Source organism: Jaculus jaculus, chromosome 2, assembly GCF_020740685.1.
Source record: "Jaculus jaculus isolate mJacJac1 chromosome 2, mJacJac1.mat.Y.cur, whole genome shotgun sequence".
NCBI lineage: Eukaryota > Metazoa > Chordata > Mammalia > Rodentia > Dipodidae > Jaculus > Jaculus jaculus.
In genome coordinates, this window is record NC_059103.1 from 131,925,435 (window position 1) to 133,078,867 (window position 1,153,433).

Here is a 1,153,433-nt window from a genome sequence, read left to right on the forward strand (position 1 = left end):
AAGCCCATCCCACTGTTCTATCAAGCCAGCTGCTTCAGAATGGTGGGGGCACATCATAAGACCAGTGAATTCCATGATCATGAACTCACTGCCACCCACACTCCTTGGGCTGTGAAGTGAGTTCCTTGGTCAGAAACAATGTTGTGTGGAATACTATGATAGTGGATAAGGCATTCTGTTGGGCCATGAATGGTAGTTTGGGCCGAAGCACCATGTGCTGGAAAAGTAAATCCATACCCAGAAAAAGCGTCTGTTTCAGTATGGACAAAACACTGCCCTTATTACCACGACTGAAGGACTGAAGTGGGAGAGCCAACCCCACATAGCACCAAGCCCAGTGGAGAAATCCATCCTTATAATTCTGTCTCTAGAACCACTGCTGGTACCACGTCTGTATTAGTCAGGGTTCTTTAGAGGAACAGAACCAATAGAATGAGTTGTATTAAAAGGGAATTTATTGGATTACCTTAAAGCAGTCCACAACAGCAGTCTGCAGGCTCAATTGTCAAGGAGCTCAGTAGCTTCTCAGTTCATGTGGCTTGATGCCTTAGCAGTTCCAATACAGTGTTGAAGGCCTGAAGGATTCCCGGAGAGCCATTCCACAGGAAGGCTGATTTGACTTGGTTTCAATACCCACAAAAGACAGCCAAGAAGGGTAGATGCATGTGCAAATGAAGGCACTCACCAGCAGTGGCACCTGCAGCCAGGTGGAAGAGGGGGCTATTTTCTCCCAGTACTTCCTTACCAAAAGCCCCCCTCAGGGAGGGCTCCCCACTCTATAGGATGGGCCCACTCTGGAGAAAGGACTTCCTTCTTCCTGGAAGCAAATCAGAGACTCAACTGATAGGAATGTCTTTGTATTCCTAATCAGATCCAATTGAGAAGAGAACTTAACCACTTCATCTTTGTTTTTAACCATCACATCTTTAACTCCACCTTTTTCTTCTTTTTTTTTCATAAACTAATGAATTTTATTAGTGTTCCTAATAAGAATATGTACAACTAACTCGTGCTTAAGCAACCGAAGAAAATGTCTCTTTGCTCCAGCAACCATTAATTGCCTATAAACCCTCAGCCACTTCTTTCCATGAGAGATTATTGACAGTCCTAATCTTGTTTAGGTCTTGAGCCATAATCACAAATGCTAAGCAAGTTTGAGAGTGCAATGGTTGTTTTGCATGGGGGAAAAACTTATACTACCAGATGTGAATTCTTTCCTTTGAAACAGGTATCAGTCAGAAAACAGTCTTGGTTACTCCCATAGTCATGCTACTATTATGCCAGTGGCCACATCTTGGCCGAACATTCTATAGAGCAGTATCCCCAGTAGGGTAGGATTGCTGATGTCAATTCTCCCCCAGCAGCCTGCATGTCACTTTCTGGCACTGCAAAACTAGCTGGAAGAGAGAAAGCTTACAATGAAACAACTTATTGAAAGATACAAACAACAAGGCTGGAGAGATGGCTTAGCGGTTAAGCGCTTGCCTGTGAAGCCTAAGGACCCCGGTTCGAGGCTCGGTTCCCCAAGTCCCACGTTAGCCAGATGCACAAGGGGGCGCACGCGTCTGGAGTTCGGTTGCAGTGGCTGGAAGCCCTGGCGTGCCCATTCTCTCTCTCTCCCTCTACCTGTCTTTCTCTGTTTGTCGCTCTCAAATAAATAAATAAATAAAAATATTAAAAAAAAAAGATACAAACAACAACAACAAAAAAAACAAAAACCCAACTTAATAAAACAAACCCTACTTGGAAAAATGATACAAATAATAAGTACTTGAAAATCTGCTAAAAATATACATTAAGACCAGACAGATGAACTAGTAAAATTTTGCTTGTCCTTTGAGGAAGAAGATACCAGTTGTATAAATTATATCCCAACGGAGAGAAGGAAGATCACAGCTGAAGTCATCCAAGGAGACTGTGCCATCAGCAAAGACATTGCATGAGAGGAAAATGAAAAGTTCTCATGAAAGTTCACAAAATAAAAAAAAATATATATATATATTAGCAAATTGACTCCAACTGTACATACAAGGAATTCTATGCTATAAGTAGGATTTATTCCAGATATGCATGGTTGGTCCAATATTTGCAAATAAATGTAACCTATGTAAAGAATATCAAATAACACCATCACATGAGCTTATCTGTTGATGCACAAATGAATATAAAATTCAATATAAATTTATAACAAAATCTTGTAGCAAGCTAGTAACTAAAGGGAATTTCTTTAACTTGAAAAGAACAGCTTTAGAAAATGTACAGATAGTTCATTTAATTAGGAAAAATTAGATGCCTTCTCTCAAAGATCACAAACAAAGAAGAAATGGTCTCTGTTACCACTTCTATTCCTCATGACACTGAAAGTCTTGAGTGTTGTCCTGGGAAAGGATGAAATAAAAGTTACATAGAAAAATACTAAGGTTAAAAGCAAGCATCTGGAAGTGAAAATAAGCTAGTCTAGCATGATCAGAAAAAGACAAGGTTAAATCACAAGTGTCTACTAATGTTCTAGGCATCAGTCAATGGTTAATGTTGTGTGCTTTGCAGGATGTAATGTGGAAATACAAGAAAAGTAAATGGGGGATTGAGGAACTATGGATAAGGTACTGACTTTTTGATATGATGAGTGACAATGGGTTCACTGACTATGAGCAATGTTTTATAATAATAAGACATTCACATTGGAATTAAGGTGAAGGAATAAGAATTCTTTCTCTTATAGGAAATAATTCTGAAAATCTAAAATTTTCTACAATAAAATGCTTGTCTGGGAAGATAGTTCAGTAGATATAGCATTTGTCTCTCAAGCATGAGGACCTGAGTTCAGAACCTTGGCACCTATGTAGATGCCAGATGGGCATGGTGGTCTATCTGTAATCCTAATACTTTTGGTGTGGAGATAGAGGAGAAGTGGGGCAAGCTTACCAGCTAGATGAACTGAATTGGGGAGCTCTGAGTTCATCTGAGAGGCCCATCCTCAGTAAAATAAAGTGGAGAGTGAGAGGAAGCATTAAAAGTCAACCTATGACTTTCCCATACATGTACATTCACACATATATGAATAATACACTCATTCATGCATGGACATTGTACATACATGCAAAATACAATGCTTACTTTAATATTATGAGTATTGGGTGATGTCCCTGATATTTGCAAATACTGCCAGCGGTCAAGTATAATACAGTCTCCTAGAATGGGAAAATTTGTATTATTTTAACAACTGCTAATGATTGAAATAGGTTTTCATGACTTTATTTATTATTTACATCTGATCAACACCACTTTTTTTTTAAGTGCCAAAACTTGATTACTTAGTCTTTTCTTTTTTGTTGTTGTTTGTTTGCTTGCTTTTTAAGGTACTGTGGTGGTTTGATTCAGGTGTCCCCCATAAACCTAGGTGTTGTGAATGCTAGCTCCCCAGCTGATGGAGATTTGGGAATTAATGCCTCCTGGAGGGAGTGTATTGTTGGGGGCGGGCTTAAGGGCTTTATAGCCAGTTTCCCCATGCCAGTGTTTGGCACACCCTCCTGTTGCTGTGTTTCACTTTATGTTGGCCAGGGGGTGATGTCCACCCTCTGCTCATGACATCGTTTTCCCCTGCCATCGTGGAGCTTCCCCTCGAGCCTATAAGCCAAAATAAATCTCTTTTTCCCAGAAGCTGCTCTTGGTTGGGTGATTTCTAACAGCAATGCGAACTGGACTGCAACAGGTACATTCTTGCTCTAGCCCGGGCTGAGGCTGGGCAATGTTGTCTGAGGGTGGCCTTGAACTCATGGTGATCCTCCTACCTCTGCCTCCTAAGTGCTGGGATTAAAGGTGTGTGTAGCCATGCTTCCCTGACAAGGAGAGAGCACAACACTGGTGTTCTAAGACTAGGTCATATTCAGTCACATGACTTTCATCCCTGTTCTCAGTTTTTGGAAGTTGTCCCTAGTTCCCAGACACACTACGAAGAAATCTATGACACATGACAGGAGTTCTTCCAGGAGCTGAATGAAAGAACGAAGCCAACAGCCAGTGTCAATTGCCAGACACATAGGTGAGTGAGCTGTTAGGTACCAATTTCCAGAATTCGACCCTCTCAGCTGAGGCCTCAGACATCAAGGAGCAAACAATTGCCATGTGCTGTGATTGATCTTTCTCCAACATGATTTGTGGGCACCCTGAATGGCTGCTTACATGACTAAAGTTTAAAACCATAATAACTGGAACAGCTAGTGAGGTCATGTTGCAATCAGCCTCACACTGCTGTAATGAATGAACCTCCAGACCAGATACAATTATGGCAAGAATGTAATTTATTGAAGCTTACAGAGTCAGGGGAAGTTCCATAATGGCAGGAGAAATTGGACCATGTTCACAGGTCCCTGCAAAGAGAACAGCAACCACCACCACCACCATAAGCAAGCACACTCCAGGGACTCCAGGCAGAACTCCAGGACTTTGTATGTGTCTTTGGCTGGAATTCATATTCACCCTCAGACCTTAGAGCTGGCCCCTAGGAAACGCCCATAGTGACACCTCCTCTAGCCGGGTGGCTGGAGATCTAGATTACAAGCTTTAATAAACTTCTGCATCTATTTGGGGAACATCCATTCTATCACAGGTCACATACTCAATGGCATATGATGGTCTCCTCAAGAGGATGTTCATTAAGAAAACTTTGTATTACTTTATATAACTTCTGTCAAAACTTGCTAAGAATATTGTGAGTGTTATGCTTCTAGGTATAAAATACCTTGGACTGTGGAGATAAATAGATTTGTGATTAAGTTATTCTTCACATAGCAATATGTGAGAAGGTATAACTTAATACTGTGAGGCTTAGTTTATAATCTTCTCCAAACAATAATTTCAAGTTTGTAACAACACATATCCAGTCTAAGGAGAGGAAAGTATTTCAAATTATTTGTCACTATGTAGAAATAATTATTGTTTGTTTTTTCTTGCTTTCTGATAGTAGCGATGGATCTTATGAGTACTAACCACCATTCAAAGCAGTTTCTCTGTTACTGCCTGTTGCTTCTGGGCCTTAATGTTAAGGCAGAGAAAAACATTTCCTTTGAAGCACATTTGGTTGAGATGCAACCCTTATATGAATAAATCATTTCTTAAATTAAGTAATACCCTTTTGTAATAGAATTGTGAAAATAAAGCTCATAGGGATTTTTTGTTATGCTGAGGCTATTACATTTTCATTACATATGAAACATTATTAAGCATTTAGGAAATGTACTAAAATACACATTTGTATGATAATGCAACAGAATTTCCAGTTCAATAACTATCAACAAAATCATTATTATATATAAAGGGGATTTTGGATCCTATATAATTTTACAATCCCATCTGCTATAGTAGGAATACCTGACATATGTTAAGCAATTCCCTCTGTTGTCTATGAATTCCAATGACAGGAGCCAATGGCTAGCTGTATTAACAGCAATGGGAGCCACAGGTAAGAAGGAAAATGGCACCTGAAACATTTCACAAGGTATGTGTGGAAGGATATTAGCTTGAATAACATTCATCTCACTTAACCAAAAATGTCCTGTATTTAGTAAACTGAATCCACCTTGGTTAAGAAACACTTCTGACGAACTGTGGAGAAAACAGAAAAGCCAAAATAAGATGACAATACTCAAACATCTCATCAGCCTCTCTTAATTATGCTGTGATTTGTCAGCACCTTCTGCTCCCACATACTGGAAGCTACATAGGATCTGTGAAGAATCAAAATGCTGAGCCTAGTAAAAGGGCAGCCTGCCAATTCACTGTTTGTCTTTACCTATGGCTGTAAACAATATCTAGGGACAGTCTGCTACAAGTGCAGACATTTGTTGCTCTGTCCATGTAAGTCATATCATGAGGGTACAAATACAATGCTGTACGAGAGCAGGGGAATGAAAATAGGAAGCATATTCTAAAAATCTATGCAAGTTGAAAGCTGTCACGCAGGACAAAACATTTACAATAATTTTTCAAATAGATAAAAATACAGCTTCCTGCTCCCTAAGAAATGTGTGAGTAGCAATGCATTTGATGAACTAAAAGTATAATGAAGAGTGGGGTGCTTCCTGGGCATGCCTGAGGGAGAACTAAATCTCCTGAGTTCAAATCTCTAGATTCCCCTTGAACTCCTGGGCATGATTAAGAATACCTATATCTCCATTCCTACACAGGGGTGCAGAGACCACTGGAGAGAGGCAAAAAAAAAAAAAAAAAAAAAAAAAAAAAGGTTCTGCATCATTAGGACCCTCTGGCTCAAATAAGAACTGGAAAAGAGGGGATGGGAAGCACAATGGCACAGAGCTCCCAACATTTGTCTCAGGCCACTGCTGGGGAGCACCCTTCCGTCACAGATAAATGCATGGGATGCTTCAGGGGAACATAAACCTGCATACACTACACAACACACACACAAATACCACATTACACATACATGTACACACAAGCAAAAACAAAAATAATGAAAGTTGTCATGTTAATTACCCTTATTAGGTGATTTATATTCTTTACTGGGGAAGATATCTTTCTATTGATTGCTTATATCTATCTTTCTACTATCATCTATCTATCATCTGCTGAAAAATATTCCATGACTACTTGAAAAATACATTTGACATGGTTTAAAATAAGAACCAACTCAATAATTCCTGTATCACAAGATGTAAAAAATGGAGCAAATTGTACTGAGGCAAGCCAAGCTGAAGAATACCTATGATACCTAAAACCTAAAATGATAGCTGCTACAAACTCTCTTGAAACATTACCATTGTTCTTTAGGAATCATAAATAAGAGAAGAAGAAATAAACAAAAATATTCAGAAGTTTTGTAGCATTTAGTCCTATATTTTTCAGCAATTATGCCTGGATGATTCCTAACCTGTGTAAAACCACATTTTGTTACACTGGAGCTAGAATGTGCATTCCTCCTATTCTTTACCTTAGAAGGAGTTTTAAATATATGTTGGAGTAGTTCTATAAAAATGATATGATAAAAGGCAGAGTTCATGAATAAACTTAACTCAGCGTTAAGAGGAATTTACCAACTGATTAAAGGATACTAATGAAGAAATACTGATTTCTTCTACTCTAAATTTCCTAATCATAAGTCCTTAGTTTCCAGCTGGGGGTGCTACCTCCCATAGGGAGGTTCTGAAAATTTTAGGAGGCAGGTGCTCGCTGGAGGAAGCAGCATGCTAGAGGCAGGGCTTTGAAGGAAACACTTGTGTCCTGGCTTGTCTCACTCTGCCTCCTTTCTTCCATGAAGCAATAGCCTCCTCTTTCAAATATTCCATGATACCACATCAATGCTTGCTGAAGTCCTTCTCAGTGAGAGGTAGGAGCTATTATAGACATGCTAGGACTCTATTGAGTGTACTGTTATTTGCTCAAGAAAAAAGTAGTTTTTGGATACAGTCATATAAGTTAAAGACAACTGTGTGAAAACATTCAAGAGAATTTTGTTATTTATTTACCCATTTATTTATTTATGAGAGAGAGAGGGAAGAGGGAGAAGGAAAAAAAAAGAAAAGACTATGGGCACACCAGGGCCTCTTACTGGTCCAAATGAACTATAGACACATGTACCATTTTGTGCATTTGCCTTTACATGAGACCTGGGGAATAGAACCTAAGCCAGCAGTCTTTGCAGGGAAGCAGGCACAGTTATGACACATCTCCCCAGCCCTACCCAATCCAGGACAAGTTTACCATGAATCTTTGAAGTATTATTGTAACCTATTTGGATCCCAAATAGAAAAGTAAAAATTAGGGCTTAGCATTTTGCTTTCTGCAGTTTACTTATGCAAGATGACTAGTCTGAAAGACAGTTTAGCAAATTTTACAGCTTTCAATCTCCAGAGTAATTCTAGAAGGGATGATTTGAAGTTTTGGAGGCCAAAACAGATTTAATTTATATGCCATTAATGAAAAGCCATTATTCTTTTTTCTATTTTTACTTTATTATTACTATTAACAACATATTTTGTATGGACACATCATGTGTTGGTACTATATTTTCCCTTGTCCCTGCTCCCAATCCACTGGGGACCCCCTCAGTAGGGTTGCAGGTATTCCCTATGGGGTTATGGGTTAAGCATTGTGGGAATAGTAGTCAGTTATTTTGGGGGGGGGCAGAATGCTTCTGGGTATGATGCCTCAATTTGTGGCTCTTACAATCTTTCTGCCCCCTCTTTGGCAAAATTCCCTGACGTGTGGTGGTGAGTTTTAAGTCCACCTCAGTGATGAGCTCTCAGGAACCTCTGGATCTCTGCTTTGCTAAGTGTTGAGTAGTATCCTCAGGACCTGACTCAACCCTGGCACTGATTATAAGGTTTAGTATAGAAGCTGCATGTGGTGGTTTGATTCAGGTGTCCCCCATAAACTTAGGTGTTCTGAATGCTAGCTCCCCAGCTGATGGAGATTTGGGAATTAATGCCTCCTGGAGGGAGTGTATTGTTGGGGGCGGGCTTATGGGCTTTATAGCCAGTTTCCCCATGCCAGTGTTTGGCACACCCTCCTGTTGCTGTGGTCCATCTTATGTTGGCCAGGGGGTGATGTCCACCTTCTGCTCATGCCATCGTTTTCCCCTGCCATCGTGAAGCTTCCCCTCGAGCCTGTAAGCCAAAATAAATCTCTTTTTCCCAGAAGCTACTCTTATTGGGTGATTTCTACCAGCAAGGCGAACCAGACTTCAACACTGCACTCTTGCTATCCCCCCAGTTCCTCTGTGGATTCAGCTGTGGCTTGGCTGAATTGCAAGGGGTAGTTTATCTCCTTGGATTTTGCTAGCTTCTGAAAAAGAAGAACAGATTCTCCAGTGGAGCATGAAGTTAGCACAGTTTAAATGGGATAAGCTGTAGCAGTCAGGTTCACATTGCTGGTAAAAAATCACCCAACCAAGAGCAGCTTTTGAGAAAAAAGAGGTTTATTTTAGCTTTCAGGCTGGAGGTGGAAGCTCCATGATGGCATGGAAAATGACGACATGAACAGAGGGTGGACATCACCGCCTGGCCAACATAAAGGTGGACCATAGCAATAGTAGAGTGTGCCAAACCCTGCCATGGGGAAACTGGCTATATCACCCATAAGCCTGCCCCCAAAATACACTCCCTCCAGGAGGTGTTAATTACCAAATGTCCATCAGCTGGGAACCTAGCATTCAGAACACCAAAGTTTATGGGGTACACCTGAATCAAACCACCATATTCTGCCCCAGCCCCATAAACTGATAACCATACATGATGTAAAATACAATGAATTCATCCAACTTTTAAAGTCCCCATAGTTTGTATTAATTCCAATGATGTTCAAATATCCCCATAGACCAAGATCTTCTAACTGAGCCATAATACCAAAAAATCCCCCCCCCAACCCATAATGGCACAGAATAAACATTCACACTGCAAAAGGTGGCATTGGGCATAGCAAAGAAACATTCAACCAATACAAGATTTATAACAACCAGGGCAAACATCAAACTCTGTAACTTCAAGTCCAAAAACTCTAACTTCAAGTCCAACAACTGTAGCCAATAACAAATCCACAAACCCAATAATTCTAAGCAGCAACAAGTCTCTGGCATTCCAATTCCGCCCCTCCAGCTAGGCTACTCACAGTCCTGGGAAACTTCATCCAAGCTGGCAGCTTTCCTTAGCAGCTATCTCATGGTCCCAGTGTCTCCACTGCAAACCATGGTTCATTCTCATGGCCCATTGAGTCTCTATGCAGACATCCAGCAAACCTACTTCACTTTGCCCATGGCCACTTCCAAAACACAAGACCATGTTGCAAACTCAATGACCCTCACTTTCCCGCATTTCTTATACTCCACAATACCATGTAGGGTGCCAATTTGTTAATACAGGGGGGAATAAAGCAGAATTTGAAGAACAGGACACTCTTTGAGCACTTGGCCCCTTCAAAAGAGTCTACATTCTTCCTGTTGCCCCAGTGCAGGTCAGCTGGCCCAACCTCAAACATTGTAACCTCTCAATTGCAGCTAAACATTGCAGAATTTCGACCAAAGATCTTTTTCTTTCTGTGCCATATCCCTGTGCTCACACCAGTCCATTTCTATGCAAAGCGACCATGAAAAACTTCTTAAGACATGGGCATAACAGCAAGCATGCAAACTGCCACTAGCCCAGTCTATGCAAAGCTCTTTCTCATCCCCATAAGCCAAACCTCACAGTTAGAATTCTTACTGCATTCAGATCTTTCAACTCTGACCAGAATAGTCCATTCAGCTGTATTGACAGCACTGCAAGGAGTCTCTTAGGCTGAGGTTTCAAATTCTCCACATTTCTCTTGAAAATAAGCTCCAAGAGGCCAAAGCCACACCATCAGGTGTCTAGCAGCAATCCCACTCCTTGGTACCCCTTTACTGTTGCAGTCAGGTTAGCATTTCTGATAGAAATCACCCAACTAAGAGCAGCTTTACTAAAAAGAGTTTTATTTTGGCTTACAGACTTGAGAAGAAGCTTCATGATTTCAGGCAAAATGATGGCATGAGCAGAAGGTGGACATCACCTCCTCACCAACATCAGATGGACAACAGCATTAGGAGAGTGTGCCAAACACTGGCTTGGGGAAACTGGCTATAACACCCATAATCCCAACCCAACAATACACTGCCTTCAGGAAGTGTTAAGTCCTAAATCTCCATGATGTGGGAACCTAGCATTCAAACACCTAAGTTTATGGGGCACACCTGAATCAAACCACCACATAAGCATTATTAATTAAGGGAGAATTTGTTGCACATAACCCCTCTTTTAGCCAAAGACTAGTAAGAGCTTAACGCTAGATAGCATAATCTTTGTCTTCATAGAATTCTAATCTGGTTCCCAATTCTAGATATGAGTTCCTTTTTACTGAGCAAAGCACTTAGCACTTAGCCAATCAGAAAGCTATTGGTTACTCACCAAGGCTATGTACCACTATTGCACTGGCATGTACATCCTGTCAGAGTGATTGTTTCTGAGTAGCTTAGACCTCTTGTTGCTCAGATAGCTGTTGGCCATTTTCCCCCAGTAGCTCATGTAGCACTTATCAGTACTAAACAGGCTGTCTGGGGACCGGATCTCTTCTGGATTCCAGCCAGGTCTCTCTATGTACCATGTTGGCAGCATATGGTATCTTTAGCAGTAGGTTTTTTTTGTTGTTGTTGTTTTTTTTTTTTTTTTTTTTTTGCCCCAGGTGAGTAATCAAGTACTTTGACAGAAACCTGTCTTGATTTGGGGACATTGTAGGTCTCTCCAATCAATAGCTCACTGTGGATAGCAACTGACTTCTACTACTGGGAGTTATAGGTCAGAGACCAAAAAATAAAAAAAACAAAAAAAATAAAAAATTTTAGGCTTAGACCTCATCCCACCATCTCCAGGGCCATTCATTTCAGATACTCCCCCTTACTCCTCTTGAGGGTTATATCTTTTATTCTATCTCCAAATATAAATGTTTCTATAGTACCAGTACATTTTAGATTTAGTTTTGTGTTTGTTTTTCCCCATCCTCCCCTTCCTCTCCCCCCAAACCCTTCCTTCCCTATTCTTTGGGCCTTGAATTGTCTATGAGGTATGTCAGCAGTATGCACTTATCCAGGTTAAGAGCCACAGATAAGTGAGACCATGTGATGTTTGTCTTTATGTGATTGTGTGAGTTTGCTGAGTATGGTCTGTTCTAAGTCTGTACATTTTTCTACAGATTTCATTATATTGGCTTTTTTTTACTGCTGCATAGACTTCTGCTGTGTAAATGAACCACAGCTTTGCTATCCATTCATGCAATGATGGCCACCTGGGCTGATACCAGTTCTTAGATATAATGAATTGAACAGCTATAAACATGGTTCAGCAAATATCTCTGTAGTAAAGCAGGAAACATTTAGGACAAATGTCCAGTAAGGGAGTAACTGGGTCTGTTGGTAGCTCTATATTCATCATTTTTAGGAATCTCCATATTGATTTCCAGAGTGGTTGTACAAAGTTCACATTCCCACCAACAGTGATGAGGGTTCCTCTTTCCCCAAATATTCACCAACATTTGTTGTTGTTAATTTGTTGATGTAATTTTTTTTTTATGATTGTCATCCTTACTGGAGTAAGGTGGTATTATAGTCAGGTTTGCATTGCTAGCAGAAATCACCCAATCAAGAGCATCTTGTGGGGAAAAAAAGGGCTTATTTTGGCTTACAGGCTCAAGGGGAAGCTCCATCATGGCAGGGGTAAACGATGGCATGGGCAGAGGGTGGACATCACCCCCTGGCCAACATAAGGTGGGCAACAGCAACAGGAGAGTGTGCCAAACACTGGCAAGAAGAAACTGGCTATAACACCCATAAGCCACTCCCAATAATATACTGCCTCCAGAAGGCAGTAGTTTCCAAATTTCCATCAGCTGGAAACCTAGCATTCAGAACACCTAAGTTTATGAGGGACACCTGAATCAAACCACCTCATAGTTGTTTTAATTTGCATTTCCCTAACGGTTATGGATGTTGAACATTTTCTTAAGTGTGTGTTAGGCATTTGTATTTCTTCCTCTGAGAACTCCCTATTCAGCTGTCTGTCCCATTTTTGGAGTGAGTTGTTTGAGCTTTTATTGTTTAGTATTTTGAGTTCTTTGCAGATTCTAGATATTAGGTGTCTGTCAGTGGTATAGCTGGAAAAACCATTATACTACGTATCATATTCAATGACGATTCTACATATGTCTCATAACTTGAATGGGGTGGAAAAAAGGCATTTTAGAAGATAATCATCAGACAGTCAACTATGAACACTTTCTTCAATGTTAAAAGTACTAATAAGAGTTTCCAAATGAATATTCAACTGAGAAGGAAAAGTAGAGATACACATATACATATACATATTTGCATGCAGATGTGTGTGGTAAGCATGTGTGTTCATATGTAAGTGGGCCTGCAACTGTCTGTGTGAGTGCATATAGATGGGTGTGAGTGTGCATGTGGAGGTCAGAGATCAACACTGGATATTTTTTTCAGTTGCTTTCCACCTTAGTTTTTGGAAGAGTCTCTCTTGAACCCAAAGAGTCTTTCACATCTGCCTCCCCAATGCTGGGATTATAGATGTGTGCCACCATGCCTGGAATTTTTCTATGGTTACTTGGGGTTTGAACTCAGGTCCCCAATGTTTGCGTGGCAAGCAATCTACTGACTGAGCCATCTTCCCAGCCCACAAAGGTACATTTTAACATATCCTTTCATGGGCCTCACCAAAACTTAGTGTAGAAATTGGAAAATAGTGGATTAATAACATTGAAAAGAATTTCATCAAGTAACTGGAAAATAAATGCAGGTAGAAATGTCTTAACGAATGATGTAATTTGATAAGGAAGAGCCCTGAGAGTACCAGACAGAACATGTGTCATATAAGTGGTCACAAACGTCTTGATGGAAACAAGAGGCTCAATCAGCAGCAGCCTGCTTGTCTGTGCATGTCTTTCCACACTTCACCCTACATGCAGAATCCTAATACAGACAGCCCTTCTCTGTCTCTCTCTCTCAAAGACACACATAATGACCAGTGTAGACAGTGTATCTTAAGGAACACCTCCCTATATATATTCAAATGCTTCTTTGCTCTCCCTGTTAAAGTAATGACTATGTACAAGCCAGGTGGTTAGAGTGAGGCAGTGTGCCCATGCAAACCCAGTTCCCAGTGTTTTGGGGTTTTTTTTGGTTGCTTCATTGTGTAATAATGAGCAAAGCACCAAGACTGTCCCGTCACTGGGGAAGGGCTTAGGAAGACCAAGATTAGCAGTGCAAGGGGAAACCCAGCTCTCTGAAAGTCACTTTTCAAAGGATGTTCAGTATCTTCACAGACTACTAGAAAACTACATTGTCTGAGTAGGCTAAATACTGGAATATATGCTGCAGTAATTGGATGTCAATGCTGTAGAAAACACAAATAAATCCTGGACACACAAAAAAGTGAGGATTGGAAAGTTAAGATAACTGTCATAAACATAAAATAATACACAAGTAAGTTCCACTTTATGCTAACACAAGTTCCAAAAAGATAAAGAAATCATGAAATAAATAACAAAATAGACTTTCTGGTAATGAAAGGGATACTGGACTTCAAATTTACATGTCCTCCTGAGTGGAGGGAAGTCTGAATATAACTGACCCATGAAGAGGCACACCACTTCCCTACCCTAGAACTCATGCAGCTAAAAGAAGTTTATAAATTGCCTGAGAGGAAAAATAAATACAAAAAGGATGTGTAACTCAAACCATATTTCCTTTCAGCAATATAGGAATAAAATAAAAATGGAGAAGCATTGTCAGACTCCTTAGGAAAAACCCCATTCAACATTAAATTCCACCCTTATCTAATTATAAATTATGTAGAAAATAATGATCTTCCAGATTTATAAGGACTGAAAACCCAAAATATGTTTTCATTAACCTCTTAATAATATAGCAATATTAAGGAGTAAATTAGGAGATGAAAATAGGAGCTCCATAAATAAATGTATCTAAGCTATTCCATTCTTCTCACTGATTAATAGTAAATAAAACTATTAAGGAGTAGCCATTCCAGGTTAGAACAGAAGGGAGGAGGGATCTAAGAGGGATGATGTTAAAGATCCCCTTGTTTTGTTTTCATAAGTTTCGAAGTTTTACCAACACGCGAGGCTGCTTTTGCAGTTTCTCAGCAGGGGGAGTAGCTGCAGCGGAGCAGGGTCTTGGTTTTGCCAGCCCTGGAAGCACGGGAACTCTGCTGGCTCCTGATTCTGCAACTGAAGAACCTGAGGATATGATAAGGCTTCACAATTCAATAGAAAGTTGTAATTAGTTGCATCAGAAATTATTGTTAAAAAGGTGAAAATGAATCTGGGTCTTAAGAAAAAAGAATGGAATGATGGCTATTTTCTTGACATAATGGGTAATAAATAACCAGAAGTTATTAGGGGCACAATAAGGAATGCATGTGTCTGATTGTTTTGTCAAAAGGAAATCAAATAATAACAAAAAGAAAAAGATAGAAAGATGAATATTTAGACTAAGCCCATTGTTTTTTGAAAGATTTTTTTTTTTTTTACATCAAAGCATATCAATATTGTGATTTTGACTTTAAGGTTGAGGGGTACATAATATGAGGTCTAGAGAGAGATTTAATTTCAGATAATAATTTTCTTCTGTATTAAGTATTTTTCAGAGGTCGCTATGCTGCCAATGTTGCTCATGTGGTGAGTGTTTAGCACCTAGTAAACTGGTATTAAAAAATTTCCATAGTAGAACTTTTAAGAGATGGAACCTAGTGGGAGATTCTTGTGTCACTTACATGCGTGTCCCCAGAAGGATTGTTCATTCAGCTCACTCTGGCTTCTGAACTGTGAGATAAATAAACCTCTTTTATAAAGATAGTCTTTGTCACATATTTCACTACAGTAATACAAAATTTATTAATATACATGCCATTAAAATGTATATCAGGGCTGGAGAGATGGCTTAGTGGTTAAGCTCTTTCCTGTGAAGCCTAAGGACCCCGAATCTAGGCTCCATTCCCCAGGACCCACATTAGCCAGATGCACAAGGGGGGCACACGCCTCTGGAGTTCATTTGCAGTGGCTGGAAGACCTGGCGTGCCCATTCTCTCTCTCTCTCTCTCTTTCTCTCTATCTGTCTGTCTCTTCCTCTCTGTGTCTGTTGCTCTCAAATAAATGAAAGTAACAAAACATTTTTTTAAAATGTATGTCATTATTTTGTAGCATTTAACACCAACCTATGGAAAAAAAACATGAGCTTTTTTTAAAGCCTATCAAGAAAAGGCAGGAGAAAAGTCTTTGTTATGGCCAAGGAAAGGTGTTTTTAACTTCTTCCATAGCACCAGATTTTTCCTCATCTAGCATAAACATGAAAATGATTGCCCTTGTGGATAAAGTATTTTCCATGACATCACTCAGAAAACTCTAATATTCAGATAATAGACCCATTTTGCCATGTCTTACTCAAGTTTTATGGTACACAAGATACAGTCACATATGCCCATGAAAATAGTTTTTCTTTAATCTTTGCCTTGCTGAAATGCTTAATACAGTACTTCACACTATATATAAAACGCATGTTTATTTACCAGTCTTGATATTTACTGAGATAGGTACAAAAATTCCAGGAAACAGAATAAGTTCCTGGATATTTACTTTGAACTTTGTCTAAATTGAAATTGGGTAACATTTTTTTTTTTTAAAGAAGTCAGTACCTTATCTTTGAAAATTCAACTTCCTGCTAAGTAAAGTGAGCTGCCACCTATTCTTATCCTCCCTACTGACTAGAGGCAGAATCAATGAAATGATTGTAGCCCAAGATCAATCGTGGGCCCCTCACAGCTGCCTTGACAGTCCTGAATCAAACTCTGCACCTGCGATGTGTAAGTGGATGCTTTTCAACCAATTCTAGTTTGTAGTTTAGGAACTCTGAAAATTCTGTCTTGAAAATGACAGTTGAAGCTCGTTTAACTGGTAGTTTCCCACAGTTTCATTGTCTTGGAGCTAACAATTCAGCTAGACTAGCAAGTTGATCAGCAGGTCTCAGGAAGTGCTTGTTAACTGTGTTTGCCTCTTCAATACTGAGATGAGGAACGTGCACTGCCATATTCAGTTTTTACATGTAGTACAAAGGGTAGAAATCTGGCCCTCATGATTTTAAGACCAGCTGTTCCAGTCAGCTCCATAGTGCTGGGATGAGCATCCAACCAGACACAGTTTCGGGGACCGAAGGGGCTCATTTCCGCTTATAGATCCAAGGGAAGTCCCATCACTGGGGGGAGAAGCTGCTTCCTTCCATGCATCCAATCAGAGAGAAACAACTGCAGCAAGCAAACACTGAAAAGCAGCAAGAAGGAACCCCGGAACTCACACTTCTCTCCACAGCCCTGGACTGGACTCCAGACCCACTTCCAGTGGCTGAAGTGTCATGCCGTCCTGTAGCAGGAATCTCCCTGCCAGGTAGAGGCTGAAGGTGAAAACTCAGTTTTAATAACACCTGAATCTATGGGGCCACACATTTATACTATCATATTCAAACTACCACACAAGCACTTTGCCCACTGAGCTGTCTCAGCAGCCGTGTTGATTTTGAGATAGGGTCTCACTATGTCGCCCAGGGTAGCCTGGAAATCAGTACCTGGTGTAGGCTGACCTCAGACTCACAACCCTCCTACCTTGATATCCCAGTGTTAGAATTCAGACATGCAGTAACATACCTATTTTAGTCTGGGATTATTAATTCAAATGATTTTGGACATGGTGAACTCTTGCTGCCCACAGGTCTATCCCAAGTCTTTCCACCTAATCTATTCTCTTTTGTTTCAAAATTTCCTAAAATCCAATCTTCCAGCTAAGAGACATTTCATGTCCGGAGTCAAGGAGTTCTGACTACTGTGCACAGTCATAATCTAAAATAATCTATAACATGATATTGCCTTTGTGGATATTTCCGGTGACACCAAGAAACAGTTACTCAATTACCCCTTGTGCTGTATCCCTTCTTCGTTGAAATATCCCATCAATTTACTTGGAAATTAATTAGTCAGTGAACCCAAATCTGTAGACCTTTCTATGCAAAAGGTCTTCATAGATTTTTTTTGGACATCTTTCTTTTTGTCTTTTACAAATAGCATCAGAAATTCTTTTTTAAACTACTTTTTGTGACCTGAGATAGGATGGATAGTCCAGAGCCTCTTGTCCCTGCAAATGAACTCCAGACATACTCACTACTTTGTGCAACTTGCTTTACTTTGGTACTGGGGACTCAAACATCAGCCAGAAAGCAAGTGTCATTAATCACTGAGCCTTATTCTTAGCCTCTACACACCTTTCTACTCTGTTTAGGTTTATTACAATATGTTTTCTACAACTATTGAAATGATGAAATTAAACCTAATGACTTCCTAGGCTCTATTGCTTTATTTTTCATTTTCATGCAGATACAGAGAGATAGAACAGACACACCAGGGCCGCTAGCCACTGCCAATGAACTCCAGATGCATGTACCACTTTGCGCATCTGCCTTTATGTGAACCATCTCTCCAGCCCTGCTCCTTTGTTTTACTGCTGCTGGGGATTGACCTCAGAACTTTGCATATGTTTGGGAACAATCTACCATGAAGCTGTACCTATAGCTCCCCTTTAGTACTCAATTACCAAATGCATGTCACTGAGTGAGACTGAGTAAAAATGAAGTATAAGATAGCATGGGGGGGAAGGAGGGAATTAACACGGGATTTTTTATAATCATGGCAAATGCTAATAGAAATTTAAAAAGAAATAAATAAATAAAAATAATAAAAAAGATAGCATAGTTCTCCTATCTTTCTCTCTCTAATGACTTATTTTTTTTTAACATTTTATATGTTTTTTGTTATATTTGAGAGAGAAAGAGAAACAGAGAAAGAGTGAGTGTGGGCCCACCAGAGAGTCCTGCCACAGCAAACAAACTCCAGATGTATGTACCACGTTGGCTTTACACGTGTACTGGAAATTTGAACCCAGGCTGTTAGGCTTTGCAAGCAAGCACCATTGACTGCTGAGTTATCTCTCCAGCCCCTGTAATGACTTTTTTTTTAAACTCCTGCAAATTATTATTTTATTAGTATCACCCAGGACTCAAAACTTCAGTATTCCTCCTGAAATTACATAAACAAATGCAAATGGAAAGACTCTAAGTCAAAATTACATAACAAAACAGCACTCCATCACAAAAGCATGTAAAATTACAAGAATGCTAATTTAACACTGGCACTTTAAGAGAATGATAATCCCAAAAAACACAAAATTCACCAAATTGTTCCCTCAGCTGCTGCACATAAGTATGACTCCAGTGAGTGTGTTTGGACTTTGGAAAGAAAAATACAACCAATTGGGTAACTGGTACTAAGATGCAAAGTTTGTCTTTCTTCCTCATGTCTGATTTATTAAAGGAAAAATAACAATACAGGAAAACATATTCTACTTTAATTTTAAATGTGGTTTAATTATCAAAGCTGACCCGACTAATTAAAAATACTTCTCATGGTCTCAAGTTTCCTGAGCAATCCATATTTAGACAAACAGGAAAGTATATAGCCAGCACTTTCATAGCCTTCCTTGGGACTAATACCACCAAAATTTTAATATGGCATTCTAGTATTTCAAGCTCATGCTTCTTTCATGGTAATGAAAGTTAAAGAATACAGAGTCCTCATTCAAAGATTAAAACATTCTTTTCTATTAGTCCTTCAAGGAGAGACTATCAAATTGTTTCATTCTAATAATCTCATGTCATAAAAATAATTATTCTTGGTGTTGTAAACTTACGTGGACCCTATGAACTCTCTTATCAATTAATCAAGATTTTGGAGTTTCAGTTATTGGTGAAAATGCTCTCAAACTTTTTATTACCCCCGTCATGATATACATGGTGTGTAGACAAAAGCATTTTACTCAGCCCGACTATATGATAATATAAACACTACAATAATCAAGTGAGCCAAAATGGGCAAAAGCAAACCAGTTTCCTCTCAAGAAGGAAAACATCAGACCTATGTAAAGGACAATCATACTAACAAAAAATTTATATTTACTTAGAAACAATGATTTCATATGAAAAAAAATCTACCATCCCCATATATAACTAATTTGAGTGTGCACCAACAAGAACCTGCTTTAAATTTCCTTGCCAACTTACAACCCCCATAATGTACTGGGCAAGGTTGGTGGCTATTGAAAATACCACAAGGACAGAGCTATCTAAAGACACATTCAACTATACAAAAAAAGACACTACAGTTTAAAAACAAATCTTACACAGCCTTACATTTCAATATTTTTTTCTTTGAAAAGAGTGAGTTGTGTACGGGGGAGGGGGTGTTAAATTATTTATAGATAAGCAAACAGAATGAACTGTGCTAGAACCAACTTATTCATCGTCATCATCATCGTCTTCTTCATTTTCATCTTCCTCATCCTCTTCATCTTCCTGTTTATTTCTTACTCTTTTCAGCCTTAACAACTTCTCTTTTGCTGCATCGGTTTTCCTTTAGCTGTGTAGGCAGCATGTCCTTTCCATGCTTTTCCTTCAGCTCCGCAGCTTTCTTTTCGCAAGGCTGCTTGTAATCTGCAGCAGTGCTGTTCCATATCTCTGCCAGTGTCTTTGCAATGTCACCAATGGACAGGCCAGGGTATTCTGCTTTGATTTGGGTGAGATACTCTGGACAGAACAAGAAGATGGAAGGAGGCCTCTTGGGTGCACTGGAATCCTTGAACTTCTTTTTTGTTCTGCTTGAGGAGGGTTACAGGTTTGCATTTCTCTCATGACTAGCCTTGTCCGTCTGGCCATTTCTTCAAACTTTCCTTTTACTTCAGCATACACGGCCTTCCACCTCTCTGAGAAGCTAACAGAAGCATCTGAATGCTGCTTCTTGTGTTTCTCCATGCAGGTTTGCACAAAGAATGCAGTGAGGACATTTTGCCTCTCGGCTTCTTGGTATCCCCTTTGCCCATGTTCAGTGAGTGGGTTTTCCTCAGTGAGGCAGTCACCAGTGCCTGCCTGGCTCTCACTTGCCCCAACGGTGTCTCTGTGTAATGACTTTTAATATAAGCTGCACTGGGATGATTAGCCATTAATGCATATGTGTAAAGGGAAATTATATACATACATACATACATACATACATACATATATATATATATATATATATGTATGTATAACTTAAATATCAAATATTCTTGTATAAATGGTTCATTAAACCATATGCTTCATTACGAGGTACAACAATCAACTCAGAGTAGTTGAGGCAGGTTATTATAGATAGGTCCTTTCTACAACTTTTATGTAGTTCATTTTTTAAATTTATTTACTTGTGAAATATAGAATATATGTGACCCATTTTATCCTGTTACCCATTTGGAACCTAGAAAAAGTGGTATTAAGTTTTGCAAATTTTCCTTCCAAGGAAATGGAAGTTGGCATAAGAACACTGAAGGAGTTTTCACATTGAAGACCCATGGTTAGCTGTGAATGGACAAGTTTATGGAAGCTGAGGAACTGAGTCTACATGAGGGAATCTGCTCAGAAAGACTCACTGTGCACTGACTTATCAATCAAGTGGCGGCATGATAATGAAATCACAGGAAACACGTGATAGCTACTTTCTCAATTCCTGCGTATGTCAGGAATAAGCCAATGTACTAATGCGGTGGTCTAGAATTAAAATAGCAATACATGGAAAAGAAGCTATGTGAGGGGCAAGCATGGGGGCCTGAAATCAGTCCACAGTTTAAATCATAAATAGCTAGGAGCAGTCTAACCCCATTCTGTGGAGAGTGGAGACCAGAGAATTCCTGGGACTCACTGGTCAACCAGTCTGACTGATAAAATGGCAGCTCTAGGGTCACTGACAGGCTCAGCTTCAAGGAAACAAAAGTGTGCAGAGACCAGAGGACACCTGGCATTTTCCTCTTCAATAAAAGACACTCAGATACATTCACTTTGTGTGTTGTCTGTTTGTCACTTCGCTGACTCCTTGCCCACCTCCCAACGCCCTGTTCTCCCTGGGACTGGTGGTCCCGGCTTTGCCAGTCCACGGCAATAAGGATGAAAAATAACTTAGGTACTGTGGTGGTGGTTTTTCTTATTGGAACCTCTTAACTTTTCAAGCTAAGGCCTACTTGCTTGAATGAGGAAACGCAAATCTTGAGTGGGGAGTGTGGTAGTTTCTGGACACTTACATATTTGGCCTTGTTCATCTAGAAGCCTCTGAGCCTCAGTTCCTTTGTCATGTATATGTGACAGTAGTCCTTGTTTCATAAGTAATCATTAGGAATCAAATACCTAGTGGATTGTTTTCAGTCATAAAGACGAACATAGCTATGTCATTTATAGGAAAACAGATGCAACTGGAGATAATCATATTAAGCACATTAAGCCAGTCTAAGAAAAACAAAGATTGTATGATTTGTCTAATTTGGGGTTCCTATACTTTATGTAGATACTTAATATTTATATGAGACATACATTTATATTTTACATGAAAGTAGATGGGAAACTGTTTAGGGGAATAAAGAACTAACAGGAGAAGGAAGGCAGGATAGGGAAGGTAGAGGGATGGCAGAAACACTCTCAACATAAAATATGAACTTGTATGAAATTGTTCTTATGTGACAGTGCAACCTAAAATTAATATACAGTGAAAAAAAATCTTCAACATGTCCACACTAGCCTATGAAAAATCCAACACTCCATATTTCACTCTCAAACGTTGACTGCCTGGCCTGGCTGCGATGATGTGGTGATGACTCTCCCAGACATAATCATCACCAGCCCAGGGCTAGTAGACCAGTACCTCATCCAAACCCATCTGCATCTAAGACATTCTGTTTGCAAAGTCATTGTTTCTTGAAAATTTCATTGATGTGTCAGTTATATACAAAATTTCTACTATTGCCAGGATGGCATTTGACACAAATAAATGTAGACCTGACGCTACAGAATAGATTTCTAGCAATAAGGTTTAAATGATAGAGAACATAAATGTTTCCAGCACACTGTGTCTGCTAGTAATAAACTTTTAAAAATGTCAATATTATGAGTAAGAGTGCTTACCCTTTGCCTAGAGAAAATAGCTTTCATGCCAGTAATGAAGAGAATCACTTGTGTTATGTTGAGTGATCTTTTAATGATCAATAAAAATACTTAGCACTTATGTAGCAATTTTCATCTTCAAACCACTTTACTGGCATTGAGCAGATTCAAGATGCCTTCATGTTCTCACAAGAAAATCCATAGGATGAACAGCTACAGTTTTTTTTTTTTTTTTTTTTTTGTCATTTCAGATTTCAGAAGGCCAACTGTGGTGGCAGGTACTTCATATTAGTCACATAGTGCCAGGCCATTTAATGCAGTCAAAGACAATTATATCCATGGTGGATTTTATAATCTATGGAAGTAACAAATATTTACTAAACATGAAAACACAAAATAATATAACAATATAAATTACTCAATCTCAGCATGTACAAGAGAATGCTAACAGCACGCTTGTTAAATTTCTTCTAATTTTCACATGCCCATGATTCACACCTGTGGCATGTGAGTGTATGCTTATTCTTTTTGTTCTCTGTAAATGTAATTATAATGCATATAAAGTTTGATTCACTGAGATTTTACTTCTCAAAATGACTCTAAATTCCCATGTGCTATCCTCCTGTACTGTATGATGTTCACAAAATGTTAACAGATTTCACATTATCAGAGAGCACAGAAAGTCCAAAACTTTAGAAAGACACCATTATGCTTGTGTTATAAGCACTAGAAATATGATTATGTTGCAATGAACATTTATATACACATTAATTATAGTAATTATTTTTAACTGAAAAAATTCAAGTAACATAAAATTCATCATTTCTCCAGGTTAAAGCATACAAGTTAGTGGTTTTGGCATATTCACAATGTTGAACTATGATCACCATGATCTATTCCACAATCTTTTCATCACTACTAAAATAGGCCTCTGTATCCATTAGTGCTAACATCCAGTGACTCCCTCCAAGAAGGGTCCAGGCATCAGCAATGCATTTTGTGTTTATATGAATTTATCTAGTGAGGAAATGTAACAATAGAACCAGAAAATGGTGGCTTTTTGTGTCCCACTTCTTTCATTTGGCAATGTTTTCATGATGCACTGTTGTAGCAAACATCAATAATCTACTCCTTTTTAACGGCCAAAGGATATTTCAGTGTATGGATATGTTATATTTTACTTACTCATCATTCAATTGGTGGAATGTTAAGTCATTCCCAAATTTTGGCTGTTAAAAATGCTTTCATAAGCTATCTTGTAATAGTTTTTGAGTGAACATATTTTCATACCCCTAGGTTATGTATTTAGGAGTTGGATTGCTGGAATAAATGGCAATTTTGTCTTAAATTGTTTAAGAAATTCCCATGACAGTTTTTCATATGTATGTACCATTTTTACAAGCCAAATAACAATCTGAAATGGGCTGTTTACTCCAAACCCCACCAAAACTTGCTATTATGTACAATGTTACTTTTTCTGGTTCAGGTGTATTGACAATGTAACACTAAACATTCTCAAACCTGGAGGACTGTCCTAAATCTTTTTATGTTTTCTCAAACTCACTCCCATTCCATTTGCTTTGAAAAGATACTACAGCAATTGTTCAATTCTCAAGAATTTGAAATACATAAATATTCTTCTTACTGCCTATTAATTGAAATTCACTGAGATCAGGGAGAATAGCTATGCGTTAAACGTGTGTGCACATGTGCACGTGAGTGCATGGGGAGGGCAGTGGATAACCTCAGGTGTCAGTTTTCAGGAGCAATCTACTTCTTTTTTGAGACTGGGTCTCTTATTGACCTGAAACTCACCAGTTTTGCTAATCTTTCTGGCCAGTGAGTCCCAGGAACCTTCCTGGTTCTGCCTCCACAACACTGGAATTATAGGCAAATGCTACCACAACTGACCTTTTCCCATGGATAATTGAAATAAAAGTAATGCATCCATTTTTAAGGCAAGTGCTTTACTAACTGAGCCATCTCCTCAACTCCAATTTTAAGAATTAAAGAAATGTAGACGTAGACTTCGTACAGAACAAGTTTCAGAGATATGGGGTAAAAATTAACCACGTATGATCTAAAGAGTAAAAATGCCTAGAGTCCCCATGCTTGTGGTTTCTTCTCTCCTCCATCCCTTGTGTATGTGTTCCCTGGAGAAAGCTGTGGAGAAATTCAGCTGGTAACACCGAGGGCAGACCAAATGGACTTCTACACTCATATTCATAACTATTCTCATTTATGTACCTTGCACATAAACTGATGGTTCATTCAGTCATTATCTCTTACACTGGGTCCAGTTTGCCTAAAGCTCACAGGAAAGGTGAGCATATGGATAAACGATGCATCCTTACCATCAAGCTTTGAAGAAAGATGGGGATATGGCGAAAGGAAGAGTTTATGAGCACCATTATGGGTGATGGCTAAAGACCATCTCATTCTTTTCAGATTGTTTTTGTAATGGTTTTCCCTACATGCTAAATGTTGTAATTACAAAATTAATACAGTGACTTTATGGTCATGTATAGACATCTACAGAGTGACCAAAGCTTTTACATTACCAAAAGTCATATACTACTTAGAAAACTGGAAAGTTAGCAAGTCTCCTTCATCACATCAAGTTTATTGAGATATTTCTCACATTTTTGTTTGATGATTTTTTCTTGGTGATTATGCTAGTTAAGACTGTCTATGGATAGAGTGTTCTAGTAATGCCCAGTGTTCCTCAAAATGAGAAGGTTGTAATGTGGTTATGAAGAAGGTGTCTATGTTAGACTTCCTTCTTCCAAGTATTAGCTATAGTACTGTTTTGGGGGAGTTGTTTTTTGTTCATTTTTATTTATTTATTTGAGAGTGACAGATAGAGAGAGAAAGAGGCAGATATATATATATGGGAGAATGGGAGCACCAAGGCCACCAGCAACTTCAAACAAACTCCAGAAGTGTGCACCCCCTTGTGTATCTGGCTAACCTGGGTCCTGGGGAATCGAGCCTGGAACGGGGGTCCTTAGTCTTCACAGGCGAGCGCTTAACTGCTAAGCCATTTCTCCAGCCCCATATAGTACTGTTTCTTGAGTGTTCATCATGAATGAATCAGCTGTGTGCATTAAAGCAACTTTAAACAGAGGTGCCCATGACAAGTCCTTGTTTAGACTGGCTGGTAGAATGCTGTGAGGAAAACTGCACAGAAGGGACCTGCATGTCTATTTGAAGAAATGGTTCAGAAACCTCTAATGCTGTAATTTCAGTGGCCATATAAAATATAAAGCATTGCAAATAATGACTGAGTACATACAAGAACACAAAAGAAATTTACATTTTATGTTTTTCAAAAATTAATATATCATCTCTTCTATACATTTCCCCCTATTTTCATTACAAATATCCTCTTGTAAGATTTTATACAAATCTCTGAGAGGGCACGTATATCTAAATGTTTAAAAGCTGATCTAAAGCACCAAGTCTTTTTTTTTTTTTTTTTTTTGGTTTGTCAAGGTGGGTCTCACTCTAGCTCAGGCTGCCCTGGAATTCACTGTGGAGTCTCAGAGCGGCCTTGAACTCTTTGCAATCTTCCTACCTCTACCTCCCTAGTGCTGGGATCAAAGGCATGTGCCACCATGCCTGGCTAAAGCACCAAGTCTTTAATTGTTTAAATATAGAATTTTTTATGTCTCTATCTCTAAGAAGTTTAACAAATATAGCCTGTATAATGTCTCAAGGATATATTTTTGTTGTATAAAATAATTTGAAGTGAATTTAATCTATTAATGATTATTGTCTCATTGTGGCTATAGAAAACTCTAGACTGAATGAGAATACTAGAGGCAGTGCCTAAATCTTAAAACCTGTCTGAATTTGGCTAAGAAGCTTTATCATGACAAACATTAAGTTCCACTCCAGGTCAGAGTGGGCAGTGACTTTGGAAATATGTGATCTATGTGCTGCTATGGGCCAGAGAAGTGGATGGAACTAAATTTTCCAGGTTTTTTTTTTTTTTTGTCTCTTTTCTTCTTTAATGGTTTTATTTTAATACTTTTTTTTTATTGACAACTACCCTGATTGTAAACAATATCCCATGGTAATTCCCTCCCTTCCCCCCACTTTCCCATTTGAAACTCCACTCTCCATCATATCCCCTCCCCCTCTCAATCAGTGCATCTTTTATTTATTTTTTAAAAACTTTTTTATTTACTTACTTATTTGAGAGCAACAGAGAGAAAATATGGGCGCATATGGTCCTCCAGCCACTGCAAATGAACTCCTGATGCATATGCCACCTTGTGTATCTGGCTTACATGGGTTCTGGGGAAACAAGCCTGGAACCTGGGTTCTTAGGCTTCACAGGCAAGTGCTTAACCACTAAGCCATCTCTCTAGCCCTCTCTTTTATTTTGATGTCATCAACTTTTCCTCCTATTATGATGGTCTTGTGTAGGTAGTATCAGGCAATTCTTTTGCAAGTGAAAGAGAGGAGATAAGAAAATATAAAGGCATTCCATTTTGAAAATATTTATTTATTGATTGATTGATTTTTATTGACAACTTCCATAACTTTAAACAATATCCCATGGCAATTCTCTCCCTCCCCCCTTTCCCCTTTGAAACTCAACACTCCATTATATCCCCTCCCCCTCTCTATCAGTCTGTCTTTTATTTTTATGTCATGATCTTTTCCTCCTATTATAATGGTCTTGTGTAGGTAGTGTCAGGCACTGTGATGTCATGGATATCCAGGCCATTTTGTGTCTGGAGGAGCACATTGTAAGGAGTTCTACATTCTTTCTGCCACCTCTTCTGCAATGGACTCTGAGCCTTGGAAGGTATGATAGAGATATTTCAGTGCTGAGCTTTCCTCTGTCACTTCTCCTCAGCACAATGGTGCCTTCTCAGTCATCCCAAGGTCACTGCCATCTGAAAAGAGAAGGTTCTCTAACCAAAAGTGAGAGTAGCATTAATATATGGGTATGGACATTAAGAAACGTGCTTACTGGGCAGTTTGGTGAGTATAGTATATGCATTTAGCCAGACAGCAGCAGACGTTACACCCCTAGGGCTCATGACTACCCCTGTGGTAGGTTTTCAGTATCAGGGATGTATTCCCTCCCATGGGGCAGACCTCCAGTCAAATTAGAGGGTGGTTGCTTTCCCCATAACAGACATGCCACTATCGCACCCATTGGCTCATTTGGCCTGGCTGGCCAAATATAAAACTTGCATTTTCCATTGTTGAGTATCTTCACTGGTGATTTTTGTCTCTCCACAGCATGGGTTTTTCCAGATTCTATAAGCTGGTCTACATGGAAGAGGTTTTCAGCTCCAGAAGGATTTCTCAGTGATCTTGCAGCCCAAGTATGTGGAGTCTTCAGCAATAGGATCTTACCATCTATTCCTGGTAGGAAACCAAGGGCCTTGGCAATGGCCAGTAATGTTTTGGGAGCATTAGGGGCCTCCCTGGCCAATAACTCACTGGAAGTCATCCCATCCTTGGCACTGAAAATTTTCTAGTAACAATTTATGGCTCCTGTGTGCTCCATTGTCCAAAAAAGTAGGTTTCCATATGACTTATTTATATCCTTTTAGATTTTGATTAGCCCTCCTTCCACCTTTCCTTTACTCAATCTCTTTCCCTGACTTTACCTAGGTTCATCCTCACTTAACTTTTCTTTCTCTCTCTCTCTCTCTCTCTCTCTCTCTCTCTCTCTATATATATATATATATATATATATATATATATATATATATATACCATATTATTAAGTGTCCCCTCCCTCCCTTTCTATTCCCTTTATATCTCCTTTCTAGTTTACTGACCTTTGCTACTGAGTTTTCTTCCTACTCATTTTTAATATAAATTGTGTGTGTGTGTGTGTGTGTGTGTGTGTGTGTGTGTGTGTGTGTGTATGTGTGTATGAGTGCACACACACATGCTTGGATTACTTTAGCTTTAATTCCCATTGTCACAGGCATTTTGGGATGACAGGAACATGTGGCTGTTTGCATCCAGCTTCATATGGCTGCTGGGGAATTAAATGTGGACTGACAAGTTGGGCAAGCAAATCTATTTAAGCAATGAACCCAGGAATTCCCTTTTAAAGACCAGATTATATCAGCCAGTAGCAAGGCAGAGGACAAATAGAAACATAGATCAACAAAGGACTAGAGGATAAAGACATCAGCAAAGACCTGAATATTATTAAACAAATTTTAAAAAGTTTGTGCATCCATTCATAATTGTATTATGCTGAACAATAATTATATTTTATATTTTTATTTATTTATTTGAGAGAGAGAGGAAGATAAAGAGAGTGAAAGAATGGATGCACCAGGGCCTCCAGCCACTGCAAATGAACTCCCAATGCATGCACCACCTTTTACATCTGGCTTACATGGGCATTGGGGAAATAAACCTAGGACTTTAGGCTGTGCAAGTAAGCTCCTTAACCATTAAGCAATCTCTCCAGCCTAAATGATCATAGTTTTGATATTTTTACCATATCTAATGTTATTCAAAGTATTAGAGATATAAGGATTAGAACAAAAGAGAATCTGTCTACTAAAATATGCACTTTTAAATATTAAGAAAATGATAGTAGAGAAAGGAAGGGAGAAGGGTACTTAATAGGTTGCTATTGTATATATGTAAGTAGAATGACTGAGATGGGGAGGTAATATGATGGAGAATGGAATTTCAAAGGGGAAAGTGTGGGGAGGAGGGTATTACTATGGGATATTTTTTATAATCATGGAAAATGTTAATATAAATTGTGAAAAGATAAAAAATAAAATAAAATAAAAGTTTTAAAAAAGAAAATGATAGTGTGTATGTCAAAGCATGTGTACTGTGCATGTATTAATTTACCGTATATATGAATAAAGTAAGTTTGAGCACATGTGCTTATCAGTTTTTAAGCTATGAAGGGTAGGAAGAAGAGGAAAGAGAAGCATCAAACGAGAGTGAGAAAGAATCTAACCTGAAGTGTAATAGTCTTCTAGTGCAGTATGTATGGTCCAACTACTTGGATACTCAAGCATCCTAGGAAAACTTGCTGAAGAAAACGTTTTGGATGCATAAGAAATCATTCAATATCAAAATTTTATTCATGTTTTCTAATACTGTATCCCATTCTTCTTACTGGATAACAGTTATGCAAATTATACCCACAAACATAGAAATTCTTATTTATTCCGTGTCTTCATATTTAAAGTACATGTTAGTTTTTCTACAATTGACAGTTTCACAAATTTCTCTTGAATATATCTACTTATTTCTACATCTACTGTCTAGGAAGAATCACTTGTACTTCACATATTAACTGTTGCAAAACTTCCAAGCTTGTTTTCCCACATTTATCCTGTTTCTATCTTACACACAGCAACAAAATAACTCTCTTCTATATTGTCTCTCCATGTAACTTCTCTACTTGAATATCTTCAGTGACTACTCATGAATTTGAGTATAAAGTAAAACATCCTTACCATGACCAACAGAACATGCTGAACTTCCAGTGGCACATTTTCCCTTATGTCCCTTCTTGGGATGAATTTCATGATTGGAACTACTCATGTGCTGCTTGTCACATGATCCTCCCATCTCAATCAAAGTCAGTGCTTTCCAGCATGTCTTACTATCTTTCCCTTTCAAATTTAGGTAATTTGTGCATCTACATTTAGTGTGTGTGTGAACCTAATAAGAAAAGCAGAAAATCTATAAAATCACACTTTTCTCAAATCCATTAGAGAGATGACATCTAAGGGCTGATGATAGTCAAATGAAATGATTCCAAGTAGCAATAATTCACTGGAGGAGAAACAGAACACATAAGCTGTTTCACCGTTGACTGAACAAAGGAAGATGTGGTTACTGAAATACGAATAAAGAGACCTCAGTTAAAATGTTAATTACTTCTGAGGGACAAGAAATAGGCTAGCATAATCATAGGAGAATTGGTTCTGAAGCACACAAAAATTTGCACTGACATGCAAACTCTTATGTGAAATCTTGTGGCAGGACGAAAGATCAAAGAACATCCCTCTTGAACAGTTCAGGCAGATAAATAGTGACCCCAATCTGAGATGACCCCTTCCCTGTACTCTTGTTTAACAGGAAGTAAGAGATTGAACACATTGGGTGGGGAGAGATGGAAAGAAAGAAAGCAATAAGTCTCCTTATTTGGAGGAGTGGCAAGCAAGGGATTTCCTTAGATCCAGTTTCCTGAGCAGCTACAAAGGAAGGTCTGATACACTGAAGGAGGGGCCAGTCACTCTCCAGATCCATCACAGGACTGGACAGCCTAGGAAGTGAGTGCATGAATTATGAGAGAGCTATATCCAGAAGGCCCATGATTAGCTGTGTGGCTTAGCTGTGAGGATAAATGATACACAACTCACCTCTACTTTGATCCGAGTGCCAGCAATAAACTATGGGTGAGTCATTCTAGACACAGCAAGAACATGTGCATGGCTCCCTGTGTGACAGCAAGTCACTGAGTTGACTGAGCACGAAACACTGAGAAATTAATATCTTCAAGTATCTCCAGTCCTGTAGGAAGCCCAAGGCAGCAAGAGCCTATCAGATAATCCAACGTTTGTGGTGTACCAAAGATGACAACAGATGGCAAACCAGAAGCACAGCTCTCCTTCTAAGAAGCTTGACTCAGCCCCTTACACACTTACCCTAGAAGAGATATGCTTAAGTCAAGTGCAAGCATCATTACCACCTCAGCATTGGCTGTTCCTTTTACAATATTCCTGGTATATGATTTAAAAATTATATGACACATAGCAAGGAAAGAAAAATAATCTGCTGTTAAATTATAGAATGGTAGAGAACTAGGATCAGAAATTGATTAGGTATTATAACGATCAGAGAATCTTAAATATGGTAAGTGATCTATTAAATCTAGTTCATGAACAGATGAGGAACAAACTGGGGTAGTTGCTCTAAATATGTTTCCCCAATGATCTTACCTTGTTTGGTGGTTTGAACATAAATGTAAACTATAGCCTCAGGTATTTTTGATTATGCATCATACTTAGTCTCCAGAAGGCGGCGCAGTGCTGAAGGAGGGGTGTCAGTGGGGTGAGATCTTGAATCTAGCCTGCTGTATATTCAGAGCTAGCTTGAGCTATGACATTTCAGCTCTCTGTTGTGGATGTGTGATGAAATGAGCCTGCTTCCTCCACCATGATGAAGCTACCCCTTGAAACTGTAAGACTGAAATAAACCCTCCTCCCATAAGCTGCTTCTGGTTCCATGTTTTGTCCAAGCAAGAAGGTGACTAGTGCACCCTGACATAATAGATATGCTGGGTTTTGTCAGTTCCAATTTCTGTCTATTGTTGATGCGAAAGTAAACTATTTTTTACTCATCTTTATGCTACTACATGTATCCTTTTTGTCCTTAATATGAATCTTGGCGATGGGAAGCAATTTGCGAATACCTCTGGAAACACAAGAATAAAGGCACGTGAGATATATATGTTATTGCTTTCATATTATACTTTGTTGAATTGGCTTAGATTCAAATATATATTCCCTATAAACTTTGGCTTATATTATAATAAACTCAACTTCAAAGTATACATAAAAGCTGAATATAACTTTTCAACACTTACAAAATGATATGGAGTATAAACAAGGAACAAATCTGAGGCACATTACATAATTGGGGAATTATGGCATAAAACAATATAATCATATGATATGGTGATTTAGCCTACACTATCATAATTTTTTCTATGATTCTAGGACTTACAGCATTACAAACTCTAGTGATCTTTGTGTTACAATGGCACCGTTACTTGTATATCTTTCAGGTATGCAGAAGGATTTGATGACAGTCACACTAAATACCTAGGTTGATATATATGTCATACTTTTCTACTCACAAATTTATCTTTAGCACCAGGGAGTTGGTCAGCTGAAGGCATTCAGGAATGACATCTCAGCAACTGACAAAGCACAGGAATGCATAAATCCCCTGGACCATTAGTTACAAATGGCTTTGCTACTACTAACTCAGAGGTTGGAGCTCAGCAGCAAAAGCAGTGCCTGGGAGTTTGATAGAACTGCAGAATCTGGGACTCTACCTCAGACGTAGTAAAGCACGATATGCATTTTAATGGGCTGCTAGGTGATTTATGTTTCTATTAGAATTTGAAAAACACTACCTCAGAGGACCACTTCACTTCCATTCCTTGCCAAACATGTACCATTATTAATGCAACTCATGACTTGCCCTACAGCCAGAAGCCAAGCAGAACTGACCTTCTTGCAGGATTTTGCTTGCTGGTAATTAGAGTAGCAATTTTATTCAGTTTTAGATCGTCATTGAGCAGGGGCTCAGGGACTCTTAGGTAATATTCATGGAAATTCTTCAAATATTTTCATATAGTAAAGTAGAACTTTTATAGGCACAAAGTTCAAGAACTATGGACTGGTACCTTTCCTTATAAATAGGTCCTCAGATTCCAAGATCCTCTTCTTTATATATAGATTGCATACATGTGTGTGACCAGGAAGGTGGGCAAGTGTAACAAAGGCCATGATATCTGCTTATGCTACTGTGGTGGTTTGAATTAGGTGCCCCCCATAAACTCATGTGTTCTGAATGCTTGGTACACAGCTGAGGGCAATTTGAGAACTGAATCCTTGCTGGAGGAGGTAAGTTGTGGAGGGTAAGCTGATGGGTGTTATAGCCAATGTTCGGCACACTCTCCTGCTGCTGTTGTCCACCTGATGTTGTCTAGGAGGTGATGTTCAGCTTCTGCTCATGCCAAGACCCCCCCCCCCCCGGCATCAAGGACTTCCTCTGCAGACTATAAGCCAAAATAAACCCCTTTCTCTTTCTGCCTGGGCTACTTGATGGTGAGTGCCTTTGCTTATATGTCATCTATCCTGTTCAGCTATCTTTTGTTGACAGTTTCATCGGATCTTTTCCATCCTTCCAACATGGATTGAAGACCAGCAGCTCTACAGGAAACCTTGGGGCCTTCAATGCTAGGTTGGGACTGCTGAAGCACCCAGCCTTGTGAACTGAGAAGCTACCAGGTTCCTTGATCCCTAAGTTGCAGACTGCTGTTGTTGGACTCCCATAAACTAATCCAGCAAATTCCCTTTTTCAATGCAATTCATTCTATCAGTTATGTTCCTCTAGAGAACCTGGACTAATATAGTCATATGATTCGAAATCTTGTGTTAATAAGTATAAACAGATATAGACAAAATATTATCTAAACAATCATTCTTTTAACTAGGAAGAAATTGTCATTTCACTTTTAGGAAACTCATCAGACAAATATAAACATGTAGCATGCATACTTTTATATGGATAACATATACACTCATATAAAATGTGTAATTTCTACTATTCTAGTTAATATTGGATACCAACTTGATTTATAATGGCAATGTCTTATATACTGATATAACTAAAATCATTTGCTGGCCTACATGGGCTTACAGCTCAGAATTTAGCCAAGTACAACAGTGTGAATATACAGAGAGCTTGACTCCAACAGTTTTTCACTTCCTGATTTCAGATGTAAGTCCAAGAATAAATTTGACACTGGGTTTGAAATTAGCCCACGTGCTCTCTCACCCTGTTCTAGCCTGTGTCTTCAGACTGAAATTCCTAGCAATAATGAAAATGGCTGATGTGAATCTCTTAAAGCTTTATGCATGAGCTACAGAACTCACAAATAATTATATTTGACTTGTCCAGGAGGCAATTCTTATCAAGGAATGTAATTTTTATATACAGATCACAATATCAGACAACTAAACAGTGGGCCTAATCTTAGGGACTTGCCAAATATGGCTTATGCAACCAAATCAAGGCCCACAGTTCATACAGTGATATATTACCTATACTGCCTGAGCCATCACACAGTTTTGAACTATAAGAGACTGATACATATGCAAATAAAATATTATGAACAGCTTTACAGGCAAGTGCTTAACCACTAATCCATCTCTCTAGCCCCAAAGACTGGTTTTAAAAAGGCTGATTGAACTGCAATTGTTAAAGGGATTGCCACCATTGAGAATGCTCTTCTTCAAAACAATGGACAATATGCCCCAAGGGCAAAACCTATCCCACTGAAGGCTCAAGGTAGTGAGAATACAAATTCTTTTGAAAGGAGGAAGAATGCTGAAGGAATTTCCAGCTCCTCAAGTCAAGCTTCATCCCCATCCCCCTCTTACAAATTTGATGGAGAAGTCCACCTGGTACTGGTTTAGGAAGCATGGGAAATTTAGAAAAGAGAAACTTAAAGTACACACAATTCTGACAATGGCAATATGAGGAGGTTTGAAATCCCTGTCTGGAGGCCCTATGAGATCATAGGATGGAGCCCTGAACATGAACCATGGGTTACTATGGAGATTCAAGTTTGTGGGACAGACACCAAATAGGCTGCTCTTTCTCCATTAGGGGGCATCTACCCAGAAAGCAATCAACACAATGGAGGGGAAAAGTCAGGCCTTTTGGGGCTGAGTCCCAAGTGCTGGACATGGAGCTATAGGATTGGCCGGTTGCCTTTTTTTTTTTTTGTTTTGTTTTGTTTTGTTTTCTGAGGTAGGATCTCACTCTTGCCTGGGCTGATCTGGAATTCACTATGAAGACTCTCAGGGTGGCCTCAAACTCACAGTGATCCTCCTACCTCTGCCTCCCAACCTCCCAAACACTGGGATTAAAGGTGTGCACAACCACGCCCAGTTTAGGCTGTTGGGTTTTTATCTTATTTTCATTCACTCTTTGCTAAGCTTTCTTTTTACCATGTAAATATTTAGTCTGTGCCATTATGTATTGGAAGTAGGTGACTTGTATTTTGATTTTACAACAACTCATATTGAAAGGCCCAAGAAGCCAGGAACCTAGAAATACTATCACGCTCCAAAAGGAGCTTTAGTGGGGCCCTGCATACTTCAAATTCCAGGCCCTACTCTCTGCTAGAAAGTAAGTAAAAAGTCACTCTTCTTATTGTGTCAGAGCCCACTCTCGATACAAAACTATGTAAAAGGGCATAAGACAGGCCCTTGAGGATGGGAAGTGAGTAACGGATTAAACTGCTTATCTGGCTTCTGTAAACTGCTCGCACCATAAGCCCTAATAGCCTGTCTTAACCACACTTTGTCACATCCACCCAAGAGCCTGCGCAAATGCTGACCGCTGAGATTATAGGAAACTGATTGGTCCATGGAGCATAGGCTTGAGTAATTTAAAATGATTGGCTTAGAAACTATGGAGTGGCATAAACTGACTGGCCCGCACTGCACAGGCTCCTAGTGTTAAGAAATGATTGGTTTTAATGCACAGGCTTTGTTAGAAATCATATAAAAGCTGTCCCGTTCCTGTATTCGGGGCTCTGCAGTCCTCTACCCCTGCGTGGTATATGACTGTGGGCCCCAGCACGCTTGGAATAAAAATCCTCTTGCTGTTTGCATCAAGACTGTTTCTTGTGAGTGATTTGGGGTGTCACCATTTCCGGGTGGAGCGTGGGGTCCTCGTTCTGGAGGTCTTACAATATTAATAATCCTTCTTGAGTTTCAGATGACACTGAAGAATCTGGACTTGTTAACAGTTCTTTACCAGTGTTCACATTGGTAATAATCACTGATATTTTAAAAGTTGGACTAAATGCATTTTGTGTCATGAGATGGTCACGAGTCTATGAGAGGAGCAAGGGAAGAATTTGTTGGTTTGAATGGAAATTTTCTCCCAAAGCCTCATCTGTTTGTGATTAAGCCTCCTACTGAGTTCCCAGCTGGTGGAGCCTTTGGGAATTTGAGCCTTTCTGAAGGAAGTATGTCACTGAGGCATACTTTGAGTTTGGTTAGTCTAGTCCAGTGGGTGTTCAAAGCTAGCTCACTCTTATTGCTCACTCCTTGCTGCTGATATATGAAGATGTGATTTGGTTGCCATGGTATCTCTTCTGCTCAGGTGTTTTGTTCTAGTAATGAGAAGTTACTGGCTATACTATTCCTATAAAAGAAAGAACTAGTGAAAACAGAAATAAGCCTAGGTCTACCAAAATACCAGTACCCAGCTATATTATACTGCATATGCAAGCCATAGGGAAGAGTGACCTTGAGTAACTTACCAGGTAAATACACACATGGCCATGTGACAGAAGAGCAGGAGAGAAAAAGTCCAGATGCACAATGTGGTGCATGCATGTGCTGTTTGTTTGCAGTGGCTGGAGGCCCTGGTTCATCCATTCTCTCTCACTCTCTCTCTTTCTCAAATAAATAAATAATTTTTAAAAATGCAACAAGACACACAAAGGACTGAGATAATATCCATTGTGAAACCTCATCCACACATGTGTAACTCCTCAATGTGGAGAGATAGTAAAAATAATGAAATGTCAGAAGTGCATTTCAGAGTCTTACTGTCAAAAGTGCCTCAATAACCATATATGTATATGCATATATAAATGTATATGTTTGGTTATGTGTGTGTGATTAAAATAATTAGAAAAACAAGGTAAAAATAATAATTCTAAGAGCTAGATAGGAAAGTTAGTGAAATGGATGAAATGATGAAAATTTCAGTAATATATAGAAGAAATTGAGACTCTGAAAAAGAAAAAAAAAACTCTAGAAATGAAAGCATCAATCAATCATATAAAACAGAGTAGAATGCATGACCAAGCAACCAGACAAGGCAGGAGAAAATTCTGTTGAATGGAGGGCAAGGTTGAAGCAATAATACATTCAGGCATATATAAAGTAAAGGAAAAGAACATGAAGAAAACTTCCAAGAATTTGGAGTTTTTCAAAGGACCAAAATTAAGAGTACATGTGGCACAAAAAGAGTTTAGGTAGAGCCCAAAGACATAGATAATTTATTCAATGAAATTATAAGAGAAAATTTTCCAAACCTAGAGAAAGAAATGAACATGCAAAACAGGAGGCATTTAGAGCCTCAAATAGACATGATCAGAGATGAACATCTCCACCACATGAGATAGTCAAGATGTGAAAACTACAAAGAAAAAGAAAATAATAAAAATAAAAAGGCATATCATAAATAAAATACACAATATAATATAATATAATAGTAAATTTGTAAAATATGCAAAGCAAAGAAACAATATTTGAAGCTGTAAGAAACAAACAGCAATTCACCTACAAAGGCAGAAATAATGGAATAACAGCATATGTCTTGTGAGCAACTCTAAGAGCTGGAAAAATATGCCATGATATTACAAACCCTAAAAGTAAATAATTATCAACCAAAATTGTGGCAACCAGCTAAGTTATCTCTTAAAATAGGTATACAATTTAGAAAATTGTAAGACAAGCAGAGATGAATTCAATTCATGGCAAGCAAGTCAGCATTGCAAAAAAAAAAAAAAATACAGAATTAGAAAGAAATATTTAGGGAACACAGGGAAGAATACATTTCCTGAGTAAATAAATGAAAAGAATGAAAGCTGGGAAGAAGTTCATCATGTCCAACATAGTAAACAATCAAGTCAATTATATTAACTGAAGAGGAAAAGAACTACCAATAATATATCAACCAGGGAAAACAACCAAAAACATAAAAAATAGTGGAGAGTATGGGGGCGGGTGCTGTGGTCTGGAGTGAGTCGGGCAGAAACCTCTTTCCGGCCTCCACCCACCTCCCTAGTCTGACTTCTTTGCTCAGAGCAGCACAGTGATCTGGAGTGAGTAGGAGAGATCCCTGTTCCCAGGCTCCACCCAACTCCTGATCTGGTTTGCCTTTGTGGACAGTGTACCAGTAGACATTGTGGTCTGCATTGAATAGGCCAGTCGCCAGTTTCCTGGCTCCTTCCCCTCTCCAGTCTGCATATCCTGCACCAGTCTGTGTGCAGACAGGTGCAGGTGCCACAGTCTGGAATAAGTAGGCCAGACCCTTTTATTGGCTGTCCTTCCACGTCCCTTGTTTGAGTTCCCTGTGCTGGTCTGTGTACTGGACGGCATGGCAAAAAGTAGGCCAGATCCCTGTTCTTTGCTCCTCCCAGCCCCCTGGTCCTGGTAGGTCCCATTGTGCCTTTCTTGGAGAGGCCTGGTTCCTGTGTGCGCAGTGGAATCAGGCCTTTTGCTCTGGTATCCTGACTGGATACTAGGTACCAACATCACAGTTCACCTGAGTCAGAGGGTGCACAGGCCAAAGGATAAAAACTTGCTTCCTCCTCAATAAAATAGTATTCCTAAAATAGGTAGATGACAAAGCAAAAATTCCAATGAAAGTCAGAAAACTGAGAGATGTCTACCAAGGATGCCTAGTCCTACAATGGAAGCCTCCAATGAAATCATGATGAAAACAACAGAATTTCATTCCCAAAGCAAAAACATAACAACCAATGAGAACTTGATCAAAAAAATCTTTGAGCTAGAAGCAAACTATCAATAATTGTATCCATGAACCAACAATCATATCCATGAAATTGAACATAATCATCTCGTAGAGCATTCAGGTTTTGACAGTAGGCTTAACATGACTGAAGAAAATGTTGGAACCCTCCATAGAGATATGAATAAATTGAAGGTAAGTCAAGAAATAAAATATCTCAACAACCAGTTGTTTAAGCTTAATAAATACTTGATCAAATGCAAGAAATTTTTCAGGAAGAATCAAGAAAATCAGAACTCGAGTTCTAATTGTAGCTCAGAAAAGAGATGGACACAGTGCAAAATAACATAACAGGGAAAAACAGTCAAATAGAAACTATAAAAAGTTCTCTAGAACTCCTCACCAAAAGAGTTACTCATATGGAGGACAGAACCTCTGACCCAGAAGATAAGACAGAAGAAATTTATTGGCAGGCCAAGAACATTGCTAAGTTAAAAAATAAAGTGAAGGGCTAAGGCGATGGTTTAGGGGTTAAGTGCTTGCCTATGAAGCCTAAGGAACCTGGTTCGAGGCTCGATTTCCAGGACCCACGTTAGCCAGATGCAGAAGGGTTGTACGCATCTGGAGTTCATTTGCAATGGCTGGAGGCCCTGGCACGCCCAGTCTCTTTCTTTCTCTCTATCTGCCTCTTTCTCTCTCTGTCTGTCACTCTCAAATAAATAAAGAAAAATGAACAAAAGTTTAAAAAAATAAAATAAAGTGAAGAGAATAAGAGGGAACTGCAAAACACCCTAAAGTGACAAAACATCTGGAAAATGGGTATAACTGAATGAGAGGGAATCCAGACCAGAGGTGGAGAGAATGTATTCAACAAAATTATTGAAGAAAATTTTCTGAATCTCTCAAAAGAGAGGCCCATCCAGATACAAAAAGATCACAGAACACCAAACAGACTTGACCAAAGAAACTCTCCAAGACACATAATAGTTAAAACTCATAACAAGGAAAACAAAGAGAGTGTGTTAAAAGCAGCAATTCCCAGCATACATAGGCAATCCCATCATAATTACATCAGATTTCTCAATGGAAACCCTGAAAGCCGGAAGAGCTTGGAATAGAACACTTCAAAGTCTGAAAAACTATGGCTTTCAACACAAGATACTTTTCCCAACAAAAGTATCCCTCATAATAGATGGTGAAAGAAAAATTTTCCATGAAAAAAGTCAACTGTATGACTATAGGAACACAAAGCCAAACCTACAGAGAACACTTGAGAGAATGCGCCACACAAAACAGTCAACCAATCTCTTGAGCCAACAAGAAGATCAAAATAACCAAAGTTGACCAGGTTAAAAATAATACAAAACACAAAAAGCACCAAACCCCAAAGACACAAATTATCAGGGTGGATCAAAAAACTGGACGCTACTATCTACTATCTTCAAGAGACCCACCTCATGACTAAAGATAGGCACACCTTCAGGATGAAAGGTTGGAAAATGATATTCCAAGAAAATGGAAATAAAAAACAAGTAGGTGTTGCTATATCAATATCTGATAAAACAGACTTAAAACCAGAAGTAATCAAAAAGGATAAAGAAGGCCACTTCTTACTCATCAACACAGGTGCACTACAATATATAAAATAAAATAAACTTGACAATAAGACAGAAATAAACAAGAACATCATCATAGTCAGAGACTTCAATACTCCACTTTCATCAACAGACAGATCATCCATGCAAATAATCAACAGAATAAAAGAGCTCAACAATACCAAGGACTGACTAGACCTAAAGGATATCTACAGAAATTCCCCCCACCCACTCCCAATTCTACAGAATACACACTCTTCTCAACAGCCCTTGGAACCTTCTCTAAAATTGACCATATATTAGGCCATAAAGCATGCCTTTATTAAGTCAGGGAAACTGAAGTAACATCCTGCACCATGTCAGAGCACAATGCGTTAAAGCTAGAAAGTAACAACAATAGACACATCAAGAACACCACCAGATCCTGGAGAGTAAACAACACACTTTTAATCAATGAATGAGACATGGAAGAAATAAAAAAAATAAATGATAAAATTACTAGAATTAAATGATAATGAAAATACAATTTACCAAAACTTTTGGGACACAATGAAGGCAGTTTTTTTTTTTTATTTTAAAATATTTTATTTATTTATTTGAGAGCGACAGAGACAGAGAGAAAGCTAGATAGAGGGAGAGAGAGAGAGAGAATGGGCGTGCCAGGGCTTCCAGCCTCTGCAAACGAACTCCAGACGCGTGCGCCCCCTTGTGCATCTGGCTAACGTGGGACCTGGGGAACTGAGCCTCGAACCGGGGTCCTTAGGCTTCACAGGCGAGCGCTTAACCGCTAAGCCATCTCTCCAGCCCAATGAAGGCAGTTTTAAGGGAAAATTCATAGCCCTAAATGCGTTCATTACAAAGACAGAGAGATCTCAAATCAATAATCAATAATCCTAAACACATGAGAAAAACAAGGAGAATCCAACCCAAAGAGCTCAGAATGGAAACAAAAAAAAAAAATCAAGATTATAGAAGAAATTAATGCAGTGGAAGTTAAGAAAATAATTTTTAAAACTGATAAAATGAAGAGTTGGTTGAAAAAATAAATGAGATCGACAACCCCTGGCCAAAGTGATCAAGCACAAAAAAGAGAAGTCTCAACGCAATCAGAAATGGAAAAAGGAAAAATCACAATAGACATCATCAGGGCACACTTCCAAAACCCCTACTCCACATAATTAAATAATCTGGAAGAGCTAAAGAATTCCTAGACACATACCACCTATCAAAAATAACTCAGAGCAGATTAATCTCCTAAAAAATCCTATCACATCCATGGCAATTGAAAAGTAAACTAAAACCTTTCTTAAAAGAAAAATCCAGGACTGGATGGCTTCTCAGCTGAATGCTATCAAACCTTCATAGAAGAACTGAAATCAATTTTTCTCAAACTACTCCATATAATCAGAGAACAGAAAATCCTCCCTAACTCCTTTTATGAAGCTAGCATCACACTAATATCAAAACCAGACAGAGATGCAACAAGAAAGAAAATTATATGCCTATATCCCTAATGAACTTACATGCAAAGATACTGAACAAAATCCTTACAAACCAAACTGAACAACACATCAAAAGCATCATCTACCTTGATCAAGTAGGCTTTATCCCATGGTTACAGGGACGGTTTAACATATGGAAATTGGTCAATGTAATACACTACATAAATAAAACTGAACCATAAGAACCACATGATCATCTCAATTGAGAAGGCCTTTGACAAAATACAACACAACTTCATGATTTAAACACTGGAAAGAATAGGCATGGGGGTTTATATATGAACACAATAAAGACTATATATAAAGCTCTTAAACCCAAAGAAATCTTAATGGGGTAAGACTCAAGGAGATCCCACTGAGATCAGGAACCAGACGGGGGTGCCCACTCCCATCACTGGTTTTCAACATAGACTAGTTGTACTGGCCCAAGCAATAAGACAGGAAAATGAAATAAAAGGGATTCAAATTGGAAAGGAAGAAGTCAAGTTAGCCCTATTTGCAGATGACATGATCCAACACATAATTGACCAGAAAATCTCCATTTCAAAACTTCTAACGTGATAAATTCCTTCAGTAAAGTGGCAGGAAACAAAATAAATGCTTTTCAATATGCAAAGGACAAATATACAAAGAAATAAGTGAGCCTGTCCCATTTTTAATAGCAACAAAAAATTAATAGTTTAGAATAACACTAACCAAGAATGTGAAATACATGTATAATACAAACTTAAAAACACTCAAGAAAGAAACTTAGGGAGCTAGAGATATGGCTTAGCAGTTAAGCACTTGCCTGTGAAGCTTAAGGACACTGGTTTGAGGCTCAATTCCCCAGGGCCTACATTAGCCAGATGCACAAGGGGGTGCATACATCTGGAGTTTGTCTGCAGTGCCTGGAGGCCTTGGAGTGCCAATTCTAACTCTCTCTCTCTCTCTCTCTCTCTCTCTCTCTCTCTCTCTCTCTCTCTCTCTCTCCTTCTACCTGCCTCTTTTTCTCTCTGTCTGTCACTCTCAAATAAATAAATTAAAAAATAGAAGAAAACATAGGAGGTCTTGAGAAGATGGAAAGACCTCCATGCTCCAGGATAGGGAGAATTAATATTGTGAAAATGCCAATCCTACCAAAAGCAATATACAGATTTAATGCAATACCAATAAAAATACCAGTATCATCCTTCACAGAGATTGAAAAAGTGATACCAAAATTCATATGGAATGGCAGAAGGTCTCAGAACCAAACATATTATGAGCAAGAAACCATCTCTAGAGGTATCACCATACTCAATTTAAAGCTATACACCAAAGTCATAGTGAGAATAAAGCATGGTACTGGAATAAAAACAGAAACATAGACCAATGGAACAGAAATTGAAGGCCTAGACCTTAGTTCAAATAACTACAGCTTCTTGATCTATGACAAAGTTGCCTATAATGTAGACTGGAGAAAAGACAGCATCTTCAACAAATAGTGTTGGACAAATTGCATAACCAAATGTAGAAAATGAAATTAGACCCACTCATTTCACCATACACAAATCAAGGTTAAATGGATTTAAGACCTCAATATAAGACCTGGAACTCTTCAACTACTGGAAGAAAAAATAGGAGGCACTCTCCATGATACAGGACTTGGAAAAGACTTCCTGAACAAAACCCAAATAGCCCAGGAAACTAAATAAGCACTCAGTCAATTGGATATCATGAAACTAAGATGCTTTTGAACAGACAAACATACCATAAGAAGAGCCAATAGATTAACCACTGGGAGAATGGGAGGAAATCTTTGCCAACTATTCCATTGACAGACGTCTAATATCTATAATCTAAAAAAATAAATTCAAGCATAGTATATACATTTAGCCAGACAGCAGCAGACATTATACCCCTAGGGCTCATGAGTACCCCTGTTTCAAGTTTTCAGTATCAGGGTGTATTCCCCCCATGGTGCGGGCCTCCAGTCTAATTAGCAGGCAGTTGGTTTCCACCATGACAGACGTTCACTATTGCACCCATTGGCTCATTTGGCCTGGCTGGCTAAATATAAGGCTTGAGGTGTCTACTGTTGAGTATCTTCACTGGTGATTTCTCTCTCTCCCATTGAACTGCATGCAGAATGACTTCTTCCAGCTTTCTGTCAGCTGGTCTACATGGAGGAGGTTATCAGCTCACCTCCAGCAGTATTTCTCAGTGGCCTTGCAGCCCAAGTATGTAGAGTCTTTAGCAATAGGGTCTTACCATATATTCCTGGTGGGAAACCAAGGGCCTCAGCAATGGCATGTAATGTTTTGGGGTTATCAAGGACACCCCTGGCCAACAACTCACTGAAAGGTATCCCACCCCTGGCACTGAAAATTTTCAAGCAACAATCTATGGCTCCTGAGTGTTCCATTGTCCAAAAAAGTAGGATTCCATATGATTTATATATATCCTCCTAGATTTTTTATTAGCCCTCCCTCCACCTTTCCTTTATTCAATCTCTTCCCCTGACCTCATTTTGGGCCTTTTCACCCCCAGATACTATGCTTATCAAACTGCTCAGTAAGCTCTTCTCTTAATGTTCATACCCTTATATTAAGTCTACTCTCACTTTTGGTAGAGAATCTTCTCTTTTCAGATGGCAGTGACCTTAGGATGACTCATAAGGCACCATGGTGCTGGAAAGAAGTGAATAGAGTGCTCAGTTACTGTAAAATCCTCTACCACACCTTCCAAAACTCAGGGTCTAATGCAGAAGAGGTGGCAGAAAGAATGTAAGAGCCAAAGGAAGGGTAGGACTACTTACAACATGCTCCCCCAAACACAAATGACCTGGATATCCATGACCTCATAGTGCCTGACACTACCTACGCAATACCATCATAAAAGGAGGAAAAGTTCATGACATCAAAATAATAGACTGATTGAAATGGGGAGGGGATATGATGGAGAATGGAGTTTCAAAGGGGAAAGTAGGGGGAGGGAGGGTATTACCATGGGATAGTTTTTATAGTCATGGAAGTTGTTAATAAGAATTTGAAATTAGGAAGAAAAACAGAAAAGTTTTACTGTCTAATCAAACCATCTTAACTGCCAGAAACAATTTGAATTCAGCTATTCTTTTCAAATAAACCAGTGTTTTGCATTAAAAAAATAAAAAATAAAAAACTCAAAAAAACTAAACAATAAAAGACATCAAACAACCCACTCCAAAAGTGGGGCAGAGAAGTAAGTAGGGAGTTCTGAGAGGAAGAGTTACAAATGGCTAACACACACTTAAGAAAATGTTCCACATCCCTAATCAATAGGGAAATGCAAATTAAAACACCTATGAGATCCCACCTTACCCCATCTTACCCCAGTAAGGATAATATTAAAATATCAAATGAAAGAAAATATTGGTAAGACTGTGGATAAATAGGAAGACTAACTCACTGTTGGTGGGATTGTAGGCTGGTATAGTCACTATGGAAATCAATATGGAGACTCCTGAAAAGGATGAATGTAGAATTATTAACACACCCTGTTATTCCTTTACTGGGTATTTACCCTAAAAGCTCCGTGTGTGTGTGGTGTGTGTGTGTGTGTGTGTGTGTGTGTGTGTGTGTTGTAAATAAGCTAAAGTTCATGGTGCCATATCTCACTAAGTAAACTTCAAACTAAATCTAGTCAGATGATTTGAAGAAGGCCATCCAAGTACCATTAACTGAGTATAATTTCTTAATCTGTATAAATAGAATATGCTACAGAATTGACCCTATGTGATGCTACAAAACAAATTCTGATAAATTTATTGAAATCACGCAAACTATATACTCTCTAACCACAAGAGAATGAAACTGAAATCATTAACAATGGTATTACAAAATGTACAAATGTGTGAGAATTAAATGACACTTCCTAAGTAATGAATAGAACCTAGATAAATTATGAGATAAATTACTAAACATTTTTTAAATATTTTTTGTTCAATTTTTATTTATTTATTTGAGAGCGACAGACACAGAGAGAAAGACAGATAGAGGGAGAGAGAGAGAGAATGGGCGCGCCAGGGCTTCCAGCCTCTGCAAACGAACTCCAGACGCGTGCACCCGCTTGTCCATCTGGCTGACGTGGGGCCTGGCGAACCGAGCCTTGAACCAGGGTCCTTAGGCTTCACAGGCAAGCGTTTAACCACTAAGCCATCTCTCCAGCCCTAAACATTTTGAGCAAAACAAAACAAAACAAAATTACACCTGTTCAATGATTAAATTGGAAAATGGACGACACTGCCTGGCAAACTAATGCATAATGCACTTTGAGAAAACCGTCCTTAGTCTTCTGCTTGGAAAAAAGAGGAGTTGAAGGATTTGCTTCAAATGGAAGAAATAGGATGAATAGTGCACAACTGTATGCATGTAGGGAATCTGAATTCAGGTCTTCATGCTTGTGTGGCAAGCTCTTTACCAACTGAGCCATCTCTGTGGTCCCCTCCTTGTAGTCTTAATTGTCATGTTTCTGATGACTACTGAGTTTGAATATTTTTTCATATATGTTTATATGCAATTGCATTTCACCTTTTGTGAACTGTCTTTTTTCTCAATTTTTATTAACATTTTCCATGATTATAAAAAGTATCCCATGGTAATACCCTCTCTTCCCCCTCCCCCCACTTTCCCCTTTGAAATTCCATTCTCCATCATATCCCCTCCCCATCTCAATCAGTCTCTCTTTTATTTTGATGTCATGATCTTTTCTTCCTCTTATGATGGTCTTGTGTAGGTAGTGCCAGGCACTATGAGGTCTTGCATATCGAGGCCATTTTATGTCTGGAGGGAGCACATTGTAAGGAGTCCTAGCCTTCCTTGGCTCTTACATTCTTTCTGCCACCTCTTCCACATTAGACCCTGAGCCTTGGAAGGTGTGATCGAGATGTTACTCAGTACTCCAGTGTCTTCTTTCCAGCACTGTGATACCTTCTGAGTCATGCCAAGGTCACTGCCATCTGAAAAGAGAAGATTCTGTACCCAAAGTGAGAGTAGCATTTATGTAAGGGTATAAATATTAAGAGAAGTGCTTACTGGGCAGTTTGATAAGCATAGTATATACATTTTTTTCCAGATATCAGCAGATTTTACACCCCTAGGGCTCAAGACTACCCCTGTTTTAAGTTTTCAGTATCAGGGATGTGTTCCCCCCCATGGAGTGGGCCTCCAGTCCAATTGGAGGGCAGCTGGTTTCCACCATGACAGATGTGCCACTATTGTACCCATTGGGTCATTTGGCCTGGCTGGCCAACTATATGGCTTGCAGTGTCTACTGTTGAGTGTCTTCCATGGTGGTATCTCTTTCTCCCATTGAACTACATCCATGAGACTATTTATTGACTGGGTTCTTTTGGTTCATGTTGTTTAGTTTTAGGGTTTTTTTTTTTTTTATATCTTTCTATATTCTAGATGTTAGTTCCCTGTGAGATATATTGCAACAAAGATATTCTTCCATACTGTAGGCTGCCCCCTTACTCAATTAGCATTTTCTTTGCTATGTACGTTTTAATTTAAGAAATTCCAATTAGTCAATTGTTGTCATTATTTCCTTAGTGTCTTACTCAAAAATTCCTTGCCTATACCTATAAGTGTTTTATTTGATTTTACCTCTAACTAGTTCAGAATTTTTAGCCTTAAAGTCTTTGATTGAATTGAAGTTGATTTTTGTGTAGGGTGAGATACAGGTATCTAGTTTCACTTTTCTACATGTGTTATATCAATTTATATCAGAATATTTGTTGATAAATCTATCTTTATTTCAACATATATTTTTGGCATCTTTGTAAAAAAAAAAAAGCTGGTGGGGGTAACTGTGTGTGTTTACATTTGGGTCCTCTATTCTTTTCCATTGATCTAGGAGTTTGTTTTTGTGCCAGCACCGTGCTGTTTGTATTAGTACTCTAGCTCTGTAGTAAATTGACATGAGGTAGGTGATGCCCCCATCATTGTTATTCTTGCTTGGGATTACTTTGTTTGTTCAGGGTCATCCATTTTTTTTTCCTATTTCCATGAGGAGTGACATTGGAATTTTGACAGGGATTTAACTGAATCTGTAGATTGCTTTTGATAGAACAGCCTTTTCAAAACTACTAATTCTTCCAATCCATTAGCACAAGAGATGTTTGCATCTTCGAGTGTCTTCTTTAATTTTTTTCTTTTAGACTTTCAAAATTTTCATTGTAAAGTGCTTTCACTTTCTTTGTTAGCTTTATTCTTAGTTTTGGTTTGAGATGAATGTGATTTAAAAAAAATATTTTATTTTATTTATTTATTTGAGAGAGGGGGGGGGATTACTGCAAATGAACTCCAGATGCATGCGCCCCTTGTGCATCTGGCTAACATGGATCCTGGGGACTCGAGCCTCGAACCGGGGTCCTTAGGCTTCACAGGCAAGCGCTTAACCACTAAGCCATCTCTCTAGCCCCAATTGTGATTTTTTTTTTCTGATTTCTTTCTTAGCATTTTTTTGTTATTCCTATGTAGAAAGGTGAAAAAATTTCTATGTGAATTTTGAATCCTGCTACTTGTTGAAACTGCATATAACATCTGTGAAGTTTCATGTAAAGTCCTTATGTTCTGCTATGCATAGAATTATATAATATGTAAATGAAGATATCATGAATTCTTAGTTTTCTAATTTTGTTCCTTTTCTTTTTCTCTGAGCTTATAGTTATAGTTAAGACTGCAAACACTACATAAAATAAAAGTGGAGACCTTTGTCTTATTCCTGGTTTTAGTGATAATGGTTCAAGGTTTTTCTCTATTTAGTATAATGCTTATTATAGGTTTGTCATATAGAACCTTTATTAGGTTGGTATGTTCCCTATATTACTAGACTCTCCAGACCTTTTTCATAAGAGATTCTTGGATTTTGTCAAAAGTCTTTTGTACTTCTGTTGCAATGGTCATGTGATTTCTGTCCTACAGTACACTTATGCAATTTATTACCCTTTATTTGTTTTTGTATGTTGAAACATCCCTGCATCTCTGGAATGATTCTGATGTGATCATGGTAATCAAGCTTTCTGATGTTTTCTTGAATTTGCTTCAAAGTGTTTTATGGAGAATTTTTTATATCTATGTTCATCGGGAGATGGTTTATCATTCCCTTGTTTGTCGTGTATTAATTAGATTCTGGTATTGAAATAATATCAGCTTCATAAAAAGAATACAGTAACATTCCTTCCTTTGCTACTTTATGGAGCCACTTTGGAAACATTGGTGTCCTGTAAAGTTCTAGTATAATTCAACAGTGAATCCTTCTAAGTCTGTTCATTTCTTGGTGGGGGAGATATTTTATTGCTGCTTCTACCGTATGCTTGCTTTATATTTGTTTAAATTAATCCTCTCATCTTAGGTTTGCTAGTGATAGCATTTAGAAGTGTATCCATTTGTTTTAATTTCTGACTAAAAGTTTTCAGGTATATGTTAATGATTTTCTAAATTTCATTGGTGTCTTTTATTTTTTATCAATTTTGAGCCTTTTTTCTTTTGGTTTGTCTACCTAAATGTTTATTGATATTTTTAGAGAAAATTAATTTTTTGTTTCATTAATTCTTTTAATTTTTTAAAATTTCTATTTTATTAGTTTCTGGCCTGATCATAGTTATTTCTTCCATTTAATTATTGTCTTATTGTAAGTCTGGTATTTTTTTTCTTTTTGGTCTAGGTCCCTAAGTTCCTAATTACTTACTTTTAGAGATCTCACTGACCTTTTATGTATATGTAATATATGTAGTGTGTATGTAGATATGTATGCATGTTCATATGTGTGTGGACACACATTTGTGAAAGTGCACATACACATGTGTGTACATGTGAGTTTAGGCTAGAGATTGATGTCAGCATCTTCTGCAGAACCTCTGTACATTATTCTTTGAGAAACAGTCTCTTGCTGGACCTAGAACCTGCCAGTTCAGCCAGACTAGCTAACCATTGACCATCAAGGATACCTTGCCTCTACATCCCTAGCATTGGCATTGCAGGTGCATGTTTGATATTTCATGTGGGTTCTGGGGTCTGAACTCAGGTTTTGCATACTTGCGTGCCAAGCACTTTACTCACTGACCCATCTCCTGAGTTTCTTTCTGATATATAGGGTGTTTGTGTGTGTGTGCACATGCATGTGTACGTGTGTGTAGTGTGTATGTTGGTGGTTTTTGCATGTGTATTGTGCTATGGATTTGGTAGATGCTTGTTTATGTGCAGATGTATACATCTTGTGTGCATTTATGCAGAGGCTGGAGGAGAATGCTGGCTTTCCTCCTACTCCCCCTTTACCTCTCTTTGTACTTTGTTCCTTGAGATGGAATTTCTTAGAAGAAAGTCAGGGCTTCAGACTGGCTGACCGGCAGGATTCAGTATTCTGGTGTCTCCACCCCACACAGGACTAGGGAGGAGACCACCCCACACAGGCGTATAGGACCATACCTCACAATTTTATGTGAGTGATTAAAATTGAACTCAGGCCTTCCCAAACCCTCATGCTTGTGGGGTTTTTTTTTTTTTAATGTAAGCACTTATAGATAAACTTCCCTCTGAGGAGTGCTTTCACTGTGTCCCATAGGTTTTGGAATATTTTGTATTTATTTTGTTGCATTCTAGACATATTTTGATTTTCTTCTCATTTTCTTGGATGACCCATTTATTATTCAATAACATGTATAATATCTGTGAGCTTGTGTATGCGCTGTAGTTTCTCTTGCTATTTATTTCTAGTCTTATTTCATCGTGGTCCAATGTAAAACAAGAAATTATTTACATGTTCCTTTATTTATGACTCTAAGCTTCCTCACAATCTAGAAGTATCCTGCTGGTCAAGTTTCAGCATCCTGTTTCACTTCCCCTGAGTGTCAAGAATGAAGTTCGTGGAGGGAATGGGTGGGAAGGTCACCAAGCTTCTGGCTTAGCAGTCATCTTTTATAATGGTATCTGGCTCTGCACCAGTGGAGTACTGAGCAGAGAGTGTTTTCCCAGCATCTCTCTCCTCCCTCTGCTGCGGATCTATGCAACTTTTGTTTTCATTCCTCCTTTTCTTTTCCCCTTAAAAATGTCTGTTACATAACACACAGTGCTGATTTTGTGAGGCTGTTTCAATGTTGGAGGCGAGAACTCCTCAGCCTGCTCCAGTCCTTCTACGACGACTCTGTTTTTCTTTTTTTTTTTCTCTTGCTGTACCTTATAAACTTTCCTAGTTTATTTTTCTATCAAACTAGAGACTTTTGGCCACTACTCAACCTCTTGTGATAGCTGTTACCTAATTTTCCTCAGTTTATTCCCTGGAGAGTCCATCAAACCATGCCAGCAAGTCAATCTCAATCTTTCGAAACCCGAAGTTCAATCCATCATTTGACATTCCGTGACAGTGCTACTCAGCAACATTTGTTAGCTTTGACCTTCCTGACTGGAGCCTTTTTATAATCACAATTGTGGTTTTGGTTTTCATTTCTCTCATGACTAATAATGAATGTACCATTTGTTTCCTGTTAGCCATTTGTAGGTTTTCAAAGTTATCCATGTTGTAGGATGTATCATGTACGATTCTTTAGGGAATTGTCTGCTTGAATCATTTGCTCAATTATTGCTTGATGACCTTTTATTATTACATTTAAGCCTCATAGCCTGTATATTCTGTACATATATATGCATTAAAATATTTTTGCTCATTCTGTGGATTATTTTTCACTTTTCTGAGTTCCCTTCTAAACCTAAAATTGTTTCTTATTCTGTCTCATTTATTATTTTCTTTTCGTGATTGTGCTTTTCATTGCATATCTAAGAATGCCTTGCCAAATCCATGATCTCAAAGATTTATCTCCATGTTTTCTTGAAGCTGTTACATGTTTTTTGCTCCAACATAGGGTCTTTGTTCATTTGAGCTGACTTTACTATACAGTATGAAATAAGATTCAGTTTCATTCTTTGATACACGAAACTCTCAGCATCTTAGAACCATTATTGAATTGCTGCTGTTTCCATCCTACCTCAACTGAATTGGGCTGCGAGAGTGTGGAAAATGGGGGATCGAAAGCTCAAACAATCAGAACCTCAATTGAACCAACCATCCAGCAAAAAATGATACAATCAGCCTTTTCAGAGTATTCTAATGCAAATAAAAACTTACACCAACCCAGCAGGTGTTTACTGAAGAAGAAAAAATGACTGCTAATGTTGTGGAATAATGCATCAACCCCAACAAGTAAGGCATAAGGATAAGGCCAAATTGTCTACAATGTTGTTTAAGAATAAAGAAGTACATCCATTCAGAACCAATCACAGTAAGGATATTTCTTTTTCACTTACAGTGTATTTGGGGTTGCTTTTTCTTCTCAGGTGTCATGCTTCCTCCTCAATATAGACTTTATCCACTGCCCCACAAGAGGAATTAAAAAAATATTTTTATTTATTTGCAAACAGAGAAAGAGATTGAAGGGATATAGAAAGAATGGGCACTACTGGGCCTCTAGCAGCTGCAAACAGATTCTAGTTGCATAGGTCTTTTTGTGCATTTGGCTTTATGTTGGTTCTGGAAAATAAAACTCAGGTTGTTAGACTTTGCAGGCAAGTGCTGTAACTGCTAAGCTATTTCTCCAGCCCCAAAAGAATTTATTTCTAGAAAAATATAGAATTTACTAAACAAACGGATGACTTTAACCATCTACAACAGTAAACTAAAAAGAACAAAATCCAAAATATAGAATTACCAAGTTATAATATTCAAAGTGTCTTGTTTTCAACAAAAAAATTACCAAGTTCAAATAGAAATAGGAAAATATGAGCTCATTCAGAGGGGGAGTAGAAATTTACAGAAACTATTCTTGAGCAAGTTTTGTTCATGCCTGTACTGGATTTATACAAATCACCTTAAATCAAACACGGTGTAAAATGCCACTGGCATTAACATTGGCATTGAAATATCATTTGAAACTGAGCTTCAAAAGATGGCAGTTGACATGCAGGTGTTGACTGCTAGAATGATCCTGGAGGGATAGGTGCAGCCTGGGGAATTCCCCTCCCACATTGTAAGATAGAGAATCTCACAAAATCAGCACTGTACTTTTAGTAGCAGACGATTTTAAGGGAAGAATGAAGACAAAAGTTGCACAGAGTCGCAGGATGGGAGGGGGGAATGTGAGGTAGGATGCAATGAGAAAAAATATCTCTTCTGTGATATTCCTGCCAAGGACGAATAAACTAAAAATAATCAGGAGAAAGATGAGCAGAAATCAATTGAAGGAATGTCCACAAAATAAATGGGCTTTAGTTTTTTTTTTTTTTTTTTTTTTTAAAAGTCCAGGGACGTGACGTCTCTCACTCTCCAATGTAATGTGACAAGCCCACATCCATAGCCTCATGAAAATAGCACTGGGATCATGGAAGCCATTTATGAGGAGCCTTTTTTCCCCCACATGATAGCAGATGAGATTTCTATTTGAAAAGGACATAAAGGATTGACAGCTGCAATTTGACTTTTTGAAAGTTGAGATTTTCTTCACCAAAGTCATTACTTAGGGTGGGTGCAGGGTTATTGAGATGCCCTCTGAAGTGAGGTATTTCTGTTCCCTTGTGGCACAAAGGTTATTTGCTGATGACTCCATTGTTTTCTTCAAAAAAATACTTTATTTTTATTTATTTATTTGAGAGGGAAGAAAGGAGAGAGAAAGAGAGAGAGAGAGAGAGAGAGAGAGAGAGAGAGAGAGAGAGAGAATTGGCACACCAAGGCCTCCAGCTACTACAAATGAACTCAGGATACATGTGCCACTTTGTGCATCTGTCTTACTTGGGTCTTGGGGAATTGAACCTGGGTCTTTTAGCTTTGCAGGCAACTGCCTTAACCACCAGTCATTTCTCTAGCCTTGTACTCCTTCATTTTCAACTTCATCTTTTATTCTAATGATGAGGACATACCCAGCAACTACATATTTTTAAACATTAGTTGAAGTTTTAAGTAAATTTTGAAAACTTATCAAATCCAAAGTTATGCCTGTGATAATGTCATTTATACTTCCACTTGGGATAGAGATGGGGTTCCCAAAGGATTTAATTTTGCATGCCAGGGGTTGATGTACAGGTCTTGTCTAAGCCCAGAAAAGGAAAAGCATGTCACAAGCATCTTCTATATGTACCAACTTATAAGAAGTAAAATCATACACAGCAATTTGAAAGTACTCACTTAGGCTAAATTTAATTAATTTAAATTATTAATAAAAATTCATGGACTTAACAATAAAAGATACAAAAAACTTTTGAAAAGACATATATATGGCTATAGTAGCTCTATATTTTAAAGGTCCATGATGTAAACAACTCAGACTTTCCCCAGAGTCTGTAAGTTATTAAAAGGAGTATGGGCCTGAAACATCACAGATACTAGAGACACTAAGGAGTTGCTTGCTCCATGAAATGCTTTCAGAGGCTATGCAGGCCAAAGGGTCCTGATGCCATCCTTTTAGAAGCCCCTTTTCCCACCACATCAGCCTCTAAGCTGGCCCAGTCCTCAATCTTTTTGTGATTCCAGTTTTTAAAAGTTCTTAATCTATCCTCAAGTATGCCTCCATCACTAAAAATTTTGGGAAGAAAATCAGATCTAGTCAGGAGATTCTGTGGCAAGATTCTTGGCACACAATTCTCCATTAAAGCAGAGTTGATGGCTCCCGGATGGGATTGTAAAGTTGTTGCTGATATATAAAAAAAAAAAAAAAAAAGTATGTTTGTTTATTATTGGCTTGTTGATCTGTCCCTTCCCACCTCCTAGGATAAGGTGACAGGGCCATAAAAGATTATGCATTAGCTCTGTTGCATAGACCCTTCAGACATATTTAATCCTGAAGTGCAATTAATATATCTTAAATATGACCACATATATGCATCAGTAAGTGGGCACAGATGTTCAACCAGAGTGAAGTGAAGAGTCCCCTGAGGCTTGTTTCACCCTCAAAATGTCAAGATGTACTTAGCTGTGAGTACAGTAAGCTTCAATGGAGTTTGAGTGTTCTTAAGGAAAAATAAGAGTTTAACATGAGAGTTTAAATACCACATTTGTTCTGCTTAAAACTTTTTCAAAGACAGGAAAACAAACAGGAAGAGTTCTGAATTAATGATATGAAATGTGGAAATATTCTTAGTTGAGGAATGTCATGAGAATTCACTAATGTCATTAGGATAACATTAGAGACGAACTGAAGACGAACAATATTCTTTCAGTTCCACTTTCTACTCACAGTTCAGCATTAATTACCACTAACTTTCTCCTCCTGGAGGTTCATTTTAGTCACAGAAATTTCTATTTGAATGTAAATCATTAACGTATGCTCAGATGAAATGAAACATAATATTCACAGTAGAAAATTTGGGAGATTTCCCTGGGAATTCTTTCTCTTGTACTGAAGATGGACCCAGAATCTGACTCATGCTAATAAAAACTGTCTTTTGAGCTGCATGCTTAGCGTTATTATTATTATTTTTAAGTTTGAAATAAGATCTCCTTAAATTGCCCAGATGGGCCTTGAACTTGTTATGTAGCTGTAGAAAGCCTCCAACTTGTGATTCTCATTCTTCAGCCTCTTGAGTGCCTGGGATTGCAGGCATAAGTCATTCCCTGCTGACACTGGGAATATTTACAAATAAGAAATATACTATGTTTTTATTTTTAAGATAAATTTTAATTAGCCTTGTTTTCCTTTTTTTTTTTTTTAAATTTACGTTTGTAAGGGCCTGGGTTTCCCCCTCTGTTTTGTTGCTCTGCTATTACTATGAGCTTCTTGGAATTTCTCCTGTCTCTGCCTCCCATCTAATCAACATGTGCATGGATTACAGAAGCCCATCCTGACTTCTGGATTTTTATGTGGGGTCTGGGGATTAAAATCAGATACTCATGGGCCACCAAAGTTTAGTGGTAAGACCCTAATGCTGAAGATACCTTATGCCATTAACACATAAAATGGAATGGCATGGCTGGAAGCTGGAAGAGAGTCAGTCCCCAGACAGTCAGCATGTCTAGTGCCAGAAGGTGCTACATGGGCAACTTGGGGAAAATGACCAATATCTGTCCAAGCAACTCATGGTCTAACCTACTTAGTAGCAAATAACCTATTGTGATGCCCACACAAGTGCAATAGTGGCATACAGCCATGGTGGGAAACCAACTGCTCTTGATTTGGCTAACTGATCCCCTCAGTAGTACAGGACCCATAGCTGGAGCAGGGAAACAAGTCAGCACCATATCCAAACATAAGCCCACTCTCCAATATCAAGCTACCATCAATCATGGGTTACAAGAAGGCCTATACCTTTTAAATTCTCTATAAAAAAGTAAGGGTTATTTCATTTGTCTGCTGCTAACTTACTCTCCCTTGGAGAATCTGCTTCTCCTTTTCAGATAAATGTAGATCCTAAGGAGAGAGCCACCCCATCATACCTCAAAAGGGCCCTGGCTGAAACTAAGAACTATTGGCGAAACAAACAAGGGTGCTGTTTTCTTGGTGAACTGGGTACCAGCACAGGGGTGGAGGAAATCAACACAGAAAAAAAACAACTCCTACTAAATCAGAGATCCAGAGACCCAGAGGCCCCCAACACCTTATCACTGAAGCAGACCAAAAGTGAACCCAACATGGCTCAGGGAAATTTTGTGGAAAAAGGGGCGGAAAGAATGTCAGAGCCACATGTAGGGTCATGATATGCAGAGATATTTATCGTACCAATAATTGTGGGATAACTCCAGAATGCATGACCCATATACCTCAACAAGGAGGGGCCAAGGGGAGGTGGTAGGTCATGGATGAGCCTAATAATGGTACCAAACTGCTTGTATTCGATGAGTACAAAACTAATTAATAAAAAATTTCTCAACATCAAATACATCCACACTAAAAAAAAAAAAAAAAAAATCAGGTACTCAGGCATGAAGTAGTGAGTGCTTTATCCTCTGAGCCATATCCCCAACATATTTTTTCTTTTTAAAATATGCATATTATAACCATAAATAGCATAAATTTCTAAAATATCCTTAAATAATTCTGTGATAAGTTAAGTGAAGTTTTGTTTGGATGAATTCATGATGATGAATTTAATATTTTTTATGTCATATATCTGCAAGGACACATGATATTTTAAATTTTTTGTTTGTTTATTTTTATTTATTTGAGAGCAACAGACAGAGAGAGAAAGAGAGAATGGATGCACCAGGGCTTCCAACCAGTGAAAACAAACTCCAGACAGGTGTGCCCCCTTGTGCACCTGCCTAAGGTGGGTCCTGGGGAATCAAGCCTCGAACCGAGGCTCTTAGGCTTCACAGGCAAGTGATTAACTGCTAAGCCATCTCTCCAGCCTGATACTTGATATTTTAGTTTTTCACTATTTCTGATGATATGTATTATGGTATACTATACAAAGTTGATAAAATGTGAGCAAACTTAAATAATTAATTAAGCTAGGACTTTAGGGCTATATCATAACTCTTGATGATCAAAGCTAGACATGGGAAATGACTTAAAGCAATTGAAAAAAATTCATATACCATAAAACAAGGTAGCCAGATTTCTACTTGATCTTGCATGTAAACAGGTAAGACTATCTCAGCCTTTAGTTTAGTGTTGTGGACATTCAACTCCAAATCTGTACATCTTCCTTTCACTGCACTGTACCCTTCTAGGTACAACCAAACTTACCCAAACCATGGTTGTCACTTCTACCTTTTCTGTCTTCTCACGATCTCAAAGTCCTTAATTCTGAAGCAAAAATTGGCTCTGATATCAAAACTGATCTTACCACCCCAAGAGGGTATTTCAAATGTTTATTGCTTATATAATTGAGGTTTTCTAGGGACAGAGCAAAACTGGCTTCCAAGTGGACCTGGAAGTTTTCCAAGAGGGCTTGAGGAGCGAACATTAATGAAAAGTGTGTGATGGACCTGGTGCATGAGGATGGGCAGAGACCAGTAGAAGTTGAATCTGCAGGTGTCTTTCTTATCACAGATATGTAACAAAGACAAGGGGTGGCAGCTTTAAATTGGTTAGCTGTCAAACCAAACAAAGAAATCAGATCCTATGTTACTTATAGAACTGGTGCTATACTGTCTGTGGTATCGTGAAAATGGCCAAATGTCTGTCCCATCTTAAGCACTGAGAAGATGTGGGAATTTTTATTCCTTTTCCCTGCAAAATCAAATCTTTCCCTGTGCAGATCTCTTCTGGGTAGCAGTAGAGAGTAAAGAGTAGTTAAACTATTTAGGAGCTGTTACCTTCTCATCAATCAACTTAGCCATATTTTATGGGTCTAATTAATGGGTCTAATTAAATTGATAAGGGATAGTGTAAGTGATGAAATATTGAGGCACTGTATATAGTCAGCGAAGAACCCATTTTGGCTCATCCACTAGCAGTGGCCCCCACTTTTCATCATGCACTGTACTTATTACTATGTCATGTAGTCCTGTGTTTATCCCAAATGTTGCTGTCCTAACTCCATGTGGCCATTGTAAGGCTCCAGACTGATACTCCTGTTGGTTTTACCTCCTTGAATAGGACAGCTTATGTTTAGATTGCCCATCTTTGTGCTATTGCTGCTATTCTTTTATAACTGCTAGCTGGTCAAGAGACTCCGTACCTGACCTACGTCCATACAGGGAGACCCATTTGTTCCACAATTGATGCATTGTAAAGGAATTATAGTTTTCCAAACTTAAAATATGTTGGACATACAAGTATACTGAATAAAATGAATTTAAAGCTATCTTTAGTTTTGATCTTATTCTAAAACTAAAATTTGAATCATATCAACCAGGCATATTTTCTCAACTTAGGAATCTTTCTAGAGTTCGTCTCCCCTGAGGACTTTCCATTAAAGTGTCTTCTTATATAAATTGAAAATGATGGGTCACAGAATCAGTTGTCTTAACCCTAGTGCAGATTGAAGATGCTCCTTGCAAGCTTCGAACACACTACACCTTATTTGCAATCATTTCTGAGTAAAATCCATGGGTCTACCCTCTGCAGTTAGTTCAACATGGGTGAGACATTGGCAAGAATTTCTGTGTGCCATAAAATGAGTATGTGTATGCACTGAAAATAGATGGAGGGCTGGAGAAATGGTTTAGTGGTTAAGACACTAGCTTGTGAAGCCTAAGGACCCAGGTTCGATTCCCCAGTATACATGTCAGCCAGATCACTAGGTGACACATACATCTGGAGTTCATTTACAGTGGCTAGAGGCCTTGCTGTGCCAGTTCTCTCTGCCTCTTTCTATTACTCAAATAAATAAATAATATATTGAAAAATAGATGGAATATTCTCCCTCCTCTTTGCCTCAATTGAGCTCAGGCTCTTACACATGAAAGGCAACTGATTTCAAGTGTTCTACTGCTGAGCTACATCCCGAACCCAATGAATAGCATGCTCAATTATCAGTAAATTTGCAATGCAAAAAAAAAAAAAAAGAAAAAAGGGGGGCAATCTGGAGTACTGTCATGTAATTATAGAGGTTAGTTGCTTCCCAACAACCTCTAGGAATGGTTGGTGATACAGACTCCTTATCCCATGAGTGATGCTAGAAACAGAGCAGGAAGAGATCTTGACAGAAGATAAGCACTAACCCTCATCCTCAGGAAGACCAGCAACTAAGTCATCCTCGACAGAGACACATTTGCCTGACCTTTAATGAGCCTCATGGACAGAGTTCTCAATACTTCCTATTCTTAGTAGAAAGAAACCCATTCTTACAGCCATACAATTTCTCTCATTATAGCCTGATTCTGCTCTTCTGTATGTGGCAATTTCAGTTGGTGAAAGGCATCATTAATGATTCTGTATACTCTTGTTAAACTTGAATCAAACTGGTCCACATGGATACTGCAAGGAAAGTATAAGAGAAAAGTGAACGAGAACACTGGATATAATTTCTACAGACCAACTGTTTATTGAGAGGCACAGTGAGGGGCAAGCAGCCTTCCTGCAGGAGAAAGGCTGAAGCACTGAGTCAGGCTAAGGTTCAAACTTATAAGGAGGATCCTAAGGCAAACAAACTGAATTAGCTGCAGGTCCAAGTGGAGTAGATAAGGCATCAAAGTTACTTGCTAAGAATAGGCTTTTTAGCAGAATTGTCTAGGGAGGACTGATTGTCATCTTTAGGAACTTTAATATGTCCTTCTAGAATTTATTTACTTTCTATTTATTCCTTTAATCTAGAAATATATGATCAATTAACCTACTTTTACTACAATACATATCTAAGATAATTAACTTACAAGGAGAAAAGCTGCCTTTTGACTCATAGTTTTACAGGTTCATACCCATTAAAGAATGGACAAATTGATAATGGACCTGTGGAGGGCTTGAAATAATGTCAGGGAACTCCTGGCAGAAGAAAAATATCTCACTGACTTACGAACCAGAAAAGACAAGGAAAAAGCAGAGACCAGTAATCTCACAGTCCCTTTTAAGGGTATGATCCTATGACCTAAAAGCCTCCTAATAGGCTCCATAACTCTGTTTGGGAACACGTGTTTAATGCATCAGCCTTCAGGGGATATTTAGAATCCAAACTACTGCACACATTGTTTTTCAGCAGGGCTCTAACCAGTGAAGGGCCTAAAAATAGATATATTTTTGTAGTGCTTTTTTCTCATAGTAGGTGTTCATTATCGAATGAGCAGACATCTGTGAAGTGTTACAATGGAAACTCTTGAAACCCTATGGGCTAACCTATGTTCATTATCATCTCCTTTTCTTATTGCAGTAACAATGTATACTCCTCACATGTACTGCTTTACTACTGAATACATTAAACTATAATTTTTTCTCATTTCTGAATGTTAAAAATATTTCTATGTGCAAGAAATATTTGTTATATAAAGTTACTGCACAATAAAAATTACCCCAAACTCTTGCAGTTTTTTTATACATCTAAGGGTGTAGGGCATTGAATATATGGAAATGTACCAATGTATTTTCTGTTTTCAATTTCTAAAGCATCTATAGCATAATTTACCAATTTCTTCATTTTTAAAAGTAGAGCTCAGTGGCATTAAGCATGGATTCACATTTTTGGGTCACAACTACCATTCCTAAATGCTTTCATCATCCACCCTGAAACTCTGTGCCATCAAGGTTCAGTCATTGTTCCACCTTTTCTCATTTCTAGTAACCACTGGGTTCCTTTCTGTGTTTGAAGATGACTGTTCTCCATACCTCATGTAAGCTGAATTATATAGTGTTTGTCCTTTCAGGTTTGACTGATTTCATTAAGCAAAATATCCTGAAATTTTCTTCTTTTATGTTTTGGTTCATCTTTTGAATATAGTAGACCAGAAAGTATAGTATGATTAAAGGAATATTGGAAAGTGACTTGAGAATTCCTTAGTCTATCTAGAAAGTTTCAAATGGTTCTAGAAAATCTTCAGGCAGCTGTGCATGATATGCAGGCACAGGACTGTGGCTTGGGTTTAGGGATCAAAACGCTAAATCCATATTGACATGATCTTCTATGAAGCTGAACACTTAGGCATGTAAGCTAAAAACGAGCTCATTATCAGAACCACACACAAGCAAGTGGAAGATGTCTAGGCAGAGATATCCATGGTATTGTGGAGTTTCTGAAGAAAGGCATTTCCATCACTGTGTAAAAGACTCCTTTCCATGTACTTGGAACATCTTAAAGGGCAGCTTTGTATGACAGCAGTGTATACCAGGTGGCTCTCCCTGTGACAGCACACACACATGCACAATGGACTCGTGTGCATAGATTTAAGCTGCAGAGAAGATAAACTGTGAAGTGATAGCTTTGATTCAAAGTTTTGTTTTGAATGACAATGCCAATGTAAGTTTTTTATTTATTTTATTTATTTTTTGTTCATTGTTATTTATTTATTTGAGAGTGACAGAGACAGAAAGAGGGAGAGAGAGAGAGATAGAGAGAGAGAGAGAGAGAGAGAGAGAGAGAGAGAGAGAGAGAGAGAGAGAGAATGGGCACGCCAGGGCTTCCAGCCACTGCAAACGAACTCCAGACACATGCGCCCCTTGTGCATCTGGCTAACGTGGGTCCTGGAGAATTGAGCCTCAAACCCCAGTCCTTAGGCTTCACAGGCAAGCACTTAACCACTAAGCCATCTCTCCAGCTTTTTTTTTTTTTTTTTTTTTTTTTTTTAGTGGATGTGATTGTCCTGAAAGGGCAGCAAGCCAGAAGGTACAAATATAAGAAAGAAAATTTCTATGCCCAGTTCTATTAAGAAGCATCCAGAGAACCCATATCAGACAAGTTAGTGCAATATCTCCTTCTGGGTGCATTGTAACCCCAGAAAGTATTTACTTTGTGATGTTTTTTTTTTTAATTTTATTTTTAATTTTTATTTATTTATTTGAGAGCGACAGACACAGAGAGAAAGACAGATAGAGGGAGAGAGAGAGAATGGGCGCGCCAGAGCTTCCAGCCTCTGCAAACGAACTCCAGATGCGTGCGCCCCCTTGTGCATCTGGCTAACGTGGGACCTGGGGAACCGAGCCTCGAACCGGGGTCTTTAGCTTCACAGGCAAGCGCTTAACCGCTAAGCCATCTCTCCAGCCCTACTTTGTGATGTTTTAACACTACAAGTTCTTTAGCTTCCTGGAATGTCTTCAGGGTCAAGAGCCACTCCACCCCTATAAAGATAAGGAACATTGCCACTGCACCCAAATATTCCTTCTTATTATTTTCTCACGAATTGCTAAGCCTGCCAATCTGGTTGTGTTCAATTTTGACATTTTTCTTATAAAAATTATACTAGTGTTTTCATCTGTTCTAAAACAGTGGTCCATAAGAAGTAATGTGATTCAAAAGAAGACTTCTACTTTACACTGGGAGGTTAGACTGAAATACTAGAAATGGAGGGTGTGAAGAATCCAATCCCTAGCATAATTTACTCAAAGGAGAGGTGTGGGCCAAGCACATTAGGCCATTTCCCAATCCCAAAGCAAGTGAGCATGAAGATGAAGGCCAGGATGCTTGGCAAGTAATTCTGGAAATAGTTTGCATATATTAGTTGCCATGATACTTTGAATATGATATCTTGGATGTGTGGCCACATAGACTCAGTCTTTTTTTTTTTTTTTTGGTTTGTCGAGGTAGGGTCTGACTCTAGCCCAGGCTGACCTGGAATTCACTATGGAGTCTCAGGGTGGCCTCAAACTCATGGCAATCCTCCTACCTCTGCATCCTGAGTGCTGGGATTAAAGGCATGTGCCACAATGCCTGGCTCTTTTTTTTTTTTTTTTTTAAAGTAATTTTGATTAAACTTTCTACTTGTGGCCCTAGCAGAAAGATCTCTGCTACAATGTGGCAGGTGAATCTGGGGGCAGATCCTGGGGTCCAGCCCTAATGTGTGTCTGGGGATCTTCATCCAGCCCTGCCAAGTGTGTTCTAAGCAGTTTGAGCTCTGGCAGTTTGAGCTTGCTGGTTTTAGTGTTTCCTCGCTGAAGTTGTTTCTCTCTACTTGGCTATATGGAAGGAAGCAGCTTCTTTTGCCAATGCTGGAACATTCCATGGATTTTGTATGCCTGAAATAAACCTCTTTCTCCCATCAACTGTATCTGGTTGGATGTTCATCCGAGCACCATGGAGCTGACTACAACAGTAGCAGAAAATACTATGAAAATAACTTCTTTACAATGGTTGAAATTATATCTAAAAATGGAACAATAATCACAATTCAGCACAAGTTAGGGAAAGAATATTGGATTGGCTTAGACTGTATGTCGAGGGACTTGCACAAACAACTCTGAGATTGATTTTCCCTACTTGCTTTTAGCTATGAAGCTCCCTCAGTGGATTTTGAAAATGCTTAGGGAAATTTATATATAGTGAGATGCACAGATTATATTTTGTACAATTACTTATTTTAATGCCTTTATATATTCAGGTAATTATCACCTCTGTGAACATATAGATCATTTCCATTACTCAAAAATATCCTTTCATGATCTCTTCCCATATGCCACATTCTACAGGGGCAAGCACTATTTTAATTTCCATGTTTACACTTTTCTGAGTTTTACATAAGTCGAATCACACATTATAAAGTTTTCTGTCTGTCTCTTTCTTAATAAGGCCAGCAATTTGGGTTCCTTTTTCTGGTGAAATGTGGAGAGCGCAGTTCTAGTGCCCTCATTCCCACATTTGCTACTGTGCAGAGCTCAGAGCTCTGAGAAGAGCCTTCATCAGCACACTGCTTCCTTTCTTGTAGCATCCATCTCCAAAATGCTAACTTCAACTCACTCAGCTATCAGACATGGGCACCGAGAATCTGTAGTAAGTTACTCTGTGTGCAGGAAGGAATCAGTGTGCAGAGAGAGTGGTTGGGCCAAAAGCCTATGAGGGGCAGGACAAGGCAACGGAAAGGAGAGACAAAGTTCCAGTAGGGACAGACCAACCTCATTTCTAGCATGATCCTTTTGGGACAGATGAACATAGTTATTAACTATAACTAATCAGGGTTTAATGTGTTTTTTTATTTTAATTTCACTCATCTCAGTTCATCCTAATCCTGCATTTCAGTCCTAAGGCATCTCTCATGTGAAAGAGTACATTTAGAGGATTGTGTTATTCAGTGTTCATTAACATGGAACATCGAAGAAAGAAAGAAAAAAAAAAAAACCCTATGGTTTACAGGTAGTAACTTGTTGTGATTTAGATCTGCACTAATCCTCCAAAAGGCTCCTGCACTGAAAGCTTGGATGTTCCCCTGGTACTGTTTATGACATTCTGGAAACTTTAAGAGGTGGGGACTGGCTGGAGAAGCTAGGTTTCCTTGGGCATGTCCTCGGAAGCTGAATCTTGCCTGCATCACTGTTTCTCTCTGCCTCTCCCTCCTGCCTCTTTGTTTCTTGTGTGCCAGGAATGTTGCTCTTACTTGCTTTTACTACCTCCAGGAGATTTTGCCTCACCATAGGCCCAGAATCAATGGAATCATAGTCAAGGGGCTGAATCCTGTGAAACCATAAACAAAAACAAATCCTTAATTCCTAAGTTGTTTATAGCAGGTATTTTTGTCAGAGAAGAAATGGTACCTAAAGCACAACTAAACAAAAAAATGTCATGACCAAGTTTGGCAGTGTGTTTGTGGAAATCAGTGGCAGGGGCAAGGAAGTTCTTTATGGTACATTCTTTTTAGGAATATAAGAGAGGTGTGGGATCATACTTCTCAAGGAGAATACTTCAGAGAATAGAAGGGGATAGTATCATCAGTAATTAACATATAACAGCAAAATATAATTGATATATTGGAGTTAGAGGGTTTACAATGATAATCATTACTGTTAGCAGCACCCCTATTTTTATTCTACCTAAAAATCAAATTATTATTATAATTATTATCATTATTATTTTGTTTTTTCAAGGTAGGATCTCACTGTAGCCCAGGCTGACCTGGAATTCACTTGGTAGTCTCAGCTTGGCCTTGAACTCATGGTGATCCTACTACCTCTGCCTCCCAAGTGCTGGGATTAAAAGCATGTACCACCACACCCAGCTTTTTCTATTCTACTTTAAGTTACTGAGTAAAATCATTCATTAGTAATTAAAAATCACTTTAAAGTAATTGATCATAGATTGAAAATTTCTAGTCATTCCATGCTATCATTGAAGTAGTTAAAAAAATTATATACAATAATACGAAGATACAAAGAATATGGAAACTTTTCTTCTAAGAGCTCATGTTCCAATAGACAGACAGACTATGCCAAAACAATGTGCTTATTCCATTGTCTCTTTGAGATGTTGTGATGTATAAGTTGTCAGTCTAAGGAAATCTATCTGATTTCACCTATCCTTATAATAAACCAAGTTATTGATTAAAATTTCTGGAACAAACTGTCTATACATTGAGCTCTTTCTCATAGGAAAAGGACAGTATCAACACAGAATGGGGAAATATCATACACTAGTGGTCATGGACATAGGGTACAATGGTAATTTACTTTGCATAAAAATCTTTTCATTTTAATAAAGTAAATATTCTTATTTATACCTCTGCTATGTTTGATGCCATGTGAGCTGATATGACAGAAGACAATATAAAGTGTAAAGGGAGTCTGCATTACATTTAGTTGCAGTAAGCTCAATTTTTCTCTTAGGTAGTTATGAGTCATGTATTTATCATCATTCTTTATCAATATTTATTTAAGTGAGTGCCTTTGTTCATGTGTATCAATGCTTTGGCAAAGGAGATTATTTTCCTCAATTAATTATCTCGAAATAAAGATACCCATCAATTTCATTTGACATTTTCTTTTTTTCCATGATAGCTTTTAGAAACCAGCAGAGTGACTAACTTATTCTCATAAAGATATTTTATACCTCATACATCCTGGGCTTTTACTTATTTCTAAATAATTTCTAGTAGTGCAATGTATTCTGAGGAAATGAACAAAGTGATAAATAGAATTTTCCTGATGAGATCAGGAGAGCCAAAATTAGGTTACTACCAGGAAGTAACCTAAATTTAAGCTTGTAGCTTTACAAATAAATTTACCAGTTTTAGAGGCACATTTTTGATTGGGCAAGCTTCTCAAATATCAACCCTATTACTGAACCCATAAGCTGTTCACAGAAAAGTCATTGAAATAAAGATTTTCCAGGAGAAAATTTTTTTTTATATCATCACAGTATGAATGGGAACCCATTGTATTGCTAGGAAGTATCTTTTCTTCCTATGGTTTCTTGAGCTGAAAGATAAGTATATGAATGGAATTTAAGAATAATGGATATGGAATAAGGTTTGAATAAATTAAAATTTACCTGTTAATGATTAATGATTGCCATCATTCATCTATCTATTGTCATAAAGCACACACTATAAGGTCTTTGGACAGAGTTAAAAGGTCTGGTGGTTTTATGACTTTGCTGGGCTGAGGACCTCCATGTGTTGTAAGACAGCATCCTTCCTGCACACACTGCACATAGTCATCTGGGGAGAGAACATCCAAGCTGCTTTCTCATCTTCTCATCCTCTACATTGTGACTAATTATTGCTGCAGGTTGACTCTACCATTCCGTCACCAAGAAAATGTTTGTCGAGCACCTAGTCAGTAACAGACACTGCTGGTAATGAGGGCTCATCTCTGATCACTGGCATTATAGCTCCCCAGCTCTTTAGTCTGTCCTCTTTCGATAGCTTCATACCCATCAAATCAACGATTAAAATTATGAATTTTTCAGGTGACAGATGATATCAGTGTACTTCCTTCTCTGAAAAAATAGCTACTTAAAAGATTCATTTTGTCTCTGGTCTGTGTTGCCTGCTCAGACAGTATGTTGGGAGGCACAGTGGTCTGGAGTGAGTAGGCCAGACCCCTGTTTCCCGTCTCCTCACACCTCCCTGGTCTGGGTTCCCTGCGCTGGTGTGTGTGCTGGAGGGCATGGCAAGAAGTAGTCGAGATCCCTGTTCTCCCTGTTCCCTTACTCCTCCCAGTCCCCTGGTCTTGGTATGTCCCATTGTGCATTGCTTGGGGAGGTCTGGTCCCTGTGTGACCAGAAAGGTAAATAGAAATTATAAAAACCTCTCTAGAACCCCTCACCAAAAGTTACTCATATGGAAGACAGAACTTACCAAAACCTATGGGACACTATGAAGGCAGTCATAAGGGGACAATTCATAGCCCTAAATGCCTTCATCACAAAGATAGAGAGATCCCGAATCAGTAACCTGAATGTCCACCTAAATGTGCTGGAAAACCAAGAAGAACCCAACCCAAAGAGCTCCTCACAATGAAAGAAATAATCAAGATTAAAGCAGAAAATGAAATAATAAAAATCAGAAATTGGCAATTAAGAAAGCAATTTAAAAAAATTGATGTGGGCTGGAGAGATGGCTTAGTGGTTAAGTGGGTTTGCTTCTAGACACCTATGTGGCTTTGGCCTTTTGGAGCTGATTTTCAAGAGGAATGTGGAAGGATTTGAAGCCTTGGCCTAAGGGATGCCTTGCAGTGCTGTAAATACAGCTTGATGGACTATTCTCATCAGAGTCAAAGACTTGAATGCAGTAAGAACTATGGACTGTGAGGTTTGGCTTATGAGAGTAAGAAAGAGCTTTGCTTGTACTGGTATAGAGGCAGTTTATATGAGAAATTTGCTGTTATGCTCATGCCATGAGAAGTTGTGCAGGGTTGCTTTGGGTGTAAATGAACTGGTGTGAGCAGAGGGATATGGTACAGAAAAAAAAAAAAAATCTTTGGGTGAACTGCTGCCTGTTCAGCTCTAATTGGGAGATTATAGCCTTTGAGATTGGGCCAGCTGACCTGCACTGGGGCAATAGGAAGAGTATAATTCTTTTGAGGGGTCTGAGTACTCAACAAATGTCCTGTTCTTTTTTATTAACAAATTGGCACCCTACCTGGCATTGTGGAGTATAAGAAATGCAAGAAAGAGAGGGTCATTGAGTTTGCAACACAGTCTTGGTTTTGTGTTGTGAAATTGGCCATGGGTAGTGTGAAGCAGGTTTGCAGCATGCCTGATTGGAGACACCATAGGGCCATGAGGATGAACCACAGATTACACTGGAGACCCACTGAAGATGCCTTGGCCAATATGGAAATAAATATGGAGACTCCTAGAAAGGATGAATTCAGAGTTACCAACAGACACTGTTATTCCCTTAGTGGACATTTATCCTAAAAGCTCCATGCCTCAGTTCAGAGATATGTGCTCAACCATGTTTACAGCTTCTCACTTCATAATAGCTAAAAACTGAAATCAACCCATGTGTTCATCATTGGATGAATGGATAACAAGGATGTCGTATAGCTACTTGATTGAATTCTACTCAGCAGTAAGAAAAAAAATGACATATTGAAATTTGTAGGAAAATGTTCGAATTTGGAGCAGAACATCCTAAGTGAACTCACACAATCACAGAAATACAACCATTGCATAATCTCACTCATCTGCAGCTGCTAACCTGGATCAGCCAGAGTTGCTGACAAAACTGAATGACATCTTGAGGTTTGGACAATAGGGAGGGTAGGGCTTGGGGGAAGGGAAAGGGTGGTGGTGGTGGGACACAAAATCTGAACTCCATATGAACTGGTACCATAGAATCCTATAACCTGGAAGTCAGACTAAAAAGCAGAACCCTCAAGAGGACCTTAAGGCAAGCATATGAATCGAAGGACCCTGGAAAGGGTTCGACGAAACCTAACCTCAAAATTCTTTTTTTTCTCTTTCTTCTCTAGCTTTCTGTTTTTTTTCTTTTCCCTTGACATTGGCCTATAATTGTCTGTACCAGGATGTGGTCTATATCTACAATGAACTGTTCATCAGAGAGGCCTACTAGCTCTCCCTAAACAAACAAGATAGACTCTTGTCAGGCCACTTGATATTCCACCAGAGGTTAATGGTAAGACCCTTCTGCTGGAGACACCATACTCTGTTGGCACAGACCATGGAGAGACCTGGTTGGAATCCACAGGAGAGCCAGTCCCCAGACAATTAGCTGATCTAGTGTTGTAAAACACTACATGAGCTAGAGGGGTAAAGTGGCCAACATCTGCCTGAGCAACACAAAAGTCTAGGTGACTCAGAAGCAAACAACCTGATGTGATGCTCACACAAGAGCAACAGTGGCACAGCCATGGTGGGTAACCAACTGCTCTTGGATTGGCTAACCTATCTGCTTAGTGGATAGGAAACTATATCTGGAACTGGGAAACATGTCAGGATCATACCCAGATAATGATTTTGCTTTACATTGTCAAGCTCCCACTAACCTCCAGGTATAAGAGGATCTACACCCTTTAAATTCTCTCTGAATCAATAATGGTTATCCCATTTAACCAGTGTTAACTTCTTCATTCTCTGTTGTAGAATCTGCTTCTCTCTTTCAGATGGGAGCTGGACCTGGGCAGATAAATGACCCAGTGCATTCCACCCTGGCTCCAGCTGAAACCACAGAGGAACTGAGGAAATGAACAAGAGTGCTGCTTTCTTAGTGAATCTGCTATCAGCACAAGGGTGATGGAGAAAGACACTAAGGACACTCAATGCCTGTCATACTAGAGATCCAGAGGCTCCTAAGTGCCCATCACTGAAGTAGACTTAAAATGCTCCCAGCATGGCTTAGGGAATTTTGCAAAAGAGGAGGCAGAAAGATTGTTAGAGCCACAAGTTAGAACATTTTACACAGACACATTGCCTCTTCCCCCTTCCCACCCACAATCCCCATGGGATTGACCTGCATCCCCAACAAGGAAGGCCTCTTCAGAAAACAGGCAGGGAGGAAATAAAGGATGGTACCAACATGTGATGTTTTCATTCTAAATTGTCCATATCTAATAAAAAGACTGATTTCATCTTGAATTTAATGTGCTTGTTTTGATTTGATTAAGTGAATCTCTATTAAATATTTTTTTATTTGATGATATGAGTGAAATAATATACTTACACAAAAATTAATTCAGAATTTACCACAGAATTACATGTAAGATGTGAAGCTGTAAACCCTTTAAAAAAGACGTAAGAGAAAATATCTGGGATCTAGTGCTAAGCTAACAATTCTTAAACTGTATACCAGAACCATGGTTTGTAATAGGAAAATTGATGAATTGGACATCATCAAAATGTTAAAAGGTAGAAATCAATAAATTAGAACTCATCAAAATTTAAACAATATTTCTCTTTGAAAGAACTAGTAGAAAGAATAAGAAGACAAACTGCAGATTAGAAAAAAATAAAACCATATAACTGTCAAAAGACTAGTTTCTAGATTACATAAAGAACTATGAAAACTTCAGTAAAATATATAATTGTGCCATGTAATTAGAAAGTGGGAGAAAGATAAGAACAGAGAAGACAAATAAACAGAGAATAAGCATAAGCATGTGAAGAGAAACTGACCTTCAATTTGGCCAATAGGAAAATACAAATGAAAATCACATGAGCTATAACTCTACACATATAACAGTGGCTAAAATAAAGAAAAGTGACAACATAAAGTGTTGTCAAAGATGCATAGATACTGACACAAACACACTCAGCCACAGGAATGTAAAACCATACATACTGCAACTCAGTTTTGTACTTGCTTTGTAAAGATTATCATAAAATCAGCACATGACATCCACAGTTCACGTGAAAAACTTACATAAATATTCACAGCAACTTTACTTCTCAGATCTTTACATGGAAGATGCCTTTCTGTGAATAATGGTTATTCACACAGTCAGCCTATGGAATGGAGTACTGCTTGGCAATGGAAAGGATCAAAGCATCGATACATAGGATGACTTGTATCAGTCTTCAGTGAAGTTTACTGAGTAAAGAAGTCCAATGTACATAATTTAACATTCATTAGGTGATAATTTCCTATAGATGGAGGATATATTTTTAGATACATAGGCTTTAGGAAAGGGTAAGAGGGGTAGGGAAAAAGAGAAATGCAGCTCTAGATGGGTCCTTTGAGGAATCCTGTGTTGATGGAACTATTCTGTCTCTTGAACTAAGGTGGTGTTTAATTCTCCATCCTTTCCACTATTTTTGTCATTGTCTTCAGCATCAAACTCATTGTTAGAGGTTTCATGTTGGTATTTCTACAAAGCTTATTTCCTGTTAAGCTCAATCTGGAAGCACAAAATGATGTTATATGAAGATCAAACATTATATGAAACATGATTTTAGAAATTAAATATCACATAATGCTGTAATAACAAATCCTTTGAAGTATGGAGTTGGGGTATCAAAGTGATCACCAGACAAACCATTTGCCACACTGAGCTCCACAAGTTGCTAGGGGTAAAGGTGTTGTCATTAAATTCTAAAGAAGCTGCTGTCTTTGCAGATCTCCAGCCAAATGTTTGGGCTATAACTTGGAAATGTTGATGGACAGAGGACACAGAAGCTGGGAAATATTTATAGACAAGTCTGGGAGAATGAGAAGTGCTGATACTTGCTACTATCACAAAAACCCTGTTGCTGCTCATTTTGAACCTTCCACACTTCACACCTATGTTTCTGTGGACAACTAAAGTTTGGAGGAATATAAGAAAGAAGAATTCAGAAAAATATGATGTTGGTTTAGCTTCGTTGTAAGATTAAGAACCAAGTACAAACTAGGTCATGTTGGATAAGGGAACAAAGAAACCATTTCCTTAAAATTCTGCAAAGAAAAAAAAAAGATTGTATACCTACAAGATTAATTTCCTTCACCTAATTATGGAAAAGAGAAGTTTAGATATGTTTTACTTCTTCAATAGTAATTTAGAAAAGAGAAATGAGGATAAAGAAAAGCTGTTGGTAGTTCTAGAGACATAGGGTAAGTTTGATTACAAGAGTTTACTTCATTTCTTTTTGATTATATCTGTTCTAACTACATATTCATCACTTAGCTATTTAAGACTTCTTTAATTCAATCATACAACCATAAATTTAAACACCAATGTATGTATCATGCAAGGACCTGATTTTTCATATAATGAAATAAACTTTCCAACCATTTTTATGTTTTAACTAATAAAATTGTGAAACAATGTCATATTCGTCAACAAGTGATTGATGTTAGTGACTGCATAAGACACTGAATACAACATGATCATGTAAGTGGTGCAGTGATGGTTATTTTTATAGAGGAAAACATACTGGAAAAATGACCACACAAACAGAACCATTATTTCAATGGTTGTCACACAAGATATGCAGGATATGGCTCTGAGAAAATACACAGTTATGGTGTTAAGGAATGCTCTTAGCAAGTGACTTATGACCTGTGACAATGTAATGAGGAAGGGTTTATTTAATGCAATTGAAAAAATGAATGTGACTTTGTAAGATACCACAGATACAAGAGGAATAGTGAGTACTTTGGGGGCAAAGGAAAGGTGGGCCATGTGATTATAGGACAAAAAATAAGAGAGCATAGATGTGAGGAGTGTGGTTCTGTGGTTTTGTTTTCAGGATAGGAACAAGCCTGGTAATTTTAAGTAAAATAGGGGATCATCTATTCTGTGTTTAGGAAATATCATTCTGTTAATTTAGCAAATGAAGCTTATAAAAATGTTTACAAGCCAGGCATGGTGGCTCATGTCTTCAATACTAGAACCTGGGAGACTGAGATAGGAGGATCATCTGAGTTATATTCCAGCCTTAGACTACATAGTGAATTCCAGGTAAGTCTGGGCTAGAGCAAGACCCTACCTAAAAAAAAAAAAGAAAGAAAGAAAGAAAGAAAGAAAGAAAGAAAGAAAGAAAGAAAGAAAGAAAGAAAATGTTGGCAGGTATGGTGGCGCATGCCTTTAATCCCAGAACTTGAGAGGCAGAGGTAGGAGGATCCCCATGTGTTCAAGGCCACCCTGAGACTACAGAGTGAATTCTAGGTCAGCCTGGTCTAGAGCAACACCCTACCTGGAGAAAACTAAACAACAACAACAAAAAAATGTTTACAAGGATGGCCAAAGATGGTACAGAGAGTAATAGGAAGCCACTGCAATGATCTTGATGGTAAACAGTGACAGATTTGATAAAGATTTTAAGAAAACTTATCATTGAAACAATGACTGTGCTTAGAATATACAAGTGCCATATGGCACAGAGAAGGATCATTACATGATAAAAGCACTTTCTGGAAGGGCTACCACTTTAACTAAGGCCTGGGTGAAAACAGACTTTGGCAGAAAAGGGGAAGTGAAAAATTTGCTAAGTAGAAGGACCAGTTTGAGTGACTGAATAAATACAAATGGATTATAGTTATTTAAAGTCAGGAATGAGGATAAATATAGAAATAGTAATTTCAGCTTTGCGCTAAAGGTACCAAGAAAGCTGCATCTCTGCAGGAAATGGTGCTTAGAATCTACTTGGTGATGCACTTGGAAGGCAGAGATGGGTGGATACCTGGGCTTACTCTCAAGTTTATTCTAACTCAGGCTACTGTCTAGTTAATCTGAGATTATCAATAGACTCCCCATCTCAAAAATGTAAGGTGAAGAGGGACTGAACAAGACACTTGACATCAACATCTCTCTCTCTCTCTTTCTCTCTCTCACACATTCACACACACCTGAACACATGTGTATTCACATAGGAACATACAGGCCAAGCATACATTCAAATAAAGAAATAAAGGAGTGAATGAATAGAATTGAGCAATATCGTCTTAAGTTGATCTTCCTAAGTTTCTACCTTTGTAATCTGTGTAAGAATTAGAAAACCACTATTTAAGTCAACTGTCAGTTATTAGATTTTTTTTTCACCCACAGTTTATTTAATTTCCAAATACAACATTACCTTTTGTTGAGAAAACAACATGCTTGCTTCAGGGAATTAATCAGATGGCCTTTGGCATTTCTGGCATGTCTATGGTCTAAAAATGCTATCCATTTCAGTTCTAAAATGTGTCACGCAGAGAGAAACTCAAGGACGAAAGCCAGCATGGTAAGGCTGCAGTAGTGGAAAGATGTGATTTTCTTCAGTCCATGATGATGATGCCTGAGAGAAGGCACTTCCTGAGAGTCACCTATCTCCAGCCTTCTTGTAAATAGGTTATAAATATTCTATAATCCACTCTTTAATGAGTTTCTGTTACTTAGAGCTGAAAGCACCCCAAATCCATGCATTATAGATGTTCTCTCTTTAAGTCCTATTTTAAACAAATAGTTCTTCTTAATAATATTGTTTTACCCATTTGCCAGTATTCTTTCCTGTAACCTTCACATACTCATGATTACAGAAATATTTGAGCCTATTTTATAATTTTATTCCTGTTGTGAAACTCCTCATCTCAAAAAAATCTACACCCCTTTTGAATACCCATCCACTTTTGGGTAAATCTTTTGCATACAAAGATATTTGTGTAAATATCCTGCCTCAAATTGTTAAACAGCTGACAAATGGGGATAGAGCTCATGTATAAATTATAGCTGTTACCTAATGCCATATGCTTTGCCCATAACAACAAACATTGACTCAAATACTGAATGAATGAAACACCCAACTTTCTATGTCTAGAAATGTCTGCATATAAGCAAATCTAGCAATAGAGTGAAATAGGTAATATGACAGTTGGGAAATGATAGAACTAGATAAGATGATACTTAGGAAAATCACAGTAAAGACATAATCCTTATCAGAATGACTGTAATCAGAGGCACCAGCTGAAGCTACATGAGAGTTGTGCAGTTGCAGGTGGAGGTTGCCCAGCTTCCTGGTCATTATGTCAACCCTTTGTTTCATGGATGCTTAATGAGCTTAGATGTGAAAAACCAGTCCTGCCAAGCCAATTTCCAAACTATTCAAATACAAGTTGATATTTTGTTCACTCAAAAATACCTGATATAGACAATAAAAAAAATAAGGAACATGTGGAGGGCAAGAATACATGAAAATGACAGGTAAAAGATGAGAAGCCAATGGCCACAAATCTCACCAGATGGAATTCTTTCCTAGGACAGATGATTTGGGGTTACTCAAGGTTACTTGGGTAAAGTGAAGCAGAGACTTAGATATGAATTACAATGAAAAATGCAAAATAGATATGCCTTATGAATGCAATTTGATGTTATGATACATCCTTTTAAGTTTTCCCACTTCATTTCTCTCCCTATTGAGTAAACCTATGCTTTAGTATTCCCAGCACACTAAGTTTATCATGCACAATATGATTTTACACATAGATAGTAATTCATGATTACTATTTTTACTTGTTTTCTATCATTGACAGTGAAAAAAATCAACTTGCTAGTGCTGCCTGGGCAGCTTAAGGAATACCCCTTAGAACTTTGGAGGTTGTGGTGTTGTACTTACTTTGTCATTATTAACACCTGACCTGAAGAACTAATGAGAGGAAAGGGTTTATTTTAGGCTTATAGACTCAAGGGGAGGCTCCATCAGAACTTGGAAGAAGCTAGCTCACTTCTATAGTTCCACTTCATAGAGATACCACGAGCAGCCAGTAACATGAACCCCCACAGTTCAAACTTACTCTGAACACACCTTAGGGCTGGACTAAAAGATATAACCCCCATAATACCTCATCCAGCAGGCTTTTGGAGATTTAAGTAGGAAGCATAACCTTAATCAAACATTTCTGAGGCTATGGGGGACATGCATTTACACTCAAACTACTATGGGAGGTCTCTGTTAAGGTATCACTCAGTTATTGACTTAATGTTTCAGAAAGGAATTCCATTAAAAGTCTAAAGGGCCACAAAATTAATGATTTATTCATTAAATAGAAAGACAAGACACACTTGAAGAGAATAAAGTTTGGGCCTTAAGAGAGGAGTATACCTACGTGCCTGAGAGGCAGCTATAGATATGATTTTGGGGCTTTGAAGCTTAACTCAATTTGTAGTAAGTTTAGATACCAGGGGAGATATGTGCTGGAATATTTCTTTTGACTATCCACAATCATTTGCCCTTGGCAATGATTTTTTAAAGGTAGACTGTGCATGATTGTAATTGGAGAAGGAAGTGATAGTAGAGACAAAATATTCACCAAAAAGGCTCTAACTTATTTGTAGGTCATGCTATGTTACTGTGACTGGGGAAATGTAAACAGCTATCTGTTTACCCACAATAGAATACTGATGCCATTTCAAAGAAAAAATTCTATCCAATATTATCTTGGTAAGCTAATGGGTTTATTGTGATGCTTTATAGGAGTATGGACATCTCAAAGGCAGTTACATCACTGAAAAGCTCACACTAGAATTAGGAAGAAGTCACAAAAGCTGTTACCCTAGGGTTCTTGACATGTAGGCTCCCCAAATGTTAACTCTTTTTATAACCTTGGGGAGAGGGCTTGTAAACCTTCTAGAACTTTCTGAGATTGCTAAGTTTCATGATCTTCCTGAGCCTTGTAAGTTTCACCATCTTGTATTCCTGCCTCTTCCTTCCTTCCTGGGCACAAGGGGGCTGTATCAATTTTGATGAAATATCTAAATAATAAAGTTCACTAGTCTTCATTCCTTTCTCTCTCTCTCTCTCTCTTTCATCAATTCTGGTTGTGAAGTTTATCAGAGAGGAGTTCAGTTCTTTTTGCAAAGATAACTAGTTATATGAGAAGCTGAGAGGTGTCAGCCAGCAGATTGAGGTGGATGGTACTATTGATAGCATTTAGAGAAAAGGTCTATCATGTTCAGTTTTACAGCCCAGCTTTTCAAATTATTAGTCCCATCTCCATATATTGTCACCAAATGTGCTGATTTTGAAAAATTTGCAACATTAAAAGGTTTTGAACACACTACAACCAAAAATCCATTCAAAATCAAGTGCATCATGAGTGTAAGGTGTTTCTGGCAGCACTCATCCATGTTACATTGTCGTGACTTCCCTGGACCCTCCATTGTTGACATAGCACGGTCCCTTGGCAGTGCTCACGCTGTCAGCCATAACTTCCCTGGAGCCGCTAGTGTGAACACATGACATGGGCCCTTAGCACTGCACACGCTGTTAGGCCATACAGTGCTGGTGCGGCTGCCTGAAACACCTCAGCTCAGGTTCAAGACCATTGTTTGTAATGAGCTACAGTGTCTTTACCATACATACAAAGTTTCTTCCCCTTATAACTTAATTTTGGAAAACAAAGACAATATTTTCCTATCATTATTGCTCAGCATGCATCTACCAAATGAATATATCTTTGCATTGTGTTGTACTAAAATGTTTGACTTTTGAAAATTTTTATTTGAGTCACCGACTTGAGTTTCATTTAAAAATCACATTAAATAAAATTGGCTTGGCATTGCAAAGAATTTTCAGCATTTTTTGAACTGGTCTTACATGCTTATGCCATTTAGTACTACGTATTTATACAAAGTGATAATAACAATATTGACCAACAATGACAGTTGTAAAATAAAAATACCAATCAACTCTTAAAACCTGAAGATGCTCTATATCCTGTAGTACCAGATATTGAACTAAAGTTTAATTAATTCTTTATGTAAAAATATGCAAGCTAAAGCTGAGCATTGTGCCCCACACCTTTAATCCCAGCACTCAGGAGGAAAAGGAAGGAGGATCGCCGTGAGTTTGAAGCCACCCTGACACTACATAGTGAATTCCAGGTCAGCCTGGACTAGAGTGAAACCCTACCTCAAAAAACAAAAAGCAAAAACAACAAAAACAAATAACAAACAAAAAGAAAACTCATCCTCTTATCATGTGCTATTGTGCTTTCATCTTTAATACATGCCAATTTTTTACAAAGAACAGTTTTAAAATATATTTCTGTATGATTCATTATCAGAAAGTGTTTGATTTGTATACCTGTTTTATATACCTATACTCTCAGAGTTTCATAGAAATTTCTCTAGTAGACAGGTGTTATGAGTTGGAAAAGCCTTATTCTATAGAACAATAAAGGATGACAGTATGGACATTGGTTTCCAAATAACTAGTACATGAATTGACATGAATGACTGAAGAGGTAATTGTTAAACCTAACTGTCAGAATCAGTGACCTTTATATGTTTGCAAATCCCACATGACAGAGAGAAATGTGGATGATGAGGGACAATAAAAGTGAAAAGTATTTCCATTATTTATATATGTTACATTATTTATATATATGTATATAAATAAATCATATTTATATATGTTCTTGCTCTACGAAAAGAAATAGTTGCCAAGGCAGTGGCAGTATTAGCAGCATGAGTTTTAGACATGTATTAGGAATAATGCAAATACAAAGAAGCATTTTAGACTATTCACATTCAAATTCAAGACATGTCAAACATCTTCCATCCTGCTGGGCTTTTGTCTACAATATTAAATTATTATTAAATTTTTATAATATGTAGCCAGTAGGCTCATCATAGCAACATCTACTATCCACTGATATTCTTTAGTTATCTTTCCAAAGTGGATCACATTACCATCAGCTAAGAACTAATAACATCTTATCATAAAAATAAGGGCCAGTTGCTTATTTAAGAGCTAACCTCTATTGGTATATGTAAGTGCTACTATCATTTTCTTTCAGTCAGAAATGGAATAGATATTTGAAACCCATTACTCATCCCACATCAGCTGAGAAAATGCAGAGAAAGAGATAGTAGAAGCACATTCTGCAAAGTAATGCAAAGTATAGCAGATGTTCTGTTATGATTCCAAAGACTAGCATTGAACAGTAGAGGAAAATGTCTGTGTCCTAAATTAAACACAAAGGCATGTATGAAAGTATCTGTGAATTGAAGAAAAAGCAATATTCTTTTAAGGCATGGTTGCAAATTGATATTCAACAGTTTTCTTTTTTAAATAATTGAATAAAAGTTGTTATAATTCATAGTATAAATTGGGAAATGCCAATGTGATGATCTGAATGAAATGCCCGCCCCCCATAGGATCATGTGTTTTGAATCCTTAGTCACAAGCTGGTGATAATTTGGAAGCTGTGAAGCCTTTTGGAGGTAAAACCTTGCTATAAAAGGGATGTCATTGGGGGCAGACCCTGAGGTTTACTAATGCAGTCTTATTGGATGTTCATAGTAAGCTTACTCTTGCTGCTTCCTACCAGCTGATGTGACAAGATGTGATGTCCTGATGTCTCTATTTCCATTCTTTCTCCACCATAATAAAACTTTCTCATGAAATTGTAAGCTAAAATAAAACCCTTTCTTTCTAAAAGCTGCTTCTGATTGGATGTTTTGTACTAGCAACAAGAGATAAAGATCATTCACAATTAAACATCAAGCAAATATACAGAGCCAACCAAGCTGTATAATATACCAAAGAATCTATTGCTAGTGAATTTTGTTATGTATGATGATACCTGGACTACTGGGAAAAGTCTACGAATATAAACTACCTCTTGAAAGCCATATGAGGCATATTTATTTATCTTTGTGAGAGAATTGCAAGGGCCTTGTCCATTATTTCAAGATTTTCTCATAAAGTTATCAATAAGAAATTCCTGTGAAGCACTTTTACCAAAGGAATTTACCTTCTTCTGAGCATTGCCCTATTACTTTTTCTTTGAGTTTTTAAGGAATATGTCCCACCATTTTAAATACCTTGTCATTTGTATCCTAAGTATTTAGCATAATGTAGGACTTAAGAAAAACACCTAATTTATATTTAAAAATTAAATAAATGATTGAATTTATTTATCAATGGTTTATATTTATATATTATTTTTTTATTTATTTATAATTTACTTATCAATGTTTGGCATTGATCACAATTATTTTAGGGAATAATACAAACAGACACACACACTTATGCATCTCAATCCTAGTTTTTTATTCTCATTTCTATTTAGCTGACTTCATTATATTGTCATTATGCTTCCAGTGGGATTAATTTGTGTTTAAGAAAAATAGCCTACATATCTAACAACAATATAAGACCTAAAGGAAAAAATAGAACTATTTAGCCAAGACATAGGCACTATACCCAAAGAAGGAAGAATCAGTTGAGTGTAGCTAGAATTTTTTTACGTGGAGAAGAGTATACTCAAGAAGGGGAAATGTCTTGAGCCCTAACAGCATGTTCTGGAGTCAGTCACCTCTCCAAGCCTTCTAGAGCACAATTATAAAGAGCAGTATTGGGAGGCCAAGTGAAAAGGCAGCTAAGGTCAGGCTGGGGAGGGTGTTGGGTGATATGATAAGAGTGTAGATGTTATACTGTATAGATGGGAGCCATAGAATCTAGGGAGAACAATGTAAAGGCAATGTCACTATTACTTAGAATAATAACTTAAATGTCAATATAAAGAGAAATTAGAGCCTTGATACAAAAGAAACATTTGGAGAGTGTTTTAGTAATTATAAGTAACAAGGACTAATAAAGAGGAAGATAAGTGCATATTTAATGAACATCAAAGAAATAAAGTCAACAGTGCCTGACCATTGAAAGGATATAGAAGTGTCATAGAAATTGACTTTGATTGTTAAGGATACTATTTAAGGATATAAGGGTCCAACATTATACAGGCATATTATGAAGAATTCACAGAATATCACCCAGGTGTTGAGTCTCACCATAGTTCAGGTGGGTTGTAAGATATATAATTTTACTGTAGCTCTGTGAGGTATGCTGTCTTCCACAAGTTATAATTAAATGTATTATGAATAGGCACACAATGCAGTTACATTCTCATTGCTACCACAAAGCAGCTGATCAAAAGCAGCTGATGAGGGCTGGGGGATGGCTTAGTGGCTAAGGCATTTACCTGTAAAGCCAAAGGACCCAGGTTCAATCCCCCAGGACCCATGTAAACCAGATGCACAAGGGGGTACCTGCTTTTAGAGTTCATTTGCAGTGGCTGGAGGCCCTGGCACTCTCATTCTTTCGCTATCTGTCTGCCTCTTTCTCTGTTACTCTCTCAAGTAAATAAATAAATACATTTTTTAAAGCAGCTGATGAAAAGAAAGTTTTTATTTTTGCCTCACAGTCTTCAGGGGAAACTCCATGATGGCAGGGGAAAGCACCGCATAAGCAGTGGTTAGATACCACCTCTGCCACAGCAGGTAGAAAATAGCAGCAGGAGAGTAAGCTGAGCCCTAGCAAGGAAGAGATGGCTATAACACACCTAATTCTACTCCCAACAACATATCTCCTACAGCAAGGCTTCATTCCCCAAATTGCCACCAGCAGAGGTCAAGCAGTCAGAATAAGTTTATGGGAAACATTTGAAAGTATCAGAAAGTGAACAAGAGAGAGGGAGTGAAGGGTGGAAGGATAGGGAGAGAGAAAGAGAAGAAGTGACACAAAGCTGTATTGCCAAGTGGCTTCTGTCACTATGAGCTGTCGGCAGAGCTCTATGGCAACTGAATGACAAACTCAGCAAATTTCAACAACACAAACAGCCTTTAACTTAGGCATAGTATCTAGTTAAGTATTCTGCCATGTAAAATGCATTCATTGTGAGAAATTCTGTCTGTCAGACATGACTCACTGTTTAGCATATTCATATCCCAAGGAAATACTAAGATGCTTTTCCAAGAAAATGGGTGTGCTGTGCACAAAAATAACAGCTCTTATCTCGATGTCAATGAGCAGAAACCAGTAGCTTATACATGCTGAAGAAGTCTCTGTGTTTCAACTTTGAAATAAGTGTCATAAAATAAATATTTCACTGTTAAAGAACTAAGGACCATAGGGAACTGTATACAAAGGCCAAAGGCTGTTTGTCACATTGGTATCAAGTTGTACATAATGACCAAAAATAACAGAGATCAAAAGATATTTTGAAGTATTTTGAAGAAATACAATAACAGCTTAAATAAATATAATCAGGAATGTTGGAATCTTGAGAAATGAGGAAAATTAAAAAAAACATATAAATAAATCATATGCCTTGAAAAAAATCTCAGCATTTTTACAGGAGTTGATTTTAACATTGTAAGTACAACAGAAAACATTTCTAAAGACAAGCCCACTAAACAAGAACATCGTTGTGTAGAACTGGAGCTGCTGTTGCTTATGGTATAAATTTTGCTTCAAACAAACCCGAAAATTGTTTCCAAGTGGGTGGACTATTTTGCCTTTCCAGCAGTAGTGTGTGAGTACTCCAATTTGAATCCACACAGAGTCTTCCAAGGATACGTAAAACTCAGCCATTCTATGTGTGGAATGTATTCAGCATTTGCACATTATATTTACAGCATAAAGTTGGGTTATTAGAGATAACTATAAAGTATAAGTACTTTCTTCACAACTTTATATTACAGTGGTAGAAATAGAAGAACACCTTGGAATCTTCAGTAGCATTGAATAGCAAGATCAAAGGACTCAAAGTTTGGTTTAGAAGACTACTGATAATAGCTTTCAGTTTTTTGTTTTTTTTTTTAATATTCAAGTGAAACGTTCATCTTTCCCTTCGTCACTAATTGAGGAATAACAAATCACAACTCCTTCTGTGTGATGAAGCACATTTGGGATGACATCTGCTCCAACTGTACACTCCCAATGTTTTTGTTTATAGCTGTGATTCCATATCGCAGTAGACAGCAGATGAGCCAATGTAGGCTGGGTGTGTTAAAGAATGCACCAACTTATCCTTTGGGGTAGATCAACATATTAGACATAATTTTCCCTTCTGGCCTGTACCTATACCCTCAACTATATGGCACTGTGGATCTGTCCATTAAAATCCAAGTGCACATTCCCATCTCTACAGCTCTGGATATACCATGTGACTAGATTTGGGTAAGGCTGTTAAACAAAACCAGGAATTTACATGATCTACCACATTAGAACTTGCCTCTTGGAAATTTGCAATTATTATGAGAAGCACGTGGCAGCTTGCTTGATAGTCCCAAGGCCTAGAAGGATCCATACATAAATGACACAATGCACTGGCAATGGCCTGTGGTAATCTACAGATAGGCTACTCTTGATAGCCACTGTATTCAGAGGGTAAAAGCAATGCTTATCATTATACACTACTGTTGTAGCAGAAATTGACAAGATATGCACTTGTGCATAATAAATAATAGGTTGGATCATGAAAACTGCCTAGGCATTTGTGGGAAGGGATGCCAGAGATTTTCAAAACTATGATCCTGTGTGTGCATGCACTCTTGTGCGCACTGGACAGCAGACTGTTCAGAGTGGAATGAGGACAGAGCCGTTGGGGGATGGTCTATGATATCATGCTGAAAATTTTATATTGCAATGGGAAATGCACAGAGACAAGGAATGAAATGATAGAAAAATTTTGTTTTTTTTTTTAATTTTTTTTGTTCATTTTTATTTATTTGAGAATGACACACAGAGAGAAAGAGGCAGATAGAGAAACAGAGAGAGAGAGAATGGGCACGCCAGGGCTTCCAGCCTCTGCAAACGAACTCCAGACGCGTGCGCCCCCTTGTGCATCTGGCTAACGTGGGACCTGGGGAACCGAGCCTCGAACCGGGGTCCTTAGGCTTCACAGGCAAGCGCTTAACCACTAAGCCATCTCTCCAGCCCCAGAAAAATTTTGTTTAATGTGGAGTAAGATGAGGTCAGAGGTAGATGGTGCAGAAATAAATGTATTTTTTTTTTTTTTTACAATATTGAAACTACAGAGTCAAATCATATGACCTGCTCCCATTCTGCTACTTTCCTTGGAAAAACACAAGGATCTTCCATGACCATGTACATATATTTTATAATTCTAAAGTTGATTCTGGCTACATGGTTTTCTCATTTAATTCAATCTAAAGGTTTAATGACAGCCCAACTTCTCCCAGTAGTGATAGCAATTATTATCACCATAAGTATTTGCTTATTAAAAAGTACATTCAGTCTGGCACCATTCTAGCAATAAATTGAAAGTATCCAAACAGCTATATAGAGACTTTACACTCAATATGCCAAGGAAAAGTAAGGGGAAACTGGTGTTATAAGTTATTTTGTTAAATTGTCATATGCTATTACAGCTTGTAGAGAGCTGACTCTGAGAATGGGGTAATCCACCCCCTCTACATACACATATGTGACATCCAAACATGATTACGTCTCAAGTGTTAAAAACTTTGCACTTGGCCTGGAGAAAGAGCTTAGCGTTTAAGGCACTTGCCTATAAAGCCCAACGACCCAGGTTTGATTCCCCAGGAATCACATAAGCCAGATGCACAAGGGGGCACACACATCTGGATTTCTTTGTAGCAGCTAGAGGCCCTGGCATGCATATTCTCTCTCTCTCTCTCTCTCTCTCTCTCTCTCTCTCTCTCTCTCTCTCTCTCTGCATGTCTGTCTCTCTTTCTCTCCCTTCCTGCTTATTTCTGTCTCAAATAAGTAAATAAATAAGTAAAAATAACAAAACAAAACTGTGCACTTGAGAAGAGCTGAAAGGTAAATTCTTTCCCAAGCTACCTGGCACCCACTCCATAAGTCTTTAGGCTTAAACAGAAGCCACTTGCTTATCTCATGGTATAAAAGTGCCTGTGGTATGAACTGCTAATTACAAGTCTCACCTGAGGAGGAGACTTCTGCCCAGGACCCTTGGCTGGAGACTCCAGCTGACTGATCTAAGGGGTTTGTCCTGTCATTTCAGCTGATGCTGTAAATGTGATCTGATATTCTGTTTTGCTGCTTGCCATTTGTTTTCTACTGTGCCCTGTCATTACAGAGAGAGAGAATTGGCCTGCCAGGGCCTACGCCACTGAAAATGAACTTAGCTGTGCCACCTTGTGCCCATGCGCCACCTGCGCTCATGCGTCACCTTGTGCATCTGGCCTCAGTGGGCTCTGTGGACTCTGTACTGGTCCTTAGGCTTTACAGACAAGTACCATAACCTTTAAGCCATCTCTCCAGCCTCTTGCTATTTTTTCTTTCCATGTCCCTAAAAAGCTCACTCTTTCAAAATCAAAAATACTGCTGTCAGGACCATTTGATTGTACACAATTGCAGTCAATGATGTGAATCACACAGACACAGGATGCAGTCTTTTGTGTGTAATAAACTCAAGCTGTCTGAACACTTGGATGGACAAACCAAGGAAGGTAGAGGAGTGGTTTCAGTCCATGGAGGAGGGCAGCCAGATGACAACTCAATTTTGACTCAAATGATATAAGACCTAATCACAAGGCTGTACAAATGAGAGTAGGTATCTTACAAGAGGAAGACAACTTTGAAGACAGGATTCTTTGTGGAAATTGTTAGGTCAGGACAAAATGGAGTTGCAGCGGGAAGACAGAGGAGTCATCACATTCCTCAAGAAATTGTTTAGCCAATATCCCTCCCTTGCATAACAAGGCTCCAGGTCTAGATTTACTGCCTCCTTCTCTCTCAGTGGGTCACTTCTGGTCTCACCCTATGGCTAACGTAAACAACAGAGATTTAGTGTCCGGACAAAGAAATTTCTTCCCTTCCTCACCTTCCTCTAACTGAAGAGTCTGTAAAGCCCACTATTTGTCATCCCAAGCTGACTGCTCCACTCTTGAGAGTCAGTCTTGGCAGCTCCTGTTTTTCCCCCCTGAACAAAACTTCCATCTCTGCCTCAGAGTGGTCTCTGTGGTCCTTGGTCACTCCTGAACCTCTAGTGCCGTGCCTTGGATAGGAAGGTTCTGATTGCCCTCTTGGGTGGCCAGTCCCCCTTTTCCTTCTGCCAGACCCCCAAGCTGCTATTCGACCCTCTGAAGGCCTCGGAACATCTCTGTCTGATACAGGCTCTCACACCCACCATGATTCCGCTCCACTGTTCTTTGCTCCATCTCCTCCCTTCGCGGGAGCGTCCCTCGCTCCCACTCCAGTTGGCCTGTCTCAGGTTTTACCCCTCCTTGTGAAAGCCATGCTTGCAAGCCAGGCTATACCCGTTGGCCACTAGTCCCTAACCCCAGGTCTCCAGAAAGACACACTCTGGACACCTTGAGTCTCTCTGTCTCTGCTCTACCATACCCTAAGGGGTGCCTTTTGGTTGGGTTTCACCATCGCAGGACACCTCCTCTCCCTCTCCCTCCCTCTCATCTTCCACTGCCAACTGCTTTAATCTTCCGTAGCCAGCAGCTCTTGCCACTGGGAGCACAGTCGCCCTCCTTGCTCACTAACATGCTAAACAGCCTACAGTTGCAACCTGCATGGCCTCTGCCCACCTGGGAGGTGCAGGCCCTGTTCACCCTAATGGGCCAGGGGGTCATATTGGTGTTCTGTGTAAACTCCCTTAAGCTCTGGTCTATTTTCCTCTCACCCTTGGTTTGGTCTTTCCCTCTCTCTTTATGACATCTCATCTTTTTCTGTAACTCTGCTTGGCCACATCTATAATCTGGACAATGGGTCCAAATGGCCTGAGAATGATACGTTTTGATTTCCAAATTCTCAATGAATTAAAACAAACTTCTGCCAATGTACAGGCAAAGGGTCTGCAGTGCCCTATTTTTCTCTTTGTATGCAAGGCCTTCTCTCTGCTCTACCTGACATTCTGACCAGGTCCAAGCCAAGGTCTCAGAAATGCGCTCCCACTCAACCCCTCCCCCATACTAGTCCTAGCCCTCTGCTTTTGACCCTGCCACCACAGAGGACCTCGCCCCAACAGCTCTTCTGGCTTCTGGCTCCTCCAGCTCCCTCAGCTTCTCCTGACATCCTGCCTGGTAATAAGGTTTGATTTTAATCTCTGGAGTTGTAAAAAAACAAATAGAAATTTACAATGGGAATGCATAACTTCTGAATAAATGAATGAATGAATGAATATATGAAGGAGATATGGTTGTCTAGAATTTATATGAAAAGTGCACTTAAAATGAATGTGTGTGTGTGTGAATATGCATGTGGCTCACAGCCCTAAGGCAGCAGAATGATTTCTGTTCTGAGCAGTGCCATTTCATTGTGAGGATGTTTTCTACCAAGCCCACTGTATGAGACAGCATAGCCAATTTTTACTGTTGAGTGCGCCCCAGAAGAACACTAAAAGTAATCAAGATCACAGAAAAAAATTCAAGATTCTCTTACTCTTAAAGAGTTGTAAAATGGCAGGATTGGAAAGCAGCCTATAGCCCTAAGGGAAGATCAAATCTCTCTGGAATTTAGGGGGAAAAAAAAAAAAGGCTCTTTCTTAGCCTCCCTGCCTTGCACAACCAGGGAACCAAGCACAGGGAATCTCAGCATCCTGGCCCCAGCATGATGATGAATGAATGCCATGTCGCTATGGGACTTCTTATGAGAAATTTGTAACTGTTTTATATTTACCTTATCTTTCTATGCTTATATGGAACTACCAACATACAGCACCCTCAAGATTTAGGTTTAAATTTGTAAAAAAAAAAAAAAAATCTAAAATTTCTAATAATGTTTAAATCTGCTTTCATATTTTTTAAAAAATGTGTCTCAGTGAAGTTATAAGAAATAACGTCCTAAAATCTACATTTATTCTGGGTAAATAGCATAAGTCAAATCTGATCTTTAAAAAAATCTTTTTTTAAAATGTTATTTCAACAGGACTTTTGAGGGAAAAAATGGTCATGTTAAAAGAGTTATGGTAAGAACAATAAAAGTTTTTGTTGGTTATGAGATGAACTGACTAAGAACATAAACTGAAAAGAAAACTTTAAATGTTGAATGTTAAATGATTGATAAAAATGATTGTTACAGAGTGGTTACGTGGATTGGGAGGTAAAAGTATGTAGATGGTACATGAAGGTATGAGTAAGCTTAAGCAAGTTAAAGACAAAGTACTTAATCAGATGACAGACTTCTTGAGATATGAATTGACTTAGCCTAGGGCTTACATCAGACTAACAAAGTACGGCCCTGGCTGGTAGCGGGATGCTAATGGTATTCAGGCTGTAAACTTAACCTTAACTCATTGATGTTAATCTGGTCATAATAATGGTCATGAAAGACTGAATTCAGAGTATGGTTCCTTTATACATCAACATTTTAACTAAGTCTTAAGGTTAAAATTGACTTAATATTTAATTCTCTCCTAAGGTTATTATATTTAAAACCCTGCCTTAAAAAAAAAAAAAATCTCACAGAGGAACTTTTTACTCTTTTTTCCTATTTTATAAGGTAAATCGACCACATCATTTATGACAGTATTTATCTGCCACACACTTTAAAACTACCTCATGATGAAGAGTAAAAAAAAAATAAAAATTCTGAACAAAGTCATGTTGTGATTTAAGATGTAATTCCTCAAATCCTCCAACAATCAGTCTTAATACTTTATCTGTAACTTCCAACATTACTAAACAAGTTTACCAAAGTACCATAGACAGAATTATAAAGTTGGTTAAGGTTTGAATAGCTATAGATTGTGTCATAAAATTTTGTATATGTTTGGAATTCAATATAGTTCTATAAAATTGATTTGGAAAAGATTAAAAATATTTCATTTTGGCTCAGCAGTTAAAGGCGCTTATTTGCAAAGCCAAATGCACATAGAAGAATATACACTTGAAAATTGTTGTAAAAATCATTTACAGTGGCAAGTGGCCCTGATATGCTCATTCCCTCTCTTTTTCATGAGACTTGTCTCCTTTTTTTTTTTTAAGATTATGGCAGTTTAATCCAGTTCCTCTATTCTTTGGGTATGTTAAATATAACTAAAGTAATTTCAAAAACTGACTTATAGATTGAATGGACATCTTATTTAGCTTTCAAGAGTGCTAAATCTCCTCATAAAAATATATATTATAGCCAGGCATGGTAGCACACATCTTTAGTCCCTGCACTTGGGAGGCAGAGGTAGGAGGATCACCATGAGTTTGAGGCTACCCTGAGACTACATAGTGAATTCCAGGTCAGCCTGAGCTGAGTGAGACTCTACTTTGAAAAACCAAAAAAACTACATGTATATAAATATTTATATTATATTATATTATATTATATTATATTATATTATATTATATTATATTATGGTACTCCACCTCTGATGAACTTTAAAAATTATACAATTTTTCATGTCTTAATATTTAAGCCAAAAAATGTAATAAAGATTTTTTGTTTATTTTAAATTCTGTCAGCAGATTTTTTGTTTGTAGTTTACTCTCTGTAGCCTCATGTGCCTTAAGTATGTATACTCTAACTGTTTGTTAGTATCAGACTTTTCCAGATATCAGAATATTGTAATTTGATTTATTGAAAGTCCATTATGTTTGGCTATCAGTAATCATACATCACCATGCCTGACTAAAACTCTGTAATTTTAAGCTGGTTCTTGTCTTGTTCATGCTGGCTTTGCTAGATAATTATCACTGAGGTTATAATCTAAGTGCTATAAAAACTAATTTATTGTAAAAAAAGAAGTCTGTTCTAGTTCACTATTGATGCAACCATACATACACCTTTGAAAAAAGTCTGATTTCTGTTTTCTCCTTCAGTTTAGTTCCTAGCAACTCACTCAGCCTATGAGAAGTTCCTTTGACTATGTGGTAATTTTTCTTCTTTTGTATGAATTTTGGGAGATCTTTTTCCACAGAAACCATGGTGCATGCAACATAAGCAGCCAATGATGGAAAGGTGATGGAAAGAATCAGGAGGAACAGAGGGCCTCTGCAAGCGTGGAGGCTACAGCAGCGGTGCACACACCTCACACACTCAAATGCCTTTAGCATATTGTTACATAGAAATTTTGAATTTGAGGTCTTTCTAGAGTTTTTCTCCAAGAATTTCTGCTTCACGACCGGTTGAATCTGAGGTGCAGTGCCTGTAGATGTAGAGAGCCAACTGTAATCCTGTAGAGACAGCCACGCAGTAGCCCGCATGATTTCTTTATGTTAGGGTCAGGGGCCAAGGAGGGAAACTGAAATCATAAGCCTTCAAGCAGAAGAAAAGCACTTCTTGGATTACTAACTCAAATGGCAACGTATAACATGCATATGCATATGTATATGAATGAGATTAAGGGAAGGGAAGACAATACTGATACTGAGAAATGAGAAGAGGGATTAAAAGGAGGGACTAGGTTTGGGTGAATATGCTCACAGTACATGATATACTTGGAAAATTCACATATATGAAACTCAGTGCAATGTGCAATGAACATATGCCAATGAAATATTCAAAACATACTAAACTATAATAATCTGAATAAAAACAATCCTTAAAAAACCCCTGTGAGGTCACAAGATGGTTCAGTGAATAAAGTGCTAGCTGTGCAACTTTGAGCGCTTGAATTCAGGTGCATAGATCACACAGCTCCTGTAACCCCAGTGCACCTAAGACAAGAAGGGAAGTGGAGACAGTCAAGTTGCCCAGAAGCTAGATACAGGAGTGGAAACAGCGAGAGACACTGCCATGAATGGGATGGAAGGTAATTGCCCTCTGACCTTCACACATGATTTGTGCACACACACACACACAGACACACAAACAGACATGCACACGTGCACATGCGAGCGAGCCAAAGAGGAAAACATGCAGGAGATTATTAATACTATTATTGTATTTAATTAGATTCAATCCCTGTTTTTTTTGTTTTGTTTTTTTTTTTTTTGCAGGAGGAAAGGGTTTCTTTTGGCTTACAGAGCAGAGGGAAAACTTATGATTGCAAAGGAAAATGTGGCTGGTCAACATCAGGTAGACAAAAGCAGCAGGAATGTGTGCCATATATGGGCAAGGGAAAACTGGCTCAAACATTCATGACTCTGTCCCCAGCAATACACCTCCTCCAGCAAGGCTGAAATTCCTAAACAGCCACTAACTGCTGACCTAGTGTTCATAATACATGAGTTTATGGGGGACACTCAACTCAAACCACCACAGGCACTAAGTTCCATCACTAAGGTATCAATTTTATCAGTATTATTTTCCTTTTTTTTAAATTTATTTTGTACTCAGTGAATACAGTCAAGTTCGTACAATTGTTAGCCTCCTCCCTGTCCTCCCCCCTCCACCTGGCCCATCCTTGTTGGGGGTCTATGGGTCATGCATTGTCTTGTTCTGTGTATATGGAGGTCAGAGGTTGGCATAGAGTGTTTTTCTCAATTACTTTCTACCTTGTTTTCAGAGGGGAAGACCTTTCATGTGGACCCAGAGTGTACCAGGTTCACCAAGAAAACAGCACCCTTGCTTGTTTCACCAATTATTCTTAGTTTCAGCTGGAGACCTTTTGAAGTATGATGGGGTGGTTCTCTCCTTAGGATCTGTGTCTATCTGAAAAAGAGAAGCAGATTCTACAATGGAGAGTAAAGTTAGCACCAGATAAATGAGATAACCATTATTTTTGTAGAGAGTATTTAATAGGTGTAGGTCCTCTTGTACCCCACGATTGGTGGTAGCTTGATAATGGAGAGTGGGCTTATTTTTGGATCTGATTCTGACTTGTTTCCCAGATCCAGCTATGGGTTCTATTCTGCTGAGTGGATCACTTAGCCAAATCAATAGCAGTTGGTCTCCTACTATGGCTGTACACCACTATTGTACTTGAGTGAGAAACATGCAGGTTATTTGCTGATAAGTAAGTTAGACCATGAATTGCTTGGATAGATATTGGTCATTTTTCCCCCAGTTGCCCATGTAGCACCTTCTGGCACTAGATGCGCTGTCTGGGGACTGACTCTCTTCCAGCTTTCAGCCATATCACTCCATGTTATGTGTCAACTTCATATGGTGTCTTCAGCAGTAGAGTCTTACCACTAACCTTTGGCGGTTCATCAAGTATTCCAACAGAAAACTGTCATTTTTTTTTAGGAAACCTTGTAGGTCTCTGTGATCAAAAGCTCATTGTGGATGATAGCCACCTGCTGGTACTGGGAGTTACAGGTCAGTGCCCATGACAAGGAATAAAAAGATAAGTAATATAAAAGAGTTAGAGAGAAGAGAAAGAGAGAGAGAGAGAGAGACAGAGACAGAGACAGAGACAAAGAGAGAGAAGCAGTAGAAGAGCAAGGTCAGTCTTCATCATACCCTCTCCAAGGCCTTGTGACTCAGGTGTTCCTTCTAAGGGCCTGGTGAAGGTTCAGCCATTTGGTCTGTCTTTTAGGATGTAGAATTTTATGGTACCATTGTCATTTGGGTCCAGATTTGTGTCCCCCCCCCCTTGCCCTCCCCTCCCTTCCCACCCACCCTATTGTCTGGTCCTCGAGATGCTTGGAGGTGTGTATATTATGTTACCAATTTTGTTGATAGTGTTTAACGGATGTTTACAAAGTATATGATTTGAGTTCTAATGTATTTTGATATAATAATATAAAAAGAACTCTTTCTATACTTCTTGCCACAATTGCCAGGTACCAGTCATCTCAACTCAATCATAATGATAAAGGGAATAAAGTTATGTGTAATGAGACAAGGAAGAAGTCCTACTCTGAATACAGAATGACAGAGGTACACACTACTGGGCTTTCTGCAGATGTTTTGATGCACTAACATAATAGTAGAGTAGATGAATTATTTCCCATACAATTTTGTTCCTTATGAAAAAATTATACTAATCTCTCTCAAAGCCATCAGATCATGCTGGTCATGACTTGATCCTGTGTCCTCTCAACATTGTTTAAACAGAGACAACCTGTCATGCATCTGGAATCACTTGAGTTGTTAATCATGATAGTCTTTACCTCCCTACTCGTAGTGTGGTTATGCTTCATTAGCACATTTTCACACTAATTGAAAGGCTCTTAGTATTCTGTCATTAAAAGAGATGATTTCATTAGGTACATCATTATGATTGCTACCTTTTTAATTATATTTATGTTAGTAAACAGTAAGCCCATTATAAAAAGCTGTTAAATTAATACAGTCCAATTATCTTACTAAGAAGCAAATAACCACACTTCACAACCTGTATACATGAGGCACCTAAGCCTCTGTGTCCAAGTCCTGGGCTTCAGTGTCCACACTGGCTATTCAGAGAATGAGGCACTGGCTGTGTCGTTGTTGGGCAGCAAACATTGGATGAGGTGTCAAGAGCTGAGTCCATCATTGATGAGGCTATAAATATGACTATAAACTTGAGCAAATTTCTCAACCTTGCTGGATTATAGTTCTACCTGATTCATAAATGGAGACTTCTCTGTCATAAAATTGTGAAGTATTCAATAAAATACTTTGTGTAAACAACTTAAGACAACATGGGATAAGTGATTTTTGGATGATATTAAAAATATTGTGGGCTTGTTGAACCTCTCCAATCTTTGAAGTTTCAACTTATAAAATGAGAAAGTTAGGATGAAAAATTATTTTTTAGGTCTTTCCAATCATCAAAATCTATAAATCTGATATGTTTTTTTTTCTTTTATTAGACAGTACACCAATAGTAGAGACAATTTCTTATTTGAATTCTTCTGAGGAATACTGTTGACTTAATTTTATAGCAAATAAAATATACAAAACATGTCAACTGTGTACTAAAAATGTGTACCTGAGTCTCACAATCCTGAGAGCCCAATCTTCTGACACCTGCTGGAATATTCTCATTAACATGTGGCTTATCATCTGATGTTCCTCAGTTTCCTTCAGCTGTGCCATGTATTTCTTTTTCTTTAGCTGAAATCATGTTTCTTTTAGTCTTCTAGTTTGTAGTAACTAATCTCTCATGCTCTGATTATCATAATTTAGTTTATTTAATCTATTTTTATGTGTGTGAGTGTGCATACTTGTGTATATGGAGGTCAGAGATTGGCATAGAGTGCTTTTCTCAATTACTTTCTACCTTGTTTGTAGAAGGGAAGACCTTTCATGTGGATCCAGAGTTGGCTAACTGACTTGATATAGAGGTCTTCAATCTCTACCTTGCAAGTGATAGGATTATGGGCAGGCTGATATGGCCACCTGGACTTTATGTGTGTGTTTGGGGAATGCTGTGGGGTGAGTGCCTTAACCACTGAGCTAGCTCTCCAGCCCCTGATTATTAATTCAAAACAGATTTAGCATTGACCCCAATATCTGAGATAAGAATGATAACAAGGAGCCACACAGAAGAAGCCCATGCCTAACATCAAGCAGAGTCATAGATGCATCTGGAAGATTTTCCACATAATGTGAAAAGGACATGAGGAAGAACAATTTCTGAGTAATGCAGAGTAGATCATTTTTTCTCTTCCCTCCAGCATTGCTACCAAATGGAGTTACTGAAAAAGTACCTGGACTTAAATTGTTAACATATTGCCTTTGGGATGTTTACACAGATGTGTGAAAGAACAAATTAAAATATCTAAAAATACAATGCTGTAACATTATAGTTGTGCCTATCCTTATATGCAAGCTCAAGCTCAGATGCCATCATTACTGCAGAGGTAAGCTGTTGCTGTGAGCCCAACCAAATCATAGCTCTATCAAATCACCCTGACACCTGGAACTTAGAAAGGACATTTAGACCTTGAGTGGAATTCATGAGAAAAGTTGCATCTGTATCCTGTGGAATAGATGAGATGCAGAGATCCTAAGTGTTTAGTGATATTACTGGGCTACTGATTTATTAAACCTGACACTTAAGTCTAGATGAAACTAATCTAGCTGATTTGCCTTGCAAATGTCTAGGACAGGTCAACTCAATAGACACCGCCTCCATATGATCATAGACAAGTGACTGCTCAAAAGGAAATATCCATGGGAATGCTGCAGTACAAGGCAGAGCATGGATACTTGGGGGCCACAAAAGCCAGTATTCACCATCTGGAGTGGAGAAAAAGTCTAGCTTTCCCCCAAAATACACATGATCATAGAAACTATTCATTCTGTGCGAACTCTCCTAAATTTAATTAATAACAAGGCAAAATTTACATTTAATTTTCCTTTCTTGTTTTTGATGAGGACTGTAATACCCTAGAGCCCAAAACTTACAACTTTCCTGTATCATATTTCCAAGTGCTGAGGTGTGGGTCATTACAATGACCTTCAAAATTGTATTCAAATATTTTAGATATATAAAATAGTGTTCCATCAATATTAAAATATGTACTTTTCTAATGTATTTAATGCTGCAAGTATAAGGAATTAGGCATGGGGGTTCATCACTATAATCCCAGGACACAAGAGGCTGAACAGGAAGATTGAAAGTAAGTGGTCAGCCTAGGGTACATAGCAAACTTGTCTCAAATAAATTAAAACAAAATAAAATATAAATGAGTTTTCAAACTTACATAGTTTCTGGGCATGGTGGTGCATGCTTTTATTCCCAGCACTTGGGAGGAAGAGGAAGGAGAATTACTGTGAGCTCGAGGCCAGCCTGAGTAGACCCAGTGGATTCCGGGCCAGCCTGGGCTAGAGCACTGCTCTTCCTCAACCCATCTCCCCCCCCCCCCCCGCCGCCCAAAAAGTTATGTAAGAGTAAGTTTATATAATCAAAGTTAAAAGATGATGTTTTGAATTGCATTTCTAATATTATCACAAACCTGTTTGTATTAAAATAAGTTCACAAGAATATATGAGGTTTTCAGGTATAAAGTGAACAGTTTATAAGAGAACAGGGGATGAGGCTTTTGCTCTTTCATTAATTTTTACTAATAATTATTTCACTATTTATCAGCAGGTTGTAGTCAAAATGTGGTGAAACATAGAAGCAGCAATAATGATGCATTCTATATAATGAGGGACTTAAGCAACAGATCTGAGAAGCTGCATGCTACAAGCTTTTCCTTGGACACTTGATATTTCCCCTGTGTGGGGCAGAGAGCAGAGAGGGAATATAAGACTGTTGGTATCAGAAACTGGCGAGCACTGAAAAGTCCCATGGTGCCCTGGGCAGGTAGTCACAGGCACAGTCAGTGAGGAATGAGTACTACACCACAGCCCCCAGTTTTCAAGTGGTGCCATTTAGCTACACTCCTTTGACAAGTGATTGGAGTAAGTCAGAGTTGACCAACTCACCATGCCTTTTGATCCGCACAGCATCTCATAAGATAAGTCGACTTCTCCCCAATTTACAGAATAAGATGTTGAAATTCAACCAGGCAATGAGCTAATAGTCAATCCATAGAGTATTTGTACCCAGCCTTCCTTCCTTCCTCTGCTATGACAATAGTCTTGTGGTTAGATTGGTAGATCCTCTGTCTTCCTTTGGCTTCTTGGATGGCTCAATAAACATTTGTAGATATCAATTATTTAGAAGATGGCTATATCAACTCATATCTAAACTGATACTTGCTCTTTGTCTTCAATATTTCTGAAAGTGGTCCCCTCACTGAAATCTCTACTTGTTTTTCATAGTTTGGTTTCTCATCATGTGATGATCCTTGCTATACCTATAAAGGAGACTGAGCAGTAGAACTCTTCTTTACAATAAAAATAAAAATAGCCAGACATAGTCGGGCATACTTTTAAACCCAGCACGTGGGAGGCAGAAGTAAGGAGGATCACTGTGAGTTTGAGGCTACCCTGAGACTACAGATCAGCCTGGGCTAGAGTGAGACCTCACCTCAGAAAAAAAAAAAAAAAAGAAAAACTAAAAGAAAACATTAATTCAATTAACAAATTATTCATTTATTTGAGAAAGAAAGAGAAAGAGAGAGAGAATGAGCACTCTAGGGTCTCTATCCACTGCAAATGAATTCCAGACACATGCGCCACCTTGGGCATCTGGCTTTATGTAGGTACTGGGTAATCAAGTGTAGGTCATTTGGCTTTGCTGGCAAGTACTTTAACTGCTCCATCATTTCTCTAGCCCCATTAAGTTTGAAGGTCAGCAGATACTTTTATTCATTAAGACCATGCCCATTCTAATTGTTGTAACAATTTTGAGATAGTGGGACAAGGGTGCTATGACCTAGTTAAAAGGAAAAAGACACAGAAAACCTATGACAGAGATGAAATATCCAGGATAACTGAGTTAGTCACCAATAGGGCTGGCACTTGATTCCTCATCCACTTTTATTGCTACCACTTGATGGAGATGACAGTGTTATTTGTTACCCTCAGCACTTAGAAGTAAGTTCTCACAGTGGGTAATGCTAGAACTTAAATTATCATTTTTCCTCAATCCATACTTTCAGGTCACTTTGAGATTCAATAAATTAGGCCTTCGTTTGCTGTTTTGTTTTAACTTTTTATTGACAACACACACACACACACACACAATGTACTCTGATCATAATTTTATTCTACTATCCCCTTTAACTCCCCTCTTGCTATTCCTTCACCACTTAATCCTTTCTTTATAACTGTCTCTCTTTTATTTTGATATCATTATATATTACATGGGTCTTATATAGGTAGCATCAATCACTGTAAGGTCATGAACTAATCTCTAGAAGACAGTATTCAAAACACTTCTCCCTTTCCTTTGGCTCTTACATTTTTTTCCCCCACCACCTCTTCCCCAGTGGTACTGTGCCTTCAAGGGTGTACCAGGGATGTCTCCTCTAGTGCTGAACACTCCATTTTCATTTCTCAGTGCTTTGATGAGTTTGAAGTCTCCCCAGTAGTCACTGCCATCTGAAAAGAGAAGCGTCTCTAGCCAAAGGTAAGAATATCATTACTATATGGGCATAAACATAGCCATTTAGAGGACAGTTTGATAGGCATATTTACTGTTTGCTTTTTGTTATTCTTTTGCAAACACACAAAACATGACAGCACCTTTCAACATTTTAAAGACTAAATGCTACATTATTGTTTTTCCTGCTAGCTATTGCTCACAAACTGTCTTCAGTGAAGTTACACTCTTATTTCTGTTTTCTATATAATAAAAATGGAAAAGTGTCTACAGCTACAACCTCCACACATCACTACACATTTTGTCAATTCCAATGTTCATTTCCTATTTTTCAATGTAAATAATAAAATTAGTTTGGGCATGTTACTAAAATGTAAAAGATTAAGTTAGAGGTGCATGCTTGCCATTGTAGCACTGGGCAGGTGGAGCCAGGAGAATCAGGTCAAGATCATTCTTTGTTATATCTAGAGTTCAATGCTAGACTGGGCTACATCAGATCCTATCTGAAAAAGAAGAATATAATAAATTGTGAAAGGTTGTGTGTGACTAGCTGTTGAAAACCAGGTCTTACACACTAGGGAAGGGTTCTGCCATCTCTACACACAGCATATGCTTTTAGTTATTTAATTGAGAGAGGAAAAAAAAGGTAGACAGCAAGAGAGTGAGTATGGGCATGCCAGAACTCTTGGCTCTGCAAATGAACATGAGATGCATGTGTCACTTTGTTCCTTATTAACCCAGATTGGCTTAGAATTTATAGGAATACTTGTGTCTCAGCCTTCTGAGTGCTGGGGTTACAGGCATGTACCACAATACCAGTCTTAGATATTTTTTAAATGTGAATTAATCGTCTAAAAATTAGACTTAAAGAAAGCAACGGACCAATTATAAAGTACATGTACTGTCCCAACATATAATATCACATCAAACCTTTTCCCATCTTGTCATCCCTGAGGGGTCTGCCGCTATCTTTCATCCTTTGAACTGATCCCACCCCCAGTCCTGAATTTTTCATGTTTAAAAGAGAGGCATAGATCTTTCCATTTTCTGAGCACATTCTGTGTCACCTTGGAAACCAAATGCACCGGAAACCCTGCTCTCCAATCCCTAGTGGGTCGGATGCTGCAGCTCTGCCCAGTTTGGCATCGCTGCCAAGTGCCTGTGCAAGATGCAGGTGAGTCCTTGGTTTAATACAGATAATGATCACCGTTCAAAGCATTCAAATGCTTATGCTCTTTTTATAATTAATTATAGAGAACTCTTATCTAGCAGAGCCAAGAAACAGAGTATCATGGCTAATGCTTCAATTGAAAGAAGAAACTAAATGATTTTGTGCTCTTGAAATTCAGGCTGGTGCTCCGCCAGATGATTAGATTTTGCCAGGGTGTTCTTCCTCATCTAGGCCATTACGCTGAACAATCAGATACCTAAATGGCAGAAAAAGGATTTTCAAAATTGTGCCCATGCTAGCACAAATGATTTCCCATACTCTGCCTTTTCCAAATTACAGCTTTGCCTCAGATAAAGAATATGGGATGAAATGTTGCAGATTACAATATACGAAGCCTTGAGCCAATCTGAGCAGTGATAGGAATTGCTAATACTATTCCTGTTACAAGGACTTCCCGGGGGGGATGGGGGCGGTGACAAAAAAAAAAAAAAAAAAAAAAGAAAACCAAAAACCCACCTCTCTCAATTTCATGTGACATGTGACATGGGCCATTTTCTCCATGTGGATTTGACAAGTTGTAATAAGACATCATGCTTTTATTAAAGAATTTCTGTAACCAACATCTAATGGTGTGACCAAGATACTCTAATCTAGGGGACTAGGGACTGGAATGGTAAATCACTGGTAAGGTGCCTATTTAGCATACATAAGTTCTTGGTTTAACTACACACACACACACACACACACACACACACACACACCCCTCAGAATAAGGAGAGACCTAATCTGGTTAGTGATGTGAGGCAAATCTTCCCAACTTAAGTTGAAAAATATGTCAAGTTCTTGGGTGGCATCTTCCAAATAGTTAATATATTGGTGCCCCATTTTTAAACAAGTATCTCCAAATTTTGTGTATGTGTATGTGTTTATGCGATGTTGGGGATAGAAATCTAGGGCCCTGCACAAGTTAGGCAAGCATTCTACCACTGAGCTATGTCCTTACCTCTTTTTTCATTCTATATTGTAAGACAGGGCAGTGCTAAGGAACCCAGGGAAGCTTTGAACTTTTGATGGTCTTGCTTCAGCCTCCTGAGTATGCAAATATTTTAAAATGTAGTTTATGCAATATTGTGACTCGAAGCTAAAAGTGCATGGAATATTTTCTTCCTTCCTTCCTTCCTTCCTCCCCTGACTGATCCTTCTACACAAGGGCAGTCATCAGGGTGTATGCAGCTTTGGTTGCACTTTTTACTGCAAATAAATGTAAATGGGTTTATTAACTTTCCCTAAAGATCTTAATACCTTCTCTATTTTTAAAAAATACTTTAGCGTTCCATTGAGATGTTGCTCACAAATCATACAATTTACTCACAACAGCTTTCACTATATTCAGTTATGTGTGGAGTCAGTGTCCAAATATTTTCATAATCTCAAGACACCCTTTAACCCTTATCCCTTCCATTGCCCTAGCAACCACGAATCTGTTTCTTGTTTGCACAGATGTTCTTTTTCAGACTTTAACATGAATAGCAAATAGTATGCATGTATTCTTCCATTACTGGCTTCTTTAACTTGGCATGTTTTTGAGGCTCATATATATTGTTATAGTATATATTAACCATATATATATCTATATATATACATCTATCTCTCTCTCTATATATATAATTTCTTTTCATATTCACTAATGTTCCATTGTATACAGATATCACATTGAGTTCCCTTTGACTAGCTATAGAAATTTCAGTTATTCCAATCTTTGATTATAGCTAATTATATTGAAATAATCTTGGTGCAAAAGATTTCTTGGGAACATATAATTTCATTGCTTTTGGGTATACACTTAGAAGTGGAATTTCTGGGATGATAACTTTAAATTTTTAATATTTTATTTTTTATTTATATTTGACAGAGAGACTCAGAGAGATTGACACAGAGAGAGAGAGACAGAGACAGAGACAGAGAGAATGAGCATGTTAGGGCCTTCAGCTGCTGCAAACAAACTCCAGAACCATGTGCCACCTTATGCATCTGGCTTCCTTGGGTCCTGGGGAATTGAACCTGGGTCCTTTAGCTTTGTAGGCTAGTGCCTTAACCACTAAGCCACCCCTCAAGTCTTGAAGTTAATAACTTTAAAGGTGAGTTTAGGTTCAGCTTATAGGCCTAAGAACTGTTAAAGTCTGTGAAATGAAGTATGGTGGGGGCATGACTATATATACTCCTTTGAACAATGGTAAAACAGACTTCCAAAATGGCTTCCTTCTTGGTAAGTGTAAGTCAGCATTCCAATCCTTCATATCCTGACTAAAGCTTGCTGTCTAAGTGCTTGCTTCTGACTTTCTCACTGAATATAAAGTGCTATCTCATTGTAGTTTCCCCCAAACATGAATGTTGCTGAGAATCTTTTGCCATGATAATTGATCATGCTTATATATTTGTTGATGAAATGCCTATTACAAGGCATCTTTTAAAAGCATATTTCTCCCCTGCCCTTATCAATGCTTGTACTATGATCTAACATATCATGTAATTCTCACCCTTAAAAGCACATAGTATCAGACATACTTTATGAGTTGTTCCTTTCATAATTATCTTTCCTGGGTAGCAATTTCTCTTTGCATTCACAGGATCATTTCAGTCATGGTAAAACCATATGCTAACAAAGCCTACTGATGGACTACATGTTGTTATAGTATATTATACACAGACTGCAATGTAACATAGACTTTCATCTTTTACTATTTCTTCTTGTCAATGTTTATATTACTCAGTACAGTGAAATGTGTAAAGCTGGCATTTGATGGTTTTCCTCTTTAGACCTTTCCATTAAAAAAAATATATATATCATGCTTTTCTTTTTGGCTTCCAAATGTTAGTTCATTTCCCAGACTAGATTCACATTATGCAGACAAAACTGACAGTTCTTATTTGAAAGTTGTTCAATGTTTGATATATTGAAAGCTGTCCTCCTGCCCAAATTTCCATATGTCATCTTTCTTATTCCTTAGTTTTTGGACTACCCACTATTGGTTTCATAATTTTTCCCTTTGTGTAAGTTGTATCAAACATCTCATTATTCTTTCTGCATATCCCAAGGCTCTTGTCTTCCATTCATTCCTTTCCAGCACACCAATATTGTTCACTTCTCTGTGATACTTCCTGAAACGTGCAAAAGCCATCCAAAGATGCTTTTCTTCAACATTGTTACAGCTGGCAACTTTGTCTGCATGTAATGCTGATTTAGAAACCCAAAATACTAGAATTCAGAAAGTGTCCAAATGATAGTCTTAGAATGCCATCCATGTAGAAATGTTTCCATGGCTTGTGGTACATATGTTGACAACAGTGGTCCTTGAACAGCAAATGAATCCAAGTGCTGGTGGTAGTAACCACTCTGAAGATCCTTACCTGCAGGGTTATGATATGGGAAACCACAAAACACAATTAGGTAGGTAGATGATTTGTAAGATTTGTAAGAACTGAAGGTAAGGCCTAAGCCATTGTTGCCCTAGGTGCTTCAGCATCACACACTCAGAGAAAGCTCACGGTTTCCTATGCATCCATTCACTGTAGCCCATGGTTTCCCTGCATCCATTCACTACAGCCCATGGTTTCCCTACATCCATTCACTACAGCCCATGATTTCCCTGCATCCTTTCACTATAGCACATGGTTCACTGTGCATCCATTCGCTACAGCCCATGGTCTCCTGTTTATACACTCACTACAGCTCATGGGTTCCTGTGCAACCATTCATTATGGCCCATGGTTTCCTGTGCATCCATTCACTACGGCCCATGGTTTCCCTGCATCCATTCACTATAGCCCATGGTTCCCCTGCATCCTTTCACTACAGCACATGGTCTCCTGTGTATACACTCACTACAGCTCATGGTTTCCTGTGCATCCATGCACTATGGCCCATGGTTTCCTGTGCATCCATTCACTGTAGCCCATGGTTTCCCTGCATCCATTCACTACAGCTCATGGTTTCCTGTGCATCCATTTGCTACAGCTCATGGTTTCCCTATATCCATTCACTACTCCCTGTCTTCTAGCCAGATGAACAAGGATATGCAGTTGACACTAAAGGATGACCCTTAATGTGTGTGAGTCCCTTATTCCAGCCTTGGGAAGTGCCATCTGTGTTTGCCCACATCACTGATATTCCAGATTGACGCTCCTGCTACCTGTCTACCCCTGTGTCTAAACATTTCCTACACTGAGGTTTCCCTTTGCCCAAGAGATTTGTAATCATTCCATGCTCTTCACTCTTTCTTATGTCTCCTCACTCAAAGCTGCCATAACATATATTATCACATGAAGGTCATGATATACTCCACTGCCTGTTATTTCCTCCTTTACAGCTGTTTAAATTCAGCTTAAAGTCCTTGAAACTTTTCTTTGAAAAACACAGAAAAGTGGCATATTATTTATGAGAATGTAAAAAGGAGAAGGAGACAAAGAAAAACCTAAAACATAAGTCATCAAAAAAGCAAGACCTGTGAGGAAGTGTCTTTTGTATTTTTAGAGCCATTTGAAAATCTTATTACACAGTACAAATTTGTAGACTCAAAACAACAAATAGGAAAAGTCCAACAGCCATTCTTCCCTCCCACTACATACGTCTCTAACTGTGCAAACTTCATTATTCTGTTCTGAACATCATATGAATAGAAATGGGAGTGATTTTGTCTCATTACTTGATAGCTCTTTATAAATTTATTTCTCAACTGCCAATGATATGAAGTACATATCATGGCACTACTTCTACCTCTTTAAGCCTTCCCACTTTACACTGATACACAATGATCCAGTACTTTAACTTGCTGCCAGTGTTATTCTAATTGGAGATTTCATAACTGTATTCTATGGTAACAATAATCACAGATGTGGAAGTGGTATTTATCATATTCCAGGCATACCTAAGAGATGTTGGATCATTCAGATCTCATGCCAGCCTTGCAATATTATTGAGTAAATACTGGCACACAGATTTTGAGCCAATAGTCCCAGGTCCTCAGTAAGTACATCCTTTCCCTTAGTGGAGACAAATCAGAGAGGTATTGCTTTTGACCATATTACTTATTTCTTCTTCTGGGCAGGGACTCAGTTAGCCCAAGCTGTCCTCATACTCACTACAGAGCTGAGGATGACCTTGAACTCCTAATTCCCCCTGAGTACTGAGATTACAGGTCCATGGTACCATGTCTTGCTCCTTTTAACTTTTGCTCAGTTCCTCAGTAGGCTCTATTAATTTTTCAACATTTAAAAAATTTATGGCATTTTCAAATACAGTACTTTTTTGTTGATTACCTTCCTCTCCTTCTCTTTCTCCCCATTCCCTTTCCCTCATAGTTTCTCTTTGTTTTTCTATTGAAAAATTTTAAGATTATATTTTCTATATAACTAAACTTGAGTGCACCCATATTTGAGGGCTAACATGCTGTGTAAGGCTGGGGCCTCCACACACATAACTGTATTACAAATTGTATCCCTTGGAGATTTTCTGTGGTGGGACTTCTGGAGCACTGGAAGATTTTAATGAGATCATTCCCATTGTTAATACTTTAAAGTCTAGAAAGGTGAAAGGAAAAAAAGCTTTGCCTACAGAGCAGAGCTGAGGCACAAGTTCTTTGACTCTGACTAAATATGAAAAACTCTGAGCCTAATCATTAGTGTTCAGTGTCTGCTCACCTGGCATCTGTAATTTGCCTAAGTTATCAGGCTCTACCACCAGAACACTAAATCTCTCCTCTGTCTTTGTACCTCAATCTTGGTTTCTCAGGAAGACAGTGAGCTTCTAGAAATACTGGCTCTACTAGAGTGCCTACATGGGATTAAAATGTCACAAAAATAAAGTATTATTTCACCAGATTCCAATTTGCATTATTTTACAAGTATGAGCAATTGGGTTGGAGTGCCTAGTGATAGCTGCAGGATTCAAGGAAGCATAAGGAGCTAGCAAAAGGATAAAAATTAAAAACAATTTTTCAGATAGCACCTTTTCTAAAAGGTTTTTGTATTGTTTAGGGCAAGGTGAGAGGAGACTGTGGGAAACATGGGAAGTTAAATCCAAGACCCCAAGTTCAAGTTCAACCCCATAGACTTGGACAGGCACCTGGGCATCATTTGTCCCAGTACTTGAACTCAGATCTATTAACGCAATACCCGGAACACCATTTTCCTGGCCAGGCATGAAGGACTGCAGACATAGTCCTTTGTTATTAGCTATACACAATGCCCACGTAACCAAGCCTGGGAATGTGCAGCGACAGCACTAGCCTGGAACACGTCGTGTTTATGTCACACACTGAAGCTATCCTTTGCCATTTCTTTCTTGGCGAATACTAGAGGTTACAAAAAGGCTTCTTTTTGAAGTGCCTCTACCCAACTTCAGAGGATCTATTACTATTCTTCTGTGGTCCAAGGCTACCAACACACTGTGAACCTTATCAAACTCCATTTTCCTCACTGTTTCAGAGCACTTTTCTCTTCCTGCTCAGGACTCAATGCTGAACTGTCTTTGCTGCTATGTTTAATAACTCGAGGCTACTGTGATTTTGTTCAGGAAATCTTTCCCACTCCTATATCATGGAACGTTCCTCCTATTTTTTCTTTCAGTACTAAGAGTTTCCAGTCTTATATTGAAGTCTTTGATCCATTTTGACTTGAGTTTTGTGCATGGCAAGATGTGTGGATGGAGTTTCATTTTCCTGCGTATGGTATTCAGTTTGTCCAGCACCATTTGTTGAAGATGCTATCTTTGTTCCCTTCTATATTGTTAGGACCTTTGTCAAATATCAGGAAGTTGTAGTTATTTGACCCAAACTCTGGGTCCTCAATTCTGTTCCATTGGTCTATAATCCTGTTTTTAGGCAAGTACCATGTTTTTTTTTTGTTGTTGTTTTTTTTTTTTTATTACTATGGCTTTGTAATATAGCTTTAGATCATATAGAGTGATGCCTCCAGAGGTGTTACTTTTGCTGGGGATATCTGAAGCCTTTTGCCAATCCATATGAATTTTGAGGTCATGTTTTCAATCTCTGTGAAGAAAAATGTTGGGGATTTGATTAGTATTGCATTAAGTCTGTATATTGCTTTTGATAAGATGGCCGTTTTCACAATGTTGATTTTGCCTATTCAGGAGCATGGGAGGTCTTTCCATTTTCTCAAGTCCTCAATTTCTTTCTTGAGTGTTTTTATGTTTTCATCCTACCGGTCTTTCACACCCTTGGCTAATGTTATTTCAAGGTGTATTATTTTTTGTGGCTAATGAAAATGGGACAATGTCACTTATTTCTTTCTCTGTATATTTGTCACTTGCATATAGAAAGGCTAATGATTTTTGGGCAGTAAGTTTGTATCCTGCTACTTTGCTGAAGGAGTTCATTACCTTTATGAGTTTTGAGATGGAGGTTCTTCAGTCACTTATGTATAGAATCATGTTATCTGCGAATAAAGCTAACTTAACTTCTCCCTTTCCAATTTGTATCCATTTTAGTTTTTTCCCCTGTCTTATTGCTGGAGCTGGGACTACCAATACTATGTTGAAGAGCAGAGGTCAGAGTGAGCACCCCAGTCTCGTTCCTGATCTCAATGGGAATTTCTTCAGTCTCTCCCCATTAACTATAATTTGAGCTTTAGGACCTTTATATATAGCCTTTATTATGTTGAGATATAAACCATCCATGCCTATTCTCTCCAATGTTTTGATCATGAAATGATGTATTTTGTCAAAGGCCTTTTCTGCATCTATCAAAATGATCATGTGGTTTTTGTATTTAAGCTTATTTATGTGGTGTATTACATTGACAGATTTCTGTATGCTGAACCCACCCTGCATTCCTGGGATGAGGCCTACTTTATCAAGGTGCTTTTGATGTGTTGTTGAATTCAGTCAGTGAGTATTTTGTTCAGGATTTTTGTGTCTAAGTTCATCAGGGAAATAGGCATGTAGTTTTCTTTTCTTGTGACATCTCTGCCTGGTTTTAGTATTAGGGTGATACTAGCTTCATAGAAGGAGCTGGGGAGCTTTCTCTTGTATCTGATTGTGTGGCACAATTTGAGAAAGATTGATTTGAGCTCTTCCATGAAGGTTTGATAGAATTCAGCTGAGAAGCCATCTGGTCCTGGACTCTTCTTTTGGGGGAGTTTTTTTTTTTTAATTATCTTTTCAATTTTGATGGGTGTGATAGGTTTGTTTAGGAGATTAATCTACTCTGAGTTTAGTTTTGGTAGATGGTATGTGTCCAGGAATTCATCCATTTCCTCCATATTATTCAGTTTTGTGGAGTAGTGGTTTTTGAAATAAGTCCTGATGATTCTCCAAGTTTCACTTATGTTTGTTGTGATCTCTCCTTTTTCATCTCTAATTTTGTTAATTTGAAGGTTTTTTTTTTTTTTTCTTGATCAAATTGGCAGGGGTTTATCAATCCCATTTATATTTTTCAAAGAACCAGCTCTTTGTTTCATCAATTTTCTTAATAGTTCTCTTAGCTTACAATTCATTAATTTATGCTCTTATCTTAATTATTTCTTTCATTTTGGAGCTTTTTGGGTTGAATTCTTCTTGTTTTCCTGATGCCTGTAGGTTGATGATTAGGTTATTGATTTGGGATCTCTCTGTCTTTGTTATGAAGGCATTTAGTGCTATGAGTTTTCCTCTGAGGACCACCTTAACTGTATCCCATAAGTTTTGGTATATCGTGTTCTCATTGTCATTCATTTCTAGAAATTTTGGAATTTTATTTTTTATTTTGTCCACTACCCACTCATTGTTTAAAAGTGTGTCGTTCAGTTTCCAGGAGCTGGTGGGATTATTGGCACATCTTTTGTTGTTAATTTCTAACAACACAGCCATGTGATTTGACACCATGCAGAAAATTATGTCAATCTTCCTAAATATATGGTTGATTTTATATGATTTATTTTGGGGAAGGATAGAGTGTTCTATAGATGTCTGTGGTTTTCTCGAGCTTTCTTACATTCCTATTACTTTTCTGTTTGGGTGATCTATGTATTACTGATAGTAGAGTATTGAATTCCCCAACTATGTTGGTAGTTATTTTTGTTTTGTTGTCAAGTAGGTTTTGTTTACTGAATTGTGGTGCCCATGTGTTTGGTGCATAAAGATTGTTGATTGTGATATCCTTTTGTTGGATCATTCCCTTGATAAGTAAGAAGTGGTCTTCTTTGTGTTTTTTGATTGTTTTTAATTTGAAGTCTATTTTATCCAATATTAGTTTAGCTATGCCTGTTTGTTTCTTATTTCTGTTTGCTTGGAATATCATTTTCTACCCTTTCACCCTGAGAAAGGAGGTGTCTATCTTTATTGATGAGGTGTGTTTCTTTTTTTTTTTTAATTTTTATTAGCATTTTCCATGATTATAAAAAAAATCTCATATTAATTCCCTCCCTCCCCACCACACTTTCCCCTTTGAAATTCCATTCTCCATCATATTACCTCCCCATCACAATCATTGTACTTACATATATACAATATCAACTTATTAAGTACCCTCCTCCCTTCTTTTCTTTTCCCTTTATGTCTCCTTTTTAACTTACTGGCCTCTGCTACTAAGTATTTTCATTCTCACGCACAAGCCCAGTCATCTGTAGCTAGGATCCACATATGAGAGAGAACATGTGGCCCTTGGCTTTCTGGGCCTGGGTTACCTCACTTAGTATAATACTTTCCAGGTCCATCCATTTTTCTACAAATTTCATAACTTCATTTTTCTTTACCGCTGAGTAGAACTCCATTGTATAAATGTGCCACATCTTCATGATCCACTCATGAGTTGAGGGACATCTAGGCTGGTTCCATTTCTCAGCTATTATAAATTGAGCAGCAATAAACATGGTTGAGCACGTACTTCTAAGGAAATGAAATGATTCCTTCGGATATATGCCTAGGAGTGCTATAGCTGGGTCATATGGTAGATCAATCTTTAGCTGTTTTAGGAACCTCCACAATGATTTCCACAATGGCTGGACCAGATTGCATTCCCACCAGCAGTGTAGAAGGGTTCCTCTTTTTCCACATCCCCACCAACATTTATGATCATTTGTTTTCATGATGGTGGTCAATCTCACAGGAGTGAGATGGAATCTCAATGTAGTTTTAATCTGCATTTCCCTGATGACTAGTGACGTAGCACATTTTTTTAGAAGCTCATATGCCATTCGTCTTTCTTCCTTTGAGAATGCTCTATTTAGCTCCATAGCCCATTTTTTGATCGGCTTGTTTGATTCCTTATTATTTAACTTTTTGAGTTCTTTGTATATCCTGGATATTAATCCTCTATCAGATATATAGCTGGCGAAGATTTTTTCCCATTCTGTAGGTTGGCTCTTTGCTTTTTTCACTGTGTCCTTTGCAGTGCAAAATCTTTGTAAATTCATGAGGACCCAGTGATTAATCTGTGGTTTTATTGCCTGAGCAATTGGGGTTGTATTAAGAAAGTCTTTGCCAAGACCAATATGTTGAGGGTTTCCCCTACTTTTTCCTCTAGCAGTTTCAGAGTTTCAGGTCTGATGTTAAGGTCTTTAATCCATTTGCACTTAATTCTTGTGCATGGCGAGAGAGAAGAATCTATTTTCATCCTTCTGCAGATATATATCCAGTTTTCCCAACACCATTTGCTGAAGAGGCTGTCTTTTCTCCAATGAGTATTTTTGGCATTTTTATCGAATATCAGGTGGCTATAGCTACTTGGGCTTACATCTGGGTCCTCTATTCTGTTCCACTGATCTACATGTCTGTTTTGGTGCCAGTACCATGCTGTTTTTGTTCCTATGGCTCTTTAGTATAGGTTAAAATCAAGTATGGTGATACCACCAGCCTTATTTTTGTTGCTCAGTATTATTTTATATATTCGAGGTTTTTGGTGATTTCAAATAAATTTTTTGATTGTTTTTTCTATTTCCATTCAGAATGCCTTTAGAATTTTGATAGGGATTGCATTAAATGTGTAGATTGCTTTAGGTAAGATTGCCATTTTCACAATATTGATCTTCCAATCCAGGAACAGGGGATTTTTCTCCACTTTCTAGTGTCTTCTGCAATTTCTCGCTTGAGTGTTTTAAAGTTCTCATTGTAGAGATTCTTTACGTCCTTGGTAAGGTTTATTCCAAGGTACTTATTTTTTTTTTTGATGCAATTGTTAATGGCAGTGATTCTCTGATTTCCTCCTCTGTGTGTTGTTGTTAGCATATATGCCGGATACTGATTTCTGTGTATTTATTTTTTATCCTGCTACATAGCTGTAGGTTTTGATCAGCTCTAACAGTTTGCTAGTAGAGTTTTAGGGTCCTTTATGTATAGAATCATGTCATCTGCAAATAATGATAACTTGATCTCTTCCTTTCCAATTTGGATCCATTTTATGTGTGTCTCTTGCCTTATTGCTATGGCTAAGACTTCCAAAACTATATTAAATAAAAGTGGGGACAGTGGACACCCTTGCCTTGTTCCTGATTTTAGTGGAAAAGTTTCCAGTTTTTCCCCATTTAGTAATATGCTGGCTGTAGGCATGTCATAAATAGCTTTCATTATATTGAGATATGTTCCTTCTATTCCCAGTCTCTGTAGGACTTTTATCATGAAGGGATGTTGGATTTTGTGGAACGCTTTCTCTGCATCCAATGAGATGATCATGTGATTTTTGTCCTTCAACCCGTTTATATAATATATTACATTTATAGATTTGTGTATATTGGACCATCCCTGCATCTCTGGGATAAAGCCTACTTGGTCCGGGTGAATGATCTTTTTGATATACTCTTGTATTCTGTTTGCCAATATTTTGTTGAGAATTTTTGAATCTGTGTTCATGAGGGAGATTGGTCTGTAATTTTCTTTTTTTGTTCTATCTTTGCCTGGTTTTGGTATCAGGTTGATGCTGGCCTCATAGAAGGAGTTTGGTAGAATTCCTTCTTTTTCTATTTCCTGGAAAAGCTTAAGAAGCCATGGTGTTAGCTCTTCCTTAAAGGTCTGGTAAAAAACAGCAGTGAACCCATCTGGGCCTGGGCTTTTTTTAGTTGGGAGATTATTATAACTGTTTGGATCTCCATGTTTGTTATAGGTCTATTTAAGTGATTAATCTCATTTTGATTTAATTTAGGTAGGTCATATAAATCAAGGAAAGCATCCATTTCTTTCAGATTTTCATATTTTGTGGAGTATATGCTTTTATATTATGTCCCTATGATTTTTCAATTTCTCTGAAATCTGTTGTGATGTTACCTTATTCATCTCTGATTTTATTAATTTGTGTCTCTTCTCTCTTTCTTTTGGTCAGATTTGCTAAGGGTTTATTAATTTTGTTTATCCTTTCAAAGAACCAACTCTTTGTTTCATTAATTCTTTGGAATTTTTTTGTTTCTATTTCATTAATTTCTGCCCTAATCTTTATTATTTCTTTGCATCTACTGATTTTTAGCTTGCCATGTTCTTCTTATTTCAAGGCTTTAAGGTGAAGCATTAGGTCGTTTACTTGTGGCCTTTTTAATTTCTTAATGTAGGCACTTAAGGCTATAAATTTACCTCTTAGAACGACCTTCATTGTGTCCCAGAGATTTTGATATGTTGTGTTCTCATTATCGTTTGACTCTATAAATTTTTTGATTTCCTTCTTGATTTCTTCATTGACCCATTCATCATTTAGTAGTGTATTGTTTAGTTTCCATGATTTTTTGTATGCTCTATAGCCTTTCTTGCTAATGATTTGTAGTTTAATTCCATTGTGGTCAGATAGAATGCAAGGAATTATTTCAATTTTCCTGAATTTGTTAAGATTTGCTTTGTGTCCTAATATATGGTCTATTTTAGAGAATGTTCCATGTGCTGCTGAAAAGAATGTATATTCTGCATCCTTTTGATGAAATGTCCTATATATATCTGTTAGGTCCATTCCTTCTATGACCTCATTTAGTCCAGATGCCTCTCTGTTTATTTTTTCCCGGGATGACCTGTCAATTGATGAGAGTGGGGTGTTCTAATAGTTCTAATACTGTTTGTTTGATGAATTTGGGAGCCCCCATGTTAGGTGCATATATGTTTAGGATTGTAATGTCCTCCTGTTGGAGTGTGCCCTTAATCAATATTAAGTGACCTTCTTTATCTTTCTTGACTAACGTTGGACTAAATTCTACCTTGTCAAATATTAGGATAGCAACCCCTGCTGGTTTTCTAGGCCCATTTTCTTGAAGCACCATCTTCCAACCTTTCACCCTAAGATAATGTCTATCCTTTGTAGAAAGGTGAGTTTCTTGGAGACAACAAATTGTAGGATCGTGCTTTTTAACCCAGTCTGCAAACCTATGTCTTTTCATTGGGGCATTGAGGCCATTGATATTAAGAGATATTATTGAAAGGTGTGTATTTATGTTTGCCATTTGTGTGTGTGTGTGTGTGTGTGTTACTTGTTCTACCTGTGTTCTCTTCTGTTAACTGGTATTTGAGTATAGCTGGTTTTTTCTAGGTTCCTTATATCTGTGTTTTTCCTTATCTTCTGCATGGAGGACCTTATTAGGTATTTTCTGTAGAGATGGTTTTGTCTTCAAATACTCCTTTAATCTGCTTTTGTCATGGAATGTCCTTATTTCTCTGTCTATTTGAATGGATAACTTAACAATATAAAGTAACCTTGGTTGACAGTTGTTATCTTTCAGAAATTGGAATATATCACTCCATGCCCTTCTGGCTTTAAAAGTTTGTGTTGAATAATCTGCTGTAATCCTGATGGGCTTGCTTTTGTAGGTAACTTGATTTTTCTCTCTAACTGCTTTCAATATTTTTTCTTTGTTCTGTGTGTTTGGAAGTTTGATTATAATATGGCGAGGGGAGTTTCTTTCCAGGTTTTGTCTGGCTGGGGACTAAAGGCTTCCTGTGTCTGCATTGGCATCTCTTTCCCAATTTGGGGGAAATTTTCTTCTATGATTTTGTTGAAGATGCCTACTATGCTTTTGGAGTGGAATTCTTCTCCTACTATGCCCTGAATTCTTATATTTGTTCTTTTCATACTGTCCTGAATATCTTGAAATTCTCACTCATACTTATCTATAAGTTTGTCTTTCTCTTTGTTGGACTGTATTAGATCTGCCACCTGGTCTTCTAGCTTAGATATTCTGTCCTCTCCTTCATCCATTCTACTGGTGAGATTTTCTACAGAGTTTTTTATTTCATTAACTGTGTTCTTCATTGCTGGTAATTCTGACTGGTTTTTCTTTATTATTTCTATTTCCTTATTTATATTTTGTATTGCCTTCTTTATTTCATGAAATTGGTGTCCTGCATCTTCTTTGATTCCTTTGATTTCCTCTTTAAGTTCCTCTTTGACTCCTTTGATTTGTTCTCTGACTTCTTTGAAAATATTTACAATCATTCTTTTGAAATCTTTCTCACCCATTTCTTCTAACTCATTGTCACTGAGGTCATTTCTGATGCATTAATACTTTTAGGTGGATTTATATTGTCATGCTTTTTAGTGTTTCTTGTATTATAATGTATATATTTTTGCATCTTGGATTAAGTTAATGCTTGGATTTTCTAGCTAGCTCGGTATTCTTAGCTGTATCAACTGATTTGATGTTATATATTTTCAGGGTAGGAGCTTAAGGTGTTAGGTGTGGCTCTTAAGACTCTCAGAGTATCTACAAAGGTGCTCCTAGGGGTTGAGTATCCCTGCTATGGGAGTATTCAAGTAGGCTGAGTGGAATAAAATACAGGTAGATTCTAAAAGTTAAGTAAACTCTGTACCCATTCAATCAAAAACAGCCCCAAGTATGTATGCCAGAGTAGTTATTATAAGCATATCCTCTATCAACATAGAGATTAAGATTTCTGGTCTGTTGAGGGATCCAAGTCAGCTTGTGACCAAGTGAGACCCTTCCCTGGTGCAATCCCAGTTACCTTGGATGATTTTGGTCTCAGTCAAGTTGCTGCCTGGGTCATCGGACTGCTGTTCTGATTTCTGGAGCTGGCACTGGCTTTTCCTGTGGGGCCAACCGAGCCTAGCAACTGTGGCCCTGCAGATCAGCACCCCCACTGTTGGAACTGCTGCTGCTAATGCTGCTTCTGCTGGGTCTGTCAGCAGCTGAAGTTGCAGCTGCTGGGCCCACCACTGCTGCTGCCTCTGCTGCTGCTGCTGCTGTAGTTGCCACTTCTGGAGCCAGTGCTGCTGCTGAAGCTGCTGCTATTGGGTCCACTGCCACTGCTACCACTGAAGCTGCTGCTGCTGGGCTCTGCTCCTGCTTGGGTCCCACTGTTGGCCCAAGTTGGCGTGGCCAGTCCTGGGACTGCTGCTCTGTTCGCTGGAGTTGGGCTCAGGCAGTTGGGAGGGGAGGGAGCTGCAGCTGCTCTGGTTCTCTCACTGTTCCATGTGTTCTTCTACCTCGTGGTCTGCTCCTCCATTGCTCACTGCCGCTCTCCCTTCACATTTCCTGAGTTGCGGAGAGCGCCGGTGTGAGGGGAAGTGCCCACACCTGGCTTTTCCTGTGGCTGGAGCCAAGTCTGGTGGCTTTCTGGTGCGCTGCCGCCACCGCAGTTGGGAGAGCTGCTGGGGCCACTTTTGCCTGCCTGTGCGGGCTCTGGATGCTCTGGATCTCTTCTACTTCTCCACTGCTGCTTCAATTTCCTATACACCCCACTTTTTAGTAAAAGTGTGTATTTTTCTGAGTTTCTTTGGTCTTTCCCTCCCTCCCCAGGCTGCTTTGGCATGGTACCTACGCTGCCATCTTAACTGGAAGTCCGAGGTGGGTTTCTTGAAGACAGAAGACTGAGGGGTCTAATTTTCTTATCTACCCGTTTATGTGTCTTCATGAGCAAATTAAGGCCATTAATATTTAAGGTAATAACTGTGAGGTTTGATTTAATCCCTGCCATCTTGTAGTGTTTTTATGTAGTTTGATGTTTTTTTGGACTGTGTATGTTTTTGTGCTTTCTCTGAGCTTGGTCATTGTGATCTGCTTCTTGTAGGCACTTCAGGTTGATTTTTCTATTCTTCTGTGTGGAGAATTTCCTGAATTACTCTCTGCAGGTTTGGCTTTCTGTTCATATAGTTGTAATGCTGAGTTTTATCATGGGAAGATTTTTTTTCATCATCTATTATGAGGAATAATTTTGTTTGGTAGAATAGTTTGGGTTGGAAGTCATAAGCTTTTAGATTTTGCAGTGTTCCATTCTAGGCCTTTTTGGCTTTCAGGGTTTCCATTGAGAAATCTGAAGTAATTCTTATGGGGTTTCCTTTATATGTAATGTGCTGTTTCTCCCTAGTTGCTTTTAGGGCTTTCTCTTTGTTGTCAATGTTTGGAGTATAATGATAATATGTGTTGGAGAATTTCTCCTTTGGTCCAGTCTGCTCAGAGTTCTGTTAGTTTCTTGTAACTTGATGGGGCTTTCTTTTGAGAGAGTGGGAAAGTTTTCTTGGATAATTTTGTTGAATAAGTTCTCCATGTCTTGGTCTGAATTTCTTCCCCTTCTGGTATTCCCATGATCTGAATGTTGGGATGTTTAAGGGTATCCCACAATTCTCTTATGTTTTGTTCACAGAAGCTTTTGAACTTATTGAAACTTTTAGACTTACAAATTCTTTCTTCTATTTTGCCTTTTAGTTCCAGTTCTGAGTTTCTATCCTCCATATGGCTGACTCTATTCTTAAGTACTTCTATATAGTTTTGGGATTGTTCAGTTTTGTTTGTATTTATTACTGCTTTGTTATGTATAGTTTCTACCCCTCTGTCACATCCTCTTTTCATGTCATTTTCTGATTTTATTAATGCTTCTTGGAATTCATCATTTCATTTATTTGTCTTCATTGAACTTAGCCAGCTGGTTATTGAGGTCCGTTTTTTTCTTTCTTTCTCCTTCAGATCATTTAACTGTCTTTGGAAACCTTCTATTAGATCTAATTGAGCAAGGACAGCATTCATACTGTTATTGGCCCTTTGCTGATTTTCTGCAATTTCTGCTATTTGTTGGCCAGTGATACAGAGCTTGTATCTTCATTTTGGGGGTTTGATCTTGTTGTCTCTTCTATGCTTTGATTAGAGACATCCATTATGGGACTGGACAACCTTGTTGGAATTACTTGCATTTGATTTTTCATGTTACTCTTTTTGCACTGTGGTCTGTCCATCATAATGTAGGAGTCTTATTTAATTTAGGAGGAAGCTGTAGTTAACCCTTGAAGTATCTTCAGTGATTATTCCATTTTACATTTGCTTTGACTAGGCTTCTGATGGGCCCTATCTGCTCAGAGGGAAGGAGCCCATGAGGCTCTGGTGGGAGCCTGGGGACCTGATGAAGGGTCTTGTTGTCCAGTGTTTTGGGATACAGGACTCTGTGGTCAGGTGGCCCAAGGGGACAGACGGTAGGGAGGTATAAGACAAAACATACTGGTGTCCCAGCTTGGATGCATGGCAGAGGATGGGAATGCATGGTGGTTCCCTGAGGGGCAAGGAGATGGGTCCTGGGGTCCACTGGGACTGTGTAGCAGGGGGTGGATGGGACTTCTGGTCCTGTGACCAGGCAGTGTGAAGATGGGAGTTCTGTGGGTAATATGACATGCAGGTGGGGAGGAGGAGATTAGCAGTGGTGGTCCTGGTGGGATGGCAGGAAAGAGGAGGGAGAGGTGAAGAATAGCCTGCTGGCCTGGGTCCAAGTATCCTGCAGGAAGTGCAGTAAGACCTAGTCCATGCAGGACAGGAAGTAAGTGGGAAGGCAGTCAAGTGTGGAGGCCCCTGGGGACAGGAAAGCAAAGGGCAGGTGGGGGTGGGAGAAAGCTAACCTGATGGCCTGGGTCCATGCATGGTGGGGGGGACCATGGCGAACGGGACTGTGGAGGTCCCTGTGTGTGGGAACTCCTAAGGAGGGGGAACACTAGCCTGCTGCCCTGTATCCTGGCTCAGGAGGGGGGTGGTTGGCAAGTCTGATGTCCCTTGCTCCTGGAGCTCAGTGGTGGCAGCAGGAAAGCCTAGGGCAGGGGAACACTAGGGGTCAGAAGAGAGTGGGAAGGAGGTTGTGTGTGAAGCTCCCAGGTGGTGGGAATGCCAATGGAGGGGGAAACGCTAGTCTGCTGGCCTGGGTCCACTTAGCCTGCAGTTAGTGCAGGAGGAACCTGCTGCTGGGTCTGTGGCTAGGATGGCTGCTTGAGGAGATGGGGAGGCTGGTGGGCTACCTAAGAGCATGGGAATCAGTGCATTCCCTACTTTGCTCCTCCACACCCTCCCACTGGAGGTCTACTAGGATCTGCAAACCCTCAAAGCCCAAATGAACCCTAAATGTCTTGTCTTTTCTTTCCCTGAGGTGAGGTATAGTTAGGCAGTTGCCATCTTGACCAGAATTCCCTAGTTTTCCAATTCGAGGTAGGACGTTGGTGCTTTGAACAACAGGACTGTTTCCTTATTTAGTTGTGAATGAGAAATAAAATCACACATTCCAAAGTGAAGCAAGGTGACTCAATTTGTGGGACATACATACATATATACATACACACACACACACACACACACACACACATATATATATATATATATATGTTTGTTTTTTTCAATCTAGCCCAGGCTTACCTGGAATTCACTATGTAGTCTCAGACTGCCCTCAAACCCACAACAATCCTCCTACCTTTGCCTCCCCAGTGCTGGGATTAAAGGTATACACCACCATGCCTGGCTCTAATTTTGCTTTTCATGTGCTACAAAATCTGATGGAGGATCTAGCCTTTAACTAGATTCAGTAAGAGGTCATGGGTGTCAAAAGTAGATGCAAGCACCACAGGATATCAATGTAGATGGGGAAAAAAAGTAAGTCCAAATTTTTCCAGAAGAGATTCAAAGAAAAAAAAATAAAATGAACTGTGTGGTTAAAGATGAAAATACGTGGAAGACAAATTCTCAAAATGTCCTATATAGAGGAAAATAGATGGAAAAATTATCTGAAACCCACCTCTCAAGTCCAAACCCTATTAAAGGGTTTGAATGCCAGTGTAAATATAAAACTATAGTCATCTCCATATAATGACAATCATGACTTACCCCATAGAATTACAATAATGGAGCTGAAAAATTCCTACACCAAGTGACATCATGGCATAGTGCGTTACTTATGTAGCTGTGGGGTTTGCTGGTTTAAACAAATCTACCAAGCTTCTGGCTGTGGAGAAGGGTAAAACTTACTAGACAGTATGTGAGACTTCATAGTATAATTGGTTATTATAGTTACTTTACTATGCTTTTAATCATTATTTACAATCTAGTCCTATTAATAAGTGTTCTACAAAGCAATATGTTGTGTTATCCAGGAAGTAGTTGTATATACATCATGTGTACCATGGCATCTCGATGTAATGGAGTGTGACTCAGACCATGTGCAAATGCACTCCATTGTGTTCATGCAACATGATTGACTCACAGTGCATTTTTTGGAATATTTCCAAGTCAGGAACTGTGTTAGTTATATTCTTTTAGTTGTGAACAAATGCATGATTAGAAACAAGTTAGGAAAGGAAAGTGTTATTTCTGCAAAGAGTTTGAGTTTGTAGCCCATACTACAGGGACAGTATGGAGAGGATGGAAGCTGAGGCAGCTGAGCTTATTTCTGGTATATTGAGGAATAGAAAATAGGTGAATGTGCATGTGGAGCTAACTTTCTCATTTTATCCAGTCTAGGACAGCAGCCCATGGGATGGTGAAACCTACAGTTAATGGGTCTTCCCACCTAATTTAACCCAGTCAAAATAATCCCTCATAAACATGCTCAGGGCTAATCTAATCTACTAACCCCTTGCAAGCACTCAAATAAACTCATTTCCTAGACTATTCTGGGCTTTGTTATGGTGACAGTCAAGAATAGAAAGCAACACATGATGGTAGTGAACATTTTTATTGGTCCAAAATAAATAAGAAAGATTTTTAGTTAATTCCTCAAATTTGAAATAACAATAACTTTTATAGTATAGACTTTCAGTAGAGATCCTTCTATACTACAGACTTCCTATAGCAATAGACTCTTAAGATTTTAAGGAGCTATTTGCTTTGATAAGAATCATTCCACACTTTTTTCCAGGGAGAAGAATGATGCGTACTTCAGCATCAGAATGTGAAACAAGTGACATGTTCTGTCTCTTATTAGATAACTGAAAATCTAAACTATGGAGAAACTGAAAATGCTGAACAAAAGACACTGAAGAAACTTGCTATAGTTCACTGCCCAATTATAAATCCCCCTCTGCAATCTTAGACTTCAGACCTGCTGGAGCTAATTAACTGCTCTGGCAGTAGGAAGATGTGGCAAGTGATTCACAACTGCTGAATGGCTGTGAGGTATTTAATTTGAACAATAGATGAATTAAAGGCAGCAGTTAGCAAGAATATCAGCAGATAGAGTATGCCTACTGAAATGGCTCTTATTAAATTTCAAAATTGCCTTCCTGAAGATTTATTTTGGGAGTTTTTTTTAACATTAAGATAGCCTTATATTGCAAAGACAAGCACTGGGAGCCATACAGCTACAATTCTAACATGGTATTTCTTTCAAGACATTACCTGTGAATGACTGGTTCATGGTATGGGGATGGGAACAACTCAACTTCTTCAAAGTTTATGTAACTGAAAAAAAATGACACTACCATCCAATCAGCTCAAAGGTATCTTGAGAATTTGAGATATGTGTTTAGAATCTGTTAAGTGGCTGTTGCAGTCAGGTTCGCATTGCTGGTAGATATCACCCAACCAAGAGCAGCTTGTGGCAAAAAAAGAGGTTTATTTTGACTTATAGGCTCAAGGGGAAGCTCCATGATGGCAGGGAAAACAACAACATGAGCAGAGGGTGGACATCAACCCCTGCCCAACATAAGGTGGACCATAGCAACAGGAGAGTTTGCCAAACACTAGCAATGGGGAGCTGGCTATAATACCCATACGCTTTCCCCCAATAATACACTGCCTCCAGAAGGTGTTCATTTCCAAATCTCCATTAGCTGGGAACCTAGCATACAGAGCACCTATGTTTATGGGGGACACCTGAATCAGACTACCACAGTGCCTAAGTCACTATCAGTCCTACACTCCTGCTCCATCCCATGATCCCATAAAGCACAACTCTGACTGTTTCTTTTTTTCTTTTCTTTTTTTTTTTTTTTGATTTTTTTGAGGTAGGGTCTCACTCTAGCCCAGGCTGACCTGGAATTCACTATGTAGTCTCAGGGTGGCCATGAACTCGCGGCAATCCTCCTACCTCTGCCTCCCAAATTCTGGGATTAAAGGCATGCACCACCATGCCCAGCATGAATGTTTCTTGAATTCACCAGGGAGATAACTTCAGAAAATGACTAAAGATTGATCCATTGCTCCCATATGGTTCATGCCCATGTTGTTGCATTACATGTGTGGAGAGGAACTTACGCTTTACTATGCTAACATTTTTCCACATGATGTTTTATTTCATCCTCATATACACCTCTTCACTGTGAAGAAATTAAATCCTGGAAAATTTCAAATGCCAGTCAGTTATTCACAACCCAACTGCATCAGTGTTTTGCTTCATGACACAGCCTTCCAGAACTTTGATAAGTCTCTCGCCATCTTACCATTGCTATGGTTTTTTTCATAACCAATATTTATTTATCATTTAGTTTTTGATAGATACAGAGAAAGGCAGAGAGAAAGGTATGGGTGCACCAGGACCTTTTATCACTACAAATGAACTCAAGATGCATTGTTGCACTTACTGTCTCATTACTGGAACAAACGCCCAACCAGAAGCTGCTCTTGGGAGTAAAGGGGTTTATTATTTTCATAGTGGAAGAAGCTGGCTCACTTTCATGGATCCATAGCAGAGAAAGAAATCCACTAGCCAGCAAGCACCAACAGCCAGAACTCAAATTACATTGTTACACACCTTAGTGCTGAACTAAAGGATCCACCCCAGTGACACTTCTTCCAGCAGGCTGCTAGAGACTTAAGCAGGAAGCTTAACCTTAGACAAAAACCCATGAGGGTGTGGGGGACATACATTTTCATTAAAACCACCAACTGCATTCACCTCTTTGTGCATCTGGTTTTACATGGGTACTGGGGAATTAATCCCAGACTGCTGGGCTTTGCACAAGTGCCTTTAACCTCTGAGCCATCTCTTCAGATCCCTGTGGTTGGGAGTGAAGCAAGACTGTTGCTATCTTCCCATCTGAAGGAGAATGCAGCCTTTCATCTAGTTTAGCTGCTTTTGTAGAGATCACAGGACTTCTAGGAATCAATTCCCTGAATATTGGAGGTTCCTATGGGCTTCAGAGGCCCAGCTTCAACCATCAGAGAGTTGAAATAGAAAGTGCTACTATGAACTTCTTAAGGGTAGTCATAATATATCATGATACACAGGGCAGCCTAAAAGATCTATATTTATTTTCTCACAATTCAAGAGACCAAAATTAAAATCCAGGAGCTTTCAGGGATATGTGCCCTTCTAAGGTTTTAGGGACAGATCCTTCTTGGCTCAATCTTGGCATCTTAGAGCTGTTATGTCACAGGTGCTGGTTTTTGTAAAATTCTGCCTACATTCCTTTCTTGTCTTCACTGTTCTCACCTGGCTAACCTTTCTGTAAGTCTGTGTTTCTATGTGTCCTCTCCCTTCTGAGGACACCAGGCTTTGGAATTCAAGCGCATCTTAACCCAGTGTGACCTTATCTCAACTCAGAACATTTGCAAAGACCCTATTTTAAATGCAGTTACATGCTGAAGTTCAAGGGGAGGACATGAAATTTTGGGAGATGCTATTGAAACTGAGAAGAGAATGCTAGCTTTTTTTTTTTTTTTTTTTAAGACAGTTTAGTTAGGGACAGGAGCCCAAAGAGATTACCGGAAGATGTTACTTTACCTTGGCAGGATTGGAACTGGTGTCTGCTCCAGTTCCACCCCCAAAGGCTGCAGCGCCCCCTGCTGCCTCCACAGTCAACGACCTGGGTAAGCTGGGCTGTAAGTCAGCACTCAGAATCCATGAGCCAAACAGATCTTTACTTTACATATCTGACTTTTAACAAAACGACTCATTTTTAATTGACTATAAAGGCTTGTCCATGCTGATCTCTGCTCTTTCTCTGCCCTGTGACCTCTTCTTTCTGGACACATGTAAGTCTGCGTCTATGCTCCGCTTTGCTGAGACAGATAGGACTCCCCCCCAACCCTGGCCCCACCAGCCTGAGGCATTTTCCTGTTTGTCTTCCTTCTGTGCCATTCTTTGGAGGTAACATCACTTTGATTCCAGGTATGATTCATCTTTGATCATGTATGCACTTTCTTGAGACTCTGTATCTACCATGTGTTGACTTCCCCTAAACTTTGTGCCTGCTATATATGTAATTTCTCTAAACTACGGGTCAACATGGGTATAATAATTCTTTTTCCCTCTTGACTCATTTTTCATCTGAATTTCCCAGCCTCTGCTTTGGTACTTTCTATATGTTACTCTTCTTTAAGCCATCACCACTTATCTCTTTACTTTCTTCCATGTGGAGGCTCAGGGTGGTTCTCTTTGCCTTCCACATGAGTGCATGCTTCTTGTAAATCGATTTTTTTTCTTTTTTTTTTGCGTAGGCTTCTAGAGCTTGTATTCTACATGTGTATGAAACTGCATCAGCCTTTTCCTAGATACCAATTTTCCTTAAGTAGACTTCATAAATTATGATTTCTTCCCAAAATAAAGTCAATAATTCTTAATTTATCCTTCTTCATTTAGTTGTGTGAATTCTTTTATTGTGTATTTTTTTCATTGTTATATTTTTTAAACTTATAGTTAACATCTTTCAAATGAGGCAGATAGTAATATTCATGTAACTGATATTTTTAAACTGCAACTCTAATGCACTTACAAGCAAATAGTATATTTTTCTTGTAAAGAGCATCCTAAATCTGTTTATAGAATTTAAGATTACTTTTAAGTTATTCAAAGTCACTGTAAATTAAACAATAAAGCTGGCATTATGTAACTATCAACAAGACTAAAGAGACATTATTCCTTTTCTTTGTTTGCTTCAGAGGACTTTTAACATAGAAAGGAAACAGAGTTAAGGTGTACAAGTATCACTGTGCTCTGCTTCTCCACACTCCAGTGCTGCCCACAATTCCAAGGCTAGAATAACTCATCTTTTGTAGTCAGTTCTACCTTGCTGGGATGAACATCTAAACAAACACAGCTTATGGGAGGAAGGAATTTATTTCAAGCTTCCAGATCCAGGGGAAGTACTATCAATGAATGAAGAAGCTGTTTTCTTTCATAGATCCAAGCAGAGAGAAAACCTGCAACAAGAAAAATACCAACACCAACACACACACACACACACACACACACACACACACACACACACACACACACAAGAACAGCAAGCAGGACCCCCAACAGCTCAGATCTCTTTGAGTATCTTTGGGCTGGAATCACATCTGCCCCCAGTGGCACACCCCATCATAGCAGGAGTCTGTATGCTACGGCCTAAATTTGCAAACACAATTTAAATAAAACACCTGAGTCTGTGGGGGCATACTTTCAAAGTACTCCATCAGCCCAGGTAATTTTATACCTTTTTTTAAATTACCTATACAATTTGTGTGATTAAAAAAAATGTATGATGATTGTTTCTCTGTGGAGCATTTTCTTTCCCTAATTCTTTTCTTCTTTTGTTCTTGGTATCCACCCTTGAGAAATTAGTTATGTGCAAATTGCATACAAATGTGCGAGAATGCTGCTCTCTTAGTTAAGCTGATATCAGCACAAGGGTGATAGAGAAAGATACTGAGGACACTCAACACCTATCAAACCAGACATCTAGATGCTACTCCTATGTGCTCATCACTGAAGTAGACTTAAAATGCTGCCAGCATGCCTCAGGGAATTTTGTGGAAGAAGGGGTGGAAAGATCGTTAGAGCCACAAGTTGGGACATTTTGCACAGAGACTTTGCCTCTCCTCCATAACTGACTGTTGCCCCCATAATGCATGACCCACAGTGCCCATGGGATTGACCTGCACCCCCAATGAGGAAGGCCTCTTCAGAAAAGTGGCAGGAAGGAGGGAAAGAATGATACAAGTGTGATATTTACATACAAAATATACCCATATCTAATAATAAAATAAAACATATATTAAAAAAGAGTGTGTCATAGCACTGAATGTAAAACTGGAAAAGCCTGTAAATAGCCCATCACTCGAGTTGGAGATGTAAGTTAAACAAAAACACCTTAATAAGTAAATGGAATATTATCTAGTAGCTAAGATGAATGGACTAAATATATGACACTAAGAGAAAAAAGACTTAAGTAGTCAACTTGCATTCTATTATCCCTTGACTTCAACAAAATATCAATTAACATCAAAATGCATGTCATGTGTATTGAGAGGCACATACGCACAGTTCCATCTTTTAAATGTTAACAATTGCACATTTATAAAAGTTTCATTCCTCAGATACATTAGTATCAAATCCAAAAGTATAGTTTTCTAAAGTTATATGTTAATGTAAGTTTTTATCCTGGAAAGAATGATGGGTACCACTAATGGCAAAATGTGATCTAAATTCATGGGTCTAGGGGTAAAACCTGCACACAGGAAATGTTTACTATTATGCTTGCCAAAAGAAGGAAAGAGTTAAATGTTCTGTATGTGTTCCCTGAAAGATATTTAATGCCTCTTCCATATGCACAACTATTTATATAAGGTCTTAGCTGTCAAAATCATAGTAGAAAAGTATGATATAACCAAACACTGCTTCTTGGATGCAAAGTGTATATTAAAACATAGGGAATTGGTTTAAGCAAAAGTTTAAGAAGCAACAAGTATTCAAACCATGTTTAGAAATTATTTGTTTAAAATTTTCTAGTTTGATACTCTCCCAAAATGCAAAATATTAAATGATTTCATTCAAAATACTCTGCCATGACTATTTTCTCTATGTCAATATATGTAACCCCTTTGTGAACATATGTTGAAACAAGTTCAAGTTAGATGTAGGATGCAGGATTGAGACATGACAATAAGCTGAAAAACTGGCACGACTTCATCCCTTCCTTGCCATTGACTTTACTGAGAAAGGTAAAAATGACTTAATTTCCAGGAACTGTTCCCAGTCAGTAAGCTGTGAACGCTACCCAGATCTGCAATGGTTTTCAGAATCTTGGCCTCTGTTACCTTTATTCTGTACTTACTCAGTATTGCAAAGGTTTTAGGCAATTCATTTGTGAACATTTTCCAATTGACAGCTCTAAGTATTGCCGCATCTAAATTGCCATCCATAGACAACAGTAAATTATCTTTAGTACTATCTCCAAACTATAAACCAGAGTGGTGTGGGAATAATACATGTGTGCATATCGCCACTGTCAGTAGGAACAGTCAATAAAATGATATTGCTCAGTATTTCAATAGAGCAGAGGTCTGATAGATAATAGGATCTTGAATTATGTTACCACATAAATATTCAGTAACACCCCACACTGGGAAGCAATTGCCTGTGGAGTAGTGCAGTAAGTCTGAGGCTCCCCACTTCTGTTGATGAGTTACCTCAACCATTTTTGTGCCTGTCAGAATAAGCCAGGCTATTCTTGCTGTGTGAGATGCTTGAGTTGATGAAACTCACCACCAAAGCCACTATGTCATTAGAATAATTACTTCACTAAGAATTTTCCTCCTTATATGACATCTCCCTGCATATGGTCAGGATTTCAAGACCTATGAAAATAAAAGCAAAGTAAATACATTTACTAAATTGAATTCAAATAATTTCAATGAGTGTGCATAAGAGATCAAATCATGTTTCCTTATTTTTGAAATGGCTTTCAATAAGTGTGGGAAACTATGAAAAAGCAGTGAAGACAACTTGTTAGTCTTAGCCAGAGATGGTTGATGTAAGGCACATCTGCTGCCACTTGTAATGGCTATGGTCTTGTCAGACTTCACAAAATTATCTGGACATTCTGCTGTGACGAACCAAGCAGGCTCTGGACCAGTCTCAGCACAAGCCAGTACACTCCTTCAACCAGTGATACTCTATACAAGAAAGGATCTACTTTCCCATAGTGGTGTCAATCATCCTTCTGAGGTCAGATGAGAAAACAAAGACTTCCCCTGGCAAAACACCTTTCCCTTCAAAACTCATAACTAATTAGCACACCCTCATTAGTGTATGTCTGTTCTCATTCTCTCTTTTTCCACATGTATCTCATTTTTAAGTGTATGTCTTTTTAATTAACATTCTTAGGCATTATTTCAAGTAGATGTTTAAATAGTCAACTACCAAGCATATAAATAAAATAATCTTCCTGAACTCACATAAACAGCTGATAGTAAGTCAAAGTCCAATCAAACAATAGGAGCTCTCTTTATGATATTTTAAGTTTCATGTATAAGCAAGTACAAAAGGAAAAATATTACATTAATTTTGTTTTCTTTAAAAATATTTTATTTACTTATTTATTGGAGAGAGAGTGAGAGAAAAAAAGAGGCAGATATATGTAGAGAGAATGTGTGTACCAGGGCCTCTAGCCACTGGAAATGAACTCCAGATACATGAACTACCTTGTGTGTCTGGCTTATATGGGGAATTGAACCTAGGTGCTTGGGCTTTCCAGGCAAGTGACTTAAGAGCTAAGCCATCTCTCCAGCCCTAAGTTTGTTTTCTTAACAACTCTCATTGGCAGACACAGTTGAGTATCTTCACTATTTTTTATGATATAAAGTTAATAATATTAACCTAATAATAACAGCTTGTCAAAGAGAGCTGGACATTCAAAGCCATTTTTGAACACTTTAAATTTAAAACATTAGAAATAAGAGATAATTTGTGTGAAATGCTGGATTTAGCTTCCTAATTCAATGTAGATCATTATTATTACAGAGGAAATTATATTTTTTATCAAGCACTTTATAAATTGATTAAATGAGGAGTTATAGTTCAATGGTATTTCATCATATATTAAAATGTTTATTGGAGTTTATAATGGGTACATCTTTGCTTTTATAATAATTTTAGTCATAAACCATGATTTATTGGCTATAAAACTTTGGTCATCAATGCTTTGATTACTTTAGAATAAAAAGATGTGGTCTATTGTGATGTGATGACATGTTTTTTTCCCCAATATTTATGGACAATATATACAGAAATTGCCATCTAGACTCTCTGGCTGTTGTGCACCAAGGAGTTGGAAGACCAAGGCAATAGAGGCCCAAGTGCAGAAGCATCTGATGTTCTTTGAAACAAACATTTTAGCTCTAGCTGCAGCATTGAACAAGGAAAAGCAGGGAAGATGGATGGTCAGAACACTCGGGAGCCACATAGGCATAGAGGACTGTTTAAGCCAAGGCTAAAAATTGTTTTTTAATATAAATGTATTGGGAGGCCTTGATTCAATTTTAAATGCTAAAATGACCTTACCAAACTTATATTTTGAAATTATTTTATTTCTTTTAACTTTGAATTATTGTTATTTGGGTAACTCCTTATAAAATAACCAATAAGTCTCTCAAGGTCAGGAGTAGGCTCTGATTGATCCCCGATTTTTCCACTCATAACTATTCATGACAGAATTATGATAAGGAGTAAACATCCATCAGATATATGAGAGAATCAATGCATTACTGAATGAATAACTGAATATAGGGACAGAAGTACTGTATGGACAGAGTTAAAAATACGTGTCAGACTGATACTCATCACATCAGAAGTCTGAATGAAAAGAGAAGGATGCTTAAATTCCTCAGACTTATAATTTATGGTACAAGATGTAATTAGTCTCTGAAATTATCTTTCTTCAGAAATTGATTTTCTAATTCTTGTGCAATTTTAGTAATTCTTGTTGTAATCATCCACTTAGATAGCCATGATAATTTGTTAAATTGCATCTTCACAGTTGCCAGGTTAATTTATTGTAGTCATTTATCTTATAACACGCAATAAAATAAATATGGTATTATATGAGTGACGGCAAGCAGAGAGTGTCATTGTAATTGGATGTAAACTTAGAAAATTGAGAACCTTTGATTGAGCTTTGTACCAGTTGTAGCATCTTGTGTGTGCTGACTTGAGAGAATAGAGACTGTCTTTGGTATTCTTTCTTCGGAATTATTTCAAAAGAACGGGCATTCTTGGGTTGGAGAGAAGCCTTAGTGTTTAAGGTGCTTGCTTGCAAGCCTGGTGAATGAGGCTCAAATCCCCAGTACTGGCATAAAGCCAGATTCATACACTTACCAGGTGGTGTATGCATCTGGAGTTTTTGTTATAGCGGGAGGCCCTGGCATGCCTATTCTCTCCTTTCTATCCCTCTCCCAGAGTTCTCTCTCTCTCTCTCTTTTTTCTATCTACCCTGCTTGCAAATGATAATTAATAATTTTAAAAAAGAATGGGCATTCTTACTATTTTGAGACTTTGGGTCTTGGGTCTTACCCTCAGGACATCTTTCCTATTGTCTCAGTGTAATTCTCTTTTATGGTGGTAGCCTACTTAACAATTGTAGCAGAAGTGGTGGTAAAGTCCAGGCATAGGACTTTCAACTTGTTCACATTTCCTTCTATGTAAAACATCACATTTTTTCATTTCTTTCTAATCTGTGTCTTGCTCTTTTTCACTGGTTTATGTGGGTACTGGGGAATCGAACCTGGGTTCTTAGGCTTCACAGGCAAGTACCTTAAACACTAAGCAATCTCTTCAGCTGAACAGGTATATCTTCAATTCATGAATTGTTTGCTAGGTATAAATAGTTGAGACTAAAGCCGTAATACCACAAAACCTAGAATAATACACTGCTATCCCTTTATATGGAGAAGAGTGGGTGGTGATACTAAGAATAGGTTTATGCCTTTAACTCTGATGAAAATTTCCATATATTTTTAACACTTAAACTTTTTCTTGAAAAGAATACTATCTGCCACTGTATATCATTTTTAACTGGCTTAACAGGTAGAGAAGCAAAGGAACTTTAAGTATGTAACCAAGTTTAATGTTACTTTTGTGGCAGAAATGAAATACAAGTTAACTACACTGCAGGCGTAGCTAACATAAATGGACATACCTGGCCTAAAAGCAGTAACAGGGGGCCATATGTAAAGTAGATCTTTTTGACAGTCCAAAGTGTTCCATGGGCTTTAAATGTTTCATATCTTCCCTATTTGCTAATGTTTCAGACAAACTTGGATATGAGCTGTAATACAGAATGCTGTCTGGAACTATAGTTCAGGAAATCAGGTATTCATTTAAGGGCCTATAAATGTTGTAAGTTTAGTTTCTAAACTTTGGTTTCATTCAACTACTCTCAAGAACATTCTTCTGAATAAACTTCAATACTTTTATTATTATGCTCAAAATGAACCTGTAATCTTTATAGACATTTAAACTGGACAAAATATGACATATATAAAACATGAAGTACAAAATTACCCAAACTTCTCTCCCAGCTAGAAAATAAAAACAATTAAGGATTTGATATATGTTCTTATAGGCATTTTGTGTATGTAAATCAATGTAAATATGAATTAATATTTAATATATACACATTCAGTAAAATGTGCATAAGTATACATAATGTAATTTTCTTGCAGATTACACATTGAAAATCATTGCTTTTTATTTAATTTATTGTGTAGTTGCCTATACATATCCATCAGATTTCCATTGCTGCCACAAAATTAAAAAAAAAAACCTGAAACAAACAAGAGGAAGAAAGATTTATTTGTCCTTCTAGTCTCATAAATTTTAAGTCCATGGCCACTGGATTGATTCCATTTTTTTTTCTTTTTTTTCTGCTCACCTCAAGCCAGGCTGAAAGCAGAGGAAAAGAAAAGGTCCAAGAACAAAATGTCCTTCAAGTGCTCCCCTCTAGTGACTTAATTCCTCTTATCAGGCCTGAATTCCTAAAGCCTTCACCATCTCTTCATAATTACAGCAGCTGGGGACCATGCCTTCAACACACGAGTCTTCATCAAAACCACAACTCTGGAAACTATGGCAAAATATATTTAAAAATTTTATTTTGAAGGCTAGAGAGATGGCTTCACAGTTAAGCGCTTGCCTGTGAACCCTAAGTACCCTGGTTCTAGGCTCCTTTCCTCAGGACCCACGTTAGCCAGATGCACAAGGGAGCGCATGCATCTGGAGTTCGTTTGCAGTGGCTGGAGGCCCTGGCATACCCATTCTCTTTATTTCTCTCTATCTGCCTCTTTCTCTGTCTGTTGCTGTCAGATGAATAAATTAAAAAAAATAATTTGAAATAATTTTGGACTTAACACCCAAGCTGCAAAATGGCATGGAAAATCTACATACATCCTTTACTTAGTTTTGTATGAAGTCATTAACTCATATAACCATAACCAGTTCTCACAATGGAAATTAACATGGGCATAACAGTATTAGCAAAGAAAAAAGCGTAACACATTTAATCAAAATTTTCTTGATGTCTTCTTCATTCCTAGTCATAGATCTATGCAGGACTCAGGGCAGTAAATTGCTGTGGTTCTTCAGTCTCTTTCAGGGTGCTGCAAGCCATCCTTCTTGTCTTGTTTCTCAGGATGTCAATGCTATTTAGGTTTGTAGGGTGTTTTGCCATAATCAGATTTGGCTATAGTGTTTTGGAAAGAATACACAAAGGAGCTGTTTATTTATAATGAGTTCAAGTTCATTTTTCTTTTTTATATTCCATTTTGGGCTTCCTCACATTTATTTTAATTGATTGATTCATTATGTTTTAAAATACATGAAATCATGTGCTGTGAGTACTGTTTCTCATTTTCATGTTAACTAATTGTGGTCAATTGAATCACATGTTCCCCATAAAATCTTGGACTTTAAAACTGACTTTATTTGCACCCTGGATTGACAAATTTTGTAGCCCACCTGGTACTGGTTATGGAAGTTGTACATGCAGGAAAGGGGGTCATTTAGATTTGCAACATGGTTATTTTGGAGATGGGTCACTGGGGAGATGTGAGGAAGAACTGTTGGAATCCCCAGATTGAGGCCCAATACAGCCATGAGGATGCACCATTGATTATAGGATTTTGGACTTTGGAGAATCCAGGACTATAGACTAGCCACCAACTAAAACTGATGGCTCACAGTAGAGTTTTTCCTGGTCTGTGGGTAGCCTAGATAGAGGGGTAGAACTGGAATCCCAGCAACTTCATCATGAAATGGCTGTAGGTTTGTGGGGACACGGGCAGAATGTGGTAGTTTGAATGAGTTTTCCTCCATAAAACCATGCGATTTGAATGTTTGGTCTCCAGCCAGTGGCAATTTGGGAGGTGGAAGCTTACTGGGAGAGGTGTGTTGTTGGGAGCAGTCTTTGAATGTTACAGCCAGCTAGCTAAGCTTGGCCAGCACTCAGTTCACTTTCTTGCTACTATTTTCCACTTGTTGGGGGAGACATGTTGTCAGGTCTCTACTTGCGCCATATTTCCCTGCTATCATGAATCTTCCCCTGGAGACTGTGATCCAAGAACAAATCCTTTCCTCCCATAAGATGCTTTTAGTCAGGTGATTTTTCAGGGCAAAGAGAAGGTAACAATAACACTAATCTATTCCGTTCTCCTCTTCATCCCCTCATTCAATCAATTTCTTTAGTTTCTGATTTTGAATGAACCTAAATTTTGATTTGATTATGTAAATGCCTAGCAGTAGGATTATTTCCAATGTCCTTAGCATGTTCTTCGAGTTTCTATGAGCACAGTAATTTTATTACATTGACATGAATTTTAGTGAGCTTTCTGGACATAAATGTTAATGTCCTTCAAATTTGGAAAAATTGACTATCAGATAATTGTTTCATCCTTTTTTCCCCTTCCTTCTTTGCTTTTCTTTCTCCATTTTCTCCCCTCCCTCCTACTCCCTTCTTTTCTTCTTCCTCTTTTTTCTTTCCTCCCTCTTCTTCCCCTCCCTCTCTTCTTGCTAAGATTATAGGTAAATACCGACAAACCACGTTTCTTTATTTTCTTAAAAATAATCCTTTCCTTTAGAACTTAAATTTCCAGTAGAGGGCTGGAGAGATGGCTTAGCGGTTAAGCACTTGCCTATGAAGCCTAAGGACCCCGGTTTGAGGCTCGGTTCCCCAGGTCCCACGTTAGCCAGATACACAAGGGGGCGCATGCGTCTGGAGTTCGTTTGCAGAGGCTGGAAGCCCTGGCGCGCCCGTTCTCTCTCTCTCCCTCTATCTGTCTTTCTCTCTATGTCTGTCGCTCTCAAATTAAAAAAAAAAAAATTTCCAGTAGAGTAGATCACAAAATGTATACTGTATCTTACTCTGTTCTTGATGCTTTGTTATTTTCAGATACATTGTCTTAGGCTTATTGATTTTGTTTATTTTGGCTCTATCTAGTTTAATTTAACTAGATTTGAAAACATTTTCATTTCAAAGACTGTCTTCCTCAATGTTATAATTTCTCTTTAGTTTATTTTGTAGTTATCTGCTGTTTTGGTGAAACTTGCATTGATCCATTCTACCAGTAAAGTATATTTTCAGAGGCTTTAAAATACTTTAAAGTAGTTATTTCATGTTGTTGTCAGTATAAGTAAATACTTGTCTCCACAGGGGTCTTACAATTTATAATTAACTATTATTTTCCTTGATTTTGGTCATAGTTTGATGAATTTACTATTTTGTTTTGACATGTGATGTTGCATTCGATGTTGAGCCTTCTGTACAAAAATCAAGCATGGAAACAAGTGATATTTCTGTAATTTGATTTTGGCACTTCTAGGACTGGATCTGGTATGGGCTTGAGGTTTATTTTGTTGTTTGTTTTTTTGTTTGGTTTTCTTATGTGAGAGAGCGAGAATGAGTGTGAGAGCTAGAGACCATCAAAGAGAGTTGGCACACCAGGGCCTCCAGCCACTCTAAACAAACTCCAGACATGTACACAACCTTGTGTGCATGTGCAAACTTGCCCATTTGTGTCACCCTGTGTGTCTGGCTTGCATGGATTCTGAAGAGTCTAACATAGGTCCTTAGGCTTGGCAGGCAAGTGCCTTAACAGCTAAGTCATCTCTCCAGCCTGGGTTTCAGGTTTGTTTGTTTGTTTGTTTGTTTGTTTTTCAAGTAAGTGTGGGCCTTATTTATTTATTTGAGAAAGAGAATGGATGCACTAGGACCTCTAGCTGCTGCAAATGAACTCTAGATACATGCACCACCCTGTGCATATAGCTTACGTGGGTCCTGGGGAATCAAACCAGGTTCCTTTGGCTTTACAGGCAAGCGCTTTAACTGCTAAGCCATTCATCCAGACCAGGTTTCAGTTTTTATTCACTTAATATCACTCCTAGCTTTAAAAATTTTAGAAGATCAGAATTTCTAATTTCAGAAACTACTATTTACTGAATGCAAAACATGTAAGAAAGTCTTATGCTTTCAGACAGAGTTTTGGTCTATAAGTGATTACCATCTACCAGTTGCTGTCCATTATATACTTTGGGAGATCTGATCCTGTTTTTTATATTTGGGCTCAATATTTAGTATGATTTTATGTATGCCAAGTCTTTGTGTAAAAGAATTTGTCAATTCCTGAAGTATTAATTTATTATGAGAGTTCTGGGAATCTAAGCCAGTCTGCTACCCAATTCACTGAAAGTTTATCCTAACATTTGGGATATCCCATGCATATGTAAAGGAATATTCTTTGTCCATTTTCTTCTCTAGCATAAAAGGAACTGACATTTTTGTCTAGAAATGCTTATTTCTATATAGTATTTAGTGAAATTAATATTTGGTCATCTTTGGGTTTTAAAAGAGTATGACTTTTGAGATGTTGAGATGGCTTAGTGGTTAAAGGCACTTGCTTGCAAAGCTTAACAGCCACAGCTCAATTGACCAGTACCCAAGTGAAGCCAGACAACAAAGTGGAACATGTGTCTAGAATTTTTTTTTTATTTTTATTTATTTTATTATTTTGGAGTGAACCTTAGGTGAGCACTCATGCATATACACACACACTCAAATAAATAATTTTTAAAAACATGACTTCAAAATTTATTAGAAATTAATTTTTTAAATTTTATTTATTTACTAGAGATAGAATGAGAGGGTGTGAGAGAGAGACAATGGGTCTGCCAGGGCCTCTAGCCACTGAAAACGAACTCCTGATGTATGTGCCACCATGAGCATCTGGCTTATGTGGATTCTGGGAGTTGAACCTTAGTCCTTAGGCTTCGCAGGCAAGGGCCTTAACTACTAAGCCATCTCTCCAGCCCCAGAAAATAATTTTTATGGTGAGAATTATGGCTTCTTTTGAACCTTTAAGCACTAGCCAGTGCTTAGAGTATATAAAAAACAGGAGTCTAAGTTTTACCACAGATATTTGATTTTTGAAAGCGAAAAGAAAAGAGGTAATATGATATGTAGAATGGAATTTGGGGCACTGTGGTGAACATTTTGAGATGATTTTAGTGTAAAACGTTGTTGGGATTAAACTTTTTTTTTTTTTTTTTTTTTTTTTGTTTTTGGAGGTAGGGTCTCACTCTAGCCCAGGCTGACCTGGAATTCACTATGTAGTCTCAGGGTGGCCTCGAACTCACAGTGATCCTCTTTCCTCTGCCTCCCAAGTGCTGGGATTAAAGGTATGCGCCACCATGCCCGGGTTGATTAAACTATTTTTAAAATGTTGTAAGTACTTGGAAGTATAGTAAAGGAGAAAAACATCTTACCTCAATTGAGATATGTCCTCAGATCTTAAGAACAAACACAAACTGTTTCTTTGTTGACTGTACCTCATTTTCAGTGGCAATGGTTGTTTTATGCAAATTTATGAGGAAATGATAACAGGAAATGTTTTTGGTGACATCTGCCTGAAAATGTTCACAGCATTTCTCATTGGACTTTCCATGGATAAGAATAGTTTTGTGTCTCATAGGTAGGTCAATAAATGTGATGAATGCAAGCAATATTGCCAATTTTCTCTGTCTGCGTTTGTTGCATGAAAGAGAAGAAAGGTGAATGTGGACAGAAGGTCAAGCGCATAGAATCTTACTAAGAAGTGAAAGTAAAAAGCTCCTTACTATAGGGAGGGTCATGAAGGACTTGCCAATCTGAATTCTAGACTGGAGTTTTTATGTGCCAAGGATGAACCTGTCATTAGTCAGCATGGAAATTAGGTATTGGGTTAGGATGAACTGTATTCACTCAGTTTAAATGTATAAATAGGTTTCTTATTGTCAGTCTTGGTGCACCCTCTGCTTCCAAAGTGGTGCATTTCTTCTAAGGGCCCACCCAACAGACAACTGGCTGCTTGATCCTGCACTCCCACCAGGCACCTCCCACTGGCCAGTTTCCCAAGGGACATAAACACCCTTCTACCATCAGCTTCACTCTCTTTTTCATCTTTCTGACTTCCCCAAATACTGCATCACATGTGTGTATATTCCTTTTATCTTCCTGCCTCTCCCCCAAGCTTGCAGATGTCTTGTCTACCCGTCCTTTCTCCGCTCAGGTGTGCACCTTCTCTATTCTCTCTTCCCTATCTCATTATTCTCTCAGCTGTGGCCCATAGCATGTGGGTCCAACCCTGCCCCTGCCTATTCTCCTCTCTTTCCATTGGCCTTCCCTCATGGTGTGTCCCTCATGCAGCCCTCCCTGGATTCAGAACAGCAGTTCCTTCCACCCATGCATCTGAAGGGCCCCTTCTTTCAACCTTCTATTTCCCACCCCTTCTCTCCCCCCAGACTCCTGCTTTCCCTTGCATGCTCAGGTTCCCTGAGCCAACATTCCTAGTAGGAACTCTGCCACAGGCATATCAGGGACCAGTCAACATTTCAACTCTGTGTGCACATGCAGGTCCTTTCTGGCGTGTTCCCGGCATCACACACCTAAATGTTGACTGTCCCTCCCCCTCTGTTTTCTCTCTTAAAGCTACGTGTCACCCCAACTGGGGGTAGATTAATAAAGTATTTTAATTAATAACACTCATGTTTCTGGTCTTCAACTCTCCTTCTCCCAAACACCTGACATTTATTGGTTGATGAATTAGAAAGAAAACCATAGATTCAGAAATAGCTGGCTGGGGGCTGGGGAGATGGCTCAGTGGTTAAGGCATTTGCATGCAAAGCCAAAGGACCCAAGTTTAATTGCCCAGGACCCACATAAGCCACATGACAAAGTGACACATGCTTCTAGAGTTCATTTGCAGTTATTGGAGTCCCTGGAGTGCCCATTCTCTCTCTAATCTGTCTCTTTCTCTCAAATAAATAAAAACAAAATATTTACAAAAAGTAGCTGGCTGGGGTGGGGAGGGGCTTCTGGCTGTAAAAGCTTCCAAAGAGGAAGAAGAACAAAGAAGGAAGTGTAAGGAACAAAGGACTGGTGCCTGCCTGACATCTTGATGAGTCATGGTGTTCTGGATTCTAGTTCCTGAACTCTTTACTAAGGCATAAAGATACCTTGTCAGCTGTAGTACTATAGCCTAATAAGCAATTCAAAAATGAGGCTACCTTATTCCTCATCTCTACCTGTTAGACACGTAGAATGTAACATGGGGAAACTCAATCTGTGTGCTGCATATTTGCCCATTAGAGTGAAAATATATGGAAGAAATTTGAAGATATGTGCTTGTTAACCATGCAGGTGTTTGTTTTTATACTCGGACTTCTTATACCCAAACATGCCTGAGTTTGCTATATGCACTGAAGGAGATGGGCTGACAAGATCAAAATAATATCAACCGGATAATTGGACTTGCATAATAATGAAGCATGATTTTGGATCCAGGAATGGATTAAATTTCACAGAGATATATAGTAGATTCTAGGCCCATTAACCCCAACTTTTGGGTCCTTATCCAAGTTATCAAAGAATTGAAAATGCAGGCTTAGAGAAAGGTACGTTATCAATTACCAGGTGTATTTTAGGGAGAATCAAGATTCAGAGTGAAGGCCAGCAGGAAGGTCCAAGCCAGAAGAAATTCCATCCCTTCCAGCCTGGCTGCAAAGGAGGGGAGATGGAGAAAATCTCCCCTCACATCTCCTGGGAAGAAGCCCCTGGAGAAGGCACAAACACAGACATGGAAAGCAAAGTGGGAGAAGGTGGCCACAAGATTCTCCTTGTATAGGACATCAGAGAAGACTAAGAGATTTCAGAAATGTAGCAAAGCAAGAAAGTGCCAAAACAAAGCACATGAGCAGAAAAACAGCCAAGCACAAAGAAATTCTTCCCCTGCTCAGCCTTGTGGGGAAGGAAGAGGGGAGAGAGACAGATCCTCATAACACTGGAAAATAACTTACCACAGGATCCAGGAAGCTAGGGCCTTGAGGTAAGAAGAAAAGCAGAGAGAGAGAGAGAGAGAGAGAGAGAGAGAGAGAGAGAGAGAGAGAGAGAGAGAGAGAGAGAGAGAGAGAGAGAAAGAGAGAGAGGGGGGGGAGAGAGAAGGGAGAGGGGGGGGGGAGAGAGAAATACATTGTTTTTAAGGTTGATATGGGCCAAGCCTTCAATTAGGGTGAGCCTCATCAGCAGACTCAGGTGTGTAAGGGAGGGACCTGATTAGTTGTTGGGCTCCAGTGACTGAATCAGAAAGGGCCGGCCCACACGTGTGCTAAGCCTAGGCAGACTTGGAAAAGGAGGCAGGAAGTTGCTATGTGCATCCACCTTGGATGAGACTGAGTGACATGCAGGCTCTAGTCCTTCCAGGTAAGGCAAGGTCGCCTTTCCTTGGGCCTCTGTTACCTACAAAAGCTATCTTGCTCTTATTCTTTCTCAGTCCCATCATAGTCATTTATTGCCCACTTCTACAGCTGATCTAACATCCCTGAGATTATAAGGTAATCAAGTGAAACCTTTTGGAAGTACTAACAGACTACCAGCATCCACCAACTCAGAGACTATGAATATCTTCAGATAATATCTATAATCAGTATCAGAGATTTTCCCCCTTTGCTGTTATCTACCTACCTAATGTTTTCACCAATGTACTAGAAAAGTGCCCTGTTTGTTGACGTTTTTGTTCTATAGCTGTAAAGCCATCACAGAATTTAAAATATGTTGGAATACTAGAATTCAGGGGTAACCTGAATTTGTTCCTGGAACATGCTGTATCACACTGGGCTCCAGAATAATCTCACACTTCCTCCTTTGAGATAAGTGCTGTATATTTTGTGTCAGCCATAAAGATTTATTTTTTTGCATGTGTTGTGTCTGGTGTGTGTGTGTGTGTGTGTGTGTGTGTGTGTGTGTGTGTGTGTTATACACATGTATGTGCAGGTGCTAGTGTACTGGAGGAGAATGTCAGGTATTTTACCTTTATTGCTCATCTGCATACTTCTTTGAGATGGAATTTCCTGGGCAGGTGTCTTATAGCCGAGGTGAAGAATGCAGATAGACTTGTACCTAGAACTGATCACATTATTGCTCTTTCTGTGCAAATAAGGAAAATGTTATCTCTTAGTGCTTAGTCTCCCCGTGGAAACAAAAAAGCTCCCTGTAGAGCCCTGCATTCACTGTGGGGATGTTGTCTACATGCCTGACCTCAGTTTTCCCCACTCTTTGCTTAGGTGCCCTCACAGTGTGGGAAGAATACAGATGGTAGCTTTGGTTGGAAGGCACCATATCTGATATTCTTGGCTCCCTAGAGTGAGCAAAGAAAGACAGCAGTTATCTGTTCCATTTGGGTAAGGAAAGGTTGGTAGACAGTACTATAGCATTTAGCACAGATGATGTGGTAGTTTGATTCAGGTGTCCCCCATAAACGTAGGTGTTCTGAATGCTAGCTCCCCAGCTGATGGATATTTGGAAAATAATGCCTCCTGGGGTGAGTGTATTGTTGGGGGCGGGCTTATGGGCTTTATAGCCATTTTCCCCATGTCAATGTTTGGCACACCCTCCTGTTGCTGTGTCCCACCTTATGTTAGCCAGGGGGTGATGTCCACCCTCTGCTCATGCCATCGTTTTCCCCTGCCATCGTGGAGCTTCCCCTCAAGCCAGTAAGCCAAAATAAACCTCTTTTTCCCAGAAGCTGCTCTTGGTTGGGTGATTTCTACCAGCAATGCAAACTGGACTGCAACAGATGATTAATGAAGTTTGTCACTATATTAGGCAAATATCAAAAGAATTGTCTACTTTCATTAATCACAGAATTACAAAAATCATAAATAGAAGGGAATGAAGAATCAAAATGTTTGAAGTCAAGGGACTTTAGTTACACAGAGCACTTCCAATGAAATGAAATCATAAATCTATACTGACCTAGCAGAGAATTAAAACAGTTTTAAAAATACTCACTGAGATCAAGAGAACAATGCAGAAGAAATAAAAATTTGAAACTATTATTTTCAATATTTAGTTTCAAAACATCAAATAAAAACCAGAGACCTAGAGAATATATAAATAAACACAAACTTACAAAAGAGTATTAATAGAAGAACACATCTTGCAGAAGAATTATTAGAACTCCATCACAGTAAGTGACAAAAGGTAAACCATGAAGAGGAAAGTTTGAGACTTACAGGATACCATCCAGGGGAGCAGTGTTACTGTTATGTAGGTGACAGTGATAAGACAGAAGAAAGGGCTGAGGGCTTATTCAAAGAAATGCTGGCTAAAAATTTCACACATATAGAGAAGGACATGGACATTCAGACCCAAGAAGCACAAAAGTCATCACATAAAATGAATGCACACCCAAAACACATGTAATCCAATTATGAAAGGCAAAGAGACAGAGACAGTTTTGAAAATGACAATAGAAAAAATTCCAGTCACATAAAAATGTCATCAGTAGATTCTCCATTAGAAATATTATGGGCCAGAAATAAGTGGAATGATGTATCAAAATGTGAAAGAAAGAAAGAAAGAGAGGGAAAGAGGAAGGGAAATGGGAAGGAGAGAAGAAGAAATGAGAATGGTTCCTAAACTACCATGCCTGGAAAAAGTTTTTCAATTATGAAAAGAAGAGTAAACCTGTTCTCAGACAAAAACTGAAGAACTTGGCAACAAACGGATGTGCATAAAAGGAAGTCAGACTGAAATTGAAATGAAAGGTTCATAAATAGCAACATGTCATAAAAAAATTGCAAGGCACTGGTGAAGGTCATTATGTAGATGGATGCAGGGTCCTGCGCCACTGCAAGGATAGGTAGATCATGTCCAATTCAAACATAAAACTTAGATGACTATTAAAATATTAAAATAACTATAACAAAGTATGTTTAGAATAAATACTTGCAAATTATGTCAAAAATATACAGTGGCAGCTAAAATGCAAAAACAAATTCTGTACAATTTAACTTAGGCTGTTATCAACTTAAACAAGTATAAGATATCTTATGTAAGCATGAAGATAGACACACAAATATCCTAATAGGGTGTATACAGAAGAAAACACAAAAGGAAATAAAAATTCATAGCATAGGATTCACTCATAGCATTATCAGAATTTTATTTTTTGTCTGAATAATATTTTGTTGACTGTAGATAACACATTTTACTTATCCATTAATCTGTTCAAGGGCATTAGAGTTTCTCAGATGTGGAATATTGTGAATAAAGGTGCCATAAGATTCAGGAAGACAATTATTAGACTTGGTTCTTCTCAATACATTTGTTTCTATAACTATTTATAGCATTTCCTTGATACATGGCTTCAGCATTTTCTTTATATGTTCTTAATTATAATTTCATTGAATTTAATTATTCTTTTTAATAAAAAAAGTTAAAATATATATCATTAATTTTTTTTTTACTTTAAATATACTGAAAAGGCTATAAATTCACTCACTTCACTATTTTCCTAAACCCATTATCTTCTTTTTCAGGGACATCGCATTTCAAGAATTTTGTGATTTCTCATTTGAGCTGAACCATGTATCCCTTTGAAGTGTTAGATTTCCAAATATTTTATAATATTGGTTTCTAATTTGATACTGTTGTGAGATCACATATTTATCTAATTTGAAGCCCTTCTGTTATTTAGAGTGCTATTTCTTTATATACAGCCTTAATATATTCTTTTTAAATGTTTTAAGAGCACTTGAAAGAAGAATGTGAATTTTGCCCTTGCTATGTGAGAAGCCCCTGTAAGTGTCAATCAGGCTAGGGTGGTTGTTAGGCATGTCTGTTCTCCTAGTTCCTTACTGATTTTCTGTCTCCTTGGTCTCTCAGTTCTTGAGAGAGGAATGATGTAGTCTACCATTATCACTATGCATTTGTCTCTTTCTCCTTTTTTTTTTCCTGTCAACTTGGAGCTATTATTTTGAAGTTCTATTAAAATGTGCTTGTTTTTAATGAAGTTTGTTTTTTTTCCTGATGAATGCCCTATTTCTACTATTGTTTGTCCATCCATTTTTTTCTGGTAATATTTGTTTTGCTGAATTCTATTTTGATATTAATATAACCAATCCAATTTTTTGCAGTGATTTTTAAAAACATTTTATTTATTTATTTATGAGAGGAAGAGAGAGAGAGAGAGAGAGAGAGAGAGAATGGGCATGCAAGGGCCTCTAGCCACTGAAAAGTCCAGACACAGGTGCCACTGCATCTGGCTTACATGGGTACTGGGGAATGGAACCTGGGTCATTAGACTTTGTTACCTGCTAAGCCATTTCTTCTCCATCTAGTGAATATTTTATATATATATATATATATATATATATATATATATATATATATATATATATATACATATACATATATATATGCATATACATAATCTAAATATTACTTTTTATCCTGTTATAGTAAAACTTTCCTACTTTTTCAAATTTGCATAAACTTTTACTGAGTGTAGTTTATTTTGTCTGTTGTATCTTCATTTGGAGTATTTAAACTTTCTTTAAAAATACTGAAGTTGGTCTTAAAAGCAACATTGTGAACAGCTTGTTCTTTTTAAGTGATTTTTAAAAATCTTATTAGAGGACTGGAGAGATGGCTAAGTGGTTAAGGTATTTGCCTGCAAAGCCAAAGGACCTAGGTTTGATTCCCCAGGACCCATGTAAGTCAGGTGCACAAGGTGGCACATGCATCTGCAGTTTGTTTGCAGCAGCTGATGCCCCTGATGTGCCCATTCTCCCTCTCTGTCTCTCTTATCTCTCTGCCTCTTTCTCTCAAATAAATAAAATAAAGTTTAAAAAACTTATTAGAGTGCCTCTGGCTCAGTAAGCCCTTAAGTATAGACTCCTGATTGCTGAGACCCATCTCCCAGGTTACTAGAAATACAGCCTGAGTGTCTAGCAAAATATTTGCACTACAGTAGGGTTTAACTTGTGCAACTATAGCTAAGGTAAGCTCCAGGAATTACCTGATAATGCAGAATATGTCTTTACATCTCCACAAGGAATTTACCTTATACAAAAACTAATTACTATATAAGCCCAAGTAACATTCTCTGTAGTTTGCTGGACCTGTTCCTCTTCATACGCCCTTTCTCTGAAATACTGTGTCCCCATGTTTAGCTGCCATAATCCCACCAAAGGCAGCCTATTTTACCAATCCCTCACAAGCAATGTGATGTGCTCTACATTCAGATTCTGAAGAGCCACTATGCAAAATCTCTAGGAGTCTTATAAGCATCTTTGTTTAACTTTCATAGGAATCATAGTTCTGAGCTGTCTTTGTCTACACTACAAAGTGTGCTTTTTCTTATCTCCAGCTGTTTTTTCCCCTAGTTGCTGATGATGGGGGGGGGGGGAGTTTGACTCTGGCTCCTTGAATATGGCTGCTTATGATTTCAAAGTTATTTTCAGTCATGATTTCATTATTACATTCTGTTTCCTTAGTCTTGTTGTCATTTACATAGAAGTGGATATCAGTATTAACATGTTTCTTACGCTCTTGAAAATACCAATGTTTATTTTATTTTTTATTATTAGATATGGACATATCTTGTTTTAAACATCACATGTTGGTACCATCCATTCCCTCCTCCCTGCCCCTTTTCTGAAGAGGCCTTCCTCATTGGGGATGAAGGTCAACCCTGTGGGGATTGTGGGTCATGCATTATAGGGGCAGCAGTCAGTTATGGGGGAGAGGCAATGTCTCTGTGAAAAATGTTTCAACTTGTGGCTCTAACAATCTTTTCACCTCTCTTCTGCAAAATTTCCTGAGCCATGCTGGGAGCATTTTAAGTCTACTTCAGTGATGGGTACTTAGGAGCATCTAGCTGTCTGATTTGGGAGATGTAGTAGGCCTCTTTGATCAATAGCTCATTGTGGATGTAGACCACATCCTGGTACAGGGAATTACAGGCTAGCCCCAAAGGAAAAGCAGGAAAAAAAAAAAAAAAAAGAAAGCGAGAGAAGAAAGAGAAACAGGAGAAATATGAGGTTAGGTTTTGTCTCACTCTCTCCAGGTCCCTTTGATTCAGGTGCTCCCTCAAAGGTTGGCTTGAGGGTTTCACATTTTAGTCTGATTTACAGGATATAGAAGTCTATGGTACCAGTTCAATTTGGGTTCAGATTTTGTGTCCTTCCTCCCCTCCCCCCGACCATATCCTTTCCCCAAAGGCCTACCCTCAATATTGTCCAAGCCTCAAGATGCTATTCAGTTATGTCAGCAGCTTGGTCTGATCCAGGTTAGGAACTGCAGATGAGTAAGATCAAGTGATAACTATGTTTCTGTGATTGTGTGAGTTCACTTAAAATGATCTGTTCCAAGTTCAATGATTTTTCTACAAATTTCAGTGTGTCATTTTTTCTTACTGCTGAGTAGAAGCCCATCATCTAGATATACCACATCTTTGATAGCCATTCATCTAATGATGGGCAAAGGGGTTGATTCCAGTTTTTAGCTATTATGCATTGAGCAGCTATAAACATGGTTGAGCAAATATTTCTGAACTGAGATGTGGAGCTTTTAGGGTAAATGCCCAGTAAGGGATAATAGGGTCTGCTGGTAACTCTATATTCATCCTTTTCGATAGTCTCCAAATTGATTTCCACAATGGTTGCCCCAGCTTACATTCCCACCAAGAGTGAATAAGTGTTCCTATTTCTCCACATCCTCTACAACATTTGCTTTCATTCAATTTTTTAATGTTTCCTATCCTTACAAGGGTAAGGTGAAATCTCATAGTTGTTTTAATTTGCATTTCCTTAATGGTAAGGGATGTCTAGGTTCATTAGGTATCTAGGATAATTTTCTTTCCTTGTTTCATCTCTGTCTGGCTTTGGTGTTAGAGTGATGCTAGATTCATAAAAGGAGTCAGGGAGGATTCCCTGGTCTCTGATTATGTGGAACAGTTTAACAAAATCAGTTCTTCTATGAAGGGTTGGTAGAATTCAGCTGAGAAGCCATCTGATCCTGGACTTTTCTTTTGGAAGAGGTTTTTTTTTTTTAAATAATTTTTTTATTATTTATTTATTTATTTATTTGAGAGTGACAGACAGAGAAAGACAGATAGAGGGAGAGAGAGAGAATGGGCGCGCCAGGGCTTCCGGCCTCTGCAAACGAACTCCAGACGCGTGCGCCCCCTTGTGCATCTGGCTAACGTGGGACCTGGGGAACCGAGCCTCGAACCTAGGTCTTTAGGCTTCACAGGCAAGCGCTTAACCGCTAAGCCATCTCTCCAGCCCATTGGAAGAGGTTTTTGATTACCTTTTCAATGTTGATGGATGTGATAGGTTTGCTTAGGAGATTAATCTTCTCTGAGTTTAGTTTTGGTAGGAGGTATATGTCTAGGAATTCATCCATTTCCTCCAGATTATTTAAATATTTGGAGTAGAGGTTTTGGAAGTATGCCCTGATGATTCTTCCAATTTCATTGAAGTCTATAGTGCTTGTTCCTTTTTCATTTCTGATTTTGTTAATTTGAGACTTCTCTTTTTTGTGCTTGGTCACTTTCGCCAGGCATTTGTCAATCTTGTTTATTTTTTTCAATGAACCAGCTCTTCATTTCATTGATTTTTAAAATTATTTTCCTAGTTTTCAGTTCATTAATTTCAGTGTCAATTTTAATTATTTCTTTCTGTCTGGAGCTCTTTGTGTTGGATACTTCTTGTTTTTCCAGTGCCTTTAGGTGGAAAGTCAGGTTATTGATTTGTGATCTCTCTGTCTTTGTAATGAAGGCATTTAGGGCTATGAATTTTCCCCTTATGACTGCCTTCATTGGGTCCCACAAGTTTTGGTAACTTGTGTTTTCCTTATCAGTCAAATCTAGGAATTTTATAATTTCTTTCTTGGTTTCTTTTAAGACCCAGTCATTTTTTAAAAGTATGTTGTTTAGGCTCCAGAAGTTGGTGGTGTTCTTGATGTGTCTCTTGTTAATTTCTAGCTTTAAAGCATTGTGATCTGACATGGTTCAGGAAGTCACTTCAATGTTCCTGACTTTATGAAGGCATGCTTTATGGCTTAATATATGATCAATTTTGGAGAAAGTTCCATGGGCTACTGAGAAGAATGTGTACTCTGTAGAGTTGGGGTGGAAAGTTCTGTACATATCCTTTAGGTCTAGTTGATCTATGATGTTGTTGAGCTCTATTATTTCCATTTTGATTTTTTAAATTAGTTTTGTATTCAGCAAATACAGGCAGTTTGGTACCATTATTAGGCTCATCCGTGGCCTTGATTTTTGCTTGAAAGATCTGTCTATTGATGTTATTGGTGTATTGAAGTCTCCAACTATGATGGTATCAGTGTTTATTTCTGTTTCATTATTGAGTAGATTTTGTTTTATAAACTGTGGTGCCCCTGTGTTTGGGTCATATATATTGATGATTGTGATGTGGTCATGTTGGATCATTCCCTTGATGGGTAAGAAGTGGCCTTCTTTGTTCTTTTTAATTACTTTTGTTTTGAAGTCTATTTTGTCATATATCTGTAGCAACACCCACTTGTTTTTACTTCTATTTTCTTGGAATATCATTTTCCAACCTTTCACCCTGAGGAGGTGTCTATCTTTAGTAGTGAGGTGTCTTTCTTTATAATAGCAGATACAAGGGTCCAGTTTTTTGATCCATCCTGATAACCTGTATCTTTTGATGAGTTAAGACCATTAATGTTTAAGGTTATTACTGTGAGATTTGAATTAATGCCTGCCATGATGAGGTGTTTTATGGGTTTTGGTACTTACTTGTTTTATGTAGTCTTTTGAGCCTGGCCTATTTTGCTTAGTGCAATCTTCTTTTTGGCTCCTGAGATTGGTTGTTTGCTGCTCTGTGTGGAGTATTCCCTGAAGTATTCTCTGTAGGTTTGGCTTTGTGTTCATATAATGATAGAGTTGACTTTTTTCATGGAAAATTTCTCTTTCACCATCCATTATGAGGGATACTTTTGCTGGGAAAAGTTGCTTGGGTTGGAAACCATAGTTTTTTAGACTTTGAAGTATTCCACTTTAGGCCTTTCTGGCTTTCTGGGTTTCAACAGAGAAATTTGATGTTATTCTCATGGGATTGCCTGTGTATGTTGTGAATTGCTTCTCTCTTGATATTTTTAACAGTCCCTTTTTTGTTTTCATTGTTAAGTGCTTTAACTATGATGTATCTTGGAGAGTTTCTTCTTTGGTCCTGCCTGTTTGGTGTTCTGTGGTCTTCTTATATTTTCATAAAGCCCATATCTAGCTGCATGTAGCCATACCTGTGGGGACCACCTCCACATAGCCCATATTGAGCTACATGCAGACATGACAGTGCAGTCATCATTGTCTGTTTCATATCTCCTGATTTTGTGTAACTGGATAGGGCTGGACATGTTTCTTTCATTAGTCAAAGAAATTCCTTTTGATTTCAATGCAAAAATATTATAAGACATAAATACAATTTTTTTTTTATTCCCTGGTAGGGTCTCACTCAAGTCCAGGCTGACCTGGAATTCACTCTGTATTCTCAGGGTAGCCTTGAACTCACAGTGATCCTCCTACTTCTGCCTGCTGAGTGCTGGGATTAAAGGCGTGTGCCACCACACCTGGCTAGAAATTTAACTTTCTACTTATCACCACTCTTCAGTAACCACATGACTCAGTGGTGAAAGTAAACATTATGGGGTAGGATCAAGTTGGATTTTATTTGATTTTGTGGTACAAATTTTGAGAATGACATATATTCATTAATTTTTAAGGACACAATTCAGTATTAATCATATACACAGTGCTACACACCAGCTCTGCACAACTTATTCTCTAGCTGAGACTTCACAACCCTAAATAGCAACTCCATATCTCCCAAGGCCACTGCCATTCCACTCTCTGATTTTATGAGTTTGGATACTTTGTGTATCTTATCAATAGTATCAAACAATCTGTCCTTAAATTATTGGTTTCTCTTAGTTCATGCATGCTGTTTTACATGGAAATGTTTTCTTCCTTTTCAATGTTGAAAAATATTGCACCATATGTGTATGTCATATTTTTCTCATTCATCTCTTAATGATATTAAGTTGTCTTCATATATGTTAGGTGCTGTGTATAAGGCTATAATGAACATGGGATTGCACATACTTCTTCAAGACATAGGTTGTCATTATTCTGAATGAATACCTGCAAGTGGAATTTCTGAATTATGTAATAATTCTACTTTTATTTCTTTCAGAATATCATGCTATTTTCCATAGCTGCATCATTTTACCTCCCCACTAAAACTGTATATGGGTTCCAATGTCTATATTCAAACCTCATGTTTTGAATCAGTTTTATCATTTTCTAGTTGCAATAAGCTGTCACTTAACTTCAATTTGCCTCAGTTTTCCCATTTGGAAATTGGGAATTATCATGGCCATCTTGTAAGGTAATTGTAAACATTAACATTTATATGAAATAATAACTCAATACATATTAAGTAAAGAATTTCCACAAATATGTGGAGAGAAATTCTCTGGAAACATTATCTCTGGCTCTAGGATCAAGGCCACTATTCTATTTAGTACTACAGAATTTTTGTTTAAACAAAAAAGTAAATCAGCATTTGTCAGAACAAAAGGAAAAGTTTCTACACTAGAAAGTCTCATGTCCATAAAGTTGCAAGTAAATAAGATGGAACATATTACATATTCACCCACTGAGGTGACAAACTGTGATGCTTATGTTATAGACTCTGATCTCTGTAGAACAAAAGCCAGGTTAGTAGACAAGATATCAACATAGAAGACTTGTATTAAAGACTGTTACAAAGAAATTCATTAAATATAAGATACTAACAATGGGCAAAGTGTTATCTATCATTTGCTTTGCATAAGATTCAGTCATTCCTTTGGGGAGACTCAGAAGGTATCATGGTGCTGGAAAGAAGTGACTGGAGTACTAAGTAATATCTCAATCACACCTTCCAAGGCTCAGGGTCTAATGCAGAAGAGGTGGCGGAAGGAATGTAAGAGCCAAAGGAAGAGTAGGACTCCTTCCAAAGTGCTCCCTCCAGACATAAAATGGCCTGGATGTCCATGACCTCACAGTGCCTGACATTACCTACACAGGATCATCATAAGAGGAGGAAAAGGTCATGACATCAAAATAAAAGAGACTGATTGAGATGGGGAAGGGATATGATGGAGAATGGAATTTCAAAGGGGAAAGTGGGGAGGGGGAGGGAGGGTATTACCATGGGGCATTTTTTATAATCATGGAAGATGTTAATAAAAATTGAGAAAAAAAAAACAAATAAAAAAAAGATTCAGGGCTGGAGAGATGGCTTAGCAGTTAAGCGCTTGCCTGTGAAGCCAAAGGACCCTGGTTCAAGGCTCGACTCCCCAGGACCCATGTTAGCCAGATGCACAAGGGGGTGCACGCGTCTGGAGTTCGTTTGCAGTGGCTGGAGGCCCTGGCGCGCCCACTATCTCTCTGTCTCTCTCTCTCTGCCTCTTTGTCTGTCACTCTCAAATAAATAAATAAAAATAACAACAAAAAATTTAAAAAGAAAAGATTCAGTCATTCATTCTACATGTGCACATGCATTTTACAAAGAGAAGTCATTACCAGTGCAAAAGAGCCAAATCTCATAAGCAAACTACTGAAACATTGGTTAAGAATCATTACTAATTCCCATTGTGATTAAGACCATTAAGGCTAAATTCAACCAACAAAAGATATTTTATGAAGATGTCATTCAAAAACTACAAAATTCGGCTGCAGCTGAAGTGATGTTGAGGAACAGAAGACATTCTAGGTAGACAATATGTCATGGGATGAATTGAAAACCAGCATGAACCTCATTTGACAAACAAAAACCACAGAACTTTGGGGATGCTTGTAGAACACATAAGTTCTGTATTGTGCAAATCAAAGACCCAGGAATTTGAAACAGGTTTACTTGTCTTCAGAATCCTTTTATTTACTTATTTTACATGTATATGCATATGTGGTTATATGTATGTTTGCATGCATGTTCACATATATGTGAGTGCATGTGTCTATAGGTATGTGTGCGTATGTGTGGAGGCCAGAAGTGGTGTCTTCCTTGATGGCTCCCTAATTTATTTGCTGAGGCAGACTCAGTAATTTTAACTCAGAGCCTACTGATTGGGCTAATCTAGCTAGCCAGTTTGTCCTAGGAATCCCTTGCCTCTGCCTTCCATGTGCTGGAAGCAAAGGTAGGCCTCCACATTTCCCTGATATTTGCATGGTGCTGGAGATCAAAACTCATGCTTGTGCAACAAATGACCTATGCATGGAACTGTATTTCTAGACTCCAATCCTCCTTAATTATTTTAGGGATGGGCAAATGGTTCAAGGGTTAAAACCACTTGCTTGTAAAGCCTGACAGTTGGATTCAATACCTTAGCCACCCACATAAAGCCAGATTGGATTTTGTTTGCAGCTTCAAGAAACCCTGGCATGCACACGTATGTGCGTATGCATATGCATACACTCACACGCACATACACACTGAAACTGAAAATACATTTTAAATTTTTAAATAATTTTAGAATAATCTATTGACTTGCTTTTATCTAAAGAAATGCTCCTTTAAATATTTTCATTCTTAGTTCTGTTTCCTCAATTCCCTTACATGATTTTTAAATGAGTATACTTTTTTTCTTTTCTTAACCTAGGACTTGTTCATTGTGAAAACATAAAAATCTTAATGCTTTATTAATTATTACAATTTTAATCCAAAAGTTTGATGCTAGTATATGTTTGTTTTAATTAAACACTACTGAAGCAGCACATGAATTAAAATAATTATTCTACAAGACATAAAAATGCCCTAAATATTATATTCCATTTTAAATAAGACAGACATATATCCTACATTACTGAGATGTTGAAAGCATGTTTTCATGAATTTTATATTCTACGTGCCTTCAGATTAGAGTGATCAGCTTTTCTAAACCCCGGAGAACTTGCTTTATTGTTTATGACATTCCTACTGCCCAAACCTTTGCATGCCTTCTCTAGTGTACCACTAAGATAGTCTTCCATCTCATTATCTTTAAAGGTCAACCATCCTCCACTGCAAGTTTTAGTCATATTATCTAGTAAACTTTCTGGTGTGCTCTTTATGTTAAACTAAAAATTTCTATTAAATGCACCCACATCAATCATTTTCATTGGATCACTGTCATATTGTATTTTCCTTTGTGTAGCATCTGGAATCTGTTATCACATGTATGTCCCCATGTTTTTATAAAGCCTCGATTGTGTGGCATTTCATCCTGATTTTATGTTTAGTCTCCTGGGCTGTGCTTACTTGGAAACCAGCACCAAGAAACCCCGATCCCATCTTAGGTACAGGATTCAGGTCCCCTCCCCCAAGCTCAGAAGCACTAGAACCAACCAAAAACAATTAAATCAATAAATCTTCTCATAACTGTTAGGTAGATTTTGGTGGATGATTTTGGCTTGCACTTTTAGAGAATAATTGCATTTCTTGAGGGCCACATGCTGCTCCTACTCACAGTGGAAAGGTTGAAGACAAGCAGGTACCTGAGGAAGAGACAAACTGTGTGAGAAAACTTTGCTCTGTAACTAACAATCCAGTCCTACTAGAGAGAATGGATTCCCAAAGATGGCATTAATCTATTCAGAAAGGCAATACCTCAGTGACTGGATGGTTGCATGGATAACCAGATGTCAACATGTGTTTTGATTTGATGCACCATATTCAAACCATAGCACTAAGTGAAGAATTTGTAATATTAAATACTCTTAAAATAGTTGATGTGCCGGGTGTGCTAGTACACGCCTTTAATCCCAGCACTCAGGTAGGAGGATCGCCATGAGTTCAAGTCCACCCTGAGAATACAGAGTGAATTCTAGGTCAGCCTGGACTACAGTGAAACCCTACCTCAAAGGCCAAAAAAAAAAAAAAAAAAAAAAAAAAAAAAAAAAAAAAAAGCTGATGTAATTTCTTTTTTTTTCTGTAATATGATTTTGTCCTTAAAATTAGTTTCAAAAGACCCTAGGATGCACACAATAGTCAATAATTAGATGATACTCATGGCTAATTTTGAGGAAGTAACTTCTCAAGCATAATATGTCTTGAAGACTAAGATTTTATTTTTGTAAAATAAAAAGGGAGGGTCTTTTTCTAGCCCAGGTTGACCTGGAATTCACTATGTAGTCTCAGGCTGGCCTTGAACTCACAGTGAACCTCCTACTTCTGCCTCCCAAGTGCTGTGATTAAAGGTGTGTGCCACCACTCCTAGGTAAAGACCAAGATTTTTCCATTGAATCTTACTATAGTAGAGATGACTGAAAACACTGCTGTATTATGAGTCATGAAATGATCTTTAGGACAATAGAAGCTTAACAGCTGATACTTTAAATAACAAAATATTGTAAGCATAGCCAATATAATTGGTATGAATTTTCTCTTCCCCACTATCACGCTATGAATGTGAGTTCACTAAATATGGATTTGGAAATATAAAGACATTCTTTACCTGGATGTAGGAGCCAGTGATAACATAACTATATGTGTGGATGGGGTTTTCTGGCTGTACTGGATTTCTTAATAAAATCTTCCAAGCTCAAGTCTTCAATTCTCAAGTAATAATAAGTGAGCCAGAGTACTTCTGTAGTAGTTATAGAAGAATGTCTTATTTAAAGTCAGAGAAAAATTATTTAAAAAACAAACACAGTGGCTAGAGAGATGGCTTAGCCATTACGGCAGTTGTCTGCAAAGCCTAAGGACCTAGGTTTGATTCTCCATGTCCCCCATAAGCCAGATGCACATGGTGGCACATATTTCTGGAGTTTGCTTGCAGTGGTTGGATGACCTAGAGTGCTTTCTCCCTCTTTCTGTCTCTAGAAAATAAATAGAAATAAATCTTGAAAAAAAACATAGACTTTAATTTGTAAGGTTTCCAAGCTACAATAAAAGCTGGCTTCAGAGTTCTGCCAAGTTTCTTTCATGAGAGCAAAGCCATCATGGGTAACATGAGGGGCCTTCAGACTTAGGACCTACATATTGGCAGCCTTGAGTGAAGCTGAGGTAGTTCATTGAAGCTCATTGCTCAAGTCAGTAAAATTAACCTTCTCCATGTCAGAGAAAATCGCCATCCTCTTAGACATTTTTAACCTTTCTCTACCATGCTTCTTGGGAAGTAGCAGTGGTATGATTGGAGTTGCTCACTTTTTATTTAAGCAAAAAGATGGGCTTGCACACTGGATTTTAAACTATACTTCTCAAATAGTTGCATTTGCATTACCAGAAAACTCATTACAGATGTAAATTCTTGGGTTTGTGACTGAGTTTGTATCAGACACTCTGTGGGGCTGGGATGGGCAACTTGCTTGACAATCTTTGTGCAAGAATTTGCACATGGAGTACTTTCAAAGACTCATTTGTTGAAGGTTTGGCTCCCAGCTGCTGGCATTACTGGGGAGTGAAGGGATATTATGAAGTGGAGCCTGTGAGAAGATACTTGGGGTGTTCATTAGAAGGGGGCATTTTTGTCCCCTGCCCGTTTTCTTTCAGCTTGCTGGCTGCCCTGAAATGAGCAACTACCCCAGCCATGATGACCTATTTTCCCACAGGCCAGAAAGCCATGGAGCCAAATGACCTTTCACTTCAAGCTCTCAAACTGTGAGCCCAAACTTTTCCTCCTCTGAGTTGGTTTTCTCAGGTAGTTTGTCATAGAGATAGAAAGCTGACTCTCCCATGATGATTCTTCAAGTGATTCTGATTTATATTGAAGTCTGAGAACCTCAGTTTTAATTCTACCTACAATTTTATTTCCCTAGATAAAGGATAGTATTCAGCCTCAATTAAATTTTATGTATTTACAAGTTACTTAGCGGTTGGAAAGATGGCTTAACAGTTAATGCACTTGATTCTAAAGCCGAAGGACCCATGTTGGATTCCTCAAATTCCATAAGCCCAATGCACTAGGTGACACATGCATGTGGAGTTTAATTTCAGTGGCTGCAGACCCTGGTGTGCCAGTTCTCTCTCTCTCTCTGTGTCATCAAAATAACAAAAAGTTACATAGATGTTTTTTGTAAAAGGTCACATATATTGTACATGTGTTACAGTAAAATACCATTATAAAAGGGTTACAATTTTCCTTTTATCCTATGAAAAATATAAATAATATTATTTATTTATTTATTGTTATATCATCAATAAGATGAACACTTCATATATAGTGATTCTGAGGGCTAAGCATTATAGGGAAATGGAGTAAGAGTATCTTCCTTAAGAAATCCCTCAACCTGGCATTTCACTTGTCATTGTGGTGACTAAGATAAATCCTCAGTAGGTGTATGCTAGTGAGCCTCATTGACTGAAAAGCTTAGTATCTCATTGAGGAAATGAGGCTTATACAGTAGAAACAATTAGTAATTAGTACAAGACAATTTATAGTCAAGTGACATCTTACACGGTATAAATTATTAATGCTCCATTTGGTAGAACGGAGGAATTTCTGTGAGTAAAGGAATATGAAGGCTTCAGTGGGAAGATTTGAACAGTGCTTTAAGCATGAATGGAGTTAGGGAAGGCAGGCAGGACAGGGTGGACAAGTTGGTCAAAGAGAGCATGAACACAGTGGCATAGAAGCAGGTACAAGCAAATCAGAGAGCAGGAAAAAAAGTGGATATATAGAGTAGCTCACAAGTTTAGTTATATTACTTATCTACACAGTCTATGCATACTTATAATGATTTAGCATTTATGAAACCTGTTTGGCTCATATATCAAATTTGACCTGGGATGAATGGACATGTGTTTTAGAAACACCTGAAAATGGAGCAAGAAACAGAACACTGGCACAGATGTGCCCTTTCAATCTCCACTTGACCAACACAAGGTAAATCTAAGGCATTAAAACAACTTTTGGGATGAAGAAAGTGGTAAGGCAAAAGCACATGCTGGTGTGGCCAAACCATAAATACCTCAGCATTTTGCCTTCGTCTACTAGTGAGGATGCTATTGTTCTCTACTAAACGCTTTTCTCTTTACCTACCTGATTCTTCCTGTGAAATTTTGTGTTTAAGATTTAAAATCACAGAGTGGCACTGAAAGAAAAGATTTTGGTAGAATTAGACTGGGAAACAAGCTTAAATGGCGGGGAATACAAACTGTGATACATAAGGATTCATGTGGCAAAGAAAGTCAAATATTTCTATGGACTATGTTTTATTCTCATTTCGCTCAAAAATTCAAAGAACATTTGCTTTGTATTATAGCTGCTCTAGTCTGTGCCTTCCTATCCGAGTACTTCTCTAAAACTGCACCACAGCACTCATAGTATTAATAGCTAAAAGTACAAGAAAGAAATCTCCATGTCTTAGTATATCGTGTGTTCAAAGCTAATTAGTGCCATTGTTTATCTTGTCTATACCCATATTCTCTGGAGATGACCCTCATCTTTAGCATCTTACAAAGCCTTTCACTCCTTTCCAGTCAGAAAAGAGAGAGAGAGAGAGAGAGAGAGAGAGAGAGAGAGAGAGAGAGAGAGAGAGAGAGAGAGAGGCTGACTATAAGCACATAGGACAAACAGTCAGGTCCATTGGAGACCAATCTGGAACAGCCTGGCCTGTGGATAGTGCCACGCCTGTAGCTGTGACACCCTAGGCCTGATAGGGATCCCCAAATAAAATATCTATTAGCTCACTTTTAATAGGAAGTAAGAGAGGGGAAAATGCTTTGCTTTGTGGCTGCACCCCAGATCTCAATAGAGATTTTTCTCTGAATAGGTTATCATAACCAGAAATGGCTATTTATTGAGTGGCTACTATGTGCCAAGAACCATTCTAAATGTTTTACAGGCTTTACATGTGGAAGTGTATCCCATGGAAAAACTTGTGTATTGTCATTAGTTGGTAGTGAATGGCATAGGTAGGATTAGGCAGCAAAAGTCATTGTGCGGTGATAAGTGCAACTGCCACTTTGTTCCAACATACTCCTAAGCCTTTGGCTCTTGCATTCTTTCTGTGATCTCTTCCACAGTGATCCATGAGCCTTGTAGAGGGTGACAGAGGTGTCTCCTTTCATACTGAACACTCAACTGTCACTTCTCAGCACTTTGACAGGCTTTGCTTTTCCTGAGTAGTCAACATCTTTTTGTGGTTATTACTAGTGCAGTGTTTCTAAAGCCTAAATAATAACATCATTTTCCCTAGCCCAGAATTTCCAGGGCTTCCTTTTGTATCTAATATCAAATCTTTTATAAGCCATGACTTTTTCCTCTACTCCCCTATCGTTTGTCCTTTCCACATGCCACTGATAAATATTTGTTGAATAGTGAATCATTGAAAGAATTAAGGAAATCTACATACAAGGGATTTTTCAGTGCTACAGATACAGCAAGGCACATATAGTGCAATCTTTAAAGTGATAGCCTTATCCTCTGGGAAGTAAACTGTAAAGTGATACCCAAAAGGGCAGGAAGACATCTGACAAGTGCAGAGATGGGAAAGGACTCCCAGGAAGGTGGGCTAGGAAACATTAAGGCCCAGAGTTAAGAGTGGGCTGGGCCTATGATTTAATAGTAGCCTGACTGTGCAGGGAAATGGAGCAGAGATCAGAGTTAAGAGTATAGACCTTTTCAGGACTGTGGAAGGCTGCACCATCTGTTGGTAATGCTGTTGTACCGTTTAGTGAGCAAAGCATGGAACCTGGATTTGTCCAGATCGTCAGGAAGCCACATTTGTGCCAATGGTGATTTCAAGATTTGGGAATACAGCAGGGTTGCTCGTGAATGAAGGGGGCCTGCATATCCTTTTATTCCTGTTTCCATCTCACGGTGGATGAGTTTTAAGATGTTCAGAGCCAGCCAAAGGCAACCTCTGTTACAAATGGCACTGTCTTCTGCAATATATTTTATGTAACAAATTTTACAAGGTGTATTTTTTGACTAGTAAGAGTACTTCAGTTGAAAACTCCTCTAGATTATCCATATTATGTAAACTTATGTTTTCTTTCTCTATTCAGGTGCAGATTTATTAAATTACGTTTCACAAATGGTCAGATTGAATCAGAGCATTCATACCAGCCTGAGCTCTGAATAATTATTTCTTATCTCAGATAATTGTGTTTTCCATTTACATAATGAAATCATTTTGTATCACTCTATCAAGATCTCAGGAGGAAGATTTTAAAATGCTAATGTTCAGTAATTTGTTTTTTTATTTGTTTAACAACATTTAATCTATTCTCATATGTCAGATGCTGTTACTATAGGAAGATCATGATTTTATTTGTAAAACAGAGGTGAAACAGTTGTTTGAATCTCTGTCACAAGACAATCCAGTCAATTCAGGACCCACTGAAAATTTTGGGGAAATATATAATCAGATTTGGCCATTTTCACAAAAATATGAATCAATTAATATGCAATCACTTTATAATTTACAAGCCAAATTTACTACACGATTATTCAAGTACACTTCAAAATTTGGAGCATTTTTAGTTCATAAGGTCCTGAAGTTGTCACTGTTTGGTAGTCAGAAACAGAGTCCTTTTTTCTTTCTATTCTTCACATCTAGCCCACGGCTGAGCATGAAGAAGGTGAAAAAATAAGTCTTTGTTGAATGTCACAGAGTGGAAATAATTGTCCTTTTTCAACTGCAAATCATTTGACTCTTAGGCATGACTACTGGAAAATTTATTTAAAGGTCTATGAGATCTCATATCAAAACCTGATTCTATATTAGCTATGCTCTCACTCCTGTTATCAATATTTGATGGTGACACAATCATGCTTACTGTCATATTTCCCCTTGTAGATGTGTCCCTGTCAGTCATTTTTATCACAAGGATACCTGTGCTTCTCTAATAATTAGGTTTTATAAAATATGCTTGCTTGTTTGTGCATGAATAATTATATTTATATTTTATTCTACACACCTGTTTTATTGATATTGAAATGTAGACAATTGAAGACAGAGTGTAATTAATATTAAATGAATGTATAACTGGTTTGTTTTGCATTAATAAAGTTGTGGTGGCTTGAATGTAAAATATCCCCCATAGCCTCAAGTATTTGTGATGAAACTTCTTACTCAGGTCCAGATAGTGCAGCTTCTGGAAGATAGAGCCTTCCTAGAGAGGAATGTTGCTAAGGGCAGACGTTGGGGTTGATTAGTCCCGGTCCCTGACTGTTCAGAGCCAGTTTGTACTTGCTGCTTTCTCTATCTGCTGTAGATGTGTGATGTTGTGAGGTAATTGCCATGCTCTCTCCACTATGATGAAGTTTCCCCATGAAACTGCAAGCCTGAAAGAAATTCTTTCTTCCCATAAGCTGCTTCTGGTTGCATATTTTGTCCTGGTAACAAGAATTTAACTTCTACAGAAGCCTTTATGCAAACAATTTGATTGCCAATTTAGTAATGCAGAAATGTAAATGCTGTTCATTAAGGAATAATGAACTAGATACTGTGTATGCCAATGTCAGTATTTTAATATCATTCAAAATAATACTTGTTTAAAATACATTCAATACATTTTTAAACACTGAAGAAGACTTCGAATTTAGGTCATGCAGGGGCAGAAATCAGTCAGTCAGATTAAAAAATAAATAAAATGGAAACTTATAAAATTCCAAACCTAGTAAAATGTTTATGCTTTTTTTAATTTATGTGATCAAATAATTGAGTGAGAAATTGTTTGTTTGAATCACATTTTCATAATAATGTCATGGGGATATTAGTAAATCAGTAGCCCTGATAGCCACATAAGATTTATAAGACTTGGGCTGGAGAGATGGTTTAGCGGTTAAGCATTTGCCTGTGAAGCCTAAGAACTCTGGTTTGAGGCTTGATTCCCCAGGATCCATGTTAGCCAGATGCACAAGGGGGCGCATGCATCCGGAGTTCGTTTGCAGTGGCTGGAGGCCCTGATGCACCCATTCTCTCTCTCTCTCTCTCTCTCTCTCTCTCTCTCTCTCTCTCTCTATCTATCTATCTATCTATCAATCTATCTATCTATCTATCTATCATCTATCTATCTGCCTTTCTTGCTCTGTCTGTCATTCTCAAATAAATAAATAATGAACAAGATTTATAAGACTTGTTCTGTGTATATAGTCTATTATTCATTATTCATAATTACATGAGTTACTTAGATTATTGTTGAATTTCCTAAAGACATTTAGAGAAATAATGAACTGACAAGTCTGATTTTTCATAGCACCCAGAGTGCAGATAGTATAACTATAAAAATGGATTATTTTGAACATATTGTCATGGGCACTAAACTAAGGGCATTTTGACACCCTTTAAGTTGATAGCAAAATGTTAGCTCCAGAAGAATAAGTTTGTATTTTTTAACTTTTATCTATAAAGAACTAAAAACACAATGATGTGTCATCAGGGAAAAAACTTAAATCATTGGCTTAGAGTTTTGATTTGAACTCTTGCTTTACTAATCACTGTCAGTTTACACTGTGACCTCATATCTGTCTCCTAGTCTGCCTTTTGTTTTGCCTCCAATTCTTACTGAATCCCATATTCCTTTCAGGACTGCCCCGACCAGCAGGACCTAGTTATTTGTGAGGGCACCAGGAGGACCTTAGCCTGTGAAGAAAATGGGCGAGAGAAGGGAATGGACTCAGGCAAACCAATGCTTGTCGAGAGTCGTTTATTCAGCCAGAAGGCTCATCTTTTAAAGTCAGTTTTAGGTAGGGGAGGGGTAAGGGGAGTAGAGGGTGAGACAGTACAGAATCTTCTTGCACAAGGCATGGATCATATGGGAGGGGGTCAGGGTGACCTAGGTGGTGGAAGGTTACAAACTCTTCTTGGCCTCAGGCCAGAGACATTGTGGTTGTTCTGAGAAGTCAAAACTCAGGGGCCTTGATACTGCAGGCGCAGAGCAGAATGTTTATTCTTTAGCCAGAATGCAGCAGGGGTGGAGGAGGGGGTAAGGGAAAGATGAAGGATTTCTTTAAGGGTGGTCCCCAACATCTCCCCCTCTCTTATGTAAAAAATGAGGTAAGTGAGGCAGTCATTGCGATGCCCTTGGTCACATGTTAACAACATTTAGGTTTTAGTGCCAATTGTTTGTCACGTTCAGTGGGTCCCAGGGTAGCCCTGAGGATGTTAAACAGGGAGGCAAGCGTCCCCCAGGGATCAAGCAAAGCCATTATATCATTTTGGCAGGATGTTTCTGTGGCCAGAGTGTCTAGAGTGATCCCGACAGTAGGGGCACCAATGGGACCTGAGCCTGTTAGAAAGGCGATGCTAGGCCCTTACCCGTCATTGGGTCGGCCTCCTCTCAGCGAGGTCGCCCTGTCTTAGGTGGGCCAAGACTTAGTCACCTGTTCCGTCACTGACTTACCAGGTCACTCACTTTGTGGCAGCGCAATGCATCTCTCCCTCAGAATAAGCCGATAGGGTCCTCCCGGGATCCCAAAGGACGGACTTTGTATGTTAAAAAGATGACCTTAAGCATTTGAAGTTCTTTTTGTAGCCAATAGTGGGAGGGGGATCGCAGAGACTTGAACCATCACATAGAGGGACGGGACCAGAATTTCCACTGTAAGGAGGGTTTTTGCAGGGTGGTAAAGTCTAAAGGTTGAGGGGGAGGGCCGGCAGGTTCTTTGGCTGCATATGTGGCGGAGACTTCTTCAGTTGCCAGGCGATGGTAGTGAACTTCCACCGGCTTGATGGCGGCGTCCACCTGATTCTTAATGAAACTGGTTAGTCATCTGAAGGCCCAAGGGCCAAAGGAGATAAGCAAAAGGAATCCAACAAAAGGGGCCTAAAAGACTAGGAAGCAAAGTAGTTAGCCAGGGAGATGTAGAGAACCAACTGTTGTACCATGACTCTTGTTGTTCTCGGGCTCTCTTTCTGTCCTCTAGATTTCTTTTTATTTTGTCAAGACTGTTTTGTACCAAGCCAGTCTTATCAGAGTAGAAACAACATTCCTCCTTTAGAGCCACACAAAGTCCACCTTCCTTTAGGAATACCAAATATAGCCCCCTCTGGTTTTGGAGTACAACCTCAGAGAGCGAGGCCAAAGAGTCTTTGAGATCTTGTATCCCCTCATGTATGAGGTTAAGATCTCTGTCCACTAAGGCACTGAGTTGTGTAAAATGCTGTTGGGAGGTTACCAGCGAGGCAATGCCTGTTCCTGCTCCCGCAACACCAAGTCCCAGGAGCACAGTCAGGGTGAGGGCAGTTAAAGGCTCTCTTTTTGGTCTAATGGCAATGCCTTGATCTATAGTAGTTGTAAAACTTTCAGAATCATGAATGAAAAATCGTGGCAAAACTATAACTACAACACAATAGTCCTTAGTCTGTAAAAAGTCCTTGTTGACAATAAAGGGAGTCAGCCCCATGGAACAAGCAAGATAGGAGTTACTAGGGGCTTTAGTATATATAAAGGAGTCATTGATAATAGCAGTTTGGTTGTATACCGGTTCAAGAGTCAGAGGAGGGAGCATATCAGGGCCTAATAGACACAGTCCAAGGCCGAAAATGGACGTAAGAGTAATACCCCCCTCTGGGGCAGAGTGCCAGAATAATCCCTCTGTACTGTTAGTAGACACAGGAGATGTAAGGATGGCAATTCCCTCATAAAAGGGAGGTATTGGAGAGAAACAAATCCAACATTCCTGGTAGGCAGGATTACTAGTATTATGGATAGCCTCTAAGGAGGCATTAACCAAGGAAACAACAAGATCAGCAGAGCTTGGGGGTCCTTTAGGAATGGTGGGATGAAACAAGGTATGTGTAGACAGTCTATTCCCCTTTTATTTTTTCCTCTCATGAGAAGACACTCTAACTGCTTTAGGGGACTGGGTCGAAGACATCAGATCATTTACTACTTCCTGCTGAACGGGACACGAAGTGGAGACTTGTTGCAGTTAGAGAATCTCTCCTAGAGAGGGGAACTATTTTAATGTACCACAGAGTGTAGGAAGATAATCTTGAAAGAGAACTTTGGAAAGAAAGAATAAAAGTAAGGAGTTACTGAGAAGTGAGCACACAGCAAACTGGTCTTTTTGTAGGTCGAGGGAATCCAGGTAGACAGGCTTGGATCATCTCAGGACCATCTGAGGATGAGTTGGCTGAGATTTTCTTTCAGAACTGTTCATTAAATGGCACAGTAGTATTTAACATGGCTTGTAAAACAGGTGAGATGTTAGCAGGGTTATCAGAAACATATACATAACATTTAATCTTGACAATAAAGAGCTATTGGGTGCCATTAAAGGCTATACAAATATATATATATATATATATATATATATATATATATATATATATATATATATATATATATTTGGTCTTAGAACTTATTTATATGTTTTAGATTTGAAAATAACCCTTTGAACATCTATAGTTGTTTTTGTTTATTATAGAATTAGAACTGTGGGGAAAAGATATCTTAATGTTTGTTTGTTTCCCCTCTTAATAGTTCTTGTATTACTTAATAGGCCATTTATATATTTAAGGTATTTTTAATCTTTGGTTATACATTTCTCTCTGAGTGTTTAAGACCATGCAGATAGCCAAAAGTTAATTAAGGATTAATTTTGGAGGTCATTAATGGCTCTCCAAAGAGACTTTAGGGACACAGGAGTAGCCCCATAGCTTACTGGTGTCTTTTGCCTGTGAGGATGAGTCAGGGCCATGCTGGCCAAGTAGTTTTCCCTTCTTTGGGAAGTCAGGAGGACTGATTGCTCCTCAATTGTGACTCTCCTGTTTTACATTGTACACCAGTTTTGTTTGGGTCTCCATATCCTCCCTTCTCAGGAAGACAGGTGACTTACCAGGGGGCCAGTGTAGAAGTATCCCATCATCTCCAGTGGCCTCATGACATGGGAGCATAGGCCAAAATACTGACACTTTTTACTACGATGATTCCAATTGGCTTTGGCTTCTACATAGGTGATTAACACACTTAGAAAGGAAGTTACACCAGCCTGGATGTACATACATATAGAGCACATTTAATTACTGAAATAGACTTAACTAAAGAATGGCACAGGGCTTCTAAAATTATTTTGTCCTAACTTTAAAATTTTTGTTGTACTGTGGTAGCATAAGCCATATATCTAAGGTATAGAAAGTAGGCACATCTCATATTTTAAATAGATAACATTTGTAAGTATAGGCAGAACCTGTTACCAGTCTTGAAAACAGTACCAGTTGATTTACAAACTTAACTCATTTAACTTAGAAAACAAGTAAGACAGTATAAGGTCTTAGCACCTGTGTGAAAACATCTTTGATTAGTTCAGATACTTGTGTGGGTACAAATTACCCAGAGAACATTGGAAACAGAACCATGAAGTTTGAATTTTTTTTTTTCCTTTTTCTCTCAGATGAAGGCCATTGTTTGAGCATGAGGCTGTGTCCTAAAGTAGGGAATATGTCTTAAGGGTTAATTTTGTTATAAGCACTGGACTTAAGATGCCAAAATTGAGACAGTTACTTTACATACAACAAAGTAGAATCTGGTCTTTTCTGAACCCAAACAGCTAGCTAAATATTAATATAACCCTTGATAAATCTTTTTGAAAGAAAAAAACATTATTTGACAACCAATGATTTTGGCTTAAACTTGATAGCTATTGATTTCATGTACCACAGAAATTTTTATTAACATAAAATTTTATGTTTTACCCATGACTTAAATTTGATAAAGCTCAAGCAAACTATCCCAACATACTTCAGCCTGAAAATTTCTTTCTTTTTTCATATCCGCACACCTTTATCTACATACTTTAACATTCTGATCTAAGTACCACTCAAAAGGCATTTTTAACAAGCACTCTATGTCCCAACATTGAAAAATTCCTTCCCAGTTTCTTTCTTTTTGGGGCATTCACGAACCCAACATCCTCTTTCCTTGCAATACGTACATTGATCCTTCTCAAGGGGCTTCCTAAAGCCCTCAGGTTCCTTTTTCCTTGTTTGCTTGTTGCCCAGGTACCCTGGCTGTTTCCTGATCCTGATGTTTTTTGTTTTTTTTTTATCACTGCAGCCAATATCCTAAGTTCCTTTCTTGTCTCCTTTCCCATTTATCTTTTCTCTCTTCTGCTTCCTTTTTTCTCTGTCTGTCTTTTCTTTTTCTTCTTCTCTCTCTTATGATAAACTTTCTCAGCTTCCTTAATTATGTCTGTCAAAGCTAGATCTTGTAAACCTTCCAGATGTTACAATTTTTTTTTTTTTTTTAATGTCTGGAGTGGACTGCCTTATCTATGTCATTGTTATCGTTGCCTGTTGACCTGGAGAAGTAGGGTCAAAAGGAGTATATCTCCAGTAAGCCTCCATCAAGCTTTCTAAAAACACAGAGGGAGGTTATCTTAGCCAGGTTCATGGGGCGGCAGGCAGCCCCCTTGAGACCTGCCATCAGAGCCCTGTGGTAGACTGTCAGTCGCTCCCTACCTTCTGCTAAGTTGTAATTCCATTCAGGTCGGGTGAGAGGGAATCCTGCATCAATCTCATTTGGGAGCTGGGTAGGCTGCTCATTTGGGCCTGAGACATGTTAGGGTCAGGGGGAGGACCAAAGGCTCGTAGGGGCAGGGACACGGTGGAATCAGGTCCTTTGGGACTTTGGCTGCTAGTCCCTGCAGCAGGTCCATCTCCTCCTCCCTCTGGCAAAGCTGGAGTGGGGAGAGCAGGGGGGTAAGGTGGGGGAGATGGAATCAGGGCAGAGGGCCACTCGGGAGGGTCCTCTATTTCAGGATATATTTTGGGCTGAGCCGAGGGGTCTGGGGCCATTCGGTTTGGTTTTCTTTTGGCTTGTTGGGTCACTGCCAGGACTCGGGAGCCTGACCGTGGCGGGGGGTGGATCCAGGGGTTGACCCACGTGGGGGATCCATCATTAGGCTCTCCCAGACTAGGATGTATGGGTGTTGATCTGGGTGAGAATGGGTCCCTTCTGAAAAAACAATATTCTTAACAGCAGAAATAATGGTTAGATCAAATGCTCCCTCTGGCAGCCACTCAAAGGAGCAGAAAGTCTGTTATTTACCTTTTTTAATTTTTACAGATAAGTCATAAGCCCTACTTTAACTTCAGAGAAATGAGATACCGTCAGAGTCAGGTGGGGGTCGTCATAGTCCATCCCATAATTAGAAACAAGAGTCCACAAACAAACACAAAATAGATACTGACAAAAAGAAACCAAAAACCGTGACGCCTCCGATGTGTCCAGAACAGAAAACCAAATGCAGTTTCAGATGGAAGATGCCTCCGTGGTTTCTCCTGAAGGAGAAATACACAATCTTCCTTTACCAGATAGGAGACTGTCAGCCACCCTGACTCTCCTCAGATCCCGGAGCATCCCCCAGGATTGTAGCCTGTGGTCCTGCCAACCACCGTTTTCAGGTCCTCACGGTCCCAAACAACAGCTGCCCAAACCAAAATTAAAACAGATCAGAGCAACAGAAATCACAGAAATCACTCAGACAAACACTCAGACAAACACTTAGACAAGCAGCGCTGCAGACATTTACATTGTTTACCTCCAAGGGGGTCTCCGGAGTCCTGGGTAGACGTGCAAATCCCTGGACGAGCCCCCAATTGAAAGACCCCCAGAGGAAGACCTTCACTCAAGTCTCGAGATAGCACGCACCCAAAGACACATGGGAGACCCAACTTGCTGCAAAAGCATGAGGCTTTATTCGGGAAACCAGAGCTCTGGGGTTGACACGTATCTCATGCAGGAGACAGAGGAGTCGACCTTTGTCTTATTGGGTGTTTCTTTTTATAGGTTTTTAGCAAGGAAGGGAAAGGGGAGGGGGTTTCACAAGGGCATTTGCCAACCTTGTACAGTTATGTCTACATATCTTATTTGTGCATAATCAGAGTTTAAGTCCTTTTTCTTTACCTTAATTCCCCTTTCTCTGAGAGAAAACTTTAAGTCCTTAATAAAGGATGCCTAGACAAAGAATGGCCCATTTTATGGGACGGAATGAGTGAACTTACCAGATCTAGCCGTCTCCTCAGGCAAAGAAGTGGTGATCACAAGAGAACTCCTCCGGAGGTTCTTCAATAAGTGGTCTCCGTCCGACTAGGTCCGTGCCTGAGCCCCACGTTTGGGCGCCACTTGCCCCGACCAGCGGGACCTAGTTATTTGTGAGGGCACCAGGAGGACCTTAGCCTGTGAAGAAAATGGGCAAGAGAAGGGAATGGACTCAGGCAAACCAATGCTTGTCGAGAGTCGTTTATTCAGCCAGAAGGCTCATCTTTTAAAGTCAGTTTTAGGTAGGGGAGGGGTAAGGGGAGTAGAGGGTGAGACAGTACAGAATCTTCTTGCACAAGGCATGGATCATATGGGAGGGGGTCAGGGCGACCTAGGTGGTGGAAGGTTACAAACTCTTCTTGGCCTCAGGCCAGAGACATTGTGGTTGTTCTGAGAAGTCAAAACTCAGGGGCCTTGATACTGCAGGCACAGAGCAGAATGTTTATTCTTTAGCCAGAATGCAGCAGGGGTGGAGGAGGGGGTAAGGGAAAGATGAAGGATTTCTTTAAGGGTGGTCCCCAACACAGGACTAATAGAATGACCCATCTTGCATTTAGTGTGCTATCCTTACATTGGATTTCTCAGTTACTTCATCTATGCTAGAAATCCACACATCTGTAGAAAGTGACTTTGTGAATGTATGCTCTTGATCTTTAAATAAAACCTCAGTATTTACCAGTGAATCTATTTGCTTCCCAACCAATTTTCTGTCTGCATCCCTATATCAATTATTAAAATCATTCTCAGCAAAACCAAATTTGCAGAAAAAACAATCTTGTGAAACAGAATCCCAACTGACTGATACCAACTAGGTTTAATCGTGATTTTAACTCACCATAGCTGAGGCTAAATTTCCATCATTGTTGAAGATTTAATCTCCTCACTCGCCCTTAGGAAATGCCTCATTGCTTATCTCTCTCTCCCCTAGATATGGGTTATATTTTTTTCTTTCTTCACAGGCCTGATAGTTTATACTCAAATTTTAAATGCAAAGATGTTATATTGTCTATCACGTCCAACATTTTTCATTTATTTGTATTGGAAGAATTCAAAGTTCTTGCTACATTTATTTTGATATATGCAATTAACTGTTGTGTGGATCAGTCTTGGGCATGTGACCAATGTCACTTAATAACAAATAGACACAGAAGTTTTGCCACTGTTTATCACCTTTCAAATATGGTAAGGTGTCTGACTGATGAGAAACATGTCTAATTTCTGACTTTTATAAACTTTGCCCAACCTGTTCCAGTATATATAGAAATTCAAATATAAATGTGTTAATTAGTGCAATTCAATAAAAGTTGCTCAATGTATGATTGATAATTATTAGCCAGCTGTATCAATTCTTATTCTAAATTCCATTGTCAAAGCATATTATGCTCTAGTTTTAGGATGCAAATGACCTCACCAACAGCATATCTGGCTTCATCATCACCCCACTCTTCTTAGACTAGATAGAGCCATTCCTTGGTAGATCAGGTTAGATCTCATCTATTTTATTTAAGATAAAGTTCAAATAATTCGAGGCTATTTAACTGTCTGCCTCACTCTGTTTATTCCTTCTCTACTTATAACACTTGCTTCACACTGGAAGTAATGCCCAGCACTTGTGACTCTCCTTTTACCCTAGCCTGTAACTCCATCAGCTCTGCATGTGACATATAATTAGTATGAAACACAGTTGAATGAAAATGATTCATGAATTTCAATAATTTAGATAAATTAAAGAATATGAATTAATGAATCTATGACGTTTCTAAATATAGACAAATCACATTTGAATTCATACCTAGGAACTTTTTAACAAAAAGAAATTACTTAATTCTTCTCAGGTTGTTTCATAAAATTTGGTAAACAATATCTTTTACTAACTTGAAGTTGGAAATTCTTCTAGTATTACTATAGTAACAAAATCATAAAGACAGGAATTTTTCCCTACTTACAAATAAAGATAGAAAAACAGTCAAATAGAGGAAGAGAGAGAGAGAGAGAGAGAGAGAGAGAGAGATTGAGAGAGGGAATGAGTGTCTGGGTGTGTGTGTGTATGTGTGTGTGTACATGTAGAGAAGGAAGGAAAAAGATCACAACGAGGCTAGTAAATTCTCTCAAAATTCATCTGTAGAATATTGCTGAATTTTAAGGTATTTGATCCCTCAAATATCAAACAAAACCAAACTATAATGTGTACTTCATCCAAGCACATCTCTGTGAAGGAGCACATGAGGTTCTGCATTTGGAAGCGTTGTCTCCATCCTCTGTGCCCCACAGCCTTTGCTGTCCACCCACCTAGGCCTCGGCTCCCACGTGCTGCCAGTACAGAGGCTTGTACCTTACCATGACCTCTAGTGCTGCACTTCATGCAAACCCCACTGGTAAACACAAAAATCTATGTTAATTCACATAATTCATGAGTAGCATTGTTAAAAATGTAATGGGCTGGAGAGACGACTTAGCGGTTAAACGCTTGCCTGTGAAGCCTAAGGATCCTGGTTCGAGGCTTGATTTCCCAGGACCCACGTTAGCCAGATGCACAAGGGGACGCACATGTCTGGAGTTTGTTTGCAGTGGCTGGAGGCCCTGGCGCGCCCATTCTCTCTCTCTCTCTCTGCCTCTTTCTCTATCTGTCGCTCTCAAATAAATAAAAAAAATTTTTAAAAATGTAATGAAATTTCATTATGAAATTTTCATTTATTTTGGTCAGCATTACGTAAAGATAACATACAAATGGATAAAAGTGGAAAGTATTGCAAAAATACAGAAATTCCTTTACTCACTTTGGCAGACACAGAAGTAGGCAGTTAATCTTCTTAGTTTAGGTTTGTTTGTTTATTTCTCTCTGCTACATTTATCCCTTTGCCTGGATGGCCTACGAATTTTCTTGGTATATTGGAGTCTCATTTAATGGACCAACCAATATAGTACTTCATGGTTTTATTCCTCAACAAATGTTCCAATAAGTAAAAATTTTGAAGTTAACATTTTCATTTTCCTAAATAAATTCATATATTTGTATACCCATAATAGTAGTAATAAATTATACCAGAGTTCTCTCCATAACTTTATTTTGCTCTAGAAGTGACCTTTAATTCACTTAATTTCCTTAAATACATATATATATATATATATATATATATATATATATATGTATATATATATATATATATACTTTTAAAATGAATTATATTTAGCAACATGGAAAATGTTACTATTCAGATTTAAGACATTTAGTAAAGATAATACTATTAAAATATCTAAATATTCTACAAGGCTTTGAGATTTACACATTTGAAAATTTGAAATGTTAGTCATGACATGATTATAAAATAATATTTAAATTTGCTAAAATAACTTGGTAGATTTTCATCTACTAAGGCTTTCTCTCTCCCTCTCTCTCTCTCTCTCTCTCTCTCTCTCTCTCTCTCTCTCTCTATATATATATATATATATATGTGTGTGTGTGTGTGTGTGTGTGTATATATATATATGTATATATGTATATATATATATATAGATATATGTGTGTGTGTGTGTATATATATATATACTCTATATATATGTGTGTATATATATATATATATATATATATATATATATATATATATATTATTTACATGCTTTAATTAAGTACAAATGAAATATCATAAAATAATGATTAGAAGAGATTTTAAAAGGCTAAGCAGAATAAGTCAGTTTAACAACCTTAATAAAATATGCAAATTATAAAAATTTGTTTTCAAACAAATCTTTATGTCTGTATATACAGATACAATATATTTATTTGTATGTAATTCAATTGAGAAATACATGTATTTTTCAATGATTGGGTCATTTTGGGAATAAAAACCTTCTAATTGTATTTTATTTAGTCCAAATCCGAAGGTTCCCACAGTCTTTAGCTACTTAAAATAGTTCTACAGTCCTAAATCTCATTTGAGATTTAAGATGGTCTCTTAGCTGTGAGTTCTGAAAAATCAAAACATGTTATATATCTTCAACATATAAAGGCTCAGAGTAAATATTTCCAACTGCTATGAGGCATAACAAGAGAAAGTAGAACAATTCAAACTCAATAACCATCAAGTAAATATCAAATATCTGCAGTTCAAGTCAATATGTTGGAATTTCCAATTCTACCTTTCCAGCTTGTGTGAATAGCCAGGGAAAACTTCCATTCCAAGCCAGCAGTGCTCCATGGTAGCCCTTACTCAGTCCTGGTATATGTTTGTGTCTCCATGTAAACCAAGGTCCATCTTCCAATGGCTTTTCCAGCCTATTTATAAGGGTCATCACACCCTGCCTATACATCATGTCTCAGCAGTGGCTCCTGAAACCTTGTGCACTTCATGAACACTCCACACATTTTCCATGCTTCTGAAATCAATACCAGATATGCAGAACATAGTCATATTTTGATTTGGGGATGAAATAAATCATGACCTTGAAACTTTGAAAACTAGTTTCCTTCTCCAGTCAACTCTGTTCCAAAAGCATTTGCATGGTCTTTCCTCAGGCATACTTTTCATTGTCTCAATGTAAAGTACTTGGCCCAGCTTCTCTAAGATTTCTAATGTGTCTGCCAATAGAAGCTTTGCATTTGTAAGGTTGTCAGTTTATGGGGCCAGGGGTGGAATATGGTGGTTTGATTCAGGTGTCCCCAATTTAGGTGTTCTGTATGCTAGCTTCCCAGCTGATGGAGATTTGGGAATAAATGCCTCCTGTAGGAATTGGAGGGCAGGATTATGGGTATTATAGCCAATTTCCCCTTCCTAGTGTTTGGCATGCTAGTCTATTTTTGTGGTCCACCTAATGTTGGCAAGGGTGTGATGTTCACCCTCTGCTCATGTCGTCATTTTCCCTGCCATTATGGAGATTCCCCCTTGAGACTGTAAGCCAAAATAAACCTCTTTTTTTCCCATAAGCTTCCCTTAGTTGGGTGATTTCTACCAGCAATATGAACCTGTCAGCAACAACTATGTAATAAATATTTACTTTGTTCACCCTATTCCATCTTTATTCTGATCACTTATAGCGCCAGAACATTTTGTTTTCCAAGAAACCAAAAATAATTACGGAAGTATTTACCCAGAAACTATCTCTTGATCTGCTCTTTCATTTTTCTCTCTAAGGTAAGATTAAGAAGACTAGCAAGAGAAAGAGAAAATGCATAATAAATTTCTGAAAATCACTAGAAGGAAATGAGAAGCTATAAAATAATATTACTTTATATGTAATTTGTGAAGATGTTGTTTAGGGAGTAGAATCAATAATAAAACTCTCAAATTGAATTTTTAATAATGTTCCATCACAATATTCCTTTGGAACAATAAACCATACTAATAAATAGAAACAACTTTCTTTGAGAAATAGTAAAGGAGAAATAAGAGAAATATAAATTTAGCATTTTTTGGTTAAAGAAATTTTTGTGTTTATAATTTTTTGTCAGAAAATCATTCATAATATCCATAGATACAGACCTATGTGGATATTGACCATGCAATGAATAGGCCTTTCAGCTTCCAGGTGAGTGGTCCCTGTGCACCCATTTAGTCTCATAAGTAGGCACCCTGTCTGGGTCCACAACTGGGTATCAGAGACATCTGGTCCTGTCCCTGTACCCACCCACCTTCAAGCACCCCATTAGCAAGGAAAACTATACTAGGCCCTTCCTGAGCTGGTCACACTCCCTAGTATTCTGCCTGCACACTGAGAAGACCATTTAGCTTCAAGGTGAGAACTCCCACAGCTCCCAATCACTCACATGGCTTAAATCCTGGCCCATAGATCAGGCCCATTTGGTTCTATCTCCATTCTCCATCCCACCTTGGGTAGAAACTATTAGAATAGTCCCCACCTGAGCTGGTTGCCTTTCCAGTACACCCATCATGGACCTCGGTGGAGACTGCCCAGACACAAAACAGGCTTCTCAGATTCTAATTTGCCCAGACCCATGGATAAGCCACCAGTCCACATCCACCTGGATAATTCTGACCAGGCCACTCAACACAGGCCTCACTATAGCCACTGTTGCTGAATTCTAAGAAAGACAAAGGGATTACCTCCACAGAGAAAAAGCATTTAATGAAAACATGCTCAAATGAGTGAATGAATTCCAGGAGAACCAATACAATGAGAAAGTCAAATCACAAAATAAAAATGGAACTCAATAAAATGAAAAAGATGCTGAAGTAGAGCCAAATGAAAATAAAAAATGAAACAACTGGAGAGATGGCTTAGCAATTAAGATATTTGCCTGCAAAACCAAAGGAACCAAGGTTTAATTCCCCAGAACCCACATAAGCCAGACACACAACATGGCACATGTGCCTGGAGTATGTTGGCAGCAGCTAAAGGCCCTGGCACACCCATTCTCTTCCTTTCTTTCTATCTGCCTCTTTCTTTCTCTCTCAAATAAATAAAATAAATTGGGCAGGGTGGCACATACCTTTAATCCCAGCACTTGGGAGGCAAAGGTAAGAGGATCTCTGTATGAGACCATATAGTGATTATCTTTTGGAGAGACCTGGCTGGAATCCTAAAGAGAGCCAGACCACAGACAGTCAGCCCATCTAGTGCTGGAAGGTGGTACATGAGCTATTTGGGGAAAGTGGTCAACAACTGTCCAAGAACACAGTGGTCTAATCTACGTGAAATCAAATGCCCTGACAAGATGTACACACAAGTGCAATAGTGGCACAGGGCTTGGTGGGTAACCAGTGGTTTTCTGATTGGCTAAGAGATCTGCTCAGTGGACAGGGACCCACATGTGGAACTGGGAACCAGGTCATAACCTTATAAAGATAAAGATTATGCTCTCCAGTGTCATGCTGTCACTAATCTTGGCCTAAAATAGGGAATATATCCATCAACTTCTTCCCAATTTAATAATGCTTACCCCATTTAACCTGTTCTGACTTCACTCTACATTGGAGAATCTTCTTTTCTTTTTCAGATCGTAGTGAGACTGGGGGAGATAAACTATCCCTCACACTTCAGCCAAGCCACAGCTGAAACCACAGAGGGGCTGGGGAAATGAGCAAGAATGTAGCTTTCATGGTGAGCCTGACAATCTGTAGAAGGGTGAAGGAGACAGCTGCTGAGGACACTCAATACCTGCAAAAGCAGAGATCCAGACGCTCCTACAAGCCCATAACTGAAGTAAAGACACACCCAGCAGCTCAGGGAATTTTGCAGGAGATAGGGTGGAAAGATTGTGAGAGCCACAAGTTGGGACATCATGTCCAGAGGCACTGCCTCTTACTAATAAACTGACTGCTTTCTTTGAGAAATGCATAACTCACAATCCCATGAGTAATACCTGCAACCCCACAGAGGAGGGCCCCCAGAGGACTGGGTGTAGGGATGAGAGAAAGGATGGTACCAACACATGATGAATGCATACTTAGTATGTTTATAATTATTAAAAAAATGAAACTTAATTGAAAGGTTCCCAAGAAAGCAGCACCAACAGAATAGGTTAAGTGGAGGAGCAGGTATTAGAGCTTGAGTACAAGATAAAAGAAATAGAATTGGGAGGCCAAAATAAATAACAATTTCAAAAATATATATGAACAGGACATGAGGGAAATGGAGGATACTTTAAAAAAAACAAAGTATGGGGATCAGGGCATAAAAGAAAGGGAAGAATTACAAGTCAAGGGCATAAATAATATCTTCAATAAAAGAAACTTTCCAAATCTTACAAGATACAGGCCCATCTAAGTACATGAGACACACAATCCACCAAATAAACACAACAAGAGAAGAAATTCCCCACTTCATATTATAGTTAAAATACTAAACACAGAAAATGAAGAGAAAGTATGAAAACTTGCAAGAGAAAAATAGATCATCACTTACAAATATAAGCCCATCAGAATCACATCTAATTCTTTAATAGAAACTCTAAGACCCAGAAAGACCCATTTTCAGTATTTCAAGTCTTGAAAGACCACAGCTGCCAGCCCAAACTAAAACACCCAGCAAAGTCGTCCTTCATTATAGAAGGTGAATGAACTTTCCATGATAAAAGCTGCCTCTATGAATATGTGAACACTAAGCCCGCCCTACAGAGAATACTGGATGGATTACTTCACACTAAAGACAAGAAGAAACAGGGCTGGGGGGATGGCTTAGCTGTTAACGTGTATTCCTGCAAAGCCTAAGGACCCAGGTTCGATTCCCCAGGACCCACGTTAGCCAGATGCACATGGGGGCACACATATCTGGATTTCATTTGCAGTGGCTGGAAACACTGGCTTACCCATTCTTTCTCTCTTTCTCCCTCTTTCTCTGTCAAATAAATAAATAACAATGAAATATTAAAAAATAGAAGAAGAGGCCTGGTGTGGTGGTGCACGCCTTTAATCCCAGCCCTCAGGAGGCAGAGGTAGGAGGATTACCATAAATTCAAGGCTACCCTGAGACTACATAGTGACTTCCAAATCAGCGTGAGCTAGAGTGAGACCCTACCTTGAAACAACAACAACAACAACAAAAATATAAAAGAGGAAATGATAGATAGATAGATAGATAGATAGATAGATAGATAGATAGATAGATGATACATACATACATACATACATACATACATACATAGATGATAGATAGATTAGATATTGGGCAGAAGTAACCAGCAAGGGTGAAAAAAATTTTTACCCTAAAATCATAGGCAGTTACTGGTGACTCCAAGTGCCAGAGTTGAGTTAACCCCCGCCCCCCTCCCCACCAACAGTGAGCTGTTGTTCAGGGAGGCCCATAAATCCTAAAACACAATGCAATGCAATGTAGCTCATTGCCAAAGCACTTGGTTACCCATGAGAACAAATGTAAGTCCTTATTGATGAAGACACCACAGGTTAAAGTTGCAAGACAGTAAGAGAACTGAGATGGACACCAGCTCCCTGCTGGATAGCTCTACTAGTGCTAAAAATTGCTATGAAAGTTATTTGATGATAAATGTCACCATCAGCATGACCAAACAGTGGATCATGCAAGCTACAAAATCTACCAGCCAGGCAAGATGCACTCTGCAGTTCTATCGTGGCACTCAAACTATTAGTGTAACCGATTGCTCTCTATTTAGATATAAGGCCCACACTGTGTGAGGAAAAAGCCTATGGCTTGGAAGGTAATAGAACACAGAGGGAAGCTTCCCCTATTCTTTGGCTAGAAGGAGATGTTATGGTAATCAAAAATTCTTTCTGGCCTGGAGAGATGACATAGTGATTAAGGTGCTTGCCTGTGAAGCCTGAGGACGCAGGTTCAATTCCCCATTACTCATGTAAGCCAGATGCACATGGTAGTGCAGGCATCTGGAGTTCATTTGCAGTGGCTACAGGCCCTGGCATGCCCATTCTCTCTCTCTCTCTCAAGTAAATAAATAAAAATCAAAATAAAACTTAAAAAAAATAGTCTTCTAAATTTTTATGTTTAATCCCTTTGATCCATGCTGCTTTAACTCTTGCTTCGAGAATTTGCTTTTAACAGATCCTAGACCAGAAAAGAAAGCAAAATGCATAGTATGAGATGAGTTATCTCTACTGTATTTATTGCAACTCAGGAAGCATTACAGAGGAAGTGGTGGATTAAGTAGGAGTGTTGCTCTCACTGCCAGTCTCGGAACTTCTTCCAGCAGGAAGGCAGTAGACAGTGAAGTGACTCAAAATGCATCAAAGCAGAAAATTAGAGAATGCCAAGAGCACAAAAATGAAGGAGACTTATAGCATGCCCTCCAAGGCTCAGAAAACATTGAAGAGGGTGTGGGAGTAATATAAGAGCTACAGGGTGGGAAGGTGTACTCTGAATCATTGACTCCCCTTCCCTTGGCCCCAGAAACTAACTGGTGCAATCATGACTACACTGTGAATACCAAAAACCCCAATGTGAAGGGCTTTCACTGGAATGGGGACAGGGGAAACGGGTCATAAGAATATAACCCAGTGGGAATTTCTCCAATTCGTACTATGGTCATATACTAATTATCTCAATAAAAATTTTAAAATATAGTTATAGCTCAGGATTATTTTGTCTTTTTGAACATCGGTGGGATTTTACCTGCATATTTACTTGATTATTTCAGCTCACTGCAAAATGTCCTAGCACAACTTCTTGTAAACTAAGATGCATGAGTTTTCTTACCATTCAGCAAGATCTGTGAAAGAATAACATCAATATTTAGGTAAAGTCAGAGACTAGGAGAGTTTCAGATAAGACATTGTTTCTCAAATTCCATTTCTTTATATTCTTTTTTTGTGTACCTGATTTTCGCCCAACCCATGTCAGGAGCTCACTTGTGATTTATGATGACTCCACTGGATAAATCACCACAGCATATACCTGAGAGCTATGCTTCCCTTTTATATATGAGTGGAGGTTTTAGTTCCATATTTAATCCATCTTTCTGCTACACTTTTTTAATTTGAATTTTTATTTATTTGAGGGGGGGAGGGAGAGAGAGAATGGGTGCACCAGGATTTCCAGCTGCTGCAAACAACTACCAATTACAATCTCCTCCCCCAACCCTTTATTTAGGGACTCAAGATTTCCCTCTCTTTTGCCTATCTCTCCACATGTTCTCAATTTTTGAATCTCTCTTCCCCTTTGCTCCAGGATCCTGCCAATTTTTTCTGGCACTAAACAAAATTGGGTTCAAAGAAAATCTCCCAGTCCTCTATAACACCAAGTTTGACAATGTTCATAGAATACCAGTTATATAAAAAAAAAGAAGCATAAAAATAAATGCATTTAAGAAACCTGTTTGGGTTGATCTAAATAAACTTCACTGACAGTCTGTTTGCCACATTGTAGGAAACACTGGCCATGCCATTTGTTCTGTTCTTCCACTCTCCCCACGTCCTGACCAGACCATGTCGTAAATGGTGCTAGCCCTCTGTGCTTGATGACTTTGCCTCTGTCGCCTCAAGTGAAGATCTACTACTCCTCTCTGGTCCACTTTGCTTCTGTAATCCCTAAAATTGCTTCTGAAGTCATATAGAGGGATCTTAGTTATTCATGTCTTCATTATTTTGACTTTTAAAAATGTCACACCCTTTCCTCTATCTCTCTTCTATTATTGTCTATAGTCCTTACTTACTGCATCTTTGGCCATGGGCTGCTCATCATGTGACCAACCATGTGATTTTCTTTTATGATACAGATGTCTCTCAGACATTTGGAAGTAGTTTGCACCTTATTTTTAGTGTTTAGGTGGAGGCACTATTTTTCCTACAGTTATTATTATGCTTTTTCACACATTATTCCCACACTCTGATGTGCCTAATGTATGTTAAAAAAAAAAAAAAGAAAAAACCTTAGATTGTTCCAAGAAAAGCATATGGCTTCATGTTTCACACTATATGGGAAAATCTGATTTTTTTAAGTGATTACTTATATAGGTACTGCTTTTCATTAAACTAAATTAATTCTTTTATATCTAATGCCACTATTTTGTTCTATGAAATTTTATATCATAGTTTTTACAAAATATTTTACATTATTTGAAAATATAAGATTATGTGTTTTTAATATTTTATTTAATAATAGCATAACCAAGATGTGATTTGCATATCTTAAAATCCATACAAGTAAAATAGACAATTCAATGGTTTTATTACATTCATGTACTGAAAGAATTGTCAATGCAATCAATTGTAGAACATTTTATTTCCTCAGAAAGAAATTCCTTCTTCATTGACAGACACTGTCCATTTCTACTCAGGGTCTGCTCTGGGATTCTAACTAACAAGTAGGATTTTATATTGATATTTGGTGTTAATAGATCATAGAATTTGTAGTATTTTTGTGTCTTTAACTTTGTATATATGATATGTATATATTATTTGTGTGTGTGAATTGTATGGTGTATATGTATAGTGCATGCACGTGTGTGTGTGTGTGTGTGTGTGTGTGTGTGTGTGTCTGTGTGTGTGCAGATGTGGGTTTATGTATGTGGAGGTTAGAGGGGAATATATGATGTCCTCTATGATGCTTCAACTTCCTTTCCTTTCCCTTCCTTCCTTCTTTCATTTTTCCTTTTTCTCTTTGTGATTTTGGGCAGGGAACCATTATCTAGCCTAAGCTAGCCTTAAACTCATAATTCTCATATTTCATAGTTCTGAGTGCTCAATTCCAGGTGCACACAACCAACTACAAAATTTTCATTTGGTTCTTTTACAGTAAATTCTGTATCTTAACTGACGTATTTATCTGATAAGACATATTGGTGTGGAAATTTGGAGCATTTCTGAGAAAGGCAGAGCCATTTTCAGCTCTTGGTTGGTCTTCTAACTCAGGAATTAGGCTGCCAGTCACTAACAGTAACATAAAACTCCCACTTAGTCAATGGCCTTCAAGGCTTTCTGTTTTTTCTTCTGATTTTGAAGAACAAACTCCATAGACCACACAGGATAAGGTTTAGTTATAGAGCTTAAGAGAAGGAAAGAAGGCAACGTTTCTTGCACAGTCAGAGGGTCCTGAGCAGAGGACTCTGTTTAGGGTCTTTTATGGGAATTTATTGGACGGGGCTTTACTGGATGAGAGATGAGCTTGTCAGCCCAGCTCCTGCGCCTGGTGTGCAGGTGTTCAGCAGACCTATTCACATCTCCATGTCAGGCTCTGGGGAAAAGACGCTTCTTGAGGGAAGAAGATATAAGGAAAAGCTGGATACCATGCTGTGTGTCTGCATGCCTTGTAATTGTGTTCACATCTCCAGGTCAGGTTTCTGGGGAAACAGGACTCTTTTAGGGAAGAAGAGATAAGGAAGCACAGGATCCTTCCTTAGAGGCTCACAGTAAAAACCCTGTTTAGTGTTGAGGTCTATTGAATGCTCATACATATGTTACTGTACTTCTTCAACCATGATTTCTGTAACATTTTGAAAATATTTTAATAGCTTCTTTAAAATTCTGAGAAGCCTAACATTTGGGTCCTTTCATAGCTAGTTTTTATTGACTGCTCCCCACCCCACTCCTCCCACATATTAGTGTATTTTCCTCTTTGAATTTTCAAAATTTTTGTTGGTAATTGAAAACTTTAATGGCATCCAGTGGTAATTATGAGTGCTTTTCTGGCTCACTGTCACTGCCTTGGGTTTTTAGTGATGTCTGCTTCATGCACAGCATGACACCCTCCCTCACATTGTTACTCAGAGCTTTCAGATGCAACTATACAAGGTCACTCTCTGATGATAGTGTTTTCAGCAAGGCTGTCTCTATTTCTACTTTATCTCCATTAAAAAAGGTTTTCATAAGGGTATCAAACTTAACTTTTAGGTTATACCACTTGTTTGAATTATTTTTCTATTGTTTTAGATGCCTATCAGAACAAAAATTGCTCTATGGATTGAACCTCTCAAATTTAGATTCATATTTTTATTTTTCCTTTTTAACTCTGATTGTATTTAGTTCTGTTGTTTGGCTGATCTTGTTTTTCTAATGGAGTTATTCATCTCCTCTTTATTAGACACTTCCAAACTGTCCATTGCTTCTTCAAGGGATCTTCTATTTGAACATTTCATACTCTATTGTAGAGTCATTTCATTGAGAAGAGTTTCAAAGCCCTTTCCATGAAGACCTATCTCTATCATTGAACAACATATTTGAGCCAGTGATTCTCAGCTGGGCCTAGGGACAGGGGTCACCTTTTCTTAGAATCAAATTCCTCTTTCTCGAGCAGTGTACAGGTAGCTTGCTCTGCCATAGAGGAGTCTCATCACTAATCTTGAGCTCAGGAAAGGGAAGTTGGGATTCTTCCATTCTTGGGTGGTCAAACTTGACATCTTACATACCTAGTGGATGGATAAAGGAAGGATGGCTCTCCTTCCTTGCTTATCAGCCACATTCCTCTTAAATTAAAGCCCTGCTGTTCAGAGCTGGAAACTCTACTAAGTGTTGGCAGCTGCTCCTCCAATAGGGACATTTTGGGGTGGAGAGAGATGCTGGTAGAGCTGCCCCACAGGAATCCTTGCCTTAATGGCCACTGCCTATAACACGCTTCCATAACACTGAGTTGGGAGACAGGGACAAAGAATTTTGAGGTCATGGCTCAGATGCTATAGTTAGTCTTAGTAATATTTTTTAAACATTTAAAAAAATTATTTATTTATTTATTTGAGAGCGACAGACACAGAGAGAAAGACAGATAGAGGGAGAGAGAGAGAACGGGTGCACCAGGGCTTCCAGCCTCTGCAAACGAACTCCAGAAGCATGTGCCCCCTTGTGCATCTGGCTAGCGTGGGACCTGGGGAACTGAGCCTCGAACCGGTGTCCTTAGGCTTCACAGGCAAGCGCTTAACTGCTAAGCCATCTCTCCAGCCCAGTCTTAGTAATATTAAGTAGAATCTATTGATTGAATATTTTATTATTACTATGTACCTTAAAATAAATTGCAGATAGTTTAAGTCACTGTTGGAAAATAAAAGTTTTCATGAGGACTTTTGTTTCACTGTCATTCAAGCCCATAAGCTATTCATACACCATTCCAGATGTGAAAACACCACTCTCCATTGTACATCTTTTTTTACATGACACTGCGTTTCTTTATAAAATACATTGTTAGACTCCAAGAAAGTCATTACTGTTTTCAATACCTTAATAGTGAAGGTAGAAGCATGCATAATTATCTATTGTGTGGTGAGCATATGGTGAGTACTAGAGCCCAGAGATGGAAAAAAAACCCTGTTGCATCTCAAACATAAAGCTCCATTGTGTCTGAAGCATCCTATGGAGGTTTCTCAAATCAAGAGGAAGTGAAATGGCTTTGACATACAAAGGAGAAGAAAGTTCAAGAGCTAAGGAAGGTCAAGATGCTCAAGAAGAATGGCAGAAAACCCACTGCATTACAGCAGAGAGCCAAAGTATCAGAGTGGGAGACAAATCTGCAAATTAGGCCAAGCATATTTTTATAAATATTCTTTGATACCATATTGGTGAATATTTATTCACTTTGGATCTAAAGGACATTTAAGTAAAAGCTTTTGCAGTATTATCAAAATAATAGTTCAGAATATGATAGAGAGTAAGCTTATGAGAAGTGTGACCATCACAGCAATTAACTATATAGCTACCAGCAAGGAAGAGCATGTGCAACTGGTTTTTAAAGGCAATAAAGATAAATAGAAACTCAGTTTAAATATATTATCTTGAGAGCTTGTTGGGAGGCTTTAGCAGGGTAGTGCAGCTACCATTGACTGAAAACTAGTCCTCCTCTATTTGGGCATCTGGCTTTTAACTCCCAGTACCAAAAATTGGTTACAGCCTACATTGAGCTGTTGATGGGAGAGACCAATGTGGTACTCAAAATGAAACAGGCTTCCATCAAAACACTGAGGTCAAAGGTAAGACCCTATTCCTGAAGACACCACATGTTGCTGATACAGAACACTGAGAGATCTCGCTGGAATCTGGAAGGAAGCCATTTCCTAGATGATTAGCCTTTACAGTGCTGAAAAATGCTACATGAGCTCCTGGGGGAAAATGGCCAAGAACCTTCTGTACTAGCAGGGTACACTGCTATACAAAAGCAGTGAGCCTGAGAAGATGAACACACCTGTGATACAGTGGAACCCAGCATAAGTCAGTAACCAACGACTCTCTGATTCGCAAAAAGATCTGTTCAGAGGAAAGGAACTCATACCTAGAACTTAGAACAAAGTCAGATTCCTATGGAGACCAATATCATGGACTAGTGAGAAGGTCCCACCAATCTTTGGTCAAACAAGAGGCTGCACCCATAAAAATTGCTCTTAATTAACCATGCATATCCCATTTAGCCTACGATGACCTATATCTCTATTGGAGAATTTGTTAGTTTTCAGAAGGCAGTGAGAACCAAAGTGATTAAACCACACTTTGCACATCATCCAGGGCCCAGGTGAAACCACAGAAGAATTGGCAGTCCAGAGCCACAGTGATGGAGACAGACACTGAGGATATTCCAAATATATCTAAACAGAAATTTAGAAGCTGCTGAGAACTCACCACTAAAGTAGACTTAAAATACACCCACCTTGACTCAGGAAACTTTGCAGAAGAATGGGACAAGATTGTAAGAGCCACAAAGTGGGAGGGAATATCCAGAGGCATTGCCCTCCTTCCCTGCCCAGCACAATGTCTAACTGCTGTTCCCACAAATCCTAACTCACAATCCCATGGTGAACACCAGCAATCTCACTGAAGATGGGCCTCAATGGAATGGAGGAAGGGAGGAGGGAAATGAGGGTACCAACACATGTGTCTATACAAATTTTCTACTTCTTAAAAAGATTATCTTCTTCACTATTTATTGAGCATATATACAAGTAAACTGTTAGATTGGGTCCAAGGGCAAAAAGAAAACAATGGTGATTATCACTTTTCAGTTTATTTTTCTGAATTGTCAAGTAGACTGATTAATTTAAGTCTAGATTGAACTAGTTATAGTAAATAACATGAAACAAGTTTAGTAAAAATGTTCCAAAAAGCAAAAATATTCCTTTGAGATGAGAGATGAGGGAAGGCCTTGTGGAGAAGTGTGACTTTTCCCCTGGTCCTAAAGGTAGAAAAGCTTTGATCAGGCTGGAGTATGGGAGAGTGATTTCAATAATGTCAGAAGTACAGTCAGCAAACTGAGAAGTCTGAGGAAATTGGAGTCTATTGTGAGAAAAGCAGACAATTCAGTATGAAAAAATCTATAGGTTCCATAATGACTAATTTTAAGTTTGTGAAATTAATTAAAATAAATTTTACTAAATAGATTTTTATCTGTTACAAAACTTGGATCATATTTTAATTTGTATCCCGACAAGGTCAGTGTGATGATATGTGAGGGAAAGATGGTGGCCAAAAACAATGGCTAATACAAATGAAAACTGCATGAGACACTATCTTACCCTGTCAGAAAGTGATAAAATATTGGTGAAGATTTATTATGAAATAGTTTACACATTGTTGGTGGAAATGTACATCAGAATAGCCATTATGAAGAACAGAATAGAGATTCCTCAAAAAATTAAAAATAGAACTAGTATAGGATACAGTAATTACATTGTTGTGTGTGTATCCATAGGAAATGGAATCAGCATATAAAAGACATAACTGCATTTCCATGTTTGCTGCAGCAATATTTACAATAGCTAAGATATCAGCCTTCATGCCCATCAACAGATCGATGGATCAAAAACTGTGGCATACAAATAAAATGAAATCGAATCTACCCATGAAGATAAATAAATCATGCATTTTTCACTAAAATGATAAAATTGGAAGACATTATGTTAAGTGAAATAAACAAGGCATGGAGAGACAAATACTGCATTTCTCATGTGTAAAAATCTAAAAAAAAAGTTGAGTTGAATACATAATAGTAATTCATTGAAATTAGGAAGGGTATATGTGTGTAATGGATGAAGGCAGGTCTCAAGGCTGGTGAGATGGCTCATACTATATACCATAATATATATAATCTAATTAGATATATATGTATATATACATAGGTATTACATGTATATATTAGATTTACATGGCAAACAAAAGCATATATATATCATAGATATATATGTATATGCATCTATGATATATATGCATATACATATATGATATATATGCATATACATATATATTAGATTTATATGGCAAACAGAAGCACATATAGATACACATATGTAAATAAATATATATATATACATGTATATCTATTATATATACATAGATATTAGATTTATATGGCAAACAAAAGCATATATAGATGTACATATGTAAATATATACATATAGATACATATACACATATGTATATCTATATATGCTTTTGTTTGCCACATAGATCTATCTGGCCCAGACTACCTCCAGAGCAGCTAATTGGTGACTAATTTCTAATGAAAATGCAGGGCCCCAGCAATGAACTGAACAGGAAAAAACTGGGTCTCTCCTTTTAATCCTCAGTACTCTCTTCCTGTCTTATGTTGTTCTTTTCTATGGACATGGACCTGATAAATTGCTGTGGAGGAAGGTTGTATAATCAGATATGTGTTGGCAATAATGAATGAATATTACAGTTCCACACAGGAGCTACATGATATATATCTCCTCATCATAAATACTGTCAAGCTCTGAAGTAAAGAAGCCCATTTAATTTTGTCTAACTCACTATTATTAAAGAATTATTTATAAAATGAATGTACATTATATCCCATGGAAAAGATTTCAGCAAACAAGATTCTATGGGGAATAGTTCACAGTGCTTTTATTCTTCATACTCATTCTATATATAAGGTGTTAGGAACTAGAGTTGTTTACAGTCCAGAAATTTATTTTAACCCAGCTTCCAAACATGCTAACATAATTGTGATTTGTTACTAAGAGCTCCATAACCATTGATTCTAAGAATTTTATTGCCTGCATTAAATTCTACTAATTGCACTTTTACTATAGAGAGCAGATAGTGGTAGAAAGATGATAACCAACAGATTGTCCTACATTATTGAATTTTACTTTGCAGTAGAGTAGAAATTGACACCACAAATAGCTGTGCTGGTAGCAGGGCTGCTGGACCAGATGGCTGAATGGGTCTCTCATTTGGAGTCACTCTAGAAACACTGAACACTATGAAGTAGCCAAGGGAAGTGAGAGACAGAAGGGATTCCTTTTGCATTTCATCATTGTACCTACAGCTCTGCCTTTCTGATCTTAGCAGTATAGTTACCTTGACAGAGGCTGGTAACATAAGCAGGGGATTATAAGGGTCATGTGTGTGTCTGGCATTAAATTTAACTACAATATCATTCACTGTTATTAACATGTATTCAATGCACATGTTAGTGGTTGTATTAGTCAGGGTTCTCTAGAGGAACAGAATTACTAGAATGAATTATTTTATAAAGGGAATTTATTGGATTAGTTTACAGTAGTCCAATAGCAGTTGCAGGCCTGAGAATCACCGAACCTGGTAGCTGCTCAGTCCACGTGGCCAGATGCCTCAGCAGTCCCGACCTGGCACTGCAGATGGTGCCGGAAAGCCTGGAGGCTTCCTGAGGAGCCGGAAAGCCTGGAGGCTTCCTGAGGAGCCGCTGGGTATCGATCCACGTGGGTCTTCAGTTGATGTTGGTCTTTAGTCCGTACTGGTCTTCAATCCACGCTAGAAGGTAGGGAGCAGCTCCGGCAGCCAAATGGAAGGAAGGAAGGAAAAAAAGGGAACTCTTCTACCCAGAGCTTCCTTATATCAAGTCCCTCTCTGAGCGGGGCCGCCCACTCTGGGGGAAGGGCTCACCCTGGGGGAAAGACCTCCTCCTTTAGTTGATCCTTCCTAGAAGCAGCCTGTGGATTACTAAACAGATCAAGTTGACAACACCTTAACTATCACAAGTCCACCCCTTGTCAACTTGGCATCAAATCATGTCTCCTTGCATCATACTTAATTTCCAAATGAAAACAGTAACAAGCTCATAATTCCGCCTAACATCGCATAACTATCCCACGTACAACCGGAACCGCAAAATCAGTCCTCGTTTCTGTAACTGATCACGTGGCCTTAGCTGATATTTGTAACTGCCTTCTTCTACTACCCATTCTGTATTCCCTCCACCTTCAGCAAGCACCTCGTCAGGTCTTGGTTCTTTACCTGGAGGGGTAACCCATACCTTCATTCCTGAAGGATCTGGGCCATTTATCACACTACTTCTATCGGGTTGTTGCAGTGATCCATTGATTTTGACAACAGGACATGGTAACACTAACAGACGCCCTAAAGGATCTCCTGTACTCCAGGCATACTCTTCCTTACCACCATTGTAGAGGAGCAGCCCAATTTCCCCCTGGTAATCTGGATCAATCACCCCCGCAATCACTGTAACTCCTTTCTCAGCCTGTTCACTCAAGGGCATTAGGAGCCCAAAGTGACCAGGGGGAAGTCTTAGCTTCCAATTCAATAGAATGTTCTTTGTGTCTCCTGGCAAAAGCACTCCCCCCTCTGGGACCAAGACTTGTAGTCCAGCAGAGCGTAAGGTTGCGGGAACAGGAAGCAAAAATCTAGCTAACGGGTCACTGGGGGTGATGGCAAGTGGGACCATTCCCATTTCCACCCCTTGGTTCCTGGACCCGTGAATCCAGTCTATAGGAGAAACAGTACCATATATAGGACGCTGATTCAGAGCATATACAGCCTGCTGGAGGACACTCCCCCAGCCCTCCAAGCTGTTGCCACCCAGTTGGCGCTGTAGCTATTTCTTCAAAAGGCCATTCCACCATTCTATCAAGCCAGCTGCTTCAGGATGGTGGGGCACATGGTAAGACCAGTGAATTCCATGATCATGAGCCCACTGCCGTACTTCCTTGGCAGTGAAGTGAGTTCCTTGGTCAGAAGCAATGCTGTGTGGAATGCCATGACGGTGGATAAGGCATTCTGTAAGCCCACGGATGGTAGTTTTGGCAGAAGCGCTACGTGTAGGAAAGGCAAATGCATACCCAGAATAAGTGTCTATTCCAGTAAGGACAAAACGCTGCCCTTTCCATGATGGAAGAGGTCCAATGTAGTCAACCTGCCACCAGGTTGCTGGCTGGTCACCCCGAGGAATACTACCATATTGAGGGCTCAGAGTTGGCCTCTGCTGTTGGCAAATTTGGCACTCAGCAGTAGCCGTAGCCAGGTCAGCCTTAGTTAGTGGAAGTCCATGTTGTTGGGCCCATGCATAGCCTGCATCTCTGCCACCATGGCCACTTTGTTCATGGGCCCATTGGGCAATGACAGGGGTGGCTGAGGAAGGAGGTTGACCACTATCCACAGAATGGGTCAGCTTGTCTACTTGATTATTAAAGTCATCCTCCAGTGAGGTCACCTTCTGATGAGCACTGACATGGGACACAAGTATCCTTATATCCTTTGCCCATTCAGAGAGGTCTATCCACATACACCTTCCCCAAATGTCCTTTTCACCAATTTTCCAACTGTGCTCCTTCCAAGTCCCAGACCATCCAGCCAAACCATTGGCCACAGCCCATGAGTCAGTGTATAACCGCACATCTGGCCATTTTTTCTTCCAAGCAAAATGCAAAACCATATGCACTGCCCGAAGTTCTGCCCATTGTGAAGACTTCCCTTCACCACAGTCCTTCAGAGTTGTCCCAGAAAGGGACTGTAATGCTGCAGCTGTCCACTTCTGGGCAGTGCCGACATAACGTGCTGAACCATCTGTAAACCATGCCCTAGATCTCTCCTCCTCAGTCAGTTGATCATAGGGCACGCCCCATGATGCCATAGGTGCATGCTTGGGGACAGAAGGCATTGCAACAGGAGTAGCAACCATAGGCATTTGGGCAACTTCCTCATGTAACTTACTCGTACCTTCAGGGCCTGCTCGAGCCCGATCACGTATATACCACTTCCACTTGATGATGGACTGCTGCTGTGCACATCCAACTTTATGGCCTGGTGGGTCAGACAACACCCAGCTCATAATGGGCAGCTCGGGTCGCATAGTAACTTGATGGCCCATTGTCAAACGTTCAGTTTCCACTAAGGCCCAATAGCAGGCCAAGAGCTGTCTCTCAAAGGGAGAATAATTGTCTGCAGATGATGGCAGGGCCTTGCTCCAAAATCCCAAGGGCCTCCACTGTGATTCACCTATGGGGGCCTGCCAAAGGCTCCAAACAGCGTCCCTGCCTGCCACTGAAACCTCAAGTACCATGGGATCTGCTGGATCATATGGCCCAAGGGGTAGAGCAGCCTGCACAGCAGCCTGCACCTGTTGAAGAGCCTTCTCTTGTTCTGGGCCCCAATGAAAACTAGCAGCTTTCTGAGTCACTTGGTATATGGGACGGAGTAAGACACCCAAGTGAGGAATGTGCTGTCTCCAAAATCCAAATAGGCCCACTAGATGTTGTGCTTCTTTCTTAGTGGTAGGAGGGGCCAAATGCAACAACTTGTCCTTCACCTTAGAAGGAATATCCCTGCATGCCCCACACCACTGAACTAGAAATTTCACTGAGGTGGAAGGTCCTTGAATTTTGGATGGATTTATTTCCCATCCCCTGATGTGCATATGCTGTACCAGCAACTCCAGAGTGGTTGCCACCTCCTGCTCATTTGATCCAATTAGCATTATGTCATCAATATAATGGACCAACGTGACACCCTGTGGAAGGGACAGGCGATCAAGGTCCCTGCAAACTAAGCTATGACACAGGGCTGGAGAGTTAATATAAGCTTGAGGTAAAACAGTAAATGTGTACTGCTGACCTTGCCAGCTGAAGGAAAATTGCTTCTGGTGGTCCTTATGGACAGGTATGGAGAAGAAAGCATTTGCAAGATCAATAGCTGCATACCAGGTACCAGGAGATGTGTTAATCTGCTCAAGTAAAGAAACAACATCTGGTACAGCAGCTGCAATTGAGTCACCACCTGATTAAGTTTCCGATAATCCACTGTCATTCTCCAGGATCCATCTGTCTTCTGAACAGGCCAAATAGGAGAGTTAAAGGGAGATGTGGTGGGAACCACCACCCCTGCATCCTTCAAGTCCTTTATAGTGGCATTAATTTCTGAAATCCCTCCAGGGATGTGATATTGTTTTTGAGTCACTATTTTCCCTGGTGGTGGGAGCCTCAATGGCTTCCATTTGGCCTTTCCAACCATAATAGCCCTTACTCCACAGTCAGGGAACCAACGTGGGGGTTCTGCCAACTGCTAAGTATATCTATCCCAATTATGCATTCTGGGACTGGGGAAATAACCACAGGATATGTTCGGGGACCCAGTGAACCCACTGTCAGTCTAACATTCACCAAAACTCCATTGATCACCTGACCTCCGTAAGCACCTACTTTAACTGAAGGGCCATGGTGCTTTTTGGGGTCTCCTGGAATCAATGTCAATTCAGAGCCAGTGTCCAGTAGGCCCCGAAAGGTCTGATTATTTCCTTTCCCCCAGTGTACAGTTACCCTAGCAAAAGGCTGCAGGTCCCTCTGAGGAAGGATAGGTGTAAGTTTAATATTGAAACTTTTGGCAATTGTAGGGGGGTCCTTCCCCGAGGGAACCCGGCCAACCCTTCAATCAAGGGGCTCAGGATCTGTAAACTGGCTCAAGTCTGGAAACTGATTAAGAGGCCTTGATTCTCTGTTGCTATAATTCAAAGTGGCTTTATGTCCCCTTGCTATGGAACTTTTCTGCTTATACAGATCAAGAAGAAACTCTGTAGGCTTCTTATCTATTTGACTTCTGGGAACACCATGATTAATCAGCCAACGCCAAAGGTCCATACGAGTCATACCTTTATGTGCATAATTTTGCCTACGCTGTCTATTATGAAAAACACGTTCACCCCGCCTTTGGCGATTCAGCGCTGCCACTTGGCCCTTGTTACCCCGAGATCCAGTTATGCCCATTGCATCTAAATCACCTAATGCAGCAACTGCAGCTCCCATTGTGAGGTCTTCTTTACATAAAGAGCAATGATAGAGGACTTTAAGTATGCTGGCGCTCCCCTCACAAATCTGTTTCTTATGGTCTTAGTGAAGGGCACATCTTCTGGTCGCTCCCATTGTTGGGGCAAAGATGAGTTTACATGGCAAATCCACTCCAGCATTCCAAGTTCTCTGAGCTTTTTAATCCCTTCATCGACATTAAGCCAAGGGATATCAGGCAGCTCAAGCTCATTCACAGTAGGCCATCTTTGGAGCCATACTTCAGCCAACCAATCAAATAAACTCTTGGCACCCCTTCCAACTGCACGAGCTGCATTATTAAATCTAAAATCTCTGCTCAATGGGCCCATTTCAGTAAATTCAGCCTGATCTAATCTTATGTTCCTTCCTCCATCATCCCATACCCTTAAAATCCATTCCCACACATATTCCCCATGCTTCTGCCTGTACAAGTTAGAAAACTCCTGAAGTTCTTTAGGAGTGTACCTCACCTCCTCCTGTGTCACACTTTCTATCTCACCTTTAGGAGCCTGCCTAGCCTTTCGTCTGGTTATAGGCCTAGAGGCAAAGATGGGTGGGAACTGAGAATCACCAGCATTTTCTGCTGATTCCTCAGGCAAAGAGGGATGAATTCCGCCAGGCAAGGGTGGGGAGGATAATCCTTCAGGATGTGGGGGTGGGGATACAACTGGTGCTAAGGGAGGGCAGGTCATATTTTCATCCAAAACATCTTCTTCAGAATCTAACACTTTAATGTCCCCAGGTTCTTCAGGGTCTTCCCACACATCACCATCCCAAGTTACAGGATCCCACTCTTTTCCAATCAGTGCCCTCACTTTAACTTCTGATAGTTGGGGAGGCTGGGATTTAAGCTTACGTTGCAAGTTAGCTAATCTCACAATGAGAGCTTGGGTTTGGTTTTCTGCAATTTGAGCCCTGTTCTGGCTAGAGAGGAGACTCTCCTCCAGAGCACCTTTAGAAACCTTGAGATCATGTATGTGGGTCTTAAGCTTGGAATTTTCCTTTTTGAGCTTCTGCTGTTCCCTCAGTAGTTTGTCTAGTGATGCTAAAAGCAACCAACCAGCCTCATCATTGGTCTTACTTTTCCACAAATATTCAAATGTTTTAAATACAGAGTCACTAAATTCCTTGCTCCTCACAAGACATGAGTCAGGGTCACCAAATACATCTATCTCATGGAGTTCTGTAAATAGTGCACACCATGGATTATTAGTGCCCTCTTTATTTCTAGTACAGGCACTCTCCTTATCACCAGTAGGGCCTTTGGTAGCACTGAAATTGGAGAACCAACCCCAGATAGCACTAAGCCCATTAGAGAAGTCCATCCTTACAATTACAGTGCAAGGGATTATTTCAATTTCCCTATATTTGTTGAGATGTGTCTTAATATATTGTTTATTTTAGAGAATGTTCCATATGCTGCTGAGAAACATATATATTCTGCAGCATTTGAATGGAATGTTCTGTAGCTATGTGTTCCATAATTTGTTGCATAACATCATTTAATCCAGATGGCTCTCTGTTTATTTTTTTGCTGGGATGACCTGTCAATTGATGAAAGTGTGATATTGAAGTCACCTACAACAATTGCGTTTGGTGTTATCTGTGACTTTAAGTCTAATAGCATTTTTTTGATGAAATTGGGAGTCCCCATGTTAGGTGCATATATGTTTAGGACTGTAATGTCCTCCTGTTGGAGTGTTACTTTAGTCAGAATAAAATGGCTTTCCTTATCTTTGCTCAATAACATTGGTTTGAAGTCTATCATGTCAGGTTTTAGGACACTAACCCCTACTTGTTTCCTAGGCTCATTTTCTTAAAATATTGTTTTCTGTCCTTTCACCCTAAGACAGTGTCTATCTTTCATTGAGATATGAGTCTCCTGGAGACAACAAACAGCAGGATCCTGCCTTTTAATTCAGTCTTCAAGCCCATGTCTTTTGGTTGAGGCATTGAGGCCACTGACATTAAGGGTTATTATTGAAAGGTATGCCTTTATTCTCAACATTCCTCTTATTTTATAGTTTCCTGTTTTCCCTTTACTCACTTGTTTTATCTGTTACTTGACTGTGGTTTATTTTTTTCTACTTCCTCCTGTGTGTGTTTTGTTTTCTCTTCAGTATGTAGAACTCTTTCAAGTATTTTCTGCAGAGCTGGTTTAGTTGTCATAAATTCCTTTAGTCTGTTTTTTTTTTTTTTTTCATTGTGGAATGTCCCTATTTCTCCATCAATTTGAATAGATAGCTTTGAAGGATAAAGTAATCTTAGTTGACATTTATTATCTTTCCAAACTTGTAATTCATCATTCCAAGCCCTTCTGGCTTTTAAAGTTTGTGCTGAGTAATCTGCAGTTATTCTGATGGGCTTGCCTTTGTAGGTGATCTGCTTTTCTCTTTAACTGCTTTCAATGTATTTTCATTGGTTTGTATGTTTAGTATTTTAATTATATCATGGCAAGTAAAGGTTCTTTCTAGATTTGGTCTATTCAGTGTTCTAAAAGCTTTGTGTATCTGCATGGGCATTTCTTTCCCAATTTGGGGAAAATTTCCCCCTACTATGCACCTGGACTGAAATTCTCCTCCTTCTACTATATCCTAATTATTATGTTTGATCTTTTCATAGTATCCCAAATAGCTTGAAATTCCTATCTATTCCTTCCTATTAGCTTGTCTTTTTCTTTGTTGGACTGTATTAGGTCTACCACCTGGTCTTCTAGTTTAGATATTCTGTTCTCTACTTTGTGAGACTTTCCACAGATTTTTTTTTTTTTTTTATTTGACTTACTGTGCTCTTCAGAGCTAGAATTTCAGCCTGGTTTTTCTTCAGTATTTCTATTTCCTTACTCATGTCTTATAATGACCTCCTTATTTCATTAAGCTTATTTCCTGTGTTCCCCTTCAGGAGTTTTTTTCTTTTTCCTCTTCTTTAATTCCTTTGTTTTCTTCTTTGATTCCTGTCATGTCTTCTTTGATTTCTTGGATTATAGATACAACCATTTTTTAAAAATCTTTGTCAGGCATTTCATCTAAAACAGTCTCATTGGTGATCATTTCTGATGGATTTATATTTTGGGGAGGGATTGTATTATCTTGATTCTTTGTGTTTCTTGTATTATATGTAGCAACTTTTGCATCCTGAATTGATTTGAAGCTTGGATTTTACTCATCTGCAGTGTTCTTAGATGTGGTGATCCACCTTTATATACTTTCAGGATATGAGTTTAAGGTGCCAGGTGTAACTCTTGTCCCCCAGTCCATCCACAGAAGTAATCCTAGGTGTTTAGTTTGCTTGCTAAATAAGTATTCTAGTGGACTGGATGGAACAATTTACTGGAAAATTCTAAACTTCAACTTAGCCATATATACATTCAATGAAAACCAGCACAGAATATGCAATTGTGGGATTAAAACAAACAGATAGTCTTATAAAGCCCAAATCCATAAGGGTGTGTGTTTTTCTACACTCTTAATCTTGTCAGCTGGGAGGTAGAGATTTCTGTTCTGAATTGGGTTCCAGGTCAGCCTGTATCAGAATCAGATACTGCCCCCAATAATGATAGAAGCAAAAGACAAAGGCCCCATAAATCTGAAAGCATCAAAGACAACAATATTGAAACCCCCCTCCCTCAATACAGCTTATTGAAAATGGTAAAGCCAACCAAGATCATGTAACTAACACCCTGCCCTGACATGGAAAGAGAGATTAGCTTTTCTGATGCATGCCTGTGTACCTGTTTTTTTTTTTTTTTCTTTCTTTCTTTTGTCAGTCAGCCTCATTACCTTTTGGGGTGGCTTCCAATCTCACCAATGCTGAGTGTCCACTTTGATCCCTCCATGTTGTGCTGTGGAGCTAAATTTCTGATCAGTTGTGCTGGATGCCCTGCCACAGGAGGCTGAATAATGGAGGTTCACAGTTCTGATTGTTGGGGATTGGAAGAGTGCAGAAGCCTGGAGTTGCTCATGCAATCTCCCCTTTATCCCTTTTAATAGCTCCTTAGTTGATTTCAGCTGTCTTTCCTTCAGATTTCTTGACTTTTCAAGGAGGCTGATGTGGTTGGAAAATCCCCTTGTTTGGTCTCTGCTTCTGCCACCACTTGGTGCACCTGGTGTAATGGTGTCTGTGAGGTTGTGAGTATCCTGCAGATCAGCAGGCCACAAGCACCTCCATGGGATTTTGGTCATTTTCCTCCTTTCTGGTAGATCTTGGTCTCTCCTCATTCTCCCCTATGTGTAAGAATAATCTATATGCCTTCACTTTTCAGAAGAAAAGTGTACTTTGCTGTTGTTTTGCTTAAATCCCTCTCTAGGCTGGTTTGGTGTGGCTGCTATGCCACCATCTTTCCCAGAAGTCCCCATGCTTTATATCTTTATAAAATTTCATAGCTAATCTAAAAGGACAAACTTTAAAAGTGTTACTTTTCTTATGTATACTGAAAAAGAATCAGGATATCAACTTCTAAACCTTACTAAAGTGGATAAGACAAGTTGTGTATGTCCAATAAAAATCCCTTAATATAACCCTCCCAAATATCCAGTCTCTGAAAATCTTTGAAAAAAATGATCATGTAGATACTGCACATCCTTCTTATTACTATGGCAGCCATTAGGAGGGTAAATTATGTGAGAATACTATTATTCAATAATAAAAATATATTAGTAAATATGATATAAATAGCATTAATTGTTTTCACTACCAAAGTACAGTTTGCTTAAGAAATAAGTATGTTCCTAAAAATAATGTGTATCTTTAAATTTAAAATGTAAAGTTCTTTGCTTATAATAGAACTGCATAAAAGTATCTTGGGGCTGGAGAGATGGATCAGCAGCTAAATGTGCTTTCTTAGAAAGCCTAATGTCATGGGGTTCAAGTCTCCAATACCCATGTAAAACCAGATACACAGACTGCAGCATGCTTGTGGCCCTTGGGTGTCTATATGCTCTCTCTGTTTCTGTCTTTGTGTCTGTTTGTCTCTCTTTCTTTCTCTCTGAAATAAATAAATAAAAACAAATAAAAGTTAAAATATATCTTATAAAATCCCTTGTAAATCTGTTACATTTCTGATGTTAATAATTCTTCTGAGTTGATTATTGAGAATTTTGGTTTAGCTGTTTTCTTTCCACAAAAAGCAAGTGTATTTAAACCTCATTTAAAAATAGTTTAGAGCTAGAATATCATATCTTTTTATCTTACATGAGAAAAAAAATTAAAAAGCTCAAATATACTTGGACCAACAATTCTATTTTTCCATTTTTGTGATAACATTTTTCTCATAGAAAATAATTTAGTGACTTGGGAATCCTGACTGGTACTTATTTTTCAAGCCAGCATTGTTAGATGTTTACTGAGCAGATGTGGATTGCAAGTAAACTGAGCAGAACATTGTGGAATAATCCCCACGCAGGGCACTTGAAAATGCTTTTTAAGCAACTTTTCATATTTCCCAAGAGGTTTAGCTTTAAAGATGAAAAATAATCAAGTAATGTTGCAGCTCCAACATCAAAGTGTTATCATGAACATTCTTTGCCTCAGCCTCATGCAGCTTTAAAGCATCTTAATAATGCTTCATTTGGCTGCTAGCAGCATCAACAATATTTGGACCACTGAATCCTAGGGGAGAGGTTGCAGCCTTTGTGCCTTATGGGTTATAAATTTCTTAATTAAAATATTTTCTTAGCCATGCCTGTGCTTTTTTCTTCTTATTTTTCTACCACTGATCTATTTACAGCATTTTACAAAAATTGTAGAATTTAAAAAGTGAGTCTGCATGCATTATGAGACTCAAATCTTTGTCTCCCAAATATTAGCATTCAGACTGCATACTCTCAGTTTTTCTAAGGTAAGTCCTCTCTCATCATGCTGATGTACTACTCAGAGAAGGAAGAGTGTACATTCATTTTCTTGGCCACACCTAAATGAAGAAGCCTTTTGCTGTGAGCAGCTATGGTACCATAATCTTGACTAATGTGAAAAAACTCAAGAGTAAAAACAAAACAACAACAACAAAAAAACCCCACAACTATCCACCATTACTTCTTTTTCTGTACCTTAAATATAACATGACAGTAATTGTAGCCTCTCTTTGCTCCTCTAGGTCGTTCCTGGAACACAACTGAGACTAAAGTGAGTGTTTTTATTATCTTTTAAATAACCTTGAGTCTGAGCATAAACCAAACAACTGGACTTATATATTTTCTTTGTTATAGATCTGAATAATCTTTATAAATGAGAATTAAAAAGATGAATAATATTTTGATTTAAAGGGGATATGTTGCTTAAAAGCATTTTAAGGCTAATACACTTATCAATCTGATTTGGACTTAAGGATCAGGAACTTGGCTTTAGAACTTTTTGTTGGACTATAAATTGACAATCTAACCTAGCTTGGCTTCAAATTAATCATCTGAAAATAAGGATCACAGAATCTGACAAGGTGTTCATGAGAAAACAATGGGAACAATGAACATAAAACTCACCATAATGCCTAAAATGTCATCTCCGCCTAATGACAGGATATAGTGTCCCCAATTTTTGATAGAATAAAAAAACTCAGGAAGTGCTAGAATATTTCTCAGTTTTTAGAAAGGTTTCACCTCCCTAAGGTCAGACTGCTTTTCTAAACTACCACCAGCTGGGGACAAAACAAATCAAGTGACCTTATGAAGGACATTTCATTCAAACCATCACAGATGCTGGAATAGACAAAGAGATTAGGAAAACATCTCAGGATGTCTAAATAAAGTATAATTTTCCATAGCAATGGTGTATCAGTGTTGGTTCATTAACTGCAATGAATGTTTCATAGTAATGTGTCAACTGAAAGTGAAACTGTGTATGAGATATATCAGAACTCTCAGAAAGTTTCCCAGTTTTTCTAAAAATACAAAAATCAATCCATGGCTGGACAGATGGCTCAATAGTTAAAGTGGTAAAAAAATAAATAAAACTTACTGTGAAACCTGATGGTCTAGTTTCGATTCCCCAGTACCCATGTAAAGCCAGATGCACAAAATGGCACATGTACCTGGAGTTCATTTGCCATGGCAAGAGGTCCTGGAGAACCCATTCTTTCCCATTCTTATTCATTCTTTCTCTCTCTCTCTCTGCTTTTAAATAAATAAATAATAATATTTAAAAAAATAAAAATAAAGCCAAAAAATAAATTAACTAAAATTAAAGGTTCTGCATATATGTTAATGCCATATGTGACATAGCTGAAGAGAAAATCAGTGTGCCATCAAAATATTATGACAGATGAAATAAGCTAAGGATACAATAAGGTACAAAAATATGATAAATTTATGAACACAGGATGGTCCAAGCATAAGTTCCTTTAGGAAAGAAGGGGATGGGTGGGACAGAGGCAATAGTTAAAAAAAAAAAAAAAAGGCCTAGAATATTCCAGATTTGATGAAAGAATTCAACCCTAGCATTCAAATTCAGACAGAAGCAAAGCAAGTTAAATTAAAAAAAAAAAAAATCTGTGCCAAGACTCATCATAGTAAAAATGTAAAAATCAAAGGAAAAAAAGATCAAAGTAACAGGTTTTGTTCTGACAAGCCTCTAAATCATGAATGGCGGCTTGAAGAAAGATCTTTGCTGAGCTGAAACAAAGTGATTGCTGACCTTGAATTTAATGTCTAGAGGAATTACTTCTCATGAATCTAGCCCAAGGAGCTTACTTTATTTATTTATTTATTTATTTATTTATGGAACAACACTCAAATCAGCTCTATATAGACCTTGCTCAATTTTTTTTTTTATCAGTAAAATTCTATGCTTAAAATGACTCATGAGAGGAAGTACTGTCCCTAAATCTGTTATGCTTATGATAGTTAAGGACAGAATTTGGCTTTTGAGTACACCAAAGAGCCATGTGTCAGATGCTAGGAGGTGGTAGGGTTTTATGAAAGGTCGTTATGTGTGTACCCTCAAAAGGATGCTCTTGCTGCCTCCCTCTGTTTATTTTTTTTTAATAATACCTTTTTATTTATCTGAGAAAGAGAATAAAGAAGGAGAGAAAGAGAGAGAGAGAGAGAGGAGAGAATGTGCACAATAGGACCTCTAGCCTGTGCAAATGAACTCCAGATGCGTGTACCACCATGAGCATCTGGCTTATGTAGGTCCTGGGAAATTGAATGTGGATCCTTAGGCTTCATAGACAAGTGCCTTAACTGCTAAGCCATCTATCTAGCCTTCCCTCTGCTTTCTGAGTGACAGCATAAGCAATATTATTCTACCATGCACAGCTACCATTACCACCTGATATCCCACCTCCCAAACTACTGGCTCTGGTCAATTTTGGATTAGAACCTCTAAGACCATGAGCGAAAATGCACTATTTCTCTCTACAATTTTATTTTTAAATACTTAATTATAGTATTAATCTGATGAATATAGTTTCCTGACAACTGCACTTTCCTCCCACAAAAATAATGAAATTTGTAGCATGCATTTGCTAGAAAGAGAGGGCCTCAGGATGTATGCTTACCCTTTTTGCTACTTCCTGGCCTTCATTTTCAGAATACACCACAAGATGGAGATGCATCTTGCTTCTGAAGATTTCTACATAAGCTATACCCTCAGAAGCTGTAAAAATAACTAAAGAAGGACTAAAGAACATTAGCATTCCAGGAGGCTAATATTAAAACCATACTTTCTCCTAGATGTCCATAATTCCCAAATAAAATTGGTGGTATTCAGCAGTGTTTGGTGGGTGTCCTGAGAATTAGTTCTTACACAGTGCTGATAGCCTTCAGTATCTGGCATTTCCATTCCATTAAAGAATTACCCTTGCAAGTAGTAATGGAAGCTTTTGATCACTGTTAAGAAATTCCACAGATTATACATAATGGATATTCCAAAATTCATTTTTAAATCCACCCCAATTTCCTTTATTCAAGCATTGAAAACTGTTTCAGAACTGGGAATTGAGTGAGAACCAAAACTATTTATTATGGTATCTCAAGATAGAATTTGCTTTCTGTGTATGAATTTTTCTTTTTCATTTGGTTCCAAAAAACCCATGCTCAGTTGATCATGACAGGACTGGGAATCAAAATATTGTACCCTGCTGTTTTGTGTCCTGCTGCTTACTGTAATAACTATGTTTGCCTCAGGGAGTGAGATGGCTTGGTATGTGTCCCCCTGGGGTCTGGAGTGGCTTTTACTCATGTGTGATAGAAGCAGTACAGTCTCCCCAAGTCCTTCCATTTAAAGACCTTGATTTGGGATGAGCAAAGGTGGTATTTAAATCTTTCCAGAGAACTTCAGAAAAGATGCAGATTGTTCTTTCTTTATCTGCCTAGGACATAACACCTCTTCACTTCCCTTTGGGGTCACACCCAGAGGTGCTTACAAACCTCCCACACAGCCAGAAACATTCCCTGGGTTACTATTGGGAACTGACCCTGCCACCTATGTTATTCTGCTTGGAACCAAGACCATCTTCTTATTTAACTCACAGGATTGTGTTGTACTGTTGATAAACTGGGTGAATTAGAGTTTATGGATGTAAAATTAAAAAAAAAACAGCATTAAACAGTAAACGAGATTTTTATCAGAATATAACTGGGCAAACCCTTAAAATAATTAGTTGATGGATCCCATATTTGAAAAATGTGGGAATCAGAGAGCTGGTTCATCATTACTATATTATCTTTGCTGCCTTTAATCCTAGTGAACACTGAAGCACAGGAAAAATACGTGTGCATGCATCATTGGCAATTATACCATCAACATTTTCCCCATAGGTTGTTTTCCCCATAGGTTGGTTGTTTGTTTTTTTGCAGGTTAATTTTGACATTTCTGAAAGAATTTTTTTTTTTTTGTCAACCAAACATTTATATTCAGCACACTAAGAGAGAAGAGAGCTGACATGACATTCATGAGAATTAACAATAGTAATTAGGCTTGGTGAAAGCATGAATTTCCATCAATAAGCAAACAAATGTACCCAAAGCAATAAGAGAATTTTAGCTTCTTAGAAACTCCTGTTGAAACACAAAGAATGTGAGTTTTGTCTTATTGTAAGGACCAGTTTCCATAGGCACAATTTCCTGTTCCAGGAAGCAAATATGCTTGCTAGTTTGGTAATGGGAAGCAAAGCTGATTTACGTAATATTGAGAACTATGAAATCACCACTGGGAAATTTTTATAAAATGATTGAGAACAGGATCAAAAGAAATGGAAACATTTGTAAATTAAAAAAAAAAAAAAGGTTTAGAGAATCAAAACCAAGGCAGTATGCAAAGGCAAAGGAGAGAAGAGCCAGTTGGTATAGATCTTCAGGGAATAAGCAGTTTAGAACTTGCTCTTTTTTTATCTGCCAAGTTCATACCACCTGAAAATCTGGATGGAAATTAACCACTTGCTGATAACATCACTAGGTAAATTCTCTAGAAAAACAAAGAGCTTGTGCTGTTCAAACATTCCCTTCCCACTATACTAAGAGTAAATCCTTTTGTGGCAGGAGAGAACCTGGAGACAGAAGCACCAATTAATATATGAAAGAAACCAGTTGGCAAAATACTTGAAACCACATGCCTTTACTCCTAGCACTCAGGAGTAGAGGTAGGAGGATTGCTAGGAGTTGGAGGCCAGCCTGAGACTTCATAGTGACTTCCAGGTCAGCCTGGGATAGAGTGAGACCATACTTCAAAAAGCTATATATATATGTGTGTGTGTGTGTGTGTGTATGTATGTACATAACCCAATATCGAGGTAGGGGCTTGCTCTTCCCCAGGTTGACCTGGGATTCAAGATGTAGTCTCAGGCTGGCTTTGAACTCTCAGTGACTCTCCTTGCTCTGCCTCCTGATTGCTGGGATTAAAGGCTTAGCCCTGCTACACCCAGCTAATGGATTATTTTATGATGAAAAAGTTATCTATTTCTTTTTTAAACAGCTATGCTTAGCTCATAGTATTGCTGGAACATACACTTATTTGCTGTTGACACTAGGTGTCAGGCTTAGAGTTGTCCTGTTTTTATTTTTTAATACTAGAAGTTATAGATACATTAGATGTACTGACTTTCTAGTTAGCTTTTCTGAACTTCCACCATAGTTTTATATTACTCATTTAACTTTGTCAACCTTAAAGTAAATTCAATAAGAAATTTCCTCAAGAAATAAAAATAAATGTTTTATTATTTAAATTTTTATACTAAAAAGTTATCCCCAAATAAGAGACAGATCTAAGAATTCCTCAGAGCTGTAGGGTACTGCAGAATTTGGATCCCAAACCCTTACACTTGTACATGGATGAAAAGAAGGGGACAGCCAGGGTCATCCTAACTCAAAGACTGGAGCCATGGCATTGCCCAGTGGCCTACTTGTCTAAGCTGCTAGACCCAGTAGCTGCTGGTTGGCCCCCTTGTCTCCAGGCGGCTATTCTGACAGAGGACACTGACAAATTAACCTTCTTTGGCCAGACGTTATCAATTACAGCTCCACATATGACAGAGACACTTTTAAAGAGCCGCCCAGACCGATGGATCTCAAACTCTCACATAACCTGATATCAGGCTTTGCTCTTAGATCAACCAAGGATACAGTTTCGCCAAACCAAGACTTTGAACCCAGCCTCCCTGCTGCCAGAAACTGATGAGGCACCAACCCCACCGTATGACTGCCTAGAGATCACCTCCACCTCCCATGGACTCTGCCCTGACCTGACAGATGTATTCTGATGGCAGCAGCTTTTATATATGTTATGTGTGTGTATTATTATTATTAATCAGCTAATAAAGCAGTAGGTTTCCATATTATTTCTTCATGTCTTTAGTTTTATAACACCCCAATATCTCCTGCCCCCATCTTTGTTTAACTGCTCCCTCCAGTATTCACTTGATCTACTTTCATATTACATGTATCCTATTACCTTCTTTTATTTCTAGCTGCAGACCTTCCTCTTTCCATTAGTCCTTCTTTTGTTCTGTTGTCTCATTTGTTTCCTCTCCTCTGTCCTCTATGTCAACATGTTTACAGACTCAGGACAATGCAGGTTCAAGTGTTATTAGTAACACTGTGGGGTCATGAATGCACCAGCTGGCTCATTTCTAGAAGGAGAATATTGTCCCACCCTGTCCCTCTTACATTTTTTCTGTCCCCTCTTCCACAATGTTCTCTGAGCCTTGAAGGTCATGTCAGAAATATCCTTTAGTGTTCAGCTCTCAATAGCCTCTTATTTGCTCTTTCAGTGAGCTTTGGTACTAAGTTTTGGTGCCAATTGTTAATTTTGAGACATTTCCTGGAGAAATAGAATCCCATTAATAAAAGTCCTTAAATATGCCTATATGTTGTAGTGCCTTTAGAAGTTACAAAGTTGGAGTTGGAGAGATGGCTTAGTAGTTAAGGTGTTTGCCTGCAAAGCCAAAGGACGTTGGCTCAATTCCCCAGGACCCATGTAAGCCAGATTCACCAGGGGGAAAATGCGTCTGGAGTTTATTTGCAGTAGCTAGAGGCCCTGGTGCACCCATTCTCTCTCTCTCCCTCTCTTTGCCTCTTTATCTCTCTCTCTCTCAAATAAACATAATTTACAAAAAGAAGTTACAAAATTTCAGGTCTTATGAGTCTTTGACCCTTTTGTAGTTAATTTGCAGGCAGAGTGAGACATAGGACTTATCTTCATTCAACTATGTATAGATATCCAGATCACTGGGCACCATTTGTTGAAGATGCTCTCTCCTGTACAGTGTGTATTCTTGGCATCTTTGCAAAAAGTCAGGTGGTTGTATTTTCATGGACTGGTATCTGAGTCCTCTATTCTATTCCTTTAATATATGTGTTTGTTTTGTGTAAATACATGCTATTTTCTTACTTTTGCTCTGTAGTATAACTTGAAATCAGGTATAGTGATACCTATGGCAATATTCCTTTTGCTCAAGATTGCTTTGCTATTTGTACTTCCATATGAATTTTAGGATTGCTTATTTAATTTGTGTGGAAATGGAAAAATTTATAGATTGCTTTCAGTAGGATAGTCACTTTCACAATACTAATTTCTTTTAATCCATAAGCCTGAGTCGTCTTTCCATCTTCCAGTGTATTACTTAACTTCTTTCTACAGTGCTTGAAAGTTTTCATTGTAGAAGCCTGTCACTTCATTGGTAAGGCTTATTCCAACATCATCATCATCATCATCATCATCATCATCATCATCATCATCATTATTATTTTAGGCTATTATTAGTGATTATTTCATGGATTTATTTCTCAGAATGTGTGTCATCTGTATATAGAAAAGCTACTGATTTTTTATGTTAATTTTTTATCCTTCCACTTTGCTGAAATTATTTGTCAGGTCTAGTAGTGTGTGTGCATGTGTGTGTGTGTGTTTCCTTTAAAATCTCTTATAGATAGAATCATCCTCTAAAAATAAGGACACTTTAATTTAATCATTTCTTTGTTTCATTTATTCCCCTTACTACTATAGCTAAGACCTCAAGGACTAGGTTGAATAAAGTGTAGAGAGTGGATATTCTTGTCTGGTTCTAAATCTTAGTGGTGATGCTTCCCATTTTTCTCCATATAGGTTTAATTATTTTTAATATTTTTATTTATTTGAGAAAGAGAAGCAGAAATGGAGAGAGAGGGAGAGAGAGAGAGAGAGAGAAAATGGGCACTCCAGGGTCTCTAGCTTCTAAAAACCAACTCCAGATGCATGTGCTTCCTTGTGCATCTGGCTTACATGGGTCCTGGGGAATCGACCCTAGTTCCTTTGGCTTTGCAGGCAAGTGCCTTCACCTCTAAGCAAACTCCTCAGAGAAGGTTTTATTATTTTCATATATATTCCTTCCATTCTACTCTCTTCATAGTTTTTATCATGAAGGGATGATGGATTTTGTTAAAGGCCTTTTCCTCCTCCATTAAGAAGACCATGTGATTTCTATCTGGATATGTTACTTTCTTGTTTCTAAGAACAAATAACTGGCCAGACCAACTTATGTAAGGAAAAGCATTTAATTTATCACACAGTTCCATATGGTAGAGTTTCTCATGGCAGGGAAGGCTTGACTGGCAAGAGAAGGAAATCATAATCACATTGGCAGAGAGGAAGCAGAGGAGAGGGATCAGCTATAGAGCCTGTGCTATAAAGACATGAGGTCACCCACAGAGACACACTGAATCCAGCAGCTTTAGCCTCAATGTTCTACAACTCACTGAACTTTGCTGGGGATCAAGTGTTCACACTCATGAGCCTATACCTCTGACCCCATAGGATCCATGGGCATTTCATGTTGCAAATGTACCCCATACAACTTTAAAAATCTCCATAGTCTTAAAAAGTCCTCACACTGTTCAAAAGTCTAATGTCCAAAGTCTTATCTGAGACTCATGGCAGTCTCATAACTATGAGCTCTATAAAATTAACATGAATTTCCAGATTATAATGAAGAGGATAAACATTCCTATACCAAAATGGAGGAATGGGCATACTAAGGAAAGATTGGGCCAAAGTAGGACTGAATCCCAGCTAGGCATACACCAATTCCTATAGTTCCATGTTTGGAATGTGGTATTTGGTATCTGGGCTCAAAAAGCTTAAACAGCTCTGTCCTTCTAGTGATGCTGCCTATAACCTTTCATCTGGGAAGGATCTGACCTGAGTCTTCAGCTTTTCTTTGCACTCATTACATGGTCCTGGAAAATCCAACATCCTGAAGTCTGTATTGCACTTAGAGTTCATATTCACACTTTTATACAATGGCCTCACATGATTTGGTGCAGGGACTCCAACCCTGCCTCACATTGCTTTGCCTCAGTTGCTTCCTAGAACCATGGTGAAATTTTCTGTGACCCCCTCCATCTTGCATTTTTCACGCCTCCCAAGAAAGAATTATTTGAATAACATTGCCAAGTTCTGTTGCTAGGTCAAAGTAGAGTTTGGCCTTGGACTGTACTTACAGCAGCCTCTGTATGGTGACTATGACCATGAAGAGCAGGAAATTCGGGCTGGAGAGATGGCTTAGCGGTTAATCGCTTGCCTGTGAAGCCTAAGGACACCGGTTCGAGGCTCGGTTCCCCAGGTCCCACGTTAGCCAGATGCACAAGGGGGCGCACGCATCTGGAGTTCGTTTGCAGAGGCTGGAAGCCCTGGCGCGCCCACTCCCTCTCTCTCCCTCTATCTGTCTTTCTCTATGTGTCTGTTGCTCTCAAATAAATAAATAAATAAATAATTAAAATATATTAAAAAAAATAAAAGAGCAGGAAATTCTAGCCTTGTCCCCTCGGGCCTTCTTTCAAAAGAATTTGCATTCTTACTTTCTTGAGATTTCAATGGGGTTTATCTTATCCTCAGAGAATCCTATTGTTCCAGTGCAGAGCAGTATGTTTTCTCCTTAGAGGTAATAATTTATTTAACGTTTCTAGCCAAAGCAGTTTCTTAGTTTAAGTTGTTCACATGTCTGTTTATGCCAAACTTTACATGTTTTGTACCTTTATGCTCTATGTTTTGCTCTTTTAATTGCAGATTTGAATAGTAGTAGCTAACAGAAGCCACACCACAGTCCAACATCACTAATGTTCTCATGATATGGGCAGAATGCTGACAGTTTCATTGCGGGAAGAAAATATGAACTATCTTGAACTCAGGTCTTCATAGAGATTTTTTTTTTTTCACTTCTGAAAACTCATGGGCCAAGCCTTCATTGCCAACATTTCTCTTGGGCTTCTTGTCAATCAAATTCCCACCAGAATAACTCATTAAGCTCTGTTTACAGTGGTATAAGGTGTCTCTAGGCCAAAGTTAGGTTTCTGTAGACCAAAGTTTCAAAGTCTTCCACATTCCTCCCATATACCAGTCTCAAAAGACAACAAACTACATATAATCAGATTTGCCCCAGCAATGGCCTCACTTCTGAGTACCACTGTCTGTATCATTTACTTTCTCATTGCTGCTAAGCAGTACTTGATCAAAACAATGTATGTAAGGAAAAGAGTTCAATTCAACTTTCAGGTCCAGAGAGTAGGTTCTTTCATGGTGGGGAAGACATGGCAGGCCATGCTGGGTAGCCATAGTCACCCTGAAAGAGAGGAAGCAGAGGGCAGAAAATGAAAAGTGGGGCTGGACTACAAAATCTCAAGGCTCACCCCCAGTGGCATATTTCCTTTAGCAAACATTCACCTTCTAAATGTCCCAGAACTTTTCTGAGCATTACCACCTTGCTGGGAATAAAGTGTTCCAACACATGAGACTATCACACTGCCCTTGGGTCCATTAAAGTGATTAATTACATTTATTGATTTATGTATATTGAGCCATCTCTTCATGTGTGGAATGAAGTCTGCTTTATCATGTGAAAACGATCTTGATGAGTTGTAGAACTCCGTTTGTAAGTATTTTACTGATAATGTTTGTATCTGTGTTCCTCACGGTAATTAGTCCATAATTTTCTTTTTTGTTGTGTCTTTATGTCATGTTGGTAACAAAGCAATACTGACTTCATAGGGAGTCCAGGGTCATTCTTTCCCTTTTTATTTGGTAGAAAACTTTCAGGAACTTTGGGTTTACTTCTTCAAAGGTTTGGTAGAATACTGAAGTGTACCATTGAGACCTGAGCTTTTGACAGCTGGGTGTTGTTATTACTACTTCAATATTATTGCTTGGTAGAGATCTATTTAAATTATTTATCTTGTTTTGGTTTAACTTAGGAAGGCTATGTGCACATACAAATTCAACCATTTTTTGTTTTTGTTTTTCCAGGTAGGGTCTCACTCTATTCCAGGCTGTCCTGGAATTCCTATGTAGTCTCAGGGTGGCCTCATAATCTCGGCCATCCTCCTGCCACTGCTTCCACAGTGCTGGGATTAAAGGTGTGTAACACTGTATCTGGCCTCAGCCATTTTTTAAAATTATCCAATTTGGTTGGATATTTGTTTTAAAATAGGTCTTTATGTTAATAAATCCAAACAGAGAGACCACCAAGCCCACAAACACCAAAACAGAGGAAGCAGGGACACTGTCAGAGCTCAAACTGCTCTCCTATATACCTTTGGGCTAGAATTCAGATCTGTACCCCAGTGGCACCTTAGGACAGGACTCAGGGATCTGCCTCCAGTGACACCTCCTCCAGATAGGGGGCTGGAGATCCAAGCTTCAAGTTTCATTTTAGCTTCTGAATTAATGGGGGGGGTGATACATTCAAACTATGATAGTATAAGCAGGTAAAAGGAAACCTGTAGGAGCAAAAAAAGTCAGGAATGAGTAATTTTCTTAAGGCAAACTGAAGAGAGAGAGGTATATCAAACTACAAAATACCTTTATAGTCCTGTATCTCAGGAAGATGCGATTTAGAGACCATGAAAACCAGACAAGATTATGCTTTGTCATGATATATAAGTCTGTTAAAATTTGCATAATTTTTATAAAATTGTATTACATTCTAGTGTTAACACCATAAATTACTGTATGCTTATTTATTCCACAGTCTTTATTTTTAATAAGTCTATGCAATTTTAAGAATTATTCAGTTCTAATAATTTACTTCAATACAATTTTAAATTTACAGAAGAATTTCAAGAATAGTCCAGAAAACTATTATATGCAATTTATTAAGATTCTTTGCCAATATTGCAATTAGTTATGTTTTAATTCCAAAAGACTTCATCATTCATTTAGTATTCATTCTTTCTCCAGTATTCACATACACATTTCTGCAATGTCCGAGTAATGCAGTGGATTAAAAAACATTTTAATTTTTGCCACTTTTATATCTAGAAATAGATCCTGTGTAGTCATATTTTCTTTCTCTTATTACCCTAAAAGTAAATACAACTATAAGAGATATTTCAAAATTTATCTTTAAAAATTAGGAATTCCTCTTCTTTTGCTACTTTTTGATTCATGCCTTATTACCCTTTTCTCAGTTCATGTTAATAATATTGGGTTTTAGCCAGGCGTGGTGGCCCACACCTTTAATCCCAGCACTCAGGAGGCAGAGGTAGGAGGATCGTCATGTATTCATGGCCACCCTGAGAATACAAAGTGAATTCCAGGTCAGCCTCGGCTAGACTGACACCCTATCTGGAAAAATATAATAATAATCATAGTATTGGGTTTTTATTCTAGTACATATGCCTTTGAATATGGTTTTTCCATCTGCAATCTGCCTGTTGTAGTTTGAATGTGAAATGTCCATGGTAGGATCATGTGTTTGAAAACTTTTCCTCAGCTGATTCCACTGTTTCAAAATGTTGCACAACCTTTAAGAAGTGAAATTTCACTGAGGCAAGATTTGAGGACTGAGAGCCTGGTCCCAATTCCTGTTCTCTCTTTTCTTCTTGATGATGGATTCTGTGTGACCAGCAGCCTCCTGCCACCATGCCTTTGTAACAGGATGGACTGTTTTCCCTACAACTGTAAGTCAAAAGAAACTTCCTCAGGTAAGCTGCTTCTAGTTGGGCATTTTGTCATGGCAGCAAGAAATATAACTAATTCAGAAAATTGCTGGATGGCAGAAAAGGAGCTGGAGGATGTAATGATTGCCCCCTGGAGTTCCAGTATGGATTTGGTCCATTCTTTCCTTGCTATACTGACATTCCTCCCTTTTAGAATGTGACTGTTTACTCTGTGCCACTGTGTGTGGGAAGTATGTAATTTGTTTATTACTCTTATAGGGACGTTAGGGGAAGCAGCCACTTTTAACCTCTACAGAGATTGTGGGCTTTTAAACAGTGTTGGGACTGGTAAAGACTATGGGGACGTTTGAGGTTGGACTGAATGAGCTGTCCATAAGCGTATGGGACCAGGGATAGAATAGTGTGGTTTGAATGTGAAATTTTGCTTATAGGCACATGTATTTGAATAATTGTTCCCCAGCTGGTGCTGCCTTTTTGAAATGCTATGGAACCTTTAGGAGGCAGAGATTAGGTGGAGGAATTGGACCAAGTGGATGAACGTTTAAGATCTTACAGCCTGAACCTACTTCCTGTTCTTGCTCTGCTGTCTGACCACAGAATCCATGTGACCAGCCATAGCTCTTGCTCCCACTGTCATTCTTCCAGTGCCATGGTGTACTGCTTTTCCTGGAGCTGGAAACCAAAATGAACTTTTCCTGCTTTCAGCGCTTCTTGGTCACAACAATTAGCAAAGCACTAAAATGATGACTTTTTTACTTTGTCTATGGTGAACCTATGAAAAAATACTTTCCTGTATCTAATCAAATTTGTAGATAATTCATTATCTCTAGATCTTAAGTAACATTTGTAATTTGTCTGTTGAATGGGAATTTATTCTTTGATAATCGAGTTAACTTCAAGAAGAGATCATTTGAAATGCTTTTTTGCCTTTCTGCTCATTATTCCCTATACAATGTAGTATACCAGCTATTTACACAGCACTTACATTGTGTTTGGCTTTAAATGTAACCTAGAAATGATTTTTAAAGTCTATGTAAAGATAAGTAGGTTGTATCAAAATATCCAGCCATTTTATGAAAGAAACATGAGCATCTTCAACTTTTGATATGAACAGGGTTCTAGAACTAATTTCCCATGGACACCAATGGATGTCTCTGTGTGACTATATATATTTATGTAATGTATCAGAATCCCACTGAGGATTCAGAATGATGTTAAAGAAGCCTAATTTCTAGCAGTATCACAGTATGTGGGTAGGCGTGTAAGTAAGTTCTATAACAGTGAGCAGAGCTGAGCTGTAGGAAGTGTGCTCCAGCAGGTGTTAACAATTCAGCTAAATGTCATTTTTGCTGTAAGTAGTATATTGCTACAAATGTGTTTCTTCAGAATTATTCTAAGAAAAGTTTTTAGGCAACCATTAGATGCCCTTTCTTTCTCTTTATTTTACTTTATTTTTTTAGATAGGGTCTCACTCTAGCTCAGGCTGACCTATTCACTATGTATTCACTATGTAGTCTCAGGGTGGCTTCAAACTCATGGCGATCCTTCTACCTCTGCATCCCGAGTGCTGGAATTAATGGTGTGTGCCACCAAGCCCAGTTTAGATGTCTTCTATATTAAAACAAATTTTTATTTTCTCACTAGGAATTTTATGTTAAACAATTAACTACTAGATATGTTCCATTGTTTTTAATTGTCATTGATATCTCATTTGACTTTTGATTCTAACCTACTTTTCCTTTTTTATTACCATTTACATTTCTTATTTGACATAATTGTCATTGTGATGGTAATATTTTACCTTTCTCTGATGTCTCTTATTAAACTGCTGGCCAATGCCTCTTCTCCCATGGTGTTACAGTTACTTTCTCATTGGGATGAAGCACATGACCAAAATCAGCTTATGGGAAGAAAGGGTTTATTTAGGTTTGCAGACTAGAGGGAAAGTTTCATGATGGCAAGGGAAAACATGGCATGAGCAGAGGGAAAAAGTCACCTCCTGGCCAACACCAAGTAGACAACAGCAGTAGGAGAGTGTGCCAAACACTGTCAAGGGAAGCTGTAGCATCAATAAGCCTTCCCCATCCCACCAATACATCTCCAGCAGGTTCCATTCCCAATTTGCCACCAGCTGGGGACCTGGCATTCAGACCACATGAATTTATGGGGGGCAACTGAAGCAAACCACCCCATGGTGATGAGCGTTATCTCCTTCCCTTCTTATCCTAGCTTTCTTATCTTCTTCTTGCTCCTTTTTCTTACCCATCCTTGTAATTTTGCCTTAGTCAATCAGTTTTCATTTCTTTGTTAATATATGAGCTTTATATTCCACATATATATATATATATATATATATATATATATATATATATATATATATATATATATATATATATATCCAAAAATGCTTCTTTGAGAATGTTTAATTTTTTAAACAAATTTATTGATAATTTTAGTGGGAAAGCATATTGTAATTTAATTATAATCCTCACCTAGTACCCCCCTCTTTTATCTCCCTCGCTGTGGTGGTGTGAATCAGCTATTTCCCATAGATTCATGTTATGAATGCTTAATCCCAGCTGGCAGCAACTTTGGAAGTGGAGACTTGCTGGGGAAGTGTATTCCTGAAGGCATGCTTTGGATTGTTGTAGACCAGCTTCCCCTTTATTGAGTCCAGCTTATTCTTGTTGTTTTATGCCATCTGCCATGGCTATATACAATGCTGAACCTGTCATCCTTTCTCTGTGCTGACAGAACTTCCCCTCAAGACTGTAAACCAAAATAAGCTATTTCCCTTTGTCAGCAGCTTTTGGTCAGGTGTTTTTTTTTTTTTTTTTTTTTTTTGTCCCAGAAGTGTGAAGGTTGATCACACCACTTTCCTACACCTATTCTACTGAAGCTCCTTCTCTTTCAAAGTAGCCCCTCTATCCATTTTGATGTCTATTCTTTTTCTTTTTTTTTTAATTTAATTTATTAGTTTTCAGTAAATACAGGCAGTTTGGTCCATGTCAAAATGTTGAAGAGCTTAATCTTGTGCATGTCTTATCATGGTAGCTCCCTCCACTGTAAGGTCATGAATGCACCATTGACTTCATGTCAGGACGATAGTGTACCACATTACTCCTCCCCATTGACTGGCTCTTGCATTCTTTCAACGTCTTTCCCAGTGCTATTCCCTAAACCTTGGACAGTGTGATAAAGATGTCTTGTTTGGTGCAAAGCTTTCAAAAGCCTTGAGTCTCCTCATTATCTACCATGGTCTCCAAAGAGAAGCTTTTCAGGCCAGTGGTGAGCTCTGTACTAATATTCTTTCCATCGCCTCCTCTACAGTGTTCCCTGAGCCCTGTTGGGTGTTATTGAGAGATCCCATTCAATGTGGAGCATTTAACTGTCACTACTTCTCATCAGTCATCCGTTTCTGTAGTCAAAAGTAAGCACATCACTAATCTATGGGTATAAACTTGTACAATTAACATATTCATTTAGGTAAAGAGCTATAGTAGCTTCTCTCATAGGGTCTGTGACCTTCCAGTCTGTAGGATTTAGATTCTGTTTTCAGGGACAGACAGCAATTCCTTCCCATGAAACCAGTCTTGAATCCAACCAGAAAGCAGGTTGTAAACCCCCAAAGTGACTCACCACTAAAGGTCCAGTGGGTACAACTTTCCTGATTTGTCAGTTGTTTAGTTGTTTAGTTGTTTGTTAGTTGTTTAGTTGTTTATCCTGCAGGATCAACTGCTGTTGAAACCTTCCGCTGCCCCAGAAACATACATAGTACTTTCAGGCACTGTGCCAGCTATCCAGAAAGGAGGAGCTTTGAGCTCAGTTCCAGCTTATTTTTCAGGTCCTGCAAACAAAGTATGTGGTGACTTCTGCAATAGGATCTTATCTAGCTATGGTAGGTAACCAGTCGTGTTGGCAATAGCTTATGTTGCTTTTTTTTTGAGGGAGTGATGAGTCTAGGCCTCTCTGACAAACAACTTATTCAGGAGTGTCCCTCTTTATCACTAGGATGTTCTACTATGGGCACAGCTTTCTCCACACCAACAAGGTTCTTTTGCTCAATCTATTTTTTATTCATTTTTGAAATTATAATTTTTAATTGGTTAATAAAAAATTAGGTTTAAATATGCCTTATTCATGCCATATTTGGTTGTGTTGAACCCTCCTGCTACCACATTTTCTGCTCCTTCCTCTTTCTCTGAGCCCACTTAGACATTTCCATCGCTTATACCCTATCCATCAGATTACTGACCTACCATCCCCTCTCTTCCTCACTCCTGGCCTCTTTCTAGCTTCCTAGCCTCTATTATTGATGCTTACTCCATTTTCCATACGGATCTAAAACTTCCATAAGTTGGTAAACATATAGGCTAATTATATTTTCTAATCCTTGCGAATAGATATGAAATAAGCATGACTAACCAAGTATCTCTAAAGGAATGTGGCATTCTTAGGGTAGATCTCCAGGAATGGTACCACTGGGTCATGTGGTAGACCTATTTTTAACTTTCTGAGAAGACTGCACTCTGATTTTCATAGTGGCTATGTGACTTTTGATCCCCCCCCAACAGTGTCTATGTGCTCCTTTGTTACTCTTTCCCCACACCCTTACCAGCCCTCATTCTCATTTGATGTTTTGATGATAGCCATTCTGATCAGGAATGTAATCTCAGAATAGTTTTGGTTTGCATTTCCCTCATGGATAAAGATGTTAAACATTACAAATTCATATTTATTGGCTCATAATCTTTCTAGTTTTGAAAACTCTCTGCTCAGTTATATGACCCATTTTTTACTGGGTTAGGATAATTAATATTAATATTGTGCTAGACCTTTCTTGTACTTTGGGCATTTTAGTTGGCATTTCCATCAGGTAAATCATTTGATTTCTACAGTTTTCCTCTTGTAGTAACTGTGTGGATGAAAACAGCCTACATCTATGCAATTTATAGACATGACAGCAATGGGATGGATTACAAATTTCCTAATTCATGAGCATTCTCTTGTCTCAGTGATGAAAAATGCAAATTTTTATGGTTGTCTGGCCTGCTTTGTTTATCTGACTGGTATAAGGAGATATTTAATAGTCTTGATTTTATTTTTTATCATCTTTTCCTTCCAGTAGGATTACAGCTCTTTCCCTTGCTGCTTTGTATTTCTTCTCTTTCTATTCTGTGCCTCACCTTTCAGAACTGCCTCTCATTCTGGCCACCTTGTAGCCCTCATACGATTTCTCCCCTACTCATCCACTGGCACTCTGATTTGCTGAAACTTTCTTTCAATGATTTCATACTTAGAGTGGACATTTTTCATTTGGAGGTGAGTGTGGACTAATGATGGGCTGTGCTTCTGTTCTTTCTCCCTCAGCAGCTTTTTCCTAGCATCCAACTCCACCTGTTGGCAAAGTATGAAAAATAGGTTTGCTGAAATTTTGTGTTTGCTTTTGTGCTTATGGACAATTTGAGCTTTATAGTGATATTTGAATTCTAGTTAAGCTATTGGCCTTAGTTCACTGTGTATTTGGAACACAAATCACTACAAAGGCACAATCATGAGGAGAACTTCAATGTCACAGACACAATATAAAAACTGTTTCAAGAATAAGAGGTCAATGTGTCAATATGATGTGTGTGTGTGCTTGGGGGGAGTTGGGGACTGAAGAGCAACTCTTTGTGAAGGCTAACTTAGGAAGAATCCATTGCTGATTTGTCAGGACCAGAGGCCTTTTGGTCTACAAGAAACAATGCGGAAGAGTGGATACAGTATATAGAGCTATTATAGGACACTATCTCAGGGTCCGTTATAAAAGTTTAGATACATCAGACACATTTGTGAAAGTTAGAGAATAATGTGATATGAAGAGGTTTTTTTGGTATGAATTGTTTTTATTTAAGCATTTCTTCAGTAGCATTTTCTCATCAGCAGTTTCATAGTCCATCATGACAGATCTCAAAATTCTAAATAGAAAATTCCAGAAAGAAATAACTTATAAGTTTAAATTCATCTTTACTATAATGTACTAGTTTCCATTTATTATTAGTTATTGCTGTTAATATCTCACTGTACCTACAATGAAGTTTACTTTATCATAAATATGCACAGGCAAATAGAATATATACTTTTAGCACTATGTGTGGTGGAAACCTTAGAAGTATCCCCATCAGATACGTGAGCCTGGTATACTTTAAAAAGTGCACTTTTTAAGTATATTTCAAATTTTTACAGGCTTAGTATCATGTAGCAGGCTCAGAATACAGCCTTCTTTCCAGTACCACAGGATTTTATATAGTAAAAGGTTTGAAGAAAATGTCTCTATGGCCTCAGGTGTTTGTGATTAAGTTTCGTACTTACTCCTCAGCTTAGAGAATTTGAGAGGTGGAGCCCAGCTGGAGGAAATGTGTTAACATGGACAGACCTAGAGGTGGAGTTGAGCCATAGGTATGTAATCATGCTTGCTGTTGTCTGTCTGCTGTGGAAGTATGATGAAGTTACCCAGTTTCTTATGCAATGGTTAAGCTTCCCTTGGAATCTATAATCCTAAAATAAATGCTTTCATAAGCTGTTTCAGGTTGGTGTTTTCCCCAGCAACAATAAGGTAACTGCAACAGATAATTGGTACGTAAAAGTGGGTTGTTGCTGCAATGAATCTGATCATATATCTTACAACATGCAGATTTGTGAGAAGAGCTTGATAGGCTCTTTTGGTGAGAGTTTGAAAATCATAGATGCAGAGAGAATTTTGGACTATGAAGGCTTGGTTTATGAAGTTTCAAAGGGAAAGGAAAAACTTTGTCAAAATTGGGCTGCTGGTGGAAAGGTTGGCTGCATTCTGCCCCTTTCCTGAAAATTTGAGCAAAGTTGAATTTAAAAGTAATGAACTAGTGTGCTTGGCAGAAGGTATAGAAGAGGAAGATATGAAGAATATAAAGTTTGCCACACAAAGAACTCTAAGTAAGTTTAAAGTTACCCACTGTTCTCTTTTGTTAGTTTTCTTCTTTAGTATTGAAATATTTATATAATTAATTTATTGGGCCAAGAATAGGATGCATGTTTTGTACTGGTGAGAACTTAGAGGTGAGAGTAGGAAAAAAAACATACAGTTTGTGGAGGGATAAAGGAGGGTACAATAGAAGATGACGGGAAAGAGATTACATACATTTTTAAGTCAACTAGTTTTAGGTAGTTAAGCTTCAGTTAAAGAGATTAAAGTTGGGCCAACTGTTGTGCTCTGTGACTAACCAACTAAAGGCTCTAGTTAGTGAGAATGAAAGTTATTTTGAAAGATAAGGACCTTAAGGGAGAACTTTGAGAGCATCCTTCTCTTCAATGTCAATCTTTATCCCCCTAGATTTACAAATTTGGCTATTCCACTCACCTGTTATCAATTTTGGAAGTATGTGATATGTTGGAAAAAGGATCATGAAGTACCTAAGGTTCAGAAGCTAAGATGTGATAATGTGATGCAGGGTTAAATACCTGTATGGAGACCCAATCAGGCCATTGTATGGAACTATGAAGACCAACAATGGGTTTCAATGAAGAGAATATGAAGATGTTAGATCTGTGGGATGGCTGCTAAGGAGACTTTTCTTTGGTCATTGAACAGCCTAGCTGGACAGGCAGAATTGGAACCCCAGAGACTTTTTCACTGTTAAAAGATGTTGGATTTGGAACTGTAGATGTTTGTTGTTTGCCTATTATTTTTTTTATCTTGTATTGGCCCAGTATCTGCTTGATATATCTTTTTTTTTTTTTTTTTTTTTTTTTTTGCAGTGGGAATGTTTACTCTGTGCCATTATGTGTTAGAAATATATAAGTTGTCTTTTTTATTTTACAGGATTCACACTAAAAGAGATTGTGTTAAATCTCTGATGAAACTGAACTTTTGAACAGTATTAAAATTGGCAAAGACTACAAGGATATTTGAAGTTGGACTCAGTGAATTTTGCATTGTGGGATGATCATGAGTCTATAGGAATAGGGGAGGAATGTAGTATTTGAAGGTACAAATGTCTGAATAACCTCAGGTGTCTGTGATTGAATTTCCTACTTAGTCATCAGTTTGGAGCACTTGGAATGTGGCACACTATTGGAGGAAGTGTGTCACCATGGGTAGACCTGGAGGCAGAGTGAAGCCCGAGGTGTGTGTTCAGAGTCAGCTCAGGCTTGCTGTTGTCTCTTTGTTGTAGATGTGTGATAAAGTGAGTCAGCCTCTTCCACTATGATAAAGTTTCCCCTGAAACCTGCAATTCTAAAATAAACCCTTTCCTCCCATAAGCTGTTTCTAGTCAGCAATGAAAAGGTAACTGCAACACCCCAAAAGGGAATGATTTTGCTGATGTGTAGCATTACAGTGTTAGGTACTCGCTTGTGTCTGGCTTTCCACACTGCCTATCACATTTGAGAAAGTCATTCATTTTGCTAAGAGTAGTTGTAGGTTTTCCTTTTTTATAATTATCTAATTTTTTTTTTATGTCTGGATATACATCAATTCATCTCCTATAGTATTTAGGAAAACTTGTGTTACTTATTGTTGTGGTCCATTATAAGTACTGTTTTGTGACAATCATAATTTTCTAATTTATAGTACAGGATTTGATGGACATGTATAAGATTTTCTGTGGGACTTATATCTAGGATTAAGAATATAGAATATTGTCAAGCAAATTTATTACTATAGCCAGTGAATTAAAAAATATTACTTTTAAAGTGTTCAAGGTGATCTAACTGCTGAGTATTTTCCCCATCATTGAGTGTCTTTCTTAACTTTCATTTTATCAGTTATGATGGGCTACTAATTTGCATTTCTCTGATGAGCAATTAAGTCACATTTTTGTGTCAGACTATTTGTAGTGAACTTTAGAATTAGAAGTATTGCTTCAAGTAGCTGCCTATTTTTTTTCTCTTTGGTTAGTTTTCTTCTTAATTTTAGTATTTAATATGTATATAATTAATTTGTTGGGCAAAGAATACTTCGAGGTGTGATATGGTTAATAGGATTCATGTTTTGTAGTGATAAGAAGAGCTTAGAGGGGATAGTAGGAAGGAAGATATGGTTCATGGAGGAGTAAGGGAGGGGACTATAGAGGATGGTAGGGTAGAGACTGCATATATTTTAAATCGATGTTTTCCATTTTATTTTCTTTTTAAGAATAACAGTGATTGACAATAAACAGAGGATAATGCAGAAGAGAAATTCATGAATAAGTGATAGTGGTGAGACCCACTGTACCAAGAGGAGCTGGCCACCAAGACTGTGTTTTAGTTAACTCAATCTTCTGCTTATGCTTAATGTTTCTGACATTTTAATGGTATGTCAAGAGTATTTAAGTCAACTAAACTGTATCTACACATTAGATTGCTTTCACAGTCTCAACACAGACAGCCACCACTAAATCATATAACAAAAACCTTAACACAAGTTCAAGGGAAGGGCGTTTTGTGATCTGTGCACTGGCTTCCTATCAGAAAGACGTGTGCTCTCATTGGTGCCATCTTGTCACCCTATCAAGGAGTACTGTGCCCTCACTTGTCTACTTCTTGCCCCTCAGATTCCTTGTGTTGCTGTTAATGAAAATGTAAAAGACAAGGTCTTCACCAAGGGTCTTGACTTGTGGCTCATCCAGAGACTCATCTTAAACTTCTGTGCTCTGGAGCTTTAGTCTGAAGACTCACTTGAACCACAGAAATGTGGTTAGAATAGTGATGCCCTAAAAACATCAGTTGCAAGAAACTTTTTTCCATGTAATAATGCAAACACAAATCTTCCTCTCAGATAAGGCGTGGATGATAGACCAAACTACGAGAACACCTAAACCCATTTTGGTGAGCCAATGAACTATTGGGGTAATTTATAGAGCAGGCTAAAAGGTTTCTTAGAGAAACATTGGAATAATCAAAGCCAGTTGCATCACCGAAAGTCCTCCCCAGCATAGGAGTACACTCACAGAAGTAACAACCCGTGGGCAGCTTGGCTAGTCCAAGAGCCTAAGCACACTGCATGACTTGCAGGCTGCTAAGTTATAAAGCCTCCTCCCCAATCAATTGTTTTCACTTTATATAGACGTAGGATTGGGTCCTGAAAACTGTTCCCAGACTTGTTGACTTCGTGAGTCTCCTGGGCATCCCTTCCAGGGAGTGTTTCAATTTTAAATAACATTGGTCAAAATTTGCCCTCAATCATTCCTGTAACCTTGAGGGGTGATTACATGACCTTTTCAGTCTCAGGTCTCCAAGACTTTACTCTCTGAATCCCCAAATTCTCCTGCCTGTCTTCAGGAGGGAATCTTCCATGCAACAACATCTAATAATGCCCAATTGTCTAATAATATCCATGAATATTAAATCATCATTCCCAGGAGCTTTAACTGTAAATTTTATGGTTTCCAGGTTTACTTTCCTCATTTTGATTCTTCATTTTTGAGCATGTTTATATCCAAAGTACTCAAAAGATATAACTAACAGGTATTTAAAGATGAAATGGTGAGAAAGGGTTGTAGAAGCAATTTTGAATATTAGTAGACATTGCTGTAATAACACAAATGAGAGTACTTTATGACCATGAAAGTATTACTTCTGTGAACAGCTGTCAGAAGTTGAATAATGAACAAAAACCTTTGGCAAACTAACAAAATCATTGGTTAACAGCTAATTAAACATGAATGAAAAAAAAAAGTCTTGACAGCTATTGTCAAAATTTATATTCAATTTTACACATATAAAGATGATGATATTAATAGTGTTTTAGATTGGAGTATCAGAAGGATATGTAAATTTTTAGAGTCCATTCAGTCTTTGGAGTAGATTTTAAGTAATGAGTGAACTGGACGAATTAAACATCACAAGTAACCCATGGCTGCCCCTTGAGAGGTCACTAAGGAATCGCAAGCTGTGGAGCACCACAAGATCAAGGCTTCTGCCCTCCACACAGAATGGGAGAATGAACTGAAGAGATGTTTCTTTTTGACAGAGTAAAAAGGACAATATGGCAAACTATGAGCATGATGTAGAAGATGTTAGTTTCAGAAAAGTTTTGTAAGTGGAAAAACAATGTGTAGTGAAGGGTTACTGCAAATATGTATATATTGATGCTGAGCAGAGGAGCAAAAGTAGAGGGATGGAGTCACAAACTGTGTATTGTTTTAAGGGTTTATAGACCAAACAGTTGTTTGGAAAACAAGGATATGGGTATTTTATGGAAGTCATGTGTGGTCAAACAGTGATTTGTGCATATATGTTAATTACAAGATTCAGAATTTTCTGTTTTACTTCTGTTGACATTTCTGTGTATGCCAGATAGCTTTACAATTGAATTGATTGCAAAGAAGTTTATACTTCTTGGGATAAAATAAAAACAATAACTTACAAGAGGTTGGCTACAAAATCAAGAACCCAGAACTATCCTAAAAAAGTTAGGAGAGGTGGTTGGATATGGTGGAACAAGCCTTTAATCCCAGCACTGAGGAGGTATAAATAGGAGGATTGAGGTGAGTTTGAGACCATCCTGAGACAACATAGTGAATTCTAAGGCAGCCTAGGCTACAGCAAGACCCTACCTCAAAAAAAAAAAAAAAAAAGTTAAAAGAGGAGCTTATGATACATGCTACCTTAGCCATTGACTTTGTCTTTGCCAGAAAAATAGTTAAAAGTTGTCTGCAAAATTAATTTGTAAGATAAATAAGTAATGCATTTTCTTCTGTAATTTCATTTTTCAGTATGTGTTCTCAAGACAAATATAGATGAAAATTCAAGAAGAAGTATGGATATGATGAAAAATATTTATATGACATATAAATTTCAAAACTGGAGGTATTTAGATGAATAACCCTGATTATTATATTAGTGTATCATGTTTTGGAGACAATTTTGTTTTCCAGTGATTGTGGTATCAAACTAAGAGAAAACATGCATGGACTACATTGCTTACATATGATTACAGTATATGGGGCTCTACATAAAATCTTACATATCTAGTAAGTAAAACCAAGGAGATAAAAAGATACTAGTATTGTTTATTCCACAGGGATCATTTTTACAATATTTGATTTTTATTTGTTTATTTGAGAGATAAAGAGGCAAAGAGAATGAGAACAAGAGAGAGAGAGAGAGAGAAAGAGAGAGAGAGAGATTGAGAGAGAGGGACAATGAGCAAGCCAGGGCCTTAAGCTACTGTAAACAAGCTCCAGAAGAATGCACCACTGTGCATGTATGTAGGCAAGCACCTTAATTGCTAAACTATCTCTACAGAACCATAGAGATAATTTTATCTTTGCCAAATTACTTGTTATTTTCTAAGTGTCCTACAAATAGTTTAAGCCAAAATTGATGAAAATAGGAGAGAAAAAATAACAGTAACATACCCTTTGGTGTTCCCCATAACTTAGGTGTTCTGAATGCTAAGTTCCCAGCTAATAGAGATTTGGGAACTAACAACTCCTAGATGCAGTGTATTTTATGGGGCAGTCTTATGGGTCTTATAGCCACTTTCCCCTTGCAAGTGTTTGGCACACTCTCCTGTTGCTATTGTTCATATGATGTTGGCCAGGAAATGATGTTCACCCTCAGCTCATCCCATAGTTTTTCCCTGCCATCATGGAGTGTGGTGGTTTGATTAAGGTGTCCCCCATAAACTTAGGTGTTCTGAATGCTAGGTTCCCAGCTGATGGATATTTGGGAATTAAAGCCTCCTGGAGGGAGTGTATTGTTGGGGTGGGCTTATGTGCGTTATAGCCAGCTCCCCCTTGCCAGTGTTGGGCACACTCTCTGGTTGCTATTGTCCACCTTATGTTGGTCAGGGGGTGATGTCCACCCTCTGCTCATGTCATTTTTCCTGCCATCATGTAGCTTGCCCCTTGAACCTGGAAGCCAAAATACACCTCTTCTTTTCCCACAAGCTGCTCTTGGTTGGGTGATTTCTACCAGCAATGCAAACCTGACTGCAACAGTAAAGTGGTACTGAGGAGTGGGATTGCTACTAGACACCTGACTGCATGGCTTTGGCCTTTTGGAGCTGATTTTCAAGAGAAATGTGGAAGGATTTGAAACTTTGATCTAAGTGATGCCTCGCAGTGCTGTTAAGTAGGGATTGATGGACTATTCTGGTTAAAACTGAAAGACCTGAACCAGAATTGAGACCAGATAGACAATGCTATGCCATAGAAATTATTTTACAACTTGAGATAGTTAGAGAACATTATACCCCTCAATCTATACAATAGGCCAAACTCAAACTCATCTTTTATTTATGTTCAGATGCGTACTGACAGTGTACATATATGTCTGAGAGACATAATGAGGCTAAGCTTTCAGAGAAAGCAGGAAAGAAAGATTGACAGAAAGACAGGTTGTAGGCTGAACCCCGTGTTCACATAATATTTTAACCATTTGATATTGGCTGGATCTATGGAAGGGAGAGTTGAACATGGGGGCATTTTTTTCCACAATAAATACATGAAAGTATCCAGTGCCACAGCTGCACAAAACTTCTGAATGATGAGCTGATTCATCCAGCTGGTACTTGGTAGCCCACACTACCAGCCAACTCGATACCTCAACACTGGTCTCCATAATGAAGTCACAGTTTTGGTTTTAAAGATGAAGTTCCAAAAACTGATTTGCTTTATGTACATTCAAAGGAGAATCAAGAGCCCCAAACTGACATTACTCATTTTATGAGTGTGATAAAGACATACTGTATGCTTCATATTGTTAATGATAAAATGTTGTCATATAGGAATTCAAAGACTATGAATTACAAATTATTTGCTTGAAGTGAATATAGTAGCAAGACTAGGAAATTTACTGTCATTTTAAGGAATTGCTTCATTCTATTCTTGAACATATTTACAAATGGGGTATGTGCTCAAAGTTTTATTTATTTATGTAATTATTTAGAGATAAAGTCTCACTCTATAATCCAGGATGGCTTAAAACACATTCTACAGGACAGGCTTACCTTAAACTTGGGATCCTCTTTTCTCAGTCTCCCTATGTTGGGATTATAGGCATGTGCCATCTTACCTGTCTATTTTTCAAGAATTAAAAGATCTCTATTAAGAAATGTAAAATTTGGATTGGTGAGATATCTCAGTGGATAAAGTGCTATAAAATCTGGATTTAATTCCCAATTCGCATCTAAGTACCAGACACATAACTATAATCGTAACACTGGGGCACATTACAGCATCCCTTGACCTCACTGGCCAGCCAGTCTAGTCTAATAAGTCAGGTCCAGGTAATGAGAAGAGTTGTCTCAAAAAAAGAGGCAAAAAGCATTTATAAAAATAACATCCAATACTTAATAGGTTGATATTGTATATATGTAAGTATGATGATTGTGATGGGGAGGTAATGATGGAGAATGGAATTTCAAAGGAGAAAGTGTGTAGAGGGAGGGAATTAACATGGGATTTTTTTTATAATCATGGAAAATGCTAATAAAAATTAAAAAAAAATAACATCCAAGCTTATTCTCTGTCCTCCACATGCACACACACACACACACACACACACACACACACACACACACGTGCACATGAACATGTAAGCATTAGCACCTGCAAAAACACATGTCCATACACCACATACACACGCCATACACAAGCAAAAAGATTTTAAAAATCAGAGTATAAAACTAACATTCCATTCCATGTGACATAAACATGTTATGGTGTGTGGCACTGTATTATTATAAGATTATTATAAGGTATTATTATTATAGGATTATAATATTGTTGTCTTATTCAGTAGCATAAATAGCAATTAGCTTACAATCAATTGCTTCATGTAGTTAATAAAATAAGGTGCTAGTCAGTTAGCATTGAATTCTGACATAAGCATCAGAAAACTTGCCCAATTGTAGCTTCTTTAAGCATTTTTTTTTTTTGTGCTGGATATTTGATACAATGTCTTACTCTAGCCCAGGCTAGCCTTGAACTCACAGTGATCCTCCTACCTCAGCCTCTTTAGCCCTGAGATTACAAGTGTGAATCATTATGCCTGCTTATATAAGCATATGTGTTTAACATATTATTATTAAGAAGTCTCATGGTTAATTTGGAAACTCAATTTCAGGAATGAATTACCCACCACTACAGGCCCTCCTTCATTTACAGGTAAAGAAACATTGGTACACTCCAGTTCTGAATCCAGGCAGGTATATGGTGCCAGCTGTCAGCTCCATAATCAGGGTTCTCTCAAGCCTCCTGGAAAATACTTCCAATGCTATTTAGAGATTTCCTTACATTTGAACACAAGGTGGATTTCTTTGCCATCAAACTTTCACCAGGTTTACTTCTGAAAAAACTTCTCATCCACTTCCTTCACACCAGAGGCCAATACCAAAGTTTTGTGGTTTTTCCATTTTCAGATAGTCCCGTCTCCTAAAATTTTGCAGGTATCTGATATATCAAATTAATTATATTTCACCTCATTAGGCAAAATCTATACCAATATTCTCTCATAAAATAGGCATTTGTCTGCCCTGGATCATTTGTGTGGCTATTGGGAAAAAAAAATCTTAAGATTCTTAAGTACATAACAGTGTAAGACAGAGGACCTGTGATCTGCCTTCACATCTTTAGTATGGAGGCTTAAATTCACCCTGCTGACTTCAATCTTTCCCAAAAACCTAGGCTAATAGTCTTGAACTTAATATTTTTCTTAAAACTATTAATGGTATGTATCTTACAGCTGACAAAGAAAAAATGTCTTGTGCATTAAATGCATATTCTAAGTTATACTCAAAAGTATGCAACTCCTTCTTCTCCTTTCACATTTTGTCATAGACTAGACTACATCACCATTCTTGCAATAGTGAACATTTAAGAATCTCAGCAAATGAGTCTGCTCAAAAATCTGTTGAGCTAGATTACTCCTCATTATTCCTATTTTCTGCAATAACAAAAGTCATAAATCTTGCCAAATTTTCTGGCACTCTATAGTTAGGATTTCTTTCCTTTAGTCCCAGTATCATTCTCCTTGTTGCTTTTCAAGTGTCCTTGACCAGTGTCCTCAAGGCCTTTCCTGCTTTCATTAACAGTCTCAAAGAGGCTATTCTAGCTTCATCCTGCTGCCTCCATATGACAATGTGTCCAGCTAAAGGTTTTTGTATAGGAGCAGCTCACTTCTGGTCACAAACACTGTTCCAATTAGCTATTACCCTGTCACAAATATCTATACTTAGTGGCTGAATAATATTAATTTATTTAATATCACATTTTTATGAGTCAAGAATTGGAACATGCCTCAACTGGGTGGCTTTCCTGCACTAGGCACATCAGCTGGGATCACTTCCAGTATTTACAATGTGAGTTTAAGCACCTGTAGGGTCCTGGGCCACTTCATTCATGTATATGGTTCTCTGGAAGAGATGTAGGAGACGTTAGACTAATGGAGCTACTCCCGCTCTTTATGCGGCCCCACAGCTTTTCTACCAATGTGCTTTAGCCCATGTGTCCTTAGCATTCATACACAGTGATGTAAGAATTAACATCAGGGCTAGAGAGATGGCTTATCAGTTAAGGCGCTTGCCTATGATGCCTAAGGACCTGTGGTGGTTTTATTCAGGTGTCCCTCTAAATTTAGGTGTTCTGAATCCTGGGTTCCCAGCTAATGGAGACTTGGGAATTAATTCCTTCTGGAGGTGATATATTGTTGGGGATGGGTTATGGGTCTTATAGCCAGTTTCCCCATGCCAGTGTTTGGCACACTCTCCTACTGCTGTTGTCCACCTGATGTTGGTGAGGGGGTGATGTCCACCCTCTGCTCATGTCATCATTTTCCCTGCAATCATGGAGCTTCCACCTCGAGCCTGTAAGCCAAATTAAACCTCTTTTTTTCCTCACAAGTTGCTTTTAGTTGGGTGATTTCTACCAGCAATGTGAACCTGACTGCAACAGAACCCATGTTCAACTCTCCAGATCCCACATAAAACAGACACACAAAGGTGAGGCAAGTGCAAGATCACACATGGCCACTAGATGGTGCAAGCATCTGGAGTTCGATTGCAGTGGCTGAGACCCTGCTGCGCCAATTCATTCACTCTCTCTCGCTCTCTCTAAAATTAAAAGTAAATAAATAGAATTAAATAGAATTAAAGTATAAAGGCATAAAATTAGTTTTTTTGAAGGACTAGGTGTAACCTGGTCCAACAACACCTCCACTATTCTGTAGCAGTCAGTCAACAATGTGTCTCTGGTTTTACACCTTCTATCCAGTCCCACATTTTTCCTCTTTGTTTTATGAGTTGTGGCCACACATTTTGCTATTTTGTTTTTTGGAGGCTCTCCCTGCCTAAAGCATGTGTGACCATGTGACCATAGTCTTCTGCTTGATCTCATTACCAATATCTCTTTTCCACCAAATTGTAAGTTCCATAGAGACCAAGGTCTTCATCTGTTTGATCATTGCAACACACCAGAATCCAGTACAGTGACTGATAAGTATATGGAGTTTAGTGACTATTTGTCCAGTAAATAAGAAGTAATCATAAATATGAATATGATAGAAGTTAAGAGAAAAATAACAATAAAGGTATGCTTGCTATATAGTTGGCCCAAAGTTGTTGGCACTGCTTTGAGATGTGTAAGATCTTTAGGAGGCAGATCACTCTGTCAGGCCTTTGGAGTTATAACCGAGGTCTGCTGTCTATCTGACCCCTGCTTCCTGGTTAGGTTGCTACTTAAGGTTTTCTGACACATACTCCTAATGCAACAGAATTGCTCTGTCATACATTCCCCACCGTGATGGACAAGAATACCTCTAAAACTGTGAGCTAAAATTCAAAATTCCCCTTAAGTTGCTTCTGTCAGGTATTTTGTTATAGCAAAGCAAAACATCTCACATCGTTGTCCATAGGAAAAAATGATAAATATTTCATTTCCATTTAGTACCCAGTGTTGCATTATCAAAACTGACCATGGGAATGCTGCAGAATCTTTTGACATATTGTTGCACAAACCGTTGTTCCTCCTCCAATTCTGGTATAAGCCTCTGTTACCTATTCCCATTCTGATAGTGAAGATGAAAAAGTGCAATGTATGAAACCGCTTTTCCAGTTTATTCATTCTCTTATTTAAAATATTTTTATTGTTATTTATTTATTTGAGAGAGACAGAGAAGGAGAGAAAGAGAGGCAGGCAAATAGAGGGACTGGGCATACCAGGGCCACTGGCCACTGCAAACAAACACATGTGCCACCTTGTACTAATGTGGTTCCTGGGAAATTGAACCTGGGTCCTTTGGCTTTGCAGGCAAGCACCTAAACTGCTGAACCATCTCTCCAGCCCTCATTTTCTGATTTTTTAAAGGTTAAAATAGAAGTTGTTTCCTTGGGTAATTCACTAATTTATTTAGACTAAATTTAAATTTTCAAATTAACCCACATTGCATGTCAAGAAAACTGCTTTTGCAGCTTCACTTTTTAAGGCGCAATCACATAAGATCAGGAATTGCCCAAATTTGCTATACATATACAGATGGAATATGTACTATACCATGTAAAAATAGTGTGCTGCTGTCCCTGATGCTCTGTATTCAGATTATTTTACAACATAAATTGAGGGATGGAATTTTGGAAAATTTATAACTGTTTATTTATTTAAGGTAACAGCAAATGAACATGAATGTTTTTAGAGGACTCTTTATCAATGTGCAGTTTTAAAGTATGAGACACAAAATATAGACTGTGGAATCATTCCGCCTTATGCAGTATCTTATAAGGCAGCAGTAGTGTCAGCTTAGTATATCATAAATGCTTACCATCACCTATAGAATATCTTGCCTTTTCACATACTGAAAAAAAAATGTAATTCTTCAAGAGCTACTATTGATTTTGAAGCAAAAATCATGGAAATCAACCCTGGAAAGATCCCTGAGAAGTCATGCATTTCATGTCCTTACAACCATGTGTGGATATCCATAGGTTCAGTCTGGCCTACTCTGGATAAAGACCATTGATTCAATTTTTAAGACCTGTGTGGGACATGAGTCTTCATTTTAGTTTAATAATCCTTCAGGCTTTTAGAAAATTCCTCCTTATATTCATCCTAAATTATCAATGGAACAAGATTTAGAGTTCAATCTTAAGTAACTGGAATAAATTACCTCTGCTATGGAAAAAAGAACCCACTATGAATTTGAAGAAATATTGTCAGTGTGAAATAAGCTGAAAATATAACTTCTCAGGGAAGGTATAAGTAACTTTCAATCAAGAATATCCAACTTCAAAGCTTGCCAAAATAGTTCACTTGGGAGAGTGTTAGACTGAGGAATCTCCAACTTCAGAGTGAGGTGCTGTAGTGAGCTGGGTGACCATTATCAAATGTTCTAAGGTGTCTCTTCAGGATGTTTGTGAAGTGTCAACACCAGGGATAAAAACAAATGCAGATTTGTCCCTAGGATTCAGACCCATTGTGGTTAGGTTATATGGGTGTTACAGGCAGGTTTGCATTGCTGGAAGAAATCACCAAACCAAGAGCTGCTTTTAGGAAAAAGGGTTTATTTTGGCTTACAGACTTGAGGGGACATCCCACAATGGCAGGGGAAAAGGATGGTATGAGAAGAGGGTGGACATCACCCCCTAGCCAACATCAATCAGGTGGACAACAGGAGAGTGTGCCAAGCACTAGCAAGGGGGAGCTGTCTATAAGGCCATAAGCCCACTACCAACAATACACTGCCTCCAAGAGGTGTTAATTCCCAAATCTCCATTAGCTGGAAACCTAGCATACAGGACAACTAAGTTTATGGGGGACACCTGAATCCAACCACCATATTCCATCCCTGGCCCCTATAAACTGATGACCATACATGTTATAAAATGCAATGTATTCATCCAACTTTAAAAGTCCTGATAGTTTTTTTGTTATCAATTCCAATGATGTTTATATGTCCCCATAGTCCACGATCTTTTAAGTGAGCTATATTACCAAAAAAATCCCACCCCCCCAAAAAATCATAATGGCACAGAATAGACGTTCACACTACAAAAGATGGCACTGGGCATAGCAAAGAAATATTCAGCAAATACAAGTTTTAAATAGGGCAAACATCAAACTTGGTTGCTCCAAGTCCAACAACTCTAGTCAATGTCAAATCTCCAAGTACAATAATTCTAACCGGCAACAAGCCTCTGGAATTCTAATTCCACTCCTCCAGCTAGGCTATGCACAGTCATGGAAAACTTCATCTAGGGTGGCAGCCTCCCTTTGCAGCCATCTTGTGGTCTCAGCATGTCCAATGGGTCTCCACTGCAATCCACAGTCCATCCTCACTGCTCCATTGGGTCTCCGTGCAGGCAATCCTGCTTCATACTGTCCATGGCCATTTCTAAAACACAAGACACCATTTCAAACTCAATGACCCTCTCCTTCCTGTATTTCTTGTACTCCACAACCAGGTAGAGTGCCATTTTGTTAATCCAGAGGGGAAATAAAGCAGACTTTGAAGAACAGGACACTCCTTGAGTATTCAGGCCACTTTAAAAGAGTCTACATTCTTCCTTTTGCCCCAGTGCAGGACAGCTAGCCCAATCTCAAAGGTTATAATCTCTCTCAATTGCAGCTGAACAGGTAGCACCCAAACATTTCATTTTTTCTTTGCCATATCCCTCTGCTCTCACCAGTCTGTTTCTTTTTTTTTTTTTTAATTAATTATTTATTTATTTGAGAGCGACAGACACAGAGAGAAAGACAGATAGAGGGAGAGAGAGAGAATGGGCGCGCCAGGGCTACCAGCCTCTGCAAACGAACTCCAGACGTGTGCGCCCCCTTGTGCATCTGGCTAACGTGGGACCTGGGGAACCGAGCCTTGAACCGGGGTCCTTAGGCTTCACAGGCAAGCGCTTAACCGCTAAGCCATCTCTCCAGCCCCTCACCACTCTGTTTCTACACAAAGCAAACCTGTACAAGTTCTCAGGATGCAGGCATAGCAGCAAGCCTCTCACATAAACTGCTGCCACAGTCCAGACAAAGCTCCTTTTCACCCCATAAGCCAAACCTCATAGTCCATATTTCTTACTGCATTCAGGTCTTGCAACTCTGACCAGAATAGTCCATTAAGCTGTACTTGTAGCACTGTAAGGCATTTCTTAGGCCAAGGTTTCAAATCCTTCTCCATTCCTCTTGAAAATAAGCTCTAAAAATTCAAAGCAACACAGTCAAATGTCTAACAGCAAATGACATCACTCCTTGGTACCAACATTACTGTTGCAGTCATATTTGTATTGCTGGCAGAAATCACCTAACCAAGAGCAACTTTGCGGAAAAACAACAACAACTTTATTTTGGATTACAGAATCAGGATGCTCCATGATGGCAGGGAAAATTGATGGCATGAGCAGAAGGTGGACATCACCCCCTGGCCAACATCAGGTGGACAATAACAACAACAGGGTGTGCCAAACACTAGCAAGGGGACCCTGTCTATAAGACCGATAAGCCTGCCCCCAACAATACACTGCCTCCAAGAGGTGTTAATTCCCAAATGTCCATCAGCTGGAACCTAGCATTCAGAATGCCTAAGTTTATGGGGGACACCTGAATCAAACCAATAGAATGGGTGACAAGTGATGTCCTCAGGCAGGCATTGAACACTGACCGCAGTGAACACACCATGGCCAAGCAGATGAGGACAAATTAAGCTATGAGTGCTGCACGTGTCAGCATCTTATGAGGAAGAAGAAATTTCACAGACTCTGTGTCTGTACAGCTAGCTTAGCTTAGCTTCAGGGAATACTTTTTTTTGGCTTATTCTTTATCGTTGCCTAAGTGTTGACCTTGAAATCTGATGAGTCAGCTGATGGAAGAGCAAGCATTTGTGAGAATAACTGGCATATGTTAAGGAGAAGATATTGTTTAGAAAATATGCTACTAGAATTGAAGACTCATGGATTTGAGTCCTTCTTCATGGTATAACTCAGAAAGTTACCTTTTTTTTTTTTTTGGATTTTTGAGGTAGGGTCTCACTCTGGTCCAGGCTGACCTGGAATTAACTCTGTAGTCTCAGGGTGGCCTTGAACTCATGGGGATCCTCCTACCTCTGCCTCCCAAGTGCTGGGATTAAAGGCATGAGCCACCACACCTGGAAAAAGTTACCTTTCTTAATGCTACACTTCTTCAACAGTAAAACAGATAACTATATCAATACCGAAGTTTGCATTAGGATTAAGTGACATATTCCATGAGAAAGGCTCTGTTAGGTAGTACAGTCAAACATAAACATGCTGATATTAAAGAACTTTCTTGATTTTTATGTTTGATAAGCCTTTGCTTACCTTCTATACAAACATGATCCAGGTTCAGATCCTTTGTGAATTAGAGCAGTATCCCAAATTTAGTCAGTGTAAGAAGAGGTGCAGCATCTATCCTGCAAAAATGGATCATCAAGGCATTCTTGTTATTGTGGCCAACTAATAGTCCTTTCTAACATGTAAAAAAAAAAGATGTCATGGGCTAGAGAGATAGCTTATCAGTTAATCACTTGCCTGTGAAGACTAAGGACTCTGGTTTGAGGCTCTATTCCATAGGAAACACGTTAGCCAGATGCACAAGGGCGCACACACATCTGGAGTACATTTGTAGTGGCTGGAGGCCCTGGAGCACCCATTCTCTCTCTTTCTCTCTCTCCCTCTCTCCCTCTCTCTCTCTCTCTCTCTCTCTCTCTCTCCCTCTCCCTCTCCCTCTCTCTCTCTCTCTCTCTCTCTCTCTCTCTCTCTCTCCCCCACCTTTCTCTCTCTGTCTGCTGCTCTCAAATAAATAAAAGTAAACAAAAACAAAAAAGATGTAATGAAAGTGCAATCTAATGAGAATCTTCCAGAGAATAATATACAAATCCATACAGGAAAAATGGCAAGCATTAGAATATTTCTGGAAAAATTATCCCAGGAAAACATGAAAGAATATTGAAAGTCTGTATAGCTTATTATCTAGCAATAATGACTTTTGTCACAGTTTTCTTCTGAACATCACACTTCATTATTATTTGCATGGAATTCTCAGAAATTCCATCATTTACAAGTTCATCTGTCCACTCTGGAGAGTGTACTAAAGACTGGATGCGTTTAAGTAGGTTCAAAGTTGAGTATTAGAACAAACTGAAGAGAAAATCTTGGTGCTTGAGGAGTGTTAGCAGAACCTTCCAAAACTGAAAAGCAAGTGAATAAAAACTGAAAAAAAAAAAATAGAACTAAATCTTTAAAAAGGGACAAGTACATAGTATAATGAAAGTACCTGAAGAAAGAGAAACAGAAAAAGAAGGAATGTTTGAAGCAATAATTACTGATAATTCATTAGAATAAATGTCAGGTATCAAACTAAACAAGAATTGAAGGGATTTGTTCCTAATAAAGCTGCTTTTAGAAAAAAGAGATAAGAGAAGGTCTTTAGAGATATGAAATGTGACATTGGTTAGAATCTTAGATCCACATAAAGAAATGAAGAATATTTGAAAATGAATAAATAAAAATAAATATAAATGTTTGCTTTTCTTATTCTAAAACAATTTATCTAACATAAAAAAAGTTTGTTAAAATTCAAAAAAAGGTGCATCATTGCATTTGCCTAAGTGTGTGTGTAGCTTTAAATATTCTTGCATGAACACCTGCCAGGAGGAGCAAGAAGAATTAATTAACACATTCCTTATAAGATACCTGCTCTATGATTCTACTGTTTGAAAGTGAAATCTCATCCATAGGTTCATTTGATTGAACTTTCAATCTCTAACTGCTAGCACTATTTGGGAAGGTTGGGAAATTTTTTTTTTAAATTTATTCATTTACTAGAGACAGAAAGAGAGAGAGAGAGAGAAATAGAGAGAATGAGAATGGGTGTGCCAGCGCATCCAGCCACTGCAAATGAACTCCAGACGCATGCACTTTCTTGTGTATCTGGCTTACATAGGTCCTGGAGAGTTGAACTGAGATCCTTTGACTTTGCAGGCAAATGCCTTAATCACTAAGCCATCTCTCCAGCCCCCAGGTTGGGAAGTTTTCAGGAGTTGGAACCTGGCTGGAAGAAGTATGTCACTGTGGGTGAGAAAGAGGAGTGGTGGTAGGGAGTGGCCTAGACGCTTTATAGCTTGGCCCCACTTCCTGTTGGTTCTCTGCTTCCTGGTTCCCTTGCAGTGTGACCAGTTCTACTTCCTGGTTCTGCTGCTGTGCCTTCCTTGCCATGGCCCTTCTGTTGAAACCGAAAGCTGAAAATAAACCCTTTCCTTCTTTAAGTTGCTTCTGGCAAGTAATTTCCTTATAGCAATAAGAAAGTGAGTCATATAAAGATAACTGGGATGGGCTACAGAGGGAAGTGCTTGGAAAGCTTCAGTCAATGAGGGGAACACTGTTTAATTTTTTCATTAAACATTTCAGATTGACAGTCATTATCTGAAGTTATTGTCCAACAAGGTCACACACAAAAAAATCTCATTTATTTGCTAAACCTGGTTTCTTTTGGTATAAGGCCATTTATCAATGCTATAATTCATATGGTCATACTCATAATTTCCACTTCTTAAATGTGAATGATTACATTCAGATCAGGGTCTTCAAAGATTGCGTGCTATAATTGAAGGTATTTTACTTGGCTAACTTTTTAAAATCGTATTTATGTTTAGAAATTTATCTAATCTCAAAGGTTGGACAGAGGTATATATACAGATGCCATCGAGCTTGGTGGTTGTCCTAGGGCACAGTGGTCAGCCAAATGATTCCATTATTGAGTGAATATGCCTAGAACACAATTTTTTTTTTGTTTTGCTATTATAAAATTACATAAAGTTTGGAAAACCAGTTTTTACTGATTCAGTTTCCTGTATCTTTAAAAAGCAGCACTCAGAACCAATAATATTAATAGATTTATATCATCCTATTGTGTTGTCCAACAATGAAAATCATATTTTCACATAATTCACATAGATGGTTTCCAAATACAGTCCATATGATATATGTTTATATGACTAATTCTGTACTTGAGAGTCTGTAGAGTTCAGGTGTGGAGTCCCCATGTGCAGAAGGTATTCATAATCCTTTTTACAATTAATAATGCTAAAAGGAAGCTCAAAAAAATCAATTTAGGGAACATGTTGTTCAAGAATTGGATGTAACTTATAAATAATTAAATTAGCTTTTGTACATGTAGAAATTATACATATACATATTTTTCTCCTAAAAGTAGAAGAAGAAATTGTGTCATTGGTATAATTTAAAAGAAATATTAAATATTAAAGAGACAAAGGAGAAATCAAAGTAATTTTGAAATACAGATTTATATGAAAATTTCAGCAGCATGAATTAAACTCTCTGGAAACTCATTAAGCTTTAACAATGAAGGGAGGTCATCAAGTTAGACATGGGTAGGAAACATCATGAAGCCCAGAATCAAAGCCTGGAAGAAATGTGCATTGTCCACATCCAGCTGTCTTTTGAGTCTAGGAATACTGAAAATAATGGCAGTCTTGAAGGAAGGATGTCTTCCTTTGGATGAGTTTGATGTGGGAGCAGGGTAGGAATATGCTGAACTCTTGCTCTAAATGTGTATTCCAAAGATGGTAGAAACTGTAGGAGGCTGGGCCATGCTGGGGGAAATAGGTCCCTATGAGTTAAATCTTGCAAACTGTGAACCAACTCTGGTAAATTGTTCTCCAGGTTGGTTTGTTCACAGCTACACAAATGAAGAAACATTAAAAAACAAACAAACAAAAAAAAAAAACAACAACAGAAAACCAACCACTCAAAAGGTGTGAAGAGATCTGTTTGCAGCCTTAAAACACTTTCTTTACCCCGTGAAGAATCTATTTTGGGGCAAGGCATAGAAGCTGGTACATCAGCTGGAAGACCAATGCAGTAAATCAGGTAACATATGATCCTGAGCCAATGCAGCCATCCTGGGGGTGGAATCTTACAGAAAGGAGAGACAGAATATATTATTTTTTTCATTTTCTCTTTTTACTTAAAGCTTAAATTTATGGTAATGTGTTAGCAATTTTTGTCTGATGAGCTAGAGATAGGTAGACCTTGCCATCTGAAGGAACGTGCTTTTATATTATTATAAAGAAGAGGACTAAAGATTAATAGGTATGTGCATGGCAATGGTTAGAAATGTTTTCTGAACGCTTCATGAGAAACTCAAGACATATAGCAACCCTTGCACAATTGTCATAGTCTGATGTATTTTACTATTGCTTTCTGTCACATTTATGGGGAAAAGAGCAAAAGAAAGATGTGCAGACCTGCCCTTGGTGAGCTCTGACTGTTGCAGCAATGATGTTCCTTTTTTAATCAAAGCATCATTCTTCTTCATGATGAACTCAGTGTGTAATGGAAACTACATTGAGATGGAAGACTACTGATATATGTGGTCCCTTTTTGCTGTGTGCAAACATGTGAAAGACAACACTTCATAGAAGTCATTTGTGCTGCACCACAATCCATCAGGCTATTAAACAGTTCTATGAGGATAAAGCCTAGGATTATTAATCTCTATAAAACCCACATTCTGCAGCCTAGAGGAAAGCAGAGAAAATTTCCCAGGGGAATTTCTACCTTTCTCTAAGCATGATTGAAAATAAAATATAAAAAGCAACAATTTCAGATTTTTATCAATATGCCTTTAAGTTAGATAATGTATATTGTTTTTAAAATTAAACACCCTTTCTATTAAGTTTCTTTATGTATTCTACTTTTGTTGGCAATCACTTGCTATAGATTTTTTTATTGAATCATTTAAAAAAGTGTCAAAAACTGAAGAGTGTAGATGCCCATATTTAATTTTGCCAGGTATTTTCTAGTATTGGTATCTAGAAGGTTACTTAGATATATCATGTAATGTTGTATAAGTACCTTATCACAGTTTATTGTTGGTGATGGAAAAGTAGAAATTATCACTTTTGATGCTTATTTTGTTAATAGCAACTTAGCATATTTGGTAATCTCAGACAGTAATATGGAGCCAGCTTTTCTTGTGACATTGCACACTCCTTAAATCCTGGCTTTTGTTTCTCCTCAATAAAGTAGAATGAATAAAGTGAACGCTGTTCTCCAAATATATAGAATGTATCATAACCAGATTTATTTTCTACTATGACTATCAAAGAATGCTTACACATCCACCTATGGCAAGTTGTAGGCCACTGACAAATGTTTTCAAGAGTATTATAGTAGCATTTTGCTATAGTATGTTGATATTTGCAGTTATTGTTCACTTACACGTGGGCTAGAGCTAAAGTTGCCCTAACAACCCCAAACTTAACACTGAAGAAAATGTAGGGAGAAAGCATTGGGACAGTGGTATCTTCCACAACTGAAGAATATAGCTGTGTGGATTTAGTTATTGTCTAATAAGCTATGAATTAATTTTGGAAATGAAGGCAGGGTTTTTGATTATATCTACAGAGCAATCTAATCCTGCTGATTCATTGTTAAAACTGTAAACATTAAATCAAGAATTTCTGACCACTGGAGATGGTGCTTGGGACAGAAATGGCATGAAAACATGAACAGTGGGCCTGGGGAGATGATCTTTTGAGGTATTCCAGCTATGATAACTTTCTTTATCCTGTGGTGATGGCATCCTTAATGTGACAGTAACTTAGGAGATATGTGTCGATAAACATGTCTACTGCATGGGACGTGTTCCAAATTCATGTGAAAGAAGTCTGAGATTTATGAAGCCTTCTCGGGTATTTTTTTTCAACTCTAATCTTTAATACCACTTGCATTTTTTTGAAAAGTAAAGATAGAACACCAGTCTGACTCTCAATTTTTCCTTCAGTATTTGTTGAGCTCAATATATAGTCTTATGATACCAGTTTTCCAACTCTATAAAGACATGTATATCTTGTGTCATATTTAGGGTTCCTACTTTATGATTCTTTCAACACTGGAAAAATTTCAGAATTTAAGCACTTTTATGAGGCTCTGCATTTTGTAAATTTTTCAAGCAATAGCACTTTACCTTGGATGTAGGACTAGCTTTTTTCAACTAAATCCAATGGAAAAAGTATCCCTTCAAATTCTAGCATTGGGTTAGTTTTTGTATGATAATGAAAGGAAATAAAGAATGGAGGCTTCCCTAAATGCATGAAGCTGTCGTGCCTTCCCTCTGCCCTTCTAACTCAGACTTCCTACACACTCATCTTCTCTCTTGCCCAAGCTCTCAAGTCATTTCATGTTTGCAGTCAGTGTGTCAACAACCGCACAAGGAACCTGAACTTGCTATTAAACAGTTTCTTAATTGCCTGACTTAGTAGTCTAACTAAAACATCTAAATTCCTGTATACTTCATGAAGACATGAAATTGCTTATCTGAGGAAAGAAACAAAAATAATAAGCCACACTTCTATGATCTTTTTTTATCAACACACATAACACTTGTTTCCACCACCCCCCTCCCCCCCGCCCTGCAAGGCTGGCACATTTTCTTCAAGAAGCTAGGCTTACTTTCTCTTTAAACTACTATGTTAGCTACTTCCCATTGTTCTGACAAAACAACCTTACAGAGTCAACTCAAGTAATTGTTTATGTTGAGTAACAGTTCAAGATTACAGCCTATCAACGTGGGAAAGCCTGGCCACAGGAGCTTGAAGCAGAGCTGGTCACATTGTGTCAGCAATCAGGATGAGGCACACGTGCTAGCGTTCAGTTTACATTCTCCTTGTTTATTCAGTTGGAATGTTCAGCCCTTAGAATGGTTCCACCCACAGCTATAGTGGGTCTTCCTGCCCCACTAATCTAATCTAGAAAATCTCTTACATACCTGCTCAGATATTAGTTTCTATAGTGATTGTAAATCCTAGCCCAATGACAGTCACAGCTACAAAGTAAATAAATTGTCCAGTATAATGATTCTACTTTCTCTTCTGTAGCAGTTGCCAGATCAGCTTCTATCATTAACCTCCTTATCTGTTTAGATACTTTCTTCATTTCCATAAACTAATATTAGTATTTTTTAGTGAGGCATTGGATTCCAACCAGCAATCTGTTTGTTCCATCACTTTTTACTGAGTCACAGGAAACACTAGTCTGTCTTATTCTATGAATTGAGGCTCACTTTACCAAGGATGCTGTAATCACATATTTTGTACACTGAGCTACCCTGAGGTTCTCAGTGAAGATTTATAATAAGCATAGACTTCTCCTTAACATTAAAAAGAATATTTTTTTGTGTTCTTTTTCAAGCAAAGCTGAAAACCAGATCAAATTTCAACTCAACTACCAGCCAGTGATCACTTAGATGGAGTGAAGAAGTGATTTTCTCTTCTTCCCTGACAAACCAGTTTTGCAAAAACAAGTTTCACCTTGTAGCATTGAAATAACAGACCTCAAACTTCAAAGGCAGCTTTAGTTAAATTTTTCTTTCTTATATCTCCAAGACACACAATTTTTAACATGTCATTTCTAAAACCTATTAGATAGCTTCCCTAACCTTATATGTGTCATGTGTAAGTCTTTAAATATGTCATGTTAATTAAATGCCTTTTCTATAATCTATGTTTCATATTAGAACCAATCATTATTAAGCATTTATATCACTTACTTCTTTGTAACAGTGACCAATATACAGATACAACTTAAGGATGGGAATGATATTTTTGACTCATAGTATTACAGGGATTTCAATCCATCATAATAGAGAAAGCAAGGAGGAGTGTCTCAGTCCATGGTAGTGGGATCATGCAGAAGTGGCTGTTTATATCATAGCAGACCATGATGCAGAGATTCTGGGGCCAGGAACGTGGCTACCTTAAAGATCTGGCCCAAGTACAAGCCAGGCCTTACTTCCTAAAGACTCTATAGCTGCTAGTGCTCAAAACATACATTTTTTTTTGGCAAATTTTATATTTAAACCATGGCACCAATTTTTAGTAATCTCAGCTTCTGATGGTCATTTTCTTACAATTATACATGATTAATCTAATTTTAGGTATTTTAATTCTATATTCTCCCTTACAAATTGCACCTTTACTGGACTTGTTCAAATTTTACATTCTATTCTAGTCAGAGCTGGTTTCTCCACTGCCCCATTAACAAGCCAGATTCGTTCCTACATATATTTTTTAAGTCATACTGCTAGTTAGGGGCTCTGCTCTGAATGGATGGCAAACTCACAAGCAATCATCTGAAAGAATTTAATAAGGAACATTTACAAAAGTATGCAGAGAGGAAAAAAGGACTACCAAAGATAATATAATTTGAGGTGATTGGGCACTTTTTCCATTCCTAGAGGAAAAAATAAAAAAGGTTGAGGGAAGCAATAAATTCTAGAAAATGAAGGAGACTGGTGTTGCTATAGAGACCAGAGAAACCCTCATGATTCATAGACTGTCACAGTCAGACCAAGGCAACCCATGGGGCTGTGAGAACCAACTATATAACATCACCTTGATTCTTCCCCTAAGCTCACAACTGAGGCATAGTTTGTCCAAGACATTCAACAGGCTGCTAGTATGAGCACATGGTGATCATGTCTAACCACAGTCAACCTGGAGTATCATTTTATGGTTAAAAAAAGATGTAGACCACATATTCATTTTAATTGTGTTGAATTTGTTATCTTACTTAAAATTTTATGCTTCCTACCTACATTGTTGTTATGTTTCTACTTACCCATAATGAATGCATTGTTTGGTATGTGGTTGTATGACTTTTAACAAGTGCTACTATCACAGGTATAGCGACTGCTCCTGTCTCCCCTCCACACAATTTCCTCAATTCTTTTACTGTCAGCCTGTCTTCTTATTCTGGCAACCAATGATATAATCTCCTTCCATGTATTTTTTATCTCTTCTAGAATGTCATCTAAATGGAATCCTGTGTTATATAGCCTTGGAAGCCTGGCTTTTACCATACTGAAAGTATAGCTGATATTTTTTCCATGTGTTTCAATAGTAATTTGCTTTTAATTACTGAGACATACTTGAATGAGATACAATATTCTATTTTTGTTAATATTTTTATTTATTTATTTGGGAGAGAGTGAGAGAGAAAGAGAGAGAGAGAGAGAGAGGGAGAGAAAATATGAATATGGGTACAACAAAGCCTCTTTCAAATGAACTCCAGACTCATATGTCACTTTGTACATCTGCCTTTATGTGGGTACTGGAGAATCAAACCCAGGATAGCAGGATTTGTGTCAAAGTGCTTTTAACCTTTGAGCCTTAACCCAGCCCTCAAGTGCTTCTTTCTGATGATGGTACTGACCCTTTTTTCATAAGCTTCTTTGCCATCCATAGCATCTTTTCTGTAGACCTACATATTCAAAGTTTTTGGAAATTTTCATTGGATGTTTTGCTATGTTCACAGTCCTTATTTTTTTTATTTTTAAATTTTGGGATGTGACTTTCACTGAGCTTATCCAATCAGGTGGAAATAATATCTGTGCAAAACACTGTATTTGGTACCATTGCCGTTTGGGTCTAGATTTGTGTCTCCCACCCCCTCCCTTACCCTCCCCTCCCTCCCCACCCATCCTATTGTCTAGTTCTCGAGATGTTTGCTGGGTATGTTGGCATCTTAGGTGGATTCAGGTTAGGTGCTGTAGATGATTGAGACTATGAGGCATTTATCTTTCTATGATTGGGTAAGTTCACTAAGAGTGATCTGTTTTAGGTTCAACCATTTTTCCTAAAATTTCATGTGTCATTTTTTCTTACTGCTGTGTAGAATTCCACTGTGTAGATATACCACATCTTAGTTATCCATTCTTATAGTTATGGACATCTGGGTTGATTCCAGCTCTTAGCTATTACGAATTAAGCCGCTATAAACATATACCTCAACAAGGAGGGGCCAGGGGGAGGGAGTAGGACATGGATGAGCCTAACAATGGTACCAACTTGACTATATTCACTGAGTACAAAACTAATTAATTAAAAAAAATAAATTAATAAAAAGTTAAAAAATAAAATGCAAAGAAAAAAGAACCCTATATTTGTTACTATAACATACATCACAATTAAAATCCAGGTTTAAAAAACAGTCAATCTAATCACAACCCAGTAGTTAAGAATCAATAGCTTCTTTGAAGCCCCAGTGACGCTGTAATATGACTAAGATGCAAATGCAGAAAGCTAGTTGCTTAGAAAGATAATTAAGCTTCTTACTTGCTCAAATAGAAATACCAAAGGGCAAATTTATGTTTTTCACAGAGATACACTGCACTGGAATCATCAACAATGGACAGCTCCTAATAGGATTTAGAGTCCTAAGATCACAAAGAATCCGTTACCCTGTGTTCTGTTGTCTTTGTCAATGTCAATTGTCAGTTGTCTTTTCCAATGAGAGTTATGTGAATGTATGGAAGGACATCACCACCAGCAGCAATTGTCACCTTGAAGAGAGACTTCAATTCTTCATCTCCACAAGTAGAATTTGCAAGTGACAAGTGACAGTGAGGTGGGCTAATAGTTTTACCTTCAATTCTTTTAAGGCATTTCCTGGCAATTCAAGTACCTTTGTGGAGAGGTGCTCCAAGATGGCTATACTGTATACAATAATGGCTACTTGGTTTTCCCAGAACTCTCAGAACAGTTTGGGAATAATTGGTTTCAGTTCTTCAATGAAAGTTTTATAGAATTCAGCTGAGAAGCCATCTGGTCTTGGACTTTTTTTGGGGGGGGGTTGAGGTTTCAGATTAACTTTTCAATTTCCTTGGATGTGATAGGTTTGTTTAGGAGTTGAGATTTTGGAAGTATGCCCTGATGATTCTTCCAATTTCATTGACTTCTGTTGTGATTTCTTTTTTCTTTTCTGACTTTGTTAATTTGAGACTTCTCTTTTGTTTGCTTGACAAATTTGGCCAAGGGTTTGTCAATCTTATTTATTTTTTTCAAAGAACCAGCTTTTCATTTCATCTATTGTTTTGTTTTCTTATTTTACAGTTCATTAACTTCTGCTCTAATCTTGATAATTTCTTTCCATCTGGAACTCTTTGGGTTTAATTCTTCTTGTTTTTCCAGCGCCTTTACGTGGAAATCAAGGTATTGATTTGTCTTTGTAATAAAGGCATTTAAGTCTATGGATTTTCCCTTTGTGACTGCCTTCATTGTGTCCCATATGTTTTGGCAGGGTGTGTTTTCATTATCATTTAATTATAGGAATTTTACAATTTAATTTTTTTTCATAACCCATTCATTCTTTAAAAATATGTTGTTAAGTCTCCAGGAGCTGGTGGAGTTCTTGATGTGTCTATTATTAATTTCTAGCTTTAAAGCATTGTGATCTGGCATGATGCAGTTTTCCCTGACTTTATGAAGGCATGCTTTGTGGCCTAATATATGGCCAATTTTGGAGAAGGTTGTATGGGCTGCTGAGAAGAATGTGTATTCTGTATAGTTGGTGCGGAAGGTTCTGTAGATATCCATTAGGTCTAATTGATCTATGATGTTGTTGAGTTCTCTTATTTCCCTGTTGATTTTCTGCTTGGATGAAGTGTCTATTGATGATAGTTGAGTATTGAAGTCTCTGACTATGTTGGTGTTGGTGTTTATTACTGTTTTATCATTGAGTAGATTTTTTTAAAATAAACTATGGTGCTCCTGTGTTTGGCATACATATATTTATGATTGTGGTATGATTATTGGTTCTTTGATAGTTTGCTTCTAGTTAAGCAATTTTTTATCAGGGTCTCATTGGTTGTTGTGTTTTTCATGTTGCAAATGAATTTCTGTTGATTTCTCTATGACTTCACTGGAGGCTTCTATTTTAGGACTAGGCATCCTTTGTGGAGATCTCTCTATGTTTTCTGACTTTGGTTGGCTTTTTGCATTATGTCTACCCATTTTAAGAAGACTCTATTTTATTAAGGAGGAAGCAAGTTTTTGTCCTATGGCCTATTCACCTTTTGACACCAGGAGAACAGGGATGTTGGTCTCATAGTGGCCACCAGTCTGGCCAGAACAAAAGGCCTGATTCCACAGCTCACACATGGACCAGGCCTCCCCACGCAAAGCACAATGGAACCTACCAGGACCAGGGGACTGGGAGGAACAAGGGAACAGAGTTCTGGCCTACTTAGTTTGGTTGCCTTCTAGCACATAGACCAGCTCAGGAAACCCAGACTGGGAGGGTGGGAGGCGCCCAGATATAAGGGCCTGGCCTACTCCCTCCAGACTGCAGTGCCTGCCCAAACATTATACAAGGAACTAAGAGCAGGGGAGTTGGGAAGGAGCCTGGAATGGGTCTAACCTACTCACTCCAGAATTTTGCCCACCCACACACTGTCCATGCAAGGAACTCAGACAAGGTAGGTGGGAAAGACCTCTTTTATTTTTATATATGTGTGTGCATGCATGTGAAGACCAGAGAACATCGATGTCTTCCATAGGAATGCTTATCACTTCCTTTGAGACAGTGTCTCTTTCTGGTTTGAAGCTCACAAGGAGGCTAGACTAGCTGGCTAATGAGCTCCATGGAGCTTTCTGAATCCACCTCCCCAGCACTAGGATCACAGACACAGGCCACCACATTCAACATTGATGTGGATATGGGTGTTTGAACTCAGGTCCTCCATGGTTGTGAGGCAAGCACTTTATTGACAGCTATTTCTCCAGCCCCCATAAAAGCTTTAAATTACATTTTATGACTTGATTCAAAATATTACAAGTGAATGGCATAGGTTCTGAGGAAGTACATACAAAAGAAAACTTCTGTTAGATTGAGAGCTATTGAAACCAGGTGATTTAGTGAGATATACACAAAAACTAGTCACATTCTCCTGTCTAGATTATAATGTCTGAAATGTTGTGATGATGTTATTTTTTAGTAAATTAGGCATTGCTTCACAATGAATATAAATCACTTATGAATATTGATTAAAATAACAGCCATGATGCCCAGAGCAATCAGAAATAAACACTTAAAAATGAGAGAATTCCACAATAAGTAAGACAGTTGAAAAAGCTCTGTCAAACTGAAAATAAGCAACTGGAACACAAATTAACAAATTAAGCTGTAAAAAATTTAATTATGTTTTATTTCATTAAATTAGAAAACATTTCTTGATGTGTTAAGCTAGAAATAACAGAGAAGTGCCCAGAACCAGAATTTTCAAATGCCCATATGAAAGTCTATTGAAACAAGTGGAAAGATAAATCCAAATAAGGGAATTTTTTTAGGGATGTGGGAAGGCTTAGTAGTTAAGGCATTTGCCTACAAAGTCACAGGACCCAGGTTTGATTCCCTAGGACCCACATTAGCCAGATGCACAAAGGGGAGCACATGTCTGGAGTTCATTTGCTGTGGCTGGAGGCCCTGGTGTGCCAATTCTCTCACTCTCTTTGTCAAATAAATAAAAGAAAATATTTAAAAGAATTTCCTTTAGAAACTTTCAAAAGTGCACATAAGATAATCTGAATAAAAGTAAGAAGAAAATAAAAAATGGGATGTGAATTAGCTAAGCAAGCATTTATTACATAAAGCAAGGAAAAGCAACAGAATATAGATAATGGAAATCATAGAAATAAAATCAAAAGTGAAAAAGTTAGAAAAACATAACAAAAATAAATAGTATACTTCTTTGAATAAATAAAACCATAAACTGAAAGTCAAACTACTGAGATGATCATAACAAAAGGGAATCAACACAAATATGTATATTTGATATGGCAGAGTAAGTAACTTTTGGATTACATAAATTGTAAGGTAATTCCTTAAAAAGGCTTTAAAAAGTGTCTTATAGGGCTAGAGAGATGGCTTAGAAGATGCCTGAGAAGCCAAAGGACCCACGTTTGATTCTTCAGGACCCACACAAGACAGATGCACAAGGGGCACATGTGTCTAGAGTTCATTTCCTGTGGCTAGAGTCCCTGGCATGCTCATTCTCTCTCTATCTCTCTGTTGGCAAATAAATAAGTATATGTATATATATTTTAAAAGTCTTGGAAACCAGTTGGAAAAGCAAAATTTATCAAATCAACCTGAGGAAAGAAGAAATTTGAATTTCAGTGTCCTTAAAAGGAATCTAGAGCCACATACAACAACTTCATGAGTGTTTGGTGTCTAGTGCACTGGTATAGGACTTAATCTGGTACACATAGGGCCCTGGGTTCAAGCCCAAGCAGTACAAAATCAACAATCATATCTAGACATCATTTAGTCTTAAAAAAAGTGTTTCAAAATTTTTCCAGAGCCAAGAGGCCCTTGTGTGCCCATTCTTTGTATTTTTCTGTCTCTGTCTTCTTTCTCCATCACTTCCCCTCCCTATACTTGCAAATAACTAAATAAAAATGTTTCTAAAAACTCAAGGTCTTTCTAATTAATTTCATATAGAACTATAACATTGATCTCTAAACCTGGTAATTATTGCAACAGTAACAAACACAGGAATAACTAAATGACACACTAATCACACTTATAGATATTGATGAAAGCTATAAATAAACCATTATGAAATCAAGAATACATTTTCAAAGATGTGCCATGATTAATGGGGATTTATCTAAGGAATACCAAGACAAATCAGTGTGTCTTAATTAATAAGGAAGCACCTTTCCAACTCTAGTTAAACTGCAAAGAAATCAAAAGCAACACATGCATTATTTCTTATCGTTATAGTGAAGCCCACTAATCTGTCAGGGACTATGGATGATCTGAAAAATTAAAAATTAAAATTAAAAATTAAAATAAAGATTAAACTATAGTTTTAGATCCTGGACTTATGTCCAAGATGGTGTATGCCTAGCTACATCACAGATTCCGGAGAAAGAAAGCCAAGGCATTAAGGGTTCACTGGGTCATTTAGGGGAGAGAAATCTCCAACAGACTGCCAGTGGGAGGGCACAGAGGGTGAAAAAGAGGAAATCACTGATTCCCTCATGGGTTGGTAGCCCACCCCTACCCCCAAATATCCACTGTGTCCACAGCTCCTTGCCTATCCATCTCTGCATGTGGAAGCTTAAACTGCTCCCCGCCCACTTGCTCACTTACTGCTCTGGCCACCACCCATTCAGTGAGTCCAGACCCACAGCAACTGCCACACAAGATCAGACTGTCTGTTACTTGTGCCAGCTCAGGTGCCATCCCCTACCTGTCTGTAGTGCCACTGTCCTGTGGTGGAGGAGTGCAGACTGTTTCCAGGTCCCAGTGTTCTCATGCCTGAGTTTGGGCTGCTTCAGTGTTGGTGCCTCAGTGTCCCTCCTAGCTTGAATGCAGTCAGCTGTAGTGCATTATTGCATGAGAGATAAGGTAACTTTGGCACCACAGCCAGGCAGTAGATCAGGTGGCTTTGGCAAGTGAGAGCCAAAGCCCAGGCTGCTTGGCAACTGCCCCAGGCTGCCTCAGATTCCCACTGTGCTTGAGCCCAGGCTGAACCACCCACCTACATGCCCATACACTTTTATGTGCAGACCACAGCCCAAAAGAAATAACATGAAAAATCAAATGCAAGAAAATCCAGTTAGATCACCCAGTCCTACAATGAACATCTCTCATCCATACATAGAATAGTCATTAGGATCAGAACACCAAAATGAAGCTATGAGCAATGAAACCCTGACCAAGCTACTGGTAGAACTTGCAGAAAAGCAACAAAGGACCAATAAACATGTGGATGCTACCATCACTAAACTAGACCTAATAGATAAGAAAATGGAAGGAGTTCAAAGACAGTTAAGGGATTTGAGGGAGAGTGAAAAAAATAGAAGACCTCAAAATTCAGCTAGCCATGCTAAATGAAGACATAATGAAATGCAAGGGTGAATTCCAAGAATCATCAAGAAATCAAGAATCATCAAGAAAATGATGTGAAAAGGGAGTTTGAATTAGAAAAGTAGTAGAAAATGCAAACCTAATTGAACAAGTCCAAAACTCTCTAGAAGCTCTCAAGAATAGAGTCAGCCATGTGTAGGATAAAAACTCTGATCTGGAAGACAAGATGGAAGAAACAGTTTGAGAATTCAAAAATTTCAGTAAGTTCAAAAGTTTCTGTGAACAGAACATGAGGGAACTGTGGGATACACTTAAACATCCTAATATCTGGGTCACTGGAATACCAGAAGGAGAAGAAATTTAGACCAAAGGCATGGAGAACTTATTTAACAAAATAATTGAAGAAAACTTCCCCAGTCTCTTAAAAGAAAGGCCCATCAAGATACAAGAAACCAACAGAACTCCAAACAGACTGGACCAAAGGAGAAACTCTCCAAGGCATATTGTCATTAAGACTCTAAATATTGACAACAAGGAGAAAATCCTAAAAGCAGCTACAAAAAACAACACAACACTTTCAAATGTATCCCCATAAAAATTACTCCAGATTTCTCAATGGAAACCCTGAAAGCTAGAAGGGCCTGGAATGAAACACTGCAAAGTCTAAGGACCTATGGCTTCCAACCCAAACTACTCTACCTAGCAAAAGTATCCCTCATAATAGATGGTGAAACAAACACTTTCCATAACAAAACTCACCTTTACAATTATATGAATACCAAACCAAACCTACAGAGTATTTTAGGAAATTCTCCACAGAGAAGAAACAAATAATCAAACTTAAATGCCTACAAGAAGCAGATCACAATAACCAAACTCAGAGTAGGCACAGGCTTAGCGGTTAAGCACTTGCCTGTGAAGCCTAAGGACCCTGGTTCGAGGCTCAGTTCCCCAGGCCCCACGTTAGCCAGATGCACAAGGGGGTGCACGCATCTGGAGTTCGTTTGTAGAGGCTGGAAACCCTGGCACGCCCATTCTCTCTCTCTCCCTCTACCTGTCTTTCTTTCTGTGTCCGTCGCTCTCAAATAAATAAATAAATAAATTTTAAAAAAACAAACAAACAAAAAAAAAAAAACTTCAAAGTCCATGAAAACACCAACCCACATATACCATCACAATATGGCACGGATCAAATTAAATCTCACATTCATCTCCAAAAATATTAATGGCCTTAATTCACCCATCAAGGGACACAGGCTAACAGGCTGGATCAAAAAATTAGAAACCTCAATCTGTTGTCTTCAAGAAACCCACCTCACCACTAAAGACAGGCACCTCCTCAGGGTGAAAGGGTGGAAAACAATATTCCAAGCAAATGGGAATAAGAAAAAAGCAGGTGTAGTTATATTAATATCAGATAAAATAGGCTTCAAACCAAAAATAATCAAAAAACACAAAGAAGGCCACTTCCTACTTATCAAGGGAACAATCCATCAAGAGGATATTACAATCATATTTCTGTATGCACCAATCAAAGGAGCACCACAATTCATAAAACAAAACCTACTTGGCAATAAAACAGAAATAACCACCAACACCATCATGGCTGGGGACTTCAATACTCCATTATCAGTAATAGACAGATCATCCAAAGAGAAACTCAACAGGGAAGTAAGAGAGCTCAACAAAACCATAGATCACTTAGCCCTAATGGACATCTACAAAACTTTCCATCCCAAATCCACAGACTACACATTCTTCTCAACAGCCCATGGAACATTCTCTAAAATAGACCATATACTAGGTCACAAAGACTGCCTCCACATATTTAGGAAGATTGACATAATTCCCTGCATGATATTAGATCACAATGCTATATTGCTAGAAATCAACAACAAAAGACCCACTAAGAATCCCAATGGCACCTGGAAACTGAACAGCACACTTTTAAACAATTAATGGATAGTGATGAAATAAAAAATGAAATTGCAAAATTTCTAGAATTGAATGACAATGAGAACACATTGTACCAAAACTTATGGGACACAATGAAGACAGAACTCACAGGAAAGTTGATAGCACTCAATTCCTTCATAAAAAAGACAGAGAGATCCCAAATCAATATCCTAACCATCCACCTAAAGGCAATGGAAAAGCAAGAAAAATACAACCCAAAGAGCTCCATAAAGAAAGAAATAATTAAAATCGGAGCTGAAATTAATGAATTGGAAACCAAGGAAACAATTAAGACAATTGACAAAACAAAGAGCTGGTTCTTTGAAAAAATATACAAGACTGACAAACCCCTGGCCAATTTGATCAAACAAACAAACAAACAAAAAAAGAGATGCTTCAAGTTAACAAAATTAAAAGTGAAAAAGGAGAGATAACAACAGACATAATTGAAATTTGGAGAATTATTCAGACTTATTTCAAAAACCTCTACTCCACAAAATCGGATAATGTGGAGGAGATGGATATATTCATGGATGCATACAATTTATAAAGCCTAAACTCAGAGCAGATTAATCTCCTCAATGAACCCATCACACTCATGGAGATTTTAAAAGTACTAAAAAACCTCCCCAGTAAGAAGAGTCTAGGATCAGATGGCTTCTCAGCTGAATTCTATCATGCCTTCATGGAAGACCTCAAACCAGTCTTCCTCAATCTGTGCCACACAATGAGAGAACAGGGAAGGAGACCCAACTCCTTTTATGAAGCTAGTATCACCCTAATTCCAAAACCAGGTAGAGATGCCACAAGAAAACTACCGCCCTATTTCCTTGATTAACTTAGATGCAAAGATCCTGAACAAAATCCTCGCAAACTGAATCCAACAGCACATCAAAAGCATTATCCACCTTGACCAAGTGGGATTCATCCCAGGAACACAGGGGTAGTTCAACATATGGAAATCTGACAATGTTATACATCACATAAAGAAGGTTAAACATAAAAGCCACATGATTATTTTGATAGATGCAGAAAAGGCAATTGACAAGATACAACATCACTTCATGATCAAAAAATTGGAGAGACTTCACATGGTTGGTTCATTTCCTAACATAATAAAGGCAATATACAAAGCTCCTAAGACCAAAATAATATTTAATGGAGAGAGACTGGAAGAATTCCCATTAAGATCAGGAACAATACAGGCTTGTCCACTCTTACCTGTTTTTCAATATAGTACTGGAAGTCCTAGCTCAAGCAATAAGATAGGAGAAGGAAATAAAAGGGATAAAATTTGGAAAGGAAGAAGTTAACTTAGTTCTATTTGCTGATGACATGATTATGTATGTAAGAGACCCAAGAGACTCCATTCCTAAACCCCTGAAAGTAATTAACTCCTATAGCAAAGTAGCAGGATACAAAATCAATGCACAAAAATCAGTAGCCTTTCTATATGCAAATGACAAAGATACAGAGAAAGAAATAAGGGACATGGTCCCATTTTCAATAGCAACAACAAAAAATGCCTTGGAATAACGTTAACCAAGGAAGTGAAAGATCTATACAATGAAAACATCAAAGCACTCAAAAAAGAAATTGAGGAGGACTTGAGAAAATGGAAGAACCTCCCATGCTCCTGGATAGGTAGAATTAATATTGTGAAGATGACAATCCTATCAAAGGCTATATATAGACTTAATGCAATTCTAATTAAAATCCCTACAGTGTTCATCACAGAGATAGGAAAAATGATCTCAAATTTCATGTGGAAAGGCAGAAGGCCTCACATATCCAAACATATCCTCAGCAAAAGAAATACTTCTGGTGGCATCACCATACCTGATCTAAAGCTATATTACAAAGCCATAGTAATAAAAACAGCATGGTACTGGCATGAAAACAGGAGTATAGACCAATGGAATAGACTTGAGGACCTGGACTTTGGGTCAAGCAACTACAGCTACTTGATATTTGACAAAGGCACTAGTAATATAGGCTGGAAAAAAGAAAGCATCTTCAACAAATGGTGCTGGACAAACTGGATAACCATATTCAGGAAACTGAAACTTGATCCACACATTTTGCCATGCACTACACTCAAGTCCAAATGGATCAAAGAAGTCAATATAAGACCAGAAACTCAACTACTACTGGAAGAAAATTTAGGAAGTACTTTCCCTGATACAGGAATGGAAAAAATCCTGAACAAAACTCCAGTAGCTCACAATCTTAAACAGTCACTCAACCAATAGGATCATAAGAAGCTGAAGAGTTTCTTTAAAGACAAGCATACAATAAGCAAAGCCAATAGATTACCCACAGAATGGGAGAAAATATTTGCTGGTTATGCAACTGACAGAGGCCTAATCTCTGGAATCTACAAAGAATTCAAAAATCTAAACAGTAAAAAGTCAAACACCTCACTCACAAAATGGGTCAAAGAGCTGAACAGGCAGTTCACAGAGGAAGAAATACAAATGGCAAACACACACTTAAGAAAATGTTCATCATCCTTAATTTTAAGAGAAATGAAAATTAAAACCACTATGAGATTCCAACTTACCCCAATAAGGACAGCAAACATCAAAAAATCAAACAAAAATAAATGCTGGTGAGGATGTAGAGAAGTTGGAACACTCATCCACTGTTGGTGGGAATGTAAGATGGTACAAGCACTTTGGAAAGCAATATGGAGACTCCTGAAAAAGCTGACTATAGAGTTACCAACAGACCCAGTTATTCTCTTACTGGGCATCTACCTTAAAACTTTCAAACCACAGGCCAGAGAGATTTGCTCAACCATGTTTGTAGTGGCTCAATTTGTAATAGCTAAGAGCTGGAATCAACCCAGATGTCCATCACTAGAAGAATGAATAACTAAGATGTATATCTACACAATGGAATTCTACACAGCAGTAAGAAAAAATGACACAATGAAATTTAGGGAAAAATGGTTGTAACTGGAACAGATCATTCTCAGTGAACTTAACCAATCACAGAAAAAAAAAAAAATCACCACATAGTCTCACTCATCTACAGCCCCTAACCTGTATCTACCCAAGATGCCTTACATACCTAGCAAGCATCTCGTGGACTAGACAATAGGATGGGTGGGAGGGAGGGGAGGGTGAGGGAAATACAAGTATAGACCCAAATGGCAATGGTTCCATAAAATTCTACTTGCTAAAAGGCAGACCAAATGGCTGAACCTTCACCAGGCCCTTAGAGGGAAACTCTGAACCAGCAGATACTGGAGAGTATATGATGAAGACTGAACTTAATCTTCTACAGCTTCCCTCACTCCCTCTACCTCTCTCTTTCTCTCTCTCTCTCTGCCTCTCTCTTTTTCTCTCTCCCTTTTCTCTCTAACTCTTGTTTATTATTTATCTTTGTCTCCCTTTTCTTAGTGGGCACTGACCTGTAACTCCCAGTACCAGCATGTGGCTATCATCCACAATGAGCTTTTGATTAGAGAGACCTACAAGGTTTCCTAAAAGAAAGACAGATTTCTGTCCAAGTACTTGATGACCCACCAAAGGTTAGTGGTAAGACCCTACTGCTTAAGACACCTTATGTGGTTGACAGATAAAATGGAATGGCATGTCTGGAAGCTGGAAGAGAGTCAGTCCCCAGACAGTCAGCACGTCTAGTGCCAGAAGGTGCTACATGGGTGACTGGGTGAAAATGACCAATATCTGTCCAAGCAACTCATGGTCTAACCTACTTAGCAGCAAATAACCTGTTGTGATGCCCACACAAGTGCAATAGTGACACACAGCCATGGTAGGAAACCAACTGCTCTTGATTTGGTTAACTGATCCCCTCAGTGGTACGGGACCCATATCTAGAGCTGGGAAACAAGTCTGAGCCATATCCAAACATAGGCCCATTGTCCATTATCAAGCTACCATCAATTGTGGGCTACAAGAGGGCCTATACCTATTACATTCTCTATAAAAATGTAAGGGTTATCTAATTTTCCTGGTGCTAACTTACTCTCCATTGGAGAATCTGCTTCTCTTTTTCAGATAGATGTAGATCCTAGGGTGAGTGCCACCCCATTATACCTAAAAATGACCTGGCTGAAACTAAGAAAAATTGGTGAAACAAGCAAGGGTGCTGTTTTCCTGGTGAACCAGGTACCAGCACAAGGGTGAAGGAGATCAACACAGCGAAAAATCAATGCCTACCAAATCAGAGAGCCAGAGCCCCAGAGGCCCCCAACACCTCATCACTGAAGCAGACCAAAAATGAACCCAACATGGCTCAAGGAAATTTTGGGGAAGAGGGGGTGGAAAGAATGTCAGAGCCACATGTTGGGTCATGATATGCAGAGACATTATCCTACCCATAACTGTGGGCTAACTCCAAATGCATGACCCATATACCTCAACAAGGAGGGGCCAAGGGGAAGGGTCATGAATGAGCCTAATAATGGTACCAAACTGACTGTATTTGCTGAATACAAAACTAATTAATAAAAAATAATTAAAAAGCAGTTTTTAAAGATTATTTGATAGTATGCCTTTAAATTGAAGGCTACTAGTAAAAAGCTTTTGGGAAACAACACAGTCAGTTATCTAGCAGATTATATAAAATACAAAATACCAAAAAAAAAATACTCTGTTTTATTCCCATTGAAAAGAAACACAATATTTCAGGACAGAAATAGAAAATCACTCATAATGGAAATAACACTCACATGTCAGGAAATTTTCAGCAAGATACATGAAAACTTTAAAAAAGGATAATATTAGATGTCATAAAAAGGCATAAAGAAGTGGTCTGTAAAATATAGACCATCTTGATAGAAGTTAGATAGAAAAACTTAATCAAAAAATCATACTTTTCAAGTTAATATGTATGTTTATTGTGATATCATCATAGTTCAGTATGTTTTATTGGTTTTTATTAGTTTGAAGTTATAAAAACTATTTTTTTAACATTTCTTAAAATTTAATGGCAAGGACAGAGAGAGAAAATGAGAATGAATGACAGGGAGAGAGAATGGACACAACACGGACTTTTGCCACTGCAAATGAATTCTAGATACCTACACAACTTTGTGCATCTGGCTTTGTATGTATACTGGGGAATCAAAGCTACATTATCAGACTTTGCAAGCAAGCACATTTTAGAGCTGAGCCATCTCTCCAGTCCCATAAAAATTAACTTTAAAGTTAATATTAAGAAATAAAGCAAGAAAATTTGTCTAGAATTCACCGAAAAACATGCGCAATTATTTTGAAATCAACAAATACACACACACACACACACACACACACACACACACACACTTTGTAAGTCACAGTTAATCAGAATGGAGTCTGAAAACAATATACATATATGTGGATAATTCTAAATGGTAAATGAGCAAGCTCAAATACCTGAGGAAAAGGACTATTCCAACAGTAAAATTGGTGTGAGAAGTAGGAGTTGTTGGTGCTAGAAACCTGACTGTGTGGCTTCTCACCTTTGGGAACTGGTTTGTGAGGGGAATGTGGAAGGATTTGAAACCTTGTTCTCAGAGATGCCTTGCCGTGCTTGATGGACCATGCTTATCAGAGTTGAGAGACCTGAATGCAGCAAGAACTATGGAATGTGAGATTGGACTTATGAAGGTGAGAGAACTTGGTCAGGGTTGGTCTAGAAGCAGTTTGTGTGAGTAGCTTGCTGAGCTCTACCTGCCAGTGTTCTGGGAGATAGAGCACAGAAAGAAATGAAATATTTGGGCTAAAACTGCTACCATTCAGCTGCAGTTGTTTGGGAGATTACAGCCACTGAGATTGGACCAGCTGATCTGTTGGAACAGTAGGAAAAATGCAGACTCTTGAAAGTCAGGGCCTGAATGCTGAAGAAGTGTTTTTCTCTTCTAAGCATGCTTTATCCACGTCCCTCCCCCTTGATTAACAAATTGATAACCCATCTGGAACTATGGAGTATAGCAAACGCAGAAAAGAGAGGTTCTTTGATTTTTTTTTTCCAAATTAAATAGCAAAAGGAGATAATCCTATGCAAGAAATATGGACTTCCAATTTTAGATTTTCCATGACCATCATAAATGATTAAATTAAAATATATTATATCTATTTTTTAAATGATGGCAGTATCACGTACTTGAGTATGGAAATCACAAAATATTCAATGGTGAAAACAGCTAAGTGTTATTTTCACTCCTGGGCCTCCAAAGCCTCTGCCCACACTCCCGGGGCACTGCACAGCCAGGGAGTTGAAGCATTCCATTTAGCTTCTTCATGACTCATTGATCTAAGCTTTTAGACACTTCGAACCTCACGTTTCTTAGAAGGTGGTTAGAGCTAGTGGCAGAGTGTTCACTAGGGACAACGTGGAAAGCTCCTAAAGCAGTATTAATGATGGCCTGTGCTGGGTATGAGCGGGAATCTGAAAGGTGAAAAATTATAGGCCTGTGAGGTGCACTTCCTCCAATGCTTCCAATTTTGCTCTGGGGTAGATTTTCTCTGAAAATATGTTATCTGAGTGACTGATAAAAATTCCAGTAGCAATAATTCGTCTGGCCGTGACTGCGGGTTTTCATCGTCTCCTACAAGTTTTATGGTGAAGATTCTGCGGAGCAGTAGAAATCTGAAATCTGGCACATAACCCAGAATCATACTTCTCGGGTGTTCTAAATAATAAATATTCCTTATTCTCCAGTCAATACTCCTACCTTTCCAACAGGAGTGAGCACATTTGTCATAAAACAGCAAAGAGGTGAAGATTTCAAAGACACTTTGTGTGCTTTAGTTTAGTTTTCACTAGAAGTAGAACCCAGGGCAGGTAGTGAGAGATTGTGAAAAGCACAAGTGAGAGAGGGAGCGAGGGAGGGCGCATCCCAGGAGAGAAGGCACTGTAAGTGTACATTATTGCTTCCACTGCTAATGGCAGTTGCGCTTAGTTCATCCAGAACTGCTGGGAAATGCATGGAATATGACCCGAGATGTCCTCATGACTCAGAAGGCCTTTTCTACTGACACTTTTTGCTGATCGGTTGAAGGTCATTGCCAAGGGTACCAGGCTACTAGTTCTGATGGACCTAGGCAGCCCTATAACTCTGCAACATGGTGCTTTAATTCAGGCTGGGTGGCTGGTGACACAGCAAAGTGGGTCAGATCTCATAAGCCTCTAACCACCTGCCAACACTACTGAGGCTAACGTGACACGCTCCAAGTCACTTCTGCAGGTCAGCCTGTTTTACTACCTCAGAGCCCTCGCTCACTGCATTTGCAAGATGAGGTCTGGCTGAAATTCTACTCAGAAGCTTTGTTAGTAAAATATGCAATGTTCTTCCCTACTGTTGAGACCATAAGCATAATCTACCATCTTGTTCTTCGCTGCTCCCTTAAATATCGTTTGCTTGATCCATAGTCCTATAAAACTGAACTAGTCTCTCAAGCATTCCCCACCTTCATGCTTGTGGGATCTGCTACCTTCTTTGTTCTGTCCCGTGGTGTCATGGCTGCCACTATTTTCTAGTCACAGTTATTAGCAGGCACTGCAGTACCAAGGAACACCCCTGGGTCTTTCACTGCAGATGTACCCTCCTCTTAGCCCCTTATGGTAATCAGAACTTTTAGAAACAGAATTTGCTTTTGCTGCAAATAGTAGCCCAAAGAACCAATCACAGCTACTGTTTCAGAGAAAAATGTCTCAGTGCAAAACTGTCTCCTCTTTTGATTTCTAATGCAGTGAAACTAAGATCTGTGTCACATTATCATGCATGTATGTTGCTAGAAGTGATGGGGTGGTCACTGTTTGTTTTAATATAGACATTTACCAGGTCTCCAGGTTCAATGACATCTTGCCCGCAAATTACACAGGGCCTTCATGTGTCCGTCTCCCTTATAAATCAATTCTGGGCAACTTTAGCACATTTTGTTGTAAGCCCATAGATATTTTAATATTTCCATAGGCTCTTTGGCTGTCACTGACCTAGGTCAACAGCTGAGCCTTGAATTCTCTTTTTGTTCGAACCTTCCAAGACAGCAAATCCAGGACAATTCCCATCTTTCATGTTCTGTATTACTCCACAGAGTTTAGGTGCCAGAGCTCTGGGATCACCCAGTGCCCATCCTTCTTTACTATCTCACATTCCAGTCTTCCTTGTGTATGATGTAGTAGCTGGGGTGCTATGTGTACCATGCGCTATGTCTACACTCTAATGGGGCAAAGACCCATGAGACAACAAGGCCAAGAATCCCATCGTGAGTATTTTCCTGGAACATTTTCTATACCAACTATCTTAGTCTAAGTTTTAATAGAAGAACCTGGAATAGCTTTTATGGAGGGGAGATTGGATAATAACAGAATGAAGAATTTAGAGAATTGAGAGAAGGGTAGATGAGAAGCCAATGTAAAACTAAATTATCAATGAAACTTTGTAGAGTTTTGTAGAGAATTTTAGCTCAATTTCCAGAACTTATGAGGCATAGAATGCTCTCAGAAGTATCCAGTGGCTGCAATACCATGACAGACCTTCTGATATTGTTTGCCTAGACTGTGGTGTGAACAAAGGCCAATAATGAGATTTCAGTATGTGACATAAGGCTGGGAGAATGACAAAGATCCATGGTGCTTGGTTAGTTAGGATGCTGCCACATGCTCGCTGACCCAATTTCACTGAAACTGTCACCATAGGTAGAATTGAATTGGGAATAATCTTGGGTGGTTTGTGGGCTTCGATACAGCATTTTGGTAGAGTACTGATCTCTTCACTTTCCCTACACCACCCCATGAAAGTATTGGCTACAGGAGACCTTGCCCACACAGAACACCATCAGCAAAACATCTATATACATTTCAAGAGCTGCCAAACTCCCACAGCATTGTCCAGCTCTCCTGTATATCATGCCACTGCTGAGACTTATTGCATGCTATAAAGCCTGCAGTTTTGGGGAAAACAGTGATTTTGTGTTGTGTACAGGAAACTCTTATCTCTAACCATGCCTCACAATGCATATCAAAGCTTGACCACAGAGAACTTCATATCCTTCTCTAAAGACAGAAGGCTGACCCTGTATTTTTGCAAGGCTTGGGGAATGACAGACCTGGATTTAGATTTGGGCTGTTATCAAACTACTTCTCTAAAGACAGAAGGCTGACCCTGTATTTTTTCAAGGCTTGGGGAATGACAGACCTGGATTTAGATTTGGGCTGTTATCAAACTACATTGATTGTCAAATTAAGTAGACAAACTAAGCTTTGACTGCTTCATTTTTAAATTAGATTTGTACTCAGTGTATACAGTCAAATTGGTACCATTTTTAGCCTCCTCTCTACCCTCCTCTCTCTGCAGGGACCCTCCTTGTTGGGGAATATGGGTCATGCATTGTGGGGTTAGCTATCAGCTATGGGTAGGAGGAAATGTCTCTGTTTATCATGACCCAACATGTGGCTGTGACATTCTTTCCACTCCCTCTTCTGCAAATTTTCCTCAGCCATGTTGAGTTCATTTTAGGTCTGCTTTGGTAATGAGGTCTTGGGAGCCTCTGTGTCTCTGGATATCTGGTTTGGTAGGAGTTGAGTGTTCTCTGTATCTATTTCCTTCACCCTAGTGCTGGTAACAGGATCACCAAGAAAGCAGAACTCTTTCTTATTTCCCCACTTATTCTTAGTTTCAGTTGGGGCTCTTTTGAAATATGATTGTGTGTTTCGCGTCTCAGGATCTGTGTCTGTCTGAAAAAGAGAAGCAAATTCTTCAACGGAGAGTAAAGTTAGCACCAGAAGACTGCTTCATTTTTAGCAAGGGGATATCATCTCTTTTAAGGCTTTTCTGACAGACTGGATCCTGGTTTTGTGTTTACATACATACCATATTTAAAGTGTTTTATCCACTGTTGGTGCACAGCCAATACTGTGTAATTATCCCAGGGGCAGAAGCTTTAACTGTCTGGGCCTCTGCGAAGTCCTCTCCAACATCCCACAGAATACCTCTCCTATGTATCCTCCTCAGTGTCCTCTGATATGCTCTTCAATGTCCTTCATTCTTACTTGATGCCCAATCATATGCATGAACTAACTGAAGATTCCTCAAAGACATGGCCAGATGTCCTGAGTCTAAATTTTCCCTTATCTACTCATATAGTAACTTTATTGAAACAAAGATCCATTGACACTTTTCATGCCTTGTTCAGAAAACCCCTACTGTACTTTTCTCACTCCTCTCAAACACTTTGATAACTCACTCTCATTATTTCATAGGCTGCAGATGTAGAGTCAAAGGCTATTTGGTCATGTACAATTTGTGGACACATGCACTTGCTAGTTCAGGACCTCAAGAAGCTCTAGCTAACATAGGATTCATTCTGAAAGAATGGCATGTGATAAGGATAAAGGGGCATGAGTGGGAGAAAAAAAGTTTTAAGATCATGATGTAGGTGTGGTTCTATAGGAGGAGGAAGCAGAGTATGGTGGCACATGCCTATAATCCTAGCACTTGAGGTTGAGGCAGGAGAATTGCGATGACTTGTAGGACAGCAGCTTAGATTACACATAAAGTACCAGGCCAGCCAGGGCTTTATAGTAAATCCCTAACCTCATCCTTAGAAATGTGGAGGAGAAGGAGAGGAAGTGAAGTTTTGAGACAATGTCACTAAGCTGACAGGTGGTCCTCATGGGAAGATGGTCTGTCTCACATGGGCCCACATGGACTTCCTGCTACCCTTAGTCATTCATTGATGGGAGCTCCAGGAGAGTGGACCACAGTGTGTGTCTAAGATGATGCAGAAGCATGGAAACTGTAGGCCATTTTCACTGCACGGGAGGCTTGCTTGATGGGAAAGGCAGCATATCTCCATGGTCACAGATCCCTCCCAATTTCCAAGCTGTACTATCACCTTGTGAATTGTCAAACATGTATAATTTCCAGTCTCAATTCGGTGAAGAGGTTGGGGTGAATCTGTCCAAACCAAAAACCTTGAACTCATTTTAGAGCCAAGTGGGTATACCCACATACTTAGATCCCATATGCAGTCCTCCCTGACCAGTGAGGCGTAATGTGCAAGGTGCATTTAAGTCATCCAGGAGGAAGAGATGGCTATACTCATCATCACTGAACATTATCTTGCTCATATTTGACATGTGCTCAGCCCACTCAGCCCTGTCCTTCACAGATGTGAAGGATATGAAATGACCGATAGCTAACTTTTGGTTGTTGATCTTTTCTTGGCCAGGGCACACAGATTTTTGCTCCACCACTGCACTTTAGCATATGAGCAAGATGAGCCATTCCATGCAGTGGCTTTGACTGATCTGGAACTTTCTGTCTCATTCAGTGAATCGCTCCTTCATTTCTCCATGCTGTGCACATTTCTTGTTAAGAGATGTTCCTGGAGGCCACAGTTGGCAGATGGAGTGTAAGGCTTCAGACTGGTCTTTTAACACAAGCTTTGTCTCTGTCCTGTGGTCTATCAGACAGCTCCAAGGGCACTGTAATGAGTTTGCCAAGTTCATCTTTTGTCTCTATTGATGAGCTTTTGGCTGCATTTTGCTTGTCTGGGAGGGAGTCTTCTCTGTCTACAGATCAATTTGGACTTGATGTTTAAAGCTGAGATTTCCTTCCATTTCAGAGTCATTTTATTGATACTGGTTTCTACACTATGTCAGTTTCAATGCTATTTAGTATATTTTTAAATTTAGTGTCAAAAACATTGCAGAAAAAAAAATCTAGTGTTTTTGAGCCTTCTGACACTCCAGTATTAGTTGTTATTTATCTGTTTTGCTGATAACTGAGAACCAGGCAGCTTTTATCATTTCAACATCCTATACCTTAACACATTTGATATCATGAGTTTCTCCTCCAAGTGAAGTGGGCTGGTTACCTAAGTCAACTTCCGATGTGCAGCTGCACAATTGTCTCTTGACTCCTCCTCTAAGACTTGAGTGTGGCAGGTTTGAGGTGACAAGAGAGAGCTTCAGTGGGTAACTTTCCTGTGTCCCAAGTGACAGGGTTCAGGTTTTGGAATGCCATGCTAGCACTGACAGCAGAATTCTCATATGTCAGTACATAAAATCCAGATATCTTTCAGAAAGAACACTTCCTCCTTTGACCATTTTCTGTTTTCCTTAGGCAGTTATGACTTAAAGATGTAAGTGCTCCACAAATGACAGTTCATTTTATCACATCACTTTTATGAAGTAGAACGGCAAATAGAAGCATATAGACATCACCTCAGTAAGGCACGCGGTGGTGATATAAAGTAATTGTTGCTGTTTTTCTCTCTCCATGTTCTGATTATCCTACTTAATATTGTTTTTTTTTTCTTTCTTTTTATATACTCTCAATTTTTCATTAATAATCAATTTCCTGGCATGCAGAATCAAAGAGAAGTCTACCACTGAAGGAAATGTGTGGCTAATAAGTTATGTGTTATTGAGTACTTACCATTGTATGCATACTTTTCTTCTACTGGCTATTTTATTCTATTTAAAGCTAGAACAAAGAGCTACTTTTTCTTACTTTGGATTCACTTTCATTTTCTTTCAATGAATGCTCTGCCTATTTTTTCCCCTGGGGACAGCATCTGCTGTTTGCATCTTTGTGCCTTGCTTTCCATCAGAGTAGCCTGAATACAGTGCAGGCTTTCAGCACAGAAGGAAACACAAAGGCAGCCACCTCCTCTCCTTGACCTTGAAATCTTATGTTGAAGGAAGTTGCTTTCATTGTGTGCAACATGATAGAGAGAATGCTACAAATGCCTCAGAACTACTTTCTGTTCAATTCCATTAAGTGAAAATTTATGGAAAGTAGTTCCACAGACAGGGGCACCCTTATGAGTATTGTTATTGATTGCAAGTGGATTTAGTCACATTCTAAAACTAATATACATGGTCCACAGTAGGGGTGGAAAAGGTTCCTGTGACCTTGGACTTCACTATTTGTGCTTGAGCAGGAAGAAATCTGTTCCAGTTCATGTGCATTAAAGTAAGCTTGAACTTCTCATGTTGATTTTAATTCCTAAACATTAGAAGTTTTAGGATTAATCTTCTTTATATGATAGTCCCAAAGCACCAGAGCTTAAACCAGGAGCAGGTTTTAAATGTCTAAATACATTGTGATATTACACAAGCTGGCTTAAACAAAGAGCTTCAGGGAAAGAATTTTCACGCTGGGATGTTTTATTAAAATATTATAGCAGAAAGAATAAAACAATCAGAATTTATTTATATGCATTTATTCTTTACTCTCTCCTTCAGTTTTATTAGATCAAACACAATGAATACAATAATGCATTTGGGAAGGAAAATATTCTATGATGTAATCTCTTGTTATAAAGTAAAACACTGAATTCCCAAAATAAGAAAACAGCTATTCATGTCAGAATGATCCTCAGTGACGGAGTTAAGTGTCACAGGGTCATTTTAGCTCGAGTGCAGCATTAATGAGGATGCTTGTACACTGGGAGCTTCTCAGGAGCAGGTTTCTGTTATCTGTGGAAGGTAGGGAGGTGGCAATTCTGGGGTGGAAGGGCCAGCCATGCACTTTATTGTCTTGGATCTCACTCACATTAGGAACAGTTGAAAGAGTTGCTACTAAGTGTTCCTTGTACTTGGTGACCTGCATAGGTACAGAAAGTCAAGGTGGATGAAAAGGAGCTTGTGGTTGGGCTGGTAAATTTGCCACAAAAGCATCAAAAACCAAACTAAAAGAAACAAACAAACAAAAAAGCACTTATACCAGCACTATTGTCCATGCTACTGGTATCCTGGGACCTGCTACCCTAATACACTTTCAGGAAGAAGCCAGCCCTGTTCATGTGATTTTATGTTATCTCTTTTGTAGGTAATACTAGAAAACAGTGAGCTGTGATACCAACGGAATGAAAACAAAGCTCAACATTTAAATCTATCTACTTCAATATAATATGCCTATGCTAAGTCTAGAAGTGACTGATAAGTCACCTTGTACATTCTGATGATGGGGCACAAATCTGCTCCTGATGTTCTCCATTGTCAACACGCCATTTCTATGGTTTCATGCAGGGAAAGAAAAGAAGATGCAGTCAGGTATTCGGAAATGTAGTAGTCATGCCTCTGGAATCTAAAGGCTGACCACCCCTTCTGACTTTCTGACCTTTAAGTGAACTTTCTCATGAGATTCTAAGAAGTTCTAAATGTGCTCTGCATTTTCCAGAAATTTAATGACAAGGGTTTTTGAATATAAAATGGACTTGTTATGGATATTAAATTTCTTTAACTGTCCTTTCTGGTTTTAGAACTCCGTATTTGGCCTTGGTGGATACAGGGATGGCGAAGTCATAATTCCTTCTGCTAAGGGGTATGTGGTTAACAGAAGAAGTTACACAGAAGCAAATAAAGACCTTTAAGGCACTATTACTGTGTGAACTGGGGAGAAATTGGAGGTTGAAGGAGGAAGGGTCATATGTTCTTTAGTATCAGATAAAGGTGTCTAAAAAAATGTTGGTTTCATCACCAAAGGCTACTTTTTATAGTCTGGTATTGATGTCATAGTCACATATGTTTGTCATATATCTTTATAGTGAGGAGTAATTTTCACAAAAAGTCAATCACTGTGAAGAACTTAATAAAACATTAATAGCTAAAGAACTTCAGAAATGACACAGTTTAAGGAAGCATGCAGTGTGTGAATGAAAGGCTTCAAAAAATTCTATATATACTTTGGAAATGTAGCTTAAGATATTGTTAGATCTTCAATTATAGATCATTTACTTAGATTTTATTTTATTCTTGCAGATACTATAGCTTGGATATGAAAATTATCACTTGGGCTGGAGAGATAGCTTAGTGGTTAAGCGCTCGCCTGTGAAGCCTAAGGACCCCAGTTCGAGGCTCGGTTCCCCAGGTCCCACGTTAGCCAGATGCACAAGGGGGTGCACATGTCTGGAGTTCGTTTGTAGTGGCTGGCAGCCCTGGCGTGCCCATTCTCTCTCTCTCTCTCTCTCTCTCTCTTTCTATCTATCTGTCTTTGTCTCTGTGTCTGTTGCTCTCAAGTAAATAAATAAAAAATGAACAAAAAATATTTTTAAAAAGAAAATTATCACTTAATTTCCTCATTTATACAATAATTTTATTCACTCCATACTATTATTATTAACATCAATATGAGAGAGGAAGAGGGAGGAAAGAATGGAGAGAGAAGGAAAGGGAAGATTAAAAAAAAAAAAATCACTCTCCACAAAATCTTCTAGTTGACAGGGATTACCTCACACTTGCAAATTATATGCCTAAATACCAGAGCAATCATTTTCCCAGTCAAGACACAGGTTAACAGGCAGGAACAGAAAACTCCACCCATCCATTTGTTGTCTTCAAGAAAGCCACTTTACCATTAAAGATAGACATCATGTTAGGGTGAAAGGATGGGAAAAGATATTCTTAGCAAATGGAACAAAAAAGATGTGCCCATTCTAATATCTGACAAAATCAAACTAACTAAATAAGGTTATTGTACATTAATCAAAGGAACAATTCAGCAAGAAGATATTGCAATCATGAAAGCATGCACCAAATTTGATGAAGAAATAAACTGATTAAGGCATAAATACATAGAAAAATTCTTTCATGCTCATGGATTGAAACAATTACTATCATAAAATGACTGTCCTATCAAAAGCAATATACAGATTCAGTACAATTCAATCAAACCCTAGCACCATTCCATCATTCACATAAGTAGAAAAAATAACCTCAGGGCTAGAGAGGTTGCTTAGTGGTTAAGGCATAGTCAAGGTACTCACCTCCAAAGTCTAATGACCTGAGTTTGATTTCCCAGTACCCACGTAAAACCAATTCACAAAGTGGCACACATATCTGGAGTTTGTTTGCAGCAGCTGGAGGCCCTGGCATGCTCATTCTCTCTGTCTCTCTTTTCTATGTCTCTCTCTGCTTGCAAATGAGTAACTAAATAAAAATATTTTAAAAATAAATAAAGAAAAATATATTCAAATTCATATGGAAGCATGGATGGCCTCAGATAGCCAAAAAATCCTCAGAAAGAAGTATACTACTGGTAGAATGTACAAAACCATGATAATAAATCAGAATGAAATTGACACAAAGCAATCAATGGAATCAAATTTAAGATCCAAATATGAGTTCCAAAAGCTACAGCCACCTGATCTTTAACAAAGAGGTTAAAAAAATGCATACTGGAGAAAATACAGTATTTTCAGAAATAGTACTTGAGAAACACATGATAGAATGACTTAGAACTCTTTTTGCACTCTTCACAAAAATCAATTCCAACTGGATAAAGGACCTTAGTATAATAACTGAAACTGTGAAACAACTAAAGGGAAGAGTAGTGAGAAAGACTTAAGATATAGGAAAGACTTTCTGATAAAAGATACCAGTAGCCCAGGGAATAAGGCAAATATTTGACTATTGGGGTCTCATGAAATTAAAAATGTTATTTGTTGTATAGCCTAACAAGCTATCAATAGGCAACCTACAGAATGGGAGAGAATCTTCACCAGCTATACATCTGACCAAAACTTAATAGATCATATATATAAAGAACCCCAAAACTAAGGAATAAAAAAGCCAATCAAAAGTCAGGCATAGTGGTGCACACCTTTAATCCCAGCACGCAGGAAGCAGAGGTAGGAGGATCACTGTGAGCTCAAGGCCACTCTGAGACTACATAGTGAATTCCAGGTCAGCCTGCGCTAGAATGAGACCCAACCTTAAAAAAAAAAAAAAAAGCCAATCAACTCACTGGAAAAATGGGGCTGGGACCTGAACAGAGAGTTCTCCAAGGAAGAAATATATATGGCTAAAAAGCAATGAATTAGTTGTTCAATATCTTTAGCTATCAAGGAAATTGAAATTAAAACTAATTTGAGATTCCATCTCACTCTAGTCAGAATGGCTATCTTAAAAAAAAAAAAATCAAATGACAACAAATGCTGGCAATGGTATGGGAAAAGAGGATCATTTATCCACTGTTGGTAGGAGTGCAAACTTGTATAGCCACTATGGAAATCAGTATGGAGATTCATAAAAACATTAAAAATATAGCTGTCACTTGATCCAGCTATACTACCATTGGGCAAATACACTAAAAAACTGTTGTTACTATAGAGATATTTGCTTTGCCATGTTAGTTGCTGCCGTAGTAATAATTAGGTAATTAAATGAGCCTGGATGCCCATCAGCTGACAGATGTATAATGAAGATGCGGCATATCTATACAATGTAATTCTACATAGCAAGAAATTTGCAGGAAAATGCATGGACCTAGAACATTTATACTAAGTGGGTTACCCAGGCTCAGAAAGAAATGTTGCATGTTTTCTCTCATATAAGGATCCTAACATGGAAGAGTATGGTTCTTTACAAGTTGTAGTAAGCATCAGCAGTACAATTTAGGAAGCTAGAATGATACCTAGAGAGATTAGAAAGAGACAGGGGTCAGAGGAAAGGATAGTGGGCAGATAAGTGGAAGGAAAGAATATAGAGGTTGGAAGGATATTGCATGGACGGTGGCAAGGGCAAGAAGTGGGAGAGAGAGATACATAACTAATGAAGGCATACAACACTACCACTGAAACCTATCTCTGTGTTAGCTAATGCTCTGTAAAACAATAGACTATTGCCAGCAAATCACAGTACCAGAATTTAGTTAAGCCCCACAGTAAGCTGTTGTTTAGGGAGGTCCATGAGGCAGCCAAACCAAATGCAGGCCATTTCCAAAGAACTTGGTTACCTATCCAAGTGAAATAGTAATACCCTATTTTTGAAGACACCACAATAAATTCATATATTAAAGTTCTCAATAAAAATTTAAAAACAAACTCTTGAGTGTGAATTCTCATATTTCCATAGACTAGAAAATTATCTTCACTAGAAAGTGCTTAGGAAGGCTTTTTACTTGGATTTGACAGTTTTCAAATACAAGAAAGTGAATCCATATTCTTTTAGTTAGATTATTTCTCTCCAAGTGTAAGTTCATGCTCTAGACGAATTGCCTCAGATATTGCAATTCTTCCCATTAATTACTCATGTGGTTATAAGTCCTTGTGCCAAATTCTCAATGAGTTATTGACTAATAATGAATAAATAGTATAGACCAATTTATTTATTCAATAGTGCATAAATAGTTTTGACTAGTAGTTGACCAGTAGTGAAAACCATTCACGATTTTTCTCAAAAAACACAAGATGAATCTGGATGAAAGTTTGAGACTACCCATTTTAAACAGTTTTCATAACTGTTCTTTAAAGAACATTATTTATTTGAGAGAAGACAGAGAAACAGAGAGAGAGAAAATAGGTGCACTAGGGCCTCCAGCCACTGCCAACAAACTGCAGATGCATGTCCTATGTTGTGCATCTGTCTTACATGTGTCCTGGGGAATTGAACCTGGGTCTTTGACTTTGCAGACAAGTCCCTTGACCACTAAGCCTTTCCTCCAGACTCCTTAAAGTACTTTTGATTAGATAAATGAAACAATATTTATTCATGTAATACATTGGTAAACGGTTTATTTTAGAGCTGCCACTGAGATGATTCTCCTGGGTTTGACACTGAGATGGCTGTAGTACTCATGAAACCCTGGGGTGAACTGACACGGAAACATTTCCCAGAAATCAAACAGTTGACATTCTGCAAACTGTCCATTTCCTTTTTTTTTTTTTAAAGTACTCCATGATGGGACCTGGGCTGTGATGTTGGCTCAGCACTCAAGATGGAGTAGTCTGCCAAGTTACAGAAGGGTGGATGGTCACAATGTAAAATCTTCCTCTGTGAAATGGATTATCAGAACCTATTTCTCCTTCTTCCTTGACCATAGTATCCATGGACCAACTTAGAACAACAATATCTTGTGTATTTAAAACAAACAAACAAACCTAAGCTAGGATGAAGAATTCTGAATGTTCTCATCACTAAGAAATTTGAGAACTTAGACATATTTCCCCCTGAGGTGGGCAAGTATAGGTAAATAGCTTAGCTGCCAAGGTACTGCTTGGCTCAGAAAGAAAACATACCTCTTTCTTCATAATACAAGCAGAATGTTGGCAACTTGGGACTCCCACTGCACTGGATGGCATGCATATCTCACTGCAAAAATGAAATAGGGTTATCTTCCCCTAGCAACCATTATTTGTTTTTGATGTATCAAGACTAAGAACAGCAGGGGAGCTATCCAGCCTCAGCTGGTTTTGGGCACATGCACAGTGAGGTGAACTATGTCTTTTAAGTGAACTTTAGGAAATAAAGTTACTGATTTATCATATTATGTTTTTGTATAACTGGACATACACATGATAAAAATCAGATTCACCTGGGGAAGAGACATGTGCAGTAGAGGAAAAGATTATATAACATAATTTTATCAATAAAGCCAGAGTACCACCCAAACTACACCCCTGGAAATTGCTTCATCCTCTTTTTAAAATATATTTTATTTATTTATTTCAGAGAGAAAGAAGGAGGGGGGAAGAGAGAAAGAGAGAGAGAATGGATGCACCAGAGCCTCCAGCCACTGCAAACAAACTCCAGATGTTTGTGTCCCCTTGTGCATCTGGCTTATGTGGGTCCTGGAGAGTCGAACTGGGATCCTTTGGCTTTGCAGACAAATGCCTTAACAGCTAAGCTGTCTCTCTAGCCCCTTCATCCTCTTTTAAAAGTTCTATAAAGACAATTTCCAGACCACTTTGTTGGACCCTTAAGGGTTTCCCATGTGAGTGACCCATTGTACCTCCTGACAATGTACTTCAAACCTTTACACATACTTTGCTCATAGTCAAGCTTCTTGGCTCTTCTCTCTTTTTTTTTATTCTTTAGAAATGATATTTGTTAATAATTTTAATTGAATATATTCTACTTGTCTCATAATATGTTCTTTTTTTAAAATTTGATTTATTAGTTTTCTTTTCATCAAATACAGGCAGTTTGGTACCATTGTTTAGGCTCATCTATGATCTACCCCCTCCCATTAGACCCTCCTTGTTGATGTAAATGGGTCGTGCACTGTGGGGTTAGTCCCCAGTTATTGGTATGCTAAATGTCTCTGCAAATCATGACCCAACATGTGACTCTGACATTCTTTCCACCTCCTCTTCCGCAAAATTTCCCTGAGCCATGTTGGGCTCATTTTTGGTCTGCTTTAGTGCTGAGGTTTTGGGGGCATCTGAGGCTCTGGCTCTCTGATTTGGTAGGAGTTGATTTTTCTCTGCGTTGGTCTCCTTCCCCTTTGGGCTAGTATCTGGTTCACAGGAAAACATCCCCCTTGCTTGTTTCACCAATTGTCCTTAGTTTCAGTTGGGCCCCTTTTGAGGTATGTTGGGGCAGCTCTCTCCATGGAATCTGCATCTATCTGAAAAAGAGAAGCAGATTCTCCAACGGAGAGTAAGTTAGCACCAAGAAAATTGAAACAACACTTACTTTTTTGATAGACAGATTGATAGGTGTAGGCCCTCTTGTTCCCCATGATTGATGATAGCTTAATATTGTAGAATGGGCTTGTGTTTGGGTATGGTTCTGACTTGTGTCCCAGCTCCAGCTATGGGTCTAGTACCACTGAGTGGATCAGTTAGCCAAATCAAGAGTAGTTGGTTCCTCACCATGGCTGTGTGCCACTATTACACTTGTGTGGGCATCACGTCAGGTTATTTGTTGCTAATTAGATTAGACAATGAGTTGCTTGGACAGATATTGGTCGTTTCCCCCAGTCACCCATGTAGCGCCTTCTGGCACTAGACACGCTGACTGTCTGGGGACTGACTCTCTCCTGGCTTCCAGCCATGCCCTTCAATTTTGCGTATCAGCTGCATATGGAGTCTTCAGCAATAGGGTCTTACCACTGGCCTTTGGTGGGTCATCAAGTACTCCGACAGAAGTCTGTCATTGTTTGGGGAAACCTTGTAGGTTTCTCTGATCAAAAGCTCATTGTGGATGGTAGCCCCAAGCTGGAAGTGGGGGTTACAGGCCAGTGCCCACTAATAAATTGAGGAAAAACATAACTAATATACAAGAGTTAAAGAGGAGAGAAATAAAGGGGAGAGGGGAGAGGGGAGAGGGAGGGAGGGAAGATGTAGAAGATTTAGGTTAGTCTTGATCCTATCCTCTCCAGTGTCTTGTGGTTCAGGTGTTTCCTGTAAAGGTCTAGTGAAGGTTCAGCCATTTGGTCTGACTTTTAGGAAGTAGAATTTTATGGTACCAATGCCGTTTGGGTCCAGATTACTGTTTTCCACCCTTCGATGCCCTCTCCGCCCTCCCTTCCATCCTATTGTCTAGTCCATGAGGTGCTTGCTGAGTATGTAAGGTATCTTGGGTAGATTCAGGTTAGGTGTTGTAGATGAGTGAGACTATGTGTCGATTTTTTTTTTTTTTTTTTCTGTGATTGGGTAAGTTCACTGAGAATGATCTGTTCCAGGTTCAACCATTTTTCCCCAAATTTCTTTGTGTCGTTTTTTCTTACTGCTGTATAGAATTCCATTGTGTAGATATACCACATCTTTGTTATCCATTCTTGTAATGATGGACATCTGGGTTGATTCCAGCTTTTAGCTATTACAAATTGAGCCGCTACAAACATGGTTGAGCTAATCTCTCTGGCCTTTGGTTTGAAGGTTTTAGGGTAGATGTTCAGTAAGGGTATAACTGGGTCTGTTGGTATTTCTATAGTCAGCTTTTTTAGGAGTCTCCATATTGCTTTCCACAGTGGTTGTACCATCCTGCATTCCCACCAACAGTGAATGAGTGTCCCTGCTTCTCCACATCCTCGCCAGCATTTATTTTCATTTGACTTTTTGATGTTGGCAATCCTTATTGGGGTAAGGTGGAATCTCATAGTTGTTTTAATTTGCATTTCTCTGATGATTAGGGATGATGAACATTTTCTTAAGTGTGTGTTTGCCATTTGTATTTCTTCCTCTGTGAATTGCCTGTTCAACTCTGCACCCCATTTTGTGAGTGGGGTATTTGTCTTCTTATTGTTTAGACTTTTGAGTTCTTTGTAAATTCTAGAAATAAGGCCTCTATCAGTTGGATAACCTGCAAATATTTTCTCCCACTCTGTGGGTATTCTATTGGCTTTGCTTATTATATGTTTGTCTGTAAAGAAACTCTTCAGTTTCATATGATCCCATTGGTTGAGTGACTGTTTAAGAACTTGAGCCACTGGGGTTTTGTTCAGGAAGTCTTTTTCCATTCCTATGTCATGGAAAGTACTTCCTAAATTTTCTTTTAGTAGTATTCGAGTTTCTGGTCTTATGTTGAGTTCTTTGATCCATCTGGATTTGAGTGTAGTGCATGGTGAAATGTGTGGATCAAGTTTTAGTTTCCTGCATGTGGTTATCCAGTTTGTCCAGCACCATTTCTTGAAGATGCTATCTTTTTTCCAGCCTGTATTGTTTGGGCCTTTGTCGAATATCAAGTAGCTATAGTTGGTGGACCCAAAATCCGGGTCCTCAAGTCTATTCCATTGGGCTATACTCCTGTTTTTATGCCAGTACCATGCTGTTTTTATTACTATGGCTTTGTATTATAGCTTTAGATCAGGTATGGTGATGCCACCAGAGGTATTTCTTTTGCTGAGGATATGTTTGGATACACGAGGCCTTCTGCCTTTCCATATGAGATTTGAGATCAATTTTTTCTATCTCTGTGAAGAACACTGTAGGGATTTTAATTAGAATTGCATTAAATCTATATATTGCCTTTGGTAGGATTGCCATCTTCACAATGTTAATTCTGCCTATCCAGGAGCATGGGAGGTCTTTACATCTTCTCAAGTCCTCCTCAATTTCTTTTTTGAGAGTTTTTATATTTTCATTGTATAGATCTTTTACTTCCTTGGTTAACATTGTTCCAAGGTATTTTTTTGTTGTTGTTGATTTTGAAAATGGGATGCTCTTCTCTTATTTGTGTGCACCTTTCTTCAATTATTTGAGGTAGAAACCAATAACTTACAAACACTGATTCAAACATTAAACAAATAATACATGTAGCAACACATGGTACCTCATAAATATGTATATGTTTACTACATCTGTTAAACATAATATATATGTAAACAAATAAAATATGCTTCTGCCCTAAATTTATTGTGCAAGTCATTTAGCCCAACTGGACCTTGATTTTTTAGTCTATGGAACAAAGATAAACATGTCTTTATTCTCTGTGCAACTTCAGCCTTGTAGTGGTTATGTTGAAATCTGAATCATTTCATTGCTTCTTGAGTGTCTACTGCTCAAGGCAGGTAATCCCACTTTGAGAGTGCACATTTATAGGTGAGTACACCACATACTTAATTTTCTAAGACTTTGTAGGCCACAGAGGGCTCATTATGTCTGGTAGTTTAAATAGAAGATTCCTCCATATTCTCAAGTGTTTGGTCCATTATGTCTGGTAGTTTAAATAGAAAATTCCTCCATATTCTCAAGTGTTTGGTCCTTACTGGTGAGCATTTGGGATTCTGATTGTAGAGATTTGGGGAGGTGGAGCCTTGCTGGAGAAGGTATGTTGTTGGGTTGGATTTGATATGAGACAGACCAGATCCAAGATGTACTGTTTTCTTCAAACAGATTTTACAAGATATGATTCTGTGCTATCAGGCACATATAATGCTTCCTTGCCATGATGAAGCTTCCACTTGAAACGATAAGCTGAAGTAAATCATTTCCTTACCATAAGCTGCTTCTGGGTAGGTATTTTTTCCTAGCAATGAGAAGGTAATTGAAACATCATGATCTGTTGATATTATTTTGATGTTGTGTTAACATCCAGTCAAATTACACATTACAACATCTGCTGGTCTACTTCAACAAAGTTATATCCTACAAGGGGTCATCTGAGAAGACAGACTTGAAACCAAACGTCAATTGGTTTAATCATTATGGGAAAGCAACAAGAAGCAAGAAGAAGGAAGGCCTGAGCAGTCTTTGAAACTTATGTCTGCATTCTTTAGTCTTTACTAGAGTGCAACGAGTTTGCCCATAGAAGATATGTAGAACAAGGGGAATAAATGATAGGTGATGAGACTAATGGTTGCTTTCTTTTGTATATATAGTCCTGGAAACAAAGCCTGATTGTGTATTAAACACATCTAAAACATTAAAACTACAACAAAATACACAGGAGAGAAAAACCCAGAGAAAAATTCAATTATTACAATTTCTATGTATTACAAATTACAAAAAAAAGCACGTGCTGATAATAAGACAAAAAAATACAAGAAAATATAAGAATAAAATAACTCCTGGGTTGGGAGCTGGAAGGATGGCTTAGCAGTTAAGGCATTTGCCTGCAAAGCCAAAGGACCCAGGTTCGATTCCCCATGATCCACGTTAGCCAGATTCATTAAGGGGCACACATGTCTGTAGTTTGTTTGCAGTGGCTGGAGGCCCTGGCACTCCCATTCTCTTTCTCCCTCTTCCTCCTCTCTTTCTTTCCTTCTCTCCCCCTCTTTCTCTGTCAAATAAATAAATAAAGATAAAATGAAATAACTCCTGGGTTGGAAAGATTGCATAATGGTTAAGGTGCTTGCCTGCAAAGCCTAAGGACCCAGGTTCAATTTTCCAGGACTCACATAAGCCAGATGCCCAAGGTGGAGCATGCGTCTGAAGTTCCTTTGAAGTGGCTAGAGGCTCTGATGTGCCCATTCTCTCTAGCTCTGCCCCCTCTCCCAAATAAGTAAGTAAACAAATTAGTTTTAAAAAATATCACCTGAAGCTAAATTTGCTGAAGTCATTTTGGAATTTTTCTATTTTTTTTTTTTTAATCCTTAAACCATTTAATGTAAATACTTACCATTTGGGTTCTAAAACTTTTTCTACAGATGAAAAACAACCTATAGACAAAATAGAGGCCATTATTTCCTTCCAGTTCCCCAAATAATCCAGTGAGTCTGTGTCCACATATGTATGTAACCAGAAACAGTCTGTGTTACAATATGTGCTTTTGAAGTTTACATAAATTATATTCTACTTTGCATAGTTTTCCATTTGCTCTTTTCAGCCATGTTTTCCAGAGTTTCCCATGTTGCAGATCATTAATTTTAACGGATGCATAGTTTTCAATTCTATGCCTATAATGCCATTTACTCTTCCATTTCTCCAACAAAGAAGTTTTAAGTTATTTCCAAATTTTATCTATTACCAATGATGATCCTATGAATATCTCTGGACATGCCTCATTTTGTACCAATGCATGCATTTATTAACAAAGCCCTACTGGATGTTAACTGTATGCTGGTAACTGGGGGTTACAGCCCAGCACCAAGGAAAAGAAGGAAGAAAAAGACAGATAATATAAAGAAGAAAGCCAGAAGAGGAAGATGAGAGGGAGAGGGAGAGGGAGGGAGAGGGAGAAGGAGAAAGGGAGGGAGGGAGGGAGGGGGAGAGAGAAAGAGAGAGAATGAGAGAGAGAGAGAGAGAGAGAGAGAAAAGGAAAACAGGAGAAGATTAAGGTTGACGCAGATCCTGAGGAGAGAATGAGCCCATTGCACTTTACCAGAGCCCTAGCTGAAACCATAGAGTAATTGGGGAAATGAGCAAGAGTGCTCCTTTCTTGGTGAACCTGGTACCAGCACAAGGGTGAAGGAGGTAGACACAGAGAACACCCAATTCCTACCAAATCAGATATCCACAGATACGGAGACTCCCAAGATCTCAGCACTGAGGTAGACCTAAAACTAACCCAACATGCCTCAGGGAAATTGACAGAAGAGGGGGCATAAAGATTGGTTGAGCCACATGTTGGAACATTACGCACAAAGACATTGCCTTGGCCCCATAACTGATGGCTAGCCCCACAATGCACGACCCATGTTCCCCAAGGAGGAGGGTCCCTGCGGAGGAGGGAGGACAAGGTAGAGGCTAACAATGGCACCAACATGACTATACACTGTGTACATTACTACTAATAATAGTAAAAAAGATCTGGTGGAATTTCTGTTGTAGATGTTTTGCTTGTGTGCATTTATTTCAACATTGTCATATATTTTGAAGTACTCTCCTAAATGACAGATTTCAGCTACAGTAACTGTTTCCTAAAACCCTTAGAGTAAAGTGTACATTTATATAATTATACATATCATTAATTCTTACACTGTTAAATTCTATGATACTACTTTAAATTATATTTCTATAACTCACTATTTTAACATCTATGAATGTTTCCATATTCTTTCATCTTTTGTCTTTTAAAACTTTATTTCATTGATTTGTAGATATTGACTATATAATAGATATATATTTCAAAAAAACTTGTAATTGTGGTTTTTTTTTCCAGCTTTCTGGCTTGTATTCAACCTTCATTTTGGGCATCCATAATTTTTATTTTAATATTATCTAAATTATTAGTTTTCCATTCTTCATATATTCTCATTATTTGTTCACTAAATCATTTGTTAAAGTAACTAGTTCTTATGTATGCTTTAAATATTTTAAAGATTTGATTATTTTTTAATTTTTTTAAATTTATTTATTTGAGAGCGACAGACACAGAGAGAAAGACAGATAGAGGGAGAGAGAGAGAATGGGCGCGCCAGGGCTTCCAGCCTCTGCAAACGAACTCCAGACGCGTGCGCCCCCTTGTGCATCTGGCTAACGTGGGACCTGGGGAACCGAGCCTCGAACCGGGGTCCTTAGGCTTCACAGGCAAGCGCTTAACCGCTAAGCCATCTCTCCAGCCCTAAAGATTTGATTTTAATATTTGACTTCAAATGGATATGAGATTGCTTGACATTTTCTAAACTACATATTTTATTTAGATGTAGTATTTCAGCAGCATTTGTTGAATATGTAGCTATATAAATATAGTTATTCCAGCAGCATGACTTTCCTACTGAGTTTTCATTCTGTATCTTTCATTATAGACCAACATTTACAGCATGTATGTGGATATACAATTTTTATTTTGGAACTTTTCCTTCATTGCTGGGTTTATTAATGTAACACTAAGCATAATCTAACAATGTCAATTACTATGATTATCAAAACTTTTAACATTTGCTAAGGAATTATTCCTTAGAATAATCTTTTCTCTTCTTTCCCTTGACTTTCCAAAATTACTTTTAAAATCAAGCTCTGCTAAAAATATAGCAGAGTCGATATGCTATTTGGCTCTTAGTGATCATAACTTATATCATTTTAAGAGGTCATCCTCTTGTTATATGTTTTTGGTCTTGTGCTTCTCAATTCTTTTGACAATAATCCTACATTATTATCAACTACCCATGAATCTGGCAAAAGCTAATTGATTCCTAGAGAATGCACTAGGTTGATGACCATCAATTTCTTTATCATCTATCTACACACACACACACACACACACACACACACACACACACACACACACACACACACATCATGGTATTGGAAGAGTTTTTAATAATAAAGCATAGTAAGTTATACACAGAGAAACTGTAAGAATGTTGTTCTGGCCTGGATCTTGGACAACAAGAGTGATATTGACACCAGAGAAATTGTGAAGGCATCAGGCCTAGAATATCTACAACTGTGACAGTCAGCAAAGGATTAATCTGACCCTGTAGAAGAGAAGCTTAAAATAGGGAAATAAATATTGGCCCTTCTCTCATTTTCTCTCTCTCCACTACTGGCCATTGCCTGAATCCCAGTGGAAGCATGAGGAAAAGGAGATCTTTGAGTATTTAGCTTACCTGCCTGGGTACTATCTAAGATATAGAAACTGGAAATATGGACAGAGGGTAAACACAAAGATGCAGTAAAGGTTGATGATGGATCACAGAAAGAAAAGTTTGTAAACATATGTTGAGAACAGCTTAGCAAACCCTTTTTTGAATGTTATTTGGTGATATTTATGGAACTGTACTATCAGAATATCCTCCAAGTTGCCAAAAGTTTTGAGTTAGAAGAATAAAAATAAAATATAAGCAACAAAAGAAGAATTAAGACTAAACCTTAGAGTGCTAAATATGAAACAAACTGTTAAACAGAGATGGTTCGATTAAGTGTCCCTAAGATAAACATGATCATTTGTTTTGGTGGTCACAGTGTGATTTAAGTTTTTTAAACTAATAATAATTGTGGAAAATTTGAAAGGAGCACATAAAAGTCCAGTTTTCAGTATTTTTTACTTTTGAGAGAGAGAGAGAGAGAGAGAGAATTGGGAATTGGTGCTCCAGGGCCTCAGCCATAGCAATCAAGCTCCAGATGCTTGGGCCACCTAGTATACATGTGTGATCTTGCATTTGCCTCACCTTTGTGCTTCTGGCTTATGTGGGATCTGGAGAGAGACCAAACTTGTGTCCTTAGGCTTCCCAGGCAAGCACCTTAATGGTTAAGCCATCTCTCTAGCCCCAGTTTTCTATCTTTTGATAATCTTCAGAGGTGTCCTGGGAATGCTGACTCAGGCCCTGGGAAGGCAGTGATGAGCTAACACCGAGTAGCTGGTGCCTGTTAAACCACTGCTGCTCCAGACCCCTCTCCCCATCCTGCCCAAGCCTGCTTCTGACATTACCTTCTGTCTGGTTCTGCTCACATTGCTGTTGGCCATACCTACTGGAAAGGCACCATTATGATAACAGAATTTCAGGAATATTATTTCATTTCTTTTCTCAACAAAACAAAATGTTATATAAATATGATAGGATTAAATTTGAACAGCAATATTTAGAGTCACTGGTAGCTATGAGAAAACAAATTAGTAGGTTAATTAACTAAATGCATATTAAAATTACCAGAATTTTCTGCAGAATACTTTTGTTTTTTAATTTCTTCTTACAGCTTTGAGTAAACTATGGTATTTCTTGTGCCAGATTCTTAACCCTCTGTAGCTTTAGAATGTTTTTTTCTCCATGTATATGAGGTCTTTGAAGTTGAGCAGGTTTGACTGCAGAAGAATTTTTGTACAATCCAATCAGGCTAATTTCAGTTTTAAGTGCAGGAGACACAACTGGTTTTCATCACCTCCTTTGTGAAGCTCTGATGGATTGGCTGGTATAGAGCTAATAAGATTTCCAGGAAAGGACAGGCAAATGCTATCCTCAGCAGCCTGTTAACTAATAAATAGAACTCAAGTCTTTAAACCAGCCATTTACTAGTAGAAGACCAGATTACATTTCACTCTACAGTTTCATCTGAAAAGTGAACAATATTTACATATCCACATGGTTTGAATATGAAGTAAAAGCAAAAACTCCTCATCTAGTATATAATATGTACACTTGTAAGAATATTAATAGTAAGGAAAAAAAAGTTTTAGTGCAAATTCTAATATACTTTGAAAACATATTTGTGTTTTGCTATAATTTATTTATTAAGGCTTTATTAATGCTTTATTATTTGTCAAAGACACTTTTACAAGAAATAAATAAAATGATTCTAGCTAAATGATAACTAACGAAAATTATATATAACTTACTGAGTCTGTTTTTATGTGTTTTCTTAAATGGAAAAAATCAATAATTTGTAAAGAAACATAGTTACATTAAGTTGGAAAAATTGAAAGTTTTTTAAACAATTTTCTTTCATTTATGTTTAATTTCCTGAATCCTAACAGCCAGAAGAGAAATGCAGGCCTGAAGAGACAGCTCAATGGGAAATATGCTTTACTTATAAGCAAGAGAACCCGAGTTTGATCTGCGAACCCAGGTGAAATAAGATGGCTTTGGTAGTGTGTGCTTGTAATTCCAACACCCACAAGGCAGACGAGAGCATCCTTAAGGCTGCCTGGCTAGCTTATCTAACCTAGTCAGAAAGCTCCAGCCTGTAAAAGACCCTTTTTGAGAAAAAGTAGACAGCATTCCTGAGGAATGACACCAAAGTTTGTATTCTGGCCTTACATTTAAAACACAAGCATCCATCTGCCCACATATTTCATATACACACTCACAAACACACAAAATGAAAAAGATAAAAACATAAAATACAATCAATCATAATGGATAAAAACACATAAAAGACATGTTATCAAATTAATACCAAAAAGTTTAACACTAATTGATGATGGAAATTGCTTAATATGGGTAATAGGCTGTAAGAGGGTTTCTTAATACAATTCCTATGCTACAGGTATAGCTGAGTTGTAGAGTACTTACATAGCATGCACGAGGCCCTTGGTTCTATCCTCAGTACCATGAAAAATATAATCAGAATTTGCACACCAAATGATAGATGCCCCGTAAATTTGACAATACAATACTATCACACAGCAAAGCTTTTATTATGCTTAAACTATAGGAATGAATATTTGTAAAACCAGTGTGATTTTTTTCTCAATTTTTCTCAATTATTAACATTTTCCATGATTATAAAAAATATCCCATGGTAATACCCTTCCTCCCCCCACTTTCCCTTTTTGAAATTCCATTCTCCATCATACCCCCTCCCCATCTCAATCAGTCTCTCTTTTATTTTGATGTCATGATCTTTTCTTCCTCTTATGATGGTATTGTGTAGGTAGTGTCAGGCACTATGAGGTCATGGATATCCAGGCCATTTTATGTCTGGAGGGAGCACATCATAAGGAGTCCTACTCTTCCTTTGGCTCTTATATTCTTTCCGCCATCTCTTCCACATTAGACCCTGAGCCTTGGAAGGTGTGACTCAGTACTCCAGTCACTTCTTTCTAGCACTATGATACCTCTCGAGTTGTCACAATGTCACTGCCATCTGAAAAGAGAAGATTCTCTACCCAAAGTGAGAGTAGCATTAATATAAGGGTATATATATATGTTAAGAGAAGTGCTTAGTGGGCAGTTTGATAAGCATAGTATATACATTTATGCAGACATCAGCAGACGTTACACCCCTAGGGCTCATGACTACCCCTGTTTTAAATTTTCAGTATCAGGGATGTATTCCCTCCCATGGAGTGGGCCTCTAGTCCAATTGGAGGGCAGTCGGTTTCCACCATGACCAATGTGCCACTATTGCACTGTTGGCTCATTTGGCCTGGCTGGCCAATTATAAGGCTTGTAGTGTCCATTGTTGAGTATCTACACTGGTGATATCTCTTTCTCCCAATGAACTACATGTAGAATGGCTTCTTCCAGCTTTCTGTCAGCTGGTCTACATGGTGGATGTTATCAGCTCGGTTCCAGCAGGATTTCTCAGTGGCCGTGCAGCCCAAGTATGTGGAGTCTTCAGCAATAGGGCCTTGCCATCTATTCCTGGTGGGAAACCAAGGGCCTAGGCAATGGCCTATAATGTTTTGGGGGCATCAGGGACCTCCCTGGCCAACAACTCACTGGAGGTATCCCATCCCTGTCATTAAAAATTTTCTAACAATGATGTATGGCTCCCAAGTGTTCCATTGTCCAAAACTGGAGGATTCCTTGTATCCTCTTAGATTTTTGTTTAGCCTTCCCTCCACCTTTCCTTTACTCAATCTCTTCCTCTGACATCACTTTGGGCCTTTTCACCCCTGTTAATCTATTCATATATATACATATATATACACAATACCAGCCTATTAAGTACCCTCCTCCCTTCCTTTCTCTTTCCTTTATATCTTCTTTTTAACTTACTGGTCTCTGCTTGTGAGTTTTTTCTTTCTCACACAGAAGCCCAAATATCTGTAGCTAGGATCCACATATGAGAAAGAACATGGGACACTTGGCTTTCTGGGTCTGGGTTACCTCACTTAGTATAATCTTTCCAAGATCTATCCATTTCCCTGCTAATTTCATAACTTCATTTTTCTTTACCGCTGAGTAGAACTCCATTGTATAAATGTGCCATATCTTCATTATCCACTCTTCAGTTGAGGGACATCTAGGCTGGTTCAATTTCTCATCTATTATGAATTGAGTGGCAATAAACATGGTTGATCTTGTACTTCTAAGGAAATGGGATGAGTCCTTAGGATATATGCCTAGGAGTGCTATAGCTGGGTCATATGGTAGATCAATTTTTAGATGTCTTAGGAACCTCCACACTGATTTCCACAATGGCTGGACCAGATTGCATTCCCACCAACAGTGAAGAAGGGCACCTCTTTTTCCACATCCCTGCCATCATTTGTGATCAGTTGTTTTCATGATGGTAGCCAATCTGACAGGAGTGAGATGGAATCTCAATGTAGTTTTAATCTGCATTTCCCTGATGACTAGGGATGTAGAACTTTTTTTATATGTGTATATGCCATCTGTATTTCTTCTTTTGAGAACTCTCTATTTAGCTCCATAGCCCACTATTGACTTGTTTGATTTCTTATTATTTAACTTTTTGAGTTCTTTGTATATCCTAGATATTAATCCTCTATCAGATATATAGCTGGTAAAGATTTTTTTCCATTCTGTAGTTTGCCTATTTGCTTTATTCACAGTGTCCTTTGCAGTACAAAATCTTTGTAATTTCATGAGGTTCCAGTGGTTAATCTGTGGTTTTATTGCCTGAGAAATTGGGGTTATATTCAGAAAGACTTTGCCAAGACCAATATGTTGAAGGGTTTCGCCTACTTTTTCCTCTAGCAATTTCAGAGTTTCAGGTCTGATGTTAGGGTCCTTAGTCCATTTGGACTTAATTCTTGTGCATGGAGAGAGAGAAGACTCTATATTCAACCTTCTGCAGGTATATATCCAGTTTTCCTAACACCATTTGCTGAAGAGGCTGTCTTTTCTCCAATGAGTATTTTTGGCATTTTTATCAAATATCAGGTAGCTATAGCTACCTGGACTTATATCTAGGTCCTCTATTCTGTTCCATTCATCTACATGTCTGCTTTTGTGCCAGTACCATGCTGTTTTTGTTACTATGGCTCTGTAGCATAGGTTAAAATCAAGTATGGTGATACCACTACCTTGCTCAGTATTATCTTAGATATTTGAGGTTCTTTTGTGATTCCAAATGAATTTTTGGGTTGGTTTTTCTATTTCCATGAAGATGCAATTGGAATTTTGATGGGGATTGCATTAAATGTATAGATTGCTTTTGGTAAGATTGCCATTTTCACAATATTGAATCTTCTGTTCCAGGAACAAGGGATGTTTTTCCATTTCCTGGTGTCTTCTGCAATTTCTCACTTGAGTGTTCTTAAGTTTTCATTGTAGAGATCCTTCACCTCCTTGGCTAGATTTATTTGAAGGTACTTTATTTTCTTTGAAGCAATTGTGAATGGGAGTGATTCTCTGATTTCATCCTCTGTGTGTTTGTTGTTAGCATATAGGAATGCTCCTGATTTCTGTGTATTTATTTTGTATCCTGCTACATGGCTGTAGGTGTTTATGAGCTATAACAGTTTGCTGGTAGAGTCTTTAGGGTCCTTTATATATAGAATCATGTCATCTGCAAATAATGATAAATTGATTTCTTCCTTTCCAATTTGTATCCCTTTTATGTGTGACTCTTGCCTTATTGCTATGGCTAAGACTTCCAGTACTATATTAAATAAAAGTGGGGACAGTGGACACCCTTGTCTTGTTCCTGATTTTGGTGGAAAAGCTTTTTTATGTAGATATATTTTTAAATTTTTATTTATTTATTTATTTATTTATTTTTATTTAATAAATTTTTAAAAAATGTTCATTCTTATTTATTTGAGAGTGACAGAGAGAGAAAAAGAGGGAGGGAGAGAAAGAGAGAGAGAATGGGCATGCCTGGGCTTCTAGCCAATGCAAATGAAGTCCAGATGCATGCCCCCTTGTGCATCTGGCTAACGTAGTTCCTGGGGAACTGAGCCTTGAACCAGAGTCCTTAGTCTTCACAGGCAAGCACTTAACCACTAAGCCATCTCTGTAGCCCAGTACTTAGTGGTAGGTTTATTTTATTTTATTTAATTTTTTATTTTTGGTTTTCAAAGGTAGAGTCTCACTCTAGCTCAGGCTGACCTGGTACTATGGAGTCTCAGGGTGACCTCGAGCTCATGGCAATCCTCCTACCTCTGCATCCCAAGTTCTGAGATTAAAGGCGTGTGCCACCATGCCCAGCTCTGTAGGTTTATTTTGTTTAACAACCAACAGAACATGATGAAATAATTGAGAAGTATATAACAATACATTACATTCTGTCCTTGGCTGACCACTTGAAAAGAAAATTAACCCAGACTAAAAGTTTGTATATTTTAAAGTGATTTGGGTTGTATAAAACATTAAGCTTGTATGTTTTGCTATTCTAATATAAACATCTACAATTATTGTATTTTCTTTACTTGTTGTAACTGTGGTCTATGAAGTCAATAGTTACCTAGATAATTGCAAAAGATATCTATAAATGCATATCCATGAAACATTTCTACATAGATATTTCTATGAAATATCTGTAAATAAGTAGCTATTTGTTCTAAATTTATAACAATCCTATACAAAAATCTACCTTCTTGTTCTATTCCCAATTTGTGTTCATACACATATAATTGCATGTATTTATTATTCTATTATATATAAATTATAGGATTTGTAGTCAGCGTTATTCTTAATGTCTTTGTATTTTATATTTTATATGAAATTGGAGCACAACATGGTGCCTGTTCTGGCCACTTGTGAATACTTTCGTACTCAAAGTCATAAGTAAAAGAATGAATGAGCACCCCAATCAGGCACAAAGAACAAAATGCCTCTACAGATGACATGATAATATTTAAAGAAAATTCTAAAGATCTAACAACAAAATTGAAAGCAATGGGAAAATTCAGCCAAGTTGTAATATTAATTTTTGTAAGCCATAGATATGTATCTTTATGTACTTATGTCTTCTTTACATTTTTATTATTTTAGATATCTTTATATTATAAGCCTTTTATCTTTCAGGTTAAATTAATTCTGGTGTATTTGATTCTTTTGTTTGTAACACAAATGGAGCTAGTTCCTGAATTCTTGCTTTTGCATGCTTTGGTTTGTGTATAGAAACATCACTTTATCTTGTATGTTGAAATGCTTCACCCTTTGGTTAATCATTTACAGAAACAGCACCAGTATACCTTGGTGAGTCTATGAATTGATTTCAGATTCTGGAATAATCACAGTAGCCACAGCACGGAATTAGCTTATATGTCTATCAAGGTATGACTGGATAAGGAAAATGTGTATACTGTGGAATGCCCTGCTATTTTTAAAATAACATGGAAGAACTTGGAAGACACTGTGCCATGTGAAATAAAGGAGGTACAGGAAAGCAAACAATCAATTGCATGGAAAAATATTAAAAAGTCTAAGATATGCAACCGCAACCAGAGCAGAAAGATAAATGCCAGAAATTAAGCAGAGAGATTGTGGGGAAATATTTGCCAAGGAGAGTGTGATGGTTTGAATCAGTTGTCCCCCATAAACTCATGTGTACTGAAAGCTTGGTCCCCAGCTGATAGCAATTTGGGAGGTGAAGCCTTGCTGGAGGAGGTGTGTTGCTGGGGGTAGACCTTGAGGTTTATTAGCCTTGAGCTTGCCAGTGTTAATGGGATCACTCTCCTGATGTCGTTTTTCTACTTGCTATGGCAGACGTGATGTTCAGCCTCTGCTCATGCCATGCTTTCCCCTTGCTATCATGAAGCTTCCCCTTGACACAGTACACAAAAGTAAATCATTTCTTTCCATCAGCTACTTTTGGTCAGGTTCTTGATTCCAGCAATGATAAGGTAATTACAACATGTAGTGATGTTTCAATTCTACAAAATGACTACATTCTGAAGAATTAATAAATAGTATAGTGACTGCAGTTAAAACTGGAAATACTTGAAGTTTCTGAGGGAAGAGGTTATATGTTTTGACAAAAAAAGGAGAAAGAAAAGAAATAGGAAAGATTTTTATTTCAATGTAATTATCATATACTAAATTTGCTCACACTAATATGAAGTATTAATACATAAAAATGTTTATTAATTTTAAAATTGGACAGAGCCCCCTGTTTGACCTCTGCTTACCAGGTGTGCATCAGACTCATAGTTGTGTTTTCTTTTCTGCTATGTGTGTCTGTAAGTGATTGTTAAATGCTAGAAGTAGTTTTTGAGTGTCATAGATAAATTTCAGCTACTAGTTGAATGTTTTTCCCACCCCACACACAAGAGTTGAATTTTTTAGTATGTATTCTGAGAATTGTTAGCTTTTAATGTCTACTTCAGTAGCTTCTGATTTATGTTAGCAAATGGTGATATTTATTTTTTGATAAGTGGCCTGAAGCCAGCCCACAAAAGGCCTTGGATCCCAAAGTAGAGAGCAAATATAAAGTAATTTTTGCCTTTAGAAAATGTAAAATCCAATCAAGCTTTTTCAAGTGAAATCTATGTTTCTTGTCACTGAGCAGGGTGCAAGATTTGAGCACTGCCTGACTATTTTAGACAATGATGAAAACCTGAGGTTTTTGGAAAAGTTTATAAGTAGCCAGTTGATGAAGGAGAGTGTGGCAGCTCCTTCCAACATCTGCTCAGCAGAAGAGCTTCTGGACTTCATTAGCCTCTGCTCCCATCTTGAAATTCTGAGGCTGCAGAAACCGAGGCCAAGAGTGTGCTCAAAGTTGCCTGGAGTGCCTAGAGCTGCCATGGGTGTTTCAAGGTCAAATTTTGTGCTACTAGACGCATTCCAATGTATGCTATCTGCACTTCCTTTTTGTGATGGTCTAATGTTTACGCTTAATATAATGGTAATATACTATAGAAAATTTGCTGTGCTTTCCTATTATATTAGTTACAGTGACAAAATGCCTGACAGGAAGCAATGTAAGTGACTGAGAATATAGAGCAGTTGTTAAGAAGGTTTATGACATATGCATGAGGAACTGAGTTTAATCTCTAGCACCTACCTAAAAAGTAAGGCAGTGATGTCCAGGTCCATAACAACAAAACTGAGGGGTGAAAAGTCAGGAGGTTCACCTCTACTCCCCAAGAAAGGACCTTAAGGCAAGAAGCCCTATTAGGTGTCAGAGCTTGTAGGAACATAGTCCATCATGGTGGAGAAGACATGTCAGTGGGCAACATGTTTACAACAAGAATATGCAGCAGGAAGCAGAGAGTTCCTGCTAGAAACTGGGTGGCCTAAAAATCCAGGTAGCCTCTAGTGGACTACTACCTCCAACCAGGCTTCACCGCACAAAGGTTGCACCACCTCCTGAAAACAGCACCACCAGCTGGAAGCAAGTGTTCAAACACATGAGAATGTGGGAACATTTCACATACAAATCAAAACACCTTTATGGTCATCTTATGACAGCAATGACAGGAAAAAAAATGCCAGAATTTCTGTATTATTGACTACTTCATAAAGTAATTTGTTGTTTTAAAAATTAAGCTCAAACAATTCTTTTCTATTTTATGTAGCACAAGTCAAATGACCCAAATAATACTTGACTTCCATGTCAATCATTACAGAACTTTGTTGTCTTCTGTGTTACTCTTTCAAAGTATTTCAATAATGCTATGTTCTATCATCTTAAAAAAAATATTTACAATCAGAGAGCCAGAGCCTCAGAGGCCCCCAACACCTCAGCACTGAAGCAGACCAAAAATGAACCCAACATGGCTCAGGGAAATCTTGCGAAAGAGGGGGCGGAAAGAATGTCAGAGTTACATGTTGGGTCATGATTTTCAGAGACATTTATCATACTAATAACTGGGGGCTAACTCCACAATGCACGACCCATTTTCAATAACAAGGAGGGTCTAATGGGAGGGGGTAGATCACAGATGAGCCTAAATAATGGTACCAAACTGCCTGTATTTACTGAAAAGAAAACTAATAAATTAAATTAAAAAAATATTTAGTATGTTAGTTATTTTACATCAACTAGCTCAATTACAATGAAAAATGCTACTTCCTGGAATCAGACATAAGTACATGATTTTAAAATTGAGTCGGGTTTATGCTTATCTTTGACAGAATGTACAGCCGGCCCTCTGTGAGTTATGCAGCTGCACATTCACTCAACTTAAGATCAAAAACATTACATGAAAATGTGTCAGTATGGAACATGTACAGAATGATTTTGTTTGACATTTCCTAGACAATACGACAATTGTTTAAATACCAGTTACACTGTGTTATGTATGCTAAGCAATCTGCAGATGAGTTAAAATGTACAGGAAGGTAGGCCTAACCTACACTTAAATATGGTATCTAAATATTCACAGATTTTAACATCCATAGGGGAATTTTGGAATAAATACCTCATGAACAATAAGAGAAGACAATAAAATAATGTGAGTCACCAAAATCTTCAATAATACTATAGATATTTCAATAATGCCCATGGAAAATATAAAAGCAGGCAGAAATGTACTAAAGCTTTCCCATTAGAAATGGGGTTAGGTGACAGGTGCAGGTCCCTCTATGTACACCAAAGAAGACCTAGAGTGAGTCTATCCCTGGAGAAAGGTCTGAAGAGTCTTGTGGCATATGTTTCTTTAACCATACATATTAACTATTTGATAAGTATCTTTATTTTTGTTTTGTTCATCAGAGATATCTCTCATCACCACTTTCTGTAATGAATGCTTTTGTATCCATCTAACAAGCATTTACAAGTCTGCCATAATTGCCACATACTCTGCCAGAAGCAGGGGTAGGCACAAAGTATGCAACCAAACTTCTGCCTGTGATAATCATGAAGGGTTGTGGCAGCTTTTGACATGATTATCCTTTGGGTTTATAACAGAATTGAAATGAAGATTATTGTGCATTACTTTAAAATAAAAGAATTTCAATTCCCTTAAAAAAATGTGACTGACAGGTCTAACAAACAGGTTTCTTGGATTTATTATGATTGCCTTCTTCTCCTCCTTATAATTTTTATCATGATATAGGAAAATAAGTGACATTGTTTACAGAGTCAAACACATTTCCCTTTCCTACTCTACCTTCTCTACTCCAAAAAATAAATAGCAAAAGCCTAATTTCTTTGTCATTTATTAGACCATACATATAAGACCTGTCATGAGCCAGGTTATTTAATGCCCTATGCAAGTCCTCCCTTGTTATTTACCCAGAGAAAGCATATACCACTGAAAAAGAGTACGTAATGCTATTAACATGTTAAAATATAGTTTGAAAAAATCACTCAAGGTGGTGAATACTGCCATGCCTTGGTCACATAATAGATTTTCTGTTCTTTCTCCTACAAAATGACTTTACTATCTTGAAAATAGACATAACCAGCAATTTGGATTATATATTCCAGAAACGTAGGGAATAAACAACCTTGTAGAGACATGAAAAAATAACTATGCTGCACAGGCTCAACTATAGCAATTGTTGCTACAAACAAAATGCCGACTATAATAATTTATCCTTTAATTATGTTTCTTAATAACTAGGGAAGTTTAACTGATCATATAAGATAATCTTGTCCCTTTTCAATTCTGTGATGGAATAATGAATTCAGCATGAAAGAAAAAAGTTGCTAACTTACACCTTACATAGGTTCATACAGTTTGATTTCCTGAATAGAAGTAGGAAGATTTCAACACTCCATCCACTCATATTTCCCCTCCCTCTTACACCCCTTCTTGTGGCTTGTTTTATTTCTGCTTGCCACCTGAAATGGACTAGGGTTTCACAACATGCCATGTTGGTGGAGGAATGACTGATAACAAAGTCTTTATTAATGGTTTGTCCCATGCGATTGACATTTTCTATTCATTTTGTGGAGGGGCTAATATTGTCAGCAGTTCCCAAATGTGTTTGACCATATCTACAGCACTTTGGAGTTGTCCTCATTAAAATTTCTATGCCTTAACCTGCTTCAGCAACAAATACTGTATACCAAATGCTGATAACTTTCCCAGTGACTTAAAGATATTGAGCTCTTGTTCACTGGTAGACATTATTTTGTGGCTCAGCTGAATGATGCCATCGTGTGAATAAGTCTCCTCCATATTCAAAACCTAATCATCTAAAGGGTGTCTTTAAAGCTGGGCATGGTGGTGCACCCCTTTAATCTCACAGTTGAGAGGCAGAGGTAGGATGATGGCCATGATTTGAGGCCAACCTGAGACTACATAGTGAATTCCAGGTTAGCCTGGGTTAGAGAGAAGAAAAACAAACAAACATACCAAAAGAAAAAAAAAGGGGTGCTGTTGGAAAATGCAATCTTTAGCAATAGATGGTAGGCCATGTGGACAGAGTCCTAATTTGTGAGGTTGTAAACCTTACAAACAGGCTCATAGAGACTCACTAGTGTCTTTCACCATGGGGAACACAGCTGTAAAGTATTTCTGTGAAGAATGGGCATTCACCAGACACTGCATCTTCTGGTGGATTTGTCTTTGCCTTCCCTACCTTCAGAGTTCAGTGAAATAAATGTCTTCTGTAGTTTATAATATATCTAGTCTATGCATTTTTCTTATATTGTCCTGAATGGATTAACAGAGGTGAGCTTAGATGGACATGAGTTTAAGCCTGCTCACATGTCTGTTTCTAGAACACAGAGGGAACAGAAGCTTCCTGGGTCCTCTGCTCTTCATGGTAGATGGGAGAAGCATACAGAAGGTGAATGGGAATATAATGCCTTTCATTATGATTTGACTATGAAATGTCTCCTCAGGGTTATATGTTTGAACAGTTGTTCCTCTGCAAGTGGTGTTATTTGGGAAGGTTTTAGAACCTTTGTTGTAGAAGGCATGGGTGGTAGGTTCCTGAGTTTTTGAGGGTTATATCCATGCTGCTCTGATGGCCTGATCCCTCTGCTTCCTGGTCAGTACCAGGTGTGAAGTTACTATTGCAAGAACTCAGTACCATAAAACAAGCCACGCTAATAACCATATCTCCCTCATCATTATTATCCTCTGCAAGATAAGCCAAAATGAATCCTTCTTCCATGAAGTTGCTTTTATCAGATATTTGGTCATGACATGAGAAATGTGGCTACTATAATTAATACAAGTCCTTGTTTGTAACTGACCTACCCGAACATCACCTGACTTTTCTGAGAGTGCGTCACATGATCAAGCTCATGGTCAGTGTAGAAAGGAAATAGATTGTGCTTTTCAGCAGAAGTGAAAAAAAATCAAGATTAACTGGGGAATGTTGTTGAGAGCTACAAACCCCAGGGACTTCTGAGACCAATTCTTTACTTTTAAAAAGATTAAAGTCCTGGTATAAGTAGAGAATTTGTCCTAGGATAAGGTTTATTCTTCCAGGAGCTGAACAAATGTGCATTCCCTGACATGTGCCATCTGAAATTACAAAGAGAATGTTAATGTTATTTATGTAATTCCGTAATAGAAGATTAGGGTAGAAATGAACAAGAAAAGGAATACTTTGTATTGGAAATTCTCCACAGAGAAGACAGCAATTGAGCTAAGAGACTGATGAGAAGATGTTTTCTAGAGGTGGGAAGTGCATAAAGTGAAGGTGGTTCAGGCACAGGCGACTGCAGGACAAAATGAGGAGTGTGGAAGTGAAATAATAAATTTGGCAAAGTATTAACTCATCTCAAAATCCATCACTCCCTTTTAGCCTTACTTTTAGAGCTAGGTCATAATTTTAAAACTATCATTTAATGAATTTATTTATTCATTTGAGAGAGATAAAGAGGCAAACAGTGTGTGTGTGTGTGTGTGTGTGTGTGTGTGTGTGTCTGTGTGAGAGAGAGAGAGAGAGAGAGAGAGAGAGAGAGAGAGAGAGAGAGAGAGAGAGAGAGAGAGAGACGGAGAGAGGCTGTGCATCTGGCTTTTTGTGGGTATTGGGAAATCAAACCCATGCTGCCAGGAGGGGGTAGGGAGGAAGGAGAGAAAAACAGATAACACTAACTAAAGTGTCAGTCACAATATGATGAACTCCTCTGGGGTTATTCTGAGAACCATATAGATTGAAAAAAAGGTGACAACACCTTCAAGCCATAAGTCTAGGCTAAGTAATAAACATACAATGGCACTTAGGTTAAGGGCTAGTTCAGACTACAATATGTGTTTGGATATGTGCTTCCCTTCAAAAGTTCATGTTTCACCAAAGCTGAGGTGAGCCCCTACCTCTTCATTGTTCAAGCTTAGAAATGACTATTATTTTACAACATCTGGATTTCATGAATCACTATATCATCACATGCCTGGAATTAAAGGGTAAAGTAGTGAAATTTCCATGCTAAAGATGAGGCAAGTATTGCAATTTGTGTTTTTGTTTTATTTCAGACCAAATGCTATTTGGAAGTTTTTCTTCCCGCTGGAAGAAGTAGAATCATCAACCCCCCCCCCCCTTTCTTCTACAATGTGAGGACTCATAAAAGAACCAAGCTCTGGCAAATAGGAAATGAGCCCTTACAGGAGATTTAAATGGCTGGCAACAGAAGCCCTGTCAGAGGCATGTTTTCCTGTGCAGAAGAGATCATAGTTTCATATTAAAATGTGTTTGAACTGTACATGAGTAGAGTAGGGAGTATTTGTCATATAACTGTGGCAAGGATCTTGACACAGAATGGTTGCTTTGTGTGTCTTAACCACAAAGCCATCCCTCCAGCCCCTAGTTAACTATTTTTAAGTGCAAGAGGGATTTAATATTCCTGGAGGTTCTGCAATACCAGGTCAGTGAGTAAAGTGGATGGAGCAAGTTCTTATATCATATCCCTGCTCTGAAAATCCATGTTATATGCTGTCCTCAGAGAGAGGACATTATCAGCTATTTTGGTCATAAGAACAGATATTATAACTGATTTTAGCAGCTGGCTAGTTAGCTCAGCTGGTTAGAGCACTGAGCTAATACTACTGATGTTTGCTAAAAAACTGAGAAGTGATTTGTTACCCCTTGCTAAGTGTGTTCTGAATCTTCAGTGAATATGAATGGAAATTCCCACTGTGCAAATTTCCCCCCATGTAGTGTGTTTGATGCTTTGACTAGTGTTCATGACTTGCATGTAGTTCTGTGCCTATACTATGGGTTCAATCATTATCATTCAATCTCTTCTTTATCTTTCTTAAAATCTGGATCAAAGACTTCGTTCAGATTTCTTAAGAAGATGCATGTTCACTTTGTTGTATTGCAAATGGGGTTGGAGATGACTGATTATTCAAGATACAGGTAGACTGAAGGTGCATGTAGCCATGTCTGAGTTCGGAGTTTTGTGGTGGGAAACTCTGAGACAATAATTGAAATGCAAGCAAATTGTGTGGAAAATGTTCCAGGAAACCACACTGGTTAGGGGAATGAGGAAGCAAGACCACAAAGGAAATGGTCAATAATAGTTGGAGTATGAAAAAAAACATTACTGCTTTGAGCCACGAGTGCTGAGGAACTACAAAAAGAGTCTATATGTGCACTCCAAGAGCCACTTTCTGCAAGGTCCATGGAGTGAAGTATTTATTTGTCAGCCCTTATCAGTCACAGATTGGGTTGTTCTTGGGAAATGTTCCAGGGTGGTAGCCTATCTTGCAGGAGTGAGGGTCCTGGCAGGTGGAAGCTGAACCACTGTGCACTGGTTTGGTAAGGAAAGGGTAAGAAGATGGGATAACGGGTCATGTACTACAAAATCCTATGTGTTGTACCTATTTGGCCTCTAGTAAACGTACCTACTCCTTTTATAAGCATCTAGCACAAACCTATGTTGGAGGCTCCTACTGTGAGCTCATATTGGACACTATCCTGAGGCTATTCATGGTTTGATTTGCTGTGTTGTGGGGTTATTTGTGCATTTCCTGCTCTATCAGTACAAGTGATATGGGTATACACTTAAGTACCTATGTGTAGGGATTTAGTTGCTTTAAACAAAAAAGTGGATTTCTATACTTTTTGCCCTGTTTTAATATTTTTTCATTTATATTTGATTTAAGTTTTTTGTTAATAAAAAGGAGCTAAAATTTTAACTGATTGTATAATCCATGAGTCTTTCACCACTGCTCAGTATACACACATTACTGAAAACACACTGGTAAAAACCCAAGACAAAAAGATGCTGCCAGGCATGTTGGGGCATGCCTTTAATCCCAGCATTTGGGAGGCAGAGGTGGGAAGATCATTGAGACTTCAAGGCCACCCTGAGACTACATAGTTAATTCCAGGTCAGCCTGGACCAGAGTGAGACCCTACCTCAAAAAAAAAAAAAAAAAGATGCTGGCTTATAAAATGTGCTCTCCATTAGTGAGTTCTACTTCTTTCTGGTGAGACTATGGCCTTGTGGAGGGCAATTTATGGCTATTATAAATGCAAAGGGAATTGATGCTCTGTGGCCTTGACTGTCACTTCTCATTCTCAAACTGTTTCATAATACACAGTATTTTTTAAACAAATGATTACTCTCTTGTTACCAATTTAATTCTCCTATATTCTCACTTAAGAAATTAGGAGAAAGTTTTGTGACCTTGCTGCTTTTAATGAGTGTTTTAAAATCCTCTCAATTTCCTGAATATAAATGCACAAGGGGCTATGTCTGCAGATGAGTGGCAGAGGTATCCATAGCACTAAAACAACAAAGCAAACACGCACACCTCAGGAAGAAATCAGACTAGCATTCATTTGGAATTTCAAGTTTATCCTAAACATTTTTAAATAAAAAATGGTACATGTTTGTGTACTGATGTAATTATCTGAGATTTTATATATGTATTAAACTACTATGAAAAAGGGGCTTGGGATCTGGGCCAGTAGGTAATGGCACTTGCTAAGCAAGCATGAAGACCTGAATCCAATCCCTGGGAACCATATGACAAAAGCCAGGTTTTCATGTACATGCACATACCCTCATCCCTGAAGGGGACAGAACACAAGAATTGCAGGGCTCACTTGTCAATCATTCTAACTGAAAAACAGTGAGCTTCACGTTCACCTAGAGATTCTATCTCAAGGACAAAAGGCAGAAAAGTAATATAGGAGGACACCCAATATCTTCCTCAAGCCTCCACATACATACACATCCATGTGCATGCACAGTACATATACCACATACTATACACACATGCACATCCATGTGCATGCACCTGCACACACAAAGGCATGCACACCACTAGACCAGTCATATACACATGTGCCCCCAAACACCAATACTATACACACGTGCACATCCATGAACATGCATCTGCACACACAAATACATAATCACACACACATACACAAACACTACACAGTGCTCATACCACATACTATACACCACACATATTACACCACATATTATATACCATGCACATTACACACACCACATACTGTATACCACACATATCACATATCATACACCACACATAATACAACACACATCGTACACCACGTACTAAATACTATACATACATGCACCACATATTGTACACCACACATACTACACATCACACAAAAATTTAAATACTGTTACAAATAGTCACTCATGTTACTGTAAAATCCTTTTCTTCATGTTAGGTTGACTTCATGTATTTTGTGTTAGATTTAATGATTTTGACGGGTCATTATTTTTAGCATCACATGTTTCTACTATGCACAAATAACACAATTATTATGAATTTAATAGAACTGAATTTAATTAGTTATTTTTAAATAATCATAGACTCCAGGAAAAGATGCAAACATAATATAGAGACATATTACCATTCACTCACGGCCCAGTATTTCTTACATAAGCTCTATGTAAAGACAGGCCGATTCCTCGGCCAGACAGCTGTGAAGAACTGGCATTGAAGCCCATCATCTAATAGTGTAAGTCCGTGCACACTGCAAGCAATGGCTCCTTCAGTTAATGATTCTGGTGAAAGGTGTCTTCACTTTATGTTGGTGCACTTACTATAACCCAGGAAGTAAACACACACTTTCATGCACACATGAAATGGCCTGGATGGCATCATTATTCTCTGAGGCTTCATCTTCCACATTCAGTCATGCTGGAGTTTCTCTTTCTGTGGCAACACTTAGGGGTTTGGCTAAGCTACTAAGAGCTCTATGCCCATCCGATATGCCAAGTAAAGCAGAGGGCAGCTGAGCTAAATTTTCTGGGCCGCAAGAAAGTGTTTGTGTCCCTGTTACTGAGACTCTGACTTGTGGCTCCCACATCATATAGTAGGCATGAAATAATATTTGCTGCACAACGAATCCCAGTAGCTGCCCACACTCAGGGATGCTTGAATCTGTCAGTGTTGGGACTGCTTTATGTATGAGACTAGAGAAACACTAAATGTTTATTTATATGATTGTAATACTAATTACAGTAACCAGATCAGAGTTGACTTTTAGGCCATTATAAAGTAGCATATACTATTAAGTGAGATGTTTACATACTGTAGGGAATTGAACCTAGTGCCTTACACATGATAGATAAGTACTGTACTATAGGGCTGCACCTCAGCCTTTAAAACAAATTTCATTTTGGGATAGGGACTTGCTAAATTTCACAGGCTGGCCTTTAATGACCTATGTGATTCACCTTCCTCAATGCCTTGAATTGCTGGGATTACAGGCATGCATTGCCACCTAACTCCTGAGACTTATAGTATCCCAAACAAAAATATAAAAGAAGGTACATGATTTCTTTCAAGTGTCAAATGGTTTATAAATAGCATTTTCTTTCTTCTCCGGTGATTATTTTACTACTTAGAATTTTCAGTGCCCTTTGAACAACATTTGCCATATATACTTCTCCCATTTCTTCCTTGTCTTTTTTGAATGTTTGTGCATGTGTGGGGTGTGTGTGTGTGCATGTGATTATATGTGTGCACAGGTACATGTGCACAGTGTATATTTGAATGTGGAGGCCAGCGGTCAACTCTGGGTATCTCTCTCAATTACTTTACATATTTTTTTCCAGACACTGAACCTGGAACTCATTAATTATATTAGGTAAGCTATTTCTGCCTCCTTGGCATAAGATTTCAGAAGCATATTGTCATGGCTGGCATTTACATGGGTGCTGGGATTCTGAAATCAGGCCTTCATGCTTGCATTGCAAGCACTGTATTTACTGAGCCATCTCCCCAGACTTGGTTTCTCCATCTTCTATGAAGTAACCCTCTAACAGGAATTTTAAAATGCTAAGATGTAAAGCGCTAACAAAAGCAAGAAATATCTACCTTCTTAGAGAATAAGCAGGTTGAGAAATTTTGACTGTAGTTTCCATCCCCTCATTTCTCTATTTCTCTCTTTGCCTTTCTAAACTTTCCAGGAGATATATATATATATATATATATATATATATATATATATATATATATATATATATATATCAAGAAAGCAGTTTGCTCCACAGTGGATAAGAGCTACTGTGTACTAAGCCTCAGAGGCAGCAAGGGGATGGTGGAAGTCCAGAGGATCTGAGACAGATCACCTGCCTAGGCATGTATATATATATGTATATATATATATACATATATATGTATATATATATACATATATATATAGATATACATATACATATACATACATACATGTATATGTATGTATATAAATAATATATACACATATACATAAATATGTATATATGTATGTATATAAATAATATATATTATATATACATATATATATGTATATATATATATATATAAAATTTCACACACCAAGTGAACCAATTCTAATGAAAGAATACATCTTAATAGTCGTAAATGCATGACAATTCTTTGCAAGCAGGCTTTAAATGCTCTGCACACACATTCACATTTCTGTTCAGTGTAAACCTTATGTTTGCTTTAAGTGAGCTCACATGCTTTTTGTACAATGTCCATCAAGGACAGCACCTTTAAGCAGGGTTGCTGCTTCATTCATGCACCTACTCTCCCTTGCAGCTGTATGCCCTTATAGGAGGCAACAGTGCCTTATGCTATCTCCATGCCCCTTTCAATAATGAGCAGTTAAGAGAAGAAACATATAGGAAATATTGGAGGGAATGGTAGAGGAAGAAAGGAAACAGGAAGACGTGAGGATCGCCTCAGAATTCAGTCTAATTTACTAAAGATTACAGAGAGAAATGAGTAAAATGTCACACAACTAATAGTGTTGCTTTGATTTCTTTAACAAATGCATGTTTTAGATCATACAGAAAAGAATTTCCAACCTGGGTCTTTTGGAAGATGGGGCCATGAAAGAGAAGAATGGGGGAACACGTGGCTTTCAAATACCCTGCCACATGGCTGACACTGACTGGAGGTTAGACCATTGCACATTAAGGCAGCTGCTTTCAAGAAAGCAGTTTGCTCCACAGTGGACAAGAGCTACTGTGTACTAAGCCTCAGAGGCAGCAAGGGGATGGTGGAAGTCCAGAGGATCTGAGACAGATCACCTGCCTAGGCATTTTACATCCTACCTGTGGTGGTGAGCCCCTGCCATAGGCCTGCCTGCAATACTAACCTCAGGGGGCTCAGAATCCAGCGAATGAATGCAAGGACTCTATGCCTGTTAATTGCTGTGTAGTACTTTCCAAATAAACAAAGTCATGAATGAAATACATTGGGTGACTCTTACATAATTTGGAGAGAAGCATCATTTATCACCATCATTCATTGCAATATTGGGCAAAAAGGTTGCAATAATTTCTGGAAGAAATAGACAAACTTGTTTATCTGTCAACTGCTTTTCACATTCATTAGAAGGGTCAATGGCTTTCTGCAGTGTCCTCTCCCACACAATCAATTATTTGCCAGAGAATGTCTTCTTATTACCTTCATTCATTTGGAATGACTTAAATTTATTATGTCTAAAAGCAGAGCTCCCTCATAATCCCTGATTGGGAGTGTTAAACTTGGATTAAAAAAAAAAAAATAGAACGGTTGTGGCTCCACTTTTCTCTCCTCTGTCTGAATGGACAGAGGTGGGTCCAAAACAGTAAATTTCCTGATAGTTTTTAGTTGACACTAAGCTGAGGATATTCATGTGTCCCTATTATTACTTTAGAGATATCATGAGAGAATTTTTCTGACAACTAAAATTATCAAATCATAAATAGGGGTGCTGTAGGACTATTGAAGGATGAGATAGTTAATTGTGGGATAAAAAAGGAATCCCTTTTAATTCCAGAATAATTTGTGTATAGTTCCAAGTATGGGGCCAAGGGTTTTTTTTTTTTTTTTAATTCAAAGATCTTGATCTTTCACCTTTCTTTATCAACCTTTAGCGGAGAGCCTAGGAGGGCGGGGGTTTGTTAGAAATAGTGTTTCTATCCAAATTCTCAAGAAAACTCTAGGGAGGCAACTGGACAGGGGACGTGTTTATGGTTCTCTTGACGTGCCCTTGTTGTGATCCGTTCCATGGACACTAAGCACTGAAGAAATTTAATTATCTGCTGAACTCCTGAGCTCTGTTCTATTTCACAGGAGAGCGCAAAAGAGTTTCTTTGAGATTCATAGAGAGTAAGTGCGGCATCTTTACCACCAGGGTCAGGTCTTATTTCCAAACCCTTCTCAATTCATTTCTCCTTGACAGGAACTCATACTTACCTTTATTCTAGAAACTCTCCATTCTTAGGAAAGGTCACTTCATCTTCTTTCCTGTTTTACCCCCTGCGAGATCTCACTTGGGTAAGGATTTCAAAAGCCCTTTGAGTTAAGAACTCAAGCCTGTTTTCCCAGCGTCCTGGCCTTCTGCTTCCCGCAGATTTCTTCTCCTCCGCTCCCTCCACAACTAACTCCGCCCAACTTTCCAGAGAGGACACCAACTTGGCCCAGAGGCCAACCCACCCAGACCTTGCAAAGCGACCTGGGCTGCGAGGCCAGGAGCCGCGCGCCCAGCGCCTTCAAGGTGGTGTGGTCTCCCAGCCCGCGCCGCGGCGGTCGCCCGCATCCGCCCCCGCCACCCATGGTCCCGCAGTTTCCAGACCTTGGCTTTGTGCTCGACCACACTGCGCTCCTTGCCTCTCAGCCCTTCCTCCCACAACCCAAACCAAACCAGTCGAGTCCACCTCTCCTGCAGCTCGGCTAAATCCAGTTCCCTCTAATGCAAAACGCTTCTCCAGCCAGTTTCTCCGCAGTTGGACCGGCCAAGGGGCTCCACCACCGGGGACTGCCCTCATTCACTCACTCACCCCCATTCTGCTCCGCTCTCAGTCCCATTCTCTCCCCAGACGCCCAACCAGACAAGGCGATCCGCCCCGTGGCTCGGCTCTCTCTTTCATTCATCCCCCTCCCACCACACACACACACACACACACACACACACACACACACACACACACACATACACACACACACACACTCGCTCACACGCTCGCTAAGGCGCGCACACACACGCACGCCCGGACCCAGACAGCTCACTCCACTTTCAGACCCCCACCTCCTTCGCTCCCCTCCTCTAAAAAGCCGCTCACCCACTCACCATCTGTAGCCTCCCTCCGTGCCTGGCCCGCCCCTCTCCCCCTCCCCGAGAAGCGGCCGTGCGCCTAGGGAGGCCGGGACCCCCGCCAGACGCCCGGGTCGTGCGCGCCGCACTGACCTCGGCGCGCCCCGCAGGCACCTTCACAAAGGCGGCAGCGAGCCCCAAGCCCAGAGCCCCAGAGCGGCCGTGGGACCGAGGATCAGGGGGCCTGGCGGGCCAGAACCGAACCCGGGCTGCTCTGCTCCGGAGTCAGCGGACCAGGGAGGACGCTGATCTCTCGCCAGCCGCGCAGCTGGGACGCCGGCGACACGATGGGCTGCTGCACCGGGCGCTGCTCGCTCATCTGCCTCTGCGCACTGCAGCTGGTGAGTGTCCCGAACGTCCCGGGTGTGGGATGGGTCTGCACTCCCCGACCGGCCGGTTCCGCTAGCTCTTGGCACCCGCCAGCTTCTTGGCCAGGGGCGGGGCGACGGAGCCCCGAGCTCCTACGGGAAGCCTTTCTCCCCCCTGCCCCGGCCCGGCTCGGTTCGGATCTGCTTGGCTCCTGAGTTCGCCCTCCGGGTGGCTGGGGTGGCTGCTGCCCGCGGGAGGGCGCGGTCTCACTTCTGTCCCACCGGCTGGGTTCACTGCGCCCCCACCCGGAGTCGCCCCGCGGTCCTGGGGTCGCGGCGGAGGCGCTGGAGAAGGGAGTCGTCTCCTGGTCCCTTTGCGGGACACCTGGCCCTAGCGCCCTCCAACCCCACATCCCTGCTGAAGTTCCGCTGGAGCGCGGATCTCGCTCTCTTAGGCATGATTTCCAGGAACAGAATCTGAGTCTAAATTATAAAGTCCTGGAAACTCCTGGATTCCGAGAGCAGCGACCTCAGCGGGGTGGTGGTTCGGTCTCCAGCTAGGTGGAAGGCTGATGGTGAAGGGATCACGGACTCCATCAAGGAGTTTGGGCTCTGTGCTGGTGAACCGTGACTTCGGACCGCCCCTGCCCTTTTCTATTCGGCTTTAGATTGTGTTGAAATGTTGCTTGTTCACGCTGGGACAGAGGGACAGCTGTCATAGGGAAGGGAACGGAGTAAGCAGGCTGCTGTGGCTTTGGTCCCTTGCCAAGGGAGTGAGTGTAGTGAGAAGTAGGAAACCCAGAATGGAGACACAAAGACCTTAGAGTTGGGGCAAATAATCCTTTTGCAACCTGGGCGAACACTGAAGATTTCCATGGTCAGCAGGGGTCGAGGTCACAGAATTTCTGTGTCATACCTCTGTGTGTGTGTGTGTGTGTGTGCGTGTGTGCGTGTGTGTGTGTGTGTGTGTGTGTGTGTGTGTGTGTGTGTTTAATACACAAGGCTTGTTCTTTGAGTTTATGTGGATTCCTTAGGCGCTCCCTCACGGTTTCTCTGAAGCTTCCTATTTGTTTTGTCACAATCCACAAAGGTGTACCCACGGTATTTTGACAAGCAAGGGAAAAGCTTTCAATGAATAGTGACAACTCTTGCAAGACTCATCAACTGAGAAATGGGGCAAGGCTGCTTTCTAGTCTTTGTGGAAGGCTTGAAAGTGATGCACATTTCCCGCTGTCCCCCTAGGTCTCACCTTGGATGTCCTCCTTGTTTACAGGATCCACGCAGAGCAGAGTGGGGTTGTAATCAGGATACTCGTCCATTATGTGTTTTAAAAACCTATACCAAACATATTGGACAGTATTGTTCTGAAATATAATTTTAAAGGCTCATTTGAACATGAGCATTTTCATTCAGTTCAGATTTTTAAAAGGGGATAAATTATACTTGTTATGGTTGTTGTTTTGAGGTAGGGTCTCGCTCTGGCCAAAGCTGACCTGGACTTCACTCTGTATTCTCTGGGTAGTCTCGAACTCATCTCCTACCTCTGCTTCCCGAGTGCTGGGGTTTAAGGCATGCACCACCACACCCAGCTTTTTAGATGTAGATATAGCTCATAAGTTTGAAAACTAAAATTACTCAGTTGTCCTTGATGTCCTAAGACTGTGACGAACTAAACACTGAATTGAACAACCCAGAAAGAAGGCGTTTTAGGGAGCAAGTAACGGCAGTCTCATGAATACCAATAACCCATAATAGAATCACAACTTTGAATGGACACGAGATAGGAGACCACTGGGCAGTAGGTTTAGCAATGCATGCAGGATTGTAATTGACATGATATGTGTGATGATAGCAGTTTTGAGATTTCATCCTTCAGCCCCAAGTTTTTCAACGTACCATTCTTTGTGGACACAAATCAAACTAACTTGTAAACCTTATCTCCAAGTTCCATCTTGATGGAGTCTCCCTTGACGGTTCAGGCAAAGTCATTGGTGATCCTTTAATCTTATAACTTGGCCTTTCCTAAGTTATCTTAAGTCATTTACATAAATGTGTCATGATTGGGCTGTAAGCAATTTGAAGGTAAGATCCAAATATTCATTGTTGACAAACCCTACAAGTTTTTAGTATTCATTTAAGGAGCTGAAAATACTTGTAGTCTAGTCAGTGTGTTTGTATAAACATTTCTTTTTACTCCTCACATTATTTTCTGATAAATGTACCATTTTTATTGGTTTGCAAATGAAGAACTTGATATTTGCAAACTTATTTTTTTTCAAGCTCAGTAGTTTTTGTATGTTATCAATAGTAGGGTGATGATAAGATTTAAAAACTGGACCTCACACAAAGCAAAACATGTGTATATATTACATTATTCTATCATACATTACAGTATTGTTTATATAAAGCATGTGTAGCACTACATTGACAAATTATAGTAAAAATGTATGTAATATTCTTTAGTGTAAATTCTAGATGGCAAATAAAGTTTGGCAGGATCCCTTTGTGGAATTTGACAAACTATTAGTTCTGTAGTTCAGACAGGAATGCTGATTAATGTTTCTATTTTCTTTAAAGAAAAAGAAGAAAATGAATTGGAGCAGCTAATATTAAAACTTCCTCAATAACATGATTACTTTTATGATAGGAATATGAATTTTCAAATACTATAAAGCTAATTCTTCAAGTTATTTTCAAAATATAGACATGGCTTAACCTAGGTCTATTATGAATCATTGGAAAATCTTTATCCATACTTTTTCTAAGTCTAGAAAATCAATGAGCAGTAAGTCTAATACCAACTTATGGCATTTTCTAATATCTTTGTTATGACTACTTACACTTTGACCAACTTCAAATACTCCTTCATATTCTTTTCACTTGAGAGAAGAAATAGGCATAAAAAAATCCCCAAAACACAAAAAAAATCATAATAAAAACAATCACGAAGAAATGAACTTTAAATATTTAGTACCTCTATCTCAATAAAATTTATTTAAATTTGTATGATTTAATTTTCAATAATGATTGTATTTAACAACTATCTCACAGCAATTCTGAAAATTGAAAAAAGTCAATTTTCTGAGCTCATGTAAATTTGCTTCAGGATACCAAGGGTTGGGGTCCTGCTTTCCAGACCATGAGCTCTTTCCATTGAAAGCAGCTCTTAGGTTTTACTCTGTTACACCAATTCTTGAAAGATGGCCATTAGGAAGCAGTAAGCAAATGTATGTGTGAACAAGGATGGCATTTGCTAATCAGACACTGCAGAGAGTCTGCATTTAATGACGAAAGCATAGTTGCAAGACGATTAACACAGGTAGCACTTCCAAAAAGTCAGAAAAACTATAAGGTTTTTATCTTATCTTCAATTTCATGGGAACATTACATTTAGATTGAAACAAATAAACTCAGAATGTGATATCTAATAGTAGAGAACTTGTTTATTTTAGGATACTTGGATGGGCTTCTGCTTGCAAGGGCTATCTTCCACTGTCTTCTTTCCACTGATTTTGCCATATTCCATGGTTACTTCTCCTCCATGCTTCTACCTCCATGGAGATTTATGTGATTGCCCCATATTTTAAATTTATGCTCCTGATTCAACTAGATAGGATGAAGAGAGAGTGAAAGGCAAGTACATGACTCTAAAAAACTCTATGAAGTGACTGAAGTGATTCTATTTTAGAATGTTACTCTTCACTGTTTCCTGAGCTCTTAAATCATCCAGGTACTTTTGTTTTGTTTTTTTTCTTTTTATGTTTTTCAAGGTAGGGTCTCACTCTGGTCCAGGCTGACCTCGATTTAACTATGTAGGGTGACCTCGAACTCATGGCGATCCTCCTACCTCTGCCTTTTGAGTGCTGGGATTAAAGGAGTGCACCACCATGCCCAGCTACATCCCAGAACTTTTAAAAACATTTTGTGTGAGGATACATTCAGTTAGGGGGATTTTTATAACAGCCTGGATTCTATTATCACACATATACAGTCTAGACCTGAAAAAATTGCTCATATGTTTACTAAATTATTTTTAGTCAGTTCATTTAAATGTCTTATTTTTAGGTTTTGCATTCTGTCTTTATTTCCACCTGCCTTTGCAGAACTCTTATTGTGGTGTTGTTTTAGCATTGAACTTCCTGTGACAGACATTATTTCCATGAGCTTTAGGCACTGGCCCAACATCACAGAGGTCTTATTGTAAGGCACATTCAACAAACTTGTTGCGTTGTTACCAGAGAAATTTACTATACTTTGCATTATTTTAAAGTGGAAATTATATTTGTTGTTGGATAATCAGTGCTCTAAATGTCAAAATCCAATCTTAACATATTTGTAGTCACAGAAACCCCAAGATTTACAGAAAACCATAGCTATTAATATATAGTCAGGTTGTATGTTTTTATTTTAGAAAACATCTTAAGTTAAGGAAAATTAGCATTTGTTTCCTAAATATAAAATCAAGTTTTCTAACTTTCTATTCTCCTTCTAGCCAGCTTGTAAGCAAAGCACTCTAGACTGCTGAAATACAATGCAGTGGTGTCTGCATGGTGGCAAAATACCTGTGTGAACAGGTTTTTAATTAATCCTATGAGGGGTATTGCTCACCTGCCAGAAATATTGGATAGACATTGTAGAGACACATTTCTTTTATAATGTAGATAAACATATGCTTGGTTTTACATGGTTTTTAAGTAGTTCCTTGTATTCTCTTGGGCAATATCATGCTACATCATTTGTTTGTCCTTTATCGTTATTTCAATATCTTGTTTATATTGCTTATTCAATATCTAGTTTGTTTTCAATATCCTGGTTTATCCCATGAAGCTTCAAAAGTTAGAGGAAGTAAAAGCATGCACTTCCTTGATAATGTGACTGGTGTGGAGATCATCGTGCATTGGCCAATGCTGAGGGGCTGGCATACACATCAGGAATGATATTTTTATAATTTCGTGTGTGTGTATGTGCACACACACTATGAGTGGTGCAGAGGGTGATATGTACGTGATGTATGTACATGTATATGCTGATGTGCATCAATTTAGGTTAGCAATCCCCAGTGATCTTCTGATCTCTTCCCCACCTCCAGGTCTGGGGTACCAGATATACATGGTCATATCCAGCTGCTTTTATATGGGTGCTGGGGAATTGAACTTGGGCATTCTCAGGCTTGCTTTATCAGGCCTTCATGTTTAAGCAGACAGCTTTCTTACCTCCTAACCATCTCCTCACCCTCAAGTTCTGTTTTAAGAAAATATGATAGAGTACATGGGTGTTGGCCTGAGCAAGTGTTAGGAACTGTAAGGGATCAGATTCAGACTCATAAAGATACTGATGACCCCTGAGAGGGGTTCGTGAGCTTGGACCCCTGAGAACAAGAGTGGACTGAATCTCTGCAATCAGGAGTTCTGAATGGCACTGATATTTGAAGCCCTAGGTGAAATCAATTTAGGAGAGAGGAAACATAGAAAGGAGGAGAGTGATGAAAGCAGGATTTGGTATAAGGTGAGCAAAGAGTTAGGAGCCAATAAACAATCAGAAGAAATGACTAGAAAACAAAAGTGAAAAAGAAACTTGCTTGACAAAATAGATCACATATATACATATATATGTGTATATATATATATATATATATACACACATATATAATTAAATTTATTTGAGAGAGAGATTGAAAGGGAGAGAGAGAGAATGGGTGTGCCAGGGCCTTCAGCTACTACAAACCAACTTCAGACACCTGTGGTACCTGGGTCCTGGGGAATCAAAACTGGGTCTTTTGGCTTCACAGGAAAATGCTTTAACCACAAAGCCATCTCTCCAGCCTCAACATAATAAGTTTTAACTTAACTTAAAATACTTAAAGATGAAGATAAAAATCATAAATAAATCCAAAACATACAAAGCTAAAGTCAGCAGTAATAATAAGGATGAATTTTAAGAAATGATGATTATAAAATTATATTATTTGATTGTTTTCTCTGAGATGAAGAGCAATATTGTCATGTTAATATGTCTATTTGTTAAAATATATGAATACCTACATTTTGGATTTTGTACTGGAATGCTTTTTTGTTGTGTTTTGTTTTGTTTTTCGAGGTAGGATTTCACTGTAGCTCAGGCTGACTTGGAATTCATTATGTAATGTCAGGGTGGCCTTGAACTCACGGTGATTCTCCTACCTCTGCCTCCCGAGTGCTGGGATTAAAGGCATGCACCACCATGCTTGGCTGGGATGCATTTTTTTGAATCAAGGTCAATATGAAAAAATGATTGTGATAACATTCCATAGTGTAGCAACAATGATATTTTATTTCTGAGAACTAGCAGTAATTTCATTCACCTTTAGAAAGTGCCACACATTAATCTTACTTAGCTTTTTCATTAGTACAGTTACTGGACATTTACTGTCATGGAGACATAAGTAAGAGAACAGTTATTGAGAATGGAGAAGAGTTATGGGATGAATTATGTCTTCAAAAATGATATGTTCATATTCTACCTACTGTAACCCAGTGTGATCTAATTTGGAAATGAGGCCTTATAATGTTAGTTAAGTTAGATTGAAGCCAGAAAAGCAGGTTCTAATCCACTATCACTGACTGGCGGTTTTGCAAAAGGAAAAGTTTGACACAGAGTATGTATATTTCTGCTCTTGTTGATGATTGTAAGAGGATCATGAGATTGTTGGCATGGAATGAAAGAAGGTATACATTGGGAAAATGAAATGACAGTGAAGATGGATACGCAATAGGGTTTAGGATAATGATAAGGGCTCCAGTTGCAATAATCAGATGTACAAATTTTCAGGGAAACAAGGCAAGATCATGGCAAGGATAATTATTTTAATATTATCTTAAAATTTTCCTTTTTTTCTGCATAAATGACCATTCTTCAGAATGTTTTCCCTAGCTAATATTACATCTGAATCATTAAGTAGAACTAAGTGCTGTGTAACTTCCCCTCTCCACTCTCTCTGTGTTCTGCCTCATGTAGGGATTCAGTTTTTTTTTTTTTTTTTTTTTGGTTAACAACAGGCATTGGAACAAGATTATAGCAATCATGTTCTCGTAAGGGATGTGAGCTCAGTGGGGGTGATGATGATGATAAGTCATAAATGCATTGCTGACGGCTTCTCTGTGTTCCAGTAATAGCATGGTTATATTTGATATTGATTAATATGTAGTATAATAAATGCTTTCAACTGGAAAGCCATATGCAAAGGAGTCTGTTTGGTTAAATCAGTTAATTAAAATACAAAGAGGAATGTTGTGTGCTCAAGTTTTTGCCTGTACCAGTAAGTAGCTATAAATGATCTTAATTAAGTTAACAACAAATATATAACTCTCATTAATGATAATTATCAAACTTTTACTTAAAAGACTTTCCTTGAGACAGGGACTTTCTATGTTGCCCATATTGGTCTTAAACTTGTAGTGATCCTTCTGTGTAGTGGGATTACAGGTGTATGAAACCACATCCAGCTCCTAAAACATAAATTATTCATGAAGAAGATACTTCAGATGGTAGTTTATAAAAAGTTGCATATCTTGGCTATGAGGCTCCTCACAAAATAGTCTTAAGAGCTGCACTCCAAGACTGGACTATGTGTGTCCCTCCAACACTAAAACCTCTGTACTAATCTCACTTGAGAATGAGACTTCAGCCTCAGTTTCTATCTTCTTCTATGCATTTGTTGTTGTTGGGATGGTGACTACCAGGATGAGGCAGTTTGGGCTGGAGGCAGCTTGTGCCAGCTGGGGAGAGTTTACTGTTAGATTTCTCAGAATTTTTGTGAGCCATTTTTTAAACAAAGCTTTATTAAACATTCATTATATAAACATACATTTCAATTATGTAGAAGCAAAAGTAATACATATTCAAAAATAAAAGTGTTTACCATTTGGGGTTAGTTTACTTTTATAGTACTATATGGTAAGAATTCTATATAGCAGCGCAAAATTTATTGAATGTCTCTTCTAAGTTTTACATCTTATGAAATCATTTGGTAGCAAAAATCTGTAATAGGGAAAAAGTATGCTCATCATACAAATACCATAAATCAGGCTCTTCTTCTGTCTTCTAGAGCCAGTTATTAAACATTTATCAACACACCACCAGGCAGTGTCTTTCATCAGAAGGCCAATTTTCTTCTTTGTATGAGTAGGAATAGCTTCATAAATGCTTAATTAATTCTGTGTGCAACTAATTGATGTGATAACTTGTTAATTTATGAATAAAAACATGCTGTATAAGCTAAGTAGTTTTGTTTATTGCTTTGAATATATCTGTGAAATTAATTGCTTTCTTTCTTTCTTTCTTTTTTTATTGACAACAATTATATGACAACAATTATGATTGTAAACCATATCCCATGGTAATTCTCTCTACTCCACTGTCCCCTTTGAAACTCCACTCTATGTCATATCCCCTCCCCCTCTCAATCAGCCTCTTTTTTATTTTGACAATTTTATGCATGTATATAATGTATGTTGATTCCACTTCTTCCTAACATTATCTTCTCTTAGTACCCCTCCTCCCATTCCTTCTGAAAGTCTTCTTCCTAACTAGTCTTCCTTCTACTTTGATGTCATTAAAAAATGGTGACCCACTTGAAATGAAAATTTTCAAGTGTGATCCAGGTGAGTTTAGTCATAAATCAACACTTGATCCCTTGGAAGGGGCTTTTATTTTGTTTGTCATTTCTTTCTGCAGAAGGCAGATTTTACCCTGATTGACATCTACTTTTAGGTTCCCTCAAGGGGCATGCTATTCCATCCTGAAACTACAGAGTGAAATGTAAACTTTCTGAAGATCAAGATTTCTGTAGTTTTGCATGCTCCTTTTTCTCCCACTGATAAACCACTTCTGGCATGCTTTCTTGCTACCCAAGTATAATCTGTTAATCCCATTGGGATATGTACTGACAAATGTCTTCCTTCTCCTTGAGAGTTTCTGTCACTGGGTTCGGGGAGATGGCTCAGTGAGTAAAGTGCTTCTTCCTAAACATGTAGATTTGAGCTGGAATCCTTGGAATCCACATCAAAACCAGGAGTGGCAGGTGGAGACAGGAAAGATCCCTGGAGCTTGGTAGTCTGCTAGTTTTGCCAAATCAGTGATCTCTGGAGTCAGTGCAAGTTCTGCCTCAAGAAAATAATGTGGATAGCATCTGAGGAAGACACATGTACATATACACCTACACCTACACACACACACACACACACACACACACACACACACACACACGTGTCACCTACATAAAAATGCATGCCTGCAAGAAAACACACCATACCCATATACATGCCAAAAATAAAAATAAAAAAAAAACAACCTCACAACAAAGAAAACAAAACATTATAGGTGCTCTTTTTCTTGCTGTCTGTTAAGAAAGTCTTTGTTGGCTTTGCGATGTTTGATTTCTCAAATTGTTATAACCATCATTGATTAAGTATCTTAAATTCAAGGCTTATTAGAGAGAAGCATTAGATGAAGGCCTCCAACCATTAGGGGCCTGTCAAGATCTCCTAGCAGTCTTTTCATCTCACAGGAGCTGTGGTTGGAAGTATACAGACGGAGCTGTCCTCAGAGACACTCCACACACATGGGCCCTGTTGAAGCATTTCACAAGTAGGAGGCTTAATGTTTTATAACATTTCACAGACCTTACATCATATGGGAAAACCTTGGCCATCTATTATTAATGTATTTGTTCGGCTAGACTGGAAGTATCTTGGTATATATATTTTAACTGCTTCAGTACTAATGGTACTTTAATTAGTAGGCAGAAGTTTTAGGGTTTTCTGTTAAAGACTATGAGTATCATTATGATTCAGTGACTCTATTTTTCTCTCAGGACAAGACAAAGTAATGTTGATTTTTTTAAAAAAATATATGTCTTGCTGGGTGTGGAGGTGCACGGCTTTCATCCCAGCATTCGGGAGGCAGAGGTAGGAGGATAACTGTGAGTTCAAGCCCACACTGAGACTACAGAGTGAATTCCAGGTCCACCTGGGCTAGAGTGCCTCGAAAAACCAAGTGTATGTATGTGTGTATATATATATATATATATACATACATACATACATACATACATACATACATATATATATATATATATATATATATATATATATATATATATATATATATATGTCTTTCCTTATTCAAAACAAATTGTCTTGATATTTGAAAAATACTATCTCCATGGACTTCAATTCACAATATTCTATACTTTTCCCATTATATTTAGAAAATAATACTTTCATATTTAGAAGGCCCTGTCAAAGCTATAGAGATAATTATATTTAAACATACGCTAATGCATCTAAATTTTATATTTCTTTTATTTTTGTCCCTTAAATCTTAATTCACTTGCACAATGTTGATTAATTGTTATTTTACCAATAATGGGCCTAAAATGTCTTCAGAAGAATGGTAGACAAAACTCTGGAACAAAGAAAAATTCACTTCATTAGTCTTTTTCATTATATTGACTTAAGAGGATATCTGGAATTTAGATTTGGATCATCTCAACTGCTATGTCAACCTGCTTTTCATGATATGAGTTGAAAGGAAAAGAAGCTGGGAGTCTTTATCCCACTGGCATAAGAATTACACTGAGGGTTGGGTAAGTGATATGATTTCCTCCAAGGTACTCAGATGGAAGCTGCCCTTGAGAGTGAGTTGTAAAGGAATCGGAACTAGAGTATGACAAATAACCTTTGAGAAACTTTTATTATAACATTTTACCCAAAATTGGAATATGGGGACAGCTGAAATACACTGATAATGTTAGAAATCAGTTGCATGGCTGAAATAAATGTGAGTAAAATATAGTGTAATGAATTAGGGCAAAGTTAATAGGCTGAAACTGTAAATCTAAGGATTACAATCATTGGACATTTGTTATGATATGTAGACTTCCTGTGTTCTATTCCATTCACGTATAGAAGAAATGGTATTTTGGCAGGATTTCATTACACATTCATATATAAACTTCAGTATGAGCAATGGAAGTATTTTCCAAGAATGTTTTAGAAAATCTGAATAGGAATTAACTACAAAGAATGAATCAGCACTATAGTGTTTTCAAGCAGTAAGTGTTGGAACATAGACATGGCATGCTCTGTAGTAAGTCATTCTTCCCAACATTTGCCAGATATGTTTTAAATAAATAAATTTGACAGTTTCATATTCATACAGTGATGTATTTTTCAAAATATGCTCAAACAGAAGGTTAACTTGAAACACTTGTAGTTTGTAAGGAAAATGAAAGAATTCAGATTGTGGAACAAATGATGGATTATTAGTGTGAAGAACTGTCTCAAAATATTGAAAGAAAAAATCTTCTCTCCACTTTCTGCTTCAGTCCTCATTTTCTTCACTCCTAGAATCATTGTCCTTCTTTGTGAGCTCTGTCCCATTCTGCCTACCAAGCCAATTTTGACAATGGTATTATATTGACTATTTCACTTGGTTTCTACTAAGACCATAAGCTATATATACTTAAATCATTTTATTAGAAACAGAGCAACAAGAAAAATAATTTTGTACAAGATAACTCATTAGGGAAACTTGGACACTCCAAAAATGATGGCTTGTCGCTTCATGATATCATGGTTTCTAAGATATCTTAGTGGTTCTGAAGGTTTGTTATCTGACAACTAGTACTTTACCATATATAAGGGCCTGAGTATACAGACAAATAGTAACATGCAGTTGAAACTAATCTGCCATTTTTAGCTATACCAGCACCCCCACCATGTGTTTTCTGCTCCAGTCCCTTGCTGCTGAGAAGGATACAGAACAACAGGTTTACACACTGACGTCTATTATACTGTGTTCATGCTCTGCAGCTGCCAGCTGCAGCTTGATGGGTCCACGTGTCCATTGAGATGTGCAGTGTGAAGACTGCTGAGCCTCTGTCAGCAGCCAGCCTGTGTGTCACTGTGACTCCACTGTATCTCATGAGTGTGACATTCTAATGGAGACTCTCAGAGGCCACCTGGAATAGTATTTTATGACCTGGCGTGCCCATATGGCTGATAAAGGAGCCATTTGAAATTTCTAGCACAGACACTTTCTTGAAATAAAACAAAAATGGCATCAGATACCTTATGGTGCATGTCATGGATGAAACAGGTGTATAAAAGATGTCATTACAGAAAAGGTGTATGACATTAATTTAAATGTGCAAGTGATTACCTATTAATTCTCTACTTCCCATATAATTATTTAAAATTGCTACCTGGGGCTTCATTTTTTTTTTCCCCTTCCATAGTAAATCCACTGCAGTGATTACTTTGTTATTATTCTCACCTACAAAATGGCAGGCATGGGCAAAGTCTATAAACATTTCTGTCTGAGGATATGTTGTAGGGATTGTGAAGATTTTGGTAATTACTTCTAAAGCAAACTAAAGAATAAAGTAGAATGGAGCTCCTTTGGTGAAAAATAAAGATACAGTCATTAATGGCAGCAAACAAGAAACACTTAGAGAACCACAGTAGGTATTCACCATTTGCAAAACAAGCATTTTTGATATTTACATATTCCTAAGGTCAATTTGAAGTAATTTTCATTTGATTTCTGTTCTCTTTATCTGCATAGTTTCTGTATTTACTTTCTGTTTAGATCATCTGAATTTAATTCAAATATAAACTTAACTATATTTTATATTTTATTGATACATTTGAGCACACACACACACTCCAGGACGTTTTGCCACTGCAAACAAATGCCAGACACTTGCACCACTTTTTGTGTCTGGCTTTCATGGATGGCTGGGGAATTTTACTCAGGTTAACAGGTTTTGCAAACAAGTGCCTTTAACTGCTGAGCTATCTTTCCAGTCCCCTGGTCCTGACCACATTTTTCTGTGGAGATATGACATCGACATCCTCAAGTGACTTTAAATTTCTGCACACAAAGAACTTTGAAATAATTTAACATTTAATATTGTACAGTGTCTTTTGAGATGGTTCCAGAGCTTCAGTATCTGAATGTTAGTTGATTCAAATATAGGCAAGTATTCTGCACCCTGGGATGCAGTTCTAAGAATATCCCATGGCCTACAAAGTTGGCTTAAATTGGGTGATCCCTTGCTTTAGAGAGCGCTTGCTCTCTTGTTCACTCTTCACTCTTGATTGTTTCTTGATAGTCCAGTTTTCTTAGTTCACTCTCTTTAACTTATCCTACAGTCTCAAAAGGTACCTTCAGGGAACTCCAAGAAGGGAACACAGAGCCAGAGGCTAAGGACTCTATTCCTGAGCCTGTTGCATAAGAAAACAAGGGACTGAGTATTTCCAACCAAAGAGTTAAGTCTTAATTTTTCTGGAATACAGTGAAGTCAAATGAGAATTAATTTGTAACAGGTCCCTTGATATAGAAAATAATCTTAAAGTACTACTTAGACCATAAAGTGATATGATTATAGATTTGTATACCTTGCCACAGATAAGCTTAAAAATTAAGATATTCTTGTATATCCACATTTCCTTGTGATTGAAAGTGACTTTATAAGTTTGCATACATAAAATAAGATTTTAAATCAATATCATATTGTAAAATCTTTATAACTATGTTAAAGATATTACATGAGTTATTCCTGTATGTTTTCAAAGAAACACTTGAGAATTGCAGCATATGTCCCAAGAATGACTTGGCTCCATCCTTTAGTGTCATTGTTCAAGAATACTTCTTGAACATGATTGTAGTCTAATGCATTATTTTCCAAAGTGTAATAACTCCAATTTCTGAATTATAAGAAACAACATATGGAACCTGTCATTGTGTTTCACAATCATTCAGAGTTGGAACAAGGGAAGAAAAAACACTTGATTCTATTTTTCTGCAAAGCACTTATCGTCACACAGAAAACATTCTTTTTGTTGAACTGTGAAAATTCTATTATTTATTAACAATATTATTTTGTGCTTCCCCTTGTTATGATTCTCCTGGACCTTTAATATGCATGTTTATGTTATATTGTTTTTACTGCTTAGTTCATCTTTTATTATTTGTATAAAGATTTACTCTATTTTCAGTGTGGATAATGACCTGACTCACTTGTCTTTGCATTATCCACAGTGCATGCATCCTGATTCACACCTAGCAGTTCAATAGATAATTGCTGAATTCTCAATACATGACTAACTTTACTTGCTGTATTATGAGGATGCTTTGCATTGTGGAGCAATGCATCTAGCTGAAAATTACTTAAACAAGTGCCCCAGAATGTGTGGTCTAGAGGTTTATCAGTGTATAATGGTGGCTTATCTGGAAGGGCTAAGTAACTAAGAGTGAAAATTTGAAAACAAGTAATACTAAAGAGCCATAATCTTCAAAACATCATGGAATGGGAACAAAAACAGACACCTAGACCAATGGAACAGAATAGAGGATCAAGTGATAAAACCATAAACTACACCCAATTGATTTTAACAAAGAATCAAAAAATACACATTGGAGAAAAGACTGCATCTTCATGAATGGTGCTGGGGCAGTTGGATATCTCCTTGTAGAAGAATGAAACCAGATCTTCATCTTTCTCCCTGCACAAAAAGTAAACTCCAAATGGACTTCACTATAAGACCTGAAACTCTGAAACAGCTAGAGGAAAAAGTAGTGAGAATACTCTAAGCTATAGGCATATGGAAGGACTATTTTTTTCTCTTTTTTTAAAATTTTTTTTAAAATTAATTTATTTATTTGAGAGTGACAGACACAGAAGGAAAGACAGATAGACAGAGAGAGAGAGAATGGGCACGCCAGGGCTTCCAGCCTCTGCAAACGAACTCCAGACGCCTGCGCCCCCTTGTGCATCTGGCTAACGTGGGACCTGGGGATCTGAGCCTTGAACCGGGGTCCTTAGGCTTCACAGGCAAGCGCTTAACCGCTAAGCCATCTCTCCAGCCTATGGAAGGACTATTTTTTTAAGGAAGGAAGAGATCATTTTGGCTCCAGGTTTAAGAAGGGATGCTGTCCATCATTGCCAGAAATGCATGGCAACAGGAGGGTAATGTGATGGTCACATTGTGTTCATAGTTGGGAAGAGGAGAGAGATGAATACTGATGCTCACCAAGTTTTCTTCTTTTAATTCAGTCCATGACCCCAGACCTTGGGATCATACTATGCACACTCAGGATGGATCTTTAACTCCTCAGTTAAACCTTTCATCACACACACTTAAAAACCATTCAGAGGTTTGTCTCCTGTGTGCTTTCAAATCTAGTCAAGTGGACAATGAAGATTCATTATATCACAAATGACATAACTAATAAGGGATTGGTCTACAGAATGATAAATACTTCTTAAAGTTCAACAATACCATGAAATCAAGTTAAAAATAGGCAAAGAAGCCAGGCATGGTGGTGTGCACCTTTAATCCCAGCATTCAGGAAGCAGCGGTAAGACGATCAGGGTGAGTTCAAGGCCACTCTGAGACTACATAGTGAATTCCGGATCAGCCTGGGATACAGTGAAACCCTACCTTGAGAAAACAACAACAAAAACAAACAAAACAGACAGTGAGATCTTGGATAGATGTTCTTTCAAAGAAGATACATAAATAGCAATAAAAAAAACAAAGAAAATATAGTCAACGTTCCTAATTACTAGGGAATTGCAAATCAAAATCACAATGAGGTACCTCTTCCTGCTCATTAGGAGACTGGCTATTTTTTATTTAAATTTTGTTGTGAGCTTTGATATATAAACATATGGCAAATCAGTCACATTTCCATTAGGTTATGCTCTTATGTCCCTTCTTCCTTTCCTCCATGCCACCATATACCCTTCCCAGTGGGGTGTTCATCGTAACTGTGGGGTTATGGTTGTACCAATAAGTTCCTGAATAATTTCCCACCCTGTGGCTCTCCCATTCTTTCTGTCCCTTCTTCAGCAATGTTCCTTGAGCCTTGGAGTCATATTAGAAATTTATTGTAGTGGAGAAAGCTCAGCAGCCTCTTAATTTCTGTAGCTAGCAGTGAGAGTCATATACAGATGTAATCTACCTTTTTCTTAGTAATATGTAGAAAAGTACTTTCTCAATAGGCCTCTGGTTGCCTATCAAATAAGGCAAACTCTCAACAAATGGGGCCTTATGAATCTAAAACACATCGGTTATAGCAAGTGAAACTATCAACCAAGTCAAGAAGCTGCCAACAGAATAGGAAAATATCTTTGACACCTTCACAACTGACAAATGATTCATATCTACAATATATAAAGAAGTCAAAAAATTAGACTTCAAGAAAACAATCCACTCAATTAAATGGGAGTTATTGATCCAAATAAACAGTTCTCAAAAAAAACCAAATGGATAATAAATATTTTAAAAACTTTTCAACATTTTTAACCATCAGATGAATGCAAACTAAGACTGCTTTGACATTCCACCTCACCTCAATCATAATCACAATCATCTGATGTTATTCAAAAAACTAAAATAGTACTACTGACTGACCCAGACATACCACTCCTGAGAAAATGCACTTGGTACTCTATTCCCTATTTTTGCATGTTCATGTTCATTGCTCCTCTATTCACAATAGCAGGGGAATGGAATCAATGTAGATATCCATCAACTAATACTTGATAATAAAGATTTCATACATATATCCATGGAATTTTATTCATGTGTAAATAAAAATGAAATTATGAAGTTTTCAGAAAAAAAATGAATGGAACTAGAAAATGTGATATTGAATAAGTTAACTCCTGCTCAAAAAAAAAAAAAAAAAAAAGACAAATGCTGCATGTTCTCTTCCATACGAGGAATTTAGCTTCAAATATCCAGACCCGTGAGTTCAACTTGGTTCCTCTGCAGAGACCATGTTAGAACAGGGCTGCAAGGTGCTTAACAGGAATAGATAATAGAACACAAACAATATGAAAACAGTCAGTGTGTGTGTGAGGAGGGGGGCTGAGGGGAACTGAGGTGAAAAGCCTAAAGCAGGGATGAAGGCAGTGAGAAGAGGTATGGAGGTAGAGGTAACCAAAACATAGGCAGTAAGAAAAAGCCATAAGATAACCTATTATTTATTAAGCCTAATAAAATATACAAAATAAATAATAATAGTAAAGATAATGTAATGAATGGAGGTAGCATACTCAGATGGAGAATGCTGTAATAGCGATGGATTATCAAAGAATAATGTCAGTGCCAGTGTGAAGCACTAGTCTGGGAAGCCTCTGAGTTTCCTTTGCCATGGTTCTTGGTTGGCCACCAAAACTGAAAGATAAGATTCTATTGCTGAAGACATCATACGTGTTGCTTGCAGGACATAGAGAAATAAAGTGGGAGCTGAGGCAAAAGTGTCCTTCTTACTGGCTAGTTTTCATAATCACTCAAAGGTGCTATGCTGACTGCTTGCAGAGGGAAGTCACCAACAGTTACATCCAGTAGAGAATCCTGAATTTAAAACACTGTCCACCGGGCAAGAGATGTCATTCAGTGCAACAGTGGCATGATTTCTGTGGGGGAAACCAGCAGGTTTCTGATTGGCACTGAGTGCCACTTCCACAGGAAGGAACTTATGCCTGGTACTGAAGACTAGGTCAAAAGTCCATGGCTGGGGAGAATACAGATCCAGGGAAGAACCTGCTGCTGTATTCCTAAATAGATATAATGTCAACTTCCTCCTAAATATTTACTTTATAGCCAAAAATCAACTCTGATTTCAGTCCTGGTCAGATGTTTTATTTTGCCCTCAGCAGGAATTGGTAGTTAACATACATAACGGGTCCAGTACTGAGAATGGGTGACTAAATAGTGCTCAGCTCTACATAAGACTTGTACCTGATCTCTTTCTGAGCTCAGGGGACATCAAGGAAAGTGCTCTGGAAAGAATGTAAGAGCTGGAGGATAGGGAGGAGTATTGTGAAAATGCCATTCAGAAGTGTCAAGACCAATGCATGCATGAGTTCTCAGCAGCTGTGGTTTATCTGTGCAGGACATAAGCATAATGGGACCAGAGAACATTATGGACAGGGGATAGGCATGAGGTGCCACTTTCCCTCCTGATGAACTAAAGACAGAGGCGACAAGACAAGGACTACAGTGGGACTGAGAAGGCAATGGATATTGTGGGGGTACATACGATCATAATTCAATATATATGAAAATTGTGTAAAAAATAACAACAAAAACATTTTTATCAATTGAATTAGTTGAATCTATCCTACCACATAAGATCCAAATGCATAACTGTTGTTTAGGAATTAATTTTTCTTTCATTTTTTTTTTAAACTTTATTTATTTATTTGAGAGCGACAGACACAGAGAGAAAGACAGGTAGAGGGAGAGAGAGAGAATGGGCGCGCCAGGGCTTCCAGCCTCTGCAAACGAATTCCAGATGCATGCGCCCCCTTGTGCATCTGGCTAACGTGGGACCTGGGGAACCGAGCCTCGAACCGGGGTCCTTAGGCTTCACAGGCAAGCGCTTAACTGCTACGCCATCTCTCCAGCCCTTTTCTTTCATTTTAAAACACTTTCCTCTCAACTGATAAAAAATTAGGAAAACTAAACCCAAACCACCAAAATAACAGAACTTTTTTCCACAGAGTATATAAGAAGCACTGTGTTTATTAAAAAAATCTAATGTTATAAGAAATCAGTAAGGAAAGAGTTACCGGTTTGGGATTGAATGATGTTCAGCAGTGTTGGAGAACTCAGTGATTTTTTTTTTCTGGGGTTCTTTTGGTCTTTTGTTCTGGATAAAATATGCCTTTCACAATACATCTCTTGTGTTTTTACATGGGAATATTCAACTTCACATGGAAATGAGCAAATACAGAAGATCCTCTTCTGTCTCATGAACGTCTCTTTATGTGGAACAAAAAAAACAAAAACCTTTCCCACATCTTTCCCTGTAACTGACAATACTGTTTATCCTGTTCTTCTGTGCACCAATCCCTGCAACACTGTCCTGGCCAAGATCTCAGAAGATGACCACAGCCAGGAAAGGTTCTGTCAGCAAAGACCACCATCAAATGGCTGTCCTACCCTTTGTCCAAAAATACAGGCTTTCTGACAATGACGTATTGCATCAGTGAGGACACCAAAATAATTCATCTTTATAAGTTAAGTATTTTACATAATTGCTTGTATTTCATAGTGCTACTAACGGTACCCAGTCAGGGTAAGGGAGGCATACAGAAGTTTGGCATCTTATGTTATACAAGGTCACATTATTGGGAGGTAAGCAGAGGTGGGGATCTGACTCTACCCCACGGATGTCTAGGTCAGGTTCTCTGTCTAATGCCACAAATGTTGGTTTACCAGTGTGGTTGGCTGTGTGGTGCTTGTGTTTTTTATCTCAGAACTGGGAAGTTCTGTCTCACTGAAGCTTTCCTGTCAAACAATCTTTCTTAATAGATAATGTGAAATATCTCATGATTTTGAAGCACACAGGCTACATTTATGGCATATGTATCCTTGCACTTCACTAAAGTAGGCTTCTATTCAACATCTGCCAATGTTGTCTCTGGGTTCGAATCCCTGCTTTGTTACGGACTTGGACATAATTCTGTAATATAAGCAAATACTATTTAATAAAGCTCCTATGCGTGGTAGATAAGCATAGTTTGGTATTTTCCTAGTATTTTATTGTGATAGTTTCTAAAACCAGGAATATGGCTTACCTAGGCCTTTCTAGTTTTTCAAAGACCCTTCTTAATTCCCCAAAGAACTGAACAACCAACCTTCCAATACTTCTTTGCAACATAACTTTTGGTAAATTGAAAATTGCCTTGTTTATGGAATTCTACCTTGATCATTTAGTTTCTCAAACTTCAATTTCCTAGAAAATTGCTTTTGAGAAAGGGTAGGTGACATATCTATAGACAAGGCTCCTTTTTTCATTCTGCTTCTGAGCTGGTTATAGAATCCTAATTATGTCTGACTGTGTTCTATTTCTTCAGCAGGTACATGGTTCTAACTAAGGTATACTGCACAGCAAATTTTTTAGGGCTATAAAATAAGCTTGAGAACATTTGTCTTTGATGCCCAAATATGTAGACTTTATTATCTCCTTTCTGAATGATTTGGCATTTGCTACAATGGCTCTTCCTTAAGGTATTTTTCCCCCCCTCTGTGGCCATATATCAGGTTTCCCTACCTGTAAGTTACTTCAGATCATCACATTTTACTTGTGAGGAACTGGATAGTAATACTCATTGATGCTGGTAGCCCTGTTTTAGATGAAAAGCACACATGTGTACTGCACATATTACACATTCCATCAGATGTATGGTTCCATTAGTAGTCACTAAAACAAAACACAGGAAAAATTATTTCACTTATTTTTTTAATAAAAATCTTCTATGGACTTTAAGTAAAATAAAGTTAATAAACAATGAAATATAATTTTAACTATTTTGTTTTAGCTCATGTGGAAGTCTTGCAATTATTCCACTGTTTTGTAATCCAAATTTCAGTTTTTATTTTGAAGGCATATTTCAGTATTAATATTACAATACTTGAAAACATGATACACTGAGGTTTAAGGGGTCTCTAGAAATAATTTATTCTTCTCATTATTTACAAAAGTTCTGGAAAAATTAAAAGTTGATACAATATTTTTAGATGTTTCTCATTAAAATTATCATATTCCTTGTCTTTAGTTGTAACATGAAATAACATATTCTCTCTGAAATTTTCTAAATATGCGCAAGATAATTTAGTTCTATTGTGAAGTAATAGGAAATAAAGCCTCTAATTATATATTTATGAGCATCTAATTTTGCCAAGGTAGAATGACATCATGCCTGCAATTGACACCAAAACTTTTAAGAAAGTAGATAACAACACAAAATGATCATAAATAAGATTTTTCTATAGTAATTTCTCTAGCTTGTTTAATTTTAATATTGTCTATAGGTCTTCGAATTGTGGTAGGCCTATAAATTAGGAAATACTACAACTTTGTCTGGGGCTGACTCAGGCAGAGAACTGAGAATCACTTGGTTTTCATGGGTGGGACAAAAAATCACTGTGCACCTGAGAACTGGGATATATAAACTAACTCCAACTATGAGATGGCAGCATTAGGAGGTATGCAAGGGAAGATAAACTGAGAATTTCAATCATGCTTTATCCAAATCAACAAGGTTATGCTTTCTTAATATTTATTTTCCTTATAGGAAAGGAAGCCAATATTTAGATGTGATGGCTGTGGTTGGGGAGTGGAAGTTTATCACATAAGATTTTATCAATTTGATTGGGGAACAAAACAAACCAAGATGCCTTAACCTCCTCTTTATTCCTGTGATACCTTGTGCCACTACAGAATGGACCCCCAACAATTATTCTGAATCCAAATAACCTTCCATCTGAAAAGAAGAAATTTGCTAGACATTGTGAGGAGCAGTAGAGGTCTCTTCATTGGTGCACTCACTTGTACCTTCAGGGGTCACTAGTGTAGTTGGATTCTGTCCCCCACCTACAGTGCCAGTGAGTCTGTTGTGATACTGCTCTGATAAAATTCATTTGGACCATTTACAGGAATGTACCTGAGGCACTGGGGGTGGAGGGCCTCTACTTGCTTTACATATTTTTAGAGTCAATTCTAGTTTGTTTTTTTCTATGCACTGACAGACAGCTCCAGTTTCTTATGTTTTTGTGTGTGCATGTGTGCAGTAGTGTTATTTTGTGTGTTCATTCATGTGTGTGCATGTGCACACGGATGCCACAAGTAATGTTGAGTGTCTTCCTCAGTGGTTTTCCACCTTATTTATTGAAACTGCCTCTCATTGAACTTAGAGCTAACTGACCAGCTAGTCTGACTTGTGAACTTGATCTGGGAGTCTGCCTGTCTCTACCTCCTGAGCACTGAGATTACAGATGTGCATCACTATGCTGGGTAATTATTTACAGAAGTTCTGGAGTGGCTGAATTGAAGGTCACTGCCACATTTGTGTAGTCAGTACTTTACTGACTGAGATCTCTCCCAAGTCCCAATTACTTTCCCTTAAAAAATACCAATCAGGATTTATTTTTCAGTTTAAATGACAAGTTTTAACAAATAATAAAGTAAATAAAACAGGAAAATATTTATGTAAAAAGATAAGCAAATACTATATTTTTTGGTAGGTATCAAAATAAATGTCTATTTCATAAAACAAGTGTTCTACCACTGACATCCTTAGCATGAGGATATGTTAAAACAGACATTTAAGGGTAATTTAGTAAATAACATTTGGCATATTATGTTTTTGTAATATAGTAGTATAGAATGCAATGTTATTTCTTTTACATTCATAATGCTGACCTGAAATTATTTTTATATTGAAATGAACAAAAAATGTTTTATGAATTTGAAGATTACTGTTCATTTTCTTTGAAAATGTCCATGAGTTCTTACATGTTAAAGAAAAGTAAGCTTATTTATACTATAACATATCTGTGCAAAAAGGGGCATGATTTTCTTACATTAAACTAAGGAATAGGACCAACTGGAGTTGTTCATGTAGAAAAATCTTTAGATCTGAGAACACAAGAAATTCCTTGTATGAGTCTGTTAATGCTAGTTCTGGATTTTATTTGCTTAATTAGTAATTGAGGGGAAACATTTCTGTTTCTTTTTGCTTTTAGTGAAAAAAAGTCACTGCATTGCTAGGCAACATCACAAGATTTAAGAAAGAAATTGAAAATAAAGCAATTACTGTCCTTCTGTTGACCCTGAACCTTATCCTAATGTGTAGCATTACAATAAGAGATGTTGTGCTGCAAAGTGCACAAGTGCATCATATTAAGCCCAAATTTTCTACATATTGAATTTTATCTATCAGTAATGCATTTTTAAAACATATGGTGGAAAAATTTCCAATTAATTAGATGATTTTTTCTTTCATGATAGAAGGAGTTATTGTTAAATATAGTGCTAAGAAAATTAAATTGTAAAAGCCAGTAATTTCAACTAATAACAGACTTCAATTCATGAGAATGGTTATTTTCATAGAAATTTTAGTAGAAATGGTTTTAATTTTGTTTATGTCAATCATAACACTAAAATAATTTTTCTCCTGTTCAGAAGTTAACTACATCAATATAATATCATGTACATGAAATGCATATTGCTTATTCTTCTGAAATTTACTTTTCATAGTATTCTATATTTTTATCACATGAGGTCCTATCCATTTGACCATTGTTTTGTTTTTTTTTTCTTTTCACGTGTATAATTTGAATTACTAATAAGTTTAATGTTTTATTGACCTTGGGATTTCAGTTTTATAATGATATATGTTATGCTATTAGAGAAGTTATATGAAAACTACTATTGAAAGTCAAGGATAAGTACCATTTAAATCATTAGGTTTGTTATGATAGAACAAGTAAATTTTAGCTAATGTTTTTAACTTTTTTTGTTATTTTTAATTATTTATTTGAGAGAGACACAGAGAGAGAGAGAGAAAGAGGCAGATAGAGAAACGGAGAGAGAATGGGCACACCAGGGCCTCCAGCCATTGCAAACAAAATCCAGATGCGTGCACCCCCTTGTGCATCTGGCTAAAGTGGGTCCTGAGGAATCGAGCCTTGAACTGCGGTCCTTAAGCTTCACAGGCAAGTGCTCAACAGCTAAGCCATCTCTCCAGCCCCAATATTAGCTAATTTTTAATGAACCTATGTAATGAATCTGTACAATCACTAATTTATAATTGAATAGAGGATGCTTAGTATTTTGGATCTGGCTTTGTCCAAAAATCGAATGTAGACATTGGCAGACTTGTGACATTGTGAGTGATAATGTTTAATGAGAATTCCTCATGCTGCTGAGCCTTTGGAGTTGTCTGCCATTACCAATACTTTCTCTCTGGGGCATGGTGGGGCCTGTCCTCTCATTGGAAAGAGACATGAGTCTATCTTTTATGTGACAAAGCTGTTGTGGCAAGGAAGTTTACCATCTCTAAAATACTGTCCCCTCTAAAACTGCCTGATATATAGAATCATTATTACATTTATAATGGAGTTTACTGATTCACGGTTGTTTTTCTAGCTAGAAATTCAAAATAAGGAGATGTAACCTATTTTTTTTTTCTGCTCTGAAAAGGAAGGATTAAGACAAGTTAACAAGGACTTAGAATGTGCCCTTAAATAAAGTTCAGTTTTTAAAAAATCCTTAATTCCTATAGACTCCTACTTCTAGCAAGCATGAGGTGACTAGCTGGTGTTGAATATACTATGACAAAAACTGACTCTAAGGCCGTGGCTTTTAATGTGGCACATTGGCGGTGTGTGATTATAACCTTGAGGCAAGGAAGACTCTACAGGGCACATTCCTAGTGCATGTCCACAACATGCGGCCTGATCAGACAGCAGTGATCCTTTCTGATGTGGGGAGGCCAGCAGTGAAGGTCAGGACTGGAGTGTGGAGAGAGGAGCTGCCCAAAGAGAAACAGAGTCAGTGTGGGTCTGTGTGAATACAATGGCTATGAACCATGGTCTGTGGCTTAGAGTGAGACCTCATGAGACACAACTCAGCAAGGCTACTGAAAGGTTTACAGGGACCAGAGAGAAGGGTTCTGTGGTTTCTGGAAGTCTTGGGTTTGGGATGTAGCAAAGTAAGGAGTCTACCCTGAGCAGTGCTGAGTCAATTGGTGTCTCTCATGGTTATGGGGAGGAGTATAAGGACCAGTCATTACATTCTAAACCAAAAGTAGCATGCTAGAACCAGGAAATTAAAGAAAATGGATCCCCTTGATGAAGCTCATGCCTCATGATCCAGTAATCTGTGGCTGACCTCTGGAATAAACCCCAGAGCCCTGGAAGAGGGCAACAAATCCAGGCTCCAAGGGTGCCCCACAAGCTGTCCAGAATAAAACTAAATATAAAAATACTTGCATAATAAAGAACTGACACTAACACAAAGGTCAGTATAAATAGTCTGAAAGATGTTCAAGATGTTAGAGTTAACAGAAAAACATCTGTAAAATTCTGCTATAAATATGTTCAAATTTAATTGGAAACATGTAGGGGAACTCAGCAGAAAAACTGCAAGAACCAGGTAGAAATTTGAAAAATAAACATACTGTGTTAGAAAAGAAAAATCCTTTATTGAGCTTTTGTAAGAATGAACATTCAGGAGAAAGAGCTAGTGAACTTAAATATGAAGTAAAATTGTGCAAGTTAATATTCATGTAATATATTACATCCAGAGTAAAAATGCAACATAATGCTATCAAAATTCTTTTTTTGTATTTATAGAACATTTCATTGTTAAGTTATTCATTTCGAGCTTATGAACACTTGAAAGCAATAATCAGTGGTAGGTTATGGTATTATTGGTGGAATCCTTTTTATTTTTTTTTTATTTTTGTACTCAGTGAATACAGTCAAGTTGGTAACATTGTTAGCCTCCTCCCTGTCTTCCCCCCTCCACAGGGACTCCCCTTATTGGGGTATATGGATCGTGAATTGTAGGGTTAGCCATCAGTTTTGGGTAGGAGGAAATGTCTTTGTGTATCATGACCCAATATGTGGCTCTGATATTCTTTCCACCTCCTCTTCCGCAAATTTCCCTGAGCCATGTTGGGTTCATTTTAGGTCTGCTTCAGTGTTGAAATATTGGGAGCCTCTGTGTCTCTGGATTGGTAGGGGTTGATTGTTCTCTGTGTCTATCTCCTTCACCATTGTGCTGGTTCCCTGTTTGCCAAGAAAACAGCCTTCTTGCATGTTTCCCCAATTATTCTTGGTTTCAGCTGGGGTATGGGGTGGTTCTCTCCTTAGGATCTGTGTCTATCTGAAAAAGAAAAGCACATTCTCTAATGGAAAGTAAAATTTGCACCAGATAAATGTGATAACCATTATTTTTTAGAGAGAATTTAATAGGTTTAGGCCTACTTGTAGCCGATGATTGGCAGGAACTTGATAATGGAGTGCAGGCTCATTTTTTGATATGCTCTGACTTGTTTCCCAGCTCCACCTATGGGTTCCATTCCACTGAACAGATCAGTTAGCCAGATCAAAGCAGTTGGTTTCCCACCATGGCTGTGCAGACTATTGCACTTATGTGAGCATCATGTTGCTGGACAAATTGGATAGCCATATGCTAGGAATTGAAACTTGATCCACACATTTCGCGAGGCACAACAATCAAGTCCAAATTGATGAAAGACCTGAATATGACACAGGAAACTTGGCTGATACTAGAAGAAACTTTAGGAAGAAGATTCCATGATATGGGAATGGGAAAAGACGTCCTGAACAAAACACCAGTAGCACAGAATCTTAAACAATCACTCAACCAATGGGATCTTATGATGCTGAAAAGTTTCTTCACAGAGAAACATACAGTAAGCAGAGCCAATAGATTACCCACAGAATGGGAGAAAATATTTGCTGAATATCCAGCTGACAGAGGCCTAATCTCTAGAATCTACAAAGAATTCAAAAACCTAAACAATAAAAAGTCAACCCACTCACAAAATGGGGCAAGGAACTGGACAGGCAGTTCACAGAGGAAGAATTACAAATAGGAACCACACACTTAAGAGGGGGCAGAAAGAATGTCAGAGTTACATGTTGGGTCATGATTTTCAGAGACATTTATCATACTAATAGCTGGGGGCTAACTCCACAATGCACGACCCATTTTCAATAACAAGGAGGGTCTAATGGGAGGGGGTAGATCACAGATGAGCCTAAATAATGGTATCAAACTGCCTGTATTTACTGAAAAGAAAACTAATAAATTAAATTTAAAAAAAAAAAAAGAAAATGTTCATCATCCCTAATCATCAAGGAAATGCAAATTAAAACAACTATGAGATTCCACCCTACCCCAGTAAGGATAGCAAACATCAAAAAATCAGATGAAAATAAATGCTAGCAAAGATGTGTAGAAAAAGAAACCTTCATCCACTGTTAGTGGAGATGCCTAAAAAAGCTGACTGTAGAGTTACCAAGAGACCCAGTTATTCCCTTGCTGGGCATGTACCCTCAAAGCTCCATGCTTTAGTACAGAAAGATTTGCTCAATCATGTTTATAGCTGCTCAAAATTCTTGAAATTTAAAAAAAAAGTAGAAACGTTTTTGGGTGGTACAAGTTGACAAGCTTATTCTGGGATATATGCCAAATGTAAATACCCAGACAATCCTAGGCAATTTTGTGAAAGATGTACAGAGTTGGAAGATCCATGGTACTCAATTCCAAGATTTTCTGTAGCAACCTCAGCAGAATGATTTAGCATAAGAATAGACACAGTCTGAGGAGATACAAAGAGTGCAGCAATGGAGGCATGCACAGTGGTCTATTAAGTTTTCACAAAGATGCAAAGCAGTTTAATGGAGTAAAGCAATTCTCTTCACAGATGGTGCTGGAACACTGGATAGACAAATGGAAAATATCAATTTTGACCTCTCTTTTACTATGCTCACAAGAACTAATTTGAAATGGATCACAGATATAAGCATAAAAGCTGAACTCACAAGTTTCTAGAAAAAAACACACAGGAGAATTTAATGATGACCTTTGAATAGGCAAAGCATTCAAAAATATTAACCATTAGTGATAGGAAATCATAAATTATAATTCACCAAATTTAAAAACTGTTCATCAAAATAGAAACCTAAAGCTGGATATAGCTCACTACTAGAGAATTGCCTCCCATATGCATGCTTCTGTGTTTGATCTCTAGTGGTGGACAAACAGGGGAAGGTGGGTAAGACATACATTATACCTGGAAAAGGGACTTGTGCTTAAGATATTTTAAGAGTCAGAAATTGAAAGACAAATTGTCCAATTAAAGAATGGGCATAGGACCCAGAGACACACAAGACATGACAATAAGCATGCAAAATATAGTTACTATTATTATTATTACTATTACTGTTATTATTTAAGGCAGTCTGAAACGAGAAAGAAATACTGCTTTTCACCCACAAAGTCCTAACATCAGACATGGTAGTGAGGGTTTGGAACAATTAGAATACTCATGGTGCTAGAAGATAGAAAATGGAACAAACAGGACAATATTTTTCAGTTTCTTAGAAATTTAAACATTATGTACTGTCACCCAGAATTCTACTGGGAGCTATCTATAGAAGCAAAATAAAACATTTCAGTCCTACCTCTAATGTATTTTTTTTTAATTTTTAAAGTTCCAGTGTAACAAAAATAAATTGATTTATTATGTTTAACAGTTGTTTTTAAATATTTAAACACCATGTAATAAATAAATAGGGACAATTTGTATGTTTTTGTAATATAAACATTTAAAAATCTACTGTTAGTGATTGTCAAGAATAAATGATATCATTGATTGTAGTCACCATGTTTTACAATGAGATTTCTTGAACTTCCTCCTAATGGAAACTTTGTGTCCTTTGGTCAACAATTCTCAACTCCCACAGGCCAGCCCTTGATCATTACCACCCACTCTGATGTGTGTGAGCTCATATTCATAGATTCATTGTATTAACTAGGTCATAAGTGTTGTCTTTCTGTGATTGACTGATTTCACTTAACAAGATGTCCTGTAGGATCCTCCATGTTGCAAATGATAGGATTGCCTTTTTTAAAAGGTAAAATTATTATATTATACACAATTTTATAATAGCTTTATTCATGATATCCCTCAACTAAGAACAACTCAGGTGCCCATCAGTGGAAAGATATAAGTCATGGTACTGCTCACCAACAAGGGAGAACTACAAACAGAACACACAGGTAGATTTCAAAACTATCCCGAGAAAATGGAACCAGATATATAAACTTGCAGAATAAAATATGGAAGTTTTTGTGTGTAATGTACTTGTATAAAGTCTAGAAGCTTCCACTGTGACCAAATCAGCTTGGTGGTTTAATTGAGTGAAAGGAGGTGGATGGTAGGAACATTTTGGCCCTCAGTTGCATTAGTGGCTGAGGGGTGTGTGGACTTGTACATACCCACTGAATTGTGTATGACCTTTCTATTCCACTAGTTTATAAATCTTAAATCCAAAGCACTTTAAAGAGTAAGTTTTATATTTTCTTATGATATTGAAGCCTGAAAACTAAAAATAAAATATTGGCAATTTTAATCCACAAGTATACTTTAATCTGATCACATTCCCATCTATTTTGTCCCGTCTTATATCTCTTTTGTCCCCTCTCCCCACCCTTATTCTATTGAGTACCCTCCTCTTTCTTTTGGTGTCTCATTCTTTTTGTCCTCCTTTGTCTTCTGTGTCAAAATGTTGGCGGGTTTGGAGCTGTGGATGTCTTGCCGAGGTAATGATAACCACTGTGAGATCATGAATGCACCAATCAGTTGAAGTCTGGATGACAGTGCTTCAAACTATTCCTCACACCCTGTGGCTCCTACACTCTCTGCCCACTCTCCTCAATTTTCCCTGAGCATCGAAGAGCAAGGCAGAGATAGCTCATTTACTGTTGAGCTCTGAACATTCTCTTATTTTCAGCTTTGTTCAGTTTTAAGGCTCCTCAATGCCATCATTTATTTTCAAAGTGTCTGTGCCTTTACTTTCAAAATTTCATGCCTTTTTTGTAAACCCCAATATGTTTAAGTTTCAGGTTTAATGAAAGTCATTCCCATATGTGACAGACATAGCTGATAACTAGCGTACCTAGCTCCTCATTCTGAGGACTGCAGACATTGTACTTGTGGTAGTATTTCCTTCTGTACCTTATCCTTTTAATGAGCTTCCTATTGAAGATATTCTTACTTTCATCTGCTTGACCATTATTCTTATTTTGTGAGATGATCAAGCAGTTGTTAGTGAGATTCTCATGGAGTCTTGACAAACAGTCAATTAGACCATTTCTTTGCAATATCTAACTTTCCTTTTATCTTATTCTAAAATTTTTGGTGCAAGGAACAAGCATACATGCCTCTTGGTAAACTTTCAAATACTCTTTCTTAGGCCCACTGTTGTGCACAGTAGTCATAGATACACAGATGGGGATTCTAGTGACCACAGGTTATAAGAACAGGAATCTTGGTGGTAGCACACAGAATGGACAAGCTGCAATCACACTTATTTTTCCCCCTTGGGGATCAATCTCAGGGTCTAATGCATGCTAGACAAGCATTCTACCAGCTAACTTACATTCCCACTCTTTTCTTTTAATTTAGTCAACTTGTTTTAGAGAGTGTTTGTAGCATAAAAGAAAAATGCTTGCCTTGGTGTCGTTTGAATAAGAAGCCTAAGAAATGAGCCAGCTGTGGAGTACTAATAACCATAATTATTTTCAACATGTGTTGACATATCCTTGATGGCTACACCTCCCTTCCTCCATATATAACAGGAATAGGAAGGAAGTCACAAGGTGAAGCAATGCTATGGACTCTGAATCTCTGGAAACCAATCTTGATGTCTTTGCTTATGACTGCAGTGCTAACAGAACTCTACTGTGTAGGTCATGGAACTACTGGAAGGAATTCTTCATTTGTATTTAACCTCCTTTATCCTTTATTTATTTAATTAAATTAAAATAAAAACTTTGTTAATACCTTTCCGTAATCCACTCCTACTACCTTGGTTTGCCCCACCATTCCCTTCTTCTGAAAATCATCCTGTTTTCTGCTATTCCCTCTTTTATACTGTCATCTTTCTTTGTCCTCCTCTATTATACACAACAATCTGTTTATTGGCTCAGTGTAAAACAGATCTTGTTCATAACAAGAGCCATTGTGAGATTGCAAATACAAAGGGCACTTTGTGTCTGGCAGACAGCATTGCAGTACACTCCTCCCCGTCCCTTGGCACTTGCATTCTTTCTGACACTTCTGGCATTGTCCTTAGCCATTGAAAGCATGATTGAGATGTTTCATTTAACACTGTATACTTAACTACATCACTTTTTTCCAGCACTTTGATGAGTTATGTGTCTCCTCATGTGAAAAGAGAAACTTACCAAAAGTGAGACCACAAATACATACACCTAAACATAAGTATTTAGAGTAAGATTTGGTGGGCATAATATATCCAGGAGGCCAAACAACAGCAGTTTGCCTTGAATACCTGTCTCAGACTTATGAACCAAAATTCTTTCTTTACTTAATTTTCTAATATACTGACAATATTTATGTTTGATACTTGCTAAACTTCAAAATAGGCTAGAACATGTTACATTTCAAGAGATGAATTGTACTAGTTTATATAGGCACCAAGTATAACCTCATTATATGAAGGGTACTTGCTAGCTACTATTGGAAACTCTGAGATGAGCATAACTTGGTTTCTATAACCAATTTGCAAACAGAAATAGTAAGTGCTATCATATCAGGTGGAGATAGGAAAGAGTGAGTTCATGTCAAGATCATGGCAGGCTTCATGGGGTATATTCTGTTTAAATAAAGTTTGTGTATTTTCCTGTATTACTCAGGGTTCTTTAGAGGAATAGGACTGATAGAATAATAAATATGTATTATAAAGGAGATTTATTGGATATAGGATAAGGAATGGTGAGTCCAATAATGGCTGTTTGCATGCTGGAGAATCAGAGAATGGGTTGTTCGTCAGTCCATGAAATTTGATGCCTCAATTACTCCAACGTGGCCCTTAAGGCTTTCTAAATTCTGGGACATCTGCTTGTCTTTAGCCCATGTTGGAAAGACGGTGAAGCTGGGTTCCATTGTTCAATTATATCATCAATAGGGTAGGTGGATGTACCAGCAGGGAGCCAGGCAAAAGGCCTTGTGTGTTCCCAGAGCTTCTTTATGTATAGTCCACCACTGGATTGGCCAACTACTCTGGGAGAAAGTGTCCGTCCTTGCATTTGCAGCCTCAGAGACCCACCCAAGTGTTGTTTCTCCTACATGAATCCTAATCTGATCAAGTTGACAGCAGAACTTAGTCATAAAAGGTTCTTTTGTCTTTACATACTTTTTGAAAATAAAAATTTGTGGGAATTTAAAGTAAAAGAAGGTATAGAAAGACATTAAAAAACTGGAGTCTTACAAAGATCTATTAGCCAGCTGATAGGTAAGAATCCTTTTTTTTTCTTTTTGTTATAGCTTGTGTTTAGCCATGTTACGTATGAGCCTCTATCTGTGTTATTTAAATGTGTGTGCATGTGCAGCCCAGAAAATCTACATTTTGAGTTCACACTGCCTTTTAATATAAGAATATATGCAAATTGTGTGTAGCATATCACAAGAAAGGCCAAAAACAGATGTGTGCCTCTCTACCAATGTCTCTTGTTCTGTGATGGACGCCTGACCTAATATACTTGTGCAATGGGGTATCCCCTGGGTTGTGATTATCTTCCAAATCTTTTGAGATCTCTGAATATTTGCTTTAGTAATAGGGACAGACCTATCTTTCAATTTCTTGAAGTTGTCATGGAGACAGGACTATTCCACAGAGTATGTTACTTATGATCAGTGGGGTAAAAAAAATAATGAATGATGAGAGAGATTAGACTGAGTTCTTGGTTAAGGTACAGACCCACATTTTCCATAGGATATCTTAAGCTGTACAGCTCTTTAGACCTTGTTGTAGCCCAATATTGTAATTTTAAAAAGTCATTTCTGGGATGGAGAGGTGGTTTAGCAGTTAAGCACTTGCCTGTGAAGCCTAAAGACCCCAGTTTGAGGCTTGACTCCCCAGGACCCACGTTAGCCAGATGCACAAGGTGGCACATGCATCTGGAGTTAGTTTGCAGTGGCTGGAGGCCCTGGAACACCCATTCTCTCTGTGTGTCTGTCTCTATCTGCCGCTTTCTCTGTCTGTCACTTTCAAATAAATAAATAAACAAAAAAATTTTTAAAAAAGTTATTTCTATTTACGATTGCATTTTCTAAAAGTATTGAAGCTCTATGTGCTGTCTTTGAATAGTTAAATATTTTTAAAAAAATTTTTAGATTAAACAGTATGTTGGGAGATTCTTCTACTTTTAAAACCTATGTTTACAAACTGAAATATTGCAAACTTTTCTTCCATCTTCTATGTAGAGTATCCCTGTTTATGGAAGTGTCATTCTTGAGGTCATTTGTAGGTGACACATGAACATACACTTGTCTTGAAATTTTATATTTTATATACTTAGGAAAAAATAAAACAAACACATGAATTTCTTTGATTACTCTGGGATATATTTACTTTTTTTTTACATTGCTTATTTAATAGTCAGGTGTGGGGGGGCAGTAGCACATTGGTTGGCCCTGAGGAGTATCTAAGTTGGCTATTTAAAAAAATATATTGTTTTATTAATTTATTTAACCTATTTACTTGGGAGACAGGGAGAGAGAGAACGAGAATGAACATGATGCCAGGGCCTTTTGCCACTGTAGCAAACTCCAGATGTATGCACTACTTGGTAATCTGGTTTGACATGGGTATAGGAGAGTTGAACCCAGGCCTACAGGCTTTGCAAGCAAGTGCTTTTAACTAATTACTGAGCCATCTCTCCAGCATAAAGTTGTCCATTCTTTTGTCAGTGGTGGCCAATAAGTCTCTCCACACTCTCTTTGGTAATGACCTTGCTGTTCTGGGCAATGTGGGACACTGTGGTCATGAATTTCACAGACTATGGAACCCTTTAAAACATCTAGCAGTGATGAACAGCAGCTACAATAGCAACAATAGGATAAAATTATGAGATTCAAAAATACATTTATAATCTGGAGTATGTCTCCTGTGTAAATACCTAAACATAAGCCAATGGAATTTCCCAGGTGAATGTGGTGTAAATGGTCACAGTGACATCACAGTTTTTCAGTTTTAACACACACTGCATAAGCTAAAAGAGGAGGGGTAGGCATGACCTTACAGTTTTCAGATCCTTTTTAGTGAACAGCAGCAATGCTATGTTTTAAACAATTGGTCTGAGAGTGCAGTAGAATGGCTCTATGGTTTCACTTCAAGTATATTGCTGTTTTTAGAAAATGAAGAGGCATTGTCCTCAGGCCCTTCACTACTCATCATCAAAGCTCTCCCTTAACATTTCTGCTGGTACATCTCAGGTTTCATAGACACTAACATCCTCAAATATAACTTTCACTAGAGAATAAAAGTCTCTATAAAAATGTGAATAGATGCCTTCTGAAGCATTGATGTAAAGTTGCCAGCTATAAGATCTTGGCAAAATAATTTTACCGAGTTCTATACTTCATGAAGGAGAAAAGTTGAGGGTATAGTGTCTTTTTAATTTGGAAAATTTTAGCATTGTTGCTTATCATTATCAAGAGTGATGGTGTTGTTTTAAGGAGTCTTTGTAATGAGAAGGGAGGCTTAAGAAGCTGAACTTTAAATGGGTGAAGGCCAGAGGTGATTAAATAGGGAAATCACAAGAGTCCCTCAACCATGCCCTGGGCTTTAGTGAGAGCTCTGAGCTATATGACTTTCAGTAGCTCTCAGTGCTTATGAAGGGCTCCATGGGAGCATGATCTGTTATGAACAGCACCTCCAGAAACTTAGATGAAGCATGATACCCAAGGAACTACAGATTCCATCTGGACTATTCTCTTTATCCTGGACTTACATATTAGGGTAAACTATTCACATAGAAATATCTGGACCAGGCATCTTTAAAACCATAAAAGTTTTCTTCACTGAGAATTTACATGATTTATAAATTCAATTTTCTGCATTGCATATTAGGAAAACATAGACACAAAATTTAGTCTAGACAATTGAATCTGTGTAATATTTATGCGGGCTTATTTACCTATGGTATATCTCCTTCAGTAGCCTTCATAATTACTTCAGAGGGCAAGGTTATCAATTTATATCTGCATTCCAAATGGTGGGCCAAATGCATGATGTATTATAGGTACTTAACAAATGTTTTAGAAATCAAGTTGAATCAAAATAAGACAAACATAGTTTAAGGGAAAGAAATACTCATATTGGCTATGTCAAAGCCATGGAAGAATATAATTTTAATAATTTGACTCTAGCTTCTTAAATTCACCATACTGTTTCTTTTGGAATATATTGCTTAATATTTAGTTCCTAAGAAAACAGAATATATAAACCTTACCTTGGCAGCAAAATAATGTAAAATTTATTTTTTCCAGCCTTACAGGAAGGGATCATGTGGTAAAATGGTAAGAATCTAATGTGTGTGTATATGTGTGTGTTTTAATGAACAAGTTTTACAGTACTTCCTCTCAAAGTTAGAAGGCCAGACCAGACCCTATTTCAATGACTGAATTGTCTGTGCTGACAGGTAATATTGTTTAGGGATTCTCCACTTCTATGGGCTTTAATTCAACCAGACTTGGGTAATCAGAAGAAATGGATTCCTCAGCAACCATCAGTATTTCCAATATAAGTGTTCACATAAAGTTCCCAGTCCCAATTACTGATTCCTTAGCAGGTACCAATAGGAAAGCAAGTCATTGTTTCTGATTAAAGAAAGAATCATGCACTTTTACATCTCAGCATGAAGGGGCAAAAGTGACCTTCAGAAGTGGTAGTTTAGGTGCTTGATGTGTGTTGGTTCCTGGACAGAAGAGCACACTTACATTTCAGTTCAAGACTGGGTGGCAGCGGGTACATAGGTAAGCTCTGATAGAAACATGCTAATAGCATTTAACAATATTTAGAATGTAGGTATTTGGAAATATGTTTGATGCTTTTGTTTTGTTTTATATGTTTAATTTTCAAAATCTTCATTACTTCATCAAACTAGCAAACCATTGCATGTTTATGTTAAAGTTATATTCAAAGTGCAACCAAATATCTTCTCTACTTTTTAAGAAGGCATACAGAGATTTAGGCATCACTCCTCCATGCATTTTCAAAAGTAACTTGTTTTTGTGGATTCTCACCCCATCCTACCCCAAGTCCTTTTCCCCTCCAAGTCCCACTCCCCTTTCGAGAGTATGTCCCCTGTCTTCAGTTCACACAGCACATGTTTGGTTTCATTTGAGAGCATTTATCATGGGTTGTTTCTACAGCCGTTATACATCCCTTCTTAGAAAACATAGTAGTTGGAAACCAAAAAGCAGGTTGAAGGATAAAGGAATAAAACTGGACCAGCCTTAAATCCTGTTTTAGGAAAATGGCTGACCAGAGATGACATGATTACACGAGGAAAGAAGTTGTATACATCTTAGAGAGGCTGAGGGAAGAGATCAACCCACTGCTGCATGATTTAGTCCCTGGCTTTGCCAGGGCTTTCCCCTCTGCTCCCCATTGTCACTGTGCTTTAGGCACACTGGCTGCTTAATCTTTCTCAAGTTCAGCAAGATCCAGGTCAGAACACCCATACTCATTTCCTTCTATGTAGATGAACAATGAATAGTTGGCCTCAGCGTGTTTCAGTGGGATACAAACTCCTGCCCTTTGTATGCCCTTCTCATCCCATGGCTGCCTCAAAACTTTATAGGCCCTCCTTCACTAAACAGTGCCCCTTGGCCATGGGACTCCTGGCCTTCAGAAACAAGAGCTAAATGAAGTTGATAAATTACCTCAGTGGAATTTGGTGACAGCAGCAAAAAACACTAATACAATCAGAATTCTTTGTTTTCATACCCCAACATAAGTATTCTGCTTTAGCCAAGACAAGTATGAACATCAGAGGATTGAGCTATTATGGATTTTTATGTGATCTTGAAGATGACATCAAATCATTTCAATAAGCTTTGCTGGCTTTGACTAGCACAACTCTTCCTATTTTTGCGTTTGCTGTGATCTATGTACTTCCACTTGGAGCTAAACCTCTTTTTGTGTTTGGAGGACAGAGACTTCTTATGAGACCTAAGGATTTATGAGGCCTTGTTCATGAAGAGAATGGAGTAGTGGATGGCTGAATGCTTACTGTTGTTCCAAATTGGGATATAATCAAAGATATATTTTAAATTTATTTATTTATTTGCAAGCAGAGACAGGTAGAAGAGAGATAGAGAGAGAGAGAGAGAGAATGGGCACACCAGGGCCTACAACCACTGAAAAGGAACTCCAGATGCATGTGCCCCTTGTGCATCTGGATTATGTGGGTCCTAGGAAATTGAACCTGGGTCCTTTGGCTTCACAGGCAGGCAAATAACTTAACCACTAAGAAATCTCTCCAGCCCCAGTTGAATATATTTTTAACAATAGACTATAGGAAGCCTAATATCTTTGATGAGGCTGGCTTATGAACAGGTCTGTTGGAAGAAACTTGACTAGTTCAATTAAACGTGTGAGTGTGGAATCCATTTCATCATGACCTACCCCTCATCAGTAAGGACAATGACAATGGTAGAAACTGAAGATGCTCCCCAGAAAAGTACTTAGAACACAATCCTGTATATCTGTGAATGCACCCTCTTCTATTCAAGGGCTTGCCTACTTACTGGAATAAAAAAAAAAAAATCAGGGGCAGGAGAGATGGCTTAGCAGTAAACATGCTTGCCTGTAAAGCCAACGGACCCAGAATCAATTCCTAAGTACTCACCTAAAGCCAGACACAAGATACAAGTTGGCACATGTATCTGGAGTTTGTTTGTGGTGGATGGAGGCCCTGGCACATCTATTCTTTCTCTCTCTCTCTCTTAAATAAATACATACACAAACAAATATTTTTAGAAAACCAAAACATTAAGTTTTAAAAAATATTTTATAGTTTGTGCAATTATCATCTAAGAGAGCTCACATAAACACAAACTTCAAGTGATTGAAACCTTGAATTTTTATTTTAGTGTGAAACTATTCTACACGTGCCAATAGAGAAAAGAGAAAATAAACATGTTCCTTTGGTGTCTGTTTGCATGCTATAGGGCCTCAGATTTTATCTCTGGCCCAGACCTTCTAGATTCCAGATCTATGTAGCAGTCGCTGCCTACCATCAGGTTTCCTGTCAGCATCACAGCCAGTTTTCCACACGCTGCTTGCTACCGAAACCTGTCAGCCTTACAGTGCTCATCTCTTCCCCTACCTATCATGAAAGCTTTTAGGTTCCATCTTCAAATCACTCTAATCTGTGTGCCTCCCACCCACCCTGTGCTCTTCCTTTTCAGTGCTTTCCAACACTCCACTCTTCCCAAATCAACCATGTCAATATCCCAACCCTTCTTTTAGGTATCAGTGTAATGACACTTTTTAAAAAAGAAATTCTCTCTTTCTAGCCTGGATACGTTGTACCAGTTAAAACCTTTTTTATTTTTTGTTCCATAGCTATCTAGCATTACTTGTAACTTTGCATTTATTTAGTGTGGTGTATATATCCCAAGAAATCCACTTGGAAGTAAAATATCTCAATTTGCTTGCTTATCTTGACCTACCTGCAAAGTCCCTGAGATGTGGCAAATATTCAGTAAATATGATGCATGATGAATGCATAAGCGGTTTAGAGAAGGCGAAATACTTTTGTATGTCTTCACCTTAGTACTACTGTATTTTGTAAACACGTGGTAAGAGCCAGCTAGGCTGCTCTTGTTGTACTATCCTGAAGCTGCAGACAAAATTGAATATGATTATGTTTTGTCATTTCTCTCTTGAAAGGAAGATGTTTACAGATTTTAACTAGGGCTAGTTACTGTGAAAAGCAGAAAATAACCCTCCCTCTTGCCCACTGTTGTTGTAATTGACTCTTTATTGCCTGTATCAGTGGTTGCTGTGTGATGGATGTCAGTTGAAGACAGTGCAGTGCCTCTGTTTCACAGGTGATGGGGCCAGAGATGCTTTGTTTAGTGGTCTGTGCCAATAAGAGCCCTGATGATGGCTAGGGAGGGCTTAAAGAGCTCATCACAGGGGCCTGCCACCCAGGAAGTCTGAGAGGACCATCACCTAGCTGAGGTGAGTGCACCTAGTACTGAGGTATCAGAATTTGAGGCACAAGGAATGGCTCAAATGAATTTCAGTTTACTACTACATTTGTTTCTCCACACTGATCACCTATACAAGATCTGCATTCAAACTAATATAATATGCAAGCTAATGTTTGAGAAACAAACAGTTGTGAATTTGAGAGTTGGTGCTTACTCATGAAAATATAACCTCTGCATATCTCTATATATTTTGCTTCCTTTTTGAAACAGAGCATTATGATAATACCCATGCATTAATAAATATATCTGTTTTAATGTTTAATATAATAATAAAAATAACATTAATATATGAATGTAAGATTTAATGTATTAATGAAACATGTTAGAGTATATTAAAAGCTTTTAGTTACCCTTAGAAGGCAACATCTTAACAGGAAGAACTAGAAAGATTTTGTGTTATTTTTTAACATTTTTCCTCACTTAAAGAGACTCACAGTATTTTTAATTTTTTTTTTTTTTTTTTTTTTTTTTTTTTTTTTTTTTTTTTTTAAATTTATTTTATTTGAGAGCGACAGACAGAGAAAGACAGATAGAGGGAGAGAGAGAGAATGGGCGCGTCAGGGCCTCCAGCCACTGCAAACGAACTCCAGACGCGTGCGCCCCCTTGTGCATCTGGCTAACGTGGGACCTGGGGAACCGAGCCTCGAACCGGGGTCCTTAGGCTTCACAGGCAAGCGCTTAACCGCTAAGCCATCTCTCCAGCCCTTAATTTTTTAATATATCCTATTTATTTATTTATTTGAGAGAGAGAGAGAGAGAGAGAGACAGAGAATTTTATGCCAGGGCCTCCAGCCCTGCAAATGAACTCCAGACATATGCACCACCTTTTGCATGTGGTTTACGTGGGTCCTGGAGAGTCTAACTAGGATCCTTTGGCATTACAGGCAAGTTCCCTAACCACTATGCCATCTCTCCAGCCCCTACTCACAGAATTTTCTAACCAACTCACAAGCATAATTTAAGTTAGAAATGATACTTTTGAAATTTAGGTGCTACATTGGATTCTAGGCTTGATTAATACATTCTCATGATAGTGATGACAGTGATGAAATCTAGAATCATCCATGAGTCAAATCTCAAGGCACACCCATGAGGGTGTTTCAAGATCAGGTTAATTGAAGTGGGAAGATACATCTTAACCGTGGTCAGCACATCCACCGGCTGAGGTCCCGGACAAAGCAGAATGCTGGCAGAGCATAAGCATTTACCTCACTCTGCTTTCTGACTGTGGACTAAGCATGACCCTGTGTATCACGTTCCTGAGCCCATCCTGCTTCACCTGAAAAACTGTGACCTCTCAAATTATAAGTTGAGATAAATCTTTCCTTCCTTATTCGCCTTCTTGTCAGGCATTTTTGTGGTCACCACAGTGAGAAAATATGGGGGATGCTCCTGTTTATGGAGTATATCTTATATTCCCCAAAGTGCAATGTGTTAAAGGCTTCCTTTAGAGTCTCTGACAGCGTTGGCAAGTGATAGAAGCAGTGGACAAGGTTAGGACACTGGGCTATGTCCTTGAAGGGGATGATGGGCCTTACCTCCCTTTCTGTGTCCAGCGGCCATGAGCAGAGCAGCGGAGCTTCAGCATGCACTCTCCAGCTTGGTGAGCTTCACCACACACACCAGCTAGCAGAGGTAATGTATTGTGGACTCTGCAACTATGAACAGAAAAAAAAACCTTGATATCAAGGGTTTTGTCACAGTGACAGAAAACTGGCCAGTACACCAGGTCTATCTGTTTTAAAAACCATGCTCAGAAAAAGAATCATCATTTTTTCTTGATAGAATGAGAATGGCTAAAGACTGTCACATTTTGTAGAAGGCTAAATATACTGATGCTGCTGAATACACATGGACCAGAGTCTCTGAGTGTCGTTGGGGTGGCAGTGGTGTGAATGTGAACAGGTAAGTGTGGGACTCTTCTAAGTGGAAATGAAATAAAAAATGATTTTCAGTATCCTGAAACATAAATTTTACTTCAAAGTAAATAAAAAGAACTTTTTGGAATGTATAAACAAACATAAAGAAAAAGCCAAAAACTGAGATTATAATTCTACTGATATAGCACTTTTTAATACTGGGGTTACATAAATAGATAAAGGTAAATGTAGAACATAATGGCATAGTCCACCGAAACGGAGAAGCAAACACAAAGGTCCATAAAATATTTAATTTCTAAGTATAAAATCTAAAAACTGGGTCTGAAAATGGCTGAGTGGTTAAGGCACTCACATGAGAAGCCTAAGGACCCAAGTCTGATTCTCCAGTGCCCACATAAGCCAGATGCACAAGGTGTCATGTGCATGTAGAGTTTCTTTGCAGTGGCTAGAGGCCCTGGTGCACTCATCCTCCTCCCTCCCCCTTTCTAATTCTTTCTGCACTTCTCAAATGATTAGAATATTTAAAAATTAAAAATTGCAGTCAATTTTAACCTGTCATTGTGATCTGTAAATTAATTTAAAGTAAATAAAAAGAAAAAAATACTTAACTAAAACATTATTGAGTAAACGAAAGAACTTTATCAGCCTACTAATGTAGAACTACTGCAATTCATATATTTAGCAAAATTAACTAAATTAAAAAACAACTATGTATATTCAAAAAATCATTCTAAAATTCTCTCTGTTAATTGTGTATGAAAATTGAAACACTAAATCAACATGAAATTTTTATGTTAATTTATACATTGAAAAGCAAACTATGCTAGGTATAAAGGTGAACATCAGTACTCAGAACAATTCAGAGGTCTGAAGCAGTAGGATGGTTTGAGCCCGAGTTAGAGATCAGCTGGTGCAAAATAGACTTCATCTCAACATGAAAACCTATACAAACTAATAAACCGATACCAGTAAGTTTAAAAAAAAGAAATAAGCAAACAGACTTTTGACATAAAAATAGACTCTGAAAAAGAATAGATTTCACAGAAATATTTTCATTGTTTTAAGTATTTGCTGATTAAGTAAGCACTCTGGGCACACCCTGTAGAGGGCTGGACATATAATACAGATCCTCAGGTGATAAAGTATGATAGCCTATAAAAGGGTTTGAGGTTTGTGTGACTGTCAGTCATCTTTAGTAAGATGTCAATTATGTTTTCCACTAGAACTGGTCATGTACAAACTGTGATTGGCTTCATCTTTTATGAAATGTTAATAAAGAACTAAAGATGTGTGTCAGGAAAGGAGGAAATATTTCTTGATGTACAAAAGTGTACACTGCTTCTGAAAGTATATGCTAGGGACCTCTATGCCATTTTCTAGTAATAATTTGTGATCTAGAATGTGCACACAAACCATGTCAATTCCTAATTTTCAAGGAACTTTGTTCTCTTTTTCTGTCAGTTGCTATATTACAGAAAAGTAGCAATGGATGTCAAAAGTACTTCCCTGTAGCATTCTCTGTTATAAGATCTGCCAGTCACATAGGGAGGAGGGTAGTGATTTATACTTCTCTGCTTAGAGTACATGTTTGTCCAGTGATTGTTGATACAAAACAAATACAAGTTTAAATCAAAATTTCACAATGAGAGACCAGTTTACAGACATAGTACATAGATGGCTAAAGCCTTCATATTCTGTCTTAATTAGGTTTTATGACCTAATTTATGTGTAGGTAAACTTATTACTCAGTTTTATTTGGAGTGACTCCACTGTTTAGAATACCCAGTGGTGAACTTGAGGAATAGCTGACTATGTCTTTAGTTCTACCCTCCTACTCTGTATGAAGTAGTTGTCTGAACACTATATCACTTTGACCAAAATTCATGTTTCTTTTTTTAATGCAGTTTAGTTACCTCTTCAAGCCCTAACAATAATGACAATCTACAACAACTTTAGCAACATTTTTGAGTGAATGACTTATCCAGTAGGAGAGTTTGAGCTGTTTTAAATTATTTAAAATATCTTACTTATTTGAGAGAGAGAAAGAGAGAGAAAGAGAGAGAGAGAGAGAGAGAGAGAATGAATACCAGGGCCTCTAGCCACTGTAAATGAACTCCAGACGCATGTGCCACCTTGTGCATCTGGATTATATGGGTACTGGGAAAACAAACCTATATTCTTAGGCTTTGCAGGCAAGCACCTTAACCACTAAGCAATCTCTCCAACACCCTCCTTTTATTTTTAGCTTTTTCAAGGCAAGGTTTTGCTCTAGCCCAGGTTGACCTTGAATTCACTCTGAAGTCCCAGGGTGGCCTCAAACACATGGCAATCATTTTATCTCTGCCTCCCAAGTGCTGGGATTAAAGGCATGCACCACCATACCAGTCCTCCCCTTATTTTTTTTAACTTCCCATTTAGTGTTTACTTTAATGGCTGTTTTTTTTGGGGGGGGGTGAGATTTGGCCCTATTGACATTACTTCAGCGTTGTTATTATTTTAGTTTGTTTAGCTTTATATAGAGATTGTTTTTACAAAGGTTATAATATTGTGTCCTCTCACTTTAATCCTCATTTCCCTGAGGGCCTCATTGTGGGTTAATTAGGTAATTAGAGCCTCTGTGAGTCTGGACTGAGGGGGGAGGTTCTCTGCTTCAGGATATTTCTACCTACCCTGTGTATCCCCACCTCCCCACACCTTCTGCAACACACTTGAGCCTTAGAAGAGATGCTAACAGTGTGGGTTTTTTGTTTGTTTTGTTTTTTGCCTTTTTTGCCTCTGTATGTCTGTTGTTATATGTTTAGGTTCTAGCAATATTCTTCACTGCTTCCTCTGTTGTGTGTTCTGGACCCCAGTGAATGTGGTAGAGGTGGCACATCTTATGTTGAACAGTTGACTGTCTTTTCTTGTTGAATTGATGGATTTTGTATGCCCCCAGTATTCTCTGCCATGTGTAAAACAACAGACCCTCCAACCAAGGGTGAGCAGCTTTAATTAAGGGGGGTATGCATAGAAGTTTGAGAGACATTGTAATGAGGTTACCCACTCAAGTTGTCCAGAGAACAGTGGGGGCTTATATCTGGGCATTGTGAGTTTCCTGCCTGTGGGGCACTGACTTGGTTCTGAGTACCAGTTATGAGTGGGCTTCATGTCTGATAGGAGGGCAGTTGGTTACCCACAAAGGCTGTGTACCACTGTTACACAAGTGTATCCTTTTTGTCTGGTTGGTGGATTGCATAGCTTTCAGGATCTCCTGCTTAGTCATGCTGTTGTGACCATTGTCACACAGTAGCACTTTCTAGCACCATGACATTTTGCCAAGAAAGGACTGGATTTACTCTTGGTTTTCATGTGATCTCTTGATGACCTGGGATGGCAGTTGGTGGTGTTTTCAGCAACCAGGTCTTACGTCTTAGCTCTATTTGTAACCAAATGCGTGCATGTCCTATATTGTTTTGAAGACTTCAAAAATCTCCCAGACCAACTGCTCACTGTGGGTTCTCACCCTGTTCAGGTCTTGGGGTTCACAAACTAGATCAATGATTTTGGGATTAAGCTTTCTCCATCATCTACTGGGCATATTGTTGTGGTCCATCAACCTCCCTTAATTGGGAGTTATATCTCATATACTGGCATTGGGAAGGAAGGTTCCTAATGTATTAACTACTTTAGTCTATAGTTTTGGGTAGTTACCCTTCTCACCCTCCCTTGCCCTGACCTCTGCCCCTTCCCAGGCCTCTTATTCTTTGCCTTTACTCATTTGAGCTGTTTTACTCTTTACAGTTCCCACTGGGAGTGGCAAAGGATAAGGTGCCAGAGCCTTTGCATAGGAAAAGAGTAAATATTGCCAGAGATACAGTTTTTGTTGTTTGGTAGATATTTAGTAGAATTAGAGTTCATCTCCCATGTTTTTTAGAACACAAAAACACAAGATGCCACTTTGTAAAACTTAATCTTTAAAAGTACTTGTTGAAATATAACATGAATTAATAATAGTTAATTATTAGTGAATAAATTAATAATACATAATAATTAATAATAGCACATTTACATATTCTCTTTTGAATCCATCTCACTGGGCCAGTCACACAGTTCTGTGGAATATACATGACATGTAAAATCCAACCACCATATTTTACCCTGAGGGAATCAAGTTGCAGAGAGTCTAAGTGACTTACTTGGAACAGAGAACTAGCCCAAACAGTTTTATGAAGAAGATTCCAAGCTGGCAATAGTATGTTATATTAATCAAACCAGGTTGTGAAGAAGGGGGGGGCGGGTTGCAGGAGTGTGAGGGGGCTAGGAGTGAATATTTGGAGGTGAATATAGTGAAAATGCACTATATGCATGCATGAAATTCCCAAAATATAAATAAAATTATTAAAGCCAAAAACAAATAAACAGAACAAAATCAAAAGGCGAAGAATAACTGGGACTTATGTTATTCTATCCAACTTTATTTTGTAGTATTGAACCAATAACAGGGTGTTAATATCTTTGAAGTAGTTTGAGGAAAGCCAGAAAGATTCTAAGTCAGTCCAGGTCAGTGAAGAGACAAGTAGAGAGGCCTGTGGCGGCAGCAGTCACTGTGCCATCCTGGCAGAAGGACAGCATCAGGACCATGGGGAGTGGCTCATCTAATTCACATCAGGATTCAACTCCTTGGAAACTCTGGAAGATTTAAGTCTTAGGTTCTGCATAGTCTAAGGATAAACTTTTCTGGGGACTACCTCTGCTTCTCATGGCCAAGTTGGTTCTTTCCTACATCTTAAATGTCTTGGGGAAAACTATCATCTAAAATCTTATAATTTTGTCTCTCAACACAACTCTCAGCATTCCTACATGTAGCAGACAGATTCAGGTTCGCTGACATAAACTCCCAGACCAGGCACAGTTATAGAGGAAGGGATTTATTGAAGCTTACAGATCCAGGGCAAGTTCCATAATGGCAGAAGAAACTGGCCTGATTTCACAGGACCAAGCAGAGAGAGAGAATCATAAGCCTAAAAGTCAACAGCATGCTTCAGGAACTCCAGCTAGGCACACTTTGCATATATTTAGATTGAAATCTGAAACCCACCACAACACCTTAAGACCCACCCAGTGACATTGCCTCCAACCTGGTGGCTGCAGATGCAAACTACAAACAATAAACAACTGGAATATATTGGGGGCCATCTATTCTATTCAAACCACCTCATTCTACCCCTGGCCCCCAATAGATTTATAACCATCACACATTGTAAATTGTACTCAGTTCACTTTCAAAGGTCCCCACAGTCTTGACCAATTTCAGATATTAAGATCTGTGAAATCAAACGAGTTATACACTTATAACATATAAAGGCACAGAGTAAACATTTTCAACTGGTAAAATGCATAGGAAGGAGAGACTAAAACAATGAAAACTCAACCACCATCAAAGAGACATCAAACTCATGCAGTTCAAGTCCAATACAACAAAAGACTGACTGTTTCCAGATTTTCCAATTCCACCCTTCCAGCTGACCAGAGTAGGCAGGGAACACTTCCATCTCAGGCCAACAGTGCGTTCTAAGGTAGCGCTTGCATAGTTCTGGTATATCCAAAACATCTTGAGGTCTTCATGCAACAAACTGGCCCATCTTCCAAAGGCTCTTTCAGCCTATCAGAGCATCATGCCCTGCGTAATGCTGTGTCTCAGCAGCAGCTCCTGGAATCAGGTGCAATTCATGACCACACCTCACATTTTCCAAAGGCTCTTTCAGCCTATCAGGGCATCAGGCCCTACCTCATGCTGCAGCTCAGAAGCAGCTCCTGGAAGCATGTGCAATTCATGATCACTCCTTGCATTTTTCATGCTTCTAAAACCAATTCCAGGTGTGCAGGACACAGCCATACTCTTAATTCACAGACAAAATAAATCATAACATTGAAAATCAGGTACATTCTCCAGTCAACTCTTTCCAAAAGTGTTTGCATTTCTATGATAGTCTTTCCTCAGGCATCCTTTCCATGGTAAAGCAATTGGACCATCTTCCTTTTAGATTGCTAATGTGTTTGACTATAGCAGATTCAGTAACTAAAAGCAGTCTCAGTGCCTGTAATTTTAACTTCCTTGAGGTTTTCCAGCTTAAAATCTTAAATTTCTCAGTCCAATATCTCTAGCCAAGCACATCAGTCCATTACAAACTTAACCTTGATCAAACTCTCTGGTCCTGGGCAGCAGGATGCAGCCAGCCCTTATGCCAGTAGCCTAGTTCCAGCAGAGTCCTCTGCAGTCTTTCCTTCCCCTTAGAAAGCTCGTAAGCCAAGCCTCAAAGTTCAGTGCTGTCTGCACTTAGCATTCTCAGACTCTCATCAGAATAGTCCATAAAACTTGGCTTTAGATTGAAATCTGAAACCCACCACCACACCTTAAGATGTACCCAGTGATATTGCCTCCAGCCTGGTGGCTGCAGATGCAAACTACAAACAATAAACAACTGAATATATTCAGGGTCATCTATTTTATTCAAACCAACACACTACATCTCACCCTTGCTGGGATACCCACAACTAACTTGTCCTCTTTGTTTCAGCATATTACTAAATTTGGGATATTATCTTTTCTACATAAAATAGTCTTAATAAAATCACATTTTATTACTCTTATATCAATTATTATAAAGCCCTTTACCAACATTCTGCAAACTGCTTGGAAAATTACTTACCTTAAGCCAATACAGCCATCTGCCCATACTTAGGGTTTGAATGGTGTGAAGAAAATAGCATTGCTGTATATAAGGAGTTTACAGATTTGGCTAGATGCACAAAAGTTTAGGGGAATTCATTTCTTTCAACAGATAGCATGCCTTGTCATTGCTCAGAGTGAATTATCAAGTCATAACCAGTCACTAGATGTCATATCACTAACATCTTTCTATTCAATAAGTTACTCCTGAACCGTGTGCTCCTTTCTGTCACCTCCATGTTCATACCTTTTGTCATATTTTTCTGGTCAAGATGTCAAAGTTCCTCACTGTGGCTTTATTGTGCTTTTCCTTGAATATTAACACAATGGAGTGTCTTTCAAAATATCTACTGGCTATTTGAATTGCCTTTTGTGTGATAACTGCATTGAAAAATATCCTTTTGCCAATTTCCCCATATTATTCATTTTAAATCAAACCAATTTTATTAGAACTTCTTTATAGATTATAGACACAAATTATTAGACATAATGTTGCTACCATTTATTATCATGGGGGCTTGCATTTTCATTCTCCTAAGTGTTTGTCTGATATTTTGTAGATATAAAATTGTTTTCTTAAAACATTTCTGTTTTATTTCTAACTCAACTGCCATTTACCCCTCAAACAGGTACCATCTTCTTTTATTTTTTTATTCTTCTTCATTTGATTTTAAGGAAAGGCTTCCTGGATGGAAAGTGGCATTACTATATTTTAGTTTTTCTTAAATTTTTATTTGTTTTAAATTTTGTGGAGCATTTATCCACTGAATTTTCTCAGTCTTATATTATTTTAAAAATATTTAAAAATATGGGTAGGGGAAGGAACAGAGAGAGAGAGAGAGAGAGAGAGAGAGAGAGAGAGCGAGAGAGAAGAGAGGGAGAGAGAGAGAGAAAGAAATACAGACAGACAAAGAAAGAAAGAAAGAAAGAAAGAAAGAAAGAAAGAAAGAAAGAAAGAAAGAAAGAAAAAAGGTGACACCAGCAATGCACTCCAGACACAAGTGCCATTTTTTATCAGTGGCTTTACACAGGTACTGGTGAATTGACCCTGGAAAGTCCGGCTTTGCAAGAAAGTGTCTTTAACCATTGAGTCATTACTCCAGTGTTGCTTTTAGTTTTACTTGACACTTCTTTCATGACAATCTTTTTCCCTCTCCTGATTACTTACTGATTTGTTTTTAATTTGTTAAACAGAAGTTGGTTTCCAGCTTTATAGAACTTGGCCTTGCAGATGATCTGTTCCATGAGATGTTGGGAGACTGATGCTAACGTGCCAAAAAGGAGAAATAGTGAGGCTTTGTGAGAATAAGAAGGGTCAATACTAGTGTGGAGGGTCATCATAGACAGTGAAGGTTTTCTGCCAAGACATGAAGAATGCACAGGTATTTGCTAGATGAGGAAGGGAAAGGAAGAAGCCCACAGAGAGAGACTCCCATGGCCACCACAACCGCAGGTAATGACTGCAAAGTTATAAATTGTAAAGTTGTATTATGTCTACTGCCATAGCTCTTTGAACACAGGCTTGGCTTACTCTGTGCTACTGCCTGTTCTTGGTGCTGTGGCTCACAATTTGGTAGAATAGTGAGCCAAATGAATAGCCTAATGAAGGCATTTATGATGCTTAGTTTCTTTTAAAAAATATTTATTTATTTTACAGAGAAAAAGGGGGGGAGAGAGAGAGAATGGGCACACCAAGGCCTCTAGCCACTGCAAACAAGCTGCAAACACATGTGCCCCCTTGTGCATCTGGCTAACGTGGGTCCTGAGGAATTGAACCTCAGTCCTTTAGTTTTGCAGGCAAATGCCTTAACCATTAAGCCATTCCTTCAGCCCTAAGATGCTTATTTTTAACTGCAGCAGATATATGTAAGGTTTGTCTGTAAAATTCTGGATGACTTAGGTATCTGAAAAATAACTGTGAAGGAGTATAATCCTAGATCATTAGGAAAATTCATTAAAAACACCCCATCAGTCTGTAACTTCTGCTTAAATCCCTTGCTACCTTTTCTACAAAGAACTTGGTTTCAACACACACCCATTTTCTGTTGCGTCACTGCAAGGTACTGGAATACACATCTAGACTTCTTAGGCATAAAGGTGATTTAAGTGCCATGGTGTTGTGGCCCAGCCTGTAGAAAACACAGCTTATAAAGCCTCACATATTGGACTTGTGACTCTAGCTCCTCCCCATGGTGGGGTCAAAGAAGCTACCATCTGTTCTAAAGGTTTCTTCTGGCATGTTGTGAAGGGTTCCATACTGTAGGCGTTCTGTCTTTGTTCTTCTCCCTGGGGTTTGGCACTTGTCTACCGACCAGAGCCAAGTTGGGAACAAGATGAATGGTGTGTTTACATGGGACATGTTCCCCCGCCCCACCTGACAGCTATTCACCTAGCTTTCTTGTTAGGTCTGTGTCACATGCAGTTTATAACCATTTGGTAAATTCCCAGGAATAAGAGGGTAAGGAAGAAGAACATAAGAGGAGTTTGTCACACCAGTAGCCCATGCTGACCTACTTAAACTGAGACTAATCCTGCCCAGTTTGAACATGGGAGCATAGACAGATTTTTCAATCTCTCACCAATTATGATTATTCATATTTCATGTGTCTATCTTGCTCCTTTGTTTTTTTTAACCTTAATCTCTCTCTCTCTCTCTCTCTCTCTCTCTCTCTCTCTCTCACTTACACTCAAATGCAAAGATCCAAGTTGCTCCTGGCCTTCATCTAACAACAAACAGCAAGAACAAATCATCAAAAGCAGTGTTTCCAATTTGAATCAATCTTTCTTATAGGGTGGCATAGCCAGAATCAACAAAAGCTAGTGTGGATCCTATGTTACATGGAACTAGTGAGATCAGACTGGATGGACCCTGTACCACTGGCCTTCATTTGGAATCTGTGGAGTTCTCTTTTCAGCCTGTACCTTTTGGAAATCTTTGTTTCTCAGCAGTTTCCTCTACAGGCTAACCTAAAATTAACATGAACACTATGCCATAAGCTGAGTGTTTGAACTTTCTAATTATCCTACAAGGCTCCCAGATGAATGAAAACTGCCCTTTTCCATGCTGAGAATTTCCAAGTGGAGCTATTTATTGAGGCTGTACTTGGCAGTGGTTTCCATTTCAGGTTTGCCAAATGTGTAAGTCCCATTATTCATGTGGGTTACCTATTCATTAAGAAGAAAGCTGGCTTCAATTCTTCCTCATTATTCTCTTGTGCTTGCATATACCACATAAATGAAAGACACCTTTTATTCTTACCTCATCTAAGTTCCTAACTTCTCATGCAGTCCTGTTCATCAAAGGGAACTACCGTGCACGTCAGTATACCAAGCAGAAAGCACTGCTTCTAGGAGCTGGTCAGAAAAATAATTAGATATTGTATCAAATCTGTTCCCCTTATAGACTTCCGTTGGAAGCTGAATAAATAAAAAAGGGGCTATAAACATTAATTTTAAACTGTCTTATTAACTAACCTTGTGTTTATGTTAGACTTGCTTATGTTGGACTTTCACGAGCTAGTGATCACAGGGATGTCAGGAGTGCTTCCTGGCTTTTGTTCTCCCATCAGGCACATAGAAGGCCCTTATTGCACGTACACTGTATATCCATGGTAATCCTATCTTTTGCTTTGTTTCACAGCTAATAGAACTTAAAGGTGGTCTCCAGAGAAAATGTTACAGGGTTTATGTTTTCCTTAGTAAACAAACGCATAAAAATGATAGTAAACTTTAAACTGATCATAACAAAATACTATTTGGGGCCTCTTTATCAAAAGATTCATGTTTCCTATTTGCACACTATCCCCAGTGTTGATTCTCTGGAGGTCTGAGCTGTTAACTCATTGAGGCCACATTGTGTCATTCAGGAATGCTGTGACTTAGTGTCTGAAGACTCCAGGTTGCAAATCACCCACGTTGTACCCAAGCTCTGATGGTTAGAGTGACAGGGTAATGAGAAGCTCTAGTGCCCTGTTCATGATTTTGGATTCCTTGTGACTATTAAAAGCAAGGTAAAGAATTCAAATGATCACAGGTAATTGGGAAACGGTGTTCTCTCATGCATGATTTACTGTTACTTTCTCTAACAGTTGTGCTTTTTGGTTACTAATTCTGTGACAATTAACATGAAATGTGTGAAAGGGCAGAATGATCCTTGGATATATCTAATAACCTTGGAACTAGTCCACAGTGTGAGCAAAGCTTCCCATTCTAATTTGCCAATGACTCTTGAAAAACAGCCAATGACTGAAGATGCAATTTCCAGCCTACATACACCACATCTCTTGTGCTTTTAATAATTCTTTTCTCCCCCCACTCCAAATTGCTTGCTAACAACATGTCATTATATTTCCTTGTAGGCTTTCTCTGAAACATTTCATGTTAATTGCAGAAGACTTAAAATAGGACTAAAATAGGACTTTTTAGAATCGTAGGTTAATGCAATGAAAGAGTTTACATATGTAATTTAGATACTAGAAGAAAGCTTGGTTGCTTTATCAGAGACTAGCACTGACAGCCATTCCATCTTATTTCTTTTTGAATAAAAGTGGATATGATATGTCTTAAGGTACGAATCCATTTTATGTTTTGAAAGTCTTAACTTGAAAAATAGAATCTTTGACATACATCCATTTATTTGAATATTTATTTTATTTTTGCAAATATTCATTTAGGGCTGGAGAGATGGCTTAGCAGTTAAGTGCTTGCCTGTGAAGCCTAAGGACCCTGGTTCAAGGCTCGATTCCCCAGGACCCACGTTAGCCAGATGCACAAGGGGGCGCACGCATCTGGAGTTCGTTTGCAGTGGCTGGAAGCCCTGACACGCCTATTCTCCCTCTCTCTCTATCTACCTCTTTCTCTCTCTGTCTGTCACTCTCAAATAAATAAATAATTAATTAATTAAAAAAATATTCATTTATATATGAAAGAGGGACAGAAAAATAGAGAGAGCAAAAGAGAGAATTGTGATACCAAGGCCTTTTGTTCCTGCAAGCAAATTCTAGACATGTGTCACTTTGTGCATGTGGCTTTACATCTGTGCTGGAAAGTCAAACTCAAGGCATCAGGCTCTGAAAGGAAGTGCTTTTAACTGCTAAGTCATCTCTCGAGTTCCATTTGTTAGAATTTTAAAGTCATTACAAACACATTGAAAATATTATCTAATTGAAAAAGTAAGTTTAACCTATAAAACTCATAATCTAGTGTCCCATTTTTGGCATTATATTATTATAAATGCATAAATAAAAATAACTGTTTCATACTGCTGAAATGTTATAATTTTATAAACTTAGTTTCTAAGAAAAGGTGATTTTAATAAGCTATTTCTAATGTCAGTTTAAAAAATGTAATTAAAAATGTCTTTTTAAGGAAGCCAGTTCAGTTCCCCAGGACCCATGTAAGACAGATGCACAAGTGGGCACATTTATCTGGAGTTTGTTTGCAGTGATGGAGGCCCTGACATACTCATTCTTTCTCTGTCTCTTTCTCTCAAATAAATAATAATTTATTTTAAAAAATTAAATAAGAAATGTCTTTTTAAAAAGTTGCCAGGAGCAGGGAGGCAGAAAATGAGTACAAGCTCATCTTTTTCCTGATCAGTCTTGGTATCCTAGGCTAGGTGCTGCTGTTATACTTAAATTGAAATAGGGCAGGCAGAGTCATCTGAAGAAAGGCCTCCTAAAGGAGTGGTGTGAGGGTATCTAGCCCCACCAGGCCTGGGCCCACTCTACCCAGGTCCTACCACAGGAAGAAAGGTGATGCCTGAAGTTCCCAGTGCTCTACTAGTCCTGGTTGTAAGCAAAGAAATAGTACTGTAGCTGGGGAAAATGTTCTTTGTCATGTTTCAATTCACATCTCAGCTCTTTTCCACACAAATGCTATGTGCCCAAACGCTTTTTTCTAATACCTAATGTCTTCAAGGATTATTTTCCCAAGGTACATTTAGACATTTCCACATATTTATTGAAATTTAAAGTATGTCTTGTCCATTTCTGCTAATATAACAGAATATCACAGGCTGGAGTTTGTGTGACTCAGTGTTTCCGAAGCTGGGAAGTCTAAGAGCATGGCACTGGCTCTGGAAACAGCGTGCTATGCTGCGTCATAACCTGCTAAAAGGGCAATTAAGTTTATGACAGAAAAGGGGCAAAGGGGTCAACACATCCTGTTTTTTATTTTTTTTTGAGGTAGGGTCTTGCTTTAACCCAGGCTGACCTGTAATTCACTGTGTAGTCTCAGGGTGGCCTCAAACTCATGGTAATCCTCCTATCACTGCCTCCCAAGTGTTGGGAATAGAGGTGTGTTCCAACATGCCCGGTTTAACAAATCTATTTAATCAGTTCTTAACCTATTCCTTCCATAAGCACACTGAGGGAGGAGGACTCCCCATCTAATGATTTTTATACATTCTATCTCTTACTACTGTTAGAATGGTAACTGAATTTTGGAGTGGACATTCAAACCATAGATGTCAATATGTACTTAAAAAAAATTGAGAGCCAAGAGGTATAAATTCTAATCTTACTCTGTTGCTAAACATGTATTTTGATATAATTGCTAAAATATCCTGAGCTTAATATTCTGTCATTTAACATATTTATATGACATGAGTTTAATCACCTTAATATAGCTTAAGAAACCCACCACTCTATTCTAACTTGAAGAGTGCCGCCAGCATTCTCCTGCAGACATGCCTTTGACATGTGGATAGATACAACATAAAGTTCAAAGGTCAGTGGAAAGTGCTCAAAATGTAGGACTGGGGTTGTAGCTCAGCTGCAGACTGTTTGTCTAGCATGTGGGAGATCTTGAGTTCAATCCTAGCTTCTGAAAAATTCAACAAAGGAACATTCCATTATGCTTGGATCAAACCTTTCTTTGGAAAGTTTCTCTTACAGTGGAAAGAGCAAGCTATACAGGGCAAAAATCTGAACAGATCTGTCTTACAGCTCATAGCTATGTGACCTAGGGTCAGACAGTTACTTTATAAAGTGAAAGAGTTACAGTTGGCTTAATGCTCAGTGGGCCTACAGAAAGGAAATAGCACATTGCCTGACACGTAGCAGCTTCTCACTAAGCAGCGACTTGGTTCCTGGTAATACCTTGCTCACCTTTGAATACAGAAAACCCGTGCATGGAGGCACATGCCTTTAATCCCAGCACTCTGGAGGCAGAGGTAGGAGGATTACCATGAGTTCAAGGCCACCCTGAGACTACATAGTGAATTCCAGGTCAGCCTGGAGTAGAAGAAAAGAAAAAGAAAACACCAAGGAGTTTTTGTCACCTTTCAAGCCTTACATTTCACATCCATTTTATTATTCTTCGGATGACTGATAACTATTTTGAAGACAGATATACTATGTAAATATGACTGTAAGATGTTAATGGTTACAGATCATATTAAGGAAGTGGACTTTTTCCACACCCCTTCTTTCCTTTCACAAGTTCAAAGTCAGCCTGTGCTAAATGGTAAATTCAATAGTAGCCTGTGCTGCATAGTGAAATTTGTCAACACAAAAACAAAAACACATCTGCCTCAGCAGTTTAAATACCTTTTGGGTTTGCTGCAGTGAGCTGTACAGGCATGTACTGCACTTCTCTTCTGTGTAAGCCCTATTTGAAGCTTTGGGCAGATGAAAAAATCACAGGGTTTGGTCCCTGTGGTGGTTTGATTCAGGTGTCCCTCATAAACTGACATTCTGAATGCTAGGTTCTCAACTGATGGCAATTTGGGAATTGATGCCTGTTGGAGACAGTGAACTGTTGGGGGTGGGATTATGGGCATTATAGGCAGCTGCCTCTTGCCAGTGTTGGACACACTCTCCTGTTCCTGTTGTCCATGTGATGTTGGCCAGGCCTTATGTCCTCCCTCTGCTTAGCCATCATTTTCCCCTGTCATGAAAGTGCGTCCCCTCGAGTCTGTAAACCATTTTTTTTTTTTTTCCCACAAGCGGCTCTTGGTTGGGTGATTTCTGCCAGCAATGCCAAGCTGACTGCAACAGCCCCTAATTGTTTATATCCTACTAAGTAATGTTAAATGCTCAAGAAGTATGAGAGTATAAAACTACAGAGAATGTCAAAATCTTATAGGAATTTTACAGTGTTTTTGCAGATAAGAAGAGAAAGCAATCAAGGTAAAGCACCCTTGAGTATGGCAAGGGGATTCAGTGTATAATAAGAGCTGACTGAAATTAAAGTAGATGAAGTATAAAATCAAGTGACAGGGACCATGATAAGGATTGTAGATAAGATTGTGAGAGGCAGATCGAGCTGGTGAGAAGCTAGAGCTGGTGAGAAGCTACTAAGGCCTTCAAACATAGGACTCCTCAGGTTCAGAGAACACAGAACTAAGTTAGGAACCATGCCCTTGATTATAACAAGGCGGGTTTGCATGTCAGGTTGAAGCTAGATTCAAGAGCAATGTTTTTTCTGATAGCTATGGAAGAAACTTAGCAATTATTCTGGAAGTGCTTTTTGTAAAAGAAATTTAATGTTTCCAGTACATTTGAAGAACGTAGGTTCAAGTGGTCTGATGACCTGTCCTCAGCTACATGGCTTTCTTCCTTTCTCCTCACTCTCTACAAAGAATAAGGTGACTTTAGAACCTGATATTTGGGTGGGGAGATATTTACATATTTAAAAAAATGGAGCATAAATTACATGCAGATGTTAATATAGCTGCACTTATCTGTAAGGACCTAAAGCAACCTTTCTCCAGTTTAAGAGAATAAAATTTAGCTCATACAGTAGTGTGAAGAGTCTGAGGGTTTGTCATAGAGAACAAAGATTAGGAGTTGTATTTTGTGATTATTCTTCTAGGAACAAAACGTAGTATAGGGGTACTTTTAAGGGCTTACTGCAACATCGTGGAAAAGGTACCTGATACTAGAGTGTTGCAGTCCATGTTGAATTGACAACAAGTGACAAGGAAAAACAGGAATCACGAGAGGCAAAAGGGCTTGAATTTAGTTAGGTATTGTACCATTAGCAGAGATGGGGAAATAAACAAGTTCATGACAAAAAGTTCAATGTGGAAAAGGAAATTTCATATCAGCTGTCATTTCACAGAGGAAGGTAAATATTTGTCTATACTATGGGACAATGTTCTTAGTTAATCTTTGTAAGAATTAGTTTACTCACTTTCTGAAAACTGAATCATGTGTTCAATCCTGTACTGATAACTAAAAGGGTTTGTTATTTGTTCCTAGCTAGCTTGAAAGTTACTGAGATTCAGACAGAATAAAAAAGTCACACATTTTATAAAAAAAAAAAAATCCTAGCCCCAGGACTGAAAATATCCAACCATTATGAATCTCTACTCAAGGTGTATAACAAAAGGCATATTGTCTCATAAAAGTAGTGTTCATTTTCATTTTGAGTTTGGATTATAAAACATAATAGTAGTTACACATATGTTATGTCTTCAAATGGAAACATGTTTATTGGGTCACAGTTAAAGAAATTACAAGCATGACATGAAAAAAAAACTGTTAAAATGTAATTTCTTTTTAATTTCTAAACCACTTATGTTTGTAAGAAGCATCCTGTGGTTACTGAAAAGGGAAATGGCCCTACTGGAGGATTTGTATTCTGAAAATGTGCATGAATCCATTCATATACATCTCAAAGCTGAAAACTACACATGTCTCTGTATTCTAGTCCATGGTGAAAGACAGTACCATTGCTCACTTTCTCAGGGGATGTTTCAAGAAAAATGACAATTAAAAGTTTTTGATTATATTTCAGAAGAAAAATGCTTCATTTGTTTTCAATATGAATAATCCATATGGGCAGTCTCCCAGCCCATTTATTAGGTTACCTATAGAATTCCACAGTCACTTGTACTGTACATTTTAACTATTATTAAAAAAAAATATTTATTTATTTGCAAGCCGAGAGACAGAGAGTGAGTGAGAATGAGAGAGAGAGAGGGAAAGGGTACACCAGAGCTTCCTGCCCCTGCAGATGAATTCCAGATGCATGTGCTACTTTGTGCATCTGGCTTTATGTGGGTACTGGAGAATGGATCCTGGGTCCTTTGGCGTTGCCAGCAAGTACCTTAACCACTAAGCCATCTCTCCAGCTCTGAGATTTTTTTTTTTAAACTGAATGTCAATAATATAATTGTTTAAATTTTCTTTTTCTGAAATTAGAATATATTCTATAGTTTGGTAAGAAGGCAAGGTCTCGGGCTGGAGAGATGGCTTAGCGGTTAAGCGCTTGCCTGTGAAGCCTAAGGACCCCGGTTCGTGGCTCGGTTCCCCAGGTCCCACGTTAGCCAGATGCACAAGGGGGCACACACGTCTGGAGTTCGTTTGCAGAGGCTGGAGGCCCTGGCGCGCCCATTCTCTCTCTCTCCCTCTATCTGTCTTTCTCTCTGTGTCTGTTGCTCTCAAATAAATAAATAAAATAAATAAATAAAAAAAGAAGAAGGTAAGGTCTTGAATCTTTAAGGAAGTCTCATTAGATTATAATGAAACACTTTAAATTAAATTTATTTTACCTGATACAAACATCTAGAAATTCATGGTGTACCATGTGATTTGTCAGTATATGTATACATTGTATAATTTTTAGGTTATATTGACCTCTCAAATGTTAATACTTTGAATAGTTATCATTATTTATCATAAATATACTCAACTGAAATGTGTAGTATATTATTGTTTTCTATAGTCACTCTGCTGTGCAATAGGTCCTACTTATCATGAATCTAGCAGCCACTGACCAATCATTTCCCCTCTCCCACCCTGCCCCTTTTTCTGTTATTCTGCTCTCAGCTTCTATGAGGTAAATTGGCTTCATATTCTGTGCATGAATGATATCATGTGCAATAATATGTTAATGTGTAAAAGTTGCACAGAATTTTTGTGGTACATACCATAAAATAGATAGGATGTAATAGTCCCAAACCTTGATTATTTCTCACATCTCTCCTTAGAAATACATGTATATATTTTCTTTTTTAAAAAATATTATTTATTTACTTGAGAGGGAGAGAGAGAGAGAGAGAGAGAGAGAGAGAGAGGATGAGTATGCCAGAACCTCCAGCCACTACAAACGAACTCCAGATGCATGCATTACCTTCTGCATCTGGCTTATATGTGTCATCATGAATTAAACCTAGGTACTTTGGCTTTGCAGGCAAGCACCTTAACTGCTAATCCATCTCTCCTGCTTCATATATTTACTCTACTTTAAAATATATATAAACACACATATATATATACATTTACATATAAACATATTTGCCATAAATGTACATATATTTACATATAACCATATTAATACAACTATAAATAAATTTATAACTGAGATATATAAATAAAAGTTTAAGGGTTATATTTTTAGATCATTAAGATCATAGATCATTAAGGGTACTATGTCAGTCTGATTATTTGGTGGTTATTTTGATGCTTTCCTAAAATGAAATTGGCTATAATTTATTTTCAGACTGCCTTCTTTATGCTAACCACATAAAATGCCTCAGTATGGAAGACAATTAGATGCTACATGAAAAGGAGACCTTTTCTTTTAGGAAGGCTCTCCATCTGCATCCCAAACTGGCCTTGAACTCTTTAGTTGTGGGCCACTATGACCTTAGAAAATAATCTTAAGTGAAATAAAATTGGCAAAATAACTTTTGAAACTAAAGAAGAGATAAACTGGTGTTGAAGTCACTACCATATAAACAAAGTCATAATATTATCCAGTTTTAAAAGTATTTTAGCTTAATGAATGATATTTGAAAGCTGGATTTGGTTAGGAAAAGAAGCTGGGATAAGAAGTGGCTCTATATAAAGACTTATCAACAAATTTCAGGTATTAATTCAAACACTGGAACAAGGCCACTTTATATGAAGCTCATAATTTCAGAAGTCATTTGGGTTGCATTTTCATAGTGTCTATGTCTCTATGTCATGGCAGGTTGTTTGCTACTGGTCAGCCTATAAGGTCTGTAAGGTGGGTGTGGCCACTGCTTGCTGGGTCTTACTTGGCTGTGAACATGCACTGGAGTAGGTTCTGCCATTCTCCCTTAGGAGCTGTGTTATCACAGCCACATCAACCCAGATGCTCCTATCTGATAGGGAGCTACTATGACAGATCTTACAGACAGGAGAGAGTAGGCGTGGGTAGATAGTGACAGTTCTAAAATCACTCTGAAAATTGGAGCAACTCTTCTTCAGCTGACCACAGGCATTAATCCAGAGGCATCAAGCAGCCCGAGATGGGAACAATAAGTGCAGTTCAGAACCCAGGTTCACCTCACTTCTGGGTTATACCCGAGACCTCACTTCTTGAATGTGAACTACAACACTAAACCAAATAAAACAAAACTGAATATAAGCATGTGGAAAATACAACACTTGCATTATTTCCTGTCATGCTCTGTATTAGCTGTAAGGTAACTTTGTTTCAAAAATATAGCTTTCCCTCCATGGGACTTTTGTGTCCTTAGACTCACTGATTAGATGCGTTTGAAATGATTTCTGTGTCCTGAAGATATACACTTTCCTTGTCATTACCCCCCAAAATAACAAAATTCAATGTGTAAGCTATTTAGCTAGCATTTATATTGTATTAGATGTTATAAGTAACCTAGATATGACTTAAATCGAACAGATATGACTTAAATCGAACAGATGCTGCAGTATTTTACATAGGGAGAGAGCATATCTGATTGATTTTTGTACCTGCTCAGAGTATGGAACCAAGCTACCACAGATGCCCATGGAAAATTCTACCTACCCCCCCCACACACACATACAAAGGTAAGAGTTGAATAGAGAGGAATGCTGATTAACCTGTGGCGAGAGGATGGCAGAAAATGGTCAAACAAAACAATGTGTTATGTTCCATTATGTGCTCTGAGCTAAGTACCTCAAGCATGTATTCCTCATTTAACAGTCCCCAAGTCAGGCAACAAGCTGAGGCAACTGGGTATCAGAGACTGGGTGGCTTGGCTATGTTCATTCTGATATCAGTTGCTAGATATTCACCTCTACCTCATGTCTGTGTGACTGCACACATGCATGACCTTGTTTTCTGAGGCTGCAGTTGGAAGGTGGGGTGGAGACTACTGGGGTTCCCTGAGTAAAAATGACAAATCTGAAATAAGAGAAAGGAGCTGTCCTAAGAAAGTAGGTGGTCTGGTAATGAAGAATACCCAAAGTTCTCATGTGCATGGGATGTGATCTGTACACACACGTGCATACACTGTGCATGCACACCCACAGGAGGATGGGGATACTTGGGGCCTACTAATAAATCAAAACTGTTTCAGTCTGAATGTTCAAACATTTTTCCTAATGAACTACCACATATGTTTCGACTTCTAATTTTCAGGAGGGGAGGATACTTAGAGTTGACAGTTGGCACGATTCATGGAAATAATGCTTAGGTGATGACTGGCCTCTAATCACTGTTCAATCACCAACTAGTATTTCCAGCAGAGAAACAAAAGCAACTTACTTTAAAAAATATTTATTATTTATTTTAGGGAGTGAAGAGTGAGGCAGAGAGAGAGAATGGGTGTGCCAGGGCCTTTAGCCACTGAAACCAAGTTCCAGATGCATGTGCCCCTTGTGCATCTGGCTTACATGGGAACTGGGGAGTTGAATCTGGGTCCTTAGCCTTTGAAGGCAAGTGCCTAAACTGCTAAACCATTTCTACAATCTGAAAGAAACTTATTTTTTATTTGTCTCTGTTACTAGCTACTCATGAATATGTGACTTTAATCCCTGAAATTGTTGCTAAACAGTGGCTTGTGTAAACCATTCCCTCAGGTGTCCTCCTTAATTGATCAAGATCACTGGTTGTATCCTTTAGGGAATCATTTGCAGACAGAATAGAATGAATGACATCATTGCTCATTTAAGCAGAAAAGTTATATTTTTCAAATACCAATAAATTACTTCTTTTTACAGAATTATATTCAGAATGCTGCTTTGTCTTCTTTTCTTCAATCTGGGAGTCAGGGAAAAGTGTAATTATGCATGCATTGATATACAGCTGCCTCATAAACTTCCCTGGGATGAATGTCAGAATATTCCTTAGAAAACCAAGTGCTCAGGCTATGTGAGCAAATTTGAAAAAAAAACAACAATATTAATTAGCAGGAGGTCAGGGGAAATAGTAACTATTACTGTTGTGAAAAGTAGGCACCAGGGCTAAATGCAGAACAATGCTTTGTTCTATTGTGAGAAATTCATAATATTTCATTCTTAAAGGTAGAAGAGATTTTTTTTTCAGACACACTATAGGAAATCCAGCACTTTTATCAAAGGGTATATCCCTTAGTACAACTATTCACAGTGCCCCTAGCCCATGTTTACCTTTAATATATTTGTTATCTTTAATGTTGCACATTTTCACATATTCATTTATCCACTCCCAATGTTGAGCACCTAATTTGCACAGAGAACTGAAGATATTACTGTAAATAATGTAGACTCCATCTGTGCACAAATGAGGGACACAATATTTCCAATTTAAGACAAATGAAGCAAAATGTATAGATGGATTCTATTTTAGTCATTATCACTTCTGTCCGCCATCTTTTGCATTAGAGTCATTATAAGCACTCTATAGGCTCAATCCAGCTTCTAAAAAGCTATCTTTTTAGGCACTTAGAATAAGGTCATATGTTAAGAAAAGATTTAAAATATTCTGCATTTAGTATTTGCTAAATTTGTAACACAACAGAAAGAAAAACTTTAAATATTTAAATTGGTAGGTTTTTGCTCTTTCAATATTTATTAGAACCCTGGAAAATGCTCCTAATATTAAATTCTCCTTCTTATGGCTTAACCCAGAGTTGATCTTGATTCAAAACAATCAAAACATGTTCAGTGGTCAGAGTCATCATGTGCAGTGTTGATTGTAACTTGTGTATGCCATAGTCTAAACCCCCAACCAGATTCTACTTTGCTCATCCAAAGAATTACATAAGTGTAATATCTTTGTGTCTGTCATCAAAGCCTGATATTTGTGAAGAAATCAAGTTTCTGATTTCTTGACTTTTAATTTTTTTCTGGAAGAAGGGTTTTATTTAGGATAAGAAGCATATCTTTTCATATTAAAAGATTGAGCTTTTAATTGTCACTTGTATCCAATGGCATTGCTAGCAAGCACTATGGACCTCTTCCTGCTTGATAAAAGCTGGATCTAAGAATTAGCTGTCTAACATGTGTTGAGTTAGGATATTGAATTTTCTTAGGAAGGCTGTTTTAAGTTGAAGAAAATTAGTTTGTTTGAGTCACCAAGATTATGTCTTGCTAAATATGCTTGCCAATATAGTCAAAACAGGGCTACCTATATATACATTGTGTACAATATCTAAAGCTAACTACCTCTTATGTGTCAGACATATATCATCATGTATATGGCATAGAATTATTTTCTTTTGGGTGACTTTGTCTCAAAAGGTTAAATCTTGAGAGTTCTCACATGTGGGAGCTTTACGTGAGAGTCCACGTAGCTGGCTGATGTGCATGAGCATGCTCTGTGTATAGGACTTCAGTGGAGAAATTGGATAGCCTGGTGCAAGGTGTAAATTCATTGCAGAGGAAGACTTAATGGATATGGTAAGGCAGAACCATCACACACTATCAACTTTAGGACAGGGAGAGACAATCTATTTTTAATACCTGCCATGTCAACACCAGTTATTGATTCATTGCATATTATGGTTATTTAGAAAAGAAACTACAATTGAAAATATTATCCCAAATAGAATTCGTAGAAAAATCTTACACAGTCAATTTCCAGAGTACAATCTTAGCACAAATTATAATGCAGAGCCAATGTCATGGGGAGTATTATTACATGTATTTCTGACACCCATATGATACTTACATTTTCAGTCTAGGACTCATCTATTAAATTGCTTCACCCCAATTTCCAGGGTAGCTCCTGGGATTCTTCAAGGTTTAGAATAAATGCTAGGAAGAGATGTTTTCCAATTTCTGTTGGGTGAAACATTTATTCATAATACCTAAGTGGAGTTAAACAAAAGACTTTTCTAAGCTGTTTATCTTGGATAGTTGCAATGAGAGAGCAACTTTGCCTCCAATATCTAAAATTTATCTGAGAAGCATATCTGACAATAGCAAATACAATTATCTAGAAAAGAACAGGAATTGGCTATGGTCACCGTAGTCTAGTGTAACAAAGTTATGGTTAAATCTTTTGTGCCCTGGGAGCTGGTGTCCTGTTAGAAAAATATGAGCTTACTTACCCCAAATTTGACTCTTTGGAACTGAAAGTTTTGAAAGTTTTATAACTGATAGCTGTTCATCAGGCTTTATTATTGCAGATCTCCAAACACATTTTGGTTGATTCTAAGTTGTGGCAATATAAACAAGGCTGCAGGTATTTGTGTGGATATAAGTTGCCACTTCTTTTAGAGGAATATACATAACAGGCCATGTATTAACCGCATATGTAGTTTTATGCCAAATAGCCAAACTGTCTTCTATGGTGACTACCCCATTTTGTTTGCCCTCCAACAGTAAAGGTACATTCCAACAGTCCCACATCCTCACCAACACTTCTGTGTGGATATACCAATATCCCATTTTCCAAAACAGCCTGAGGACTGTCTTTTCTCCATTTAATAATCCTGATATCATTGTAAGAAAATGTTAATCTGTGCAAAATATTCTATTGTTCTTTATACTCACTGTACTATTTTGATGATCATATCCTGTATTAAGTTTTAGAATTAAGAAATGAGATAATTCTAGTTTTGTTCTTTTTCTTCGGGTTGCCTTGGTATTGCTTGACCCCTTGAGACATATAAGGTGGAGTATTCTATTTTTAAAAACAAAGAAAGAAATACATCTGAGCACGGTGGTGCATGCCTTTACTTCTAACACTTCAGGGACAGAGGTAGGAGGATCACCATGACTTCAAGGCAATCCTCACACTATATAGTGAATCCCAGATTACCCTGGACTGTAGCAACTGTAGCAAGTCCTTATCTTGAAAAACAAAAACAGAAACAAACAAAAAAAAATCATTGAGATAATAATGTGCATTGTGTTGAAATGTACAGACTACATGGGTAGCTTGACATTTTAATATTAAGTTAGCCAATCCATGTAATCACTTTCTTTTCTAAATTTATTTATTCATTTACTTGCAAGAAGAGAGAGAGTAGAGAGACAGACAGAGAGAGAATGGGCATGCCAGGGTCTCTAGCCACTGCAAACTAACTCCAGATGCATGTGTCCTGGAGAATTAAACCTGGGTCCTTTGGCTTCACAGGCAAACACCTTAATTTCTAAGCCATTCCTCCAGCCCAACATGTTATCGTTTTCTATTTGATTATATCTTCTAAATTTTATAGCAATATTTTGAAGTTCTTTTTGTACATCATACTTTTTAAAATGTTGTTATACAAAGGCAACTAATATGATTTTAAGCACTTTTAAGCTTGTGTCACGTATTTATGCCTGTATCATTACAACTTGCATGTGTTATTTATAAGCTGAGAAGTGCTTATCAATTGTACCTGTAAGCTGAAAAATTTATTACATTTAAATGACATGTAGTGTAGTATTGACAGAAAACAGTGCCAGTAAATAAGCCTGTTATTGTAATAATGTCATTTTTTAATTTCAGCTCACCCAGCTCAGCATTATCTTCTATAAAATTTACAAGCCCAATGAATGGTAAAGCAGTTTAATATCCTTCACCTTGTTTATAGTTTTCATTTTATTACTTAATGAATCTGACTTCAAACATTGCTTTGTTCTATCCTTTAATCAACTTAAACATTTCAAAATACCACGGCTGAGATAATTCATATTTCTAGTAAAGCATGAGAATTCATAGATGGACTGTTTTTTTTAAGGGGGGTTGCTTTCAGAATCCAAACAGGTGATGTTGATATCCTCTCTCAGATATTCCCAGACTACTTACTCTTCAGGGAGTAAAGAACCATATGCTATTAAACTAGTTCTTGATGCATCAGCTGCCTTATGCCAAAAATGACCTCTCAGAGATTATGAGACGAACTCTTTCAATCTCTGAAGTTTCTGACTCAGGAACTATAAGATAACCAATCCCTGTTCTTCTGCTTTGGTAAATTTTTGAGCATAATTTGTCACAGTAATAATGAGAAGGCAGATATTGTCATATGAGAGTTTAGCAAAGGACAGGTGAGTGCAGTCTAGACAGAAGAAAGCGTGTGAGCGCAGGGCTCAGGGAGCCAGTGAGAAGTGAGTCTGAAAGATCCATGTGGGCAATAGGGAGTGAGGAGGGATAAGGATAAGACGTATGCAGTGAACAGATGAGGCACAAATGTGTATGCTACAGCCCCACACCCTTCTGTCCCAGCCAAGGTGTGCTTGTCTTTGCAGACAGTGTCTGAATTATCTTGCCTTGGGCTCATATGCCAATGTTTGTGATTCCCATCTGTCCTTGCTCTCACCCCACTATATTCTATTAATGACTCACGTGAAAGTCTCTCCCACAGCATTCTGATGCCCTGGGGGCAAGAACCATTTGCTCAGGTGCCTGGCACATAAAGCCAGTTGCACAGTGACACATGCATCTAGAGTTCATTTGAAGTAGCTCTAGACCCTGACACACCCATATTCTCTCTCTATTTCTCTCTCTCTTTTCTTTTTCCTTGCAAATATATAAAATATTTTTTAAAAAGAAGAAAGTACAAGAATAAGAATTATTTATCTTTAAGATTTGAGAAAACAGGAGTAATTCCTTCTTATCAGCAACAGGAAGGAATTTGTGTTTCCTCCTACCCCCAGATAAAGTAAAAAATGCCTTACCAGGCAGTAAGAAGGAGACATCACCCACCCAAACTGTAGATAACCATTTGTAGTCCATGAACACTAGTTTAGTATGTACCTCTGTGTTTGTTTGTGCAAGAGCAATTAAAGAATGTTTTTAATCACACCTTGAAAGTGATAAAAGATGCTATTTTGTCATGTTTAACTTGGCTTTTACATCTGATTTAGCTGATGTCTTCTATCAAGGGAGACTTCTTCGAAGTCAGGAGCAGCTCCAGTTTGGTAACCTGGGGAGGAACATTGACATTGAATGAACCAAATCTGAATTTGAAGGGAACAATTAATGATGTATTTCCACCTCAATTCTAATGGCAAGCCTTTTTAACTTCTATGCCCTTCAACCTGTCTACATTCCTGCTAAAACTTCAATGAAACCTTATGTCAGAGCTGCTTAAAGGACTTTGAAAAGGGGAATTATGAGATCATAAATACTTCACAAAGAAGAACGTGCTTCTCCATCTTTTCCATTCCTAACTCCTTGTTCCTGCTCAGCCGACTTTGATAGAGATCAGTAAAGATGTTTGAACTGCATATGCTTTCTACTTCCCACCCCAAATGCCACTGCTAATGAATGTCTGCTTGGGGATACTTTAAGTTTATATTTTGTATATATTTAAATTAAATAAAATTTAATTAAATTTCATGCAGAAATAAGCACAAACAAAATCTAAATCTAAATCCATAAACCTCAAAGTAAAGAGGAATGCACATGGATAGTTGTCCAGTAAGGTGGGGTTACTTTCCTGCTAGACTAATGAAGGCATAACATACTCATCCTGCTGTACACATTGCCAGGATCATTTCTGTACGTATTTCCTCATTGGTTATTATAATGTCTAGTGATATAAGAAATGGTGTGATTCCTATCCTATACATGAGGAAAACAGTCTGAGAAGGGCAAATGACTAAATAAACTGTGAAAACCTATGAAAGAACTGTGAAGCCAGGTCTATATGCTTGGACTTATTCCTTCTATCTATGTTATGTGACCCCATACTGGAGTATTGATATTTGTTGCTGAGATATTTTGTTTCTTTCTTTTGATTTATTTTATTTGGTCTTATATAACCCTGACTGGCTGGCCTTGAACTCACTGTGTAGCTGAAATACCTTAAACTCCTGATACTTCTGCTTCCAGCTTCTAAGTGGGGGGATAATATCAAGTACTATTATACATAACTTTGTTTTAAATAGTTTGTTTATAAAAGTGTTTTGTTAATACAGTCTTATTATTTTTGAAAACACAAAAACATATACTCACATATACCTTTGTATTTTCCATTGCAGACACTATATGCCATATTGTTAATTTTTTTCTTTTCCTTTTTTTATTAATTAGATTTGTACTCTTGAATACAGTCAAGTTGGTACCATTGTTAGGCTCATTCATGTTTTACTCCCTTCCCCTGGCCTCTCCTTGTTGAGGTATATGGGTTATGCATTGTGGAGTTAGCCCACAGTTATGGGTAGGAGGAATGTCTCTGCATATCATGACCCAACATGTGGCTCTGACATTCTTTCCGCCCCCTCTTCTGCAAAATTTCCCTGAGCCATATTGGGTTAATTTTGGTCTGCTTCAATGATGAGGTTTTGGGGGCCTCTGGGTCTCTGGATATATGATTTGGTAGGAGTTGATTGTTTTCTGTGTAGATCTCCTTCACCCTTATGCTGGTAAATGGTTTACCAAGAAAACAGCACCCTTGCTTGTTTTGCCAATTATTCTTAGTTTCAGCTGGACCAAATGGTTGAAACCTCACCAGGCCCTTGTGGGAACACCTGAGCCACAAGACACTGGAGAGGGTATGATGAAGACTGACTTTAATCTTCTACAGTTTCTCTCTCTCTCTCTCTAACTCTTTTATGTTAGTTATATTTTTCTTCGTTTTCTTAGTGGGCCCTGACCTGTAACCCTCAGAACCAGCATGGGGCTATCATCCACAATGAGCTTTTGATCAGAGAGACCTACAAGGTTTCCTAAAAGAAAGGCAGATTTCTGTCAGAGTACTTGATGACCCACCAAAGTTAGTAGTAAGATCCTACTGAAAAAGACACCATATGAAGTTGACCCATAAAATGGAATGACTTGGCTCAAGCTGGAAGAGAGTCAGTCTTCAGACAGTCAGTGCATCTAGTGCCAAAAGGTACTACATGGGCAACTGGGGTAAAATGAACGATATCTGTGCAAGCAACTCATGGTCTAACCTACTATTGCAGTCTGGTTCACCTTTCTGGTAGAAAGAAATCACCCAACCAAGAGCAGCTTCTGGGAAAAAAAGATTTATTTGGCTTACAGGCTCGAGGGGAAGCTCCACGATGGCAGGAGAAAACGATGGCATGAGCAGAGGGTGGACATCACCCCCTGGCCAACATAAGGCAACAGGAGGGTGTGTCAAACACTGGCATGGGGAAACTGGCTATAAAGCCCATAAGCCCACCCTCAACAATACACTCCCTCCAGGGGCATTAATTCCCAAATATCCATCAGCTGGGGACCTAGCATTCAGAACACCTAAGTTTATGGGGGACACCTGAATCAAACCACCACACCTACTTAGCATCAAATAACCTGTCATGATTCTCACACAAGTGCAATAGTGGTGCACAGCCATGGTGGGAAACCAACTGCTCTTGATTGGGCTAACTGATACCCTCATTGGAATGAGACCCATAGCTGGAACTGGGAATCAAGTCAGAACCATATCCACACATGAGCCCCCTCTCCATTATCAAGCTACCACCAATCATGGGCTACAAGAGGGCCTACACCTATTAAATTCTCTACTAAAAATAAGGGTTATCCTATTTTTCTGGTGCTAACTTTACTCTCTGTTGGAGAATCTGCTTCTCCTTTTCAGATACATGCAGATCCCAAGGAGGGAACCACCCCATTATATGTCAAAAAGGCCCCAGCTGAAACTAAGAATAATTGGCATATTGTTAATTTTTCATTTAAGAAATTATTATTTATTCATTGACTGAAAAGCTGGAGCTACCTTCCTTGGAAGGATATTCTCTTAGCTATACACAGGCATTTTAAAGGGTGTCACTTATTTCACTTCTTTATTAATCCAGAGGTTAAATGAATGTTGGATACATGTGAGAAGATTATCATATAGTTATTTACTTGTACAGCTCAGGTGAATCTGTTACCCATTATTATATGCATGTGTCATTGGTCAAATAAATACAATCTAGGAAGAAGATATGCACTTAATGTTAATAACATAATTTCTGTGTATTCTGTGTAGGAATATTAAGGCTTACTGCCAATTAAGGAACAGTACAGTGTTTGTACTGGAATACCATATAGTTACATTTAAATATCTGGTCATCTCATGAAATCAGGAACCACCACATAGGAAGAAGACTAAGTATTGACTAAATTCATTATTTTCCTTAGATATGCATAATACCTTTCTTTACGTGTAAGAAGCATACACTTTTTTTTTTCTAGTTTATTTTATTTTTTTTCAACGGGAGACAGAGAGTAAAAGAATGAGAATTGGTCTGACAAGGCCTATAGCCATTGCAAACAAACTCCAGATACATATCCTACTTTGTGCATCTGGCTTCATGAGGGTACTGAGGAATATAACTCTGAGTGAGAAGATGGGCATGCCAGGGCCTCCAGCCACTGCAAACAAACTCCAGAAACATACTCTACTTTGTGTACCTGGTTCCATGTGGGCACTGGGGAATTAAACCTGGGTCCTAAGTCTTCGCTTAATGACTTAATGGATAAGCAATCTCTCAAGCCTCCTATGTGATATATTTGGGGACTAGCCACTTGAAAATTGTTGCAAAGAAAATACAAAATGATATGATGCCAGTACATTGTAATAAACACAATTTTTACTCAGTGACACGGGGGGGGGACCACATTAGTTACCTAGTAGTATACTAACAAAGTCTTCAAGTCAGATTGTCTTAAAACAACGCAAACTTCCTCCTTCCTAGTTCTGAGGTCTATATGTCCAAAATCAAAATGACACAGGGCCATTCTCTCTGGACAAAGATTACTTCCTATTTTCTAGGTGCAGCTGCCAGCAATCACTCTCATCTTAGGCTTCATTTTTATAGCTGCTTTTATGTCTAAACGTCTCACTGTATATAAAGACACTACCAGTAATTGAATTAGGGTCCATACAATTCAGTATGACTTGAACTGATGTGAATTCATCTGCAAAGACTCTTTTCTTGATTTACTGGAGACCTCATACTACCTAACTTCATGTCTTTAGAGATTCATGCCATTGAATACATAACTACAGATTTGTAGTGCTATTGAACAAATTATCTCTAAGCAGCTATTTCTTCTTACCTCAGTATTTTCTGGATCACATTTGGGCTAAGTTTGGTCATGCAACATTTTTACATGTGGTGTCTGTACTGATGTCTAGTTAAGGGCTCAGCTCAAGGATCTGAAATACCTTGAGTTATAGCCACATGGCTGGACTTGGCTTTATTCTTCACCTTCCATGTGAACTGAGCACCTTTCCATATGACACTTTGTGAACACTAACATGGCAGATCAAGGCTGAAAGATCAACTAAAGAAGGAGAGAGGAATCAGGGACTTCTAGCATTGTAAAGGAAAAGACCCTAATCTGTCAAAGCATGATTATTTTCTTAGCTAAGATAGTCCCAGAGTATCCTTAGATTTAGGGACAGAAATATATACTGCTGTGGAAAGACTCATTTACACATTTTGGCCACATTCCTCCTATATATCACAAACATCATCACAGTTCAGGATTGCCTTGGGGCTAAGAGACTGATGCTATGAGTTAATCTACAGATGAGACTCATTGATTGAGGTTCTCCTCCAGCTGAAGACCTGTGATCATTTAGAATATACCTGCTCCAGTTGCAGTATATTGTGGTAGGTAGAGTCAAGACAACCATAAACTGTCCTCTTTAAAGAAGGAGAAAACAGAGCACACAGAGAGTTTTGTAATTCTGGGATCTAACCAGATCAAGATATCAGGTCATTAATTAGAGTCCAGTCCTGTGTCCCAAAGATGACTGTGATGGCTCTTCACTTCTCCTTTTCACTCATCCATCTTTCACAAAAAATCTTTATGGTTATCCTAAGTATCAAATGAAGAGGCACAACTATATTCATTTCTGATGTAGTACCTTTTACCTTTTGTGCTAAAGCATAGAGTGTTATGGAAAGCGAGACACAAAATTATTTCAAGTTGGGTGGTATTACTGGTCATATCTAAAGATTCACAAGGACTTGTCTATAGAAAGCTCTAGTTAGCCTATTTTCAAATATTTATGGAGACCTCAACAAAGAAGTATGTTCAATATATTAGCCTCATGGCCAACTTAGACAGGTGTAGCCTGGCTACCCTTTGTGCTGAGGTCAACCATTTCCAAATTTCAAGACTGATGTGGGGTTAGAGTGGGAATGAGAAACCATATAATTTTCATATCCACTTCATCTTGGCTTCGATATCTTTCCTCTAAGCTCTGCTCACAAACTCAGCTCACACAATCCTTCTTACCGAGTCTTGTCATAGTTCGCCCAGGCAGTCAGAGGCCCTTTGTCATTTCCTCTGGTCTGTCCACTCATCCTTCTTAACCAGACTCACAAATTCATTAGGTTACCTTTCTATTTTCTTTGTTTTCACATGGAACAAAGACCCTGAACTTTCTGTTAAACATAATAAATATCTCATACACTCCACACTGTAGTAGCACAGCTTCACTGTCTCTCCCAGTGTTTGTGGGCCGCAAAATCTTCTTTCTAGTCACAGTCCCCAGGAGGCCTTTCCATTGCCATCCACTGGTGGCATGACAGGTTTCACATGGCAACCCCTCACTTCTAGGCAGTGATTTTGGTCTTTATATACTGTTTCATAAAAGCAAAAAGCTTAAAATGACAGTAACTTAATTTTACTTTACATTTTTTTTAGGTTAAGAATATAGTCTAAACTTGGTTGAGAGATCAGTCTGCTATTTCTAGTATCCATTAAGTTCATTCCTAAGTAGCTGGGATGGTGCCTACCAATGTCAGAAGAAGGGTCAGAAAACTTATTTATGAGTGTCTGTAGCATTTCTAGATTTTGTGATTTGCACTATCTGGCACAGCTACTAGGTCCTGACAATGAATGACAAAATAAGGAGGCTTCCTATGAATCATAATTTATCAATGTTAGTCCAGAGGAGGCAAGATAGTTTTACATCATCTTTTCACCTTCATGGAGACAGTCAGCTAGGTGGGCATAAGAAGCCATCTCTGCTTTAGGGAGTCCCAGGACCTTCCTACATATTTTCTCAAGCAAGGGAATACAACTTATCACATGAAAACACCAAGGCTGAGTGTTTAAGAGAGGCACAGTGCAAATCATGACACCCCTGCCATTTTTCTCCTGTCAATACAATCATAGGCTGCTGCCATCCAATTGAAAGGAAGAGCCATCAGCCTTTATAGATAGTCTTAATTTAAAGGCCAACACTATACATGAACATAGTTAAATTCTTACAAACTGATGAATGTATTTTTTACCCTCAAGGAGTTTATGCTATAATATGAAACAGATATAAAAATAATAATCTCAGCATTGGGGAGATTGCAGTGGTTAAAGGTGTTTTCTTTCAAAGTCAGAAGTCCTGAATTCAATTCTCCAGTCATCCACATAAAGAGGGACTGGCAAGAGACCCTAACATGGACACACACACACACACACACACACACACACACACACACATACACATACCCACACACAAATATTTTTTAAAACTGATCTCAAATGCAAATCAGAATGAAGTATGTCAAAAACAAGGATAAATTATGAATGTGCATGTGTGTGTGTGTGTGTGTGTGTTGTGTGTGAGTGGTGTTATATGTATAGAAATATGTGGGCCACACAAAATGTGTAAGTGAAGATCAGAAGGCAGACTCAGGTTTGGTCCTTGCCTTCTACCTTGTTTGAGAAAAGATCTTTCTTGTTTGTTACTGATTTGAATGCCAGACTAGCTGGCTCACAATGCCTGAAATTCTCCTAACTCTTCCTCCCATAGCTTTAGGTGAGTTGGTATAGCAGGCCTATTTATTACTTGTTTCTGCCCTTAGGTGGGTTCTGGGGATCTGAACTCCAGCCATCAGACTTGCTCAGTAAGCACTTTTAGCAACAAAGGCATCTCCCCAGCTCAAGGATTTGGGTACTCTTATAGGAGTGGAATGAATTTGAATATACACAAATACATATAATCTCTACTCCCTGTTTCTGTTTCTTTTACTGGCAAATATAGTGGGTTTCAACTTAGTTCAACTCATGATTTGTAATGTGACATAGGACATACACAAATAACACATAGCACCTGGCACATGTATATGCATATATGTGTGTATACATGCACACACACACTTTCCAGTACATAACTAAAATAATTTTTTTTTTCAAATAAACTTGTGCAAAGTGCCTCACCATTCTTCCTGTGGCCATCAATTCTAGGAGACTCTGAAAAGTTTATTGAATTGGTTTCACAACTTCTTTTTATTTCATTACCTGGATTGTGAAAAATAACTGTTTTTGAAGAAGAAGAGGACAAAGGATTTTGTGGATTACACTTGCACAATGATTTATTGTTCAAATTCATTCTCTACAGGAAGATATGGGAATTGATTTATAGGGTAATAGGAAAGCAGTCTTCATGCCAGTTGTTTGTCCAGTGTCTTCTCAGACAAAGAAGAAAATGCCCAGTATCTTTTGATGTATGTTATTTGACTCTTGGTCAATGATGTGTCTGATAATTTTCAGCAGATTTGGTAACAAATAGTTGAAGTAGCCATAAAACCTTGTTAACTTTGATGGGTTGTGAAAATGTCATTATGTCCTTGCACAAGTTATCAAAGTTTATGTTGAGAAAAGCTTGTATTTTTCTCACTTTATATAGCAACTGAATATTCATGCTGAGGATTTGAAATAGGAAAACAATAACCACTGGAGAAATTATGGTGAAATGAAAGTCTTTATAGTGTTAATGTAACAAGTATAAAACGCAGGTTCCAACCTTAGTATTCACAAGCATGTTTACTTAGTGCTTAAAACACAATAGTGAGCAGGTCAACATGAGTCTTCCATCATGAAACTTTCATTCTGTAAGGATGGTCATTAGAAGGAAACAAGTCAACAGATAAAATGATTTTATGGCATAATTAATGTCATTATAAGAACAAATATGTGGGTTGAAGAGATGGCTAAGTGGTTAAGATGCTGGCCTGCAAAGCCTAAAGACCTGGGTTTGATTAACCAATACCCATGTAATGCCAAATACACAAGGTGGCACATGCATCTGGAATTGGCAGTGGCTAGAGGCCCTAGTGTGTCTTTCTGTCTGTCTAGCCCTCCCAATGTCTCTCTCTTACTATTAGTTAATAAATAAATAGTAAAAAATATAAGAATAGGAAAATACTGAAGTCATCCAGCCCTTGACATGGGATGGTCATATCCAGATGGTAAGATAGCATCTAAGCCACAATGCATGACCCATTTACATCAACAAGGAAGGTCTAATGGGAGGGGTTAGATCATAGATGAGCCTAAACAATGGTACCAAACTGCCTGTATTTGATGAAAAGAAAACTAATAAATCAAATTAAAAAAAAAGAAAAGAAAAGAAAAGGCTGAACATGAGAAGATCTCACCTTTGATTAGTACAGAGAAAAACATTCCAAGGACAGGGGTGAGAGCTGTGAAAATGTTCTGAGTCAGAAGGTTCTGGGTTGGTGGACTAAAGCCTTGGGTCAGTGAAGCCTAGTGAGTTGGGAAGGAGTTGCTACACAAAGAAATCACTGAGATGAGAGGGAAAGTGCTCTAAAACCTATCCAGGAGGGCCTCCAAGGCCAGAGTGAGGTGTTTGGATTTTCTTTTTCCATAGTGCATAAGAAACTAGGTAAGTGTCAATTGTATTATGTAGCCCAGTTTGCGAGTCCACGATTTTTGAATAAATAATGGATGGCATCTGGGAAGACTTCCTAAGCACTGTGACAGGAGAGGAGGGGACTACACAGAGACTGTTGGGCAAAACCTTTGAACACTGAAATGTCTGTTATGTAGACATAAAGGACAGTGAAGTTGTATGATTGGAGAATGGAGAATATGAGCTTCTTTGTGTGACTGGCAGATCATTCAGGTTTGTTGTTGCATGTGGCAACAAACAGAATGGAAAGGTAACATAAGGAGTTTGTAAGTCTGGCTAGAACGATGAACAAACGGAATAGAGGGAATGCCAACTGGCTTCTAGCTGCCTGGGTGAAATGAGAAGAGAGATATGAATTAACAAGGAACATGTAAGCTGAGTTTGTGAGCTGAACTTAGAGGAAATATAGAGAAAACAACATAAACAGCTATGTGGAGATAAGACATAAGTGGAGAGAAGCCTGGAAGTCGGAGCCCTGGCCTTACTCCTCTCTAATGGTGAGGGGTAGAGACTCAGTGTCAACACTGACCATATCCTACAGGACTACTATTCTTGGAGGTTATGTGGCAAATGTCAGAGTGGAAACACCATATTTTAAATTAAAAATAGCAGGTTTTGTTTAATTTTGCCTAATACGTCCTGTAAATAGGAGTAATTTTGTAATATGATATTTTTCTTTTACATTCTTAAAGAAAAAAGAGATTTCATGAAATTTAAATATGTTTTTCCTCTGTGGAAATACTGTTAATTCCTAAGTGGTTTTTATCACAGAAGATGTGTGTTTAGTTACTTTTATTGTTGCTCTGACCTAATCCTGACCATAAGCAACTTAAGGAAGGTCTTGCTTTGCCTGATAGTTGGAGGAGAAGGCATGGCAAGTATTAGGTAGCTAGTCACATTGTGCCTGCAGTCAGATGGCTTACGGTCTCTAGGGGGCCCTTCCTAAAGGTTGGGAAAAATGACAGAGCAGAGGCTGGACATTGCCTCCTTGCCAACATCAGGTGGACAAGAGCAACAGGAGGATGAGACAAACTCTACCAAAGGGAAGCTGGCTATACATCACTCTAAGTCTGCTCCTAAGAGCACACCTCCTCGAGCAAAGCTCCACCTCTCAAATTGCTATTAACCGGGAATTAAGTATTCAAAACATGTGAGTTCATGGGGGACACTTTAGTCAAACCACTACATTTCCCAAACACCATCACCAGCTGGGGTCCCAGTACTATGTGATACATGGACCTATGGGGCACATTTCACATTCTGCTTGAATACAGGTTCTGTATGTTCATGTCATGTGGAAAATGTATTTTACAAATAAATGATTTTTTAAGGGAAGAAATGAGTGTTTATTATTAGACAAAATATTTAATATTTATTAAAATGGTAAAGAGGATTCAACTCAGGATTATTATGCCTGTTGTAAAGACCTACAAAACATGGCAGATAACAAAAGGGATCCGTGCTGAATATAATCAAAGACAAGTGGGAAATTATAGTCTAGTAGCAAAGAAATACGGGTCCTTCTTACCTACCACAAAGGTCATGGCTAACATTCCCATAACAAAAGTCACATTACACAAGGGAATATCAAGCAAATTTCTTTTTTTTTAATAGTTTTTTTTTTAATTATTATATGGGTACCATCGGGCTGAACTCCAAGCTTCAGTGTGAATAGGAATTTTTGAATTTGGCGTTCATCGAGAATGTGACTGTACAGAAAAAGTGTGACTGCAGGCAACGCCCTGAGTGGGGAAGCACCTAGGCCTGTGCGACCACTGCTCTGTCATCTTGATGCTGCATTCTTTCCTCCAGGTGTGCATGGGACACTTGTCCTGTAATGCTCTTCGGGGGAAAGGTCAAAGGAATGACAATATTTGTTTTTATGACTTGACATAGGGGAAAGGAGTTCTAGTCTCTGACATCTTCTTTGGAGGAAATAGGAAAAGGTAAAGTTGGGCAGGAAAGGTCAAAATTTCTTGTTTCAAGGCTCCACTGATCTTCAGGTCAAAGCACTCAGCATGCTGAAGCAGTTGGGATATTGTGGTCTGACCTCTAACAATCACCAAAGAACAGGCTGAAGGTCAATGGATGGAAATTAGGAAGGAGATTGGGGAAACCATGTGTGTGTGGCTCAGACCTGAAACCCTTGTGAGGTGGAAGCAGAGGAATCATGAGTATAAGACCAGTAACTAGCAGCACAGAGAATTTGAGGTGCAGCTTGGTTATGTGAGACCCTGCCTCTAAATGCGGAAAAAAGGAAGGAGAGTTGGGGAATCTTGTTTACTGGCATAAAAGAATTCTTGCTAATGGCAGGTGCTTGGTTTTGATATGATATTTCTTCACAGGCTCATGGTGAAAGATTGATCCCAAGTTGGTGCCTGCACTATGACACATGGTGGAGACTTTAGGAGGTAGGGTGTTTTTGTTTGAAGAAGTAAGTCACTGGGGTTGCACCTTAGAAGGGTATCTTGTCCCTGGCCCCTTCCTTTCGGTTTCTCTCTGGCACCATCAAATAACAACTTTGCTCTGCCAAGATTCTCCTCTATGATGCCCTGTCTCACCAGGGCCCAGAATAGGCAAAATGGGCTTTCTATGGACTAAGACCTCTGAAACCTTCAGGCAAGGTGAATCTTTGCTCCCCTGTCATTTCTGTCCTCTTGAGTGTTTGTTACGGCAATGAAAAGCTGACTAACTCATCAAGCCAGAGTAATCATATACCAAGGTTGGAATATTGTCTTTCAAGTGGCACAAGTTTTCTGCCAAGTTGGGCCCTGAAGGCTTGGCAAGGATCAAGATTGGAGAGGACTCACACTGAGGCTTTGTCAAGATGGGGGCTTAGAGGAACCTGAGTAAAGTTTGGTCATTACACATTCATTCTTTAAAACAGACTTGAAAAAAAAAAATAGACTTGAGATACAGTTGCTACAAAACATGATAGATTGATGGCTATATTTTACGGGCTAGCCATTGAAGTACTTACATTTTTATTTATCTATAAATTACAGCTATATACTTTGGAGTTGTTAGATTACCCTTGGAACCACTTTTGTCTATAGCAAGGATTCTGTGCAGTTTATTTGAAAATTTACAGGACATGGAGACAGCTCACTTGTTAGCCATTAATCTGAACCTTTTAAAGAATAAAATGACCATGGGAAGTTTGAAATATTTATGTACAGTTAAGTGTCACAGCACAATGAAGACACATTCTGATAAATATGTCATTAGATGATTTTGTTGTTGTGCAAACATCTTACACAAACCTAGATGGTTTGGGCCAATTGCCAGATGTACTGAAGGATACAGTGAACCTGGAAAGGATGAAGCTGCTTCTTGCCAAACATACTGACTACTCTATGGTAAAGTGCCGTAAAAAATAGTACCAGGAGTACACTCTAAAATAACAATAGAAATAAGGTGTAATAAATGTTACTGGTGGCCTCTGGGCATGTCCAAGTTTTTGTCCTTTTATTCAAAGAATTTAAAAATAATGCATGTAAGTAGTGAAGTAATAAGAATCTTTGTCAAGAACAAAACATAAGAAAACGTTTGAATATGCTACCAAGATGACTGGTTAGCCATGTGAATGGAAAGATAATTAAGGGCTGGGTTATGATCCATGGTGATCTTTGTAAAGTGTCAACAACAAAGGGTTGGAAGCCAAGGGGAAGTTTCAGTGGTTCTCTATTTTGATTGATAGACATGAATTATGCAATATGTTCACCACTTTTCATGTCCCTCCCCATGATCCATCTAATTTAATCATATGTATGTTCCCTAATTCATTGATATAAGATGATAAATAGGAATTTTTCCCTCAAAGTTAAGCTAGAAGACAGTTTGTGCACACACTCAAATCTAGTCCTGTCTGGATGCCCCCCTGCAATAATGGTTGATAAAGGAGAAGAAACCTATTTCACTATTTGTAGTGGGGTGTACTTGCATGTTGGAGTCAGGTTTCCAACAGGTTACTTAGTGAGTTGTGAAGAGTTAAGTTTACTGCTCTAGCCAAGCAATGTCCTGTGTTGTTTAACTTTTTATTGTTTGTCTGCTTCCACTACATAAACCAGCAATAAGGTCATACATTATCATCATCAAGTGCTGTGCATAAAGCACATCATGGTCTGTGCTATACTCTACATGACCTGCAGTGTGGCATGTTTGTTTATACCAGCCTCATAGACAAGTAATATTCAGATCTTTTATAATCTTAGGGAAATACCATTGTATATGTGATTTGTCATTGACTGAAACATTGCTATGTTATATGCATGACTATAGTACTTATGAATTAAGCATACGCTGTATTTCAGGTCTATGTTGGACTTTATCTCTCACTTCAGAGTATTTAATTTAGCTCCAAATATATTTACAATGGTAATACTATGAAATATTAGAAAATTATGGAAATCCCATCCTATGGAACCTGGGCTTAGATAATGCATTGATAATGGTAGGTCTACACAAAGTTCAATGATAATATAACATGTGAGTTGGAAAAACCCCTGACGTTCACCCAAGCAAAATCTTCATTTTACCAACTGAAAGGCAGCAGAAGTCCCATTTCTATATGGTTACTTCTTGTCAAGTTAGAGCATCCAAAGAAATTTACTTGAACTCCAGTGGACCAATACCCAAAAGAAAGTTCCTTATAAAGAACAATTACATAGAATACATTTAGTCTTTATGCAAGACTTCCATATTTCTCCAGGTGAATGCTCTGACTTGATGCTTTTTTGCATAAAATTCCATTAGAATATTTCTTTTAAAAAATTCTTAAAAATAAAGCATAGAAACTAGTCTAATGTTAAGAGTTAGTGGGCTTTCTGTTTTCCACTGTGAGACCCAGTTTTATGATGGTTTTCTTTTCATTTTTATGCAGTCCAGTGGTCTATTCAGTCCTTAGCTTGTACACAGAGATAAGAAAGTTAACCCATTTCTATTCTATATTGTTTTCCTGATTTCCCATTTTACTCTACTGTTTTCTTTTATGTGTAAGTTGTCATGGAAAGCCACCATACAAATGTCTTCTGAAAGCTATTGAGTTACAAGTTATACAGAAATAAATGGGCAGTGAAGAAATAGACTACACTTCAGACACCTACTCCCAATACAAATTTCAATCTATTCTATCCTGGCTAGGAAAAGGCCTCCAGATTTATAACTTTTTCCCAATAACAAATAATTTCAATGTTTACACAAAAGTGGGAGAGAGAACAAAACATTATCTCTACAATTTTGACTCTAATTTCAACACTTGAATATTTCATTTCTCAATTACAAGCAAAAACCAAAGGGAAGGAGGGAGGGAATTGGAAGGTGGGATGGAAGAGGGCAGTAGGGGAGAAAAGGCTCTCCCTCCCTCTCTGTCCTTGCTTTTCACTGCCCTCTGAGAAATTTGGAATCACATTATTTTGCTGGTACTTAGAATTTTGCAAAGTTCTGCTCGAAATGCCTATACTGAATATCCACAATGAACTCTTACATACTCCAGTATCCTTTTGAATACAGACTATATTCACACAAACCAAAGCAATAGGAACCTTTTAAATCAAGCTTTTATGCTGTGACAAAAGTGCTTGGGCTCTTGATTCCGGAATCCATTAATGCCCTTGAAATATCACCCAGTCACACAGTGCTGGGCATCAGGCAGCCCCCCTATACAGAAAGCCAGAGACTTCTGAACAAAGATACTCTCTCAGCTCTTGATGTTTCCCATCTGGTGACACCGAATTACAGGGCTGCTCTTTCATTGATGTGCTGAATGCAGAGAGGGTTATCACAGCAGCCACAGCCAGTGTGGCACAGCTGCCTGTGCTCTTTGTAATGTTCCCTAAAAAGAATTTATTAATAATGTCAAAAGTCGGGCCAGACTGTCCATCAGAGAAAGACCTCCCCTTGAGAGGTTAAGATTTGCTTTCTCAGAATCCAGTGAGAGCCATGGCAGGCATTAGGAATAGAGAGTAGGGCATATTTTAATATAAATATCATTGTGCCAATATAAACATTTAGGGAAGGAACTAAGAGTTTCATAGTTATAGGGAACAGGCATGCTGAGAATGCAGTGAGCATAAGATACATTGGTTCTCCATCATATATAATTTTTCTGATTTTTAAAATTATGATTTCAGAGTACAAATAATATCAGTTATTATTAATCATGTTTAGGAAAAATACTTTGTAAGTACATATGAGTACACAGAGCATGACTTGTTGTCCCATGTCCTGGTTTTGCCATGTCATTCCTGAACCACACAGGGTAACATACTTACCTGGCTTTGTGTCACCTTGTCATATGTAACGTGGAGGCACTTATGGTGTCTAGTATATACAACAGCCATGGAGATTAGTGTAGTTAAATTTAGTGATATCTGTAGGTCTGGCATAATGTCAGGACTATTTGAGTAGTTATGATTCTTATGTAAGTTCTGTTTATTCAAGTGATTATTTTTCTGCTAAAACATTATTCTCCCTCATTTATATTCATAAAGCATCTATCAAATATTTTTATTGCTATTCTGTGGTCACATTGATCATCTCATTTGAAAACATTTAAACAAATATTTAAAACTGCCTTCCTAATTTCCTATTTATAAGAATGAGCCTTTTGAAAGTATAAAATTGATAGTAGTTGTGGTGATTTGATTCAGGTGTCCCCCATAAACTTAGGTGTTCAGAATGCTAGGTCCCCAGCTGATATAAATTTAAAAATTAAAGCCTTTAGGAGACAGTGTCTTGTTGGGGCAGGCTTATGGGTGTTATACCCAGTTTCCTCTTGCCAGTGTTTGGCAAACTCTCCTGTTGCTGTTGTCTGTCTGATGTTGGCCAGGAGGTGATATCCACCTTCTGCTCATGCCATAATTTTCTCCTGCCATCATAGAGCTTCTCCAGGAGTTTGTAAGACAAAATAAGCCTTATTTTTCCCCATAAGCTGCTGTTGGTCAGGTGTTTTATGCCAGCAATGCGAACCTGACTGCATCAGCAGTATAGAGACTACAGTTTAATTTTTTTATAGATAAAACTAGTTGTCATTATAATATCTGTATAATAAATATTTCCAAATATTAAAAATATAATATAATATTACTAATATTTTATGCAGTAGAATATGAGAAAGAAAACTAGAAAGAAGTATTCCACTTTAACAATCAGGTTGAGATTTATTGTTAACATACAGAAATACCCTTGACAGCCTGGCTGCTAGTTAATGGCAGAAGGTTATCATGGAATCTTTTGGTATAGTAGCATCTCATTGGACTGTACATAGCCAGATGAATAATTCACTTTATGTATGGAAGTTTATAGAGACATCAAATGTCAAGCAGCCCAATCTTCATGACTTTTATTTAGAGCAGTTGATATAAATGCTAAATATATGCATTATATATACCTATATATACATGCCACATGAGTGCATATGTATGCAATACATTTCCATATGTCTACATTTTGAGTTATCTTATTCACAGTAATGCTATGTTTGTGATACTGCAAAACTTTTTATAGAAGACAGGACTACTGACACTTCTAAGTTAGCATATTCAAATTGGCATATTAGCTAGGTAGCTTAATATTTATGTAGAAGCTTTCAGCAGAGAATGTGCATTGCATTTTATATTTGGTGTTACCATGTTTTTCTTTATGAATCAGGGAGGGATGAAGTATATGGCCAATTAAGAACCATGCACTTTTAAAAAGTATTTATTTATTTAAGAGAATGAGAGAAAGAGGCAGATAGAAAGAAGGTGGGCATGGGTATACCAGGGCCTCCTGCCACAGTAAATAAACTATAGATGTATGTGCCATTTTTGTGCGTCTGGCTTTATGAGGGTATTGAACTGGGGTAATCAGGTTTTCAGGATTTGCAAATAAGCACCTTTATCTGCTGACCCATCTCTCTAACCCAAGAGCCTTAAATCTTTAAGTTGTCTATAGCTATTGGCTGAGGTCAGGTTTCCAGTTTACTAGCAGATAGTTATAGTAAATAGGGACATTTAGAATTTCAAGATAGGCTATAGTTGCCAACAAATTATGATACCTCAGTGTTTTATAAAAATTGTTTAACCATTAAATTTGTAAGCATTATTTTCTTACTTTAAAATTATCTTGGCTATAATTACATGTACATGCTAACAGCTTATAATCATACATTCAGAGTGAGTCCCATATAAAGAGGTTGAATAATATGAGATTATAAAATCATTCCTCATAAAGTTAGGAGGACATCAGGAGATTTGACTATTTCTGTCTGCCACAGGCTGCTAAGTATAGAGGCCATGGGCTCTACATGCTACCAGAAAGATCGATCTGAGCTCAGATAGACATGAGTAGCTCCACAGGATCATCAGACTCACTTTAGCAGGGACACAGAAATAGTTCTTTGTAAGTCAGATACAGTAATTCAGTGAACTCCACATATATTTGAATCAATCATTCAACTGTACCAGGAGCAAATAAATGGCATAGCATCTTAACTTTACTGCTCATTTCTATGGGTCAAACTGAAATTCCTAAGGGGAAGGTACAATTTACAGCCAGAAAAGTAAGGATACACAGATGTGCATGAATGGATGAGGCATCCTGAAGAAAAAGCTCAGAGACCAGTGTCGACAGGAACAGTTACAAGTGATGCTTGTCTTTTTTCCATGCCAACTGTATATTGGTCCTGGAGGGTACAACAGTAACAGAATTTATAATGTGGAGTCATCAACAATGAGTGCAGTACAATAAAGCAGATCCTTTGGGTTATCTATGTGCTATGCAACTTAATGCTGCACTTGTATGAAGCAAGGTAAAAGATTTTTTTGAATTTGGTGTAAACAAAGAGGAAAATGTACTTTCCACCCAAACAGCTCAGTAGAGAAGAAAAGAGAGAAAAGAGATGGACATCTCTAGATAAGAGTTCTGGCTTTCCTGAGCAGGGCATCAGAAAAGTTTAGTCATAAGATATATTTTTATACACAAAATTCTAAAATGAGAGGTTTTCTGTGAATGTATAGAAGACTTTGAAAAGGGAAATCCTGCTTAAACCATTAAATATGAGCTTAACAAGGACTATAATTAAACTTTTCTATAGGAATGTAAGTAGTTCTTTAAAGTAATGAATCAATCTTTTGACAAGTAGAAACATACAAAATGTGAAATGAAAATGTACATATCTAGGCAGGAATTTAAAAAGAAAAAGATGAATTAAACATAAAATAGTACCAGACTAAATCTCAGAATAGAGTGATGGTTAATTTAAAAATATAATTTAATAAGTGGTCCTGCAAAGCTTATGGAAGCAAAAACAACACAAAGGATGTAACATGTACCTTTTAGGAACAGATAAGTATGACATTAAAAAGTAGCAACATGGAGGCTGGAGAAATGGATTAGTGGTTAAGATGCTTGCCTGCAAAATCTAATGACCTGGATTTGATTTCCCAGTACTTATAAAGTGGAACATTCATTTGCAGTGACTGGAGGTCCTGGCATGCCCATTCCCTCTCTCTCTTTTCTCTCTCTCTCTTTATCTCTCTCCTTGCAAATAAATACACAAAATATTTTAGAATGCAGCAGCATGAAGCACAAACTACCTCATTCGCATTTCTTTAATTTCTTCCAAGAAAGAAAATAAACTTCCTTTGAATTGGAAAAAGAAACTCTTCAACATCATTCATATAGAGAATGAGAGAGAGTGAAAGTACACTTGGTATTTGAATAAATGAAATAACAAATAGAAGAACCATTAGGTCTTAAGAAAGTTTGGCAGTACACACTAAGAGGTACCGTGACATTTAATACTGTACATATCAGAGATAGGCAATCTTGATCTCACTTTTCGAAACTGAGGAAAAGATGAATCAGTCAGAAATCAATTATGATAGTTATTAATCTCTGACAAATGGTAATAAACCCAGTACCTAAGTAATTTCAGAGACTATAGTAATCAACAAAAGTCCTTATGAGTTCATGAAGACCACATCATTCAATTTCAACAATATTTTTCCCTTTCAAATAATTGCTAGCCTCAGTAAGTATATGATTATTTGAAGATAGCATAGTCTCCAAAGGGTTGTAGGTAAGTTAATGGCAACTTGTTGGTCAGGAATGTCCCTGAAGTTCCTCAAACAATACAGGCTACTTACAGTTCTCCAGAACTACATGGGAAGAACCTATGCTGAAGTCAGAATGTGTTTTGATTGTAGCATACTGAGGAACAAAACTAGAATTGAGCTGGCAGCCTCTTCTGTCCTGGATAGCTGTCATAGTGCTGGAGAGTGGTATGCATCTTGTTATGTGAGAAAAATCATCAATCGTCTTAACCAGGAATGGACAACGGACAATATAAGCTACACAACCAACCAGGTAGACAAGATGTGCCTACTGATGCAAGAATAGCATAACTGCTATGGGAGTTACCAACTGTTCTCTGGTTGGATTTGAGGCTTGATCTATAAGAGGAAATTCATGCCCAGTACCAAAATCTTAATCAAAAGCCTATAGCTTCCAACATCATAGTCCCCCAGGGGACTACTGCTGTTGTTTAGGTAATATATTATGCCAATCATATGACTGCCTTCTAAATGATTATATTTATGTCCACAGGTTAGTGTTCCTTTCACTTGTGGTACTTCTTTCAGAGATAGAATTGATTATTAGGGAAGAATCAAAACTCATCAAAATGCTGAGAATAGGTGTCTATTGGGTGCTCAGCACTAAATGAGATAGCTTTATTACACCCTGCAAAGCTCAGGGAAAATCATGGAAGAGAAAGTGGAAAGAATGTAAGAGCCAGGGGATAAGTAGGGGTGGCATGAAATTCTGTCTTCGAGACATGAAATGGCCATTTGCCTTTATGATCTGCATAATACTGGGCCCATCATCATGTCATCATGGATGAGGGAAGAAGGTAAATAATAAGATATCAAATAGAAAAGGGACTAGCTGGAAAGAAGAAGGGATTCAGTAGCAGGGAAATGAGGGAAGTGGATAAAAGTAGGGAATGGGTGTGGATTATGATCCAAATACATTATGTACATGTATGAAAGTTGTCGATAAAAAGTTTAAAAATTTTAATGGAACTACGAAAGTTGAAAAATGTTTCTCTTGGCTTACATGGTTAAAACAGTAGATAAGATGATATATATCTTCAAAAGTCAACTTCCTAAGTGCAGGATAGAGGAATGCACAGTAAAACATTCATGGGAAAATAAAGAGGCTTCAATTGCTCAGTTTATGTGGAACCTGTGTTCTTACTGTCTCTAGTGCTCTATAGGAATGTAGAGCTGAGATTAGTAGAACTCTTCAGGGAGAATTCTTCAATTAGGGAGCCTTGTTCTTTTGGTTTGAGAGCTTTAAGTTAAGCCTAAATAAACAAGTGTCCTCACTTGAGAAGATTGAAAATCATGTTGTGATAAAATGTTGAAACAGTTGGAGATACTGTCTTGGAAGTGACTGAACTTAATGATTTCACTCAAGTCTGAAAAAAAGTAATTTGATCCATTTATAGTTCATCCTAAATATAGAACTGACCAAATACTAGGAGCAAAAGAATGTCTGTCACATCAGGCATAGGACATGTCTTGGTCATACCTGGAATTTCGAAGAGTCTCCTATAATTACAAATTTCCAGCCTTAGTTTAGTAGAAGGGATGGTTTCTTCTACTTACTGGGTTATATAATCCTTCAAGCATACCAAGGCCTGAAATATGTAAGCCTTACATTAATCATTTCAAAAATTGCTCCATATGAACAAATAAAAAATCTAAGTACTTATGACTTAGGAGCCATTATTTTTCAAGACTACCTCACATCAGTGTACTTCTTCTGCCATACTTAATCAGGCAGCCTGATTTGTGTAAATTGGGTATCCATCTCCCCAGTCAGACAGAGGGCCCAAGTCTCTTTGTAGAAGATTAGTGGTCTTTGATACTTCATTATGCAAGGAAAGGATGGGAAAGATATACTGCTTTAGTGGGGTCAGAAGTATGGAGATCCAAGATTGAAGCTAGAATGGACTCAGAAAGCTTACAGAAAATCAAAGGAAAAGTATAATGATTAGTGTTGATGTGGGTGCTAGAGAAGGCAGATTGTGATTTGTTCAATGGGAAAAATGTCAAGTATGTTTTGTGCTTAAGTGATTTTAAATATAAGATTTAGTTAAAGTTGAGAAAAAGTAAAATTTAAGGAAAAGTGTGATCACAGAAGAAGAGGGTGAATTTTGGTCTAGGAATAGACACTCAAACTCTAGGCATATCTTGGGTCCCAACAGGATCAAACACACAGCAACCAGTCAATATCTGTCTGGAAAAAAGAAATGATCCAGGATTATTGCCAAGTTCTTGAAATCCTTCTGAAACCAAGTTGAAAAGAATTTGAATTGTAAGGATAGTTTCACCCAGGAGAGAAATTTTAGCCATTGTCTGTCTCAAAGGGTAGGAGTGGATCAAATAGAACTCTCTCTAAGTGAGCTCCTGTCTTATCTCTGCTTCTCCTAGAAACTGGAGAAACATGCCTTCTTGTTCCTTAGAGATATGAAATTGTGACAGGAAAGGCATCCACTTGTCTTTATATCTAATTTTGTGTGGTCTAAAGTGGATAGCCTTATGAAACTCATGTGTGTGGATAATGGGGATGATAAATGATGTAGCTGCTTGGGAAAATTGTCAGGAAATTCCTCAAAAAGTTCAACATATTACTCTATAATGCACAATTCCATTTCTGAGTATACACACTAAGTAGTTAAAAGTAGACATACAAACAGACAGTTTCACATCTGTTTCCAGTAGAATTAGACATTATTTTTTCCTTATTTTCTTTTTATTTATTTATTATAATTAACAACTTCCATGATTGTAAATAATATTCCATGGTAATTCCCTCCTTCCCCCACTTTCTCCGTTGAAACTCCACACTCCATCATATCCCTTCCCCCTCTCAATCAGAATCTCTTTTAGTTTAATGTCATGTCCAATGACAGATGATTGAAAACAAAGGTAACACATGCATACAATGGAATTCAAAGGAATTAAGATATACATTACAGCAAAGACAAACCTTGAAAATATCATTCCAAATGAAAAAAAACAGGTACAAAAATACACATACTCTATGCTTCAAATTTTTGGAGGAGAATGAATGATAGTTTCCAAGGGCTGTGGAGTGGGGAAGGGGGAAGCTTTTGTTAATGGCTATAGACTTGTAGTTTGGGACAGTCAAAAATTTATGCAAATATATTATGGCGATGAGTTAGAAACAACATTAATGTACGTAATTCCAGTGAAATACACACTTGAAATGATTAGAATAGTAAAATTTATGCTGTACATATTTGGAATATCAAATACATGTTACATTATATAAAACATGTTGCTTTAGAAAGGGAGAGAGCATTACTTCATAGTGATTAAGCAGAGTGACTAGGCAAATATATGCACACATATGCATGTATACATTCATACATACATTATATATATATAAAATGTGTGACTTTTGGTATGTTAGAATTTTTGTCCTCTTCAAGTACCTCAATAAAATAACAAAACATGTATGAGATTGACTGTAGTGGCATTGTGGTTTTCCAAATATCCATTAAATGTTAATTTCTATTAAACTTAAGGTCCCAAACTTTCCTTCCAACTCCTCAGAATTTGTGATTCTCAGTGGAGTAGGAGCATCAAAAATAATGCCCTTTATTTTTCAAGGCATGCAGGCATCCAGGGAGCTATGGAAATATGCTCCAGGGTAGAACAGGATTGGTTTTCCTGGCAGGCTTTCTGTGAGTTTCCTAAGAATATCAGCAGTGAAGCTACAGGGTCAGGATCCAGCCAAGAAGATAGACAACATGTACCTGGCAGGGAATGGGTCGAAGCCACAGAATCAATTAAATACTAGGTAAAAGTCGCCTTGTGAAGAGCAGGCATTGTAGCTGGAAAGATCAGCCTGCATGTGTCTTAGTAGAAAGGGATGTTTGGGGAGTCAGATCAAGGTAGAACAGAGGTGCTAAGAAATTGCAAGCTCTTCCTTTCATTCCATCATGCTGCTGAGCTTAGGTCTCTCATCTTGCCTGTGTAGCTTTGAAAGATCTCTTCTACAAAGACTTTCATTTTTTAAATAAGATTTTTCATCATATAGGCTGTATGACTTTTAGAAAATTAGAATTGACAGAAACAACATCACCCTTTTGCATCTGGCACACATTTCTCTCACAACCCATGGAACATTTCCTTTATCCAGGCTGACTCAAACGTATTTATTAGACTTTTGTGATTTTTACAGGTGAGTATACATTCTCTTTGCCTCTTCAGGAATGATGGAGAAAATGGATTGCAGAGGTTGCTTTTAATCTCATGCAGACACTTCACCTTATACTTTCTTATCTGAACTCCATGAGAGCCTGAATGCCATGTTAATATTATAAATGTGCGTTCCTTTCTCCCTTTCCACTCTGGATCCTCTGCTCCCAAGAACTGTTCATTTTTTTTGCCCCTCCTCACCACTGTGTTCTTCCCTAGGTTGAGTATGGAAAAAGTAAGTGTGTTAAGGTCTCCATTAGCAGTTGTGAACAAATGAGTCATAAGAAGCTTAGGGACCTCACCCCTCACCAACATGTGCTGCACAACACAAACACTGCTTTAAGGACCCAGGCTTCTGGTTCTTGGTACATTTAGGGAGACTCATGACATCAAGGGCTGATACCACGGGAAAGAATTACAGCCAAACTGCTTTCATATTAGATTTACAATCCATTCAAGCTAACAGCCTGCAAGCCACAAATCCTCAGTGTGTAGTGTGTAGTTCAGCTGATCCACGGCATTCCTGAAGAAGTCTAAGCTCTGAACCTGAGATGTGGGTTACACATGCCTTGATCTATAGACAGACCTCCAGATTCCTGGTTTCTGTATCTATTATTTAATCAGTCACTGATTAAAAACATCGGGATAAAAGTAGTTGCCTGAAAATTCCAAAACAGAAACCCAACTTCGGTTTACTGCGTGCTAGCCCTGCACTGAGAACTCTGAAGCACAGCAATGTGTAGGCATGCCCTGCTGACAGCACATAGGTGCCAAGTCCTGCCAGGACTCACTGATCTGGCATTGGTCCCCAAAGTCAGTTGTATTCTGTGTCATCAGGATGAGAATGCTGTGTGGGCTGAAAGTGATCAGATGATATTTATTGTTATTATTACCTAAACAAACCAGTCTAATAATTATTTGTACAACTCCACATTGCTCTAGGAATTAAAAGTGATCTAAGTTGTAAGTAGATAATGTGCTATCTCCTATGGTATGTGGGAGATCCTGAAGGCCCTCCTCCATGGATACCAAAGGTTGACTCGATATAACTATGTGAATATTAGCTCGCTCCTTCAAACAAAACAGTTAGCCATAGTACAAGTTAAATTAAGTTAATTTGTTTACATATATGTGCATTCTTACTAAGCAATATTAGCTCCCAGATTTTAATGCCATTAAAATTCTACTTTCTACTTCCTGCAAAAAGCATGAGTTTTCATTGGTACTACTGATCCAAAGTGCTTTCAGAAATTCCCAAGCTGCTGAAACACTTAATACATAGCTTGGATTCTTCTCAGATGCATGCATGTATTCATTCACTCATTCTTCATCTAGTCACTAATGCAGCTGTCATCCAATATTTTTAAGTCTATGGGAATGCCATGTTATTGGTTTTCTAAGGAAATTAAGGTTCTAAGACATACCATTAAATTGTAGAATTCTCCTATATCATTGAGTATTTCAGGAAGGAATTTTCACTCATTTTTATATTGTAGCACCTATTACATTGTTGCTACGAAGTAGGACCTCAATATTTACTGACCAGTAAATTTTCTTTGCACAAAACTGTTTGTTAAATGTGATTGAATTCTTATTAAATGTGGAGATTAATTTTTTTTTTCCCTTTGGCTCTAAAATCACTGAAAATGAAATAACAAATGTAACTTGAATATAAATGTCTCTGATAGTGTCAAGTGTTTGTGATTAAATCTCCTACTTGGTTCCTAGCTGGTAAAGCCTTGAGGTTTATTAGTTTAGCCCACTGGACACTCAGAGCTAGCTCCCTCAGATGGCTTCTTCCCTGCTCCTGATATGTGATCAGGTGAGCTGCTGTCCCGTTTATGCCATGCTCCCCTGCCATGGTAAGTCTTCCTCTGGAAACTGTAAGCAGAAATAAATGCTTTCCTTCCATCAGCTACTGCTGTGTGGGTGCTTTGCCACCGCCATAACAAGTTAACTGCCACAGTAGCAAAGACAAACTTTGGAGATAAAACAACAAATTTAAAACTTTGTAGGAACAATGTTAATAGGCTTTGGTATATACTTGGAAAACTTTCAAAACTGAAGCTATATTTGAATGGCTCTTTAAAGGAACTGACTCAGCATGAGGGACTTGGGAAGAGAAGACTTGATTACAGCTCTATTGGGGATGTTTAAAAGTAGGTTTGCTATTTTTTCCCATAAATATAGCAGGTTACCTTGAAAAGTAAACAAAAAACACAGGTCATTATTTTCTTAGGAGAGCCAAAGGAGTATTCAGCTTTTAGACCTGTGGTATTCTTTTGGAAAATAACTTTAGAAATAACTGTTCTTTCCATGGCTACAATTATTACTAATATGAATTATATACAATTGTCAAGCTTGAACAGGAATGAAATATCATATAACACAGAACCTCTATTTTCTAGTTAAGTAAAATGAGAAATGTATTTTTAACTTTTATTTCATTGTCAAGAAAATTTTAAATGATTTAATGATTAAATTAGTCCTGTTTTCTTTCCATCCATATTGTTTATTTATCTTAAAAGCTTCTGGGGCTTTTCAATATTATTTTCAAGATACAATAAAAGTAAGGTTCTATTTTTCTTCACTTTGTCCTTTTGTTTTTCTTTTTCTTTTAAATGAAGTATATACTTTTTATGGACATATTATGTGTTGGTACCATCATTTCCCTCCTCTCTGCCTCCAGTACACTGAGGGCCCTCCTTAATGGGATTGCTGGTATTCCCCTGGGGCTGAGAGTTATGAGTTGTGAGAGCAGTAGTCAGTCATGGGGATGTACAATGCCTGTGGATATTCCCTCCCAACCTGTGGATCTTGTAATCTTTCTACCCTCTCCTCCATAAACTTCATTGAGCCATGTTAGGTGTTTTTAAGTGTATTTTAGTGTTGAGCTCTCAGGAGCTTCTAGATTTCTGTTTTCATATGTGTTGATTATCCTCAGTGTCTGTCTCCATCACCCTGGTGCAGGCTGTCAGGCTCTCCATGGAAACAGCACTCTTGGTCATCTCACCAATTCCTCTGTAGTTTCACCTGGGCCCTGGCTGATGTGTGAGGGGTTTTGTACAAGGTAAGCATTAATATCTACTAATCAGTAAGTTTTCTTTGAAGAAAAATATGTTAAGTCTGAATAACTTATTAAATGTGGAGAGTAATGTTTTCTTTGGTCTAAAATCATTGAAAATGAAATAACAGTATAAGTGTACTATATAATTGATACATACCTGCCAGACAGTCAGCTATGTTTTCTTGTCTTGTTGATAGATTTTGGTTGTCCTCAGTTCTTGGTTCATGAAGAATGCACTTTATAGGGACTCAGAAGGATGTAAGATTTTATTGCTATTTGCAAAATATCAAGTTAGCTAGTCATAGTCTCATGCTGCTAGAAGCAAGACTCTTGAGTTAAGAGATAAAAGCTTACTCCATACAGGAAGGAGAGTGCACCTAGTCCCTAAGCCACAGGTCTTAAAGAGAACATAGAGGGTAAACATCTCATATAAGTGGATGCATTGGAACATACCAAAAGACCTGAGTTTAATGATTTCTGTATTTTCCAAGAGACAATAAAGTATATATACCCTTTCCTCTGAAAGGAGAACTATCTCTATTAAATAAACATGTGAGACCTTGTGTTTAGAATGGCCACCATGAGATATTTTCTGAGAACTCTTTGACTGAGAAAAGTTAGGAGTAGTGGTAGAGAATATTGACCTATTATGCATATAATATTAACTTATCTTAGAATAAAAATGTGCAAGTCTCATGTCATATTAACTTACCTGAGATTAAAAAAATGTGCAATTCTCATCCAATTTTCCTCATCATTAAATTAAGAAAAGTACATTTAATGTTCAAGTCTTAAGAGTCATTATGAGTAGTAAACAGGTAGGCTTAATAAAAAGAAGCTTAAAGCCATAATTTATACGTTTGTGTATTAGCTTGCAACAGTTCCTTCTCCCTGGTTGGCACTGACATTCTCTTTCACTTAAACTTCAGATCTTTGATTTATTCTCTCAACAAACTCACCACCAAGTCCTGCCAAATGGCTCTATTTCCTAAGTACTTCTGTACCATTCTGGCCTTGCTCATCTATCTTGTCTTGACAGACTCTATGCTCTCCATGATATCCCCTTTTCCATGACCTTCACAGTAATCTATCTAAAATGCAAGTCACACATGTCACTCCTGGGATCAAAGTCCCCAAATGTCTCTTATTTTCCTCACACCCCAAATCTGTTTTTGTAGTGCCATGTTCTCCATTAGAAAGCTCTATTAGGGCTGGAGAAGTGGTGCAGCAGTTAAGGCACTTGCCTGCAAGGCCTAAGGACTCTTGTTTGACTCTCCAAGTCCTACTTAAGCCAGATGCACAGTGGCACAAGTGTGCTAACTGGCTCATGTGCACAAGGGGACACACATGTCTGGAGTTTGATTGCAGTGGCTGGAGGCCCTGGCACGCCAATTCTCTCTTTCACTCTCCTCTCTCGCACACACACACACTCACTCTTGCATATAAAAAGGCTGTTTGTTTGGCTTATCTCAAGAAAATTTATAAATAAAAGCTCTATTAATAAATCATCACTTGGACTGGAGAGATGACTTAGCAGTAAAGGCTCTTGCCTGTGAAGCTAAGGACCTAGGTTCTACTCTCACATAAACCAGATGCATATGCATCGAGTTTATTTGCAGTGGCTGGAGACCCTTGTATACATATTCTCTCTCAAATAAGTAAATAATATTTGAGAAATAAATCATTCAATAGTCAAAGAAAAATTAGAAATTCTGAAGAATAAAGTGCTCAAAAAATTCCTTTTATTTTTAGTTTTTCTGACATAGATCACTGTAGACCCAGCTGACCTTGAGTTCACTCTGTAGTCTCAAGCTGGCATCAAACTCACAGTAATCATCTTACTTCTTCCTCTCAAGTGCTGGGATTAAAGGTTTGCACCACCATGCCTGGCTTCAAAATTTGTTATGCTGAAATGATTCATTGTATATTAAAGGTTCCTAGAATTTTCCGTTTCCTATTTTGACATTCCCCAGTAAAATTATTTTTTAAAAGGTATGTGACTAAACCCAAGCCCATCAAATGAAGCTTAATTGTCTAAATATGATTGAAGGGACTTCTCCGGTGACCTTGGCTTGCCCTACTCTCTGTTCTCATATTTTCTTTTTCCTGTGCTTCATGTTCCAAATTCTGCTAAATATTAGAGTTTTCTAAAGAAAGAGTCACCACACATTTGATTTCTACCAAACATGATGTGCAGTCTACACTTAAAAGTTTGATAAGTTTTATGACTTGTTAGTTCAAATTCATATTTAAAGTTATTTTTAGATAATAGCATGACGCCTAGTTCTCCTCTATGGCACATATAGACATGACCCAGCTTTTAGCATATGTGTTTCATGAACTGGATTAAACACATTTCAGATTTCAATAATAAACATATGTGTCACAATTCCTTTCTTATTGCTAGGACAAAGCACCTGGCCAAAAGCAGCTGGGGGAGGAAAGTTGTTTAATGAGGGGAAGCTTCATTATGACAGGAGAAAGGATAGATAAGCACAGTCCAGACATCACCTCTGCCACACAGGAGTAAACAGCAGCAGCAGCATGAGCCAACTAGCATGGGCAAGTTAGGGGCTGCTAAACCTCAAAGTCTACCTCCAGCAAAACTCTGCTTCCCAAATTGCCACCAGCTGGGGAACCAAGCACTCAGAACACATGAGTTTGTAGGTGATACCTAATTAAAACTGCCAAAATGTTTGAAAAAAATTTCCATTACAATAATGCATACTATGAGGATAATGGGTGAAAAGGCAGCTTAAGGTATATGTAGTTGATAAAAGTTTGGGGATCATGCATATCTCAGCTGTACAGATGGAGGAAAGGCCTAAGTTATGCTATGAATAGTTTTACCAAGAGGCATATACATTTATAATATTGCAAGTTGAAGCTATTAATGTTCATATCTTCTTTTTCTTTGTGCTCAAAAGACCTGAGGTTAGTAGTTTGATCATTAGGCTGTTTTTCATTTTTGGACAGAAATTAGACATGATTAGGAATGCTGAAGTGCTGGGCAGGTCAATTGCTCATCATTATTAAAACCACTTAATGCATTTTAATAGTGGTTGATAAGGTACAAAATGCCATGTAAGCCAAATGAAAAGGTTTTATTCTATTATATGTTAAGTAGAGATATAAATGAGTTCTCATTTGCATTTTCATGCATTAACTCCACAAATCTAGCATATTGTTTTGGTTCTGAGTCGCAGAATGCACTGTAAATGGGGACCAGTGATGCCAACATGTTGAGTCCTCAGATACAACTGGACCTGAAGAGATAATGAAAGAAAAGACACTGCCATTGTTTATGGAATAAAAATAAATGTATCTGGAGTTATAAAGCCATTTGTTTATGTAGGGGGCTTGTGTCATTTTATTGTCATAATTATGACACACCAAATCATACATTGAGTCTTATTGTCTTATTTACCTCAGGTTTTAGATTTATATAGATGAAAAAACTACATCAGCAACAAAAATAATAGTGTGAAAGCTAATTCCTGATAATCCATTTTCTTGAAGATGCTTTTAACATCTTTGACTAAATACTATCTTAGATAACATTCTTACACTTTAAAGTTATTCTGTTGCGAAGAACTTTAGTGTTGGCAATGAAATAGATATATAAATGCCATTATTTATGTTTGCCTAGTATAGAGATAAAATAATAGACATGGACATATGGAGATTAAAATATGACCTATATTGTATTTTGTGCTTACAACGAACTAATGGAGCATGTAGTGCACATGTAAGAACAAGTCAAGTAGACCTGCTCATAATTCCTGATTCCAGGGTGAGAGCATAAACTAGTTCCTCAAAGGGATGTTCAGGACATGGAGAACAGAGATTTCTACTCAGGATTACTGCTTCCCCTTAGTTTACAGAAGGAGAAAAGATGGAAACCAGCCCCACTTATCCCACTTAGTAGAAAGAACCAGTGGTTGTAGTTTATCAATGGGTTGTTAATTCATCTACTTTAGAGAACACACAGGAGGGGCAAGGGGGCAAGGTCCTTAACAAGTCTTCCATTAGAAACCATAGGAATACCACCAAGCTTTGCCTATTCTCTTGAATAGTTACTAAATCTCCTGATGTGGCTAAGATAGGTTATGTTAGGGGTTCACATACTACTCACTAAAGCTGGGGGACAAGAAGTATTCTTTTTTTCTCAATTTTTATTAACATTTTTCATGATTATAAAAATTATCATATGGTAATACCCTTCCTCCCCCCACTTTCCCCTTTAAAATTCTATTCTCCATCATATACCCTCCCCATCTCAATCAGTTCTTCTTTTATTTTGATGTCATGATCTTTTCCTCCTCTTATGATGGTCTTGTGTAGGTAGTGTCAGGCATAAGGTTATGGATATCCCATCCATTTTATGTCTGGAGAGAGCATGTTGTAAGGAGTTCTACCCTTCCTTTGGCTCTTACATTCTCTCCGCCACCTCTTCCATGTTAGACCCTGAGTCTTGGAAGTTGTGATCGAGATGTTACTTAGTACTCCAGTCACTTCTTTCTAGCACTATGATACCTTCTGATCTATCCCAAGGTCACTGCCATCTGAAAAGAGAAGATTCTTTACCCAAAGAGAGAGTAGCATTAATATAAAGGTATGAATATTAAGAGAAGTGCTTAGTGGTAAGTTTGGTAAGCATAGTATATACATTTATCCAGACATCAGCAGATGTTACACCCCTAGGGCTCATGACTACCCCTGTTTTAGGTTTTCAGTATCAGGAATGTATTCCCTCCCATGAAGCAGGCCTCCAGTCCAATTGGAGGGCAGTTGGTTTCCACCATGACAGACGTGCCACTATTGCACCTGTTGGCTAATTTGATGTGGCTGGCCAATTATAAGACTTGCAGTGACCACTGTTGAGTATCTTCACTGGTGACATCTCTTCCTCCCATTGAACTACATGTAGAATGGTTTCTTCCAGCTTTCTGTCAGCTGTTCTACATGGAGGAGGTTATCATCTCAGTTCCAGCAGTATTTCTCAGTGGCCTTGTAGCTCAAGTATGTGGAGTCCTCAGCAATAGGGTCTTACCATCTATTCCTGGTGGGGAACAAAGAGCCTCAACAATGGCCTATAATGTTTTGGGTGCATCAGGGACCTCCCTGGCCAATAACTCACTGGAAGGTATCCCATTCCCGGCACTGAAAATTTTCTAGCAATGATCTACGGCTCTTGAGTGTTCCATTGTCCCAAACCAGAAGATTCCATATGATTTATTTACATCCTCTTAGATTCTGATTAGACCTCCCTCTACCTTTCCTTTACTTAGTCACTCCCCTGACCTCATTTTGGGCCTTTTCACCCCAGTTAATCTGTTCTTCTACTTACATATATACAATACCAACCTATTAACTACCCTCCTCCCTAAGAGAAAAGAAGTATTCTTAAGGTGTTTTTCCTTGCATAAAAATTCAATAGAGTTTCGTCATCACATTCCTAGTAAAGGGACAGAGGCTGATCCCAAAGCTGTCATCATGACATAAGTGACAATGCAGGGGCAGTACTTGTGCCAAGGTCCTCAATGTCCAGTAACATCAGCTGTGACATTGGTTTCTGACACATCAGAAAAGGCTTCTCACATCAGAAAAGTCACTTAAGCATAAGGAAGTTTCACTCTGGATGAGCTGAGCTTGGAGCCCTTTCCAGGTTACACAGTATGCAGCACTCCAGGAGGTGACCTGAAAGGGAAAAGGGGAGGATGTGTCTGCCCTGATTATTGAGTCCTGTGGTAACTATCACAGTGGGCAGTCATAATTCTTCTGTGAATCTTAGCACGGTTATTTTATATCAAAGAAAATTGCAATCAGGACATAACAAAGCTGGGTTTTTTAAGAAGAAATCAATTTTCTGCCATTTGAAATCTATGCAGTGCAGCAATAAAATAGCTCTTTTAAAATAGATGAAAGCACAAGAAAGCAGAGCTCGTTCATAAAACTCACGGTTGTTCTTAACAACATGAGTCTTTACTTAATGAACTGTAATGCAAGTAACTAATAAGTTTAGGAAGTGATAAGTACTGCCCTAAGAACTTACCATTATTTAACTAATTTAGAGTGAAGTAAACTCATTTGAAGCCCCAATACAGCCTATGTTTGGCACTATTATTATTATCATTTTTATCTCTTTATTATGAAAGGAGAAATGGTGATGTTAGAAGGTTACTACTGAATCTCTTCCAGTTACAACATAGTTTAGCCCTAGCATCTCAGTCAAGGCCCAAGCAAAACCAGAGGAAGTGGGGTGATGACCAAGAGTGCTGCTTCCATGGTGACCCTGACGATCAGTTCCAGAGTGAAGGAGACAGACCCTGAGGATACCCAACACATACCAAAGCAGAGATCCAGAGACTCCTAAGAGCTCATCATTGAAGTAAACTTAAAACACATCCACCAAGGCTCAGGGAATTTTGCAGAAGAGTAGATAGAAAGATTGTAAGAGTCTCCTCCCAATAACCGACTGCTTCTCCCATGAGGCACAACCCACAACCCCATGGGGAAATAACAGCAACCCCACTAAGAAGGGCCCCTGTGGAATGGGGGCGGGGAGAGAGAAAAGATAGTACCAAAACAGGAGGTATCCATATAAAGTAAGTTCTTCATATTAAAAAACAGTCAAGGGCTGGAGAAATGGTTTAGTCATTAAGGCACTTGCCTATGAAATAAAAGGACCCAGGTTCAATTCCTCAGGACACGTGTAAGCCAGATGCACAGGGCACATGCATCTAGAGTTCACTTGCAGTGACTAGAGGCCCTGGCATGCCTATTCTCTCTTTGTCTGTCTCTTCTCACTCTCTATCTCTCTGCTTGCAAATAAATAAAACTTAAAATATAATCTTTTTTTTAAAAGGAAAATAAAATAAAATGATTGGAGTGTTCTGGTCCTTCTATGGCCAGAGCACTCAAGTCTGACATGATAGTGCTTCCTACCAATCTAATAGATTCCCTAGTTTCCCTTAATAAAAATTGTAATTCTAGAGAACTAATCTGGGGTTTCTGCTTGTTCGGTAAGTTGAAAAGAACATATAAGCAATGTCATTGATTATAAAGAGTTTTTATTGTTTGTTTTGACTTAAATGATGTTTTTATGCTAAATGAACATTTTTATGTTATTTGGTCTAGGTTTATGGATCATTTGCTGTGTCTTACTCTCATGTTTGTATTTGGAGAGCTGTGTAATTAATTTAACTATTTGTTTGTTTCTATGCTGATAGTTCCTTCCCTTCAATGAGAGCATAATCACCATGAAAGAAGTGTTTAGGAAGAGTAGGATTGTATTAAATTGTAAGGATTGTTGAACACCTGAGGTTAAAAACATTAATTTATTATTTAACCTATAGTGGCCTATTACATTGCTACATAATTTTAAGCAAAGGATAATTATTCATAACTCAAAACTTTAACAAGCTATGATAAATGAATTATTGCAGTTCCCTGCAGTCCATGACTTTACTAAATGAAATACACTTCATGGCTCATATTCATAGTTCAAGCATGTGCTTAGCGATTCATAAACTTAACCAAGTAAGTACTGATTTATTGCCAGTTGGTATAAACTGAACTGTGAAGGGTTAAGTCTTTGCAAATAAAGTTGTTCTGCTATTCCCAGCAGCAGACTGTACCTGTTCATGTTTCATTTTGGCTCTACACTTTGTATATTTGGTTCTCTCGACCGCAACACTCCTTTCTTCATCTTTCGTGTAATTAGCTCCTATTTGTGTTATGATTTAGGTTTAATGTTTCTCTTCTAAGTGGCTTTCCTAAGCCCTCGAGATGAGCTCCCTGCTCTAGCTGCCCTCATGATGCACTGGGACTGTTGCTGTCTTGTCCTTACTTGCATCATGCTGACAAGATGCTTTAGCACATGCAGCCAGGATTGCCCCTCAAATCAATTTTACTTAAAAAGAATAAATGAATGAGAATCAGGGGCTAAGCAATAGGGCATGTTATGAGAATTATTCCCCAAAGGACCTGAATTTGGAAAATAGGAGGACAAGGAGGCTGGAATGGGAGGATAAATTCCCACTCTTCTCCGCCCCCCAACCCCCTTGGGTGTCATAGAGGTTTGTCACTTTTAAAGAACTGGTCATTGCCTAGGCCAGGTGATTCTCAGCTCTTGCTGTTATTCCAAAGGAGAATAGACTTTCAAACCAAGAAAAATATTCAGGCAATACCTAGTGAGGAAACAGTGATTACAATAAGAGCACAATGTGCCAATTTCAAGGGTAGTTTTGCAGATGGTAGGGGGCTGCTGGGAGTGCAGGCATGAGTGACTGCAGACCAGAGTAAAACTGTACAGTGAAGAACTCCACAGCATACTGCAGTCAAGTAGTAAAGGTTCAGATAGATCACAGTGATTGCGAAGATAGGAAACTGAGCTCTGTTCGACTGCAGACAGTAGGAACAGTCCTCTGCAGCACACACCAGATGACTACTGCCATTCATCTGTTACCTTGCACTTATCCAGTCCCAGACACTGTCCAGGACATTTTCCAGACTCATACTGGCTAGGGTTTGTTACTGAAAATGATTTCCTGACTTTCTGGAGTACATCTTCCTCTACCTTTGTCACCCAGAACTCAGTTTTATTCTGGCCTGGACCCTTATAGTGGCACATTGGGAAGCCTCTGACTCTCTAGAACCATGAGTATGTGCCCTTCTTGATACACTGGACGTGAGGTTCCAATCCTCTTGCAGCTTTCTTGAAGATTTGGAAAACTGCAGTGCTACCTATTGAAATTGACATGTCCTTGGCTTTATGATGATACATGCTGAAGTGTTCCTGAGATATAAAATAAATGCTTTTTGGGGTGGGAAATGCATTATTCTAACAATGCAAATCAAAGCTCTATGTGGCAAGCAACTTAAAATGTCAGAAATAGAAGAAATCATTTTCACAATAGATTGACTTTAAGAGAATAGAAGAAAAATTAATTTGTTTCTACCTAACAAGTTAACATCTGACAAATGTAACATTGATCAGAAATCACTGGGCAATCTGCTATCTTAATGATGGTTCTGTTTGAAAATAAAAAGTAGTTTCTTTTTTAAGAAGAAGATGGGAATTGTTGCTCTGAAATTAGAAAACGTTTAATCAGCTATTTTTTAATTTCTATTTTGCAGCACAATTAGAAGCAATATAAAAGGAAGCTATGTAGGATGATGTGATATTCTGGTATTATGGGAAATGGTTGTTCAGAGGTCATATTCATTTAATTTTTCTTCTCCACATAGAGGTCTATATCAGTTTAATTCTTTCATTTATCCTTTTTTTTTAAAAACCCATTGGAATATAAGGAAAATGAATTTTTATTAGCCATGTTAATGAGTGAAAAAATGGTTTTCAGTATACGTTCTGTTGTAATTCCATTAAATGAAAGCACTGAAACAAATTAGGGTATTACTTAATGTGTAGATTAATTGATTCAAGCCTATTAACATATGAAGAGTCAATTACCAATCAAGACTTAACAGTAATGCCTTCAAGGTGATTACAATCCTTTTGTGGAAGTCATTTAAATTGTTTGACTTAGAAAGTTTACAAAGTTATGGAATCTAGTTATGTTGAAATCAGCAAAACCAGAGGTCTTTATACTGCATGTGTTAACACTTCACCTAGCAACTTGTGACATGTAGCAACATTGTAGACATGGAATGGGGCCAACTATGTGTTTTGTTGATTTGTTTTTAGTATTTTATTTTTCTTTATTTAATTGTGAAAGAGAGAGAGGGAGAGAGAATGGGTACCTCTGGGTCTCCAGCCACTGCAAATGAATTCTAGACACATGTGCCACCTAGTGCATCTGGCTTATGTGAGTCCTGAGGAATCAAACCTGGGTCCTGTGGCTTTGCAGGCAAATGCCTTAACCACTAAGCCATCTCTCCAGCCCAATGTTTTGTTGATTCTTAATAGTTGCACCTTGCATGATAGGCTTCAACATTTTCATGCAAAATGCTTTCTCTCTTTCAAGGAGTTTTAAAAGTCATTGTAGGAAATCCTACCTTTTGAAGTGTATCCAGTTGTCTGCATAATTCTATTTCATTTTTAAGCTACTATATAGTATTTTCTGTGGGAACACTGGTGTTTCTTTAATTGCCAATTTTTATTCATATAAATTCTTATAGAGAGCCCTTTTATACATATCATCTTGAACATTTACTAAAAATATCTTTAAGCTTGTGGACTAACATTTCTCAGTCATAGCATTATGATCTTTTCATCATGACTGAGGTCACATCTCTCCATCTGTACTTCCTGTTGAGGGATACCGAGTGAATGTCACACTAGCACGGTTCCCCACTTTCCCACCATAAAATCTGGCTTGTTTTTTGTATATGATGTGATAGCTCACTGTTTAATACATAAGCATTTATATGTTAGGATAAGCTTAAGCATTTCTGAAAATTTCCTCTATTTTTTTTTTAAATTGAGTTAAACAAGGCCTCACAAAATGAAGTTGTCAAATTTTTGTAAGAATTTAAGTCTTGTGGTTAGTTCTTTAAAGGTACCATAAAATTCAGCTCTGAAGCCAGCAGGTGCTCTGCTTTTCTTTGATGGGAAATTATGATATTGAATCAACCCCTTTACTTGTTTGTTTGTTACAATTCTCATAAGAACAGGCCTTTTCTTTTTTTCTTCTAGGCTGTCCATTTGAGTAGCACAGTATTGTTTAAAGCACTATCTTATGGTCTTCTGTGTTTCTGTCCTGTCAATTCTAATGTCTTCTCGTTCATTTCTGATTAGTCTGAATTTCTTGTCCTCTTTTCTTAGCCTAACAAAATTCTGGATGATTATTTTGTTTATCTTCTAAATAAAACTAAAGTCTTACATTCAAAATGTTACCGGGTACCAGCACAAGGGTGAAGAAGATCAATACAAAGAAAAATCAACCCCTACCAAATCAGAGAGCCAGAGACACAGAGGACCCCAACACCTCATCACTGAAGCAGACCAAAAATGATCCCAACATGGCTCAGGAAAATTTTGCAGAAGAGGGGGTGGAAAGAATGTCAGAGCCACATGTTGGGTCAGGATATGCAGAGATTTATCCTACCATAACTGTGGGATAACTCCAGAATGCATGAGCCATATACTTCAACAAGGAGGGGCCAGGGGGAGTGGGTAGATCATGGATGAACCTAACAATGATACCAAATTGACTGTATTAGCTGAGTAAAACCCAACTAATAAAAAATAATAATTTCCCATTTTAGTTCCATTTTATCAATGTTTAGAAAATACAAATTTCTTCAGGTATAATAGTCTTATTAAATATTTACCTTCTTTTTTTTCTCAAATTGAATTTATTTTTTATGTCAAGGAGAAACAATGAAATGAGAGCATAATATACACACTCATAAAATGTGTGAGAAATATACAATAAAATAAGTGGTTTTTAAATCAGCCACCTACTTTAATAAAAATTGGAGTCAGTGAATACAGTCAAGTTGGTATCATTGTTAGCCTCCTCCCTGTCCTCCCCCTTCCACAGGGATCCTCCTTGTTGGGGTATATGGGTAGTGCATTGTGGGGTTAGCCTTTGGTTTCAGGTTGTCTCTGTATATCATGGCCCAACATGTGGCTCTGACATTCTCTCCACCCCCTGTTCCACAAATTTCCCTGAGCCATGTTGGGTTCATATTAGGTCTGCTTCTGTGTTGAGATCTTAGGTGCCTCTGTGTCTCTGGATATCTGGTTTGGTAGGGGTTGATTATTCTCTGTGTCTATCTCCTTCACCTTTGTGCTGGTTCCTGGTTCAACAAGAAAACAGCATTCTTGCATGTTTCCCCAATTATTCTTGTTTTCAGCTGGGGCCCTTTGGGGGTATGATGGTGTGGTTCTGCTCATTGGAACAAAACCCATTGCTGGATCTGGGAAACAAGTCAGAAACATATCCCAAAATGAACCCTCTCTCCACTAAACTCTCTAAACAATGATGGTTACCACATTTACTTGGTGCTAACTTTACTCTCTGTCAGAGAATCTGCTTCTCTTTTTCAGATCAATGCAGATACTAAGGAGAGAACCACCACATCTTCCTTCTTTTCTAAAGTAACTGTTTATAGCAGTTTAAAATTCTTGTTGCTTTCTTTATATGTTTTTCAACTTCCATTTTCATTTCTTCTTTTGCCCCATGGTGGTTCAGGAGCAAGCCCTTTAAGTCTCATATATTTGTTCATTTTTCAAGTAACTTTCTATATTTTATTTCAAATAACATGTCATTTTGATTAGACTAAGAGGAATAAGTTCAAGACAGATTTATTCCATAAATGCATACTATAATTAATGCACTATATTACACATGTAAAAATCTTTAAATATATTCAATTAAAGTATACTTACTAAAAAATTAGAAGACTCGAGCCAGGCATGGTGGTACATGCCTTTAATCCTAGCACATGGGAGGCAGAGGTAGGAGGATTGCTGTGAGTTCGAGGCCACCCTGAGACTACATAGTGAATTCCAGGTCAGCCTGGGATAGAGTGAGACTCTACCTTGAAAAACAAACAAACAAACAAAAAATTAGAAGACTTAGGGAAAAAAACATAACTTACATCATTATAAAATACTCCTTTGGGGAATAGCATTTTAATTTATTTGTTTCCTATCTTATTTTTCTTAAAATATCTTGATTTTCATCATCCTGACTGTAAATCATGTATTTCATGCATATGGTTTAAGAAATGCATTACCTACGTATCTATTTGGAGCAGACCTAAAGAAAAGCTCTTGGAAATATTGAATTGAACTCTCCCAAGTTAAACAGCTCCCCACACCCCCATGAGATTTAACTGAAATGAAGAAAGACTCAACTATACAGTCTGTATGATCCTCGAGTTACAAATTTGTTACTTTTCAAGATGAGTTATATTAAATTTCAAGACTCTTTATAAACTTCAGAGCAAAGTATATGTACTAAGCTGTAGCATAGCTTCACCCTCCTGGAGGTTTATATCTGTAATGATAACTGGGCTGACGATTCACCACCATCTTCTCCCAAAGCCTGCCAATAGAACCTTCTTCTGTCTGCTCACCTCAACTGATCTCACATTCCCAACAAGCCAAACCTAGGCAACTCATTGATGTCACTGTCATTTAAAATGTACCTGTTTTCTTAAGTAATTAATTTCCCCCCACACACGAATCTTTTTTCTTTCTCTTCCTTCCTCTTCTGTCCCTCCATATTTATTTCCTTTATTCCTTTATTTACTACCTTTGAATTTCAAGATAGTTTTACAAACAGACAACTTTTGTGATATTAAAATTTGTTCTGGATTTAAGATTTTATGCCTTTTTGTTTCCCTATGATTTTATTGCAGTTATTTTTTTTTAATTTTTTTCTTCAGAGATACCCACAACTTATAGTATAGTTGATGGTTTTCTGCTGGTTTCTTATGACAGCACTTAGGTTTTAATATCTTTAGTTTTCTTATGAATTTTGAGAGAACCTCCTATGCACTCCAGTTACTCAAAACTATTTATGTTCTTCAATGTAAATTCTTATATTCAAATTTCTGTACTTCAGTGTATATTTTAATTCTGTTTTCCTATGCTATAGTAATTTTAGGGTACTTGAATTCATTTATTTCTCATGTCTCCATTTCACCACATACTTTTGTCTTATCCAACATATGCTGCTTCTCTGCATAGAAAGAACTTTAAAGAAGGTGGGGGAGATGGCTCATTAGGAAAGTGCTTGCCTATTTGAGACTCTTCATTGTCAATTTAGAGTTGCAGTTACCTTCACTTATCTGTAACAAAATCCCCATCAAAAGAAGCCGATGTGAAAAAGCTTTTATTTTGGCTTACAGTCTTGATGGACAGCTTCATGATGCCAGAGGAAAGCATGGCATGAGCTGAGGCGGGATATCACTTCTGCTGCTCTTGGAAACACATCACCAGTAAGGCCCCACCTCCCAAAATATCACCAGGAAGGAAGAATTCAAAACACATGAGTTTATGGGAGGCATCTGATTCAAACCATGTACACCATGTGTTGTGGTTTGAAAGTAAATAGTCCTCACAGTCTCAGCTGTTTAAGCTCCCTTCTTAATCCCTAGCTGGTACATCCTCTGGGAGGTGGAACTCAGAAGAGGAGATGTGTCACTGAGGGCACACCTGTCTCTTGAAGTTCAGTTCACTGTATGTGATGAAATAAGTCAGCTTCCACCACCATGATGAAGCTTCCCCTGAAATTGGGAAGTTTGACATAAACTCCTTTCTCTCATCAGCTGTTTTTGATTGGATGTTTTGTCCCAGCTATGAGAGAGCAACTGCTGTGCTATGGAAGCAAATCTCTGTTTGTAGGTAAGGGGGTTTCTAAATCAGGTTAATTAATGCAGGAAGACTCATATTAAATGTGGGCAGTACCACCCCATGGGTGGGGGTCCCAGGCTGAATAAAAATCAGAAAGCAATCATTCTTCTAATTTTATATTTTATGTATGTGTGTGTGATCCACTAGTGTTAATGTGTTGCCTGCATGAAAATAGGTGGGGGGTTATTTAGCAGAGCACATGCAACTTGTCACTCTGCTGAATAAAATGTCTCTCTCCTCTCCTAGGAACCATTAACTGTCAATAACTCCTGGGGGGGGGGGTGATGAGATCATTATCTTAGAAAAGAAAGGGTTCAATGTGAACAAAATGGGACAGGAAAGAGAGGTGATATTATATACATGTATACAAATATTTTTTTAAATTTATTTATTTGAGAGCGACAGACACAGAGAGAAAGACAGATAGAGGGAGAGAGAGAGAATGGGAGCTCTAGGGCTTCCAGCCTCTGCAAATGAACTCCAGACGCATGGGCCCCCTTGTGCACCTGGCTAACGTGGGACCTGGGGAACCGAGCCTCGAAAAAGGGTCCTTTGGCTTCACAGGCAAGCGCTTAACCACTAAGCCATCTCTCCAGCCCCAAATGTTTTTAAAAATCAACAATTACTTTTTAAAAGGAAACTAAGCACCTGCATTCATTGCTGTCTTTCCTCACTGCATGCACAAGATATATCCAGCTGCTTCAAAATCTTTCCCCCATAGTTTGCCCACCATGGTGGTCCCCAGAAACTATATGCTAAAATAAAACCTTCACTGTTTAATGTACTTCCTGTAAGATATTTTGTTATAGCAACTAGAAATAAATGCTTTGCAAAAATGAAGGCTTCAATTTAATCCCCCAAACTCACTTAAAATGCCTGACATGATGGTGTGTACTTATGATCTTAATACTAGAGAGACAGAGACAGTCAGATCCTGGAGCTCACTGGCCAGTCAGTTTAACCTACATGCTAAGTTCCAGGTCAATGACCCTGTCTCAAAAAGTTCAAGAGTGTGAGAGAGTGTCTGAGAGAAACAACACTGAAGGTTTTCCCTTGGCCTCCAAATGTACACACACACACACACACACACACACACACACACACACACACACACAAATGAATACACACATAATTGTATATTATGTATGTATTCATAAACTAAACTTTAAAACAATCATGCTTATTCCTATGGTAATTTTTATGATTTTGTTTATCTCCTATCTCTTTATTTCTTACATACTGTTTTCCTTACCATTTCTGCTGAGGGATCATCAAAATTGCTTTATTCCTACTCTAATATTTTATAAGAGATGCCTATGTTAGATGCATCTTAGTACTGTTTCTCAAGTCAACATAGAATGAATGGTTTTAACTCTGATTAGATTTGCTGAGATTGAAAAAGGCCTATAGATTAGGTACAGGAATCAGATGAATATAATAAGAATTTAAAAAGTGTATATGCCTGTGAGTTCTTACCCTATTAAATGAGTTTATCTAAAAATGAACTTATCTCATATCACATAGATACACATCTTTTAAAAATATTTAGCTTGCAGACCTCTGTTACTGACCTGAACTCAGGAGACATGACCTTTCCTCTCCCCTTTCTTCTCCTTTCTCCTGGCAGCTGCCAAGGTTTACAGCTTGTTTTTTCCTGTTGTTCCTCCCCAAGCTATAATAAAATGCTACTCACTCTTCAAACAAACAAAAGTAAGGTTTCTAAAGTTGCACATGGAGCATTATTACTATATTGTGTTGGTTTGAATCAGATGTCCCACTAGTATGTGCATTGAGTGCTTTGGTCCCAGATGGTGCCAATATGGGAGGTGAAGTCTTCTTACTGGAGGAGGTGTGTTGTTAAGGTGGGCTTGGGGATAGTATAGCTAGTTCCCCTCAGTAGTCTTCAGCTCACTGTCCTGCTGCTGCTTCCACCTGCTGTGCCAGGGGTGATGTCCAGCCTCTGCTCATACCACACTTTCATCTGCCATCATGAAGCTTTCCCTTGAGACTGTAAGCCACAGTGAAAAATATTTCCTCCCAGCTGCTATTGGTTGGAGACTTTATCCCAGCAATCAGAAGGTAACTAAACATATATATTTTGTTCTCTGTCTTCCCATTGTTATAAGTCTTAGAAAGACTTATTAGATTAAGAGAAGGAAAGAGGAGAAAATACAGCTCTCAGAGAGCTCCTGCCCATGAGAAGATAGTTGGGGGCTAGCGGAGGCCCCTCTCTTTCCAATTTTATTCATGTTCTTTTTTCAAAAAAGTTTCATAAGCAGAATTAACAGGTATCTTTATTTGGATTTCTAAATGATTTGGGTGATGAGTGACTTAAAATATTATTGACACAAATCCATTTGATATTCCTGTAGTTGGGTTATATTTTGAACATTTCACAGAATGCTTAGCTCATTGGATGGTTTGCCCTAAGTTTCTTTATAATGAAGTATGTGTCAATCTAGCAGAAAAAAAAAAAAAAAAGGATACAGAAGAATAAAGTGACTTCAACCTCTTGTTTTGGCTCTGCCTTTATTTTTCTTCTACTTTTGATCTCATTTTTTTTTTGGCATTTTCTAAATGTAAATTTCTTATATTGGTCTTCTTGGATTGGGCCATTCTTACCTATGTTGTTAAGTCCAACACATTCTAGAAGGAAAATTCATAGAACATTATTAATTATAGAATTTATTCAGAAATTCTACTATAAAATTAAATTAACCAAACAATCTTACTGATTGTTCTAAAATACAACCAGAAACAAAGTCATTATAGAGCTACATATGAGAGTTATGCCCTGGGGCCTGTGGGAAGTGCTTCACTTATTCCCATATGTTATCTCTTTTTGTTCTAGAACGAGGTTAATCAAATTTTAGGCAAATTTTGAAAAAAGTCAAAATGTATTAATACTTTTGTATTACATACACAAAATATGCATTAGAAAAGATTTGAATACTGAGATTCTCCTCACTTACTTCTCAACTTAATGTGGTTTCATGCACTAAGAGAGTACTTAGAGCAAATAGGAGAGATCTTGCCTACCTACTAGTGTTTTAGGCCCCTATTTATTCTCTCTGAAAGGTGAGATTCTGCTGATGTGTTTTGTTCCCATATCTTATTGTATTCTGCGAGTTTGGAAATTTAGCACCCTTCTAGCCCAAGGCTTTTAGTGTGAGTTATTTCAGATTTACTGTTTGATCTCTCATGAAGTTGAAAAAATGCACTCTGGTGTAAGTCTGCAAGCAAGTCCAAAACTTCCTTAAATGAAGATTTAAGTTACACTTTTATTGCATTGAGGAAATGTGTTGCCATTAATTGCAGCAGTCCTTCCACAAAGGCACTTTCTTATCACAAAGGTGTTTGTTGTCACTTCAATAAGTCACAGACTTGACTTGGATGCCTGCCATAGAAATTATACTTCATGACCTCGGCAAGCCATCTTGAAAATACAATTCTCAAAATGAGAATGGTATTAGTGGTCATATTTGGAATCAAATCACTCTACTGCTATTCACAAAACTTCCACTGAAAGTATACTCATTCCTGGATGGTAGACTTTGTATATTCACTAATGCTCACAACGTCAAGCTAACTCGCATTAGCTCAAATTGGCAGGTAGACATAAAATTGTATGTTTGGACTCTGCAAGGGTGATAGAAGACTTCATGTCCCAAAGGCCTATAGAATCCCAGGCTAATAAAAACGGCTTTCAGCTTTAAGTAACATAAAGAGTGCAAACTTCTTTCTAGGAAAATCATTTGTAGTTTTCACATATTAGTTTGAACCATGAAATGAGGACTTCTTAATGGCAAATTGTATGTTTATGAAGTTAGTTTTCATGGATTCTCTTTATACCTTCACATTTTTAGCTACTAAAGAAAATCATGGTGCACTAAGAAATTCTGGAGAATGTGGGTATGGAGGGAATAGAGGGGTGAAAGGGCTGTGACAATATCTAAGTGAGTGGAACCTCAGCTAACGTGCAGAAGATGAACTATTGTAATATTCAGTCTGTAAGTCATAGCTTATTATCAGCTTGATCCACTGGTTTAGAATGAAGTGAATGATTTGAAAAGAGGACACTGAGCTACAGAAAAAAATAATCACAGGGATAGGTAGATGGTAGTGTTTGAAGGTACTTGTTTGTGAAGTCTGCCTGCCTGGATTTGATTCCCCAGTATATGTGTAAAGCCAGATGTACAAAATGACACATACATTTGGAATTCATTTGTAGTGGCAGGAGGCCCTGGAGAGCCTATTCTCCATTGTGTGTGTGTGTGTGTGTTTCTCCTTTCTCTCTCTCTCTCTCTCTCTCTCTCTCTCTCTCTCTCTCTCTCTCTCTCTCTCGTCACAAAACTTTTAAAGCCTAAGGACCCTGATTGGAGGCTTGATTTCCCAGGACCCATGTTAGCCAGATGCACAAGGGGGTGCACACGTCTGTAGTTCATTTTCAGTGGCTGGAAGCCCTGGCATGCCCATTCTCTCTCTCTCTCTATCTGTTTATTTCTCTCTGTGTGTCATTCTCAAATAAATACATAAAAATGAACAACAAAAAAATATTTTAAAATATTTATATTTATTTATTTTCAAGTAGAGAGAGAGAGAGAATGAGAAAGAAGATAAACAGACAGAGAGAATGGGCATACCAGTGCCTCCAGCTGCTGCAAATAAGCTCCAGATAAATGCACCGATTTGTGCATCTGGCTTTACATGGGCACTGGAGAATTGGACTCAGGCTGATAGGCTTTGCAGGCAAGAACCTTAACTACTAAGCACCTCTCCATCCTTCACTTCTATTTTTGTAATTTGTTAATATTCTGAATGTTCCAGTTTCCATAGTTCTTATGTGTATGTCCTGCATTCTTTCCTCCAATTAAATAATACATGTCACTTTATGGACAATGCATTATTTGAAACAAATTAATGTCTCTCAATATTAAATTGAGTCAACTTTAATTTTCAATCAATAGTTTGGCTTTCTCATCTACCAGCTGCTGGGTTTTAAGCATGCCATTTAAACTCACAGACTCAAATCTGTCACCTATAAATGGGACTAATATGATCAAACCTATTTTCCTCACATAGTGTGAACATCAATTACGGAAGGCTGTGAACACCTGGAACTGCAGACAAATGCTATGTGTCAATATTGATAAACACTGCAGGATTTCCCTTTAAAACATGTTGAAGCTGGCCTCTGGCCTGCCCTGAAAATTAGAAACTGTGAACCCCAGGCCATGGGCCTCATTCTAGGCAGTGGATTATACAAAAGCTGAGAGGTGAAAGTCACACAGAATTGATTTTGAGATTATTCAGGCTGTTTAGTAGCTCTGTGCCTAGCTGTCATTTATTCTGTCCTGTAGAACTTTAGTTGGCTTTGATTAAGGATAAATAATTGTGCTATGTTTCAAACTGTCAAATCTTGATCTATCCACTTGCCTAATTTACTAATAAATTATGAGAGGTAGAATTTCAAAGCAAGCTATGTGTAGCACATACTTTACAAACGAGAGAGACTATTGTCACAAAGGATAAGTTACCAAGTGAAAAGGTTTCACAAATGTGAAAAATTATAGATGCTGAAGACACCATGGGTTATAATCATAGAACACTGAGAAATCAAGTGGAAACTGAGAATGAAGCTGTCTGCCTGATGGCTAGCTGCCATAGTGCTGGAAAGTGCTATGTGAGCTGCTGGGGGATAAAAGTCTCCAGCAGTGTGAACCCTGGATCCTGCAAGCTGCAAAATCAACCAGCCAGGCAAGATGTGCTCACAGGAGCCATTGTGCCAAGAAGTTGTGAGGGTAGCCAATGATCAGACAAGAGGCCCATCCTTTGAAAGAGAATTCATGTCTGGTATTAAGGAAAGCCTATGGCTTAGAAGTTCATAGACCCTAGAGGAAAGCTTCCACTGTACCTTGGCTAAATGAGGATACTATACTCATCAAACATCCTTTTTAAATACATATGTTTATCCCCTGTGTTCAATGCTGTTCTCAGTTTTTGTTAGAGAGCCCGCTTTTTACAGATGGTGATAAATAACAGGGAAAACCAAGACCCATCTAAATGACAAGAAGAGGAAGCTGAGCACCTAGCACTGGATGATCCAGCTGTATCACGCCATGCAGGGCCAAGGGACCATTACAGAGGAAGTTGAAGATTACATATGTGGCCCTCAGTGCTATCCATCAAACTTTTATCCATGGAGATGGTGATACACTCAAAGCTAATCAAAGAAGAAAATAAGAGGATGCCAAGATCTCAGCTCTAAAGAAGACTTCTAACATGCCCTGTAACACTCAGGAACCTTGTGGAAGAGGGACCATAAAGAATGTAAGAGCCATGAGGTGGAGTGGGAAGGCAGACTGTAAGGCATTATCCTCACAGGAACCACAGCTGGTGCACTCATGACCCCATAGTGATTATAGACCTTCCCACGGAGGAGGGTGCTCAGTAGAATGTAGGCAGGGGTGAGGGGACTTTTGTATATAATGGGTTTTCACACTTGGAGAATAAGATCTTCCACCTTGTCAGACAAGTCCCACTGCCAGCACCAGTCGTAAATATCCCAAGACCTTACCCCTACAGGATGAAGCACAGGCCAGTGCCAGGCCTTCTACAAAGGTGACACTGAATAGGGTTAGGTGACCCCTGAACTGATCCTGGGAAAGTCGTAGAGAAGTGTTAGGGAAGCTGACCTATGAAGAGAAACTTGGCACAGTCCTCCTTGAGTTCTAAACTTGAATAATATCTGTTAAACACTCAAGTGAGAGAAAAACAAAGGAAAAGCTTTCTGCACTATTTTAAAACATTGCAAAAGGCTTGGATTTGGCAATCTAAGCTGAAAACCTGGGGGCTTTAAGCAGGTCACAACAGGTGAATTCTATCACACATACATATATAAAATATAAGCTCAGTTATATGCTGTTCTGAAGAACTATTGTGCCAATAAAGAGCACATGGAATGAATTTTTGTTTCCTGTGAGGCCCAAATGGGGACTTTCTTATTTACTTCTTATGAGGTCTATCAAGAAAAATATAAAATCCTTGTGGTGATCTACTTCAGAATATACTTACTTTAAAAAAATCAATTACTTGGCTTTGCAATTAAAAACATATATTAGCAATGCTTTATTCCACCTTACATTTCTAGAATCATAAAGGTGAGTAAAGAACTATTTCCATACTTTCCAAGACCCTTTATTATTTCTGAATGTGTGTAACTTTAATTAGTTTGCTTTTTCTTCTCCTTGGCATTAACTCTTTCTCCTGTAGTTAAAATGTTAAGTTTTTTTTTTTTTTCACATGAGGAAACTTTAGAATACTAAAGGCCAGTTTTCTCTATAATTCACAAAGATATTTTTATCTTGTCAATCAAACTCAAGGTAATTTTTTTACTCTTAGCCTAAAGCTTCAATTATGCATGAAACCACTCCATACAGAAATGACTTTTTACTCTTTCCCTTTCTCAAGATTCAAACATCCAACATTCTAACAAAAATAGTTCTACTAGATAGGGCTTTGTTTACAGTAAAAGACACACATATAGGCACGTACAATATAATGAGGACATGAAATAGTGCTTACTGACATAAACATATGTGTTTCTTCCTTCTATCTGCTCCAACATAGGAAGAAGAGAGAGTGGTCTATATAATTGAGTTGACTCACTTCAGACTATGGCTGATAGAAATGTAATGTGTAGACTTGGATCTGCAGTTAAGACCAGAATGCCTATCTCCTGGATCCTAGCTTGGTGCTCCTCCCTGTGCTTGAGAGCATCATCAGTAGGTGTATACATGTACATTGAAGATTTTTTTCTTTTCTAGCTTTTCATGTTTAGTGAGGAAAAGAACATTGAGACTCCTTTCTGCTCCCTCCAACCAAGTAGCACCCTCTATGTTTAGGTACTGCTTTGCGCCCCAGGGTGAGCTAGTGCCTCTGTTAGTATTTTCAACCATAAACACCAAATAATGTTTTTGCATATGATTCCCTTTGTTCTAAGAAATTCATGTGTGTAATGTAAACAAATCAAAGTAAAACAATTTCACTAAAAAGACATAAGTATACATAAAATCGTTCCGAAATTCCACAATGCTTCAGGGCTCCTGCCACTCAGACCTGAAAAGATAGTAACTAAAGCAGTGGGAACCTTCTAAATCAAACGTAAGTCAACCATCCACCTGTCCTGTTGCAAGTGTTTTAAAAGCTCTTTAAAATTTATTATTTAAGAGATTATATAGGACACTTATTTGATTATATTTTGTATGTAGTTGGCATCTAAATAATAGCTGCTGAATTCATAATTCCTGGAAGTTTCTAGTTGTTAAAAATGTTCCTGGTATATGAGGGTCTTTGGGGAAAATATATATCTCAATGCAAATTTAAAATAAGAACACCGGGCTGGAGAGATGGCTTAGCAGTTAAGCGCTTGCCTGTGAAGCCGAAGGACCCCGGTTCAAGGCTCGGTTCCCCAGGTCCCACGTTAGCCAGATGCACAAGGGGGCGCACGCGTCTGGAGTTCGTTTGCAGAGGCTGGAAGCCCTGGCGTGCTCATTCTCTCTCTCTCCCTCTATCTGTCTTTCTCTCTGTGTCTGTCGCTCTCAAATAAATAAATAAAATTAAAAAAAAAAAAATAAAAATAAAAATAAAATAAGAACACCAAGAGACCATTTCCTAGAAGCATAAGTTCAACTGGTATCCCTCTAGTGGATGTCATTTTAAACTTCTGCATCCCAACATTCCCTTCTGTTTTGCTTGCTTTGTGTCAGGCCTTCAACAGACATTATGTCATTCAACTGTAAGTGCAGTTTGAGAGTATTACTCTACTCCAAAGACATATATGAATATCTTGCTCAAGCTTCTTTCATTTATCATAACACAGGTGAGATTCATACATGTGGCTTTGCACATCTATATGAAGGAAATGCACTTTCATTTCCATTTATGCTTCACAGTCTTCTTACCCGTTCCACACTCTGGCATAGTTTTGACCATCGCCTAAGTAGTCAGAAGGCTGTCATTCAGAACATCTCTTATCTCATCCTCCATGTGACCTTTCATGCACATGGGGCTCATACACATGGGACTCAATGTTCTAGATGCATTATAGTAGATTATAGGGGCTTGTGCCCAGGCCTTCCTCTAGCTCGCTTACACACTGAGCTTGCCATGCATCTCATGTTTCTGATTTCCTTCCGTTCTGGGGACCAAAGAAAGTCACTTGGCCAAGTTACAGAGTTATGATGTGGAAAATAGATTCCACTTCTTGAAACACAGATAACCAAGTCACGTTGCTGATTATATAAAATCAGGTAACTTGCTTATTACTCTCTCCAAAACTTAGCTCTGTTTTTAAGCTAAAAGGGCCTGATGATTTTTCAAAAAAGCATGGATATTAGAGTATTTAATAGATATATGTCACAAACATGAAGATGTTCATGTAACAATATCTCCATGGTAGATTCAGCAAACAGGATGCCCTCAGTGACTTCTGAATTGAAAAAGTCATTGTGAATATATTTGCACATTTTCTTAAGCAGCCCTCCACAGGGGACCAGAAACTTGAAGCAAATCCATAGGTCATCATATCTCCAACTTTGCCACTTACATTGAGAGTGGTCCTGTCATATTATGCAAGATGCCTGTGAATGCTCATCACAATCTTTGTTCCTCCACTAGCTCATAAGATCTCATTTCTTTTGGAGGGAGGCAGAAACAAAGTTTTCCATTGTGTCAAAATTCCCCTTCTTGCCAAATGCTCTGGTGATGCTCTGACACTTTCTGATTGTCAGTTAACCAGTTTATTTACCTCCTATTTGAATTCATTAGACTAGATTCTAATATCCCACAAGACTGTAATGAAATTGGTAGTTGCATTTTTTAAAAATTCCTGTGCATAATGTCCCAACTTGTGGCTCTAACATCCTTTCCACCCCCTATTCTGCAAAATTCCCTGAGCCAATGTTGAGTGCATTTAGGTCTGCTTCAGTGACGGGCTCTTAGGAGTCTCTGGATCTCTACTGTGGGAGGTGTTGACTGTCCTCAGTGTCTGTCTTCTTCATCTTGTTCTGATGGCAGGTTCACTGAAAAAGCAGCACTTGTGCTCATTTCCCCAGTTCCTCTGTAGTTTCAGCTGGGTACTGGGTGAAGTGCTCTGAGTCATTTACCTCCTCCAGTACAGCTCCCATCTGAAAAAGAGAAGCAGAATCTCCAATGGAGAGTGAGGTCAGCACCGGTTAAATGGGATAACCATTATTACTTTAGAGAGAATTTAAAGAGTTTAGATACTATTATAAACAAAGGTTCATGGGAGCTTGACATCGCAGAGCAAAGTTGTTTTCTGAATATGATTCTGACTTGTTTCCCAGTTCCAGATATGGTTTCCTTCCCAATGAGCAGATCAGTTAGCCACTCCAAGGGTGGTTGGTTTCCCACTATGGCTGTGTGCCACTCTTGCACTTGTGTGAGAATCACATCAAGTTGTTTGCTTCTGAGTTGCTTAGACTTGGAGTTGCTTGCATAGATGTTGGCCACTTCCTCCACTAGCTCATATAATGCCTTCCAGCACTAGATAGGCTAATTCTATAGGGGCTGGCTCTTTTCCAGATTCCAACCAGGTCTCTCCATGGTCTGTGCCAACAGTGTATGGTGTCTGCAGCAGTACGGTCTTACCAATAACCTCTGGTGGGTAATAAAGTGCTCTGATAGAAGTCTGTCTTATTTGTTTTAGGAGACCTTTTAGGTCTCTATCAACACCTCATTATGGATGCTAACCGCATCCTGGTACAGGGAATTACAGGCCAGTGCCAAGGAAAAAGTAAAAAAAAAAAAAAAAAGACATCAAAAAAAGTGAAATAGGCCATTCGATTTAGGTGCTCCTCCTAAGGTCCTGTTGAGGGTTCAACCATTTAGTTTAACTTCCAGTGTTCTATGGTACCAGTTCAACTTGGGTTTAGTTGTGTGTACCCACCCCCCATACCTTTCCCTTTTCCCAATCCTTATGCTCCCTATTGTATAAGCCTTAAGATGCCATTCAGGAGAGCCAAGAACTCAGGCTGATCCAGGTTAGGAGCCACAGATGAATGAGACCATGCGATGATTGTCTTTCTTTTTCTTTTTTCTTTTCTTTTCTCTCTTTTTTTTTTTTTTTTGGTTTTTCAAGGGAGGGTCTCACTCTGGCTCAGGCTGACCTGGAATAACTATGTAGTCTCAGGGTGGCCTCGAACTCACAGTGACCCTCCTACCTCTGCCTCCTGAGTGCTAGGATTAAAGGTGTGCGCCACCATGCCTGGCAGTCTTTCTTTGATTGTGTGAGTTCACTTAGTATGATTTGTTCCAAGTTCAACTATTTTTTCAGTAAATTTCATTGTGTCATTTTTACTTACTGCTGAGTAAAATTCTATCATGTAGATATACCACATCTTGGTTATCCATTCATCCAATGCTGAACACCTGGGTTGACTCCAGTTCTTAGCTATTATGAATTGACTAGCTGTCTTGATTTTTGTGCATAGTGAGATGTGTGGACTGAGTTTCATTTTCCTGCATATGGTTATCCAGTTTGTCCAGCACCATTTGTTGAAGATGCTATATTTTTTCCACCTTACATTGTTAGGACCTTTGTCAAATATCAAGTAGCTGTAGTTATTTGACCCTAAATCTGGGTCTTCAATTCTGGTCCATTGGTCTATAATCCTGTTTTTGTGCCAGTACCATGTTGTTTTTATTACTATGGCTTTGTAATATAGCTTTAGATCAGGTATGGTAATGCCTCCAGAGGTGTTTATTTTGCTGAGGATATGCTTGGATATCATGGCCTTCTGCCTTTCCATATGTACTTTTTCCATCTCTGTGAGGAGAAATGTTGGAATTTTTATTGGTTTTGCATTAACTCTGTATTTGATTTTGGTAAGATTGCCATTTTCACAATGTTAATTCTGCTTATCCAGGAGCATGGGAGATATTACCATTTTTCATGTCTTCCTCAATTTCTTTTTTGAGTGTTTTATGTTGTCATTGTATAGGTCTTTTACATCCTTGGTTAATGTTATTCCAGTGTATTTTATTTTTCTATCTCCTTTTTGAGGTATGATTTCAGTTCAAGTTCTGATTGTCTTGATGCTTCCTGGAATTCATTGTTGCATTTTATCATAATTGTCATTATGCTTAATCAACTGGCTGCAGAGATCTTCCATTTCATGTTTTTAAATTTTGTTTATTTATTTATTTATTTATTTATTTATTTATTTGAGAGCAACAGAGAAAGAGAGAGAGAGAGAGGGGGAGAGAGAGAGAGAGAGAGCATGAATGGGCACACCATGGTCTTCAGCCACTGAAAATGAACTCCAGACACATGTGCCACCTTGTGCTCTGGCTCATGTGGGTACTAGGGAATCAAGCCCCAAACTGAGGTCCTTAGGCTTCAAAGGCAAGTGTTTAACTGCTAAGCTACCTCTCCTGTCCAAGATCTTCCATTTCTTGACTCACCTTCAATTCAATTCATTCATATCTTTTGAAGGTTCTCAAATTTTCTTCAATCAAGTTAAGCCTACAGCCAAAAGTGGAATGCTCTAAGAGATGATTCTGTTCAATTTAATTGATGTGATGGTTGGTTCTTTGATGGTTTGCTTCCCATTCAGCACTTCTTTTGATCAGTGTCTCATAGGTTGTTGTGCTTTCATTTTGGACTTTTCATTTTCATTATGTTGATTTTTGTAAGATTTCATTGGAGGCTTTCATCATAGGACTAGGCATCCTTGGTGGGGATCTCTGTTTTCTGACTTTTGTTGCCCTTTGTTCATTGTTGTCTACCCATTTTAGGGAGACTCTTCATTTTACTGGGGAGGAAGCAAGTTTTTATTCTTTGGCTCTGCAACCTCTAACTCAGGTGAACAGGTATGTTGTTACCCAGTGGCCAATCAGGATACCAGAGCTAAAGGCCTGATTCCACAGCCTACACAGGGACTGGGTTTCCCCAGGAAAGGCACAATAGGACTTACAAGGACCAGGAGACTGGGAGAAGCAGAGAAACAGGGATTTGACCTACTCTTTTCATGCTGTCGAGCCTGTTGACACACTATCCCATTGACCAGTGCGCAGGGAATCCTGGTCAAGGAGTTGGGTGAAGCAGGGAAATGGGCATGGCCTACTCGCTCCATGCCACTGCACCTGCCTGTACATCGTCCCACTGCCTGGCACAAGGAATCTGGATCAGGGAGCTGTAAGGAACAGAGGAATGGGTGTGGCCTACTCATTCCAGGCTACTCCACCCACCCACATGGTAATTGAAGTTTTCAAGCCTATAACTAATGTGATTTTCCTTCTTATCTTGAGAAAGGAGAAGTAAATAACTCTTCTATGATTTCTTTTTGTCAGGGTAAGGATCATGCAATCAAAAGATTTCCCTTTTATATTTAAAAAAAATCAGTTTCCTAAAATTCTGTAACAGTCTAGGGCATTTTAACCCTGGAAGAATTTAACTCCTGTCTCTTACGTGTTATTGACATGAGGGATGTCTTAGTAAATTAATGCCATAGAAAACTTTAAAAAAACATTTAAATAATTAAATAAAATGTTCTATTGCACATAATCATAGATTCTCATTTACTAAATAAAAAGTTATAAAATGTTATCTAAATATTTGCTTCTCAAGTGTTATTTGAAGGCTACATGCTAAATGTAGTATACTGCTTGTGTAACTGTACTTTGAGACTCCAAAAGTATTTTACACAGGAACAATTTCTTTCTGATTATTTCAAAATATAAAATATGCTATACTGCCTTGTCTTTGCTCTTTTCAAATTTAGTTATCTCCACTGGACTAGCTGAACAATGAAATTTGGATATGATTAAAAATAAAGCAGGCTGGAGAGATGGATTAGCAGTTAAGGTGCTTGTGTAAGAAACCTAAGGACCCAAGTTTGATTCCACAGTACACACATAAGCCAGATGCACAAGGTGGTACATGTGTCTGGAGTTCATCTACAGTGGCTGAAAGTCTTGGCATGCCAATTCTCTCTCATTCTCTCTTGCTAATAAATAAATAATTTTTTTTTTTTAGAAGAAAGCTAAGAACCAGGCCTGGTGGTACAGCCTTTAATCTCAGCACTCCACAGGGTGAGGTGGGAGGATCTCCATGAGTTCAAGGTCAGCCTGGGATTATGGAGTGAGTTTCAGGTCCATCAGGGCTAGAGTGAGACACTGTCTTGAAAAACTCCAACAAATAAAAAGAAAATAAAACAATAAAGCTAAAAATTGTTCAAAATGCTCAATCACTGCTTATTTAGGTCTTAACAAAGTAATACTTGGTTACAAACAAACCCAAGTGTTGAAGGAAAGTGTTCAGGTGTAAGTGGGCTAACTCATTCTCACCCAATTGGCTACTTTTCAGTTTTCCGATATATTGCATAGCATATTCCACTCTAAACACTTAACAACCATGATCTAAATTCATTGTAATACCATGGTTAAGGTTGCATTCTAATTTTAATAGTAAGAATTCAGAGCTCACTGAGATTTTACAACTTTCCTCACTTATCTCCACACTGGGAATTCTGTCAGCTTGGATTCTCCTGGGTCTGTGGACATTCCACTGTGTGGGGACTGTTGCTGAGCACTAAGTCTCAGCGTCCCTTCTAGAATGTTATTCATTCCTGGTGTAGCAAACACATCCAGTGACCAAAATCTCCATAGTCAAGTAAACAACTGACCCTGGGATTTATCCATGGGCCAGTTCTGTGCCTTATATGCGTGAACACAGGCTTCTCTGGTGACACTGTAAAAGTTAGAGAAGCCCTCTGGGTTCCTCACCTACTCAGCAAGGAAAGTCACAGTGACAATGCCTTAAGGGAGGGTGGCTGCATAGAAACTGGACACCCAAAGCCCCATGACAGCAAGAGCTGTGCCATAATATGCACCATATATTGTTTAATTTTCTTCTATTCAGTAAACCAGTTGTTTCTATATGTGTGTGTATACACATAGTACAGTATACATGCATGATACAATAACCACATCAAAGTAGTTAGCATTTCATATCTCAAATATTTGTATCTCTTTATGGTGAGATCATTTTAATATCCTCTCTCACAGCTGTTTTGAAATGGAGGTCATGACAGAGAAATGGAAACAAAACACTAGCTACTGAACGTAAACTTTCAAATGTACTCAGTGAGAAGACATGTCCATAGAAAGCTGAGTTCTCTCCTGACACTTGAGTCCTTATCTTGCATAGAAGAGGAACAGAAGAGATATTAAAGGAAGATGCACCCTTCTTTGCACTTTATCGAGAAGAGAAGAGGTATTGATAGGAAGGAATGCCATATCAAAGCCAAGCAGATGTGAGATGATCTCTGTTTGATCATGTCAGGGTATTTGAGGGAATTATTCTCTGGACTGCCCTCTTTTAACATACGAATATGGATGTTGTCATTGTTTTTCATTATCTGCTTGCATTCATTTTGAGAATAAAGAACACTCAGTTCATGGTAAGGTGAGACTGAATTACTTTTCTAGATTCCTTAAGGACACACATTTCTGGGGATAACAGCCACCTTGTGCAGGTCTACCTACCTTTCCCCATTGGCATACTGGTCACAATTTTGAGTCATTCTTTTGAGCTCTTTCTTGTGGTCAAGGTAAGTGTTCATGAGATAAACATCCAGAAAGCATATTTACAACAAATTACACTAATTTGGTTGATAAAAACATTCTGTGAAATAAAGTCCATGGCATGAGAAGTATTAAATAAAAGGAAGGAACATTTAAGGTAATTTTAGGAAGTAGAAACTAGATGAAAGATAAGATAGATGAAAGACAACAGATAATGGAAAGGGAAGGCAGCCTAAAAAAAATGAGGAAAAGTTATTTCTACATAATTAAGGCATAGAGAAGAGATATTAGGAGATAGAACAAAATAGAAAAGTTATAAAATCCTATAGATAAAAATAAAACGTTTATTATATATTATACACATATCAAACAATTATTTTAGTGAAATTAAGATAGTGATAAAAGGACACACCCTAACATTTTGAAGTATAGTTTGGGGACTATAGATAAAATTTTAAAATCTTCACATTATTAATGCAGTACAAAGATGAGTGTGTGTCGTGCTAACTTTCTGGGGAGATGTGAACAAATATCTGTTCACCACAGATAGGGTACTGATGACAGATAAATGAGTCCACCCAAGTCTAACTTAGAAAACCAGTGAGTTGTATGGGTGAGGGGTTATTTACAGGAGCATAGATGACTCAAAGAAATAGGCATCGTCATTAAGCCACAAAGCATGGATGATGACTCAAGAAAACTCCATCTCTGTAGCTCACAACACATCGTGCAGGTAGGTAGGGAGGTTGGAGAATCTCTGCGTTCAGCAGATTTTACTGCTTATATTACCTTCAAGATAGGCCTTGTGATTCTTATGTTTCAAGGACTTTCTTAGAATTGTAAGTTCTGTTTACATCTTAAGTCTTAATGAGCTTTCCTCCAGGATAAAATGCTCTGGTGCAGAGGAAATCACTACATAATTAGTGTGAGAAGAATACTAAATGCATTTGTGAAAAACAAAGCATATAAGTGTCACAGTCCTTTCATGTTATAGAGTGAATTGGAAACTTTGTCCTAACTTGAATCATTTCCTTTGGAATCTTAATCTCTGACCCTCTTTTAGAGTCAGCAGCAAAATATTCAGGCAACTTATTCCTAGAATGAATTCAGTTACAGAAAGTAAAAATTATTTCAACACTGTCATAAGATTAAAAGTAAGAAATGTATAGTTAAGTTTATATTATAAAAATATTATGACTTATTACATTGAACACTGATGTTTATTGACAATTGAGTACATAGTAATTTAAAACCAAAAAGGATGTAATGTAGAGGAATAGATTTATTCTACCATTTTGTGAACTATCAATTTGTTTTAAAGATGTGTATAACTTAAAGTACAATTCATACTGAAGTGAAGTTCATTTTTAGAATTAATTTGTAAGGTTAAGGGAAAATTTTAGATAAGTTTTATTACTATTAGGAATAAAAGTTGAAATATTGAATTGTTTGTAGAGCCTCAAGTTAATTTAAAAAGTTATCTTCTTCACTTGACCACTTCCACTTTGTTATGCACAGAAAAGCAAAAGTTTATTACAGTCATTGAACCATTAAATAGGAGTCCAGTAGACTGTTAAAGCTAATAGGTCAGGAATGAACAAGATCGATGTAGTAAGAGAAAAGTTGCATCTGCTAGTCAAGATGAACAGAGAAGCAATTATTTTGGGTAATTATCTCTGACTTTCCTCATCATAATTCATGTACTATGTCATCTTTAAAAGTTCCAGATTAGATTTAAATGAAAATGCCCTAACTATACTTTTCAAAAATACTAGAAATACAAAATATATTTGGTACATTAGAAAAATTGATTTTTATACTCAGCCTTCTTAGTTTCCTGAACTAGAATTATAGTGACAATTGTAGAAGTTTTGATATACTGGAATGAAAGATGAAATGAGAGGCTAAAGAAGGTCACAGTGCAGGACCCTAGATGATGCTTCAGTAGGATCTGTGTTCATAGTTCATGGGGAGTAGGAATTAAGCATTGCTAGCTAGGAAGGGTCATGAATATACCGTACAATAACTCTTTTCTTGAAGTACTAAAGGGTTTTTGGGTGTAATACAATTTTGTATTCCATAGTTTGGTGCGAGGGAAGCTCATAATGATTTCATTCTGTGTTTTTTTAAATATTTATTTGAGGGGGGGGGCAAGAGGCAGATAGAGAGAGGGAAAGAGAGAGAAGGAGAGAGAATGGGTGCACCAGAGCCTCTAGCCTCTGCAAATGAACTCAAGACACATGTGCCACCTTGTGCACATGGGGGACCTGGGGAATTAAACATTGGTCCTTTGGATTTGCAGACAAGAGTTTTAATCACTAAGCCATATCTCCAGCCCTCACTTTAAGTTTTGTTCTAAAAGATTTACAATTACAGGTCAAGTACTTAGGTTAATGGTCAATTTTGTATTTTTGTGTATGTGTGTAATATGAGGAAAGGGTCAAAGTTCTTGCTTTTCCCATTCTTATATCTAGCTACAGTATTCTTATTCTGATTATTGAATTACACTATGCACTTTTCTTGTCATCTGTATTAACAATTAATGATCAGTGCAATAATTGTGACTATATTTATGGATTCACAATCCTTCTTTATGGACCAATATATCTATCCTCTCACCAGTCCCATTCTCCTTATTTGGTGTGCTATGATTGTAAGCGTCTGAAACAACAGCTAATTTGATTACTCTAGTTCTTTCTTCATCAAAATTTATTTTGATTTTTCCCTGTGCAAATATTAACAGTAACCTGTCAAGTTCTTCTATAAAGTCTGCTAGGATTTTGATGCTAATTATACTGCATTTATTGTCAGATTTAGAAGAATTGACCTCAACTTCAAATTCATGAAAAAAATATGTATCTCCAATTCAGTAGGCCTTCTTAATTTTCTTTCAACAATACTTTGCACATTTCAGTTCATAAGCATTCCCCATTCCTTGTTACACTATTTTATAAATGTTGTACTTGCTATTTGGTGTCGTGAACCATGTTTCTTAGGTGGGGTGTATGTAGTATGTGGGATGTGATGTATGTGGAATGTACATGCTTGTGTGTGTGTGTGCAGATGTGTGGGCCTGCTGCGTGCACACTGAAGGCCAGAGAGGAATATGTTCTTCTTATCTATCATTCATTTACATTTTGGCTTGAGATGGAATCTCCCACTAAACTTAGAGTTGCCATTTTCCATCAGACTTGCTGGCCAGCAAGGCCCAATGATTCTTCAGTATCCAGTCACCTCAAAACTGGGAATACAGGTGTTCATGGTGAATCAAATTTAGGACATATCAATCTCTATCAGAACCTCAAACACTCTTACCAAGATTCATCTTCCCAGCCTTGTGAATCAATTTTAAATTCATATGGATACTATATCCTGCACTGTTACTGAAAGCATTGATATATTCCTTAGAATTATTTTATTTGTGTGTCTAATGTATAAGGCATGTATGTCATATGTGAATGGGTATGTGCAGATACATTTGTGAAAAAGTCACAGGACTTTGGGTGTCCTCTTCCACCTTATATCTTTTAGACAGGGTCTCTCACTGAATGTACAACTTGCTGTGTTTTGTCCAGGCTTTCTGGCGAGTGAACCCTAGCAATTCTCTTGCATCTGTACCCCACAACTCTCAGGGGACAATTGTGAACTTCTTACATGGATGCTGGGAACCTGAATTTTATAGCAAACACTTGTACTCACTGAGATATCTCCTCAGCCCAAGAAGCATCCCAAAGCTACTTTGTCTCAGGACATCAGATAACAATGACTTATTTTAGAATTTGCTATACCACCTGGTTAGGAAGCTTACCTGAGATTCCCTTGCATTTATCATTAAGAGAATGAAATAAATGCTCAAATATAAGTGATGAGTTATCCACAACTTTTACCAATTTAGTTGTTTGCCCAGAAGATATTTACTACATATATTTTGGAGTATTGGCATATATATGGTATTCTTTGAGGTGTTATAATTTTAATAGTTACATGCCTGTTAGCAGAGAGATCCTACACTATCTCTAAGATTTTTAGCATTTAGGATTCTATTGGCTACCTCATTGCTATTGGCTTTTGCTACCATTTTAACACTTACTGTAAAAAACAAATCTTACCATTTCCTTTGTTCTTTCTGTTGCCTAGCTCCTAAAAGAAAAGAAGAGGAAACTAACCTCAAGATTAAAATTCATTTGTTGATTTGCGGAATTGTTACATTACTGTAGGTGTTTATGTTGTATAAGTGAAGCATTTCTATCCTGAAGTATGAAACTATTTTTCCTTAGGAATACTACTCACTTTATAGATAATAACTCATTTAGAACTTTCAAATACTGCAGAGAGTTATAAGTGACAAGTACCATACCCAATTTATACAGAAGAGAATCGATAGCTGGAATTGCTGGGAGTTAGAAAGCATCACTATGATGGGGATTAGTATGGAGTCTGGGTCCCAGACTTTTCATTATTTCTCTATCCATGGGATCAGTCTCCCTCTACTAAGCCTTTGAAAAGCAGGTAAGTTTTATAAATGATTAACTATGCAGCTTCACATGATTGCAGTATCCTTCAGGCCAGCTGTTTTACTGCTATGGCAAAAGTGGGAAAGGAAGGCAACCAGAAAATAGAAGCAATTGGGCCTTGGATATGGGGAATGAAACAATAGTTGTAGAGTTAGATGGCCAACACTATGGTACCCTCTATGCAAATGATATGTGTTTTGATGGATTCAATACTTACACATTGTTTTTTATACTCAAAGAAGGAAATAAGTAAACACTAGGGAAAATCAAACTCAGGAAATAAGTAGATGGCATTTGAAGTCAGAGCTTTTACCCTCCTCTGAGGTGGATGTCCTTCGCCCTCTGATACGGAGTTTATGTGATTTGGTGAGTTTTTAATCTCAAAGGGATGACATAACTGAAAGTATGGCATAGTAATTTTGAGAATTATAAATGGCATTAGTGACAACTTAAAGAAAACTTGTCCCAGGTGTCAATAGAGAGATCATCTCAAGTGTTTAAAGTTCACAGATGTAGTAATTTAGTCATGATACTTTGGTAAACTTAACCATTAGTGAACTGTTGTCATGCTCTTTTCTTATCTTTGCTTTGATTTCTCAGAGGTTGCTAATGGATTCTTGAAAATCAGAGTTGATTGTGCCATTTAACGTAAGAAATTATAGCCACACGTTATGTGGCTAAAGCTACGCAACTTTTGTTTTTGTGTTTTTATTGCTTGAACATATTTACTCTCTTCTTCAGAAGATAAGCATAAAGCATGAAAACTATATTAGTTTTTCAGAAATACTTATACTAGTGATAATTGCACTTAGGGAATAAGTAATGTATGTAATTCCTGAAATAAATTTACTCTCTTACATAATTTCTCAAAGAAGATTCTGATAAGTCTTGATGACTGGAATGTGTGTCTGCCTCATCACTTGTTGAGGCCCCAGCACCTAGAATCATGCCAAATGTTAGCAGTATTTGTCTAACTGAAGGACATAGAAAGCTGAGCTAACAGAAGGTCACAGATGTTGAAATGTGAATTAAGCAAAGAAACATCAATTAATATGCTTGGGGTACAGAGGTCATGGGATTTATTTGGGAGATGGACACACTACTTTAGTAGTGTTAAAACCTGAAGTTTCCTTCATAATATAGTGGATCAGCTAGATGGCAAAGTAGAGAGTTGAGCAAGGTTAAACAAGACTGCAGAAAACAGGTAGGAAAAGATAGGTCTTGCAGCAGAAGATAGGGGTCTGACTTTGATGAGAGGTGGAAAATTCCTTTTGGTCATTCAGGAGAGAAGGACAAAGGAGAGACCACAAAAACTGGATGGTTGGGCAGGTTCTCAGATGATAATTGATATCTTTTCTAAAGTTGGATCCTATGCAGGAAGGGATTACCAGTGTACCCACAGGGCCATGGAGAAAGAAGAGACAAGGGGTACGAAGAAGGGTATGAGAATACTGTTCTTGCTCAAAGGAGTAAATGTGTGAGCATGCGTTTGGGGTGGCAGAATTTTATTAGAAGAGACCCACATGTAGAGAAGGAATTTGGGGACATTGTGGGAAGGTTGGTCATTCAGTCACATTTTTGGTTAGATTATTCCGTAACCACCGATGTCACCAAAATGCCAGAAAATTTGCATGGAAAGCAAGAGGAGGGATTGATAGTAAAGCCTCAGGAAATACTTCAATAGGAAGGGCAGACGGCAAAGTAGGGCCAATGCTGTGCATGCATACTCCGAAAGGTTTAGATATTCACGTAAGAACAGATCACAAACCACTAAAAATTTTAAACTAGCACTTCTAGTAAACTTGCTTTATATTTTCTTATTGATAAATACTTGTGTTTTGTCTACTTTTCCTTGTATAAATTATGAATATGAGAAAGATAGCTGAAATGTTTCAAAGAATATAGTAGTTTACTATCAGATTACAAAGAGAATCTAAGCTGTAGCTGTATGCACAAATACAAGTTTCAGCCTAGAGTTTCAACATCAACTGTGTTCTGGCTTATGTGCTTCTCATCGCATCAAAGTGATCTTGCACATGGGCCCTGTGTAGTTTCTGAATTCACAGTTCTTTAATAATCCAAAGCCTTTTCTAAAGTTCAATAACAAATACCAATGTCAAAATAATATTTGTTACATTCCTTTTAACATTCAGTTGATAATATACTTGAAAATATAGCTTGCAGCTGGTTATTTATTCAACTATTTTGGGAACTGGAGGAAGAGAAGTTATAGACATGTTGTATGTTTTACAGTATGAGTTAATTAATTTTCACATCTGTTAAGCCAGATACAGAATGATTACTTCAAAGTTTACAAATCTATTAGATCAGTCTATTCAACAAAAGTTTTACAGACAGGCTGGAGAGATGGCTTAGCGGTTAAACGCTTGCCTGTGAAGCCTAAGGACCCCGGTTCGAGGCTCGGTTCCCCAGGTCCCACGTTAGCCAGATGCACAAGGGGGCGCACGCGTCTGGAGTTCGTTTGCAGAGGCTGGAAGCCCTAGCGCCCATTCTCTCTCTCCCTCTATCTGTCCTTCTCTCTGTGTCTGTTACTCTCAAATAAAATAAAAAAAAATTAAAAAAAATAAATAAATAAAAATAAATAAATAAAAAAAAGTTTTACAGACAGCCCAGGGATACCTGTAAACAGTGAGTTCAAGTTCTTGAATCCCTGTAGAACCATATTTGCATTTCTACATTGCTAATTTTTTGGTAATGTGAAAATATTTTGCATTGATAACGACTTTTATTAATGCAACACATATTTCTGCCCTACTTGTACATGATTTTAATATTTATAACAATATGCTTGATTATGCCATATTTCAATGTCAGTAAAATTGGTGGGTGGAACAAAAATGTGAATAAATTATTCACATACAAACAAGAGCACTCTTGTTTTTCAAAAGCAGGTCATTGGGGAAATCATGGGTAGAAGTGAGACAAAAAAAGGAAATGAAGACACAGTGGCAGAAAAACAGAAGAGGAAAGTTGAGTTTGCAAGTGTTTCCCCTTACTAATGCACATGTGTTATGAATATGGAGTCAATTTACAATATTGAATTTCATAGAAATTTAAATAAATTGCAAATAGTAAAATATAGCAGACAATTGTCAGTCTCATCTCACTCTGTTTAAGGCAGTGAATAGTGAGTGAGTCTACCATGTGTCAGGCACTGTGCACAATGTTAAAAATGCAGACACACGAGGACCCTTGTGGCTTCAAATAAATGCTCTTATATCCCCTAACATGTACACATGTCCTGTCCCAGTAAACCTGGTTTGTAGAGCTGAATATGAAAACAATCCAATTAATTTATTAATGTGCTTGTATATATGGCAAGAATGATGGTAAAGAAGTTTAGACATATAATAACTATACATTTGTATGAGGCACAGTGTGATAAGTCAATATGTGTGTGCAATGGATGTGTGTGCAAATAAAGCACTAGCATCTCCTTATTTATCATTCTTTGTGTCAGGAATCTTCAAATTGCACTTCTCTATTTCTTCATGAAACATATTAACTATAGGCACCCTTTTGTGCTACATAGAACACTAGGATTTCATTGTCCCATGGCATTATATTTTGGCACCTGTCATCTAACCTACCTCTAAGCATCTCCCTGTCCCCTGACTTTTCATAGCTCCTACTGGCCATTGATCTGCTCTCTACTCCTGTGAAGTCAGTTTTTTTAGTTTCTTCATATGAATGAAGGGATGTGGGATTTGTTTTTCTGTATGTGGTAAATTTAGCTTAACAGTACTCCCTAGTTCCATTCATTTTGTTCAAAATGGAAGGAATTCATTTCTTACTATAGATAAATATTTCATTGTGTAGATAGACCACTTTTTTATTTTTTTTTCAATTTAATTTATTAGTTTTATTTTCAGCAAATACAGGCAGTTTGGTACCATTGTTTAGGCTCATCCATGATCTACCCCCACCCATTGGACCCTCCTTGTTGATGTAAATGGGTCGTGCATTATGGAGTTAGCCCACAGTTATTGGTACAATAAATGTCTCTGCATATCATGACCCAACATGTGACTGACATTCTTTCTGCCCCCTCTTCCACAAAACTTCCCTGAGCCATGTTGGGTTCATTTTTGGTCTGCTTCAGTGCTGAGGTGTTGGGGGCCTCTGAGACTCTGGCTCTCTGATTTGGTAGGAGTTGATTTTTCTCTGTGTTGGTCTCCTTCCCCTTTGTGCTGGTATCCGGTTCATCAGGAAAACATCACCCTTGCTTGTTTTGCCAATTGTCCTTAGTTTCAGTCGGGCCCCTTTTGAAGTATGTTGGGGCAGCTCTCTCCTTAGGATCTGCATCTATCTGAAAAAGAGAAGCAGATTCTCCAATGGAGAGTAAGTTAGCACCTGGAAAATTGAGATAACAATTACTTTTTTGATATAGAGTTTGATAGGTGTAGGCCCTCTTATACCCCGTGATTGATGGTAGCTTGATATTGGAGAGTGGGCTTATGTTTGGGTATGGTTCTGACTTGTTTCCCAGCTCCAGCTAAGGGTCTCATACCACTGAGGGGATCAGTTAGCCAAATCAAGAGCAGTTGGTTCCCTACCATGGCCATGTGCCACTATTGCACTTGTGTGGGCATCACATCAGGTTATTTGTTGCTAATTAGGTTAGACAATGAGTTTCTTGGACAGATATTGGTCATTACCCCCAGTCTCCCATGTAGCACCTTCTAGCAGAGACATGCTGACTGTCTGGGGACTGACTCTCTCCTGGCTTCCAGCCATGTCATTCCATTTTACATGTCAGCTGCGTATAGAGTCTTCAGCAATAGGGTCTGACCACTGGCCTTTGGTGGGTCATCAAGTACTCTGACAGAAGTCTGTCATTGTTTTGGGAAACTTTGTAGGTTTCTCTGATCAAAAGCTCATTGTGGATGGTAGCCCCAAGCTGGAAGTGGGGGTTACAGGTCAGTGCCCACTAAGAAATTGAGGAAAAACATAACTAATATACAAGAGTTAGAGAGGAGAGAGAGAGAGAGGGAAAGGGGGAGAGGGAGGGAGGGAAGATGTAGAAGATTTAGGTTAGTCTTGATCCTACCCTCTCCAGTGTCTTGTGGTTCACATGTTTCCTGTAAGGGTCTAGTGAAGGTTCAGCCATTTGGTCTGTCTTTTAGGAAGTGGAATTTTATGGTACCATTGCCATTTGGGTCCAGATTACTGTTTTCCACCCTCTAATGCCCTCCCTGTCCTCCCCATCCATCCTATTATCTAGTCCATGAGGTGCTTGCTGGGTATATAAGGTATCTTGGGTAGATTCAGGTTAGGTGTTGTAGATGAGTGAGACTATGTGTCGCTTTTTTTTCTGTGATTGGGTAAGTTCACTGAGAATGATCTGTTCCAGGTTCAACCATTTTTCCTCAAATTTCTTTGCGTCGTTTTTTTCTTACTGCTGTATAGAATTCCATTGTGTAGATATATCACATCTTTGTTATCCATTCTTCTAATGATGGACATCCGGGTTGATTCCAGCTTTTAGCTATTACGAATTGAGCCACTACAAACATGGTTGAGCAAATCTCTCTGGCCTGTGGTTTGAAGGTTTTGGGGTAGATGCCCAGTAAGAGTATAACTGGGTCTGTTGGTATTTCTATAGTCAGCTTTTTCAGGAGTCTCCATATTGCTTTCCAATGTAGTTGTAGCACCCTGCATTCCCACCAACAGTGAATGAGTGTTCCTGCTTCTCCACATTCTTGCCAGCATTTATTTTCATTTGATTTTTTGATGTTGGCTATCCTTATTGGGGTAAGGTGGAATCTCATAGTTGTTTTAATTGGCATTTCTCTGATGATTAGGGATGATGAACATTTTCTTAAGTGTGTGTTTGCCATTTGTATATCTTCCTCTGTGAATTGCCTGTTCAACTCTGTGCCCCATTTTGTGAGTGGGGTATTTGTCTTTTTATTGTTTAAACTTTTGAGTTCTTTGTAGATTCTAGAGATTAGGCCTCTATCAGTTCGATAACCTGCAAATATTTTCTCCCATTCTGTGGGTATTCTATTGGCTTTGCTTATTATATGCTTGTCTATAAAGAAACTCTTCAGCTTCAAATGATCCCATTGGTTGAGTGACTGTTTAAGAACTTGAGCCACTGGGGTTTTGTTCAGGAAGTCTTTTTCCATTCTTATATCATGGAAAGTACTTCCAAAATTTTCTTCCAGTAGTATTCGAGTTTCTGGTCTTATGTTGAGGTATTTGATCCATTTGGATTTGAGTGTAGTGCATGGTGAAATGTGTGGATCAAGTTTTAGTTTCCTGCATGTGGTTATCCAGTTTGTCCAGCACCATTTGTTGAAGATGCTATCTTTTATCCAGCCTATATTGTCAAATATCAAGTAGCTATAGTTGCTTGACCCAAAATCCGGATCCTCAAGTCTATTCCATTGTAGACCACATTTTTTATTCATACACAATGGGCATTAGATTGAGTCCCACTTTTGGTTATTGTTAATAGTGCTACAATAGGTGAATATCTTATCTGATACAATAACTTCATTTCCTTTGGATATACAACCTGCATTTGAAACACTGTAGTAGATGACAACTCTAATTGTATTATTTTTGAGAAATCTCTGTATTGTTTTCAATAATTATTATACTGATTTGTAGTGCCACCAACAGTGTTTGTAAGTTTGTACATTTAAGTTAGTAATTTTGATTATAGCCATTCTACCTGAAGTGACTGTGGTTTTGATTGGTGTTTCCCTAATGACTGTGATGCTGTGCATTTTTTCCTTATCCTGTTGAATATTTACATCCTCTCCCTTGATAATTGTCTAACCAGACCATTTCCGTTTCTAAGTTGGATTATTTTTTTATTGGAGTTTTGATTCCTCTGGTGGTTGAATGATTTATATTTTCTCTCATTCTATAAGTCATTTCTTTACTTCTGTGATGGTTTCTTTGGCTGGGCAGAAGCTCCTTAAGTTAATATACCCTCATATTTCCATTATTGTTTTTGTTTATACTGATGCTTTGAAGGATTTCTCCTGTATTTTTTCTAGTAGTTTCAGTTTTGTGTCTTACATTTAAGTATTTTTTCATTCTGGATTGTTTTCTGCATTCCCCAGAATTTGAAATCCTGATACTATATGGCCCAATCATTTACATATACGTATTCTCACATCTTAGTTTTTATTTTATTTTTATTTAATTAATTGTATGTCTTCACCATAGGACAAGAGTCAGTCTTGCACATCATAGTCTAATCCCATCACTCTTGCTATATTCTATTGATTAGAAGTAACTCTTGGCCAATATGTAGACTGAAGAAAGAATGACAAAAGTGTATGAAAACCAGGAGGCAGGGATCTTAAAATCTGATTATAACATTTTTTAAAATAATTTGGTCAGAAAGAACTAATGGCAATTTCTTACATTTTTTTTTCTAACAGTGCATACAGACCTTACATTTGAATATACATATCTACATATTATGTGTGTATATGTATGTATATACATGTTTTATCTGACCCTATAATTTTGTTCAGTCATGTGCCACTTCTTTGCCTGACACTTGGTAGACTCACTCACTATTCACTGCCTGAAACAGAGTGAGATGAGACTGACAATTGTCTGCTATATTTTACTATTTGCAATTTATTTAAGTTTCTATGAAATTCAATATTGTAAACTGACTCCATATTCATAACACGTGTGCATTAGTAAGGGGAAACACTTGCAAACTCAACTTTCCTCTTCTGTTTTTCTGCTGCTGTGTCTTCAATTCTTATTTTTTTTTTTTTTGTCTCACCTCTACCCATGATTTCCCCAATGACCTGCTTTTGAAAAACAAGAGTGCTCTTGTTTGTATGTGAACTTTAAGTTCATTAATTTTCCCATTTGCATGCTAATTAATGTGGCTGGTAGTTCTAAGATATATTTACATATTAGCAAATGGTTATAACACAATACAGGCCTAGTTACTGGTATAAATTTAGCTAGCCCATGGTAACAAAATAATACATTTACTTCTTATGGCAATACCCTTTTTTCTAGTATTCTATATGATGAACCTTTTAATCTTAGCTCCTTTGATCTCCACAGGCCATGGCCATCCCTCTCAAGGCCATTTCCTGTTGCTTTTCTCTAGCTGTTTCCCTTCTACCATAATTGTGTTACTATCTTAAGCCAAAACTCAAGTATCCTCCATGTTACATTGTGCCTTTATGCGATTACTTATCATTTCTCCCTTTTCTGGGCTACCGAATTATTAAAGAACTATGCAATTTACTTTACTTTAAATTATTTTTAAATAGTATAATTGTTTTAAATCTATTTATTTTTTTCTCCTCTAAGCCTATAAGTTCTCCAATAAGCATGTCTTCCTGTGTAACTTTCATGTAACATGGCATAGTTTATCTTCTTTTATCCCAATATTTAGTGAAATATTGTGAATTTTTTCTTAGGAAAGCCATGACTTGCACTGAATATCTATCCTCTATAGCTAACATTCGATTGAGTAGGACCAGTTGTTCAATAAAGGCTCATTGATATAATAACAGTCGCTAATAAATATGTAAGCCACATATCATTTCATAGCACATACATTCAACATATTAAAATAGAGGATACAACTGAATACAACTGTGACTGCTATAATATGTGAAGTATGCGTGTGAGCTCAAAAGAATAGTGACCTCATATAATTTTAGAAACTACATAAAATTTATATGAAGCCCAAGATTTGTTTCCAAACATGAAAAAATACAATGATGTATTGTTCAAGGTAAATGTATCTCTTTCTTTCCCATAAAAAGGAAACTATCATATTTAAAACCACTACTACTTTAAAATGTTATAGATTTGCATTTCAAAGCTGTTGCTTTCTGGGCTGTAACACTTGCTTTAAAACTGGCCTTGAGAAAGACTGGTGAATATAATGTTTTACTGATGATTGCAATGTATTACACTTCAAAACCTTTTTTTAAAACTTTTTAAAAAAAATTATTTATTTATTTATTTATTTGAGAGCAACAGACACAGAGATAAAGACAGATAGAGGGAGAGAGAGAGAATGGGCGCGCCAGGGCTTCCAGCCTCTGCAAACGAACTCCAGACGCGTGTACCCCCTTGTGCATCTGGCTAACGTGGGACCTGGGAAATTGAGCCTCGAACCGGGGTCCTTAGGCTTCACAGGCATGCACTTATCCGCTAAGCCATCTCTCCAGCCCTTCAAAACCTTTTAAATGAACATCATATATATACATACACACACACACACACACACACACACACACACACACATATATGATCATCTTTATATCTAAAAATCTAAAATTTTAAACTTTAGTAAATTTAGGCAAAATAAATATTTAAGATTTTTCCTTTCTCTATGACATAGCTGGTAGTTAATTCTATGTTTTAAAAATGGGATTATATTTTTAGCAATCTTGTATATTATTCTGGCAAATAAATCAAAGTATGCGATATTCCTGTTTTCTTTAAAATTTTTTAGGAAACTTTAATTAACTATTCATTTAGAATAAATTCAGTTGTGAATAAAATGTGTTACTTTCTCATCACATTGTCCATGTTGTTGATATTGTAATCATAGGCCAAAACTAGAATGATAACAATGGCATTGATGTTTGAAAATGGGATATGGATATTTGTAATGCTTTCATATTCAGGATTTAATTAAACTGAGGCTTTTCCTTTTTTTCTTTTGTTGTTTATTCTTATTTATTTGAGTGTGACAGAGAGAGAAAGAGGCAGAGAGAGAGAATGGACTACCAGGGCCTCCAGCCACTGCAGACGAACTCCAGATGCATGCGCCCCCTTGTGCATCTGGCTAATGTGCCTCCTGGGGAATCAAGCCTAGAATCGGGGTCCTTAGACTTCATAGGCAAGCACTTAACCGCTAAGCCATCTCTCCAGCCCTAAACTGAGGCTTTGAAATGCTTTTTAATTTTTACCTGAAAATTAAAGTAGTCCATACTACTTGTAGAAATCATAGAAGCTATTTATAGAGAAGTAAAAACTATATCAATCTATCATTCAGATATAAACAAATTGTTTTTATATGTTTTTCAATATATAAAGGTCTGTGTGAATATATGTTTGCATCTTTCTACCTCCAAAAATCTTAGGACCATAATATATATAGGCTTCTTGTTATAAAATACTTTGGATTGAATTTAACATTTTTCAAAGGTATGAAATTAGTATTTCATTTATAACATACACATAGAATCTATTTTGCCTCTATTTGCATCATCTATTTCAGATTTTTTCCCATTTTAACATTATGTGATTAAAATTGAAGACAATGTTTAGAATATTGCTTACTTCTCACGATAATATTCATCTACATAAAATTCCAATGGAATCATGATCTCTTAAGACTTTTTTGTCCTTTTAAAATACACTTAAAAGCTATATAACTTTACATATCCAATTAATCCAAGATGTGTCACAGTACACAGCCCAACAACTGAACAGATGTGCTCCATTTAGCTTGTGATTTTGCCCATCTCACTGTCACTAATATTAGGTATAATCCATTGTAGAATGTCTGATGATTAATTAGTGTTTATAAGTGGGTGCTAGGGAGATAGGTCAGTGGATGAAGCACTTGTTATTCAAGCATAAGGATCTAAGTTTATATCCCAGTGCCCCAGTAAAAATCAGGTATGGTGGCACTTGCCTTGAATCCTATCACTGCAGAGGTGGAAACAGTGGAGTCCCTAGGAATCAATAGATAGATTGTATAGTAAATGGGAGATCTCTTGGTTCAGTGTGAGACCCTGTCTCAGAAAATTAAAAAGAAGTAAGATTGAGGAGGTCACACAATACTGACCTCTAACTTCCACATATGTTTATACACACATACAATGCATACCCACAAACAAATGTCTACCCATACAGATATGAATACACATACATATTCCACACACAGCCACATGCAAAAATGTTTGCCATTATACATTGCTTAATGTGCAACTACATTTCATAAAGATCTTCCACTAACTGTGACTAAAGAAAGATTGTCCTCAATGTCAAGGGACATATGTTCCATGATTTTCACATTTACCATAGTCAATAGGAACTCAAAACTCTTACCTAAAATGGTATAGTATTTGCATGTAACTGATACACATCCAACCATATATTTTAAATCATATCTAGATTAGTTTAATAACTAGTCCAATTTAAATGCCACATAAATAGTTGGTATGATATCTAGAGAATACCACCACTACCACTACCACCACCAAAAACAAAACATGTAAACATTAAATGTAGATTCATTATGGCTGTTCAGGCTTTGACTGCTAAACCAACAGATACAAATGGTCAATTTGTCTTTTATTTTCTCCCATTTAAGGGTCCACACATAAATGAATAAATGATATATGTGTACTAGAAACACTGATATACACTAAGCTTTCCAGACCCTTGCTGCTGTGATCTCTATTACATCATTTATTTTCTAAAACAACATGGCTACATGACCATTATGGTCTAAAAAGTTATCAGGAAGAAAAAAGAGAAAAGCAAGGAGCTGATATCCCCTGTCTTAAGGAGGTCAGATCACAAACATGAGAAGATTTCTTAGAAAACTTATGTTCATATTGTATTACTCAGAGCTTAAACATTTAGCCTAGACTAATTGCTAGAGAAAGTAGGAGTCACTGTGTCTTTAGTTGTGATGTGATGGCTCCTGCAGAAATTCTGAAGTAGGAACTAAGACATGAGAGGAACTGAGTAATGGTTGTGAAGGATTATTACTCTCCTACTCTGAAATGAACTGGACATTTTCATTCTTTTATATATCTTTACCCATGAATTCCATTATCATTCATTACATTATTCCTCAGTGCCAATTCTTTCCAAGGGTAGTTTCATGTTGATTTGTTTGTTTTGTTTTTAGCAGTGGGCATAAGTTATTTTAGATAAAGACATCCTTACCAATTAACTACTATATAACATATTCATTTTAAATGTTTTGTTCACTTGAGTATGCGACAGTCCATATCTATACCATTTTATTGTTCCTGCACTAAAATAATTTTCCATCCTTCATATCAATATTTATCACTTGTTTCTTTTTAGTTTCATTTTATCTACATACTTTCTTGTTTACTTATTGTTTTCTAGTTCAAAGAAGAGAAATATAATTTAAAGTTTATTGTTATAGTGACTTTTCAAATTAAATACATTTATATATTTATTTATTATATATATAGACACAGAGACAGACAGAGAAAGAATGGATGCACCAGGGCTTTCTGCCACTGCAAGTGATCTCCAGACAGTTACTTTGTATTTCTGTCTTTATGTGGGTACTGGAGAATTAAACCAAGTCCATCAGGCTTTGCAAGCAAGTGCCTTTAACTGCTGAGCTATCTCTCTAGAGCTAGAGTGACTTTTTACAGCACATTAAAATTTATAAAATTTGGAATTTTCTTTTATATTCCATAATTTCTTTTTAGAATATGATTTATATTTTCTTGCATTATATATTGATGTTCCGTAATTACACAGTTCTAAAGAAAATGATTTTCTCTTATGATATATTCTGAATGTTTGAATAAATGCAAGTTACAACTCTCAATATTTTGACTATTACCCCTTTGTTCATTTTTTTCTCTGAACCTCAGAATCATTAGTTTTCTACCTTATTAGTAATTATTGAATGAATATTTACATATGTACAGTACTGTTACAGTTCACAAAATTCCAATGTATTTATTACTTTGTTTACCAAACTATATTTTAATTGAAAGCTAAAGTGAAGCAAGTGTCCAACTTTGATATTTTAGTCCTCAAAAACATTAGAGAAGACTATAAAATTTTAATCAAAAAGTTTTGACAAGGTTTATTTTCCTAGTAAAATAAAATCTGAGCTGGGTGTAGTGTCACACGCCTTTAATCCCAGCACTCAGGAGGCAGAGGTAGGAGGATCGTCGTGAGTTTGAGGCCACCCTGAGACTACACAATGAATTTCAGGTCAGCCTGGGCTAGAGTGAGACCCTACCTCGAAAACCAAAACAAACAAACAAAAAAATGTACTTGTAGTAGAATAAAAATACATTTTAATAAAGATAAATATGGTTGCCAGGTATAGTGGAACACACCCTTAATTTCAGCCCTCAGGAGTCAGAGGTAGGAGAATCGCTATAAATTCAGCCTGAGACTACCTAGTGAATTCCTGGTCAGCCTGAGCTAGAATACATTACTATGACAAAATAACTGACAAAGCAAACTTAAGAGAATTGCATGATTTATTTTAGCTCACAGTTTGATTGTACAGTCTTTCATGATAGGCAAGGCCTGCAAGAAGACTGTGAGGAAGCTGGTCACATTGAGTCCACTGTCAGCAATCAGACAGAAATGAATGCTTCCACTTGTTTTCTCCTTTTCATTCAATCTGAGACTGTATCTAGTGGAATGATACCATCCACATTCATGTGGAATCTCAGTTAAATGCAGTTAAGACCCCAAAAGGTAAAGTCTCTTACAAGATCAAGACTAAATTGTGATATCTTATAAAACAAAATAAAAAAACACATATTTCTACTCTGCAATGTCACTGAATAAATAAGCCCATTCCAAAAGGAAAGAATACAAGCATGGAGAGGAAAGATCCAGTCAAAGCAAGATCAGAACTCAGCAAAGTAAGCATCAAATCCTACAGGTTTATGCTCTACATCTGGATAACCCTACACCTTTAGTTCTGATACTTGAAGCACATATTGTCCTCTGTAGCCAGTTCAACTCTTCTTCTGGCTTCCTTTGGCAGATATTCTGAGATCTTAATAGCTTTGGCTTCCTGCTTAAGTTTCATTTTCACATCATGACCTCTCATGGCATCCTGCAGAGAATCTGACACATTGCCTGGCCTCAACAATTTTCTAGAACCTTAATGTAAGCTGCCATGTCTCCCTTACTCATAGCTTTCACAACTACAAACTCAGTACTATGTGGATGATGCTGTTAAAGTTCTACTGCCAGTTTGAGATGTAGCCTGGACCCCTTGGAACTAACTAAAACTAAAACTGGGCTAAAACTGAGGAAATATGTCTCTAAGTGATTGCCATAGAACAGGGATCCTCTGAGGTGAAATTCTTAGTTTAGCTTTAAATAGAATTTTCAATTTCACCAATTGGAGCCATTGATAGGTGGGGTCTTGCCCTCAGGTCACCTTTCCTATTGCCCGATTGCAGAGCACAAGGGTTCTTTTTAATAGTGGTAATCTCCTTAACATATTCAGCTAATTTAAATTTACTCGTGCTGCTTTTCTCACCAAACCACATGCTTTTTATGCCTTTCTGCTTTGCATGTTCTTTTTATTTACTGTACACCTGTGTCTTAGAGGTGAAAAGTGACCATGACACATTGTGAATGCTGTTGTGTCTTGAAATTTTCTCTCCAAAAAATGAGTCCATTGTTTTTTTAATTCAGCTCCACTCAAATTCCCAGGACATGTAAAAGATAAGGCAAGATTTATTGACAGAAAAAGAACACAAATGGCTCCTACCCTATTTATGGATAGTCTTTGTCCCCCTCTGAATCATATGTCATTTATCAAACACTTTTTAAAAATATGCTAAGCCAAGACATTCATATCCTGGATGATTTTATACATGATTGATGATGATGTTATTGATAATGATGAAGTGCTATTTATCTGATAAATATTATGACCTCAACATGTGCTTTATATGTGCTCTGTTAGGATCTTGGGTTTTAAAACTGACAGAATTAGAGTTAATTTGGTCAAGTATCTGATATATAGATAGCATTTCCTTGTATTTAAATTAGGGATAAATTAATAAAAGTATCCATGTCTATATATTAGGTTTGTGAAGCTTGAGGTGATAAATGATGAGATAGAAAGATAGATAGTACATAGACAATGTTGTGTGTTGCAGATTTACAGAAAGATATGTTAGAAATGTTGAGATCATCTATATCTTTCTGTAAATCTGCAAAATCATCAATCATGTATATGATTTTTTTTTTTTTTTTTGGTTTTTTGAGGTAGGGTCTCACTCTGGTCCAGGCTGACCTGGAATTAACTCTGTAGTCTCAGGGTAGCCTTGAACTCACGACGATCCTCCTACCTCTGCCTCCTGAGTGCTGGGATTAAAGACGTGCACCACCACGCCCGGTGTATATGATTTTTTTTAGCTACAGCAATAAATGAAATCCACAGCACTTTCATTTTCATAGGTTACATCTCATAAATGATTCAAGGGTTTTTGTTTTTGTTTTGGTTTTTTTTTTGATTAAGGCACCTGCTGGTGCTAATGACTAATTTGATAGAAAATTTTGATAATGGTCATATTGTAAAACTAAAGAAATTCCTTTCCTTTTGATGGTACAGATGGCTCCCTGTAATATTTTTTGTAGAAATATTCTCTTATATATCCCTATGAAGTTGAGTCCCCACTGCTCAGTCATCTTGACGCTCCTTGTCTGTTGACTCTGTTGACAGTTTGCTTAGCTGTTCAATAGACTGTTAGCTTCACTAGATCCAAATGATTAAGTGTTCTTATAATTCCCTGGCTATTATAGTCATATTCAGAAAATCTTTCACCATGCTTAAATCTTGGAGTGTCTCCCTACCATTTCCATTAGTAGTGTCAGTTTCAGGCCATATATTGAGGTCCCTAATCCATTTGTCATTGATTTTTATGCATAATGACTCATAGTTCAAATCTATGCCCCCCAACAGACTCAGGCGCTATTAAAATTAAGTTTGCAGCTTTTTTTTGCCCCTAGCAAGCAGACTTGCTGTGGAGGGTGAAGCCACTGGGCTGGATCTGAATTTCAGCCTAATATATGCAGAGTGCTTAAGCTCTGCCTGGGTTCCCTACTGTTTAGCCTGTTGGTTTTGCTTTTGCTTGTGGTGCTGGATATGTGGTGGTGTCTCTCTCCCTGAATATGTGAATGGGGGCTACCTTCTTCTGCTATCAATGGAACTTCCCCTGGGTCTGAAAGTTTCAAAAAAAGCTCTTTCCTCCATAAACTGTGTCTGGTTTGGAAGTTCATCCCAGCACTGTGATGCTCATTACAACAGTAACCTAAAGAGGTCTATATTCATTACCCAGTGTCCATAGCACCATTTGTTGAAAATGCTATACTTTATCCAGTGTGTGTTTCATGAGTCCTTGTCAAAAATAGGTGGTGATAGTTGCTTGAACATATATATAGATCTTCTATTCTATTCCACTGATTTATGGATCGTTTTGCTATAGTACCATGCTATTTTTATCACTATGGGTTTATAGTATATCTCAAAACTAGGTAGGGCAAGCCACAAGAAGTCTTTTGGCTAAATACATTTTTGGCTTTGTAAAGCCTTTTTTATTTCCACATGAATTTTGATATATCTTTTTCTATTTCTTTGAGGAATGCTACTATAATTTTTATTGGCAGTACATTGAATCTATAGATTGTTTTGGTAGGATGGCTATTTTCACAACTCTAATTCTTCTAATCTATGAGCATGGGATATCTGTCCATCTTCTCATGTCTTCCTCAATTTATTTTCTTCAGTGTTTTAGTGTTTTAGGCTTCAGGGCCATGAAATTTAGCATAGAAGGAAATAAGACTACATTGTTGCTATACTGATTCACTGTATATATTGCATCCTGAAGGCCAAAATCATGACCCAAAAAGGGACTAGATGTCAGCATTTACCTTAGCTGAAACTACAGTAGTCAGCTTATCAACTCGTAGGCTGTCTGCTTCTGTGTGACTGGGTACGTGAATGCCAAGCACATGTCATGGTTGGCACATTTGCTTAACCATAGGAAAGTGAGGCAACACTGTGAGCAGTAACATGTTGACATTTCAGGTACATATTTAGAGACTCTACTTACCAGAAAAGATGCCTGGAAAATGTGTGATCTTTAGTAAGGACAACTCATCATAATCTGACAAAACTTACCTATCTGCAAACAGCCAGGTACAATTCTCAAGTAATAGTGTCATAGGGAGAGCTTAGTGTATTGGTAATGGGTTAACATTGGTGGTAACAAAATGCACGAGTCTTATAGAGAGGAAGAGTCTGTGTTAAACATATTCAAGAAGCGTCATCCCTGCCAGCATGGCCATTCTTCTCACAGTCTCAATACAGGATTTCTGGGATAACCCAGAAGAAATGCCGCCTCATATTCACAGGGTTTTTTCAGTCACTTGACTGCTTAAAGCTCACTTTGGTGGATGTTTTCCAATGGGCATTAGTATACGGCACCAAAACTGAGATGCTTTGCATCCATCTCCAGAGATGCAGCCAGTCCTGTTCCAGGTTCAATCACTTTTTATCCAATTGTGCTTCACTGAGACTCCTACCTTATAATTAGCCGAAACACTACTCCTGGTCATATATGGCATGTGTTTGTATGATCAGTGACTTCTATGAAATAGGTGAACATGTTCATAATCCGTGTCACATGAAAGCATTTGCCTTCTCTATTATATTTTAGAAATAGGTACACTCAAGCTCAACTATCAGATATCATATTAGTAATATCTTCATCTGGTTAGGTCATAGTTCTTTATTCTCTATCCTTTGGTTGCAAGAAGTCTCTTAATAGTCATAGGTGTAAGAAAAAAGAATGATATTAGTAAAGAAAGTGATACTGTAGGCTCTAATTTATGTTCTTGTAATTTGTCCATGCCTTCTGTATTGGCTCAGGCCTAGGCCTGCACCAAATTCATGATGTTCATTAAGCCCACTCTTTTGTCTACCTAAACTTATGCTTTGCCAGATCTGATTAAATCTAGCTTAGCACAATTTATCAAATTTTACAATTTTATTCTATATTTCAATTACAAACATACAGTTTGTAAGAATCTGAGTAATAAAGATAGACTTCAAATTTAATTTTTCATGTACATATTTGTATAATGGACATTTTTAAATATATGTGGCCACATGCATGTACATGAGTGTAGAGACCGGAGTATAACTTTGGGAGCTATCCCCAGGTAAATAATCAACCTCTTTGTTTATGCAAAGTCTCTCACTGTACGTTAGTTCCATGGTTAGATAAGGCTGGGTGACCAGTGAACTCCAGGGATCCACCTCTCTCTACCTACCCAGTTTTAGAATTACAGGTCCACAATACTATGCCAGAGATTTTGATGTTGGTTATGGGGATAAAATTCAGGTCTTTATCCCTGGAAGGCAAGCACTTTACCAACTAGACTACCTCATCAGTCCTTCAATATGACTTTGGATAAATATTTTGTAATCCCTTCTGAATCTACTGACCATAGCATATAAATAAATGTGGAAGAGCCAGGCATGGTGGCACACACCTCTAATCCCAACACTTGGGAGGCAAAGGTAGGAAGATTGCTGTGAGTTCAAGGCCATCCTGAGACTACAGAGTGAATTCCAGGTTAGCCTGGGATAGAGAGAGACTCTACCTCGAAAAACCAAAAAAAAAAAAAAAAAAAAAGAAATATGGAAATGTCCTGAAATCTGGAGTTTATTTAATAGTTTTAAAAGAAAATCAAGTTTAGCAAGTTTAGACTTGATGATAATATCAGAATCTAACAAATTAGCCATCCAAAGGCATATGTTTTAGGTGAACAAGTTAGAAGATTTGAAGTCATAAAGAAAACCAAATGTTTACATGACCTCAAATCACAGTTGAAGAAGAGAACAAAAAATACATTATTAAACCAGGACAAAAGTAATAATCAAGTAGTCTTCTGTTAATTTCAAATAAATCACAACATAATATGCTTAAGAATTATATTTTCAACTTTATAGTATGATTTTTTCACAAAGTTTCACCTAATTTTGTGTCGTATGTTGACTTCTTTTGATTCAACAGAGCTTGGAGTGAACCACTGCATAACACAGAAATATTGCAAGTATTAAAAGGAAAGGAAATTCTTTTTCACTATTGACAAGTGGTATGATGCTTGTGTTTAAACATCCATGCCATCAACCACATGAGGCTGGGGAGTTTTAGCTTAAGCAGCCACAAATTATTCTCCTGTCTTTTGTCCCCAACCTCCTAGATAACTGGTCCTAAGCTGAGTGTCAAATCTCTTGTGCTTTTCAGTCCTAAGCTCTGTCTGGGGCCCAGTCACACAGGTACAAATAGTCTTAAGAACACAGCATTGATGCAAGAGAACTCTACCAGGTGCCTCAGTGAAGTTAGGTATTTAAACGACAAAATGTTTTTCAGAGGCTTTTCATGAGCTTTCACTTTTATTGACAGTTCAGGAGAATCCCCGTTTACATGTAACCTCCATGACATGGCAGCTTTTTTTTTTTTGTCCAGTCTGAGTCTGGCTGTTTGCATTTGCTGGCTGGTGGTTTTCTTTCTCTCTCTTTCTCCCTGTGGAAGCTGAACTGAGTTAGCTTCTTCTGCCATGATAAAATTTGCCCTGGATTCTGTAAGCCTACAGTAAACCCTTTCCTCCTATACCTGTTTCTTGTTGGATGTTTGTCCCAGCAATGAGAAAGTAACTGCAACACAGATGCATACCTAATTTTTAAACTTGAAGCTGTCATTTATCTAACCATCTATCTATCTATCTCAAGTGTATATGAACTTTGTGCATCTCTTTCCCATAGTGCATATTCTTCACCCTTGTACCCCCTTGGGACTCCACTGCCTTCTTTATAGCCTTCCATATTTAACCAGGATTATCCAACCTAGAAAAAATATTTGGAAAAGAATAATAAATTAAAGCACTATTTATTTTAGAAAGGATACTTCAAAATAGGACACTGAACATACATTGATTTATTTTGTTTGTTTTAGTATTTTTGTCTCAACATCTCATATCTTCCTTACCTATACAATATTATCAAAAAATGTGATCTTATATTTTACAATTACAATATCTCATGTAATGAGAGATTTAATTTTGTGGTAAATCATTTGTCTGAATAAATAAAATAATACATGTTTATATCCTATTTATCTTAATGAATTTGACTGATTAATGATTGATTGCACCGATACTCAAAAGTCCCTCACAGTTTCCAAAATTTTGTATATATTATCCTGAGTAATCAATATAATTTTAATGAGACTGAATATGTCACATCAATATTTACTCAAGAGGTTGGTGACCTAAAATGAAGCTCTTGTTATTACTTAGGGATAAAGATGAATATTGGTGAAATCTCTCTTGACAACATACAATGACCTAATTGTGTGAGTTTCCAATTTCAGTAGAATAAAAGAAGCACATAGAAAAATCTGATGCAAAGTTTTTTTTTTTTTTCTTAAACCAGAAGTCTTTGAAGAAACCAGAAGTGTTTGAAAAAGTTTCTTCCATTGTAGCTCAGACTGGCCTGGAGCTCTCTATGCTTTGGTCTCAGCTTCCTGAGTGCTAAGGTGGTGAGATGCAACATCATGTCTTGCTGTACATGGAACTTCAGCTGAATAGATGTACATATAGCAGCACCTTTGTCTTGGAAGACACTTCTTGTCACTGTGCTTTGCAATACTGCCTATTGAAAGATCAAGAGGAACACTGGATCATTTCTTAATAAAAAAGTCTTAAATACAAACTTTTCATATTATCTGAAAATTGATTGTTTTCATATAAAATTATTAATATGTTTAATACAAATTAAATATATTACACTTTCTATAAACCTGTGGTACAATGTTGTCATTGAGAAGGTTCTGTAAGATCCTCAGAAGCTATAAATTCCTCGCCATGTCCTAAAGCTAGACATAGTATTGTCTTCTTATTGCTCCTTTTATTCAATAACTAAAGTTTCTCCAAGTTCATTCACATCATAGCATATTGCAAACTTTCTTTTCATTTGAATATATAATAATATCTCAGTGTATGGCTATACCACATTTAGTTAATCCATTCATATGTTGATGGATCCTTGGGTTATTTCTGTCTTGTAGATCCCATGAATAATTTTATGAACACTGATATACAAATTTATGAAAAAATTGCTTCCTATTCTTTTGAGAATACATCCACATGTAAAATTGTTGGATCATATAATTCTACTTTTAGTTGCTTGAAAACTAATCATGTTTTACATGTGCCTGTAATATTTCACACAAGAGTTTCAATTTATCCACATTTCTGTATATCTAATTTTTTAACATATTCTTAAAGGAAGTCGAAATAGAAACTTTATATTTGCAGGTAGGAAATTTATGAAATAAGGAGGATAGACATAAAAAATGGCTTGAGTTGGAAATTTAGGAATTTGGTTGCAAATGGGTTATTATGAAAATCAACCTAGATAATTAATATCTCTTGTAATAGAGCTGTGAACAAGCCCCTTGCTCTATAATAAAATCATTAAGTATTTGTGATCACCATGGCCTCAGAATAGGCAAAGTATTCTGCAGGGGATGGAAGCCCACTTGGATAGTGAAATATCTGTAGCATTCTTGTATGATTTGTGCATGGAGTGAAATGAGTGCAGAAGGAACAAACATGACTTACTAAGAAATAGCACAGAGTTGAATTTAAATGGAAATTTGTTTTTTTTAACCTTTGTATCTTTTTAAAATTATTTTTATTTATTTATTTGAAAGTGACAGAAAGATAAAGAGGCAGATAGGGACAGAGAGAGAATGGGCGCGCCAGGGCTTCCAGCCACTGCAAACGAACTCCAGATGTGTATGCCCCCTTGTGCATCTGGCTAATGTGGGTCCTGGGGAATCGAGCCTTGAACCAGGGTCCTTAGGCGTCACAGGCAAGCGTTTTAACCACTAAGCCATCTGTCCAGCCCACAAGTCTATCTTTATTTGTAAAAAATAATATACAACTGAATAGCAGGTTAATATGCAACCACTTCCAAAGAACTTTCAGCATGGGGCCTGGCATCCATCTTTCCAGAGAAAAAGTAGCAGAGGCCCTATGCACATGCCCATGCACTCTGAGCTGCTTCGTACTTCCCAGCAACGTGTCAGCATGAGGATCTTTCTCATGCCTGCTCCCAGCTTTGGGTCATAGGTATATAGCTTTAATTATGAGCCCAACATCCAGGTAGGTCCCCATGGCACCCTCACTCAGGAAACATCCACAGAAGGTTCATAGAGTGATGATGGTCCCAACTTCCTCTAAGAGCTTTTGCTCTGGAGCACGCCTTGCAGACTCTTGGCCCGGCCGCGGGAGCAGGGCTCGCCTCAGCAGAGGAGAGAAAACCATTCTGTCCAGACTCAAAGCTGAGTTCAATCTGTGTCAAGGACTCCAGGCTCTGGGCATCGGGCACAGCTTTGGGGATCTGCTGCGGTACCCCACTGTCTTCAATAATGATGTCATCTTCGTCACTGTCTTGGTCGTTGGGCTCAAAGCTTGGCTCCGCCTGCTGCGGGTAGCTCACAAGGCTGTTATCACAAGGCTGTTATCGGGCAGAGCTGCGGGAAGTCCAACTGTTCCTAACAACCTTGTTCCTCTGCTTGGCTGGCCTCACGGTGATGATGAGGTTGCGGCTGTTGGCAATCATCATGTCTGTCACTTGATCTAGGCTCTTTCCAGAAACTTCGATGCCATTCACTTCTAAAACCTCATCATTAACAGCTATCAGTCCTGTGCTTTGAGCCAGACCTCCTGGGACAAGCCTGGATATAAAGATCCCTGGGACCTTCTCCAAGCCATGTGGGGTCACCCTGACACTGGAGCCATCTAGGATGTAGAACCCCAGAGGCTTCTCGGGGCCATATTTGTACTTACGGACTCTGCGGTGGGTTTCGGGCAGAATATTCAAGTCCATGATGGAATACACGGGCCTGAAGTCTTAGGGCATGCTGATGATGATGTGAGGCTTCTTCTGTGGTTGTCTGGGCATAACACATTGCCTAGCACAGTCTTCTTGATGAGCGTGTCAGTACCAAAGGCACTGTAGTCGGCCTCTTCCTTCTTTTGTATAAAAATCCTAAGCAGTGGGCTGGCTGTGGAAACCGCCTTGCGATAGGTGTCGTTGTTAACCGGTAGCAGGTCTCGGTGGGTGTCCACGTAGCCCACCAGAACCTCAACATTGGGAATCTTGTGGACATACTGCAGTAAGCCGTAAAACTCCTCAGATTTTCCAGAGAGAAATAGAATATATAGCATTTCATAAATGTGTCTAAAATTTTACGTTTTACATCAATTTTTTTGGAAAAAAAAATTTCTTTTTTTTCTTACATAGCATTCAAATATGTAAACTGAGTAACTTCAGTTTTAGTCATGAATAAGTATTTTGTTAGAAAGCATACATCCTATAAATATAACTTTAATAAATGTAGCGTGGCTGGGGATTCAAAACTGTAATGCCAGCGCATGAGAGGTTGGGGCAGAAGGATCATACATTTGAGGTTAGTATAGGTAACATACCAAGACCTGTAGAAAGCAAGCAAACGAACAAACAAAAACAACAATTCCATAAATAAAATAAATATTGTCCACAATGCATGACCCATATACCTCAACAAGGAGAGGCCAGGGGAAGGGGGTAGGACATGGACGAGCCTAACAATGGTACCAATTTGACTATATTCACTGAGTATAAAACTAATTAACAAAAAAATAATTAATTTTAAAAAGTTTAAAAAAAATAAATATTGTCTAAATTGTGTCAGCCAAGGTTTGCTAGAGGAGCAGAACTCATTATTAGATTGGCTTACATCATAAGGGCTGAGGCCTTGCTACTTGCTCAATCCACAAAAATGGATGCCTCAACAGTCTCAGTCTGGTGATGATAGTCTGAAGGATTCTTAGAGAGCTTCTGGTCTGCAGTCCATGTTGGAAGTCTGGTGAAATTGGGTTCTAATAGTCTAGGATGGCAGCAGCATTGACAGCATCAAGATACATACCCTCATGAGCAGCAGGTGGAGGCAGGTAGACAGAATCAGTCCTGTTTCCCCCCAGAGGAGTCTCTATTATCTGGGCAGCTGCTGGAAAATGCTGCTTTCTGTAGATGGTTGTTGTAGTCAGTCTCAGGTTGCCTAGATGAACATCCAAACCAGACAGTTTTATGGGAGGAAGAAGGAAGGGACTTATTTCAAGTTTTCAGATCAAGGGGAAGGTCCATCAAGAATGGTGGAAGAGGTTGGCTCCCTTTCACAGATCCAAGAGAGATAAAACTTCAGCAAGCAAAACACCAGCACCAGCACTAGCCCTCATCAGTTATTCAGGAAGTACTCTCATAGGCCCATTCAGAGGGATACCTTTTAGTGATTATTTATCCAATCAGGTTGACTAGTGAAATTAACCATCACATAAATGTATTCATGTTAGAAGGGACCTAACAATAACAAAATGCATCTAATGATTTTTTTAGAAACTTTATATCACCTCTTTTCTTGGGTAAATATATCTTATACTGAAAATAAACACATTAATACCATTTATTAAGTCATTGTATTTTATATCATGTATGGTTATCAATTTAAGGGGGCCGGGGATGGAATGTGGTAATTTGATGCAGGTGTCCCCCATAAACTTAGGTGTTCTGAATACTAGGTTCCAAGCTGATGGAGATTTGGGAATTAATGCCTCATGGAGGCAGTGTATTGTTGGGGGTGGGAATATGGGTATTATAGTCAGTGTCCCCTTGCCAGTGTTTGGAACACTCTCCTGTTGCTATTGTCCACCTGATGTTGGCCAGGGGTGAAGTCCACCCTCTTGTCATGCCATCATTTTCTCTTGCCATTATGGAGCTTCCCTTTGAGTCTGTAAGGCACAACAAACCCTTTTTATCCAAAAGCTGCTCTTGGTTGGGTGATTTCTGCCAGCCATGCAAACCTGACTGTAATAATATTAGTGTTTTGTTTTCCCAGAGTTAACAAAGACCAATTTATAGGAATTTTTTCAAGACATTTGATTAACAGTACACCAATTTTTCATTTAAAATTATGAAGAAATGTGAATGATAGGAAAACAATAGTAATTTCAGGAAAGAGGTCTTTGACAAGCCAGGTCAAAGTGGCATAAAAGGAAACAACATGAGTGTGTTTGTTCTTACTCAAAGTACATAGATAAAATCCGCCATTGCTATAGCCATTGATTTTCTTGTATTCTAAAATAGCAAATAAATTTTAAAAAAATGTTTTTGAGTAAACTGAAAAGAAAAGGTGGTTTGTTTTCTGCTTGTTGGTTTCAATCAATGCTAGCAAGGACTCTAAAAGTGATTTACAGGATACTTACTCATCTGTTAAGATGGTCCAAGAACAACAGAAAGGAGGCTAAAATCAAAGAAAAAATTAACTTGTTCTAGGGACTATATTTATCCCAATTAACTGTAACACATGGGTAATTATGCCATGCCATAACCTTTTAGAGTTTTAGGTCTGTATGATAGAATCATTTTTAGTAGATGAAATATAATAGTAATGGAAACAGAATGAGGAACCAAGCAGTTAGCAATGTGGTTTCATCTTCAAAAAGTTCTGAATGTAATCATTCCTCCTCATAGTCTTTTAAATTTTCTTCTGCTTAAAAGTTACAAATCACTTTTTAAAAAATCAACACTGAAGTGCTTTGATGCCATAAAATATTATGGGAATCTTTATGAAAGGTCTTAAGTCTGAAATGAACAGAGATGAAAAAAAAAAATTCCTGCAGAAGTGGTTTTACTTAATCTCCCGACTGAGAATTGGCTTTCTAGCTGAGGGAAAAATTAGCTTAGAAGCTGGAAAGAAGTTCAACAAAGTGAGACACCTCTTTTCTAGCACCAACAGTGTTCTAATTGCTAGACAATCTATTTAATGAAAGGCTGCTTTTGGAAGAGATGACTTTAGAATGTTTATCTTTGCGACCTAGATGACCTTTGCTGATACTGATGTGACTCAAGGGTTTATGCATCAAATTAATCTGAGACAGTAATTGTACATTAACATGATATTTGGTGCCTGTCATAACATTGCACATTAGATTTTTTTTCCTGCTGACTTTTATCTTTCCTGAGGCTGTGTCAGAGGAATGAACTGGGCTGAAATGTAATGCATTGTGGCAAAGAAGATGTGTCCCAATTTAAGCCCCTTGGCTTCAGCCCTGTGGATTTAATTTTGAATATGAATTCCATAGTTGTTCTGGGAATTTTATTATTTTCTTATTATTTGATCAAAAATGGGAGAGTGTGTGCCCTACAGTATCTAACCCGTCAGTAAGATCAACATGCAATCCACACTACATCAGTCATATTTGTCCCAGAGCAGAGCTTCATTTGTATTGATCTGTATCAGCTGCATCTGAACCCCCTCCCTCTGCCTCCAAAAATCAAGGGCTATTTTCTTAACTAGGGAAGTAAGTCTCATCACAGAGCAAGTGGGAGTCCACCAGCCATTCCTAGTGTTAATGTTCCAATCCTAAATGGAATAATCCTTATTTTAAACAGTGAAACAGTGTTAGAACCCTCTATCAGGAAAACAGGTGTGTGTATGTGTGTGTGTGTGCATATATATATATATATATATATATATATATATATATATATATATATATTTGATCATATAATGGGAGTTTTTCTTAAATCAACTCACAAATTTTGGGGTTATTGACTAAAATATCCTTTAGCACTAAAGTTAATTAATTGGATTAAGAGGAATTAAATTTGCCCTGAAAGAAATACCAATAGCATCTCCTTTCTATGGTTTTTGAAACTAAATCTGTAAGCAATGAATATTAGAGTAAGACAAGTTTGTAACCAGTCCTTTAACATTTTTCCAGCCTTGTGTGCTTTTGTTTCTCAACCTGCATTCCTCCGGAATATCTCTATAATAGTCCTTCCTGGCTCATGGGAATATAGATAGGAGCAAGACAAATCATCCTCTGTCCTCTTGAAGCTTACTGTCTATACAAGCCAAGTTCAGAGCCTACAAATACATGTAGGACAAGGCCTAGGGGAGAAATATACATGAGATAAGTGATGACAACACGGAATAAGAACTCTGATAGAGGTTTGCCTCTATACTATTGGGGAAGAGCACCACTCTCCTAAAGAAGGTGAAAGGGCCAAAGCAGGAATATCACAAGTTCAACACAGCCTAGTATGCTTGGCAAGATGTGGATACAAAGGAGACAAACCAAAAAAACAAGGCCAGTGAAAGTAAACTTTAGGAGATGACATTTGAGCAAAATCTCAGAACCTGTTAAACAGCATTGAGTCATGAAATTCTCAACCTCACTTTTCATTTCTTCTTCCTCCAGTGCTGACAGATGAGGGCAAAATGTAAAAGGTGCATTTCAGCACATTGAGTACTGCCATGCTGAGTCAGTCAAAGAGCCTGCTATCCAATCTTGCAAGAAGTAAAGGGGGCATTAAACAAAGGGAAAGGGAATAGCTGAAAGAAAAAGAGTGATGAAAAGTTAGGAAATAATTCTTTAGTGCAGTAACATTATAGGTGTCTAGAAGAGTTTCAAGGATCTTTGTCCAGAGCAGTCCTATCAGGTAGGAAACTACTCTGAGTTCCAGAGGACTGAGTCTTAGTTAGACATTACAAACCAAACTTTATCTGAAGATAAGGAACCCACCCATTGGGTGCAATTTCAGTTAGATTTTATGAATTCTTCTTTTTCTGGTCTCGTCCCCTGTATCTGACACAGGTAATGAAACAGGCTGGATCACTAGCAAGACACTCCTTATCATAAACACTTCAAATTTACTTAACAGGAAATGTCACTAGGTTTAGCCTAGGATTTTACAAAATATTTCCTGAAAAGAAGGAGCACAAGAAATGACAATGATTAAAATAAAAGCAGGGGTATCCTAGGTAAATTCCTAGAACAGTGCAATTTATTGCCTCTTCTTAGAAATGATCCAGGGGCATGTATATTAAGGAATTTAGAATCAAATTAATTATTTAGGCTTATTAATACTGCAAAAACATGTACTATACTGTGAAAAATGTCTTGCTAACTTTATTTGATGATGTAAAGACAGTGCTTTCTGTCGTCATTGAATGTTCTAAAGACTGCTGTTCTTTTTTTGTCTTATCAATTTTTTTTTTTTACTTTTTTTGTAGTCAGTGAGTACATTCAAGTTGGTACCATTGTTAGCCTCCTTCCTGTCCTTCCCCCTCCACAGGGACCCTCTTTGTTGGGGTATATGGGTCATACATTGTGGGGTTAGCCTTTAGTTTTGGGGTAGGAGGAAATGTCTCTGCAAGCCATGACCCAACATGTGGCTCTGACATTCTTGCTGCCCCCTCTTCCGCAAATTTCCCTGAGCCATGTTGGGTTCATATTAGGTCTGCTTCCATGTTGAGATCTTGGGTGCCTCTGTGTCTCTGTATATCTGGTTTGGTAGGGGTTGATTATTCTTTGTGTCTATCTCCTTCACCATTGTGCTGTTTCTGGTTCACCAGGAAAGCAGCATTCTTGCATGTTTCCCCAGTTATTCTTAGTTTCAGCTGGGGCCATTTTGAGGTATGATGGGTGGTTCTCTCCTTAGGATCTGCATCTATCTGAAAAAGAGAAGCAAATTCTCCAACAAAGAGTAAAGTTAGGACCAACTAAATGTGATAACCATTGATTTTTAGAGAGACTTTAGTGGAGAGAGGGTTCATTTTTGGGTATGGTTCTGACTTATTTCCCAGCTCCAGCTATGGGTTCCATTCCACTGAGTAGATCAGTTAGCTAAATTGCGAGCAGTTGTTTTCCCACCATGGCTATGCACCACTATTGTACTTGTATGAGAATCATGTCAAGTTGTTTGCAGCTAAGTAGGTTAGATCATACACTGCTTGGACAGATATTAGTCATTATCCCCCAGTAGCTCATGTAGCACCTTCCGGCACTAGATGCACTAACTGTCTGGGGATTGACTCTCTTCCAGCTTCCAGCCATGTTGCCCCATGATACATACCAACAGTGTATGGTGTCTTCAGCAGTAGGGTCTTACCACTAATCTATGGTGGGTCATCAAGTCCTCTGCTCTGACATAAATCTGTCTTCTTTTGAGAGTCCTTGTAGGTCTCTGTGATCAGAAGCTCACTGTGGATGACAACTACCTGCTGGTACTGGGAGTTACAGTTCAGCACCCAAGAGGAAAAGGAAGAAAAGGATAAGTGATATAAAAGAGATAGAGAGATGAGAGAGAAGAAGGAGAGAGAGAGAGAGAGAAGGAGAGAAGCAGAAACAGGAGTTAATGGTCAGGTTTTTTTGTATCCTCTCCAGGGCCTTATGAATCTGGTGTTCCTTCTAAGGTTTTGGTGGAGGTTCAACCATTTTGTCTGTCTTTTAGGATGTAGATTTTATGGTACCATTGCCGTTTGGGTCCAGTTTTGTGTCCCCTACTCCCTCCCTTACCCTCCCCACCCTCCCCACCCTCCCTGTTGTCCAGTCCTCGAGATGCTTCGTAGGTATGTCATCAACTTGGGTAGATTCAGGTTAGGAGCTGCAGATGAGTGAGACTATATGGTGATTATTTTTCTGTGATTGGGTGAGTTCACTTGGAATGATCTGTTCCAGATTGGAATATTTTTCTTCAAATTTCATTGTGCCATTTTTCCTTACTTTGTCTAGAATTTCATTGTGTAGATATACCACATCTTAGCTATCCATTTGTCTAATGATAGATATCTAGGTTGATTCCAGCTCTTGGCTATTAGGAATTGAGCAGTTGTAAACATAGTTGAGCATATCTCTTTGAGCTGAGGCATGGAGCTTTAGGATACATGCCCAGTAAAGGAATAACTGGGTCATTTGGTAACTCTATAGTCAGTTTTTGTAGGAGTCTCAATATTGCTTTCCAAAGTGATTTGTACCATCTTATATTCCCACCAACAGTCGAGGAGGGTTCCTATTTCTCCATATCCTTACCAGCATTTGTTTTCATTTGATTTTTTGATGTTTGCTATCCTTACTGGGTAAGGTGGAATCTCATAGTTGTTTTTTTTTTTTTTTTTTGCATTTTCCTGATGACTAGGGATAATGAACATTTCCTTAGATGTGTGTTTGCCATTTATATTTCTTCCTCTGTGAGATGCCTGTCCAGTTCCTTGCCTCATTTTGTGAGTGGGTTGTTTGACTTTTTATTGTTTAGGTTTTTGAGTTCTTTGTAGATTCTAGAAATAGGCCTCTGTCAGTTGGATATTCAGCAAATATTTTCTCCCATTCTGTGGGTAATCTATTAATTCTGCTTATTGTATGTTTGTGAAGAAACTTTTTAGCTTCTTATGATCCCATTGGTTGAGTTATTATTTAAGATCCTGTGCTACTGAGGTTTTGTTCAGGAAGTCTTTTCCCATTCCTAAATCATGGAATGTTCCTCCTAACTTTTCTCCCAGCAGTAGCCAAGTGTTATATTGTTGTCTTTGATCCATTTGGACTTGATTTTTGTGCCTAGCAGGATGTGTGGTTCCAGTTTCAATTTCATGTATATGGTTATCCAGTATGTCCAGCACCATTTGTTGAAGATGCTGTCTTTTTGCCAGCCTATATTGTTAGGGCCTTTGTCAAATATCAAATAGTTGTAGTTAGTTGACCTAAAGTCTGGGTTCTCAATTCTATTCCATTGGTCTGTAGTTCTGTTTTCATGCCAGGACCATGCTGGTTTTGTTACTATGGCTCTGTAATATAGCTTTAGATAAGGTATGGTGATGCCTCCAGAAGTGTTTCTTTTGCTTAGGATATGCTTAGATATCTGAAGCCTTATGTTTTTCCATATGAATTTTGAGATCAATTTTTCTGTCTCTGTGTAGAACAATGTTGAGATTTTGATAGGAATTTCATTAAACCTGTAGATTGCCATTGGAAGGATTGCCATTTTCACAATGTTAATTCTGCCTATCCAGGAGCATGGGAGGTCTTTCTACTTTCTTAAGTCCTCTTCAATTTCTTTTTTGAGCATTTTAATATTTTCATTGTATACATCTTTCACTTCATTGGTTAATGTTATTCCAAGGTTATTTTTTATTGCTATTGAAAATGGAATAATGTCACTTATTTCTTTCTCTGTATCTTTGCCATTTGCATATAGAAAGGCTACTAATTTTTTTGATTTTGTATCCTGCTACTTTGCTGAAGGAGATTATCAACCTTTAAGAGTTTGAGAATGGAGGCTCTCAGGTCTCTTACATATAGAATCATGTCATCTGTGAATAGCGCTAGCATAACTTCTTCCGATTTCCAAATTGTATCCCTTTATTTATTTCTCCTTTCTTAGTGCTTGAGCTACGACTTCCAATACTATATTAAAGAGCAGAGGTGAGATGGGACACCCCTGTCTTGTTCCTGATCTCAATGGGAATTCCTTCAGTCTCTCTCCCTTAAGTATTATTTGGGCTTCAGGAGCTTTTTATATTGCCTTTATTGTGTTAAGATATAAACTAACCATGCTGATTCTCTCCAATGTTTTAATCATGAAGTGATGTTGTATTTTGTCAAAGGCCTTTTCTGCATCTATTGAAATGATCATGTGGTTTTCATGTTGAGCCTTGTTTATGTGGTGTATTACATTGACAGATTTCCATATGTTGAACCACCCCTGAGTTCCTTGGATGAAACCCACTTGATCAAGGTGGGTAATGGATTTGATGTGTTGTTGAATTCTGTTTGTGAGGATTCTGCTCAGGATCTCTGCATCTAATTCATCAGGGAAATAGGCTTTTACTTTTCTTTTCCTGTGGCATCTCTGCCTGGTTTTGGTATTAGAGTGATAGTAGCCTTATTGAAGGAGTTGGGGAGCTTTCCCTGTTCTCCAATTGTGTGGCACAGTTTGAGAAATATTGGTTTCATATTGGTTTCAGTTCTTCCATGAAGGTTTGATAGAATTCAGCTGAGAAGCCATCTGGTCCTGGACTCTTCGGTTTTGGTTTTTTTTTTTTTTTTTTAATTACCTTTTCAATTTCGATGGGTGTGATAGGTTTAGTTAAGAGATTATTCTGCTCTGAGTTTAGCTTTGGTAGATGGTATGTGTCTAGGAATTTATTCCTTTCCTCCATACTTTCCAATAATTTAGAGTAGAGCTTTTTAAAGTAAGACCTGATGATTTTCTCAATTTCACTTATGTCTCTTTTAACTCTTCTTTTTAATTTCTAATGTTGTTAATGTGAAGTGCCTTTTTTTTTTCCACTTGATCAAATTGGCCAGGGGTTTGTCAATCATTTTTATGTTTTCAAAGAACCAACTCTGTGTTTCATCAATTCTCTTAATAGTTTTCTTAGTTTCCAATTCATTAATTTCTGCTTTTATGTTAATTATTTCTTTTCTTCTGGAGCTCTTTGGGTTGGATTCTTCTTGCTTTTCCAGTGCCTTTAGATGGAAGGTTAAGGTATTGATTTGTCATTTCTTGGTGTTTCTTATGATAATGTAAAGACAGTGGTTTCTGTAATCATTGAATGTTCTAAAGACTGCTGTTCTTTGTTATCTATAACTAGCCTCTCTCTATTCCCAATATGTTAGTATTATAGAAAACCACTAAGATTAGTGTTCTTTCATGTAAATTATTTTGCTTTCCTTATATATTTTTACTTAAGCTGAATCTTATGGCCAATTTCTAGGGCACAGTTCATGTATAGTTTAAAGAGTACAATATAGTGAAATGGGAAATTCCCTTTGAGGAATTATATGCCTCATGGGTTCATAAGAAGGTTTGTGGCAAAGGTAGCATGTCCTCATCATTATAAATTTATGAGGATTATAAGTAGTCTTTTTAAATGTTTGAAAAAATATTTCATTTATATTATTCTAAATGTTTCCACATAACCAGGTGACTGGAATTGAACTTGCTTCTGAGTGGGGTTGACATCATGGCTGAGAATTATACATATCGGTACCTTTAAAAAAAGAAAAGTCTAATCTGTTTATCTAGCAGTATCTAATAGAGTCTGAATAAGGCATAATAAAGCCATCACATTCTTTCTTGTCAAATTAAGTAGTTATCAAACATCTGTGAGCATCAGCTTAATGAGTATAGAAATTTTACTTAACTTTCAATAGATTCTCATCTCCGCCATTTTTGTTATTAGTTACTAAGTACTTGATAAAGCAATTAAATTACCATAGACACTGAAGAACAGCTCCTTTTATAGCAGTCTTTGCTTTGTTCTCTTAATGAAGAGCTCTCATACATTGGACAGTTCCCTAAAATTATAATGCAATAAATATCAAATGGCTTTTCATGCAGATGATATAGAATCAGAAATCCATTTTATTGTGGGGTGAATATCATTTGTTAGTCACTGGGTAGTTATCACTTGAGGTTACAATTTGCAGTTTTTATATTTCCTGAAAATATCAGACTTTGCACCCATATTAGGAATTAAGATCCCTACATATTTTTGCTAAGTGTAATTTTGATGTGTGGAACACAACAAACGGAGAGGTGTATACATGTTTAAATGGAGTAGTAATTATATGTACTTTAGTCTAAACAAAATTTGCCAAACTGAATGAACACTTGTTTTAAATTCAACACACTGCTTTCCTGATCACATTGTATCATTACATGTGGATGAATTATAGGCAAAGGAGTTAGAAAGGATAGATGAACTGATTACATATTGCTATTTTTACTTGTGAAATTTTCAAGGGTATCAATATGAAAAAGAAGAATGACTCCTTTTTGGCACACAGAAGCTCAAAACACAAGAAAAAACATGAGACTCTCAATGACCTATAACACACTAACCCCACCCACCTGTTCTTACTGCTATACACAGACAGCACAGCATTGAGATGTTTTGTTACACTCTACCTCTCAGATGTAGATGTGGATGTGGCTGTCACTCAGTATTGGATGACAATGGGATAATGGCAACTTTGTCCTTATAGTGCTTATGATGCACCAGAAGTAAGTCTTCTCTTGCTCAGGGAGGGTCTGTGAAATCTTAAACTGTGGGTGCCCCAATAATAGTAAAAACAGCATTTGAGAACTCCTCAGAGAAGGCTTAGAAACTGGAAGTGAAACTTTTTTATGGTGGCTGAAAGAATTGCATAGTGAGTATTTACATGTTAAGGAAAGAAAGGAAGGCTAGAGAGATGGATTAGCAGTTAAGATGTTTGCCTGTGAAACCCAAGGACCAAGGTTTGATTCCCCAGTACATATGTAAGCCAGAAGCACAAGGTGGCTCATGCATCTGGAGTTAATTTGAAGTGGCTAGAGGTCCTGGCACACCCATATTCTCCCCCACTCTCTAATAAGTATATAAAATAAAATATTTTTAAAAGAAAAGAACAGAAAAACGTTAATATCCAAATAGGGAAATGAGTAATTAGCTGGTAGGCTGTTTTCCCAGTAGATTCAATGCAGTGATTTAAATGGAAATGTGGGAAGATACTGACTGATACTGTTTAAAAGGAGTAAGTTATCAAGTGTGAAAAAAATTAATTTCAAAGATTTTTCCATTCAGAGTAACTGAAAAAAAAATTGTACAGCAAAGAGTTAATGTTACTTGGTTTACTATGCATAAGTCTGTATATATATAATAAACAAGAAATGTTTATATAATTTATAATATAAAACTCCTTTTGCTTAACACAAAAGCCTTATTTTAAAATATACAATTAATCTGTAAGCAGGAGAAGGTAAGGGGAGCAGGTATTCTTTACAGAGGGGTTGTACCTAGCCTTCCTCTTGTGGCTGCCCTGTAGTCCTGATCTCCTCCCCTCTATCTTTTCAGACTCATTATCTGCGCTTCTTTCTGTTTTACATTTTTTATTTGTATTTATTTGCACAGGTAATAGTCTTATATTTTGAAAACAGAATAGAATCTAATGTTTTATTTTCTCTCCCTCTACCCCCTGGCCCCTCCTTGTTGAGGTATAGGGGTCATGCATTGTGGAGTTAGCCCACAGTTATGGGTAAGAGGAAATGCCTCTGTGTATCATGACCCAATGTGTGGCTCTGACATTCTTTCCACCCCCTCTTCTGCAAATTTCTCTGAGCCATGTTGGGTTCATTTTAGGTCTGATTCAGTGATGAGGTCTTGGGAGCCTCTGTGTATCTGGATATCTGATTTGGTAGGAGTTGATTGTTCTCTGTGTCTATCTCCTTCACCCTTGTGCTGGTACCAGGTTCATCAAGAAAACAGCACCCTTGTTTGTTTCATCAATTATTCTTAGTTTCAGCTACGGCCCTTTTGAAGTATGATGCGGTGGTTCTTTACTTAGGATCTGTGTCTATCTGAAAAAGAGAAGCAAATTCTCCAATGGAGAGTAAAGTTATCATCAGAAAAATGGTATAACCCCTGTTTTTTAGAGAGAATTTAATATTTAACAGGTGTAGGCCCTCTTGTAGCTCCCAATTGGTGGTAGCTTGATAATGGAGAGCAGGCTTATTTTTGGATATGGTTCTGACTTGTTTTCCAACTCCAGCTATGAGTTCCATTCCACTGAGCAGACAAGTTAGCAAAATCAAGAGCAGTTGGTTTCCTACCATGGCTGTGCACCACTATTGTACTTGTATGAACATCATGTCAAGTTGTTTGCAGCTAAGTAGGTTAGACCATACATTGCTTGGACAGATACTGGTCATTTCCCCCAGTCGTCTATGTAGCACCTTCTGGCACTAGACATGCTGTCTGGGAACTGACTCTCTTCCAGCTTCCAGCCATGTCACTCCATGTTACATGTCAACTGCATATGCTGTCTTCAGAAGTAGGGTCTTACCACTAACCTTTGATGGGTCATCAAGTACTCTGACAGAAATCTGTCATTCTTTTAGGAAACCTTGTAGGTCTCTGTTCAAAAGTTCATTGTGGATGATAGCCACCTGTTGGTACTGGGAGTTACAGGTCAGTGCCCATGAAGAGAAGGAAGAAAAAGATAATCAATATAAAAGAGTTAGAAGAGGGAGACAGAAAGTGAGAGAGAGAGAGAGAGAGAGAGAGAGAGAGAGAGAGAGAGAGAGAGAGAGAAACAGCAATAGAGAGAGAGAAGCTGTAGAAGATTAAGGTCAGTCTTCATCATACCCTCTCCAGTTCCTTGTGACTCAGGTGTTCCCTCTAAGGGTCTGGTGAAGGTTCAACCACTTGGTCTGCCTTCTAGGATGTAGAATTTTATAGTTCCATTGCCGTCATTGCCGTTTTTGTCGAGATTTGTGTCCCCCCACCTCCTCCCATGCCCTTCCCTCCCTCCCCACCCACTCTATTGTCCAGTCCTCAAAATACGTCCTGGGTTTGTTGGCATCTTGGGTAGATTCAGATTAGGTGCTGTAGATGAGTGAGACTATGTGGTGATTATCTTTCTGTGATTGGGTTAATTCACTGAGAATGATCTGTTCCATGTTCAACCATTTTTCTTCAAATTTCATTGTGTCATTTTTTTCTTACTACTCTGTAGAATTCCATTGTGTAGATATACCACATCTTAGTTATCTGTTCATCTAGTGATGGACATCTGGGTTGATTCCAGATCTCAGCTATTACAAATTGATTTGCTACAACATGGTTGAGCAAATTTCTCTGGATTGAGGCTTGAAGGTTTTAGGGTACATGCCCAGTAACGGAATAACTGGGTCTATTGGTTACTCTATAGTCAGCTCCTTTAGGAGTCTCTATAGATGTACATTTTGACTGCAGAGATATAGGGCAAATTCTATAGCACCTAGGCCAAGATCATTAGGCATGATTAGAGCTATACCTAAGGGTCACTAAGTAGCTCTTGTCAATGTTTAAGTAAAAATGAATGACGAGCTATGGGAGAAAACGAGTGATCATTTGGGATTTGATCCATGCTAGAGAAGCAAGAGTAGAGGCATAGCCCATGGACAATGAACAGAGGATCCTCAGTGACAGAAAAAGTTTTGTGAAGTACAACTCCTAGTTTATCACCAGAGGTGCCACATGCAAAGGACTGTGAAGGCAATGACTGTGAAGCCCCATTTTCTCTGTTGCAATGATTTTCATCCCAGCCAATTCGTGCTTTTCAGTTCTTATAAAGACCAAACTTAGCAGGTGTTTGAGCCCAGAAGCAAGAAAGCAAATTAAAAATGCGGCATCATTTTGGCTAACAAATAGAATCCCTTCAAGTGTTGCTGCACTTCAGAATTCACCCTGCATAGAAATGTGTCCAGCACACAGATTGCTGCCCGCAAGTACAGCTCTCTATGTCACACTTGGCAGCCTCAGCACTCCATCCAATCTCATTCCGTCATTAACACTTGTACTTACCACATGGATTCAAACACTGAGTGTTCTGAACATTTGCAGGCAGATGTTGCCAAAGATGTTCTTGTCTCACAGTTTCCTTGGCTAATTTGCATGGAACAGCCATTACAGCTGAACATGAGGTATGTCAACCACAAGCAATTTTATTTTGTTCACTGTTAAGTCCCGAGTATGAGCTTGTCTTAAGGAAGCATTTTGGTTTATTTTGTTGGCATAAACATTGCTGTAATAATGTCTGAGAAATGGATGTTAATACGAAGAATAAAGTTTTCTCATTGCATTTAGATGTGGATTTTAATGAAAAGATATTCTGGACCTATTTTCTTTTTTCATGGCACTCAGCCTTCTTCTTTTTAACCAAAACTGGATGTTCTAAAGTGTGCATTTTATTTACTCCCTAATTGAATTCCAAGGTCAGGGTAGCTGTTGAATCAGGAAACAGCATTATCTCTAATATTGATTTGGTAGGCTTCCTATTTACTTTTTATGTGGGGCACTGAGAAAGCTCAGAAGGAAAATACCCAATCTCTAACCCAAATTAAAGGTGCCCTTCATGGTGATTTAAAAAAAATAAAACCTCTTGTTCAGAGATTATTCACCAACTTTCACTAAGGACGAAAAGTCATCCAGATTTACACAAAAGTCATGCCTGACAAATCAATATTTTGCCATTAGGGCAGAATCCATTAAGTTCTGTTTTGGCAAATATGTGACTTTCACTCACACTTAGAAAATCAGGTGCCCTCCTCTTGTCTGTGCGTCATCTTCACTTATGTTTTTCATCCCTTCCTTATCTACCCCTTTTCATTACCACAGTTCTGCTTTCAGTTGCCAGCTTTTGCTACTGGTTAGTTTCCTTGCAATTGACAGACATGTTCATGCTCAAATTATTATCAGAAAAGTAAAAGAAGTCCTTATTGTTCAGTTCTCTCTAAAGGATACATTCTCTCTTTCCTACTGTCTCTTTTCCTCCCTTCTTTCCTTTGCTTCTTTCATCTTGCATCAAAAGTGAGGTCCGAATCTATCTTTTCTGCTCTGCATGCGTTGAAGCCTTTGCTGACAGTTGGCTGCTTATAGAAACATAGATGTTTTTATTGAATATGTTGTTTCCCATTGCTCTGTGTCTGTCTTTATGCCAGTGCATGGTTTCTTGTTTACTGTATGTCTGCATAAATCTTGGGGTCAAGTATACTTATGCCTCCACCTTTGGTCATTTCATTCAATATTGCTTCATCACTTCATAATTGGTAGTGTATTTCCATATAAGGTATAAGATGTTTTATTTTCTATTTCCATGGAGAATGCCATTGATATAGGTAGGATGGAAACTGGAACAGTATTATTTCTCCCTAGCCGTGAGCATGGAGGACTTTGCTTTTTATTATTATTTTTTTCCCTCAACTACTTTCATTGTAGAAGTCATTCATTTCCTCTATTAATTTTTTTTCTTGGCAGTTTGTTTTCATAAAACTCCATATTCAATGTAGACCAAAATATTTCAGTTCTCATGACTTTTTAAAACTTCTGCTCTCAAGATCATCCTGAAAATGCTGAGCCCGTCCCATGCTGCTACTCATTCTCCATTTCTAGGGCTTCGTCCCGAGGTGGTCTACACTCCTGCTTTCTATGCTGCCCTCCCTCCCTGTCTCTCTCCTCCCTTCCTTCCTTCCATCTTTCTTTTTCTTCCTTTCTCCCCCCTCTTCCCTCTCTCTCCCTCCTTTCCTTCCTTTCTTCCTTTGCTTCTTCTTGCTCATCATTACATACACAGTAAGTTTGTTTGCTTTTTGTTACAAAACTGTCTATTAATGAACATGGTATAGTTTCTAATTCATTCAAGAATTTGATGCTAGTAAAATAACAAAAATTGAAGATATAAAACTTCAAAATTATTTACAAAGAGTTTAATCAATTACTATATATATTATTTTATTCCTAATGGGAATAATCTCTTATTTTTGTTTTATCTTACCAATTACAGCTGTTTAGATGTATTTTAGAACTCAGTTTCTATTACTCAACCTTTTAGTTCTATTGGGTTATTTGTAAGAATTTTCCACTTGACTATTAGGTATTCTTTGACCTCCTGATGTTTTCTGTAATTTTTCCTCAACCTAATAGTTTAGAAACCTAACCATTTTCAGCTTCATTAATCTTACAGATCAATCTGTGAAATTAGCACATTATATTTAACTATTATATTTGCACAATTGACACTGCCAATTGGTTCCTTTAAAATGTATAATTGAATTTTATATTTTCACCATTCTCGCTTATATCCTTGGGGACAACTTATGCATACTAAAATTATTTCCTCATATTTTTTTTTTATTTTTGATTTCTCCAATAAGAGTTTTTGCCTCACCTATTAGTGTTTGCCCTTGGTCAGATGTTGGACTAAGCATTTTAATATATTCAGCAACCTTACAGATAGGCAGTGAATGTATCTTCTAGCTTTCTCATTAGAAAAATCTACATCATTGATTAAGAAATACACCCAATTTTACACAGTTAAACAAACAAGGAGCTACAACTCAAACCTCAGCATTCTGACTCCACCAATATCCAATATTCTTAACTATTACATTGCCATTTGTTACAAAATTATTGTTTGTCAATTTATTTCAGTGCAGTGTCTGCAGCTAAAACAGAATGATGTAGGCTGAATAATTTGTAAATAACAAACAGTTCATTTAGCTTATTCAGCTTTTTTTTTTTTATGGAGGCTAACTGCAAGTACATGTTTTCAGTATCTGGTGAAGTCAAGCTGAATCACAATGCAACATACTTAATCAAAATCAAACAGAGAAGCAATTAGTGATTGAAAAGACAGAGAGAAAATGGAGTTGAGCCCGTGTTTTGTGAGGAATTCATCCATTGGGTAATTAACACATGTCTGTGATAAAGGTTCTAACCATCCATGATGGCAGAGGTATAATTACATACTCACCTCTTAAAAGCATCACCTCTTAGAACTTTTGAAATGTCAATTAATATGACCATGAATAAACCCTATTTTAGGGAAGTAATCTGTTGTTAATATTTTCCATTATTGAGGACTGTTCAACATAGACTCAAATTTATATACTTTTAAAAATATCAGTTAAGTTTCAGTGGGAGTATTGGAAGGCATGATCAAACCACAGAACAATTATTCCTCTGTACATGAGCTTTGGGTTCTTTCCATTATTTAAATATTATACATAATGCTTCTTGAAAATAAAGGCACAAAAGTGCTTTTTACGTATTTTTGACTTAGGAATTCAAAGCAAAATTATTTAGACATAAGTGAAAACTGACAAGAAAGCAGACATCTAATGTTTAGTGACAGTGAGATATTATTATCTCTACTGGATTTTTAAAAACATGTTATTAAAACAATATCATATTTATTTTTATTTGTGACAAAAAGGAAGAGCAAGAAAGAGAGAGAGAGAGAGAATGGGTTTGCCAGGGCATCTAGCCACTGCAAACTCGATACACATGTGATACCTTGTACATCTGGCTTTTGTGGGACCTGGAGAATAGAACCTGGGTCCTTAGTTTCACAGGCAAATGCCTTAACCACTAAGCAATCTCTCCAGCACTGAAGCATGATTTGAAAATGAGTTATAAGTAGAATGGAAATTATCATCTAAGCCATAGTGATTTTCACAATAAAATGTAACATGCCTAATATTTATTCAGGAAAATAAATCAGGTAAACTGAGCTACAGGAACCTTTGTCTTTTAGAAAGTAGATGGATAAATAGAATCTTTTGTTTATAGTCACTGGAAAAGGAAATTGAAGTTTTTTACTGTATTTGGAAAGGTGCCCCTACCTTAGTTTAGAAGTATACTAGAAATCTTAAACCAATTGTACTTAAAGACAAATCCTTCTCTTTTCTATGCTAGCTACTTAGCATAGTCCTTTGATGTTATATTAGAAAATTGTTCTGTTTGCAAAGTTGCATCAAGCAGGTGCATCTAAGTAAGTTCACTGTTTATTCATTCCTAGCACCTTTGTCAGTTGACAATTCAAATATTCTGTGCAACGAGCAACCAAGCACAATTAAAAAAAAAAAAAGAAGAAATGATGTTACTTAAGTCTTTCTTACTTTCTGGCATGTGTGCAACCAATTAAGACAGAGTATAGTAAAATGGGAATAGAAGAACAAAGCACAGGCTTTATGAGGTTTTGCTACTGTGAAAAAATACCTAAGAGAAATGATTTAAAAAGAGGAAAGATATATTTTGGCTCTTGGTTTCAAAGCTTTCCATCCGTGGTCACCTAGCTGCATTGCTTACTTCTGGGCTTGTGCATGTGCAAAGATTAAGGTGGTGGCACATGGGAAACAAAGTTGCTTACCTCAAAGTGGTTGGAAGGAGGTATGAGTGAGGTTCAGGGAAGTAGGCAAGTCCTTCAAGGGTGCGGCTCTCCCTGAGCTCTAGGCCATTTGGTCCTACTACTTAGTTTTTACCACCTCCCAATAAAGCCAAACAAATATTTTCTTTAATTTTCAACTCACTCAAAATACTTCAGGGGTTGGAGAGATAGCTTACAGGGTAAAGGAACTTGCTTGCAAAGACTGACTAACTGGGGTGGATTTGCAAGTACCCACATAAAGCCAGATGCAAAAACCAGTGCATGCATCTAGAGGTCATTTATAGTGGCAAGAGGCCCCATCATGCCCATTCTGTCTCTCTTTCCCCCACCCTCTCTCTCAAATAAATAAAATATCTAAAAAATCTCAATTTTGGATATTAGGTAGTAATTTCACACCTGTTCTATCCCTTTGTATAATATTTTAAGTATCTACATATATGAAGAGCAAGATGCAGAGAAAATATATGCACATGTAATAACATTTTAAATTTCTTTTTTTAAATTACTTTTGTACTCAGCGAATGTGGTCAGGCAGGTACCATTGTTAGCTTCCTCCCTGTTCTCCCCCCTCCACAGGGACCCTTCTTATTGGGGTATGTGGGGGTATGTGGATCGTGCACTGTGGGGTTAGTCATCAGTTATGGGTAGGAGGAAATGTCTCTGTGCATCATGACCCAACGTGTGACTCTAACATTCTTTCCACCCCCTCTTCTGCAAATTTCCCTGAGCCATGTTGGGGTCATTTTTGGTCTGCTTCAGTGATGAGGGCTTTGGGGTGTCTGTGTCTCTGGATATCTGGTTTGGTAGGAGTTGATTGTTCTCTGGGTCTATGTCCTTCCCCCTTGTGCTGGTACCAGGTTCATGAAGAAAACAGCACTCCTGCTTGTTTTCCAATTACTTTTAGTTTAAGCTGGGTTCCCTTTGAGGAATGATGGGTGGTTCTTTCCTTAGGATCTGTGTGTATCTGAAAGACAGAAGTAGATTCTCTGAGGGAGAGTAAAGTTAGCACAAGATAAATGGAATAACCATTTTTTTTTCAGAGAGAATTTAATAGGTGTAGGCCCTCTTCGAGCCCACGATTGGTGGAAGCTTGATAATGGAAACCATGCTCATCTTTGGATATGGTTATGACTTGTTTCCCAGACCCAGCTATGGGTTCCATTCCACTGAGCAGATCAGTTCGCCAAATCAAGAGAAGTTGGCTTCCCACCATGGCTATGCGCTACTATTGCACTTGTGTGAGCATCATGTCCAGTTGTTTGCTGCTAAGTAGGTTAGACCATGAATTTCTTGGACAGACATTGATCATTTTCCTCCAGTTGCTGATATAGCACCTTCTGACACTAGATGTGCTAACTGCCTGGGGACTGACTCTCCTCAACCTTCCAGCCATGTCACTCTTTGTTATATGCCAATAGCATATGATGTCTTCAGCAGTAGGGTCTAACCACTAAGCTTTGGTGGGTCATCAAGTACTCTTACATAAATCTGTTTTCTTTTGGGAAAACTTGTAGGTCTCTGTAATCAAGAGCTCATTGTAAATGATAGCCACGTGATGGTACTGGGAGTTACAGGTCAGTGCCCAAGAAGAGAGGGGAAAAAATATAAGTATTATAAAAGAGATAGAGAGGCAAAAGAGAAGAGAGAGAGAGAGAGAGAGGGAGGGACGGAAGGAGGGAGGGAGGGAGGGAGTGAGGGAGGGAGGGATAAACAGGAGATTAATGTCAGTTTTCATCATAAAATTCTGAATCATATTTTAAGGGTTAAAAGAAACAATAGTAACAACTTATGTGACACAGATATGGGGATATTTTGGTGTAAAAGGCAGGTAAAGAATAGATATTATATCTTAAAATTCAATTTGTCAATCAATTAGGTAGTTGTATAATCATGTAGGCTTATACTTATTATGGGATCATTTTGTTCAAATCTGTTGATAGCCTCTTCCAACTTATTAGTTTAAAAATTGATAAGGCTAAGTAGCCTCAAAATATCCTGTTTAAAGTAGAACACATTGTTATTTAAAAATTTCATTACACTTACTTTACCCAAAGTTACCAGGTACTATTTTGAAAAACCAAGCCTCAAGAGAACTAGTATTCATGCACTGCACATATATATGCTCTACGCTTTAAGAAACTGTGTATAAATATTTCTGTTTTGGAGAACAGGAAGTGGATCTTAGTGTTGGTGTTACCCCTGCAAGGTCTGGATCTTATAAGAGGTGAATTAGAACTGATTTATTGTTAATTTGACCCAGAATCCATGGTATTTATGTACCTATTTAGAAATGGAGAAAAATTAAGAAAATAAAAACAAACACAAACTGAACATCAAGATCTAAACAAAAATATTTTTCATCCTGGCAGTAAGTATCTACTGAGTCCTTTCTGAATTACAATGGTATTGGAATATGACATGCCACCTGCAGTAGTGAAGCCACTAGATAATATGCATAACTAGATTTACACAATATCTGATCCAAACGGCTTAGAATGACATAAGCATCAGAATTAAGAATATGTCAGGTTTAAAAACGTAATATACCAGGTGTGGTGGCTCATGTCCTTAACCCCAGAACTTGAGAGGCAGAAGTAAGAGGATCATGATGAGACTGGGGACACCCTGAGGCTACATAGTGAATCCACAGGTCAGTCTGGTTTAGAGAAAAATCCTGCCTCAAAAAAGAACCCCCAAAATGTAATGATTCCCATGCCACCAATGGTAACAACCCAGTGGGGGCCTATGCCAGACCTACATACAAACATATGCTGAGAAATGTAACTGAAAAACTTGCTTATTTCCATTTCAGGTCAGCTGTGATGCCAACGGGAGAAGGATCAAAACTGTATTTTGATATATTTTAGCTAGTTAGTAGTAGATTATGGGTACTTCCTATTACAATTATAAAAGTGATACCAAAAATACAAGTATATTTTAGGAGTTGCAGTTTTAGAAAATGCAGAAAAATACAAAGTAGGAGAAAAAATCCACCGACATTTGGCAGAGTGCTTATCACATTGAAATTAGTCAACACATATAGTCTTGTAGTTGCTTTACTCCATTATTATAGACATGGATATTCTCAAGGGTACTCTTGAAGAAACACATTGGAAAAATCACTGAATTAAAAAGTCAATAGAAATAGGAGAGGTAGCCTCACAAGTCAGCAAGGGAAGATAAAAAATACTGTTGCTATGAGTGTCTCAGAGCTCTTTATAGAATCAATTAATATTAGCCTAGATCAATACTTAAGATATTTAGGTTTATGTAATGTATTGTGGAATTTTAAAATGCATAAAAAATTGTCCTGCTCTATTTGTACCCAACTTTCTAGTTTTGTTAAGTGGAGATACTGATATTGATATTATTGGCCTATTTGAGCTGACATTGTCCTTTGCAGTTTCTGTTGACAATGCTATTTTTAGAATCTAGTCCAAACAATGCTGTTTGTCATTCATCTTTTATAGTGTGTCTTCTTGCTAACTCAATAGCTTACAATGTGAAGAAGTTTTCAGTGTGCTCTTGGAAAGAACCCTTGAATATTTAACGTGAAACACAAATCTCAAAATGCTTTCTTTAACCTGGATTAGACAGCTTCACCAAGGTGGAAAACACAGCCATGTTCAAACAGTTATGAGATCCAGTGTCCTGCTCACCTTTCCACCATTGCACACTGCTGTGTTCATGATCATGTTCTGACAATCTCAGCATATGAACCACCCTCTTTACAAGTCAGAGTTTAGCCACAGTCTGGTAAACCTAGCTTCCTGGTCCATCAACCTAATGTGTTTCAGTCTATCTCTGTATTTGACTGGGAGCATTAACAAATAGGAAAGCATGAAATATTTAAGCCCAGGAAGCATTAAGGACAAAATGATTTATTCCATAGACATGACCTTATTTTGGGGCTTTTAAGACAATGTTGTGCATTTCTGTCATATGTAACTACTATCACTGCTTTTTTATATTCCATCAAACTTTGTTGGATGGCTAATCAACTTTAAAAGTAGAGCCACATGTTGGGTCATGATACACAGAGACATTTATCCTACCCATAATTGTGGGCTAACTCCAGAATGCATGACCCGTATACCTCAACAAGGAGACGCTAAGGGGAGGGTGTAGGTCACGGATGAGCCTAATAATGCTACTAAGCTGACTGTATTTGCTGAATACAAAACTACTATATGTGTGTGTGTGTGTGTGTGTGTGTGTGTGTGTGTGTGTGTGTGTGTATGTATGTATGTACATATGTACGTACATATGTATTTGAAGTTCAGCTTCTTCTTTTTCTGTTATATATTCTAGGTCAAATATTTCTAACTAATATAGTTAGAATTCTTCAAAATATGTCGGGTTTTAGTGCTTAAATGCTTAAATTTCTGTTGATGATTTATAGAAAGAGCCAGTTCTCTGCTTTGCCCCTTTACTTTATATTAAATTTGTCTTATTGAATTGGTAGGGAAATTGTCTTTGTTGAAATACAATGAGGCACATTAAACACATCATAGCTTGGCATGGACCCTAAGGAAAAGCACCCCGTGAAGGCTTTCCTGCTAGCTTTGCTACCTGCCAAGAGCAGTCACTGAATCGCTTTGACCTAAATGAGCATCAGTAGGAAATTGTATACACAATATCAAAGACCAGAGCTTCACAGGCAAGTAAAATTACATGTTTTAAAATTTTCAATATTTTTTGAGTTTAGGTTACTAATGAGGTAATATTATTATGTAATGTTTCTGATAGCTTTGAGGAAAAGCAGGATTTTATTCTGCTTTTGAGAAATGAATGATTAACTTGTTTCAGTATTTATTTAATCAGTTGTTGGTGTTGGCTTCTATTTTTCATGAAGAATTTTGAGGACTTGCAAATCAAAATTAAATTAAAACCAATTATAGGTCTGAAACCCAACTAAATATCCACTCACTATATCCATGAGTTTACCCAGATATAACAGTATTGTCTGCAGCAGACTGCTATCTTTTGTCTTGGTGATGATCCTTGTTTTGCTTCCACAATTGTGTGAGCTAAGGAAAGTCTTAGCTTATCTACCAATGATAAGAAAATTATAATAAGAACTGACACGGGTGGAAAGAAAGAAATTTGTTTACATTTACTAAAATGATCTGAGAATGATGTTTAAAGAAAATATTTGAATTAATTTGAACCCTAATCTTTGGCATCCAATTTGGTGTCTACTTATTTTTTTTTATTTGGCCCCAATATGTGCATTATCCCAAAACATTACTTAATGTGGATTAGGATGAGATTTAGTGTCAGAACATAGCTAAGGTAGAAATGTCGGAAAGAGACATAGAACATGGTATTTCTAGACCCAAAGGAATTAAAGGACCAATTGTTGGAATTCTATATCTAACTGCCTAACAAAACTGCATAAAATTCTACAATAAGACTGTAAATTTGTCCTCCACTTATAATGGTTCAACCAAATCATTTTTGACTTTACAATGGTATTAAAGCAATATGCATTGAGTAGAAATACTTTGAATTTGGAATGTCACTTAGGCTACTCTCATTGTTTTGAACATATTTTTAGTTTTAAGAAATGAAAGCCTATTTAAATCTTCCTGACATTCTACAAAAAAATTAAAAACAATTAACTGAAGGTGGGATCAATGTAATTAATAATCATAATTGTCTTCATTAAAACACTTCTTGAAGTTTTTCATAGAGTACAACCGACATTACCACTTATGGATGCTATTAAACATTTAATGGTGCTTATGAGCTGTCTTTATCCCTTCATCCCACTGATTACATTTTAAATTATTTTGCTTAAGGTATTCGTTTTTCTCAGTAGACTTTTAAGCTCCATAAATAGAGTTGCTACATATTTTTATTCATCAGCATATTCCCACTGCTTAGCATATAGTACCTTAGTGTGCATTATATGAACAAAGATAGAAAGCAAAATAATGCAAGTTTGGACACATTGGAAGAGCATGTAATTGAATCGGGGCTCTGGAGAAGAGAATCCTGTGGTAGGCAGGAACATGAAAGTCACTTACAAATAATGGAAGAACTTGAAGTGAAGATGGATAACAGAGAAGATTCCTTGAGGATGTGGGAAGCCAGGCATGCTGACTTTGATGCCCTCTTCATGTAAGATTGTGTGACTTGAATGCATTTGGGCCATGATCATTCCCCTTTGTGATTTGTAGCTCTTATTTTTCTTGCATTAAAGACACTGCTTAATTACATTCAAAAATCCATTTTCTAATTTTTCAATCTGTGAGTTCATTTTCTTAGGTTGCTAATAATTGACAAAAAGTATTGAATAGTACATGATTTAAGCATAGTTTACCATAGACTTACATTTACACAAAATTTCTTTGAACATTCAATTAGGTAATTGGGCCTGCCATATATTATCAGAAGCTTTATTTTATAGCATGAGCATCTGCATGCACTCAATTTTTATTCAAGGAGGATGTATTCAAGTTTCTTTCAAGTTGCTGGAATAGGCATGTAGCTACCATTACATAAGCCACTGCACTAATTGTCTCAGTATTGATTACTGACAGGTTTGCTGTTACTGTTGTTTGCATTTGTCTACAGGGAGGGTCTCATGGGTGAGGGTGAGTATATTGTTCAAGTGCTCTAGTTCCACACAAACAAAAGTAACAGCATTATTATAGACAGCTCCAGGTATATCAGCAAGATGGCAATTGAGATTAACTCTCACAGTTCCTCAGCTGCTACTGCTTCAGAAAAAGCTCATGTCTAAAATCACAGCCTGTTGATTTCATTGCTTCCATCTAATACTATTTCTACAAGAAATCATTTAGTCAAGCTAAGGAGTAAAGTGTACCATAGAGAGGGCACATGTGGAAACTATCAGGTTAAGCACAGTAATATTTACATAAAAGGAATGAGGCCTTGTTAGACTATAAATGTGTTAGAACAAACGTGCCCTGTAAGCAATGCTGGGGAGTGATGATGTGTGGTTGGGTCCAGAGGTGACTGACTCAACATTGAGAAAAATGGCCCTTGGTAAAATAGTGTCAGACTCTGAATCAGCTGTCACCATGAAGAATTATAAGAAAGCATGTCCTGCTAGTCATCTGGATGTGCGGAAAGCAGCTGAGGCAGACAGTTCTCTGAGTTTGCCTTACATTTGTCAGAGGAAAGGTTTTAGGGATATTTTTATAATATGTGTCTATACACATGGTGACAAAATAAGAGTGAAACTTTAATCATAGTTCAAGACACATCTAAAGAATGCCCATTATGCATGAAGTGATATCTTAGTCCTAAAGTTTATAGGCTTTGAGGCTGATATTGAGGGAAGAAAAGTGTGTACTTAGTTCATTTGTTCAGGGTGCCCCATCTGGGTATAAGGGTCAGAGCAGAAATAAATCAGCCCAGTTAGACTTGAAATGCTTTAGGCTTGCTGCTTTGTCCATAATACAGGGTTTTCAAACTCTGTAGCAACAAGCTTTCAAATGTCATAGCTGATAGGCTGACAGGTAATATTTCAGACACAGTGACACGAGCAAAAGAAAGCAAACAGTGAGTTTGTGGCTCGGACTCTAGACTAAGGCTCTGTCTTTTCCAGATGCTTTCCTGCAGGGCTTCAACCATTTGCACTGCAAATTCAAACCAGTCCTGGGAACTTCGGAAGACTTTGTTCCCAGATTTCTGGGACATTTTCAGCAAGCCCACTGAACAATTTTCAGTGTTTATTGTAGTTAAAGACTGTGGGTCACTCAGTGCTAAATTTTTGCAGAATGATGCTAAACCCTGTGGATAACAGTGAACAAATCATTCCTTAGAAGCTTTAATTGTGGTGAAAGAAGACAAACAATAAACAAATATTACCTGCCAGGTGACCTTACCTACACCAAAGGGTTAAAAGCCGAGAACTGACTGATGTGGTACCAAGGAGGCTATTTCAGATAGACTAAACGTGGTTTCCTCTGGTAAACTGATGGCTAAGCAGAAATCTGAGAGAAAACTGGAAAATGGAAGACACATATTTGAGAAAAAGCACATTCTGGCCACTTGAAAAGTTGAAGTATGCACAGAACAAGTGGACCATCATGTGGAAAATAGTATAATGAAGAAAATTGTAAGCAATGAGTTAAGAACAAAGCTCACATGAAGTTTATATTCATGGGCTGAATTTAACTGCACTTTGAGTAAGATGAGAAATCACTGAAAAGTTCTGAGCATAGAAAGTCACATGACAACTTTCTATGCTGCGATGAGGAAAGACTACAGTATGATCCAGTCTGTGTAGGAAAATCAGTTAGAAGGCTACTAGAGGGGTGGAGGAAGAGCAATGAAGTAGAGGGAGGAAGACCTCTAAAATTATTTCTTCCATATAAAGCTGAAACTGAAAAGGAAACAAAAAATTGGTCAGAAAACACATATTTTCCAAAGACTAGAAATTATGCAAAAGACTGTAGAAATCAGGGACACTCATGAATAAAGACAGCTGACTCTGCTAGGACCACACTTTTGAGGGTATAGCTTGCCTTTGTCTCATTCTCTGGTCTCTAGCTTCAAAACTGTGATGAAAATGAAAAGCTTGCCTTCCCAGCACAACCTGGAAGTAATGGAGATAGATGAATATAGTTGGAGATTACTCAAATTCTTATTCCCCAAATTTCATTTTTCATGCTTCCTGGAATATCTCACTGCAAGGCTGTCTGTACTTGATTAACCCAGAACCCCAAACTTAAGGAGGTTTCACACAGAGGACCTTTGGTTTCTGAAGTAGGGGATTAGACAGCTATTGTGGTGGCAACAAAACAACTAGAAAACTCCAAAGGAAAATATTGGGAATGAGGTGTCCATTAAAAAGTGTTGACACAGGGAGTGGAGAGTTGGCTTAATGTTTAAGGTGCTTGCCTAGGAAGCCTAAGAACCCAAGTTTGATTCCCCAGAAAACCAGATGCACATGGGGATGCATGCATCCAGACTTCACTTGCAGTGGCTAGAGGCCCTGGCATGCCCATTCTCTCTGTGTGTCTGTCTCTTTCTCTTTCTCTGCCTTTCTCTCATAAATAAATTTTAAAAAGTGTTGACAGAACCTTGAGAAGCTGGATGGTCATGGATATATGTAAAGCCACATTAAAATCCATTACTATGTATATGCTTAAGAAAACACTGACTAGACCCTGAACCCACCTCATCTTGAGTCTGTACAAACAACACTGAAGTTTTATGCAGAGAAGCAGGCCACCATTAAGATGGCTAGGGGTATGAGCCTCTCCCCCACACACTTATACTGATCAGAATATGTATTCACCAAGAAAATGCGGTAAAAACCTACACCTTGCTAACAAAGAATACATACTTTGCAAAATTATTTTAGAGTAGTCACCAAACTAACACCAAGAACTATAATAATCAATGACGAACATTGGGCAATCTTGAAATTGGATCAAAAGTGTAATAGATTATATTACTTGAAACACCCAGATTTTTACCAGAAGAATCTAAAAAAGCACATAAAAGTATATACACAACAGAAAATTTTATCCCATTTATAGGGAAAAATAACTCAGGCTATGACAATAATAGTTTGACTAAACCCAGGCATTAAAAAAAGACTTTAAAATTGGACATTCTATTATACTTAAAGAATTATAGGATATTATGTTTGAAAACACTAAATTAAGGAAATGATACCTCACCAACAAAAATATCAACAGAGATTAAAACTATTAAAAATACAGAATTTTGGAGTTTACATATATAAAAACCTAAACAAAAAAAAAATCATGTAGTCAGATTTGAGCCATTGAAACACCATTGGCCAATTAGTGATTGTTAGTTGTGGTTATTCAATCACAGAATTGGAAAGAAGAATGAGGAAAACTGAGTAGTTCCGCAGATGCCTGCTGGATACCATAAATCATACTTTCTATTTGTATTCCACTCCTAATGGAAGCCTCGGGAGAACAGACAGATAAAGATATAGAAAGATTAATGAAGGAAATAATAGCTGATTTTTTCCAATTTCCTGGAGAATATTATTTGCACATCGAAGAAGCTCAGTGAACTTCAAGTAGGATGATCTCAGACAGTTGCTTACATATACATCATAATCAAATCTTCAAGTGACGAAGGGATAATGGCAACAAGATGATTAACTTGACACCACCAGCGCTGCTTCTTTCCACAAAGACTTCAGTCAATGTCAGTTTGATAACAGTAACTAAAGTTGAGCACTAGGACTTCAAAAGAGAGCAGTCATACAAACGCAGAAAAGCCACAGGAAAACAGAAGGAATCACCGACCTCCACCAGTCCATCTCCAGCCGGGATTCACACAGAACCAGGAGGAGACCCACATAGAGAGAAAATACGCTCAGGGACACAGTACAATACTCCCCATAACCTGAGATACTCAGTCCTCACCACTTGAACTTCTGGAATGTTGACAAGTACACAGCCCATCCGAGGAGCTTCCAACTTGGGATCTGAACCACTGCCAGATGTGTGTCCTATTACAAAGGTGAGTAATTACAACAAACTGCCACACTTGAGGCTTTGTTGCCACTGAGCCATTACCATCCGGTAGTCTACCGATTCTGTGCTGAGCTTCTACTGAGCGCTCCCATGGGACAGTCTTGCCCCACAGGCTATCTGTTCTTCCTGTCCCCGCTGCACCCTGACCTGAGAGCCTGAGCAGAGACTGTATCCTGCAGGGAAACCATGGGGCCCTTCGAGCCTGACTTAAAGGCGTTCCCTGCCTTCTAGAAAAGTCTTATCCATCTGTAAGATAAAGCAGTTCCTTGCATCACAGGCAATCATTTGGCACCGTGATCCACAGAGGAGCCACAAGCACTCAGATTGAACTGAAGCAGAATAGCACTTCCTGGAAATTAATGCCTTTACAGTGAAACTACTAAATCTGCGCTGATGAGCTGCCTCATGTTCCAAGGAAACAGTATTGATGGGCCTCAGATACCGCTTGTTCAAGGTTAAGCAACTGCAGTCCCATACCTCCTCTGAAGTGGACTAGCCCTCTAGAACCTGAAGTCCGTCATCCCTCGAGAGTAGAATCACTATTGGGGTGTTTGCTTTCCTTCTTCTGGGCCCAAGCATAGCCCTTTTTTTTTTTTTTTTTTTTTTTTTTCTTTTCAGGCTCTAGAGAAGGCTCTAGAGACCAGTGCACATGACCTGACCTCACAGAGGCTTAGAGACTGCCATATTCCACCTAGTAGGATGTCTCCTGCCCTGGGACCTGAGTTGACATTGTTCCCTGTTTGTTGACTGGTTTCTGAGTACAAAATTTGTCCTGCTGTCCAGTCTCAAAGCTCAAGAACATATTTTATTCCAGAGGTGGGACAATTTGTATCCTACCTACCCAGGACCAGAGTCACAGCTACAAACTGTTACTCAGGGAAGTGTTGAGCAGGAGAGGCATAAATAAGGCTCGTAAAGCTCAGTTATTTGGACAGTTAGTGTTCCATCTTTCTCCAAAAGTGAAGTGGTCTCCTAATTGCCACCCTGAACTCCCTTCTCTTAGTTGCTATGAGAACCTGTACATTGAAATGCAGCACCTCCACGACTGTGATTTGCTGTGTTGGGAGGGATCTCCTGAGTTATGTCTTCACATGGCCAGGTCAAGAAGAATAGGGGCCCTTGAGAACCATCAAAAAACAACTTCCTCTGTAAATTCCCATAGGCTAGGCCGTGGGTGTCAGCCGGAGGCAGCACAGAGGTTACTACATTCTATCCACGTGGAAACAGAACCCTCCCACCCTTGCCAAGCAGCACACCAAGAGGCATCTGCAAGCAAAACTATTTCCTCATGAAGCTACCATATAAAGGTTGGAATGGGTGACTATTTCGCAGATATGCCAGCATCAACACGAGGGCACAAGAAAAAGAAAGGAAGCATGGCAATGCCAAAGAGCTCATCTGTACTCCCATAACTGACCCCAGAACACAAGCAGTTTGCAGACTGACTGAAAAGGAATTCAAAATTGCATTCTGTCAAAATAGTATTAATTTTATTTTCATTATTTTTGAGACATAATGTCACACAGTACTCCAGGCTGACTTGGGACTCAATATGTAGAAAATGTTGGCTTCAAAGTCATGGCACTCTTCCTGCTACAGACTCCTGAGTACTGAGATTACAGTTGCAAGCCACTACGTTTGAACAAAATAATTTTCTTAAGGAAACCAAGTGAGATATAAGGAAAGATCAACATACAGTTTAAAAGAAAAAAGTCATGGTCTGAGTGAAAAATTCAACAAAGAAATCATTCAAAGACAGAAGTTTTAAAGAACTCAATTAATGTAATGCAAAATACAATAACATAGTCCAACAATAGAGTGGATTAAGAAGGAAAATTTTTAAACCTGGAAATAGGTCTTTGAAAATTAGTTACAAGGAAAAAAGAAGAATAAGGATTGAAGAAAGTAAAGATAGCCAATAGGATGTATGGGATACATTAAACAAATGAACATTCACATAATGGAATTTCAAGAATTGGAAGAGATGAGAGGAGAGAAAGAAAGCATACTTAATAAAATAATTGCTGTCAACTTCCAAGGTTCCTAGGATAGAAATGATTATCTGGAGCCATGAAGCTCAAAAATCCTATGGATAGATTCAGCCCTAGGTATACTATAAATAAATTCTCTAAAACCAGAGACAAAGATTTTAAAAGAAGCAAGAGAGAAAAAAAAAAACAAAACATGTCACATAAAAACGTTCACTAAGTTATCCCTGGGTTTCTTATGCATGAAGAAAGAATATGATTATATATTAAAAACACAGAAAAAACACTTTCATTAAAGAATATTGTAACAAACACAACAAGAAAAGTTCAGTCTTTCAGATACAAAGAAAAAAGTAAATTTTACACAAAAAAAGTTGAGAGACTCCCTCACCAGAAGACACCCTTCATGAGAAATTTTTAAAGGGAGTTCAAATGGCAATAGAAAGATCTATTTACTAGCAGAAAAATATATACAAGTATGAATTTTACTGTGAATATGAACTTACAGTCAAACTCAGTAAACTATGGTGAACTATATTGATCATACATTCTAATATGAAGATTAAACTTCAAAATGGTCAAAAACTAGTAAAAACTACAAAAATTGTTAAGAAACATATAAGATTATAAATTATCATACTGAAAATATAAATTGTTGGAAGAGGGAATCAATGTCTAGAGTCTTTGATATGTTTTGTTTAATTGTTATCAGTGTAAAATAGTCTATTATAGTGATGTGTTACATAATATTTGTGGAAACAACAAAGCAATACATCAATTTCAGGGAGTTAGATATGATGGTGCACATCAAAAACCTCAGCCCTCTGGAGGTCAAGGCAAGAGAAATATTAGTCCTAGCCCAGAATGGCAACATAGTTAACAACTGCCCCTCAAAAATCTAGGATAAAAAATAAAAAGGGTGAAATCAAAATTTAATACAGAAAATCATCAAGTCACAAATGCAAACATGAGAGGCACAAGAAAATTTCCACGAAACACTTAAGAAATGATTAGTAAAATGACAGTGACAGTTTTATTTTGAGTCTAAACAGATTAGATTCTCTAGTCAAATAAGATAAACTAGATGAATAAATGAAAAATAAAATACAATTTTATGATGCCTCCAAAAGACTTATCTCAGTTCTAAGAAAATAATGAGACAAAGAGATAGAAGAAAATATTCCTTTAAAGCATAATAAAATAAGAGCAAAACCAAGTATATCTATATCACATAAATAGACCTCCAAGTCAAGCATTATCATTGAAACAAAGAAGGTATTGTGTAAAGATAAAAGGGTCAACATATCAAGGGGACAAACAACTGTACAGAAATTTATGTCCAATATCTTACCTTGATATGTAAAGCAAATATTAATGGAAAAATGTAATAAACAGCTAGGAAAGCAATATCAATGAGATACTAATATCTTCCCATTTACAAAGGTGAGCCGATAAGCCATAAATAAAGCTAAGAAGGAATGCCTGGATTTGGGTGGCATATTAGACAAAATAGACCTAAAAAAGAGGTTCAGAGCTTTCTCTACACATCAATGAAAACCAACATACCAATTACATTAGAAATACTTTTAGCAGTATATTTTACCAGTAAATACCTAAATTAAATAGGAAGACAATTCCTATATAAAATCATAAACTCTTACATTATAACTGAAATTGAAGAAATAATAAAATCTACTGAATAGTCAAAGATGGAAATAAAACAGTGAAATTCAAAACAAGTCAATAATAGGACAAATATTTAAAAAAGAAAACTTTTTTTGTTTATTTTATTTTATTTTATTTATTTTTTTATTTTGTTTTTTAATTTTTATTAACATTTTCCATGATTATAAAATATATCCCATGGTAATTCCCTCCCTCCCTACCCCCACACTTTCCTATTTGAAATTCCATTCTCTATCATATTACCTCCCCATTAAAATCATTGTAATTACATATATACAATATCAACCTATTAAGTATCCTCCTCCCTTCCTTTCTCTACCCTTTATGTCTCCTTTTTACCTTACTGGCCTCTGCTATCAAGTATTTTCATTCTCACGCAGAAGCCCAATCATCTGTAGCTAGGATCCACATATGAGAGAGAACGTGTGGTGCTTGGCTTTCTAGGCCTGGGTTACCTCACTTAGTATAATACTTTCCAGGTCCATCCATTTTTCTGCAAATTTCATAACTTCATTTTTCTTTACCGCTGAGTAGAACTCCATTGTATAAATGTGCCACATCTTCATTATCCACTCATCTGTTGAGGGACATCTAGGCTGGTTCCATTTCCCAGCTATTATCAAATTAGCAGCAATAAACATGGTTGAGCATGTACTTCTAAAGAAATGCGATAAGTCCTTTGGATATATGGCTAGGAGTGTTATAGCTGGGTCATATGGTAGATCAATCTTTAGCTGTTTTTGGAACCTCCACACTGATTTCCACAATGGCTGGACCAGATTGCATTCCCACCAGCAGTGTAGAAGGGTTCCTTTTTTTCCACATCCCCGCCAACATTTATGATCATTTGTTTTCATGATGGTGGCCAATCTGACAGGAGTGAGATGGAATCTCAATGTAGTTTTAATCTGCATTTCCCTGATGACTAGTGACATAGAACATGTTTTTAGATGCTTATAAGCCATTCATAGTTCTTCCTTTGAGAATTCTCTATTTAGCTCCATAGCCCATTTTTTTATTGGCTTGTTTGATAACTTATTATTTAACTTTTTGAGTTCTTTGTATATCCTAGATATTAATCCTCTATCAGATATATAGCTGGCGAAGATTTTTTCCCATTCTGTAGATTGCCTCTTTGCTTTTTTCACTGTGTCCTTTGCGGTGCAAAATCTTTGTAATTTCATGAGGTCCCAGTGATTAATCTGTGGTTTTATTGCCTGAGCAATTGGGGTTGTATTCAGAAAGTCTTTGCCAAGACCAATATGTTGAAGGGTTTCCCCTACTTTTTCCTCTAGCAGTTTCAGAGTTTCAGGTCTGATGTTAAGGTATTTAATCCATTTGGACTTAATTCTTGTGCATGGCGAGAGAGAAGAATCTATTTTCATCCTTCTGCAGATATATATCCAGTTTCCCCAACACCATTTGCTGAAGAGGCTGTCTCTTCTCCACTGAGTATTTTTGGCATTTTTATCGAATATCAGGTGGCTATAGATACTTGGGCTTACATCTGGGTCCTCTATTCTGTTCCACTGATCTACATGTCTGTTTTTGTGCCAGTACCATGCTGTTTTTGTTACTATGGCTCTGTAGTATAGGTTAAAATCAGGTATGGTGATACCACCAGCCTCATTTTTGTTGCTCAGTATTATTTTAGATATTCGAGGTTTTTTGTGATTCCAAATGAATTTTTGGATTGTTTTTTCTATTTCCATGAAGAAAGCCTTTGGAATTTTGATAGGGATTGCATTAAATGTGTAGATTGCTTTAGGTAAGATTGCCATTTTCACAATATTGATTCTTCCAATCCAGGAACAAGGGATGTTTCTCCACTTTCTAGTGTCTTCTGCAATTTATTGCTTGAGTGTTTTAAAGTTCTCATTGTAGAGATTCTTTACTTCCTTGGTTAGGTTTATTCCAAGGTACTTTATTTTTTTTGATGCAATTGTGAACGGGAGTGATTCTCTGATTTCATCCTCTGTGTTTTTGTTGCTAGCATATATGAAGGCTACTCATTTCTGTGTATTTATTTTGTATCCTGCTACATTGCTGTAGGTTTTGATCAGCTCTAACAGTTTGCTAGTAGAGTTTTTAGGGTCCTTTATGTATAGAATCATGTCATCTGCAAATAATGATAACTTGATTTCCAATTTGTATCCCTTTTATGTGTGTCTCTTGCCTTATTGCTATGGCTAAGACTTCCAAAACTATATTAAATAAAAGTGGGGACAGTGGACACCCTTGTCTTGTTCCTGATTTTAGTGGAAAAGCTTCCAGTTTTTCCCCATTTAGTAATATGTTGGCTGTAGGCGTGTCATAAATAGCCTTTATTATATTGAGATATGTTCCTTCTATTTCCAGTCTCTGTAGGATTTTTATCATGAAGGAATGTTGGATTTTGTCAAATGCTTTCTCTGCGTGTAATGAGATGATCATGTGATTTTTGTCCTTCAACCCGTTTATGTAATGTGTTCCATTTATAGATTTGCGTGTGTTGAACCATCCCTGCATCTCTGGGATAAAGCCTACTTGGTCAGGGTGAATGATCTTTTTGATATACTCTTGTATTCTGTTTGCCAATATTTTGTTGAGAATTTGTGCATCTATGTTCATGAGGGAGATTGGTCTGTAATTTTCTTTTTTTGTTCTATCTTTGCCTGGTTTTGGTATCAGGGTGATGCTGGCCTCATAGAAGGAGTTTGGTAGGATTCCTTCTTTTTCTATTTCCTGGAAAAGCTTAAGAAGCAATGGTGTTAGCTCTTCCTTAAAAGTCTGGTAAAATTCAGCAGTGAATCCATCTGGGCCTGGGCTTTTTTTAGTTGGGAGATTATTGATAACTCTTCGGATCTCCATGTTTGTTATAGGTCTATTTAAGTGATTAATCTCATTTCGATTTAATTTAGGTAGGTCATATAGATCAAGGAAATCATCCATTTCTTTCAGATTTTCATACTTTGTGGAGTATATGCTTTCATAGTATGTCCCTATGATTTTTTGAATTTCTCTGGAATCTGTTGTGATGTTACCTTGTTCATCCCTGATTTTATTAATTTGTGTCTCTTCTCTCTTTCTTTTGGTCAGATTTGCTAAGGGTTTATCAATCTTATTTATCCTTTCAAAGAACCAACTCTTTGTTTCATTAATTCTTTGGATTGTTCTTTTTGTTTCTATTTCATTAATTTCTGCCCTAATCTTTATTATTTCTTCCCGTCTACTGATTTTTGGTTTGCCTTGTTCTTCTTTTTCCAACGCTTTAAGGTGAAGCATTACGTCGTTTACTTGCGACCTTTCTAAATTCTTAATATAGGCACTTAAGGCTATAAATTTACTTCTTAGAACTGCCTTCATTGTGTCCCAGAGATTTTGGTATGTTGTGTTCTCATTATCGTGTGACTCTATAAATTTTTTGATTTCCTTTTTGATTTCTTCATTGACCCATTCATTATTTAGTAGTGTATTATTTAGTTTCCATGATTTTGTGTATGCTCTATAGCCTTTCTTGCTACTGATTTGTAGTTTAATTCCATTGTTGTCAGATAGAATGCAAGGAATTATTTCAATTTTCCTGAATTTGTTACGATTTGCTTTGTGTCCTAATATATGGTCTATTTTAGAGAATGTTCCATGTGCTGCCGAAAAGAATGTATATTCTGCATCCTTTGGATGAAATGTCCTGTATATATCTGTTAAGTCCATTCCTTCTATGACCTCATTTAGTCCAGATGCCTCTCTGTTTATTTTTTCCCGGGATGACCTGTCAATTGATGAGAGTGGGGTGTTAAAGTCACCCACCACCACTGTGTTTGGTGTTATCTGTGACCTTAGTTCTAATAGTGTTTGTTTGATGAATTTGGGAGCCCCCCTGTTAGGTGCATATATGTTTAGGATTGTAATGTCCTGATGTTGGAGTGTGCCCTTAATCAATATAAAGTGACCTTCCTTATCTTTCTTGACTAACTTTGGACTAAAGTCTACCCTGTCCAATATTAGGATAGCAACCCCTCCTTGTTTTATAGGCCCATTTGCTTGAAACACTGTCTTCCAACCTTTCACCCTAAGGTAATGACTATCCTTTGTAGAAAGGTGAGTTTCTTGGAGACAACAAATTGTAGGATCCTGCTTTTTAACCCAGTCTGCGAATCTATGTCTTTTCGTTGGGGCATTGAGGCCGTTGATATTAAGAGATATTATTGAAAGGTGTGTATTTATGTTTGCCTTTTTTTTTTTTTTTTTGTGGTTCTGGTTCTACCTGTGCTCTTTTCTGTTAACTAGTATTTGAGTATTGCTTGTTTTTTCTAGGTTCCTTATATGAGTGCTTTTCCTTTTCTTCAGCATGGAGGATTCTATCAAGTATTTTCTGTAGAGCTGGTTTTGTCTTCAAATACTCCTTTAACCTGCTTTTGTCATGGAATATCCTTATTTCTCCGTCTATTTGAATGGATAACTTTGCAGGATAAAGTATCCTTGGTTGACAGTTGTTATCTTTCAGAACTTGGAATATATCACCCCAAGCCCTTCTGGCTTTAAAAGTTTGTGTTGAATAATCTGCTGTAATCCTGATGAGCTTACTTTTGTAGGTGACTTGATTTTTCTCTCTAACTGCTTTCAATATTTTTTCTTTGGTGTGTGTATTTGGAAGTTTGATTATAATATGGCGAGTAGAGTTTCTTTCCAGGTTTTGTCTGGCTGGGGTTCTAAAGGCTTCCTGTATCTGTATTGGCACCTCTTTCCCAATTTGGGGAAAATTTTCTTCTATGATTTTGTTGAAGACACCTACTGTGCATTTGGATTGGAATTCTTCTCCTTCTACTATGCCCTGAATTCTAATATTTGATCTTTTCATAGTGTCCCGAATATCTTGAAATTCCCACTCCTACTTTTCTATAAGTTTGTCTTTCTCTTTGTTGGCCTGTATTAGATCTGCCACCTGGTCTTCTAGCTTAGATGTTCTGTCCTCTCCTTCATCCATTCTAATGGTGAGATTTTCTACAGAGATTTTTATTTCATTAACTGTGTTCTTCATTGCTAGTAATTCTGACTGGTTTTTCTTTATTATTTCTATTTCCTCATTTATGTCTTGTATTGCCTTCTTTTTTGTTAATTGATACAGGGGGTGGAAGGAAACCAGACAAACTGTTAGCCCTACTAAGAAAAGGCAATGAAGATTTTAGGATTAAAAATTCAGAAATGGGCAGGGAGATTTTTAAAATTATGCCTCAGAAATAAAAGATGCCATTAGTGCCAATTATGAAAAATTTGCATCAATACATGTCAAATTGGAATGGAAAGATGTCTCAGTGCTTGAGGCACTTGCCTTCAAAGCCTAACAACCTGGTTTAGTTCCCAAGTACCCACATAAAGATGGCTGCATAAAGTGGTATATGGATCTGGAATTTGTTTTCAGTGGCTAGAGTCCCTGGTACACCCATTTTTTTCTCTCCCTAAATAATATATGTATGTATGTGTATATATATATATATATATATATATATATATATATATATATATATACATACACATATATACACACACACACACACACACACACACACACACACACACACATATATATATATGTGTGTGTATATGTATAGAGAGAAAGAGAGAGAGAGAGAGAGAAATTTTCCAAGTACATTTTATGTGGCTAGCAGCACATTTTTGTTATCTAAACTAGACAAAAAATGTTATAAGAAAACTTCTTGCCATGTTCTTGAAGGAACATTAACATGAAAACTGAATGTTGTATATTGGGCAGGAAGTGTAACAGAGCAGTTGTCTTGGGTTATGTGAGGTCCCTGGTTTGATACAAAATGATTGCAATACCTTAAAAGGTTAGACATTAAGACTAAGTGGAATTTGTTCCTGGAATGCAAGGCTGGCTTTACATATACAAATTAAGTCAATGTGATACATCATATTAACAAACTAGAAGACAGAAGCACAAGATATTATCATTTCACAGATAATGACTTTAACAAGTTTAGTAACCCTTATTAAAAATATTTTATGTATTTATTTTCAAGCAGAGAGACAGAAAGAGAGAGAGGATGGAATGGAAGGGAATATCAGGCCCTCCTGCCACAGCAAGCAAATTCCAGATGCATGTGCCACATTTTGTACCCGGCTTTATGTGGGAATTGAGAATTAAATCCCAGCCTACCAGGATTTGCAAACAATCACCTTTTACCACTGAGCCATCAATCTAGTTCCTATAATTATTCTTTTATTAAAATTCCTTCAGTGTTTAGTTACAACAAGAAAGTTCTTCGACATAATAAAGAGTATTTATGAAACATCAATCTAACATCATAATCAAAGAGAAAAAAAACTGAATTTTTTTTCCTCCAAGATTTGGTACAAAGCTAGTTCAATCTTGTCCTTCCTTTTCAACAAAGCACTAGAAATACTGTCAGGGCCAGTTACAGTGTTTGACCAGGAGAGGCAGAAGTATAATTATCTGCTTCCTATATGTTCTATAGCAAACCTATACTGAAAACTGCAAAGACTTAAAAAATAATTTTAAATCTAATAGCAACACAGTAAAATTGCAGATGAAATCAACATACACAAGTCTGTTTCTATATACAAATATTGTTTCTACAAGAGAAATAATAAAACATTCCCTTTCATGAAAACATAGAACAAAACAAAGAACTTAGAAAAAAATAAATGAGGAGTTAAAAGATCACAGAAAGAAAAGAGAATCTTCACAGCCAAAAGACTGAATTTGAATTTTTACCTTACAGGGAAAAAATAAACAACCTTAAAATGGATCAAAGACTTAAAGGTAAGAATTAGAAAGTATAAAACTTTTATAGGAAAGCACAAGGGAAAGTTCCTAGACATTGTTACTTGAAAAAGATGTCTTATACCTTGCAACAAAAGGTCAGGCTACAAAAGCAGAAATAAATAATAAATGAGGTCACATCAAGCCAAGAAGCTTCTGTCCAGAAGAAAAAAAAAATCAAAATAGGATGGGGCAGCTAATATACTGGGGAAAGAACACTTGCAAACCATGTTATCAGATGAGGATTAAAGCCACAAATTTTTAAATAGTCATATAACGAAATAAAAGGAAAATATTTTAAATTGAAAATGAGCAAAGACCTTAGATATTTCTGTAATAATAATGAAAACAACCAACAGGTAGATGATAAGGTGTTCAGTATAACAAAAGACATAAAAATAGAATCTACTATGAGATATCACCTCATATCTATTAGGTTAATGATTAAAAAGATTAGTGTCAGCAAGGAAGTGGAACAAAAAGAATCATAGTACATTATTAGTAGGTATGTATGCTGGGTTAGCCATCATGGAAATCAATATGGCACTTTATATAGAAACTAAAAATAGCAGTACTATATAGCCCAGTGTGGTGGTTTGATTCAGGTGTCCCCCATAAACTTAGGTGGTGTGAATGCTAGCTCCCCAGCTGATGGATATTTGGGAATTAATGCCTCTTGGAGGGAGTGTATTGTTGGGGGCGGGCGTATGGGCTTTATAGCCAGTTTCTCCACGCCAGTGTTTGGCACACCCTCCTGTTGCTGTGGTACACCTTATGTTGGCCAGGGGGTGATTTCTACCCTCTGCTCATGCCATCATTTTCCCCTGCCATCGTGGAGCTTCCCCTCAAGCCTGTAAGACAAAATCAATCTCTTTTTCCCAGAAGCTGCTCTTGGTTGGGTGATTTCTAACAGCAATGCGAACTGGACTGCAACAGTAAAATGGTACCGAGGAGTGGGATTGCTGCTAGACACCTGACTGTGGCTTGGGCCTTTTGGAGCTGGTTTTCAAGAGGAATGTGGAAGGAGTTGAAACCTTGGCCTAAGAGATGCTTGCATTGCTGTAAGTACAGCTTGATGGACTATTCTGGTCTGAGCTGCAAGACCTTAATGCAGTAACAACTATGGACTGTGAGGTTTGGCTTATGAGGGTGAGAAAGAACTGTGCTTGGACTGGGCTAGCAGTTTGTGTGAAAAGCTTGCTGTTATGCCTGTATCCTGAGAAGTTGTGCAGGGTTGCTTTGCATAGAAATGAACTGGTGTGAGCAGAGGGATATGGCACAGAAAGAAAAATCTTTGGGTGAACTGTTGCCCATTCAGCTGCAACTGAGAGATTACAACCTTTGAGACTGGGCTAGCTGACCTGTGCCGGGGCAACAAGAAGAATGTCTACTCTTTTGAAGGGGCCTGAGTGCTCAAGGAGTGTCCTGTTCTTCAAAGTCTGCTTTATTCCCCCCTGGATTAACAAATTGGCACCCAACCTGGTATCGTGGAGTATAAGAAATGCTGGAAAGAGGGTCATTGAGTTTGCAACATGGTCTTGTGTTTTGGAAATGGCCATGGGCAGTGTGAAGCGGGTTTGCTGGTTGCCTGCATAGAGACCCCATGGGGCCATGAGGATGAGCCGTGGCTTGCAGTGGAGACCCAGTAGAGATGCTGGGACCATGAGATGGCTGCCAAGGAGCTGCCGGCCCTGATGAAGTTTCCCAGGACTGTGAGTAGCCCAGCTGGAGGGGCAGAATTGGAATGCCAGAGACTTGTTTCTGGTTAGAATTATTGGACTTGAAGATTTGTCACTGGCTAGAGTTGCTGGACTTGAAGCTACAGAGTTTGATATTTGCCATGGTTGTTTTAAATCTTGTATTGGTTGAATGTTTCTTTGCTATGCCCAATGCCATCTTTTGCAGTGTGAATATTTATTCTGTGCCATCATGGGTTTTTTGAGGTTATTTTTGGTATTATGGCTCAGTTAAAAGAGCTTGGACTATGGGATGTATGAACATCATTGGGATTGATAAAAACTATGGGGACTTTTAAAGTCAGACTGAATGTATCGAATTTTACACCATGTATGGATATCAGTTTATGGGGGTCAGGGGTGGAATGTGGTGTTTTGATTCAGTAGTCCCCCATAAACTTAGGTGGTGTGAATGCTAGCTCCCCAACTGATGGATATTTGGGAATTAATGCCTCCTGGAGGGAGTGTATTGTTGGGGGTGGGCATATGGGCTTTATAGCCAGTTCCCCCACGCCAGTGTTTGGCACACCCTCCTGTTGCTGTGATCCACCTTATGTTGGCCAGGGGGTGATGTCCACCCTCTGCTCATGCCATCGTTTTTCCCTGCCATCATGGAGTTTCCCCTCAAGCCTGTAAGCCAAAATAAATCTCTTTTTCTCAGAAGCTGCTCTTGGTTGGGTGATTTCTAACAGCAATGCAAACCAGACTGCAACACCCAGTAACCCTTATTCCAACTATACACACAAAGGAAGTGACACACCCATGATCAATGGTGCATTATCCACAATAGCTAAGATATGGACCAGTCTTAGGTATCTATTAATGGATGAAGGGATAAATAAATACTTATTTGTATGATATTATACACAGAATATTATCCAGCCATAGAACAAGAAGATATCTTACCCTGTTGCTTCAATATGGATGACCTGGGGGACATTATTCCAAGTAAAATAAGCCATTCAGAGAAAGAAAAATATTGTGTGATCTCACATGTAGAATTTAAATAAAACTGGTTAACAGAGTTGAAGTTGAGAGAAGTAAATGAGGAGATGGTCATCAAAGGACAAATGTATAAATATTTAGGTTGATGAGATTGTAAGATCCACTGCACGGCAGGAAGACATAAGTGTGCTGTGTTAGAATTTAGGCTGAATACATAGATTATATCTCCTCATGCCACAGGAGGCAAAGGTAACTAACCAAGTGAAACTATAAGATTTATTAATTTGTCCCACTACAGTAGCCATTTCCTACATTTATGTAACTCATCTATGCTGCATCCCGTAAATACACATAATGATATTTATTTTATGTAAAGGCAAAGATATAGACTCTCGAAACAAACAAGAGGAAACTGATTCTTCACATGCAACTGTCATGGACAGGTCATCCCCTACAAAAGAGGGAGGACAGATAAGTAAATGAGACTGTCGCATTGTGGTTGGAACATATGGACGTCCCCTTCAATTGCTCCCTTTTTTTTTTTTTTTTTTTTTCATCAATTTTGGAACAAGACTGTCCAGTCAAAATGTGAGGGAGAGCATGATGGGAAGAATGGAGGCTGAAACAGAACAATTTTTTGTAAAGCCCATCAGTGCAGGCGTCAGAGCTGTATTATAATTCAGAACACACATTCTTCGTGACCATTAGCAATGCACAAGCAAGTGGTTGTTAGCTTCTTCCTGGAGCTCAATACTTGTTGATTGACAGTAAGCTTTTCATATGCATTTAAATGTGTACTTCTTAAATGTCAATACTTTGAGCCAAGTTCTTGTTGTCCATTCAGCCTACTGTTGGATGATTAATCTCTGCAAATCATATCTCACATTCTTTTAAAAACAATTCTGCTCCCACTCTTTGGATGCATTCATTATCTTTATGTGATCACAGGATACAACCTGGAGACCAGCATGGTTCAGAGGTATTTTTTCTTTTCTTTGCTTTGCTTCTTTTTTTTTTTCTTTTCTTTTATTCTTATTTTTTAAAATATTAAAAAAAAAACAGAATCACAATATCAGTGTATTAGTCTACAATCAAGATACTATTAGGTAAAATGTGAATTTCTGGTTCCCGAGTCTGAGGAATAGCAACAAGCTGACTGAAGTGGAGAGCCATTCATACTGGCACTGAGAAACAGCTGGCTTCACAACAGGGCAAGCTCTTCCCACAGAGGGCAGAGCCTGTTCCGTTTCATTCTCTCCTTAGAAATTGAGTGACCTTCTCTCATGGTGCTAAATATCCTAAATTCTAATTAATTCCTCCCAGCTACTTCTGTTCTCAAACGTTTCCAACACATTTTGTGGGTACAAGTCTTACAACTCTTCTTATACTGTTTTTGTAGGATCTTGTAATACTTTTAAGATGGTGAGCTTTTTAAGGGGAGGACTAGCATGTTAATTCATGTTTGTGATTGCACTAACAGCTCATACTGTTTCTATATAAGTACAAAAACTAAAATGTACAGCAAATAGATTTAATCAACTGTAATTCAATTCAAAAGACTAGTAAATTTAAAGGAAAATCACTTGTAGATATTTAATAAGTGCAAGATATATGTCTGTTTTGCATGAATAAAATTCTGCTTAGAGATTCTCCTTAAATATTTTTATGTCTGTGCTCAGATGTATTTCTGTTGATCTGTGGAGTATTCTGTACAAAGCTATATGATTGTACTCTTGAGCTACATACATTTAAAAAAATGGGTTTAGCTACATATATTTGAAAATGTTAAAAATAGTAACTTTGTTATTAAATGTTTGATTGCATAAAAATACTAGTGAATTTGGGATTTGTTTTAGCTACTGTGCAATGCTTATTAGCAATTAGTATTACCTAGGAAAATATTGGAAGTGAAAGTTTCAGTTAGTTAGAATGCCCATCCACATAGCAGGCTCACATTATAATTTTGAATTATAATATTACACATTATTAAATTAAATATTGTTAAATTATAATATATTATGTATAATATAATAATAATAAATATTAAATAAAATTAAACAATAATTAATATTAAATAAGACAAGGTTTTCTAAGTTTTCTATGATAGAAACTATTGTCCAAAAATGCACCAATGGTCTGTTTAATGTTAATTTGTTATGAAAACTGATGAGTTTCCACTGTATTTTGTGGTTTCCAGAAGCTATGTCACAACATCTAAACCACACTCTATGGCTCGTGGATCCTCTTAGAAGAGGGTGAGGAAAGAAGGTCCGAGCAGGAAGATGAGAATATGCCTGGTTTCTGGATACAGATCTGCTACACTGATGGACTCATGCACATGGGTTTCCTGCACGTGATTGTGCTTTTTGGTATTTAACTGTATACTTCCCAGAGCAGAGAGTTGAAGCTAATGATTGTTGTGAGAGGGGGTTGTGTCCTTCAGTGGTGGTAGCCAATGGATGATTGCCCATGGTTCAGTAAATAACTGCCCACCCATAGTTATGTAGGCAATCCTAATTTACAGCAGTGGGTTAAAAAGAAAACATGGGGAACTAAAGGGAAGAAGAACTAAAGGGAAGAAGAAGGTGGTAGGGGAAGGGGAAATAGTGAGTAATTAGAAGTGAGATCAAAATGTACACATAAATGAAACTCTAAAAGATAAAGAAAAAAATTTAAAAACTGTCACAACTTTAAAAATTTGACCAACTTTTGAAGATGTTCCTTCTTTCCGTGCCTCTGAAGCTATGTCTTCATATAGCTACATCTTTATCCCTAAATACTCTGTTTTAGGTGCCAATGGATAACATTAAGCAACTGTGCCTTCAATACTCTGTTTTATATGTAAAACTTTCCATGTTTTATTCATAATTTGTTGCATATTTTATGTGTATATTTGTGGTAGGTATGAATGTTTGTTTATATATGTATGAACACAGCATGTCTCTATGGCTGTATGTGGTAGCCACAGACCAATATCAGGTGTCTTCCTCCGTCGGGCACTGCCAGGCACAGGCTAGAGCCTTCAGGAGAGGAGTCTCAGCTTCCAGTCACAGCTAATGACCCCCAGACTACAGGAGGCCACTACCTCTCCAAGCCTGGCACACTTGAACTTAGGCTTTTCCCATAGCCAGTTGCCTAGGAAACTCCTTATCTGCCAGCAGCCATCACAAGAGTCCTGCCACCCTTTGTAGATCACCTGACTCTCTCCCTACATGCTGCACATGAATCCTTGGGCATAGGCTAGCAGCATGTTAACCCAACAATCCTTATGACCTTTCCCCCCAACTTCAGATGCTTATAAATTCATTTCACTGACAATAAACTGAGAGAGCTGTTCAACTATCTCTTAGGAGTGATTCCTTTCTCACCCACCCCGGTTGCTTGGGCACCTCTGGGTTTGGGGGGAAGGAACACAGCTGGGCCTGGAGGACACAGGAACCCACATTCCTCAATCTCCACCTGATTATTTTTTTGTGAGCTAGAGTCTTTCACTGAAGCTGAAACTCACAGATTAGGCTAGCTAGCTAGCAAGCTCCAGAGATCTCTAGTTTCTACATCCCTAGTGCTGAGATTTCAGGTAGACACCTAACTTTTATTTGGGGGCTGGGGATCCCTACTCATGGCCTCAGGATTGCAGGGCAAGTACTTTCCTGACTATCCCCCCAGCTTTTCTGTATATTGCTAATTAAAATTTCATATATGGGCTGGGGATATAGCTCAACTTCTCAGCACCCACGAAAAGCTAAATGAAAAGTGGCACAAATGTCTGGGATCCAAACACACCTGCAGAAATGAGAAGCACCAACAGTAGTAAGAGGCAAATCCAGGAAAATATGGTGTTCTGTGAGTCAGTTAGATGGATACACACACACAGAGCAGCAAAAAGTACAAGGAAGACCCTGTCTCAAAAAGAAGATAGAAGCTGGACGTGGTGGTACATGTTTTTAATCCTCTGGGGAGACAGAGGTAGGAGGATCACCATGAATTCCATGTCAGCCTGGGCTAGAGTGAAACCCTACCTCGGAAAACCAATATATATACATATATGCATATATATGAAGAATATGTGTGTGTGTGTACACACACACACACACACACACACACACACACACACACACACATATATATGCAGAAGATAGGAGAAAAGGATAAACATACTAAGGTGTCCTCTCTGACATTCACAGGAAGGTGTGCATGTGCGTGTGCATACAGGCACATGTACACACACAAACAAATTAAAAATTACATATATTTTGAAAAAGAAATAGGATGTTATCAGAAAAAAAAAACTGAAAACATCTAAAGGAAGGCTAGAATTTAATCATGAGATACCAATAGTTGGTTTCTTATTTCAAATTTACTCTATAGTGGGGGAGGAAGGTCTTCATGTATAAATATTTTTGGAAATTCAAATGATTGCTCATTACCAACTAAACTTCTTATGTGCTTACACCTACTCTGAAAAGTGTTATCATTGATATTTCACACATGTAAAATATTATAAATATATTTTCACCTTAACACAGAGGTATATCACGAATTATCTATCTTACACAGTCTGTATCTAAAATGTCACCCACTCGCCCATATGTTAAACATGCAGCTCCCTTGAAGGTACCATAGAGAGGTGATTGAACCTTTAAATATGAAACTTTGAGGAAGGATTTGGATCTTTGGCGGAGGGGCTAAGATTTAAGAACTTTGACCTCTTCCTCTCTCTCTTTACATACTGGCTAGTAGGTGAATAGCTGCCGAAGGCCCAAAGCCAAAGGTCATGGACCAAACTCTCTAGAGCAGTGCTAACATAAACTTTTGTGCTGTGTATGTTTATTGTTTCAGGTATCTGCAGCAGTGTGAAAAGCTGGCCAACACACTATCATAGGGTAACCATAGTGAGACAATCAATTTGAAAGCAAAACCCTCTGCAATTATCTTCACAACTGATGATTAAAATCAGTTTTTCAATATACTATCTTTAACATATAGCAGTTTCTGTTTTTTCATGCTCTTTTTCATGTGACATTTGGAAAAATTTTCAAAGGCAGAACTAAATTTCTTTTTATTTTTTTAATTTCTTTTTTTAAATTTAATTTATTAGTTTTCTTTTCAGCAAATACAGGCAGTTTGGTACCATTGTTTAGGCTCATCTATGATCTAATGGTCATCTATGATCTAAATGGGTCGTGCATTGTGGAGTTAGCCCACAGTAATTGGTATGATAAATGTCTCTGCATATCATGACCCAACATGTGACTCTGACATTCTTTCCGCCCCGTCTTCCGCAAAATTTTCCTGAGCCATGTTGGGTTCATTTTTGGTCTGCTTCAGTGCTGAGGTGTTGGGGGCCTCTGAGGCTCTGGCTCTCTGATTTGGTAGGAGTTGATTTTTCTCTGTGTTGGTCTCCTTCCCCTTTGTGCTGGTATCCGGTTCATCAGGAAAACATCACCCTTGCTTGTTTTGCCAATTGTCCTTACTTTTAGTCGGACCCCTTTTGAGGTATGTTGGGGCAGCTCTCTCCTTAGGATCTGCATCTATCTGAAAAAGAGAAGCAGATTCTCCAACGGAGAGTAAGTGAACAGGGTTTTTGATGTTATTGATTTAAATAATATGTTCAAACTATAAAATGTTTAAAGTTACATATTCTTTAAAGGAAAGCTATGAAATGGTTATCTTCCATTTTACAGTTCAAATTTTTATTGTCATTATTGTATGCATTGCATACAATGTTACATTATCAGATTTATATACAATTATAAATTGTGCATATGTAATTACCATAATTTTCCTCTTCAATTTGAGGTAATTCAACCTAATTACCCTGGCTTCATATGTGCATGCTAATTAGGAAGAAAATAAAACAAAAATGTTTAAGCAACTGAAAAATTAACTTTTGAGGTTTACTTTGTATCTGGCAGGATCTCCTGCTTATTCATTCTGTTGGCAACTTTAGTTCTCTAGCAGCTCTCACAGCACTTTTCAGGACAGTGTGGGCTAGCTGGGAGGGAACTGGATTCTCTCTCAGTTCCAGTACGGTTACCTGATATCCTCTAGCCACTGACTGTGTGTAGTGTATTCAGCTATGGGAACTTACCTTTTAACTCTTACAAGCAAACAAGATCCAAACACATGTACCACCACCATATGCATCTGCCTTATGTGGGGTTTGGGAGTTGAACCTAGGTCCTTAGGCTTCACAGGCAAGTGCCTTAACTGCTAAGCTATTTCTCTATCACACACACACACACACACACACACACACACACACACACACACACACAAAACTTAAACACATGAGAATACTTTAATTTGATCATACTCTGGTCCTGTTACCCTCTTTTTGGTGGAAGGTATACTTTCTTTCCTGAAAGACACCTAACTTGTTCCTTCCCCAGGGTCTTTATACCTGTTCATACTGACTGTTTTCTAGAAACTTCCTATGTGCATCTTCATTCCAAACCCCATCCATATCAGACGTTCCCTGCAGTGTATCATTTGCATTGTTTCTGTGTGCTTCCTGTGTATTTCTAGGAAACTTTATCACAACAAGCAGTTATAATTTCTCAGAAAAGAAGAAATTGGAGAAATTCTCAGTAAAGATTTTGAATCAATCAAATCACTCATGATCAACAAACTTATGTAAAACAACATACTGACTGCCTTATCTCCTGGAACTAGTTTAACATATTGTGAAATTACTTGAGGTTACTTTTTCTTTTTTTCTTTTCTTTTTTTCTGGTTTTTTGTTTGTTTGTTTGAAGTAGGGTCTCACTCTAGCTCAGGCTGACCTATAATTTACTATGTAGTATCAGAGTGGCCTTGAATTCACAGAGATTCTCCCAAGTGCTGGGATTAAAGACATGTGCCACTATGCTCACTCTTGAGGTTAAAAGTATTTGGTACTAAAATACAGTTATCACTGTTACAAACTTATCTGTATATGGAAGTTATAATGAGAAGTACACATTTTGCTAACTATCATATTCAGAGTTCATGACTTATTAGATTACGGGGAAAGAGAATTTGGAAGTTTTAGACTTCTCTTCAAATCATATTAAGTAGCTCATGTCTGTGCCTTTTTCTCTATGACTTTTTCTATATCATGCAGCATCTCTATGATGCTCAATAAACATATGCCCCTATGAGAAGAATCTTGTCATTCTCTTCTTTATCTGGTTTCTGACACTTAAATTGTGCCCAACAGGAGAAATATAATAGCTAGCTGTGAGCTTGGGTTTAGGAAAGAAGTGTTTCATTTCATTAAAACTCATTGATAAAAGTATTAAGAGAGATTTAACCCAGGCATATCTTCTGTAACGTCTGGTTTATTTATTTCTTTATTTTTGTTTGTTTGTTTGTTTGTTTTTTTTTTTCAAATAAGAAATAGCTACTGCACTGTGTTGAGAACCCTTCTTGAAGGAACACACACACATGCACACCACACTCCTCAGGAAAGAAGGAAGAGACTGTTCTTGGTGAGGACACTGTATTCAGCAATGGCAGCAGATGTGCTGGGATGTGGCATTTTCTGGACCACACCACCGTTATCTGTGATTAGATACCTTTGTTATTTGGGCCCAGTTTCTTTCAGGACAAAATAGAAAAGTCCAAATTTGTTATGTGTTGATTTTTATTTTGCTGCAACTTACTTGAATATTGGTACATAAATGACTGTTATTCTTCCTTTCCAAAGTCTGTAGGAGTTGAGTTCCACTGATTGTCCTTTTTCTTGCCTGATAAACTCTCTCACAGTAATCAGAAGCATCAAACTGAATTGTCCAGCTTGTTACTTCCTCTTTGGTGGCTTCCCAACAATATTGACATTCTGAGCAGCACTGCTCTTATTCCAGTACTCCCCAAACACATACATGGGATCTCTGCATTCTTCCAAATCATCATATCTTTTCTCACTGAACCCAGGGTTCTCTCGCTTACTTCAAGTTCAGAATGCCTTGAACTTCACCGCTCTCCCTATACCACCTTGGTATAAGTCTGGACCACAAGCCTACGCAGTATTCTGAGCTCTTCCTTAGCCAATGCTAATGATTGAAGCTCCGTGTCACGCCCTCTGAATTCTCACTGAGTATGCAAATCCCGGTGGACCAGTGTTGGTATTCCAATTTGAATAGAAATGATCCTAGTTGAAAACAGGTATTGAAGTAATACTTCATCTTAGAAGGCAATACCTGGATTTTGTCATCCTTTAAAATCACTTCCAAGCCATTTTCCATTGTGAATTTGAGAAAATAATAACTGAAGCTTAAGAAAGTGAAATGACTTGCCCAGTCTTCCAGCATGTGAGCAAAGGAGTTATGTGTGAACTAGGTGGTCCTGACATGAGTCTGTGCTATCCACTCCACTTTGCACTCACTGACTCTACCTCTGCCAGAACTATATATTATGTTTTGCTTTCACTGCAGATATTGCAAAGTTCACAACTCCAAATATGACTGTGTTTTCTGTCCTCACATTGAGAGCTTGAGCAGCATGCACTTTAGGACTTCTTTGTCATACTCAAATCTCAGATGTCACTGCTTTGGCAAGTCAGGAGGCCCAATATTAAGTCAAACATGGATTACATGAATCCAAGCACTGTGATACCATGGTAGGATATCTGGTATATAGAATGGCTACTAAATGACCACTGGTTGGATATAGCATGCAGCATGGACATACTGGAAAAAGGTGACAGGTGTAGATTGTAATGGAACAGAAGTTGTGGGGTTACATTATGCTACTCAAAAGGGCATGCAATTTAAAGTTTAGGGATGTTTGTTTATGGCATTTTCTATTTAACATTTTCTGAACATGATTGACCTCAGGTCAAAGAAGCAGCCTCAGAAAACAAAACCCCAGATCACAGAAAGTGCTGTGTCTTTATTACTATTTTTAAAAGTGTATAAGGAGCTTTGCTTGTGATGGTAAATATGTCACAAGACAGGCACAGTATGACTATCCAGCTTAGTGGCTAGCAGCAGAAAGAAACTTTGATCAGACATTTAAAGAGACTTACATGTTTAGAGTTGTGATACATTCTGCCAAAGAAGATTGAAGTGCACAAAAAGTCCTACAGGAGTATAACCTGACTCTTCTAAAAGACAAATAAATAAATACCTACATAAAATGTTTGCTTTGCTCATCAACACAGTGAGATAACTCAAATTATTTCTTATATGATTCACACACATCGTTTACCTCCCAGATTTAAGATTTAAGTGCAACAAAATTTCTGTAGTGGAATTGCAAATCTGAGAAGCCTGGGCTTTGGGATGCTTCGCAGCTCAAAATTCACAGGAGACACTTTACTAATAGAGGTTTTACTGAATATATTTACTAACATATTTCAAGCTACCATTAGATTCTGAGACCTCTGTTCTTCTGAAATACTGAGCAATCTTGTTTTATTGATTGAATACCTACTGATGATAGCAATATACAGACATGCATTATTCTTGTACCACTATGACTTTAATAGTCTGGAGTAATATTGAAAGTAATTTACTGTCATCTATAGATGGCAGTTCAAATTCTATGATAAGTAGAGCTGCCAATTTGAGAGTTCTGGTCTGCATAAAAATGAGCTTTTCAACATCATTTTAGAATTAACTTGACAAGACAAAACAAGAAAGATAAGATTCTAAAAGACAGTCCTAACTCGATAGCCATACAAAATGATGGGCAGTGGAATCACTTCTTCAGAAATAAAAAAATGAACATGTCATCCTGTGTCCTGAGTTTGCTAGCAATCAGAGATGAGAAATGAATGATAGTTTGCAGGTGAATGGATTTAGTTTGTTGTCTAAACCCTGCATCTATCTACTAAGAACATGATGGAATTCAACATACAAGAAGAAGGTAGGACAAAGTGAGATTAAATGTAAAAACCGGCTGTAGGGATGGCATGCTTTTACCAGAACACATGCTGACTTAATGAAAATCTATCTTATTCACACATTTCTCTTACACAGACACTCGTAAAAATGGGAGAAAAATAAGTTTTAAAAGTATGTGTACTGCTGGAGAGATGGATTAGAGGTTAAGGCACATGCCTGCAAAGCCTAAGGACCATAGTTTGCTTCTCCAGGTCCCATGTAAGCCAGACGCACATGTTGGCACATGCGTCTGGAGATTTTTCATAGTGGCTAGAGGCTTTGGTGCACCCATTCTCACTTTTTCTCTCTCCCTCTCTCTGTCTCTAATAAAAACAATTAAAATAAATTAAAATTATTTTAAATAATTTTAAATATTTTAAATAATAAAATTTTAAAAGATTAAAATAAATTTTAAAATATTTAAAAAGTAAAAAAAAAATGTTTAAAAGTATGTGTAGTGAAAGCATTGCTAATGAAAGAACCTAATGTCTTCATTCTGTAGGAGCTCTATGCATGCATTGAAATGGGCCCACCACCTTCAGCAGAGTGGACTCTCTGAGGGATAACTAAAGGGGATGGGAGAATAACTTACCAACATCAATCATAGTTTCATTTTAAAAAATGATTTGTAACAAACAGTATGTTCACATTTTCTAAATCTTGTTGGTAATTTGAACAGATATATATTCTTATGATATTTTAAAATATGCTTGAGTGCTAGAGAGATGGCTTAACAGTTAAGGAGTTTGCCTGCAAAGCCAAAGGATCCCAGTTCAATTCTCCAGGACTCACGTAAACCAGTTACACAAGGGGGCACATGTGTCTGAAGTTCGTTTGCAATGGCTGGATGCACTGGCATGCCCATTCTCTCCCTCTCTCTCTCTCTCTCTCTCTCAAATATAAATTAAATAAGTAAATAAAATATTCTTGAAATGTTTCATAAGTTCTATGTATAGTTGTAGAATGCTACTGTATAAAGAAAAATCTATTCTAAAAATATTACCTTTGTTGGTAAAATGCCTCTTATGCAGATATTCAGCTATCTCTTATAGAAGGAGATCGATAGGATTTAGGAAAACCAGCTGTGGAAAAGTATTATATCTTCAGATAGTAGTAAGATTTACATTATATAAATAGTAAGTTTTACCCTGACTCACTAAGGCCAGGGAGAGCTGGGGACATTTCATAGAAATGAGTATTCCTGGAACTGAACCACATGTAACCAGATCAGGACAAGGAATCCCCAGTCCTAGAGAGACTTGGACTAAGAAAGGTATAGGTCCTTGACTTCCACATAAAATTAGAGCTAAATCAGTGCAAGTCACAGAGAAAACCAGACAGAAGACATTACCAGGTAGGAAGGCAAGGCTCCGTGACCAGATCATAACTAGGCCCTATCCTTAATTTCGAAGAGTCATATTGTCACAACGGCAGTCACAAGAAAATTCAATGAAATATAAGAAAGTGCTTAAAATCCTCAATGAACATTAGTTGCCCCATCATTTATTCATTCATTCATTCATTTATAAGATGGCACCAAGGATTCTCCAAGTTCTGTTCACCAAACTGAAGTGCAGAAGGGTGCTCACTGAAGAAAGCTCCGTCACTGCTGGGTGAGCGCTGCCATCACAGCCCCTGCAACCCTGCTTCCTGCCCTAAGAGTCGGCTCACACTCTGACACAAGGAAGCTGTACTGCAGCCGTTCTGCAGCTGACCACTGCACCTGTGCACAGCTGCTTTGTGATTCTTCTCTTAGTCAAGTTAAATACCTCACAACCATTCAGAAACCTAGCCTTATGCAGTGGCTCATCTTCCCGCTGTCAGAGCAGTTAATTAGCTCTTGGCAGGCCTTAGACTCTAAAGAGCTGGGAAGGATGACTTGTGATCTACACTGAAGTGCAGCAAAGAGTTTCATCTAAATGCAGTGAAAGACGATTGCTTGACATGTGTCAATTTCAATGCCATTGAGATTTTCATTTATTTGGCAGTAATAGAAAATCTTATTTGGTGCACATTCCCAAAGTTGCAGCTATAATCATTTCTTACCCTGAACAAAGGAGGATTGTAAAATCCCGAGGAAAAACATAAAAAGGAAAATGGGATCTTATTGAAGCAAAAGGCCCTATAAAATCTGAAAAGGCCTTCTCTGTGGAAGACCTGCACCATAAAATTAATTCTTACTGCTACTGTTAACCTTTAAAGAGGTCAAAATGGGAGACTTACATGACTCTTTCTATTCAGCTTTGTCAACAAAATGAAGTTGATTCTTCTGAGATTGGCATTCCAAATTCTCAGGGGTTTTAAGTTCATACTGTGCTGTGATCACTTGCCTACTACTAATCTTCAAACCCAGTATATGGTAGTATGAATATCCCAATCCTTCCTTAAGGACTAACTCAATGTTTATTTTCTTCCTGATCCCTTTTCCTGCCATTGTTCTGTCTCTTCCATGAGAAAGTTCATCAATAAAAATACAGGATTCTCAGTGATATTTGCATTTTGCATAAACAAGAAGATCATATATATATATATATATATATATATATATATATATATATATATATATATATTCATGTCATATAGCTTGGATCTTAAGTATCCCCCAAAGACCACATATTAAATCATGGGTTGCATTATGTTGTGCTATTAATATATGGTGGGACCTTTAGGTGAGGCCCTCTATGTGTTTAGGTCATTGAGAGCATGCCTTTGAAAGGTATTGCAAGACCCTGGTCTCTTCCTCATTTCTTCTTTTGTTCCAGGACTTTATGAGTTAAGTGGCTTTTGGTCATTTCCCACCATGTCAAGTGCCCATGGATATAACCCTTGAGAACTGTAAACAAGAATAGATGCTTTGTTTGTTGATTTCTTCCCTCTTGGGGTGGCACTGCTCTGATTTAGGAAAACCTAACCTCTGGAACTTTATCAAAAGTGGGTAAACTGCTTCTAACAGCAGAGACTGAGGGTGAGAGAGTTAACTTCTGATATCTGCATCCAGGAGTAGGCCAGCTGCTGCTGTCAGTAGTTGGAGGAAGCTAAAGGAAACCGAAGAGAAGTTTGGTTTAAGCCGTTTGTAAACCTGTTGCATCAGCTGTCGCCACTGCTCTGATGTTACTGTAGCTGTGGCTTTCCCATATACAGGTACTCACCGGCACTTTTATTGAACAAGCAGAAAACCAGTAAATCCATAAACAAGCATTACATTGAATGTGCAAAGGGTAAGTAAGGAACTTTTGACCTTGGATAATCTTTAAACATTTAGGTGTGTGACCTGCTGGACTCTACTGACCCAGAACATACATAGACTCTGATCACAGTGTAATCACGTTAAGCCCACCTGTTGTCTTCAACCAATCTGTGGGCTCTCAATTCCTGGCCTCATTGTCTTCTTGCTGTCTCTTGCTCAGCACGTCTTATGCATGTAAGTTTGTTCAAGAGGCCAACCAGGACTTTAAGGATAGGAGCATAGAGTATATCCTAACACCATTCAGCATCTCTAAACATTGCCTGTCAATATTGGATAAAGCTACACCAAGGAAACTTAGTCACTTTTCTTTATGCAGGTGGATCACACAGTTGCAAGATTAACTCTTAAGAAAGTTGTAAATAGGGAATTTAGCATCTCATAACAATAATCTTACAAAATCTATTTGTAAGATCATTCCAATAGTTTATCACCATAGATATCCTTCAGGATATCTATATTAAATGAGCAGCAGAAGTCATCACACTGTACAATATCTGGAATATATTTTTACAAAAATTTACTTCTTGTATTTTTGGTTTAGTGGGTAGTCTAATCTGGTGATTCTATGTCTTTCTCACTATGCAAGGGTGAGAATGGGTTGCCTCCTGCAGTCAAGGACCTCTAAATGAATTCAGGATGATTTAAAATAGAAAATCTGCTTGGTGTGGGAGTGCATGCCTTTAATCCAAACACTCACTCAGGAGACAGATGTAGGTAGATTGCTGTGAGCTTGAGGCCAGCCTGAAATCATACAGTAAATTCCAGGTCAGTCTGGGCTAGAATGAGACCCTACCTAAAAAAATAACAATAAAATGTAAAAATCTAGGCTAGAGAAAAGGCTCAGCAGTTAAAGGCGCTTGCTTGCAAAACCTGCCAGCCTGGGTTAGTTCAGGTTCAATTCTCCAGTACCCTCCTAAAGTCAGATGGACAAAGTGGCACATGTATATGGAGTTCATTTGAAGAAGCAAAAGGCCCTGGCATGCTTATTCATCAACAATATTTCTCCTCCTCTTCCTCTTCCTCCTCCTCTTTCTGCTTACATATAAATAACATATTTTAATAAAATAAAATGAAAAGCCCTTGGTAAAGAATGGGCATATTCCTTCTTATCTAGTGAATACAAAGCATGGTGCGTACTGGTTCAGAAAGAGTTTACCAAAGTAAAAAGTAAACCATGGATTTCTACCATCGGGAACCTAGGCAGGTGCTCAAATTCAAAGGGTGCAATTTCCTTATTTGAAATAACACATTCTTCTTAAAATGGTAATGAGAATAAAGTAAATCAGATTATGTTTATTCTTTTGAAAACTGCCTGGCACCTAGCAAATATTTACTATATATTAATTGCTATTATCATAGTTTATAGGTAGGGATTTCAAGTAAGGATTGACCAAGGAAAAATTTGATCCATTCTGTTGCTCTATTCTGCTGTCAAGTAAGAAAGCTTCACCTATATAACCATGACATTTGTTTCAAGAGAACATTGCCCGTGAAAAATAGATATATGAACCCATCGAGGCAAGTGGCAGGAGAGTAAATTGTTTTTCCTATTCAAATGAAATTTAGTTTGCACATTTTTGAAACTATTATAGAAGCAATGACCATAAGCATGTTTTGTTTGCTGCTAAGGAATTGTTACACACATACACATGTTGTTCACTTGTTTGTGTCTGCTAGTTTTTGTAGCAATTCATAGTATTATGCCCTTCTCTTATACAGTAATTTTGAGGGATTTGTTATCACCTTCTTACTTTCTTTGTCTCTAGCTCTCCTTTCAGAAATAATGCATTGCTTTTCTCTGGCAATATAAAGGGGTTGCAGGAATTTTAAAGTGAATTGCTACACTAAAACAGAGAAATGAGTGGCAAGGGAGAATGTTGTGACTCCATGATGGAAAGAGATGTGGTTTGACTACAGACATAGATGCAGCTTTGATAGGGGAAGAAAGGATACAGATACAAGAGCACTCTAGGGAAACTTACAGATCTCCAGGGCAGAGGGAAACATCAGGGCAGAAAATGTTCCTGCAGAGAGATGGGGAAGAAGCAGCTGGTGGAAATGTTAGCATATCAATCATGAGGGGAAAGGAGCATAGAGCAGAGCCAGGTGAGAGTGCTTGCTCCTTGCCATTGCTGAGGTGAGGATGAGGATGGTTTTAGATTGACATTCTTACCCATGTCCACATACATGTGTAGGTGCACATAAAGAGTGAGAGAAGAGAAAGAGAGAGAGTCCTAGCCTTTGAAATTCTTTTCCAAGGACAGGGTCATATTTTTTTCTGGAGGGGAGAAATGGTACCGTGGTGAGTGGGATGAATGGGGAGCTGTGCACTTTCTCCACAGGGACCAGCACTGCGGAGGCAGCTATTTCACTTATTCAGGGCTCTCAAAGGGAGCTATTGCTCTCTGTTCCTGGCCACAGAGCCCAGCAAACTATCATTCACAGGATGGTTCCTAATGGCAATCCTTTGTATACGTGCACACACTGAGCTCCGGGGGTGACAGAAATAGTATCACTATATGATAGTGATTGTTTTGTATATGAAGGAAGTTGGAGAAGTGTGTGTTTCAGAACCTAAAAAGTAACATGGAGAAGATAATGGAAAAGTGAGACTCACCAGAAAAGCAGAAGCAATTGTTGCAGCTCTTACTGAAATACAATCATCATGGCCAAAGTCCTTCTAAGCACAAACCAAAAGTAGCAAAAAAAGCAGAAATGGCAATCTGTGATGCGAAGTGAGAAGCACAGATTACTTTGAACCTAGAATACTAACATTCATAAGCTAAAATTAAGACATATATAACAGGATTGTTTCTGTGTTCTTAAAGGCATCTAAAAAAGGAAGTGGGATAAAACCCTTAGAATCATGTTTTTTTTTTTTTCACAACAGTCCCAACATGTATACATTGACAAACATGATAAAAATAAAAATATTCTGTGATTTTTTTCTTTGTGGGGAATATAGTAAGGAAAGGGATGGAAAGTAACCAAGCTGTTATGGACATACTATCTTGTAACTATATGTTCCTGAGGCTTAAAATTTTTACATGAGGGGGAAAGGCAAAATTTTAAAAGCAGTCAGAAATGAAGTATTATACAGTGAGACTTGGGGAAGGAAAGAAAACCTGTGTAAGGGGCTGGAGAAGATGTCTTAGTGGTTAAGGCATTTGCCTGCAAAGCCAAAGGACCCTGGTTCGATTCCCCAGGTCCCACATAAGCCAGATTCACAAGGTGGCACATGTATCTGGAGATCATTTGCAGTGGCTGGAGGCCCTGGCATGTTGCTGTCTTTCTCATTCAAATATATAAAAATAAATAAAATATCTTTTAAAAAAGGAAACCTGTGTAAGAATAATGATATTAGAAGTATTAAAATAATAATTTATGGGTTGGAGAGATGGCTTAGTGGTTAAGCGCTTGCCTGTGTATCCTAAGAACCCTGGATGGAGGTTTGATTCCCAGGACCCACATTAGCGAGATGCACAAGGGGGCAAACATATCTGGAGTTGGTTTGCAGTGGCTGGAGGCCCTGGTGTACCCATTCTCTCTCTCTCTCTCTCTCTCTCTCTCTCTCTCTCTCTCTCTCTCTCTTTCTGCCTATTTCTCTGTCTTTTGTTCTCAAATAAATAAATAAAAATAAACCAATAATAATAATAATAATTTACATCAAGAAGAAAGAATGTATTTCAAATAAAACTAGAAAGTCTTGACAAGGTGAGAAAGAAATGTACATATTTCACTTCATGTAATTAACAAAATTAAAGATGAAAATATTATTGCCAATCCAAGCCCTGGAAAGGTTGAAGAGAATAAGAAGGAAAATAAACCACCTAAGAAATTCATGTCAAACAAAGACACCTACTTAATAAAAATGTTGAAGATTTAGTATGAATTATTGTGTTACAGTTAGCACCTCATAATACCAAGTCAAATAGAATAAATTCTTCTAAAGGTATTCAATATCATCTATTATCTTATATTTTCTCAGAAGCATCCAGCCTTATGGATTATAATATTTCAGATATTTGAGCAGAAAGTTGCTAAATTTTGTAAGATTTCTTGTTGCAATAAACCCTATTTTAGGCAAATGATGTTTTTTCTAGAAAAAAACTTGAGTTTAAACTTAAAAATGGAGAAACACAGCTGGATCCAGTTATCCTAAGGGAATTGCATTGCTGTGAAACTTACAAAGCCAAGGTGGATGTAGGGGAGGGACCGGGGTCCCTAGGGAATTATGAGCTCTAGTAACTGCCAGATATGCAAAGATAAATTCATTAGATAAATCCAGAGGGCAAATCAGGAGTTATAGACTTGGGGCTGGAGACATGATGGCTCATGGCACTTACTTGCAAAGCCTGACTTTCCCAGGTTCAATTACCCAGTGCCCACATAAAGCCAGATGCACAAAGTGGTGCATGCATCTGGAGTTTATTTGCAGTGGCAGGAGGTCCTTGTGTGCCCATACCATTTCTTTCTCAGTTGGCTTCTCTCTATCTCTTTTATATAAATAACACAATAAATATTTAAGTTACAGAATTGGTTAATGCCTAATAGGTGTCCATGCAGTTTTATGTTGTTTGTCCATGCATGGGATACCTCTCTTGAGGTAAGTTTCTGTTATTACTAATGTTTTTATTCTTATGTCTATGTCTTCAGAATAAAACTGGGAAACATATAACAAAATTTGTTAATTAGTCAGCTTTGAGTTGAGAAACTAAGAGAAAGAAAAGAAATATGATTTGCCAAAGTCATAATGGAAAGAAAAAAAAAAAAAGGTATCCCAAGATACTTTCAAAGTGGCTTTAGGGAAGGATTGCCTCAGGGCTGAATGACTAAGGCTCTGTGCTGATAGTTAAATGGAAGTCCTTGAATGGCACACAGGAAATCATTTCCTGTTGTACTTTGGGTGTTTCTTTGAGGTGGGAAAACAGAGTAATGGTCTTATGGAGTTCACTGAATATTGATGAGTGACAGGCCAGGAAGGGGGGAGGGCAGCACTTTCTGTCTACAGAATGTAGAATGCATAGAGATAATTTTGAGAAGTGATCACTAATGACCTGAGAAGAGTCAGGAGAGAGGCCCCAATGGGGCAGCAACTTCAATCTGAAGAAGCACCACCTGCCTCCATCAGTGCCTGGATTACAGACAGATTCATTGCAAGGTCTGAATGGCTGAGGAGAGTCAGCTACAAACCTAGCACCTCTCATTCTTATGACGGTCATTTAAAATGTATTAGCTGACAATGAAACATAATAAATTCTCCCTTGACTTCAGTGTTGATTCCCCAGTTTTAATTCTCTTTCTCCAGTTGATGTTAGTAATACCTTCTCATATCACCTACAGACTTACCTTGACTCATATTTGTTATCCCAGTTTCACTCCATCACTTGTCTTGGCATAAACATTCATGCCCAGGTTCCCCTGGAGGTATTCTGATGTATTTCAGCCTTTAACCACAAGACTACTTTTTAGAACAACCTCAGCACACAAGTGCACAATGCCCCTGGCTCCTGGGTCACCAAAGGCCTTTATTTATTTATTTATTTATTTATTTATTTATTTATTTATTTATTTATTTATTTATTTATTTGAGAGCGACAGACACAGAGAGAAAGACAGAGGGAGAGAGAGAGAATGGGCGCGCCAGGGCTTCCAGCCTCTGCAAACGAACTCCAGACGCGCCCCCTTGTGCATCTGGCTAACGTGGGACCTAGGGAACCGAGCCTCGAACCGGGGTCCTTAGGCTTCACAGGCAAGCACTTAACAGCTAAGCCATCTCTCCAGCCCAACCAAAGGCCTTTATTGTTGGGTTTCTTTACACAAGCTGGACCAAGCCAGAATTCAGTCAGACACATGGGCATCTAGGTTTGCCTAGTTAATATGTTTTTGGCGGTCCTTTATTTTGTAGTATCTGACTTTTTAGACTAAAATCTAGTCTAAAAAATTAGGGGCTGGAGAAATGGCTTAGTGGCTAAGGCACTTGACTGCAAAGTATAAGGACCCAGGTTTGATTCCTCAGTACCCACATAAGACAGATGCATATGGTGTTACATGTATCTGGAGTTCATTTGCAGTGGCTAGAGGCCTTGGTGTACCCATTCTCATTCTATCCCCCCCTCTCAAAAATAAATAAAAATAAAAAATGGCTTTCCTTTTTATAGCATTTTTGTGCACATGGCAGGGGGGAGAGAAGTCATAGAAGTGATTGTTTGCTTTATTATTTTTAAGGCTGTTATACATAGGAGGTGTGAGAATCTATATAACATGTACACTGGGCCATGGAAAGCAATAGAAAATAAGCCACTGAAATCACAGAACAGGTTTTCTTGTGTGTGTGCCAGTTCTGCTTGTGGGTCTTCCCTGTACAGACTTCATCATAAGCAACCCTAATCTGGGCTTTTCATAGAAAGACGGCACAGGACCAGGATTTACAGTACCGACTTTGAGGTAGATTTTCTGGGTTCAAGCCATAAGTCTCCACTTACAAGCTTTCCAGTACAGAACACGTTGCTGAACCAAAAGTGCAACAGTTCTTATGGAACATATACAATGAATGAAAAGGTGGACTGCAGATTATCCCTTAGGATAAACACAAATCTAGTGCCTAACTTCTCATTTTGAATGGCATTTCCTCCCCATGCCAGGGTATCCAGAGACCAGTCTAGGGGTGTCATCTTTTTCAGTCATCACATTTTGAAACCACCTCTGCAGCACAAAGGCTCATTGTGGGCTGTCTATCACAGCAAAGGAGATGTAGATCTTACCTGTGCAGCAACACAGTGGTCCTGCAGATCCCCATCCAGGTGCATAAAGGCATTTACAGGTCTGTGGACTTAGTAGCAACAGCTCTTCCCATTCAGAAAAGACAAACTTATGTTTGAAATTATCATAGCCTTTTACATATTATAACTTATTTCTTTTTTATTTTCCTTAACTCATTGTGGTAGGTTGAACGTAAAACGTCTCCCATAGCCTCATGTGTTTGTCATCATGCCACATTACCAGCTGGTAGTGTTTACAGGAGTTGGAGTTATACTGAATTCATTATGTCACTGGGGAAACCTTGAGGTTGATTAGCCCAGGCATTAGCTTAGTACGTAGGCTGCTTCCACCCAGAGCTACTCACTCTTCCTGCTACCTTTCAGCTACTGAGGCAAGATGCGACACCCAGACATTGCTTTGTCAGGCTTTACCCTGCTACGATGAATCTTTCCCTACAGAGTGTAAGCCTAAAATGAGTCCATTCCTCCCGAACTCTGCTTCTGGTTGGGTGTTTTGTCCTCGCACTGAGAATGTAACTGGTATAGCCAGCAGGAGTTGTGTAGTTCTCTGCTGGCAGTGGCCACAGAGCACCCTCCTAAGGGGCAGAGAGAGTGGTCGGGAGCAAGTAGGACTGGGTCCTCTGTTGGAAAGTATGCCCAAATTTAGACTCACAATAGTTGCTTGTTCTATCTTTGCCTTTAGTTTTTCACACAGTATCCTTGACATAAACCAATGTGAGTATTTGCTAGTCTTTGTTACATTTTCACTATACCCAGGGGCAAAAACTTAGAGAGAAGCACTGGTAATGGTGGCAGTGAAAATCCGTGGGTCATGGTAAGTGAAGGAGTTATTAAGGTACATTACTGACAGGTGTCAGAAGGATACATCTAGTCTAAATATGTATTTTCAGGCTAAATATGCTACATCATTTTCATTTGTTTTCACCACAGTGAGAAGAAAGAACATTTTGTTTTTGTAGCACAGACATGCTAAAAGCTGCTAACAACCTCCCATCATCCATTCACTCTGTGTTTATTGTGTGCATACCATGTGTAAGCAGCTTTCTGAACTGGAAAATGTGTAACAATGCAGAAGCTGTGCATATTTTGAGTCAAAAGTTAGAACTTTGCTTTACCAGTGTGTCCCCAGGAACACAGAGGCCGGATGGGGCATAGCTCTACGTTATGTAGACGATACTAGCAGCAGTGCTGAGCATGGCTGGGATAAAGGGAGACAAGCAGGAAGTGAGAGGCTGTAGAGTCATTCAGAGAGAAGAGACTGGCATCTAAACATGCCAATTATCCTTGCAAAAGAGAAGAGGGAATGGATTTAAGGGTGATTCCAGAGGTCTACTTGAGAGATTTAATGACAGATCAGATAAGAAGCCTATAGCAAAGTGTTTTAGCTTGAGTGCAAGGAGGATTGATAGTGCATTAACTGCTTTGTGAGATATGGGTGGGGGAGAGCTAAGTGATGACAGTAAGCCCATGTTAATTAGGAAATAGCTTTGGGCTTTTAGTTGAATCTATGCAGTACAAATGAAAGTGTCAGCTTCGGAGTAAAATCAGGGCTGAGATTAAAGAAAATTTAGGAAATTGTTGCTGCCTAGTTAAAGCTTTGAGGGAGAGTGAAATCATCTAAGACAAGGAAAATAGTAAGGGAAAATGCTGAAGAAAAAGTCCTTGGCATACTAACCTTTGAGAAACATGGTAACATGAGCTAAGAAAGGAGAATGACAAATCCAGGCAGGAGGAGGCTCAGAGGAGATGCTGGAGCGCCTGGATAGAGTGTGGGAATAGTAGCTGGACATCAAGACAAGGGACCTCAATATGTGTGATCTATATAGTGAAAAGATGAAAAGTCTGATGAAGAATTAATTCACAGTTTATGAAACTCCTGGTCATGCTATATCTTTCTTTTCTGTTTCTTTCTTTCTTTTTTTTTTTTGCTAATGGAAACTCATTTTTTTTTTTTGTGGTGCTTAAATAGTTACTGTCTTAAGTATTTGCAATATTTCCCTGTAGTCAATTGAAAAGGTGCTGAAAATATGCTTGGTTTGAGTTTCATCTGTGGTGCAACTAACTATAGGCTGAGTGTGTGTGTGTGTGTTTTCCTTACTTGCCTTTGATTTCGACATGATATCATGGACCTGAGGCAACATGAGAAAGTAATATCCTTTATTGCAGTTTCCTAGATACACAGAGAGAAAACTTCTGACACACACTGCGGATTGGAAAAGTGCAGAGAAGACATTATTAATCTTCCCAGGGCAGTTTTTCTACTATTCTTATTATGGCTTGTCTTAAGGCTCTCTCATGGGAACTGGCAACAACTTCATTCTGCATCTTTTGTTTTCCCCTCTGAAGGAAGCTGAGGGAGTGGGGGACAGAGCGTGTAAAACAGGGCTGATGCAGTGCAGGAAGTTGCTTCTGTGTCTACTGGTGGTAGGAAACAGAGTCACTCATCTCACACACACCCAAACTGCACAACCAGAATTTTTCAAACCTTTGTTTTCCCCTTCTGTCAGTGTGGCTGTGCTCATGGGAACACTCCCTGATCGCTCTAGATCATAGTACACCCTCGTCAAAGCAAAATCTTGAATATTTAAATTATCCCAGGCGTTGGGAATTAGCCTCAGCCCCGATGAGCCACATGTCTCCTCGTCCGCAGCTCAGAGAATCTCTGGCAGTGCATAGGCATGTTTGAGAGGGCAGAGTTGGGTTATAGGTTGGGACTCCAAAGTGACATGGGTGTACTAAGGAGCTGGACAAACTTATGCTCCTTTTGTAATGAGGGAACCCCCAAAATGCACTCTGAAGGTCAACACATTGAGGGAAAGAGAAAAGGATGTGGACACTGATACCCTGGGGGCCAGTTTCCAAAATGAAATGTGAACTTCTGTCTGAGCTGTGCGTGGTCACACCAATAAGTGTTGCTGCAATAGAAGCATAGTTGAACATAGTTGTGGGTCAATAGTTACCATAGTGTTGTAACACTGTGATTAACCTCTTATTTGGATTTTTAGTTTCCTGTGAGCTCTTAATATTTTAAAATTTTATTTATTTATTTGTTTGTTTATAAGAGAGTCAGAGGCAGGGAAGAGAGGGTGGGCATTCCAGGGCCTCTAGTGTCTGCAAAGGAACTCCAGAGCATTCCTCACCTTATTCATCTGGCTTTATGTGGGTACAGGGAAATGGAACCTGGGTCTTTTGGCTTCATAGGCAAATGCCTTGACTATTGAGCTATCCCTCTACCCCAAGAGTTATTAATATTTATCCTGTACAATGTGACTGTAAAATGTATGTGACAACTGAACAAATCATGAACAAGTCAAGGAAATTTTTCTAAAGCTTCAAATAGAAATGTTATTCAGTCCTCTGGTCTTCAAGAATCTTATAACTCTATCATATCCATCTGACATGTGTCCACTGTGATTCTTTGTAAGAGCTGCATTTAGGCTAATTTCATTACCAGCTACATATTACAAGTGGGAATGTAGCGTCTTGGTAACACACCAGAAAAAAATGCCAAAGAGTAAATATCACCAGGGCTAAGAAAGTCTTCATAAATTTGCAAAATTCACTTTGGTAGTTTGTTAAATTTCTAGGATAGCAACTGAACCATTGCAAGATTTTTTTACCTACTTCATTTTTGGCAATGTTTTATGTTAAAATCTGATTTGTGTTTTTTATAAATTAAGTATTGTATCTTTAAACTGAAACAGTATTAGATCAGTTTGGCTGCAGGGAATGCAATGCTATCAATTTGGCGATATCACAATGAAGTTTTAACTTAGCTTTCTCCTACCCCAAGTATGTGACTTCTTACTTGCTTTTCCTTCTGTGTACACAGACAACATCTCAATGTTCTGCAGACAGTCCACTCTCTACCTTCATTTTGGTGCCATTTTGAAAGTTTCCCTTCTGTGTGCTGTGAAGGCATGTCTTACTTCCTAATTCTGACTATTGATTTTATGGTACGGTATCTTTTTTCTTTTTATTGTTTTTTAAGGTAAGGTCTCACTGTGGCCCAGGCTAACCTGGAACTCATATGTAGTCTCAGGGTAGCCTCAAACTCATGGTGATCCTCCTACCTCTGCCTTCCGAGTGCTGGGATTAAAGGCGTGCACCACCATGCCAGGCTCACTTGGTACTGTGTCTTTTTTACTACTACACTTGCTTTATTATTTTATATGATTGTCTTACTGCCTCATCTCCAATAGGAAGGAAGTTCTGTGATAAGTGAAATTCTTATTTTTATCTCCTGTCATCTGCATGAATAGTCTGTTATCTCAAAATGAATGAGTGAGTGTAAGAGGTAATGACTGACATGTGTTATTGTTTACTGTAACTTCTGTTACTATTTTCACTTCCTGGAACACTTAATGTAAAAGTTATTAGCATATAGGCCTCTTGCTAGCCTAGCATCAGAATGGATTTAGTACAAGGTGTTAAACAGGACTGAAGAACTTCTACTAATAGGGGGAAAAGGTATAATAGAATACAATGAGCATACCCCAACTCTTTGGAAAGCTGGAAAATTTGAAGAGCAATTGTGTGCAAGACAGCATGAGCCAGAAAAGTAATCAGCTTGTGGGTTTGAAAATGTAGAGCCTGGTATCAACTCTTGGCCCACAGCATGGCTCTGTCACGTAGCAGGTAATCATTTACCACCTTCGTAACTATTGCTGCTGTCTAACCTTTTTGGGAAGAGTCAACCATACCTTCATAGAATCTTCTAGCACAAGAGCAGGTATGGTAATGCATATATGACATGTTACTATTATTCTACTTCTCAAATGATAACCATCCTTTTCTTGAAATTTCAATGTAAATATATCACATATATATGTGAGACATATTATTCAGGCATAAAATGGCTTATACATTCATAGATATTAAATAAGAATCATAACTTCAAATCTTTAAACTTATATATACTTTTAAATGATAGACACATACTGACTAGTCAGTGCATTTGGTAAGGTTGTTTAAGAAGATGAAAAAAACCTCTCAAAATCTCTAAAGGTTTTGCAGCCCTGGGTTTCTAATATCTGAGTAGTAAATTTTTTTTTTCTTTAAATGAAACTCTACTATAGATGGGTTCATTCAGAATTGTTTGTAAAGAACTTTCTAGGATCTGGTAAATAGGAAAGTCATGGCATAAATATTCATAAAAAATAAAAGACTATTAGTACTCTTCTAGAAATTTAGGATTTATATACACACACAGCTGTGATGTTTACACAGGAAAAAGCAGAAATCCATGAATGTATAACTGAACTTTATGAAGTGTAAAATTGATCTTTGTGAGTGCAACTCATTAATCCAATCATGACCTTGCTGGCATGGTAAGAAGCAGTGAATCATCATAAGGGTTAAAAAAAAAATCATGAGCTTGAGAATTAAACAAGCCTGAATTAGAAGTATTGCTGTATATAAGATGTCAGATAAGTCACTTAACCTTGCCAAAACTCAGTTATATTACTTTTGTATGAAAAAGTGGTAATAATAAATTTCTGTCAGGCATATTTTGAGGATCAAAAGATAAATGTATGTGTCATACTAGCATAAAGTAAACAATAAATAGAAGCTAATAGGATTCCCTTGGGATTGTGGATTTTCAACATGCTATCATTTTTCATTTCTTGATTTTTTTCTGAATAGAATTTGAGTGACTATAGGAAATATATTCTAGGCTAAAGAGAATTCTCTGAGCATTTTTAGCATATCCCTCATTGGTTGGGACACCTAGAACAGGGATGAAGTACTGGAAGGGGTAGCCTAGAGAACATCAGATGAGTTTGAAAGAAGAGAAAGAAAAGTTTATAAAGGAGGCCAAAAGGAGAGGTGAATGAATGTGAATGGGTCAAACAGGATATGTTCAGTCGCTCACCTAAACTTAAGAGCCTATGTTTAAAATTTTGAAACTAAAATTACTCATTAGATAAATCCAAATGACCTTAATGTAGACAGTTCCAATGAAGTGTTGAGTACAGAGGTCACATTGCAATAGCTTGACTCAAAAATGGTAGGTGAATAGAAGATATGCAAATTGTAGCCAGTTTTTGTAAGTAGTTCAATGAAGGATGAAAGAATGAAGACAGATCTTGAAGAGAGACTGCTTTGCTCCATAATGTTGTCTAACACATGTGCAGTGGCTGCTTTTCTGCTGAAAAACAGTGCTGTGTTGTTTTTGTTGTTCTGTTGTTGTTTAGCAACTGTTGCATTGATATTCAACACCATTTGTTTGTCATGATACACTTGATTTATCTGTGAGACCTGGTAAATATTGATGCTCAAAGCCCCTTTCCACATCGTTCACATCTGCGGAATCAACAGCCGGGGGTGGAGTGTGTCTCCTTTTGTTCTGTGTCTTCTAATCATACCAGGGACTGTATCTACCCATTGTAGAGTTGCATATCACATAGGGTTGTTTCTCTCTTTTTTTTTTTTAAAGTATTTTTTTATTTGTTTATTTATTTGAGAGTGACAGACACAGAGAGAAAGACAGATAGAGGGAGAGAGAGAGAATGGGCGCGCCAGGGCTTCCAGCCTCTGCAACCGAACTCCAGACGCGTGCGCCCCCTTGTGCATCTGGCTAACGTGGGACCTGGGGAACCGAGCCTCGAACCGGGGTCCTTAGGCTTCACAGGCAAGCGCTTAACCGCTAAGCCATCTCTCCAGCCCTCTTTCTTTCTTTTTTTTTAATCACAGCTACCATAGTAATTGCAAGATGCTACTCTACTGCCTGCAACTGCTCAAATTTTAATCTCAACCCAGATCTTCCACTATTGTTTGATTGTAGAATAGGTCAGATGTTTGACTTGTCAATTACCAAATCTGTGAATATATCAGAAATACAAGTTAATACAATTTGGTAATTATGCTTTTAGCGGCTGCATTTGAACAACAGAAATCACTATTAGTAATCTAATTGGTAGCAATTTTTGAGAGAAAGAACAATGTCTGATCTTAGGAATGCTTGGAAATTTCACACTTCCTTGCTCCACTACCAGGTGCCGTTCACTCCATGGCTTTTCCTGTCGCTCTCTCTCCCGCATAGTGTAGTTCGACTGTCTGCTGTACTGCGGTTGTACTCTTGTCAGGCCCAGTTGCATGGGGGTTATATGACTCTCTTAAGTTTCTGCTTTAAAAGTTAAGAATAGATTTGATTAAGGGGTTCATATTACTAGAATAGAGTCTGGCTATCCTTCAGAAAAATGTATACTAGACAAAAGGAATGGACACTTATAAATAAAAAAACTAGAAATAAATAAGTGAGGCTAGAGTTTGACCTAACTGTTAAGAACAGTCATTTGAGAATTACAGAATGTCTTTTGCAAAGTAAGTGCTTCAGTGTAAAATTGTGTTTCTTGTTTATTTTTAAGAACTCTGTTTGGTTAATGGTGCTAGTATTATAAGGATACAAAAGTTGTACCTGTCTTTCTTTGGTTGAAGAACAATGTGACACAGGATAGATAGATAGATAGATACATAGATAGATAGATAGATAGATATAGATATAGATGATATAGATGTATATATATATATATATATGTGTGTGTATATATATATATATGTGTGTGTGTGTATATATATATATATATGTATGTATGTATTCAGTATGTACAATGATGTTCATTTTAGAGCAGAAAGATATTAGATATTTTTAAGCCAGGCCTATAATGTTAGAGGAATATGACCAACATACAATTTGTTCATATAGTAAAGTTCATGATTAACTTTTAAAACTTTGCAATTTTTTTCTATAGGGAGGAAGTGGCATGCTTTAGTCATTTCCCTGAGTGTATACTTGGCACCTTCATTCTTTCTAGATGATGCTAAAAACCCGGGGCCTAGAGGCTTGTGTAGAGTGCTCTTCCTGGACTATCAGAGACTTACCAAGCTTATATGGAAAACTCAGTACTGAAGAGAAAGGAATTACAAAGGTCAACATCTTCCTCACAGATGCTCTTTGTCACATAGGACGGCTTTAGTAAGTCCAGTATGAAGCCACTCTAGAAATTTTCATTCACAGATTTCATTTATATTCAATTATTTATGCATGTGTTTATTCAATAGATTCTATTACTGAAATAATATGAAGGGTAGGGTTCAATGATGTTGGACTATGAGAAGAGTAAAAGGGCACTACATCATGCTTTCAAAGAAACTGAGCTGATGTGATGTGTGATATGATTGGATTGACTGCGCCCCCCTTTCTGGGAGTAGAAATCTCATGTGCTCTGCTTCACTTATTCAAGTAGTCTTTTAGTGGGAATGTTGTATTTTTGGTTTGTGCTTCCTATTTTGCTGCCAGGAATTCCCTAGTATCTTAATAATTATAACTGCTATGCTTGGCTTAGTAGAGATGTTTAGAGAGCAATGCCATTCTTAAATACTTACAGAGTTTTGCAAATAAGAGGGCATAGAAGTTCAAGGTCTTACCAAAATAAAACAAGGAAAAACATTTCCTTATTTGTACACCTGCCATCTAAAAAGTTGATAATCTGGAAAGTATGAAAGCACATTTTTATTCTGTTTTAAGATTAAAGTTTGGGGGGTTTACCTTGACCAAATTCAAAGTATCTGATGTATATTTCAACAACTACTTTGAACAAAATCAAAATAAGTAATGTAATAGCTTTTACTTTTTTTTAAAGAAAGTGACATAGAACTCAAGGAAAAAAAAATGGAAATTGTTGAAAAGTAAAATAGTGCATATATTGTAACCATGAAAAGTAACAAGAAATTGTCTTAGCAATGAAAAAATAATTCTTATTGAAGCAATGCTCTATACAATGTGAAGTACAAGTACTTACATCTAGGTATACCTTGGATTTTCTTCACCAGTAACTAGATAAGCCACAGAAGCATGCAAATAGTTCAGTTCAGAAGAAACTCTTACTGTGGGGGTTACAAATGATATTGTAGTCTTTTTCACTTTCTTATCTAGTGGTCTGGCTACAAATACTTGATTGCTTCTAGACCTGTTTTTAATGGACAGACACAGAAAATTTTATCCTATTTCAGCAAATCATCCATCCTGCAAAGGATAATGAGAACATTTGAATATGACGCTGAAGTCTGAATGTCTGACCCTGTGCACTGCTTGAATCCAGTGACCTTCGATGTTTATTGCTATCTGGGTCCACAGCCTTAGGGATTTCAGTTTGTTATTTCTGAAGCCTATGTTTCTGGCATTGCTAGCTTGAGTTCATTAGGTTCTGAACTTTGGGATTCTTTTCAGAAAAGCTAATGATAGCTACCAGTGAAGGGACTAGGTGGATTAGGGAAGCGCTGTGACCATTCCATTGTAATCATGAATTCAAGTCCCTTTATTGCATAGTTTCTTCATGTTTGTTTGCTTGGTTGGTTTGGTTTTGAATTTTGGAAAGTTGTCAGATACACACACATATTTATGAATGCACTGAGATTGGATTTGTAAGCTGCCACAGAGGTAAGGAAATTTTGTGGGTAAGCAAGCCTTTGCAGAGAATAGACTGAAAATAATATTTAATCAAAGTTGTTCTGTGACACATTATGAAGCAAGATCTCAAGTTGCATTGTCAAAGAGGATGACATGCTGATAGTAGATTGGGACACTTGTTAAACAGGGCAGAATTGGTTTCTAGAATGCTTTATAGTTTTGTACTTTCTTGTTTCTGGTTGAATTTATTCACTCAGCACTGCTACGAACATTTCATAATTCAATCACTTCCGCCCTCAGGAGCCTTATTGAAATGTAAAGTATCATTTTTGATGATGAAAGGTATACATCAGCATTCTTTTCTCACCTTACTGCCTATCGTTAGCACCACTCTTGCACACATGGAGTATTGCATTGCTTCATCCTAGTTACATTCTTCTATCTAACTTGCATTTTAGCTCTCACAACCACCTACTCAACTATCATATGCGCTTTGCTACCCATTCCCAATGGTATCGCTAGATGCCCAAGAGTGGAGGACAGCACATTATAAACCTCTGCTTGGAATGCATCTACTCCAAGCAGAATTAAATTAAATCTTGTCAGCCAAAGAAAATCACACAGCTAAGTCCTAAGTTAATAACAGAAACACTCAACTTTTTTTTTAAAAGGAGGAAAATGTTACGTATCAATGTTCCTAGCTAACCAGTGAATAAGGAATTGAGACCAATAATTTTATCAATCAAATGATGTATGTTTTTCCACTCAGTTGAACATAGATGACTATATACTATGATTTATACATGTAGCCATATGCAAAATAGTCTCAAATCCTATGAGTCTTACAGTTAAAGAACAAAAAAGACTGATATAAAGGTAACAAACTTCAATTGTGACAATTACTAAGATCTTCCTTACATTCATTAGTATCTAAAACCATATCAAAATAGACTCAAAGGCTACCTTTTATAGTAAATTGCTTTCCAACTCTAATCCCTTGTAATCTATGTTTCCTCATTTTTAATATTTATTTTTATTCATTTATTTGAGAGAGAGGCAGAAGAAGAGAGAGAGAGAGAGAGAGAGAGAGAGAGAGAGAATGAATGGGTGCACTAAGGCCTCCAGCCACTGCAAACAAACTCCAGATGCATGCATCACATTGTGCATCTGGCTTACATGGGTCCTGGGTAATTGAACCTTTGTCCTTTGCCTTTGTAGGCAAGTGCTGTAACTACTAAGCCAGTCTCCAGCCCACCCTCACTTTTATAAACATGTATTCTCCAGAGCTGTCCATGGGCAGAGATCAGGCAGCACTCAGGCTGCGTATGCTGGTCCACATATGTTAGGCAGGAATATCAGTGAGACGGCACATTGCCACACAGAGATGCTAATAATGTGGGCAAAACTTGGTAAAAAGTAGCTGTGAGGATCACATTCTTTCCAGGAAGAAACTGTTTTCTGTTCTTTTTGCATTCAGCCTAGGATGGAATACCATTAGATGATTTCCAACACCAACTTTACAGTACTTCATGTATCTCAAATTTATTATAGGGGTCTTTATACAGGATGCAATTGCATTCATGTGAATTAGAAGAAAGTTATATTCATGTAGCAAGTGTAAAACATTTAAAGGAGCAATGCATGCAACATTGAATCCCCCAGGGAGCTGAAAGTCACAGGACACCAGTGTGTGCATCAAAACTACTTAGCAACAGATATAAGACTCATATGTTCACTTTTATAGACAGTTTAGGCAGCATAATTTTAAGGAAAGAAGTGGGCTGTGTTACTGGCACAACCTTGGAAACTGAGACAAAAAAGGGTTTCAAAAGAATTGAGTGGCCAAGCCAGGCGTGGTGGCACACACCTTTAATCCCAGCACTGAGGAGGGAAAGGTGGGAGGAACCCCGTGAGTTTGAGGTCACCCTGAAAATACAGAGCTAATTCCAGGTCAGCCTATGCTAGAGTGAAACCCTACCTTGAAAAACAAAACAAACCAACAGAAAAGAATAGAGTGGCCAGATTTTTCTCTTTTCTTTTTTTTTTTTTTTCTTCCTTTTGTGTCCTGGTCTCTGAAAGGGCTTATGAGTTCATTAGTTAATCTTCCTTTCTATTATGCCTTGTCACGGTTAAAACACCTAGCAGACTGGAGGTACAGGTGACTTATTTTCAGAAGAAGATCAGACCTTATGTTTCAAGGTTGGCACCACTGTCAGTGCCCTACTTCAAGAGTGTGTCTGAAAAGGTCATGACCTAGTGCCCAGCAAGATCCCTGAGTCCCATTTCAGAGCTGATGTTGAGCTGATGGCCAGGCCTGATTTTGAACCAACACATTTTTCCTCTAATATGTGCTGTTCAATACTGCTAGTTTTACTGGAGATCATGACAGATGGTAGCTTCAAATAAGGATATCATGTCTTCCTTAATCAAGAGCATATACTATGTATGGGTTTAAAATGCCAGAACAAAAGTGTCAGAACTTAGTCTAAACAGAGAGAGCACAGTGAGATGTGACTTCTGGGGCACATATGGGTAGAAGAACTGAGCAAGGCTTAAGGGTGAGAGAGTATTCCATCTTAGAAATGCTTCTGAAAAGTGAGCTACTTGATACCATTATGAGAGGGGTTTGGTCACGGCCAGTATTTTAGTCAGGGTTCCCTAGAGGAACAAAACAGATAGAATGAATTGTATTGGAAAGGGGATTTATTGGATTACTTTAGTCAGTTCAACAATAGCAGTCTGCAGGTTTGAGAGGCAAGAAACCCAGTAGCTGCTCAGTCCATGTGGCTGGATGCCTCAGTAGACCCAATCCAGCACTGAAGTGTTGAAGGCTTTCTGGACAGCCACTGGTCTTCAGTTCATGCTTGTCCTTAGTCCATACTGGTCTTCTGTCCCCGCTGGCAGGTTGAGGAAACTTGATTGGAATACCAACGAAGGATAGCTGAATAAGAAAGATGCACATGCACTTGAAGCCCTCACCAGCAAGCAGCCCCACAGCCAGGAGGGAGGAAGGGATACATTTCCTCCCAGAGTTTCCTTCCATAAAGACTCCCTCTAGGAGGGATCCCCACTCTGGGGAAGGAGCTCACTCTGGAGAAAGAACTTGCTACTTCAATTAATCCTTCCTGCAAGCAGCCTCTGAGAAACAACCAAGAAGAATGGCAGGGAATTCCTAACCTGATCAAGTTGACAACAGAATGAACCATCACAGCAGGCAAGGACAGTTTCTGGAGAAAAAAGGAGTTCATCATAGAGAATTCAGTGTCCACAAAGTTCAAAACCATGAGAGGAGAATGTAGCTGGTGTAGTTTCTTCCAAGGAACTGCAGGCATCACTCATACACCATCATCAGTGGGATCATAGGGCCTGTGATGTCAGATGTGATTTTTAAACAAAAACAAAACATTTCAACTTTTCAGGAAAAAATGACACTATATCCATTATTCTTTGTGTTAGTGATATTTACATAAACATATTTTAGTGTCTTCCATTCTTTTCTAGTTACTTAACTTAATATTTTTGAGGCATGGTTTCTCTCTATCCCAGGCTGATCAGGAATTCACTCCACAGCCCAGCCTGGCTTGAAATTCACAGCAATCCTCTACCTCAGCCACCCTCGTGCTAATATCAAAGATGTGACCTACCATGGCAGGCTTAAATCATCCTTTTTAATAGTTTTAGACCGAGTTGTGTTGCTAGAAAAGGCAAAGATGATTTATAATTGTTATCTCCAGATCTATTTGCATTGGTTTATGCATATTATATGAAAATATATTGAATATGTGAAAAAATGAAAGCCAGAGGGAAATAAAACCAAAATTTTATTTGAGGAGTGATCACTGGAGGCCATAGCACAGCCCCATTCTTATAACCTGCTTCTATCCCCTGATGTTGGCTTCTTTGCTCTCTTTTGCAAGTTAGTCACATAGGGGGAAAAAGAATATAGGATACAATATTCACTTTGTTTCTGTCTTCAAAATCATTATGCTTTTTCTATCTTTCAATTGCTTTCTCAATTCTTTCCAACTTAAAAACTTTTTTATTTACTCAGGCATTTTTCTATGACTATAATTCCAACATATTTGTGGATTTTATTATTTTTTTGATAGAATAAAACTCTATTCTAACTCTGAGCCTCTATTCCTCAACATTACACACAATGTGCACTATTCCTCTTGGGCATTCTGTATAGCACGGGCCAGAACAACCAGCATGTGATCTCCACAGATGTTTTTCCCCTAGTATCCTATCAAAACATTCACATTGGGATTACTCAGTTATGAGGGACATTTCACATTCAAACCACAACATCAAATATAAAGATATCAATGTGACAGGGAGACAGCATGCTATTAATCTTAGTTTAAAAACATGGGAAAAGTAAAGAAAAGGTGAGGAACAGTTTCCCTAAATTGTGGTCCTGCTTTGTAAAATTGACTTTTCTCTGACCTTGTACAGATGAAGAATTCAATGTATAAAGAAATTAAGAAGCCAAGTCATGAGACTAGGCAATGGGAGAATTTACACCATTTACCTCCCTCAAATTACAAAATGTTTCCATTCTAATTCAATCCCATAATGAGTTAGGATTAGGGCTAGAGAGATGGCTTAGTGTTTCAGGTGCTTGCCTACAAAGCCTAAAGACCCAGGTTAAATTACCCAGTACCCATATAAGCCACGGTACATGTGTCTGGAGTTCATGTGCATTAGCTAGAAGCCCTGGTGTGCCCATTCTCTCCCTCTTTCTCTCCCTCCCTCCTTATTTCTTCCTCTCTATATTAAATTAAAAATTTATAATTTTATTTTCATTTATTTATTTTTCAAATTTAATTTATTAATTTTCTTTTCAGCAAATACAGGCAAACCAATTTCTATAGTAGGCATAAACCACTGGACTTGCATATCTTGTGTGTAACTATTTAAATCTGTGCTACTATATGTATGCAAATAAAATTATAATTTTGCACAACTATCCTTGGTATTTACTAACAGTATAACTATGCTAAGTGATGAGTCATTTCTGGGATACAGCCATTTGTCTCATGGATGCATTTCAAATACGTGTAGAACCCAGCTACATATTCTGTTTAAGAAGAGTTATGTGATCTCAACCTCTATAGCTTGGATCAAGAGTGTCTTGAAGAGACTGTATATTAAAGGCATGATTGTACACTTGTGGAACTATGGGGACATGGCAGAACCTTTAGAAGGCAGGGTCTGTGCTCCTGTCATGATGTACTAAGCACCACAGGCCCAAGAGAACATGGGTAAATGACACTGAACTGGGTCCATGATCCAAAAGAAACCTTTTCTCCTTCTAAGTTGCCTACGTCACAATATATACACATTTGTAATTTCTCACTGGACATAGATTTTTTTCTGACTTACCACGTTTTATGTTCCTAAAATTTAATTGGTCTATAAAGGAAAGCCTGCAGTTGCCTGGCTTTGGTTTTCAACAAGCCAGGGTTAGATTTCTGACTTGTAGTTTTTGTAGGACTAGGGAGAAGAGTGTGACACTTTTCACGTGCCTATGAACTGAAACCCTACCTCTGCTGGCATGGAGGTGCATGTCTATAATCCCAGCACTCAAGAGGCAGAGGTAGGAGGGTTCTGTGAGTTTGATTATAGATTATATAGTGAGATTACATAGTGAATTCCAGGTCAGCCTGGGATACAGTAAGACCCTACTTTGAAAAACCAAGCAACAATAACAACAAAAATCTTACCTCTTCAATACTTGCCTGCTGTCATGGTCTTCTCCTTTCCAGCCCAAGTTCACATTCAATCTCTGGTTATGTCCTGCTGATACTACATCTTTAATTTCCATATACTCTATTCCCAGTGATGGATGTTTGTTATTTCTACTTTATTTCTAAGCATTTCCCTCTAGCTATATTAGATTATTTTATATCTCCCAAACAAGACTTGAAGGTCAATAGCCTTCTTCACGTTGGAATAGCATCTTTACCTGGATAGCATGCTACTTACTTGTAGCCCCTCCTTTCTTTTGGTGCCAGTTACTTTCTGCAAATATCTGTTGATTTTTTTTTAATTTTTATTCTGCATTCTACTTTATTTAGTATAAAGCATTCTTCTCTCATAAACCAAGTTCTTTGAGAGAAACAAGGATAAATGCAATAAAGCTAGTAAAACAAAAATAAGTTAAAACAGTAGAGGAAATGAAAAAATGTAATTATTTCAACAATAATGTATAAAGTCAGTAAAGTCAGTCATTATGGCTGTGAAAAAAATTGAACTCTGACCCAGCTATCAGCCCAGATTTAGTCAATAATTTATCCATTTTCCCTAAAAATTTTGTTGAGCCCCCTTGTGCTGTGCACTAGTCATCAAAAAAAAAAAAACAAAAAAAAAAAACATTTGTTGAGTCCAAGTACTGATTTCTTAATTAGCCAGGTTTTATATTTTATCAATTAAATCCAGACCCAAACCCAACAGTGTCATGACATCTGACTCAAAAGACTTTGTTCATTTCGTTAAGATTTGACACCAATTGTCCCTTATCTGTTAGTCTTTATGTATTAGAATATTGCATCTATAAAAATACCACAAAACAAGTGACTTAATATGATCTATCTTACTATATTTAGTTATAAGATTAGAATTTCCACATGGTTTTCACCAAGCTAAATTAAGGGAGGCTCTGTTCTCATATGGAGTCTTGAGGGCAGAATCTATGTCGTTGCTTTATCTAGTGTTGGGAGGTAACACACCTTCCTTGAATTTTGGGCCCCTACTTCCAACGTAAAACACAGTAGATAAACTACCCTCTTTGATCATTATTCCATGCCATCCTCACATCTCTTCTCCCTTTCTTCTCAACCTCTTTTTTTTCTTAACCATCTTCCTTCTTCCTCTTCCCCTCCCCTTATTCCTTCTTCCCTCTTCCTCTTCCGTGTCTTCTTCTTAGTCTTATTTCCCCTCTTCCTTTTCCTACCTATTCTTCTCTTTCTCTTTTTACCTCTTTCCTTCTCTCCCTTCCACCCTCGCTCGCTCCTTCTCTCCAATCCTCCATCCTTCCCTTAGCAGCTAGCAAAATGTTTCTGCTTTTATTTATTTACTGACAACTTCTATACTCATAGCCAACAAAACATGTATTTTCCTCCCCTCCCCCACTTTCCCCTTCATAACTCTGCTCTCCATCATATCCCCATTCTCCACTAGACTCTCTTTTAATTTGATGTCATCATATTTTTATCTAATTACCAGGGTCTTCTGTAGGTATGGCTAGGCACTGTGAGGTCATGGATATCAAGGCCAATATCTGTCCAGACAGTTGTATGTAAGGAGTGGTACCCTTCCTTTGGCTCTTACATTCTTTCTGCCACCTCTTCTGCAATAGACCCTGAGCCTTGGAGGGTGTGAGATGTTTCAGTGCTGGACATTCCTCCATCCCTTCTTCTCAGCACTATATTGCCTTTTTTGTCATGCCAGTAGTAATCACCATCTGAAAAGAGAGACTTCTCGAACTAGAAGTGAGAGTAGCATTAATATTTGAATATGAACATTAAGTATAGTGCTTTCAGGGAAATTTTGTGAGGATAAAATGTTACTTGACAATTATGAGTTATTCTCTGAGACTGAAGAGTAATCAGTACTTCAGTAAATATATAGTTCTACACACAGCAGACACTCAATAAATGCTTATTTTTCAACAGGAGAATCATATTTCACTTTTTCCTCCCCAAGTCAGTAGTAGCTTGATTGTGTTCTTTCTTCTCAGCTTATTTTGAACCAAGTAGGAATGATAGATACAACAGCTTAAAGCCTCAAACTATAATTGTCTACTTCATTCCAAAATTTTCACCACTCCCAAATGTTTTACTTTTATTTATTTATTTTTTGTGTGTGTGTTTGTACAATCTCAGACTTTCTGCTGGGTGCTGTTGCCTTCCTGGACATGTTATAATTATGCACCAGTGATAGAAAACCACAGTATTACTGCCATTTTATTCTGATTCTTTCTTTTAAAAATAATGGCCCAGCATAGATGAAGGACACATTGTTAATATGACACTCTCTTCTATTCTGTTACAAAGTTGATTACTTGTCCACAGCTGGAATAAATTATTTGGCAGAAGAAAAGCTTTTTCTTGTGGGATCTATAAAAAGAAATGGTGCTTGTTCAGTGCTGGTAACTTGCAAGGACCAGCTAGAGGGCGAAGCCTTGTAGAAAGGACATGTGAGATGAGACAGAGCTGATGTTACATCTGGTGGCTTCTGGAGACATTCTCCAACCTCACACATTAGTACCTAAGGGTACAAAATTTTAGCTCTACAGCATTAAAGAAAAAAGTGCAAAAACCATGTTGGTATGTGGAATTTAAGTCTAAGCTACAACAGACAACTATCTAACTTCATAATTGGGCTTCCAAAGGGAGAATAATACATTACTGTTTATAGAAAATGATTCCTACATGAACCATTCCCTGGTTAGTCATTGTAGGTGTGTTGCTACTCCAGGGAGAAATTAGGTCTGGATCCTCTGAGGAATATCATTAGAGAATAATGAAGCCTCTCTCTAAACTTTGAGAAGCATGAGGAAATAATCCTTTCTGATAGTGAGCCTGCACTCTTCTGAGTCTGAGCTAAGCCTCAGCAACTAAGAACATAGTTTTTTCCTCCTCAGTTACAGCATTTTCTTCATTTCAAACATTTGATCAGACACATTCTTTTTCCTTCTCTTCTCCATTTAGAGCGTCATTTTTTGGATCATTTTTATGATTCAAACCTGAACTGTTCCCAGACAGCCTCTTATGTTTGAACATTTGATCTCAGCTGGTGAGCTGGTGGTACTGTTTGGGAAGTTAGGGAGGATGTCAGTAGGAGTGCAGCTTTGAAAGTTATACATGCCTCTAGTTCCAGTCTGCTCCTCTGTTCCCTGGCTTGAATCATGTGAGAAACACCTACTCCAGATGAGTCATTCCTGCTGCCAATGCCTTCTTCACCTTTAGGAGCTGAACTACTCTGAAGTCCAGAGCCAAGTAACAGCTTTCTCTCTTAGGTTATTTCTATTAAGTATTTTGTCACAATTACCATAACAATAACAAATATAATCTTCTATTTGCTTTCCATTTCATTCAAAGTAAACACAGCCAGTTTTCTCTTACTACATATCACAACTGTCACTGTCATGTCAGGCTCTCATGTCTCGTATGACAATAGTTGAAGTCGCATGTAAAGCCCTTCATTTCTCCACAAAATATGAGTACATGGTTAGACCATCCACCTCAGGTTGGAAATATTGTAAGTACAAAATGTCTTTAATACATCCATTCTGCAACAACACTAGCCTGCCTTAAATTTATTCAGCACATACATGGACTTGTATCTCAAGAGCCAACTGCATAGCATTAGCTCTAACTTGGGAATGAATTCAAAATGCAAAGGGGTGCAGATTCTACTGATGCATATGGAGTTGAAACATTACAAATCAGGGATAATCTGTGATGTATTTTGAAATCTTTGGCTTTCAATCTCCAAAGCATTCATCCAAGATGTTTGTGTTAGTCAGTTTTCCATTACTGTATCAAATGCTGAGATAATCAACTTATAGTAGGAACAATTTGTTTTGGCTCAAGTTTTACAGGTTCTTGTCCATGAGTAGTTGGTCCAGTTGCTTTTTTGGTGGTAAGGTAGGCCATCATGGCAGGAGCAGATAGTAGAGAAAAACTATTCACCTCATGATTGTGAGAAGAGGAGGAAAAAGAGAATAGCATTAAATTATTACCGTCAGGCATAGCCCAATGACAAAAAGACTTCCTACAAGCACCCACCTCTTCATGCTTTCTGAATAGCACTAAATTGAGGAACACACCTTTAATGTCCAGGCCTCTGGGGAATATTTTGGACCATACTATAGCAATGACCTTCTATGAAGTTGGTGATTTATATCCACACTCTCTGTTCCTCACTCATTATACAAGTCCATATGCTCATGTGAGATTTATATGATTTCTTTAAGAAAAAAAATAGCTTATGTTTTTAGTAATTTTCTCTAAAATCCACTAGAATATGAGAGAAAGAGATAGAGAGAGAAAGAGAGAGAGAGAGAGAGAGAGCAATTCATACTGATTGCAATTACATGGTAGTAGAAATTTCCCCAAAGTACATATCCCTATGTATGTCATAGCCAGCCAAATCACAACCACTACTGTTATCAATACTTCCATGCCTGTATTGGACCCCTTCACAGTTCAGTAGGTGGATGAACTCTGGTCTTTTGGAAATGTGCTTCTCTCTTCCATTATTGATGGCTCCTTCAGAGTAGGCACAGCTCTGTCCATCTTTAGTAAGGAGGTGACTTCCTCTAGTGGGTCTTATTGAGCATGGGAGTAAATCTGCCCAGGAAAGTCTGTTCTGATGTCTGTTTAGAGCACAGACTTGAAATTTCAGAACATTGATCAGAGAGGAAGAAGTGGGTGCAGGAGGATAGAATAAAAATGCCATGTCCAAGCCTGAGAGAGTCATTTCTATGACCACACCTCCTCATTTATGCCCCAGAGCCAGTTTTACTGTTGCACAATAATTTCACAAATTCCCATCACAAAATCAGCCCATGGGAAGGGTCTAACCACTGCAAATTGTGTCCCTGTTCTTGTCTTCCTGTGTCTTCTCCCTTCACTTATTACTATCCTCCACTTGCTGTCTGCTGGCACCTTTATCACCCATTAGTGTATGTTCCTGACATAAAACAAACAGCCCACGGGCTTAGTATTTTTGATCTATGAACTAACAGCAATAGAAGCAGTAGTTGCTTCTTTATCTGTAAACACCACAAGCATCTAGTGACAGGGCTATACTGTGATCACTAACTATCCATGAGAAATGGGCCCTAGATCTAGAAACATACCATTTGCTATGAAGAGTTTTCTGAAATTGCTATGAATTGTTTCTCCTGATCTATTTGATTCACCTTTTATTTTTTTAATTTTTTTTTAATTTTTATTTATTTATTTGAGAGCGACAGACACAGAGAGAAGGACAGAGAGAGGGAGAGAGAGAGAATGGGCGCGCCAGGGCTTCCAGCCTCTGCAAACGAACTCCAGACGCGTGCGCCCCCTTGTGCATCTGGCTAACGTGGGACCTGGGGAACCGAGCCTCGAACCGGGGTCCTTAGGCTTCACAGGCAAGCGCTTAACCGCTAAGCCGTCTCTCCAGCCCTGATTCATCTTTTAAAGATTTTTTTTCTTATAAGTTTCCTAAGTATTATAGCATACATATTTACTACCAGCCTCATTAATGTTGAGAGAACTTTACATATATATCCTTCACCTTTTCTTTCTATAAACACTTACATAAATAGCAAAATTTTTATCATAGGTAAATAAATGCTTTTGGAACTGGGAAAGGAAAATATTTGTTGAGTGGATCTTACCCTTGAGCCAATAAAGGTCTATCCAGGGATGTAGAGAAAGTGTATAAATGCTTATATATTAAGTGGCCAAAGGATTGAAATAGTTGGCTGAGAGATGGGTAATGAGGAACAATGCTTTCAATTTAAAAGACAAAAAATTTTATGGAGCAATTTATACTTAATGTTGGTTGATTTAGGACCCACAAGATGGGGTTGGAAGTACAGTTAAAATGAGTAGAGGAGAAGGTGCAAAAGTAGAGTTCATGTAAGGATGAATGGTTAGATTCTGTCAGATGAAAGAAACACCAACAACCACAACAAAAGCACCACTAAATAGATTCGACCTGACACACATTCAGGGCTTGTCTTACAAGAAACCTGGGGGAAATTGGCTCATGATCGGTTCAGAGTCAATTTTTTCCTCAAAAACTTGAACTTGGCCTCCTTTCACTCAGTTCTTATTTCCTTGGAGTCTTTAAAATGTTTTTGTTTGTTTGATTGTTTTTGTTTTTTGAGATAGGGTTTTATTCTAGTCCAAGCTCACCTGGAATTCACTCTGTATTCTCTGGATGGCTTCAAACTCACAATTACCCTCCTACTCCTATCTCTGCCTCCCAAGTTCTGGAATTAAAGGCATGCAGCACCAGACTCAGCCTTTAAAATATGTTTTATAAAAGTACTTTTATTTATTTATTTGCAAAAACAGATGGAGAAAGAGAGAAAGAATGGACATTCCAAAGCCTCTTGTCATGGCGAATGAAATCTGAAAACATGCTGTACTTTGGGCATCTGTCTTGATAAGGGCACTGGGTAATTGAACCCAGGGCGCTAGGCTTTTCAGCAAGTTTCTTTAACTTCTGAGCCATCTCTCTAACCCCAAAATATGTTTAAATTGTGCACATTTTGTGGGATACAAGTTAGCATTTCAATGTGTGGATATATTTCAATATGTATGTACAATGTGTAATGATCATGTCAGGGCAATTAGTATTTTCATTGTCTCAAACCTGTATCATTTATTCATGGTGGGGACATTGTAAACCTGCTCTTCTGGCTGTCTATGAATGTATAATTAATAGTGGACAACTGTCACCTTGCTGTTCAATATAGACTGGTATGTGTTATTCAACATCTTTGTGTCCATCCACCTCCCCTCCCCAGTCCTATTCACATCTGTGCCACTTGGAGCTATGTCCTGGTCATTCATTCATTATGACCACAAAGTCTATCAGGATTTGACAAATATCTTTTACCTTCTAAATGTAGGAGATCAGCAGGTGCATCTGCTTTTCTGACACTGATATTTTCAGTATTTTTAAGGCTATCTGGCATTTTGTAGACACTTAATTAAAAAAAAAAGACTTTTACTTTCTATTTTCTTGTTCAAGTAGTTTCTAGGTCCAGCCCTGCTTAACTTCCAAGATCAGATGAAATTGGGCTCAGGGTGGTATGGCACTAGACTGACTTTCTATTCTCTATCATAAAATCTTGGTGAAATGAGCCAAGCCTGACTTAACCATTTTTCCAAGATTTTAGAAAGCTCTTATTCATGGCAGTCACTAAAATTATGGGTCCATGATTGATGTGTGACTGTGGGCTGATGAGGGCCTTCTTATCCTTGCCATTATTTCCTGGAACTCTTATCTGCCACTTCCTACCAAAGGCTGCTAACCCACAACTGTTTCCGAAGTAAAAGAAATATGTCTCACTTCTGTTTCCCAAGATCTGACCAAGGAAACAGAATGCCTCCAATATGTGACCTTGATCACTCTACATTGAAGGGATTCAGTATTTCTAGATGTTCTGTCTTCTGCTTTGTAGTCTGCTTCAGGCTGTTAACAGTTAATCCTCCAAACGGCCTTCCTTAGTCCCAAATTTCTGATAATCATTGCTCATTCCTTTGGCCTAGAAGAAGCTATATTGAGTGACCAGGCCCTGTGCTGACTTCTCACAGACCAAGGTCCTAAGTGCCAATTTCCACTCCACTGCCGCAACTGCTGGGAATGTTCACCAGACAATAAGTATGCTGTGTGTTAGTCAAACTGTATCTGAATTGTTGCCATTGCAAAGACACCCATGCCCCCCTCCTAGATAGTCCTATATCTAGTCATATGCTCAGCCTCATGTAAATCCCCAGCTTTTTTTTTTTTTCCTCAAACTGGCCTTCTTTTGTTATCAGGAAAACTTTTTTTTTCATTTTCTGTGAACAGATGGCACATCACAAGCAAATGACAAATAACTGTCTTTCCAACAAGTACATGGAAACAAATAAGATTTATGGTGAAGAGTGTGTGGAATACTCACTAAATAAATGGGTTTAATAAATTATTTCCTTCCTTACTAGAATCATAACATCCACATTTGGAAAATAAATTAAATGTCAAAAGAAAATGGATTTGACAGCTCAGCATTACCTAGTTCCAATTATTATGGAAAATAAATATTTTCTTGTTATAATATGTGTACTCCTGGAAGACAGTGGTCCTGCTTAGCCTCATGGGAGTAAATAATGTTCATTGTAGTAAGTATATACATTGTACCTTTCTAAGAAAAGAAAAAAACAAAGCCACTAAATGTCAATGAATGTGATACAAGATCCAGACAACAGATCTGCCATGCTGTATGAATCTCACCAGCTCATGATTTACATGAGACTGCTAACTTACAACTTGCAAATCTCAAACCCAGAACACAATGCTATTTCTCAAAAGTGTTGCACTGGGGCATTACATTTTCAATGCACATCCATTGGAGCATAAATTCAAACCATAGAGCATAAATTCTCTAGGCTTCACTAAAAATTATATTTGTGTAGAATTAGCTCTGATCCATTAAATATAACAAATTATGTCTGCTTTTAAAGATTTATTACTGTTAAATCTTAATATCTTTTTACATACAGGGTCCTTTATATGTTGGCATTTACCAACAAGGATCTGAGTTTAATTTGAACTGAACTGAATTGCTATGTGATAAAATAACCACATAAGGATACTACCTATTGACAAATAATTGTTAAATAATTCTTATAACTAATTAAACACTTATGAATTTCTATAAATACATACTGAGTATTTAAATTAAACTAAAATGGAAGTGTGTGTTCTACCTACACTAGTGGTCATCCTTTATTCTTTCTCCTAAAACATGTTTTTCATGTGCAAAATTATTCTCTCTGCTAATTGTTTGAATGTGTTGTCTAAATTGTTTTTTTTCCCTATAGTTTCAATTTCATCTCTATGATTTTCATTTCACACCACATATGAGATACACTAGAATATATAGGAATTGTTAAAAATGCAGTAAGACAGAAGCAGTAAATGTTGCATAAGTAGACAGAATTATACATAAGCACTCAGTAAGAAAGTAAATCGAATCACTATCAGAGACAGAGTACTGTATTGTACTTCCTCACATTTCACAGATATTTCAGTGATAAAAAGGACTAATATGAGATTTCTTTAGACACATGATTTCTTTACCACTAATAACAATTATGCATTTAAACAGGTAGTAATTGTACTCCAACTGCAACTCAAACATCTTTGAGTAGTAGAAATAAGCAAGTCATGCTAAAGTAGTTGATGTGGCCAATCACCACTTCATCCCCTCAGGTTTGTGTAATTTAACAGATGTAAATGCATCAAACAGCATGAAATATAATTTGAACATTAGAGATTGCTACCTGCTCTATCTTTCTTTCTCTTCTTTCCCATCACCAGCATTCATATTTCAAGTGTGATTGTCACAACTTTTAAAGAAAAAAATATCCCACTTTTCTCAAATTTCTCTTCTACTTTCCTTTCCCTTGGCCCCCAATTATATATCCTGACTTGTGAGTTATATGACTAATGGTTGAAATAGTTCTAGTCTTTAGTTTATGGAATTGATTTAAATTTTCCCCTCCAGCTATTCCTGATCCTAACACTCTTGCCACATACACTATGGTAAAGTGGAGTGTATTCTTGAATATGAATATTTTGTAACAATACTTTTTTGTGCATGTTTCTAATTAAACAAATTTACAGAACAAAATTGTGCTAAAATACTAAAATTTTAATGTTTCTTGATCCAAATTCTTTTTTGCAATTATCAATGTAGCTATATGCATTTTACATTATGTTTAATTGATATGTAAAATAATACATATGTGTTATTAGGCACATCATAATGTACATATATAATATTTTAATGTATTTATTATGTCTGCTTACACTTCCATAGCATAAATGTTCTACATTTTTCTTCCCCTCTCATAAATAGTCTGTCTCTTGCACACAATAGACAATAACTTAATACCACTACACACATCATCTACTTCCATAAGAAAATTTTATGTAGTATAGATGTGTGACCGTAAGTCTTAACTGTCAACTTGATTGGATCTGGAATCACCTGGGAAACAAGGACAGGAAGTTTCTAGATTAGGGTAATTGAGGTGGGAAAAGCCCCACCCTAACTGTGGGTGGCACCATTAAGTGGGCTGAGATCCTGGACTCAATGAAAGAAATCGAGGTGAGTAACACTTCTGCTGCCCTGCCCTCCTCATCATAATGGGCTGTATTCCCTTGAACTACAAGCTAAAGTAAATGCTTCCACTCATAAGTTGCTTAGGTAGAAAACTTTTCAAATGATAAACAGAGTCATGGATGCAATATTATATATATATATATATATATATATATATATATATATATATATATGGCCTATAATATCTACATATATAATTTATTTATATATATGTATATATATATAAAGGTACACACACACATATGTGTGTGTGTGTGTGTGTGTGTGTGTGTGTGTGTATATATATATATATATATATATATATATATATATATATATATGGATCTGATAAGTCATAGGTTTTGTGAATAATCAGTTTGATAGAGGTTGTCCAATTGCTTTCCGGAATGATTATATTAACTTATATTTTCAATAACAATATACAAATGTTGTTGTTTCTACACATTTTCACCACCCCTTCTAATTTTTTTTGCTACATTGATGAAATAAAATTAAATTTTGTTTTAATCTACATTGATTTGACTGCCATTAAGGCTGATCATTTTTTGCTGACCTTAAGAACTCTTAAATTTCCCTCAGTGAAATTTTATTTATACTGTTTTTCTGTTGAGTTATCTATCTTCTAATTTTCTAGATGCATAGGACTTTTGTTATCTAATTAATATAAAATTCCTTATCCATTTTAGCTGTAAATCCTAGTTTGTGATCTGACAACTTTGCCTAAAGTGTTCTTGGTTGGACAAAAAGCTCAACTTAAATGTATTCATATCCTTAACTTTTGACCATCCCATTTGTATGTCTGGTGGTCTTAAATTTTTCTTCTATGTATACTTATACTAACTATATTATTTTAATTGTCACATTAAAGCTTCTATTCTATCGTAATTTTCCTTCTACATAGGATAAAGTAAAAATTCTGGGCTTTTGTATTTTTGTAAACATATTTGACCCAATTACTACTGCTAAACATTTTGCTCTTTCCCTTTAATTAATGTTGCCAGAGGTATAGCATATTCTTAGTAGTCATGTCCTATTGTTTGAACTCTGTATGTTGCATTAGTACCAGACATCTCTACATTAGCAGGACTCTGAAATATGCCATTATATATTATAGCAAAATATTCTTCTTTATGATCTCCTTTGTCAAAACAATGTTAGTTTATTTCATTCATGCCATGTCCCTATAAGTTTTCCAAAGTTCTTTAAAAGATTTTACTGCAGATGGGCATAGTGGTAGACACCTTTAATCCCAGTGCTCGGTGGGCCAATGTAAGAAGATTGTTGTGAGTTTGAGGCCAGCCTGAGACTACATAGTGCATTCCAGGTCAGCCTGGTTTAGAGAGAGACCTTACCTCAAACCACCCTCCAAAAGATTTTACTGCAAATTATTTTGGCATATTAAATTTGCAAATGAACTTCTGGGCAACAAATTTATTTGAAATATGAAATCATCTCATCCATTAATAAAGTCTATATCTCTTTTCATTTAGATGTTTTGATATCTTATAGGCATCATATTTTTTAAATGTGTTTAGTATAAGTATTCTAGGTTTTTGCTTAATTCCTAAAAAGTTACTAGTTTTGTTGTTGTACGTTTCTATCAATAGTCTACATCTCTCTTTTGAGATTCATTCCTGTATTATTTTATCAAATATACTAGGAAATTGACATTTCTGTATTGTCATTCTCTCATTTTCTAAAGATTTATGTGTATCCAATTTAAAGCTTGAACTCCACACTACAGCCAGGGAGTTTCTACATATGAATAATCTGCTGTACCTTAGTAGCAGCTACTACTTTCACCTCCTCCCTTAAGTCTAATAACAAATCCTTTACTGATCTCCTGTATACACTATTCTCATTTTCATAATCCCATTTACCCATCATTAAGCTCTATTTAATGCCAGTTATTTCTTTTTTTGTTAATTTTTTATTTATTTATTTGAGAGCAACAGACACAGAGAGAAAGACAGATAGAGGGAGGGAGAGAGAATGGGCGTGCCAGGGCCTCCAGCCTCTGCAAACGAACTCCAGACGTAATGCCAGTTATTTCTAAGAGTGGTCTTTGCAAAATTACCACAGAAATGTTGATTGAATAAATAAGTGAATTGTCCTTTGATTGTAGTAGTTAGTGATGACTTTCAGATTGTGTCAGCAGCAACATTTTCTTCTTTAAATACAGAATATAATAATGTTGTGGTCATAAATGTTATTGATTCCCTAATGAATTTAAACTCAGAAATAAAATGAGTATTAATAAGAATAGTAGCCAGGTGTGGTGGTGCACGTCTTTAATCCCAGCACTTGGGAGGCAGAGGTAGGAGGATTGCCATGAGTTCAAGGCCACCCTGAGGCTACATAGTTAATTCCAGGTCAGTCTGGACCAGAGTGAGACCCTACCTTGAAAAACCAAAAGAAAAACCAAAAAAAAAAAAAAGAAAGAATAGTCAAAAATATACAATAATGACAAAACATCTCAAATTCTGAAGGTCTATTTGATGCTATGCAAACTCAGCTGAGGGTTTGGGCAATTGTTCTCCATTACAGTTTTGCAAGGAAACAGATGAGTGGAATCTTCACCATTCCACAGATACATAACTCTGACACCTAATCTTTTTGTTGCTCAACAATACCCAACAACAACAACAAGAACTGATGGAAGGAAATATTTTTATGAATTATTGGGTTTATTTAGGGAGAAATCACAAATTACGGGTTTTATTTTTTAATATATATTTTTATTAATAACTTACATACTTACAGACAACAAACCATGGTATTTCCCTCTCCTCCCCTCCTTCCCTTGCTTTTCCCTTCATAACTCTACTGTCCATCAGATCCCCTCCCTCTCTCCATTAGTCTGTCTTTTAATTTGATTTCATCATCTTTTTCTCTTATTATAAGGGTCTTATGTAGGTATTTCTAGGCACTGTGAGGTCTTGGATTTCGAGGCCGAATTCTGCCTGGACAGTTGTATGTAAGGAGTGATACCCTTCCTTTGGCTTTTACATTCTTCCCGCCACCTCTTCCACAATAAACCCTGAGCATTGGAGGATGTGAGATGTTTCAGTACTGGACACTCCTCCGTCCTTTCTTCTCAGCACTATGTTGCCTTTTGGATCATCCCAGTAGTCATCACCATCTGTAAAGAGAAGATTCTTTAACCAGAAGTGAGAGTAGCATTAACATATGAGTATGAACATTAAGTGTACTGCGAAGGAACACTCTATGGGAGGGAATACATGCCTGGTACTGAAAACCTAATCAAAAGTCTATGGCAGGAGAGGTCATGATCCTTAGGGGTATAAAGCCTGCTCTTGTCTGGAAAAATGTATATATTACTTTCATCACATTGCCCTGGTTTTTGGTTCTGCTTTTTTTAAAATTTTTAATTTTATTTTGGCTTACAGTCCCAAGGGGAAGCTCCATCATGTCAGGGAATACATGGTATGAGCAGAGGCTGGACAACACCTTTGCCACAGCAATTGAAAAACAGCAGCAAGAGAGGGAGCTAAACTAACACTGGCAAGCTAGGACAAATAAAACTCAAGGCCCACCCTCTTCCAGCAAGGCTCCATTTTCCCAAATTGCCACCATCTGGGAATGAAGCAATTAAACTGCATGAATATATGGTGGACACTTAATTCAGTGTACTACAGTGGGTGTGTCCCATTTCAAATGGCTGGGAAGTATTGCATAAGCTCACCTGACTGTAGTGATATGACATTCAGCCTGCTGAGTTCATAATGAGATTGTTGTGAAAGAAGACACTGGAGATTCAAGTTTGATTCAGCTAGTACAAAAGGAGACCACTTGATGCTATCATTTAATGGGTATTTGCTTTGGACTGTTTTAGTAACTTGGTGTAACAAGTGTCTCAATGCAAAGCATTAGTGCTTGCTTCCACATATACTAATATTGTATGGCATGGTCACCATCCCAAAGTAGATATTAAATGGCTCTGAGAACTGAGGAACCTGAATTCTTTGTGCTTTATACATTTTGTTTTAACCAGACATTAAGCACACAAGTACTAAAATATTGTAAAGCTTCATAATAACATGGCTTATCAAAGTTAAAAGGACAATGAAGACTTCCGGTTAAGATGGCGGCGTAGGTACCACGCCAAAACAGCCTAGGGGGGGGAAGACCAAAATAAACTCAGCAAAATACACACTTTTACTAAAAAGTGAGGTGTATAGGAAGTTGAGGCGGCAGCGGAGAAGTGGAAGAGTTATAGAGCATCCAGAGCCTGCACAGCCGGGAACAGCGGCTCCGGGCCGCTCGGCTACCCGCCGCAACCGCGGAGCGGCAGAAAACCGCCGGTCTCTCGACTCGAGCCGCAGGACAAGCCAGGTGTGGGATTTTCCCCTCACACCGCGCTCTCCGCAACTCGGGAAACGTGAGGGGAGAGCGGCAGCGAGCAACGGAGGGAGGAGCAGACCGCGAGGTAAAAGCACACGATACAACCAGAACAGCCGCGGCTCCCTCCCCTCCCCTGCCGCCTGAACCCAGCTCCAGCGAACACAGCAGCGGCCCGGGACCCGGCCACGCCAACTTGGGCTGACGGCGGGACCCAAGCAGGAGCAGAATTTGGCAGCAACTTCAGCGGCTCCAGCACCGGTACCAGTGGCCCCAGCAGCAGCGGACCCAGGACAGCAGCGGCTTCGGGGTGAGCAGCAGCGGTGGACACGACAACGGCAGCTTCAGCAGTGGTGGGGGCTCCGGCGGAGGCACCTACAACAGCTGCAGAGGCGGCCCAGTTTGCCCCGTAGGAAAAGCCAGTGCCCAGCTCCAGAAACCAGAACAGCAGCCCGACGACCCAGGCAGCAACTTGACTGAGACCACAATCACCCAAGGTAACTGGGATTGCACCAGGGAAGGGTCTCACCTGGTCACAAGCTGACTTGGATACCTCAACAGACCAGAAATCTAAACCTCTTTGTTGATAGAGGATCTGGTCATTATAATAACTACTCTTGCATACATACTCGGGGCTGTTGTTGATGGAATGGGTACAGTGTTTAGCTAAATTTTAGAATCTACCAGTATATTATTCTACTCAGCCTGCTTGAATACTCCTATAGCAGGGAAACTCAACCCCTAAGAACATCTTTGTAGATGCTCTGAGAGTCTTAAGAGCCACACCTAATACCTTAAGGTCCTACCCTGAAAATATTTTACACCAAATCAATTGATACAGCTAAGAATACACAGCTAGCTAGAAAATCCAAGCATTAACTTAATCAAAGATGCAAAAATATATACATTATAACACAAGAAACACTAAAAAGCAAGACGATATAAATCCACCTAAAAGTATTAATGCATCAGAAATGTCCTCCAGTGAGAAAGAGTTAGAGGAAATGCCTGAGAAAGAGTTCAAAAGAATAATTATAAATATGTTCAAAGAGGTCAAAGAACACATGAATACAACCAAAGAAGAAATCAAAGAGGAAATCAAAGAGGAAATCAAAGGAATCAAAGAAGAGGCAGGACACCAATTTAATGAAATAAAGAAGGCAATACAAGACATAAATAGAGAAATAGAAATAATAAAGAAAAACCAGTCAGAATTATTAGCAATGAAGAACACAGTTAATGAAATAAAAAACTCTGTAGAAAATCTCACCAGTAGGATGGATGAGGGAGAGGACAGAATATCTAAGCTAGAAGATCAGGTGGCAGACCTAATGCAGTCCAACAAAGAGAAAGACAAACTTATAGAAAAGTATGAGTGGGAATTTCAAGATATTCGGGACACTATGAAAAGATCCAATATAAGAATTCAGGGCATAGTAGAAGGAGAAGAATTCCACTCCAGAGGCATAGTAGGCATCTTCAACAAAATCATAGAGGAAAATTTTCCCCAAATTGGGAAAGAGGTGCCAATACAGATACAGGAAGCCTTTAGAACCCCAGCCAGACAAAACCCAGAAAGAAACTCTCCTCGCCACATTATACTCAAACTTCCAAACACACAAACCAAAGAAAAAATATTGAAAGCAGTTAGAGAGAAAAATCAAGTTACCTACAAAAGCAAGCCCATCAGGATTACAGCAGATTATTCAACACAAACTTTTAAAGCCAGAAGGGCCTGGAGTGATATATTCCAAGTTCTGAAAGATAACAACTGTCAACCAAGGTTACTTTATCCTGCAAAGTTATCCATCCAAATAGATGGAGAAATAAAGACATTCCATGACAAAAGCAGGTTAAAGGAATATCTGAAGACAAAACCAGCTCTACAGAAAATACTTGATAGAATCCTCCATGCTGAACAAAAGGAAAAGCACACATATAAGGAACCTAGAAAAAACCAGCCATACTCAAATACCAGTTAACAGAAGAGAGCACAGGTAGAACAAGTAACACACACACACACACACAAATGGCAAACATAAATACACACCTTTCAATAATATCTCTTAATATCAACGGTCTCAATGCCCCAACGAAAAGACATAGATTTGCAGACTGGGTTAAAAAGCAGGATCCTACAATTTGTTGTCTTCAAGAAACTCACCTTTCTACAAAGGATAGACATTATCTTAGGGTGAAAGGTTGGAAGACGGTGTTTCAAGCAAATGGGCCTAGAAAACAAGCAGGGGTTGCTATCCTAATATCAGACAGGGTGGACTTTAGTCCGAAGTTAGTCAAAAAAGATAAGGAAGGTCACTTTATATTGATTAAGGGCACACTCCAACAGGAGGACATTACAATCCTAAACATATATGCACCTAACATGGGGGCTCCCAAATTCGTCAAACAAACACTATTAGAACTAAGGTCACAGATAACACCAAACACGGTGGTGGTGGGTGACTTTAACACCCCACTCTCATCAATTGACAGGTCATCCAGGGAAAGAATAAACAGAGAGGCATCTGGACTAAATGAGGTCATAGAAGATATGGACCTAACAGATATATACAGGACATTTCATCCAAAGGCTGCAGAATATACATTCTTTTCAGCAGCACATGGAACATTCTCTAAAATAGACCATATATTAGGACACAAAGCAAATCTTAACAAATTCAGGAAAATTGAAATAATTCCTTGCATTCTATCTGACCACAATGGAATTAAACTACAAATCAGTAGCAAGAAAGGCTATAGAGCATACACAAAATCATGGAAGCTAAACAATACACTACTAAATGATGAGTGGGTCAATGAAGAAATCAAAAAGGAAATCAAAAAATTTATAGAGTCAAATGATAATGAGAACACAACATACCAAAATCTCTGGGACACAATGAAGGCAGTTCTAAGAGGTAAATTTATAGCCTTAAGTGCCTATATTAAGAAATTAGAAAGGTCGCAAGTAAACGACCTAATGCTTCGCCTTAAAGCCTTGGAAAAAGAAGAACAAGGCAAACCAAAAAGTAGTAGACGGGAAGAAATAATAAAGATTAGGGCAGAAATTAATGAAATAGAAACAAAAAGAACAATCCAAAGAATTAATGAAACAAAGAGTTGGTTCTTTGAAAGGATAAACAAGATTGATAAACCCTTAGCAAATCTGACCAAAAGAAAGAGAGAAGAGACACAAATTAATAAAATCAGAGATGAACAAGGTAACATCACAACAGATTCCAGAGAAATTCAAAAAATTATAGGGACATACTATAAAAGCATATACTCCACAAAGTATGAAAATCTGAAAGAAATGGATGATTTCCTTGATCTATATGACCTACCTAAATTAAATCAAAATGAGATTAATCACTTAAATAGACCTATAACAAACATGGAGATCCGAGCAGTTATCAATAATCTCCCAACTAAAAAAAGCCCAGGCCCGGATGGATTCACTGCTGAATTTTACCAGACTTTTAAGGAAGAGCTAACACCATTGCTTCTTAAGCTTTTCCAGGAAATAGAAAAAGAAGGAATCCTACCAAACTCCTTCTATGAGGCCAGCATCACCCTGATACCAAAACCAGGCAAAGATAGAACAAAAAAAGAAAATTACAGACCAATCTCCCTCATGAACATAGATGCAAAAATTCTCAACAAAATATTGGCAAACAGAATACAAGAGTATATCAAAAAGATCATTCACCCTGACCAAGTAGGCTTTATCCCAGAGATGCAGGGATGGTTCAACATACGCAAATCTATAAATGTAATACATTACATAAATGGGTTGAAGGACAAAAATCACATGATCATCTCATTAGATGCAGAGAAAGCATTTGACAAAATCCAACATCCCTTCATGATAAAAGTCCTACAGAGACTGGGAATAGAAGGAACATATCTCAATATAATAAAGGCTATTTATGACAAGCCTACAGCCAACATATTACTAAATGGGGAAAAACTGGAAGCTTTTCCACTAAAATCAGGAACAAGACAAGGGTGTCCACTGTCTCCACTTCTATTTAATATAGTTTTGGAAGTCCTAGCCATAGCAATAAGGCAAGAGACACACATAAAAGGGATACAAATTGGAAAGGAAGAAATCAAGTTATCACTATTTGCAGATGACATGATTCTATACATAAAGGACCCTAAAGACTCTACTAGCAAGCTGTTAGAGCTAATCAAAACCTACAGCAATGTAGCAGGATACAAAATAAATACACAGAAATCAGTAGCCTTCATATATGCTAACAACAAACACACAGAGGATGAAATCAGAGAATCACTCCCATTCACAATTGCATCAAAAAAAATAAAATACCTTGGAATAAACCTAACTAAGGAAGTAAAGAATCTATACAATGAGAACTTTAAGACACTCAAGCGAGAAATTGCAGAAGACACTAGAAAGTGGAGAAACATCCCTTGTTCCTGGCTTGGGAGAATCAATATCGTGAAAATGGCAATCTTACCTAAAGCAATCTACACATTTAATGCAATCCCTATCAAAATTCCAAAGGCTTTCTTCATGGAAATAGAAAAAACAATCCAAAAATTCATTTGGAATCATAAAAAACCTCGAATATCTAAAATAATACTGAGCAACAAAAAAGAGGCTGGTGGTATCACCATACCTGATTTTAACCTATACTACAGAGCCATAGTAACAAAAACAGCATGGTACTGGCACAAAAACAGACATGTAGATCAGTGGAACAGAATAGAGGACCCAGATGTAAGCCCAAGTAGCTATAGCCACCTGATATTCGATAAAAATGCCAAAAATACTCATTGGAGAAGAGACAGCCTCTTCAACAAATGGTGTTTTGAAAACTGGATAAATATCTGCAGAAGGATGAAAATAGATTCTTCTCTCTCGCCATGCACAAGAATTAAGTCCAAATGGATTAAAGACCTTAACATCAGACCGGAAACTTTGAAACTGCTAGAGGAAAAAGTAGGGGAAACCCTCCAACATATTGGTCTTGGCAAAGACTTTCTAAATACAACCCCAATTGCTCAGGCAATAAAACCACAGATTAACCACTGGGACCTAATGAAATTACAAAGATTTTGCACCGCAAAGGACACAGTGAAAAAAGCAAAGAGGCAACCTACAGAATGGGAAAAAATCTTCGCCAGCTATATATCTGATAAAGGATTAATATCTAGGATATACAAAGAACTCAAAAAGTTAACTAATAAGGAATCAAACAGGCCAATCAAAAAATGGGCTAAGGAGCTAAATAGAGAGTTCTCAAAGGAAGAAATACGAATGGCATATAAGCACCTAAAAAAATGTTCTACGTCACTAGTCATCAGGGAAATGCAGATTAAAACTACATTGAGATTCCATCTCACTCCTGTCAGATTGGCCACCATCATGAAAACAAATGATCATAAATGTTGGCGGGGATGTGGAAAAAAAGGAACCCTTCTGCACTGCTGGTGGGAATGCAATCTGGTCCAGCCATTGTGGAAAACAGTGTGGAGGTTCCTAAAGCAGCTAGAGATTGATCTACCACATGACCCAGCTATAGCACTCCTAGGCATATATCCAAAGGACTCATCTCATTTCCTTAGAAGTACATGCTCAACCATGTTTATTGCTGCTCAATTTATAATAGCTGGGAAATGGAACCAGCCTAGATGTCCCTCAACAGATGAGTGGATAATGAAGATGTGGTACATTTATACAATGGAGTTCTACTCAGCGGTAAAGAAAAATGAAGTTATGAAATTTGCAGAAAAATGGATGGACCTGGAAAGTATTATACTAAGTCAGGTAACCCAGGCCCAGAAAGCCAAGCGCCACATGTTCTCCCTCATATGGGGATCCTAGCTACAGATGACTGGGCTTCGGTGTGAGAATGAAAATACTTAGTAGCAGAGGCCAGTAAGTTGAAAAGGAGACATAAAGGGTGGAGAAAGGAAGGGAGGAGGATACTTAATAGGTTGATATTGTATATATGTAATTACAATGATTGTAATGGGGAGGTAATATGATTGAGAATGGAATTTCAAACGGGAAAGTGTGGGGGTGGGGAGGGAGGGAATTACCATGGGATATATTTTATAATCATGGAAAATGTTAATAAAAATTAAAAAAAAAAAAAAAAAAAAAAAAAAAAAGGACAATGAACTTTGACAGTTTTTGTCTGTGCATTTGAGCTATTCATAACCCATCACTTCAGCTAAGCCAGCATAATGAAGCAAATCTTTTAGTGATCTGGATGTTAGACAGTTTTTCTGCTAATTAACTGTGGGATTTAGAAGTGGTATTGATGCCTAGTCCTGAGTTAATATAACTGCCTTTTGACATCATATTAGCATTCAAATGCTGAATAGATTTTATAATATGTGAAGCTGACTCTATTCTCCATTTGGTAAATAAAATTTTCTGCAATACATCATGTAGGTAATAGGAAGTAAATCTGGAAAAGAAGTTGAGAGCACAGTTGCTACTCTCAGGAACTTCTAATACCATTGTGTTTAAGTTTCTGGGAGTTTGACCATATTACCAACAGAAAAAATTTCAAAAGACTTTAATTTCTAAATGTTAAGAACATATCGATTGAAGGAAAGTTGACTTACCAATGTCTCCATCATGATTCATTGGAAGTTCTGGATGTAGAAATCTCTTTTCTTTTTATTACCTCCTCCTGGGGATACCCTGTACATACAGGACAGATGCACGACCCAGCCATATAATGGTGCTGTCATGAATTAAAGTCACATCAAGAGAAAGCTGTCAATTAGTTGCTTTTTACTTTCTTAGAGCCTCAGAATCCATGAACATAGTATACACAGTGTTGATGCCTACAGCCACAAAAGGTGCATGTGTAACACCTTCTTTTGATGTCATTTTAAAAAACACCTGAATGGGATTACAGGAGGGGATTAAATTTTTTTTAAATCTCCTAAATTATGTTTGTTGAAAATGAACAGTCTACGAGTGTCTTCGTGAATGCTCTCCTGGACAGAGCTCGATTTCATGGTGGTCCTTTTCTCAGCTGTAATCCATGATTATCACATGATTAACATGATTTAATCTATGATTAAAACATCACATTCAAATGACATTGCTCATATTTTCCTTAATAGCTGCATTCCAAATTGTCTAAGTTTTCAAATTTAGAAACTCTTGCCTCTGTGAGAGTGACCAAAGTCACAGACTCATGTGCAGCACAGCCCCCTGAAGATGGACTGGGTCTAAGCCTCTCCCAGACCAGCCAGGCACCTGAGCAATCACAACATGCCTTTCACAACATTTGCATTCCCTCCCTGCCTCCCTAAGGTCTCATGTATACTTTATATCTCTCATAAAGAAACATACAAAACAAGAACCACTGGGCTTAGCACAGGGACTGAGGCTGCACAGCCTTGACTTCCTTGGCCCTCTCAAGCAGGACCTGTGGCACTCGATCTGAAACTCTGCTCTACAGACTTCCTTTGAATTTTTAATCCTCCACCCCACTTTTGAAACATATGAGTGAATAAGAGATATTAAAACTCTCAGTGGACTCCACTGTGATTATGGCTAGCAACATTAAAATACTAAGACAAAAAATCATAAAATTATTGTTAACAGTATATTTTCTAACAGCATATACAAAATATTATTTTGGGCTGGAGAAATGGCTTAGCGGTTAAGCACTTGCCTGTGAAGCCTAAGGACCCTGGTTCGAGGCTCGGTTCTCCAGGTCCCACGTTAGCCAGATGCACAAGGGGGCGCACGCATCTGGAGTTCGTTTGTAGTGGCTGGAAGCCCTGGCGCGCCCATTCTTTCTCTCCCCCTCCATCTGTCTTTCTCTCTATGTCTGTCGCTCTCAAATAAATAAATAAAAAATGAACAAAAAAAATTAAAAAAAAATATTATTTTAACGTAACCAATGCAAAAATAGTAATGATGTATCTAAATGATGTATCTTATCACATAAAGACTCCAAAACATTTTCATCAGGAGACCTTGAGTATTATTTTTGTGACATAAAATTACACTTGAAAATGTAGGATTATAACACAAATGTTTACAAACATACTTAAAGTTCTAGAGACAAAAAAGGCAGCAAAATTTAAGATCAAAATTTAAATTAAATGACAGTAAAAATTTTTTTAGCAGTTATGTTACCCACATTTCAAGTTTATGTGCTGTCAGCCACCACCTCAAACACCTAGAGAACCTTTACAAGTTATTGGAAAATAACAAATAGGCCTAGATTTAAGGGCTAAGAAAGAAAGAAATTTTCAAAGATACGTAAAGTGCCACAAAATTCATTTTAAAATATTTTTTAAGTTATGGGGACATATGATTCACAGAGAGCCTACTTCTGTCTGAGTAGAAAGGACATGAAACAAAAAGTATTTCAGAAGCCATCCTCCATCTCAGACGACCAGACACAGATGAATAGACCTCACCTCTAATGGGAGAGGTTGTTTAGTTTAAAGAAAGAATTCTACTCCTGTATTCAGAGTAAGAAATGGCAGAAGTGTGGAGAGCACTGTCCCTGGAGCTTGTCAAAATTAGTCCAAATGTGCCTCTGTCTGGATGATTTAGTTGCAGGCCATTCTGAAGGACAAGGAATTGCATCTCTGAACATCTAGAGGTCTCTTTTTGCTCTGAATCCATGATTCTAAGATCACCCACGAGCAAGGAGGCCACATTGGCAGCTGTTTTTCAAATGCTCTTGTAAGAACAATTAATCTTTGTGACTGCATGACTATGGGTGTAGAATTTGTAAACATCTTTTTTTCTATAAAAGCATGAGTTGATAATTGAGTTAGCACTTGCCTGTCAACTCTGGGAACTGGGAAGCTACCATTTGGGGGAAGAGAATGTTCTATGGCATGTGTATGCTCAGTGGACAGTAGACCTTAAGGGTTTCTATAAGAAGCCCATATACCTCTCCTTAGAATTGTGTGTGGGGGGAAAAGACTGCTGAGCACATCTCTGCTGAACTAAATGCCAAGGATGGGCCCCTGGACTGAACCCAGAAATAAACTCGCTGGATTGCTTTGATTGTTGGCAGAGCACTTGCATCGTGTTCCAAAAAGAGCATCAGGGATCTGGACCTGGATTGCAGCATCTGATTCTCTTATGGCCTGTCAATGTAAGGAAAAAAAAAAAAAAAAACTGATTCTGATAATTAGAAACCTACTCAGTTGCTGCTTCAAAAATCTTTTCTTGGATATGATTTAGTTAAGATCTTGGCCCAAACTGAAACTCTACATTTGCTATCATTCCTTTTGAAACCTTATGAATGAACTAGAAATTCAGGAGGTTTTGTGAGACTGGACATGGGCTTTCTGGACCACAGTGGTGGGCATGATTATCAGTTACCCAGTCTCCTGAATGGGTAAGGATAAATAGGAAACAATGGCCCTAATGTGCTCTGACATTTTGTCTCATCATGTTCATCACTTATTGAATTAAATTCTATGCTAAGTGCGAGAGTATTGATAGACATTAACCCTTTGGATTATATGACACAGTGACCAAGTTTCCCAGTGTTGATCTTGCTTCTCAAAGTTCTTTTAAGGACTTAACTAAATGGATACAAAATATCAGGGTTAATCAATAGAAACATGTAGCTAAATAACTTTATATCAGAGTAGTTAATTAGCCTGCTTCTTATTTTAAAAATCAACATGGGTAACTATTTCCTGCTCTCTAGGAAAGGAAAGGAAGGTTCCATAGCATAGGATAATATATTATATCTTAAGAGGTATGGCTATTGAGAATTTGAGGGGGTTATTATTAGTTCAAAGGCACCAGGTCTCAGAATATTGAAAGAAGAGCAAGAAGTAACACCCCAATAGCAAGTCAGATTCTCACATCTATAGGCAGTCATCTTTTAGGAGTGTGCAGTGGAGGAAGGGTAGAAAGCAATGGGTTTTGACTGTGGCGCTGCAAGCACCACACTGGAGCCAGGACCCTTTTAAGCCTCCTGGAGAAAGGGATGAATTTTCAGTACATCTGGCTTGTCTACCTATATTATTTTATAGTCCATTAGTTTACAGTGCTTTAGCATAGCCATAAGAAATTTCTCCTGTGTGGCTTTGGTCCACAGCATGATGATCTAATTTTATGTTCACAATACCTTCATGTATATAACATTCTTTACAATAAAGAACTAAAGATAAGACCCTATCAATGACATTGATAAATCTACTGCTCCAGAAACCTGGTTGTGCATGTGCATGGAAAACAAGGAAATATGAATAATGTCTTTGCCAAGAAATATTTTAAGTGAGTCAAAATTCACTTAGTTTTACACATAACAAATGAGCTACCTCTTTGATTTGTCTAAAGCTTCACATTGTCATCTCCAAAGTTTTTGATGGTACAGATTTATGCCATCACAGGATCTAATTATGAATTGGTGATTGATTCATTTAGGGAATAACTCAAGCAAATGGCAGTGAATTGAAAAATGAGCAGACCCTGAAGGGACACACTGGCAGTGATAACTAATTCTGTCTGCTGATGGGAATCAGCATAGGTCACTCAGAAAATAGCACTGGACAGAACCAATTATTCACCTTCCATCCATGGTGAGTGGTTTCCACAGCCTTGCTCCACTGACATCAATTAACCTTCATGACATTCTTCAATTATTCGAACTCTCCAGGCATACCCCATCCTCCTAAGGAAGAATTTCAAGTGTGTTTTGCTTTTCTTGCAAAGGTTTTAAACTGAAAAGCTGTGATATTTCCACTCTTCATTCTTAAGAGCACTTTGTCCATCCATGTTAGCTGTTTGCTTACTCTATTGAGTACATCTTGACATTTTATAAATGAATGCAAGTCTCCTGTGAATTCTTGAGGTACTCCAGTTTAATAGCTGTACTAGTTTGGTGTTGTATATGGTCATATTAAGGATGTATTAATTGTACATCAGAATTGATTTTACCAGTGGGTTCTATCTCAAGAGCCCATATAGAACCATCCATTACTCTGTCAACACAATCTTTAAAAAGGCTACTGTGGCAAGGGTTGGTGTGGAGAGACCATCAAAGGGTAAATGATTCCATATAAATTTCTTCAATTAGTAACAGTTTTATAATTCCTGAAGTGAGTCATCAACTACATTTGGATTAGTTTTAATGCTGGGGGTAGAGGAGATCTGTACTGGGAATCTTGCCACAGAAACCCCTAGTGAGATCTGATTGCATTTTTTCAAATGCTTGCTTACACAATGGTACATACTTAAGAGTCAATTGTAACCTTTTCAAAATTGGCATTTCAAAAGAAACAAATACTGAGTAGGAAGAAATAGAATAGGCAACCATTTCATAACCACAGGAAAGATAATAAATATCACATGGAGTTCTTTGGCAAATACACCAAGGCATTTTATGTGTATGGATCAGGTGGCAATTGCTTTCCTTTTGTTTTGTACTCAATCTTCTTGATCCTCTTAGAATTATAAGCAATGGTGCCTATACAAAAATGTAAGAGCCATGTCAGTTAAGATGAAGAAGAGGGTTGGACAGATGGCTTAATATTTAAGATGCTTGCCTGCAAAGCCTAAGGACCCAAGTTCAATTCTTCAGTACCCATGTAAAGCCAGATGCACAAGGTAGTGCACACATCTCTCTTTCTCTCTATGTCTCTCTCTCTCCCTCTTTCTGTCTCTTTCTCTCTCTCTAACAAATAAATTGAAATTCAAAATTTTTAAAAAGAATGAAGAAGAGATAGTTCCATTCAGCAGTTATAGATATGGGGTGACCAGTGACAGAGACAAAGATGACTGATAATGTCAATACTCAGAAGGTAGGTGTTAAGGTTTGGATATTATCCTTGCCCCACTAATCATGGTAAGTTTTGATTTCCAGTTGCCACAGGAAATGGTTTCTCTGCGGAGACGCAAACACACATCTAGTCACCCCAGCTAACACTCAAACAACAGACCAACAGAATGTTGCACCAAAATCAGTTTTGGTGAACAAATGAATTTATTGGAGTTACTTACAGAACAGGGTAAAGGGTGCCTTACAGGAGCATGGATGACTAAAAGGCAGCTGTACTACCAAAAATCACACCCCAGCATAGGTGCGTAAGTGATGACTCACAGAAATTGCATCTCTCTAGGGCTGGTTGGAAAGTCTGGAGCTCATTAAGGGACTTGCAGGCAGCTCAGCAGGGCAAGGACTTGTTTACCCTTTATATATCTTCAGAGAGGATCTAGCAGTTTTACTTACTGACTTTCTGAGTGTCTTAAGCTCTAGGATGGAATGTTTCAATGTGAAACAACACTGTTCAAAGTCTCTTCTGCAATAGTTATCTACCACTTTTATAACCCTGAGGAGTGGTCCTATGACCTTTTAAGTTTCAACTCTCTCAGATATGACTTTCTGAGTCTCTGGAGCCTCCTTCATCCCTTCACAAGGGAATACTTCATCTTGGAGGAATTTGCCATAAGACCTCAAGTTTAAGTGTTGAACTGTGGTGCAGATGTTAAGTGATAAGTAAATCTTTAAGAGGGATTAATGATTTTCTCCATGCAGTGAGTTCTTATTCTGGAGAGACAAGAACAGTAACCATAAGCTTGAGTTGTTGGAAAGAAAGCCAGCATCTATACTTCTATTGTTTTGCATGCCCCTGAACCCAGCTCTTTTCCTTTTGTCTCTCCACCAAGAGCCAACACAGCCTAAGGTCCATCTATGACTTGGGTAGGTGTGAGAGCCATGATTATTAACTTCTCTGCATCTCAGCCATGAACGTTTTTCTTTATAAATTAGGCAACTTCACAATTCTTAGGGTTGAGAAGGGGTGTCATCACTTAGCCACACTGACCTCACACTGGCTGCATATTCCAGGCTGACCTTGAGCTCATATTCTCCTGCTTTCATCTCCCAAGGGCTGGGGTTACACACTGACACCACATAGTTTTTGTTTATTTTTTTTTCATGGTAGAGTCTTGCTCTTGCCCATTCTGACCTGGAATTCACTGTGACCTTGAACTCATAGCAGTCTTCCTACTTCAACCTCCATCATGCTGGGATTATAGGACCCAGCAGAGTAAGATAGAGAATGGACACACCAGGATCGCTAGCCTCTGCAAACAAACTCCAGATGCACTATGCACATGTCCCTCTTTGTGCATCTAGCTTTTATGTGTGTACTGGGGAACTGAGCTTTATTATGGAAACTTAACTGGTGAGCTATCTCTACAGCCCCAGTTTTTGTTTTCTATAGCAACATAAGATAAAGATGTAAGGGTCTGAGAATCGATGAAGAAAGACCCAAGACTCAAATAGTATGTAAAAGCAAAGAGTGTTTATTTTACAGAATCAGCCATCATGCGGGGTGTTGGTGGGGAAGAGACCATTTATACAAATGGAGACCCCAAGAGAAGCTCACAGGCTCCTTCTCCTTTGAACATAACTAAGGAAGGTTTTGGCAGGCAATTAGTTTTACTGTTTGATTGGCTAATTTTAACAAGGGTTGTATTTGATTGGTTTTAAGATCTTTGAGCCTGGGTCTTAAGGGGAATTCTGAGAAGGTGAGGTAACCCTTATTATGATTGGTCTATAATTACCTCTGTACATCCTTGATTGGTTGGGGGCCTTGAATTTCCAAGAAGTGACTCAGGTTTTCTTGGGCCAGCACAGTCACTTATTAATGGCCCTTTGTTTTAATTTTAGGCCTAACCTGGGAGGTATTGTGTTGAAATCTATCATGGCTTCAATTTAGTCATATATATATATATTTGAGAGAGACAGACAGATAGAGAAAGAGGCACAGAGAGAGAGATAGAGAGTGAGAAAATGGGTGTGCCAGGGCCTCCAGCCACTGCAAATGAACTCCAGATGTGTGTGCCCTGGCTAATGTAGGTCCTGAGGAATCGAGTCTCAAACTGGGGTCCTTATGCTTCACAGGCAAGTGCTTAACCACTAAGCCATATCTCCAGCCCCTGATTTAGTTTATCTTATTCCCCCCTTGATTATGGTCTCATCTCAAATCCTTGAGATGTTTTCAGAGGTTGATATTATTGTCTTAGGACCATTGGTTATTTTTAACAAATTTGATTAATGTATTGATGATACATGGTCCACAAGTAAGAGTGAGAAACAATTCAGGTGTTATTAGGGATAGCCTTGCCATAGTCCAGAGACTAACAAAAAGGGGCCAAAATTAAACAAAAATAATCAAAGCTGGTATGAGTCACTATTCAGCTGGTCTCCCTGGCCTTTTATGGAAGAGATCAGGTTCGTTAGCCAGGGGACCAGTTGAATTGCTGACATAGAAACAACATTGTCCTCCTAAAACCTGACAGAGTCCCCCTTGTTGTAGGAAAAGTAAGTCTAGTCCCATTCTGTTTTGTAGTACCACCTCAGTCAGTGAATTCAGGGATTATTCTAAGTGATGGATTGACTTCTTTAATTGGGCAAGATCAGAATCTATTAGCTTAGTCAAGGCCTGATAAGTCTGGTCTGCTTTAATTAGGGCCAATTCCTACAGCTATACCAGTCCCTATCAAAGTTTTAAGAAGGAATGCTGATATTTCAAAATCACGTTTCTGTCTAACATGATGATATTTTTAGGGTTTTATATAATCATCAAAGGGGAGGTAGTAAACCTGAGGAAACAGAGTAACTAAGATACATAGACCAGTAGTGTTTTGAAGGATCTGCAGGTGAATATAAGGAGTTAGTCCTGTAGTGTATGCAAACCAAGTTTTGTTAGGGGGCACCAGATAGAAGTCACCAGTGTCTGCAACAAGAGTGTGATTATAGAGATGTCTGAGTTGGGGAAAGTTATCCAGTTTTCCTCCTGCACCTAGTACACATAGTCCTTTCCCAGTGATAGATTGTAGGGTAATGACTAGGGACTTTCCCCATGAACATCATGGTGGGCCTCACATTAGGGTTGACAGAATTTCTGTAGTGGCCCAACCAGTATAGTAAGGGGGTCATGGGTCTCAACAAAGCAAACAGTCCTCACTAGTGAGGTTAGTAGTGGAGTCAAGGAACCCATAGGTGAAGTTGAAAAACTGTAACTCAAATGCCGAGGAAGCATCTGAAACCTTGGGATGTGGCATAGCCAAGAGCATATTAATGCTTCCAACAAGGGAATGGTCAGGGATTGGGGAAGATAATGTGGGCTGTTGTGGGATGTGAGACAAGGCCAAAATGGGATTGGCCTAACAGGTACTTCAGGGGTCTGTGTGGTCTCTGATGGTTGGACATGAAGTCATAGGGTGAATAATGCCCCTGGGTCCTTTTCTGATATGTATAACCTTAATCCCCAGTTTTTACCAAGTTTCCATTTAGTGGCAATTTTCCCCTTATCACTAAATTTAATCAGTAGCTGATTACATAGTTGGAACCAGTAGGAAGAGATTGGCTCCATGATTCTAGTAACAGCAATGTGATCTGTCTTTATGGGGGCGGGGGCAATAGATAGTTCCCATGGATTCACATCCCATGAGTCACAGTAATATGATTCTGGGCCACCATAATTAGCTTGTTGCTGGGGTTTCTATCGTGACCAGGACATACATAGAAAACCTGTCCTTTTATATTAGTTTGGGTATCAGGTGAGTTACATCCATAGGCTGGGGAGGGACCAAGTTCCCCGTCATCATCTATGTATGCATAATCCCAGTAATTTCCCATTAAGTCACATAAATCAAATATCTAATTGGGAAACAAGGTCGCAGGAGGTGCTAAATAGGGAGTAGAGTTGACTATTTTCTCTGTCTCCGTATTAGTAAGTATCCATGTGAGATTATAGGGTTGATATGGATTTGCAACGATAGAGGTTATTAAGCAACAAGAGATTTTCATTACCTGAAAAGATTTAGCCATCATTAAGTCTTCGTTTTTGGCTGATGACTCCTTAGTTTGAGTGGGTCTTGTGGATGTGCTACAGCACACCACAGCTCCGGTTTTTCTTCAAGGGTGTAGTCATCTGGGTGGTTTGCCTGTAGGTCAGTAGGTTTCACGTGAAAGTGGTGTATACAGGTAGGAACTCCATCTACTTTGATTGTAGTTGGGATGGTCATGATCACAGTGTAGGATCCTTTGCAGCTATGTTCAAGAGTCCCTCTTTGTTGTCTCTTGATGAGCATTAGATCTCCCAGCTTGAATCCATGGGGTGTGGGTGAAGTTGTCTTCTCATAAATGGCTTGTAGCTGAGGCCAGAGTTGTTCTTGTACCTGGAATATAGCTTGTAAGTAGGAAAGAAATCTCTTGTCATCAAATTCAGTTAACATTTCTCAGAAAAGGGCAAAGGGAAGGAGAGATACCCAGTCACTGCCAGTATCAAGGGTTAATTTAATTAGGGTTTCCTTTAAGGTCCAATTCATTTTTTTTATCTGTGCTGAACTCTGGGGATGATACATACAATGAAGCTTCCAATTAGTCTCCACAATTTTAACTCCAGCCTGGGTTACCTGTGAGATGAAGGCTGGCCCATTGTCTGATCTCAAAAGAACAGGTAAACCATGCCTTGTAATGATGTCATCTAATAGTATTTTATCTGTGACCTTAGTTCTAATAGTGTTTGTTTGACGAATTTGAGAGCCCCCATGTTAGGTGCATATATGTTTAGGATTATAATGTCCTCCTGTTGGAGTGTGCCCTCAATCAATATAAAGTGACCTTCCTTATCTTTCTTGACGAACGTTGCACTAAAGTCTACCTTGTCCGATATTAGGATAGCAACCCCTGCTTGTTTTCTAGGCCCATTTGCTTGAAACACCATCTTCCAACCTTTCACCCTAAGATAATGTCTATCCTTTGTAGAAAGGTGAGTTTCTTGGAGGCAACAAACTGTAGGATCCTGCTTTTTAACTCAGTCTGCAAACCTATGTCTTTTTGTTGGGGCATTGAGGCTGTTGATATTAAGAGATATTATTGAAAGGTGTGTATTTATATTTGCCTTTTTTTTGTGTGTGTGTGTGGTTCTGGTTCTACCTGTGCTCTCTTGTGTTAACTAGTATTTGAGTATTGCTTGTTTCTTCTAGGTTCCTTATATGTGTGCTTTTCCCTTTCTTCAGCATGGAGGATTCTATCAAGTATTTTCTGTAGAGCTGGTTTTGTCTTCAAATACTCCTTTAACCTGCCTTTGTCATGGAATGTCCTTATTTCTCTGTCTATTTGAATGGATAACTTTGCAGGATAAAGTAACCTTGGTTGACAGTTGTTATCTTTCAGAACTTGGAATATATCACTCCAAGCCCTTCTGGCTTTAAAAGTTTGTGTTGAATAATCTGCTGTAATCCTGATGGGCTTGCTTTTGTAGGTAACTTGATTTTTCTCTCTAACTGCTTTCAATATTTTTTCTTTGGTGTGTGTGTTTGGAAGTTGAATTATAATATGGCAAGGAGAGGTTCTTTCCAGGTTTTGTCTGGCTGGGGTTCTAAAGGCTTCCTGTATCTGTATTGGCACCTCTTTCCCAATTTGGGGGAAATTTTCTTCTATGATTTTGTTGAAGACACCTACTGTGCCTTTGGATTGGAATTCTTCTCCTTCTACTATGCCCTGAATTCTAATATTTGATCTTTTCATAGTGTCCCAAATATCTTGAAATTCCCACTCATACTTTTCTATAAGTTTGTCTTTCTCTTTGTTGGCCTGTATTAGATCTGCCACCTGGTCTTCTAGCTTAGATATTCTGTCCTCTCCTGCATCCATTCTACTGGTGAGATTTTCTACAGAGTTTTTTAGTTCATTAACTGTGTTCTTCATTGCTAGTAATTCTGACTGGTTTTTCTTTATTCTTTCTATTTCCTTATTTATGTCTTGTATTGCCTTCTTTATTTCATAAAATTGGTGTCCTGCATCTTCTTTGATTCCTTTGATTTCCTCTTTAAGTTCCTCTTTGACTCCTTTGATTTGTTCTCTGACTTCTTTGAACATATTTACAATCATTCTTTTGAAATCTTTCTCAGGCATTTCCTCTAACTCGTTCTCACTGGAGGTCATTTCTGATGCATTAATACTTTTAGGTGGATTTATATCATCTTGCTTTTTAGTGTTTCTTGTGTTATAATGTATATATATTTTGCATCTTGGATTAAGTTAATGCTTGGATTTTCTAGCTAGCTGGGTATTCTTAGCTATATCAATTGATTTGATGTTATATATTTTTAGGGTAGGAGCTTTAGGTGTTAGATGTGGCTCTTAAGACTCTGAGAGTATCTACAAAGGTGCTCCTAGGGGTTGAGTTTCCCTGCTATGGGAGTATTCAAGTAGGCTGAGTGGAAAAAAATACAGGTAGGTTCTAAAAGTTAACTAAACACTGTACCCATTCAGTCAAAAACAGCCCCAAATATGTATGCCAGAGTAGTTATTATAACAACCAAATCCTCTATCCACATAGAGGTTAAGGTTTCTGGTCTGTTGAGGGATCCAAGTCAGCTTGTGACCAAGTGAGACCCTTCCCTGGTGCAACCCCAGTTACCTTGGATGAGTTTGTTCTCAGTCAAGTTGCTACCTGGGTCGTTGGGCTGCTGTTCTGATTTCTGGAGCTGGGCACTGGCTTTTCCTGTGGTGCAAACCAAGCCTGGCAACTGTGGCCCTGCAGATCAGCATCCCTGCTGCTGGAACTGCTGCTGTGAAAGCTGCGTCTGGTGGGTCTGTCAGCAGCTGAAGCTGCTGCTGCTGGGCCCACTGCTGCTGCCTCTGCTGCTGCTGCTGCTGTAGCTGCCACTTCTGGAGCCACTGCTGCTGCTGAAGCTGCTGCTGCTGGGTTGGCTGTTGTTGCTGCTCCTGGGTCTGCACTGCTGGGTCTGCTGTTGTTGCCACTCCTGGGTCTGCTGCTGCTGGGTCTGCCGCTGCTGCTGCTCCTGGGTCTGCTGCTACTGTGGCCACTGTTACCAGTGCCAGAACCGCTGATGTTGCTCCCGGACTCTGTTCCTGCTTGTGTCCCACTGTTGGCTAAAGTTGGCGTGACCGGGTCCCAGACCGCTGCCATGTTCGCTGGAGCTGGGCTCAGGCGATGGGGGAGGGGAGGGAGCCGCAGTTGCTCTGGTTCTCTCGCTGTTCCACATGTTCTTCTACCTCATGGTCTGCTCCTCCGATGCTCACTGCCGCTCTCCCTTCACGTTTCCTGAGTTGCGGAGAGCGCGGTGTGAGGGGAAGCTCCCACACCTGGCTTTTCCTGCGGTTGGATCCAAGCCCAGCGGCTTTCTGGTGTGCCACCGCCACCGCGGCTGGCAGAGCTGCCGGGGCCGCTTTCACGGCCTGTGCAGGCTCTGGATGCCCTGGATCCCTCCTACTTCTCCGCTGCTGCTTCAATTTCCTATACACCTCACTTTGTAGTAAAAGTGTGTATTTTGCTGAGGTTTTTTTTTTGGTCTTTTTTCCCCCCAGGCTGCTTTGGCGTGGTACCTATGCCGCCATCTTAACCGGAAGTTCCTCTAATAGTATTTTAGCCACAGTTGAAGTTGTCTCATTCTTGGTTGTAAAGGCTTCACTCCTCCTGAAAAAGTGTCTATAAACATTAGTAAATACTTGTATCCATATAAACCAGGTTTTATTTTTGTAACATCAATTTTCTAATTTATTCCTGGTCAGGATTATCCTCCCATCAGGAGTCTTATACAATCCTTGCTTTTTATAGGCTGCTGTGCAGGTCTCAATCCTCCATAGTACTGAATCAGTGTTGTTGGGCATTTCTGGCATGGTGGGCACCACCATTAGAGGTAATTTTGTCACTAGGGTAGTAGCCATTTGTAGAGCTGTTTCTCAAGCCACCTGTCAGCTCTGTTGTTCCCTTTGGAAATAGGATCATCCCCTTTCTGGTGACCAGGGCAGTGTATGATTGTTATCTCTCTGGGGAACCATATAGCCCACCAGAGGTCCAGAATATCCTATTTATTTTTTATGATTTTTAATGTTTTTTTTCTTCTATTGTAAATAGTCCCCTTTGTTTATAAATGGCCCCATGAATATGTACAATTGCAAAAGCATAATGGCTGTCAGTATAGATATTAAGTTTCTTTCCTTGGCCCATTGTAAGGCCTTAGACAGGGCTGTCAGTTCAGCTTTCTGGGTAGATGAACCTGGAGGGAGGGCTTCTGACCATACAGTGTTTCTTCTGTTGTCACTGCAGCTCCTGCATATCAGACACCATCCTTAAAGAACCTGATTCCATCTGTATACCAGCTCAGTTCTGTCCCTTTAAGGGGAACATCTTTGCCATCTGGTCCAGTCCCTTTTAAACTGCTCAAGGTCTCTAAGCAGTCATGTATGGGACTGTCTAGATCTGGGTCAGGTAACAGCATTGCAGGATTGTGGGCCTGACTGATAGCAAATTGAACCTTTGGGGGATTGAGAAGAAGAGTCTGATAATGAGTCAGTCTGGCATTAGTTAGCCACCTGTCAGGGGGCTACTTTAGCACTCTTCAATAGTATGAGGAGTAGTCACTCTCAGGGTTTGGCCTAAAGTCAGTTTATCTGAGTCTTTGACCAATAGTGGTGGCTGCTGTTATTTGGAGGCATCGGTGGCCATCCCATTGCCACTGGGTCTCATTTTTTTGATAGGTAAGCAATTGGTCTTTTCCAAGGGCTGAGAGTTTGAGTCAATATCCCTTTAGTCATGTTTTTATCAATGTAAAGATGGAAAGGCTTGTGGATGTCTGGAAAAGCTAATGCTGGGGCTTCAAGGAGGGCTTTTTATAACTGGAGAAAGGCCTTTTCCTTTTTGGGGTCCATTTAAGGGAATTTTCGTGTTCCCTCATGGCCTCATAGAGAGGCTTGGCAATCTCTGTAAATCTGGGTGTCCAGAGTTTACAAAATCCCACTGACCCCAAAATATCACATACCTGTCACTGGGTTCTTGGGTGGAGAATGTTGAGGATTGTCTCTTTGTGGGCTTGAGACAAGAGGTGTTGGGCCCACTTGAGTATGTACCCAAGGTTCCCTCTGGCAAAGTTTCTGGCCGAAACTCCATACCCCATGCAGTCCAATTCTCTCAGCATGGCCTCTGTGGCTGAGCGGAGGCTTCTTCATCTGAGGCTGCTATGAGAAGGTCATCTACACACTGCAAGAGGGTTATTTGGGGAGTGGGGCTTCTTTACTGACAGGAGAGGAGTATTCCAGGAGGACTGACAAGGGACTAATATCCCTTGTTCCCAAAGTCAGTTTATATGAGTTGTTATTCTCAGTTTAGCCTCTTGGGGCATAGGGAATTGGCGGACTCTGATTGGGCTGGCATGAGCCCTCATTTGAACTATGAGTGGGGCCCAATGTTTGGCCAGCCTGGTCTGATTTCTTTCTGCCCATACACCTGGAATCTTTTTCCATAGTTCCCTCAGATATGGGCTTGCAGGGGTGGCTTGGGAGTGAGAGAGGTAGAGTTTATATTCTTCCTCCAGTGACACAGTTAACACATTTATAGGACCATTCTGGTAAAGAACCTCTACTCCCTCAGGGTTGAAATGGATTTGTGTCCCCATTTTAGTCAAAAGGTTTTGCCCCAAGAGTGGATATAGGCACCTAGGGATGACTGTGAATGAATGCATTACCTGTCCCATTCTTAAGTCCACTTTTTTGGGGGTAGTCCATTAGTATTAATTTGTCCCAGTGGCCCCTTGGACCCATGTTCTTTTGGTGCACAAGAGTCCCATGGACTATTTCAGAATTGAATGTTGGGCCACAGTGGCAACTAAAAAATCTATGGGTTTCCCCTCCACCTTCAAGGTTATCCATGGCTTAAGGAAGGGGCATGAGCCCTTATGCCCTCAGTAACTGAGTTTTTCTATTTCCAGAAATTTAGGACTCTTGTCTTTGTGTGTGTGTGTGTGTGTGTGTGTGTGTGTGTGTGTGTGTACATTTATTTTTCCAATGTCCCATCTCTTTACAATAAGCACATTGGTACTTTTAGAGACAGGGTTGATATGACCCTTCCCCTCTGGATTGGGGGGTTGGTCTGTCCCTCTTTCTCCCATAAGCCACGTTTTTTAATTTCACTGGGTCAGAATTTCCTGTGGCAGCCAATAATATTTTGGCCAGGCCTCTATTTGGTTGTATTATGGAGTCTCCTGTTTCTATAAACTTTTTTCTGCTATTGCTACTAGCTCTGACATTTGCTTACCTGCAAAACCATCCAGTCATTGGAGCTTTCTGCTGATGTCTGGTGCCGCCTGGTTGACAAAATTCATATTCACAACAGACTGGTTTTCTCTTGCTTCCAGGTCCAGAGGCATATAGGTCTGGTAGGCTTCTAGTAGCCTCTCTAAAAAGCCCCTCCCCCCGGCCGGCTTTTCTCCTTACCTTGTATAACCTGTCCTACCTTAGAGATAAATTTGTGGACTTCCTAGCAGCCTCTCGGAGAGCCCCTCCCCATTAGAATCTGGCCATAGGCTTTGAGTCTCTGCTTATCTTCAAGGCTGTTGGGGGTCCCAGTCGGAGGGTCAGGGAAAAAGTCGGGTCTATGATGGCCTGCATGACTGTGGGTTGGTCATCAGGTCCAGGAACTAGCTTGTGAGCAGCAGCTAGGATTCACTCTCTTTCCTCTGTTGTAAAGAGAACCTGCAAAAGCTGCTGACAATCGTCCCAAGTGGGCTGGTGAATTATCATTATAGAATCTAACAAGTCTAAGAGGGATCTTCCAATTATGCAGGCTACTGGTAGGAAAAGGAATATGATTCATGAACTGTTGGCCATCCTGATTGTGGTGGGGAGGGGGGTGCTGTTGCTCGCAAAGGCAGAGGGACCACAGTGGAGTCCACCTGTCTTACTGTGTGGGGAGGATTCATCCTATTTCCTCCTTCTTCCCTGGGACCTTGATCGGCAGCTCTTGCTCCTTGTACAGGTGGCGCAGGGGCATATACATAGGGAGGCAGGTAGAGATCTTTCCCACGGGCAGAGGGAGGCAGGACTGCCAGCTTATAATCCTCTGGCGGTTTTGGTTGCCTGATAGGCAGTATGGTTGGAGCTGGCAACATAAAGGGAGTAAACCAGGGAGGGGGACTTTCTACTAGATATTGCCAAGCTGGAATGTATGGGACCTGGTCAGGTTGTCTAGGTTTCCCATACACAATACCTTTGACCTGGTAAATAGTAGGGAGATGAAAAGTTCCTCCCTCTGGCCATCCTATGTTGAAAGTTGGTCATTCATTCCCACAAAAGATGGTTAGTTTTCCCCACCGCACTGTCAGACCAAAATTCTCTGCAATGTATCAGAAGCCTTTAAAATGTGAATGGACTAGGTCCAAAGGGGTGGACCTAGTTGCCTGTTCCATAATACGTCTCTACAATATTTTCTAGAAACCAGAAAAGGACAAACAGCACACAGATACACAGACACAAAAACAAATTTCCCTGGAAATGAAAAAGACACTGAAATTCTGCAGTTGTCAGCCTGTCCTGTGCATGGGCTCCGCCAGATGGTCACGACCTGCCTCCTTTTATCAAAGCCAGAGTCAGGCTGGTATTTTCAGGCTCCACCAGTTTGGAGCTTTCCAGCTCCACCAGAAGGGGTTCTGAAACATCCTTGGGGACCATCCCCCCGCCCTGCAGTAATCAGTGGCTAGTCAGCCTTACCTCCCTGGGCCACCAGATTGCATCCAGATGCCAGATTTGCTGAAAATGAAACAAAGCAGACCAGAGACATACAAAGAGGCACCCACCTCACCAATTGGCGGAGAGCTAAATACCCTCCAGAAAATGCTCTAGTATTGATTATTGGGGGGTTCTCAGTGATGCTGGACGAGCCCCCAATTGTAAGGGTCTGAGAATCGCTGAAGAAAGACCTGAGAATCAAATAGTATGTAAAAACAGAGAGTGTTTATTCTGCAGAATCAGCCAGCATGCGGGGGGTCAACCATTCATACAAAATGGTGACCCCCAAGAGGAGCTTGCAGGCTCCTTTAATCATAACTAAGGAAGATTTTGGAGGGCAATTAGTTTTACTGTTTGATTGGCTAATTTGAACAAGGGTTGTATTTGATTGGTTTTAAGATCTTAGAGCCTGGGTTTTAAGGGGAATTCTGAGTAGGTAAGGTAACCTTTATTATGACTGGTCTATAATTACAGCTGTACATCCTTGATTGCTTGGGACTGAGAGGCCTTGAATTTCCAGGAAGTGACTCAGCTTTTCTCAGTCACTGATTAATGGCCCTTTGTTTTAATTTTAGGCCTAGCCTGGGAGGTGTTTCGTTGAAGCCTATCATGTTGTCAATTTAGTTCTTTTAAAGACAGTAGAGTTTGTGCCTGCCTCCTTTTGTATAACCAACAATAAACACAAGGTGCACTATCACATCCAGGCCCTGGAAATGCCCACTCATTAATCTATCATTTCATGTTTTTAATGAGATGCAGTTTAACCTCGAATTTATGGAATTTATGTTTTAGAAGTAAAGTTTTGAGGAAACTAATGGAATTTATAAATGTAGAATTATTCTTTCTCCATCATCCTACTACTAATAAGAATATGTGCAATTATTCTTGTGCCTTTTTGTGTGTGTGTGTGAAGTAAGGTCTCACTCTAGACCAAACTTACCTGGAATTCATTATGTAGTCTCAGGTTATCCTTGAAATCATGGTGATCCTCCACCTCTGCATTCCAAGTGCTGGGATTAAAGGCAAGCACCACCATTCCCAGCTCTATGCAATTATTTTTATCAATAAAAATTGCCAATCAAACATTTTGATAATGTAGTAGTCAGCTTCATGTTGCTGGGATGAATATCTAAGCCAGACACAGTTTATGGGAAGACAGGGTTTATTGCAGGGTTTATTTCAGGCTTACAGATCCATGAGGTAGTGCCATTAATAGCAGGAGCTGCTCCCATATATCCAAGCAGAGAGAAACATCCATACACCACCAACCAGCAAACACCAAAAGCAGCAAAGACAAAAACATGTCAACCTCAGATATCTCTGCCTAGCTTTGGGCTGGAATTCAGATCTGTCCCTAGTGACAACATATGGCTAGACTCCATTATATGTCCCCAGTAACACCTCCATCAGCTACATGGCTGGAGACCAAAGTTGCAAACTTAATTTTAACACCTGAGTCCATGTGGGATATACATTCAAACTACCACAGCCAGTATGGAAGAATGAAGATGATGGGGATCAAACACTAGGGCAGTTGTAGATTATATAACTGGGAATGCCCAGAAGGTATTTCAAAAAGCAGCAGCAGAACTTCAGACCACTCCAAATTAATGTTGGAGATTTATTTCTTTACTTTCTTGTTTGCGTCTTTTGTTGAGTTATTATTATGTACCTCACTTCATTCTAGAACTGAAGCAACTCATAAGAAGTACTAAGCAATCACTACCACTACATGAAGTAAATCAAAGAATTTTGTTATCAAGAGAATATATGCAGCAAAAGAAAATGATATCAAGCACTGTTATCTTTGGCCATTCCCTTTTATACTTGGTAGTGCTGGGCCACATTTAACTCTATGATTAAACCTTACAGTTGTAAAGCAAAGAACATATGAATAATTATAAGATTTAAAAGACAGATAGAATGAAATAAAAACAGATGTCAAGACATGCTGCTTCCCCACATTCCCACATTGGAACATTCCCCATGGGCTCTAAAACAGAGGCCATTATATTAGAGTGAACAACAACTATGCCATCATTTCACCTTGTGCCCTTTGTTATGATGTTCTTCAATGCATTTATTTGACAAAAATGACATATTTTTTGAACTTACCTTTTTTTTTTTTAAATTTAATTTACTAGTTTTCTTTTCAGTAAATACAGGCAGTTTGGTACCATTATTTAGGCTCATCTGTGATCTACCCCCTCCCATTAGACCCTCCTTGTTATTGAAAATGGGTCGTGCATTGTGGAGTTAGCCCCCAGTTATTAGTATGATAAATGTCTCTGAAAATCATGACCCAACATGTAACTCTGACATTCTTTCCGCCCCCTCTTCCGCAAGATTTCACTGAAGCAGACCAAAAATGAACTTACCTTTTAAAACTATATGTGTTAATTAGGTCTTATGTTTATACATAGGCTTATTGAAACTTCTAGGCATTTTATGTTTTTCTCAGCAAAAGAACAATTTTGTTCTCATTTCTGTATAAAATATTCTCTTTGAACATAAATACAGTTATCTAAAGAGAAATATGGAATAACTGAAGTGTTAATTTTGAGTACATGTATATTCTTTGATTCAGCTATTTCATTTCAGAAGTAGACCCTATGAAAACTCTAGTACATGTACTAAGATAGTATTTAGTTATCAATCACACTAGTGGTTACAATAGTAAAAAACTGCATATAATCACGTGAAAATTCCATAAAAGGTTTGCTATTAAACTAATTATCTAACAATCCTGAAGCTAATAATTCTACCAGATAGCATCTGAAACCTGAAATAGATATTTGAAACCCTGGATGCTCCTATCACTGCATTTGGTAAATGCATTTTTATGAATTCCTTTTGTTCATATAATCTCTTCCTAACCCAAATCTACATTCTTGGGTTATGATCACTCATCTTTGGCTCAGAATAAGCTATCTCTTATTGCTTTTTGAGGTAAGAGTTGTGTTTGTGTTGACATGATACATGGTTCACAATGGACAGAGCACTTTTCCCTGAAGCCATTCACATTTCTCTCCACTTACCTGGTGGAGGTTTAGCCCACAATAATCTGTCATTCATCAATACATACAACTAAGTCTCTGCAGGTTCCCTCCTCATGCAAATAACCAACTCTCAGTCCTGACGTATATACCTTCTGATCTAAACAGCATCTGAAGTTCATCCTCTACACAAAGTCCTTTCCTTCCATCCCCTTGTCACTTCTGAGATTCTACATACTCTCAGAGCAGTCACTAAGGCATAGAGTGCTGCCTCCCTGGTCTCCAGAATCTCATTACAGCCTCAAAGCAGAAAGGATGCCACTTGTGACAGGTTTCATGCCAATCTCATCTAACTAGCCTCCCATCCTGAGCTGAAGTGAATCTCATAATTTCCATGCTTGGGATTTGGCAACAACTCAGCATTTCAATCCAATGACTGGACCCTTGACTAGAGCTTCCTAAGTGCAACAGAGTTGACTGAGCACTGCTGCAAGTTGTACTGTTTACTGTACTGTTGTAGAAAATAAGTAAGCTGATTTTCACTGTTAAATTTTGAGGCCAGATGTTGTGGAAAGCACTCCCCTGCACATAATAACCATGGCCATCTTCATCAGAACAGCTGTGACTACAGGAGGACCCTCAAGACTGGACCTGTTGTTTATTGAAGGAAAGGTTTGGGGAATTTCAGCCACTCGCTCCTGCACTTTCCTATGAGCTGTATGCAATTTCAAGGAGGCACTACATTATATAGAATTTTGAATGTCAGCTGAAGTGGGGTAGGAACTCTGTTAATACATCTGTGGCGAAGGAATCGTCCATACCATTGTGCGACATTTTGGTGACAAAATTGATTTGGGCTCATCTATGTACATGCCATACTCTAATGACCCAAATGAACTCATTGGTTCATCAAGATAGACAGTGGTGGAATTGTTAGTATGGTGTTATCAGTGCCCAAGTAGATGTTCACATCTCCTTGGGTAAAGATACATGAAACACCTGGAAAACCTTTTTCTCAGTAAGAATTGCAAGCATATCTGTCAGAAACCATATCTTATGTACTAATGACAGAGCTCAAGCATCCTTCAAATGCAAGCACTTTACATTTTAAGACAATTTTGAAATAATTACATTCCTATGTAATTATTTGAGAATATACTATGTGTTTAAGCCATTGATTCTTAGGTCTCTTTGTTGCATCTCCAATGTAAAGGTTAATTACCCTTTAGTATATAATATAGAAAAAATTCACAAGAAATATTTTCAAAAATGGATTGGTATGTGTATCTCCTATCCAATCCAATCAGAATCTTATAATAACCCTCAATCAGGTTGTTCATGCTTTATTTACAGAAGTGTTTCAGAAATGTCAAGTGTATAATGAATCCTCAGGATTTCACTCCATGTGATTTGTGACTTAGTAATAGTAGTAAAATTTTGGTTGCTAATGAAAGAACTAATAAAAGTATTTTCTCTCACATGCATGTATGTGCATTTTGTGAGAAAATAAAACTAGCTTTATCCTGACTACTATATCTATCTGTGTAATCCCATAGAAAGCAATGAATGCTTAATGAGAAAATCAGCATAACAGTGATTCTCACACTTCAGCCCAACAGTTGATATAGGGCTGTCAGAGTGAGTGTATTTTTACTCATGTTTCTCTCTATTGTTGGTAAAGATTAATCTTTTGTGGATACAGAGGCAAGCAGATAGATATATTCATAATGGGAGAAAAGTTTCAAAGTGTGGCATGAGAAAACAAGTACAATGTCAGTGTGTCTTTGTTGTGATCTTTGTGTCCTCCCCATCAACACCCACTGCATTCACTATGCTCCCAACTCCCCCATTTTCTGCAGTGAGAACCACAGGCTGCCACATAAAAATCAGGCATTTACCTTCTTTGGAAAGCAGAGTTTACAGGTGAACAGGTTCCTGTTGGCCCAACTTAGCCAGGAGATACAACACCCCCAGAGCCTAACCTTCCTAACCTTTGGGGCCATATATTTTATATTGCCTATGTCATTTTGAGTTGCTTCTACTGGTTATAACAACAAAAAAAAAAGTGTTCTAAACAATACATTCAGTACTTAGAGAATTTGGGGAAGGAAGAACTAAGTAGTTCCATTTTATATAAACGTAGACATGTTTTTTGTCTAATTGCACATGTAAGGAAAAAGAGGTTCAGAGAAGCTAAGTCACTTGTCTGAAGTCATAGTGACAGAAGCAGAATTATAATCAGGTCTGCCTGAAACAAAGTCCATTTCCATTCTGCTAGACCAGCAGCTCTCAACCTATTTCTTCTTTATCATGCATAGTAGATGATATACATGCACTGAACACATTCCCATGGGGATGCTTGGAGTTGAATGTAATTCCTAGTCTCTACCCATAACTCAACTTGTTTATCTGCCATTTTATAAAACAAATCAGAATGCAAGTTGGAGTTGCATTCTCATAGAATAACCTTGACATTTCTTTAACTTGCAAAAAAATTACCATAACCACATTGAGGCCTTCCTGTAGCTTAACATAAAATTAAAGTACAAATTATTTTGACTAGTATCATTGACACACTTTTCTACCTCACATTTTTTTACAAGCTCAATATCTTTGTCCTCTTAAAATCTATATGTTGATAGCCTAACACCAAGGTGGTGAAATTAGCAGGTATAAGGCCTTTGGGAAGAGATGAGATCATGAGAGTAGAGCATTCATAAAGGATTTCAGAGCACTTACAAAAGACCTAGCTGGTACCTTCCACTGTGCAAGGACAAACTGAGGTGACAAGCAGGAAGCAGCCTTGCCAGACTTCCCAGGTACAGGGTGTGTCAGTCCTTTGATCACTTCTTTTCAGCCTCCAGAAATGTGAAAAGAAAATGTTTGTTGCTCATAAGCAACTGAACTGTGATATTCTGCTACAGGTATCCAAATGGACCAATATAATAAAGTAGATGTGTCCTCTGGCATGCTGAAGCATTCTAATGAGCTGTGTCTCACATAGAGAATGAAGACTAGAGATGACAGGGGTCAGACTGGGATCCAGTTACGTTTCTAGGAAAGGGAATACACCCCAGTATCTTGGAAAGTAGACTAGAGGTCTTGCCTAGCAGCTCAGCACTATCTCCTCTAGATTCCACACACACACCCCCACCTGGCCCCAAACACACACTTGGCTGTTGGACCTGTTCTTTTCACTTTGTACTGAGTGGATTTTTTTGTCTTTTACTTGTCCTCACTACATTAAACCAGGTTGAAGGCAGCCCCATGAAATACAGACATAGGATTTGTCACGGGAAATAATGGGACCACAGTGAAGTTATTAATCCAGTAATAACAACAGTAAAAAGGAATAATGGGGTGCTGGGCTTAGAGACATCAGGCTGGAGCTGACCTGAAGTGTGACCCAAACACCAGATATACTTTCTGTTTCTATCGCAAAGTCTTCAAATCATTAGCAGGCTGCTGCAATAAATATAATAAATACATCTCATACACAATTGCAATTAAATGGGCTGGCAAAACACAACCCATGCTGAAATAACTTTTAAAAATTAGGCCTTGTCAGGCATGGTGGTGCATGCCTTTAATCCCAGCACTCAGAGACAGAAGTCAGAGGATTGCTGTGAGTTCAAGGCCAGCCTGGGACTACATAGTTAATTCCAGTTCAGCCTGTGCTAAAGAGAGACCCTACCTTGAAAAAACAAAAGAAAAAATTAGGTCTTTATCCTGTAACCTTTAAAAACTGATTCCCTGGTGGCTGTCTGGGAAATCGTGTGACTTCAGAACAGAAAACATTGATGGCCACTGCTGTTGGCTCTGTGTAAAGGAATACTGTTTTAAAGACCATCGAAAATTTATTTTCCTCTGGAACTAAATTTCCCTCAGATGTAAGAAAATGTGAAGTACATTCCTTTATGTTTTTCTATTTTCTGTTTCCTGACTATGTTTTCTCTTGAATTTGATCATTACCCTCTAAGAGCAGTCTGTTTCCTTTTTTTTTTTTTTTTGGTATACTTTTATTTATTTTTATTTGAAAGCAATGGACAGAGAGAGAGAAAGAGGCAGATAGATAGATAGAGAGAGAGAGAGAAAATGGGCATGCCAGGGCCTCCGGCCACTGCAAACAAACTCCAGATGCGTGCGCCCCCTTGCTGCATCTGGCTAATGTGGGTCCTGGAGAATCGAGCCTCGAACCAGGATCCTTAGGCTTCAGAGACAAGTGCTTAACCACTAAGCCATCTCTCCAGCCCCAGTCTGTTTTCTTAAAGAGGGTGAGGATATATTACCATAGTCCAGGATTTATGGTTTGTGCCTTGTCCATATATTCTGTCTTCCTTGTTGAGGGTATAGTGCCAAGGACCAGATCAAGGTTTCAAAGCACAAAATTCCTGAGGTACCTCATTGGGGCATAACAAATATTCCTGGCCACATTCCCCGACTCACTGAAGACTGGATGGCATCTAGTGTTTGCTTAGTAAATCGTGAATAGCAGGTGAGCGAGGATAGTTGGTGCCTCTCCTTTCTATATGTAACCAACACTCTATACTCTACTGGATTTGCATAACATATCTCAAGGGTGAGAACTAATTCATCTATCCTGAAAACACATGGGAACTCTGTCTATGTTGCATAAACTATTGCCCTGCATTCTTTGTTTTGACTTAGATAGCAGTAGTTGATCCCCACCTTTTATTTCCTGCTCCTCCAACTATCTGTTTTCCTTCCTCCCACCTTCTCTCTCTCTCTCTCCTTCTCTCTCTTAATACCAAATGATTGCTTACCTCACTCACACCCTATTAGAGTTATTCTGCTTGTCTCTCCTTTCTTCATTTAGTGACAATCATACTTTGCACACTCTACATTGTAAAGATTTATTCTGTCATCTGACTGTGAGTCTCTCCTCTTTTTATTTTATAGCACTCTCACCTGTGCATTGTAAGGATGTAGTCACCAATCACATTTTCCCAACCAGAATGGTCTTTTCAAGAGCACAGATGGGATTTCTTTTGTATCCCTAGCCCACTGTCTGATGACTTATAGAGGTGTTTTTTTTTTTTTCTTTTGAGTAAAGGAAAGAGGAAATAGATTAGCCCACAATGTAGTTTTATGATGCAGCACATAGAAGTGGAATGAGGTAAATAACAGGCTGTTGGTTATTTCTCCCCACACCCTCTTCAGATTGGAGGCTGGTACAAGTATAGATGAACAGCTAGATTTAAGTACAACACTAGCCTCTGTCCATACGAACAGCCACATGGTCAGCTCTCCTCCTGGTGTGAATGCTGCTCACACTCACAGGTACACAGAGGCATTCTCTCTCTTAGGGCAGGGCTAATCTAAATCATGCCACTGTGTGGTTTTCTACCAGGTGTGGCTGTGACTACCAGTCTCCCACAGGAAACTGTAATGAAGTAAGGATGTGCTGCACTTCACCTCAGTATGTCTGGAGAACCACACTATCACACAGAATCTCTCTGTGACACTCATTACATGTGCTCTTCTAACTTTGGCACGATATTGTTGTTGCTGTTGTTGGCTAAAGCTCCTAAGCCAATGTATTCTTACTTGAAACCAACTCTCCTAAGCTGCTGTTTGTCAGTGTTGTCCATGAGAAATGAGACAATATGGGCTGGAGAGATGGCTTAGCGGTTAAGCGCTTGCCTGTGAAGCCTAAGGACCCCGGTTCGAGGCTCGGTTCCCCAGGTCCCACGTTAGCCAGATGCACAAGGGGGCGCATGCGTCTGGAGTTCGTTTGGAGAGGCTGGAAGCCCTGGCGCGCCCATTCTCTCTCTCTCCCTCTATCTGTCTTTCTCCCTGTGTCTGTCGCTCTCAAATAAATAAATAAAATGTTTAAAAAAAAAAAAAAGAAATGAGACAATCACTTAATGTGGACCATGTCATCACACCAATCAGGACTATTACCTGAAGGTTAAAGATAACTCCATAGGCCCCTGTGGTGGTTTGATTCAGGTGCCCCCATAAAGTTATGTGTTCTGAATGCTAGGTCTACAGCTGGTGGCAATTTGGTTATTAAAGCCTCTTGGAGGTAGTATATTGTTGAGGGCAGTGTTATAGCCAGCTTTCCCTTGTCAGTGTTTGACACAGTCTTCTGCTAATACTGGCCAGGAGGTGATGCCCACCCTTTGCTTATACCATCGTTTTCCCCTGCCATCATGGAGATTCCCCTCAAGTCTGTAAGACAAAATGAGCCCTTTCCTCCCATAAACTGTTCTTGGTCAGGCGTTTTCTGCCAACAATGTGAAGTTGACTGCAACAGCCCCAAAATAGATAATATTCAGTGCCAATAGGAAAACAAAGTCACTGGTCTGTGTCAAGCTGCTTGCTGGTTCCTAGGCTCAGGCTTTGCACCTTCAGAAGCCAATTCAAAATAAAACATTTATATTTATACTGAAGCCCCAAGGGGGGACTGAATTACAATGAATGTGTGCTTTGTAGGCTACAGCATATTCAACATGATACTATAATTTTCCATGTTTTCACAGAGCTAGGAAGCTAATCTCTTTAAGAATTAGTGTCCCTGGCAGACAGGCTCAGCGTTTTGCTTTGCTTTGTGATGATACATGGCCTTGCAATGTGTTTATGTCAGCATTTTGGGAATATCTGAATGCATACCACATTGGACCTATTTTCCTGTGTTGCTCTGATTAGAAGCTCATGTTGTTGACCTCAGTTGTGGGCTGGATCTGGTTGCAGTTCCACACTAGGAGAAAGCCTGCTAACACATCTGAGACTATGGAATCTTTCCCAGTAGCTTCTATTTTCTCTGCTCTTTCTAGATTAATTTTACATATTGATCATGGTAATGAGATTTAGAAAATTACTGTGAAAAAAAACCAGTCTACATTCTGTATCATTGCTGGGTTTTGGCACTTTATGTTCAGGAATTAGTAAGTCAAAATTTTGGATCTGAAGATGCTACTTTCTAGAATATTCATATGTGCAACAAATCTTTGAGTGTTTTGTCAGTTAGCTTTCCATTTCTGTGAAGCATTACTTGAGAAAATTAACTTCCAGAGTAAAAGATGTTTGGGGCTCAAGGTTTCATAGGTTCTGTCCATGGTTAATGGCTCGTATTGTTTTGGTGTATGTTAGGAAGCAGTACCTCATGGTGAAGAGTTTATGGTTAGTCAAGCTGCTGACCTCATGCAGGCTAGCAAGAGGGTGAAGTAAAGAGACTAAGGTTCCCAGATCCTTATCAAGGGCATGTCCCTAATGACGTAACTTCATCCCTTCATGTCTACCTCATGAATATTCCATCTCCTAATCATTCATTTGCTGGTTAGTTAACAGTTGTATTTTTCATATATAATACATTTAAGTTAAAAGTTTATATTTACAATGTGAGGAAAAGTACTCAAAGCATAGGAAATGTCTACCCCCTTTGCTTTACTTTTCTGGACATGTGAATACAATGGTTGATCAAACAACAACAACAAAAAAATCCGTTGACCTTCTAGGGCTAGAAGTGCTCAAATAAATGCATGCAATATACAGTTTTGAAATCTTGAAGAAACCAGGTTAAAAGTACATAAGATGACATGGAAAAAGTTGCTTGGCCTGTGCAATCTTAGCTGGAATGTGGTTCTCCCTCTTAAAAATGTTTTCAGAGACTTGGACTTGAAGATGCATCCTTTATGGAACATGAATTACATTTTCTTCTCCACTTTAAGTACCCATGAGAGGTTCCTTTTCCTATGCTGCTGATGTTATTTGTAGATAGTTTTTAAAGGTTTATTTCATTTGAAGAAATGCCCCCCTCTTTGCTAGAATCTAATCATTAGTTGTTTATAGAGATATAGTTTCTGTGCACAACTTTATGGCCTGTGTGTATAATCATATTTTTTTGGTGTCTACACTCTGAACATAAAGCAAAACTTCAATCATATTTATTGGTGGTGTTAGACATGAAAAAAATGATGGCAGGTCCAAATGAGAACTTTGTATCATAAAGAATGTGGGCCCACACTGATCAGCCCAGACTTCAGTCATATCATTACCATAGCAATGTCACGATGATGAGACAACCTGAGTATTGCCCAGATACTAAGTTTCCTGAGGTGTTCTCTCTTATCTGATGATTATGCTGCTTTGAATTTTCCACTCTTCATGAAGACTCAGTGTCATCAAATGAAATATCTTGCTCTGCCTAGACTGGTGCACAGAGTATTCCAGTGAAAATGCACAGGCAGTCAGTGGCCACATGTACAAATAGGTGAGGGACTTCCTATGCAATTTAATCACTACCAAGCTATACAGAATGAAGTACTTAGCTCTGTCTAAAAGAATGGCACATGGTTGGGATGCTCACTGTCTGGGCTGACTGCAATTTGACTTTTCTCTTGCAGTTTTGGCATGGCAGAACTGTGAAATCATACCTACCTTCATACCATTTTTTTAGCTGGAAATTATATAATTTTGATTATAGGTAAATATAAATCATATATATATATATATATATGTGTGTATATATATATATATATATATATATATATATATATATATATATAGTGTAAAGGTAAGTAAAAATAAGTTTACTTCTCCAAATTAACATGGAAGGAGACTCTGTGGAAGTCACAAGCTTTTTCTTCTAATGGACAGCCTAATGTAGTGGTTTCTGTACTTAACACATAGAAAAATGCCTGAAAGGCTGCAATACCACCAATTTTTTTGTCCTTAAAGCCAGATTTCCTTCTGTAAACTGGGGAACCCAAACATTTGTATTTCTAGAAGAATTAGAATAATTTGCTATTGTTGGTGCCGACACTGCTGGGCCAGTGTTCACAATGACTGCTGTAGCTTCTTCTCATGACTGTCTCCCTGTCAGGAAAGTGTGTCCTTTTTTTGTATAAATATAATAGCATTACATGGATTCTTTGTTTTTTTTTCCTTGGTTTTTTTTTTTTTTGGTATGGTTTATGACTTTTTAAAAATGCCCAGAATGATCACAAAGGAAGTGTTCATCATCAGCTTCCTGTGAAAAACAGCTTGACAAATAGCACTCTAACCATAGTAGACATATAATTAGAATTCAAATTGATCTGTGTGTATGCTCTACTTATGAGTAGCATTATTTATAAGACTCAGAGTTGAGCTGTCTTTATGGAGACATTATTCCTGTTCAGTTCAACTCTAAGCAGTTCTTCTTTGCACCCAAAATTGGTAGGACAGATGAACACTGAATTGAATTCATGCACTGCTTGTCTTAGTGAAGTAATTCTAGCATATGTCATAGTCCTTGTGTTGTTTCGGCCATCTGCATATGTGACATACATGTCTCTTATGTCATATATGTATATTATATAAAAACATATATGAATGTTATATGTATATGTATGAATATTTAAGTTTCCTTGAGTTTGCATAAAATTTCAAACAAATACTTAAGGTATTTTTGGAGTATTGTTGTAAGAAGATCATTGAGAAAGAAAGATTAAATATCATCTACTTTAAAACAAATTTGTGATAATAATGATTCTGAACACAATGTTGGCAAATTCTCCTGATGACTAGTTTTTAGTTAAAGAATACGGGGTCACAAGTTTCTTAAAACAAACATTCTCAATGCATAAGTGTGTAGAACGACTGTGAGATACCTACTGTGTGGATACTACTTGTTAATTTTACTATGCTATTAATGTGTGCTCTTTCTTTCAAGGAGCGATAGAACCATAACCATGTGGAGTTACTACATATTTTCTTTTAGTGCAAGGCACCTGTAGAACGGCAGTGTGCCTCTTGGGAAATCTTGGTGGTAGATACAAGGACAAGATGAGGAGCCATCCTAATACACAGAGACAAATTTTGTGACCATGGGCAACCTTATCAGAACCTATAAATTATCTTGGAACCTTGTTACCTCTTTTTTGTTCTTGGGTCAAATTCTCTGGATAAATGTAGCAGTCACTTGCCAATGTTTTCTGAAATCTACTGGAATACTGCTAGTGAGCCCAGCACCTCATTTGCAGCCTAAACTATCCTCAGGCTGCATATCAGCAATACGCCAGACACTTCTGGTGGAAAATTGCGATTTCAGAGCCATTCAGTGGTTCACCACTGGAGAGAGATTCTAAATCATCCTCCACTATTGAAAGTGGGTGCTGTCCATATTGTTAAGAATAAGAACATGCTTCCAAGGCAAGATGCACTCAAATGTTGTATTTTTACATCAAGCAATGCAACATTTCTAGGGAGAAAAATCAAAGTTTACAAGTTACATTATGCCTTCAGTTTGGAATAAATATGGATGATGGTCACATTTACAATAAGGATAAGATCCTAACATGATCTGGCAATTAGAAAGAACTAAGCAGGGCTACTTCAGATTTTTTTCACCACTGGGGTTCAGGAACAAGAGTGTAGTTAAAAAGCAGAGCTAAGGGGCTGATTTTGAAGATGTATTTACTAAGTCAATGTGCTGGATTTCACTTAGGGAATACCAACAAAGTTTAAAATGTGCCTTAACTGATGAAATAATGTACTGGGGGACTTTTATCCCCTTTGGGGGCATCACTATTGAACAGTGCCAAGCATCTGTTAATGATAGTGATGAACTGAGTTTGTTTAGGAATAAATTCTTTTCCTATCTTATTTGTCAGGAATTTTCTACTTTGTTTCATTTGACAGCCAGCTGCTTCTCCCAAATTGCACTTGCCTATCTGTACCGAATGCTCTACTTCACACTTGTTTTTATAGTCTTCAGCCAAAAACTCTCAATCACTAATTTATTTTAGTATTGATGTATAGTTCTATGATCACTGACTATGAATTGCTTAGGGGTCTCAGAAAACTCAGTGCTGTTTGAAAGCATCTATGAGTGCTATCATATGCAATGCAGAGCTGTTGACTTTTAAAGCCGACTTGTTCAAATTTGTCTGGGAGATATCCCTGCTTGGTGTAGGCTTTGAAGAGATTTCAGAACATTGTTTTACTCTGATAGAAGCTTAGACAAATCACCTGCAATGAAAATACTAATCTATAGTACCACAATACATGTGTTAAAACATGCATCTCTGTGGTATGGTGCCTAGACTCCATCAGACTGGTAGCCAAGGGTTGTATGCTTGGATCATCTGAGGAACCTTCATGCTGATTCCCAGAGAGGCTGCACCTGTTACACTCCCACCACCAGTGAATGACGGCTTCTCTTCCCCATCATCGTTGTTAGCTTTGCTGTCATTTGTTTCCTTGATAATAGTCATTTTTCATTTTGACTATGGCCAGATGGAATTTCAAAGTAATCTTAATTTATATTTCCCTGAAGGCTAAGAATGTTTAACATTTACTCATGTGTACATTGACTGTTTGCATCTAATTCATCTGAGAATAGTCAAGTTCATTTGACTATTTAGAGACTGAATAATTTTATTTGTTTAAGTTTTGAGATTTTTTTATAGATTGTCTGCATTCACTTCCTGTCAGACATTTAAGTTGGTAACTATTTCTCCTGGTCAGTCTGCTGTATCTTCACTCTGCTAATTTAATCTTCTGTGTAGAACTTGTCAATTTCATACAACCCTGTTATAGACAGCTTCCCCTTGCCAGTGTTTGGCACATCTCCTGTTCCTGTTGTCCACCTGATATTGGTCAGGGGGTGATGTCCAACCTCTGCTCATGCCATCATTTTCCCCTGCCACCACGGAGCTTCCCCTTGAATTCTTGCAAATCTTTCCTGAGCTATTAGCCTTTTTCAGAAAGTCCTTGCCTATGTACATGCCTTGAACACTTTCCTTCTATCAGTTCCAAAGTTTCAGGTTTCTGATTGTGGTCTTTGATCTAGTTTGAGTTGATTTTGTACAGATGAGTGATAAGAACCCAACTTTGCTTTTATACATTGGGATGTTCTCCTTTCCCAGTATTGTTTGCTCATGAAGCTATAGTGTAATCCATTGTTTTTTAACATCTTCCACAAGGTTTATAATAGCTTAGATTCACTTTTAGGTACCTTATTGTATTGGTCTATATGACTACTTTTGCACCAATATTGTCTTTATTATTGTTACTCTTTGTATAACTAAAAATTAAATACTATAATTCCTCCAATATTGTTCTACTTGAGCTACTCAGGGCCTTTTTAACTTCCATATGAATTTCAGGATTTTTTTTATTCTGTAAAAGATGCAATTGGAGTTTGATTGGTATTGTCTAAAATGTATAGGGGATTTTGGTAATAATCCACTTTTCAATATTAATTAATTATGCTAATATTTATGAACTTTAGAGGGACTTTTTCCCATCTTCTAATTTCTTTTTTTTTAATTTTTTGTTTATTTTTATTTATTTAAGAATGACAGAGAGAAAGAGGCAGAGAGAGAGAAAGACACGTGAGCCCTCCTATGCATCTGGCTAACGTGGGTCCTGGGGAATCAAGCCTCGAACCAGGGTCGTTAGGCTTCACAGGCAAGCACTTAACCGCTAAGCCACCTCTCCAGCCCCCCCCCCCCCATCTTCTAATTTCTTTGTTTAGTGTTTTAAACTTTTCATTGTAGCTGTCTTTCACCTTTTGGAGAAGTTCATTCTTAGGCATTTTACTATTTGGAAGCTAATAAAAATGTAATATTTCTCTGATTTGTCTCTCAGAACTATCTGTTACTGGTGTATACAACAGCTACTGAGTTTTGCAGGTTAATACTGTACTCTGCTACTTTGCTGAAAGTGTTTTTCAGATCTAAGGGCTTCCTAGTAGAGCCAAGTCTTTTTTTTTTTTTTTTTTTCTATAGACTCATCCTCTAGCTATATTTTATCGGTTAACATTTCTCTACTGTATGTCAAATCTTACAATGCTACAGTAATTTACAAAACATGGTATTGGGTCATAAAGCTAAAGTAAATCAAATTAATAGAATCAAGAGCCCTTCAACATACTGATTATAGATACATGATAAATGGATAAATAGATGATAGATTAGATAGCTACATAGATGACAGATAGATACATAGATAGACAGATAGATAATTTGCAACAATGGTCATACTATAATAAGAGAGAGGAAAGATAGTTTTTCTGAAAAAAGGGGGTTGGGAAAAATTAATCATGTACAAAATAAAATAAATTTGAACCTTCTTTTACATTTTATGAAAACATCAATGTTTCACACATCATAAATTTAGATATGCAAGGTAAAACAATAGCATTTAGAAGAGTATGCTAAAATATTTTCATCATTAAAACATAAATAAAAGCTTAATAGGAAACAAAAACACTAACCACAAGTGAGAGACTGACAAATTTGCCTTTTTTACTTTCTTGATTTTGTATTTTGAGTCGAGTCTTTTAATTATGGGTCATACACTCTTTAAGTAGGGAAATGTCAACTTTATATTTCCTATTTTTTCCCTTATATTTCTTTCTCATTCCCTAGCTAAGACTTTAAGCACTATATTGAATCAGAGTGGAGAGAACGGGTACCCTTGGTTCATTTATTATTTGTAGTTATTCTTTCCATTTCCCTTATTTAGTATATCATGTGGAATACAAGATGATCATATTTAGTCTTTATTAAGTTGAAGTATATTTCTTTGATTCTTTGCTATTTCCAGGCACCTATCATGAACATAAGTCAAAGGTCTTTATATCTATTAAGTTGAAAAGTGTGATTTCTCACCTTGAGTCTATCTATGCACTATGTAACATTTATTGATGGAAATAATTTGAAACATTCATACATCCCTGGTATATCAGCTTGACCACTGTATATGGTTTTTTAAAATGCTTTGTTGAATTTGGTTTGCAAGTATTTAATTGAGAATTTGTGCATCCATGTTCATTAGGAAATTGGTCTATGATTTTTTTTCTTTGGTTGGGTTTTTATCTGCATTTAGTGTCAGGGTAATTATGGTTTCATACAAAGGATTTAGTTCATCTTTCCCTTCCTATTTTATGGAAGTTTGAAGTAAATTGTTGGCAGCTGTTTTTCAAAGAATTGGAAAAAATGAGCAGTGAATCATTCTGATCTTTTGCTTTACTTTGTTGGGTGACTGATTCCACCTCACTGTGTATCACAGATCTATATAAATTCTGCATCATGGTAATTAGTTTTGATAGGCCATATGTCTAAGAATTCAAAGATTTTGCCTATATGTTCAAGAATTTTAGAGTACTCTGTTCCTTTTATTCTCCATTATTATACTTTTAAAAAAATTTACCTTCACTAATGTGTGTATGTGTGTAGTGAGTGAATATGGTTTTATATGTTATTAAACATGAAAGCTTTTTTCTAACAGCATTAACAGTCTCTGTGTGAAATAACTTGTGCCTGAAGGCACAAACCTTTTAGTAGAAAGCCTAAAAATGCACTTAGCAGCCTTAAGCAAGCCATTTTGGGGGCCTGAGTTTGCTGACGGTATTGCCTTAGAAGAGCTTATTCCACATTGATATCAGGATCTGGACCAGTTTGTCACCTTTTCACCTTTCCTACCAACCCCACACATTAGCTTTTCACTGATCCACTTGCTTCAAGGATACCCCATTTCATGTTCATGAACAAATTAGAAATAATACCTCCTTGTTCCACCCCTATTCAATAAGAAACAGATAAGAGTAACATGAAGACTGCACTCTAGTGGATCATGTATTCAAGACGTATAAAAACAACTCAGAAGTTGAAACAAGATGCCTTATAGCTTTGATATGGTGTCTTTGAGTACACTATAGAAGACAGTGTCAAACACTTTTTGTCACAAACCTATACTAGCACATAACATCTTTGGTACAAAGAATTTAGTTTTTAGGTGTTCATTAATATATAGCTGTTTTGCTAAAAGCTCCGATTATTTTTGAAGATTTCTAGCTTATTTTCTATTTGCTTTTTATCAGGGATAAAGAAACATTTAAAAGCAGGAAAAGGGCTGGAGAGATTGCTTTGTGGTTAAGGTGCTTGCCTGCAAAGCCAAAGGACCCAGGTTCAATACTCCAGGACCCATGTTAGCCAGATGCATAAGGGGGTACACACATCTGGAATTTGTTTGCAGTGGCTGGAATCCCCGGTGCACCCATTCTCTTTCTATCTGCCTATCTCTATATCTTTCTTTCAAATAAATAAGCAAAATATTTTAAAAATAAAAAAATAAAAGCAGAAAAAATATGAGAAACATCAGAAAGTTTTCCAAGGTCCCATTAATGCATACCAATTTTCAATTTATTTTTCTTTTATTTTTGTGATAGAAACAAAATTGAAATATCTAAATTGAAAGATTATGATTTTTGTGGTCACAGTGATATGTGTTCACTACTGAAAACTTAGAAACTACATAAATGTGTAAAACATCTAAACCCAGAAGCTTACTATTAAAATGCAAGTACTTTAAAACTTGTTTTCAGATCTCATCTTCATTTTTAATCATGCAAGTAATTAATGCTCCTTTAAAAACATGGACAGTATGGTTACATAGCCTGAATATCACGATTATTTTCTAGGCCTATTATTTTCTAAAACTCTCTTTAATGTTTCTTATACATTTTCCTAGACCTTCCATGTTTTTACAGTATCTATATAAAGAACAATGTATTTGTGCACACTAACATAATTGGCTTGACACAGCAATATTTAAGCATTCTTCAATAATCAGAATTACAATATATATCTCAGTATACAACTTGCTTCTGAAATTGGTCATTTAAAATGTGCACATCTTCTGAATCAGGAGATCTAAGTTGATCATATTCTTGGAATTAATGAACAATAATTTATGTAAATATTCACCAATTGACAGACATATTGTTTCCTCTGTTTTTATCATGACATAAAATGAAGCTGGGTGCATCTTTGTGCACAGACCAATTTGCATATGCATGAAAAATTTCTTTTAGTAAAATAGTTTCCTAGAAGTAGAATTATTCAATCAAAGGACACATGAATATTTAATGTTAATGGAAGACTCAATTGCTTTCCAAAAAAAAAAAAAAACAGTTTAAATTACAACCAAAATATATAGAAGCATACCTATTTCCTCACACTCTCACCAGTACTGGATAGTATGAGCCCCGAAATTATTTGCTAACCTGAATAGTACAAAAATATTATATATTATTTCAGTATTCTTTTTCTAGCATTTGAGTATTTTCCAAACCTGGTCTGTTGTTAACAGACAGGCTGTTTGCTGCTACCAATTTCCCTTCCTGTCTAGCAGATGAAAGGTATATTCCCTAGCATGCATTGTTTCCATGCCTTGGCCTCTGCTTCTGTCTATAGTAGATTAATGTGTGCCTTGTTACTTTAATCAGAATTTGAGAACAACTTCACTGGTCTTTCACTAGCCCATTCTGATTGCAGTTGTATTCCTTTACTGGGCATCACGACTGAGAGAGAAATAGAAAAACGCACCAAGGAGCACAACTGATGAAGTACATTTGCTACCTAAAGAAGCAGAAATTCGTTTCAGAGTTTCTGTGCATCTTGCATTGCTGGTGTGTTAGCATTTATATTCAGAGTTGCATTAATTTGCACAGGTGGGCATTCATTGTACTTTCTGCTGTAGGCATATCAGCAAATATTTCTTCCAGATTGCTAAGGTGTGAATTTTCACATTTTGATGGCTTCATCACAGCTATATAAATTTGAGAATACCATGTTATGAGGATGAGCTAAACCCTATTGTACACCAAAAATCTCTGGATAGCTTCTGGGTAAAATAATTTAACTTATAATTTAACTTATAATTAAACATAAACTTTTAAACTGCTGGAAGGATTTTAAAATGGAAACACAACTGCAGATGTTTGATGTTTGTCATACACTTTGTGTACCTGGGATTTTGACAGAGGGTGCCAAGAGAACAGCACAGCTTTAAATATTGAACAATGGGACTCATGCCAATGTAGCATATGGTTTTATGTGAGCAATGAATATTCTATTATCTCATGCGTAATGCCAAGAATGAAAGTGGATTTGTGGAGTCCTGGTGCAGCTAATCCTACACCAGAGACAATCCTTTTTATTATTGGTGTCTATGGTCTGAAGATGGATTAAGAGACTCACTGGAGGAAGGTATAGTAATATAAAGTTGTTAATGAATTACAACTGTGCCCCCAAAGGCAACAATTGTTACTATCAAATACATATTAATGACTTGGCAGTATCCCTCGTGATCTGCATTTTATCTGAGCTACATAGTTTTCTTGACTTATAAGGACAGTGACTTCATCCCTGGAGTAGAGAGAGGTCTCTAATGGTGAGTACATTTACCTCTGGTAATTCATGCCCAGATAGTAGGGGACTACCACATCTCCTCCCAACCATCAGGAATTCAGTTTTCTTGTATATCTTTGACATAAACAAAGTCAGTAGAAAAATACTCACATAAGAAGCAACAGTATTAGTTATTGGTAAAAATAATATTTTGGCTTTAGTTGACTGTTAAGGACTCTTTTTATATTCATTCCTGATTAAAATTAAAAGTTCATAGATCAGTAATCTGATAATGGGTATAAAAATCTATGCTTATGGTTTCAAATTTTTTACAATTTTGAATCTGTTTTAAAACACTAGAATGCCATCCCCTTATTTCATCATGTGTAATGTGGTAGCACCTGTCTGTAATCCCTGCTCTCAAGAGGCTTAGAGTCACAGATCAGCCTGGGCTACATAGCAAGCTCAAAGCTAGACTCAGCTGCACAGTGAAACCCTTTTTCAACAAGAAAAAAGCAAAAAACAGTAACATAAATGCTTCCAAGCCACTACTTTTGTAATGGACTGAACATGCAGGGGATCGGCTTATCCTGCTTCCAGAAAGCCAATATGAAGTGACAAATAAGGGATTATTAGGCTTCAGGAGCAAGCAAAGTCCCCATTGCTATGCACATGACCTGTGAACAAAATCAGGTGTCCTCCAAGGCACCGCTACTCAAGAAGGAATGTGCATGTGGTCACTCGAGATCATGCTGAACAGAGATTCAGATGACACAATGTTGCTTGCAACCCATGGTTCTGCATTCACACTTGTTGCCAGCTATGCTGGTTTTCCTGGTCCATAACCCACAGCTTGTACATATAAAGTTTCATGTTTTAAGTGTACGTATAAAGTTTTATGTTTACAGATATAACTAAAGCTCCTGTTGACTATGATCCCTTGCATTGTTTATTTCTTTTTTTTTTTTCTTAACATTTTCCATGATTACAAAATATATCCCATGGTAATTCCCTCCCTCCCCACCCCCACACTTTCCCGTTTGAAATTCCATTCTCCATCATATTACCTCCCCATTACAATCATTGTAATTACATATATACAATATCAACCTATTAAGTATCCTCCTCCCTTCCTTTCTCCACCCTTTATGTCTCCTTTTCAACTTACTGGCCTCTGCTACTAAGTATTTTCATTCTCACGCAAAAGCCCAGTCATCTGTAGCTAGGATCCACATATGAGAGAGAACATGTGGCGCTTGGCTTTCTGGGCCTGGGTTACCTGACTTAGTATAATACTTTCCAGGTCCATCCATTTTTCTGCAAATTTCATAATTTCATTTTTCTTTACCGCTGAGTAGAACTCCATTGTATAAATGTACCACATCTTCATTATCCACTCATCTGTTGAGGGACATCTAGGCTGGTTCCATTTCACAGCTATTATAAATTGAGCAGCAATAAACATGGTTGAGCATGTACTTCTAAGGAAATGAGATGAGTCCTTTGGATATATGCCTAGGAGCACTATAGCTGGGTCATATGGTAGATCAATCTCTAGCTGCTTTAGGAACCTCCACACTGTTTTCCACAATGGCTGGACCAGATTGCATTCCCACCAGCAGTGCAGAAGGGTTCCTTTTTTTCCACATCCCCGCCAACATTTAGGATCATTTGTTTTCATGATGGTGGCCAATCTGACAGGAGTGAGATGGAATCTCAATGTAGTTTTAATCTGCATTTCCCTGATGATTAGTGACGTAGAACATTTTTTTAGATGCTTATATGCCATTCGTATTTCTTCCTTTGAGAACTCTCTATTTAGCTCCTTAGCCCATTTTTTGATTGGCTTGTTTGAGTCCTTATTATTTAACTTTTTGAGTTCTTTGTATATCCTAGATATTAATCCTCTGTCAGATATGTAGCTGGCGAAGATTTTTTCCCATTCTGTAGATTGCCTCTTTGCTTTTTTCACTGTGTCCTTTGCAGTGCAAAATCTTTGTAATTTCATTAGGTCCCAGTGGTTAATCTGTGGTTTTATTGCCTGAGCAATTGGGGTTGTATTCAGAAAGTCTTTGCCAAGACCAATATGTTGAAGGGTTTCCCCTACTTTTTCCTCTAGCAGTTTCAAAGTTTCCGGTCTGATGTTAAGGTCTTTAATCCATTTGGACTTAATTCTTGTGCATGGCGAAAGAGAAGAATCTATTTTCATCCTTCTGCAGATATTTATCCAGTTTTCAAAACACCATTTGCTGAAGAGGCTGTCTCTTCTCCAATGGGTATTTTTGGCATTTTTATCGAATATCAGGTGGCTATAGCTACTTGGGCTTACATCTGGGTCCTCTATTCTGTTCCACTGATCTACATGTCTGTTTTTGTGCCAGTACCATGCTGTTTTTGTTACTATGGCTCTGTAGTATAGGTTAAAATCAGGTATGGTGATACCACCAGCCTCTTTTTTGTTGCTCAGTATTATTTTAGATATTCGAGGTTTTTTGTGATTCCAAATGAATTTTTGGATTGTTTTTTCTATTTCCATGAAGAAAGCCTTTGGAATTTTGACAGGGATTGCATTAAATGTGTAGATTGCTTTAGGTAAGATTGCCATTTTCACGATATTGATTCTTCCAATCCAGGAACAAGGGATGTTTCTCCACTTTCTAGTGTCTTCTGCAATTTCTCGCTTGAGTGTTTTAAAGTTCTAATTGTATAAGTTCTTTAGTTCCTTGGTTAGGTTTATTCCAAGGTATTTTATTTTTTTTGATGCAATTGTGAATGGGAGTGATTCTCTGATTTCATCCTCTGTGTGTTTGCTGTTAGCATATATGAAGGCTACTGATTTCTGTGTATTTATTTTGTATCCTGCTACATTGCTGTAGGTTTTGATCAGCTCTAACAGTTTGCTAGTAGAGTTTTTAGGGTCCTTTATGTATAGAATCATGTCATCTGCAAATAATGATAACTTGATTTCTTCCTTTCCAATTTGTATCCCTTTTATGTGTGTCTCTTGCCTTATTGCTGTGGCTAAGACTTCCAAAACTATATTAAATAGTAGTGGGGACAGTGGACACCCTTGTCTTGTTCCTGATTTTAGTGGAAAAGCTTCCAGTTTTTCCCCATTTAGTAATATGTTGGCTGTAGGCTTGTCATAAATAGCCTTTATTATATTGAGATATGTTCCTTCTATTCCCAGTCTCTGTAGGACTTTTATCATGAAGGGATGTTGGATTTTGTCAAATGCTTTCTCTGCATCTAATGAGATGATCATGTGATTTTTGTCCTTCAACCCGTTTATGTAATGTATTACATTTATAGATTTGCGTATGTTGAACCATCCCTGCATCTCTGGGATAAAGCCTACTTGGTCAGGGTGAATGATCTTTTTGATATACTCTTGTATTCTGTTTGCCAATATTTTGTTGAGAATTTTTGCATCTATGTTCATGAGGGAGATTGGTCTGTAATTTTCTTTTTTTGTTCTATCTTTGCCTGGTTTTGGTATCAGGGTGATGCTGGCCTCATAGAAGGAGTTTGGTAGAATTCCTTCTTTTTCTATTTCCTGGAAAAGCTTAAGAAGCAATGGTGTTAGCTCTTCCTTAAAAGTCTGGTAAAATTCAGCAGTGAATCCATCCGGGCCTGGGCTTTTTTTAGTTGGGAGATTATTGATAACTGTTCGGATCCATGTTTGTTATAGGTCTATTTAACTGATTAATCTCATTTTGATTTAATTTAGTTAGGTCATATAGATCAAGGAAATCATCCATTTCTTTCAAATTTTCATACTTTGTGGAGTATATGCTTTTATAGTATGTCCCTATAATTTTTTGAATTTCTCTGGAATCTGTTGTGATGTTACCTTGTTCATCTCTGATTTTATTAATTTGTGTCTCTTCTCTCTTTCTTTTGGTCAGATTTGCTAAGGGTTTATCAATCTTGTTTATCCTTTCAAAGAACCAACTCTTTGTTTCATTAATTCTTTGGATTGTTCTTTTTGTTTCTATTTCATTAATTTCTGCCCTAATCTTTATTATTTCTTCCCGTCTACTAATTTTTGGTTTGCCTTGTTCTTCTTTTTCCAAGGCTTTAAGGCGAAGCATTAGGTCGTTTACTTGCGACCTTTCTAATTTCTTAATATAGGCACTTAAGGCTATAAATTTACCTCTTAGAACTGCCTTCATGGTGTCCCAGAGCTTTTGGTATGTTGTGTTCTCATTATCATTTGACTCTATAAATTTTTTGATTTCCTTTTTGATTTCTTCATTGACCCACTCATCATTAAGTAGTGTATTGTTTAGTTTCCATGATTTTGTGTATGCTCTATAGCCTTTCTTGCTACTGATTTGTAGTTTAATTCCATTGTGGTCAGATAGAATGCAAGGAATTATTTCAAATTTCCTGAATTTGTTAAGATTTGCTTTGTGTCCTAATATATGGTCTATTTTAGAGAATGTTCCATGTGCTGCTGAAAAGAATGTATATTCTGCATCCTTTGGATGAAATGTCCTGTATATATCTGTTAGGTCCATTCCTTCTATGACCTCATTTAGTCCAGATGCCTCTCTGTTTATTCTTTCCCTGGATGACCTGTCAATTGATGAGAGTGGGGTGTTAAAGTCACCCACCACCACTGTGTTTGGTGTTATCTGTGACCTTAGTTCTAATAGTGTTTGTTTGACGAATTTGGGAGCCCCCATGTTAGGTGCATATATGTTTAGGATTGTAATGTCCTCCTGTTGGAGTGTGCCCTTAATCAATATAAAGTGACCTTCCTTATCTTTCTTGACTAACGTCGGACTAAAGTCTACCCTGTCTGATATTAGGATAGCAACCCCTGCTTGTTTTCTAGGCCCATTTGCTTGAAACACCGTCTTCCAACCTTTCACCCTAAGATAATGTCTATCCTTTGTAGAAAGGTGAGTTTCTTGGAGACAACAAATTGTAGGATCCTGCTTTTTAACCCAGTCTGCAAATCTATGTCTTTTCGTTGGGGCATTGAGACCATTGATATTAAGAGATATTATTGAAAGGTGTGTGTTTATGTTTGCCATTTTTGTGTGTGTGTGTGTGTGTTACTGGTTCTACCTGTGCTCTCTTCTGTTAACTGGTATTTGAGTATAGCTGGTTTTTTCTAGGTTCCTTATATGTGTGCTTTTCCTTTTCTTCAGCATGGAGGATTCTATCAAGTATTTTCTGTAGAGCTGGTTTTGTCTTCAAATACTCCTTTAACCTGCTTTTGTCATGGAATGTCTTTATTTCTCCATCTGTTTGAATGGATAACTTTGCAGGATAAAGTAACCTTGGTTGACAGTTGTTATCTTTCAGAACTTGGAATATATCACTCCAAGCCCTTCTGGCTTTAAAAGTTTGTGTTGAATAATCTGCTGTAATCCTGATGGGCTTGCTTTTGTAGGTAACTTGATTTTTCTCTCTAACTGCTTTCAATATTTTTTCTTTGGTTTGTGTGTTTGGAAGTTTAATTATAATGTGGTGAGGAGAGGTTCTTTCTGGGTTTTGTCTCGCTGGGGTTCTAAAGGCTTCCTGTATCTGTATTGGCACCTCTTTCCCAATTTGGGGGAAATTTTCCTCTATGATTTTGTTGAAGATGCCTACTATGCCTCTGGAGTGGATTTCTTCTCCTTCTACTATGCCCTGAATTCTTATATTGGATCTTTTCATAGTGTCCCGAATATCTTGAAATTCCCACTCATACTTTTCTATAAGTTTGTCTTTCTCTTTGTTGGACTGCATTAGGTCTGCCACCTGGTCTTCTAGCTTAGATATTCTGTCCTCTCCCTCATCCATCCTACTGGTGAGATTTTCTACAGAGTTTTTTATTTCATTAACTGTGTTCTTCATTGCTAGTAATTCTGACTGGTTTTTCTTTATTATTTCTATTTCCCTATTTATGTCTTGTATTGCCTTCCTTATTTCATTAAATTGGTGTCCTGCCTCTTCTTTGATTCCTTTGATTTCCTCTTTGATTTCTTCTTTGATTATTTTCATGTGTTCTTTGACCTCTTTGAACATATTTATAATTATTCTTTTGCACTCTTTCTCAGGTATTTCCTCTAACTCTTTCTCACTGGAGGACATTTCTGATGCATTAATACTTTTAGGTGGATTTATATCGTCTTGCTTTTTAGTGTTTCTTGTGTTATAATGTATATATTTTTGCATCTTGGATTAAGTTAATGCTTGGATTTTCTAGCTAGCTGTGTATTCTTAGCTGTATCAATTGATTTGATGTAATATATTTTCAGGGTAGGACCTTAAGGTATTAGGTGTGGCTCTTAAGACTCTCAGAGTATCTACAAAGATGTTCTTAGGGGTTGAGTTTCCCTGCTATAGGAGTATTCAAGCAGGCTGAGTGGAATAAAATACAGGTAGATTCTAAAATTTAACTAAACACTGTACACATTCAATCAAAAACAGCCCCGAGTATGTATGCAAGAGTAGTTATTATAATGGCCAGATCCTCTATCAACAAAGAGGTTTAGATTTCTGGTTTGTTGAGGTATCCAAGTCAGCTTGTGACCAAGTGAGACCCTTCCCTGGTGCAATCCCAGTTACCTTGGGTGATTTTGGTCTCAGTCAAGTTGCTGCCTGGGTCGTCGGGCTGCTGTTCTGATTTCTGGAGCTGGGCACTTGCTTTTCCTACGGGGCAAACCGAGCCGCTGCTGGTGCCTCTGCTGATGTCGTAGCTGCCACCACCAGAGCCACCACCGCTGCTGAAGCTGCTGCTGCCGTGTCCACTGCCGCTGCTCCCCCCGAAGCCGCTGCTGCGGGATCTGCCGCCGCTGCCGCTCCTGGGTCCGCTGCTGCTGGGGCCGCTGGTACCGGTGCTGGAGCCGCTGAAGTTGCTGCCGAACTCTGCTCCTGCTTGGGTCCCGCCGTCAGCCCAAGTTGGCGTGGCCGGGTCCCGGGCCACTGCTGTGTTCGCTGGAGCTGGGTTCAGGGGGTGGGGGAGGGGAGGGAGCCGCGGCTGCTCTGGTTGTCTCGCTGTTCCACGTGTGCTTCTACCTCGCGGTCTTCTCCGCTGCTCGCTGCCGCTCTCCCCTCACGTTTCCCGAGTTGCGGAGAGCGCGGTGCGAGGGGAAAATTCCGCACCTGGCTTCTCCTGTGGCTCGAGCCGAGAGTCTGGCAGTTTTCTGCTGTGCCTCGGCCGAGCTGCCGGAGCCGCCCTTCCCGCCTGTGCAGGCTCTGGATGCTCTATAACTCTTCCACTTCTCCGCTGCCGCCTCAATTTCCTATACACCTCACTTTTTAGTAAAAGTGTGTATTCCGCTGAGTTTTTTAGGTCTTTTTCCCCCCTAGGCTGCTTTGGCGTAGTACCTACGCTGCCATCTTAACCGGAAGTTCTCCATTGTTTATTTCTTAATGTCTGTCTCCTCCAGGCCCTTATGAACTTTTACCTGGGTGCCAATGAAAGAATACAGTTTATGCAGTGAAATGAAGATTATTATTTTTCTATTTATTTCTATATTCATTATGACTGCACAAAGTAAAGTAGTACAGTGAAATTTGACCTGTTATGAATGAAAATTTAAAACTGTATTTCAATATTTGAATTTAATTTCAAATTTTGCTGAGCTACAATAACTTGTAATATTTGTCAGGAATGATAGTGTTGAGCTGGGCATGGGGGTGCACACCTTTAATCCCAGCACTCAGGAGGCAAAGGTAGGAGGATCACCATTATTTCAAGGCCACCCTGAGACTACATAGTGACTTACAGATCAGCCTGAACTAGAGTGAGACCCTACCTCAAAAAAGAAAAAAAGAAAAATAAAAAGGTAATGTTGAAGATATAATGACCAATTATGTTTCACAGCTTGATTTTGATTTTCAATTATGAGAGAATGGAGAGAGGGAAAGAATTCACACACCAGGACCTCTAGCCACAAAATCAAACTCCAGGCACATACACCACCTTGTAAGAATACATGCATGTGTCACCTTGAGACTCTGGCTTATGTTGGTGCTAGGGAGTGATACCTGGGTCCTTAGGTTTTGCAGGCAAGCACCCTAACCACTAAGCAATCTCTCCAGCTCCTATTTTACAGTTTTGAATGTATTACTTCCCTGCCAGGACTCAATTAAGCTCCTCCTTGAAATAAGGAGTCTTGTGTGTGGCTTTGTGGTTCTACCAATGTGTGACGCCATTGCAGTCCTGTGAAGGTCAGTTCATATGCAATTTGTTCTTGTGTCCAAGCACCAAACAGAGTCCCTAGCACCTACAAGCATTCATAATGCTCCTGGAAAAATAAATCCTTGTTGGAATAAAGAAAAAAGCAACTCATGGCATAGCAGCTCAGAGGAATATTTTTTCCTGATAAAATAGTAATTATGAAAAGTAAAGACTACAGAATTTGCATTGTTTAACTGAAAAGAATTATAATATATTTTTGCTTACAATCATATACTTACACATATATAAGACATACAAATAACAAAAGGGATAGAGGAAAATAAAAGTTGTGGGCTAGTCAAACTATCAATTATGCATGATTCAATTAACCCATACAATTATTCTTTTATTAATAGTTTTAAACTTAAAACAAAATAAACTTTAGTGATAATGATTTATAACTATTGTCATTCTTACTTTCTTCTTTGTGCTTTACTGAAAAGGCCCATTCTGCCACGATTTATAAACATACAAGATAAATATTTGCAAACATTTACTTAACCATGAAAGAGAATAAATTTTTAAACAATTTTTTTTGTTCATTTATTTGAGAGTGACAGACAGAGAGAGAAAGAGGCAGAGAGAGAGAGAGAGAAAGAGAGAGAATGGACTTGGGGTCTTAGCCACTGCAAACAAACTCCAGACACGTGCGCCCCCTTGGACATCTGGCTAATGTGGGTCCTGGGGAATCGAGCCTTGAACTGTGGTCCGTAGGCTTCACAGGGAAGCACTTAATGGCTAAGCCATCTTCCCAGCCCAAGGAGAATAAATTTTTATGCACTCTGTCATTTTTCTTGTAAAGTCTATGGTAGTCTGCCACTGAAAAAACTCATAAGCCTATGAAGAAAAAGCTTCTGTTCTATCCCCTTTATTCATTCCTTTAATAATTTGCTGATGTCAGCAAATAAATGCAGTGAAACTCCAGGATCTTTAAACTGAAGTATTTGCTCTACCATATTTCTTTCAGTTTAGCATTTTAAGAAAACCACTTAATTAGCCCTTTCTTGGGGCCTCACCTAACTTCTGCCTTCTAATGGGCAGGGGATCTCTGTATTGTGTCTTTTTCACTTCTCTTAAATTCTATCTATAGTCTAATAAAATATCTCTCAACTTATTCCAAAGAAAAGTTGGGATAAGTTGTTTCTCTATAATTGTGTAAAATGTAGTTTGAAAGCAGTAGCATGTAGGTCTCTTCATCTTTTGCCTACAAAAAATAAAATTGACATTGTTTTAAGTAAAACAATTTAATGACAATTAACGTCACTTAGATTTTACATTTTTATGAGAGAAAAACAAGTTCCTCTTAGAATTTTTAAACTTTTTAAATATTTTATTTATTTGAGAGAGAAAGAGAAATAGGGAGGGAGAGAGAGAATGGGTGTGGCAAGGCCTCTAGGCAGTGCAAATGAACTCCAGATGCATATACCACCTTGTGCATTTGCCTTATGTGAGAACTGGCGAGTTGAACCTGGGTCCTTAGATTTCAAAGGCAAGTGCCTTAACCACTAAACTATCTTACCAATCCATCAATTTAGAACTTGACATGACCCATTGTTGAAATAAGTTGGCTAATAGCAAAAGACGAATTTTCATTTTGTAAGACTAACATATCAGTTTTATTTTTTTTCATCCAGGGCAACATTCATCTTATCTTTCTTTCCTGCCCTTCCTCTACCATTTTTTCTCATTTTTTGCCTCTGACTCATTTTGCTTTCTTAAATTAATTGCACTTCTAGGAAAATGTCTTAAAATTAATTTTTATTCAAAAACTTCAAAGGTTATATTTGCATTTCTAAATGCATAAATATACATTAATGAGCATGAATACTTTGATATTATTTTACACTTGTAGAGGTGGAAAATTCATGATTAAAACATGGCATGGGTCCTTTGGTCACCATACACCTCTGGACCCTTGTAGATCCCTGCCATCAGACAGGTGCTTCATCTATATTTATTTAAAGAATAAATGAATTAATTTAAAAGTGCTTGAGTGTTATTGCTCATGAGGTAAGTGCTAGCAGTGAATGTCCATGTGAAGTTTGATGCCTTACAATGATAATTTCCATGTCCACACTAGCTGTGCATTGCTGGTTCCCTCACTCATACAACTGGGTAGGTGAACAGCACTTTTACTTTGCTTTACTCTTTGCTAGCAAACCTTTGTCTTTACAATGTATTAAATTTCATCCTACCTTTCTGTTTTCCCCTGATACACATCGATAATATTCAAGAAGATTTAGTTTAATATCCTCTTTTGAACCAAAATATTGCTTGTTTTATGATTCTTATATCATCTCATTCAACTTTGTAACTTTGGGAATTGACTTATTACTCTTGTGAAGTTTTATACATTATTAGGAAAATACATGTGTCTCTAATTTCCTGTTTTGCACATAGATGTTGTAGTTGTTTCTTTTTCAAAGTCTCTACCATAGGTTTCTAATGAATTAATTCAAATTAGAATGTGTTTTAATGTCAGGAAATATGGAGACACACTTACTTTCAACAGTAGTTATCAGAGATGGACAGTAAAAATTATATTAAATCAATAAGGTTATTGACTCTTCTTAGACAAAAAAAATGAACACTAGAATTTTCTACATATAAAAAGATATATACATTTGATATGTTTTAATAAATTAGAGATTCTGCACATTGTAATGGTTTTGCCAATTCCTAGAATACATTTCATTGCACAGGAGATATTAGAGGAGTGAATGCATATCTTTGGCCAGTACAAAGAGGATAATGTTTCTTATTTTGCTTATCAATTCTGAGTCTGGTGTACCACAAGTATTTTGGATGTTAGGTTTCCTTGTCTGCCACAGGTTCCTGATCTCAGTTATGCCACAATTTCCTTCCATTTGGTGCACTGTAGTATGGGTGAAGGAGAGTTACTTGTGTACTTCCTCCACGTGGTGTCAAGCCCCACACTTAGTCCTTGACACTAATTGGAGAATTAAACATCTCTGTATAATGTTATTTATGTGAAATTATATAGTGAACAATGATATGAAAAACAGACATTTCCCATAGGTAGCTAATATATTAAGTCTTTAATATCTATATGTACATTTTATTGGCTAAGTGGAATTTATCATAGAAGGTAAGGGAACAGGGTAGAAGAAGGGAAAGGAAAATTGAAGGGTCATGTCTCAGGGCTCCCTAGCTTCATCTTAGTTCACAAGATCTTTTGTTAGAACTTCTGTAATCTGAACAGAAAGACAGAGTCTTGAAGTATTTGTATTGCTTGTACTATTGTTTTTATTTTTGATACTTTCATATGTGTATATATTGTATTTTCTTCTTATCCCTCCCACTTACCATCCTTCTTCCCCATTTTGTGCCTTTAAAAAATGTACTGATTTAAGTTCTGAATGCAGTTATCATCATTGATGGGAAGTTATTTACTACTGAATGGGCAAGTGCATGTGCTGTTGTTTTTAAATGCCAACTTGTTTTTTTGTTTTTTAATAGAGGTGAATTTGAAAGATTGTGAAAAGGAAAAGGCAAGTAATTATAAGAAAGTTTATTTGTATCTTAGTAATTAATTTTAACAAGAAAGACAAAGAACCATTTTTAAAATAATTAGTGTTTGAACTAGAGAGATGGCTTCATAGTTAAGGTGCTTCCCTGAAAAACCAAAGGACTTAGGTTTGATTCCTCAGTACCTCAGGACCCACATAAGCCCAAATGCACAAGGTGCTGCATGCATCTGAAATTTTTTTGCAGCAGCTGAAGGCTCTGGCATGCCCATTCTCTCCCTCTCTCTCTCTCTCTCTCTCTCTCTCTCTCTCTCTCTCCCTCTCTCTCTCTCTCTTTCTCTCTCTCTCTGCCTCTGTCTCTATCTCTATCTCTCAAATAAAAATAAATTAAATTGAATTTTTTTTAAAAAAATAGTGTTTCCTTCAGTGCTAACTCATAACCACAACCTTTGATTCATCTTAAAAAGTAGAAAGGGTACACAAGTAAATTGTATTTTAAAATCTTCAGAAAGTGAGTTTGTAATTTAAGTTTCATGCACAAATTACAGAGGTATATCATTATGAATATAGACTAGTTACCTTTTCAGTTTCAGCCAAAAGACTTTCAATAAACAGAATTCAAATGGGGAAGATGTGAAATATGTGAAATGGGGAGATAAACATTCATATTAGAGATATGCTATCCTTTACACATCTTATCTGTATTTCAGACTGTGAAAATCCATCTCTGAAAGACATATTATATTGTTTATTATTTTAGGGGAGTAAAATAACCTTTGCTTTACACCTTTCTAGATTTAAATTTTACTGCATGTGAAATATATAATTCTTGAGTATAGACTAAATCTTATTGAATATTGCTTGAGCTATTTTTACATATCTGTTAGTTTTGCTCTTTTCCCTGCTTTATTTTCTGAGTATGGCTTCCATTCCCATTCTTCTTGAGTTATCATGACTAAATAGAACAGCAATAATTTTCTGATCCTACATATCTTTTATAAAAATACTAGTTCACATTTTTCTATGTTCTAAAATAATTTCTTGGGGCTGGAGAGATGGCTTAGCGGTTAAGCGCTTGCCTGTGAAGCCTAAGGACCCCGGCTCGAGGCTCGGTTCCCCAGGTCCCACGTTAGCCAGATGCACAAGGGGGCGCACGCGTCTGGAATTCGTTTGCAGAGGCTGGAAGCCCTGGCGCGCCCATTCTCTCTCTCTCCCTCTACCTGTCTTTCTCTCTGTGTCTGTCGCTCTCAAATAAATAAATAAAAATAAAATAAAAAAATAAAATAATTTCTTGATGGGAAGACTAATGATCTTTTCACATGCATAATCTGTCAAAATGCAACATGTCAGAACTCAGCTCATCAAAAAGGATGAAAGAAGGCCGGTCTCAATGAACATCTGTTCATTTGGGGTTGTTAATGGATGTCACTGCTCCATGTTGAACAGCATTCTGTTTCCAGTAAACCGCATCCAGAGGGATATGTGAAGCAAATAGGAAAGGAAACATGCTATTTCTAAGCTTGGTCCCGCTCCTCTTTTCTTTTTTGTCTGCTTCGATAAGTGGAAATCTCAGTTAGTGCTGCTGACAAGTGCATACACTTGCAGTTGCCAGCAAGGTCTTAAGTTCCACAAAGGAACTGCCACAACAGTTTTGATTCTGTGAAAGCAATAGCGATAAATGCACCATTCATTTGCGAATGCCACATCTCCCCTATGTGGTGCATAAAATGGAGCAATATAGCCAGTAGAAGGTAGTTTTGAAAGCAAAGGTAGAAAGAGAAAATTGCTGGGTCCGTGTTTTGCAGTACAGAGCTACATACAAGTTGACCATACAATTGCAATCATGCTGGCAAATAAATGTGTTGCTATGGAGAGATGGCCATAAGTGGAAAAACAGATAGTGGTGATGAGGCAGGAAACATGAAATGAAAGGCCCAAATCCTCTTTCATGTAACAATTGTATAGAATTCAACAATTCAAGAAATAATAACATTGCATATGCATAGAAGGGTTAAATTACTGTTTTCCATATTATTGCAGACATATATTATCGAAATCACTACATTTTCATAAGTTTAGACTTGCCACATAAAGATTGCCTGCAAATAATTCTTTTCATTTGATGCAGCTTATTTACTATATTTATTTACTATATCCATTTTATATCCATGATGAATTATTAACTAATTTACCCACCAAACTTTTTCATTTGAAGTTCTTTCATAACTATCCTCTCAGTCATAATATGCATAACACTATCACATTTATTAAATGCATGATATCATATAAAAGTACAAGCTGATTCAAGCCCTAGACTTATTAAAACCTTATACATTGTGGTATAATAATTCTGTTTTCCAATTTCTACATGCTACAGAATAGTATGCTGTAACCTTTCCTACTTGGCACTTTCTGAGCTATAACTTTCCAAAACTGCAAAATTCATTAATAATTATTTTTAATAGTTTTGTACTCAGTGAATACTGTCAACTTGGTACCATCATTGGCCTCCTTCCTGTCCTCCACACCTCCACAGGGACCCTTCTTTTTAGGGTATATGGGTCCTGCATTGTAGGATTAGCCATCAGTTATGGGTAGGAGGAAATGTCTCTGTGTATAATGACCCAATGTGCGGCTCTAACATTCTTTCCACCCCCTCTTCTGAAAATTTCCCTGAGTCATGTTGGGTGCATTTTAGGTCTGCTTCAATGATGAGGTCTTGGGAGCCTCTGTACCTCTGGATATCTGGCTTGGTAGGAGTTGATTGTTCTCTGTGTCTATCTTCTTCACCCTTGTGCTGGTACAAGGTTCACAAAGAAAACAGCACTCTTGTTTGTTTCCCCAATTATTCTTTGTTTCAGCTGGGGCCCTTTTGAGGTGTGATGAGGTTTTATGGTGTGGTTCTCTCCTTAGGATCTGCATGTATCTGAAAAAAGAAGCAGATTCTCTGACGGAGAGTAAAGTTAGCACCAGAAAAATGGTAACCAGTATTTTTAAAGAGAATTTAATAGGTGTAGGCCCTCTTCTAGCCCACGTTTGGTGGAAGCTTAATAAAGGAGAGTGGAGTCATCTTTGGATATGGTTCTGAGTTGTTTCCCAGCTCCAGCTATGGTTTCAGTTCCACTGAGCAGATCAGTTAGCCAAATCAAGAGAAGTTGGTTTCCCAGCCTGGCTGTGCTCCACTATGGCACTTGTATGAGAATCACCTCAAGTTGTTTGCTGCTAAATAGGTTAGACCATGAGTTGCTTGGACAGGTATTAGTCATTTTCCCCCAGTTGCTCATGTAGCACCTTCTGGCACTAAATGTGCTAACTGTCTGGGGACTGACTCTCTTCTAGCTTCCATTTAAGTCACTCCTTGTTATGTGCCAACAGCATATGGTGTCTTCAGCAGTAGGGTCTAACCATTAACCTTTGATGGGTAATCAAGTACTTTGACAAAAATCTGTCTTCTTTTGGGAAACCCTGTAGGTCTCTCTGATCAAGAGCTCATTGTGAAGGATAGCCACCTGCTGGTACTGGGGGTTATAGGTCACTGCCCAAGAAGAGAGGGAAGAAAAAGATAAGTATTATAAAAGAGATAGAGAGGTGAGAGAGAAGGTGGGGCGGGGGGGGCGGAGAGTGAGCGAGAGAGAGAGAGAGAGAGAAACAGAAAAAGGAGAAGTTTAAGGTCAGTTTTCATCATACCCTCTCCAGAGCCTTGTGACTCAGGTATTCCCCCTAAGGGCCTGGTGAAGGTTCAACCATTTGGTCTGTCTTTTAGGATGTAGACTTTTATGTTACCATTGCCATTTGGGTCCAGATTTGTTTTCCCCACCCCCTCCCTTCTCCTCCCCTTCCTGCCCACACTCCCTGTTTTCCAGTCCTTCAGATGCTTGCTAGGTAGGTTGGCAATTTGTGTAGATTCAGGTTAGGAGCTGTAGATGAGTGAGACTATGTGGCAATTATCTTTCTGTGATTGGGAGAGTTCACTGAAAATGATCTGTTCCAGGCTTGACCATTTTTTTTTCAAATTTCATTGTGTCATTTTTTTCTTACTGCTGTGTAGAATTCCATCATGTACATATACCACTTCTTAGTTATCCATTCATCTAATGATGGATCTAATCTGGGTAAATTACAGCTCTTGACTATTACAAATTTAGCAGTTATAAACATGGTTTAGCAAATATCTCTGGACTCAGGCATGGAGCTTTTAGGGTACATGCCCAGTTAGGGAATAACTGGGTCTGTTGGTAACTCTACAGTCATCCATTTTAAGAGTCTCCATTTTGCTTTTCAAAGTGGATGTACCATTCTACATTCCCAACAGTGGATGAGGGTTCCTATTTCTCCACATCCTTGCCATCATTTATTTTCATTTAATTTTGGGGTTTTTTTTTTATTTGTTTTTTCGAGGTAGGGTCTTACTCTAGCCCAGGCTGATCGGAAATTCACTATGGAGTCTCAGGGTGGCCTCAAACTCACTGCAATCCTCCTACCTCTACATCCCAAGTACTGGGATTAAAGGCATGCACCACCATGCCCGGCTTTCATTTTATTTTTTAATGTTTGCTATCCTTACTGGGGTAAAATGGATTCTCATCACTGTTTTAATTTGCATTTCCCTGATGATTATGGGTGATGAACATTTTCTTAAGTGTGTGTTTGCCATTTGTATTTCTTTCTCTGATAATTGCCTGTCCAGTAATTTTCCGCCATTTTGTGAGTAGATTGTTTGACATTTTATTGTTCAGGTTTTTGAGTTCTTTGTAGATTCTAGAGATTAGACTTCTGTCAGTTGGATATCCAGCAAATATTTTCTCTCATTCTGTGGGTAATCTGTTGGCTTTGCTTATTCTATGTTTGTCTGTGAGGAAACTTTTCAGCTTCATAAGATCCCATTGGTTGAGTGATTCTTTTAAATCCTGTGCTACTGGGGTTTTATTCAGGAAGTCTTTTCCCATTCCTGTATTATGGAAATTTGCTCCTATATTTTCTTCCAGTAGTAGCTAAACTTCTGGTCTTATGTTGAGGTCTTTGATCCATTTGGACTTAAGTGTTGTGAATAGCAATATATGTGGATCAAGTTTAAATTTCCTATGGTTATCCATAGCATATGGTTATCCAGCACCATTTGTTGAAGATGCTGTCTTTTCCCCTACCTATAATATTGTTAGGGCCTTTGTCAAATATCAAGTAGCTGAAGTTGCTTGGCCCAAAATCCGGTCCTCGATTTCATTCCATTGATCTATACTCCTGTTTTTATGTCAATATTATGCTGTTATATTACAATGGCTTTGTAATATTGCTTTAGATCAGGTGTAGTGATGCCTCCAGAGGTATTTCTTTGCTGGATATCTGAGGCCTTCTGCCTTTCCATATGAATTTTGAGATCATTTTTTTTTTTTATCTCTGTGAAGAACAATATTGGGATTTTTATGGGAATTGCATCAAATCTGTAGATTGCCATTGGTAGGATTGCCATTTTCACAATGTTAATTCTGCCTATCCAGGAGCATGGGAAGTCTTTCCATTTTCTCAAGTCCTCCTCAATTTCTTTTTGAGTGTTTTTATGTTTTCATTATATAGATCTTTCACATCCTTGGTTAATGTTATTCCAAGGTATTTTATTTTCTTTTTTTATGCTATTGAAAATGGGACAAGTCACATATTTCTTTCCCTGTGTCTTTGTCATTTGCATATAGAAAGGGTACTGATTTTTGTGCATTGATTTTGTATCCTGCTACTTTGCTGAAGGAGTTAATCACTTTCAAAAGTCTTGAGATGGAGGCTCTTAGTTCTCTTATGTATAGAATCATGTCATCTGTGAATAGAGCTAACTTAACTTCTTCCTTTCCAAATTATATCTCTTATTTCTTTCTTCTCTCTTATTGCTTGAGCTAGGACTTCCAGTACTATATGGAAGAGAAGAGGTGAGAGTGGACATCCCTGTATTGTTCCTTATCCCAATGGGACTTCCTTCAGTCTCTCTCCATTAAGTGTTATTTGGGCTTTAGGAGCTTTATATAGAGCCTTTATTATGTTAAGATGTAACAACAAACCCAATTCTCTCCCATGTTTGATCATGGAGTGATGTTGTATTTTGTCAAAGGCCTTTTCTGCATCTATGGAAATGATCATGTGGTTTTTGCGTTTAACCTTCTTTATATGGTGTATTACATTGACAAATTTCCATATGCTGAACCAACCCTGAATCCCTGGGATGAAGTCTACTTGATCAAGGTGGATAATGCTTTTGATGTGTTGTTGAATTTGGTTTGTGATGATTTTGTTCAGGATCTTTGCATCTAAGTTCATCAGGGAAATAGGCCTATAGTTTGTTTTTTTTTTTCTTTTGGCATCTCTGCCTGGTTTTGGTATTAGGGTGATACTAGCTTCATATAAGGAGTTGGGGAGCTTTCCCTGATCTTCAGTTGTATGGAACAGTTTGAGAAAGATTGGTTTCAGTTCTTTCATGAAGGTTTGACGGAAATCAGTTGAGAAGCCATCTTTTCCTGAACTATTTTTTGGGGAAGGTTTTTTATTACCATTTCAATTTCAATGAGTGTGATACATTTGTTTAGGAGATTAATCTGCTCTGAGTTTAGCTTTGGTATATGATATATGTCCAGGAATATATCCATTTCCTCCCTATTATCCAAGTTTTCAGAGTAGAGGTTTTTGAAATAAGTCCTGATGATTTTCCCAATTTCACTTATGTCTGTTGTGGTCTCTCCTTTTTCATTTCTAATTTTGTTAATTGGAAGAGTCTTTTTTTTTTTCTTGATTACATTGGCCAGGGGTTTGGCAATCTTATTTATTGTTTCCAAGAACCACCTCTTTGTTTCTTCAATTTTCTTAGTTGTTTTCTTAGTTTCCAATTCATTAACTTCTGCTCTGACCTTAATTATTTCTTTTCATCTGGAGCTTTTTGAGGTTGTATTGTTCTTGCATTTCCAGTGCCTTTAGGTGGATGGTTAGGTTATTGTTTTGGGATCTCACTGTCTTTGTTATGAAGACAGTTAGTGCTATGAATTTTCCCCTGAGGACTGCCTTCATTGCCTCCCATAAGTTATAGAACAATGTGTTCTCATTGTCATTCATTTCTGGAAATTTCACAATTTCTTTTTTTTTTTTGTCCACTATGCATTTATTGTTTAAAAGTGTGCTGTTTAATTTCCAATAGCTGATGCAATTCTTGGGTCTTTTATTGTTAATTTCTAGCAATATAGCATTGTGATCTGATATCATGCAGGGAATTATGTCAATCTTCCTAAATATATGGAGATATTCTTTTTGACCCAGTATATGATCTGTTTTAGAGAAAGTTCCATGGACTTCTGAGAAGAATGTGTAGTCTGTGACTTTGTTCTGTAGATGCCCATTAAGTCTAAATGTTCTATGGTTTTGTTGAGCTCTCTTACTTCCCTATTGAGTTTCTGTTTGGGTGATCTATCTGTTACTGATAATGGTCTATTGAAGTCCCCAACTATGATGGTGTTGGTGGTTATTTCTGTTATATTGTCAAGTAGGTTTTGTTTTATTAACAGGGCTGCCTCTGTGTTTGGTGCATATAGATTTTTTGATTGCAATATCCTCTTGATTGATCATTCCCTTAATAAGTAGGAAGTGGCCTTATTTATCGTTATTTGATTATTTTTGAAGTTTATTTTATCTGATATTAGTATATCTACACCTGCTTGTTTCTTATTCCCATGTGTTTGGTTATTGTGATCAGCTTCTTATAAGCATTTGAGGTTGATTATTTAATTCTTCCATATGGAGAATTTCCTAAAATACTTTCTGTAGGTTTGGTTTTGTGTTCATATAATTGTAAAGCTGTGTTTCATCATGGAAAGTTTTTCTTTCACCATCTTTTATGAGGGATACTTTTGGTGGGTATAGCAGTTTGGTTTGGAAGCCATAGGTTCTTAGACTTTTCAGTGTTCCATTCCAGGCCCTTCTGGATTTAAATGTTTCCATTGAGAAATCTGAGGTAATTCTTATGAGGTTACCTTTAAATGCGATGTGCTGTTTATCCTTAGGTGTTTTAGGATTTTCTCTTGGTATCAGTGTTTAGAGTCTTAATGTCAATACATCTTGGAGAGGTTCTCGTTGGACCAATCTGTGTGAAGTTCTGTTAGCTTCTTGTATCTTGATAGGCCTTTCTTTTGAGAGAGTGGGAAAGTTTTCTTTGATAATTTTTAAAAATAAGTTCTCCAAGTCTTTGGTATGAATTTCTCCCCCTTCTGGTTTTCTCATGATCTGAATGTTAGGACATTTAAGGGTATCCCACAATTCCCTCCTGTTCTGGTCACAGAAATTTTGAACTTCTTGAAACTTTTAAACTCTTAAACTTTCTTCTTTCTTATCTTCCAGATCTGAGTTTCTATCCTTCACATGGCTGATGCTGTTCTTGAGAGCTTCTAAAGCGTTTTGGGCTTGTTCAATTAAGTATTCATTTTCTACTACTTTCCATCCTTCTGTTAATTTCTCTTTTCACATCATTTTCTGATCTTCTTGATGCTTCTTGGAATTCATCCTTGTCTTTCTTTATGTCTCCATTCAGCATAGCCAGCTATTTTTTGAGGTCCTTTTTTTTTTTTTTCTTTCACTCTCCTTCATATCCTTTAACTATCTTTGGGCCCCTTCCATTTTGTTATCTATTATGTCCACTCTAGTGATGGCAGCTTCAACACAATTATTAGTCCCTTGTTGCTTTTCTGAAAGTTCTACCAGTAGCTTGGTCAGGGTTGCATTGCTCATAAGTTCATTTTGGGGTTCTGATCCTAATGTCTTTTCTATGTTTTGACTAGAGAGATCCATTGCAGGACTGGGCAATCTTATTCAATTTATTTTCACTTAAGTTTTCATGTTATTCCTTTTGCAGTGTCGTCTACCCATCACAGTGTATGGGCAGGGAGAGTGGGACTGTGTTTGTGATGGGCGGGGGAAGTGGTGCCTCTTTGGCTTGAGGTTGCATGCAGGTGGGATAGGGCCTAAGATCATGGGTGGGTAGACTGGGCCTGAGCTTGCACAGGCAGGTAGACTGGCAGAGCAGGCCTAGCTCATGTGTGGGTGTGGGTAGCCTGGTGACTGCCCACGTGCAGTGGTGCAGGTGGAACTATGCTGGCCTGAGTCTCCTCCCCTGCAGTTAGTGCAGGAGTATGGCTGCTTGGGAGGATTGGGGCACTCGTGGACTACCCAAGAGACAAGAGAATCAGCCAGTTACCTTTGTTGCCTCTCTGCGCCCTCCCACTAGTGGTCTAATAGAGATTGCTCCCCCTGAAAGACCCAGTTTACTCTTAATGCTTTGCCTTTCCTTCCCTGGGAGGTGTGGTATGGTTAGGTGGATACCATCTTGACTGGAAGTCCAATATTCTTTTTTTTAATGTTGTTACCTTTGCATTGCTGGAACAAAGCATCTGAAATAGAAGCTGATGGTAGGAAATGGTTTTATTTGGATTACAATCCCAAGGGGGAAGCTTTATGATACCTGGGGAAAGATGCTAGACAGTGGATGGACACCACCTCCTTGCCATAGTAGGTAGAAAGCAGCAGGAGAGTGAGCTGAGCTTGGCAAGAGAGATAATGGGTTTATCACGCTAAAGCCCACCTGCAGAAATACACTTCCATTCCACCTCCAAAATGCCACTAAGTGGGGAACAATCATTCAAAACTCTTAAGTTTATTAGGGGAAATCTGATTCAAACCACCACACTACTATGAAAGGGGGAGTCTTTTATTTGTTACAATACTTAACATTAATCAACATTATCATTTAATAGAGAATTAAATAGGCATAATTTTCCACTTCACCTCAAAGTATATAAGGGATTTAACTTACTAGTTGCTAATGAATCCTGTCAGTAAAAGTTGCTTCCTTGAAAAAAAAAATACAGGTTTGTTTGTAATTCCATAAAGGAACTTATAACAAAAAAGTCTTGAGTATTTCTGTGATGTAGTCACAGAATGATTTCTATGAACAACCCTTTTATACCCAGAAATAAAGACTACATTTCTAAAGCTTTTGTTTCAATGAACTAAGGAGGAACTAAGTAATTATGAAGTAGAGCCTCAGCTTCTAAAAGTGATAGAATAAAAGAGAAAAATTACAAAGGAAGTCCCTAACTAGGAAAATAAAATAATCCACAAATCTAGAAATGTAAATGTCTGTAGTTTCAAAGTGAAGGTGAACTAGACCAAAGCCTGTCTCCAAGAAATAGGCAAACTTGTATGCATCAAATAATGGTGATAGGTCAAAGAAATTTTAAAAGATTGTTGAGGGCTGGAGAGATGGCTTAGCAGTTAAGCACTTGCCTGTGTAGCCTAAGTATCCCAGTTCAAGGCTCGATTCCCCGGGACCCACGGTAGCCAGATGCACAAGGGGCACATTGTCTGGAGTTCATTTGCAGTGGCTGGAGGCCCTAGCACACCTATTCTCTCTATATATCTGCCTCTTTCTCTCTCTGTCTGTCACTCTCCAATAAATAAATAAATAAAAATAAACAAAAAAATTACAAAAGAGATTGTTGAATACACACAAGTATTTCACATGAACCTGTAAACTGAATTTACCTCACTTAGCTATTTAATATGGTCTTAAGGTATTCATATTCCCAGGTATTTTATAAACACAAATGAAAATCCCAAAGCAAATAACAATAACGACTAAACTTTTCACTAAGGTTATTTAGCTTAAATCTGAATCATCAATACCCCCCCCAAATAATTAATTCTAGTAATGATGCTGAGTATTAGATCTCTATATTGATTCATATTATACAACTATCACCTTGTCCAGTTTCATGCACATCTCTCCATATTCTCCTGTCTTGTCCCTGATAACTACTCACCTGTAATTGTCTGTTTCTGTGTAAATGACTTTCTTAGACTGAAAATCTGGGTGAGATCATGCAGTAACCCCCACCACCACCACCACCACCACCATTCAGTTTGCTTATTTTAGTTAGCATAGCATTCTCCGGGATTATCCTGGCTCTGGCTATTATAATAGGTGGGGTTACCCTTGTTGAGAATTCAGGTGTTCCTACCATCAACAAAGTAACCAACCAATCAATTAGTAATTTTTTGAAGAGATGTATATGCTATTTTCTTTGACTTATAATTATTTCATTGTGCATATGTATTTCAAAATATTATGTGACACATTTTATACTAATGACTCTTCCCACAAAAAAACTAGAATTGAAATCAAGTTTTCATAATACACAGAAAAATTGTCATATGTGTAAGAATAGAAGAGTTAAATAGCTAATCTAAACCTACAAAGATATCAGACATGGAGTATGCAATAATCATAAGTTAATAAAATCAAATGGCTTACTAGACTGGCTTCACCATTGAACTCTAGATTCAAGTAACAAAAAACAATCAGTCTATTCTAACTAGTATCATGGGTACTGAGAATATTTAAATGTGTACAAAGCATAACACCTATCAAAATATCTTACAGTATCTGAATGAAATAAAGAGATTAATAGATTTTTTTCAAGTGAAGAAAAATGGAAGTAGGAAATTTCATTTAACAAATAGGAAAGTGTATTCATTAGGATTGATGAAGGCTCACCAAGGTCTTCAGCCTTGCAAATAAATTCCAGATAAATGTGCCAGCTTTTTTTGTTGTTTATTTATTTATTTTTATTTATTTGAGAGTGACAGAGAAAGAGGCAGAGAGAGAGAGAGAGAGAGAGAGAGAGAGAGAGAGAGAATGGGCATGCCAGGGCCTCCAGCCACTGCAAATGAATTCCAGACGAGTGCACCCCCTTGTGCATATAGCTAACGTGGGTCCTGGGGAATCGAGCCTGCGGTCCTTGGGCTTCACAGACAAGCGCTTAACCTCTAAGCAATCACTCCAGCCCACATTTGCCATCTTGTACATCTGGCTTATGTGGGTCCTAGAGAATCAAATCTGGATCTTTTCATTTTGCAGGCAAGTACCTTACCTACTAAATTCTTTCTGCAGCCCATCTTTAACATTTCTTGATTCTTATGTTTATTTTGTTCTAGTTTTGCTAAGTTTTAGAAATGGAAGCTTCAACTATTGATTCAATAATTTCTACTTTCAATGTATGCATTAATTTTGTGCTGTGAATTTTTCTCAGTATGTTTTAAATATACTCTATAAATTGGAACATATCAAAAAATTGGAATATATTTTCATTTTGATTTGGTTGAAATTTTTTAAGTATATATTTTCCAAGGATTGATAAAGAATATTTGTCCTTCTTTTGTTACTAATTGTTAACTTGATTTCATCTTAAAGAACAGACTGTTTTCAACAATTTCAATTCTTTCATAATTCACTAAGATTACAAAAAATAATTTATGATTTCAAATGTGATTCATCTGGGATATTATTCAATATGCTCTTGAAAAGATTGTATATTCTCAAATAAAAGTGAATGAAAGCTGCTTTTTAAAAAGGTTTGTGAATTTTGTGGTACCTGGGTCAATTTTATGTAAATATTGATTATAATCTACTGTTTGAGCACAGTGTTGATTTATTTGCCATTCTTATGGATTTTATGTCTAGTTAGATTGATTCTTTTGTGTAGAAAGGGATATTAACATCTCCAATTCAATTGTATCTCTTTTTGTTTCACATAGCTTCCACTCTTAATTTGATGCATATATTTATGACTATTATGTATTCTTGGTGAATTGACACTTTTTTATTATATACTATCCATCTCTGTTCTGGTAATTTTTCTTCCTCTTTAATATTCTTTACCTCATATTAGTAGAGTCATTCATGCCTTCTTTTGATTAATGTGTTTGTGACACATCTAGTGTCATTTTTTTAATTTTAACCTTCTTTTTTTTTTTTTTTTTTTTTTTTTTAATTTAATTTATTAGTTTTCTTTTCAGTAAATACAGGCAGTTTGGTACCATTATTTAGGCTCATCTGTGATCTACCCCCTCCCATTAGACCCTCCTTATTATTGAAAATGGGTCGTGCATTGTGGAGTTAGCCCCCAGTTATTAGTATGATAAATGTCTCTGAAAATCATGACCCAACATGTAACTCTGACATTCTTTCCGCCCCCTCTTCCGCAAGATTTCCCTGAGCCATGTTGGGTTCATTTTTGGTCTGCTTCAGTGCTGAGGTGTTGGGGGCCTCTGAGGCTCTGGCTCTCTGATTTGGTAGGAGTTGATTTTTCTCTGCATTGATCTCCTTCCCCTTTGTGCTGGTATCCAGTTCACAGGAAAACATCACCCTTGCTTATTTCGCCAGTTGTCCTTAGTTTCAGTTGGGCCCCTTCTGAGGTATGTGGGGGCAGCTCTCTTCTTAGGATCTGCATCTATCTGGAAAAGAGAAGCAGATTCTCCAACGGAGAGTAAGTTAGCACCCAGAAAATTGAGATAACACTTACTTTTTTGATAGACAGTTTGATAGGTGTAGGCCCTCTTATACCCCGTGATTGATGGTAGCTTGATATTGTAGAGTGGGCTTGTGTTTGGGTATGGTTCTGACTTGTTTCCCAGCTCCAGCTAAGGGTCTAGTACCACTGAGTGGATCAGTTAGCCAAATCAAGAGCAATTGATTCCTCACCATGGCTGTGTACCACTATTGCACTTGTGTGGGTATCACATCCAGTTAATTGTTGCTACTTAGGTTAAACAATGTGTTGCTTGGACAGATCTTGGTCACTTCCCCCAGTCGCCTATGTAGCGCCTTCTGGCACTAGACACGCTGACTGTCTGGGGACTGACTCTCTCCTGGCTTCCAGCCATGTCATTCCATTTTACGTGCCAGCTGCGTATGGAGTCTTCAGCAATAGGGTCTTACCACTGGCCTTTGGTGGGTCATCAATTACTCTGACAGAAGTCTGTCATTGTTTTGGGAAACCTTGTAGGTTTCTCTGATCAAAAGCTCATTGTGGATTGTAGGCCCAAGCTGGAAGTGGGGGTTACAGGTCAGTGTCCACTAAGAAATTGAGGAAAAAGATAACTAATATACCAGAGTTAGAGAGGAGAGAGATAGAGGAGAGAGGGGGAGAGGGAGGGAAGGAAGATGTAGGAGATTTAGGTCAGTCTTGATCCTACCCTCTCCAGTGTCTTGTGGTTCAGGTGTTTCCTGTAAGGGACTAGTGAAGGTTCAGTCATTTGGTCTGTCTTTTAGGAAGTAGAATTTTATGGTACCATTGCCGTTTGGGTCCGGATTACTATTTTCCACCCTTTGATTCCCTCCCCGCCCACCCATCCATCATATTGTCTAGTCCATGAGGTGTTTGCTGGGTATGTAAGACATCTTGGGCAAATTCAGGTTAGGTGTTGCAGATGAGTGAGACTATGTGTCGATTTTTTTTCTGTGATTGGGTAAGTTCGCTGAGAATGATCTGTTCCAGGTTCAACCATTTTTCCTCAAATTTCTTTATGTCATTTTTTCTTACTGCTGTATAGAATTCCATTGTGTAGATATACCACATCTTTGATATCCATTCTTCTAATGATGGACATCTGGGTTGATTCCAGCTTTTAGCTATTACGAATTGAGCTGCTACAAACATGGTTGAGCAAATTTTAACCTTCTTATATCATTAATTTACAGTGAATTTCTTGTGGCAGGTATACAGATGGATCATGGGTTTTAAAGTATTTTAAATTTTTTTCTCTTTTAGTTATTATGGAGTCAGATATGCTACCATTGTGCTACAAGGTCACATCGTTTAGTTGTTATGTACAGATCATTTACTTTTTATGTGATTCCTAATATTATGAGGTTTAAGTCAAACTTAGTTGGCAGTTTTGCTATGATTATTGTTTCAACTTTTTTCTTTGCTTTCTGTGAGTTTCACAATTTTCAAACTTCTACTTTGATTTATTTGTAGTGAATGAGAGATTGAACTGAGCTTTCAGGGAAATACCATGAATTGAGTATACATGAACTGACTCCAGAAGCCTGACTAAGATAGTTTATGTAGATTTTAATGATCAGTAATTGTGTCTCTTTATCATGCTAGGGAATCTTTTAACTGTCTATAAAATGAATATTAAATAGCCATTTTATAAAGTATACTTAGATTGGTAACTTTTTATTAATAGTAACTTATAGGAAGTAAGTGATGAGTTAAGTTTAGCTCTTTTTTTAACCCTCAATCTTTATCAAAAATTGAAACAGATTTGTAAACAATCTTTCCTTACTTTCAAACATGAAACTATATGAAACATGTCATGTTATCATAAATATATATTACTGTGATGCTTGCATTGCTTTGTGCTGAAGCATGGGATAGTAATTAATTAAACACATCGACCATAAAATTGAGAGTGAAAGCATTATCTGTAGAAGGACTTTTCAAATATAATCCTCACTATTAACAAAAGTATGAGTCAAGCAGAGATACAAGCTCAGAATGTGCAGTGTCTAGTCCTGTAATCAAGATAGCTGCATCAGGGTTTAAATGAGTTAACACTTAGGTCGCCCTTGGTCCCCTATCACTAAAAGAGGATCTAAAAGACAAAACATATGATAGTTTCTTTTAAACAACAAAACACGTGCGCGTGCACGCGCACGCGCATGCACACACACACACACACACACACACACACACACACACACACACACTTTTATTTATATATTTGACACAGAGAGAAAAAGACACGGGGGGTGGGGGAGAATGGGCATGCCAGGGCCTCCAGCCACTACAGACAAATTCCAGACACATGCACCACCTTGTGCATCTGGCTTATGTGGGTCCTGGGGAATCGAACCTGGGTCCTTTGGCTTTGCAGGCAAGTATCTTAACTGCTAAGCCATCCCTCTAGCCTGATAGTTTTTTTTTTTTAATCACTTTATTTTAATACTTACATTTAGAAAAAACAGTAAATTCTGTAATTGGTCAAGCTTCACTCGTTCTTTATGAAACATTCTACTGCCCCCAAAGTATTAGTAAGTCTCAGCATAATCAAAAGAGAGGGATCCAGTTTGTCCCCCAAGACTCTGGAGAGCAGCAAAGCTCAGGTCATAGTGATGAAGAATATAGCACCAAAGTATCTCCTTGCTGTCATATTATAGAGATGTGAAGAAGAGAAACAGTAACTGCTGGGCTGCCCAAGAAACACATCAGTCATCATCAGAGGCTTTTTGGTTCCACAGCCAAGGATGGTTGTAGATGGTTTGTCGCCATTGCCAGTGCTTTTCCTTCCCAGGAGCAGGAGAATGAAGACATAGCTCTCTACTGAGATTAAAGTAGGGGGAAAGACAGAGAACCATCCAAAAAGATATTGATAGTATTATCCTAATTTATCATCACCAACTGTTGGTTACTCAGTATTTGCTTGGCATTCTATTTATCCACATGTGTATATGTGGATATGTCTGCATGTTCATATATGTGGGGGTACATGTGTATGGGGGGATCACAAAAGGCCAGAGGTTGATCTCAGGAGTCTTCCTCTACTGCTTTCCGCATTATGTTTTGATGTGGTCTCACCAAACCTAGATGGCACGTTACTGAATCAATTGACCAGCTATCTAGCAAGCCCAAGGATCCAACTGGTTTTACCCAGGACTGTGATTATAGCCATGCATAGCTGTGCTTGGCTTTGTAAGTGGATACTGGATTCCAGACTCATGTCCTCATGCTTGCAAAGCAAGCACTTTGATAACTGAGTCATCTCCCGAGACTCCTGATTGCTATGAATTCAATTTTTAAAACTCCATGTTGTCCCAGTTGGTGACAATATAGAACTACTTCTCAATAGCAAAATTATTTTGCTATGATCAAGGTTTACATTTTTCTATGTTATTTTTTAAAAGAAAATATTCAGTTTTATTCTGAAACAGTGTGTAGATCTTGTTGAAAATGTGGACAGTAAATATAATTCTCACAAAAGCTTTCTTGTGGTTTATCTATGCTACAAATAAAAATAAGGAAAGGTCTTTAAAAATACTTTTGGCCCATAACCCTCTCCTCCATCTGCCCATGCTGGATTGCCATTTACGTAATAATACCATGGGAACTTTAAATGCCATGGTAGGCCAGCTCCTGCCAGCTGTTTGTATGATTGTATAGGTCACCTAGCCTAGGGGTTCAACATTAGTGCTCTTAAGTCCATTAGGGCTCCACTGGAGGGTTGAAATTCAATCTTAAATCACTGTTCTGTAACAAATTGGCACTTTGGGTTTTGCTAAAATAGTTCCCTTATATCTTACTTGAGCTATTCCTGGATGGTAGAAGTGTTTTCCTAAGGTGGGTTTCTGTTAGGAAGTAAGAATGAGTCAGGTTATAGGATTCAGGGTGTGGGACAAATTTAGGCAAGGTCACAGTACTCAGAAATTGAATCAAAATGCATAAATGTCCCTTATAGAGATCAAGTAACATCCTTTGGTAAACGTCAACAGATGAATCCCTACTACCTAATTTTTGTGAAATTCTTACTCAGTGTATTATTGACTTATTAATGAGACCCAGAAACTTAATACTTTGCTGGTACTTTATGGTGTGTTTTATGTCTACATCAGTATCATTGGTGCTATTATTTTAAAAAATCATATAAACCCCTTCCCTTGACCTATAGTTGAAGTGGGATGTTGTTAAAATTTACTTAATTATAAGAGCCTGATTTCCTATAATTAGATCTCACAGCTTGAAACTTGTGCATTTAATTAAGCTAGCTGGTTAGATATCAGAGAGTTGAGTAAAATAATCCCCCATAGTAAATAACTCAGAAAGTTATTTTTAGTACATGTTAAATGTCCTTTCAGGATGAGGAGTGCTCAACACCTGCCTATTGTTTAAATTACTCTCACTATATTTGGCTTAACTTGCATTGACAACCACTTGACTTTTCTATGGCATGCTAACAGTCAGGAAGGAGAGCCTGCATGCCTAGTATTGATCCCAAAAGAAAGTTCAAATATTTTGTTTTGAGGCACTAAGTGAATACTCCACAGGTGTACCATCAACACTTGGTTTTCCTTTGCTTTACATTAAAGCATAGCAACAGTTCAACCAGAATCTGGAATCTGATGCTGTGTGAGATTTTCCATAAGGAATTCAACTATATTAGCTTCAAAACTGTAATTTTCCTCTCACTTTCAGTGATTTACAAGTATCTGTCTGATAGTTCATTTAGTCAAAAAGATACCCAAGCTTTCTCGACCAGGTTTACCCTTCACTTCTCACAGATAGTTGTTCCTTAGAGGTTAAGGGTTTCTTTAATATTTCCACATTGTTCTTTTCTAATTTTTCCCTCGCCTGATGGTTGCAATAGGGCTGGCAATGTTCTTTTCTTGAAATCCAAATCTCATTCCATCTCCTTGACTCCTTACTATCATCAAAAATCCAGATCAATGTACCTCCAGAGGTGGCAGAGGGTTTTCCAAAGTATAGCTGTGTATGCGACAACCCTGTACTCAAGAAGTGCCTCCTTTAATGCTCCTTCAACTCCTCAGAGGCAAATCCCAGCCTTTAACGGAGCACAACCACTCTGCCTTGTCTCCTCCACAGTACGTGCTCTACACCACCAGTTCACATGGAGAAGTACAAGTATGTGTCATACACAGTTGGCCTCTGTTCTTATCATTTCTGCACTAAAGGACTCAGCTCAGTTCAGGTGAAACATTCTTGGAAAACAAGTGTACTGAACACATACAGGCTTGGTTTTAATAACTATCCTTTAAACAATTTTGTAGCATTTAGATTGTATTGCAATTTATATGTTATCTAGAAATAACTTACAGTCAACAGCAGGATATGCACAGATTATATACAAGTGACCCAGTTCTATGTAACAGACTTGAGAAGCTAGACTTTGCTTTTCCACAGGGTTCCTGGAGCCAATTTTCTAGGTGTCAAAAGATGACAACATATACTCTAGATGTATAGTGAAAAGCCTTTTCTGTTGATTATCTCTTGTTAATGGAGCTTAATGTGTACTATTGTGGAATTAAGGTTGTGTTTGTATATATCAGATTCCTAGCACCTATAGCAGAAATTTGGAATTGTGATTAATGCTACTTCAATTATTTATTTTTCCAATAGTAAAGCTTCTTTGGAGTGCAGCATGTCCTAGAAGTTCTGGTCACACCAGTAATAGGACCAGTCAACAGCATGGAATAAATATGAGTCTACCTCACATAGATTTCTAGGCTTGAGAGAAGTGATCACAAGCTCTGGAATCATTCTAGACTGGTGAAAACCTGGCTGAAAAATATAAACATACCCACTAGAGTACCAAGTACAACTACCAGAGAACCCTAACTTTAAAAAAGAAGGAAATATCAGCTGATAGAATATTGGTCCCTAAGAGATGTCTCTATTCAAATTTTCAGAATATATGTATTCACTACCTTACATGGGAAAGGGGAATGTTAAAACAAGAGATAGAATTCACATTTAGCTACTTTGGAATGAGGAGATTCCCCTGGATTATCAGTGGATTCACAAAGATGTATGTGGAAAGAACAAATGGACAAGAAGGAATTAGAGGCATGACAGCATGAGGATTCCACCACTGTGGCTACCTCTGAAGATGAAGTAAGAGAACACAACCAAGGAAGAGATGATCGCTGCCTAGAGACAGATCCCAAGTGTGGAAAAGCCAAGGAAAGGCAGTGGTCTAAAGAACTTCCAGCAGGGAGGTCTCACCAATACTCTATTCTTAGCACACTGGGATAAAGAAAGTGAAGCTTAGAGAAAGGTGATACAGCTGATAGGTTTCAGAAAGATGCAATCTACCTCCTTTGAAATATTAAGAGAGAAATGCTCCACATAGAAATGAATAAGATGAAGAAGAGTATTATTAAACCATGCAACACTCCCCATGCGTGCACACACTTCCTATGTAAATTCTACATACAGGTCATTGCAGAACTTTCACTTGCTTGATGTTAGCATGGCACTGTCAGGACAAAGGGAAACTAGTATCAGGTCTGAGGCAGTTTAGTTGAACGGTTCATTTCTTTGTAGGTCTTATAGGGTGGCAGATACTCTGCTTTCATCACCATCATATTAGATTACTGATTGTTGAAAAACTGTGTGAATAATGTTATATGCATGCTACTGGTAATTTTTAAGGCTTTTCATAATTTCTCTAATGCATTGGTTTATTCACTAACATACTAACGATCTAGTAAAAGTTACAGAACATAGAAAAATAAATGTTCTGAGTAAATCTGTGATACACAAATGACCTTGACAAGCTATCAACTCTTCAGGCTCCACAAATCTCTCCTTCTCTTTTTTAACAGAAAACATTCCTACATACCTACTCACAGTTCCTTACATTAATTTAAAACATGAACACTTATCTGGTTCCTTGATTTATAGGGACTCAAAAACTATCAAATATTCCAGATACGAGAATTTACCTACCAAGCCATTTCATGGATCAACTTCTACAGACACACTCGACATTAAAGAATATGCGGTGAGCATCTGCGTTTCCTCCTCAATAAGCACCAAGGATGCTCAGACTATGGGGGAAAGTTCTATACATGGCCAGATTCTTCTATTTTTACCTGGCTTTATTCATTTCTACAAACCATTGATTTCCAGTTTCACTGACATAGCTTTTGTCATATAACCTGCCAAAACCCATAGAAAAATTATAGAATAGTAGGCCTGTCTTTATTGGATGAAGACAAATCTGGAATCCCTGAATCCATCCCAGTCTACAGACATCCTTATACTTGTTTAACTGACTGTAGACACATACAGACTTTTCCAGAATAACACCTCCTTTAAAGCACTGAGATTCTCAGATTATTAGAATTTGTGTGTTGAAGTAATGGTATAAACAAATATTACTAATCATTTTTATTTTAATTACATGAAAAAAATTCCTAAATTATAGTTTTTCTTAGAAGAACATACTTGACATTGGCCATGTCTCTGTGCACATAATTTGGGAATCATTGGTACCAAATATCTAAGTTCCCTCAGGTGGTTAGTTGATGAGAGATTTTACAGCACAAGTATGGGTGAAGCTGAGGCTGAGGACCTTGTAGATTTTACATATAGAAAGAGTTCTTTAATAGCACATCGTTTCTTTGAAATGACCTGGTAAATATCAATTGAGCAAGTAAAACGTTGTTTACTCTTTAAGGAAAAATTTAATTCTTCATGATTACAAAATACTCATCACATAAACTCTTAACATAGAAGTTACCTGAAGATGGTAGCAATCTTACAATGTGCTTTGATTTCAGTCTTTTGTGGGATTATGATGATAAAATGCTTTGTTATGACTCTGCCAATGAGTCTTTTCAGCCTCTACCTATTTTTCATGGCTTCTATGCTTGTATTTCAACCCATCTCAAATCTAATTTTAAGGGCTTGAGTACAAATACCAGAGAGATAGAGCATCCTGAATAAAGGCCAGATTTCTAATAAGTTCATTGATTTGGCTTCTTTCATTATGCTGGACATTTTTGTCTTCACATCATAAAAGGGAAATCTAACCATACATCTCCTGGAATAAAAAGAAGAAATGAGGCATCCTGTGTTTGGAAAGTTCTCTTGCAAGGTTTTGCGGTACAGGACAATAGAATAGGTTGCTCTTTCAGAATGAATTGCCTGCAGCTGCTCTTCAGGGCTGCTTTTTGCTGGGACCTATGTGTCTTATTTGGACATAAAACAGTGCATATTTATATCAATGATGGGCCAAGAAATAAAATGCTGCATCTTTCAGGTGAGGGTTGCTGGAAACTAACTAGAAAGAGAAGCAGAGAAAAGCAGGAGAGTGCAGACTCGTGTGGCTTCTACCGCTGGGTTTTTGGGGAGTAGCATCTCTGCATGTGTGGGTGCAGGAGGTGGTGACAAATTATTCCATGGTCAGAAAACACCAGGAAAGTAATGTGGATCCACTGTAGGTGTCCTTCAGCATTAGCTTATCTCACTTTTCCTTCACAGCTTGCTGATGGCAAATCTTAGCTAAGGAAATCCTGCTTATTAGATGGAGTACATTTCTTTATGTCCAAGGAAATTAAATTTATCCAGGCATACACCCTTTGCATATCTAGAACAACACTTAAGATGCCATTTTCATTTTAAAGCTGCAGTTTTCCAGTGCAATGAGTATGGCTAATCACTGGGTCATTTTATCAGAATTACTATTTCCTCAAAGGAAGTCTAGAAAAAGCTCTCTAATGTATAAGATTAGTGTCTAGAAACAGCAGGAGAAATAATAAAATTTCTAGATTTAGAATACAAGAAATACTCTTTGTACATGATGATGATATTGTTGGTATCTACTGGACTATTTGAAATTCAGCTTGTTAGTAGTAATTGTTGCAAAGTATAGTTTGGTATATTGCTAAGCTATTTGAAAATTTAATTGCACATCATGCAAACATATATACCTATGGGATGTCTAAAAATGGCTAGGGCCTCATAATTTTTATTTGGATATTCAAAAAAGATTTTATGTAATCTGAGTTTTAAAATAAGCATATGGTTTCAGTGAAATGTATTTTAAAAGGACTATTTATTTCAGTTTACATCAGGATCTTAAGTCCAGAGTAAGTAGGCAAGATTCATGTAGAAAATATATTCTCCTGTTGTCATATGGCAACCTAATAGAAGGAAAAGAAAGAAGACAGATTGTGAATTGGTGTATTAGTCAGTTTTTCATCACTGTGATGAAATACATGATAAGTCAGCTTGAAGGAAGAAAGGCATACTTTGCTGAATCGTCAAAGGTTTTAGTCTGTGGCCAGTTTGGTCCATCACTGCAGCCCTGTGATGAAGCAGAGCATTAATGGTTGAAGCACATGATGGAGCAAAGTCACTGACCTCAGGCAGCCATAGAAACAGACAGAAAGGGGTGAAAGACAAAATATATCTTTCAAGGGCATATACCTAAAAACCTAATTCCTCCAGTTAGGTCCCATATTCCAAAGTTTTCACTACCTCCTGATAGTACAGTAGTCTATGAATTCATATGTTGTCTAGACCATTCATGAGATTAGGGCAAAGCACCTCCTGGAAGCTCCACCTTTAAACACTGCCACATGAGCCTTTGGGGGGACATTCAACCATAACAGTTAATATATATGTCACATAGGGATGCAAGTGTAGGCATTGTGTTTTGTCTTCTAAATGGCTACCAGTTGTTCCATTGAAAACGTGAGTTATTAGGTATTGTTTTCAATGTACTAAGCAAATCATTTAATTGAATATAGTGATGAATTTAAGACATATATGGCTGTATTATTTTCACTGTAGAAAATGACTTAAGGGGTATATATTCATCTTGTGATGAGTCTACTTTCTACTTAAGGGGCTGGAGAAGTATCTCAGTTGGTGAGGTGCTTGCTTAGCAAGCAAAATGACATGAACTAAGTCTCCAATACCTATATTAACATGCCAGGCTTGGTGACACATGCCTACAGTCCCATTTCTGGGGAGGCAGAGAAAGATCCATGGAACTCACTGGCCAGATAACCCAGTGAGAGACCCTGTCTCAAAATGAGATTGTGGTATACTTGAAGATAGCACCTGAGGTCTGTCCTCTGGCTGCCACTTGCCTGCACAGATGTGTCCACACATATATGAACAGACATACCATATATATATATTTTGTATATATATATATATATATATACAAAAATAATTAAAAATTAAAATTCCATTTATAGTTGAAATCCTAATATTTAATGTTTTATCAGAATATTTTCCGAGAATTTACATAAAACAATGTGAAACAGGCACCAAACTTGTATTGAGAGAGGTTAGTAGTATACCCCTCTCTTACACTAGAGAGCTGTCTAGTAGCTCTGAGTGCCTGGATTTGCTATCTGGCACTAAAATATATATATATATATATATATATATATATATATATATATATATATATATATAATAATTTAGTGATAATGATGTCCAAAAGCATAAGAAAAAAAGAATATGCAGATTTCTTCAGCTGGGAAACAATGATGAAAATAACATAATGGTGCTTAGATTAGATGCTAATAGACTTTCTTTGTTTCATTGAAGCTTTCAGCATTGGAACGGCAGATTTTTGACTTCCTTGGCTTCCAGTGGGCACCTATTCTTGGAAATTTCCTGCATATAATTGTTGTCATATTGGGTTTATTTGGAACCATTCAGTACAGACCTCGATACATCATGGTGGTAAGACTTTTTTGTCATGTCATTTCATATAAATGCTACAGAATTCCTATAAAAATATAAATATAATAATTTAAACACAGCCTCCAATATGACATGGTATTGCCATTCTACCTCTCAATTAGTAAGTTCTATTTTTAAAAAAAGTTCATCTGTGAAACAGACAACACAGTGAATGCTTTATAGTGATAATAATATGCGATAAGCTGAAATGACTGAGGGGTTCGTAATGTGACCAAATTGAAGATCCACAAGAAAATTTAAGACAGCTTGGACAGAGTTTGCCATCTGGTTAGAATCTTGACACTGTGCTGAGTTGCACTGGATGTTCACTATGAAGTAATGTGTTAAGGTATCATTAATATTACCAACATAGTCACTACCTAGAAAGCAAACCTATCTAGATAATTGTTTGATCACTGAAGAGAAGACAATATGTTATTTTAATTAAGTTATGACATTACAAATCCAAGTACTTGAGGATATTTAGCATGATCTCCTAATATTTTTCTTAGTGTTTAGTAAAACAGAATGTTTCTCCACTTTGTGAAGGTAAATTCATGTAAAAAATCCATCTTCCAAGGTATGCTAAACTTGATTAACCCTCACACCATTATGGTTACTTAATGTAGTGCATGCTGTGAGTCACAGTGCAATGGAAGGTGTTTGTAGTTATTGCCTGCCATTCTTACTAAAGAAGATCATAATACAAGATACATTTCTAGAAGTAATTAGTAGCAATAATGAAAGTAATTTTAAATAATAATAGCATTCTCTAAGAAGTTCACCAGACCTGAGTGAATATAGAGAATTCAATGGAAATCCTTTTACTTGTTTGTTTGTAATACAGTAATATGACTAGACTAGGAAAAAATATATGACTTAAAAATACCACATTTGCCAATTTTGAGTTAATCTAACTTGTTGAAAAACTAGTCAAATTTTGTTTCAAAAATGTACTAGTCCTCTGCTTTGAATCTCAAAAGTGACTTTGTAATATCATTCATCGTATCATAGAGGGAGAGGAAATTGATCACAGAAAGATTTGGCTCTTGACATGGCCCTTGCAGTGTTTAATGTCACTCAGATAGAGCTAGTCAAGTTCTTTATTTTTCTGCTCTTGAGAATAACCTCTGAGTCACTGCATGAACACTGGGAAGAGGTTTCCCAGAGTTGTACTTGCAGCAGCAGATACCTTAATATCATGCTTAATGTCAAATATTATCAGATTCTAAACAGTAGTAGTAGTCTTTGGTAACTTTAATTTATGCTGGTGGTTTTCTACTAAGACCCTTAAGACTAGACAGCTCTGGAACCAAAGGCTTCTATAGAATGGGACTGCCTGCACTTATAAGAGAAAATGGCCAGTCCTGGTGGCTTGGCTGTCTAAATATTGTCCCTGAAAAATTGTCCCATCACTACATCCTTGGGTAAGTTCTTCTGAAAAAAGTTGCATAAAGCAGAATAGAAATAGGAATAAAACTTCTAGTGATAAAGACTGGTGGAGTAGTTCCCTGCTAGACTGGAGTGCTTGTCTAGCATATATGAGTGTCTGGGTTTGATATCCAGCACTACCAAAAACAATTAAGCATTAGTGATGTTCACATGAATGATGAAAATTGAATATTCAAACACTTCCTCTACATGAGCTTCCTGCTTTCTTTCAGTCTGTCTCCTTTCTAGTTCTTTGTACTTTCCCAAATTATGACTTAAAAGCTCCCCTTGACTACTAAGCACCTAACCAAATTATATCTCACAACCATTTTCTTTTTTCCTTCCTTCCTCCCTCCCTCCCCCTCCTTTCCTTCTTTCCTTCCTTCACCCTTTCCTCCCTCTATCCATTCTCTCCTCACTCCCAGTTTTTCTCTCACTATCATTTTATTTCTTCATTCTCTCTTTTTTCTAACTCCCCCTCTTCTCTTAGCTTCATTTATTTATTCATTCAAATGACATTAGGTTGCTTTCTTTAATTGTATTTTTTTTGCATGCCTGCCCTTGTGTTGGGTGTGGAATGAACTGTTTTACAAATATTGACACATTTCTAGCCTTCCTCTGTGCTGTCCTTACAGTCTAGAGAGGGAAGGTATGTCTTTAGAAGGTCTCTTATGTCACTGAAACTAAGGGGCCTCTTGAGCCATACCTTGATTTATGTGATATATGACACATTCATTTTCAGACTTAAAAATTTTTAACACTTGAATTAATTTCAGACCACTTATTATAGCATCAGAAAAATAAGTAGTCACAAAACAATTTAGAGGCAGTTGTCTGATGTGTCAGAAAACAAAGAAAATTCACAAATGCAATAATGTAATCACCTTTCTAAACAGCAATGTGTGGCTCTCTGATGAAAATAGCCTTTGTGAACAGATTTCTTAATTTATGCTACTAATTCTTTGGGCATTTTTCTCTACAAAGTAAGTTGTAACCATGTGAGAATAAAAGGGCATATGAACTCTCACATGGGCAGTGGGAATCTATGCTTGGCAGAGGAAGCAGAGCAGGACAAGTTCCAGTGTCAACACTTACACCAACAATGACCACAAATGATTTAGAATATGGTGGCAGAAGCTAAGCACAGATTGTGCTAAAGAAACCTCAATAAGTACATCGTAAGAGCAATGAGGCTAATGCACATCTGGTTCTCCATGTCCCTTCTAAGTTCCTGGGACAAGCCACCCAGCTTTCTGAACATCCTTCCTGTACAATACAGCTGTAAAACGCAGGATGCTCAAACAGACCTTTTTGAGATCATAAAAAGATTAAACCAAATGAAAAGTTTGGAATGAAGGGCTTTTCCTCCAAACTGTTGCTATTTTTCTCTTCCTTTCAGGGAGTGTCTTGATAAGATAGCAAATAAAGTGTGAAAGAGGTTTGGTTAGCATAACACTTTAAGAGACATTCAGATGATCAAAGCTATGAATTGATTACATTGTAGGGGTATTTTTAATTCTTTAAAGATTCTGATACAGTGACATTGAGATGGCTCAGCAGTTAAGACACTTGCCTGCAAAGTCTAAGGACCCTGGCTCGATTTCCCCAGTACTCATGTAAAGCCAGATGCAGAAAGTGGTGCTTGCATCTGAAGTTCATTTGCAGCAGCTAGAGATCTTGGTACTTTCTCTCTCTCTCTCTCTCTCTCTCTCTCTCTCTCTCTCTCTCTCTCTCTCTCTCTCTCTCTCTTTCTCCTTTGTCTGTCTCTCCTTGCACATAAGTAATATTTTTTTAAAGTTGAAATAAGATTCTGGAAGTTCTAAATATGTCAAAAGAGCAAGACAGGAATGAAAGAAAAAAAGCAAAAGCATCAAAAAAAGCAGTAATGTCAGTGGATCCCAATTAGATCCCACAAGCTGAAAGAGAATGATAACAGAAATGGTGAATAAACATATAGAAGCCAATGATTGCATTGCCTGTTCTCACTGTCTCTGTGGAGTATAGATGATTTGCATGTGAACAAATTATGAAACATGCCCAAGACACAAAAACCAAGGGGCTGAGGTGACTGGTCATTAAAGGACAAGGAGGAACTTACATGTGAGGGATAATATTAACAGAGTAGGGTTCAAATACCAGGTAAGGTAATGACAGTCAGAGGCTGGAGGAGAAGCAGGCAGGCACTAAGGGACTAGGATAGAGGTCACAATCATGTGCAGTCTCTGGCTTGGTCAAGTTTTCACTTAGCTCCCACTTTCCCCAGACCTCTGCTTGGCTTCACCACCTCCAGAGAACCTTGGGCCATGATGTTCCTTCCTTAATCAGGGAGCTATTAGAAAGAAGGGACTCTTTATTCTTTTCTACTTCCTCAGTCTGACGACCGCATACTATCCAGTGAAAGCTTAATGAATGAATGAATGAAGAATGACAATTACTGCTGTGGAGCTCTCTGCAGATGTTCTGTAATGATTCCAGGCCATTACTCCTTTCATCCCTCCCCACTCTGCAGAACTCAGTTTCCAGGCACTTCCGCAGCAACTTTCTCCTGCTGGACCCTAATAAGATGTGTTATGACACAATGTTGTCCATCCTTTGTCTCACATACCACAGTTGCTGTATGACATTTAGATTGCAGATTTTCCTCTCAGTCACTTCTATTATTTTTAGTACTGGCTTCCTTTGTTCCTTGGAACAATCACCAATATGTGTCAATTAAACTAAATCCATTTCAAACTAACGAACACTTTGGAGCACTAGTATGTTACTAAGTGCTCACTCAGAGATGAATAAAATGTGATGTCTATCACTGCAACAGTATAATGGACTCAGAATTTAATATTACAATAACACAGATGGCAAGTCACTGCAATTTCTACAGCAGACAAGCTTGACCACACTTGGCCTCAAAGCATGAATCACCCTTATGAAAATAGTGTAGATAAAGAGTCACAAAGAACAAGCTTTATAAATGTCTAAAGTCAGACTTTCCAAGTCCTTAGAGCAAACTTAAGAAAATCCCCATTGTCTTTCTTTACTCTCCTGCAACCATCTTTGCTAACCTGAGAACTTTGCTCTCCAAAGACCACATGCTCTTTCTGCCTCCTTGGTTGGCAAAGCCAGAAGCATGTGTCTGGAATATCCTATTCTCCTTACCCTTTTAGGAAATTGTTAATAATCCTTCAACTAAATTGTCACCTATTAAAAGACTTCCTCCCTAGCCCATCCACTCAGGACTCAGTGCCTCATCTCATTATGTCACAGATCTGGTCACTTTCTCACCCCCGCCCCTCCCCTGTATCACTACCTCCTATCTTTCACCACACTTAGGATGAGCTTCTACGGCAGAACTGACCTTCTCACTGCCATGTTCTACCTACACACACACACACACACATACAAGACTCACTGGGTTAAACAAATAATAAATGAAAGTTTGGGGAAGAAATGACTTTATTCTACCAATTATTGGTTGTGTAGCTTTGGGGTTTTAGTGTGCCTTCTTAGTGCCACATTTACTTCATTTACAGAAACCATCTATAGACTGCGCTTAGGAGGCATATGCTTGTTTGTGCTTAACAGAGTAAATCCTGGAAAATGATGGAACTGCTATGAACCTTTTTTTTTTTCCTTTTTGCTTTCACTGTTAATAATTAAATCTAGTTGTAAAAATTGCAGATTTCTCTTAATACTCTTCTACACATGGCTACTAAGCTACAGGAAATATTAGAACAGTAAATAAGTAAGGATCCTATACTCTTTTATTGTAAGTCTGACATATTTGGAAATACTGTGGTCAGTTTATTCACTTATGAAAGACCAAAATGAATGAGCATCCAGCCCTTCTAATAATAAAGGAGCTCAGAAAGCAAAAGAATTGCTGATGTAGAATTGTGCATGGTGGTGAAGCGAACTGGAAAACTTATTTCTATGGTTCACTTTAATTACCAGATGGTGTATTAGCCTTCTACCACACTAGGAATATTGAGGAAACCACAAACCATATGAACATTACTGTTGTTTATAGGCATTGCTTATGTGAATTAGGATTTAAAATACATGTACTGAACTTAAGTAGAAGAGAGTGAGATAAGATACACAGAATAATTTTTTTCACATGAAGAAATTGAGCCTTTTCTACTGCACCTACATATACCCACCTGGGTATAAAAACATGTCACCATGCTCTCTAGTATCCACAGGGCATTTGTCACTACTGAAGAATTGTCTCCCCTTTTAATTTTCCTTTCAACTGAATTATTGATTTTAAAATCCACTTTGAAATGAAGGCAGAGATGACATCCATCTCTAAGGCCATGATTCTTAATAGGTCTGACTTGAAAACGGTTGTGCATGGATTTGCATTGCTAGGGATCTTTTCTGCAGGTCTGTGGTCAACATGCCCTCTCATATTCACACTGAAGCAAATCACTTATATATCACAACAATCAAAAATTCAATATTACACCTGTTCTCAACCAATAATAAATTAGATAAGTATCATGGAAAAGAAACAAAAAATATGCTAGACATTGCCATTCTAAAAATATTATTAGTTATAGAATTTAAGTTTATGAAACAAATGAAATAACTTTTTAGAAAACTGGTAATGTACTGTTCTTGTCCAATAACATAGATAAATGTGGTCTGTAGCCCTTTTGCTGAAGTTTTTTTTAATTTTTTAATTTAATTTATTAGTTTTCTTTTCAGCAAATACAGGCAGTTTGGTACCATTGTTTAGGCTCATCCATGACCTACCCCCTCCCAATGGCCCCTCCTTGTTGATGTAAGTGGGTCATGCATTGTGAAGTTAGGCCACAGTTCTTGGTAGATAAATGTATCTGCATATCATGACCCAACATGTGACTTTGACATTCTTTCCACCCCCTCTTTCACAAAATTTCCCTGAGCCATGTTGGGTTCATTTTTGGTCTGCTTCAGTGATGAGGTATTGGGGGCCTCTGAGGCTCTGGCTCTCTGGTTTGGTAGGAGTTGGTTTTTCTCTGTGTTGGTCTCCATCCCCTTTGTGCTGGTATCCAGTTCATCAAGAAAACAACGCCCTTGTTTGTTTTGCCAATTTTCCTTAGTTTCACTCAGGCCCCTTTTTAGGTATGATGGGGCACCTCTCTCCTTAGGATCTGCATCTATCTGAAAAAGAGAAGCAGGGCTGGAGAGATGGCTTAGCGGTTAAGCGCTTACCTGTGAAGCCTAAGGACCCTGGTTCGAGGCTCGGTTCGCCAGGTCCCACGTTAGCCAGATGCACAAGGGGGCGCATGCGTCCAGAGTTTGTTTGCAGTGGCTGGAAGCCCTGGCGCGCCCATTCTCTCTCTCTCCCTCTATCTGTCTTTCTCTCTATGTCTGTCGCTCTCAAATAAATAAATAACTGAACGAAAAAGAGAAGCAAATTCTCCAATGGAGAGTAAGTTAGCACCCGGAAAATTGAGATAACACTTACTTTTTTAACAGAGAGTTTAATAGGTGTAGGCCATCTTGTACCCCATGATTGATGGTAGCTTGATATTGGAGAGTGGGCTTATGTTTGGATATGGTTCTGACTTGTTTCCCAGTTCCAGCTATGGGTCCTGTACCACCGAGGGGATCAGTTAGCCAAATCAAGAACAGTTGGTTCCCCACCATGGCTGTGTGCCACTATTGCACTAAGTTTGGCCTGTAATCCTTGAAAATGATTTGTTTTATTATGTCATTGTTATAACTAATGATTGAATGAGTTTCCAAAAACAATATTTGTATGTTTAGGGTTGAATGCCAATAATTAAGAATGAATTAATTAAGAATGAAGAATTCAGTTTTGCTGGGGTCATAATTAAGTACACTGAGCCCTTAGACCCTGAGTCTCCATCCATGTGTCCAGTCTAGGGCTACCTTGACTAAAATCAACTAGTCCTCAGAAAGAAGGTATTTCCTAGTGCATATTATATTACTAAAGGTAGTTAATCATCAAGCCAAGCAAGATTGGAGTTTGATGGAAGTAAATGTATGTTTCCATTGACGAAATCTCTTGTTCATTTACCCATTCTTTATCCCAATTACTCATTTTGATGATTTAAAAAATACTTTATATGTTGTTTTTTTCACTATATTATTGTATTTTCTACTCTCAACAATTCAACAGTTGATAGTTAGTTAATACTACTCTATACTTCCATTTCAAATATTACCTGCATTCAGAGATATGGAAACTCTGGTTTTAAATAACATGCTTAAAATTTGACAGCTTTCATTATAATATAAAGCTTATAGATAGATGACAGACCATATAGATAGATAGATAGATAGATAGATAGATAGATAGATAGATAGATTAATAGATGACAGATATACAGATGATAGGTGGTGCATGGTAGATAGCTGACAGACAAATGATAGACAATGACAAACACAGAGAAAGATAAGTAGATGATACATACATGGAGTACACATGGACAGGTAATAGATGGATAACTCACAGGAAATTCATAAAATTTTATTCTCTTAAAAAGGTAATACTCAGAAAACAGAAATCATGTGAGCACTTGGATTTATCTTGCGAGCCAGAAAAGCACTTTAGAAATAAATCTAGGTTTATTGGCATCTACTGAAAGCCATAGGAACTATTGGGTTTTTAATTTCTTAATGTTAAAAGACTTCATAAAGAGAGCTCTTTTCTGAGTATTCCCTGTCTGTTTCTTTGCGAGAAGACAGGTTTATTGACATTTTTATTATTGATTTATTTCATATATATGCCTTTCATCTCCACATTTTTCTTCTTTCTCTTCCCTCAACTCCCTCCCCTTGCAGTATACAGTATGGACTGCCCTCTGGGTCACCTGGAATGTGTTCATTATCTGCTTTTATTTGGAAGTAGGTGGCCTCTCTAAGGTGAGTTCATTATACCTTTCAAGTATACTTTGAAGAAAATCTTAAAATCATAAATAACTATAGTGACCCCCATTATTATATATAAGTAGACAAATACAAGTAACATTACAGATGAAATACCGACCCAAATCGAATCTAAGCTGGTTGTAGTAGTGCATGTCTTTTGTCTGAGTACTGGGGCATGGAAGTAGGAGAACCAAGAATCCAGAGTCATGCTCTGCTACATTTAGTGAGTTGTAGGCCAGCCTGTACTTTTTGAGACCTGTATCAAAGCAACAAAGGAAAGAGGAAACACTGTGGGGATAATACATGAAGGAATGAACTTGGGAAAATACTAATATCAAAGATATTAGAAGTACAAAAAACTAAAATAATGTCTTTTGCTTTTGTTCTTTATATGGATGTGAAACTTATCCTCTCATGTAACCACATATCCATTTAAAAAGACATGCTGCTTCGGGACCTCAGTTCCACATGTTAAGGAAAACATGACTGTGAGCCTTCATGTGTTTAACATAAGAAAGGCAGTGACAAGAATAAAAACTGTACATCTAACATACTTATTACATGGTACATTCTTATTAGCATGGGAATGTGTCAGAGTGGTGACTCTTAGTCTGAAGTCTCTGTCAAATAGATGATGCTTGTCTCTGTGGCACATAATGTATGTGTTATTTCTGCCTAACTATAACTGCAAGAAGAGTAAAGTTTTTATCAGCCCTTCTGCTAGCATTTCTTTGGGTACCAAATATACAAACAATATATGTTAAACTTATAGTTAAGAGTCTTTTAAAAAATTGTTAATCAGCATAATTTTCACCAGAGAGAAGGAACATAATTGTGCATTGACAAAAAGTTGAAGAAAACGGTTAGTACTTTTAGATATTCCCTTGTCAAAAATATTTGTTCTAATTACTCTAATGTCTTCTAGCAATCTCAAATTCTACATAGTACAATGGTCTTCTACTTGCATTTGTTTCTGTATCACAGAAAACCTACATTGACTACCACAGATTATTTTTGTTTTTGTTTGTTTTTGGATTATGTAGGGTCTCACTTTAGCTCAGGCTAACCTGGAATTCGCTATATAGTCTCAGGGTGGCTTTGAAATCACAGCAATCCTCCTACCTCTGCCTCCCTAGTGCTGGGATTAAAGGAGTGCCCCACCACGCCCGGCTCACAGATATTTTTGAATTATTGGTTTGTAACAAAAAATACGTTTGATTCAGCCAAGAAGCAAATATTCTAAATAATGTTTTCCCAATTGCCTCCAAAAGTGTATCATTTTTTTTCTATACTGTAATAAATTTAAAAATAGAATTTGTCATCATTTTCTCTCATTGAAATATTCAGGAACCAGAAATGACATTTTCTTTTCCAAGTTCCACATATGAGTACTAACATCTCCCTTAACTATTTGTTTTATGGATTTTATTTCACCACTAATTTTAAGACAAAAATTTAAATATATGTCCAGGTATTACCTGTAAATATGGACTATCAAGTAATTTTAAAATGAAAATCTGACAACTAAGAGAATTATGAGTAATAAGTATATATTTCAACCCCTATTATTTTACTTTTTAATGTTATTTATTGACAATTTCATAAATGTATATGGTTTATTTGGTTATACCCTCTGTCATTACCCTCTCTCATCCACTGTTCCACTGAACCCCTTCTTCCCAACTAGACTCTGAGACAAAATATTTACCAGGACCCCAAGATTTTTACCATGAGGAAAGAGAGTAGTGGGGTCCTAATCATGAGAAAAGGAACTTTGAACCACCCTGCATGGGAAGGGTGGTGGCTGTAAGGCTTTTAGGGAGGGGAACAGAAATCTTGTACTAGAATAAAGAGGTCTTACATGGGCCATGTGGATATGTTTGGATGTTGGACACCTGACCAAGGTGTACATGATTGTAATCATTCCTTTTTTTGAAGGAGGGGTTTGATGGTCATTTGTTATTGTCTGCTTACCTAGAGCACTGATGAAACTCCTTTGGGAAAGTGGGCCTTGTTCTGTCACATTTCCACTAGGGACTTAGGTATAGACATTGTCCCCTTGACTGAAAGGAAGTAGCATTCCTTACCAAACCCCTGGGGCAGAGAGACTTAGTAAACATCCCAACAATGGAAATTACCAAACCACAAACCTGGAAGACTTGGGGTTGCCCATTGTACCTATGGAGAAAGAGAAAAAGAAACAGTTTGCCTAAAATCTTACTTTTATGTTGTGTCATTTTGGTGACTCCTTGAGTTTAACTAGGCTTGCTTGCAGGAGCATGGACCTGGTTGTTATTTACTGGAACATGGGCAATTAATTGGTTTTTACATGACTGAAGAAACGAGCCACCCTACCCCCACAACTATTAGCTGTCTAGCTCTTCCAGGGGAGGTGCAGCTTCATGAGCCCCTGCTCCATCAATGATGGAATGTTTACTGGCCCAGATCTATGGAGGAAATCCTAGCTGTTGTGAGTTTATAAGAGTGCTGATCATGTGGTATCCAGAAGACAGTGTGCCACAGCATTCCTCCCTATCCTCAGACATTTACATTATTTCTACTCCCTCATCTACAATGTTTCCTGAGCCCTGGAGGTCAAACCCTAGTATTATCTTGTGATCTGAATAGTCACTTTAATTCATGGTTGTATGTTTACATTGATTTGAAACTATCTTTTATTTGTTTCTGTATGAACTGATTTAGAATAAGTTAAAGCGGAGGAAATTTGCCCTGTGGAGTTAGCATAATAGTGTGCTAAAATAAAACTGAATTTAAAATCATATGTATTTAGTTCAAATCTCATCTTAAGCACTCATTAACTTTGGGTTGTACGCAAATCATTTAGCCCTGATGAGTCTATGTGAAAGCATCATTACAAAGCCAGTTTTACCAGTAATGATAGTAGTAAATGCTTGTTTGATGCTTATCAGTGTTTATGTTTATCCTATGAAGTAACTCCTATAAGCTTCAAAACAACTCTCAGAAGTGATGAAAATAACTAACAGAGGCCATTTTCTCTGTGCAAGTCTAATTACCCATAGCCGCTCAGAGTTATATCTATGAACTGCTTTTTATAAGTACTTTTCTAACATATATATATATATATATATATATATATATATATATATATATATATATGCACAAACACACACACACAGTCAAAGATTTCCTTTTTACTTTCTTTTCTACAGTCTCCTTTTATTGTGTATTAGGTCTCAGGCAGGCTATGAAAGGACTTAGCCATATTGAGAACTCCACAAATAGGAGCACGGCAAGCGGTCATGTTCAGAGATGTGGAGTGCCCTCCGTGCTGCCCCTCTTTAGTGGACCTTGCATCACTGCTCACCTGTGTGAGTTCCTTGTAAGGATGGCAGGAGCCAGCACACACAATGCCAGCACCATGGTAAACCAGCCAGTGCTCCCTTGGTTCATAAGTACATACCTGTGGTAACACTGGGTGGAATCTGACTAAAAAACTCCAACAAATGCCATTGCAGGGCAGGGCAGGGGGTGAAATTCCAATCTGGGTCTAATTTGGAAGCTCCCTAGTTTGACCTCCATGAATTTCTTCTCCTTTGCAGGCAGCAGGTAGGCCTAACACCAGCTTGGAGTCCTTTTTTCTGCCAAGGGATGCCTTTTTAAAAATCTTTTTCTCACTCTTTTGGGTGTTAAGTTAAAAGGCATGGACATAGTCATCCTAGTTATTTGTTTTCTTATCCATTCCAATGCATTAAATATCCAAATCTTCTTGGTTATTAAATGGGTAAAGGAGTCTACAAATACTAGATTTCCTGTTGCTTTTTTTCCTGCCTAGCCTGGTAGCACCCCTCCGGCTAGCCACAGTCTAGCTGCAGCTTGAGCCTATAGGAAACTGATTTTCAAACACAGAGCAGCGTTAAGGACTCTTGATAAATACAATCATCCCAACAAGCCTTCAGGCTGGATTCCATTTTCAGAGCAATCCCTCATCCACATGTGCTGGGTTACAGACAAACTTCCCAGAGCTCTCCATCTCCTGCTGGTTCTTAAGACATTTCATAGAATTATCCACTTTAACAGATTGATAGGAGTCATCCTATACCTTGATTTTTACCTTCATAACACATTCTGAGACAATAAACCTGCTCAGTTCCTTTTCCTGGGTCATGTACAGTAAAAATTATATTCAATCCATACAAAGAGGGCCAAGAGAAACCAAAAAGATGATTGTATTCAGGTCCTTTCTTGTGAACCAGTAACTATACTGGGGTTAGTTACAGAATCATGTGCTACTCAAAGGCAGCTTTATCACCAAAAATTACCATCCCCGGCATAGATGAGTACCTATGAACTCTGTTACTGGAATTCTCTTACAACTACTTCCAGAAGGTAGGTCCTGAGTTGAAAATTTTATAAGTTTCTGGAGTTTGCCAGCTCCCACCAAGGAGAAATGTTTCAATCATCAGTAAACAGCCTTGCAGCATAATATCTCTCCAAACACTGTTCTTAGAGTAATTCCATTTCATATCTGTAAATTTGGGGGTTATTCAACACAGAAAATGACTTGTTGTTACAGCTCGGTACTACTTTATTGAAGTCTACATCCATAGACTGAGAAGAACCTGGCTCACACCTGAGGGTACTCAAGCAGGTGAGAATGGCAGGAGCACTTCAGGATACTTTGAAGACCATGTTGCACAGGAGCTCCTGTGTTAAAGGCTCCTCGTTTTAAATTCTAGCAAGACCACCAGTATTGATGGACATAATCTACATAAGCAAAGGCTCTTTGGAAATTAACTTTTAGATGTATAAAAAGCTAGTGAAACCAAAAGTTTAAAAACTACTATCCTAGAGTAACCAGTATAAATTATACAGTAAGAGAAAATAGACTCCAAAACAAATTGTACAAAGACAAATTGATAATATGACAGATTAAAAGCCAGCCAATCTAATAACTATATGTGGAGTATAAATAATCTAAATACTCCAACTAATGGCAGAGTTGACAACTTTTTTATTGAACACTTTGATGTAAGAGCACATAGCAATTTGATTATGTTCCCATTCCTTCCTTCTGTTTTTGATCTCTTCCCTCACCCCTCACCCCTCATCCCCAGAGAACATTCCTCTTTCAAGGTAGTCCTTCCTCTCTTTCGTTGTCTACTTCCATTTGTCTTCCTCCATCCTCCATGTCAAAAGACTGGTGAGCTCAGAACTGTGCTGGTCATGTGGAGGTATTGGAAACCAATGTATGGTCCTGAGTATACCAGTCATTTAATGTCAGGAGGACAATGTCCCAATATTAGCCTATGCATCCTATGGTTTTTATATTCTTCTGTTCTCTCTTCAATGACATTTCCTGAATTTTAGAGGGTTTGCTAGAAATCTCCTTTAGAATTGAGCTCTAGACATCCTCCCATTTTCTACTTTGATGAGTTTGAGTCTCCTCACAACTCCACTGTCTACCATCTTCTCCATAAACATGGCTCTCTGCACAGCAGAGAGGGCTACAGTCATATTTTTCAGTGACTATCTCTGCAATGTTTCCTGGGTCCTGGTGGGTAGAATAACTTTCTGCTAAGACATAGGATTTTTTTCTCTTCTTGTTGTCCTTTTTTGTCTTTGGTCTTCACAGTATTTCTTGTCATCTGTATAAAGATTCTCTAACCAAAAGTTAGAGCAGCATTAATCAAAGGGCTTAACCATACACATTTAGAAGGCTGTTTGATGTGGCATAATGCCACTGTTTAGCCAAAGGACAGCAAAAGCTTCCCCCTGGGGTCTATCATCTTCTAAGCTATAGCTAGTTAACTCATGCTCAGTCTCAGACATAAATTATTTTCTTCCATTGAGCAAGGCCTCTTATCCAATAAAAGAGCAGTTGATAAGCTCCATAACTTATGAGCTACTATTGCCTCATTGTGTGCACCTTACCTGCCTAGTTGATTCTGTAGCTTGCAGGATCTACTGCTTGTTCAGGCTGTATAGTGACTTTTCTCCCCTAGCAGCTTGCATAGCACCTTCCAGCACTATGGCAGCTATCTGGCAGAGAGACGACTTCTGTCTAAGTTCCAGTTTGATTTCAGCACCAAGACCTTTTTTATAAAGGACTCCAGACTGATGTGAAATATACTTTGAACACAAAGGCATTCACAAGTAGACATTGAAGGATAGGCGATGCACTATGAAAACACTAAGCAGAAGAAACCTCCATGGTGATATTACTAGCAGAAGCAAAATAAACTTCAAGGTTGGACTGTGTTGTGGGTAAAAAGAGATGTATTATGATAATGATAATGAGATCAGTGCATAAAAAAACAAATTTTAGAGGATATGAAGTAAATAGGGAATTTGATAGATTCATAAAGATAGATGGAAATTTTAGTGAACTTTTTTATTATTAATAGAAAAAGTAGCACAACTAAGTAGAAATAAAAAGTTTGGAAAGCACTATTAAACAACTTTCATAACTAACACTCAAAACTATAAAATATATATTCTACTCTAATGCCTATGAACAATGAACAAAATTGTATATAGAAAATCCCAATAAATGCCTAATAATTAGAATAACAGAGTATTCTTTTGCCATGGGGGAAAAACACTGATTTAAAACCCATGGTATTTAAGAACTCTAGAGACTCATTAAATATTTGGAACTTAAGGTAAATGATTATAAATATCTCCCAAATCAATAAAGAAGTTTAAAAATAGGTTAAAGGTACATTAAAGAAAACACAATACATTTTATAGATGAATCAAGAACACTGTTTACAGAAAATTATAGGTTCAAATCATAAAAAAGGAAAGTAAAAAACAATGGAATAAACTTTCATCTTAAAAAATAAGAAAGCAGTTTTGCATTATCTGTGGTCTACAGTAGAATGCTTTAGAATGTTCATAAAGTAACAACTAGCTTTGGCACATAAAATGAAATTAACAACTTTCTGGACACAAGAACTTAACAAAGCTCACACAACCAGAACCAGAAAAAAATATGAATAACCACAATTTATAAAGAGAAAACCTTCCACAATCAAAGCTTCAAGCCTAGATTGTAGCATGATGGATGAATTGAGCATGTGAGTAAAATGATGCTAATCTTACCCAAAGTCTTCTAAAACATAACAGATAAAGGAACATTTCCCAGATAATTTTTGACCTGATATTATTCCAGTAGTAGATAGTAAGCAAGATTTAAGTTGACACAAAAATACTTATGATCACAGTTTTCCCCACAAAGTCTGCACATGCTTGGTGATATCTAACCCATTTGTATATGACATCATTGAGTATTTTTATTCATTGGCTAAAAGCAGGAAATGTCCCTAACTTGCAGAAACCTTGATGTTACATCCTCCAGGGAAGATCTTTGGATTAAATGTACACCCTTCCTAGAGGACAAAAACTGATCCTTACCTAAGATTATTGACAAAGCTGGGAAATCTGGTCTTTGTCTAGAGTAACCTGCTGACCTGGTCTTCCTCATGTAGCATTCCCTATAAAAAAACAAACAAACAAAAAAAAAAAAACCCACATCTAGGTCTTGAGGTGGTCTTTCCAAGCCCCCTCTTGCCTCTCTAGTCAAGAGCTCCGCTTTTCTTCCCACATGGGGCTTCTCAAATCCCCTCTTGCCTCCCTGAACAAGAGCTCTATCTTGCTTCCTTCTCTCGTGTTCTAGACCTAAGGCCCCTTACCTTCAGCCTCCTAAAGCTTTAAGCTATAATAAAATCGTTCTGAGCTTTAAAAATATCAAAAATGCATATATAGAAACCCCAAATCTGCTCTGTTCTTTCCTTGCCCTCACAAACAAAGGTTCTGCTCAGGATCTTCACTATTTTTGTCCCTAAAGGCTCATCAAGACATGTTTCTTAAACATGAGGCCTCTCCCTGTGGATGCAAAATCCACCCCACACTGTAACGGCAGAAGCATCTCTACAGTCGGGCTGACTTGGATGACTGTCTTCTACTCCCATTTCTCCTCAATACACTTTCAGCAACCACTAACTTGAGTTTTGCTGCTTTACTTTTGTCCCTCAACTTGCCAGAAGTAAGAATAAGAATTATCTTTCCTATTGTAATGAGCATATAGAAAAGTTGGCTTCAACTAGTCAAAAAACATTCTCATCATTCTTTTAATTTCAGTTTAATCTACATATTTCATATCACAATGATGTACCTTTCTTAAATACTTATGAAATGTTATTATAGAGGAAATTCATATTTACTTGCTGATTTAAATATTAAATTGACATACTAATCTTTTCAAAATATACATTAGACTTAATGAAATCTATTCCCACACTGTTACTAAATTCTTGCTTAATACTATTACTTTTTATTTATTATTACATAATATTTTGTGTGGTAGAGGTAGACAGCAATATTTTGTACCATTTGCAATTATAAAATATTAGTTTCCTGATTCATTTTGTTAAAATTATTTTTCAAAAAGTGTTCTAGTAGTTGCATAAAGAAATCTGAGTAATAATGGTACAGGAATTATTTAATTCTTTTCCTATATTTTGGGGGCTTGTTTCCTTAATAATTCTTTAAAAAAATTTTTTTGTTCATTTTTTATTTATTTGAGAGTGACAGAGAGAGAGAGAGAGAAAGAGACAGAGAGAGAGAGATTGAGAACGGGCATGCCAGGGCTTCCAGCCACTGCAAACAAACTCCAGATGCATGCACCCCCTTGTGCATCTGGCTAACGTGGGTCCTGGGGAACCGAGCCTCAAACTGGGGTCCTTAGGCTTCACAGGCAAGTGCTTAACCACTAAGCCATCTCCCCAGCCCTCCTTAATAATTCTTAAACACTTATATTTCCTTTCACTTCTTTGAATCTTTGTTAGTAATTTGTGTCTTTTTACATTTAGTTTACAGCAGCAGATTAAATTAGTCTTTAATCCTTAATTTTCCTTAACTGTACAAAATAACATCCTAAACAAATACTTTTACCAGTATCTGGTTACTAGGACAAACAAACATTTATTCAGTAAACTTGTCACTCATTTACAATGTCTTTTTATAAGTAATAAATTTTATAAGATCTAGTTCTACAATATTATCATGTTTGTCCAAGTACTATTTTCTTTATTTTAGTTTTTGTATTATTTATTTAGTTTATTATTTATTTAGTTTACAGCATCAGATTAAATTAGTCTTTAATCCTCTAGGACTTAATTTTCCTTAACTGTACAAAATAATAACCTAAACAAGTACTTTTACCAGTATCTGGTTAATAGGACAAACAAATGTTTACTCAGTAAACTTGTCACTTATTTACAATGTCTTTTCATAAGTAATAAATTTTATAAAATCTATTTCTACAATACTATCATGTTTGTCAAAGCACTATTTTCTTTATTTTAGTTTTGTATTATTTTTTAATAGGAATTCTCTATAATCCTATCTCCCCAACACTATGGTTTGATCTTGTATACCTTGTTGTGTTACATTTTGCCTAGATTTGTATTGAATGTATGTAAAAATCTCCTTTTAGCTTTGATTTATTTATTATGTGGGACTTTGAATTAACTTAGTGAAGCCTGAGGGAAAATTGTATTAGACAAACCAGGAAATTAGATATCATAGTGTATTAGGATTCCTGGGTTTCACAGGACAGAAGCACTCTTTATTGGACTTATGTGGACTCAAAGAACCCAGTGTCTGGGGAACCAGGTTTGGGAATCTCCAGAGGCCCAGGAGCAGTGACAGGCTTGTCAGAAAGCAACTGCTCAAATGGAAAGATGGTTCAGCTGATGCCCATCTGCTCATGATTTAAACGACTAAGGTATGATAGGAATGCTGTGACTGCCCCATCTGGATCCACCATCTGTCTCTTCCAGGGAAGGACAGCCTCTGGGATTAGAGGTCTCACTGATTCTATAAACTTAGACAATTTCAAAACAGGTGATTGAGGTGGTCTCATGAGAGGGAGACAAGAGTGACCATTGCAGATCACAGCTTGACCATTCTTATAAGTAGAAGTTTACATTCTGGTAGTCATGAGTGAGCATACTCCTGACTAACTGGAAGACCCTGATGGCAGCTTCCACTCTCATCTCTTTATCTCATCTTCCAGCCATTCCTGCAGCACGTATCCATCTACGGTCTCAAGCTAACTGGTTCTGCCCACACCAGGGACATAGATATTTTTATTGCATTGGTTTTGATAATGTACAGCTGTGAGCTGGATGACTGTGTGGGAAATTGAGAGTGTCTGCTCTTCTGTGACATCCGGGAGCCTCAGTTTCATGTTGCTGAGTTGTTGGAAGAGTTAAATAAGATAACACATGAGCACAGCTTAGACAGGATTTTGGCATATCATGAACTGTCAGGAAATGGTGGCTGTCTTTATTGCCATCAATATAATCATCCTTTATTTTTTTTAAGAAACTAATAGACAAAAGTATCCTCACCCTAAAACCTTCATGTGTTATCTCTGTGTGTGTGCATATATGTGTGCATGTGTGTGTATGTGTGTGTAAGAGCTGAAAAAAGAAAAATTTGTAGGTCTGTATATTTGATTTAATGAAATATGAAGCGGTCCCTTGCCATAGGGCCTTAGGTGTGCATACTAACTGAATAGCTCTAGTGCTGTTAATTAATTCTCTTTCTTCAATGTGTACGTGTAAGCAGGTTTCTAAAGTACAACTGCAGGCAGGTTCTGAAAGTGTCCTTACTGCTCTAACTGTTCTCTGTAGGAATATGTTAAAGATCTTTGGTACTCTCTGGGGCTGCTTCTCTTGCTACATTTTAAGATCATCAAGGGCACAATTAATAACTTCCTGCTGCTTCTTTGGAACTTAAAATATTTGAAATCATTTTCTTCCCTAGGATTACATTCATAATGCAAATATAAAAAACTTGTCTCTTTTGTAATATTAAAAATTCTTAAATGTCAGTTTATTGAAAACTTGAGATATATATTTTTATTTGAAAATAATTAGGCTTAAATGGCATCTTTTTGATTTTTCCAATAGGCTAATATTTCTTCTAATTTGCTCTTCTTGGAGAACGTGTGGAATTTATATTAATGATCTCAGTGCATTTCAAAGGTATCATATTTTCCATAGAATTCTGCATGTGTGAACCTCAACTCAGTCATTAGAGTGAATATAAAGATATCCTATGAAAATTCATCCTACCTTAATCATCAGCTTTGCCTTTTAGAAACACACAGGACCGGAATGAACTAATGCTTATGGCATCCCACACCATGCAGGCACCATCCGTTGGCCTTTTCTATTTTATCCTTACCTCTAGGGGAGATATTTTTTTTCCTTTATTTTGTAGAGGAGGAACCTCAGTGATGAGAGACTGCATTGCTCAGGGCACACGGGCAGTAATGGAATGTCAGGCCTGATGGCTCCCATCATATCATGCTACCTTCCTTTTAGAAGGAAACTCACAAGCATTTGTTTTTCTCTGTCAGGTTCTAACAATGACATTTTCTGATCTGTGGGAATTTAAATTCTTTAAAAAAATGTAGACCATTTTCTCCGAAGGCAATAGTACATTTAGGAGATCTTTTCACACGAATTGACAAGTTGCTCATGAAAGTCTACGTCTGTGACAGCTTCAGGTGCACAGTTCAACTGAGCAGCCTGGTCACATCATAAAATTATTCTTCTCTTCAGGGCTCATTTTTATCAACCAGCCTGCATTTTACCTGTGTGCTTACTGGGGAAATTTGTTTACTTCCTCAAGTTCATTTTCCTTCAATATTGGATTCTGCATCATCCTTGGCTTGTTTCCTAGAATGCTTATAAATGAGAGAGAGAGAGAGAGAGAGAGAGAGAGAGAGAGAGAGAGAGAGAGAGAGAGAGAGAGAGAGTGTGTGTGTGTGTGTTTATGGGGATGTGCTCATGCCATGTCATGCCTATGGAGGTCAGAATACAACCTCAGATTTGCGCTCAGGTGTGATGTCCACCTCTTCTTGAGACAGGGTTTCTCCTTGGCTTGAATCTCACCAATTAGGCTGCACCAGCAGGCCAGTGAAACCAGAAATCTGTGTCATGGCGTCCACAGTGCTGGGATTACAGGTGGGTGCTAACACATCTAGCATTTTATGTGACTACTGGGGATTGATTAAGTTGTTGAATCTCCTACTTGTATTTTTATTGTTTCTTCTTTTCCTAATAAAACTGTGGCTGAGTTCAATATTTAAAAAAGATTAAAAATGGGCTGAAGAGATGGCTTAGTAGTTAAGGCATTTGCCTGAAAAGCTGAAGGACCTCAGTTTAATTCCCCAGGACACACTTAAGCCAGATGCACAAGGGGACGCATGTGTCTGGAGTTCGTTTGCAGTGGCTGGAAGCCCTGGTGTGCCCATTCTCTCTCTCTCTTTCACTCTCTGCCTCTTTCTCTCTCAAATAAATAAATAAATAATGTTTAAAAAAAGATAAGCATTTTATTTGTATATCTCAATTATTGACTTGTGGACTATAACCATGAAACAGTTATATTTTCTTAAATTCTGAAGCCTTGTATGTCAAATCCTCTTCTTATTCCTTAATATTGTCATTAATAGCTTCAATAACAGTGTTGGTAATGAAAAATTAGTCTTTTTGTCTGATTGAAGTCTGTTCTCTTTCTGTCATTTAAGCTAATACCTTATGCTAACCATACCATAACTGGGGCTTTTTGTTATACTTAATCTTGCTAACCTGGCTGGAGTAAGAACAACCCAGCAGGTGAGTAAAGCACATCTCTAGCTGTGTCTATGATGCCATTTCCAGACACAGTTAGATCATCAGGGCTCTGTCTAAGAATGCCTTAATACATTCATGGATTTAAATTTGAATATAACACAGGAGATTGGTGTGGCCTGCTGGGAAGAAATTAGCCATTGAGAGCATGTCCTTGGGGAAGATATGTTGCACTGGACCATTTCTGTTATCGATCTATTCTGTTTCCATCTTCCATGATGTGAACTAGTCTAATTCTGAGATTCCCAAACAAAATGTGGTAAACTGTTCTTCTCTACCCATATCCTCCCCAGCACATGGGTTGGTGCTTTTGAAACTGTAAGCCAAAATAAATTTTTCCTCCCTCCATTTTTTAATGTCAGATAGATTAGTCATAATTATGCACCTTTTCATACATTCCTTTAACATTCCTTTAATTATGGCTACTTCCTGTGTCCTTCTCAGGTCCCAGTCTGAGAAAGGACACAGGAAGTAGCCAAATTATACAGAGCTGATGCTAGAGGTTACAAGGGATGTTGACTTCATGATAGCGTGGGTCTACCCAACTACTGACTGAAGTGGCTTCTGTTAGTGAACTTTTCACTACCTTCTACAAGCTGATATAATTATTCCAACTGGAAAAACAATTCATAAAGCCTAAGTCATTCTGAGTACACCACAGCTGCTAAACTTTCCTGTAAGCCTTATTACCAAGAGAACGTGGGTGCAGCAGATGAACCTTACTTTTGTAGCATTCTTAAGATAGTTTAAAGACACTGCTGTCAAATTTTTGATGGAGTCAATTAAACTTGAGATTGTTTATAAAAATAATGTGTGGAACAAGCTGAACCATGCAATTACTACTGAGAGTTTGGGATTTCTCGTGATGTTAATTAGTTTATGTTGAAGGCTCATTGTCTTTGTTGTAAAACATCAATTAAGAGCACAGTCCTGGGGATGAATTCCAGTGACATTTTCAGTGGTTTATAGCATTCAAAAGAGAGTCTGATAAGCACATTCAGCTGCAATTACTTACTTCTGTAAGTGAGAATAGCAGTGTGTACCACTGGGTAGCCTTATAAAATAAGATCATATACATAGTTTCAATGACTGAAATACGCAGAATGATCCCACAGTTGACTGGAAGCCTAAGGTCACAACATTACTTCTAAATATATTGCAGAATAGAACATAATGCTTTCTACAAAGTTTCCTCTATAGCCTGTTAGAGGGATTTCATAGATACTAATCATGTTTAAGCTACTTTTTAGAAAAGGTATCTGAAGCCAGGCATGGTGGTGCACTCAGGAAACAGAAATAGAACGATCTCCGTGAGTTCAAGGACACCCTGAGACTACATAGTGAATCCCAGGTCAGCCTAGGCAAGAGCGTGACCTTACCTCAACAAACAAACAAACAAACAAACGAACAAAAACAACAAAAAAAGGGAAAAAAAGAAAAAAACAAAGTTATCTGAGCCAGGTGTTGTATTGGCATGAAAAATCACTGGTCTGGGGCTTCAGACTGACTTAAGGTAATGCATTGAACACAGATGGCTCAAAGAGCATCTTAGCACCTGATTTATGAATCGCTTGGTTACTGCGGCCATTTGAAGCTTGACGTTGCATGGGAACTTGCCCTAGCACAAGCGCTTTGGATCCCTGGCACAGAAATGACATGTGCGAGGATGCAGGAGGAGGAAGGTGATAAAATCATACAGACACATAAGAAAGTATGTGGCAAATGATTGACTGGAAAGTTCAGTGTCAAAGAGGAGAAACAGAGATGGGGGATGTGTTTACCTTTCTTTTGATATGAGATAGAGCTAGCACAGTGAAAAATCCATAAATTTATGGAGTAAGTTTAACATGTCAGTGTCTGCCCACTGTCATAAGGACTTGCCCAGGGAGGCGAGTCAGAAAACACTAGGGATTTGAGCCCTCTGGGTTCTGCCTGAAGACTGACAATAAAAGGGGCAAGAATTATACTGTGTGAAGATTGCTCACACAGTGTGGTGGACATGTAAGGTCTTGGCACAGGCCACCGAACGGAGGCCACAGAGCAGAAAAACTGACAGAGAAGAGGGCACTGGGAGCATGTGAGGGCTGATTAGATGGCTAGGTTGACGTCTGTCTGTTCTTTACCTGTTTCTGACTTAGAAATAACAAGTGCAGGTATAGCACAGCATTCATTTGCATGTGCTGTAATTGTCAGTGTGTGCATGTCCAAACCAGCATAAGTCCTATCACCAGGTTTGTATCCAAAGAAATAAAATAAATATATGAAAGAGACACCTGATCTTTAATGTTAATCTCAGTATTATTCAAACTAACCAAGGAACAGATGCATGAATAAAGAAATGTAGTTTTCATATAATAGAATAATAGCTGCCATTAAAAAGTATAGAATCAAGTCATTTGATGCAATATGGACGGAACTGGTGAGCATCATGTTAAATGAAACAAGTGAGACACAGAAAGACAAACGCCACTGTTTTCACTCAAATGTACGGATGAAAATAAGTTGATTTCATAGAAGCAGAAAGTATAGTCACCATGTAAGGCAGGGATAGGAAGGAAAGAAGGAGGGAGTTTGAAGAATGGGTACCAAAGTACAGTCATGTGAGAGGTATTAATCCTACCATTCGTTAGCAGTTCAATGCCTATTATTCACAATAATGTATGGTATGTTTTATAAAGAACAAGAAAAGATTTTTAAATGTTTCCAGTACAAAGAAATGATCAATGTTTGAGGAGATGAAATTCCAATTAACCAGATTTGTCCATTACACATTAAATAACCATCAAATTGTCATACCGCAGCTCATAAATATGAACATTTTTTAAATCAGCATGTTGAAGTATCTACCTATCTGTCCACCTGAAAGTCTGGCTTTGTCTAGAAAAGTTTATCCTACTACAAAAAAAAAAAAATCAGACAAAATATCTTATAATTAAGTAAAATACAGAGCTGAAAGAATAAATAAAGCCATTAAAAAAATAATTTTACTTTATGCATCTATAATCCACTGCATCTCTAGGTCTTATTTATGGAGTTCATATGTCAATATTTCCTACATATCTAAAAGTACTTTTCTATGATATATATTACCTAAGAAGGGACAAAAATTAAATAAAATTTAGCCATCTTAAAGAGAATTAGACCCATTCAAATTGGTACACAATTGACCTTAGGGCTTTCCATCCCAGAGATATCACTTTCTCAACAACATCCATCTTATCAGTCCACCACTAAACAAATGGCCACTGAAGCTTCTGCCTGCCTTGTACTAAGTAGCCCTCTTTCTGTGTATGAGTCTCAGGAAATTTTGCTTTCATCTGAGGTGGCAGGGCTCAAAAGCTCTTTTTTTTATGTCTATGGAAGTAAGTTGGGTCATGTAACTTCTGGCCACTTAGATACAACATAAATTAATGGGAAGCTCCTGGAAAAGCTGATTAAGAGCTACTAGAAGCAATCCCAAGCATAAAAAAAATACAAATTTATCACCTAAGATTCTTGTGTAAGTCAGAAATCCAACAATCCCACTTAGTTCTAAATGGACTATAATTAAGGTGTCCTTAAGATTGCCTTTCTACCAAGAGGCTGTAGAGAAATCCTTCACAGCTTCAAGCTTCCCACAGGCTTGGCTCTCCAACCCTTGGTCAGCTCCAAAGCAGATAATAGTAGCCAAGTCCTTCTCTAGCTACCATCTCCAGCTTTCTCAATCCAGGAACCACCCTGGGTTTTTAAGGATTTGTAGATTAAAATTAGGATAAGTGGGCTGGAGAGATGGCTTAGCATTGGCCTGAAAAGCCAAAGGATCCTGGTTTGATTCTCCAGGACCCATGTAAGCCAGATGCACAAGGGGGGCACATACATCTGGAGTTCATTTGCAGTGGCTGGATGCTCTGGAGTGCCCATTCCCTCTCTCTCTCTCTGTCTCTCTCTCTGTCTCTCTCTCTCTCTCTCTCTCTCTCTCTCTCTCTCTCTCTCTCTCTCTCTCTGTGTGTGTGTGTGTGTGTGTGTGTATGTGTGTCTTTCTCTGTCTCAAATAAATAAAATTTTAGAAAATTAGGATAATCTTCCCTTCTGAAGACTCTTTCCTTTAACACATTTGTAACATCCCTTTGCTATTTCGGAGGACACATCACAGGTTCTGAGGGTGAGGACACAGTTGTCCTTAGGTGGCATCATTTTTCTATAAAAGAAGTGGCAGTTATTTTGTACTCCAGAGGGTACCTTGAAAATTTCAACTATACATAAGCTAGAATGATGGCTCACTGGGTAAAAGCACTTGCTGTGCAAGTATGACAACCAGAATTTGAATACCCAGAACCCATGTAAAGCCAGACAGACTAGCAAGAGCATGTCTAGGCTGAGTTGAGAAATTGAAACAGGAGAATCCACTGAAGCTTATGGGCCAGCTAGTCTGTCATAGACAATTGCAAATAAGAGACCATGAATCAAAGAAGATAGAAAATGAGAGCTAACACTTGAAGTTTCTGTCTACCTCAACTTGAGTGTAACACACACACACACACACACACACACACACACACACACACACCAAACATAGTGCCAAAATATAACATTTCTCCTGACTACCTGGAGCTTTGCCACTGTGGAGGGTTCCACAGTAGGCACTTTGTTTCTTGAACTAGGCAGGCAGGATGGTGTGCACTTGCTAGAATTCTTATGTCTTACCTAGACCTCTTTTGCCACAAACGACCTAGGCCTCCTCCTGGGAGAGATGTCTTTCCTAGGATTTAAACATTGTGGTTGGTCAAGCTCAGCCCCAGGATCTTGGTGTTCCTGAGACAAGCCCTAGACCTAACCTACCAGCTAACTCTCTGATTTACCTGAGCCAGATACAGCCTTCCCCTATAAGGTTATAAATACCTTTGCAAGGTATTGCAGTTAGGATTGCATTGCTGGTAGAAATCACCTGACCAAGAGAAGCTTGTGAGAAAAAGAGGTTTATTTTGGTTTATAGGGTCGAGGGGGAAGCTCCATTCTGGAAGGGAAAACAGCATGAACAGAGGGTGGACATCACTCCCTGTCCAACATAAGGTGAACAACAGCAACAGGAGAGTGTGCCACACAATGGCATGGAGAAACTGGCTATAACACCCATAAGTCCATCTCCAACAACATACCACCTCCAGGAGGCTTTAATTCCCAATTGCCATCAGCTGGGATCCTAGCATTCAGAACATCTCAGTTTATGGGGGACACCTGAATCAAATCACCACACTCCACCCCTGGCCCCCACAAACTCATATCCATATAGATATAAAATACAATGCATTCAGTACAACTTTAAGAGTCACCATAGTTTTTATCAATTCCAATGAAGTTCATATATACCCATAGTCCAAGTTCTTTTAACTGAGCCATAATACCAAAAAATCCCCCCAAAACCCATAATGGCACAGAATAAACATTCACAATTCAAAAATGGCATTGGCCATTAGCAAAGAAATATTAAACCATTACAAGATTTAAAACAGCCAGGGCAAACATAAAGCTCTGTGGCTTCAAGTCCAACAACTCTAGTCCATGACAAGTCTCCAAGTCCAATAATTCTAACTAGCAGCACATTGCTGGCATTCCAATTCTGTCCCTCCGGCTAGGCTACTCATAGTCCTGGAAAACTTCATCGGGGCCAGCAGCTTACCTTAGCAGCCATCTTGTGGTCTTAGCAACTCCACTGAGTCTCCACTGAAATCCATGGTTCATCCTCATGGCTCCATTGGGACTCATGCAGGCATCCAGCAAACCCGCTTCACACTGCTCATGGCCTTAGACCGCCTTGCAAACTCAATGACCCTCTCTTTCCTGCATTTTTCATACTCCACAATACTAGGTTGGGTGCCAATTTGTTAATCCAGGGGAGAATGAAGCAGACTTTGAAGAACAAGATACTCCTTGAGCACTCAGACCCTTCAAAAGAGTCTGCATTCTTCCTGTTGCCCCAGTGCAGGTCTGCTGACCCAATCTGAAAGGTTGTAATCTCTCAAACAATTTTCAGGTGAATGATCAGCAATTTGGGCCCAAATATTTCTTTTTATTTATTTATTTATTTTTTCTGCGCCATATCCCTCTGCTCACACCAGTTCATTTCTACACAAAGCAACCCTGCACAGCTTCTCAGGACACAGGCATAACAGCAAGCCTCACACAAACTGCTAGCCCAGTCCAACCAAAGCTCTATCTCACCCCCATAAGCCAAACCTCATAGTCCATAGTTCTTAACTTCATTCAGGTCTTTCAACTCTGGCCAGAATAGTCCATGAAGCCATACTTACAGCATTGAAAGGCATCTCTTAGGCCAAGGTTTCAAATCCTTCCACATTCCTCTTGAACATCAGCTCCAAAAGGCCAAAGCCACGTAGTCAGTTGTCTAGCAGCAACCCTACTCCTTGGAACCACTTTACTGTTGCAGTCAGGTTCACATTGCTATTAGAATGAAGAGCAGCTTGTAGGAAAAAAGAGGTTTATTTTGGCTTAGAGGCTTGAGGGGGAAGCTCCATGATGGCAGGAAAAACGATGGCATGAACAGAGCGTGGACATCACCCCCTGACCAACATAAGGCAGACAATAGCAACAGGAGAGTGTGCAACACACTAGAATGGGGAAACTGGCTCTAATACCCATAAGCCTGCCCCCAACAATACATTGCCTCCAGGAGGCTTTAATTCCCAATTGCCATCAGCTGGGAACCTAGCATTCAGAATGCCTAGGTTTATGGGGGACACCTGAATCAAACTGCCACAAAAGGGGAGGGCAAGCCTTCTCTGTACTTCCGGACCACTTGGAACTTCCAGCTGCTGGTGAAATTACCCTCTGCTTGGCCCAGACCTTGTAAGGCCAAGGGGAGAGACCCCCTAGCCCTTACTCTCTACACGGGCTCTTTGCCCCCTCCAGCTCTTCACATGGCAGGAGCTCTTTGAACCTTCTTTTTTCTCTGTTATTTCCACAGTTTTTCCAGGCCTTCCACGTGGGATCTCTAACCACGTGGGTGTCTTTCTTTGGTTCTGTACTTCTCTCAATACATATAATAATTTAATACTTATCTTTCTCAGTCTTTTTTATTCAATTCTTTGGCTAAAATTAGAAACAAACCCAGGATTTGGGGTTCAAGTACTTTCATGAACCCTGAGAATCCTGAAACAGCACCAAAGCAAATGATGAGGAAAAATGATGAGCATAGTGATAGTAAAGCAGTTAATAGCAAGAAAGACAAACACTTAGTGAGCACTAACAGAAAGATGCAGTAAATGCTGAAACGATGGATGGAGATAGAACTCTCACGCCACAGAGCAGGCAGCATAGTCTTTACCAGGGTCATTTCCCAGAGAAAATGAGACTAGGACATATTGCCCCCAAGTGACTCTCTCAGTTATGCTATTATTGATCTACTATCTCTGAAAAAAAATTCTTTGAACTACTACTTTTTAAATTTTTCTCTAATGACTTTGCCTCAATTCATTCACCTCCACCCCGACCTCCATTTCCAGATTCTCTTTGTGCAGTGCTCATTGCAGAGAGAATTCCATGGAATTAAGTGGGTCATAGCTCAGGGAACTAAGCTCGTGAGGTGATTGTGGAGGGAGAAGTTCAAGAACAGGAGGTCTCAGGTTATTTAGACTGTGTCTATCTATGGCCTGGAAATATCTATTCAGGCACAGTTGGAAGAAAATAACATTCTCTGGGGTCCTCTTAAAGTTGTCTGGAGTTAAGTTTCCCAAACATACAAAGACAGCTATGCCTCACAACTCTACCACAATTTCACTGTGTGAGTCTACTATTTAGCTTAGAGCCAATACTGATTAAAATATATATATATATATATATATATATATATATATATATATATATATATATATATATATATATTCCAAGGACAGAGACATGTGCTTCCTACAAAATCCCCTTAAGAAAAATATGCAGCTAAAAGAAAAATAGTGTTGAAAAGTCCTTTTAGAAGAAGCCTCATATTGCTCTACTTATTTTAGCAACAAAATTTCAATTTATCTAAGCTGTCTAGGGACAAGAATTGACCCCATTTCCAGAACAATGTGTAGTGGTTTGACCGCATCATTCTAAATAACCTATCTGATGTTTTACCTTGTAGATATAATTTATCATTGATTCTTATCTTATAAATTATAGAATTAGTGAAGAAAACCTTTCGTCTGTGTATTTGAAATACTAGGGGCACTAAAGTTACCTTGGAATTTGAGAAATTACTCTTCCTGCCTCAGGGCAGCATAGGGCATCAGAAATACTGAATGTATCATTAGCTGTGCTCACCATTAATTTAGATGCAGGGGCATAATAATAACTGTGGTTATTATTTGCTGCACACAATTAATCTTGCATGCTGAGGGGATAGTGTGGATTTCAGTTCAGTATAAAAGACAAGCTGGCCAATCTCTGAAATCAATGGCTGTCAGAAGAGCCTAGACATTGGGTGATGTGCATGAATAATTGAAGAGTGACTTGTTAACTGCAGAAGTGAAGTTAGCTGTGCAGAGAGATGCATTGTCAATTGCCAGCAATTTACTATGTTTTTGAAAACCACAGGCAGCAATTTACAGAAAAGATTAGGCCAGTTACTGTACATGTGTGGCATTTTCTTGATTTAAGATGTCAATCTGGAATGCTGTAAACTGACAGCTGGATTTTAGAATTAGGTTATAAAGTTTATGGAGAACTGCTTTTCCCTGAGAAAGTCTGTATTTCTAAGTGGGAGACCCCTGAGCACACACCTCCTGCTGGGGCCAAACATGTGTATGTAAATGACACTGTCAGAGAAGGGTGATATATCTTCTCTCTGAACCATTAAACACCTTTGCAAGACTCGGTGCTCTAATGGACTTGGCATTTAGGAGAGTGAGGTGTTGAGCTTTTATTTCTTGGAAAAGAAATCAATGTCTATATATTTTTTTTCAGTTCTGTGCCATCCTGGGGGACAGTGTCACTTTCATCCTGCAACAGGATTCTACTTTGCAATGCTTCATAAGAACATGATTAAATAAAAATCCCCTTTTTATTAGTGTAATTTCTTTCTACTTATTTTCCCTACTGGTATTAAGTCAGTAACAATAATTTCTTTATATTGAATTTCTTCATGCTTGAAAGTAGGCTCATCTCCCAGGAGGTTGTGAAGCCTAGGGATCCTGAAGAATGATGGCTGTGGATGGATATTCATGAGATACAGTCCCTCATGATTTAAACACACAATAAAGCATAACGCATGACTGACTATTTTCAGAATTTTAACAAAAATAGACTCATGGTATACTTTGAAATTTATTCTCAATTAATTAATTAATTAATGTCTACTCTAAGGATTCTTAGTATTTACAACATGAAAACCAGAATTAAAATTTTGATAATTAATTTATTACTGGGATGGAGAGATGTCTTAGCAGATAAGGTGCTTGCCTACAAAGCCAAAGGACCCAGGTTTGATTCTCCAGGACCCATCTAAGCCAGATAAACAAGGTGGCATATGTGTCTGGAATTCATTTTTAGTGGCTGGATGCCCTGGCCTGACAATTCTCTTTCTCTTTCTCTTTCTCTTCCTCTTTCTATATCTCTCTGCCTCTTTATCTCAAGTAAATAAATAACACTAAAATATTAAATAATTGTTATTACAGATCCAAAAATCACATTTCTTTTAAATTAAGATTCGCTTCCCATATGGGACACAAGTCAAGACATTCAGTGTTTATCAATGCTAGCAATAAAATCAGTCTAAAAACCAAGACATATACTTTTCTTTTTGCACCTCTTTCTTCTTTCCATTTGCCTGACTAGTGGCTCTATAAACTTACAAAGCAATTGCAGCTCTTAAGTTTTTCTTTTCTCACAAATTTTGTTCACATAACATTAAATAGATGATAAGATATAAGTTGTTTTTATATTTTATATCAACTGTTAAAAACAAATAATAAAATATTAGCAATTAACCATAAAAGACACATGTTGAGCTGCTTAATAAAGACTCGTATTAGATTATAATTCTCACTTTTCCCATGGATTTGATCCCTAACTTTTAAAAAGTCAATACAAGGCTGGAGAGATGGCTTAGTTGTTAAGGCACTTGCCTCCAAAGCCTCAAAATGCATGTTCGAATCTCCAGGTCTCACATAAGCCACATGTACAGTGATGCAAGAATGCAATGTCACACATGCACACAGAGGTCTGCACACATCTGGAGTTTGCAGTGGCTAAAGACCCTGGTGCACCCATTCTCTCTCTGTGCCTAAAATTTAAAAAAAAAAAATTCAATACAAGGATAGTTCTTATGAGTAACTATTTTAAATACACTATGTTGAAAAAACCGACATACTCTAAAGTGACTTGGCTACCTTTAAGGTTTTGCTATTTGTGGTAAACAATACTCTTGCCACTATTAGCAAAGGCATACTTTTCCTGTAAATTTAGAAGTATTATTTTGGAATGGCAATGGGCAATTTCATTCACCTTTTCCAAAATGTAAATAAATATTACATATGTATTTTAAATTGAAGTCATTATTTAACATAGTCAAAAACTTTCTATTTCTCAAAAATTAGAATTTATAGAGGACTTTTGAGTCTAACAAGAAATTATATATATGTATATATATGTTGCCAAGCAGCCATAATTAAGACATGCAAATAAAAAGTCTAATTTCTTAAACCCTATTATAAGAGTGACATTTCTTCAGAAAGAGATTTTATTGAAAATATCAGGGAATAAATTTCACAGGCTAAAGTTATGGAAAGTTTGTATGCTAAGGCCACTTTCTTCTTGAGTCAGACCATAATGATTTCAACTTGATCTATTTTTGACTGTTACAAATACCTTATTTTATTTTTTACTAGATCATTAAAAACTCCACATCCTTTATTAGAAATTCAAACATAAAGGTTGCCTATTATTAGTTACCATTTATGTTGTATTTTCCTTCCAGTAGCTCTATGTGTTTTTAAGAACATGACAGTAGCCATCAAAACACTTTGTCAAGTAAGGTGTGAAATAAGACTATAAGTATGCCAAAGACAGAGTGCATACTGCAAAAAGTCCATTATCTACATGCTTCTTAGTAAAAATCTTTTTAGAAATTCTATTTTAAATGATTTCCAACTTTTATAACATTTTCCTTTTCTTAGCCTTAAGATTAGAAATTTGTTCAATTTACTGAGAATCTAGTCATACTGAAGTTTTTGTAGGTATTGAAAGTATGATAGTGACTCAAGGAACTTCCTCTAATTCTAGTAGAAGCAATGTTAGCAAGAAATAAAAGATAAGACAAGAATCAGAGAATGATTTCAAAGGAATGGATAGGCAAGAACTGTGAGTCCTATGTGGTACCATACATTTATACTGGGGAATGCCACCCCCCCCCATCTAAGATACATTTGGCATGCACTAGGAACACTGAGGATAGCATGCTGCTGCTATGTGCAAGAGGTAAGGACAGGTCACATCTCTGGAGAGAGGGGCCATGGTGGGATTTGTAGAAACTTTATAAGCCATCCAAAAGCTTTAGAGTTGGTATAAGGTAATAATGGGGTCACACTGGAGGGACAAGGATAGTATGTTAGTAACTCATTGTTCTGAACAAATGCCTAACTTGATTCAAGTTAGGGAAGGAAAAAGGTTGTATCAGCTTATAGTTCCAGAGGGTAAAGTCCATCATGATGTCCAAGGCATGGCAGGCAGGTGGGAATAGGAAAAGGGCTGGTCACATCTCACCAGAGTCAGAAAGCAGAAAGAATAGCAAGTGGGGCCAGGCTACAACACCACAAAGCCACCACCAAATACACATTTCCTCCAGAGATGTCCCACCTATTAAAGATTTCACAAACTTCCCAAGTAATACCCCTTTGCTGGAATGCAAGAATTCAAATAAACGAGCTTATGAGCAGCATTTGAACACCAAACCACAAAAAAAAAAAAAATTACATCATGGCAAAGAGAGAACTCCCAGAGAAATAAATGTGATGGTTCAGGATAGAAATAAAGATGCTCTTGATGAGAGTGATGGCAGTGACAAGTGAGAGCAATCAGACTTAAAATATAGTTGGAGAAATCAAGGAATAGAAATCAACAGATTAGGAAGTGACTTCTTGTTAGACTCAAAAGTCCCTATAAATTCTAATTTTAAGAAATAGAAATTTTGGGACTAAGTTGAATGTGGGTTCAATTTAAAATTGATTTTTCTATTACATTCTATTCATTATATCATGACATATTATTAAAGAGAAAAGTGCTAAGGATGCATAGAAGTAATCACTAATTTCAGTTTAATGCTGAACTATGGTAAAGATCAGCCTCATTAGAATGCACCCGAGCCACCATGGCTTATGTTATTATACAAGAAACTAACCAATTTGAGATGCTTTCAAAAGTTTTGAAGATATATCCTTAATACAGTCTATGATACAACACATATAGGTGTCCTAATGATAGCAACCATCATGAGAACAAAAGAAAAATCAGTTGAAAATGGAAGAGTACCCATTAAACTTAGAATTCCTAAAGTATGCAGAAAACGCTAGGTCAGCATAGCATAGCATAGGAACATTGTGTAATAAGATATTTTAGGAGGTCAATTCTAATGGTATATAGATTCCAACTTATTGTATACTTTATAGTATATTTTAATAATCAATTTCTATATTCCTTTAATATTAGACTGATACTCTACAATGTATCAATTTTAAGTGAAGTAGTAAATAAAGTTATATGTGATATATACATAGATACATATATCTATGTATGCATGTATATATATATATATATATATATATATATATATATGCACAAACATTTTGTGATAAATCAATAATAGTGGTATCTGAGTTTTCAATTCTATCCTTGTGGCCTGTGTTAATGTCTTAGAATCAAGGTTTCCTCGCTGTGATGGAGCCACAATAATGCCACCAAAGAGTTTGTAAGAACACAGAGATTCTTTAAACAGTGTAAACTTCTGGTATTTTAAATATATGTATGTTTTCACTAAGGACTGGGGATATGGATTAGTAATTAAAGGTACTTATTTGCAAAGGTTGCTACTTTAGGTTCAATTCCCCAGGAACCCACACAAAGCTGGATGAGCAATCACTTACAGTAGGAGGAGAACCTGGTATGCACCCCCATACACACACATATGCACACACACGGAATTAAACACAATAATAAATTTTAAAATGTATGTACTCTTTCCATTCCCAATTTGCCAATTTCCTCCTTCCTTGAACTTTATACTCCTTATTTTTCTTCCATTTTGTGCCCTGCTTCTTCTTTCTTTGTGTTGTACATTGCTCTAATCCCACATAGCAGTTACTTTTTCATTGCTGGGTTAAACACCCAATAAGAAGCAGCTTTTGGAAGGAAAGACTTTTGTGGCTCATAGTTTCAAGGGACAGTTTCATCATGATATGTAATACATGGCAGAAGTAAATATCCAGAGGTCACATCTCCATATCAGTAGGGAGGAAGTAGAGAGGATGAACCCCAAGGCCTATCCCCATTAACACATCTCCTCCAACAAAGCTCTACCTCTCAAAGGCTCCACCAGTTGGGGGTGAAGTATAAGGCTTAATTACAAACACCTGAGGCTATTTTACATTCAATACCACATTCCACTCCTGCCCTTTATATACTAATGGCCATCTTATAATAAAAAATTTGTTCCAATGTAAAAACTCCCCACAGGTTTTTACTAGCCCAAATATTGTTCAAAAAGTCCAACATTTTATCTGAGACTTGAAAGTTTCTTAACTGTGATACCTCTAAAATCAAAACAGCATTTGTATACCTCCAACATTTAATTCCAAAGAGGCAACATTCTTATTCCAAAATGGAGGAATGGAGACACAGCAAGGGAAAGACCACAGCAATGCAAGATTGAAAATCAACAGGGAAAACATCAAATCCTGTAGCACCTGTGACTTATGGTGAAATCATCTAGGTTCTAAAAGGCTTGGGCAGATCCATCCCTCTAGCTGTGATACTTGCAACCCTTCTCTTGGGAAAGGTCCATCTCAAGCCCACAGTCTTTCCCAGCAGAAATCTTATAGTTCTGACATCTCCAACATGCTGAGATTTTCACTGCAACTCACTGTTCATCTCCACAGCCTAGCACAATGGCTTTGCAGGACTTCCCTGCAGAAACCTCAACCCTGCCTGAATTTTCCCAGCCTCAGAGGCTGTCCAGCACAATGATACAATACATGACCCTATTTTCTGCATTCTTCATGCCTTTAAAAACAGCATCATGTGGGTGGACACGACCAAACTATTCTGTCTGGTGAGAATGAAGCCTTGTTTGAGGAGCACAGAAGTCTGTCAGCATTGTTCCTTCAGGCCTTTAACAACTTAAATATAACTCATTTTCCAACTAGTTGGAGTCTTTGTTGGACTATCCCTTGTCCTCAGGACATCTTCCTTATTGTCCCAATGTAGAACAGCTGGCCCATTTACAATAGTGGCAATCTCTTAAACAAGGGCAACCAAAGCAGGTGCAGTCTCTGAGTCCAGGATTTAAAGATTTGTTTATGAGTGTTCCTGTGCCAAACTTTATATTTTTAATATCCTTCTGCTCTGTATTTTCTTCTCCCACACTCATCAGGCCATTACCTTGAAATTCAACTTTGCTCAAGTCCTCGGGACACGGGCAGTCTCTGCCAGAATATCACACAAAGTGCCTCTAGCACAGTTCTTGATAATGTCCTCCCCTCTATCTCTAGGACTTCATCAGCTGATCCCTCACATTCCATACTTCTTTCTGTATTTTGATATTTCATACTCTCACCCTCTTGGCCCATGTAGTTCTGCTTATATCTTTGTAAAGCTTCTCTCTTCCAAAGTTGTAGATCTGTCCATATTCCTACTTCACAGAAGTTCCAAAATACTAAAACTCTCATGATCATGTTTATTAGAGCAGCAGGCCAACTTTTCGGTACCACTGTCTTCCACAAATACCCTACCTCAGGGTTAATCACTTAATAAGCAGGGGCTTGGTTTAAGTGTGTAGTACATAGCCTACCTTCGTTAGTTTCATGGTAAAACCACCTGCATTGTTCGTCATTCATCAAAATCCTTGTCTTGTGCTGGAGAGATGGTTCCACAGTTAATGTCTTTTCCAATGAAGTAAGGACTCTGGAACCCATGCAAGCCAGACACACAAAGTGATAAGTGATACATGTGCAGAGTGTGGCACACACAACTGGAGTTCAATTGCAAAGGCTATAGGCCTTGGTGTGCCATTTCTCTCTTTCCTAAAAATAAAAATAAATCCTTGTCTTAATAATCAACACTTCTGCAGAAGAAAAAAAGGAAAATAAGATGTGTTATTTTCATATCCTCTCTGTGAAAATGTGCTTTTAGCTCTGAGAACAAAGGCAGGAATGGCTTTTGAAACTTAGAGCTTTTCTAACAAGCTGTGTATTTCCTGTGAAATTCTTCTAATTTCAATGAGACTTATTGACATTGTTGTGGTTGAAGAAATTCCAGTACTCTGTGTGTGTATGTGTGTGCGTGTCTTTCTGATATCAACCAGTTCTTCATTTCTCCAACAACAATGTAACTACATTCTGACACCACTCAGTTAGTGTAGACCCTAAAAGTTATGAGCTTTATCTGGATAGAATATTCCTATATTGCTCAATATAAATTCTCAAATTTGATAGCTCCCTGGTATGACTCACAGAATCCAAGAAAGTGCATGAATTATGATGACTTAATTTTTTTAATGAATACTATTCAGAAACAGCAAATAAGATAGGCACCAGACAAGGCATGGGTTACCCGTACCATTAACAAAACACTTTCTTTTTTTGTTATTGTTGTTTTTTGTTTTAATTTTTTTATTTTATTATCATTATTATTATTTGTTAGTTTTCTATTCATCAAATACAGGCAGTTTGGTACCATTGTTTAGGCTCATCCATGACCTACCCCCTCCCCACTGGCCCCTCCTTATTGAGGTATATGGGTCATACCTTGTGGAGTTAGCCCACAGTTATTGGTACAATAAATGTCTCTGCATATCCTGACTCAACATATGGCTCTGACATTCTTTCTGCCCCCTCTTCCGCAAAATTTCCCTGAGCCATGTTGTGTTCATTTTTGGTCTGCTTCAGTGATGAGGTGCTGGGGGGCCTCTGAGGCTCTGGATATCTGATTTGGTAGGAGTTGATTTTTCTCTGTGTTGGTCTCCTTCCCCCTTGTGCTGGTATCTGGTTCATCAGGAAAACAGCACCCTTGTTTGTTTTGCTAATTTTCCTTAGTTTCAGCTGGGGCCCTTTTGAGGTATGATGGGGTGGCTGTCTCCATAAGATCTGCTTCTATCTGAAAAAGAGAAGCAGATTCTCCAATGGAGAGTAAGTTAGCACCAGGACAAATGAGATAGCCCTTACTTTTTTTATAGAGAGTTTAATAGGTGTAGGCCCTCTTGTACCCCATGATTGATGGTAGCTTGATATTGGAGAGAGGGTTTATGTTTGGATATGATTCTGACTTGTTTCTCAGCTCCAGCTATGGGTCCTGTATCACTGAGGGGATCAGATAGCCAAATCAAGAGCAGATGGTTCCCCAACATGGCTGTGTGCCACTATTGCACTTGTGTGGGCATCACAACCAGTTATTTGTTACTAAGTAGTTTAGACCATGAGTTGCTTGGAGAGATATTGGTTATTTCCCCCAGTCGCCCATGTAGCACCTTCTGGCACTAGACACGCTGACTGTCTGGCGACTGACTCTCTCCTGGCTTCCAGCCATGCTGTTCCTTTTTACGTGTCAGCTGCATATGGTGTCTTTATCAATAGGGTCTTACCACTAACCTTTGGTGGGTCATCAAGTACTCTTACAGAAATCTGTCATTCTTTTAGGAAACATTGTAGGTTTCTCTGATCAAAAGCTCATTGTAACTCAACACTTTCAGGCATTGATATGGTCACAACCCCAGAAATTCTTAGAATGTTTAACATGTTTGCCCTTGTATACATGACTGACTTAATCAGTGGCCATTACTGATTGAATTAACTTTTCAGCCTCTTACCTGCCTTAGGAGTATAGGTATAGGTGCCGGACCAATCCTCTAGTCATGTTGTCAACTTGCTCCCACTGTGAAGCTATCTGTTTCCATTCCACCCCAAGAATCACTTCTGTAACACACTCATGTATAATCAAAAGGAACACCTTATTAACAAAAGAGATGTCCCCTGTCACTCAGAAAAATCCCTAAAGTATTAGAAGTTTTGAGCCAGGAACAGAGAAACACACCAGACATATACATGCACATGCACACACTTCAGTTGTACCATACCCATCATATCATCTTTAGTTACCAACATATTGAGTAAAGGACTTTTAGAAGAATGTCAGGTGCTTCCATTAGGTGTTGTGGTCAGGGCATTAGGTGTCAAGGTTAAACCAGAATGGTATAGACATTGCTTCTGAATCCAAAGCTTAAAGCCAGGTGCAAATAAGGTGTTCAAGTCTTTGAAGGTCTACTAGATTCCAGGCAAGCTTAATTTAGGTGCTTATTTCATACTAACATCAATCTTGTAAAAGAAATGCAAAATAATGCCTTGTATTATATAGACGGGAGAATGGATTCTTACAAAAAGAAATAACTTTCCTCTGGCCAGCTAAGTGATAGCCAGAAATTGCAGTGTGCAATCCAGGCTTCTGTATCCAAGACTCAGATCACAACCAATATTGACAGCTATCTCTGTCATATGAGAGAAAGACAACATGCAGGAGTGGGGGGTGGCAAATTAAAAGAACAGGGCAGAAATATTATTGTTTCATGTTTCCTTCTCCACTGCCGAGAGGGGTGATATGTTTTATCTAACCCACAGCAATGCCTGTTACATAAGAGAATTGGGAATCAACACAAATCAGCCATGGCCAACATCAGGGCTACATGGCACAAGATGATGGGGAGACTTAACACAGCAATCTCGACCCTTCAAGCACTAAAAGCTATAAATTGGCATTCACATTTCCAGAAGTCCAAAAGGTTTTGGTTCTAACTTTTCTGGAAAAAAAAAATTTTTTTCAGAGGCTGGAGAGATGGCCTAGTGGTTAAGCACTTGCCTGTGAAGCCTAAGGACCCCAGTTCGAGGCTCGATTCCCCAGGACCCACGTTAGCCAGATGCACAAAGCGGCGCATCTCTCTCTATCTGCTTTTTTCTCTCTCTGTTGCTGTCAAATAAATGAATAAAAGTAACAAAAAAATATCTTCACAGATCAGTAATTATGATTCAAAATGTTGGCTGCCCTACTTGCTATAAGATCCATAACTTAGCATCTGCAATGGAACCATGGGTTACCACTGCTCCAATTACTTTCACTAACTTTTGGTCTTGTCCAGAACCTTTTGTGCCATTGTATATCTGGATAAATAGTGTATGAGAAATTGCACTCTTTAATAAAGACAAAAAAAAAAGTTAGTGGTTAAGAGGGCTGCCCAACATGGCTGTCCACACCCAAGTCCATGTCAGAGATGTCATGCAGATTTAATCATGGAGGCATCTGACTATTAAGACCCAGAGGTTCATGGACTAGTCATGCAATGGAATTATGATAAGAGACATCTCCTAAAGATGAGATGGTTCAAAGATGTCACCTCATCCAGCTGTGCCTGTACATCACTGTAATCCTATGTGACCACTGTGTGGTAGGTAGTAAACACTGCTGTCCCCCCACCCCCATCCATGTATTTCAAATTGCCTTCTGAGAGGGAGGAGAGAGATATAAAGGAGGGAAAAGGAGCAGAAGGGAGGCAATAAAAGAAGAGGGAAAGAAGGAGAAGGAATAAAGGAAGGAAGGAAGGAAGGAAGGAAGGAAGGAAGGAAGGAAGGAAGGAAGGAAGGAAGGAAGGAAGGAAGAAGAGAGGGAGGGAGAAACTGGCAAAGAAGGAAGGGCGGATCTACATTTGTTTCCATAGTGAGGTTGCTGAAATCAACATTCTACTACCAAACTGGTGATCACGTGGTCTGATGGGTGTCACTAATATAACTAGTTTGCCATCAGCAGCGACAGCATATGATTTGTGCAGATGAACAGACTGGTATTTCCCTATTGTCTACCATGTGGACACATGACACATGTAATTGTTTACCTCCACTGCATTTAACATGACAGTTCTCAAACTGGGTCACTGACTTTTAACAAGGGAATGGAAACATTCAAGCCTGAATCAGCCAATGCAACTTGACAAAATCACTGAGACATACCAGTAGTATTAACAGTTTTCCTATTTCTTGAAAACCTAGTGCATGTTTGTTAAAATGTCATAGAAAGCAATCAACAGCATCACTGAAATATAAAATGAACTAATTGACAGCTAGTTCTGAAGCCCAGATATGATATCTACTATAGGGAAAGAAAATGTTTACTGGCTGGGATCTGTGTAACAGAAGACAAGTTAATAAGACACAAGCGTACAAATCTATTCAGTTTGACTGTTATGTGACAGAGAAAGTTTTCTAAGGAAATGAAGATCTGAAGTAGTTAAGCCTAGGTCTGATGGAGAAACGATGTTCATGAGAAAATACAAATGGCATGAATATGGCCTAATAGTAATAATCTGGGACAGTTTAACGAAGGCAGTTTATTTAGGTCCCTTTTGGGCTTTGTGATTTCAAAAATATGTGAGCACCTCTCATGTGACATTATGAACAACTGCATGGAGAGGACAAAAATTCATTCCTGCACATGCTGTTTCTCTAATCCCTTCATCTTTAAATACCCAACAGGCAACATTGGTATACTCTGAGATACTATGCTATCAGCTTCCCCACCTCTGACACCCACCAATACACATGTGTCAAGTAATATTTTTGATGGACAATTAGAGCATACTAAGGGTTATTTTGAATGCATTATACCTGATTTTTGCAATAAAGTATAACTTTAGACTCAGGAACTCCATAAGAGATAAGTATACTTCACCTAAATCTATCAGTTATTAGAAACCTGTTAGCCACAGTTATGCCATGTCCAGGGGAAAAGAAAGATAGTGGGGCAGGGGAGGAATTCTCATTTCCTCCTAGAAATAAAAAGAAAATTGTCTTCATTCCCTACACATCTAGCTTTCTCCTACTTTATGTGTCAGATCTTTTTCTCTGCTAAGAAAGATGTTAATTATCTGATTAGCATATTCAACAATGGCTGAGAAAAGGCTGACATTTCCCAGTGCTTCCTGGTCAATGATTAAAGTAATGAAACTTGCCAGATATTCAGGTCAAGCCCATAAATGCGTTAAATTCATTTTTTGCCTGAAAGGTCAAGTAAATTAAAGGACAAAATAGGGCTGGCCTTGAATACTCTGGATGTGGGATCCTGAGTGCTCCTAAAAGTGGTTGAAACTAAGCCCAGTATTAGGCATTAATTCCAACCAGCTTCCTGGTATTGATTAAGAAGTAATCGCAAGTGCTCATTTGTGGGAAAATTAAGAGATAAGTCCTTTTCAGAAGGTCGTTTACATGTCTTCTTCCTAATTAATATTACCGACTTGAAGATGTGCAGGCAAATTAGTCCATTAATTATAAAAGCCATCATTCTGGAGAGTAGGAAATGATTATTTATTAAATATCCAATCCAGATATTTAGTAAAGTGACTTCACTTCTGATATCCTACTAAAAATGCTCTCAAGTGTGTGGCTCAGAGTTGGGTTGAATGGGTGATCAGGGTCGAAGCCAAGTTGTCCTGTTGTTACAGATTATAAGCTAATATTTAAATGTTTTCTCAAACATTAAAAATATATTGGAATTGGATCAAAGGAAAATCATCTTACTCCCAACCACCATTCAAAGGCAAGTCAGCATTTTAATAGATCTTTTTCATAAGCTCCATAAATAGTCTCCAGTAAGTCATTGGTTAAAATATCTTTATACTTTATAATAAAAACATTTTATGCCATTAAGTTTCTTTGAAAACCATTCTTCAATTAAACCCTTTATTTTAAGACCCTTGTCCACATGAAGTTATAATAAGACAAGACTATATATGACAACCAGAAGCCAGCATGGGTGCAGTCAGCACATGGGAGATTCCCAGCACCACAAGGCTCCCTTATTTAGCCTCTTGTAACTGTGCATACTTCTCTTCACTTGGTCTTTAACCTGGAAACCATGAACCTCCTCTCCATTTCCATATTTTCGTTATTTCAAAAATGCTATGTAAGTGAAATTACTCTGTATATAACCTGAAGGGTTTAGTTCATTTCAGCATTATTCCTGGTGGGCCTGTGGTACAGTTTTTCTAACTATTTCCCCACTGGTTCTGTGAGAGCAGTGGTGTCAGAGGAAAATTGAAACTTGCTATAAATTGAACTCTTGAGCAGTGTATGTCCCATGATGAATGATTATTTTAGGAAATGGTCATGAATGTTAAAAATGGCAAGTGGTAGGTGTTTCTGTATAGTCATGAATGGGGACTTCAAAATAATATGATGTAAGCTCAAATCAATATCATGATAAGAAAAAGTTATACATTTGTACAGATCATATCCTTCAGTTAGCTTGGGTGTATGTATGCATGTGCACACATATAAAATTAGTGAGAATGTGTGTGCCCTTGTGTGTGTGCGGCTGCATGAGTTGGGCATAAGTACCCGAACATTTGTGGGCCTGCACATGAAGACCAGATGACAACCTTTTCTCCTTTTCTTTCCTTCTTTTCTCCTTTCTTTTTTTTTCCCTTCTTTCTTTATATCTTTTTTTTTTTTTTTTGAGACATAGTCTCTAATTAGCCTGTAGCCTACCAAATAACCTAGACTGGCAGTCCATAAGCCCAAAGGGTTCTCTTTTCTCCACCTCCCCAGTGCTGGGGTGGTGCCACCTTGCCAGGTTTTTACTTAGGTATTAGAGATCAAACTCGGGTCCTCATGCTTTATACTTTATACTTTAAATAAAAACATTTTATGTCATTAAGTTTCTTTGAAAACCATTCTTCAATTAAACCCTTTATTTTAAGATCCTTTTCCACATGAAGTTACAATAAGACAAGGGAAACTTTACTCAGCTCCCTCACTACAAGACTACATGTGACAACCAGAAGTCAGCCTGGGTGCAGTCAGTACGTGGGAGCTGGGGAGATAGCTATGTCAGTAAGGTGCCCAGCTAACCACAACAAATGAATGCAGTCCCTGTCCTGACAGTAGACACAACATAGACACACAGGGAAGGCTCTGTTCTCCACAACCAGTGCCCATTCTCACACCTCACTGACTCAGCTGTCTCCACAGCCTCCAGATATTATCTTAAGTTTGTAAGATATTAATTTATGTAGCCACATATAAATTTTATAGCTACATTAAATTCCTATATTTGTAAAAATGTCTCTTATAAATATTATTTTATGCACAGCAGAGTTCATTGTACTGAGACAATACCTCTAAACATGATGTAGGTAACTGCTATGCAGGATAACTTTAGTGTGATTTCAAAGCATGCTACTGTCACCTGTGTTAGTTCCTTCATGTCTCAGCCATACCTCCATTGATTCTTTTACCCATTCCTATGCCAGGCTGGATATGTGCAGGAGCTATAAAGCTGAGATTGTGTCCTGTGAGTAGTAAATCATGCTAGTAAAGGTAGGAACCCTAAACTAGGTTTCCATTGGTTCTGGGCATGCCCTTGTCCCATAATTTCTTGCATTAACTTAATTTTAGAAAAGATTTGAAACTACAGCAAATTTGATCAGAAGTTTCACTTTACACATACTCCTTGTCCCCATATATGTTCTATCTCTCCCAGTACTGAACCCCTCACCACAGAGGAAGATTTGTTACAAGAGATGAATCTACTTTGGCCAATCATTACTACGCAAAGTCCATAGTTCATATTAGAATTATTTCTAACTGTAGTTCATTCTAATTGCTTTAGTTATTAGACTTCATTGTAATTAGTTTGCACTAGAGTTTATCTTTTGCTATTGTATATTCTATGGGTTTTACAAGTATATAATCCTATTACAATTTCAAGTTAAATAGCTTCCCTGCACTGAGACTCCTTTATGCCTGGTTGGTAGTTCATTTCTTTCTGGTGTTGGATGATATACCATTGGTATGGCTATGTCCATGTATTGATCCATAGGCATAATGAATGACATCTTGCTTGTAAGTTTGGGGGGTTATAAATAAAACTGTGATAAACCATCATATACAGCTTCTTATGTGGACATACTTTTTCAATTTTTTTTTTTTTTTTTTTAGCAACTATAAAAGACTGCCAATCTTTTGATCATGTTAGTGCTGTGTTTTGTTTTATAAGAAATTCACTCATGATCCTGGTCTGCATTTATGTTGTCAGCCTCATACATTTAGGAATTTCTTTTCTTTCTTCCTTCACTCCTACCTCCCCTCCCCCACTGAGGTCAGGTCTCTTTTTAGTCTAGGCAGTTCTGGAATTCACTGTATAGACTCAGGATGGCCTTGCACTCATGGCGTCCCCTCCTACCTCTTCCTTCCAAGTGCTGGGATTAAAGGTATATACCACCACACACAGCAATTTAGGCTAGTCTAATAACTATGTAGTATACATATGTTTTTAACTTAAAACTTCTAGTAATAAGTTGAACAATTTTTTTCATATGCTACTTTCCACCTGTGTCTCTTCTTTAGTGAAGTAGTTAGTAAGCTCCTTTGCTACTTGTTTAAATGGAGTCTTTGCCTTATCATTGAGTTTAAAGAATTTTCTGCCTGCTATTGATAATAGTCTTTTATCTCCTATCTTTTGTAAATAGGCTCTTACAGTGAGTGGTTTCCTTCTTACTTTCTTAGAAGTACTTTTATTGAAAGCTGTGTATTTGTTTTTGCCATTTTTCTTGTTTTGTAGTTCTTCCTTTGCTCTCTTGTATTAAGTAGGATTTGAATATGGTTTGTTTTTTCCAGGTTCCTTGTATGTGTGCTTTTCTTTCTCTTCAGCATGGAGGATCCTTTCAGGTATTTTCTGTAGAGCTGGTTTTGTCTTCAAATATTTCTTTAGCCACTGTTGTTGTGGAATGTCCTTATTTCTCTGTCTATTTGAATGGATAACTTTACAGGATAGAGTAATCTTAGTTGACAGTTGTTATCTTTCAGAATTTAGAATGCATCATTCTAAGCCCTTCTGGCTTTTAAAGTTTGTATTGAATAATCTGCTGTTATCCTGATGGGCTTGCCTTTGTATGTGACTTCTTTTTTCTCTCTAACTCTTTTCAATATATTTTCTTTGGTTTGTGTGTTTGGTAGTTTAATTATAATATGGTGAGGAGAGGTTCTTTCTAGGTTTAGTCTGTTGGGTGTTCTAAAGGATTCCTATATCTGCATTGGCATCTATTTTCCAGTTTGAGGGAAGTTTTCTTCTATGATTTTGTTGATGCCGACTCTGCCTTTGAAGTAAAATTCTTCTCCTTCTACTATACCCTGAATTCTTATGTTTGATCTTTTCACAGTGTCCCAAATATCTTGAAATTCCCACTCACACCTTCCTATTAGTTTGTCTTCCTCTTTGCTGGACTCTATAAGATCTATAAGATCAGCCACCTGGTCTTCTAGTTTAGATACTCTCTTCTCTCTTTCATCCATTCTACTGGTGAGAATAGAAGTCAAGGTTATCAATCATTCTTCTCACAGATTTTGACTTTAATATTTCATTAAAAAAAAGACATTGTCATAATAAAATACTGTAGTTTTCCTCCTATGTTATGTGCTATTTTATAGCTTTGAGTTTTACATTTCCATCTGTATTCTATTTTGTATTAATTTTAGTAAATGTAAAGTCTGTGTCTAAATTCGTTTGTTTGAATCTGGATTCTAGTTGTTCCAGGACTACCTTGGCTTATATTTTGACTTTGTCCCTTTGTCCATGACCACTTGACTATATGGTTCTATTTGGAAGCTCTTCATTCTGCAACACTGACCTGTTTGTTGGTTCTTTACCACATGCTCTTGACAACTATAGCATTTTGGGAAGATTGTGGCCAAGTAATGTCAGTCCACTGTTTTCTGCATTTTTTAATATAGACATTTTGGACATCATATACATTTTAGAATCAATTTTTGATGTCCACAAAATCATGGATTTTTGATTGGGATTATGTTGTATCTAGAGAACAAAGATGAGGGGAAATTATTTGTGGGGAATATGAAATCTTTCCATGAACATAGAGTCATTCAACACTTAGCTAATTACTCTTTGATATGCTTTACCAGCTTTATAGTTTTCTGATACAGATTGCATCTTATTGGATTTATATGTAAGACTTTTATTGTGGGGTATTTCATGTAAATAGTGAAAATGAAGATATTTTTAGTTTCAAATTGCAGTTGTACAATGCTGTCATAGAAGAAACAAGTGAAGTTTTGGGTAACAATCAGGACTGTTACATCTTTTTATAGACAACAATGCCATTTACAAACAAGACAGATTGTTTTAATTAATTTTCTGGTCAGCAGTCAGAATAATAATTTCATGACATTTTCATACTGCACAATATGCTTGCCATTTATGCCCTTTTGTTGCCTTCTCCATTACCTTATTTAACTGAATAATGTTAAAGGTATGGTGAGAGGAAAGCTCGCCTTGATTCTTGTCTTAGCAGTTTTGAGTTTTTTATGGTTAAGCATGCTGGACACTTGGCAGAAGTTATTTAAAAAGCTGAAATTTGTAAATCAATAAATGTAACAGATAACCTTTCAATTGTCCACATGCATATGGAATTAAGTAGTATAGAAAACAGGCTTATGTTAGAAAATGACCAAGTCATTAATTACTTCAAGTGTGACTTTGTAAATAGACACTATAGATGTTCATAACTAAACTTGAGCAACTAATCAAAACAATGCTTGAGAAACATTTACTATAGTTGAACTCAATTGATTCACTATTTTTCCAAACAATAAAGATTTAAGAATGGGGAAGAAAACCATTGCACAAGTTCCCACTCGGTCCCTAGCTTTCTGAAGCTTTGAAATTGGGGACAAATTTTGGATTTCGTCAGAACATTTGTGCTTCTATTGATATGTTTACATATTTCTTTATCCTGTAAATATCATGACTTGTACTTTTTGGTTTTCTAATGTGGAACCAGTATTATATACTGGTTTTATCACTTGCCATGGTGTAAAAATTTTCAAATATTATTGAATGGATGTTATTTACTAATATTATAATGAATTTTTGTATTTATGTTCATAGAATTATTGTCCCTTGACCTGTGTTATGCACCATTTGTAATACCAATGTCTGGTTTGGATATGAGGGTAATTTTGATCTCATCAAATGAGTTAATAGCTCATTTTCTCCCTTCTATCTCCTAGAACATATTGTAGAGAAATGTAATAATTTTTCTTGGACATTTGAAAAAATTCACCAGGGGATCCACTGGAGCCTGGTGCTTTCTGTTTGAAGAGGTCATGAGTTACTATTGATTCAGTTCCTTTCATAGGTAGAGGCCTATTCAGATTTTTTTTTTTTTGGTCTGGTATGAGTTTAGCATTGTAAGTTTAAAAGAATTTTATTTCTTATGAAATTTATAGCAAAGGTTTTTATAGCAATCCTTTATTAGCCTCTTAATATCCATAGGAACATTAATAAAGTCCTCTCTTTATGATTGTGTCTTCTCTTTCATTTTCAATTAGCCTGTCTAGATCCTCTTCAAATTTATTGATTTTGCTTAAAAAAAGGTATCTTATTTTGTTGATATTTTTCCTACTTATTTGATGTTAAATTTCACTGATCTTTGTTCTACTTTTTACTGTTTCTCTTTTTCTGTTTTCTTTGGACTTAATTTACTCATATTTTTTTCTTCTTACCTAATGTTAAATATTCAATTATTAATTTTAGCTCTGTCTGCTTTGCATTTAGTATATTGAACTTAATTTTCTGAGATATTCAATACTGCAAGTTCTGCCCAGGCTCTATTTGATTCCATTATTGTATAACACCAGCATAAAATGCTTTATATTCCTTTAAACTATGACCTAGGAAGTGGTCTGCCTTGAAGAATGTTCCATGTGAACTAAAAAAGAATGGATATGATACTCTTGTTGGGTCCACTTTTATAATAGTGTGTGTGTGTGTGTGTGTGTGTGTGTGTGTGTCATGTGTGTGTGTATGCTCCTATGAACTATATCTATGTGCTTGGTGTGGTTGAGGTCAACTATATCATTACTTATTTTTTAACCACTAGATCTCTTCATTTCTGATAGACAAGTTGAAGTTTCCAAGTACAATAATGAATCCATGTGTTTTTTTCTTGCAAACCTATGAGTTTCACCTTATGAATTTTAATAATCTAGGCTATTACATGTTAAGGATTGTTATATGTTATTAAATTGACCCTTTTGTTATTGGCTAATGTTTCATTTTTATTCCTGGTAACTTCTGGTCCTTTAAATATTTTCCTCACTGAAATTAATATAGCTATTCCTTTCTTTTTGTTAGTACTAGCATAACATATCTTTTTTTTCTATCACTTTGCACCCAATGTATTCCTGTCTTTATAGTTAAAGTGAGTTTTTTTGTAAACAATATGTAGTTGGGTCTTGTTTTCTGATCCTTTCCAAGAAATCTGCCTTTCAACTGCTCTATTTATATTGTTAACATTTGTAGTAGTTACTTTTCTCATTTGTGTAACCAAATACTTGAGAAGCACCTTAAGGGAGTTTATTTAGACATAGTTTCAGGGAATACATGGTGGAGAAAGCTTGGCAGATGGAACAGGATGCTGACTGGTCACATCACACCAACAGTCAGGAAAAAAGGAAAGACACCTGGGGCCAGACTGTAAAATGTCAAGATCCACCACCATAAAGGTGAACTTGAGACTCTTTTATAAACCACTACTTCCAGCAAGGTTCCATTTACTATAAGGTCCCACAGTCTTCCCAAATGGTGCCATCAGCTGAGGACCAAGGGTTCAAACACATGAACCTATGAAGGATGGTTCAAATTCAAGGAAGAATATTCCTCCCCAGCTCACTTAGGCTCACAGCTTTGTCATAATGAAAAGTGCACTCATTTCAAGTTGCAAAATCCCCATAGTCATTAACAGCTCAAACATTGTTTAAAAATCCAGTCTTTTCTGAGACTAAAGGCAATTTCTTAACTGTGATCCTCTGTAAAGCCAAAAATCAAATTAAATATATTCAATATAAGATGACACAAAGCAAACATTCCCAATCAAAAAAGGAGAAATGAGGACATCACAAAGAGTTCAACCCAAAACTAAAACCTGGACATCAAATGGCAAATTCAGTAGCTACACATCTGGCATCAGGGTGCTCATGATGGAATTCATCTGGGCTCAAAAGACCTGGCTTCCTTTGCCCCTGTGCCTCTGCTCCCTATGGCATACCAAGCCTCTCACTTGATATAGAGTCACTCTGAACCTGTAACATTCCTTGGTGGACTTCTGTGACATTTGAGTATGAAATGAGCCTCATAGCCTCACGTGTATGATTAAGCTTCATTCTCACTCTCCACCTAATGGAACTTTTGGGAGGTTGAATCTTGCTGATGGCAGAGTGTCAGTGGAGGCACACCTTAATGTTTATTAGCCCAGTACTTAGACTACTTCTACCAGGTATGTCAGCCAGTTCAGTGTCTTGCTGCTTCCTTACTAGCTCTACAATGTGATGCCCAGTAGATGCTTTCTCTTCCATGGTGAAACTTGCCCTCAGGAAAGTAGTAGGCTGTTTGACAAAACTTTTCCTCACATAAGCCTCTTTTGGTCAAGTGTTTGTCCCAGCAATAAGAAGGTAACTGCAACAATTTCCCATGGTCTTGACATCTCTAACATCTTGAGTTATCTATTGCAACTTAGTCATAATCTTCACAGATTCAGGAAAAGGCATTCCACGGCCTCCTTGCACGGAATCTGATCCTGCTTAGTGTATCCCAGCCTCAGCAGCTCTCTGAAACTGTGAAACAAGACACCATGACCCCCTCAGTGCCGAATCTCTCATGCCTGAAAAACTAGAACCATGGACCATGTTGACAATTTCCTCTGCCATTTATGGATGAAGCTCCATGGCCTTGTACCTGAGCTGTAGTGGCATCTTTGTGCCTTGGTTGCTAAATTTGTGACAAGTCTCTTCCAGGCAGTAGTTTTTGATCAGAGAACCTATTTCATGGTAATCACCACCCAGAAATTCCCCTCTCAAAATAATTTGCATTCAAAGTTATAGCCTTCAGTGAGTAGATGTTGGTCTCAAGGTAATTTTTTTTAATGCTCCAGTGGAGAAGCTGTTTTATCTTTAACTATATTAATCACTTTAAACTTTAACAATTATAGGTGCTTCCTCAGTATGCTTATTGTAGGAAACTTTAGGCTTGGTTCTTTCCTCACCAAATGGCACATCTTTCATATTATTTTTCTGTGTTTTTGCTCTTTACTGTAGACTTGGATTAGAGCAGTGAATAATACCCAAGACCAAGACACAGTGCTATCCAGCCTTCAAATTTCCTGTGCCAAGCATAATAGACCATTACTTTTCAACTTGCCTTATTCAGGTTTTCAAACCACAAGGAGAATGCAGACAGATTCTCCACATAAACATAACAGGAACTAGCCCACATTCTGATAGTCTTTGCCTCCCTCTGAAAACTTAGGTACTGGGCCTCTACTGTATGTGTTTCTCTTGGCATTCTGGCCTTCCAAATTTCCATCAGAAAAGCTCATTAAGCTCTGTATATCAAGTTATACTGATTTTCTAGTCTAAAGTTTCACACTCTTCCACATTCCCACCATAAATTAGTTCCAAATGCTTATAGACCACATAGTAAGGCGGCCCCACTTCTCAGGGCCAATATTCTGCCTTAATTACTTTTCTCTTTGCTATGCCCAATTCCTGACAAGAAGCAGCTTAAGGAGGGAAAGAATTATTTAGGCATACAGATTCAGGGAATATAATCTGTGATGGCAAGAAAGGCATATCCAGAGTGGAAAGCTAGTTGGTCATATTGCATCCAAAGTCAAGAAGTAGAGAGCAAACAAGAAGTGGGAACATGCTGTGAAACCTCAAGTTCCACCCCTAGTGACCAACTTCCTCTAGAAAACTCCACTTACCAAAGGTTTCACAATCTTCCCAAACAGCATGACCAGCAAGGGACAAGGGGGCCAAGTGTTTAAACACAAGAGCCTAAAGGAGAACATTTTCTATTCAAACCACAAGAAAATCCAAAATGAGTATTAACATAGTTAAATATTTAGAATATTTTTCACTGTTTCTACTTGAATTAGTTTTGCCTTCTGCATTTTGATTTTTTGTTTTAACTGATCATTTGAGTATTTAATATACTTATACTATCCTGCCTTTCTAAAATATCAACAACATATCTTTTTAAACTTTTAAAATATTTGTCATATAATTTACTAGGCAAACATGAAAAATCCAATTATACTATCAGATATCAATATACAATTTTACAAGTGTTGAAAATGTATTATAATTATTAAATATTCCTAAATCTTCTTTTATCATTTGTACCATAATAATCATGCCATATATATATATATATATATATATATATATATATATATATATATGATATGTGTGTATGATTTTCCATTAAGCCTTTAGTAGACTCGTTAACAGTTGCTTTTAAATTAACTTACCTAAATCTGTTTCTAGTACTTGTTAATTTAATGAAAAAAATTGTTTTGCTTTTGGTATAATAGGTCTTAATATAGGTCTCTGTTTAACAGATCACATACCTGCATTGAAAGAACTGCAGAGAGTTCCTATGTGCATCACAATAAGTAGGAATGGGCCCTAGGTGGATCTATATAAGTATATCTCAGAAATATCTTCAAAGATGCTCAATGCCTATGGAGGAAGGGTAGGAAGGAAAGGAAAGCATATTTATTCCTTTCAAAAAGTCTTGTTTCTGTCTGAGATGGATAAGCCCCAGAAGTGGGCAGTTTAAATGTAGATAAATACAGAACTTGTTTTACTAAACCTTACTCATCATGAGACCTATTGGGCACAGGCTTGACAGCATCAGGGCACCAGGTCATGTTTGTCTTTAGATAATGAGCCACTGATTCTCCTAACTCCACTAAGGACCACCTTATCCAGAACTTTTCTGGATGCAGGAGGAAAATCAATGGAAGGTGATATGATATCATCTAAAGGCACGGACTTTGGGGATATACTTTTGTATTTGATATCCCATGTTTACCTGCTAGCTCTTGTATCGTGCCTTGGCATTCTCATATGTACACTACATATAATAATAGTATCTTATGGTGGTCACAAGTATTAAATGAGACAGCACATGTAAAGTGCAGAAAATAGGACCCAGACCACCCAAAATGGAAAAAAATAAAAATGAAAGAGTAATATGCTCTTTTTGAAAACATTTTCCTTAATGCTTATTTCACTGCTTGCTTAAACACTTCCTTAGGATTAACTTCAGACAGTAAGTTCTCCCTTGCCTCGGTCACATGTGAATAAATTACGAAAATATTTAGCAGTTTTCACAAATGTTTACCAGATTCCTAACTGCATTGTTTCTGAATACCATTGTTCAAAGAAAAGACATACTAGTGGCCGTATCTTAAAAGAAAGCTAAAGAATGAGGTCAAGCTCATGAGAGCTTCCTGTCTCTATTCCTCAGTGCTTAAGAATAACTGGGAGGAGATGGACAAACTGTGCCACCCTTGATGGGAAGCTCTCTGAATTTAAATTATCACCTTCATATTTAGCCAGAGAATAACTATGTCATTACTTCTCTCTCTCTCTCTCTTTTCTAGTTAAAATACATATACTAGCAGCTCACTCAATCTAATGTGTTGTGAGTATAAGCAATAGTGTTCTATGAAAATATTTATTTATTACATCAGTAGCAGTTCATTGCTTCAAAGTCACTTCATAAAATGTGTATCATAAGAAGGCTTAGTGGTGCAGCAGTTATTGTGAATTACTTCACCAGGATAGTCATCCTTCCTCTTAGACACATCTGGGAACATAGGTTGTGGTGATATAGGAGTTTTTCTAATATTATATTAAAAGAAGTAAAAGGAGAAATTGTTCAGTGTATAAAGCACTTTACACGCAACCATAAGTACCTGAATTTGTATTCCTAGCACCCAGGTCAAAGCAAGTCAGATGCTGTAGTGGGCACATGTAATCCTAGCATGCCCACTTACAGCAAGAATGGAGGCTAAGACAAAAGAATCTGCCAGAAGCTAGAGGGCCAGGTAGAGTGGCAAATAGGTTAGCGAATGAGAGACTGCCTCAAGTTAATAGGTGAGGACTGACTGACATGGAATATTTGCTATCTGTCCTCTACATATGCATCATGGCATATATGTTCCCCAACACACATAAATAAACATGCACACACACAAAAAAGATAAAAAGAATGGGAAGTGACACACCTTGAAGAGCATGGTATACATGTCAGTTACTTCTTGTTGTGAACAAATACCTTGCAAGAAGCAATTTAAGGAAGGGAAGGTTTTATTTTCAGCTTACACATTTGAATGGAAATTTCTTGTTGGGGAAAGCATGTGGCGGGAGTAAGAAATCAGTTACATCAATAGGCAGAAGCAGAGGATAAACAGAAGTAGGGCCATGTCCCCCAAACCCTAGGGCTAACTAACCCCCAGTGATCCACTTCCACCAGCTACGTTGCACCCTCAAAAGGCTCTACAACCTCCACACAGAGCATCAGCAATTAGGAATGAAGTATTTAAATACATGATCTTATGGAGAGAAGACATTTTACATTTAAACTAAAGAACTCCATCCCTGGCCTCCATAGTTTCCATAGTCATCGCACATGAAAAATGCATCAGTGCAACCTCAAACTCTCCATAGTCATAAATAATGCCAGAATTGCTCAAAAGTCCAAAGACTCTTCTGAAACTCAAAGCAATCTCTGATGAGATTGAACTGTGAACCCTACAAAATCAATGACATGTAATAATGCACAATAAGCAATCCCATTCAAAAAGGGAGGAATGAGGGCATAGCAGTAAAATGCTGAACTAAACCAGGACGAAATTCCAACAAGGCAAACACCAAATCCTGCAGTTCCGTGTCTGCTAAATGAGACTCATGATAAAAGTGTCTGGACTTTGAGGGCTGGAAAAGATGGTTTAGCAGTTAAGGTACTTACCTGCAAAGCCAAAGGGCCCTGGTTCAATTCCCCAGGACCCACGTAAGCCAGATGCCTAAGGAAGTGCATGCATCTGGAGTTTGCAGTAGCTGGAGGCCCTGGCATGCTCATTATCTCTCTCTCTTTCTCTCTCTTTCTCTCTCTCTCTTGCTTTCTTCCTCTCTCTCTCTCTCCCTCTTTCTCTCTCCTCCTAAATAAATAAATACATAACATATATTTTTCAAAAGTGTCTGGACTTTGAAAGACTTGGGTAGCTCTGCCCCTCCTACGGTACTACTTGTAGCATTCACTGCCTCTTTCCCGGGTAGGATTAACTCAGCCTACAGATTCCTTTGGTGGATGTCACATAGTCCTGTCATGTCCAATATCCTGTGGTCTCCATTGCTACTTATGCTTCATCTGGACCACTACATGCATTGGCCTCTCAGGGCATCCTTGTAATGACTCCTACCCTGTCTCACATTGCCTAGCCTCAAAACATTGTGACCTCAATATTGCATTTTTCATGTCTGTGAAACCAATGTTTTATGGAAAACACTGTCAAATTCTACTGTCAGATAGGGATGAATCTTGACGTTGGACCACAGTTGTAGAGTCTATAATGGGTTGGATATCATCCTCAGAACATTTTCTTATTTTCCCAATGACAAATGTTAGGCTTCATTTTAATGGTATTAATCTCTTTAACAATTACAGACAAGACTTCTTGCCTGGAACTTAAAGCAAACTTGTTCACATTTATTTCCTTACCAAACATCACACTTTTCATATATTTCTGCTCTGTATTTTCCTCTTTTTCTGTGTCACAGACTAAATGCTATTCTGCCTTGAAGTTTTCTCTATTCAACACAGTAACCTATAACTTTTAAATTTAACCTCTTCCAAGTCCTGAAGACATGTGACAAAGGAAGCTAGGTTCTTTGCCAGAATATCACATGAACTGCCTTTAGTGGAGTTTCTGATAAAGTTCTTATTCCTTTCTGAGATCTCTTGAGATAAGCCTCCATTGTATGTTTCTCTCAACAGTCTGATATTCCATACTCCTACCAGAATGATCCATTTAGCTCTGCTTACAGCATTGTAAGGATCCTCTGAGCCTAAAACTCCATACTTTCCAAGCCAATTCCAAAAGCCTAGGAATCCTATGGTCAGGTTTATCACAGCAATGGCCTTAATTCTCAGTACCAATATTCTTTATTAGTTACTTAGCATTGCTGTGACCAGAAGCAATTTAAGAAAAGAAAGTGTTTATTTTTGACTCTTAGTTTATAGAAGTTTCATGGCAGGGAAAGCCTGGTAGCAAGAGTGGGAAGACAGCTCATTACATGGGCAGGCAGGAAGCACAGGATGATTTTGACTGACATCACAGTCATTCCTAGTTCTACTCTTTATTAGTCATGTACACTCAGCAAAGTTCCTAAAACCTACAGAGATCCAGGTCCCCCCTTAACAACAGTAACATCCACCTTGCAGGTTACCATAAACATTGAATACAATTCTATATCACTGGGTAAATAATGTATAAATAGTAAATAGTTGTCATGGCCACATGGTGTCTTGTTAAAATATCTCCCTCATCTCTGAGACAGCATGGCAGGTCCTCACCACTGGTTATAGTTATCTTCATGGTGACTAACATCAACATAGCCCCACAGTTGGAGGCATTGAAGTTCACAAAGCCAATGGCTTCGTGAAGATTGTAAAACCACCTCACACATTACTGGTAACATCACATAAGGCAGCCTGAAGCAGAGAAAAACAGCCCAGATCTATGTTTACTTTAGTCAGATTCAAAATGCCACCATCTCAAAGCAGAATTAAATGCTTGTATATGTTACAGACAACAAAATACATTGCTGTTGTGCTAATGTTTCCCTGCTGGGCTAATTCAAAGCTTACATAGAAAAATTTGCACATTTTGTGATCACCTGTATTTGAAATGAGGCTGTTTCTTGATGAATTGTGTCATTACCTAACCAACTTTATCATAACCAGGTTTTTTTTTTCAACTTCCAAATGAGTTGCATAATGTTTCTTCTATTTATGCATTGCTAAATCATTTTAAGGAATTCTAGCCAACTTTGTTCTTCCTTTCCACATGTTAATAATAATTTTTCTTTTCCCCTTCATATTACTGATCTCTAATATATACATATGCTGTTTTAAATGTCTTCATATCTCACATGTCTTTAATGACAGTGAATCACTTTGTATTCTTGTTTGTCAAGAAGCTTTTATCAAGTTTTTTATGCATAATTCATTGTTTTGACAACATCTTAATTCTATTCTAAGAAAACACTTATTGATACCTAAGGCCCTCACAGATGGCACAGTATATAAGGATGTCTTAATTTGAATGCACAGCAGAGTGCATGAAATGCAAAAGGACTTGTAAAAACATTTTTCCCTTCTAACCTATTCTTGTGCTTTCTATTCTACATAAGACAGTGCTCCAGGCACGGGCAACAGATAACTGAACAGTCTTGGTGCCATGAGGGGACACTGGGTTAACAGTAATCCTAGTAATGACAAATCTGCAAGACAGGTGACATAGTGCACATATTCATCCTCACCACTATCTTATTAGGTGACTTTCTTTCTATTTTCTCACCTAATTGACAATACAACTCCAGAAAACACAATAAATGATTTAGTGTCTCTGTGGCTCAGTTTCCTCATCTGTGAAATGAGACTTTAAGTTATTGAATTTATGTGCATGAGAAGATTATCCTTGCCTGCATAGCCATGTCCATAATGGCTCCTAGTAGATATTGTTGCTGGGATGATTAAAGAGGTAACACCACCATTCCTCACTAACCTCAAGCGGTGAGTTCCACTATCCCCTACCACAGATTCCAGAACTCAAAGATATATGAAATGGAGTAGTGTTTGCATGGAGTTTATGTACATTGTCCTCTATGCTTTAAATCATCTCTAGTTCAATTGTGTCTAATTTGATATGACTGTAAAAAGTGTCACACTGAATTGTTTAGGGAATAATGGTGGAGGGCGAGCCTAATTTTCAGTGCAGACACAATTCCTTAAAATATTTTCAAACTTTCATTGCTTGAATTCATGGATGCTGATGCATGCAGATATGTGTGGATAGAAGGCCAACTTGACAGCTAAAATCAGAGCAGCAAGAACCAGGTTGGCACATAAGAGGCAAAGACACAGCTGGACTAAGTAGATTCATGTGTTTTTATTGACATGGGTGGAAATGATGAACAGATAGTTCAATGTAAATAAATCTTTGCTCAGTAAAAATATTCTAATCACTGGACTATGATGTCCCCAGAAGTTTTGTGGTGACATAAGCTATTTTGGAGCACAATGCTCATTTTCATGGACCATTTGAGCTTATGAAATTTGTATATGGACCTTTACCCAAAGGTGTGTCTCACTTTGGATATTTTTATTGTTATTTTTCTTTTATGAGAATGGTTCAATATTTTTTCTTTTTTAAATTTTTGACAAATTATACAAATAATGTTCTTATAATGTCATATATATGATGGTTTTGTCTCTCAAGGTAGGGTCTTACTCTAACCCAAGTTGGCCTTGAATTCACTACGTAATTTCAGGCTGGACTCAAACTCACAATGATCCTCTTACCACTGTCTCCTGAGTGCTGGAATTAAGGTATGCACCACCACACTCAGCTATATAATATATTTTGACCATATTCACACATGATGTCATTCCCTTCTCTTTCACTGTTCTATCCCTGAAAAATGCTTTTTCTCCCCTACTAGTCCCCCTTGTATTTTGAGGATTGAGGATATTTTTTTAATTTTGTTTTTATAATCCACAGAGTTTAATTAGGATTGCTTGAATGATAATAGCTGAAGGGTTATTTTCCAGAGCATGGGCCCACTTATCAGTGTGGATACATCCTACATGCATGCTCCTCAGGGAGTGGTGTGTCCTCATGAGTCTCTCTTCCACATAGCCACAGCTGCCATGAATTTGTGAGTGCAACAGACATATCATGTCCAGAAGACTGTTCCACAGCACTCCTCCTCATCCACTTACATTCTTGATTTTTCTCACCTTCTCTTCTGCAGTGTTCCATGAGTTTTTGAAGGGGTCATACAAATTTCCATTTTGAGATAACCCATTCAACAGTTACTTATTTTCTGTAGTAACTACCACCCACTGCAAAAAAGGGGAAAAAAAAGCCAGGCGTGTGGTGCACACACCTTTAATCTCAGCACTTGGGAGGCAGAGGTAGGAGGATTGCCCTGAGTTCATGGCCACCCTGAGAGTACATAGTGAATGCCAGGTCAGCCTGAGCTAGAGCGAGACCCTACCTCTGAAAACAAACAACAACAACAACAAACCCAAGAAGTTATTTGAACAAAGCTGAGAACAGCACTAAATCTCTGGCCAATAAGCATAAATATTTAGAAGGCAGCCTAAAAGGTATAAACTGTCCATTCAGCAAAACAACTATGGTGGGTGCCCCCTAATTCCCATTATCTCATTTATTATACGATTCATGAATTTCTTCACATGGAAAGTGCCTCAAATCCAATCAGGATGTGGTTGTCTAACACCATAACAGCTATGCTGCCATTACAATATGTACATTGTATCTTGCAGGCCAGTTGTGTAGCACCCAGTGTCCACATCTAGGCAAGACTATTGATGAAAATCCCCCCCCCCCCAGTAGCCTGCATCAGATCTGACACGATGAAAGCTAGTCAGCAGGGAGGCATTTTCCAGCACAGTTTCAGCTCAATTTCCCTAGGTTCTGCAACTCAAACAACAGGATTGACATCTTTCTCTGGTGGATAACGAAAAGCAGTGGCAATAGTCTATTGTTTTGTGTGCAGGTGCCTTCTAAGTCAACAACTCAGTAACTGGGGCTCAGGAAGACAAATGTTACATGTTCTCTCTCATATGGGCATCCCAACTTCTTTCTAAGTTTTATATTTGTGTATTTAAGTTGGAGTGAATGTTTGTAGAGGCCAGCCAGAATACCAGAAAATGGCCATGGGAGGAAGGGCAGAGATTTGAAGGGTAGGGAAAATTAATTGCATAGTAATATGTCTAATGCAATGATATCAGACAATTGTTTGAGCAGGAGCTTGTCTAACCCATAAGAACATTCTGTAAGATGGAGCACTTTATCCTATTCTAATTGAATACAAATGGTGACCACAGTAAATGGTGTTAGCTATAGTGTAGATCATTATAATGGAATTCCTTTAACCTAATTAGTTCTGGAGAAGCGAGACTTGCCATTATAAGTAACAATTCATGTTAGTATAATAATGAAACATTTGTTGTAGGAGATATGGCCCTACAAAAAATAATAATAATCTAGGTTATTCACATATACCCTGCAAGTTACCAGAACGTTACTCACTGAGGCTGCAATGGTGTATGCACCCAGAATAACATGCACCCTCAGCCCCAGTGCCTGCTTCTCCATTACTTCTCCTAGGTACTTATCTCATCCTCCTTGAACAGCAGCCTCTGAGCTCCTCAGACATTACTTGTTATTTCAAAGAGGAAATGGAGGTAGTCAGAAGCTGATTTTCTCCTTGCTTTCTCTCCTTCTGAAAATGCTCTTCAGAGTGACTCAGAGGAGGACTAATTTCAACTTTTCACTAGGTGCTCTAGATACTGCATCTTTCTTAACTACAAGATCTTTCTTACTGCTGGATCTTCCCATCACATAACAAGACTCAAACTTCAATATTAGATGAAAACTAACATTTCTTCAGCTTTTGCTCTGAATCTCTCTTTTAATAACCAGAATTCTTCAAGAGCAACCTTGTTCTTACTGTCCTATCTCCAAGAGAGGTGCCCACAATCTCCTCCAAAGGGAATTCTTGCTATGATTACCAGTGAGTCTACTTATGGGGTACTTTCTAATAGAAATTCCTGGAAGATTGAAAGCTTCTGAGCACTCTGATATGCCTAGAAGGATATGTTCTTAAACCTGTGTATCAATGATCCTGGCTATGCCCAGGAATTTTCTTCTCAGTATCCACTCCGCAGTCTCTTAACATGTCAGAGATTGGCTTTGACACCCTGCTCCCTTCCCCGTTCTGATACTTTGATGACATTTCATTCCAGACACGGCATAAGCATAAACATTGTTATGTCTTCTGTATTCTCCACTACCACAGCATTCTGGCACCAGAATAATCTTCCTTAAATGGAAAACTAGATCTGGTCAAGCTTGTATTTATAATCCTTCATTGTTTTCTCGCAGCTTTCAAAAGAAGATCCAAAATGTTTAACAAGCTATTCAGAGCCCTCATGAACTGGCCTTTGTTGAATATTCTATTTCCCTTCTTGATCATCTCCCACAGGCATTTTTTTTTTTTCACTCCATCTGTTCAAAATGGACTTTGGCTCTAGAGTCTTTATACTATAGCATATGCACAACAATCCCTTCCCCTCTAAAAACTAGCTAACCCCTTGTCTCCAAACCCAGTGCAAATGCCATCTCCTCTACAAACTTTGTACTGCTGATTCCACTCCTTCTATGGGCCCCTGGCAGTCAGGCTTACCTCTCTCTCTCCCTGCTCTCTGCTCTTTATCTCTCCATCTTTTTTGTTTTGTTTTGTTTTTTGAGGTAGGGTCTTTCTCTGGTCCAGGCTGATCTAGAATTCACTGTGTAGTTTCAGGATGGCCTTGAGCTCATGGAGATCCTCCTGTCTCTGCCTCCCAATTGCTAGGAATAAAGGTGTGCACCACCACGCCTGGCTCGCTCCATCTTTTTGAATCTGTTAACCAAAATAAACATTCTCCTTCCATGGGCTGTTTCTAGACAGGTGTTTTGTCCCAGAAAACTTACATTGGGAAGCAGTGACATTGTTAAGTTAAACCTGACTCTGTGATTTTTAGTCATTTGGAACTACTTTGCTGAAAGAATATGAAAGGATTTTGTACTTTGGACTAGAGAATATGTACATTTGGCCCATTGTATGATGAAGACAAGCAGAATGCTCTTATGGTTAATACTGAAATACAATGAATGGGTAGGCTACCTGAAGTCCCTAGTTTCCCTCCCAGGCCTAGGATTGCCACCATTTCTGATATGTTGATTAACAAAATGACTCTGAAGGAAAATAGGCACTGGTTTAGTAGTTCCTTTCATTAAAAAAATGTTTTTCATTTATTTTATTCATGAGAGAGAGAATGGGCATGCCAAGGTCTATAGCCACTACAATTGAATTCACAATACATACTCCACCTTGGGCACATACATAACCTTGTGCGCATGTGCCACCTTGTGTATCTGTCTTATGCGGTCTCTGGGAAGCCACACCTGGGTCCCTAGTCTTTATAGGCAAGCACCTTAACTGTTAAGCCATTTCTCTACCCTCCTCACATATAAAACTTTTAATTTAACTGTCAGGCATGTTGAATATGATCAGCTGACATGAAGCTATTTTTAATTGAAAACATCTACTATTAATCCTTCAAGGAACATAATTGAGAAACTCTGGCCTAGGGGATAAAATTAAAATGCCAGATACTATTTGCAAATATTAGCATGAACTTTAGATGGCTTTCTCTTTTCAATTCTAGGAAGGAAGACAACATTTCTCTGGGTTTGAAGTAGAAAGTCTCTCTTCTAAGAGAGCTTATTTACAGAAGCCTTTAATTAGGAGCAAGGTTAAGTGGTTGTTAATGGTCATGAATTTCACAGAAGGATAGGGTAAATTTATACACTGTATTTTAAGACATGTATTAAGCATTGGCTCTGAGTACCCTGGGAATGGAAGCAGAGAGCACGGAAACTGCAAAGTAAAACAAGGTGGCTCACGGGTCCTTTGCTTTGGATACAGGGAAGCTGTGAAATATAGGGTAAGAGCCAGGGCTAGGAATCCTGGAATCTAGCTCCAGAGCCATAGTCACTGACTGAGAAACTTGACAGTCTCTCAGAGAAATTAGTCCAATGTTCTGGACTTATTTCAGAATATGTCAAATATGTGAAGATAGGGCTGGAAAGATGATTTAGTGATTAAGTGTGCTTCCTGCACAGGCACGAGACTGTGAGGGGCCTGAAACTTCCCCAGTTTGAATTTCCAGATCCCACATAAACAATTGGAAATTGCCTATAACTTCAATCCCACAGAGGAGCAGAGACTAAAGAATCCCTGGAGCTCATGAAAAACAGCAAACTCAGGTATCTGTAAAGAGATTCTGGCAAGAATGGGTGAAAACGCAAAGGAGTGGAATATCTGACATTCTACTCCAGCCACCATGGAGAGCATACCTAGCCACTGGTGATCACATGAGGCACTGCAAGGGCACATACACCACACACACACACACACACACACACACACACACAATATACACATTACATCCATCCATACATACATACATAGAGGCAAAAACAAATCTGTAAGCACATACCTTCCTCTTCCCCTAATTTTCCATACAAGGTTTTCCTGTATATGATTATCAAGAACCCCATTCCTATCAGCATATGTTCTGAATGACTTGAGCATTGCAAAATCTATTCTCTCAGTGTCCTATGTTCTTGGACAAAGGGTTTGTATATATACCTGTAGTCCTCACCTCTCCCTTGCAAGGGAAAAAAAAATTTTTCACTAACAATGGTGACTTGACCTGACACATGTTATTTCTAATCCAGACAACAGCCCTATAGGGGAGATACCTGCAGTGGAAAGAAGCACCAATGATGAGAAAAAGCAGCATGAATAACAAGCCATGTGGTCATGTCTACAGGCCCTAGGGAAAAAAGCCTATTTTTATGGGCACAGCTGCCATGATCTCTGCCAAATTAACCCTCCACCTTCAGCCTGTAATTAGTAGCAGTTGCATCTGGCACAGAACAAATGCCAACCAGTGATCATTGGCAGATTCTACACCTAGAGAAAATCCTACCAGATCTGTATTAGCCCACTGGAAGGTGAGACTGCAAAGAAAGCGTAGGTCTACTGATAAAGGGGATCTTTTCATTCAAGAATATGTCCCATCTTTCTGAGCTCCTAAATATCTGGGCAAGTACAACCAATGCAAGAGTTGGAGGAGTGCTTAGTATTTATTTATGGGACGGGAGCCTTTCCTCCTCTTAAAAGGGATAAGGCGGGGTTGGTTTAGGGGAAATATAAGTAATATACTTGCAGCCAGAGTTAGAAATATAATTACAGGCCTGGAGAGATGGCTTAGCAGTTAAGCGTTCGCCTGTGAAGCCTAAGGACCCCGGTTCGAGGCTCGATTCCCCAGGTCCCACGTTAGCCAGATGCACAAGGGGGCACATATGTCTGGAGTTTGTTTGCAGTGGCTGGAAGCCCTGGTGCGCCCATTCTCTCCCTCTCCCTCTATCTGTCTTTCTCTCTGTGTCTGTCATTCTGAAATAAATAAAAAGAAATGAACAGAAATATAATTACATAGAGAAATGGTGTTTTTCTTTGCAAATATTGCCCAAGAAAATACTGGCTATACCTGTCAGAAATGAAATCACTTCTTAGCCTTTTGGTTGAGATTAAGTGTAGAGATGGAAAGAGGTGTTTGCTGATGAGGACTTTCTGGGGCAGGATGAAGGGAACACACAGTGTTCTGACGGAGTAAAGGGAGCAAGGTGCACCAACATGGACTCATTGTAAAATAAATAAATAAACAGTCTACAGCTATCTTTAAAGAAAGAAGGAGAGGAGGAGTGTGGAGGTGAATGGAGCTCTGACTCATTGGGGATGAACCAAACACAGGTTTCTGTAACTTGACAGGAGAACAATGTAGTAGACAGGTAGGGAGGGGAAGGAAGACAAGGAGAAGAAGGGAAAGTGGGGGAAAGGTGAAACTTGGGATTCTTTTTTAAATAGGAGTCACAGTGCAGGAAAATAGAAGACAAAACAATTCAGAAGTTAAATCAGAAAAGAGAGAATCTCAGAGGCTGGAGGTTCTCCACTGCTGGTAGGTCACCGAGATTATGGCATGCTCTTCCAGCAGCCTGAAAAGATTAAGAGGGTCTCATGGTATTCTCCCATCACTGTCCCTTAGTGGTATTAATCAGTGAGAGAACTTTAACAGACACCTTACTGTCATTTGGGAAAAGGGAAGAGAAGACTCCCACACAATGACTGTACCGTACCCATGCAGAATACACGAACACCGACAGTCCTCACATGCAGGGTACCAGCACCAGGGTCAGAATGGAACCACGTGATATGTGTCTATCAAACTGCTGCAGGCTTAAGATGGTCTGGCAGTAAGAAAGCACACATGGCTGATTTCCATCAGACTGTTTCATGAAGAGACTGATTCTGAGGACTATTGTTTGAGAAGGCCAAATTTCCACTCTTTTTAGTACTTAATTTATTCATAACACTAATTTACCAATCTATAATGCAGCAATTTTCAAGATATGCTATATTAATGCCTTATAATAAATTTTAAGAAAAAGAACTTTTCTGCTTTTGTGACTTCAAAAATTATAGAAATATGGTACTTTCTCAAAATACACTAAGTGCATGTGCAATACGTTATCAATACCTCCTGTCATAACTTCCTAAGTGCATTTTATTCATAACAGTTTGAACAGAACAGGAAAATAAGTTTATCTTTGTGTCTTCAAAGAAGAATTTTGCAAAGAGATTATTATTTTTTTAAGTTACTGTGTGAGTATAAGCATGTACGCATTTGTGTGTGTGTGTGTGCATGCGTGTGCATATGCACATGTGTGCCTGCATGCATGCCTGTGTGCGTGTGCATGTGTGTGTGTTCTGCCTCACACATGCCACCTCACATATCAGCAGTGAGAAATGTCAAGTGAGGCGGCTTGGAGTGCAGTGTGTGTGGAAGCCAGAGGAACAATCGTCCATTGGTGCTTGCATTTCTACCTTATTAGCAGCAGAGTTTTTCTGTTTTACGTTCTACTTTTGTTCATTACTGTGATTACTACAAGCTTTGAGGAAATTCTCCTGTCTGTGCCTCTCATTTCGTTGTCAGCCTGCTGAGATTATAGAAGCCTACTATGGCCTCTTTTCTTTTTTTTACATGGGGTCTGTGGATCAAACTCAGTTTCTCAGATTTGACCAATGAGAGCTTTCATCCATTGAGCCATCTCCCGAGCCCAATATCACTAAAAAAAAAAAAAAAAAAAAAAATCCACAAAATCCATATCCATGGTAGTTTCAAGACACTACAAAATTTTAAAATGTATCAATCTGAATCTGAGGTTATTTTAATTTTATTGTCATAGCAAAAGGTATCAGTTTCCACTTAGGTGTGAATTGAATTTTTTAAAGTATTTGTGGTCTTAGGATGAACTTTCAAATAACAAAAGCTTGTTTCACACAAAGAGAAAACAACTCATTCTCTCTATCTCACACACTTCATAATTTAACCAAAGACATTTCCCCCATCTTTATTGCTTTGAATCTTTGGAGAGTACCAAGCATGGGGCAGAAGAAACACAGCCCACAAAAGATGGCTCCCAAGAGACCTACCAGTCTCTGCAGAGCCCACCAGAACACAGAGCTTCTCCTCTTTCCCATCCCACCAGCAAAATCCAGTAGAAAGACATCCAGCAGATAACTGGTGGAAAAGGAGGTGCTCCTTCATCTTGACTTTGCTGCACTGAGGTTAAAAAAAAAAACAAAAAACTAAGCAATGAGTGGAAAATCTAATGGTTAATGTTCTCTTTATCTGTATTCAGTGTTATGCCATAAGGAATCCTCAGTTCTTCAGAAGCACTGGTAGATGAGTCTGATGGATGTGCTGGACTAAGTGTTCTGGCTTTGGAGCATGTTGCGAATTCTGAACACTAGTCATCAATTCATTAGGGAAAAACAAGATGCCAATGATGGTGCAAATAGCATGTAAGAATAGGCCTAATAGAGGGGAAACCCACACAGGGGAAAAGAAGTAAACACATTCAGGAAAATGTAAGAGTCAAGTTTCCACTGGGTGAGAGAGGCTGTCCATTTTATAGTGGCCCCTTCTGTTGTGACATATTAGAGTCTCAGTCATGAAGAGACATGGAAAAGCCTTTGTGGAAGTTTGTGTTTGTTATTTGTTTGCTTGGAGGGTATTATGGCTTGATATAAAAGGCCCACCAGCAAGGTCATATAGAAGGGTTGATCTGCTCATGATGCTATTTTGGGATATACTACAGAGGGAGGGCCTAGCTGGAGGAAGGAGCCCACTCGGGCATGTTCTTGAGAGAATGCATCTTGTCATAGAGCCAAGGCTATGGACTACAACCTCTGAAACTTTGAGCTAAAATAAATATTTCCCTCTTTACATTGCTTTCTTAGTTCTTTTGATGATAGCAGCAGAAAGCTAAGTAACAGAGTCCCCAGTGTGTTACCAATCTTATATTTATCCTCTCTTTGGATCCAGTTGTGCTTAGCTCTTTATTCACTCTCAAAAGGAATTGCCAAGAATTCCCTAAGGATACGTATTTGACTATTCTACACCTGTAAGACAGCTCCTAGTGCTGCTTTGCGGAAAATCTGGAAATACACATTCCCTCAAATTATGAATGTTGCTAAAGATTTGACGCCTGGCTCAAAACTCTACCCCAAAATTGAGTAGCTCATCCATTCTATAATAAATTTTGTAAGCTTACTTAGACAAGTTTTATAAAGCAGCAATAGGAATGGGTAGGTTGATTTTTAATAAAAACACACTCCAGTATTTTTCTCACAAATATCATTCACTTTAAAAAAACTTACTACATTTTTTCATATTGGTTCATAGTTCTCTACCACCCTTCCACAACCAAGTTCTACAAATCTACAAATGAGGGTGGGCACAGAGACAAAGCAAAAGTAGATTACCTGCCAAAACTTCACAGCCCTGACAGACATCTACGTGGCTCAAATAACCTCCATGTCCTTGGAAGAATGACTTAACATGCTGGATAATGATTTCACAAGCACAGAACCTAAAGGGAATTCAAGTCTTCTTCATGCCTAGTATCCAAACCGTCTATACCCATTGACGTTGCTGCTGTGCCCCTTGGATCAGAAAATCCCAATTTAATGTTTTCAACAAGAGACAAACTAGCCCTAAAATGCTGACTTAACCCCAAGCCCAGATATATTTCTTTCTTCCCTCAACCCTAATTCAGCTTTTGTGTCTAACTGCCAGTCTCATCTGAGCATGGGAGTGTGTCAATCATACACATCCCAAACATGTGCCACAGAGGGGGTGAACCCCAATTTCAGCATTCTTCCCAAAGTCAAATTCAGCCCCATTCCTTGTCCTCTTCATGATATGGCTACCATGCCAGGTCTGAGTCCATGAGGGATAGGAGATGTTTGTAGCTTTATTTAGAAGTTTTCTCAGAAAAAAAAAATAAATTAATTAATTAATTAAAAAATATATATATATATATCTCAAAGGTATAGATAACACCCATTAAGTTTATTTATTTATCTGTATTTATTTATTAATTCATTTATTTACTTACTGGTATAGGGGTTTGAAGCCAAGAATTCATGCATGTTAGGCAAGCATTTAAATACTGAACTATATTCCCAGCCCTCTTTTGACCCTTTGTGTTGAAATATGGTCTCACTATATTCTCTAAGCTGGCCTTGAACCCTGTATCCATGCTCACCTTGAAGTTATGATCCTCCTTCTGATGCGTCAGTAACTAAAATTATAGCCTGAACCACTATGCCTAGCTCTGAGTTGACTTAAAGGCAGGGAACTCAATGAGATCCCTGGGGAGGGGGTTGAGGTAGATAGACATAGAGTGACAGAAAGAAAAGAAAGGCTGAAATTTAAGCTTTGTGAACTCCAAAATTTTCAGATTTCACTAACCAGACACTTCCTATTAGAAGTCAGGAAGTACATAAACATGTTAGTGTGGAGGCAAGAAATGCGTGCTTCCGGGAGAGGAGAGGTGTCACCAAGTCACACCCAACTACAAGTTCCCATGGAATAAGGTCAGAAACTGGACCATCAGGTTTGGAAAAAAAAACAAAATCAAATCCATGTTGGTGGACAGAGAATAAATGAATGTCACTTTCAGAGTTTGGAGGCAAAGAGACTAAGTCATAGTGAGGGCGAGGAGAAGTGAGGAAAGAGTAAGCCACTCTGAAGATCGTGTGGAATGTGAGCTATAATGAGGCAGTGCTTAGATGTGGTGTAAAGGAAGTTGTGCTTTGGGGATTGTAAAGGTGTACACAGTGCTAAGGCACATTTGTAATTAAGTGCTGAAGGAGATTATTGAGGGGGAGAATTGTGCAAAAGAGAAAGAAACTATAAAAACAATAAATGTCCTTCAGTAGACTAGAAGTGACAGAGAAGTTGGCCATGAACAGGAACAAAAAAGAGGGAGGAAAAGGAGAGGATCCAGGGAGTTGTAGTTTAAGTTAATTTGGTGATGAAAAATACCAAAATGGTTATTTTCTGATCATTTCCTTTTGTCTATAAAGAATGAGAGATAGCACAGTTGAAAATCATAGGAATACTTTGGGATACTGAGGAGGTAAAAATAAATCAGTAAATACAGAAAATGTGAATAAAAGCATACTATAGAAGTATATAGTAGGATCCTGAACTTTTTCAAATACTTAATCAAAATTTGTGGAAATAGGTGCTGGAGAGATGGTTTAGTGGTTAAGGCATTTACTGGTAAAGCCAAAGGTTCCTGGTTTGATTCTGCAGAACCCATATAAACCAGATGCACAAAGGGGAGCATGCATCTGGAGTGTGTTTGCAGTCGCTGGAGGCCCTGGTGTGCTCTCTCTCTCTCTCTTTTTCTTTCTCTTTCTTTCTGTTTCTTTCTCTCTCTCAAATAAATAAATAATATATTTTTTAAAAATGAGGAAATAGGGCTGGAGAGGTGGCTCAGCAGTTAAGGCATTTGTCTGCAAAACCTAAGGACCAAAGTTTGATTTCCCAGCACCCAAGTAAAGGCAGATGCACAACACATTAGTCTGGAGTTCATTTGAAGTATCTGAAGGTCCTGGGATGTCTATGCTTACTCTCTGTCTCTCTCTGTGTGTCTGCCTGTCTCTCACTCAAATAAATAAATAAAATATTTTAGAAAAAGAAAAATATGTGGAAATAAACGTGGCCATTATTTTTAACTTGACATTTACTGTACATTATACCATATTACTTTAACAATTTGACTTGCAAATATTTTAATTGACACATAATAATTTTGCACTTTGGGGGATCCAATGTAGAATATCAATACATACATGCAACAAGTAATGATCATATTAGATAATTTGTCACCTAAGACAAAGAATTTCTTTGTATAACATTCAAAAATTCTTTCTACTAGCTATTGAGCTATTTTAATAATAGGATAACAACAATTGTTTTACTGTGCTATATAGAACATTAAGTTATACCTCCTATTGTATTGTTCCCTGTCCTCTTTTGTAACCATTTTGTAATGTAAAGATCACATTTTCCTATCATGCTTAAAAATTTCTCACAGGGTGTTAGAGACATGGCTCAGCAGTTAAGGCACTTACTGACAAAACCTAGCAACCAGTAATCAGAGTTCGATTCTCCAGTACCCCCATAGGGCCAGATGCACAAGGCAGAACATGCACCTGGAATTTATTTGCAGAGGTGTAGAGGCCCTGGTGTATCTATTATCTTTCTGTCTCGGTCACTGTCTCTCTCTCCCTCTCCTTGCAAATAAATAAATAAAATATTTAAAGAAAAAAAATCCTAGATGATAGGTTTCCAAGTCTATTCTCCTTTGTATCTTCTCCTAGATCATAATTTAGTGTCATGGAAAGTAGTTTCCATATAATCATTTCTGAACTTTGAGATTGAAGCAAGAATTTTTCAGGACAAGGGAACATTAATGTAAGATTTTGTTTGCTCTATTTTTTTTTCTTTGCTGGAAAATCAGGACATTCTAGTCAGACATACTTTGGTGTTCAGATTTGTAAATGTCAATTTCTGATTCTCAGCATTGAGATATCAAATGTCATAGACTTTTTCCATAAAGTAAAAAACCTCATTCAGGTTTTTTTTTTTTTTTTTTTGTAGACTCTTGCTTCTTAAATGTTGATCATATGATAACAACATTAATGTTGCCTGGGAATGTTTTAGAAATGAAGAATCTTACTTATAAATATGTAAAATCTCAATGAAAATATACTTTTAGAAAACAGAACTGCAGACTCTTGGTTCTACTCCAGATCCACTGAATATGAATCTGCCTTTGAAAAAGACACTCAGAGATTTTTAAGCCATCAAAGCTTGATAAGCATTCTTCTAGATGGCAAAAGAGCTTCCAAATAAGGGAATCTAATTGCACTATGAGAAAGTATAGCAAAATAGATTAACATTATTCATATGTAATTACCTTTTATTAAGTGAAGAAGAGTTATGTTGACTACTGAGTTAAGTAGAAATAATTACCTTTGCAGAAATCAACTTATCTTTCAATACTGAACATTTTAATATATCTTTTATTTTTAAATTTTATTTATTTATTTATTTGAGACAGAGAGAGAAAGAAAGAGGCAGGCAGAGAATGAGTTTGTGCATGGGTGCATCAGGACCTCTTGCCACTGCAAACATACTACAGATGCATGTGCCACTTTGTGCATCTGGCTTTATGTGGGTACTAGGGAACTGAACTCAGGTTGTGAGGTTTTGCAAGCAAGTGCCTTTAGCTGCTGACCCATCTCTCTGTTTTTGATTTTTACTTATAAACCAAAAAGGACACACTTTTTGGCTATTTATCTGCCAAACCTAAGAAACAAAAAGAATGTCTAATAATTGTCAGGAGAGCTGAACTCTGTTTAATTTAGGCTTACTCTTCCATGTGAACTGCAGCTAGAAAATTGAGCATGAATTATCTAATCACAATGGCACAAATGTGCTCAGTAATCCATCAACACTGTGCAGGTCATTTGCTCTTTGTTGGCTTCTGACAAGTGGCTGGGGTGATAGCTGGGCCTCAGAGAAGCAACAACAGTGAATTTAAAAGGCAAACCCTAATCTGACTCAAAATTCCAAACCAGAGAAATATTCCTTAGGTAGACTACTGCTGATCAACTTATGTCCTTCATTAATGAAGAGGCAAAGGGAGAATTATCTGTATAACCCACTTTTGAATATGCAAATCACAGAATTGTTTTTAAAAATGTGTATGAGAATAAATAAAATGATCAAAGAGAAAATTTGGATATAACTTGCTTTTTTATATACATGTGTATGTGCATGTTCTTTATAGCAGGTACACATGTGGATGTGCATGAATGTAGAAACTAGAGGACAACCTTAGCTGTTGCTTCTTGGGCATGACATCCACTACCTTTATTCTTTTATTCGTGAGACAGGGTCTCTAATTGGCCTGAAGCTACAACGCTCAGCATGCCACTCCCTCCCCCGCACTGAAATTAAAAGCATGTGCCACCAGGCCCCACATTTTTACAAGTATTCTGAGGATAAAACACAGGTCCTCATACTTGGAAGGCAGGTTTGCTCAGTAAACTACCTTACCAGACCAATTTTTTTTTATACTGCCAGTCTTTTAAGTTCTCTGAACATCCTTTAAGAAATGACTGCGTTATTTACTTCCTTATTGCTGGGAACAAGTATCTGACCAGGAGAAATTTAAAGAAGAAAACAAATTTACTTTGGCTTACAGTTTCCAGGTGAAGTTGACAGCAGACCAGCCATGAGAACAGGAGCGTGAAGCAGCTGATCACATTGCACCAAAGTCAGGCAGTAGAGGACCAACAGCAAGTGGGGTCAGTGACCCACTTTCCGCCTGCATGGTTCCACTCCTAAGGTTGCACCACCTTCCCAAACAGCACTACCAGCTAGAGAACAGGTATTCAAACACATAAGCATGAGCTCCTGGGGGACAATTTACATTCAAACCACCACAGTGTTCATATAATTCTGTGATGCTAAAATCAAGTTAAGAAAGTCTACATATGCATTCCTTCTCACATAGAAATGGAAAGCAATCATGGAGGACTCTCTTACTGACCAGAAGCAGACAAGACACCAAGTAAGATGGTCTGAATATGAGAGACAATTTAGAAAGAATCTTCTCAAACATTTTGCAACTTTTTCTAAGAAGCCTTTCACCCTAGATAGGGCATCCATGACAAACCAAGGAAATGATTCCACCCAAGCCTACCTCAGTGAACCAGTACATTTATTGGGGTTACTCACAGGAATGAGCATGTGTGACTCAAAGGCAGCTGCATCATGGAAAGAGCCACCTCAACATGGGTAACAACTCACACACCCTACTGTCCTGGCGTTCCCTGTACAATTTGCAGGCAGCTCCAGCAGTCTTCTCTCACCAGCAAGTTCACAGCTCATATAACCTCGGGGAGGGGACCTGTGAATTTTATAAATTTCTGGGCTTCCTAAGTTTCTTAAGTTTTATTAGCTCCCCAAGTCTTCTGAGCTTCACATCTCCCTCTAGGAGGGAATGTTTCATTTAATAAAAACAGCTTCAAATCTCTGGGAAAGCCAATGATGCCTTTTGAAAATCAAGGGATTTCATGAGGATTGTTGCAAGTTTGTAAATGTAGAAGAAAATTGGAAAATTTTCTACTCCACCAATTTGCAGTGAGATCGCATGTGAAACTTGCTATTGAAATGGAAGCCACTTGTCATTGGTGGGCTTAACATTCCAATATGTGATCAGGTTACATGACATCAAAAACATCTAATAGAGTGGCTGAGGAGATGGTACAGTGGATAAAGTGCCGAGTTTGGATCCCCAGACCCTATAAAAGAATATAAGCTGGAAGTTGTAGAGAGCCTCTTTGCTCCCAGGATGCCTATGGCAAGAAGGCAAAAGGAGTCAGGACAACTTCCTGGAAGCTGGTGAGTGAAAAATAGGAGTCCATGCAACAAAAGGAAGTAGAAGACGACGACTTACCCATGAGTTGTTCTCTGACCTCCACACATGTGCCCTCGTACATGGGCACCTGCACTCACATACATGCGCACATGCCAAATTGATGACGTTTAAGACTCTCTAATAGAAACCTTAGTCAAAATTCTGAGTGTCTCAAATAGACATACTCCTATAGGATACAAACATGTGTAACCATTGATATGAATGGGAAATGTCCCCAGAGGCTCATGTGTTTGAATCCTTGGTAGCACTGTCTTGTGGCCAAGATGGAGAACACAGGGTCACAGAGGTGGGCGTTGAGGGGAAATAGGCCAGACTCACTCTGGTCTCACTTCCTAATCTGCAGAGGTGAGAGTCAGTGTACTGCAGCTGGCTCTCCTGCCACCACGCCTGCCCTGTTCTAATTGGCTTTCCTTCCCGTCATGAAAGACTACATCCTCTGAACCATGAGCCAAATTAAACAGCTCCCTTAAGTTGCTTATCACAGGAGTTTATCGTAGTGTCAAGAAAAAGCAATTATTTTTTTAAAAAATCTCTTTACAGTACCAATTTTCTTTGAAGTTAAATAATGGTGCTGAAGTCTGGGCCATCAGATTCTCAACAGATAGCCTTGCGGATATGATTCATTTTCTATTTCTTGGGCTATTATTACTTTGCTGAGGAACATTACATGTAATGAAAAAATACCAAATATAGCCATTTTGGTGGTGAAACAAAATGTATTCCAATGGATGCACACCTTGATAATTTTATTAAAAGGATTAATTTCTTCCTTTTAGTAGCCATTCTGCTGATCTCTTTTCCAGGAAAGAAACTAGGCAGTTTAAACTATTAAAAGTAAGGTAAGCCAGGTGTGGTGGCACACACATTTAATTCCAGCACTCAGGAGGCAGAGGTAGGAGGATCGCCGTTGAGTTTGAGGCCACCCTGAGACTACATAGTGAATTCCAGGTCAGCCTGGGCCACAGTGAGACCCTACTTTGAAAAACCAAAGAAAAAACAAACATAAGGTAAAATACTCATCATATAATAATGAATATTCTATAGGCACATCCTTCCCCCTTGTTTTTATATCTCCCAACATGAAGTCAATTTAGGAACTATATCATCATTTCCTTTCATATGCAGAAATACTTGTTAGTGTATACAAAGAATCATTGATTTTTTTGATAATAACAAGATTCACTCAAACACAGTTTCCCTGGCACTATCCGAATTTGTTATATTATCCAGCACTGAAAAATCACCTTCAAAGTTTTATCCCAGTCATAGTATTAAGTATATTTTCCCTATATCCTAAATGGAAATCAAAGAAGTTAGTACTAAAAGAATTCTTTGAGAACCTCCTACTCAGTCCTTCTTTGTCGCAGGTACTTTAGCACCAAAGTAATGACATGACTTTACCAATTTCATGAAGTTACAGTGATTTAAATGTTCAGGAAGATTTTTGGGCTGCTAGTCATTCCATATGATGCTGCATGTGCAATACTACATTACAAACTTGTTGTGCTAGGATAATGTGACAAAATCACAGCCCCTGAAGGGAAGGTTGTCTGGACCAAGACAGAATCCTCCTGGGAAGGTCCCCTAGAGGAGGAGCTAGCCTCCTGCCAGGCTCTAAGAAAACTGGCTCAAGCTCATCTCAAAGGCAAGCAGTTCACATAAAATGCTGATATGAAGAATCAGGCCAAAAGTTGTGGCTAGTCCAATACTGCAGCTTAATAATACTAATGCTCAAGGCCAGGATACCACCGCACATACTATGTTATTGTTAATCCCTGGGTGCTGGTCAGAGGGCAGTGGGCAGAGGCAACTTTATAATAGCTCCCCAGATAGTGCTGCTTCAGCAGCCCCTGGTGTATGCTATTGTGTTATTTGCTCTTGTTCTTCATTAACTGCCTACAGAGTTTTCCCATCAGCGCTCCAAATGTTATTAAGCATGCCTATGTATTGAGAGACAATTCCTGCCTCTATACCTATGTGAGATCTCATTATTCTAATAGAGTTGTCATGGTGATGGATGATTTCTTCCATTGTAATGCCAAATATCTCCCATCTGACTTTACATTTCTCCTCCCATAAATGTACAGATTACATTTATATGGACTCCAACAAAGGACTTTCCTATGCTCTGAGTTCCAATAATTTTTAACAAATGAGAAGACCTGGTAGGTGTTGGAAGGAAGTAGGGCAGTGATTTAAGCAGAATGGGTCACCAGACATCATGTCACTGATCTGTGTGTCTTTGCTCTTGGCTTAACTTCTCACACACTCCCTCCCAGCCCTTCATGTAGTTATCTCTAGGAATACAGCTTCCTGCACCATCCTGGGTAGTTCTCCCTGATCTTTCCATTGTCTTTGAAACCATTCCCTTTGTAAAGAAAGTCCTCCTCGAAGCATCCTGAAGAAGTGTGCCAACTCTCTGTTGCAGACCCTGTCATTAAAAACCAGGGTCAACAATCTGATTTAAGAATACAGTTAGACTGACAAGAAGAAGAAGAAGAAGAAGAAGAAGAAGAAGAAGAAGAAGAAGAAGGAGAAGGAGAAGGAGAAGGAGAAGGAGAAGGAGAAGGAGAAGGAGAAGGAGAAGGAGAAGGAGAAGGAGAAGGAGAAGGAGAAGGAGAAGGAGAAGGAGAAGGAGAAGGAGAAGGAGAAGGAGAAGGAGAAGGAGAAGAAACTCTTCAAAATAACATTTTAAAACGCCTAGAGTGTAAAGCTCTAATTTATATATTTAAAATGTATCTACAAATGTATTAATCACTTTCTTGTTGTGACCTAATGCTGACCAGTTGCAGTTTCAGGAAGGGTGTGTTTATGTAGCTTTAGCGTTCAAGGTCACAGTCCTTCATGGCAGCAGGACCTTGAAGCAGGTGGTCACATTCAGTGCACAGTGAGGAAGCAGAGAGCAGAGAAGGCTGCTGCTCACCTAGCTCTCTCCTCTTTATACAGTCCAGGAGCCCTCCTGTGCAATGGTGTTGCCCACAGTTAAGGTGGATCTTACCATCTCAATTGACCTAGCAAGGTAATCCCTCACAGGCATGTCCAGAGACTAACTCAATCTAGATAACGTCTCACAGGCATGACCAGAGATGAGTCAAGGTGACACAATGACAATCAATATAAGCCTGAAAATATATCTACCACAAACTTTCTAAAAATTCAGGACTTTAGGAACTTTGTTAAGTATAACTGAATCAGATACAAATATAATAAAGCCTTTTTTTTTTAAATCATGACTACAAGCTTATTAGTGGCTTCATGTTCATTACAGATTTTGGCAATGGCTTTATAAATATTTTTGTTATTTTAAATATTTTATTTATTTACTTGAGAGAGAGAAAATGAGACATAAAGAGAATGAGAACTGGCACACCAGTGCTTTCTGCCACTGCAAATGAACTACAGACATATGTGCCACTTTCTGCATCTGGCTTTTATGTGGGAACTGGAGAATCAAAACCAGACCATCAGGCTTTGTAAGCAAGTGTCTTTAACCACTGAGCCATACATCCAGCTCATTTTTGTTATTTAAAATGGTACTTCAGAAATCATCCCTGGCACCACAGTAAGAAAGAAATTAATATGTATTTGAGAGGTCTTTAATTTTTATCATCCATGTCATCCAACAGTGCCAAGACAGCCCAGATGGGTAATGACTGGGGGCTAAATAAAATGTTTTTTTCTTAATTCATTGCTTGTTCAGTTATCTATATTCCCTCCAGCCCCTGGTGCAGGCAGACAATCCATAGTTGTATTAGCTTTAGAAAATCCAAACTTTGTTGCATTTTCTCATTACATAGATTAAAACAGAACCCAGAGGGGAGTTATGCAGCAAATACTGCTTGTAAGGAAGGTCTTTAATGTGGCTTGATTAGGTTATCATTCACCTAACTGGAATCACAGCAGTCTCTTGATGGTCAGATCCCAGGGGTAATTAAGAGCCAGCTGGGCAGGAGAAGCCAAGAATAAGAACAAATGTAAGTAGCTGTTAATGCTTCGCCCCCCTGAGCTTACCCCTCAGTAGATTCAGATCCCAGAGTTGATGGAAGGATAGCCCAAGCTAAATCCAAACCTCCAAGCCTTTGAGGATGTTGCCTATTTATACAGGTTACAAAATCTTCCATTTATCCCTGATTTTTAGTCTTTACTTTTGAAGTTACAAAGGTATGGGAAAAAAATCCTAGTAGGTAGCATGTGAATGAAAGATTTATTCAGCACCTTGCGATGAAAAGTAATGAAATCAGGCTTTTGGAAAGGGATAGCAGTATGAAGCGTATCCAGTTTTATGGAGGTTTCATTTAAAAATAAATAAAGACTTCTATCTTTAAAACAATCAAGAGGTAACCACATTGGCTACACAATTAAAAACACGTACAACTTCTAATGACTCTCTTTTAAAAATCATATATCATTTTGTTTTGAAGATTAGTAAGAGTAAATTTGTATGAAAAGATGGATTTTTTTCTGAAGTAGAATTGGTGTGTGTGTGTAGTACATCATTCCAACTTTGTTTTAGACAACTCAAAATCTTCTGGAGCTTTCATTCTAAATTACTACTCTTGTCACTAATATAGGTCTATGAGGTTCACATTTTCCAAAACAATTTTACAAGCACTTCCTTACTAATCTAAAGATTTATTTACATAAAATTAATATTCTATTTCCCCAAAATATTGCTGCTTTCAGGACATATTTTCTATTTAATGATTAATAGAAGTATTACATTGAGGTATATGCCAAAAGCGCTGGGTGTGAAGAAAAATAATGTATAAAATTTATAATAGTGCAAGTGCATAAAAAGCAAAGGGTAGGTCTTTCTCCTCATATCAGGGAAGTGCATGCAAACATGTTCACAGTTGTATTTTTATTTACATGTCCATTGAACAGCTTTATGCTTACAACTGCCATATTAATAAATAGGTTTAAACAGGTTTATTCTTAGAACTGTTATACCAATAAACAGGGTTAAACAAAGCTGAGGCAAGTTTTAGCATGTTTTATGTGTGTATGGATGCTTTTATGGATATGGGTACACATGTGTGTATATGCACATGGAAGACAGAGGTCAATGTCAGGTGCCTTCCTAAGTCATTTTCAGTCTTATTTTGTGAGACAAGGTCTCACACAAACCTAGAACTTCCCAATTTGGCTAGACTAGCCAGCCAGCCCCAAAGATCCATGTGTCTCCGTCTCCCCAGCACTTGGATTATAGACACATGCCACAACACGTACAAGTTTATGTACGTGGCAGTGATTCAAGGCCTCCTTATTGTGTCATATTGCCTCAGAACTAGGTGACTTTTTGAGAGCTTTGATCCATGACTACTAATAACATATGAGATATTTATAGTTTAAACTGAAGAATGGTAAAATGTGTCAGGTTTTGAGGCAGGACTTGTTGAGCTTTTTTTAGATACAAACCAACTTCAAAGAAAACACTTAAGATAATAAAGAAAACTAGAAGATAATATACTCACACATAAAAAATGTCCCTATTCTGCATATGATAACGTGTCCTGGACATAAAATCCAGAAGTGAAAATTAATTTATATATTTATTTTTTAAATAATTTTTAAGATATACTTTATTTATTTTATTAGAGAGAGAGAGAGAATGGGTGCACCAGAGCCTCTAGCCATTGCAAATGAACTCCAAATGCATGTGCCACCATGTGTATCTGGCTTACATGGAACTTGGAGAATTGAACCTGCACCCTTAGGTTTGATAGGCAAACACCTTAATTACTAAGTGATCTCTCTAGGCCTAACTTATACATTTCTAATATCTATACTAAGCCATTGCATTTGTTTGTTAATTAGGCTTAACATTGATATAAAGTTGATTTACTTACAAATATACTGCATTGAAATGCTCATTAATGGAATCAGTCAATATTGCACTTAAATCCTAAGCTGACATGTAGCACCTTCTACCCAATAGGAACTGAAATGTAAACAGACCAGACATTATGGAAACTATGGCATAATTACATAAGGAGACACAGTGTAAAACAAAATAAAAATGACAATCAAAAATAGTTTAAGGGCTGGGGCTGGAGGGATGGCTTAGCAGTTGAGGGATTTTCCTGCCAAGCAAAAGGACCCAGGTTTGATTCCCCAGGACACATGTTAGCCAGATGCACAAGGGGGCACACATGTCTGGAGTTCGTTTGCAGTGGCTGGAGGCCCTGGCATACCTAATCTCTCTCTCTCCCTCTTTCTCTGCCAAATAAATAAGTAAGTAAGTATAAAATATTAAAAAATAGTTGAAGGGTATAGCAGGTTTGGCTAATAACATAATAAAAACTCTAAGATAGCAAACAGTAATAGTGAGGAATGTCAGCTCAAAAGAGCATAAATGAATAAAAAATGACTTATGTACCCAGCACTCTGCAGAATCCCTGACAATTTCAATGACTGCTTAATTTACTTACTTGCAATGTAATCAATTCTTAAAGACAGGGTTTTGACACTGTATACTTAACTGAATCAAGAATATAAGACAGAAAGAAGACACATGTGTAGATGAAATATATAAAATGAGTTGCATATATAATATATAATAATAATCCCATTATCTATGTCTTATTATTTATTTTTAAAGTATTTTTTATTTTTATTTATTTATTTGAGAGAGAGAGAGAGAAAGAGGCAGAGTGAGAGAGGGAATGAGTGTGCCAGGACCTTCAGTGGCTGCAAACGAACTCCAGATTCATGCAGCACCTTGTGCAGCTGGCTCACATGGGTTGTGGGGAGTTGAACCTGGGTCCTTTGGCTTTGCAGGCGAATGCCTTAAGTGCCAAGCCATCCCTCCAGCCTGCCTTATTATTTCTTAGAACACATCAATGATTTTTCTACCTTAGAGCTCACCCTTGTAAAAATAATACTGATACCACCCCATTGCTGTTTTGTAAGAAAATGCTGCTAAAAGCATCTGCAAAGGCAAGCAAACACACAGCCGTTACCCAAAATAATTCTGGGTGAAAGATACTGGCTGTTATGGGACTTCATACATACAGAAGTCAAAGGAGCAAAATCTATACATAATGGTGTTTCTATCTAGTATCATTTTAAACTTGGCCAGGTTCTGAGGAAAGCAGTCATAAGCAAGGTGGGAAAAGGGCCCATCCCTACATAAAGGAGAATGTAGCCACTTGTCGACCAAGTCCTCTTTGTGATATGAACAAATATATCGCTGCAGGGGAAGCTTTGGCAGGAGCCATGACTTGGAGTAAGGAATGGCTTAAGGTCCCAGTGAGAAAGAAGGGTCCCTACCATGAGACTTGGAGGAGGAGCAAAATCTAGCAATGTGAGGTGGTGTTGCAGTCAGGTACATCCAACCAAAAGCAAATTGTGGGAAAAAGAGGTTTATTTTGGCTTTCAGGTTCGAGGGAAAGCTGCACAATGGCAGGAGAAAATGACGACATCACCCCCTGGCCAACATAAGGAGGACCACAGCAACAGAGGAGTGTGCCAAACACTAACAAGGGGTCACTGGCTATAATACCCATAAGCCCGCCCCCAAACAATACACTACCTCCTAAGGGAACCCAGCATTCAGAACACTTGTTTACAGGGAACACCTGAATCAAACCACCACAGGTGTGGATGGGAGACTATATGAGGCAGAATAAATGGCTTGTGGAAAGACTCAGATGTGGAAGAAAAGAGGAATATATGAGGAAATATATATCCACTAAATCTTAAGCCTGAATCCCCTCCTTGAGGATACTAACAGGCATGAGATGAAGGTATACATTGGGACATAAAGTGATTATTATATTTCTTTTTTAAAGAGGTCAAAGCCTACATTTAGTACTATTAGTTGTATTTTTCTTTTTGTCTTTGCAGCTTATTCTTTCTCAACTGATTTTAAATTCTTTCAAGTTCTTTTCTATTGCTAAAACAGAATACCTGAGGTTACATGATTATGAGGAAAAATGTTTAGATTGGATATTTGGTTCTAGTGATGGGAAGTCCAAGACCATTGCACCAGCAAGCAATATACCCAAGGCAAAAGGAGAAGGCTAGCTGGGTGTGGTGGCTCACACATTTCATCCCAGCACTTGAGAGGCAGAGGTAGGAAGATAACCATGAGTTCATGGTGAGCCTGAGAATACACAGTGAATTCCATGTCATCATGGTCTAGACTGAGACCCTATCTTGAAAATCAAATAATAAATAAATACAGGTGGCAGAGGCTGAGCAGATAGGAGCTGTGGTAAATGACTGCAAAATGTCCCCCATAGCCTCAGGTATGTGTGATTAATCTCTCTACTTCGTCCCCAGCTGGTGGAACTTCTGGGAAGTGGAGTCTTATCACAAAAGGTCAGCCTTGAGGTACAGACCTACTTAATATTGAGAACTGGCTCTCAATCCACTGTCATCCAGTAATGTATGGAGAAATGAGCCAGCTTCCTAAATTTGCTATGTTCTTCTCTACCATGTTGAAATGCCTTTCAAAACTGTAAACCTAGGGCTGGAGAGATGGCTTAGTGGTTAAGCACTTGCCTATGAAGCCTAAGGACCCCAGTTCGAGATTTGATTCCCTAGGACCCACATTAGCCAGATGCACAAGGGGGCACATGTGTCTGGAGTTCATTTGCAGTGGCTGGAGGCCCTGGCGAGCCTATTTCTCTCTCTCTCTCTCTCTCTCTCTCTCTCTCTCTCTCTCTCTCTCTCTCTCTCTCTCTCTCTCCCTCCCTCCCTCCCTCCCTTCCTCTTTCTCTCTCTCTCTGTTGCTCTCAAATAAATAAATAAATAAAAATAAACAAAAAATAAATAAATAAAATGTAAGCCTAAAATAAATTCTTTCATAAGTTGCTTCTGGTTGGGTGTATTGTCCCAGTAGTGAGACCAAAGCTATTAGAGGTGTGAAAGAGACAAACTCCAAATGGTGCTCTGACCTCATGACAACCTCCTTTCATATCGTTAATCAAGTGCCTTGAGAGCAAGAACTTCCTAGAAAGGCATTCTTCCCCCTTAAAACCTGTAAACCTAAACCTCTAAAAGGTTTCATTCCTCCACCAGCACACCAATGATGACAATCAAATTTTCCTGTGAGTTTCAGAAGTAACAAACCAGGTGTTTTTCAGTTGGTCTTTTCTCATGGATAAAGAAAATTAGATGAAGAGATGTTTTCTGTAACTGGTTGCACATGGGCATGCTGCATGCAGACTCAATTCTAGCTTGTAATATTACCACATAGGGACCTGAGTCCAGTGTGCGGCATTGAACACTCAGATTTCACACTGTCATCATACGCCTGCTTTTGCTTTGCTGACTCTTTTCACTATTTTATGGAATAGGTGAGGATGGAAAACAGTGCTATAGCTGGTTCCACATTCTAAACATATGTGTAACATATAAAAACAGTATGAACACTGGTAAAGTGGTTATAAAAATGATAGCATAGTGATTTTACATTGGCAGAAACAATATTTTCTTTGTATGAAAAATATAAATTTCCATTACAAGAAAATTGTCCGGTAGAAAAACCCTTGTTTAATTTTTACAGGCTCTTAATTGAACATTTCAACATTATAAACAAAACTTCATTTGAATATAACTTTAATTTCTACTAGTACCTAGATGTTTTTTTACCAAGAGCAAGGCAATATACTTGCAAAATCATTTCCCTCTAGGAAAAAGATGACTTCTTTTCAGGACAACATTAAAACATTTTCTTTTCCTTCAACTGCTAATTTATGATTTAATTGTTATTCACATTTTATATTCATATATGCATGATAAAATAGTGACACTGTACCCATATCCTTTTTAAAATCACCTCATTATGGCCTGAATTACTAAAAGAAAATGCCCAAGGAGTGAAAGAGGAAAAACAATTTTCAAGTCTCATGTTAGAGCAATTTACATAACCTCAGTAATCCTCTCTCTAAACCTTTTTGGAAAATAATTGCCCACACATGTGTGGAAGAATTGTATCTCAGTCTGTTTAGATTGCTAAAATAAAATAGCAAGAACTGGGTAGCTTAATGACAAAAGAAATTTATTCTTTCAGACTTAGAAGTTGGGAAGACCAAGTTGCCAACAGATTTGGTGTCTAGTGAGGGTCACATACTAGCTTGTCATGAGTTTTATAGTTAGCCATCTCTTGGCTAAGGCTTATGAAGACACTAAGTCTAGTCATGAGAACTATATCTTCTGACATAATCACTTCTTAAAGTTTCTTACCTCTTAACATCATCAACATGGGGCTGAGGATTTCCACATATGAATGTGGGTAGGTAATGTAGTCAGGTTTGCATTGCTGACAGTAATCACCCAACCAAGAGCAGCTTGTGGGGAAAAAAAAAAAAAAGGATTTATTTTGGCTTATAGACTCGAGGGGAAGCTCCATGATGACAGGGTAAAATGATGACATGTACAGAGGGTAGGCACCACCTCCTCACCTATATCAGGTGGACAACAGCAACAGGAGAGTATGCCAAACATTGGGAAGGGGAAATTGGCTATAATACCCATAAACCCACCCCCAACAATACACTGTCTCTAGGAGGCATTAATTCCCAAAGCTCCATCAGCTGGGAACCTAGCATTCAGAACACCTAAGCTTATGGGGACACCTGAGTCAAACCACTACAGTGGGTGAAGGTCACACAAAATCAGACCATACACTTGAGAGCAATGTCACTGAGAATCTTCTGTGGCTGACCAGTACTGTCATTCAATATTTTAGAATTATTTTCACCTCAAATTTCTGACCTTAAATATCAGTCATCCTTCCTGACTCTTAAGAAAAGTGGAATTTAGAACAGATAACATCCTAACCAGAGACTCTGCACACTATCCATCCTGCAGCATACCTGAAGACACCTGAATGGAATAGATCTCATCTTCCCAGAAGAAAGATAACGTTTTTTAGAAAGACAAGGTGTCTCATTCCCAGAATAGAATTACTTGAACAAAATTTGGAAAGGTCAAGTCTCCCTTTTAGTCAGAACGATAACAAATTTGTTTCTGAGAAGGTTTTGTAAAGGTATAATTAAAATAAAAAATAGTGTCACATGCGCCGGTTGATTGATGCACCTGGGGAAAATGGTGTAGATGCTCAAGAGTTACAACTGCCTTTGTGTTTCAGAAAATCATCCATACCCCAACTCTTTTGAATACTGTGCCATTCATCCTCCAACACCTCCTTGAAATAGATGTACTGATTTAAACTCCTTTACAGAGAAAGAAATTGATCGCAGGCAAGTTATGAAGTTTCTCATGATCCTCCCTTAGTACACTCTAGAACAAGCTCCAAGCTCTAGCTGACATAGAAGCCATGTTCTGAATTGTGTTTGTAAAGGTATCTGAAAGGAACAGAATCATAAAGGCCAGCAATTGGTTTTCTTTTACTTTTTGACACAGTGATCCAACTGCCTATCTCCATTGTGAATCTTCTGTCCAGAGCAATAGGCAGACAAATTTACTCAGGTTCATGGTGAGGTCGTGCCCAATGCTAGGAATTGCATTCTTCAGTCCATGCTTCCATGAGAAGGTACATAGACCACATGGCTGAGAGAAGAAAAAGGTAGTTTCCTCAAGATCTGGAACCTGGGAGACTAAAACAAGGCTGTCAGAGGGAAAAGCTCTGGTAAAGTCATCCTACCTGGCTTACAGATGGCAGCCTTTCTACCTTTATACTGTGTCCTCATTTTCCAGAACAGAGCAAGCTCTCTGGTGGCCATTCTCATAGTACACCAATATTATACTAGAGGCCCCACACTTGTCTAAACCATTTATCTCTTAAAAATTCCATCTCTAAATGCACGTACACTGTGAATTAGGATTTCACTGTGTGAACTGGGGAATGAGATGACACAATCCACAGTATGCACTAATACAATACAAGGGGTTGGGGGTTAAACATCAAAAAAACCTAGTCTTTCACCTCAAGGAAAGAAAACTTTAAGAGAAGACATAATAAAGTTATTTTAATCTAATTGATTCTGAAGTTAAAGAATGTATTAGCTGGGCGTGGTGGCACACGCCTTTAATCCCAGCACTTGGGAGGCAGAGGTAGGAGGATCACTGTGAGTTCGAGGCCACCCTGAGACTACATAGAGAATTCCAGGTCAGCCTGAGCTAAAGTGAGACCCTACATCATAAAACCAAAAAAAAAAAAAAAAAAAAAAAAAAAAAAAAAAAGAAAGAAAGAAAGAAAGAAAGAAGGTATTAGATATTGTAAGAAAAAATTCATATGCAAGTAATTTTATTAATCCTGAGAAAAGGATGGTATTAAAACAAGTTTATACAGGAAGAATTTTTCTCTGAACCTGGAAATATGAGTGTTTGGCTAGTAGTACAAAAGATTATTCACCCTACTGCTCTATTTGGTAGGATGGAGCTTGCTCTGCTATCTAAGGATCATATGTTAATATTCTTTTATGAAAAAAAGAAACCTTGTGATGCTCTGCTCTCAGGTAAAAAACACATAAAATCAAATTAACCTACAAAGAATATCAAGTTCAAAACCATCAAGACCTTCCTAGGGACTTGGTTCTGGCCATTGGTTTACTCTCCAACTCTTCAAGGGGCAATCCTGGACATTGAACCCAGAACATCATGATAAGCTTGTGCTCTCACCTCTGTATCACCCTCCATCTCACTCTCTAACTTGTGATACTATAATCCAAGTGATTAAAGATAGCTTTTGTACTTTTAAAATAGATAATATTGGAAATACTAAGTGGGGGTAAGGAAAATTAGAGAAACAGAGCATGTGAATAAAAGAAAAGGAAGTAAAGAACTATCACTATGTTTGCAGATAGATAAGGAAAGTTTTACACCATGAAAATAAGAATAAATACTTTTAAATAATACAGAAAGTAAAATTTAGTCCCTGGAAACTACAAAAGAAGTTATTGCAGAAACAAAGTAGTTAATGATTTTTTTTTTCTGTAAAGTAGAATGATAGGCATAGAAAATATAATTAAAGGAATAGTTAAGAAAGCCCAACATCTAAATAATAGAATATTATTAAAAGAGGAGAGGGTGGAAATAATTCAAGAAAATGTCCTTAAGAAGAACATTGATTATCAGGCTGAAATTTTTGATGACCTGACTAAATCCACAATAAAGTGACATCACTGTGAAACTGCAGAGCAGTTTGCACAATGAGAAGGTGGTATCAGCATATACACATACACACATGTACACACATGCACATGCACACGTACAAAGATGTAAGGGGCTTCAGACTATGATGACAAGTCAGCTATTTGCAAACCCCACAATAGGGTAGCAGGGTGTGTCTGAGGTGAAGGGTTCTATGGATCCTGTTCCTTAACTTCAAGAATATGTCCTTTTTGTCTTTTTGACATATTTTACATATATGTGAGGAAATAGTTGGAAAAAAAAACATTAAAAATCACTATTTGATGTTGTTGTTTGTCCTTGAGGTATTTTACGCAAGAGAAAATAAGGTTTGAATTTTAAAAGATGATATTGGCTCCAGGGTGGAGAAAAGATTAGTGGTAAGTAATATTAGAAAAATCTTAAAAAATAAACTTTTTAGGAGGCTGTGGTAGTACAAGAAATATATTATAATCTTCTGAATTTCAAACAATGATAACAGGGAGGAACAAAAATAAAAGGACAGAATATATCCATATATAACTAGGAAGAACCAATATAGAGCATGAAGAGGCATAGGGATGGAAATACAGATCTCCTCACTTTCTATACAGTGGTACTTATGGGAGTTGTAGAGGGAAGAGAAGACTGACAAAGATGGAATTGAAGAAATCACTTGTGCTGGAAGGTGAAGGCAGCCATTTTGAACATGGAGCACTGTAGGTAGAAGAATGTCTGGCGATCAGGAGGGGGACGGTGATAGACATTTTGCCTTCCTAGGTAACAGGTAATTATGTGCAGACATGGATAGAAAAGAGTCCATTTTAAAGGGGGGGCTGGGGCTGGGGTTCAATGGTAGAGTGCTTGCCCTGCATATGCAAGGTCCTGGGGTCAATCCCTAGCACCAAACAAATAATGTAAAATGCATAAAAGACAGGCAAAATGATAGGAAATTCCAGTGGCTCCTAAGCAAACACTGGGAGTGGGGAGCTATGACGACTGAAGCAATGGCAACCTTGGGAAACGTGAATTGGAGATCAAACAAATTTTATTTTTTCAGTATCCAGATAATATTTGATAAGAATACTTGGCTGCTGGCCAAATCCCATGTACTCTTCTTCTAGAAAGAGCAGAAGGCTGACTGCAGACTAGAGTGCCCAGGGAGAAGTGGCAGCTGAGAGAAGACTGTCTTCTTTGAGCACTGGCCTCAGCCTCATGGAAAGCAGCAGTGCCCGCCTGCAGCACAATGTGCTGCCATCTCTCACCGTAGTCGCTGCGAGGTTTTCCCGGTATTCTCTCCTTACCAGGTAGAAAACCATCTGATTCCACATGATGCTCCCAACATCAACCTTGAAGATCAGAACATAGACTTCTAAATTCGGGAATAGAGAAATGGTTTGCAGAATCTCAACAGCTGTCATTTCATCTATTGGGAAACATTCCGCAAATTAAAGGCACAGAGTAAGCAAGGTGCAGAGAACTGCAGAATCCTGTTTGGAGTCCTTTGGTGGCTTTGTGTAACCAGTATTTTTAATGAGGTATTCACTTTGCAGAATGTAATTATACTTAAAATTTATATTTCCCCAAAGCATGAGTTATTTCAGACTTTGAATTTTTGATTCAGAGTGCAATTTTTCATGTCTATTCCTAATTACTGTGCTGGTTTCCATACTAAATGTGGTTCATACTCCTTCTCACAGCTGTTTTGTAACCTTAGCCTCCATCAGTTTCTTATTGTAAAAGAAGACTGTCCTGGTGTTCTATAGTTTTGAGGCTGCCTCTAGCTAAGACTATTCAGAGAAGATAAAGAAACCACTTAAACAAGACAAGGAAAAGGAAGTGACTAGTAAATCCACACACTGTCAAATAGTTGAAGATTTAACTAAAAACCCATTTGTGTGAAGTGAATCCTAAAGTAAAAGGATAGTAAAAGGATATTCTGGGTTTGCTAAACTCAAACATTAGAAAGATCAATTTCCAGTGGATGAAACTCTCTTATAGCTGGCTCCTTCATTTTAGCTACATTGTACTGATTAGGAAGAGTATCTGTACAATTTCAATGTTCATATTATTTAAATATCTGACTATATATGGAAATCTTCCTTTCAAAGTATCTATCTAAAGCATATCTGAAATTTGCTCATATCAGCTGCTCAGGACAGTCTTGTTAATATTTCATAGGCATGCAATGAAACCACTCAAGGTGTCAGAATCTATCTTAGAAATTATAATAACATAGCAATACATTTATTCAATAATATTTATTTCAGTAGATTAGGTGGTTAGTACTCTACATTTAATTACATTCATTTGGATCCATTTTATGTATTATTACACAAAGAGAAAAATTATATCCTGATATATAACCACTAACTAGTCTTAATTCCAGGAAACCTATGGTCTCACAAATTAGGTTCTCTTTTATCACCATCTGTGCTCTAATTCTATTCTGGCAATGCTGTAAATTTCCCCTAGAAGTAAAACACTGAAAAAAATGAAAAGAATAAAACTTCATGCCTTTTACTTTATGTACCTACATAGTCTTGTGCACACAGCAGGCTCACTAAACTCTTGCTGAATGTACTGCATTCTGGAGAATGGTACCTGCCAATAATGCAAGATGAAGAACCCTGCACTAGAAATGGCAGCTGTTTGAGCCAAAAGCCTCCAAAAGGCTTTTGCTCTTCTCTGGGTGGCCTTGAGCAAGTCTGTGTCTCTGACACCCAGAGGTCTTTTGGGGGATATCATTAAAATTATGTGTTCTGTCTCTCAGTAGGCATTACATGGAGCATGCGAGGAAAGCTCTGCATGCATCCTAATTACAGAAAAAAACAAAAACAAAAGAGAAAACAATGACTACAAGGAATCCGTATTCCTTAGCTTATCTCAACAGCCCCTATGTATCTGTGTTTATCCCTAGCTTTTAATCATTAGTATTAATAAATGGCAGCTGTGGCATGAATCATCACACTGGCTTCTGGGGAACTTGTGACCATCTTAACTTTCCCATGTATTAAATATCCTTATAACAAGCTCACTCAGCACTCTGTCTAGAATGATACCAACATCATTAACATAGCACACTATCTTCAGTATGAATTCCATTTTCTAGTAAAGGATTCAGTACAGGGTGAGACTTTGGAAACAATCATTTTGTTTACAAGTTTGCACAGATAACTTAAGCTTCTCATTGAGAAACTGAGGCAGTCATAGTTCTGACTTATCACAGCTTGACATATTATATGCGAATGAGGCTTGTTCATTCATATATTGTGATGGTACACCTTTGAGTGAAGGAATATATCATACCATGAAGATGCTGAGTCATATATTGAGTCTTTAAAGTAAGTACAGTATTCATAGCTTCCCTTCCATTCAATGATTTATCACTGATGAAATGTGAGTTGTTGAAATGATTTATTTGATTTCTAGCCCATGCATTTGTTGGTTTGGTTAATAATTTTATCCTCCCTGTGTGGCAATTGGCTGGAAAACTACTTCTGTACCTTTAGGAAGTGAAGTATTACCTGCTCATTCCTGTCCCCTATGCCTGCAAGCTACACTGTAATTCTCACCATCCTACTTTGCTGTGGACATATTTTTAAGTGTCAGAATGCTCTGAATATTTATACTGCAGTACATATATCTAGAATACGTAGGTTAAGCAAAGCCCTTACAATAGAGCAGTGATGAGGAATAAGAAGTGACAAAGGGTGAAAGACAAGCCTAACCCAATGGAGCAGCATGTCCAAGTCCCTAGTCCATATGAAAATTAATCATCTTCCACTTTCCAAGTGTCCACTTGACTCAGAAATTATTTAATCTCCACAGACTTGCTTTGTCACCAGCTTGACTATGCCAAGATCAAAAAGTTAAATTAGTTCCAAAGCCATGAGGTAACCCTGGGCACATGCAGTCTGTTTGTTTCCATTCCCCTACCAGCTAATCTGAGTGATTTACGCAGGTCTGTCTCTCCCATCCCTGTGAGTAGCAAGGACCTATTCTGTAAGAACCCACCTCTGGATTCATGGGACATGGGAGTGAAACAGTTTGACTAGATCCCAGTTCTGGATCTTACTAGTTTTGAGATAAGATTATTATGTTAACCTTGGGATGTTTTGCAAGGATTAAGTGGGTTGATATGTAAAACTACCTTAGGGTTCTAGATGTATTAAAGTTGTTTTTTTTTTAATTTTTTATTTATTTATTTGAGAGCAACAGACACAGAGAGAAAGACAGATAGAGGGAGACAGAGAGAATGGGCGTGCCAGGGCTTCCAGCCTCTGCAAACGAACTCCAGACGCGTGCGCCCCCTTGTGCATCTGGCTAACGTGGGACCTGGGGAACCGAGCCTCAAACCAGGGTCCTTACGCTTCACAGGCAAGCGCTTAACCGCTAAGCCATCTCTCCAGCCCCAAAGTTTATTTTTTTAAGTAGATAGCGAAGATATAAATGGAGAACCTCTTTTCTCTGATGTCATAACAAAATGGAATGTTTATAAGACTCAGGTGCCCTCACATTGTCCATTACACTGCATGATGATGGACAGCTGGCCTTCTGTGTCTTAGTTAATCCACTCTAGCCCAAGGGTAAGGACAGATTTGACACCCAGTGGGCTGCATCATCTCTGGCTGGCTGAACAGCTTAGAGGAAAGCCAGACCATTTAACAGAAATAGATATGCTCCTGTGACACTTTCTTGGTTTGGGAGGCAGCAGAACTTCTTTCTGCACAGAAGCAGAGAGCACAGTACATGGACTTTCTGACATCAGATTTCACTGCTAATTTTATGAGTGACCTTGGGCAAACCACTTTCTTTCTCTTCTTTCCATTAGAAGATAAGCATCGATCTTGTGGTCACACCTCACAAAGAGGTAGGGAAGATGAATAGAGAAGGATTAAAGCAACTTCAAAAGGAAACTCCACATAGCACACAATTAGCTCTGTAAATGTATAATTAAGTCTGTGGATAGTGTAGAAGAATCCTCATTGGAATTAAACATTCAAGACTAAACCTCAGGGATTTTCCTTTCTAAAAAGAATAAAGAGTACAGATATGCTCTGACATACATGGGTTGAGGACCAGGACAAACCTACTGGGTATGTCCTAGAGGATGCTCACATATCCTATAGACTTGATACCAGATATGCTTGTGAAGCAGTTAAAAATGACCAGGCAGCCAAGGTGCACAGCTGTTCTTGAGTCACAGCAAAGGAATCTGGTCAAAGGTGGTTACAGATGGACCTTTAGGATCTTATTCTAACTCTGGGTGCAGGCACCTTACAAGGTAAAAGTAAAAAGTACGCCAAAAGTTCTGAGACTCTGTCTCCCCAATCCTTCCTGCTTGTCCTCCCGGCCAAACAAGAGAGATGAGTAGGAGATGGATGATGAGTCACTGAGAGGGCCCAGCTGGGGACAATCCATTCCCATGGATCCCTGTGGGATTAGCAGAACTTCCTTTTCAGCCTGAATGCCCACCTGACTGCACACAGACTATCTGCTACAGAACATGTGGATCTGTCTACATGAAGTATCTTTACCACTACTAGCAGATATTCACACAGCCAACATGGTTAAGACTGACCTCCAAACTGAAGACTCATTCTAGAAGCACACATTATTGAGTTAGTTTAAAAGGACTATTCTCTTTACATTCCTTTTTCCCCCAGGAAAGGCAATGAGAGAAAAGAGATTCTCCATTCTGATGTTTCCCACCTGTATAAAAGTAGAATGACCCAGATTATTTTCCTACAGGTACAAGGGCTATTCTTGTGTTTAGCCACGGAAAAGCCCATCTACCTTGAGGGTCCTGTTACTGACAAACTACCTCAATCATGTGGCTCCTGAGAGGCCAAGAAAACATGAATTCAGAGTCACCTTGACCAGCTCTAATAACTGACCTGGGTCTTGCCACATGGTAATGTGAAGTTAATATCTTGCACACTGTGATTTCTTCAAATCACAGCCTTGCTCCTCAGCCTCATGGTCTAAAACAGGCAGTGGCAAAAATCATCTGAGCTCAGATTCTTAGTCAACATCCTTGGTGTGTCTGTCAACTTTCACCAGCCAAGAGAAACCAGTGTTATTCATAATCTCTTCAAAGTGTAATTCTCTAAACATCTCAACTTTTGCTAATCCAGTGAAGGCTGCATCCATGTTCTATTTATTATCTTCTGTTTTGTTCAGCCATCCTTATGCTATTATCTTTCTCATTATAGTGACCTTTCCCCATAGCATTCAGACAGGCCTGGTAACCATTGCTTCTTGAAATATTTGGGAATTTTTCTTGCCACAATCTTTTAAGTTGAACTTCATTCTTGGTACTAGCTTAGTCTCTTTACTGTTGATGTAATAGAATGAGTGAGACTGAGTACTTCTTCAGTGAAAAAATTTTATTTTTGCTCCTACTTCTGCAGACTGGGATTCTCATACTGAGAAGCCACAGTCCATGAGAGTCCCATGCTACTTCAGTGTGCAGTGCAGAGCAAAAAGAAAGCAGGTACATGCAGAAGTGAGCAGAGACAAGGATGGGCTTGCTTTATGACAACCTATTTTCAAGGGAGCTAATCTAGTCCCTTGAGAGGGAAAACTCACTTGAAATTGAGAAAAGAAAAAAAAAAAAAAAGAAAAGAAAATTTAGTCCATTCAAGAATGTACCCATCCCATCACCTAAAAAAGTCCCACAAGACTCTACCTCTCAAATGTTGCACTGAGAAATTAAGCCCAGCTCCTCCAGTATTGATGGAAACAAATCATATTCAAACCATACCATTCTGGCAAAACTTTTTTTTTTTAGATTTTTTTATTAACATTTTCCATGATCATAAAATATATCCCATGATAACACTCTCCCTCCCCCCACACTTTCCCATTTGAAATTCCATTCTCCATCATATTACCTCCCCATCACAATCATTGTACTTACATATATACAATATCAACCTATTAAGTACCTTTCTCCCTTCCTTTCTCTTCCCTTTATGCCTCCCTTTTAACTTACTGGCCTCTGCTATTAAGGATTTTCATTTTCATGCAGAAGCCCAATCATCTGTAGCTAGGATCCACATATGAGAGAGAACATGTGGCGCTTGGCTTTCTGGGCCTGGGTTACCTCACTTAGTATAATACTTTCCAGGTCCATCCATTTTTCTGCAAATTTCATAACTTCATTTTTCTTTACCGCTGACTAGAACTCCATTGTATAAATGTGTCTGGCAAAACTTTTAAAAAGCCGGTAAAACTTTCTGTCCTTGTATCACTTACAACCTAATAAACGACCCAAATTATTTCACTTTTTATGAATTACTTAGTAGTTGGTTGATGAATTCATGCAAAGTTCTCTGGGCACTGATAATAAACTAAGTATTTTGGGAAACATTATGTTAATGTGTTCGAGAGATCATTCAAAGATGAGTAAATATTGTCCCTTTCCATAAGAAATTTATAGTCAAGTGTGGAAAATACACTCAGAAAACTACTTTATCTTCTAAATAAAGCATATGTAAGTACTGTAATGGCTATACAATTAAACTCCCATGGAGATTCAGAAGAGTGAGTAATCTCTTTTGACTTGAAAAAATTCCACAAGGCTTTGCAAGAATATAGAATTAGGAAAAATCCTTGAAATATAAAGCCAGATAAGGTTGTGTTATATGTCAATTGTGAATAAACATCACAGAAAAAGTGGTAAAGACAAGTTACATGTGAGAATGAAGTTATAAGGGGCTAGTGCCCTTGTATGCACAAGCAAAGGAGGATTTTATGGATGGAAGAGGGATGAAGTAAAAATTTCAGACTTGCAGTCTCTAAGTATCATGTTGATACTAAGGTTTCTTTAAATACAAACTTTTGAGGAGCATGTCATGATCTGGCCTGTGGTTTAGCAAACAGTCAGGAGTGACCTCTTCAAAGTAGCTGACTGACAGTCACCCTGTGGTGAAGTTACCTGACACAGAACAAACAATGAAAGGTCATGTAGAAGAGATAACAGGAAAGGCTGAATTTACACTATAGTGTGGGATCATATAATAAGCAGCTACAGGGTATTCAAAGGTGCCCCAGTATGTCTGGAAGTTAGTCACACTGAGCTAGGGAGAAACTGTGAGGCTCTCATCTATAACCAGTTGCAGTCCTGTGTTATTCTTGCACAAGTGTTGACTATAGTAGCGCCCATGTGATGGGGACTGATAATAAACTAAGTATTTTGGGAAACATTATGTTAATGTGTTCGAGAGATCATTCAAAGATGAGTAAATATTGTCCCTTTCCATAAGAAATTTATAGTCAAGTGTGGAAAATACACTCTATCGCCACATGGCAATAGTGAGATCAGAACTCCAAGTTCTACATCTAATTTTTTAAAATATTTTATTATTTATTTATTTACTTGACAGAGAGGTAGATGAGAGAGGAGGACACACCAGGTTCTCTAGCCACTGCAAACAAATGCCACCTTGAGCATCAGGATTTACCTGGGTACTGAGGAATCAAACCTGGGTCCTTAGACTTCACAAGTAAGTGCCTTAGCCACTAAGCCATCTCTGCAGCCCTACATCTGTTTCTTTTCTTTTTGTGGCATCCTTTCCTTTTTATTATTAAGAACATTTTTTTGTATGACATCATTGTTGGTACCATCTTTTCCCTCCTCCCTGTCCTCATTCCACAGGGGGCCCTCCTCAGTGGGGTTGCTGCTATTCCTTATGTGGCTGTGCATTATGTGTTGTGAGAGCAACAGGCAGTTATTGGGGGAGGCAGTACCCCTGGGTATGACATTACAACTGGTGACTCTTACAGTCTTTCTGTCCCTTCTTCTACAAAATTCCCTGAGTTTTGTTGGGTGTGTTTTAAGTCTACTTCAGTGTTGGGCTCTTAGGAGCCTCTAGATCTCTGCTTTGGTATGTGTTGAGTGTCCTCAGAGTCTGAGTCCTTCATCCTGGCACTGCTTGTCAGGCTCACAATTGGAAGCAGCACTCTTGCTTGTCTCAAGGTCCAAGTTAAACCTACATCGCCTTCTTAACCAATGTCTTCTGTATATTAACTGCCAGTTCTTTTTTTTTTTTTTTTTTACCTTTTTCCAATGTGTCACTAAATAACAACAGCGAATATGGTGGGATGTTAACAGAAGAAAAATTTTCAGTGGATGATTCTATTCAAAGATGTAAATCAGAAGTGTTTGCTAACTGACATTTCTTTGAGTGTTTGCTGAATGAACTGAAGCTAAAGGACAACATTTAGGTAGTTTCTGCAGTTCCAGTGACGGTAACTAACTAGTGTGGTGCTGTCTTTCTTTTGCTTATATGGTCTGCCTCCTCTCCCATTACAGTTAACCAAGCACCTGTTTCTTCTCAGAGACCAATCCCTTCTCCCCTGGTATATATTTGTAGATAACCCTTTCTCCTAGTTAAAGCTTTTACTGCTAAAGGTATCATCTCTAATTCTGAATTCTCAGATTTTCCTTTCCACAGAATCATGATTGGGGTGCTAAAAAAAAAATTAAATAAATAAAAATAAATTTTCACTAGTTAATGAGAAATATTTCTAATTCCTCTTTTTCCAAACTGAGCTATATCCAGCTCTCTCCTGGCCCCATGTAAATCAAATCTCCTCTGCCCCTCTACTCTCAGACCTCGTGCTATGGCCAGCTCTACCGCAGCTATGTTGAGGAAGGGACCGCAGTCAACATTCTAGCCTCACTTTCTCTGATGTCTCATCTTGTCACAGGCCTCAGCCCCTCCTTTACTCTTGATAATGTTTCAACTTGTGGTTCTAACACTCCTTCCCCCCCCTCTTCCACAGATTTTCCTGAGCCATGTTAGGTTTTTTTGTAGGTCTACTTCAGTGATGGGCTCTTGGGAGCCTCTGTATCTCAGGATCTCTGGTTTGGTAGGAGTTCAGTGTTCCCTGTGTCTATCTTCTTCACCCTTGTGCTGATATCAGGTTCACCAAGAAAGCAGCACTATTGTTCATTTCCCTAATTCTCTATGGTTTCAGCTGGGGCCCTGATGAAATGTGATGATCTGATTCACTCCTCAGGTTCTGCATCCATCCAAAAAAGAGAATAATATTCTCCAACAGAGAGTGAAGTCAGCACAGGTTAAATAGGATAACCATTATTAATTTAGAGAGAATTTAATAGGTATAGGCCCTCTTGTAGCCAAGATTGGTGGGAACTTGGAGCAAATTCATTATCTGGATATGATTCTGACTTTTTTCCAGTTACAGCTATGGGTTCCTTTCCACTGAGCAGATCTATTAGGAAATCCAAGAACAGTTGGATACCCACCATGGCTGCGTGCCACTATTGTATTTGTGTGAACATCAAGTCAGTTTGTTTGCTTCTGAGTAGCTTAGACCTCAAGTTGCTCAGACAGTAGTTCATGTAGTTATCTTCTGGCACTAGACAGACTAACTGTCTAGGGACTGGCTCTCTTCCAGATTACAGCCCGTCCCCTCAATGCTCTGTACTGACAGCATATGGTGTCTTTACCTGTAGGGTCTTACCATTAACTTCTGGTGGACAATCAACTGCACTGAGACAAGTCTGTCTTGTTTTAGGAAACCTTGTAGGTCTCTCTGATCAACAGCTCATTCTGGGTGGTGACTGCATCCTGGTACTGAGAGTTATAGGCCAGTGCCAAGGAAAAAGAAAGAGAAAAGGAAATAAAATATAGAAAAGAAAGACAAAGAGAGAGGGAGAGAGAGAGTCAACAGGAGAAAATTAAGGTTAGCCTTAATCTCACCCTCTCCAGGACCCTTTGATTCAGGTCTAAGATCCTGATGAGAGTTCAAACTTTTAGTCTGTCTTCCAGGATATAGAATTTTATGGTTCCAATTCCATTTGGGTCCAGTTTTGTGCCCACCGTGCCTTACCCTCTGTCCCAGCCCTACTCTCCCTATTGTGCAGTTCTCCAGATGCCTGTCAGGTATGTCAGGATCTCAGGCTGACCCAGGTTAGGAGCCACAGATGAGTGAAACTATGCAATGATTGTCTTTCTGCGATTGGGTGAGTTCTCTAAGTATGATCTGTTCCAAATTCAACCATTTTTCTACAAATTTCATTGTGTCATTTTTTTCTAACTGCTGAGTAGAATTCCATCATGTAGATATGCCATATCATCGTTATCCTTTTGTCTGGTGATAGGCATATGTGTTGATTCCAGTTCTTAGCTATTATGAATTTAGCAGCTATAAATCGTTGAGCAAAGATCTCTGAACAGAGGCATGGAGCTTTTATGGTCTAGAGCCTCTGTGTCTTTGGATCTCAGATTTGGCCGGTGTTGTGTCTCCTCTGCTTTAACTTCTTCACCCTTGTGCTGACATCAGGATCAACATGAAAGTAGAACTCTTGCTCATTTCCCCAATTCCTCTATGGTTTCAGCTGGGGCCTTGGTGAAGTTCAATGGGCTGACTCTCTCCTCAGGTTCTGCATCCATATAAAAAAGAGAAGCAGATTCTCCAAAGGAGAGTGAAGTCAGTACCAATTGAATAGGATAACCATTGTTAGTTTAGAAGAATTTAATATGTACAGGCCCTCTTGTAGGCCAAGATTGGTGGGAGCTTGATGTTGGAGAGGTCTCTCTATGTTCCTTACTGACAGCACATGGTGTCTTTGACAGTAAGGTTTCATCATTAACCTTTTGAGGGTAATCAAGCACTCTGACAGAGGTCTGTCTTCTTTTGAGAAACCTTGTAGGTCTCTCTGATCAACAGCTCATTGTGGATGCTAACAGCATCCTGGTACTGCAAGTTACAGGCCAGTGCCAAGGGAAAAGAAGGAAGAAAATGATATATATAAAAGAGAAAGAAAAAAAGATGAGAGGGAGAGAAAAGTAGTAGAAAATTAAGGTTAGGCTTCATCTTACCTTCTCCAGGGTCCATTGAATCAGGTGATCCCTTTAAGTTCCTGATGAAGATTCAACCTTTTATTCTATCTTCCAGGATATAGGATTTTATGCTACCATTTCCCTTTGGGCCCAGTTTTGTCTCCCTTCCCCCACCCCCACTTTCCATTTTGTCCAGTCCTCAAGATGCCTATTACCTATGTGCAGGATCTCAGGCTGATCCAGGTTAGGAGCCACAGATAAATGAAACCATGTGATGATTATCTTTCTGTGATTGGGTGAGTTCGCTAAGAATGATCTGTCCCAAATTCACATTTCATTGTGTCATTTTTTTCTAACTTCTGTGTGGAATTCAATCATTTAGATATACCACATCTTGGTAACCAATTTGTCCAATAATGGATATCTGGGTTGATTCCTGTTCTTAGCTATTATGTATTGAGCAGGTATAAATATGGTTGAACAAATACCTCTGAATTGAGGCTTGGAGATTTTAGGGTAAGTGCCCAATAATGGAATAACTGGGTTCTGTTCTTCATATGACTGACTCTGTTCTTGATAGCTTCTAGAGAGGATTGGACTTGTTCAATTTGGTTTGTATTTTCTATTGCCTTTTTATATATATATATATATATATTTTTTTTTAATTATTTATTTATTTATTTGAGAGCGACAGACACAGAGAGAAAGACAGATAGAGGGAGAGAGAGAGAATGGGCGCGCCAGGGCTTCCAGCCTCTGCAAACGAACTCCAGACGCGTGCGCCCCCTTGTGCATCTGGCTAACGTGGGTCCTGGGGAACCGAGCCTCGAACCGGGGTCCTTAGGCTTCACAGGCAAGCACTTAACCACTAAGCCATCTCTCCAGCCCTCTATTGCCTTTAAAAAAAAAAAAAATTAGTGTTTCTTGGGATTCATCCTTGCATGTATTTACATCTTCTTTGATCTTAGCCAACTGATTATTAAGGTCTTTTTCTTTGCTTTTTTTTTTTCCCCTCTCCTTCAGATCACTTAACTAGCTTTGGAAGACTTCCTGTTTTGGGGGGTTTTATGTTCATTTGCTTGTTGTTATATTAGGTCTAAACTAGCCAGGACAACATTCATACCATTGTTGGACTTTTGTTGATGTTCTACAAGTTCAGCCAATTGCAGGGTCACATAGTTTTTGTCTTAATTTTGGGGTTCTGATCCTATTGTCTCTTCTGTTTTGATTAGAGACTTCCATTGTGTGACTAGCTAACCTCATTGGAGTTATTTCTGTTTGATTTTTCATGTTACCCCTTTTGCACGGTGGTCTGCCCATCACAGTGGGAATTTTATTTAATTCATGAAGAAGCTGTAGTTTACCCTTGAAGTGTCTTCAGTGATTATTCCCTTTTATGTTTGATTAGATCAGGCTTCTAATGGCAAGAGAACCTGTCTGCTTACGTGGGAGGAGTCCTTGCAGCTATGGTGGGGACCCAGATACCTGGAGAATGGGCTCCTTGGCCAGCAAGGCAGAGTATGAGACTGCAAGGTCTGGTGGTCCAATGGGCAGGGGGAGAGAGGATGGCATATCACAGTTTTTGGTGTGGCACACCCCTGGTATTGATTCTTGCATGAACTTCCAGTGCTATGAATCTAGACTTAATAACCTCTGCCTTCAGTGAGAAGCCTTCCCCTGTTCTGTCCCTCTTCCGCCTTCTTTTCATCTTCCTTCAAGGGCACTAACCCCTGATAAACCTCTTGCCTTTGTCTCAGTATCTACTTCCTAGAGTTTTCTAAAATCATTTCTTTCATTTGGGGGAAATGTATCTCATCAAATGACTTTATAACCAAGGGACCTGGAATGTGTCATCTTGACTATAGGACAAAAGGAAGGGAAACAGAAAGGACACTTACTACAAAGTTATTTCAAAGACCAATGTGGAGGATTTGTAATCTACTCACCATTTTCTTCCTTTGGTTTTGCTCATTAAAATGACTGTGCTCTTGCAACCATCCATCTGGGGCAGTGACAAGGTGTATTGTGATGGATGGGACTGTCAGAAACCCACTGAGTATTTAGATACTGCATTAACGCATTACATTTACAAATAGCTGTACTGCAGGAAAGTATGATTGCCTCTTATTCTGTGTGTTCTTCTGCATGCTAAGGGAATCACTGCATAAAGAATCACTTACTCTTAAAAAAAAAAAAAGAACGAGGTAACATCTTCTTCTTTCTTCCCCTTACCACAGGTCTGTGCCACTAAACTATGATGGAAGCACACTCCTAGTGCTTTTGTCTACAAAAATCTTTGTCTAAGAATTAAATATACATTTTCAAGCTAATCCCATCAAGGAAAGGTAACAAAATTACAATCTAGTCTTCACTATAAGCTAAAAATAAATAAATACCATTGTTGAGGGGAGAGAATGAACATTTAAAAAACCTTGTGTCTCATTTATTGTCAATAATTAAAGATGGCCCTTCGACCTTAGAAGTGTAAACTGGGATGGCATCCTCAGGCATGTTCTCTGTCTGTCGTATAAATAACATCTCACTACAGAAATTGCCTTTGAGAATGGCTCATGTTGTGCCTTATCCTTCAGATGTATATCACTAGACCTGTACTCAGATTTTCTGCTACAAAGCAGAAAGCTGGTGTGGAATAATTGTTTCCTAATGGCCCCTAATTTTCTTTGGAAAATGGCCTCATCTACCATTACATATGGTCCTCTAGAGAGAAAATCTCAGAGCCACTTTCCATTAGAGAAACTTGAGGCCATGTCCTTATTTTCCTGGACAAGCATGTGGTCAAAAGGAATTCTCAGGTTCGGAAATGGCTCAGTGGTGCTTGCTACCAAAGCCTGCTGTCCAGGGTTCAGTTCCCTAGTGCCCACATAAAGCCAGGTACACAAAGTGGCACATAGATCTGGAGTCCCTTTGCAATCACAAGTGGCCTTGGCATGCCCATCCCACTCTCCATCCTCTCAAATTAATTAATTACTCAGTTAAAATATAGATCACCCAATTATTTTTTTAAAAAAAAGAGAATTGTCTCCCAGAGCTTTAAAACAAGCAACTGGAACCTTAACAATGGCAATGGTCCAGAGGTTTGCTGCTGCTGCTGTTGTGTTTTTATCCCAGAGATGTGGTACAAGACAGTTTAAAACATGGAAACTGTGATTGATTTCTCTTTAGTCTTATGTTGTTCTCGTTCAGTAGTTTACTTTATTCCTAATGTTTCTACGCCTGGTTCCTAGCCTCCTAACATTTATCAGGCTTCTTACATGCATTCATGTGTTATGCATGCAAACATACAGAGAGAGAGCAAGAGACCCTTCCAATAAATTTAGTTTTGTACATGAAGCTAGAGTTACTTTCTGTTGCTTGCAAGTAAGCACTGTAATTGATATCTGTATATATACTCATATGTTGATATTTGATTACAATTTTATGTGTTATGTATACAAAGTAGCAAAAAAATCCAAGAAATGTATTCACATGGGTCCTTAACTCTTGACTCTTTCCAATTACTTATGTGCAGAGAGTGTTTCTAGTAGCTTCCCACAAGGAGACTCTCAGTGCTTTTGAGGGATATTGGTATGCTTGCCTCATCTCACACACTTGAAACTTTTCTGTCACTTTGGGAGTTGGGTCATGATGACAAGGACAAACCACCTCTCATCCTATCTCCAATGATAAGCTCAGATTTTTGAGAGATACCTGACAACTTTTTTCCTTAAGAAATCAAATCCATTCCTGTTTAAGAACAGTCTGTTATGCCTTTGAAGTGCTCTTGACAATAGTTTTCAGATTTATCTGCTTAAACTTGAAAATTTAATACTAAGATTTTATTGACTTGAGAGTAGAGACATGTTTGCACAATAAACATTCCCCCCTTATGACATCAGGAAAGTGCTTAATGTGTACTTGGTTCTTTTGAAAGCCTGACAATGAGAATACAAATATAAAATTGTACTACCAAGATGCTAGGTAGTTTATATCATTTTATGTATACATTTAAGGATTTTGGCTTTTGAAAACTTAGAAAATAAAAATTACAGTGATGTTCTAGTATAATATGTTGTATAAGAGATTTGCTTTATAGTCAACATAAAACAGCTTTGCTAACCAAACATATAAACATCTATTCCTCCCATGGCCCAGACTTCAGACAAAATTATTTTTTGTATGATGATATTACTGAGCTCTGTGTCTTCCTCTTCACAATTTTCTTAAATTTTCCCTAGTACCATGGCATTTTGAGAGGGGAGGCAATTAATTTCTCTCATAGCAGTTCAAATACAAAGGCTGCTTCTGCCCCAAGTGTTCATGTCTGATGGCCAGGCATATGGACCATCTGGAGGAAAATAACATATTATCATTTCACAATCCAAGATGAGACCTGGGACTTAGTCTGACATAACTGGATTGGACCACAAGCCCTTCACAATTCCTGTATGGCAAGGGGTGCTGATTGATCTATCTCTGTCATATGCCCAATTCATGGAGCAGTTGTGGGCTCAGAGTTGGCAAAACCACATGAATACCCTCCTACAAGAAGCCTTGAAAAACGGGAAAGGGATAAATGATACTGCATAGGCACCTGCCAATGCCAAGTTGACCCTTGCTGAATTGCCACTATAAATTAGAAACATGAATGGTAGATGGATGACACAAGCTTTGTCCATATCACTCAATACTTTGTACATTATGTTGCATATGAAGCGACATTATCATACTTCTTGATGGGTAGGACTGTTGAATATGGTATGGATCTGATTTCTACTATCCTTTGACCTTGATGAAGTGGCTAGATCTTATTGAATGTTTTGGTTGTTTTTTTCTTTTCTGAAGTTTGGTTTATGGCTTCTATAGCAATGAATATTATAGCACATAGGCTACTGAACAGATACAATGAAAAGCATGTTATACTTGATCTCAGAACTTTTTTTCCACTTCACATCATATCCAGATATAGGCATAGGCTAGGATGTCCTGAATAAGCCCCTAGCCATTCACAAAATAATGCTAACAATTAACAAATGTGAACTCATGAAATTAAGAACTCTTGTAGAGCAAAGGAGATAATAGAGCAATGAAAAAGCCTATGGAATGGCAGGAAAATTTCGCTAACTATATATATGACTAAGGATAATTATCTAGACTATACAAAGAACACATAAAATTAAATAACAACTAAATAAGTAAATAAATAACCCAGTCAATAAATGAACTAGCAAAGTAAAAACAAAGTCTAAAAGATGAAGTACAGATGGCCAATAAGCATAAAAATGCATTCAACCACATTAGCCATGAAAGAATTGCAAATTAAACTACATTGAGCTTTCATCTAAACCCAGTCAGAGTGCCTATTAAGAAAACAAATATCAACATATGCTAGTGAGGATGTGGACAAAAAGGAACCCTTATTCACTGCTGGCAAAAATTTAAATTAGTCTAGATACTGTATAAGTCAATATGGTGTTTCCTCAAAAAACTATAAATAGCTCTACCATATGGTCCAGGTATACCACTACTGAGTATTTAACCAGAGGTCAAGATGTCCCAGGGATTCTTGAACATCATTGTTTATTATAGTACTTTTCACAATAGGTATATTTGGAATCCATCTAGTTATCTAACAACAAGGTAACTTATAGAGGAGATATGGTATATAGGCACAATGAAATTTTGAACAAGCTATGTTATTTTCAAGAAAATGACTACAACTCTATTTGAACTTATAAAAATAACCATGCCAGTTTCAGACAAAATTTACATGCTTTCTCTCATGATACATATTTAGATAGTTAAAACTCATGTTGGTATATATGACATTTAAGTAGAAGTAAAATCACCTAGGGTAACAACAGACTAATGGGAGTGTAGAAGATGATGAAAGAGAAGATTGGGGGATCAAAGAAATGTGATGCAAGTATATTTTATATGTGTATGAAAATTTAACTTAAAAAATAAAGCTAGAAATTATCTTGTAGTCAGCCTTATAACTTTAAAAATAATTCCTAAGCTTCAGTGGAAGGATTTAAATGTTTCTTCTGTGCTTGGCAGGAGGTGTTGATAAGAAGAGACTCTTATTTATGAAAAAACCTTTACATGATTCTATTGTGTACTTGAATAGCTGAGTCTGAGAAGTGGCCACACACCTTCCTCAGAAAACACACATATCCTAGGCTTCACCTAGACACAGGGAGAAGCTCTCTAAATTGCCAGACTTTCTGTGACCTATGCTTCAGCTATACTGTCTCTGTCTCTTTATCTGGAATTCTGTGAACTGTGTTTCAGCTCACATGGTCTCTTCATCTGTAATTTATATGGCCTGTGCTTTGGCTCATATTATGTCTTCATCTAGAATTCTCCTGTCCATCTCTCATCTTCAAGAACACAGATGCAAGAAGCAGCTCAGGAAGTCACTGATGAACCCATCAGAGGCAGATCTGTCACTTTCATTGAAGTCACCCTACCTTTCTTGCTCCTTGGCCTATGTGAGTCTTCCTTCCAATGAAGCTGCTGTGACCAGCACTGCCAAATTTTCATAAAAAATTGAATGTCTCCAAGGACTTTGAGTTTGGGAATAAGAGAACTAGAAAATACAAAAGGTAAATGGCAAGGAAGCAAGAAATTAACTGTTGAGTTGCATTTTAGTTGCTGGTTCCTTGTCACCATTATGCTTAACATGTAGAGGACTGGATCATGATAGCAGATAATAATGAAAAACCATCTGAAGAACTTAATTGTAAGTACTAGCCCCACAAACAGGCAGAGATGGTCAGCAGTTTTAATTGTTGAAAATATCTCAGAGATCGTCTAATGTGAAAATAAGATGGTGGTGAGACTCCTCTAACATTGTTATTTCACAAAGAGCAAATGTTTGGCCATGCTTTCCATGAGAGTGGAGACATGACAGAACTTCCAGTTTGTGACAATTAAGCAAGGAGAGAAAACAGGTGGGTTATCTGGCATTCCCTTGAACATGCTGCCACATATTCTAAACTGTGTTCAGTCTTCCACACCCAGCTTTTGAGAAAGCTTTTTTGAAAAGGTAAAGAAAAGAGTGGTGTTGGCCCAGCTTTTGCCTGGCATTGTAAAAGTTAATTATTTTCTCATGTTAATGCTTCTGAGTTGCAGTTTGATCATCTGCAAAATGAGGTTACGAATATGTAACCTACATATCTCAAAGGATTACCATGCACATTAATACATGCAAACGAGTTTTGTAAACTGCAAAGTGAGGTAAAAATAAAAAGTGATTTTCTCTACCCATAAAAAGACCTTTATCTTATGTCAATTCTACTAACTTTTGTGATGCCCTGTGAATCACCAAATATCACTGAATTCAGCTATCTTTCTCATGATCTCTATTCCTATTTCCCAATCACTTTGGTGAATATTCACAATAATCACTGAATAATTTCGGGTTAGGTTTATGGGAATTGCTGAGGTTGGGTCCTATTCCACATGCAGGAAGTGCCAGTGAGGGTGTGAGCCCAGCAGAAAGCTGGGGAACACGTTGTCCACCTAAGCTAGGATTGGCATTTGTCCATGTGACTGTACTAAAATTTCACTCCCTTACCAATGTCAAATGTATATCCAAATTCAAAGCAAGTAAGAGGCTCAATACATTTCAATATTATTTACAAATTGTTTGTCCTAGACAACATCTTAAATGGGCTCCTTGTCAGTAGAACTGACTGCTCCACAACACACTTTTTGCTTTACTTCTTCATCCGAGCCTTTGTAAAGGATCTCATTACTTTCTATCTGGAATCTCAAGTATTCTGTTACGTGCTCCATCTTCTAACAGGTTCTTTGAAGAAAGAATCTCTATCTTATTTGAATTACAGTGAATTGCACTCAATAGACTTTAAATGAATATTTGTTGTGAGTTGAGTCTATGACATCACATAATATTTAAAGTAGACTGGTATGAGATTTAATGGGGCTACTCATTTCTATGCAATACCCCAGTTAGTTCTCTCCATCCCCATAACTAGCACTATGTATCTTATTAAATTATTGCAATATTAATGTAACTCTACTGTAATTCATTTATTAAAATGATCTGAATTACCATGATGAATATTTTACAACTCAGTCATTTCAAGTTCATTAATAGCATCGCTGTAACTACATTAACATTGCATAATTTGTCACAGATATCTAGAAAATAGTTGATCTGGCTGTATAACTTTTTTCTCCCATCCAACTACTAACCAGGTCCAGTCCTGCTTAGCTTCAAAGATGAGGCATACTCAGGGTGTTATGGCTGTAGACTGCATAATTTTTTTTCTATTAAATAGAATATATGGGGCTGGAGAGATGGCTTAGTGGTTAAGCGCTTGCCTGTGAAGCCTAAGGACCCCGGTTCGAGGCTCGGCTCCCCAGGTCCCACGTTAGCCAGATGCACAAGGGAGCGCACGCGTCTGGAGTTCGTTTGCAGAGGCTGGAAGCCCTGGCGCGCCCATTCTCTCTCTCTCTCCCTCTATCTGTCTTTCTCTCTGTGTCTGTCGCTCTCAAATAAATAAATTAAAAAAATTAAAAAAAAAATAAATAAATAAAATAAAAACAGAATATATGCATTTTTAAAGTAATTTAGGGTTTGTGGTGGTTCATCATATAGCACATGCATTTAGTGAGTAATACTGGAACACAAGGCATTTTTGTGCCATTCCATACCAAGTGGTATTCCAGCCAATGCAAAGCAGGAAAGTTAGCAGTGTCTTGTGGTAATGGGTGATTGATCAAACAAGATCCAGACAACCTGTCAAAAGACATGAGACCTTCTAGGAAAAGGTATTTGGAGATCTTAAATGTGAACTGACAAGTTTGGAAGACATGTTGATGAGCAAATTCTGGATAGAGGAGAGATAAAACTAGACAGCCCAATACTGAGCTGAGCTCTGCTAAGACCATCTGTTAGATCTGCAGGGCAAGCAGAAAACTGGCAGGGTATGTTGAGTGCACAATAAGAACAAAGCACTTAGAAATTGAAGCATTTCTGGCAAAAGCCACTGTGTGCTTCCTATATGGAAGTAATCAAAGCTAAGATACAGTCCAGAGTTTGCAGCTGGAGGTTGAAGGATGCATCTGACACAGGTAAGATTTCACAGGAGAGAGAAATAGCTTTCTCATAACATCATCTTTGACAGATGGCTCTCCCACAGATGACCAAGCCCTAATCCTTAAGACATATCTTATCTTGCATTGTAAGAGAGACTTTATATTTGTTGTCTTGGATTATCATGGTGTGTTCCATGTGACCACATGAGCCCTTAAAAGAAGAAGGCTGTTCTCTGTTGGGGGGAGAGATGGCTGAGATAAAGCACAGAGGATGGACAAGTAGATTCAACAAATGAGAGCAACATGATCTCCCTTGACTTTGAAGCTGAAGATAGCCACAAACATCTAATTGTCAGCATGGAAACCTAGGCCACAATCCTACAAGACAGGTGACTGCATGCTAACATTGGCCTGAAAGGATTTGGAAAACAGATTCTATCTGAGCTTCTGCTGTGCCCAGTGAAACTAAGCAGAGGTCCCAGCTGTGTGTACAAATATACAGAAATGCAAAACCACAACTACATGTTTTTAAATTAAATTGACTTTTATTAGCATAAAAAGAATTAGGTTTCATTACAGTGTTTTCGAACATTGGTGTGTTGCTCTCCCCCTTCTATCTCTATCACCCTCTCACTTTGTCCGTCTCCCCCACCTCTTTCATACTACACTTCCTTTTGTCCTCTTCCCCACCTTTTCTTCATGATTTCTTCTGTCCCTTATATATTTAAACATAGCCTATACTCATTGTCACATCCCCTTAATGTGGAGCCTAAGTTTTAATGTTTATACATATATGAGGTTATTTTTTTCCTTAAGCTGCTCAAAGTATGACAACTAATTTTAGCAGGTCTAGGAAACTTATACATATTTTTAAAAAGCTATAATTGTAGACACATGAATGGCTTAAAATGGGGATGACCTGCTGCTTTTGTTTTTCTCTCTTTAAAAGATATTAAGTTCTCAAGACAGGGGACTTCAGCATGAGAATTAGAGAGAGGGCAAAGTGTCTTGATGATCCTGAATACACTCTGAGAACTCTGACATACTCACCTTTTCCAATGTTGTGGGCTCTAAAATTCAATAAAATGGGCATGACTTAAGTTAAAACTTTGGATCACTTGTGGGTATAAGTGTGTATATTATGCAGATACCCACATTACTATCTCTATACAAATGCTTCACTAAATTTCTACATTAAATTGTTTTTGGTTAATTACTATCTTTTTAATTGTATAAATTTCTCTTCTCAATTTTCAAAAAACCTATAACCAATTTAGCTTGACCAATTGAGACTGTGGAAGAAAGTTATAAAAACAGATAAATGTTTTTAAATAAGTTGAATAACACATAAAAGAGATAGATATTTTTGAAGCAATAACAACTAAACATATGGTTACTTTTACTGAATTTAAATTAGGATGGTTTCAATGAAGAGGGAAATACATTTTTTTTTTAACTATTAGCTCCTTAATCTAGAAGCTTGGCATATTTTATCTGGCTTGTCCTACATCTGAATTACCCTGTTTAATATAATACTAACCTATTCTCAATAAACAGTACTTCCTCTGAATGACAATTTGAAACATGGATAAAATCTTGATGCCTTCAAAATTGTTCTTGCAATTGCATTGTTAAAAAACAAGGGCTGGAGAGATGGCTTAGAGGTTAAGCGCTTGCCTGTAAAGCCTAAGGACCCCGGTTTGAGGCTCAGTTCTCCAGGTCCCACGTTAGCCAGATGCACAAGGGGGCGCATGCGTCTGGAGTTCATTTGCAGAGGCTAGAAGCCCTGGCGCGCCTATTCTCTCTCTCCCTCTATCTGTCTTTCTCTCTGTGTCTGTCGCTCTCAAATAAATAAATAAAAATTAAAAAAAAACAATAATTCATCTGAGCCAAATGTGTTCTAGGAAGAATTTTTGAGATCAAGAATTATACAAGAACTGCCCTATTTCCTGTTCCTCATCATGCAAGTAGTTTTCCAGGTTCTTAGCCTCTTCCAAGATGTTAAAGACATAGATTCAATATCAGTGAATCATTTTGCAATTTTTTTTCAACCACAGAATCCCAAATTTAGTTTCTTCTTTCTCAACTGCAATTTTCCATTAAAGCAATGTTTGATATGCTATAAGGAAAAACATATCACATAAACTAATTTTTTCATTATAACTCAAAGTTATAAGAAGGATTAAATATATATGAGATGGATTTAAAATAAGTAGTGGAAAATTGTTATGTATTTTAAACTATTGTATTAATTATTAATAAATATAATCATCTAAGCAACCAAAGGACAAATCATTCTAATGATGTTCTATATGATGAGAATATGACTTCAAGTTGTCATCCTAATGATATGTTGAATCTTGGCTATATTGATTACTGATTATATGATCATGAGAAGTTGTTTAAGCTGATGTTGATCTTTAAACGAGGATTACTACTCTACTTTTATCTTATTTGCTCTAACAACCATATGCCACATGAGATGAGATTATGCTGATAAATTAATGGTTAAAATGCCTTAAATGGCCTGATGTGTTGGCACACACGTTTAATCCCAGCACTCAGGAGAGAGGTAGGAGGATCAATGTGAGTTTGAGGCTAGTCTGGGACTACAGAGTGAGGCCAGATCAACCTGGGCTAGAGTGAGACTTTACCTCTAAAAAAAAAAAAAAAAAAAAAAAAAGAATGTATAAAATCTTCCTTTCTCTTATTTACTTTCCATGATTTCAGTGACTGAAGTCCACTGAGGCCTGAAAACAGTAATGGAAAATTAGAGAAAGAAAATTTATAAATTTTAAGTTGTTTTCTGGTTCTAAATATTATAACTAAATATCTTACCATCTAGCTTTCTCCCACCTGGGACAGGAATCAACCTTCTATCCATTTTATCTGTGCTGTGTATACTGTTTAGTTCCTTAATTGCTGACCTACAGTCACCAGATCAGTTGCTATGTCATTGCAATGTTTCTATTCAATTATCCATTACTTTACTTAATGATGGGTCTATATATAATTACATTGGCTCAGAAAACTTGGATCCACAAAGCAGAAGCTGAGAAGTTGTAAGATGTCATGATATAATACAGGGTTTGTATTATTACTTTACCTGTGGATGTGACCAAGTACCTGATAAGAGGCAGCTAAAGGAAGAAAAGGGATGATTTCAATTTAAAGTCAGGAAGTACTTTCCATCTTAGTGGAGAGTAAGGAATGGTAGTGAAGGAAATAGGCTGGCTGGTCCCAGTGTATCAGCAGCTGGGAAGCAAAGCGCAAACTGGAAGAGAGACTAGGCTATAAAACTTCTAGGTTTGCCTCCAGTGATCTGGCTGGTCCCAGTGTATCAGCAGCTGGGAAGCAAAGCACAAACTGGAAGAGAGACTAGGCTATAAGACTTCTAGGCTTGCCTCCAGTGATCTTTTTCCTCTAGCAAGGCTCCACTTCCTAAGGGTTCCACATCACCACCAGCTTGAGACCAAGTTTCAAACTCAAGAGCCTGTGAAGTACATTCTACATTCCAACCTCAACAGGGCTAGATGTCATGTGTGCTTTCAAGCATCTGTTGGAAATCCAACAAGAATATTCCCCACAGATAGGGCAACTATTATAATAACTTTAAAATAAATATTATCAATTTTTATTAAAAATGTCAATTGACAAAGAGAATGAAGGTAGCAGGAAGATTAAGAGTCCACTCAGAGAAAATACTGGAATAGGTTTTACAAGGTTAGAGAGAGGGGAAAGGTGAATTGCTGCTCATTTTGGGGAGTGATGCTGGATCATTAAACAATGGGTTTAATTACTTAAGGATACTCTGATGTCATAAATGATGACACACAGAAGTATCCTCCAAGTCATGCTGTCATAGCTGCCATATTTTCTATATTTTTTTTTTACATGGGAACAATACTCACAAATAGGTTTACTTAATCTTAGTCCAGTCTTTAAACTCAGGACTATCCTAGACCACACAGTACAAGTAGCTGGAAGATTTAAAAAAGAATGAGAACTTACCTGCAAGGCAGTGTTAGTGTTCTTCTTTGGAGGTTTTCATTTTTTTTTAATTTTAATTTTGTTTATTCTTTCTTTAATTTTAATTTTAACTTTTAATTTTTCTTTAATTTTGTTTGTTCTTTGGATTGAACCAATTAACTGAGAGCCCTGTGTATGCTACGAAAGAAGTCTATTACTGATCTATTTCTCCCATCCTATTTTTAGTTTTTATTTTGAAATGTTGTCTCACTAAGTTGCTCAGGCTACACTTGGACTCACTGTAGTCCCTGGGGGTTGTGGAGATCATTCTTGTAACAGCTCAGGCATAGGATAAGTTTTATAACAAAGAAGTCCATTAATTCTTCAAGGGGCCCACTATCTCTTTCAACCTCTGCATATATATGACTTCTATAGTCCCCATTAGAGACCTGCTGCTGACTAGAAACCAAGAAATAATAGCTTCTCATTAGTATAAATTATCTTCACTAGCATAAATTTGCCATTATGGGTTTTTTTTTAAATTTAATCCTACTTAGTGCTGATTCATAACACAGTTGGCACATGTCCATATCAACTCACCAAGGGAGCAAGCCTAAGGAATTATCTGATGCAAAATGTTCTATCAGGAGAAATATTATTAAACCTTTTATAATAAGCAACTGCTTTATTGAGAAATCAAAATATGCCAGTATATAAAAATGAAGCTATGTTTTTACCTGCCTGTCAATTACTCTCCCAAAGGTACTTGTCGAGTTTCTCCTTTTCTATTTGTTAAGTAAGTTCTAACATTAGAATCACAACTAGAATTTGGGCTTTTTTTATTTTTATCCAGTTATTGAGATGCTCACTTATATTTCCTGAAATTCAGAATTTCATAAACCTTTTGTGACTCCTTTTTTCCACTGTGCCCTGTTTTCCAGAGTGTGGAATGGCACTGGGCAGGGTCTGGCTCGCATACATATGTTATGCAAGATGTTGGCACAGAGAGAAACAATGAAGTAGAGGGGTGTTTAAAGGGCTGTTTAGAATGAAGTTGAAGTTTTCTTTCTAAGTGATGGCCTGGCTTATGCATGGTTTGACTAGGATGGATGCAGTGTCATCCACTATTGTTAGGGATGAGAGGCTCATTGCTCAGCTACTTTCTTAGGTATTGGTAGCTTCAACTGACATTCAGTCACATTTTCTGCCCAACTCCTACTGGCAGACTTAGCCTATATTCTTCAGAGATGGAGACTGTTAATCCCAACTCATCAAACATCTGCTATTGATATGAGGACCAAATTCCTTCTCAGAATCCATGTTACCTCTCAAGAACTGGTAATTCAATAATGATTAAACACGAAGGGGTTACCCATCATTGCCTGACAGAAGCACCATCCTGTCTCTCAGCAGTCTCTCTTTCCTGCTAACCTTTAAGGAATTCTGACAGCATTTCAGATGTCCAACTAGGGAAGAACAATTACTCTTCTCAAGCTTTCTTATAAAAGTGGTACTTTCTCTTCTTCTAGAGGATCCTGGGTGTATAGGGGTGGAGATGAGTGTTGAAGGTGTTCAGTATCATTTTACTAGTTAATAATGTTACAGCAAACCAGGGTGAAGGAGACAGATGCTGACACTCAACACCTACCAAAGCAGAGATCCAGAGGCTCCTGAGAGCTTAAAACTCACCCACCACAAGAGCCACAGGTTGGGACATTGTGACCAAACACTGCCTCTTTCCCAGTAACTGACTGTTGTTCCCATAATACATAACCACAACTTCCACAGGGCTAATCTGTAACCCTAATGAGGAGGTCCCCCTTTTGAAAAGGGGGCAGGAGTGAAGGAAAGGATGGTACCAACATGTGATGTATCCATGCTAAGTATGTCCATAATTAATTTTAAAAAATAAAAAAAAGAATGTCTAGCAAGAATGGATAAGATATATATAGCTGCTACTGAGGCTGTCAATTCTGTAAAACAAGACTGGCTATTTAACATCTTTGTTTCTCAGACAATAGTCAGTGTTATGGGCTGAGTTTTCTCTCCTCAAATGTCACATGTTGACACCCTAGCCCTCAGTACCACAGAATGTGACTGTATTTAGACATAGGGTCTCTAAAGAGATACTTAAATTTAAGAGAGGCCATTCAGGTAGCCCCAAACTAATGACAGATGTTCTTATATGAAGGGCAGTTTAGGACACACAGCTACAGAGAAAAGACCACGTGCACACATTACAACAATATGACCAAAAACTAGCCATATAGAAAGGTCCTCAGAAGAGGCCACTTCTGCTTATACATGAATCTTGAGCTTTCAGCCTCTAGAATTCCATGAAGATATCTGTGTAAGTTATTGAGGATTTGGGTAGCCACAGTGAACTAATACACAAAGATATCCTGTTGTACTCTCAGGTCCTCTTGTTCAAATGGACTAGAATATGGTGTTGGCAAGTTGCTGCCAAGACTCTTATCCCTAGTGACAGTTTCCTCCCACTTAGGCCTAGTTTACCATTGATAGAGATTTATGATTGGACAATAAGTAGAAGGATTTTAAATATTTTTTCCTATCTGGAGAAAATATAGCTCAAAGTCGCCAGAACTCAAGGGAACACAATGGACTCAGAGATTAAAACTCAAGAGAGAACTTCTAGTTACCTCCTTATTACTATTCAATTTGTTTAGGAAAAAAATCACATTAAAAATGTTCTGTCCTTATTTTCAGCTACTGGCTTATAAAATACTCTCCCCTTTATTCATTTCTATTAACTTCTTATTCCTCACAGGTGAGGAAATTGAATTTAATAAGCTATAATTCTTTACTTCTGGACCACCTGCTTGGTACTCTTGCCTTGGAAAATTAATCAATAATAGTCACTAAATAAATCATGAAGACTCACCTTATTCTTTTCATAAAGCAAAGTTCAGGCACATTTTCCTCTCTTTGCTTCTCCTTTTAATCACATAGTGGATTTTATGTTTTCTAAGCCCCGATGCTATTTATGGTCTCATCTGTATTCAGATACTTGCCTCAGAAGTCGCAATTGTTATTTTAATGAAATTTATATAAAGGACACCTCCAAACAGCACATGTGAACACTTAAGGCTCTCCAGCTAGTAGAATACAGGAAAATGACTTGTTCTGGTACTGTGACTATTAAGTCTTTTGGATAAAGTATTCTCAGATGGTTGCCAGTTCATTTAAGCCAGGCAATTCTTATTTATAGTTATATTCCTTATTCCTTTTATAAGCTTCCTTCCATAAAACTCCTCACTAACTTACTTTGCATCCATATAGATTTTTAAAAAGTAAAGAGTGGAAACCATAGTGGTGTGGCACTCCAATGTTCTGTCATGAAAGAAAGGACAACATCTTCTTTGAGGAAGTCAGCTAGCTGTCAGCCTGCAGCAATGGGTACCTGAGGACTTGGCCTACCTTTCTCCCAGGCTGCTCCCAACTCATCACTGTATGGTGATACTGCTCAAGCTGGACCATTTGAACAGGAAACTTTCTAACATAGCATCTTTGCTATGGGACTCAGACTTTGTTCCGAGCTGCAGCAAAATCTAGGGACCCTCCCACCAAACCTTCCTTATTCCCCCTCTTTGTGCCAGAGTGTCAACCTTCCAGGCCTACCCCATTTTCTTGCTCCTTATCTTCACATATATGCATTTCCCTGTTAAATTCTCACACTTTTAGAGTGTGATTCACAAAAGGCCTTCAGCACCATAGAAAAAGAATGATGTAATTACAGAATGAGAGAAAGGATATTCCCCCTCTCTTTTTCCACTGCACCAAACTATTATCTTCTGGGACAGAAAGAGAAGTTCATTAATGTAAGTCTCACATAGAGGAAAGTATGTTTTTATGTTTTGCTGAAAGCAAATATTTAAGATTAAAAGGATCATTAACAGACTGGAGAGATAGCTCAGTAGTTAAAAGTACTTCCTGTGCAAACAGGAGGGCCTGAGGAGGCCTGAGACACAGCTGGTGTTTGATTCCTAGTACACACATAAACAGTTGGATGTAGCTGTCCCCCAGTGTAGCTCTAATCCTGTAGGAAAGCAGAGAAAGGAGAATTGCCCAAGTTCACACAAAAAATGGCAAGCTCCAAAATCAGTAAGAAACCCTGTCTCAAATAAGAAGGCAGAAAATGGAGAGAACAGGCTGTCTATGTTGTGTTCAGGCCACTGCAGGTGAGTGTACCTGGCCATGCATGGGGGTCTACATAGACACACACATGTGCATACACATGCACACATAAGCAAAAAAGCAATCAAGGACAATGAAGACAAAAACTCAAGCAACTTAACCTCTTCAATTTGTGAGTTCAACTGCAGGACCACATAATTGGAGGGATCAGTACACTCATGGCACTGTTCTTAGTGAAGCAAGCTATGTTTACATTTCAACTAACTAGCAGAAAACAGAAAAGTAAAATGACAACTAAGATCCAAAAGCAACTTTTGAACTTTGGTGTGTGGTTAGTACTCAGGCTTTAGAACAAACCTTCAAGACATGGTTCTCACCCTGTCAGGGCTTGCTCTCCTTGAATTGCATCTCAGCCTGAGGAATCTATTGAGGAGCCCAGGAGCTCAAGAAGGAAGCAGTCCTTGGCCCTGGGGTCATCAAGTGCTATGTCTGTCTGAACTCTCCCTTCAGACAATGTCATCCAGTGCCCCCCACCACCAACGAAGGTCTTAACTAAAAACTGATCTTTTCTGTGTTCTCAACAGCCTCAGCTCATTTTTACAGCATCTCTATTTCCACATGGCTGCACCAGGAAGGCTATGCATGCCTTTTTCTCTGAAGCATGGAGCACACCTTGCTGATCATTTACTCCTCCATTCTGAATTCAATGACATCCAATTCAGCAGTATTTTTTCAAAAGTGCTAGTACTTCTTCCATTTTGTCCAGAACACTTGGTCCATTTTTTTTATCTTTGGAGTATTTTGTCTGTGCCCTTAATTCCCAGCTTTCCATGCAAGCAAAGGCTTTTTGGAATAGAAAAGCTGAGAGGCAGGCAGCTTTTCTGATTTTTGCTCTGTCTGCCTTTCTCTTGAGGCAATTAGCACAATAGGAACCATCTGCTGTAAAAAGGAAAGAAAGAGAGAGTAAAATACCAAAAGGGGTAAGAACCATCATATTCTGCCACTTCAGCATATGGCTTGACAATAAATTAAAGTATTAGAGTTAAGAAAGACAATAAGAGGTTTTCATTCAACCTCTATCTGGTTTCCTCTGTTAAAAGATCCTGACAGTTGGTCAAACAGACTCCACAAATTCGGTAACAGATACCCACTTTTTATGAAGAAACTGTCATAGTTCTTAGAAGTCTGTCCTTATATTGAGCTGGCATCTGTTTTCATTATGGGAGACACAAGATTCTCAAAAGTACATTAGTTCTGTACCAAAACACCAGACAGAAAGGGCTCAAAATAAGCATCAGTTTCTTCATCTGCAAAATGGAGATGATAGAGTTGATCACATCTAACCTTCAGAGTCAAAGGGAAGATTGAGATAAATATAGAAAATATTTAATGTAGTGTTTTGTTACAATAAATGTTTGCTAAATATTAATTCAGCATGGCTTAAATATTCAAAAATGATTCAACCTCATTCATATCTCATAAAACATTGACTCCTCATCTTGTTACAAAAACCAGAATAAACATTAATAACATAGAAGAGAATAAAATGAGCATGTGTATCTTGCCTCAAGGCAATACAATGTATCCAAAATTAACATTGAATTGAAAAGGTGAAAAGTTTTGTGAAGGAAAAAATCAGAGAAACAAGAGAATACATCCAGAGGAAAGCACAAAAACCAGTCTACTTTCCATTGTGCGCGCGCGCGCACACACACACACACACACACACACACACACACACACACACACGATTAAGATATTATATTGTTCTATGGAATCTTCTTAAATCAAGAACAAATATTACTAGTAAGAATGGAATCTTGCTACTTCACCCTGCCCCTTCTTGGGTCACTGTTGTGAAGTGTCCCAGAGTACAGTGTGTCATTCCTGGTAAAGGGCATGGTTCTGTGCAGATACATTCTGTGCAGCTGACCCGGAGCGCCTGTGCAGAGAGAGAGCACACCCTTTCCTTGCTCCTCACATTCCTCTAGCATGCGCACCTTCTGTCAGACTTCATGTCATGATGCTCTTTTTTTCTGGTGTGAAGAATTTATACAGGGACTCATTTTGTGCAATTTTATACTTTAAGCAGGCATGATTTGGGCTCTATCAGAACTTCTGAAATAAACCATCATTTTAGGTCATTTACCCCATTGATCTACATTTAATAGCTAAATTTGTTCTGATAAACCAAGTTTCCAAACCTCAGCAGCTGATGGGAATGATCCTGAGTGGTTCCGTCCCTTTGTAAAATGGATCTTTAAGGGGCTCACACATGACATTTTTGTATCAACAGAGTACATCTTAATGAATTTTCATAATGCCCACCACTTTCTATGCCTAGAATTCTTATACAATTATCATAAGCTCCTTTTTCAAATCTCTTAGACTCAAGATTACACAAATTGTAATACAATGTGACTTTAATCAGAGTAAACTGATTAATGCAATGGTGGATATACAAAGTACTGGAGGGATTTTCTCCATTCCCTAAGGAAATTCATAGCATGTTGAGTTTCAGTCCCTCAGCTGGTACCAAAGGAAGCACATTGGCATTGCCCTACTTGCCCGCCACAGTGAACACTAAGCACACGAAGTAAAAAAGAAAACAGGGCTGTGTGGAGATGGTTCGGTCAGTTAGGTGCTTCCTGCACAAGGATGAGCGCCTAAGTTTACATCCCTATCACACACATAAAAGCTGGGGAAGCAGAGACAGGAGGCTCCTGGCGCTTGTTGACTAGTTAGGCTAGCCTCTCTAGGTGAGTCAGTGAACCCCTAGGTCAGTGAGAAGCAATAAATAATTGCCTCTCAAAAAACTAAGGTGGGGGCTGGAGACATGGCTTAGCGGTTAAACACTTGCCTGTGAAGCCTAAGGACCCCAGTTCAAGGCTCGGTTCCCCAGGTCCCACGTTAGCCAGATGCACGAGGAGGCGCACGCATCTGGAGTTCGTTTGCAGAGGCTGGAAGCCCTGGCGTGCCCATTCCCTCTCTCTCCCTCTATCTGTCTTTCTCTCTGTGTCAGTCGCTCTCAAATAAATAAATTAAAGAAAAAAAAAGAATAAAAAAAAAAAAACTAAGGTGGGAGGTGGAGAAATGGCTTAGTGGTTAAAGGCATTTGCTTGCAAAGCCTGATGACCTGGGTTTGATATCTCAGTACCCACATAAAGCCAGATGCACAAAGTGGCACATACATCTGTAGTTCATATACAGCAGCAGGAGGCTCTGACACACTCATACTCACTTGTTCTGTATGCCTCTTTATCTCTCTCAAACAAATAAATCAATAAATATGTTTAAAAATGAGGCGGAGAACAATTGAGGAAGATACCAGAGGTGCACCTATTGCCTCAACATGCCCTGCACCTCACATGCACGTGCACTTACACACATATGAATAGGCATACATACATGCACACACACACCACATATGCATGAACATACAAAAGAAGAAAAGGAAACGTTGCCACAGTTGAAAGAGGAGAGATAGGAGTCCACGAATGCCTCCTAGCCTGGCTGCAAAATCAACTCCATCTCCTTCCTAACCCTCCCCACCATCCTAAGCAGTCTCCTTCAGACAAGCCAGCTGGGCAGTCACTCCTGTCACCAGAGCCGGTGTGCCCAGTAGGCACTTCCTGACTACACACACTCTGACTGCGCGACAATGTAAAGGGCAGAGAGTAATGAGGCCGGCACTTGTCCCTGAAAGAAGGAAGCAATGTCACTCTCCCTGTGTGAATAGATGTGGTTGTTCTCACTTGAAAGCTCCATTCTCTGCAGTACAAGCAGCCATGCCAAGGCAGATGTATCATCTGGGAAGTTTTCCAGAGTCGTCACTGAGAAGCAGGAGGTGCTCAGCAGAAGCTCCATGGAAGTTTCTGTCCCTGTTTCTGGCGGCCCGGCTTGCAAAACTAAATGGTAGACAGTTGTCCAGAGGCTGGGTAGGGAGAAGCTGAACATTCTGACATGCAATTCTAGCCAGCCAGTTTCTCAGTTTGCAGTGCCGGTCAAGTCTTCCCTGACAGCTGCACACGTTCCACGCAAGCAAAGTGTTCCACTGATGAGGCAGCAGCTTGCATTTGTCTGAATAAGCTACGCTCTTGGAATACATGCAGTCATGAGCCTACTGCACTCCCTCTCCAAGGGAAGATGGGACAGCAACTGCCTGGGACAGCCTCCCTTCCAGCACAGGTGGAAGGAGACGCTGTTTGTTAAGTGCTTCACCGATTTCCTTTGTGTTGCCTGACACTCCAGATCCTTAGAAGCCAAGGGATACATTATGTAGACAATTTGTCCCCTTGATAGAGTGCAGAGGGATAACAGGTGCATTGTCCTTGCTGTCTACAACATAGCAATCACATGTCTTAGAGTTTTCCACACTTTCAAGTATGAAGTTCAGTAGTTTTCTTAAAGAAGTCATTAAAGCTAAGTGCCAACAGGGCTTCTTCACAAACAGGACTGTATCTCCTTGGCAGAAGTTCCATCCACCGTGAAGAAAGTTGTTGCACTGCAGAGGCTGGCTAAAATACAGTGTGGGCCATCAGAAGTGCCTGTTCTTCAATAGGATGAGCTGTACCCAGTACACTGTCTCCCATCTTCAAGCGTTGCAGACAAACGGCTTTGATTACCAGTGGGTGGAGGTCCTGGGGGCTGAGGACCATGGCAGTCTCCTTCGCTGCTGTACTAGCCTGAGCTAGGAGACACCCAGGAGTCTCTAGTGCATTTTGGTGGCATTCTCACCGTTCCAAATTTTCAGGACTTTTCAACATAATAATAAGGATTTGTTTTGGCTGGCCCCTTTGGCTTTTGAGTTTTATCTACATGAAAGAAGAAATCTGTTATTCAAGAATGTTAAATTCTAATTTGTGGAAAAAGCCAAAGAGTACAACACATCTTCTAGTCCCTGCCATCTATAGCCTCATCCCAGTCTACTCACCCGTACAAAATGAAAGAGATTTAAAGATCCATCAAAGAAAGCTCATGGACTGGTAAGAGAGAACTAAACCACCTTAGGTTTCAACTATTGCTGCCTAACTAGCCACACGGTGGCTTAAAATAATAACCACTTGTTACTGTTCATGAGTCTAAAGGTCAAACGGAGGTCTCATGGATTCAAGTAGAGTTACTTCTGTGTATTGGTCAAGCTTTGAGTAAAGCAGGCAGCTCTGCTAATATCTAGCTGAGCTGCACACTTGTGGATGGCACTGCTGTTGGCCTGTGTGTGATGGACTTGGGTCTTGTCCACATGATATGACATTATCCAAAGGCCATCTAGGCCTTTTTAATCCTACCAAGGCAAGGGTCTAAGAAAAAAAAAGAAATGAAAACTCTCAAGGCAACATGAAGACTAGTCTTAGAACTGGCATGTTCAGACTGTTCTTTCTGTTGAATGGAGCAAGTCAAGAAATCAGACGAGATTCAACAATGGAGAAATATTCTCTTTAAGGAAGTATCTCTTCAAAGTCATATTATAAGAGGTATAGAAGCATGTGTAAAGAAAGATCCACAGAGTTAAAGGATAAATAGGATCCCAATTGGCAGAAGTGTGTTTAAGAATGATGCCAGGTATAAGAAGAAACAGGGGAAAGCACAGAGCATGACTTTCAAAGACAAAGTGAACAGCTGTGACAAGCAAGGTGTATGCGATGTACCTACAAATGCCCTGGAGATGAAGGACTAGAAGCGAGATTTGACACACTCTCCCATCCCACAATGAAGAATCAGAGATTTGCTCTACAATAATTAAAATAAACAAGAATTACAGCAAAGGAATGTTCCTCCTCATCCTTAACACTTACCTCCAGTACCACATTCTTGAAACTCTCCTTGGTAAGTTCAATGTTAACCACTCTCTGTGGTTTGTTTCTTTATCCTTATGTTATAATTTTATTTTTATTCATTTATTTACTTATAAACTCACTTTCCTGTCCTGCCTGAATTTTGGATCACTGGCATTCTTTCCTTAGCATTCTAACAGTTCTTCATTTCTTATTTAAAAGTTCTTTCTTGGGTTCTGGGGAAATGACTCAGTATGGAAAGTAATTACTTGATGTTCAAGCACAAGGAGCTGATTTAGATCCTCAGAATCTGCCTGTATATTGGATATGGTGGTTTGTACCTATAATCCTAGCACTTAGGAGGTAGAAATAGGCAGATCCTTGGGACATACTGGATAGCTAGGCTAGGCTAATCAAGTCACTGAGTTCTATATTCAACGAGAAACTCTGTCTCAATAAAAACAATGGAGAGAGATGCTTGACATTGACTTCTGTCATCTCCACATGTGCACATGCATGAACATACACTCACCCACACATACATACAAGCACACACACATGCATACACACACACACACACACACACACACACACACACACACACACGGTTCTTCTCTGCAATTTTACCTGCTTCATAAGTATTTGCACTAACGCAACATTAATTGCTCAAGGATCACTAATCTTGCAAGAGCCTCTGCTAAGCTGTGTCTTGTTGATTTAACAGCATCCTGAGTGCCACACACACATTTTAAACTGTCTCAAAATGAACTTTGTCCTCTGCCTTTTTCTGTACCTCACTCTTGTATGTATCCTTGTCATAGCCTTTGATTCAGATGTGCAGGTCAGAGGACAGAAAAAAACTTCATCCAAGCATCCTTTCTCTCACTTATTTCTCAGTTTGATCCTTAAGTCCTGTCACTTATAAATTCTTATATGTTATCAAAGCTAGAGCACTCTACTTTTGAGCTGTTGGTATAATTCTTTGATTTCTAAAATTTTACAGGAATGATTGAGATCCCAAATTAGAATTTTTTTTCACCTCGCTGAAGCATTCTGTGATCTCCTCAAAAGACTTATGAATTTATACCCCCAAAAAGAGGCTGGTATGTTACATTGAAAGACTAAAAAAATGATTTTTAATCCTTCTTTACACTTAACCACCATTATTTTTATGTGGCTTGCAGTGAGTCGAAATCTAGTGTTTTTCCAGGGCAATCACAAAGGCTCTGTCTAGACGTTCTCTTCACCCAAAGTGGACTGTGCTTTCCTATGTATCTTATGTAAGTTCTCACATGAAATACTACATTTTTGTAAGTCCTACCCAAAACTTTGAGGAAAAGTTATTTAAGTGGACTTTTTCGAGAGAAATTTATGTTGAACTTTATATCAAATAAAGTCAGAGTTGTCGTTGAAAAGTAGGGTAGAGGTATCCAAACTTCACCCCTTTTCTCAATCCATCTCTTGAAGGAACTACTGCATGGGTTCTGAAAATTATGACTTAAAATTTATTAATGTACAACAAAAACAAGAGACAAAATTACTCTAGAAAAAATAAAATATTACATATACAATAATAAACATAACAAGTCATTGCTGGTCAATTCCAGGTAACAGAGAAGAAAAAAATACATAAAACTGGAAGAGATTGGATTCAGAATTAAGACTAAATGAATATCTTCCCAATTCTTGCAAACTTCCTCTATATTAAAACTTTAAAGTTGGGGCACTTTTCTTTCCAGCTCCTTGCCTTCTATTTGTCTACATGGGCAAGCCTAGTAATATCCTACCGAATTCCTATGACAGACTAGCTAGGCACGTACTATTAATCCTTGACGATCTAGTAAGTTAGTGAACAGATCTTCCAGGACAATCTTCCTAAAACAAAGGGTCTCTACTGGTTCTACTATCTATGGAATATGCAGTGAAGTCCACATTGCTTCACCTGTGCAGAGATTCCATCCTAGAGAAGTTCCTCCCCATGCTTTCTAGTCAATCCTCTTTTCTTTCTGAATTACTTTCCTGTGCTTTTTTAATAATGGGACTCTGAGAGACAACCAAACTTATAGTATTTCCTATCTTCATATCACTGGAAATATTATTCTCTCTGTCAATGATTGTTTTTCTCTAACATCTGCCTGGACAGACTCCATCAGTACCCACTTCCTAGATTTCACATCATTTCTCCCTGAAGACGTTCTTCATCTTCATCTTTGCAGGCAGCAGACACCTATCCTCATTTCTATTGCAATGGTGTTTTGCAGATGTGCATAATGCTTCACTAATCATTCTGTATTTTAATTATATAATGACATTATCCTATCATACTTGTATTCAATTTTCACACATGAAAGAACCAAATTGTATTTACTTTCCCAGTGCTGGCACCTAGCAGTGCACAGCATAAGGCAATAGCTCAGGGATATCTGATGAATAAACAATAAGCAAAGCTTTAAGAAAGCACATGTCAGGCTGGAGAGATGGTTTAGTGGTTAAGCGCTTGCCTGTGAAGCCGAAGGACCCCGGTTAGAGGCTCAATTCCCTAGGACCCACGTTAGCCAGATGCACAAGGGGGCGCAAGCATCTGGAGTTCCTTTGCAGTGGCTGGAAGCCCTGGCGCACCCATTCTACCTCCCTCCCTCCTTCTACCTCTCTCTCTCTCTCTCTCTCTCTCTCTCTATCCCTCTTTCTCTGTCTGTCACTCTCAAATAAATAAATAATAATAAAGTTTCTAAAAAAAAGAAAGCACATGTGAGAAGAGCCACATGTAGGGTATAAATTAGGAAAATATTGAGATCATTCAGGTTGGAGAAATAACAATGGAAAAGGAAGAAATTTCAGTGTTGTCAAAGCAGGAGTAATTTACAATATCAAGTTGAGGCTAGAGGCAATGCTGCATGACTTTCATAGCCAGTGTTGAGGATCCAGGCATGACATAATCCCAGCATTTGGAAGACAGAGACAAGAAGATCATGCATTCAAGGTCAGCCTGGGATACATGAGAAAATGTCTCCAAATAAATAAATATTACCAGCCTTGGGAAGGTAAAAGGGAAGCTTAATAACTCAGTTTAGACATGGCAACACAGAGCCTATGCTGTTACACATCACAGCTATCCTATCACCTTACTGTACTGTCTTCAGTTTTAAAGGCAAAACAAGGGACAGTGTGGGCTAAGGGATGCTGGCTGCATGATCTGTCTCTAAGAAAACTTAGGGTAGTCACAGTCAAAACTGTGGTTTGGACCAATACTCTTCTCTGACATAAATAAGTATAGAATTTTTTTCCTGAATCAAATTTTTTCTCAGCACCTTAATATATCAAAATAAAGTATATATTTCATTATTATTAATGTTTCTATGGATGGGTGTCCATGTGTATTCATGCATGTGGAGGCCAGAGGACAACCTCAGGTGCTATGTTTCTCAGAAGCACTATGCATCATCTTTTTGTTGTTGTTGTTGTTTTTGTTTTTTGAAGTAGGGTCTCACTCTAGTCCAAGCTGACCTGAAATTCACTATGGAGTCTCAGGGTGGCCTTGAACTCATGGTGATCCTCCTACTTCTGTCTCTTATGTGCATGCACCACCATGCCTGGCTTATACATCATTTTTTGAGGCAAGGTATCCCATTGGCCTTGAGTTTACTAGGCCAGTTAGGTAATCTGGCTCGCCAGTGAGTCACAGAGGTCTGCCTGTCTCTTCTCAGTACTGAGATTACAAGCATGCACTATCACATCTAGCATCTTTGTATGGTTTCTTGGGATCAGATTCAGGTCCTTATGCTTGAAACTGTTTAGTGACTGACCTATCTCCTTTATCTACAAGAAGACATTTTAAAGATTATTTATATGTGTGTTTGTATCTTATGCACACATAAATAAGCATATAATATTTTATAGAGAGAAATTGAGCTAGTATTTTTATTGTTAATGATTTTCTGGTAAATTTACATTACTAAATATTTAATCAGGTTTTGTTTTAATACTGGAACTATATTTTTCAAGAGAATTTATGTTACCCACACTAAACAGTTCTGCTAAACTTTTTAAAAAATAACTGTTAGGAATATCACCCTAAAGGTCACTCACTCATTGCAATAGAGTAAGAATGAATCAAAATCAGGATTAAAAGCTTTAGATGAATTCAGACTGGTTTCTCCTGACTCAGAATTAATGACTCATACTGTTCCCTGAAGAGTTCATATCTAGAGACAGCATAGCCATCTCGTTGAGTTAAGATCCTAGAAAAGAACTGGATTAATTCTCCATTTCTAATAAGCAGAGAGTAATACCAACAACGACTTTAATTATATTGGGTACTTACAAAGCTCATCTCTTCCTAGGAGCTAAAAGAGGTCTACATCTGTTGCCAAGTTTATAAAGTGATTTGACAGAGGTTACGCTTTAAGCCATGTGGTTAGAACTAAAAGTGATTAGAAATCCAGACTTCTCATCCTATATTCAAGCACTCTTTGCTTTGTATTTAAAATTACATGTTTTTAAAAGTAGTATCAGTTATAACATAAAATGAAGCATTTAATTTGACATTTCAAAAAAAGATATTTGTGAAGCTTTGGAGAAAGAATTTTAAGAAGCTGTGAAATTTCTTTTACTCGGAATGTTCTAATGTGTAGTAGATCCATACATGTCTGAAGTAATTTACCAGAATCTTATCTGACTGAGGCAAGGTGGAATGGATTATTCTTCAAGGTTGCCTCCAGTAGTATAATTCAATATTTCTTGGTGAAATCTTCTGTTATACATTTCCCAGAAAAATGTAAAAAGTGTATAAAATAAATGCAAAATGACACTCTTAAATTGCTTCCTTTTTCACTAGGTAGTAAATAGAAGAGTTAAATCTTTCTGCACTGTCCTTCTATTCTCTGTTTTCAACACTGCAGCCAGACTTATCCTTTTCAAATATAGGTCCCTGTCAGCCCTCTTCTCAGCTCTTTGCAAGCCTTGTTCTTAATGATCATCACTTTGATTACTCCTACCTGGGTACCATTGTGTATCAGATACTTTCTTGCTGCTAACACAAAATACCTGAACAGAAACACATTGGGAAGACAAGAGTACTTTGACTTTGTTCTAGAGGACAGTGTTTATCATGGCAGGGAAAGCATGGCAGGAGCAGAACACCTGGCTCACAACCTCGCATGCAAAGTAAGGAAGGAGAGAGAAAAAAGAGAGCCAAGGCCTGCTCCCAGTGAGGCATTTCCTGCAGCCAGCCTCTACTTCCTAGTGGTTCCACAACCTTCACAAACAGTTCCAACAACTGGGGAGTCTATGGGAGACTTTCTACATTCCAAGGACCACACTTGGAAAGTGGATTTCACCTGCTAGAATTACCTTCCATGAATTATCCACATGCCTACCCATCTACCATTTTCTTTTCTTAAATATTTATTTAAGAGACAAAGACAGAAATAGAAAGAATGGGCATGCTACTGCAAATGAACTCCAGATGTATATTTCACCTTGTGCATCTGGCTTACATGGGTAGTGAGGAATCAAACCTGGGTCCTTAGACTTTGCAGGCAAATTATTTAAACATTAAGCCATCTCTGCAGCCCAGAAACCGTTTTCTTAATGAGGCTATTACCCTCATGAACTTACTTAAAAGTATCAAATTCACTCTACATTTAAAGATTTTCTTTTTTTTCTTTTTATATCACTTGTTCTTTTCAAACATCCTTAATTTACTTTTTTACTATGTTTAATGTTTGTTCTTTACCCACAACCTATAAAGTCTTACTGATGGAGTCTGTGCTGCTTAAGAGAAAGGATTGTTCTCTCTTCTTTACACTGATTCATCTCAAACACTGAAAATAATGTGTGGACTATGGCTTGAGCAAATGAATGATTGACATGTGCCTTTCCTTTCTTTTTTCAAGAGATAGAGTTTTTTTAAAAGAATACCCTATAGGTAGAAAAGCAAAATGGTGGGCTTGAGAGATGATTTAGTGATTAAGACACTTGCCTGAAAAGCCAAAGGGCCTAGGTTTGATTCCCTATTACCCAGGTATAGCTAGATGCACAAAGTGGTACATGCATCTGGAGTTCATTTGCATTAGCTAGAGGCCCTGGTATACACATTCTCTCTCTCTCTCTCTCTCTCTCTCTCTCTCTCTCTCTCTCTCTCTCTCTGTCAAATAAATAAATATAAATAAAAATTTACCATAAAAACAAAAAGTTATCATTCATAAAAGTTGCTCAAAAATATAATTAAACAAAGAGACATTACTCAAATAATATAGAAAGGCAAAGTACAAGAGAATTAAGACTGAATATCATTATCAATATACTATGGAATTAAACTTTGATATTTTAATAATGTTAAAATATACATTTTAAAAATAATCATTGAAAGAGAATATTTAATGAAATAAATTCATTTACTCATTTATCTAAATTGCACCCAAAGTAACACGTCAAATCAACAAAAACTGGGAAGTACAAAGGACATAGATAGTACAATATGAAAATATATAGAGAAAAAAATCCCATTTTCAGCCAGCATCAACACAAATTGCATGGTTTTACTATACTGATCTCATTCGAAGGAAAAGCCCCAGTACTTGCTTTAAACTACATGGACTTTGGCGTGGATCTGTAGTGCAGTTAAGTTCCACCTATCAGCACCGTTCCCCATTTCACAAGTTCAGCTTCCTCTCTTTACTCAGCCCTTTGTGCTCCTCTTGCAGAATGACAGAGAGACTGCCAGAACTGAGCATAACCTCAGTTTGGGCCCAGTACCACAAGGTAGACCGTCCTTTCACTTCTAGATATGTTGCTTCTGCTAATTCTGCCTCATACCACGTTTGTTCTTTTGGAGGTTACAATTAATGACTCCTGTGCAATTCCCAGCAAGTTCCCCCAATGCATACCATCAAACACAGGACGTTAAACTTTTCCAACTAAACAGCAATTTGGTAGATTTCAGCCCATATTGCGGAATAATTTGGATTCAGCATATTCACTAATCAATTAGTTTCAACTACCCAACTGGGGAAACTTTCCATGTACTTAAGGAATTTAATTGGAAAATGCCTAGAGGAACAGGCACAGAGATGGAAGCCTATAGCAACCCACGAGGAATCGCCCAGGTGATTAGCATCCATTTATTAATAAGCTCCATTGAGTTGCAATGATTTAAGTAGTAACTGAGACATGTATCAGTTGTTGAAAGGTCATACTTTTCTATTGTAAGAATATGGTCTAGAATGATGCCAATTTAGAAAATAGTCACTATTTAGGAACTAGACAAATATTTCTTTTCACTCTCCAATCTACTCCACCTACCCAGAAGAAATCTTGTTATGTTATAATCTTGGGACACTTGGTGGTTTCTTCTGACCTTCCTTGAGGTAGTTATGAAGTATCTCTTACCAACTGATTTTGAAAACTGTTTTGAGATGCAAAGCAAGTTTGTATAATTTTTTTCTGAAAACTTTGGAATAAGTTTGGTACAACTACACAAAAGATCACCAGGAAAAGTCAGACAGGTTCAAGGAAATTAGTATGATATGCTGCATTACAAAACACCCCACTAGACATTTCTATAATTATAACTTTTAATTTGAAATCAGTTACATTGAAAATCCATATTAAAACATGAACGATGGACAATTAAAAACATCTTTAAATTGCATTGCCCTTCAAAATGAAATTATTAACTGCTTTCGATATTGTGAAAAATCTGATTAAATGATTGAAGCTATAGCTAATTGAGGATACTGCATATCAAGTGCCACTAAATATCTTTTCTTTCTTCCATTTCCTTTATCATATGTTTGAAATAAAAGAAGCTTAGAAGGGAAAAACTGAAATTCATATCTCAAAAAAAATTATCCTCCTTTCTAGCACAGTATATTTGTCCTTTTCCATCTCTTGCTATGGCCAAAGAAAGATCTGTAAATGTGATCCATCTTAATATTTCTGACACTGTGTCATGTTGAACTGTGCTATTTGTGATAGAATAAGAGAAAAAGGTAAACATATTATTTCATGTTACTCAAATTCATTGAGTACACCCAGTTCAAAAGAGGTGGTAATCCAAGATTTATTGCCTAGATTGTTGATAGATTTTAAACAAGATTGCTTTTAAGAGCTCAGTTATTTAGCTAGATAGAAGTAATTTTGAAGCTCAGAATGGCTTTACAAAGTGTGTGCTTATGTCTCAGCTGTGAGAATGGTCAACTCAAGGACTAGGTTGTGGGCAGATTTCTCAATTTTCAGTTTGCTTCTGTGATAATTCAAAGCTGCAGAGGATAAAAGAGAGAGACAGGGAGCCTGAAGACCATAGTAATTCCAGCTTCCATGCTGGTACTTTGGGTAAGGTTGTTACAGCTCTCCATGTTGAAGCTTCCTAGCTAAAAGAAAAAAAAAAAAAAATAGAGAAATAATGCTTTCAAAATTGCCTCAGGCGAATTATATTCAAATGTTGAAGTGTCTTATGAATTATGAAATTCTGTGAAGATTCCCAGAAATATAATTTCTTTCATCATTCATCCCCTAATTCAATCAGAATGGTAAATTTGGTAGATATATTATTTAAACCTGGCATCTCCAAATTCAGCAAAGAAAGAAAACAAAGGGGCAAAATAACAAGTCCTATACAAATAAAAAAAAAACAAAACAAAACAAAAGAAAAAGATTCTGAAATACCTGATCTGTAACATATTTACTTCAAAAAGAAATTCATTTTAGAAGGACATTAAAACAATATTTAACTTTAGATTTATTAAGCTAATTGCTGAACAAACATGATTTGAAGCTAGACTGTGTCTGTTGCATGCAAAATAAAATAAATCATCATTTGGATTACATTTTCCAGACAGAAAAATATAAAATTTTATACTGTTGTGTTCCATCCACTTATTTTATGGACCAAAACTCCTCTATGGTACCCTGGGCCAGAAACAAATTATTTCTAAATATTATGCTTGCATTTTGATCCTTCAGATTAGCTGTAAAAATATACTAGCTAGTCTTTTCTCCTATAAACCCATCTGTACTTGCTAAAAAGTAAATTGTTTTGTTGAAGGTCAGCATTAAATCTAGCCAGATTTACCTTTTTTATTAATCCCTGCATGTTGCTTAGGTTGTAAGGTTTTTATCATTGTGCTATAACCAGATTTTTGGCCCCAGAATCTTTTTTCTTAATTTGATTCATAATTCTACCACCGTAATGCAATAAATGTTTGTACTGAGCCATCTGGGCTCTTTCAAGCAAGGCTTCCAACCAGTGGGGTCTTGATTTGGTGTGGAACCTGATGTTCACCATTTAATACACACTGCCAGCCATTTGTCAAAAATGCGTCGCCTGTGTCCAATGGTTTATAGTGGTCACGTATGCTCCCGTCTCACTTCCTAACTCTCAATTAGAAAAAATCTCAAATGTAGTCATTACATATTTTATGGGTTATAGAAACACAGAGGGATCTTAAAATGGATGGGAAGCTGAACAATCTGGCAGGCAGATAAATGTGATCCGAGAGAGTGCTTAAGAGCCAGTAGCTTTCTTTTGCCCCCACTCAAGTCAGTAAGGACATAAAAGCAGAATCCTGGTCTGAGCATCAAGTGAATGGGAGTTGGTAAAGATGTCTCACATGCAGCAGAGCTAAGTGTCAAAAGTGATGTGAAGGACATATTCATCTCAATTATTCTAGCTTCCAGTTGCAACCTTGTGACTATCTCTTCAAGATGGGCAAGCATGAGAAATGTATTGCACTTCCCAAACTAGCTTTTAATGTTTGTGTACAAGCAAATAAAGGCATGTAAGAATGAATATAGACTATGAATGGTGATAGACCATGAGCGGGGATCAAGAGAAACAAGAGAACAGGATGAGGGAGAAATAAAAGGAAGCATATAGTATGAATATAGAAAGGAGGTTAGGGTGGGAAAGAATACAAGTGGAGAGATGAATGGGGAGAGAGGGAAAGGAAAATAAACAACTTGTTTGAAATACAACATAATAAAACTTAATTCTTTGCATGATAAAATAAATCTTTTTTTTTTTTTTGAGAGACACCCCAAAAAGAGTGTGTCTCTTGTACACACCCTTTGGATCTGATTTCCTACTGCAACTCCAAAGTCAATATATTTGCCCTACCAGATGATACCACTATGCACAGGACTTGTGAAGATAAATGCTACACAGGGAAATCATGTAAGACTAATTCTCTTAAAGCTCTCGGGCTCACATCAGACAAATATGCCTGTGATCCCACTGCAAAATGTCCCCACACTTTTTTTGTTGTTGTTAATAACACATCCAGCTTCTTTTTTTTTTTTTTTTTTTTTTTTTTGAGGTAGGGTCTACCTCTGGTTCATGCTGACCTGGAATTCACTATGGAGTCTCAGGGTGGCCTTGAACTCATGGCAATCCTCCTACCTCTGCCTCCCGAGTGCTGGGATTAGTGTGTGCCACCACACTTGGCTACATCTAGCTTCTTGTCCAAATCATAAGATATTGGCACAGGGCCATCACACTTGAAGACTATCAGCAAAGAAAGGTGAAAGTCAAGGGAAATGTTGAGTATCACATACAATTGTGCAGTTTTTAGTTCTACTATGTCTGCATATGCTCATTAAAATTTTAATATATTCTGTATATAATCCTGTATATTATATTTGAGATGAATATACAACTTCAACCCCATAATTTTCAGTATTGTTTCACTCAGAAATCATTCACTTTTAGACAAGCACTCACAGCCACATGATTAAAAATGATGGAAAGATGCCAAAAGTATGGGGGAGATAGTTTATTATTAAAATTATGGACATTATAGGAGCAAATGTTCTATTATTAAAATCTTAAGAGTTAAATGTGGATGGCAATAGTGTGCATAGAAAAAGAAAATCCTTATGGAAAAAATATTCCCTCAACATATTGATAGTTTTATTTGTGTTAGCAAGAACAAACACTGATTACTAAAGCAAACATCGTGTTTGTAACTTCCTGGTTGCTGTAACATTTTGAAATTGAGAGGTCAGGGATTAGCATCCTAGTGTAATGATTCCTGTAAATAATGTCACCATCACACTATCATTAGTCACTCATTCCCTTTTGAAAAAGTCTAATGCTCTTGACTCTAAAGTTGCCTCAGATAGGTCTGTCATTGTACTTGGAAAATGCTTAGGATAATTCAAGATTTTGTTGCCGGAATTTTATTATGGGTGAGTTTGCATCATTTTATTCTTATTCTCAAGTTGAATTTAGAATGAAACTTACAGAAATATTAATGCCCTGCATCAAATCAATGTAAAATTCAGTGAAGCCATATAATAACAGAAGAATTAAAAATAGAAATCACAGGGAGTTTTGCTGCACTGAATCAAGTTGTCAGCATTAATGATTGCCTCCATTTGCACCAATATTTCATCCCTTTCATTCTTCGCATCATGAGAACAAGCACCATTAGGCTAATATATTCCAGAGGAGTTCATTATACTGGGGGTAAGGGAACAGGGCTGTTGTTCCATGACAGCACTACTAAGTTTAATTGCTTCTACTTTGCAAGCTGTACATGCATTCATTAATTTATTAAAAAATATATTATCCCAAGCCACAGTTAACTAAGTAATACAATTACTTAATCTAATGATATATACTGGTTTTGGTCATCTGTCATTAGGTATTCTCCGAAGCAAATTTCCATTTTCATTTTAACAATATTATTTTCTAATTTGAGTTTGAAGTTCAACAGACCATCTCAGCAAGAAATTGTTAAATATAGAATTCTATATATATTCTTATAAATGAGTAAGGTGACTTTTGTTATGTTGTACTTTGTTGGATTTTAAGTATCCAATGTTTATTTTATTAAAAAGATGAGTGTGGTATTGACACCTGAGATATGGTCCCAAACACACGTACTTTTTCTTTCTTAACCAACTTTTAAAATTATACTTTTTTTAATTTATTTGAGAGTAACAGACAGAGAGAAAAAGAGGCAGACAGAGAGAGAGACAGAGAGAATGGGCATACCAGGGCCTCTTCCACTGCAAATGAACTCCAAATGCATGCGCCCCCTTGTGCATCTAGATAATGTGGGTCCTGGGGAATTGAGCCTTGAACCAGGTTCCTTAGGCTTCACAAGGCAAGCTCACTTAACCACTAACCCATCTCTCCAACCTGCAACTTTTTAAATTCTTGAGAGTTTCTTATTGTTAACTATATTTGCATTTTCCATTAAATTATCTTGAAGTTCCTACAAATTATTTATCTATCAATGTCAAGATATTTATATACATTTATGGCCAAATGTGTTTTTCTAATGTAGTCTTGTGGCTGTGACTGGTTCCACAACCTAGGAATATGTAGCAACTTGTCATAGCTCATATGCTGAGGTATCTGGATGCTTGATAGGAATTGGTCATTTTGTCCCACTAGGTTGAACACTCAAAGGACTCTATTAATATACAAACTTGTGTTCATCTATTTGAAAAATGCTACTAAATTATTTTATTGTTAATTTGCTCTTAAATTTCTCTTTTATATATTTTGTAATTATCAATACTTTGGCACAATCAGAGAAGATTGCTCCTTTAATTTTCTTATCTACAATCATACTACTTTGAAATCTCCTAACTATATCTAATTTCCTAATCTTTTTTTCTTATTTTCCATGGCTTAAGAAACATATCTCTGAAAGAGTTTTCTGACCTTTTCCAATAAATGGGTTTTTTTAACATGTTAATATTTTCACATACAAAATATTGTTTTTGTCAAAATATATTCTTTGTATGGAATCTTCATCTTACTCCATTGTTGGACTATTTCTGCCTACTTTCTTTTGATGTGTGTTCTCTTTTTATTTTTTCTGGAGAGAGCAATCTTCACAATTGGGGCACCTGTCTTTCCCAAGTACTTTATGTGTTTGTCCTTGCTGTTGTCTCTGAGCCGTCCCCATTAATGGCTTTATTCAAATGTCTAAGTCCTAACTTCATTTACTTAAGTTGGGAGAGTGCTTTCAAGCACTTCACTGCATGTTGTGCTGTAGTGTTCTTGGCTAATTCCTTCACATTGGTAGTCGACTGGGTGAGATACTTCAGCTTGTCAGATACCCCAGAAGAGAATTCTCCAGTTTCCAATTTAGAAGATTAAAGTGGATTTCATCTTTACAAGCTTACATATTTTTTCTTAGAATTCTTCCATGTATTTTTTTTTTAATTTATTTGAGAGCGACAGACACAGGGAGAAAGAAGATAGAGGGAGAGAGAGAGAATAGGCGCGCCAGGGCTTCCAGCCTCTGCAAACGAACTCCAGACGCGTGCGCCCCCTTGTGCATCTGGCTAACGTGGGACTGGGGAACTGAGCCTTGAACCGGGGTCCTTAGGCTTCACAGGCAAGCGCTTAACTGCTAAGCCATCTCTCCAGCCCCATGTATTTTGTTTTGTTTTGTTTTTGTTTTTCTAGGTAGAATCTCAGTCTAGCCCAGGATGTCCTAAAATTCATTATGTAGTCTCAGGCTGACCTTGAACTCATGTTGATCCTCCTACATCTGTGTCCCCAGTAATAGGACTGAAGGCATGTGACACCATGCTCAGTTCTTATAGAGTTTGAGGAGGAAACCAATATTTGTGTTGATTCAAACCTCTTTCTTAGCCAAGAAATCTATTCTTCTATGTAGTCATGATAGCTATATTATAACTATAAAAGGTTAGTATCAACTGTAAAGAAGAGATAATGGGGCTTGGAGAAATGGAATAGTAGTTAAGGCACTTGCCTGCAACTCTAAAGGACCCAGGTTCGATTCTCCAGGACCTACATGAGCCAGATGCACAAGGTGTTGCATGTGACCAGAGTTTGCTTGCAGTGGCTGGAAGCCCTGGCATGCCCATTCTCACTCCCTATATGCCTTCCTCCCTTCCTCCAACCCCCTCTTTCTCTCTTTGTTTCTCTCAAACTAATAAAAAAATATATTTTTTAAAAAAAGAGTAGACAATACAAGGAATCTAGCAAGTTGAACAATGATTATTCTTGCTACTTTCCCAATTATTTAGAGAAGAAAGCTTTATGAATTCACATCTATAGTTTCTAAATGCTCTTAAGAACTTGTTGGGAGGCTAAATTTATGGAGAGAACAATGGTTTAGTCCAATGGAAAGGAGGGTTTTGTAAGAGATACTGGTGTTTCAAACAGGGCGTGGTAGTGCACGCCTTTAATCCCAGCACTCCGGAGGCAGAGGTAGGAGGATCACTGTGAGTTCAAGACCACCCTGAGACTACATAGTGAATTCCAGGTCAACTTGTTGTAGAGTGAGACCCTACCTCAGAAAAAAAAAAAGAAAGAAAATAGAAAAGAATAAATACTGGTGTTTCATTGGCAAAATCTGGTACAACTCACAATCAAGAAACATCTCTTGTGCTGGAGAAATGGCTTAGCGGTTAAGGTGCTGTCTGCAAAACCTAACAACTCATGTTCAATGTTCCAGGTCCCACGCAAGACAGATGCATAGGATGGTGCAAGCATGTATGGTCACACATACACACAAGGTGGCACATGTATCTGAGGTTTTATTGCACTTGCTGGAGGCCCTGGCATGCCAATTCTCTCTCTCTCTTTCTCTCCCATCTCCTAAATGCAAGAAAGAAAAACATCTCTTGTATAGAAGTTAATAGCCCTGAAGCTATATTTTGATGTGGACAATGAATAGTCTACAACATTACGTAAATATGATCTTATAAAAAAATTCTGGGAATGGAGAGATTGCTTAGCGGTTAGCGCTTGCCTGTGAAGCCTAAGGACCCTGGTTCGAGGCTCGACTCCCCAGGATCCACGTTAGCCAGATGCACAAGGGGGTGCACGCATCTGGAGTTCGTTTGCAGTGGCTGGAGGCCCTGATGTGCCCATTCTCTCTCTCTTTCTCTCTCTCTGTCTGCCTCTTTCTCTCTCTGTCTGTTGCTCTCAAATAAATAAAAATGGTAAACAAAAAAAATTTTTTTTTTAATTTCCCTCCTGGTTTTGTCAAATGTACTTCTTAAATTATGATACAATCCAGGGACCTTATACTGCTTTAATATTTTACAATTATATTATCATTTTGAATTCTGGAGTTTATAATCTACATCTCAAAGAAATGAGTTTGATGAAAGGAGAAACTAAACAGAGATCGCAAAAGATGAGACATATATTGCAAGTGCCCTCTAGAGACATCATTGAACCTAGTGATAGAGTCCTTGGGGACAGTACTCTTTATAGACCAAGAACCTCCTGTTGGATATTTTAACAAGTCCTCCTGAAAGTCATGACCTGCATTGGTTGTCAGTAGTTTTCCTATTTATGTTCTGTGATTTGCTTTCTAATGGAATTTCCAAGTAGTCAGGCCTTGGGTGTTTTGAACTATTGTAAGTTTCCTCTAATTTGTTTTAATTTTTTCCTAATTATTTGTTTGCTTTGATCTTTAGCTTAAGAGTCTTTTCTCAGATTTTTGCTATCTTTGTTCAATAGGAAAGTTAAGCAGTACAAGATTTGAAACACAATAGGTCTTGCTGTCCACATGCTGGGGCTTCTCAATTGTAGGCCACTGTTAAGTTGACATGTAACAGCTCACTGGTTGGGGGAATCCCTGATGTGAGAATCACTGTCTTTGCTTTAAAATAGATTAAATTTCTAAGCAAAGAATCTTTCTACTTCTATCTACAAGAGAGCTATGTGAAATTAAATGTAAGTAGGAGAAGCAGCAGAGGGGTCTTTGCATTCAGTATTTGGTGTGGATCTGATGATTAGTGCATGGTTGAACACTGCGATACTTATGCCTTCGACTACAGGTAGAAAATACCTTCTCAAGGTCTTCAGCTTCCTCCTCTAGTGTACATATTTAAGACTTAATGGGAAGAAGATGGCAGAGAACTGAAAAGCAAAGTATGCCAAAGATCCAATGACTACTCTTCAAGAATCCACCAAGCATAACAGCAATTTGTCACTACTTCTCTATACTAGTATCAAATCTCACCCATTTATTTCTAGATTCTGAAGCTGGATCCTCTTTCACTCCCATGTCCTCATCCTTGTGGGTTGTCTTTAGAATTTATCCATTTACTATAATTTTTGCAGATATATTTTCAGTACTCTGTTTTAAGAAGAAGCTAAAATGATTTTTTTCATTTTTTATTCCCTAATAACATATGCCAATGCCTTGCATATTGTAGAAAACTAACTTGGTTTTTCTAGAACTCAATAGATAGATGTTTTAAACTCATCAAAACATATTGCAAAGCCAGGTGTGGTGGCGCACGCCTTTAATCCTAGCACTCAGGAGGCAGAAGAAGGAGGATCACCATGAGTTCAAGGCCACCCTGAGCCTACATAGTGAATTCTAGGTCAGCCTGAACTAGAGTGAGACCCTACCTCAAAAGAAAAAAAAAAATTGCAGACTACATACTTCATAAACTGCAGATTTGTGTATTTAACAAATTAATAGCACTAAATATTTTCTCCCATAGCCTCATAAATAAAAAGTCTGTATTAGGAAAAACGGTGGCAGTAACATGGATGGGTATTAATTATCTTCTCCATTTTTCTAATATTTATTTATTTATTTGAGAGAAATAAAGAGACTGAGTGTGGACATTCCAGTGCCTCCTGCCACTGCAAATGAACTCCATACACATGTGCCATTGTGTGCATCTAGCTTTACATGGATACTGGAGAACCGAACCCAGGCCATCAGGCATTGTCAGCAAGTGCCCTTATCCATAGACCCAGCTCTGCAGCCCTTACTTCTCTGTTATTTTCTAGTCAACAAGTATTTATTGAGAAACCTCAAGGTCACTAATAACCATTGAGACTAAGGTTTGCATTATATTACAAAGCTTTTCTGTTATAAATCAGAAATCCTTTAACAAGTAGGAATGTCTCATAAATTAATGTTTATACATTAAGATTGGTTAGCTCCCTAATCATGACTAGATTGAAGTAAACATTTCTATGGTTTATGTGTCATTAAATACAACTTTGATATATAGACTACCTTACTCTGTTATTAATGTAATAATATAAATGGAGTTTTAGTTTATTTCTTTACTTTTAAATTGCATCACGTTTGTAAGAAAGCTAGGAAGCTAATCATAATATATTTGGAATTTGGCTAGAATTAGATTACTATTATAAATATTTCTTTCTACTAGAATTATATGTAAAGCCACTAGAATTTGATAAATTTGGTTCAGTTTTTCTCGATAACACAATATTTCCTTAAGGGAATAATATTAGATATTTAATTTCTATGCTCAGATGTTTGATCTGTACAAGTTTATGAATTAGCAGGCAATGTAATTCCTCATGTATCTTTCCATTGTTCATTTTAGAAGTAGATCAATTGCTTGTATAATTGTTGACCATTTCTTATGCAACCATTTTCACAGACTGCAACTGGTTTTCATTTATAAAATATACATTATGATGGCTGTGGAGATGGCTTAGTGATTAAGGTGCTTGTCTGCAAAGCCAAAGGACCTCAGTTCGATTCCCCATTACCCACACAAACCAGATGCACAAGGTGGCGCATGCATCTCGAGTTCATTTGCAGTGGTTGGAAACCCTGGTGTGCCCATTCTCCCTCTCTCTTTCCCTCTCTCAAATAAATAAATAAAAATAAAATATTAAAAAATACAATATGATACTTAGATTCAGATGAGAATTTTAAGTGATAAACCTTTTCATAGTAATCAGTAGAATTATTAATTTATATATATTTTAATAAAATAATATATTATGGAGGCTAACTCAAAAGTAGAGAATTCTGTTTTCATTAGTTATGTCTTTTGCATTTTCTTCATTTTTATATCATATAAATATACTATTTTGAGTAAAATTAAGAATCAATTTGAATGAAAATATTTAATATATTTATTATATATTATATAATATATTAACAATTAATATAGTCAACAGTTTCTATATGCCAGCTATTCTGCTAAACAACTTGTGAGTTCTTCCCTTTGCTCTATTCGGTCAAGAACAGACAGATAACATGCTTCCCAGCTAGGACCCAGAAATAAGGGAGAATTATAATCTGTTTATCTTGACTTTAAAGAATAGTTTTAAAAACCAGATCTGATAATCTATGTAAAAATTCTCTATCAATTTCTAAGAAACCACATGGTAATAAGGATGGGGGTTTATTCAGCCCCATAAGACTTGTATCCAACTGCTCGGGTCCAAGGTAGATTAGTCCTTCCCTATAATGAATTAATACCAGATGTGCAACATTATATGCTGTGTGGATCATTAACCCATGAAGCCAGCTTCTCCATTATAAAACTGAACAACTTTATGTCACACATATTAGTGAAAACATTAACAACATGATCAGGATTTAATGCTTCCTAATGGGCCATTGTATCCTTTTTGTTACTGAAGTAGATTCAAAAACTACATGAATCTATGGCATGGAAATTAATATCTTCACAAAGAGCTGTTATCAGAACATGTATTGACACATGTGGTTTGCTCCTTTTGTCCTGGAAACTAAAATCTAGGGATGGAGTAAGCATTTCTTAAGAAGCCCAACCAAAAGCTACCAACCTGCTGTGGAAAATATGCCTGGTATTCTGAAAGAGCAAGGAGGCCATGCTGGCCACTGGATTACCCTGCTCTCCCTTCTACCTTAAGCATTATCGTTGAGAGAGCTGAGCATGGTGTTCACCCCTATGATCCTAGCACTTAAGATCGGAATTAGGAGGATTGCCATAAGTTTAAGACTATGTCATGCGGTCCAGCCCTGAAAGACACTGTCTCAAAAAAACAAAGGCAATGACAAAATTCTTACTGTAGTGAAACAATTTGTGACCTGCTGGTTGCTCTGAGTTTTACTACAAATGTAGATTTAACCAAAGCTAAAATGGGTTCACACTCAAAACGTTTGAGTAAAGGTCATATTTTAAAATAACTTGAAAACACTCTACCCAGTTACTTTCCTATGTGCATCAGTTGGATATTAAATTTATCAAAACTTAAGAGTAATTTTTTTTGTCTTTCTACATGCTTTCCCCTTTATTTTGATTAGTGGTCTGTGCTGATATGATTGATATTGTGTCATATGACACTTGTAAAGTACTTGCAAATTACATGATTTATTATAATTAAGATTGTCTTGAGCTGGAGAGATTGCTCAGTGGTTAAAACATTTGCCTGAAAACCCTAGTGGGTTCCCCAGTGCCCAACTCAAGATACACATGGCAGCACATGCATCTGGAGTTTGTAGTAGTAGCCAGAGGACCTGGCATGCCCATTCTTTGTCTCTCTTTCTCTCTCTGCTGAGCATGGTGGCACATGTCTTTAATCCCAACACTAGTGGGGCTGAAGTAGGAAGCATACTGAAAGTTTGAGACCAGCCTGAGACTACATAGTGAAATTCAGATCAGCCTTGGCTAGAGCAAGACCTTATCTCAAAAACATAAAAAACAAAATAAAAAAAAAAACAGAAAAGAAAAATAAAGATTGTCTTTACAGTATTGCTAAGAATATGATTTGTTCTCTCAAATTTATATAAAAGTTTAAACCCCAAACTCACATTAATGGTAGGTATAAGGAAGAAACTTCATTCAAAAATGTTTAGTGGTGGAGTCCTTGGGATATGATGAAATTAGATTCGATATTTATTTATTATTATTATTTGTGTGTGTGTGTGTGTGTGTGTGTGTGTTGCTGGAGCAAGCAAAGAAAACATCAGTCATTAGCATAACTCTCCAGGATTGTATCCTGGTAGCTAAATTAGAGGAGAAAGACCACACAAAACACAAACATTATCTCAAAATATGATACAGGTAAGGGGTTCCTGGTTAGTGCACTTACATACTGTTTGGACTTCTAGCTTCCAAGACTGTGAGATAAACAAATATAATTTCTTTATAAAGTGATCTGCCTTCAGTATTTCACTAAAGTGCCCAAAAGCTAACTATTGCACATACTAAATAATAACAAAAATTTATCTAGCTATTATGTGTTAATCTTGAATGTGAAATTGGCCATATGACTTTTAAAATGTCTTCCAATATATTCTTACTAGACATGGAATTTTCAGTGATGTATTATAAATATTTCTACATGAGAATAAGAAGTAAGCCTAAGTAAAATATCAAAACTTTAAAAGTTTCTAGACAAAAAATAACTCACCCCAGAATCTTTGTGATGGTGAATCAGCTGTATGAAAATCTAAGTGTAGGAAGTCAGTGCCTGATATCTCAGATCGCTGCTTTCTCTCCTTCAGCTGTGGTCACACAGTTTCCCATGAGCAAGACACACCACTTGTGAAATAATCTCAGCCAAATGAGGCCCTGATAAATGAAGGACCTTTACTTGTTTATACCCTGGTGGAGTTGCAAAACTGTATGTACTTAGTTCTAACTAGTTTCCCATTACTTTAAAAAAATATTTATTTATTTATTTATTTGCAAGCAGAAAGGGATATAAAAAGACAGATAGATAGAACTGGCATGCTTGGACCACCAGCCACTGCAGAAGAACTTTGGATAAAGTGCCACTGTGCATTTGGTTCTATGTGGTTACTAGGGAATAGAACCCATGCCATTAGACTTTGCAGACAAGTGCCTTAACTGCTGAGCTATCTCTTCAGCCCACCTAATCCTCTGCTCCCACTACTTTTAACTCTGGGATGACACCTAAGGGATTCTGGGTTTACTGACTAAATTCCAAGAAACATTATCAAACCAATTAGTTGTTGATAAGTTTTAGACATTTTAATACATTTTCTTAAATTCACTTAATATAATAAGTCAAATTACCTGTGTAAAAAACAGTGTTGTTTATATTAATATTATGACTTTGAACATATAGTTGAAATGTTGAATTTGATAAAAAAAATCTTTTTTAAAGTAACTTAGGACACAATATGCATATAGACAATTCAGTCTTCTGTCACCAAACCTATTTCATATTACAAGTCATCTAAAATAAATTTATACCTACATTCAGTCATTCTGTTGGCATTCTCACTTTGCTCGTGAAGTAGTTCCTCATCTGGAAGTAAGTACTCTGGTCTTTTCAGCCTCACATTTAGTTTATATTTATTTTATGCTCACCTCTTTAATTCAGATGGATTTGATTATTTGTTTTCTCATTTGATTATTTAATGCAGATATTATTTGTTTTATTGGAAAACAATGCATCCAATGAAAACTTATTATATTTCTGGGTGGATACAACATGACCACATACATGATTTCAGGCACCCTCTTAGATATTATAAATCCAGTGGGCACAATGATCTGTGTAAAGATACTTCATACTGTAGCAAGCACTAATGTTACAACCACTCTCACATCATCAGTCTGAATAGATTATGGCATCATGATTGCTTTCCCGTTAAATGCTTAGCATAGAATGGTCAGAACATGTGCATGATAATACTTCAGTAGGAATCTAAGAACGAACCACAGAAGCAACTAATCTGAGAGTATTCGACCCTGTTCTTGCCACCCATGCTGTGATACTGTCTCTGACCCCTCATCATTGTGACTCTAGTTAGATTCTCTTGAGAGACAGCTTGAATGCTGAGACCCATCACAAGGACATGTGAAAATCTCAGGGATGATCTTATCCTGTGAATCACGGTCCTTCCATCAGCTGAGATCATACTTGGTTTTTCTCTGAGCATTCATCAGTGGTTTTCAGCAAAGTGACTGCAAATAATGTGTCTGTCATGTTGTATAACAAATAAATAGCCATCACTAGCAGTGACGTTCTGTAATACTTCCTCTAATCCTCTGGAAACATTTCCATCAGAAGCAAGAATTGACGTAGCCAAAAATATTATCACATTCAGACACAGAAACTAAATGAAGATTCGTTTCATTTGTAATCATGACTGAAGTAAGTATATGTAAACCTCAGAAGCTGTGATTTGGATATCCCAGATAAAATCTATTCTAATAATGAGAATAATTATAAATAATACTCAGAATCTTTTCACAAATAATTCCTGCTATTTTGTGATGAGCTGATGGCCCTAAAACATTTATGTATTTTCATTAAATTACTGGAACACCATTATTTCTAAGTGTTAATAAATAAATATGCATTGTGCGTAGTACATTCTACTATATGAATTTTGAATTTTAGAGTAATACCCATGGTAATGAGTAAAATAAATGGCCATAGAATGCCAGGAATCATTAATTTACTGGCAAAATTCCCAATGAATTTTGCCTTTTATTAGTTATATATAATGCAAAGATCTGACCCATGGATTATAGATTTACTGAATGACCCCATAAAGGTATTTTTCTTCTGGGCTGAGGCAGTCAATCTTTCTCTAATAATGATAGCATTTATTTTCTCCTATCTTTTTTTTTTTGCCCACATACTATTCCCTAAAGTTAATAATGGCCTAAGCCATCAAGTTATCTGTTCTCTTACTGTAAATTGGTTAAATCTGTTGAAGTACTCAGGAAGAAGTTATTTCATGCTGCACAAAAGAGAAGAGTTGAGAGGATGAGATGTCCTTTCCTAGGGTCCCTTACACATGACAAAGGTGGCTGGTATATTTTCAGCTTCCTTCCCCATCTTCAGTTATGTGACGTTAGTGTAACCTGTCCTGAAATTTTTCATTGTGAATTATAACCCCACCCCTTCTCTTCTGTGAATTTTAGTGACAGTCACATAATAAGATATACTAATCATGAGCAGAAGTTTGGAGTTGTTCTGTTTTACCAATTATAACTCAGGTAAAGGCAGATACAGAATGCTTTCTCAATTTTAAAATTTAAAGAGAAGTGGAGAAATGGTTTAGAAATTAAAGTGTTTGCCTGCAAAGCCAAAGAACCTAGGTTTGATCCCCCAGGACCCATGTAAGCCAGAAGGCATATGGAGTTCATTGGCAGTGGCTAGAGGTCCTGACATGCCTATTTTCACTTTCTCTACCTGCCTCTCTCTCTCTCTCTCTCTCTCTCTCTCTCAAATAAATAAATAATCATAAAATATTTAAAAATTTTAAGGAAATTACATGGGCTGCTGAATTGAAATTGAAATTTCATGTAAAACTCACCCAAAGTATCACACTTCTATTCAGCACAAGGCCTTAAATTCAAAATGATCAACTAGGCAAATGAAAATCAATTCTCAGGAAAATGATGAAAAAGTTTTAGCTCTTTGATTCAAAGCAAAATTTTCAGACAGTAACTTGAAATTTCAATCATTTGCCCTATTTGAAGGGCACAGACCTGAATTAGAAGACTAACTCCTAGAATTTTACGACCCTAAAGTGTTGGGCAAACTGCATCTGGGAGAAGAGCCTGAAAGATAAATTAATCCTTGGAATTTTTCTACCCAAAGGTAGACAAACTGCTTTTAGCAGCAGCCTGGGGGGGGGGGGGGGGTGGCCTTCAAAGGAATTTAGTTTAAGCCATTAGTGACCCTACTGCGTGTGCTGCTGCGGCTGCTCCAGTCTCACTGTGGCTCTAGTAACCAGGTACTCGGAATTCTTACTGAAGCCAAAAACCAGTAACACGCAAATGAGTAGCACAGTGAATGAAAGGGTAAGGAAGTTTTGACTTTGGATAATCCTGAAACATTAGCTACAGGGATGCCAGCCCACTGGCTGGGACAGATAGTGCCGAGGGAAGGACCAGGCCTGCTGGTTCCTCCCTAGGGGTTGAGAAGGATGATGAACGTCAGAGACTCAGAAACCTCTCCTGGCCACCTAGAAAAACCACACTGAGTAGGGAGTCTTGTCTTGTCGATGCAAGAACTCACAGAAAAAACTCGCTTTATTGCTATGAGCCGTTTCCCATATCATGTTGGGGATGAAGGCGGGGATTTTAGGACGGGGTGGAGAGGTAAGGGCCAATAGTAAACTGTGACTATTGAAATGGTGATTACAATTGCCACATGAAGGTGGCAGGTCAGAAGCCATTAGGCGTCTTGCGGAGTCCTAGCTGGCCAGAGACAGGTCCCAAAACTTAGCTAGGCTCAGGAAGTTCCACTAGACCTCACGCCCGGGCCTCTCAAGGCCCAACACAGGAAGGGATAGGGTTATGACCTGCTAGACTCTGCTGATTCAGAACACACACAACGCTGATCACAACTGCAGTCACATTAAGTCCAGCTGTTGTCTTCAACAGATATGGGGGCCCTTATTTACTGACCTCTGTGTCATCAAGGCTATGTTCAGCACTTTATATGCAATTATGCGTGCTCTTAGCTCATAGTTCAACCAGGTCACTGTGGAAATTGGCCAAAGACTGTAGTTTAGGATCAGTCAGCATCTCTAAACATTGTTGGTCAATAATGGTTATCTCTGCTGTTCAGGCAAGAGTCACCAAGTCAGAGGAAACCTAGTCACACGCTTTAAGCAAGTGGATTGATTGCACAGTAGTAAGATTAACTTTAAGATAAGTTACAAGTAAGGGATTTAGCATCTCACAGCAATAATCTCAGAAAAGTTATTTGTAAGGTCCATAAGAAGTATTCCCACAGTTTTTTTCCCCCCCACAGTTCATTCCCACAATTATTATTTCTCTTGATGGGAAGATAGTAACTCCAGGGAAGCTGGGCCTTTTAAGTCTCACTCACTAGGTCTGCTGGGCAACCACTGCCTTTGAGCGCTGTCATACCTTCTTTATCCAAATGTCCCCAGAAATATCAACCTTAACAAAAAAAACAAAACTTAAACATATGAAAGTTGATAATAAAAGAAAAAAATGTTTTGTTTTGTTTTCTATTTCTGAAAAGTATTCAAATTAACTGCAACAGCACCATACTTCCCAAAAATTGCATATCTCATTCCTTCAAAAAGAACTGGATCATGACAGATGGAATTTGCCACCTTGGAGACTGAGTGGCATATCCTAGTTACTAACTGAACTATGTGCCCACTTCGCAAATCTTGCTTATACATGATGCCTCTCACTATCCTCATAGTTCCCGACATACAGTTTTTAACCTAAATAATAAACAAGATGTCACAAGGCTTTATCATTACTTGGCAAGATGTTCTAAGCCATCACCATCAGACTATACCAATCTGTATAAGGCACTTGATGGTTCTGAATTAAATTAACTCTATTTCATTCTGATTCCCCAATATATTTAATGGGGTTAGATTATATATTTTAGTTTATGAAGTACTAACCAAGAACACATGAACTATTTTGTACTGTACTAATTTGAGAACAATGACTATAAACTGCCCTCCTGGTTAAAAAAATAATAAGGAAAAATTAGGCATTCCTTGGCAGAAATATTGTAGCCTCGAGAGATTTTTTTAATTAATAATGATGTATCTGGATAGTGTTTTGTTATTGTTTTTATAAGGAGGAAAACTATACTGTTTGGAGGCTGTGTTTATACAAAGAGGAAGCAAAGCAAGCTAGATAAATGGTTCCATGTCTCATGAATGGTTCCATGTCTCAGCTAATGAGATCAATGAGTGCTTCAGAATCCCTTGAAGAGTTCACAGAAAGGACAGTAAGAACTTATCTGAACTTTGCAACATGAGGAAAGTTGGTTTGTCTTTGAAAAGTCAACTTCCCCTTTCCTTACCCATGTTCAACTTTTAGGTGTACACTCACCTGCCATGTGCTCTTTCCTGTGCTCTTCCTTTATGGTGACCTCATATTGCTGTCACTTGGACACTGAAAGATGCAGCCACTTGGAAGACCAAGTCTTTCCCTGGAAATAACCTCAGAGAACAACGAAAGATTTGTTTCATTACTAGAGGCAAATCTGTAAAAATCTTTCTAATTAGATGATGGTATGTGAGATCATGTATATGCCTACAAAAATGTAGCTAAGAATGCTCTTGACAAAACAATGGTGTATCATTTTAATAGTAGCCACTATTTATCAGGTAAATAACCAAACATTTTCCAATGCTTCATGGGAGAAATGGGCTCCTCAAGATATGTTAATTGAAGTACTTAAAATTTTATTTTGAAAACTTATATCCAGCTTTTATTAAAGAGAAGCTAAAAGTACCTTACTTTAATTGAGGAAATAAAAGTCATTGGAATTAAACATAGTTAGCAAGAAAGAAGTAATTCATTTTCTATTATAAATGAATTAAAGGTTTGGAAGCACTCTGAATTTCTTAGAACACTAGAGAAGATATCCTCATGAGTAATACACAGAAAACACTTTTTAAGGAAATGACCTATACTATCATTCTCTGTGAAAATAATTAACTAATAAAATGTTAAAACAATGTTTGCTATTTTAGGTGCTTATTGTACTTTATAACACTTTCTGGCTACCTGGCTATTTACTTTACCTTGCTCAGATGAAAGACATAGAGCTAATATTGGTAAAAAGAATAACCAAATCTGGGCTGGAGGGATGGCTTAGCAGTTAAGGCATTTGCCTGCAAAGCCAAAGGACCAACATTTGATTCCCCAGGACTCATGTTCACAAGGGGGCACATGTGTCTGGACATCTGCAGTGGCTGGAGGCCCTGGAACACTCAGTCTTTCCCTTCCTCTTTCTCTGTCAAATAAATAAAAATAAAATATTTTTTAAAAAAATAAACAAATCTGACTTCCGGTTAAGATGGCGGCGTAGGTACCACGCCAAAACAGCCTGGGGGGGGGGAAAGACCAAAATAAACTCAGCAAAATACACACTTTTACTAAAAAGTGAGGTGTATAGGAAGTTGAGGCGGCAGCGGAGAAGTGGAAGAGTTATAGAGCATCCAGAGCCTGCACAGCCGGGAACAGCGGCTCCGGGGCGGCTCAGCTACCCGCCGCAACCGCGGAGCGGCAGAAAACCGCCGGTCTCTCGACTCGAGCCTCAGGACAAGCCAGGTGCGGGATTTTCCCCTCACACCGCGCTCTCCGCAACTCGGGAAACGTGAGGGGAGAGCGGCAGCGAGCAACGGAGGGAGGAGCAGACCGCGAGGTAAAAGCACACGATACAACCAGAACAGCCGCGGCTCCCTCCCCTCCCCTGCCGCCTGAACCCAGCTCCAGCGAACACAGCAGCAGCCCGGGACCCGGCCACGCCAACTTGGGCTGACGGCGGGACCCAAGCAGGAGCAGAATTTGGCAGCAACTTCAGCGGCTCCAGCACCGGTACCAGTGGCCCCAGCAGCAGCGGACCCAGGACAGCAGCGGCTTCGGGGTGAGCAGCAGCGGTGGACACGACAACGGCAGCTTCAGCAGTGGTGGGGGCTCCGGCAGAGACACCTACAACAGCTGCAGAGGCGGCAGCGGCTCAGTTTGCCCCGTAGGAAAAGCAAGTGCCCAGCTCCAGAAATCAGAACAGCAGCCCGACGACCCAGGCAGCAACTTGACTGAGACCACAATCACCCAAGGTAACTGGGATTGCACCAGGGAAGGGTCTCACCTGGTCACAAGCTGACTTGGATACCTCAACAGACCAGAAATCTAAACCTCTTTGTTGATAGAGGATCTGGTCATTATAATAACTACTCTTGCATACATACTCGGGGCTGTTGTTGATGGAATGGGTACAGTGTATAGCTAAATTTTAGAATCTACCAGTATATTATTCCACTCAGCCTGCTTGAATACTCCTATAGCAGGGAAACTCAACCCCTAAGAACATCTTTGTAGATACTCTGAGAGTCTTAAGAGCCACACCTAATACCTTAAGGTCCTACCCTGAAAATATTTTACACCAAATCAATTGATACAGCTAAGAATACACAGCTAGCTAGAAAATCCAAGCATTAACTTAATCCAAGATGCAAAAATATATACATTATAACACAAGAAACACTAAAAAGCAAGACGATATAAATCCACCTAAAAGTATTAATGCATCAGAAATGTCCTCCAGTGAGAAAGAGTTAGAGGAAATGCCTGAGAAAGAGTTCAAAAGAATAATTATAAATATGTTCAAAGAGGTCAAAGAACACATGAATACAACCAAAGAAGAAATCAAAGAGGAAATCAAAGAGGAAATCAAAGGAATCAAAGAAGAGGCAGGACACCAATTTAATGAAATAAAGAAGGCAATACAAGACATAAATAGAGAAATAGAAATAATAAAGAAAAACCAGTCAGAATTATTAGCAATGAAGAACACAGTTAATGAAATAAAAAACTCTGTAGAAAATCTCACCAGTAGGATGGATGAGGGAGAGGACAGAATATCTAAGCTAGAAGATCAGGTGGCAGACCTAATGCAGTCCAACAAAGAGAAAGACAAACTTATAGAAAAGTACGAGTGGGAATTTCAAGATATTCGGGACACTATGAAAAGATCCAATATAAGAATTCAGGGCATAGTAGAAGGAGAAGAATTCCACTCCAGAGGCATAGTAGGCATCTTCAACAAAATCATAGAGGAAAATTTTCCCCAAATTGGGAAAGAGGTGCCAATACAGATACAGGAAGCCTTTAGAACCCCAGCCAGACAAAACCCAGAAAGAAACTCTCCTCGCCACATTATACTCAAACTTCCAAATACACAAACCAAAGAAAAAATATTGAAAGCAGTTAGAGAGAAAAATCAAGTTACCTACAAAAGCAAGCCCATCAGGATTACAGCAGATTATTCAACACAAACTTTTAAAGCCAGAAGGGCCTGGAGTGATATATTCCAAGTTCTGAAAGATAACAACTGTCAACCAAGGTTACTTTATCCTGCAAAGTTATCCATCCAAATAGATGGAGAAATAAAGACATTCCATGACAAAAGCAGGTTAAAGGAATATCTGAAGACAAAACCAGCTCTACAGAAAATACTTGATAGAATCCTCCATGCTGAACAAAAGGAAAAGCACACATATAAGGAACCTAGAAAAAACCAGCCATACTCAAATACCAGTTAACAGAAGAGAGCACAGGTAGAACAAGTAACACACACACACACACACACAAATGGCAAACATAAATACACACCTTTCAATAATATCTCTTAATATCAACGGTCTCAATGCCCCAACGAAAAGACATAGATTTGCAGACTGGGTTAAAAAGCAGGATCCTACAATTTGTTGTCTTCAAGAAACTCACCTTTCTACAAAGGATAGACATTATCTTAGGGTGAAAGGTTGGAAGACGGTGTTTCAAGCAAATGGGCCTAGAAAACAAGCAGGGGTTGCTATCCTAATATCAGACAGGGTGGACTTTAGTCCGAAGTTAGTCAAAAAAGATAAGGAAGGTCACTTTATATTGATTAAGGGCACACTCCAACAGGAGGACATTACAATCCTAAACATATATGCACCTAACATGGGGGCTCCCAAATTCGTCAAACAAACACTATTAGAACTAAGGTCACAGATAACACCAAACACGGTGGTGGTGGGTGACTTTAACACCCCACTCTCATCAATTGACAGGTCATCCAGGGAAAGAATAAACAGAGAGGCATCTGGACTAAATGAGGTCATAGAAGGAATGGACCTAACAGATATATACAGGACATTTCATCCAAAGGCTGCAGAATATACATTCTTTTCAGCAGCACATGGAACATTCTCTAAAATAGACCATATATTAGGACACAAAGCAAATCTTAACAAATTCAGGAAAATTGAAATAATTCCTTGCATTCTATCTGACCACAATGGAATTAAACTACAAATCAGTAGCAAGAAAGGCTACAGAGCATACACAAAATCATGGAAGCTAAACAATACACTACTAAATGATGAGTGGGTCAATGAAGAAATCAAAAAGGAAATCAAAAAATTTATAGAGTCAAATGATAATGAGAACACAACATACCAAAATCTCTGGGACACAATGAAGGCAGTTCTAAGAGGTAAATTTATAGCCTTAAGTGCCTATATTAAGAAATTAGAAAGGTCGCAAGTAAACGACCTAATGCTTCGCCTTAAAGCCTTGGAAAAAGAAGAACAAGGCAAACCAAAAAGTAGTAGACGGGAAGAAATAATAAAGATTAGGGCAGAAATTAATGAAATAGAAACAAAAAGAACAATCCAAAGAATTAATGAAACAAAGAGTTGGTTCTTTGAAAGGATAAACAAGATTGATAAACCCTTAGCAAATCTGACCAAAAGAAAGAGAGAAGAGACACAAATTAATAAAATCAGAGATGAACAAGGTAACATCACAACAGATTCCAGAGAAATTCAAAAAATTATAGGGACATACTATAAAAGCATATACTCCACAAAGTATGAAAATCTGAAAGAAATGGATGATTTCCTTGATCTATATGACCTACCTAAATTAAATCAAAATGAGATTAATCACTTAAATAGACCTATAACAAACATGGAGATCCGAGCAGTTATCAATAATCTCCCAACTAAAAAAAGCCCAGGCCCGGATGGATTCACTGCTGAATTTTACCAGACTTTTAAGGAAGAGCTAACACCATTGCTTCTTAAGCTTTTCCAGGAAATAGAAAAAGAAGGAATCCTACCAAACTCCTTCTATGAGGCCAGCATCACCCTGATACCAAAACCAGGCAAAGATAGAACAAAAAAAGAAAATTACAGACCAATCTCCCTCATGAACATAGATGCAAAAATTCTCAACAAAATATTGGCAAACAGAATACAAGAGTATATCAAAAAGATCATTCACCCTGACCAAGTAGGCTTTATCCCAGAGATGCAGGGATGGTTCAACATACGCAAATCTATAAATGTAATACATTACATAAATGGGTTGAAGGACAAAAATCACATGATCATCTCATTAGATGCAGAGAAAGCATTTGACAAAATCCAACATCCCTTCATGATAAAAGTCCTACAGAGACTGGGAATAGAAGGAACATATCTCAATATAATAAAGGCTATTTATGACAAGCCTACAGCCAACATATTACTAAATGGGGGAAAACTGGAAGCTTTTCCACTAAAATCAGGAACAAGACAAGGGTGTCCACTGTCTCCACTTCTATTTAATATAGTTTTGGAAGTCTTAGCCATAGCAATAAGGCAAGAGACACACATAAAAGGGATACAAATTGGAAAGGAAGAAATCAAGTTATCACTATTTGCAGATGACATGATTCTATACATAAAGGACCCTAAAGACTCTACTAGCAAGCTGTTAGAGCTAATCAAAACCTACAGCAATGTAGCAGGATACAAAATAAATACACAGAAATCAGTAGCCTTCATATATGCTAACAACAAACACACAGAGGATGAAATCAGAGAATCACTCCCATTCACAATTGCATCAAAAAAAATAAAATACCTTGGAATAAACCTAACTAAGGAAGTAAAGAATCTATACAATGAGAACTTTAAGACACTCAAGCGAGAAATTGCAGAAGACACTAGAAAGTGGAGAAACATCCCTTGTTCCTGGCTTGGGAGAATCAATATCGTGAAAATGGCAATCTTACCTAAAGCAATCTACACATTTAATGCAATCCCTATCAAAATTCCAAAGGCTTTCTTCATGGAAATAGAAAAAACAATCCAAAAATTCATTTGGAATCATAAAAAACCTCGAATATCTAAAATAATACTGAGCAACAAAAAAGAGGCTGGTGGTATCACCATACCTGATTTTAACCTATACTACAGAGCCATAGTAACAAAAACAGCATGGTACTGGCACAAAAACAGACATGTAGATCAGTGGAACAGAATAGAGGACCCAGATGTAAGCCCAAGTAGCTATAGCCACCTGATATTCGATAAAAATGCCAAAAATACTCATTGGAGAAGAGACAGCCTCTTCAACAAATGGTGTTTTGAAAACTGGATAAATATCTGCAGAAGGATGAAAATAGATTCTTCTCTCTCGCCATGCACAAGAATTAAGTCCAAATGGATTAAAGACCTTAACATCAGACCGGAAACTTTGAAACTGCTAGAGGAAAAAGTAGGGGAAACCCTCCAACATATTGGTCTTGGCAAAGACTTTCTAAATACAACCCCAATTGCTCAGGCAATAAAACCACAGATTAACCACTGGGACCTAATGAAATTACAAAGATTTTGCACCGCAAAGGACACAGTGAAAAAAGCAAAGAGGCAACCTACAGAATGGGAAAAAATCTTCGCCAGCTATATATCTGATAAAGGATTAATATCTAGGATATACAAAGAACTCAAAAAGTTAACTAATAAGGAATCAAACAGGCCAATCAAAAAATGGGCTAAGGAGCTAAATAGAGAGTTCTCAAAGGAAGAAATACGAATGGCATATAAGCACCTAAAAAAATGTTCTACGTCACTAGTCATCAGGGAAATGCAGATTAAAACTACATTGAGATTCCATCTCACTCCTGTCAGATTGGCCACCATCATGAAAACAAATGATCATAAATGTTGGCGGGGATGTGGAAAAAAAGGAACCCTTTTGCACTGCTGGTGGGAATGCAATCTGGTCCAGCCATTGTGGAAAACAGTGTGGAGGTTCCTAAAGCAGCTAGAGATTGATCTACCATATGACCCAGCTATAGCACTCCTAGGCATATATCCAAAGGACTCATCTCATTTCCTTAGAAGTACATGCTCAACCATGTTTATTGCTGCTCAATTTATAATAGCTGGGAAATGGAACCAGCCTAGATGTCCCTCAACAGATGTGTGGATAATGAAGATGTGGTACATTTATACAATGGAGTTCTACTCAGCGGTAAAGAAAAATGAAGTTATGAAATTTGCAGAAAAATGGATGGACCTGGAAAGTATTATACTAAGTCAGGTAACCCAGGCCCAGAAAGCCAAGCGCCACATGTTCTCCCTCATATGGGGATCCTAGCTACAGATGACTGGGCTTCTGTGTGAGAATGAAAATACTTAGTAGCAGAGGCCAGTAAGTTGAAAAGGAGACATAAAGGGTGGAGAAAGGAAGGGAGGAGGATACTTAATAGGTTGATATTGTATATATGTAATTACAATGATTGTAATGGGGAGGTAATATGATTGAGAATGGAATTTCAAACGGGAAAGTGTGGGGGTGGGGAGGGAGGGAATTACCATGGGATATATTTTATAATCATGGAAAATGTTAATAAAAATTAAAAAAAAAAATAAATAAATAAACAAATCTGCAAACTAGGTATGACTATATCCAAGTTTTTAATTAAGTAGATTTCTTTGCAAACTTCATAATTCAGTTAAAAATAATTAAGAAAATAATCATCCTTAGCAGAGGACTTTAAAACATATCAGTAGTGTTATAGATAAAAATAATATTATTCGATTTATCTAGCTATCTTTTTAAGAAAGGAACAACCAGGCTGGGGAGATTGCTCTGTAGTTAAAGACACTTTCTTACAAAGCCTGAAAACCTAGGTTCAATTTCCCAGTAGCCACCTAAAGCCAGATTCAAGAGGTGGCACATGCATCTGGAGTTCATTGGCAGTGGCTGGAGGCCCTGGCATACTCATTTCTTCTCTCTACCTCTCTTTCCTACAAAATAAATAAATAAAATATTTTTAAAGTAACAATCAAAACATTCTATCACATTGTATTATTTTAAAAAATTCTGTCACATTTAAACTTTTTCTCAAATGGGAAATTTTTCATTACTTAAACTGAGAAAGTAAACAAAGATAGTCTTCACAGGTGGTAAATGCAACAAAAATAAAGATAAATAGAAGAACTTTTGTGCAGTTAGTGAAATATATGCATGATTTATGAGAACACTAAGCTATAAATGCAGCACATTAGAACAAGCGTGAAGTAGTAGAGGTAGAACAATTGTATGGTCTCAAAAGCCTAATTAGCATAAAAGGCATAACATTATAATCAGATAATTATTGATTAACACAAAGACAGGCAAGCCAGATGTGTTGAATGGGATGGTAATTAACTAAGTAAGCTACAGATGCTTAAAATTCATAGATTACAAATGAAATGCATGTCATTTTAATAAATGGCATGTAGACAAATCATATTAATGTACCATAAATGTAAACATTATGAATGCACATTATACCTGTGCATGTGTAATAATATTTAGAACATCACTTTCAAAAAATCATTTCAAATTTCAAGTATTTGAAGAAAGGCTCTATTCAGGAACATTCAGTTCTGTCCTGTGAAAAGACCATGTATACTTCAGAAGGCAAACAAACAATACAAAAGAAAACATGGGAAGCAGATATACACTGAAAGTTAATCACTGATAAGAGAAGGGGAACAAAGAGAGAGCTCCCTGCAAATTGCAGATTTCTGATAACTTCACTATGCCTCCTTACACCCTTCAAGGTGGTCCTAAAGCACTGATCACAGCAGCCAAACTATGGAATCTGACAGAGAGGAGGTTAGTATAGAGAGAGGGATCAGAGAAGAGGGATGAAAGTAAATGTCAGTGCTCCGTGAAAATCGACCTAAAGCAGTGAAAACCAACAGGCTAGAAACCATCAATTGGAAAGTGGAGTGAAGCTCACAACACAACGGTCAGAGCACAGAGGGTGAAGAGAAGGAAATCGAGTCACAGTCTGAGGCAAAAGGAGCAGAATAAGGAATGGCACAGTCAGCCCTTGAAGGAAGTTAGCCCCTTAAATCAGTGCAATAAGAAAGCCTTGCCTTATTGGCATCAACACATTAGGATTTTACTATGCTCCAGACTTTTTAACCATCTTCAGAGATGCAGTGTTTTCCATTAAGCACTAGTTTATTTTATTTTCCGTAATTCTGCTTATTATTATTGTTTTCAGTGTGAAATCCTTAAGGACATTGCTAGTTTCTGATTCAGCATGTGAGTTGCGAAAGTCACTCCTCTTCCAAAGAGCAAATATAAAGATGCACAAACTGAAGAGTTTAAACCTCTTGTTAGATTTGTAAGCCAGATCATAAGGAAAACTGCTGCTCTAAATTGGAAAGATGGGAAGACAGAGAATCACAATACAGCAACAGGAATTCGGTGAGCAGAAAGCCTTAATGGGAGAACCCGCTATATGCTGGTAAACTAGTAAGAGCTTATTGTGGACAAGTGTGTGAGTTAGAAGCTTCCAGGGACATTGCCTCTTCCCCATAACTGATGGCTACACCCACAGTGCATGACCCACAATTCTTAATGAGGAGGGTCCCTTTGGAGGGGGGAGGACAGGGAGGAGGCTAGCGATGGTACCAACATGACTGTTTATACAATAAGTATGTACATAACTAATAAAGAAAAAAAAAATCCTCCAGGGAACAACTCAGTCATCTGAACAGGCCCATATCTTCATGGGTTTTGAAGGTCCACACTTTCGCAGTAAATGTCTGAGCAAACTCTCCATGTACCACTCTCAGAGGAGAGGAAGTGACAATCTTAAAATATGCCAGGACATTATGTTCTTTACTAGATCTTTCACCTTACCTAGTATCATCACAACTTAACAAGCTTTTGTTTTTGCCTAGTCATATCCATTCTCTGTATAATTCTTTAAAAGTAATCTTTTGCACAAAAAAAAATAAGGGGATATCAGTATTAGACTACCCAGCTTAACTTAAGTCTACATTTTATATCAGGACTTGTTTCCTCTGTGCTCAGTCTCCTCTTAGATTACTCATCCTCACCACAGCTTCCTCCATGCACGAGTGTCCTTCATCAGTTCCCCAAATTTTCAAAGCCCTTTTCCATCTCAGTACTAAGTACTTGGTATTTGCAGTCTGTTAGCTTGGAACACTTTCGCTTGGATCTTCACCTCTAGTTCTTCACTGGATAGGTCTTAGTACACAGCTCAGTTCTCAGAGAAGCCTTTCCTGGGTATGTTACACCCAGTAATCCCGCTCCTCACCCCTGTCATTTTCCTGCAGCTTTTCTTCTTTATATTACTTTGTACAGTATCTGACTGTTTTCATACTTATTTGTCTTATGACTCACCCTCTCCTCTGGAATATGCATCCACAACAACAGAGAAGAAAGCCCTTATGCCCATCCAGAAATGCCAATACTAGTTCATATTAGAAACTCTGTGCATACTAATTAATGGATGTAGTAACCTCATGGCATCATGAAGTGGTCCATCTAAGGGGTCAGGCCACAAAAAATAAAGGATGTAGCCGGGCGTGGTGGCACACTCCTTTAATCCCAGCACTCAGGAGGCAGAGGTAGGAGGATTGCCATGAGTTCAAGGCCACCCTGAGATGACAGAGTTAGTTCCAGGTCAGCCTGGACCAGAGTGAGACCCTACCTTGAAAAACCAAAATAAATAAATAAATAAGTAAATAAATAAAGGATGTATCAAGTCTATGGTCAATGATAGAGCATTTTTTAATAAACATAAAAGTTCAGCAAAACCTAGTTATAAAGATGAGAAATTAGAGATCCAAAGATTGATGGTCAGCCCTCACGTTATAGAATGGCTTATAAAAAAAAAGGGTCCACCATCAAATTAAAAGAGAGACTAATAGAGAGAGGGGGTGGCTTTGACAGCAGAGTTATGAAGGAGAAAGTGGGGGAAGGGATGGGAGGAAAATATCATGGTTTACTGTCTGTAGTATAGAAGTTGTCAATAACAGATATATATTAAAAAGTGTCCACTGTAGGCCCAAGCTGGCCTTGAACTACCAATCTCCCAGATATTGGTACTAGTGGTGTGCACCACCATGTCTGGGTTGCAGACTGCTCTTCATATACAGCACCAATGGCATAGGATGAATGACAGACTTGCAGAATGAATTCCAAAAGCAACAAGGTAGGGCAGAGTCTTCCCAGAAGAAGCATGAATATGTTGTGGGCCTTTCTATGTTAGCTGCTTTTATTGTAGGGAAATAATAATTGCTAGTATGTTTGCATTAGCGTGCTTTTGTATTAAGATCTCCAAATACTTAGCATTGTTTTGAAGCATTCTTTTCTCTTTAATATATAAACCCACCAGTACTTCCTAAAGCTAAGCAAGTTACTTGATCTTCAGTGCATGTGAGTACATATGGACTTTTTTGTTAAATTCTATTTTACTCCCAGATGGGCTGGCACCTAATGAAATAATGTGAAAAGACAAAAATGAATAACTGAAAATGTAACAGAAAATATCTTCAAAAATCCTTTGAGGGACTGGAGAGATTGCTCAGTGGTTAAAGGCACTTGCTTCCAAAGTCTGACAGCCTGGATTCAATTGCCCAGTACCCTTGTAAAGCCAGAGGCACAAAGTGGTGCATGCATCTGGAGTTCGTTCACAGGGCAAGAGGTCCTATTATGCACATATTCATTTACCCTTTTTTATTCCCTCTCTCTCACACTATACTTGCAAATAAATAAGTTAATTAAATTAAAATGAATAAAGATCCTTTGAGCTGCAACTAAAAAGAAAGGAAAAATGAACACGTTTGATAGCTGGGAGCCTGCCTAGAAAGAGAAAACAACATCAAATTAAATGCATACCAAAAGGTGTGTGCGATTAAAAGACAAAGAGAAAAAAGACTAGATCTTTGTTTAATGAGAAATATCATAGTAGCATTGCATAAAGAAATGAGTGGTGGATTTGTTTAGACACAAGCTAATACTTTGAATGTATTTAGTATGAATAACTTCGTGGCTAGGCATGTCTGCATTCAGAGCTAGTGAACAACATTTCTAAGGATTCTGGAAATCTTTTTTAGAACTCACATATTTTAATGGCATGGGAACAAGTATAAAATTTAGAGTAACAAAATGAAAGACTGGTAAACATTTAACATTTACTTGAATAAATATTAGACCAAAAGCAGATACTCTGGAATAAGTTTCTAAGTTACAACTTTGTATAAGTAAATAGTTAACCTGTTTGATCTTCTTTGTATCAACAGCTCCTCCCTTTGCTCATGCTAAAAGCCATGGTGTTATTTTCTTAAAACAATCTCTCAAAAACTTTATGAAACCATGCCAGATGATCTCCCTACAGCTTCACCACACTCAATCCAGCCTTCTGTTTGGTTCCATTGTCTGGTTTCTTTCTTCTTGCTGTTTTCTTCTCTGTTCTATAAATATCTTTGGTGTCACATATGTGGGGTAGGATATGCTATTTTACTTCTATCCTGAGATCTTAGTTGAGACCTTTACATTAAATTAGGGATTAACAACAACAAAAAAAAGACACAAGTGTACTGACATGTGCATTCCACATATACATGGGAGACACCCAGGGAAGGGATAATTCTTGGAGATGGCTCAGAATTCAGGTTCAAACATCATCCTCAGCTAGCAAAGAGTGTGTTTTAGAGAACACTAGACATGGGAGAAATGGAGGGGGTCAGTGGTCAGTACTGTGCCGATTGCTCAGATGCCATCTGCTGTCTGCTGTCAGACTGGGGAAGTCAGTTTAAGGGATGAGCCTCTGCCTGCCCTGGCCAAGGGGAAAGGAGGCATCTTTGTAAATTATGGCTTGGTTTTAAGCAAAGAAGGATAGAACAAAGAGATTTTTTTCTCACTTGTCTTTAGCTCTAAATAATCACTTTATACTAAAATGACATGTTTCAGAGTAGCATGCTCTGCTACCCTTCATAGACACTTTTCATAAATCTGATTTCTAATGTTTATATTTTCTAGATTGTAAATTGATGGTAAAGTTAACAGTTATATTACTTGTTGACTTCTGAAGTAGTCTACTTCAGGTCACTGAGATGAACTTCCAAACCAGGCACAGTTATGGAGGAAGGGATTGATTGAAGATAGAGGGAAGTTCCATAATGGCAGAAGAAACTGACCTGCTTTCACAGGTCCAAGCAGAGAGAGAGAAAAGCCATAAGCCACCAGCAGCATAGGCAGGTAAGCACAGTTTAGGAACTCCGGACAAACCTCGGGCACCTTGTACATCCTTGGGCTGGAATTCTAAATTCACCCCATACTTTACTGCTGGACCCTAGGCCTCACCCAGTGACACCAAGTTACAAGCTTGAATAAAATTTCTGAATCAATTGGAAGGCATCCATTCAAACTACCACAACTTCCTTCAGCAGGCACACTTAAATCATCACATAACATTCAGATTCCAAGAACAAAAAGTGAAACAACATTTGAAAAATTCAAAATATTTTAAGACTATTTATAATACAGTGTTAACCTACATGTTTCAAAACTATACGCCTTGATGTGGTAACTGAAGTTTCAACAAAATAAGTGATCTTTTGAACTTATCTATCTAAAAATCTTTGTAGTTTGCTATATTTCCTTTCATCTGATATATCCTGTACAGGAAACTGAATGGCAATGAGTTTCATGATTATTTTGTTTGAAATCTAGTACTCAAGGGCATAGAAATCAGATACATGCTTAAAATTATTCTCATTGCAAACCAAAGGCTGAAATTTAAGTATAGTATTATGATATTGATGTTCACTATCAAATTTTAATACATTCATTGCAAAGAATAGTACAGTTTATAAATAGTTATAATTCTAATGATTAAGTATGTACTATGCTGAGAGATTTTATGAGTGTAACAAATATGTATGATCAGTTCATACATTGATGTGTGTTTTATTTGTATAATATAAATTTTTGTCACAGTCATATTAAAAAGAGTTTACATTCTGCAATCAAGGTCACTGGATTTAAATGCTTCACACATAGAAACTGCTATGAATTTTGAGATCTTGCTAATTTATCCTAACTCTAATGAATTGTATTAAGTTGGAAGAAATGCACAACTCTTCTATAGTGATCAGGACAGACAGTAGCAGATTAAACCTGATGACCAGGAAATGTAGTAATCAGTATACATCTTTGAAGTTTGTCTGCAGGAAAATTGCTTTGTGTTAAACCAAATCACTGGTGAAAGCAACTAGTTTTCTGAAATATTTTCCCATTAGAGGGTTACTGCAAACGATACATGTAGCAGATCAAAAAATTGCCAAAAATGAAGTGAAATGTTTTATTATCAATAAGGTACTGGTACTCTGAATGGAATTGAATAACAAACCAACAACCCAAAGAATAGTGTAAAATGTTGATTTGTTGATAGAATATGAAGCACAACTATAAAGTGCTTTACATTCCTTAAATTGAGGGAAATCTAAACACGTAGAATAGCTTTGCCCATGACTATGCACTGGACATACTTCTAATCACCTAACTCTCCACTTTCAGGAGAGTATCAAAGCACCATCCCACTGTGCTTGCTCAGCGTTCCACACTGGTTACTTTCATCACTGACTTCTTTCAAATTCAGAAGCACTCCATCTTCTACCAGCCTGTCCTGTGTTTCCAGAATTCCAACCACAATGCCAATAACTTAGAAGTGTCCCAGAGTTGTGTCTCATACCTGAAACCCCAGTACTTGGGAGGCTGAAATAGCTGGGTTACTATAAATTCAAGGCCTGCCTGGGTTACTGGATAACAACTTTTCTCAAAAAAAGGTAAAAAGAGAGAGAGAGGGAGAGAGAGAGAGAGAGATAAAGAAGATATACAAAAAAGAGAAAGAGATTAAAAATAAAGCAAACAACATATATTAACAAAATTATATAAATGTATGGATGAAACAAAAGATAATAAAAACAGTAAGGTAAAAATACTACTAAACATGGAGAAAGGAAAAATAACAAGCCCAAGAGGCAAAAACAAACAAAAACAAAGCTGGAAGTGTTAAAACAGCTTCTTTTGGGGTCATCGAAACATGCCATATGCGTCCTCTGTCCTGTCCTATCCTCTGCCCCAGTGCAGCTTTGTCAAACAACAGGTTACCCTTCAAGATGGCGCCCTCTGAGACAGGCACAGTGACAAAATGAGATGTCTCTTCGCTGCTAAACGAGCTGCTTCAGGACTCACTGTGTGTCACCAAAGCCCACAACTGGACTTGAGACCTCGGAGAGGCCTGGGCTTGTCTATGGCTGAAACAGGCCCTGTTCAGGCTGCCTGGCATTCTCTTTCCCTCTCCTCCCACTGGAGATGTGCTATACCTAGCTTCTTTTTTTTTTTTTTTTCTGTGTCATCCTTCTCTTTTCTCTGCACTTTTCAGCTGTCCTGCAAACTTTCAAAGGTTTTGTTCTCTTCCTGACTTTAGAACACACTCTGTACTCTCACACATGTACTGGTTCTTCTCTTACAGGTCACACATAGATAGTTTTTACCCCACCATCTAACTCAGAAGCACAAATCTTATGATCTTAGTCAATTTAAATATGATTTTTCATAAATACAGGTTAAGCATTGTTTATTCAATGTGCTTGGGACAAGAAATGTTTCACAGTTGATGTTTATTTGGGTTTTGGAATATTCATAATTAATTACCTTATATATCTTGGGGAAATGACCCGTTTCTAGCCAATGAACTCCATGTATGTATCTTTCACACATAGCCTTTAGGTAATTTTGGACAGCAGCCTGTTTCATGAAGTCATCAGTGGAATTTTCCACTTATGTCATAAAGTTGCCATTTAAAATGTTTCAGATTTGAAACATTTCGAGTTTGGGATTTTTATGTAGACATGCTCAACCTATAACAAAGATCATCTCATAAGGATAGAAAATCCTGGGCTGTTTATTCCACTAAAAATTTTGATTTACTTTGATTAATAACAATTAAGGAGCAGCCAGGTATGGTGGCGCACGCCTTTAATCTCAACACTCAGGAGGCAGAGGTAGGAGGATTGCTGTGAGTTCGAGGCCACCATGAGACTCCATAGTGAATTTGATCGAGGTCAGCCTGGGCTACAGTGAAACCTTACCTCGAAAAAACAAAATAAATAAATAAATAAATAAATTAGGAGTGGCTTCTTCATTGTTTGGGTTGACTGTGGGGTATTTTGTGTAAATATTTGGTGAAGAAGGTCCTAGCTCCTTTCAGGATATGAAGCATGATTAGAGGTTGGGAGGCCAAGACATGAGCTAAAGGGAAATATCAGAAAGATATTAGTAAAAGTAGAAGTCCTGAGACCAACTCCTCACTTTGCTGTCAAGTGATGGTGCTACCTTGGGCCAATTAATTTACCACTCTATGACTTGCTTTCTTTTCCTATAATACTTTCATATGTCTGCTGTAACAAATTGTATAAATTTTGTGGATTAAGCCACAGAAATTTCTTGCCTCATAATCCTGGGGCCAAATGTATGAAATGAGTTTCATACTGAGCTGAGCTCGAGGCATTCTCTTGGACTTTGCAGGTGAATTCTTCATTGTCTTTTCCTGCTTACAAATCTGCCTGCCTGATTACAGTGCCTTTTGCTCTTTATTTCTCATGTTCCTCTAATAAGAAAGCATGTGCTTCTGAGTGTGGTATGGGGGTGCCTGACTATAAAGCCAGAACATGGGAGGTGGAGGCGGAGGGTTAAGAATCAATGGTCAGTTGTGGCTGCATAGCAAGTTTAAGACTAGCCTGCCTGGATACATGAGACTTTATTTTAATAACAAAGAGTCGATGTGAGCCTGTGATTGCAGTCAGAGTGCACATACATATCTCAGCTTAGCTAATCACATCTGCAAAGAATATTATTGCCAAATAAACTAAAATTTTAGATTCCAAGACTTAGGACATAAATTTTTGGGGGAAATTGTTTATCATATTGAAACTTAATTAAGATTCATGCGCACATGATCATTAAGAGCTAAACCATTAGCTTATAATATCCATGGGTTTCATCCAACCAATGACTAAAAACATTGAAGTATTATAATATTAGAGTAAGAAAAAAGTATGTCCATGCTGGACATGTACAAACAACTATTAACATGATATTTATATTTTATTAAGTATTAAAATAATCTTGGGATGATTTAAACTTATGGGAGAATTGTATAGGTTATATGTAACTACTACACCACATAAGAGTCTTGAGCATAGATAAATTTAGGTATCTGAAGGTACCATGGAATCCAGGAAAAGCCATAATATTTGGGGTTCTCTAAAACAATTTCTCACCTTCAGTGAAGCACTCAGAACTTGTTAGCCTTTGGTAGTGGTGTCAACAGCAATGCTGCAATTAAGGTTTCAAAGGTAGCAACAAAATTTAAAATGAGCATATGAGGAGAGTCTCACTCTGGATTATTGTATGGGCTAACCTTATTTTGCTAATGTTATTCAAAGGACTGGATTTCTATGCTGGATGACTGTAGCCCAATAGTGAAGGCAGAGCTGTTTTGAGCTTTTCCTTTTTAACTTCCATTTGAAATTAAAATTATGTCAGCACTTATATTAATCCAGAACTCAACCATGTCAAAATCAAAGATATGATGTAATGACATTTTCTCTTTTGCTCTCTTGTGTCCTGATCACATAGGATACAGATCTGATGACATTCAACATCTCTTTACATCGATCATGGTGGAGGGAACATGGGCCTGGCTGTGTCCGGAGAGTGCTGCCTCCATCGGCCCATGGCATGGTGGACGATTACACGTATGTCTCAGTCACGGGCTGCGTCGTCGACTTCCAGTACCTGGAAGTCATCCACAGTGCTGTTCAAATTCTGCTCTCTGTAAGTCTTACTTTCATGATCAAGACTCTTTGTTGACATTGTCCACTATCTAGTTCACAATCACACAGAAAACACTAGGAGTGAAGACAGCAGTAATCATGGTGTCATTAATGATACCTAATGGCTGGTTGCATCACTTTTTTCTTATTTTATCCAGATGTTTTATTTAGATAGTTGCCATGGTTTCTGTTTAGTGAAGTAATATCACCATCACCAAAGTGGTACATTGTGCATTAGCTATGTCAAGCTGTACTGCTAATCCACTCTCCTCTCATGCCATCAATTCCAGAGTAAGAAGGATTGAAACATGCACCCAGTGACTTGCTCAGCTTAATGCACCCTGCATTTTAAATTTCTTTAAAACTACCTCCCTGCACTGTTGCTTAACATTTTGTGTGAAGGCACAGTTCCTTACAGACAAGCAGAGAAAACAATTGCCTTGATTAGGGCACAGAAAGTATATGAGCCCGGAATACTTTAAAGGTGATTTCTTCCCACCAGACTCTCCTATCCACTTTGACCAACGTGTGTAGTGGTATTATTTAAAAATGTAAAACATGCCAGGCATGGTGGCACACGCCTTTAATCCCAGCACTTTGGAGGCAGAGGTAAGACAATCATCACGAGTTTGAGGCCACCCTGAGACTACATAGGGAATTCCAGGTCAGCCTGGCCTAGACCGAAACTCTTCCTCAAAAAACAAAAAACGTTAAAAGTGCATAACATCAAGAATGATGTGTCTTTGTGACACACCAAGGACTTGCCATTTATTTTGAGTCAAATTACAATACACCTCATACCAATCACAACATACACAAACTAATAATCTTATTCTTCTCTGTTCAATTGGTTAGAATTAGAATAAGAAGTGAAGGCTCAAAAAATAAATATATTTGAAATTGAAGAAGAGTATATAGGTGAAGAACTTTGGAACTAAAAAGGATCCAATATTTAATTATTTAAAACAATATCAATATGTTCCATAGAGTTTTGTGGCCCAGAGTTCAGCTGGGCAGTTCTTGTACAAGTCATTCAAGTGAAGCTTCTAATCAGAGTACTAAGCAGACTGAAATGTCCAAGGAGGCCTCTGCCACTGTTGGCTCCTATTCTCCTCCACAGAGCTTCCTATCCTTGTCTCTCTTACAGCAAGGCTGTAAATACAAGTGTTTCTTGAGCCTCCACTTGCATAATATTGTTTGCCATGGTCCCATTGGCCACTGCAGGTCATATGACCCAGCTCTGAATGGAAGTGTGGGGCAGCCTCTGGAAAGGCAAAAGTACTGGAAAGCATGGCTCACCCAAGGCTACCAGAGTAGCAGTATTCCATCATAGTCTCAGTCTTTTCATTATTGTTAACTTACAGGATTCAAGTTTTAAAATGATGATTTAGTGTACAGTTGAATTACAATTTCCTAGAAAGGCTGAAAATTAGAATAAAGGAAAAGCTAAAGATCTTTTAGTGTTCTAGTTCAAAAAAAAAAAAAGAATTTGACACTGAATTCAAATAAAGGAAATGTACTTCAATGTCACATGTCACAGAAACTTCCTTTCAGACATGTGCCAGGAATCCAGGTTATTTTGTTTTTATAATCTTATTTACAAAGTATCATCATGCTCCATGTATATTTATGTGTCTTTACAACATATGTTGTTTGATTTTTAATGATCTCCAACCTGACTAGAGTAAGGTGAAAAGTCAGAGTATTTTTTAAATTTTCATTTCCCTGGTGGCTAAGGGTGATGAACATTTCCTTAAGTGAATAATGGCCATTTGTATTGTTCCTATAACAATTTTCTGTTCAATTCTTTGCCTCATTTTTAAGTAGATTGTTTGGCATTTTTATTGCCTACTTTTTTGAGGTTACTTTTTTTTTTGTAGATTCTATAGATTAGGCCTCTATCAGAGGTATAGCTAGCTAAGATTTTCTCCCATTCTATGAGTTGTCTGTTGACTCTGTTTGTGGTTTTTCTGTCTGCTCAAAAGCTTTATAGTTTCATGAGATCCCACTAATTGTTTGTTTAAGTTCCTGGGCTATTGCAGTTTTATTCAAGAAGTCTTTCCTCACTCAAATGTCTTGGAGTGTGTTCTTCCTATTTTTTCTTCTAGTTGTTTTAGAGTTTCAACTCTACATTAACCTTATATTAAGGTCCATAATCCACTTGGACTTGATTTTTGTACAGGGTAGGAGAAGCAGATCTAGATTCATTTTTCTTTTTCTTTCTTTCTTTTTTTTTTTTTTTTTTGCTTATTTTTCTTTATTTGTTTGAGAGCAACAGAGAAAGAAAGAGGCAGAGAGAGAGAAAGAATGGGTGTGCCACTACAAACTAACTCCAGATGTGTGTGTCCTCTTGTGCATCTGGCTAAACGTGGGTCCTGGGGAATTGAGCCTTGAAACAGGGCCCTTAGGCTTCACAGGCAAGTGCTTAACCACTAAGCAATCACTTCAGCCCATCATTTTTCTTTTCTTTTTAAATATATTTTATTTATTTGAGAGAGGGAAAAGGAAAGAAAGAGGTAAATAGAGAATGATCACACCAGGGCCTCTAGCCACTGCGAACAAGCATCAGACACATGCACCACCTTGTGCATCTAGCTTTATGTTGTTATTGGGGAAATGAACCTGGGTCCTTTTGTTTTGCAGGCTAACACTTAACCACTAAGCCATCTCTCGAGCCCTAGATTCATTTTTCTACATATGGTTATTCAATTTCTCCAGCACTTTTGCTGAGAATACTATCTTTTCTGCAGTGTGCATTGTTGGCTCCTTTGTTGAAGATCAGGTGGCTCTATTTGCTTGAACTAAAGACTTGGTCTTCAATCCTGTTCCATCAATCTATAAGTCTATTTTTATGTCAGTACTATGCTGTTTTATTGCCATAGATTTATAGTATAATGCAAAATCTCATATTATTATGTTTCCAGAGGTGTTTCTTTTGGTGAGGATAATTTTGGAGCCAAGGCCTTCTGTACATCCACATGAATTTTGACACTAGTTTTTCTATCTCTATGAAGAAAGATACTAGAATTTTTTAGTGATATTTTGTTGAGTCTTTTATATTGCTTTTCATACCATGGCCATTTTTACTATATTAATTCTGCCAATCCTGGAACATGGGAGATCTTTCAATCTTCTCATGTCCTCCATAATTTCATTCTTCAGTGTTTTTATGATTACATTATATTGGTCTTTCACTTCCTGGGTTAGCAATATTCCAAGATATTTAACATTTTCTGTGGCTATTGAAAAGAGACACCTCATTGATCTCTTTCTCCACGTATTTGTCTTTAGTATAAAGGAAAGATACTAATTTTGGTGTATTAATTTTGTATCCTTCCACTTTGCTAAAGGAATTTATCACCTGTAGATGTTTTTTTGGTAGAGGTGTTTTGTTTTTTTTTTTTGTCGCTAATGTATGGGATCATGTTGTCTGTGAATAAGTCTAGTTCTTCCTTCCCAATTTGTATCCATTTTTGCCTTTCGCTTATCTTGTTGCTTGGGCTCAGACTTCTAGAACTATGTTGAAGAGTAGTGGTGAAAGTGGGCATGCATGTCTTGTCCATTATCTTAATGGGAACACCTTAAGTCATCCTCCATTTAGTATGATTTAAACCCCAGGTGCTTTATAACTTGCCTTTATTATGTTGAAATATGGTTCGTCCATTCCTAGTCTCTCCAGGGTTTTGATCATGAAGTGATACTGTACTTTGTCAAAGGCCTTCTCTGCCTGCACCTTCTTAAATAATCATGTGGTTCTTGTGTTTAAGTTTATTTATGTGGTGTCTTACACTTACGGATTTCCGTATGTTGAACCATTCCTGCATCTCTGGGATGAAGCCTGCTTAACTGGGGTGGATAATGCTTCCAATTTGCTGTACTTGAATGCAGTTTGCAAGGATTGTATCAAGGATTTTTGAATCTAAGGTCATCAGGAATATACACCTATAGTTTTCTTTTCTTGCTGTGTCTCTGTCTGGTTTTGGTATCAGAGTAATGCTGGCTTCATAAAAGGATTTTGTGAGCATTCCCTCTTTTCTAATTGTGTAAAATAACTCCAGGAAAAGTGGATTTAGCTATTTGATGAAGGCTTGGTAGAATTTGACTGAGAATCCATCAGGTCCTGGATTACTTTTGTTGTTGAGAGGTTTTTAATTATCTTGTCAATCTCATTGGATGTAATAGGTTTTTTGAGGGAATTTTAACTGTTCTATACTTAGTTTGGGGCAATGGTATTTGTTTAGGAATTCATCCATTTTTTTCCAAAGTATCTAATTATGTGGAATAGAAGTTTTGGAAATATGTCTTAATGTTTCTTCCAGTTTCCTTTGTGTCAGTTGTGACCTCTACATTTTAATTTTTATCTTGTTAATTTGAGACTTCTCATTATTTGTTTTGAACAAATTGACCAGAGGGTTATTAATCTGTTTATTTTTTCACAGAACCAGCTCTTTGATTCATCAATTTTTTAATTATTTTCTGAATTTCCTCTTCATTAGTTTCTGCTTGGATCTTAATTATTTCTTTCTGTCTGGAATTCTTAGGGTTGGGTTGTTCTTATCTTTCACCTTTAGGTGGTCAGTTAAGTTACTAGTTTGAGCTTTCTCTGTCTTTGTTATAATGGTGTCTAGTGATACATACTTCACCCTTGGGACTGCCTTCATTGTGCTTCATATGTTCTGATATGTTATTTTCATTATTGTTCCATTCTAGAAATTTGACAATTTCCTTTTTAATTTCTCCCTTGACCCATTCATTGTTTAATAGCATGTTTTCCCATCTCTATGATCTGGTGTGTTGTCTGTTGTTCCTCTTACTGTTGATTTCTAGTTTTAATACATTTGGTCACAATTACTGCAAGGAGTCATGTCAGTTTTCCTGAATTTGTGGAGGCTTGCTTTATGCCCTAATATATGATCTATTTTGGAGAAGGTTCCCTGAGCTGCTGAAAATGTCTATATTGTATGGAGTTAGTGTAGGATGTTCTATAGATGTCTGTTAGGTCTAATTAGTCTATAGCATAGTTGAGTTCCATTATTTCCCTATTGATTTTCTGCTTCAATGACCTGTCTATTGATGATAGTGAGGTATTGAATTACCCTACTATGATAGTATTGGGATGTTCTTCTGGTTTGTTGTCAAGTATATTTTGCTTTATTAAATATAGTGCAGGGCCTGGAGAGATGGCATAGCAGTTAAGGCACATGCCTGCAAAGTCTAAGAACCAGAGTTCAAATCCTCATTACCCACATAAGCCAGATGCACAAGGTAGAGCATGCACCTGGAGTTTTTTGTTTTTTTTTGTTGTTGTTGTTTTTTTGTTTTTTTGTTTTTTTTCCACTGGCTAGAGGACCCAGGGCACCAATTCTCTTTGTCTCTCTTTGTATCTCTCTCTCTGCTTGAAAATAAATATTTAAAAATGTGGTGTACCTGTGTTTTGGACATATAAATTTATGGTTGTAATAGGATCTTTTCGGATCATTCCCTTTGTCAGTAAGAAGTGGACTTCTTTGTCTATTTTTGGTTATTTTTTGAAGTCTATTTTGTCATATTTAAGTATAGCCATGCCCACTTGTTTCATATTTCTGTTTACTTGGAAAGTTGTTTTCCATCATTTCTCTCTGAGGAGGTATGTATCCTTAATAGTGAGGTGGATTTCCTAAAGGCAGCATATAGATGGATCTATTATTCTGATCCACTCAATTAACCTGTGTTGTTTGATTAGGGAGTTGAGACCATTGATTTTTAAAGCTATAACTGTAAGGGTCAATTTAATCCCTGTCATGCTGAATGTTTTTGAGGGTTTAGTGCTTTGTCCACTTTCATATGTGTTTGAATTTTGTCTATTGTTTTTCTTCCTCTTGCTGGCTCTTGTCAACTCTCCTGTGTGGAATATTCCTGAAGTATTCTCCAGAGGGTTGACTTTGTACTTATATATTCATAGAGCCATTTTTTTTTTATCATAGAAAGTTTTCTTTTCTCCTTCTATTATGAGGGATAATTTTTTTACACCTTTTTTAAAAATATTTTTTGTTCATTTTTTATTTATTTATTTGAGAGCAACAGACACAGAGAGAAAGACAGATAGAGGGAGAGGGAGAGAATGGGCGCACCAGGGCTTCCAGCCACTGCAAACGAACTCCAGACACGTGCGCCCCCTTGTGCATCTGGCTAATGTGGGACCTGGGAAACCAAGCCTCGAACCAGGGTTCTTAGGCTTCACAGGCAAGCGCTTAACCGCTAAGCCATCTCTCCAGCCCATGAGGGATAATTTTTCTGAGTACATGAGTTGGGGTTTGCAGCCATAGATTTTTAGACTTTTTAAATTTTTTTGGTTATTTTTATTTATTTATTTGAGAGCCACAGACACAGAGAGAGCGAGAGTGAGAGAGAGAGAATAGATGTGCCAGGGCCTCCAGCCACTGCAAATGAACTCCAGATGTGTGTGCCCCCTTGTGCATCTGGCTAACGTGGGTCCTGGGGAATCGAGTCTCAAACTGTGGTCCTTAGGCTTCACAGGCAAGTGTTTAACTGCTAAGCCATCTCTCCAGCCCAATTTTTAGACTTTTAAGTACTCTGTTTCAAGCTATTCTGTCTTTTAGAGTTTCCATTTAAAAATTAGAAGAAATTCTTATGTGCTTACCTTTGCATATAATGAGCTATTTCTCTATGGCTGCTTTTCATATTCTCTCTTTGATTTTGTTGTATAGAGTCTTAGCTATGATGTGTCATGGATATTTTCTTCTTAGTTCCTATCTATTTGGTATTCTGTGAGCTTCTTGTATCTGGAGGGATCTGTCTTTTGTGAGAGTAGGAAATTTTTTTCAGTAATTTTGTTGTAGATGTTCTCTATGCCTTTGGCCTGAATTTCTTCCCTTTCTTGTATGCCCATGATGGTCTTTTCAGGGTGTCCCACATTCCACTCAGATCTTTCCCATGGTTTTTTTAAAATTTATCATAGTTTTTGGACTCCTGGTCAGTATTCTGTGTTTTGTCTTTGAGTTCTAAAATTCTGCCGTCTACATTATCTACTCAGTGAGGGTTACTAGGTAGGCATTTAAAAGTGCTATTTGATTTTTGTTTATTATTTCATTCTTCTGCATTATATCCATCTTTTTATTGAGTTCTATTTTCAGGTCCAGGTTTTAGTTTTCTTGATGATTCTTGGAATTCATTCTTGCATTTTATCATGTCCTCATTAAGCTTAATTAAATGATTGTTGAATTAGTCAATTTGTTGACTCACCTTCAATTCTTTTATATGCCTATTTAGATCTCTCTGATTTTCTTAAATTATGTTAAGACAAGTGATGAAAGTGATCTACTGTAGTTGATGGTTCTGTTGCATTACATTTATGGTATTGTTTATTTTTGGGTGCTTTTCTTCTAATTCTATAATCCTTTTGTTCAGAGTCTCATTAACTTTGTTTAATAAGCTTATCATCCTTTCAATTTGTACTTCTATGTCTGGTGTGTCCTTCATTGGAAACCTCCATGGTGGGGCTAGGCATTCTTGGTGGAGATCTCTTGACCTGTTTTCCTTCATTGTTTTTTTGTATTTGGGTTTGCCCATGTTGGGGTAGATGTCTTGTTTTTAGTGGATATAGCAACTGATGGCTACTGTGGGACCTTCAGTGACTGTTCTGTTCTGGTTAGATCCAGATGGATGTGGGTTAGCATTTATGTCCAGTAAGGTTTTGGTATGGTATCTTTTAGTCTGGAGAGAGTCTTCCTTATGTAAGCTGTCTCTTAGTGGTTTGGGGTAAGCCCCTGGGAGGCCCGGCCAAGTCCATGGCTGAACAGGTTCTTGTTCTCCCTGTATCCTTGTTGTCCCTTGTTGGTGGAATCGGCTGCAGTTACTGGTGGCAGGCTCAAGGTTGGTAGGGGGTGGGGAGATCCTACTCTTGGGTCTCAGCCTTAATCAGGGAGTATGTGGTATTGTCTGGCTCGTGTGGCTGTGTTTGATCTGGATCTCTGTGACCCCACGTGAACTTGCTAAGTATTCAGAAAGAACCAAGGCTTTGGTGAGGACCAATTTGCATGCATGGGTCAGTCAGAATCTTTGCTTATGCAAGTTCTTATGGCTCATTAGTCAGTGTGTGGGATTCAAGCAGATTGCCTGTTTGTGTATTCCAATAGTAGAGTGTGGTAGTCTGGCAGCCTGAGCCTCCACCTTTCAAATATAATGTTAGTCAGGAAAGAGCATTACCCAACTCTCTCCAGTGGCCTGCCTGTGTGAAGATCAGAGATACCTTGAGCCCATGTGTCCCCACCTGTGCCTCAGGTGGACCCCAGGACATCACACTGTGTAGCTTTAAGACTGAGATACCTGCCAACACCAATGTTCATCTCATCTCTCTGCCTGTGCCCAAGCCACACAGCTCATGGAGCCATGGATGAGTGCTTACCTGCCACCATGGGCTATTCAAACGCATGGTTTAGTCCCAGCTCACTACTATCCCCTACCCTCATTTGGTGGTCTGGGAGACACTCAGTGCCTATGTGTAACTCCAACTGTTCCACACCTATGGGAGTCACAGGAACAATCCACCTGTGCAAATGGAGCTTGGGCCACTTGCTTGTGTTAGCATGGGCCCCAGTCCATGTTCCCCAGCAGCGACAACTAGCTATGTTGTCTGCTTTTGTTCCCTGGCCATGCCACAGGGCCCAGAGCATGTAGGAACTAGCAGATTCCCCATAGGCGCGCCTTCCCGCCTACCCAATGTATTTGTGGTGGGGATAGTCCTGAAGGTCCCTTCTAGTACTAGAGACCCAAACCCTGTCTTCTTTCTCCCCTGAAGTTCTAGCATGGTTATGAGTCCATCATCTTGACCAGAAATGGAGTGTTTTCAAGGATGGCACCTGAGGCTGTCCTCGAGCCTCCACACATGAACATGAGCATTCATATGCACAAAGGTGCACCCATACATGCATAAAGACATACATGAATGGAGATACACACATTTCAAAAAGGAAAAGAAGTATGAAGAACAGTGTTCTTTTACAATTTTTCAGTTCATTTTAGGTAGAAATGAACTCATTCTATTCTAGGTTCCAATGCTTCTTTATTAATTTTATATAACAAAACATTTTTCTAGATTTGTGTGTGTGTGTGTAAACAAGCCTCCTTTAAGAAGTTCACAGTGAATTGATAAACCATTATGTGTAATGATGACATGGTTTACAAATCTTCACAATGCACAGAATGTTTACAATCTGAGTCATTTCCCAGTGTAACTTCAACCCAAATGAATAGCAAGGTGAACACATTTGATAAGGAACTAGGCTGTCACATAAAAGCCTATCCTAAAGGGAAATCTAAGTAAGCTATATATGTTGCCACCTAAAAGTACTTGTTACTTGTCGCTCATAAATGAATTCCTCGACATATCTGAGTGAATATTCAGAACTGCCTTCTTGCAAAGGTGGTTCTGATTATGTGATATGGCCTTCAGGAAATAAAAGGATTAGCCATTGCTCTTGTATAATATCTCTGCAAGGCATTTTTTCTTTATCTTTTTATTAAAATAAAATATATACAGAATTTGTTTCATAACTACAAAATTATAGTAGTCTCTTCATTCATAGACAATATATTCCAAGATCCCTAGTGAGTACCTAAAACTAGATATTCCTGGATCTTATAAAATGCTGTTCTTCCTACACATATTTGATAAAGTTTGACTAGCCATGGTAAGAAATTAGCAGCAACAATCTACAATAGATCCTACTCAGTCTCAGCATGGGGTCTTTTTGTTTTTCTTAAGACATTTTTTCACTTCAAAGGAAGCTGATCACAGCTTCTTGGGCTTCTCTGAATTGCTCTTACTATTCCATTTGCGTTCTAGAACTGCATTAAGGAAAATAAAGGGAACATGAAGACAGCTACTGCCAGAGCATGGATACCAATCTGATACTCAAAATGGACAGAGTGAATATTCCCTGCAGGTGGGAGAGGGACAGTAACAGATTTTATTACACTATATTCAAAACTACATGCAATTCAAAATTGTATGAATAGCAGTATGCAGTCTACTTAGTATTTTTAGACAGGGGCTGGCTGTGGGTACTGAAACCAAATACAAGAGCACAGATAAGGAAATAACACATAGTAATGTTATGGTTGATTTTATATGGCTTATATGGTAACTATTAGAATAGTGACTTCTTAAAAATTTGATGACACAAAAATAATTGCCATATCCTATATGCATTCTTTAATTTGTGCTGAAAGCATATCTTATCAGCATAAAACCAAAGTGATGGTGGCAATATTTAGCATCCTATTAATGGTGGGACAGGCAATAGCCAAGGGCTTAGAGGGAGAGCTTTGGGATTGGGCAGGGTACTGGAAGATCTGCTACAGCAATGGTTTCCTTTCTAAGTACCAGATGGTCGGTTAAAAATAGCTAAAAGAAGCTAGGAAGGGATATACTCAGAGGTTACCATGATGTTGGGCAGGAAGGGGGTCCATGGGTTTTTGTGGCAGCTGCTCTTCACTAAATTAGAAGAATTTGAATTATTTACCTAGAGATACAACTACTGGCGAATTGAACAATACTGTATTTATGCCATTGCTTAGAACTGGAAGAAATGAAACTTTAGTCAAGCCTTTCACAGAAGCTGTAAAAGCTTAATACATAATGGCAAAAGATGATAGAACCAGAAAACATGTTGGTAAGCTAGGCTCTATACCCCTCTCCCCCGCACACACACACATGGGCAGTATACATGTGATGCACTCCACTCTGAGGAGCACTCCACTCTTAGAGCAGAAGAGTACAAGACTGAGAAAAGATGTTTGTTCTTACCTCATGGGGCTCCTGTAGGTTGTCAGCAACACCAAGTTGGAGATCAGTGTGAATCTGAAGGAAGGTTATAGGCTGCCCCCAAAGGAATAAGAGGAAAGAAAGAGTGTGGACAGTCCCTGCAAGAGGAGAACAAAGAAAGGATGTGGGTGGCCCCTATAGGAGGAAGAGCAAATGAAATCTATGTAGAAGGTGAGAAAACAGATGATGGCCAGGGTCCAGTTCCTCCATTGTTTTAAGTGAACATCACAGGTCAATTTAGAACATACTATATCAAAAGGAAACCTGGGCCACTTAGACATCATGACCTTTTGCATTAGTTACATGGCTATGATAAAATGTTTGACCAAGTAACTATGAGTACAAGTGTGACAACTTCATATATTCTGGAAGCATTTGGTTTATAGATAGCAATTCTTGGCTTTTGCACAAATGTTTAGCCATATGTAAAATTAATACTAACATTGTTGTCACTTCATGCAACATCTAGGGTGTTAATATCTTAAAATGTGTGATGCAGTTACATTCTCATTGCTAGGACAAAGCACCCATCCAAAGGCAGCTAGTGGGAGGAAAGTTTTTTTTTTTTTTTATTTATTTATTTATTTGAGAGCGACAGACACAGAGAGAAAGACAGATAGAGGGAGAGAGAGAGAATGGGCACGCCAGGGCTTCCAGCCTCTGCAAACGAACTCCAGACATGTGCACCCCTTGTGCATCTGGCTAACGTGGGACCTGGGGAATGGAGCCTGGAACCGGGGTCCTTAGGCTTCACAGGCAAGCACTTAACCGCTAAGCCATCTCTCCAGCCCAGGAGGAAAGTTTTTATTTTGACTTACACTCTCAACGGGAAGCTTCATGATGGCAGGAGAAGGCATGGCATGAGCAGAGGGTGAACATCACCTCTGCTACAGCAAGTAGAAAACAGCAGCAAGAAAGTACAATGAGTCAAAGGGGAGAGCTGTCTATAATACCCCTAAACCCATACCCAATCATACACCTGCAAAAGCCAGGCTTTACTTCCCAAATTGCTATTAGCTGAGGACAATGAATTCAAAAACACACAAGTTTATGGTACATAACTGATTCAAACCACAATAGCATGGGAATGTTTAAAGTTCAAATCCCTTTTATACACATAATAGAATGAATATAATAGGATTTGATTCCATATATTAATCAGTTATCATAGATGTATGTGTCACCATCAGAAATCTTATATCATTTCTAAACAATAAAATTCATTTTATTAAGCTCTGACACTCATGATTACACTAGGCATGCTTGCAAGATATCATAAATTATTACTACCCTATTTTAAATCCCCTAAACATTGATTATTAATTGCAAGAGCAAGTTATGACACTCAGTGGATTGAAATACAGTTTCATAAGATAAAATCAAAGTTTAATTAGAAACTATATCTAGCACAAAAGCCATTAATATTAAAATCTGAAATCTGTTTAATAATTAATCATAACATGCATTATGGCTGTAGGGTTTTGGTCACTTTATAGACAAGAAATTTAATTTTATTGACATTTTATGTATGGTAATTTAATGACATTCAGATGTTTGCCAACTTTTCCTGTTTATCACTAGGACAGAATAACTATTATGCTGAAAAAGTAGCTTCTTATAATAATAAGAATTAATTGAAAAATATACTCTCCCTTGTAAAGATATTTTGGATGAATCCTATTTCACATTTGTACTCTTTCTAAATGAAAACAAGCAGTTTAATTAATGCAGGAAAGGTATTTGGTGGCTCCCTACTTTTTGTAAAGCACTATGCTGAGAGGTTGGAGGTAAGGTTATAGAGATAAATTAAATGAACTTGAGCATGATGCAATCCTGTCTACATTATCTTTTGATCTATTGTGAGAGCTCAAGCAAACAATAAAAAATTCTGCACCTTAGGACATAAAATGAAAGTTCATTTATAAGTAATGAAATTTAATTGATTGATTTCATTAAATAATTAGCAACTCAATTTATGCATGCCCTTAGGGACCTCAAGAGAAAGTACCATTGAGAAAAGTTGTGATATTTACCTTTTGCCTAAATAGCTTTCTCTTAGACAAAAAAAAGGAAATAGAATTTCACATAGTGGCTGGGGAGATGACCTAGTGTGTAAAGTGTTTGATAGGCAAGCACGGAACCTGAGTTCTGATCTCCCAGCACCCATAAAAAAGGTGTAAACTATGGGATAGAGAGATGGCTCAGCAGTTAAAGCACTTGCCTGCAGAGCCTAACAATCTGGGTTCAATTGCCCAGAACCCACATAAATCCAGATGCACAAAGTGGTACATGTGTCTGGAGTTTGTTTGAATTGTTAGAGGCCCTGGTGCACCCATTCTCTCTCTCTGTCTCCTCTATTTCTCCTCTCTCTTTCTCTCGCTGCTTGCAAATAAAATATGGTTTTTAAATGGAAAAAAAATGTGTAAAATATGGTGATGTTGTACTTGCTTGGAATCTCAGTGCTGTGGATTTGGACACAGTATGATACATGGGGATTGTTGGCTAGCTTTGTCTAGCACAATCAGTGAACTTCACATTCAGTGAGAGACCCTGTGTCTAAAACTACCATGAAGAGAAATTGAGAAAAATACCCAAGGGTGACATATTTTTTTTAATTAAAATTATTTTTATTATTATTTATTATTATTAATTTATTTTTTATTAATTAGTTTTTACTCAGTGAATACAGACAAGTCAGTACCATTGTTAGGTTTGTCCATGTCCTACCCCCTCCCCGTGGCCCCTCTTTGTTGAGCTATGTGGGTCATGCATTGTGGAGTTAGCTAGCCCATAGTTATGGGTAGGAGAAATGTCTCTGCACATCATGACCCAACGTGTGGCTCTGACATTCTTTCTGCCCCTTTCTTCCGCAGAAAATCTCTGAGCCATGTTGGGTTCATTTTTGGTCTGCTTCGAGGTGTTGGGGGCCTCTGAGTTTCTGGATATCTGATTTGGTAGGAGTTGATTGTTCTCTGTGTTGATCTCTTTCACCCTTGTGCTGGTACCCAGTTCACCAAGAAAACAGGACCTTTGCTTGTTTTGCCAATTATTCTTAGTTTCAACTGGGGCCCTCTTGAGGTATGATGGGATGGTTCTGTCCTTAGGATCTGTGTCTATCTGAAAAAGAGAAGCAAATTCTTCAATGGAGAGTAAAGTTAGCACCAGACAAATGGCATAACCCTTATTTTTTAATAGAGAATTTAATAGGTTTAGGCCCTCTTGTAGCCCATGATTGGCCCATACAGGCACAAAAAATGTCACTAGCATGTACACTTGCACCTACACACACATGCATATACACAAGCAATCGCACACACATATGCAAATACAAAAAAGAAAGGAAATAAATCTTATATAGAAGGGACAGAATGAGCAAAGAAATAAAAATAAGAAATTAGGGCAATAGCAGCCACTTAGTTTGAGCAATCTCTGTACACACAGAAGCAATGGCTTAAAGCTGGAAAGTTCGGGTGACAACTGTGGGAGTGCTTAAGTGCCATGTCAATGTGCAGGCTGACTAATGATATTGTATGTTCACTCTGCAAAAATTGATTCACTGTGCATGCATATTAAAAATTTAATGAATATTGTTTTTGAAAAATAAAGTCACTGAAAAAGCTGACTATAGAGATACCAACAGACCCAGTTATTCCCTTACTAGGCATCTACCCTAAAACCTTCAAACTACAGGCCAGAAAGATTTGTTCAACCATGTTTGTAGTGGCTCAATTCGTAATAGCTAATTGCTGGAATCAATCCAGATGTCCATCACTAGAAGAATGGGTAACTAAGATGTGGTATATCTACACAATGGAAATCTCTATACAGCAGTAAGAAAAGATGACACAAAGAAATTTGAGGAAAAAATGGTTGAACCAGGAACAGATCATTCTCAGTGAACTTACCCAATCACAGAAAAAAAATCGCCACATAGTCTCACTCATCTACAGCACCTAACCTGAATCTACCCAAGATGCCTTACATACCCAGCAAGCATCTCATGGACTAGACAATAGGATAGGTGGGGAGGGAGGGGAGGGCAATGGAGGGGTGAGAAACACAAATCTAGACCCAAATGGCAATGGTACCATAAAATTCTACTTCCTAAAAGGCAGGCCAAATGGCAGAACCTTCACCAGGCCCTTACAGGAAACACCTGAACCACAAGACACTGGAGAGGGTATGATGAAGACTAACCTTAATCTTCTACATCTTCCCTCCCTCCCTCTCCCTCTCCCTCTCTCTCTCTCTTCTCTCTAACTCTTGTATATTAGTTATCTTTTTCCTCCTTTGCTTAGTGGGCACTGACCTATAACTCCAAGTCAGCATGTGGCTAAAATCCAAAATGAGCTTTTGATCAGAGAGACCTACAAGGTTTCCTAAAAGAAACAGAAAGGAAATACTCTAGATTAAAGGCCATTGTGGCCATAATTATATAAAAAGTGTGATCCTAAACCAAAAGACCTATCACAGTGAGACATATATTGAAATTTGTATTAAATCTTTAGAATACAGAATAGAATTGTGTCGATGCTAAATTTCTGGCTTCTAATATTGTAATGTGATTGTGATAGAAGCTAATGCTTGGGATTCATTGGTAGGATATTTTGAAACCATGACTACATTCTTGCTCTGGCACCTTAGGTGCATATACGTATTTGAAACTAATCACCCATGTACTATAAGGAACTGCTCTCTGTTTTTGTTTGGATCAATACAAGCCTCCATTACCCTAAACAGCTAAGAAAGGATAATTAGAGGCAAAATTAACCAAAACAATTAACAGGATCTAAATATGAATTTCTGAGCACATGAATTTATTCTCCTATTTTATACAGCTCCATACGGTATTTGCTTTATTAAAGTTGTAATTCTTCACTTAAAATGTGGTCCTGGGAGCCAGGTCATTAGTGGTATAGCTACTGGCAAGTTGTCATTTTATGGTAAATAAGTTTTCATCCATGATCATGTAATCAACCCTAATTAAACTCAAGGGGTAAAAAAAAGGCATGAAAGTAAGATGGAGACTAATGAGGAAGAAAAAGGGTGTTAATAGGAAGGAAAGGGAGATATGAAAGGGTAATTGAGGGGATTAAGCTCACAAAACACTATATACACGTATGAAAATGTCAAGATTGTAAAAGTTAATCTTAAAATGTTCAGTTAAAATACATGTAACCCCTGAGACACTCAGATGGCCTAAAATTCTGATACCATCATGCTGTTGGTAAAAGGATGGTTATTCATAATAACCATTTTTCTACAACCTATAAATCGATGAAGAATTAGCATGATATTTTTTTCTCAAATTTGCATTCTCTTTACCAAGTAGACACATCTCTCCACCAAATATAAGATAAAAAATGAAAAATAATGATGGTTCAAACAAAATAAACTGTTGTCTGTAATTTCAATTTTTGTATTAATGTTTATTTCGTGAAGACTTATTCAGTATAATATCTTACTTTCTTCTTCCTCTTCTTCTTCTTCTATTAGATATGTTCACAGTGTGTATACAGTCATGTAGACTGAATTCTAATACAAATGCTAGAGAATAAGTTGCTCCAGAAATCTAAACACAGAGAGCTAATCTGAAATATTGGAACTCTAAACTTCAACTATGCTTTACTTAGATACAGAGACCAAATGAATGTCCGTCATTATCCAACAGTAAAAAACAAAGTCATGGAGTGAAGTCGCAGCTGTGCGTCTGCATTCAGGAGATCAGCTGCAGCATAGAGGACAGCCTAGAGCAGGTCACAGTCCAGAATGTGCAGGAATGGAAATGAAGAGGCATTCTGGACTGAAGCAAAAATCAGGAGATTTTGGTCACTTGAGAGATGATGCAGCAATATGAGAGAAAACCTAATACATAATAATATTTGAATTCGAGTGACAAATAAAATCATAGTACAATTGCACAGAGAGAGAAATAATGAATACAAGTTACTTTAAAGTAAATTGCATTCACTTAAGTTACTAAGTATTCAAAAAAACTCCCCCAAATTATGAAAAAGATCTAATTTTAACTTGAGGAGAGAAGTAAAGGAAAGGTTCCTGACCATTGGGGATTTTGGCATATTCTGGGAAGGACTGACTCCCCTGGATACAGTAATGAGAGCAAAGGTTGGCTACACATGAGCAAAAGGAAATACTGTCTAGCATGTCACAACTAACACATCCTACTATTTCCTACATTCAATTCACATGTCCCATTTTTCCTAGTAGATTTATCAGACAATACAAAAAAATTGATTTTTCTTTTTCTTCAATCCAAAGGGCCTCATCTCCTTGCTGTAGGCATAAATCACTGTCAACATCTAGCACATAATTAATATTTTGTGAGAAATGCATGCACAGGTATACACAATTGATATGTGTCTTATAGAGACTCGGGTCATAGGAAGGGACTCCAGTTGCACTGTGGAAGAATGATTTAGGCATTGGACTTAGAGAGCACCGGAGTCTCCCTAGCTCTGCAGTGGGGTTCTCTGTATGTTTTGACCATCCCAGATACTTAAAATTTTTACTCAAATGTGAAATATTATTGCATCAAAATATTACCAAAAGCAGTGTTTCAGATTGTCTTAAAAAAGAGAGGTGGGGGGCTGGAGATATGGCTTAGCAGTTAAGCGCTTGCCTGTGAAGCCTAAGGACCCCGGTTCAAGGCTCGGTTCCCCAGATCCCACGTTAGCCAGATGCACAAGGGGGTGCACGTGTCTGGAGTTCGTTTGCAGAGGCTGGAAGCCCTGGCGTGCCCATTCTCTCTCTCCCTCTATCTGTCTTTCTCTCTGTGTCTGTCGCTCTCAAATAAATAAATAAATAATTTTAAAAAAAAAAGAGAGGTGGGGAGTGAAGAAGAGAGAGAGAATTGGTACTTCATAGAACCCACAGGTCAGATCTTGTGACTGGCATTGTGCAATAAATATTTGTATTTGTGAATAGGGTTATACTGAAATTTGTTTGATTTTTGGTTACAATGTTGTAGGGGAAAAATCACTTTGGTGTCCTTAGCGTATCTACTACAATAGACTGGTCAGTTATGAGTGGTTAAACTAGTTTAGTCCATACATGTCAGAATAAACCAGGATGACTTCTTTTAGGAAATAGCATTGTAATTGAGCCATAAATGTTGTTAGTTGTAGTTTGAATATATGACCCATAAAATCAGGTGTTTTTACTAAGATTGAACTTACAACTTGAGTCTCTAGCAGGCAGAACCCTCCTGGGGAAGAGGTAAGTCACTGGGAGGTATGCCACTGGGGACTGATCTTATAGTCCAGCCCTAAGGCATGTAAAGAGCAGTTTGGAGCTCTGATTGTTGCTCTTTGCTGGCTGTTTGTACTTCTTGTTTACTGCAGTCATTTCTCTCTCTGCTATGGATCTATGGACATGGACCAGCTTCTACTGCCATGATAGAACAGTGGAACATCCGCTGGATTCTAAGCCTGAAATAAAACCTTTCCTCACATTTGTTGCTTCTGGTTGGGTGTTTGACAAGTAATGCAAAGGCAACTGCAACATCAGTTAATGAGTGAATCTATGTATGCTCCAGATGAAGCAAACTTTTACATGGCCAGTATTTTGAGAATAAGGGAAGAAGATTAAAGAAGCAATAGTGAAGCAGATTGAGTTAAAGAAGCTTTGACCCAGGTGTTGTGACACATACCTATAATCCTATCACTAGAGTGGCTGAGGTGGGACATTTGTGCATTCAAGGACAGCCTACACTGCGTAATAGGAAAATACTGAACAAAACAAATTTTAAAACAAGACAGAAGAGGAGGCATAGAACTTGAGTTTGATCCTAACAGTCAGAGATAATGATACTGTGCTTCACCCAGAAGAGCCCTGTGGTCTGTATTTAGGAAAGTAATTCTGAAACTGCCTAGAGAGAAAATGGTAGCTTTGACTTGAGTGGTAGCAGTATAAATGAAAAGTTCTAGACTGGCATCATTCTTAAAGGGAGTAAGGAAGCAGTGCCTCCAGAAAAAGAAGAAATAAAGAAGCAGCTTAGGTTCCATATTTGAGTGACAGCAAAAATGATGTTGGCCCCTCTGGAGAAGAGTGATTCCAGGGATTTACTACACTTTAGCTTTACTCCTTTCCTATTAAAAATAGAAAATGTGACTTAAAAGTAATACTGAGTAATGAGAAAACTTTCCCGCTAGGCATATTGAAAACTTAGTTATCCAGCCTAAACGAAGTATGTGCTAGAATTAGAATGTATTTTTCCTCAGAGTGAAGACTGCTGCAATTCCACAGGATCAAAATCAATTGTCATTTCATAGTGGCTTAAAATAATTGATACAGTATCACATGTTAACACTTGACTAAAACTAAAACTGGTAACAAGGAATTGAATACATAGCTTTCATGTAAAATTTACCTACATGAAATTCAAAAAATAAATAATTACAATGCATAATTATAACTTAGTAGCAAAGATAATCAGTAAGTTCTATAGAGAGCGAAACATGAACAAATGAAAATCTCAGGATGCACAGCAGCTTTTAATTAATGAACTAAACTAATCCAAATAAACAGGGAACAGTGTTGTAAGTCTTAGCTCTAAAGGGCTTTAAAGCCAGTAATTATTAAAAGAGGAATCATAGCTCTCATTTACTGAGCATGCTCTATATGCCTGACATCTTCCTTTGATGTACTATCATGAATAAATTTCAGACTAATATCAAATAGGCTTTATCATAACATATATATTACATATATAAATGAATGGGACACAGAGATAAACATGGAACATAAAGAAACAAGATTTTGGCTGAGTGTGGTGGTGCACACCTGTAATCCCAGCACTCAGAAGGCAGAGGCAGAAGGATCACCATCTGAGACTACATAGTGAATCCCAGGTCAGCCTGAGCTAGAGCAAGACTCCGCCTCATAAAACCAAAAAAAAAAAAAAAAAAGAAAGAAAGAAAGAAACAATATCTCAGGCAAGATCCTGTGGTCAGTTGTTGGGAGGGGACATCCCACTTGATTCTGATGTATCTCAGTGACTATATGTATTGAGCTTACTTTGACAATATAAACAACAAAATATAATAGAGGTGTGTTCATATTTTAATACATGGTTTGAAGACATTTGCATTTAGTCAATATGTAAATTTTATATATTTGACAATTTCATGTAAGTGATAATCTCCATATTATGAGATTTCTTTTGTGTTATGTGTGTGTATGGTATGCATATGTAGATGTTGTGTGCATGTATGCATATGCATGTTTGTAGACATGTGGGCACACATGTGTCCATAGGCATGTGAAACTCAGAGGTTGACATCAAGAATGTTTCTTGATTGGTCCCTGACTAATCTTTGAGACAGGATCTCTCACAGAGCTCACTGACTGGACTAAACAACACAGCCAGCAAATCCCATGGATCCTCTTCCCTAGCTGCTTCCCCAGCATTGGGATTATAGGCTCACACTGCCACACCTCACTTTTAGGCAGGTGCATCTGCGTTCAGGTACTTGTGCTAAAGCAGGAGGTGCCTTACCCACTGAGTCATCTCCCAGTCACATTACTAGAATTATATGTCCCACATATTTTAGGATGTGGGTTCCTAGGTCCTTGGGCCCGCCGTGGTCCCCCAAGGTGTCCCAGGCAACCGTGGTGGTGAGCGTGCAAAAGTAAAGACTTTGGGGAGATAGTTTCAGTGAACAGCTCTCTGTTTACTGTCAGGGAAATGGGTTTATAAGCAGTTGAAGATGGGAAGAGTCTCCTAAGGAGATTGGTGGGTTTAAAGGTTGCTAGCCTATGCCTAGGGACATCCGTTCTAGCACATAGGGAGTCAGGTGCAGCACATAGGGACAGAGTCAGGTGATCTATCCAGAGTTGCAGGGCTGTGTGAAGGCTGCTGGCTGATAAGGAGTTTCCTAAGGCAACTGGCCAAAGGCCACAGGGTTATAGGCTTTGCCTATATCTATTATCTATTATCTGAATGTCCAGGTATCCAGTGCTTGGAGATGGAGTGGCCTTATTTACTGCTGATTTAGGGGTCGAGATTTTGTCCTGGCGTCCAGGCTCACTACGAGCCCCAAGAGTGGGGGGAGGATCCTGGCAATCTGTAATCCCTGAGAGTGGGGGGAGGAGCCCCCTGTTGTCCCCAAGATATGACCAGCAGTGGTTCAGGCTGCTATGACCTCTCCCTAGTCTGGGGCCTTCATGTCAGACAGTTTGCTTTAACACAGGGCCCTGCCTATGTCTGACATTAGAGCAAACACATTCTTTTCAAAACTATTGCTATTCATACTATAAATCATCTGAATATAAACCCAAATTACTAGATAATTCTTGTAGATGAAGCCTTACAAGACTTTTCTGTGCTTACATGTTACTGTTGTTTGGATCTGAAATGTCCCCACTGATTTGTACTTTGAAAGCTTTGTCCCCAACTAGTGGGTGGTACTGTTTTTAAAGGCTCTGGAAATTGTGGTAGATGGGACCTAACTGGAAAAAATAGTTCAGAGGGTGTGTACTTGTGGGTATGTTATCCCTGGCCACTGCCTGTCACTCTCTGCTTCCTGATAAGCCATGACATGAGCACCTCTCCCCTGCTACATGTTCCTGCATTCATGATATCCTGCCCAGGAGGACAGGGGATCACTGGCTGAGTCCTCCGAAACAACAAGCACAAAACAAACTTTTCCTCCGTTGTATCACTCTGTCAAGTATTTTGTCACAGTGACAGAAAGTGAAATGACATAGCAGCACAAGAACATAAAGCTACGTCTGGCCTGGGTTGTGGATTTTAGCCTCTGATCCTAGGATCTCTTCTCAACACATCAGCACTTCCTTTAGTCAAAACTTTTCAGGTTGAGGGCTGACGGGATGCCTTAGTGGTTAAGGTACTTGCCTGCAAAGCAAAAGAACGCAGGCTCAATTCCCCAGGACCCATGTTAGCCAGTTGCACAAGGGTGCACAATCTGAAGTTCGTTTGCAGTGGCTGGAGGCCTTGGTGTGCCCATTCTTTCTCTCTCTCTCTCTCTCTCTCTCTCTCTCTCTCTCTCTCTCTCTCTCTGTCAAATTAATTAATTAATTAAAATAAAGTATTAAGCTGGGTGTTGTGGCACACACCTTTAATCCCAGCACTCAGGCGGCAGAGGTAGGAGTATTGCTGTGAGTTTGAGTCCATCCTGAGACTACACAGTTAATTCCAGATCAGCCTTAGCCAGAGTGAGACCTTACCTTGAAAAAACAAAACAAAACAACAAAAAAAATCAGGTTGACAGAAGGACCCGTCTTTGCAGAATCTGCCTGCCTGTAATCTAGAAGTGTGCTCTCACTTTGGGCTCATTCTTGCCTGGAGTAAAGGTGGTAAATTCACTTTTGACATTACTTCCTGACCATGGGTAAAAATTAGTATTCACAGAATCAATTCTATAAGAAAGGATGATTTAATAAAAACTCAATATCTTTTATGTAAGAAGCTAATGGAGTTAATTCCAAAATTTACATTGCTATTGTAAGTGGTTCTATTAAATTGAATGAGAATAAGATTTAAGCCATGCTCATATAAACATGTACAAATATAAATTGTCAGTATATAAGTATATATGTGTCAATATATAAGTATATACATCAGTTAATATGTCCATTCATGTATTTTATATTGTAATTTAGCACAGGACTTGTTCCTATAGAATTATTATTAGTACTCAGTGAATGAAATATTATTTCACTACCATAATAAAAATATAATTGTAGGATGTAATTACAATTTTACCATCAGTCCAATGTGCTTCTGAAATATTCCAACACTACTTTGCAGTGAGGAATAGAACCTTCCTTGCTTTCTTTGCTGCCAGCAAATGTTGACTGAGCACTCACTTGACCTAACAGTAGACCAAGTATCTTCAGTTACTCAATGTTTCAGATGGAAAGCATGGTGACACAGTCTTCCACAGGTAATCAGGAGTGATCACATGGCAGAAGTATGAAGAAAGTGTAAGTATGTGACAACTCTTGTGTACAGGCTTTGTTCTAAGAATTTAAGTTGCTTAATCTCCCTACAAATTGTGTTGTCTCATTTCACAAATAAGGAAAATAAGAAGATGCTATGAACATCATCCAAGGTCACATGGCTAAGTGATGAGACTCAAATTTAAACTTCCTAATCCACTGATAAAGAACACTATCAGAATTGCCATCTAATAAGATATCATTGACATTTCAAATCCTTTTTAACAATCAGAAGTGAGAAATGTCCTAGCTTCTATTTTCCTAGAGCAGATGCTGAAATAAGGACTTGTTTCCAGAGCATTGACTAAGAGGTGATTTCAGAAACTACAAGTGAGGAAGGAATTTGAAGAACTTGCTAAGTTCTTATGAGAACAAAACGGTTCATAGGTGGGGCTTCTCCTGGTCATCATGTGCTCTCTGCAGTGCAGAAATTCCCCCACTGAATGACGGGAAGCTGCTCTTCAAATTTTTGTTGTCCTATGGCAGCACAAGCCATATATCTGAGGCATAGAAAGTAGGCACATCTTACACTTTAAATATTTAACAGTTATAAATACAGGCAGAACCTGTTACCAGTCTTGAAAACAATACCAATTAATTTGCAACCAAACTAATTAGTTTAACCTAGAAGTTGTCAGAAAAGGACAAGTAAGACAGTATAAAGTCTTAGCACCTATGTTAGAAAACACCTTCGATTAGTTCAGATACCTGTGTGGGTACCAATTACCCAGAGAACATTGAAAACAAAACTACAGAGCTTGAAATTATTTTTCTCAGATGAGGATCATTGTTTGAACATGAGGATGTACCTTAAGAGTTAATTTTATTATAAGCACTGGACTTAAGATGCCAGAAATGAGACAGTTACTTTACATACAATACAGCAGAATCTGGTCTTTTTTGAGCCAAAACAGCCAACTAAATTCTCATATAACCCTTGATTTAAATTTGATAAAGCTTAAGCAAGCTGCCACAACATATTTTAGCCTGAAAATTACATTTTGTTCCTTAAGAGCTTGTAAACAGTTGAAAAATCTCTAACTTTAGGCATGGTGTTTAGGTTTAGCCTTAAAATTCTTTCCTACACATGCATATCTTTATCCATATATTTTAACATTCTGATTTAAGTACCACTCAAAAGACATTTTTAATGAGCATTCTATGTCCAACATTGAAAAATATTTTTCCAATTTCTTTAATCACCTCTTCCTAACCCATGATTAACCATCTTTCTTATAAGGCTATTAAGAAAAACTACACCAAATTGATTAATCCTATTACTCATTGACAAATGAGTAGTCAAGACAATTTTATATCATTAATACTAATATCACACTTGGAAATGATTTTATTAGGAGTAACTAAGGCAAATTTTGTTGCTATTTTGAAGGAGGCTAGACATTTCATTGACATAGAAGTTCTATTAAAATTAATTTCACTTACACCTTTTGATCTTATAATGTGGCTATAAGAAAGTTTACCATCATTATCTATTTTTTTTTTGATTTATTAGTTTTCTTTTCATCAAATACAGGCAGTTTGGTACCATTGTTTAGGCTCATCTATGATCTACCCCCTCCCATTAGACCCTCCTAGTTGATGTAAATGGGTCGTGCATTGTGGAGTTAGTCCCCAGTTATTGGTATGCTAAATGTCTCTGCAAATCATGACCCAACATGTGACTCTGACATTCTTTCTGTCCCCTCTTCCGCAACATTTCCCTGAGCCATGTTGGGTTCATTTTTGGTCTGCTTCAGTGCTGAGGTGTTGGGGGCTTCTGAGGCTCTGGCTCTCTGATTTGGTAGGAGTTGATTTTTCTCTGTGTTGGTCTCCTTCCCCTTTGGCTGGTATCCGGTTCACAGAAAAACATCACCCTTGCTTGTTTCACCAATTGTCCTTAGTTTCAGTTGAGCCCCTTTTGAGGTATGTTGGGGCAGCTCTCTCCATAGGATCTGCATCTATCTGAAAAAGAGAAGCAGATTCTCCAACGGAGAGTAAGTTAGCACCCAGAAAATTGAAATAACCATCAGTGATGCAACTCACATCATATTTATGTTGGATGGCACTCTTCTGTGGCATCCCTGACAAATGTTGATGCTACTCTGAGAATACAGAGTGAATTCCAGGTCAACCTAGACTGGAGTGAAACCCTACCTCAAAAAAACGAATAATAATAATAACCTAGGTCTTTCAATCCATATTATTACTTCAAAAGTCAATTTGCTCCCTCTTTCCAGGTAGATAACAATAACCCTCTGCCCCCTATGGTGCCTCTCTCCTCCAAGTGCAAGGAACCATTCCCATGTCATCCAACCAAAAGTTCCTCAAATTCCTTTGTCTATAGACAATCCTGGAAAATCAAGTGCGCTTAGGTCATTATATCCTCTGGAAACTTAAACAATCTTCAAAAAACCTGTCAAATTCAAACATTCAACTCATCTATTATATCCATACTCTATGATCTCAGTGACCTCTCCTTCTTGATGTAGGGACCCTAATGTGCCCTTCAGTGACTTCTCCTTTCTAATATTCTTATCTTTATTTACAAAATGCAGCTCTTTCCCTTGGAACTCAATTCTAAGCAAAACATAGGGTAAAGATGGTGAATGTTAGGTTATGTGGAAAAATTGCTGGCTTGCCTCTCCCATGATTCTTCTGCATTATTGCAAACTGAGGGCCTAAAAACACATGAAAGAGACACATTTCTGCTGGCTGGTGACTGCACGCCTGTGCAAAACAGACCTTGAGATCACAGGAGAACATAAAAAGCAAGTACCTCTTTGCCTGAACTTTTACTGTTTTCCATAACTCACTATCAGAAGCCACAGCAAAGAGTAGGAAGTTAGATGATTTTAGGAGCATCTTAGTAAATTTGTGCTAGTGGAACAGAGTACTAAACTAGATGGCTAGTGGTATATAGAAATAGTCTCTAAACGAGCTCAGATGCCATATCTTGTAGCTATGTTACAAATTAAGCATGCAATCTTTCAATAATAAGAATTCTAGTTAAAAAATTCAAAATTAAAAATATAAAAACATATGTTAACAAGTTGGGCATGGTGGTGCATGCCTTCATTCCCAACCAGCACTCAGAAGGGAAAGGTAGGAGGATCACCATGATTTTGATGCCAGCCTGAGACTTCATAGTGAATTCCATGTCAGTGTTGGCTAGAGTGAGACCCTACCTTGAAAAAGAACAAAACAACTGAGCACGGTGGTACATGCCTTTAAAACCAACACTTAGGAGGCAGAGTTAGGAGGATAACCTCATGAATGCTAGGCCACCTTGAGACTACATAGTTAATTTCAGGTCAGCCTGGACCAGAGCAAGATCCTACCTCAAAAAAAAAAAAAAAAAAAAAAACACTATCAAAAGGACAACCTACTCAACAGATGATATTGGTAAAACTGGATATTAACTTGCTGAAGAATAAAATTATATCTAAATCTCTCACCTGTATGAAGATAATTCAAAATAAATTGAACACCTTAATGTAAAATAATAAATGCTGGATATATTTGAGTAAAACATAGGGGATAAAATGGAAGTTATAGGTATAAATAAGTGCTTTCTTAATAAGACACAAAGAGAACAAGACATGGATTCAAGAATCAACAAATAGGGCTGGAGAGATGGCTTAGCAGTTAAGTGCTTGCCTGTGAAACCTAAAGACCCTGGTTCGAGACTTGATTCTCCAGGACCCATGTAAACGAGATGCACATGGGGTGGCGCATGCATCTGGAGTTCGTTCGCAGTGGCTGGAGGCCCTGGTGTGCCCATTCGCTCTCTCTCTTTCTGGCTCTTTCTCTCTCTGTCTGTCGCTCTCAAATAAATAAATAAAAATAAACAAAATTTTTAAAATGAGAATCAACAAATAGAACCCAATAAAATGAATAAACAAATAACAACAACAACTAATAATAATATAATAATGAGTTCTTAGGAGCCTCTGAATCTCTGCTCTGGTAGGTATTGAGTATCCTCAGGGTCTGTCTCTTATACCCTAGTGCTGATTGTCAAGAACATCATGGAACCAGCACTTGTGCTGGTCTCCCCATTCCTCTGTGGTTTCAGCTGTGGCTTGGCTGAAGTGCAAAGGTCATTTACCTTCTCCCATCCCACTACCTTCTGAAAAAGAAGAACAGATTTTCTAATGGAGAGCGAAGTCAGCATAGTTTAAATGGGATAAGCATTATTAACTTAATGTTAGCCAAAGACTAGTGAGAGCTTGACACTGGAAAATAAAATCTTTGTCTCTATAGGATTCTGATCTAGTTCTTATTTCCAGATATAGGTTCTTTTACACTGATTGGATCTCTTAGCCAATCAGAAAGCTATTGCTTATCCATCAAGGTTGTGTACCTCTATTGTACTGGCGTTTATATCATGTCAGGGTGATTGTTTCTGCGTAGCTCAGACCTCTGGTCGCTCAGACCATTGCTGGCCATTTTCCCCAGTTGCTCATGTAGTGTTTTCCAGCACTGGAAAGGCTAACTGTCTGGGAACTGGCTTTCTTCTGAATTCCAGCCAGGTCTCTCCATGCCCTGTCAACAACATATGGTATCTTCAGCAATAGGGTCTTAGCTTTTGCTTCAGGCAGGTAATCAAGTGCTTTGACAGAAAGTTGTCTTGATTTGGGGGCCTCCTAGTTCTCTCTGATCAACAGCTCAATGTGGGTGGCAGCGAAATTATTTTAATCTTAAATTCATCCCACCCTCTCCAGGGCCCTACTTTTCAGGGGCTCCCCTCTTACAACTTTTGAGGGTTATATCTTTTAGGCTATCTCTAAGGATAAAGGCTTCTATGGTATCAGCTCATTTTGGATTTGTGTTTGTTCTCCTCCCACCCCATTGTTTCCCTCTCCCCAAACCCTTCCATCCCTATTGTTTGGGACTTAATTACCTACTAGGTATGACAGCAACTCTCCAGCAGGTCCAGGTTAGGAACCACAGAGAAGTGACACCACGCAGCATTCTTCTTTCAAGTAGACTTAAAAGTCACCCTCCATGGCTCAGGTAAATTTGTGGAAGAGGAGGAGGAAAGATTGTAAGAGCCACAGTTTGAAACATCATGCCCTAAGGGATTCCCTTTGCCCAAAAATGACTGACTACTGCTCCCACAACACATAAAATACAACCCCATGGAGAATACCTGCAACCCATTGAAGAGGGTCCCCAACGGAATTGGGCAGGGACGAGAGAAGAGAGGGTACCAACACATGATGTATCCATATAAAATATGTTGATAATAAAACAAGAAACATTAAAAAAGGTTAAAAAAATGATATAGCTATAGTTGCATAGATTTATGCTGGTAATTCTATACTTTTTTCTTGTTCTACACATGCTTTTGGGCTCTCGCCTCATTTAAAATACTATGTACATCTAATAGAGTTTAAAATTACGTATGGTGGTTCCACAAGACATTTTTTTGTTCAGCACTATTTTGTAATTTGAGACCTTTTTCGTTTCCAAGTTTTTTTTCTATTTCTGTTAAGAATAGCATTAGAATTTTCATGCAAATTGCATTGAATCTATAGATTCACTATTGTAACATAGCCATTTTCACAGTAGTAAATATTCACCTTCAATAGTATGGAAAGTCTTTCCAGATTCTGATTTCTTCAGTGAATGTTTAGAAGTTTTCTAAGTGAGACTTCTGCACATAGTCAGTTAAATATTTCCCTAGGTGTGACAGATAATCTCCTCATTGTCAATATGGCAGGATTTAAAATCACCATGGAATAAAAGTTCTACTCAGGCAAATGAGAAGTTTTCTAGATAGTATTAATTCAGGTGGAAAAAATCCATCAAAACACTGTGAAGAATTTTGTTAGCCGGGGATATGGACTGAATAAACAGGAGAGAGATAGCACTCATTATCCACTTCCTTCCCATTGATATGATGCTGGGCTGCTGATCCTGGCATCTTTCCCCATTTAATGTATTCTACCCTCTGGAACTTCAAGCTAAAATAAACCCATAATCTCTCAAACAGAACTTTGTCAGATGTTTTGTCTCAACAATGAGAAGGTAACTGATAACTAAGTTACTTATTTTTGTTGAGGCAATTGTGAATGTGATGCCTTTCCTAATTATGCAGCTTGTTATTGGCATAAAGGAAGCGTATATGTTTTGCACGTTAAAAATTTGTATTCTGCCAGTTTGCTGAAAGTATTCAGTTCTGACCAATTTCTGATTGAAATGTGTTGTCCATTTTATCAGAATATGGATCAAATAAGATGCATACCTCCTGGGAGATTCTCTCAGAGTTTTTCCAGAGATGATTTTTTTTGGAATTAGAAAGACCTTCCCTCAGGATGGGTAGGGAGTGGCTTTTCCAATGGTTTGCTTTATATGAATGATCACCAGTTCTGGGGAGACTGCTCAGTGGTTAAAGACATTTGCTTATAAAGTATACCAACCCAGGTTCAATTACTCTGTACCCTTGTAAAGCCAGATGCACAAAGTGGTAAATGTGTCTGGAGTCTGTTTTCAGAGGGCAAGAGGCCAAAGATAAAAATATTGTTTCTCTCATAATGAATAAAATATTTTTAAAAGAAAAAAAATACAATTCCAACACTCTCTACTTAGGCTTCTAGCATAAGCATGTATATTTTATAAGGACAAACAGAAAGAGCAAACAGCTATGCCAAGCAATGTTTCTTTTTAAAAAATTATTTATTTACTTGCAAGCAGAAAGGGATAGAAAAGAAAGACAGACATAAAGAATGGGCATGCCAGGGCCTCTGGCCAGTGTAAATTCACTCCAGATGCATGCGCCACTTTGAGCATGTGGCTTTTCATGGATAATGGGATTCACACCTGGGTCATTAGACTTTGCAAGCAAGTATCTTAACCTCTGAGTCATATCTCTAGCCCCCTGAGCAACATTTCTATAGTTGATCAGAAGCAAACCCATGTTAACTCAAAGGCTAATTAGATTATGATGAATTAAAATTTATTTGATAGTCCTTAAAAGAGCCTCAAAGGAATAACTTTGCAAATAAAATACCATTTAATAATCAACAGAGGAAAAGAAGTCATACAGCTAAAGATAGGCACTTTGAAAGGACCAATATAATTGAGAAGCCTTCAGGTAAATTGATCAAGAAAAAATATATAAACTTACACATTAGTAAGGTCAAAAATGAACGCAGTGACTGGAGAGATGGCTTAGTGGTTATGGTGCTTGCCTACTAAGCCTAAGGACTGATGTTCAACTCTCCAGGTACCACATAAGCCAGGTACACAAGGTGCAGCAAGCAGGCAAGGTCACACATGAGCACAAGATGGTACACACATCTGGAGTTCAATTTCAGTGGCTAGAGGCCCTGGCATGCAAATTCTCTCTCTTCTCTCTCTCTTGCTCTCTCTGATTTAAAAAGAAAAAAAAGAACACAAGGACATAGCTATTATCCTTAGAGAAGGTAAAAGGATAAGAGAATATTATAAATAACTTTGCTAACAATTTAGAGAATTTACATAAAATGGATAAATTACCAAAATGACTCATTCTGAATATCCTGTCTAGGAAAAAAATAAAATAAGTTCTGAATTAAAAATTAACATACAAAGCAAATCTTAACTTCCTGGTGAATTATTTTAAATATTAAAAAACATAGTACCAACCCTTCAAATATTAATTCATGAAATAAAGTAAAAGGAAAAACTTTCAAAATCCTTTTCCCAGACTAGCGTTACTGAGACATGAAAGCCACATGGATATACCCCAAGGAAAACTGCAGACCATAACCTCTGTGTACACAGACCAATCATTCAGATATTAGCACATCAAATCCAGAAACACATGCGAAGTCTTACTTGCCAATGGAATGCACAATGAATACTAATTTGGCTATAATAAAATAGATAATAATAAATGGGTGAAGAAGTGGGGAAGTTGGAACAACCATGCAGTGCTGGTAAAGCTGTAAAATGGTACAGCTGCTTTGCAAAGTAATCTGACAGGTCCTCAGAACCTTAAATATAGTTTCCATATAAGCCATCAGTTTACCTCTTAGTTATGCACCCAGGGAAAGAGATACGCATAAATTCTCAAAGAAGTATACATAAAATATTCATAGCAGCTTTAAAACAACAACTAAGATGTAGAAACAACCATAATAATGTCCACTAACTGATAATGCCAGCAGTAAAATGTCAACAATACAAAGGTATGCATACAAGTGTAAGTATTAATCCAAGCAGTAATACAACCTGGATTATCCTGAGCTGTAAAAATAGCATGTGGTCGTTAAAGAACTCAGTCACTGGAGCTGGAGAGAGCACTACCTGTGCAAACATGAAGGACTTAGGTAGCCTGCGAGATGACTGGAGTTTGATCACCAGGACCCACTAAAATTTGGACGTGCCCATGTGTGCCATGACTGTAAACCCCATACAGAAGCAGAGATGGGAGAACCCCTAAACTGAAAAAAGGAGAAAGGAAGGAAGGAAGGAAGGAAGGAAGGAAGGAAGGAAGGAAGGAAGGAAGGAAGGAAGGAGGAAGGAAGGAGGAAGAAAGAAGAAAAGAAAGAAAACTAAACTAAACTAAAAAGAAAACAAACTAAGGGGTCTGCAAGAGACTTTGGCTCAATTAACAACTGGTAGATAAAAAAGTGATGGAGTACCCAATGTTCTCCAGCTACCGCAGGCTAGCACATGGGGCATCTCATGGGCACATATACATGCATAGACCACACGGGCACATACACATGCATAGTCCACACACACACATACACATGCACACACACGCACATACACACACGGCCAAAAAAAGTCACTAAACAACACTAAAGACTGTAGGATTCCATTATATACTCTACCTCCAACAGGAAGATCCTGAGAGACAGTGATTAGAGTCTGGCAGGAAGGAGGAATAGGGTGTGACTCTTGATGCTTACCAGTTTTCATACTGATGTAAATGTTCTGAAGTTAGATCATGGCAATGAATGCAAAGCCCTGTAGATATCTAAAAGTAGCTGTTATGTCTTTTAATTAGGTGAGCTGTATTCTATATAAATTATATCTTAATAATATTGTTTACAAACCAATATTATATGCGACCAAGGGACTATATCCCAACAATGCAAAATTAGTGAGTATCCAAATATCCAGCCTTTCCTTGCTATTTTGAAATTTATTGAGCTAAGTATAGTACCGTAACTAATGAAAATAATATCATCCCTCCAGAAAGATTTTTAGGCACAGTACACTGCTCTTCTCTATGCTATATTTTACAAATTATTCTGTAAAATGACCCAGGAAACAGATAAGTGGGAGTGAAAACAGGAGGTATATTGCTCACAAAGGGCAACATGGGAGAGGCATCTTAATTGCCTTTGGAATTCCTGCCTCCCAACTTCAACAGCTTCATAACCAACTCAGATTCACATATTGGACCAGTACCGAGATCAGCTGCAGAGACCAGATAATGCTTCCTCAGCCGGCCATCTCTCTCATCCCTACCTAACAAAACCACCTCCACCCTAAAAACGGAGAAAAGTCCTAGAATTCGGAAAATACATTTACTCCATCCGAATACTTATACAAGGGATGGAGGGAGAAGTTCTTAACTATTCAAGTAGTTTCACACCAGATACGAAAATCACAAGGAAATTTTCCAATTATCAATAATATGTGTGTGGAATGAATAAATGATTAAGAATAATTCTACTCGTAAGTTGTTTTTATCCTACCAGGGATATTTTGTAGAGTATGCCCCACTTTTGTACATTCAACAAAAGGCAGCTGGGAAGTGAGCAGAACTTTCCAGTCAAACACTAGCCAGTCCTAGTACTCCTTAGGGATTGTCACCTGCTCCCAGATTGCCTAAGTTCAGCCTCATTAAACATCTACTCATATTAAAGATGTATGGTGACTTTCTTAGCAAGTTGGAAAAAAAAAATCACCTAAAGAATCCATCAGGGGTAATCCAGGGAGTAGTAACAGAAGGGCACAAAAAAAGAGAAGCAGTCTTGTAATTGCATTCTGTCAAATAGCTAGATAAGCGGCCAGTAACTTTGCATTAGAATGCATTTGGTTAGTCCTTCTACAATGGGTTAGTAATCCCATAAATATTTATTGCTGAACTAAATAAAGCAGCTGAAGTTTTTACCCTTTCAGAAAGGTCTGTAATAAGGCTGGTGTCAGTGAAGTATGAAACCCTGATGATTTGGTTACTTCGAAATGTGACTGAAGCTAGCTTGTGCTTGACACATGCACACCGCGTGAATGTAGTTGTCTGAGGCATACTCCTGAAGGCAATGGGAAATGCATGCCTTGGCTAGTGAGCTATCATGCCCACAACTGTTCTTTACCCTGACCCAAAGCCAGGCAAGATCATCATGAATGGCTGGGAATAGGGATGAAGCCATCAGGAATAAAAGAGTTATAAAAAGAGAAAGAGGAAGAAAGGGTGACTCCTTTACTTGAGAGGATTTTGTGTCTGTGTACATTACATGATGTCTATAATACTACAGAATGTTAGCCTTTCACTGTCACTTGGAGAAAATAAACTTATTCTTTAGACATATGGCATCACTCAAGCAAGAAATTCGATTCCAATTCTATGTTCTCTATGTGTCGTGAGCAAATTATTAAAAAACATATTATTTATGGCTTTGTATTTTCATACCCTATCTACTCCCCAAGAGATTTAGTCAGCTTATAATGAGAGCATAAAAATAAAAGGACCAAAAACAGGTATTAATATAACAAAGAAAATAGTCACAAATAAGAACAGAAAGGTACAGAGCGGTGGGCACTTTATGCACTGAGGTACCCACTGGCACATGAGAAAAGTAGAGAAAGAAATCTCAACCTGCTGGCTGGAAAACTACAATAATTAAACATGATAACAATGAATGTCCTTTGCAAAACCATGACAAAATAAAATGTCCAATGTGTAAATATGTGTACCTAAATTTAAAAATGTTGTTAGAACTTCTTAATTCTACCCATCAATGTCACTTGTTTTTCTTGCTGTGTTGGTGTGATAATGGAGTTCAGTTAAGTTGGACAATTAGGATTCTCAGAGCAAGAATTCTGAAAGAGAAGTAATGATTCTCTCTTGAACTCTCCTATGCCTGGTTGCTTTCCAGGCAGTAAGGATGCACAGGAAATAAGGATAGTGGTCAGTAAGTCAGAAATCCAACCTGTATGCAAGGGATAGGGCCATAGGCTCCAGTTTGTGATAAGAGGAGCAGCCACAAAGCACCACAACCATTTTTATGATCTAAATTTTGCCAGTGTTCTCAAGTTGGGATCATTCTAAAATCTGAAATAGTGTTGGTCTCAAGCATTTTGGATAAGCTATACTCAACTTATACTGAATTGAGAATCAGCTCAAAATTTATACTACAGTGTTAACAATATTTTTTATTGTTTGAGATATTTCAAAAGTATGAACAAACAACTCATTTTATTTTGATATTTAAAACAGTTTTCATTTGTAAAACATTGCATTTGCTTTGGCATTGTATTGTAATAATTGTCAATGGAATACACTGCCTATAAGAAAAGAAGCCTGCTTAATGTTGCTCAGATAAAAGGTGGTATGCTGGGGGAGATGGAAATAACTTTCCCAGAAGCTCAAGAGCACTAGTTAGATTCAACTGGCCATCCAACCTCCACATGGCATGGCCATCCTCTCAGCCTTCTTCTAGTCCTAACCCTTTGGATCCAACTTTCTTGTTCAGCTAACTTACAAGCATATGAGAGGACAACTCTCACCAGCATAGCTTGTTTTTTTGTTGTTGTTGTTGTTGTTTGTTTGTTTTTGTGTGTGTGTCTGTGTACGGGCAGGTCACAGTCTCTTGCTGCTACAAAAGAATGCCCATCCAGCTTTATGTGGGTGACTGGTGAATTCAGTGCAGGCTGGTAGGCTTTGTAACAAGTGCATTTAACTTCTCAGCCATCTTCATAACAATCAACTAGATAATATATTAGCCTAAATATGATCCCCACCTTTGGTTTTTTTTTAAATTTTTTCTCAATTTTTATTAACATTTCCCATGATTATAAAAAAAAAATCCCATGGTAATACCCTCCCTCCCCCCACACACACACTTTCCCCTTTGAAATTCCATTCTCCATCATATCCCCTCCCCATCTCAGTCAGTTTCTCTTTTATTTTGACGTCATGATCTTTTCCTCCTCTTATGATGGTCTTGTGTAGGTAGTGTCAGGCACTGTGAGGTCATGGATATCCAGGCCATTTTGTGTTTGGAGGAGCATGTTGTAAGGAGTCCTGCCCTTCCTTTGGCTCTTACATTCTTTCCGCCACCTCTTCCGCATTAGACCCTGAGCCTTGGTAGGTGTGATTGAGATGTTACTCAGTACTCCAGTCACTTCTTTCCAGCACTATACCTTCTGAGTCATCCCAAGGTCACTGCCATCTGAAAAGAGAAGATTCTCTACTAAAAGTGAGAGTAGCGTTAATATAAGGGTATGAATATTAAGAGAAGTGCTTACTGGGCAGTTTGATAAGCATAGTATACACATTTTTTCCAGACATCAGCTGATGTTACACCCCTAGGGCTCATGACTACCCCTGTTTTAAGTTTTCAGTATCAGGGACGTATTCCCTCCCATGGAGCAGGCCTCCAGTCCAATTGGAGGGCAGTGGTTTCCACCATGACAAATGTGCCACTATTGCACCCATTGGCTCATTTGGCCTGGCTGGCCAAATATAAGGCTTTCAGTGTCCACTGTTGAGTATCTTCACTGGTAGTATCTCTTTCTACCATTGAACTACATGTAGAATGGCTTCTTCCAACTTTCTGTCAGCTGGTTTACATGGAGGAGGTTATCAGCTCCTATAGATTAACGGGTGTGAAAAGGCCTAAAGTAAAGTCAAGTGACTGAGTAAAGGAAAGGTGGAGGGAGGGCTAATCAAAATCTAAGAGGATGCCAATAAATCATTTGGAATCCTCTGGTTTCGGATAATGGAACACTCAGGAGCCATAGATTGTTCTTAGAAAAATTTCAGTGCTAGGGATGGGACACCTCCAGTGAGTTGTTGGCCAGGGAGGTCCCAGATGCCCCCAAAACATTATAGGCCATTGCCGACGCCCTTGGTTTCATTTTTTTTTTAATTTTTTTTGTTTATTTTATTTATTTATTTGAGAGTAACAGACAGAGAGAGAAAGAGGGAGAGAGAGAAATAGAGATAATGGGCACGCCAGCGCTTCCAGCCACTGCAAACTAACTCCAGATGCATGTGCCCCCTTGTGCATCTGGCTAACGTGGGTCCTGGGGAATTGAGCCTCGAACCAGGGTCCTTAGGCTTCACAGGCAAGCGCTTAACTGCTAAGCCATCTCTCCAGCCCTGGTTTCATTTTTTTTTTTTGTTTGTTTGTTTTTTGTTTGTTTGGTTGGTTGGTTGGTTGAGTGGTTTTTTTTGTTTGTTTTTTTTTTTTGGCATCAGTGAAAATCGCTAATCAATCTATAAACTGACCAACACTACTAACAAGCAGATAAATTATCTGTGGTTCTGAGAATACAATGTCTCCATAAGGATAAGAGCTGTGGGTAGAGACCCTTAGCAAGACTTCAATGTGACAGGAAGCTCATGGAGGTGAAATAGCAGGAGCTTACCCCTAGAAAGGTTGATGTCAATCCCTGAGTTGGTGCTTACCAAGGAGAACTAGTCACTAACATTTATTGTGAGCTCTGAGAATCCCAAACAAATGCATGCCTAATATTGTCACTCAAAATATAGCTAACTTCATCAAACATAACATTTCTGAATGAAATAACTGCTTGAGTCTGAGCCTGAAGGAAGTGGGAAGAAATCACTAATTAAGTCACAACAGCAAGATACTCTATTTTATTAATTAAATCCTTCTGAGGATATAAGTAATCATTGAAACACTTATTTCCTACTTACTCATATTAGACATGCTTGAATATCTGTGCTTTGACTTTTATAGTTAAAAAAAAAGCTCTCATAATGTTGAAAATTACTTGGTAGGGAAGCCCATGAGCTCTAGTACAGGCAATGTCTGTTCTATCCCACTGTCATGTCTTCTGTCTCCCTCTTGCCACTGTTAACAGTCTTTGTATGCATATCATGCCATTTCTCTAAGGAAGTCAGGTGGTTTGAGTACTGATAAATAACCTCATAATGAGGTGATTATTTTTAACATGTGTAGATTCTACTATGGCTCTATTAAATAGCAAATGGAACATGTGACAAATGTACAGAAAGGCCCTTTTTACTTCCAATGTAGTATGTAAGTACAAGAAAATCCAGGCAACTGTCACTAATAAGTGCTATTAACAAATAAAATGCCATCAGGCAAAAAGGGCATTCAGTAACAGTACCACATTAGAAAACAGTCCTTCACACTGAAACTACTCTCAAGAAAGTATATAGTCTTCGGACATGCCAAGTTACCTACAGATATTGTTTATATATCTGGTAAAGTGTCTCTGGGGATAAAAAGTAGAAAAGGGACACTAAAGGATGGTGACCAAGAGATAATGCTCTCTTTTGTTTTAATGGGATTTCTAGCCTCATTTTCCTCTTCATCCTACATGTTTTATTTGAATCTTTTAATTATTTATTTATTTGAGAAAGGAAGAGAGTGAGTATGGGTGCGCTGTGGACTCTTGTCATTGCAAAGAAACTCCAGATGCATGTACCACTTTATTCATCTGACTTTATATGACTCTGTACTGGGGAATCAAACCCAGGTCAGCAGGCTCTGTACACCAGTACCATTAACCACTGAGCCATATTTTTATGTCATGCATTATTTAGTTGAAGGAAGGTTGCCAGGAACCCTCTGCTTTTGCATGTAACCTATCATACTAGCATGAAAGAAAAGACTAACTGGGGGCCATGCAGAGCAGCTCTGAGGAGATATATGGTAACAAGCAGTGTGGATGTGGCACTTGGCTTCCTTTTGGCTCCAGGTTCTTTTTCCACTGTCCTTTTCCCTTCTAGCTTGTTGTGCAAGTATTCCCCATCTGTCCATCACATTCACAGCTCTTCCTGAGTATTTTCTGAGTGTCTATTATTGTGGAGATGATCAGAAGGTGCCTGAAGACAGAGCTTATGAAAATTTCTAGGGACAGAAATTTGCATATCATATAAACTAAAGGTGACTCTCATTGTCAGACATCATCTGAATCCAACTTACTTAGAGGTACAAGTATGCAGCGATTGGATTGCTTCTTTTCTTTTCAGTACAATGATGGAATTGAAAGATAATTAATAACTTAATGATAATGATGTCATATAAGCTTTAAAACTTTTCAAGCACAGTAGCATGGACCATTATAAATGTTTGAACATGTGCCTAGTACACAGTCACCTAAAACATCTTTAAGCCCAGTAAAATAGTGTCATATGACTATGCTTTATCTATATCAGTAAGATTTGCTTTTGGTTGAATTTACAAATTACAAATCACTGTTACAAATAGCCTTGAAACTCAAGAAGCTCAGAATTCCTTATAAATCCAATGGACTTCTATTGAATTCATCCACTAAGACCAACAGCCCTTCCAAGAACCATTTCACAAGTGTGCTGTTATAACTAACAAATGACTGTTTTTAAGCCTCCTCCTTTCTTTAGAGGTGTATGCCTCCTGTGGAGATCAGGTCCACACTGGATGTCAGGCATTGCCTTCAGAAGAATGACAGAACACCTACTCCTGACTAGATGATCCCCGCATAGGCACATGTGCTCAGCGTTCACCCAGTGCAGCCCACGAGTCTGAATGTCTCACACACAGGCCCTGGGATTTTTTTTCAAATACTTAGGTTTTCAAAGAACATCTCATACTGTGTAGAGAACAAGAATATACAGAATGCTAAGGATTGTGAAGTTGGATTTGATGAAACAAAAGCATGGCTTTTATGATAAAGTACTTGTATACACACACACACACACACACACACACACTATATGAGAAGAGCCTGACGTCATCACTCTGGACGGCCGCCATTCTGGAGGAGCTCCATGAGCACTTCCGGCGTCTTTTCCTGGACGTGCTGGTCCTCCCAGTGCACTCCTAACCTGGCAGGGCTGAAGAGAGAACAGCACGCTCTCTGATGCAACTTGCTTAAAGAACAATATAAGAGGAATTAAATGAAGATAACTCTAACCTGTTTCTTCTGCATTATTCACTGACTCTGATTGTTAATTTTTTTTTTCTCTGAAAATTGCAGGACATTTTGTTTCAGAGGTTCTCTCCTCAGGAGGCTTAAAATATTATTCATAATTTTGTCTTTATCAGAAATCTCTTTCCTACCTAAACAATAGCATAATTAATGGATTTCTTCAGTCACTAAAATTTAGAGCCATCCTGTCCTCCAAAGCTTAAGAAAATATAATTTACAAATTCCAATGTGAGAATCAGTATAATAGACTCTTTGATCAAAGGTAAATTCAGTAAGGGGTACTGTCAAGAAATATGTAGACATGCAAGTTAAACACAAGATTCTAGCAAAACATGGCAGGTTCTGACTGGTTTAAGCATATACTTGAAATTAAGAATGCACAATGTCTCACTTTCCTTTTACTCAACTATGTCTCATGCCAGGCAGCAAAATTCTTCAGCTCTCATCACCTGGTGATTTCTTTTCATGTCTAGCAGAGTGTCTGATAACTGGCAGACATAAACACCAGCAGAATGAATGAATGGACAATGCAATGAGCAAAATTAAATTAATGAAATAAGCAGATCTCTATAAGATTTCTGAAACCATAATATAGGCTATTATGCACAGGGCCCTAATGGCATTCCCAAAATCAAAACATAAGGTTTGCGATTGAGCCATGGCCTCCAAATAATTTTTATGTTGAAATATAGCCCATTATGTTCCTGGCACTGAATTCAGATTTATTTGGAAGTCAGCCTGTTGCAGATATGGTTAGTTGAGATCAGAGCACATTAGAGTAGGGAAGGCCCTAATCTCATAGGACTGGCTCCATATTATAAAGGAAGACTTTGGAGACAGACTTGCACTCCAGAAGGATACCACATAAAGACTGGAGTTATGTTGCTACAAAGTAAGAAACTACTAGAATCTAGGAGAGAGGCCTGCAACATATCCTTCCCTGGTACCATTAATGGGGGCATGGTCCTGATGACAAATTAAGGATCTTGAACTTGCCTCCAGAAATGAGACAATAGTTTTATTCTTCAAGCCACTCAATTTGTTGTACTTTTTGCTACAACAGCCAAAATAAAAACATAAGTTTATTGGTAAATGATATATAGATTACAGATAGTAGATGATAGATACATGATTGATAGGTAGGCAGGCAGATAGATAGCAACTAAGAATCTGGACATATAAACCCAAAACTATCGAAAAGGTACATCAAGATATCAAATCTACCATAGAGAGTGACCCAGCCACTAACTGAGATGCCAAAAGTGACCTCTTGTGCCCTGAGAGAGATAGGCAGGACCCCTAGACAGACAGACACCAGGCAGGAGCAGATGAGAACACTGGAACAAGGCAACAGCTGAAGACCACTAACACAGGAAGGTCTGCTGCATAGAACTGCTTTGAGACCAGTATTAGAGCTGATTAGACGTCAGCCTCCTTAAGTTGAAATAGGGCCAAGGACTGAGCAGTGGCTTAGTGGGTGGTGGGAATTAAGAAATATGGTCAAGGTAAGAAGAAGAGAAGCAGAATCAGAGGAGCACTTCACACAACAGAATGTCATCATGCTGTAGTGTGGCTCTTCACTGTCCCCCAATGTGCCATGAATTAAGGTTTTGTCCCCTGGCCTGTGGTGCTAGTGGCAACATTTAGAGGCCTGGCCAAATGCAAGGAAGTTAAGTCATTGGGAAAATGGCCTTGAGAGACATTAAAATCAGTTCCATTCTTTCTGTCTGTCCTTCCCAGCTGCCATGAAGTTAGCAGCTTCCTCCAACATGTGCTTCTGTCTCAACATGCTACAAGCCTCAAGTACTCTGGGTAGCCAACCATGGTGAAATACCTCCCAAACAAGGAGCCCCAACAAGCCTTTCCTTTCTGTATATTATTATTATTATTATTATTATTATTATTATTATTATTTTATGATTTTTCGAGGTAGGGTCTCACTCTAGCCCAGGGTGATCTGGAATTCACCATGTAGTCTCAGGGTGGCCTTGAACTCACAGCAATCCTCCTACCTCTGCCTGACTGCTGGGATTAAAGGTATGCACCACCACACTTGGCTTACTTTATTTACAGTTTTGAGCCAGGGTCTTACTATATAGCCCAGGCCAACCTTCAACTCAAAGTGAACCCTATGATGTTGGCCTCAAGATCATAATCCTCCTGCCTCAGCTTCTTTTTTTAAAGATTTTATTTATCTATTAGAGAGAGAGAAAGGGAGAGAATGGGCACACCAGGGCCTCTAGCCCCTGCAAACAAACTCCAGATGCATGTGCCACCATGTGCATCTGGCTTACATGGGACCTGGAGAATTGAACCTGGATTCTTAGGCTTCGTAGGCATGCACCTTAATCGCTAAGCCATCTCTTCAGCCCCCTGCCTCAGCTTCTTAAGTACTTAGATTGCAGATATATCACTACACTCTGCAACTTTTCCCCCCTTTATATTTATTTATATCAGATATTTTTTACAGAAGGAGACAGCTGGCTAACACAGGAGCATACTTCTTATTTAAATTGGCTGTGCTGCACATATAATTAGATTATTATTTTCTATATGACATCAATGGATTCTTCCAGGTACTGTGCAGAGCGTGGAGTTCCCATGAGGTTCTCTGTCAGGTGCTATTTGTGGTTAAGATGGTAAGACTTTGAAGTAAAACTGAAGATCAATCCTATATCCTCACCGCTCACCTAATAGAAGGGAATTCCACTTGAGTTCTGAATTATTTTATGTAATCTCAAACCTATTAGTGGTAGAAAGCATTCCCAGAAAATAACTGTAAAATTTATATATAAAGAAGCTGAACAACAGGGTACCAAATACCTTAGTCTTGACCAAATAGTTCAAAAATCTCATTCATGGCACGGAACCAAGATCTTCTAATTCCATGTCCAGCACAGTTTAGTTGCCTACAGAAGCAATGATACTTATTTTCACCCCCTTTCTTATTTGTGTGTGTGTGTTATGCATACATGTCTGTATGTATGTTCATTCATGTGTGTGCACATGTGTGTGAAGACCAGAGGCTGATGCCCAGTGTCATCACAGAAAGCTCTTCATTCTTTACTGAGACACAGATCTCTCCTATTTGACTAGTCTTTGGCCTCTGCCTCCCACATGCTAGAATTATAGACAGGCCACCAAACTTACATGGTATTTACATGGGTTCTGGGTATCCATACTCCAATAATCATAAAGCAAGCACTTTATTCACTGAACCATCTTTCAACCCATCCTCAATTATTTAGTATGACAGTGAAAGCAAAGATAATATTACTTAGGAGTCAGGGACTGGTCATTCTCGTGTAATCATCACCTAATTTGTCATAATCTTCCTCGCCAGGTTCAAGGGAAAAATCAGACACCGGTGCTCACGAGTCAGTCACCATGGCATGGCCCTGAGGGCTAGTGAAAGGTTTTTGCTATTGGAGGCTAAGGGTTCAGTACTCGGCTGCTGGCTTGCATAATCATGTTCATGAGATTCAGGGTAGTTTCCCCTAGCCACATGTTGAGAAAATGAAAAACAGAAAAATTGAAAAATAAATGACCTTTGAAATAGAGAATTTTTACTCTGAAGGAAATATAATCCAGTTTTCATGTACATTCAATTTTTTAATGACTTAAAAAACCTCAAGACATGACAGCAAGTCTAATAGGATATATTTATATGAACAGGTTATTTCTAAGGTAGAAAAATAAACTCTTTTATTTACCACATGCAAGCATGGGAATAAAAGGGACTGGGTTTCAGTCTGTACTCTGGGTTGAATTTTCCTTGAAAATACCTACAAGTCATGTAAATCCTAGGGCTTTAGCTTTCTCATTTATTTAATGGTAAATTTGAACGAGGTATTTTTGTATATTATGTGAAATGAATAGTTTCTATTTATTAGCTAAACCTTTCTTTTCATTTATATACATAGGTAGTTGTTTTGTTTCCCCCCCCCTTCCAGACTTTAAAACTGATAAAGTTTTAAATACTATTGACTGTATGTATGTATGTATGTATGTCAATAGGTATATAAGGATATAAGTATGCATGAGTGTATGTATGTGAGTATATATACATGTATCTATATAAGTATGTATATATTAATGTATTCTCTGAGCACTTGGAAAATGTATATATAGTGCATTAAAATTGCTGCTACCTTACATTTACTTTTTAAAAATATATTTTATTTATTTTACAACAGAGAGAGATGAGAGAGATTGAGAGAGAGAGAATATGAATGCTCCTGGTCCTTCAGCCACTGAAAACAAACTGCAGATAAATGTTCCACTTGGTGCATTTGGCTTTAAGTGAATACTGAGGAATTGAACCAGGGTCATTAGATTGCAGACAAGCACCTTAACCATTGAGCAATCTCTTGAACCCTGCATTTACTTTATTGTTTTAATTTTTTTTTATTAGTTATGTATATAGTGTGTATATGGCCATGGTGGTACCATCGTTAGACTTCTCCCTGTAGTCCCCCATGAGGATTGTGAGTCTTGCATTGTGGAGGTGGCCATCAGTTATGAGGGAGAAGCAATGTCTCTATGCATAATAACCCAAATTATGGCCGTAACATTCTTTCTGCCCCCTCTTCCACAAATTTCCTTGTAACTCTTTTGAGAATTGAACATGGATATTTCTCTACACAGTTGTAAGAAATTGTAGAGGAAAATCATTGCCCTTATCCAATTCTCCAGGTAGCAACCTGTATGATATTTCCTGGGGAAACATAAATGTTTATTCATCCCAGATAGGGCATCTACAACAAAACAGAGTCACGGTTCCACCAAACCCCAAGTTGGTGAGCCACAGAGTTCACTGGGTTGGCTTACAGCACATGGGGAGAGGTGACACACAGAAGCATGAGTGACCCAAAGGCAGCTGCATCATCAAGAAGACTGGCCCAGTGCAGTTCTCTGTCTAGATTCTCTCTTTTCGGTCTTAAAATTTTTGAAAGGATTAGTATTTGTAACAAAAAGCCTTATTTTTTAATTTTTTGTTGGGGGGCCAGGCTGGCTAGAAATAGCTTGGCAGTTCAAGTGCTTGTCTGTGAAGTCTAAGGACCCAGATTCAATTCTCCAGTACCCACTTAAGCCAGATGAATAAGGTAGAGCATGTTTCTGCAGTTCATTTGCAGTGGCTAGAGGACCTAGTATTCCCATTCTCGTTCTCTCTTTCTTTCAAATTAAATATATAGAAAAAAATTATTTTTGGACTTTCACTGCTTTCCTTGAATGAAGTTTACATAAATTTCATCTTTTTATTCATTTACATGTTTCTCCACATAACTTTCCAGTGTTAACATATATTTATCTATCAACCACTAAGGTACTGGACTAATCCTTTATCTACAGGGAGAAAAAAGTTTGTTAATTAAAAATATAATCACAGGGCTGTGAAATGGCTCAGCATTTAAGGTGTTTTCCTACAAAGCCTAAGGACCCAATTTGATTTCCCAGGACTCACGTAAGCCAGATGCACAAGAGGGTGCATGCATCTAGAATTCATTTGAGAATTCATTTGCAATAGATGCCCTGGTACACCCTTTCTCTTTTTCTCTCTATCTGCCTCTCTTTCTCTCTCAAATAAGTAAATATATATACATACATACATATATATATATATATATATATATATGTATATATATATATATATATCATAAACATTGCTAGAATTTAAAATTTTTGAAAACAGCATGTGTTTCATTTCATGAAAAAATATAACTTTGCTGAGAAATGATTGACTATAATGAGAGGACCTGGAGACATATAACACTTAAAAAACAAATATGATAACTAAAATTTCTGCACTTACATTATTTTCTGTAATTACATGTCATTTTTGTATTGATTATGATAAGAGTTCTCTAAGATTCTTGAGAGTCAATTTGATCATTCCATAGGTTAAGATAAGACTTTTTTCACTTTGGATATAATTTTTATATTTTCAGGTTTTTTTAATAATTTTTTTCCTTATAAATGCACATATTTAGTTTTGGCTAAACCTCGCCCTCCTTGTCTTCTGACTTTTCTCCTCCATACTCAATTTTGTTTCACTGATCCATGTCTCAATTTCTCCAGCAATGCCACACTATCTTGAAATTATGGTTACGTAGCCAAAGTTAGAAAATTTTAAATTAATTTTTACCTATTCTAGATCATTCTCTTTTCTAAATTTTAGAATAAGTTTCGAAGTTTGAGATCACTGTATATAATAATGTGACCAGTTTGTGCACAGTATTATATGACTTCAATGCAATCAATTATTAATTCTAAGACAGCCAGATTTTATTCTTTCAGACTTTTTTATAGAGATAGACATTTATATCATTTACAAATGATTTTTATTTCTTCCTTTTCAATCTGTAAGGCTTTGATTACCCTCAATTTTAACATAATGAATTATACATTTTTAACAGTCTAAATATATTCAATATATTCATATTCATTCTTCCTGAATTGTCATACTGTAACTTTATCTTGTTAGAGTTTTACCTGTTTTAAACACACACACACATACACATACATAAATTTTGTTTAGTCTTTAAAATGTGTGTATACATATATATATATATATATATATATATATATATATATATATACATAATTAAAAATTCATTCATGTTTTAAAGAGATACAGTTTTTATTGATTGATTGATTGATTGATGATTTGAGAGAGAGAGAGAATAAGAGTCAGAGAGAGAGAGAGAGAGAATGGGCACACCAGGGCCTCTAGACACTGCAAATGAACTCCAGAAGCATGCACCATCTTGTGCATCTGGCGTACGTTGGTCCTGGGGAGTTGAACTTGTGTCCTTTGGCTTTGCAGGCATGCACCTTAACCACTAAGCTATCTCTCCAGCCCATCATTCATATTTTTTATATGCTAGGTTAGCATTGCATTACTATAAAGAAATACCTGACATAATTAATCTACAAAGATAACAGGTCTATTTAGGTAGAAATTATGGAGGAACTAGTCCAAGATCAAATATATATACTGCTTTGGGCTTGAGGGGGAAATACCAGACGGCAATGATAGTACTTGCCTCAAGCCAAGGAGGAGAAAAAGGAAGGGGCTATAGTCCTAGAGAGACAGTTCAGCAGTTAAGGTGCTTGTCTGCAAAGCCTAATATCCTGGGTTAAATTCCCCAGTACACATATAGTGCCATTTGCACAGTGGTACATGCATCTAGAGTTTGTTTGCATGAACTGGAAGCCCTGTGTGCACATTCATTCTCTCTTTCCTCTCTTATCTCTATCTCTCTCCGTTTGCAAATAAAGAAATAAAAATATTTAAAAAAAAAAAAAAAGGAGAGGCTGACGGGAGTGGTAGCACACACCTTTGATCCCAGCACTCGGGTGGCACAGGTAGGAGGATCACCATGAGTTCAAGGCCACCCTGAGACTACAAAGTGAATTCCAGGTCAGCCTGGACTAGTGTGAGACCCTACCTCAAAGAACTTCCAAAATGAAAACTGTAACACCCTTTCAGCTTGTGTGTGCTGCTCCTTTCCTTAAAAATTATACATTCCTTCCAAGTTCATTCTTCTACTCCTTCCGGTCCCCCTCCTTCTAAAGCATTGCTGTTAACAATCCCTTTGTCTATTAGATATAGCCTTGGGTGATAAATTTTCTTAATCATGTTGTTAATGAGATATTTGCTATCATTATAATTGTTTTGTTTATGATTTTTCCCTCTGGCAGATCTTAAGATTCTCTTTGTTTTCAATGTCTAGGTCTAAATTTATTTTTACTTACTTAAATACTTAAAATAGAATTGTGATTTGACAATTCATACTTTCAATGCAATATTTCCATTGCTTCTTAAAATACCACATTTAGTTATTCCAATCTATCAATAATAAAAACAGAGAATTGGAAAAAATTACTATAGATTAAAAGATAACTAAGAAGGATATCAACAAAATGTAATGTGCAATCCACAAATGTAAATACACTTATCTAAAAATAATAACAAGGGCTGCAGAGATTGTTCAGGGATTAAAGGTATTTGTTTGCCTGGTGGCCTATGTTCAATTCCCCAGCACATACTTAAAGAGAGATGCACACAGTGGTACATGTATCTGGGGTTCTTGTGCAATGGCAAGAGGCCCTGGCATGCCCATCCTCTCTCTTCTTCCTATTTCTCTTTCTCTTTCCCTTCCCTTCTCTCCTTGCAAATAAATAAAATATAAAAAGTAACAAATTATACAATAATGATTCAGTATTAAAGACATAGACAAAGATACAATAATTTTAGTAATAAGGGTAGCCAAGTGTGGTGGTTTAAATAAATGTCCCCCCCCCAAATAGATTCAAGAATTTATTAAAGCTTCTTAGATTTCCAGCTTCCTGGGTGGAGGAAGTATCACTGGGCAGATCCTGGATTCAGCCCTAAGGTGTGGTGATGGATTTAAAATTTCACTCTAAAGATATACAAAGTGCCAGAGTTACAACTGGAGTTCCTGAAGTGTGCTTGTCTGTGGTGTGGCTTTAGGGATTTTTGGCTTGCTCTTTCTCTGCTTGATCTTTTAAGAGGGGGCCAACTTCTTCTGCCATCATGTAACCTCCCCTAGGTCTATAAGCTCCAATACATATCCCTTCCAGCATAACTGTGCCTGGCCTCAAAGTTCAACTCAACCACATGAGGGTGTCTACTACAAAAATTGGTACCAGAAGTGGGGTAGAGTGCTGAGCTAAATCTGACCATGTGGATTGTGGAGTTTTGGAACTTGTATGTTGGAATGGAAAACTTGTGCTTATAAATGAAAATGCCTTGTGGAGTGTTAAACTAAGTATTATGAGATATTATTGTGAGAGCTTAAAATTGCTAAGTGCAGAGTAAACTAAACTAAAAGGTTTGGCTTATGAACTTTCTAAGGGGAAGAAAAGATGACAGAGGACTTTATTGGAACTGGACTACTAAAGGGTTGGCTATGTTTTGCTGCCCATGCTAAGAGTCTGATCAAAGTTAAATTTGTAATGGACTGATGTGCTTGGCTAATGATATAAGACTGAGATTTAAGATTTTAAGTTGCAAAATCTCAAGTTAAAACTACAGGCACTAATACTGGTTTTAGGTTACTAAAGCTGCTATTGTCAAACACATTAACAATTTTGAGAAAGATTGAGCATTTCTTAATGTCAAGCCCAACTGCTTGACATTAAAACAAGGGAGAGAATGTGAGAAAAGACTATGGATAAAGATACAAACTCACTTGGAAAGGAGTTGACTGAAGCAGAACCTCTTCTTCAAGGTTACAATTTATTTCATTCCTAAATTAAAAATATGGCTGTGAGGGCTGGAGAGATTGCTTAGCAGTTAAGGCATTAGCCTGCAAAGCCAAAGGGCCTTGGTTCAATTCCTCAGGACCCACTTAAGCCAGATGCACAAGGGGCACATGTGTGTGGAGTTTATTTGCAGTGGCTGGAGGCACAGGCATACCCATTCTCTCTCTTCCTCTCTCTGCCTCTTTCTCTCTCTCTCTCTCAAATAAATAAATAAAATAAAGTTTTTAAAAAAATATGGCTGTGACTTTCAAGCAAGTGAAGTCTTGAAGTTCTTGCATGGAAACCCTATAATGTAAAATATGGAACTATGAAGATGGAAAATGTATCAGAATAGCTGCTTGGATATTTTGCAAATTGCTGCCGAGGAATGCTGCTCATGGTAGCATAGTTTTATTTCCCCATAAAGCTAGTCTTCAGGTCTGAAGGGGTTAAATTTGGAGACCAGGTGATTTTTTTTTTCCCCTCAAGTTCCTTAGATAAAGCTACAATGTTTGAAGTATTTCCTTATTGTTTTCCCAATTATATTGCTTCAGTATTTCCTTGCTATGCCTTCTTTTTGCAATGGAAATTTTAACTCTGAGTCACTATGTTTTGGAAATAAGTAAGTGTACTTTGAGCTAACAAGGCTCAAAGTTAATAGACTTTCTGGTATCTCGCATGAGATGCTGGATTTTTGAGTTTTGAGCAGATTATATTGGTTAAAGACAATGGAGACTTTAATGTCAGACTGAATGCAAATGAAATCATAAAATTTTCATTGGTTTAAGTGGGCCAGGGGAAAAACTGGGTGTTTGAATGCAAAGTTTCTCCTCTATCCTCATGTTTTTGTTCAATTCATGCTGACCTGGAATAATTCACTATGCAATCTCAGGTTGGCTCCTAAAACACAGTGATATATCTCTCTCTCTCTCTCTCTCTCTCTCTCTCTCTCTCTCTCTCTCTCTCTCTCCCTCACAAGTGCTGGAATTAAAGGCATGTGCCACTATGCCTAGCTGTTATTCAATTTTTTTGTTTTTTTTATTTTCTTATTTTTTTTTGTTATTCAATTTTAATGTATGCAATTGATATAAGATGTAATGAATGCAAGAATAACATCTGAAAAATGATTATCAAAAAATGTTTAAAGGAATTATTATTAATTTTATTATATACTATGAATTTTGTTTGAAGTTAACTGGGTAAAGTGCTTACCATGCAATCATGAGGGGGTGAATTTGGATCCCCAGTAACCATGTAAAAATGCTAGTGGTGGGGTTGGCAAAATTGCTCAGTGATTATGGCACTTGCCTACAAAGCCCAGTTACTGATGTTTAATTCCCCAGTACCTATATAAAGATAGATGCAGAGTGTCACATGCATCTGGAGTTTGCAGCAGGTAGAGGCCTGGCATACATTCTCTCTCTCTGTGTCTCTCTCTCTCTCTCTCGGTGTGTGTGTGTGTGTGTGTGTGTGTGTGTGTGTGTGTGTGTGTCTTCTCTTTCTCTCTCCCTCCCCTTACAAATAAAAAATAAACAAAATATTTAAAAATTCAAAAACATATGTCTGTGTTCCATTCGGTTCACCTGCTATTGGTTTTAGAAACATGAAAAATTCATGGAGTGGGTCAAAAAGTACATACATGGTTCCAAGAAGCACTCCTGAGATGTGGTATGAAGCAAGGCATGATGACCCTCATAGGCTGACAAAGCCATTTAAAGATGGATCATGGCTTACATGGAGACTCCAAAATGCTTTTTATTTATTTATTTTAATTTTATTTATTTGAGAGAGAAAGAGAAATAGATAGAGATAGAGAATGGGTATGCCAGGACTTTCAGTCTCTGCAAACAAACTCCAGATGCATGCACCACTTTGTGCATCTGCTTTATGTGGGTCCTGGGGAATCGAATCTGGGTTCTTTGGCTTTGCAGGCAAGCACCTTAACCAGTAAAACATCTCTCCAGCCCCAGAAAATGTTTTAAATATACAAGAACTGTATAAGGGCTACCATGGAAACTATTGGCTAGAGATGGAAGTTTTCCCTGGCTATTTGTCCCAGCTGTAGGGACAGAATTAAAAAATCTAGAGACTGCCAGGCATAGTAGCACACGCCTTTACTCCCAGCACTCGGCAGGCAGAGTTAGGATAGGAGGATTGCTGTGAGTTCGAGGCCACCCTGAGACTCCATAGTGAATTCCAGGTCTGCCTGGGCTAGAGTGAGACCCTACCTCAAAAAAATAAAAAATAAAAAAAATAAAAATCCAGAGACTGACAGTCACTGGTTATGTTGGACTTAAAGTACAAAAGTTTATGTTTGTTCAATGTCTGTACAATTTACATTGTTCCTGTTAAAAAGGTTTATTCTGTGCCTCTCTTTGCTCTTATATGTTAAAAGAATATAACCTGATTAATTTTACGGGACTCACAGCTAAGAGACAATGTTAAATCTAAGATAAAAAGTGAGACTTGAAAACTATGTTAAGTTGGTAAAAAACAGTGGGGACCCTTAATATTAAACTAAATACAATTTGCAATGGGAGATGGTTTTGAATCTATTGGGTTCCAAGTGTGGCATGTAGTAGTTTAAAAATAGATGCCCTCGAATACATTCAGGAGTTTATTAAAGCTTGCTAGATTTCCAACTACCTAATTGGAGGAAGTGTAACCGGGCAGATCATGGGGTTCAGCCCTAATGTGTAGTATTAGATTTAAATGTTCAGTCTAAAGGGATTAAAATTGCCTGAGTTCTGCCTACATGTAATGTGGCTTTTGGATTTTTTTGACTTGGTTCTTCTCTCTTTCTCTGCTTGATCCTTTAAGAGGGGGCCAACTTCTTTTGCCATGAAACTTCCCCTATATCTGTAAGCTTCAATAAATATCCCTTCCTCCATAACTGTGCCTGGCCTCAGAGTTCATCTCAACCACCTGAGGGTGTCTACTACACTAAGGAATTATTTAATTTTATTATATACTATTAATTTTGTTTGAAGTTAATTTCATTGTCTTGCTAAATATTTCAGAGTTACAAATTGAAGTATGCACAGATAAAATGTTATGATAAATAGGCTTTAATCCATGCCACAAAAAATAAAATATCAAGAACAGATAACACATGATTGACAAAAAAAAAAAAATACTAAAATTGGTTGATAGGTGAATCAGAAGATCATTAATGCTATTCTCCCTATGCTAATTTTAGGTTTGGAATTTCCATGATAAAAAGTAAGTATCTTCTTCAATAGACACTTCACATAAAAAGTTCAGATTATTTAGCCTCTAATCTTCATTTTAATTTATTCTGAATTGTAGATAGCACCCTGATTAATTTTTTTCAGACATGATAGGCATATTTGCTTCTTCTTCTCTGTTCCAATTAGGTTCCAGTCATGCATTAGGGATACAAAGGATTTATTATAAATCTCAAATTTTCCCTCATACATTAGACAATGGGGCCTGTTTTATTTTTCAATAGAAATTACTGATGAAAAGATCACTTTGCCTGCATTACTATTAGCGATATGAGAGATTATTATCTAATATGAAACTGTGAGTCTGTACATTCGATGCTGAGAATAAACTTCTCAGATTTAGAAACTATCAAGCTAAAAAATCCAAACACTCTATACATATTTTATTTTTTTTGAAAGGTCAGGTCAAATATAACAAGGTCAGGGGAAGGGCTGCTGGAAGGAAGAGGGAAAGGACATCATTCTAAGCCATGGAAAGTGTCTTCATTTAAAGAAAAAATTTTATTCAAGAAAAATATTGAAATGTTTACTGGAACCAAAGATTGCATGAGAACCAAGTCAGGAATGGGAAAGTTATGAAGTGGAAAAGTAATTAGGAACCACAAGACTGAGGGTGTTCCTTAACTAAGAAATTTTTCTACATGAACTTGTCTTTAATCTTATAGGCCAGAAGAGCCAATGCAAGTGTACAGCGATGGGGAGGGGTGGAGACAAAAACACCCTGCCTCATGAACTCCAGGTGTGGTTTAGAACAGATAGCGAAAATCCGGTACAAGGTGTACAAAAGCGAATGGTGTTTTGTTTTGTTTTGTTCTGCTTTGTTTTGTTTTGTTTTGTTTTGTTTTGTTTTGTTTTGTTTTGTTTTGTTTTGTTTTGCTAATGGTCCAAACAAGCGACAGTGAGGGCCTGAGCTACATCAGACAAGAAACAGCTAGGGCTTAAGCTACAGCATAGTATTGGGAAGGGGAGCAAGAATACTTTGAGCTGCCTGCAAGCTTTGGAGGCTCCATTTAAGGGAGAGAGAATGGGAGGAAGCTAAACAACTTACAGTTCTGTTTCACCAAAAAATTTGTTCTGAAAAATATATTGCCTAGTAACTTTATACTAACCCAAAGGTAACATTTCCTGAACAGTCAGACTATGGCTGTGTCTATGGCATAACCTGCTGCTCCTAGGCTAAAACCTAAAACATATATGGCATTTTACTATACTAAATATTAGAAACAATGTGACATAGCATTTACTATATGTGTATATAAACATATCTGAACACAGAAAAGATACGGCAAGAATACTAGATGAAGGCTGGAGGGATGGCTTCGTGGTTAAGGCGCTTGCCTGTGAACTCAAAGGACATAGGTTCAATTCCCCAGGACAAAAATAAAATATTTTTTAAAAAGAATACTAGTGCTGGAGGGATGGCTTAGCAATTAGGGCATTTATCTACAAAGCCAAAGGATCCTGGTTTGATTCTCCAGGACCTACGTAAGCCAGATGCATAAGGGGATGCACGTGCCTGGAGTACATTTGCAGTGGCTGGAGGCCCTGGTATGCCCATTCTTTCTATCTCTCTCTTTCTCTGCCTCTTTATCTCTTTCAAATAAATAAATAAAAATATATTTACAAAAAAGAATACTAAATGATGGGAATCTTCAGCTCCATTGTGATTATCCTTGACCACAACATCACTGATCATTGTGCAATAAATGAACAGAAATGTGAATAAATGAATAGTTGACAGCAACATCAGTAATTATGATTAATAATGCAGAGTTGAGAGCAGGTTTGGGGGAGGATGGCATGAGTATAGTACTAGACATGCCCAACTGAATGTCTACAGAATGGTTGAACCCAGCTCAGAATAGCAGTGTAGGGCTGGAGATCAGTGATGTTTTTGAAACAAAAGCTGCTGCCCAGAGAGACTGTTGTAGCAAAGAAGGCTTCAGGTAACTCTCAAGTGAACCCACCAATCAAGTAATGAATTCAAAAGTTGAGGGTGGGCTAGAGAGATGGCTTAGTGATTAAGCACTTCTCTGTGAAGCCTAAGGACCCCGGTTCAAGGCTTGATTCCCCAGGACCGACATTAGCCAGATGCACAAAGGGGCGCACGTCTGGAGTTCATTTTAGTGGCTGGAGGCCCTGGCATGCCCATTCTCTCTATATATCTGCCTCTTTCTGTCTGTCACTCTCAAATAAATAAACAAAAATAATTTAATTTTTTTAAGTTGATGGCTAAGAAGCAATGAAAAGAGATGAGAAATGTCATCCAAAAATTTATCTGGTAAACTTAGAATACTTACATGGAATATGTCATAATTTAGGACATATTTTATTATGATAGAATGCCATAGTAGAGAGCACTAAAAATCCACAAAGAAGAAACACAAACAAACAGAAATACAAATGTGCATGCACAGTTAAATAATTTGAAATAATCTAAGTTTTTACACCCTTTACTTTTGTATTTAATTATCTTTGCAATACTTCTTTCCTGGCCATTTGTATTCACTTGAGCCTATCACAGGTGTACTTCTAAGTAGGAGCATTTTAATTAAAGCTGATTGCATTTTACCTTGAGACACTTATAAAATTCCAAGTAAAATTATTTTGAAGGAATAAACTGCAGAATTTGAGCTTTTTGTTTCTATAAAATAGAGTTGGGAATGATAGCAATTATTCTCTACTAGAATAACTTTCCATTTATTGAGAGCAAATATTCCCTTTTATTTAGAATCATGTTATACCCTTATATTCAAATGCCTGTATGTGTGAGTTTTACAAAATGATACTTACAGAAAAGGTAAAGTGAAGAAAGAGATATTCCATATATGCTGCACAATGGCAAAAGACACCCATAGAATCTGTACCTTATGAGGCAAGAGCCCTATAGCCTTGCTCTGAGAAGCCATTAGGTAGAGGCTGATGACCAAAGCTGAAGATTAGGTTTGGGGAGAAAGTTTCCTCCAGAATGCAGCTGTGAAAATCCTGTTTCTCATTACTAGTTGATGACCCTGTGTGAAGCTTAAATTGGGTTGAGCAAGGTGACCAAATCCTTCTGTTATCAAAATGAACCATATTGTCAACAGGAAAAGGTACTGACTGATCTATAGTAGTTTCTCTATTGCTGATTTTTATCTTCTTCATGGGAAGGCCTAATTTGTTTCCTCTGAGGTGGGAGAGGGTATGTGAAAGATTCTTAGAAAAGAAATCAAATAGAAAATTCTATTAATAAATTTTCAATAATAATAAGCTACTGAAAGATTCTCTAGTATAATAAAAGTGTTTCAATAAAAGTATTGATATGAGGTAAAATATATACTAATTTCAAGGCATGCTAATTTTGTGTGGTTGTTAAGTGTCATGAGGAAAATGTCACAGAACATAGGCAGGCCTGAATTCATTAATCTGGCTGGACCTAGACAGAGAAAATCTAAGAAAGACTTGTCTGCAAAACAAAATTTTCAACTGTCTCATTTTCCCAGTAATGTAGAAATAACTAGTGTAAATTATATTTGACTTTGCTCTATTCAATTTCACTACAATGTGTAGCCTTCAAAGTCTCAGAGATGGATTTTAGGACTTTTGTTTTTGCTGAAGACATTACCCAGTTAAAAACTATACAAATGCAAAAGAAACCATACATCATCTTCTCTTGATTTGGCAATATTAAACAGTCAGCCTTTTAGATTGTGTGGGTTCTGATTCTATGGAATTAGGTGATGAAGAATCAAAAATACTGGGGCAAAATTGTCTGTGTACTGAATATTGACAGACTTTTTTATTGTCATTTCCTCCATAGTACATAATACATCTATTTCCATAGTAATTGCATTGTGTTAGGCTTCATAAATTATCAAGAAGTGATCCAAAGTACACTGGAGTATGAGTTGGATATATGCAGATACTAAGATATTTTAGAGAAGAGACTTGATCTTTTTCAGAGTATGATATCTACAGAGTTTCTGCAACCATCTCCTGTGGAAAATAGATAATCACATAGATGAATTGCATATAATACTGAACAGCAACAACCCAGAGATATATTTTAAGGATATTATCAAGCTGAAGCCTGACAGAAAATTTGTATAGTATCTATAAGTTGAACCTTCAGTAAATTTGTTTTAAAACACAATACCATTTTTTAACCTTGAAGTCTACATAATATGATCAGTTCAATAGTCACTGCATATCTGGTACAAAATATAGACCAACAAGGTCAAATCTGTGGTGGAGGTTGGGGAGATGGCTCAGCAGTTAAAAGAACTTGCTTGCAAGGCCTGCCTGGGTTCAGTTCCTCAGTACCCATGTAAAGCCAGATGCACAAAGTGGCACATGCACCTGGAGTTTATTTGCTATGGCAATTTACTTGAGAGGGAAAGAGAGGCACAGAGAAAGAGGCAGAGAGAATGAGTTTCAGTGAGCAAGGACCTCCTGCTACTGCAAAGGAAGTCCAGATGCTTGTGCATCAGGCTTTACGTGGGCACTGAGGAGGGGAAACTAAGCCATCAGGCTTTACAAGCAAATATCTTTAACCACTGAGATGTCTCTCCAACCCCAAATGAAAAAAGAGTAAAATACCATGTAAAGGCCCTCAGACTACAACAATGAGGATGTACAACCCTTCAAAACCTGGCACCACTTACCTGTCCATTTCAAGACAGCCACTTCCTCTTGTGGCTCAAATAAAGGCATCCTCTTCTTAATCCCTGGAAATTTGTATATTTAGTATAATAAATTTCTGACATACAAGTAAATACAGCTTCTTCTAATTCCCATAAAAGTGTCATTGGTGTTCAAAACAGTATATTCCAAACCTATCCTCTCTAATATCCAAAAATGAATTTCCTCTGCCAGCTGTCTTAGATTAATTACACTAAGAACAAACTCTTTGGTACACGTTTTCATAGCAGACATTTAATGGTGCATGTCTTTCTACAAACATTAAGGAAAGTGAATGCAGCAACATTGAATAGGGAGTGTTGAACTTCAATGCACTCTCAAAGATCCCGGATTCCATGGGAGTTGTTGAGATGTGATATCTCTTCTAAACCTCTCCATTTTGGAAGGGAAACTGAGATTTTATGCTCCTACATGGGCCACTCGTTAGACATGAAATCTTCGTGGGTAGGGACCATGGTCTTGAACGACGCGACCGAGCAGACAACCGACAGCGCTCCCCGGAGCAGGTGGCATGAGAACTCGCCGCAGCGTGCAGAATCTGAGTGACGGGTCGCAGCAGCCAGCACACCAGTCTCACCTCACTGGTGCTCTCCTTGTTTCTTTTGTCAATTAAGACAACGGACAGTCCTTAGGTAGTCAGCTTCTCAATGTACAATATCCACTGGGAGTTCACAACATAAAAATGAATATAAGTTGTTTCTACAATCTAAGAAAAAGAAAGAAAAGAAAAAGAAAGCCAGTGTTCTAACTGTGGAAGCCTAATGTACAGTGGAAATGCGAAAAGTGGTACTTCCAAAGGAAATTCAGTCTTCCCAGGCCATGGAAAGTGTGAGCACAATGCATGTGTCGTTCAAGCTCGTGTTTTCCTTGTGGCCATAGTTCCCTCTCCAGGCTTTCTCCTATTTAGACCCTCTTGGTGTCTTTGAGCCACTTCTGACTGCCATACACTCTAACTCCAGAATTTGCCAACCTACTCATCAGCCAGCCCCATGATCTTGGTGATTTGGAGCTCTGACATTTTACTCACCTCAGCTGTCCAATGCTGCCTGTCAGCCGAGGCACCATGTCTCTCTAGCTAAATGGTAAATAGAATAGGCTCCAACAGGATACTTAATATGTGATCACAGAATGACACTAAGAGACCTTATAGGCCATGTTAACCTCAAATCCCAAATGGGGAGAAAGGAAACTTGGGAAGGAAATGTGGTTTCCTTGAGCTCTGCCATCTAGGACAGCCAAAGTTTAAGGTTAGGATAAAGGTCAATCAAAGCTTTACTTTACTTCCTCCAACAAATGAAACAATTCCTGAGACTCGGTTTTAACAAATATAAGGAAACTCTGAAGTACATGCTAGGAAATCTTTTTTTTTCCACAAAAAAAAAACAGACAAATTTTTGTTAGTAATAGTTATAATTCCTACACACTGTTCAGTTTTAGTAGTAGATAAATATTTTGGTTTTCAAAAATGTGTCATTTTGTACGCTGGGGAGATGGTTCAGTAGATAAGATGATCTGCTGCACAAGCATGAGTAGCTGAGTTCAATACGCAGCGCGCGCGTGCGCGCGCACACACACACACACACACACACACACACACACACACACACACACACACAGAGCTGGGGATGGCTGCATATGCATTACCTACCCCCTGTACTAAGGAAGACAGGACAAGGAGACAGGAGAAGCACCGTGGCTTAATTGTCAGCAAGTCTAACAAAAAAAGAAAAAGGAAAATCTGTGATATCCATTTCATGAAGGTATTCTGTCTGAAATAAATAAGGTAGAACAAAAAACAATTAGAGGAGGACACTTGATGCCCTTCTAGCCTCCACAAATATGCACACACTGTACACATTTTCACACACATACATGCAAACATCATACACACACACGCACACCATATATACACACACACACATGAAAAGCATATATCTTTGCTGGGAATGGTGGTTCATGCTTTTAATTCTAGCACTTGGAAGGCAGAGGTAGGAGGATGGATGTGAGTTCAAGGCTGGCCTAAGACTACATAGTGAGTTCCAGGTAAGTCTGGGCTAAAATAACAACATACCTCAAAAAAAAAAAAAAAAAAAATATATATATATATATATATATATATATATATATATATTGTATATATTATATATAATTTTATTTTAAATTTAACATAAATGGTTGGAGTAAGTCATAATAAATTACATATATCTAATTGAGCTACTGTGGAGAAACTGGTAACATTTTTGTTTTATTCCCTCATCTCTACAGAAGAGAATTGGTATTGTGAGATAAAATTTACTGGATTAAGTGAACCACAAGTCTGATCAGTGTTGACAATTTATGTATATCACTGTGTATATTTGTGTTATGTTTATGCATTGCTAAACTTGGACTAGTTAAGCAAACTGAGTGAAAAGGAATTCCTTAAACCTGAGTGCCCACTAGAATGACCCTGAGGTGATTTGAATGATTATTGATTTATTGTTTCTAAAGTCCTTCACTGGCTAGACTGAAATAGGGCCCAGGGGCTGTGCATAAAGAAGTTCCCAGGTGGCCCTCCTGCATTGCCAGGTATAGAAATTACATACTTGACAAGAGTATACTGCTGTGAAGGGTAAAGTAAGACTGCCCTCTGGCTTTTGACCAGGACTCTGATCAGCCTCAGGGAGCCCATTAGTCAGAGGGAGGCCAAGAGAAGTGGATGAGAGACCCAGCAGCAGTCAGCCTTGAAACTGACAAGTGCACTTCACACACACATCCTTGAACGTGAGTTACAAGTGCCTCATCGGCATCCAGATACATGATCATGGTTTGGCTTTCCTTTTCCCCATCACCCTGCCACCACCTGTAGACTTCTAGCTTCTCATCTTCGACCATCATTCTTGAAAGACTTAGAAAGTTCCTACGCATCAATGCCCTTTAACCTCTTTCCTAACTTAAAAGAGCAATGGATTCTTGGAAATACTTTGAAGGCTATTTGAGGCCCTAAGGCTATAGATAAAATAGACATTACAATCATTATTTATATCTGACAAGAACAAGTATGTGTGCATGCAAACCTAAAACTCAAGTCCGTAAATGTGAATAGGCTTGTGTTTATTTAAACTTGCTAGAGTAAGACTGTTTTCTCAGTCGCAGACAAAGTCCTACTCTATAAAACATGATCAGCATCTCTACTTCTTTATTCAATTTAAATCATGGTGATTAAGTTCTCTTAGGCAGTACATATTAAAATTTCCTTAGAGCAAGAGTCCCTTTCCTCTAACTTTGTTAAATAAGATTTCCCATGTTAAAAAAAAAATAACTATCCCTTCTGTAGTAACAAGGTTGATTTTAAATGTATAAACCCAAAGAAATTGAGTTCCATTCCCTAAGCACTCTATAATTACCAAATAACAGGCACTGATTGCTCCAAGACAAAAACCTGATCTCATTAGTACCTGCTGTTTGGGTAGAGAGAAGACAATTATATGTGAAGGGTACTAGGCTTTTGGAAATGCTAATTAATTATATATTATTTATTGGAAATACGATGTTCTCCTTGTATTGTAGCTAGAAAAACAGGGCGTCTGAGCACTTACGTAGCTTAGACAGGCTGAATTGTAATGGACTATAGCCGCCAATTCTTTTTGATGCCTTTCCCTTTACTAGAATGAGCTGCCAAGGGAAATTACTTTATCATCTGGCATGTTTTAGCAAAGCCAAGATGGTCCAAGTGTTTTAGTCATTTTTACAAAGGGAAAAGGTATATAAATACAATAACTAGCAAATAATTTCCAAGTCCAGACAAAGGGGCCCATGATTTTCAGTGTACTGACATGAGTTAAATTCTGACGAATTAAGTTCCTTTGCATTAATGTTGCAGGAGTCACCCATACTAAAGTCATTATTCATTTTTTTTTATTACTTGCTGACACTAGTCACAAAAGTCTGCCATAATAAATAAGATCTCTTTCCACATGTGGAAGGGGGAGGACTTCCGTGCCTATAAGCTTCTGCTGCCTATGCAGGACACATGCATAGAGTATCTTGGGGAAAAGCAACAAAGGCCGCCCATGAATGTTGCAAACCCCAACTGGCTCTCATAGCATGATTTCTAAGGCCATCATCAATTCTTCCAAACTGTGTCTAGCAATGTTCCCTATGTGATTTTTTTTTTTAACTTTACTTAAGCCACCAGCTAGCAGGTTAACATATCTGAAAGAGACAAAAGGTGTATCTCTCTGACATCTGTCCATTAGACTCTTGTCTTTATCTTATGAGATAGTAGACCAAGGAGATATCAGCAAGCCTTTGAAAATGTCTCATATGTAAATTGTAAAACAATAACTGTAGAGAAATTGTCATACAATGAAGCCTGTATTATTACAAAGTATCTATTACCCATACTTGTTGTTTATATACTCTCAAGTTAAGGAACACAAACAACTCATGTGTAAATTATACACATACATATTTGTGCCAACATATTGTACACATTTAAAACTATACCTCCCAAATTTTGAAAGTATGAATGAAAATATTATAGTAGAGGAGAAAAATGATTGGTCTATAAAACACATAGATGAATTACAAAAACTTGTTGAAAGGTACTCTCACAAAATTACTATGTGTTGTTTGGGTTCTTTTACATTTTTTAAAAGATAAAATTATTATGGAAAACTAACTAATGTCTTCCAGAGCTATGGGTAGAATACACATATGATTATACAAAGATCTCTAAGAAAGTTCTTTGAGGTCATAAGGCTGTTTATTTTATATCCTGAAAGTAATGATACTGTATATACCTATATATGTATGAAAATATGTAGAACTATATACCACAGAAAAATCAGGTTATTTATGATATAGTTGTATATAAAATATAGCAGTAAAAACATAATCATGTTTTCTTGCTTTTCCTTTGTACCCTATGATTCATCATGCACTCTAATTTGGAAACCAGATTAGAAAATGTGTAAATTCCTTTGTGGTAATTAATCTGAGATAATCAGGTTACTATGATAGTGTAAAATAGACAAAACTTTTTTTTAAATCACTATTTCCATTGAGAAATGACATCTATACCCTCTGTCCTTGAATCAGAGGGAGCTCTGTGGTTCCTTTGACAAACCAAGTACATTTAGGAAGCCATGCTGTGAGGAAGCCCAAACAACTCCATGGAGAATCTCATAACTAAGGAAACTATAAGTCCTGGTTGAAGTTCCAACCAATACTTAACACCAGCTTTCCAGCAATATGAATGATCCATGTTAGAAATGGATAAATAGTCAGAGCAGACGGCCCCTGCTGCCCACTATGGTCAGACATGAAACTGCCTATGACATTCTGTCAGGTCATAGGTTCATGAACAAAATAAGTAGCTGTAATTACTTTAAACAACTAATTTTAAGGTTATTTAACATATACTGGATAGGTACTGTAGATGGAAGATAGCTAATAATCAGTGTGTTGCACTAGAATAGATAGTATCAAATTCAAATGGCTCCCCCAAAAAAGTAGGCCTTAGTCACACATAATCCCATTAATGCAGAGGTTTTGCAGTGTCAGCTTCAACAGCCTGAATCAGAACAGTCTGAAGTACTGTATAAACTTCAAAACCTCAACCCATGACAAATGTAATGAGTCAAAGTCACTTAAACTGAGGATCTAGAAATAATTTTAACAAGCATTTAGGATTTTTATGCATGCTGATGATGTTCAACGCTCAGAATTTCACACATGAAAGGACTAACCGGAATTATTTAGACTAAAAGGTAAGATCATATGTCAGCTGCAGAAAAGGTAATGAAACTCAGTGAAGTTAAAATGGTATAAGAAAAGTAGATAAAGAGTCCTGAAAAACACTTGTTCCACAAGGAAAAAAAAAAAAATAGAAAGCTGGGCGTGGTGGCGCATGCCTTTAATCCCAGCACTTGGGAGGCAGAGGTAGGAGGATCACCAAGAGTTCAAGGCCACTCTGAGGCTACATAGTGAATTCCAGGTAGCCTGAGCTAGAATGAGACCCTACCCCAAAAAACAAAAACAAGAGTTAGAGGTGGGGGAGGGGGAGAGGGACAGAGGGAAGATGTAGAAGATTTAGGTTAGATTTGATCCTACCCTCTCCAGTGTCTTGTGGTTCAGGTGTTTCCTGTAAGGGTCTAGTGAAGGTTCTGCCATTTGGTCTGCCTTTTAGGAGGTAGAATTTTATGATACCATTGCCGTTTGGGTCTAGATTAGTGTTTCCCACCCCTTTGATGCCCTCCCCTCCCTCCCCATCCATCTTAGTGTCTAGTCCATGAGATGCTTGCTGGGTATGTAAGGTATCTTGGGTAGATTCAGGTTAGGTGCTGTAGATGAGTGAGACTATGTGGCGATTTTTTTTTTCTGTGATTGGGTAAGTTCACTGAGAATGATCTGTTTCAAGTTCAACCATTTTTCCTAAAATTTCTTTGTGTCATTTTTTTCTTACTGCTGTGTAGAATTTCATTGTGTAGATATAGCACATCTTAGTTATCCATTCTTCTAGTGATGGACATCTGGGTTGATTCCAGCTCTAAGCTATTACAAATTGAACTGCTACAAACATGGTTGAGCAAATCTCTCTGGCCTGTGGCTTGAAGGTTTAAGGGTAGATGCCCAGTAAGGGAATAACTGAGTCTGTTGGTATCTCTATAGTCAGCTTTTTCAGGAGTCTCCATATTGCATTCCAAAGTGATTGTACCATCCTACATTCTCACCAGCAGTGGATGAGTGTTCCTGCTTCTCCACATCCTCGCCAGCATTTATTTTTGTTTGATTTTTTTGATGTTTGCTATCCTTATTGGGGAATGGTGGAATCTCATAATTGTTTTAATTTGCATTTCTCTGATGATTGGGTCCCAATTGAAACTAAGGAAAATTGGCAAAACAAGCAAGGGTGCTGCTTTCCTGATGAACCAGATACCAGCACAAGGGTGAAGGAGACCATCACAGAGAAAAATCAACTCCTACCAAATCAGAGAGCCAGAGCTTCAGAGGCCCCCAACACCTCATCACGGAAGCAGACCAAAAAAGAACCCAACATGGCTCAGGGAAATTTTGCAGAAGAGGGGGCAGAAAGAATGTCAGAGTCACATGTTGGGTCATGATATGCAGAGACATTTATCATACCAATATCTGTGGGCTAACTCCACAATGCACGACTTATATACATCAACAATGAGGGGCCATTGGGAGGGGGTAGATCACAGATGAGCCTAATAATGACACCAAACTGCCTGTATTTGCTGAATAGAAAACTAATAAAAAATAAATAAATAAAATAAAATAAACAAATAAAATTAAAAGAAAAAAATAAAAACAAAAACAACAACAAAAAGATAGAACCTAGCAGAGATAAAATGCCAAACGAACATTACCAAACAAGAGTTCCCCAGGAGGGGACGTCCATACCTGAAATCCCAATACTTGGGAAATGAAGGCAGAATGTCAGGAGCCCGTTGTCAGTCCCAACTACATGAGGATCTATCTCAAAAAAAAAAAAAAAAAATTAAAAATGAACAGATAATGAGACCATTACAAAATGATTGGGACATATGTTTACTAAACAGCCACATATTAATGGGATTTTTACATCATACATTTTAACACATTAAGAATAACTAAACATGGAGCCATGTAGATTACCAACACTGTCATAGTCAGGTCCACATAGAGAAAAAAAAAAAAAAAAAAAACACCACTAGGAGCACAAGAAAGCACACTCCAGGACCTCCAGAAAGAGCTCAAGCACCCTACATACCGTGAAGCTGGAATTCCAGATCCTCCCGCAAACATACCTAAGGGCTGGACCCTAGGTTCCAGCCACAGGGACACCTCTTCCAGCCAGGGAGCTGGACATCCAAGAAGCTTTAGAAAACTGAGTCTATTGGGAGACATCCTCTCAAACTACCACAGACACCATTTTTTTTATTCTTTGTTTAGTAATTATGTAGATCTGATTGAAAGAATAGGCAGATAATACATTATTGATAGAGATAGATGAAAGCTTACATCCATTTCCCTATATGTAAATGCTAATTTTAGTCAGGAGAGGTATTTGTACGTACACTAGACTCCTATAAGATATTCTTACCTTTATCACAAAATGATAGTAAGAAAAAGAAAATGCTTCATCTACTTGAAGTTGACTTTGAAAGAAAGGAAGACTGAAATAAATTTAAGGGACATTTATCATTCTCCAACTGCAAAGAGCAAAAGTACCCATCAAAGGAGAAGACAGCCTTCAACTATGGATGTACGTTTGAACTTTAAGGTGATCAAAGTGCACTCTAAAAGGTTGGAAGAGAAAACATCTTAGATGCAATGGAGAACACAGAAACTTTCTAGCTTCACCTTCAGAAAGCAATATTATCTTTTTATTTTAACAGTGACTAAGTCACCTGAAACAGCATCCTCAATACTCAACTAACCTGTCAGTGGTGACTTACCAAGTAACATTCAAGATTTATATTTAATTACTACTGATTTCTCCCACTAAGAAATGAACAATAGGCTATTTTCTCTGTATGCTGAAGTGTACTTAAGTTTTAACAGTAAAACAGCACTAATGACGGGATGGAATAATCTTATAACAAATATGAACACAGTTCCTTGTATATTGTAAGGACTCAGTATAATTTCACTGATATCATGCAATTCTTCTGCATCGTTACCTTTCTCATTTCTGTGAGAGCAGGCCTGACTTAAACAACTAGAGAGAAAGGGTCTACCTTGGCTCACAGTTTCAGGAAGGATGTTCTAGCTTGCTTGGCTCATGCTTAGGCAGATCATCATGGTAGCAGAAATGTGCGGCAGAGGGTGTTCACCACTTCTTGACAAACAAGAAGCAGTCAGAAGGGATATACAGGAAGGCACTATGATTAGATGCATGTCCAAGAACACCCCTGCAGTGACCTCTAACTGTACCCCACTTCCAACCTTTCACCACTTCTCAATGCTGGCAGCATATTATGAATCTATCAGGAGGTTAATCCACTGATTAGGTAAGGATCCTTATGATGTAAGTGTTTCTGGAAATGCTATCACAGACATACTCAGAGGTTCATTTAGTTAATCTGTTAAATACTTATTCATCCAGTCAAGTTCACAATCAAAACTAGCCTCAATCCCTTCAAAAGTCAAACTATGCTTTCTATAATATATATATATATAATTTTTGAATGCATGCTCACTCTCTGAGTTTAATTTCATATTAATGTATGAAAATATAAATGTACTGCATAAACAGCCAAAAAAGAGTTGCTTAAATGAAAAATCTTGTGCTAGAAAATAAATCATAGAATTCCTACATGGGCCTCATCTTTAAAATAAGTGCTTTAGGGCTGGAGAGATGGCTTAGCGGTTAAGCGCTTGCCTGTGAAGCCTAAGGACCCCGGTTCGAGGCTCGGTTCCCCAGGTCCCACGTTAGCCAGATGCACAAGGGGGCGCACGCGTCTGGAGTTCATTTGCAGAGGCTGGAAGCTCTGGCGTGCCTATTCTCTCTCTCCCTCTACCTGTCTTTCTCTCTGTGTCTGTCGCTCTCAAATAAATAAATAAATAAAATTTAAAAAAATAAATAAAATAAGTGCTTTAGTATAACATATCTTTCTGTTTCAGAGTTTTTATAAATACCTAATGTCTGTGACAACAAAGTATGAGGAAAAGTTAGCTAATTTCTTGAGCATAATCTCATCCTTCATGTGTAAATTTTAGGACTTTTTAAGTGATATGATGTAATTGTGGGTCTTTCTCACCATTGTTATGGGACTTTTTAGTAAAAAAAAAAAAAAAAAAAAAGGAAGACAAAATTGCTCTTGTCACAGACTTAGAATTGCATATCTTTCTTGATGCAGAGAGAACAGAGGACCAAACAACTCATGGATGGAGCTGGGGATCTCTCTATCTCTCTCTCTCTCTCTCTCTCTCTCTCTCTCTCTCCCACTTTTACTCATGTATACTTAAGGTCTTGGGGATGACATGATGTTGAGATGATTGAAAGACAGGCAAAATTTAGAAGCACAAGGGGTTAGAGGCACAAGCAGCTATAGAAAGAGTGGAACCTCAACCTTTTAATAAACTAAATCTAAGTTTATTTGGAGAAATGGGAATGTGATGGATATATTCATTACTAAAAGGACTAAGTGCCACTGCAGATAAGTTCTCACAGAAGACTAGACACATGAACCTGACTCCATTTGATAGTACTTCAATATGATGATGTTTATTTTCTAGAACATATTAGCAAGGTTCCCCCAGTATTAAGACATTATAAATGACATTGTGTATAATTAACTAGCATTTATTTTTAATGACAGCTATCTTCTTTCTGTTATTTCCAAACTTGCAATACACTTAAAATGTTTGAATTCAATTAATTCTATACATCTCCATGATATGAGTAAAGTAATACAACCCTATTAAGATGTAGACATTACTTCATAATTCATTTATATTTATTTGTTTTTTAAATTTATTTTTCATTGACAACTTCCATAATTGTAGACAATATCCCACCATAATTTCTTCCCTCCTCCCCACTTTCACCTTTGAAACTCCACTCTCCATCATATCCCCTCCCACTCTCAACCAGTCTCTCTTTAATTTTGGTGGTGATCTTTTCTTCCTATTATGATGGTACATAGTGTCAGGCACTGTGAGGTCATGGATATCCAGACCATTTTGTGTCTTTAGAAGCACATTGTAAGGAGTCCTAACATTCCTTTGACTCTCACATTCTTTTTGCCATCTCTTCTGCAATGAACTTTGAGCCTTGGAAGGTGTGATAGAGATTTTTCAGTGCTGAACACTCCTCTGTCACTTCTTCTCAGCATCATGGTGCCTTCTAAGTTATCCCAAGGTCACTGCCTTCTGAAAAGAGAAGCTTCTCTAACCAAAAGTGAGAGTAGCATTAATATATGGGTATGAACATTAAGAGAAGTACTTTCTGGGCTATTTGGTGAGCATAGTATAAACATTTAGCCAGACACCAGCAGATGTTACAGCCCTAGGGTTCATTACTACTGCTATTGTAGATTTTCCATATCAGGGATGTATTCCCTCCCATGGAGTGGGCCTCCAGTCCAATTAGAGAGCAGTTGGTTTCCTCCATAACATGCATGCCACTTTTGCACTCATTGGCTCATTTGCCCTGGCTGGCCAAACTTAAGGCTTGAAGTGTCCACTGTTGAGTATCTCCACTGGTGATTTTAGGCATCACTTCATAATTCTTTTAAATCCATGATTAATGATTTAATAATGATGGCAGCTACTGAATTGTGCAGTGGATAGCCAAGAGGAAGCACCCTATAATTAATATTAGACAACTAAAAGAACTTTTGGTGCTTGAAACTCTATTAAAATTTTAACCTAAGATGGGCATGGTGGTATATGCCTTTAATCCCATCACTGGGAAGGCAGAGGTAGGAGGATCGCCATGAGTTTGAGGCCTCTGAGACTACATAGTTAATTCCAGGTCAACCTGGGCCAGAGTGAAACCCTACCTTGAAAAAACAAACCAAAAAAATTTAATCAATTTTTTTTTTTTTTTTTTTTTTTTTTTTTTTTTGCGGGGGTTAGAGGTAGGGTTTCACTCTATCCCAGGCTGACCTGGAAATCACTAGGTAGTCTCAGGCTGGCCTTGAACTGAGGCAATCCTCCTACATCTGCCTGGAATTAAAGGAGTACACCACCATACCCAGAAAATTTTAATCTTAAAATGATTTAATGACTCAATAAAATTTCTTGATTTTTCATATGAAAACAGCATGAATGTCATGGTTTTACACAGTGCAAATTCAGCACCATTAAGAGAACTGAATTTTGAGGGGGGGTTTTGTTGTTGTTGTTTGTCTTTTTTTCAAGGTAGGGTCTCACTCTAGTCCAGCCTGACCTTGAGTTCACTATGTAGTCTCAGGGTGGCCTTGAACCCATGGCAGTCCTCCTACCTTTCTTTGCCTCCCAAGTGCTGGGATTAAAGGTATGTGCCACAACACACAGATCTGCATTTCTATTTGAACTACGTATCCCTCTTCTTTTCCAATCTGTCTACTATCTTGGAACTACCAAACATACTAGCAATATATTGCTATATTAATGTATTCAAAGTGTTTTTCTAAGGTCAGTGTACTTTGAGTTTAACAGGGAATACCATTCCTAAATTAGGCTGGTGGTTAAGGCACTTGCCTACAAAGCCTAACTTCCCAAGTCTGATTCCCCAGTACCCATGTAAAGCCATGCACAAAGTAGCATTTGCAATGTCAGGAGGCCTGGGTGCACCCATTCTCTGTCTTGTGCCAGGTGTGGTGCTTCATGCCTTTAATCCAGCATTCTGGAATCAAAGATAGGAGAATCTCCGTGACTTCAAGGCCAGCCCGAGACTACACTACATAGTGAATGCAAGGTCAGCCTGAGCTAGAGTAATACCATATATTAAAAAATAAAGCGAACAAACAAATAAAATATTAAGCTAATTTACTTTGTTTCTCATGCCAAAAGTAATTTGAATCTATAAAAGCAATTTGTCTAAATTAAACATGGCCCAATATGGCTTCTTACCAAGAGAATACTGTCACAGGAGCTGAAGTAGGCCTAGGAGTTGTTACCTAAAGGGGCTCAAACTTACGGGAAATTGGTTTGGCAATTCAGTCTCTGTTATGTGTAAGGTGTTACCTAAAGCTGATACGAATCAAAAAAGCAAGAAAAACCCGTTTGTACTGTTAAAAACTAGCTACGGAAAGAATTTATATCAGGAAAGTCTTAAGCCTTGGGATACAGAAGTATGCAAAAGTGTCAATACACATGGGAAAGAGCTATTGAGAGCATTTCTCTGAACACAAGAGGAGACAACTGTTACACTTACATTTGTGGATTTGGCAGAGAATTAGAAGGGAAAGATGCAAACAAGTAAAATTCTGTATCTGGGATAACTCTGAAGTTATCCCATAATTTTCTTATTGTATTTGTAAGCATTATTTTGTTTCTAAGTATCTGCACAGATTTCAGTAAAGAAAACGTAGGTGGCCTTGTCGTCTATCTTTTTCTCCCGTGCGCAGACTCTTTGCCGTTCCTGCCGGCCTCCGGCCCGCAGTGCTGACCCCAACACCATGCCTTCAATTAAGTTGCAAAGTTCTGATGGAGAGATATTTGAAGTTAATATAGAAATTGCCAAGCAGTCTGAGACCATCAAAACCATGTTGGAAGATTTGGAAATGGATGATGAAGGAGATGATGAACGAGTTCCCCTACCAAATGTTAATACAGCAATACTAAAAAAGGTCATCAGTGGTGTACCCACCATAGGGACGACCCTCCTCCTCCTGAGGATGATGAGAACAAAGAGAGGTGGACAGATGATGTCTCTGTGTGGGACCAAGAATTCCTGAAAGTTGACCAAGGAACACTTTTTGAACTTAGTCTAGCTGCAAACTACTTAGACATCAAAGGTTTGCTGGACGTTACATGCAAGACTGTTCATAATATGATTAAGGGGAAGACTCCTGAGGAGATCGCAAAACCTTCAATATCAAAAATGACTTTACCGAAGAGGAAGAGGCCCAGGTGCTCAAAGAGAACCAGTGGTGTGAAGAGAACTAAAAGGTTGTGCCTGACACTGTAACACTATAAGGATTGTTCCCAATACTAGTTGCACTGTTCTGTTTATAATGTTAACTTTAGACAAACAGTAGGGAAATGTAGCAGCAAATCAATTGTATTAGCATAGTAGTGTCCTCCTTGCATGTGCACTCTGAGTACAGATTCCACGTTAAAGGCAGAGTTCCTCCAAGTGTGAGCAGAAGTTATCTTTCTTTACTCTCAATACAACTGAGCTATGGGTTCTCCGGAGAGAGTGGCATCTTGGGCTTTTTCTGCCTTCTGTAAAGTAATTTCTGCCTGGCTTATTGTCCAGTTAACTTCAGTGAACTTTTCAGAGTTGCCATTGTAAATAAAACAACTTAGGAGAGGGGTTTTGTAGTAGAAAAACTAGGATCTTTATTCAGGACTTGGAAACTGGAAGCAGGCAACTTGAAGTTCATGCTCTGACTGGTGCTGTTAGGATGTCTCCAGCCTCCTGAGCCAAGCAGAACGCTGCTCTTGATTAGCTCATGTATAGCTGGGTTCTCTTCATTGAACCTGAGGACTGGGTTCTGGCTTCTCTTTCCTTATTATGTTTTGGGGGTGGATTTTAAAAAAAAATTTAAGCACAGCTTTGAATATGTTGCCTAGAGACTTAGTTATTACCCAGTCTTTGGTTTTGTGGGGAAATGTAACTCGACAATTTGTTAGCTTTCAATTTAAAAAAAAAAAAAAAAAAAAAAAAAAACACCTTAAAAATAAATAAATAAATAAATAAAAATTTACCCTTAAAACAGAGCAGATAAGAACATGGGCTGGCCAGAAGCAATTAACCACATATGTAAGGGCATCCTTACACATTTATGTGTCAGCGCTAGAATCACCATTGTATATGTTTTGCTTTGTTTTGTTTTGTTTTTGTTTTTGCTTTTCAAGGTAGGGTCTCACCCTAGCTCAGGCTGACCTGGAATTCACTATTTCATCTCAGGGTGGCCTCCTACCTCTGCCTCGGAGTACTGGGATTAAAGGTGTATGCCACCATGCCCAGCTTGCTTTTTTTTTTTTTTAATTGACATGGAATGGTCAGGAATCATATGCAAAGGAACAATTCCTTAACACTTGTAAAGCTACTTTCTAATCATCCAAGAAAGCTGGGGACCTGCTGAAAGTCATTCAATTAGATCAATGACATTTTTGTACTTGAGTCACCGAAATTGCTTGGAAATTTCTGGTCATTGTTATTCCCTTTGGACAACTAGGAAACAAATGTTAATACATACCACTATCTTCTCCTCAGAAAAAAAGAATTATCAGAATATGATTCCACACCTGAGTGCCACAGCAGACCATTTTAGCACATTTCAGCCCCTTGCTAACATAACTGCTCCATTTCATTAACACACAGAAATCAGACTGTGAAGAATTTCTATGTCATTTCTGCTTTTTTGTTGTTTGTTTGTTTCCCAAGGTAGGGTCTCACTTTAGCTCAGGCTGACCTGGAATTTCCTATGTAGTCTCAGGATGGCCTCTAACTCTCAGCGATCCTCCTACCTCTGCCTCCTGAGTGCTGGGATTAAAAGAATACGCCACCATGCCCAGCTTGTCGTTTCATTTTTAATGAACTTCTTTCTAATGGCTTGGCAAGAATTTCTTCATTATCAACTCCATCATTCTTATTTATGTATGATCCTTGTTTTCTTTTATTAACCTAAGTATGTTGTGTCTGACAGGCTCTTCTATTTTAAGACTTTAGATATGTTGCTATATTTTTAAAAATAGACTTTAACAAAAACAGAGTGAAGTATATAAAGACCACCTGTGCTTTGATCAAAGGGAATTCCATTTTCTAAAAATCTCTCATAAATTATAGAAAAATAAAAATACTCCTATTGTAAATAATGATGCTTTAGCTTTAAAATTATAAGTAACAAATATGTAGTTATAGGGACCTCATCTTAATGACTTTGTGTGGATCATATAAATAAATCAGAAGAGCATTTCAGAAATCGGTCTTATACACAATATACTCACCACCCCCAAGAGTCACACGATGCAGTATTTTCTCTCTAGAATACAGTAGGCAGTAGAAGGGTGGATGTAACTTTCATAGTCACATATTCACATACATCATCCAAGTCTTGCTCTTAGTAAGCATTCAATAAATATTCATAAATGAATAAATGGCTTTTATAAACATGAGACAACTTTATTGTTATCATGAGCAGAAAAAAATGTTTCTGGAATACATCTTCTCTACACATCATCCTTAATTTTCTGGTTTCTCATGAAAAAAATATATATCAGTAGATATTGACTTGCCCAGTGTCTGATTATATATTTAGTGCTTGCAATGCATATATCATTGTTCAACATAATCTGCTCAATTCTACAAAGACATACCCATATAGCTTTCTAAAAAATTAAGTTGTAACTGGCAAGTGTGGTGTTACCTTTTCTTTAGGGCTTAATATATTTATTTTTTATTTTTTATTTTTTTTTTTGGTTTTTTTGAGGTAGGGTCTCTCTCTGGTCCAGGCTGACCTGGAATTAACTCTGTCATCTCAGGGTGGCCTTGAACTCATGGCAATCCTCCTACCTCTGCCTCCTGAGTGCTGGGATTAAAGGCGTGCGCCACCACGCCCGGCTTAGGGCTTAATATATTTAAATCTGGAATGTTCAAAAAAAGCAAGCAAAGAGAAAAAAGATAAATCATGGAAGACTTTCCTCTGCCTTCTGTTCTTTGGCCTGGTTCTCAACGTGTGTGTGTGTGTGTGTGTGTGTGTGTGTGTGTGTGTGTGTGTGTGTTTTGAGATTGTTTCCATCAAGACCGCTCAAATACACAAGTTTCCTGGGACAGTCACATGGGTGATCTCTTTGCTCTTCCAATGGCAGTGACCTTCCAAAAAGAAAGAAGTTCCCCAAACACATGTCATAGCAATAGTAAGAGAAAAGTGTTCCTGAGGTGCATTCTGTCATCATTGTAAGAGAAGGATTTTCAGTCACCAGTTGCTATGCCAAAAAAACTGACCATACAGAAATAAAATTATGCAATTTGCTTGAAAATGTATGCAACTGGATATCATGATATTAAGCAAAAGAAATCAATAGATAGACAGTAAAGCAAATTTCATGTTTTTCTCATTTGTGCTTCCTGAATTTTTATAGATACATAAAACCACATTTATATATAGACATAGACTTATACATAGGCATGACGGGCATAGACATATATAATGACATATGACATGAATGTAGAGGGTGAATTAGGAAGGAGACTAGCAGGAAGGGATGAAAGAGAATGGTGAGAGGTGGTAAATGTGGACAAAATATGTACATGAAAAAAACTGCCTTATGCAACTCATATGTCCAGTGAATATAAACTGATAAAGAAAACAAAATTAAGTTGATAGCCTAGCTCATCTAAAACTGCATCTATGACAAATGGCAAAGGAAAGAAAGAAAGATGTTTACTAAATATATGGCTTACTGAGTGTGTTCAGGAAAAAAACAAATTCAACACGAGATCAGGCATGAAGAGCAGCCCGTCACCTTAGCTCTTCAAGGACAGTGATGTACATACTTGCTTGTACTCTTTCACCTTTCCCAGTGACTTCCAAATTGATGGGAGTAGCTTAATTACCTACCCTAGCCAGGCAATCCTGGCAGGTGCCGCAGTGCCTCTGCGAGCCCCCAGCGGCCTTTTCCGAATCTCAGAACTGACTACAGCGTAGATGGGATTAAGAACCTTTAAGTGGAAAGAGTGTCATAGACTACCTGAGGGAACCCAATAGGACCACTAGTCTTTAAAACTGGAAGAAGAATGCATGAGTCAGGCATGGCTGGCTTTGAAGACAGAAGATGGCCTGGAGCTAAGAAATCTGAGAAGCCTCTGGAAGCTGAGACAGGCTAGAAAAAGGGGAGCATAGAGCAAGAGAGCTGCTCTGCCACCACCTTACTTTAGCTCAAGGAGACCCATACTGGACTCTGACTTTTAGAACTGTGAAGGTAGTAAATTTTGTGTTGTTGCAGATGACTAAGTTTATGGTAAGTTCCTACCACTATGTGAAACAGTTTCTTCATTGCTTCTTTTCTCACTTCTCTCTTCTCTTCCCCCTCCACTCCCCTTCCTTCCCCTCTCCTCTCCTTCCCTCCCCTTTCTCTCTCTCATCACTCCTCTCCCTACCTCTCTGCTTCCTTTTTTTTAATTCCTGCAATGGTGAAAGTTTTGTATCTGCTCAGGACATGCCTGCTGGGAATGTACCCTGCACTATAGCACGTGACTCATAATTCTGTTGGTGTTTATATCAGCTCATGACCTTTTCTCTCTGTACAAGAGAAATTGCACCCAAGAAGTGAGAAAGCTGGAGGGAGGGCTGGTTCATTAGCGTGTGGGTGTTTAACACTTAATGGCACAGATCCATGACCTATAACTAAGGAACTATTTGAGGCTCTTTGCAACTTTATAGTAACAAGTGTTTTTTTTTTTTTTTTTTTAACATGGTAAATTAGCATCATAAGAACAGTAATTGCCAGAGAAAAAGCTGAACCATGAACTTAACTGCCCCCAAAATTCAGATCATTGTCATACCTGATAGAAAGGGACCCTTTGACCTGATAGGCTATTTTGTGGGGCATTCTTTTTTTCTTATTTTATTTTTGGATCTCAGTTGATTTACATTTTTACCTTTGAGCTGTTAAATGCAATGATTCCATGATTAATACATGGAATAGTGGGGGAATGTTCCAAGGTCACTGAACTAATGTTTTGCTGAGCAGAAAATCAGAGCAACGGCAGAATAAAGCAAGTCTTTATTAACTGTCTGCACTCATGCCCAACCAAAAATTATATCTTGTCTCTGAAGATAAGGATTTTGTATTTTTTAAGAAAATTTCCAATCAACTGCTTACATTTGATTGTTACAAAAGCACCTTAAAAGAAAGAACTTATTTTTATCTAGAAATACAGTGAATGAATTTTTTAATCTTCACTCCACTGCTTCCTGAAGATGCTATTTTAACTCCATGTAGCTTCACTCTACCAGATGTTCATAGCTCACCACATTGAGAACAATGATTGCTTATGATGTATTGGCTTTATCAGTACAAAAATGAGGCTTGATTAGAATTGAATGTGATTTCCATGGAGTCCAGTTAAAAAGAATGAGACAAAACACAGGAATGAGAAATAACCTGTAATTAAAGTACTTGGTTCCATCTTGATGGCTACCACACTTGGCCATTGCTTGGATACTGGTCACTGCCAGAATCGTGATGGTGCAGGAACACTTGGTCTTGGAAATGGATGAATCTCAACATTTCAGACACCCCATATGTCACTTTACAAGTCTCAAAAGAAGGAAAGACTATGAATATCTCTGCCCTCCAGAGCCACATATCTCCATATTACACATTTGAATGGAATTTTGGATGAAATAGAACCTGTTTTACCTGCCAGATATATTGTACACAACCATAAATCATAGAAGAGCCATTTTATATATCTTTGTGGATAGCATCAAAAATAAAAGAAATATTCCACCATATGCTGGTTCTTTAATGTTAATATAAAGATAGATACCAAGGTGGCTCCTGGTACCTACAGGTATTGTTTCTCTTGATAGCCCATTGGCCATATGTTCTATAAATCTCTTTCTTCATCACATAGATTTGTGGATCTTCTAGTTGGTTGATAAAACAACCAAGCAAACAGTACCACACCTCAAAGAACCTAGTTCTTGCCCTATGCATATCTAATTCCCCCATCTCTGACCTCCTTCATTTCTTTTCCCAAACCAGAAGTTTGACTAAAACAAATATAGGGCTCTCTTCATGCACTCATCCCCAGTATCACCTGGGACTGAATATGAGTGCTGTGCCGGAGCAATCTTGAGCAGAGTCAGAGCTTATATGGGGCCCACCATGAAGGAGAGAAGACAGATGAGGATGGAAAACCATCCGTGACTGGTATTGCATTTCTATGTATTATATTGCAGTTATCCCAGAAAATGTGAAGTAAAATTAGAGGGGAAAAGGTTTTAAACAGATATTCGCATAATAGACCAGTGAGACGTGCAGACTGCTGACCAGGCACAGTATCCTAGCACACAGGGCTGGGGCCCAGAGGGCACTGGCATTATGTAAGCAAGAATTAGACAGTGTATCAGGAAAAATAACATAGAATTGGTTTGGACCATCCTGTGGGTTCCCTGCGTGGCCAATATGTTGCCAGACTTAAACAGTTTTCTAAATATATTATTTCCTTTGACTTCTGTATTCTGTTGCTATATTTTTAAGTATCTGTTTTGTGATTCATAGCTATGCATTAGGGACCTTGGACATTTGAGAAACTACAGAATGAATTCATAATTTCCAAGAATGGGTAGGCATACATGAGGCAGAAAAGTCTAACTCAGAACTTGAGAGTTTAAAAATCCATACAAAATCACACAGCTATCAGAGGAGAATAAAGATCACAGATGAATATGGAACACAAAGAGGAGAAAGCCATGAGCTTTCCATCCAAGAGAAGCATGAATTAAAAATTGGGGAGGGGGTGCTAGAGAGATAATTTAGTAAGTAATGCACTTGCCTCAAACCCTAAGGACCTAGGTTCAATTCTCCAATACCCATGTATGCCAGGTGCATATGGTGGTGCATGCATCTGGAGTTCCTTTGCAGTGGCTAGAGGCCTTGGTGTGCCCCATTCTCAATCTCTCTCTCTCTTTCTCTCTCTCTCTCTCTCAAATAAAGAAAAATAAAATATTTTTTAAAATTTTGACAAATGAATTTCTAAGAAGAAATCATTAGGTAAATAGTGAAGGCAAAATTTTTCAAAATAGGACCAGCAAGTAGTTGGGTTTTTCGACTTTTTTAAAAAAATTGTTTATTTTTATTTATTTATTTGAGAGCAACAGAGAGAGAGAGGAGGGGGAGGGTGTGCCAGGGCCTCTAGCCACTACAAACGAATTCCAGATTCATGTGTCCCCTTGTGCATCTGGCTAATGTGGGTCCTGGGAAATCGAACCTCAAACTGGGATCCTTAAGCTTCACAGGCAAGCTCTTAACTGCTAAGCCATCTCTCCAGCCTGGGTTTTTATACTTTTATAAATTAAGAGTAAATTTATGTTCCAAAAACATTATCAGGGATGGAGAGATGGCTCAGTGTTTAAGATGCTTGCCTGCAAAGCGGGTTTACATGGGTACTGACCCATGTAAAACCAGATGCACAAAGTGGAACATTGATATGGAGTTCATTTGCAGCACCTGGAGGCCCTGTTGCATCTATTTTTTTTTCTCTCTTTCATCTCTCTTTTTTTCTCTCTCTCCCCTTGCAAATAAATAAATACTTATACAAAACAGTATCATAGGGCAGGAGAGATGGTTTTGCAGTTAAGACACTTGTCTGCAAAGCCAAAAGACCCAGGTTCATTTCCCCCAGAATCCAAATAGACCAGATGCATAAGGTGGTGCATGTGTCTGGATTTGCTTTGCAGTAGCTAGATGACCTGGCATGCTCATTCTCTCTTTCTCTTTTTCTCTCTCTCCCTTTTCGTTTTCTCTCTCTTTCTTCCTTTTCTTCCCCCCAATAAATAAATAAAATAAAATATAAAAAACCAATATCGTACTATGGAAGGATCCACTTATAAGTTCATATAAAGGAGGCAGGCATATATCATTACCTCTTTTCATTGTTAAAAGAAGTTCAGTTCTTTGTTTTGAGTGATGTTTCAAATCTATGACCTTACGCATCACTCTACCACGGAACTGCGTACCCAACCCAGCCCAGTTGCTTTTCAACAAAGTCTTCTTTTCCTAGTCAGCACTATGTACAATCTTACTTCAAGTGAAAATAAATAAAAACTTATGGAATGAGTCTATTCCATTTAACCCAAATTAAATATACACGAGTTTAAAGAAGACATTAAAGAAGCCTTGTTTCCCCTCCTTCTCCTATCCCTGTTCCTTATTCAAATAAAAGCAAAATATCTATCCAGTCTTTCCTAAAAATTCAAGCACTAATCAAATGGCCTGCCAACCTACTGTAGTGAGATCCACATCAAAAATGACAATGTCTGTGTCCTGAGGGGTGGTGGGAGTCACTGCTTCCGTTGGTGCTGACTTCTGTGGCATGAAGAGAATAGAAGGGCAGAAGAGAAAGAGGTTTTAATGGCTTTACTTTCTTGGTGATTTGTCTGAAAGAATAGCTCTCTTGCACTTGAAATTTGTTGCCATTTTTGCTACTTCATTTTGCATTGTGGATCCAGGCTGTGTCTCTGTGTTAAAGGGAAAAGAAGGGGTGACCTCAGAAATGTCAAAATTATTACCAATGGCAGCCTTTCCACGCGGATATATGATGAATGGTAGTTGAGGGTATTTTATCACTCTGCTAATATGCTGACTGTAGGGTAGGAATGCAGAGAAATGAAGAGGCACTGCTTGAAAATGGTAGAAGCAAACTATGTGCTGTGGCAGGAGTGGTTTCTTTTCAACATGTCTATGAGGTGAGGTAGAACCAGCTGTCTTAAGAACGGGACAGCATCTGGGTAGGCAGACCTAAATGAAGTCTCACTTCTGCCCTCTCCTACTTGTGACCTCAGGCAGGGCCCATAGTCCAAGCTTTACTTTTCATACCTGTACAATGAAATCATACCAGCAACCACTTGGGGCTACCGAGAATATTAATGTATTCAAAGTGCCAGCATTCACAGAAAGCAGCATGCTTGGTTCTATTTTAGTATCACAGTGCAAATAACGTACACTAACAGGGGATATAGAACAAGGTTACTCTGTGAGATGGGCTCTGCCCCAGAGGTCTGCAGGGAGACTCTCGCACTGCAGGAGGCTTGCTCCTCTTCCTCCTGCAGAGCCTGGAGACATTTACACCGATGCTGGCACCTGCCCACGTTTTTTGCCTGTGTATTTGGGGTCAGTAGTCCATGACATGATACTGTTGGATGAGTTCTCTCCATTGTGGCGTGTCCCAAGTCCTAGTGATGATTTTGACTTGCAACTAGTAACAAAAGACTACACAAGATGTCTCTCTTGTCCAGAACATGGCTTTTATCCAAGTGTTAGCAACCACCAGTCCGCACAACTGAGACAGGAATGTAAATATACTTCCAGCCGCATCAGTTTTCCTCTATGGGGGCATTGGAACATGCATTCGGGCCTCATTTCAGGATAGGCAGAAGGCATTATGCTGAATGCTGGGGCCCTACAAGAGCCAAGGCAAATAGACCTGCTGTGCATGACCACTGGAGTGGCCGTGACTTTACAGTCAGCTCCAGATTAAATGATCCCCAAGCCTTCAGGCTCAGCATAAATGTTTGATTAATGTAATGTTGTTTCCATGGAACCTGGTAAAGGTTATTGGGATATATGTGACTAAGTGGAAACTTCATTCTCTATGAATCCCCAACATTCTGCTTCAGTTCAGTAAGACATTAGCCATTACTTAACAGCTGGTCTTGTCTACACACATAAAACATGGTATTTTGGTTGGAAACTTGCTTAAGATAGATAATACCACCATGAAGCCAATGTCATAAGAAAATCACAGTCTCTGTTTGATGCCAAGTGAAGTTCAAGACACACTACTGATTGTACTCTCTTGGATGCTAAGTGAAACATTACAATCTTTGGATTCTTAGGATTTAGGATCTTGTCCTGCATCACTCAAAAGCAATGATCATTTCCACATCACTTCCAGCAGCCAGCCTCAGGCAGGTTACATGTACTGGAATACAAAAGAAAACAAAACATACTGTTCCAGATAAAAATCAGAGAACTCTGAAATCTGTTTAGGCTTTTAAGCCAAAAACAAGAACCTTCTACCCTTCTGCTTAGTGATTGATCTCTTGCCAGATTCATGAATTCATGATTGGTCAAAGATAGCGTCCCATGAAGAATTTAATGAAATAAATCTTCAGAGGGGCACCATCTGTAACCCTTGTCAAGAGGATAAGCAAGGATGCACATCTGTGCAGCAAGCACAAGGTGTTACATAGAGTCATTATCAAAAATCAAACCTTTCCATTGACCCCAGGCTTATAGCATTAGCACAAGGGAGCCATATGTTACCAAAAGCAGGGATTCCTAAAGATACAGACTTGTCAGAATCATGAAAAAAACAGTCTCTATTTTGAATGTATTAGGGCTATTTTGAATAAACATGCAGGTCTTTCAGACATTTTTATTATTCTATTGCTAAATTTAATGTTTTTGTCTTGACTCTTCTAAAACTGCACAGAATTCGCCATACTATATGTGATGTTTTGAATGTGAAAAGTCCGCCACAGTCCTCTGTTTATGATTAAACCTCATACTTAATCCCCAGCTGGTGGGGCCTCTGGTGGGGGGGGCGTAGAGCCTTGCTGGAGACGCATCAGGGTGCTGTAGTCCAGCTCTGCTTATTGCACTTAGCTTAATTCATTCTTTCTGCTGCTTCTCTGCTGATCTGGAGCTGTGATGCCTGGCTGGCTGTCCTGATATGCTTACATAGCCCTACATAGTCTCTTTCCTTCCATCAGCTGCTCCTGGTCAGGTGGATAGTCCAAGCAACAAGAAGGTGACCACTACAGTATAAAAACACTAACTTGGGCTGGAGAGATGGCTTAGCAGTTAAGCAGTTGCCTGTAAAGCCTAAGGACCCTGGTTCGAGCCTCGATTCCCCAGGACCCATGTTAGCCAGATGCACAAGGGGACACATGCATCTGGAGCTCGTTTGCAGTGGCTGGAGGCCCTGGCGCATCCTCTCTCCCTCTTTCTCTGCCTCTTTCTCTCTCTGTCTGCTGCTCTCAAATAAATAAATAATATTTTTTTAAAAAAAAATACCAACTTGACACCCATATTAGAAAATATGCATCGACTTGGCCTTGGTATGGTCTTGTGACATAACGATCTATATGTCCATTAAACAGTACACTTCTGTATTAGAAGCATCCAGTTTTCAACCTGGCCTACCTTCCTAATCCAATGCTTGCTAACACACACGTGCGCGCGCACACACACATGCACACATTTTTGAGATATGATATCAGGTAATACAGGCTGACCTCAGAGTTACTATGTAGTGGAGAGTGACCTGGAACTCCTTGATCCTCCTATCTCTACCCTCATCAAATACTGGGATCACAGGAGTGTGCCACATCTGGTTTGTGCTGTACTAAAGGTTAAACCCAGGACCTTGTGCATACTAGGAGACACTCTACCAATTGGCTTACATACTAAATCTTATTTTCATATATTTTCAACCTCCAAACACTTTGCGTGGGTATTTTCTAAAATAAAATGTCACCAAGAATTTATGTATCCTAGAGTAGCAACAGTAATATATCATAGAACAGGTGGCTTAAACAACGAAAAGTCATTGCCTCCTGTAAGGAAAGTGAAAGAGAAAAGCAAAGGAAAACACTGGAATCTCCACAGAGACTTTTTATGGAAGCACAGTGTGGGGCAGCAGCCGTCCCGTGGGATGGAGGCTGAGCACTGAGCTAGGCTGGGGTTTGAGCTTATAAGGAGGATCCTAAGAAAAACAGACTGTACCAGGTTCAAGTCCAAGGGATGTAGAAAAGGAACTGTAGTTATCTATGTCCTTGCTCAGAATAAACTTTTTCAGCAAAATTGTCTAGATGGCGTCTGTGCCTTTAATGCTTTCAGAGTTACAGGAAATTTATCAGCCAGGGAGTTGTCAGGCTTTTCTGGGATTGAATGTCTCTGTTGTTGCTTCAAGGCCTTCTAGTCTTAGGGACAGCCATTAATCCCTTAATTCCCTCTGGTTTTCAACTCCCAGTTCTGGAGACTGGAAATGTGAGATCAAGGTGTTGTTTGGGCTGATTCATACTGAGAACTGTAAAGGAGAATTTGTTTAATGCCTTTCTCCATACTCCTGGTCATTTACTGGCAATCTTTGCCATTCTTTTAATCCTTGACTTGTGTGAGCAGCCCTCAACCTCTGCCTTCATGCTGGCATAGAGTTCTCCCTGTATGGGTGTCTCCCCATATGTCAAAGTTTTCCTTTTCATAAGGATGCCAGTTATACTGGATTTGGGCTCTCCTTAATGATATAATTTTCATCTGATATTTGGCAAAGACCTTATTCCCAAATAAGGACACTGGCACTGAGGGATAAAGTCCTCAACATATTGACAGATATATGTTTTAATCCATAGCAAACCTCCTTTTCTGTGACAGGCCAAGTCTTTGAGAATTCTTTTCTTACTTTCTACCTTTTGAATTCCTCCCTTCCTCTCTCTCTCTCTCTCTCTCTCTCTCTCTCTCTCTCTCTCTCTCTCTCTCTCCCTCCCTCTCTTTCTCTCTCTTTCTCCATATAGATTGTTGAAGAAAAAAAATCTTTGCTCCATTAAAAATGGTTCTACCTAGAGTTAATTCTTGCATTTATCAATTTTATATTAACATCCAGTCCTATGGTTTACTTTCATTATATAGAAAATCCCCTGAGAAGGCAGGGGAAGGATATCAAAGTCCCAAGGAAGGTAGAGGTGTAGCTATTGCTGTTTCTGAATACTGTCTGGAAAGTCCACAAACATCACTAGGGAGGATGAGCTCTTTGCCATCCAACCCTCGCCATCAACTCACAAAATGCTGGTGGTCCTTTCCAGCAAGAGCCAAGCCTCTCATTAGCCAGAGCACAAGCCAGCAGAATCTCAGCAGCAAGCACAGGTCAGCCAAGAACAGATGCATTTACTGGCCCCTTTCTTGTTTCTTGCTGCCAGACCTAATACCTTTCTAAATCACAAAGCCAGAAAATCAATCCCTGCCTTTTAATTTCTGAAGGTCCCCAGCTGCTCAATTGCCTGCTGAACACACAAACTTTGTCCAACTTTCATCTCTGAACAAACAGAGTGGTAACATCATTCACCTTACAGCAGCAAAAAGCTAGCAGTATGCTTCTGCTCTTCCAAAAGGGACACCATGAGCAAGGCCACAGCTCCAGACCCCTCTTCCCCTTCCCCGGCACACCTTGCATTTGCACCTCTCTGTGAGCACACTGGTTTTTGCAATGGTCCTCATGAAATCATGAAAAGGCATCCTCCCTCTGTGTCTACAGAGAAATTAGATATCATGCTATTGAGATAAACAATGACACAATATTCTTTACCAAAGTCTCAGAAACATTCCTCAAAACTTCTTTTAACACTTTGAAATCTATTCCAATCATATTAGCACCAAACTGAATGTCCCATAAATTCTACCTTAATGAGAAATACATATTCACCCCAGAAAATTTCACTGTAAGAATCACAAATCTTAGGAAGAAATATGGGTCAGGAAAACAACCTTCAAAATCTTCATCAGTGGCATATCGTAGAGAAGAAGCTGCTAAATGATATTATAATTTTACAAGTATTAGGCGGCTATAAATACATGTACATGATATATGAGGCATTTTGCCTTGACAAAGAGCTGCCCTTTGCTGATGAAAGTACACAGGGGGTTGCAGTTTGTGAGTTCTTAATTCTACTGCTGATTTTATTTTTCAAAGTATAAAATATACTTTGATATATAGAATTCATTTTTGACCCAGATGATGGGTCTTTTACAGACCAATAAAATAGCTGAAATTTTTCACCAATAAAATGTAACAATCTGAATTTCATGTATCTTGTCATTTGGGGAATTTTATTTTATTTTGTTGCTTTACAATTCAATGCAAAGAAGTTGTTGACTATAGGGGAAGTAAAATTAATTCAAATTTTGTGTTTAAAATGTCTGACATTTAATAGAAAATTGTAACTCCAGTTGTACATGAATATGGCTCATAGCACCCATGGTAGATGTTTGGAAGGTATGCATAGATGTGCTCATAGCCCCGTTTAGTTCAAGTGGGCACAGTTTGCTGTGTTCACCTATTTTTTGTCTGAAATAAATCATGCATAAACAAATGCATACTTATGTAATACATGCTATTAAACTTCCTGCATAGTCCTCAGCTGGTGGAGTCTTTGGGAGGTAGACCTCTGCCAAGGAAGTTGTATTGCTGGGGGTGGACTTTGGAGTTGAGTGTAGCCTACTAGGTGTTCATATGTGTTCAGAGCCAGCTAGTGCTTGCTACTCTCTCAGTACTACAGACTTGAAATGTCATAAGCCAGTTGCTTTTCTGTACTAAACTATAATCCTGAAATAAATCCTTGCCTCCATAAACTGCTTCTGGTTAGGTGTTTATCTCAGCAGCAGGAACTATCTGCAAATGCAAAATTTGTGCCTAGAGTGGGGTAAATGCTGTGATGAATCTGACCATATGGCTTTTGATCTTTTGTAACTTGTCTGTGAGATAAATATGGAAGAATTTAGTGCTTTGTACTAGGAAAACCTCTCAGAGACTCATTGGTTACTCTAGTGAGAGTTTGAAAATATTATAAGCACAGAGAATTGTGGAAAGTGTGGGCTTAGCTTATGAAATTTCAAGGGGTAAAGAAAAATTTGTTAACATTGGGTTACTGGTAGAAAGGATGGATGCATGCTGCCCATGTCCTGAGAATTGAAGCAAGGTTTGACTTAAACGTAATGGGCTGGTGTGCTTGGCAAAAGATTATGGAAGACAAATACATGAAAGATGTGCAAGTTATCACTTGATGAAATTCATGTTTGAAGTTACAGGTACAGGCATTGGTTTTATACCAGTTAAACTGCAATGGTAGAGATTACCAGCATTAAAGGGAGCCCAACTGTTTTGCATTGAGACAATAGGAAAATGCCCTGAGGGTGAAACTCAACCTATAGAAGTCTCATGCTAGTAAGAATGAAAATTACTTTAAAATGAGGACCTTGAAGGAAGGAAGACTTCTGAAGGAACATCCTGCTCCTCAAAGTCAAGCATAAATACCGCCTGGATTTACAGATTTGTCTCTGCTGCCCAACTGGTACTGGGGTTTGAGAAGCATGAGAAATGCAGGGAACAGAGTCATAAAGTGCGCATTGCTGCAGGATCCTCTAAGATGTAAGTCAGGGTTGGAATCCCTGTCTAGAGGCCCTATAAAGCCTCTCTGTGGAGCTATAAAGATGATCAGTGTGTTGCAATGCAGACTGCTGAGGATGCCAGGACTATGGAATGCCCACCAAGGAAGGCTCCTGGCTCTGGCTCAGGTGGATCTGCTTAGAAAGCAGGCAGTACAGTGGAAGGGCAGAATTGCTCTCTGTGGGAGCCAGAGGATATCACTGCCCCAAATGGCAGACATAGAGCTATAGGATTTAATGTTTGCCCTGCTGGATTCGCATTTTCTGTTAGTCCAGTCTTTGCTCGCTACACCATCTTTTTACAATGGGAATGTTTACTTTGTGCCATTATGTGTTAGAGAATGTAGCATGTGTTTTGATTTTACAGGACTCACAGTTAAGAGGCTGTCTTGGATCCCAGATGAGGCTTTGGACTTTTAAGCAATGTTAGAGTTGACAAAGACTTTGAGGACTTTTAAAGTTGGACTAAGTGATTTACATTGTGAGATGATCATGAGTCTGTGGAGGCCAGGAACAGAATGTGATAGTTTTAATATAAATGTTCCCCATAGCCTCAGGTGTTTTTGATTAGGCTTCCTACTCAGTCTCCACTTGATGAGCCTTGCTGTTAGAGGTATACTACTGGAGGTGGACCACTGGGAGTTCAGCCCTATCTATGTTCAGAGCCAGCTCATAACTGCTGTTCTCTCGGCTGTGGATGGGTGAGCCAGCTTCCTCCATGATAAAGCTTCCCCTAGAAACTGTAAGCCTGAAATAAATCCTCTCCTCTCATAAGCTACTTTGGGTTTGTGTTTTGTTCCAGCAATGAGAATTTTAATACACCAGATACTATTTACCAAAAGTGAGTTTGTCATTTGTAATCCATTTATAAAAGCAATATTAGTAAATGTAGCAGCCTCTCTGAATATAAAGCAATAATAACATAATTTGGCTTCCAAATTATATCAAAAACAATATATTATGTATTACAGTCAGATGGGAAAAACTTTTTCATGTATGTGGTTTGTGTGCAATCAGACAAATTTTAGAAAAAAAAATAGTAATTTGCAAAAAATTATGGAAGAAGAAAGATGGGAGTTGTAGTCACCCTCTTGTTGCTGGTGCAAAGCACCCTACCAAGAGCAGATGACAGACTGAAAGGTTTTATTTTGGCTTAAAAACTCAAGGGGAATCTCCATGATGGCAGGGGAAATGATGGCATGAACAGAGATTGGACATTACCTCTGCACAGCAGGTAGAAATAGCAGCATAAGAGTGAGCCCAACACTGGCAAGGGGAAACTGGCTATAAGATCCATAAACCATCATACACCAAACAGGCTCCAAATTCCCAAATTGCCACCAGCTGAGGACCTAGCACTCAGAACATGTGAGTTTATGGGGAACACCACACTCAAACCACCACAGGAGAGGAGAGAGAAAAAAGAATAAGAAACCAATGAATGTGGTCCATAACAATGTCACATACCTATAGGAAATCATGGTGCTTTGTATTTCAGATAAGACAAAAAGTAAAATACTTTAATAGTTAAAGAGAGTAAAGAAAGTTAGTTTATTGGAAAGAGGATTATCCCTTTAAAACCTAAGGTAAAGAATATAATTGGAAAATAATTTAAAACACTTTCAGAGATTTAAGTAAATAAATATTTAGCATTCATTATATTGATTTCTCCCTCCTATACAGAAGGATTCATAAAAATGCAGCATTGTAAGACTTCTCTAACCCAAAGTTCAAAATTTTCCATATTCCTCACTCAAACAAGTTCCAAACCCTTACAAACTACATGGGCTGGTTTATCACAGCAATGTCCCCACTCTTGTTACCAATTTTCAGTATCAATTACTTTCTTGCTACTTAGAAAAAAAAACATCTGACCAGACACCATTTATGCAATAAAAAGGGGGGTTTAACTCAACTTACAGTGTCAAGAGGAACTTTTATCATGACAGGAAAGGTAACACAGGCCAGAGCAGGAAGCATGTGTCACATTGCAGAACACCAGGAAGCAGTGAGAGAAGACCAGACAGGGTTAGGGTAAGAAAACCTCAAGTTCCTTCCTCATTCTCCCACTTTCTCCAGCAAGTCTCTATATCCTCAAGGCTCCACAACCTTTCCACACAGAACCACATTACATGGGACCAAGTCCATTCAAATACATGGGCCTCTGGAGAACATTTTACAATCACCACAATATACAAGTGCAGGGCCTGTTCACATATATATCTGCTTGTGTAAAGACAGTGGATATCCTGAAGGCCTCAGACCTCCATATTGCATCTCTGAAGTTAAGGAAGAAAGAATAATTTCATAAACTTGTTTTATTATTCAGAAAGAAGGCAGACTATTTTAAAGGATAAAAACAAGATCTGAGGCTGGAGAGATGGTTTAGCACTTACAGTGCTTGCCTATGAACCCTAAAGACCCAGGTTAAATGCCCCAGAACCCACATAAGCCACATGCACATGGTGGCACATGCGTCTGGAGTTCATTTGTACTGGTTAGAGGCCCTGGTATACCCATTCTTTCTCTCTCTCTCTCTCTCTTTCTATCTCTCTATAATAAATTAAAATATTAAACAAAAACCAAGATCTCTTGAGACATACACCTCTGGTGTGGGTTTGAATTCTGCTGTGCCACTGTGAGAAAACCTCATATGTACAAACAATATAATTTACTTTCCCATAATGTCATGTGTAATTTACCAAATGAGGACACATTTTCATAAAATTGTCTTGAGGATTTAATAAGATCATGTATAAAACCGTCAGTATAGTGCCTATCACAAAAGATACTATCTATTAAGGATAACCACTATTTGTCATCAATAAACATACTGGGAAGTGGGCAAAAAAAAAAAAGGTAAAACAGCAGAAAGTCCAGCAAGGAAGTAGAATAGAGGTGCAGACTGAGAACTGACTGAACTATTTCCTTCTCACTTTAAAAGACATGCAGAGAGAAGCACATAAGCTCTTTTCAAGAGTCCTCCACCCTGACTTCTCTCTTCTCAATAAGACTGCGGCCACAGTCACACGAGAATGGAAGGCATTATAGCATGGAGATAATGAGGTTCCACAGTAAATTTCATACTAACAAGCATTAGGTGATGATGAATCCAATGACATAGAGTTGAATTTAGATATTTAGATAAGCTTATTATGCACTTTTTGTGACTATCCTACTAGAGGTCTAAAACCGGAGAATAAGAAGCTTTTCTTTATTTGTGAGAGAAAAACAGAGAAAGGGCAGGAGAGAATGGGCATGTCAGACCCTCTTGCCACTATAAATTAACTCCAGATACATTGCTACTTTGTGTATCTAGGTTGACATGGTATTGCAGGAAATCTTTTCCCTAAGGTGACACAAACACATGTCTTCTCCCCAGATAGGGCACACATTACACACCAAAGCACAATTACATCAAAACCAGATCTGGTGAACTGATGAATTTATTGAGGTTCCTTGCAGAGACAGGTGAGGGTTTGCTTACAGAAACAATAGATAACTCACAGGCAGCTACAGAAGAAGTCTCATCCCATCTAGGATGATACCCTTCCCATATCTGTGTCTCAAAGACAGCTATATCACCAGAAAGCCAAGCACAGCATAGGTGACAACTCAAGGAAGCTATCTCTGGAGCACACTGTACTAATTTCAGGCAGCTCAGAGTCTCATCTCCAAGCAATGGTTTTCACTTTATATAGACTTAGGGCCAGATCTTATAACTCTTTCCCAAACTTCTTGATTTCCTTAATCTCTTGAAATATACAACATAACCTTGGGGAATGGTTGTGTGACCATTAAGTTTCAGGTCTTCCAGTCTTGACTTTCTGAATCAGAGACTCCTGTTGCAGTCAGGTTGGCATTGCTGGCAGAAATCACACAACCAAGAATGCTTTTGGGAGAAAGGGTGGGGGGATATGTTGGCTTATACACTCAAGGGGAAGCTCCATGATGGTAGGAGAAAACCATGGCATGAGCAGAGGGTGGACATCAGCCCCCGGCCAACATAAGGTGGACAATAGCAACAGAAGAGTGTACCAAACACTGGCAAGGAGAAACTGGCTATAACACCCATAAGCCCATCCCAGAAAATACACTACCTCGAAGAGGTGTTAATTCCCAATCTCTATCAGCTGGGAACCTAGCATCTGAACATCTAAGTTTATGGGTGACACCTGAATCAAATCACCACATTCCACCCCTAGCCCCCATAAACTGATAACCATACATCATATAAAATACAATGCATTCATCCAACTTTAAAAGTCCCCATAATTTCTATCATTCCCAATGATATTGAAACATTCCCTTGATTCAAGGTCTTTCAACTGATCTATAATAGCAACCCCCCCAAAAAAACCCATAATGACACAGAGTAACCATTCACACTGCTAAAGATGGCATTGTATTCAACAAATACAAGATTTAAACAGGGCAAACATCAGACTCTATAGCTCTAAGTCCAACAACTCTAGTCAGTGTCAAATCTTCAAGTCCAATAATTTTAACCAGCAATAAGTCTCTGGAGTTCCAATTCTGCACCTCCAGCTAGACTACTCACAGTGTTGGAAAACTTCATCTGGGGCTGACAGCTCTCCTTAGAAACTCTCTTGTGGTCCCAGCATCTCCACTGTCACCCATAGTTTATCCTCATGGCTCCATTGGGTTTCCAGGCAGGCATCCAGAAAACTTGCTTCACCCTGCCCATGACCATTTCCAACACTCAAGACTGTGTCACAAATTCAATGACCCTCCCTTTTCTGCATTTTTATATTCCTTAAAACCAGATAGTGTGCCAACTTGTTAATCCAGGGGGGAATAAAGCAGACTTTGAAGAACAGGATACTCCTTGAGCACTCAGGCCCCTTCAAAAGAGTCTACACTCTTCCTTTGCCCCGTGAAGGTCAGCTGGCCCAATCTTAAAGGTTGTAATCTCTCATATAATTGCAGCTGAATAGGCAGAAGTTTCAGCCCAAAGATTTCATTTCTGTGCCATATCCCTCTACTCACACCAGTCCATTTCTATGCAAAGCAACCCTGCACAAATTTCTTATGACAGGGGCAGAACATCAAGCCTCTCACACAAACTGCTTCTAGCCCAGTCCAAGCAAAGCTCTTTCTCACCCTCATAAGCCAAACCTCACAGTCCATAGTTCTTACTGTATTCAGGTCTGAGTTTGACCAGAATAGTCCATCACATGGTACTGACAATGCTGCAAGGTGTCTCTTACACCAAGGTTTCAAATGCTTCATCATTCCTCTTGAAAATCAGCTACAAAAGGTCAAAGCCACACAGTCAAGTATCTAGCAGCAAATCACACCACTCCCTGGTACCAACTTTATTGTTGCAGTCAGGTTTGCATTACTGGCAGAAATCACCCAACCAACAGCAGCTTTTGGGGAAATGGGGTTTATTTTGGCTTACAGACTTGAGGGGAAGTTCCATGATAGCAGGGGAAAACAATGGCATAAGCACATGGTCGACATCACCTCCTGGCTAACATAGGTGGACAATAGCAACAGGAGAGTGTGCCAAACACTGGCAAAGGGAAACTGGCTATAATACCCCCAACAATACACTGCCTCCAAGAGGCATTAAGTCCAAATTCTCTATCATCTGGGAACCTAGCATTCACAACACCTAAGTTTATGGGGGACACATGAATCAAACTACCACACCTCCTTTCTATCTTTGGGAGAGAATATTTCAATTTGGAGGAATCTGCTATACTATAGTACAGAGGAATTGAACCCAGGCTTGCAGGCTTTGTAAGCAAGTGCATTAAAAGCTCCAAGGAGCTTCTGTTTTATTGAGCCATAGCCCAAATTGAAATAGATCACTTCATATTTGCATAAGTACAATGACAGTTAAAATATATGCAGATATTCAAGGACATGCACTCAGGGAAATGTAGAACTCCAGCTGTGGAAGAATCAGTGGGTTTAGAATATTACCAAAACAGCAACTCAGTCATAAAGCTTCCAGGAAGCCTTACTGGAGATCTCCCTGTCATTCTGCAAAGAATATGCTGGATCCAACAAGAGTGTACCAAGAGACCAGTGCCTGGAGTTTGAAAAATATCTTACAGGAAAAGGAGGTGTGACTGTCAGAAAAGAAGCAGATGTTCTCAGTAGAATAAAAGCCAAATAATGAACACAAGCTTTATAGCAGCTCTAAACAATCCTCTGTGGTGCAGCATAAGAGCGTTAATGAAAGTACAAATCATTTTATCATCCCCACCGCAGAACACTTTTTCTTCTCATGTTTGCTTTTCATTCATTCCTGGTATATTTCCCTTTTCCCTCCTCTCTATGACAAGCCAGGACTCTAATAGCAAAGAAGGCATTTCCCTAAATAACTCGGGCAGAAACAATTTATACCTGAAGTAGCAAGAAGTTTCAGCCAACAGTGAAATTTCACTTGCATTACCCAGAGACCTGACTAGGCTTCAGATACACAATAGTGAGGACACCCACAGTGCCGTAACTTTGACTCATGCAGTGCGCTAAGTCCAAGCTACATCTTGGGCCCCTGTGGTGATAACAGCAGCATTATCATGCACATGAATGCTTATCAACATCACTGTTCAACTCACATGCTTTGAAAAACTTATTAGGAAAAATTGCAGGCATTCATCACTTAAAAGCCCTGCTGAGCTTCCTGGTACTCTAGTGAGTGTCAAATTGGAGGACTGGTATCAGATGCTCTGACTTATAACATCATGGGTATCATTTACATACCCTGCTGGTAGACTTTTAATTGTGGTTCTGCAGCTGGGTGACATCTTGTAATGGGGTTTTCAGAGGTTAGGAAGGTCCTTGAACTCCAAACCCTAAGGTCATGTCTGTTTTTACAAAAAGAAAGAGAGAGAGAGAGATAAACCAGACTGAGAAGGGTAATTTATAAACCAGTACATTTTATTCAGAAATATATGAGAGGTAGGAGGTCTATGAACTGAGGAAGGGAAAACTGGCATACCCATGTGGTGTGAGAGCCCAGGTGGGAAGTGGGCATGGGCCTGAAATATGAAAAAGGATTTAGGAAGGAAAGAGAAGAAAGTGCAGAGAGCTCCTGCCATGTGGGGGGCAGGAGGGGATAGAGAGCCCATGGGGGAGTAGGGATCAGGGTCTCTACTCTTCTCATCCCAGCCCAGGTTGAGAAGAGGGAAGGCTTACCAAGACAGGAACCTGCAAGCTCAGGAGAGATGAACAGCCAACACTGAAGGTTTGCCCACCTGGTAAGAATCTATATCCAGAGCTAGAGAGATGGCATACCAGTTAAGGTGCTTGCCTGCAAAGCCAAAGGACCCAAGTTCGACTCTCCAGGACCCACATAAGCCAGATGCACAAGGGGGCACATGTATCTGAAGTTCATTTGCAGTGGTTAGAGGCCCTAGCACACACATTCGCTCTTTCTCTCTACCTGCCTATTTCTGTATCTCTCTCTCTCAAATAAATAAACCATATACATACATACATACATACATACACACATACATATGTGTATGTATGTATGTATGTACATTAAAAAGAATCTATATTCACCCTTAGACACCAGAGGTTCTTGGCTCAGGGGGCTGGCTCAGGAAGAGGCCAGCCATGAAGCCAAGTTTTGGGGCTGAGTTTAACCAACCACAATGCCAAGATCAGATTTAAATTCTAAGAAAGTGGAATTCCCTCTCAGGAGGGGTTCAGAGATGCTGAGATTGTTTATAGACAAACAGATCTAGGTAACTCCTTTAATCTAGAGATAAGGAGACAAATTTTCTGCTTTTTATTGTCAGGGCCCAGTCACCCTAAACTACCTAAAAAATCTACCTGGCACCCTCCAATCTAAAGTATATCCAGCCTTTCTTACTGCTCCTTATAGTGGAAATGGAAGAAAAAGAAACAAAATGGAAGCCTTAGATTTCTTTCTCCTTATCCCTGAAGTTGTCTTTTGATAACTGACTCTAGTGAAGGACATGGATCTCATGAAAGGACTGGATGAGAACAAGAGAATCCAAACCTGGAAATGGAAAGCGGGTGAAATAGGAAGTGGTATGCCTTTGGCCTCATGTTCTCTGAAGTAACCTCAACTAAGATGCTATAGGAAATAGATGTTGATTCTGAAAAAAAAAAAAAGATATTTGGAATTTCTAATAAAAGTAACATAAGGGTAAAAGCCAAAAGGAAAAAATATACATTGTTTAGGGTAGTACACTCTTTTTATTAGAGAAATTAATTTAGAAGGAATATTAATATATCTCACCTGAGTAATAAAGTAAAAGAGACTTCTTATAGGTAACTGAAATCAGATGCAATTCTGAATTTATAAAAGTTAAAAAGAAGAATAGGAAAGTATTTTGGGACAAGGTAAAAAAAACATACAAAATTTAAATATGGTGCTAAAAAAAAAAAACATTTATCTGAGTGCAGAAAGAACAGAAATTACAGAAAGGAGGCTGTGCACTCCTACTGTTTAGCTTTAGACAAGTGCTTAGGAAGAAAGGCTGTTTTGCATGATGTGGTGCACAGCCTGTTATCCCAGCTGCTGAGAAGCTGAGGCAGAAGGAACTCAGGCTCAGGGCCTGGCTGGGCTACACAGTAAATTCAAGGAGAACCTGGGCAATTTAGTCTCTCAAAATAGAAATAATAAGTATGGGGCTGGAGAGGTTGCTCAGTGGCTAGAGGTACTTGGTTTGCAAAGCCTAGTGGCCACAGCTCAAATTCCTACTATGCACATAAAGCCAGATTCATAGAGTGACACATGCATCTGTAGCTCATTTGCAGTGCCAGGAGCCTCCAGTGCACCCATTCTCTCTCTGTCTTTCTGTCTCTCCTTGCAAATAAATAGATAAAAATAAATAACTTTTAAAAAAATGGGGATGTAGCTCTTCCCTAGCATACAAAATACCTGGATTCATTCCTCAGGGTTGGGAACATTTCATGGAGGATGTTTCATTCAAAACACTGTACCCATCTCACTCCTCAATAAAGTGTCCTCTGCAGAGGCACCCTAATGAGGCTCGGGGAGCCAGGGCTGGGATGGACAACACATGAGGTGACCTTGCAGCCTGGGGGTGAGGGTATTCAGAGCCTCTGCCTCCCTACCTTCAGCTAGCTTCTAAGGCAGCAAATATCTGGCTGTCTCAGGCTAGGGAGACAAGGACAGCTGGTCCACAGGGAGATAATGACAGAATTTTGACTTCACTTTGTAGTTATTTTTGGTGTTATTTTGGATAATTTCATACATGGATGTAATGTAGTGAGGTTATATCTACCCCACATTACCTCATCTTTCTCCCACTCCCACTGTCCTTCTTTCAAATAATCCCCTTCATACTCTCATGTCTTTTTCTTTTGTTTTTGTTGGTTTGTTTTGGTGGACCAATGAGTTAAATCAGGGCTGCTTACATGAGCATGAGGTGAGGATATTAACTGGGCATGAGAAGCTTTCCAATTGCTACACCTCTGAGAACATGACTTCCCTTCTCCCAGCAACCATTAACTGCCAATAGCTGCTGTGGGAGGAGTGGGGTCTCCTGAGTCTCTCTTCCTGCAATGTTGGCAGGCTCAAGCTTGTGCAGGAAACCGCAGGTCCTGAGTGTAACTACTATAAACCCAGCCAAGAGCCTGTGGCCAGGGAGGTAGTAGGCCCTAGTAGGGAACCTATTAAAGCTGTTTGCTGAATAGACAGGCTGTCAAACTACCTGACTAAAAATTTTAACACTAAAATTATGTTGATGAATCCTATACAACTCTGATATTTTCATAATTATAACACAGTATCCTTCATTTCCTAATAAAACTGGAAGAAAGCTAATTTCTCTATGAAGTGATAGAATCAATACACACAAAGAGATTCAAAGAGACCAAAAAGGGGACTCTCTATTTTAGCCAATGAGATATATATGATTACTTGTCTAATATCAAGCTTCTAAAATTTTACTGGTATTTTAGAATGCTAGGAGGTTTTTTTTTTTTTTTTCAGTAAGCTGCAAATGGACTCAATGCTAAAGGAGAAGAAAGTATTGCTTTGTTAGTTTTACAACTCTTTCTGTGAAAGAAGTCAAGGCTTCTGAAAAATTCTAATAGGTAATAATCCTGTTTTAATCAGGTAATAAACCCCAGGAAAAGCAAGTGTAAATGTATGATTTTTGCTGCTCTAACATGAGTGTTGCTCATGTATTAAAGGCTGAGTTAACATAACTTGCCTGAGCCCCAGCCAGTTCTTCAATTCCTTAAGCAGAAACAGTCTCTCCTGCTGCTCCTGAGAGCATAATGCATGAGAAGAGCTTTCTAGGGAGAATTCAAGGAAGTGAGATACCTACCTGTCCCTCATCTCTGTTCTTAGGCCCATGCTCTTCAACAAAGGGGACCTTTCCCAAGGGAAGTCAGCGTACTTCGGTGGGCTGCAGTTTTGGTTTCAGATCAAATTCATCCCGCTTGGCAAATTGAAATCCACCCACAAACAGGTCACAAGATCCATTTAAACTGTAGAAACTCTTTATAGTCAAAGACCACCTGTCCCTATAGTGAGATGCCTACGATGTGTTTACCATAGGCATCTCTAACCATTCTGCTTGTCATTGTAGCCAAAAAGAAATTCCATTCATGGCCTAGGTATTATGTACTAATATTATTAATCATTGTTATTTAGTATTGCCTCCACTTTGTAAAGGAGGAAAGAGAAAGACCCAGAGAGGAACAAACTTGCGCAAGGGCACACATCTAATTAGTTACTGAATAGTTCTATGATCCTGAGCCCTCTGCACTCTGGAACAGCATTCCAAGTCTCTCTCCTTCGGTGAAGGGATTGGATTTAAACACTCTATGCTTCCAGACAGAGAGCTAATATTACAGAAGATGGGGAACTTTCTCATAAGCCCAGGTTGGGACCCAGAAGTTGAGCATCAGACCATTTAGCCCAGAGCTAAATTAAAGGCCTGCTTTTTTGTTGTTTTTTTCCTTTAGAAGCAGAGTTTCATTGTAGCCCATGCTGACCTGTAGCCTCCAGCCCACTGTGGTTCTCCTGTCTTGGCCTCCTAAGTGCTGAGATTCTTTTCCACAGTGACGTTTGAGACCAGAGAAGGTAAAAGGAAGAAAGAGTCCTTCAACAATAGCATGTTTAGATATAAACACCATTCATCCATTTTCTTAAAATCAGGAATTTAAAAAGATTTACTTATAGTTTTGAGCCAGTATACACCCCCATACCTGTTTGGTGAAGACAAAACAGATGTGGCTACTGCAGACACCAGATTGATATTTCTTCTACTCTCCTTTCTTACTTGACCATCCACAGGATCCAAAAATCAGCTAGATCCTAGAAATTGGGGGCATGATAACAGAAAGCCACAAGTAGAAAACTAGATAGCTAACGTCAAATTCTGTGGGAGATTCACTTTAAAAATCTTGTCTGTAGTTAGCTCAACCTAGTGAACATTTAAGCTATAATGACCTTCCTTCAAGTAGACTTTATTTTTAGGAATTTAAAAAAATATATATTTATTTATTTGAGAGAGAATGGGCATGCCATGTCTTTTACCACTGCAAACAAACTCCAGATGCATGTGCCACTTTGTGCTCCAGCTTTATGTGGGTACTGGGGAATCAAACCTGGGTTCTTTGGCTTTGCTGGCAAGTGTCTTAACCATCTCTCTAGCCTAAGATTTTTTTTGTTTATTTGTTTGTGTGATTGTTTGTTTTTTAAACCTACAGCACCCAGTATTTCCAGACAGTCCCTCAACCAAGTACAAACCAAGCCTGATCCTGCTTAGCTTGTTAGATCAGACAAGATCGGGCACATTCAGGGTGATATGGCTGCACACAAGAATTTTTTTTGATCAAAACTATTTTATTGAGAACCTAATTATATAAACACAATGCATGTTGATCATAGTCCTATTAAGTTATATTCTTACATCCCCTCTCCCCAGCCCCCCATTCCACTGAGGGCCCTCCTCAGTGAGGTTATCTGTAATCACTGTGAGGTATGGAGCACTATGCCTGAGAATACGTGTTCCCATCCTGTGACTGTTACACTTTTTTCCTCCTCCCTCTACAATGTTCTCTGAGCACTGAAGGGCTGTTATAGAAACCTCTTATGTGTTGAGCTTTCAGCAGCCTCTGATTTTCTGCTTTGATGACTTTTTAAAAATAATTTATTTTATGGGCTGGAGAGATGGCTTAGCAGTTAAGTGCTTGCCTGTGAAGCCTAAGGACCCCGGTTCGAGGCTCGGTTCCCCAGGTCTCACGTTAGCCAGATGCACAAGGGGGCGCACGCGTCTGGAGTTCATTTGCAGAGGCTGGAAGCCCTGGCGCGCCCATTCTCTCTCTCTCCCTCTATCTGTCTTTCTCTCTGTGTCTGTCGCTCTCAAGTAAATAAATTAAAAAAATATATTTATTTTATTTTATTTGCAAGCAAAGAGAGAAACACAGAGAGACAATAAGTGTGCCAGGGCCGCTAGTGGCTTCAAATGAACTCTAGATGCATGCATCACTTTGTGTATCTGGCTTTAAGAGGGTACTTTGAAATCAAAACCAGGTCATTAGGCTGTCTTACTTGCAGCTGATGTTCAGTCCTTCAGATGCCATGTCAGCCAGACACACAAGGTGACTCAGGGGCATAAGGTCGCACATGGGCACATGACAGTGCACGCATCTGGAGTTTGGTTGCAGTGGCTAGAGGCCCTGGTGCACCAATTCTCTCTCTTGCTCTCACTTTCTATCTCATAAAATTTTTTTAAAGAAATTTAAAAATAATAATAATTTCAGTGTCCTGAAAGTAGTCCTACAATTATGTTCTTCATACTGTCTGCTATTCCAGGATTCTTACCTTTCATATAAACCTCAGATTTATCTCATAGATACATGCAAAAATAGTGTACTGAGATTTTCAATAGGATTTGATTGAATCTATCTTAAAGTTCCGAAAAACTGACAACTGGCACTACTAATTCTGTCCATCCAAGGAACGTGAAGTATCTCTCCGTTTATTGTCAGTTTTTTTCATTTGTATTATCAGAGATCTGTTGTTTTCCTCATAAAGGTCTGGTACATATTTTGTTAAATTTATATGTATGTTTACATGTGGATGAGTGTGTAGATGTCAAGTTGTTCTCTTTCTGAGCCTGAGTTCAAGCTGGTCTTGAACTACCAATATTCTTACTTCAACTTCCTAAGTCTTGGGATTACATGGTGTGTGTACCACTACCTCAGCCTTTCTAAACCATTATGTCTTTTTTTTTTTTTTTTTTTTAGGTAGGGTATCATTTTAGCCCAGGCTGACCTGGAATTCACTATGTAGTCTCAGGGTGGGCTGAAATTCACAGTGATCCTCCTACTTCTGTCTACTGAGTACTGGTATTAAAGGTGTGAGCCACAATGCCCATTTTTAGGACTTGCATTTCTTTATTTTACTGTGCTAGCCTAGAATTCTAAGGCTGTTGGAAAGGCTTGGTGGGAAGGATCATTGTTCTCCTGTATGTTCTGTGCTCTCCCCATCAACTGTCATGCTGCCTGTCGATAATTTGTTAATGCCCTTTAATATGTTGAGAAAATTTCTCCTCTATTCCTAGTTGCCTGGGGAGTTTTAAATATTAATGGGCATTGGATTTTGTTAGTTGCTTTTTCTGTACATATTTACATAATGTGCCTTTTGTTAGTCTATGATGTGCTGAATTATCGTAACTGATGTTAGAATGTTGAGCAAACTTTACATAACTTGGATAAAGTACACTTATTCACTCTATATAATTCTTTTGTATAGTGTTGGACTTGTTTGACAATAGTGTTGTTGAGGGGGTTTGGGTCAACATCGATGAAAGGCTTTGATCTGTTGTTTTCTTTTTTCTTTTTCTTTTTTTTGGGTTTTCCAAGGTAGGGTCTCACTCTAGCCCAGGTTGACCTGGAATTCACTATGGTGTCTCAGGGTGGCCTCGAACTCACGGCGATCCTCCTACCTCTGCCTCCCAAGCACTGGGATTAAAGGCATGCGCCACCAGGCCCAGCCTCTGATCTGTTGTTTTCTTATAATGAATGGCTTGGTCTAATTTTGGTACTGGATTAATGCTGACATCTTAGAATGGATTGGGAAGCATTCCCTTTGCTTCTGTATTCTGGAAATGATTTGTCCAGAATTTATATCACTCATTTCTTCTGTGAATATTTGGTACAACTCATCAGTGAACCCATTTGATCCTGATGCTTTCTATTTGGAAAGACTGTGATTTCATTTCTTGATCTGATATAAACCCATTCAAAGAGTCTATTTCTTCTAAAGGTGCTTGTTTGTTAAGCCTGCTGGCCTAGGTTCAATTATCCAATATACCTATTTAAAACGAGAGATATAAAATGACACATGCATCTGTAGATCATTTGCAGTGGCTAGAGGCCCTGGCATACTCTCTGTCTCCCTCTCTCTTTTTCTTTCTTATAAATTAAAACATTTTAAACTAAAAATGCCTGGATTCGTGACTTTAGATCTCTCATTTGTTCTAACATATGTATGTGATGCCCCATGTTCCTCTCACAAATTTTAATAAGTTGTACTCTTACTTTCATTCACTTAAAGAATCTTTAAATTTCTCTTAAGTTTCTTTGATCTACATGTTAGAGGTATGTGGTTTAATCCACAATATAGAGATATATTACAGCTATCTGTATGTCATTCATTTTCAGTTTAATCCATTGGGCAAAACTATTTTATGAAATGTAATCTTCAAGGAGCAGCCTATGGCTGATATTGTGCCCTATTTTAGTGAATTTTCTGTGTGACCTCGAAAAGAATGTGTGTTTAACTGTTGGTGGGTGAAGAAGTCAACATGGGTCAATTATGTCCCCTTGCTGCTTATGTCACTGATTTCAACTATATAACCTTTTGATTGTGTGCCTGCTGTATGTATCTATTTCTGATCGGGGAGGGGGGGGTGGAGTCTTCAACTATGTTAGTAAATTAATCTATTTGCCTTTGCGATTCTACCAGTGTTTTTATCACATGTAACCATATGTATAATTAATAGTACTACTTTTCTTAGACAAGTAACCCTTTGATTATTGTGTGATGCTCCCTTTCACCCCTGATAATTATTTTTCTTGTTCTGAAGTCTGCTATGACATCATTTTTATTAGAAGCAATGTGGAACATATCTGTCCATCCCCTTTACTTTTAATCTGTATATGTCTTTATTTGAAAAAAAGGTATCTTACAAAAAAATACCTGAGTCTTGTTTTGGATCCACTCTGAAAACTTCTTTCTAATATATATGCCATTGACATTAAAAGTGATTGTTCATACATTTGTACTAATTACAGCCCTGTGTATTACTATTTTGTATTTTCTGCCTGATTTTGTTTCTATTTTTGTCTTCCACTATTTTTCTGCCCTTTGTGCTTTTAGTTGAGCATTTTATGATTCTAATTTATTTCTCCATATCAAATATACCTATTTGCTTAGAAGTTTCCTTCAATGTTGCATTGCAAAAATATATACACTGGTATAATATACCATTTTCTATACCATTTTCTGAGTAGTATGAATAGCTTATAATAGTCAAAAAAAATTCCAATTCCTAAGCATCTTCTGTTATTACTGACCTTCATTTTACCTCCATGTGGGTAAACATAATCAAGAAAACATTGTTGTCACTGTCATTGTAAACAATTTGTCATTGTATTAATTCAGAATGAGAAAAATATTTTTTACTTAATCTTTATTTCTTTTCTAATGTTCTCTCATTTGTGTCAATCTGAATTTATGAGCTATATTATTCTCCTTGCTGAAACCCTTATAAGTAAACTCTATTGGCAACAAATATCTCCAACCTCTATTTGTAAAAGAAAATTTTGGCTACACAAGTCTTTATTTCTTCACTTGAAAGATAACTTTACAGGGTACAGACTCCTATGTTAGTGTGATTTTAACTCTTATTTCATACTATTCTTTTCTTGCCTGAGCAATTTCAAATAACTCAGATGTAATTTAAATACATATGTGAAGTTTTTATTTGCTGTGGCCTATTTCAAGATATTTCTTTGTGTTTGATTTTCTGCTGTTTGAATAGAATAGATTAGGCATAATTTTTGCATTTATGCTGTTTGGTAGTGAGATTTTGTATCCATAGTTAGTATTTCATAATGATTTGAGAAAAATATTGGTCATTTTTTCCTCAAGTATTTCTTCTATTCCATTATTTTCTTATAGTATTTTTATTATGTATATGTTATATATTTTAGTAATTGTCCCACAGTGCTTGGATAATCTGTTCCAGTTTTAATTTTTGTTCTTATATTTAGAAGTTTTAACTAATTTATTCCCAAGATTAGAGATTTTTTCCAATACCATAATAATCTATTAATGAGCCCATCAAAGATATTCTTTGCTTCTTTTCTAGTGTTTTTGATCTCCAGAATTTCTTTCCTCCTTTTCTTAGAAGTTTCATCTTCCCACTTACATAGTCTATCTGCTCTTTCATTGTGCCTGCCTTTTCCACTGGAGCTCTTGGCAAATTAATCACAGTTGCTTTAAATTCCCAATCAGATATTTCCAAGATCCCAGATGATTCTGAGTCTGGTTCTGGTGCCTGTTTTGTCTTGTAGTACTACTGATAATTATTTTTTTTCCTATCTTTGATTTTTATTTTCTTTTTTATTTTTAATGAGGAGATGGAAAATGGGACAATGTCTTGCTTGCTGTGTAGTCCAGCTATCCTAAATCTCTTTATCCTCCTGCTTTACCCTGTTGTATGCTCCTATTATACATAGGCACCACCACACCTATATAAAAATATAATTATTTCTTGAGAATCAGCTGGAATGTATTGACTATGGCATGTTTTCCTTGGTGTATGATTGAGGTATGCAGAGAGGTGAAGAAAATCATATCCCTATGGTTAGATCTCCATTTTGTGGGCCTATGTTCCAAACTATACACTTCACAATCCGTTATGGTTAAAATAGGTTGGAGTTGGGTATTTCTCTTTCCAAGGTACTTAAGCTATGACACCAATAGATTATGATCTGCTTAAAAAGCGCCTCTGACTTTGCAGTTTATGTGCTTGCCTGCAAAGGCTAAGGACCCATGTTCAACTCTCCAAATCCCACGTAAGCCGGATGCATAAGTGACACAAGTGCAAGGTCACACTTGTGCAAAAGGTGGTGCGCGCATCTGGAGTTCAGTTACAGTGGCTGGAGGCCCTTGTTCTATCTCATGGGAAAAAAAGAAAAGAAAAGAAAAGAATCTTCTCTTGAGGTGGAGAGATGACTCAGTGGTTAAGGTGCTTGCCTGAAAAGCCTAATGACATGGGTTTGATTCCCCAGTACCCACGTAATGCCAGATACACAAATTGGCAACTGCAGCTCGAGTTCATTTGCAGCAGCTAGAAGCCCTGGTGCATCCACTCTCTTTGTTTGCCTCTCTTCTCTCTATCTCTCTTTTCTTGCAAAGAAATAAAAATATTTCTTTTAAAAAAAAACTCCTCTTAAGGATAGGATTTGCTATGAAAGAAACGGTCATGTGTATTTAAAAATTGGTGGCACATGCCTTTAATCCCAGCATTTGGGAAGCAGAGGTAGGAGGATTGCCTTGAGTTCAAGACCACCCTGAGATTACACAGTGAAATCAAGGTCAGCCTGAGCTAGGGTGAAACCCTACCTCGAAAAACCAAATACATAAAAATAAAAATAAAATAAATAAATAAAAATTATTCACTTGTTCTTTCCCCTGATGATACACAGGATATTTCTTTAATATTCATTTTAAGAACTCATAAAACTTACAAACATATGGTCCTTCCCTTCAAAAGCAGGCCCCATTTCAGGTGTGTGTATGGTATGTATGGTGTGGTGTGGTGTGTATAGTGCATACGTACATCATGTGAAGATGCTCACTCTCCATGCACAAGCAGAGGCCAAAGAACTCCAGGTGACCTCCTTTATTGCTTTTTATGTTTTGCTTTTATCTATTTATTTGAGAAAGAAAGAGAGAAAGGCAGGTATAGAGAGAGAATGAGCATGCCAGGGCCTCTAGCCACTGCAAACAAACTCCAGACATATGTCCTACCTTGTGCATCTGGCTGACATGGGACTTGGGGAATCAAACCTGGGACCTTTGGCTTTGCAAGGAAGCACCTTAATCACTAAGCAATTTCTCCAGTCCTCGGGGGTTTTGTTTTGCTTTGTTTTGTCTTTGCTTGTTTGTTTTTCAAGGTAGGGTCTTGCTCTGGAACAGGCTGATCTGGAATTAGTCTCAGGCTGGCCTTAAACTCACAGTGATCCTTCTACCTGAGCCTCCCAAGTACTGAAGTTAAAAGGCGTGTGCCACCATGCCTGGCTTCTATTGCTTTCTTTTTCTTTCTTGCCATGTGTATATATCAAGTATGTATGTGGTGTTGAAACAGGAATTTGGGGGTTCCTTGCCAATATGCCAACACACCAATAAATTTGGGGTACCTCAAATTCTTGTCTTATGAATTTAAAGAATTAAAATCCATAGATGAGAGGGTAAGGTTTAAAGCGACTTATTAGACTAAGAGGAAGACAGAGGAGGAAGTACTGAGAGTTCCTACCATGAGGGCGGTGAAAGGGGCTAAAGCCCACCCTGTGATCCAAACTGGGGTCATTTACAGACTCTTTGTGGGGCTGAGCTAACCAACCTTAACATGACACCTCTTTTTGAGGCTGTGCTTAACTATCCACAAGGTCGGGATCAGATTTAAACCTTCTAGGAATGCTCCTTTCCAAGGAGGGCCTCAGGTTGCTTATGGAACAACAAGTCTAGAGAAGTCCTTTAGGGAAGAGACAAGAAGCCCAATTCTCTGGTCTCTAGCAAAGGGGAGACTGGAAGGGCAAGCCCAAAGACATTCCTGCATGGGGCTCACTCACCCAAAACTACTTCAGTGTGGCACGTGTGTTGCATGGACGTGTGTGCGCAGAAGCCACAGGAGAACAGGAGGAACCAGAACCTCTTCTTATTGCTTATCCACCTGCGATAGGGTCTGTCATTCCATCCTAAGCTGCTGTCCCTTAGTAAGCCCCAGCAATTCTCCAGTTCAGGAGAGTTGTACTTGGAGTTCTCCAGCCTTAGAGGCCCTCGGAAATAATCCACAAGTACTTTTAACCACTAAACCATCTCCCCAGCCTTCCACTATCACTTTTTCATGTTGCTTGCTTGCGATAGAGTCTCAGATAGAGTTCAGTCAGACTGAACCTTCAACTGCCAATTTTTCAGTCATTCTGGCTGACCAGTGAGCCCCAGTGATTCTCCTATATCTGCCCACCTTAGGACTGGAATTACAACTACTGCATGTGTGACCATGCCTTACTTTTTATGTGGGTGTTGGGGATTAAACTCAAGCCTTCATGCTTACAGAGCAAACACTGTTATGCTGAGCCATCTGCCCAGCCATCCTTTCACTTTTTAAATTCTCCAATTCTGAGCCTCCAGCAACAAGCCAGTTTTGCTTTAGTTCTGCAAAGTCTGGCACTGGTTCTTGCATAGGCTTTGCTCTATTAAGTTATGATTCTCTGTATTTGCAAGCCTGTCTCTGAAAACAGGGGAGCAGAGTTTGCCTTTCACCTCACTTCTTTGCTATATTGAAGGAGAGTTATATAGTTTTCAGTCTATTCAACATTTTATTGTTAGGATAAATGCTAGACCAGAAACTTGACATGTTTGCTAACTTCAGACATCCTTAGACGTAACTGTTTCTTGTGATACAGTGATTGATCATTTTCTGATCTTCCTGTTATGGTGTATCTGAATATTCCTGCATCCCTCAGTCAGTACTTGAAGTCTTTTTAATGACTTGTAATGCACGCTTCTTTATATCTGTCAGTCATCCTTACTGGTAGAATGTGAGCCTTGTATTTCTGTGTTGTTCCACTTTCTATGTTCAACAAGGAAATTCTTAATGAAGTCTTTTATTTCACACATGTAAAGGGCTCAAAATATTATACATGAGTTTCTGAAATAAAGGCTGTGTGCCTGCAATGGGCAAAGCATAGACTTAGAAAGAAAAAAAATAAATGTACAATAAAATTAAAATCCTGATGAATATTAAAAGAGTCTCTGAGGGCTGGAGAGATAGATGAATGGTTAAGGTACTTGCCTGCAAAGCCTAAGGACGCATGTTTGAATCCCCAGATCCCACATAAGCCAGATGCTCAAGGTGACACATGCACAAGGTTGCCCATGCACACAAGTTGGCTCACCTGTCGGGAGTTCAATTGCAGTGGCTAGAGGCCCTGGTGTGCCAATTGTCTCTCTCTCTTGCTCTCAATCACACATAGTCTGTCTCTCATAAAAAAAAAAAAAAAAAAAAAAAAGCTAGTCTGTTAGGTTAGCCTCAAAAAAAAAAAAAAAAGAGTCCCTCAATGACCATGAAGATGATGCAATATATAGAGATAAATTGAGATGCAAATGCAAAATTCTGTGAGGATAGTAGGGCAAGAGTCCTCACTTCTCATGCATAAAATTCCACCACTGGGAAGTACCTGATAGGGACGTTTGCATTAAAAAAAAAAATGTTTAATGACTCCTCCGTAAAAAAGATAGATTTTTCTGGTTCTTGAAAACTGAGAAAAACTAGTAAGGTAATGTGTTACTTAGAAATACAGAATCTATAAAACATGGGATTCCAGAGACTACCAAGGGGTGCTCAGGAAGCTTTTATGTCAGGATACCAGGGACAGTTGACTGATGGCCTCCATGGAAAAGAGAGAACTTTGTGAGCCAAGATCCAGCCCAGGGAGGAATGTGCCAGATTTTCAGTCATGTTGGCATTTGAAAAGAAAAAAACAAGAAAATATCTATTAATACAAGTTCACTTTCCTAGTTAACATGCAGTGTATAGAAATGGCTATAAGAAGACCTTATTTACCAATAAAATTTACCATTTTCTTCATTTAAATGTGTCTTCAGATTTGCTGAAAGTTCTACTGTAATCCTTCCTTTCTTCTTTTTGAACTTTTTGTATTGACGACTTCTATAATTATAGACAACCAACCATGACAATTCCCTCCCCATCCCCATTTTCATGTTTAAAACTCCACCTACCATCATATTCTTTCCCATCTCAATTAGTCTTTTTTTAATTTTATTTTGATGTCATCTTCTTTTCCTCCTATTGTGAAGATCTTGTGCAGGTAGTGACAGGCAGTGCAAAGTCATGGATATCCAGGCCATTTTATGTCTGGAAGATTACATTGTAAGCAGTCCTATCCTTCCTTTGGCTTTTATATTCTTTCCTCCACCTCTTCCATAATGGACCCTGAAACTTGGAAGGTATAATAGAGATATCTCAGTCCTAACCACTCCAAAGTCACTTCTTCTCAGCACTATGGTGCCTTTTGAGTCATCCCAGTGGTCACCACCAACAGAAGAGAAGCTTCTCTAACCAAAGTGAGAGCAGCATTAAGATATGAGTAGGAACATTAAGAAAAGTGTTTACAGGGAAGTTTGGTGAGAATAATATATGCATCTACCCAGACAATAGCAGGTCTTACTTGCCTAGGGTTCATGACTTCCTCACCATAGGCTTTTGACTAGATTTTCCTTACTAGGCATGTATTATTTCCCATGTTGTGGGTATCCAGTCCAATTAGAGAGCATTGGTTTCCCCCATAACAGATATGCTACTGTTGGCTCATTTACCCTGCCTGGTCAATCTTAAGACTTGTAATACACACTGTTGTTTATCACCATTGATGAATTTTCTCTCCCATGGGATGATAGCATAGCTTTTTCCAGCTTTCTGTCAGCTGGCCCACAGGGAAGAGGTTTACAGTTGAGTTCTAGCTTGATTTCTTAGTGACCTGCAGCCCAAGAAAGTAGCGTCTTCAGGAGTAAGGTCTTCCCTCTATTTCAGGTGGAAAAACAAGAGCTTTGGCAATGGCCTGTAATGTTTTGGCAGCATCAAGGACCTCCTTGGCCAACAATGTATAGGAAGATATTCAATCTCTGGCACTGAAATTATGCTGGTAACAATCTATGGATTCTTGGTGTGCCATCCAAATAAAAGTTTCCATATGGCTTTTTCATAACATCTTAAATTCTGGTTAATCCTCTCCCCACACTTCCTTTACTCAAATCCTTCCCCTGACCCCACTTAGGCCATTGCATTCCTAGCAAGCTATTCATCTACTGACGTATATTCAATACCTTCACCTTAGGTCCTCCCCTCTCCTTATGCTCTTGTAGCCCCTTTCTAGCTTACTGGACTCTGCTACCGATTTTTAAATTTATTTTTATTTTTATTTGTTTATTTGAGAGAGAGAGATAGAGGCTGAGAGAGAAAGAGAAAGAAAGAGAGAAGGAGAGACTGGGCACACCTGGGCATCCAGCCACTGCAAATGTACTCTAGACACAGGGTCCACCTTGTGCATCAGGCTTACATGGGTCCTGAGGAATTGAACTGAGGTCCTTTAGCTTTGCAAACAAGTGCCTTAACTGCTAAGCCATCTATCTCTCCAGCCCCTGCTACCAATTTTTACAACAACTCACATACAATTGTAGACATATGTAGCTAAGATCCACATATGAGAGAGGATGTGCAGCATTTGGCTTTTGGGATTAAAAGTATGCACCACCATGCCCAACTTGGAATTATTTCTTGAAGTAACTTATCTAAAGCTTACTTAAAATGGAATTTTGTGGGCCAACATTTACTAAACTTTTGAAAATATTACCCTTCAAAGATGATTATTAAAAATTCCTTAGGCTCTGACATCAAATATACCCATCACCAAATCCATCATTAGCAACTAAAATTGAAAGTTATGTCTTTGTTTCTAATTTCACAATTTTAGAACATTTGAACAATGATGAAAGGATATATTATACAAATATTTTCCTCCTTATAGCCCACCATCAACATTCCAGATGCAGATAGAAACTTGCTGTTGAAACCACCTCATTCTTTCAACCAATTTGTTTCATGAAGTTTATTTCTAACTTATTAAAAGGTAGTTTTTCTATCCACAAGTACAATGATTCATATCCCTTTGTCCTTTATATAATGGAAAGATCATTAGGTATGAAATGTGTTCAAACACAATTCTTATTCCAGAATCCTTAGTTAAGTTTTCTCTTCTCTCTTCCTCTTTTCCTCATGCATGCACACTTGGGTGTCCATGTTCTGGGCATGCCTATAATTACACACTCACTAATGGCCTCTCTGACCTGAGAAACAGAATGTGAGCTGGAAGCCTCACCTTTTTTGGGTGTGATGCTCATCATTCATGCCCCTCACCATCACCAAATAGTCCTTTATCACTCAATAGCTAATTGGTCATTCCGCAAACTTTATCTATTTTTGATTATCACATGACCACGTCCCTTTAATATTTTATTTTTGAAGACTACTATGTGATTGGAATTTTACTCTTAAATGCAAATGTAGCACGTTGGAATGTCCAGAGAGCATGTTTGGCATAGAACACTGTACAGAGGAGAATGACACAAGTGGGCACACATACAACCATGAAGGTTTCACAATAGCTGATTAAATATGACTCCTACTTAGCCTTTCAGCACAAACAAATGTCCTTCCCTAGTAGCTCACATGTATCTATACTATTGCTAATCTGGAGGTAAAATTCTTCCAAAGCCCCTGCTTTCTGCCTCAAAAATGTAACTTCTATCTTTCCTATTTCTTTTCATCTTATTCTTCTTCTTTGCTGTCCCTTTCATGCTCACACAGTAAATATAGCTCATAAAATAAGTGAAGAAGGATACTAGGAAAGTCCCTGCTGCCAACTATTTCACAATGCATCATAAATGAAAAAAAAAGGCTTAAATTCTTCTTTGTGCAGGATTGAAACTGGTTGCAATAGTAAAAATAACAAAAACTAGGGCTAATGAATATGTATGAGGCACACATTTCAATAGATTCCTGGTGCTACTTTTATTCATTTTAATAAGGATTAAATATATTTTAATAGTTCTTTGTTATAAAACCCTATAATTACTTTTTTCTTTAGTAGAGAATCTAAGGGTATCATATAAGGTAAAACCATCTAGAATTTAAAAGATAACAATGAACACAAATAGAAAGGGAAAAAGCAGAATATAGTGGTAGATTACATTATGTTACAGAGACTAACACAAGAAGGTGAGCATTTCAAATAACATCCACAAAATAACTCACTGACCTGCTAATATCCCCAGCTCCAATTAACTTTACTTCACATTAGCATGTTTGGAGGTGAAGAAGAAAGCAGACATTTTAAAAACTATCATTATATTTTTTAAAGTTTTTTAATGTTTTATTCTATTTATCTGAAAGAAGGGGCAGAGAGAGAGAGAGAGAATGGGTGCTCCAGGGCCTCTAGCCATTGCAAACAAACAATAGATGCATGTACCACCCTGTACATCTGGCTCTACCTGGGTCTGGGAGAACCAAGCCTGAGTTAGGCTTTACAGGAAAGTGCCTTAACTTCTCAACCACCGATTCAGCCCCAAAGCTATTGACACTAACTGACTTGAGAAAATGTTTCTGTATCTACTAAGATGTTAGTGAGACTTTCCAGGCCATAGTGACTAGCTCCCTAGTGAAATGGTCAAATCAGATATTTAACAATCTATACACACTTACACTTTCAAAGAAAATGTGTAAACAAAACCAAGCTTATCATTCTGACTCAAGGAATAATAAAATCCAATATGAATATAAGGAAATCTTCAATATAATGATTAAAATCAAAAATGTGCTCTATTTATTTTAGTAAAAGTTATTTAGCTGATTATTAATCCGTATGAATTGGTGCATGTTGTCTCCTGTGTTTATCATAAATAAATAAAACATGTCACTCTCTATAAGATTTTCATTAATTTGGAGGGTCAGACACATGGACATAAGGGTTCATAAATGGCAATGAGTCTTCATAGGTGGTGAAATAGCCCATGCAGAAGTTTCCTGACCAACACAACAAAGAGACAGGGTAAGCTGTTGTTCTGTAGGATTAAGTTCATCTTCCAACTATCTGTCAGTATAAAACATTGTTTTAACAGGCAGAAATACATTATGCCACCTTTTCATTCTGCTGTAGACATCCAGCATGCAGTTCTATGTTCAAGGAGCACACTGTTCAAATGTTACAGAAGTGATAGACTTTCTCCAAAGATGGAGACACCTACAAAGTTTTGCATGAAACTTTGTGCCCAGTGTAACTGGCTGAGATCTCTCCTCATCTGTGCATTAAGGATTCTGCATGCACACATGAGAAGAGAAAACAGGAATGTGTCAGAGACAGGAATAGGGTGTGCAGATTCCAGAACTCTGGCTGCTGCTCTACTCCGAACAGCAGCTGCCAATCACTTTGAGCTCACCAATAACATGCAGAATTCAGGTATAACTTTCCCTCTAGCTTTTAAAGGGAAACTAAAGATTGGAATTTTTATGTAAAAATAATCCGAAACAACCTTCCAGAATGATGTTATGATTTTGACAACCATTTTAATATGCTAATGAAAATATGTACTAAATGGCATGTATCTTTGGACTGGATACACACTGAGGAAACTGGAGTGTAACCTGGGTAGGTGAATGGAAGCCTATGGGGTGTGTATCAATCCACATACATGCAAACATGCATGTGTTCTCATAATTACATGACAACTGAGAACAAAACAGAAAGCAGGCTACCAGACTCACAAGAAGTCCACCATCAAAAGGCTGGAACTATGGTAAAATAATGGGATGTTGGGCAAGACAAAAGACTCTAGCTAGAGAAAAGAGGGGATATTGTTGTGAACCAGAGCCTGAAAAGATCAGAGTGGATATTTGTGCATGAGGAAAATTCTTAAACAATCTTCACTGATTGCATTCTCATTATCCATAAAGATTTACTCATCCCAGGATATGGGCCATAAAATGACCCCTTCAGTTAAAATCCTCAACCCTGTTAAACAGGTTAATGGAACCATATCAAGACCAAGCAAGCAATGACACTTTCAAAACACATTTCCACCTCAGCCATTTCCACGCTGTCATGAATCACAAGCCTGACCTAGAAGACTCGTAACTCCATGGTTAGGGTGCTGGATGGTGACCCTGATGTAAAAAATTCTCCAGCATGCAAGACAGAGAATCTGAGTTGAGCTGAATGTCAATTACGCATGCTAATTTCCATTCTTGAACAAACATCTAATTAAATTCATATAATGCAGCTGGGTCCACTTTCATCTTTAATGAAAAGAAAATATCACTTAAAGGACAGAAAACAGGGATTTAAAAATTCAGTGTGCTTTTCCTTAACCCTGTGCCACAACGAAGGTCTCTCCCATCTCAGCTGTCTGCTTGTTTGCTTGTCCACCTCTGTTGCTTGGATATTGTAAATGCTTGTTTGTTGACAACGACAGAAGAGCATACTAAAAATTTAATTTCTTCTAGGTCTATTAACCATATTCCATTAGATCATCTCTCTAGAAGCAACAGCTAATATCAGATGTTTGAATAAACTTACAGAAATATTATGGGCATATAGTATCATAACACTATGGAATTTAGCCTCAGTGAAAGTCAGCAATTATTTAGAAGTTAAAGATTTATTTTTCTCTCTAATAGGAGGGCTGGTGACAGGGATACCAGGTCTGCAGTGGTCAGATTCTCAAGCATCTGTCACATCAACATTCTGGATGAGTTGGAAGAGCAAAAGGATATAATTTCCACCAGTCAGCTTCCTTTAAAGAGATTTCCTAAGAATCCCAAGACACATGCAACTGCGTAGCCCTTCATGAGGCAGTAGATGCAGCTACTGTAATGCTCCAACATAGGGATGCTTTGTGTGAAGAATGTTTACTCAGCAGGCAACCAGCACCCTGTAATACAAGCCAATGTGCAGGAGTATAGTTCTTCCTCCCCTATTTTTTATTTTGCTTTTTTGTTTGTTTGCTTATTTGCTCCCGTTTTCATTTTATGGTGCTGTGGATCAAACTCAGAGCTTTTGTAGCACTCTTCCACTAAGGTACATTCCCTAGCCCATGTGCACATTTACATACACACACACACACAGACACACACACGATATACTATATACCACGACTTCTTAAAATTTTTCCACTCATAATTGCTTTTTGTCTGAAAAAAATTTATTAGATAGGTATATGCAATAGGTATAAATGTTTAACACTTGCTGAAGTATAACATAAAAATGTATTTTAAGATAATTGCTTGGTATACAATTTTAACACATTTTAAGGGTGTATGCAAAGTTGCATATCAATAAGATGGATGTGCTTATTTATTTCTACATAAGCAACTAAATCCTGACTGAATACTTGATGCTGCAAGACACAGGACACCATCTACATTTCTCAGAGTTAATTGATATTTTGATTTTATAATTGTTAAAACTAAGAAATCCACTTCAAATAAATCATACTACAAAATGCCAGAAGTATGCTTAAGACCATTTCAGAAATTGTTGGAAATTCTGCTCTGATCCCAAGACAAAATTAATTTCATGATCTTCCTATGAAGCTCAAGTCAGAAAATCATTGTAACACAATCCTATCCAAAATACATTTATTTGATATTTGCATGCTGAAGAATAAGAAAATATTAAATGTGCTATTTCCTATAACAAAACTACTATGCTTCTATGAGAGCAGAAATCTTCGCACGTACAGTATAAAACACCGCAATCCACAACCTAGAGTGTCTCAAATCTGAGCTGTTCTGTGGGAAGCATTTCTTGACATTGTTGGCAATGACAGCATGCTTAGTCCGAAGTAAGTGTGCTGTGTGTGTGTGCTGAACCAAAGCTTTGGTACAGTCATGTGGTACAATGTGAGCTGACCCTGCCAGGAACACCTTGAATTCATTACATGTGTGATTCTGAATCTTTTTTTTTGGCTATGGTGTATTCAGGAATCTTTTTATTTTTCATGACCCTCACTTTCAGTTATATTACACCTGGGGTATAACCCACAGTTTAAGAAACTGGAATACTCAAAAATCACATTGGATGCTAATATAACTAGCATTAACATTCATTAAGCTTCAGTAGAACCAAAACCAAAGGAACAAACTTGCAAGTGATTCATCTACGAAATGGGCTCTGCCCTACCATATAAGTTCACAGCAAATGCTTCCTGAACTCCTTACTCTTGAAAAATTGTCTGCAAGCCGGCATCAGTACCCACTGGGATCTGGCTGCTAATGCAGAGTTCCAGGCTCCACCTCAAGTCTACTGATAGAGACTTGTAACATTATCTCAGCTGCCAGGGGTGAGCACATTCATTGCAGGAGTAGTGCACAACCTCAGCCCTTCAAAGGCCCCAGGCTACTTCCAGCTAGGCTTGCTTGTGTATCAGGATGCCACTCCCCCCTGCTCTTAGAGTCTGAAAGTAATTTCATGTCCTAAACTGGTGTCTGCCAGAACTGTGGCATGAACAGCCTCAGGCTATAGACTAATTCCTAAATGCACCAACAGTCATACACTCCAGTCCTCGTGGCTAATTTCTCAAGCTGGCTCCTTCTTCTTCCTTTGTCCTGTCTCTCAAACTGCCTCGCCCCCGCCTGCTAGCCTCCTGGTTTCTCTGGAAGCCATTCTTGTTTCCCATTACCATGAGCCTTCTTAAATTGGCTTCACTGGATTATTTTTGTTGTTGTTTATTTTGTTTTGCCTTTTGAGCCAGGTCTCATCATGTAGCCCACATAGGCCTGAACTATGTAGCCCAAGGCTGGTCTCAAATTTGTGGCAGTCCTCCTGCCTAAGCCTCCCAAGTGCTGGGATTATGACATGAATCGCCACTTCTGGCTGCCTCGCTGGTTTTTAACCTTAAAACCAATAACTCTGAGAGTTTATTCCCACCCTGAAGCCTTGGCCCTGGTTTGTTTTATTTCTTCAGTCACAACACCCTTGCTGTCTTGGGAAGTTTGTTGCACTCTATAACACACTATCAAAACCTCACTTACTTGTAGGCAATAGAATCGTGCTTGTCAGTTCTGAACCTGGGAAATCCAAGGCCGCTATGCAGCATGGAGGAACTCTGGTGAGTGCTGTCCTACAGGTTCACAGATGGCTGTCTTCTCACTATAACCTCATGTGGCAGAGGAGAGAGAGGGAGCAAGCTCCCTCCTGTCTCTTTATCTAGAGGTTTAGATTACATCATGATGACCCTCAGAAACTTTACCCCCTCATGCTATTGTACTGGGGGCCTAGAGTCCCCACAGAGAAATTTGGAGGGATTCAAGCATTCATTCCACAGCCAGGATCAGATCTCACTCTGAAACCCTCGTGTGGTTTGTCTTGGAGTCATCTCTGATTCTCAGACCTCAGGCTGATTTTTTTCCATTCAAAGTTTTGGGGTTGGCCTTGACTATTCTAATTAGGTCAGTAGGAAATAAGCTTAACAGAATACACCAAGATGTTAATGTCCAAGAATGACTAGCTACTATAGTCTGGAACTGTCCCTAAAAGGCCCATGTGTTAAAGGCATGACCTCACCTTGGTGTTATGGAGAGGGAATGGAGCCTTCAAGAGGTGGGTCCTACTAGAAGAAAGCTAGGTTATATGGGGAAGGGTGAATGTGCTTAAAGCAAATATTAGGACTCTGATCTTTTCTTCCCTCTCTGCCTCCCAGCTCCTATGTTTGGAGTAGCTTTCTCCTTTGGTGTTCCCACCATGATGTTCTGCCTAATGACAAACCCCAAGGCACCAAGGCCAACTGACCACAAACAGAAAAACCCTTTTCTCCTGATAGGTTGCTTATGTTGAGCATTTTGCTATATTAATAGAAAGCTAACTAACATGGATGTTGCTTGCTCCCACCATCTTTTAAGTCTATTGTTACCACAGCAAATTCAGCTTCCGGAGGCTGAGGCCAGGCTGCAAGACAGAGACAGGTGAAGTGTTCCTCACTTTGTGGAGCCAGGGAGTGAGACAGAGCCTAATACTTGCCACCCAGCTGGGACACAATGTCAATACTTGGTGAATTTCAATGGATAAAAAGGCCATTCAATTTGACAAAATGTAGGCTGATAACCTTCAAGAAAGCAATCTCAGCAAAAAAAAAAAAAAAAAAAAAATAGGGCCAGAAGCCAAACTTCAGTGAGTTAAGGAAGGACAGAGAAGAAGAGGAAAGAAGGCAGCTAACATTTACTTCAGACCTTTGTGAGAAGAAGAAACTAAGATATCACAGAATAAGGAGGCAATTTAAAATAATTTTTACTGGTAACTTTAATATATGAATCTAGTGTATATTGGTCATACTCCCATCAGTCTATCCTCTTTTCTCGCCCCTCTCCACCAACCCCATTGCACTAAGGACCTCCCTTAGTTGGGGGGGGGGCAGTAATCATTTTTGGAATCTAAGGAAGAATTAAACATTTTTAGAACTACAGAAAAATAATCTGAGTAGAGATATGGGAGACAAACTCAAAAGAGCAAAAGATACCTTGGACAACCAAGAGAAAGAATGTTAGAGATAAGCAACCTTTAAATAGGAATAGCTATCCTATGAACAGATGAGTAGGAAATCCAGCCAGATGTGCCTGTAAACTCACTCATCTTTGCAGTCTTACACTCAGCAGGGCAACAAGCAACAGCAAAGAAAGCTTTGAATCCCATGATGGCCTTAAATCAGGTCAAAAATAGATTATCTATTCAAATGTTCTCTTCATTTGAAGAAACAGGAAGCCATGAATGAGTGAGATGAACTGATCACCAAGGTTGGTTTAAAGAAATCTGGTGGCCATTTGGATGTGATTGTCTGGAAGAATCCTTGAAGACCATAAGCTAGAACTGGAGACAGGAACTCATAAGCACTTCAAAAAATATCAAGCCCATAACCAATGTGGAGGTCACTGAAGACTCTGAGAATGGAGATGGAGGCCAAAGTGACAACTGAGAAGTAAAAGATAATTTCTTTTCATTTGCAAGGTCTAGCATTATAACTCCACTCTTCTGTTTGACCCAAGAACAGAGGCAACAGAAACAGAGGCAGAAATGACAAAAGGTTGAAAATGGCATGGTGGTCAATGGAAATGAAGGAATGGCCACCAGGATGGGCTGCAATGGACCACCAGGCACCTCAGCCATGAGGAATCTCCAGTGCAGCCTCCATCGTCTTAGATCGTGCCTGGTGGATGAAGACACAGTGAGAAATCTGTGGGAGACATAGGTCTTTAGCAGTGAAATCCTTGTCGCGTGCCTGTCCTCCCACTCATTAGCTGTGGGTAGCAAACAAGTTACTCTGATCCTTGGGTTCCTCATCAACAAAAGAGAGCTGATATTTGACAAATGTGTTATGAAATTTGAATTGCCTACAACTTAACATTAAGACTCAGGTAAATACCTAGGTGATACCTACCACCAGACAAATATTTAAAAGTATTCAACACTACTTTACTAATGAAATGCAAATTCTATCATAATAAAAAGATAGCATCTGTCTTGGATCATCAGATTGTTAAGAGACAAAATGCCAGTGTACGGCATGCCCATTCAGGTCTTCTCCCCAGCTCTCTATAATGGAGGAGGCAACATCTCCCAGCTCAGCTCCCACTAGGAAGGAAAGCTGAAAGCCATCAGATCAGCAGGGACTATATGCTTCCAGTGGTTAATTCTGAGCTATGGACCCTGAGTGCCATTAAACACATGCTTTCCCACTGAGTTCACAGGGCACCAGTGTTTCTTCCTACCCAGTTTCTACCTTTTAGGTCACAACAGGGAGACCAGGCTCCAGGCAGCCCTAATGCTCTGGGTCTGGGCTTGGTCCATGTAGCTGAACACTGCTAGCCTAATGGATAATGCAGAGCTGACACTGGAAACCAGCAGTAAAATGTACTGCCAACTGTTGTATTTCAAATACCTGAAATAGAAACAGAGGTGTTGTTTACTTGTAGCTACACAAACAGAATGCATGTTTTATTTTAGGATTTTCTGAGACACAGTATATTTACAGGTTTTTTGTTAAGCAAAAAGTAGAGATTATCTAGATAGTTTACTTGTTCCTAAAGTCAAACCATATTTTAATCCAGAAAGAAAAACAGTTTTTATGCCACTTTCTTTTATAGTGGGAGGTGAGGTGGAAGGATCATGAGTTCAAGGTCAATATGGGCTACAGAATGAGAACATATATCAAAAACAAACAAAAGAAAAAGCATACATACTTTCTCTCAGAACAAACCCCATCTTTCCAACTCCCCAAATGGTTCCTGGAGTCTCTTTCTAAGGAAGTCCTTACTTTAATAGAGATTGGCACCTGAAGTTAAAATGTTCCTATAGGGACCAGATATGACCTAGCCAAGGATGCTAAGAGACAGCTTTGCCACCATGAAAACATGGCTGCTCCTGAGACAGCCCATGGCAGAGCCTCACTGAGCTGGACCAAGACAGCTACTAGTATCCAAAGGAAAATGTCATAGTGACATAGTTCTGGGATTGTTCCCAAGCCATCCTAGAACACTAAGTTTGAACAATAATAAAATGGGTTTCATTAGGAAAATAAAAGGAAGGATAGAAAGAATTCTGGATTTCTATAAGTCATCAACAAATCACTAGGAATATTGATACTTTCCATTATTGAATTGAAAGCATAGATAATGATGTCAAAAGTGAATTCTCAGAAGTTTGGAGATATTTTGGACTTTTCATTTAAAGTTCTGTATTTTCAATGCTTGCAAAAACCACTTTGAAAAGTTTAGACTACCATTTTAAAACTCCCACATGCAGTGAATGGTATGTACTTGGTTAAGTGGGCAGCACATAGTTCTATTTGATTACTACCAAGAACTGCACTGTTTTCTTGGATCCTGTCATATCCAGGAGTTTGTACACACTTCAGTAAGTAAATATAGCTGCCAACTATGGCAGGAGAACTCCACACTGATGTTCAATGAGCAGAGGAGTCCTGACATGGGCTCCTGAGCCAAAACATCACTTCCTACCTAAGTGGTTTGGGGAAAGAATAATTAGCCTCTAGACCTCAGCATTGACAGGAAATGTTAGCTACATTTCTCCTAAGACAATTTGAAAGAGCACAAAATGAGTTACTATAGTCTACATTTCCAAGGACAAGCTCCAAAATGAGACTAAGAACAACAGGTTGAGGGGCTATATACAGAGGGAAGTCAACAACTCAAGACTGGAAAAGGGCCAGAAAGGCCCACACAGAAAGTCTGAGGTTGGTCTGAATGGACAGAGGGCACTGCCTCCACACAACTTCGACTCCAGTTTCCAGAGACAAATCCCATTAAAGGGTAAGGTATGGAGGAGGCAGGACTCAAAGTGGCCTAGGTGATTTCTAAGTCCCCACAGGTCTGTAGGCATGGGTACACAACCCAAGACCTTACCCATGACATTCTAACACCACCACTATACAGCTCTCTAACCACAAATGAATTTTTAGGCATTACACACATTTATGAAGCCCATGTTAGTGACAATAAGGATGTAAAATGAATAAAGATTACATGAAATTTTCTTTGATGGAAACATTTATCTTCAAGTGGCATAGATGTGATGAACTACTTGGCATCATTTGAAAAAAGTAAAACAACTAGACACTACTTAAGCTCACAGAGTCACTATTAAATGGATGATCTAAGGACAACTTTCCCTGAGTTAAAGCAGCATTTCTGTGCTCGATGACATTGCTGAGCTGGATCTAGCAGAGTGTATGCCCCACAGAAGCATGTCATTAGCCATCTTGTCTTCCTTGGTGGAGGCCAGCAAATCATTTTTTTTCCATTTGGAAGCTGTCTACACAAGTGCTTCCCAGACACGTCAGGGCAATAAATCCCCAGAGCCTAAATAAATAGAATGCTGTTGCTGTGTGCGATTTTATGGCCGTTATGGAGAGAACAACTTATTTCCATATTCATTGATTCATTTGGAGTCCAGGGGACCAGGGAGGCTCTTAGGATGGGGAAACCAAATGTCTTCACATAATTTCAGGCTCCGCTTGGCATCAGACACCTCCATAAACAGACATAATTCTAATTCTGGATTCCTGAAGGATGGTATGAGCATCCTGATTAAAAACAAGCAGGCTAGATTTTACAGGATTCATAACCTTCCCTGAGTGAGCCAAATAACCAAGAAGTCAGTCTCTCAAGATTTCTTCCCCTGTGGCTTCTAAAATGCCAGGCCTCTGCCATGCTGGCCATGTAGGAGAAAACAGATGGGGTGGGTGAAAGAGAGCTTATATGTGCCCACAAAGCCCTGTAAGAGAAAACTGCCCACCAGCTGCCGATTCTTTGGTGAGTGAGGTTTTCTATAAAACCTTAAAAAAGGAAAGATAAGCTTAATGTCCAAACCTAAGCTGAGAGTGAGCCACGGAAAAAATCAACCCAGTTCCTTAGGATGATGGAGCCAGGAGTTAGATATCGTCTGTGCGTCTGGGCAAACTGTCATGTGCCATCCTAACTGGTGCCAGGGTATACTGACTTCACACTTCTGAGGAGGGTTGGAGTGTCATAATGCATGACGAAAACCACTGAATTCATGAAACAAAGCTGCTAGAAAGTTATTTTCCTCTTTTTCCCAGGGAGGGAAGAAGCATGTCTCTTCAAATAACCACACCTATATTTGATATCTTGAAATGTTTGCTTTCCTATTAAACTAGCCAATCATTGACACCTTAATGACAAAAGCTCAAAATCACATTTTATTTCACAGGTCTGTTTTCTCCATCTACTGAAGTTGGTGTAATCATTGCTCATTCTCACGCATTATGTGAGTCAAACATCAAAGCAAATAGGAGAAATCTGTAGGGTTTACTGAATCAAGGCAAAAGCTCTAGTCTACACAGCAAAGATGGCTCTTACACTGGCTGAGTGGAATGGTAGGAAATTCAGGATCTCCAACATGCCTTTTTTCAGAATTCTGAAGTCTATACAAGTTTCATTTCATTTCAGTCATATAAGTGTCCTCACTTCATTTCAAATTGCAATGATTCTTGTCATTTGTTCATTCAAAAATTGATAAGGCAAACTGCCCAGTAAGCACTTCTCTTAATGTTCATACCTATCTATTAATGCTACTCTCACTTTTGGTTGAGAACCTTCTCTTTTCAGAGGGCAGTGACCTTGGGATGACTCAGAAGGCATCATGGTGCTGGGAAGAAGTGACAGGAGTGCTCAGCACTGCAATATCTCTATCCCACCTTTAAAGGCTCAGGGTCCTGGGCTGGCGAGATGGATTAGCTGTGAAGCCTAAGGACCCTGGTTCAAGGCTCAGGACCCACATTAGCCAGATGCACAAGAGGGCGCATGCGTCTGGAGTTCGTTTGCAGTGGCTGGAGGCCCTGGAGTGCCCATTCTCTCTCTCTCCCCCTCTCTGCCTCTTTCTGTCGCTCTCAAATAAATAAATAAAATACCCCCAAAAAATTCCTTTAAAAAAAATAGACTCAGGGTCCATTGAGGAAGAGGTGGCAGAAAGAATGTAAGAGGCAAAGGAAGGGTAGGACTACTTACAACGTGATCCTCCAGACACAAAATGGCCTGGTTATCCATGACTTCACAGTGCCTGACACTACCTACACAAGGCCATCATAATAGGAGGAAAAGATGATGCCATCAAAATAAAAGAGAGAGTGATTGAGAGGAGGAGGGGATATGATGGAGGATGGAGTTTCAAAGGGGAAAGTGGGGGGACGGGGGCATTACCATAGAATATTGTTTATAATCATGGAAGTTGTTAATAAAAAAATAAAATAAAAAATTGATAAGGGTCAGGGAGATGACTTAGTGGTTATGACATTTGCCTGCAAAGCCTAAAGACCCTGGTTTGATTCCCCAGGACCCACATAAGACAGATGGACAAGGGGGTGCATGTGTCTGGAATTCCTTTGCTGTGGCTAGAGGCCCTGACATGCCCATTCTCTCTCTCTTCCTCTATGTATCTCTTTCTCTCTTTCAAATAAATAAATATTTTTTTAAAAAAATTGATGAATAACTTCTTACCAAATACTGTCAGAAATATGAAATTAAGCTAATAAAAAAAAATCTGTGGAAGAGGCTGGAGGTGCAGATGTAAATTGATGGGTATAATCATGCTACTCATGCCTTAGTGGGTCATTATGAGTAGGGAACTAAGTGGAGAAAGAGACAGGTGATTCCCTGAGGCAGCACTCTGAGGATGCCCGCTTTGCAGCAGCTCCTCAAGGGCCAGTCCCTGCCTTCCAGGACCCACTAAAAGGGGGTCAGTGCACACACAGCACTGACAGCAAGCAGTGCCTGGGAACTGCACTGAGAAGGAGAACAAGCTTTGAGCCACTTCAGAGTGGAGCCTTACCAACTGGAGGAATCAAAGAAAGTAGTATTTACAGCAAGATTAAAGGAGGTGAGAGTCTGTGCAAGCAGAGATGAGAGAATAGGGTGAGGGGGTCAAATGCGAAGAAGGGGGCTGTTCAGGGAGATGTAACAAAGGCACCTGCAGGACAGGGACGGGGAGGCCTTGAAAGCCAGGGTGAGGGCTTAGAAGTAGGGAAGAAGTGCATTGCCCTGGGACAGGCAAGGTGGCCTGTGTTCTGGAGTACCTCGCACCGCACCCTGCATGTAGACCAAAGCAAGTGGTGATTACCATCCCAATACAGGCATCTTTTAGTTCCTCCCTCGGAGAGAGAGAAAGCTCATTGATCTCACTTGTCTCCAGCTACTATCCCTCTCTACTGCCCTTTGAGCACTACGAGTGAACTGTTGACATCTTTCTCGTGAACCCACTCTCATTAAATTGTTGCCCTAGCTTCCATCAAAATAACTCCCATCTACATCACCATTGCCCTCCTTTTTGCCCAATGTGGTGGTCAACATTGGGTCCACATAGTCCCCAGCCTAACAGAGAGCTGATACCACCGCTGTCCTTGCTGTCACTGTTGCTGGAGTCTCCGGTCAGTTCTTGTCTCTTTTGCTGCTTTGTGGTCTTCCAATCCCAAAAGGTCATAATAATATTTTTTTTTAAAAAAACTTCATCCTTGGACCCTTCTCTGGCTTTTTACTTCTCAGTGATCTAATTCAGATTCGTGGCTTTACAACTATCTCCACCATCCATCATCTGGGTTATACTAACTGTGTAACTGCTCTTTGCATGAGCTATTTCTCTGGGTTCTGTTTTCAGCAAGCAACCTTTAAGGATGAGCTAGCTTCTTCCCCTTCTTCCTCCCCCCAAAAAGCCAATCTGCTCCCCCTTGCTGTAACAGAAGCTCAGTGAGCCCCTCATGTAACACAGGGCACTGTGGGGAGGAATCCATTGTAGCCCAAGGGGGATCAGGCATGTAGCAAAGGGGCATGAAGTTTATTACTTACTGTGAGTAATAAACTTTTGTCAACCTCTGTAACCCACAGGCAACTTTGGCCAAGTATTTTACAGATTGATTGTGAATTTGAGGGGGTAAATCAATAAATAAAGAAAATTTTAGAATCTTGTGATAACTGGGGGAGTTTTGCATCATTCAAACTTCATGGGAATGATGCGAAGTGTAAGAATATGCTTAGGCAATTGATTCTGTTCAAGACAGTTTTGGCTTCCCACCAAGCCACCACCAATCTTTATTTAACCTAACACCTCTTCCTTCTGAGCTCCCTAGGTAAGGTTTCCTCATTTGCTTCACCTGGAAGTGATTCCTTGAGGCACAACTAAGAGGCCATGCAATACATGGCCATCATCCTGATGTTGTTATGTGTGAGAGCCCAATATTGCCAGTCCTTATACAAAGCCTGCAGCTCAAATCAAGTCAATCCCATGAACAATTCCTATTTGCAGAAAGTAATGAATCTCTTGCACAGAAGTTGGGTTGAAGGCTGATGATTTGGCTTGGTGGATGAAGCAATTGCCACTCAAATTGGACTACTTAAATTTAATCCTCAGTTTGCAAGTAATAAGACAGAAACCAAAAAGCCAGAAGCCATGGTGATCTTCTGTAATCTAAGCAAAGTGATGCGGACTGTGATGTAGGTGGTGGAGACAGGAGAATCTTCCAAAAGCTCGTGGCAAGCTCAAGGAACTGCAATACAAGAATCAAGAGTAAGAAACTCTGCCTCAGATGAGGCAGACAGAGGAGGCCCAACCCAAAACTTCTTATCAGTCTTTCACAAGCATGGCACAGCATGTGCATGTCTGCACTCACCTGCAGGCATGCATGCATATACACATGTACACACACACACAAACAATAATTTAAAGTATTATTAAAATCAAGATAAAAGGCAGGCCTGGTAAAGAGTGTTTAAGGCTACCATGGGCTACAGGATTGAGACTCTGTTTCAAAACTCCAAAAATACAAAAATGGAGAGAGGGAAGGAAGAGGAAAGAAGGGGAATAGAGATAATCAAGATTATTATCCTGATGCTATTTGTGTGTTTGTGTTGTTACAAGAGTGAATTCATTCCATTTATCGTAGACAAGCAGAAAGCCGCAGGGTCTGTTTCCACTCATATTCTGGGAAACCAACACACAAGTCAGCCATCTATAGTTTGGTGATTAACAGGATGTCTAGACAGGTTTTCATGGATATAACATTATTAATTAAAGAGCAGCTTGGTTAATCACAATAGCAAAAGCAGTTCCTCAAATAAATATTGTATGGCAATGCCCATCAATGAGGCAAAAGTAAAAGGAAATATTTTAATTAATTCATTTATAACAATATTGAGATTATGGCTGGCAAATTCTGTTTGGGAGCCTAGAGCATGATCTAGTATTTCTGGTATGGGATGTCTTCACCTTACTGTTTCTAACTAATGGAACTGCATGTTTCAGTTTCCTGGCCAAAATTCCTTTTATGTCGTCTATCAAGACAGTATTAAGGTCCATTAGTGAGTAATTGGATCTGACAAATATTCGGTTGGTATATATTGTTCTGTTCTCTTATGACTGTGCATGCCTACATTTCATCAGTAAGAAAATTTTTGCTGGACAGGGAATGTGCTGCCACTATGATTAATACCTGACCTTACTTTCCTTCAATCAAAGGACATATTATTTGGAAAAGGAACATACAAGCACATTGACCAATTATTTTCAGTACATTCACAATGACTATTTTTCACAAACACTGCTAACCCAGTATTTTTTGCATAAGTAATGGTCTTAGACTTAGGGAAGAAATGTAAGTTATAATAAATTGAAATACACAACTTTTTTCTGAAAAAAATTATCCAAAGAGCTTGCTTTGCTTTGCCTTCCTACCAGTTCACCTGCATCACCTTATCCATTCCCTCTGGCTGTGTCACTGTTCTACCCTGTGCCGAGCCTTTCATAGACTTTCGGCTGCATTTAACTGAAAAAAATAAAGGCAATAAAGCTTGTGACTGGTTTTAATGCTAACCATCTGGTCAAACTCTTTTTTCTGTTTATTCAAGGTAAAAGTTAGTATTAGAACATTACAAAAGTGTCCTGTAAAAATAAAATTTTAGTCTGTAATATAAAGATTCCTTAAAGAACATTTATATTTATATCTTTAAGTATGTAAATGTATATCAAAGCAATTTATAAATCAGAATTTAATATTTTCCAGACTTGTTACAACAGCTGGATGATGAACCAGAAGGCCATGATTTGTCTATCAAGAAAGGATTTTTTTCCAAGGGAATGTGGCTTCCTGTTGAGTCTCTAGGCTCAACTCCATCAAATTAACTCCACATATTGATATGCGAGCATAGTGTTTCAGTGAGACTGTTTGTTCTCAAGGGGCCTTCTCATCAATCCTCTGGCCTTTCTTCCAGTAAATGTCAATAGACCAACCAGTAAATGCTGATGGAGTTACCAATAAGTGCTGATGGACTCAGCCATGCCAAATGCAATGAGCCGGTATTAGAAAATGCCAAAATATATGTTCTCTGTCAAGGAGACTAACAATATGTGTGTGTAGACTTTAGGCATCCCTCTCAAAAGACCTCATAATAATTCCCCTTACTTCAAGTCAACATTAAAAAGTGGATAAAAAAATTACATATTTTTCTAAAAAGATAAGGCCCACTAGAACAATAGGAAAATAATTTTAAAATTAAGTAGGATCAAGTCCTTGCTTTTAATCTAGAAATTTCTGATATAAATAAATCAATAAAAACATTTTAATGTATCATTGTCTACATGTCACCTATCTAGATCAAAAAGTTTCTTGTAAGATTTAACTTACCTTAGTTATTTGATATGGAAATTAGAATATAAATACTATCATGCCATGTGGGCCATATCCAAAATAAAACTATCAAAGTGCATCTAAATTTCTTTGTGCCAAACAACAGAACTAGTTCAGGCAGGTTTCCAAGATAGCATGTATCCATTCCCTCCGCCCTTTTCCCTCTTTCCAGTGAAACAGAAAGAAATTCAAAGTGTTCATTTCAATCACACTGAACAAGAAGAAGCTTTGAGCCAGTGAAGCAGCAACTTGGTCTAGTTCCAAGGATAGATCAAAGAGATTTGATCTGTCCATGTTTATCACTAAGCTCAGGTCCCCTGAACACAATAAACTATTTTCCAAACAAAAGAATCCTCTTTAAAGTTAGTTTTCCAAGGCAGGGTAAAGATATGACACACAAGATTGCCCAACATAGAATATATGTGTCAGAGGGTCACAGTTAGGTTTTAACAACACATGACTTGTGTATTAATATCAGCAGCCTCATCATCCCCCATCTCACTGGCTTATGAATAAGTAAATATTCATGAAAAATGGTCCAGATGAATTAGGTTTGCAGATGGAATGAGAGGTGATCATAAGATAGTCTCCAAACTGGGGACATTTTCCAAAATTGCCCAGGTGGGCTCAATACAATTACGGAGGCCACAAAAAGTAGACCAAGGAGGCATGAGGATGTGGGGCATGGCAGTCTAAGGGGGAAGAACCCACCTAATTTTACTGATCCTGAAGGTAGAGGGAAAGGAATACAAGCTAAGGGTAGCAGACACATCTAGTGGAAGCTGTAAGGCAAGGAAGTAGATCTTTCCATATCTTGCAGAAGAGCTACAACAACCTAGATGACACATTAATCTTGACCCAATGAAATTCATTTCAGACTTCTCCTCTCCAGACTCTAAGAGAATAGATTTATGTTGTTCAGGCCAATATGAGCAGCATAAAACCAGCAGCAGAGAGTTCCTGATTTATACATATATACATATGTGGGTATACTTTGCACTCACACCTAACAAAGAGCCCATCTGGAACTAGACAATCACTATTGGCAAATGCCTTCTGGTCTATGGTATAGTAGGAAGATGTTCCAATTCTGTGAAGTCACCAATAACACTTGCTGACAAAAATAATAAAGTTACAAGGACTGTAGTGAAGTGTTTACTCCCTACGCCTTCATGCAAATTAGTGAGAACAATAACAACTAGAAATGTTTAATTGTACTTTTATTATGATTATTCTACCTCTGGGAATCAAAATATAGTAATAAAGATCAACAAAAGTATATGGAGAAAATATTAATATTTACTATATAATTGATAATCAGAAAATGACTTTTTAATAATATTGCTTATGTATGTTTCAGAATATTTTCATGATGTAAACATATGTACCTATTAAAAATTAAATATATGAATAGTATTAAATTAGATTGTAAGAGTATTACTGAGACAGAACATGTCTCTGTTGGAAAGCTATGGGTGTTAGGAACCATTGCTTTCTTTTATATGCAACTGGTTCACTGAAAGGACTGAATCTAACAGCATCCAGTCAAAAGCAATGCTATTTCAGGTACACTCTAATATCCTGTTTTCTCTCACTCTTAGGATCACATTTTAAGTTGAATTTATAGCTTTCTGGCCCCTCACCTATGTCAAATTTTCCCATCTAGGTTAATATAAACTGTCAGCTCCTTGGCTTGTTCCCAGTTTCAGTGTGCAAATCTTCACTGAGAAAGGAACATGCAGCTGACTGCTTTCATTCCTGCTCGCCTCCTCATCAGTGGCAAGTTGTTAATGGGATGCATGGGAAGTGATGGGGGAAGTAAGGAGTATCGTCTTAGCATGACTGGCTCACTTATAAGCTGGTAGGGGGCACTCTCTAGGTATGACAGTTCCCTACAAGCTGGTATTCCTTGAGAGGGTGATTTTGTGGGTGCCTCAGGATCTCACTTCACCCCCTGCTTCAGGGTCATTATGTGTTTCTTTAGATCATCATTCCTCAGGCTAGCCACTTAATGCTCTACCTTTGGGACCCAAAATACTACCACCCTTCTGAAGTTGCCTGTCCCAGTATTCAGTACCTCTGTGAGTCCCCCTTGTAGACCTCACTCATCCTCCCAGGGCTTCTTGCCTGCCTTTTGCTACGTGGCCTTGAGAAAATTTACAAGCCAAGGCCATAAAGCACGTGGGAAGTTGGAAATCCACATGAATTGTTCCTTGCACTCGGTGAAGAGCTGTCAGAACAGCCTCCTTGTCCATGTTATTTTGTAATGAGCCCAGGAGGAGGACATGGGCTTTGACAATGGAGAAAAGAGCAAGGAGAAAGACGACAACAGTTAGTGAGGTGACTATTTTCACAACTGTCAAAGAGTAATTTTAGATCCACTGCGATTCATTGACAATTTTATTTTCCAGAAATTTTGTCTCCCTGGCTCTGTGGAATAGAAATCGTCTTCTCAGTATAATAAGTGAAGAACAAAGTACGAAAAGCTATGAAGGCTACATGCTTGGTGTTTGCCTTTATTCTTCAAGCTTCTAGTATCCAAATTATAAATCATCTATTCACTTTACCACTAACTGATCACCAGAAAGTTAATGCATTTTCTCATAAAACAATTTAGCAATACACAGAATGTTTCATTCTTAGAACATTTTAAATATTTACGTAGATGATTACTATGTAATATATGAGCACCACGTTTTGAGTCCCTGTGTTTGTATTAAACATTAAAATAGTTGTGGAAGCAATGAATGTAACAGAAATTGTTTTGTAAATAGGAAAAATACAAAAACATATGGTATGAATAATTTGTGCCAGTTTGTAAATTCAAACTTAAAGTCTAAGTAAAATAACTACAAAGTGGTTCCAGTATACTTTTTGAAAATCTATTTAGGTGATTTATACAGGAAAAGGGCTACATATCATCACAGGTACTATTCAGAAAAAAAATATGTTTTTATTACAAGTTCATAGAAGCTACTGATATTTATTGATTATGCATCGCATTATGTATTGGCATAAATTCTTAACATGGGTTCTTTGTCCTTTGCAGCTGGTTGGCTTTGTGTATGCCTGCTATGTGATCAGCATTTCCATGGAAGAAGAAGACACCTGTAAGTCCTGTTACAGTTCTCTGGGGGCTCACATAGAAGGTGAGGTAGCTGCTCAATTGTGTCATTACAGAACCACGACACAGAGTCTGCAATCCAGATTTGGAATCTAACATAACTGGTCAGCACAGTAAGCTACAGACAAAGCCTGACAAAGTGAACTACACACACTCGAAGACTAAACACTGAAACCTTCTGACTGAGTTACACAGGAGAGTACACTGCGACTCAGACTTCTGAGGGCTGCTATCAGACCATGTCACAGTGACTTTTCAGTAGTGACCTTAGATGTAAGCTGACTAGATAATCAGGGGTTATTCTATCCATCACCAATTAGGGGCACAGTAGTACAGTCTGACTAATAGCAATGATACCAACCCCATGCATTAAAATCACATCTATTTAGATATGTAAATTATGTAAAATGCTATAAGAAAACTAAAGTTTACACCTTTCAATATGGAATTTTTTAAAAATCCAAAAGATATTAAAGACTAGATTACTGAAAAACTTAGTAGATAAATCCTCCCAAAGGACAGATTATTACCTGAAGGAATTATGTTACAGAGATTTAATAGCATGCACCAGAAAATGCCATTTACTGAAGAAGTCCTGCATATGTGTAAGGCATTTTTCACACAACTCTCTATGGACTGATATAATGCCAAAGAAACCTTAACCTATTTTTAAAAATGAATTATTCTAGATGAATCATACTTAAACAATCTGAAGATTTTGTCATTGCCACCATCTGAATTGCATAAAATGGAACCCTTAACAAGATGAAGTTATGTGGCTATCCATAATAAACTCTGTCTAGAAAATTCCAAGTGTAATATATATATGGTGAATGTACCCCCACCACACAGATGTAGAACATGATGTATGAATGGAAATCTCAGATCAATTGACTTGTATAAATGCAAGAAATACTAAACCTTGAGATTAAAGGCATTAGGCAATAAAAATAACCATACTTCACCATATTTTATGCTGACTTGAAGACATTTTGGGTTCAATGCTAGATGAAAAAGATTTTCTGATATTTCAAAGCACAGGTAAAATAACAACACATTTCACTTTGAGATTAACTTTGGGAAATAGGGCTTCAGACGTTCCATTATTTGTTCCTCACTCTGACAAAGTTTGTGAAGGGAAAGTGAAGAGCTATGCTTCTGCTCACAGCCACGACAGACTGTACAGCCTGAAAGATTTTTTGATTGAGCATGAATTTTAACTGGAGTTAGGATTTGGACTGAATACTTCACAAAACTAACAAATTTTTACATCTCTGTGGATTCTCTTATAAAGTACACTTGAGTAGCTTCCCCTAATCTGAACCCCCAGAAAGACAGGCTCTCAAAGTTGCCCACACTCAATCTCATCTTATCCCAGGAGAAAAATAAAAAGCTAGAGTGAGTGTGAGTCTTTTTCTGATACAATATACAGAGGAAAAGTTCCCTTGAGGCTTGTGACTTTAAGTGAAACTAGGAAACACATAATTGGCATAAGAAATAAAGGCTCATCTAACTAGGTAACACTTCTTGACCTCCTACCAGCCTACCTTTAGATTGAAGTTTAGGCCAGTAATGTCAGCGGATATGGACCACGTTGCTATGGAAAATACTGCAGTTCCATTGGCTGTGAGGTCTTTAATTACATTAAGCTTCCTCATCAAAATCTTGCATCAGCTAATGTAATGCCCATCAAACTTAGATTGTAGCATCTGCTCACAGCTGACTCTATTGATGGTCTAATTCTGGTGTTTCTTATTAGGGCCATACATTAAGTTACAAAGCAACATCTGGATATAGTAGCTGTGTTGCCATCAATTCTAATAATACTTAGAGTCAGAAAGAACCTTAGGAGCTCAAAACAATGTGCATGAGTCTAACTTAACATGATCATCTACTGGAAAAGAGGACCACAAAAGCAATCATCAATATTTTAGTCTGTGTGAGCAATTTTACATTTTTATTCAAAGAATTGGGAATCAGAATTGCAAGTGTAATTAAATTGTCCCAGGGTCTTCAAAAGGCAGATGTGAGCTAAAAGTAATGTCTGTAGCCATTTGTAACGATCTCATACACTATTACAATTGCTGCCAACACTTACCTTGTAGGCACAATACTGCACTGCCCTTTGCATATGACTACTTCAGCAAAGAAAATGTGTCCTTTAATTTTTTTGCCCAATATTTAAACACAAAATAATAAAATGATGATAGTGGCTTTCCAATTTGTCTAGGTATACTTCTGGGAAGCTCACTGCAATTATAATGCATGTCACAGCATTTTGGCAGATAACTATGTCTTTTCTCATCTTGATTCCTATTCGAACTAATGAAAACCTCTGCATTATTCAAAATGCAAAGTTAAGCCTTGTTCTTGGACTGAAAGCTGTCAACCACTATTAAAAATTAGTAATAGCTCTGCTTCTCTCCATGATGCCTCTTAGTTCCTCTAGGGCACCAACATTTCAGACAGGTGTTTCTAAAGGGTAAAAAATGTTTGAGGAAACAATTTCCAGACACCCACCCATCTTTCATGTTACTTCTCACCCTCCTTTTTTTTTTTTTTTACAAGGATGATTGCAGATCAAAGATAATGAAATAAAAAGCTGGCAAAAGGCAGTCTGTCAGGTGGCAGGTCAATGTTTCTTATCATCTGTCCTAATGAAAAAACAAAATAATATGCGCATCTTCCTTCAGCTTTTCATATATTCTTTTTATGCATCTATTAATCTCTAAGAGCACTTTCATGAAACTAGGGTCTTTAGAATCTGTTATCACAAATCTTGTGTGTGTGTCTTGTTTGTGAACCACACTGAAATGAACTGGCAACATGTTGCTATCTTGTAAGATTTGCTAAAAACAATATTTTCAATTCAAGAAAGTGGAGCAATGAGGCAAAGCATACAGAAAAGTGGTGGTCAACTTGTACAATACTGGCTGGCTTTTTTGAAGAATCTATTCTAACATTACTTCTCATATTAAACCTAGAACATTTATTTGGCCTCACAAAGTTTGATCTATGTTGTATATGTTGAATGGTGAAAAAGAAACAAACAATGAAAACACTAGCAGATTTTTTAAAGGAAATAAACTTAGATGTGAATTTTATATTCTACATTGAAAAGCCCAAAAGAATTCTTTATATGCCCATTTGGTCCTTGCTGAAATATCTTTAGCAAACTTTTTCATTAGTAGGAATCATGACAATTGGAAAAATATCCCCCATCTATGCTGTCTCTGAGGCTTCCTGCTGGCTGGTATTCACATAAGTGCCTGCCCACAAGTTTCTTCTAGGAGCACACCAGTTCCTTTGTAAAAGCATGAGGCGATGTTGCCATAGTGATGATGTGAACATGAGTTTTTTAAAAGTACCATCTCCTCTGAAAATTACAGAAGCTAATGGGAGAGAAATTGACCTTTTTTTTTTTTTTGAAATTGACCATTTTGAATGCAAATTTCCAAATTTCCTTTCCTTGACTTACAAGGTATGGAGAACATCCAAAGAAGTAAGGTGACCACAAAAGAAAGTCAGGTACTTGGGAAAGATCACAAAAGAGACCAGGTGATTCTCAGAATAGAAAACTGAAGGCATAGGTACTTGAAGGTGGGAGACAAGGACAATATTATGAGAATCAGGGGTGGAGAAATGTGTAAGACTTGGGAAAATTGCTTGGAAGTCACAGTCAACCTTTCAAAGGAGTAATGATGTTTATGAACTTACACTACTCTATATCGATCTTCACAGAATATAACTTTCTTTCAGAAACTACCTGGTTGCTTTCATGTAACTATCCCAAATATTGGCTTTCTTACACTAATAATTTGTAATATGAGGAGATGGCTATGCCACATAGGTGCACAATTACTAGCTAAGCTCCCCAGTAAATGGAAAGGTATCTGAGACCAGGATCAATGGTTTGAGCTCTGCTATAACCTTTTGAAAAACATTTTGCAAATAGCACTTAATAAAGAAATGTTTGGGCCGGAGAGATGGCTTAGCGGTTAAGCGCTTGCCTGTGAAGCCTAAGAACCCTGGTTCGAGGCTCGGTTCCCCAGGTCCCACGTTAGCCAGATGCACAAGGGGGCGCACGTGTCTGGAGTTTGTTTGCAGAGTCTGGAAGCCCTGGCGCACCCATTCTCTCTCTCTCCCTCTATCTGTCTTTCTCTCTGTGTCTGTTAATAAATAAAAAAAAAAAAATTAAAAAAAAAATAAAGAAATGTTTGATGAATTTTTATTGCTAAGATTTTTTTTTCTAAAATGAATTTCAAATCCCCAAAAGTGGCTAGACTGAAGAATTCAAAAGACCTTGCTTAGAATGTAGTGAGGAGGCCAAGATGTGTACAAATACTGGTGTGAAGCAGGTGAAGTCCCTGCATGTCGTTAATGTAATTAGGTGGATTTTAGTGATTTTGCAAACCAGGATATAGAGAGACAGGCTCAATCTCCACTGCAACACATCAGAACCACAGTTCACCCATTTATTAGCTTATTTATTTTGCAACCCTGGGGAACTAGGTCATTGAGTTGTATTCATGGAACATGAGCTCAATTTTGTGGATTCCTGGATAGGACATATCTGAGAAAAGAGAGACTTTGAGAGTGGAGTATTTGAGCCTTTCCTGGCTCTTAGATTGGCTTAACTCAGGGACTAGGGTACCAGACTATCTATGCTCATCAATGCCACTCTGAACTAGAGGTTATAGTTCCTTTGACCCAAAAACTCAAAGAATGAAGTTCAAGGACAAAGAAGAGTGTGATTTTTATAGCATAGAAGTCTTATTTTCAGGGAAAAAAAAAAGAGAACAAGTTTATTAAGGAGAAAAGCAGGAAAATCTAGAAGGTATAATGGGCTGGGTCCCCAAAGGGGTGGGGTAGGATCAAAGGCTCCTAGATTAAGGAAATAATTTGATCTCTGCAATGATTGGTTAAGATATGGAAGTGTAGCTCTGGCATAATCATCAGTCCCCAAAAGGTGTCCACGATTCTTTCCAATCAGGCAATTGATCACGCACATTTTCATCCTGGTGACTAGACCTGGGGCTCTGGAGAACATCTCCAAGCACTAATAGAATAGCTGAATATGAGCAGTTTGGTCACAAGGTTGTTTTGCAAGCAAGAAGCAGAGCAAAGCCAGGACAAAAAGTAAAACTACTGTCAGGACAACATTACCTTACCTGTGCTTCTCTAGGGGTTCTTAGAGGCTGTCTGGAGCCTGCCAACGTGGGTTTCATTGTTTTGTTTCCCCCCCCCCAAATCCCTGCCCTTTGTTTTATCTGATCAGCTTAGCTCATACCCAACTTGCAAGTCCTTTTGACCTTCTTGTCCACTGTTCCCAACATTGCAGTTTTAACTTTAACTTGTTCTTTAATCACAGCGTTTCCCAAGGCACAAAAGGCAAAACTGCTAATTTTCAAAGCTCCTTACCTAGTTGCACAAAAACCTTCTTTCTTCTACTCTCACTACTCAGAAAATAGGTGCGGTCAGAATGAGTCAGGGATGTGGGGGCAAAATTATTGACAAAGATCAGGAACCTGCAGGTCATGATCTTAGACAGCCCCACTGTGCCTGAGGTAAGGCAGTATGGGAAGGCTCTGGGCTGTGGTGCTATGATGAAGACAGGATTCCAGTCCTTCAATAGATCATTAAGACAGTTTCTCCCAAGGTGAATATCACAAGCACCCGTATAACTAAATCAGTGGACCAAGCAGAGACAAGATAGAAAAGGCATTTCACTAAAACCCTCTCACAGTGAAGCAGAGACTAAGTTTCAGTCTCTAAGTCAGGACTTTTTTCACCAACTTTTGGTCAAATCAGATTTCCACAAACTATTTTCTGTCCAATTTATTGTCCTTACTTGGCTTCCCATGTTGGTCACTCCCACGGATCTGTGAATTAGAGAGAAGAACCAACTTTGAAAAGCATGAGTCTTCCATAAGGCAACAGAGTTGGGCATATGACTAATGGAGATAAAGTTTTAGTAGCACCCAGGAGTGCAGACAGGCAAATCAGCCTACAGACACACCTCCGTTTGTCAAAATCAGACAAGAGAAAACCTATTCCACACCAATATCAAAGGCATCACTAGTAATGTTTTCTTCTTCTGTTGCTGCCACATTTGTCTTCTTTTAATTATCACATCGTGCAGTTTCTCAGGTCCTTCCTGTAGTCCATCTCCTATGATTGCCCAGGTTGGCTGCGAATGCCAAGGAGTTGATGAGCTCAGTTAAACCATTGTTAGCAATTCTCAATTTCTGAGAAAGACAGTGAGTCCCACAGGTCTTTGTTGTTAGCAAATGTAAACATAGGAAGTCCTTGATTTTCTGATATCTTAGTTATTTTATCAAGTTCAGTTTTGGCTTCTTCCATCTTTTCCACATCCATGAGTCTGCCACAAACACAATGCCATCTGTGCATCTGGCACATGACTTCTGCAGTGGCCCAAGTTTCTTTCTACCACCTACATCCCAGAAGTGAAAACTGATTGTTTGGAATTGTCCAAAGTTACCTTAATATTCTCAGAATTAATTTCTTTGGTAGTCATGGCATTTACAAATTCATTACCTGCAACCTGTATAAGAGAGTCATCTTTCCAGCAAAGCCCAAACCCAGACTGGCATTTGACTGAGCTGAGCTGAAATGAGAGCAGACAGGACAGCATGGAAGCTCGTCTGAGCACCCATGCCCCATATCCAGTTGCAAATTGTGTCCCAAATCCAAAGGCATTCTTAACCACATTAGAATGTCTCTTCCTGATCCATCCAGCTACAGCACTGGCAGGCCATTGTACTCCCACATTTGTCAGCCCCTGAGAAGGTGCTCTGTGACCTGTCCCCAGGCACCAGGCAAGCCTGGACTGAAGGAGAAGAACAGACACCACGTCCAGGGATGCCATGCACCAGGCCAGCCTAAAAGTGCTTGGCCAGCTCCCCTGTCAGGACTCATAACTCATCGTAATGAGGTTTGTCGATAGCCAGGTAATCTCCTTACTTATGTGCCACTACATTTGTTCCTAAATCCACCAAACTATTTTGCACTAAGCCTTAGGGGAGGCCCCCTTCCTTGATCTACCAAGTAAAATATGTTTCTTCCTATCCAAGCTCAAGTGCCTCTTCCCAAATTTGGCACTTTCTCTACATTTCTCAGGCTAGATTAAGGGACATGTCATTAATTGGTATATATTGTCATGTCACATTGTGTGTTTTTCTTGAAAACACTGAATATAACTATAGCCTTCAAAGGTCATGATATCTCATTTCCAAATATAATACCACCCTATACAGCAAGCAGTTGTATGACTTCTCCTGAGCTATAAACAAACCATCTATCCATCTCGGATAGGGCACCAACAGCAGACCAAAGAAATAATTCTACCCATGTCTAGCATGGTGAACCACTGAGTCTGCATGGGTTCTCACAGAAAGAAGCATGAGTGACTGAAAGGCAACTACATCACCAGAAAGTTCACCCCATCTTAGGCCACAACTTAACACTTGCTGGCAGCTCTATGAAGAAGGTCTATTCTCAGCAATGATTTGTTGCTTTTATAACCTTGAGGGGTGGCCATGTTTATTATGTCATATAATTAGCTGCTTAAGTCACTTCTGAGTTTCTGAGCCTCATATATTTCATCAGCTTCCTGAGTATAAGGAGCCTCCCCCTTCATCCTCCAAAATAAAATATTTACATTCTGAGGAAATGGCTAAACAAAAACAGTGAGCACTGAATGAATGAAGACATAAGCAAATGGACCTCGAAAGATGATTAGATGATTACTACTCTTCTCATAAGCTAAAAACTTAGGAATAGATGCACAAGGTGCAGCATGCATCTAGAATTTGTTTGCAGTGGCTGGTGGCCCCGGCATGCCCATTCTCTCTCTATCTCTCTGAAATGAATGAATTTAAAAGTTAGACCTATGAAAGTTTAAATTTCCCATTAATATACAATGAAAAAATTCTGATTAATTTAGAGTATGGTATAGATGATTTTCCTCTGCTATTATTTTTACTTCCTTGACAAAACACATGAGGAAATCATCTTATAAAAAAGAAATATTTATTTTATAGCTCATAATTTCAGAGGACTCAATTCATAATCACTTGACCGCACTGCTTTGTGCTATAGTGGAAGTGCATTGTGGAGAAGACTGTTTACTTCATGGCAACTAGAAGGCCAAAAAAAAAAAAAAAAAGACATAAAAGAGTAAAGATCACAATGTCCCTTTCAATAGCATAAGATAATGTCCTTCCCCTAACCCCTACCTCCAAAAAAATTCACCTTATACCTACAGACCATCTACCAAGCTTTCAGAATACAGGCATTTAATTATTTAAATAAAAGTGACCCTAACTCTTCCCATATATCAGTATGTGTCCATGGCACCTGCCATCCCTCAATGATGTCAAGGCCTTTCTCACGATAATGCTGTAGTTCTATATACAATGGCTGTAGGGAAGGCTACATGATCATATAATTAAGTGTGCCAATTTTTATTCTTTATGGATTCACGAATAGTCAACAGCAGGAACCACTATAAATCGACCTGATCTCTCTGTTCCAGAAGAATAAAGATTCAACCATCCAGACGGTACAAATGGAAAATGAGGGATTTGAGTTCCGCATGTGATCATGAAAGAGAAGAGTAACAGAGAAAGCAATTCATACTTTTGAGACACCCAGAACTCGTGATGAGAAGGAAATAACCGTAAAGACTTGATGAATAGCCTTAGTCCTTTTGGTTATTAGGGGTAAAATTTAGGACCCCAAGGGAAAGCAAAGAACAACATTCTGCCAATGCCTTTGTGTTTTATTTATTTTAAATCTACATTCAATATCCTAATCCTTACCCCTATCTCACTCTTTGTGATCTGCCCACTAATTCAACTCTGCTAGCCCCACTCCGGGCACACTGAGTCCTATTTCTCTATGTTGGGTCCTGAACTGCTTAGTTGCACAGTCAGCATACTTTCCCTGAGGGAACTTCACAAAGTACCATAGGAGCTGTCCACCCGCCATCCCATCTTCTCATCTCTTCCTAGTTATTGCCTTCTCCAGATCCTTAAACATTAACACTTTGAGCCATTGGTACATGAGAGAACACTGCATTGCTTTTAGACACATCACAGACCTCTACCCTTGCTTACAGATGACCAATGGGAGCTCTAAGCATTGAAGTGATTCACAGCCCCCCCACAAGAATCCTTAGCATTAACACTGCCATGGAAACATTGTGAAAACAAAGAGACTAAAGACCGTAGCCTCTGAGTCCTCAAGTTCCTAGGCTCGCTCTACCCTCATCTGTGTGTGTGCATGCATGTATGTGTGCATGTGTGTGTGTTGGTGGTATGTGACTATTATAGTGTGTGAATATGAGTGTGTGGTCATTTGCTCACCATTGCATGCCTGCAAAGATGAGAGATGACTTGGGTGTCTTCCTGCATAGCTCTTCCATGATGTTTCCTAGAGACAGAGTCTGTCACTGAACCTGTAGCTGCTGCTTTGGTCAAACTGGATGACCAGTGAGCCAGCCCCTACAATTCTCCTGTCTCTGCTGCCCACAGGACTGGGATTATAGGCTGCGTGGCCCCACCCAGCTGTTTATGTGGGTGCTGGTGCTCCAACTCAGGCTCTTTCAAGGCCTCATATTTGTGCAGAAAGCACTTTTCACTACCAAGCCATCTCCCCATCTTTATCTAGCCCTGAGTATACTCTTTCTGATATCCTGTGGTTTGCACAGCTTTTATCTCCATCCCTCCACCATATCAGGGAATGTTGCCTCATTCATCATTCTTTCCCTCTCCCTCCACAGCCAACCTAGTCTCTTCTTCCATTGACTCTTTCGCTCTGCTACAAAGTCTCACTAAAGAAAGGACTCCCAAGTCCCCAAATGGCCTGTATTTACCTTCCCTGTCTCTCATGCTTTTAAACTTCATGTCCAAAACTTTCTAAAAGTAGCCAGACTGACAGCAGGCATGTTCTTATTTCCCATTTCCTGCCATTCTGTTGGTCTCTGGAATTCTGTCTTATACTGTCCCTGAAAATCCTGTCTCAAAGGCCAGCAATGACCTCCTGATGGTTGAAGTCTTATAAGTGTAAGGATCATTCTGTGATCCTTGGAGTCACTGTAAACTGCTCCCACCTTGGAAGTTTTCTCTCCTGGGCTCCTTGACCATCCCATCTCAGGCGTTTGTCTGTCCATCCTTTATCTGCAGCAGCACAAACTTTACAAATTAAATATATTATTTCTAAATCTGTATGCAAATGCTCCAAAATTTATGTTGTGAATTCTGCTTATGAAATTTCAAGTACTAGTTCCAGCTACATTTAACATGGTAATTTGTCACTGTCTATACAATGTTAACTAGCCTTCCCTGGTGCACAGCTTGTACTATAGATGCTCAAGCTGCTGTATGCAAGCATTTTAAAATCTGGCAATAAAACAGAACAGTTTAAAGACCAGTCACTAAAAGAGATGCTTATGCCTTTTAGATAATAAAATAGCAACACAATAGTTTCAAAAATCTATAGTCTTGGACCAAATATTTAAGATGTTATGAAGAACTGATTTTTATAATTCTTTTGAAGAAATGTCATACAAATAAGTAGTGATGAAAGGCACATATGGAACACTAATCTTATGTTCTTTATATTAAGTATTTTACTGACCACAAAAATAATAATTTAGTGTTCCTTCTGGGAGACCGGAATATAAATGAGGTGATAGGTATAGTCACATAATTTCAATAACAACATGGAAATCTGTATGAGGAACAAAGTAAATTCATTGCAATATATATTTTGTCTAGTTATTTTCTATTTTGCCCACATCTTTGCCTCATAGAAATATATCAGCCTCCCTTTATCTCCTTTTCCCCTTCCTTTCCTCATAATATAAGAACAGAAAGTCTAGGGGCTAGAGAGGTTGCTTAGCAGTTAAGACACTTGCCTGTGAAACCTAAGGACCCAGACTCAATTCTCAAGGTCCCACTTTAGTCAGATGCACAAGGTGGCCCATGTGTCTGGAGTTCATTTGCAGTGGCTAGAGGCCCTGGTGTGCCCATTCTCTCTCTCTCTCTCTCTCTCTCTCTCTCTCTCTCTCTCTCTCTCTCTCTCTCTCTTTCTCCCTCTCCCTCTCTCTCTCCCTCTCCCTCTCTTTCTCACTCTTTCCCTCTCTCTGTCTCTAATGAATAAATAAAAATTTAAAAAATAACAATAAAAAAAGCTAGAAAGTCTATATTAGAGTTAATGATGTTTTGAGTATCCTCAGGGTCTGTCTCCTTCACCTTGGCACTTATTATCAGGATCAGCATGGAACCAACCTCTTGCTTGTCTCTCCAGTTCCTTTGTGTATGTATCTGTGGCTGGGCTGAAGTGCGAGACTCGTCCAGTCTCACTACCTTCTGAAAAAGAAGAACAGATTCTCCAATGGAGATTGAAGTCAGCATAGTTTAAATGGTATAATCATTATTAATTTAGGGAAAAAAATTGATGTATGTAATCCCCTTTTTAGCCAAAGACTAGAAAGAGCTTGACACAGGAGAACATAGTCTTTGTCTTTATAGGATCCTAATCTGGTTCCCAATTCTAGATATGGATTCCTGATTCCTTTACCCTGAGTAGTTCTCTTAGCCAATCAGAAAGCTATTCGTTACCCACTGAGGCTGTGTGCTACTAATGCACTGTTATGTACATTGTGTCAGTATGTTTGCTTCTTGAGTACCTTAGACTTCTGGTTGCTTAGACTATTTTTGTCCATTTTCCTCCAGTAACTCATGTAACACTTTCCAGCACAAGACAGGCTATCTGGGGCCTAGCTTTCTTCTGAATTGCAGTCAGGTCTCTCCATGCACTGTGTCAGCAGCATTTGGCGTCTTCAGCAATAGGGTCTTAGCTTTTGCCTCAGGCAGGTAATCAAGTGTTTTGACAGAAGCTGTCTTGATTTGGGGATCTCATTGGTCCCTCTGATCAATACCTCAATGTGGGTGGCAACCAATCACTGGTACTGGGAGTTACAGGTCAGAGACAGAAAAAAAAAAAAAAAATTTTAAGCTGAGGCTTCATTCCACACTCACCAGGGCCCTATTTTTCAGGTATTCTCCCCTTACTCCTTTTGAGAGTTATATCTTTTAGGCCATCTCCAAGGATAAAGGTTTCTATGGTATCAGCTCATTTTTTCCTTATGTCTACTACATAGACATTTTGACATTCTACTTATAAATCTAGTTAATTTAATATTCATTTTAGAAAGACATGTGTTTTGTTTTATTATAGCAAAATATACATGATGCTATGGCATACTTTTAACATTTTTCAGCATACAATTCAGGGCTACTAAGGAGGCTCACAGCCCTGCCACCATTTCCCCTCTCCATTTCCAGACCTCTTTTATCATCATGCCAAATAGAATCTCAAAGACTCTGTCAGTCAACTGTCTGCTGCTATAACAATACCTAAGATAGTTAGCTTATAAAGAGAACATTTCTTTGGGGGCACAATTTTGGAGGTTTCAACCCTTGATTGGTTGGTCCTGTTGTTATGGACATGTGCGGAAGCAGTGCATAGCAGAAGTATGTAGAAAGAGAGAGAGGAGAGAGAGGACATCAAGGGAAGAAGAGAAAGATAATAAGGAGGGAAGAAGAAACAGAGGACAGGGAGGGAGGAAAAAAGAGAGGGAAGAAGAAGCGAAGGAGAGAAAGGGGAATGGACTATAATTCCTTTGTCCTTTTTGAGGGCACACTCCAAAAGACTTAAAACCTACCAGCAGGTTCCAACTCTTAAAACTTTCACCATCTCCCAATAACATCATGCTACAGCTAAGCTTTTAATACACATTTATGCTAATAAAAATATAACACTTAGTATGTTTTGTCCCTGCAACTATGTCTAATAAAATAAACTTAGACACAAATAAATCTCAAATTTTCTTAAAAATCAGACAAAGTTAAGAAAATTTGATCAAGTCAACTTACAATTGTAAGTAAAAAACCAATGGCCCAATTAAAATATTGAATCAGTTTTACAGGGTCAATCTGTTGTAGCTAACAAAATCTGTTAGAGTGTACTAAGAATTATAGATATTTTATATTCCAAGCAGAACAGATTGTCTTAATGGTTATAAAGACTTAGTCTATACTTAATAAAAGAATATTAACAGTATCCACTTAATAGATGCATATCTCAAAGAACTTGCAATTTCTTCAAGGTCAGGAATTTCTAGGTGAGAAGCAGGACCTAAATTTCAAGTAGATTCTATCTTTATACTAATAGATTTAAAGAGGAATTCTCAATCCATGCATTTCAAGTTTGATTAATAGAGCAGCCCAAAGCACCAGGACTCATATGCTATTAAATGGAGTAGACAAAAGATTGCGCCTATGAAAAGCCTCATTTTCATTTCATTTAATGCTTTTTATACTTGTTACCTCTTTGAAACATTTTAATGTCTCCCAGCCTGGCTCGACAGGCACTTCACTAAGGTTCTTTTTGCTTTTTTTTTTTTTTTTTTTTTTTTTTTTTGCCATGTCTCCTACAGGCATTCTGGATTCTTTCCATTTTCTAGGTGGAATGCAACTCTTGCAGACACTTTAGTCTTTGTTTAAGCTGTATTACTCGTTTATCTTTTCTTATCCTGAGATCATCAACCTGTCCAAATGTGGAAGTGTCGGTAGTACTGATCCAGGCCTACCGTCGTTTCATTTCCACTGTCTAAACTAGCTCAAGTAGCTAACCCTTCATGGATTTATTGATCTATTCATTTAAGAAACAGTCACTGAGGGACTTCTGTGTGGTTAGCCACAAGTATGCAGAGATGAATAAAATTTGGTCCCTTTCCCAGGGGATCTCACATTGTAATACATGAAAGCCTGGTGCATATAATGCAGAAGAGCAAGGAGAAGATGATGGTCCATGAAAAGTGAACCAAATGCACAGAAAAATAAACAGACTATGTCACTGAATCAACCATGGATGCTCAGAGCCTGTGCCATGGTCATATGTAAAAAATATCACAACATCAGGAAAGCAACAAAGAAAATTCATTTTAAATAACAGGGAAAATGTGCCTTAATCCAACAAAGTTTTGAGGGGAGGAAAAAAGCTAATAACAGACTACATCTGAAAAAGTCCAAGGGAAATGTGGATCACAGAGGAAGTCATGAGTGGCTGAGTGTGTTCATTTTAATAAGTGAACATTAGGTCTGCCTGTAAGTGACCTTGGAGGCTGTTTTACACCAGTGATTTCCAAACTATTTCATATTGAACACTAAAAGAATACCAACATCTATAGGCACACAGTGGAAAATAAATTGCTCTTCGCCTAGCAAGAAATGATTGGTCCAGAGAGCTAGCTGTCCCCAGGCTCCCTCAGCACAAACACAGAAACGCACATGTACACACCTCCGGGAATGAGGGAACTGGCCTTCTGCCATTCCTGACCACTGGAGTCACATCACTGGGGAGGCTCTGCAGGATGATGTGGAGTCAGTGAGTAGATTTAATCTTGGGAATGATAGGATCCAACTCAATTTTCTTTGTACAATAATTCATAGAAAGAGAAAAGGATTTATAAGAAACCTTAGAGAGGAAATAGCATTTTAGATGGAGATTTTCCTCAAAAAGAAAGAACCAAAAGTAATAATACAGACTATAAAAAATAAAATACTGTTTCAGAGTGAAATGTACAAAATTGTAGACACAGACAGTAAAGAGGAATTATAGAGACTTCAAAGCCAACAGGTATTTGCCACTTGATCTATAGAACCAGATAAATCATTGCCTAGGCATAAGCAAGAATAACAAAAGTGTATTTGAAAAACTGAGTCCCTATGAGCAGATATAGTGCACAGGAAAAGCATTCATCCACAGTTGTTAGATTCTGAAGCTGTTTTTATCTTCTGCCTTTTGGGAAATGATTATTTTTTTCCCCTTCTAGCCATTCTATTCTGCTTCATTGACTCTAAAGGCATTCTAGAATTTATTATCCCATTATTTTAAGTACTACAGACTCTTAGAAAATTTTAAAGTGAGAAGAAACTGTCAGCAGAAATTATAGAAAACATCTGCCTTCAAAGATCTGAGCTCACAAGAGGAACAAAACCAGAAGTACAGCTGAATTAAAATGAGAGATAGCACCAAAAACAGAAGAGAAAGGTATGCTCAGGATTTCTAAATTTTGTTTTGTCCAGAATAAAATATTACCCCAAATGCTGCCTAGAAATACTGACCAGAGGCTTCAGTAATCAGTGAATCTGAACAAACAGCCCCTGAACAACTACAGTGACTTATCAAGGGCCTTCAAGGAACACACTCTGTTCCAGAAATAGCCATTCCATTTCATACGAAGCTACTGATGAAAACTGACTGAGGAGCTAAGGGCATGTCTACTACAGTGAAGTATCATTATTTTGGTAGCTTTTGGAGCTGAGAAACTTTAAAAAGAACAGAAAATACCCTTTGAAGACCAGAGTAAGGAAATGAAAATGAACTTGGTAGGCAAGGTGACACATGCTTATACTCCCACCACTTGGGAACTCAAAGCAGTAGGCTCTGGAGTTCATGATCATCCTCGCTACAAAACAACTTCAAGACCAGCTTAAAGTACAAGAGATCCTCTATCAAAAACAAAAGCAAAGAGAAGCTTATTACTTTTTCTAAATATGAGGAAAATAAGATTTAAATGTATGTGTACTGGCCTGAGGTATGAGGAGAAGAGGGTATGTTCAGGTGTATAATAGACATTTTTCTAAAGACAGGAGAATGTTTGCAATGAAGATCCATAAGCAAAGGCTCAGGACTAGTATTTATCATCAAAACTACCTATGGGAAACTGACGAGCTTCTCAGATGCAAGAATCAAAGACAGCACACTAAAACCTTAGACATCTCCATTGATGGTGAGCCCTTACACTGTGTCTCCTTCAAGGTGTTTGAAGTAAAACTTCAAAGCACAGCAGAAAACTATCATGCTCTGAGCACCAGAGAGAAAGGATTTGGTTATATGGTTCCTGCTTTCTCAGAATTATTCCAGGATATATGTGCCAGGGTGGTGGCTTCACACATCATAATGGCACTGGTTAAAAAGTCCATTCATGGGAAGGAATTTGAGGTTGACAACTTCATCCTACAGTACACAGGTTTTGATATCTTGTCTATTATAAATGCTAGATCAATCGCAAATGGTCCCCAATTTTTCATCTTAATTTCCAAGACTGAGTGGTTGGATGGCTAGCCTTGTGGTCTTTGGGAAAGTGAATGATGGCATGAACAGTATGGAAGAAATGAAACAGCTTGGGTTCAGGAACTGCAAGAGTGTCAAATAATGTCACCATTGTTGACTGTGGACAACTATAATACATTTCATCTTAACCATCAGACCATTCCTTCTTTAGCTCAGGAAAGCACCCTTCACCCCATCTACAATTTGGCGATCTCACTGCAGTTCTTTGAGTTCCATATTTTATTTTTTCCCCTCCAGGTCTAGCTGGATTGCAGAGTTAGGTTCATAATTATGAATAAAAACTAAATACCCAGTGTTGCAGTTACCTTTTCATTGCTGAAATAAACACCTAACCAAAAGCAGGTTATGGGAGAAAAAGGTTTATTTCAGGCTTACAGATTACAAGGGAAGCTTCATCATGGCAGAGGAAGCTGGTTCACTTCATCATACATCCACAACAGAGAGAGAACCAACAGCCAGAGCCCAAGCTGGCTCTCTATACACCTAGTTGGGCAGTACTCAAAAACCTCCACCACCACCACCACCACCACCACCACCACCACCCCCTGCATGACACACCTCTTCCAGCAGGGCTCTGCCTACTGAAGACTGAGTAGGCAGTATAATCTTACTAAAAAATACATAAGGCTATGGAGACATTAATTGACATTCAAACTACCATACTAAGAAAATAAGCAGCACGGTTTCAGAAGATGGATATAGCTGACTAGCAGAGTGCTAAGCATACATGAGGATTAGTTTCCATTTCTTTCCATTGAACCTAATTAGGTACACTAATGGAATTTGGCAGGTATGGCTCTGTGTGACTTTCTTCAAAGTATGTCATAGTAGGTAACACTTCAGCCTCTGTGTCTTGGTTTGTTTAGTCCTGGACTCCAACTTCCTTAAGTAAGTCCTGGTTACAGGGAGACTGGTGAAAGGAGAAATTACGTCTCTAGCCCCAGGCCACCAAGGAGCCAACAGCCTGTTCAAGCTTCTACCCTTGGAACCATCCACCTCAGGAGTAGTCTAAGAGCCTGGCTAAGAATGTGAAGCAGAAATGAGCCTTTCCTGATGAATTCTGCTGCAAATGCCAGTTGTGAGAAAACTAAATGATGACAGCTGTTATAAGTTGCTAACATAGGGTGGCTTGTCATTGGGCAATAGGTAACTACAGCAAGCACCTAGACCATTTGAGCAAACTGCCACTAAGAGGTTAATACTGTGCCTGTAATCCCAAAGATGGCAAGCCATGAAGCTGGAATAAAAAGCAAGACTGGCTGGTATGCTACATCAAGTCAAGAGAATGAGAGACCTTCACCTGTATTTGTGATTTGTAGTTTTTAAAATCAAAAGAAATTTTGTGAAAATATAGCAGAATGTTCACACTGTTTAATTCTAACAATGGAAATACAAGTGCCAATTATTCTATATTAAATGTTTTACTGGCTATTGAAAAGACTTTACAATTTAATACTAAGATAAAAGCAAAGATAAAGGCAAGCATCAAATTTTAAAATTTGTGTTATTAAAAGCAAACCAGTATGCTACTAAAATTCAGACATGAAAAATGAATTAAATTCCAAATTGTATACATTTGTCCCAATTCTTAAAAATCAGGCTGGAGTGTTTTGATAGCCAAAGAACTTATTTCTGTTGGCTTATTATATCTCTTTTTCATCATGTAACCGTGTTATGTCATATCTATATTTTGGGCTTTGGCTTAAAGGAATCTTGACAGTCCAAAGTCATATGTGCATAGATATGATGAAAAGTAAACTTTAGCCACAGAGAAGGAACCATGTATCAAGTCTGGAATCCCAGTAAGCACCAGAAGTCTCTTCACAGGAACAGGAAGCATTGGCACAGGGAAATCCTCACAGCTGAAAGACACCTGCTCCACAGCCCAGCGGGAGAGGAGAGTGAATTTGAAGCCACAAAACAACTAGTGAATTATTTGTTCTCCAATCATGTTGCATTGGCAACCCACTCCCTTGCACATGTTCTGTGCCGAATATACAAGGTGAAGTGTGTCAACTGCTCTGCACTCTCCTTCACTTCCATATAAAGGCACTCCAGTGTGAAATAGCTGGGCAAGGACTGAGTCTTTGAATGAACAAGAATGTCATTCATGACCAAAGGTGTCCTACAGATGAGCAGAGAAGTTCAACCTTGGTTGTGAACACAAATACGAATTTGTATATAATATGTGGTTCTGAATCTAGAGCAGATCTGTAATTCATTCAGGTGGGTGAGAATCCTCCTCAGAACTTTGAATGGCTGCACTGGAGATATTCAACTACAAACATTAGTTCTTCCAAGAAGTTACCTGGATGTGTGAGTTGGCAGAAAGAAGTGCATTGAAAAAAAAAAAAAACTAAGCAAAGGGCTTTTTGGGCCATGGTCTCTCCCCATGAGACCAGTGATGGTAACACCTCATTTTCCAAGAAAAACATAGATAACAATGTCCTTTGGAGCAGATGTTTCTGGTGGGTGGATACCAACTATTGATTGTGCTAATTAACTTCTGAAACACACTGACAAGCTCCAATAACCAGAGTTCCTAGGACTGCTTCACTGTCCCACAGATGCCTGGCAAGCTGTGCCATGTGCTGCCTTCCGCCCCCACATCTGCCACGCCACCATCCTCTGGATCCTATGTAGGGTCACACTGTTTCCATTTCTTTCTTTTTTTTTTTTTAAATTTTATTTATTTATTTATTTGAGAGCGACAGACAGAGAGAGAAAGACAGATAGAGGGAGAGAGAGAGAATGGGCGCGCCAGGGCTTCCAGCCTCTGCAAACGAACTCCAGACGCGTGCGCCCCCTTGTGCATCTGGCTAACGTGGGACCTGGGGAACCGAGCCTCGAACCGGGGTCCTTAGGCTTCACAGGCAAGCGCTTAACCTCTAAGCCATCTCTCCAGCCCACTGTTTCCATTTCTAATACCTCTGCAAACTTTCCTGGTCTTTCCTACGTTTCATAGACTCGACTGCCATCACTTCTTTTTTTTTAATTTTTTTTTTATTAATTAGTTTTGTATTCAGCAAATACAGTCAGTTTGGTACCATTATTAGGCTCATCCATGACTTACCCCTTCCCTAGGCCCCTGCTTGTTGAGGTACATGGGTCATGTATTGTGAAGTTCGCCCACAGTTATGGGTAGGATAAATGACTCTGCATATCATGACCCAACATGGAGCTCTGACATTGTTTCCGACCCCTCTTACAGAAAATTTCCCTGAGCCATGTTGGGTTCATTTTTGGTCTGCTTCAGTGATGAGGTGTTGGGGGCCTCTGAGGCTCTGGCTCTCTGATTTGGTAGGAGTTGATTTTTCTCTGTGTTGATCTCCTTGCCCCTTGTGCTGGCACCCAGTTCAACAGGAAAACAGCACCCTTGCTTGTTTTCCCAAATTTTTCTTAGTTTCTATGGAGCAGATCTAATTCAGCAGCTTCTTTCTCGTAAACATCAATTTGAAAACATATAACTGCACCTTACATGGTCACTGTGACATAACTGCCTTCCTGCAAACCTCTCCAGAAACCCCAGTCTGCCCTGCTGAGTTGCTTTTCTCCTCTTCAAGATGCCTCCTTTGTGTCAGTGTGTGCACATGGAACCGTGTCTTGCGAGCCCCTCATCCTGTGCACTTGGAGGCTTCTCACTGAGAGGCCCCCATCCATGAAGAATTCTTGATGTTTTCACCTCTTGATGTCAATGATTCCTTTGTAGGAGTTTGATGTTATTATTTTTGTTTTGTAACTTTGCCTAGTTCTGCAGTTTTTTTGTTTTTGGTTTTTGGTTTCAGTTTTGCTTTTTCAAGGTAGAGTTTCACTCTAGTTCAGGCTGACCTAGAATTCACTATGTAGTCTCAGGGTGGCCTCGAACTCATGGCAATCCTCCGACCTCTGCCTCCCAAGTGCTGGGATTAAAGGCATGCACCACCACACCTGCCTGGCTTTGTTCTGTAGTCTTTTTTATTAACTTATTGTTCATTTTTTTGTTTATTTATTTGACTGACAGATGCAGAGAGAAAGGCAGAGAGAGAGAGAGAGAGAGAGAGAGAGAGAGAGAGAGAGAGAGAGAATAGGTGTGCCAGAGCCTCCAGCCACTGCAAACAAACTCGAAATGCATGCGCCCCCTTGTGCATCTGGCTTATGTGGGTCCTGGGGAATCAAGCCTCGAACCAGGGTCCTTAGGCTTCACAGGCAAGCACTTAATGGCTAAGCCATCTCTCCAGCCCTGTTCTGCAGTCTTAATAATCTAAGTTTAAACTACATGTGACAGCTTGTTTAGAGAAGTTTTACATCATGCTGAAGTTCAGATATGCAGAGAAAGAGTAGCTCATATTCAATGCCCTAGCCTGGAGGAACACATATCCTAGTTTCAAGGAAACAGTCCTTCCTAACTTAATTTTCCCTGCCATCCTTCTGGTGTAGACTTTTTCTTAGATATATAATTTTCAAATGAAATGTTACTAATCTAATTGTATTAGAAGTGTCAAGAAATAGTAAGAAGACAATGCACTCAAGCTCTTCTCTAGTCTCAGTGAACAAAATTCTTTAAATCCCTGGCTAAATCTGTAAGAAAATCAACAATAATGCTTCAAAGGCACCACACTACTAACAGACAGCTTCCTATCAAAGGCAGAGTGTTGGTCAGTCGGTTACACATGTGTCTGGTACACATACACACACACTCACATGCATTCTTGGACAGAGAAGCTGAAGGAAGCAGACTCCTTCCAGGATCAAGTAGGGACAGGGGATTCACAGAAGCCACAAGCCTTGCCTAGAGACTCCTTCACAGACCCCAGTTGATGGAGTTCAGGGGGAGCTGGCCAAAGTTTATTAAATGTGTTGATCCATTGGAGGAAAGAGAATTTGTCAGAGTCAACATAGTGGCACTAATCTTGCAGCACCTGATCTCAGCCAAAATGCCATAAGCTACTTGATACCAGCTTTGCATAGCAGTGTGCAGAGTAGGTCACATTTCATTACTCTCAATAGAAAGGCAGTTGGTTTTCAATGGTTTTGATTTAGTTTTTTAATCTTATAGTTGGTATCCAAGTAAACTCTTCAGATTTTCATTCTGTCCAGCATATGCTGCTGATAGGATTTTAAATAGTGTAGTAACTCAGTTAATAACAAAATATCAAAGATAAATTGTTATGTGGAAATAGTAGAAATGTAAATTTCAGGTGGCTAAAAATTTAGTATTCTTACTAAATTAAAAAAATCAGAAATATATGTGGAATTCAGGTGCATAGATATTTTATAATCTTATAACAATAATGCCACAATGGTTTACTAGTGAAAACAGAAATTCTGGGTTTCAATTTTTTTTATTTAAGCAAAAATTTTTTATTAGATATGGACATATTTTGTATGTAAACAACACATATTGGGACCATCTTTTCCCTCCTCCATGCCTCTTTTCTGAAGAGGCCTTCCTCATTGGATACAGGTCAACCCCATGGGGACTGTGGGTCATGCATTATTGGTGGGGGAGAGGCAATGTCTCTCTGCAAAATGTCCGAACTTGTGACTCTAACAATCTTTCCACCCCCTCTTCCACAAAATTCCCTGAGCCATGTTGGGAGCATTTTAAGTCTACTTCAGAGATGGGCTCTTTAATAAGGAATCAAACAAGCCAATCAGAGATGGGCTCTTAAGAGCCTCTGGATCTCCGGTTTGGTAGGTGTTGATGGTCCTCAGTGTCTATCTCCATCACCCTTGTGCTGATATCAGATTCACTAAGAAAGCAGCACTAGGCTGGGTTTCAAATTTTAAAACCATAAGTATATATGCATGTAGAGGAAGTAAACTAGAATAATTTTACATTGAGGTTTATGCTGAAAACAAGAACTTCAATATGGAAGAATAAATTTTCTCCTTCCTTCTTTGCACGAAACAGGCTTTGAAGAACTACCTTTTAAATTAGTATGCTTACTAAAACACTTTTACGTATAAATCCTCTACATTTTAGTTGTGTTGTGTCCAAGATTATTTAAATGCTTAAACTGTCTATTCAAAAGCAGGTACTAAAATTGAGCTTTGGAAGATTTTAGAAAATGGTTACAATTAAAAGCTCATGAAAGGGAAAACATTGAGATGTATCCTCATAAACACAAAAAAGGACAAATTAATTAATAAGGACTCAAGTGTTGGACAAGATTTGAGTTTTCATTTCTATAATTTCCTCTTGCATTGCCTTGGTCTTGAGAAGAGACTCTTGGTGGAGCACTTCTTTTTAATCATACAGGTTTAGATTGTGTATAAGATGAACAGAAATGGCCTGAAAGGGCCTAACATTGTGCACCATCTGCATAAGAAGAAAACAATCATGAATAGAAATAATTTATGTTTTTGTCATGCACAATTTTGGTCAAAGAAAAGTACAATAAGCATGATACTATGAAATTGATACAGTGAGGCAAAATGAAAGTACCTAGGAAAATATTTGGGCTGAAATACATACACTTATCTCTGTTTAACAAAGTAGCTGGGTGCTTCACAGAACAAAAATGGAGATTATGTCCCTGTAAAAAAAATACTATGGTTCATAGATGCACTTACAGGGCCCATAATTTCCAATTTCTTCACCCTACAAAGAAACTTAAAAGTAGGTTGTAAATACCTTTATAAGAACTATGAGAGCTGGAGAGATTTCTCAGTGGTTAGAGGCACTTTATTGCAAAGCCTGACAGTCTGGGTTCAATTCCCCAGTTCCCACATAAAGTCAGATGCACAAAGTGGGTCATACAGCTGGAGTTCCTTTGTAGGAGCAAGGGCCTCTGGTTTATCCATTCTCTATCATTCTGTCTCCCCCTCTCTCTCCTTGCAAATAATTAATAAATAAAAATATTTTAAAAGTAAATAACGGGGTTAGAGAAATGGCTTAGTGGTTAAGGCATTTGCCTACAAAGGCTAAGTAAGGACCCAGGTTTGATTCCCTCAAATTAGCCAGATGTACAAGGTAGCTCATGAATGTGGAGTTTGTTTGCAGTGGCTGGAGGCCCTGGCATAGACAAGTGTCTCTTTTTCTATCTGCCTCTTCCTCTTTCACTCTCAAATAAATTAAAAAATGGGGAAAGATGGGCTGGAGAGATGGCTTAGAGGTTAAGTGCTTGCCTGTGAAGCCTAAGGACCCCAGTTCGAGGCTCGGTTCCCCAGGTCCCATGTTAGCCAGATGCACAAGGGGGCGCACATGTCTGGAGTTCGTTTGCAGAGGCTGGAAGCCCTGGCACACCCATTCTCTCTCTCTCCCTCTGTCTTTCTCTCTGCGTCTGTCGCTCTCAAATAAATAAATAAATAAATATTTAAAATATGGGGAAAGAAACTAATGAAAATAACACTGAACATATGTATATTCTTCTCTAACTATATTATGTGTTACACAACAGAGGTGACTAAGTGTATGAATTCATATGGAAAACCATCCAAACCAACCACGTAAAAATGGTATTGCTGGGGCTGGGAAGATATCTCAGTGGATAAAGAGCTTGCCATGCAAGTCTGAGTAACTGCATTTGGAATCTCAGGCCCCACATAAAAGCAGCCAGAAGCTGTAGCAGGCTTCCACTGCACCTACTAAGAAAGAGTAAGGAGGTGAAGATGGGAGAATTTCCTGGAAGCTTAGAAATGGCAAATGAAATGGTGAACAATGAGAGACCTTGCCTCAAACAATGTGAAAGGTGAGACCCCAAAAGTTGTCCCCTGACCTCCACACATAGTACACTGGCATTCACACAGAAACACACAAGAACAAATTCACAATCAATCAATTAATTAATCAATCAATTAATAGGTTTTGTTTTGTTTTGTTTTTTTGGTTTGTCAAGGTAGGGTCTCACTCAAGCCCAGGCTGACCTGGAATTCTATGTAGTCACATAGTGGCCTTGGAATCATGGCGCTCCTCCTACCTCCGCCTCCTGAGTGCTGGAATTAAAGGCATGCATCACCGCACTGGGCTAATTAGTAGTTAACAAATATTTTTTAAATGACATTACTAAAGCTTTTAGGGAGAAATGCTTCCAATATCTCAGATTGACTACCTCTCATTGCTTATTGCTTCTCTCTTTAAGGTAGTTTCTAAGTATCCAATAGATATTATCCAATATAATAATGTAATATAATAGTAGATAATATCCAATAGATATTATTACATATATAACATATAGATATTATTACATATATATGAACATATATAATTACTATTATATATCCAATAGGCATTTCCTGGAGAAGTCCTTTGTTAACATAGTAGCACCTCAGAATCACTTATCTATGGAGTGAACTGTGATGATTTTGGTTTTTTAATATATTATATTTATTTATTTGAGAGTGAGGAAGAAGGATAGAGGAAGAGATAAAGAGAGACAGAGAGAATGGGTGTACCAGGGCCTCTAGCCACTGCAAACGAACTCCAGATGCATGAACCCCCTTGTGCATCTGGCTAATGTGGGTCCTGGAGAATTGAACCAGGACCCTTTGACTTTGCAGGCAAACGCTTTAACTGCTAAGCCATCTGAACTGTGGTGTTTTGATGGTGTTGGGCTTACTTCAGCTCCTCCTAAGGAAGTAAAGGATGGAGTGGGTTAGGTGGTTAGGGGTTGGTCAGAGTGGTTATGGCTAATCAGAAAGTCAGCAGAGCTTCTAGGGTTATTCATCTCTTTCAGTTATAGTTTTCTGAAATGTCTGTCTTGAACTGAGGTATGATACACAATTTATATAAATTGTATCTTACTGTATGCATGTGTACATACACACATATCCTTACAAGTTCAGTTTCCCCATGTGTTTGTTAATATTAAAGTACTATTCTATAATCAAAGCTTGGCTTAAAGTAATTAATATTTCCAATGGCTAATAACAAGAGAAACAAATTAAAAATTGAGGAAAAAGAAATCGATGCTATATAAACACTATGACAACAATTACCAAATTCCTAGGGACTCAGGACCAGTTCTTGGGTCTCTAGGAAAATGTGAGCCTTTGCAAAGGACAGGAATCACTGGAGGACAGAGGCTTAAGGACAGACTGGGTGACTTCCCAGGTGCCTGGCTAATGGTGCAGTGGATGTCCTTCAGAGGAATGGATATTGGCAACAAAAAGACAAGGAATATTTTTTGAAATACAGAGAGAGAAAGGCATGTCTGTCTGCTTGCACATAAACACACTTAAAATTTCACACTATTTCTCTGTTTTACTGAAACTAATAGCAGCTATGATTCTTCAGAACTTAAGAAGTCAGGGTATTAAAATCCTCCCCCTTTTTAATCATTGACATTTTAATATCCCATTAGCTAAAACATATTTTTTTCATTTTTCAGTAAACAGATATTTTGTTAACATTATTCATATGTATGCTATTGTAAAATTCAGGATTACCTGTATTTCAATTACACACTGATTCAACTTGGGCTGCTGTATTTCAGTTGACTTCATAGGTGGACTTGCCGCGCACCCACTCTGCCAGGATCATGTTGAGTTAAAGCCTGTCAAACCTGTAAGTAGAGGTATGACATGACCGTGTATGAAATATTAATCCCTCTAACCTGGCCCAAACTAACCCACCATGACATAATGGGGACTGACTACTAATCACCTCTTTAGCTTTCCATTCATATTAAGACACACCTCCTGCACATAACCCAATGTCATTACTCATCCCAGAAAGGATTTGAAGCAGGCATCATGGCTTGTATTTCTAAAATGATGCCTGTGTTTAAATTCTCTGATTAGTAGCTGATTGCATATCATATTGATTTTATTTGAAAAGAAAGAACATGATTATTTATTCTACAGAAGTAAAGATTGCATGTGCCTTTGGGCAGCACAGCTGAGTACAAAGGGAAGAAAAGACCTGGGTTAAAATCCAGATTCTGTCTGTGTGACTGCAGATGCCTCTCTCATAACCTCTGAGGTTTGTCTTCTGTACTGTGCTTCCTGGTGGAAGGATGAGGGAGTGAAAGTGGCGATCCAAGTAAGCCCAGCTCACGCTTGCAGTTGTCTATAGTTACCCTCAACTATTTGACTAAAAACCTCAGAAACAAGTTTTCTATGTCTCAACGGGACACAGAAAAAGAAAAACCAACAAGGTTCCCTGTAATATTGTAACAATTTCGGACTCAGAAAGTAATTTTGATCACCAGATCAATAAAACACGGGACAGTAAGGAAAGATATGCATTGAGTATTCCTAGAAAGCTCTCAGCAGTAACTATGACCCACACAAAATTCTGTTATCACATGCTACGTACTTTGCCTGCGTTGTCTCATTTAACCCTCGGGCAAACACTTCAATGCCATTTTCTCAGCAAAGAATCTGAGGCTCATGGTGGGTAGGCCATGCCCTCAAAGTCCCACTGTGGTAAATTGTGCCTCCTCTCCCCGGGGTGGCAAGTGGTCACCAGAATGATGAGATGGACCTGCTCAGAGAATAGTTTCGTCTGTTCAGCCCAGCATCATATAATTCTATGGCGATGGGGAATATCCTGTAAAGTAGATACACACACATAGCAAAGGCTTCATTGCTGCCTGTTTGCTGCTTTTTGTCTCTGCCCAAGTCTCCCTTGCTCACCCAGCAGCTCTGGGGACCAAAGCCCTAATCAGTCTCGTAGCTCCTCTATGAAATCAATTAGAGCATACATTACTCACAAGCTATAGCTACCACTGCCATGTTTGTCACATGATAAATGTTTAAATAAGTTTTGATTACTTAAAATACATCCATTTTGGACATTCACCCTATGTAACTCTCCAGGACCAGACATCCATCACTTATTCCACCTTCTGAGGGCTCACAGGTGATGTGCCCCAGGGTTGGTATTTGGGGGCTGGGGATTGCAACCATAATCAGGATGATGAATGCACTGGAAATCAGAGGACTGGGACAATGCTGGGTGAGGACTGGAAAGGCCTTCATGTATTTGCTATGAGATAAGAGGATGATGAATGAGTATTTCCATCTTACTGTGAAAAAAATCACTCTATAGAGAAATTGCAATATGAAAATCATTGCAGTGTAAGAGAGATATTTCTATTAGGGGAGGCTATTGAGAACTGCAATTGATTAATGTTGATAATGGAATGTCCTTTCTTGAGGAACTTTAAAGAATGGGCTCACATATACCTGGGAGCTTCAAAATGTGCATGTGGCATCCATGCCCAGGGACATGATCTCAGAAGTCCTTTCCAACTCTGTGAATCAAGATCACATAACACATCTTCTTAAGATTGCCTAAAAGGCTTTGATCAATTCTTCCATCTGCTCAAAGGGTTTTCTCCACATCACTGTCCATTGCTGGTTCCATATCACTTCATCATAACGTAGCATAAACTACAGGCTGCAGAAAGTAATCGAGTAAGGCTCTTGCTTGACACATTATATATGTCACATGAACATGGAGAGCTTCTAACTGTGAATGGAGTAGGAAAGATCAAAGCTTGAATTGAAATCATTGTATATGAAGCAACTTAAAAGGAGAGTGTTTGTGTTCCTCCCCATATGCAAATAGTACAGTGTTGGTCCAATCAGCATCTGTTAGCCTGCCTGATTTCTTATAATATGGTCTTTTATACTGGATTCCACTGCACCCTGTTCAATGATATCAGGCCTCACTCATACAGCTTGGAGACAAAACCAATCTCCTGTGATAACTGGTAGTGAGGGGACAATGCTCAGGTAGTTTTTAACTTTCACTATGCCTCTTTAAATGCCATCAAGTACAAAGTCAAGTTTCATGGGTAAAACACTTTAATTGAAGGGACCAGAAGAATGTTTGGTATATCCCAGACATGTGTATGTGAACAGATACCTTTCAACCACAATCCACAGTCAGACTGTGTGTGAATGCATATAGTGGAGTGCAATTGTGATAGGCTTGGGGTAGTTCATAGAAGTGTCACGTTTTTAGGTGCTGTCTTTTTTTTTTTTTTTTTTTGGCAGTCATAATATCAAACTGCCAAGTCCCACTGATTAAATATGTTTAATTTATAATCATTAGTTAACTATAATAAACTAAGCATTCTTCTGGATGCTGAAATTATAAAAGATAAACAATATTACAGTTTTAGCTACAGAGAAATAACCAAATACAAAAAAATAAAATCTCGAAAAAGGAAACTGCTGTTTGTTCGTTAGTGAAGAAAGGCTTTACTTGGAAATGATTCCAAGTTTCAATTGGGAAACTGAGGTGTGGTTTATCAAAAGCATAAGCACAGCCACCTTTAAAGGCAGTTTTACACTCTCTCACAAAGCTAAACATGCCCATGATCTATAGATTTTAACCATTTTGTAGTTTCCAAAAGGACCTGAAAAGTTAGATCCATAAATTTGTATATGCATGTTTGCTGCAGCCTTCCTGACAATTTTCAAAACTTAGATGAAACCAAGACATCCCACAGTAAATGAATGAATAAATAAGCTATAGCAAGAAGGGCAACATAATATTACTCAACAGTTATAAAAAAGAGCTGTCAAGTCATAAAAATTAAATGTACATCATTGAGTGAAGGAAGCAAAACTGAAGAGCATGTGTACTATGTGATTACAAACATATAACACTTTAGAAAGGCAAAGTCTGGAGACAATGCTGTATCAGTCACTTTTCTTGTCACTGTGACAAAACCTGACAAGAAGCAATTTAAGAGAGGAAGAACTTATTTTTGGCTTATCATTCAAGAGGATAGTGTCAGTCACCTAAGGACAATTCAAGAGGATACAGTCCACTGATGGAAGACAATTCAAGAAGATAGAGTTCTTCAATGGTAGAAAACTCAAGAGGTTACAGTCTATCAATGGGAGACAATTGAAGAGGATACGTCCATCAGTGGTGGACAACTTATGAGGATACAATGGGGGAAGACATGGCTGCGAGAGCTTCAGGCAGCTGGTCACATTCACTCTACAGTCAGAAAGCAGACAGCAATGACTGTGCTGCTTAGCTCACTTTCTCCTCTTTATCCAAACTGGACGCCAGCCCATGAAACAGTGCTGCTCACAGTTAGGATGAGTCTCCCTACCTCAAATAATCTAGAAATTTCCTCACAAACCAAAGTTTTATCTCAATGGGTGATTCTAGTTCCTATCATGTTGATAATCAATATTAACCATCACAATAATCAATCAGGAGCTAGGGAGGGCAGTACTGAGCACATTGACTTTATAGCAGTAGAACTATTTGTAATGATATTAAATTGTTGGATATTTGTCATTAAACATTTGCCAAAATTCACAGAATTCACAGTACCAAGAGTGAACCCCAATGTAAGGTGTGGACATAGGGTACTAATATATTAGTGTAGGCTCATCAGCTGCAACAAATGCAACCGCTTTGGTGGGGATGTTGATAATGGGAGAGGTGCCATATACATATGGAATATCTCTGTACCTTCCTTTCAATTTTGCTATGAACCTAAAACTGTCCTAAAAATTATCTTCAAGAGATGACACTGACCGGCCAGGCAAGATGTTCCCACTGGTGCAATGGTGATGTGATTGTTATGGGGGTACACAGCTGCTACTTAATTGGATTTGAAGCCTACCCTGCAGGAGGAAATTCATGCCTGGTACTCAAAACAGTCAAAACTCATGGTTGGGAAATCCATAGGCACTAAAGAACAAGCTTAGTAACTGTTATTCATCTAAATGTCTATGTGTTCTCTGAATATTTATGTTCATGTCCTGTAGATTAGTGCTGATCTCACGTTTGGTCAGCACCCCTTTTAGTAGTTGGTAGTGACTATTGGGGAAACTCAAAATTCATCAAGTTCTGAGAGTGAGTGACTGTCGAATAGTCAGTGCTATATGAGATATCCGTGAGGTGCCCTCAGAGGCTCAGGGTACATTATGGAAAAGGAGTTGGAAAGAATGTAAGAGACAGAAGATAAGGAGGAGTGCTTTGAATCCATGGGTCTTCTGGACAGGACGTGACCATTCCATTACTGACCTCACATGACTGTCATTATCTGTACTAAACCTGGCTGTATTAGGCCCATCAGTATTCCATCTTGGATGTTAGAGGGACCAAAAACAAAAATGCTAAAAAATAAAAATAAAAATCATCAAAATAGAAAGGTGATTCCTTGAAAGAAAAAGGAGTTCATTGGAAGCAGGATGGAGGAGAGGGCAAGAGAAACTAATAGGAGGAGGGGGTTATGATTAAAGTAATTTATTTACATGTATAAAAATGTCAGTGAGGGCTAGAGATATGGCTTTGAGGTTAAGGCTCCTGATTGCAAAGCCAAATGACCCAGGTTTGATTCTCCAGGACCAACATAAGCCAGATGCACAAGGTGGGGCATGTGTGTGGAGTTCATTTGCAGCAGCTGGAAGCTATGGAGTGCCCATTCTCTCTTCCTTTCCCTCTCTCTCTCTCTCTCTCTCTCTCTCTCTCTCTCTCTCTCTCTCTCTCGCAAGTAAATAAAAATATTTTTTTAATGTCAATGAAAAAGTCGTTAAAAGATGAAACCTAAAGCAGCAGAGAAAACCAGTCTCCCAGGTGAAAACTGATTTGTTTAACTGTTCTGTAGATCAGGGCTTCTTGGGCTGTTCCCAAGAAATTTTTATTTTACCTGAGATACATACACCAGATATAAAATTCAAACATTTGGGGTGGAGAGATGGCTTAGTGGTTAAGGCACTTGCTTGTGAAGTCTCAGGACTGAGGCTCAATTCCTCAATACCCACATAAACCGGATGCGCAAGGTGTTGCATGCATCTGGAGTTTGTTTGCAGGGGCTAGTGGCACTAAAGTGCCCATTTTCTCTTTCTCTCTCCCTATCTGCCTCTTTCTATTTCTCTCTCTTAAATAAATAAATAACTAAAATATTGAAAAAATCCAACATTTATTGATAAGAAATCACAAAAAATATCTTAAGACAATTTTTTAGTATACATATAATTTTAGCACTTATTGAATATACAAGCACATTTGCATACTATTGAGAGTGATGTACTTACTTATTGCTACATGAAGAATTAAAACTTGGCTGAATATTTGATATTGTAGAACAAAGAGCAACTTCAATGTTTTTCAGAGTCAATTGGTATCTTATAATCATCAGTGGTAACAATGCCACTTTAAATTCATAGTACAAAATGGCAGAAATATGGTTAGGACCATTTTGGAATTTGTTGGAAATTCTATTATAATCCCAAGCCAAATTTTATTTAATGATCATTTTGTGAATTTCAGGTCAGCAACTTAAATGGCAATTTTAAAATCGAACATTTTAACATAATGCAATCCAAAGATACACTAATTTGACATTTATACTTCTCACCTAGGTGTTCTGAGACTACAGAAGCCCAGTGCAGTTTCAAGCTTTTATGTGGGGTCTGAGGATCTGAACTTAAGGTCGCCGAGTTAAGTCAGCACTTCATTCACTAAGCCGTTATTCCAGTCCCACCATTATGCATTCGATTTTGAATTAATTTAAGGTCAGCGTGCAGAAACACTTTACTGCGACCAAATTTTCCATAACTCCACGTTCTGTTCTGTGGCTCCATAGGGAATCCTGTCCCAGTAGCATTAATCAGTTAGCTCTATAGGGTCCTCTGGCATGTGCCATGTGCTCATGTGACAGTGAGCAAATCTGCAGCACAGCGGGAACCTAGGAGGATACCAAGAGACCTTAGCACGTATCATGCTACTTTCTCAGTAACATCATTCTTTGTACTTGACTGTGTGTCGTCCCCTGGAACCTTGCCAACATGGGATTCGCCGGTCAGGAATTGCTTGTGCTGGAGTCCATCATTTTGCCACAGATGCCAGTGAGGAATAACTCTCACCATGAGATCTCCACCAAAGCTTCCTGCATCACTGTTCACAAGTGATTCTACTTCCTGTGAAGACAAGGAGAGGGGCTGTTCTTACCATTAGGAGCACAGAGTCAGTGTCTAGAGTCCAGCAGGGCTTGGCAGAGGACAATGGAGGTAGCAATGACAACAGTGGTGTACTAGATGGGGCTTTCTAGAGGAACAGAAACAATAGAGTGTATATATGAGGCTGCTCCATCCATGAGGCCAGATGCCTCTTCAGTTCCAATCTGGTGTTGAAGGCCTGGGAGATCCTAAAAGAGGCATTGTTCTTCATTCCATGTTGGAAGTCTGAACAGGTGGAGATGACAGCAAAGGATGGCAACAAGCAGCAGTGGCCACATGAGAGACACTCCACCAGCAAGAACCGAAGGCAGGAAAGCAAGTAGCACTGATGTTTCCTCAGACTTTTTCATACCTGGCCCTGCTAGATAGCACCTCCTCCAGGAAGTCTTCTCTTCTCAGTTAATTCTTCCTGGAAATACCGCCCAGCCCTTCCCAGAGGTGTTCTCTTAGATTTCGCATTGCATTGTCAAATTGTTGATCCAGTTTAACCACCATGAAAGGGAATGGGCTAAAAAAGTAGAATTGCCTCTGAGAAGAAAAGTAATAGGGCATAAAGCCATAGATCTATGAGAGTGAGATGGAATCTCAGAGAACATCATAGTGATCCACTCAATTAAACCGTGACTGGTATATTTGCATCCAAAAGGCTAGCCTCTGGCTACTGGGAAAATTAAGCTCCATGTAACAATAATTCTTCATATAAAAAGAATTAGACCAAGGTAGTTTATCGAAGAAAGACATCAGTGGGGCTTCAGAGCTGTACTGTGACAGGAGAACTAGATCTAATTCTGCTCAGAATTTCCATAAAGAAAATGCCTCGTGGCTACAGTTAAGAATGACTTGATGAGAACAGTGACTCCAGGCTTACCCTAACACTTTTAAGCAATCATTTTCAAAGACTTCCAAATGAGAACTTGACTCTTCTTTGGTATCTTGACTTTTCTGATTGCCTTTGCTGGAGGCTAACTTTTCTTCACAAAAATTGAACATGTTATGTAGCCAGTGCTGATTGAGTGGTTGCTATTGCCATGGAGTGCTGAATGACAGAGGAGGCCAGTCCCCACTGCTAGCTACTGCTGCAGTTCTCCACAGTATTCTCACCATGTGTTATCCCCTCTAGGTGCCACCTCTAGCGCTCACGCTGGGCAGCAGATGCAGAGCAGCTCTGTCTATCCACTCCCTCCTGAGCAGCACTTTCTAACAATACTGGGACCATTTGTAAAGGAGTGCAGTCCTGGACCATTCTGCATCTAGTATCTTGATTGTATACTACCTAGAAAGACAAATCAGGTACACATGGGCACACACAAGTGTGTGTGTATGTGTGTGTCTGTGTGTGTAAGAGAGAGAGAGAGAGAGAGATGAGAAAGAATTGAGAAGGTGTAATAATGTGCTTTCAAACCCTAATTGAAAGCCAACAATCACCCAGCCATGTGTGAGCAAATAATAACAGGAAGAGACTAAAGATTAATAAAATGATAACTGTTTTATGCTGATTGTATTTTCCCTGACTGACTTTCACAGCTTACTATTTACATTGGTGCCAAGCTCTGTAAAATTCAGCTTGCTGTCTGTCCCCTGTGGCACAGAGAGTAGTTAAGATCTGCTCATCGTGATGGTTGCCTCTTGTTCCTTTAACTGAGCAGGGAATCCCATTCTGAGTGCCACCATCATTCCTGGAAATGGAAGGCACTTACATAGGTGTTTGCTTTCCAGGGCTGTCTCAAGAGCACTACAACTGCAACACACTTTGTACAGTCTTAGTTGTCCCAGAGAAGATTCCCTGCATGCCTGCCATACTTAGCACAGTGTAGCTGCATGTGGGCTCATTGATCTCCCTGGCTCTTTCCTTTTCCCTGGTGTTAGTGACTTTCAGATCCATCATGAGAAATTGTTATATCACTTCAGTAGCACTGTAAGAGCATATGCTAATATGTAGCTATTTCACTATGTAGCAATGAAATGGCTGGGCTTGGATGGCATGCAGTTCATTTCATCTTTCTAATAGCTCACACACCAATAGTGCATATTCAGGAGAGTCTGATGTGGCCACCATGAATGAGAGTCAATCATCCATCCTATTCTCCTGGGGGATACAAACAGCATTTCTTTAGACATGCGATGTTACCCTCTTCTCCAAGAACCTTATTGAGTTCTCACACTGCCCTGAAAAACAAAAATCATTTTCAGGGCTGGAGAGATGGCTTAGCGGTTAAGCGCTTGCCTGTGAAGCCTAAGGACCCCGGTTCAAGGCTCGGTTCCCCAGGTCCCACGTTAGCCAGATGCACAAGGGGGCGCACGTGTCTGGAGTTCGTTTGCAGAGGCTGGAAGCCCTGGCGTGCCCATTCTCTCTCTCTCCCTCTATCTGTCTTTCTCTCTGTGTCTGTCGCTCTCAAATAAATAAATAATAAAAAAATGTTTAAAAAAATCATTTTCAAAGAAGCCTCTGTGTACATGGTGGGCCTATGAATGGTGCACTCTGAGGAGATAACAATTCTGGACTCCTCCAGAGCTCCCAGGACTTTACTTGGTATTTACTATTGACACCAATGTTAAAATGAATGTATATCATTGTGAAGAGATGATCCACTACTTCACCAAAATAAATGGCAATGCTATAAATATAACATCATTAGTAAAGTGTCACCAGAGACACTATCCTCAGATTTTAAAATTAAAGACAATAGAAATCAACCAATTTTTTTTTTAATTTTTACTTATTTGAGAGTGACAGACAGACTGAGAAAGGCAGATAGAGAGAGAGAGAGAATGGGTGTGCCAGGACCTCCAGCCACTGCAAACAAACTCCAGATGTGTGTGCCCCTTTGTGCATCTCGCTAACGTGGGTACTGGGGAATCGAGCCTCGAACTGGGGTCCTTAAGCTTCACAGGCAAGCACTTAACCACTAAGCCATCTCTCCAGCCCCTATTTTTAATTATGTACATTTTTTTCATTTTATTTTCTTGTTAAGTATTTATTAGTATATAATAATGGGTTTTGCAATGACATCCTCATACATGCATGTAGTGTATTTTGTACATATTCAAGTCTCCAAAACCCTCTCTTATCCCTCTTCCACTCCTGCTAATCCCCTTCTTCTTCCCAGTCTGGTCCCTTTCACTGTCATGCTTTTCCTCTTTATTTTTTTGGGGGATGAGGATTGACCCAATGAATTTTAGGGCTGCTTATGGGAACACAGATGAGGGATTATTTACAGAAATTTCTGTCAAATTAGTGAAGAAACAAAACATTGAAAAGAATACATGAAGCATAAATAAAAGCACACACATTCATATATACACATTCGTTCACCAAAAAGAATACCAAGACACTTAGAAAACCAACAAAAGAAAAGAAACTCAAACCTACCAGGAATGCCTTTCCAAAGAAACTCTTCGAAATAAGCTCACTATCTTATTGTTTACTTGCTTTCTATCTTCAGAACAGGAATTCTCAGGTAATTGCTAAAATTTCTACACACATCAATTTTTAAAAGGTTTTATCTTAATAATCCCAAATCTCAAACTATTTTATCTAGGCCCATTAATCATTTATAAATGGCACAACCAGATACTGTGCATTCCCAGATGTGCCACCTAATACATGTAGCACCACATATGAATTGCCCATGAATAAAACCAAGCCTGACCCTGATGTGGAAATGCAGCAAAATGATTCAAATCCAGATGTGGGTAATAGTCAAAGGCAAGATGAAATAAAATAATAGGAAAGTTTTAGCAATTTAAAGAGTTGCAAAAGACATGAAGTCAAATATAATATGTGTTATGTTGCATACTGATTTCAATAAACCTATTCAAACATTTCTGGACAACTTAGGAAACAGAAATATGGACAGGATATTAAATGTTATTAAACAATTACTGTTTTAATACCTGCACAATATTGAACCCATAACGTTTTGACATGGATGGTAGAAGAGAGGAGAAAACAAACAGACAAACATCAAATACAAGATGAACTTGCTAGAAAAGAGAAGGGGTTTAGTGGAATGGGAATGGACAGGGAGAAAAAGAAGGCAGGGGGAAGGGATTGTGATCAAATTATGATCACATGTTCATGTATGAAAATTCTCAGTAGAAATAAAAATACTGTCAGTGGTTATGGACACGTAAAAGTATACAGAAAGCAGGTGGATACAGATATGTTCCTACAGCCTGGCAGCTTGCTTCAGCCACACCTCCTTGACTTTTAGCCAATCAATGATTTCTATTGGGTCTGTCCCACTGTGGGATTTTTTTTAGCAATGAGCTTAACCCACACCTACTATATGCTACTAACATACTATATTAGTCAGGGTTTTCTATAGAAACATAACCAATGGAATGAATGTTTGTTACAAAAAGAATGTGTTGGATTGACTTACAGCATACAGGCTGGGCAGTCCAACAATAGCTATCTGCTGGCTAGAGAGCTGGAGACCCTTTTAGCTACACAGGCTGGTTGCCATTGCACTCATAATCTGGTCCTGACAACCTGGAGGATTACTGGGGAGCTGCTGGTCTTGATTCCACATTAGAAGGCTGATGAACTAGGCTCCAATGCCCTTGAAAGACAACAACAACAGGGTAGATACATGCATTAGCAAGTATAAGGGAAGTCAGGCAGAAGGTCCTGTGTTCTTTCAGAGTTTCTTTCTGTATAGCCCACTGGAAATGAAAGGCTGTTCACTCTGGGGGAAGGTCTTCTGCTCTCCATAAGCCCTTCCTCATCAAGTCAACAACAAAATTTTACCATCTCACATTCCTACCAAATTATGGCATGCCAAACTGACTCTACATGTTGGTATATGTTCTTGATTACAAAGCAGTTATAGGTACATGAAGTTGGGAATGAAATGACATGCAAGCCAGGATATTGCTTTAAGTACCTCACCCCACACACCTTCCCACACACACAGTAAAATAGAGGTGGAAGAAGCTAGAGGAAATACTTTTAATTTTAGTTGAACCTGCAGGAAGGATGCATAGGGACTCACACTATTATTGTCTCCACTTCTGTATTTGGAGGATAATGGAGGTATGAATAACATCACAATACATTATCTACATGCATGAACTTGTCAATAATAATAATAACTCAATCTAATAAAATCTACCATGGGTTTCCAACATGCTATTTGTTTCAATACTTTTTTCCGTAAGTTGCTTCAAAAAGCTCTAAATCTAAGGAGATGGCTCAGTGGTGAAAGGCATTTCCTCTGCGAGCCTCCTGACCAAGCCACCCACATGCAGGTGGACACAAAGTGCTCCAAATGTCATCCATTGAAGTCGGAGTCAGAAGAGCCATGAAGCTCATGTGGGGCAGCTAATGCGGCCTTCCCAGCAGCCAGAAAACAATACAAGAGAGACCTGGTCCCCAACACGATGGACGGAGAAGAATAGCACCCAGCGTTGACCTCTGACCTCGCACACACTCTGTAGTCATGTGTGCACACCAATACACACAGATGCACACACACAGAGGTACCGATACTAAGAATAATAATTATCAATAATGATAGTAATAATAACTTTTGTCATGTATTTCCCAGTCTCTGGAGTAAATGCTTCCAGAACCTTTCTAAACATCTTAGAAGCAGGCCCAGCCTGCTCACAGACTATCCCAATTCATGTCACTAAAGCTCAGAAGGAGACTAGCTAAGGGTGGACATAAAAGATAAGTAAAGTTGAGGCTGAGGAAAGAGCTAAGTAAGTAAAGTGCTTGCCTTGCAAGAATGTTGAGCCCATGTAAAAAAAGCCAGGCATAGTGTTGCACGCTTATAATCCTAGAACTGAGAGGTGGAGATGAACGGATCCCTGGGGCTTGCTCCCATTCTGTGAACTCCAGGCCAATGAGAGACCCTATGTCAATAAAAAGTGGATGTACCTGAGGAACTACACTGGAGATTGCCCTCTGGCCTCCACGAGCACATGCACATATGCACACACACACACACACACACACACACACACACACATACATGCACATACACGCATGCACACAAAGGTAAGTGCAGTGAACATGTCAAAGTTTTCCCAACTTACCACTAAACAAGAAGCACACCTTCACCCTTTGCCCTGATTTCAGTGGAGACTGGCTTCATGTGTCCTGTGAATTAATGAACGTCAGAACCTACACTCTACATTCTGCTTGCAAAGAAGTCAAATGGTTTTAGACATGTGGATGAGCCACTCCAAACACAGAGAAGAGCAGAAGAAACACCCCCCAGATAACAGGAGAGAACTGGAAGTCATCTAGCATGTGCAGGAAGGAATGGCATTTGATGGGAAAAAACATCAAAAATGTGAAACTGGGGCTAGAGAGATGGCTTGGCCATTAAGGCATTGCCTGCAAAGCCTAATGACCTGGGTTCCATTCCCCAATACCCACGTCAAGCCAGAGGCTCAAAGTGGCATTTGCATCTGGAGTTCATTTGCAAGTGCTAAAGGCCCTGGTGCACCCATTCCTTCTATTTCTCCTCCCTTCTTCCCTCCCTCCCTCCCTCTCACTCTCTCTCTCTCCTTGCAAATGAATTAATAGATAAATATTTTTTGTTTATTTTTTATTTATTTATCTGAGAGCGACAGACAGAGAAAGAGGCAGAGAGAGAGAGAGAGAGAATGGGTGCGCCAGAGCTTCCAGCCACTGCAAACGAACTCCAGATGCAAGCACCCCCTTGTGCATCTGGCTAACGTGGGTCCTGGAGAATCGAGCCTCGAACCAGGGTCCTTAGTCTTCACAGGCAAGCGCTTAACTGCTAAGCCATCTCTCCAGCCCGATAAATATTTTTTTTTAAATGTGAAACTGGAAAAGTGAAAAATATTTAACTCTGTCAAAATATTACTGAAAAGTCCTTTCTAAACCATAATCGCTGAACACAGTTAAATGGAAGAGAAGTTTCTAGATGGGAATATAATATAAGCATAAAACAATCTCAGTTACTATGATGCTTATAATTCATTTGAAGGGAGAAAGCCCATGACTGAGTGAAACAGCTCAGCATGAACTGAAACTGGAGCCCATGTGCTGCACACGGGCACCACAGATGGCAGGACGGTGCCTGGCAGCAGGAGGAGACAGCAGCATGGCTGAGGAGAGGAAGGAGTTTGCTCCCACCCTTTCCCCTGTGCCTTCCAAAGTAGGTGGGATTTGGATCAGCAAAGACTTCACATGTGAGGAGCAGAGAGAGCTAAAGTGACAAATGTTTATTAAGTGTCAACTCTAAGGAAGCTACTTTGTGGAGACTGGCTTAGTACAAAGGGGAGTAATTCAGAGCTTTCACGTTCCAGAGGTTTACTGCCTTATGACCTGGTAATATATAATGTGAACAGAAATTTGCCCAAACTGAACACAGAAAGGCATATTACTTAGTGTGTGTGTGTGTGTGTGTGTGTGTGTGTAGAGAGAGAGAGAGAGAGAGGAAGGCAAGGCCAGGCCAGGCCAGGCCAGGCGAGGCAAGGCGGGAGGGGAGGGGAGGGGAGGGGAGGGGAGGGGAGGGGAGAGGAGGGGAGGGGAGGGGTGGGGAGGGGAGGGAAGAGTAGAGTAGAGTAGAGTTTTAAGAAAGTGGCCTATGCAGTTATAGGGAATGGCCAATCCAAAGTCTATTATATACATCATTTCAGGGGGCTGAATGGAGATGAGGAAGAGGTGATCTTGCAGGTGATCTGGATACAGAGTTCCTTTAAGAAACTTCCCCCAGTGGCATGAAGCCCACCTAAATTATGGAGAAAAAAACTATTTTACTTAAAGGAGACTGATCCTTGAGATGTTGTGGGGCAGCTTGCGGCCATTGAGGATGGGCCACACCCTCATGATCACTTTCGGCCCAACCTCCCCTTTTCCCTGGTAAAGAGAGAAGCAAGCGTAGAGGTAGCAGAGCTTTGTGGAAGAAAAGCTGCTACTTTGTCTTGATCAAAAGATTATTTGAGTTTTACCTCTGACCATGGATTTCTAAGATGCCCAGAACATGATTGTGACCTGTCTCTTAGGAGTTAATCGGACTGACTCACTCAGCCAAGAGATCACCCATGACTTAAAGCCACGCTAAGCAGGAAGGAGGAACAGTTCTCCCCTTCCTGAGACAGGGAGCATAAACCTGCAGATGGCCCTCCCTCCAGGCAGACGCTCCCTGGTCTCACTGCCGAGCCTGCTGCTTGTCTGAGTTCTAACTCGAGCCCCAAAACTCTCTGCTTTCTTTCTCCTCTCCCGTTTCTGCTTTGGGTCCTGATCAATATCCTCAGCATCCTTGACCAAACACTATGGGTTGTCTCCCTCTTTCTCTTAAGAATCCCCACGCCCCCTTCAGTGCAGTGGCTTGCAGACCTCCATCGCTAAACCTGCCTGCTTTCTGAACCCTAACTCAAAAGTCATGACTTTCCCCTTTCTATTGCCCATCTCCCTCCTTCCGGCGGCTGTGGACATTCACAGCTTGCGAGCCCCTTGCAGTTCTCTCAAACGCTAATAACCTTTTCCTCAAGCTTTCTTCTGGGTCCCTTTCTAAATTCCCGGATTAATGAGACTAAGAATCCAGGTAATAACATCTTCAGCACTGAGTGACACTGCAGCTGGCTTTGACCAAATACCCGCAGGGCAATGTGGCCTAGCTAAATGGACTCATTCTAGTAGGCATTCTGGCATAGGCTGTATGTAAGGACAGGGTGAATTGGTGTGAAAGACACACTGGGACAATAGCTGAGCAGTCAACCAGGAGGTGCCTGACGGATGTAGCTAGCTGCCACCCTATCCTCTCACTTCCAAGTACAAGAGCAGTGAGTCCACATCACTCCGTATTTGCCTTGGTTGTCAGGTTCTCCCAGGACATCGGTCCTGCACTTTGGAGTCACGTGCTAATCTCTGAAGCAGGAAAGCTGGACTTTCTAGCTTTCTGTCTGCTACTGTCAGCTCGGAGCAGTCCTGCCCTGAGCTAGTTTACATTTCAAAAGGCCCGATGGATAGTCCAGCTTTCCCTTTGCAGTATTGAAGCTCTTTAACGCAATTCATGTTTTCTTTTCCAGGTCGAAATAAGTAATGACATTGACTCTGAAATGCGGCTGCTGGACCTGACTTAGGGGGACAAAGCTCCGCCGGCGGGCCCCACTCTGGATCCGACAATGTCACCTTCCTCCCGATGGCAGACAGCGCCTCCTGCTGCCCCACAAACGGCGGAGCTCTTCCGTCTTTGGTCTCAGCCTGTGTAATATTAGCATTGTTTGCTAGCCCAGTTCTAGGTGCTTGGGTGGGTATTTTTTTAGTCGTTTTCTCCTTATATGAGCACTTGTAAATTGTAAAAACAAAAAAAAAATGTTTTTAATTTTTTAACAATATTCAGTGTGAGGCATGCAAAACGAAAAGAAATCTGTGAAAACCTTCTCCGAGTCATTCCTAAGAGAAATGTCAGTGTGTGTTGCTGAGGTGTGACATCAGTGTGCCTGCATGCTGGGACTTTCCCAGGCTAACGGGTTAGTGCAGGCAGATATGGCCTGTGGGCCTCGGGCACAAAGGTAGGCCTGTGGGAGCTACTACAAAAAGGGAATGCAGCCTTCTGGCTGAATATCGGTCATTGATTCAACTCCATATGACAAAGTATGGAGTTTGTCTTTGCTCTCAACTCTGAAAACCTTGGGAAAATATAGCAATCTCATTTTTTTTTTCAGATTTGTATAGATCTTGTTAAATATATATGACAAGATACACAGATGGATACAAGAGAGGGTGAAATGATGAAATAAATGATTCATAGAACTCCTTTCCATGCGAAGGGAATGTGGCTATCGGCCTTGGAGGTCCCTATTCTCTACGCTTTGTCCCACTGCAAACACTTATGTTAGACCTAAAGGAAACAGCTCATGGGCCGTGAGGTGGAAATCACAGCCATAAATATGTGATCAGGAACTTTGCTCTAAAGATATTCAAAAGGGATCTTAAAATGCTATGAAATTCTCTACAAAAACTTCTATAGAAAATATTTATGTTTGAACTATAACAATTTTTCTTTCCCTCAGCCCATGCCAATAAACAAGAAAGATGTGGGGAATATAATTTTCTCTAGAGTAGAAGAACCAAGGACTGTCTTGGAAACATGACACTTATGCTTTTGTAATTGTAATAAAATTTACATTTGGTGAAATGAAAAGATGTGAAGGGCACAATCTGATTAATCTGAGAAACACACACACCCATGTAATTAATGCTTCAATCAAAATGTGGAACGTTTCCATCACTTTAGGAAACCACCACTATGCTTGTTTTCATGGCTGATTAATGTTGCCTGTTCGCAGTATCATACACAGACACTTTTCACCTCTCGTTTTCATGGATCTCAATTTCTATTTCCCACATGAAAATCAGTTTTGTTCACTTTATGTCAGCACTGAAGTAAAGCTTCTCCTTGGTTAAAGTTCTGGACCTGTTCACGCATGGCTCAGTACAGAAATGGTTAATGGGAGCCATGTATCTCCAAGCTGCTCATGAACCACCTAGAGTCGGGCAAAATTTGTATGTGAATAGAAGTCTGTCCTCCTCTTCCTTCTCCTCCTCCTCCTTTTCCTTCCTCCTCTTCATCTTCTGTCCATAGTCCCTGTAAGGAATCAGAATTCTGAGCTGAGGAAATGGTGTAGTGGGTAAAGCATTTGCCGCACAAACATAAAGACCTGAGTTTGGATCCCCAGAATCCTTATAAAAACACTGGGTATGGTGGTGCATCTGTAACCTCAGAGTTGGGGAGCAGTGACAGGAGATCACTGGACTTCACTAGTCAGTCTAGCTGAATCAGTGGGGTTCAGTAAGAAGCCACATGTAAAAATTGAAGAAAAAAAAGTTCTGGAGAGTAAATGAGGAAGATGCCAGCAGATGTCAATGATCTCTGGCTCCTCACACTCATGCGCACACATGCACGTGCACCACATATGTTCACATACAAATGCACACACCCTGCACACACATACATATGAAAAAGAAGAATGAGAATTTAACACAATATATTCTTCCCTGGTTCCTCCAAGCTCATGACAACCGTAATAGGGTCTCTGGCGGCTTATTGTTCTCACTGTCCTCTGGAATGTTTTCGTTTAGTCAGCGGACGCTTGTGAACTCCCACTGTATCTCATCTTACTGAATAATTCCAGATTCAAACTCTGGAAATGAAAAGGAGCTCCAAGGATCTGGAAGCCGGTGGGATCCAGGATCTTACTGGATGGCTGAGGGAGCTGACCCTCAGGGCTGTGGAGGCCATGTCCAGAGCCTCGCATTTGAGCAGAGGGCCAAGAGCTGTGGCCAAAGGAGGACAATGTAGAAGGCAAAAATTAGAGCTTGGGCCCCAGTCCGCAACTTTTGTCTTGGACCTTGTATGATATCTCGACACTAGTATTTTCCTCATTGATAAAATGAGACTGTGGTCTCTACGTTCCAAAGGTGAATAGGATTTGATGCTGAATGTAAAATAAATAAATAATAAAGTACTCTGCAATCTGCAAGGCAGTCTACAGTGAAAGAGATGCTTGTCATCTGCACTGCCAGAGTAGGAAGTCCCATCTCTTACAAGCTCTTCAGTGTTCAAAGAAGCCCACAGAGACAAAGAAGGTTTCTGTTTCCTTTAAAATGGTAGAAAAAAAAATGCCCATATATAAGCAATTTGAAATAACGCAGGTTGAAAATCACACTTTAGTTAAAAATTAGTGTTATACACAAGTTCAAAACAAATGTCATTTCGGTATTTAAAACTGTTATTTCATCACTCACCCACATGGAAACATAGTTACCATTTTACAAAATGTACCATACTAATTTGCTTTTCTCATATGAATTTATACAACCTTCTAAAATATTCTGCAAAGTTAGATGCTGCCTAGCTGCAGGTGACAGATTTGAAGAAGAAATCCTCACCTCTGAGGACCGCTCAATGCCCATCACCCTTTAACATGGCATGCACACTCATCTCTCTTCCCTTCCCTTGAATAATGAAGTTATGACTGCTCCAATTCCAATCCCAAGCAATCCATAAGGATCATTCTCACATCCTCCCTCTTCCCTTGTGTCTTCTCACTGCCTGTCTTTCTGGCCACTCCTTATGAGTTCTTTTTACTTGGGAAAAGGGATAATGAGAGCAGGGCTGTGCAGTCACACCTGGCAGTTCCTGATGGATCTCTCTTCCAGCATTGGTGGCTGATGCCCATGGACTCCTCATGCCAGTTCTTATTTTTTCCTCCTGCTTTAGAGTCTTCACTCAACTTTGTACCAAGTGTATCCAGTAAGGATTTCAACAAGGACTTGTTTGCTAGATGTGGATTCTGACCAAATCATGGCTCCTCCCAATGCAATTGTGTATCTGGCCAGAGTAAGAAAGTGAGCACCTCCCTTTGTTGCCTTGTACTCATTGCACAAATCTTACATCTTAAGAGATGGTGTAGCCCTAAGCTCAGAAGCACTGCTCAGAAGCAGCCTCACTGAAGTTGATAAAAGGCCATTCACTGCCCTTTGGCCTTTGGCACTAAGTGAAAGGAAATGCTAGCCAATGTCTTGCGTCCTAGAATGACCTTGACACTAAGCCCTGTCAGCCAGAACCAACCTTGCCCAAGGCTTCATCTTCTGTAGGGTGAATGACTTTCCTTCTTTGAGGGTCTCCTGTTGATACTGAGTGCCACCAGAGGAAATTAGAATATGTCTAGTCACCTCTTATTTAATTGGATCATCCATTATATTTCAAAATTAGTAAAAGTTAGTCAGGGGAGATACAGGAAGGGTTAAAAAAAAGTCCCAGGAGACAGAAAATGTCCTGAGTATAGAGAGTCCACATCAGAGAAATCTCAAGGATCTCATAGGAAAGTGTATTTTTCCAAGAATCTTAGCCTCCCTCTACCTGCCATCATAAAGTGAGAGGGTGTGTTCTTGAAACAAAAACCCCACTTGTCAAAATCTGAGAACTTGTTGGCTTATTTGTCTAAGAAACAATTTGACATCTTATTCTAGCAAAGTATTGACTCATTTCCTTTCTCCTTCAAGGGAAAAATAAAAAATAAAAAAGCCATGCTGTTTCTATAGACCTAAGTCAGAGGCAGCTGGCTTCAAGTAACTGAATCTGACAAAAGATATCAAGGTCTCACTGAATGAATGAACACTCCCAATTGAAAGGAGTTTGTCTTCATCAGAACCAATTAAAATGTCCATTGTAGAGCCAAGGGAAATCATCAAGACTACATTCTTCACCAAGAAGTAAATAAAATCAAAATCATCCATCCTTTTCAATCTTTAAAAATTAAAATCTACAAAATATTAAACTCTTTTCCAAATTAAACATACTTTTATTTTATACTTGAGATTAAAAATTATGATGTCCTCAAATGTGTTCCCACTGTGGGGTGAGACTATTCTGGATGATTAGTTTTTAAGGAAAATACTCATCATTTCTGAGTCACTTTAATAAGGAATAAGAGAGAATACTCCAAGTGTTCTAATTTGACATTTTTGCCTAAGATAGTATTTGCTTTCTTTCAAGTGATAGCTGAATAAAGTAAAAGAAAAAATATACATTTACAAATTTTAAATCTATGGATTGTTAAAATATTTCCATCAAACTAAGAATAGTCTATTACCATTTTTGGATAGAAGATCTTTTGCAGTGTCTAGAACTCATGATCAAATATTCATATAAATAGGGCCTCAAAGCGGAACCAATAAAAGAAATCATTCCTCATGTAACTAATGGCGTATCACTTAGAAAGAAAGCAGGTATATTTTACATATCAGAAGGCTATATTTATTGATCAATATTTCCTTACTCCAAAAAATAGGGAATTAACAAAAGAATTCACATATACGCATCAGTGTTTTGTTTTTTGTTTGTTTGTTTGTTTTCCTGCTTGAAAGCACTTAATTTCTTCATTGAAGGAAAAGAAAAACAACATTATTTCTAGAAAGTGAGTTAATCTTATTTCTAGAAAGTGAGTTAATCTTAAATATTTGAAAAAAAAATGTGTCCATGGAAAAGTAATCATTTTCTTTAAAATTGCATTCTTATAAAGGGCATGAATTCTATTAAGTGCCAAATATTTACAAATAAAATATTCAGAGAATCCCAAATAAGCTTTGGTTTGACCTTGAGAGGTAAGTAAAAAGAAAAGAAGTCAGGCAAGAAGGTGAAAAGGAAAGTGAGAGACAAGAAGAAAGAAAGAAAGAAAGAAAGAAAGAAAGAAAGAAAGAAAGAAAGAAAGGAAGGAAGGAAGGAAGGAAGGAAGGAAGGAAGGAAGGAAGGAAGAAAGAAAGGAGGAAAGGAGGAAAGAAAGAAAGAAGCCGGGCGTGGTGGCGCACGCCTTTAATCCCAGCACTCGGGAGGCAGAGGTAGGAGGATTGCCATGAGTTTGAGGCCACCCTGAGACTCCATAGTGAATTCCAGGTCAGCCTGGGCTCGAGTAAGACCCTATCTCAGAAAACCAAAAAAAAAGAAAAGAAAAGAAGGAAGGAAGGAAGGAAGGAAGGAAGGAAGGAAGGAAGGAAGGAAGGAAGGAAGGAAGGAAGGAAGGAAAGAAGTGGAGTGAAGAGGCCAGAAGGAACAGCAGTGTCAATCCTTAATTTGTTGTGTTTATTTGTTTGTGCTGTTTTGTTTTGTTTAAATTGACTAAAATCACTGAATCACTTTACATTTCAGGCATGCTTTCCCTTTCTCCTCCAGAGTCAGAGAACAATATGAAGAAAGCAGTAATCTATGTCATTTTCCACACAGAATTTCCTCTTATAGACTGCCTTGCCAGACTGCTTTAGGACTAGATTTATCCAAGGATGACCAACAACATTAACATAAGACAGTGGCTTAAATATGACAGAGATCTACATAGTCCAGAATTCTGAAGGCAGTCTGCAGAGATCTGGGGGTGGGATTCCCTGGAGACAGGGTACTAAGATCCTTGTCTCTTGCTGCTTTATCCTATGTCGTCTCATTCTCAGGATCACAGCATGATTCAAAGCAGCTGCTGTAGCTCTAGCCATTGCTTCTTTTACTCCAGCCAAAGCGTACATAAAAGACAGAAATAAAGGTGCTCCTTTCCTTTAAGACAAAATCTCAGAAGCTGGCCATGCTACTTTTACCACTTCTACTTGTGTTACATTGGCCAGAACTTGACCTAACTCAGACTTTACTGCAGAGAGAATGAGAGAGAGAGAGAGAGAGGGGGGGGGGAGTAAACGAAGGAAGGAGGGAAGGAAGGTGGAATATAGCCCATATTTCTTTTTTTAAAAAAAAATTATTTTTATTTATTTATTTGAGAGAGAGAGAGAGAAATAGGCAGGTAGAGATGGAGAGAGAATGGGCACACCAGGGAGTCCAGCCACTACAAACGATCTCCAGATGCATGCACCCCCTTGTGCATCTGGCTTATGTGGGTCCTGGGGACTTGAACTTAGGTCCTTTGGCTTTGCAGACAAGCGCCGTAACTGCCTAGCCATCTCTCCAGCCCGCCCATATTCTTGATGATACAATATCCACATGAAAATTAAGGGTTACATTTCTCATTATCTAAGAAGGATAAATACATAGAGAATTGAGCAGACTTTGCCACACCCTTTAAACTTATGGGCATGATTTGTTGAAATAGTGATTTCATTTTATTTAATTATAACACTTTATAGAAAAATAGATCTAAGATAGATATAAATAGATCTAAAAATAGATCTAATATTGAGAAGAAGTCCATTGTTGGCTCTGTTAAATAAGAATTTCTACTTCTTGTCTTGTTATATGGTCTTTATGGATTCGGGAAAAAAAAAAAAGAAGAAGAAGTCTGTGGTGCTAGATCTTTCTGTTTTCCATAATGCTCCAGCTTCTGGCTCTTGAAAATGAATCTATTTAAAAAGCCCATCCTATGCAAAGCCCATCCCCACTGTCCTAAAACAATCACAAGTTAATTCTTCTAGAATCTCAACAGTTAAACTCTATTTTGGCAAGATTTTTCCTTCTAAATTGATTAAAAAGCCACTGTTTTGTGCATAAATTTTGTCCATAAATGCTTAGGAAGGCGGGGCAGCACAGGTAAGTTAGTGCAATGAAATCCTTCCTTTTCTGATATTTCCTCATCATGAAAATTGGGCCCAGCCAGGCATGGTGGTACAGGACTGAAATTCCAACTACTCAGGAGGGCAAAGCAGAAGGATCACAAGGTCAAGGACAGCCTAGACAACCTGGTTAGACCCTGTGTCAAAACTAAAGCTAAAACTAAAACTAAAACTGCAAAGTTTTTTGGGTTTTTTTTTGTTGTTGTTGTTGTTTTTTGGTTTTTCAAGGTAGGGTCTCACTCTAGCCCAGGCTAACCTGGAATTCACTCCGTATTCTCAGGGTGGCCTCGAACTCACGGCGATCCTCCTACCTCTGCCTCCTGAGTGCTGTAATTAAAGGTGTGCGCCACCATGCCTGACTTAAAAATGCAAACATTTTTAAAGGGCTGGAGATGTAACTCCATGGTGAAGCATTTGGACCTCATGAACAAGGCTCTGAGTTCAATTCCTACCACCACAAATTTAAAAATAAAGATAAAAGATACCAAAAATTGTTTAAAAAGTTGTTCTGCCACTTCTTTCCCTTTTTTTCTTCAAAAAAATCCTCTTTGGTAAAAGTGGGAATAGCATTTAATTTCTCTAAGAAAACTGCAATTTTGAAGCCATGAAAAAAAATTGGTTTTATTTTGTTATTAAGCCATGGTCTTATAGCAGGTAAGGCTGACCTGGAACTCACTCTGTAGCCCAGGCTTGACCAGTCATATCACCTCTGCATCCCACACTCTTCAGCTGCAGTGTCCACTTATGGGGCTTTTCTTACCACTGCCATGAGATGCCCTTTTGGCTTGGGCCTGGGCAGCCTTTCATGTTCAGGCCGCAGGTTAGTCAGCAGTAGGAAGATGCCTGCTGCTTGCTTGCTCCCATCACCTGTTTTCTGCTTTGCTCTGAGCAGCAGCCAGTGGACTTTTGCCTTTTCTTTGCTTTTTTTTTTCTTCGAAAAGTCATTGTTTATCTGGGCATGGTGACACATGCCTTTAATCCCAGCACTCTGGGAAGCAGAGGTAGGAGGTTTGCCATGAGTTTGAGGCCATCCTGAGACTAAAATAGTGAATTCCAGGTCAGCCTGGGCTAGAATGAGACCCTACCTCAAAAAAAAAAAAAGATCATTGTCTGTCTTCCCAAGGAAATAAGAAATCCCAGAGCACAAACCATGGCTGTCCTTTGCTTTCCGCAAGGCAGAGCAGTGTGGTACAGCTGCACCTCCTTTCTTAACTCGGCTTCTACATATACCCACGTGTCCAGACAGGTTCACCAAGGACGCTCTGCCAGCCAGGGCTTTTAAAAATATTTTATTTTTATTTAATTATTTGAGAAAAGGAGGCAGATCAAGGGAGAAAGAGAATAGGCACACATGGGCCTCCAGCCACTGCAAACAAACTCCAGAAGCATGCACCACCATGTGCATCTGGCTTACGTGGATACTGGGGAATCAAACCTGGGTCCTTAGGTTTCACATGCAAGCACCTTAACTGCTAAGCCACCTCTCCAGCCCTAACCCTCCAGTTTTAAAGAAATTCTCCAGCTTTGTCTTCTGGCTTATTAAACCTATTCTAGGCTGAAAATAACCGTCACTAAGTGCATTTTTATAAAATAGTTCACTAGGACCACCTGTCTCATATGAAGCCAAAAACTTTAACAGTGCTGCTATTACCACTGGAAACAAATTATGATAGCACAATCATATTCAGGTAATGACCACACAATCATTATGTGGGCGAAAGTAGCTTTCAGGTTCCATCATCAAAATTTGCATTGTGCTACATAATAGCCTTATCTTTGCATGGTCCAGGGTTATTTACAGTATAAATGTTGTTTTAAATCCATTTATTCAGCCAATATGTAGAAATATTTATCCCAACTTTTCATTTTTGCCATGTTTCTCTATAAGAGCAATTGTTTCCTGGACATGACATTTTTAGACAAAATGTAAGACATAAAGGAGAAAGTTAAATATCCGAAGAGAGGAATTTGGAGCAATTCTTGTGGCAAACTTAACTTGTTTCTATAAGATGCAAAGAGTACATTAATTCCTGGAAAAACAGATTCAAACAATCAGTTGATTAGTGTTAGATTGGTTAACATCACCAGGAAAGGCTATTGATTACAGACATCAAATTGCCTAATGCTTATCTGGATATGGAAATCCCTCTGTAAAGTTCCCTCTGTGGCCTGAGGCCTAAAGTCCATTCTCACTCAATCCTCGTCACAAAGAAGATGTGGAGTAGTTTCAGGACACCTCTGAGAAGCCCTCCTCCAGGTCCTATTTCAGCTTTTCTCATTTGTTTCTGAACTCATGGCCATCCTCCTTCCTTGATTTCATTCTGTCTGAGTCCCACATTTCCATATCTGTAAATAGGGAGCTGCATAATAATTACTACAACCTTTAACAAAAGAGAGCTTGCATTAACATTTCTGCACATCTAAGATGCCATGTGACAGATGCTTTTACAAGGCCAGAGTATTATTAGCATCAGTGATAACCCTAATAAAAATGTGCTTCCTTTTCTTTTAAAGATGCAGACATTTCATTTTTCAACCCCTATAACTCAAAAGAAATGTAGATGTTCATTCGTCAAAATACTTTCACATTCTCAGGGGAAAACTCTAAAGTGAAGAGAATTACAATTAATATCCACATCACAGTTCCTAGAGCAAAATGCCTGTCATGGAATAGTGAAGCAATTTCTCATGCTCCTGTAGGAACTTGTAGGTGAGAGCTCATACTGAGAATGGTTGTGCTGGAAACAGTGAGGAATCTCTGACATTACAGGTTTTAAAAAATGTTCTTGCTTGTGTGTACTCTTCAAATTTTTCTGAAAGCTCCTGTACATGACAAGAACCTGCTGCCTGGCAACCTCATCTGACTTGAGAAGCAAAAGACAGACAACAAGGCTCTGACACTACTGGTAGATGTAACAAATCCATACTCTGAAACTCCTGGGTTTTCTCCATAGAAAAGCTCTCCAACCAATCACTTAAATCCTACTATTATTGATACACATTTCTAGTTCATCTTAGTGAAATAATTTTCAAGTATACAACAGATTCAAAACAGAAAACATGAAAGGTAGATAATGTATGAAATGTGCAAAAATAGCATTTCACTACCTCTAAAAGAACAGAAGAAAGCTAACATAAGAACTTAAATCACTGTTTGATGAAGATATTTGAGGTAAAAGTCTCTTTAAGGGAGCCTATGGACAATATTATAGCACTTCATAACACAGTATTTCATTTATATTATGAAGAATCCAGATGTTAATTAAAATTTTCATTTGTTGACAGGCGTGGTGGTGCACGCCTATACCTCAGCAGTCAGGAGGCAGAAGTAGGTCACTGTGAGTTTGAGGTCAGCCTGGGACTACAGAGTGAATTCCAGGTTAGTCTGGTATAAAGCAAGACCTTACCTTTAAAATCCAAAAAGAGAAAAGAAAAAATTAATTTGTGTGAAATAGACACAGTACCACTTTCTCCAGATATGTCTCTGTTGTGTCTTGGAATTGTAATGATTGATTTCATTTAAATAAGAGGCAATGCTTTCATCTGCTGCCCATTTTTTATAATCACACAGATTTTCAATATATATGGCTGTGAATGGAAGTTCCTTAAATGTAATATTGTTATTTCCTGCATGATGTGCCCAACATTTGGTGGCCCTGTGGTCAACAGAGTCCTCTGACACAGAGTGATGGCAGTTAAATTTGGGGGAACTCTTTCTATTAAAAAAAAGCTAAATAAAAGGCACCCAGGCAAATTAGTAATATACCAGGTACAGTACAAACTATCTCTACAAAAAAAAAAAAAAAAAAAGATTTTTCAAGATTTGGAGTCCTGATACTAGTTCCCAGGAGTTATCTCTTGTGATACTCTCATCTAGCTTGCTCAGGCGTGGTGTTCTTGGTATGGCGTTCTTTCTCTATGGGCTTTGCAAAACCTTGCCTACACACATTAAAACAGCTTTGCTTCCCACCCAGTTCCTAGCCTATAAATTGAAATCCATTAACAGTAGCTTATAGCAAACAGATGCTTCCTTCCCCATTCCTGAATTAGTCTAATTTGCCCTTTGATGTGTAGAACTGGCATTACCCAGAAAATACTATTGACCTAGAAATTTCACTGCATGTTTCAGACATACTTAATACATGGTAAATCAGTCACATGGGCTGGGTGAGACAGGATTCCATGAACTCCTTCAAGCCACGTCACATGCCAGGGTCCACAGGTGGTAAGTTATAGCTACTGCTCCTTTCTGTCAAGACACACCTGCAGAATGCTTAACATGTGAGGTGCTCCTTGGATATTAATGATATCATGTAAAGTAACAGCAGAGAATATGCCTGCAGAAGTCAATCATGAAGAGGTATTTTAATTGTCACAACCCCAAGTTAAAAGCATTCTGGACAAGTTGGGCCCTGGTAGGAGATGCCAGACTTTCCTCCCTGCACAGGCTGAGTTCTCACAAGTTTAGGAGGAAGAGCAGACCACATGCAACCTCCCTACACTGCTTTCTACCTCTTTCTCTCTCTCTCAACAGTTGAGGAGCATCTGCTTGTAGAAGAATGGGGAGTGATGTAAACTAATCCAACAACCAATGTTCCCTTGAGAAGTTGATTGCAGAAATCCTAGTAGCTCTTAGGCAGTTGTCGTCTTCCCTGGAGCTCAACTTTGGCAATACCAGTCATTTATGATTTGAAGTCTTATAGGGTCCTGGGACACCTGTATATTTGGGCATGTGTGCCACATGGATGTATGTGACTGTATGGAACAACAAATGAGAAACATAGCTCCCTGCTACTCAGGACCTGAAAAACAGATTGCAGAACCATAGTCACCCATGTCACACAAACAAAAGCCAGTCCATAAGACTGATTTTTGTGAAAGATGGTAGGTCAGTAGGTCTTGACAATCCAACTCATTATGGCCACTGCCTGGCACAGCCATACCACAAATACTCTACTAACCTCAGGGGTAACCTGAGAATGCAACCATAGGGCCTACTGTAGTTGGCTAGGGTTTAAATGACAACCCACTACTACAAGAAAGGGAACCCAAAGAACAAAAACAGTGATCAGCATAGAGCCCTAGGTAACTAGTTCAATCACAAGTTAAAGCATAATTTTTCCCTGTTAATTCTGAAAAACTGGTTATTATTGTTGTCATTATTAAAAACTGAATAGTAATATATAAATGGCAAGAATTGACTCTTAAATATGTATTTGTTGCTGGAGTGGGCAGAATAAATTTATTTTTGTGTTTGTAATACCAACTCTGCCATCTTATGGAAAATACTGGAAGTACATGAAGCATTTCATACTATTTCAAAGGTAAGGAAATATCTGCAATGACAGAAAGACTATGACAGAGCAGCTTCTGTCTATTTCTATGTTTTTAAACTTTATGTTATACTAGCAGAAATTTTTTCCCAAAAATATCTTTAATAATTCTCAGATTGCTTACCAACCACGATGTCCCTCAAGCTTGACATTGGAATTCAATGTAAAATATCTTTAGTAATATTTTGTACTGATATGAATTTCTACTGTCTCAGAACACTGTGTAATGACTTCACTGTATATTAACTTTTTCTATAGATTACTGAGCTACCAGATGAATTAAGTGAAACTAACATAAATTCCTTCAAGAATTACCATATATAAAATTAGTAGCCTGTGTGGGGGGATGAATTTCATTTTTTTCTTATACAAACTGGGAAAGGACTTGTTTTCACAATTACTTTTTACATTTTTGTGCATATAATACCTGTGTACTATACTTATATTCTAAAATGATCATAAAGTGTAATTGAATAGAAAACACATGCATTTTTGTGTCTCCCTGAACACTGACTCTCAGTGAATTTACAAGTTAACTGTAACAGACTATTCTTTTCAATTATGAATAAAACTGTACATTGAAATAGAAGATGGAAATAGAAGATGGAAATCTTTAATGTCTTTGTTTGTGACATAGACTCAGTATCTCTTATCCAAATCTAAAATCCAATATTTTCATGTCATGAAACTGCTTCACGCACCACAACTCAGTAGAAATATGTATAAAATTCCCTTCAGTCTACATGAATAAGGACTATGGGAAATATACTTGAATTTTGTACTTAGTCTTGTATGTTATCCTAAAACATCTCACTGTAAATAGAAATACTCCAAAATCCAAGAAATTTCTTGCCCCAAGCATTTCAGGAAGCAATATTAAACCACCTGTTTTTATAGTCAACTTGGACAGATGTACATAGTGAGTGTCCCCACATTTTGCATATTTCAAGACTTTGTATTTCTATTTCACAAGTAAATGAAGGCTTCTGGCTTGTAACTAGGAAACCAGTCTCTTTCCCAGGAAAGACAGCCTGGAAAGAGTGTGGACACCACAAATCTACACAAGTGCTTTGCCGCTGAACAGCTACTCCAGGCTTCTCTGACAATGACGTCAGCTCTCCAACAGGCTCTGGCCACTGCAGCTTGCTCCAGGCCACACCTCACAAGGCTGAAGCAAGAGGTCTACTTACAGACCCCAAGTAAAGTGGATGCTAACAAATTGTGCTTAGGTTTGATGGCAAATAGGAGGAATAAAAGTAGGTCTCTGGACTGGAGAGATGGTTTAGCAGTTAAGCACTTGCCTTTGAAGCCTAAGGACCCAGGTTGGAGGCCCAATTCTCCAGGACCCACGTTAGCCAGATGCACAAGGGGGCGCATGCGTCTGAAGTTTGTTTGCAGTGGCTGGAGGCCCTGGCGCGCCCATTCCCTCTCTGATCTGCCTCTTTCTCTCTGTCTGTCCCTCTCAAATAAATAAATAAAAATGAACAAAAAAAAAAATTTTTTTTTTAAAGTAGGTCTCCGATCCCAGGGAGTGGAAGTCTTGCTGGCTTCATCCTCCAGGTTGAACAGCATCAGCCCCTCTTCCTGCTCACTTGCCTATCACCACATCACTCTCTGGGACCCCTACTCTTGATGAATTTCTCATAGCCACTGGATAGGATTGTACAAAACACCCTCTACCCACCCTAGCCAGGGAGTACAATTTTATCATCAGCATAATCTCCCAGAGTTTAAGACAGCCTTTTATACCTGGTCTGAACCATCCTCACTGCATCTCCCCTAAGAACAATGAATGAATTCATCTTGAACCAGTCTTTGCTCCTCAAGGTGAGTCCTCATTATATATGCAGAAGTGAGGCCAAGTGGCATGGAAACTTTCTGTACTACTTTTATGACTTTCCTGTAATTTTCCAAGTTTTTTTTTAATGGGGGAAACTTGTCTTAGTGTCTTAGTTACTGCTATGGTTTGCATAATTAAATGTCTCCTAAAGGGTAAAGAGGTTGATGCTCAACCATTGGCAGGTGATGGAGATGAAATCTTGGGCAGTCATAGGTTATTAGGAACATCCTTTGGAAGAGATAATACAATCCTGTCCCCTTCCTTTTCCACCTACCTTCTTATTCTGACCATGAAATAATAGATGTTTGCTCTGCCTTATTGTCCACCATGATGGGCAGCCTCTCCTCCATGATGGGTTGCCTTTTCATAGGCCCCAAAACAATGAAGCCAGTCAATCAGGTGCTGCAACCTCCAAAACTGTGAGCCAAGATAAGCTCTCTGTGGTGGTTTGATTCAGGTCTCCCCCATAAACTTAGGTGTTCTGAATGCTAGGTTCCCAGCTGATGGAGATTTGGGAATTAATGCCTCCTGGAGGGAATATATTGTTGGGGGTGGACTTATGGGTGTTATAGCCAGTTTCCCTATGACACTGTTTGGCACACTCTCCTGTTGCTGTTGTCCACCTTATGTTGGCTCATGCCATCATTTTCCCCTGCTATCGTGGAGCATCTCCTCAAGCCTTTTGGGTGATTTCTGCCAGCAATGTGAACCTGACTGCAACACTCTGTCTCCAGCCCCCTGCTTGCTCTCTTTATCTCTCCCACCCCTGCCTCAAGACAGGGTCTCATGTAGCATAGGATATGGAGCCAAGAGTGGCCTTAAACCACTAATCAAACTGCCTTTTCTCTTTGTAAATTGATTTGCTGCCCAACACAGTGAAATTCCTTTACAAATACAAGCCTGACATCAAAACTTACGTTGGGTCTATCCCCTTGACTGATGACTAAAATATAGTTTAATCTGAGAGCACCAATCTACCTAAAAACAAAATAAATGATAAATTTAGATTGTACTTCATGTTGCCTTTTCCCTTGACTAGGCATTTGAATTCTTACATTTATTTGGGTAAGTGGAAATGATACCCTATGTTCCTATTATCTAACCAGGGTGACCAACTTCAACAACAGACTAGTATCTATTCTTTCCTGCTCTTCGATTTTCTGTGTCCATCAAAATAATTTTAGCAACATTTCTTAGCTTAGCTACTGCTATGTGATTTCACCATCCCTGCATCATTTATGGGTCTAATCTCAACAGTTAATAACCCCCTAATGGAGCTCAACCCCCCACTGCTCCCCAAAATTCTGTTAATAGTGCACACACATGAGCACACATGTAGATATTTTGAAACAGAGATTCACTGTATTTCCAGGCTGGTCAACAACTCCTAGGCTCAAGCAGGCCTTCCAGCCTTCTGAGTGCTAGGAATATAGGTGTATGCCACTGCATCTGGTAGCTCAGTATTGTGTTTCTAAAATAACAGCTCTGGGTTTTGTTCTATCAGTATTGCTTAAAATGATGAAACAGTTGAAATGTTGGCAAATGCCTATTACCCCAGCACTTTGGAAGCTGATGGGGCAGAATTGTTGCCAGTTCAAGGCCGCATGGGTTATATAACAAGACCATGTCTCAAAAATCCAAAGGAGTGAAAAACGTTCAACTAGAAGAATCAGATCTAAACTCCTAAGCTCAAGGGACAACCTCTTCCATTGCCTGATGTGATCTTTTTCACAACCCATGGCCCTTTCTTATTTTTGGTAAGACCTCACCCCCTTTTACATATTTATCTAATTTATCTAATTTTGATGCATAATATTTGTTATAATTTGAGTATGTGCCTGATGGTTGATGTGTTAGAAAGATTATATCTGCACTTTTATTAATTCTGCGTTTCTAACAACTAGCAATTGAACTTCTATAATGTTGCAGGCATTGTGCTAAACTCCAGCATTCATTCTGAGCCATTATACTTTGATTACCTGTCTTAGGCCATCTGCATCTTTCTTTTTGTCATGTAAACTGTTTTAAATATAAACTTCAAGCAAACAAGCAAATAAAATAGAATTCCCTCATTCACTTCAGCAGCGCATGTTCAAAACCCAGAATATTACAGAAATGAATATGGTAGGAAAGGAATGGTAATTGCTGAAACACTCTCTATTTCAAATAATAAAATATAAGTATAAATGAATACTGCTGGTAACAAGTTCTATGAAGAAGTTAAAAGAATTATGTGATTAAAGTTAAATGGACAATAATAACAAAGAAAATGTAAACTTGGGTCAAAGTTGTAAACACATTAAAATTAACCCATATTGGGATGAGTGTTATGAGAAAGGAACTGAGTGATGTGATCAAAAGAGAGTTAATAAGTGTTGTGGCACACGTCTTTAATCTCAGCACTCAGGAGTCCAAGGTAGGAAGATCACTGAGTTTGAGTCCACCCTGAGAGTACATAGTTAATTCCAAGTCAGTCTGGACAAGCGCAAGACTCTACCTGGAACCATGTCCCCCCGAAAAAAAGGAGTGAGTGGAGTGGGATGGTGGGTATCCTTTCCCAGCATGGCCCCTTCACGCCTCTATGAAAAGGCGCTTCTGAGCTGAGACCTGAAGAATAAGCAATCAGATAGGTAAAGACTGTTGCATGATACCTTCTGATGTGAGAAGGGAGCTATCATAATGCCTGTGAGAGATGAAAGATCAGGCACATCTAAATAACTGAGGAGCCCTCTGCTTGAGAACCCTTGTAGGTCATGGCAAGAACTTCAGGGTTAGTCAGTAGAAACCACTGACATGTGTTACTGAGTTTTTATTGCTAGTTTTTGAAGTTAGCATACAAAGTTACAGGTTTTATTATGTCATTTTCATACATTTGTGTCTAATTTGCTCCCCTTCCCTTGTTGATTCCTTTCTACCAGCAAGTGCTGCTCCTGCTCCTCTCTGCTCTCAGGAATGTGTTCCATCACTGTCTCTTCCTCTGTCCCCACAGCATTAGGTCTTAATTACTCATGCAGGGTCTTTGTGCAAGAAACACCTTACATACTAGTAATTGTATGTATTTTTTCCATGTCATTTGTTTTGTCATGTGTATGTGTTTGTAGGCATATGTATGTTTATATGTGTGCACATTTTATGTGGGGGCCAGAGGTTGACATCAGTGTCTTCACTGGTCACTCTCAACCTTATATTTGACACAGGATCTCTCATGGAACCTGGAGCTCACTGATTTGGTTAGATTAACTAGCCAGCAAATCCCAGATTCCCCTGTCTCCAGCACCCCAGTTCTGGAATTACAGTCATACACCACCAAAGCCACCTTTTATTGGGGATCCAAGCTCAGGTATCCATGTTTACATGCTTACAGCAGTAAGCACTTTATTGATTGAGCTATGTCTCCAGCCCTTCATGTTTGTTTTGAAGGCAGAGCCTTACTATGTAGCTCAGGATACCTTCAAACTCATGATCCTCCTTCCTCAATTTCCTCAGAGCTGGGATTACAGGCATGTGCCATCACACCCTGTGGCATGGGTCTTTAAGGACTAGAATTGTTGGCAAAGAACAAAGGTTCTACACTCTTCCTCTTACATAAGCAGAAATTGAATTTACTGTTTTCTTTTCTGCTTCTGCCATCTCAACCTACTGAGAATACACAGCTTACAAGTGAGATGTAATGATCTGACATTAGTCAATATGTTGGAGATGGAAATTCAATGACAAAAGACATTTCTGCTTCCAGATTATGTAGAAGTGACTTCAGTAAATTAACTTTCAAAAAGTGTGTTTCCCTAAAGCTAATGTCTCTTTAGATGGCTATGATAAAGGTCTTTAATGAAGACATACGTGTGCAGAACCATCAGCACTAATGGGCCTGGATTCCAGCTTTATCACTGTGGTGATGAGAGCCGTGCATACCTCTAGTTAATGCCAGCCCTGGAGAGCTCTTTGATCAAACATGTCTTTAAAAGACAAAGAGTACTGAGACTAAAACCTGGAAGGAACAATTTTCTTAGGTTGCATCACTGGTAGCAGAAAAATGTCAGAGAAAAGAGAAGGAGGCACCTGAGGAATGGTGACTTCAAGTGGCACCTCATGTCATAACCCACCCTTGTCCCCTGTCCTTTTTTCATTGCTAGCTTTTTCTCTACCTTTCTTTCCTCCCATTTCCATGTTTTCTGCCTTAATCGCCACCCTGCTTTAGTCTCCAGCTCTATCACTCACTTACTCTATAATTTTGAGTCTATAAATTTTCTCAAAGCCTGCTTCTTCATCTGCAAAAGAAACTTGGTACTTGCCCCATTTGATTGCTAAAAGAAAGCATGTATGTAGCACAGAAAACTCAGGCCACAATATATAGATAAGCCCCATAAACTTAGTATTCCCATGTGGGGCCTTGAGAGGCCCAGGCCTAGTGAGGCCTAGTGGAACTTCCTGAGCCTCGCTAAAGTGTGGTGATCTGCCTCGGACTCAGCAAGACACCTAATGGCTTCTTGCCTGCTACTTCCACGCAGTAGTTGGAATTATCATTTCAATAGTCACCGTTTACTATTGGCCCTTACCTTTCCCCCCATCTTAGAATCCCCACCTTGATTCCCAACATTATATAGACAACTGCTTGTAATAATAAAGCAAGTTCCTGCTTCAACAAGACTCCCGACTCAGTGTGGTTTTTCTCCGGTGACTAGGAGAGGTTCTCTCTCATCAGACGTTCATCCCTTCTTCCTCAAGCCCTTGGGAGGAACCAGCGGGCCTGGTCCCTCCTCAGCACCACCTACCCGCTGGGGAGGAGCCAGCCTTCTGGTGCCTAACGTGGGGTTCTGGGAACCAGGCAGACTAGTGCCCCATGAGAAGCACTCATTGAGGTCAATCAGTGTGCAGGTGAGTGTACCCTCATGAGTTATGAGGCACTCTTCATATTTAATGCACTAAAATTTGCTTCTACTTGCTTGTCAACATCTCTTCATTCTCCTTCTCTTTCCTTTCACTTTCGGTTCGCAGGCAAGCTGCATCTGCGGCTTTTGTACAGCATGTTTACCTATCTTTTGGATCCTTGTGGTTGTGTTATACTCGTGTGTATGTGGGTTGCTATTGCCCTAATTTTATGGACATTTCTCTCTCAACTTTATAATATGGGGCAGTCTACCTCTAAATCCAATCCTGCCTTTGAATCTCTCAGGAACTCCTAAAGAGTAGAGGGTTTAATTTGACTGATAATCAGGCTCAACAGACCTGGGATTGCCTTCTCAAGCTCGTGCCATGGCTGCTGAAGGAAATTTCTTTGATTTGGGACACGTGGGATAGGGTAGAGGCCCTTGTTTGTTGGGCACATGTGAAGAAGGATCAAATACCACCCCCACCTCAGTGGTCCTCCCTACGATCTTGGCCCTCAAGGACTGCTAACCTCCAAGTCCAACCAAACATAAAACAAAGACAGAGGAACAGTGTAGTAAACAGCCTGATCTGGCTACTCCTCCTCGACATACAGCTTTAAAAACCCCAGAAAAGGGTACATATTTATACTCCTCACTCGATCCCTTTGAGAGTGCTCCCTGGCCTTCCAGGGGACTTCCTCCACCTCCTCCATCGACTAACCCTAGCTGGTCCCCCTCATCCCCTCCTTCATATTCGGCCACCAAGCTGCCAGAAAATAAAGCTACTATTTTACTTCCCGTCAATCTAAATCCTGGGGGCAATCACCCTGCTTCCTGGTATCCGTGGGAAGCTCAGGACCTTAAGGAGTTTAAAAAGGCAGTCTCAGAGGATGGACCCAACTCTCCTTGGGCTGAGACCCTATTACAGGGACTTGTATAACCCAAGATTGGAAAAATCTAGTCAGGCTGTCTTGTCAGGTCCCCTATACATTAAGTGGTGTGCCTTTTATAAAGATGAGTGCCATACACAGGAAGAATGAAACCAAAGTCAACAGCCACCTGTGCCGATAACTTTTGGGATGCTCTCCAGTACCAGTAAACATGCTGTACATGTATTGAGGAGGTGGCAGGACCTCCAGGACAGCCCACTGTGGACGGTCTTAATGGCTTCTTAACCTATCTCCTCCCTGTACTTAGGCCCCTCCTTCCCTCCTCCTTATCCTCACTGTTGGGCCTTGTGTAATTAACAAAATTACACAATTCATTCACCAGTGGCTAGAGGCAATAAAACTCCATCAGGTTGAGCTACATTACCACAGGCTGGCAACTCAGGAATTAGGTTCCTCAGATGACCCACTGCTACCTCCTCTGCCCTCCATGTGACCAATGATGGGTAAGATCTCAGACTGACTGAGACAACTAAGACAGGCCATGGAGTGGGTTCTCAGTGAGCTAAACACCTGGTACCCAGTGATGGGTAAGATCCCCAGAGGAGGACAACCTAAGACAGGGGCCACGGTGACTAATGCTCTTACAAAAATGAAAGGGGGCGATGTTGGGCCTTCAGAGGCCCGGGCATGAGGCCTAGTGGAACTTCCTGAGCCTAGCTAAAGTTTGGTGATATGCCTCGGACTCAGCAAGACGCCTAATGGCTTCTTGCCTGCTACTTCGACGCAGGAGTTGGAATTACCATTTCAATAGTCACAGTTTACTATTGGCCCTTAACTTTCCCCCCATCCTACAATCCCCACTTTTGTTCCCAGCATTATATAGGCAACTGCTTGTAACAATAAAGCGAGTTGCTGATTCAACAAGTCTCCCGACTCAGTGTGGCTTTTCTCCGGTGACTAGGAGAGGTTCTGAGTCATCTGACATTAATCCCTTCTTCCTCAACCCTGGGAGGAACCAGCGGGCCTGGTCCCTCCTCAGCACTACCTACCTGCCAGGGAGGAGCCCGCCATTCCCACACCTCCCCACTCCTTTCAAGAGTCCTTTTTCTCCTCTTCCCCTGTCATGCCACAGGGAAACAGGCTTTCATGAAACTTGCTCACTGAAGCTTGGCATTCCAAGGTTGGAAACAAATATAAAAGTGAATCCTAGCATGCAGAGTAAACATCTACTTTGGCTTTTATTTCAAGATGTCTCAAAGAGAATTACCTAACTCTCCCTTAGTTAAGGAAGAACTCTGTGTGTGTGTGTGTGTGTTACTAGCAGTATTCCTAGTAATAGTAGTTATGATATAGTGTGTTCATGTATGGTGTATGTGTGAGCGCACGCACATGTATGTACAGATGCAGTATCCTGTGTGAGTTCAGAGGCCAGAGAGGAACATCAGGTTCCACCTCAATTACTCATCTGCCTGTTATCTCTCCACTGAGTCCACAGCCTAGGTAGTTGCATGAGCCCCAGTGATTCACTGGTCTCTGCCCCTACAGGACTGGTGTTATAGACATGTGTGAGTTCTGACGAATGAAACTCAGTGGCCTCAGACATCCTCCAGCCCTGATGCTTTCTCAAGAAAAGCATTTAACTGCTGAGCCAACTCTGCATCCCCAGAACTTATTTTTAAGATGGATAAATAATATACATACACATAAGATACATATATTGAAATTGAATTTTCCCCTGTGTTCATGTCTACTTACTCAGAAGTATGTAAAACCCTAGACAATTCATTAATCTGTCAGCAAAGGCCAATCCAAAGAAAGAGTCAGCACCTGATTATTTAGGGAATAAAACAGGCTTTCCCAGCATTCTTCCAAGCAGAACTCAGCAAGCAAGTTTCATCCTGTGTTTGGCTTTGACATCACTCAGGGCTTCACAGTCTTTAGCTTCCATGTATACAAAGTGGGTGAGTGAAACAGAGAGAGATCATAATTGGGTAAGAATTTGGGCACTTAAACCCAGGCTGGGAATTGAATGTATCACTCTGCTAATTTGTATGAGGCTACAACATTGTCATTGTCATGGGCACTACCAAAAAAAAAAAAAAGGCTCATTAGGACATAGAATGTTTAATCTCTGGACCAATGTTGGATTTTCCAGGTCCCAAGTATACACACAATAACGCAACTGAGCATTCCTGCTCTTGCGCACAAGGGAGTACATTCATCTGGAGTTCAATTGCAGTGACTAGAGGCTCTGGTGTACGAATTGTCTCTCTCTCTCTTCTGTCTCTCTTTTTCTCTTTCTCTCTATCTTTTACACACACACACACATTAAAAAAAAGGCCAGTCTTTTGGGCTTGCCTCAAAAAATAAAATAAAATAAATAAAATTTAGGAACCCTATAGAAACACATTGGTCCTGTCTATGAGGGATTTTATAAATTAGGTTAGTTGAAGTGGGTAGCACCATCCCATGGGCAGGGTTCCTGGACTGTATATTTAAAAAAAAAAAAAAAAAAAAAGCAAGATCGCTGAACATTTGACTTTCATCACTTTCTACTTCCTCTTTGCTGATGTAATGACAGTTTCCTGTTACTTCCATGTTCTTCTTAGCATGATGAGCTCTACCCTCTGGAGCTCTAAGATTAATTAAACCCCTTTCCTCCCATAAGTTATTTCTGAATGAGTATTTTATGCCTAAAATGAGACACTAAGTGATATAGGCCCAGAAAGAGAAGTAACTAGGAGATGGTCAAATAATGACCTCTGTCTCAATAATCTTTTACAAAAAGTCTTTTTCATGTCAGGTGTGGTGGTGCATGCTTTTAATCCCAACACTTGGGAGGCAGAGGTAGGAGGATCGCCGTGAGTTAGAGGCCACCCTGAGACTACATAGTGAATTCCAGGTCAGCCTGAGCTAGAGGGAGATCCTACCTCAAAAAAAAAAAAAAAAAAAAAGATGGGCTGGAGGATGGCTTAGTGGTTAAGCGCTTGCCTGTGAAGCCTAAGGACCCCAGTTCGAGGCTTGATTCCCCAGGACCCACGTTAGCCAGATGCACAAAGGGGCACAAGTGTCTGGAGTTCGTTTGCAGTGGCTGGAGGCCCTGGTGTGCCCATTCTCCCTTTCTCCAACTCTTTCTCTCTCTATCACTCTCAACTAAATAAATAAAACAACAATTTTTTTTACAAAAAGAAAAAAGAAAGTCTTTTTCATTAAAATGAGAAGGATACTATGCCAAGTACCTAAGGAGCTTTATATTCCTTGAAAGGTCTTAGCTAAGAAATACTCATTTTACTTACTGGTCTAGAGAGATATGAGGGTAAAACCAAGTTGAGGGCTTGGAAAAGAAAGTATTTCTCTAAGGGACCTACTTAATAAGCCATAGCTCTTAAACCATCTTGCCTAAACTTGGTATCAGTCCTTATATTTTTCCAGAGACTTTTGTAAATTGATGTTTCAATGTGTTCATGACTGGTGGGTCATTGTAAGTCTGAATATCAGTAAAAGTTTGCACTGTGTTAATATGAAGAACATAGCTCTCCTCGGCCCCAGAACTTTTTATGAAATTGTCCTACAGATATAGTCACATAAGTGTTTAAAAACAGGTATTCATTTTTATGAAGCATTACAGTAACAAGAAAAGGTTGAAACAATAAAATTGCTACCTTCAGGAAACTGCCTGAATCATTAAGTGTAACCATGAGAAAGGTCACTATTAGAAAGCAAAGAGGAGCTCTGTGTGCTGGGTGACCATAACTTCCCAATGTACAGTGGGTGTACAATAGTCCATTATCCTGGTTTCAGTCTCAAACGTCCTCCAAAGATCCACAAGCTCAAGGCTTGGTCCACTGAATCTTCATGCTATGGAGAGATAGGGGAAGCTTTGGGAAGTGCAATTTTATAGAAAGGGGTTAAGTCATTGAGATAGTGTCCTTGGAGGGGTGCTGGAACCCTCCTCATCCTGCTCCTTTTGCTTCCTATTTACCATGGTGTGAGCAGCTCCCCTGCCATGGGCTCTTACTATGAAATACTACTCCACCACAGGCTCAAAAGCAATGGGGCCAAGTGACTATGGACAGAAAACTTTCTGAAACTATGAGAAACAGTAAACTTTCCCTCACTTAATTTGACTTATCTCAAGTATTTATTACAGTGACATATAGCTAACACAGCCACTATCTACATAACTGTATAGGGATGGAATTGTCTGATCATCTAAGTATGAAATGTTTCAAGGAGATTATTGAAAATGTCCATTTCACTGGTCATCTCTGGGAAAGGAGAACTGCATAACTGGGGGCTACAGACCAAGAAGAGAGATACTTGAGAAATTTACCACCACTCAGAAAAATCCATGTTGACAATAAAATAATAACTATTAAGTAGTCTACTCTGTAACTTGTGGCTACAGAGAGGAGTCACAGCTTTTCTCTTAAACTGGGGCATTTCAAGGAAGGAGCATGATCTTGACACTGGTTTGACTGAGGCTTTATCTTGGGAGGAATGTGGGGGCCATGCCATCCATCGTTCTTCCTTCCCCTAGTAAAGAGTCCCTTTTAGAAGGGACTAGAAGGGAGAATCTAGGTTTTACTATGTAACATGGAGTTTCTTTCATGGACAGAGTCGGTTTTCTTATAATTTTTTTAGCTTGATTACTGCTCAGAAAACTAAAATGCAAAAGTAGGTGAACCATAAAAATAAACCTACATCATCAGGGTGTTAACCAAAGCCATTAAATCTGTCATTTGAGATATAAATATTAGAGAAAGACTTTGATGATTCTGTGAAAATGTACCCAAAGCAGACTAATCTAGAATAATAATACAGTAAACGTGATGATTGAAAAATATGGAAAAACTACTCAAGCTTTCCAGCTGGCATTTACATTAGCACATCCCCATCCTTAATGATAAAGAGTGAAATAGCTTTACAGCTGCTTAATGTATCAGAGCTCAGGGAATCAGGAGGAAAAGCAGATGGCTTATGTATCTTTGAGAGCATTTTAACATTAAACAAATAAGTCAAAATTAGATGGGAGTGGCATAATCATCTCATACTGAATCCTAAGAAGTGGGTATGTTAGATATATGTTTCCTACTCTTCAAGACTTCATTTCAAATGGCCACAGAGCTATGTGCCAAGCCAAGCTAAGCAGAGAGGTTGCAGAGGCTTGGGAACCCACACTGCAGGGGTTCCTGGAATGGGGGTTGCTCAGCTCAACCCAGAGAGAAAGGAGGACTTTGCTCACACTGTTTAGTCTCTGGTGGACCTAACTTTGGGGCCAGCACTGTTGCTGATCTGAAAACGAAGGCTAGATTAGAAATGTACTGGAGACACAGGGTGGAAAACAGACTAGGGATGTAGAAGAGACAGGGAAGAAACAAAGGGAGGAAGAGAGCTTAGTGAGGTAAAAATCAAGACATTCAAGTGGCATAGGAACTTTAAAGAGAGAGGACAATCATTTCTCAATGTATACAGGTATCAAACCATTAGGTTAAAGATAGCAATCAGTGGCTCAAGTGTTTGCCTAGCATATTTGAGACTCTTGGTTTGATCCCCAATATCTGAAGAAGAAAGAATAAAAAAAAATCAATCTATTCACCTTAAATATATACAATTGCTGTTTGCCAGTTGTACATTAATAAACCTGAACATTTTTTTAAAAGATTTTCATCTTTTTCAAGACCAGAATAAGCCTAACTGGTTTGGGGAGATGACTCAGGATAATGATACCTTGCTGCTTAAGCATAAGGGCCTGAAACTGGATGAGCTCACTTTCCAGAACCCACATCAAGCTGGGCATGGCTATGCATGTCTGTAACCCAGTCTGTGGGGGTGCAGGACAGAGGCCAGAGAATTTCTGGGGCTCAATGATAAGAAACAGCAGCTCCAGGTTGAGGGAGAGGCCCTGTCTTGAGGAAGCACTCATGTGGATGAGCATAGAGAAGGGCACCCGAAGTTCTCTTCTGGTCTCTGCACTAGTGCATCAAGCACATTTGCACATGCACATGTTTACACCACAAATGACACACTAGAACACTCTTACTCTACACACACACATACATACACCATACCTGACACATCACACCATATATACTTTACACATACATATGCATACACCACACATGACACACCACGTAGGTTCTACACACACACATGCATGTACCATGCATGACACACCATACCACACATACTCTACACTCACACTCACACACACAGCCCACAGCTGCACATCTGCACACACACATGTATGTAGACCACATATGACATGTGTTCTACACATACATACATGCACCATATGTGACACGCCATACCACACATACTCTACATACAGTCTGCAAATGCACATCCACACACACATACATGCACACACCACATATGATTCACTACCTCTCTACACACATGCCAAAAACTAAAAATATAAATCTAGAAAAATCCCAAAGATTGCCCCGGCCAGTGGGGAGTTGGACGAGGAAGCGAGGGGCAAAATAACCTGAATGAAAGAAGGCAAACAGACACAAGAAGGAGACCATGCTAGATGTTTGTCACAGCCTCGAGAGTTTATTCTTACATGTAGGTTTATATATGGTTGTAGGGGGAAGGGGACGTGGTCAGGGCAAGGAGTTGTAGGGGGAAGGGGACGTGGCCAGGGCAAGGAGTTGTCAGGAAACCTAGAGGGGATGTAATTAGGTGTTCATCTAATCTTGCCTCACTGGCTTAACATTCTGACTGCACCAGGCTTCACTTCCTGACCATAAACTGGCCTTTTGCAAAAGATAAGATTCTGTAAGCAGTCTGCTGACCAGTTCCAGAAGTACCTAACAGAAAGCTGGATGGACCAGCTTTCTGAGTAATGAGTCAGTTTATGAGCAGGCCCAGGCAAAATGGAGAGGCTTTTGCTCTATCGTTCCCGACAAAAGATTAGTCCCAAATAAGCAGCATCAGTGGCATTTCTGGGAAATTGTGAGAAATCTCATGTCCTGTTCTTGGCTCACTGAATGGGAAACTTAGTGGTCCAGCACCTGAGGTGTGACAACCCTACATGGGACACTATCAAGCTTGACACCCATCAGAACACACTTTCTACTTGAAAACACACCCAAGTTTGCCTGTGTTATAAATATAAAACCCACAAACACAAAGCATTTGTAAAATAGCTTAAACTTATTTTCTGAAGACCAACTGGGTAGGTGGTAGACAGACTCAGTGCTTTCTTCAGTCAGACTTAGTATTTTCTTACTGAAAGAAAGAATATAAAAATAAAATACCTTCACCTTCAAAAGAATTTTCTGTACAATATTTCCATATATCAAGTTCAAAATAGAAGTGGTGACTTGTGAGATGGAGAAGGGATGAGGGCAGGGAGGAAGTAACAGAATGTTAGGATTAACTTGTGAAGAAAATATTATCACTAGATAAGAATGAAGAGGTGACACTGGGCATGGTGGTGCACGCCTTTAATCCAAGCATTTAGGAGGCAGAGGTAGGTGGATCACCATGAATTCAAGCTCACCATGAGACTACATAGTGAATTCCAGGTCAACCTGTGCTAGAGGGAGACCTTACCTCAGAAGAAAAAAAAAAAAAAATGGGGGGTTGAACAGCAAAACAAATTCTGGGATTTAAGTTTTAAAAGGAAAAGGAAACAGATGAAGCTTCTTTGGAGCTTATTGCTCACTGGAGTCTTCCTAGGTGTTTCATGGTGCTGTGGGGCAGTAAGAGATGGTGTCTTACAGCCATGGCTAGTGTGTCACTTCCATAGACTATGCATTCCTCATTCTGTTTAAGTCAATGAATATTGGGGATCTATATATTCTCATTTATTCTTGCTTTATTGAAGGAGAAGATAGAATGAGAGAGAGAGAGATTTTGTTATAGTTTATCAATTTTCAGCTTACCAATAAATTATATCTTTACTTAAAAAAAAAGAGAGACAATGGAGGAAGACAGGAAGAAAACAAAAATGATATTTGGAGAGTATGTTAGGAAATTTTACTGTATTTTCCACAATTCAATAGCCCTCATCCTTAACCTCCTAAAAACCTCAAAATGTCATCCAAAGACCTAGATTATTCTTTCCTACTTTTTGAAATAAGTCATGTGGGTTTTTTTTTTCCTTGCATATACCAATGGATTTTGAGTTGGAAGCAATAAAGATTCATGTTACTGAGGTAGATTCATTAAAATTGAGATCATGAGCCCAGTATGTTTTTAAATCTGCCTGGTGTTTGGGGCCATTGGTGTCAGCAAGTATTACTAAATAGAATCACCAGCTTTAAAGACTTTCAGGTTACCAAGTTTCATGTCATTTATTTAATGAAAGAGTCCATCTGGTTACTATCTTCTGGAGTGGGGTCAAATCGGCCCTAGGGGTTAAGTTGTAAAATGAGTGCATATGGCAAAAGTTAAGTGCAGTCAAAAAAGAAAAAAAAAACCTCCTTTAAAAATACTATTATTCACTCCTCCATAGCAATGTACACAGATTTTATTGTTCACTCATGTTCAGCCCAGTCAAGATTTCCTAGCATTGAGCACACTGCTCTTCAGTTATTTACGGGTAACCAGACACATGCAGGCAGTGATATAAGACAAAATAAAGCCCTTGTCTTCATGTAAATTGCACTGCAGGTAAGGAGGCAGAAAATAATTACATGAGCAAGTAGATAAAATTATGTCAGATAGTTTTATATACTGTGAAGACAAATGAAGCAGTGGAAAGGGAGATTCGGTGCCAAGACAAGTCATTATTTTATGAATAGTGCTCAGAAACGGCTTACCTATAAGTAAAGATGAGAAGAGGCAGGAGTGTGTGCCTGGAGAGTGCTGGAGGCAGGCCAGTGCTCCAACCTGGGGAGGAAGAGTACGGCAAGTGCAGAGATGAGGTGGGCCAGCCCCTGAGACCTCACAGGCCAGTGCCCAAGATGGGTTATCTGTGATGGTTGAATATAAAATGTCCCCCATAGCCTCATGTGCTTGTGATTCTACCTCACACTTAATCCCCACCTAATGGAGCTCTTAGGAGGTGTATTGCTGGGGGAAGGCCTTGGGGTGTTAGAGTCCAGCCCCACTGGACTCAGTTTCTATACTTAACCTCTGCTGATGAGGAGAGGTGATGCCCAGCTATCTGGGTGTGGTGCCTGGCTGTCTGTTTCTGCCATGCTTTTCCTGCCATGATGAAACTTTCCCTTGGAACTGTAACCCAGTAATAACACCCCCTCTTTCCATCAACTGATTCTGCTCAGGTATTTTATACTGACAACAAGGATGAGACGGGAATCAGTTGGAGAATGCAGGGCACAGAATAATGGGATAGAAGGATCCTTTGTTGACAAGAGACTACTGGAGAAGAACAGAAACAGGCTTTTCCTAGGAAGGCAGTGTCATTGCTTCCTGGGAAACAGGGGAGTGGCTTCCCTCTCAGCAGTAGTGGCAACAGTTGTTAGAGGTGTTTAAATTTTCTACTCACCAAAATTCATGTCAGATGAATTCATTGGTAGAGGTCTACTATGGTCTGAATGTTTCTCAAAACTTGTGTTGAAACTTCATCAAGATAATAATAATAAGAGGTAGAGTCTTCAGAGGTTGGTTAAGTCTTAAGTGCAAAGACATTGTTAATGGGACTAAGACCTTCTTAAAAGATGTTAAAAGAGGCAGTGTCACTGGGTGGATTTTAGGGTCGAACCCCAAGGTATGGTAGTGGGTTTGAGATTTCAATCTAAAGATATGTAGTGTCTAGTTTTACATGGAGTTCCTAAAGTGTGCAGTGTGGCTTTTGGCTTGTGGCTTCTCTTTTTCTGCTTGGCCCTTTTTTGCCATAATGGAATTTTCCCTGGATCTGTAAGCTTCAGTAAATATCCCTTCCTAGCTACAACCTTCTGTACTTGCAGGTAACTTGAGACCATGTGAGCATTTTGTTCACCAGTTGTTCACATATCCACTTATTATTTGCTCAGATCCTACTGGAGTGGCTGCTCTATGTTCACAAACAAGTGTTTCAGGGGACATCTGGGCTTTGCAAGTTGTAGTACTATTCACGTTTAGTTTTCATCTCTTTACCACTCCCATCATCAGACTGCTGGTCCCTGACAGCTGTTTCCTGTTGGAAGGGATGCGATGGTAGACATGAGCTAGATGATTTTCTACCATTTAGTTTGCTTTTAATAGGTGTTTATCTCTTCACTCTGTGCTTGTTTATCTATTTGGTTTTGAGTGATATATTGTAAGATGTTTAAAAAATATCACCACATCATGATTGTGATTGGATGGAATTTGCTAAATCAACCCACTAAAGATATGGACCACTAATTCAGCACTTAGTGAAGTCAGATGAGAAGTGATAATAACAGCTATTATGGCATATCTCATTGTCATTCTCAGACAGATTTTGCTAATGATCAATGATGCCGAGCATTTCTTTACAGACTTGTTGGCCTTTTGTGTGTCATCTTTTGAAAAATGTCTGTTTGGATCTGTTGCACAGCTATTTCCTCCGAACTGAAACATTCCCTATCAGAGGAAGGACAGAACTTGCTCATAGGATTAAAGAAGCTGAAGATACAGGCTCTGGGATTTCACTAAGCTTACAAGATTCAGGAAGCTCAGAAACTCACAAGATTTGCAAGGCCCCCCTCCACAGGGATATAAGCAATGTCCTAAGAGGAGGCTGTCTTCAGAAGACCTTCCTGCAAGCTGGCCAGGGAGCTCCAGGGTTGCAGCTCTTATGAACTGTCACTCATGGTAGAGCATGCTCTTTGGCAATGCAACTGTCTTTAACTCACTCATACTTCTATAAATAATCTCAGTAAATTCACTGGGTTTCATCAACCCTGCACCCATGCTCCCCTAAATAATTCCACTAAACGCAATTTGTTCACCAGGCTGGATTTGGTGGAACCATTGCTTTGGTCTGTTCTTATTGCCTTATCTGAGGTAAATATTTGTTCATGTCTTCCCCAACAAAAAGTCACACAACAAGGGCCTTTGCCCATTGTTTAATTGGATTGTTTCTTGTTACTGAGTTATTTGACTTCTTATATACTTGGGGTACTAACTCCTTGTTAGACACATTATCTTTCAAACACTTTCTTCCTTGTGTTTTTTCTTCTCTATGCTATTTATTCCCTTTCCAGTGCAGAAGCTTTGTAGTTCGAAGTGGTCCTTCATCTAGGTTTGTCTGTTCTTTCAGTGGGCCTATCTTTACCCCGTCCTATGCTACAAAGTTATTGCCCTATGTTTCTGCTAATGATTTAAAGTCTTCTATTTGAAAATATCTATTTTTATTATTTTACATGTTCAGTCTAACAATCTCCCAACTGAGCTATTTTGGTACCTTCTTTTACATGTTAATGTCCAGTTTTTCCAATATTAAACTCTCCATTATGTGTCTCAACATCTTCTAGAACAACCAATTGATTGTCAAGGCATGGGCTTACTTCTGGTCTTGGAAAACATATAGAAAAAATCAACTCTAATATATTGTTGATGATCATGAAAGTTAGTATAATTATTGTGAAGAATAGTAGTGGCCCATGCATCTGTGATCCCAATGGGAGCTGAGGCCAAGAGAATCTGGAGTCAGTTGGCCCACTAGTCTGACATTTGTTTGCAGTCTTGTAGTTCATTCCCAATGGCAAGAGACCCTGTCTCAAAGAAGGTAGAACACAAATACCTTAAAGTTGTTTTCTGACTTCCACATGTTTGCCATGGCACAGGTATATGCACACACATACACACACAAAGAAGTAAACAAATTTTTTAAGGTAAACTCAGAGAAGTAAACAGAATAATGGTCACCATAAGTAGAGGTAGGGGGAGCTGCAGAGTATGTGATGTTTTTGGTCAAAGAATAGTTTCTATTAGTAAAAAGGAATACATTTTTTAAATATTAATTTAAGATTATTTGGATATACAGGTGACTGCAATGCACAATAATTTGTACTTAAAAACATTTAAGAGAGTAAACTTCAAATATCTCACCATAAAATATAAGGAAATAAGGGATAGATCATTTAATTATTTATTCCACATTGAATACATATATAAAAATCACAATGTGCATCATGAGTATATATCATTATGATTTGTAAAGTATAATTAGTATTAGCAACTTTTAAGAAGATACTATGTTTTCAGAGTGTGAAAGGAAGATAGGATAGTGTCTACAGAAAAAGAGACAGACACCAAATACTGTTACAAGTTACTCAGGGACTGTGCACATTGCACTTAGTTCTGTGGAAGCTCTTGGCAATCTTGATGATGGGACATGGAGGTAAAAACACCCAAGACAAATGGAATAGATCTGGAAGAGGTCTAGAGGAGAGAAATTAAAAACATTAAGTAGAAATAACTTTCAAATGTTTTATTGTAGGGGTGGGAGAGATGGTTCAGTGGATATTCCAGCCCAGGTTCTATTCCTCAGCCACCCATGTAAAGCTGGACAGCCATTCACTTGCAATAGTAAAAGACACTACACACACACACACACACACAAATAAAAAATTTTGAAAACAATCCCATAATAAAGTAATGAAGCAAAATAGAGAATATAGAGACAAGAGAGGATTTTTTAACTTTTTATTGACAGCTTCCATAAGTATAAACAATAAACCATGATAATTTCCTCACCACTCTCCTTCTCCCACTTTAAAATCCACCCTCCACTGACTCTCTTCCTTCCAATTAGTCTCTCTTATGTATTGATGTCATCATCTTTTCCTCAGTTGTGAAGGTCTTTTATAGATCTTGTGATGTCAGGTACTGCTAGGTCATGAATATCAAGGCCATTTTTCTTGGGAGATTGCATTGTAAGTGGTCCAACACTTCCTTTGGCTCTTACATTCTTCCCACCACCTCCTCCACAATGGACCTTGAGCTTTGGAGGGTGTGATAGAGATGTCTCAGTACTGAACACTCTACTGTCACTTCTTCTTAGGACTATAGTGACTTTTGTGTCAACCCAGTGGTCACTGCCACCTGAAAACTTCTTTAACCAAAAGAGTAGCAGTAATACATGAGTATAAATGTAAAAAAGTGCTGAGAGGCAGTTTGGTGGGCATAGTATATGCGTTCAGCCAGTCAACAGCAGGCGTTACTCCCCTAGATCTCATGACTTCCACAGTCATAAGCTTTTGCCTAGGTTTTCAGTACCAGGCATGTATTCCCTCCCATGGAGCAGACCTCTAGTCCAATTAGAGAACAGTTGTTTTCTCCCATAACAGACATGCCATTATTGTACCCATTGGCACATTTGTCCTGGCTGACCAATCTTAACACTTACAGTCTTCAGTCCGCTCTGCTATTTAACACCATTGATGACTTTTTACCCAAAAGTCTCTGTACAGGATAGCTCTTTCCAGCTCTCTGACAGCCTATCAACAGGGAGGAGGCTTCCAGCTCATTTTCAGCTCGATTTCTCAGTAACTGGTAGTCCAAGCACATCTTCTATAACAGGGTCTTAAACATCTAATTCTGGTGGACAACCAAAAGCCTTGGCAATGGCCTAAAAATGTTTTGGGGGCATCAAGAACCTTCCTGGCCAACAACCCACTGGAAGGCATTACACCCATGACACTGAACTTTTTTTAATAACAACTTACGTCTTTTGGGTGCACAATGATGCATGTCCATGAGATACTTCTGCCCAAACTCTCCCTCTCTTTTAAAGCATATATATGATTGGCTAGAAACAAAGTTGGTTTCCATATGGCTTATTAATACCATCTTAAATTTAGATTAGCCCCTTCCCACCTTTTCTTTATTCTATCCCTTCCCCTGATACCACTTAGTCCATTCCACCCCCAGTAATCTGTCCCTCTACTTACATATATACAACCCTTCCCTCTGTTCTCTCCCTTAGAGCCTCTTTCTAGCTTCCTGGCCTACTACTGATTTTTATTCCAGCTTATATACAAATCTAAACACTTCTAGCTAGGATACACATATGAGAGAAAACATGTATGGTTTGACTTTCTGGGTCTGAATTACCTCACTTACTGTAATACTTACAAGGTCCCTCTATTTCCCTCTAAATGTCATAATTTCATTTTTTCTGTACTGCTGAATAGTACATTGTATAAATGTACCACATCTTCATTAACCATTCATCAGTTGAAGGGAATCTAGGCTGGTTCCACTTCTTAGCTATTGTGAATAGAGTAGCAATAAGCATAAATGAGCAAGTATCTCTAAGGTAGTGAAGAGTCCTTAGAGTATATGCTAAGGTGTGGTATAGCTGGTTTGCATGGTAAATCTGTTTTTAGCTATCTCAGGAACCTCCATACCAAGCTTCACAATGGCTGTACCAGTTTACATTCCCACAATGTAGGAGGTGTCCTCTTTTTCCACAAACTCACCAGCATTTATTGTCATTTCTTTTCTTGATAGTAGGCAATATAGGCATTCTGACAGGAGTGAGATAGAATCTCAAAGTAGCTTTAATTTACATTTCTCTGATGGCTAAGGATATAAAATATGTCTTTAGATGTTTACTGATCACCTGTATTTCTGTCTTTGAGAACGCTTTATTCAGTTCCATAGCCTATTTTTTACTGTATTGTTTGATTTGTTATTGTTTTTAAAGTTTTTTGTATATCCTGGGTTTTCAAGATGGAATTTTTTTTAAGGGTAAGCATTGATATAGCAAGTAAGCAGGGTGATCAGAAATATCGTGGAAAGAGAGAGAACTGGTTGAACAGGAGAAGGAGAAACTGTTGCTAGCATCACACCCCTAGCAGTCAAGAAGGGATCTGGCACCCAAATTCTGTCTGTGATGCAATATGGGAGTGCAGACAGAACAGGCACTGTTCTGATGCTAAGCAATGGAACTTTCAGGAGTCTCCTCTGATCCTTTCTGATTTCTCTGATCTAATAGAAGCAAGTATATTATCTTAAAAGGAAGAGAAAGATGTTGGAGCTTTGGGAGGATGGCGGGAAAGAGCTAGAATTAAAGAGGAAACAGGCGAGGAAGTGCATTTTAATTGTGCAGCCACATGAGATTCCACTATGGTAGTATCAAGACCAGCCTGCTCCCTCTCCAGATAAGCACCTAAGGAAATCATTGGTTGCCTTACAGGGGCCATGACACACACAAAACACAGTGTATGCATTTTTTTATCATTTCAGCTTTTTCAATACTGTTCACTAGCTGTTGAGTTTGTTAAGCTAAATTCACATATGAACATGGTATTGTAGTTTATGTCTATAATCCCAGTACTGGGGAAGCAGAGGCAGGGGGACTGTCAAAAGTTCAAGGTTATCCTAGGCTACAGTGAGTTCGAGGCTAGCCTAAGCTACCTTTCTCAAAAAAATCCTAACTAATAAACATCCATATGGATGGGTGAGTGTAGGGATGGATAGATGAAAGCACACGTGATAGTCACTGGTCTTTTTCTTCACACAGCTATTTACCTACCTCTCCAAGGACCATGGTTCTGTACCTACATTCACTGTCACTGTCAACATTATCTTCCTTTCATTAGCCCAATTGCAGAGACGAGTAAAAAGAAAATGGATGAGAATAAAATGATTCATTTTTTTTAGTAAGACAGACATTCATTAAAGAAGAAACAAAAGGGCTGGGTGTAGCTCAATGGTAGACTACTTGCCTAGCATGCCCTAGGCTCCATGCTCAGCTTGGGGAAAATAATGATAACTTGAGGTTCCTCATATTGGGCATCATTTTTCCTATTTGTTTCACAACATTTTACAAGTGGGAAAGTACAATAAAAGATTTGTGTTTGGTATCTTTTACCTTTTGATAATTCATTCTTACCAGTCTGTCGGAGAAATTTTTATTTTATTTTTTAACATTGTATCTTTCTTACTCAAGAAAAAGAGGCACTGAGAAAGACACACACACACAAAGAGAGAGAGAGAGAGAATGGGTTCACCAGGGCCTCCAGACACTGCCAACAAACTCCAGATATGTGTACCACCCTGTGAATCTGGCTTACGTGGGTTCTGGTGACTTGAACTTGGGTTTTTAGGCTTTGCTGGCAAATGCCTTAACCAATGAGCAAACTCACCAGCTCACAGGATATAACTTTTATTTTTTTCTGGGAAAAATAGGTTTATTTTTGGTTTACAGGCTTGAGGGGAAGCTTCACGATAGCAGGGGAAACAATAGCATAAGCAGAGGGTGGACATCACCCCCTGGCCCACATAAGGTGGACAACAGGAACAGAAGAGTGTGCCAAACACTGGCAAGGGGAAACTGGCTGTAACAAACATAAGCCCACCCCCAAAAATACACTGCTTCCGGGAGGCTTTAATTTCCAATTGCCGTCAACAAGCAAACAAACAAGCAAAAAGTAATAATAATAATAAATAAAGTATTCAGAGCCAGGCACCTTTAATGGCAGCACTTGGGAGGCAGAGGCAGGAGAATTTCTATGAGTGCCAAGCCACTTTGAGTCAGCCTGGGCTAGACTCTACCTTGAAAAACAAAAAAAAAAAAAAAAAAAAAAAAAAAAAAAAAAAAAAAAGGACATGGGGCATTGTAGTGCCCTTCTTTAATCCCAGCCCTCGGGAGGCAGGAAGCAGAGGTAAGACAATCACTGTGAGTTCAAGGCCAGCCTGGAACTGTAGTGTGAATTCCATGTCAGTCTGGACTAGGGTGAAACCCTATCTTGAAAATACAAAAAAAAGGGGGGCGGGGAGGGATGGAAAGATGGCTTAGCTGTTTAGGTGCTACCCACAAAGTAGGATATAATTTTTAAATGTGTGTACCCAAACAGCAGTGTCAGAGTAGCAGGCTGGAGCCCATCATAGAAAGAAGCCTCTGGACTCCTAGAACAGCATCTGATGAGGCTGACGTCTCCATCTGCATGGGGCACAGGGAGGGCTTCAGGTCTCAGGCAAGGTATGTGGTCCTGAATATGGACCATGAATATGTGAGCACAGGATGCATTTCTTTTTCCTTTTAGACCTGATCCACCCAGTGCTTTCATTCCAAACTGAAGTTCAAGTTCCAGTCTTTGATTTAGGCAGAAAGCTTACAATGTAACTAACTTAAATTCCTTCCTCAGGAGCTAATCCAGTCCAGCAGTTGAAATGAATGATCCATAGAAAGCTACAAAATCCTGCAAATGTCAAGATCCAGGTAGAGCCATCTGTGTGGCTTTCAGGAGATCACAGTCAGTGAGAGTCCTCATTTGCAAAGCAAAGTGATAATTGTAATAATAATATGTGTTTGAGAATATGCTCAAAATGTGGTTGTTTCCACCTGCCATACAGAGGCTCTGGAGATGCTGGGCAAGACAATTCCATCCCCTTGCTTCTGCCTTTATATATTTTGAGTTCTTAGAGCATAAATCATAGGTTAATGCTCCTACACCTGAAAAATATTAAGCTAACCAGAACTCAATTGTAAGTTAAAGGTCATGCCTTTGGAATTAGTTGAGGCGTTAGAATTAAGAGAAAGTTTCGGCAAAATAACTCACTTACACTCTTTACAAATGTCAATGTCATAAAATACATTAAGAAAGCTAAGGAGAAGTGACAATTAAAGTGGCTGGGGATTCTGAATGGAATCCTAGACTTGACTCTTTTTTTTTTTTTTCATTTGTTATAGAGGACAATAATGGGAAAACTAGCAAAATCTAATAAATTTTTGTTGATGTTGATAAGGCTACCTAATAAGAATATCCTTGTTTTAACAAAATATTCACTGAAATATTTAGGAGTGAAAGGCAACACGTCTACAGTTTTACCTCAAGTGTTTCACTTGTTTGTTTTTAAAGAGAGTATATATGACTCAAATTTAGGATTAACAGTGAGAATGGTAATACTATTGTAAAAATGTCAGTTGTTGGGTATCATGAATAGAGGGTATGTTGGAATTCTTTATGTTATATATCCAAATTTTCTGTGATTGAAATTATTTTTAAATAAATTTTATCAAATAAATCATTATAAAAGGAAGCATAGTAGGCTGGAGAGATGGCTTAGTGGTTAAAGCACTTGCCTTCAAAGCCAAAGGACACAGGTTTCATTCCCCAAGACCCATGTAAGCCAGATGCACGAGGTGACGCACGCACTTGGAGTTCATTTGCCGTAGTTGGAGGCCCTGGCATGCCTGTTTTCTGTCTCTCTCCCTCTTTCTTCTCTCTCAAATAAATAAATAAAAACAATTTTTTTAAATGGCAGAATAAAAGACCTTCATACTATCATGTCAAGATCCCACAGAAAAAAAGCCTCAGCATGAGCTGCCAGGCTTTAAAATGGAAGCACATTAAAGTGACCCCAGCAAGAGCCCTGGAAGGATCCAGAGAATTCTGTAAGCCCTAATTAGAAGTGATGGGCCCTGTGCTAGTAACACCTTGACACACTCTCATTAGCTCAGCATCATTCTTTCTCTAAGGTACACTTCAGCACCAGAGCACCATTTCTGTGGTTTTCCAGATGCGGAAGGCACTACATCATTTGTCAGACCTTTCTGCTTAAAAGCAAAGAAAAAGTAAGCACTTAATTGTTGGAGCAGAGCAACAACAGTCCCTGGGCACTGGACTCGACCTCTAAATGGCTGCTCTGGGATAATGCATTCTAGAAAATGGCATACTGTGATTATCACCTCTTGGAATTCAAAGTGGGGATCTGCCAGCCTGAGCCATTTGATCTTAATTGTGCCATTTCAGTATCAGATGTATTCAGCACACTACCCTTAGCTTAATGTGTGCACTCAGTTCTTTATTTATAAGAAAGGAACAGCACATGGGATACACATATGTGTGAAAATATGAATTATTAATTTTTATAAGTTTCTGTATAACATATAGAGACATTGTATTAATAAGTATATAAGATAAAATATAATGAGCCTTTAGAAATCAATTTAGAAGCTGCTAAAATTAATACATAGATCAATAGGAACAAATATAATTTCCAAGAAAAAGTCAAATACAGACAAAAATCAGTAGAATGCTAGTAAGCTAGCCCTTACTGCTATCATGTTAAATAAACCTGTCAAAATCACTTTTTGATGGGCTCAAGGGATGTGTGTATAAAACTCTCTCTTCAGCAAATAAATTCCATTGAGAATTAGCAGTAAATAACAAAATCCTCAGAAAAACATATAAAAGAATTTTATTGAATTAGGAAATACAAAAAATGGTTTAGGGCTGGAGAAATGGCTCCGTGGTTAAAGGCACTTGCCTGCAAAGCCTAATGACCTGAGCTCAATTCCCCAGTACCCACATAAAGCCAGATGCACAAAGTGATGCATGTATCTGGACTTTGTTTGCAGTGGCTGGAAGCCCTGGCGTGCCTATTAGCTCTTTCTCTCTCTCTCTCTCTCTCTCTCTCTCTCTCTCTCTCTCTCTCTCTCTCTGTATCTCTTTCTCTCTCCTTGCCTGTCTGTCTGTCTGTCTTTCTATCTCTCTCTGATTGCAAATAAATAAATTTTATGAGTAGCTAATATATTACTTTATCGAAACAGCCAAATGTTAGCTAGGCGGCAAAGCCTGTAACCTCTGCACTGCTCAGGAAACTTGAGGCAGTGAAATTCCAAGTTTGCAGCCATTCTTGGATATATAGTAAAACACAGTCTCAAAAATTACAAAACAAACAAGCAAAAGCTATTTATTGTAAAGATGTGACTTTTTCTCAACATTTAAGTTTACTGTATTCTCAATAAATTCCTTTCCAATGGCAGTCCCGGTCGGAGGTAAGCAGCTGTCAGTGCTCCCATGGAGGAGGCGGCACTCACAGCCGCGGTCCCTGATGCAAGAGCTTCCCAGTGGACCGCGACGAAGGCGGTGGCTGAGCGCGGAGCCTGGGACAGTCCCCGGCGGGGAGGAAGCCGCTTACCAACTGAGCTTACCAGTTTTAGGCTAGACTGGCTGGCCAGGGAGCTTCAAGGATCCTGATTACAGCTGATTACACCACTGTTCCTGGAATTTTTAAATTTGAAGATTGCACCACCCTGCCTCCAGTACAAGCAGTTTCTCTGTTCTGTAATCAATGTGATTCACAGGAACAACTTCAGGAACAAACGAAATGATCCTGGGTCGTGGAAAATATGATTTTTATATTGGTCTCGGGTTGGCTATGACCTCCAGCATTTTCATTGGAGGGAGTTTCATTTTGGGAAAAAAAAAAAAAAAAAAGGCCTTCTAAGACTTGCTAGAAAAGGCTCCATGAGAGCAGGTCAAGGTGGCCATGCATATCTTAAAGAATGGTTGTGGTGGGCTGGATTGCTGTCAATGGGAGCTGGTGAGGTGGCCAACTTTGCTGCATATGCATTTGCACCAGCCACGCTAGTGACTCCACTAGGGGCTCTCAGTGTCCTTGTAAGTGCCATTCTTTCTTCGTTCTTTCTAAATGAACGGCTTAATCTTCATTGGAAAAATTGGGTGTTTGCTAAGTATTCTAGGATCTACAGTTATGGTCATCCATTCTTCAAAGGAGGAAGAGATTGAGACCCTAAATGAAATGCCACATAAGTTAGGTGATCCAGGTTTTGTGGTCTTTGCAACACTTGTGATCATTGTATCCTTAATATTAATCTTTGTGGTGGGACCTCGCCATGGACAGACGAACATTCTTGTATACATAACAATCTGCTCTGTGATTGGAGCATTTTCAGTCTTCTGTGTGAAGGGCTTGGGCATCGCCATCAAAGAGCTGTTGGTTGGAAAGCCTGTGCTGAAGCATCCCCTGGCTTGGCTTCTGCTGCTGAGCCTCGTGGTCTGCGTGAGCACACAAATTAATTACCTAAACCGAGCTCTGGATATATTCAACACTTCCATTGTGACTCCAATATATTATGTGTTCTTTATAAAAAATAAAAATAAATAAATTCCTTTCCATACTGGGAGGCAGGGAGAGTGGGATTTGAAGAAATAATTCCAAAATTCAGCTTGCCAAATAGATAGAAAAGATTATTAAAACAGTTTAAAAACAATAAAGGTCAACTTTGTATTAGAAAGATAAAGTAATAAACTAAAAGTGCTGACATACAATTAAAAATAAATTAAAATAGATGATATAAAACAATGTTTGTAGTAATTTGGTACATCCATGAATAAATGAGGAAGGGAAATATCATTGGAAAATGATGCTAGGAAAACTGCTTGTAAATATGAAACAAAATCCAGCTATGAGGCTGGGAAGATGGCTCAGTGGGTAAGCGCTTGCTGTGAAAGCATAAGGGTTCTGAGATCAATCCCCAGCACCCACCACAGAAGCCAGGCACCGCATACAAGCCCATAAACCCTATACTAAAGGGGGAGACAAGACAATCAGGGGAACTTACTGGTCAGGCAGTCTGAGCAAAAACAGTAGGTCCAGGTTCAGTGAGAGATGTTATCTCAGGGAAATAAGGCAAAGAAGTGATAGAAGAGGACACTTAATGTTCTCCCCTGGCCTCCGCTACATGAGCATGCTCCGTGTGCATCTGCCTACACACGTACATACACTGCACACGCATGCACCACATACTAACTTAAAAAAATCTGCCATTAATTTTATTTAATACTCCAAAATCAACACTAGTTGAACTAGAGTTAAATTATCATGTATAGAAGATCAGGAAAAAAAAAAAAAACAGAAAAGAGAATTTACAAGAATGGAGTCTATAAGTTCATAGAAACATAAATAGAATCAACATTGAAAGAAAAAATATAAAAACTTTGACTAATAAGATTAAAATCCTTTCATGTCAAGAGAAAAACATTACACATAGCCAAAGAAGAGTAAGAAAATAAATTCTGGGGGCTGGGAAAATGACTCAGAAGTCAAAGGTACTTGCTTGCAAAGCCTGGCAGCCGAGAGCTTAATTTTCCAGTATTCATATAAAACCAGATGCCCAGAGTGGTACATGCATCTAGAATTTCTTTGCAGTGGCCAGAGGCCCTGGCACACCCAAACCCTCTGTATCACTCTTTCTTTCTCTCTCAAGTAAAAATATTAGAATCTATTTTAAAAATAAATTCTGGTACAATAACAAATATGGGTTTACATTGTAATATAAAGAATTGTATGCCAAATAAGAAAAACATTAAGGATTAATAAAAAGAAAAATGTTGTGGCCTCTTCTGTACACATTCCTGTGCACTTTTCCTTAGTGCTTATCTGCATGAAAGAAACGTTTGTTCTCTTGTTTGTAGCCATCTTCAGTATCCCTTCCTTCACTGCAGTTTATAACTTTTTCTAATTTTAATAATCTGAATCAATGTTAGAATCATGCCTTTTATATCCTACGTTCCAAATAAATTCTCTTGTTTTACTAAAAATAAATAAATAATACAAAGCAAAACAAATGCATAGTTAATTCATAATATAGGTTAAAATCAAGCTCATTAATATCACAAATAATAAACTGAGGAAATGATGATATACCTTTCTTCATTTATTAGTATAAAATGAAAGTGCTATAAAGGACACCACAGACAGGGCAGGAGAGATTGCTCAGTGGTTAAAGGGATTGCTTTCAAAGCATGATGGACTGGGTTTGATTCCCCATATGCTCATAAAGCCAGACGCACAAAAGGTCACATGTGTCTAGAGTTTCTTTGCAGTGGCAGGAGGCCTTGGCATGCCTATTCTCTCTCTTTCTCTCCCTCCTCCCCCCCTCTTTCTCAGCTTGCAAATAAACAAATAACATTTAGGAAAAAAAAAAAAAAGACCACAGACAGAGTGGATTATAAAGAACAGAGGCTTACTCTCACAGTTTCTGGAGGCTGGAAAGTAAAGGTCAGGACAATGGAGAGACTTGTGTTTGATGAGGCCTTTCTCCTGACTGATAAATGGACACCCTCTCACATCCAGCTCCCATGGCAGAAGAAGCATGAGGTCTCTTGCCTCATTTGGAAGGATACTAACTGCTTTCTGAGGGCTCTGTTCTAATCGTCTCCAAAAGGCCTTAACTCCTAATATAAGCACCAAGGGAATTAGGATTTTAATATGTAGACTTCAGGAGGACACAATTATTCAAATCATAGCAGGATTCAATCATAATATTCAAAGCTACTAAGGACTGTGTAAAATTGGCATAACAATGTATTACCAGATACACTGTAAAATATTTTGATCCCAATGACAAGTAACTTTGCAATTGACTCAAAGATCAAGTTTCTCATTAATTATACTTTAGATAATGAATTTTCTAAATGATGAAGAAGGAAAAGGAAACAAAAAATGTTAAAAATGGAATGAAAATATTGTAAGAAACTAGATATCCAGAGCAAGCTAAGGTCTTGCTTAGAACCAGAGAAGGGTGTCACTTGCCAATGGTGACAGCATCTGTCACAGTAGGGACCTGAGGAAGATGCTGCTGTTAATGTTTGTTACAGCAGATGCATCTGGGAGATCCCTGGGTGACCAGCAGCTATAGTGGGTATAACCAATAACCAGGGCTGTGTGCGGCATCAGCCAGGCCCATGTGTGGCAGCAGAGGGTGTGAGGAAGGAGCACAATAAAGAACACAGGAACCCCAGAGGAAGCTGGCATCTCTTCCTACCACAGTGCTGGCAGAAACAGCCAGCAACTTAATGAGCTGTAGATAATGTAACCTGAAAGCTCTGCCTTGCTTTTAGACTATGAATAAGCAATAACAAACAGATAAGTCTAACTTGGAGAGGCTCTGCAACGGTTAATCTCAACTGTCAACTTGATTGGATCAACGATCATCTAGAAGACCAACCTCTGGGCCTGTCTGTGAGGGAGTTTCTAGATTGGGTTAGTTGAGGTGGGAAGACTCTCTCAGTGTAGGCAGTGCTGTTCCTTGTGCCCGGGACCCAGACTGAATTAAAAGGAGAAAGAACACAGAGTTTGGGCATCCATCAGTCTCTGCTTGCTAACCGTGGACACAATGTGACCAGCCCACTTCTGCTCCCGAAGCCATGCCTTGCACACCGCTATGGACTGTATCTCCTGGAACTGTAAACTAAAATAAGCCCTCTCTCCTCTAACTTTCTTGTTGTAAATATCTGGTCACAACAATGAAAAGGTAACTGATATAGGTTCGAAAATCTAGGCATATGCTGAGGGTGGAGATTGGAAGGTGTCTGACTTGGCTTTTCTTGGAGGAATGGGTTGCTGCTAATTATCAACAAGAAGGAGGGTGGCGGGGGGGGGGGGTGGCTGTGACACTTCAGAGATAACTGCCATCATTGTATGGGTGTCACCTAGCCTCAGTCATAAGGAAGGTGACATTCGGCACGAGGACCTAAAGTGGCATCCTGAGAAGGACTGTAAGCAGAAGCCCAGGTGGGACAGAGAAGCAATGACCTGTGCACGGCTACCCTTGCAGGTTTGCGGAGGTCTACGGAAGTCTCAGCCTTTATCCTTCTTTCCTAAGCACACGAGAAAGCGCTGAAACACACTCATGATGTCGTTGCTCTAAAACTGCTCTGGAAACCAGGCATAAGCAAGACACCAAAATAGGTTCTCTTCCCATTAATGTGATGTTCAACATGGGCAAAGGCTGGTAGCTTTTCCGGGGGACTATCTTGCCATCATTGGAGATGAGCTAGTACAGTCCTTTGCTACCTGATCTCCAGGACAGAGATGTGACGAGGGGCAACCTGATAAAAGCCAGCTTTCAGGGCTAGGGTGATGGCTCAGTAGGTAAAATATTTGTCATGCAAGCATGAGGTCCTGAGTTGGGATACCCAGAACTCGTGTAAAATGTCAGGCATGGTGGTGTGTGCTTAGAATCACTGTGCTGGGAAGACAGAGACAGGCAGATCCCTGGAAATTACTGGCTGGACTAGTTGAATCTGTGAGCTCAAAGTTCAGTGAGAGACCCTATCTTAGAAAAATAAGGTGGAAAGCAACTGGGCAGGATATCACCCTACATGCACATGTGCACACATGTACGTGAGCACCTGCACACATATGAACCCACATACATACAAACAGGCATACACACACACACACACACATACACACTTCTATCTTTTCTGACTACTGGGGCTCTTAGCCTGTACTGTCCTAGCTTGTTGGGAACCTGCTTGCACTTCAAGCTCCCTTCAATTCAAACCCAACTTCCAGGTTCTGCTGTCCATTAACTAACAGCTGACTACTCTGGTCCTTTTGCTCTTTACTGTCTGATTCCCTGGGTATACTTTGACTTGGATCTGTCTCATTACTGGACTTTGGACCATGTGAAAGAGGATTCCTGCCTGGCTGAATTCTCCAGCTCCTACACTGACCAATCCTGGCATGCTCAGTCCAGTCAGCTCAATGGCTCACCTGTCACATCATCCTACAGAGCAGACACCCAGACAGCTAGCACGGCCACCTGGCCGCACTAGAACGTCCATTTGTGATCCACTTAAGTGAAAGAAGCAGGGTGTAAACTGGGTGTGCTACTGTGTGAACACATGCCAAGAGGAATAACAAGATAGCCAGTTTCATTTTTTTTTTAAAGTTGTCATCATTGTTCTAAAGTCTGTTGTGAGACAGCTCAAAGCTTGCTTTATGCAGTTGTCTTCATTCACAAATGGGGTCAATAACTCCCTTAATGATAACAACAAACTTGCATAGACTTCTGGTTAGCTACTTTCTACTCAAGCATAAACTGCAAAACAACCAAGTATTCCTTTGAATACCAAAGAAAGGATGTATTTTTTTTTTTCAGATTGACCAAGACTATTAAAAAATCTACTCTGGGTTTTAAAATTTGAATGACAATTATAAAAGACTCAGATATCAAAGAATAAATACAGTATTTCAAGGCTAAGGTAACAGTTAGGGAATAGTTCTGGAAAGAGGTCTTGATGGTTATATCCTGACTTGGTGCTTTTCTCTCTTCCCTTCTGGAAAGCTGCAAGATAGGACACGAGAACCAGATAATAAAGAACTGCAACTTTTAGTCTGTGAATACTTTAGCATAGCCCAGATGTAATATGGCTAAACTCCAGGTGTCACTAATGGGAATAATGAGTTTTCAGTGCTCACTAAGACAATAAATACTCTTTCACTTTGAGATTCTCTAAGTTTTCCAAACTCTTGACTTTCTTCCTGAAAACATTTCAGAAGGAATTGACTTGAATTAATTCTAGCAGAAGGTGTTACCAAGATATTTCACCTTTCAAAGACTGCCTATACTATGAAATGAGCTAGCTCTAAACCAAGTTGATGAGAAACTAGTAGAGATGTCAGAGATTAGAAGCTTATAATCATGCCAAAATTCATGCACACAAAGAAACATGTCCAGCAGGAAAACAAAGCAGTGAAGATTTTTGCATAAACTTGAAAGAGACCCCAAAACAAGCTTTGGAGTAAGGTGCAATCTGCATGTTTGTGTACAGCCTCTTCCATACCAAGATTTTGTCTTGGAGCGCCCCCTGCACGTCTCCCAAGGTGCAGCTTGCATAGGAGAGGCTGCCTCTTGGCACCCAGACAAAGAAAACTTTTCTGAGCCCAATTTTGCCCGGTTAGGCAGAAAGGGGAGAGGGAACTTTGTGTGTGTGTGTGTGTGTGTGTGTGTGTGTGTGTGTGTGTGTGTGTGTGTGTGTCTGGCTCATAACTCACTATGTAGACCAAGTTGACCTCAAGCTTATGGCAATATTTTTGCTTCTGTCTCTTGAATGCTGGCATATCAAATTCTATATATGTACAGTTATGTGCATAGAAACCCCTGGCCGTTAAGATTCTAGAAACTGTTTCTTTTCATTCAGTAGTTCTGCACCTGGATGTATCAGAGGGGATGGAGACCTTGCAACATTAGGGGTAAGCCCATGTTTATCCAACCATAAGGATTTACATGAACATAGTTGTACTAGTAAATGGTCTTCAGATCCTAGCAATATTAAAGTTTTTTTGTTTGTTTATTTACTTAAGAGTGACAGACAGAGAGAGGAAGTGGCAGAGAGAGAAAGAGAGGAGAGTGGGCAAGCCAGGGCTTCCAGCCACTGCAAACGAACTCTAGATGCGTTCTGCCCCCTTATGCATCTGGCTAACATGGGTCCTGGGGAATCAATCCTCGAACCGGGGTCCTTAGGCCTCACAGGCAAGCGCTTAACCACTAAGCTACCTCTCCAGCCCCCTAGCAATGTTTTTAAGTACAACCTTCTAGCTGCTTGAACACAACCAGTTAAACACAAGAGTAGCTGGCTATCTCCTGACATCTAGTGTTTCTCATGTGCTACTACAAGATACTTCAGTTAATTTTAAACTAACTTGAATGTGAAAATGATAAATATTCCTTTAGTATGAATAAAAATAATTTCAGTAAATGAAATACAATGGCAAGCAACATATCAGCAGTGCCTCTTTTTCTAAGCCATGAAAATCATTTTGGAAACCTTGTCTGATGAGACAGTTCTTCACTGGTATATTTTCTAACACAATTCTGTTAAGACAGGAAAAACTTTGTGCGCGTGAGCACACACACATGCACATGTACACACAGCACCTGAGGTCCTACACACTAGGCCCTGGATTTATATATTTTCATGAGTTGACCCTGTGCTTTTTAGAAGCCATGGGACCACCCTGACCATGTGTGGTGGTTTGAGTAAAAATGTCCCAGACAAGCTAATGTGTTTGAACTCTTGGTCCCACTACTTGGGAAGGTTATAAAAACTTTAACAGGTGGGCTGGAGAGATAGTTTAGTGGTTAAGCGCTTGCCTGTGAAGCCTAAGGACCCTGGTTCAAGGCTCAATTCCCCAGGACCCACGTTAGCCAGATGCACAAGGGAGCACACACATCTAGAGTTCATCTGCAGTGGCTGGAGGCCCTGACATGCCCATTCTCTCTCTCTATCTGCCTCCTTCTCTGTCTGTTACTCTCAAATAAATAAATAAAAAATAATAAACAAAAAAAAATAAACTTTAACTGGTGAAGCTACTTCCAGGAGGAAGCGTGCCGCTGGGGGTGGGTCTTGAGGTGTTACAGCATGGCCCTGCTTGCTGGTCTATATTTCCCATCTGCCAATATGACACCAGGGTCCTGCCCCTACCATGCTTTCTCCACCTTGATAGAAGCTGCTTTCTGGAATTGTAAGACAAAATAACCTCTTCCCTAAGCTGCTTGTGCTCTGGCATTTTGTCCTAGCAATGAGAAAGTAATTAATCCAAATACCATGTCTCAGAGGTTAAAGGACTTCGCTACTCAGTGGAAAGTGGAGAGGTAATGAGCATTCCCATAAAATGTGGTGGGGCCTCAGAATTATTGAACTGAATAGTGGGCCATGATGACCAACATCTCCAATGCACCTGGGACATTCCACATAGGAGAAAGGAGGAAGAACTTCAGTGATTGTTTTCCAACTGGCTGTAAATTATAATCAGCTGAAAGCTGATAAGGGGACACACTGTTGATTCCATGAAGAATAGCCCAGGCCCATCTGGTCCTTCTTTTTGTTCTAGCTTTTGATATACCATATATACTCCCCTATTTTCCTCCTCAGCCTGTGGTTCCCCACCACAAAGTTTGTAACCATAGCCCACCCTTCCACAGGCTCCACATTATGCATCAGGCAGGCCACCAGGAGTAACACCCTATCCCACAGTGTTACAACTCAGCCACAGGACCTTCTAAGCAATGTCCTCCTGTTCCCACCGATGCAAGGGACCAGCTTGATGAGGGAGGCCTGGTCCTCATACATGGTGGGGCCTGGAATGGGGGACAGGTGACTTTGAAAGAGATTCTATTCTTGCAATAAAGTGATTTTAGTGTAAACACTTAAAACTATTCAAATAGTGGTAGATTCAATATGAGTGGAAAACAAATTTTCTTGCATTTATGATCACCACCAATAAAATACAGTAAGTTTCTTCAGGAACAATTGGCAGCCAGTATCCACAGGCAGGATGGATGCAGCTGTATGGAAAGCTGGACAGTCAGAAGTGCCATTAAGGCTCTGCAGACACACAGCTCTGCGTCGTTCTGATAGGCATACCTGGGAAAGGGCAGGTCGCAGAGTCAATCCCTCTTCGAGTAGAAGGAGACATGAACTTGGCTGGAAATGACAAGTCAACAAAAATAAATCCAGCAGAGAAATCAAATCTGCTACATTTCCATGAAAGTTTTCTTGGCTGACTATATCTGTAGTTCCTTTGATTTTCATGTTCCATTTATCTTTATTGTCCAGAGAACATGACGTCAGTATTTTCAGTTATTATCTTTCCTCATGCCTTTCAACCCATCTATTTTTCTCTAGCCACAGCTTTGAAGACCTACAAACGCAAGTATATAAACACCATTCCCTACACATAGCTCAAAATTTACTTCCTAGCAGCTTGTTTATTCATTCAGACTTCTGAAGGTTTGTATAGGACAGTGAGGGCAGAGGAGGGCTGAAAAGAAATATATTAAAATGTACAACTTTTTGTTTTCCATGAGGAAAAGTTCCTCCTCTACAAGTAGCTTTGTTTGTCAAAGGTCTATTACATGACACAGTGTATTACAGAAACACTGAAGACACATGCTGTGCTTTCAGCCTATAGCTCTTTAGCTATGGGGAAGAAACAGAGAAGTAGTGATTGATATCTGTGTGTATTTCTACACACACAGAGTCAGACAGACAGAACACTTCTGAGATGAAAAGGAAGGAAACATAGCAGGGAGCTGGAGGTAGGACTTACAAAGACTTTAGCAAAACTGGGATGGGTTGTCTTGGCGCTGAATTTCCTTTTAAAATCAAGAATACATCACACAAAGCACATTCTCAATAAATTTATTTATTTTCTGATCTTCAGCTACAAGAAAAAAACACCATAAAAAAACACCATGATTGCTTGTCTGCCTCACTGCTAAATTATCAAATGTGATATAAATAATCATGAACTAAGAGAAAAATCAAAACCAGGCACATAGAAAAGGGATCCCTGGCTTTCTCATATTGCCATGAGTAGTGATTTGGCAGTTTGATCACAGAATCATTCAAAGTTGATGTGTTCATACGTGGAAGACTTTCAGTCAAACATGTAACACTGCTGAAATGAAGAAATATTTCCAGTATAAACAGGAGAGAAATGATATATCAGGGATCCATTCTCCTCAAGTGGGGACTGAAAGTGATGACTGCTTCTCCGAGCTACAAGAGAAAGAATGGTCATTTTTAAAGCAATTAGATAAATAGGTTTTCAAGAGTACATTGTGATTTTTCTTCCTGCAACCAGCATTAGTATTAAGTAGGAAAACACCAACACAGAGGGAAATGTCAGAGAATCTTCCAACTCTTGCAGCTCCTGATGTCGGATGCCGCTGCTGGGGCACCAGTAGTTGCCCCATGCCAGATCCTGTGTGCTGCTCACTCGCCCACTGCTCATCAAGTGCTTACAACATGGCTACACATGTGTGAGACTTGACACAGGCTTGGGAATGAAAATACAGACAGGACAAGGGCCCACAGCTAGAGAAGTATAGTCCAGTAGTCACAGAGCCAAATGGTGTTCTGCCTTCATGGTACACCTGCACTGAGATGCTACAAGAGTCAAAATGAAAGAGAACCCTAACATGGTAAAGTGGAAGCCAAGGGGAAAGGGGAGGTGTACAGACAAGAGAGAGGATAAAAACAAATATGAGCATCTGCATTCAAGCTCTCTATTTAAGCATAAGCATTGCCCCTGTTTTCAGATGTCCTCATCACCAAGCAGCAGGAAAGTTGTATTAACTTTCTCTAGTATGCAATGCCTGTAGACAGGAAGTCTTAAAGCCACAGTATGGGGGTGTGGGAGGGGGACAATTCAATGTATATCACTGCCTTAGAAAATAACATGTAATGCTCAAAGGCTGTTGAAATTAAATAATTCTTCTTGAAAATTCTGAAAAAATATTCAAGAAAGAAAAAATGCTACATCCTTTAAGTTTAAGACTACTGTACCATGTATTATACCATTAAATAACTGCCCTACTTTTATTTGAATACCTAATTCCTTAGTTTTACTGCTTTCACATTATTTCATCCTTTTATGTTAAAGCTATAGACAGAGCAAAGAGAATGTAAGAGGCACTGTGCTTCAAAACCACACTGCACTATCAATCATGTACCTACATATTACCTTCAGAAACAAAAAATTCTGCTAAATAAAATGCAGTCTTCACAGCATTTGGTGCATGGGAAATACCACCTAGTTTCTTCCACTCATACGGAGCCTTCTCTGGATGCCACTGGACAGCATAGACTGGATACTTATATCCTGGATGAAAACACAAACCAGGAATACTAAGAATGACTTAAGATGTTATTTGCAGTTGTTTCATAACATGTGCTATCTAAACCATTACTTTCAACTCACTACAGCAGACTATGTGAAACTGCATGCATTCTCTTGAGATTTCTGTCTAGAGTTGATGAAAAAGCCTACGGGTTTATACTTAAGATTTGCATTTCCAGCTTCAGGCTTGGAGAAGTTTCCAGTTCAATGCACAAGTGAACAGCTTGTTCGGTTGTAGATTTATCCCAGGACTCAAACATGCTAAGCATATATTCGCCGAAGTGTACCACCATGTTCAAGTGCACACTAAATTAGAGACACGTGTTTCTTCCCTGGTTCGTCTTTTTCTCCCCACTCTTCATACATGTTCTCATCCCATTAATGACATCCATTAGCACACAGTATGCCAAAATTTGGTTCTGGAGAGTTAAAACCTATGACCTAGAAGCTCTGGGCACTGTACTCCATCACTTCTCATTGACTCTCCCCACACCACCTTATAAGGCTGTACTTGTTTTCTCCTACCTGGGGCTATGCATAATGATACCAGTAAGAAACTGGCATTCAGCAAAAAGCAAGTGTCTGGTGTATTTTTCTGACATTGGAAAAGCATGACTGAGGATAAAAATGCCCTAAGTAATGAGTCATAATGAGGATTTGCCTGGTCAACACAAATACAGAGATACAGTGACATTCAGAAACAAGGGTTACTTTAGTAAACTGCTTCTTAACATGCCAATGCTGTTTCCTCACAGCATAGGCCCTGTGCCCTGCCTCACTCATTTAGAGTAAGGGAATCAAGAATACAAAGCAAATATGAAAACAGGCATCTCAAGTGTTCCTGTCTTAGGGGTATCAGATAATTCTCAGGTGGTAAAATTTTCATGAACTTAGTATGACGGCACAGCCCAATGCAGCAACACGAAAACTCAATCCCTAACTTCCTACCCAAGTCCCTCTCATTTAAGTGGTCACTCATTCATCACCTCTGGGGTTTCCCCAAAGCCCTGGAAACAGAGGCATGTGATACAGTCCTGTGCACACTGAGCCCTCAGTCTACAGGGAAGATAGAACTTGAGGAGTATGAGTGACAAGCAGCATTTCTAAGGGACACAAGCAAAGACAAGGAAGAGCCCAATGATGTGGGAAGGAGGGATGATGGATTCTCAGAGCTGAGACTGCTGGCCTGTGTTTTCAAGATGGTTGTAAGACTGTCAGGAAGAGAAGTGAAGGGACGAGGAGCTTTCTGGAGAAATACAAAGCACAGGTGAGAAACTGCTCATGGGGGGAGGGGTCAGTGTGGGTTGTCAGGCCCCATAGGAACATGGGCTGCAGGGAAGGGGGTACAGAGTATGGATTATATGTGAGATAAAATGAGAGCGCACTCTCCAAAGGCAAAGCCCACTAAGTTTATTCAAGATATACAATCAGGGTTGTTTCTCATAGCTAAGCCAGGGACCAGTGAAAGATGAGCATGTAGAACAGCTGGAAGGTGAGTGCGGTAATGCAGGTGGGTGTAGTTATTGCTGAAGGAAGATAAGACAATCTGGAGATGGAAGAAGGACTATATTCAAGACAAAAATAGATCTATTTGAAGCTGGGCATGGTGGTGCATACCGTTAATCCTAGCACTTGGGAGCACAGGTAGGGGGATTGCCATGAGTTTGAGGCCAGCCTGAGACTACTTAGTTTATTCCAGGTCAGCCTAGGCTAGAGAGAGACCCTACCTTGAAAAGCCTCCCAAAAAGAAAGAAAGAAAGAAAACAGATCTATTTGATCCAGCTATGCCACTCCTGGGCATATGCCCTGAAGACTCCATTCCTTATTACAGAGATACCTGCTCAGCCATATGTGTTGTGCTCTATTCACAATAGCTAGGAATTGGAATCAGCCCAGATGCCCATCAACTGATGGACAATGAAAATGTGATACACAGACAAAATGGAAATCTACTGAGCAGTAAGGAAAATAAAATAATGAAATTTGCAGGAAAATGAGTAGACTTTGAAAAAAAATCACTACAAGTGAGGTCACGCAAGCAAAGAAACACAAATGCTACATGTACTCCCTCATCTGCAATTCCTAACTGGTATCATTTGGAGATGAGTTTGCACTAGTAATATGGGCATAAAACTAGGATAATAGCAGTAGAGAGAAGAAGAAGGAGAAAGGAGAAGATGAGTTACTTCACAAGTTAGGGGAGGAACAGAATACTGGGCAAGAGAGGGGCTTTGAGGGGAAAGGGATGGGGAGGGTGGAGAGGGAATTACACAAAAGTTAGGTTTCATGAGAACCCTAATTCTGGCTAGCATTCTTCAAGATATAACCATAGAGAGAAAGGGGGATGCCAAGCGTAGTGGGACATGCCTTTAATCCCAGCACTGGGGAGACAGATGTAGGGGGATTACTGTGAGTTAGAGACCACCCTGAGACTACATAGTTAATTCCAGGTCAGCCTGAGCTAGAGTGAGACCCTACCTCAAAAAAAAAAAAAAAAAAAAAAAAGAGGGAGGGTTATAGTCCAGACAGGTGTGAAAAGCTTAACCTTAAAACCATGGACGCTGTGGGCTAGGGGAATGGCTTACTGGTTAGAGCATTTGCCTGTGAAGCCTAAGGACCCAGGTTCAATTCCCTAGGCCCCACATAAGCCAATGTACAAGGGGGTGCATGCATCTGGAGTTCGTTTGCAACGGCTGGAGGTCCTGGTGTGCCCATTCTCTCTTTCTTCTCTGCATCTTCTTCTCTCTCAAATAATACATAATAAAATATTTTTTAAATGATTTTTTAAAAAAAAAAAAAAAAACATGGACTCTGGCTGGTAAATCCCCAGGCCCAGAACTGGGTTGTCCCACACAGTGAGCTATTGACCAAGCAGTCTCATGACATCCCCAAAACAATGTAGGCCATTGCCAAAATACTTGGTTACTTGCCACAGCTAAAAGGTAAGACCCTATAGCTAAGGACAGCACAGGCTGTGGCCACAGGACATCAGATTACTATGCTGGAGCCAAAAGGGAAACTAGCTCCCTCCTTGCTAGCCCTTGCAGTACTGGAGAGCCCCATGGGAGCCACTGGAGGACAATGGTCGTCAAGAGCATGAATAATAATTCCCTGCAGACTAGAGAATCAACCAGCCAGTAAAGAAGTACACACTTTTGCAATAGGTACATGTAGCCCTTATGGGTAACCAACTTTCTCAGACTGTACATGAAAGCCACTCAGTGGGAAACAATACATGTCTGGTACTGGTAGCCAAATCAGAATCCTATGGTCAGAAAACTCATATTTCAGAGAGAAGCCTCATTGCTCTCTAAGGAATAGTGAGCTCGAACACCAAAAATAACATTGCATACCCCCTTTAGTCCAATCTGCTTTCAGTCTTGGTTGGAGAATTTGTTTTATTTTCCAGATGGAAGGGGAAAAGAATGTAGGAAATCCAAAAACCACTGTAAGACTAGAAAACTGACTGTCCACTACAAAATGCAGCACCCCTACCACATCTGCCAGGGCCCAGGAGAAATTGCAGAAAAAGAAGGGACATGAACACTGCTCTTCCTGCTAGCCTGACAACCAGCTCAAAGGTGCTGGTGACAGACATGGTGATCAATTAAAACCTATGCAGGCTAGGTGTGATGGCACATGCCTTTAATCCCAGCACTAGGGAGGCAGAGGCAGGAGGATTGCCATGAATTTGAGGTTACCCCAAGACTATATACTGAATTCCAGGTCAGCCTGGACCAGAGAGGCCTACCTCAAAAAACAACAAAAAAACCTATGCAAGCTGAAATCCAGAGACTACAAAAGAATTCAACACTAAATCAGATGGACAACAGGCCTGTCATGGCTACAGACCATTGTGGAAGAGAGGGCAGAAAGATTGTAAGTGGTAGGAATACTTGGATGCCGCTGGGTATGACTGTGAAGAATTATTAGTCCAGAGGCTAATCTAGTCTAGATAATCCATCACAGACATGCCCAGAGAATAATGTAATCTACATAAACTGAGACAACCAAGCCCAGAGGCTAATCGAGTGTAGATAATCCCTCATGGGCATGTTCAGAGGCTTGTCTAATCTAAATAAACCCTCACAGGCATGCCCAGAGGCTACTAATCTAGTACATATAATCCCTCACACCCATGACCAGTGACTAACCTTATCTAGATAACCACTCACAGGCATGCCCAGAGGCTAATCTAGTCCAGATAACTCCTGATAGGCGTGTCAAGAGGCTACTCTAGTGTAGATAATTCCTCACAGGAATGCTCAGAGCTATTTTAATCTTAGATAATCCCTCACTGGCCTTCCCAGAGGTAAGACTAGATAATCTCTCACAAGCATGTCCAGAGGCTCATATAATCTAGATAACCCCTCACAGACATGCCCAGAAGTTAATTTATTCTAGATAATCACATACAGACATGCATAGAAGCTGGTTTTAATGGATTCTGGGTCCTGTCAAGTTGAGTAAATATTAACCACAACAGAGACACTCTCAAAAAAGAAAACTACAAGTAGTGTGTATTCTCTTGTCCTTTTTGAGAGCCAAAATTGTTTTCAACATTCATTCAGAATGAGGAATTTTAATAATTCTACTTATTTGAAAGCACAGAGCAAAAGAGTAAGAGAGAGCAAGATTGAAAGTACATATTTTGTTATGCCAGAGCCTCTTTCCACTGAAAATGAACTCCAGACTCATGTACCTCTGTGCATATGGCTTTACGTGTGAACTGGGGAATCATCAGTCTTTACAAGCAACTGCCTTTAACCTGTGAGCCATCTCTCCAGCCCAAATAGCTGTATGTTAAGGTAACCCACTACATTAGTGTATTTCTCCCCTACACTATGGGACATTTGCATTTCTGTTGTCACCTGCTCTCTTTTTTGCTAATATAAACAATAACACTATGCACATTTCTAAGTATAAAAAGGTTTCACGAAGACATTTTTTCTAACTACACAGCCCAAGCCCAGGTTTGAACTCCTTATTTTCCTGCCTCAGCCCACAGAGTATTAAGATGATAGTGTATGCAACCACACATGTCCAGTTTCACAAGGTATTTTTCAATCATGATATGGAACTGCTGGGTAATAGAACTGGACAATGCTCAGAAAAGCCAAAGTACTGCAAGCATTTTCACCACAGCCATATGTGCATGAAGGCACTGCTGGGAAGATTCCTGGGTGACACTGGTCATCAGCAAGCTTAGCTTTCATAGGTATTCCTCAAATGAGTCATGACATTGAGCACCCTGCCTCATGGAGCCACACATGCACAGCACATGTCCTTAGAGAAGTCCATTCCCTAAGGCACCTCTCTAGGTCTTTTATCTATCTGAAATATGGTGCTTTTTCTTCTTAATTCATGGGTTCATTTTGTACACAAGACACAGACCTTTTGCCAGTTATATATATTATAAATATCTTCTTCTCTGTGCCTTTTGTTATACAAGCACAACTTCTTAATTCAGTTAAATTCATCAGTCTTTTCCTTGCGGTTGGTGTTTGTCTTGAAAACTCCATCCCTTATACACACTCATAAACATATTCTCCTTCATTGCCTCCAAAATCATTTATTTTTTCATATGAAAAAACAATATCTTGCTCCCCTTCTTTTTTCATTTCCCCTAGAATTCTGGCTGGTTATGTCAGAACTTCTCAACTCCAGCCTTCAGACCAAGCTTTGTGCCAAATTTTACATGTCTGGCTCTCTAAGACAGAATCTAAATGTTGTCTTCAAATCTTCCTTCTCTTCTAGTTAACTTGTTTAATGATTAACCTGTCTTCTGAGATTTTTCATAAGAACTGTTTTTCCTTTCAATGATCTGAATTTACTCTCTTCAAAGCTGATTTCATGTTTGTATTCTCAAGTGCTTCTTAATCCTGTACAACTTAAAATACAGTGTTAAATTTAATCTCCTAATTCTAATATATAAACTTTGTACAGTACTAACTACATCTGTTTTTTCTCCAAATTCTCATAATGGTATTTTGCTTCCTGGTACACTAGTGATTGGGACAATGGACCACTCATATTCCTTCAAACCTCATGTGCAGAAATCCCCTCAAGCCTGAAATGATGGTGTAACAAGAAGGTATACATGGGCACCATGCTTCTGCTGGGCATGGGCAAGCACTACTTCTGTTGTGCATGAAAGGACGGGACCCCTTCTGCAATGCGCACATGGGCAATGCTCCTACCACGCATACATGTGGCCACTACTCCTCCTACCACGTACACAGGTGCGCACTACTCCTTCTAAAGTGTGCATGCATGGGCACTACTGTCACATATGGGTGTGCACGACTCCCCCCGCCGTCTGCACACACGGGCACGATTACCCCCCCACCGCCATGTCCATATGTGGGCACGACTCCCCCCGACCTCCGTCTCCACACACGGGAACGACTCCCCCGTTATCTGCACACGTGGGCATGACTCCCCCCATGCCGTCTCCTCCGTCACCTGTACACGCTGGCACTAATCCCCCCGCCGTCTGCACACATGGGCACTGCTCCTCCCATCATCTGCACACACGGGCATTCCACCTTCAGTCATCTGCACACATGGGCACTGCTCCTGTTGTGCATGGGTGTGCACTAGTCCTGCTGTGTGCACAAATGACACTAATCCTGCCATGTGCATGCATGGGCACTACGGCTTCTGTCACACACAGATGTGCACACTCCTGCTGTATGCACAAATGGACACTACTGCTTCTGTCACACACAGGTGTGCACTACTCCTGTATGCACAAATGGGCACTACTGCTTTTGTCACACACAGGTGTGTACTACTCCTTCTGCTGTGTGCACGCCTGGGCACTGCTCCTTAGCCATGGGCACTCCTGCTGGGCAAAGATGAGAAGTATTCCTTCTGCTGAGCACACAGTACTTCAACTCCAGAAAACTTATTTGGAACATGGACATATCATGTCTTTTATCTCCAAAAATGCCCTTACTTCCCTCTCCAAGCTCCAAGGTCACAAGAAAGGGACTTATACAAATGAAATTGCTCTGAACATACTTACCTTCCATTGATGAAATGAAATCAATGTTGCCATCTGTATTTGTAGTTAGTACATTAAAAAACTTCTTTAACTTCTCATTCATTGTGAAGTTCTGGAATGCAAACATAAAACACAAGAATGAATCCTGTAGTTACTCTAAATGTACACATTTCATTGAGAAACTAATATGATACCTGCACAGAGAGGCTCCATTTGTGGAAATTTGCAGTCAGAGGTTCTACTGCTAATGACAGCAATAAATCAGCAGGAAAGTTCTTGAACATTCTACTCTGTAATGAACCTGAAACATTAAACATACAAATAACTTAAACATCAGAAAAACTAAACTCCACTGGCATCACTGATCTGCTGGCAAAGACACAATCAAGATGCCTAGATGGTGAGCAGCACAGGTGGCCTCCACAGAACTCAGCAACAATGCACAGGGTGTGTGGAACAGACTCAAGTAAGCTCCAGACTTAATCAGATTTCTTTTAGAATTTTAATAGTAAATTTCTGATATAAGCTTTTATAGGCTTTTCTGATATAAGACTTTTATAGACCCATAGAATATAGAAGCCTAACTTCAGTCCCCCACATACCTCTGAAAAAAAAGTAAGATTTTGTAAGTATGCGTTCATTCATTTACCCAGAATAAGGGTCTAAAATTTCTAATAATATTTTCAAAGGTATCTGGGACATAAAAGGTTAAATATATTCAGCTCTGGAGAAAAGAACATTAAACCAAGCCAAATCAGTTCTATTTGATAAACTGAACAAAGATCTTAGCGGACAGCCCTGTAGTCAGGCATATGCAACTTCTGATGTGCTCAATGCACATCAGATGCACCTGTTCCAACCCAAGCCTCTCATGCTTGTGAATGGCTTCAATGACAACCCCATGAATAATTGTTTAATAGTGTAAACTGTTTTTTTTTGTTACACACAACCAAAGTACCCTGACTTAAAATACATACTTCTCATAAAATTCTTACAGTGACTAGATAATGGGGGTGGGGGCTTTCACAAGAATAAAGCTTTTGATAGGTTCAGTGAATGATCACTACTACTTTCCTTCCAAAACCCTTAATCAGAACAGCAGTGACTGGTAGCACTTCACTGTGAGGATCCAGAGATGAAGTAACCCATAAGAATCATAAATATGGAGTTTGTCCTGGGTTTCTGATAAAAAGCCTTCTAGAACCACTAAGATTGAGGGAATGAAAAGATTGTAATTGGTATGCTAATGAGGGGCTGATTACCAGAATGACAGGACTGGAACTTTGAGCCCATCTGACCCCCAGCAATGGAAAAGGGGCTGGACACAGAATCCAAGGAAGTGGCCAATGATTCAATGATGCTTTGCAAATGAAATTCCAACAACTCTCTGGAACTCTAGCAGCCCAACCTCATGCTGTCCCTAGCTGGTTAGCAATCAACATGATCCTGAGCTCAGTGAACTGTTCTGGTGAATTATCAATTGAGGAGCCCTGAAAACTTATAGCAGCTATTAAGAAAAGCAGGTGGTTGCTTGATGTCACCTGTTATGGCATATGCAAATTCAGAGTTGTTTGAAACCATGAACTTTTAACTTGCAGCACTGGTTCGAATTCTAAGCAGAGAGGACTAGACTTAAATTTAAGTGAAGTCATTTGGGACTAAAACAAAATGTCAAGCCAACAGGAAAACACTAACATCACAGAAACAATGGCTGATATTTCTAAGACTCCATGGGACGTACTAAGCACTCTGTCTGCAAAATGTCATGTAATTAATTCTCACCAAGACCTCTAAGATAGACCATTGTATATGGAGAAACTTAAGAGAGATTAAATGATTCTCCAAGGCCAAAGTGAGAAAGCGAAGACTCAAAACCAGGACCAACTTCAGAGTGCTCAGTTTCACACAGTGGAGACACCACGGAGAGCAAAGAGTTAGACAAATTCAAAGTTTGAGTCATTCTCACAACTGAATTAAAAGACCTATAACATCAGTCTCTAAATGATTTACAAATTAATGTTATGAGCATTTTTAACTTTGATATTTTCTGCTAGCTAATCCTGTTCAATAAATTTTTTTTAGAGTTGAGTATTCTCACCTCCAGTGAAGTTCAAAGGCAATTTCTTTGAGGAAGTGTTAGTGAGAGTCAGTAAAAACTCCCCACTAACGAGATATGTAAGCTCTTCAAATCCCAGGCATGTGCCCCACACAGGAAAATAGTCTCCATCATCAAAACTCTTTGGAAAGGAAAAAAAAAAAAAATTTTTATTTAGTTCAATTTTTTAAAACCAAAATGACATATCTGGCTTGTCATTACCAACTAGGCACCTGGGTTATACACAGATTTCTTAGATTTTTCCAAGATTCATAAGTATACTATTACTTAATCCACTTTCATCCCAAGTCCCCATACAGGCTGGAAAAGAAGAGCTGTGGACACACTGCAGGTCTTGGTTCAAAGACTATTAAAGGCCATGGTTTATTTAGCCCAGCTATTAAAATGTGTTAAGGTTGGGCATGGTGGTGCACACCTTTAAGCCTAGCACTTGGGAGGCAGAGTAGGAGGGTCGCTATAAATTCAAGGCCAGCCTAGGATTACAGAGTGAATTCCAGGTCAGCCTGGGCTAGAGTGAGATCCCACCTTGAAAAACAACAATAGTTATTAAGCAAGTATCTCTAATGCTAAAAGCAGTTACTTAAGGAAACATTTAAAGGAAGGCTGGCAAGATACTAGAAGCAGCAAGAATTACTACAAAAATTGCTGTCAGTACTTCAGAAGCTAAAGCTGTGGTAACAGGCAGGCCCACTGTGAGGCATCAAAATCTGTATGGTAACTAACACGGCCAGGAGTATGTGTGCTCAAGTTCTTGGAAGAAGCCACATCTGTAGCTTATTGACTGAGAGACTGACCTCATCACTGTGCCTGATGGAGAGATGGGATGCTGCAAGTAGAAAGTCAGAATTGGGAGCTGAAGAGATGACTCAGCAGTTAAGGCACTTGGTTGAAAGCCTGATGATACAGATTCCATCCCCCAGTACCCACATATAACCAGATGCACAAAGTGGCTGGCTCATGCATCTGGAGCATATTTACAGTGGCTAGAGGACTGGTGTACCCATTCTCATTCTCTCTCTCTTTCTCTTTCTCTTCCTCCCTCCCTTCTTCCCTTCTGGCCTGAAAATAATAATAAATAATTCTTTTAAAAAGAAAGTCAAAATTGCCCTGGGTTATTTTTACTCCCCTTTAAAAACCACTGACTTCCAATTTCAGTACCTGGCTGAGCACTTGATAAAACTTTTGGAATGTGTTGCTAGATTTAGTAGACCTCTGGTTTCCACCAATCCTAAAGCTAAGATTGTTATAAAGTACCATCTGAAACTTACAGAAGATATTTTTTTCCTCTCTGCTACAGTCTGTCTACATAGTATCCCCACAATTTGGTAAATACATGAATTTATTTTTCTTTGTACTTTCTTTTGTTGTATGACCCCACATGTTCATGTAACCGATTCTACAGAGGAACACATCATGCAGAGTAACTTGTATCCTATTCCTAGGCCATGGCCACTCATATTTAGCTAGGAATAAGCTGTCTCTTATTCCTTGTGGGGCAAGAGCTAAGTTTTATATTGACAGGTAACTGTGAAGAAAGATAAAATGGGATGGACAGTGAGAAGATCTCAAGAAATGAGAATTAATAGCACAAAACAATGCTCAGTACATAAATGAAGGCCAGAGGCTAGATGGAGACACAAGCAGTACCAAGTTATGAGAGGATGGGGCTCACATCTAACAGCCCCAAATTTCAAATACAACAGGTGACAATAGCCACTGGCTACTGGAGAACAGGTGTCCATGGAGACAAAGCTGGGGAAACTGTGAAGTAAACAGTACCACATTAGAAAAGAAAGAAAGAAGAAAAGAAAAGAAAAGAAAAGAAAAGAAAAGAAAAGAAAAGAAAAGAAAAGAAAAGGCCCTCACAGAAACAGAGAAGCCCATATGCAGTGATATGTTTACCTGTATAGCCAAAGTGTAAAATATCTTCGCCACATGGGCATAATCTGAATGCACTAAGCTAGCACTTCCTCCAGGGAAAAGGATTCTGAAACAAGATCAGTTAAGAAGTATTCTCCTCCTCATAAGTAAAATAAACATTCATCTTAAAGCAATTTTCCTCATTACATAAGCAGTGAGATAATTAAGAATATAAAACTAATATACAAACATATGTGTGTGTTTGTATATACATATATGATTTACAATCATAACCATTCCAAAACTATTATTGCTAAAATGCTAGTGAACATTCTCTTAAAACTTCTTCAATAATCATGTGTAAGGAAACATAGTACAAACAAATTAAAGGTAAATAAAAGATAGTAGAGCAGAACAGTGCCCAGAGCAAGAATGCAAAGAGAAAAAACTCCCAGGACAACAGAGTGTCCGTTAAGATGCTCTGCAAGACAAATCAACTTTACAGCATAATGGTTTTAACTACAAATACTATTCAAAACTATAAAACATGAACTAAGCATAAGATTATTTAGATTATTAAATATTTATAAGAATTTGCTTCTTCAGGAATAGCAAAATGTCAGAAAATCTTGAAAAAGACTCACAAAAAAGGACATCCACAAACACTTTATTTTTACTCTAGCCATAAAGGTGAAATGTAGAAAAATATTTACTATGATTTTATACAAGCTTTTAAACTTAGCTCTACATTTAAAACTTGATAACATGGGACTAGAGAGATGGCTCAGTGGATTGAGGCACTTGCTTGCAAAGCCTGATGGCCTAGGTTCTATTCTCCAGTGAAGGAGAAAGAAATAGAAGCAAAGTAGTTCACCTTTCTACCTTTAACAGTCAGCCAGGACAGGGCCCAAAGAGGGAACCAAAAGAGATGCCGCACCACCTGCTTCAGCAGAACCAGAATTCTGTCTGACCCAGTCTCATCCCTCAGTGACAGCACCCTACTCAGGTGAGCTGGCCTCTTCTTGAGCAGGCCTCCAGCCCTCTGAGTCTAAACCAATCAGCTCTCTCTGACACAGCCTACTCAGGTATGCTAGCCTCTTCCTAAGTAGGCCCCCTGAGTCCAGACCAATTAGCTCTGACTCACCTGAGCCTGAAAGTAAGTCCACTGCACTGAAGTGATAAATAGAGGATTAGCCAGTGGGACAATACCCTCTCCTTCCCCTCCTTCATCTCTCTATGCCTGAACCTCGGGTCCCAGTACCAGTAAGACCACCTCTCCCCCACTCTGGCAGAGATATTTATTTTCTCTATTCCCTTACTACCTCCTAGCTTCTTAAGCTCTACCTCCCCTCTTTATAAATTTCTCTTCATGAAATAACCCTTTCATCTTTCACTCTATGCCCATGCTCAGCTTTCTGCATGGGCTCTCAGGCCTATATCTAGCCTACTCCCTTAAATAATAAAATCCTCTAAATGCCTTGAATAAATACAATGATTTAAAATCTATCCTTTTCAGTTTGCTTATTTCAATTGTTTATTAAAAACAGACAAAAGCCCAGGGTTTGGAGTTCAAGAAATTTTCCTTAAGCTCACAACCCTATTACACCAGTACCACATAAAGCCAGATACACAAAATTGTGTGTCTTTCTGTGTTTCTCTTTTTTCCTTAAAAATTAATTTGTAAAAAAAAAAAAAACTTGGAATCCGGGCGTGGTGGTGCACGCCTTTAATCCCAGCACTCAGGAGGCAGAGGTAGGAGGATCACTGTGAGTTCAAGACCAGTCTGAGACTACATAGTGAATTCCAGGTCAGATTGGGCTAGAGTGAGACTTTATCTCCAAAAACCAAGGGGGAGGGGAAAAATTGGGTAACAGGCCTTAAAATAAGGATATTAAAAATGGGCTAAATTTTAAAAAAAGCTGGACAAAGCCTATTAAAGTTTGAAAAATATTTACATAAGAATTTGAGATATGAAATGTCATATTGGGGGGGATTCATTCTAGAAATTTATTCTGTTTCCTCTAAGATTGATGGCAGTTTGATAATGGAGAGTGGGCTTATGTTTGGATATGGTTCTGACTTGTTTCCCAGCTCCAGCTCTGGGTCCCGTACCACTGAGGGGATCAGTTAGCCAAATCAAGAGCAGTTGGTTCCCCACCATAGCTGTCTGGGTTAGTACTAGCCTATAAAAAAGCTAAGTTATTTTTGTTGTTAATTGGATCACAGTCTAATGGAAAAGATTTAAACACCTGTGTGCTAAGATATCTTCACACTACCACAGCAGGAAACCACAACAACAGTTTAATCAAGACTTAGTAGCAGGTCTTCTTCCCTTAACTCAGGACTTAAAAAGCTGGCTCTGACCAAAGCTGGTATGTATAATCCCAAAGTTCTGTCATATAGCAAATCTTGACTGTCCCTCCCAGATGAAAAACTCTAGTAAGACAGGCTCTGTATTTCATTTGGTAGGTATCTTCCCACAAAATGGTATGGTCACCAGTGTATGACAGGACCTCAACAAAGGTGTTTATAAAGTTGTATTAGAACACTATATTTTCCTGGTACCATTCAAAACAGAAAAATTGACCTCCAGTTTTCCCCAGTTCACAGCCTAGGGGAGAAAGTTGGTGTCTGTAAAGTATGCAGATGGGGTCAATGCAAAAGAACTCCCTAGTCAAGTTAGAACTAGTACTGATTTCCATGAAGACACACCCTTTACTGCAGTCTATGCTATGACTGCTTCAGTGCCTCCCCAATGCCACAAAGAGAGAGGCAGAAGAGTTAAGTGACTCAAAATTATATTTCAGACAATCTTTCTGCCCTGGACTTATTTATCTTGGTTCTTGTCAAAAACTTTGCCCTTATCAAGTAAGGTAAATGTTTAACTAAATTGACCTAGTTTCATTAAAAAGTGAACTTCCAGAAAATAATTTTTCAAACTTTGTTTTTTTAAAAAATAGCAATATATGAACATTAGTTTTTAAAGGTAACATAACAACGAAGCTATTCTTTAAAAAACTTTACAGTAAACCAGACTCTAGCCTGCTCATAAACAACTCCTGTTTAAGTTTGTTGTGTCTTGGGCAGAAATCAACGCCTACCAAATCAGAGAGCCAGAGCCCCAGAGGCCCCCAACACCTCATCACTGAAGCAGACCAAAAATGAACCCAACATGGCTCAGGGAAATTTTGCGGAAGAGGGGGCGGAAAGAATGTCAGAGCCACATGTTAGGTCATGATATGCAGAGACATTTATCGTACCAATAACTGTGGACTAACCCCACAATGCACGACCCATACACCTCAACAAGGAGGGGCCAATGGGGAGGCGGTAGGTCATGGATGAGCCTAATAATGGTACCCAACTGCCTGTACTTGCAGAATAGAAAACTAATAAAAAAAATTTAAAAAAGAAAGAAATATGCTATGCAGATCTCTTCAACCCTACCTTTAAAAAAAAAAAAAAAAAAAAACAAGCTATAAGTATCCTGGAAGCACCATTCTATACTTTGCTTTTTCCACATATTGTTTACATGACAACTGTGATCCAAAACAGCATTTATAAATTCTTCATTTTTGAGCTCCTGCATATTAGTCTATTAAATGTACACAATCTCTTCTATTGGCCTGTTGAATAACTTTCAAATTGAGGTGCTTTTCAGATAATACCTATGTTTGAGCCTGAGTCTTTACATAAGTAAGATAATAAATTTGTAAAGTAAAGTTGTCCTTCAAGCGCCAGGCATGGTGGCACATGCCTTTAATCCCAGCACCTGGGAGGCAGAGGTAGTAGGATTGCCATGAGTTCAAGGCCAGCCTGAGACTACATAGTGAATTCTAGGTCAGCCTGGGCTAGAGTGAAGCCCTGCCTCAGGGGGGAAAATAAAAATTCTTTCAAATTCTCAGGCCAGGTCAAAAAGTGAGAATATTTCTAATTTCAAAAGTTATTGCAAAATTATACCTGAAAGACTATATAATTTACCCTTTTACTAATAAGTGTGACAATACTTACTTCCTGTTACCCTCATTATACAGTTTTAACAAAATTTCTGCTCTCTACCAACCTGGATTTGAATTGCTACAATACCGGTCTTTTTTTTTCAAGTAGGGTCTCGCTCTAGCCCAGGCTGACCTGGAATGACCTATGTAGTCTCAAGGTGGCCTTGAACTCACAGATTCTCCTACCTCTGCCTCCCAAGTGCTGGGATTAAAGGTATGTGCCACCATGCCAGGCTATTCTTCCTTAAATTAAGAGTAACGTAAAGTATTTTTCATAATTAGAAACCTTTTCTGTGAGATGAACAATCCTAAACTTGTAGTAAAATTGGAAAATTCACTGTTTCCTAAGTTTACACAAGTTATCTCTGAAAGATAACTGCTGAGTATCCTCAGACACAGGACTTACAAATCTGCTAAACAGGCCATGTACCCTGTCATAACGTGACTTCAAAATATATAAGCATTAAAAGAATAAAGATTGCTCAGTGGTTAGGGCATTTGTCTGCAAAGCCTAAGGACCTCGTTCAATTCCCCAGTATCCATGTAAAGCTAGATGTACAAAGTGGTGCGGTGCATGTGCATGCATCTGGAGTTTGTTTGCCCCAACTGGGGTCCCTGGCATACCCATTCTCTCTCCCTCTCACTCTCTCTCCTTCATGTGTGTGCATGTGTGTGTATAAATAGATGATAGATAGAAAGATGTCTCTTTTTCTCAAATAAATAAAATATTTTAAAAAGTAAAGAGAATAGAGATTATGGAAACACAATGAGTTTGCTATGGAACAATTGTGTATTTTCTAACCTTCCTCTTTATTTTTATTGGGTTTTTTTGGCAGTACTGGAGATAGAACTTAAAGTTTCATATAAACTACAAACTAGGCAAGCAGTCTGCCTCAGAGCAATATCCACAGTGTTTTTACTTTTTTTATTATTATTATTAGTTTTGCACTCAGTGAATACAGTGAAGTTGGTACCATTGTTAGCCTCCTCCCTGACCAACCCCCGCGCAGGGACCCTCCTTGTTTTGGAATAGGGGTCGTGCTTTGTGGGGTTAGCCATCAGTTAAGAGTAGGAGGCAATGTCTCTGTGTACCATGACCCAACATCTTTTTTAGTTTCTTTTGTTTGTTTGTTTTTTTGTGGGGTTTTTTTGTTTTGTTTTGTTTTGTTTTGTTTTTCAAGGTATGGTCTCGCTTTAGCATAGGCTGACCTGGAATCCACTACGAAGTCTCAGAGTGGCCTCAAACTCACAGTGATCCTCCTACCTCTGCCTTCTGAGTGCTAAGATTAAAGGCATTTGCCATCATGTCCAGCTACTTTTTACTTTTTATTAAAATATTTTTTATTTATTTATTTGTGAATAGAAAGAGGAAAAGCAACAGAGTGTGGGCATGACAGGGCTTCTGGTCACTGCAAACAAACTCCAGACACATGTGCCACTTTGTGCATCTGGGTACTGGAGAGTTGAACCAGACTTTGCAAGTAAACTCCTGTACCCACAGAGTCATCTCAAGCTCTCATGCTTTATTTAAGGCAGGATCCATGCTGGCCTTAAACTTGAGCTCCTCCTGCCTTAGGCTCCCATGCAGCTGTGATTACAGGCCTGTGCCACCAGGCCTGACTTTACCTCCTACTTTTTACAGAAGGTTTGTGTCTCCCAACAAAATATTTCATGCAAAAGAACTTGGAAGGTTAATGTTACACAATTCTAAGACAGTTCTAAAGACATACAATATTATATATTCTTTGCAAAAGCAAATTTGAATATATTGATACAATGCATTAAACCAAACAACATATAAACTATATAAAGACAACTTACCCATTGATGGATTTAAAAAGTTCTCCATACTCTATGTGTGTAAGATCAGGCCTGGAAATGATTCAAAAAAATTAGCTTATATAAAACATCCATTTCTAAAGCCTAAGGTGGGGGGAGAGAAAGCTTCCAAATGAAATCACATTTTTAAGAGATGAATGAGAAATAGTCTTTTTGAAATACCACAGAGGGAGATGCAGGCCTCACACATGTGAAGAAAGCACTCCATTACTGGACTGCATCCCTACCTGATACATAATTCCTAAACATTAGATAACATTACACCTCTGCCCTCCTAGAGGCATTTTATTTTCAAATTACATAAAAGCCACATAATTATTCCTCCTTGGCGAATCAGAGAGATGAATGTATTTTCCTGTAGTTTAATGAAATTTAATATTGCCAAGTGTATGTTAATATGTCAAACAGAACCTGTAATTTCTGTTAGCTAAGACTTAAAAAGGAAACTTAGAACATTAAGTCATTTTATAAAAAACCTTTATTGTCATGCCCGTGTTGACTAGAGGAAGCTCTGTGGGGAAGAACACAAGTGAGTGTCAATCCCGACTGAACTCCATCACCACCACCCACTGTACATTCGGAGTACACGATAATTCAGGTATAATGACACATTACGGACAGACCACTGGGAACTGACCTAGTCATTTGGAAGCACACAGCCAGAAAAACACCCAAAGGGCCTAGTCTCTGACAACTGGCTTCAACCTTTAATTAAGTCACAGTAAGATGTCTGCTCAGTAAAAGTTCAAATTTTAAAAAAGTGTCTGATATCCCTGTAAGAACTCTAACATTTAGCAGTATTCTGTTTTGATAAGAGAATAGGAGGTATACACTCTTCCAACTACCTCCACAACTAGCTTTAAAATCACAAGTCAACTACAGTCCACTTCTGTCCAAGGAAAAGACAGAGGTGGGCTCCAAGCCCCTAGCCCAATGGTAAGTCACCTGTGATGGGGACTTAAGACTTGCCTGAGCTCTGCCAGCGGCACTCTGGGCTCTTCTAAGCTTGGAAGTCCCTGTCTGCCACCTGGAAGTGTGGTGGTTTGATTCAGGGTTCCCCCATAAAATTAGGTGTTCTGAATGCTGGGTTCCCAGCTGATTGAGATTTGGGAATTAATGCCTCCTGGAGGAGGTATATTATTGGAGGCAGACTTATGTGTATTATAGCTAGTTTCCCCTTGCCAGTGTTTGGCTCTCTCCTGTCCTTGTTGTCCACCATCTGCTGCCCCTGCCATGGTAGAGCTTCCCCTCAAGTCTGCCAAATAAACCTTTTTTCCCCACAAGCTGCTCTTGGTTGGTTGATTTCCACTAGCAATGCAAACCTGACTTCAACAGGAAATTATAGCAAAGTTCCTCTGGGCTCTAAGCCACAAGGCAGTGGACCCTAGCAGAAGGCATAACCACAGAGATCACACTGGCAAGAAGCCAAGCTGTCAAGTGATAGGGAGGTGAAATGTGAGTCCTTGATTTCACATGTCCTACCCGTCCAATCTTTTCAGATTGCCCCAATGATCTCAAAATCCTCCCCATGAATATTTAAACCAGAATAGGCAGCCTCCAACATGACTCAGCTGCATGCCAAGAACCCCTGAACCAGCTAAGCAGAAGGCTCACACACTTTTCAGGACCAAGTTCTTTAGCCTCACCTATCACTCACTATTCATCACTGCTGAGTGATCATGAATACTCCTACCTCCGGAGAACCTATGAAGGAAGGAAAACCAAACTTTTTACAACTTTTGTTTGTTTGTTTGTTTATTTACAAGTAGAGAAAGGGGGAGAGAGAGAAAGAGAATGGGTATGCCAAGGCCTCTAGCCACTACAAACAAACTTCCGATGCATGTGCGAACTTGCGCCTCTGTCTTTACGTAGGTACTGAGGAACTGAACTCAGGTCCTTGGGCTTTGTAGGCAAGCACCTTAACTACTGAACTATCTCTCCATCCCAGGCAAACCACTTTTATTTTTATTTCCTTTTTTTTTTTGGGGGGGGGGGCTTCAAGGTAGGTTCTTGCTCTAGCCCAGCTGACCTGGAATTCACTCTGTAGTCTCAGGATGCTCTTGAACTAAAGGGATCCTCCTATATCTGCCTCCCAAGTGTTAGGATTAAAGGCATGCGCCACCATGCCTGGCTAAGCAAACCATTTTTAAACACGGCTGTCATTTGCATGTTCTCAGGCATTTCTAGAAACAAAAACCCTTGTCAACAGTACATGAGAAATAGCCCCCCTCTCCAAGAAAACCACCACTGTAATGACAGCAAAGGCCATTTCACTTCCACAGTGCGCAGAATAGTGGATGTGCCACTGCCTGTGGACAGTACCTGCCCCACTTTGCATCAGATCCCGATCGCTATCTTCAAAAAAGCCCAAAACTGAATCTTTTACTAAAACTTACTTGTAAACGTTCAAAGATGGTTTAGACTGCTAAAGAGATGGTTCAGTGGATACAGCTCCTGCCATGTAAGCCTGAGTTCCTGAGCTTGAAAACCAAGCACCCATGTAAAGCCAGACATGGTGGCACTAATAATGTCTGTAATCCCAGCATGCCTAGGGTGAGAAGGGATTCCACTTCCAAGCACTCATCCTCAAAATGAACTTTGGAAACCCAAGATTAACACATAAGCTTTCAGACATGTTTTTAAGAGTCTCTGTCATAAATGCTGATATTCCACAAGTCATCTGGTTTCAAAGGTCCTTGGTTTCAAAACTTCCTAGGTTTCAAAATGCTCCAGGTTTCAAAACTACCATCATTTCATAGATTTCTTCCTGCCTGTGCCATTTTACTTTATGAGTCACCATGCTTTACTGATCCTTTTTAAGGACATGTGCCTATCCTCTCTCCACGACTGCTCTCTGCCACACCCTCCTACACTTTACACCCAGCGCTCCCCAGCAGCCTCAGAACTGGGCTGTCGGCTTTCATGGCTTCAGCAATGTCTCGCCCACATTACTTGCACTAACCTCCTAAAAGAATAGTTTGAAATAAAAGGCATCATCAAAACCTTGAAATACTGTGTTGAGGATTCTCAGGAGCCTTGGCTGTAAGCCTCTACTTTTCCCTAGGTTTCAAAGAAGATCGCAAGTGAAAAATTAGATTTGCTACTAAATCAAACATTAAACACTAATATTAAAAGTTAGTGTTCCATTGACAGAAAGCTGGAAAAAGCTGTCCTGCATACATCCCTATGGGAGATAGAAGTCATCAACAGTAAAAACAGTGGATACTGGAAGCCTCAAGTTTGGCCAAATAAGCGAATAGATGCAGTAGTGGCATGTCTGTTATGAGGGAAACCAGCTGCTCTCTAATTGGACTGGAGGCCCACTCTATTGGAGGGAATACATGCCTGGTACTGAAAATCTAATCAAAAGCCTATGGTGGGGGAGGTCATGACCCTTAGGACTGTAATGCCTGCTCTTCTTTGGCTAAATGTCTATATTATGCTCACCAAACTGCCCTGCAAGCACTTTGACTAACATTCATACCCATATTAACTACTCTCACTTTTGGTTACAGAAGCTTCTCTTTTCAGATGGCAGTGACTAATGGAATGACACAAAAGGCACCATGATGCTGGGAAGAAGTGACAGAGGAGTGTTCAGCACTGAAACATCTCTATCCCACCTTCCACTCAGGGTCCATTGAGGAAGTGGTGGTGAAAAGAAGGTAAGCACCAAAGGAAGGGTAGGACTTCTTACAATGTAGTCATTCAGAAAGAAATTGGTTTCAATATCCATGAACTCACAGTGCCTAGCACTACCATCACAAGATCCTCATAGTAGGAGGAAAAGATTATGACATCAAAATAAAAGAGAAACTATGGAGAGAGGGAGGGGATATGACAGAGTGTGGAATTTGTAAAGGTGAAACTGGAGGAGAGAATTGTCATGGTTCATTGTCTGTAACTATGGAAGGTGGCGATAAAAAAAAATGTTTAAAAAAACAGTGTTCAGGCTGTAGAGATGGCTTAACAGTTAAGGCATTTGCCTTCAAAGCCTACAGACCCAAGTTCGATTCCCGAGAACCCACATAAGACAGATGTGCATGTTGACACATGCATCTGGAGTTTGTTTGCAGGGATTATAGTCCCCAGTGCACCCACTGTCTGTCTCTGTCTTTCTCTCTCCCTCTCTCTCTTTTTCTCTCTCATAAATAAATAAATATTTTTGAAAATAGTGTACATCTTAAGGTATAAAGAGTTCAAATGTAAAAATTCAAGGAACACAATCCTTATGAATTTGAACACAAGACTATTTTGTGATATAATTTTCTAAGTTGACTATTTGCACTTGATTTCAGTAATTTAAGTGAGAGAATAATCCCTTGTTATAATTTTCCATAAATAATTATTTACAAGAGCAGGGTGCTCCTGAGACCCCAGTGCAGGCCTGAGTGAGGTCACGCTATTTTCCATATATGATCAGGCCCTACATGGAGTGTAGAGCCTGAGAGAATTATGAAAGTGTGGCAGGTGAATTAGGACCAGGGGACCTGGAGTGGGGAAAGAAGTGGTGAGGGACAGGTGAGGTAGGGATGGAGGGAGGCTTAGGGATACCCTGGTTGCATCACATCAATGATTACGTGACCACTGTATAATCTGCGTTCTGGGAGCCAGATGATGGAGATTGAGGAGCACAGACTAAGTCCAAAAAGGGAAAAAAAGAAAGATTATTTACAAAATAAACTGTATAGGACAGTTGTAATTATGTGTAAGATTACATACAATGGAGTAGATGAAGATTCTGGGAGATTGTCATGCACTAATTTTAGCTAACAGTGTAAGTACTTTGCAGACTATTTTTTTGTTAACTCTTCCCAAAGTAAAGTGTGACACAAATTCTCCTTCGAGATGAAAATATAAAATTAATCATATTTTTTTCACTGGGCTATGTTACCATGAACTGTATGTAACACCTTTAAATCTGTAATACCTATGCATTATACCAAAAGATCACTGTTACATTAGTCACTGATTAACTTTTATGTGAAGATATTTTAATAGCCATCTTCTACCAAAAAAAAAAAAAAATCTCTTTCATCTTTTAAGTGTCTCTCTATCTTAGTATTAGAGAGAAAGTTGGCCTAACTGTAGATTATGCTCTATCATTTTTTCATGATGTTTGAAAGGACCATCTTTTCTGAGGTAAACGAATCTATCATTTCATTCTCGATGCTAATCGATAAACAGAATACCTATAATGCATTATGCACACAGAGCTTCACACATTAAACAATTTAATGGGAGACTGTAGGCATTATGTTTGTGGTAAAAATGAGATGCAATGTTATGATACTTAAATGATATAAACATAGGAGAGAAAGCTTTGATTTTAGAGATAAAGAGTAATTTTTACGTATTTTGTAAAAAGCAAAACAAAACACCAAAGCATACCTTATTGGCACAACTCTTGCCCCTGCAGACTCTAGATACTTCACATAGGATGCAGCAATGTAGTATTTTCCAAGGGTTTTCATTTGCTTACTAAGGCATCTTTGCATTAATACTCCTAAATTTAAAAAGAAAGTTGTTGTTTCAAGAAAATTCCTTTATTTCTTTTTTGAAAATATTTATTTATTTATTTGGAAAGACAGGGAAGAGAGAGAGAGACAGAGAGAGGTCGGGTGTGCCAGGACCTCTTGCTATTGCAAATGAACTGCAGACAAATGCGTCACTTTGTGCATCGGATTTTACATGGGTACTGGGACTCAAACCCAGGCCATTAGGCTTTACAAGCAAGTGCCCTTAACTATCACCCAAGCCCAAATTCCTTTATTCCTTTCTCAGAAACTGAATCATTGCACAGTAAGAAAATCACTCATATATTTTCAGTTCCAAATTTATATCTTGTGCAGGCCCATCCACAGACTTGGAAAGGCAGTACGAGGGGTGATCTGAGGCTCAGGGGTTTCAGAAGCCCCCCCATAACACCGAAGAAGTATATAAGACATCAAAGTATATAAGACATCAAACTTCCTCCATGCAACCTTAAACCATCCATCTACCCACCAACTTAGGGAAGGCAGCATGGACGGATGAGCTAAGGCTTGGTTTCAGGAGCCTCCCTTCTCTCATATCTCATCAAGAAATCATATAAAACACTAAAGCAAATTTATGATAGCAGGAACTTCCTCCATGCAATCTTAAACCATCATCCACACATCCATCCACAGATACCAACTATATAAGGTGGCCACTTTCTTTGCAAGCACACTCAAAAACACAACTGTTCCCATGCCAACAAAGCAAGAGTGGACATGTTTTCCATCCACACCTCTCTACCACTGCCATCAACCAAGTGACCAGCATTAGCCAACCCCATCTCCCAGACTATTCAAAGATTGTGTTCTTAAAGAACCCTCCAACCCATTTTCCATATGAAAAAGCAAAGCTAATCAAATCATTCATGCATTCATTCATTAGTGTTGAATCATACTGAATGCCAGTACAATGGGCCTCAGTGCTAAAGACCAGGAATAAAGGAAGAAAAACCCCTTTCTTGTGAGCTTTAATGCTAGTGAGTGGGAAAGAGAAGAAGGAATACAAAAAAATACAGAGAATTTTTGTAAGTAAAATACACAGTGTGATGACTGGTGCATTGTGCTAAAATGAAAAAAGAAAACAAAGAAAAGAGTGTCCCATTTATGGCATCTCTTAGCACCATGGAACATGACATTTAAGTCAAGACCTCAGAGAGATGACAGAACATGCCCATGTCCATGTCCACATGCCCATGTCTATGTCCGGGAGAACAACTCAGGCTGAACGTACAGGATGTGTGAAGGTCATCTTGTCAAACTGCAGGAAATCAACTGCCTAGGGCATATGAGGGAAGAAGGCAACAATTAACACACCTCAGTGGTTCCCAAGTAACGTGCCTCAGTGGCTCCTAGATTAAAATTTCTGTAGAACTCCTGTGTTCTCCCCACCTACTCTACTGACCTCTTACCACTGATACTCAAGCCCAGCACAGAACTGGCATACAACACACATTACAACATGATAGTGGGCTGGGGAGATGGCTCAGGGTTAAGGTGCTTGCCTTTAAAGCCTAATGACCCAGGTTCAATTCTCCAGTACTCAGTAAAACTAGATGCATTTTGAGCTTGTTTGCAGTAGTGGGGGGGGGGGGGAGCTACAGTGTCCATTCCATTCATTCATTCTCTCTCTCTCTCTCTCTCTCTCTTTCTCTCTCCTTCCCCCATCTCAGCTTGAAAATGAAGAAGTAAAATATATTTTTTTAAACATGACAGTGCATGCTTACCAGGTTGTATTCCATCCCCAGTACAAGGAAAAAATTAAAAAAGGGAACATGTAAGAACCTGTGTCTATATCATTCAATATTTCACTTGCTACACTTTAAATGTTTCAGTGGGACACTTGACACCAGTCATTTATATTAATCACACCTGTATTCCCAGCTTCTGACAATAACTGGTATGAATCATTATGTATTTATGAATGTATTAATGCATGCCAAATGTCAGAATGTGTTCAGAAGAATGTTTCTCTCTTCACCAGTAGGTAAGATCATATTCACAATGGAAAATGAAATTTGACTAAGGAAAAAAGAAAAAGGGAGTGCCGCTGAAAATGGAGAGACAGGGCAGGCAAGGGAGGTGCCACAAAGGAAGGTACGACATCACAGAATTAAAAGGTGCCAGAAACAGAAAAACAGATGAAATTTTACCACCATCCTTTTCCCGGGCCCCGGGCACTCACTTTTCCCATTCACACTGTACACTCTGTCCATAAACAGGTGACAAAAATGCCACACATTGAAGGCACCTTACAGGTGTCTTTGAATGCTTTGTATTTCCCAGTGCCTTGCCAATACTAAAGGCTCAGTCCAGTATTTTATCTTAATCCAGGTGACCAAAAAGCCTTCTCCATATTTAATCTCCGATTACCTCCAATTCTAGAACAGAAATGAATCCCCCGGGCTCTTTTCTTTCTCCTCTTCCTGAACCCACAAGATCCAACTCACTACATACATACTATATGATTCGCCTTAAAGAACCTAACCATCACTTAGCCACAGAACAAGACAGCCCAAACAAGTAAAATAATGTTCCAGTTTCCATTTAGTTACAGAATATAGTTGTCAGGTTTGTGGAACAAAAAATGTAGGATGGAAGAATCTGACAGTGTTCATTGTCTATCCATCAATTTCTTTTGTCAAATTTTAACTGCAAGCTGATTTCTCCTAGGTAGCTTTCCCTGGTCCTGCCTCAACTGTCTGGTCTAAAAACATAAACGTGACAGAAAAATTTAAAATATTTCATTTACGTATATCAGCTACTGCTGTACCCTGATGCTGACAATAACCAAGTCCGCCCATCCGAGAGTGTAGTTAGGGGCAGGGCAGCTCCGCGGGCCTGGGTCTGGGCTCTTACCGATGATGGGCTTCTGGGTGGCGCGCTGGTGGGGTCGGAACGAGCCGAGGCTCGCGAGCCCGCACAGGAGCAGGACGACCACGCACAGCCGCAGGCTCGGGCTCGCCATCGCGTCCGCGCTCCCGCCGCCGTTCAAAGGCACTGGTGCGGCCGGGCGGACCCCGGCGCGGCGGACCGCGCTCTCGGCCTGGCCCGGCCCCGGGCGGAGTCGGAAGGCGGCGCCGCGCAGGCCTATGGGAAATGAAGTCCTGGCAGCGCCCCATCCATCCTCCGCGGACCCGCCCCCCGGCGCCCGGGCCCTGCGCCCGCGCTCCCCCAGCGAGGACTGGAATGCGAGGCAGTCAGTAGGCTCAGGTCTGGAGGGTGAGTTTTGGACCCCTGGCTCAGTGTGGTAACCAGGCAGCTGGTACACTGGTGAGATTCTAGAAGTTTCCTGAGAACTTTGCTGTCACTAAGAATGCTGACAGCTTGACACTCCCGCATTCCATGTGAGGACCAGAGTGAACTTTCAAAGCAGTTGGCCCAACTTGCAGTTTGGGACAGACACCTGGAGAAGTGAAGAGAGAAGGCACAGTGAACACCTTGCAGGTGCATGGCCTCACCTTCGATCTGGGTCAAGGAGGGGCTAACTCCTGGCACCTAACCCAAAAGGACAACTCCAGGCCACACCTGCAGATGACGATTGATACTGATAAACCTTGATGTCTGTTAGCACCAACCCCAGAGAGCCAAAGATGGCCCTGTAAATGAGGGGAGAAACGATGTCTGTGGTTCCTAAGTATTGGAAGTGTCTTGAAGGTTCCAAAATGCATGGATTCATAGCTTGTACTAGATAGAAGTCTCTATCTATCTGGCCTCAGTGAAATTCAAATTACAATTGAAAATCTATTTGATCAAAAAGTATGGAAAATGAAAAAAAATGAATTGTTCAAAAACAATTTGCACAAGAGCCTTGCAATATCTTAAGGGAATTGACATGTGGAGAAAGCAAAAACGTATTTTTAGCATATTTCAAGAAGAATAAATACAGTAAGTTGATTGGCTTAACAAGAAGATAAGGCTATTATGGAAGGGTGTGGTGAGAGATAAAAGTATGTGATGAAATATACCAGAAAAGTGTCAAGCTGGAATTGAACTTAATTGAATAGACAATGATCAATTATGAGTGTGTGAGGCTGGAGCAATTGACTTCCCACAAGGAAACTATTATTGCCTAGATTACAAAGATAAACTCTACATGAAGAAAATATTTAATTGTGAAACATAAAAAATACTTTGTTAAGAAAATACAGGAGCTTATTTAATAGTGTTGGTGGTAAGGTGGGTTCATAAAACATAATAAAATTGCTATTTTATGTTCATAGAAAGCAGAAATTTGGCCACATTATTTTTTTTATTTTTTTAACAGATTATACACATTATTCCCTCTCCCCTGCTCCTGTGTCCATGGGGCCCTCTCCTATGTGGTTATGGGATTAACTGTGAGGTCATGAAGACCTCAATCAGTCCCAATGGTACAGTGAGGGGACCATGCCTTAGGGAACCCCCCCCCCTCTTTCCCTCCCCCGTGGCTCTTACATTCTTTTTGCCCCCACTTCCACAGTGTTCTCCGAAACATGTCAGGCCTGTCAACTTTGATGTTGAATTCCTTATAACCTCTGCATTTCTGCTTTGGTAGGTTTTGCTTGATCACCATCAACTTGGAACTGGTTTTCAGGCTAGCAGTAAGAGCAGTGTTCATGGCACCATTTCCACTGCAAAATAGCCTGGGCCCTGGCCAATGTTGAAGATGGCAAGTCTCATGGTGGGTGTGGTAGTTTGATTCATGGGTCCCCCCAAAACTTAAGTGTTTGGAATTCTATGTCCTCAGCTGGTGGCAATTTGAGAATTGAAACCTCCTAGAGGCAGTGTATTATTGGGGATGGGCTTATGGGTGTTATAGCCAGCTTCCTCTTGCCAGTGTTTGGCACACTCTATTGTTGCTATTGTCCATCTAATATTGGCCAGGAGGTGATGTCCACTCTGTGGACATACCATCATTTTCCCCTGCCATCATGGAGCTTCCCCTCAAGTGTGTAAGACAAAATAAATCCTTATTCTGACAAACTTTTGTCTTTTTGGATTTAATTTTTGAGAGGAATGTGGAAAGATTTGAAACCTTGGCCTAAGAGATGACTTGCAGTGCTGTGAGTACAGCTTGATAGACTATTCTGGTCAGAGTTGAAAGACCTGAATGCAGTAAGAACTATAGACTGTGAGGTTTGGCTTGTGAGGGTGAGAAAAAGCTTTGTCTGGACTGGGCTGCAAGCAGTTTGTATGAGAGGCTTGCTGTTATGTCCACGTCCTAATAACTTGTGCAAGGTTGCATTGCATAATAATGGACTGTTGCATACAGAGAGATATGGCACAGAAAAAATGAAAACTTTGGGCCAAAACCGCTGCCCCTTCAGCTGCAATTATTTGAGAGATTACAAACATTGAGATTGTGCCAGCTGACCTGCACTGGGACAACAGGCAGAATGCTGACACTTTGGAAGAAGCCTGAATGCTGAAGCAATGTCCCATTCTTCAAAGTCAGCTTTAGTCCACCCTGTGTAACAAGTTGGCAGCCCACCTGGTATTATGGAGCATAACAAGTACAGGAAAGAGAGGCTCATTGAATTTGCAATATGGTTTTGTATTTTGGAAATGGCCATGGGCAGTGTGAAGTCGACTTGTTGGATTACCTATGTGGAGACCCAAACGGAGCCATGAGAAAGCACCATGGGTTGCAGAAGAGACCCAGCTAAGATGCTAGGACTATGATATGGCTGCAAAGAGAGCTGCCACACCAGATGACATTTTCTAGACTGTGAGTAGCCTAGCAGGAGGGGTGGAATTGGAACTCCAGAGATTGTTGTTTGTGAGAATCAAAAGACTTGAAGATTTGTCACTGACTAGAGTTGTTAGACTTGGAGCTACAGAGTTTGATGTTTGCCCTGTTTAAATCTTATATTGGTTGAATATTTCTTTGCTATGCCCAATACCATCTTTTGCAGTGTGAATGTTTATTCTGTGCTATTATGGGTTTTGGGGAGATTTGTTTTGTTTGTTTTGTTTTTTGTATTATGGCTCAGTTAAAAGATCTTGGACTACAGGGATATATGAACATCATTAAAATTGACAAAACTATGGGAACTTCTAAAGTTTGACTGAATGCATTGTATTTTATATCACGTATGGTTATCAGTTTATGGAGGCCAGGAGTGGAATATGGTGGTTTGATTCAGGTGTCCCCCATAAACTTACATGTTCTGAATTCCAGATCCTGAGCAAGTGCCAATTTTAAAATTTAAACCTCCTAGAAGCAGTGTATTGTTGGGGACAATACACTTTTTTGTGACTATTGTCCATTATATGCTGGCCATGAGGTGATGTCCAATCTCTGCTCATTTCCTCCTGCCACCATGGACCTTCCCCTCGAGTCTGTAAGCCACAGTAAACCCCTTTTCCCACAAGCTGCTTTTGGTCGGGTGGTTTCTGCCAGCAATGCAAACCTGACTGCAACAGTGGGAAGTCAGTTATCGTCTTGTCTTATTGATGGATCTTCACTCTCCTCCATATCCTCTTCCATCTGTAAAAGAAAGCAGATTCTCCAACCAAGAGTGAGAGCAGCTTGGGCTAAAGGGGGTGTAAAAAATTATGTGAGAGATTTTTAATGTACAATCTCACACTACTTCTCCAGAGAATAGTGGGAGCTTCTCTCTGAAGTGTGAATTTCCTGATTATGGGAATGTGGCTTGGTTTCCAGTACCAGGTGTGTGTTCTTTCCTACTGAGCAGACCTCATGTCTAGTCAGAGAACAGTTGGTTACCCACAGATGCTATGTGTCACTATTGCACATGGGTTTACTTCTGGTCTATATTGTTGATTTTGTAATCTTCAGGGTCCCCTGCTTATTAATACTGTCAGTGCCTGTTTCCTTCCAGAGGCTAGCCAGGAGAAAGTTAGATTCCCTTTCAGTTCCAGCAGAGTAATCCCTTGTCCTATGACCATGGCTTGTGGTATCATTAGCAACGGGGTCTTACCTTTTAGCTCTGGAAGGTATTCACATGTTTACACAATGGCCTGGATAGTTTGAGGACCTCATGGATATCCATAGTCAATACCACGTTGTGGGTGGGGGACACAACTCTGTACCTAGGAATTACAGCCAGACCCCATGCTTTTAAGAAGGTTAAGTTTTTCCCACCTTCTTTAAAAAAATTTTTTTTGACAGCTTCCATAATTATAGGCATAAAGCCATGGTAATTCCCTCCCCCCACCACCACCACTTTGCCCTTTGCAACCCCACTCTCCATAATACACCCTCATCTTCTCAATTAGTCTTTCTTTCATTTTTTTAATTATTTTTAGAGAGAACAAGAGAGAGAGAGATAGAGCCAGAAGAAGAGAGAGAAAAAATTGGTGTGCCAGGGCCTCAGCCACTGAAATCCAACTCCAGACACTTGTGCTGCCTAGTGGGGATGTGTGACCTTTTGCTTGCCTCACATTTGTGCATCTGGCTTGTGTGGGATCTGGAGAATCAAACATGGGTCCTTAGGCTTTAGAAGAAAGCACATTAATCACTAAGCCATCTCTCCAAACCAGTCATTCTTTTATTTTAATGTCATCATCTTTTCCTCCTATTATGATGGCCTTGTGCAGGTAGTGTTAGACACTTCAAGGTCATGGATATCCAGGCCATTTTGTGTCTGGAGGAGTGCCTTGTAAAAAGCCCTAACCTTCTGTTCACTCTTACATTCTTTCCACCACCTCTTCCACAATGGACACTGAGCCTTGGAAGGTGTGATAGAGATGTTTCAATGCTGAATACTCCTCTGTCACTTCTTCTCAGCACTATGGTGCCTTCTGAGTCATTCCAAGGTCAACACCATCTGAAAAGAGAAGCTTCTCTAACCAAAAGTAATAGTAGCATTAGTATATAGGCATGAACATTAACACAAGTGTTTACAGGGCAGTTTGGTGAGCATAGTGTATACATTTAGCCAGAAACCAGCAGACGTTACACCTCTAGGGTTTATGACTTCCCCTGTTGTAGATTTTCAGTATCAAGCATTTATTCCCTCCCATAGAGTGGACTTCAAGTACAATTAGACAGCAGTCAGTTTTCCCCATAACAGACATGCCCCATTGCACCCATTGGCTCATTTGGCCTGGCTGGCCAAACTTAAGGCTTACAGTGTTCACTGTTGTTTATCTCCACTGGTAGCTCCTCTCTCTCCCATGGAACTGCATGCAGCATAGCTTTTTCCAGCTTTCTGTCAGCTGATCTACATGGAGGTGTTTTCAGCTCAGTTCCAGCAGGATTTCTCAGTGACCTTTCAGCCCAAGTATATGGAGTCTTCAGTAACAGGGTCTTTCCAACTACTCCTAGTGGGAAACCAAGAGCCTTGGAAATGGTTTATAATATTTTGGGAGGCATCAGGGAGCTCCCTAGCCAACAACTCACTGGAAGGTATACCATCCCTGGCACTGAAAATTTTTCTAGTAACAATCTTTGGCTTCTGTGTGTGTCATTGGCCAAAAAAAGGTTCAATATGACTTATTCATACCCTCTTAGATTGTGATTAGCCATACTCCCACCTTTCTACCCCCAGTAATCTCTTCTTCTACACACACACACACACACACACACACACACACACACACACTACCATCCTCTTAAGTCCTCTCTCTTTCCTTCCTTCCTATTCTCTTTATATCTCCTTTCTAGCTTACTGGCCTCTGCTATTGAGTTTTATTCCAACTCACATACAAATCCAAACATTTGTATCTAGGATCCACATATGAGAGAGAACATGTGACATTTGGCTTTCTGGGACTGGATGATCTCACTAAGTGTGATCTTTTCCACATCAATCCATTTCCTTGCAAATTTCATATTTCTCTTCCATTGAATAGAACTCCATTGAATAAATGTACCACATCTTCATTATCCACTCATCAGTTGAGGGACATCTAAGTTGGTTCCATTTTCTAGGTATTGTGCATAAAGTGGCAGTAAACATGGCTGAGCAAGTGTCTCTAATGTAGTATGATGAGTACTTAGATATATGTCTAGGAGTGGTATAGATGGATCATGTGGTAAATCTACTTTTATCTGTCCTAGCAACCTCCACACTGATTTCCACAATGGCTGGACTAGATGGCATTCCCACCAGTATATAAGGGTTCCTGTTTTTCCTACTCCTTGCCAGCATTTATTGTCATTTGTTTTCTTGATGGGAACCATTCTGACAGGAGTGAGATGGAATCTCAATGTAGTTTTAAATTGTATTTCCCTGATGGCTAAAGATGTAGAAATTTTTTAGATGTCTATATGCCATCTGTATTTCTTCTTTTGATAACTCTCTATTTAGTTCCACAGCCTATTTTTAATTGGCTTGTTTGACTTATTATTTAGTTTTTTGAGTTCTTTGTATATCCTGGATATTAATCCTCTGTCAGCTGTATATCTGGCAAAGATTTTTTTTTCCCCCATTTTGTAGGTTGCCTCTTTGCACTATTCACAATGTCCTTTGCTTATATTCAAAATTTGTTGCCTATGTCAATATGTTAAAGGTTTACTGTACTTTTTTCTCTAGCAGTTTCAGAATTTTGGGTCTGATACTAAAGTCTTTGATTGATTTGGACTTAATTCTTGTGTATGGAGAGAGATAAGGATCTATTTTCAACTTCCTACATATACATATCCAGTTTTCTCAGCACTATTTGTTGAAGAGGCTATCTTTACTCCAATGAGTATTTTTGGCATTTTTATTGAAGATCAGGTGTTGTAGCTGCCTGGATGTACATCTGGGTCCTCTGTTCTGTTTACTGATATAAATGACTGCTTTTGTGCCAGTGCCATGCTGTTTTTGTTACTATGGCTATGTAATATAGGTTAAAATCACATATGGTGATATTACCAGCCTTATTTTTGTTGCTCAGAATAGTATTAGATATTTGAGGATTTTTGTGCTTCCAAATGAATTTTATGATTATTTTTTCTATTTCTGTGAAGAATGCCATTGGAATTTTGACAGGGATGCATTAAATGTGTAGAATGCTTTTGATAAGATTGACACTTTCACAATATTGGTTCTTGCAATCCAAGAACATGGGATGTCTTTCAATTTCCTATTATCTTCTGCAATTTCTCTCTTGACTGTTTTAAAGTTTACATTGTAGAGATCCTTCACTTCCTTGGCTAGGTTTATTCCAAGGTACTTTTTTTGATGCAACTTTGAATGGGAGTGATTCCTGGATTTCATCCTCAGCATGTTTGTTGTTAGCATATAGGAAGGCTAATGATTTATTTGTGTTTATTTTGTATCCTGCTGCATTGCTATAAGTGTGTATCAGCTCTAACAATTTGCTGGTAGCATCTTTAGGGTCCTTTATGTAAAGAATATCATCTGCAAGTAATTATAATTTTATCTTTTCCCTTCCAATTTGTATCACTTTTATGAGTGTCTCTTGTCTTATTGCTAAGGCTAAGACTTCTAGTTCTTTATTAAATAAAAGTGGAGAGAGTGGGGTCCCTTGTCTTTACCTGATTTTAATGGAAAAGCTTCAAGTTTTTCTCCATTTAGTATTATTTGGCTGTAGGCTTGTCATAAATAGACTTTATAATGTTGAGATATGTTCCTCTATTCCCAGTTTCTATAGGACCTTTATCATGAAAAGATGTTGAATTTTGTCAAATATTTTTTCTGCATATAATGAGATGATCATGTGATTTTTGTCCTTCAGTCCATTTATATAGTGTATTACATTTATAGTTTTGCATATGTTGAACCATCCCTGCATCTCTGGGATAAAGCCTACTTGGTCAGGGTCAATGATCTTTCTGATATATTCTTGTATTCTGATTGCCAATATTTTCTTGAGAATTTTCATATCTATATTCACATTCTGTCCCAGCCCCCATAAACTGATATCCATATATGATTTAAAATGTAATACATTCAGTCCAACTTTTAAAAGTCCCCATACTTTTAGTTGGGCATGGTGGTGTATGCCTTTAATCCCAGCACTCGGGAGACAGAGGCAGGAGGATTGCCATGATGCCATGAGTTCAAGGCCACCATGAGACTACATAGTTAATTCCAGGAGAGCCTGAGCTAGAGTAAAACCCTACCTCAAAAAAAAAAAAAAACAAAGTCCCCATACTTTTTATCAATCACAATGATGTTCAAACATCCCCATAATCCAAGGTCTTTTAACTGAGCCATAATACCAAAAAAATCCCCCAAAACCCATAATGGCACAGAATAAACTTTCACACTGCAAAAGATGGCATTTGGCATAGCAAAGAAATATTCAGCCAATACAAGATTTAAAACAACCAGGGCAAACATCAAAATCTGTAGCTCTAAGTCCAACTCTAGTCAATGACAAATCTCTAAGTCCAATAATTCTAACCAGCAACAATTCTCTGGAGTTCCAATTCTGCCCCTCCAGCTAGGCTACTCACAGTCCTAGAAAACTTCATCAGGCTGGCAGCTTTCATTAGCAGCCGTCTTATGGTCCTGGCATCTCCACTGTGACTCCACTATAATCCACGGTTTATCCTCATGGCCCCATGCGGTTGCCATGCAGGCATCCAGCAAACCTGCTTCACGCTGCCTATGGCCATTTCCAAAACATAAGACCATGTTGCAAAGTCAGTGACCCTCTTTTGCATTTCTTATACTCCCCAGTACCAAGTAGGGTGCCAATTTGTTAATCCAGAGGGGAATAATGCAGATTTTGAAGAACAGGACACTCCTTAAGCTTAGATTTCTATACTTGTTATAGATCTATTTAAGTGGTTAATCACAATTTAATTCAATTTTGGTAGGTCATATATGTCAGGGAAATCATACATTTCTTTCTGATTTTCAAACTTAGTGGAGCATATGTTCTTAAAGTATGTCCTTACAATTTTCTGAATTTCTTTGGTATCTGTTGTAATGGTGCCTTTTTCATCTATAGTTTTAATTTGTGTCTCTTCTCTCTTTTATTTGGTCAGATTTGGCAGGGGTTTCTCAATCTTGTTTATCCATTCAAAGAACCAATTCTTTGTTTCATTGATTTTTTTTGTGTTGTCTTTTTGGTTTCAATTTCATGAATTTCTGCCCTAATTTTTATTATTCTTCCCATGTACTGATTTTTTTGGTTTGCCTTCTTTTCTTTCTCCAAGGCCTTAAGGTAAAGCATTAAGTTGTTTACTTGCAACTTTTCTAATTTGTTAATATATGCCCTTACCACTAAGAAAGCCTTCATTGTGTCCCAAAGGTTTTGGTATATTATGTTCTTATTAGCATTTGATTCTATGAATTTTTTAATTTCCTCTTTGATTGCTTCATTGACTCATTCATCATTTAGTTGTGTATTGTTTAGTTTTCATGATTTTATGTATGTGCTGCAGCTTTTCTTGCTATTGGTTTGTAGTTTAATCCCATTGTGATCTGATAGAGTGCAACAAATTATTTCAACCTTCCTGTATTTGTTAAGATTTTCTTTGTCTCCTAATATATGGTCTACTTTAGAGAATGTTTCATGTGCTGCCAAAAAGAATGTGAATGAATTTTCTGTATCTGTCAGGTCCATTTTCTCTATGACCTCATTTAATCCAGGTGCTTCTCTGTTTAATTTTTACCAGGAATACCTGACCACTGATAAGAGTGGGGTGTTGAAGTCATCCACTATAACAGTGCTTTCTATTATCTGTGACATTAATTCAATAGTGTTTATTTGATGAAATTGGGATTCCCCCAAGTTAGATGCATATATGTTTTAGATTGTTATGTCCTCCTCTGGGAGTGCTCCTTTAATCTGTATAAAGTGACCTTCTTTATCTTTCCTAACTAATGTTGGTTTGAAGTCTACCCTGTCAGATATTAGGATAGCTACACCTGCTTGTTTTCTAGGCCCATTTGCTTGAAACACTGTTTTCCAACCTTTTACTCTAAGATAATGTCCATCTTTTATAGAAAGGTAGGGTTCTTGAGGGAACAAATCAAAGGATCCTGCTTTTTAACTCTGTCTGAAAACCTTTGTCTTTTGTTTGGGGCTTGGATGCCACCGGTATTTCGAGTTATTATAGAAAGGTATGCATTTATTCTTGCCATTCTTCTTGTTTTGTAGCTCTTCTGTTTTTTTCCTTTACTCTCTTGTATTAACTATTATCTGAGTATGGGTTTTTGTTGTTGTTTGTTTCCTTATGTGTGTGTGTGTGTGTGTGTGTGTGTGTGTGTTTCTCTTCTGCATGGGGATCCCTTCAGGTATTTTCTGTAGATCTGATTTAGTGTTCATATATTCCTTTAGCCAGTTTCTGATGTGTAATGTCCTCATTTATCCATCAATTTGGATGTATAGTTTTGTAGAGTATAGTGATATTGTTTGACAGTTGTTGTCTTTCCAAACTTGAAATATATCATTCTAAGCCCTTCTGGCTTTTAAAGTTGTGTTGAATAATATGCTGTTATCATAGATGCAGTAGTGGGGACTAAAACAGACAGATAATCTAATGAAGCCAAAGTCCCTAAGGGTGTGTGTTTCCCTACACCCTTAATCCTGTCAACTGGAAAGTTGAGATTTCTGGTCTGAAATGGCTTTCAGGTCAGTCTGGGGCCAAGTCAAACCCTGGCCCCACTAATGACAGAAGAAAAAGACAAAGGCCTTATGAATCAGGGAACATCAAAGGCAGTAATAGTCAACATTAACATATAGTTTATTTGAGAATGATAAAGCCTACTAAGAATATGTAACATATAACCTGCCCTGATTTGGAAAGAGAGATTAGCAGTTTCAGTACAGGCCGGTATACCTGCCTTTGTGTAAGTAGGCCCTTTTACCTGTTGAGATGGCTTCCATTCTCACCAATGCTGAGTGCCCACCTCAGTCCCTCTCTCTTGCACTGTGGTTTTAGCATTCTGATTGGCTGTGCTAGATGTGGTATGGCCAGGGGTGAATGGGTTCTCTGACGGGTGGGGCATGGGAGGCTATGCAAGATGACTGGAGTTGTATCAGAGCTGCTCAGCTGGTCCTGTCTGTGATCTCCTTCAGCAGCTGTTCAGCTGGTCCCTCCTGTCTGGAACTCTTAGGGTTAGATTCTTTTTGTTATTCCAACACCTTTAGGTGGATGGTTAGGTTATTAATTAGAGATCTCTCTGTCTTTGTAATGAAGGCATTAAGTGCTATAAATTTTCCTCTTAGGTCTGCCCTTATTGTGTCCCATAAGTTTTGGTATGTTGTGTTTTGGTAATCATTCAGGTAAAGGAATTTTACAATTTCCTTTTTGTTTTCTTCCACAATCCATTCATTGTTTAATTGTGTGTTGTTTAGTCTCCAGGACTTGGTGTAGTTTCTGTTGTTTCTCTTGTTAATTTCTAGAGTAACAGATTATGGCCTAATATGATGCAAGAAGTTATGTTAATTTTCCTGAACTTATGGAGGCATACTTTATGTTCTAATATTTGATCTATTTTGAAGAAGGTTTCATGGGCTACTGAGAAGAATGTGTGTTCTGTAAAATTGGGGTATAATGTTCTGTAGATGTCTGTTAGATCTAATGATCTATGTTGTTGATAAGATCTATTATTTCCCTGTTAGCTTTCTGCTGGGATGATCTGTCTAATGATAGTGGGGTATTGAAGTCCCTTACTATGATGGTATTGGAATTTATTTCTGATTTGTTGTAAAGTAGGTTTTTGCTCCATAAACTGCAGGGCACCTGCTTTGATGCATACAGATTGATGATTGTGGTATCCTTTTGTTGGATTGTTTCCTTGATTAGTAAAAAGTAGTCTCTGTCCATTTTAACTACTTTTGGTTTGAAGTATACTTTGTCAGATATTAATATAGCCACAGCCACTTGTTTCTTATTTCAATTTACCTGGAAAGTCATTTTACATCCTTTCACCCTGAGTAGGTGTCTATCCTTAGTGGTGAGGTGTGTTTCTTTAAGACAGCAGGTAGAAAGGTCCATTCTTCTGAATCACCTTGTTAATTAAGTCTGTGCTTTTTTTATGGGTGAGTTAAGACTTAACTCCATTTAAGTCCATAATGGACTTAACTCCATTTATATTTAGAGTTACAATTATGAGGTTTTATTTAATCCCTGCCTGGGTGGATAGTTTATGTAGTTTAATGCTTTGTACATTTTCATGCCTGTTCTAGTTTTTGGTATTCATGTTCATTTTCTCATAGGCTCTTGAGGTTGTTTGTTCAATTCTGTGTGGAATATTTCTTGAAGTATTCTCTGTAGGTTTGGCTTTGTGTTCATGTAATTATATAGCTGTCTTTTGTCATGAAAAGTTTTCCTTTCTCCATCTATTATAGGGGATACTTTCACTGTACCCAGTATTTAGGGTTGGAAACCGTAGTTTTTTGGATTTGAGTACTCCAATCAAAGCCCTTCTGGCTGTCATGGATTCCATTGAAAAGTCTTAGGTAATACTAAAGGGATTGCTTTCGTATATAATGAACTGTTTCTTTCTTACTGCTTTTAGCACTCTCTCTCTGATTTCCTTGTTTAGAGTTTTAACCATGATGTTCCTTGGAGAGTGTGGTGGTTTGATTCAGGTGTCCCCCATAAACTTAGGTGTTGTGAATGCTAGCTCCCCAGCTGATGGATATTTGGGAATTAATGCCTTCTGGAGGGAGTGTATTGTTGGGGGCAGGCTTATGGGTATTATAGCCAGTTTCCCCTTGCCAGTGTTTGGCACACCCTCCTGTTGCTATGGTCCATCTTATGTTGGCCAGGGGGTGATGTCCACCTTCTGATCATGCCATCGTTTTCCCCTGCCATTGTGAAGCTTCCCCTCAAGCCTGTAAGCCAAAATAAATCTCTTTTTCCCAGAAGCTACTCTTGGTTGGGTGATTTCTACCAGCAATGTGAACCGGACTGCAACAGTAAAGTGGTACCAGGAGTGGGGTTGCTGCTAGACACCTGACTATGTGGCTTTGGCCTTTTGGAGCTGATTTTCAAGAGGAAAGTGGAAGGAGTTGAAACCTTGGCCTAAGAGATGCCTTGCAGTGCTGTAAGTACAGCTTGATGGACTATTCTGGTCTGAGCTGCAAGACCTGAATGCAGGAAGAACTATGGACTGTGAGGTTTGGCTTATGAGGGTGAGAAAGAGCTTTGCTTGGATTGGGCTAGCAGTTTGTGTGAGAAGCTTGCTCTTGTGCCCATGCCCTGAGAAGTTGTGCAGGGTTGCTTTGCATAGAAATGAACTGGTGTGTACAGAGGGATATGGCACAGAAAGAAAAATCTTTGGGTGAACTGCTGCCTGTTCAGCTGCAACTGAGAGATTACAACCTTTGAGACTGGGCTAGCTGACCTGTGCTGGGGAACAGGAAGAATGTAGACTCTTTTGAAGGGGCCTGAGTACTCAAGGAGTCCTGTTCTTCGAAGTCTGCTTTAATCCCCCCTGGATTAACAAATTGGCACCCTACCTGGTATTGTGGAGTATAAGAAATTCTGGAAAGAAGGTCATTGAGTTTGCAACACAGTCTTGTGTTTTGGAAATGGCCATGGGCAGTGTGAAGCAGGTTTGCTGGTTGCCTGCATAGAGATCCCATGGGGCCATGAGGATGAACTGTGGCTTGCAGTGGAGACCCAGTGGAGATGCCGGGACCATGAGATGGCTGCCAAGGAGCTGCCGGCCCCGATGAAGTTTTCCAGGACTGTGAGTAGCCTAGCAGGAGGGGCAGAATTGGAATGCCAGAGACTTGTTGCTGGTTAGAATTATCGGACTTGGAGATTTGTCACTGGCTAGAGTTGCTGGACTTGAAGCTACAGTTTGATATTTGCCCTGGTTGTTTTAAATCTTGTATTGGTTGAATGTTTCTTTGCTATGCCAAATGCATCCTTTGCAGTGTGAAGATTTATTCTGTGCCATTATGGGTTTTTTGAGGTTATTTTTTGGTATTATGGCTCAGTTAAAAGATCTTGGACTATGGGGATGTATGAACATCATTGGGATTGATAAAAACTATGGGGACTTTTAATGTCAAACTGAATGCATTGTATTTTACATCATGTATGGATATCAGTTTATGGGGGCCAGGGGCGGAATGTGGTGGTTTGATGCAGGTGTCCCCCATAAACTTAGATGTTGTGAATGCTAGCTCCCCAGCTGATGGATATTTGGGAATTAATGCCTCTTGGAGGGAGTGTATTGTTTGGGGGTGGGCTTATGGGTATTATAGCCAGTTTCCCCTTGTCAGTGTTTGGCACACCCTCCTGTTGCTGTGGTCCATCTTATGTTGGCCAGGGGGTGATGTCCACCTTCTGCTCATGCCATCATTTTCCCCTGCAATCATGAAGCTTCCCCTCGAGCCTGTAAGCCAAAATAAATCTCTTTTTCACAGAAGCTACTCTTAGTTGGGTGATTTCTACCAGCAATGTGAACTGGACTGCAACAGAGAGTTTCTTCTTTAGTCCTGTCTTTGGGTGTTCAGTGGGCTTCTTGTATCTGGATGAGCCTCTCTTTTGCAAGATTGGGAAATTTTTCTTCAACAGTTTTGTTGAATATGTTCTCTATGCCTCTGAAGTGGATTTTTTCTCCTTCTGGTATACCCATGATCTGGATATTTAGTTATTTTACGGAATCCCATGATTCCTTCATATTGTTTGCATGATTTTTTTGAACTTATCCATATTTTTGAGTTTCTGATCAATTTCTTCTGTCTTGACTTCCAGGCCTGAGGTTATATGTTCCACAAGATCAACTGTATTAATGAGTGGTTCTAGGGAGATTTTGAAAAGCTCTATTTGATTTTTGTTTGCTGTTGCATTTTTCTGCATTGTGCCCATCTCTGTGTTGAATAACAAATTCAGGTTGTGATTTGACTTTTTGATGCTTCCTGGAATTCATTATTGCATTTGATCATGTCTTCATTAGGCTTAATCTGCTGGTTATTAAGATCCTGTATTTGTTGACTCACCTTCAACTCATTATCTCTCTTTTGAGGTCTCTCTGGTTTTCCTTAATCCTAGTGACAAAGGCATGTAATTGCTGGTTTTATACTGATTTGCTTCCAATTCAATTATTTGCTTTGTTAGGGTCACATAGTTTATTGTGCTTTAATTTTGGGGTTCAATTTCTTTTGTTTTCTCTATTTTCATTGCAGGCTTCCATTGTGGTACTAGGCAACCTTGGTGGCAATGTCTTTTTTTTTTGTCTTTTATTTATTTTTTGTTTTGTGGTCTACCCATCTCCAAGTCAAAGTCTTATTTTATAAATGAGGAAGCAAGTCTTTGCCCTTGTAGGATCTTCAGTGAGTGTTCTGTTTTAGGTTTGAACTGGATGGGAGTGAGATGGGGTTATATTGGCAGATGCACAGGTTATGGATGTTGCAAGTGTGCCAGCAGCTCTGAGCAGATGGCTCATAGGAGAGCCGGTTTGAAGGTCTGGATTCTCCTCAGCCTCCGATCAAAGCTTTGCCTTGCCTGTGGGACTAAGGAGCTCTTGAGCCTATTCCCTATTGTATCTCAGCTGAGCAGGTTATGGAGGTATGCTAATACCCCCTGGCAAGCATTTGCCAGATACTCAAGTGCTCCCCATCTGGGACAGGAATGAGTTTCCAAGGAGGTGTGGAGATACCACCTTGTGGATGAGTTGCAGGGGTGGCATGGGAAAGAGTGGAGCCCTGCAAGATTCAAGGACCAGGGCTGACCTAGGGTCCCAGGTGGTGGTTGGTGCAGTGGCATTGGTCTGCAAAGGTGACTGTAACAGGAACACAGGAATATGGAGTTAGCCAGAGGCATGGCGTGGCACCAATCAGTGGACGGACTTGAGGCTAGAATGTGAGTGGGTTCACCTATGCCTTCCTATACCCAGTGAGCAGGGTTTCATGAAGTCTACCTATTCCCCATGAGCATGCTTTCCTGGTGGCTCCCTGCCCCCAGTGAGAAAGTTTTCCCTGGTGCCTACCTTCATCCAGCAAGCACTTTCCCAGAGTATCCCTTTCCCCAGCAAGATTTCTCTGTGTCTACCTGCCCTCAGGAAGCACTTCTCTGGAGTCTACCTACCCCCAGAGAGAACTTCTGATGTGTCTACCTATCCCCAGTGAGCATTTTTTCCAGTCTCTATCTGCCCCCAGTGAGCAGGCTTTCCCCAACGGCTCCTTGTCCCAAGTGAGCAGGTTTCCCTGCATCTACCTGTGCCCCCCCACCCCGATTTAATTCCTCTGTCTTGTTCTTGAGTTCCAAAATTCTGTCTTCCATGCAGTCTACTCAGTTGGTGGGGCTTTCTTGGGAGCCTTCAGAGAGGGTTAGTGTATTTCTGTTTTCTGTTACATTTGCCTTAGGCATTCTCTCTTGCTTAGATTCCATTTTAATTTCTCGATTTGACCTTTTTGTCAGCTCTTGGAGTTTATTCCTGCACTTGGATATGTCCTTGTTGAGTCTGATCCACTGGCCCATGAGCTTGTTTGTTGGTTCTCCTCAAATTCCTTTAGCCTTATGTTGATGTCCTTTTGATTGTCTTCAACTTCATTAAGATGTCTCTGGAGTAATGTTTCCTGATTCTCTTTGGTTTCCTTCTGTCATCTATTGAGAAGTGCTTGTTGATTATCTTCCATTTTCTTCATCCATCCTTTGAATTCTTTTTGTTGCCTTTCTTGCAATTCATTGAGCCATCCTTTGATATGTAATTTGAATTCTTTTGCCAATTTTATTCAGCCTTCTTGCATTTAATGTTTGATTACTTTTTCCCATTTCTTCCCATTCAACAAGCCATTTGTTCATGGTTTCATTAAGTTACTGTAAAATGCTTGTTGAGATTTCATTCTAGGGTTCTAATCCTTGAGTTTCCTTTAAGCTTTTATTGGAGGCTTCTATTGTGGGTGTAGGCAATCTTGATGGGGATCCCTTTACTGGGTGTTTTTATTTGCTTTATGTCAGGATCTGCCCATCTTGAGTTTAGTTGTCTCACTGAGGATGTGGTAATGGCAACTGTTATATAGCTTGTGTTGGGTAGCCTGGTCTAAACTGATCAAGGTGGGTGTGGGACTGAAGACTGTCCACTGGATTGGAGTGGGTGAACTTGATCCTGAGTAGGGTCTACTTTGAGTGTGCCTATTCTGGAAAAACCTGAGGAAGAACTTGGGAGACCTAGCTTTTTTAGTGTCTAATCTGAATGCTTCTCATCCAGTTTTATTTGCTGTTTGGGGTGAGATCAGCTCCAAGTTTCTCCTAGGGGCTGAGGCTGGCACACAGTTGCCCTCTACTTCAGCCCTTCTTCAGATGATTTTTGGGGTTTGGGTAAGCTTGGAAGGTGAATGTGAGAAGTAGGATCCAAGTTGGTTGGCTGCTTGCAGCTGTTCTTCTGCTGGTTTTGCTACTGTAAAGCGCAGCCCCACCTCACCCACATTAAAGTTTAATTTTTCTTTTATTGAACTTTTTAATGACAAGTTCCATACATATATACAATATAACACAATCATAATACCTTCTACCACTCTCTCCTTTTCCTCCTTCTGAACCCCTCCTACTGAAGACCTTCTTTAACTATTCTCTCTTCTATTTTTGTCTTTCATTTATCTATCTGTCACCTATCTATCTATGTATGTATCTATCTATCTATCTATCTATCTATCTATCTATCTATCTATCTATCTATTTATCTTATCTATCTATCTATCTACCTACCTACCTACCTATCTACCTTTAACCCAGAATTCACAAGAATAAAGGCCACTGACCACAAATTATGGCCAAATTGAAACAAGCTTTTAATTTTGCACAGTAGAGCTGGTCTGGCAGCTGCCTCCTTACCGCAGGGGTGTAGAGAGCAACCCCAAATTAATTTCTCAGGTTCCTTTTATAGGGAAAAACTGTAAAAATTATAGAATAGGGGGTTTGCAGAGGCAAGCAAAGATGGTGACAGAAGCAGACCAGCCATTATAGTTAAATTACTTCCCGGAATGTCATGAATACACAATCCCAGGAACAGTAACCAGGGAATAGTTTGTGGCCCCAACTCAGATATAGAAACTTAGAGAAACAGAAACTTACCCTATTCTTTATATCAAAATGGCTGTTGCTATTAAACTTGAGTCAGGTTGGCTCTTCATTCTCCCCTTTTCTTATGTATACCTGACAAATTTTTGATAGGGGGGTTTCTATTTCCATTGCTATATTGGTTGATAATGTTTATGAAGAATAAGTATTTTATTAGTTTCTATCTGTCTAGATATAAAACTTGTGATGCCCCAGAGGATGCATGGTCTGATTGTTAAGGAAAGAGACAAGTAATTAGCAGTCCACTGCAGCTGAGATAAGAGTAGTTAACCAGCAGGACTAACTGAACAGAGACTGATGCAGTTACTTCCTTCTTGTGGATTCAAATATTTAGTTTTGAGATTATTTCTTTCAATAGCTGGGGTTTTTCTAATTACTCCTGACTGGTTCACATAAAAACAGCATGTTTCTCCCAATGCCACACAAAGTCCTTGTTTCATGAAGAGTAAATCTAAGCCTCTTCTATTTTGTAGAGCAACCTCTCCACTAGAACATCCATCTGATGTTCTAGTCTATAGCCTGAGTCTTCTAGGAACCTCAGATCCTGTTCAATCTTTGTATTGTGTTGTTTGAACTCTTGGTCCTGCCCAGTTAGTGCTGAGGTACAAATGGCCACTGACCCGATGATACCAGTGCCCACCAGGAGTGGAACCAATATGGGGGCTCATCTGCTCTGAAGATGATTATGAAGCATGGCTAAGTATAAGCAGCCAGCTTCCCCATCATAAACAAATACTTGGGGCAGAATGTAGGTGAGAATACAGAGGAGAGGGTGACTCTCATGCCTGTGTGTGACAGATAGACATTGAGTGAGGCCATCTGTGAGGCCCACCACATGCCATTAGGAGCTGGGCGAAAGAGTTGCTGGCTTTGGTTATTCCATGTCTCTGGGCCTTGAGTTAGGTATGCACAATTGTCCCAATACTGGAAAACAAGCTTGTCAGAAGGCTTGGAGGTTGAACATAACCCTCGACCTTGTACATCACTCAGAGTAAGCTTAGGCTGAGACCAGGAGCAAGCATGAGCTTTTGCCAAGGGAAGGGACTCTAAGGACAGGTTATAGGCTATTTCTAAACAATAAAGGGGCTTGGGATCTAGGCAAAGCCAACAATCCTTGGTTATATTGGGGTGAGGGTTGTTGATAGTGGAAAAGGTGGCTGTTAACATTGTTAATAAAGGGACTTCAGTATGTAGAGGAACTAAGAGGGGTAGAAGGTTGGGCAGCAGTAGCTCCTGCTTTAGTAGAGGGCTGAGGGGCTGGTAAGACATGAGGGGGTGGTAGGAGGTTTTCAGTAGGGCCAATTGGTTTAGATCTTTCAGACTGTACATCCAGCATCTCAAGGCCATCCTGGATGGGTTCTTGAGGGCCATCATTCAGCAGCAGGGTAGCAGGGCTGATGTCCATACACTTTTCAAAAATCAATCTATCTTTGTCCAAGAGAAAGGCCTGATATTGAGTTAAATGTGCATCTGATATCTAGTGGTTAGTTGCATCTCTTCATAATGCTTCCACAACATGAGTAGCTAATATGGTCAAAATCTGTCCAAGAGTAAGCTTATCTGCTTCTTTTACAAGGAATGTAGTAGCTTCTATGGCCTGCAAACAAGAAGGCCATCCAGATGCCACTGGATCCAGTTTCTTTGAAACATAGGCAATCAGCCTTTTCCAAGGGCCTAGGACCTGAGTCAAAACCCCTTCTGTGGGCGGGAGAGATGGTTTAGCAGTTAAGCGCTTGCCTGTGAAGCCTAAGAACCCTGGTTCAAGGCTCGATTCCCTGGGACCCACGTTAGCCAGATGCACAAGGGGGCACATATGTCTGGAGTACATTTGCAGTGGCTGAAAGCCCTGGTTCGCCTATTCTTTCTCTCTCTCTCCCGCTTTCTATCTCTGTAACTCTCAAATAAATAACTAAAATAAACAACAAAAATTTTTTTTTAGCCGAGCGTGGTGGCACATGCCTTTAATCCCATCACTTGGGAGGCAGAGGTAGGAGGATCGCCATGAGTTCGAGGCCACCCTGAGACTCCATAGTGAATTCCAGGTCAGCCTGGGCTAGAGTGAGACCCTACCTCAAAAAAAAAAAAAAATTAAAAAACCCTTTTGCAATGAACTTTTTCTTGTGCACATAGAGATAAAAAGGCTTAGAGATATCGAGGAGGGTGAGGGCAGAGGCCTGTGTAAGGGCCTCCTTTAAATTCTTAAAGGCTGTTCATGCTCTTCAGTCCATTCTAGGTGAGCATCCCCTCCTGCTGCGGCTGAATTAAAAAGGTTTAGCAATCTCTGCAAACCCAGGAATCCACAGGCAGCAATACTCCCACTGCCCCTAAGAATTCCTTCACATGTCCCTTCTTGAAGTTAGAGTGGGGATTCTCATGATGGCCTCTATGTGGGTCTGAGATAATAGCCTCTTTCCTTCTTTTAATTCATAACCTAAATAGGTGTCCCATGATTGATATACCTTGACTTTCTTCTTAGAAACTCAATACCCCAATTGAGCCAAGGTTCCTAAAAGCCTGGGTTTCTTGTAAATAATCCTCTTTGTTTTTTGCAGCCAGCAACAGGATATCTGCATATTAGAGTAATGTAACATGTGGGAACTCACTGTGAAATGCTCTCAGATCCTGGCTTGGGGCTTCAACAAAAATGGTGGGGGAATTCTTTAATCCCCGAGGTATCAGCCCCAAGTTAGTTGTCCTGCTATTCCCAGCTCAGTGTCAGTCTGTTCGAAAGTGAATGTGGGTTGACTTAGTTTTGATAGGGGAATAGAAAAGAAAGCATCCTTTAAATGTAGAACAGTGTAGGTTTGTATTCAGTTGGTAGCATGCTGAGCAGAGTATAAGGATTAGGAACAGTTGGGTGGACAGTTTCCACTCTTTAATTTACTTCCCTTAAGTCTTATACTGGCCTATAATCTTGAGTTCCTGGCTTTTGAACTGGCAGTAAAGGAGTGTTCCAGCCCAACTGGCAGGGAGTAAGTATGCTTGTCTTGGGCAGGCGTCTGATGTGACCTTTCATACCTTCTTTAGCTTCCTGACTGAGGAACTATGGTTCACTTGAACAGGCGTAGCTCCTGAGGATAATTGGACCACTACTGGTGGCACTTGTCTGGCTAGGACTGGGGGTTTGTCTTCTGCCCATACAATTGGGACTTCCCTGACTAGTTCTCTTAATTCATCCTCCAGCATTTGGGTAGGATTTTTGAGTGAGGTATTCCTCACTCAAGGGACTGGTAATTGTTAAAATCTGAGCTGGATTTCCCAGTTGGAGTTTAGGTGTATTGCCTGAGATTGAAAGAGCTGCCTGAAGTTTGTTTAGAAGACCTCTTCCCAAAAGAGGAAATGGACATTCTAGGATGACAAGGAATGAGTGAGTTACTGTCCCACGTCCCAGGCCAACAGTTCATTCAGTGGTCCACTTGTATTTTTTTTCTTTTTCCCTGTTGCCCCTTCTACCTCCACTGTTTGATTGGTGAGGGGCCCCAGGGGCTTTTGTAGTACTGAACATGAGGTATCTGTGTCCTTCAAGAGTCTTACAGGTTGGCCCCAATTGAAAAAGATACCAGAGGCTCTCAGCGGCTTAATTTGAAAGAGCCATGGCCCCGCTATTCTTCTGGAGACATAATTGGCTTTGGTTGGGGTAGACCTGTTCTCTTCCACTGAGGACATTCATGTTTCCAATGTCCTAGTTCTTTGCAATAGACACATTGGCCTTTCTGTAGAGGTAGCCTGCCCTGGTAGTTCATTTCCTGCCCAGGTTTGTTCTGGTAGATAATTCTTTGTTCAGGATGGAAGGCCCTAGGGACACATAATGCTGCCACTGTAATTCGATTTATTTTCTTTATCATCTGGTCTTCTTTGCTGTCTCCATTATTGAACACCGTTTGGGAAATCTCTAGTGATTCTGATCTATTCTTCCCTGCAAAGCTATCCAGTTTCTGGATCTTTTTACATATGTTTTAAGCCGACTTGGGTTACAAAGACCAAGTTAATTGCCTTAAGGTTCTCTGGATCCTCCAGGTCGATAGGAGTATACAGGCCGTATGCCTCCAAGAGGTGCTCAAGGAATGCTGAAGCAGATTCTTCTGGCCCCTGTTTTATATCTCTCACCTTAGACAAGTTAGTGGGCTTTCAGGCTGCCCGTTCTTTGATCCTTCTAGGAGCTCACTGAAAGACCTCTTACCTTCTTCTGCCCTACAGTCCCAGTTAGGTCTCCTTCTGGGCAGAATACGGTAAATTGTTTCAGTTCTCTGCTCACTGGGTTGGGAATCTACCCCACAAAGCAGGGTATTGCTTTTGTAGCTTGTTAGGATGTGTTCCCTTTCTTCTGTAATAAAAAGGATGTGCAGGAGTTATCAGCAGTCATCCCTGGTGGGAAGGTTATTGAAGAAAACAGTCAATTAAGGAAGTCATAGAACTTGGGTCTGTACTGAAAGAGGGATTCTGGTTTTTCTAGTTGTACAGGTTAGTTGTAGAGAAAGGAACATAAATATAATGATTATCAGGGGGAACTTAGGGTAAGGGGAGGACAGAATCTGGCACCTCTCCCAGACAGTTTTCAGAGATGCCATAGGGGAGTCTCTGCCAGGTGTGAGGAGGAGAAGGAATGAGTAAGGAAGAGGATGAGGGATTGTGAGCAGAGAGGATAGTAGTGTGAGGGGATTGGGGAAGAGGATGAGGTTGAGATTGAGGTAATGAAGGATAGGGAGGAACATACAGAGGGAGAAGGGGATCCTCTTAGTAGTCTTGTAAAACTGGAGATTTAGGGGTCTCCTGATATTTCTTTGAGGGCTTTGGATATTTTCCCCTTGTAACAACCAAAGCTTGGCTTCTTCAGCTGTTCTGGACCATACAAACCTTCTTGGTGTGTTGGGGGGAGATCTTAAGTTGCCTCTGCCAAGGGCAAAATATATCTATTTGGTCTGGGTGGCCAGGGTTGCCTAGGACAACCACTGCCCAAGCCACCTGGGGATTGAATGAGCCCTCAGAGGGCCATTCAACTCTGAAGGTGGGCCACTCTAGCTCACAGAAGGTTCTGAGGTGACTTTTGGTGATGGGATAGTCATAATCCTGTTTATTACAGAAGGATATAGTTTTTCAAAAGTTTTTAGTACACCATCTGGGGGGGGGGCAGGAGATTTGCTAGACTTATTTCAAATTTTGTCCATCAGTCCAGCCACCTAAGGCCAGTCACTAATAGTCACAGAAACACAAGTCACAAAAAGGACAAACAAAAGACAGACAACCATTGAATAATATAAGGGCTCCAAAACCAGAACTAAGTAGAAAATGTGACGTCTTGCTATTGCCTAGAATCATGACCAAGTGGACAATGCGGGCTCTGCAGTTGTCCTGAACCAGGTGAGCAGTACAATGACTGGCAACTGCCCTACACAGGAGTGTGCATGTACCGCATCAGATACCGTTCTGTTCCCAGAAAGGATCCCACCAGAACCAGTACCGGATATCATAGAAGGAAAACTATGATTTACCAGTTGAGAGCTCTCCAGACCAGTGCTTGCTGGTTGTACTTTTGTGTGGCCCTTCACCTTGGCTGTCTGTGAAACAGGTGTGTTCCAGGACCTTGGAACAACTTCAAGGTGCACACCCCCTGGGAACAATGCTTCAGTCCCAGATGCTCAGAGAGAAGAATCCAGCTTCTGAATTTGGGTTAGGGTCTCTATGTTTCTGGGGCTTCCATTATGCTAACCCAGAATTTGTGAGAATAAAGACCTCCGAACACAAATCAGGGCCAACTTGAAGCAAGCTTTTAACTGTGCACAATAGAGCTGGTCTGGCGACTGCCTTCCTAAGGCAAAGCTGTAGACAGCAGCCCCGAGTCAACTTCTCAGGCATTTTTTGTAGGGCAAAACCATGGACATCACAGAGTCAAGGGTTTTCAGAGGCAAGCACGCATGGTAACAGAAGCAGATCCGCCGTTATAGTTAAACTGCTTCCTGGAATGTTATGAATACACAATCCTGGGAACAGTAATCAGGAAACAATCTGTGGCCCCAACTCAGACATAGAAACTTAGGGAAACAGCCATTATATCATAATGGCTCTTGCTATTAAAATGGAGGTTGGCTCTTCACTATCTATCTATTTATTTGAGAGATGGGGAGAGAGAGAGAGGAAGATGCAGACAGAAAGAAAGAGAAGAATGGAAGCATCAGGGCCTCTTGCCACTACAAACAAACTTCAGGCACATAAGCCACAATGTGCATCTAACTTTATGTGGGTTCTGGGGAGTCAAACCTGGGTCCTTAGGCTTCACAGTCAAGTGCCTTAACTGCTAAACCATCTCTCCAGCCCATCTCTCTTCTATTTTGGTGTTACCATTTTTTCCCCTCTTATCATGCAGGTCTTGTTTCAGTGGCATCAGCCACTGTAAATTCATGAATACTTTGGCTACTTTGTGTCTGGAAAAGGAAGTATTGCAAAGCACTTCTTCCCCTTCTTTCTTACATTCTTTTTGTTGTTATTGTTGTTTGTTTGTTTTGTTTTGTTTTTCAAGATAGGGTCTCGCTCTAGCCCAGGCTGACTTGGAATTCACTACAAAGTCTCAGGGTGGCCTCAAACTCACGACAATCCTCCTACCTCTGCCTCCCAAGTGCTGAGATTAAAGGAGTGCATCACCACGCCTGCTGTTAGGCTCTTACATTCTTTCTAAAATCTCTTCTGCAGTGATCTCTACATCTATGAGGGTGTGATAAAAACATATTAGCACTTAGTGCTGAATGTACCACTATCATCTTTTCTCAATACATTAATGAGTGTTGAAATTTTAAACTTTCTAATTGATTTTAAGCAAATTAAAGATAAATCACATATTCAAAAATAATTTTTCTTTTGTTCATTTTATTTATTTATTTATTTATTTATTTATTTATTTATTTTTTATTTGAGAGCAACAGACACAGAGAGAAAGAAGCAGGGAGAGAGAGAGAGAGAGAGAGAGAGAGAGAGCGAGAATGGGTGTGCCAGGGCCTCCAGCCACTGCAAACGAACTCCAGATGCATGGACCCTCCCTCGTGCATCTAGCTAACGTAGGTCCTGGAGAATCAAGCCTCGAGCTTCACCAGCAAGCACTTAACCACTAACCACTAAGCCATCTCTCCAGGCCTCAAAAAATAATTTTTGTAAAAGGTTGGGTTTGGGGGATAGGGAGCTAGCTCAGAAGTTAAACGTGCTTGCTGGCAAAGTCTGTCATCCTGTTTCAATTCATGGGCACCCACTGTGCCAAGTCTAAAGTGTATTTGGCATCTGTGATCCCAATGAGCCTAAAACAATGCCTAAAACAATGCAAGAATCAAAACATGTGGGGCCACCTAGGTTGACATTTCTTTGCACATTGGGAATTTCTTTGCAGTGGTCCCAAACCTTCAGTTTAATAACAAAGTAAAATAGAAAATGTTACAAAGCAGAACAGGAAGAAAAAAGTCCAGAATCTGGAGCTGGCTCAATGCCTCAGTGATAATGGCACTTGCTTGCAAGCCTAATGACCTGGGTTTGGTTATCCAGTACCCATGTAAAGCCAGATGTTGTGCTTGTGTGCATGTGTCAGGAGTCCATTTACAGTGGCTAGAGGTCATGATGTGCCCATTCTCTCACTGTCTCTATCTGTTTGTAAATAGCTACGTTAAAAAAGTACATTTAAAAAAATTCCAGAGTCCATCCAGCAGGATTGGCAGGTCTGAGATCTCTCCACCCCCAGTCAGAGAACATGAGTAAAATCATGCTTCAGATGAGAGAGCCTCAGAAAATTAGCACTATATTCTCAGTAACTTTTAACTAGTAACTCAGTAATTTTAAACAGAAAAAAATGTAGAGGGAAGAAGGAAGACAAAATGACATGTGACAGTGTCAGAGAAAGGAGAGGTACCAGGACTTGACAGGAGCCTCAAAGAGGTCCTTTTTCTAAAAGACCCCTGCTGACTCAGCAGCTGGGTATCCTCAGAACTTCTGCTCTTGGAAGTCAGAGTATGGTGGGACTATACCCTGAAACCAGACCAGCATAACACCTGTAAATCATTTGAATTAAAAGCCTTCAGAATTCAGGGATTAAGTATGAGTGTTCCTCTTATAGCTAGCCAGAAAACCTTCTTCGTGGAGATGGCAGTAGGAAACTCAAAAATCATCAAAACAGGGCTGGAAAGAGGTCTCTGTGGTTAAGGCACTTTCCTGGAAAGCCTAACTTCCTGGATTTGATTTACCAATATCCACATAATGCCAGAAGTACAGTGGCACATGCATCTGGAGTTCATTTGCAGTGGCTGCATGTCCTGGTGCACCCATTCTCTCTGTCTCTCCCTCCCTCCCTCCCCCTCTCTCTCTCTCTCTCTCTCTCTCTCTCTCTCTCTCTCTCTCTTTCCTCTCTTATCTTTATATCTCTCTGCTAGTAAATAAGTAAATTATTTTTTTAATCATCAAAATAGAAAAAAGGATACTGCTGAGAACTCAAAACTAAAGGAGATCTTTAACACACACTCCAAGGCTCAGGGAACATTGCCGAAGATGGGATAGAAAGAATGTAAAAGCCACAGTGTGGGAAAGCTTAATGTGGGGTTATATTCTCCCCACAGGAACTTATTGATGCATACATGACCTGCACTGATTACTGATACCTGCACTGAGGAGGCTCTCAGGGGGACAGGGGTGGGAAAGAGGGAAGAAAAGAGGATAACCCCATGAAAACACACCCAAACTACAATATGTTCATATGCTAAAGTTTGCAATAAGATTATATTTGAAAAAGTTCAAAAGAGAAACAATAGAAAAAGGGTTCGTGATATATTAAGTTTTTTAAGTTAGACTTCAAAAGTAGATAATATATGATTTGTGGTGTTTTATAATTTTAAGTACATATATAATTAGATAAAACACTAAAAGGCAGAAGGAATCACCTCAAACATAAATAAGGGCTATCTGCAGGAGGTTCATGAAGGTTTCTTCTTTGCATTTCATATTTTCTAACACTTTCAACAAGAGGTAATATTTATTTGCAAATTTGTTTTTTAAGTCCTGTTGATTTTTTTAATAGTTTGTAAAAGAGAAAAAGAATTTAGTGAAATTTCTCCATTACTGAGAAATGGCTCTTATGCCATTTAGAACTCACCTTTGTAAAAAGGTCTGACCTTCCTCCCTTGTTGTTTTATCTAAAGGACCTCAGGACCTCATGAAAAACCCAAGCCTCCCAGTAGAGTCCAATATTGGGTAACCACAGCCTTCAATTTTGTTCTCAATATTGTCCTTCAACAATCCACTTATTCTAATTGTCAGCTTTAGATTCTTCAATTACACAAAGATGTTTTACTGCTTTTGACCTTGTGATCCACACACTAATAGCATTTTAAACTATAATTCTTTCTATAAAATTAGAGGCTCTCTATGCAGTATGCCCAAGACCCAGCTAACTGTAAACAAAGCAGTTTAAAGTTGTTCAGGTTGAAGTGCACTTACAATGAAGAACATGAAATGACTGTGAGGGAAGTACTGGGGATACTCTGCTTTCACAAGGAAAATCATAACTTTTTAAAGTTGCAAACAGATAGAGACATAGAAGAGGGAGGGAAGGAGAAAGGGAGGAAGAGAGAGAGAGAGAGAGATTGAGTTCCAGGCTGGCCTCCAACTCATGACTATCGTGTTACCTCTACCTCCCAAGTGCTGGAATTAAAGATGTCTGCCACCACACCCAGCCAAGACTTTGGACAATGTGAGAGTTGATAAAGACTATGTGGACATTTTTGTTTGTTTGTCTGTTATTTTGAGGTAGGGTTTCATTCTAGCCCAGGCTGACCTGGAATTCACTATGTGGTCCTAGGCTGGTCTCCAACTCATTGTAATCCTTATACCTCTGCCTCCTAAGTGCTTGGGTTAAAGGTGTGCACCACCACGTCCAACCTATGGGCACTTTTGAAGTTTGACTGAGTACATTGTTTATTGTGAGATGGCCATGAGTCTATGGGGCCAGGGGCTGAATGTGGTAGTTTGAATGTAACCGTATGTCCCCCATACCTTAGGTATTTGGATTAATATTAAGCTTCCAATTTATTCTTCAGTAGGTGGATCCATGCTGAAGGAGGTGTGCCACTGGGAAGAGCTCTCAAGTTCAGCCCTGTGAGGAGTGTTCGGAGTCAGCTTGTGCTTGCTAGTGCTGGCTGTTGTCTCTCTGCTATGGATGTGTGCTGAAGTGAGTCAGATACTTCTGCCATGATGAAGCTTCCCTTGCAGTTGGTAAGCCTGAAATAAACTCTGTGCTCCTATAAGCTGCTTCTTGTCAGGTGTTTGTCCTAGCTATGTGAAGGTAACCACAGCACTATCCAAGTAACTTAATGATGCACCATAGAGCTTTGGCAGAGCAAGAAATAGTCAAACACAAGACCAGTAGATGAAAAGAAATAAAAATAGGGCTGGAGAGATGGCTTAGCGGTTAAGGGCTTGCCTGTGAAGCCTAAGGACCCCGGTTTGAGGCTCGGTTCCCCAGGTCCCATGTTAGCCAGATGCACAAGGGGGCACATGCGTCTGGAGTTCGTTTGCAGAGGCTGGAAGCCCTGGCGCACCCATTCTCTCTCTCTCCCTCTATCTGTCTTTCTCTCTGTGTCTGTCGCTCTCAAATAAATAAATTAAAAATTAAAAAAAAAGAAATAAAAATAATTAAGAAATGGAAATGAAATAGAAATATAAAGGAACAAAAACTATAAATGAAACACAATAGGTTCATTATAAAGAGAAGGTATTAATTTCTACCAGTTCAGGTGGGTGGACAGTCAACCCACCAGGCCCTGGGCAGAATCAGGCTAGATGGCAGATCTAGTGTGGCATTATGCAGTTCACCTCTGGCTCATCTTTACCCTGTCCCCCAGGTTCAGTCCTTTCAGGCTTGGACTAACATCCTGGATATTCTCTATTCCCAGAGTTCAAACGGTCACTGGTAGAAATTAATACCCAGAGCCTTTACAGTTAAAGGTAGTGTTCCACATACAACAAGAGTATTAAAAACATGAAGCACTGTTCACTTTGGCAGAAATATACTAAAGTTGAAACAATATAGAGATTTTTATGGCACCTGTGCGAGAATGACATACAAATGTGTGAAGCATTTTATATATATATAAAATGGGTGTGAGCACAAAGCATTCTGTGTTTGGAGAACCTCTTCCTCTTATAAGGTGTCTTTTGGGAGGACATTTACAGGCAAGTTGTGAAAATGTTAAGCAAATAACATATTCATTTAAATATAATAGATCTTAGGTATCCCTTCCTTCACTATAACACCTCTTACTCTGCTTTCATAGCACAAGCATAGTTTACTATTTTTGTTATTACCTTGTTTTGAGAGACCAACTGTGTGCTTATGTATGTACTATATACATAATAGGAAAAAGTTCCTGTGATCTCCAACATGTCAGCTCCCTTTTCAAAGGAGCCTTTAGCTCTAGCAATAAAAGGAACATAGCACCAAAGCACAGTTATAAGTGCACTATAAAGACCAGTGACAAAATTCAAAGAGGAAAGAGGAAATTACATCATTTAAGAGGGAAGTTGAGCTAAATACATGGACTAACTAGCCAAGTACAACCTTGTCTGGTGTGTTAAGATATTCCAATACCATCCTGCCCCCCACCCCATGAACTCTATGTCTTTGGGGACTAACCAAGTGAAATGAGGGAGCTTTTTGCACACGGGGGTCATCCTTTTTTTTTTTTTTTACCATGGAAAGTTGATGAAAGAAGAATAATCTAAAAAGAAGATCCCAATTTGGATTTCCCCATATGTAAAACTAGTCCATCCAGATGGCAGTACACCCTGCTGAGTCACTTCCTATAAGAAGTTGCATGATGAAGAGTGGCAAGTACTGGGGCTTGGGAGATGGCTCAGTGGATAAAACTCTAGCTGTGCCAGCATAAGTACACAGGTCTAGATCCCCAGAACCCACATAAAGCCAGATGCTGTAGCAGACACCTGTAATATCAGCATGCCTGTGGCAAGAAGGGAGGCAGATCAGTAGGCTCTTCTGGAAGCTCATGGGGCAGTTAGCCTAGGGAACAAAATAGTGAACAAAAGAGGTCCTGCCTTAAACAAGGTGGAAGGTGAGACTGACACCTGAAGCTATCCCCTGACCCCCACACATGTGCTATACCATGGCACATGCACACACACACACACACACACACACACACACACACACACACACACGAGTTATAAGTATTGCCATCAAAGTTGGCACAGGGAATGACATATGACAGAAATCAGAACCTAGAGTAATGTTGTAAGAGATATAAGCATGACTTCTAAAAAGTGGTCCAAAATGGATTTGGATAATTGATATAAAATATTGGAAGAGCTTTCCAATACACCAGGGTAAAAATGGCCAGATAAATAATTGTGGGGATTTTGTGAATTGTAATGCTGGGGATAGAAAGTTCTAAGTGGGGTAAAGGGAGAGAGAAGGAATAGAGGAAGGCATGGGGTGAAGGTTAATAAAGACTAAAGGTGTTATGAATAAGCCATATGGAATCCTACATCTTTGTGAATTAATCAAAAAAATACATATAGTGTTGAAGGGATTATGATCAGCATATACTGTGTGTGTGTGTGTGTGTGTGTGTGTGTGTGTGTGTATATATTTTTTTTTCAATAGAAAGATGTATATCTATATCTATCTATATATTATATTTTAGGTAATATATATATATGTTTTCAATAGAAAGATGAATATCTATATCTATCTATATATTATATTTTAGATAATTCTTTCTCTCTGTGTGTGTGCGTGTGTTTGTAATTTAAAAATTTAAAAAGAGAAAGCATTTGGGGGGATAATACTGCATGCAGAATCCATAGGGTTTTCTAGGAAAATCTCAGAGCGAGGGGTGGGATACCTCTCAGTGAGTTGTTTGTCAGAAAGGTTCCAAATGATAAGACCATTGCCAAGGGTGTAGGCCATGCACCAGAACTAGACAGTAAACCTTACTGCTGAGGACACCACATGCTTCATTTGCAAGACACTGAGAAACAAGCTAGACCTGAGCTTGAACACTCCTCCCTACTGATTAGCCACCAAGTGACTGGAAAGTGCTATGCAGGCAGCTGAGGAAGAAAAGCCAACATTAATTAGAATGAGAAAGAAATAGGGAGAAGAAAGGGCTTGAAGAGGGTGGCTTAGGTGAGCCCAGTGTCCCCAGAAAGTAGTATGGTATAGTATTTCATCTTGCCACAAAGGCCATGTGGCCATCCATCTGATGGCTATCACCCAGCCTAGTGACAAAATGTTTTGGGGTCAAGTCTGCCTTCTGTATTGACCCAGTTGCTGGGCTCTGGCTATACAGAATGTTAATAACAGTACATGCTTTAAAAAAAAAAAGGGGGGGGGCTGGAGAGATGGCTTAGCGGTTAAGCGCTTGCCTGTGAAGCCTAAGGACCCCGGTTCGAGGCTCTGTTCCCCAGGTCCCACGTTAGCCAGATGCACAAGGGGGCGCACGCGTCTGGAGTTCGTTTGCAGAGGCTGGAAGCCCTGGCGCACCCACTCTCTCTCTCTCTCCCTCTATCTGTCTTTTTCTCTGTGTCTGTCACTCTCAAATAAATAAATAAAAATTAAAAAAAAAACAATTTCTTTTATTTATTTGAGAGTGAGAAAGAGGCGGGCGGGGGGGCTGCCAGGGCATCCAGCCACTGCAAACAAACTCCAGACACATGTGCCCCCTGTGCATCTGGCTTATGTGGGTACTGGGGAATTGAACCTGGGCCCTTAGGCTTCACAGGCAAATGCCTTAACCACTAAGCCTTTCTCCAGCCCAGTACCTGCTTTTCAGAGCTGATTCTGGCGGGGTCACAGTCAGGCAGCTACACAGGGATAACACCAGAAATAGCAAATGATTCTACATGGGATGGCTGGAGAAGGCTTCACAAAGATGACAAGAGGGTAGGGATGAAGATGGTCCCAAAACGAAAAGGCTCTAAGCAGAAGAAACAATAAGCCCCAAGTTTCGGAGTCCACAGCACACCTCATCCCCTTCCTGCCCTCTCTGTCTTGTGTGGAAATGGTGACACTTCCAGTGATGAGGAGGTAGTGCCTGGAGGGACAGGTGGCTTCAGAAGTTCTGCAACTTAAGGATGGAAAAACAGGTTTGGCCTAGGTGTGAAGAGTTTGGGGTGCCAAGTTATCCTGCATACAGTGCTACTGTCTTTGAAAACCAGGAAATGAAATCTTGCAGAGATGATTTTGGCAGCCTAAAAGGAGTAGGTGAAAGAGGGACAATGAAAGCCTATGCCCAAGGAGAGGCTGATGCAGACTGGGTGAGAGGTAATTAAAAATGGACTGGACATGAGCGTTAGGGGTGTAACGCCTGCTCATGGCTGGCTAGATGCATATACTGTGCTCACCAAACTGCAAGCACTTCTCTTAATGCTCACACCCATATATTAATGCTACTCTCACTTTTGGTTAGAGAAGCTTCTCTTTTCAGATGGCAGTGACCACGGGGATGACCCAAAAGGCAACATAGTGCTGAGAAGATGTGATGGAGGAATGTTCAGCACTGAAACATCTCTATCACACCTTCCAAGGCTCAGGGTCCATTGTGGAAGAGGTGGCAGAATGAATATAAGAGCTGAAGGAAGGGTAGGATTGCTTACAGTGCAATTGACCAGACAGAAATTGGCCTTGATATCCATAACCTTGCAATGCCTAGCACTACCCACACAAGACCCTCATAATAGGAGAAAAAGATGATGACATCAAAATAAAAGAGAGACTAATGGAGAGAGGGAGGGGATGATTTGTGAAGGGTAAACTGGGGGAGGGGAGGGAATTATCATGGTTTATTTTCTGTAAGTATGAAAGCCATCAGCAAAAAGGGGAAAAAATGAACTGGATCAGGTCAGATGTATCAAGGTAGGCTCATCTCCATGATCCGCACTCAGGTCTTAGAACGGGAAGCATGTCGGGTTAAGGAGTGCGTGGCATTTACAGCCAGATGAGCTGAGTTCAGTTTAGTTCTGTCATTTACTGTCACTGTGATTCTGCACAAAGGATTTTAAAATGGGCATAATTCCACCTGCCTCTATTTTTATGATCAAATGTTGTAACATCTATGAATCTAATATAGTGCTAGGCACAAACTAATCTAGAACACAGGACTCTTTAGATGGTTTCCAAAATCACCCATATGACTCACATGACTTAATCTTTTCAGAACCACTCTCTCATTTCCTCCGTGCAAAAAAAAAAAACATAAAGCTATATGCTATTTCTCAAACATGTCCTACTTGGTATGTAGGACTTTGTTCTACCTCTTTCTTTGCTTGAAATGCCCTTCTTCCCAGAGTTTCTCGAGAAAGCTAATTCTCTTCAAAACTGCTTCAGACGGTAGCTCCTCTTAGAGTCCGCTCTGTTGCACCAGGTGGAAGTTGTCTTTCCTTCAGTTAACCCCCACGTGCTTTACTGCAATCACTTGAATGGCCTCTACAATGTGGGCACAATTAAGTGGCTGTTTGGGGTACGTTATGTTTTCTGTTCTCGGTAGCATCTGATTAATTTTTCTGTTCACTCTATCACATAATTCAGTCTGCAATGTTATGGAAAGTAAATATTTAATATATTAATATGATTGGCTTAAATAGATAAGAAGAGCATTTCATGAAATGTGAAGTGTAGAGGAAGGAGGATGGCATATGTTCTGTTGCCAATCTTAATTTTCTTGTCCTCATTTCCAGTTCCTCCTTTGTACCTCATGGTTCCGTCAGAGCATATAAATAAGGCAAAAGTTAACATTTATGCCTCGAGGAGCATTCCAGACAATACCATATCACTAATTGGCTGCTTTTTGTATATATGTAATCTGATTTTGTTTGTTTTTGTTTTATTTTTTAATTAATTAATTAACTAATTTTTATTAATTAGTTTTGTACTCAGCAAATACAATCAGTTTGGTAACATTGTTAGGCTCATCCATGACCTACCCCCTCCCCTTGGCCCCTCCTTGTTGAGGTATATGGGTCATGCATTCTGAAGTTAGCCCACAGTTATAGGTAGGATAAATGTCTCTGCATATCATGACCCAACATGTGGCTCTGACATTCTTTCTGCCCCCTCTTGCGCAAAATTTCCCTGAGCCATATTGGGTTCATTTTTGGTCTGCTTCAGTGATGAGGTGTTTTAAGTTGATCTGGAATTCACTATGTAGTCTCAGGGTGGCCTCGAAATCATGGTGATCCTCCCACCTCTAACTCCCAAGTGCTGGGATTAAAGGCTTGCACCACCATGCCTGGCTGCCTTTGTTGTTGTTTGTTTTTCAAGGTAGGGTCTCACTCTAGTTCAGGCTGACTTGGAATTAGTCTCAGAGTGGCCTCAAACTCATAGCCATCCTCCTACCTCTGCCTCCCAAGTGCTAGGATTAAAGGCATGTGCCACCACACCAGGTTTGTAACCTGACTTTTCTCTATGGGTTATTTTTTTTTTTTTAATATGGAATGCTTCACAAATTTGTGTGTCATCCTTGTGCGGGGGCCATGCTAATCTTCTCTATATCATTCCAATTTTACTATATGTGCTGCCGAAGCAAGCACTTATCCATGCTTCTAAGCGAGTGGCAAGGCCATTTCCAATACAACTTTAGTGTTATTATTATGAGAAAACCTAGTTTGACAAATAAAACCATGACCAAAGTTAGTAGAAGATTGTTCCCAAGTAGAATTTTCTCTTTTTTTTTCACTTTTATAATTCTAGAAACTGAATTCAGGTCCTCATGATTGCACATAAAATGATAACATGCTACTTTTATAAAGTAAAGCCATGCATACTTAAGTTAAAACTCTGGCTGGGCTGGAGAAATGCTTAGCAGTTAAGCACTTGCCTGTGAAGCCTAAGGACCCAGGTTAGAGGCTTGATTCCTCAGGACCCACATTAGCCAGATGCACAAGGGGGTGCACGCATCTGAAGTTTGTTTGCAGTGGCTGGAAGCCCTGGCACACCCATTCTCTCTCTTTATCTGCCTCCCTCTATGTCACTCTCAAATAAATAAATAAAAATGAACAAAAAAATTTAAAAAATAAATTAAAAAACATATCTCAGGCTGGAGAGATGGTTCATCAGTTAAAGGAGATTGCTTGCAGAGCCAAGCAGGGTTCAATTCCCCAGGACCCATGTAAAGCCAGATGCACAAGGTGGCCCTGGCATACACATTCTCTCTCTCCTCTCTCACTCTCTCCTTGCAAATAAATATTTTTTTTTAAGTTAAAATCCTGAGAAAAAAATCACAGTGTGGTACTTACTTAATCATATTATATGACTTTCTTGAATAGTCTCTTTTTTTTAGGAAGGTTTTAAGTTCAAAATAAAAATGTGCACAAGGCACAGAGACAGATAATTCAGGCCTGGGATGCAGCTTACTGGGCGAGGGGGTGCAGCTCTATGTGTAGCAGAACTTGGTGGTGGCTCAGTGAAGGTTACCTCTATGTACAGCAGGACTGGGATGTAGCTCAGCTGGGTGTGGGGGGTGCCCCTATGTACAGCAAAGGCAGCAGAGGAAGACCTAAACAGCAGAACAAAAACACCAGCTTGTGGTTGAAGCAGGACAAAAAGGAAAGAAAGAAAAAAAAGAGGAATAAACCTGACATTTGTGGTTAATGGACAAGTAGAGGTAGTATGGTATTTTTTCTTGACTTTTTCTTCTGAAAGAAAACATTTTTAAGACAGAATGTTTCACGTTCATTTTTAAATGAGGGAAACCTACATGGCATGGTTTGTGAAAGATGTTTATTTTTAACAATATTAAAAGAAATAAATTATTGTGCGGTTTAGTTACACCATGAGCACCTATGAGCTAACCTTCCCAAAGGCACTTCTGGCACAATTATAGTGAAGTAATATAAATTATATACAGTATTTGCCTTAGCACCTCACAAAAGGCCTACTCATTGCACATTGTTCTTCAATATTCTTCAGAGAAATGTTTCATATTATGAAAATTGCAAAGACCTATCATAAAATGTACTTATCTCCAATGACATCATTTCATCCAATGTATTGCTAATTATATCACTTAGAAGACATTTCAAAATATTATCCTTAATTGTAATTCATCATTCCTTTGATAGTCATAAGTATTTCAAGTAGCCAGATGTAAACTAAGTGGAACTAGTAATATGATTCTCCTTCTAGGATCAGAAACTGGATAAGCCAGAGATGTCTTCTGTTTTCTCTTAGACAATTTAAATTGTAAATTTAAAAGAAGACTTTTTTAATTTTTATTTTTTGTTTTTTTGAGGTAGGGTCTCACTCTAGCCCAGGCTGAACTAGAACTCACTATATAGTCTCAGGGTGGCCTTGAACTCATGGCAATCTTCCTACCTCTGCCTCCCAAGTGCTGAGATTAAAGTCATGTGCCACCATGCCCAGCTAAGACTAAAGTTTTTAAGAAACCAGGAAGGATCCATTTTTGAATAAAAATTAAAGTGTAATGTGAGCTTCCAGATACTAAAACAAAATACATGCTATAAAGAACATTTGCACTTCTGAAAGTTTTATTGTAGGTATCGGTAAAGAGAAATCCAAGTATGAGCTCACCTGATTAATTTTTTTATATAGAAAAATCACGTGGAAGTGAAAAATAGGCTTGCACAAAGATGCTGTTGTATGATTTATGATGAATGTCAACTAGTTGAATATATGTTAATCAAATTTTTTAGCTCATTCTCATTTTCTTTCAGGTTTAAAATAAAATTAATTAGAAGACAGTAGGTATAAAACTATGTAATAAATTGATAGCTGGGTTGAATATAGGGATGAGGTTATGTTTTTCAATAAGTGAAATAATCTTTGACATAAACTGCAGTGGAAATAGCATATCCCAACTCTTAACCTTTTAAAGTAAATATGAACTTTAGAACTTAGAATCTCCTGACATTATAATAAAACTCAATCTATTTTATAAATAATCTAAAAAATATCAAATAAAGTTGACAATGATTTGAAAAGTGTATAAAATACTCTTTCCTTTATGGATCATATGTTTTTTTCAACTTAAAATAATATATATGTAAAATACAGCTAAATAGCGTTTCCTATCTCCAAAATCTCAATATAACATAATAAGGATTACTATAGATGGAAGCCAAAATTACCTTCTTGTGCCTGGAATATTTCCAAAATGTTTAAATCCATGATATCAGCCAACCAAAACATGGCTCATAGAACCTTGTACTTAATCACTGGTTTACATAATGCACACATGTGGATGTAGACATTCCCTGAGATGAATGAGCCTGCTGGCCCACAGAAAATACCATAAAGCTATATTCACATTTCAATCTCAATTAGAACCCAGTAGCACTCTAAAATGAGGACTAGTTGTGTAGTACTTATTTTCAGTGGACTATTTATAAATCCAGTATTAAACAATGTAATCAGAAATTTTGTTTAAAAATAGTACTTTCGAGAAACATGAAAAGATACACATGAACAGCAACAGCTACTTAATGCAGACTTAGCTTTCAAGTGTAAACAATTAGCAATCTCTTCTAACAGTTAATGACTTCAAAAGGAAAGGGGGGAAAACACATTTTAAATGCTTCTCAAATACCCATGTTGCACATTTCACATTTCCTTTTACAAGTTTAAAGATCAGACAAGTATTAATTAGTTTAGATCATGTTTCTCTTAGATTTATATAAGCAGATAGGATCTCATTTGTGAATTTTTAATTAAGAAGTCATTCAAATGAAATATTTTCTCACTGGATGGTCTCAGAAATGCTGCTGAGATAATCTTCAGACTTCATTATAAAATTTGTCCACTCCTGACAAAGCTCTTCCATGGAGAATTCCTCACCACCATATTCCAGAGGAAGAATGTCTGGGAAATGCTGAACCAAGTTTTGTTTGTAATTGTTGCCATGCATATGAATCTGAAATAGCAAAGAAGTCTTAGAAGGTCTCCTATCTGCCTCTCATTCTACAGCATGCACTTTCAGTGGAAAAAATCAACCACAAAAAAAAAAAAAAATCATGGAAAATAGAAGAGAGACTAATTGGAATGAAGAAGGGATTCAATGGAAAGTGGATTTAAGAGGGGAAGAATAAGGGTGGGGGTGGGAATTATCATGGTTTATTTTCTATACTTATGGAAGCTGCTAATAAAAAGTAAAAGAAAAACATCACAGTGCATATTAATGCTACATATGTCCTCTTTTGCTTGTGGATCTTAAAGTTTTGCTTATACTTCACCTTGTGCTGCCCAGAATCACAAAATTTTATTGCTTTATTACATTTACATTATTATAATTGAGCAAAATTCATAAAAAGATGATAAAATATTCCACCTGGGATTATTTCATATTAAATAGAAGCAGATATCTAAGCTCACAGGTAGATTCATGAGAAAAACCTTATGCAGCATACATAATCAGTGGATATTATTGGATATTACAGTGGGAAATTATGATGGTTGGGAACCACAAATTTTCACATATTTTAAGCTTTAAAAATTGAATATAGAATACCCTATAGGTAAGAGAACGCAAGCTATAGAAATCACAAGCACATATGATTAGAACAAAACCTACTGCTAGAGCAGGTGCTTCTGTACACATTCAGTAACCCCATGTCAGACACCTCTAATGTGCTAGGAAGTGAGGGTGGGTAAGTGAAACAGGTGTCCTATACTTAGGACCCTCATGAGCCTATCCCTTGACTTCTTTCTGAACATTCAAACTGCTAACTTTTTTTTTCTTATTCAGTTATTTTTTTTTATTATTAGTTTCCTATTCTGCAAGTACAGGCAATTTGTACCATTATTAGGCTCATCCGTGACCTACCTCCTCCCCATTGGCCTCTCCTTGTTGAGGTATATGGGTCATGTATTGTGGAGTTAGCCAACAGTTATTGGTACGATAAATGACTCTGTATATCATGACCCAACATGTGGCTCTGACGTTCTTTCCACCCCTTCTCCCGCAAAATTTCCCTGAGCCATGTTGGCTTCATTTTTGGTCTGCTTCAGTGATGAGGTGTTGAAGAAATTCTATCTTCTCAGTAAAGGAGAAACATGGAAATTTGTAGCGTGTGATCAAAGAGCTAGAAAGGAATATCTCTTGCTGGATAACCTAACCAGGAAAGAAATTCAAGCTTCCTGGCCAAGGACAAGGTGGTATATTTTCTTTTCTTTCTTTCTTTCTTTTTTTTCTTCAAGGTAGGGTCTCACTCTAGCCCAGGCTAACCTGGAATTCACTGTGTAGTCTCAGGGTGGCCTTGAACTCACAGCATTCCACCTACCTCTGCCTCCCAAGTGCTGGGATTAAAGGCGTGCGCCACCACACCCGGCAAGGTAGTATATTTTCTTATGATGAAAGAATCATTTCTGAAATTCAAAATATACTATTATAATTCATATCATCACGATTCACATTTTTTGAGATTTAAAATGTAAACACCTTTCAAAACTACATGTGTGTGTGTGTGTGTGTGTGTGTGTGTGTGTGTGTGTGTATGTGGCAGGGTACAATGGTATACACCTGTTTACACCCCCAGAGGCTCAGAAGGCTGAGGACGGGAGATCAATGGAGACCTGGGGAGAAGCCAGGCGATGTAATAAACTAAATAAAACCTTGAGGAAAGTGCCTCAGCAGATGACTGTAGGAAAGCAATTCTTGAGAAGAGATTCTTTTCAACCTTTCAAAACTACTAAAAGATATTAGTCACCTGAAATAAAGTGCCTCAGGATAAGATTTAAAAATAAAATTTGGAGCTAGGTATGGAGGCTCACACCTTTGACTCCAGTACTAGCAAGACTGAGGTAGGAGAATTAAGAAGTGTTTGAGACCAGCCTGGGCTACAGATTGATTTCTAGTTCTGCCTGGGCTAGAGTGAGATCTGCCTTATAAATTAAAACAAATTAAATAAAATTTCTTTGCTTTACCTAGATGTCATTAAGTCATATACCCCAGATAAATAGGTATTATGTTTAGTAATTAGGAAAATAGTTATTTTTACTTTTATAAATAACACATTCAAGTAGTTAGAAATCAAAATGAGACAAATGGTACACAGAGTTGTCTTCCTATCACCTCTATACATGATTACCTGTAGGAAATTATGTATTTTTCCTGTACAGACTGATAATATAATTGTTGTGGGATTAGAATTGTATGTTGTTATTTCCTTTGCACTGAAAAGGTAGCGTATCACCAATACTACTCTCTTTCTGTGTTTTTACAATACACTCTGACAATCTTATATACCATTGTGCAACTGAATCATGATTTATTCAACCCACCACAAATGATGAATGCTCAGAAGTTTCCAATCTTTTTCTGTATATGTAATTTTCTGTATTTCCAGCGTGCCAGCAGAGATTTCATAACTATTGCCACACTGCCCTCTACAGGGAATACAATGTTTTGCACTCTATGCAGCAAGACATGACAAACCGTAGTTTCTCCTGATTCTTAGAGTCAATATGCTAGATTTTTTCTAAATTCAAACTAAATTTTAATTTATAAAAAAGTTGAGACTTTTGCTAAATATTCAAATCACTATGCCAATAGTGTGAGTGCATAGCAATCCCTAAATAAAAAAGAGATGGAACATTTGGTGAGCAGGAACTGTCACTCAAATTTACTTAACTCACCCGATCCTTAATTTTTTCAGTCAAGAATGGTTTAATCATGGAAAAGACAGCATGGAAAATTACTGGTTCATTTATCAAATGGATCCCACGAACTTTCAATGGAAAGGAATCCTTTTGAAAGTAAAGGAAAGAAAGTGTTAATAACAGAACATAAACATTGCAATACATTCCTAAAGACTAGTCTCACCTGTGAACACGTCACAAACTCACAGAGAACAGCAAGTGAGATGTAGCTTCACAAGGAGTTCATCCATCAGCATAAAAGCCTGCCTTACATTTCATTGTCACTGGATGAAGGAAAGATCTTGAGAAAAGCTTTTTTTTATAGCTTAAGCAAAGTATTTTAAAAATTACTTCCACACTTTCACAGAAAATCACTTCCCCAGTCAAATACAAATTTTCTCATAAGGCAGCAGTGAGCATTTTGGACATTTATAATTGAATATTTTTGTCAAAAATTTTTAAGATAAAACATTTTATCATAAAAATTGAAAGTATGTAACAATAAACATACACATTAAGCTTTTGAGATTGTATATATCTATAGCGTCAAAGTTATTTGGACTGATTCAGAAAGTTGGAAAGTTAACATTCATGGGAAAAACTCTTCGAAAGTCTCCTTATCCAATTTTATTATTAATACTCTATAGTTTTTTTCTTCTACGTATTTTTTTATGTTCCTTGCAAAATTGTTCCCCAATCCTCTTACCTAACTTTTTGGAGCTTTTTTCCCCACTAACTTCTTTTTATGTATAGTTTTATTTTATACCTAACTGCTAGTATGTTCTCTAAATGACTTTTTTTGTTTTTTTCAAGGTAGGGTCTCATTCTGGTCCAGGATGGCCTGGAATTAATTATGTAGTCTCAGGGTGTTCTCAAACTCACAGCCATCCGATCCTCCTACCTCTGCCTCCCAAGTGCTGAGATTAAAGGTGTGCACCACCACGCCGATTTGCATTCTGTTTTATTCCATTGATGTAGTATGATTTGATGAACAACATGAAGTTGGGGGTAGCGGTGCATCAGCGTCTCTTGCTACTGCAAAGGGATGCCTGTCTTGCTTTATGTGGGTGGCTAAGGAGTGAACACTGGACTGGCAGGTTTTGCAAGCAAGCCCCCATTATGAGTTTTAGTATTGTTGCGACAATCTGCTGAGAGGATGTACCATAATTAAGTGGCTATTTCCTATTTCTGGGCAAGTAAGTTGCTTCAGATTTCTTCCATTAGAAGTCATGCTACAAGTAACTCTTTTTTATGTATGGGAGAAGTCGTGGCTATAGACAGGGATTTTTCCTTCAGATGACCTGGACTGGAACCCTTCCTTCGCTTGACAGATGGCATTTCTCTGAGCATTCCTATGTCACCACTGTGACAGACTTTTCTTAGTTTTTGTAAAATTGGGAAGAATTATTATGTGACTGCTGGGGTGACCATTATGTGGGAATGTATTTGAAAGTTTTAGTAAAGTACCTGGCACATAGTAAGCTATTATTATAGAGAACAAAGCTGTTACTGTATTCAATGTTATTCTTTAGCTGGGTTCTAAGAAGTAGAATTGCTAAGTTAAAGATAATAGACACTTAGGGCTAGAGAGGTGGCTTAGCAATTAAGGCACTTGCCTGTGAAGCCTAAGGACCCAGGTCCTATTCCCCACTACCCCTGTAAGCAGATGCACATGGTGGCGCATGTGTCTGCAGTTCATTTACAATAGGCCTTGATGTGCCCATTCTCTCTCTCTTTCTCTCTCTGTCTCTCCCCCACAGTTTCTCTCTCTCTCTCTCTCTCCTAACTAACTAACAAAATATATTTTAAAGTTTTACAAAAAGATAATAACCACTTTTCAAGTGGTTAAGACTTGCTTTCTAAAGAAAACTGTATCAATGTATCAACTTATACCTAGCAAGACCTATGTGATATTGAATTGTGTCACTGTTATGATTTTTGAAAAAATTGTGTTATGGTGTTTTTGTTTTTGTTTTTTTAGCCCAGGCTACCAATGAACTTCGGAGCCACCTGTCTCAATACCTCACAAGCAGTGAGATTACTGGTGACTGCTCCTATGCTTGGTCTGAGTCAACTTCTTTGTTGTTGTTTTCAAGATTGATTCTTACTCTAGTCCAAACTGACAAGGAGCTCACTCTGTAGCTTCAGGCTGACCTTGAAGTCACAACAGTCCTTCTACTGCAGCCTCCCCATTGCCAGGGTTAAATGCATGGACCATGTCCAGCTTGAACCAACTTTGCAATTTAGGAAAAAAGTAAGTAACATCATCTCACTATTTAAATATATAAATAGTACAGTTACCTATTTTGAACATTTTCAGTTTTGTAGCTTATTACTTTTTGTTGTTTTTGAAGCAGGGTCTTACTCTAGCCCAGGCTGACTTGGAACTCACTTTAAAACCCAGGCTGGCCAGGAACTCATGGCAATCCTCCTCAGTGCTACAATTAAAATCATGAGCTACCACACCTGACTTTCGTTTGCTATGTTTTAAATAAATTAATTATATTTTATTTCCTATGAGCAATAAAATATATGTATCATTTTTAATATTTGGCTTTTTCCAATAAAAGTGCTAACAAAGTTAATGTATATTACATGGAAGATAACACCTAATGGTTAAGACACACACGTACTGTAAGTACAGCAGCAATCCTCTTGGCCACAGATGGGGATATTTGAAAAGCATGAGAAATCTGCCAGCCTTCCAGGTCAAAGATAGCCTTGACTCCATTCCGCTGAGTTTCCACCTCCTGTACAATGAGCTCTGATGTGATTAGACTTACACGAAATACGTCATAAGCTGTAAAAACTTTTGGATCCCAGTATGCTAAAATAAGAAGGAAAGTAGGAGGAAGAGGAAGAAGAAGAAAGAAAAAACATATCAGTGGTGTGTAAAGAACCAGAAAGTTGTATAAGAGAACAAATTGGTTTTAGTCCTAAAGGCTAAGCAGGAATAAAAATCACAGTAGTTCATGAACTAATATAATGAATTGAAGTGCAAGGACATTTGCCTGTTTCTCCCTCCTCCTAGCAAAGAAATGATTTAAGACCATGAAGGATTGGGGATGAATGCAGGCTGGATTTGACCAAAGAAGTCACAAAGTCAGGACAAGAGGGGGCTGCACCTGCCCTGACAGTCTGCACACTCAGGTATTGGACATGGGAAAGGGCAAGCCTGGATTACGAGCAGTAGTCAGGACCCCATAGTAACTCTTAAGAGTATGGGTCTGAAATATACCCAGAATTCATGTGCTGAAGGTGTGCTTCCCACTACAGCAGTGTTGAGAGGTAGGGATTTTCTTTTTAAGGTGACTCTCTTATCAGTGGATTAATTTGTTGACAGACTGACAACTTAATGGCTACTGGGAAGTAGTAGAAACATTGGTACTGGGGCCAGGTTGGAAGAAGTGGCTCATTGTGGGCAGTCCACTGAAGGGGACAGTTTGTCTCCAGCACCTTGCCACCATCCCCATTCTGCTTCGTGGCCAGCATAAAGAGAGCAGCTTTCCTCTTCTACCATGAGCAGCCCAGAGGATGTTCTTCTGCCCTGACACAGGCCCATAGTGGTGAGACCAAGCAACCAGAGGCTTAAAAACCCCAAGGCCATGGGCCAAAATCCATCTTTCCTCAAGGAGCCTTTCTCAGGCAACTTACTGCAATGATGAAGAGCTGAATAACACAACAACCAACTGTAGAGGTTGCTAAGGGGAACACTTGAGGAGCAGGTAGACAGGTCTGTCCTTTGTCAGCTCTCAGGGACCAGAAGCACAGAGCAGAGACTCATCCCTGCAGGCTTGAGCAGGAAGCAGGGCTTGGGAAAGCTGCCAAGGAAGCATCCAGGCAGTGTACACACCCAAGTGAAACAAAGAGTACTGTGCCAAGGGGCGGAACCAACACTTTTGTCCACACAGCCCACCCTTCTCCTCTCCTCCATGAGACAGGCCATGACAGGCAGGACTGACAGTAATAGAAAGGCAAGCTGGTGATCTTAAACAAAGATCCGCATCTACTAAAATTGTGTTATTATGCATACATACGAAAAGAGAAGAACTAAACTCCACACACAAAAGTAGAAAAGCTCAAACAGTTAAAAAAAAAAAAAGCAAGAGAAAGGAAAAGAAACAGGTTTAGCAGTAGTCAGGGAAGGATACTGAAAGCTACTATAAAACAGATAATTGGCGTTGGAGAGATGGCTTAGTGGTTAAGCACTTGCCTATGAAGCTTAAGGACCCTGGTTCAAGGCTCAATTCCCTAGGACCCACATCAGCCAGATGCACAAGGGGACACACGCATCTGGAGTTCGTTTGCAGTGGGTGGAGGCCCTGATGCACCCATTCTCTCTCTCTCCATCTGCCTCTTTCTCTCTGTGTCTGTCTCTCTCAAATAAATAAATAAAAATAATACAAAACAATTTCAGGGCTGGGGAGATGGCTTAGCGGTTAAGTACTTGCCTATGAAGCCTAAGGACCCAGTTCAAGGCTCAATTCCACAGGACCCACATTAGCCAGATGCACAAGGGGGCACACGCATCTGGAGTTTGTTTGCAGTGACTGGAGGCCCTGGCGCGTCCATTCTCTCTCTCTCTGCCTTTCTCTGTGTCTGCCTCTCTCAAATAGATAAATGAAAAAAATGAAAAAAAAATTTTAAAAAGCAAATAATTGGCCAGGTGTGGTGTTGCATGCCCCTATTTCCAGCACTCAGAAGGCTGAGGTAGAAGGGTCACAGTGAGTTCCAGGCCAGCCTGGGCTACAGTGTGAGTTCCACATCAGCCTGGATTAGAGCACAACCTACCTCAAGAAAACAACAACAGCAAAAAGAATAGGTAATTTTCCATAGAAGCAGTTGATATCTTAGAAGTAAAAAGATGGTTCAATTTAAAATTTTCAACTGATGGGATAAATGACAAAAGGAGACACAGCCAATAAGTGAATAGTGATTTGAAAAGTCAAATTAAGGAATTCCTTAAAGTATACACAGAAGAGTGAGATTTGAAGGCTAGGGAGATGGCTCAGTGGGTGTTTGCCACACAAGCATGAGAGCCTGAGAGGGCCTGATTTGCCCTGTGCTTGATTCCCATGTAAGAGCTACGCTGGATATGCATGCCTGAAACCACAGTCCCAAAGGGAGTGGAGACCAAAGAATTACTGGGGCGCAATGTCCAAGCAGCCTGACCAATAAAATGGCAGCTCCAAGCTCAGTGAGAAACTCTAGGTCTGCCTGTTATCTGTGTCTCTAACCTCAGGGTAACTATGGTTACAATTCCTTTTCTTCCATAAGATTTCTCATCTGGATTTCTTGGTCTCTTTTTAATATTTTCCCTCTTATTTTTCCTAAAGCCTCACTGTTTGTCCTCTTAATTCCCCTTCATGGAAAAACCCATGGCAGATGCTATGTATGTTTTTCTAAATCTCTCTGTACAAGCTCCTAAATTCTATTCCACATGTGCTTGTTACTCTACTCTAGTCTGTCCCTAAAAACCTCATAAAAAAAAGTCTCTAAAGAAAGAAAAGACTAGTTGTCTCGACCAGAAAACAAACATACCATATCTATCTGTCTCTCTCTCTCTCTCTCTCTCTCTCTCTCTCTAAATATATATATATATTTATATTTATATATTTAGAGAGAAAGGTAAGGTGAGTGAGAGAGAATTGGGAGAATTGGTGAGCCAGGGCCTCAGCCACTGCAATCCAACTCCCACCAATTGTGCCACCTTGGGCTTTGCCTCACCTTTGTGCTTCTGGCTAAGGTAGGATCTGCAGAATCAAACATGGATCCTTAGGCTTCTTAGGCAAGCGCCTTAACTGCTAAGCAATCCCTCCAGCCCCAAACCTCAATTTTTTATTAAATGATGAACTACACGGTGTTTTCTACATGCGTGTATGTTTCCTACTTCCCACATATTTATGACTCTGCTCTTACTGGCCTTATACCTAGGTCCCTATCTCCTTTAAATAAAAGCACAGTGTGTGATTCTCCCTAAATAAACTTAATGATTCATAATTTACCCTTCTTTAGTTCATTTTTTTTTTATACTTTGAGAGAGAAAGAGGCAGAGAGAAAATGAGAGAGAGAGAATGAGTGCACCAGAGCCTTCAGCTGCTGCAAACGAACTCCAGATGTTCATGTGCTTGTGTCACTGTGCATCTGGCAACCTGGAGATTCAAATAAGAGTTCTTAGGCTTTGCAGACAAGTGTCTTGACTGCTAATCTATCACTCCAGCCCCACTTATTGAGTTCATTTTTATCAATTCTTTGTTAAACATAGAACAGGACCCAAAATTGGGCTTCATAAACTTGAGGAACCTATCTTTTTTTTATTTTTTATTTTTCATAATTATAAAATATATCCCATGGTAATTCCCTCCCTCCCCACCCCCACACTTTCCCATTTGAAATTCCATTCTCCATCATATTACCTCCCCATTACAATCATTGTAATTACATATATACAATATCAACCTATTAAGTATCCTCCTCCCTTCCTTTCTCTTTCCTTTATGTCTCCTTTTTAACTTACTGGCCTCTGTTACTAAGTATTTTCATTCTCACACAGAAGCCCAGTCATCTGTAGCTAGGATCCACATATGAGAGAGAACATGTGGCACTTGGCTTTCTGGGCCTGGGTTACCTCACTTAGTATAATCCTTTCCAGGTCCATCCATTTTTCTGCAAATTTCATAACTTCATTTTTCTTTACTGCTGAGTAGAACTCCATTGTATAATTGTATAAATGTTCATTATCCACTCATCTGTTGAGGGACATCTAGGCTGGTTCCATTTCCCAGCTATTATGAATTGAGCTGCAATAAACATGGTTGAGCACGTACTTCTAAGGAAATGAGATGAGTCCTTTGGATATATGCCTAGGAGTGCTATAGCTGGGTCATATGGTAGATCAATCTTTAGCTGTTTTAGAAACCTCCACACTGTTTTACACAATGGCTGGACCAGATTGCATTCCCACAGCAGTGTAGAAGGGTTCCTGTTTTTCCACATCCCCGCCAACATTTATGATCATTTGTTTTCATGATGGTGGCCAATCTGACAGGAGTGAGATGGAATCTCAATGTAGTTTTAATCTGCATTTCCCTGATGACTAGCGACGTAGAACATTTTTTAAGATGCTTATATGCCATTCGTATTTCTTCCTTTGAGAATGTTCTATTTAGCTCCATAGCCCATTTTTTGATTGGCTTGTTTGATTCCTTATTATTTAACTTTTTGGGTTCTTTGTATGTCCTAGATATTAATCCTCTATCAGATATATAGCTGGCGAAGATTTTTTCCCATTCTGTAGGTTGCCTCTTTGCTTTTTTCACTGTGTCCTTTGCAGTGCAAAATCTTTGTAATTTCATGAGGTCCCAGTGATTAATCTGTGGTTTTATTGCCTGAGCAATTGGGGTTGTATTCAGAAAGTCTTTGCCAAGACCAATATGTTGAAGGGTTTCCACTACTTTTTCCTCTAGCAGTTTCAGAGTTTCAGGTCTGATGTTAAGGTCTTTAATCCATTTGGACTTAATTACTGTGCATGGCGAGAGAGAAGAATCTATTTTCATCCTTCTGCAGATAGATATTCAGTTTTCAAAGCACCATTTGCTGAAGAGGCTGTCTCTTCTCCAATAAGTATTTTTGGCATTTTTATCAAATATCATGTGGCTATAGCTACTTGGGCTTACATCTGGGTCCTCTATTCTGTTCCACTGATCTACATGTCTGTTTTTGTGCCAGTACCATGCTGTTTTTGTTACTATGGCTCTGTAGTATAGGTTAAAATCAGGTATGGTGATACCACCAGCCTCATTTTTGTTGCTCAGTATTATTTTAGATATTCGAGGTTTTTTGTGATTCCAAATGAATTTTAGGATTGTTTTTTCTAGTTCCATGAAGAAAGCCTTTGGAATTTTGATAGGGATTGCATTAAATGTGTAGATTGCTTTAGGTAAGATTGCCATTTTCACAATATTGATTCTTCCAATCCAGGAACAAGGGATGTTTCTCCACTTTCTAGTGTCTTCTGCAATTTCTCGCTTGAGTGTTTTAAAGTTTTCATTGTATAGATTCTTTACTTCCTTGGTTAGGTTTATTCCAAGGTACTTTTTTTTTTTTGATGCAATTGTGAACGGGAGTGATTCTCTGATTTCATCCTCTGTGTGTTTGTTGTTAGCATATATGAAGGCTACTGATTTCTGTGTATTTATTTTGTATCCTGCTACATTGCTGTAGGTTTTGATCAGCTCTAACAGTTTGCTAGTAGAGTCTTTAGGGTCCTTTATGTATAGAATCATGTCATCTGCAAATAATGGTAACTTGATCTCTTCCTTTCCAATTTGTATCCCTTTTATGTGTGTCTCTTGCCTTATTGCTATGGCTAAGACTTCCAAAACTATATTAAATAAAAGTGGGGACAGTGGACACCCTTGTCTTGTTCCTGATTTTAGTGGAAACGCTTCCAGTTTTTCCCCATTTAGTAATATGTTGGCTGTAGGCTTGTCATAAATAGCCTTTATTATATTGAGATATGTTCCTTCTATTCCCAGTCTCTGTAGGACTTTTATCATGAAGGGATGTTGGATTTTGTCAAATGCTTTCTCTGCGTCTAATGAGATGATCATGTGATTTTTGTCCTTCAACCCGTTTATGTAATGTATTACATTTATAGATTTGCGTATGTTGAACCATCCCTGCATCTCTGGGATAAAGCCTACTTGGTCAGGGTGAATGATCTTTTTGACATACTCTTGTAATCTGTTTGCCAATATTTTGTTGAGAATTTTTGCATCTATGTTCATGAGGGAGATTGGTCTGTAATTTTCTTTTTTTGTTCTATCATGCCTGGTTTTGGTATCAGGGTGATGCTGGCCTCATAGAAGGAGTTTGGTAGAATTCCTTCTTTTTCTATTTCCTGGAAAAGCTTAAGAAGCAATGGTGTTAGCTCTTCCTTAAAAGTCTGGTAAAATTCAGCAGTGAATCCATCTGGGCCTAGGCTTTTTTTAGTTGGGAGATTATTGATAACTGTTCGGATCTCCATGTTTGTTATAGGTCTATTTAAGTGATTAATCTCATTTTGATTTAATTTAGGTAGGTCATATAGATCAAGGAAATCATCCATTTCTTTCAGATTTTCATACTTTGTGGAGTATATGCTTTTATAGTATGTCCCTATGATTTTTTTGAATTTCTCTGGAATCTGTTACCTTGTTGTGATGTTACCTTGTTCATCTCTGATTTTATTAATTTGTGTCTCTTCTCCCTTTCTTTTGGTCAGATTTGCTAAGGTTTTATCACTCTTGTTTATCCTTTCAAAGAACCAACTCCTTGTTTCATTAATTCTTTGGATTGTTCTTTTTGTTTCTATTTCATTAATTTCTGCCCTAATCTTTATTATTTCTTCCTATCTACTGATTTTTGGTTTGCTTTGTTCTTTTTGCAAGGCTTAAAGGTGAAGCATTTGGTCGTTTACTTGCGACCTTTCTAATTTCTTAATATAGGCACTTAAGGCTATAAATTTACCTCTTAGAACTGCTTTCATTGTGTCCCAGAGATTTTGGTATGTTGTGTTCTCATTATCATTTGACTCTATAAATTTTTTGATTTCCTTTTTGATTTCTTCATTGACCCATTCATCATTTAGTAGTGTATTGTTTAGATTCCATGATTTTGTGTATGCTCTATAGCCTTTCTTGCTACTGATTTGTAGTTTAATTCCATTGTGGTCAGATAGAATGCAAGGAATTATTTCAGTTTTCCTGAATTTGTTAAGATTTGCTTTGTGTCCTAATATATGGTCTATTTTAGAGAATGTTCCATGTGCTGCTGCAAAGAATGTATATTCTGCATCCTTTGGATGAAATGTCCTGTATATATCCGTTAAGTCCATTCCTTCTATGACCTCATTTAGTCCAGATGCCTCTCTGTTTATTTTTTCCCAGGATGACCTGTCAATTGATGAGAGTGGGGTGTTAAAGTCACCCACCACCACTGTGTTTGGTGTTATCTGTGACCTTAGTTCTAATAGTGTTTGTTTGACGAATTTGGGAGCCCCCATGTTAGGTGCATATATGTTTAGGATTATAATGTCCTCCTGTTGGAGTGTGCCCTTAATCAATATAAAGTGACCTTCCTTATCTTTCTTGACTAATGTTGGACTGAAGTCTACCCTGTCCGATATTAGGATAGCAACCCCTGCTTGTCTTCTAGGCCCATTTGCTTGAAACACCGTCTTCCACCCTTTCACCCTAAGGTATTGTCTATCCTTTGTAGAAAGGTGAGTTTCTGGGAGACAAAAAATTGTAGGATCCTGCTTTTTAACCCAGTCTGCGAATCTATGTCTTTTCGTTGGGGCATTGAGGCTGTTGATATTAAGAGATATTATTGAAAGGTATGTATTTATGTTTGCCTTTTTTTTGTGTGTGTGTGTGGTTCTGGTTCTACCTGTGCTCTCTTCTGTTAACTAGTATTTGAGTATTGCTTGTTTTTTCTAGGTTCCTTATATGTGTGTTTTTCCTTTTCTTCATCAGGGAGGATTCTCTCAAGTATTTTCTGTAGAGCTGGTTTTGTCTTCAAATACTCCTTTAACCTGCTTTTGTCATGGAATGTCCTTATTTCTCCGTCTATTTGAATGGATAACTTTGCAGGATAAAGTAACCTTGGTTGACAGTTGTTATCTTTCAGAACTTGGAATATATCACTCCAAGCCCTTCTGGCTTTAAAAGTTTGTGTTGAATAATCTGCTGTAATCCTGATGGGCTTGCTTTTGTAGGTAACTTGATTTTTCTCTCTAACTGCTTTCAATATTTTTTCTTTGGTTTGTGTGTTTGGAAGTTTGATTATAATATGGCGAGGAGAGGTTCTTTCCAGGTTTTGTTTGGCTGGGGTTCTAAAGGCTTCCTGTATCTGTATTGGCACCTCTTTCCCAATTTGGGGGAAATTTTCTTCTATGATTTTGTTGAAGACACCTACTATGCCTTTTGAGTGAAATTCTTCTCCTTCTACTATGCCCTGAATTCTAATATTTGATCTTTTCATAGTGTCCCGAATATCTTGAAATCCCCACTCATACTTTTCTATAAGTTTGTCTTTCTCTTTGTTGGCCTGTATTAGGTCTGCCACCTGGTCTTCTAGCTTAGATATTCTGTCCTCTCCTTCATCCATTCTACTGGTGAGATTTTCTACAGAGTTTTTTATTTCATTAACTGTGTTCTTCATTGCTAGTAATTCTGACTGGTTTTTCTTTATTATTTCTATTTCCTTATTTATGTCTTGTATTGCCTTCTTTATTTCATGAAATTGGTGACCTGCATCTTCTTTGATTCCTTTGATTTCCTCTTTAAGTTCCTCTTTGACTCCTTTGATTTGTTCTCTGACTTCTTTGAACATATTTACAATCATTCTTTTGAAATCTTTTTCAGGCATTTCCTCTAACTCGTTCTCACTGGAGGACATTTCTGATGCATTAATACATTTAGGTGGTTTTATATTGTCTTGCTTTTTAGTGTTTCTTGTGTTATAATGTATATATTTTTGCATCTTGGATTAAGTTAATGCTTGGATTTTCTAGCTAGCTGGGTATTCTTAGCTGTACCTACCCCGCCATCTTAACCAGAAGTTCGAGGAACCTATCTTGAACTCCTAGATCCTGCATCAGTATGACAGTACTTCAGAAACTGGCTGAATATAACAATGATGGGTAGAACAGTGAAGTTTTCAGATCAAAAAATAGTTCCTGACCTCAATATAAGAGTAAATCAACTTGTCTGACCTGTTCTGTACTTTATAGTAACATTAGCTGTCTGTGACTACTCCTGACAATTAAAATATCAGTTTCTCAGTTGGGAGTAGTCCCAGCTCAAGTGCTCCAAAGCTACATGTGGCTGATGGCTACTCTGGGACAGTACTCATTACAGAAAGTTCAATCGGACAGTGCTGACTAGACTTTAAGCTCCATTAAGAACAAGACACATGTGTAAAACAACCATAAAAACACCCTAGCAGAAAAGAAGCCTTCTCCTTTCACAGTCAGGCTGGTAAGGGATAGAGCATACCAAAGCAAGGACCAAGAGAGTCAGAAGCCAGGAGGATGAAAAACCAAGAGAGCTTTTTTCTTTAATTAGTTAATTATTTATTTACTAGAAAGAGGGAGAATGGGCATGCCAGGGTCTCGAGGCACTACAAGCAAACTCCAGGTGCATGTGCCACTTATGTGCCTCTGGTTCACATGGGATCTGGAAAATCGAACCTGGGTCCTTAGGCTTCACAGGCAAATACGTTAACCACTAAACCATCTCTTCTGCCCAAACCAAGAGAGTTTTACATGACTGGTTAGGCTCCTTTATGTGGATCAGGACTGCAATTAGGATGAGCTGTATCATCAGACTCATATGTGTAAAGGAGAGAAATGACTTATTGGTGGGCTCAAGAGTCTGACTCAGAAGGAGTCAGCCCACAGATATGCTAGCCTGGGCAACTTGAAGAAGCAGGTGGCTTGTGGGGTTTAAGTCAGGTGTCCCCCATAAACTTAGGTGTTCTGAATGCTAGGTTCCCAGCTGATAGATATTTGGGAATTAATGCCTCCTGGAGGGAGTGTATTGTTGGGGGCGGGCTTATGGGTATTAAAGCCAGTTTCCCCTTGTCAGTGTTTGGCACACCCTCCTGTTGCTGTGGTCCATCTTATGTAGGCCACGGGGTGATGTCCACCTTCTGCTCATGCCATAGTTTTCCCCTGCCATCATAGAGCTTCCCCTCGAGCCTGTAAGCCAAAATAAAACTCTTTTTCCCAGAAGCTACTCTTGGTTAGGTGATTTCTACTAGCAATGCGAACCGAACTGCAACAAGGCTATTGCTGGGAAGTGTTATGTGCAGGCATCTTGAATGAGACTGGGTCAGATGTGGCTTCTAGAGCTGCCAGAGAAGGCAAAGTAGCATCCACATTTTCCTTGTGCCTTTGACCCTGGCTGGCTGACTATGAAAAAAGCTATTTTGCTCCTGTTTCTCCTTCAGTAAAAGTTTACTATGTGCATATTATAGATGAGAAAGTGGAGCCACAGTGACATGGCTTCCTATGTGGCTGAAATATATTATACTACAACTGGGATTTCAACCAAGTCACCATGGCTACCTAACTTCAATTCATAAGAATTAAGCCATAGTCAAATCTTATTGTTAGGTTTTGGTTCACAATAGAGAACTAAAATGGACAGTTTCTTGGATCCAAGACCTTATTGTAATGGGGGAGAGGGAGATGTGCAGCAGAGAGAGAGAGAAGAGATAAGGGGCACATACCATATAAAGAAAGAGAGGAGGAGAAAGAGTGATAGAGAGGAGGAAGGAGAAAAAGAGAGAGAGAAAGGGAAGGATAAAGAGGGAATAAAGGGAGAAGCACACACCTGGAACAGGAGACCCAAAAGCAAGTGAGTGAGGACCAGGGTTTGGGGGAGAGGAGATAAAATGTCTGTCCTGCAAGCAAGTGGTCTTATGTGGTGTACAGAGGTGTGGGCTTGGGATGGAGGTTGCTTTTCCTCCTCTTAGCCCTCTGGGGTATCCTAAATTTTCACACCAGGAAGCCATCCCAGAGTCCCAGGGTTAGGATGGCCAAGTGGTAGAAGAGAGAAAGGGAAATGGGTACAGAGTTCTGGGACTCTAACAAATAATCATTATGAAAATTAATTTTTGCTGCTTTAATACAAGATAGTCTCAAAGACATAAAAGCAAATCTTTTCTTCATGGAGTTGCAAAGGTCCACCTAGAGGTGAGGATTTTCTTACTGTTGTTACCGTGCAGACATGTTCTAGAGGGAGGTGGCTACACTAAAAGTCTGTGAAAAACATTTAGTTTCTCCCATTAATCCCATTAAGTTAAGCAAGTTTAAATTTTTTATTCTACCCTTTCATTTTACTCACAAAATTTTTTGTGTTTCTTCTTTTGATCCTAAAATGATATAGCACACAGGAAGGTTGCAACCTTCCTTCCTATTCTTACCCTCCTTAACCCTCCATGTTAAATAAGACAGTTTGAAATCACTATAGTCCAAGAAGGCCTGCCTCCACCATCAAACTGTGGTTCACTCTAAGGTAGTCATGATGGAGAAAACTCACTGAGTTTCTCACTAGCCAAGTATTCCTTTCATGTACACATTAGTGGGGGTGTGGGGAAAATGGAACCCTTATCTACTGCTGGTGGGAATGCAAACATGTATAGCAGTATGGAAAACAGTATGGAGACTCCTCAAAAGGCTGAAAATAGAAGTACCATCAGATCCAGCTATACCTTAAGGCCTGTACCCTAAAGAGTCTACTATATACCACAGAGACACTCAACCATTTTTATTGCTGTTCTATTCACAGTAGCCAGGAACTGGAAGCAGCACAGATTTCCATCAACAAATGAGTTGTTAAAGAAGATGTGGTACATATATACAATGGGATTCTACTCAGAGGTAAGGAAAAATGAAATAATAAAATAATAATAATAAAATTTGCAGAGAAATGGATGGAGTTTGAAAAAAATCACTTGAAGTAAAATCACACAGGATCAGAAAGACAAACACCACATGCCATCTCTCATATGCAATCCCTAATGTGGTCCAGCAGTAATACATATCTACACTATGGACATGGCATTAGAATGAAGATAGGGAAAAGGAGAAATAGTGAGGAAAGGGGGCAAGACTACTGGACAAGTCAATGATCAGCCAGAAAGAAAGGTATAAAAGACCTAAGACATAGAGGAAGGGGATGGCTTGGGGGAGGGGAAACATAAAACTAATGGCAACATGAATCGATCCCATAGAAACTTTCTCGCAGGATACCACTCTACAAGTCATTACCTTCAATAATTTTAAGGAGAACCCAAACAAAGGTGGAGAAAGCATTACCCTAAAAGCACTGGCTGATAATTCCCAGGGTCAGAATTAAGTCGTTCCCCCCCCCCCCCACTCACACACAGTGAGCTGTTGGTCAGGGAGATGTGAGGTCCCCAAAATAATACAGGTCATTGTCAAAACTCTTAGTTACCAACAAGAGCTAAATGATAAGTTCCTATTGCTGAAAATATCACAGCCAGTGGCCATAGGACATTAAGTAATCATGGCTAGAACTGAGATGGAAGCCAGTTCTCTCGCAGCTAGCCCTCATAATGCTGGAAAGTGCTATAAGAGGGGCTGGAGAATAAAAATTTCCAGCTGATTAGTTAAGCAGGCGATCCTGCCATTGACAAAATCAACCAGCTAAGCAAGAAGCATATATACTCATGCAACAGTGACACACAGCCAATATGAATAACCAACCACTCACAAATTGGTCATGAGACCCTCTTAATAGGGTGGAATTCATATCTAGCTCTGGGAGTCAAGTTAGATTCCCTAGAACAGGAAACCAATAGGCTCCGGAGAGAACCTCCCTCCACTGCTCTCTTACCAGGAAGAGTGGGTATATACATCCATGTATCTTTCTAATGACTAGGCTCATCCCCTTTTATTCAAATTGTTCTCACTTTGGGTCAGAGAATCTGTTCTATTCTATAGAGGAGATTACGGGTAAGAACAATAGATCAGTAGATCAATACATCAGGAATAGAGGGTGGGCGGACTGTCTCCCAGGAGATGGGTCACCTCAACCTCATCTCCCAGGGTCCAGAAGTCATTACAGGGGAAGTGGTAACACTGATACTGCTCTCACCATGAGCCTGAAAACCAGTTCCAGGGAGATGGCAACAGACACTGTGGTCACTCAAACCTCATAAAAACAGAGATCCAGAGTCTACAGAGAAAGCAGCATTAAATCAGATCTCTGTCTTGCCTGCCAAGGCTCAAGGAGCATCGCAGAAGAGGGCAGAAAGAAAGCTTGAGACACCATGTTTCCCCCACCCCTGCAGAGACTGAGGCATCTTGGTCCCCCACAATGAATATCAATAACCCCATTGAAGAACCTCAGCAGAATTAGGGTGGGGGAGAGGGAGTCTATGTGTGCAACCTTTCTATTAAAAAAAGTCAATAAATAAAACTAAAAATGAAACAAAAATCATAAATTGGGATTGTAAAAAAGAAGTGTTCTCTTCCAAAGAAACAGCAGAAATTATGTGTCACCAGTTAGGGGTCTGAATATTTGTGTCTCCTCAAGCATGCTGAAATTCACATGCTGACATCTTACCTCCCATGTTCATGGTAGCAGGAGGTGAATTCGGGAAGGTAATTAGGTCTCAAGGGCAGAGTGCTCATGACTGGAATTGGTGCCCCTGTAAAAGAGGCCCAAAGAGACTCTTTGCCGAGGACACCATGTGAGGTCAGGGCAGGATCTCTATGGATCAGAAAAAAAGCTCTCATCATAAAACAATCTATTGACAAAATCTCTTATGAAAATTATTTAAAAATCTATTGTTAAAAATATCTATTGACAGCCTCCAGATCTGAGAACTAAATTTACGTTTTCATAAGCTACTCAGCCTTATGGAATTGTGTTACAGCAAACCAAACAACTATGACACTAACTTGCAAGAACGAGTAGGAACCCCTAACACTTGAAAAGGGGAATCAGTAAAGGTGAAAGGGAAGACTTGAGTATGACTCACCAATTCTATAAATAAGAACTCTGCTGCCCGTGGGATCCCTGGATCTCAGAACACCATGGTAACCAGCATTCAGAAGGCCAAGAATGCTATTAGGATGAAGATCTGCACTTAATTCTGGACACTCTGCTCTCCATTTGTAGTAGTTTTTCAGTAACTGAAAAATATAGTATAAATTGATCATTTGTAACATACGCAGTAAGCATTCTCTAGGAACTCAGCAAGCCTTAAAATGAATTATGACAGGATTTTAATTTGGAGATTTTTTAATTGTGAAAAACCAAATTGAGACCCTATTTTGAAAAAACAAAAAAAATATGAGGTCATAGGAGTTGGTCATGAATTCAAAATTTAATACATTTCCATTGCCAGCCATGGAAAATAGTTTTACAAGACAGGTACCAACAAGTCCTGCCCTTCTGATATATACCTTCCAGAAAGAAGTGGGTTAAATTTGATTCCCTTCACTTGGATGTGGGCTGGCTTTGACCAATAACATGTGGCAGAAATGATACCCCATGCCAAGACTAAAAATCCTCATGCCCTCTACATTCGCTTTTAGGAATTCAGGCACATTTAAGCTTCTGGGGTGGTGACAGTCCACAGGGAAAGAAGCCCAGGAGGTTGAAAAGCCAGCCTAAATATTCTGACCTCAGCCAAGTACCCATTGATGCTATGTGGAGCTGAGATGCACCATCCCACTGAGCTCTGGACAGTGGACAACACAAGCCCATGTAGAACTGTGCTATAAGACAACTGGAGCTCTGAAAATCTTTGTTGCTTAGTAACAGATCACTGATACATGACCATCACACTTTTTGAAAGAAGGAAGCATAGCATAAAAATCAATCAAAATACTTAGGAGAACAGAAGACACTATATACCTAGATAATAGACTTAGAAAATACAGCTTCAGGAAACACCACTTTCTTTTTTACACCACCCCCCAAGGACCACCATAACAGGGCTAAGGAGAAGGATCAATAGGTAAAGCACTTGCCACAGAAATGTGAAGACAGAGTCCAGATGCCCAGCATCCACGTCAGTGCCCAGTGGGCATGGGGACCCACCTACAATACCAGCACTAGAGAGACAGAGAAGTGATCTCTATAGCAAGCTGGCTAGCTAGATTAGCTGAATAAGTGTGCTCCAGGCTCAAGCAAGAGATGCTGCCTCAGTAAGTAAAGAGAACAATCAAGAAGACACCAGATGTCAAATTCTAAGCTCTACACACACACATGTGCAGTGCGTGCCCACAGACACATACACCTACATGCATAAGAAAATGCACATGCACAACACACCACATATATACAGAAAAAACAGTATAAAAGGCTAATCAATAAAAGTTATTATCTTTAAAGAGACCTATTAGCAATGTGGTCAAAGTTCAGATGAAAGAAGCCAGACTTTATATTTGAAAGTTATTATCATAAGCATGGGCTAAGCATCTTAAAAATAGGACAAGAGTGTAAACTGCCAAGCAGTGGAAGACATACTTGGCTGGAGAAGAGAAGGCTGGTTGGGCTGAGAGAAGCAGTACCACAGTGTCCCGAGGAGGAAAAAACCTCTGTGGTACTCTGTTCACTGCTCCTCTTCCCCCCATCCTCTCTCCTCTCTCCTCTCTCCTCTCTCCTCTCTTCTCTCTCTCTCTGTCTCTCTCTCTCTCTCTCTCTCTCTCTCTCTCTCTCTCTCTCTCTCTCTCTCCCCCTCTCTCCCTCTCTCTCCCTCCCTCCCTCTCTCATTTCTGCACTTAGTAACTTCTTTATTAGTATGTATTATACTTATGAATGAGTTTCGTAATGACATTTTCATACATGTGTATATTTTGTTCAGATTCACCCCCATTGCCATCTCCTGTCCCCCAACTCCCACTGATCCCCTTCCTCTTCCCGACTAGCCCCCCTCTACTTTCATGTCTTTTTTTTTCAAAAATAAACTTTTCTTAACAAAGAGAGATGGTTGCTAAAAAGTAAATGCAGCAGAGAAGTAAGAAAGAAAATAGCTGGCCCATTTGCCAAAGAGGGAAATAATTGGTGACCTAAATAGCCATTTCCAAAAGCAGTGAGAACAACAGACACATTGTTGGTCGTGGTACACTCATTCCATTCTATAAGACGAACTTCACTTCCTCCTCTGTCTTAGGTGGCATCAGAATGGCAATAGCATTTTACCAGTCAGTTACTTTTTTCACAGTTTCCTTAGAAACAAAAACAGACTTTCAATTTCTGCTTCAAGCTAAGTGTTGAAAGCAGCATCTTGGTCTGGCTAGAAAGCAACTTTTAAAGTAACAGGTATCTCTGCAGCTTGTGGAGCTCCTGGGAGACAGAAACAGGTTGAATAACAATAATAATAATAATAATAATAATAATAATAATAATAATAATTAATACTAATAAACCAGATCAGTGCATGAGCCAATCAGCTGTGTCTACACACTTGAAGGAAGTGATGTCTGTAAAGAGGCACAAAACACTCCCAAGCCTCTGACAGATTTTCTAAATCTAGATACTGTGTATGTGCAGCTGCACATACATGTGTGTGTGCATGTATGCAGAGGACACAGGGTGCCACCAGTGCATTCCTCAACTGCTATCCACCATATTTATGAGATAGGATCTCCCCCCACTTGAACCCAAAGCTCCTAGATTCTACTAATCTTTCTGGCCAGCTTGCCCCACAGATCCTGTCTCTGCCTCTGGACATCTGGGATTACAGGTGGGCGCCACCCCCACTGTCGTTTATGTGGGTGCTAAGGGTCCAATGCCAAGTCCTGTAAGTGCAGCAAGTGCCTTACAAGTGAGCCCTCTCTCTAGCCCTTAAATCTAGACGTTTGTTCACTAACTTTCCACTGATATGTAAGCACATAAGTCAGTGGACAGAGATAAAGTTCATAAGTAGTATAAATAAACTGCCCGTAAGCAATTCTCAAACCATGCTATGAGCACAGAAAAAGTACACTGTGTCAAAGCAAAACAAAAAAAATGTCTTCTGAGGCATATTTGTCATTTAAAAATGTCTATTATCATTAAAGTTTATAATGTTGTATTCTAACTATGCTTAGAATAATTTTCTTCTTGCATGTTTCCATGTTGTTTTCAGATAAACTATATTTGTGACACTTTTCATGATATAATAGCATGACCTCATTTCCCCCTCATAAATGCTACTGCGATATAACTACTGTTAGCCCATGTCATGGATGAGAAATAAATTTTGTTCGATAAGTTATGTGAAGCATGAAATTGATAATATGCCATGATAAATTTCATAACGGAAGCTATAGATGAAAGAGAATTGGCAAGAAGAGTCCATGAAAGGTTCGAAGTGTTGGGAGAAATCATAAGGATAATCGAGGACTAGTAGCATCACACATATCTTATTTTTGTTGCTAATAATGCCATGCCACAGACAGTTAGAAAGAAAAGAGGCAAATTTTGGCTTACAGTTCTGGTTCATGGTCTAGGGGTCATATGTGCTAGCTAATGCTTTTCTTGCTGACAGAATCCCCAGGCAATAGTAGACATCACATGGTAAAGGACAGGGAGTGTGTGTAGGGTAGTCTCTTTTGCTCTCCTTATTTAAAAAAAAAAAAACTAGAGCTTAGGAGTAGCGCTTAGGAGATGGCTACGTGGTTAAAGGTGCTTGCTTGCAAACCCTAAACACATGCATGTATGCATGCATACATACATACACAAATAAGTCAATACATTTAAAACTACCAGTATTCTACAATGAAGGTTCCACTCTGAATATTTCATCTTTATCTCCTTCTAAAGGCCCCCACCTCTAAACACAACAGTTGGATAAAGTTCCCTTATTTTTAATACTTGACAGTAAAAATTAAAATCCAGCATAAGTTTCAGAGGGAACAAACTATATTCAAACTATGGCAACAAAAGAGAGACATAAGGAACTAAGCAACTTGCTTATAAAAGATGTGAATTCAGGGCTGGAGAGATGGCTTAGTGGTTAAGCGCTTGCCTGTGAAGCTTAAGGACCCCAGTTCAAGGCTTGATTCTCCAGGACCCACGTTAGCCAGATGCACAGGGGGGCGCACATGTCTGGAGTTCCTTTGCAGTGGCTGGAAGCCCTGGCGCACCCATTCTGTCTCTCTCTTTCCCTCCTCTTTCTCTCTCTGTCATTCTCAAATAAATAAATAAAAATGAACAAAAAAATTTTTTTTAAGATGTGAATTCATAAGAATCTGTATAACAGACAAAGAAGATAATGGTTATTTTCATGTTCACTGTTCTAACACTCCTGAGCTCCAAGTTCAAAGCCCTGTGCTACCACATAATAGCAATGCAAGCTGTGACAAATTACTGACTTTTTATATCTCAAGTTCTAAAATGAAAAAATAGTGAGACCATCCATTCAAACATTGCTTACCAAAGTACCTGTCATCTCATGAACATAATGTCATTTAAGCTTAGAAAATATTATTAATTCATTATAATTTCAAATACAAGAATAATGAGAAACTATTTTTTTTATTTTTTGTTTATTTTTATTTAATTATTTGAGAGCAACAGACAGAGAGAGAAAGAGGCAGAGAGAAAGAGAGAGAATGGGTGCGCCAGGGCCTCCAGCCACTGCAAACGAACTCCAGATGTGTGTGCCCCCCTTGTGCATCTGGCTAACATGGGTCCTGGGGAATCAAGCCTTGAACCAGGGTCCTTAGGCTTCACAGGCAAGCGCTTAACCATTAAGCCATCTCTCCAGCCTGAGAAACTCTATTTTAGCTGAGGTGCCTTTCAAGGTTCCTTCATATAAAAACTTTAGAGCTTATATACTATAACAAGGGTGTTTGAGTTAACTGCCATTGTAGAAAAAAATTAAAATAGTGTTTCATACTTTTTCTTTTCCAGTTGGCAGAAAAGACAAAGAGGTCATAGGCAGAAAATTGGTTTCTATCCAGTATATTTACATCCAGTCCTATCTGCCAGTTTACTCAAGGGCATGCTGTACTATGATGTCACAGAGGGTAGAGATGATAGTTTTTGCTTACACATTATTTAAGAAATAACCAAAAACATGTTCCAGTGCCTCATTGAAACTATGTGCCTGTTCACAACAGGGGTTGCATTTTGATATTCAGTAAGTACAGAGTGCATGCTACTTTATTATTCTTCATGCTGGGTTGGGACATTTGCATAAGTCATTAAACATAATGAAGAGTAATAAAGTTATATCATTTTTTCATTCCCAGCATCAACACAAATCATAATAAAATAAAAACAACATAAAAAGACAATAAATTCTAAAGAAATTTTTCAGTAGGAGAATTAATAAAACCTGAAGGCAGCTGCTGAGGGTTTACTTCTGTGGTAGAGAGAGCGCTTAGCCTGGGCCAACCATCTGGTTCAAGCCCAAGAACCAAGACAGTAAACAGCGGCAACAACAAAAAGTAAGTAAATCAAAGACTGTCAATACACTTGATCACATTTCAAGGGTTTTGATGCTTGGGCTGGAGAGATATCCTAGCGGAGCACTTCCTGAGCAAGCATGAGGACCTGAGGAGGTTCAAGAGATGCTTCAGTTTCCCAGAACCCACATAAAAAGCTGAACACGGCTTTGCATGTCTACAACTCAAGTCCCACAGGGGAGCAGAGACCAAAGGGTGGCCAGAACTTGTGAAAACTACAGCAAACTACAAAAAGAAAAGGTGGAACAGCAACTGAGCGGGACTTTCTGCTCCAAGAGCTTGCTTGGGGCCTAACGTGGACATATTCATTTGTCTATACCATACACACCACACTATGTACACACACAGGCAAAAATGCACACAAAAGAAAATAAAATTTGTAACTATTAGAAATAATATCAGGCAGGATAAAAGCTAGGACAGAGTTCTATTTTTATTACAGGCAAATTAGGAATTTTATGAAACAAAAGATGTAAAATGAACAATTGGCAAAAACAAGAAGTTAGTGGCTGGAGAGATGGCTTAGCAGTTAAGCACTTGCCTGTGAAGCCTAAGGACCCTGGTTCTAGGCTCGATTCCCCAGGACCCACGTTAGCCAGATGTACAAGGGGGCACATGTGTCTGGAGTTTGTTTGCAGTGGCTGGAGGCCCTGGCGCACCCATTCTCATTCCCTCTCTCTCTCTCTCTCTCTCTCTCTCTCTCTCTCTCTCTCTCTCTCTCTCTCTCTCTCTCTCTCTGTGTGTGTGTGTGTGTGTGTCTGTTGCTCTTAAATAAATTTTTTAAAAAATTTAAAAACCAAGAAGTTAGCAGGCAATGTGAAATTAGGTTTATAAAAGAAGAACCTCACTTGTAACAAAATAAATAAAAGTGTGCTGGAGGGATGGCTTAGCAGTTAAGATGTTTGCCTGCAAAGCTAAAGGACCCAGGTTCAATTCCCCAGGACCTATGTTAACCAGCTACACAAGGGTGGTCACATGCATCTGGAGTTCATTTGCAGTGGCTGGAGGCCCTGACACGCCCATTCTCTCTCTCCCTCCCTCCCTCCCTCTCTCTCTCTCTCTCTCTCTCTCTCTCTCTCTCTCTGTCAATTAAATAAATATAAATAAAATAGTTAAAATAAATAAAGTGACAATAAAATGGAAAACTATTCCTCACTAAGTAGGCAGACATAGATACCACATTTAGTCATGAATATGTAGATGTAGGTGGTAATATAGTAATATAGAGAAATATAGAAATATAATAATGTATAAAAAAAGAATCATTGTACATACTTTTATCAAGGCGATAAAGGTGCTGCAAATTCTAGGGAAGATTACTCATTCCTTGAAACCAAAAAAGTGCTCATTTTACTTCACACAAAAACTGACTCACGAATCTGATACAGATAAATAAAATATGAATGAAAATGAAATAAAGGACATAATAATATCTAGTCAGTTATGGAAGAAACAACAGCCATCTCTTTCATAAACCTCCTTATCTGTAAGATGCAGTGTATATATCTATGCCTAAAAACCAAACTGAATGAAGGGTGGACAGTGAGCGTGACAGCTCTTGTGTCCACCACTGAATGAAGGGTGGACCGTGAGTGTGACAGCTCTGGTATCCACCACTGAATGAAGGGTGGACAGTGAGTGTGACAGCTCTGGTATCCACCACTGAATGAAGGGTGGACAGTGAGTGTGACAGCTCTGGTGTCCATCACTGAATGAAGGGTGGACAGTGAGTGTGACAGCTCTGGTGTCCATCACTGAATGAAGGGTGGACAGTGAGTGTGACAGCTCTGGTGTCCATCACTGAATGAAGGGTGGACAGTGAGTGTGACAGCTGTGGTATCCATCACTGAATGAAGGGTGGACAGTGAGCGTGGCAGCTCTGGTATCCACCACTGAATGAAGGGTGGACAGTCAGCTTGACAGCTCTGGTGTCCGTCACTGAATGAAGGGTGGACAGTGAGCGTGGCAGCTCTGGTGTCCATCCCTGAATGAAGGGTGGACAGTCAGCTTGACAGCTCTGGTGTCCACCACTGAGTGAAGGGTGGTCAGTGAGCATGACAGCTCTGGTGATCACCCCTGAATGATGGGTGGACAGTGAGCGTGACAGCTCTTGTGTCCACCACTGAATGAAGGGTGGATAGTGAGCGTGACAGCTCTGGTGTCCATCCCTGAATGAAGGGTGGACAGTGAGCGTGACAGCTCTGGTGTCCATCCCTGAATGAAGGGTGGACAGTGAGTGTGACAGCTCTGGTGTCCATCACTGAATGAAGGGTGGACAGTGAGTGTGACAGCTCTGGTGTCCATCCCTGAATGAAGGGTGGACAGTGAGTGTGACAGCTCTGGTGTCCATCACTGAATGAAGGGTGGACAGTGAGTGTGACAGCTCTGGTGTCCATCACTGAATGAAGGGTGGACAGTGAGTGTGACAGCTCTGGTATCCATCACTGAATGAAGGGTGGATAGTGAGCGTGGCAGCTCTGGTGTCCATCCCTGAATGAAGGGTGGACAGTCAGCTTGACAGCTCTGGTGTCCACCACTGAGTGAAGGGTGGTCAGTGAGCATGACAGCTCTGGTGATCACCCCTGAATGATGGGTGGACAGTGAGCGTGACAGCTCTGGTGTCCATCCTTGAATGAAGGGTGGACAGTGAGCACCGTTGCACTGGGACCTCTCGGTATAATCCCTAGGTCTACAAACAAGGAACTTTCTACATAACTTTAATATTATGTTGCTGTCATTTGAGATTACAGCCATGTAGGATATATGTTCTCTTCCTGATATAAGGTGATTATAAAACCAGGACCCACTTGTGTGAGCAGAGATGTATACTAGAAGGTAAGTCAGAAACAGGTAATACATACAGCTTTTGGGGACAAACTAAAGTTTAGGGTGGGATTTTTTTTTTTCTCCTAGAAAATTTCTTTTCAACTTTTTGGTATTTATAGTGTGTGCATGACTATGTACCACGCCCATTACTTTTTCCATAAACATTGGCTTAATAAAAGTCCTACTGAGACACGTTGAGATTCGGTATTGAAGTATTTTCTCTGGAAAAAGGTCTAGATCCTTTCCAACCGCTTACCGGGTGATGACACAGTGCCTGGCAGGTCTTGTCCTAACTGTTACAGGTCAATGTGCACCCGGCCACTCATCAATACAGGGGCGTTCTCACCGTTATTTAACACACGAGGACACTGACCCTTCTCGCCCCCCCCCCCCCACCTCCAGGGACAAACTCAGGTCCGCATCGCTCAATCCTCCAGGAACACCTAGAAAGCCCCACCACCCCCCACTCCTTCCCCAGACTCCAAGAACACTGGCTGCTAGTCACTTGCCATCCCTAATTCAGACCTTCAGCCCCCTCCTCGCCGCCCCCTTAGCGAGATCTGCTCAGGTGTGGGTGTCTGCCGTGGAGAGAGGCGATCCGAGGACCCCCGTCCCCTCTGGGGTTCGCGCTCCCTGGCCCCGGGTCCCCGCGTCCGCGCTTACCCTCCAGGCGAGCTCCAGGTCGAAATCGCGGGCGCGCAGGAACCGCAGCAGGAAGGCGTCGCTGAGCGGCTGCGGCCGGGGCGGGACGCCGGCGTCCAGGGCGCGGCGCCGGAGCTCCGCCAGGCTCGGCTGCAGCAGCGGCGAGTGGTCGGGCAGCGCGCTGAGCTGCGGCCCCGTGGCTGGCCCCGAGCGCATCTCTGCCATGCCCGTCGTGCCGCCGCCGCTGCCCGCGCGGCGAGCGAGGAAAAGCGCGGGCCCCGCGCCACCCTCCGCCCCACGGCCGTGGCCGCGGTCCAGCGCACCCCAGCGCCGGCCAGGGCTGCCTCTTAAAGGGAACCCGCTTGGGAACTACCCGCGGGTGCACATCACGTCTCCGTGAGGTCACTGCTGGTGTTCACCGTCAAGAGCAAGACGTCCGAAAGTTTCCTGGGATGTTTAAAAGTCGTCTGCAAGAAAACCCTTCTCGTCCCTCCCCTTCCAGTCCTCATAGCCCTGGAACCAGGGATCAGCGAGGAGCCTTAAAACACGGGATTGCAATGGTCTTGTGGCAGACGCCCATGGAGCTTCCAGCTCATGGATAGCAGGGCTCCTAGCCTTCAGCATTACCGAGGCACTTTCTAAAGTGCAATTCAAGTCAATCAGGCAACCTAACACACTCGTTTCTGCTCCCCTAGAGAAGAGGAGCAGGAGGAGGAACTGTGGGATGGATGGAGGAAAAGAAACCTTTTTCAAACGTTCCTTATATTTGTTTCATAAACACTTTAGTTAAAATATGTTTAGCACAGAAACTACGGAAAACAACATCAAAAGTTCCTCAGCAAAAGTAAAACTAGGACTACCAAATGACATTGAAATTCCTCTTTATTATGCATTGAAGGGAAATAAGTTACTACACTGAAGAGATACAGTCACTCCAGGGTTCACTGGAATGTTATGCACACAAGAGACAAGATATGAAGCCAAGTGAAATGTCTATTAATAAATGAATGGATAAAGCAAAGGTGGTGCATAAGATACAATGGAATATAATTTAGCCTTCAAAAAAAGGAAATTCTACCATGTATAATACTATACATGAACTTGGAAGACACCATGTCGAATGGCATGAGACGAAAGACAAGCACTTCAGGATTTCATTTATGTGTGGGATCTAAAAGGAAGAGATGAGCTCGTAGTAACAGAGAGTAGAAAGAAGTCAGGTTACCAGCAGACGGAAGTACAGAGAGAGTTGAGATATTAGTGTTGATATGAGCATTGAGATGTTAATGGAAACAAAACCTCAGTTAAGACAAACAGGCATTGAAGTATACAGCATGGTGACTTTATTTAGTAATACAATCTATGCTTGACATTTGTTTAATGTTATTATCAGACACACATGAAATGGCAACGTCATAAAGTTTTGGCCATGCTTGATTGTGGTCATCATTCCACAATGTACACATACAGCGACACCTACCATTGCGTATGTGCTCAAATACCTAGTCTTTATGGGGAAAGACCCTTTTAAAAGGACATTCCATCACCACTGACCTTTAAGCATGTGTGTTCTCTCAGCCAGGAGCCTCTTTGATGAAGGCTGTGGAATCTGGCAATGAAGACGAAACAGGGAAATGATGCAGAAATCGGAGTTCTTCAAGTGGTTTTCTCTTCATTTCCATCCACTGAACCTGTACTAGAATTGACCTGTCTCCCAACACAAAGTTCACAAAACTCATTAAGTGTGCATTTTGTGCCCTGCGAATGCTGGATCTGCAAATAAAACCAATCCTTGCCTTTAATAAACTCAGTAAGTGGGAAGGGAGGAGCAAGGCAAGAGGAAAACAGGGGTAGACTGTGCACACCCTGATCTGAAGCCTTCGGTGGTGAAAATGACAAGGAATGCCAGCATCCCCTAGCAACTGTAGACATTTAGAAGAAAATTAACAAGGAAGACTTCATACAGCATGTTTTCTTCTCAAAAAAACACCTTTAGCTGTGTTTGGTGGCATGCACCTTTAATCCCAGCACTTGGGAGGCAGAGATAGGAGAATCAAGCTGAGCTGAAGGCCACCCTGAGACTACATAGTGAATTCCAGATCAGCCTGGGCTAGAGTGAGATCCTACCTCAAAAAACAAAACAACACAAAAACAAAAACACCAAGCCAAACAACAACAACAGAAACATTCAGAATTGCTCTTGGTCATAGCATTCACTTCTTGAAATTTGGATAGACAGTTCAGTAAGAAACCAGAATGTTATCATATCCTTTTCTGAAACAGCAATGTGTGTCTGTTATTTCTACACTTGTGAAATTTGTAAGCACAAAATAGTATCCACTGATTTAACTGAACTCATATACACAGAGCTAACTTGAAGCCCAATGGTCACAGCAGTGGCCCATGGGTTTTTACATCAGAAAGCAGCAGCAGAATTGATGGATCTGGAACTGGCATGAGGAGCAATGGCAGTAGCACCTCAGCCCCACTACAGCAGAGTGTGCACTGTTAAGGGAAAGAGAAAGAAAAGTTGGAGAAATGGTGGAGTGAGCATGCAAGATAGGACTCCTACATTGAAAATAGATTACTGTCTTTCAACAATGTATACTGAATCTCTATACATAACTTTAGAATATATATATATATGTAGTTCTCTGTTGTTTTGTTTGGACTTTGTAAGATAGGCTCTCATTTTGTTATGTTTGGGCTCTCATTTTGTAGTCCAGGCTGACTTTCTCTTACTTCTACTCAATTGTTAGCATTACAAGCAAGAGCCATCATGCTCATTCCAAAACTATAGAATCCTTGGCCCACCTTTTTCAAGAGATGGTATGCGATTTTGGTTTTGTTATGCCCATAGTACATACTGATAAGCTTTCATGCAGGCCTCATGGTAGAAGGATTCTAAAGGGATATCTGGGAATAATGGTTTACTAGTCAGGCTTCTGTAAATGAATGAACAATGGATTGTACATACCACTCTGAGGTTGTTGATTAAATTGGCTCACACAATCACGAGCTGCACTGTCCTCAAATGAATCAAGTTGGGAGACCCATAGAGTCCAGTAGCTATTCAGTGCAAGCTGGAGACCTCAAAAAAAGAGGGAGCAGTGGAGCTGAAAGTCTGGAAGACCCCTGGAGAGTTCCTGGTATGCATCTACTTCCAAAGCATGAAGAACCTAGTGTGATAGCAACAGACAACAGCATCTGCTCATGAAAAACTGTGCTTGCATGCACATTAAATCTTTCCCCTCCAGTTTTTGTCCTATATTGGCCTCCAGATGTTTGGATAGCACCACCCACATTCAGAGTGGGTCTTCTCCACTCATTTCCCAGACCCACATGCCAATTGTCTCCGGAACGAGACACCCTCACAGATTTATCAATTTTCTAGGCATCTTTCAGCCCACTCAAGTTGACAACCAGAATTGTGTACTACCATTTGTATGAGTAAATGGAACAAAATCTGAAAGGAAAAGTTAGTTAACAGTTGTTAATAATTGTATAAGTAATATTTAATTATTAAAATATTTCATAATTATTGATTCACATATCATCTATTCATCGGCATACTGGTTAATTTATTTTCTCTTTGCTGCCCCAGGAAATACATACATATTATTTGTCATTTTTAAAAATGTAACATTTTTCTTTTTGGCTTTTCAAGGTAGAGTCTTGCTCTAAACCAGGCTGATCTGGAATTCACTATGTAGTCTGAGGGTAGCCTCAAACTCATGATGATCCTACTACCTCTGCTCCCGGGTGCTGGGATTAAAGGTATGCATCACCATGCCTGGCCCAAAGATAACATTTTTTAAAGGGTAAAATTATGACTCTATACAGATACAAGAATTTAGCATGAATAAAAGAGTTTATTCATTTCATAAAGAAGAGATTAAGCAAATTTTATCAGTGTAGACAGGACAAGTCAAAAACTTCCAGTTTAGGGCTAGAGAAATGGCTTAGTGGTTAAGCACTTGCCTGTGAAGCCTAAGGACACCTGTTAGAGGTTTGATTCTCCAGGACCCACATTAGCCAGATGCACAAAGAGATGCATGTGTGTGGAGTTTGTTTGCAGTGGCTGGAGGCCCTGGCATGCCCATTCTCTGTCTCTTTCTCTCTCTCCATCTGCCTCTTTCTCTCTCTGTCTTTTGCTCTCAAATAAATAAATAAAAATAATTTTTAAAACCTTCAAGTTTATATGGGATGAAAGACATGGTAAATGAAAATGGAAGCAAAGCTAACAGCTTCTTCTATAGCAAAAGAGAGCGGCCAGTTGAAACTCTGTAAGCAGAAAAGAATTTGCATGAGCTTAGACAAGAATTATTTCCCCTTACTATCAGATATCTTCAATTAACAAATTGTGAAATTCTGTCAATAGAATAAGAAGCTGACAGACCAAGAACTGTCATCAAGAATCTATACAAGGCCTGGAGAGATGGCTTAGTGGTTAAGCGCTTGCCTGTGAAGCCTAAAGACCCCGGTTCCAGGCTCGATTCCCCAGGACCCACGTTAGCCAGATACACAAGGGGGTGCAGGCATCTGGAGTTCGTTTGCAGTGGCTGGAAGCCCTGGCTCGCCCATTCTCTCCCTCTCTCTCTCTCTCTCTCTTTCTCTCTCTGTCACTCTCCAATAAATAAAGAACAAAAATTTTAAAAAAAAAGAATCTATACAATGTATAATCTTTCTCTGAAGCACAGAGTTTTCCTACATCAATAAAAAATTTATTTAAAAGTTCGAAATATATTTTTATCATGGAAATTTTGAACATAGGAAGAAAGTATAGTAATGAATATCAATGTATAGCCTGCTTAGCAGTCATTGTTATTTACCATTTTCTTCAACCTGTCTCTCTTACTTTAAAAAGTTGTTTGGGGCTGGAGAGATGGCTTAGCGGTTAAGGTGTTTGCCTGCAAAGCCAAATGACCTCTGTTGAATTCCCCAGGATCCACATAAGCCAGATGTACAAGGTGGTGCATGTGTCTGGAGTTCATTTGCAGTGGCTGGAGGCCCTGGCATTCTCTCTCTCACTCTTTCTCTCTCTCTCTCTCACTCCCTTTCCCTCTCTTGCTCTGTCAAATAAATAAATAATTGTTTTAGGGCTGGAGAGTGGTTAAGGCACTTGCCTGTGAAGCCTAAGGACTCGGGTTCAGTTCCACATTATCCACATAAGCCAGATGCACAATGGGGCACATGCTTCTGGAGTTCATTTGCAGTGGCTAGAGGCTCTGGCCCACCCATTTTTTCTATCTGTCTCTCTTCTCTCTCTCCTTGCAAATAAATAAAATATATTTCAAAAATAATCTTTAGGGCTGGAGAGATGGCTTAGCGGTTAAGCGCTTGCCTGTGAAGCCTAAGGACCCCGGTTCGAGGCTCTGTTCCCCAGGTCACACGTTAGCCAGATGCACAAGGGAGGCGCACGCGTCTGGAGTTCATTTGCAGAGGCTGGAAGCCCTGGCGCACCCATTCTCTCTCTCCCTCTATCTGTCTTTCTCTCTGTGTCTGTCGCTCTCAAATAAATAAATAACTAAATAAAAATTTTAAAAAATCATCTTTAAAAAGTGTTTTATTTATTTATTTATAAAAAGTGTGACAAAGACAGACAGAAAAAGAGAGACAGAGCAAGCATGGGTGCACCAGGGCCTCCTGCCACTGTTTTTTTCTTTTGGTTTTACTTTGTGCATCTGGATTTATGTGGTTACTGAGGAAATGAACCACGGCTGTCAAAGAATTGTAAACAAGTGCTGTTAACTGCTGAGCCATCTCTCCAGCCCCCTCTTCTACGTTTAAAGAGGTTTTTAAAAAATATTTTTATTTATTTGAAAGAGAGAGTAAAAGAAAGAGATAGGCAGATGGAGCCATCTCTCCAACCCCTAAAATGAGTTTTAACATTTAAAAAGTAGCATATACATGGGCTGGAGAGATGGCTCAGCAACTAAGGCACTTACCTAAAAAGGCTAATGATCTAGGTTCAATTCCCCAGTATACATGTAAAGCCAGATGCACAAAGTGGCACATGTGTCTAGAGTTTGCAGTGGCTGGTGATCCCTGGAACACCCATTTTCTCTCTTTCTCTTTCCCTCTCTCTCTCTCTTTCTCTCTCTCTCTCTCTCTCTCTGCTTGCAAATAAATAAATAGAAATATATTTTAAATTTTACATATCCTTTTTTCTGATAAGTACTACAAACTCATTTTTGTGCCCGCAAACCTTTAAAAATGCCAACAACCACCCACTATCATAAAGTATAGTCTCCCATGAAATGTCCCTGATTATCTCAACATATGTTTAACAAAAACAGTGTGAAAATTGATGGAGAGCTCAACCCTTAAAGGCACTTGCTTGCAAAGCCTGATGGCCCTGTTTCTATTCCCCGGTACCCACATAAAGCTAGATGCACATCTGGACTGTATTTGCAGTGGCAAGAGGCCCTGTTACGACCATTCATTCCTTCTCTCTCTCTTTCTCTCCCTCTCTCTCTGCCACTCTCTCTGTGTGTCTGTCTGTCTGTCTGTCTGTCTGTCTCTCTCTCTCTCTCTCTCTCTCTCTCTCTCTCTCTCTCCCTCTCCCTCTGTCTCTCCTTGCAATTAAATAAATGAAAATATTTTTAAAAGGTGTACAGGAGTTATATTGCAAATTACAAATAATGAGACTGTCCATCAGTAGTAGAAGAGATAAAAACGGTCATACACTAGAGCACTGCGCATTATGAGAAAATCTAAATGCACACCCAGGAGCAGGGACACAGCTCACGTATAGCCAGTAAAGAAGACAGGCCACGTCATCAGTAACAACTTAAACTGGGCAGAAATAACACACGTCATCAAGAACAACTTGACAACATATTGGTCTTGGCAAAGACTTTCTAAATACAACCCCAATTGCTCAGGCAATAAAACCACAGATTAATCACTGGGACCTCATGAAATTACAAAGATTTTGCACTGCAAAGGACACAGTGAAAAAAGCAAAGAGGCAACCTACAGAATGGGAAAAAATCTTCGCCAGCTATATATCTGATAGAGGATTAATATCTAGGATATACAAAGAACTCGAAAAGTTAAATAATAAGGAATCAAACAAGCCAATCAAAGAATGGGCTATGGAGCTAAATAGAACATTCTCAAAGGAAGAAATACGAATGGCATATAAGCATCTTAAAAAATGTTCTACGTCGCTAGTCATCAGGGAAATGCAGATTAAAACTACATTGAGATTCCATCTCACTCCTGTCAGATTGGCCACCATCATGAAAACAAATGATCATAAATGTTGGCAGGGATGTGGAAAAAAAGGAACCCTTCTACACTGCTGGTGGGAATGCAATCTGGTCCAGCCATTGTGGCAATCAGTGTGGAGTTTCCTAAAACAGCTAAAGATTGATCTACCATATGACCCAGCTATAGCACTCCTAGGCATATATCCGAAGGAATCATCTCATTTCCTTAGAAGCACGTGCTCAACCATGTTTATTGCTGCTCAATTTATAATAGCTGGGAAATGGAACCAGCCTAGACGTCCCTCAACAGATGTGTGGATAATGAAGATGTGGCACATTTATACAATGGAGTTCTACTCAGCGGTAAAGAAAAATGAATTTATGAAATTTGCAGAAAAATGGATGGACCTGGAAAGTATTATACTAAGTCAGGTAACCCAGGCCCAGAAAGCCAAGTACCACATGTTCTCTCTCATATGTGCATCCTACAGATCCTACAGATGTTTGGGCTTCTGCGTGAGAATGAAAATACTTAGTAACAGAGGCCAGTAAGTTAAAAAGGAGACATAAAGGAAAGAGAAAGGAAGGGAGGAGGATACTTAATAGGTTGATATTGTATATATGTAATTACAATGATTGTAATGGGGAGGTAATATGATGGAGAATGGAATTTCAAATGGGAAAGTGTGAGGGTGGGGAGGGAGGGAATTACCATGGGATATATTTTATAATCATGGAAAATGTTAATAAAAATAAAAAAATAAAACAAACAAACAAACAAAAGAACAACTTGAAATTGGGCAGAGGAAATGTGGAAACTCATGACCCTAAGAGACAGATAGTGACTTGAAGGGGACCCAAGAGGCTCTTTTCTCATCTCTTCTGGTTGGTCATTATTTCTGATAGAGGAAAATCAAAAATGAACATTTCACAGAGAAAATGCACAATGAGTTCATACTGTTTTTCTTTCCAAATTATACTTAAGGTTGCTGTTGTTTTTTTCTTTTGGTTTTACATTTGTATCGCTGTACTCTTAAAAAAATCATACCACCTTTTTTATATAATTTATTTTATTTTATTCATATATTTGCAAGTAGAGAGAAGAGACACAGATAAAAAGAATGGGCATGCCAGGGACTGCTTGTGCCACTTTGTGCATCTTGCTTTACGTGAGTATTGGGGAATCAAACCTGGGTTGTTACGCTTTCTAGGCAAGTGTCATAACCACTGCACCATCTCTCCAGCCCTCCATACGACCTTTTGATATTGATGTAATTTTCCATTTGTTTTATCACCCAGTTTAGATATACTAGTTTAAAAATCATAGTAGAAAAAATGTACTAAAATATGATCACCAAATGCTGCTAAGGTTTTTCTCATGTCATATTTTTGTCATTTGACTATCCCAGTGGGCAATTAATTTTTTTCCTGGATTGCCCAGTATCCTCTAAAAGTCTCTAGCTCTGAAAGGCCACTTCACAGATCCCCAAGGTCAAGTCTGTAGCTCTGTGTCTGGTAGCTTGCTATCTGAAAGGACAGTGGATCTGTCTCCTGTAGACAGCTAACCTGATTGCACCTTAGTTCTTAGTTGCTGTTGCTGGGAAGTCTAGCAGTCATGTGGCATTGAAAGAATGAAGTCTAAGAACCTGACATGCAGCAGAAGCTAAAAGTCAAGAGAGGAGTATCTGTTCTCAGGGAGATTTTTACCTACACACCAAAAGCATACAGGGAAGGGGAAGATACATTTGGGAGAGGAAGGGTACAGCTGCCTCCCATCCGTTCATAACAGAGAATCATGTTTCTCAACCCCCTCCAATGCCATGCTCAGCCATGTAGGAAACCCTTGGCTGGGCTCATGTTAGGCCACCCTGAGGTCAAAGACAAGCAAATCATAAGAAACTAACCCACTTTTTAACTACTGTGAATATGCAAGAAGAAACTTGTCTCTGGCCTAGAGCATCTCACATAGACCTCCAGAGTAAGATAGATTAATAAAAATGAGTAATGGACAGTCAGTCATATCTTATAAGGGATATCAAGTCAAAATTTAAATTCACTTGAGAAATATTTTTATCTAGGCAGTCATTCAACTGAGTTGATGGATGTCTTTATTCCTTTCCCCACTATTGTAGTTACCATCTCATTGCTGTGTCAAAGCACCCAACCAAAACAGCTAATGGAAGGAAAGTTTTTATTTTGGCTTACAGCCTTAAAGTGAAGCTTCATGATGGGAGGGAAAAGCATGGCATGAACAGAGGTTGGACATCACCTCTGCCACAGCAGATGGAAAACAACAACAAGAGAGTGAACTGAACCCCGGCAAGAAGGAACTGGCTATAATACTTCAAAGGCTGCCCCAACAAGACAAAGCTCTGCCTCCCAAATTGCTGTTAGCTGGGCATACTCAGAGCATATACATTTATGAGTGACATCTGATTCAAGCCACCACACCCACCTATTGTTTATTTTTGGGAGATTATTTCTCCCTTTTTATCAATTAAATTTTTACTTTAATTATACAAAATATTAATTGGCTTCATAGTTAAAAATATGAATGAAAGTATATTTAGAAAATTGTATTTTCATATCTGCCTCCTTCACTTTGTTCCTTCCTTCACTAGTTATTTTTTTTTTAAGGATTAGTCAATATGTCTTTTTTTATTTGAGAACAGAAAAATACAGTTAATCCTTCAAATACCTAGGTTTAAACTATTTCGGTTGTAGTAGACAGCTTCAGGTTTACTGAGATGAACTTCCAAACCAGGTACCACGGAGGAAGGGATATTTATTGAAGCTTACAGATCCAAGGGAAGTTCCATGATGGCAAAAGAAACTGGCCTGCTTTCACAGGTACAAGCAGAGAGAGAGAAGCCACAGCCACACAGTACATTTCAGAAACTGTGGGTGGAACTAGGCACTTTACATGTCTTTAGATTGGAATTTCAAACCTACCATCACACCTTAAGATCCACCCAGTGACACCTCCTCCAGCCAGGTAGTTTTAGGTCTAAACTACAAACTAATAAAACATTGAATATTTTGGGGCCATCTATTCAAATTACCACATGGGTCCACTAATATATAGACTTTCTTCTGGTTTTAGATGTTTGAAACAATTTAAAATAAAAACTAACAAGTAAGCCACATTGAGTAGATGATTTTGTATTATTATTAAGAAAAAGAGGCTCTGGGGAGATGGCTCGGGGGGATGAAATGCTTGCTGCCCAAGCATGAGGACTTGAGTTAGGATCTCAAGTTACCACATAAGAAATGCAAGGCATGGTGATGGGCATCAACAATCCCAGCATGGGGGAGGCAGACTCAGGGAGCTCACTGGTTATCTAGTCTCAGTAAATTGGTGTGCCTTACAGTCAGAGAGAGATCCTGTCTCAAAGAGTAAGGGGAGAACAATCAAGGCACCCAAATCGACCTCAGGTTTCCACACTTAACCAGCACACCTGGACACGTACACTCAGACGCATGCACAAATGAAGCGTGCATACATATACACACACACAAGTGCAAAAATTAAGAAAAAGACAGGTCATGGATGCATAAAATATGCATGTATATTTTTACTATGTAAAGTATACATGTATAACATGCAAAGTTAAAAAATTTTTAACTTTTTACTGACAATTTTATACCTGTATATATAATGTATTATATCATAATCCCCTCCCATTACCTTCTTTTATCCTCATTCCTTCATTTTCCTTCCACTGAACCCCTTCTCCTCTCCTCTAGTCTGTCTTCTATTTTGATGTTACAAAGTTAAGGGCTGGAGAGATGGCTTAGCGGTTAAGCGCTTGCCTGTGAAGCCTAAGGACCCTGGTTCGAGGCTCGATTCCCCAGGTCCCACGTTAGCCAGATGCACTAGGGGGCGTACGTGTCTGGAGTTTGTTTGCAGAGGCTGGAAGCCCTGGCGCACCCATTCTCTCTCTCTCCCTCTATCTGTCTTTCTCTCTGTGTCTGTCACTTTCAAATAAATAAATAAACAATGAACAAAAATAATTTAAAAAAAAACAAAGTTAAATGTTACCAAAATTGCTGAACACAAAGCCCACGCAAGGTGCCCTTCACAACTGAGAGAAATGACAACAGATGAGAACATGCAGTGTTGCATCATAACTACATACAGGGAATGGCAGTCTATCCATTACTGAGTGGCATTGATGATTTTGTGACTGTCTCCTGCTATGGCAGTAAACTCACGTATTGTGAATATGCTTCAAATGTGGTGTGACACTCAGCATTTCCATGTGAGCAATCCATCTCCCCAGTAAATTACATGTGGTTGTACAGTGCTGGTTTATGATTCTCATATTTATTTCTCCTTATATAATAAAAGCAACATGCAAAAGATATATTTATGTTATTGGTTAGGCTTTCAGTCAATAGAAGGGTACTAGCTGAGCTGTGGGGAGCAAAAAGTTATGCACAGAGTTTTGGCTACATGTAGGTCAGTGACTCTTGCTCTACTTTTCAAAGGTCAATCATGGATTTATCCAGTTATATTCTTCCCTTTCTACCCCAAAGTTAGATATCATGAGTACTTTTTGCTCTTTACTGTCTTTGTTTTACATTTAAGGGACGACATCAGTTAAGAGTTCTGAAAGGAAACATCCCAAAGGCCCAGTTTACTAAGTTTACAAGGGTTTCTAGCAGAAATGTGGACAGAGCAACCAAAGGAAGGTGAGGGGTGAGAGAGTAGACTCCAAAGGGACCTACCATTATCCCTCAGTGGGAAGAACAAGGGAAGGTAGGGATGGGGAGATAGATGGCTCAGCAGACGAAGCACTGAATTTTGATCCCCAGAATCCACATGAAAGCCAGAAACCATGGAGGGCTCTACAGTCCCAGCCAAACTTACAGGTGGAAAGGGAGACTGAGACAGGAGAATTTCCCAAAGACCAGCCAATCTGGCTTGATGAATGCAGCTGTGTACAACGAGAACAGTAGTTCCAGCCCCAAATGAGCTGGAAGGCAAGGACTGACACCCAAGCATTGTACTCTGACCTCCACATGCACACTGTGGCATGTGAGCACCCACACTCACACCACATACGTACATATGCAGAAAAATAGGTGGAAAAGTGATTGAGAAAGACACCTGATACCTCTGGCCTCCACATTCATACATTTATGTGCAACGCCCACATATGAATGCTACCATGCATACACATACACATACAAAAAAAAAAAAAAAAGAACAAGGGAAGGAATGGTTATCAACACAATGTGACAAAAGCTCAAGAACATTCTCCAACCGTGGCCCACATGCTCAGTTCTATCCTGGATCGCTGCCTTTCACTGCATGAACTGTGGATATATCTCATGGGAAAGGAGAGATCCTCACCGTCTACCCACACATCTGAGCTGGTCAACAGGAAGGAGCAACAGTAGTGTTCTTCCATTCTGAGAAAACACCTCTAAATGCCTTTTGGCTCTCCATTTGCCTGTTTTCCTTCCTGCTGTCACCATGAGAATGTGTCCATGTAGCGTATCACAGGGAGAGTGGTGCTTGCGACAGAGCCAAGTTCCCTATCAGTTCAGCTGAATCTTTTCTAGATTATCCGAGTCAGCTGATTTCCAGCCATATAAGTGAGTACAGCCCACATCAGCAGAGCCAATGCGCCAATCTCAGCTCAAATCAGAAATACGAGTGGTCAGGCTTGTTGAAGGTGTTTGGTTTGCAACATCGTGTTGGCAGTAGGTAGTAAATACCCTGTTCATACAGTCTACACCAATGGCCATGGCTACCTTCATCCACTGACTCACCTATGGCAAGGCAGAATCCTTTACCTGGTAACATGGTCAGTCTTCATTTCTACAAGCCCAGATCCCAGGTGGTCCTAACTTTGGTGAAGAGAGTTTTGATTGATTGCTACCACAAGTCACTGAGTTCCTGAATGAACTTCCCAGACTGTAAATATAGTCCATCTTAGACCTACTGTCTAACCGGAACCATTGCCCTCAGTAATTCAGAACATTCACCTTTCCAGTTCTTCAGATGGCCAATTCAGACCCCCCACCCCCACATGGCAACTGGAAGTTTCAGCTTCTCATTTTCTGGGATAACTGTGTTCCCTAGTGAAATAATTCTTCACTGGGACGTTAAGACTTCCAAACTTTCTGGGCTGGAGGGATGGTTTAACAGTTAAGGTGCTTGCCTGCAAAGCCAAGGGACTCAGGTTTGATTCCCCAGGACCCACGTTAGCCAGATGCACAAGGGGGGTGCAAATGTCTGGAGTTTGCCTACAGCGGTTGGAGGCCCTGGCATGCCCATTCACTCTCTCTCTCTCTCTCTCTCTTTTTCTCTGTCAAATAAATAAATAAAAATAAAATATTTTTTTAAAAGACTTCCAAACTTTCTAAGCTAAAGCTTTTTGGTACAGTAGGCAAACACTTCTGAATCCTGTTGTTAGATGTCATAGTAAGAAGGACCATAGTCACTATTGTCCTTGTGTCCCACACCCTTGCAGTTGAGCAAGGACAATAAAACACCATACACTGGCCATACATCTAAGCTGGTTCTAAGCACCCCATGGCAACTCACAAACTCACAGCATGCTCTTCCAGGCGGCACTATAAGTGAGTCTGAATTAGATATTTCTAAGTCTTTACTGGACTCTGAGTCAGTGGCATCTAGCTTTGGGTTGTTGGGGGGGAGATTTTCAGATGAGTGGGTTCTATTGATATATGAGTATTGCTGCACTTCATGTGTTACAGGATAAATTCTCCAGTCAGAGGCAATTACATGTGAGCAACCACAGTGATGACAAGGTTCTATGTATGGGCTGTTTGTGAGCCTATACTGGTTTTTCTGAAGCTACTTCAGTAAGAAAATCAAACCCATATTAGAAATGTTTCTATGAGGATCTATCACTACTTCCCTGATGGGAGAGGCTCAGTAAATCCTGGGGACGATGGCGCAAATGTGACTCAAAATAAAAATAGTGTCATATTGGAGCTGAGGGCTGGCTTATACTCAGGGAAAACTGAGAAAGAGCCAGATTCAAGTGGGTGAAGGTCACTGAGTGATTTTTGAGTTTTGAGGCCATGGAGGTTTTGCTACCTCCATTGACACTTCATAATTGCAACTATCCAGCAGGCAATGGCATGCCGGGAGAAAAAGGGATCATTGCTCAGTTGACAGGCCACATCCTTTTGGAAACTGAAAGTATTGTCTTCAGTGAAGGCCATTTCTCCTCACCTTACCACCATGAGTTCATCTCAAGACCACTACCTTTGCAGTCTCTGCCTGGTCAAGAAGTACAGCTACTTGCAAATCCATACATCTGCCTGATGACCAGTTTTCACCACTATTCTCATCAGGGTTCTGACCCAACATCCTCTGCCACTGCCAGTAGCCAGAGTCAACATGTATCCTAGGCCTTCTCTCCACCAGCATGAAACACATAGCCAGCTATGACCTAAACTTCTGCTTAGTGGAAGATTTTCACTCACCGTCAGGTACAACCATTGCACATGTTCAGTTGGTGTCGTTGTACTGTGTGTCTATTCATAAACCAGGCCTTGCAATTCTTCTATGAACTAGGTACAAGAAATCGCCATAAGGCTACAGATGTGAGTTGTGGTAGACATAGCAAAGCATTATGGCAGGTGCATTGGAGCTGTAGGCTCCATACATATGAAGTGGCTCTTGGTTTTCTAGCCTTCTGAGCCTGCTTTGTGTGTTCCTTTCCCTTGAACAACAGCATGATGCTGTACACAACCAGTGCTATGGTCTGTGGGTCAGAAAACACATGACTTTTACTGGGCAATTCAGTTTTGCAACTCTTGTTATCCTATGTCTAGATGGTTCCTAGATGTCCCAATAACAAGTGAGGAGCCAGTATGTGTACGTGTGTGTGTGTGTGTGTGTGTGTGTGTGTGTGTGTGTGTGTGTTTTATATTTTTGCAAGTTCATTTGTTTTTTAGATAGGGTTTTACTATGTAGCAGTGTTTAGTTTAGAAGGCACTATGTAGCTCATGCTGACCTCAGACTCAAGAGTAATTCTCACGCATCTGTCTCCCCAGTGCTGGGATTACATGCATGCAGTACCATGCCTTGTTTGGTTTCTGTGCTTGTTTGTTTTGTTATAGGTGTTACTAAGTTACCCTGACTGGTCTCAAACTAAGCACAGCTTCCCATGTAGTTGGCATCATGGATCTCTACCACCATGCCTGGCTAGAAGCTGCTTTTTGAATGAAGACTGGCTACAAGCAGAATAGGGCATCCATGACCCCAGTTTAAAAAAAAAGTAAAATCATATTGTGGGGGCTGGAGAGATAGCTCAGCAGGGAAGAGACCTTACCGCACAAGCAGGAGGGCTTGAGGGTCCTGAGGTCATCTGAGTTCTATTCCCTAGCACCCATGTAAACAGCTGGGCATAGCCACAGTCATCTGTAACCCCTTGTGGTGGTTTGAATAGAATAGATGGCCCTCAATATATTCAGTTCTTTATTGTTTGTAGTTTGCATCTGCTGGCTACCTGGCTGGAGGCAATGTCACTGGGTGGATCTTTAGGAGTGGTGGTGGGTTTCAGATTTCAGTCTAAAGATATGCAAAGTGTGCCTAACTGGAGTCCCTGAAGTGTGCTTTGTGGCTTCTGACTTTCAGGCTTGTGCTTCTCTCTCTGTCTGCTTGGGCCTGTGAAGGCAGGCCACCTTCTTCTGCCATAATGGAACTTCCCCTGGATCTGTAAGCTTCAATAAATCCCTTCCTCCATAACTGTGCCTGGTCTGAAAGTTCATCTCAGCGAACCTGAATCTGTCTGCTACACCCTTCTCCTATGAATTGCTGGGACTGATGAAAATAGCAAGTTTGCAGGATCAATGAGTGATGATGTCTCAAGTAAACAAGTGGATGAGAGGAGGAGACGACCTGAGGTATGTGTTCATAGGACCCTGGCATCTGCACAAATATGTATATACAATCCCCCCCCACACACACACACACCACATACCACACACAAAAAAAAGAAGAAAGAAAACATTACATTGTGATTCTCCTAAGGCTTCCAGAATTCCAGCACGACGGGATATTTCACAGGCTGAGTAATAGATCAGCTACTACTACAGGTTGGACCCACTGCTAAGCCCTTTCTTACCTCATGTCCCATTCAACATTGGATAGCAATTGGTTTACCTGAAATTATGGACTAGACAGGGTTTGAATATTGAAGGTTTGAAATTGCCTTATTGTCCTGCTTTGTTTTACTACAAAAAGAGGGGGTTGGGGAAATGGTTTAGCAGCCTAGTCACTTGCCTGCAAAGCCAAAGGACCCAGGTTCAATTCCCTAGACCCATATAAAGCCAGATAGACAAGGTAGCACATGTTCTGGAGTTCCTCTGCAGTGGATAGAGGCCTTGATGCCCATTCTCTCTTCCTCCCCCACCCTTTCTCCTCTCTCTTTCAAATAAATAAAAATAAAACATTCTAAAAAGTGCCATGCCACCTTCTGTTCTGTCCCAGTCTTCACTGGATGTGAATTTTATTGATTTCCTAATGTGCTCTCTTGCTTGCTGGCTTCCAGCTGTGTTTGGTGAACAGAGGGTACTGACCAGAGATAGGGATAATTTGAGGTCAGAGTCATTTTGCAGAGTCCCCTGTAGAAGGTCACAATATTATCTTTTACAAAAGCCATGTTTTCTAGGGTTCCAAAACTTCTTAGCTGCTATCCATTGAAGTCTATATTTGTTTGGGCTGCTGTGTCATAGCCTCACAACCAGGTGATTTATATAACAGAAATCCACTCTCACCGTTTTGGAGGTAGAGTTGATATCCAAGTGTTGTTGAACTTGCTCCTTTTCCGGATGCACTGAGGAAGAGCCTGTCACATGCTTCTCTCTGGTTTCCGCTCCTTGCCGGTGCTTGTAGCTGCATCTCACCCGTCTCGGTGTGTGTGGTGATTGTATGTTCTCCCTCCACATATGTGTATATTTATGTCTGAGTAACTCCTGTTCTGTTCTTACAAATAATAAAGTGTGACCTTAGAAAAACTTGACCACATCTGCAAGTGTAATCAGGAAGTAGCATGTTGCCACTAAAAATATTCTCTCCTCATGCTATGGTCTGAATATTGGTGTCTGCCAATTTCAAATGTTAAAACCTAACTCTCCATGGGGACTTTGAAGGTAAATAATAGAACTCTACTCTCCTAAAAGGAGATTAGTGCCTTTGCAGAATGGTGCACATTTCTGCCTTTCACTCTGTGAGGATATGAAACAAACCAACAAACAAATTTTTTAAAAAACAGAGAACAAACCCTCAGCAGACACTGTATCTGTTGGTGACTTGGTCTTTAACTTCAGGACTTTGAGCAATACATTTTTAAATATCTTCCACGTCTAAGGTATTTTCTGATAGCAGTCAGGATAGACTAAGTAACTGTGGTGCTCACCTTTAATCGCAGCACTTGGGAGGCAGAAGTAGGAAGAGGATCTCCTTGAGAATGAGGCTACCCTGAGACTACTGAGTGAATTTCAGGTCAGCCTGGGCTAGAACAAGACACTACTTCAAAAACACCAAAAAAAAAAAAAAAAAGAGTATTCTTTAAACACCACTGTTCAAGCATTCACTTGAAGGTAACAAGCTAAAATCTCATCTGAAAGTATATTATTTAAACTAAGACTTATATGTCTCTACTATATGTCAGATAAGTTTTTTGTAAATATTAACTCATTTCATTTTCACTATAATCCTACAGGGAAAATTCTATTATTCACATGTCATAATAAAAGAAATGGAGAAAGAGGGGTAAAGTAACTTGTTCCAAGTCGTACAAGTCATCAACCACTTACAACTGAGCTGCACACTGGGCATGGCCCTTGACATTTATAATCTCAGCCCTCATGAGGTTGGTCCAGGAGGACTGTATATTTCTGGTCAGGCAGGATTACAGAGCAAGACTCAAATACTCCAGAGTTGACATCTTTAGCTACAATGCTATGGTTCTACAAATGTACAAAGACAAATATTTTTCTAATGCATTTATTTAGTAGAAAGCAGATTGGTAGAATGTGATATTGATTTATTGGTTCCATGTAGCAGTTATTATAAGGAAAACTGACTGAATAATGACTGATACGATTTTGCTAGAACATTATACTATATATTGCCTCTAATCTCACAACAATTGTGTAATGGAACTCCATGTTTCTTTAGAAACATGGAAATCTGGTCTCAAGTAGTTATTAATATAAAATGCAATGTCAGGCTGCAGATATAGCACTATGTTAGGACATTTCTTAGCATGCATGAGGTCTTGGGTTCCAGCCTCAGAACCACACACACACAGCAGGGTTTAAAATATTTGTGCACTATGTTTTGTACATTCATAAAAATACATATTAAACGTATGTAATAGGTGCTCTTCTCTTGAGTTCTGAGCAGTATGGTTAATGCTAGCTCCTGGGGATGAATGCCTGAGCCACTGGCAATCAGGAACATGGCGGTCAGTTGAGGACTGTCTCTGAGTTCAGCCAAGAATGAATCCTAGAATACCGCCACTTACTCAAGTGCACAGCCTTGGCTCACTCAACTCAGAGAACTTATCTCACATGGCTTTCCATGTACCTTGTGAATAGGTGATATCATCTTTCCTGTAGTAGAGCCAAAAGGCCCTCGGCTTGAAGTCATATGGCCAAGGCTGGAGCCAGATTCTGCTTCTCATACACATGAGAGTCTAAGGAACTATTCCATCATGGAAGTTCTCCTCTGCATGGGATTCTTCTCTTATCTCATGTTGATATTTCCAGAGTCAAATCAAGGGGACCTATACATGTAGATTTATGATATAGGTAAATACAAGTAAGCGTCCTTATGCTCATGCAAGAGCCACTAGTTCATTTCGATGCATTCATAACATATATTTTGCATCAGCACAACCAACTGCTCACACTCCTTGTTTTGCTGATTTTGCTGACTACTAATTTAAATTAGCTAGTTTATGCCTATTATTTTGCTTCCATACACACACACACACACACACACACACACACACACACACACACACGAGTTTATCTCAGTGTTTGATCACTGTTTTTTGCTTGCAGTGACACAAGTCTGTCACATGTCCCTGAACCTTGTTCCATTGCCTCTAAAGAACATGCTTTTCCATACTTTACATCTCTGCAGTTAGATTATGGACTTCTCCCAATTGCTGCCAGTCATGTCACACTTGTTTACTTCCTAGTCTGGTCTTAAGTTACAGTCAATCCTGTTTGTCTGTATGCCTACAGTGATCTGCTATTTAGGAGCTACAACATCAAGTCCTGACAATTAGAGCTAGCTCATTCATTTTAAGATTAGCAGAGGTTAGGCAGGCGTGGTGGCACATGCCTTTAATCCCAGTATGTGGGGCAGAGGTAGGAGGATCACCATGAGTTTGAGGCCACCCTGAGACTACATAGTGAATTCCAGGTCAGCCTGGGCTAGAGCGAGACTCTTTGCTGCTGAGAGGTTTTTTTTTTTTTTTTTTTTTTTTAATACTTTTAACTTATTTATTCAGAAAGAGAGAGAAAGAAAGAGAGAGAATAGGTGCACCAGAGCTTCTCACTGCTATAAACTTCAGACGCATGTACCACTTTGTGCATTTGGCTTTATTTGTATGCTGAGGAATTGAACACAGACCAACAGGTGTTGCCAGCAAGTTCTTTTAACTGCTGGGCCATCTCCTCAGCCCTGCTGCAGAGTTTTAGCTGTGAGTGAAGAATAATTGGGCTGGAGGGATGGCTTAGTAGTTAAGGCATTTGCCTGCGAAGCCAAAGGACACAGGTTCTATTTCCCAAGACCCATGTTAGCCAGATGCACAAGGGGGCTCACTTGTCTAGAGTTTATTGGCAGTGGCTGGAGTTCCTGGTGCACCCATTTTCTCTCTCTCTCTCTTTCCCTCTTTCTCTGTCAAATAAGTAAAATAAAATATGTTAAAAAAGAATAATTTACCTGAGCTGGGTGTGGTGGTGCACGCCTTTAATCCCAGTACTTGGGAGGCAGAGGTAGGAGGATCACCGTGAGTTCAAGGCCACCCTGAGACTACATAGTGAATTCTAGGTCAGCCTGAGCTAGAGTGAGACCCTACCACAAAACACCAAAAGAGAATAATTAACCTGTTTTATTTATTGTTTTTTTTTTTTTTTAGGCAGGGTCTCAACGTAACCCAGGCTAACCTGGAACTCACTCTGTAGCCCCAGACTGGACTCAAACCCACAGAGATACTTTCATCCCTACCTACCAAGTGCTGGGATTAAAGGAATTTGCTACCACACCCAGCTTTTACCTGTTTTGGTGATTTTTAAGACATAATTTTCCAGTTCTACCCAGTCCTATTAACCAAGATCACCATGAAGGAAGTCTAGAATAAAGTGAATTTGAGTACCCTCATCTAAGGGTAATCTACTGTAGTCACTCACCTGCAAAATTCATACCTACAGAACCAGGATGTTAGCTGAAGGATTGTGGACTGAGGTGATACCATGAAGCTATCTACAATGCACTTTATTTCTATATGGTCCAACTCAGTTTACTTATTTATTTATATTTTATTTATTTATTTATTTTTGTTTTTCAAGGTAGGGTTTTACTCTAGTCTAGGCTGACCTGGAATTCACTCTGTATTCTCAGGGTGACCTCGAACTCACGGCAATTCTCCTACCTCTGCCTCCTGAGTACTGGGATTAAAGATGTGCACCACCATGCCTGGCCCAACTCAGTTTATTTTTAATAAAATGAAGTTCAACTTTCTTAAATTCTAGTTAGTTGCCATCCAAGTGTTTATATGCTCAGTGGGTCCTTCTTAGTTCTTTCTTTCCAAAATTCACCCCTGTTAAGGAAGAAGTGGTCTTTCATGTCTATATCTGTTCATGTCATATCTGGTAAACTGAGCGTATTTTATAAATACTAGTAGAGTACTTTCTTTTTGTTTGGCACTGTGCAAGACTGTGTGAAACCTTATTTTGGATCATAAAATGAAAACAGATTATTTCAAAACTTAAATGACTGGAGTCCGGCATGTTGACCTAAATCTGTATCCCAATACTTGGGAGACTGAGAAAAGAGGATTCCAAGTTTGAGGACAGCCCAGACTACATAGTGAGAACTGCTCTCCAAGACAAGCAAACAAACAACATAAACTAACACATAATTGTCCTTATATATGAAAGTCATTTATTGATTGTCATATTTCAGAAAGAACAGTGCCTGTGTGCGGTATTTTAGGAGGAATGTGGCATGTGCAGTCTGTTTATTCAGCAGTGGCCTTTTGTACACTTCCTGGCGTCATAAACATGCAAAGACCAACTCGGGCATGTGTTTACTTAGCCTTGCCCTTTGAGTTAGTTCTGGAGATCAGTTATGCAAATTAACTCTTGTGGTATCAGCCAGGTTAAAGCACTCCGTCAAAGCAGTACTCAAGTTTATGCGGCATATACTCTGTGTTTGGAGATTTAAATGTTTCAAAAGTACATTTTTATGCCCTTATATTAATGTGCTTCTAAGCAGTTTTCATAGAAGAGGGAGTTTGGTAGAGGGAGATGGGAAAGGGGACAAAGGACAGTGGTGGGAGGAGATTGTGTAAATTTTAATAAAGTTTCTATTTTAACTCATTAAAAAGAAAAGACCCACTTTGCTGCTGGCTCTGGCTCTGGTTCCAGTTCCTGATCTTCCAGATCCTTCCAATCCTGACCAGATAAGGTCACCAGTGACAGTAACCTGTGGGAAGCTGTGTGAGGAAGGTTTCTCTCATGCAGCTGCTGTCTCCAATGGGTTCTTTCTGGCATCACTCTGCACATCAGTGGCCCTGGGCTCTGAGTGGCTATAGAGCTTGTGCTGGATGGAGGTCCTTCCTCTCAGGGCAGCTCTAGCCCATAATCAATTCTTTCTTTCTTTTAATGTTTTTGTTTTTATTTTTACTTATTTATTTGAGAGTGGCAGACAGAGAGAAAGAGAGGAAGAATGGGCACGCCAGGCCTTCCAGCCATTGCAAACGAACTCCAGATGTGTGTGCACCCTTGTGCATCTGACTAACGTTCGTCCTGGGGAATCGAGCCTCAAACCGGGGTCCTTAGGCTTCACAGGCAAGCGCTTAACCACTAAGCCATCTCTCCAGCCCCCCTAATCAATTCTTCAAGATAGAAATGGTTACATAAATAAAAAGGGGCCGGGGAGTGGAGAGATGGTTAAGTGTGCTTCCTGTTCAGTCATGAGAGCTTGAAGGAACCTAAAATTGCCTAAGTTTGAATCTCCAAATTCCAAGTAAAACAGCAGAGCATGGCTGTGCCTATAACTCCAGTTCTGAAATGGGAGCAGACTCCAGGAAATCACCCTGGCTTATGCAAATAGCAAGCTCTAGTATCAGAAAGAGGCTCTGGTTTAAATAACAGAGGAAGAGAGACTGAGCTGTGCAGGACACCTGAAATTCTGCCCCCTCCTGCCACTTCGGGCAGCACACAGGGTACCACAAGGGCACATACATGTAGATTCTGTGCATACACTACACACACACACACACACACACACACACACACACACACACACACACACGGCACATTATACACAAAGAAGCTTTCGTAAATATTAACCACAGATATACACTAGAAAGCCATTACTAACACATAGGATTAGAGGTTGTTAGAAGAAAGGGAAGATCAGCATGACTTCTGAGGGTCATTGGAAGCAGCCCTAGCTATACTTAGTGGGTTACAAAAAAGAAAGGCATTGAAGTGGGGGGTAGTCAGGGCAAAAGAGGAGGTAACTGGAACTGAGCACAAAGTTCTGCCTTCAAGGATGTTTGTGGCAAGAATGATAAACTCCTCGCAGTAAATGTCTTCAGATTGGTTACTTAAGGCCTGTTGGGACCCCAGACTCGCACCGGGCAGCTGAATGTGGCAAAGAAAGAGGCATTCTCCTGTTTCTGACTCAGGAGAGTCCAGCTGTGCCATTCATGAGCAGAGTAGGGCTGTGGCCATGGAGAATGTGGGGAGTGAAGTGTCTCTGCATTGGGCTCCCGGGTAGAAGTAGTCCAGCCCCTCAGCCGGTGTCTGGCTGAACAGTAGCTGCAGCAGTGAAGGCAGTATCTGGTGATGGACTGCTGGGGATAATGCACGTCTGGGGCCTCCGGGAAATATAAAATGGAAGGAGCTTTAGCATGGATTAGAAATTTAAATGATAATATGATATAATTCGTATTTACTAGCAGGAAAATCTAAAAATAGTGGACATTGTTAACTGTATATATAAGCTTTTTGGAACACACTTCAGTGGCTTAATACTTTAATGGTTTAATATTTTGGGGGGGGGATTTAACTATGTCATTCAGCAAACATACCGAGCATTTACTCAGTGCAAGATACTACATGAGGCTATTGGGTCACAAATGTTGATTTCTACCAGTTTATTGTGAGAACCTAGTCCTTACCAACAGTTTTAAAGTTTAAGAAAGAGTTTAAACTAACATAAATGGTGGGGATTTGAAAATTCCAGATATTGATACTGACCCATGTTACTATTGAAAAGATGCTTGAATACAATATCACACATTGAATTTTGAGTAGAGATTTTATCCAGTCGATGAACGCTTGTACTGCAAGACTTTAGCTTTAACAAATAATTTGAGAATGCAAATATGTATTTTTAAAAATATTTGATGCATGTATTTATTTGACAGAGGAAGACAGAGAGAGAAAATGGGTACGCCAAGGCCTTCAGCCACTGAAAACCCCAGATATGTGCGCTCCCTTGTGCATCTGGCTAATGGGGGCCCTGGGGAATTGAATCTGGGTCCTTTGGCTTTGCAGAGAAATGCCTTAACCACTAAGCAATCCCTCCAGCCCATAAATATATTTTCTAAACAACGGATGCTTTATTAATGTGGAAACATTGATGATCAGAAAAGCAATTTATGAGCATGTGATCAGGTTTCAATTACCACTTGTATATTTTTCTACTGGTTCCCATACAGTGACCCATGTGGTAAGCGACACACACTTCATTTCAGGATAAAGCTTATTTAAGCATTCCAAAACATGTGACAAACTGTAAGAGTATATACACACACACACACACACACGCACACACACACACACACACACACACACATATATATATATACACACACATATATATGTGTGTGTGTGTATACACATATATATAGAGAGATAGATATAGATATAGATAGATATAGATATAGATATATTTAGTTTTGGCTTCCAGAAAACTTAGAATCACATTCAGTGCATTATTATTCATTTATGTAGACAAAATTTAGATATACAGTCCAGATTGGCCTTGAACTTGCTATAGGTAGCCCAGGTTAGTCTTCAACTCTTAATCCTCTTGCCTTGGCCTCCTGAGTGCTGAGAGGCTGATTCTGGTTTACTTTCAATTTTTTTCTTTCTTTTTTCAGAGAGGCAGTGAGAGTAAGAGACAGAGAGAGAGAGAGCAAGAGAACTGGTGCACCAGGGCCATAGCCACTGCACTTGAACTACAGACACTGTGCCACCTTCTGTGGATGTGTGACTTGCGCTTGCATCACCTTTGTGCATCTGGCTTATGTGGGATCTAGGGAGAGATCAAACCTGGGTCCTTATGCTTCACCGGCAAGTGCCTTAACCGCTAAGCCATCTCTCCAGCCCTAGTTTTAATTTTTTAATTACATAATAGAATATATTGATAGGGTACAGTGTAATAATACAACATACATATATCAGTGTCCCATTACAAAAGAAAAAAGCTCATGGGGTGGAGAGATGGCTCAGCAATTAAAAGTACTTTCTTTCAAAGCCTGACAGCTGGGATTTGATTTCCCTGTATCTGGAATTTGTTTAGAGTGGCAGGAGGTCTCTCTCTCTCTCTCTCTCTCTCTTCCCCTCCCTCCCTCTCTCTGTCTCTTTCTTTCTCTTTCTCCCTCTCTCAAGTAAATAAATATGAAAAAATTAAGAAAGCTCATTTCAGCTCTTTAGTTATAGATCCACACCTCTTTAGACAATATGACTTTTGTTTTTAAAGGTCCAACTGTTTCATTATGGTCAACTTACTAAGCCTTATTAGACTGTGTAGAAAAACTACAGGTGCCACCTATGCATGTCCACCCCCTCCCCTGCTATCTGCCCACACAGCTGGACCACACTCCCCAGTACACTCTCCTCTTACAGATGAGAAGGCCAGTAGAATTTAAGCAGATGTGATATGGGATATTAGCAACCAATCAGGAAAATGAACATTAGGCATTTCCAGTAAGGGAAGTTAATGCAAATTATTGTTTGTACAGGTGTCAGAAAGACTCAGAGAGTAAAAGCAAAAGCTGAGGTATAAGAGTGATGATAGATGGAGAGAGGAAGGGAGGGAGGGAAGAAAAAAGACTGAGAAAAAACAATTCAAGGGCTGGAGAGATGTCTCAGAGATTAAGGCATTTTCCTGCAAAGCCAAAGGAAACTGGTTTGACACTCCAGGACCTACATAAGCCAGATACACAAGGTTGTGCATGAATCTGGAGTTGTTTTCAGTGGCTGGATCCCTACTGTACCCATTCTCCCCCCCCTCCCTCCCTCCCGCCTTTCTCTCTCTCAAATAAATAAATAATAAATAAATAAATTTTAAAGAAAGAATCCAAGATTAATAACTTCAGAGCACACTTACATCTATAGGTCTGGGAGAATAATGAGAAGAGGGCATGTCACCAGATATTAGAACTGTGGAGATAATGCCACCTGACTATTGAGGGGACCAGAACAGAAGTCTTTTAGATGGTGTTGGATCTACTGAAAGGTCAAAAGAACTACAAGATGCCAGAGATCCTGGGAGAGAGACCCTTCCTTAACAGGTAGGACTTCCCAACTGGGTGAGTGCTGTTGCTGGTATGAAAAAAGAAGCTGTGCCTGTCCAAGGTGTGTGTGGTGGGATTCGCCTGCAATGCCAGCACGGAGGAGGCAGAGGCAGAAGGGTCACAAGTTGGGGCTCAGCCTGGGCTACATCGTCAGCAGAAGGGTAACTTGAACTACATAGGAGACCCTGTTTGCCAAACCCAAGAGTGAGAATGTAGCTCAATGGTAGAGTGCTTCCCTAGCATGTGAAGGACATAAATTCCCTGCTCAACCATCAAAACCAAAGAATCCATCCTCCATAGCTGACTGATACTGCCACAAATATAGTCATACTATGAAGGTTAAGGGAATTCCCCTCCTCCCATCATGGAAGATGACCAGAAGCTGAGTGGTAAGGGCTTCTAGGAAATGAAGTTTACAAGGTTCTTTCAACTCCAAACATATGTGCCTACATAAAGATCAGGTGGGCATAGGGACAGAAACAAAGAAACAAGTGAGAAGATCAAACTAAAGAGCCTAGGATATCCTGATGAGAGGATGGGACTTTATTATTGAAGCAAAGAGAAGCTTTATACAGAAGAAATATATAAAATTTGCTGGAAGTTTAATTGGGCCTTAGTTTCAAAATAAGAAGACCATGTGAACAGGAGCAAGCTTTATTTTATTTTCATGTAAGATCTTTTAATTTCTTGTTAAGAGTCAATGTATGATTATAGTATAAAATTTAGTGAAAATATTTTAAAATATGGTGCTAGGATTAAATCCAGAGTTTTTTGCATGTTGGACAAGTGTTCTGAAATTGAGCTGCATCTTCAGCCTCCAAGCACATTTTTTAAAAGAAAATAATTCTAAGGCTGGGGAGTCCTCAACAATTAAAGGTACTTGCTTGCAAAGCCTGTAGGTCTGGGTTCAATTCCCTAGCCATATATCTAAAGCCAGCCAGACATTCACTACAGTGGCAAGAGAACCTGGCATTGGACACACACACACACACACACACACACACACACACACACACACACAATTGTTTTTTAATAAAAAGAAAATAATCTTTAAAAAAAGATTGCCACAAACAAACATCAAAATATGTTTTATTTGCATCTTTTGTCTGTGAGTATACTCAAGATTAAAATTATGACTTAAACAGAGTTTATAGCCTTGTCATCAATCAAAATATATGCATTTCTTTATAGGATAAAGCATAATGGTTGCATAATATCAAGTGAAGTTTACTATAACTCATTTAACCTTTCACAACATTGTGACACAAAGAACAGAATGATAAAACGTAAGACTCTAAAGTATTTACATATCAGATCCAAAATGATTTGTAAGAAAATTACTCTGGAGGAATATCAGAGTGGTTGGCAAATGACTGATAACTTGAAGAACTTGACCTCATGTAGGACATAAAGGTTCAGAATGGAGATGAGGGAAGGCTGTTTAAGCAGGCCTCTGGAGAGATTCAAACTTTGTTCTATTGGGACAGTTGGGACAACAGATTTGCCCTTTCTGCTGAAAGAGATGTCTGTCAATGGGATAACTAGAGAACCAGTATGATTCCCCTCCAGCAAGTGAGGCCTAGCAGACCAGTGTCTGGTTCTTGGTTGGAAAGCAGTAGAACAAAGCCTACTCATTGCTACTCTAGTGGCAGGAGGAATAGACAGCTGTTGGGTGTCACCACCCTCAAAGTTGTGAGGGCAGCAGACCTTGAGTGATACCTGTGAAGAAAATGTGGGTCACATTTGTGAGAAAAAGCTGGTCTAGAACCTGTAAATTCTGGGTAAGAAGGATTTCAGCAGAATCCCCATTCCAAAGAAGTCAACCATGTTATAGACTGAACTGTGTCTAGTATGCAGCATAAATTTAAAACACACACACACACACTAAGAAATTGGGGCTGTGGAGATGGCTTAGTGGTTAAGGCATTTGCCTGCAAAGCCAAAGGACCCAGGTTCTATTCCTCAGCACCCAAGTTAGCCAGATACACAAGGAGGAACATGCATCTGGAGTTCCTTTACAGAGGCTGAAGGCTGTGGTATGCACATATTCTCTCTCTCTCTCTCTCTCTCTCTCTCTCTCTCTCTCTCTCTCTCAAACAAATAATTTTTTCAAAAAAAAAAAAACCAAAAACCAGACACTGAAGGGACAGAGTTCAACAATTGGAATTTGATCATTTGATTGGGTGGTTTCCCAACCAGACATGGTTTCGTGTTTCTGGGAACATTTGGTAATGTCTGGAGGATATTTATTTTTGTTCTCACAGCTGAAGCCAAAGATAGTGTGTTGCTGGCATCATACATAGAGGCCAAGTATGCACAGAATATCCTAAGGCACACAGCACAATACTGATCCTATAGCACTTGGGGAAAGCAAGTACTGATCCTACAGTACAAAGAGCAGGTACTAATCCTACAACACAAGGGACAAGTACTGATTCTACAGCACACAGGGTAAGTACTGACCATACCTCACACAGAGCAAGCTGACAGCATACATGTTAAATACTGATCCTATAGCACATGGGACAATACTGATTCTACAGCACACAGGTACTGATCCTATGGCATATGGGGTAGGTACTGATCCTACAGCACACAGGACAGGTAATGAACCTATATTGTATGGGATAGGTATGTTCTGGCCGAAAACACCAAGAATGTTGAGATGATGAAGCTGTAATTCACACCAAGAAAATAGTCAGAAATTTGTGGGTTTGTTGCACGACTTTACAAATATACTAAAGTAATAAACCCCAAGCAAATGCACAAGCTAAAAAATGGGTGATAATGTATGTGATTTACATTTCAATAAAATTGAAGTAAAACAATTGCCAGCATAATGTTATAGTAATAAATTTACAGTAGAATATTTCCAAACACACATACACACACACACACACACACACACACACACACAATACATTGACTAAGCAGGGCTCATAGAAGTTAATCAAACTTTACTATTTATTGGAAGATTTTCTCCATGAACTTTTCAGGTAATAAGATTAGTGGTGTCACTAAATGTCACTAACAGTCTCATTTAGCTATTAAAATATTTTAACTTGGGCTGGAGAGATGGCTTAGTGCTTAAGCACTTCCTGTGAAGCCTAAGGACCCTGGTTCGAGGCTCGATTTCCCAGGACCCACGTTAGGCAGATGCACAAGGGGGCCCAGGCATCTGGAGTTCATTTGCAGCAGCTGGAAGCCCTGGCATGCCCATTCACTCTCTCTCTCTCTCTCTCTCTCTCTCTCTCTCTCTCTCTCTGTTGCTCTCAAATAAATAAACAAAATTTTTTTAATATTTTAACTTGTGTAATAATCAAAACTATGAGGTTGATTTGGGTTCGACCCCCTGCTGGGGTTTTCTATAACTGGAAAGAGAAGAGCAAACAGTATCTCTCATGGCCCAGCATCCTCTCATGGTCCCTGTGAGGTTAAACAACAGAGATTCAAAGATGGAATGGAAGGATGAAAGATAAGAGAGAATAATGCTCAGTTACCTGAGATTGATGAAATCCATGTTCACATCTTGTGTAACTTGTATCTGACATTTTGAGGAACTGCCAGGCTGTTTTCCAAGATGGACGAAGCATTTTACTTTCCTACTGACAGTTTCAGATGACTCTCATTTTCCTACATATTCACCACTACTTATTATCCAATTTTTAAATTATATCCATACTAATGAGTGAAAAATATTATTGAAATCTGGTGTTGATCTTATTTCTCCTAATAGCCAATGATATGGAGTACATTTTCATGTACTTATCAGGTTCTTGGAAAAAATGGCTGCTCATATTATTTACCCATTTATTATTGACTAGTAAGAGTTCTTTGCACAGTCTAAATGTAAGTACCTTTTCAGTTACATGATTTCCAAGTATTTTCTCACATTCATCTTTTTTTCTCTCACTTTGCTTTCTTGATGAGGTTATTTGAGACACAAACGCTTTGAAAAAAAATGAACTTATTATTTTATTTTGTCATACCTATTTTTGGGGTCATGTCTAAGAAGACTGTGTAGCCCATGGTTGTAAAAATTCATACCTGTTCTGTTTACACCTTTCTGCTAAGTGCTTCATCATTTTGCCTTTTACTTTTTGGTCTATTTGATCTATTCCAAGATAATTTTTTAAAGCATGGTGTGAGAACGAGGTCAAATTTCATTCTTTTGTACCACTTTCTGAATACATTATTCTTTTGCCCATTGGACTATTTTGGCACCATGGATGCCAATCTACTAAAGTTGTTCTGTATGCTCAACTCTCTTTTATTTAACTATTTCTATGTAAGTGTCAGGCTAGGTTTTACTTAAATGGCTAGGTTTGTTTGGTTTGGTGTTTTATTTTTATTGTTGTTTTTCTTTTCCGTGTTGATTTTCATCAATGTCAGAACCTTGGGATTTCTAGGGACACTCTCCTTGACCGTAACACTTTTTTAATTACTATGACTTTATTGTGAAGTTTCAAATATGATAGCTTGCTTATTCTGCATTCTTCATTATATGATTATTTTTGCTATTCTGAGGCCCTTGAATTTCCAGATAAATCTGTTTCAGTTTCTATTTACAATTGCTTTTGACATTTAAAAAAATTTAATAATAAGCATTATTGTCAGCCTGTTTATTAAGGAGACAACCACATATACAAGCTTGGCTATAGAAATGTTTGCAAATCCAATTTCATGTGATCTGAAAGACCATGCATCCTGTCAAAAATGGATACCTGTACTGTGAATGAAAAGTCAATTGACTGTCACCAGCTTTCTCCACCTCGTACCTCAGGCTGCAGCGCAGAGCAGTCCCACCAGACCAGCTGTGCTAATTGCCACAGGCACAGCAGGACGAGCTTGTTTCTCTTTGTGACCCCTGACAGATGTCTGTTACCTCCAGTATGAGGGTCTTCGTGCTGGTGCTGCTGGCCGTCCTTCTGAGTGTGGAGCAAGCCCAACCCCTGACGTGCTTTTTCTGCACTGATCAGAAAAGCCGTGGGTATTGCCTGAAGCCAACCCTATGGGCCGATACAGACACTACTGCGTGACCCTGAGTTCTGTTGCTGGCATTGGGAATAACAACCTTGGCTACACCTCGAACAAGGGCTGCTCTCCCGTGTGCCCTGGCCCAAGTATCAACCTCGGTGTGGAGGCCATGGGCACCAAGTGCCTTGAGAGCGTCCTCTGTAATTTCAGCATGGCTGGCCATGGGCATCGGGCCAGCGCCCCACTGTGGGGCCTTGGATTCCTGCTTAGTCCTGCTGCGGCTGGGCGCCTGACCACCAGGCCCTACACTACACCTTCACACTCCCTCCTGCTCAGGAAGAAAAGTCCATCCCTTCCAAGTCTCAGGAGACCAACCAGCTCCTCCTTGTGCCTAGTCCCACCCTCTTCCCCAGGGCCAGGCACCCAAATCTGACCTGCCCCAAGTGGGACCAACTGCCTTCACGATTCCAGAGTCAATCATGTACCCTCCCTCGGGGGAACCAGGAGGATGTAGATGCCCTTGCAGTCTTAGGGCCTCAGGGTCAGTACTGAGTCCATGGACACTGGATGGGACATCGGAGCCCCAGGTGGGTGCTAAATGAAGTGTCAGTGTGCCGGGCATGCTCAGCGCAGCATGTTGTCCATGTATAAGCGATACCACTTGATGCCAAGGTGGGCAGAGAGGACCTCCAGCCGCAACTCCTCTAGAGCCCCCTCCTCTGGCTTTTCTGCATTCGTGTTATACTCACGTCAGTAGGGCTTTGGGAGGGCAACCACAGGGCCATTAATATTAATAGGCTCCTGCCTCGAGTCCCTGCCTGCCCCTTCCTCTGACCACACTGGCTTCCTGCTGCTTTGGTGCCTCAAATAAACAGTCCCCAACCCAAAAAAAAAAAAAAAAAAAAAAGGAAAGAAAGAAAAGCCAACTGAAACACACAATGTCTAGATCATTCTAAAGTTATACAAACAGCTGGAGCCACATATGCATTCAATTTTCTTTCAAGAAAAACTTTTTTTTATAAAAGTGATGAATTAAGATAATCTTTTTTGTTGTTCATTTTTTATTTGAAAGCAACAGAGAGAGAGAATAGACTCGCCAGGGCCTCCAGCCACTGCAAACGAACTCCAGACCCGTGCCCCCCCTTGTGCATTTGGCTAGCATGGGTCCTGAGTAATCAAGCCTCGAATAGGGGTCCTTAGGCTTCACAAGCAAGCACTTAACCACTAAGCCATCTCTTTAGCCCTTTTTTAAAATTTTATATTTTTTGTTCATTTTTTATTTATTATTTATTTGAGAGTGACAGAGACCCAGAGAAGAATTGAGATAATCTTAAGAAGCATCTCACAATTAAGAATGGTCCCCAGTTTTACAAAATGTGGCTTGCAAGGTATGAAAGCTATAAAAAAGCCAACTCCTCAGACAGTATTTAATATTATGCAAACAAGTTCTGTAGAAAAAATGTTTCAGCAAATGCTTATGAATATTTACGTATTTCCAATTCTTTACACTTTTATTAACACACTTACAAAAAACAACATTCAAGGGGCTGGAGAGATGGCTGAGCGGTTAAGCGCTTGGCTGTGAAGCCTAAGGACCCTGGTTCGAGGCTTGATTCCCCAGGGCCCATGTTAGCCAGATGCACAAGGGGTCTCATGCATCTGGAGTTCTTTGCAGTGGCTGAAGGCCCTGGGGTGCCCATTCTCTCTCTCCCCCCTTCTCTCTCTGTCACTCTCAAATAAGTAAATAAATAAATAGAAAACATTCAAACACTGTGGTGGTTTGGTTCAGATGTCCCCATAAACTTAGGTGTTCTGAATGTTAGGTTCCCAGCTGATGGAGATTTGGGAATTAAAATCACTTGGAGGCAGTGTATTGTTGGGGGTGGACTTATGGGTATTATAGCTGGTTTCCCCTTGCCAGTGTTTGGCACACTCTCCTGTTGCTATTGCACACCTTATGTTGAGCAGGGATGACGTCCACCCTCTGCTCATGACATTGTCTTCCCCTGCCATCATGGAGCTTCCCCTTGAGTCTGTAAGCCAAGACAAACTCTTTATACACACAAAGCTGCTCTTGGTTGGGTGATTTCTGCCAGCAGTGTGAACCTGACTGCAACAGTAAAGTTGGTACCACGAGTGGGGTGGAATTGCCACTGGACACCTGATTGTGTGGCTTTGGCCTTTTGCCTTTTGGTTGCTGATTTTCAAGAGGAGTGTGGAAGGATTTGAAACTTTGGCCTAAGAGACACCTTGCAGTGCTGAAAGTATAGCTTGATGGACTATTCTGATCAGAGTTGAAAGACTTAAATGCAGTAAGTACTAAGGATTGTGTGAGGTTTGGCTTATAAGGCTGAGAAAAAGCTTTGCTTGGACTGGGATAGAAGCAGTTTATGTGAGAGGCTTGATGTTATGCCTATGTCATGAGAACTTGTTCAGGGTTGCAATGCATAGACTCCTCGGTACCACTTTACTGTTGCATTCCAGTTTGCATTGCTGTAGAAATCACCCAACCAAGAGCAGCTTCTGGGAAAAAGAGATTTATACAGGCTCAAGGGGAAGCTCTACAATGGCAGGGGAAAACAATGGCATGAACAGAGAGTGGATATCACCCCCTGGCCAACATAAGGGGACAATAGCAACAGGACAGTGTGCCCAACACTGGCAAGGAGAGACTGGCTATAACACCCATAAGCCTGCCCCCAAAAATACACTCCCTCCAGGAGGCATTAATTCCCAAATATCCATCAGCTGGGAACCTGCCATTCAGAACACCTAGGCTTATGGGGGACACCTGAATCAAACCACCACAGGCATTATATCCAGTTTCTCCTCGGCAGTGTTTGACATACTCTTCTATTGCTATTGTCCACCTTACTTTGGCCAGAGGGAGATGTCCACCCTCTGCTTATGCCATTGTTTTCCTCTGCCATCTTGGAGCTTCCCCTCAAGTCTGTAAGCCAAAATAGACCCTTTTTTATCTCCAAAAGCTTCTCTTGGTCAGATGATTTCTGCCAGCAATGTGAGCCTGACTTCAACAAACACTGAGAAAACTAAATAACTTTGGAAGCAAAGATCATAGTTTGTGAGATTTTTGACAGAGATTACACTGAGTCTACAAACTGACTCGGAGGATATTGTTATCTTAACAATATTGTCTTGGGATCCATAACCAAATATGTCTTTCCATAAGTCTTTTCTTCTTTTTCCAAGTTGTTTTTGTTTTCAGCATATGAATCTTACATGTTTGTTATTTATGGGCATTTTCTTCTTTGGGGTGCTTTTATAAATACAACTTGTGTTGTAAGCATATGTCTGTTTCCTTCACTACATTTTTGGATTATTCCTTTCACATATGTGAAAATGGAATCAATTTCTTATATATGGATGTTATGTCTTACAAGTTTGCTGAACTCATTTATTATCTGTTTTATTTTGTGGATTCTTTAAGCTCTTTTATATACAAGATCAGGTCACTGGAAAATAATGTTTTTTCTTTCCAATTTGTATGCCTTTTTAAAATCACTTCCTTCTTGACTTCCTCAGACTAGAAACTCAAATACCATGTTGAAAAGAAGTAATAGAGTTGGGCAGTTATGGTTACCTTTTCAGAGGTAAGAATGAGGAAGTCTAGGATTAGCAGGTCCCCTGAAAGTAAACTAAATGCAACTAAAAGTGTGATATATTTTTGAGCCTATAAGAGGGAATCTGGTCCTTCTTCTCATTTGCCCTAAAGGAATATTTTCAGTCTCTGACCATTTGGAGGCTAGAAATGTCAGAAGATGGATAGGATCTTTCCTTATGTCTTTTTCCCTAACGGAGTTCCCCTTCCTGAGAAAGCAAGTGTAAGGAGTACAAGGTATCTAGACACTTGGCATGGAAACTGGACTGACTAGCTCATCCCCCATCCAGTCAAGCCTTAGTAACCTCCTAGGCAAGCCTTAGTAACCCCAAAGCAGTAACCTTTAATGTCTTGTCCCATTTCTGCAGACCCCTCCTCTTGTACAGAAGCTGAGCCTTCTTTCTTTCTCTTAAGCCCTATGGAAAAATCTTTCTAAACTTCACCATTTTTGGTCTCTAGATTTCATTCTTTGAGTTCATGTGACATGAATCTGGAGGTAACTGACTCAGTGGAAGTGTGTGTGACCATAACTATTCAGCACTTCTTCTGGGTTAAAGCCCAACCAAGAGCTAAGAATGGCCTCACTGCTCTCAAAGACACCCCAAATTCCTGTATCAAGAATGGATATTTTTGTCTTATTGCTGATTTTAGGCAGAAAAACCACAGACTCTCACTATTGAGTAGGGTTCTATCTATAGATATTCTGAAGGTGCATTTAAATAGACTTTCATTCTACTTTAAGTGTGTTGAAACACATGCATAAATATACACATGTATATATAATGTTGTGTCATTTTTTTCTGTATCTATTAAGTTAACTATATGGCTTTCTTCCTTTTGCTCTAATGACATGGTCGTGAAGTTATTTAGACCTGGGCTTTTTGTTCTTGGATATATATATGTGTATGTATATATATTAGATTGCAACTTCACTTTTTCTACTTGTTAAAGTTCAATGTGAATTTTCTATTCTTTTAAAACTATTTTATTTATTTATTTATTTATTTATTTATTTACATGTGTGTCCTTGAGTGTGCCAGGATCTCTTCCAACTGCAAATGAACTCCAGATGCATGTACCACTTTGCATTCAGCTTTTCTTGAATTCTGGGGAAGGGAACCCAGATGGCAGATTTTGTAAGCATATCCCTTTAATAGCCGAGTCAAGTCATCTTCCCAGCCCTTTCTATTATTGTTCTTTTTTTTTTTTTTTTTGATTGATTTTTGGTAGTTTGTGATTTGTTTGCATCTGGGCTATCTAATTTTTTTAGCATATACTTGTTTCTAGCATTGAGGAATGTTTTCATCCATAATTCCTACAAAATGCTTTCATCACAAGTTCCATTCACAACAGCATCAAATAGATAAAATGCTCATTATAAGCATCTAAAAAAATGTTCTACGTCACTAGTCATCAGGGAAATGCAGATTAAAACTACATTGAGATTCCATCTCACTCCTGTCAGATTGGCCACCATCATGAAAACAAATGATCATAAATGTTGGCGGGGATGTGGAAAAAAAGGAACCCTTCTGCACTGCTGGTGGGAATGTAATCTGGTCCAGCCATTGTGGAAAACAGTGTGGAGGTTCCTAAAACAGCTAGAGATTGATCTACCATATGACCCAGCTATAGCACTCCTAGGCATATATCCAAAGGACTCATCTCATTTCCTTAGAAGTACATGCTCAACCATGTTTATTGCTGCTCAATTTATAATAGCTGGGAAATGGAACCAGCCTAGATGTCCCTCAACAGATGAGTGGATAATGAAGATGTGGTACATTTATACAATGGAGTTCTACTCAGCAGTAAAGAAAAATGAAGTTATGAAATTTGCAGAAAAATGGATGGACCTGGAAAGTATTATACTAAGTCAGGTAACCCAGGCCCAGAAAGCCAAGTGCCACATGTTTTCTCTCATATGTGGATCCTAGCTACAGATGACTGGGCTTCTGTGTGAGAATGAAAATACTTAGTAGCAGAGGCCAGTAAGTTGAAAAGGAGACATAAAGGGTGGAGAAAGGAAGGGAGGAGGATACTTAATAGGTTGATATTGTATATATGTAATTACAATGATTGTAACGGGGAGGTAATATGATGGAGAATGGAATTTCAAATGGGAAAGTGTGGTGGTGGGGAGGGAGGGAATTACCATGGGATATATTTTATAATCATGGAAAATGTTGATAAAAATTAAAAAAAAATGCTCATTAAGTAGAAGATTCCTACATTAAACGTTATAAAAACTTCCTTTATGTTTCTTTGTGGCCTTTATAATATGCCCCCTTTCAGCCCTGGTTTCAGTAAAGAGTATTCCTCTTTGTTCTTAGTCAGTCTAGACAAACTTGTTAACTTTGTCAGTCTTTCAAAGAACCAACTTTTAGTTTCATGGATTCACTCTAATGTTTTCTGTTTTCTAGCATGTCCACTTTCTTCGGGTTGAGATGATCTGGTTTTGGTTCCTTATCATGGAGAGTCAGGTTATAATTTAGATTTTTATTTTCCTTCATCACTGAGCTTTTATTAGTATAAAAATTATACAAATCAATGGGCTTCCTCCTGACATTTCCATTCATGTGCACAATGAAGTTTGATCCTGTGCACCCTCTTAATTGCCCTTTTTAGTCCTCATCCTCTTTTGCTCTTTCAACATCCCTGCAGTTCTTTTATTTAAATATCCTTTTCTTCTAGATGATGACATCAAAATAAAAGAGACTAATTGAAGGGGGAGGAGATTTCATGGAGGGTAGATTTGAGAGGGGGAGGGAGGGAGTAGAGGAGGGAATTATCACAGTTTATTGTCTGTACTTATGGAAGTTGTTGACAAAACATTGAAAAAAAATAAATATTCTTTTTCTTTTCCCCTTAAGTTCCATATATGTAATTACAAAGATGACATCATTGTGAAACTGTTTTATTTCACTTAAAACAATGATCCACAGCTCCATCCATCTTTGAGCAAATTTCTTTGAGGAGGAATAATACTCCATTGTATATATATATACATATACCCTGTATGTTTATTTATTTATCCATTGATGAACACCTTAGCTGATTTCATAGTCTAGTGGATCAATGAATGATTCAGCAGTAAACATGAGTATGAATGTATCTATAATAAGCAGAATGATTTGTTTGCTTATATAATAAAAATGGTATAGTTGAATTATATGAAACTTCTATTTTTAGATTTTTAAAAAATATTTTTATTTTTATTTATTTCAGTGAGAGACAGAGAGGGAGAGTGAGAGAATGTAGGCATCAGGGCCTCCAGCCACTGCAAACAAAGTCCAGATGTATGTGCCACCTTGTGCATCTGGCTTACATGGGTCCTGGGAAATAGAATCTGGGTCCTTGGCTTTGCATGCAAGCACCTTAACAGCTAAGCCATATCTATAGCCCTATTTTACATTTAAAATATTATTTATTTATCTATCTCTATTTATTTATTTGACAGAGAAAGAGGGAGGGGAGAGAAAGAGAGAGAATTGGCATGCCAGGGCCTCCAGCCACTGTGAATGAACTCCAGATGCCTGTGCCCCCTTGTGCATCTGGCTAACATGGGTCCTGGGGAATTGAACTTGGGTCCTTTGGCTTTGCAGGCAAACACCTTAGCTGCTAAGCCATCCCTCCAGCCTCTATTTTTAGATTTTTAAGGAGCCTCCATATGGATTTCCATAGTGGATGGACTTTTCTTACATACCCATCAACCTTGTATAACACTGCCCCCTCTCATCCCTCAGCAATATTTGCTGTATTTTTTCTTCTTGGTGATAGCCATTCTGACTAGGGTGAGATGGGAACACAGTTTTCATTTGCCTTCCTCTGATTGCTAAAGACACTGACCTTTTAAACATGTCCTTATTTGACATTTATAGTTCTTTTGATAGCTGTTCAGAATTTTTGCCCATTTATTTATTGATTAGATTACTTGCTTCTTTTGGTGTCTAATTTTTAAGGACATTTTTATTATTTGTACATGTGTGTATATGAGATCTGAGTGGGTGTGAGTGTGTGTTTGAGCACATGCCAGAGTGTATGTGTGGAGGGCAAAGGACAATCTCCGGGTTTGGTCGTCTTCTTCTATCTTGTTGGAATTGGGTCTTTCTGGTTGCAATTTGCTGCTGGAAAGGCCAGATTTATTAGCCCATGAGCTTTGAAATTCTCCAAACCCAGCTTCTTGTTACTGTAGGCACAGTGGTGGGATTACAGATGTGTGTTCTGCTGAGAGTCTAGTGTGGCCTTACACATGTGCTGGGGATCTGAACTCTGGCCAGCAGGCTTGACCTGTAAGCACTTGTCACCACCGAGTCATTTCCCAAGCCCCCAAATCTTTGAGTTCTTTATGTTCTGGATATTAATTCCGGTCGTGTTAGTAGTTTGAGAAGACCTTCATTCTGAAGGTGATTGTTTTACTTCCTATTGCTGCTTTTGGGTGAAAGCTTTTCCTCGCCTTTCCTCTGACTTAGACTCTTCCTGCAACCCTCTTATAAGCAGACACACCCAGACAATACAAAGTCATTTTCTCCATCTCAAGATCCTTAACTTAATCATGTTAGCAAAGTCCCTTTTTCCTTGTGAAGTAATATTCACAGGTTCCTGGAATCAAGATGTGAATATAGTTGAGGGTCAGTATTCAGCCTACCACTTAAAACTTGTACAGGTGCTCTGTACATTTTATGTACAAGTAATAAAATCTGATCTGCTTTGCAGTTATTGTTTTAGTACTATGAGATGACAATTATAGTAATTAAAATTGTCTTTGTGACAATGATATTACCAGGAAAATAGCTGAAAAGCATACATTTGGATGAAGTAATTCAGGAGGCAGAGAGATTTTGGTAGGTAGAGGGGCAGAAATGTAGCAAAGGGAGAAACTTAGTGAGCCTCCTTGGTAAAACGCCTGTGGGCCAGACATGGTGGCACGTGCCTTTAATCCCAGCACTTTGGAGGCTGAAATTGGAGGATTGCTGTGAGCTTGAGGCCAGTTTGAGATTACACACTGAATTCCAGGTCAGCCTGTGCTAGAGTGAGACCATACCTCGAAAAACAAACAAAGGCCTCTGGGCTAGAGCTCCATGGAGATGGTAGATTATGGTTTTTGTGCCAAGTCCCCTAAATTCCATCCACAATACCATGCATATGAGCATCAGAATACCATCAATTTGCATTATTGTAGCTGAATGTCTGAAAGTCATGAGAAGTTAATCACTGGAAAGTTGCTAATTTCTAAAAGTACCATAATTTAAATTAGGGACCCAGAAACTGTTGGTCCACATACTTTCACTTATATCCAAGGGCCTCACAGCTATGTGTTAGATTAATGACTTTTAAATATTACTAACATTTATATTATCATTGAGCATAAGTCAATAAATTTTCTAAAATACTTAATGGATGTACTCCCCTTAGTATTGCTTTAAATCAGCTCTAGACTTACATCGTATTGATCTTTTTCGTTAGTGACAAGCCTGAGTGGGGAAGGGAATGACCCCTTGCTTTGATGCTCTAAAACATGACCAAAAAGCTTCAGAACTAATGGGGTAGAAGTGGGGTGGTGAGTGTATTAATTCAACTGTAGTGCCACCTAGTGAAGAATTAGAAGAAATCTTTTATTTTTTTAAATTAGTTTTACAAACCAGGGAAAATGCAGTGAGCCAGATTTACTTGAAAGTGGGCTGGCTCCATTCTCTCCATTCCCTGGGACCCACGCAAGCCAGATGTACAAGGATTTGGAGTTTGTTTGTAGTGGCTGGTGGCTCTGGCACGCTCTCTCTCTCTTTTTCTGTCCCTCTCTCAAGTAGATAAATAAAAATAATATATATATACATACATACATACATACATATACGTGTGTATATATGTGTGTGTGTGTACATATATATTGGTTTTTCGAGGTAGGGTCTCACTCTAGCCCAGGTTGACCTGGAATTCACTTTGTATTCTCAGGGTGGCCTTGAGCTCATGGCAATCCTCCTACCTCTGCCTCCCGAGTGCTGGGATTAAAGGTGTGTACGACCACACCTGGCTAAAAATAGAATTAAAAAAAAAAAAAAGCCAGAAAGACTTGGTAGCACACACCTTTTTTTCTTTATTTAAAAAAAATTTTTATTATTTATTTATTTAACACAGAAAGAGAAAAGAGAGAATGGGTGTGCCAGGGCCTCCAGCCACTGTAAACGAACTCCAGATGCATGTGCCCTCTTGTACATCTGGTTAACGTGGGCCCTGGGAAATCAAGCCTGGGTCCTTTGGCTTTGCAGGCAAACACCTTAGCCACTAAGCCGTCCCATAAAATATTTTTAAGTGGTCTCAGTATAAATTATGCATATTTCCTAAAACGTTATGTTATTTGCTAAACTGTTATGTTCCAGTTAAAAGTAAAGAAGCAACATCACGATTGTAAAATTCCTGCTTTTCTAGGTATATATTGAGATATACTAACTGTACTTTATAAAATATAAAAAGGTACACTAGGATAAAATTCACAATCCCATAATTAAAGAATATAATCAGCACAATTTAGATATTTTCACAGCCATGTTTATAGCGACACTATTCCCAGTAGCCAATTTATGGAATCAGCCTCTCAGCTAGTGGGACAACAGCTCAGTTCTGCCACCATCAGGCCCAGGCGTTCCCTTTCCCTGGAGGGACCTCTACTCCAGTAACCCATGGTCCTTGACTATGCTGCAAAAAAATTTTTTGGAATGTGATAGAGTGAAACAAAGATAGTGATTTTATTAAGATAATGTAAGGCTGGTACCCACATAAAGCCAGATGCACAAGGGGGTACATATGTTTGGAGTTCTGGAGTTCTTTTGTAATAGATGGTGGCCCTAGTATATCATTCTCTCTCCTCCTACCTCTTTATTTCTTTTAAATATATACATGTATGTATGTATATATATATATATATATATATGTACACATTTTTTGAGGAAAGCCCAACAGACTGCCTTTTTTTCATGTGTGAAAGAGAGAATTGGTGTACCACAGACTCCAGCCATTGTAATCGAATTCCAGACACATGCAGCACCTAGTGTGCATATGCAATATTTTACACTTGTGTCACCCTGTGGGTCTGGCTTTCATGGGACTTGGAGAGTTGAACATGGGTCCTTAGGCTTTTCAGGCAAGCACCTTAACCACTAAGCATTGTCTTCAGTCCCCCTCAAAATAAATATTTTTGAAGGTAATATAGATAAGGGAGAAAACATACCTTATAACTGAGTGTGTACATAGGTTGGGGAGAGTCTAACTTAGGAAAAGACATAGGTGCAAGTTTCTCAAGAGACAATCAAAACTTATAAGTTTAAGGGGGGTGTCTGATTCAAACCACCACACACATTCATAGAATAAATGTTTTTGTATATCTTTTTAAAGTGGTATGATAAGTAGGTAAGATATATGGGCTATAGATGGGAGAAATTGCTTATTTGGTGCCCTAGATTTTAGTATAAAGTTGTTGACCAAATGAAAAAAAGAGAGAAGAAAACTTAGGTGGACATCCACTAAGAAATGTGATCTATATGTGCCTGTCCTGTTACAGAAATTCTTAAAAATGCCTACTCTAGGGCTGGAGGGATGGCTTAGTGGTTAAGGTGTTTGCTTGCAAAGCCAAAAGACCCAGGTACAATTCCAAAGAACCCACATTAGCCAGATGCACAAGAGGACACAGTCATCTGGAGTTTGTCTACTGTGGCTGGAGGCCCTGGCATGCCCATTCTCTCTCTTTCTCTGTCTCTTTCTATCTCTCTCTCTCTCTCTCTCTCTCTCTCTCTCTCTCTCTCTCTCTCTCAAATAAATAAATAAATATAATCCTTAAAAAATTCCTATTCTAAGTGAAATTGTAAGGTGGTTTTATGAGCTGCATTGTTTAGGAATAAGGAGTACTAATACATTCAATAAAATTCAGAGTTACAAACCTTCTGGCCCTAAGTAAGCACAGTTTGTTGTTTTACAACCTTGTTTGAAATGTCTCTAGGATAATACACCATGTCTCTTTTGGCCATTTCAGCTTTATTGGTTGTATTGAAGTTTCTTAATGCTTGGTGAGCAGGAAGGCAAGCTAGATCCTTTTCTCTTTCATATCTCCTAATGTTTCCTGCTTTTTTATCCTGCCTCAAGCCTAGATGTCAATCAATTGATAAAGGGGTATGAAAATGTGCTGTATTTATATATGCATAAGTTAACTTCATGTTGCTGGGACAAAATACTTGACAAAGCTCAATTTTAAAAGAGGAAGTTTGTTTCAGTTGCCCCTCCATGGTAGGGGAAGCATGATGGCAGAAGCTGGTCACATTCATCCAACAGTGTCAAGCAGAGTGATGAGGATGACGGCTGGATGCTAAGGGAGCTCTCTCCTTTTCATCCAGTCTAGGAACTCAGTGATGATTAGGGTGGGTCCTCCCACTTCAACTATACTAATGGAGAAAGTTCCTCACAGACATGACCAGAGATTTGTTTCCAAGGTGATTAAAAATCCTGTCCTGTCTAGTTGACAAAAAGAAATTAGTCATCACATGGCATGTGTGTGCACATGCATGCATGGGCATGGACGCACACACATAATGGAGTGTTTTCATCCATAAAGAACAAAATTATGTGATCTGTAGGAAACTGGATGAAACTGGAGATCACATATTTTACAAAACCCATTGCATGAGGGACTAGAAAGATTGCTCAGTGGTAAAAGCCATGTGTGTAAAAAAGCCTGCCACCCTGGATTTGATTCCCAGCACCCACATAAAGCCAGACACAAATGGGTGCATGTGTCTATGATTCCCAACTTGTCTATGGCAATAGGTAGCAGAGCAGGGAGAATCCCAAATCTCATGGGCCAGCTACTCTGTTGTGCAGGCAGACAGAAAGGAACCACAGAGGAAACTCTGTCTCATGCAAGGTGGAAGGAGAGAAGAAACACCCTGAGGATGTCCTTAGAAGTTCATATACACGTAGTGGCACATATGTGCCCTTACAAGCACATTCACATACATTTTCACACACACACACACACACACACACACACACACACACACACACACACACGAAATACCAGTTGTGGTGGCACACTTGTAATCCCAGTGCTGAGAAAGTATACACAGTCCTTGGGCTTGCTGTCTAGCAAATCTAGCCTGAGTTCCAGGCCACTGAGGAATTCTATCACCCCTCCCCCCACCAAAAAGGTGGAAGACATTTGAGTCTGTCCTCTGCCCTACGTATACACAAGCACACATATGCATATGCATTTGCACACAAACAAACATGCACACATTTAAGCATACAGATAAAAGAAGAGCTGATTATGTTTGGAGATATTGTTCAGTGGTAGTTTCCTTGCTTAGCACAAAAAAGACCATGAATTCAATCTCCAACATATTATATGTGTGTGTCTGCGTATGTGTGTGTCACAAAGAGAAACAGCAAGAGACAGAATACTGTTACATGTTTTTAAAACATAGCTAATATGTATATATTAAATGCTTCTATAGTTTAAAATAGTTCCATATTGCTAGACCATTACAATCATTATCTATATTTATACATCTTTGCATTCAAGTACAATTACAGTCTGCCTTTTACATTCACTAGTTCCACATCTGTGGATTCTGTCAATGTCAGATTGAAAATAATTTTTAAAAAATCAAACAAACATTACATCTTACCTAATTAGTTTGCTTGTCATTATCCAAACAATGCAGTATTACAATTACTTCATAGCATTTATGTTTTGTAAAGTATTGTAACTAGTCTGAGAGGATTTAAATTACTTGGGAAAATATGTTTATATGCAAATACTGTGCCATTTTATATCAGATATGTACATATTTTGGATTTGGGTATACACAGAAGTGCATAAATTAATTCCCTTGGATACCAAGGAAAGGACTAACTCACTAGAAATCTTATTTTAAAAATAATGACAAGTTTAGAGAAGAAATTGTGGACAACTTCAAGAAGGGTGTTCTTTATGACATCATTCTTCTCAAAGAAAATTAAAGCAGTTATACTCAGTGATCTAGCTAACCCAAGGGTTGAGTTCATATTTTTTGAAGGGATATTTTTAGTATTTATTTATTTAACTTATTTGAGAGATGGAGACAGAGACAGAGATAGAGATATAGAGAAAGGTATGGGAACATCAGGGCCTCTTGCCACAGCAAAGAACCTGTAGATTCATGTGCCCTTTTATGCATATGGCTTGATGTTGATTGGAGAAACAAACCAAGGCCATCAGGCTTTGTAAGCAAGTGCCTTTAACCATTGAACCATATTCCCAGCCCCTGAAAGGATATTTAGAAATCTGTGTTAGTTTTGATCCTCTGCAAATAGCACTTGAGATGGCAGCCACAGGAAAGGCTGTTTATTAGGGTGTGCATTCAGTGAGAAACCTCTGGGGGAGTAAGGGAAGTGATTCTGCATGGGGCCAGAGTTGAGTGCCATGCAGAAGCTGGAAAGACCTCAGTCAACCCCATAAGGTGCTCTGGAGCTGTTCCAAGGTGAGGGAAGGGATCTATTTATGAGCCTGTTCCAATGAGTAACTGGATGCAAGCTATCTCTAAGGAAGGGATGAAAGCCCAAGTAAGGTAGCCTTCTACTAATGACAACTTCTGGAATGAGACTGAGCTGTCAAGAGCCAGCAGTGTGTGCAGCCTAAGAACAAGTACATTGGTCCTACAAGAACCTGCTAGTGAGGGTTACCTATGCAAATGCACCACAGCACCAGCAAGAGTACAACTTTTCTAGTCAGCCTTTCCAAAACATTACTTTCCTGGTTAAGACACTGATAACACATTGTCAAATGAAGAGTTCATACCTCATGATGTACCATTCCCTGCACTGCAAATTTGCTATGCAACCAATCAAACATTTACGACATGTGTTATCAGACAGTTCAGAGGCTTGGCATCCTAAAAGCTTATCAAAAGACTGTATAAAAATGAAGGTTACTACCTCTCCAAGAAGATAGACAATCCAAAGTATGCTAAACATCAGATTTAGAATCTCCCTTTTAATTACCCCCACCCCTCCCCCACCCCAAAGAAGGGCAAGGGCTTGAATCCCAATTGTAGTTTGTATAGCATGGCAGTGTGGTCTGGAGAATGGCCGCCTCAAATGAAGAGACACTCCTGAGGTTACAATCCTCATTCAGTCAGAGTAAGAGAAAGTCACTAAAGACACTGGATAACCAACACTACAGCAAATGGATACTTGTGTCAAGATGATGTCCTTCCTTAAAATGTGCCACAGTTGTGAAGCTGTGGAATGAACTTTCTCCCTTCTCATGAGTTTTCATGATGTTGGAAAAATTCTGCTGTTCCTGCTGATGGTTTGCTTTCAGCAGCTCAACAGCAACTGTTTTTTGTTTTTTTTTTCTTCACACTTTTGTGAATTCCTAGGGCAATTTCTTAGATTTTGAATCATTTCTCTCCCCCCCTTCTTTTGTATACTGGCATGCATATGGTAAACTTAGTGTTCTATACTGATATGCCTAAGATTCTGTATAGTGCCATCCCACAGGATCTTCTGGGATGCATTCTAGGATTTACAGAAATATCAAAGTCTGCAGATGCTCAATCTCTTCTACAACTGTTGTTCTAGCTGCACACAACCTACACACATCTGCTCATATGCCTTAGATAGTTCTAGATTACTTATGATCAAGAATTCAATGTAAAAGCTAGGTCAATCATTGGTCTATGGTACTCTTCAATGAATATTGCAAGAAAAGATGTCATAGATTCAATACAGATATATTTTTTCCAAATATTTTTGATTCATGGTTGAATCTTTTGATGGAAATTCTATGGTTACCAAGGCCTAGGACATTTATCCAGTCCTATCTCACCTTCTTCAGATACATTTGGATCACTGTGAACAAAGCCAAGAACACATGACTTAAAGACATCTATGTTACTTTTTCTTCATCTTTAAATGAGTTATACAATTTAAATTTACAAAAGATTGTCCACATAATACACTCTCCATTAGTTCCTCCTACTGTTAGATCTTCTCAGCACATTTCTGGCTCAGTATGATATCTTATTCCCCTGCTGTGCACCAGCCACACTTTATGCCTTCCCTTCATCTGCACTCATCCTTTCAGAAACCATGCATAAGCCAGAGCTTCTAAGTATACTTTAAGTGCAAGTTCTCTATGAGAACAATTTGCCCTAAGGAGCAACATAATTCTGTATCAAACCATTCCAGCTTTCTATTTTGCAAGTTATTATTATTTTGGCTCCACATTTCTTAAATTATTCTTTTTTTTTGTTTGTTTGTTTTTTGAGGTAGGGTCTTACTCTACCTCAGGATGACCTGCAATTTACTATGTAATCTCAGGGTGGCTTCAAACTCATGGTGATCCTCCTACCTCTGCCTCCTGAATGCTGGGATTAAAGGCATGTGCTGCCACGCCCAGCTAAATTATTCTTTTTTTAATATTTTGTTTTTCTTTATTTATTTATTTGATAGAAGGAGGGGGGGAGAGAGAGAGAGAGAAAGAGAGAGAATGGGCACACCAGGGCCTCCAGCCACTGCAAACAAACTCCAGATGCATGTGCCCCTTGTGCATCTGGTTATGTGAGTTCTGGGGAATTGAACCTGGGTCCTTTGGCTTTGCAGGCAAGCACCTTAACCACTACGCCATCCCTCCAGCCCTAAATTATTCTTAATGTTGACCACTTTTCATGATTATTGGCCATTTGGCTACCTTCTTTGGATATTATGTTTACCATTTTTCTATGGCAAACATGTTTTTCTTTCTATTTATTTGTACATGACCTTCACCCACTTATCCACTTTTCCCTATCTATGATTTCATTTTTAATTTAAAAAGTGTGGAATAATTACAACAGCCTCGTATTGGTTACATTTTTGTACAATTGTGCCAAAAATACCTAACAGAAACAACTGAAAGGAAGAAGGACTTATTTGGGATCATGGTTTCAGTCTGTGCATTGGAGCAAGACATCTTGATGGAATGTGGGGTGGAGGGCAGCTGTTCACTTCATAACCAAACAGAAAGCAGAAACATCCTTAGGCGTGCAGCTTTGCCTTCAAGAGTGTATTATTTACTGTTGTTGCTGGGGGGAAAAATTGACAAAGGCATTTCAGGAAGGAATGGTTTATTTCTGCTTAGAGGGGAAAGCATGGCTGCAGGAACTTGAAGCAACTGGTCACATTGCGTCTGTAATCAGAAAGCAGAGAGTGATGAATGCTGCTGCTCAGCTTACTCTCTCCTGTTTAATTAATCCCGAAGGCCCGCCAATGGAATGGTGCTATCCTCAGTGTCAGTGGGTCCTCCCACCTCAACTAACTTAATCTATAAAATCTGTCACATACCTTTTCAGAGATTTGTTTCCATAGTGATTCTAAATCCTGTTGAGTTGACAACCAGACATTAAACATCACAGAAGACTTACATCTGGAGTCATATACTTAGACCTCATACTAGGCCTAGAGAATCAGGGAAACTTTTTTTATTCATAAAAGGTAAAGGGCTAGGTATGTATAAGGCTTGGAAGTAAATGTCATACATCATAACTAAACTACTCAATAGGAAAGATAGCTCTCTTCTAGACACTATTAGTACAATGATTTCTATCCAATTTATGGATACTTGTTTAGCAAAAAAAAAAAAAAAAAAGCATTTCTTTGAGAAGCATGGTGACTCCTAAAGAATCAGTAGAGAGGAAGACAAAAGAAAACTACAGAATGCTATTTAACTAATTCTTATTAAATACCATTAAATATCTATGTACCAGACATCTTGTTTAGTAATGGGAATAAGAAATTAAACAAAATATATTCTCAGTCAGAAAAGAGCTTGCACTCTGGTCCTAAGATGAATGTATTCATTACTTTCCTTGTTACTCTAACTCAACACCTAAATAAACAATGTAAAGGGAGGTTTATTTTAGCTCATGGCTCCAGAGGTGTCAATTCGTCATGTGAGGCAAGCATGGATAAATGAAACAATTCACATGGCAGGTAGGAAACAGAAGATGGGAATACAGGAAGAGTCCCATGCAAGATATACTGACACAAGGGCATACCCACATTGATCAACTTCCATCATTTAGGCCTCACCCCCTTCCAATAATGTCTTCACACTTTAAACCTATCAGGAGATTAAATAAGTATTCTCAGGATCCAATAATTTCCCCAAAACCCATAAACGGACAACCATGCTCCAATATATAAAGCTATGAGGGAATATTTATTCAAACCAAAACATTCCATGCCTAGACCTTAAGGTCTCTTAGTCATCTAATAATGCAAAATGTTTTTATTCCATCTCCAAGAGTCTTCATAGCCTTTGTAGTTCTACCACTGCTAAAAAGTTCAAGTATATTGTGAGACTTCCAGACAAATCCAAAGCTGTGCTACAGTGTCCTGTAACATCCAAAACAAATTATATGCCCTCCAAATATATTAGTGCAGAGTAGCACTTCCATGCCAAAAAGGAAGAGTGACTAGCAAAGAAAAAATCAGACCAAAGGAAAGCTGAAACCAAGCAAGAAGAGCACTAAATATTATAGTTCTGTACTCAGCAGTTGGTGCACGTGGTCATGTGATGTGAGTCCAAAGGCAATCCCACTCATTACAGTCTTACCCCCTGAAGCCCATATCCCTTCTTACATGGTCTGCAACTGTTTGCTGCCTACAGATGTCAGTAGCTTTTCCCTGTTCCTGGAAGACCCAACTTCCTTGACTCTCTACTGCTGCTTAAGCTTCACTCTCACAGCTTCATGTATTGCCCATGCAGGGGTATCCTAGCCCTGCCACATAGTGCCTGGTCTCTTATAGACCTTCCTTTAAAGTCTTGGTGGAAGCCTCCATGATCTTATGACTTGCATTTTGCATGCATGCAAAAGCAGCAGGTGGGCATGATGAAGCAGAGAAGCTCACATCATGATGTCCAGGAAGCAAAAAGAGAGAGAGACAGAAATACACACACAAACACACACACATACATATACACACACAAACATACTGGGGGGGGGGGGGCGGATAGAATTATAAAAACAGAGAATATGTCTATGTAGCTGGCTTTCTCCTTGTTCCACTTTTATACTTTCTGGGTTCCCAGACTCTGGGATGATGGCACCTACATTCAGAGCAGGTCTCCCTCAGTTGTTAATCCTTTCTGAGAACATGCTCAGAGACTCATTGAGAGATGTTCTTCACTAATCTCTTACGTACTTCTCAATGCAATCATGTTAACAAGCATCATCAGCCATCACAATGAGATAACAGTAACAACATGTGTTTCTACATGACTTTTCAATCTCCAGTACTCTCATATATTGCAATTTCACTGCTATGTCTCTTTTCCATAGTTCCAGAAGAAGAAGATTACCTGCCAAATTCCAGAGTACTAAGAGGCTCCAAAGGAAGACAGACTCTTTTTTGTTAGGCTGGAAAAGATGAAGTAGGAAGTAAAGAATTTCTGGGGCTGAAGAGATGGCTTAGTGGTTAAAGTGCTTGCCTGGAAGGGGGTGACGCCTTCTATTCCCCAGGTCCCACGTAAGGCAGAAGCACAAGGTGGCACATGTATCTAGCGTTCTTTTGCAGTAGCTGGAAGCCCTGGCATGCCCATTCTTTCTCTCTCTCTCCTCTTTCCTTCTCTCAAATAAGTAAATAAATATAAAACATTAAAAAAAAATTTCTTCAAATATTTCAAGTGATCTAGGAAATGCAGAAATATCTTTGTAGACAATGATCGATGATGACAATGGCAGGAAGTAACTTACGCATTAAAATCAAGAGAATGACTCATAAGAATTTGGAGGAGGCATGAGGAGAAAGGATACAAATATCTTCAAGTATATACTTAATTTATCTAGATTTGGGGGCATGTGAAGTAAATAAACAAATTATTCTTTATGTATTAAACTTTATGAATGGTTCTTTATGAAAGTCAAATGTGGGCTGGAGAGATGGTGAAGCGGTTAAGCGCTTGCCTGTGAAGCCTAAGGACCCTGTTTTGAGGCCCAATTCCCCAGGACCCACATTAGCCAGATGCACAAGGGGGCATACGCACCTGAAATTTGTTTACAGAGGCTGGAAGCTCTGGTGTGCCAATTCTCTCTCTCTCTCTCTGCCTCCTTCTCTCTCAAATAAATAAACAAAATTTAAAAAATTAAAAAAAAAAGAAAGTCAAATGTAACTACAACTGAACACCATTACAACAGCACCCCAAGCAAGGTTGGACCACACGAAATTTCATTCTCTTTCAAGGAATTCCCTTTTATTTAAAGCTGTCCTCCTAGTATATCAATATTACTTAACTTTCTATGTCTTTTTCTAGAAATATTATCATAAGTACAGTTATAGTGACCTTTTCCTCACCAAGACAAACATCCAATCAGAAGCAGTTTATGGGAGGAAAGAATTCATTTCAGGCTTACAGATTCAAGGGGAAGTTTCTTCATTGTGGAAGAAGCTGGATCACTTCACCTTACATCCACAGCAGAGAGAGAACAACACAAGAGAACAAGAGAGAGAACAGCACATGCTGACTCTGAACACATGTGGCTGGACACAAACCCAAGGTCTGCCTTGTGATACCTCCTTCAGCAGGGCTTAACCTGTTGGAGACTAAGTAAGAAAACTTAATTAAAAATATGTAGATCTTGGACTGGGGGATGGCTTAGCTGTTAAGGCGTTTGCCTGCAAAGCCAAAGGACCCAGGTTCAATTCTGCAGGACCCACGTTAGCCAGATGCATAAGGGGCTGCACATGTCTGATGTTTGTTTGCAGTGGCTGAAGGCCCTGGCGTGCCCATTCTCTCTCCCTCTTTCTTGGTCAAATAGATAAAATAAAATAAAATGTGAGTCTAGGAGGGAAAGGATGGTACTAACATGTAATGTTTATATACAAAATATGTCCATATCTAATAATAAAAAAAGAAAAAAATATGTGAGTCTAGACTTCTGCTCAAGATGGCATCTGCCCAACCTTGCCTCACTTCATGGTGAAGAAAAGGCAAGACCACTAAGGCTAGGTGGGTATTTTTTGTTTAGGGGTTTGCTGATTCTAGTAGGCTTCCAAAAATAGGGAATCCGCTGATTCCCACACTCAGCTCACCAGTCCCCCAATCCCAGCAAGCAGCGGTGCTAACCACAGCCCTGGTAGAAGGTCCCTCCTGCACTAAGTGCAGGCCAAGTGGACCCAAGCTAGCAGGCTTTTTCACCACCCAGCGCAGCTCCACAGGCTGATAAGCATCAGTCACGGTTCCTGCCCAGCCTTGTGGACCCCTGTGCATGATCACTGGTCCTGCCTAGCCTTGCAGACTCCCTCAGGCGCATACGATCCCTATCCCATCCCATCTAGCCTTGCTGACCCCTGTGCGTGATTGCCATTCCTGCCCAGCCTTGTGGACCCCTGTGGGCATGCGTGATTGCTGTTCCTACCCGGCCTTGCGGACTCCCACATGCAATCACCATTCCCGCCAGGCCTTGCTGATCCTGTGTGTGTGACTGTCATTCCCACCCAGCCCCTCTGAGCCCAGCAAGCAATCACCATCCCACTTACTGCTGCCCCTCCCACGCACGAACACGGTCCCAGACTAGTGTTCACACCCTAGCCTTTCTGAACTTGGTGAGTGAGATTGTAGTCTCACTCACCGGCCCCCCATCCCTGGCCAGCAGGCTAGCTTCCCACCCCCTAGGCTTTCTGAAACATTATGATGGGTGGAACATAGTGAAAAAGGAATAACATGAAAAATCAGATGCAACTAAATCCAGCTAGATTGCCTAGTCCCACAATGATGTCTTTAATCAAAACACAGAAGACGGGCTGGAGAGATGGCTTAGCAGTTAAGCACTTGCCTGTGAAGCCTAAGGACCCCGGTTTGAGGCTCAGTTCCCCAGGACCCAAGTTAGCCAGATGCAGGAGGGGGCGCATGCATCTGGAGTTTATTTGCAGTGGCTGGAGGCCCTGGTTTGCCCATTCTCTCTCTCTATATATATACCTCTTTCTCTCTCTGTCTGTCGCTCTCAAATAAATAAATAAATAAAAACAAAACCACAGAAGAAACAATAGGATCAGAACCCCAAAGTGAAGAAACAAACTATGCAACCCTGGCCAAGAAATAGCAGAACTTGCAGAAACTCAACAAAGGACCAATAATTGTATGAATGGTATGTGCACTAGATTAGCCCTACTAGAAAAGATCCAGGAAGGATTCCTAAGACAGTTAAATGACTTGAAGGAGAATGAAAAAAAAAAAAAAAAAAGAGGACCACAGTAACCAGCTGGCTAAGCTCAATGAAGACAAAAAAAAAAAAAAAAAAAAAAAAAACCAAAAAACCAAAGATGAACTCGAAGAAGCATTCAGATAATGACGTGAAACAGGAACTTGACAGAGGGTTGGAAACTTTACATAAAAAAGCAGTAGCAAATACAAACCAAACAGAACAGGTCCAAAACTCTATAATATTCTCAAGAATAGAGTCAGCCATGTAGAGGATGGACACTCAGAACTGGAAGACAAAACAGAAGAAACAGTTCATGAGTCCAAAAGTTTCAATAAGTTCAAAAATTTCTGTGAACAGAACTTGAGGGAACTGCGGGATACCCTAAGAGTCCCAACATTTGGATCATGGGAATACAGGAAGGAGAAGAAATTCAGACCAAAAGCATGGAGAACTTATTCAACAAAATTATTGAAGAAAACATTCTCACCCTCTCAAAAGAAAGTCTCATCAAGTTACAAGAAGTTAACAGAACTCTAAACAGACTGGACCAAAGCATAAATTCTCCAAGACATATTATCATTAAGACTTTAAACATTGATCACAAAAAGAAAGTTCTAAAGACAGCTAGGAAGACACAACACATTACATATAAAGGAAACCCTATCAGAATTACTTCAGACTTCTCAGTGGAATCCCTAAAAGCCAGAAGGGCCTGGAATGGAACATTGCAAACTCTAAAAACTTATGGCTTCCAACCCATACTACTCTACCCATCCAAAAGTATCCCTCATAATAGATGGTAAAAGAAAAACTTTCCATGATAAAACTCAGCTTTACAACTCTATCAACACAAAGCCAAACCTACAGAGAGCATTTGAGGGAATGCTACACACAGAAAATTCAAATAATCAACCTCAAGTGCATATGAGAAACATCACAATAACCAAACTTCAAGGAGGCACAAAAACTACAAATGCCAAGAAAACACCAAACCACATAAACCACCACAATATGGTAGGTATTAAATCAAACCTCACAGTTATTACCTAAATATTAATGGCCTTAGTTCCCATCAAGAGACATAAGCTAACAGGGTGGACCAGAAAATTAGACCCTTCAATCTCTTCAAGAAACTCACCTCACCACTAAAAACAGACACCTCCTCACAACGATGGGGTGGAAAATGATATTCCAAGTACACAGAAATAAGAAGCAAGCAGATGTAGCTATAGTTACATCAGATAAAATAGACTTAAACCAAAAGTAATCAAAAAAGACAAAGAATTCCACTTCTTTTTTTTTTTTAATTTTTATTTATTTATTTATTTATTTGAGAGAGACAGGCACAGAGAGAAAGACAGATAGAGGGAGAGAGAGAGAATGGGCGCGCCAGGGCTTCCAGCCTCTGCAAACGAACTCCAGACGCGTGCGCCCCCTTGTGCATCTGGCTAACGTGGGACCTGGGGAACTGAGCCTCGAACCGGGGTCCTTAGGCTTCACAGGCAAGCGCTTAACCGCTAAGCCATCTCTCCAGCCCAGAATTCCACTTCTTACTTATCAAGGGAATGATCCAACAAGAGGATCTAACAATCATTAATCTTTGTGCACCACAATTCCTAAAACAAAACTTACTTGACAATAAAACAGGAATAACCAGCAAACACCATCATAGTTGGGGAATTCAATACTCCACTATCAGCAACAGATAGTTCATCAAAACAGAAAATTAACAGAGAGGTAAAAGAGCTCAACAACACCAATTATACCTAACAGACATCTACAGAACATTTCTACTCAAAATATACAGAATACACATTCACCTCAGCAGCCCATGGAATCTTCTCTAAAATAGATCATATACTGGCTCATAAAGCCGGCCTCAATATATTTAGGAAGATCAATATAATTTCCTGATTGAGATCAGATCACAATGCTATATTGGTAGAAATCAGTAACAAAAGATGCACCAGGAACCCAACCAACTCCTTTAAACTGAACAACACACTCTTAACCAGTTAAGTCGGTAGTGGACAAAATAAAAAATGAAATTGCAAAATTTATGGGAATGAATGACAATGAGAACACAACATATCAAATCTTATGGGACACAATGAAGAAGGTCCTCAGGGGAAAATTCATTGTGCTAACTGCTTTCATAACAAAAACAGAGATTCCAAATCAATTACCTAACCATCCACCTAAAGGCACTGGAAAAACCAGAAGTATCCAACCCAAAAAGCTCCACACAGAAAGAAATAATTATCAGAGCAAAAATAATGAATTGGAAACTAAGAAAATTGATGAAACAAAGAGCTGGTTCTTTGAAAAAAATAAACAAGCTTGATAAACCCCTGGCCAATTTGGTCAAGTAAAAAAAAAGAAACACTTCAAATTAACAAAATTAGAAATGAAAAGGAGAGATCACAAAGACATAAGTGAAATTGGAAGAACCATCAGGACTTACTTAAAAAAAAAAAACAACTCTACTCCACAGAATTAGATAATATGGATGAAATGGATGAATTCCTGAACACATGCCACCTACCAAAGCTAAACTCAGAGCAGATTAATCTCTTAAACAAACCTATCAAAAACACTGAGATTGAAAGGATAATCAAAAACCTCCCTAAAAAGAAGAAAGAGTCCAGGACCAGATGGCTTCTCAGCTGGGTTCTATCAAACCTTCATGGAAGAACTGAAACCAATTGTGCCACACAATTGAGAGCAGGGAAAGCTCCCCAACTCCTTTTATGAGCTAGTATCACCCTAATACCAAAACCAGGCAGAGATGCCACCAAAAAGAAAACTACAGGCCTATTTCCGTGATGAACTTAGATGCAAAGATCCTGAACAAAATCCTTGCAAACTGAATTCAACAGCACATCAAAAGCATTATCCACCTGGATCAAGTAGGCTTCATCCCAGGAACACAGGAATGGTTCAACATAATAGAAATGCGTCGATGTAATATACCACATAAATAGGCTTAAACACAAAAACCACATGATCACCTTGATAGATGCAGAAAAGACCTTTGACAAAATACAGCATCACTTCATGATCAAAATATTGGAGAGAATAGACATGGACGGTATATAGATCAACACAATAAAGGCTATAAATAAAGATTCTAAAGGCTAAATAATATCTAGTGGGGAGAGACTGAAGAAATCTCTCGTGAGATCAGGAACAAGACAGGGGTGTCCACTCTTACCTTTGCTCTTCAACATACTACTGGAAGTCCTAGCTCAAGCAATAGAACAGGACAAAGAAATAAAAGGGGTAAAAATTGGAAAGGAAGAAGTTAAATTAGCCCCATTTGCAGATGACAGGATTCTATACATAAGTGATCCAAGAATCTTCATCTCAATACTCTTAAAGGTGCTTAACTCCTTCAGTAAAGTAGAAGGATACAAAATCAATGTATAAAAATCACTGGCCTTTCCATATGCAAAAGACAAAGATACAGAGAAAGAAATAAGCGACTGTTCCATTTTCAATAGCATCAATAAATAAATAAAATACTTTGGAATAACATTACGCAAGCCAGATGCATAAGGTAGCACATGTGTCTGGAGCTCATTTACAGTGGCTAGAGGCCCTGGTGCTCCTATTCTCTCTGTCTCTTTCTCAAAATAAATAAATAAATAAATAAACAAATAAATAAATAAATAAATAACTTTTTTTTTAAAAAAAAAAAAAACAAAGAAGGCAGAATTCAGTCAGAGTACTTGATGACTTACCAAAGGTTAATGGTAAGACCCTACTGCCAAAAACACCTTATGCTGTTGGGATGGAATATGGAGCAACCTGGCTGGAAGCTGCAAGAGAGTCAATCCCCAGACAGTTAGCTTGTTTAATGCCAGAAGTTGCTACATGAGCGACTGAGGGAAAATGACCAACATCTGTCTAAGTAACTCATGATCTAAGCTATTCAATAGCAAGCAACCTGACATGATGCCCACACAAGTGCAATAGTGGCATACAGCCATAGTGGGTTACCATCTGCTCTTGATTTGGCTAATGGATCTGTTCAATGCAACAGAACCTATACCTGGAATGGGGGAAAACAAGTCAGAACCATATACAAAAATGAGTCTGCTCTCAAATATCAAACTCCAACTAATAGTGGGCTATAAGAGGACCTACACCTATTAAATTCTCTCTAAAATAATAATGGGTATCCACGTATCTTGTACTGATCTCACTCTCTATTGGAAAATTTGCTTCTGTTTTTCAGATGGGCACAGAACCTGAGGAGAGAATCAGCCCATCACACCCCACCAAGGTACCAGCTGAAGCCATAGAGTTAGTGGGGTAATGAGCAAGAGATGCTTTTTTGGGGAACCTGGTATCAACACAAGGGTGAAGGAGACAGACACAGAGAACATTCAACTCCTACCAAATCTGACATCCAGAGACACAGAGACTTTCAAGACTTCCCATCACAGAAATAGTCCTAAAATGAACCAAACATGGCTCAGGGAAATTCATGGAAGAGGGGGCAGAAAGATTTTTAGAGCCATTAGTTGGGTCATTATGCATGGAGACATTGCTTTGCCCCCATAACTGATGGTCACCCCCACAATGCAGCACCCACAATCTGCAGGGAGGCAACAGGGAGAAGGCTGACGATGGTACCTTCATGGCTGTATACAAACTGTATATATAATATGTGAGTCTAGGGAACAATTTACATTCAAACCACCACATCATATTCTACCTCTCACCCCCTTAGACTCAATACCATCTCACAATGTGAAATGCAGTCAGTCCAACTTCAAAAGTCTCCATTTTTTAATTTAATTTTTTAATTGACAACTTACATAATTGTAAACAATGCCACATGGTAATTCCCCCCCCCCCACTTTGCCCTTTGAAACTCTCCCTTGTATCCACCCCCACCTCCCCCATTAAGTCTTTCTTTTATTTTGATGTCATGATCTTTTCTTCCTATTATTAAGGTCTTGTGTAGGTAGTATCAGGCACTGTGAGGTCATGGATATCCAGGCCATTTTGTGTCTCGAGGAGCATGTGTTGTAAGGAGTACTACCCTTCCTTTGGCTCTTACCTTCTTCCTACCACTTCTTCTTCAATGGACCCTGAGCCTTGGAAGGTGTGAGAGAGATATTGCAGTGCTGAGCACTCCTCCATCACTTCTTCTCAGCACCATGGTGCCTTCTGAGTCATCCCAAGGTCACTGCCTTCTGAAAAGAGAAGCTTCTCTAACCAATGGTGAGACTAGCATTAATATATGGGTAAGAACATTAAGAGAAGTGCTTACTGGGCAGTTTGGTGAGCATAGCATACACATTTAGCCAGACACCAGCAGATATTACATCCCTAGGGCTCATGACTACCCCTGTTGTAGGTTTTCAGTATCAGGCATGCATTCCCTCCCATGGGGCAGGCCTCCAGTCCAATTAGAAAGAAGTTGGTTTCCCCCATAACAGACATGCTACTATTGCACCCATTGGCTCATTTGGCCTGGATGGCTAAATTTAAGGTTTGCAGTATCCACTGTTGCATATCTTCACTGGTGATTTCTCTCTCTCCCATTAAACTGCATGCAGTGTAGCTTTTTCCAGCTTTCTGTCAGATGGTCTACGTGTAGAAGGTTTTCAGCTCAGCTCCAGCAGGATTTCTCAATGACCTTGCAGCCCAATGTTTGTCTTTTTTAAATCAATTGTAACACATTCAAAAGTTCAAAATCTCATCAGAGGTTCAAGACAGTCTCTTAACTATGAGCTCTGTAAAAATCAAAACACAAGTTGCATATTTCCAACACATAATGGCAGAGAGTAAACATATCAATTGCAAAATGAAGGCATGCTAAGGGGAGACTGGATCAATACAAAATCAATAACCAGCAGGCAAACATAAAATGACTGTACTAGGTCTCCAAACAGAGATTTCACATTTGTTTCACATTGCCAAATCTTTGCAGCTATAGAGCTGTGTGAACATCTTAACCCTCTTTACTGCATATCTCATGCTTTCATTTCATATCTCATGCTTTTTTTCATGGGTGGTATAGCCAAATTTGTAAACCCTAGGTTGAAGAGCGGGATGCCTCAAAGCCCCTCCTTTCAAAAGAATTTGTATTCCTAATAGCCTGAGACTTCCATGGGCTGGGTTTTACCCTCAGAGCATCTGTATCATTGTCCCATGGCAAAACAGTTGGCCTACCTTTAATGGTGGTAATCCCATAAACACTGTAGCTGAGTCTAAAACCAGTTTCTGTGCCAATAACTTCAAAATTGCTTGAATATTTTCTGGAATTCACTGTGCATCTTTCACATATTTTTGTTCTATACTTTCTGCCAACATACCAGTCCATTATTTTTTTTAAATATTTTTCATTTATTTATGACAGAGAGGAAAGAGAGAATGGATATGCCAGGACCTTCAGCCAGTGCAAATGAACTCTAGGTGCATGTCCCACCATGTGCATCTGGCTTATGTGGGTTCTGGGGAATCAAATCTGGGTCCTCAGGCTTCACAGGCAAGTGCCGTAACCACTAAGCCATCTCTCCAGCCCCAATCCATTACATTGAAATTCAACTTTGTTCAAATTCTAAGGGCATGAGTGGAATGCAGCCAGCCTTTCTACCAGAGGCCCAGTTCCAACGAAATTCATTCCTTACCCTTTGAAATTTCATAACCCAAGCCTTCCTAGTCCATAATTCTCTCTCATTTAGCATTTTCAAACTCACCAGAAGAGCCCATCAAGCTCTGTTTACAGCACTGTAGGGCTTTTCTAGTCCACTACCAGATCCTTCGATATTCCTCCCACAATCACATTCCAAAAGTTCAAAGCCCACATGGTCAGATTCATTGCTACATTGACTGAACTTCTCAGTACAAATTTTCTGCTGTAGTTACCTTCTTTTCACTGGGATAAAGCACCTGACTAAAACCAGCTGATGGGAGGATATTTTTCCCCCTTTGGCTTAGAATCTCAAATGGAAAAGCATGGTAAGAACAGAGGCTGGACATCACCTCTGGCACAGCAGGTGAAAAATGGCATCAGGAGAGTGAGCTGAACTAATATTGGTAAGATAAGGCAAAATAAATGTAAGTTTCCCCCGCCCTCGTAACACACCTCCTCTAGCAAGGCTCCCTCTTCCAAGTTGACATCAGCTAGGGACCAAATCATCCAAAACATTTTTATGGGAGATATCTGGTTCAAACTACCACATTCTGCCCCTGGTACCGTAAACTCACAACCATCTATACGTAAATTGCAGTGCATTCAGTCCAACATTAAAAGTACTCATAGTTTTTGTCAATCCCCATACTGTTCAAATATCCTCACAGTCAAAGTTCTCTTAATTATGTGCCTATAAAACCAAAATCACTTGGCACAGACTGCAAATGATGGCACTGAGAGGAAAACCTGAATGAATATAAGATGTAAAAGGAACAGGTAAAACACCAA

The 1,153,433-nt window shown here is 38.7% G+C and overlaps 3 protein-coding genes, 4 non-coding genes and 7 pseudogenes across 7 annotated transcripts; 7 read left to right on the plus strand and 7 right to left on the minus strand.

Moving 5' to 3' along the window:
- Window positions 1-19,936: 19,936 nt before the first annotated feature.
- LOC101599338 lies at window positions 19,937-20,520 on the minus strand (annotated as a pseudogene).
- Window positions 20,521-288,789: 268,269 nt separating this feature from the next.
- Window positions 288,790-288,976, minus strand: LOC123458895. Its single transcript, XR_006635844.1, has one exon. It is a non-coding gene; the product is annotated as a U2 spliceosomal RNA (small nuclear RNA).
- Window positions 288,977-296,094: 7,118 nt separating this feature from the next.
- Window positions 296,095-952,538, plus strand: Nkain3 (sodium/potassium transporting ATPase interacting 3). The gene is made up of 6 exons (XM_045144576.1): window positions 296,095-296,873; window positions 617,604-617,741; window positions 625,968-626,048; window positions 781,558-781,755; window positions 909,560-909,620; window positions 950,747-952,538. Exons 1-6 carry the CDS (start codon window positions 296,820-296,822, stop codon window positions 950,758-950,760), a joined length of 546 nt encoding a protein of 181 aa, XP_045000511.1. The 5' UTR covers window positions 296,095-296,819; the 3' UTR covers window positions 950,761-952,538.
- On the minus strand, window positions 445,721-446,743 carry LOC105943740 (annotated as a pseudogene).
- Window positions 850,997-851,486, plus strand: LOC105943754 (annotated as a pseudogene).
- LOC105943753 lies at window positions 915,669-916,354 on the minus strand (annotated as a pseudogene).
- A 38,064-nt stretch (window positions 952,539-990,602) lies between the features above and the next one.
- LOC101601400 lies at window positions 990,603-991,491 on the plus strand (annotated as a pseudogene).
- Window positions 991,492-1,000,306: 8,815 nt separating this feature from the next.
- Window positions 1,000,307-1,027,171, minus strand: Ggh (gamma-glutamyl hydrolase). Its single transcript, XM_004653325.2, has 9 exons — window positions 1,027,021-1,027,171; window positions 1,024,019-1,024,133; window positions 1,018,610-1,018,660; window positions 1,012,833-1,012,917; window positions 1,010,913-1,011,051; window positions 1,009,009-1,009,115; window positions 1,008,836-1,008,926; window positions 1,001,650-1,001,787; window positions 1,000,307-1,000,682 (listed from the first exon to the last, which is right to left on the minus strand). The coding sequence occupies exons 1-9, from the start codon at window positions 1,027,127-1,027,129 to the stop codon at window positions 1,000,561-1,000,563; spliced, it is 957 nt and encodes a 318-aa protein (XP_004653382.1). The 5' UTR covers window positions 1,027,130-1,027,171; the 3' UTR covers window positions 1,000,307-1,000,560.
- Window positions 1,022,993-1,023,123, plus strand: LOC123459159. Its single transcript, XR_006636066.1, has one exon.
- Window positions 1,023,194-1,023,274, plus strand: LOC123459126. Its single transcript, XR_006636037.1, has one exon.
- A 28,899-nt stretch (window positions 1,027,172-1,056,070) lies between the features above and the next one.
- Window positions 1,056,071-1,056,170, plus strand: LOC123459081 (annotated as a pseudogene).
- A 5,349-nt stretch (window positions 1,056,171-1,061,519) lies between these two features.
- Window positions 1,061,520-1,061,626, minus strand: LOC123458975. Its single transcript, XR_006635908.1, has one exon. It is a non-coding gene; the product is annotated as a U6 spliceosomal RNA (small nuclear RNA).
- A 2,988-nt stretch (window positions 1,061,627-1,064,614) lies between these two features.
- On the minus strand, window positions 1,064,615-1,093,365 carry Ttpa (alpha tocopherol transfer protein). Its single transcript, XM_045144395.1, has 5 exons — window positions 1,093,162-1,093,365; window positions 1,084,248-1,084,401; window positions 1,070,321-1,070,514; window positions 1,067,685-1,067,795; window positions 1,064,615-1,064,964 (listed from the first exon to the last, which is right to left on the minus strand). The coding sequence occupies exons 1-5, from the start codon at window positions 1,093,363-1,093,365 to the stop codon at window positions 1,064,791-1,064,793; spliced, it is 837 nt and encodes a 278-aa protein (XP_045000330.1). The 3' UTR covers window positions 1,064,615-1,064,790.
- A 30,693-nt stretch (window positions 1,093,366-1,124,058) lies between these two features.
- Window positions 1,124,059-1,124,594, plus strand: LOC123458695 (annotated as a pseudogene).
- Window positions 1,124,595-1,153,433: the final 28,839 nt, after the last annotated feature.

Excerpts from the sequence above, each read along its gene's own strand:
- Ttpa (XM_045144395.1), bottom strand. The coding sequence starts at position 1,093,365 with ATGGCAGAGATGCGCTCGGGGCCAGCCACGGGGCCGCAGCTCAGCGCG. Across the intron at positions 1,067,796-1,070,320 it reads GGATTGCTGCTGTACTTACA|GATTCCTTTCCATTGAAAGT; the intron begins GTACGTGTGTGT and ends TACTTTCAAAAG. Across the intron at positions 1,064,965-1,067,684 it reads CTGAAAAAATTAAGGATCGG|ATTCATATGCATGGCAACAA; the intron begins GTGAGTTAAGTA and ends TTGCTATTTCAG.
- Ggh (XM_004653325.2), bottom strand. The coding sequence starts at position 1,027,129 with ATGGCGAGCCCGAGCCTGCGGCTGTGCGTGGTCGTCCTGCTCCTGTGC. Across the intron at positions 1,024,134-1,027,020 it reads CACCCAGAAGCCCATCATCG|GAGTATTAATGCAAAGATGC; the intron begins GTAAGAGCCCAG and ends TTTTAAATTTAG. Across the intron at positions 1,008,927-1,009,008 it reads AATGGAGCCTCTCTGTGCAG|AACTTCACAATGAATGAGAA; the intron begins GTATCATATTAG and ends TTTGCATTCCAG.
- Nkain3 (XM_045144576.1), top strand. The coding sequence starts at position 296,820 with ATGGGCTGCTGCACCGGGCGCTGCTCGCTCATCTGCCTCTGCGCACTG. Across the intron at positions 296,874-617,603 it reads GCCTCTGCGCACTGCAGCTG|CTTTCAGCATTGGAACGGCA; the intron begins GTGAGTGTCCCG and ends GTTTCATTGAAG. Across the intron at positions 781,756-909,559 it reads CTGTTCAAATTCTGCTCTCT|CTGGTTGGCTTTGTGTATGC; the intron begins GTAAGTCTTACT and ends TGTCCTTTGCAG.